Source organism: Hypanus sabinus, chromosome 1 (genome assembly GCF_030144855.1).
Source record: "Hypanus sabinus isolate sHypSab1 chromosome 1, sHypSab1.hap1, whole genome shotgun sequence".
NCBI lineage: Eukaryota > Metazoa > Chordata > Chondrichthyes > Myliobatiformes > Dasyatidae > Hypanus > Hypanus sabinus.
The window spans coordinates 205,338,472-206,471,299 of NC_082706.1; the positions used below are offsets into that span (position 1 = coordinate 205,338,472).

Genomic DNA, 1,132,828 nt, shown 5'->3' on the forward strand with positions numbered 1-1,132,828 from the left:
ATCGAAACTTACGGTGAAATGTGTCATTTGAGTAATGACAAACACAGTCTTAGCATGAGCTGGGGCAGCCCACAAATGTGGCCTGGCCTCCAGCACCAACAAAGCGTGTCCAAAACCTCACTAACCCGAAACCTAACCCGTACACCTTTGGAATGTGGGAGGATTTAATTTGCCATAGGCTTCTACCTTAATGTGGGAGGAAGCTGGGGCACAGTTCGAGCATGTGCTGGGGGTAGCCCACAAAAGGGGATCTTCTTCACTCAGAAGATCATGAGAGTATGGAATGAACTGCCAGCACATGGGGTGCATGTGAGCTTGATTTCAACGTTAAGAGAAATTTGGACAGGTACATGGAAGGTACCTGGAGAGCTATGGTCCAGGTCCAGATTGATGGGAGTGGGCAGTTTAAAAGGTTTGTCACAGACTAGATGGGCCAAAGGGTCTTTTTTGTGCTGTACTCTATAAATCATCTGGCACAAACTTAGCATTCCCAGAACTCAATAACCTTATCTTATATGTCTTTGGACTGTGGGAGGAAACTGGAGCACCTGGAGGAAACCCACACGGTCACGGGGAGAACATAGAAATTCCTTACAGAGCGGCGGGAATAATGAAATGTAAATATAGAGAAGTCCCATGCCATCACCCAGTGACCATGTTTTTGTGGTACAGGTTGATGCATGCACATGGACCAGGATATGGTGAAGAACTCCCATGATCTTCAAAGTACTGGAGTGGTCCTGACAAATTCACTTGAGAGCGTTTTGTGCAGCAACTGTAAACACTTCGAAGAGATGAGACTGGAATTCACAATTTGGACAAAGTGTTGTTCGGCAACGAAATGACTCCATCCGTCCCAAGAGCTTCCAATGCTCCCATAGCCGCAGTCAACGTTGCAGACAGATATCAGAACAGCCTTCCGCAGAGTGAACCCATGGAAACCAGCTGGACTGGACGAAGCCTGAACTCAGTGAACCAGTGAACTCACTGCGACCAATGGCTTTGAATGAGGGTACCCTGGGGCCCTCTTCATCACAACCAGCAACTTCCAACCAGGACTAGTTCAAGGGTGTGCTGCCAGAATCCTACCAGCACATCTCCTATCCCACCAAACACACACAACCACTACTATACAGCCATTAAAAATGCCTAACGTCCACGCCCCTCCACCACACTTTGGTAAATCAGACCAGCAGGCTGTTCTCCTCCCAGCGTACAAACAGAAGCTGAAACAGGAGGGTCCAGTTGGAGAAAGTCATACAGTGCTGGTCTGATGAAATAGATGAGCTTCTCAACTAGGGCATAGTCCAGGCCTCAGCTGCCATTCTAAATGTCATTGTCATCAAGAGCGAAGACAATTGCACACCATTTGTTGGTTATGTGCTGTGTTGTAAGACCTGAGAAATCATGGTCTTTCCATCACCATGATTGTTCTTGGCAAATTTTTCTACAGAAGTGGTTTGCCATTGCCTTCTTCTGGGCAGTGTCTTTACAAGATGGGTGACCCCAGCCATTATCAATACTCTTCAGAGATTGTCTGCTTGGTGTCAGTGGCCGTATAACAAGGACTTGAGATATGCTCCAGGAGAGCTCATACGACCATCCACCCCCTGCTCCCGTGGTTTCACATGACCCTGGTCAGGAGGCTGAGGAGGTGCTACTCCTTGCCCAAGGGTGACCTGCAGGCTAGCAGAGGGAAGGAGCACCTTACACCTCCTTTGGTGGAGATGTATTTTTAAAAACCAGCTGAAATTGAATGGATTTTAGCTTCTTTTTGCGGGTCCCTCCAGCCTAACAAGCCGGCAACACCCAATTATACCCATGTGACCAATGAGCATACACCTTTGGACTGTGGGAGGAAACCAGAGCACCCGGAGGAAACCCACCCAGTCACGGGCAGAGCGTGCAAACTCCTTACAGACAGCGGTGGAATTGAACCCAGGTTGCTGGTACTGTTGTAGGGTAATGTCGTGGGTGACAGATGACATATATTGTTCCTAATGGAAACTGTTCTACATAACTCACAAACACCATCATTGAGTTGTTGTGTTCTCATTAAGGTACGGCGTCTGACGTAATGACATCAGTGTAAGATGACTGCTTTGGTTTGTTTATAATGGAGGTCAAGGGCTGCAGATTTTGCTAAGCACATAAAGGGATCCTCACAGGCTTATTCACAAAATCTGTCACTGTGACAGTGTTATGCTAACCACTACACCACCATGTTATGGGGAGAAGGCCGGGAATTGGGATTGAGCAAGAGGTAGAAAAAAAGGATCAGCTGTGATTGAATGGCAGAGCAGACTCGATGGGCCAAATGGCCTAATTCTGCTCCTCTGTCTTATTGTCTTATGTCGCTTTTTATAAAAACCATACGGTTACAGACATGTCTAACTAACCTTACAGAGATTTTCGTGGCAGTTACCAGGAAAGTTAGTGAAGGAAAAGCGGTGGATGTTGTCCACATGGAGTTTAGCAAGGCCTTTGACAAGGTCCTGTATGGGAGTTGGTCAAGAAGACTCAATCACCCACTTTAAATAACACTGCTGTTCATTGACGGTTGCCCTTCCGAATGTTCTGACCTGATTGTCTCGGCTTCACATGCAGAGTGATGTCACCCCAGTGTGACTGGTGCTGAAATAGTGCAATGGTGAATCATAGGTGAAAGTGCTCTGCTTAGTTCCTGCAGTAAAGTAATTAGATTGCGAAATAAAGTAGGTTCCCGTTAATTGAGTCATCAGTTATTTAGGACAGCTGCTCGTTTGGGAATACTCTTAAAGAACAAACACTAAATGAGAAAATAGCTGGGGTTCCTTTTGCTTACGTGGGACACAATGCCAAATAACCAGGACTGGACTCTGTTGCCAACCGGTTTCTAACTAGTGACAGATGTGTGGCTGGGAGACACTATTCTGTGCTTAAAGAAACCAGTTTTTAAAATATAAAAACATAAGAAATAGGAGCAGGAGTCGGCCATCTGGCCTGTAGAGCCGTAAGGAAATTCCGAACTGTTTTGTTCATTTTGGTTTCAAGTATTCAGGCTCAGAGATGCCAGAAACGGCTAGGAATGAAAATAAAACAATTTTCCTACTTCAACAAGTTTGAAATTGTGAAGGATTTGAAGGTATTGTCAATCACCTGGAATGTTACAATGAAAACAAAGATTCAGAGGGTGCAACCATTGAAACCATTGTATAAGGTCAGTCCATCAAAACGGCGGTTCCCAGCGATAACAAGCTGCACCACCTCAGCTGGTGATGTGATAAAATTGCCTCAGAGTGGGTGCCTGCTGCACTGGGGCTGGGAGGGTACCTGCCATGGCAGTGACGTTCACAGGAATGAACAGCATAGGCCCACCTCACCTGTGCTGACCCTAGTACCCATGGACGCTAATTGAATTGTTGTAGGCCTAGTACCTTGACACCTTTCCTATCTGAGCTATCAGACACAGACTTAATTCCATTATCACTGCCTTTCATGATGAGAAATTTGTTTCATGATACCAGTAAAGTTTGAAGGCATAAAGTTACTAATAGTTAACATGGTCTATAGAAAACAGAACACAGTACAGGCCCTTTGGCCCACAATGTTGTGCTGACCTTTTAATCTACAGCATGATGAATCCAACACTGCCCTCCTATATAGCCCTCCATTTTCCTTTCATCTACGTGTCTATCTAAGAGTTTCTTAAACGTCCCTCATGTACCTGCCTCTACCACCATCCCTACAGCACGTTCCACGCGCCTTCCAACTCTGTGTGAAACACTACCTCTGATATCCACCCCCCCCCGCATACTTACCTCCAATCACCTTAAAATTATGCCCCCTGGTATCAGCCATTTCTCCCTGGGATAAAATGTCTGGCTGTCCACTCAATCTATGCCCCTTATCATCTTGTATACCTGCAAACAATAATGAGGCGGCCTACAGGGAAGAAGTCATCACCCTGACACAGTGGTGTCTAGAAAACAACCTCTCCCTCAATGTCGCAATATCAAAGGAGCTGGTTGTGGATTACAGGAGGAATGGAGACGGGCTAACCCCTACTGACATCAATGGATCTGGGGTTGAGAGGGTAAACAGCTTCAAGTTCCTCGGCATCCACATCACTGAGGACCTCACGTGGTCTGTACACACCAGCTGTGTGGTGAGAAAGGCACAACAGCACCTCTTTCACCTCAGATGGTTGAGGAAGTTTGGTGTGGGCCCCCAAATCTTAAGAACTTTCTACAGGGGCACAATTGAGAACATCCTGACTGGCTGCATCACTGCCTGGTATGGGAACTGTACCTCCCTCAATCGCAGGATTCTGCAGAGAGTGGTGTGGACAGCCCAGCGCATCTGTAGTTGTGTACTTCCCATGATTCAGGACATTTACAAGGACAATTGTGTAAAAAGGGCCCGTAGGATCATTGGGGACCTGAGTCACCCCAACCACAATCTATTCCAGCTGCTACCATCCAGGAAACGGTACTGCAGCATAAAAGCCAGGACCAACAGGCTCTGGGACAGCTTCTTCCACCAGGCCATCAGACTGGTGAACTCACACTGATTTGAGTGTACTCTATATTAGATTGACTGTTCTATTTATTATAAATTATAAATTACTATGATTGCACATTTAGATGGAGACATAACGTAAAGATTTTTACTCCTCATGTAGGTGAAGGATGTAAGAAATAAAGTCAATTCAATTCAATCGTCTCATCCGCCTGCACTCCAAAGAGAAAAGGCCTATTTTCTGATGAAGTGTCATGACCCAAAACATCGACTGCTTATTCCCCTCCACGGACGCTGCCTGACCTGCTGAGTTCCTCCAGCATTTTGTGTGTGCTGCTCCAGATTTTCCGAATCTCTTGTGTTTCTACAAAATGTGGATACTTAGTTCAGAAATGGAAAGCAATTGCAACTACAGTGGATTCTGATTAATTGGGACACATCGGAACAGGTACATTTTGGCACAAGTAAGTGGCTACCCCAATTAGCCAAAGTTTCATGGAAATAATTAAAAAGGTATAAAAGAGACTGTTTGGATCCATGCCACTCAATGACACCTACATGGCCAATTAACCTACTCTCCCCATGGTTTTTGAAATATGGTAGGCAATCCATGCAGTTACATGGGGAACATACAAACGCCTTACAGGCAGTGGTGGGAATTGAACCAGGGTCTCTGGTGCTGCCAGACCCTACCACCCCTTCGTATGATGTGTACAGCAGGAAATGTCCGGGTGCTCCAGATTTGCCCCACAAAGGTGTACCAGTTAGTGGGTTCATTGTTCACTGTCAGTTGTCCTGTGATTAGGTTTGGTTTGATGGGAGGCGTGTCTTGTTGGGCCGTAAGTCTCTGCTTTATTTTACTGTTTTGTTTATTGAGAGACAGTGCAGAACAGGCTTTTCTGGCCCTTTGAGCCACGCTGGCCAGCACCCCACAATTTAACCCTAGCGTAATCATGGTACTAACATCTTTGGACTGTGGGAGGAAACTGAAGTGGGAGAAAATGCATGCAGTCATGGGGAGAACGTACAAGTTCCTTAAGACATGGCAGTTCTGCACTGTATCTCTAAATAAATAAATCTAAATACTAGAAAGGTGTTCTCTTGAGGCCTTGCTCCGAAGTCTTTTTGTTATCCAGTGTGGGGCTTTCACAGGTGAAAGAATTTTCAGCCCAGCACATCGGTACAACAGTCACTACTTTCTCAGTGGGACTAGACTGCCCTCTGCTGGACAGAAACAAATCTTCCTGTTTATCACAAAACATTCATTCACAAGTATAAGATTAGCCTTATTTGTCACAGGTGAATCAAAACATTGAAGCAGACATGAAAGGCGTCGTATGTGTTAGTGACTAACACAGACCGAGAACGCGCTGGGGGAGCGTGCAGCTTGCAAGTGTCCCTGTGCTTTTGGCACTGAGGTAGCATGCCCACAATCTGTACATCTTTAGAAATGTTGGAGGAAGCTACGGCGCCAGAGGAGACCTTCGGGGTTCCAGGGAGAACATGCAAACTCTGAAAATTTCTCTTGCTGTCCTGCACCTGTCAGGGCCCTGGACCGGTGCAGCACTGAACCTGGCTCCGCGACTGTGGCTCTGCAGAAACCGGGGTCTCGGACCGGCTACAGAACTGAACTGGCTCCGCGGCTGTGGACTCACTGTCAGTTCACGATCTGTGTATTATTTGTTTAATTATTACATTGTTTCCATTATTTGTTCTTATTTTCGCACATCAGATGTATTTGCTGTGTGGGTTATTTTTAATGGGCTGTATAGTGCTCCTCTGTTTTGTGGCTGCCTGCTAGAAGGCCATCAGACTATAAAATATAGAAGCAGAATTAGGCCATTTGTTCCATCGAGTCTGCTCCGCCATTTCATCATGGCTGATCCATTTTCCTTTTCAGCCCCATTCTCCTCCCTATCCCTTCTTGCCCTGACTAACGGAGAATCTATCAACTTTTGCCTTAAATATACATAAAGACTTGGCCTCCACATCTGCCTGTGGCAAAGAATTCCACAGATTCACCACTCTCTAGCTAAAGAAATTCCTCCTCATTTCCACTCTAAAAGGATGCTCCTCTATTTTGAGGCTGTGTCCTCGGTCTTAGACTCCCCCACCACAGGAAACATCCTCTCCACGTCCACTCCATCAAAGTTTTTCACTGTTCAGTAGGTTTCAATGAGGTCAACCCTCATTCTTCTGAATTCTGGTGAATACAGGTCCAGAGCCATCAAACTCTCCTGATATGACAAACCTTTCAATCCCAGAATTAATTTTGTGAACATCCTTTGAACCTCTCCAGTACCAGCACATTCCTTCTAAGATAAGGGGCCCAAACCTGCTCACAATACTCCAAGTGAGGCCTCACCAGAGCCTCATAAGGTCTCAACATTACATCCTTGCTTTTTTATATTCGAGTTCTGTAGAAATGAATGCCCACATCGCATTTGCTTTCCTCACCACAGACTCAACCTGCAAACTGACCTTGAGGAATCCTGCACGAGGATCCTTTGCACCTCAGGATTTTGTATTTTCTCTCCATTTAGAAAATAGTCAACCCTTTCGTTTCTTCTACCAAAGTGTGTGACTATACGCTCCCCAATACTGTATTACATCTGCCATTTCTTTGCCCATTCTCCTAATCTAAATCCTTTTTTTTAGCCAGAGGGTGGTGAATCTGTGGAATTTGTTGCCACGGGTGACTGTGGAGGCCGGGTCATTGGGTGTATTTAAGGCAGAGATTGATAGGTATCTGAGTAGTCAGGGCATCAAAGGTTATGGTGAGAAGGCAGGGGAATGGGACTAAAGGGGAGATTGGATCAGCTCATGATGAAATGGCGGAGCAGACTCAATGGGCCGATTGGCTGACTTCTGCTCCCTTGTGTTATGGTCGTATGGTCTTCTGTAGCCTCTCTGCTTCTTCAAAACTACCTCCCTTCCACCTATCATCATACCCCCTGCAAACTTTGCAACAAAGCCATCAATTTCCATCATCCAAATTATTTTATTTCTTCAAAGAATTCCAACAGATTTGTCAGGAAAGATTTCCTTTGAGGATTTGAATTGAGTCAATTCAATTCAAAAAGAGAACCAAAACAGTGAGGTATTGTTCATGGATTCATTGTCCATTCAGAAATCTGATGGTAGAGGGGAAGAAGCTGTCACTGAATCATTGAGTGTGTGTCTTAAGGATTCTGTACCTCCTTCCTGATGGTAACAATGAGAAGAGGGCACCTACGGGGTGATGGATGCTGCCTTTTTGAGGCATTGCTCCCCGAAGGTGTCCTGGATGGTGGGGAGCTGGTGCCCATGATGGAGCTGACTGAGTTTACAACTTTCTGCAGCTTTTTCCGATCCTGTGTAGTAGCTCCTCCCTCACCTCCCATACCAGTTGGAATGTTCTCCATGGAACATCTGTAGAAAATTTGCAAGAGTCTTCTCAGCCTCCTAATGAAATATAGCTGCAGTTGTAACTGCATCAATATGTTAGACCCAAGATGTTGGCGAGATGTTGACACCCAGGAACCTAATTAGGGTGTTAACCAGAGAGTTCCCTCACTATTTCCATCAATATACCAGACGTGTATTTATAAATACTGCTCTTTCCCGTTGCTTACACTGAAGGAACTCAGAATGAACATTTCAGTTCATTTCATTTTGGTTCATTTAATATCAGGGAATGAATACAGTATGCAACCTGAAATTCTTGCTCTTCACAGACATCTACAAAACAAGAAACCCCCAAAAGAATAAATGACAGAACATCCAATACAACCCTGAAGCCCTCCCTCTCTCTCCATCCTCCGCACAAGCCTAATCAAAACCATCAACCCCCTCCTTCCCTGTATACTCTACTGGCAGAAGCACTGATATCACCCCCCCCCCACCCGCCATACGTGCAACAGCAGAAGCTCCCCAAAGAGACATTCATCCAGAGTCCATCAAAACTGCAGTCCGTAAGCCAGCACTTCGGTATCTCAGACAGGCTCTGTCTCCAGCGAGGGAGAAACAACGGGAGCGGAGGTCAGCGACTCGCTGTTCTGCTGCGTATGTAAGTGAAGAAACAGGTAGGCAATAGAGATAGACACACGGTTCACAGCAGCATAGTAATTACTGCAATTGCTTTACAGCGCTAGCGGTGACCGAGTCCCTCTGCTCTCTGTAACGAGTTTGTACATTCCACCTGCAGCCGTGTATGTTGCCTCCCACATTCCAAAGATGTACAGATAGGGTTAGTGAGCTGTGGGCACGCTATGTTAGCACTGGAAGTGTGGTGACACTTGCAGGCACCCAGCACAATCCCCTCCGATTTGATTTGACACAAACGATGCATTTCACTCTGTGTTTCCATGTTATTGTGATAACTCAAATAAATCTTGGCACACTGGCCTTCATAAATTGAAGTACTGAGCATGGAAGTTGGAATGCTATGTTCAGGTTTTATAAGATGTTGGTGAGGCCTAACTTGGAGTATTGCACACAGCTTTAATTGATGGAGGGCTACACATTGATGAGGGTAGAGCAGTAGATGTAGTGTATATGGATTTCAGCAAGGCATTTGATAAGGTACCCCATGCAAGGCTTATTTAGAAAGTAAGGAGGTATGGGATCCACGGGGACATTGCTTTGTGCATCCAGAACTGGCTCGCCCACAGAAGTCAAAGAGTGGTTGTAGACGGGTCATATTCTGCATGGAGGTCGGTCACCAGTGGGGTGCCTCAGGGATCTGTTCTGGGACCATTACTCTTTGTGATTTTTATAAATGACCTGGATGAGGAAGTGGAGGGATGCTGATGACACAAAGGTTGGGGGTGTTGTGGATAGTGTGGAGGGTTGTCAGAGGTTACAGTGGGCCATTGATAGGATGCAAAACTGGGCTGAGAAGTGACAGATGGAGTTCAATCCAGATAAGTGTGAAGTGTTTCATTTTGGTAGGTTAAATATGATGACAGAATATAGTATTAATGGTAAGACTCTTGGCAGTATGGAGGTTCAGAGGGTTCTTGGGGTCCGAGTCCATAGGACACACAAAGCTGCTGTGCAGGTTGACTCTGGTTAAGAAGGCATACGGTGTATTGGCCTTCATCAATCATGGGATTGAGTTTAAGAGCTGAGAGGTAATGTTACAGCTATATAGGACCCTGGTCAGACCCCACGTGGAGTACTGTGCTCAGTTCTGGTCATCTCTCTACAGGAAGGATGTGGATGTTATACAGAGAGTTCAGAGGAGACTTACAAGGATGTTGCCTGGATTGGGGAGCATGTCTTATGAGAATAGGTTGAGTGAACTCGGCCTTTTCTCCTTGGAGCAACGGAGGATGAGAGGTGACTGGATAGAGGTGTACAAGATGATGAGAGGCATTGATCGTGTGGATAGTCAGAGGCTTTTTCCCAGGGCTGAAATGGCTAACATGAGAGGGCACAGTTTTAAGGTGCTTGGAAGTAGGTACAGAGGAGATGTCGGGGGTAAGTTTTTTATGCAGAACGGTGAGTGCGTGGAATGGGCTGCCAGCCACAGTGGTGGAGGCAGATACAACAGGGTCCTTTAAGAGACTCCTGGATAGGTACATAGAGCTCAGAAAAATAGAGGCTGTGGGTAACCCTAGGTAACTTCTAAGCTAGGGACATGTTCGGCACAGCTTTGTGGGCCGAAGAGCCTGTATTGTGCTGTAGGTTTTCTATGTTTCGATGTTTCAATGCCATATTCAAGTTTGCTGATGACACCACTGTTGTAGGCCAAGTCAAAGTTAGTGATGAATCAGCATACAGGGGTTAGATTGAAGACCTGACTAAGTGGTCCCTCAGTGTCAGCAAGACCACAGAGCTGATTATTGACTTCAGGAGAAGGAAACCAGAGGTCCATGAGCCAGTCCTCGTCAGAGGATCAGAGGTGGAGAGGGTCAGCAACTTTAAATTCCTCAGTTTATTATTTCAGATGACCTGTCCTGGGTCCAGCTTGTAATTGCATTTATGAAGGAAGCTTGACAGCTCTTCTACCTCCTTAGGAGTTTATGGGGTTTCGGCATGACATCTAAGACTTTGACAAACTTTGGATACAGCCCGGTCTGTCACAGGTAAAGACCTCCTCCCATTGAGCACATCTACATGAATGTAGGATCTATCATCAGAGACTCCCAACACCTTGGCCATGCTCTCTTCTCGCTGCTGCCATCGGGTAGATGGTACAAAGGACTCAGGACTCACACCAGCAGGTTTAGAAATAGTTACTACCTCTCAACCAAAGGGGATAACTTCACTCAGCCTCACTTGCCCCATCATTGAAACGTCCCCACAGCCTTTCAAGGAACTCTTCATCTCATATTTATTAATAGTATTTCTTTCTTTTTGTTCTTGCACAATTTGTTGACTTCTGCACATGGGTTGAACGCCCAAGCTGGGTGGTCTTTCATTGACTCTGCTCTGGGTTTACTGAGTATGCTCGCGAGGAAATGAACCTCAGGATTGTAAATGGTACATGTTGTACCATGGTACAAAGTACATGTTGTTTACTTCGAACACGTGTTGTCTGTATTGGTATTGTCCTTTGTTTTACGCTTGGCACTGGACCACAATTAATTCTGGTTTGATTCACATTTTGGCAGGTTAAGAGGCAGACAGCATAACGCTGCTGGTCCTTCGAGTGTGATGGGACCCGGGCAGTGGCGGGGAGTTCAGTAGCCTCACGGCCTGCGGGAAGAAGCTGTCTCTCCTCCTCACGTTCTGTCCTATCATCTCCTGGGCCGCACAGCATGTCAGTAATAATAAACCTCATTCTGATTATGGTCACAGGGACGCTGTGAATGACCCTGGTGGGGTGCCTGAGGAGGAAGCGAGTGGGGGGGAGGGGGAGGAAACGGAGGGGGTGGCTGCAGGGAAATTTGAGACGAATAAATACCTTAAAATGAAGAAAATAAGTTCATGACTGCTGTCAGTTTTAGTTAACCTGAATCGTAGAGCCATAGACGCTACAGCACAGAAACAGGCCCTTCTGCCCATCTAGACCATGTTGAACTATTATTCTGCCTAGTCCAAACAACCTGCACCACGGAGAGGATTCTTAACCTTTTGTCTCCAAACAAAATAATATGTGTCTTTGACAGGTAGGGTACCAGCTTAAAATGCAGAAGTTTTTCCAAAGTCAAGGGGAATGAGACTGATATCTTTCATAAACACTAGAGATTCCACAGATGCCAGAAATCTGGAGGAACTCACACAAAACGCTGTAGGAATTCAGCGGGTCAGGCAGCACTTTTAGCTACTCTCCCAGGTTGGAGGAGCAACAACTCAACAACTAAGAAAGTCAAAGGAAAAGATGAAATATGAGGATACCAGAAGCCTCTTCAGATACATAAAAAGTAAGAGAGAGGTGGACCGCTAGAAAATGACGCTGGAGAGGTAGTAATGGAGGACAAGGAAATGGCAGAAGAACTGAAGAAGTATTTTGCATCAGTCTTCTCCGTGGAAGACTCCAGCAGTATGCCGGAAATTCAAGACTGGGGCCGGAAGTGTTTGAAGTTGCCATTACTAGGGAGAAGTTGCTTGGGAAACTGAAAGGTCTGAAGGTAGAGAAGTCACCTGGATCAGATGGTGCACACTCCAGAGTTCTGAAAGAGGTGGCTAAAGAGATTGTGCAGACACGAGTAATGATCTTTCAAGAATCAATAGATTCTGGCACGGTTCCGGAGGACTGGAAAATTAAAAATGTTACTCCACTCTTCAAGAAAGGAGAGAGGCAGAAGACAGGAAATTATAGGCCAGTTAGTCTGACCTCAGTGGTCGGGAAGATGTTGGAATGATCGCTAAGGATGTGGTTTTGGGTACTTGGAGGCACATGATAAAATAGGCCGTAGTCTGCATGGTTTCCCCAAGGGTGAATCTTGCTTGATAAGACCTGCTTGAATTCTTCGAAGAAGTAGTATGTAGGATAGACAAAGGAGAATCAGTTGATGTTGTGTCCTTGTATTTTCAGAAGGCCTTTGACAAAGTGCTGCTCATGAGGCTTTTACCAAGTTAAATGTTAAAAACAAGGCTTTAATCTCGAGGCTTTACAAAGCACTGGTGAGGCCTCACTTGGAGTATTGTGAGCAGGTGACATTGGGGAGGGCTCAGAGGAGGTTCACGAGAATAATTCTGGAATGAAAGGGTCAACTGATGGATGGCTCTGGGCCTGTACTCACTGGAATTCAGAAGAATGAGGGGAGACCCTCATTGAAACCAATCGAATGTTGAAAGTGGATGTGCAGAAGGTGTTTACTATAGTGGGCGAGTCTAGAACAAGAGGGTACTGGCTCAGAACAGAGGGACGTCCATTTAGAACGGAGATCAGGAAGAATTTCTTTAGCCAGAGGGTGGTGAATCTGTGGAATTTGTTGTTACAGGTGGCTGTGGCGACCACGTCATTGGGTATATTTAAAGCAGAGTTTGACAGATTCTTGATTAATAAGGGCATGAAGGGATATGGGGAGAGGGCAAGACTTTGGTGCTGAGAGGGAAATGGATCAGCCATGATGAAATGGTGCAGCAGACTTGGTGGGCCAAACGGCTTTACTCTGCTCCTATATCTTATGGTTTTATGATCTATGGTTACAAGGAGAAGGCAGGAAACTGGGGCTGAGAGGGAAATGGCGGAATAGAACTGATATATCTGTGATCTATCTGGGTAGCCTCCAACCTGATGGCATGAACATTAATTTCTCTAACTTCTGGTAACCTGCCCATTAGCCCCCTTTGGTGTCCCTCCTCTTCCCCTTTCTCCTATGGTCCACTGTCCTCTCCTATCAGATTCCTTCTTCTCCAACCCATTACTTTTTCCATCTATCACCTCCCAGCTTCTCACTTCATCTCCCTCTCCCCCACCCACCTTCCCCTTCACCGGGTCTCACCAATCAGACACCAGCTTGTGCCTCTTCCCCCTCCCCCCACCTCTTATTCTGGTTCTTCCCCCTTCCTTCCCAGTCCTGAGGAAGGATCTCGGCCTGAAACGTTGACCATTTATTCCTCTCCATAGATGCAGCCTGGCCTGCTGAGTTCCTCCAGCAGTCTGTGATGCAATTCAATAACTCACTCTGAGACGTAAAGGTGAGATATCGGCTTTTATTGACTGGAAGAAGGAACAAGCAGTGAGTGACCACCATACTACATCCTGGAGACTGAGAGGCCGGGCTCAGGCCTCGATCGCCTTTATACCGGGGTCTGTGGGAGGAGCCACAGGAGCAGTCAGCAGGGGGTGTGTCCAGACAGGCACACGTAGTTCACCACAGTCTGTGTTTATACTGTTCAGTCCAGCTTCTACTATTAGCATTGGGAAATGAATTTGCTCAGTCTATCCAGGAGGAGACAATATCTGTCATCTAATGTTTCAACGAGGAAGGTGAGACAATTGATTTATTCACCAGCTAAATGAGAAAGATCATGTAAATTCCAGAAACACTGTTAGTTACAACATCTATTTATCTATTTTCCTGCTAATGCATTGGGAAGGGAACGGGAAGCACCAGAGACGATCTGTAATGATCAATAAGCTGGTTGCTTGGAATCAAATGACCTTGCCTGGTGTCTCAGGGCTGGGTGTGTCTGCACCCATGTCAACCACCCCCCACTCCCCTCACTCCTCTGCCACCTGCCCCATACACCTCTCGCGGCCACAACCTCTACAGTTCCCTTCATCCTTTGCTCCTACCATATTTACAAACTCACTCTTTGCTCCATGTTAATAAATGCTATATACAGGCATATTTATTAAACATAATATATATTATATACAAATAGCAATATATATATGTAAAATATGTTTTCACAGTATTGTATAACATGTCTTGAATGCTCTCAGGCTGATGTTCTTGATAGAAAGTGAAGTGACATTATAAAAAATGTTACAGTCATAATGTCTTTTCCTAAAATTTTCTTTCTTTCTTCGGTGACATGATGATTTTTCACCTGTGCTGTTGTAATGAAGGTTCTTTGGTGCCAGTGTGGCTTCTACACTGTCTTTGAACTTCCAATGACTCATAATTGAATGTGCTATCAGTCACAACAACAGCAACGAGGAATTGCTGTGCCAAAGAAGTCATAACAGCATCTCAACTTTCTTAGAAGTTTGTCTAGATTCAGCATGTCTCCAAAAACTCTGCCACACTTGTATAGACGCAAATTGGAGAGCATCCTGACTGATAGCATTATGACCTGGTGTGGAAACACCAATGCCCAGGAATAGAGAAGTCCACAGAAAGTGGTGGAAACAGCCCAGTCCATCACAGAGAAAACCCTCCCTACCTTTGAACACATCTGCAAAGAGCAGTGCAACAAGAAAGCAGCATCCATCATCAAGGACCCCACCATCCAGGCCGTGCCTTCTTCTTGCTGCTACCATCAGGAAGGAGGTACAGGAGCCTGAAGTCACACATCACCAGGTTTGGAAACAGTTATTACCCCTCAGCCATCAGGCTCCTGATCCAGTGTGGATAACTTCACTCACCTCAACACTGAATTGATTCCACAATTCTGAATGGACTCACTTTCAAGGTCTCTACAACCAATTCTCAGTATTTTCATTTGCTCTATTTGTCTTCTTCTGCATATTGGTTGTTTGTCTGTCTTTGTGTATGTATGTTTTTTCTACGTATGTAGGTAGGTTCTATTGTATTTCTTTATTTTTCCAGAGAATGCCTGCTAGATACGTAATCACAAGATAGTATATGGTGAAATATATGTACTTTGATCATAAATTTATCTCAGTAGCGCAGTGGTTACAGTACCAGTGGTCCGGGTTCGAGTCCTGCTGCTGCCTGTAAGGAGTAACCCAAAAAAGTATTTGTTGTCCTGAGTGTGTACTTCTCCCCAGGCTACAACATATTTGTACTTAGATAATACTTATCGAAGTATGTATGTCACCATATACTACATTGACGTTCATTTTGTTTACAGGAAAATAAAGGAATACAATAGAACTTATGAAAAAAACTCTACATGAAGTCTGATAAACAACCAATGTGGAAACAAAGGCAAATCATTGCAATAGTAATTAAATAAACAACACCGAGAACATTCAGTAAGTTGTAGAGTCCTTGGAAGTGACGTCCATTGGTTGTGGAACTCCGCCATGGGTGGCCTCAGCCTGGCTGCAGAAGGAGGAGGGGTGGGGGTTGGGCTAGCGGTCCCATCCGGTAAAGTAGCCTGAGCTGGAGAAACACCGACAGAAGCTCCAAAGAACTCATGGCTCAGGACAGGGGACTCTGGCAAGATGCTGCCCCAGTAGGGGAGATGGGTTTAAGTAGGTAAGTAAGTGTAAAGAAAGAAATAATCAGTCCAGTATTGTGGTGAGTGAAGTTATCCACACTGGCCAGGAGCCTGATGGTTGTGGGGCAATAACTGCTCCTGAACCTGGTAGTGTGGGACCTAAGGCTCCTGTACCTCCCACTCGATGGCAGTAGCGAGAAAAGAGCAAGGTCTGGCTTGTGGATGTTGTTGTTGATGACAGCTAGTGGCAGAGCCCGCTCTGAGAATCACCATGGTAATTGAGGAATGGACGTCTGAAATGTTCATTCAGAATGCTGGTTGAATCCCCACAGTGGTACGTCCCTCCATACCCCGAATCCAGATATAGCATCGGACTCTGATGAAATGAATGGATCTGTCTGTACTTCAGAACAGTGCATCAGTCAACGTTCGATTACAGACAAACGTGGTGTCTTCACCAATGTCACCCTAATCTCTCTTTGCTGCTGGTAAAGAACCCAAAGGGGAGAAAAAATATTAATGGCTGGTGTTGCAGTGACAGAAATGCAGCTGGGATTAGTATCTCTCAGTATTAGTGCTGATTTCTTATGGCCGTAAGTTCTGAGACACAGTGAAAAACTTGTCTTCATACAGACCATGTTGTCTAACAGTGCATTGAGGCAGAACAAGGTAAAACAATAACGATGCAGAATGAAGTGTAGGACCTAGTGAAAAAGTGCAGAGCAGGTAACTGATAAAGAGCAAGATCACAACAAGGCAGATCGTGAGGCTGAATCCACTGCATCGTGCAGGAGGTCTGGTCAAGGATGCATTACACAGGGTGTGTTGAGCTAGAATAAGGTAAAACAATAACAATGCAGGATGAAGTATAGAAACTGAAGTATAGAAAAATGTGCAGTCCAGATAAACAATAAAGTGCAGGATAGGCCAAGAATCCACTGCATGGTACAGGAGGCCCACTCAAGGGTCTGATGACAAGTCGTCCTCGAACCTGGTGGTACGTGCTTTCAGGGTTTGCATCTTTTGCCCGATGAGAGAGAATGTCCGGGTTGGGTGGGACCTGTGAGGACGCTGGCTCTTTTGCTGGGGCAGTGGGTAGTACAGACAGAGTCCGTAGTGGGGAGGCTGAGCTGAGTCCACCCCCTCTGTTCCTCATCAATTGAACTGTTGGATCTCCATCCTATTGGCTCAAGGTCACCTGACCTACCTGGGTCACTTTTTATTGGTTCTTGGCCAGAGCTACAACCAACACCGGCCTATTGGCTCAGGGTGTCTGACACTCCGAGGGAGGAGTTGTAAAGTTTGATGGCCACAGGCAGGAATGACTTCCTATGACGCTCAGTGTTGTATCTCGGTGGAATGAGTCTTTGGCTGAATGTACTCCTGTGCCTAACCAGTACATTATGGAGTGGATGGGAGACATTGTCCAAGATGGCATGCAACTTGGACAGCATCCTCTTTTCATACACCACCGTCAGAGAGTCCAGTTCCACTCCCACAACATCACTGGCCTTACGAATGAGTTTGTTGATTCTGTTGGTGTCTGCTACCCTCAGCCTGCTGACCCAGCACACAACAGCAAACATGATAGCACTGGCCGCCACAGACTCGTAGAACATCCTCAGCATCGTCCAGCAGATGTTAAAGGACCTCAGTTTCCTCAGGAAGTAGAGACGGCTCTGACCCTTCTTGTAGACAGCCTCAGTGTTCTTTGACCAGTCCAGTTTATTGTGGAAACATTTTGATGATGGGGCAAATGGAGTTGGGTGTAATTATTCCCTTTGGTTCTAGAGCCTGATGGTTGTGAAATTTGTTAACAGTTAACTGCACAGCCCAGCTGACAGGTGCTGATGCATATATTTAGCATCTCTCTGGAACAATCCATTGTCCCCTTGATTTTCAAGGCAGCAATAAGTCATTCCAGTATCAAATAAGGCGACAGTAATCTGCCTAAATGACTATTTTTTAGTGGTATTAATATCAACCATTATGAGTGACAGGTCATGAGGCACATTAAAACATTTCTCCCAGCTACACTGGACCTTTTCCAGTTTGCCTGTCACTCAAACTGATCCACCGATGATGCAATAGCCTCTCTATTCTGTCCCACCTGGAGAATGGAGTCTCATATGCCAGACTGCTGTTTATAGACTTCAGTTGGGCGTTCAACACCATCGTACCCCAGAAACTGGTGGGGAAACTGTCTGAACACCTCCCGCTGTAATTGGATACTGGGCTCCTAAATGATGAGGCCACAGTCAGTCCATGTGGGCGGTGACATGTCTCATCCCGTTATGCTGAGCACTGGTGCTCCCCAAGGCTGTCGCCCAGCCTGCTGCTGCTCACACAGCTGACGCACGACTGTCGCAGGATCCAGCTCAAACTGTGTCATCAAGTTTGCGGATGACGCAGCAGTGGTTGGCCTCATCAAGCACGATGACGGGACGGAGTATAGAGAGGAAGTGGAGCGACTGGTGTATTGTTGTGGGAAGAACAAACAAAGCCTGAACATGGGGGAGACAAAAGAAATCATTGTGGACTTCAGGAGGGTGCAGATGAACCATCCTCCTCTGCGAATACATGGCTCCTCTGAGGGGAGAGTTAAGTGCAGCAGGTTCCTGGGAACTCATATCATGGATGACCTCACCTGGACCCTTAATATCACCTCCCTGAACAAGAAGGCACAGAATCCCCTCCATTTCCTAAGAAGACTGAAGCAAGCAAGGATCCTCGCCAGCCCCATCTTAACTGCATTTACAGAAAAACCATTGAGAGCGTCCTGACAAGTTGCATCTCCATCCGGTATGGGAGCAGTCGAGCATCGGATCTAAGGTCCCTGCAAACGGCTGAGAGGACCATGAGGGTCTCCCTGCCATCTATCGGGGACATTTATCAGGAGTGCTGCGTACACAGGGCCCTTAGCTTTATCAAGGATCTCACCCATCCATCCAGCATCCTCTTTGACATTCTACCTTCAGACAGGAGACTCCGATGCATAAAGACAAGAACGGACAGGAATCAGGATGTGGAACAGTTTCTTCCCTCAGGCCATTAGGTTTCAGGACACCATGCTGCGTCATACTCGAAGTGTCACTGGGTAATCTGTTCCGTACCTTACAATATTTAATATTAATGCACTTTAGTTTGTTATTTATGTGTGATTCATCTGTAGATTTTATCCTTACCTTATTGTGTATTACGTACTTTACACCCTGATGCACCATCAATAACTTTCGGAGATGGGAGGCGAACGATAGGCGAACGATAAGCTTTTACTAACAGCAAAATGGACCACAGCATATCGGAGACTGAGGAGGGAGCAGTGCCTCCAATCGCCTTTATACAGGGGTCTGTGGGAGGAGCCACAGGAGCAGTCAGCAAAGGGGTGTGTCCAGACGGGTATACACATAGTTTACCACATTCACCCCCACCCCCCTTATTTTAAAAGAGTGTCCCCACGGAGCGAAGTTTCTTACAAGTATATTTACAGGTTAAGTCTATCAGGTGGTCGAATCTGTCACTGTGATCTACGTAGCACCGGTGGTGATTGCACAGATGCCGGTGGTGATTGCACCGGAGACGGTAGTTGTGCTGGTTCCGGCCTGACTTGAGGTGCCTGCCCGTTAGGCGTCAGTAACCCCTCATGCGTGTGCGAGGCGCCCGGTATGGGAGTGTCATGAGGAGTCTGTGTAGGGCTTGGTGTGTGCAGTGTCTCGTGGGTATATACATCGGTGGGTACGGGGTTCATAATCACCGTGGAGTGTTCGGGATAGGGGTCTGGTGCTCCTGCGGGTGCCAGGTCGCAGACGGAGACCGTGTCCTCCCGCCCATCAGGGAAGACCACGTAGGCATACTGGGGGTTCGCATGAATTTGGTGAACACTCTCGACCATCGGGGAGTATTTATTGCTCCTCACATGTTTCTGGAGCAGCACTGGCCTTGGGGACGTCAGCCAAACTGGTAGGGTGGTCCCAGTGGCAGACTTCCTGGGAAAAGAAAAGAGTTGCTCATGAGGGGCGGCATTGGTGGACGTGCATAACAGAGAGCGGATGGAGTGGAGTGCCTCGGGGAGGACCTCCTGCCAGCGAGAGACCAGCAGTCCCTTTGACCTAAGGGCTAAGAGTGTGGCCTTCCACACCATGGCATTCTCCCTCTCCATCTGTCCATTCCCCTGGGGATTATAGCTCGTGGTCCTACTAGTAGCAATGCCCCTAGCCAGCAGGTACTGGAGCAGCTCGTCACTCATAAAGGAGGACCCTCTATCACTGTGGATATAGCAGGGATATCTGAACAGAGTGAAGAGCTGGTGCAGGGCTTTTATGACGGACGTGGCAGTGATATCGGGGCAGGGGATGGCAAAGGGGAGCCGCGAGTAGTCATCGATTATGTTGAGAAAGTAGACATTGTGGTCGGTGGAGGGAAGGGAGCCCTTAAAGTTGACACTCAGTCACTCAAAGGGGCAGGTGGCCTTGATAAATTGCGCCTTTTCAGGACGGTAAAAGTGTGGTTTGCACTCAGCGCAGACTTGGCAGTCCCTGGTCAGCGTCCTGATGTCCTCAAGGGAGTAAGGCAGGTTCTGGGCTTTCACGAAATGGTAAAATCGGGTGACCCCCGGGTGTCAAAGATCTGCATGGAGGGCGTATAGCTGGTCGAGCTGTGCACTGGCACACGCTCCCTGGGATAGGGCATCGGGGGCTCATTGAGCCTTCCAGGCCAGTACAGGATGTCATAGTTGAAGGTGGAGAGTTCTATTCTCCACCGCAAAATTTTATCATTTTTGATTTTGCCCCGCTGTTGGTTGCTGAACATGAACGCAGCCAAGCGCTGGTCGGTCAGCAAGGTGAACCTTTTGCTGGCGAGATAGTGCCTCCAGTGCCTAATAGCTTCCATTGTGGCCTGGGCTTCTTTCTCCACCGTGGAGTGCCGAATTTCAGGGCCTTGAAGGGTACGAGAGAAGAATGCTACTGGCCTGCCTGCCTGATTGAGGGTAGCAGCCAGCACAAAGTTGGAGGCGTCACTCTCTATTTGGAAGGGAATGGTCTCGTCCACCGCATGCATCGTTGCTTTGGCAATGTCCCCTTTAATGCGGCTGAAGGCCGCGCAGGCCTCGGCAGAGAGGGGAAATGTGGTGGACTTGATCAAGGGGCAGGCCTTGTCTGCGTAATGAGGGACCCATTGGGCGTAATAGGAAAAGAAGCCCAGGCACCGTCTGAGGGCTCTGAGGGTGGTGGGAAGAAGGAGTTCTAACAGGGGGCGCATGCGGTCGGGGTCAGGGCCAATGACCCCGTTCTCCACGACATACCCAAGGATAGCAAGTCGGGTGGTTCCGAACACACACTTGTCCCTGTTATAGGTGAGGTTAAGAGCTTTGGCCACTTGGAAAAATCATTGGAGGTTGGTGTCGTGACCCTGCCAGTCGTGACCACAGATGGTGATGTTATCCAGATATGGGAACGTGGCCTTCAGTTGGCACTGGTCCACCCTCCGGTCCATTTCCCTCTGGAAGACAGAGACACCATTCGTGACACCGAAGGGGACGCACAGGAAGTGATGGAGCCTGCCGCCTGCCTTGAAGGCGGTGTAGGGGCAGTCCTCTGGGCGGATGGAGAGCTGATGGTAAGCGGATTTCAGGTCTATGGTCAAGTACACCTTGTACTGAGCTATCTGATTGACCATATCCGCGATGCGGGGTAGGGGGTACACATCAAGCTGCGTGAACCTATTGATGGTTTGACTTTAGTCCACGACCGTCCTATTTTTCTGCTCGGTCTGAACAACAACCACCTGGGCCCTCCAAGGACTTCTGCTTGGCTCAATGATCCCCTCCCTGAGCAGCCGCTGCACCTCCGACTGAATGAAGGCCCTGTCCCCCGCGCTGTACCTCCTGCTTTTAGTTGCCACAGGTTTACAGTCGGGGGTCAGGTTGGCGAACAGCGGTGGGGGAGGGACCTTGAGGGTGGAGAGGCTGCAAGTGGTGTCAGTAGCGCAGCTGTCGGCCTGGTTCTGGATGGGACATGTGGGCCCGTGTGTGTGTGTGGTCAGTAGTGATGAAGTAGTGCGGCCGTTGGCATGGTGCTGGGTTGGATGTGTGTGTGTGTGTGTGTGTGTGTGTGTGTGTGTGTGTGTGTGTGTGGTCAGTAGCGGGGTATATGACGAAACTCCACAAAACTGAGGATTTCTGACAATGATTGGTGGGAGGGGCCCGTCATTCTCCATTGTCACACTTTTCAGGTGGCTCTGGAAGTCGAGCCCCAATAGCACAGGGGCACACAGTTGAAGCATGACCAGTAATGCAAAGTCCCGATATTCTGTGCCCTGCACCACCAATGTTGCTACACAACCCCCCCGGATGTCTGTGGAATGCGACCCAGAAGCCATGGTGACCTTCTGGCTTACCGGCCGTGTCACGAGTCCGCAGCGTTGCACCGTGTCCAGGTGAATAAAACTCTCAGTGCTGCCCGTGTCAAACAGGCAGCTAGTCCTGTGCCCCTCCACCAGGATGTCCATCATTGACCTTGCGAGCTGGTGTGGAGCAATTTGGTCAAGGGTCATGGAGGCCAGAGTTGCATTGCCTTCTTGGTGCCCGGTAAGCAAGGTGAGGTGGCGCCGACCAAAATGGCCTCCCCCATGCCTTGCATGCGGCAGGCAGGCAAGATGGTGGCAACCAAGATGGCAACCCCCATGCCTCGCATGAGGCGGGCAGGCAAGATGGTGGCGACCAAGATGGCGACCCCCATGCCTAGCACGTGGCACGCAGACCCCGCTCGTGGTTTGGACTTATAGGCCTTGACAAATTAGCCCTTCTTTCTGCAGCTGGAGCAGATTGCTTCTCCAGCCGGGCAGCGTTTTCGGGGGGTGCTTTCTGAGTCCGCAGAAGTAACTCTGTGCGGACTTGCGACTGGCAGCAGCCTTGTTCGATACGCCAGCAGGTTGCAGAGTCTGCGGCGTCCATGGGGCCAGCAGGAGATCATGTGCCTGGAGAGTGTCACAGTTGTGCAGCGCGGCCTCCAGTGTGTCGCCCGGTTCAATCACCGAATGTAAGGTGAGATCGGCGTGTTCCAGCAGCCGCTGGCGTACGTACACTGACCTGAACCCCATAACGAAGGCGTCTCTTACCAGCAGCTCCGCATGCTGCTCCGCTATCAGTCCCCTGCAGTCGCAGGCCCGCACGAGCGTCTGTAGGGCCCGGACAAACTCAGCACCCGACTCTCTGGCCCGCTGCCGCCGTGTTGCTAAGCGATGTCTTGCGTAGACGGTGTTCACCGGCCGCAGGTATTGTCTTTTGAGGGCGTCCAGTGCCCCTTGGTAGGTTGGCAGGTCCCTGATCAGGGAGTAGACCCGTGGACTGTCCCTGGAGAGGAGAATTTTGTGCATCGTTGCAGGCTCGGTCACACGAATCTCCTCTAGGTGTGATTGGAAGCATGCAAGCCAGAGTTCAAAAGCGATGCTGGCTTCCGGGGATTGAGGGTCAATATCCAATCTGTCGGGTCATAAAATGCTCTTCATGTTTTAAAATTGCTGCTAATAAAATTGATGCACCATCAATAACTCTCGGAGACGGGAGGCGAACGATAGGGTTTTATTAGCAGCAAAACGGAGCACAGCATCTCGGAGACTGAGGGGGGAGCAGTGCCTCCAATCGCCTTTATACAGGGGTCTGTGGGAGGAGCCACAGGAGCAGTCAGCAGGGGGCTTGTCCAGACGGATATACATAGTTTACCACACACCCTGGCTCGAAGAAACGTTGTCTTGTCTCTATATACATTATACAAGTTTTATATATATGTAGGTATGTAGTTAAATGACAATTAACTTGATTTGACATCAGTGGATATGCCTCTCAGCAGTTTGAAGAGGTTTGTTACCATATTTCTGTGGATGTACCATGGAAACCTGGTATGGAGGGATCGATGCCAGGGTCAAAGCTCAGAGTAAATTTACTATCGAAGTACAGATATGTCACTGAATACAACTCTGAGGTTTGTTTGCTTGCAGGCAGACACAGTAAATCCAAGAAACACAACTCAATCGAAGAAACACCACACCCTGCAGGATGGACGAAAAGCAATGTGCAAATACTATCAGAATCAGGTTCATTATCACCGGCATGTGATGTGAAATTTGTTAACTTAGCAGCAGCAGTTCAATGCAATACATAATATAGAAGAAAATAAATAAATAAATCTTATTCAGTATTCTTTATACAGTATACGTATATTGAATAGATTAAAAATCGTGCAAAGAAACAGAAGTACTGTAACGGTGTGCTACACACAGCGCTGAAATAATGACACGCAGTCGGTGAGTTGCAGTTGCAAAAGAGATTTATTCAAACTTCGCGGGCCTCGCTTTAAAGCCTTCCTGATCCCGCCCTCCCTGGGTGGGAATGCTGTAAGGGGCACATATTCACAGTCATGTCCCACGCGCGGGCTTTTCCCCTTGCTGGTGAAGAAGGCTTGGCGCCCTTTTTGGGGCCGGCCTCAATGTCGGCGCGTGCCACTTTGTGAGCCGGTTCGAGTGCGCTGGGAAGTGGTCGCCACAGTACTATATATTAAAAAAAAGTGAGGTAGTGTCCAAGGGTTCAATGTCCATTTAGGAATCAGATGGCAGAGGGGAAGAAGCTGTTCCTGAATCACTGAGTGTGTGCCTTCAGGATTCTGTACCTCCTACCTGATGGTAACAGTGAGAAAAGGGCATGCCCTGGGTGCTGGAGGTCCTTAATAATGGATGCTGTCTTTCTGAGACAGCACTCCCTGGGTACTTTGTAGGCTAGTGCCCAAGATGGAGCTGACTAGATTTACAACCTTCTGCAGCTTCTTTTGGTCCTGTGCAGTAGCCCCTCCATACCCGATGGTGATGCAGCCTGTTAGACTGCTCTCCATGATACATCTATAGGAGTTTTTGAGTGTTTTTGTTGACATACCAAATCTCTTCAAACTCCTAATAAAGTATAGCCACTGTCTTGCGTTCTTTATAACTGCATCGATATGTTAGGACCCGGTTAGATCCTCAGAGATCTTGACACCCAGGGACTTGAAGCTGCTCACTCTCTCCACTTCTGATCCCTCTGTGAGGATTGGTGTGTGTTCCTTCGTCTAACCCTTCCTGAAGTCCACAATCAGCTCTTTCGTCTTACTGACATTGAGTGCCAGGGTGTTGCTGCAGCACCACCACTAGTTGGCATATCTCACTCCTGTACGCCCTCTTGTCACCACCTGAGATTCTACCAACAATGGTTGTATCGTCAACAAATTTATAGATGGTATTTGAGCTGTGCTTAGCCACACAGTCATGGGTATAGAGAGAGCAGAGCAGTGGGCTAAGCACACACCCCTGAGGTGCATTAATGTTGATCGTCAGCAAGGAGGAGATGTTATCATCAATCCGCACAGACTGTGGTCTTCCGGTTAGGAAGTTGAGGATTCAATTGCAGAGGGAGATACAGAAGTCCAGGTTCTACAACTTCTCAATCAGGATTGTGGGAATGATGGTGTTAAATGCTGAGCTATAGTTGATGAACAGCATCCTAACATAGGTGTTTGTGTTGTCCAGGTGGTCTAAAACCGTGTGGAGAGCCACTGAGATTGTGTCTGCCGTTGACCTATTGAGGTGAAAGGCAAATTGCAACTGGTTCAGGTCCTTGCTGAGGCAGGAGTTCAGTCTTGTCATGACCAACCCCTCAAAGCATTTCATCACTGTCGATGTGAGTGCTACCGGGTGATAGTCATTAAGGCAGCCCACATTATTCTTCTTAGGCACTGGGATAATTGTTGCCTTTTTGAAACAAGTGGGAAGGACTACAAACTGGAAAAAGCTGAAATAAGTTATAAACTCAGCCAGCTCCGTCACGGGCACTAACCTCCCCTGCATGGAGGACATCGTCAAAAGGTGATGGCTCAAGAAGGCGACATCCATCATTACAGACCCCCATCACCCAGTACCAGCCCTCTTCTCATTCCTTCAATCAGGGCGAAGGTACAGGAGCGTGAAACCACGCATGCAATAAAAACAGCTTCTTCCCCCCACCATCAGATTTCTGAATGGTCCAAGAACCCATGACAAACACTACCTCACTATTTTTGCTCTCTTGTGGACCTACTTTTTAATTTGTTTAATCTATATTTCTTATTGTAATTTGCAATATATATTTATGTAATGCACCGTACTGCTGCAGCAAAACAAAAAAAAGTTATGACATACAGTATATCAGTGATAATAAATAAACCTGATTCTGAATTTTACTCTAACGTGATTTGCTGCAGTCACCATGTTCTATGGTTAGATGATGAATTCATTGCTTTAACCAGCAGGGGGCAGTGAAATACAATTAATGTACAACTGGGACTGACACTCCTGATTTTTAAAATATTGCTTTTTCGCTCATTTTAATACAATATCCTTAAAATGATTTATCACCTGCACTGAATGTACAAGGGAATGTGCTATCTTAGATCTGGTCCTGTGCAATGAGACAGGTAAAACTAGCTGCTGGGGATCTTGTAGTTAGGGATCTTCTTGCAAACAGTGATCACGGTCTGAATGAGTTTCTAATACAAATGGAGGACACAATAGTTAAATCGAAAACCAGTGTATTATAAGAACATAAGAAATAGGAGCAGGAGTCGGCCATCTGGCCCGTTGAGCCTGCTCTGCCATTCAATAAGATCATGGCTGATCTGGCCATGGACTCACCTCCATCTACCTGCCTTTTCCCCATAACCCTTAATTCCCCTACTATGAAAAAAATCTATCTGACCTTACCTTAAATATATTTACTGAGGTAGTCTCCACTGCTTCATTGGGCAGAGAATTCCACAGATTCACCACTCTCTGGGAAAAGCAGTTCCTCCTTATCCCCGTCCTAAATCTACTCCCCCGAATCTTGAAACTATGTCCCCTAGTTCTAGTCTCACCCACCAGTGGAAACAACTTCCCTGCCTCTATCTTATCCATCCCTTTCACAATTTTATATGCTTCTATAAGATTTCCTCTTATTCTTCTAAATTCCAGCGAGTACATTCCCAGGTGACTCAATCTCTCCTCATAGTCTAACCCCCTCATCTCTGGAATCAACCTGGTGAGCCTCCTCTGCACCACCTCCAAAGCCAGTATATCCTTCCTCAAGTACGGAGACCAGAACTGCACACAGTACTCCAGGTGCGGCCTCACCAGTACCCTGTATAGTTGCAGCATGACCTCCCTGTTCTTAAATTCAATCCCTCTAGCAATGAAGGCCAACATTCTATTTGTCTTCTTGATACCTGCAAACCATCCTTTTGTGATTCATGCACAAGCACTCCCAAGTCCCTCTGCACAGCAGCATGCTGCAATTTTTTTACCGTTTAAATAATAGCCTGCTCTTCCATTTTTCCTTTTAAAGTGGATAACCTCGCATTTACCAACATTGTATGCCATCTGTCAGACCCTTGACCACTCACTTAACCTATCTATATCTCTTTGCAGACTCTCTGTGTCTTCTGCACAATTTGTTTTTCCATTCAATTTAGTATCATCAGTAAACTTAGATACACTACACTCAGTCTGCTTTCCAGATCACTAATGTATATCATGAACAGTTGCGGGCCCAGCACCGACCCCAGTGGCACACCACTCATCACTGATTGCCAACCAGAGTAACACCCATGTATCCCAACTTTGCTTTCTATTGGTTAACCAATCCTCTATCCATGCAAATACGTCACCCCCAACTCTATGCATCCTTATCTTACAGATAAGTCTTTTATGTGGCACCTTTTCAAACACCTTCTGGAAATCCAAGTAAATAACATCCTTCTGTTCCCCTCTATCCTCTGCACTCATTATATCCTCAAAGAACTCCATTAAGTTTGTCAAACAGGACCTGCCTTTGCTGAATCCATGCTGCGTCTGCTTGATGGATTCGTTTCTTTCCAGACACCTCGCTATTTCTTCTTTAATGACAGCTTCAAGCATTTTCCCAACTACAGATGTTAAACTGACTGGCCTATAGTTACCTGCCTTTTCCCTGCATCCTTTTTTCCTCATATGACATTTGCCATCTTCCAATCACTGGGACCTTCCCAGAGTCCAGAGAATGTTGGTAAATCATCATCAAAGTCTCTACTCTAACTTCTGCCAGTTCTTTCAGTACCCTGGGATGCATTCCATCAGGACCAGAGGTCATACCTATCTTCAAGCCCACAAGTTTGCTCAGCACCACCTCTTTAGTGATAGCTATTTTATCGAGGTCCTCACCTCCCATCACATCCATAACATCTCTCTTAGGCATGTTAGACATGTCCTTCAATGTGAAGGCCGACACAAAATAGTCATTCAAAGCCTTGACCATTTCCTCATTACCCAATATTCCCCCTTCTTGTCCTACAAGGGACCTACATTCATTTTAACCATCCCTTTCCACTTTATATAATTGTAAAAACTTTTACTATACATTTTTATATTCTGTGCTAGTTTATTTTCATAATCTAGTTTCCATTTCTTTATTGCTCACTTTGTGGTACTTTGTTGCTTGTTAAAGTTTTCCCAATCTTCCAGTTTCCCACTACTCTCAGCAACTTTGTATGCATGAGCTTTTAGTTGAATACCTTTTTTTATTTCCATAGTTATCCATGACTGGCTGTCCCCAACCTTACTGTCCTTGCTTTTAATGGGAATATACCTTTGTTGAGCACCATGAAAAATCCCTTTGAAAGTCTTCCACTGTTACTCAGCTGTCCCACCACATAGCCTGTGTTCCCAGTCTATGTTAGGCAAATCCTTCCTCATCCCATTATAGTCTCCATTGTTTGGGCATAATCAACGGCAATCGATTCAAAGAGAGAGAGAACTTCACACAGGCCAGGGAGAAGAGTTTAAAAAAGGAGCGTTTCATGGGGCTCGGCATGTTAGCGGCAGACCGATTAATTCATTGAGTCTCCTGGGATTGTACTTGCCGGAATTCGGAAGAATGAGAGGAGATCTCACAGAAACATATAAAATTATGGAAGGGATAGATAAGATAGAGGCAGGAAAGTTGTTTCCACTAGTAGATGAGGCAAGAATTAGGGGACATAGTTTCAAGATTTGGGGGAGTAGATTTAGGACGGGGATAAGGAGGAACTGCTTTTCCCAGAGACTGGTGAATCTGTGGAATTCTCTGCCCAATGAAGCAGTGGAGGCTACCTCAGGAAATATATCTAAGACAAGGTTGGATAGATTTTTGCACAGTAGGGGAATTAAGGGTTATGGGGAAAATGCAGGTAGGTGGAGATGAGTCCATAGCCAGATCAGCCATGATCTTATTGAATGGTGGAACAGGCTCAGTGGGCAGATGGCCGACTCCTGCTCTTATGTCTTATATTCTTATGTTCTTTGCATTGTAACCAAACCTGTGAGCTCTATTGCAAAGTCTACAGGTCCGTCAGAACAGTGGGAGTACATACTAATGCAAGCTCTCGAGTTGGGTATGATGTTCTCCTTAGGGGTTCTCTATTGGTGGGTCCTCGGGTGGCTGTAGGGGCTGATCTGAGATCCACATTTCTCTGAGGGGCTTCCACAGCCTACAATCCTGCCCTTCAGTAGTTAATGATTGCCCCAAGACTTAATGTTAGGTGGATTCCTTAGAGTGGAACACCTGTGCATGACTCTGTTTAACGTGGGGAGGCTGATGCATGGGCAGCCGCCTCATGGTCTTTGACAGGTCAGGATCAGGGTCCAGTGTCATGGAGTGCAAGACCTCCTCTGCCTTCACTGCCGTTGTGGTGTTTCAGCAGCTTCTTCCAACTCCGTCATTGAGGTCTTGCTTGGATCACTCTTGTCTGAAACCTCCCCCTTGAACTTACCACCATGGGGGAACTAAGCTCCAGGCTGCATCGCCTTTGGGATCTCAGGAACTCCCGAGCGTCTTCACCACGGCAAGGTGGCGATCCTCGGAGAGGAAGAGAACATTACACCCAGCAGGCTTCCCTTCGGTTTGCTGGCCTGACCACTTGGACAAGTAGCAGTGCTTCTGTGTTGCCTCTCTTTGCCATGGGCAGCCCAGCTATGAAAGCAGGAGGGTTGGACACGGGGCTAGCAATCCCATCCTTCAGCCTAGAGCTACAGCAACACCAACAGAAGCTCCAAAGACCTCAACCCCGGGAAAGGAACGACGTTTGCCTGGAAGATATGTGCAGTCGTGTGGCAAAAGCTGCAAGCCTGTGGAAACTACAGGGCCGATTGTCCAGGAATCCCCGGGGAAAGCAGAAGAGAGGCTGGACAAAGAACTTTTGGAGACCCAGCCTTGAAGGTGACACTGAGAAGATGGGCTACACCTGGGGACAACCTGAAAGGCTGGCCCAGGACAGAGGACTCTGGTGAACAGATGTCAGTGGCTTATGCCCCGGTAGGGGGACGAGCTTAACTTCTTTATTGACTTTGGGTTTAAGTTTTGGAGCTCCCAACCCTAAGGCACCGGGTCAGTGCTTTCACCAAAAGGTCGTGCAGTGGTTCAAGATGGTAGCTTGCTGTCATTATCTTGGGCAATTATTCTGCACTCTCTTATTAGATGGCCCAGTAATGTCGCTGGTTTGTGTTATGCTTTCCCATGTAGCTGTCTGTGTTGTGCTTTTCTGCACTAGTGGCTGAAGTTCAGTTCCTGTCGCTGTCTGTAAGGTGTCTGCACGCTCTCCCCGTGTCTGAGGGGTGTTTCCTCCAGGTGCTCCACTTTCTTCCTGCACTCCAAAGGTGTACGGGTTGGGGTCAGAGAGTTGTGGGCACGCTAGGTTGGTGCTGGAAGAGTAGCATCACTTGCAGGCTGCCCCCAGCGCATCCTCGGACTGCGTTGCTGATGAACACAAAACGACACATCTCACTGCTGGTTTTGATGTTTCAAGGTACAAGTGACAAATAAAGCTAATCTTTATCCTTAATATTTAAATTCATGCACCCAGACCTTTGCTCATCTGGGTTTAACTCTTGAAGCTCCCACCTTAACAGCACCGTGGGAATGCTTTCACCAAAACCTCCGAAATGATTCAAAATAGAAGCTCAGCGTTATTTTTTTAGAACAACTGCTCTGCAGTCCATTACTGGTCACCCTCAATGCACTGAATGTGATGTGATGTAATGTGATGTGATCACATCACACAATGTGATGGAGTGATCTGCATGAACGAAATGTAAGACAAGTTTTTCACTGTCCCCCAGCATATATGACAATAATAAGACTATTTGCAAGCTCAAGTTTATTGTCATTCAACTGTATAAAGCACTGTGCAAAAATCTTAGGCATACATATATAGAGGGGGTTCCTAAGACTTTTGACCTGTCCTGTATAACTTTATGTATTGCACAGTATTGTTGCAAAATAAAAACAAATTTCATGACATGTGTGAGTGATGACAAACCTGATTCTGAAATGGGTCTCTATTGTGGACTGAGAGTGGGAAGGAGGCAGAGAGAGGGGAATCATAGTCTGGAGAAGGGGAAGGGAGAACGGAGGGAGTGGGAAGCACCAGAGAGACATTTTGTAATGATGAACAAACCTTGTCTGGTGTCTCAGGGCTGGGTGCGTCTTCACCTGCACCACTCCCTGCCCCTGGCCTCCTTCTCTGCCTCTTGTCCCACACCCCTCCCGTGGCACTCCTTCCTCGCCATTCCCACATTCTTTGCTCCCACCAGATTTGCAGACTCGCTTTCCCCTCCACATTGACAAATGTAGTACTTTGCAAATGTCTTAGGTGCCCTTGCTGTATATATACGAGCTTAAGATGTTTCCACAGTGTTACACTGACTGTACACGTATACAGCCAAATGAAACAACTTTCCTCCGGAACAAGCTACACAGCACTGTGACAGGGGTGTTCGCTGGGTTATGGCCAAGTTCAATATCCTTAACCAGTGCACTACCAGGAGAGAGATATTCCAGGTTGTCCCAAGTGCAGACTGAGATTAGAGACAAAGGTAGAGTTCGAAAAAGAGTCTTTACTAGAGAAATGGGATTCGGGAATCACTACACACAGGGTAGGTAGACGCAAGAATAGAGAAATGAAACAAAGCCTGGGTACACTGATAACTAAAAGGAGACGCGGTTGAAAATCATCAGCTAATAATCAGGGAGGAGGAACATTAGACCCCGGAGGACCCTGGTGCCTTGGAGTTAGACACGACATAGTACATATAATTATATTCCAGATGATTATCATTACCAAATCAACACCAGGCAAGCAAACCTAATTTGAAAGAAGTATATCAAGGTTTTGAAACTTCTTGAAATACCTATGGCATTTAAGCCGCACAACCCCTCTTGTGTATTAATGTCTGAATGTCACACATCAGAAATGGTGTAAAGGAGCCATAGAGGTAGTAAGGATAGCAAATGCAATGTTGGCGTTTATTTTGAAAGGACTAGTTTATAAAAGCGCAGGTGTAATGTTGAGGCTTCATAAGGCATTGGCCAGACCACACTTGGAGTATCGTGAGCAATTTTGGGCCCCTTTTCTAAGAAGGGATGTGTTGGCATTGGAGGAGTTCCAGAGAGATTCACGAGAATGATCCCAGGAATGAAAGGGTTAATGCATGAAGAGCGATTGGTGGCTCTGGACCTGTACTCCCTGGAGTTTAGAAGAATAAGAGGGAATCTCATTGAAACCTATTGGATACAGAAAGGCCTGGATAAAGTGGATGTGGAGAGGCTGTTTCCTGTCATAGGAGTGTCTGGAACCAGAAGGCAGAGTGTCAGAACAGAAACACGTTCCCCTAGAACAGAGATGAGGAGGAATGGTGGTGAACCTGTGGAATTTGTTGCCATGGGCAACTGTGGAGGCCATGACCATTGGGCATACGTAAAACAGAGATTGACGGGTACTTGATTAGAAAGGGTGTCAAAGGTTCCGGGGAGAAGGCAGGAGAATGGGATTGAGAAGGTTAATAAATCAGCTCTGATCCAATGGTGGAGGATACTTGAAGGACCAAATGGCCTAATTCTGCTCCAATGTCATGTGGTCTAAATGGATGGATGTGAAAGATGAAATGCTTGAGTACTGGCAGGGCTGACCTGAACGTCTGGTCCAGCGTGAAGCAGCCTGGGAAGATTCGGTATCTCCAGCTTGAAGCCTACCCTTTCCACCCAGAAAGTGGTGTCCAGCTCTCCACTTCTTTGGCTATCAGGCAAAAGTGGTCATGAACAGCTAAGTGGTTAGGGAGATTATAAACACAAGCGATTCTGTAGATGCTGGAGATCCAGAGCAACACACACACAAACTACTGGAGGAACTCATCATCTACGGAAAGAAATGAACAATTCCTATTTCGGGCCAAGACCCTTCACCAGGACAGAGACCATAAGACTATCAGCAAAGGAGCAGAATTAGGCCATTCAGCTCATCGACTCTATTCTGTTGGATTTGTTGCCTCTCAATCCCATCCTCCTGCCTTCTCTCCATAATCTTTGACATCCTGACTAATCAAGAACCTATCAAACTTTCCTTTAAGTATACCCAATGACTGCACACGATGAAGGAATTGTAGAGCAGCAGAAATGCCAGAGGAGGTGCAGCGAGAGAGGGTCTCACGGAATTCCCATCAAAGAGGAAACTTAAGTCTATGCATCCCTTGCAGAGACTTTACAATAGACCCAGCACGAGAGGCTCTGCAGATGCTGGACACACAAAACGCTCTGTGCAGTTGAGGAGATAGATCTGGAACAGTTCAGGAATGTTATGTGGGTGCAGCTGGTGTCTCTCTGCACCACTGGGAGTCCACAATCCTGGTAAATGTCGAGCCACACACACAAAATGCTGCAGGAACTCAGCAGGCCAGGCAGCGTCGAAGGATTAAAGAGTCGATTTCTTGGACTGAGACCCTTCATCAGGACAGGAAAGGGAGGGGGAAGAAACCAGAATAAGAAGGTAGGGGAGGGAGAGGAGTACAAACTGGTAGGTGATAAGTGAAGCTTGCTGAGGGGAAAGGTGGGTGGGTGGGGGAGGGGGGGATGAAGGAAGAAACTGGGAGACGATGGGTAGAAGAGGTAAAGGGCCAAAGAAGAAGGAATCAGTTAGAGAAGAGTGGACCATGGAAAACGGGAAGGAGAAGTGGATCAGACGGAGGTGATTGGTAGGTGACTTATGGTAATCTTTAATATCTTGCACTGTACTGCTGCTTCAAAAAAGCTCATGACATACAGTCACAAACTAGAGAAAATCTCCAGATGCTAGAAATCCATGCAACACACAGAAAATGCTGGAGGAAGTCAGCAGGCCGGGAAGCAGCTGTGGAAAACGTTTCAGTGGGAGACCCTTTAGTCCTGCTGAAGGGTCTCGGCCCAGAAGGTCGACTGTACTCACTTCCATAGATGCTGCTTGCTTGCTGAGACTCTCCAGCATTTTGTGTGTGTTGTCATGACATACTGTACTGTGCAAAGGGGTTAGGCTCATATATATAGCTAGGGTGTCTAAGGCCTTTGCACAGTATGTATTGCACTGTACTGCTGCCTCAAAAAAAAACACATTTCATGACATATGGGAGTGTCGATAAACCTGATTTTGATGTGGATCTCTATTGTGGACTGAGAGTGGGAAGGGGGCAGGGAGAGGGGAATCATGGTTGGGAAAAGGGAAAGGGAGAGAGGAGGGAGTGGGAAGCACCAGAGAGACATTCTGTAATGGTCAATAAACCAATTATTTGGAATCAAATGATCTTGCCTGGCGTCTAAAGGCTGAGTGTGTCTGCACCCACATCACCCCCTGCCCCTGGCACTCCTTCTCTGCCACCTGCCCCACACCCCTCTCACGGCGTTCCATCCTCACTATTCCCAACATCCTTTGCACCCAGCAGATTTACAAACTCTTTCTCCACTCCACATTGACAAATACAGTACTGTGCAAAAGTCTTGGGCACCCGAGCTAAATATAGACATAAGAGGTGCTGCAGAGGTAAGAAGGTCTCGGCCAAAACGTCGACTGTTTATTCCCATCTATAGATGCTGCCTGACCTGCTGAGCTCCTCCAGTACATTGTGTGTATTGCCGGCTATATATACGTGCCTAAGACTGTTCACGGTTCTGTATTTCTGTGATAATAAACCTGATTCCGGTTCTGAGGATTTTTGAGCTTCACTGTGTTATCATAAGCATCAGGCACTTTGTTGTCAAAATGTATCACTGCAGCAAGTGAAATAACAGAGAGGACAACAGATAATGAGAATACAAACACACGCGATTCTGCTGATGCTGGAAATCTTCAGCAGCACAAGTTCAAGTTTAATTTACTTTACAAGTTCAAGTTTAATTGTCACTCAACCATACACATGAATACAACTAAACGAAACAGCTTTCTTCCGGGGCCCAGGTGCAAAATATAATACTGACAGCACGAGGTACCTCAAACACACATAATTACAACGGCAGAAAAGCAAGCGTTCACAAAATATAACAACATAGTCCAAGTCTCAGAGTGCCACGGCCTGTAGATAAGTGGTGCATGGGATGTTATTCTGGAGTCATGTTTCTACACACACACACACACGCACACACACACGCACGCACACACACGCACACGCACACACACACACACACACACACACACACACGCTCACACACGCACACACACGCACACACACACACGCACACGCACACGCACGCGCGCGCACACACACACACACACACACACACACACACACACACACACACACAACGCTGGAGGAACTCAGCAGGTTGGGCAGCGTCTATGGAGAGGAATACACACTCTATGTTTCAGGGCGACCCTTCATGAGGAGTGGAAGGGAAGGGGGCAGAAGAGTGAATATGAAGGTGGGGAGAGGGGGAAGGAGTACAAGCTGGCAGGTGAGATGGGTGGGGGAGGAGAGATGAGATATGTAGACACACAGACTGTGATCTTCACCACCCCCCCACAACAGATGAAATGGATTTATTTCTCTCCGATTATGGCATCTACATGACCTTCCTACTTATAATAAGTTACTGCCACAGTTTGCCCTCAGAGGGCCCAGGTGCGCAGGAACGGCAGGCTTTCTCTGTTACAGGGGTCGCTGGCCCTGCTCGACCCGGGAGCTGTGCACAGCAGGCTCACTGCTCGACCCAGGATTGGAGGAACGGCAGAATCCCCAGGAGGAGATGGAAACAGGAGGTTAGTCATTGGAATACCAACAGAGCCTGGGAGGAGCGACACTGCGAGACAGTTCACGCTCCCCGACACAATGACTCTGCTAAGGCATGAAATGAGAGCCCTCTTTAAATAATCATAGAATGCAGGAAAATCTTGCCAGTCACAATTAACTTGACCGGATTAAATCAGAATCACAGGGGCTTAACGGCTCTAGTTAAGGTAATGATTGGTAAATACGGGTGCTGAAGAACCCCAGAAGCCTGACACTCTGCTTCAGGCCACAGGGCTCATGACAGTTACCTAACCTCTGCACCAATATGGAGACAAAGATGAATATATTGGTGAATTGGTTGACGTCCTATTTACAGTGGAAAAACATACAATTCATACAGATCAATTCATCCCACAGTGCTTGGGGGTCTGTTATATAAGGTAAAACAATAACAGAATGTAGAATAAAGTTTTATGGTTCTGCAGAAAGTGCAGTGCAGGGAGACAATAAGATACAAGGTTATAATGAGGTAGATCGTGAGGTCAAGAGTCCATCTTATCATAAAAGGGAACCATTCAATGGTCTTATAACAGTGGGGTAGAAGATATCCTCGAGTCTTCAGGCTTTTGGATCTTCTGCAAGAGGGGAGAGGAGAGAAGAAAGAATGTCTGGTGTGGGCGGGGTCTTTGATGAAGATGGCTGCTTTTCCGAGGCAGTTAGAAACGTAGACAGAGTCCATGGAGGGGAGGCTGGTTGCTGAATATGGTGGCTGCTTTACAATCAAAATCAGGTTTATTATCACTGACATGTTGTGAAATTTGTTGTTTTGTGGCAGCAGTGTTGTGCAATACATAAAAAATTACTATAAATTAAAGAAAAGTGCATAAGAAGAATAGTGAGTTTGCGTTGATCAGTCCGTAGACCATTCAGAAATCTGTTTGCAGGGGGAAGAAGCTGTTCCTGAAATGTGGAGTGAGAAGTGTTAGACAGGAGTCCACGGAGCGCTGAAGCATTCGCAGTAGAACAAAGAAACACAATAGAATCAGTGAAGATCTACACACAAAGACTGACAAACAACCAATATGCAGAAAAAGACAAACTGTGCAAATAGAACAAAAAAAGTAAATAAATAATACTGAGGTATGAGTTGTGAAAGTGAGTGTGTAGAGTGAAGTTATCCACGCTGGTTCAGGAGACTTTTAGTTGAAAGGTAGTACCTGTTCCTGATCCTAGTAGTGCGGGTCCTGAGGCTCCTGTACCTCCTTCCCAATGGCAGCAGTGAGAAGAGAGCGTGGCCTGGGTGGTGGCGGTCCTTGATGATGGATGCTGCTTTCCTGTGGGAGCGCTCCGTTCCTGATCCTAGTAGTGCGGGTCGGAGCGCTTTCACTGTGCTGTGTCTGCGAGGCTGGGTCAGATGGTGCTGTGGAAGTCCATAGCGGGGGTATTCCCTTCTGCCGCCTGCATGGGATGGCGAGTCTATTGGGACCCTGAGGACTTGTGAAAACTGTGTGGTGGTTTCTTTTGAACTTATAGTCTTTTAACATTTTTGGACTATTTTTACAGTGCCCATAGTCTGTTTTTTTTTATCAATTATGCTATTGTTTGCACTATTGTAACTATATTAACTATAACTATATGTTATAACTATGTGATTTTGTGTAGGTCTTGTAGCTTTAGTTTTTGCTTTGTTGGGCTAGTTGTTAGTTTTTGTTAGTTGGTCTCCTGACTTGGTGTGTCTGGGTAGTCTTGTTTTGTCTGGTGGATTTGGAGCTCCTTTCCAGGGAACACAGTAAGATGGTCGCGCAATATTAATACACAGCAGCCTCTCTGGACTCTGGATTTGGGGATTGCCAAACGTTATGTGGATTTTCTGGTGTAGTCTATTTTGTCATGTGCTTTTGTGATATCATTCTGGAGGAATGTTTCATTTTTTAACCGCATTGCAGTTGTGGTTTCGAAATGACAATAAACTGAAATTCAATTCAATTCAATGTCCCGCTGTAACTTTTGACAGCCCTCCACACTATCCACAACACCCTCAACCTTTGTATCATCAGCAAACTTACTAACCCATCCCTCCACTTCCTCATCAGTTCAAATGGTTTGGCATCAATTAGATGGGCTGAAGGGTCTGTTTCTGGGCTGTATTTTTATATGAGTCTATGACGCTATAAATCTGATGGCGGAGGGGATGAAGTTGCTCTTAAAACACTGAGTGGGTGTCTTCAGGCTCCTGCACCTCCTCCCTAATGCTAGTAGTGAGAGGAGAGCATGTCCTGGTCCTTAATGATGGATGTTCACTTCTTTGGGCTTCGCCGTTTGAAGATGACCTCAATGGTGGGGAGGCACATGCCCATAATGGAGCTGGCTGAGTTTACAACCTTCTGCAATGTTTTCTGATCTGGTTCTTTGGGAACCTCCATACCAGTAGGAGATGGAACCAGCCAAAAGTCTCCATTAAGCTAATTTGGCTGGGTATTAACTCATTGCTACATTTAAATCAGCAAGTCTTAAATCTTTTTTTCTTTCTTCTTTCTTTTTCTTTTTTCTTTTTTTTCAGATGGGGATATTAAGGGCGGAAGGGTTAAGGGGAGGGGGAGGGCTGATATTATACTCTACTATTCTATTATACTATTCATTCTACGTAATTATCTTAAAAATCAAATAAAATATATATATATAACAAAAGCAAGTCCATGATCTGCATTATAACAGTGACAGCAGTTCAAATATATATTTCACTGTCCTTGGAAGTCTGTGGAGGCAGCATACAATTATGCAGGGTGTTCCTGAAATTCTAACATTTTTTGTGACTAATTGTGCTGGACTAATTCATGATTAAATATTTACTTTGTCTTCTTCTTGTTGGGTCCTTAGCTCCCACTGGAGCCTAAGCCACTGATGACCTCCCCTCATCGTGCAACGTCAATGGTACGGTTGGAGTGATGGTAAGCCCGATTCTGATGTGGGTCTCTATTGTGACTGAGGGTGGGAAGGGGGCAGGGAGAGGGGAATCATGGTCGGGAAAAGGAGCAAGGAGAGGGGAGGGAGCAGGAAGGACCAGAGAGGCATTCTGTAATGATCAATAAACCAATTGTTTAGAATCAAATGACCTTGTCTGGTGTCTCAGGGATGGATGTGTCTGTACCTGTGCCACGCCTGGTCCCTGGCATTCCTTCTCTCCCACCTGACCTACACTCCTCCCTCGGCCTCCACCCTCACCATTCCCAACATCCTTTGCCCTCGCCAGATTTACAAACTCACTCTCTGCTCCAAGTTGACAAATACAGAACAAATAAAAATTTTGCATAGTACAGTAGATACGTACACTCAGACGACAACGATCGTGAACCTGAACTTGAGCTATCGAATTTAGTTTTAATTGTTCCCCTTCACTCAAAACTCAGTTGCAATTCTACATTGCTGTCGGGAAATAAGACTGTGCTTTTGAAAAGGGGTTACAGAATATGTTAATATTTTATGTTGCTTTTTCAATGAGAAATGATGATCCTTCCATAACAGCTTTACTTTATGAAGACGATATTCTTTTATTATCTTAATGGTACTGGCACTGCTTTAAAACAAAAAACAAATTGGATTAATGGCCCAGCGTTAATCCCACGGAGGTTAAAAGTTCCGAAGCAAATTCTACCTGAGCGATGAAATATTTATCGAGTTTTATTCAAGATGACGCTTCTTCCTTCCCAGAGAAAGATTTTAACAGATATAACACAATGTACTGTGCAGGTAATCTAACACACTTTCATATATTACATCAATTTTCAGTGTGTACTGAATGTCTCTGCACTTCAGAGATGTTGTAAATGGTTCTTTTTAAACTTGGGACATGTTTTTTTTATAATCAGTTAAAGTGAAAACAAATATTGCCAACATGCCTTGAACTACAGCCGACACACTATGCTGTTACAATGCAACCTGCTGCATTTGAACAAGGAAACACGGTTCTTTTCTGTGCGTCTCTCTGCCGAGTTGGTTTGATCAACTGAATCTTTTCCTTTCAGAAGAAGGGTTTTTCTGACTGGCAACGTTGACAGGCCGCGGGCCTGGCTTTTGCAGAAAGCCAATTCTTTTGTACTTAAAGTTCAAAGATGAAAATAAATTTATTAATCAAAGTACATGTATGTCACCATATACTACCCTGAGATTCATTTCCTTGCAAGCATTCACAGTAAATATTCGTTGCCATGGGCGAAGTGTAATTCATTGTCACAGGTGAAGCAGAATTCGAAGGCGGCTGTGGAGACCAAGTCATTGGGTATATTTAAGGCAGAGGTCGATAGATTCTTGATTAGTTAGACTGTGAAGGTATACAGATTGAAGACAGGAGATTGGGGCTGAGAGAGAAAATGGATTGGCCATGATGAAATGGCAGAGTGGACTCCATAGGCCAAATGGCCTATTTCTGCTCCTATGGCCTAAATACAAAGAAACACAACGAGTCAATGAAAGACCGCACACAAGACAGACAAACAACCAATGTGTAAGACGCAGCAAACTGTAAAAAATATGTTAAATAACTGAGAACATGAAATGAAGAGGCCTTGAAAGTGAGTCCATAGGTTGCAGGACCATTTCAATGTTGGGGTGAGTGAGGTTGAGGGGAGTTATCCCCTCTGGTTCAAGAGCCTGATGGCTGAAGGTTAATAACTGTTCCTGAGCTTGCTGGTGTGAGTCCTGAGGCTCATGTACCTTCTTCCTGATGGCAGCCGTGAGAAGAGAGCACGTCCTGGGTAGTGGGGGTCCTTACAGCTCAGGCCTCCTTTGTTGTTTACCTCCATTTCACAGTTTGTTCCATTAATTCAGTTGAAATGTTATTAGAAAAAGCATAATTTTTAACTCTGCTTGTGATTTTGATTTTTCCAATGCTTAGGTCATTTTTTGTGTGGAACGTTGCTTTCAATCATTCACACGTAATTAGAAGCAACACAAACTCCCAGGTGGATCGACGATGGAGTGCTTTGTTTTTTCACTTTTCAAAATAAAGACACTAACTTCCTTCTGGTCTAAGTCGAGCTGCGAGTTGCCAAGGTGCTGTTGCTCCATTGTGCAACATACTGTCACGTTAAATTAGATAGTACAGACTTTGCGAGTGTAAAAAATCAATAGTTGATGGAAGATTGCTCCCTGGAAAATCTGTTCTGATTCCAAGATTTATTTTTGAACAAAAATGACATGCCATTAGGCAGAAAATGAACACATTCCACTGTACAAATTGGACGGAAATGTGTCAGATGACTTGACCTGTTCATTTGGTTTTGTTCTCTTGAGCAAGAAAGCCGGGCGTGGTTTTCTTAACAGACTTGCTTAAAAGTCCAATACTCCTTTGTGCACAGGAGGAATTCTCCAGACTATTGTTGTGAATCTGTAGTAAATGCACTCCATCAAGGTAAATGAACTTTACTCAGAAAGATTTTTCTCTCTTATGTTTTCAAAATCTCAGTGCACAATTGACAATTTCTTAAAATAAAGCACGAATTTCCTTCTTTGTTCAAAAGCTCACTCAATATTAATACACATCTGAGATTACCCTTTGTTAAGAAATTACTTTGGGTAGAAAGACAATCTTTTGTATTATTTGTCATCTAATTCACCTTAAGGAACAAGAGTGTTGAAATACTGTATAAAGACACAAAAACCCATTTCGCAGATGTATGGTAGAAACCATTCTGATCCGTTGTACGGAGGGGGCATTGCACAAGATTGGAACAAGCTGTGGAGGGTTGTAAACCCAGCCAGCTCCATCATGGAGACTTGTCTCCCCATCATTGAGGACATCCTCAAAACGCAGTGCCTCCAGAAGACCCTCGTGAAGGGCCTTCACTATCCAGGACATGTCCTCTTCTCATTATTACCATCAGAGCAGAGGTAGAGGAGCCACAAGGTGCGCACGCCACATTTTAGGAACAGCTTCTTCCCCTCTGCCATCAGATTTCTGAATGGTCCATGAACACAACCTCACTACTTTGTTCTCTTTTTGCACTGCTTATTTATAGTTCATTTGTTGTTATTGTAATTTATAATAATTTTGATGTCTGCTGATGCAAATCAGCAGATTTCACAACATGTCAGACATATAACATATGTCACCTATGTCATAAGCTATTTGATATATTGTGCATTTTTTACTATTTTTTTAAAATCTTATTGTATTTTTGTACTGCATTGGATCCAGAGTAATAGTTATTTTGTTCTTCTGTACACTTGTGCACTATATTAAGCAATCTTGATTCTTGAATCCTGATTTAAAAAAAAACTGATTCTGAGAATATATGAACATAAGAACTTAAGAAATAGGAGCAGGAGTAGGCCATCTGGCCCGTTGAGCCTGCTCTGCCATTCAATAAAATCATGGCTGATCTGGCCATGGACTCATCTCCACCTACCTGCCTTTTCCCATAACCCTTAATTCCCCTACTATGAAAAAAATCTATCTGACCTTACCTTAGATATATTTACTGAGGTAGTCTCCACTGCTTCATCGGGCAGAGAATTCCACAGATTCACCACCCTCTGGGAAAAGCAGTTCCTCCTTATCCCCGTCCTAAATCTACTCCCCCGAATCTTGAAACTATGTCCCCTAGTTCTAGTCTCACCTACCAGTGGGAACAACTTTCCTACCTCTATCTTATCGATCCCTTCCATAAGATCTATATAAGTTTCTATAAGATCTAGAAGGTTCAGGAGCTTGAAGATTCGTACGGCCAGATTTGGGAACAGCTTCTTTCCAACTGTGATAAGACTGCTGAACAAATCCTGACCCGGATCTGGGCCGTACCTTCCAAATATCCGGACCTGACTTGCACTACCTTACTTTCCCTTTTCTATTTTCTAATTATGATTTATAATTTAAATTTTTATTATATTTACTTTGATTTGTACTTCAGGGAGCGTGAAGCGCAGAATCAAATATCGCTGTGATGATTGTACGCTCTAGTATCAATTGTTTGGTGACAATTAAGTAAAGTAAAGATCTCTTCTCATTCTTCTGAATTCCAGCAAGTACAGTTCCAGGTGACTCAATATTTCCTAATAGTCTAACCCCCTTCATCTTTGGAATCAATCTGGTGAACCTCCTCTGCACCGCCTCCATTCTTTCTCAAGTAAGGAGACCAGAACTGCACACAGTACTCCAGGTGTGGACTCACCAGTACCCTGTACAGTTGCAGCATAAACCCCACTGCTCTTAAATTCAATCCCTCTAGCAATGAAGGCCAACATCCCATTTCCTTCTTGATAGCCTGCTGCACCTGAAAACCAACTTTTTTGTGATTCATGCACAAGCACTCCCAAGTCCCTCTGCACAGCAGCATGCTGCAATTTTTACCATTTAAATAATAATCTGCTCTTTCTAAAGTGGATGGCCTTGTATTTACATTGCATTCCATCTGCCAGACTCTTCCCGCTCACTTAACCTATCTATATCTCTCTGCAGTCTCTCCGTATCTTCTGCACAGTTTGCTTTCCCACTCAGTTTAGTGTCATCAGCAAACTTAGATACACTACACTCGGTCCCCTCTTCCAGATCATTAATGTATATCATGAACAGTTGCGGGCCCAGCACCGACCCCAGTGGCACACCACTCACCATTGATTGCCATCCAGAGTAACACACATGTATCCCAACTCTGCTTTCTTTCTTTTTGTAATTTTTTTTATTGAAGTTCATCATCAAACAAACATTTCCATAAGATGTATTTCAGACATTGTACATATATATCATATAATCATATATATCACGAATCTCCACAAAGTATTTTTCTGGGGTATACACTTATAGAAAAGAGTGGAAAGATAAAACAAGCAGAAGGAAAGAACTATGTAGGGAGTGATCTTTTTTTTTAAAAAAAACAGATTCATTGATTTGTGAGAATAAAATCAGGCTTATGAGGCATTATGTAGTTAAACCATTTTTCCCATATGAATCAAATTATTCCACCTTATGGTTAACAGATGCTGTTATCTTCTCCATTTTGTAAATGTCCATTGCTGCCCCCTGGAGCTTTGGAATATAACGTTTTGTAAAACACTTCAAAATCTTCTTGAATTTCACTTAGCTTATTTTTTATTATTTTCGTTCTTGGGTCCCTAATTCTATGAATTGTATTTTCTGCTATCTTTTTTTTCAGCTTCCACACCAGTATTTTCATAGATTTCGATCCACTTTCATAATGTCTCTGTTTCAGAAACATTATGTTTTTCCTGATTTCTTGCATAGCCAAATTATTTATTTCATTCCTAATTCTTTTAATTTCCCCTAATGTATCCTGTGCCAAATTCAATTTGTGTTTTTTCACTAGTTCCTTCAGCCTATTTTGTAATTCCTCTAATGTTTTATTCCTTATTTTTTCTTATATGAAGATATCGCTATAATTTTCCCTCTTAAGACCGCCTTCAGAGTATCCCATAAAATGGAATGTGAAACATCTCCATTATCATTAAATTCTGAGTAGAGACCAATTTCTTTTTTTTAATTTGTTCCTTAAAGTACGGATCATTGAGTAGACTTGAATTTAGTTTCCAAATAATATTCTTTGCTTGTAGGTCAAAATCAACAGATAAATATATAGGTGCATGGTCACTTCCATCTATTGTCCCAATTCCACAGGTGTTTATTTTGTCTTTGTCTTTTCCAAATGTTATGAAATAGTCTATTCTTGTATATAGAGAATGGGGAGCAGAATAATGAGTGTAATCCCTTCTGTCAGGGAAAAGGTCCCTCCATATATCAATTAAACCAACATCCTCAAAAAGTGTATTAACTTTCTTATGTAAAGATTTGTTTCATAGGTTTTTCTATTGGAAGAGTCTAAGTTTGATTGTAATTGTAAATTTAAGTCTCCCCCACATATCAGGAGACCTTCTGTTTCCGTTACCATAATATCAGTAATTTTCTGAAAGAAACCAATATCACTTCCCGGGGGTGTGTATATATTCAATAGAGTAACTGAATTGCTGTCTATATTCCCCCTTACCAGCCCTCTTTATCTCCCATTTCAAATACTTTTTCAAAATTTAGCCTACTTGAGATAAAAATAGCAACTCCTCTCCTATGTCCTGATTTATATGAGGAGAAAAACAGATTAGTGAAGCCCATTCTCTTTAGTTTTTATGCTCATTATCACTTAAATGAGTTTCCTGTAAATATACTACATGGGATTGTTCTTTTTTTATTTTGGATAAAATTCTCTTATGTTTGATTGTATTTAATAGCCCATTTACATTAAAAGAAAAGAATTTTACCTTGTCCTTAGCTATCTGTATTTATCTGTCAACGTATCATTGAAATCAGAATAAAACTTAATCTATCTACTCCCTGAACAAATAAGAACCAAGAAACGCAAATAACAAAAACGGCAAAGAATGTGTGATTCCAAGGCTGAGGTCTCTATTAGATGACCCTGCATTGAGCTAGAGGAAATGTCTAGCTGTGGGGGGATAACCCCTCCTACTTGTGAGTTGAGGGCCCCCATTGCAGTATTCATAAAAGTCAGTGAACAAATCCAGTACACAGAAAAGATTTCCCTGTGTACTCCTCCTATATACACATCTATATATATGCACACACGCAAATATATATATATATACACACACACACATGCATACATATATACACATATACATACGCACATACACACACATGCATATATTCACACACTCATCACATACACAAATATATATTTTCATTTTGTTGGGGAAAAAGGAGTAAGTGAGCGAATAAAGAGTAACAATTAAGTAATATAAAATCCACATTATAATAAGTATTTCTTGAGATAGGTATCTCACCGTGTACTTTTGCTTCCATTTAGCCTCACAACATTTTTAAAGTTAGCTAAACCTTATGGCTCTTCATAAGGGGGTGAGGTCTTTGGGAAACTCCTGGTCTCTTCCTGATATATTTCTCTCAGCCTCCTCCTGTCTCCTGCCTTCTTGATTCTCGCATTATTTCCCAAGCGGAGCGGGATAAGATGGAATTCCAAGATGGCGGCATGATGCAGCTTACAGCCACCACTCCGGAGCTGATTATCTGTTATTTGTGTCATAATCGATTGAAAACGGATGTGGGAGCACAGAGAAACATCTGGAAATTCCAGGATGACCTTCTTCGTTGCTGCTGCTGCTGTGAGGTCTGGGACTCTGCTGGGAAGAACAGGCCCCCAGTCCTTGGGGTCGCATTGCCAGTGGCCATTGGTGGGGCCATCTTAATATGCTCAGCAGTGGATGGTGCTCGGAGAAGCTGTGCCGGAGGGGATTGTCGTCTGCTCGGAGGTTCGATGGACTCGGAGTCCGCTGCGGTCAGGTCACTTTCGGTGTGTGCTGCGTCTGCAAGGCTGAGTCGGGTGGCACCATGGAAGTCCATAGCGGGGGTATTCCCTTCTGCCGCCGGCGTGGGATGGCGAGTCTGTCGGGACCCTGAGGACTTGTGGAAACTGTGTGGTGATTTCTTTTGAAATTATAGTCCTTTAACATCTTTGGACTATTTTTACTGTGCCCATGGTCTGTTTTTGTATCAATTATGCTATTGTTTGCGCTGTTGTAACTATATGTTGTAACTATGTGGTTTTGTGCAGGTCTTGTAGCTTTAGTTTTTGGTCTTGTTTGTCTGGTGGTTTTGGAGCTCCTTTCTGGGGACGTGCTAAGACGGTAGAGGGATATTAATACGCAGCAGCCTCTCCGGATTCTGGATTGGAGATTGCCAAACATAACGTGGATTTTCTGGTATAGTCTGTTTTGTCATATGCTTTTGTGATATCATTCTGGGGGAACGTTGTCTAATTTTTTAACTGCATTGCATTTGTGGTTTCTAAATGACAATAAACTGAATCTGAATCTGAATAATTCTTCAGTCAGGCTTTCCCTTGATTTGATCATGCTCTGGCATTCATGTCTGTAGTCACCTCTTCCACTGTTTGGTACAACCGCGTCCCGTTGTCATAAAACACTCGAGGTTTAGCAGGGTACGGAGTTTGAAATCCAATCTTATTTTGCTTTAGTACTCGCTTTACTTCAGAGTATTCTTTGCGTCTCGGGAGGACTGCCGGGGGGCATAATCTTGTTTGAAATATATTAATTTATCCTCTAAAAACACCCTTCATAGAATTTCCGCCTTGGTGCTGTACTGAAGGAATTTAATTATTATTGAGCGTGGCTTTCTATCCTGGGTAAGTTTTGGGTCTAACATGCGGTGAGTATCTTTCAACTTCCAGCTTCATAGCTGGGGGAAGTTCCAGCGCGTCCCGCAGTAACTTTCCGACAAACTCCGATAGTCGAGCCCTCTGCTCCTTCGGGAACGTTGTAGATTCTGATATTTTTCCGCCGTGATCTTCCCTCCAGGTCAAGCAGTTTACCTTCTTGGTGATGTATTAATTTTTATTGTCTTGCTCAGTATCCGTTCCACGTTTTGAATGCGATCTTCCACCTTCTCAATTCGAGTCTCTGCCACCGCTATTTTTTGATTAATGCTGGTGAGCTCTGCCTTAATATCATGGAGCTGCTGCTTTATATCTTTCTGGACCTCCATTATTTCTTTCAGGATTTCAAACACGTTCGCCGCTTCGCCTGAGTGTGGCCCAGCGGCGTCCTTGCTAGCACATGGTTGGGTCGGAGAGCCGCTCGCTGCACTCCCCTCCGCCACAGGCTGCCGCTTTTTTAATTTCCATTTCTTTTCCTCATTCTTGCCCTCTTTTCAGTTCAAATATTTTTTGAAAAATATTATATTTGATGGGTTAACGGGGCTTAATACGCATTTTTCCAGAGGAGCTAGTGACTTAAGCTGCCATTCTTGACGATGACGTCACCGGAACCCCCCCAATTCTCTACTTTCTATTGGTTAATCAATCCTCTATCCATGCTAATACATCACTCCCAACTCTATACGTCCCTAACTTATGGATAAGTCTTTGATGTGGCATCTTATCGAACGCCTTCTGGAAATACAAATAAATAATGTCCATCTGTTCCCCTCTATCCTCTGCGCTTATTATATAGAACATAGAACATCTACAGCACATTACAGGCCCTTTGGCCCACAATGTTGTGCTGACCATGTAACCTACTCTAGAAACTGCCTAGAATTTCCCTACTGCATTGCCGTCTATTTTTCTGAGCTCCATGTACCTATCTAAGAGTCTCTTAAAAGACCCTGTTTTATCAGCCTCTACCACCTTTCCTGGCAGTGCATTCCACACACCCACCACTCTCTGTGTGAAAAACTTAAATCTGATCTGACCTCCCCCTTGTACCTACTTCCAAGCACCTTAAAACTATATCCTCAGGAATCCTGGCCATCCACACAATAAATGCCTCTGATAATCTTATACACCTCCATCAGGTCACCTGTCGTCTTCTGTTATTCCAAGGAGAAAAGGCCAAACTCACTCGACCTATTCTCATAAGGCATGCTCTCCAATCCAGGCAATGTCCCTGTAAATCTCCTTTCTATATTATCCACATCCCTCCTGTAGTAAAGTGACCAGAACCGAACACAGTACTCCAAGTGGGGTCTGACTATAGCTGTAACATTACCTCTCAGCTCTTGAACTCAATCCCCCGGTTGATGAAGGTCTGATCATGCCCACGATATCCTGAAGCGGGAAGAGAACAGCTAGAGGTCGTGGTACACATTGGTACCAACGACATGCGTAGGAAAAGGGAGGAGGTCCTGAAAACAGACTACAGGGAGTTAGGAAGGAAGTTGAGAAGCAGGACCTCAAAGTTAGTAATCTTGGGATTACTGCCTCTGCCACATGGAGGTGTGGCTGGGGGATTGGAGCAGGGGCAAGGATTCAGCTTTCTGGATCACTGAGACCTCTTTTGGGGCAGGCGTGACCTATACAAAAAGGACAGGTTGCACTTGAATCCGAGGGGGACCAGTATCCTGGCAGGGAGGTTTGCCAAGGCTATTGGAGAGAGTTTAAACTAGAATTGCTAGGGGGTGGGAATTGAACTTAAGAGACGGAGGAAGGTGCAGTTGGCTCACAAATAGAGAAAGCTTGGAGACAGTGCGAGATGGAGGATAGACAGGTGATAGAGAAGGGATGTTGATGCACCATCAATAACTCACTCTGAGATGTAAAGGCGAGATATCGGCTTTTATTGACTGGAAGAAGGACCCAGCAGTGAGTGACCACCATACTACATCCTGGAGACTGAGAGGCCGGGCACAGGCCTTGATCGCCTTTATACAGGGGTCTGTGGGAGGAGCCACAGGAGCAGTCAGCAGTGAGCGTGTCCAGACAGGCACACGTAGTTCACCACAGATGTGCTCAGACCGATGGTTTGAAATATATCTATTTTAATGCAAGGAGTATCATGAACAAAAATGATGACCTTAGTGGGTGGATCAGTACAAGTTGCTATGATGTTGTGGCCACTACAGAAACTTGGATGGCTCAAGGGCAGGAATGGTTACTTCGAGTGCCAGGTTTTAGATGTTTCAGAAAGGACATGGAGGGAGGCAAAAGAGGTGGGAGTGAGGCACTGCTGATCAGGGATAGTGTCATGGCTGCAGAAAAGGGGGAAGACATGGAGGGATTGTCTACTGAGTCTCTGGGTGGAGGTTAGGAACAGGAAGGGGTCAATAAGCATTCCACAAGTATGTGAAGAGCAAGAGGATAAGATGTGAGAGAATAGGACCTATCAAGTGTGACAGTGAAAAAGTGTGTATGGAACCGGAGGAGAAAGCAGAGGTACTTAATGAATACTTTGCTTCAGTATTCACTATGGAAAAGGATCTTGGCGATTGTAGGGATGACTTACAGCAAACTGAAAAGCTTCAGTGTGTAGATATTAAGAAAGAGGATGTGCTGGAGCTTTTGGAAAGCATTAAGTTGGCTAAGTTACTGGAACTGTGGGAGGCGAGGGAGGAGGCTGCTGAGCCTCTGGCGATGACCTTTGCATCATCAGTGGTATGATGTGGTATAGCAGGATTGAAGGGTTGCGGATATTTTTCCGTTGTTCAAGAAAGGGAGTATCAGGAAATCATAGACCAGTGAGTCTTACTTCAGTGGTTGGTAAGTTGTTGGAGAAGATCCTGAGAGGCAGGATTTATGAACTTTTGGAGAGGCATAATATGATTAGGAACAGTCAGCATGGCTTTATCAAAGGCAAGTTGTGCCTTACGAAACTGATTGAATTTTTTGTGGATGTGACTAAGCACGTTGATGAAGGTAGAGCCGTAGATGTAGTGTATATGGATTTCAGCAAGGCGTGTGATAAGGCTTATTGAGAAAGTAAGGAGGCATTGGATACAAGAGGACTGCTTTTGGATCCGGAATTGGCTTGCCCATAGAAGTCCAAAGAGTGGTTGTAGATGGGACATATTCTGCACGGAGGTTGGTGACCAGTGGTGTGCCCCAGGGATCTGTTCTGGGACCCCGTCTCTTTGTGATTTTTATAAACGACCTGGATGAGGAAGTTGTATTGGAGGGGTTGTGATTGTCACTTGCCCATTACCTGGTCAAAAGACTCACCACCTGCCAATCAAGGTTTGACCCCTCCTCACCCATCAATATACACCTAATCACTGGCCCCTTTAATTGGCCTTGTACTTGGCTTCGGGCAATTGGCCTTTGTAATCAGCTTAACTCGGCTGTCACCGAGCCATTGGCTTCCCTGTGAATTACCTGGGCTGGTCTCATCAGCCCTGCTGCACTATGAAGGGAGCCACGTGTGCTCGACCTGCTCTCTATTTTGCTGTCTCCGAGGAACCACCCTACTGTTGGTGAGTTGTGCATTGAATAGGGTTGGGAGTGTGTGTATTGTCCCTACGCAGAAGAGCCCTGCCTGCACTAAGTCGGGGGGGGGGGGGGGTGGGTATCATATTGGTGTGCGTGTGTGTGTGTGTGTGTGTGTGTGTGTGTTTGTGTGTGTGTTTGTGTGTACTTTGTTCCCACGAGATTTTCCCACGTTCGTTATCAATTGTCCGCGTGTGTTTTATTGCCGATCCGACTACTGTAAATTGTGCGTGTGTGTTGCTCCTGTTGCCATTTTCCCACGTTTGCCTTCTGTAAATAAAATCCTTTTCTGCCAAGGCTGCGTGTCCAGAGTCCTTGCCTGTGAGACCTATCGAATCTGTTTCCTCACTCACAACAGAAGTGGAGGGATGGGTTAGTAAATTTGCTGATGACACAAAGGTTGGAGGTGTTGTGGATAGTGTGGAGGGTGGTCAGAGGTTACAGCGGGACATTGATAGGATGCAAAACTGGGCTGAGAAGTGGCAGATGCAGTTCAAATCAGATAAGTGTGAGGTGGTTCATTTTGGTAGGTCAAATATGATGACAGGATATAGTATTAATGGTAAGATTCTTGGCTGTGTGGAGGATCAGAGGGATCTTGGGATCCGAGTCAATAGGACACTCAAAGCTGCAACGCAGGTTGACTCTGTGGTTAAGAAGACATTTGGTGCATTGGCATTTGACAATTGTGGGATTGAGTTAGGAGCCGAGAAGTAAAGTTGCAGCTATGTAGGACCCTGGTCAGACCCCACTTGGAGTACTGTGCTCAGTTCTGGTCGCCTCACTACAGGAAGGATGTGGAAGTCATAGAAAGTGTGCAGAGGAGATTTACAAGGATGTTGCCTGGATTGGGGAGCATGCCTTATGAGAATGGGTTGAGTGAACTTGGCCTTTTCTCCTTGGAGCGACGAGGGATGAGAGGTGACCTGATAGAGGTGTATAAGATGATGAGAGGCATTGATCATGTGGATAGTCAGAGGCTTTTTCCTAGGGCTGAAATGGTTAACACGAGAGGGCACAGTTTCAAAATGTCTGGAAGTAGGTACAGAGGAGATGTCAGGGGTAAGTTTTTTACGCAGAGAATGGTGAGTGTGTGGAATGGGCTGCCGGGCGACAGTGGTGGAGGCGGATTTAAGGGATTTTAAGGGATTCCTGGATAAGTACATGGAGCTTAGAAAAATACAGGGCTATGGGTAACACTAGGTAATTTCTAAAGTAAGTACACATTCGGCACAGCATTATGGGCTGAAGGGCCTGCATTGTGCTGTAGGATTTCTATGTTTCTGTGTTTCTAGCACAGTATACGCCTCCTTAACAGCACTGTCAACCAGAACAGCAGCTTTGTGTGCCCTATGGACATGGACCATCTCACTGATCCTCCACATTGCCAAGAGTCTTACCATTAATATTATATTCTGTCTTCAAATCTGACCTACCAAAATGAACCATCTCACTCTTAGCTTGGTTGAACTTCATCTGACACTTCTCAGCCCAGTTCTTTATCCTATCGATATCCCGCTGTAACCTCTGACAACCCTCCAGACTATCAACAACACCCCAACTTTTGTGTCATCAGCAAACTTACTAACCCACCCTTCTACTTCCTCATCCAGGTCACTTATAAAAATCACAAAGGTGGGGGGGGGGGGTGTCCCAGAACAAATCCCTGCAGAACACCACTGGTCACCAACCTCCATGCAGAATACGAACCATCTCCAACCACCCATTGCCTTCTGTGGGCAAGCCATTTCTGGATCCACAAAGCAAGGTCTCCTTGGATACCATGCCTCCTTACTTTCTGAATGAGCCTTGCAATGAACCTTATCGAGTGCCTTACGGAAATCCAGATACACTGCATCCACTGCTCTACCTTCATCAATGTGTTTAGTCACATACTCAAAGAATTCAATCAGGTTCGTAAAGCATGACCTGACTTGTCCTTGACAAAGCCGTGCTGACTGTCCCTAATCAGATTATGTCTCTCCAAATGCTCATCAGTCCTGCCTCTCAGGATCTTCAACAACAACTTGCCCACCACTGAAGTACGACTCACAGGTCTATAATTTTCTGGGTTATTGCTACTCCCTTCCTTGAACAAGGGAATAACATTTGCAACCTTCCAATTATCTGGTATTTTCCCCTGACCCTATTGGTGATGCAAAGATCATTGCCAGAGGCTCACCCTCCCCTTCAAGAATATTCTGTAACCACTGGACCCTAGCACTCAGGGGGCAACACACTATCCTGGTGCCTCTTTTGCTGCCACAGAATCTCCTTTCTGTCCCCCTAACTATCCAGCCCCATATAACTATTGCTCTGCCTGACCTCACCCTGCCCTTCTGAGGCTCAGAGCTGACCACAGTGCTATTGCCCAGATAGGTCATCCCCCTCAGCAGAATCTAAAGGGGTAGACCTGTTGTTGAGGGGAATGGCCACAGGGGGACCCTGCTTTGATGTCTTTCTCCCATTACCTCTCTCGGTGTTCACCCATCTACTCCCTGAATTCTGCACTCTGGGTGTAACCACTTGTTCAAAAGTCTTATCTATCAATTGCTCTGCCTCCTGGGTGATCCTTAATGCATCCAGCTCCATCTCCTTAATGCAGTCTTTCAGGAGCTGGAGTTGGCTGCACTTCCTGCAGGTGTAATCATCAGGGGGACTATCAGGTTCCATGAATTCCCACATCCTACAGGAGGAGCATTCCACTGCCATATCTGCCATCGTACCTGCACTGTACAAGGGGCAACCAAGACCAAACCTTCTAACCTTCTTCTTCGTCCTCAGCCTCCTCTTGTCAGTGCAAACCTGATGTTCCTGCTCTCATCACTAGCTTACTCCCAACTGCTCCCGGCTTGCCCCTTCTGTACTTTTATTTAATCTGCAGTGGTCTGCTCCTGGCATTGACTGGACCTCTGGAACTGTCCTCAAAGAACTCCAGTAAGTTTGTCAAACAGGACCTGCCTTTGCTGAATCCATGCTGCGTCTGTCTGTTGGATCCATTTCTTTCCAGATGCCTCGCTATTTCTTTGTTAATGATAGCTTCAGGCATTTTCCCAACTACAGATGTTAAATTAAGGGGCCTATAGTTACCTGCCTTTTGCCTACATCCTATTTTGAACAGTGGTGTGACATTCACCATCTTTTAATCTGCTGGGACCAGCCCAGAGTCCAGAGAATTTTGGTAAATTATCACCAAAGCCTCTACTTTAACATCTGCCATTTCTTTCAGTACCCTGGGATGCATTCCATCAGGACCAGGGGACCTGTCTACCTTCAGGCCCACAACTTTGCCGGAGTGGCATCAGGAGCAGATCAGTTGATACATCCAGTCTGTCCTATTATTCAACGTGAACATGTCTATCCACACCGAATGTAGTTGCTGTAATGAGCACTTTGGACTTCTGGGGGCGCCAGAGAGCACTGGGCTCTGAGGTTTAAACCACCTGAATTGCTTAATCGTTCAGAATTCCTTGCGTTTTTCCTTGAGTGATATGCCCTTTGTAACGCGGTCTCAACGTGGGTTGTGTTTAAACTTGTCAAATCTATTTTGATAGTCTTGGGGATTCCCTGTTACTTGTACTGTATTAACTAAGTAGACGCTTGACTAGAGCTAAGTGTGGGGTCCTAGTTTTGACAATGTTGCTTCTTGTGGCGTCACTCAGCCGAGCCACTGATGTTCTTTCGAGATTCTTACGAATAAACTCTGATTGCTGTCTCTACACGGGAGTCCGTCTTTCCTCTGTACCTGGCTTCCGGCATCCCCAGCGCACATTGTGACAGCTGCAAATAAAGAGAAGGGAAATTGAGCACCAAACTGGCCGGCAGGTGTGTCTGTACGTGAGGCAACTCTGACAGGTAGCGGTGTGGAGGGGTGGGTCAGTGGGTGGAGGTGTTGATCAGCCTTACTACTAACTGCTTTTGAGGCTGGTGGTCCTGGTGAGGATGCTACATAGCCTCATCCAGGATGGGAGTGGGATAAACATGAGCAGGGTGGGTGGGATCCTTTCCTGCTTTGGACAACACAGCTCCTTCCAGATTCTCCCCTGATCTATCCTGATAGCATGCCATTTATCTTCAACTGTTTTCTTATTGCTTGTTACCTCACGTTCTTGTTATATATTACTATTTATTTATACTTTCATTTGCACAATCTTGTCTTCAGCACTCTGGTTGATCTTTCATTGATCCTGTTATAGTTACTATTCTACGGATTTGCTGAGTATGCCTGCAGGAAAATGAATCTCAGGGTTGTACATGGTGACATCTATGTACTTCGATAATAAAATTTACCTTGAACTTTGAGTGACTAAAGATCTTTTGCAACCATTCCAAGGCCTTGATGGTCTCATAGCCGGGAAGCCTGGTGGTGGAGCTAATTCTGAGGGTAAGGTGTTCCCTTGTTGGTGACATACTGGGACATTTTGATCAGGAACTGTGTGGAAGCTGGTAAGTGAGGTGAAAAGATTTATTTCCTGTAGGATCTGGCAGGTACTGTCTCTGAAGCTGGTGATAAAACATTCAGGTCATAAAACATGATTCCTTAATGTTGTTTTAGCCAGGGGTGGTAAGGAGAATAAGCTCCCACCACCTATTAAACACTCCCAATGGCATGTTCTAGATATTTCCTCGGGGTTGGCTCCCGAAGATCCCAATGGCGTGCGCCTTAAATAGCCACTGCTAACCAAGTCCAGTTCCTGGCCTTCACATGTGGCTTAGCTACTAAGCCCGGGGGAACCATTTCTATCGAGAAGGAGAAGGGGCAAAGGCGGCTTACCGGCACCTGAAAACTAGTCGCTTCAGGCAAATGGGGCTCGTCAGACATGGCTGGCAGCACATCTAGGAGAAGGAAAACTCCGCCTTGCAGCTATACCCACTCACGGGGAAGGCTTCGGGAGTAAACCCTGAGGAAAAATCCAGAGCTGGAGTCCCTAACACTGTCCTACGTTGAGTTCAATGCTGACTGGCAACTCCTGTAATGCTGTTGATGCCAAACCGTGTCAGTTCCTCTGGGTTCATCAGCTGGCGGAAAGGGGGAGCCTGCTACATGGGCAACAGCTTGCTCTCCGTATCGTACTGCCCTGGCTTGCATATCACGTAGACAGCTGGGACGCAATACCCACGTTGACCCTGACCAACTGAGGGCCTGATAGACACAGAACATAGTATGTTAGAGCCCAGTTCAGACCCTTCAGCCTACAATGTTATTCCAACCTTTTAACTTACTCTAAGATCAATTCAACCATTCCCTCCCACATAGCCCTCTATTTTTCCATCATCCATGTGTCTATCTAAGCGTCTCCTAAATGTCCCTAATGTTTCTGCTTCTACCACCATCCCTGGTTCCATGCACATACCCACCACTCTCTGTGTAAAAAACCTACCTCTGATATCCCCCCCCCATATTTCCCTCCAATCACCTTAAATGCCCCCTTGTATTAGTGATTTTCGCCTGGGAAAATGTTTCTTATCTTTTCTATTGAGCCATCTGTCATCCACAGTTTAAGAATAAGGGGCAGGCCATTTCGAATGGAGTTCAGGAAAAACTTTTTCACCCAGAGAGTTGTGGATCTATGGAATGCTCTGCCTCAGAAGGCAGTGGAGGCCAATTCTCTGGATGCTTTCAAGAAAGAGTTAGATAGAGCTCTTAAAGATAGCAGATTCAAGGGATATGGGGAGAAGGCAGGTATGGGGTACTGATTGTGGATGATCAGCCATGATCACAGTGAATGGTGGTGCTGGTTCAAAGGGCTGAATGGCCTACCCCTGCACCTATTGTCTATTGTCTATTACCCTCCTTAGCTCCAAAGAGATAAACTCAGCCTTGCCTCATAAGACATGCTGAACCCGAGGGGGGGCAAAATCCTTTTGGATCTGTTTGCTGGAGCTATTGGGGAGGTTTTAAACTAAATTGGCAGGGGTATGGAAAGCACAGTGATAGGGCTGAGAATGGGGAAGTCAGTATACAAGTCAATGCAGTGTATAATGAAAATATGAGGAAGGACAGGCAGACGATTGGGTAAAATTGCAGTCGAAGTGTTGGGCAAGAGGTGAGTTGTAGCAGGGTGATGAGTGGAGGCCTGAAGGTGTTATATTTGAACGTGTGCAGTGTGCAGAATAAGGTGGGTGATCTTTTAGCACAGTTAGAGATCGGCTGGCATCATGTTCTGGCCATCACTGAGACAAGGCTGAAAGAAGATAACGTACTGGTTAGCACGGTATTTTACAGTACGGGTGACCCAGGTTCAATTCCCGCCATAGTCTGTAAGGAATTTGTACGTTCTAAAGGTTCAAAGGTTGAAAGGTTGATTTTATTGTCAAAGTATGCATGTACAATACAACTCTGATATTCCTCTGCTCCAGATAGCCAAGAAATACAGAAAGACCATGGGCATTGACAAAAGAAAATGGCTTTCCAACTGGCATTAAAAAAATAAACAAAACTTGCAGACCCCAAAATCCCTCCCCTCACACCCACAGCAAAATACAGCCACAATGACAATCAACGGTCCCCTACACATAATAATCCCCAACCTCCTCGCAGAAAAGAATAGTGACAATAGCACCAAACTCCCAACCCACCCCCTAACTTACACACAAATCACTCACCTCCCAATCGTCTCCCCATGACCATGTGGATTTTCTCCGGGTGCTCCGGTTTCCTCCCACAGTCCAAACACGTAGCATTCGGTAGAATACTTGGTCATTGAAAATTGCTCCATGATTACACTTAGATTAAATCAGTTCTTCGCTGGGCAAAATGGCTCAAAGAGCCAGAAGGGCCTATTTGGTGGTACATCTCAATCAATAAATAAAAAAGGTCACAGCTGGGAGTTTAACATCCAAGGATACACATTGTTTTGAAAGGGAGTCCACCCAACAGCCCACAGGATCTAGAGCAGCAAACTTGTAGAGTGACTGCAGACGGTTGCAAGAAACATAAGTTTATGATAGTAGGTGATTTTAGCTTTCATATATTGACTGGGACTCCCATTCTGGAGAGAGAGGGAGAGGATGAAAGTTTGTGTTGAGGAACATTTTGCATCTTGTGATCATAATGCCATTAGTTTCAAAGTAATTGTGGAAAAGCACAGGTCTGGTCCACAGGTTGAGATTCTAACTTTGAGGGAGGTCAGTTTTGATGATAGGATCTAGCAAGGGTGGATTGGGACTGACTGTTTTCTGGCAAAGGAGTACTTGGAAAGTGCAAGGCCTTCAAAAGTGAAATTTTGAGAGTACAGAGTTCGTATATTCCTGTCAGAATAAAAGGCAAGGAGATCAGATTTATGGAACCCAGTTTTCCAAGAGATATTGAGGCCCTGGTTAAGAAATCGAAGGAGGTGCAGAGCAAGTATAGGCAGGCAGGAACAATTCAGGTACTTGAGGAGTATAAGAAATGCAAGAGTACACAAGAAGGCACGAGGTTGCATTATCAGACTAGGTGAAAGATATGTTAAGAGCAAAAATACAGCCAGGGACAAAATTGGAAGATCAGAGTGGTAGTCTACCTGTGGAGTCAACAGAGATGGGAAGATCTTTCTACAGGGGCACAATTGAGAGCATCCTGACTGGCTGCATCACTGCATGGTATGGGAACTGTACCTCCTTCAATCGCAGGACTCTTCAGAGAGTGGTGCGGACAGCCCAGCGCATCTGTAGAAGTGAACTTCCTACTATTCAGGACATTACAGAGACAGGTGTGTAAAAGGGGCCCAAAGGATCATTGGGGACCCGAGTCACCCCAACCACAATTTGTTCCAGCTGCTACCATCCAGGACATGGTACTGGAGCATAAAAGCCAGGACCAACAGGCTCTGGGACAGCTCCTTCCACCAGGCCATCAGACTGATTAATTTATGTTGAAACAACTGTATTTCAATATTATATTGACTGTCCTGTTGTACTTACTATTTATTATAAATTACTATAAATTGCACATTGCACATTTGGACGGAGATGTACCGTAAAGATTTTCACTCCTCATGTATGTGAAGGATGAAAGTAATAAAGTCAATTCAATGAAATGGATTTTTTTTAGATCTGTGTTTACTCAGGAGATGGACACAGAATCTATCGAAGTGAAGCAAAGCAGCAGTGAGGTCATGGGCCCTGTACAGATTACAGAGGAGGTGTTTGCTCTCAAGGTGATTGGGGTTGGATAAATCCCCAGGGCCTGATAAGATTTCCCTTGGACCCTGTAGGAGGCAAGTGCAGAAATTGCAGTGACTCTGGCAGAGATATTTAAAACACCCTTAGCAACAGGAGAGGTGCCAGAGGATTGGAGGATAGCCAATATTATTTCATTGCTTAAGAAAGGCTCTATGAATAAGCCAGGAAATTTTTAAGGGGAACATGAGGAAGAACTTCTTCACTCAGAGGGTGGTGAGGGTGTGGAACAAGATTCCAGCAGAAGTGATGAATGTGGGTACAACGTTTAAGAGAAATTTGGATAGATACATGGGCTGGAAGGGTATCGAGGACTATGGTCCGGGTCCAGGTCAATGGGACTGGGCTTATTAATGATTTAGCACAGGCTGGATGGGCCGATGGGCCTGTTTCTGTGCTTTAGTGTTCTATCACTCTATCAGAGAAACAATGGAATATTCACAACACATGCTGGTGATAATAAATTTGATTCTGAATCCAATTTTAAGCTTCCTAATTATAATAAGGATAAAAATACTACTACTAATAATTAGGATAACAACAATTTTTAGTTACATAAAGAGTTAAAGAGAGGCGAGAGTGCATACTGGACCACTGGAAATTGGTTTTGGAGAGTTAATAATGAGGGACAAGAAATGATAGATGAACCGAATAAGTATTTTGCATCAGTCTTCACAATGAATACACTAGTAGTGCATCAGAAATATGACAGTGTTGGGGGCAAAATTGATTGTTGTTGCTATTACTAAGGAGAAGGTGTTTGGGAAGCTGAAAGGTCTGAAGGAAGTTAAGTCATCTGGACCAGATGCACTAAACCCAGCGTTCTGAAAGAGCTGGGTGAAGAGATGTGGAGGGATTAGCAGCGAACTTTCAAGAATCACTGGATTCTGGAGTGGTTCTGGAGGACTGGAAAACTGCAAGTGTCACTGCAATCTTTAAGGAAGGAGAGAGGCAGAAGAAAGGAAATGATTGGTCAGTTAGCCTGACCAGTGGTTGGGAAGATGTTGGAGTCTATTATTAAGGATGAGGTTTTGGGGTACTTGGAGGCACATGGTAAATTAGGCTGAAGTTAGAATGTTTTTTTTAGTGGAAAACTTGCCTGACAAATTTGTTGAAATTCTTTGAGGAAATAGCAAGCAGAATAGACAAGAGCGTCAATGGATATTGTCTACTTGGATTTTCAGAAGGCCTTTGACAAGCTGCTGCATATTAGACTCAGACCTAAAGCTCCAGTACCTCCTTCCTGATGGCAACAGTAAGAAGAGAGCATGGCCTTGATGGTGGGTGGTGCTTTCCTGTGGGAGCACTCCGTGTAGATGTGCTGAACGGTGGGGAGTGCTTTTCCTGTGATGATGCTAGATTTCAGTGCATCCTTTCACAAAGTTTCTAACTATTCACACAGAGGGATTTTCATCTGTAGGCGTGGGTAGAAAAGTTTTACGCATTGATTTGCTTCTAAACTGCTATAGACTTTGTTGAGAATGTTTAGAAGCTGTTCAACAGTGAATCTGTAACTGCAGCCATGTAAGAGAAAATTAGGGTTGACCTGAGAAAATAGTCTGTAAATTGCAGTTGATGGCATTTCTTCATCTTCAGTGCATGGTAATATGTGGAGGTTAGAACTTGAAATTGTAAGACGGAGGAGCACGATTGGCCCATTCAGCCCATCGTTTCTGCTTTGCCATTCCATCATGGCTGGTTTATTATCTCTCTCAACCCTATTCTTCTGCCTTCTTCTGGTCACCTCAGACACCCTTACTAGTCTAGAACTTATCAACCTCCACTTCAAATACGCCCAATAACTTGGCCTCCATAACCTTCTACGGCAAGGAATTCCCCAGAATCACCATCTCTGGCAAAAGAAAACCCCCCTCATTTTGGTTTTAAAGGAACGTCCTACTATTCTGAGTCTTTGCCCTCTAGTTCTAGACTCTCCCGCTAAAGGAAACATCCTCTCCATATCCACTCATAGGTTTTCACAAGATTCCAATTCATTCTCCTAAAATGTCATGAGTACAGTCCCAGAGCCATCAAACGCTCCTCATGAGTTGATCTTTTAATTTCCAGAATCATTCTGTGAATCTTCTCTGGGCCCTCTCCAAAGCCAGCATACCCTTTCTTAGAGAAGGAGCCCAAAACTGTTCTCAATACTCCATGTGCGGTCTGACCTATGCCTTATAAAGCCTCAGATTTACATCCTCACTTTTATATTCTAGTCCTCTCGAAATGAATGCTAACCTTGCATTTGTGTTTCCTCACCACAGACCCAACCTGCAAGACAAGCTTTAGGAAATCCTGCATGACAATTCCCTTAGAGAATTGAGGTGAAGCCGTGGATGTTTCATCCTAACTGTTGACATGACACACAAGCCAGGGCAATTCAATATGGAGAGCAAGTTGTTGCCCATGTCGCAGGCTCCTCCTCTTCACACAGCGAATGAATTGAAAGGAACAGCAGAGACCGATACAGTTTAGCAGCAGTGGCATCTCATGAGTTGCCAGTCCACAATAAACACAACGTAGGACTGCCTTAGGGACTCCAGCACCAGATTTTTCCTCAGTGTTTACTCCCAAAGCCTTCCCCCTGACTCAGCTGAGGTTTGAGATCAGGGTTTTCCTTCTCCTAGATGAACTGCCAACAATGCTTGACGAGGTCCATCTGCCTGAAGTAACTGGTTTTAAGGTGCCAGTAACCCATCTTTGCCCTTTCTCCTTGCAGTAGAAAGGGTTCCATTGGGCTTAGTAGAAGCCCAATTGGGCTTTGTGAACTTCAGGAGCTGGACTTGGTTGTCAGAGGGTATTTGAGATGTACACCTTTGGGAGTATTTAATAGGTAGTGGGAGTTTATTCCCACTCCCCGATTATGACAAGGAACCACAATAGTCCTGTTCATCCTGTTCAATAAGGCATGTTCAATCCTGGTCTTGGATGCGTGTATTCTGTTCTAATCTCTTATGGTCTTGCAGGAGAATGGGATTGAGAGGGAAAATGTATCAGCCATGAAACCATGGTGGAGCAGACTCAATGGGCAGAATGGTCTAATTCTGGTCCTATTCCTATAGTTTTATGAAGCTGAATTTGCACATCGGCATGTTCTCCCTGGGATTCCAGTTTCCTCCCTGTCACAAAGATATGCTGGTTGTGAGATCGATAAGCACAGGAGATTCTGCAGATGCTGGAAATCCAGATCAACACACACAAAATGCTGGGGAAACTCAGCAGGTCAGGCAGCATCTGTAGTGATGAATAAACAGGTGGCATTTTGGACCCTTCATCAGGACTGGAAAATAAGGGGGGAGAATCCCGAATGAAAAGGTGGTTGGGGTGGGGGCAGGAGGAGTAGAAGCTGACAGGTGATAGGTGAGAGCGGGTGAGGGGGAAGGTAGGTGGGTGGGAGAAGGGGGATTAAATAAGAAACTGGGAGGTAATAGTTATTAGTGTCTCCACCTCCCAGCTTCTTACTTCACCACAGTCCAGGATTTTCTGATACTGTCATAACTAAGATGTACTGAACTGTGCAAAAGTCTTAGGCACATACAGTATATATGCTATTCTGGATGGGTGTTGTGTAATGAACCTGGATTGATTAAGGTAAAATAAACCTCAGGGACAATTGATCATAATATGACCAAATTCACTCTGAAATCTGAGAAGGAGAATCTAAAGTCAGTTGTATCAATATTCCAGTGGAGTGAAGGGAAGTGGAATTGGCTAGAATTAATTGGAAAAGAACACTGGCAGAGGTGATGGCAGAGCAGCAATGGCTGGAATTTATTTGGAAGGCACAGGATATAAACATCCCAAAGAGGAAGAAATAATCTAAAGGCAAGATGACACAACCATGGCTAACAAGGGAAGTCAAAGCCAACATAGAAGGCACAGATGAGGCATTTCATACAGCAAAAATTAGTGGGAAGTTAGAGGATTGAGAAGTTTTTAAAATCCAAAAGAAGGCAATTAAAAAGTCAATAAGAAGGTAAAGATAGAATATAAAAGTAAACTAGCCAATAATATTAAAGAGGATACCAAAAGTTTTTTCAGATAAAATGTAAAAGAGTGGTGAGAATGGATATCGGACTGCTAGAAAATGTTGCTGAAGAAGGAGTAATGGGGGACAGTGAAATTACGGATGAACTGAATAAATATTTTGCATCAGTCTTCACTGTAGAAGATTCTAGCAGTGTGGTGGAAGTTCCAGGTATCAGGGGCACAAGTGTGTGAAGTTACCATGACTAGACAGAAGGTTCTTGTGAAACTGAAAGGTCTGAGGATAGATAGGTCACCTGGACCAGGTGATGTACGCCCCAGAGTTCTGAAGGAGGTGGCTGCAGGGATTGTGGAGGCATTAGTAATGATCTTTCAAGAGTTCACTAGAATCTGGAATGGTTCCAGAAGACTGGAAAATTGCAAATGTCACTCCACTCTTCAAGAAGGGAGAGAGGCAGAAGAAAGGACACTTTAGGCCAGTTAGTTTGACCAAAGTGGTTGGGAAGACGTTGGAGTTGATTATTAAGGATAAGGATAAGGTCTTGAAGGCATGTGATAAAGTAGGCTATAGTCAGCATGGTTTCCTCAGGGGAAAATCTTGCCTGACAAATCTGTTGGAATTCTTTGAAGAAGTAACAAGCAGGATAGACAAAGGAGAATGGTTGATGTTTTGTAACACACACAAAATGCTGGAGGATCTCAGCAGGCCAGGTAGCATCTTTGGAAAAGAGTACAGTCGACGTTTTGGGCCGAGACCCTTCAGCAGGACTAGATTTGTACTTGGATTATTCAGGAGGTCTTTCGTAGGGTGCTTAACAAGTTTTGAGCCCATGGTATGACAGGAAATATTCTAGCATGGATAACGTAATGGCTGATTGGCAGGAGGCAGAGAATGGGAACAAAGGGAGCCTTTTCTGTTTGGCTGCTGGTGACTAGTGGTGTTCCACAGGTGTTGGGACTGATTCTTTTCATGTTATATATCAATGATTTGGATGATGTAATTGATGACTTTGTTGCAAAGTTTGCAGATGATATGAAGATAGGTGGAGGGACAGGTAGTTTTGAGGAAGTAGAGAGGCTACAGAAGGACTTAGACAGATCAGGAGAATGTGCAAGGAAATGGCAGATGGAATATGGTGTTGGGAAGTGTATGGGATGTAATGCTGAGAATAAAGCACTGGTGGGGCACTTGGAATATTGTGAGCAGGTTTGGGCCTCTTATCTTAGAAAGGATGGGCTGAAACTGCAGAGGGTTCAAAGGAGATTCACAAAAACGATTTCAGGATTGAATGGCTTGTCATATGATGGCTCAGGGTCTATAATCAGTGGAATTCAGAAGAATGAGGGGTGACCTCATTGAAGCTATCAAATGGTGAAAAGCCTCAATAAAGTGGATGTGGAGAGGATGTTTCCTGTGATGGGAGAGTCTTTGACTAGAGGCAAAAGCCTCAGAATAGAAGGGTGTACTTTTAGGGTGGAGGTGAGGAGGAATTTCTTTAGCCAGAGAGTGGTAAATCTGTGGAATTTGTTGCCACAGGCCGCTGTGGAGGCTGTCATTGGGTATATTTAAGGCAGAGGCTGATAATATCCTTGATTACTCAGGGCATGAAGGGATATGTGGAGAAAGCAGGAGATTTGGACTGAGAGGAAAATTGGATCAACAATGGTGAAATGGGCAGAGCAGACTCAATGGGCCAAATGGCCTAATTCTGCTCCTATGTGGTTTTATATACTGTACCAACAGGTCTAAGACTTTTGCACAGTACTATATATGTCAATGTGGATCGGAGAGCGAGTTTTAAAATCTGATGGGAGCAAAGGATGTTGTGAATGGTGAGGGTGAAAGCCGTGGGAGGGGGGTGGGACAGGTGGCAGAGAAATTGCGCCAGGTGGGTGGAGTGGTGGGGGTGCAGACCTTCCCAGCCTTGAGTCACCAGGGAAGGTTATTTGATTTCAAACAATTGATTTATTGATCATTACACAAAGTCTGTCTGATGCTTCCAGCTCCCTCTCCTTTTCCAAACCATGATTCCCCTCTCCCTGCCCCCTTCCCACTCTCAGTCCACTATAGAGACCCATCTCAGAATCAGTTTTATCATCACTCATATATGTCGCAAAATTTGTTCTTTTCTCGTGGCAGCAGTACAGTACAATACATAAAATTACTACAGTACTGTGCAAAAGACTCAGACACGTTAGCTATGTGCCTTAGACTTTTGCACAGTGCCGAATGATATTCTGTGCAAAGACCTTTGGCCATGTCTCTGTCATGTATATAATTGTAAATGTAGTCTTGAGTGGTTTGGTATTGGTATTGGAACATGGAGTGTTAAACATAGAATAGTAGAGCACAGGACAGGACCTTCAGCCCATAATATCATGCAAATCAATTAAATTGCTGATCCAATGGCCAACTAAATTAATCCCGTCTGCCTACACAATGGCCATATCATAGAAATATAGAAACATAAAAAACCTACAGCACAATACAGACAGACATACTTTATTGATCCCGAGGGAAATTGGGTTTCATTACAGTCGCACCAACCAAGAATAGTGTAGAAATATAGCAATATAAAACCACAAATAATTCAATAATAATAGGTAAATTATGCCAAGTGGAAATAAGTCCAGGACCATTGGACTATTGGTCCAATTCAGCCTATTGGCTCAGGGTGTCTGACACTCCGAGGGAGGAGTTGTAAAGTTTGATGGCCACAGGTAGGAATGACTTCCTATAACGCTCAGTGTTACATCTCGGTGCAATGAGTCTCTGGCTGAATGTACTCCTGTGCCTAACCAGTACATTATGGAGTGGATGGGAAACATTGTCCAAGGTGGCATGCAACTTGGACAGCATCCTCTTTTCAGACACCACCGTCAGAGAGTCCAGTTCCACCCCCACAACATCACTGGCCTTACGAATGAGTTTGTTGATTCTGTTGGTGTCTGCTACCCTCAGCCTGCTGCCCCAGCACACAACAGCAAACATGATAGCACTGGCCACCACAGACTCGTAGAACGTCCTCAGCATCGTCCAGCAGATGTTAAAGGACCTCAGTCTCCTCAGGAAATAGAGACGGCTCTGACCCTTCTTGTAGACAGCCTCAGTGTTCTTTGACCAGTCCAGTTTATTGTCAATTCATATCCCCAGGTATCTGTAATCCTCCACCATGTCCACACTGACCCCTTGGATGGAAACAGGGGTCACCAGTGCCTTAGCCCTCCTCAGGTCCACCACCAGCTCCTTAGTCTTTTTCACATTAAGCTGCAGATGATTCTGTTCGCACCATGTGACAAAGTTTCCTACGGTAGCCCTGTACTCAGCCTCATCTCCCTTGCTGATGCATCCAACTATGGCAGAGTCATCAGAAAACTTCTGAAGATGGAAAGACTCTGTGCAGTAGTTGAAGTTCGAGGTGTAGATGGTGAAGAGAAAGGGAGAGGGGACAGTCCCCTGTGGAGCCCCAGTGCTGCTGACACAGGCCCTTCAGCCCACAAACATGTCCTTGCCTTAGAAATTACTAGACTTACCCATAGCCTTCTATTTTTCTAAGCTCCATGTACCTATCTAAAAGTCTCTTAAAAGACCCTATTTTATCCGCCTCCACCACCGTTGCCGGCAGTCCATTCCATGCACTCACCACTCTCTGTGTAAAAAAACTTACCCCTGACATCTCCTCTGAACATAATCCCCAGCACATTACACCTGTATCCTCTTGTGACAACTATTTCAGCCCCTGGAAAAAGCCTCTGACTATCCACACGATCAATGCTTCTCATCATCTTATACACCTCTATAACCATATAACAATCACAGCACGGAAACAGGCCATCTCGGCTCTCCTAGTCCGTGCCAAACACTTAATCTCACCTAGTCCCACCTACCCACACTCAGCCCATAACCCTCCACTCCTTTCCTGTCCATATACCTATCCAATTTTACCTTAAATGACACAACTGAACTGGCCTCTACTACTTCTACAGGAAGCTCATTCCACACAGCTATCACTCTCTGAGTAAAGAAATACCCCCTTGTGTTTCCCTTAAACTTTTGCCCCCTAACTCTCAAATCATGTCCTCTCGTTTGAATCTCCCCTACTCTCAATGGAAACAGCCTATTCACGTCAACTCTATCTATCCCTCTCAAAATTTTAAATACCTCGATCAAATCCCCCCTCAACCTTCTACGCTCCAATGAATAGAGACCTAACTTGTTCAACCTTTCTTTGTAACTGAAGTGCTGAAACCCAGGTAACATCCTAGTAAATTGTCTCTGCACTCTCTCTAATTTATTGATATTTTTCCTATAATTTGGTGACCAGAACTGTACACAATATTCCAAATTTCGCCTTACCAATGCCTTGTACAATTTTAACATTACATCCCAACTTCTGTACACAATGCTCTGATTTATAAAGGCCAGCGTTCCAAAAGCCTTCTTCACCACCCTATCTACATGAGACTCCACCTTCAGGGAACTATGCACTGTTATTCCTAGATCTCTCTGTTCCTCTGCATTCCTCAATGCCCTACCATTTACCCTGTATGTTCTATTTGGATTATTCCTGCCAAAATGTAGAACCTCACATTTCTCAGCATTAAACTCCATCAGCCAACATTCAGCCCATTCTTCTAACCAGCATAAATCTCCCTGCAAGCTTTGAAAACCCACCTCATTATCCACAACACCTCCTACCTTAGTATCATCGGCATACTTACTAATCCAATTTACCACCCCATCATCCAGATCATTTATGTATATTACAAACAACATTGGGCCCAAAACAGATCCCTGAGGCACCCCGCTAGTCACCGGCCTCCATCCCGATAAACAATTATCCACCACTACTCTCTGGCATCTCCCATCTAGCCACTGTTGAATCCATTTTATTACTCCAGCATTAATAACTAACGACTGAACCTTCTTAACTAACCTTCCATGTGGAACTTTGTCAAAGGCCTTGCTGAAGTCCATATAAACTACATCCACTGCCTTACCCTCGTCAACATTCCTTGTAACTTCTTCAAAAAATTCAATAAGGTTTGTCAAACATGACCTTCCATGCACAAATCCATGCTGGCTACTCCTAATCAGACCCTGTCTATCCAGATAATTATAAATATTATCTCTAAGAATACTTTCCATTAACTTACCCACCACTGATGTCAAACTGACAGGTCTATAATTGCTAGGCTTACTTCTAGAACCCTTTTTAAACAATGGAACCACATGAGCAATACGCCAATCCTCTGGCACAATCCCCATTTCTAATGACATCTGAAAGATCTCCGTCAGAGCTCCTGCTATCTCTACACAAACTTCCCCCAAGGTCCTGGGGAAAATCCTGTCAGGATCTGGAGATTTATCCACTTCTAAATTTCTTAAAAGTGCCAATACTTCCACCTCTTTAATTGTCATAGGTTCCATAACTTCCTTACTTGTTTTCCACACCTTACACATGCTGGCTGGAGTCAGGGTCTTTATGCTTTGGCTCTTGGTAGGGTCACCCATGGCCAACAGGTCAAAGGGCAGAGGTCAGAGACCAGTCCTCCAGATTTGGGGGTTCAGCTCAGGACTACCAAAACTGACTGGCAAAATAAAACTGTGACAGAAGCAGCAATGAAAAATCCTTCTACATCTGAATGTGACAGTATTCCTGAGTCTCCACACAGGACTTTTGAAACCACTTTTTACCGGGCGTCACTAGAAACATGGCTGGTTAGCCCCTTGGTAACAAGCGATGGACTCAGTGGTGAGAAAACCATCTTCCCTGAACTTTGTCCATCTGTGGTCAATGTGTCTTGGGTCCCACCATACCAGGAGAGCCAGGATGTTTCAATCACCCACACCCCAATCTGAATGAATAGCTCCCCCCAAGCAATTAGTCATCAGCAAGAAATAACAGACCGTACACTGCATATAATTATAAAGGAAGTATATTTACAAATTTCAGCTTTATCGAACATTTATTCAGAAAAGAAAACAATAGCGCCCATTACAGTGAACCTAGTCCAAATGTGCACATAAGTTGAAGCCCATCTTGATGTTCATGCACTGCGCCCACGGTCTGAGTAAAGGCACACACCATCTTCCAATTGTTGCTCGAAATCCATCTCAAACAAACTCTTGGCAGTGTGGGGGATCAGAGGGATCTTGGGGTCTGAGTCCATCGGTCGCTCAAAGCTGCTGCACAGGTTGATTCTGTGGTTAAGAAGGCATACAGTGTCTTGGCCTTCATTAATCGTGGAATTGAATTTAGGAGAGAGGTAATGTTGCAGCTATATAGGACCCTGGTCAGACCTCACTTGGAGTACTGTGCTCAGTTCTGGTCACTTCATTACAGGAAGGATGTGGAAACCATAGAAAGGGTGCAGAGGAGACTTACAAGGATGTTGCCTGGATTGGGGAGCATGCCTTATGAGAATAGGTTGAGTGAACTCGGCCTTTTCTCCTTGGAGTAACGGAGGATGAGAGGTGATCTGATAGATGTGTACAAGATGATGAGAGGCATTGATCGTGTGGATAGTCAGAGGCTTTTTCCTAGGGCTGAAATGGCTAACACAATAGGGCATAGTTTTTATGTGTTTGGAAGACATCGTGCTTGGAAGTAGGGAGGAGATGTCAGGGGTAAGTTTTTTTTACACAGAGTGGTGAGTGCATGGAATGAGCGGCCGGCAATGGTGGTGGAGGCGTAAACGATAGGGTCTTTTATAGAGACTCCTGGACAGGTACATGGAGCTCAGAAAAATAGAGGGCAATGGGTAACCCTAGGTAATTTCGAAGGTTAAGGACATGTTCAGCACAGCTTTGTGTGCCCTGTGTTGTGCTGTAGGTTTTCTATGTTTTCAATGGCAAAGCTCACTGCTTTGGAACAGTCTGGTAGCCATTTCTCTGTCTCCCACGACCACCTCTATGTTGTCCTTACTTCTGTAGCCTCGCTCTTTCACCTCTGCCTGTATGCAGGTGGGAGGAGGACAGCAAGATGACCGGATTTCCTGAAATGTGGTCTAGGGATGGAATGATAGGTGGCGTAACAATACTCGAGTGTGTTGGGACCCCTGGTGCTACAGGTGAAATGTTCATGATAATTAAGCAGAGATTTCTGGTTCCAGATCTGGTCACCTACCTCGAGGAAAGATATCAATAAGACTGAAAGAATGCTGAGAAAATTTACAAGGATGTTGCCAGGACTTTAGGACCTGAGGGATAGGGAAAGGTTGAATAGGTTAGGACTTTATTCCCTAGGGCGTAGGAGAATAAATGCAACCAGGCTTTTTTTCATTAGGGTTTGGTGAGACTAGAACTGCAGGTCATGGGATAAGGGTGAAAGATGAAACGTTTAAGGGAAACATCTTCACTCAGATGGTGGTGTAAGTGTGGAACAGACTGCCAGAGGCAGCAATGGATGTGCGTGTGATTTCAACAGTTAAGAAAAATTTGGATAAGGACATAGATGGAAGAGCCATGGTCCAGGTGTCAGACGCAGAACATAGAACATAGAACATAGAACATAGAACATAGAACATAAGACATAGATCACAGAACATTGAACACAGAACATAGAACACAGAACACAGAACACAGAACAGAGAACACAGAACAGCAAAGGAACAGGCCATTTGGCCCATAATGTAGCACCAAACAAAATAACCTACCTCCACCTACCTGCCTTTTCCCCATAACCCTTAATTCCCCTACTATGCAAAAATCTATCCAACCTTGGCTTAAATATATTTACTGAGTCTACATCCATACTACACTGGATAAATCCATAACACAAGCCTTTTCTCTTCATTTTTACCCTCCGTCCACACTAAAATGGCATTTTCGTCTCCCCAAAATGGAGATTTTCAGAAACATTCTCCAGAGTGTGTAATTTTGAAAACGTCGCTTGGGCAGAGCAGTGCAGACGAAGTAACCGGAGAAATCTAAAAACGCTGTCATGACGTGCCAGAACAGATGATGGCAGCAGCGTGGAATTTCATTGTTTTCATGAAAGCAATAGAACACCGCCTCCTCTTCGGTTGTTTTCTGTAGATGCGTCCTGCGCATGCCCAGGAGGAGGAGATTCGCCCAAATATCTGTGTTACTGTGGACACAGATATTTTAAAAAACGCCTAGTGTGGACGCCTATCGTTTTTACATGAAACCAGTGTTTTCAAAATTATCCAGTCTGGTGTGGACGTAGCCTGAGGTAGCCTCCATTCCTTCACTGGGCAGAAAATTCCACAGATTCACCACTCTCTGGGAAAAGCAATTCCTCCTCATCTTCGTCCTAAATCTACTCCCCCTGAATCTTGAGGCTATGTTCCCTAGTTCTAGTCTCACCCACCAGTGGAAACAACTTTCATGCCTCTATCTTATCTACCCCTCTCATAATTTTATCTTTCTATAAGATCTCCTCTCATTCTTCTGATCAAATGGCTAACTAAACTAATCCCTTATGTGTACACAATGTCCATATCCTTCCGTTTTCCTCACATTCATGTGCGTCTCTAAACATTTCTTAAAGTTCCTGATGTATCTACCTCTACTACCATCCCAGACAGCGCAAGCCAGCTTCTGCATAGTTTTTTGTATTTGTGATTTACCCACTACTCTCTGTAAAAAAAACTTGCCCCTCACATCTCCTTTGAAATTGCCCCCCTCTCACCTTAAATGCATGCCCTCTGGTATTAGACATTTCAACTGTGGGGAAAATATACTACCCATATACTCTGTCTATATCTGTTTGTAAACATCACGAACATATCCTGCAAAACACCACTAATCACAGACCTCCAGCTAGAAAAAGTCCCTTCAAATACTACCATCTGTCTTCAATGGGCAAGCCAGTTCTGAATCCAACTGGCCAATTCATCTTCTCGATGAACCTCCCATGAGGGACCTTGTCAAACAGATTACAAAATTCATGTAGACACCATCCACAACTCTCCCTTCATTAATCAGCATTGTCACCTTGTCAAAAAACTCAATCAAGTTAGTAAGACATGTCTTGCCCCACATAAAGCCATGCTGGCTCTCCCTAATTAGGCCATGTTTTCCCAAATGCTCATAAATCCTATCCCTAAGAACTCTCTCCAATAACTTCCACACCATTGACATGAGACTCACTGGTCTATAGTTTCCAGGATTATCTCTGGTTCTTTCTTGAACAATGGAACAACATTAGCCACTCGCTGTTCTTTTGGGACCTCGACTGTGGCCAGGAAGGACAAAGATATTGGTCAAGGCCCCAGCAATCTCTTCACTAGACTCTCTCGATAACCTGGGTATATCCTATTAGGTCCTGGGGATGTTTCCGCTTTAGCGATCTTTAGGATACACAGTACTACCTCCTCTTTTACTTTGAAATGCATATTAATTCCCTTGGAATGATCTCCCTATCCTCCACCTCCCTTCTCCAGTATTCCCTTTGGTAATTACTGACGTAAAGTGCTCGTTAAGGGCCTCACCCATATCCTCTGCGTCCAAGCAGATGTTTCCCACCTTTATCCTTGAGTGGCCCTACCCTCTCCCTAGTTATCCTCTTGCTCCAGATGTAGAGTCATAGAAAAGTACAGCACAGAAACAGGCCCTTTGGCCCATTTAGTCTGTGCCAAACCATTGCAACTGCCTAGTCCCAGCAACCTGCACCAGGATCATAGCCCTCCATATCCCTACCATCCATTTACCTAGCCAAACTTAACTTAAACATTGCAATTGAAATCGCATCGAGCACTTGTGCTGACAGCTCGTTCTACACTCTCACGGTCCTCCGAGTGAAGACTCAGAGGACCCTCATGTTCCCTTAATCTTTTAGAGTCATTTAAAAGGTTGTCACAAACTCATGGTCCAAAGTGTATTTCTGTGCTGGAATGTTCTATCTTCCAGGCTCTGTATTACGGTTTATGTGGTGGGCAGTGGGACTAATAGCGAAGATGCTGCCGGGGTAGTGGAAGAGGCAGCTACATTAGGGACATTTTAAGATGAAGGACTATGTGAGAGACCATAAGATCATAAGCTACAGGAGTGGAATTAGGCCATTTGATTCATTGTGTCTGCTCTGCTATTTCATTATGGCTGATCCAATTTTTCTCTGAGCCCCAATCTCATGTCTTCTTCTGTATCCCTTCATACCCTGAACACTGTATTCCACCTGCCATTTCTTTGCCCATTCTCCTAACCTGTTAAAGTCCTTCTGTCGCCTCTCTATTTCCTCAAAACTACCTGCCACTCCACCTGTCTTCACATCACCTGCAAACTTTACAGCAAAGCCATCAATTCCATCCCTGAAATCATTGTCTTATAATGCACAAAGAATTGATCTCAAGACAAACCCCAGTAGAACACCAGTAGTCACTAGCGGCCAGTCATAAAATGCTCCCTTTATTCCCACTCTGTGCCTCCTGCCAATCAACCGCTACTTTATCCATGCTGGAATCTTTCTTGGAATGCTGGAATCCATGGGCTCATATCTTGTTAAACAGCTTCTTCTGTAGCACTTTGTCAAAGACATTCTGGAAAACCAAGTACATCAACTGATTCTCATTTTTTCTATCGTGCTTGTTAATTCTTTGAAGAGCTCCAACTAATTTGTCAGGCAAAATTTTCCCTTGAGGAAACCATGCTGACTATGGCCTATTTTATCATGTTCCTCCAGGCACCCTGAAACCACAGAGGGTTTTGACTCCAACATCTTCCCAACCACTGAGGTCAGACTAACTGGCCTATAATTTCCTTTCTTCTGCCTCTATCGCTTCTTGAAGAGTGGAGTGACATTTTACAATTTTCTAGTCTCCAGAACCATTGCAGAATCTAGTGATTCTTTTGAAGGATCATTACTAATGCTTCTAAGATCTTTTCAGAGACCAGTTTCTGAACTCTGGGATGTACACCATCTGATCCAAGTGACCTATCTACCTTCAGACCTTTCAGTTTCTTTCTTGTTATGGTGTCTTCACACACTTCATGCCCTGTGACATCTGGAACTTCCACCATACTGCTAGTGTCTTCCACAACACAGACTGGTAAAAAGTACTTATTCAGTTTATCCATCATTTCCTTGTCCCTCTTTACTAGCTCTCCAGTGTTGTTTTCCAGCAGTCCAAAATCCCCTCTCGCCTCTCTCTTACACTTTAGGTATCTGAAGAAACTTTTTGTATCCTCATTTATAGCTTACTTTCATATTTCATCTTCACCTTCTTAATGACTTTTTATTTGCCTTCTGTTGGTTTTTAAAAGCTTCCCAATCCTCTAACTTCCTACCAATTTTTGCTCTATTATATGCCCTCTCATTGGCTTTTATGTTGGCTTTGACTTCTCTTGTTAGCCACGGTTGTGTCATCTTTCCTTTAGAATACCTGTCAATCTTTGGTATGAATATATCCTGCACTTTGATATTACTGTTGATACCAGAACTAGCCTAATGGGTCGGTTATATAAGTCTTTTACGCTCCTCACAGGTACTCTTCCAAATGCTTTAGACCACTGTACTCCACAATTTTGTTCCTGGAGATGTAGTAATGATCTGTGCTCACTGAGGACAAATGGGTAATCACAACCTTAAAGAGGTCTGTGCAGTATTGCAACAAAATTCCAAGAATTATTGTGTGAAAAGAACAACTACGTCCTTAAAAGCAGCCCATTCCTTGACCTCTCCAAAGTGGATGGGAGCTTTGCTTTCAGCCATAAATAACCATGGAAGGGAATAAAATAACATCCTTTAACAATAATTTCTGCTCTCTCACAATATGGAAGCCCACATTCTCATGAAATTATACCACTTACCCTGTGCATCATTGAAGAAAGGTTGGATGAATGTGCCTGCAGTTGCTGGGGCTTAGATGATTGAAAGGTAGGTGTGTGAAATTCTGCAAGGTCTTCACAGGGTATGCATGGAGAGGAAGGTTCCTCTTGTGGGAGAACATGGAACTGGGAGTCACTCTTTATGATAAAAGGAATCTTTATTTAACATGGAGATAGAACAGAACATAGAAGAAAGTACACTTGGCTCCATTAAACTCCATCTGCTGTTTCTCTGCCATATCAGAAATTGATCTTTATATCATATAGCACGATACAGGTCTTTTGGTCCGGGATATTGATCCAGCTTCTTAAACTATTTTAAAATGAGTGTAACCCTTTCCTCATAAATCACCCTCCATTTTTATCAGTTGGGTGACTGTCAGGAGAGGGAAGGGGAATAGACAAGAAGAGCAGAGCATCCCTGTAGCCGTTCCCATCAACAATAAGTATACTGTTTTGGATACTGTTGGTGGGCTTGACCTACCATGGACAAGTTGCAGTGGTTGCATCTCTGGCACCAAGACTGGACCCTCAGCTCAGAAGGGAGGGAGGGAAAAGAGGAGAGCAATAGTGATAGGGGATTCGATAGTTAGGGGGACAGATAGGAGGTTCCGTGGAAGAGATCGAGAATCCAGGATGGTTTGTTGCCTCCCTGGTGCCAGTGTCCATGATATCTCGGATCGAGTTCTCAGTATTCTCAAGAGGGAGTGTGAGCAGCCAGATGTCGTGGTCCATGTAGGGACCAATGATGTGGGTAGGAAGAATGAGGAGGTCCTGAAAGGTGAGTTTGGGGAGCTAGGTGCCAAGTTAAAAGACAAGACCTCCAGGATAGCAATCTCAGGATTGCTTCCAGTGCCATGTGCAGGTGGGTTTAGAAATAGTAAGATGGTGCAGATCAACACGTGGCTGAAGACATGGTGCAGGAGGAAGGGCTTCAGATTTATAGATAATTGGGCAGTTTTCCAGGGAAGGTGGGACCTGTTCCGGTGGGACGGTTTACATCTGAACTGGAGGGGGACAAATATTGTTGCAGGTAGGTTTGCTAGAGAGGCTCCAGTGGATCTAAACTAGATATGAGGGGGGAGGGGAACCAGAGTGTAGGAACAGATGTATGGGAGAAGGAAGAAAAAGAAGACAGTGAAGTTCTTTGTACTGTTAGAGATAAACAGAGAGAAGAGGTGGAGAATTTCTTAAATGCATTTATTTTAATGCTAGGAGCATTGTAAGAAAGGTGGATGAGCTTAGAGCATGGATTGATACCTGGAAATATTATGTTGTAGCTATTAGTGAAACATGGTTGCAGGAGGGGTGTGATTGGCAACTAAATAATCCTGGATTCTGTTGCTTCAGGTGTGCTGTATTACAGCGGTGCTCTGGCGGGATAGATTAGAGGGCTCATCCAGGGAGGCTATTTGGATGGAATTGAGGAATGGGAAAGGTGTAGTAACACTTATAGGGGTGTATTATAGACCACCTAATGGGGAGCGAGAATTGGAGGAGCAAATTTGCAAGGAGATAGCAGATACTTGTAGTAAGCACAGGGTTGTGATTGTGGGAGATTTTAATTTTCCACACATGGACTGGGAAGCCCATACTGTAAAAGGGATGGATGGTTTGGAGTTATTAAAATGTGTAAAATGTTTTTTACAGCAATACATAGAGGTACCAACTAGAGAAGGGGCAGTGTTGGATCTTCTGTTAGGGAATGAAATAGGGCAGGTGACGGAGGTATGTGTTGGGGAGTACTTTGGGTCCAGTGATCACAATGCCATTAGTTTCAATATAATTATGGAGAAGGATAGGACTGGACCCAGGATTGAGATTTTTGATTGGAGAAAGGCTAACTCTGAGGAGATGCAAAAGGATTTAGAAGGAATGGATTGGGACAATTTGTTTTATGGGAAGGATGTAATAGAGAAATGGAGGTCATTTAAAGGTGAAAGTTTGAGGGTACAGAATCTTTATGTTCCTGTTAGGTTGAAAGGAAAAGTTAAAAGTTTGAGAGAGCCATGGTTTTCAAGGGATATTGGAAACTTGGTTCGGAAAAAGAGGGAGATCTACAATAGATATAGGCAGCATGGAGTAAATGAGGAGCTCGAGGAATATAAAGAATGTAAGAAGTATCTTAAGAAAGAAATTAGAAAAGCTAAAAGGAGATATGAGGTTGCTTTGGCAAGTAAGGTGAAAATAAATCTGAAGGGTTTCTACAGTTATATTAATAGCAAAAGGATAGTGAAGGATAAAATTGGTCCCTTAGAGAATCAGAGTGGACAGCTCTGTATGGAGCTGAAAGAGATGGGGGAGATTTTGAATAATATCTTTTCTTCGGTATTCACTAAGGAGAAAGATATTGAATTGTGTAAGGTAAGGGAAACAAGTAGGGAAGTTATGGAAACTATGACGATTAAAGAGGAGGAAGTACTGGCGCTTTTAAGGAATTTAAAAGTGGATAAATCTCCAAGTCCTGACAGGATATTCCCTAGGACCTTGAGGGAAGTTAGTGTAGAAATAGCAGGGGCTCTGACAGAAATATTTCAAATGTCATTAGAAATGGGGATGGTGCTGGAGGATTGGCGTATTGCTCATGTGGTTCTGTTGTTTAAAAAGGGTTCTAAGAGTAAACCTAGCAATTATAGGCCTGTCAGTTTGACGTCAGTGGTGGGTAAATTAATGGAAAGTATTCTTAGAGATGGTATATATAATTATCTGGATAGACAGGGTCTGATTAGGAACAGTCAACATGGATTTGTGCATGGAAGGTCATGTTTGACAAATCTTATTGAATTTTTTGAAGAGGTTACTAGGAAAGCTGATGAGGGTAAAGCAGTGGATGTTGTCTATATGGACTTCAGTAAGGCCTTTGACAAGGTTCTGCATGGAAGGTTAGTTAGGAAGGTTCAATCATTAGGTATTAATATTGAAGTAGTAAAATGGATTCAACAGTGGCTGGATGAGAGATGCCAGAGAGTAGTGGTGGATAACTGTTTGTCAGGTTGGAGGCCGGTGACTAGTGGTGTGCCTCAGGGATCTGTACTGGGTCCATTGTTGTTTGTCATATACATTAATGATCTGGATGATGGGGTGGTAAATTGGATTAGTAAGTATGCAGATGATACTAAGGTCGGTGGCGTTGTGGATAATGAAGTAGGTTTTCAAAGCTTGCAGAGAGATTTAGGCCAGTTAGAAGAGTGGGCTGAACGATGGCAAATGGAGTTTAATGCTGATAAGTGTGAGGTGCTACATTTTGGTAGGAATAATCCAAATAGGACATACATGGCAAATGGTAGGGCATGGAAGAATGCTGTAGAACAGAGTGATCTAGGAATAATGGTGCATAGTTCCCTGAAGGTGGAATCTCATGTGGATAGGGTGGTGAAGAAAGCTTTTAATATGTTGGCCTTTATAAATCAGAGCATTGAGTATAGGAGTTGGGATGTTATGTTAAAATTGTACAGGGCATTGGTAAGGCCGAACTTGGAGTATTGTGTACAGTTCTGGTCACCGAATTATAGGAAAGATGTCAACAAAATAGTGAGGGTACAGAGAAGAGATTTCAATGCGAGGAATATTGTGGGAAAGGCAGAAGAGCTGAGGGCCTGGATTGACACGTGGAATTATGACATCATAGCCATTACTGAAACTTGGCTACAGGAGGGGCAGGATTGGCAGCTCAATATTCCAGGGTTCCGATGTTTCAGACGTGATAGAGGCAGGGGGATGAAGGGTGGGGGGTGTGGCTTTGCTAGTCAGGGAAAATATTACAGCAGTGCTTTGGCAGGACAGATTAGAGGGCTTGTCTTCTGAGGCCATATGGGTGGAGCTGAGAAACAGGAAAGGTATGACCACATTAATAGGGTTGTATTATAGACCACCCAATAGTCAGCAAGAATTGGAGGAGCAAATCTGCAGAGATGACAGAAAGTTGTGATTGTAGAGGATTTTAATTTTCCACACATTGATTGGGACTCCTATACTGTTAAAGGTCTAGATGGGTTAGAGTTTGTGAAATGTGTTCAGGAAAGTTTTCTGAATCAATGTACAGATGTACCAACTAGGGAGGATGCAATATTAGATCTCCTATTAGGAAATGAGTTAAGGCAGGTGAAGGAAGTGTGTGTAGGGGAACACTTTGGTTCCAGTAATCATAACACCTTTAGTTTCAACTTGATCATGGATAAAGATAGATCTGGTCCTTGGGTTGAAGTTCTAAACTGGAAAAAGGACAAATTTGAAGAAATGAGAAAGGATCTAAAAAGTGTAGATTGGGACAGGTTGTTCTCTGGCAGGGACGTGATTGGTAAGTGGGAGGCCTTCAAAGGAGAAATTTTGAGATTGCAGAGTTTATATGTTCCAGTCAGGGTTAAAGGCAAAATGAATAAGAATAAGGAACCTTGGTTCTCGAGGGATACTGGAACTCTGATAAAGAAGAGAGAGATGTATAACATGTATAGGCAACAGGGAGGAAATAAGATACTCGAGGAGTATAAAAAGAATAAGAAAATACTTAAGAAAGAAATCCGGAGGGCTAAAAGAAGACATGAGGTTGCTTTGGCAGTCAGGGTGAAGGATAATCCTAAGAGCTTCTACAGGTATGTTGAGAGCGAAACGATAGTAAGGGATAAAATAGGTCCTCTTGAAGATCAGATTGGTCGGCTATGTATGGAACCAAAATAAATGGGAGAGATATTAAATGGGTTTTTTGCATCTGTATTTACTAAGGAAACTGGAATGGAGTCTATGGAAACAAGGCAAACAAGTAGTGAGGTCATGGAACTTATACAGGTTAAAGAGGAGGAGGTGCTTGCTGTCTTGAGGCAAATCAGAGTAGATAAATCCCCAGGACCTGACAGGGTATTCCCTCGGACCTTGAAGGAGACAGTGTTGAAATTGCAGGGGCCCTGGCAGAAATATTTAAAATGTCAATATCCATGGGTCAGGTGCCGGAGGATTGGAGGATAGCTCATGTAATTTCGTTGTTTAAAAAAGGCTCAAAAAGTAAGCCGGGAAATTATAGGCCGGTAAGTTTGACATTGGTAGTAGGTAAATTATTGGAAGGAATACTAAGAGATAGGATCTACCAGTATTTGGATAGACAGGACTTATTAGAAACAGTCAGCATGGCTTTGTGCGTGGTAGGTCATGTTTAACCAATATATTAGAATTTTTTGAGGAAGTTACCAGGAAAGTTGATGAAGGAAAGGCAGTGGATGTTGTATACATGGACTTCAGTAAGGCCTTTGACAAGGTCCTGCATGGGAGGCTAGTTAGGAAGATTCAGTCACTAGGTATACATGGAGAGGTAGTAAGTTGGATTAGACATTGGCTAAATGGGAGAAGCCAGAGAGTGGTAGTGGAGGATTGCTACTCTGAGTGGAGGCCTGTGACAAGTGGTGTGCCACAGGGATCAATGCTGGGTCCATTGTTTTTTGTCATCTATATCAATGATCTGGATGATAATGTGGCAAATTGGATCAGCAAATTTGCTGATGATACAAAGACTGGAGGTGTAGTGGGTAGGGTGAAAGGTTTTCAAAGCTTGCAGAGGGATTTGGACCAGTTGGAGAAATGGGCTGAAAAATGGCAGATGGAGTTGAATGCAGACAAGTGTGAGGTATTGCACTTCGGAAGGTCAACCCAAGGTAGAACATACAAGGTAAATGGTAGGACACTGAGGAGTGCAATAGAACAGAGGGATCTGGGAATACAGATACAACATTCTCTAAAAGTGGTGTCACAGGTAGATAGGGTAGTAAAGAGAGCTTTTGGTACATTGGCCTTTATAAATCAAAGTATTGAGTATAAGAGTTGGAATGTAATGGTGAGGTTGTATAAGACATTGGTGAGACTGAATTTGGAGTATTGTGTGCAGTTTTGGTCACCGAATTACAGGAAGGATGTTAATAAGGTTGAAAGAGTGCAAAGAAGGTCTACAAGGATGTTGCCAGGACTTGAGAAACTGAGTTACAGAGAAAGGTTGAATAGGTTAGGACTTTATTCCCTGGAGCGTAGAAGAATGATGGGAGATCTGATAGAGGTGTATAAAATTATGATGGGTATAGATAGAGTGAATGCAAGCAGGCTTTTTCCACTGAGGCCAGGGGAGAAAAAAAAACAAAGGACATGGGCTAAGGGTGAAGGGGGAAAAGTTTAAAGGGAACATTAAGGGGGGCTTCTTCACACAGAGAGTGGTGGGAGTGTGGAATGAGCTGCCAGATGAAGTGGTGAATGCGGGCTCACTTTTGACACTTAAGAAAAACTTGGACAGGTAAATTGGATGAGAGGGGTATGGAGGGATATGGCCCAGGTGCAGGTCAGTGGGACTAGGCAGAAAAATGGTTTGGCACAGCCAAGAAGGGCCAAAAGGCCAGTTTCTGTGCTGTAATGTTCTATGGTTCTATGGTTCTAAGATTTACTAGAATGTTACCTGGGTTTCAGCACCTAAGTTACAGGGAAAGGTTGAACAAGTTAGATCTTTAGTCTTTGGAGCGTGGAAGGTTGAGGGGGGACTTGATAGAGGTATTTAAAATTATGAGGGGGATAGATAGAGTTGACGAGGATAGGCTTTTTCCATTGAGAGTAGGGGAGATTCAAACAAGAGGACATGAGTTGAGACTTAGGGGGCCGAACTTGGAGTATTGTGTACAGTACTCAATGGGGTAATGCAAGTGTGCAGCAAAGCATCAATAAAGACACAGACTTGCATTACCCCAAAGACTACTTGTTCACCCAGTGATTCAACAGACCACAGGCTCTCTCTCTCCTCCCCAATAAAGGAAAAAGAGGTTTTACATTTTACAGCAAGAGGGGAGACATAACACAAACAACTCACTGATTTATGGTTTTAAAAGTCTTTTGTGTCGCTCTTTCAGAGCTCTGAACCCAAACAACTCAGGTCTCTGGGCACACAGCCAGCAGCCAGCTCACTGCTCTCCATCTTCTTTTGGCCTGTCGTGTCTGCTCCATCATTCAATTGTGCCGATCCTTTTTTGGAAGGGATTTACCAGGATGCTTCCTGGATGGAGAACTTGTCTTGTGAGGAAAAGTTGAGTGAGCTAGGGAATTGCAATTTGGCATGAAGGAGAGGTGACCTTGAGAGAAGTGCACAAGAAGATAAGAGGTATAGACTGAGTGGTCAGCCAGAGAATTTCTCTTGGGCAGAAATAGCTAACAAGAGGGAGTGTAATTTTAAGGTGAATGGAGGAAAGTCGGGGGGTGCCGATGATGGGGGAGGCAGAGGGTCATCCCTTTGCTGCTGCTTATGCATGGGGGGGCTTTGGGGTTCTAACATTTAACTGTCATCGATTCTTTGGCACACTCCTGTTTTTGTGGATGGTTGTGAAGAAAAAGAATTTCAGGATGTATATTGTATACATTTCTCTGACATTAAACGTACCTATTGAAACCTATTAAGGGAAGGTTTAGATTGATCTTGAAGTAGGACTGAAGGACAGCAGAACATTGTGGGCCAAAGAGCCTTTAGTGTGCTGTACGTCTGTTCTATGTTCTGTTATGTAAATAAAATGCATGGTAACGTTTCACTCGGACTGGGAAAAGAACATTGCTCTTACTGGGTTCTGTGCCAGGACCGTCAGTGTTTGTCAGCTGTGGCTCTTGTGTTCATCCTTGCCTCAGACCAGAAGGCTGTAGGTTCAATTCCCACACACAAGACTTTAGATCAAGCAACACCCACAAAATGCTGGAGGAACTCAGCAGGTCAGGCAGCATCTATGAAGGGGATAAAAGGGAGCCCTTCTCCTTCTCCTTCTCCCATGGCTCACTCTCCTCTCCCAACAGATTCCTTCCTCTTCAATCCTTTAGCTCTTCGGCCTATCATCTCTTAGCTTCTTACTCCATCCACATACCCCCAAATTCCCACTCACTTGGTCTTACCAATCACTTGCCAGCTTGTCCTCCTTCCCCTCCGCACTTTCTTACTCTGGCTTCTTTCCCCTTCCTTTCCCACCCCGATGAATGTGCTCGTTATGGAGTATCAACTCATTATAGCTCTCCATAAACACTGCTGACTTCCTTCATAATATGTTTTATTATGTGCTGGAATCATAAAGAGATTTCTATAAATGCAAATGTTCTTAGTCTACAGAAAGAAAAACCTCAATTATTATTGATGTTTGTGGTGCTCTGAAGTATTAATTGTTAATACATAAACACACGAGAGTCCGCAGATGCTGGAAATCCAGAGCAAGAGGCACAAAATGCTGGAGGAACTCAGCAGGTCAGGCAGCATCTTTGGAGATGAGACGGGACTGAACCAAATGGGAGAAAATGGAGTCTCAGTATGTCCACAAAATTAATGGCCAATCATGTAAGTTCCACTCCCCATTCTGACATGTTGATCCATGGCCTCCTCTATTGCCAGGAGGAAACCACCTCATATTCCGTCTGGGTAGACTCCAATCTGATGGCATGTACACCAATTTCTCTCATTTTTGGTCATTTCTAACTCCTCCTTTCCCACTCCCTATTCTGGCTCCCCTCTTACCCCTTCTCTTCTCCTCACCTGCCTATCACCTCCCTCTGGTGCCCAACCTCCTCCTCCTTTTTCTACAGTCCACTCTCCTCTCCTATCAGATTGCTTCTTCTTTAGCCCCTTCATCTCTTCCACCTATCAGCTTGTCACTTCATACCCCTCCCTCACTCACCTACATTCCCCTCAATTGGCTTCACCAATCACCTTTAAGCTTGTACTCCTCCCTCTCCCCCAAATGTCTTATTCAATCTTCATTCCCCTTCCTTTCCAGTCCTGATGAAGTTCCTCTCCATGCTGCCTGACCTGTTGAGTTCTTCTACCATTTTGTGCATGTAGGTCATAACCAAAAGAAGCTTTAGGATGTGGTGGAATCACAAAGTGATTTCTATAAATGCAACCAGTTTCTGCTTGTGAATTCTTAGCCTACGGAAAAACATTATTTATGATTTCTGTGATCTTAAGTATTTTGTTAAAACAGTGATAATTCCAACAATAACAACAATGAACTCACCCACTATTAATGAGGGAATATTAATCAGTAGATCAGAATTGCAGTCCTCTTAAATTCAACACCTACCTGCTGAAGGTCATCACTAAATATCTGGAACCATATATAAATATATAAATTATATATATATATATATATATATATATATATATATAAATATCTAAATACCCAAAAAGATCAAGTTTTTTCCGAAAACCACAGTGAGGATGCTTTCTACACTGTGGAGGGATCGGCATGAAATTTCACACAGCATCAGGACTAAAGTATCTGTGAAATAACCATTTTGTTTAAAAAATATCATTTCAAACGTTTGGTTTATTTTTATGGTACAAAGTAAAAGTGACAGATCTGAAGCTGTGTAGAAACACACAAAGTGCAGCTTAACTGACCATACAGATATTGCTGTGGATAAAGTACAGAATCTTCAGTCTATAAAAGGTAAGCAACCTGTGCAGGTAAGTCAGCTTTGGTTTAGATGTCTGAACAGTAAGGATTGATCTTCATCAGGCGAGTTTTGTCTCTGCCTCCGGTGCTCATCCTCCTTTGCATTAAAAGTCCCAAAAAGATAATCTCCTTACTGTCAGTTCAACAGCGGTGCGTTTCACACCTTCACTCTCTGCAGCAATTGAGTAACCCTGGCAACAATTTCATAGCTTTTTTTTAGCAAAAAACGCTCATTTGCAAATGAATTCATGGACACTGTGCTACAAATAGAGCTTTCGTAATTTATAAATAAGCAAAAACACATGACCGTTCACATTCAGCAGAAACAATGCAAACTTCAACCCAAACAGATTTCACTCAATTCGTTAAAGTCTAACAAGGAAATTAGTGGTTTCGAGTGTTGTAATTTAGGGCAATCGAAGGAGAGTGTTGAGGTAAAGTATTTATAAAGAGATTTAAAAAGTAACAGTTTAATATTGTGAGATTGTCTGTAATATCGAGCCACATCTATACAATGTGCATATACCTATACTCAAATACTTAGAGCTTTGGTCCAGCATTGATAAGATGAGCAAAGGCATTTTGATTTTATATTTGGTTACAGCTTGAGTTACATTAAGCCTCTACTTATCTTTCTCAGTTCCATTCTGTATATTTTATATCTGCTAATGTGGTGGCAATGAGTGAATGTGTTAAAACCTTTTCAAGTATTTGAACTTTCACAATCTCTACGGTTAGGCAAAGACATTGAAGGGGGATGCGAAACCAAGCTAGAGAACGGGAGAAGGGATATGACACTAATGTAAGACACAATGTAATAACATCAACTGTCCTATTGCAATGTCTCTGTTGATGGCCAACAATGTTCGTGTAAGCACAAAACATTCTGCAGACGCTGGAAGTCCAGAGCAAAACACATGAAATGCTGGAGGAACTCAGCAGGCAGAGTCACAGAGTCAGAACACTACAGCACTGAAACTGGCCCTTTGGCCCACCTGGTCTGTGCCAAACCATTAATTTGCTTAGTCCCGTCCACCTGAATCCGGACCAGAGCCCTCCCATCCATGTACCTATCCAAATGTTTCTTAAATGTTGAAATTGACCACTCGCACTGCCAGCTCGTTCCACACTCTCACTACCCTCTGAGAGAAGACATCTCCCCTCATGGTCCCCTTAAAGTAATTAGTAATGATCTTTCAAGTATCACTCATTTCTAGAGTGGTTCCTGAGGACTGGAAAATGGCAAATGTCACTTCACTCTGGAAGGCAGAAGAAAGGGAATTATAGGCCAGTTAGCCTGACTTCAGTGGTTGGGAAGATGTTGGGGTCCATTATTAAGGATGAAGTTTTGGATTACTTGGAGGCACATGATAAAACAGGCCAGAGTCAGCATGATCTCCTTTAGGGTAAATATTGTCTAACAAAGGACAGTCATATTAATTTCTATGGCAATTAACAGTTGATGTTTTGGGCTGAGACTCTTTGTCAACATTTTCTTGTTAATATTGGTTACAATTTCAAAAATGATTATAATGTCTGGAACTGGAGTGCTATTTCACATAAAATATTTTGATTATAGCTTAATTGATTCAGTCTATTCAAAGAATTATATGTTATAACATATAATATATAACATATTATAACATTATATGTTATATGGTTAATTACCTGCAGATGCACAGTCTATAAGAGTGAGTTGTCACGGAGAGGATGTTTCCTAAAAATTGGGTGAGTCTAGGATCACAGGGCACACCTTCAGAATACAAGGACGTGGCTTTAGAACAGAGGTGAGGAGGAATTTCTTTAGCCAGAGGGCAGTGAATCTGTGGAATTCATTGCCACAGACAGCTGTGAAGGACAAGCCATTGAATATATAACAACAGTTGGTAGGTTCTTGATTAGTAAGTGTGTGAAAGGTTACGGGGAGAAGGCAGGAGAATGGGGTTGAGGTGGATAATAAATTGGCCATGATAGAAAGGTGAAGCAGACTTAAACCAATTCTGCTACTGTAATATTACAGTCTAATTTAGTAAAGCAAAGGTAGTCATGATGAGATTGCCCCATAGAACATTTCCATAATAACATGTTAAGTGGTGTGGCTTATTAGGAATGGTGTCTCTTTCTGGTGTGCTTTGAGCAGAGACCTTGAAGAGTTTAGGATTATAAAGATTCTTAGAGCGGCAATCTGGCTAGAACAGTTGTTCTAATCCATGTCATCTCCGTGGTTTTGTCCTCCATTTGCCAGAGGCTATCTCCTTTCAAACCAGGTGCAACTTGAGTTGGCTTCAGGTAGCTTACGCGCCAGTCCCGACACTTTAGAGCCCCCACAATAACTGTACGCAATGTTTGTCATGAGCTTGGTGATGCTTTGTTACCGCTCAGCTTTATTCCCTGTTTGGTCATGCGTTGACCCATTGGAATAAGTGTAATGGAAAATCTAGATCATGGTCTCGGGGGGCTTTGCTTTTGCTTGCATGGAGGGTGGTGGTGGGGCGAGGCTGATGCTTTTGCTGCTGCTTGGGTGTGGGAGGGGGAGGGGGAGGGATTTCTCATGTTTTCTGCTGGTCAATCTTTATTGTTCTCCCCTGTTTCGTGGATGTCTGTGAAGAGTAAGAATTTCAGGTTGCAAACAGCGTGTATTTTCAGACATTAAATTCAACCATCATAGAATGGTGAAGCAGAGTTGATGGACTGTATGGCTTGATTCTGTTCCTATGTCTTAGGGCCTTATCACTCAAAGCTCAGCCATCTTAATTTAACAACTCAGAACAAAGAGGAGGAAGTACTGGCGCTTTTAAGGAATATAAAAGTGGATAAATCTCTGGTCCTTACAGGATATTCCCTAGGACCTTGAGGGAGGTTAGTGTAGAAGTAGCAGGGGCTCTGACAGAAATATTTCAAATGTCATTAGAAACGGGGATGGTGCTGGAGGATTAGCGTATCGCTCATGTGGTTCCATTGTTTAAAAAGGGTTCTAAGCGTAAAGCTAGCAATTATAGGCCTGTCAGTTTGACATCAGTGGTGGGTAAATTAATGGAAAGTATTCTTAGAGATGGGATATATAATTATCTGGATAGACAGGGTCTGATTAGGAACAGTCAACATGGATTTGTGCGTGGAAGGTCATGTTTAACAAATCTTATTAAATCTTTTGAAGAGGTTGCGAGGAAAGTTGACGAGGGTAAAGCAGTGGATGTTGTCTATACGGACTTCAGTAAGGCCTTTGACAAGGTTCTGCACAGAAGGTTAGTTAGGAAGGTTCAATCGTTAGGTATTAATATTGAAGTAGTAAAATGGATTCAACAGTGGCTGGATGGGAGATGCCAGAGAGTAGTGGTGGATAACTGTTCGTCAGGTTGGAGGCCGGTGACTATTGGTGTGCTTCAGGGATCTGGACTGGGTCCAATGTTGTTTGTCATATACATTAATGATCTGGATGATGGGGTGGTAAATTGGATTAGTAAGTATGCAGATGATACTAAGATAGATGACATTGTGGATAATGAAGTAGGTTTTCAAAGCTTGCAGAGAGGCTTAGGCCAGTTAGAAGAGTGGGCTGAAAGAAGGCAGATGGAGTTTAATGCTGATAAGTGTGAGGTGCTACATTTTGGTAGGAATAATCCAAATAGGACATACATGGTAAATGGTAGGGCATTGAGGAATGCAGTAAAACAGAGTGATCTAGGAATAATGGTGCATAGTTCCCTGAAGGTGGAATTTCATATGGATAGGGTGGTGAAGAAAGCTTTTGGTATGCTGGCCTTTATAAATCAGAGCATTGAGTATAGGAGTTGGGATGTAATGTTAAAATTGTACAAGGCATTGGTAAGGCCAAACTTGGAGTATTGTGTACAGTTCTGGTCACCGAATTATAGGAAAGATGTCAACAAAATAGAGAGAGTACAGAGAAGATTTACTAGAATGTTATCTGGGTTTCAGCACCCAAGTTACAGAGAAAGATTGAACAAGTTAGGTCTTCATTTTTTGGAGTGTAGAAGGTTGAGGGGTGACTTGATAGAGGCATTTAAAATTATGATGAGGATGAATAGAGTTGACGTGGATAGGCTTTTTCCATTGAGAGTAGGGGAGATTCAAACAAGAGGACATGAGTTGAGACTTAGGAGGCAAAAGTTTAAGGGAAACACGAGGGGGAATTTCTTTACTCAGAGAGTGGTAGCTGTGTGGAATGAGCTTCCAGTAGAAGTGGTAGAGGCAGGTTCGGTATTGTCATTTAAAGCAAAATTGGTAGGTATATGGACAGGAAATGAATGGAGGGTTATGGGCTGAGTGCGGGCCAGTGGGACCAGGTGAAAGTAAGCGTTCGGCATGGACTGGAAGGGATGAGATGGCCTGTTTCCGTGCTGTAATTGTTATATGGTTAACTCCTTTTCTAAATCCTCCAATTAACAAAAAACAATATCTTGATGTTCAGCCATTCTTCTTAACCTGCTGACCAAATGTCTTGAATGTGCACTTTCCATAATGTTTTCTTAATTTTTATGTCCCCTGTGTAACAAAACTAGCGTGATGCTTGTAATTTGAAATTTCAGTACACATAGGTGCTAAATTTCTTGAACAAAGGTGAAGAGGCAGATAATACCACTTCAGATCTAAGGACCTTAGAACTCAATCTGCCTCGGAATGCTGCTGCTTGCTTTTATTCTTTGCACGATTCCATTTTTTTTCTTTCTCTTTCTCTGTGTAGTAGCTTTCGGTCTTTCTTTTTATAAAATTGGGTTCTTCGGGTTTCTTGTTTTTGTGACTGCCTGTAAGCAGACAAATTTCAAGGTGTACAATTTATACATTCTTTGTTAATAAATGTACTTTTATATTTTGAATCTTGAATACAGTTGGGGTGAATTCTACTCAGATTGGAATAATCACTCATTTATTTAATCTCCTTATTTGATCTTAAATTGATAGAATGAGTGTTATGAAAGCAGGTATCTGATAAGACTGCTAGTTCTATAGTCTCACCCAGCCTCACGGATTAGATTGGCTGAAGAGCCTGTTTCTGTGCTGTGACTCTGATTGTGAAATATTACTTTTCACTTGGTGTTAATGCACCTGATCTGTGTGTGAAAGAAGAGAATGGAATTGGAAAACCATTGTTTCCAAAGAAAAATAATCTTCTGCTGAGTTCTGATGAGGGCAAGACTTCGTGTAATCAGATCTACAATATATTTCTAATTCCTTCTGGGCCAAATTGTCATCTGCAAATGACCTTCAATAACGAATACTGAACTGCACTCTCTCCCCATTCTTAAAGCTTTAGTTAGATTAATTGACTATTTTCAGGCAATACCTTTATTGACCAACAAAAGAGACAGCATATCTGTAATTAAAGGGAACATTTGGAAAAGCTGTGCTCCCACTGCTGCAGGGATTTGGGGAACTGATAAATATTTGGCAATCTAAAACAGGAACTATATATGAAATCAGATTACTGTAGTTTCGTGTCTTAATTTATGCATTGTTCCAATACGTACTTGGAATAAATAAGATTAACAATGAAACAGTCCATGGTGTGGTTATGACCCAATCCTAATCTCTCGTTTAACCTTTATCAATTCTCTCTTAACCACAATAGCATTGAAATTCTTTGGCTAACAGACTTTGGGAAAAATTGCTTTGCACACACATTTCACATCGATGTTGCAATTACACAGACAATTGATGTTGTGGCACAAGAACGTTAAATAGAACTTCTTCATGTTAGTGACCACTTTGTAATTAAAGGGAACCGAACATTACATTGCTGGCGGTGTCTATAATCTCCCTTTTGTAACACACTACTAAAATAGAGTGCAATTTAAAACTCATCACACAGAAACACTGGCAGCTGCCTATTACTTAGAAATTGTTGGCACACAAACATTTCTGGTCTTACAGTAGCATGTAAGAAAGACGAAATGACAACGTTGTAATGGTTTCCATAGTTGTGTTATCACGACGTGACAAACAGACACAATCTGTGAGAGGGGGTGGGGGGGGGGAAGAAAAGTAATTCAACCAGTTTCTGTAATCACAAATGTAAAAATTTAAACACAACATACGTTCAAAACCAGTAGGCTAGTAACTTGATTCTGGTGCTATTTTTGTTTATCGGACTTTGGTTAACAGATTAGTATTAATGCAGCACTTGGTACCTGTAAGTGAATAACAGGCACAACTTCATACGTTTTTCCTCTGTGAAATACAGAGCTCTCTGTAACTCATGGAAGGTGTTTCTTTTTCAGTCAAATATTTTCACATATTTTACAGTACAAGAAATGTCTATTTGGTTCAGTATCAGCCTGCTAAAAGACTGGATGTTTCTTTTCATTAAAACTAATTCTACCGCACAATATTGTGTTGCTTTTCTCAATAGTAAACTCAACAGACAGTCTGAAAACGTGTCCACACAGCACTCTGCGTTCTTCCTCTTGCCGAAGTACGAGGGCTCTTCCGAAGACGTTGCCTCGTGATTCATTGGTACAGCTTTAGTTCTTCTATGAGGTTTCTTCGAAAGAATCCGTGAGCGGCTCCATGGCCAGGCCTGTCGAGGGCTCAGGTTGCTTTAAGCGTTTAATTGTGTTTTTCAGCGCTTGCCTTTTGTTGCAGAACCAAACTCTAACTACCTCCCGATCATAGTTCAGTTTCTCGGCGATTTCCGTCATTTCTTGGCCGGACGGGTGCGTGTTCTTTTCAAAGTGGGCATTTAAGATCTCCAAGGCCTGGGGGGTGAAAGACGTTCGTCGCTTGCGTTTTTTGGAGGGTTCACTGCCGATAAACTCAGTTAGGTTCTGCATTCCTGCGCGGTGGCGGGCTTCAGCTTCAGCCATCCACCGTTCAAGAACGGGCTTAATCTTCTGGGCACTTTTAGGGGTGATGTCCAACTTTTCGAACCTGGCAGGATATAAAAGGCCAGGGTTCAGTTTGGCTGTCAGACTGCTAGCTATAGAGCTCTCTTGGGCATCCTGTGGTAGGAAAAAGTGGCTTCTCAGGATGGTGTGTCTGAGGAAAGTTGAGAAAGAAAAGTCTTACTCTGGTGCTCTGCCAGGGTGGGATCCTACTGATCAATTAAGCGGCAGAAACACTTAGAATTTGCCCTGCGACATTACAGGAAGACCATTTGCCAGAAAGAATTAATTTTAAAATTAAAATTCCATTAATTCACGTCGCTATGATAATTATCAAAACTATATTCCAGTAACATATAAACATACACATTTAAACAATTTTCCCAGTCAACAACATGTCTACATTACCTGTAAAATGTGATAACCATGCAATGAATGGCATTTTAATTTGGGGAAAATAAACCTTCACAGAAAAGTAGATTGCAACCTTTGGACGGGGGTGAGAGATTGGAAAAAGGCTGGATGGGCACCGTGCAACATCTAGGATTCCACCCAGGGTTACAGGAGGAGAGGAAGATTTAGCCAGGGCAGCCTGGTTCTGAGCTCACGGTGAGGACAAGCATTCAGGGTTAATGACAGGAACCAATTACTTGTGCATTTCCACATCAGCAACATTATAACTGAATGTCATCTTGGGTAAGTGCTTAAAAGATCGTTTGGCTGTCCTGCATGGACCACATTTAATTACACTCTATAACTCTGTAGATCACCAAATTCATAAAAGCCTGGAGAATGGGGTTGAGGTGGATAATAAATCAGCCATGATGGAATGGCTGGGACAAGTTGCCTAATTCTGTACCTGGCAACACACACAAAGTGCAGGAGGCCAGGCAGCATCTACGTTAAAGAGTAAACAGTCGACATTTTGGGCTGAGACCCTTCGGCAGAACTGGGGAAAAAATGCTGAGGAGTAGATTTGAAAGGTGGGGGTAGGGGAGAAACACCAGGTGATGGGTGAAACTGGGAGGGGGAGGAATGAAGTGAAGAGCTGGGAAGTTGATTGGTGAAAGAGACACAGGGCTGGAGAAGGGAAGTCTGAAAGAAGAGGACAGGAGGCTTTGGCAGACAGAAAATGGGGGAGGAGCACCAGACGGAGGTGGTGGGCAGGCTAGGTGATAAGGTGAGAGAGGGATAAGGGGGTGGGGAATGGTGAAGTGGGGGCATTATTGGAAGTTTGAGAAATCAATGTTCATGCCATCAGGTTGGAGGCTACCCAGAAGGGATATAAGGTGTTGTTCCTCCAACCCGAATGTGGCTTCATCACGAAGTGGAGGAGACCATGGATAGACACATCGGAATGGGAATGGGACGTGGAATTAAAATGGTTAGCTATTGGGAGATCCCTCTTCTTCTGCTGGATGGAGCGTAGGTGCTTGGCAAAACAGTCTTCCAATCTACATTGGGTCTCACTGATATACAGGAAACCACACTGGGAGCACCAGACACAGTATACGACCCCAACAGACTCACAGGTGAAGGGCTGACTCACCTGGAAGGACTGCTTGGGCCTGGAATGGTAGTAAGAGAGGAGGTGTAGGGGCAGGTGTAACACTTGCTCTGCTTGCAAGTATAAGTGCCAGGAGGGAGATCCGTGGGGAGGGACGAATGGACAAGAAAAAGCAGGAAGTGGGAGGGAGGGAGGGAAATATGTGCTTGGTGGTGGGATCCAGTTGGAGATGGCTTTTCCACACGGATCACTCCCTACACAACTCCTTTATCCATTCGTCCCCCCCATCCCTTCCCACCGATCTCCCTCCTGGCACGTATCCTTGCAAGCGGAACAAGTGCTACACCTGCCCCTACATCTGCTCCCTCACTACCATCCAGGCCCCAAACAGTCCTTCCGGGTGAGGCGACACTCCACCTGTGAGTCTGTTGGGGTCAGATACTAAGTCTGGTGCTCTCCGTGTGGTTGCCTGTATGTCAGTGAGACCCGACGTAGATTGGGAGACTGTTTCGCCGAGCTCCTATGCTCCGTCCACCAGGAATAGTGGGATCTCCCAGTGGCCACCCATTTTAATTTCACTTCCCAATCAGATATGTCTATCCATGGCCTCCTCTACTGTCATGATGAGGCCATGCTTAGGTTGGAAGAACAATATATGCTGTCTGGGCAGCCTCCAACTTGCTGGCATGAACATTGATTTTTTGAACATCTGGTAATGTTCCCCACTTCCCCATTCCCCACCCGCTTTTCCCCCTCTCACCATATCTCCTTGCCTGCCCATTGCTTCCCTCTGGTGCACCTCCTCCCTTTTCGTTCTTCCATGGCCTTCTGTCCTCTCCTATCAGATCCCCCTTCTTTAGCCCTGTATTTCTTTCACCAATCAACTTCCCAGCTCTTTACTTCATCCTTTCCTTCCTGGTTTCAACTATCACCTTGTGTTTCAGACCGAAACATCGACTGTACTTTTTCCATACATGCTGCCTGGCCTGCTGAGTTCCGCCAGCATTTTGAGCATGTTGCCTTGGATTTCCAGCATCTGCAGATCTTCTCTTGTTTGGAATTCTGCTCCTATGTTTTATGGTCAAAGATTCATTATAACAGAGAGCTTATGGAACTTCAAAATCATTCTGTTAGTACAATGATATTTCAATAAGACTAATTTCCATATGGTCCTAAGGATCAAGGATCAACTTTATTCACCGTATATATTTATATGTGTTAGGAATTTGCTGTGATGTGCTGGTCAGGGAGTGACATGCAACAAAATACAACATTCCACAATTAACACATGAGATCGTGCAGATGCTGGAAACCCAGAGCAGCAATGCACACTAAGTGCTGGAGGAACTCAGCAGGTCAGGCAGCATCTGTGCAGAAGTCAACATTTCGTGCGAAAACCCGATGAAGATTTTCCGCCTGAAGCATCAACTGTTTATTCTTATTCCTCTCTGCAGATGCTGCCTGACCTGCTGATTTCCTGTGAACATTCATTAATTATAAGCAACAAAGTTAGAGGTTGAAGTACAGATATGGAATAAAATTGGCATAAGTACATACCAGCATGCATTTACAACATAATCAGTATTATTAACAGTGGTTTAAAGTGTTTACAGTACAGTGCAGTGATGGGGGTAACAGAGAGGGAGGGGGGTGTTTATTTTTTCCCATTAACTTGGTCACATGGGTGTAATTGGGCTTTGCAGGCTCTGTGGGCTGGAAAGCGTGCTGTATCGCTAAGTAAAATAAAATAAAGAAACACTAATTGTGGAATCTCAAGAAGTGACAATATTCCTTTTCACTCTAAACATTTTTCACATACATAAGGTCTGGCAGAGTGGACCTTTTTATTGATCTTTCTTCTTTTAATGATGGAATTGAATTGTTAAGACACTGCACATGGCAATGCTGGGAGGCATTGATTTCCTGGTTCTCATATCAGAGCCTTTGTTAATGGAGGAGCTGTAGAATTTTCAAAAAATAGAAACAGAAGAAGATTGACAGTAAAGAAAAGAGCAGTATTATGTGAACTCTACTGTAATTATAACTAGATAACATTAGAGTGAATGCTTTCAATAAAATGAGTTCACTGAGCCCAGGAAAACTCTTACATAGAGCCATAGAGAACTACAGCACAGAGATAGGCCCTTCAGCCCATCTAGCCGGTGCCTACCCAAAATGCTGGAGGAACTCAGCAGGTCAGGCAGCACCTATGGAAAAGAGTAAATAGTTGACGTTTCAGGCTCCAGCATTGTGCGTGAATTGCTTTAGGTTTTCAGCACCTGTAGGTTTCCTCATGTTTATGATTCTACCTAGTCCTACTGACCTGCACCCAGATCACAGCCCTCCATAGCACTCTCATCCATGTACCTATCAAAACTTCTCTTGACTGTTGAAGTCAAACCCATGTCCACCACTTCTGCTGGCAGCTCGTTCACTGAGTGAAGAGGTTCCCCCTCAAGCTCAATTTAAATAGTTTAACTTTCACTCTTAACTCCAGTTCTAGTTTCATCAATACTAAGGGGGAAAGATGGTAAGGAACTCAAACAGTGTACTAAATAGGTAACCTCTAGTTCTAGTCCCACCCACCCTCAGTGGAAAAAGCCTGCTTACATCAATCCAATCTATAAAATCACAATTTTGAAAATGCTCCTTTAGTCTTTAGGAATCTTCAGAGGGAAATAGATAGGTTAAATGGGTGAAAACTTGGCAGTGTAGTTACAAAATGGGGAAGTGTGAGGTGATCTACTTTTGGAGAAAAAACAGATAAACAGGACAATATTTAAGTAGAAAAGGGAGTACAGAAATCTGTTGTGCAGAGAGTATGCCCACAAGAATGAAACACAGAAAGTAAGCTTGAGAATCTGAATCAGGTTTAATTTCACTTTACATATGTTGCGAAATTCATTATTTTGCAACACTAGTATATTTCAATAGAGTCCTATAATCATAGAACAATACAGCACAGAAAAAGGCCCTTCAGTCCATCTGGTCTGGACTCTGGACTCTGGCATGGTTCCTGAGGACTGGAAATTGCAAATGTCACTCCACTCTTTAAGAAAGGAGGAAGGCAGCAGAAAGGAAATTATAGACCAGTTAGCCTGACCTCAGTGGTTGAGAAGATGTTAGAGTCAATTGTTAAGGACAAGGTGATGGAGTAATTGGTGACACAGGATAAGATAGGACAAAGTCAGCATGGTTTCCTTCAGGGAAAATCCTGTCTGATGAACCTGTTGGAATTCTTTTAGGAGATTACATGTAGGATAGATAAAGGGGATGCAGTGGATGTTGTATATTTGGACTTTAAGAAGGCCTTTGACAAGGTGCCACTCATGAGGCTGCTTAACAAGTTAAGAGCCCATGGTATTCCAGGAGAGTTACTAAGATGGCTAGAGCATTGGTTGATTGGTAGGATGCAGCATGTGGGAATAAAAGGATCCTTGTCTGGTTGTCTTGTAGTGTTCCGCAGGGGTTTGTGTTGTGACCACTTCTTTTTATACTGTATACAAATGATTTAGACGATGGAATAGATGGTTTTGTTGCCAAGTTTGCAGATGGTATGAAGCTTGGTGGAGGGGCAGGTAGTGTTGAGGAAACAGATAGGATGCAGACAGATTAGGAGAATAGGCAAGAAAGTGGCAAATGAAATATAATGTTGGAAAGTGCATGGTCATGCACTTTGGTAGTACAGATAAATGTGTGGACTATTTTCTAAACAGGGCAAAAAACCAAAAATCTGAGATGCAAAGGGACCAGGGAGTCCTTGTGCAGAACATCCTAACGGTTAACTTGCAGGTAGAGTCAGTGGTGAGGAAGGCAAATGCAATGTTAGCATTTATTTCAAGAGGTCCAGAATACAAAAGCAGGGATGTGATGCTGGACCTTACAGTATAAGGCACTGGTGAGTATTGTGAACAGTTTTGGGCTCCTCATCTTAGAAGAAATGTGCAGGCATTGGAGAGGGTCAGAGGAGATTCACAAAGATGATTCCAGGAATGAAAGGGTTATCATACGAGGAACATCTGATGGCTCGGGGTCTGTACTCGCGGAATTTAGAAGGATGAGGGGGATCTCATTGAAACTTTTTTGTATGTTGAAAGGCTGAGACAGAATAGATGTGGAAAGGATGTTTCCCATGGTTGAAGAATCTAGGAAAAGAGGGCACAGCCTCTGGATAGAGGGGCATCCTTTCAAAGCAGAGATGTGGAGAGATTACTTTAACCAGAGGGTGGTGAATCTGTGTAATTTGTTGCCACGTGCAGCTGTAGAGGCCAGGTCATTGGGTATATTCATTACAGACTTCAAACCACCTAGTATTGTCTTCCAGCTCTGCTTCCCTCCCTGATGAGCTCAATTACTTCTACGCTCGCTTTCACTGACAGAACAAGGAGGTCACCCTCAAAGCGGATCTCCCACTTGGTGAACTGCCTCTCTCACTTTCCACCTCCGACGTTTGCGCCACCCTGAGCAGGGTGAATGTACGGAAGGCGGCTGGTCCGGATGGAATACCTGTCCGTGTGCTCAGTCTCTGCAGGGCAGTTGGCCAGGGTCTTCAAGGACATTTTCAATCTGTCCCCGGCCCAGGCAGTTGTCCAAGATCGCCACCATTGTGCCAGTGCTGAAGCATTCCACTGCCATGGGGCTGAATGAGTTGCCCAGTTGCACTGATCATCCCCTCTGATCAGGACAACCACCGTGGTGTCATCTGCAAACTTGATAATGGAGTTAGAACCATGTACAGGAACGCAGTCATAGGTGAAAAGGGAGTACAGAAAAGGGCTCAGCACACAGCCTCGAGGCACGCCAATGTTCAGGGTGAGAGTGCACTGTTGCACTCACCCCCATCATTGCAAAGAGCTTTGAGAGACTGGTTCTATCACATCTGAAATCCTGTCTGCCCGCTACCCTGGACCCCCAACAATTTGCCTATCGCACCAACAGGTCAACAGAGGACGTCATCTCCATGGCACTTCACTCTGCCCTGACCCACTTGGACAGCCAACAACATTCTTATGTCAGAATGCTGTTCATTGCCTTTAGTTCGGCATTCAATACTATGATCCCCTCCAAGCTGATCACCAAACTCCAACAGCTTGGTATCATCCCTCTGCAATTGGCCCTTAACAGACCCCGATCTGTTGAGTTAGACAACCTCTCCTGCTCCACTCTCACCCTGAACACTGAACACCGGCGTGCCTCAAGGCTGTGTGCTGAGCCCTTTTCTGTACTCCCTTTTCACCTATGACCGAGGTCCTGTACATGGTTCTAACTCCATAATCAAATTTGCAGATGACACCACGGTGGTTGTCCTGATCAGAGGGGATGACGAGACGGCCTACAAGGACGAGGTCCAGCACCTGGCCACATGGTGTGTCGACAATGACCAGGCCCTTAACACCCAGAAGACCAAGGAGATCATTGTGGTCTTCAGGCATGCTAGGAGACACACTCACATCCCCATCTACATCAATGGAGCTGTAGTGGAGCGTGTATCAAGCTTCAAATTCCTTGGTGTCTGCATTTCTGAGGATCTCACCTGGTCCCTGAACTCCTCCATCCTGATCAAAAAGGTGCAACAGTGTCTTTATTTCCTGCGGAGCATCAAGAAAGCTTACCTCTGTCCCAGGATACTGACGGGACTTTTACCGCTGCACCATTGAGAGCAGACTCGCCAACTGCATCTCAGTGTGGTATGGCAATTGTCCCGTATCAGACCACGAAGAACTCCAGCACGTGGTGAAAACTGCCCAGCGGATTATCGGCATCCAATTGCCCACCATTGAGAACATCTACCATAAACGCTGCCTGGGCAGGGTGAAAAGCATCATCAAGGATGCATCTCACCCTAACCATGGACTCTTTACTCTCCTCCTCCGGTAGGCACTACAGGAGCCTCCGCTCCCACACCAGCAGGCACAGGAAGAGCTTCTTCCCTGAGGCTGTGACCCTGTTGAACCTCACATCACAGCGCTAAGCAGTATTGCACCCATATTGTACTGTCTCAGTACTTTTATATTTGTGTGTGTAGCACTTACTTTTTATTTGCAGTTATTTTGTAAATAACACTATTCTTTGCATTTCTGGTTAGATGCTAACTGCATTTCATTGGCTTTGAATCTGTACTTGGCACAATGATGATAAAGTTGAATCTAATCTAATCTATCTTTAAGGCAGAGATTGATAGGTTCTTGATTGGCCATGGCATCAAAGGTTATGAGAGGAGAAAGAAAAGGATCAACCACGGTTGAATGGTGGAGTGGACTTGATGGGCCAATTGGCCTAATTCTGCTCCTATGCCTTATGGTCTTATACTCCATAACAGGAGTGACCTGTACAAAAAGGAGAGGTTGCACTTCAATCCAAGGGGGCCAGTAACCTGGCAGGGAAGTTTGCTAAGGCTATTGGAGAGAGTTTAAACTAGAGTTGCTGAGGGGTGGGATCCGAACTGAAGAGACGGAGGAAGGGGCAGTTGGCTCACATTTGAGAAAGCTTGTAGACAGTGTGAAAGGGAGGATAGGCAGGTGATAGAGAAGGGACACACTCAGACTGATGGCTTGAGATGTGTCTATATTAATGCGAGGAGTATTATGAATAAAGCGGATGAGCTTAGAGTGTGGATCAGCACTTGGTGCTATGATGTTGTGGCCATTACAGAGACTTGGATTGCTCAGGGACAGGAATTGCTACTTCAAATGCCAGGCTTTAGATGTTTCAGAAAGGACAGGGAGGGAGGCAAAAGAGGTGGGAGCGCGCCACTGCTGATCAGAGATAGCGTCATGGCTGCAGAAAAGGAGGAAGTCATGGTGGGATTGTCTACTGAGTGGAAGTTAGGAACAGAAAGTGGTCAATAACTCTCACCCAGTAGTAACAGGGACATCGAAGAGCAGATAGGGAGACACATTCTGGAAAGGTGCAATAATAACATGGCTGTCTTGGTGGGAGATTTTAATTTCCCTAATATTGATTGGCATCCCCCTAGAGCAAGGAGTTTAGATGGAGTAGAGTTTGTTAGGTGTGTTCAAGAAGGTTTCCTAACACAATGTGTAGATAAGCCTACAAGAGGAGAGACTGTACTTGATCTGGAATTGGGAAACAAACCTGGTCAGGTGTCAGGTCTCTCAGCGGGAGATCATTTTGGAGATAGTGATCACAATTCTATCTCCTTTACCATAGCATTGGAGAGGGATAGGAGCAGACTAGTCAGGAAAGCATTTAATTGCAGTAAGGGGAAATATGAAGCTATCAGGCAGGAACTTGGAAGCCTAAATTGGGAACAGATGTTCTCAGGGAAATGTGGCAAATGTACAGGGAATACTTGCATGGCGTTCTGCATAGGTATGTTCCAATGAGACAGGGAAAGGATGGTCGGGTACAGGAACCACAGTGTACAAAGGCTGTAGAAAATCTAGTCAAGAAGAAAAGAAAAGCTTACAAAAGGTTGAAAAACCTAGGTACTGAATGAGATCTAGAAAATTATAAGGCTAACAGGAAGGAGCTTAAGAATGGAATTAGGAGAACCAGAAGGGGCCATGAGAAGGCCTTAGCAAGCAGGATTAAGGAAAACCCCAAGGCATTCTACAAGTATGTGAAGAGCATGAGGATAAGACGTGAGAGAATAGGACCTATCAAGTGGAGAGTTGAAAAACGTGTATGGAACTGGAGGAGGTAGTGGAGGTACTTAATGAGTATTTTGCTTCAGTATTCGCTGTGGGAAAGGACCTTGGCGATTGTAGGGATGACTTACAGCGGACTGAAAAGCTTGAGCATATAGACATTAAGAAAGAGAATGTGCTAGCTGGAGCTTTTGGAAAGCATCAAGTTGGATAAGTCACTGAGACTGGGCAAGATATACCTCAGGCTACCATAGGAGGTGAGGGAGGAGATGGCTGAGCCTCTGGCAATGATCCTCCTTCCATTTGAAAATTTCCTCTTATTTGGAATATATCTGTCTTGCACTTCACTCATTTTTCACAGAAACTTCAGCCATTGCTGCTCTGTTGTCCTTCCTGCTGGTGTCCCTTTAAAGTCAACTTTGGCCACTTTTCCTCTCATGCCATTGTAATTTCCTTTATTTCACTGAAATACCGACGCATTGGATTTTAGTTTCTCCTCAAATTTCAAAGTGAACTTGATCATATACTCCTTAAGTGCCTCATTTGCTCCTCCCTGCCTGTACCCGCTATGCACTTCCTTTTACTTCTTAACCAGGACCTCAATATCTCTCAAAAACCAAGGTTCCCTAAACCTGTTATTCTTGCCCGAAGCGTCGACAGCGCTTCTCCCTATAGATGCTACCTGGCCTGCTGTGTACCACCAGCATTTTGTGTGTGTTGTTTGAATTTCCAGCATCTGCAGATTTCCTCGTGTTTATTCTTGCCTTTTACTCTGATTCGAACATTAAAACTCTGTACTCTCAAAATTTTGAAGGCTTCTTAGTTTCCAAGTACACTTTTGCTGGATAACAACTTACCCCAATCCACACTCGCCAGATCCTTTCTGATACCATTAACAGTGGCCTTTCTCCAATTTAGAATCTCAATCCGTGGACCAGACCTATCCGTTTCCACAATTAATGGCATTATGATCACTAGGTGCAAAGGGTTCTGCTACACACACTTCTGTCAGCTGCCCTGTCTCATTCCCTAACATGAGATCCAGCATCACACTTTCTCTAGTTGGGACCTCTGTATATTGATTCAGGAAACTTTCCTGAATATATCCAAACTCTTTCCCATTCAGCCCTTTACAGTATGGGAGTCCTAGTCAATGTGTGGAACGTTAAAAACACCTGCTATTGCAGCCTTATGTTTCTCATAAGAGACTGAAGTCTCTCGACAAATTTGCTCCTCTAACTCATGGACTGTTCGGTGGTCTATTATATAATCCTATTAATGTTGTCATACCTTTCTTATTCCTCAGTTCCACCCATAACACTTCACTAGATGAGCTCTCCAGTTTGTCCAGATTGAGCACTGCCGTGGCATTTTCCCTGACTAGTAAAGCCACCTCTCTCCCTTTAATCCCTCCCGGTCTGTCACATCTAAAACAACGGAACCCCAGAGCATTGAACTACCAGTCTCTCTAGTGGCTACAATATCATACTTCCACGTGCCAATCCGCGCCCTAAGCTTGCCCACCTTTCTCACAATACTTCTTGCAGTGAAATACACCCAGCTCAGAACACTAGTCCCACCACGCTTGACCTTTCGATTCCTGACTTTGTCTGTAGGCTTAACATCATCTTTCTCCATAGCCACTCCATCCTCTTTTCTAGTGCTCTGTTTCCCCTACCCTGCAACTCTAGTTTAAACCCCACTGTGCAGCACTAGCAAACCTTCCCGCTAGGATACTAGCCCTCCTCCAGTTCAGGTGCAAACCGTCTCTTACATACAGGTCCCACCTTCCCTGGAGGACAGCCCAATACTCCAAAAATCTTATGCCCTCCCTCCTGCACCAACTCCTTAACCACGTATTAAACTGTATAATCTTCCTAGTTCTAACCTCACTAGCATATGCCTTGGGTAGCAATCCTGAGATCACAACCCTGTTGGTCCTTCCCTTTAACTTAGCACCTAACTCCCTGAGTTACTTTGCAGGACTTTGTCACTCATCCTACCCATTTCATAGGTACCTACCTCAGGCTATTTACCCTCCTACTTAATACATAATAAAAAATGATAAATTACGATAAGAAGTATATATGCATGTATTTACAGTATAAAATAGAGGTAGTGTTCATGGTTCATTGTCTGTTCTGAAATCGGATGGCAGTGGAGAGGAATCTGTTCCTTATACATTGAATGTGTGTCTTTAGACTCCTGTACCTTCTCATTGAAGGTAGCAGTGAGAAGAGGGTGTGTCCTGGGTGAAGGGGGTGCTTAATGATGGATGACACCTTTTTAAGGTGTCAATCTTCCTTTCTGAAGGGAAGAGTGAGTGATTAAGAAGGTAAATAGAAAGCTGATGCTTATTACAGAAGGATGGATATAAAAGTAGAGGAGTACTGTACATGAAGGTAAAGATCAAGGATCAACTTTTTTCGCCAGATACATTTACATGTATTAGGAATTTACTGTGGTGATTGGGTACGACGTGCAACTAAAAGAACATCCAACTATTATAAAGATTAAAGAATTATATAAAATAAAATCAGATAGAGAATGAAATGCGTATAAATACATAAAAACCAGCATGTATTTACAATGTCAGCAGCACGACAAAAAATTGCTTGAAGTGTTTGAAGTACTGTGACAGGGGTAATAGATAGAGGGGGGCAAGGTGACGAATGGAATGGTTGATCAGATTAACTGCCTGGGGGAAGAAGCTTTCAAGATGGTGTGAAGATTTTGTTTTAATAGTCCTACATTACTTTCCAGAAGAGAACTTTGTAAAAGACAGTTTGCTGGATGGGGAGTGTCCGTAATGAATTTTCATGCCTGCCTCTTTGTCCTGGACACAGGCAAGTCCTACAGTAACAGTCAACTGCGACCTGACAGTTCACCTCACAGTTATGAGACCAGTTAATGAGACCATACCTGTAGTTTGGGCCACTTACTTAAAAAGGGAAATATTTGCATTAAAGGCGACTCAGGAAAGATTCAGTGGGTTGATTTCTGGGATGAAGGGGCTAATTGGTGAGGAAAGGTTGAAACTGTTGAGTTGAATGGAGCCCCAGATACTTCACTGTCTTGAGTATTCAAAACAGAATTGGAGATATGGGAAGGAACTGTATGCAGGGAAGCACGGTTTCAAGCACACTGCACAGACAAACACTCAGGACGCAGCATGTTTTGACTATTGCAGTTTGGAAGGCTGATTTATTTAAGATGCCAAGGGCCTTCACAAAATTAATGAGAAGATGTTTCCTTTTTCAAAGTTCAAAGTAAATTTATTATCAAAGAAGAAAGATTTCACCAAATACCACCGTGAGATTTACTTTCTTGTAGGCACATCCAGTAATACAATAGAATAAAAGAAAAACTACACATAAATACTTGGATTTTTCAGAAGGCCTTTGACAAAGTGCCACACATGAGGCTGTGGCACTACAGGAAAGATACTAGCATGGATAACATATTGGCTGAATGTCAGGAGGCAAAGAGTGGGAACAAAGGGAGCCTTTCTCTGGTTGGCTGCCAGTGACTAGTGGTGTTCCACAGGGGTCTGTGTTGGGACCAATTCTCTTTACGTTATATGTCAATGATTTAGATGTTAGAATTAATGGCTTTGTGGCCAATTTTTCAGTTACAAAGAAAGGTGGAGGGGCAGGTAGTTTTGAGGAAGTGGAGAGGCTGCCTCAGGGCTAAGAACCATGAGGTAGCTACTTATGGCAGAGTACAGGGTAGTCATTTTTGTAGAGGAGTAAGATTCTTTGGAATTCTCTGCCTCAGAGCAAACTCAACATGAAATTTATTATCACGTTACGCATATGTTACCAGAAACTACCTTGAGATACAGTTTTTTCAGGCTTTTACAGGAAAATAAAGAAATGCAACGTAATTTATGGGAGAAACTATACATAAACAAAGACTGACAAACAACCAAAGTGCAAGAGAAGACAAAAGTTGTGGAAGTAAAATGAATAAATAATACTGCGAATGTGAGTCTGCAGAATCAGAGTCAGATTGGAGTTCTGGTGGTGAAGTTATCCACGCCGGTTCAGGACCCTGATGGCTGTTCCAGAAGTGGAACTACAGAGACTGAATCACTGAATATATTCAAAAGATAGGCAGATCAAAAGGGATTCTAGAGTTATGAAGAACAGGTAATAAAGCAGAGCTGGGGCCCAGATCAGATCAGCCATGGTTTAAGATGGCACTGGTGAACTTCAGTGATTCTGTCTAATGAAACAAGGAAAACAACCAAATACTTTCCCAGTCGCACTTTTTCTGGCAAGCCATCATTGCAAGAAATAATCTGTAACGCCCCTTTGGACTTGAAGGTGATGCGATGTGGCAGAGCCGAGGTGAAACGAGGCAGTGAGCCAGTCACCAAGACTGAGTAGCACCTGAGGTTCGATCGACTTAAGTGCTGTGCCGAAGGCTGAATCGAGACGGTGAGATATGGGTACCAGAATGGACCAATTCCAATGTTTGGATGGAGACTTAAGCACTGTGCTGAATCTGGAAGTTCGGTTACAGGCTGAATCAAAGCGTCCAGGCACCAGAGCATATAGAACTTGATGCTTGATAAGAGATTTAAATGCCTTGCCAAATCAGAAGTGTTGGTTGCAGGCCGAATCGAGGTGGTAGGGTTCAGGCCCCAGAGCGTATTGAGGTGGTTGAACCTGACGTGTGGAAGTTGATTTAGGTGCTGAGCCTGATTGAGAAGATCAGGGTGGCAGGCTCGAAGCGAGGCGCAGACCAGTTCAGATCACTGACCCACAAGGTTTACTCAGCTCTGCACTGGACTAAAGGACTCTCTTGAGGACTTCCGCTCAGAGCTATTTGCTCGCGTCTTTTTTCTCAACACGTTGGGTGTTTAACGATCTATTTTTTTAATATGGGTACTTTTTTATGGGCATGATGTGTTTTTTCTCTCTGCACATTGGGTGTCTGACAGTCATTTCTTTATATGGGTTCCTTTGATTCATGACTGCCTATTAAGAGCCGAATCTCAAGACTGTATGATGTATACATACTTTGATAATAAATGCACTTTGAATCTTTGATCTTGCTCATTGATGGAGACATTTGGTCTCAACCTGCTCCTAGTTCTAATGTTCTTCAGCTCCAGATGGAATTCATCAATGATTTCAACAAAAACTCTGTAAAGTGCCCTAATCCATCTGATAAAGATTGCCAACAGGAGTCCTGTGCAAAGGTCCACCAGAATATGGTTACAATTTCCAAAATATCTGGAAAATTGTATCTGTAATGTTGCAGGCTGAGTTAGGGGAGAGGAAGGCAAATGCAATGCTCACATTCATTTCAAGAAGACTAGGATATAAGATCATAAGATACAAGAGCAGAATTAGGCCATTTGGGACATTGTGTTTGCTCCACCATTTCATCATGGCTGATCCATTGTTTCTCTCAGCCCCAATCTGTTGCCTTCTCCCCGTATCCCTTCATGTCCTGACCAGTCAAGAACCTATCAACCTCTGCTTTTAATAAGCATAAAGACTTGGCCTCCACAGCTGCCTGTGGCAAAGAATTCCACAGATTCACCTCTCTATAGCTAATTAAATTCCTCCTCATTTCCATTCTAAAAGAATGCCCCTCTATTCTGAGGTTGTGTTCTCTAGTCTTAGACTCGCCCACCTTAGGAAACATCCTCTCTATATTCACTCTATCAAGACCTTTCACCATTCGATAGGTTTCAATGAGGTCACCCCTCATTGTTCTGAATTCTAGTGAATACAGGCCCAGAGCCATGAATTGCTCCTCATATGACAAGCCATTCAATCCTGGAATCATTTTCCTGAACCTCCTTTGAACCTTCTCCAGTTTCAGCCATGTCCTTTCTAAGGTAAGGGGCCCAAAACTGCTCACAATATTCCAAGTGAGGCCTCACCAGTGCTTTGTAAAGCCTCAACATCACATCCTTGATTTTATGTTCCAGTCCTCTTGAAATGTATGCTAACATTGCATTTGCCTTCATTGCATTTGCACAGACTCAGCTTGCAAATTAACCTTTAGGGAATCCTGCACAAGGACTCTCAAGTCCCTTTGCACCTCAGTTTTCTTTTGTTTTTTTTTAATCCATTTAGAAAATACTCACCCCTATCATTTCTTCTCCCAAAGTGCAAGACCACACACTTCCCAACACTGTATTTCATCTGCCATTTCTTTGCCCATTCTCCCAATCTGTCTGTCCTTCTGTAGGTTTTCCACTTCCTGAAAGCTATCTGCTCCTCCACCTATCTTCATATTGTCTGCAAACTTCACAACAAAGCCATCTATTCCATCACCAAATCATTGACATATAATGTAAAAAGAATCGGTCCCAACACAGACCTCTGTGGAACTTCGCTAGTCACTGACAGCCAGCCAGTAAGGGCACCCCTTATTCCCACTCTTTGCCTTCTGCCAATCAGCCACTGCTTTATCCATGCTAGAATATTTCCTATAATAACATGGACTTGTAGCTTGTTAAGCAGCCTCATTTATGGCACCTTGTCAAAGGTCACCTGAAATTCCAAGTACACAACATCAACTGATTCTCCTTTGTTTATCCTACTTGTTATTTCTTCAAAGAATTCCAACAGATTTGTCAGGCAAGATTTTCCCTTGAGGAAACCATGTTGACTACAGCCCATCTTATCATGTGCCTCCAGTACCCTGAGACCTCATCCTTAATAATTGACTCCAATATATCTGACCTGTGGATATGGAGAGGATATTTCCCATGGAAGAAAAGTCTAGGACCAAAGGACACAACATCAGAATAGAGGGACATCCATTTATAACAGAGATGTGGAGGAACTTCTTTAGCCAGAGAGTGGTGAATCTGTGGAATTCTTTGCCACAGGCAGCTGTGGAGGCCAAGTCTTTATGTATATTTAAGGCAGAGGTTGTTAGATCCTTGATTAGTCAGGGCATGAAGAGATACGGGGAGAAGGTGGGAGATTGGGTCTGAGAGGGAAATGGATCAGCCATGATGAAATGGCAGAACAGACTTGAAGGGCCAAGTGGCCTAACTCTGCTCCTTTATCTTATGGTCTTATCGTAACTATTTTGTTTTGTCCTGAGGTACCTACTTCTTCAGATTAATATGAAGTTCAACAACATAACCAGTCCACATGACCCTGCCCACAAACAAGTGAATAATAAAGTTAAACTAATATTTAATTTAATTTAAAGTTAGCAGAAAGACATTACTCTGGATTATTATTGTGAACTTTTCTCATTTTATGTTGAAAAACATGTTTTATTTTACATGCAAATGTCAATGATTTGGATGTCCTGCCAAAGGGTCTCGGCCTGAAATGTAGCCTGCACAGATGCTGCCTGGCCTGCTGAGTTCCTCCAGCATTTTGTGTGTGTTGCTTGGATGACCAAATTGATGGCTTTGTGACCAAGCTTGCAGACGATGGCTGGAGGGGCAGGTGGTGTTGGGGAAGCAGGGAGTCTGTAGAAGGATTTTGACAGATTGGGAGAAAGGGCAAAGAAGTGGCAGGTGGAACATCGTGTAGGAAAGTGTATGGTCATGCACTTTAGTAGAATGAATGAAAGAGTAGACTATTTTTTAAACAGAGAGGACATTCAGAAATCAGAGGTATAAAAGGACTTGGGAGTCCATTACGTGATTACCTAAAGGTTATCTTGCAGCTTTGGTCAGTGGCAAGGAAGGCAAATGCAATGTTAGCATTCACTTCATGAGGACTAGTAGATAAGAGCAAGGGTGTAATGCTAAGGCTTTATAAGGCATTGATCAGACTGCTCTTGGAGTATTGTGAGCAGTGTTGGGCCTTTATCTGAGAAAAGATGTGCTGGCATTGGAGTGTGCCCAGAGGAGGTTCGTGAGAATGATTCCAAGAGTGAATGGGTTAATGTGCGAGGAGCGGTTGATGGCCCTGGTCTGTACTCGCTGGAGTTTCGAAGAATGAGGGAGCGATCTCACTGAAAGCTATAGAATATTGTAAGACCTAGACAGAGTGAATGTGGGGAGTCTAGGACCAGCGGGCTCAGTCTCAGAATAGAGGGATGTCTCTCTCCAATGCCAGCACACCCCTTCTGAGATAAGGGGCCCAAAACTGCTCACAATACTGACAAAGTTTTTCAGATGTACTGTGGACAATATTCTGACTGGATCCATCATGTCTGGTATGGAGGCGCCAATGCATAAGATCGGAAAAAGCTGCATAAGGCTGTAGACTGGGCCAGCTCCATGGGCACCAGCCTACCCAGCATTGAATGCACCTTCAGAAGGGGATGCCTCATAAAGGCAGCATCCATCACAAATGACCCTCATCATCCTGGACATGCCCTCTTTTCATTATTACCATCAAGGAGGTGGGTACAGGAGCCTGAAGACATTCACTTAATGTTTCAGGAACAGCTTCTTCCCCTGCACCATCAGATTTTTGAATGGACCATGAACCCATTAACACTACCTCACCCTTTCACTCTCTCTGTTTTGTTAAATATTTCTTTTGTAGTGTAGCATTTTTAATGTTTTGCACTGTACTGCTGTCACAAAACAATAAATTTCATGACAGATTTCTCTGTTAATAAACCTGATTCTGAAATGCTCATCTTTGATCTGTTGAATAGTTCTTTTAAGATTAATTATCATCATTCTGTGCTGCGACATATGACGTGGGAGTTTGTGGTCTATGACCATGATCGTTCTTGGCAAACTTTTCTGCAGAAGTGGTTTGCCATTGCCTTCTTCTGGGCAGTGTCTTTACAAGATGGGTGACCCCAGCCATTATCAATACTCTTCAGAGATTGTCTGCCTGGTGTCAGTGGTTGCATAACCTGGACTGCTTATATGACCATCCACCACCTGCTCCAAAAAACTTGGGTGGCATGGTAGTGTAGTGGTTAGCATGATGCTTTACAGGCTCAGTCACTGGCATTCAATTCCTCTGCTCTCTCTAAGGAGTTTGTAAGTTTTGCTTATGACCACATGGGTTTCCGCCCACATTCAGGTTAGTAAGTCAATTGGCCACCAGTTTAATTGCGCCATGCTGTATCTCTAATTTAAAAAAAATGATAGTATATCACAATATTAGTCTCTATAACTCACAGTCGGATAAGCTGGTGTTATTATTTCGGAGGACCCGTCCTGGTCCCAGCTCATGAGTACAATTATGAAGGGAGCATGGTAGTACCTCTACTTGCTTAGGAGTTTATGGAGATACGGCATGAAACCCAAAACTTTGACAAACTTCAATGGACGTGTAGCGAAGAGTACTGTATTCTGATTGGCTGCATCATGGCATGATATGGAAACACCAATGCCTTTGAATGGAAAATCCAGTCCAACACAGGTAAAGCCCTCCCCACCATTCAGCTCATCAACATGAAACGCTGTTGCATAAGAGGAGTACCCAATTATTTTGCTTGGTCCTTGCAATGTCATACCTTAACCATTATAAAACAGAATCTTGTGATAACTATCTTCGCAGGGGTACAATTTTATGGAATTTTTTCTCATAATTTAACTTTCCAAAAATTCCAGGTTGGGATATGAACTATTAATTTATTTTTACTTAGAGATACAACCTGATAACTATAGGCAGAGCCTCAGAATGGAGGGATGTCCCTTTAGCACAGCGATGAGGAGGTATTTCTTTAGCTAGTGGGTGGTGCATCTGTGGAATTCATTGCCATAGAGGCTATGAAGGCTAAGTCATTGGGTGTATTTAAAGTGGAGGTTGGCAGGTCCTTGATTAGTACAGATGTTAAAGGTTACAGGGAGAAAGCAGGAGAATGGTGTTGAGAGGGATGATAAATCAGCCATGGCAGAGCACACCCGAAGGCCAGAACAGTCTAATTCTGCTCCTGTGTCTTATGGTTCTATGGTAACAGGGTCTTTCCAACTCAATGAACCTGCACCACCCAATTACACGCATTGACCAATTAACCTACTAACCCATATGTTTTTTGAACGTGGGAGAAAACCAGAGCACCCAGAGGAAACCCAAGCATTCATGGGGAGAACGTACAAAATATGCCTGAATAATATTTATGTTGTTTGTAGGGATTGACTTCATCTGTCTGTACATTACTTACAGCTCCTCCTACCTGCACATCCCTTTGTGCTCAGCTAATTTACGAGTTTTTCCAGATTTGGGCTGAAAAATCAGCGTTCCCACCTCGCTCTAAAAACTGCAGCCCTGAAGTGATGTTCAAATGTTAATTAATTAATTAAATTTAGGGATACAGTGTGAACAGGCTGTTCTGACCCAACGAGCCACACTGCCCAGCATCCCACCTATCTAACCCGAGCCTAATCACAGAACAATTTACAAAGACCAATTAACCTACCAACGGGGATGCGTTTGGAGTGAGAGATGAGGGCACCCAGAGCACATAGGAGGGACGTATAAACTTTCTTACAGAGGATGCTAGAATTGAAGACCAAACTCTGATGCCTCGAGTTGTAATAATGTTGCTCTAAGCACTATGGCACCATGGTGCCCTATTCTTGACATTTGAGAAATATGTTAGCTGTACATAGAATAGTACAGCACATTACAGGCCTTTCGGTCCACAATGTTGTGCCGACCTTTAAACCCTGCCTCCCATATAACCCCCTACCTTAAATTCCTCCATATACCTGTCTAGTAGTCTCTTAAATTTCACTGGTGTATCTGCCTCCACCACTGACTCAGGCAGTGCATTCCATGCACCAACCACTCTCTGAGTGATTAACCTTCCTCTAATATCCCCCCTGGGAAGGGGGAAGGAATCCAGAGTGCCTAGAGGAAGCCCACATGGTCACAGGGTGGACATGGCAATTCCACAGACAGGCAGCACTGGAGTTCGGGAAGAGATTAAGGTGTCTGGAGCTATGAGGTAGTGGCTCTACCCACTGTGATACGCTGAACACCAGCTTTGGGCCTGCTGCTCGATGAGGCAGAATGTGTGGGAGCTCTGTAGGATCCAGAGCAGGAGCCATACGAACAAATATGTGAGCCTAAGAACCATATAGGAGGGAGACTGAAAATCAGTTTGAATGGCGCCACAGCAACAACCTCTCACTCAAAACCAAAGAGCTGATTATTGACTACAGCAGGAGGAAACTGGTGGTCCATGAGCCAGTCCTCATTCGGCGGTCAGAGGTGGAGAGCATCAGCAACATTAAATTCCATGGCGTTACCATATCAGAGGATCTGCTCTTAGACTAACATGTACAGTGCTAACAAATCATAGTGGATTTAAATTTGGCTTTTTTGACACTGATCAATTGAAAAAGATTCTCATTTCAAAGTAAAAAAAGATCTCTACAAAGAGATCTAAATTAATTACAAATATATACCACAAAATAATTGATCGTAAAGGTATTCACCCCCTTTAATATGACACACCAAATCATCACTGGTGCAGCCAATTGGTTTCAGGAGTCACATAATTAGTTAAATGGAGATCACCTGTGTGCAGTCACGGTGTTGCAATTGATTGTAGTAAAAATACACCTGTGTCTGGAAGCTCCGACTGCCGGTGAGTCAGTGTCCTGGCAAAAACTACACCACAAAGACAAAAGAACACTCCAAGCAACTCTGCAAAATGGTTATTGAAAAGCACAAGCCAGGAGATGGAGACAGGAACATTTTCAAGTCACTGGATATCCCTTGGAGTACAGTTAAGTCAATCATCAAGAAATGGAGAGAATATGGCACGGCTGTAAATCTGCCTAGAGCAGGCCGTCCTCAAAAGCTGAGTGGCCGTGCAAGAAGCGGACTAGTGAGGGAGGCCACCAGGAGACCTATGACAACTCCAGAGAAGTTACAAGCTTCAGTGGCTGAGATGGGAGAGACTGCGCATACAACTGTTGCCCGGGTGATTCACCAGTCGCAACTTTATGGGAGAGTGGCAAAGAGAAAGCCACTGTTGGAAAAAAAACTTAAATGAATGCTTGGCTAGAGTTTGCCAGAAGGCATGTGGGAGACATTGAAGTCAGCTGGAAGAAGGTTCTATCGTCTGATGAAACCAAAATTGACCATTTTGGCCATCAGACCAAACATTATGTTTGACATAGCTAAACACTGCACATCATCAAAAGAGGGTAAAATGAATGCAGCAAAATACAGGGAAATCCTGGAGGAAAACCTGGTGCAGTCTCCAAGAGAACTGTAACTTGGGAGAAGATTTGTAAGACAATGACCTCAAGCATAAAGCCAAAAGCTACACAAGAATAGCTTAAAAACAGCAAAGTTAATGTCCTGGAGTGGCCAAGTCAGAGACCAGACCTCAATCCAATTGAAAAATTGTGGCTGGACTTGAAAAGGCCTGTTCACTCACGATCACCATGCAATCTAACAGATCTTGAGAAGTTTTGTAAAGAAGAATGGGGAAAATTTGCAGTCTCCAGATGTGCAAAGCTGATAGAGACCTATCCACTCAGACTCAAGGCTGTAATTGCTGCCATAGGTGCATCTACTAAATACTGACTTGAAGGCTGTGAATACTTATGCAATCAATAATTTTGTGCTTTATACTTGCAATTAATTTAGATCACTTTGTGGAGATATGTTTTCACTTTGATACAAATGGGTCTTTTTCTGTTGATCAATGTGTAAAAAAACCAAATTAAACCCATTGTGATACACTGTTGTAAAAGAATAAAACCTGAAAACTTCCAAGAGGGTGTGAACACATTTTTTACCATTATGAAGAAGGCATGACAGCGCCTCTGCTACCTTAGGAGTTTGTGCAGATTCGGCGTGTCACTTAAACCTTTGACAAACTTCTAAAGATGCACAATGGAGAATATTCTGACTGGTTACATCACAGCCTGATATGGAAACATGAAGGCCCAAGAATGGAAAAGCCTCCAAGAAGTGATGGATACAGCCCAGTCTACCGCAGGAAATGTCCTTCCCCACCAGTGAGCACATCTACAAGGAATGCTTCCATAAGAAAGAAGCATTCGTCATAATGGGCCCCCAGCATCCAGTTCATGCTCTGTTCTTGCTGCTGCCACAGGGAAGGAGCTACAGAGGCCTTAATTCCCTCACTGCCAGGTTCAAGAGCAGTTATTACCCTTCAACCATCAAGCTCCTGAACCGGCGTGGATAACTTCACTCACCTCAACCCCGAACTGATTTCACAACCAACTTTCAGGGGCAGTTTATAAATCACATTTTCAGTATTTTTTTAATTTGCTGTTTGTCTTCTTTCGCACATTGGTTGTTTGCTTCTGGAGTGTATGAGAATGAGGGGAAATTTGATAGAGGTATACAACATTATGTGGGGTAAATGCAAGCAGGCTTTTCCCATTGAAGTTGGGTGAGACTAGGACTAGATTAAGGTTGAAAGCTGATGTATTTAAGGGGAACGTGAGGGGGTGAGAATGGGAATGTGTTGCCGGCAGAAGTGGTAGATGTGGGTTCAAATGCAACATTTAAGAGAAATTTGTATAAATATGTGGACGGGAGGGATATGGAGGGCTATGGTCTGAGTGCAGGTAGATGGGTCTTCACAGAATAACAGTTTGGCACAGACTAGATGGGCTGAAGGGCCCGTTTCTGTGCTGAAGTATGCTATGATTTCTGCTTCTCCATTTGTATATTTTTGTTATGAATAAAGATAATTTCTGAACTATAATAAAGTGAGAGGATAAAACAAGCAGTGGGACTGAATTGCGGAGCGCTGGACCACCAGGAGGCTGGCAGCTCAAGACTTACATCATCCGTACTAGCTACAGGCTCTGCGAGTCAGTCCACAGGGAGTCCAGCCCCTAAGGATACTTAATAGCCCCAGCATGGCGTCAACAGAATTTGGAGTATATCCTTAGCAAATAAGTTCACTTTTTCCTCTCCTCCTTTGCTGTGTAGACAGCCCCAGAGACCATTAAGGGTGATGCTTGCAATCTGCTTTGATATATCTGAGTCAAACTTGAGTGATGTGTGTTGTCAGCATGACCACTCTGTCAACTGGCTGTGAAGCCTGGAGTTAAGAGATCCAAGAAATCCCACAGACTCCAGCTCCTGAGATAACCCTGCCCCTGCCACCTCCCCCCCGACTCCCCGCTCTCAATGCATGATGGGTCATAGAGTCATACAGCATGAAGACAGGCCCTTCAGCCCATCTGATCCATGCCCTATGAAGTCGTTCCTTCTGCCATTTTCACTTTTGGATGATGGGCCTTAATTACACTTCTGAGGGTGCTATGTAAGTACAGATTGTTTGGTTGTAATCTTGAAATTTAACTCAAAACATATCCGTATAGCATTACGTTGAATTTATTAGGGGTGCTTAAGAAACTCTTAGATAGGCACATGAATGATAGAAAAATGGAGGGCTATTTTGGAGTGAAGGGTTATATTAATCTTAGAGTAGACTATGTTGTAATCTATTGCACCTGCCTCAATCACTACTTTTGGTAGCTTGGTCCATGTATTCACCACCTTTTGCTTGGAAATGTAGCACCTAAAGTCCCTTTTAAATCTTTTCCCACTTACCCTGAATCTATGCATCCTTGTTTTGGACTCCTCTATTTTCTCTCTTTTTAAGAAACCCAATTCAACTTTACTGTAAAAAAGTTTTGGAATATTAGGGTGGAATTGGGGCATCAAAAACTTCTATTGACCTCATATATGAATCAGAATCAAGTCAGCAAGAGAGTCTTAAACGCAAGGGGTTCTGCAGATGCTGGAAATCTGGAGTAGCGCACACAAAATTATGGAGGAACTCAGCAGGTCAGGCAGCATCTATGGAGGGGAATAAACAGTTAATATTTCCAGCCGAGGCTCTTCATCAGGACTGGAAATGGTCGACAGACAGACAGACATACTTTATTGATCCCGGGGGAAATTGGGTTTCGTTACAGTCACACCAACCAAGAATAGTGTAGAAACATAGCAATATAAAACTATAAATAATTAAATAATAATAAGTAGATTATGCCAAGTGGAAATAAGTCCAGGACCAGCCTATTGGCTCAGGGTGTCTGACACTCCGAGGGAGGAGTTGTAAAGTTTGATGGCCACAGGCAGGAATGACAACCAAGATCTTAGCCAGAAATTTCAACTGTTTAATTCCTGCATAGAGGCTGCCTGGTTCCTGCTGGTTGTTATAGCCAGGGATTGTAGTAGGGATAAGTTCCCACCACCTATTAAATGCTCCCAATGGCGTGCACCTTAAATAACTCCAGCTCCTTGCCTTCACGTGTAGCCTAGCTACAAAGCCCAGTGGATCCATTTCTATTGAAAGGAGAAGGGGCAAAGGTGGGTTACTGGTGTCTTAAACTTCAGGCAGATGGGGTTTGTCAGCCGTGGTTGGCAGCTCATCTAGGAGAAGGAAAACTCTGATTTCAAACCTCCACTGCCTTGCGACTATACTCACTCATTGGGAAGGCTTCGGGAAGTAAACCCCGAGGGATAACCTCGGAACTGAAGTCCCTAAGTCAGTCCGACATTGAGTTCAACACTGACTGGGAGCTCCTGTGATGCTTCTGCTGCCGCACTGTATCGGTTGCTACTGTTTGTTTGGGTTTATCGGGTGTGTGGAGACAGGGAGCTTGCAACATGGGCGCCATCTTACTTTCCATATCATACTGCCCTGGCTTGTGTAACTAGACAGCTAGGATGCACCATTCATGTTTGTCCCTGACCAACCTCAAGATGCTGCATGACTTGCTGAGTTCCTCTGGTAGTTGCTTAAGAAACCTTATTTCAAATATGTTGTAACACATCAGTTCCATCCTACCTACTTTGCATTGGCTTCCTATCTCTTTTAGAATTAGTCTTAGAACATAAAATATAGCAAACCTACAGCACAGTACAGGCCTTTCAGCCCGCAATGCTGTGCTGAACATGTACTTACTTTAGAAATTACCTCAGGTGACTCAAAGTCCTCTATTTTCCTAAGCTCCAGGTACCTATCCAAAAGTCTATCGTATTCACCTCCACCACCGTCACCGGCAGTCCATTCCACACACTCACCACTCTCTGAGTAAAAAACTTACCCCTGACATCTCCTCTGTACCTACCCCCCAGCACCTTAAACCTGTGCCCTCTTGTGGCAACCATTTCAGCCCTGGGAAAAACCTCTGACTATTCACATGATCAATGCCTCTTATCATCTTATACACCTCTATTTGGTCACCTCTCATCCTCCGTCTCTTCACTCAACCTATGCTCCCCAATCCGGGCAACATCCTTGTAAATCTCCTCTGCACCCTTTCTATGGTTTCCACATCCTTCCTGTAGTGAAGTGACTAGAACTGAGCACAGTACTCCAAGTGGGGTCTGACCAGGGTCCTATATAGCTGCAACATTACCTCTCGGCTCTTGAACTCAAGATGTTGATGAAGGCCAATGCACCATATTGCCTTCTTAACCACACAGTCAATCTGCACAGCTGCTTTGAGTATCCTATGGACTCGGACCCCAAGATCTCTCTGATCCTCCACACTGCCAGGAATCTCATCACTAATACTGTATTCTGCCATCATATTTGACCTACCAAAATGAACCACTTCACACTTACTTACTTGTTTTAAAAGCTTTTAATGATCTGGGAACAGAGTACATCACAGAATCATTTTTGTTTTATTATCCTATTTAAACTCTCAGGTCTTGTTGCGCCGATCTCCTAAACTTAAACAATCTCCCTCGAAAGATAATTGGCTGGTCAGCTTTGTCGAACTACGCTTCGAAACTGTGGAATTTGATACCAAAAACTCTAAGGGATGTGACTCAGTTGCCACTTTTAAACAACTGCTGAAAATCCATTTTTTAACCTTGCTTTTGACTAAGATCTTTTTGTCTTTTATTTTGTGTTTATTTTTATTTTTATTCTACTTTCATATTTGTACTTTTATACCGCATTTTGAACTACATCATCTGATGAAAGTTGTTCTATAAGTCAGTTATTATTATTATTTTCAGTGAGGTGAAGGGAGAACCAGAGAACAATCGAACATCCTCCTGCTCCATGAAGAAAGCCTAAAGTAATAACAGTGAAATCCAGTTTTCCCACCCACCCACCCACCCACTTACCCCTCACCTTGTTTCACCCATCACCCCTCAGCATCTCCCCCTCCCTCCCCCCACTCACCTACTTTCCCCATCACCTGGCTTGTCTTCCACCCCCTCCTCACCCCACCTTCTTATTCCGGTTTCTTCCCCTTTTCTTTCCAATACTGATGAAGGCTCTTAGCCTGAAACATCGACTGTTCATTCCCCTCCATAGTTGCTACCCGATTTACTGAGTTTATTATGCTGGATTTCCAGTATCTGCAGAATCTCTTGTGTTTAAGTTTTCTCATCTTTTGTTAGTCCCAGAACCCCTGCCTAATTTCATGTATTTTAATTCTATTGTTTATAATGTTATTTTGTTAATTTTACTGGTCACCTACCACTTTAACAATTTATTTCATCAGGGTGGCAGGAAATCTACCAAAGGAGGTGTGAGGTGCTCCTTTCATCCACTAGCCTGCAATTCATCACTGGACTTAGCATCCTCCTCGACACACAAGGTCATGTGAAACCATGGGAGCAGGGAGTGGGTGGTTGTACGAGCTGCCGGTGCATATCACAAGTCCTGGTTATGTGACCGCTGACGCCAGGCAGACAATCTCTGAAGGGTATTGATAATAGCTGGAGTCATCCCCCTTTTAAAATCACTGCCCAGAAGAAGGCAATGGCAAACCACTTCTGTAGAAAAATTTGCCAAGAGCAGTCATGGTGATGGAAAGACCATGATTGCCTCATATGACAAGGCACATAACACAGTGAACAAACACTTAAACTGCCCCAGATTCAGATTCATTTATTTATCACTTGTACATCAAAACATACAGTGAAATGCTTTGCTTGGGTAAACAGCCAACGCAACCTAAGGGTGTGATAGGGTAGCCTGCAAATGTCACCACACATTCCAACAAAGCAAGCTTGCTATGTTCACAAAAAAACACAAACAACAACACAGAACATCAGCAACCAAACAGCAAAACAAGCCCCATACCTCCCTCTCATCCCTGCATGTACACACACACACACACACACACACACACACACACACACTCACTCACTCGTGCGCACATGCGGACTCAGATGGCATCGATCCATCGGCAACCCAACACCAATCACTATGACCGCTCTTACCTAACCTTCATATGAAGCGTCGCATCTTCATGCACTTATCCCAAGGCTCAGGTCCATATCTTACAGATTTTGTGAATTCAAAACTACTCATTTAAGCCTGACTTATCACTGACTGGTTACAAGGATGTTGCCTGGATTGGCGAGCATGCCTTGTGAGAATAGGTTGAGTGAACTCGGCCTTTTCTCCTTGGAGTGACGGAGGATGAGAGGTGACCTGATAGAGGTGTATAAGATGATGAGAGGCATTGATCGTGTGGATAGTCAGAGGCTTTTCCCCAGGGCTGAAATGGCTAACACGAGAGAACGTAGTTTTAAGGTGCTTTGAAGAAGGTACAGAGGAAATGTCAGGGGTAGGTTTTTTACACAGAGAGTGGTGAGTGTGTGGAATAGGGTGCTGGCAGCGCTGGTGGAAGCGGAAACAATAGGGTCTTTTAAGAGACTTGGATGACCACATGGAGTTTAGAAAAATAGAACACTATGGGTAAAGCCTAGGTAGTTCTAAGGTAGGGACATGTTCGGCACAGCTTTGTGGGCCAAAGGGCCTGTATTGTGAAGTAGGTTTTCTATGTTAGCATCGGCTCAGTAGTGTGAAAGATTTGTGATTGTTGTGGTAACTACTGCCAACAATGACATGAAGGTCATTGAAGAAGGCAGTTGTAGGATATTCACCAATGACTTGTCAAACTTCTACAAATGCACTGTACTTTGGAAGCATTCTACCTGGTTGCATCATTGTCTGGTACAGAGGGGCCACTGTAACCTCAGACAGCTCCATCATGGGCACTAGCCTCCCCAGCATCCAGGACATCTTCAAGGAGTGATGCCTCAAAAAGGTTGGCATCCATCATTAAGTACTCCCACCACCCAGGGCATGCCCTCTTCTCATTGCTACCATTAGAAAGGTGTTACAGAGCCTGAAGATGCACATTCAATGTTTCACCTACTGTGCCTTCTGCACAGTACTGTGTTTGTCATGGTGGAGTGGGGAGTGAGTTTGTAAATCTAGCTGGAGCAAAGGATGTTGGGAATGGTGAGGGTGGAGCACCACATGAGGGGTGTGGGACAGGTGGCAGAGAAGGAAGGCCAGGGGCCAGGGCAAGGGGTGGGTTGGTGCAGATGCAGACACACCCAGACTGAGAAGCCAGGCAAGGTCATTTGATTCCAAACAGTTGGTTTACTGATCATTACAGAATGTCTCCCTGGAGCTCCCTGCTCCCTGCCCTCTCCCTTCCCTCTCCCTTCTCCTTTTCCCAACCATGATTCCCCTCTCCCTGTCCCCTTCCCACTCTCAGTCCACAATAGAGACCCATCTCAGAATCAGGTTCATCATCACAGATGGCATGATTTTGTTTGTTTTTGCAGCAGTGCAGTACAGTACTGATTCTGATTCGGCCAAGGCCTAAAGGTTTGACTACAGTACGACCGAAGCTTTGCGACATACCGTACAAGTGTGGCAGGGAAAGCACTGACTTTCAGATGACAGTCTTCATGGCTCTGGGAGAGTCATGGTTGTTCAGCTGCCCATGTTCCAAAAGACTCCAGTATAAACACAAAAGTTCCTGCAAATGCCAGAACTCTTGAGCAATTCACACAAAATGCTGGAACATCTCAGCAGATCATGCAGCATCTATGGAGGGGAATAAACTATTCGTAGCCTATCGAATATTGAAAGGCCTAGGTAGAGTGGACGAGGAGAAGATGTTTGTGATAGTGGGGAAGTCTAGGACCAGAGGGCAAAGCTTTAACAGAGATGAGCTTTTAACCTCTCTCGGCCTTCTCACCAGGTCTAGAGAGGAAGGGGGAGAGAGCCAGAATAAGAAGGTGGAGGGACAGCAAGGAGTACAAGCTGGAAGGTTTGGAGAAGAGAATGGGTAAGAGGGGAGTCAGAATGGGGACTGTGTGAAGAGGAGAGAAAGGGTGAGTTGGAAGACAGATTGGGTCATTTTAGTGTAGGCTACTGAGATCGGTGCTGGGGCCGTAACTACTAGCACTGATGACTGGCTTTGTGGCTGCGAACACACTTTCATGAACATCAGCTGTTCACTTGCTGTTATCGTTTGCACAGTTTGTTTTTTTCACCCCTGCGTATTGGGTATTTGATGGCCTTTTGTAATGGGTTACATAGAAACATAGAAATCTACCGGATATTACAGGCCCTTCAGCCCACAATGTTGTGCCGACCATGTAACCTACTCCAGAAACTGCCTAGAATTTCCCTACTGTGTAGCCCTCTATTTTTCTATCTAAGAGTCTCTTAAAGGACCCTCACAACACATACAAGCTGGAGGAACTCAGCAGGTCAGGCAGCAGCAGTGGAAATGGGCAGTCAACATTTCGGGCCGAGACCCTTCGTCAGGTGTGTCCTGACAAAGGGTCTTGGCACGAAACATTGACTACTTGTTTCCATGGATGCAGCCCAACCTTCTGAGTTCCTCCAGCTTGTTGTACATGTTGCTTTGACCCTAGCATCTGCAGTGTACTTTGTGTCTTAAAGGACCCTATTGTATCCACCTCTACCACCTTTTCTGTCAGTACATTCCACGCACCCATCAATCTCTGTGTGAAAAACTTACGCCAGACATCCCCCCCCCCCACCCCCGTGCCTACTTCCAAGCATCTTAAAACTAAGCCCCCTTGTGTTAGCCATTTCAGCCCTGGGGAAAAGCTCCCAGCTGTCAATCAATGGGTTCTATTGGGAGTCTTTGTTTCATGGCTGCCTGTAAGGACATGAATCTCAAGGTGAGATACTTCGATAATAAATGTTCTTTGACTACTTAAAATTGATATCAAAAACTAATGTGAGGAAGATAGTTCGTACTCTGGCTGGAATGATGTTAACAGCTTGAATAAAGTTCTGCCATCCTGTTGAAATGGCATTGTGGTCATCATCATCTTCAGCCAGGGAATGGAGACACATCTGTTCAGGAGAAATGGCCAAAAGAGGAAATGGAAAGGGGGCAGAGGTCAAGTGTAATCTGACAGAATGAGGAATATTGGCGGCATGGTAGTGCAGCGGTAATTGCAGTGCTTTTCTACTACTGTTTGTATGCAGTGCCCCCGTGTGGGCTTCCTTTGGGTGTACCCATTTCCTCCCATCTACTGCTTTACCTTCATCATTGTGTTTAGTCACATCCTCAAAAAATTCAATCAGGTTCGTAAGGCACGACCTGCCTTTGACAAAGCTATGCTGACTATTCCTAATCATATTATGCCTCTCCAAATGTTCATAAATCCTGCTTCTCAGGATCTTCTCCATCAGCTTACCAACCACTGAAGTAAGATTCACTGGTCTATAATTTCCAGGGCTATCTCTACTCCCTTTCTTGAATAAGGGAACACCATCTGCAACCCTCCAATCCCCCTGAACCTCTCACGTCCTCACTGATAATGCAAAGATCATCGCCAGAGGCTCAGCAATCTCCTCCCTCACTTCCCATAGAAGCCTGGGGTACATCTCGTCTAGTCCCGGTGACTTGATGCTTTCCAAAAGCTCCAGCACATCTTCTTCCTTAACGTCTACATTCTCAAGCTTTTCAGTCCACTGCAAGTCATCCCTACAATCGCCAAGATCCTTTTCCATAGTGAATACTGAACCAAAGTATTCATTAAGTATCTCTGCTATCTCCTCTGGTTCCATACACACTTTTCCACTGTCACACTTAATTGGTCCTATTCTCTCACATCTTATCCTCTTGCTCTTCACATACTCGTAGAATGCTTTGGGGCTTTCCTTAATCCTGTCTGCCAAGGCCTTCTCATGGCCCCTTCTGGCTCTCCTAATTTCGTTCTTAAGCTCCTTCCTGCTAGCCTTATAATCTTCTAGATCTCTATCATTACCTCGATTTTTTGAACCTTTCATGAGCTCTTCTTTTCTTCTTGACTAGATTCACAACAGCCTTTGTATACCACGGTTCCTGTACCCTGGCATCCTTTCCCTGTCTCATTGGAATGTATTTATGCAGAACCCTACGCAAATATCCCCTGAACATTTGCCACATTTCTTCTGTATGTTTCCCTGAGAACATCTGTTTCCAATTTATGTTTCCAAGTTCCTGCCTGATAGCCTCATATTTCCCCTTACTCCAATTAAACACTTCCCTAACTTGTCTGTTCCTATCCCTCTCAAATGCTATGGTAAAGGAGGTAGAATTGTGATCACTATCTTCAAAATGTTCTCCCACTGAGAGACCTGACACCTGACCAGGTTCATTTTCCAATACCAGATCAAGTACAGCCTCTCCTCTTGTAGACTTATCTACATTTTGTGTCAAGAAACCTTCCTGAATACACCTAACAAACTCCACTCCATTTAAACCCCTTGCTCTAGGGAGATGCCAATCAATATTTGGGAAATTAAAATCTCCCAACAAAAAACCCTGTTATTATTACTCCTTTTCAGAAGCAGTCTCCCTATCTGCTCCTCAATGTCCCTATTACTATTGGGTGGTCTATAAAAAACACTCAGTAGAGTTATTGGCCCCTTCCTATTCCGAACTTCCACCCTCATAGGCTCTGTAGACAATCCCTCCATGACTTACTCCTTTTCTGCAGCTCTGACACTACCTCTGATCAACTGTGCCATGCTGCCACCTCTTTTGCCTCCCTCCCTGTACTTTCAATAGGTTAGGACTTTATTCCCTGGAGCATGAGAGAATGAGGGGAGATTTGATAGAGGTACACAAAATTATGAGGGCAGAGATAGGACGAATACAAGCAGGCTTGTTCCACTGAGGATGGATGAGGCCAGAACTAGAGGTCATAGGTTAAAAGTGAAAGGTGAAATGTTTCAGGGGAACATAAGGTGGAATTTGTTCACTCAGAGGGTGGCGAGAGTGTAAAATGAGCCGCCAGCGGAAGTGTTGGATGCAGGTTTAATTTCAGTATTTCAGAAAAATGTGGATAAGTACATGAATGGGAAGGGAATGGAGGTCCTTGGTCCAGGTGCAGATTGATAAGACTGGGCAACAATAATAATTCGGACTAGATTGGCTGAAGGGCTGGTCTCTGTGCTATGGTGTTCTACGACTTAATGACACAAGAAAAATGGTACTGGCACATGTTCTAAAATTAGATTGTTGTTCACCATCAGTCAAAATATACCCTATTTTCCCAATTGTACAGCTGAGATTCATGGTTTATCACAATGAGGATTATGGAAATCAACATGGCATTATCCACCCTGCCTTATTTAAGTGCAAAATACTATATAAGGCATCAGCATTTGGGATCTTATAAGCTCCTTTGTACCATGAAACCCTTATATTACAAGCCAGGTTCAAAATAATCCTATTTCTTTTTATGTGCTTAGTTCTTTAAGCCAGCTCTAGTCTTTGAAATTCACACAGTACTGTGAGTCTAGCCAGCAAGACGAACTTGCAAATACGTAAAGTGACCAGTTTAAATAGTGATCTTTTTGACAGGATTGAATAAATAGAGTAATTCTCTGCACAGAAACTCCTGACAAGACAAGACAGTGGGGAGGGTCGAAGTAGTCAAGGGTTGCTGTGGTGAACTCCCTGAAACTCTGTCTGCCCAGCAATCGATGCGGCATAATAGAATTATCGAGTAAGCCCATTTCAAACTACATGCTCAGTGCCCCCTACCGTGATTCCCCATAACACGGATCTCAAAATGCAGGAAAAGCACTTTTCCACTCTGAAGGAAGTGCATCAAGAACATAAAATGTTGAAAAGCTTGAAGTTGTTTTCTTTTAGGGACCATCAAAAGCAGAAAGAATTAGGTGGATCAGATGAAGTTGGATTTTGGTGACGCTGCACTCTGTCTCAGCTGTAGGTGAAGATGAATGAGGCTATTGGATATGGGACAAAATACTACAGCTGATGAAATGCCAGAACTCAGCAGGTCAGGCAGCAAGGATGGGGAGAGACAAAGAGTTAATACTTTGAAGCCTGTTGTTTAGTACTGAGGGGATGATGCTAGAGACATTGAAAAGTACAGCACAGTAACAGGCCTTTTGGCCCATCTAGTCCATGCTGAATAATTTAAACTGCCTATCCTCATCGATTTGCACCCAGGATCATAGCCCTCCATAGCCCTCATGTACCCATCCAAACTTCTCTTCAACATTTAAATCGAGTTTGCATGCCCCACTTACACTGGCAGCTCATTCCACACTCTCATGACTCTGAGTGAAGAAGTTTCCCCTCATGTTGTCCTTAAACTTCGCACCTTTCACCTTTAACCCATGACCTCTGGTTGTAGTCCTATCTAACCTCAGTGGAAAATGCTGGCTTGCATTTACCCAATCTATACCCCTCATAATTTTGTATACCTCTATCAAATCTCTCCTTAATCTTCTATGTTCTAGGGAATGAAGCCCAAACCTATTCAGTCTTTCCTTTTAACTCAGGTCCTCCAGACCCGGCAACATCCTTGTAAATTTTCCTCGTACTCTTTCAACTTTATTTACATCTTTCCTATAGGTAGGTGACCAAAACTGTCCACAATACTTCAAATTAGGCCTTGCCAACGTCATATACAACTTCAACATAACATCCCATCATCTGTACTCAATACTTTGATCTATGAAGGGCCAATGTGCCAAAAGCTTTCTTTACAACCCTATCTACCTGTGACGCCACTGTCAATGGACCTGTATTCCCAGATCCCTTTGTTCTACTGCAATCCTCAGTGCCCTACCGATCACTGTAAGATCTACCTTGTTTGTTCCTACCAAAGTGCAATGCCTCATACTTGACAGCATTAAATTCTATCTGCTATTTTTCAGTCCATTTTTCCAGCTGGTCCAGGTCCTTCTACAAGTCGTGATAGCCGTACTGGCTGTCCACTACACCCCTAATCTTGGTGTCATCCACAAATTTGCTGATCCAGTTAACCACATTATCATCCAGATCATTGATATAGATGACTAACAACAACAGACCCACCACTGATCCCTGCGGCACACCACTAGTCACAGGCCTCCAGAGGAGATTCACAAGGATGATTCCAGGAATGAAAGGGTTATCATACGAGGAACGTTTGATGGCTCTGGGTCTGTACTTGCTGGAATTTAGAAGGATGGGGCGGGGGGATCTCATTGAAACCTTTTGAATGTTGAAAGGGTTACACAGAGTAGATGTGGAAAGGATGTTTCTCAGGGTGGGGGAGTCTAGGACAAGAGGGTACAGCTTCAGGATAGAGGGATGCCCTTTCAAAACAGAGATGCGGAGAAATTTCTTTAACCAAAGGGTGGTGCATTTGTGGAATTTGTTGCCACTTGCAGCTATGGAGGCCAGGTCATTGGGTGTATTTAAGGCAGAGATTGATAGGTTCTTGATTGGACACGGCATCAAAGGTTATGGGGAGAAGGCCGAGAACCGGGGTTGAGGAGGAGAAAAAAAAAAGGATCAGCCACGATTGAAAGGCGGAGCAGACTTGATGGGCCAGATGGCCTCATTCTGCTCCTATGTCTTATTGTCGGAGAGGCAATCATCTACTACCACTCTCTGGCTTCTCCCACAAAGCCTATGTCTAATCCAATGTATTACCTCATCTTGAATGCCGAGTAACTGAATTTTTTTGATCAACCTCCCTTGCGGGACCTTGTCAAATGCCTTACTAAAGTCCAGGTAGACAACATCCACTGCCTTGCCTTCATTAACAATCTTGGTAACTTCCTTGAAAATTTCTACAAGATTTATTAGATGAAGCACCATGCACAAGCCACGCTGACTACCCTTAATCAGTCCATGTCTATTCCTCTGGTCCCTTAGAATACCTTCCAAAAGCTTTCCCACAACTGACATCAGACTCACCGGCCTGTAATTTCCTGGTTTATGTTTAAAGCTTTTCTTGAACATTGGAATAACATTTCATATCCTGCAATTCTCTGGTACCTCATCCGTCACTAAGGTTGACTTCTAGGGCCCCAGTAATTTCTGCACTTACCTCCCACAGGGTCTGAGGGAACACCTTGTCAGGCCCTGGGGATTTGCCTCAGGGTAGTAAACACTTCTTCTCCTGTAATTTGTATGGGGTTCATGAAGATGATGATAATTTACCTCACTTCTACAGACTCGATGTCCATCTCCCTTGATGATGTTGAATTCTGAGCTGTAATCCATAAACAATCTTAAAAAACAATTAACTGAACTCACAGTGAAATGCAACTCCAAAGGGTTTATGGACACTATATCAACAATCTATTGCTGTTAGAGGGAGTAGCAAGTGAACCGTCCAAAATTACAAGGCCCTTTAGATCAGAACGTGAAGACAACTGGTAGGAGACGTAGTTTGAAGGGTGGTTTGAAGTGTTTGGGTGGTTCAGCTACAGTATTTGCCCCATGTATGCTGGACTGAAAAATGCACAACTCATCAGCATCCCAAGGAACAGAATAAAGCAGGTGTAGAGTTAAAGGCCTGTACTCACTGGAGTTTAGAAGAATGAGAGCTGGTGGGGGGGGGGAGGGGGGGTGATCTCATCGGAACCTATGGAATATTGAAAGGCTGAGTTAGAGTAGACGTTGAGAGTTTGTTTCCAATGGTGGAGAGTCTAAGACCAGGGAGCATAGAGGGACATTCATTTAGAGAAGAAATGAGGAGGGATTTCGTCAGCCAGAGGGTGGTGAATCTGTGGAATTTATTGCCACAGGTGGTTGTGGAGACCAAGTCAATGGGTATATTTAAAACAGAGGTTGAAAGGTTCTTGATTAGTAAATATGTCAATGGTCACAGGGAGAAGACAGGAGAATGGGGTTGAGAGAGATAATAAATGAGCCTTGATGGAATGGTGAGCAGACTCAATGGCTGAATGGCTTGACTCTACTCCTACATCTTATGCTCTTGTGTTTGTGCAATAAAGGAGGCCTTATTGGTGTTGATGCACCAATGAACTGCTGCTGGATCTACTAAATAGAACATAGAACAGGGCAGCATATTACAGGCCCTTTGGTCCACAACGTTGTGCCAGTTTTTCCACCTACTGTAAGATCAATCTCTAGCTAAAGGAATTCCTCCTCACCTCCGCTTTAAACGGACATCACTCTGTCCTGAGGCTGTGCCCTCTAGTTCTAGATTCCCCCATCAAGGAAAACACACTCTCTGCATCCACTCTGTTTCAACATTCGATAGGCTTCAATGAGATCCCCCACCTGTATACTCTCGTATAGGACGGCGCACGAATATGGCAAGACCAGTCCAGCATATACTTGCCAGATAGCTGTGTGGTCCCTCAAGGGATTCATACCTAACAAGTGCCCAGAATGTTAATTTATGTCTTAAGAAGAGATGCTCATCCCTGGTGCTTTCTGTCTAATCTTGGTAAGTTTATATTGGCCAGTGCGTTTGTTTTCTGTGTTCTGTTACCATTTAAGCAGAGGCTTGACAGGCACTTATTGCAGGGCCTCAGCTTTGAGAAAATAAATAAGCAAGCAGGCCAAAGGACCAGTTTCTGGGCTGTACAGTTCTACGACTCGGAGTTCAATTCCAATGACCTCTGTAAGGAGTCTGCTCGTCCTCCCTGCTGAAAATGTAGATTTCCTCCAGGTGCTTACAGTCCAAAGACATACTGGTTGGTAGGGCAATTGGTGTTTGTAAATTGTCCTGTGATTAGGGTTAGATCGGGGGATTGTTGAGTGTCTCGTGGTGTCGCTTTCCACTGATGTTCTGTTGGAACTCCTGTGAAAAAACCCTGGCCGCTATCTCCATATGGGAGTCTGCCTTCCCTCTGCACTTGGAGCCTGTCATTTCCAGCACACATCGAGACACTGGGAGATGATAGGCTGTAAAGGTGAAAGGCTGAAGAAAACGGAATCTGTTAGGAGAGCACCATAGACCATGAGAGAAAGGGAAGGAGCAGGGGCACCAGAGGGGTTGATAGGCAGGAGAAGAGGTAAGAGGGGAGCCAGAGTGGGGAACAGAAGAAGAGAGAAGGGGGAGAAATTACTAGAAGTTAGAGAAATCAATGTTTATAGATGCTTCATCCATGGAGACAAATAAACTATCAGCATATTTGGGTCAAGACTCTTCATTGGGACTGGTAAGGAAATTCCAGAATTAGAAGGTGGGTTGGGGGAGAGGGAGGAGTATGAGTTGACAGGTGAGACCAGGTGAGAGGGAAGATGGGTGTATGGGGGAGGGAGGATAAAATGAGGAGCTAGGAGGGGATAGGTGGAAGAGATAAAGGGCTGAAGAAGGAGCATGACAGGAGAAGACAGGTGTTGTACACCTACACCAAATTCTCATATTGGTTTAAGGCAGTCTGCACTGGATGAAAAGCTGCAAGGGATCTCTATGCATCAGGAGATATGCACTCCACAGAGATCAAAAAAAGAATGTTTAATGATACCAGAGATACAAACATAATGGCCAAGGTAGAGTCTTTGTGCTGTTAAGCCACCTTGAAGTTGGGATTCAGAAATGCTTAGAACGTGCAGAGAACTATCCAGGAAAAGGTGAGGGGTTGCTAGTACTGAATACTAAAGAGCCTACTAATGTTCAAGCGTCACTGGGACCTCGTGAATTTTAAGAGCAACATGGTAGTGGAGCAGTTAGTGTGACCATTTAAAGCGCCAGCTGTTAAGATCGGGGTTTAATTCCCACTGTTGTTTGTAAAGAATTTGTTCATTCTCCTTGAGACTGTGTCAGCTTACTCCAGGTGCTCTGATTTCCTCCCACATTCCAAAGATGTACCAGTTAGGGTGGGGAAGTTGTGAGCTAGCTGTCCCCAGCACATCCTCAGGCTGTGTTGGTTGTTGATGTAATCTCTCCACAAGTTAATGCACAGATTACACCTACTCTGGTGAGCAAAGATTGGCTGGGTCCAATCTGATGTGTGGTGTTCCACAGGGACCTGTTCTGGGACTTGGTGATTTTTATAAATTGCTTGGGTGGTTTAGTACATTCAAAGTTAAAATTTCAATGTAAATTTGTTATCAAAGATCATATATGCCACCATATATAACCTTGAGATTCATTTTCTCACAGTCATTCACAGTAAATACAAAGGAACACTGAGGACTCAATGAAAAATCTTACACAACGAAGACAGAAACAACCAAAATGGAAAAGACAATGAACTGTGCAAAAACTAAATAAAAAAAAGATAATAATAATAAATAAATAAGTAATACACAGAGAACGTGAGTGGACGAGTCCTTGAAAGTGAATCTATAGGTTGTGGGAACAGTTGAGTGATGAGGTGATGAAGTTATCCACTCTGGTTCAAGAGACTGATGGTTGAGGGGTAATAACTGTTTCTGAACCTGGTGGTGTGGAACAGTTCAACCATCACATGAAAGTTTGGTGGTCTTATGGGGGTGCAGAAGGTTGTCTAGGCTACAATAGGGCATTGACAGGATGCAGAGCTAGGCTGAGAAGTGGCAGATGGAGTTCAATCTGGAAAAGTGTGAAATAATTCACTTTGGAGGTCAAAACTGAAGGGAGAATACAGGGTTATTGGTAGTATTCTTAACAGAGTGAAGGGACAGAGGGATGTTGGGGTCTACATCCATAGTTATCACAAAGTTGCAGCACTAATTGACTGGGTTGTTAAGAAGACATATAGTGTGTTAGCCTTCATTAGTGAAGGGATTAAGTTCAGGAGATACGAGGTAAAGTTGCAGCTCTATAAATCCTGGTCTGACCACACTTGGAATATTGTGTTCAGTTCTGGTCAGCTCATTATAGGAAGGACTTGGAAGCATGAGAGAAGGTGCAGAGAAGACTTACCAGGATGCTGCCAAGATCAGAGAGCTTGTCTCATGGGGAAAGGTTGAGTGAGCTTGGGCTTTTCTCTTTGCAGTGAAGGGGGATGAGTGGTGACTTGGTAGAGATGTACAAGATGATAAGAAATATAGATAGAGTGGACAGTCAGACACTGACCCAAGGTGGCCATGACTAATATAAGGAGGCATAATTAGATGATTAGAGGAAAGTATAAAGTAAGACTTTTTTTACAAGGAGTGGTGGGGTATGCTCTGTCAGGGGTGGTGTTAGAGGCAGAACCAGAATCAGGTTTAATAGCATCGGCATATGTTGTGATATTTGTTGTCTTGTGGCAGCGGTACATTGTAATACATTATAATAAAAACTGTAAATTACAAGTATAGACTGTCTAAATGGTTCAGCATAGACAAGATGGGCTGAAGGGTCTGTTTCTGTGCTGTACTTTTCTATGATGCTATAAATGATCATAAAAACATTAAATTAAATAAGCAAAAAGAGTGGGAGAAATACTGAGGTAGTGCTCATGGGTTCAATGCCTATTCAGAAATCTGATAGCAGAGGGGAAGAACTCATTCCTGAAACATTGAGTGTGTGTCTTCTGCCTTCTGTATCTCTTCCTTGATAGTAGTAATGAGAAGAGGGCATGTCCTGGGTGATGGGGGTCCTTAATAATGGATGCCTTCTTTTTAAGGTATTGCCTTTTGAAGGTGTCCTGAATGCAGGAAGGCTACTGACCATAATGTTGTTTACTGAATTTACAACTTTCTGCAACTTTTTCCCAGTGGGCCCTCCATATCAGACAGTGATACAACTAGTTAGGGTGCTCTCCACAGTACATCTGTGGAAATTTTGCAAGTGTCTTTGGTGACATAACAATTCTCCTGATACTCTTAAGGAATTAAAACCTGTGTTGTGCCTTCTTTGTAACTGTATCAATATGTTGGGCCCAGGATAGATCCTCAGAGATGCTGACACCAAGAACTTGCTCACCCTTTCCACTTCTGATCCCTTGATAAGGATTGGTGTGTGTTCCCTCGACTTTCCCTTCCTGAAAGCCACAAACTTACTGATCCACCCCTGAAGTCCACATCTTACTGATGTTGAGTGCAAGATTTTTGCTGCAACACCATCAACCAGTTGATCTATCTTGCTGCTGTACACCTCCTCATCATCATCTGAAATTCTGTCAACAATAGTCAAGTCATCTGCTAATTTATAGATGCTGATTGAGCTGAGCTTAGCCACCCACTCATGGGTGTAGGAAGAATGGAGTAGTGTGCTAAGTATGTGCCCTTGAGGTGCTTCAGTACTGATTGCCAGCGAGCAGGAGATGGTATTTCTGATCCACATAGACTGTGGTCTCCCAGTGAGGAAGTCAAGGATCCTGAGGCAGAGGGAGGTCCAGAGGTCCAGATTTTGGAGCTTGTTGATTAGAACTGAGGGTGGGATTGTGTTGAATGCTGAGATGCAGTCAATAAACAACAGCCTGACATAGGTGTTACTATTGTCCAGATGATCCAAGGCCAAGTGCAGATCCAACGAAACTGCATCTGCTGAGGGCTTATTGTGGCAATAGGCAAATCACAGCGCGTCCAAGTTCCTGCTTAGGCAAGAGTTGATTCCGGCCATGAACAACTTGTCAAAGCACTTCATCACAGTAGATGTGAGAGCCACTGGGTAATAGTTTGTTCAGGCAGCTCACTCTGCTCTTCTTGGGCATTGGTATGATTGTTGCCCTTTTGAAGCAGGTGGGAAACTGACTGCAGCACTGAGAGATTGAAGAAGTTTCTGAACACTCTCAGCAGTTAGTTGGCACAGCTTTTTCAAAGCCCTACCAGGTATACCATCTGGGCATGACACCCTCTTGAAAGATGTTCTGTCATTGGCCTCTGAGGCAGGGTCACCAGATGCTGCAGGGATTCATACAGGTGTAGCTTTATTGACACTGAGTTCATCTGGGAATGAAACATCACAACCATTCATGATGTTTGGTTTTGCTTTGCAGGAAGTAATGGCCTGCAAACCCTGCCAGGGTTGATATGTATCTGATTCTGTCTAACCTCAATCGGAATTGGTTTTTGCCCTTAAAGTCGCCTTCTGTAGGTTATACCTGGATTTCTTGTATCGTTCTGGATCACTGGTCTTGAATGCCACAGATCTAGCACTCAGCAGACAATGAATTTCTTGGTTCATCCATGGCTTTTGGTTTGGGTATGTTCTCAAAGGCATGCACTCATCCACACAGGTCTTAATGAAGTCAGTGACAACTGTGACTTATTCATTCAAACTCCAGTCCAGTCCAGTGACTCAAAGCAAACCTGTAAGCACTCCTCCACCTCCTTTGAGCATATCTTCTTGGTGCTCACACTTGACGTTGTGGTCTTTGGTCTTTGCCTATGCACTGGAAGTAGAGTACAGCCAGGTGATTCAACTTTCCAAAGTGAGAGCGCAGGATGGCACGGTAAGTGTTCTTGATGATGGTGTAACAGTGGTCAAGTGTGTTTGCTCTTCTGGTTCCACAAGTGATATGTTGGTGGTAATGGTTCAGAGATTTCTTCAAGCTGGCCTGGTTGGTAGGGAAGGCATCAGGGTGCTCAGTTTTGTGCCTATTGATTACGTTGCTCAGCTGCTCCGGTGCCTGCCTGACCCTGGCCCGAGGTGGAATGTACACCGCTGCCAGGATGATGGCAGAAAACTCCTTCAGCAGATAAAATGGATGGCATTTGACCGTTAGAAGTTTCAGGTCAGGTGAGCAGGACATAAATGTGCATAAACCATCACGTTTATGCACCATGATGAGTTAATCATAAAGCACACTCCACCTCCTCTGCCTTTAAAAGACTGAGCTGTCCTGTCCTTGCAGCGAATAGTGAAGCCATTGAGTTTCAGCGATGCGTTCAAAATTGCAAGTCTGAGCCACATTTCTGTAGAGTCCACAGCAGTCTCTGATATCCATTTAGTACAACATTCTTGCTTGTGTTGGCGCATGGCCAAGTGGACAAGGCATTGGTCTAGTTGTGTCCTTGAGTAAGGCACCTAACCACACATTGCTCTGCGACAACACCGATGTCAAGCTGTATAGGCCCTAGTGACCTTTCCTTGGACAACATTGGTGGCGTGGAGAGGGGAGACTTGAATCATGGGCAACTGCTGGTCTCGCACAGAACCCTGCCCAGGCCTGAGCCCTGGAAACTTTCCGAGGCACAAATCCATGGTCTCTCGAGACTAATGGATGCCTATATCTTGCTCTGAAATCTTCAATTTTATTTTCCAGAGACTGTACATTTGCCAGCAGGATAGTCGGGAGTGAAATTATGAGGCCTCTGCATTTCAACTGTACCTGTAGACTGATGCGGCATCCCCATTTCTGAGTTCTTAAAGGGGAACTGCACACATGACCTGAATCCGAGGTTTGTCAATTATGAATATCGATAAATTTTTTAAATGTCTTGATACTGCTTACTGAAGTACCCATGGGTGTGACTGTGGATATCAGCTGCAACAGTCCTAAATGGGGATATCTGATGATTCCCAATGGAACTGCATCCAAACATTAGCCACTTAATGGAGCCATCTTACTGGAAGGTACATCAGGGACATAGGTCTCTTAGATGGGCACATAGATGATAGAAAAATGGAGGGCTATGTGGGATGCGTCAAGTTGAGTTTGGAGCAAGTTAAAAGCTTGACACAGCATCAATGGCCTGTACTGTGCTGCAGCGTTCGATTTACCTTGAGGGAGATTAGAATATGGAACTCACCACCTGAAACACTACCGAAAGTGGACAGCATGGATTTGGTTCCATTTAATGGGACGCTACCTAATTACAAGTTAGAAAGGAAAAGGTAATTAGGCTGGCTGTGTGAGAAAAAGAGGGAAAAAAGCTTGTGTTGTAGAAAAGACCAGCAGTGACAAGCTGACATTTTTTTGCCACTATTGGGTGGGAAGTACAGGAGCTCAAGGACCTACGGCACCAGGTTCAGGAATAGTTGGTACCCTTCAGCTATCAGACTCCTGAACTGGCATAGACAACTTCAATCACGTCAACTCTGAATTGATTCCACAGCCCACAGACTCACTTTGAAGGACTCAGTTCCCAGTATCATTTATTTACTATCACTATTTGTTTTGTACCTGCACATATTATCATTTACACATTGGTTATTTGTCAGTCTTTGTGTGTTGTTTTTCATTGATTGTATTTTCTATTATGAATGTCCGCAGGAAAACAAATCTCAGGGTTGTATATGGTGACATACATATGATAATAAAATTCACTTTGAACTTTGATACCAGTCTGTGATCCATGGGATTATGTAGATAATCAGATGAATATACTTCGAACTTTGATTTGTTTCTGGGGGGCAGGTTCAAAGTAATTTTCTGTTCTGTAAAGCCAGGAATTGTGGTCCCCATGACTTCGATATTCAAAATGCAGGCTACTGCTGGCCACCATCGACTCTCTTCACCTCAGTGTTTCCTGCTACCAATCTTACATACTACCCCAGCATATCACATATATAACAGATGTTTATCTATTGGACTCGGAGTATCAGCCAGAGCATACAAGACTGTATTAACAAGGCCAGTGGACGAAGTTAACCATTCCTGTTCATGATCTGATTTTTAGACCATTGCTTCTCTCAGGCTTGTGGAATCATGCAGTACTACTGAATGGTAACAGGCCCTTTGGCCCATCTAGTCCATGCCAACCTGATCTTCTGCCCAATCCTATCTACCTGCACCTGGATTATAGCCCTCCATATCCCCCTCATCCAAACTTCCCTTAAATGTTACAACTGAACCTACATCTACCAGTTGTGCTGGCAGCTCGTTCCACCCTCTCACCACCCTCTGAGTGAGGAAGATCCCTGTTAGGATCCACTCGAATATTTCACGTTCACCCTGAACCTACAGTATGGCCTCTAGTTCTAGCCTCACCCAACCTGAGGGGGAAAAGCCTGCATGCACTCACATAATTACACCTCTCATCATGTTGTATACCTCTAAGATCTAAGGCCCTCAGAATTTTGTATATCTGTATCAAACCTCCCTTCAATCTCCTGTACTCCACAGAATGAAGTCTTAACCCACCAAACCTTGCCCTGTAACTCAGGTCCTCTAATTGTCCTGTGATTAGGCTAGAGTTAAATTGGTGGGTTGCTGGGTGGCGTGACTCGAAGGGCCAGAAGGACCTATTCCGCATTCTATCTCCAAATAAATAAAATCAAAAATAAAATCGATGAATTTATTCATCAAATATTTATTTGATAATTTGAAATATAAAATTGATAATATTGATACCAAATATTTATTTATTTAAAAACTGTGTTTTAAATTTCACTACTTATGTCCTATTTCAGATGTCATTAATCGGATCGCTCAGAACGGAAGTGAAAGAAGTTGCTGTTAAACACGTTTTGACACACTCACCAAGCATACTGGTCAAATTCCAAAAGTCACAAAGTACTTAGCTACCTGCAGATGGCAGATTGGCTGTATGCTGGTCCCTCAGTGGCACTTAAGGCCTGTCCAACCTGTGTCTGTGTCAGACCAAGAGACAGACGTCGGATTTTAAATGCTTTTGCAAACTCACGAATTTCTTCAAGGTTCACTCCGTCGACTTCACCGGCCGCTGTCTGAGGATCTGCAGTGAGTGCATAAACAAGGTGTGTTAGTGAATCAGGGAGTAAACACACTGGAGTACAGACACATGTAAACAAATACGGACACATGCAGATGCCTACGTGAATTCACACAGAGGTCCAGCGGGGGGATCACGAGAATAATCTCGGGAACGAAAGGGGTCATGTTTGATGGCTCTGGACTTGAACTTGCTGGAGTTTAGAAGAATAAGAGGGGATCCTATTAAAACCTATCAAACATTGAAAGGCCTAGATAGAGTGGATGTGATGATGTTTCCTGCAGTGGGAGAGTCTGTGACAGAGAGGCCGGGTTCAGAATAGAGGGACATCCATTTAGAACAGAGATGAGGAGGAACATCTGTAGCCAGAGGGTGGTGAATCTATGTTTACAGACCCGGCTGTGGACATCAAGTCATTGGGTATATTTAAAGTAGAGGTTGATAGGTTCTTGATTGGTAAGGATGTTGAAGGCTATGGGAAAAGGCAGGATAGTGGTGTTGAGAGGGATAATGAATCAGCCATGGTGGAATAGCAGAACAGACGATGGGCTGAATGGCCTAATTCTTATGCTCTATGGTCTTATGGTATCATCCATTGACAAGAAGAGCTGGGTTTTAATTGTTGCGAGGGAAAGATACTGAGGAGCCCGTGCTGAGTACATGTTTGACACTCTTCCCAGGTTCTTGGCTGTGTCTCATGCACAGGAAGAAACCCTATACTCTTCTCTGTTTGAAATAAGATGCAGAAAGTTGTGAACTCAGTCAGCTCCATTATGGGCGCCAGCCTCCCCAGAATCCAGGACAACTTCAAGGAGCGGTGCATCAGAAAGTTGACATCCGTCATTAAGGACCTCCGTGAGCTGGGTCATGCCCTCTTCCCATTGCCACCATCAAGGAGGAGGTACAGGAACCTGAATACACACACTCAACAATTCAGGAGTATCTTCCCTGCCTCTGCCATCAGATTTCTGAATGGACATTGAGCCCATGAACACTACCTCACTATTTTTTTTTCTCTTTCTATACTAGTTATTTAATTAAAAAAAAATATATATACTGTACTTCTTTCTGTAATCTTCAGTTTTTATTATGTAACAGATTTCACAGCCTGTACCAGTGATATTAAACCTGATTCGGATTCTTCTCCATAGATGCTGCCTGACCTGCTGAGTTCCTCCGGCATTTTGTGTGTGTTGCTCTGGATTTCCAGCACCTCTTGTGTTTGTGACTCATCCACCTGCACAGTCAGCCAACTTGAGACCCATCTGTGAAGGTCTGTAGTGCTCACTTGAACCTCCTCAGGACACACAAAACTCCGGCAAAAAGTCACCCTCCATCCCTAGGGATGTCTACAAGGAAGATCTCTGACTTCCTAGTGGGAACATTTCAACACATGGTGTAATGGTGCACATGCACAAACACCCACCTACGCACGAGCAAATGTTCCACGCAGGCACACATAAACCAAAACTGAACACATTGATTATGTAGGATTTTGTGAATAAAACAGGCAAGAGTTTTTTACATGCTAAACAAAAGCTGCAGCCCTTTATTCCATTACGAACAAACCAAAAAAGTAGTCGCCTTACATTGATGACATAATGTCAGACACTCTCTCTTAAAATTAGACAGGGTTTTCTTTCTTGTTGCTGATTGGTGATATGTTATTTTTTGAGCGGGGAGGAGTTGGGGATTTGGGGTCTGATGTTATTGTTGGTTGCTTTCCATGTGAATGATCTGCTAGATTTTTGTGTGCGTTAGAGGATGGGGGTCTGATGTTGTAGCTGCTGTTATCTGGGTGGACAACCTGTTAGCATTTGTGTGAGGTGGGGGTTGAGATTTCCGAGTTCTGTTCCTGTTTTTCTCCCCCATGTGGGAGGGGTATTGATGCCTTTTCCTTCAACAACTTCCATGTTTTGTCTGTGATTCATGCCTATCTGGAGAAGACTAACCTCAGAGTTGTATTCTGCATACATACTTTGATAATGAAATGAACCTTTGAACGCAACTCACTGGCAGTGTTTTACGTAGTACAGTTTCCACTATGAACAGTATGTGTTACCTGTCACCCACTACGTTACCCTACAACCGAAACACACACAAATGCAGCCACTGTACTGAGGTAGACTATCCTGCAAGCACACTTAGAGCTCTTGGTCAGATTCACTGATTGGTTCATCTATTTTGTTCATTTACTACAATTTGAAAGGGAGCTCCAGCAAACAAGAACTGACTAAACTGTCCGCAATGCTTAAATCTACGCCATGCTTTGGAGAGGGTGAAGAAGGGGTTCACCCAGATGCTGCCTGGTTTAAAGGGCATGTGCTGTCACTGGAGGCTGGAGAAGCTTGGTTGTTTTTTTCTGGAGTGCCAGAGGCCAAGGGAAGAGGTTTATAAGATGATGAGAGGCATGGATAGAGTGGGCAGAGCATCTATCTCACGGGGTTGAAACAACTAATACCAAAGAGCATGCATTGAAGTTGAGAGGGGAGTAGGTTCAAGGGAGATGCAAGGGTAAGTTTTTTACTCAGAGAGTGGTAGATGCATGGAATGCACTGTCTCGTCGTGGTAGAGGCAAATACATTAGAGGCTTTTAAAAGGTGTTTGTATAGGCACATCGATGTGAGGGATACGGACATGGCGTAGGTAGGAGGGATTAGCACTTGGGTTTTGATTTGCCTTTAGCTGGCTCGCCACAACATTGTGGGCTGAATGGTCTGTCTCTACACTGTACTGTTCTGTGTTTTCAGTTCTAGAATCAGAATTTAAATCGGGATCAGGTTTAATATCACTGGCATGCATTGTTAAATTTGTTGTTATGCAGCAGCAGTATATTGCAATACATAATAAAAACTGTAAATTACGTTAAAGGTATAAAAAATAAATTAAATAGGTAGTGCAAAAAGAGAGAAAAACATAGAAACACAAGAAATCTGCCGCGTCTTACAGCCCCGACAGCCCACAATGCTTTGCCGACCATGTAACCTATTCTAGAAACTGCCCAGAATTTCCCCAGCACATAGCCCTCTATTTTCCTAAGCTCAATGTACATATCTAAGAGGCTCTTAAAAGACCCTATTGTATCTGCCTCCACCACCATCGCTGGCAGTGCATTCCACGCACCCACCACTCTCTGTGTGAAAAACTTACCCCTGAGGTCTCCTCTTTACCTACTTCCAAGCACTTTAAAACTATGTCCCCTCTTGTTAGCCATTTCGGCCCTGGGAAAAAGCCTCTGGCTATCCACATGATCAATGCCCCTCATAAAAAACAGAAATCAAAAGTAGTGAGGTAGTGTACGTGGGTTCATTGTCCATTGGTGGTTTTTGAATTGGGACAGCCTGCAGACAATGAACACGGAGCTGGACTGCACTGAAGTACGCCTTTCAGTTTTTTTTGTTGCTGTTTGCCCAACGTTTTTGTGTGTGAGGGGGAGGATGGGGGTTTGATGTTTGACGGTTTTCTTTGAATGGGTTGGTTCCATGGTTCGGCTTTGTTTCATGGCTGTCTGCGAGGAAGCTGAATTTCAGAGTTGAATACTGCAGACATGCTTCGATAATAAATGTACTGTGAACTTTGAAATCTGATGGCGATGAGAAGAAGCTGTTCCAAAAACACGGAGTGTGTGCCTTTGGGCTCCTGTACCTCTTCCCTGATGGCAGCAATGAGAAGAGAGCATGTTGTGGGTGATGGGGGTCTTTAATGAATGATGCCTTCTTTTTCACTGCCTCAAAGCTTCTGGAACTTTAGGTTCATTAGAGGTGAATTATTACATGCACAGTGACAATACTACACTATCGTCACTTTAATGAACCCCAAGGATCCAGACACATTAATATTACAGCAAAGCCCCTTTGTTGAAAAATGGGACTTGTATGATCATGTGTACAAGGTGTTGAAGTGACTAGGCTGGGAGCGGAGTGGGTATGAATGTGGCTGAATGTCTCGAGTGGGAGATTGGTTGAAGGAATGAACAGCAATGAAGTTCTGGTCAACTATGTATTTAGAGTCAGAGTCATAGAAAAATACAGCAGAGAAACAGGCCATTTTGCCCATCTAGTCCATGCCAAAACCATTTAATCTGCCTACTCCCATTGATCTACGGCAGGACCATAGCCCTCTAAAACTCTACCATCCATGTACCTACCCAAACTTCTCTTAAACATTAAAATCGAGCTTGCATGCACCACTTGTACTGGCAACATGTTCCACGCTCACACAACCTTCTGAGTGAAGACTCATATTCCCCATAAACTGCTCACCTTTCACCCTTACCCCATGACCTCCACCCATCCTCAGTGGGAAAAGCCTGCTTGCATTTACCCTATTTATACATCCGATAATTTTGTATACCACTATCAAATCTCCTCTCAATTTTCTATGTTCCAGGGAATAGAATTCTAACCTATTCAACCTTTCCTTGTAGCTGAGGTCCTCCAGACCCAGCAACGTATCTGTGTTTTTTCTATGTAGTCTTTTAACCTTATTTACATCTTTCTTGTAGATAGGTGACCCAGAACTGTCCAAATTAGGCCTCACCAATGTCTTGCATAACTTCAACATACCTATAGGAAAGGTACCAATAAGATCAAAAGAGTGCAGAAAAGGAGTTGCTGGGATTTGAGGACCGGAGTTATAGGGTAAGATTTAATAGGTTAGGATTTTTTTCCCTAGAACACAGGAGACTGAGGGGAGATTTGATGGAGGTATACAAAATTATGAGGGGTATAGACAGGGTAAGCAGTAGCCTTGGTAACTTCAGCTGTTTAGGAAAAAAAGCGATACCAATGGAATACAAAACTTTGGATTTCAAAACTTAAAATACAATAAATATTGATGCGATTTAAATAAACTGGTAAATTACTTGATTATGAGGGGTATCGATAGGGTAAATACAAGCAGGATTTACTGAGGGTGGGGAAGACTAGAACTAGAGGTCATGGGTTAAGGGTGATAGTTGAAATGCTCAGGGGAACATGAGAGGGAATTTCCTCACTCAGAAGGTGGTGAGAGTGTGGAACGAGCTGTCACAGAAGTGGTGGATGTGAGTTTAAGAAAAACTTGGATAAGTGCATGAACGGGAGGGGTACGGAGGAATATTTTCCAGGTACAGGTCGACGGGACGAAGCAGAGTAATAGCTTGGCATGGACTAGATGGGCCGAAGGGCCTGTTTCTGTGCTGCTGTGCTCTACGACTGTAAGTATAAGGAGAAAGACTGAGAAAAACAGGCTGCAACAGGGGAAGAATAAAAAGCTAAAAACTTGCTACAAATTCAGGCTGGAAGAAATATAAAATACAGCTTTACAACATCATTCAGACGGGAGCATGGAGAGAGAAACCCCATGGCGTCTGCTGAAAAAGAGCAAGATGGCTAACTCGTCCTTATAAGGTGTACATTCAAACAGTCAGAGTTTCCTCCACAGATGTTGACTGCCAGAATTTTAAAGCTGGTGTGTGTATAACTGCTTAGATCTGCGCACTTGCTGAAATGCTCCCAGTTTTAAGAACATCTTCTTTTGTTCATAGAAAATTCATGAAGGCTTGCTACAAGTTTTTGAATATAAAAGCAATGATGTAATGCTGGGACTTTATAAAGCATTGGTCAGACCACACGTGGAGTCTGGGCCCCTTATCCAAGAAAGGAAGTGCTGGCACTGGAGAGGGTTCAAAGGTGGTTCATGAAAATTATCCTGGTGATGAAAGGGTTAATTTATAAAGTGCATTCGGTGGCTCTGGCCAGTACTCACTGGAGTTTAGAAGAATGAGGGGAGATTTAATTGAAACCTATCAAATATTGAAAAATCTTGAGAGGATGTGAAAAGGACATTCTTTTAGAGGGGGAGTCTAAGACCAGAAGGCACAGCCTCAGAATAGAAGGAAGTCACTTTAGAACAGAGATGAAGAGGAATTTCTTTAGCCAGAGGGAGGTATGGAGGCCAAGTCATTGGGTATTTTTAAATATGTTGATAGCTTCATGATTAGAAAGAGCGTCAAAGGTTACGTTGAGAAGGCGGGAGAATGGGGTTGAGGGAAAATAAAACCACCATGATGGAATGGTGGAGCAGACTTGATGGGTCAAATGGCCTAATTCTGCTCCTGTGTGTTGTAGTCTTAAGGTCTAATTCAGGATATTCGTACCAGAAGTTTACATGAGATTTATTTAGCAGGGTATGATTAAAGATCGACTTTATTTGGCAAATACAGTACTGTGCAAAATTACTAGGCACATACATGTAATTAGGGTGCCCAAGACTTTTGCTCAGTACTGTAGAAATTTTATGTGTTACACTAAACTGCTGCTACAGAGAGAAAAATATAAATTTCATGACACACGGCTGATAATAAACCTGATTCTGATATAGGTCTTTATTATGGACTGAGAGTGGGAAGGAGGCAGGGAGAGGGGAATCATGGCCCATGTTACCCCCACCCTTGGCACTTCTCCTCTGCCACCTGTCCCATACCCCTCCTCCGGCACTCCACCCTCACCATTCCCAACATCCTTTGCTCCAGCCAAGTCTACAAACTTGTTCTCCACTCCACATTGACAAATACAGTACTGTGCAAAATTCTTGGGAACCTGAGCTATATATACACACAGTGTCTATAAACAATATTTACCCCCATTGGAATATTTCATGTTTTATTGTTTTACAACATTGAATCATAGTGGATTTTTGTGTCAAAGTGAAAACAAATTTCTACAAATTGGTCTAAGTGTATTACAATTATTAAACACAGAATAATTGATTGCACAAGTACTTGCTCCCTTCAAGTCAGTATTTGGCAGCAATCACAACCTTGAGTCTGTGTGGATAGGTCTCTATCAGCTTTACACATCTGGACACTGCAATTTTTCCTCATTCGTCTTTACAAAATTGCTCAAGCTCTGTCAGATTGCATGGAAATCATTAGTGAACAGCCCTTTTCAAGTCCAGCTACAAATTTTCAATCAGATTGAGTCTGGACTCTGACTTGGCCATTCCAGGGCATTAGCTTTGCTGTTTTTAAGCCATTCTTGTGTAGTTTTGGCTTTATGTTTGGGGTCATTGTCTTGCTGGAAAACAAATCTTCTCCCAAGTCACAGTTCTCCTGCAGACTGCATCAGGTTCCCCTCCAGGATTTCCCTGTATTTTGTTGCATTTACTTTGCCCTCTACCTTCACAAGCCTTCCAGGGCCTGCCACAGTGAAGCATCCCCACAGCATGATGCAGCCACCACCGTGCTTCATGGTAGGGATGGTGTGTTTTTGATGATATTCAGTGTTTAGCTTATGTCAAACATAGCACTTAGTCTGATGGCTAAAAAGCTCAATTTTGTTTTAATCAAATGATAGAACCTTCTTCCAGCTGACTTCAGAGTCTCCCACATACCTTCTGGCAAACTCTAGTCAAGATTTCATAGGAGTTCCCCCACCCCCCAAGAGTGGTTTTCTCTTTGTCACTCTCCCATAAAGCTGTGACTGGTGAAGCACCTGGACAACAGTTATTGTATGTGCAGTCTCTCCCATCTCCCCACTGAAGCTTGTAATTTCTCCAAAGTTGTCACAGGTCTCTTGGTGGCCTCCCTCACTAGTCCGCTTCTTGCACGGTCACTCAGCTTTTGAGGACGGCCTGCTCTCGGCAGATTTACAGCCGTGCCAAATTCTCTCCATTTCTTGATGATTGACATCACTGTACTCCAAGGGACATCCAGTGACTTGGAACTTTTCTTGTATCCATCTCCTGAGTTTTGCTTTTCAATAACCTTTTTGTGGCGTTGCTTGGAGTGTTCTTTTGTCTTCGTGGTGTAGTTTTTGCCAGGACACTGACTCACCGGCAGTCGGAGCTTCCAGACACAGGTGTATTTTTACTACAATCAATTGCAACACCGTGACTGCACACAGGTGATCTCCATTTAACTAATTATGTGACTCCTGAAACCAACTGGCTGCACCAGTGATGATTTGGTGTGTCATATTAAAGGGGGTGAATACTTATACAATCAATCATTGTGTGTTTAAAATGTGTAATTAATTTAGATCACTTTGTAGAGATCTGGTTTCACTTTGACACAAGTCTTTTTCTATTGTTTCATGTAAAAAAAACCAAATTAAATCCACTGTGATTCAATGTTGTAAACAAATAAAACATGAAAACTTCGGGGGGGGGGGGGTTGAATACTTTTATGGGTACTTTATGCATCTAAGACTTTTGCACGACACTGTACATTTCCATGTATTATGAATTTCTTCTTGAGTGTTGGTGAGACATGCAACAAAAAACATCATTAAATAGTTATAAAGACTAAAATATTATATAAGAATATGTTAGAGATTAAAGTACAAGGAGAAGTTAAAATGAGGAGACAGCTGGATTTTCAAGGTAACAAAAGTGTAAAAGAAAAGTTTCAGCAAAAGCAGGACATGGTGGGAGTAGGAAAAAATCTCCAGCTGTCCATTCGATCTATGCTGTTTATTATCTTGTACAAGTCACCTCTCACCCTCCTTCACTCCATGTTGGCTGGGAGGAGACTGAAGAGGTTTTATCTATTTTTGTGCCTGTGGACTGGAAGGTGTAAAATGGAAGATGATTGAGGTATATTAAATTTTGAGGAGTAGATTGTAGGAAGCTTTTCCCAAGAGTTAGGAGTGGTGTGCTCACTTGAGTACAGCACGATGTAGTCCTAAAGGGATGTCTATTGATGGGTCCTCTGGTGGCTATACAGGCCGATCTAGGATCCACATATTCTGGTGCAGTATCGGTAAGGTACAAAGATTCAAAGTATTTATGATCAAAGGATGTATAAATTATACATCTTCAAATTTGCCTGTTTACAGGCAGCCACGAAGCAAGAAACTCGAATAACCCATTTAGATAATAGACCAAAAACCAGTGCGTAGAGAAAGAAAAAAAAGACACATTTGTGTAAACAATAGAAGCATCCCGAACCAGTCTGAGTCCCAGATCCTCTCGCAGAACTGCGGGAGTAGGCCCAAGCCAAGCCTGGGTCACACCAGTGGTGCAGAAAAGCACAGCAGCCAGTTCAGTTCAGAGCCTCAGTGTTGCAGAGAAAGAAATGAACATTTGCGAGAGAGCGAGCAAACTCAGCCCGACCCTTTCCTCCATACTCGACACTTGGGCTTCCAGTCTATCTGTGTTGGTGCTTAGATTGACTAAGCTCTGAGCAGTGCCATGTTCTAGGACCTGGATCCCGGTGCCCTGCTACGACTGGGCTGCCCCACCTGGCACGAGTAAGCAGATACAAGTAAGGGGCCTGTGTAATCAGGATGGAGGTACAGGAGCCTCAGGAGCACATCACCAGGTTCCGGAACCGTTATTACCCCTCAAACATCAGGCTGCTGAACCAGTATGGATAACTTCACTCGCCCCACAACTGAACTGTTCCCACAACCTATGGACTCACTTTCAATTGCTTTTCATCTCATGTTCTCAATATTTATTGCTTATTTATTAATATTTTTATTTTTTCTCAGCTCAGACTGGTAAAACCTGAGGTGTGGGCAGAGCCAAGCACACTCATTTCTCAACTGCTAGGAACTTTTGAACTATTCTAGTGGTGTTTAGTATTGTGGCTTCTGGAGATTCACATAGATATTCCTGTGTAGGCCTAATTGTTTAATGGTACTGTATAGTCACTTTACCAGCTGAAGATATTACAATTGGGACAATGTAAGAATTAGACCAATTGGCTGGTGAGACTAGAACGAGAAGTCATAGGTTAAGGATGAAAGGTGAAATATTTAAGGGAAACATGAGGGCGGACTTCTTCACTCAGAGGGTGGTGCGAGTGCGAAATGAGCAGAAGTGATGGATACGGGTTCAATTTCAACATTTAGACCGTAAGACATAGGAGCAGAATTAGGCCTTTTGGTTCATCGAGTCTGCTCTGCCATTCAATCATAGCTGATCCTTTTTTCCCCCACCTCAGCCCTACTCTTCAGCCTTCTCCCTGTAACCTTTGATGCCCTGTCCATTCAAGAACCTAATAAGCTCTGTCTTAAATACAACCTGGCCTCCACAGCTGCCTGTGGTAATAAATTCTACAAATTCATCACATTCTGGCTAAAGAAATTTCACCACATCTCTGTTTCAAATAGACACCCTTCTATCCTGAGACTCTGCCCCCTTGTTCCAGACTTCCCCAAAACGGGAAATATCCTTTCCACATCCACTCTGTTCAGACCTTTCAACATTTGAAAGGTTTCAATGAGATCCCCCCCTCCATCCTTCTAAATTCCAGCAAGTACAGACCCAGAGTTATCAAACGTTACCTTATATGATAACCCTTTCATTCCCGGAATCATCCTTGTGAACCTTCTCTGGACCCTTTCCAATGCCACCACATCTTTTCTTAGATGAGGGGCCCAAAACTGTTCACAATACTCAAGGTGGCGCCTCACCAGTGCCTTATAAAGCCTCAGCATCACAACCCTGCTCTTGTATTCTAGACCTCTTGAAATGAATGACATCATTACATTTGCCTTCCTCACCACAGATTCTACCTGCAAGTTAACTTTCAGGGTGTTCTGCACAAGAACTCCCAAGTTTCTTTACAGCTCAGATTTTTGGATTATCTTCCTGTTTAGAACATAGTCTGCACATTTATTTCTACTGCCATAGTGTATGACCATGCATTTTCCAACATTGTATTTCATTGCCACTGTCTAAGTCCTTCTGCATCCTACCTGTTTCCTCAACACTACCCGCCCCTCCACTAATTGTTGTAGCATCTGAAAACTTGGCAACAAAGCCATCTATTCCATCGTCTAAATCATTTATATACAGCATAAAAAGAAGCGGTCCCAACACTGACCCTCGTGGAACACCACTAGTCACTGGCAGCCAATCAGAAAAGGATCCTTTTATTCTCACTCACTGCTTCCTACTAATCAGCCATAGTATTAACCTTCTTGTAATACCATGGGCTCTTAACTTGCTAAGCAGCCTCATGTGTGGCACCTTGTCAAAGGCCTTCTGAAAGTCCAAATATACAACATCCACTTCATCCCTTTTATCTATATCTTATATGTAATCTCCTCAAAGAATTCCAATAGGTTCGTCAGGCAAGATTTTCTCTATACTAACATTGCCCTATCTTATCCTGCGTCACCAAGTACTCCATAAACTCATCCTCACATCACAACATTGAAGAGTCATTTGGATAGCTCCATGGATGGGAGTGGCTTTAAGTGTCAGGGTTCAGGTGCAGGTCAATGGGATTAGGAAGATTAATAGCTCAGCATGGACTGGATGGGTCATAGGGCTGATTTCTGCGCTGTAGAGGAACATGACTCTGGTCGAAGGGAAATGGACCCAAGGCAGGTTACTAAGATGGAATTCCAGATTAGCCATGATGAAGTAGGTTCATGAGATTAAATGGTCTCTTCATTTTGATATTTCCATGTCAGTAGGTTTTCTGCTATCTTTTTTTATCCGGTGTGATTGTAGTGGAAACCTGAAAGAAATAATGGAAGGAGCTACCTCCAATGATCTTCACTCAAAATCACGAGTGGTGGACTTTATTGAGATTCTGCTGATTTTTTTCCTTCCAACTTGGCCTTAGATTAATCCCACTTACTTAGAATTATAACCTCAGAACACTGCAGGAAGCCTTTTATGGAATGAAAGGGTTATCATACAAAGAATGTTTGATGGCTCTGGGTCCGTACTCGCTGGATTTCAGAAGGATGAGGGGCTCATTGAAACTTTTTGAATGTTGAAAGGTCTAGATAGAGTAGATGTGGAAAGGATGTTTCCCATGGGGAGAGAGTCTAGGACAAGAGGGCACAGCCTCAGGATAGAAAGGCGCCCTTTCAAAACAGAGATGCGGAGAAATTTCTTTAGCTAAAGGGTGATGAATTTGTGTAATTTGTTGCCACGTGCCGGGAGGCCAGGTCATTGGGAGTATTTAAGGCAGAGATTGATAGGTTCTTGATTGTACATGGTATCAAAGATTATGGGGAGAAGGCCAGAAACTGGGGTTGAGGAGCAGAAAAAAAAAGGATCAGCCATGATCGAATGGCAGAGCAGACTCAATGGGCCAGATGGCCTAATTCTGCTCCTATGTCTTATGGTCTTGTACCCTACTCACTAAGTACCTTTGTGTGGTGGGGTGGAGATACGTCTCTACCAAAGGAGGTGTAAGACGCTCCTTCCCTCCATTAGCCTGCAGATCACTGTTTGGCAAGGTGTAGCGCCTGCTTAGCCCCCCGATCAGGGTCACATGAAGTGGATGGTCATATACGCAGCTGGTGCATATCACGTCCTGGTTATATAACCACTGATACAAGGCAGACAAACTCTGAAGAGTATTGATAATGACTGGGGTCACCCAACTTGTAAAGACAGAAGAGGGCAATGGGAAACCACTTTTGTCAAAAAATTTGCCTAGAACAATCATGGTCATGGTCATGATCGTCCACGGCACATAATGAATGAACTAAATACCTACCTTGGCACTTCAGCTGCAGCAGACTAATTTAATCCTATTTCTTGGTCTTTACCCCATTCCCTTTCCTACGATGCTTGGTCAAAGACTTACCCCATTTCTTTTGATATGATGTTTTAATGACCAATCATTATAAAACACCTGGTGGATTCTAATAACTAGAATAACTAGTATCAGGCAGTTTTGGGTCTCTTATCTGAGAAAATATGTGCTGACATGAGAGAGGGTTACTAAGAAGTTCATGACAATGATCCCAGGAAGGAAAGGGTTAACATATGATGAGTGTTTGATGGCTTTGGGCCTGTTCTCACTGGAGTTTAGAAGAATAGGGGGAACGGGATCTTAATGAACACTATCGAATACTGAAAGGCCTAAATAGAGTGCACTTGGAGAGGATATTTCCAATAGTGCAGGGGGCACCTGGTGTGCCTGTGCACAGTTACAGCTCGATTAAATAAAAGCACACTCATGGGAGATGGCTTTAACTGGTGTATTCACACTGCAGTGAGAGAGAGAGAACAATCTGCATGTCTAGACAACAGCGCTTGTGTAGACACCAATCGACATGTAGTGCTATGGGGAGTCACTACTCTAAAAGTAATAGATCCATACATTACACTTCCCCTCTTTAGACTAATGCAACATAAAACTGTATATGTATAAAATATTCAATCTCCCTTTCATAAGCCCATATTCCGAATGCACATGCTTTCACAATAACAGTCCATGTCTAACTTCACAGTTCTCAAGGTTCAGCCTTTTGGGTGCCACTCTGTTTCTTCCTGGATAGCACCTCTGGACTAGTGGAGTGGCATCAGGTTTGGCAGGTGTCTTGTCAACGATCACGTTCTCATTGTGACTGGACCTGTGGAGGGGCACTAGTCTCGGTAGGTGTCTTGTCTAAGACAGCGTTCTCGGTTTCCTATGTCACATTGCTGTCAGTGACATCATCACTGAGAGGTAAGTCCGGTGACTGTAATGTGTCCATCTTGTTGGATGTAGTCGACTCAGGTATGTTCTTGAGTTGAGCATTCAGTATCTGGTCCACATGATGTCTCCATGTCCGATTTCCAACATTCACTGTGTGCATCAGTGTTTCAGTTCTTGCAGCAAATCTACCGGATGTCCACTTGTCTTCTCGATAATCATGTGCTTGGACTTACTGTCCAATCTTGAAGTTCCTTGCTGGTTCACTTGGCAACAGGCTGAACTGTTTATTCTGTACTTCCCTCTGTAGACCTGGTTTCAGGAGGTCTATGCGAGATCTCAGATTCCTGGTCACGAACAGCGTTGCAGGTGTTAGATTTGAAATTGCAGGAATAGAGATCTGGTACCCATACACAAAAAGGAAGTTGTCCACTTAGTGCTGTAGAGAAATTACCTCTTTGTCCATAGCCTTAATGGACTTCTTGAATGTTTGGATAAACCTTTCAGCGAACCCATTCGTTGCTGGATGGTGAGGAGATGACTTGAAAAGTCTGATGCCATCTTTTCATGAATAGTCTGAATTACTCTGATGTGTATTGTGGTCCATTGTCATGCACAAATTGTTCAGGTTGCCATTTCTGGCAAAGATAGTACTTAGAGCGGAGACAATCTTTTCTGAGGTGGCTGACTTCATTTGTATGACCTCCGGCCACTTCAAATGAGTTTCCACAGCAATCAGAAATGTGAAGTCCATGAATGACCCAGCAAAGTCAATATGTACTCTTTGCCATGGTGACGACAGTTACTCCCATCAGTGTAACAGTGCTTGTGGGGGTGCATTTTGAACTTTTTGGCATCCTGAACTTCTTTTTGGGCAAATCTTCAATCTGTTTATCTCTTCCCAGCCATCTCATGTAGTTCCAGTTGAGAATGTTAATCTTGACTCTGTCCAGGTGTCCTTCATGAAGATTTTCTAATGCTCTGGTGTGCAGGTTAGAGGGAACCACAACACGAGATCCACACATCAGCGTTCTTTGACATGCCAACAATTGGTCTTGGCTTGCTGAGAACTCTGAAACATAGGGTTACCATGAGCTGGCCATCCTGGTGTGGTGATTTCATAGACTTTTGACAATGTTGGGTCATTCCTTGTTGCTCTTTGTATTTTGGAATTTGTTACCTGCACTAGTTCACCAATGCGGTGTGGAACACTTCTGCTGGGTCACAGAATTTTTAAATTGCCATTTGAAAGATGTGACAAGCCATCAGCATTGCTGTGTTGTTTAGTACCCTGGAACTCTATGTCATAAGAATAGGCTTCTAGGAACCATGCCCAATGTTGTAACCGGGTAGCAGTCATCACCGGAATTCCCTTCCAGGGATGGAAAATGGATACAAGGGGCTTGTGTTCTGTCAATAGCGTAAACATTTGTCAATAGAGGTAGTGGCGGAACCTCTTTATTACCCATACCAGACTAAGGGCCTCTCGGTCAATCTGTGTGTAGTTGTGCTCTGCTCTCAGTGATCTTGAAGCAAATGCAATCGAGTGTTCAGATCTATCTTTCATAACGTGTGACAAGATGGCTCCATTGCCCATCTGATGAGCAGGGATGAGGTCATAATGGGTGAGCAGTTCATCGGATGTTAGTAGTCTCTTTGTTTCCTTGAACGCTCTTTCACATCTTTGTGACTATTCCCACTTTGCTCCTGTCTGCAACAGTGTGTTCAATAATGGTAGTAGTTTACAAGGCCCAAGTATGACCTCAGTTGTGACACATTTTCCAGTTTGGGTGCCCGTAGCACTATTTCAGTCTTTTCTTGTGACTTATGTAAGTCATGCACATCAATGACATATCCACAATATGAGATCACATTCTTGAAAAACTCACATTTCTCTCTCTTTGCATGCAAACCACACTCGCTCAGCCTAGTAAGCATTTACCAAGGTCCTGGAGGTGCTCTTCATCATTTTTGCCAGTCACAATGATGACATCAAAGTAACATTGTATTCCTGGGATATCTTGGAGCACTTGGTCCATTGTTCTTTGCCAGACTGCTGGAGCTGATGTGACGCCAAAGACGAGACGATTGTACTGGAACAGACCCTTGTGAGTGTTGATTGTGAGGAACTTCCTGCTTGACTCCTCAATCTTCATTTGCAGATAGGCTTGTGACAAGTCAATCTTTGAAAACCTCTCCCTGCCTTCCAAAGATGCAAAAATGTCTTCTATTTGTGGTAGGTGATACTGAAAATACACAGCATTAGGCTGATGCTCACCTTGAAATACCCACATATGTGAATGGCTCCAGCCTTCCCCTTCTTGATTACTGGGACAATGGGCATAGCCCAATTGCTCCACTCAACCTTGGAGGGAATTCCAGATGCCTCCATGCTCGGCAGTTCAGCATCCACTTTAAGAGGTTGTGTGTAAGGCATTGGACACGCTTTATGGAATCTTGGTGTTGCTGCTTCATCCAGTTCAATTCTGGCATCCGTGCCTTTGAGTTTACCAATCCCCTTCTCAAACACCTTCTCATTAGCATTATGCAGCTGTGACAGTCTCTGGTTAGTGCTACCATTTGGGCCTACGTTGCCTATCGATGATACACTGAGACCTTTGATTGAGTACCAATTTAGTTGAATTTTTCTCATTCACATCTTCAAAGTGCTGGCCTTCCACTTCCATATAAAGCTCTAACAGTTGTCTTTGATCTCCATACATCACATTTACTTTCAGTTTGCCTTTGGGAGACACTAGTTTGTCTTTGTAAGTCACTGAGGTCTTCTCTAATGGTAAATTAGAAAACCATCAGTTGTGATCCATATAATTTTGTGATCTGCTTCAGTTGTACTTTGTAGATCTAGCATGACAGCACACCTATGTCAGACTCTGTGTTGTCTGATTCAGTTTTACATTTGGTAACTTTATGCATTTGCTTAGTTTTGTGTTTGTGACTTTGCAGTTGGTTGAGCTTTTTGTCTGCCTTGCACACTCTCTCTGTGACCTTGTCTGTGACACTTTCTGCAGACTTTTTCTTTGAACCAACAGTCATTTGCATCCTGGGAGGATCTACCACATTGATAACATTTTTGTTTTTTTGCACCATTCAGGGACATTTTGTGCATTACACATTCTAACCTCCTGTTTTGTAGTTCTGCTGCACCGTTTGCTGCAGTCTCTAATGATATGCAATGGTGAATGCCTGTTCTAAGGTTCAGTCTCTTTTGGTAATAGTCTCTTTAGAGTGCTTTGACTATGCATGCCACATACAAGCCTATCCCTTAATGCATCAGAAAGTTCAACTCTTAAGTCACAGTACTGGGAATTTTGTGCATTTCTGCAATGAATTCAGAAAGGTTTTCATCTTTTGACTGGTTCCTTTTGTAAAATCTAAATCTCTCAGCTATTACCATTGGTTTGGGGGCAAGTGATTTTGTAAAATTGTAATAATTTCATCGAATGTCTGACTTGCTAGCTTTTCAGGGGTTACTAAGCTGCATAAGAGACTTAGGGCCATTGAGCTAAGAAGCATAGGGGATTTCTTTTGTTCCTCCACTTTGCTCATGTTACAATACAGTTCAACCTTCTCGATATATAGCTCCCAGCCTTCATTAGTGCTATCAAATTCATCAACTTTCCTGACCAAAGCCATCTCCACATTATTTGCACTTTAAATTCAGCACGTCTTTTACTGTTACTCATGCATTCCTTTGTTAACCTCCTTGACAGCTTTCTCGTGCTATTTAACTCTTGCTGGTGTGGTTCGTGATATTTTCTGATATTCAGGTTCATAATTGTTGCCAATTTGTTGTGTCTGTGCAGAACTACATCCCAATTAAATAAAAGCCCATGCACGTGGGAGATGGCCTGAACTGGTTTATTCACATTGCAGCGAGACAGGCAGAGACAGAGACTGAAAACAACAGCGCATGCACAGACAACAGATCAATATGTAGTGCTGGTGGGAGTGGGGGGGGGGGTCATTGCTCTAAAAGAAATAGAGCCATACATTACAGCACCCAACCTTTTTTATGTCATGGACCAATACCATTCCATGGACCCCAGGCTGAGAACCTGTGCTTCGTGGGACAAGTCTAGAATCTGAGGCACAGGCTCAGAATAGAAAGATGTCCCTTTAGAACAGAGATGAGCAGGAATTTCTTTCGTCAATGGGTGGGAATTTATTGCCACAGACGGCTGTGGTGACCAAGTGATTGGGTATATTTAAAGTGGAGGTTGATAGATACTGGGTGGGGGGGGCAGGGGGTCAAAGGTTAAAGGGAGAAGGGGTTGAGAGGGAAAATATATTAGCCATAGTCAAATGGTGGAGCAGACTCAATGGGCTGAATACTCTAGTTTTTCTCCCTTGTCTGATTAGAATCTGTAGAGTTTCTAATTCTGATCCGTAAAAATCTTCTAAGTTTGATTCTGTATGAGAACTGGCTTGGTGAAGTGATGCAGAAGACTGTAACTTTGGAACAGCGAGCTGCTGGTGTGGTGGCTCTTGTTGTGACAAGAGCAGCCTACCTCTCCCTGACTGGAGAGAGGGAGCCTGTCTGAGATATCGAAGAGCAGGTTTGTGAGCTGTAGTTCAATGGACTCTACATCAATCCCTCTTTGGTGTGTCTGCTGCCTGCATATGTGTGTGTGTGTGTGTGTGTGTGTGTGTGTGTGTGTGTGTGTGTGTGTGTGTGTGTGTGTGTGTGTGTGTGTGTGTGTGTGTGTGTGTGGGGGGGGGGGAGGGGGTGAGGTGGAAGTGGAGGGGAGGGTCGATGCTTTTGCTGTTGCTTGTGTGAGGAAAGAGGAGCTTCAGGGCTTCGAAGTTTATATCATTCTATGGAGTTTCTTTGTTTTGTGGATGTCTGTGAAGAGGGTGAATTTCAGGTTGGATTCTATATCCATTCTCTGATATTAAATGTACTTAGAAACTTTAAACTGAACTGGCCTGGCCAGAGCTCCAGAAAGAAGCTACACGCCAAAGATTGTGTGTCAGATGCATTAAATCCATTATAGTGCTTGTCTGAGAACAAAGGAGGTGGATGGAAAACGTTGCGGAGAGAAGCCCCTACTTACTGCTGACTAACTGTCCGACACTCAGAGCTGAAGATGAACAGGACGAAGAGGAGGAAGAGCAGGCTTGACGCACCGGGCTTTGTGCGAGGGAGGACTGCCCATGTGCCATATGCAGAAGGTTAGCCTGCGACACTGCGTGGCCTACCTGCGGGTGCTGTGGCTGTGGTGGCTGTGGGGAAAGAGAACACACAGACATATGGCCAAAGGTTAGAATACACCCAGTTCTTCAGAAAAGCAACAAGCAATATCAGTTCTCACACATTTTCACATAAACTAGATCTAATGCCTCAAGGAATAGAATCATAGAGCACATCAGCACAAAAACAGGCCTTTCAGCCCATCTAGTCCATGCTGAACTGTTAATCAGCCTGCACCCAGACCATAGACCTCCATACCCCTCCCATCCATGTTCCTATCCAAATGTTTCTTAAATGTTGAAATTGAACCATTTTCACTCGTGTCACACTTTCACCACATTCTGAGAGAAGTTTCCCTTAAACATTTCACTTTTCACCCTTAACCTATGACCTCTCATTCTAGTCTCACTCATCGTCAGTGGATACAAACCTGCTTGCATTGACCCTCTCTATGCCCCTTGTAATTTTGTACACCTCCATCAAATCTGCCTCTTGGCTTTAAATTCAAACAACATTTTTGAAACAGGATGTGAATTCAGAAATCAGAGTTGCACAGGGACTTGGGAGTCTTCGTATAGGATTCCCTAAAGGTTAACTTGAGGTTGTGTTAGTGGTAAGGAAGGTTAGCATTCATTTCAAGAGGACTAGAATATCAAAGCAAGGTGTGACGCCAAGGTTTTATAAGGCATTGGTCAGACCACAGTTGGTGCTCCCACTATCTATTAAAATGCTCCTAATTGCATGCGTCTTAAATAGCCTCTGACAAGGATCATTGGGGACCCGAGTCATCCCAACCACAAACTGCTCCAGCTGCTATCATCCAGAAAACGGTACCGCAGCATAAAAACCAGGACCAACAGGCTCCGGGACAGCTTCTTCCACCAGGCCATCAGACTGATTAATTCATGTTGATGCAACTGTATTTCTGTGTTATATTGACTATGCTGTTGAACATAATATTTATTATAAATTACTATAATTGCATATTTGAACGAAGATGTAAGGTGAAGGTTGTTACTCCTCATGTATAAGTAGGATGTAAGGATAAAGTCAATTCAACCAAGTCCAGCTCCTGGCCTTCACATGCAGTTTAGCTAACCTGTCTGGTGGAACTGTTTCTACGGACAGGAGAAAGGGAAAGGGTGGGTTACTGGCACCTTAAAATCAGTCACTTTGGGCAGAGGGGCTTTGTCAGCAGTGGTGTGGGCTGCTTATCTAGTAGAATTAAAACTCTGATCTCAAACTTCCACTGCCTTGTGGCTGTACCCACTCATGTGGAGATCTTCAGGAGTAACCCCAAGAAAAAATCCGGAGCTGGAATCCCTAAAGCAGTCCTACGTTGAGTTCAACGCTGACTGGCAACTCCTGCGATGCTGCTGGTATCAAACTGCATCGGTCCCTGTTATTCCTTTGGATTCATCAGCTGTGTGGAGAAGGGGAGTCTGCTACACGGGCAACAGCTTGCTCTCCATATTGTACTCTCCTGGTTTACATACTGGCTGGCATATCGATATAGTTGAGATGTTTGATCTTGACCGATGAAGACCTCATCTAAGAAAGGATGAGCTGGCATTGGAGAGGGTCCAGAGGCTCACAAGAATGATCCAGGAATGAAATGGTTAATGTATGAGGAGCATTTGATGGCCCTGGAGTTTAGAAAAATGATGGCGTATCTCTTTGAAACCTATGGAATATTGAAGGCACAGGTAGATTGAACGGCAGAGTAGACTTGAAGGACTTAATGGACTGATTATGCTCCCTTTGTCCTCTGGTTTTGAGGTCTAAATGTCAATCGAGGGTGCCAATGAAGTAAAGGGTCCCATGGCAACAGTTAAAAAAGTGCAGACAATTCTCCCTATATTTTTCTTCCACTAACACCACCAACAAAAACAAATCATAAACACAGAAGATTCTTCAGATGTTGGAAACCCAGAGCAACACACATAAAATGCTGGAGCAACTCAGCAGGTCAGGCAGCATCTATGGAGGGGAATAACCAGTGGATGTTTCAGGCTGAGACCCTTCATCAGGACTGGAAAGGAAGGGAAAGAAGGCAGAATAAGAAGGTGGGGGAGGAGAAGGATTACAGGCTGAAAGGAGATTGGTGAGACCAGATGAGGGAGGAGGTAGGTGGGTGAAGGGAGATTAAGTGAGAAACTGGGTGGAGAGAGATGGAAAAGGTAAAGGGCTGAAAAAGAAGGAGTGTGATAGAAGAGGATGGGAGAATGGGAAGGTGGAGGGGCACCAGACAGAGGTGATAGGCAGGCGAGGGAAGAGAAGGGGTGGGAAGGGAGCCAAGATGGGGAATGGAAAAGGAGAGAAGGGAGAGGGGGTGAAATTACTGGAAGCTGGAAGGCCACCAAGATAGAACTGAGATGTTGCTCCTCCAGTCTCAGAGTGGCCTCACCATGGAAGCAGAGGAAGCCATTGACTGACATATTGGATTAGAAATGAGGATTCAAGTTAAAAATGTAGACCACTGGGAAATCTATGGAGTGGAATAAACAGTTGATATTTCAGGCCAAGACCCTTCATCAGGACTCTCGGCCAGAAACATTCAAGTTCAAGTTGGCATAAACTGTACACTTCCCTTCACACCTGCTGAACTCCTCCAGGGTCTTGTGCATGTTGTTCAAGATTTCTGACATCTGCAGAACCTCTTGTGTCCAGGGTGGCAATGAACTGTAATTGACTTGGCTCTATGTTAAGGGTATCAGAAATGAACTGGCAAATGTGGATTGGGATAGGTGTATTCTGGCAGTGCTGTACTTGGTAAGTGGGAGGCCTTCAATAGCAAGATTTTGAGAGTACATACAGTAGCTTGTATGTGTCTGTCAAAATAAAATGTAAAGATAACAAGTGTAGGGAACGTTGGTTTTCAAGAGATTTTGAAGTCCTGGTTGAGAGAAAAAAAGAAGTACATAGCAGGTAGGAACAAATGAGGTGCTTATGGAGGATAAGAAATGCAAGAGAACACTTAAGAAAGAAATCAAGAGGGCTAAAAGAAGGCATGAAGTTGTTCTAGCAGTCAAGGTGAAGGAGAATCCTAAGGGGTTCTACAGATATGTTAAGAGCAAAAGGACTGCAGGAGATAAAATTGGTCCTCTGGAAGACTCGGATGGTAATCTGTGTGTGGAGCCAAAGCAGGTGGGGGAGATCTTAAATGAATTTTTTGCATCTGTATTTACCCAGAATGTGGACACAGAGTGAAGCAAAGCAGCATCAACTTCATGGACCCTGTACAGATTACAGAAGAGGAGATGTTTGCTATTTTGAGGCAAATCAGGGTGGATCAATCCCCAGGCCCTGACAAGGTGCTCCCTCAGACCCCACGGGAGGCAAGTGCATAACTTGCCGGGGCCCTAGCCGAGATATTTAAAACACCCTTAGTGACAGGAGAGATACCAGAGGCCAATATTGCTCTGCTGTTTAAAAAAAAGGCTTTAAACAGAAAGCAAGAAATTATCAGCTGGTGAGTCTGACATCAAATGTGGGAAAGTTATTGGAAGGTATTCTAATGGACTGGATATATGAGTATTTGGTCATATATGACTATATGAGTATAGTCAGCATGCCTTTGTGCATGGTAGGTCATGTCTAACCAATCTTATAGAGTTTTCTGAGGAAGTTGCTAGGAAGTTGATGAAGGCAAGGTGGTGGATGTTGTCTACATGGACTTTAGTAAGGAATTTGACAAGTTCTCGCATAGGAAGTTGGTCAGGAAGGTTCAGTCATTCGGCACTTAGGATGAGGTAGAAAATTGGATTAGACATTGGCTTTGTGGGAGAAGCCAGAGAGTGATAATAGGTGGTTGCCTCTCTGATTGAAGGCCTGTGACTAGTGGTGTGCCTCAGGGATTGGTGCTGGGTCCTTTGTTGTTTGTCATCAGTATCAATGATTCCGATGATAATGCGGTTAACTGGATCAGCAAATTTGCAATGACACCCAGATTAGGGGTGTAGTGGATAGCGAGGAATTCTATCATGGCTTGCAGAGGGATCTGCATCAGCTGGAAAAATGGGCTGAGGAATGACAATTGGAACTTGATGCTGACAAGTGTAAGGTTTTGTACTTTGGTTGGCCCAACCAGGATAGGTCTTACACTGTGAATGGTAGGGCACTGAGGAGTGTGGTAGAACAAAAGAATCTGGGAGGTCCATAATTCGTTGAAAGTGGAGTCGCAGGTAGATAGTGTCATAAAGAAAGCTTTTGGCAAACTGGCCTTTGTTAATCAAAGTATTAAGTACAGGAGATGGGACGTTATGTTGAAGCTGTATAAGATATTGGTGATGCCTAATTTAGAATATTGTGTGCAGTTTTGGTCACCTACCTACAGAAAAAGTGTAAATACGGTTGGAAGAGTACAAGAAAATGTACAAGGATGTTGTCGGGTCTGGAGGACCTGAGTTATAAGGAAAGACTGAATAGGTTAAGACCTTATTCCTTGGAATATAGATGACTGAAGGGAAACTTGATAGAGATATACAAAATTATAAGGGGTATAGATACAGTAAATACCAGCAGTAAATACCATCTACTGAGGATGGGTGGAACAACAACCAGAGGTCATGGGTTAAGGGTGAAAGGTGAAAAGTTTAAGGGGAACATGAGGTGAAGCCTCTTCATTCAGAGGGTGGTGAGATTGTTGTGAAATGTTGCGAATATTTGTTGTTTTGAGGCAAGAGTACAATGCGATACATTAAAAAAAATTATAATTTACAGTAAGAAGTAAAAAAACATAAGTCAACATCATCATTTTATGCCATGTCATATGATGTAGATGATCATGGTGACCATGATTATCCTTGGCAAATTTTTCTGCAGAGGTGATTTGCCATTGACAGTGTCTTTATAAGACGGGTGACCCCAATCATTATCAGTACTCCTCAGAGATTGTCTGCCTGGCGTCAGTGGTCACATAACCAGGACTTGTGATATGTACCCGGCTGATCATATGATCATCCACCGCCTGCTCCCGTGGCTTCATGTGATCAAAGGGACTAAAGCAGGTGCTACACCTTGCCTGAGGAGGCACATCTGCAGGCCAGTGGAGGGGAGGAGTGTCTTACACCTCCTTTGTTACACAGAGACGTGCCTCCACCCCACACCCAAAAAAAGTAGGTAGTGCAAAAGGAGTGCAAGATGAGTGGATAACCTGTATGTGCACCCTGAGGGGCACTTTGACCCTTCCTTCCTTCTGGTGTAGATACTCAGTTCATTGGAAGAAGGTTGCAGTCTCAAGCCAAAAATTAAGGGGGCATGGAATTCATATCCTTCTCTGCTTGTTCAGTCTGCCTTCCCAATGAATGAGGTTCAATCTGCCTTTCTTCTGAAAGAATCGAGTCTCTCCTGCCATTGAATTAGATTTTCCCTTCACTCCCAAAGTTCAAAGTTCAGAGTGTCTAAGTATGTATGTGTCACAATATACAACCCTGAGATTCATTTTCTTGTGGGCATACACAGTAAACACAAATAACATAATAGAATCAATGAAGACTGCACCCAGCAGACCAGGCAAACAACCAATGTGGAAGAAAAACACAACAATCTGTGCAAATACCAAAGAGGATGAATAAATAATTAAACAAATGAATAAATAAGTATCAGTAACATGAGATGAAGACATGAAAGTGAGTCCATAGTTTGGGGGAATAGCTCAGTGATGTGGCAAGTGAAGTTCAGTGAAGTTATTCCTCTGGTTCAAGAACATGATGGTTGAGCGGTAATAACTGTTCCTAAAACTGGCAGTGTGGGTCGTGAAGCTTCTGTACCTTCTTCCTGATGGCAGCAGCGAGAAGGGAGCATGGCATGGATGGTAGGAACCCTTGATGACAGCTTTTGATCTATTGAGCTATTGATAGTGGGAAGGGTCGCTTGATGTGGTGGGACAGGCCAATATGTTTCTCTTCCCAGCACTGAGTGTCCAGTCTGATGGTGCTCGCACCTCTTTGACCTGATTCAATACGATCTCTCGGACTGGAGGGATGGAGAATACATATTACGTAATAGAATCAATTAGCTTTCAAACAAGTAGAGAGGGACAATTTGGAAAATATAGTCAAGCAGGATGAAGATAGGTTGAGTGAGAAGGCGCAGAGGAGATTTACCGGGATTCTGTCTGGGTTATTATTTAATTATTGAGATGCAGTGCGGAATAGACCCTTCCAGCCCTTCGAGTGGCACCGTCCAGCAATTTCCCGATTTAAACCTAATCTAATCATGGGAGGATTTACAATGACCAATTAACCTGCCCAGTGGCACATCTTTGGAGTGTGGGAGGAAACTGGAGCACCTTGAGGAAACCCAGGTGGTCACAGGGAGAACATACAGACTAGTTTCAGACAGCAACAGGAATTGAATCAAGTCTCTGGTCCCGTCATAGCGCTACACCAGCTGCTAAGCTACCGGAAGGTTGAGTGAGCCATAGCTTTTCTCTTTGGAGTGAAGGAGAACGAGAAGTGACTTGATAGAGGTGTACAAGATGATAGGAGGCATTGATTAAGTGGCCAGCCAGAGGCCTTTTCCCAGGCAGAAATGGCTAATACCAAGGAGCATAGTTTGAAGGTAATTGAATGCAAGTATAGGAAGGATGTCAGAGGTAGGTTTTTTACACAGAGAATGGTGGGTGAATGTTGCTAAAGTGGTGGTAGAAGCAGATACCTTCGGGACATTTAAGGGACTCTTTGACAGACACATGGAGGAAAGTAAAACGGAGGGTTATATAGGAGAGAAGAGCTTAATTGATCTTAGAGTAATTAAAAGGCTGACACAACCTGGTGGGCCAAAAGCACCCACCACTCTCTCTGTAAAGAACTTACCTCTGACATACCACTCATACTTCCCCCAATCACCTTAAAATCATACCCCTCTCATATTAACCATTTTTGCCCTCAGATAATTCCTTGCCCGAATTGTGCTGCAATTTTCTATGCTCTGTGTTGTATATTCTTTGGTCCAGACAGCTAGCTCTGTGTTTGAGGTTTCTCTTCTCAGAGATGTAGACTGACCTGCTGAGTATTTCCAGCATCTTCTGCTCTGTTTTAGAACATACAATAGAACATAAGGCGGTAGTGTGGATATACATCTCCACCAAAGGAGGTGTAAGGCGCTCCTTCCCTCTGCTAGTCTGCAGGTCACCCTTGGGCAAGGTGTAGCCCCCCAATTAGGGTCATGTGAAGCCAAGGAAGCAGATGGTGGATGGTTGTTCGAGCAGCTGGTGCAGATCACAAGTCCTGGTTATGTGACCACTGACACCAGACAGACAATCTTTGAAGAGTATTGATAATGGCTGGGGTCACCCGTCTTGTAAAGACACTGCCCAGAAGAAGGCAATGGCAAACTACTTCTGTAGAAAAATTTGCCAGAACAATCATGGTGATGGAAAGAGCACGATTGCCTGTGTCATTTGATGTGGCACATAACCCTGGGAAAAGGACTGTGACTATCCACTTTATTCCTGTCTCTCATGACGTTATAAACTTGTAGAAGGTCAGCCCTCAGAATCCTTCAAGCCCAGGGAAAACAGTCCTAAGCCTACCCAGTTTCTCCATGTAACTCAAATCCTCCTGTCCCACCATCTTTTCTTTTTTGTACACTCTTTAGCTTAATCACATCCTTCCTTTTGTACGGTGACCAGAAACACACACAATATGCCAACTGTGGTCTCCGCAACATCAGCAAATGACATCCCAGCCTTATACTGAATGCAACTGTGGTGAACTACATATACCTGTCTGGACACGCCCCTCTGCTGACTGCTCCTGTGGCTCCTCCCACTGACCCCTGTATAAAGGACTATCATTTGCCTCCCATCTCCGAGAGTTATTGATGGTGCATCAGCAACTTTCTTCATCACTTTGTCCACTTGACTCACCTGACTTTGCACATGTACAACCAAATGAAGTGATGTTTCTGTGGACGATAGTGCACCCACAAAACAGACATCACACACAGCACATATACCAAAATATTACCACAAATAAGTTAGTAAAATATAATTTAAATGAAGGTAGTGAGCAACACAGGTGAACAGTAAACTGCACAGTAAATTTAAACTAATTTAGCAGGGGGATGGGAAACTGAGTGAGAAGGCCGAGGATGGGGCATTTGGTATACAAGCAGAGGCAGTGTGTAGTGAGACCGTCATAAAGGACAGGCAGATGATAGGGCAAAATTGCCGTCAGCGGGATGAGTTGCGGTGTAACAGGGGGACTGCAAGGGTGGCGAACGCAGACTGAAGGAGTTATATTTGAATGCACGCAGTATATGAAATAAGGCGGATTATCTTGTAGTGCAGTTAGAGGCCGTGACATTGTGGGCATCACTGAGTCTTGGCTGAAAGAAGATTATGGTTGGGAGCTTAACATCCAAAGATACACATTGTGTTGAAAGGACAGGCAGGTAGGCAGACGAGGTAGTGTGGCTCTATTGGGGAAAAAATGAAATCAAATCCTTAGAAAGAAGTGACATAGGAACAGAAGATGTAGAATTGTGGGAAGATTTAAGGAACTGCAAGGTTATGAAGACCCTGATAGAAGTTATATAATTATATACAGGCATCTGAAAAGAGGCCAGGATTTGGGCTACAAATTACCAAGGGAGGTAGAAAATGCATTCTCAAAGGGAAATGTTATCATAGGCATAGGGGATTTCAATACGCAGGTGGATTGTGAAAATCAGGTTGGTGCTGGATCCCTAAAGAGGGGAATTGTAGAATGCCTACAAGATGGCTTTTTGAGCCCATCAGTTATTTTCGATTGGGTGTTGTGTAATGAACCAGATTTGTTTAGGGAGCTTAAGGTAAAGGAAACTTTAGGAAGCAGTGATGACAATATGATAGAATTCTCCCTGCAACTTGAGACAGAGAAACTAATGTCAGACGCATCGGTATTACAGCGAAGTAAAGTGAATGTTAGATTACAGAGCCATGAGAGAGGTGCTGGTCAAAATTGATTGGAAGGGGACTCTAGCAGCAATGACAGCAGAATGGCAATGGCTGGAGTTTCTGGGAGCAATCTGGAAGGCGTAGGATAGACACATCCCAAAGAAGAAGTATTCTAAACGCAGGATGAAACAATCGTGGCTGGCAAGAGAAGTCAAAGCTAACATAAAAGCAAAAGAGAGGGCATAAAGTAGAGCAAAAACTAATCAGAAGTTAGAGGTTTGGGAAACTTTTAAAAACCTACAAAAGGCAACTAAAAAGCCATAAGGAACAAAGAGATGAAATTTGAAGGTAAGCTAGCTAATGATATCAAAGAAGATACCAAAAATATTTTTCAGATATATAACGAGTTAAATAGAGGTGAGAGTAGATATTGGACTGCTGGAAAATGACGCTGGAGAGGTGGTAATGGGGGACAAGGAAATGGCAGATGAACTGAATAAGTATTTTGCATCAGGTCTTCACTGTGGAAGACACTAGTAGTGTGGTGGAAGTTCAAGAGTGTTGGGGCAGAAGTGAGTGGAGTTGCTTTTACTAGGGAGAAGGTGCTTTATGAAGCTGAAAGGTCTGAAGATAGATGAGTCACCTGGACCAGATGGACTACACTCGAGGGTTCTGAAAGAGGTAGCTACTAATGTGAAGGCATTAGTAATGATCCTTCAAGAATCACAGGATTTTGGCATGGTTCCTGAGGACTGGAAAATCGCAAATATCAATTCACTGTTCAAGAAGGGAGGGAGAGAAGCAGAGGAAAGGAAACTATAGGCCACTTAGGTTGGGAAGACATTGGAGTCGATCGTTAAGGATGAAGTTTCAGGGTACTTAGAGGCATTTGATAAAATCAGCCAAAATCAGTGTGGTTCCCTTAAGAGAAAATTTTTCCAGACAAATCTGTTGGAATTCTTTGAGGAAATAGCAAGCAGGATAAACAAAGGAGAATCAGTAGATATTGTTTACTTGGACTTTCAAAAGGCCTTTGACAAGGTGCCATTTATGAGGCTGCATAACAAGCTATGAGCCCATGGTATTACAGTAAAGATTCTAAGAATAGATTTTTCTCCCCATTTAGAAAATAGTCAATGCCTTAAGGGAAATAGATCGAAAAATAGATAGGAACCACAGGAGATGCTTGTGTGGATCAATGAAGCCTGTGAGTAAATGTGTCCACTTCAAAAAACACTTGTGATACTTTAATGACATTTGTGACCTATACATCACATTTCCTGCTCCTAGTGTCGTATTATTTGTTCCGAGACACCTGATTTCACCCCCAGATTACTGGCAGTTTTGCTAGTAGGGTTTTTATTTAGAGATTATTAGGATTAGTTTAGTTTCCATGGATGTTCAATTATAAAACTGACCACTAGCTTCCATAGTATCTAGGATATCTTCAAGGAGAGATCCCTCGAAAAGGCAATGTCCATCATTAAGGACCCCCAGAACCCAGGACATGCCCTCTTCTCATTGCTACCATCAAGAAGAAGGTACAGAAGCCTGAAGGCACACACTCAATGATTCAGGAACAGCTTCTTCTCCTCTGCCATCTGTTTTCTGAATGGACATTGAACCCATGAACACTTCCTCACTACTTTTTAATTTCTATTTTTACACTACTTATTTAACTCTCTCTCTCTTTATATATATATATATACTGTAATTCAGTTTTTTCTCTATTATTATGTATTGAAAGGTACTGCTGCTGCAAGGTCAACAAATTTCATGACATATGCTGGTGATACCAACCCTAATTCTGATTCTGATTCTGAGCTGTTCCACAATGGTGTATACCTCAATTCCATTAGCTAATTCATCAGATTTTTAAAACTTAAATTATAAACACGAGAGATTTTGCAGATAAATCCAGAGTAACACACGCAAAATGCAGGAGGATTTCAGCAAGACAGGCAACATCTATGGAGAGAAATAAAGAGTCATAGTTTCTGGTTGAGTCTGCTTGTCTGGCTGAGACCTGCTGTGTTCCTGAATTCTTTTGATCCTACTCCTTCTGGCGTTTGTGTGTGTTACAATGAAGGTACAATATTTAATCTGCCCTCTCATTTTTTGCAGTTTTTAATCTGTACCTTAACCCTTGCATCTTTCCACTTTTTTCTCCTTGGGCATTGCTCCTGGCAAGGTAAATGAACACTGACGGAGTAAGGAGTGGTAAATATTTACCTGCTGGCCTGGCTTTATGGGCGAGAGTGTAATTCCTTGTGTGTTGATTACTGGCAGGATCTGATTTCCAATCACCGTGGCAATGATCTGACCTTGGGCATTAGTCAGAAGCTGAGGGGTAATTGGTTGCACTTGGATGCCTTGAGTCCCGCCTGCATTTTGATTGGATGGTACTGTAGGGTTCGACATTAAAGGGATTGTCCCAATTATCTATAACGAGAGAAAAAAAGGATATAAGGAAAAAGATCAGCAGGAAATTCAATATGATTTTCTCCACTAGCCCTCCTGTTGAAATATTTAACAGTATTGAGTGCACTGAACAATACATTATAAATTCAGTTGCCTTAGCTAACTCATGTTCCTGACAAAGTGCCCACTGAGTGTATGTTCATGGAGTTCTGCTGCTGTTGTCCATCCACTTCAAGGTTCCATGTGTTGTGTGATCAGAGATTCTCTTCTGTGCACCACTGTTGTACAAAGTTCAAAGTAATTTTATTATCAAAGTGCATATTCATGCCATATACAACCCCGAGATTAATTTTTTACGTGGTTATTTGAGTTATTGTCACCTTCTTGTCAACTTGAACCAGTCTGGCCATTCCCCTCTGACCTCTCTCACTAACAAGGCAGAACTGCTGCTCACTGGATGGTTCTTGAATTTCACACCATTCTCTGTGAACACTAGGGACAGCTGTGCGTGAAAATAGGGTGAATGTCGATGGGCTTTTCCATTGTGGTTGGGTGAGATTAAGGTTAAGACCATAAGACAGAGGAGCAGAATTAGGCCATTTGGCCCATCGAGTCTGCTCGACCATTTCATCATGGCTGACCCATTTTCTCTTTCAGACCCTACCTTTCGCCCACCTCCATATCCCTTCATGCCCTGACCAATCAAAAATCTATCAATCTCTGCCTTAAAAATGCATAAGGACTTGGTTTCCACAGTTGCCTGTGGCAAAGAATTTCACAGATTCACCACTCTCTGGCTAAAGAAACTCCTCCTCATCTTTTTCTAAAAGGGCACCCCTGTATTCTTAGACGCTCCCACTATAAGAAACATCCTCTCAACATCCACTCTATCAAGGCCTTTCACATTTAAGAGGTTTCAATGAGGTCACCCCTCATTCTTCAGAATTATATTGAATATGGGCCCAGAGCCATCAAAACCTTTTCATATGACAAGCCATTTAATCCTGGATTAATTAAGGGTGGAAGGTGAAATGTTTAAGGGGAACATGAGAGGGAACTGCTTCACTGAGAGGGTGGTAAGGGTGTGGAATGAGCTGCCAGCACAAGTGGTGAATGTGGGTTTGGTTTCAACATTTAAGAGACATTTGCTAGGTAAATAGATGGGAGAGGAATGGAGAGCGATGGTCTGGGTACAGTACAATGGGAGGAGGCAGAGTATTTAATGGAATTTCCTGTATGTTAGTGAATAGGGCTTACAGGCCTATGTGTGAACTTCCTCAGTAAGATGGCTATGGAGGCTAGGTCATTGGGTATATTTAAAGCAAAAGTTGATGAGTTCTTAATTAATAAGTGTGTCGAAGGTTATGAGGAAAAGGCAGGACAATGGGGTTGACAGACAATAAATCAGCCATAATGGCAAGCTGGAACAGATTTGATGGACCAAATGGCCTAATTCTGCTCCTTTGTCTTAAGTCTTTAGATGCACACAACTCCAGACTAAAAATAAAGAGATTAGCTTTATTTCTTATGAGTACGTCGAAAGTAGTGAAATGCACTACTTCCATCAACAACCAACAGAGTTCAAGGATGTTGCCTGCTCTGGAAGACCTGAGTTATAAGGAAAGATTGAATATGTCAGGGCTTTATTCCTTGGAATATAGATGGTTGGGAGGCATACAAAATTACGAGGGGTATAGATCGGATAAATGCAACCTGCTTTTTCTACTGAGATTGTGTGGGACTACAACTTGAAGTCATGGGTTAATGGTGAAAGGTAAAAAGTTTAAGGGGAACATGAGGGGAAAATTCTTCACTTAGAGGGTAGTGAGAGTGTGTAATGAGCTGCCAGTGCAAGAGGTGCATGCAAGCTCTATTTCAACATTTAAGAGAAATTTAGATAGGTACATGGATGGTAGAGGCATGGAGGGCTATGGTCCCGGTGCAGATTGATGGGAGTAGGCAGTCTAAATTGTGCTGTACTTTTCTATGGCTCTATGTGCTGGAGGCAGCCTGCTTACGGTGTCCACATTGCTTGCTGACAACTTACTAACCCTAACCCTGACCCGTACATCTTTGGAATGTGGGAAGAAACCAGACTTGAACCCCGGTTGCTGATGCTGGTGCAGCGATGTGTTGCACTGACTGTGCTGCCCTGAATGGAATGTTGTGCTCTAGAAAGGCTGGTTATGGACAAAAATCTCTTCGCAATAGTGAATTCTAACCTGCACCTCCGATTCTTGTTTTCATTCATAGTAGGTTTAATATTTACTCATTTTTAAAGACTGGTTCTACTGTGGTATCTCAGCAAAAGCAAAAGGAACAAACCTGCCAAATAAAGATTTAAGAGAAAAGCGAAATTATTCATTTTATCCAAGAAACAGTGAGGAGTAGGCTTTTCCGTCCCCTTGAGCCTTGCCCAGCAATCCCCAAATTTAATCCTAATCATGGGACAGTTTATAAACTCCAATTAACAAACCAACTCATATGTCTTTGGACAGTGGGAGTAGACTGGAGCACCCGGAGGAAACCCATGCAGTCACAGGGAGAACGTACAAACTCCTTACAGGTAGCGGTGGGAATTGAACCTGGGTCCCCTGTACTGTAAAGCATTGTGCTAACCACTATGCCTCTGTGCTGCCTGAGTCAGAAAGCTGCAGTTCATGTACTTTTATATATAATTGGAATACAATAACAATTTTAATTTTATAAATAATTATATGAAACTGAAGTCTGGAAGTAGTACATGGTAAACATATTCGAATGTATGTGTTTTCTTCACTCTAATCCACAACCTATGGACTCACTTTCAAGGAACCTTCTGCTCTATTATGAATAATGGTTCAGCATGGATTAGATGGGCCAAAGGGCCTGTTTCCGTGCTGTAGTGGTCTATGACTCTATGCTTCTGTGACTGTACAAACTCATGTTCCCAGTATTTATTTATTTATTTATTATTACCATAAGACAGGGGAGAAATTAGGCCATTCAGCCCTTCAAGTCTGCTCTGTCATTCCATTATGGTTGATCCATTTCCCTCTCAAACACATTCTCCTGCCTTCTCCTTCTTATATTTCATGCCCTGATGAATCAAGAACATAACAATATCCACCTTAAATGTACCACTTTTTTGTGTTTGTGCAGATTGTCTTTGTTTGCACATAAGTTGTTTCTCAGTCTCTCTGTGTAGCTTTTTCATTTATTCTATTGTATTTTTTGCTCTACTGCCAATGCCTGCAAAAAAATAAATCTCAAGTGTATGGTGATGAATATGGATTTTGATAATAAATTTACTTTGAACTTTAACCAATGAGGGCAGAGGGTGTCTTATTATCACAATGTATTTCATAAACAGCGAAATCTTAAAAATATGGGGCAGAGTAGTGAAGGATTGAAGCATATGATATTGAAAAGGCTTGCTGAGGGAAGGATTTGGCTTTGAAGCTCAATGCTGTGTTTTGACGATGAGAGATGGAGCATGTGTATGTGTGCTTTTATTTTTCTGCTGATGCCTGTGACCAGTATTATGACCTGATTATGTCGGGGAGTCTCAGCAGCGGAGATACTGCAGATGATGCTTCCCATCAGCCCCATTCCTGAATAATGACCTGTACAGCCACAGGCTTGTTGCAAAGCCCAGAATCCATCAAACCTCATTAGCACCAGAGTCCTTTGTAAACAAATAAACATTATCTCCTCAGAACAGTGAGGGAGCCCCAAAGCACTGAGCCTTCTTTAATTCAATCAACAGATCTATTTGCCTAACATTCTTGTCTAAATCAACTGCAGAATGAAAAATACATTCTGTGGCCACTTTGGGGGTGGCACAGTGGTTCACATGAGGTACCCATAATCCAGGTTCAATTCCTGTAAGGAGTTCTCCCTGTGACCACATAAACTTCTTCAGGGTGCTCCAGTTTCTTCCCACAGTCCAAAGTCATACAGGTTGGTAAATTAATTGGTTGTTGCAAATTATCCTATGATTAGGCTAGGATTAAATTGGGAGATTGCTGGACAGCGTGAGTCGAAGGGCTGGAAAGGCAAATTCTGTGCTGTAAATCAACAAATTAATAAAGAGGTAAATCCTGTACCTAACAGAGTGGCCTCTGAATGTATGTTTGAGGTCTTCTGCTGCCGTAGCCCATGAACTTTGAGGTTTGAGGTCTGCTTTCAGAGATGCTCGTCTGCACTCCACTCTTGTAATGCATAAAAACACAAAATGCTGGCAGAACTCAGCAGGCCAGACAGCATCTCTGGGAGGAGGTAGTGACGACGTTTCGGGCCGAAACCCTTCATCAGGAGTAATGCATGGTTATTTGAGTTACTGCTTGAAGCAGTCTGGCCAGTTTCCTCTGAACTCTCCATTTTCCACACACTGGATTTTTTTTTGTTTTTCCACACTATTCTCTGTAAAGACTAGAGACTGTTGAGTGTGAAAATCCCAGAAAATCAGCAACTTCTGAGACACTCAAATCACCCTAAATGGCACCAACAATCGTCAAAGTCACTTAGATCATATGTGCTTCCCATTCTGATAACATCTGAACCTCTTGACCATGTCTGCACACTTTTATGCAATGAGTTGCTGCTACATGATTGGCTCATTGGTATTAATGAGCAGGCGTACAGCTGTACCTAATAAAGTGGCCATGGAGTGTATCTTCATGAATCTGGATAAATGTGAACATTTGATTGATAACTCATTTAATTCTGCATACAAAGTACATTTTAAATCAGGAGCCGCTTGTTAAACAAGGCACTGTTACTAATGGAAAGGAGCTTCTTGGCAGCCTTAACCTAACATTAGCAGTTAATCTATGGGAAAACTTTGATAAGATCTTACAAGGCTTCACTGCACAGTGGCGATAATGGCCCAGCTTTTTATCTTAATACACCTTCTGTTGCTTATTGTCTTTACACCTCGAAGTACCAGGCAATAAAGCATTGAACACCTCACTCAAGCAGTGTCGCTTTTCATGGACACAATAAGTTTAATAGCACTTATAAGCTGTTTTCTACATGAAAATGACATCCTAAACGCTACAAGCATTAACCCTAAGGGCAGTGAAAAATTTAGCAAGGGAAGCTTATTATTGTTCGGAGGATTAAAGACACTAGGGATAAAACAGGAAATAATGACATGGTTGCTGTTTTTTTTCTTTATAAGTTTGAAATGAAAGAGAAGATTGGGTGCTTGGTTTGACTGCTTGCTTGTAGGGTTGTTTGCCGAGCCTGGTGGTCAGGTCACAAATGTCTTGTCACCAATCGACGTGGCATCATAAGTGTGGAATCGAGTGTTGTTTCTGCCCAGTGCTCGTGGTTATATTGGTCTGACTCTTCTGAATGGATGGTGGTTGCACTGGCCCCCGGCCAACTGGATAGCTGAGTGTTCTCCACCGGCCCATATCCCCAGTTATCAGTTGCTGTGAGCGGTGGATCCTTCGGACCCAATTAACAATTCTTCAAACATGAGAAAAGGTGAGGTTGGAGGAACAACACCTCATATATTGTCTGGGTAGTCTCCAGCCCCTTGGTATGAACATCGAATTCTCCAACTTCCGGTAATTCCCTCCCTCTCCCTTCACACATCCCAGTTTCACTCTGCCTCCACCTCCAGCTGCCTATCACCTCTCTCATGATTCTGCCTTCTTCTACTACACAGTGCTTTCACCTTCCATTCCTTCATCACCTTTCCTGCCTATGACCTCCCTGCTTCCCCTCCCCACCCTTTGATCTTTCCTCTGATTGGTTTTTCACCCCCCCACTTCTTTATAGGGCCCCTGCCCCCTCCCTCTTCAGTCCTGACGAAGGGTCTCGGCCCGAAACGTTGACTGCTCGTTTCCACGGATGCTGCCCGACCTGCTGAGTTCCTCCAGCTTGTTGTATGTGTTGCTTTGACCACAGCATCTGCAGTGTACTTTGTATTTACCTTATATTCTGTCTAGGTAGCCTCCGGCCCAAAGGAATGAACATCGATTTCTCAAACTTCCAATAATAGCCCCCACCCCTCATTCACCACTCCCCATTCTTGTCTCCCTCTCACACCCTCTCTTTTTACTTGCCCGTTACCTTCCTGTGCTCCTCCCCCTTCTCTTTCTTCCACTGTCTTGTACTCTCTCCTATCAGATTTCCCTTTTAGAGAATACGTACACAATGCTGGAAGAACTCAGCAGGTCAGGCAGCATCCGTGAGAAAAGAGTAGCCAACGTTTCGGGCTGAGACCCTTCATCAGGCATCTTCAGTTGTATTTTTGTGCTTAGATTTCCCTTTTCCAGCTTTTTATCTCTTTCACCGATCAACTTCCCGCCTCTCTACTTCAACCCCTTCCTCTCTCCTGGTTTCACCTCTCACCTTATACTTCTTCCTCCACTCCCCCCAACTTCTAGTCTGTCTCCTTCCATCTTCCTTTCCAGTCCTGATGAAGGATCTCAGCCTGTGGACTTTTTTCCATGGACGCTACCTGGCCTGCTGAATTCCTCCAGCACTTTGAGTTTGTATTGCTTCCAGTTCTTCATTAGTATTACCTGTGCCAACTTTAATTTAACACTGGTGCACTAGGGGACCCAGAACAGAGGTTAATGGTTGCTATCTAACGACCAAATGCCAAATCTGTACCATCTGTAAATCTGACCTGTAATGGCAAAACTAAACCATTATAGTCACTGGGATCTACCCAGTCCATAAGACTATGAGATTGAAGTCAGTGATCATAATCCTGATTCTGAATCATATTCAGATTCTGATTCTGACCTGAGCAGGTAAACGCTCTCCTAAATATTTTGTTTGATGGCCCTGGGCCTCTACTCCTTGGAATTCAGAAGAACAAGGGGTGACCTTGCTGAAAGGCCTCACAAGAGTGGATGTAGAGAGTATGCTTCCTGTGGTAGGAGCATTGAGGACCAGAGGCACAGCCTCAGAATAGAGGTGTGTCCTTTTAGAACATGGATGAGGAGAAATTTCTTTAGCCAGTGAGTGGTGAATCTGTGGAATTTGTTGCCACAGGTGGCTGTGGAGGCCAAGTCTCTGGGTATATTTAAAGCAGAAGTTGATAGATTCAGGGCATGAAGAGATATGGGGAGAAGGCAGGAGATTGGGGCTGAGAGGGAAAATGGATCAGCCATGATGACAACACACACAAAATGCTGGTGGAACACAGCAGGCCAGGTAGCATCTACAGGGAGAAGCGCTGTCGACGTTTTGGGCTGAGACCCTTCGTCACTCCTGATGAAACGTCGACAGCGCTTCTCCTTATAGATGCTGCCTGGCCTGCTGCTTTCCACCAGCATTTTGTGTGTGTTGTTTGAATTTCCAGCATCTGCAGATTTCCTCGTGTCAGCCATGATGAAATGGCTGAGCAGACTTGATGGGCCAAATGGCCTAATTCTGCTCTTATGATGTGAACAGACATGCCAGAATGAGAAGGGGAGTAGAACTGAAATGGTTGATCAAGGTGAATTACACACCATTTCACAAACTCACTCACATGCACAGTATGTGCATCCACTAAATCAACCACATAAACTATCAATCACACGCTGTTACTCAATCCACCATCCACCCCCATTGTCTCCTTTTCTACATAAACCCCAACTTCACACCACTGTTGGCATCCTCCTCCCTCCCAGCCTCTTATAAAGTGCATGATATTAGCAAACTTACAAACAAAAGACAGTGGACACGTTACTCAATATCCTTCATCAAGTCCATTTGGATTAAAACAAGAGAGTACATATTAAATTAAATACAGACACGATCTCCCGTAATTTAATATCACTCAAACTGTATAAACTAAAATTTGCAACATTTCATCGCTTAATCGAGAGATAAAAAGTAAATTAATAAAGTCTACCAGTGCATGTTTGAAAGCTGCCACGCAGAATGAGATTCCAACGGTATTAGATCACAGTTGCTAGGGACAATATTTCTCCTGGGCCTGGGTCTTGCAGAGCTGCATAGAAGCAGGACCAGAGGGCACAGCCTTAGAATAGAAGGATGTCCCTTTAGAACAGAGATGTGGAGGAATTTCTTCAGCCAGAGGGTGGTGAATCTGTGGAATTCACTGCCACAGACGAGTGTGGAGGCCAAGTCATTGGATATATTTCAAAGCACAAAGTAAATGTTATTATCAAGGTACACTTATGTCACCATATACAACCCTGAGGCTCATTTTCTTGTGGGCATACTCAATAAATCTATAGAATAATAACCATAACAGAATCAATGAAAAACAACCCAACTATGGTGTTCAACCAGAGTGCAGGTCAACAAACTTCATAAGTACAAAATGGAGAAATGATAATAATAAATAAATAAAGAATAAATATCAAAAACATGAGAGGAAGAGTCCTTGAAATTGAGTTCATTGGTTGTGGGGACATTTCAATGATATGGCAAGTGAAGTTATCCCCTTTGGTTCAAGAACCTGATGGTTGAGGGGTAATAACTATTCCTGAACCTGGTGGTGTGAGTCCTAAGGTTCCTGTACCTTCTTTGTGATGGCAGCAGTGAGAAGAGAGCATGACCTAGGTGGTGGAGGTTGTATAGAGGTTCTTGATTAGTAAGGCATCAAAGGTTATGGGGAAAAGGCAGAAGAATGGGGTTGAGAGAGATAATGAACCAGTCAATGGTGGTGCGGACTTGATGGGCTGAGTGGTCTAATTGTACTCCTGTGTTTTATGGTCTTCTCTCAGACAGGATCACCCTCAATTTCAGAATAATTGCAAACTGTTTCTGTTGATAATGCCATATGTGGCATTGTGAAAAATCAAGAAAACTACTTTCGGCCAAGCGCTAAACCTCTTATTTTTGGTAACTGCAGTTCCTAAACACACTGTGGGAAAAGATAATTGGCTGCATTGCAAGGTTCCTGAAAGTGCAGGTGATCACAAAAGACATACTTTCCCTGGCAGACAGCCTTCAGAATCAGGTGCAGGGTCCTCTGACTGTTCTCCATCTCATGCCCTCGTTTCTCACTGCCAGCAGAAACAGTTTGTAGCTCTGCTAAGCAGGAGAGTAATCCAGTCTTTGATACTGAGAGAAGTGCTGGCACCTGCATTTGCTACTTAAATTTTGTAATGGTGATGTACAGCATGATGCATAGCTCCCAGTAGGGACCTGGAATCTAAGAGGTCGATAGATTTTTGATTGATCAGGGCATGAAGGGATACGAGGAGAAGGCAGGAGATTGGGGCTGAGAGAAAATTGGATCAGCCATGACGAAATGCCAGAGCAGATTCGATGGGCCAGATGGCCTAATTCTGCTCCAAAATCTTATGGTCTTATATTATGGACACTTAATATTCCTAGGAAGGCACATGGATGAAAGAAAAATAGATGGCTTTGTAGGAGGGAAGGGTTAGATTGATCCTGGAGTAGATTAAAAGGTCAGCTCAACATCATGAGCCAAAGGTTTCTTACTGTGCTGTAATGTTCTATGTTCTTTCCTATATTCCAGCTCTGTTTGATTTCCCACACATCTTTTGCATCAGTCTGGTTTTATTTTCAGACTAGTTTGGATGTGAGTGTCCTGCTGAGAGAGTCAATAATTTCAACTGAAGTGCTTAGTACTCTTATAGATTAGGGATGGGTGGCCACTGTCATGGCCAATCTATCTCAACAGAGTTATTGATCACCCCTTTGCAATGTTTAAAGTGGCACAGCGTTTGTCTACTTCGGAGACACTAAGAGTAACTGCTCTGATCACTGCCACTGTGATGAGATTGTCCCATTTCGAGACCGGGAATGAGAAGGTGTTGCAGATCAATCACTTTGATTTCGGGCTGGAGGTAGTGGAGATGTAATAGCAAACTCTCATTTGACATAGCTTTTGGCATCACGGTTATTGAGGTTCCATTCTGTCATGGTTTGGATATGACTTCAATCCCATCCAAACCCGTTCCACAGGGCCCATTGCACCAGGGAAGTCTGATTCAGTTGAATGAAGGTGAGATTGTTGTGAGATATCCACATTTTAAAGATCAGCTTTATTTGTCACGTGTGTTTCGAAACATTGAAACATAAAGTGAAGACTAACTGCTGAGTATGGAGGGGCCACTGTACAGGATTGGAAAAAGCTGCAGAAGTTTTTAACCTCAGCCAGGTCCATCATGGGCACTCGTCTCCCCACCATTGAGGAGATCATCAAAAGGCGATGCCTCAAGAAGGCAATATCCATCATGAAGGACCCCCCACCACCCAGGACATGCCCTCTTCTCATTGCGACCATCAGGGAAGAGGTACAGGAGCCTGAAGACACATAATTAACGTTTCAGAACAGTTTCTTCCACTGCACCATCAGAACTCATGAACACTACCTCACTATTTTTGCACAACTTAATACTGTAATTCCTAATATAGTTACTGGTGCCGCAAAACAACAAATTTCATGATATATATATATATAGAGTTATAGAAAAGTACAGCACAGAAACAGATCCTTCAGCCTATCTAGTTTGTCTGTGCTGAACCATTTAATTTGCCTGGTCCCATTGAACTGCTCCTGGAATATATCCCTCCATACACCTGCTATCCAAACTTCTCCTAAATATTGAAATAGAGCTCGCATGCGCTGACAGCTCATTCCACACTCTCACCACCCTCTGAGTGAAGAAGTTTCCCCTCCTATTCCCCTTAAATGTTTCATCCTTAACTCATGACCTCTAGTTGTTGTCCCACCCAACCTCAGTGGAATATAAATCGGTGAATTTATAGAAGATATCAGTGATAATAAGAGCATAAGATATAGCAGCAGAATTAGGCCTTCAGCCCATTAAGTCTGCTCCACCATTCAATCATGGCTGATCCAATTCCTCCAGTTATCCCCACTCCCCTGCTTTCATCCCATACTCTTTGATGCCCCGGCTAATCAAGAACCTATCTATCTCTGCCTTAAATACACCCAATGACTTGGCCTCCACAGCCGCTCATGGTAACAAATTCGATAGATTTACCACCCTCTGACTAAAGTAATTTCTCCACATCTCTGTTCTAAAAGGACGTCCTTCAATCCTGAAGTTGTGCCCTCTTGTCCTAGACTCCCCTACCATGGGAAATAACTTTGCCATATCTAATCTGTTCAGGCCTTTTAACATTTAGAATGTTTCTATGAGATCCCCCTCATTCTCTGAACTCCAGGGAATACAGCCCAAGAGCTGCCAGACGTTCCTCATACAGTAACCCTTTCATTGCTGGAAGTATTCTGGTGAATCTTCTCTGAACCCTTTCCAATGTCAGTATATTCTTTCTAAAATAATGAGCCCAAACGTGCACATGATACTCCAGAAAGATTTGATTCTGAACCTGATACTGACCACAGTCTGAGGATTGTGCTGGGGGCAGCCCGCAAGTGTCACAATGCTTCTGGCGCCAATGTAACATGCCTATACTCACAACTTACTATCAGTATGTACAACTGGGCCTCTTACCTAAGAAAGGATGTGCTGACATTGGAGGTGGTTCAAAGGAAGTTCACAAAAATGATTCTGGGATTGAAAGGCTTGTCATTTGAGAAGTGTTTGAGAGCTCTGGGCCTGTACTCACAGGAATTCAGGAGAATGAGGGGTCACCTCATTGAAATCTATAGAAAGGTGAAAGGCCTCGATAGAGTGGATGTGGAGAGGATGTTTCCTATGGTGGGAAAGACCAAGAACAGAGGGCATAGCCTCAGAATAGTGGGGCATCCTTTTAGAATGGGGATGAGGAGAAAAATCTTTAGCCAGAGAGAGGTGAACCTGTGGAATTTGTTGCCACCGGTGGCAGTGGAGGCCAAATCTTTATGTATATTTTAGGCAAAAGTTGGTATATTCTTGATTGGTCAGGGCATGAAGGGATTTGGGGAGAAGGCAGGAGATTGGGGCTGGGAGGGAAAATGGATCAGCCATGCTGAAATTGCCATGTGGACTTGATGGGCCAAATGGCCTAATTCTGCTCATATATATTATGGTCCTGTGCCCAAATCCACAACTTACCCTCTGTACGTCTCTGCCTTTGAAATTTAGAAATACTTAACCTGAACACAAGTTGTGTTGTGGCATGGGTTAGGTAGAAAGTTTAAAACGTTTATAAAAGCAATTGCAAACTTTCTTTTGACATAAAAGGCAGATAAAGAACAAATTGCATTACTAACTATGGAAGACTTCATTTTGGATTTAATTTGTATTTTTATTCCTCGTTTAACCTGGCTGTCACAATGTTGCGTGAGTTCGCCTCTCTGGAGCCTGGTTGGCACTTAATGAGATCATTACTCATTTAAGGTGACAGTATGGCTGACACTAGATTTATTTTTAATTGAACTTGTGACATTTTTATAAAGGTGGTGTGTGGCAATCAAATATTTTCACTCGCACACAGAGGGCTGTTAATGGTCTTGGTTCCCCTCAAGTAGTTAGGGAAAGAGATGTCTGAGTTCCTACAACCCGTCTCCAGTCACTGTACCCTACTGGAGCCTGTGGCACGACAGAGATTAAACATAAAGATTATTTCTTACACATAAGACTAGATACAGCAAGAGTCTGAGGAACCCTAGATTTTTTTTATATGGTTCCGGATGTGATGGCCTTAACAGAGATCTGATCTCACCATCATTGAGGCTGTCTGGGGTTATCTGGAGAGACAGAAGCAAGCCAGGCAGCCAAAGTCTGCAGAAGGACTGTGGCAAGTTCTCCAAGATGCTTGGAACAAACTACCAACTGATTTTCTTATAAAACTGCTCAACAGTGTGTACCTAAGAGAACTGAGGCAGTTTTAAAGGGTGGTCACACCAAATATTGATTTGATTTAGTATTTTGCTGTTTACTGCTCTTTATGGGATTTTATTGATATTCAGAAACATTTAATTTCATTATTTCTGAAAGCACCTTCACTTTACAGAATTTTCTACACGTGCTTAAGATTTTTGCTCAGTACTGTATACAGTGAAATGTTTCAGTTGTGTCAAACCAGATCAGTGAGGATTGTGTTGGGCAGCGTACAATTGTCATCATGCTTCCAGTACCGACATAGCATATCCACAACTCACTAAGCCCAACCGGCAAGTCTTTAGGAAACCAGAGAAACCCACATGGTCGTGGGAAGAATGACTCCTTTCAGACAGTGGTGGAATTGCACCCGGCTCGCTGCTGCTGTAATAGCGTTAGGCTAACCATCACAATACCGTGTTGCTCCAAAGAATCCATGAACACTGTAAACGTGGGGGTCACATTGACAACCCTGTCTGCCCCATTTGTCCTGATAAGCAGGAATTGAACGCCAATTGGTGATCGCTGGCACTGCTACAGTGTTACGCTAACTGCTGCGTTACCGTTCCACCTCAGATTAGCTTCAGTTGTCACATAGACATCAAAACATTGAAACATACAGTGAAACGCGTCACTTGCATCAACGACTAACAGAGTCTGAGTTTGTGTCGAGGGCAGCCCGCTTCCAGTGCCGACAATGCACACCCACAACTTACTAACCCTAACACGTACGTCTTTGGAATGTGGGAGGAAGCCGGAGCACCCGGAGGAACACAGAGAAAATGCTGGAGGAACTCGGCAGGCCAGGCAGCATCTATGGAAAAAGTATACAGTCAACGTTTCCGGCCAAGACTCTTTGGGAGGACTTGGCATCTAGAGGAAACCCACGTGGTCACGGGGAGATCGTACAAACTTTGAGGGGATTTGAACCTCAATCTCTGGTGTGGTAAGGTGCACTACCATGCTGCTCAATTGATCGTTATCATATAAAATCCTGGGTGTCACCCTTGAAGAAACCAAACAGATCATGTACCTTGGTATCAAAATCCAGAGTGATCTGTGTTGGAATGGTCAGACACATCATGCAACAGTGAATACACTAGGAGTCCTAAATTTTCTGAGATGCAATTTCCATCATTGTTCAACTTCTGTCAAGGAGAAGTTGTACCTCACCCTTGTTCGGCCACATCTGGAATATGCGGCTGCTGCATGGGACCCATACACAAACAAAAACACTACTTCCATCGAGCGAGTCCAAAGACAGGCAGCCCGATTTGTCACAAATACCTATGAGAGAACAACGAGTGTTACCTAGCTTTTGAATTCATTAAAATGGAACTCTCTCCAAGACAGACGTGAAGCACACTGTCTGACCTGTTTTTACAAAATGTTAAATGGTCAGCTTGACGTAGACTACCAATCCTACACCAAACCCAAACCTATTTGGAGCAGTTGAGGGCACTCATTTCAATTTGAAATACTAACTACCAAGTCAGATGTGTACAGCAATTCATTCTTCCCCTGCACAATTAAAGCATGGAATAATCTTCATCCTACCATAGTCACAAAATCAAACCCAATTAAATTTAAGACAGCTTTGCTTCTTCAAAAATCTCCTTCTTAAGTCCACCCTCCACCACCTCTAGTTTAAATTCCATAAGGAATATTTTGGAGAACCAAGAACCCAGTTGTTGATCAGCACCTACATCCTTGGATCATGAATGCCCATGTAATCTCCATGTAACAAAGTAATGGGACATTAAAGATGCACAGGAAACTAAACCTCAAGAAATTTGCCCGTTGAATTGGATCAGGTTGAGCTGTGGTCTCCATCGAGGTCACGGCTCCGACTATGTGTGCTGTCAACATCGGAACCCAAGTGTGGAGGAAAGACAGACTCCACTGTAAAGACGGTGACTAGAGTCTATTCATAATAATTCTAAAAGAACGTTAGTGGCTTTGCTGAGTGACGCTGTGAGAAGCAACATTCTCAAAACTAAGACCCCGTGATTACTTTAATCGGGTGTCTGCATAAATAATTAACACAGAATCCCCAAGTTTATCAAAATAAATTTAACAAGTTGGAACAGGAAGCATCAGAAGACCGCATTACAAAGAATGAGTCGCTCAAAAAAAACACAAGGAATTCTAAAGGACTAACAATTCTTGTTAAACAATTCAGGTGCTCTATAATCTTCTGAGCCAATTTCTCTCTGGCGCCTCACACAGGCCTGAAGAGATTACACAGGCATAGTTTATTGATTCATGGGGCAAGTTTTGGGAGCAGTGCATGGAATTAGTCATCGGTTTAGGATTTAAGGACAGAGGTTAAGAGGTCAGGGCCAGTAAATGAAGGGTCAAGGTCAGGATCCATCGTTAAGGACCGCTATCACCTAAGACACATTCTCTTCTTATTAGAACCATCAGGGAGAGATTCCAGGACCCCGAAGACACCCAGCTTCTTCCCCCCCAACATCAGATTTCTGAATTGTCCATGAATGTGTTCTATTTTTGCTCTGTTTTTGCATTACTAGTTTTTGCATATACACTTCTTATTGTAAATTTCTCTTATATTTTATGTATTGCTGTGTACTGCTGCTGCCACAAAACAAGATTCACGTTAAATGTCAAGCAGCATCCATCATCAAAGATCTCCAACAACCAGGTCATGTTCTCTTCCTGCTGCTGCCATCGGGAAAGAGGTACAGGAGTCTTAGGTCTCACATACCAAGGTCAGGAACAGTTATCCCCCCTCAACCATTGCGCTCCTCCTTCAAGACTAGAATGTAAAAGCAGGGATCGATGCTGAGGCTGTAAAAGGCATTGGTCAGACCGCACTTAGAGCACTGTGGGCAGTTCTGGCAACTTATCTAAGAAAAGTCGTGCTGATGTTGGAAAAGGTCCAGAGGAAGTTCACAAGAATAATTCTGGGAATGAAAGGCTTAACGTATGAGGAGTGATGAAGAATGAGGGGAGATCTCAAAGAGGACTATCAAATATTGAAAGGACTAGATAGAGTGTATGTGGAGAGGATGCTTCCTGTAGTGGGGGAGTCTCAGATCAGGGGGCACAGTCTCGAATAGATGGACATTCCTTTACAATAGGGATGAAGAGGGATTTCTTTTACAGTAGATATATTGTAAATACCTGCAAGAAAATAAATCTCAGGGCAATATATGGTGACATATACTACTTTGATAATAAACCTGATTTTAAATCTCATCCCAGTCCTCAGTTAGACACTGCAAGTCCATTTCTTGTTTCGAATGTCAAGTGTGCCCCACTGATGTGCCAGGAATGTGGAGAAGAACATGCTTGGTGGGGAGTAGAGAGGGATTTGGAGTACTCTGCTGTTCCATTTACCTCTACAATGAGAAGTGACACTTTTACTCTCTGGATCTCTCCATACAACCGTACTCTCTGATCCAGGCTTTTTTTTCAATGCCCTGTTGAAACTACAGATTTAATCTTTGTTCAAAAGCATGATGACAAGACGGACAACTGAATTCTTTTTAAGGAGTTTCTAGTTGAATTGGGTAAACAAACAATTTTACCAAACTTAAATAACAGAATAATTTCTAGACTGCTTTTAAAAAAGAAAAAAGAAAGGAAGATTAGCTTTATTTGTCATATGTAACTTGAAACACATAGTGAAACACACACAAAATGCTGGAGGAATTCAGCAGGTCGGGAATAAGGAGGGGAATAAGCAGTTGAGACTTTGGGCTGAGAACCTTCATAAATACATTGTTTGCATTCCACAACCTACAGACTCACTTTCAAAGACTCTCCGACAGATATTCTCAGATTTAGTAATCTGTTTGTGGGCATCGATTGCCCTCCTCTGTGCATCTGGATACGTGCTGGGCAGCCCACAGCTGCCACCTGCTTCTGGCCCCAACATAGCATGCCCACAACTCACTAGATCTAACCCGCACGTCTCCGGACTTTGGGAGGAATCACAAAGAGAACATATAAACTCTTTATAGACAGCGCTGGGAATCGAACCCTGATCTCTTGTTAGTAAAGTATTACACTAACCATTGTGCTACTGTAATAAGTTTTTATGCTAACTTGGTACAATAATCTGACTGATTTTAATAAATAGTTAACTTATTGTATTATAAATAATTAAAAGTGAGGGGGCCTCAGTGAATAAATTTGATGAATTATGTTACAAACGAGTGACTTATTGACTGACCTGTAACAAGATTCATTTATTGCTGATTTAACTCATGTGGCTATGATTTTGCCTCTGGGTACCTTGGGCATTGATGGAAACACCCATTATGAACTGGTAATCCATTTTATATGATTCCTTTTCCATTGATTACAAATGTAGTAAAACTCATTTAATCGAAAGCAGCTTGACAACTGGATTATTTTGCTCTGCCACACAAAACAGCCGCATTACTCTTTTGGTTTTAGGCCCCCACCCCCACCACTCTAACCAACTTTTACAGGAACACTATTGCGAGTCTCCTGACCGTCCGCATCAGCGTTTGGTATACGAATTGCAAGGCATCTGGCCACGAGACCCTACAAAAAATAGCGAGGACTGCTGAGGGGATTATCAGGGCCTCTCCCATCACCCCATCACCCAGATCATGCCTTGTTCTCATTGCTACCATCAGGGCGGAGGTACTGAAGCCTGAAGACACACACTCAACGATTCAGGAACAGCTTCTTCCCCTCTGCCATCAGATTTTTGAATGGACTTTGAACCCAAGAAGACTAACTCACTACTTTTTGTTTCTATTTTTGCACTGCATATTTAATTTAATTATTATATATATATATATATATATATATACTTGAAAATCGAAGTTTTTTTCCTCTATTATTATGTATTGCATTGAACTGCTGCTGCTAAGTTAACAAATTTCACGACACATGCCCGTGATAATAAACCTGATTCTGATTCTCTTCTAGCCATTAAGGATATTTATCAGGAGCACTGCATGAGCATTGTCAATGATCCCTCTCACCTGTCCAGCAATCTCCTTCACCCCCCCACCATTAGGCAATCAGCATTAGGACAAGGACCGTAAGGTGGGGAAACAGCCTGACCCTCAGAAAGCACGAGTCCTGAGCTCCATACCACCATCCGGGTCTCATCACTTAGGAAGTGCCAGTAGCATTATACTGTTTACTTTTTAACTTGTGTTGTAAAAGCACCTGATGCAAAATGTCAATCTTCTGGAATATATTGTATTATTTGTTAATTGGCGAGGCAATATTATTTTATATTTTGTGTGCAGGGTGCCCAAGACTTTTGCACAATCCTAAAATAATTTTATGTATTGCACTGTACAGCTGCTGTAAAAAAAACAAATTTCTTGACATATGTGAGAGATGATAAACCTGATTCTGATATGGGTCTCTATTGTGGACTGAGAATGGGAAGGGGGCAGGGAGAGGGGAACTGTAGTTGGAAAAAGGGGAAGGGAGAGGGGAGGGTGCAGGAAACACCAGAGAGACATTCTGTAAAGATCAATAAACCAATTGTTTGGAATCAAGTGACCTTGCCTGGTGTCTCAGGGCTGGTATGTTTGTGTCTGTGCCACCTTCTGCTCCTGGCATTCCCTCTCTGCCATCTGTCCTACACCCCTCCAGTGGCACTCCACCCTCAGCAATCCCAACATCCTTTGCTCCCACCTGATTTACAAACTCACTCTCTGCTTCATATTGACAGATACAGTGCAGGGCAAAAGTCTTATGCACTCGAGTATATAATGGTGCCTGAGACCTTTGCACCAGACTGTACATACTTTGTTAAAACATTTTCTTTGAACTTTGAAATGGGTAAAGGAAGAGAAAGAATTTCTATGTGAACATCCAAAACTGGGAATGATAAATGTAAAATTCAATAATAATCCAATGAAGGTGTAAAAAAAAGTGACTTTACTCCAAGAGTGGATATAGATTTGTTACAGAGAAGGCCAAAGTCTTTTCAAGGAAGGGCAAGATATGGACAAGAGGGAGAAAGGAAAGGAAAAGGGTAGGAAGAGAGAACAAAATGGGTGCTTGGAGTAATGTGGTGGCATAGACTAGCTGGGCTGACACCTGTCTCTGTGCCACAAACTCCATGTGATTTGTCCCTGATCTGGCAACCCACCTTTGGCAAGTCAGGAGAATACTCACCAGTCTTCATCGAGGGGTCGGCAGTGGAAAGGGTGGGCACCTTCAATTTCTTGGGTGTCACCATCTCTAAAGACCTGCGTCTAAAAGCCCAACATATTGGTGCAATTATAAGAAAGGTTCTCCAGTGGCTATATTTCATTAGGAGTTTGAAGAGATTTTGTACATCACCAAAGACTAGTGAATTTCTACAGATGTATCACGGAGGATGTACTGACTGGCTGCATCACCATCGGTGCAGAGGGACCACTGATCAGGATCAGAAAAAGCTGGCGAGTGTTGCCAATTCAGCCAGTTCCATCGTGGGCACTAGCCTCCCCAAAATCAAGGACATCTTCAAAATGTGATGCTTTAAGGCAGCATCCGTCACTAACGACCCTCACCATCCAGGACCGCTCTCATCAAGGAGAAGGTGCAGGATCCTGAAGACACACACTGAGTGTTTTAGGGACAGCTTCTTCCCCTCTGTCATCGGATTTCTGAATGGACCGTGAGTTCACGAACGTCACCTCACTGTTTGCTCTATTTATGCACTGTTTATTTCCTTTTTTTATCGCACCATACTGCTGCTGCAAAACAACAAATTTCATGACACATGTCAATGATAATAAACCTGATTCTGAGTAAGACATAGAGGAGAATTAGACCATTTGGCCCCTTTGAGTTAAATCTGCCAGTATTTGGAACTACAGCGCAATATCTGACATCTGTAGTCAAGTATTTGGATAAAAGCTGTTTCCGTTTCTGAAAACCCTAGTCCTGCTGATATTAAGCAACACACACAAAGTGCTGGAGGAAATCAGCAGGCCAGGCAGCATCTATGGATAAAAGGACAGTCTACGTTTCAGGCCGAGACCTTTCGTTAGGACTGGAAGGGAAGAAGAGAGGTCAGGAAAAGAAGGTGGGGGGAGGGGAAGAAGAAGCACAAGATAGTTGGTGACTGGTGTAATAGGGAGAGGGGGTCGGCCGAAGTAACAAGCTGGGAAGTTGATTGGTGAAAGAGGTATGGGGGAAAGAAGGGGGAATCTGATAGGAGAGGACAGAAAAGGGGGGAGGAGCACCAGAGGGACATAAGGTGAGAGAGGGAAAAGGGAATGGAGAATAGTGAAGTGAGGGGGAGGGTCTGGAAAATTTCCAGAAATGAGAGAAATTGATGCTCATGCTATCAGGTTGGAGTCTGCTGATACTAAAATCTTCATAACAGGAATTATGAAAATACGGATTATGAGAATTTTTTTTATCATCTAGTCAATTGTATTGTCAGCAGCAGAGAACAGAAATAACTATCTCATGCATGTGATTGCATGTGCTGTCTAAAATGAATTAAAGGCCGCTGTGGGAAATAACCACTGTTTCAGGATATCGTTTATTGGCGTTTAACCACTGCTTTTTTTCTGGTCTTACTGATTTAAATTGAGGGATTCTGGTCATCTTCTGGAAATAATCATAAAGTCCTCAAAATATTTTGTCCTTAACGATTTCCCTCTACACAGAGACACAGCTGAATCATTTTAAACAGAACATGCAGAAGGAATTTCCAAACAAAAATTAATAAAGCATGAAAGGTTAGGCTGCAAGATTTGGTGAGACCTGTGTGTTGTTGAGACAATCTTTCTATAATGTCTGTTGTGTGCACCTGAAATAGAATGATTCATCAGATCAGGGGCCATGGTGACAAGGATCATCATTCACCCCTCTGAGTACTGATGGAGCAATTCTGAATCTGCACAATAAAAATAACAAGGTCAGCAATTTACTGTGTATCTTTGTTTAAATGAGCTTTTCCTTGAGATATTCTGTTTATGCCTGTGCATGTGCGTGTCTGTGTGTGTACAGTGTGTGTATATTTGTGTATGTGTGTGTACATTTGTATCTGTGAGTCTGTGTGTGTGTATATGTGTATGTTTGTGTGTGTTTGTATGTGTGTGTGTACGTGTGCAAGTGTATGTCTGTCTATGTGAGTATGTGTGAGAGTGCGTTTGTGTGCATATGTGTATGTGTCTGTGTGAGTGTGTGTGTGTGTGTATATACATGTGTGAGTGTGTATATGTGTATGTGTCTGTGTGAGTGTGTGTGTGTGTGTGTGTGTATATACATGTGTGAGTGTGTATATGTGTGCGAGTGTGTATGTGTGTGTGTGTACATGTGTATGTGTCTGTGTGAGTGCGTATATGTGTGCGAGTGTGTGTGTATATGTGTATGTGTCTGTGTGAGTGTGTGTGTGTGTGTGTGTATATACATGTGTGAGTGTGTATATGTGTATGTGTCTGTGTGAGTGTGTGTGTGTGTGTGTGTGTGTGTGTGTGTGTGTGTGTGTATATATACATGTGAGTGTGTATATGTGTGGTTCCTAAGGTGGTAGTGAGGATAAGCACCCACTACCTATTAAGTGCTCCAAATGGTGTGCATCTCTAACAGCTTCTGACAACCAAGTCCAACTCTTGGCCTTCAAGTGTGGCTTAGCTACTAGGCTTGTCAAAACTGTTTCTACTGACAAGGGAAGGGGCAAAGGTGGACCACTGGCACCTCAAAACTAGTTGCTTTGAGCAGGTGGGGCTCGTCAGCCCTGGACAGCAGCCCGCCTAGGAGAAGGAAAACTCTGATTTTAAACCTCTGCTGCCTTGTGGCTGTACCCGCCCACGGGAAAGGCTTCGGGAGTAAACCCCGAGGAAGAAATCTGGAGCCAGGGTCCCTAAGGCAGCTTGACGTTGTTTACAACTTCACTCTGGCAACCTCTGTGACGACACCGGTACCAAGCTGTATTGGCACTTGCCCTTTCCTTGGACTACATCAGTGTCGTGAAGAGAGGGAACCCACTGCATTGGCAACAGCGGTTCAAATCTTCACACCCAGGCTTGCACCCTGGAGAGGACACAGTCCATTAGAGGTGCAAACCCATGATCCCCTGGGATCGACGGCTGGCTACATGTGGTGTGTGTGTGTGTGTGAGAATGTGTGCATGCTTTAATTTTTTAATTTAGAGATTCACCATGGTAACAGGCCCTTCTGGCCCAGAGAGCCCACACCGTCCAATTACATCCAAGTGACAAATTAACTTACCAACCCACAATTCTTTGGAATGTGGGAAGGAACGCACATGGTTGACAGGGAGAATGCACAAACGCCTTACAGACAGCGGTGGGAACTAAACCTGGGTCGCTGGTGCTAGCAGGAGTGAATGAGTACTTTCAAAATGGACCTTTCATGAAATAACAAATCTGTGCCTGTGCCTGGATCACCATATCCTCCATTTCAGTTATCACAACATTGATATCTAACAACTATTTCAGTAAACCAGAATGCTGAAGTGGTCCCAGGAACAGAAAAGGCTGGAAAAAGCAGTGGGAACAGCCCAGTCCATCACAGAAAATCCCCTCCCACCTCTGACTACACCTACATGGAGCACTGCCAGATCAAAGCCACAGCCGTCATTACAAACCCTCACCATCCAGGCCATGCTGTCAGGCAGGAGGTCCAGGAGCGTCAGGTCCCACACCACCAGGTTCAGGAACAGTTACTACCCCTCAACCAACAGGCTCCTGAACCAGAGTAGATAGCTTCGCTCACCTCAGCACTGAACTGATTCCAGAACCTGCAAACTCACTTTCATAGACTCTACAACTTACGAGATTATAACAAACAATCTCAGTAATATTAAAATTTCATTTGCACAATTTATCTTCTTTTGCACCTTGGTTGTTTGTCAGTTTTTGTTTCAGGATAGTTTCTCATAAATTCTGTTGAATTTCTTTATTTTTCTGTAAATGCCTGCAAGAAAATGAATCTCAAGGTAGTATGTCATATACAGTACACCATTGTTATGTGTCGTGTCGTATAACATGGGCGATCGCGGTCTTTCTATGACCATGTTTGTTCTTGGCAAATTTTTCTACAGAAGTGGTTTGTCATTGTCTTCTTCTGGGCAGTGTCTTTACAAGACGGGTGACCCCAGCCATTATCAGTACTTGTCAGAGATTGTCTGCCTGGTGTCAGTGGTTGCATAACCAGGACTTGTGATCTGCACTGGCTGCTCATACACCATCCAAGGGTGACTTGCAGGCTAGCAGAGGGAAGGAGCACGTTATACCTCCTTTGGTAGAGACGTATCTCCACCATGCCACCCTAGTTTATGTATAGTTTTTCATAAATTCTCTGGTATTTCTTTATTTTCCTGTAAGTTCCTACAAAAAAATCTCAAGGTAGTATGTCATTAATATTTCAAATATGTACTTCATATACTGTATGTTAAAATATTTCGAGGCATTTTGACAATGAAGTTACCTGACTTGACTTTGAAAATGAGTCTCAGGATAGTATATGGTAACATAGAAATATAGAAAATAGGTACAGGAGTAGGCCATTCGGCCTTTCGAGCCTGCACCACCATTCAGTATGATCATGGCTGATCATCCAACTCAGAACCCTGTACCTGCTTTCTCTCCATACCCTCTGATCCCTTTAGCCACAAGGGCCATATCTAACTTCCTCTTAAATACAGCCAATGAAACGGCCTCAACTGTTTCCTATGGCAGAGAATTCCACAGATTCACCACTCTCTGTGTGAAGAAGTTTTTCCTCATCTCGGTCCTAAAAGGTTTCCCCTTTATCCTTAAACTGTGACCCCTCCCCAACATCAGAAACAATCTTCCTGCATCTAGCCTGTCCAATCCCTTTAGAATTTTATACGTTTCAATAAGATCCCCCCTCAATCTTCTAAATTGCAGTGAGTATAAGCCGAGTCGATACAGTCTTTATACATATACATACATATACATTTACATATAAATACTTCAATGATAAATTTACTTTGACCTTGACTTTGAATCTGTTTGTTGTCCCCTTTTGTCCTGGTATGAGACAATGCTGAACTTACAGCATCAATAATGTGAAATTACTTGACACAATGTTAAGACTCACCTGGCCTTGTGCATTAGTGACGAGTTGGGAGGCCATCCCTTGCAGGTTGGACAGGGCGTTGCTGAAGGCCTGAGAGCTGGCGATGGATCCCATGGCTGCTGCTTGAGTTGCCAGCTAAGAAAATAAAGAGCAGATTCATCACTTTCTAGCAAGTTGTAAATGCATCTTTGTGGTTGGGCTGAGTCGCTCTCCCACCTTGGCAATTTACTTTCAAATGTTCCGTCACCATGCGAGGAGACATCGTCAGTGCGCTGTTGACTGTGGTGTGTCCTCTGAATGCTCGGCCCTAGTATACCTTTCAATCAGCTGACTGGGCGTTATTTCTGAAAATGCGGGGAGGCAATTTCGTCGCTGTATGACAAAATTCTTGCTCAGGAATTTAGCCTACTTATGAGCGATGAGGGCAAAAGTCCGGACCACAATGCACAAAGTAAATCGCCAAGTTCGGAGAACAGACCAACCCAATCATCGGCCACCTGAGCTACAAATCTTCTGAATTATGCATCTAAATGTTACTGTGGCCTCTGTACAGGGTTTATACTGGGTAGGAACATTGAGCATAGAATGTAAGACCATAAAATATAGGAGCAGAATTAGGTCATTTGGCCATTTGGCACATAGAATACACTCCTCCATTTCATCATGGCTGATCCATTTCCCTCTGAGCCCCAACCTCATACCTTCTCCCCGTATCCCTTCATGCCTTGACTAATCAAGACTCTATTAACCTCAACCTTAAAAATAGCCAATGACTTGGGCTCCACAGCTGCCTATGGAAACAAATTCCATCGATTCACCACCTTCTGGCTAAAGAAATTCCTCCTCATCTCCATTCTAACTGGACATCCCTCTATTCTGAGGCTGAGTCCCCTGGTCTTGGACTCCCCCACCATAGGAAACATCCTCTTCACATCCACTCTACCAAGGCCTTTCAACCCCTGACAGGTTTCAATGAGGTGACCCCTCATTCTTCTGAATTCCAGTGAGTACAGGCTCTTTGGCCCACAATGTTGTGCCAACACTTCTACCTACTCCAAATCAATCCAATCCCTCCCTTCTACAAACTTTTCCATTTTTCTGTCGTAAATGTGCCTGTGTAAGAGTTTCTTAAAGTCCCTAATGTCCCTAAAGTCCCTATCTGCCTCTACCACCACCTCTGGCAGTATGTTCCATACACCCACCACTCTCTGTGGGGGAAAAACCCACCTCTGACATCCCTCCCATACTTTTCCCCAAACTTTAAAGTTACGCCTCCTCGTATTATCCATTTCCACCCTGGGAAAAAGTCTCTGGATATCCCCTCGATCCATGCCTCTCATTATATTGTTCACCTCTATCAAGTCTCCACTCATCTTTCTTCCCTTCAAAAGCCCTAGCTCATTCAACCTATCATCATAAGGGATACTCTCTAATCCAGCCAACATCCTGGTGAATCTCTATACCTTCTCTAAAGCTTCCACATCCTTGCTATAATGAGTCTGCCACCAAGTCTGCTCCAACATTTGATCAGGGCTGATTTATTTGACATGTCTGTTCTTTCTTTTTCTTTTCATTACATTATTGTGCAAAATGAAATGCCTACTCATTTACCCTTGTATAAAAGCCAGCAGCTTCAGTTCTGTTTCCCTGTCAAAGATGGTCGCATGTTAGACCGCACAACTTTGACATTAGAAGGAATTCATAGACTCAGTGACTCCAGCAACCTGATCTGTCAAAATCTGAAGACCAGCTTGACTCTGAATTATAGCGCTGTTTTGGTGGCCCAAGGCCGAGCAAGGTTTATCACTGATGAAAGACCTTGACTTGCAGGACATAATCCAATTGCAGCAACATCAATTATGCACCTTTGTTGAACAGCTTAAATGCCTTAAATCCTTGTTAATTATTTACAACAGATTGCCGCATTCTCACAGAAACATCGTTGAATAATTATTGAAACTATTCAATATTCGTCATCGTTATCATCCACCTCAACAGACTCAAAGTAAAAGTGGAAATGAAACACAATTCAGGTATTATTATTAAAAATACAACACACCCAGGAAACCCAATTTGGTTCCGCTTAATATTATTTTACATTAAAAATTTACAGACAACTCTTTATACAGAGAGGAAAATGCGAGTGTATTTTGGAAGCTGTCAGTGAACTTGGTGTTCTGAAGGGCTCAGCTCATTTTTAAAACAGGCTGAAGCCTTTTGGAAGCTCCAAAGCATCTCTCCAGGGGACCCCTGAGATTCAGCAAGCGTACTAAACCAGGTTTGATTATATGTATTTCAGATTTTAAAATTTTATTTATTGTTTATTTACTGAGACACAATGTGGAATCAGCCCTTCTGGCCTTTGTGCTGTGCCGCCCAGCAATCCCCTGATTTAATCATAGCCAAATCAAAGGACAAATTACAGTGATCTATTAGCATAGTTAATCTTTAGACTGTGGAGGACACCGGAAACCCACACAGTCATGGGAGAATCTACAAACTCCTTACAGGCAGTGGTGGGAATCGAACCCAGGTCGCCTGTACTGTAAAGCGTTGTGCTAATCACTATGCTACCCTGCCACCCAATAGCATTTAAGCATTACTAAGAATTTTGTGTGCAACTTTCAATTCATTTTTACAATCATACACAACTGGACAATTATTGAAATATAGAAAACCTACAGCACAATACAGGCCCTTCGGCCCACAAAGTTGTGTCGAATACATCCCTACCTTAGAAATTACTAGGCTTACCGATAGCCCTCTATTTTTTTAAGCTCTTTGTACCTATCCAAAAGTCTCTTAAGAGACTCTATCATATCCGTATCAACCACCACTATTGCTGGCAGCCCATTCCACACACTCACCACTCTTTGCGTAAAAAACTTACCCCTGTCATCTCCTCTGCACCTACACCCAAGCACCTTAAACCTGTGCCCTCTTGTGGCAGCCATTTTGGCCCTGGAAAAAAGCCTCTGACTATCCACACGATCAATGCCTCTCATCATCTTACACACCTCTATCAGGTCACCCCTCATCCTTCGTTCCTCCGTCACTCCAAGGAGAAAAGGCCGAGATCACTCAATCTGTCTTCATAAGGCATGCTCCCCAATCCAGGGGAAATCTCCTCTGCACCCTTTCTATGGTTTCCACATCCTTCCTACAACCACTCTTTGCCCTCTGTGGGCAAGCCAGTTCTGGATCCGCAAAGCAATGTCCCCTTGGATCCCATGCCTCCTTACTTTCTCAATAAGCCTTGCATGGGGTACCTTATCAAATGCCTTGCTAAAATCCATATACACTACATCTACTGCTCTTCCTTTATCAACGTGCTTAGTCATGTCCTCAAAAATTTCAATCAGACTCATAAGGCACGACTTGCCCTTGACAAAGCCATGCTGACTATTCCTAATCATATTATACCTCTCTAAATGTACATAAATCCTGCCCCTCAGGATCTTGTCCATCAACTTCCCAACCACTGAAGTAAGACTCACTGGTCTTTAATTTCCAGGGCTATCTCTACTCCCTTTCTTGAATAAGGGAACAACATCTACAACTCTCCAATCCTCCGGAACCTCTGGAACCTATGATGCAAAGATCATCACCAGAAGCTCAGCAATCTCCTTCCTCGCCTCCCACAGTGGCCTAGGATACATCTCATCTGGTCCCGGCGACTTATTTATTGGTTATTTATATGATTTTGTTCTTATTATTATTTATTATTTTGTTGGTTGGTATTAACTGATGAGGGCCTTAGCCTGAAATATCAACTGTTTATTCCTCTTCATAGATGCTGCTTGACCTGCTGAGTTCCTCCAGCATTTTTTGTGTGCTGCTCTGGATTTCCAGCAACTGCAGAATCTCTTGAATCTACAATCAAACGTGTATTGAGTGCAAAGTTGATAATGGAGAGACATCATGACTTCAACAAGATTATTTGTGGAATTTTACAAGGTTAAATCGAAGTACAATATATTCTATTGAATGATTTTTTGAGCTCATCTCTGTTGTTGACACATATAGTATCTATATGGAATGAGGTGGCCTCCTATAAAGGTTAAATCCATGTACCACTTGGCAGATAACTCAGGTTGTGGATTCTAATACATCTCGGCATTGTGAAATAGAGGAATAAACATTGAAGACACACCACCAGGCTCTCACAAAGACAAAGAATACACATTGACCAGACAGAAGAGCTTTACACCTCGTAAACCAGGAGTCTGATGAAAAAGTACAGCTTCTGATCTGGGCGGTGGGCTACTGCACAGGATTGGAATAAACCGCAGAGAGTCATATATTTAGTCATTATGGGCACTAGCCTCTGTAGTATTCAGGGCATCTTCAAGGAGTGATACCTCAAAAAGGCGGCATACATCATTCAGGACCCAAGTCACCTAGGTCATGTCTTGTTCTCATTGCTACCATCAAGAGGAGGTACAGAAGCCTGTAGACTTCAATGATTCAGAAACAACTTCTTCCCCTCTGCCACCTGATTTCTGAATGGACATTGAACCCCTGAACACCCCCTCATGACTATTTTATTTCTATTTTTGCACTACTTATTTAATTTAACTATTCTATATATATACTTACTGCAACTCACAGTTTTTTGTCTAGTTCCATGTATAGCATTGTACTGCTGCCACAAAGTCAACAAATGTCACAACATATGCCGGTGACATTAAACCTGATTCTGAAAACACTGATTGATCCTGACATAACAGGTCTGCTGATAGTAAGCCACTGATAATAAAGGCGAGATTTTGAAACCCATCATGCACACCTCCCCTTGATATACCTGTTGACTGGGGGCTAGGCTTCTCCTGGAGTTCAACAATTAGTTTTATTTATCACATGTACATTGAAACATACAGCGATGTCTATCATTTGCATCAATGACCAGCACAGTCTGAGGAAACGCTGGGGGCAGCCTGCAAGTGTTGGCAGGCTTCTGACTCGAACAAAGCATGCCGAAAACTTACTGAGCCTAACCCCTATGCCTTTAGAAAGTGGGAGGGAACAGGAGCAGCTGGAGGAAACCCAAGCGGTGATGGAGAGAACATGCAATCTCCTTACAGACAGCGGCAGGATTTGAGGTGGGTCAGAGGTGCTGAAAACTGTTACCCTAACTGCTGCTGTGCACCATCTTATTTTCTATTGCATATTCCCAGTGAAAGCTCTAAGGTACTCTGAAATGTGAGATGCGCCTAATTACTTAAAAAAAAAATTATTTAGAGATACAGCATGGTACCAAGCCCTTCTGGTACAATGAGTTCACCCTGCCCAAAGAGTTCACCCTATCCAGTTACACCCATGTTAATTTCCTGACCTGTACGTCTTTGGAAAGCAGGAGGAAACCGAAGCACCTGGAGAGAACTCAAGCGGTCATGGGGAGAACATACAAACTCCTCATAGCGGTGGAACTGAACCTGAGTTGCTGGTGCTGTAATAGCGTTTTGCTAACTGTCCTGCTATCATGCTGTCCCAAGGTTATGAAAGTACTTCTGATTCTCAGCAGCAGCAACACTTGGAACAGCTCATATGAATCAAAAACTAAATGAAGAGGAATGTAAAGAGTCGTCACAAAGCTTGCACTTTAGCTGACAAAAACTGAACTGATATTTACTTTGACATTATGTGTTAAATGGAACTTTCTGACTCTGGTGCATTCTCATCACATCCACTCCCTAGACAGCATGGGTGGGGGGAGGAAGTTTCCTTTGGTGGGAGAATGGGGTTAAGGGGGAAATGGATCAACCATGGTGGAATGGGGGGGGGGGAGGAAGACCTGATGGGCCAAATGGCCCAATTCTGCTCCTATGTTTTCTGGCCTTATGGTCTAAATTACGACAGAGTTTTCTTTAAGTACATCAATTTCTACAGATAAACCATAAGGAGCATTCTACCTTTTTGGATCACAACCTGGTATGGAGGCTCCCCTCAGAGAGGTTGCTGGTTTGTGTCGCTGCCCTCAGAGAGGCTGCTGGGTCATGTTGCTGCCCTTGGAGGGATGTCTGGTTGGAGTTGCTTTTCTCAGTGAGGTCACTGGTTTGAGTCACTTCCCTCGGACAGGACACTGGGTCCTGATGCTCTCAGAGATGTTACTGAAATTCTGAGATTTATGGATTGGACTCCAGTTGATATTGGCCGCTTTCAGTTCTATGTTTTGTCATGTTCTTGCCCATTCTTTCTTCTTACTGATTGGCAGACAGGGGGTTTGGGTGATTTGTTAGTTTTTGCACAAGGGAGGGGTTGGGAGGAGTTTGGGGTTTGTGAATTTTTTTATCTTTTTGTGTGGTGGGGGAGGTTGATGCCTTTCTTTCAACTATTTCTTGGAGTTTTGGTATGCAGTTTTGGTCACCGAATTACAGGAAGGATATTATTAAGGTTGAAAGAGTGCAGAGAAGGTTTACAAGGATGTTGCCGGAACTTGAGAAACTGAGTTACAGAGAAAGTTTGAATAGGTTAGGACTTTATTCCCTGGAGCGTAGAAGAATGAGGGGAGATTTGATAGAGGTATATAAAATTATGATGGGTATAGATAGAGTGAATGCAAGCAGGCTTTTTCCACTGAGGCTAGGGGAGAAAAAAACCAGAGGACATTAGTTAAGGGTGAAGAGGGAAAAGTTTAAGGGGAACATTAGGGGGGGCTTCTTCACACAAAGAGTGTTGGGAGTGTGGAATGAGCTGCCAGATGAAGTGATAAATGCAGGCTCACTTTTAACATTTAAGAAAAACTTGGACAGATATATGGATAAGAGGTGAATGGAGGGATATGGGCCAGGTGCAGGTCAGTGGGACTAGGCAGAAAAATGGTTCAGCACAGCCAAGAAGGGCCAAGAGGCCTGCTTCTGTGCTGTAATGTTCTATGGTTCTATGGCCATCTAGAGAAGACAAATCTCAGAGTTGCATTCTGCATATATTCGAACAGAAGTAAGTAGGAATTTTTTAGCTAAAGAGTGGTGAATCTGTGGAATGCTCTGCCACAGACTGCAGTGGAGGCCAAGTCCATTTTTGGTATATTTAAAGTGGAAATTGATAGAGTCCTGATTGGATAGGGCATCAAGGGATATGGTGAGAGGGCAGGTATACGGGGTTGAATAGTATCTGCGATCAGCTGTGATAAAATCGCAGAGATGACTCAATGGGTTGAATGGCCAAATTCTGCTCCTATGTATTATGGTCTTATACATACTTTGATGATAAAATGAACCTTTGAACCTTTGTGTAGAGGCGCCAATGCACAGGATCACAAGAGGCAGGCGAGGGGGAGGATTGTAGACTCAGCCAAATCTATCACCGGCACAAGTCACCCTACCATCAAGGACATCTTCAAATAAACACCTTTAGTTTGGTACCACCAGACTCCAACGGATTCTTCTTTGCTGGTCAGACACCCAGTTACGGGTTACGTAACAAATTGGGGGCTCGTCTGGGATTTGATTACCAAATTGGGGAGCCAGTGAATCGGGATAAAAGTCCCTTATCTGATCTGGTTGTGTGCATAACCAGATGGGAAAACAGAAGTGATGGAAATTGACAAATTTTTAAAAGACCTGATTTTGGGGGCATTAGAGGATGCCAAGAAGGCGGAATTAGTGAGTGTTGCAAAACAATTAAATCTCTCGGCGGTGAAATCGTCGATGAGCAAGTTGGATATACAGAGAGCAATAGCTGTGCATTATGTATCTGAGGGTGTGTTCACGTCGGATGTATTGGACCTGTTCCCTGAGAAAAAAACCAGTCGAGGGTGAGCTTCAGATACAGATAGAAAGATTAAGGTTGGCTGTGGAGAAGGAGGAAAGGAAGCATGAGCTCCAGATACTCCAGATAAAGGAGACAGAAGCTGCAAGGCAGAGAGAAGAAGCTGATAGGCAGAGGGAGGACAGAGAGAAAGAGAGGCAGTTTACGCTGTAAATGGAGAGGTTAAAGGCATTGCAGGGAAGGGACCGGGCAGCAAACCCAAATGAGGGGCTCAAGATTGGTCAGAAGATCCAGTTAGTACCTCCATTCGAGGAGATGGATGTCGATAAGTTCTTCCTTCATTTTGAGAAAGTGGCTGTGAATCAGAACTGGCCTAAGGGGAAATGGGCTGTTCTGTTACAGAGCGTACTTAGGGGGAAGGCTCAACAAGTGTATTCGGCATTGTCTATGGATGAGGCTAAGGATTACGAGGAAGTAAAAAGGGCTGGACCGAGGAGTTATGAGTTGGTGCCAGAAGCATACCGGCAGAAGTTCTGGAACTTGAGAAAGCCATGGAACCACACATATTTGGAGTTTGCCCGTCAGATGCAAATGTGTTGTGAGCGTTGGTGCTCCTCAAAAGGGGTTGTTGGAGATTATGATAAACTATTACAGTTAATACTGATGGAGCAGTTCAAAGGTTGTATCCCTGAGAGTATGAAGACGTACTTGGATAAGAAGGAGACAGTGACTTTATCTGCGACTGCCAAATTAGCAGACGAGTATGCCTTAACCCACAAAACAAAGTTTTCCCTAAATAAGAGCTACCAGACAGGCAGTAGGGAAGGCAGAGAAAGCCCACCGGCTAAGGCAGAGAATAAGCCGGGAGCTAGTGGAAAAGGTGAGGAGGAAAAGTAGGCAGGCAGGAAGGTTCCCAACTTTATGTGTTATAATTGTGGGAAAGCTGGTCATATAGCATCTAAGTGCTTTGCTCCGAAGAAGGAGACAGGAAGAGGGAAAACGGCAATCCCGAATGGTTGCATTGAGTCGGTCAACAGATCGATGAGGAAGGCAAAGGTAGATAGAGTACAAGAGGGGCATGAGAAGTTTATCTCGGAAGGGACGGTGTCTGTGAAGGAGGGTGAAACCCCAGTTCCAGTGTGGATCTGGAGAGATACTGGGGCTGGTCAGTCATTGATTTTAAGGAAGGTGTTAGAATTCGGTACTGAGACTGAGACTGGGGAGGTTGTGTTAAGAGGTATCGGGAAAGGGACCGAGGTCGTACCTTTGCACAGGATGTTTCTGAAATGTGACCTGGTATCTGGGCCAATCGAGATAGGGGTGCGGTCGAAACTACCGATGGACAGCGTGGATGTCCTACTTGGTAACGATCTGGCAGGTGGTGACGTGTATTCAGCAGTGAAATTGACAAGTATTGCTGAGGATCCGCCCATAGATTCCAAGATTTATCCTGCATGCGCAATGACTCGCAGAGTGTCTAGAAAGGCAGCTGAGAAAGGAAACAATTTAAATGAGTCCAGTGTTGACTTAGCAGAGATGTTTTTACTGATCTTGTACCAGGAGAGGTTAGAGGATGGTAAAATGGAGAATAGTGGAGCTAAGGAAAGTAAGGGAGATGAAGCAGATTTAGTGTTAGCAAGGAACAGAATTTTGAACCTTGTTCACAAGATACCCCTAGGTGGACACTTAGGAATGAGGAAGGAGGTTATGGAGGCACAGAGTAAAGATGAGAAACAGATGAGGCAGTTAGAAGGTCCAGGGTTGGACATGGATGATCTGTCTGGTTTGACAGAGCTGTTTGCAGTTGAAGAAGTTAAGTGTGTTCCCAATGATGTAAGGGTAGTCCTAGATGAAAAGGATGCCGCTACTTTGACAGAGTCTGCTGGGTTAGCAGACTAAGTTGTCTTAACCCGCAAGGTTGAGGTTACTCCGAAGGGGAGCTGCCCAGAGAGTACCTGGGAGAATCAGGGGAACTTAGAATTTGAAAAAGGGACTGGTATTGAAAGCCTAGAAGAGGCAGATGTCTCGTTTGCTTATGTTCAGGATGTGAAGGATGTGGAGTCACAGGGTACTGAACCTAGTGTTGAAGCTCAGGGAAAGTCTGAGGTATCTGATTTAGTTGAAAAGGAATGCAATCCTTTTGGGTCAGATAGACTTGGTTCAGTGAAGAAAGGGTTAAACTTGGCACCGGGAGAAAGTGAGAATTCTCAGTCACTTGTGGTAAAAGTTAGTGAGGAGATGAAAGCTGGTGATGTGAATATTATTGAAGGGATAGGGAAAAGTATTGTTCCTAAACTTTTGAATAAAGAAAATTTAAAGTCGGGTTTGGTGTCAGAACTGTTGATAAAAGTGAAGGGACCGTTAACTAAACAGTGGCTTGCTAACAAGGTGCTTGTGAATCATTTACAGTTTGTTTTGGAATTTAAAGATAAACAACTTGGTGATGTTGTTCAAGGATGTGAGTTGGAGAGACAGAACTTAAAGTGTTGTTTTGACCAAGAGGAATCACCTGCAGATGTTAAATGAGAAACTAACAGAATTAAAGATCCTGAAGATAAAATTAATGACCTGCTTAAAAGTAATGAGTTGAGTGGAAGTTCAGCAAATGTGCTTAGTTTGGAAAACATTGGTGCTAAGACCTGTTCATCTTCACAGATGAAGATGAACAGATGCTAAGACATCTTCACAGCTCCTGTGAAAGGAGTCTGTGAAGGCCTGTTCCAAACTGGTGAGCAAGCTAACCACGTGAGAATTAAATGGAAAAGAAGCAAAGGTTGACCAAATGCCACTTTGAATAACAGGATCTAGTTTTGCGGGAATTTGTTTTTTTTAAACAAAGCATGTGAATAAGAAAGACAACATCATGGAAGATTGAATGTTAAGTTAAAAGTAAAATAGAGATTAGTATTTGCACAAACTTCTGTAATGTACCACAGTATAATCACACATGTATTGGTTCACACTTTGTAATATACAGCTAAGCTAAGAACACAATCCCTGGGTATTTTTGGCTAACATAAAAAATAAAAATAGGAGGTTATTAAGTTGGAGTCTGTTGTTAAAGGAATTCCATATTAAAATACAACATGTAAAGGGGAGTGACAATGTAATTGCTGATTGTTTATCTACATGTTAATTTGAAAGTGTATCTGTGTTATTCTTGTAGTTAAGCCCACTTCTGTATTTCATTAAACACTGTATTTTGTTAAACTCTGTAATACAGTAATATGCTTTATTAGTTAATTTTCACTCTACTGAAAATTCCCAGAAGGATGGGGGTGTTATGAGTGATGGACAGACCTGATGGTCAATGGGGTGCAGAGTTAACCATTCCCAACCCCCCTCCTGAGAACTACGAACTATTGCTGTTGCTATGCTGCTCATGAGAGAGAGAGAGAGAGAGAGAGAGAGAGAGAGAGAGAGAGAGAGAGAGAGATAAAGCCCAGGCAAGAACATCTGTTACAGATAAGAGGGGGAGAGAGACTGTTGATTTACTGTATTTTGACTCTTCCTGGATTATTTAAACCTTCCACTACAAGGACTGTACTTTGCTCATTAACATTCTTCAGGAGATAGCAGGAGTGGCCTGATTTGATGGACACGGTCATTCAGAGTTGATGGATAGCTGAGACCCCATGAGTGGGGATAAAAGACAGGTCTGGAGAGACACCCTTCAGACACACCAGTGGACACTGATTGAGTGTTGGGAACCCACAGAAAGGTGGGGGTTTCGGAGACCGAATCAGGAGATCGGTCAGTAAAGCTCACAGTGTTACAGCAAGGCCGGTGGGGACTTGTGTGTGTGTCCACTCATGCCAGAGTGATGAGTCCACTACAGAAGAACGGTCTAGCTGAAGACCAGAGGGGTCATAACTGAATGACCACAACGACATAATGGATTAAGAAAGCCACAAAAAGGTTTGCCTGCCGCAACTGTTGCTGTTACATCTCGCTCGCTCTCTCTCTCCAACGATTTCAATACAACCATAACCACCTCAGCAACTGAACTCTATACTTTCCTATGACAATTCATTTACCCCTAGACATCGATAGAGCTTGTTTATTATTGATTATTGTTATTCCTACACTTTTAGGTTTATTACCGTTAACTTGTTTTATACGTATATTTGCATTTTTGATATTGTATTGTGTAGTTTACTAATAAACACCTCTAGTTTGGTACCATCAGACTCTAACGGATTCTTCTTTCTCTGCTGGTCAGACACCCAGTTACGGGGCACGTAACACAGGATGTTTCCAGGTCTTGAGGACCTTATTTATAGGGAAGGGTTGAACAGGTTAGGACTTATTCCCAAGAATGTAAAAGATTGAGGGGAGATTTGATAGAGGTATACAAAATTATCTTGGGTATAGATAGGGTAAATGCAAACATTGTGTATGGGTGAGGCTACAACTGAAGGTCATAGGTTAAGGGCGAAAGGTGCAATATTTAAGGGAAACATGAGGGGAAACTTCTTCACACTGAGGGTGGTGAGTTTGTGGAACGAGCTGCCAGCACAAGTGGTGGCTGTGAGTTCGATTTCAACATTTAAGAGAAGTTTGGATAGGTACAGGGATGGGAGGGGTATGGAGGCCTATGGTCATATGGAAAGCTATACAGGGGTATGGTTGCAGGTTAATTGTTCAGCATGAACTAGATGGTCTGAAGGGCCTGTTTCTATGCTGTAGTCCTCTATGACTCTTCTCATTGCTACCATCAAGGAGGTGGTACAGGAGCCTGAAGGCCCATACTCAATGTTTTAGGAACAGCTTCTTCCCTCTCTACCATCAGATTTCTGAATGGTCCATGAACACTAGCTCAATACCAATAATGAAAGGATTAACATAAGAGGCGTGTTTGACGGTTCTGGGCTTATACTCCCTGGAATGGGGGAGTCTCAATTAAAACTCTTGAATATGGAAAGGTCTCAATAGAGTGGGCGTGGACAGAATGCTTTGTGCAGTGCGAGAGTCTAGGACCAGAGCCTTAGAATAGGACATCCATTTAGAACAGAGATGAGGAGAAATTTCTTTAGCCAGAGGCTGTTGAATCTGTCGACTTCAATGCCACAGAGAGCTGTGGAGGATAAATCACTGAGTATATTTAAAGCTGAGACTGATGGGGTCTTGATTAGTCAGACGGTTACAGGGAGAAGACAGGAGCTGGGGTTGAGAGGGTTAATAAATCAGCCAAGATAGAATGTTGGGCAGACTTGATGGGCTGAATTGCCAAATTCTGCTCCGATGTCTTATGGCCTTATTCCTCTTTTGAACTCTACTTAGTTTCATTCTTATTGTAACTTAGCTGTAATTGTTTTATGTCTTGCACTGTACTTTGCCCCGTATAAAACAAAAACAGTGCTGGGGAACAGATGGATCTTTGTGTCCATGACTACAGATCTCTCATAATTGCTGCACAAGTTGATAGGTCTGTTAAGAAGGCACATGGTGTGTTTGGAAAACTATGAAAACTGCACAAAAACTATGTTTAGTGCAGCATCCTTCACAATGTACAAAAACTACAGTGAACTGTCAGGTCAGCAGAAAAGGCCCCTGGCTGCACACTTGGAATATCGCGTTTCGTTCTGCTCGCTTCATTGTGGAAAGGATACGAAAGCTTTAGAGAGGGCACTGTGAAGATTTACCAGAATGCTGCCTGGTTAGAGAACATGTCTTATGAGGATGAGCGAGGAGGGCTTTTCTCTTTGGAGTGGCGGAGGATGAGAGATCACTTGTTTAAGGTGAACAAGATGATAAGAGGCATAGATCGAGTGAACTGCTAGAGACTTTTTCCCCAGGGCAGAAATGAATAATACAAGGGGGCATAATTTTCAGGTGATTGGAAGAAAGTATGGTGGGAGATGTTAGAGGTAAGTGTTTTTACACGGACACAGGGAATGGTGAGTGTATGGAAAGTGCTGCCTGGGGTGACGTTAGAGGCAGATTATTTCTAGAGATTTAAGAAACTCTTAGAGAGGCACTTGGATGACAGAAAAATGAAGGGTTATGTAGGAGGGAAGGGTTAACCTTATCTTGGATTAGGTTAGAAGGTTAGCACGACATTGTGGGCTGAATGACCTGCACTGTGCTGCAGTGTTAGATGTCCTATGTTTTCAAAATATCCATGGTATTTCTGTGTCTGACCAACATGTTATTGCGTTTGTTACATTGATAGCTAGGAGGGCCATCTTGTTGAAATGGAAGGATATATCAGCTCCTACTTTGTCACAATGGTTCTCTCAAGTGATGCTATATCTTAGCTTGGAGAAAATTAGAAGTAGAACCTTTGAACCTTTATTTGATTTTGAGAAGAGATGGACAATAGACAATAGACAGTAGGTGCAGGAGTAGGCCATTCGGCCCTTCTAGCCAGCACCGCCATTCACTGTGATCATGGCTGATCATACGCAATCAGTACCCTGTTCCTGCCCTCTCCCCATAAACCTTGACCCCGCTATCTATAAGAGCTCTATCTAACTCTCTCTTGAATGCATCCAGAGGCTTGGCCTCCACTGCTTTCTGGGGCAGAGCATTCCACATATCCACCACTCTCTGGGTGAAAAAGTTTTTCCGTATCTCTGTTCTAAATGGCCTACCCCTTATTCTTAAACTGTGGCCTCTAGTACTGGGCTCACCCATCAGCGGGAACATGCTTCCTGCCTCCAGTGTGTCCAATCCCTTAATAATCTTATATGTTTCAATCAGATCCCCTCTCATCCTTCTAAATTCCAGTGTATACAAGCCCAGTTGCTCCAATCTTTCAACATATGACAGTCCCGCCATTCCAGGAATTAACCTTGTGAACCTATGCTGCACTCCCTCAATAGTAAGAATGTCCTTCCTCAAATTTGGAGACCAAAACTGCACACAATACTCCAGGTGTGGTGTCACCAGGGCCCTGTACAGCTGCAGAAGGACCTCTTTACTCCTATACTCAATTCCTCTTGTTATAAAAGCCAGCATGCCATTAGTTTTTTTCACTGCCTGCTGTACCTGTATGCTTGCTTCCATTGACTGATGTACAAGAACACCTAGGTCTCATTGTACTTCCCCTTTTCCTAACTTGACTCCAGTTATATAGTAATCTGCCTTCCTGTTCTTGCCACAAAAGTGGATAACCTCACAGTTATCCACATTAAACTGCATCTGCTATACATTTGCCCACTCACGCAACCTGTCCAAGTCACCCAGATGGGGCTCATTTGCTCGTTATTATCATTTCAGTTAATTGATAAATTTCCTCCACGATCTAAATGTAATTTTTTTTATATATCTTTTTTTCTTGTTGGCGGTTTGATGTTTATTTTTAGAAGCTTTTTGTGTGACACATGGCTCCGGGGTTGTACCCCCAATGGGTGTTTTTCCCCTCAGTTTTCTTGCTTAGTAGGGTTTTTTTTATTCACAAAAATTTTCAATCCTTAAGATAATTTCTTCTTTTTTGAGGCATTGTTAGTGTTGTTACTTTGATGTACTTGTACTATTTTTGAATAATAATAATAATAATAAAAAGATTTGAAAAAAAAATGATGTCCTATGTTCACTCTGGCTTTAGCAGAAGAAAGAAACCTCAACAGCAAAAATGATATTTTGGTGTGAAGTAAGAGGGGCCAGAGATGAAAGGCAATCAGTGAGAAAATTCCATTGAATATAAACTTCAGAAAATAACAGGGGCAGGGACTCCATGGTAAGTGGTGAATATGTCAACCGATTCCTTAATGTTGTGATAGCTGGGGTTTGTCATGGGGACAAGCTCCCACTACCTATTAAATGTTCCAACTGGCGTGGGTCTCAAATTGCCTCTAACAATCAAGTCCAACTCCTGGCCTTTACGTGTCGCTTAGCTTCTAAGTCCTGCAGAACTGTTTCTACTGACAGGAGGAGGGGCAATGGTGGGCTAGTGGTCGCTTTGGGCAGATTGGCTCATCAACCATGGGTGGCAGCTCATCTAGGAGAAGGCAAACTCTGATCTCAAACCTCCACTACTGTGGTGAACTATGTGCCTGTCTGGACACGCCCCTTTGCTGACTGCTCCTGTGGCTCCTCCCACAGGCCCCTGTATAAAGGCGATCTGAGGCCTGACGCTCGGCCTCAGTCTCCAGGACATAGTATGATAGACACTCACTCCTGGTTCCTTCTTCCAGTCAATAAAAGCCGATATCTCGCCTTACGTCTCAGTGTGAGTTATTGATGGTGCATCAACTACTTTGTGGCTATACCCACTTATGGGGAAGGCTTCGAGAGGGAAAATCTGGAGCTGGAGTCCCTAAGGCAGTCCTGCATTGAGTTCAATGCTGCCTGGCAACTCCTGTGATGCTGTCGGTGCCAAGCTGTACAGGTCTCTGCTATTCCTTTGGGTTCATTAGCTGCGTGGAGAGAGGGAGCCTGCTACACGGGCGCCAGCTTGCTCTCCATATTGTACTGCCCTGTGTTGTGCATCTAGTCAACTGGAATGCAACATGCATGGTCGACCCTGACTAGCAAAGGCCTCATGTCAACAGGATACCCCACAGAAAGATAATTTAACCATAAAGAGCGAGGATAGTTTTGGGGTTGCTGAATAGTTTCATAGTCTGGTAAATGGCTAAAGAGAATGGAGGGTGTGTGGAACATCCTGTCAGGGGTGGAGGTAGATACATTAGGGACATTTAAGAAACTTTAGACAGGTACATGGATGATAGCAAAATGGAGGGCTAGGTACTGTAGGAGGTTAAAAGATTAGCACACCATTGTGGGCCAAGGGGCCTGTACCGTGTTGTAGTGTTCAATGTTCTAAGTTCTACGTTGTAAACTCCACTACAAGCCAACCATGCACTGATGAGTGACAGAGAGGGGGAGAAGGGAAGATCAGGCCGCGTTCTGATAAGTGTTTCCTCTGTCATGTCTGTTCCTACCAAGACACAGAGTATGTCTTCCTGAAACAGAGCCTCGGCCAGACGCAGCTGAACCAGAAGACGGTACTGCTGACAAATAGTTTCTGCCTGTGCAGTGATACCCTTCAAAATGATGCCTTGCTGTTGAGAGCCCAAGGGAAAAATGTAAGCGACACTTCACTCCTGTCTTTCCATGAGAAATGCCACGCAAGGTGCCAACATCCATGACAGAAAGGTCACTCAGCATGCCAAAGGCTGGTGATGGAGAGTGCTTTCAGGTTTTGAGGAATGCACCTTGACAGGCATCTCCCACAATCAGTGAGGAGCAGAAAGAGATGGATGAGGAGAATAAAAGCTGCTGAACGCAGCCACTGCTTTGGTGTGGCGACTGCACGAGACCGGGAAAAGCTGCAGAAGGTTGTAAACTCTGCCAGCTCTAGCATGGGTGCTAGGCTCCCCAGTACCAAGGGCATCTTCAACTGGTGATCCTCAAAAAGATGGCATCTATCATTAAGGGCCCTCACCATCCAGGACATGCCCTCTTCTCATGGTTACCATCAACAAGGAGGGACAGGAGCCTGAAGACACACACTCAATGTTTCAGGAAAATCTCCTTGCTCTCTACCATCAGACTTCTTTGTGGACAATGAACCCATGAACACTAACTCACTATTGTTGTTTGCTCTCATTTTGCACTATTTATTTAATTTTATATATATTTATAATTTTTTATTATATATTGTACTGTACTGCTGCCCCAAACAACAGATTTCAGAATCAGAATCAGGTTTAATATCACTGGCATATGTTGTGAAATTTGTTATGGGGTAGCTGTACAGAATAATAAAAAAGAGAAAATTATATCTATTTATAATGTTAAACAGTGCAAAAAGAGAGAAAAAAAGTAGTGAGGCAGTGTTTATGACATGTGCCAGTGATTCTGATTCTAATTCAGATTCCAATTCCTAAATGAGCTTGAAATTCCACGGTAATGTTAGATTTCAAGTTTTCCCCCAAACTTAATTCTTTCACAATAGTAATTTTTTTCAGCACAAGCTTCAAGATTCAAGTCAGGTTATTGTCATTTCTGCAGTACACATATGGAAAGGAGAACAAAGTGATTGTTACTTCTCAGCATAAAAAACACAAAAAGCATAACAAACACAACAAAAAGTATGGCTGAAGTCTCATGCAATTATTCTGAGAAGGTCTGCATGCATGTTTTGTAGAGAGCTGTTAGTACTGTATAGGCCACCCAGTGCATCCTGGGCATTTGCACTTGCGGGGGTGGAGGTGGGGAGGGGAAGTAGATAGCGCTGATAAACACAACAGTAAACTCCCTAATTATGCAATTGGCCGGTGTTGAACTATATAATGTTCAATTGCCAGAGGACAGCGACTGCCCATACAGAAAAGTCCGTGTGCCAGCCTTTGTCGAAGTACTCACAGAGTCTGCCTCCCCCTGATTTTCCTGACAGGGAGTTCCCATTTGTGTGGAGTAGACCTGTCCCATCGAATCAAAAAGCTGAGTTGGGCCTGGGGCCTACCAGGCATGCTCCGGTGAAAACCAGATTGTAGCAGTCTTGCAGTTTGGTAGGAAGTAATTGTGGTAACTTCTACTTTACAAAAGGACCACTTGACAATTTTATGGCCAAAAGAACATCTTTATCTGGGACGGCAAATGTTATTTACAATACAGAGGCTTCCAGGTACCTTGTGCAGCATGGGTGGTGGAACTACATACAATGCATAATGGGAGTAAAACCCGGCCAACCCCGGAACCAGCCTGTTGTTACCGACAGCTTCCCGATTAGTATTTGTGGTGAACCACATATACCTGTCTGGACACGCCCCCCCCCCCGCTGACTGCTCCTGTGGCTTCTCCCACAGACCCCGGTATAAAGGTAATTGGAGACTCCGCCCCGGCCTCAGTCTCCAGGATGCAGTGTGGTGCAGTGTTTGCTGTTTGTTCTTTCTTCCAGCCAATAAAAGCCTATATCTCGCCTCACATCTCCAAGAGTTATTGATGGTGCATCAACATTAACTTACTTTCAATAATACTCGCATTACAACACTTCTCCCCCTTTAACATCCAACATTCCCCAAATATAGAACTGGGAAATAAAAACAGTGGTATCATTAGCAACAGATTACCAATACAAAACACCTAAAAAACGTAGCAAATTCAACATTCAATCTAACAACAAAAAAACTATCCAATCAAAGATTCAGTCTGTTAGGAGGTTTGCGAGGGTGCTGCGATCTACGCACTACCCCCGGTGACCCAGCAGGCACCGCTGGTGAGGATGTGGGTGGATCTGGTGTTGGGGACGTGAGAGGGGTCTGTGTGTCCGCGTGAGAATGTCCATCCTCCTCAGGGGACCCTGACCCCTCTGCCAGCGTCTCTCCCTCTGGCAAAGTCACTGGTGGACATCATTTCCCAGAAGTCTGTCTCACCATTGGAAACTCCATGGAACTGTCTCTGAGCTGGAATCATGACGCAGGTGCACATGGTCCTGATGTCTACGGAAAACACGCCCATCAGTCAGCTTAACAACATAGGAGACTGGACCACTCTGCTTAAGAATAATCCCAGGTAGCCATTGCTGATTGTTGCTATTGCTGAAGTTTCTCACAGAAACATTGTCATCTGGTTTTAACTGTCGGTCTTGCGCATGTTGATCATGCCCCTCCTTCTGCTTTTCCTGCTTTCTCTCCACTTTTGCCTTCATGTCCGGATGCAGCAAGTCCAATCTTGACTTAGGCCTACACCCCATCAGCATCTCTGCTGGAGTGCGTACAGTCATAGTCTGTAGCGTGAGGCGGTATTTAAACAGGAAACGTGAAAGCCGGGTACTAAGAGAGTCCCCTGACATCCGCTTCAGACCTTCCTTCACTGTCTGAACAGCCCACTCAGCCAAACCGTTTGAGGTTGGATGGAAAGGGACTGTCTGAATGTGACAAATGTCATTCTGCTGCATGAACTCACTGAACATCTCACTGGTGAATGTCAGGCCATTATCAGTGACCAGAGTGTCAGGCAACCCGTGGACTGCAAACATTTGCCTGAGTTTGTCTATGGTTGAGGGGGCTGTGATGTTGCTCATGATGTGAGCTTCGATCCATTTGGAGTGTGCATCCACCAATACAAGAAACATCTGCCCCATAAAGGGGTCAGCAAAGTCCAAATGTAGCCTAGACCAGGGGTAGACTGGCCACTCCCAAGGGTGCAAAGGAGCTGGCGGTGGCATGTTCTGATTGTCTGCCATTGCGTGCATGATTTTACCTTGTTTTCCAGATCCTGATCCATTCTTGGCCACCAGACGTAGGATCTTGCAAGGCTCTTCATTCGAGACACCCCTGGGTGAGTCTCATGAATCTCCTCCACAATCTGCGAATGGCCAGGGGGAGGCACGATGGCCCTCGCCTCCCCCCCCCAGAAAATGCAGCCATGCTGCAGACTCAGTTCCGCCTTGCGTTTGGCATGAGGCCTCAGTTCCTCTCCTTCCACGACTCTGGGCCAACCTTGTAAAAGGAAAGTCTTGACTTGAGACAGGACTGGGGTCCCTCTCTGTCCATTGCTTGATCTGGGTCACCTTTACAGGTGTCGCGGACAGCCTGTCCAATGAAAACACAGTCTCTAGAGGCACATATGTAGTAACAGGCATCTCAGGTAAAGAGAGTCGACTCAGCGCATCGGCATTTGCATTATCCCCACCCGCTCTGTACACGATAGTATACTGGTAGGCTGACAATGTGAGAGCCCAACGCTGTACCCTGGCTGAGGCTAGCGGTGGGATGCATCTGCTTTCACTAAAAAAGGCTCATCAGTGGTTTATGGTCCGTATGAATTGTGAATACACGTCCATAGAGGTACTGATGAAAACGTTTGACTGCAAAAACAATGGCCAGACCTTCTTTGTCTATCTGTGAATATCCCTTCTCAGCAGCCGCCAGGGTACGTGAAGCAAAACCAATAGGCTTCTCTGAACATTCCTCCATTACGTGTGAGAGAACTGCCCGGACCATAGGGTGAAGCATCGCATGAAAGGGTGATCTCCTTGTCTGGGTCATAGTGAACGAGCAGCTTCGCTGAGTGCAGGAGTTCTTTCACTTCCTTAAAAGCTTCCTCCTGCTCTTCACCCCACCGCCACTTAGTGTCATGGTGAAGCAGCTTGTACAGTGGGGCCAAAACCTTTGAGAGATCAGGAAGAAACTTGTTGTAATAATTCACCGTGCCCAAAAATGATCTGAGTTCAGTGACACGTTTGGGGCTCGGGGCCTTCTTGATAGCTCTCACTTTGTCCTCCACTGGGCAAAGCCCCTCAGCTGTAATCTTGTGTCCCAGGTAGGTCACACTCGGAGCCAGTAACACACATTTTCCACGTTTCAACCGCAGCCCTGTATCTGAGAGCCTCTTCAGCACCTGTTCTAAGTTAGCCAGATGCTCCCCCTCCATGGCTCCCGTGATCAAAAATATCATCAAGATACACTGCTACATGCGGAATCCCCTGCAGCAAAGAGTCTGTTGTCCTTTGGAAAATGGCAGGACTAGACGCCACTCTAAACACCAGGCAATTGTATCTGAATAATCCCTTGTGCGTATTGATGGTGACGTACTCCTTTGAATCCTCATCGAGCAGCAGCTGTTGGTAGGCGTGGCTCATGTCCAGCTTTGTGAACAGCTTACCCCCTGACAGGGTCGTAAACAGGTCATCCACCCGTGGCAATGGGTACTCCTCCAGCTTAGAGACCTGATTCACTTGTAGTCCCCACATATCCTCACCGTCTTATCTGCCTTCAAAACTGGAACAATAGGAGCCGCCCACCTTGAAAACTGGACGGGCTCAATGAAGCCCAGTCTCTGTAAATGTACCAGCTCCGCCTCGACTTTGCCTTTCATGGGAAAGGGCACCAACCTGGGCTTAAAAAAACGTGGTGTGGCCTCAGGGTCGACATGGAGTTTCACGGACACGTCCTTCAGTGTGCCCAGCTCGTCCCTGAAAACGCCACTATAACGCTGCAGAATGTCCTCCGTCGTGTGTGCATACTTAATTTCATGCCAGTTGAGCCAGATTTTGCAAAGCCAATCGCGGCTCAGAAGACTGGGCCCACTGCCCTTAGCTATCACCAGCCTGGCTTCAGCCTTCTGACCCTCGGCTGAAATATCCACAGATAACACCCCTAAGTGAGGTATGGACTGCCCCGTATAGGTCCTGAGTTGGAGCTTAGATGGTCTGATGGGAGGCAGGTTGGACCCCCATGTCCTCCTGTAGGTCTCTTCACTAATGACTGATGCTGTGGCCCCTGAATCAATCTTGAACTTAATGTCCTTTCCCCTGACAGTGACTGTGGCATAATATGGTTCAGGTGGTCCCTCATCCGTTCCCACCCCAAACATGTTGTAGGCACACGCTGCCTCCCCGTCTGCCTCTCCTCGGTGGTGTGTGGCTGCCTGAGCCTGTTGAGCTTTCCCCTGCCCAGGCTTAACCTCACCCTTAAACTCCTGCACTTTTTAACTAAATGTCCCTTTTTGCCACAAGCATGGCATGAATTTGCAAACATTTGCACAGTGCGTTCCTCCACACCGGAAACATTCCACCCGCTTTGCCTGTTTACCATTCTCCCTCCTGACTTGGTGCACTGTTGCCAACTGCGACCTCCCACGTCCTTTCTGTATATCCTTGGCATTATCAGCAGCCATCTCCATGCCTTGGGCAATCTCTAGGGCTTTCTTGAAAGTCAATGGTGGGGTTTCCCCCAACAAGCGGCATAGTACGGCGTCATTATTAATGCCGCATACTAATCTATCACGGAGCATGTCATCCAACACGGCTCCGAAATCGCAATGCTCCGACAGCTGCCGAAGCTCGGCCACAAAACTAGCCACAGACTGACCTGGCTTCCGGACGTGGCTGTGAAACCTGAACCGTTGAACTATCACTGAAGGTTTCGGATTGTGGTGGTTCCCCACGAGCTTGAGCAGTTCATCATATGGAAGTGCTATATTACTTTAAATGGGACAAGCTTTGTGATTAGATTTAGAGTCAGAATAAGTTTATTATCTCTTAAATATGTCATGAAGTTTGTTTTGTTTTGCAGCAGAAGTATTGTTCGTTCATTCATTATGTGCTGTGTCTTATGATGTGGGCGATCATGGTCTTTCCATGACTGATTGTTCTTGCCAAATGTTTCTACAGAAGTGGTTTGCCATTGCCATCTTCTGGGCAGTGTCTTTACAAGACGGGTGACCCCAGCCATTATCAATACTCTTCAGAGATTGTCTGCCTTGGTGTCCAGGACTTGTGATATGCACCAGCTGCTCATACGACCATCCATCACCTGCTCCCACACCTGACCCAGATCTGGGGGCTTAGGAGGTGCTACACCTTGCCCAAGAGTGACCTGCAGGCTAGCTAGGGAAATGAGGGCCTTACACCTCCTTGGGGAGAGACATCTCCACCTTGCCACCCAAGAAGTAAAGTACAACTTAAAATATCCATTAATATTAGTTATATAATTTAAATCTACCTTGTTGAACAAATTATGGCAACATACTGATTGCTTTTTATCAGACTGATTTATCTATAAATACTCATCAAATCAGGATTATTGAATGTTACAACAGAAGATGTCATTGCCTCCCATGCTCATAAGCAGAAAAGTTAGCTTTCCATAAATAAAGATGATTAGCATGCGGTGCAGCACGGTAGTGTAGAGATTACCGTAACGACCTACAGTGCCAGTGATTTCTGTAACACTCTACAGCACCATTCATATCAGGGGTCAATTCCCTCCGTGATCTGTAAGGAGTTTCTACAATCTCCCCATGATTACATTGGTTTCCTCCATTGTTCTGAAGGAACATATGGGTTAGGGTCGGTTAACTGTGCGTACGCTGTATTACGGCTGAAGCACTTGTGAGCTGCCCCCAGCATATCCTCGGACGGTCATTGGTCTTTGATGCAAACAACACATTTCACTGTATGTTTCGATGTATATGTGACAGATAAGACTAAGCTAATCTGATCTATTCTAATCTAATGTAACCGGAGGATCTTGTTTCAATAATACAGAATAACCAGCAGAATGTTGCTTTAATTTCTTCTGCAATAAATGCGGCTTAAATCACAACTTGCATTTGTATCTATTTTGTTGGACTGTACAGGGAACTCAGTTTTCATTGACATTCCATTTTTTTATAAGCTTAGCTTAAAGTTTGTTAGCATTTTCAATAAAATGCACTGAAGCATAATCACCAGAAAGCAAAAGGTGCGGAGAAACCTGCATGAGTTTGACATTAACTACACAGATGCAGTGTGTTATTACAGATACAAAGCAGCTTCACCTGTAACACATGAGTTTAGGCGTTAAGTAAAAGCCACCTAAAAGTGCACCTTCAGCATTTTCAGCTGAAATTATTCAAAGGATAAAACCATACATGGAACAGGTATTAACCTTCAACCATCAGGCTTCTGACCAGTGTGGATAACTTCACTCAGCACAACTCTGAACTGATTCCACAACGGATAGACTCATTTTCAAGGACTCTGCAACTTGTGGTTTCATTATCTATCTATCTATCTCTCTATATTTGCACAGTTTGTCTTCTTTTGCACATTGGTTGGTCAGTCTTTGTGTGTAGTTTTTCGTTGATTCTACTGTATTCCTCTGTTCTACTCAGAATGTCTGCAAGAAAATGAATCTCAGGGTTGTGTATAGTGACATACATGTACTTTGATAATAAATTTACTTTGAACTTCTTTGTGGTGGCACGTTGCTTTACAGTACCAGCAATGTGGGTTCAATTCCTGCCACTGCTTTTAAGGACCACAAACACGAGAAAACCTGCAGATACTGTAAACCCAAGGTAACACACACAAAGTGAAGAAGAACTCAGCAGCTCAGGCAGCATCTATGGAAAAGAATGAACAGTCGACGTTTCAGTCCGTGATGAAGTGTGTCCTGATGAAGGGGCTCGGCCTGAAATATCAACAGTTTATTCATTTCTATAGATGCTGCCTGGCCTGCTGAGTTCCTCCAGCATTTTGTGTGTGTTGTCTGTAGAGTTTGTATGTTCTCCCCATAACCGCGTGCGTTTCCTCCAGGTGAACATAGAACATAGAATAGTACAGTACATTACAGGCCCTTCGGCCCACAATGTTGTGCCGACCCTCAAACCCTGCCTCCCATATAACCCCCTACCTTAAATTCCTCCATATACCTGTCTAGTAGTCTCTTAAATATTACTAGTGTATCTGCCTCCACCACTGACTCAGGCAGTGCATTCCACGCACCAACCACTCTCTGAGTGAAAAACCTTCCTCTAATATCCCCCTTGAACTTCCCTCCCCTTACCTTAAAGCCATGTCCTCTTGTACTGAGCAGTGGTGCCCTGGGGAAGAGGCGCTGGCTGTCCACTCTGTCTATTCCTCTTAATATCTTGTACACCTCTATCATGTCTCCTCTCATCCTCCTTCTCTCCAGAGAGTAAAGCCCTAGCTCCCTTAATCTCTGATCATAATCCATACTCTCTAAACCAGGCAGCATCCTGGTAAATCTCCTCTGTACCCTTTCCAATGCTTCCATATCCTTCCTATAATGAGGTGATCGGAACTGGACAGGTACTCTAACACAGGTACTCTGGACACAGGTACTCCAACACAGGTACTCTAACACAGGTACTCTGGACACAGGTACTCCAACACAGGTACTCTAACACAGGTACTCTGGACACAGGTATTCTAACACAGGTAATCTGGACACAGGTACTCTAACACAGGTACTCTAACATAGGTACTCCAACACAGGTACCCTAACACAGGTACACTAACACAGGTACTCTGGACACAGGTACTCCAACACAGGTATTCTAACACAGGTACTCTGGACACAGGTATTCTAACACAGGTACTCTGGACACAGGTACTCTAACACAGGTACTCTAACATAGGTACTCCAACACAGGTACCCTAACACAGGTACACTAACACAGGTACTCTGGACACAGGTACTCCAACACAGGTACTCTAACACAGATACTCTGGACACAGGTACTCTAACACAGGTACTCTGGACACAGGTACACTAACACAGGTAATCTGGACACAGGAACTCTGGACACAGGTACTCTAACACAGGTATTCTGGACACAGGTACTCTGGACAGGTACTCTAACACAGGTACTCCAACACAGGTACTCTAACACAGGTACTCTGGACACAGGTACTCCAACACAGGTACTCTAACACAGGTACTCTGGACACAGGTACTCCAACACAGGTACTCTGGACACAGGTACTCTAACAGAGGTACTCTAACACAGGTACTCTGGACACAGGTACTTCAACACAGGTACCCTAACACAGGTACTCTAACATAGGTACTCCAACACAGGTACTCTAACACAGGTACTCTAACATAGGTACTCCCACACAGGTACTCTGGACACAGCTACTCAGGACACAGGTACTCCAACACAGGTACCCTAACACAGGTACTCTAACACAGGTACTCTGGACACAGGTACTCTGGACACAGGTACTCTAACACAGGAACTCTGGACACAGGTACTCTAACACAGGTACTCTGGACACAGGTACTCCAACACAGGTATTCTAACACAGGAACTCTGGACACAGGTACTCTAACACAGGTATTCTGGACACAGGTACTCCAACACAGGTACTCTGGACACAGGTACTCCAACACAGATATTCTAACACAGGTACTCTGGACACAGGTACTCCAACACAGATATTCTAACACAGGTACTCTGGACACAGGTATTCTAACACAGGTACTCTGGACACAGGTACTCTAACACAGGTACTCTAACACAGGTACTCTGGGCACAGGTACTCTAACACAGGTACTCTGGACACAGCTACTCTGGACACAGGTACTCTAACACAGGTACTCTGGACACAAGTACTCTAACACAGGTATTCTAACACAGGTACTCTGGACACAGGTATTCTAACACAGGTACTCTGGACACAGGTACTCTAACACAGGTATTCTGGACACAGGTACTCTGGACAGGTACTCTAACACAGGTACTCCAACACAGGTATTCTAACACAGGTATTCTAACACAGGTACTCTGGACACAGGTACTCCAACACAGGTATTCTAACACAGGTACTCTGGACACAGGTATTCTAACACAGGTACTCTAACACAGGTACTCTGGACACAAGTACTCTAACACAGGTACTCTAACATAGGTACTCCAACACAGGTACTCCAACACAGGTACTCTGGACACAGGTACTCTAACACAGGTACTCCAACACAGGTACTCTGGACACAGCTACTCTGGACCCAGTTATTCTAACACAGGTACTCTGGACACAGGTACTCTAACACAGGTACTCTAACACATGTACTCTGGACACAGGTATTCTAACACAGGTACTCTGGACACAGGTACTTTAACACATGTACTCTGGACACAGGTATTCTAACACAGGTACTCTGGACACAGGTACTTTAACACAGGTACTCTGGACACAGGTACTTTAACACAGGTACTCTGGATACAGCTACTCTGGACACAATTATTCTAACACAGGTACTCTGGACACAGGTACTCCAACACAGGTACTCTAACACATGTACTCTGGACACAGGTACTCCAGACAAAGCTACTCTGGACACAGGTACTCCAACACAGGTACTCTAACACAGGTACTCTAACATAGGTACTCCAACACAGGTACTCTAACACAGGTACTCTAACACGTACTCCAACACAGGTACTTTAACACAGGTACTCTGGACACAGGTGCTCCAGTTTCCTCCCTCCGTCCAAACACTTTGGGAGGTTAATTGTAAATTGTCTCATGATTAGTCTCGGATTAGATTGGGAGTTCTCAGGCGGGGTGGATCGAAGGTCCAGAAAGGCCAATTCCATGCTGTATCTCACCTTTGACCTTAGTTGGGAGTATGCTAGACACTGGGCCTGTAATATAATTTCCCTCCATCCCTTTGCCTGTATCTTATCATTGGCATTTATTCTTTCATAAGCATACTTTAACAAATTATTCTTCCTGTTTATTTATTGACTGTTCTGATTTTCCTTTATCAATTCCCTGCTTCAATAAAGACTTTAAATAAATGTCAGTCACAGCTCAAGGAAAGCACTTTTGTTTGGAGTCAGACGGCTGCCTGTTCAAAAACACACTCCAGACTCTTAAACACAGAGAATTCAGCGCTGAACTGACTGAGCTGTTGCTCTGGGCGAGAAGCTGAGCCTCCCCAGCAGTCTGTCAAAACAGACAATATGGCCGAGCATTCTTTCTGCGTAGATAAAACATAAAATTATAAACATGAGAAATTCAGCAGATGCTGGATATCGCGAGGAACGCTGCAGGTCAGGCAGCATCTATGGAGAAGAAAGGTGATATGTTGAGGGATAGCCTTCATCGGGACTGAGAAGAATGGGCAAAGAGGCCGGAATAAGAAGGTGGGGGGAAGGGAAGGACAAGCTAGCAGGTGATAGGTGAGACCAGGTAAGGGGGTACGTGGATGGGTAGGGGGAGGGGTATGAGGTAAGAAGCTGGGAGATGATAGGTGGAAAAGGCGGAAGAAGAAGAAACCTGGAAACATAGAAAACCCACAGCACAATACAGGCCCTTCAGCCTACAAAGCTGTGCCAAACATGTACTTAAATTAGAAATTACCTGGGGTTACCCATAGCCCTCTATTTTCCTAAGCTTCATGTACCTATCCAGGAGTCTCTTAAAAGACCCTATCATATCCACCTCACCACTGTGGCCAGGAGCCCATTCCACGCACTTACCACTCTCTGCATAAAAAACTTACCCCTGATATCTCCTCTGTACCTACTTCCATGCACCTTAAAAGTGTGCCCTCTCGTGTTAGCCATTTCAGTCCTGGGAATAAGTCTCTGACTATCCACATGATCAATGTCTCTCATCATCTTATACACCTCTATCAGATCACCTCTCATCCCTTGTCGCTCAAAGGAGAAAAGGCCGAGTTCACTCAACCTGTTCTCATAAGGCATGCTCCCCAATCCAGGCAACATCCTTGTAGATCTCAAATCAATCAACATACTTGTAAAGAAGGAATCTGATTGGAGAGGACAGTGGACCAAGAAGAAATGAAGGGAGGGGAACGAGAGGTGATGGATCAGATAAGGTTAAGATTAGCTTTATTTGTCACATCTACATTGAAACACACAGTGAAATGTGTTATTTGCACCAAATGAAATCGGTGAGGATTGTCTACAGGGCAGCCTACAAGAGACACCATGCTCCTGGTGCCGGTACAGAACACCTGCACCTTACCAACCCTAACCTGTACACCTTTGGCGTGTGGGAGGAAACGGCAGTACCAGGAGGAACCCCGTGTGGTCCTGTGGGGAGCAGACAAGCTGCTTACAGACGGCAGTGGGAATCAGTGACCTCTGGCGCTGTAGAGTGATTGCATTAACTGCTACCCTACTGTGCAAGTGAGAAGAACAAAAAATGATGTGTTTTACATTGTAGGAGCTCACTGTGTCAACTGGCTCCTGATTCCTCTTAGTTTACAAGCAAGGTTGCATTTCAAGGTATTTAAAACACTTGGTAAAAATTATTTATTTTCTTCTGATGAACGTGAGAACCACCTGCTGCCAGCCTTTTCCGCAGCCAGATGTAACTGTGAATGAGCAGCACTGTGGCGTTTAGAGATCACGTCTGCCTTTCTGCAGTAATCAGCCGCACTCTGTAGATGTGAATTGGTGCCATTACCCATGGATTCTGAAAGCATCCATGGGCCATTTATGGTTTTCACATGAACGCAAGTTTCCCTCACTCCAAGTTAGATGGATCCAGACTCACTCCAGGATATGATGTAGATAAGATTAGTTTTATCCGCCACGAGTACATTGAAACATCAAAACATACAGAGAAACGTGCTGTTTGCATCGATGACCAATGCCGTCCGAGATGTGCTGGGGGCAGCCCAGAAGTGTAACCACACTTCCAGTGCCAAAGTAGGAAGCCCACAACTTTACTAACCCACGTGGCTTTGAAAGTGGGAGCAAAGCGGCTCAGAGAAAGCCCACGAGGGCACAGGGAAGATGTATAAACTCCTTATTGACAGAATTGAACCCCAGCCTCACAGCTGGCATTGTGAAGCCTTATGCTAACTGCTACCCTATGAAGCCACTCATCTAGGGCACTTCATAATCCTGTGGGATGATTAAGTCACAGTTGTACTCAGTGGGTATCAGCCTTCACAGGAAGCAGAGAACCGGGGAATATTTAACCTGCAGTTCCTGCAAAGCTGCTTCTCATTGGGGAGAATTCGCATGGAAAGAACATCTTAAACATTCACTTAAATATGGATTTGTGGCCAAGTTTGTGGACAACACGAAGATAGGTGGTGGGGCAGGTAATGTTGAGGAGGCAGAGAGTCCACAGAAGGACTTCAACAGATTAGGAGAATGGGCAATGATGTGGCAGATAAAATATAGTGTAGGGAACTGTATGGGTCATGCAGTTTGGTAGAGGGAATAAAGGTATAGACTACTTTCTAAATGGGGAGAAAATTCAGGAATCAGAATTACACAGGGAAGTTCTCATGTAGAATTCCCCAAAGGTTAACTTGCAGGTTGAGAAAATGCAATGTTAGCATTCATTTCGAGAGGACTAGAATATAAAAATGGGGATATATTGCTGAGGCTTTATAAGTAATTGGTTGGACTTCTCTTGGAGTATTGTGAGCAGTTTTGAGCCCCTTATCTAAGAAAGAATGTGCTGACATTAGAGAGGATCCAGAGGAGGTTCTCCTGCCTTCTCCATGCAAACTTGACGTCCGCCATTCCAACATGGCTGATTTATTATCCCTCTCAGCTCCATTCTCCTGCCATCTCCATAGAGAATCAAGAACTTATCAATCTCCTCTTTAAATATATCCAATGACATGGCCTCCACAGCCGTCTGTGACAATGCGTTCCGCAGATTCACCACCCTCTGGTGAAATAACTTCCTCCTTATCTCTGTTATCCCTCTATTCTGAAGCTGTGCCCTCTGGTCCTAGACTCTCCACCACAGGAAACATTTTCTCCAAGTCCACCGTATCTAGGCCTTTCAATATTTAATTGGTATCAATGAGGTCTGCATTCTTCCTTCTAAACTCTAGTGATGACAGGTCCAGAACCATCAAACATTCCTCAAATGTTAACCCTTCTATTCCTGGAATCTTCAGATTTTTTGTGGCATTGTTTTATTAAACAAATTATAAACACAAGAGATTCTACAGATGGCGGAAACACCAAAGTAACACACACAAAATGCTGGAAGGATTCAGCGGGTCAGGCAGCATCTACGGAGGGAATAAACAGTTGGCATTGAGGACCAAGACCCTTCTATAGGACTGAAAAGGCTGAAGAAGCCAGAATACAAAGGTGGGAATAGGGCGAGAACACAAGCTGGCAGGTGATGCCAAGTGTGGGGGAAGGTGGATGGGCGGAGGAGGATGATGAAGTGAGAAGCTGGGAGGTGATTGGTGGAAAAGGTAAAGGGCAGAAGAAGAAGGAATTTAGTAGGAGAGGAGAGTGGACCACAGGAGAAGGGGAAGGGGAAGGTGCACCAGAGGAAGGTGATGGGCAGGTGAGGAGAAGAGAATTCCTGAGGGGGGGGGGAGACAGAATATGGAATGGAAAAAGAGCGAAGGGGACGGGGAGAAATTACCAGAAGTAAGAGAAATCAATGTTGGAGGTTACCCAGACATAACATGAGGTGTTGATCCTTCAACCTCAACGTAGCCTCATCGCAGCATAAACTTATGTTCACTTGTATTAAAATATATTTAAATCTCAACTACTGAGTTTTGTAGAAAATCAGTTGCCCTAACGTCACACTGTTTGCAATTAGCATATATATGACTTAAAACAATGTTGAAGGCACAGAGTTATACAGTCAATTCTTGTCAGTGTAATACAGTATAATATTGTAAGTCTTGAAGTAAATAAATATGTGTATCAGCCATGTCTGGTCAGTAAGCAATTTATTACACACTGAACACAATACCATCATTATATTCTCAAGGATATGAAGACAAACTTGCACAAACTCTTAAGCAGTATTTTCATCCACATTTTGATATATAGTTGAATGTGTAATAATGAAATCTCATTTGCCAGAAGATTTCAGTGCGCCAGGAACCAGCTGATTGAACAGAGCATGAATCACGAGACAGATATTAAATTAAAGGGAGACAGAGATGGCAGGACTATATCAACATTTACAGAGCAAAGACAACTCATTTAACGCTACAGTATCATAATCTTCCTTAACGCTTTATACACCCCTTTATAAGGGTGAAGGAACACCAGGAATTGACAGAAAACAGACAGCACCAGGAAAGCAGATAAATTAATTCCAAAAGGGTGCTCTGTTATATCGCAAATCTTTGATATGGTACACATTTTCAGTTTGCTTACAACTACATTATCCATATGCCACCAATTTCTAAAAAAACGTTTCAGGATATTTGGGAAGATCAGACTGATTAGGTTCATTTGTCTATTTAGTCTATTTTCTAAACAGTGGGAACATTGGGAACTAAGGAACAAAGAGATTTGGAAGTCCTCATGCAGGATTCCCTAAAGGTTAGTTTGCAGGTTGAGACAGTGGTAACAAAGGCAAATGCAATGTTGGCATTCATTTCAAGAAGACTAGAATGTAAAAGGAAAGATGTAATGCTGAGGCTTTAGAAAGCACTGCTGAGGTCTCACTTGGAGTATTCTGAGCAGGTTTTGGCCCCTTATCTAAGAAAAGATGTGCTGGCATTGGAGAGGGTCCAGAGGGTCCTGGACTCACCCACTACAGGAAACATCTTCTCCACATCTACTCGATCAAGGCCTTTTAATATTCAATGGGTTTCAATGAGATCTCTCCTCAAACATCATCCCTTACATTCCTGGAATTATTCTTGTGAACCTCCTCTGGACCCTCTCCAATGCCAGTGGCTGATTGGTAGGAGGCAAGGAGTGGGAATAAAGGGAGCCTCTTCTGTCTGGCTGCCAGTGAGTAGTGGTGTTCCACAGGGATCTTTTTACATTATTCTTTTACATTATTTGCCAATGATTTGAATGATGGAATTGATGGCTTTGATGAAGAGATTGTAAATGATATGAAGATAGGTGGAGGGGAAGGTAGTTTTGAGAAAGTAGAGAGGCTACAGAAGGGCGTAGATGGATTAGGAGAACGGGCAAAAAAGCAGCAGACGGAATACAGTGTCAGGAAGTGTATGATCATGCACTTTCGTAAAAGAAGTGAAAGGGTTGACTATTTTCTAAATGGAGAGAAAATATTAAAAAAAAAACTGAGGTGCAAAGGGACTTGGGAGTCCTGGTGCAGGATTCCTTAAAGATTAGTTTGCAGGTTGAGTCTATGGTGAGGAAGGCAAATGCAAGGTTAGCATTTATTTCAAGAGGATTAGAATAGAAAAGCAAGGATATGATGTTGAGACTTTATAAAGCACCTCTGAGGCCTCATTTGGAGCACAGTGGGCAGGACTGGAACCTCTCCCTTAGAAAGCATATGTTGAAACTGGAGAGTGTTCAAAGGAGGGTCATGAAAATGATTCCAGGATTGAAATGGCTTGTCATATTAAGAACATTTGATGACTCTGGGCCTGTATTCACTAGAATTCCGAAAGATGACCTCATTGAAACCTGTTGAATGGTGAACAGTATTGTGGGCTGGAGAGTCTGTTCCTGTGCTGTACTCTTATAACTAATGTAGAGGAGGCCACACCGAGCACCGGATACAATAGAATCAAAGGTGAAGTGTTGCCTCAGCTGGGACTATTTGGGGCCCTGCCTTGAGGTAAGGGAGGAGGCTGGAATAATTTATTATTAATTTAGCTTCAGGCAGCTCAAGAAGATGATATAGGTTTAAATATTCATTCAATACCTCAAGTTCATTTCAAATTCACTTACTGAAATAGTCTGATACTACTTTTCCTGCAATGTGAGAATAGACTTTAACAGGGTTTGAACTGGCATTTTTATCAATGCTGAATGGATAATAACCATTCCTGCATACCGTTTTAGAACATAGAACAGTACAGCACACATGATATTGTACCAACGTTTAAGATCAATCTAACCCTTCCATCCTACATTGTTCTGTCATCCATCTGCCTATCTTAATTGTCCCTAATATATCTGACTCTACCACCACCCCAGTAGCATGTTTCTTGTGCCCTCCACTCTTTATTAAAAAATCCTATTTCTGACATTCCTTCTATAAATTCTTCCATTCACCTGAACATTATGCCCACCTGTATTAGCTATTTTTGCCCTGGGAAACAGTCTCTGGCTCACCATTCAACCTATACCTCTTATAAGATCATTAGCCACCCTCTAGCGAAAGAAATTCCCCCTCATCTCTTTTCTTAAGGGATGTTCTTGTATTCTGAGACTGTGCCCTCTGGTCCTACACTCTCCTGCTATAGGAAACATCCTCTCCACGTCCACTTTCAATATTTGATAGGTTTCAATAAGATCCCCCTCAATCTTCTAAACTCCTGTGACTGCAGGCCCAGTGCCATGAAACATCCCTCATCCATTAATCCTGAAATCCCCAAGAAACTCCAGTGACTCTCTGAAATGGCAGCATATCCTTTTTCAGACATGGCACCCGAAACTTCTCACAACATTCCAGGTGCGGTCTGACCAATGTCTTATAAAAACTTGCTTTTAAAGAGTCAGTGTGGCGCGTGGCCAAGTGGTTAAGGCGTTAAACTAGTGATCTGAAGGTCGTGAGTTCGAGCCCCAGCCGAGGCAGCATGTTGTGTCCTTCAGCAAGGCACTTAACCATACACTGCTCCACCCAGCTGAAAATAGACTGGCATCCTATCCGGGGAGTCTTGTACTCTCAGTCGCTTCATGCCACGGCAGAAGCACCTGTTTCCGAGCTCTGACAGACTTTAACTAACTAACTAACTAACTAACTTTTAAAGATTCAAGGATTCAAAGTACATTTATTATCAAAGAACATGCATAATATAATGCTGAGATTCATCTTTTCCTCAGACAAAGAGGAACCATGGAATCAACCCATTCATAGAAAAAGAAAACATCAAACCCCCCAGACACGCAAAAATAATAAATCGCTAAAATGACAACAATATTCTCTTATTCTATTCTAGTATTATATTCTAATCCTCTCGAAATGATTGCTGAGATTGCACATACCTTCCTTACCACTGATTCAACCTATAGGTTAACTCTAAGGGAATCCTGCGCTTGGACCCACAAGTCCTTTTTGCAACTCCGATTTTTGAATTCGCTTCCCATTTAGAAAATATTCTACGTCAACATTTCCCCAGTTATTTCAATGTAATGCAATGACTTCTTGGAAAACAGTAGTTCCTGTGGTAAAGAACTCTGTAGATTTTATCTACACTTAGACTGTAAGACCATAATGTATAGGAGCAGAATTAGATCATCTAGCCCATTGAGTCTGCTCCGCCACTTCATTATGGTAGATCTAATTTTCCTCTCAGCCCCAATTTTGTGCCTTTTTCCCGTATCTCTTCATGCCCTGACCAATCAAGAATCTATCAACATTTGCATTAAATATACATAAAGACTTGGCTTCCATGGCTGCCTGTGGCAAAGAATTCCACAGATTCACAACTCTCTGTCTAAAGAAATTCCTCCTTATCTCCGTTTTAAAAGAATTCTCCTCTATTCTGAGGCTGTGTCCTCTGGTCTTAGACTCTCCCACCATAGGAACATCTTCTCCACAGCCACTCTATCAAGGCCTTCACCATTCAATAGGTTTCAATGAGGTCATCCCTAACTTTTGTGAACCTCTTTTGAACCCTCTCCTGTTCCAGCACATCCTTTCTAAGATAAAGGGCTTAAAAGTGCTCACAGAACTCCAAGTGAGGCCTCACCAGTGCTTTATAAAGTCTCAACATTATGCCTTTACTTTTATATTGTAGTCCTCTTAAAATGAATACTAAAATGAATACATTTGCTTTCCTCACCACATACTCAACCTGCAAATTAACCTTTAGGGAATGCTGCACAAAAACTCCCAAATCCCTTTGCACGTCAGTTTTTGTTTGTATTTTCTCTCCACTTAGAAAATAGTCAACCCTTTCATTTCTTCTACCAAAGTGCATGACCATACACTTCCCAACACTATTCCATCTGCCACTTCTTTGCCCATTCTCCTAATCTGTCTAAGTCCTTCTGTTGCCTCTCTATTTCCTCAAAACCACCTGTCTCTCCACCCATCATCATATCTTCTGCAAACTTTATAACAAATGCAGCAATTCCATTATCCAAATCATTAACATATGACACAAAAAAGATTGGTCCCTACACAGATACAGTGGAACACTGGCAGCCAAACAGAAAAGGTTCCCTTTATTCCCATTCTGTGCCTCCTGCCAGTTAGCCAATGCTTTATACAAGCTTGAATCTTCCCTGTGATATTATGGGCTTGTAGCTTGTGAAGTAGCCTCATGAGTGACACCTTGTCAAAGGCCTTCTGAAAATCCAAGTACATAACATGCTCCGATTCTCCTTTGTCTAATTTGTCAGGCAAGATTTTCCCTCTCAGTATTCTGAGATATCATTGTTGATAATTGACTCCAACATCTTCTAAACCACTGAGGTCAGACTAACTGGCCAATAGTTTCCTTTCTTCTGCCTCTCTCCCTTCTTGAAGAGTGGAATGACACTTACAACTTTCCAATCTTCCGGAACTATTCCAAAATCTAGCGATTCTTGAAAGCTCATTACTAATGCCTCCATAATCTCTTCAGCCATCTCTTTCAGATCTCTGGGGAGTACACCATCTGGTCCAGCTGACTTATCTAACTTAAGACCTTTCAGTTTCCCAAGAACCTTCTCCCTAGTAATGATAACTTCACACCCTTCATGAACTCTGACACCTACAACGTCCACCATACTGTTTGTGCCCTCTACAGTGAAGACTGATGTAGAATATTTTTTGAGGTCATCTGCCAATTCTTTGTTCCCCATTACTATCTCTCCAACATCATTTTCCAGTGGTCCAATATCCACTTTCATCCCTCTTTTACACTTTATGTATTGAAGAAACTTTTGGTTTCCTCTTTAATATTATTGGCTTGCTTGCTTTCCTATTCTATCTTTACCTCCTTAATGAATTTTTAGTTGCCTTCTGCTGGTATTTAAAATCTTCCCAAGCCTCTAATTTTCCCACTAATTTTTGGTCTATTATATGTCCTCTCTTTGGCTTTTATGCTGGTTTTGACATCTGTATCATGTTTCCTTTAGAATACATCTTCCGCTTTGGGATGTATATATCCTGTATCTTCCAAATTGTTTCCAGAAATTCCAGCCACTGCTGCTCTGCCATCATCCCTGCCAGTGTTCTTTCCCAATCAATTCCGGCCAACTCCTCTCTCATGCCTCTATAATTCTGTTTACTCCACTGTAATACTGATGCATCTGACAGTACCTTCTCCTCAAAACTCAGCTGGATTTGATCATATTATGGTCACTTTCCCCTAAGAGTTCTTTTACCTTAAGTTCTCTAATCAATTCTGGTTCATTGCAGAATACCCAATCCAGAGTAGCTGATCCTCTAGTGGGCTCAACCATGTGCTGCTCTAAAAAGCCATTTCATAGGCACTCTAGAAACTCTTCCTCTTGGGATCCAGCACCGATCTGATTTTCCCAATCTACCCGCATCTTGTAATCTCCATGACTATTGTGACATTGCACTTTTGGCATGTGTTTTTTATCTCCCATTGAAATTTGTAGCCACGTCCTTACTACTGTTTGAGGGTCTGTATAGAACTCCCATCAGGGTCTTTTTAAACTTGCAGTTCCTTAGCTCTGTCTACAATTATTCAACACCTTCCGACATCATGCAACCTTTTTCTAATGATTTGACTTCATTTTTCCACCAACAGAACAACACTGCCCCTTCTGCCTTCCTGCCTGTCCTTTCGATACAATGTGTAATCTTGGACATAAGCTTCCAGCCATAATCTCCTTTAAACCATCATTCAGTGATGCCTGCAACATCATACCTGCCAATCTGTAACTGTGTTGCAAGTTCATCTACCTTATTCCGTATACTGCACACATTCAAATATGACACCTTCAGTCCTGACAAAGGGTCTCGGCCCGAAACGTCGACAGCGCTTCTCCTTATAGATGCTGCCTGGCCTGCTGTGTTCCACCAGCATTTTGGGTGTGTTGTTTGAATTTCCAGCATCTGCAGATTTCCTGGTGTTTGACCATCAGTCCTTTTCGAGTTTGTCCACCTTTTACACTGCAATTCATCCTGTTGACTGCAATTTTGCCCTATCAAAAGCCTCTCCTTCCAAAGAGTCTAACTACTCTCTTGCCTCTGTTTATAAACCAACTACCTCATCTTCAGCACTATCACTCCGGTTCTCATCCCCCTGCCAAATTAATTTAAGCCGATCCGAACAACTCTAGCCAACCTGCCCGCAAGGTTATCAGATCCCTCTGGGTTCAGGAGTAACCCGCCCCTTTTGTACAGGTCATATCTTCTCCTGAAGAGATCCCAATGACCCATAACTCATGAAGGTGAGTGGAGATGTTGGTAGAATATATAAGATTCTCGGCAGGACAGGAAGGGCGGATGTTAAGTGGATGTTTCCCTAGTGGGGTTTTCTAGAGCCAGGTAGGATGGTTTCAGAGTAGGGGATCACCCACGTAGGATGGAGAAGAGGAAATCAGAGACTCATGACATTTGTAATTCTCTATTCTGTAAAGCCACAGAGGTGGAGTCAAAGTTAAATTCAATTTATTATCAATGTACATATATGTCACCTTGAGATTCATTTACGTGTGCATTCACAGGACAATGAAGAAATAAAATAGAATATATGATAACCTATACATATAGACTGAGAATCAATATGCAAAAGGCAAATTGTACAAATAGCACAATTAACCTATATAACATAAATAATACTGAGAACATGAGTTGTAGAGTTCTTAAAGTGACTATAGGTTGTGAGATCAGTTCAGAGTTGAGGTGAGTGAAGTTATCCACACTGGTTCAGGAGCCTGATGGTTGTAAGGTAATAACTGTTTCTGAACCTGGCGGTATTGGACCTAAGGCTGCTGTCATCCTGCCCCACGTTAGTAGTGAGAAGAGGGTATGGCCTGGATGGTGGGGTGGTGGGGGGGTTATGATGGATGCTGTTTTCCTGTGTCAGTGCTTCTTGTCAATGTGCTGAATGGCAGAGAAGGCTTTGTCTGTGATGGACTGGGTTCATTTCATTTTCTGCAGACTTTTTTGTTCTGGGCATTGGCATTTCCATACCAGGCCATGATAAAAGCAGCTATGATTCTCTCCATTGTGCATCTGTACAAGTTTGTCAAAGTTTCAGGTGATTTTTTAGATCTATGCAAACCCCTAATAAAATTGAGGTGCCGTGAGGCCTGCTTTGAAATAGCTCTTACATGCTGGTGCTCGGACAGATCCTCTGATATGATAATGTCAAGGAATTTAAAGTTATTGAATATATTCAGGAGGTGGACAGACATGGGAACTACGGGGAGTCAGGGAGTACAAGTTTGAGATTGAGTCTGAATCAGGTAAAAAGCCACTGAAAGGCATAGCTGCCCTGAGCAATTGAATGGGTGACAACTGCTCCTCTTTTTGATGCTCGAATGTGTGAGTTCTTGTGGCTTTGGGCATGATCTTACTCTTATTGTCTTAAGGGGATAGGTTTTACCTTTATCTGAAGGAAGCTTAAGCCTTGTGGCATGTACAAGCAACGTTTTTGAGGATAGGTTAAGCGAGCTAGGTTTTTCTCTTTGGAGCGATGAGTGATGACTTGATAGAGGGGTACAAGACGACAAGAGGCATAGATCAAATGGACATTCAGAGACTTTTTCCCAGAGCAGAAGTGGCTAATACAAGGCGGCATAATTTGAAGGTGTTCTAAGGAATGTATCACGGGGATGTCAAAGTTGGAGAACAAGTCATACGAAGCGAGGTTAGCAGAGCTGGGACTTTTCTCTTTGGAGCGTAGAAGAATGAGAGGAGACTTGATAGAGGTCTACAAGATTATGAGAGGCATAGATAGGGTGGATAGTCAGTACCTGTTTCCCAGGGCACCAATAGCAAACACCAGAGGGCGTAGGTACAAAATTAAGGGAGGGAAGTTTAGGGGAGACATCAGGGGTAAGTTTTTTACACAGAGGGTTGTGAGTGCCTGGAATGACTTGCCAGGGATGGTGGTGGAGGCTAAAACATTAGGGGTATTTAAGAGCCTCTTGGACAGGCACATGGATGAAAGAAAAATGGAGGGTAATGGGGTAGTGTGGGTTTAGTACTTTTTTTAATGATTATATGGGTCGGCACAACATGGAGGGCTGAAGGGCCTGTACTGTGGTGTAGTGTTCTATGGTTCATTTTTTGTTTTGCAGAGTTGTGGGTGCGCAGAACACCCTGGAAGTGCTGGTGGTAGGTTTAGATACATTAGGGCATTTAAATCGTACTGTACATAGATGAAACAAAATGGAAGGTTATGTGTGAGGGAAGGGTCAGATTGATTTTAAAGTTGGTGAAAAGATTGGCCCAGCATTGGGGGCCAAAGGGCCTGTGCTGTACGATCCACACTTTGGAGAATTTCTACCTCTGGATGCTTATCTAAGAGTAAGATAAACGGAGACTTCCTATCAAAACAGTGACAAACTCAGTTCGCTCTCTATAAGCTGCATGGGATGAATCTCATTCCACATTATTCAAGCAAATGCAATACCCATTAAAACTTTAGATTAGTTTCTTTTTTTAAGATTGCTGTGTGTATTTGTTACGGTTTTTGGTTTATTATTGTCACATGTATCAAGATTCAGAGAAAAGCTTGCAATACATACTGTTTCCTTAAGGTTGTTACGACCTGGGGGTGGTAATGGAGGCAAGCTCCCGCTACTTATTAAGTGCTCCCAGTGGCGTGCGTCTCAAATAGCCTCTGACAACCAAGTCCAGCTCCTGGCCTTCACATGTCGGTTAGCTACAAAACCCAGTGGAACCGTTTCTACTGACAGGAGAAAGGGCAAAGGCGGGCTACTGGCACCTTAAAACCAGTCGCTTTGGGCAGATGGAGATCATCAGCCGTGGTTGGCAGCTCACCTAGGGGAAGGAAAACTCTGATCTCAGACCTCCACTGCCTTGTGGTTCTACCCACTCATGGGGAAGGCTTTGGGAGTAAACCCCGAGGGGAAAATTCAGAGCTGGAGTCCCTAAGGCAGTCCTACATAGAGTTCAACGCTGACTGACAACTCCCACAACGCTGCAGGTACCAAACTGTATTGGTCTCTGCCGTTGCTTTAGATTCATCAGATGGGTGAGCCTGCCCTCCATATTGTACTGCCCAGACTTACGTATCTAAACCGATAGTACATAACATCCATGGCCAACTCTGTCCGACGGAGGCCTCAGACTCATACATTCTGTTCGTACAGATCAAACCATTACGCAGTGCATTGAAGCACACAAGGTGAAGCATAACAATACAGAACAGATTGAAAAGCTACCAAAAGGTGCAGTGCAGGTAAATGATAAAGTGCAAGGTCATAATGAGACAGATTTTGAGGTCAAGAGGTCCATTCAATGGACTTGTAACAGTGGAATAGAGGCTGCCCTGGAGTTTGGCGGTATGTGCTTTCGGGCTTTGGTACCTTCTGTCCAATGGGAGAGGGGAGAGGAGAGAACGCCTGGGTCGGGTAAGGGCTTTGATCATGCTGGCTGCTTTACTTGAGGCAGTGAGGAGTGTAGACAGAGGGGAGGCTCATGCCTGCGATGTGTTGAGCTCTGCCCACAGCTCTCTGCAGTTTCTTGTGTCCACCGACAGAAGTGTTGCCACACCGAGACAGAAAGCTGCCTCGATAGAGACTGATAAGAGTCAATGGGAACATGGATTTAGGCTCCTGCTGAGAGCATTTGTGTCGCTACATGTATATTTCTGCTTCGGTATGTGGAAATAATTTGAGCAGAGTACACAATTTAGAAATACAGACAAAACAGTCAGTTTCACCAAAACAGTAATACTGTTTACCAGTGAAACATCACATAACATACAAAACCCATTCTGTGATTATTTATTATTTAGTTACTTAGTGATACGGTGAGAACAGGTCCTTCCAGCCACACCGTCCCAATAACTCCACAACCCCGCTTAACCCTAATCTAATCATTGGACAATTTACAATGACAATTACTGGGTAAGTCTTTGGACTGTGGGAGGAAACCCGATGACCTGGAGGAAACCCATACATTCCTCAGGGAGGACGTACAGGGAATCCTTACAGAGGTCTCTGGAATTGAGCAGGGAGCGGGGAGCTCCGGAAAACCCCAATAGTGTTGTGTTGACTGTGGCCTCATAACCACACTTATAATGTGACGGAGAGATAATAATGCATTCCATACACATGCCTATTTGCAAACACACATTGCCTTGTCATTTTGCGATTGTTGTGCTGAGTGTTTGCACTTCAATGTCTTGCCTAGTGTATTCTCATAATGGGTCCTAAACCCAGTGTTTGGGTTGGCTTTGTGGTGCCTTTCCCATCATACACGGAATATTCTATTTGCTTAGTATTGGGGATGTGTAAATGTGTATATGTTGTTTGTACACTGTATTTAAGATCAATACTCTTGTTTACTTTGTAATATGATTGTAACTACATTGTGGGGTGCATCATATTCTCATTCATGTGTCGCCTTTGGTTAACTTTGTGGGTAATTATAAATGGCTTATCATGGGGTTGTTCACTCTCAGTGAGGGAGGGAGAGAGATCGGGCTGCCAGGAATTTACATTGGACATAATATGCAGCTCCTTTATTGTGTTTTCTGGTATGTATCTTTTTGTAAATATTGGCATTTTTTTTTTAGCTATTTTTGCTAAATTTTGTAAATTTGATTTTTTGACACATTGAATAAACACTCTTGACTGATAGTGCTAAGCATCTCCAGACATCTTTTCCTCAGTCATAACCCACATATCGCAACACACAGTTTTATACTATTAGTGATGCAAACACAAATCTGTGTTAAACACCTAAAGAGCTGAATGAACAGCTGAGTGTTCATTCTGAGTGGACGTGAGAAGGAAACCCATATGGTTTGTTGTCTCCCAGGTGCCAGGGTCTGGGATGTCTCTGACCAGGTGCATGACATCCTGGTACGAGAGGGAAAGCAACCAGAAGTCGCGATACATGTTGGGACCAACGACATAGGCAGGAAGAGGGATGAGGTCCTGAAGTGTGAGTTTTGGGAACTAGGCAGAAGTTCTGAAGAACAGGACCTCAAGGGTGGCGTTCTCAGGATTGCTGCCAGTACTACGTGATAGTGATGGTAAGAATTGGAGGAGATGGCAGTTGAATGCATGGCTGAGGAGTTGGTGCAGGGGGCAGGGTTTTAGATTTTTGGACCATTGAAATCTCTTCTGGGGAAGGTGGGACCTGTACAGATTGGATGGGTTGCACCTGACCTCGAGGGGGAGCAATATCCTTGCTGGTAGGTTTGCTAGCATGGTTCGGGAGGGTTTAAACTAATTTGCAAGGGGGATGGGACCCGGAGTGATAGAGCAGTGAAAGAAGTGCATGGAGTAAAGCCAGATCTAACATATAAAGAGGCTTTGCAGAAAGAGCATCAGAATAAAGGGTGTAAAGGTAGTAAGGTAGAAGGGCTAAAGAGTGTGTACTTCAATGCAAGAAGCATCAGGAACAAAGGTGATGAACTGAGAGCTTGGATACGTACATGGAATTATGATGTAGTGGCCATTACAGAGACTTGGCTGGCACCAGGGCAGGAATGGATTCTCAATATTCCTGGATTTCAGTGCTTCAAAAGGGATAGAGAGGGGGGAAAATGGGAGGAGGGGTGGCATTACTGGTCAGGGATACTATTACAGCTGCAGAAAGGGTGGGTAATGTAGCAGGGTCCTCTTTTGAGTCAGTATGGGTGGAAGTCAGGAACAGGAAGGGAGCAGTTACTCTGCTGAGGGTATTCTATAGGCCCCCTGGTAGCAGCAGAGATACCGAGGAGCAGATTGGGAGGCAGATTTTGGAAAGGTGAAAAAATAACAGGGTTGTTATCATGGGTGACTTTAACTTCCCTAACATTGATTGGCACTTGATTAGTTCCAAGGGTTTAGATGGGGCAGAGTTTGTTAAGTGTATCCAGGATGGATTCCTGTCACAGTATGTTGACAGGCCGACTAGGGGGAGTGCCATACTAGATCTAGTATTAGGTAACAAACCGGGTCAGGTCACAGATCTGTCAGTGGGTGAGCATCTGGGTGACAGTAATCACCGCTCCCTGGCCTTTAGCATTATCATGGAAAAGGATAGAATCAGAGAGGACAGGAAAATTTTTAATTGGCGAAGGGCAAATTATGAGGCTATAAGGCTAGAACTTGCGGGTGTGAATTGGGATGATGTTTTTGCAGGGAAATGTACTATGGACATGTGGTTGATGTTTAGGGATCTCTTGGAGGCTGTTAGGGATAAATTTGTCCTGGTGAGGAAGATAAAGAATGATAGGGTGAAGGAACCATGGGTGACAAGTGAAGTGGAAAATCTAGTCAGGTGGAAGAAGGCAGCATACACGAGGTTTAGGAAGCAAGAATCAGATGGGTCTATTGAGGAATATAGGGTAGCAAGAAAGGAGCTTAAGAAGGGGCTGAGAAGAGCAAGAAGGGGGCATGAGATGGCCTTGGCAAGTAGGGTAAAGGAAACCCCCAAGGCATTCTTCAATTACGTGAAGAACAAAAGGATGACAGGAGTGAAGATAGGACCGATTAGAGATAAAAGTGGGAAGATGTGCCTGGAGGCTGTGGAAATCAGCGAGGTCCTCAATGAATACTTCTCTTCGGTATTCACCAATGAGGGGGAACTTGATTATGGTGAGGACAATATGCGTGAGGTTGATGTTCTGGAGCACGTTGATATTAAGGGAGAGGAGGTGTTGGAGTTGTTAAAATACATTAGGACGGATAAGTCCCCGGGGCCTGACGGAATATTCCCCAGGCTGCTTCACGAGGCAAGGGAAGAGATTGCTGAACCGCTGGCTAGGATCTTTATGTCCTCGTTGTCCATGGGAATGGTACCGGAGGATTGGAGGGAGGCGAATGTTGTCCCCTTGTTCAAAAAAGGTAGTAGGGATAGTCCAGGTAATTACAGACCAGTGAGCCTTACATCTGTGGTGGGAAAGCTGTAGGAAAAGATTCTTAGAGATAGGATCTATGGGCATTTAGAGAATCATCTGATCAGGGACAGTCAACATGGCTTTGTGAAGGGCAGATCATGCCTAACAAGCCTGATAGAGTTCTTTGAGGAGGTGACCAGGCATATAGATGAGGGTAGTGCAGTGGATGTTCTATGAAACTTCAACAGTATCATATAGAGAAGCTAAGTAAATTCTTTCCACTTCTTTCATCTTATACATTACATCAAGTTCAAGTTTATTGTCATTCAACCAAACACAATACAGCCAAACAAAACATCATTCAGGAGTTCAGTGAGATCCTCTCTCACTGCTCACCCCTCTGAGATCTCAGCTACCCTTGAAATCTTCAACCATGTGCTCAATCAGACTCGCTACCACAGCCACCTATCCTATCAGATTCCTTCCTCTACAGCCCTACATTTTCCCCACCCCCTGGCTTCACCTATCACCTTCTAGCCTATCCTCTGTACCCCCCCCCTTTTGTTCTGGCATCTTCCTCCTTCCTTTCCAGTCTTGAAGAAGGATCTTGGCCTGAAACGTCAACATTTCCATAGATGCTGCCTGACCTGCTGAGTTCCTCCAACATTGTGTGTGTGTGTGTGTGTGTGTGTGTGTGTGTGTGTGTGTGTGTTGCTCTGGATTTCCAGCATCTGCAGAATCTCTTATGTTCATAATTCCACTGGGAAAAGGTGCAAAACACAGAACATAACCTGTTAGTCAAGTGGCTACTTGATTACTTACCTCTCATACCGAATAAGTGGCCACTGAGTGTATGTCCATGGTCTTCTGCTGCTGTAGCTCATCCACTTCAGGGTTCGATGTGTTGTGCATTCAGAGATGCTCTTCTGCACACCACTGTTGTAACGTGTGGTTATTTGAGTTACTGTCAGCTTGAACCAGTCTGGCCATTCTCCACTGACCTCTCTATTTAACAAAGTGTTTTCGCGCACAGAACTTCCATTCCCTGGATTTTTTCTTTGTTTTTGCACCATTCTCTGTAAACTCACAAGATGGGTGTGTCTGAAAATTCCTGATCAGTAGTTTCTGAGATATTCAAATCCCCGTCTGGCACCAACAATTATTCCATAGTTAAAGTCACTTAGTTCACATTTCTTCCCCATACTGATATTTGACCTGAAAAACGACTGAACCTCCTGACCGTGTCTGCATGCTTTTATGCATTGAGTCCCTGCCATGTGATTGGCTGATGAGATTTTTGTATTATTGAACAGGTGTACCTAATAAAATGGCCACTTAGTTTAGTCACACGCAGAGCTACGATTTAGCAGACACAGTCACAAAATAACATTAGCACAAGCCCCTGAGTGGCATAGTCTGAAGACTGACAGGTTCACATAAAGTGTGAGGTGCATGATTATGTAAGTCAGTATAATGTTACTGTCATTATTAAAATGAAACAAACAGTTGTAAAGCTTTGTGAAACAGCAGCAATGAACGATGAAAAGTGGCCAGTGCAGGTGAGAGTGTGTCTGTGAGGTAGGGGAGGGGTGGCAGGGATTCAGAACATGAATCTGTACATGAACAGAGGGATCTGGGAATACAGGTCCATAATTCATTGAAAGAGATGCCACGTTTCGATAGGGTCATAAAGAAAGCTTCTGGCACATTGGCCTTGATAAATCAAAACACAGAGTACAGGAGATGGGAGTTTAGGTTGAAGATGTATAAGATATTGGTGAGGCCTAATTTATAACCATATAACCATATAACAGTTACAGCACGGACGCAGGCCATCTCGGCCCTTTCTAGTCCGTGCCGAACACTTACTCTCACCTAATCCCACAAATTTAGTGTATCGTGTGCAGTTTCGGTTACCCACCTACAGGACAAATGGAAACAAGAGTGCAGAGAAAATTTACAGCGATGTTGCCAAGTCTGAGTTATAAGGGAAGATTGAATAGGTTAGGGTTTTATTCCTTGACATGTAGAAGATTGAAAGGAGATTTGAGAGAGGTATGCAAAATTATGAGGGGTGTAGATAGGGTAAATATAAACAGGCTTTTTCCACTGAGGTTGGGTGGGATGACTACTACTGGTCATGGGTTGAGTGTGAAAGGTGAAAAGTTTAAGGGGAACATAAAGGGAAACTTCTTTGCTCAGGGGGTCACGAGAGTGTGGAACGAACTACCATCACAAGTGGTCTATACAAAGTTGATTTCAATATTTAAGAGAAGTTTGGATAGGTACATGATGGGAGGGGTATGGAGGGCTATGGTCCCAGTGCAGGTTGATAAGAGTAGGCAGGTTAAATGGCTCAGCATGGACTAGATGGGCCGAAGAGTTGGTTGCTATGCTGTACTTTTCTATGAAGTAGAAGTTCAGGGTGTCATGAAGTCTAACTCTCTGGGAGAAGAAGCTGTTACCCAGTCTGACAGTTCCGTTCTTCTCCTGCGGTACCTTCTGCCTGACGGTGATGCAAATGGGAGAAAAAACTTCTTGTCCATTCCAGTTTTGAAAATAACTTCTGTTTCATAAGCCTCCAAATTACTGCAGGACTAATGTTGCATTCAAATGGGAGCGGATATGACTAGACACAGTAACAGGGGATTTTTCCTCCACTGCATCCACTTCCCTATGAACCTAATCAACTGTGACATTAGAAAATACATTGGGATCACCCAGCCAGAATTTGACTGCCGCCTGGAAATACTCCCAACATTCCACTGTTTCGGATTTTACAATGATCCTTCTGACATCAATTTTGTATATGTACTTCAAAATGCCATTAGAAAATGCTCACAAACCCCTCCTGAACACTGGCTTGCACTCAGCTTCAAATCGAAGCCAGTGCGTAAACGGTCCCTTGTGGTTGGTGGAAGGTATCTTTCGATTACTCATTCTAAAGCATTTGGTTATGGAAAGGTGCCTTGGGAAAAGAACCCAATTTGAGAAAATCTACTCCAATTTCTTCTAACTGACTGTTCTATTTTGAAAACAAAATCCAATTCTTTTGCACTTTTCTTAAAGTAAATAAGTTATTTTATAGTTTTCAAACAATGTAATTTTTTCTAATCGGATATAATTCATCTTATTTAATGTTCCTACAAAGATACAAATGAGTAATTATTTTACATTTTAATATTCATGTATCAATCAAAAATATTGCTAAAGTCTATATCTGTGTCAGTTTGAAAACATATACAGCCCATAAGATTCAAGATACACCATTCAAGATCAACACCATTTCCAGTGCACAAGTGTAAAGGAGAACAAAATAATTGTTACTCCAGAGCTGATGCAAAACACAATAAGATAAAGAACACAATAATAAGAAACCACAATAAATATAAATACATAAGGTAGCTTATTTACATAGATTGTTTGTATGTACATAAAGTGATGCCAGACACAGCAGTGTCTGTACATAAGGTGACTCTGATAGGAAATGCTGAAGTACTGGTGATTGGGTACATACATAATTCTGTACATTGTCTATGTAATTTGGGTGTCTCAAATAAAACAGGAATACCATTTCAGCTTGTCAGCAATGTTTGGGACGTAATACAAGTAAGAGCTGCAATAAACATTCTCATACACTCTTCCACAGAGTGCAGGAGATTGAGAGATTTGATAGAGGTATACAAAATTATGAGGGATATAGATAGGGTAAATGCAAGGAGTCTTTTTTCACTGAAGTTTGTGTGAGACTACAACCAGAGGTCATGGGTTAGGAGTGAAAAGGGAAATATTTAAGGCAAGCATGAGGGGGAACTTCTTCACTCAGAGAGTGGTGAGAGTGTGTAATGAACTGCCAATGGAAGTGGTAGATGCAGGTTGAATTTCAACGTTAAGAGAAGTTTGGATAAGTACATGGATGGGAAGGATATGGTCTAGGTGCAGGTAGATGGGACTCGGCAGATTAATAGTTTGGCATGTACTAGATGGGCCAAAGGGCCTGTTTCTGTGCAGTTGTGTTGTGTGACTCTAAAATGTGAGTCACCTTATCCCAACAATTTTCCTAACAGGATTTTTTTTGGTGATAAAACGTCATGCAAGCATTCGCTGTCACCTCACACGGACCAAACCCATTTGTGGGATATGTTCGTTGATACCACATTTTGCCAAATGCTAATAATTTTTTTAAAGTCCTGAATGGAATTAAAAATATACATTGAAATAGATCAAACTCTACGTGAAGTGGCAAAGATGATTTTTAAATTTGTTAATCTTGATCAATCTTTGAATGGATTCTACGTGATGTATAGAGGGCACCTTCAAAAGGCAATGCCTCAAAAAGACAGCATCATTAAGGACCCCCATCACTCAGGATGCTGTGTATTATTATTTCAGTAATATTTGAGTAATCCTGTGTGTATATAGTGTATATTGTCTGATTAAACATTCTTGTTTGGTTAAATAATTAAAAATGCATAAGTGTGTGCCTCACTTAAAGTAAACATAAAGTTAGACTCAAATTTTGGACACCTGTGTCTTTTTAAAATTAGTTTAGAGTTTTGAAGTTACAAAACATAGCACAGGACATGCCCTCTTCTCATTGCTACCATTAGGAAGGAGGTAGAGAAGCTTGAAGATGCACACTCAATAATTCAGGAATAACTTGTTCCCCTCTACCATCTGATTTCTGAATGGACATTGAACCTATGAACACTGCCTTGCTACTCTTTTTTCTTTTTTTTCTCTCTTTTAGTACTTCATATTTATTTATATATTTACTTCTTGTTTTAATTTATAGCTGTTTGAAAATATTATGTATTGCAATGTACTGCTACCACAAAATAACAAATTTCATGACATACTGCAGCGATATTAAACCTGAATCTAATTCTGATCTCAACACTCTAATTGCTGCAAGTAAATATTGGGTTAGACACCTTCTTTCAGAGCACAAACACAAGAGATTCCGCAGATGCTGGAAATCCAGAGTAGCACACACAAAGTGCTGGAGTTGTTCAGCAGGTCAGGCAGCATCTCTGGAAAGGAATAAACAGTTGATATTTCGGCCCTTCTTTCAGAGTGTGCATTTCTGATTAGTTTTCCTTTATTTGATAACATTTCAGTCCTGAATGTTATCAAATTGCACTTTGGTAATATTACCATGTACATGGCTGCTGTACATCTTTGCTTGCTCCAGATATATCACAAGTTCAAGTATTTATAAACCTAATTGGATAAGAATACAATTCATAAATGGCCGAATCACTTAAGGGAAGATGATTTTATTGCAACTTTCACAGAATTTTAACAAGCATTCGTCCAAGTGAAAGAAAATTCCAGGCAATTCAACCAATCCATTCCAAGATAGTTAAAGAAAAGTTTAACTTTCCTCGACCTGGCCTCCATCACACTCGGGGGCAAAGAATTACAGATATTTCTTCTAATGTCTGTTTTAACTGACTAATTCACCCCTCTCCGCCCTACTTTGTAAATTCAGGTTCAGATTTATTTATCACATGTACTGTACATTGAAACATATACAGGTGTCCCTTGCTTTATGAATGTTCGCTTTACACTACTTTGCTTTTATAAAAGATCTACATTAGTAACCTCAAACAAAATGCTGCTTGGCATGCTGCATTCCAGCAGCATTTTGTGTGTTGCTTGAATTTCCAGCATCTGCAGATTTCCTTGTGTTTACATTAGTAACCTGTTTTCGCATTACAAAGAGGATTTTTGCTTTTATGAAAAATTTTCCTATATAAATTAATGGTTCTTCGCTTTATGCCATTTCGGCTTAAGAAAGGTTTCATAAGAACGCTCTACCTTTGTAAAGGGGGGGACACCTATAGTGCAATGTGTCGTTTGTGTTAACAACGATTATAAACTAATCATGTGCTGGCGACAGGCACCACAGGTGTCCCCACACTTCTGGTGCCAACACAGCATGCCCACAACTTACCATACATCTTTGGAATGCGCGAGCAAACCAGTGTGCTTGGAAAAAGCTCACAAGGTCACAGGGAGTATGTACAAAGTGTGGGAATTGAACTCTGATCATTGGCACTGAAAAGAGTTACACTTGCTGTTATGCTATCAATCCATGTATCAATCCATCCCTCCTCAGTTGGAATGATTGTTGGTGCCAGATGGGGTGGTTTGAGTATATCAGAAACTGCTGATCTCCTTGGATTTTCATGCACAACAGAGTCTAGAGTTTTACAGAAAATGGTGCAAAAACACCAAATGCCTTATTAATGAGAGGGGTCAGAGGAGTATGGCCAGACTGGTTCAAGCTGACAGGAAGGTGATGATAACCCAAATAACTGCATGTTACAACGGTGGTGTGCAGAAAAGAATCTCTGAATGTACAACACATCGAACCATGAAGTGAATGGACTACAGCAGCAGAAGACCACGAACATACAGGAAGACTCAGACTCAGCATCCACGTTACTAGGTACAGGAGGCAATGGAACACAGAAGATTTCTGTGGAATCACATCATCAGACCACTGAGCCAGGGTCATGAACTTACAGTGTATGATTTCTCAATCTCTACACAGATTCAAACCTGAATCAGCATCAGCATCAGGTTTATTGTCACCGACATGCAGCAGATCATGAAATTTGTTGTTTTGTGCCAGAAGTACAGTGCAATACACAAAAATACTATTAATTATATATAAAAAACAAGTAGTGCAAGGCGAGAGCAGGATGGAGATTTGTCTCCACCAAAGGAGGTGTAAGGTGCTCCTTCCCTCTGCTAGCCTTCAGTTCACCCTTGGGCAGGGTGTAGCACCTGCTTAGCCCCCCATTGATTAGGGTCATGTGAGATCATGGGAGAGGTGATGGATGGTCACATGAGCAGCCGGTGCATATCACAAGCCCTGGTTATGCGACCACTGTCACCAGGCAGACAATCTCTGAAGTGTATTGATAATGGTTGGAGTCACCCATCTTGTAAAGAAACTGCTCAGAAAGAGGCAAAGTCAAACCATTTCTGAAGGACAATTTGCCAAGAATAATCATGGTCATGGAAAGAGCACAATCGCCCACGTTATACAACTCGGCACATAATGATGATGATAATGGAAAGAGCAAAAAATAGTAAAATAGTGTTCATGGGTTCATTGACCATTTAGGGAGCCTGATGGCAGAGGAGGAGAAGCTGTTCCTAAAATGTCCTGCTGAAGGGTTTCGGCCTGAAACATTGACTACATTTTTTTCTCATAGATGCTGCCTGGCCTGCTGAGTTCCTCCAGCATTTTGTGCGGGTTCCTCAAACATTGAGTGTTTTAGGAATGTTATAGGAACAGCTTCTATCCCTCTGCCACCAGATTTGCAAGTACGGACTTGATCTGGAGTCCAATGCAGAGGGTGAGAAAATATAAAAACACTTTTCAAGGGGGACTTATAAATTGCACAAATAAGATGGTCAGAAACAAAAAGTAATAGGTGGATTAAGGGGGGAAAACGATGCATTCTCCAGATATCCAGCGTTAAACATGTGAAAATAGCTCTTAATAACTACTTATGCAGGTAGACAGTGCAATTCTCCTGTTGTTTGATATGACTGATACTTCTTATCAAGTGTAAGTGCGAGGAGCTGATGATAAAGTGGCTTGCATTATGTTTAGATCCAGCAGACAACTGCTTTTTGAGATAGGTTTGCAGTCAAATTTCACTTGGGCAATCTAAATGTCTTTTAATCCAAGATTTATTTGCAGACTTGATAAGCACTTTGATGACCTTTGATGCCAGTATTTTCAAACCTGACAGGAGCATGCTTTCAAACACAGTTATTATCGTCTGCTATGGAAACAATTCCCGAGAAATATATTAGCATTAAATTTACAAAATATAGAGGGAAGAATGAATGAAAAAGTTATTTATCCTGATAACACAATAGAAAGCCATTTTGAGATTGCAACTATATATTTATAAAACACTTAAGACCATTATAAATATAGTTCAGCCTCAAAAATAAGTCAATCAATAAACTTGCTTATTACTCTAAGTTCCACTTTACTGGACATTTTTATTGTCCTTTGAGGTGTGAAAGATTAGAGGTTTGAAGAAGGGATAAGTCTGCCGGTGATGGATTTTCAATACAGAAATGTTTGCTTAGGAATAGGAATTTTTTTTTGGCCTGAAAAGTAAATCGAAAGTGGTGGAAGCCGTGAGAGGCTGCACCAGCGCAAGCTGAGCTGTGACTGCACAGCTTTGCAGAAAATGAAGTGTGAAAAATATAATAAAAATGTAACATCCAATGAGTGACACAAATTTTATTACAAAGAGTTGATCAAACATTCGATAGAAAACAGGTATTTGATTAGGATGTGCCAAGCTTCTTTGTGGTTACCTGAAAGAAATGTAATATATATTACCTATTGCATAATAACTATAAATTGCTTAAAATAGTTTAATACTCCAGTATTTACCAGCTGCCTTTGTTATTTTTTATTATATTGATATTTTTCTCCTGCTTCCTATCTCTAACTCACAAATTCCATAAGATCATACGAGCAGAATTAGGCCATTTTGCCCATCAAGTCTGCCCCACCATTTCATCATGGCTGATCCATTTTCCCTCTCAGCTCCAATCTCCTGCCTTCTCGCCATATCCCTTCATGCCTGACTAATCAAGAATCTATCAATATCTGCTTTACATATTATGAAGAAAGCATGGCAGTGCCTCTTCTTCCTTAGGGGCATGCAAAGATTCGGCACAACATTTAAAAGCCTTGATGAACTTCTATAGATGTGTAGTGGAGGGTATATAGACTGGCTGTATTGCAGCCTGGTATGAAAATACCAATGTCCTTGAATGGAAAATCCTTCAAAAAGGAAAGCAGCATCCTTTATCAGGGACACCCACCACCCAGGTCATGCTCTCTTCTTAGAGCTGCCATCAGGAAGAAGGTACACGAGCCTCAGGACTCACACCACCAGGTTTAGGAGCACATCACCCCTCAGCAATCAGGCTCTTGAACCAAGGGGGATAACTTCACTCAACTTTACTTAACCCATTATTGACACGTTTCCACAACCATTGGACTCACTTTCAATGACTTTTTATCTCATATCCTTGATATTTATTGCTTACTTATTTATATTATTGTTTCTTCTTTTTTGTATTTGTACAGTTTGTTATCTCCTGCACTCTGGCTGGATGCCCTCATTGGACAGTCTTTCACTGATTCGGTTATAGTTTTTATATTATAAATTTATTGATTTATGCACACAAGTAAATGAATCACAGGGTTGTATTTGGTGACATATGTGTACTTTGAAATATACCTAATGACTTGGCCTGTAGAGCCACCTGTGGCAATGAATTCCACAGATTCACCACCCTCTGGCTAAAGAAATTCCTCCTCATCTCCATTCTAAATGGATGTCCCTCTATTCTGAGACTGTGCCCTCCAGTCCTTTTCTCCCCCACCATAGGAAACATCCTCTCTGCATTCATTCTATCTAAGCCTTAATAGGTTTCAATGAGATTCCCCCCTCATTCTTATGAATTCCAGTGAGTACAGGCCCAGACCCATCAGTTGTTCCTCACATGATAAGCCCAGTGTTCAGAGTCCCATCATCAGTGATAGGCATGTCCTGGGATCGAGGCCCAGGGGTCGAATCAGAAATCTGGAGGTCAAGCTGTTTAGAAGATTGAGGGGGGATCTTATTGAAATGTATAAAATTCTAAAGGGATTAGACAGGCTAGATGCAGGAAGATTGTTTCTGATGTTGGGGAAGGCCAGAACGAGGGGTCACAGTTTAAGGATAAAGGGGAAGCCTTTTAGGACCGAGATGAGGAAAAACTTCTTCACACAGAGAGTGGTGAATCTGTGGAATTCTCTGCCACAGGAAACAGTTGAGGCCGGTTCATTAGCTATATTTAAGAGGAAGTTAGATATGGCCCTTGTGGCTGAAGGGATCGGGGGTATGGAGAGAAAGCAGGTACAGGGTTCTGAGTTGGATGATCAGCCATGATCATACTGAATGGCGGTGCAGGCTCGAAGGGCTGAATGGACTACTCCTGCACCTATTTTCTATGTTTCTATGTTTCTATGTAAGCTCCCACTGGCCGGAGCTGAATCTGTGGATCTCCCTGCATGTCCACTTGGGGAGTGGTGTGGGTCAAGGCCTAGTGTCTGCAAGCCAGAGTACAAGTCTACTGGAGGAAGGAGACTGGAGTCTGGAGGTCTGTCCTGAGGTTAAAGGATTGTGTGCGTGTGGGTCTGAGGGAGGGACTGGGCTTGTTGTTTTGTTACTCATTGTGTTCTGTGTAGTTCTGCTGAGCATTGTAGGAACGCTCTGTTGGCGCCGGAATGTTTGGCAATACTTGTGGGCTGCCCCCAGCACATCCTTGGGTGTGTTGGTTGTTAATGTAAATGGTGCATTTCGCTGTATGCTTCGATGTACACGTGATAAATATATCGAGCCTTGATAGTGACCCATTTCAGTTCATCTGCTAATGAAAAGCTGTGTTTTCAATTGATCCCATCTATCATCTTTCAAAAGGCGATCCCTCAGAAAGGCGGCATCCATCACCGAGGACCCCCATCACTCAGGACATGCCCTCTTCTCATTACTACCAACAAGGAGGAGGTACAGGAGCCTGAAGGCATTCACTCAGCGATTCAGGAACAGCTTCTTCTCCTCTGCCATCACATTTCTGAATGGACAATAAACCCATGAAGACTTCCTCATTATTTCTCACCCTCTTTTTGTGCTACTTATTCATTTTTCTATAATATATGATTTTTCTTGTAATTTATAGTTTTTTTATTATGTATTGCAAATGTACTGCTGCCACAAGACCAAAGCCTTGATAAAGCACACAAAATGCTGTAGGAACTCAGCAGGTCAGTCAGCATCTATATGGAAACGAGTGAACAGTCGACGTCTTGGGCCGAGACCCCTCTTCACAACATATTCTGGTGACATTAAACATAATTCTGATTTTGATTACTGTGCAAAAAATGAAAATTTACAAGCCTCCGTTGTATCCAGGACATCTTCAAGGAGTGGTGCCTCAGATAGGTGGTGTCCATGATTAAGACCCCCACCACCCAGGATGTGCCCTCTTCTCACTGCTACCATCAGGAAGGAGGTACAAGAGCCTCAAGACACACACTCAGCGATTCAGGAACAGCTTCTTCCCCTCTGCAATCCGATGTCTGAATGGACATTGAACCCGTGAACACCACCTCAGTACTTTTTTTATTTCCTATTTTTTGCATCACTTATTTAATTTAACTATTTAACACACACACACACACACACACACACACACTTCTATATATACATACACATGCTTATTGCAATTAGTTTTTTCTCTGTATTATTATGTATCATATATTACATTTTGCTGTTGCTACAAAGTTAAATTTCATGACAGATGGTGAGGGGATTTTATAGAAACATACAAAATTTTGAAAGGGATAGATAAGATAGAAGTAGGAAAGTTGTTTCCATTGGTAAGTGAGACTAGAACTGGGGGACATTGCCTCAAGATTCAAGGGAGAAGATTTAGGATGGAGATGAGGAGAAAATGTTTTTCCCAGAGAGTGGTGAATCTGTGGAGTTCTCTGCCCAGGGAAGCAGTTGAAGTTTCCTCACTAAATATAATTAAGAAACAGCTAGATAGGTTTTTACGTAGTAAGGGAATTAAGGGTTATGGGGAAGAGAAGCTGAGTTTACGGACAGATCAGCCATGATCTTATTGAATGGCGGGGTTGTCTCGATGGGCTGGATGGCTGACTCCTGCTCCTATTTCTTATGTTCTTATGTTGGAGATAGTTAAACTGATTTTGATTCTGTTATAAGTTTCACTTGTGCTACAGAATGCTAAACTGCGAACTGGGCTTTTTAAAAATCTACACTGTAGTTGGGTAACGTTGATGAGTTGTATAGGGGACCTTGCTGCTGTGTTTGATCTCATCGCTGGATGAGCAAGAGTTATTACACAGAAACTGCATGGCGGATTATGTAAAGAATACGTAAAATGTGGCGTGTTGCAGGTTGTAGTTAAACCATTAACACTATCAACAACGGTCTGATGTACAGAATAATAGAACCTAACCAACTGTGCGGCAGTGGAATGAGGCAGAAAATTAGATTATTGCCCGACAGCAATACTGGAATGTAAATGTCAATTTAGTAATTGTAAAAACTGTCGCTGCCTTTCCCAGCAAACTGGATTAATTAAAGCACATCGCACGGAAGAGGTTGGGCCAGAACCATGGATTAAAATATGGATGGCAAAAATCCATCTCCAACGTGTGAAACGATTTAAACGGAAAAGTCTGAGAACCAGATGAAAGGTACAGATTGTGAATAGGTTTCTAACCAGTTTCATGTCAGAGGAGATCTGGTTTTTTAAATACTTTTGGATAAGTGTGCAGTAGTGCGTGGCTATGGCGAGGCTGTTGTCGTTGGCAGACAAATGACAACAATAAGTGTGTAAAAATTTAAAAATCCCTTTTTAAGTCCATTTTTCTGCAATTTTGAGTCCTCTCACATATTTAAACACATCAGCAAATGGACAGGTGCATAATGTTTTAGATTTTGTAATTGCAGCTGCTGAATATGTTTTCTCCATGGCATGGTAGTGTAGTGGTTAGCACAACGCTTTACAGTATCAGTGGCCCGGGTTCATTTCCCACCGCTGTCTGTAAGGAGTTTGCACGTTCTCCCCGTGACTGCGAGGGTTTCCTCCAGGTGCTCTGGTTTCCTCCCACCATCCAAAGTCATTCCCGTTAGTAGGTTAATTGGTCATTGTAAACTGTCCTGTGATTAGGCTAGGGGTAAATCAGGGATTGTGGGGCCGTGCAGTAACTAGGGTTGGAACGGCCAGTTCCATGCTGTATCTCAATAAATAAATGTAAAGTCCAGACACTGGCTCTCCCACACAGCAGACATTACACCTATACCATGGCTTACAAATTCTTTAAAATACAAACCCCATTTCCAGAAAAGTTGGGATATTTTCCAAAATGCAATAAAAACAAAAACCTGTGATATGTTAATTCACGTGAACCCTTATTTAACTGACAAATGTACAAAGAAAAGATTTTCAATAGTTTTACTGACCAACTTAGTTGTATTTTGTAAATATACACAAATTTAGAATTCAATGGCTGCAACACACTCAACAAAAGTTGGGACAGAATTAAAATAAGATTGAAAAGTGCACAGAATATTCAAGTAACACTGGTTTGGAAGACTTCACATTAAGCAGGCTAATTGGTAGCTGGTGAGGTATCATGACTGGGTATAAAAGTAGTGTCCATCAAAGGCTCAGTCTTTGCAAGCAAGGATGGGTCATGGCTCACCCCTTTGTGCCAAAATCATGAGAGAATTGTTAGTCAGTTCAAAAGGAATATTTCCCAACGCAAGATTGCAGAGAATTTAGGTCTTTCAACATCTACAGTACATAATATTGTGAAAAGATTCAGAGAATTCAGAAACATCTCAGTGCGTAAAGGGCAAGGTTGGAAACCACTGTTGAATGCGCGTGATCTTTGAGCCCTCAGGCGGCACTGCCTAAGAAACCATCATGCTACTGTGACAATTATAGCCACCTGGGCTCCAGAGTACTTCGGAAAACCATTGTCACTTAACACAGTCCGTCGCTGCATCCAGAAATGCAACTTGAAACTGTATTACGCAAGGAGGAAGCCATACATCAACTCTATGAGCCATACATCAACTCTATGCAGAAACGCCAGAGAGTTCTCTGGGCCCGAGTTCATCTCAGATGGACCAAAAGACTGTGGAACCGTGTGCTGTGGTCAGATGAGTCCACATTTCAGCTAGTTTTCGGAAAAAACGGGTGTTGACTTCTCCGTGCCAAAGATGAAAACGACCATTCTGATTGTTAGCAGGAAAAGGTGCAAAAGCCAGCATCTGTGATGGTATGGGGGTGCATCAGTGCCCAAGGCTTGGGTGAGTTGCATGTGCGTGAAGGTACCATTGACTCTGAGGTGTATATTAGGATTTTAGAGAGACATATGTTGCCATCAAGGCGACGTCTCTTCCCGGGACGTCCATGCTTATTTCAGCAGGACAATGCCAGACCACTTTCTGCACGGGCTACAACAGCGTGGCTTTGTAGACACAGAGTCCGTGTGCTTGACTGGCCTGCTGCCAGTCCAGATCTATCTCCTATTGAAAATGTATGGCGCATCATGAAGAGGAGAATCAGACAATAGAGACTACGGACTGTTGAGCAGCTGAAGTCTTATATCAAGCAAGAATGGACAAAATTTCCCATTGCAAATCTACTACAATTAGTTTCCTCAGTTCCAAAATGATTAAAAAGTGTTATTAAAAGGAAAGGTGATGTAACACAATGGTAAACATGCCTCTGTCCCAACTTTTGTTGAGTGTGTTGCAGCCATCAAATTCTAAATTTGTGTATATTTACAAAATACAATTAAGTTGGTCAGTAAAGCTATTGAAAATCTTTTCTTTGTACTTTTGTCAGTTAAATAAGGGTTCTCGTGAATTAACATATCACAGATTTTTGTTTTTATTGCATTTTGGAAAATATCCCAACTTTTCTGGAAATGGGGTTTGTACTTCACAAAAGGAATGGTACAATAATGCGGCAGCTAGCCGTACAGCACCAGTGTTCAGGGATCAATTCCCATCATTGTCTGTGTAAGGAGTTTGTACGTTCTGCCCACAACTGTGTGGGTTTCCTCTAGGTGCTCCAGTCTCCTCCCACAGTCCAAAGACGTACGGGTTAGTAGGTCGGTTGGTCACGTGGGTGTAATTCTGTGGCGTGGGCTTGTTGGGTTGGCAGACACAGTTGCTATTCTGTATCTCTAAGAAAATACACTTCGGCATCTGTAAGATTTAGACACCTCAAAGTTCAAAGTAAATTTATTATCAAAGTACATATACGTCACCATATACAACCCAGAGATTCATTTCCTTACAGGTGTTCACAATAAATCCATAATAGAATAATTAACCACAATAAATGGCCTTGATAGAGTGGATGACGAGAGGATGTTTCCTGTGTTGGGAGTGTCTAAGACCAGAGGACACAAAGACTCAGAATAGAGAGATGTCCATTTAGAACGGAGATGAGGAGGAATTTCTTCAGCTGGAGAATGTGGCCAAGGCATTGGGTATACTTGAAACACAGATGATTGATTCCTGATTAGTCAGGGCATGAAGGGTTACGGGAAGAAGGCAGGAGATTGTGTGTGGAAGCGTAGTGGTTGGTGCGTGGAATGCACTGCTTGAGTCACTGGTGGAGGCAGCTATACTAGTGAAACTTAAGAGACTACTAGAAAGGTATATAGAGGAATTTAAGGTGGGGGGTTATATGGGAGGCAGGGTTTAAGGGTCGGCACAACATTGTGGGCCAAAGGGCCTGTACTGTGTTGTATTGTTCTATGTTCTAATTAATATCAAGAACATGAGGTGAAGAGTCCTTGAAAGTGTGTCCATGGGTTGTGGGAACATTTCTATGATGGGGTGAGTGAAGTTGAGTGAAGTTATCCCCTTTGGTTCCAGAGCCTGATGGTTGAGGGTTAATAAGTGTTCTTGAACCTGGTGGTGTAGGTTCTGAAGCCCCTGTTCCTCCTTTCCGATGGCAGCAGCGCCTGTTATTAGTTGCAAATTAGTCAAACTGTACTAGTGACAAAGGATTAATTACCATCCATCTTAAGCAGATAAAGAGTGCAGCTCTAACACACATGCAAAATGTTCATAACATGTAATTCATACTAAAAGCCAAGTGCCTTGTTGTTCAATGTAAATTGGTGAAATAGTTTAATACTGTCACAGGTACCAAGGTACAGTGAAAAACTGTTGTGGATGCCAGCCACTGAGATCATTTCATTACAATGGTGGATTGACTAAAACTAAAACAGAACACAGAATAAAGTGTTACAGTCACAGAAAGTGTGCAGTGCAGGCAGTGCAAGGCCATAACACGGTAGACTGTAAAGTCAAGAGTCAGTCTTGATGCATTAAGGGACAGTTCAATCACCTTAAAATAGAGGGTAGAAACTGTCTTTGATCCTAGTTATACATGCTTTCAGGCTTTTGTATCTTCTGCCCACTGGGAGGGGGGAGAAGAGAGAATGTCCAAGGTGGGAGGGGTCTTTGATCAGAAATGATAATTGACCAGGAAGGCAAGAGGTCCCAAACAAACCTTATTGTTGATAAATGGTAAGGCAGTGGTAAGGGTCTCCAGTTTCAAGTTTTTGGGGGATGAATATCACCGAGGAGCTCTCTTGGTCCGTCAACACAATTTCGCTAGTAGGGAAGGCACAACAACGACTATACTACCTAAGGTGCTTGAGGAGAGCTAATCTGCCACAAAAATTGCCGGCCAACTTTTATTGATGTGAGATAGAGAGCATGTTGACCATGTGGTACTCTAGTTGCAGTAAGACAGATCACAAAGCACTCCAGTGGGTGATTGGGTTGACTCTGAACATCACTGGGACTCAACTACTGGACCTGGAGACAATCTACAACTCTCGATGCCTACAGCACTCTTAACATCATTAAAGACTCATCCCATCCCAGACATTGTCTGTTCAATCACCTGCCATCTGGAAGGGTATACAGAAACATCTTAGCCAAGACAGTAAGACTGAAACACAGCTCCTTCTGAGGGCTGTGTGCACTGAATAATGATACACCCCAGTTTGCTGATGGCCTTTGAGTGTTATAGACTATCAAAGTCACTTGTTGAATGCAAATAAGGGAATTAAAAAAACATTAAGCTGTACCACCTGCAATGTAAATATCTGTTTTGCACACACTGGAGTAGCATCACAACCTTCAGCAATGACAATAAAGGTCTGTTCTATGCTATTATGCTGGATGCTTTACTGTGTAGCAGGAAGTATAGACAGAGTCCATGGAGGGGAGGCTGGTTTCTGTCATGTACAGAACTGCGTCCACAACTCCCCACAGTTTCTTGTGGTCATGGGCAGAGCAGTAACCATACCACTCTGTGGTGCATTGGAGAGGTTGCTTTCTACAATGCATCAATAAAAGTTGGTGAACATCAAAGGAAGTAGAAGCATTGGTGAGCTTTTTTAATCGTGGTGTTTAAAGAGTTGGACCAGGATAGGCTATTGGTAATGCTCATGGTTGGACTTGGATAGGTTATTGGTACTGTTTAGTTAGACCTGGATTGGCCATTGGTAATGTTCAGCTGGACCTGGGTAGGTTATTGGTAATGTTCATGGTTGGATTGGGATAGGCTATTGGTAATGTTTAGTTGGACCTGGATAGGTTATTGGTAATGTTCATGGTTGGTTGGATCTGGATAGGCTATTGGTAATGTTCTGTTGGACCTGGATAGGTTATTGGTAATGTTCATGGTTGGTTGGATCTGGATAGGCCATTGGTAATGTTCAGTTGGACCTGGGTAGGTTATTGGTAATGTTCATGGTTGGATTGGGATAGGCTATTGGTTATGTTTAGTTGGACCTGGATAGCTAATGGTAATGTTTAGTTGGATCTGGATAGGCTATTGGTAATGTTCTGTTGGACCTGGATAGGTTATTGGTAATGTTCATGGTTGGTTGGACCTGGATAGGCTATTGGTAATGTTCAACTGGACGAGGATAGGCAATGGGGAATGTTCATGATTGGACCTATTGGCAAAGTTCAGTTCTAAGAACTTGAAACTTTCAAACTTCTTAATCTCATCACAGTTGATATAAACAAGACAGCATGCACTGCCCCCTCCACCCTTTCTGAAGTCAATGACCAGCTGACATTAAGGGAAAGGTTGCTGACAGGTCACAAAGCTCTCTGCCTCCTTCCTGTACTCTGACTAATCGCTATGTGAGATATGGCCCATTACAATGGCATCATTCACAAACTTGTTGATGGAATTGGAGCAGAATCTGGCCCCAAACAGGGAGTGTACAGGGAGCAGAGTAGGGAGGCTGATGATGCAGCCTTGTGTGGCATCAGTACTGCATGTAATCATGGCAGAAGTGTTGCTACCTGTTGATACTGTTCGTGGTCTGTTTGTTGGAAAATCAACGATCCATTTTTAAAGGGAGATGTTGAGTCTCAGCCTAGGAGCTTGGAGATGAGTTTGCTCAGAATGATAGTATTGAGATGTTCCTGAGATGAGTGTAGGGCCAGGGTGAAAGCAGGGCGGACCTGATAGAGCAGAAGCAAATTCCAGTTGTTTGAAACACTGGAGTTGATAAATGACATTTATAATTCATCAGATTGTCCTGCTGCTTCTCAGCATATAAACACAGAACTTAGAATATTACAGCACAGTACAGGTGGTATACCCCTAATGTATTTGTCTCTATTCCCACCCTGGCAGGGCATTCCATGCACCTTCCACTCTCCATGTAAAGAAATGATCTCTGATATCCCCCTATATTCTCCTCCAATCACCTTAAAATTATGCCCCTGATATCAACCATTTCCAACCTGGAAAGAAGCCTCTGGCTGTTCTCTTGTCATCTCTCTCAAGCCACCCCTCATTCTCCTTCACGCCAAAGAGAAAAGCCCTAGCTTGCTTAACCTATCTTCATAAAACATTTTCTCTAGTCCAGACAGTATCCTGGTAAATCTCCTTTGCACCCTCTCTAAAGCTTCCACGTCCTTCCTATAGTGAGGTGACCAGAACTGAACTCTGTGTTGCTAGTGTGACTAAACCAGTGTTTTATAGAGCTGCAACATTACTGCATGGTGTTTGAACTCAATCCCCCAACTATTGGGCCCCTTGTCTTAGAAAGGATGTATTGAAACTGGAGAGGTTTAAAAGGAGGTTTACAAAAATGATTCTAGGATTGAATGACTTATCATATGAAGAGTGTTTGATTGCTTTGGGCCTGTATTCACTAGAATTCAGAAGAATGAGCTCATTGAAACCTATAAAATGGTGAAAGCCCTTGATAGAATGGAGGTGGAGAGGATGTTTCTTATGGTGGGAGAGTCTAAGACCAGAGGACACAGCCTCAGTATAGAGGGGCATCCTTTTAGAATGGAGATAAGGAAGAATTTCTTTAGCCAGAGAGTGGTGAATCTATGGAATTCTTTGCCACAGGTAGCTGTGGAGGCCAAGTCTTTATGTATAGTTAAGGCAAATATAGATAAGATTCTTGATTCTTGATTGGGTCAGGGCATGAAGAGATTACAGGGATTGGCAGGAGATTGGGGTTGGGAGCAAAATTGGATCAGTCATGATGAAATGGTGGAGCAGACTCAATGGGCCAAATGGTCTAATTTTGCTCCTATGTCTTATGGTTTAATGAAAGCCAACATGCCTGATGGCATCTTAACAACTCTATCAACTTGTGCAGCAACTTTGAGGAATCTATGGACGTGAACCCCAAGATCCCTCTGTTCCTCCATGCTGCCAAGAATCCAGCTGTTAACCCTGTAGTCTGCCTTCAAACTTGACCTTCCAAAGTGAGTTACCTCACAATTTTCTGGGTTGAACTCCATCTGCTACTTCTCAGCCCAGCTCCGCATCTAGTTAATGCCTCATTGTAACCTACAACAACCCACCACAATATCAACAAGTCCACCATCCATCATGTCATCTGCAAACCCTCTAACTCACTGCCCCACTTCTTCATCCAAGTCATCTATTAAAAACCATAAAGAGCAGGGGTTCCAGAATAGCTCCTTGCGGAACATCTGTCACACCGACAGTGGCTCTTCCTATAGATGCTGCCTGGCCTGCTGTGTTCCACCAGCATTTTGTGTGCATTGCTTGAATTTCCAGCATCTGCAGATTTCCTCGTGTTTGTGCCCTGTGTATCATCACTGGTCACTGACAACTGGGGTGAATATACTCCGTCGACTACCCTCTGCCTTCCACTATACACAAAGTGTCCTCTTTGGAAATAAATAGCCCCTCGAACTTCTCCACCTGGATCTGCATCTGGTCAATGTCCAGTTGCAACCCACAACACTATCACAACTCCACCAACTTTCATGTCATCTGTTATAAACCAACTGAATTGTTCAAATTCTTTATATTTAGGAACTTGAAGAGATATCAGGGCATTGCACAATAGTTGTCTGATACCATAGTGACCCTATGCATGTGAGTGAAAGAACATTTCTCTCTTACATTCATCTCTGCTCATTTCTGATTCTCCAGGTGCTCCACATGCTAAAGATGTTGGCACTGGAAGCAGGGTGGCACTTGTGGGGTGCTCCCAGCACAATCTCGGACTTCGATAGTTGTTGACATAAACAGTGCATTTCACTGTATGTTTCAATGTACTCGTGATAAATGCAGCTAGTCTTTAAAAATATATTTTGAAGCTAGTACTGAGGGATGATGGTGTTGAATGTCAAGCTGTTATCTATAAACAGCAACTTGATTTTTAGAAAAAATTATTTTTTAAAAAAAACATTTCGAGAGAGTTCAGAAATCAGAGTTGCGTGCGGACTTGTGAGACCCAGTTCAGAATTCCCTACATGCTAACTTGCAGATTGAGTCAGGAGAAAAGAAGGCAAATGCAATTTTAGCATTCATTTTGAGAGGACTGAAATATCAATGTTGATTGTTGAAATAACACATTTCACTGTATGTTTTGGGGTTTCAATGAACATGTGACAAAGAAAGCTAATATTTTCTCTTTATTAGTGCTTAACCATTATGCTATTCTCTTCTATTCAATTCCTTCATCTTCAGCTCTTCACCTCTTCCACCAATCCCCTCCCGTCTTCTCCCTTTATCCTCTTCCCACCTTCCACCTCATCTGGCTCCACCTATCACTTGCCAGCTTGAACTCCTTCCTCTTCCCCACTCCTGGCCTCCACCTTTTTTATTCTGACTCTTCCCTCTTCCTTTTCAGTTCTGATAAAGAGTCTTGGACCAAATGTCAACTCTTTATTCCTCGCTCTAGGTGCTCCATGTTCTGGTGAGCTCCACCAGCATTTTGTGTGTGTACTAGATTTCTAAAACTTGGTGGCATTGTATCAGTTAAATGTTCAAAAACCACATGAACTTTGTGAGCTGCTGACTGGAAATGGTTACCTGAGCACCAGCACACAAAGAGTTAAAAATGAAAGCACATTTGGAAACAGGTCAGAAGAGTAGATGACCCAAGAGGTCTATGAAGTCCCAAATTCAAAGTCCTGTTTGCGGACACTGTCTGAGACAGGTACCGGAACAACCCCATATGTAATAAGTTTATCCATACTGCAGAATGCAACATCCTGGGATGAGGAACTGCGGTCATAAACAAAGGCTTAATGCACTCACAGACATTAGAACACAGACCTGAGAACTGTCCAAGTACTTGCAGGCAAAGAACTGCGATAGCCTTTGTTAAAAAAAATGAACACGTACCGTTCAGACAACTTGATGATTCATGCACTCAGTGGCCACTTTATTAGATAGTTCTAATTGAAAATATTAATGCAAATATCTAATGTCAATCATGTGGCAGCAATTCAATGCACAAAAGCACGCAGGTGTGGTCAAGAGGTTCAGTTGTTGTTCAGACCAAACATCAGATTGGAGAAGAAATGTGATTGAAGTGACTTTGGCTGTGGTGCCATGCGGGGTGGTTTCAGTATCTCAGAAACTGCTACTTTACCACACAATAGTCTCTAGGGTTGACGGAGAATGGCATGAAAAACAAAAAAAACACATCTGGAGAGTGGCGTTTTTGTGGTGAAAATGTCTTGAGAGAGGTCGGAGGAGAATGGCCAGACTGGTTCAAGTTGACAGGAAGGCGACAGTAACTCAAATAACCACATGTTACAGCAGTGGGGGTGCAGAAGAGCATCTCTGAACACACTCATTGAACCTTGAAGTGGATGGGCTACAGAAACAGAAAACCATGAACAAGCACTCAGTGACCAGGTACACTCCTGCAGCTAATAAAGTGCTCACTGAGTGTAGAGCATAAAACATTACAGCACAGTGCAGGCCATTCTGCCCACAATGTTATGTTGACCTTTTAATCTACTCTAAGATTAAACTAACTATTCTCTCTTGCATTGCCCTTAATTTTTTTTTACCATCCAGGTGACAAAGTGCCTAAATGTCCCTGTTGTATCTGCCTCTACCACCCTTGGCAGCACGTTCCTGTAGTCTCTGTGTATAGAACTTACCTCTCACATCTTTCCCTATACTTTTCCTCAAATCACCTTAAAATTATGCCACCTGAAATGAGCTATCTCCACTCTGGCTCTGAACACACAACACATCGAATCTTAAAACGGGTGGAATACAGTAGCAAGAGACAAACATACACCCAGTGGGCCCTATCTGAGGTGCAGGACGTACGTGAAAATAAACCTGCTTCTGATTCTGAGATCACTGGTTGGATAAATGTCCATAAGGCTGGAAAAACAGAACAGTGTGTATGTACCACCATCTTGTTCGGTTTCTCTTCAGCTGGGCAGCAGAATTTTAACGTAGGGCATCAACCAAAGACAGTTGCATCCATAAATTAGTTCTGATGAGATGTGAATTTAGCATCTAAAAAACGCAGCAGATTGAGAAATGATTGCTGGTGCTCTAACCCCAGCCCCACGTCAGAGCATCCTTCCAGAGGGTGAACCCTCGCAGGGCATCAGTCCCAGTGGTGTTCCTGGTCAGGCTCTGAAAACCAGTGCCAGCTGTTATCCATTTAATATTTCAGTAATATTATAAATATACTGTTTGATTAAGCTTCCAGTTTTTTAAAGGAATTCATTACAGGTTATATATAAAAGTATCTGTCATCCCGCCACCGTGCGCCTTGCTTATGTAACGCCCTGGTTAAGAGTTTTACTGCTATGCTGTAGGTATTTCATTTTAGCAGTTCTGTAAGAGCAGTCTGTTCTGCTTTCAGCATGTTTGGGTTTGTGCTAAGGATGAGGGGCTATGTTGTTCAACTTAGGAATGTTGTGTCAGCAAATCAGGATGGTGGAATTGGGAGATGGTTCTGGAGAACCCTGAGCAGAGAGGTTTTTCTGACGAACATTGGTGTGGCTCGAGGTCTTTTTGGCAGGAGCCGGGAGAGGACAGGAGGGCAGATGGCTGAGGACGCCGTTCCTAGGTTGCACAAAGTGCTTTGTGCAGATGACTGGCTTCAAGGAGGACGGACCAATACTCCTGTGGGAGAGCCCGTTTGTTTGAGATGGATTTCAAGTGACATTTGGAAGGTGGTGTGGGCTTTCACGCAGACTGTAGATCCAGCTCATGAGTTAAAGACAACTTCAAGATGAGCTTGAGTTTATGTGCATGTTCGGACTGGGTTAACTGTAATGGGCCCTATGTTTGGTTCTTTTCTTTTCCTTGCTAACTGTTTGATAAAGCTGAAATTTGTAAATATACTTCCTTTATAATTGCATTCAGTGTACGATCTGTTATTTCTTGCCGATGGATAATTGCAAATGGTCAGTACTTGCTCAGGTTAGGGTACAGGTGGTCGAAACATCTCAGCTATCCTGGTCTGGTGGGACCTAAGTCATGTCGACCCTAGGTGTACGGAGTTCGAGAAATGTGGTTTTCTCACTGATGAGTCCATTGGCTTGTTAGTGAATGGCTAACAAGCTGTGCTTCTAGAGACGCCCAGTAAAAAGAGATTTTACTTAAAGTAAAAACAAAGTTAGACTTGCACTCTGGACTCCCTTGGTTTTCTTCCAATTAGTTTTTATGTTTTGGAGTTAAAAGTATACCACCAACCAACTGGGAGGAGCATCCAAGGACATCTTCAATCTTTCTCTGCTGTAGTGGGAGGTTCTCATCTACCTCAAGGGAGCGTTAATCATTAGACTATAAAAGCAGAAGTGGGCCATTTGATCCATCAAGTATAATCTGCCATCCCATCATGGCTGATTTATTAACCCTATCAATTCCATTTTCCTACCTTCCTTATTAATCAAGAACTTACTGATTTCAGCTTTAAATATACCCGGTGATTTGCCCCCCACAGCTGTTTGTGGCAATGGATTCCACTGATTCACCACAATAAGTTTTTCCTCATCTCTGTTCTAAAGGGACGTCCTTCTATTCTGAGGCTGTGCCCTTTGATCCCCCGCTATAGGAAACATCCTCTCCACATCCACTCTATCTTGAACTTTCAATATTCGATAGGTTTTATTGAGATTCCCCCCCAACCGTCTCATTCTTCTAAACCCCAGTGAATACAGGCCCAGAACCATCAAACGCTCCCCATATGTTAACCCTTTCAGTTCTGGAATAATTCTCATGAGCCTCCTCTGCACCCTCAAAGCCAGCACAGCTTTTCTTAGATAAGGAGTCCAAAACTGTTCACAATTCTCCATGTGTGGTCTAACCAATGCCTTATAAAGCCTCAGCATCACATCCTTGTTTTTTATTCTTGTCCTCTTGAAATGAATGCTAAATTTCCATTTGCCTTCCTCACCACAGACTCAACCTGCAAGTTAACCTTTAGGGAATCCTGGACTAGGACTCCCAAAATCCCTTTGCACCTCAGATTATTGTATTTTCTGTTTAGGAAATAGTTTATACCCTCATTCCTTCCACAAAAGTGCGTGACCAAGCACTTCCGTATATTATATTCCATCTGCCAATTCTTTGCCCATTCTCCTAACCTTTTTTATGACCCCTACCATGACACCAGGTTGGGAACTAAGTCCTTCTGTAGTCTCCTTGCTTCCACAACACTACCTGTCCAACTTCATGTTGTCTGCAAACTTGGTCAGAAAGCCAACAACTCTGTCATCCAAATCGTTGATATATAACATATAAAGAAGCAGTCCCAACACTGACCCTTATGGAGCATCACTAGTCACTGGTAGCCAATGAGAAAAAGCCCCTTTTTCCCACTCTTTGCCAGTCAGCCAATCCTCTATCCATGCCAGTATACTTCCTGTATTACCATAGGCTCATAGCTTGTTTAGCACCCTCAAGTGTGACACTTTGTCAAGGGTCTTCCGAAAATCCAGGTAAACATTATCCACTGACTATCCTGCTTGTCAGTTCCTTAAAGAATTCCAACAGGTTTGTCAGGCAAGATTTCCCCTTAAGGAAACCATGCTGACTTTGCCATATTTTATCATGTGCCTCCAAATACCCCAAAAGCACATCCTTTATAATGGACTCCATCATCCCAACCACTGAGGTCAGGCTAATGGGCCTAAAATTTCCTGTCTTTTGCTTCCTTCCCTTCTTAAAGAGTGACTAACATTTGCAATTTTCCAGTCCTCGAGAACCATTCCATTCTTGAAAGATCACTACTAATGCCTCCACAATCTCTTCAGCTACCTCTTTCAAGGTTCAAAGTACATTTACCATCAAAGTATGTATGCAGCGTACAACCTTGAGATTCGTATTCCCACAGAAGGCCATGAAACAAAGACACAACCAACAACCTGTTCAAAGAAAACATCAAAGACCCAAAGCACAAAAAAAGAACAAATTGTGCAAACGGCAAAAAATGAGCGAGAAACACAGAACATAAAACATTAAACCACAGAGTAATCAAAACAATCTAGCAATGTTCAGTTCAGTTCAGTTCAATTTAGTGCAGTGTCGTTCATTGACTACAGGCCACAGAGCCAGTTTGTTCCAATCAAAACAGCACAAAATATCAATAAAAAACAGTAATCAGAAACTAGAAGCACATCATAACATGAATTACAGAGTCCAATCCACAAACCACATTGATTAGACCTTGCCGAAGACCCAATACTCTGGCAGCATTGAGTGAGGGGGTAAGAGAGAAAGGGACTGGTCTAATACAGGCATATTTCTCTGGGAGCAGTGAGCACGAGTGAGTGAGAGAGAGAGAGAGAGAGAGAGAGAGAGAGAGAGAGAGAGAGAGAGAGAGAGAGAGAGAAATTGACTGGTTAAATGTGGGCACTTCCCTCCGGCAGTAGTGAACAAGAGGAAGAGAGTACGGCCAAATGCAGGCAGACAGCGCTGATCACCTGCTCGCACTCTGCTCTCGTCCTCGTTGTTTTCAATCTTGCTCGATGCTTTAATCAGCAACATCGGTGAGAAATGGAGTCAATCATAGCCTCATTCCCGGTCTCCAGGCTCCTTGGCCTCCAGGCTGCACACGGCTCCAAACCCAACCAAACTCCCCTGGAGACAGTAAAGCTCCAGCTTGCTCAACAGTAGCTCAAAAGGTTCCAATAGCAGCAGAATCATATTTGAAAGAAGAAGTAAAAGAAGTGAAAGAACTAGTTTGTAAACTGTCTGAAAGATGTCACCTTTGATCATGTGCTCACGGGCACCACCTGCTTCAAAACCCTGGGTTGTAGTCCACCTGGTCCAGGGAACTTATCTACCTTCAGACCTTTCAGCTCCCAAGCACCTTCTCCTTAGTAATAGCAACAACACTCACTTCTGTCCCTGACACTCTTGAATTTCCGACATAATGATTATGTCTGCTACAGTGGGAACTGACTCAAAATACTTAGTTCAGCCACCATTTTTTGACCCACTACTACCACTCCAGTGTCATTTTTCAGTGGCCCGATATCCACTCTCATCTCTCTCTTACTCTTTATATATATCTGAAAAATCATATGGTGCCCTCTTTTATATAATGGGTTAAAAACGGTAAAACACAAAGCACAAGGAAGCAAGTTCATTCAGAAAATAAATCTCCCTCTCCAGGCAAGGGTCCATTTATATTCACAACTGAATATTAACAGAGTATATCTTACACACGTGCCCCCTAATTATCTTTGGCCATGTCTTTAAACTAAAGAAGACATGGCAACGTTCTCAAGGATTTAAAATTTATTCTAAGATCTTACCTGATAGTGGTTCTTGAAGTTTTTTTTCCATTAGCAAATAGATCAAGTCAGTCTTTTTTTTGTAATTACTTATTAGAATATTACATTTTTAATGGAAGGTTTCAAGTGTGCAACTGAGAATCTGTAAGATTACGAAATTTGCTTAAAAGTGTTAATAAGTCACGGCTGAGTTATGGTTGAGAATCTTACCAGTGCATAAGACAGCAGGGTGAGCTGCCTCAGTGACCATCACCCAGTTGCACTCACATCTACGGTGATGAAGTGCTTTGAGAGGTTGGTCATGGTCACCTGGTGGGGTGGGGGGGGGGGACACTGCACAGGACTGGAAAAAGCTGCAGACAGCCAGCACCACCATGGGCTCTAGCCTCTTCAGCATTGAGAACACCTTCAAAAGACAATGCCTCAAAAACGTGGCATCTATCATTAAGGACACACCCTCTTCTCGCTACCATCAGGAAGGAAGTACAGCAGCCAGAAGATACACACTGTGGTGAACTATGTGCCTGTCGGGACACGCCCCTGCTGACTGCTCCTGTGGCTCCTCCCACAGGCCCCTGTATAAAGGAGATCTGCGGCCTGACGCTCGGCCTCAGTCTCCAAGACCTTGTATGATAGACACTCACTCCTGGTTCCTTCTTCCAGTCAATAAAAGCCGATATCTCGCCTTACGTCTCAGTGTGAGTTATTGATGGTGCATCACACACTCAACGTTTTAGGAACAGCTTCGTCCCCTCTGCCATCAGATTTCTGATGCGTGGAAGAGGCTGCTGGCAACGGTGGTGGGGGCAGATACAATAGGGTCTTTTAAGAGACTTTTGGATAGGTAATGGAGCTTAGAAAAATGATGGGCAATGGGGAAGTCTAGTAATTTCTAAGGTAGGGACATGTTCAGCACAACTTTGTGGGTCGTAGGGCCTGTATTGTCCTGTAGGTTTTCTACGTTTCTATGTTTCTAATTGGGGAATAATCCAAAGCATGAACACTACCTCACTGTATTTTTGCATTACTTATTTATTATTTTAATACAGGAGATATATATATATATATAATTGCAATTTATAGATTTTATGTATTGCTCTGTACTGCTGCTGTAAAACAGTAAATTTCATGACATATATCAGTGATATTAATTCTGATTCTGATTCTGAACCCAGGCACTGGGCTCTCTTCTCCATTTCCCCGTAAATGAAGGAATTAGTTCAAGCAGAGCATTAAGTAAATATGTACAGTTCATCAGGCCAGCTTTTTTACTGAAGGTAAAAAGTGTTTCAACACAATTAAGAGGATGAGAAAGTTGGTGTTAAATTACACCGATATCAAAACCACTCGGCGAAGAGCTTGAACTTGTTTCAGGCATATTTTGTTCCAGTCACAAGACTCTGAGGTCAGTATGTAGAGTATGTCTGAACGGATACGAGCTTCTTAGGGGCTGCCCTGAGCCGGCTGGTGTTATAGATCAGCATGTACCAGTTCTCTCCCCTCTGCTTCGACCGATGTAACTCACTGGAGTGGCAAATTACATCCGACCTACAGCTGTAACCCGACATTATGATTAATTTGATCAGTAATTTCTCCTGTTTTTCATTTTAATCGGTGTGACTATTCTGCTGTGGCAGGTCTTTCAGATCTAATTAAGATAAATTTCTATGTAAGAGTCTTGGCAGCATATACAGTCAAATCCCAGAGCTGAGCAAAGAGGACCTACAACACTAATCAATCAACTAACTGAAAACCCACCGGGCCCAAACTCAGCTGTGAACCTATTAACACTTTTAAGCAAATTTTGTAATCTTATGGATTTTCGGTTGCACACTTGTAACATTCCATTAAAAATGCAATACCCTAATAGATAGTTACAAAAAAATGTGACTTGATCTATTTGCTAATGTGAAAAAAAAACTGCAAGGTAAAATCTCGACAGAAATTTTAAATCCTCGAGAATGTTGCAAATCCTTCTTTATTTTAAAGAGATAGTCAAAGGTAATTTGTGAGCACAAATGGGTAAGATACCTTCAGTGACCCACTTTATCAGGTACTCACTGAGTGTATGTTCATGGTCCTCGGCTCTGTATCAAAGCCACTTCATGATTTGTTGTGTTGTCTGTTCAGAGAAGCTCTTCTGCACACCGTTGTTGTAATGCACGGTTATTCGAGTTACTGTTGCCTTCCTGTCAGTTTGAACCAGTCTGGCCATTCTCCTCTGACCTCTCTCATTAACAAGGTATTTTTACCCACTGACCTGTGGCTCACCGGATGAATTTTTTGTTTTTCACACCATTCTCTGTAAACTCCAGAGACTGTTGGATGCACAAATCCCAGGAGATCAGCAGTTTCTGAGATACTCAAGCTACCCTGTCTGGCACCAACAATCATTCCATGGTCAAAGTCACATTTTTTCCCCATTCTGTATTTGGTTGGAAGAACAACTGAACTTCTTGACCACACCTACATGCTTTTATGCACTGAGCTGCTGCTGTGTGATTGGCTGCATTAACAAGCAGGAGTACAGAGGTATATAATAAAGTAGCCATTGCGTGTATATGTGCTTTGATAATAAACTTACTTTGAAATTGGAACTTTGAATAAAGGAGCTGTTTGCTAGTTGCAAATCGTGATCCAAACAAAGGAATCCACTGAGCCAAATCCCCAGACTCATGCACTACTGCAGGCTCTGCCATAGCACTATTTTCTCAAATTGAGTTCAGCTATCAGAGACACACGAGCACTTTCAAAGAACACTGTGCAGAATTTGCTCAGACCAATTGCACTTTGGACTACAGTGTCAAGTTTTGGTTACCGAATAAATCAATTTTAGAATTTAGCCTGCTTACACAATACAAGAGAGAAGGAAGCCATTTGGCCTATCAAGCCTAGGTAAATTCTCCTTCACACACCAACATCTTGCCTTTGATTTTTTTATACTTATTTATACAGAGAAGTAAATTAGTGTAGGTAAGTGGGGAGAGGTTGAATGTACCACAAGCCACAGCATAGTAAGAGACAATCAGGTGGACAAGGAAGGAGACTGAAGAATACCCTTGCAATAAAATAATTGCTCGTGGTTATGAGCTGTGCCGTATGACGTAGGTGATTATGGTCTCATGACCATGATTGTTCTTGGCAAATTTTTCTGCTGAAGTGGTTTGCCATTGCCTTCTCCTGGGCAGTGTCTTTACAAGACTGGTGACCCCAGCCATTAGCAATATTCTTCAGAGATTGTCTGCCTGGTGTCAATGGTCACATAACCAGGACTTGTGATATGCACCGGCTGCTCATGTGACCATCCATCACCTCTCCCATGACCTCACATGACCCTAATCAATGGGGGGCTAAGCAGGTGCTACACCTTGCCCAAGGGTGAACTGAAGGCTAGCAGAGGGAAGGAGTGCCTTACACCTCCTTTGGTGGAGACAAATCTCCATCCTGCTCTCGCCTTGCACTACTTGTTATTTTTAATAATTAATAGTATTTTTGTGTATGCACCGGCTGCTCATACGACCAGCCACCACCTGCTCCCATGACTTCACGTGACCCTGATCGGAGGGGTAGGCGGTGCTACACCTTGCCCAAGGGTGACCCGCAGGCTAGCAGAGGGAAGGAGCGCCTGACACCTCCTTTGGTAGAGACGTATCTCCACCCCACCACCCCAGAGATGTAATAGTGTTGTGGTAACAGTGGCACCCCATTTCTTTCTTGTATTGGTGGTATGATTTTCACGTGCAGTTAAAAACTTGTTCGCCTGCCATCCGGGCCAATCATGCCACGTACTGGTACATTGAGGTAGTGAACAGGAAAGAGAATGCCGCATAGAGTATCTCCCCCCTGCCACCCAGAAATGACTCAACTCATGTGTACGAGTCCGTGGTCCCTGGATGCTTAGAATACAGAAGAAGTTATTGGGTGGCATCGAGAACCGAATCTAGTCATTGGATTTGCAGGGAAGCCCATCGCAAAGGGCAGTAGGATCACACCACCTCTGAACAATCAGCCTTTCCCTTGCCCCCACCTTCCCCAGGCCAACATAACAGTTCCACCTCAGGCAGACATTGCTTGTTTGTTACTGGCTGAATAAGACACATCAGAACAATTTGAAAAGGAGTGAAAGCAAGTCAACTTTATTTGCAAGGGACTCCCACGAAGAAGGGGAAGTCCGTGGGGAAAGTTTCACGTTTCACATAAACTGAGGTTCTTGACTGCCAGCACTTTCTGAAGGCAAGATACAGTTTCCATGCACAGGAAACTCACCAGTCTGTTTGTAACTGAGGAACTCAGCCCCTCTGTCTGCCTCTTCACACAAGGAAAATGACTCAATGCTAGTGACTGTTGTTTAATTCTGCAAGATGTATTCTTCAGAATCAAGTTTAATATCACTGACACATGTCGCTAGAATTGTTGTTTTATGGCAGCAATCAAATGCAAGACATAAAATTACTCTAATTTACCAAGATAAAGAAATAAAAGTGCAAAAGAGGGATAGTGAGGTAGTGTTCCTATAGGGAGGAGTGTAGGACCAGGGGGCACAGCCACAGAATCGAAGTGTATCCCTTTAGAACAGAGATGGGGAGGAATTTCTTTAGCCACAGGGTGGTCAAGCAGGCTTTAGATGATCTGAGCAATGGGATCAACATGCACAAAGCAGCTCACCCTAACACCTTCACCAGTCTGAAAAAATCACCATTAATAGATCACTTGCAATACCAGAGGAAACAACACACTGGACCATTGTTACACCACCATCAAGAACGCCTACTGTGCTATTAACCATATAACCATATAACAATCACAGCACGGAAACAGGCCATCTCAGCCCTCCTAGTCCATGCCGAACTCTTAATCTCACCTAGTCCCACCTACCCGCACTCAGCCCATAACCCTCCACTCCTTTCCTGTCCATATACCTATCCAATTTTACCTTAAATGACACAACTGAACTGGCCTCTACTACTTCTACAAGAAGCTCATTCCACACAGCTATCACTCTCTGAGTAAAGAAATACCCCCTCGTGTTTCCCTTAAACTTCTGCCCCCTAACTCTCAAATCATGTCCTCTCATTTGAATCTCCCCTACTCTCAATGGAAACAGCCTATTCACGTCAACTCTATCTATCCCTCTCAAAATTTTAAATACCTCGATCAAATCCCCCCTCAACCTTCTACGCTCCAATGAATAGAGACCTAACTTGTTCAACCTTTCTCTGTAACAAGTGCTGAAACCCAGGTAACATCCTAGTAAATCGTCTCTGCACTCTCTCTAATTTATTGATATCTTTCCTATAATTCGGTGACCAGAACTGCGCACAATATTCCAAATTTGGCCTTACCAATGCCTTGTACAATTTTAACATTACATCCCAACTTCTGTACTCAATGCTTTGATTTGTAAAGGCCAGCGTTCCAAAAGCCTTCTTCACCACCCTATCTACATGAGACTCCACCTTCAGGGAACTATGCACTGTTATTCCTAGATCTCTCTGTTCCTCTGCATTCCTCAATGTCCTACCATTTACCCTGTATGTTCTATTTGGATTATTCCTGCCAAAATGTAGAACCTCACACTTCTCAGCATTAAACTCCATCTGCCAACGTTCAGCCCATTCTTCTAACTGGCATAAATCTCCCTGCAAGCTTTGAAAACCCACCTCATTATCCACAACACCTCCTATTCCACCCCCTCACTTTGGGAAGTCTGATCACCTGGTTGTACTTCTACTCTCAGAGTACAGACAGAGACTGAAGACTAAACCAGTAGTGAGGACCAAGAAAGTTTGGACAAGGGAAGCACAGGAGCGCTTACTGGACTGCTTTGAATCAGTGGACTGGACTGTATTCAGGGATTCATCTTTGAACCTGGATGACTATGCTGTAGTTGTTACTGACTTCATTAAAACCTGTGTGGATGAGTGTGTGCCCACAAAAACTTGCTGTACATTCCCAAACCAAAAGCATTGGATGAGCCAGGAGGTACGTCATCTGCTGAAGTCTAGATCTGGGGCATTCAAGTCTGGCAACCCAGGCCTGTACCAGAAAAGCTGATATAACTTGTGGAGGGCTACTTCAGGGGTGAAGAGACAATTTTGAATGAGGTTGGAGGTGACTTGGGATGTACAACAACTCTGGCAGGGTCTGCAAAACATTTACTTTCTACAAAATGAAACCCAATAGCATGAATGGCAGTGATGTTTCACTACCAAATGAACTCAATGCCTTTTATGCCCGCTTTGAAAGGGAGAACACAACTACAGCTGTGAAGATCCCTGCTGCACTGGTGACCCTGTGATCTCTGTCTCGAAGGCCGATTTTAGGCTGTCTTTAAAGAGAATGATCCCTCACAAGGTGGGAAGTCCCAACGGAGTACCTGGTAATGCTCTGAAAATCTGTGCCAATCAACTGGCGGGAGTATCCAAGGACATTTTCAACCTCTCACTGCTACGGGCAGAAGTTTCCGCTTCTTTCAAAAAGGCAACAATTATCCCAGTGCCTAAGAAGAATAATGTGAGCTGCCTTAATGACTATTGCCTAGTAGCATTCACACCTACAGTGATGAAATGCTTTGAGAGGTTGGTCATGACTAGACTGAACTCCTGCCTCAGCAAGGACCTGGCCCAGTTGCAATTTGCCTATTGCCACAATAGGTCAATGGCAGACACAATCTCAATGGCTCTCCACACAGATTTAGACCACCTGGACAACACAAACACCTACGTCAGGATGCTGTTAATCAACTATAGCTCAACATTTAATACCATCATTCCCACAATCCTGATCGATTAATTACAGAACCTGGGCCTCTGTACCACCCTCCACAATTAGATCCTTGACCTCCTAACCAGAAGACCACAATCTGTGCGGATTGGTGATAATATCTCTTCCTCGCTGGCGACCAACACTGGTGCATCTCAAGGGTGTGTGCATAGCCTATTGCACTACTCTCCATATACACATGACTGTGTGGCTAGGCATAGTTCAAATACCATCTATAAATTTGCTGACGATACAAGCATCATTGGAAGAATCTCAGATGGAGAGGAGAGAACGTACAGGAGTGAGATATGCCAACTAGTGGAGCGGTGTCGCAGCAACAACCTGGCATTCAATGTCAGTAAGATGAAGGAGCTGGTTGTGGACTCCAGGAAAGGTAAGACAAAGGAACCTTATAGAGGGAACAGAAGTGGAGAGAGTGAAAAGTTTCAAGTTCTTGGGTGTCAAGATCTCTAAGGACCTAACCTGGTCCCAACATACCGATGCAGCTATAAAGAAGGCAAGACAATGACTGTACTTCATTAGGAGTTTGAAGAGATTTGGTATGTCAACAAAAATGCTCGAAAACTTTTATAGATGTACCATGGAGAGCATTCTGACAGGCTGCATCACTATCTGGAATGGGTGGGGTGGGGGGGGGGGGGCTACTGCACAGGACCAAAAGAAGCTGCAGAGGGTTGTAAATTTAGTCGGCTCCATCTTGGGTATTAGCCTGCAAAGTACCCAGGACATCTCCAAGAAGCAGTGTCTCAGAAGGGAGAATCCATTATTAAGGACCTCCAGCACCCAGGGCATGCCCTTTTCTCACTGTTACCATCAGGTAGGAGGTACAGAAGCCTGAAGGAACACACTCAGTGATTCAGGAACAGCTTCTTCCCCTCTGCTATCCAATTCTTAAATGGACATTGAAGCCATGAACCCTACCTCACTTTTTAAATATATATTATTTCTGTTTTTGCATGATTTATATCTCCAATATACATATACATATACTGTAATTGATAGATTGACTTCTTCTTCTAGATTATGTATTGCATTGAACTGCTGCTGCTAAGTTAACAAATTTCATGGCACAGGCTGGTGATAATAAACCTGATTTTGATTCTTAAATATTGCACAGTACCGCTGACATAACAAAACAGATTTCAGGACATATGTCAGTGATAATAAACTTGATGGTGATTCTGATACTCAGGGGCCTTCGGGATCTTAAATGCCCGTTAACCTTTTCCCATTGACAAATCTTAGTTTGAACCAGTCCTCCTCATATCTCGATTCTATCCAGTTTAATTTTCATCTCCATCCCTTCCCTGTCATCTCGCACCAACTCCACCAATTCAGGCTGACGCACTTGCACTGGGGCCTTGTTGCTCTGTTAGAAGTTGAACTTCCATTGTGAGCCAGTCATTCACAGGACGAAGATATCTGTTTTGGAGCACGCCACTGGGGAAATGGGTTGTTTACTGGTAAACAAAAAATCCAGCTCATTTAATACTGCTGGCTACTTGCAAGCTTCAATCCCGAAGGCAGCGCTGAAAATTTCATCCAACATGCAAAATGCTGGAGGAACTCAGCAGGTCAGGTAGCAGGAAGGGAATGGAGCCTTGGTGTTTTGGGCTGAGACCCTTCAGAAAATGGGTGTAACCCTCAGGTTCTGTCAGCTGTGTAAGTCTGGGGAAGACAATCTCTGTCCCTGCCAAACGGGTGAGATTGAGATGAGAGTTCACCTCAAAACCCCCCTGTTTGTGTGGATGCTGCGTGGTTTGTTACCGTTACAAATCAGTACCAAAATATAACAGACAGTACACCACATACAATTAGCTTTATAATTCCTAATTTGATGACAGGGTTAGTAAAGAAAAAGCAAAAAAAAAGAAAAGGGCCCATTTTAATGAAACACGAGTTGGAGCTCACTGTTTCCCCTTCGATCTCCTCGGCCTTCCTTGGATCATGGGTCCGATCCAGCATCTTCTCTCTTCATTTCCCACTGAGCAAAAGACCCAAATCACCCTGGTGTCAGGCCCAAGGCACAAAAACACCCTCCCGTCATTGGCCGGCTCACATTCCAAAGCACCTGTTATCTCTCACCGTAACCCAAACATGGCTAGTAATGAAAGACCTTTACATCAGCAGTGAAACCTTTATCAGGGTGTTACATGGGGAAAAAGATTGGGTTGAAGGGTCAAAGCAATAGCTGGCAGGTGATAAGACCATAAGATATAGGGGCAGAATTAGGCCATTTGATATATTGAGCCTGCTCATCATGACTGATCCAATTTTCCTTTCAGCCCCAATCACCTGCCTTTTCCCACTGCCCTGTATCCCTTTATGCCCTGACCAATTGTGAATCTGTCAACCTCTGCCTTAAATATGCATGTAGACTTTGTCTCCACAGCTGCCCATGGCAACAAATTCCACAGTTTCACCTTTCCAGGTAGACCTAGATGAGGGGGGGAAAGATTGGCAGCTGAGAGAGAGTGGGAATGATGTTAGAATCTGAGAGGTGAAAGGTGGAAGTGACTAGGGGTTGAAGAAGATGAAATCTAATCGGAAAGGAGAGTGGACCAGGGACTAAAGAAAGGAGATGAGGGGGGAACTAGAGGGTAGAATGTGTGGGTGATGGCATGATATTCACATCTGGGATCATATTCACTATGCCTTGGAATTTTTTAAACCCACAGCATAATAGGAGGTGTATAGGTGGGAGGGAGGAATAAGCCGGTTTAGATTTGTTATATTTATACCCTTCAGAATTTTGTATACCTCTATCATATCTGCCCTCATTCTTCAATACTCCAGGAAATAAAGTCTCAAACTATTCAACCTTTCCCTATAACTCAGGTCCCAGGAACACCCTTGTAAATTTTCTCTACACTCTTTCAACCGTATTAACATCTTTCCTGTAGGTAGGTGACCTGAACTGTACCCAATGCTCCAAATTTGGCCTTAGCAAAGTCTTATACAACTTCAGGATAACATCCCATAAGATGATAAGACCATAACGACTTAAGAGTAGAATTCAACCATTTGCCCCATTGAGTCTGCACTGCCATTCTGTCATAGCTGATTTATCATCCTTCTGAACCCCAATCTCCTGCCTTCTCTTTGCAGCCTTGGATACCCTTACTAATCAAGAACCCATCAACCTCTGCTTTAAATGTACCCAATAACTTGGCCTCCCCTGCTGTCTGTGGCAATGAATTCCACAGATTCACCATCCTCATGCTAGTGAAATTCCTCTTCATCTCCATTCAAAAGGGACATCCTTTTGTTCTGAGGCTGTGCCCTCTAGCCCTAGACTCCCCCACTAATATACTCTCCACATCTAGTTTACTCGTCTTTCAATATTCAATAGGTTTCAACAAAATCCTACCTCATTCTTCTAAATTCCTGCGAGTACAGATCCAGAACTATCAAACGTTCCTCATATGATAACCTTTTCATTCCTGGAATCAGCCTTGTGAATCTCCTCTGGACCCTCCTCAATGCCAGCACATCTTTTCTTGGATGAGGAGCCCAAAACTGTTCACAATACTCAAGGTGAGGCCTCACCAGTGCCTTATAAAGCCTCAGCATCACATCCCTGCTCTTGTATTCTAGACCTCTTGAAATGAATGTTAATGTTGCATTTGCCTTCCTCAGCACTGACTCTACCTGCAAGTTAACCATTAGGGTGTTCTGCACATTTACTTCTTCTAACAAAATGCACGACCATACATTTTCCAACATTGTATTTCATTTGCTACTCTTTTGCTTGTTCCTCTAATCTGTCTAAATCCTTCCTGATTCCTCAACACTACCTGCCCCTCCACTAATCTTCATATCATCTACAAACTTGGCAACAAAGCCATCTATTCCATCATTGAAATCATTTATATACAGCAAAAAGAAGTGGTCCCAACACTGACCCCTGCAGGACGCCACTAGTCACTGGCAGCCAACCAGAAAAGGATTCTTTTGTTCCCACTGGCTGCCTCCTACCAATCAGTCAATGCTCTAACCATGCCAGTAACATTCCTGTAATACCATGGGCTCTTAACTTGGTAAGCAGCCTCATGAGTGACACCTTGTCAAAGGCCTTCTGAAAGTCCAAATATACAACATCCACTGCATCCCCTTTATCCATCCTACTTGTAATCTTTTCATGTAATTCCAACAGGTTCGTCAGGCAAGATTTTCCCTGAAGGAAACCATGCTGACTTTGTCTGAGACACCGAGTACTCCATAACCTCAGCCTTAACAATTGACTCCAACATCTTCCCAACCACTGAGGTCAGGCTAACTGGTCTATAATTTCCTTTCTGTGGCCTTCCTCCTTTCTTAAAGAGTGGAGTGACATTCGCAATTTTCCAGTCCTCTGGCACCATGCCAGAGTCCAATGATTTTTCATCGCCTCCACAATATCTACCACTACCTCTTTCAGGGTGCAGTTCACCTTGTCCGGATACACTGGTCCTATCGAAATGAATGCTAGCATTGCATTTGCCTTCCTACCACCAACTCAATCTGCACATTAACCTTTAGGAAAAAGGAAAAAGGTGCAAAGTCCTTTTGCACTTCTGATTTCTAAATTTTGTCCCAGTTGAGAAAGTATTCTCTGTCTTTATTCCTTCTACGGAAGTGTACGGCTGTACACTGCCTTACACTATATTCCATCTGCCGCTTCTTCTCTCATTCTCCTAATCTTTCTAAGTCTTTTTGCAGACTCCCTGCTTCCAGACAGGCAGACAGACATACTTTATTGATCCTGAGGGAAACTGGGTTTCGTTACAGTCGCACCAACCAAGAATAGAGTAGAAATATAACAATATAAAGCCATAAATAATTAAATAATAATAAGTAAATTATGCCAGTGGGAATAAGTCCAGGACCAGCCTATTGGCTCAGGGTGTCTGACACTCCAAGGGAGGAGTTGTAAAGTTTGATGGCCACAGGCAGGAGTGACTTCCTATGATGCTCAGTGTTACATCTCGGTGGAATGAGTCTCTGGCTGAATGTATTCCTGTGCCTAACCAGTACATTATGGAGTACATTATTCCTCAACATTACCTGCCGCTCCACCTATCTTTGTATCCAACCTCCTGTACTCAGTACTCTGATTGCGCCAGAGCTCTCTTTATAACACTATCTACTTCTGACGTCACTTTCAAGGAATTATGTATCAATTTTCCCAGATCTCTATGTTCTGTCACACTTCTGAGCACCCTACCACACACCACATACTTCCTACCCTGGTCTGTCCTCCCAAAGTGCAACACCTCACACTTATCTACATTAAATTCCACCTGCCATTTTCCAGCTCATTTTCCTATCTGGTCTCGATCCCACTGCATGTGCTGATATCCTTCCTCACTGTGCACTACCCCTGCAGTCTTGGTTAGGAATATCTGCAAATCTAACATTCTTCTATTCTGAGGCTGTGCCCCCTGGTTGTAGGGTCTCTTACCACTGGAAGCTTCCTTTCCATGTCCACCTGGTGGGGTGGGGGGGGGGGGAAATGCTTCAGGTGCAGGCACTGAGCCCTGAGACACCAGGCAAGGTCACTTGATTCCAAACAAATGGTTTATTGATCATTACAGAATGTCTCTCTGGTGCTTCCTGCTTCCTCTCCTCTCCATTCCCCTTTTCCCAACCATGATTCCCCTCTCCCTGTCCCCTTCCCACTCTCAGCCCTCAATAGAGACCCATATCAGAATCAGATTTACCATCAGTCACGTATGTCATGAAATTTGTTTTTTTTTGTGGCAGTGCGATACATAAAATTACTACAGTACTGTGCAAAGGTCTTGGGCTTGCTACCTATATATATGTGCCTAAGACTTTAGTACGGTACAGTACCTGTGATGACTCTCTCAAATAATATTGGATTGTATTTGCAGACCCCTCTGTTGTACTGACACTCACAGAGTAAGTCCTATCCTGGTCTGTCCTCCAGTTACCTCACACTTGTCTGCATTAAATTCCATCTGCCATTGTTCAACCCATTACTTCAGCTTTGAGAAACTTCAACTTGCTTGTCCACCAATGTGTATCAGGCTCCCAATGCGTTACGTTATCTCATCAAGCAGCACTGCCCAACCACGTAACCCCCCACTGCAAAGGTACCAAGTGAGTCGGGCAGCTTGGTACATTAACATCAATAGGTTTCATTTCAAGTCACAGGTAATCCTTCCCTGGAATACACCCAGAGGCCACTTTATGAGATTCACCTGTATACCTGCTCACTAATGCAAATATCTGATCAGCCAATCATGTGGCAGCAACTCAATGCATAAAAGCACGCAGACATGGTCACGAGGTTTAGTTGTTGTTCAGACCAAACATCAGAATGGGGAAGAAATGTGATCTAAGTGACTTTGACCATGGAATGATTATTGGTGCCAGAGAAGGACTGGTTTGAGTATGTCAGAAACTGATGGTCTCCTGGGATTTTCACACACAACAGTCTCTAGAGTTTACAGAGAATGGTGTGAAAAACAAAAAAAAACATCCAGCGAGTTGCAGTTCTGTGGGCAAAAACTCCTTGTTAATGAGAGGGGTCAGAGGAGAATGGCCAGACTGGTTCAAGCTGACAGGAAGGCGACAATGACTCAAATAACCACGAGTTACAACAGTGTTGTGCAGAAGAGCATCTCTGAATACACAATGTGTTGAACTTGAGATGGTTAGCCCATAGCAGCAGAAGACCAGGAAGATACACTCAGTGGTGACCTTATTAAGAACAAAATGGCCACTCAGTGTATAAGCCATTACTTAATCACCACTTCTTTATATCAAAGCAAACTTTATTCATAATTTAAGAATATTTTCAAGAATAAACCATAGAATGCCTTTTCATTCATTATTTTCATAGTCAATGCTTTTACTGGTGTTCATTTGCATTCCTACACATCCATGGCACTGCTGAAATTCATGTGGCCCCCTGGAGTGATATACTACTACAATAATTGAGGGGCTTCCTCACCCAACACAGTCCCTTCCTCTCCATTAGCAGAACAACTCTGCACTGTGATCCTTCCCCACCGAGCACTTGCGGTGTCTGCGCCGTTTCACTTTGCCCCTCGGCAGGTAGTTCTGCAGCCTGGAATGTGCCAATCGGCAAAATCCCTCCACAGGCATCTTGACGTGCTGGCAGCCCAAAAGGGTGCCTGTCGCTGAGCTGGTGATCTGCCAGCAGCACTCGATGTTGGTCTCAGCGTGCGTCCCTGGGAACAGCCCGTAGATCAGAGAGTCATCTGTCACATAGCTCATCACCTCTGGATCTATTTCATCTAACTCCTTCTGCAACAACATTACCTTTGCCAGAACAGCTGGCTCACTACCTCTTTCTGAAGGGTAATTATGAGTGAATAATAGAGGCTAGCTTCCTTATCCATAAAAACCTATGGTAACCAGAAACACCTGTTAGTAATCACTTTAAATATTGCATGTAACATTGGAGTATTCAAAACAAAATTAAAATTAAATGTTCAAAGTAGATTTATTATCGAAGTATTTAATTTGTATGTTACCATACACTACCCTGAGATTCATTTTCTTGCAGGCATTCACAGTAGGACAAAGACAATAGAATCAATGAAAAACTACACACAAAGACTGATAAACAACCAATATGCAAAAAAGGCAAACTGTGCAAAGACAAAAATAAATAAACAAACAAACAAATAAGGACATGAGTTGTGGAGTCTGTTGGTTATGGAATCCATTCATTGTCAAGTTATCGATGCTGGCTTAGGAACCTGATGGTTGTAGGGTAATAACTGTTGCTGAACCTGCTGGTGTGGGATTTAAGATTCCACTACCACCTTCCTGATGGTGCTGTGTGTGCCTTGTGCTGTGTGTGTGTGTGTGTTGGTATTTGTGTTTTGCACCTTGGCACTGAAATTTAAGGATTGTGGACAATCTGTCAGATTTTCTTGGAGAAATGAAATTGAGAACAGCTTGTTAAATTCCACGTTGCACGGGACTATTGCTGTAGGCCTTGAGTTCAGCTGCCTTTATATTTTATTGTTCGATCTGCCCGGGATATTTTGGCCGAGGTGTTGATACTAAATAGACTTCCCTTTCATAGCAGGGTTGCAGAGAATACTGCCCAGTTACACTGTATTCATGGGTGGTATTCATGTATACTTGAATGACAATTAAACTTGAACTATTTTATTTAGTAATACAGCACAGAAACTGGCTGTCCCAGGGCCCGTGGCACACAATTACACCCATAAACAATTAGCCTATTAACTGGTTCGTTGTTGGACTGTGGGAGGAAACTGGAGCATCCGGAGGAAACCCATGCGGCCATAGTGAAAGCTCCTTTCAGGCAGTGGTGGGAACTGAGCACGGGTCAATGCAGGTGTAATAGCGTTATGCTAACCACCATGCCAGCAAACTTGCTGTGCACCACTTCTTCAATTACTCTCATTCTTCCCTGCTGCTCTAAACTCTAAATAGTGAAGATCCGCAGAGAATAACTGGGCAGTATTCTCTGCAACCCTGTTATGAAAGGGAAGTCTATTTAATATCAACACCTCAGCCAAAATATCCTGGGCAGATTGGACAATAAAATATGAAGGCAACTTCCAGGCATGAAGTCCGGGGGGGGTGGGGGTGGGGTTGTGCAGCTAAACTCACGGCCGACAGCAACAGTCCCGTGCAACGTGGAATTTAACAAGCTGTTCTCAATTTCATTTCTCCAAGAAAATCTGACAGATTGTCCACAATTCCGAAATTTCAGTGCTTTCATTTTTGATACATTTGGACTAGATGTAATAATCCTATAAATTACCATCCATTTTTACAAGGAGCATTCAATGTTATTGCCCTAAACTAATAATTTCACAGCAGGTAGTGAATAAGATACGAGGATGGCTGCTAGAGGATACTCAGGTATTCAGTCATGTATTTCAGAAATTCAATTTCAGGGCAAGATGACTCGCTTGTTATGTTTTCTAATGTCGCTAACTTCCTAAGAAGACCATCAAAAAAACAGTTCCTATAGTATCATCATTTGGAATTCAAACCGTGTGCATCCTGTTTTACTGATTATTGCTCAGAAATGTGATGCTATTACAGCTCAGGGCTGTCGGAATTCAGCGTTCAATCGTCTGTAAGGAGCTTGTATGTCCTCACCGTGACCGTGTGGGTTTGCTCTGGGAGCCCTGGTTTCCTTCAAAGACATTCCGGTTGGTAGGTTAATTGGTCACTGTGAACTGCCCTGTGATTAGGCTAGGATTAAATTTTTTTTTTCCTTCTTCCCTCCGGGAGAAGGTTCAGGAGCTTGAAGACTCGTACGGTCAGATTTGGGAACATCTCCTTTCCAACTGTGATAAGACTGCTGAACGGATCCTGACCCGGATCTGGGCCATACCTTCCAAATATCCGGACCTGTCTCTTGGTTTATTTTGCGTTACCTTACTTTCTCTTTTCTATTTTTTATTTAATTTTTATTATATTTACTAGCAATTTGTATACCAGGGAACGCGAAGCACAGTATCAAATATCGCTGTGATGATTGTATGCTCCAGTATCAATTTTTTGGTGACAATAAAGTAATAAAGTAAAGTAAAGTAAATCAGGGTTTGTAGGGCAATGCAGCTTGAAGGGCTAAACAGGCCTGTATTGTCCTCTATCTCTAAATAAATAAATAAAATATTCTACACGTTCCTTTGTTTTGCTGAACCTGACTGACTTGTCAGAATCTTCACTCATATTTTATAAATATATATAAAATGTTAATACCATTGATGGAAATAAACACATACAGTAAGCAGAATTAGGCCATTTGGCCCATCGAGTCTGTTCTGCCATTTCATCATGGCTGATTTATTACCCTCTCAACCCCGTTCTCCTGCCTTCTCCCTGTAACCTTTGACACTCTGACTAATTAGGGAACCTAGCAAACTTGGCTTTAAATATAGCCAATGACTTGACCTCCATTGCAATCCTCTCATTCCTCGTCATCTCTGTTCTAAGGGGACATCACTGTAATCTGAGGTTGTGCCCTCTGGTCCTAGACTCCCCCACGATAGGAAAGCATCTTCTCCACATTCTCTCTGTCTAGGCTCTTCAATATTTGATATGATTCAATGAGGTCTACACCACCCTCCCACCTCTCATTCTTCTAAACTCCAGCTAATACAGGTCCAGAGCCTCAAACACTCTTCATACATTAACCTTTTCATTCCTGGAATCATTCTTGTGAGCCCCCTCTGGACCCTTTCTAATGCCAGCACATCCTTTCTTAGATATGGGGCCCAAGACTCCTCACAATACTCCCAAGCCTGGTCTGAACACTGCCCTATAAAGCCTCAGACACACGGCAACAGACAATTAGTGTTCCTTCTTCCCAACCATCTCTAGGGCTTCAAAAGCAATGACAAAACAGAAGCATGTGCCCTTCACAAATAGGTAAGTTGTTTTATTGTTCTCACATGTACTGAGGTACAGTGAAAAACTTGTCTTGCATACTGCTCGTACAGAACAATAATTTCAACGGCGCAGTACAAAGTAAAACAATAACAGAATGCAGAGTAGTACAAGGCCATTCAGCCCATTGAGCCTGCTCTGCCATTCCATTATGGCTGATCCTGGATCCCACTCAACCCCACACACCTGCCTCCTCGCCTTTGAGGTTTTTGTTTCTTTTGCTCGATGGGAGAAGGGAGCAGAAGGAATGTCCCAGGTTGGAGGGGTTTTTGATGACTCTTCTAAGGCAGTGAGAAGTATAGACAGAGTCCATGGAGGAGTGACTGCTTTCCGTGATGTGCAGAACTATGTTCTCCACTCTTTGCAGATTCTCGCGGTTACGCGTAGAGGTGATGTGTCCAGATAGAAGGCTGTCTAAGGAGCATTGATAAAAAATTTTAAAGGCCCCAAAGGGGACATTACATATTTGATCAGCCTTTCAAGAAAGTAGAGAACATTGAATTTATAAATGTTCATCATCAAGGTCTGATGTGCAAAGAAGTCAAAGGCAAACATGCTTTGTCCATTAACACCCCTCAGTTATATAACTCAACTGCTCCTGATGGAAATGATGTGACAGTATGTAAGGTAGCTAGCACTAGAGTATTCAAACTTACTGCATTACAGGTGAATTTTGTTATGAGCCGCAACGGTGAAGTAATTGCACAAAGACAGTCTTGTAATGGGGCACAGGAAGACAACAGTCTTCAAAATATCTGAACAGAATCAGAATCAGGTTTATTATCGCTGACATGCAGTATGTTGCAAAATTTGCTGTTTTGTGGCAGCAGTACAGAGTGATACATAAAAATCATGACAAATCACTAAATAAATAAACATTGCGAAATAAGAATAGTGAGAAACTGTAACGATGGCAGTTGCTTTGTTTTTGTTGCTTCAAAACATTAAACTAATTCAAAGGAAAGCACGGGTGTCCGAACATGCAGGTCTAACTTCATGTTTACTTATCTAAGATGTGCATGTATCACGTGGTAGCATGATGACGTATGCAATTCACATATACAGATACAGATATACAGATAACCTGTGGTGAATTATTCAAACAGAGTGCTTAATCAAACTATTTATATAGTACAATATTGCTCAAATATTATTGAAGTATTAAATACATGACAATAGTAATGTGATTCAGATTTAAATTTATTTATCACATGCGGTGATATCCGCTGTTTGTGTTAAAACCCAACCCATCCAAGGATGTGCTGGGGGCAACCAGTGCCAACATAGCATGCCCACAATGTTATACAGACCACACCACAAGATAACAACAGCCAAACAGATCCCTTCCCGTCCCTCTCCCCCTCTCACCCACTCCTACACAAAGACAGATCTCTAACCCCAGATCAGGCCACCTGCCTCCGGGATTCCAGTCCTTGTCCCCGGATCATCAAACCCACAGACATCAGGCTTCCGATTTTGTACCTTCTTCCGCAGGAGACCGATCCCGGTTGGGCACGTCTGGGATGGTGAGGATCCTTAATGGTGGATGCCACCCTTCTTGATGGGTAGGAACCAGCTGTGGCTTTATAACTCTGCTTTGAATGAGGGTTTGTGTTATGTTATTGTTGAATCTGAAACATCAGAACTCTCATGGTTGTAGGTGAATTATTCATCTTTTCTGAGACCAGTGATCTTCTTCACAGATCCTCTCAGCTGGGGACGATTCAAATCTGCCAGATTTAAACCAGTGCCCTGTTTGAGCCATCTACTGGGTCACTATTCCTCTACATCATCATCATTATGTACCACGTCGTATGCCGTGGGTGATCATGGCCTATCCATAACCATGATTGCTCTTGGTAAGTTTTTTTACAGAAGTGGTTTGCCATTGTCTTCTTCTGGGCAGTGTCTTTACCAGATGGGTGACCCCAGCCATTATCAATATAAGTCCATAAGCCCGTAAGGCATAGGAGCAGAATTAGGTCATTCACCCCATCAAGTCTGCTCCGTCATTCCATCACGGCTGATCCCAGCTCCCACTCAATGCCATACACCTGCCTTCTTGCTATATCCTTTGATACCCTGACTGATCAGGAAACTATCAACTACCGCTTTAAATATTCCCGAGGACTTGGCCTCCATCACAGTCTGTGGCACAGCATTCCACAGATTCAACATCCTCTGGCTTAAAAAAATTCTTCCTTGCCTCTGTCCTAAGAGGTCACCCCTCAATTTTGAAGCTGTGCTCTCTAGTTATGGATACCCCCATCACAGGAAACATCCACCCTAGGTAGTCCTTTCAATTTTCAGTAGGTTTCAATGAGATCCCCGTGCATTCTTCTAAGTTCCAGTGAGTACAGGGCCAACGTTGTCAAATGCTCCTCAGATGTTAACCCCTCCTTTCCTGGAATCATCCTCGTGAACCTCCTCTGGACTCTCTCCAATGATAACACATTCCTTCTGAGATATGGGGCCCAAAACTGTTGACAATACTCCAAGTGGGGCCTGACTAGTCTCTTATAAGGCTTCGGCATTACCTCCTTGTTTTTATATTTTATTATGTTTGAAGTAAATGCCAACATTGCATTTGCCTTCTTTACCACAGTCAACCTGTAAATTAATCTTCTGGTTAAGCAGTCTCCCAATCTACATTGGGTCTCACTGATATACAGGAGGCCACACTGGGAGCACAGACCACAGTATACGACCCCAACAGACTCACAGGTGAAGTGTCGCCTCACCTGGAAGGACTGCCTGGGGCCCTGAATGGTAGTGAGGAGCAGGTGTTGCATTTGTTGTTTTTGCAAGGATAAGTGCCAGGAGGGAGATCAGTGAGGCGGGATGAATGGATAAGGAAGTCGCAGAGGGAGTGATCCGTGCGGAAGACAGTAAGTTGGGGGGAGGGGAAAAATGTGCTTGGTGGTGGGATCCAGTTGGAGATAGCGGAAGTTTCTGAGAATTATGCTAATCCGTTAATCATGTTGCCTCTCAGATGATTGGCACCTATACAATCGGTTCCTCATTGATGAAGTGATTTATCGTTAGTTAGTACAAAGAAGATAGATGCATTCTGCTTTTTATCATGATTTTTATCTGCTCTCCCCATGATTTTGCCAAACCCCCATTCCTCAAGCAAAATGAAGGTAACCTTTAGCTCTTGATCTTAAATCTATTCCCGTCGACACTAATCCCATTTGCATACACTGGGACTGTTTCCTTCTCTACCTTTCCAATTTAAGTGCAAATCTGAATGTCTCTAAATCCATCTATGACAGCAGATCATTCCCTCAGCACTGCAGTGGAAAGGAGTGGATGTTATTTTCTCATGTCCTGGACTCTCTCTCTCTTGCCCTAAGAACACTGTGGACACACCCAGACCACAGTGACTGCTGAGATTCAAGGAAATAGGAAATAGGAGCAGGAGTCGGCCATCTGGCCCATCGAGCTTGCTCCGTCATTCAATAAGATCATGGCTGATCTGGCCATGGACTCATCTCCACCTGCCTGCCTTTTCCCATCACCCTTAACTCCCCCACTATATGAAAATCTATCCAACCTTGTCTTAAATATATTTACTGAGGCAGCCTCCACTGCTTCACTGGGCAGAGAATTCCACAGATTCATCATTCTTTGGGAAAAGCAGTTCCTCCTCATCTCCATCCTAAACCTACTCCCTCAAATCTTGAGGCTATGTCTCCTAGTTTTAGACTCACCTCCCAGTGGAAATAACTTTCCTGCCTCTATCTTATCTATCCCTGTCATAATCTTACATGTTTCTATAAGATCTCCTCCCATTCTGCTGATCATCACCACCTTCTCAAGGGTAACCAGGGACTGGTAATTGAATGCTGTATCAGTCTGCAAACTCCTCATCCCCTAGGTAAATATAAGAAAACACGACCTTGCATATCTGAAATACCACCTATTTGTGAAAGGAAACATCAGCAATACACCAAGTCAACTGAGGCAGAGAGTGGCTACTTTTGTAGATGCACCTGTGCACCTGCTTGTTAATGCAAATATCTAATCAGCCAATCAAATGGTAGCAACTCAATGCATAAAAGCATAAAGACCAAACATCAGAATGGGGAAGAAATGTAATTGTGGAATAATTGTTGATGCCGGATAGGGTGGTTTGAGTATCTCAGAAACTGCTGATCTTCTGGGAGATCCATGCACAACTGTCTCTAGCGTTTACAGAAAAAGCTACAGAAAACAAAAAACAAATCCAGTGAGTGGCAGTTCTGTGGGCGAAAACACTTTGTTAATGAGAGAGGTCGGAGGAGAATGGCCAGACTGGTTCTGTGGGCGAAAACACTTTGTTAATGAGAGAGGTCAGAGGAGAATGGCCAGACTGGTTCTGTGGGCGAAAACACTTTGTTAATGAGAGAGGTCAGAGGAGAATGGCCAGACTAGTTCAGTCTGACAGGAAGGTGACAGTAACTCAAATAACCACACGTTACAACAGTGGTGTGCAGAAGGGCATCTCTGAAGTGGATGAAGTGGGCACTTTATTAGATACAGGAGATACACAATAAAGTGGCCATTGAGTGTATGGATTCGTTTTGCAATTTATAGTAGTTTTTAAGTATTGTATTGTACTGCTGTCACAAATCTACAAATGTCATGCCATATGTAAACAGTACTTGACCCGATTCCAATTCCGAATTAGTTAAAACATAACTAATGTGTTAAAGAAAGGAAGCTAAACCAAAAAGGTTAGCTTTTAAAGCAAGATTACTGAGCCCAATTGAATGAAGGGGTTAGTTATATCAGTGCCAGTTATCACTGAAGGGACAGAAATGAACTGCAATGGTCTGCACACCTAACTTCCTGATCTTTTATAATCAGCCGTATTGAAAGAGCTAAATGTACAAGGTGAGGGGACAGAGGTAAATGAAATTGGTTGTAAAACAAAAATAAGTTTGATACTAAAAGGGGCAGCATGGTAGTGTAGTGGTTAGCACAATGCTTTACAGTAACAGCAACCTGGGTTCAATTCCTGCTGCTGTCTGTGATTCAGCTAGGGTTAAATCTAGGGATTGCTGGGTAGAATGGCTCAAAGGGCCTATTCCACACTGTATCTCAATCAATAAGTAAAGTAAGAATTCAGAATTTATGCACAAAGTTACAGTTCAAGAATATGTTTAGTTACTCATTTTGTGATAATAACTTAAATTTTGTAAAATTACATTTTTTTAAAATCTAAATTTACAACTAGGATTTTACAGAAAAATGATTCTAGCATGGTATATACAAGCAGTGGGGGCATTAAGTTATTGCATCTGGAGTTGTAAAAGATTTGTTTATTTGTTGATATTCAGCACGGGGCAGGCCCTTCCGGCCCTTCAGGCTGAGCTGACCACTAAACATGGACGGTTTGTTCAGAGCTGGCATCAGGCTGTTACTGCCGTCCTTTCTCATGAGCCACATACACTCCAACACCTTGTCTGAATAAAGAAAAAATAAAGATTACCACAGGATGGTTACACTGGTGTAGTAATTTTATTTATTTATTGAGATACAGCGTAGAATAGGCCCTTTCCAGCTTTTCGAGCAGTGCTGGCCAACAACCCCTGATTTACCCTAGCCTAATCATGGGGCAATTTACAATGACCAATTAACCTACCAACTGGTACGTCTTTAGACTGTGGGAGAAAGCTGGATCACAGGAAGAAAACCCATGTGGTCACGGGGAGAATGTACAAACTCCTTACAGGCAGTGGTTGGAATTGAACCCTGGTTGCTGGTACTGCAACATGTTGTTCTAACCACAATGCTGCCATGCCCACAGTGTATATTGGGAACTGCCTGTGTATTCTCTCTTGTACAGGCAGAAAGTAATACAAAATATATCTATATTCTGCAAGGAGTAGAATTGTAATGGTTATGGTGCATTTATTTCCAAAGGCTCATCAGATGAATTACAGTTAAAGGTGAATCAAACAGGATTACAAATTTAGTTCAAAGGAGAAACTTCTATTGAAAAAAATATTGCTCTTGTCTAGTGGAGGGCATCGCCTTGGTTTGAACTAGATTGTTTGAGGTGGTGGAGAATTGTTACTGATTGAGGGGTCATGTGATTAAGTCTGAACTTAAAGTGGCTTTGCTACTTCCTTTCCTTCAGGAGCTGGGCCAATGTATTTTCAAGGACAATCTTTATTGGTTTAAGAGAATCATAGAATACCGTACAAAAGGAGGTCCTTCAGACTACAATATCCAGAAAGACCTTTTATTACCCATTAACACTAGGCTGATGTGGCCACATTAGGACAATTTCCTCTGTATCTTGCCTTTTCAAGAGTGGATACTTTAAGACCAAAAGATATAGCAGCAGAATAGGCTATGTGGCCCAACGAGTCTGGTCCACCATTTCATCATAGCTGATCCACTTAGCCTCTCAGCCCCATATCATTTTGTGTCCTGACTAATCAAGAATCTATCACCCTCTTCCTTAAATATACCCAATGACTTGGCTTCCACAATGAATTCCACAGATTCATCACTCTCCGGTTAAAGAAATTGCTCCTCATTTCCATTCTAAATGGACGTACCTCTACTCTGAGGCTGTGTCCTCTGGTCTTAGACTCCTCCAACATAGGAAACATCCTTTGGAATTAAATAGCAATTAAACTGTAATAGTAATTGTCAAAGTTGTTTTGTTAAGGTTGTTATTGCTGGGGGGGGGGGGGGTGATAGTGGGGATACAATCCCGCCACCTATTAAATGCTCTCAAATAATCTCGAGCAACCAAGACTAGATCCTGGCCTCCACATGTAGTTTAACTAATGAGCCCAGTGGAACCATTCTGCTGACAGGAGAAGGGGAAAAGGCAGGTTATTGGTGCCTTAAAACCAGTCGCTTCAGGCATACAGGGCTCGTCAGCCACAGTTGGCAGCTCAACTAGGAGAAAGAAAACTCTGTTCTCAAACCTCCGCTACCTTGCGGCTGAACCCACTCATGGGGAAGGCCCAAGGGAAAACTCTGGAAGCTGCAGTCCCTAAGGCAGTCGCACTATGTTGAGTTCAATGCTGACTGGCAACTCCTGCGACGCCATTGGGGCTAAGCTGCCGTTCCTTTGGATTGATCAGTTGCACAGAGGGGGAGAACCTGCTGCATGGTCAACAGCTTGCCCTCCATGTTGTACTGCCCTGCCTTGTGTATCACGTAGACAGCTCGGACGCAACATTCATGGTCAACCCTGACCGATGGAGGCCTCACAATTAGGTAACTGTGCCTCTTCCCCCAATCCTCAGGCAGCACATTCAAAAATGAAGCATCAACATTATTCACCAGATACACATATATGTATTTGGAATTTGTTGTGGTGTGCTGGTCAGGGTGGGACATGCAACAAGAACCAGCAAAATTCATCAATTATACAGAATAAAGAATAAGCACTAGATCCTTCTTCAATAAAGAATTACATAAAAATAAAATTGGTGGTTAAAGTATGGATATGGACTAAAATATATAAATACTTAAGTATTGTTAAACAAGAAGGAGGATGCTGGTGCTGAAGATGAGGTAGCTGGTTTACAAACAATGGCAATGTGTAATGAGGAAAGGCTGCTTATAGGGCAAAATTGCAGTCAACAGGATGAATTGCAACGTAAAAGGTGGACAAAATCGAAAAGGGTGAATACAGGACTGCAGGTGTTGTATTTGAATGCATGCAGTATTTGGAATAAGGTCGATGAACTTGCAGCACAGTTACAGATTGGCAAGTATGATGTTGGCATCATTGACTCATGGCTGAAAGAAATTTATGGCTGGGAGCTTACTGTTCAAGGATTAACATTGTATTAAAAGGACAGGCAGGAAGGCAGAGGGGGTGGCATTGCTCTGTTGGTAAAAAATGAAATGAAATCATTAGAAATAGGTGACAGAGGGTTGGAAGGTGTTGAATCATTGTGGATGGAGCTAAGGGACTACAAGTGTAGAAAGACCCAAATGGGAGTTGTATACAAACCCCCAAACAGTAGTAAGGATGTGGCCTACAAATTACCATGGGAGATAGAAAATGCATTCTGAAAGAGCGATGTTGCATGTTATCTTGAGGGATTTTAATATGCAGGTAGAGAGGGAAAATCAGGTTGGTGCTGGATTCCAGTAAAGGGGAATTTTAAGAGTGCCTAAGAGCTGGCTTGTTAGGGCAGCTTATGGCTGAGCCCACTAGAAGATCAGTTATTCTGGATTGGGTGTTGTGCAATGAGCCAGAATTGATTAGAGGGCTTAAGGTAGGGGCAAGTGATCATAATAAATTTGAATTTATGCTGAAGTTTGAGGAGAAGCTAAAGTCAGGTGTATCAGTATTACAATGGAGTAAAGGGAATCACAGAGGCAAGAGGGAGGAGTTGGCCAGAATTGATTGGAAAATAACACCGGCAGGGATGACACCAGAGCAGCAATGGCTGGAATTTCTGGAAGCAATTTGGAAGGCACAGGATTGATACGTCCCAAAGAGGAAGAAGTAATCTAAAGACAAGATGACACAACTGTAGCTAACAAGAGAAGTAGATGCCAAAGAGAAGGCATAGCAGAGAGCACAAATTAGTGGTTATTAGAGGATTGGGAAGTTTTTAAAAACCAACAGAAAACAACTAAAAAGTTATTAAGAAGGTAAAGATGGAATAAGTTAGCCAATAATATTAAAGAGGATACCAAAAGATTCTTCAGACATATAAAGTGGAAAAGAGGGGCAACAGAGGATATTGGACCCCTGGAAAATGATGCTGGAGGGGTAGAAATGGGGGACAACAAAATGGAAGACAAACTGAATAAGTACTTTGCATCACTTTTTGCTGTGGAAGACACTAGCAGTATGGTGGAAGTTCCAGATGTCAGGTGACATCAAGTGTATGAAGTTACCATAACTAGAGAAAAGGGTCTTGGGAAACTGAAAGGTCTGAAGGTAGATAAGTCACCTGGACCAGATGGTGTACACCCCAGGGTTCTGAAAGAGGTGGTTGAAGAGACTGTGGAGTCATTAGTAATGATCTTATAAGAATCACTAGATTCTGGAATGATTCTGGAAGACTGGAAAATTGCAAATGCTACTTTACTCTTCAAGAAAAGAGGGAGGCAAACTATGGGCCAGTTAGTCTGACCTCAGTGGCTGCGAAGAAGTTTGAGTTGATTATTAAGGATAAGGTCTCAGGGTACTTGGAGGCACATGATAAAATAAGCTGTAGTCAGCATGGTTTCCTTAAGGGAAAATCTTGTCTGGGAAATCTGCTGGAATTCTTTGAAAAAGTATCAAGCAGGATAGACAAAAGAGAATTGGTTGATGTTGTGTACTTGGTTTATCAGAACACCTTTGGCAAGGTGCCACACATGAGGCTGCTTAACAAGCTTCGAGCCCATGGTGTTACAGGAAAGATTCTAGCTTGGATAAAGCAGTGGCTGATTGGCAGGAAGCAAAGAGTGGGAATAAAGGGAGTATTTTATGGCTGGCTGCTGGTGACTGGTGGTGTTCCACAGAGGTCTGTGTTGGGACCAATTCTTTTAATGTTACATGTCAATGATTTGGATGATGGAATTGCAATTTTTACAGGCAAAATGAAGATAGGTGGAGGGACAGGTAGTTTTGTGGAAGTGGAGAGGCTACAGAAGGATGTAGACAGATTTGGAGAATGGGCAAAGAAGTGGCAGATGGAATACAATGTTGGGAAGTGTATGATCATGCACTTTTGTAAAAGAAGTTATAGGGTTGACTATTTTCTAAATGGAGAGAAAATATTAAGAAAAACCTGAGGTTCAAGGGGACTTGGGAGACCTTGTGCAGGATTCCTGAAAGGTTAATTTGCAGGCTGAGTCTGTGGTAAGGAAGGCAAATCCGATGCTAGCATTCATTTCAAGAGGATTAGAATACAAAAGCAAGGATGTAATGTTGAAACTTTATAAAGCTCTGGTGAGGCCTCACTTGGAGTTCTGTGAGCAGGTTTGGGCCCCTTATCTTAGAAAGGTTGCCCAGGAACTGGAGAGGGTTCAAAGGAGGTTCACAAAAACGATTCCAGGATTGAATGGCTGGTCATATGAAGAGTGTTTGATGGCTCTGCGACTGTATTTGCTGCAATTCAGAAGGCTATTTCTGATATGTGGAGTAGAGTAACTAAAAGCTGCTCCATAATGTTTAGTTTGACCCTGGGGATGGTAAACAGACCTACCCCAGATGACCTGAGAGCTCGGGAAGGTTCATAATGCAGCAAGAGATTGGAGATGTGTTTTGGCCCTAGGCCATTCAGTGCTTTATAAACCAGTAGTAATAGTTTAAAGTCAATCCTCTGATGGACAGGAAGCCAGTGATCTGAGAACTGGGATGATATGTTCTACTTCCTTGGTCTTAGTGAGGACTCCCAAAGTTGCAGGATGCAAGTAGCTGGGTGACTGTCAGGAGAAATGGAAATAGGCAGTTACAGCAGAGCATCTTCTCCATCAAATCTTCCATCCTCTCCTTAAATAGCACGCGATTTTTAAAAAAACTATGAACCGTATCTATGTCTGTCATAATCTTCTGTACTTCTATCAGGTCACTCCTCAGCCCCCTTCGCTCCCGGGACAGCAAGCCCAGCCTGTCTAATCTCTCCCCATAACTAAACTCCTCTCCACCCAGGACATGGCCTCTTCTCATTACTCCCATCAAGGAGGAGGTACAGGAACCTGAAGACACACTCAACATTTCAGGAATACTTCTTCCCCTTTGCCATCAAATTTCTGAATGGTTCCTGACCCATGAACACTACCTCAATTTTTTTGCTCTCTTTTTTGACATACCTAGTACCCTAGTGATGTATATGTGCTGAAGACTTTTGCACAGTACTGTATTAAATAGCCAAATCTCTTTCCTGCTTAGCTATAAACTCCAACTCAGTATAGAATGCATCTCCATTTTAAATACATCTATACTTTATATACAGTATACCATATTATACGACTGTTATATAGACATTGATGGCATAGTACATTTTAAATCGTCTCACTTAGGCCTAAAGAATTAATTTGCTGAATGGATTTCTAACTCTTGTGGGATACCATCTTTCCTGATAAGCGAGGCCACTCTTCTTGGCAGGAGAGAATTCAGGCTGCGAAGCAATCTCAGTTTCTGGAGCCTCCTCTGTGGTGGATGTAGGAGTTGACTCTGAGACTGCAAGGAGTGATTCTGACAGCTCGGGACACTTTTCTTCTTTTTTTCTCAGCTTTTCTCTCTGGACATCAATCCTTGTTTCTTTCTCTCTCCTTATCCCACTCTCGATCCTTTTCCTGGTCAGGCTCATTTTACTTTAGTTCCCTCACGATCCCTATCACAGTCTCACTCATGGTCCTGATCCCTCTCATGCTCTCGTTTCCACTCTTTTTCTTTCTCACGTTCCTTTTCCCTTCAATGCCCTTCTCTTTCTCATCCCATCTCTTCTCTCTTTTTCAACTTTGTCTTTCTTTTTCTCACCTTCTTCTGTCTTCTAGTTTCTAATATTTCTGAATTTTCTAGTTTTTGAGAAATTAGGTCTTATTTATTCTCTTCCATTTCCATGTCATCCTCCTCTTTCTTTTCTTCTTTCTAGGGTGTTTTTAGTTCACTGAAGAAAGGTGTCTCAATTGCATCTCTGGCTAATGTTTCATTGATATAGCTATTTCAACTGCTCTTTTAAATGTAAATTGTGCTTCAGCTAGGAGCCATTTTTGAATGCTTTCTTGTAAGATTCCATAAACTAAATGATAAGTCCATTACCAAACTGATAATGCTCAATGTCTTCAATTTAGCATGTATGCTGAAATGAACTCTCCTTGCTTTTGATTCCGCATATGAAATCTAAAGCATTCTGCAATCAATAATGGTTGCAGTTCTAAATGTTTCTACTTTACTTTCATGATATCAGCAAAGCTCATTTTGGCTGGTTTGTTTGAAACAAACTGTATGCCTTTAACTCCAATGCACTCAGCAAACTGGTATTTGCTTCTCATTGGCTATTTCATTTTCTTCAAAATACTGCTCAATCTGTTCAGTATTCAAAATCCAGTTATCTTTGTGCAACTGAATGCATCAATATTTCCATTGCAGCCAGCTAGTTCTCCTACTTTTAAAATGTTATTACGATTATCAGCCAGTGCTCACTGTTCATGAACTGGTGAATTTGTCCATTTTCTGCCCTTTTTTAAACTGGACCGCATCTTCCCTTCTGAAGAACATGTGCTGTGATTTTGTTTTTAAACTCAAAGGTCTCGCTATGCTTCAACAGGTAGGTAGTCATCTCGAGTTCATTTAAAACTTACTCATCGCTACTGTTGTGCTTTCATAAACCTGATGAGATAAAAACGAGGAGCCGGGAATAACTTGTGTTTACTCTTAGTTTTACTTTTAGCAAGACACACACTTATGTATTCATATACTACATATACAGGCAGTCCCTGGGTTACGTACGAGTTCTGTTCCTGAGTCTGTCTCTAAGTCAGATTTGTACGTAAGTCAGAACAAGTACACCCGGTATTATTTAGCACCAGTTAGTCAAATGTTTGTCTTAGTATATAGTATATATTTTACCTTTCTATGCATATAAAACAATTAAGAAACGTATGTATTCCAATAATTGAACCACTGCATTGCTTAGCAATAATTGTAGCTTTCATCAGGGCAGGGCCTTTCACTTGCTCCGTTATTCTCACTTTATCCGTTATCCTTTAAAATTGTTCCAATCGTTGACCGACTGTAGCCTAACAATTTTCCAGTGACCCATGGCGTTTCACCTCTTTCCAAACGCTTTACTATTTCCTCTTTATTTTCAATCGCGATCGCTTTCTGTCAATGGAACAGAAACACTGCGGGCGGCGGGTCCCGAGGTTCGCTGGGTCCTAAGGACCACCACACTGAGACAGGCTAAATGGGACAAGTGGGGGCTATGCTGGGTTTGGGTAATTGATCCTCCACAATATTCTGCGTGGGAATTTAAACTGGAGGTGGCAGTGTTTTTTTTTACGAGGTCAAGTTGCGAGCTCAACATCAATCCGGCACGGATGGTACGGGAGTCACTGGATCGACATCAACCCGGCACAGGAGTGGTCTCTCACTGGATTGGACTTGGGAACCTCCGTTCTCCAGCCTGGCGCTGATCTCACTGTGCCACCAGCCGAACGGAATGGGGTGGGTGGGGTTAGGGTGAGTCTTACTAAGTAAGTTTTAAGCTAAATACAAAGTTAATCACTGAACACAGTGTCAACAGCAATGACTTAAAATGGTGGATGGCGTTGTGATCTGACTTAAAATGGGAGACGGCGTTCTCCTTCCTCGGTTCATAAGTACGAGTTGGCTGTAAGTCAGACATTTGTAACTTGGGGACTACCTGTATACTGTATAAAATAATGAATTATTTAACCAACAAAGAATGCTTTATCAAACAATATATTTACAATATTATTCAAATATTACTCATATGGTAAATACACAACAACTGTCAGCTTGAACTATTTTGCCAATTCTCATCTGACTTCTCATTAACAAAGCATTTTTGTCTACAAAACTGCAACTCATTGGATTTTTGTTTTGTTTTTAGCTCTATTCTCTGCAAACTCTAGAAACTGTGTGTGTGAAAATCCCAGGAGGTCAGGAACTCAAACCACCCCATCTGGTACCAACACCCATTCCACAGTCAAAGTCACTTAGATCACATTACTTCCTCTTTCTGATATTTGGTCTGAACAACAACTGAACCTCTTGACCATGTTGGCATGCTTCTATGCATTGAGTTTCTGCCACGTGTTTGTCTGATTAAATATTTGAACGAATGAGAATTTATTAGTGTACCTAATAAAACGGCAACAGAGTGTAAATTAATAGCTTATTTGTGAATGCTGGCAGTATGCTGTGTGTGTTTGAGTACAAAAGTTCATGGTGTAGTTGGATTGGGAGATGCTGAAGCTGCACATTGAAACTGAGTTCATTTTTGGACCCCTTCTATAGGAAGGATGTTGTTGAAACTGTAAAGAGTGCAGTAATGACTTAAATTGATGCTGTCAGGACTGAGTTATAGGAAGAGGTTAGGTAGGGCAGGACTTAGAGCATAGGAGACTGAATGGTGGTCCTGTAAAATCACGAGGAACACAGTGAGGGTAAATATATTTGCTCTTCTTCTCTAGAGTTGGGGTATCAAGAACCAGAGGATGAAGGTGTGATGTGAGAGTTCAAAGTTCAAAGTAAATTTACTATTAAAGTACTTATCTGTCACCATGCCCAACTCTGAGATTTATTTTCTTGTGGGCATACTCAGTAAATCCAAGAACCATAACGGAGTTAATTTTAGCCTGAAACATCGACTGTACAAACAACAGATGTGCAAAACACATCAAACTATGCAAATATAAAAGGGAAATAATAATAATAACAACAATACAGGATCAGGTTGTTAACACAAAAAAATTATCAAAAATAGATAATAAAAGACCAACAAATTCAGGATGATAAATGTAGAAAATTCCGAGAAAAACCAGAAACAGTCCAATGCATTACCGGATCCTGTAGCAGATTAACTCAATCTGATTACTTACACAGGCACAATCAAGAGGCAAACATCATTCACCAAAATCTTTCTTTAAAGTACAAACTCAGAAATGAAGTCGCATCTTATTATACATACAAGCTAGATCTTGTTTTAGAGTCAGAATGCCACAAATTATATTACAACTGATCACTTATTACAGACAGGATGATCCATAATCACAGTCCAGATATAATAATACAGGATAAACAAGCAAGAACAACTTGATATAGTCATTCCAAACACACAAAACTTACAGAAATCAATAAATGAAAAACACCAGAAATATGCTGAACTAATAAAGGAAATTGAAAGACTATGGAACATGAACAGGGTATACATTGTCCCGATAGTAATACCTACAACTGGTGTCATTCCAAAGTCACTACACAATGGCATTAAACAATTAGGCCTACACAGTAATATATGTGTAAATCTTCAGAAAGCCACTATTCTAAACACCACTAGAATAGTCCAAAAGTTCCCAGCAATTTTGCAAATGTGTGTGCTTGGCTATGCCTGTACCTCAGGTTTTACCAGCTTGAGATGAGAAAATAATAATAATATAGGATAAACAAGTAAGAACAAGTTACTTAATAGACATAACAATTCCAAACACACACTTAACATACAGAAATCAGTAATAGTAAACACCAGAAATACGCTGAATTAAAAGAGGAAATTGAAAGACTTTGGAACATGAACAGGGTATACATTATCCTGATAGTAATATCTACAACTGATGTCATCCTAAAGTCACTACACAATGGCATTAAACAATTAGGGATACACAGTAATATCTGCGTAAATCTTCAGAAAGCCACAATACTAAACACCACTCGAACAGTTCAAAACTTCCTAGCAATTGAGAAGTGAGTGTGCTTGGCTATGCCTGTACCTCAGGTTTTACCAGCTTGAGCTGAGAAAAAATAAATAGAAATAATAAATAAGCCCCAAGAAGGTGGTATCCATTCCGAAGGTCCCTGCCCAACTGGGACACGTCCTTTACTCATTACTACCATGACGGAGGAGGTGCAGGAGCCAGAAGAAATGCACTCAATGTTTTCAGAACAGCTTCTTGCCCTATCAGATTTTTTGAATGGTCCTTGAATCCATGAACACTACCTCACTATTTTGCTCTCTTTTTGCACAACTTCTATATATTCTCATTGTAGTAATTGTTTTGTATTGCACTGTACTGCTACTGCAAAACAATCAATTTCACAATATTAGTGATGTTAAACCTGATTCGGATCGTGAACTCTCTAATTGTCCCAGTATTAGTAGCCTTCTGCAAAGTCTACTAATATTTACGTAAAAAGTACTTCATGATTTTACTTCCGAATAACTAGGCTACAACTTTATATAACTTCACATCCTAAAGAAAGAAAGTAATGTAGCTTCTGGTGTCATGATGACTGAAGTCAGTAGCACAAGATGTTCAGTAAAGGTCTCTAGAGTTTCTGGAAATCCTTTCCCAAGGCAATAATCACACATTGGCTTGTCTTGTTGTCTACAAGCTTTCAGTACCTCTTATTAAATAAGCACTTTGAAACCAGATCATTGGGTGTAGTAACTTTTGTTCCTTGAAAGAGACAACAGGTCTGAAAAATCAAGCAGTCGAGGCAGCTCTGAAGCTTTTGGAAGTATCTATCTACAGCTCCCTGTCACAATCTGTGGTCTAGCGGCATGATATAAAGGGGATAAGTATGGCGGGTTCTCTTTCATTCAACCGACATGCTACATGGAAAAAACCATGAATATACTGATCCACAAAACTCTTTAGTTATGCCCTTTCTTTTTTGATACTTCAAGTCCAGTATTTGTTCTCACATAAAAATTTTGCACGTGGCCTCTGAGCACAAAGCCTGTTTTTGTACCAAACTTGACGCTTCAGTAAACTAGCTGCCATGTGAAAATGCCTGACAACTTGACACAAAGTTGCTGTTACCTGATTTACATAAAATATTGTGGTTAAAGGGCAATGAGTTGGGAGTTCCAGCTTTACAAAATCACACAACCAGACTTCGAGTGTCGTATTCAGTTGTGGTCACCTCATTATAGGAAGGCTGTGGAAGCTTTAGAGAGGGTGTGAGAGGGGTTTAAAGGTGACTTACCAGGATGATGCCTGGATTAGAGAGCATGGTTTATGAGGATAGGTTGAGTGAGCTGGTCCTTGTATCATTGGAGTGGAGGATTAGAGGTGATTTGATTAGGGTGTACAAGATGATAAGTGGCATAGATCGAGTGGATAACCTGATGGGGCAACATTTTATTGACTTATGTTTTGTTTGTGATTTATCAAACCTCGTCACCCCGGCAACTCCACAACCCGATTAACCCCTAAACCAATTGGACCATGGTCGGAAACCGGAGCATCTGGGGAAAATCCACACATTCCATGGGGAAGATGTACAGAGACTCCTTACAGAACTGCATCGAAACTGAACTCCAAACTCAGGAAAGCCTTAAGCTGTAATAGCGTTGCACTAACTGCTATGATGCCATTACCCCTTTTAAGGTAAATGGAAGAAAGTAATGTCAGAAGTGAACGTTTTACACAGAGAGTTGGCTGGTGTGGGGGGGATATGGAATGCCCTGCCAGGTGTGGCAGTAGAGGCAGATACATTAGGCACATTTAAGAAACTTTTATGCACCTGGATGATAGTAAAATAGAGGGCTATGTAGGAGGTGTTACGTCCGTAGCCCCCTCCTTTGTGAGAATCGCCAGATCACTGTTGGGTTGAGTCAAACGGGGGGCCCAAGACAGGAGGGGGAGATGTGCAGGATGTCACATTTCTCCCCCCCCATAGCAATGTAAAGCTACGGGACATGGCCATTGTCTCTTGGAGATAGATTTGTGGATTGAGATGCTATGCTACGTGAATGCCCTCAGGCAAAGTGGGCTGGTTGAGGGAGAGATTGCATCACCCCCAACCTGATTGACATTTACGACCCTGCGAGTCAGAATAAAAGAGGGGCTGTAGGAACAACCCCTCAGACGCACCAGAAGAAACGTTAAGCGACCACGTAACAGCAGACGGTCATCGGAAACCAAGCCACGTGCGTTCAATTCCGTGGCTGGAATTGGTGGCTGAAACCACGGAGAACAGCTCTTTAGCTAACAACGGGGAAACCCGCTCCCCTGACTCAACGGATTGGCACCATAAAAGACTTGTGCAAGTTTAAACTGCATCACTTTTAAACCCAACAATGCTGCAGCTTGAACGAACTGATAGTGACTTATCTTTCCATTGGACAATACAGTAACCCCTAGACAACGATAGAGTTATTTCTTATCGGTTATTATGATACCCGCACTTAGATTTAGTATTGACGATGTATATTATCTGTATGTTTGCATTAATCTTCTTTTTGTGCCCTTTATCAATAAATACTTTTAAAAATAATACCATCAGACTTCAACGGACCTCTCTATCTTGGCTGGTAAGTGATCCAGTTACGGGAATTTCGTAACACAGGGAAGGGAAGGGTTTGGTTTATCTTGGTTGGCCAAAGATCCTGTACTGTGATGTAATATTTTATGTTTTATCATGGAGACAGTGGCTTTATTTCAGATTTATTTAATGAACTGAATGTAAATTTCACAACTGCAGTGTTAGGACTCAAATTGAAATATCCAGATCAATAGTTCACACCCCTGGATATCAGTCTAGTGAGTTAACAGCTGCATTGCTGTTATTGCTTTTCAAGAGCATCTAGAAATGAGCAATAAATATGTCAGTGTCCCATAGACTAATTTTTAAGTGTTCAAAATATGACTTAATAAATGCAGGATGTAAGTAGGAGTCCTTCAGGGAGGAGGCTACATAGCATCCATGCCAGGACAACCAGACTCAAAAACAATTACTTTCCCCAAGTTGTAAGGCTGATCAACACCTCCACCCACTAACCCACTCCTCCACACCCCCAACCACCACAACTTTATCACATCCTGTCAGAGTCTCTTATGTACAGACACTCCTGTACCTAGCGTCACTTAATGGACATACATACAATCAATCTATGTGTATAAGCTAACTTATGTATTTATATTTACTATGTGTGTTTTTATATTATTATTATTATCTTTACCATAAAATGTTTTTTTTGTGCTGCATTGGATCCAGATTTACAAATATTTCATCCTCCTCGGCATGCTGGAAGTGACATTAAACAATCTTGAATCTTGAAATGGACACAGTCTTCCTTGAGCTGACAACAGACGAGCTGAGAATCTGAAGTGATTCTGATCCATTTGAAATGAAGGTTAAATCCAAACACACCGTGGAGCCTATTTCAAGCTCATCACTTTAGCTCTGCCCATCCGGCCGATCAGGGTCATCACCTCCCACTCTCAAAGTTCAAAGTGAGTGTATTATCAAAGTAAGTATACCATACACAACCTTGAGATACGTTTTCTTACAGGCACCCACAGGAAAATAAAGAAATCCAAGAAAAACCACACGTAACAAAGGCAGAGTCCCTGAATGTGAGTCTACAGGCTAAGGAGTCATCCCAGTGCTGAGGCCAATGAAGTCATCCACGCCAATGGCTGTAGGACAACAACTGGTGGTGCAAGACCCAAGACTCCTGCACCTCCCGCCCGATGTTAGTAGTGAGAAAAGAGGGAAATAGATCAAACAGAGGCCCGACGGGACAGGTTCAGGTGAGGGAGTCTTGGCTGGTTACCCTTTCCACTGAATTCAATTGCAACCCAGAACACAGGCATGATTCTCAGCCATCGAGATTAAACTGCCATACCTGAAGGGGATTGGGTGGAGTCAGTGGTGAGTGGAGGCCTTGCCCTGGCGACTGGCTTTGTTTTTGAGGGGGAGATGCCTGCTGGCCAGGCAGCTGGTGGTTCGGTTGTTGTTGCTGCTGCCCCTGTTGTTGCTGTAGCTGCTGGAGATGTTGGAGTTGCTGTATTTGAGAATTCAAGGATGAGGTAGCTGTGGTAAATAAACACAAAAATATCACATTGAGTACACATACAGTAGGCTTAAGACATCATAAAGAACTTAATTTTAGTCAACTCTATTTATGTTCTTTTGGTTTGACTCATTCTCTTGAAAAGACAAGAGATTGGAAATCTTGAGCAACTCACACAAAATGCTGGAGGAACCTGAGAGTGGCATGGTAGTGTAATGCTTAGCACCACCGTTTACAGTACAGGTGACCCAGGTTCAAATCCAGCCACCGTCTGTAAGGAGTTTATGTGTTCTCCCTCGGACCGCATTGGTTTCCTCCCATATTTGGTAGGTTAAGTGATCATTACAAATTGTTCTATGATTAGGCTAGGATTACACTGGGGGATTGCTGGGTGGTGTGGCTGATTCCATGCTGTATTTCACTAAGTAAATAAACTCGTCAGGTCAGGCAGTGTCTATGGAGGGGAAAAGCAGTCAAAGTTTTGGACCGAGACCCTTCGTTAGAACTCTTGCAAAGATGCCTCTATTTGCTGTAAAGCTAGTTCAGTGACAATGCTGAACACAATGAACATGGCGTGGATAACTTCACTCACCTCAAAGCAGAACCGACTCCATAAACTATAGACCCAAGGACTCTACACCTCATTTTCTCAGTATTATTTATTTACTTTTTTATTATTTCGACAATTTGCATTCTTGAACTTATTGGTTGCTTTTCTGTCTTTGTTTATGTATAGTTTGGCATAAATTCTACTGTAATTCTTTGTTCTACTGTAAGTGCAAGGAAATGAATCTTGGGGATGTATATGGTGACATATATGTACTTTGATAATAAATTTACTTTGAACTTTGAACACTTTGTTCTCCCAGCAGTTCACCAATGTTTCCATCGAAATGTCATCATAATGCAGTGGAGTTCCAATATTGTCAGAAGCAGTAAATTACAGGCTGATTTTACCATCTCTTTCTCGGAAGCACAGGAGCCAATTTTAGTGCACTAGACTGTGATAAGCCAACTTTGGATAAATCTCATATCTTGTGGTCTGGAAATCAATTGTGAGATGGAAAAAAATGGTCTAATATTCCAAAGAAGGACAGATATAGTATATATGTAATAAAAAGAAATATACTGATAAAAGAGCGGTCAAATATACAAGAGGGCTACGCCAATATGACTCTGATAAAGGATGTTGTTTTTGAAAATAAGACTTTGCAAGCTATCGCCATAAAGTTTTAATAATACTTTATTCCTTGGAACGTAGAGAATTGAGGGGAGATTTGATAGAGTTACACAGAATTATGAAGAGTTTCGATAGGGTAAATGCAAGCAGGCTTTTTCCACTGAGGTTGGGTGAAAGGTGAAATGTTTAAGGGGAACTTGAGGGGAAAGGTCTTCACCCAGAGGGTCGTGAGAGTGTGGAACGAGTTGTCAGCCTGCTCTCAATACTCTAAATGAGGCCTCGCCAGTGATTTATAAAGTTGCAACAACATATCCTCCCTTACGTTCTCATCCTCTAGAAATGAATGCTAACATTGCATTTGCCTTCCTCACCACTGACTCAACCTGCAAATTAACCCTTAGGGAATCCTGCACAAGGACTCTTAAGTCCCCTTGCACCTCAGTTTTTTTGTACTTTTTCTCCATTTAGAATATAGTCAACCATTTCATTTGTTGGACCATAAGACCATAAAACCACAGGATCATTATTGGGCCATTCAGCCCATTGAGTCTGCTCCACCATTCCATCATGGCTGATCCCACTCAATCCCATACATGTACCTTCTCATCATTTCCTTTGATGCCCTGACCAAACAGGGAACTATCAACATGCTTTAACTATACCCGTGGACTTGGCCTCCACCGCAGTCTGTGGCAGAGCATTCCACAGATTCACTGCTCTCTGGCTAAAAAAAATTCCTCCTTACCTCTGTTCTAAATGGTCGCCTCTCAGTTTTGAGGCTGTGCCCTTTAGTTCTGGATACCCCCGCCTTAAGAAGCATCCTTTTCACATCCACCCTATTTAGTCCTTTCAACATTCAGTAGGTTTCAATGAGATCCCCACGTGTTCTTCGAAATCCCAGTGAGTACAGCCCAAAGCTGCCAAATACTCCTCATATGTTAACCCCATCATCCCTGGAATCATCTTCGTGAACCTCCTCTGGACTCTCTCCAATGACAACACATCCTTTATGAGACCCAAAACCTTTGACAATATTCCAGGTGTGGCCTGACTAGTGTCTTACAAAGTCTCAGCATTATCTCCTTGCTTTTATATTCTATTCCCCTTGTAATAAATACCAATGTTGCACTTGCCTTATTTACAGACTCAACTAGTAAATTAACCTTCTGGGAGTCTTGCACGAGGACTCCTCAGTCCCTCTGCACCTCCGATGTTTGAATTTTCTCCCCATTTAGATAATAGTCTGCACTATTGTTCCTTTTACCAAAATGCAATATCATACATTTCCCAACACTGTATTTCACCTGCCACTTTTTTGCCCATTTTTCCAATTTGTCCAAGTCCTGCTGCAATCGCATTGCTTCCTCAGCACTACCTACCCCTCCACCTATCTTCATATCATCCTCAAACTTTGTCACAAAGCCATCGATTTCATTATCCAAATCATTGACAAACAATGTGAAAAGTAGCGATCTCAATACTGATCCCTGTGGAACACCACTAGTCACTGGCGGCCAACCAGAAAAGGCCCCTTTTTCCCTCTTTCGCAGTCTCCTGCCTGTCAGCCATTCCTCTATCCACGCCAGTATCTTTCTTGTAACACCATAGGATTTTACCTTGTTAAGCAGCCTCATTTGTGGCACCTTATCAAATGCCTTCTGAAAATCCAAGCAACTGACATCCACTGCCTCTCCTTTGTCCACCCTGCTTGTTACTTCTTCAAAGATTTGTCAGATTTGTCAGGCAAGACTTTCCTTTGCAGAAACCATGCCTACTTAGACTTATTTTATCATTAGTCTCCAAGTACCCTGAAACCTCATCCTTAATAATAGACTCTAACACTTTCCCAACCACTGACATTAGGCTAACTGACCTGTAATGTCCTTTCTAACTGACCTGTAGTTTAATTTCTTTTACCTTCCTCCCTTATGAAAGAGTGGAGTGACATTTGCAATCTTCCAGTCCTCCGGGACCATGTCAGAATCAAGTGATTCTTGAAAGATCATGACCAATGCATCATTATCTCTTTAGCAAACTCTCTCAGGACTTTGGGATGTAGTCTGTCTGGGTCAGGTGACTTACCCACCTTACGACCTTTCAGTTTGCTTGGCACTTTTTCCTTTGTAATAGCAATTGCACTCACTCCTAGCTTTTTTAGTTTCCTTTTGTTGGATTTTAAAAGCTTCCTAATCATCTGGCTTCCCATTTCCTTTTGCTACCTTATATGCCCTTTCCTTGGCTTTTACTTCCCTTGTCAGCCACGGTTGCCTACCCCTGCCATTTGAGAACTACTTCTTCTGTGGGACAAATCTATCATCCACTTTGTGAACTATTCCCAGAAATTTCCACCACCACTGTTCTGTTGTCATCCCCGCCTGTATCCTCCTCCAATCCACCGGGGCAAGCTCCTCTCTCATGCCTCTGTAGTTCCCTTTATTCCATTGTGATACTGATTCATGTGACTTACGCTTCTCCCTCTCAAATTGCAGTATGAATTGAATCATATTATGATCACTGTCTCCTAAGGGTTCCTTTACATTAAGCTCCCTAATAAGATCTGCGTTATTACACAACACCCAGTCTAAGATAGCCTTTCCCCGAGTCGGCTCAAGCACAAGCTGCTCTAAAAAGCCACCTAGTAGGCATTCAACAAATTCCCTCTCTTGTGATTCAACACCAAACTGATTTCCCCAATTCCCCTGTATATTGAAGTCCCCCATTACAACTGGGACATTACTGTTATTTCATGTCTTTCCCAGCTCCCTTTGCAATCTCAGCATCCTGGCTACTATTTGGAGGCTGATATATGATTCCCGTAATGTTTTTTTTAATCCTTGCAAGTTCTTAACCGCATCCACAAAGATTCAACATTCTCTGACCCCTTTCTAAAAATGTAATTCCATTTCTTACCAACAGAGCCACACCACCGCCAATGCCTTTCTGCCTGTTCCTTTGAAACAAATATATCCTTTGATGTTAAGCTCCCAACTATGGCCTTCTTTCAGCCATGACTTAGTGATGCCCACAATGTCGTACCGACCAATCTCTAAATGCACCTGAGTTTGTCCACCTTATTCCTAATGCTATACACATTTAAACACAGCACCTTCAGTCCTGCATTCTTCACCTTTTCGAACTTTGCCTCTGTGGTCCAATTTAACGCTTTGCTCTGTCTGCATTTGTACCCAATCATTGGATTGTCCTTCCTTACATTAACGTTACTACTTGTAAACCTCATTTACTTGTAAACATCATCTACTTGTAAACCTGCTGGCTGATTCTCAGCTCTATCTCCCTGCCATATTAGTTTAAACCACTCCCAACAGCTCTAGCAAACCTGCCCGCAAAAATATTGGTCCCCCTCAGATTCAAGTGCAACCTGTCCCTTTTTTTACAGGTCCCACCTGCCCCAGAAGGGGTCTCAATTATCCAGAAACCTGAATTCTTGTCCCATGCTCCAATTCTTTAGCTACACATTCATCTGCTACCTCACTCTATTCCTATCCTCACTGTTGCGTGGCACAGGCAGATATTCTGAGATTAATACACTAGAGGTCCTGTTTCTCAGCATCCTTTCTAACCCACTGTATTCTTTTTTCAGGACCTCCTCCCTTTTTCTATCTATATTGTTGGTACCAATATGAATCATGACTTCTGGCTGTTCACCCTCCCATTTCAGGATATTGCGGACGCATTCAGAAACATCACAGATCCTGGCACCTGGGAGGCAAATTTCCATCTGTGTTGTTTTTTGCATCCACAGAATCGCCCATCTGTACCCCTAACTATAGAGTCCCCTATTACTTCTGCTGCGCTCTTCGGTTTCCTACCCTTTTGAACCATGGGCTCAGCTTGTTAAGCAGCCTCATGAGTGACACCTTGTCAAAGGCCTTCTGAAAATCCAAGTACACAACATCAACCAATTCTCTTTTGAATCAACAATTCAAAGAATTCCAACAGATTTGTCAGGCAAGATTTTCCTTTGAGGAAACCATGCTGACTATGGCCAATCACGTGCCCCCAAGTACCCTGAGACCTCATCCTTAATAATAGACTCCAATGTCTTCTCAACCACTAAAGTCAGACTAACTGGCCTATAGTTTCCTTTCTTCTGCCTCTCTCCCTTCTTGAAGAGTGGCGTGACATTTGCAATTTTCCAGTCTTCCGGAACCATTCCAGAATCTAGTGATTCTTGAAAGATCATTACTAATGCTGTCACATTAGCCATCTTTCAGTCTCTTCAGCCATCTTTTTCAGAACCCTGGGGTGTACACAATCAGGTGCAGGTGACTTACCTACTGTCAGACCTTTCAGATTTTCCAAGAGCCTTCTCTGTATTTATGGTAGCTTCACACACTTCATGCCCCTGACACCTGGAACTTCCACCGTACTGCTAGTGTCCTCCACAGTGAAGCCTGATTCAAAATATTTATTCAGTTCATCCACTATTTCATTGTCCCCCATTACTACCTCTCCAGCATCGTTTTCCAGTGGTCTGATATCTCTATCTCAGAAGGCATCCGACAGAAAACCATTAAGTATGTTCAAGATGTTTTAAGCTATAGTTCTTAGGGTAACAGGATTCCATAAGATGAGTTTTATTTGCTACATACACACAGAAATGTACAGACAAATGTGCCATTGGCATCAAATCAAATCAGTGAAGATGTGCTGGGCAGCTTGCCAGCGTCACTATACTTCCAACACCAATGTAGCATGACCGACACATGCTAAGGATGTTCTGGGGGCAGCCCACAAGTGTTGCCACACATTCCGGTGCCAACGTAACATACCCACAATGCTCAGCAGAACAAAACAAGCAACGAAACATGTCTTGCTTCTCCCTCCCACCCACGCACAGACGCAGTCCTCCAATGCCAGGACTGCCCATCTCTGGTCTCCAGCCTCCAGTGGAGACACTGGGTTCAACTTTCCCAGTGAACTCGCAGACTCAGAATCCCAACCTGTTTCTGTGCAATACTGCTCTATGACTCTATGATTGACCAACTCTCCAAATGTGAATTAGTAATTGACTTTTTTTTGGTGTTTGTTGAGGCTCTGCAAGTGTCCAGTACTTTACAAAGTTCTCTTAAGTTGTAGTGGTGGGAATTGATGTAAAATGTACTGGTTCAAACCACCAGCATTAGGAATTTGCTGGGGTGTTGGTCAGAACATGACATTCAGCAAAAAAAAAACAACATTCAACTATGATAAAGAATAAAGAATTACACAAAAATAAATTAGAGGTTAAAGTACAGATATGGAATTAAATGTTATAAATACCACCATGTATTTACAATGTATACAACAATATAAAAAACAATTTGAAATGTTTTTCAGTGCAGTGACTGACATAGAGAGAGGGGGTGGCTGGGGAGTAACCAGAATGAAGAATCAGACTTGGGGGAAGCAAATTTTAAAATGGCGTGGTTTTAGTTTTAATAGCCCTGTTGCACTTTCCAGAAGGGAGTGTAACGTGCTGTAAGCTTTCACTGCTAATATAATGGCCTCTCTGTAGTGTTTCACTGCTAAGGCTAAGGTAACGGTTTCTCTGTTGCAGCAATGTTTGGGTTATGACTAGAGATAACGGGGCATGTTAGCCAATGAGTGGGATGCTGTTCTTGTGTGTCTGGGAGCAGGGATTTTGCAGTTTTTTGTTGGGGAGAGATGAAGAGAGAGGATGCGAATGGAGAGTGTTGGTAGACCACTGGACGAAGTGGACTGAGGAGTGAGGGTCCGAGGGCCAGCTATGCTCGGAGGAGGATGGCAGGAACAAATGGACGACACTGTGAACTCCAACATTTGCGCATTAGACTGTTTCATGAGAATGGGTCCTTTTCTTTTTTTGTTTCTTTACTAACCATATAGTGAAATTAAGAATTATAAAGCTCAATCGTTTGATCACATATTGTGTACAGTTTGTTATTTTGTGGTAGATATTTGCACTCTGGATGAATTGTTAATTCATCTGCTAAGTACTGTTAAAGTTGTGATTGTGGGCGGAGGTTTGATAAAATGGTGGGCACAGCTCTCGTTTTGATGCAGACCAGCTCTGACATTGCGGTAGCTGGGGGGGGGGGGCGGGGGGGGGCGGAAATGTCAAAGACAGGGTTCTCTTGTTTCTGAGGAGTGAGGGGAAGGAGTGGTCAGATTTGGAATGTCTAATTAGTCCCCATCTCCCAGTGAAGAGTGAGAATTCTGAGTTAGTATCCGTCCTTACCTCTCTAGCGAATAAATGGAAAAATGCCCAGGTTCAAAGTCTCAGCTATGGTAGGTTCCATCTAGTCTCTGGAATTATGCCCACCCCTAAAGGGGAGGAGGAGTATGAGGCTTGGGCAGAGTGGACCTGTCAGTTGTTTGATGGTTGACAGTGCTCTGATGATGTAAAGTGACAAGAGAATGTTTGAATGGGCGGGCTGCTGACATTGTGACAGCCGTCAGGTTACGGTGTCCTGTAGCGATGGCTGTCATTTACATGTAGACACTGGACAATGCTTCTGGCCTGACAGGACGCCTAATGGAGCTCATGGTGGGGTTTCGGAACATGCGTCTGCTTTCTGCTTTTATTTTTCGGCTAGAGAGGCAGCTAAAGTGCTTGCGGCGCAGAGGGATCAGTCAGGCAGCTGAGGCGGATCAGTCAAGAATGGACCAAATAGCCAGGGGTGCCCAGTCCCAGGACCTGACTGCTTGGGGTCTCTGACAGTCTCATAAGATGCACCCCCCCTCCATCTTTTGTTGAGCTGATCAGAGAGGTAGGGAAGAGGAGAAAGTGGTGGAGGTGAGGGAGGGCTCCACCAGCAGGTAGTGAACCTCGGTAGTGATTCTCTGCAGTGAAGTGGCCACGGATAGCCTGCCCTGGAGAGCGGTAGAGGAGATTGTGGCAGAGTTGAGAACGGAGATGCTTTGAGCTTCTTTTGAGGAAATGTGTAGCTGCATTAGACTGGATACCGAATTTAGACGAGGGACTCTGTGGTTCACCCAGTCGAAGCCAATGGTGGTATGGCCTGGGGAAGTAGTGAGAGTGATGGGGACTCCCAAATTTCCTGGAGTGCCTGAGGGTGAGGCCCTCTTAGTGGGCGCTCTGGAAGACCATGAGTGGTAGTCAGTATTTCCTGCTGGGGTACTGGTGAGGCCTGAATTGCAGAAGCCCTCGGTGGTACAGGCGAGCAGGATGGCAGTGATTGTCAGGAACGCTACGAAGAGGGAGGTCACCTTCAAGCGGGGGATGCCTCTGGCGCATTTGTTCCCGGTGACAGTAATGCTTAGTGTCCCTGTGAGACAAGCCGGGGAGAAACTATTGGAAAAAGGGGGATAGTTGGCCATTGAGTCATTCAACTTCGGGGACTCCCCAGTTCCTGCGGGTTGGAAGAGGAAGTTGGCAGAGATTTTGAAGCTGGAAGGTGACTTTTCCACTGGCGAGTTTGATGTGGGTTGTTCCAAGAGCATGCACCACACTGTCGGGGTGACTGAGGATACCCCATTCAGAGAAGGGTCGCGGTGACTGGCCCCTGCAGAGGTGGAGGACGTTTGTCAGCATTTGTGTAAGTTGAAGGAAGCTGGGATCATCACCGAGTCCAGAAGCCCCTACACGTCCCCAGTAGTAGTGGCTCGAAAGAAGAATGGGAAGGTATGGGTGTGTGTGGACTATAGGTCTCTGAACAGGCGTAACTGTCCCCGACCAGTATACAGTCTTGAAGATTCAAGACCTGCTGGCCTGTCTGAGTGGTGCGAAGTGGTTCAGTGTGCTGGACTTGAGGAGTGGATATTACCAGATCCCCATGAGTGAGGCCCACAAGAAGAAGACATCATTTAATTGCCCCTGGGATTTTTCAGTTCAGAAGGATTACCTATGGCATATCGGGAGCCCTGCAACCTTCCAGCGTGTCATGGAGAAGGCGGTGGGGGATATGAACTTGCTTGAGGTATTGCTGTATCTGGATGACCTCATAGTGTTTGGATGCACTTTGGAAGAACATGAAGCGAAGCTGCTGAAGGTGCTGGGCTGCCTGAAAGCTGAAGGGTTAAAATGTTCTCTGGACAAGTGCCAGTTCTGAAATGTCTGTTAGCTATGTTGGGCACATAGTCTCACAGCATGGAGTAGTTACAGATCCGGCTAAGATAGAGGCGGTTTCTGCTTGGCTAAGACCCCAGACTGTGAGCGCTCGCTCTGTGCTTGTTCCTTGGGTTCTGTGGTTACTATCAGAGGTTCATGAAAGGCTACGTGAAAGCGAGTCATCCACCATTGAATCAGCTTCAGTGCGGTTACCTTCTCTTGGGGAAGAAAGGGACAAGAGGGTGGAGAGTATCTTCATCTGTTGGAGCCCTTTGGACTGAGGTGGAGAGAGTTGGTAGACCACTGGATGGAGTGGACTGAGCAGCGAGGGTCCGAGGGTCGGTTACACTCAGAGGATGACGATGGGAACAAATGGAGGACTCTATAAGCTCCAATGTATGCACATCAGACTGTTTCATGAGAATGGGCCCTTTTCCTTTTTTTATAACTAAATATTAAATCAAATTAAGAATTATAAAGTTCAATTGTACATTGCGTACTGCTTGTTATTTCATGATACTGATTTTTAACAGGGGACACGTCGTACAGCAACACCCAAACGAGATTTCTTAAGTTTGGCCAGGCTGGGGGGGGGCCTATCATTCCCTGGATTAAGCCGCTAGCTGAACTTCTGGAAAAGGCAGTTTGCAGGGTGGGTAGTGTCCACAATGACCTTTCCTACCCGCTTCTTTGTGTTGGACACATGCAAGTCCTGCAGTGACAGTATACTGCAGCCAGTAACATTTTCTGCTGACCTGACAGTTTGCTGTAGTTTTTGTACACTGTGAGAGGATGCTGAACCAAACCAGACAGTGATGGCTGATGTGAGGGTGCTCTCGATGACGGCAGTGCAGAATTGCACCAGTATGTTCAGGGGAAGATGGAATTTTACCAACAGCTGTAAGAAGTTCACCTTCTGCTGAGCCTTTTTGTTAATTAATTCTCTCACATGAGGTCCTGCAAAATAATGATGGCCAGGAAGCTGAATGTTGAAGCAGTGCTCACTGAGTTGCACATTCTGATAACTTTTTACTGCCTCTGCATAATTACATTTGGCATGATATGTCTGGATAGAATGCAAAACTGTAGTTTTTCACTGTATTTCACTACATCTGACAGTTACAAACCAGTAAGAATTTCACTCCGTGCCAGTCAACTGTGCAAAATTCTCCTCCCCATTATCCATCGCACCATTCAACACAGTTGTCCTCAGAGAATCGTGTCATGCCAGTGCTCTCCATTACAATGATCTTCAAAGGCGATCCCATAGAAAGGCAGCATCCATCATTAAGCACCCCCATTACTCAGGACTTGCCCCTTCTCATTACTATCATCATGGAGAAGCTACAGGAGCTTAAAGACCCACACTCAACACTTTAGAAACAGCTTCTTCCCCTCCACCATTAGATTTCTGAATGGACATTGAACCTATGAACACTACCTCCCTATTTCAGCTCTCTATTTGCACCACTTATTAAATTTAACTTATATACAGTGGATTTGGGTTAATCGGGACAGCTGCTTATTTGGGACAACTCTTGAACAAAAAAATCAAAAAGAAACTGAGATTCCCTTTGTTTATTTGGGACACTATGCCACCTAATTGAGGCAGGAGACTGTTGCTGAGTAGTTTCTAACTAGTGTCACTTGCTTGCAAGTCATGCGACCTTTCAAAACTACACCGCGCTTAGAGCGATCAGTTTTTTAATAGTGTCACTTGCACGTGTTTGTGTCAAAAACAGTGAGTTTTGTTGCTAATTGTTGGTGAAAAATAAGTAGTAAGGCAACTGAGAACTGTTTAGCTCACTGTGGTTTCAAGTATTTAGACTTGCAGATGTCAGAAACAGCTGGCAGCGAAAATAAAATGATTTTACTTCGTCAAAAAGTTAAGAATTTGAAGGTTATCGACAATCATCTTTGTGTTATTATGTGTACATAGTACAACAATATAACAATTACAGCACAGAAACAGGCCATCTTGGCCCTACTAGACGATGCCAACGCTTACACTCACCAAGTCCCACTTACCCGCACTCAGCCCATAACCCTCCATTCCTTTCCTGTCCATATACCTATCCAATTTTACTTTAAATGACAATACTGAACCTGCCTCTACCAATTCTACTGGAAGCTCATTCCATACAGATACCACTCTCTGAGTAAAGAAATTCCCCCTCGTGTTACCCTTAAACTTTTGCCCACATAACTCTCAAATCATGTCCTCTTGTTTGAATCTCCCCTACTCTCAATGGAAAAAGCCTATCCATGTCAACTCGATCTATCCCCCTCATTATTTTAAATACCTCTATCAAGTCCCCACTCAACCTTCTATGCTCCAAAGAATAAAGACCTAACTTGTTCAACCTTTCCCTGTAACTTAGGTGCTGAAACCCAGGTAACATTCTAGTAAATCTTGTCTGTACTCTCTCTATTTTGTTGACATCTTTCCTATAACTCAGTGACCAGAACTGTACACAATACTCCAAATTCGGCCTTACCAATGCCTTGTGCAATTTTAACATTATATCCCAACTCCTATACTCAATGCTCTGATTTATAAAGGCCAGCATACCAAAAGCTTTCTTCACCACCCTTTCCACATGATATTCCACCTTCAGGGAACTATGCACCATTATTCCTAGATCACTCTGTTCTACTGCATTCTTCCATGCCCTACCATTTACCATGTATGCCCTATTTGGATTATTCCTACCAAAATGTAGCACCTCACACTTATCAGCATTAAACTCCATCTGCCATCGTTGAGCCCACTCTTCTAACTGGCCTAAATCTCTGCAAGCTTTGAAAACCTACATCATTATCCACACCACCACCTACCCTAGTATCATCTGCATACTTACTAATCCAATTTACTACCCCATCATCCAGATCATTAATGTATATGACAAACAACATTGGGCCCAATACAGATCCCTGAAAGATCCCTGAAAGTGAAGAACTTTAGTTCCCAATGGGCAATGCAAGAAGTTTACCGAGAACTGGAAGCTATGATGGTGACCTGGTTGTGTGAGCACAGGGTTTAGCAGCAGTTCAGTAATAAAATGTTCAAATGTAAACACACACCAAGTTTGTATTTATTAAGAACAAACAGAACATGATGTTAGAAGACTGTGCAAGGTCTAAACATGGAGAGTAAATGAATACCAAGTAAATGTTGGAAATGGTAGAGTTTGTCATCAAAACGTTGGTTATAATTGATACCTGTACCTGGCTGGAAGCCCAAAAAGAGTTCACGCCTGGTGAAAAGAGTTTTTGTGGTTGCTTCATGAACCAAAGGTGACTCAAAAAAACACTCATGAAAGATTATGCAGATGTCTTTGAGGGCTCGGATGCTTACTTGGTGTACACAAAATTTATATAGATGAGACAGTGACTCCTGTTGTCCGTGCATGCAAGAAAGCTCCATTTCCACTTAGAGACAAACTTAAATAAGAACTGCAGAAAACTGAATAACCAATAGACTGGGTGAGCTTATTGATCATTGTGCAAAAGAAAAATGGAACATTGTGGATATGTCTAGACCCAAGAGATTTCAGTTAATTCATCACAAGAGAGCATTTTAAATGTCATCATGAGAGGCAATTATGCCCCAGCTTGCAGGTGCCAAATGGTTTAGCAAGCTTGACGTGTCCTCTGGGTTTGGGCAGATGAAGCTTGATGAGGCAAATTTGAGATTGCGCACTTTTAATGCATCACAAGAAAGATCATGCTTTCTTTGGCAGCTGTATGGGATTCTGTCCATACCAGACAACTGCCATAAAACCATCCACATTATCTTTAAGGCCCTACGTAGTGTCGAGAACATTATCCTCTGGGGTTCCACCAAGGATGAACGTGATGATGACTGAGAGAAGTGTTTGATGTGATACGGAATGTCAATTTCAAATTAAATAAAGAGAAATGAGAGTTTGGTGTTAAGACATAGGAGATGGCATCTCTGAAGAGGGAGTGAAGCCTGGCCCATGGAAGAAGTCAGCCATTGAAAATATGGAGAGACCCCAAAACAAAGATGAGGTGAGATGCTTCTTGGGGATGGTGACTTACTTTGCTAAGTTCATTTCTCGTCAGTCAGTTAACTGTGTCAGCACCACCTAGGTCGCTCCTTGAGCAGCAAAATTAATATATTTGGTCTCATGAGCAAGAAGAGTGTTCCCAGAAGCTGAAAAAAGCCATAACTGAAGAGCCCATGTTGAAGCTTTATGATCCAGAAAGGTGTGCTGTGATCTTGGCTGATGTCCCTCAGCCCAGTCATGGAGCAGTACTACTGCAACAGCATAATGACACAAATCAATTTGTGGCTTGTACATCAAAGGCTTAATAAGTGTGTAAGTCAACTGTGTACAGATAGAGAAAGAGCTTCTCATCGGCACAAGTGCATGTGAAAAGTTCCATCAGTACACCTATGGAAAAGCTTTTGAAGTGGAGACAGACCATAAACTATTGGTCTTAGTTATGTCCAAACCACTGAATGACTGTACCATGAGGATGCAGCACATTTTGATAAGGCTGCAGGTAAGTTTTGGCATGTCAACAAAAACACTCAGGAGATTCTATGGATGTGCAGTGGAGAGCATTCTGACAGGCTGCATCACAGTCTGGTTGGGGTCGGGGGAAGCTACTTCACAGGACCAAAAGAAGCTGAAGAGGTTCATAAATTTAGTTGGCCCCATCTTGGGTACTAGCCTACAAAGTATCCAGGACATCGTCAAGGAATGGTGTCCATACTTAAGAAGCTCCAGCACTGTTACCATCAGGTAGGAGGTACAGAAGCCTGAAGGCACACACTCAGTGATTCAGGAACAGCTTCTTCCCCTCCGCCATCTGATTCCTAAATGGACATTGAACCCGTGAACACTACGTCACTTTTTAAATATATATTATTTCTATTTTTGCACATTTTTAAATCTGTTCAATATACATATACTGTAATTGATTGATTGACTATTATTCTTTCTTCTTCTTCTTCTATATTATGTATTGCACTGAATTGCTGCTGCTAAGTTAATAAATTCACAACACCTGCTGTTGATAATAAACCTGATTCTGATTCTGAAATCGGATGTGCAGATTATCTACATACTGACAAAATATGTGTTTGCTGCTGATGTACTGTCTCGAGCAATTGACAAGAAAGAAAAGAGTGACCAAGAGGTTAATGCAGATATACAGGCCTATAGAACATAGAACAGTACAGCACATTACAGGCCCTTTGGCCCACAATGCTGTGCCGACCCTCAATCCCTGCCTCACATATAACCCCCACCTTAAATTCCTCCATATACCTGTCTAGTAGTCTCTTAAATTTCACTAGTGTATCTGCCTCCACCACTGACTCAGGCAGTGCATTCCACGCACCAACCACTCTCTGAGTGAAAAACCTTCCTCTAATATCCCCCTTGAACTTCCCTCCCCTTACCTTAAAGCCATGTCCTCTTGTACTGAGCAGTGGTGCCCTGGGGAAGAGGTTCTATTCCTCTGTCTATTCCTCTTAATATCTTGTACACCTCTATCATGTCTCCTCTCATCCTCCTTCTCTCCAAAGAGTAAAGCCCTAGCTCCCTTAATCTCTGATCATAATGCATACTCTCTAAACCAGGCAGCATCCTGGTGAATCTCCTCCGTACCCTTTCCAATGCTTCCACATCCTTCACATACTGAGGCGACTAGAACTGGATACAGTACTCCAAGTGTGGCCAAACTAGAGTTTTATAGAGCTGCATCATTACATTGCATGACATTATATTGACATGATTGTCACTTCCCTTCTACTATCTCCTGATAGAACAGAGCTAATGAGGAAATCAGCAGGGTGAGATGAAACAATGAAAGAACTCGAAGATACAATACGGAAAGAATGGCCAGAATGACCCTCCGATGTGTATTTGGGATGACTGAGTGATGACTATCAGTATTAAAAGATATGGTCTTCAAAGGGGACAGGTTTGAGATTCTGGTGTTGCTACACAAAGAAGTGCTCCAGAAGGTACACACAAAGGGCATCTGGATATGGAAAAACGCAAACATAGAGCTCGTGAAGTGATGTACTGGTCAAAAATGACCCAAGACATCAGCCAGACCATTGCTTCATGTGAAATATGTCTTACCTGCAGACCAAAACAGGAAGCAGAGTCGATTATACTGCACCCTGTCTGATTGTAATAGGATGAGTCATAGTGTTGTAACAGACTACTTTTCTAGTTACTAGAGGTTACAACACTGCAATTATCATCCAGCTTCCTGAAAGCTGTGTTTGTGAGGCAGGGAGTTCCATGTGAAGTGGTATATTTAACTCTTGAGCTGTGAATTTGAGTCCTTTGCCAGTGATTGGGCATTTCGACATATAACTTAAAGCCCACATCCCCCAAAATCTATTGGCCTAGCAGAGAGTTCAGTCAAGGTAGTGAATGGCTTCATGAAGAAAGTGCAAGATGGACGAGAGGATTTCCACAAAACTCTTATTGATTTACAGAAGTGCACCACAGCAAAATGGCCTTTCACCAGTCCAGATGCTGATGGGTCGATGCATACACACTAACCTTCCAGTGCAGGTAAACCTGTTAACACCTAAAGAAGAAGGTCAAAGTGGCTAAAGTGAAAGGGAAAGGAAGCCAGAAACAGTATCATGACAAGACTGCAAAAAGCCTACCAGTCCTGAAGCCTGGAGATCAAGTGCAAATCCGGGATAACCATTCTGGCATATGGTCTATCCAAGGATATGTGTAAAAGGAAGTAGCTTCACATCCCTACCAGATCCAGACAGAGTGAGGGACGCCTCTGAGAAGGAGCTGTGTGGATCACAAACTCCAACTCATACCTGTGATGTCGTAAGGTGTGCGTTGAGAACAGACCCAAATGCAAGACACTCATACTGAAGTACTAGGGACAGGACTAAATGCATCAAGAAAGCAAGGGAAGTGGGGAAGAAACAATGCTGGACAAGACACAGGCCCTGGATGAGGCAAGGATACAGGTTCTGGGCAAGGACTAGACTAGGAAAGCGGGACCTGGACAAGGAACCAGGAACTTGGAACCTGGACAAGGACTCCGAGCCAGAGACTGGACAGGGACCCAGAACCTGGGTCTTGACTTGGGCTCGGACTCCAGATCTAGGTGAGGACAAGACGTGGCAAGGCAACAGGACTGGACGTGGGGGCAGGTCGTGGGACTCCTGGGTTGGATGAGGACATGAATCTCAGACTTGGACTTGGGAGACTGGAACACAAAGCCTTGGTCTTGGGAGACAGGAATGCGAAACACAGAGTCTTGGTCTTGGGAGACAGGAACGCAGAACACTGAGCTGGGACCCCTCCTTGGGAACAGGACGTAGGGCCAGGAGTCATACATAGAAAGCTGTCCACGTCAGGATGGTTCCCAACACAAGGTAGTGGCAAATGGCTGGAGCTACCTAGCGAAGGCATTGACACAGCGACAGTTCCAACTCAACGTAGCGGCAAACGGCCGGACCAACCTAGCGAAGGTGAGGACACAAAGGGACAGTTCCAAACAATGAAAGACAGTTCCTTATCTGGACACAGCAAGGCTCTGGTCTTGCTCTGGTGGTAAAACTTGACGGCGAGAATAGGTGGCGCTCCAGGCGAAAGGAGGCAGGTGAGGCACCAGGTGAAATGTAGCAGGTGAGGCTCCAGGTGAAACGTAGCAGGCAAGGCTCCAGCCAAGGGCTACAAAAAGAAGGGGAAGGGAAGGGAACAGTCCAGCCTCAGAGTAATGGCAAAGATGCCCTGACTTACCCAATGGAGGCAAGGACAGGGAGGGACAGATCCAACTGCAGGAAGGGCAAAGACAGCCTGAAATTAACCCACAGAGGCGAGAACGGGATACTGACGAGATGAACCAGCACCTACACTCGAACCCAGGGGCACTTATATTCCCAGCCCCAAGACGAGCATCAGGTGCCCGTGATTAAGCCCAACCAAAACAAGGGACAGCCGGAAGACCTGGAGTCCAGAGTCCACGGACCGGACCGTGAACCGGAACACAGACTTCACGGACCAGACCATGACATCATCTGACTACACCAAAGAGGCCAGCATATGTAAAAACTGAACACGTTGATCAAAGTTCTCAGACAGACACAAATACTAACAGAGCAAATAGAAGCAAAGATCTGTGGAAACAAATAGCAGGCCTAAAAGGACTATTAAACCACCCCAGAGACAGAATGAAAGTTGTAGAGTGGATAGGGATTGTAGTTGCTCATTACAAGTTGAAATATTGAACAGCTGAAAATACGAAAAATAAAGAAAAAAGACTGGCTATGGAATGTAGATATCTTTGCTAGAAAGGATTATTGTTCTTTGCAGGTTTATGAGGGCATAGTATTGTGTTTGTTTTTCTTTCAAGGGGGAAGATGTGTTATTATTATGTGTACATAATAAGGAAGTTCAGTTCTTAGTGGGCAATGTGTGAGGTGAACTTGCAACCAGAATCTACAATGGTGACCTGGTTGCATGGGCACATGGTTGAGCAGCAGTTCAGTAATAAAATGTTCTAACGTAAACCCACATCATTTTTCTTCATGAAGAACAAACAGAACAATCTTGAATGTTACAATGAAAATGTATCATTTATGCAATGGAGGACAAGATCGTTGAAAACATTACATGAAGGCAGCATCTGCACCCGATGTCTGCTCTGATTTTATTCATTTACAGTCAATCAAAAGAACATGGCAGCGTACAATGGATGCATTCCTTAGCTCAGTGGTTCCCAACCTTTTATATGCCCTACACCCCTAGGAATTGTTTGATTAATGTTCGCAAAAGTAATATCACATTTGAAGATGAAGAAGTCTAATTTCTAATTTTTGAACCACAAATTGAACCACATACAATACTGCGGGTGAACAAATTGAGCTTAAAAAATAAGCTTTTAACTCAAGAGCGTAAAATGCAAATATAAATTGAGCAATTAGATTCTAATTTATTCAGAAAAAATTGTAAACAGTAAAATCAATCCCAATTGTGAACATAAAATTCAATGATTTCTTTGCTCCTGCTTCTCATTCATGATTTTGTCAAAACATGGAACTTTCTTGCTGACTGCAATCCGCAGGTCTGCCTGTGGATTCAGGCAATTCCTAGATTTTGTCTTGATTGACAAAAGAGAACTGAATCCAGATTCACACAAGTACGTTGTTACAAATGGAGTGAGGACACGGAGTGCTTTTCCACCAAGCCTTTGGACCATATCCAGTGCTGCATACCAAAACCCCTCCAAAGTCTTGCTTTCAAATTGCATTTCAAGAGCTCGATTTGTCCGCAAATCAGTAAGATCTTCCTTCAGCTCTTCATCATCTGACATCTTCTCCAAATTGTAGGAATATGTATTCATGATCCCTTCTTCTGAAATCTTCAGGTCTCCAGCAGCAAAATATCCATCATACGATTCTGACAGCATTTCCAAATGATCCACAATTTCTTCATGCACAGTAGGAGCTATGGATCCAGCATCATCAACCATCTCCTCTAGTGAAGGAAAATTTGAGAGACTGCCTCTTTCTATCCTTCAACGCCAAAGACATAACTTTTCTTTGAAGGAATTCAACTTTTCACAAGCCTTCAATATGTTTATCCCTTTTCCTTGAAGAGAAACACTCAGGTCATTCATATGAGTGTCAGCTAAGTAAGCCAGCATTTGGGCAAATTCCTGTGATTTCATTGCCCCAACCAGACCACATTCACCTATTTCCGATGATTACCGGAGATATGAATTCCCATCACACGATTCAAAGTCCTTGGTGCTAACCATGATACCTCCTCAACTAACACAATTCAAAATTATCAACGATTCAAGAAAAAAAACTTTGAAATTCAAAAACTTCTTTAATGCATTGAGACAAATACGAATGAATGACTTTAGCTGCTTATCATCAAAATGTGGCTTTTTAAAATTTATAATTGAATAATTTACCTACTGTCTGCGGGTTTGGTTTTAACACGAAGTTATTATTCGATGGTTGATTTGGGATGTATAAAGATTTTGGCATTATGAGATGATTTTTAACTCTGAGCTGTAACCTTCCAGCTAACATTGATGAGACTCCTCAACTCTGAGGCGTAACTCCCAGGTAACACTGATGAGACTCCTCAACGCTGACTTGGGCAGCGGGAGACTGGAGTGTGCTTGGGACAAACGTTACCTCCTGTCTCCCCCGCGCTCCTCAGTCCTTTACATTATATACGGGGAAGTCAGTGGCAATGAGGGAGGCGATTGATTGGCTGGACAAAGCGGGGATAAGCACGGGATTGGCCGAGTGAATTCAAGTGACGGAGGGAGGCACAGTGCATGTGAGCAGAGGCGACGGGCGAGCTAAGAGGCCCCGAGGGGTGAAATACTTAACGAACTCTCGCGATCGTGAATTTATGAGTGAAACAATATACAATGATGATGCCACACGTTGCATTATAATGATTTTAAAAGCAATACTCTGACAATCAGTTACTTTACTTGTATGCTAATTCTGTTATTCTCTCCCTTTGATTAAATAAACGAGACTACCATCTACGCAACACAACCACCTACTACCACTTCTCACGGCACACTGGCAGCTGTCTGAGTGATGACTTGTGACTCGTCACTCAAGGACACAAGCCACTCTTTGTCATACCCCCTGAAATTCCATCTCGCACCCCCTGGGGGTGGCACCCAAGGTTGGGAACCCCTGCCTTAGCCATAACTATTAGGAACTAATACACAACATTATTTATTTTTATTATATCTATTTATTGAGGTATAATTTGGAATAGGCACTTTGGGCCCTTTGACCCACACCGCCCAGCAATGCCCTAGCAAGCCCTAGTATTGATAGTATTCTGTTTCGTTCTGCATTTCATTTAAATACATAATTTATTAACCAGTTAAATGGTAATTTGTCTTTTTTATGCCTTTTTTTAAACAATTTTCTTAAAACTTGGTTATGGGACAACTAGTTAATTTGGCAAAAATGTACTGGTACCAATGTGTCCCAACTAACCAGAACCCAATGTGTGTAAGTACTGTGCAAAAGTCTTAGGCATGTTAGATTTTTTATATGGTTTCAGATGGTATGACCCTCACAGAGACCTGATATCTGTGATTACCTGGAGAGACAGAAGCAAGCAAGATAGCCAAAGTTTTCACAAAGACCATAGCAAGTTCTCCAAGATGCTTGGAACAACCTACCAGCGGTTTCTTGTTTTATAAAACAGCATGACAGTGTACCTAAGAGAATTGATGCTGTTTCAAAGGCAAAGGGAGGCCACACCAAATAATGATTAATTTAGGTTTTACTGTTTAATTCTCTTTATAGTAAATCTTCTGATATTTAACAACTTTTCATTTGATTATTTTTGAAAGCACCTTTGCTTTACCGAACACTTTACATATGTCTGCCATTTGCAGAGTGCTGTATATACTTCTGACTGTAATTTAATGACAAACAAGGGTGATAATGAGAGAATAACAAAACAAAAAGATTGGATTGTAAATTGCAACTGTCCAAGAAACTGACAGCTGTGCTTATGATCTAAAGTCGTTGAATCCAACAGCCAGCCTGCAAGTTTGTAAGAGCACGCTCCGAAGATGAAATGCGGTTCCTCAGGCTTGCACTGAGCTTCAGTGGACAGAGTTGAAAGCGGGTTTGGAGGCAGAAGATTACAGTGACAGGCAACTGAAAACTCATGCTCGGAGACTGACTGGAGGTGTTCAGTCATACTTCCATCCAGTCGCCCCTGAGTACAGAAGGCAAATTGTATCCAGTGTACTGATCAGAAAAATGCAAAAAAAGATACTGCTTCATTAGGTAGGAGTACTTGGGCAACTGAACAATGTAAGAAGTTTCTCAGAGTGAAGAATTAGAATCAGGATCAGGCTTACTATCACTGACATATAGTATACTTTGTGATTTGTTGTTTTGTGGCTGCAGTACAGTGCAATATCTCCATAGACCCACACACATATTATATATATAGTAAGTCATGCAAAAAGAGAACAAAAAATGATGAACTAGTGGTCATGGGTTCATTCAGAAAACTGATGGTAGTAATGAGAAGAGAGCATGTCCTGGGTGATAATGATGAATGTTGGATTTTGAGGCATCACCTTTGAAGATGTCCTCAATGCTGGGGAGGTTAGTACCCGTGATGAAGTTGGCTAAGTTTACAACTTTTTCAGCTTATTCTGATCCTCTCTGAATGGTACATCTGTAGAAATGTTCAAGAGGTGACCTGATAGAGGTGTACAAGATGATGAGGGGCATTGATCATGTGGATGGTCAGAGGCTTTTCCCCAGGGCTGAAGTGGCTAGCACGAGAGGGCTTAGTTTTAAGGTGCTTGGAAGTAGGTACAGAGATGTCAGGGATAAGTTTTTTACGCAGAGAGTGGCGAGTGCGTGGAATGGGCTGATGGTGGCAGTGGTGGAGGTGGAAACGATAGGGTCTTTTATGAGACTCCTGGATGGATATGTGGAGCATAGAAAAATAGAGGGCTATGGGTAAGCCTAGGTAGTTCTAAGGTAAGGACAAGTTCAGCACAGCTTTGTGGGCCAAAGGGCCGGTATTGTGCTGTAGGTTTTCTAGGTTTCTATATATCTTTAGTGACATACCAAGTCTCCTCAAACTCCTAATGAAATATAGCTGCTGCCGTGTGTTCTTTACAATTGTATCAATATGTTGGGTCCAGGATAGATCCTCAGAAATGTTGACACTCAGAATTTGAAAATGCTTACCCTTTCCACTTCTGATCCATCTTTGGTCTTACTGATGTTGAGTGCAAGGTTGTTGTTGCAACATCACTCAACCAGCTGATCCATCTCGCTCCTGTATGCCTCCTCGTCACCATCTGAAATCCTGCCAACAATAGTTTTGTCATTGGCAAAGTAATAGATGATGTTTGAGTTGCGCCCAGCCACACAATCGTTGGTGTAGAGGGAGCAGAGCAGTGGGCTAAGCACACATCCCTGAGGTGTGCCAGTGCTGAGTGTCAGTGTGGAGGAGATGTTATTTCCGATCTGCACAGATTGTGGTCTCCCAGTGAGTAAGACAAGGATCCAGTTGCAGAGGGAGGTTTTTGGAGCTCTTTGATTGGAACTTAGGGTATGATAGTGTTGAATGCTGAGCTGTAGTCAATAAACAGCAGCAGCCTTGTTCATCCACAGAATAGTAAACTTTCACTTCCTCTGAACCACTCCATCAAGGGAGGTAAGTAGGGCATGCCAGAGTCTTTGCTTATGAAGCCAGAAGTAAGAATAGAACATTGATCTATAGATACAACAACTAAAATGTCTGAGAGTAAGGAATGACCTGAGGTTTTGCCCACTTAAGTGCTGGGTCAGATTGAAAATGTCAGGGTGCAGGGGCTGGGAGTGAGAGACAGGTCAGTTCTGCTCGCTGCCCCATGAGGTTTACTCACTTCTGCACTGAACTGAGGTTGTGGCATGTCCGTGGGTTCACATTCGTGAACTTCAGTTCTCAATCCTATTTGCTTACTTTAGTTGTTTGCTTGATTTGTGTCATTTCTGTACACTGGGTGTTGACAGTACTCTCGTTCTCATGGGTTCTATTGAGCTTCTTTGTTTTGTGGCTGCTTGTGAGGAGACAAATCTCAAGGTTGCATAATGTATGTTACACTTACTTTGATGATAAATGTACTTTGAACTTTTAAACTTTGATTATATTTTCTAAAATCACTGTTGGGCCCCAAACAGAGGAAAGGTGAACATGATTCAGGGACATTCAGCTACCTTCCTGCCAGCTTGTATTGATGAAATGCAACTCTGGGTTTGGTGTCTTGTCTCTGATCTTCCCAGGTCTGAACCCATATTATAACCATATAACAATTACAGCATGGCCCTTCTAGTCCATGCTGAACGCTTACTCTCACCTAATCCCACTGACTCGCACTCAGCCCATAACCCTCCATTCCTTTCCTGTCCATATACCTATCCAATTTTACTCTATATGACAATACCGAACCTGCCTCCACCACTTCTACTGGAAGCTCATTCCATACAGATACCACTCTCTGAGTAAAGATATTCCCCCTCAAGTTACCCTTAAACTTTTGCCCACATAACTCTCAAGTCATGCCCTCTTGTTTGAATCTCCCCTACTCTCAATGGAAAAAGCCTATCCACATCAACTCTATCTATCCCCCTCATAATTTTAAATACCTCTATCAAGTCCCCCCTCAACCTTCTATGCTCCAAAGAATAAAGATCCAACTTGTTCAATCTTTCCCTATAAATTAGGTGCTGAAACCCAGGTAACATTCTAGTAAATCTTCTCTGTACTCTCTCTATTTTGTTGACATCTTTCCTATAATTCAGTGACCAGAACTGTACACAATACTCCAAATTTGGCCTTACCAATGCCTTGTACAATTTTAACATTACATCCCAACTCCTATACTCAATGCTCTGATTTATAAAGGCCAACATACCAAAAGCTTTCTTCACCACCCTATCCAAATGAGATTCCACATGAAATTTTGATATTATCAAAATCAAAAATATTTATGAGTGGTTGTGTTGGTAAAGAGTGTGTGAACATCAAATAATATGTGAATGTTATTCTCTTCTCAAGTTATCATTTAAAAATATATAACAGTTTTAAAACTAGTTCATAGTTTCATAAATACAACAGCATACTTTGATGTTCCTGTCTATTTCCCTTCTTATGTAAATGGACAGACTACAGTCCATTTTATGTAAATGGACAATAAGTTTTTCCCATCTTTAGAAAGTCGTTTCTATAATAAATACAGTTCACCAGGAATTTTTGTCCTCCCATCATCTCTTCTCTCCCTGATGCATCTCCATGTTCAGCAAATGAACGAGTCCTTTCAGCAAGTCCTTAAAAATGGTAAGACTCTTGGTGGAGTGGAGGATCTGAGAGATATTGGGGTCCATGTGAATAGGACACTCAAAGCTGCTGCTCAGGTTGACAGTGTTGTTAAGAATGCATATGGTGTGTTAGCATTCATCGACCATGGGATTGATGTTACAGTTATATAAGACCTTGGTCAGACCTCAATTAGAGAATTGTGTTCAGTCCTGCTCACCTCACTACAGGACGTGGAAACTATAGAAAGGATGCAGTGGGGATTTACAAGGATGTAGCCTGGATTGGAGGGTGTACCTTAAGAGAATAGGTTGAGTGTACTTGGCCTTTTCCCCTTGGAGCGTTGGAGGATAAGAGGTGTATAAACGGGGCATTGATCGTGTGGATGGCCAGAGGCTTTTTCCCAGGACTGAAATGGCTAGCATGAGGGGGCATAGTTTTAAGGTGCTTGGAAATAGGTATCAAGGGGATGTCAGGGGTAAGTTTTTCACACAGAGGCTGTTGGGTGTGTGAAGTGCACTGCCAGTGCGGTGGTGGAGCAGATACAATAGGGTCTTTTAAGAGCTTCTTAGATATGTACATGGAGCTTAGAAAAATAGAGGGCTATGCGGTAGGGAAATTCTAGGCAGTCTCTAGAGTAGGTTACATGGTCAGCACAACATTGTGGGCTGAAGGGCCTGTAATATGCTGTAAATTTCTATGTTCTATGTTTCCATTATATCTCACTCGATATTACCACTGAATCTGTCTTCCCCTCAACACCTCTGGAGCACCCTTCTTCCTAAGTACCCTCATCCATAGTTCCCCTTCTTTCTTCACCTGCTCTCCCAAGGAGGGGATGAAGTAGGAATCTGGAAGGTGATAAGTGGACATGGTTGAGGGCTGAAGAAGAAGGAATCTGAAAGGAGAAGAGAGTGGGCCATGGGAGAAAGGGAATGAGAAGGGGCACCAGAGGGAGGTGATAGGCAGGTGTGGATAAGGAAAGGGGTGAGAGGGGAGCCAGAATGGCAAATGGAATAATACCCTAGGGGAGGGGAAGGAGTACAAGCTGGTAGGTGATAGGTAAGACCAAGTAATGGGGAAGGTGGGTGGGTGGGAGAGGGGCTGGATGAATTGAGAATCTCGGAGGTAATAGATGGAAAAGGTAAAGGGCTGAAGAATATGATAGGAGAGGAGCGTAGACCATAGGAGAAAGGAAATTAGGAGAAGCACCAGAGGGAAGCGAGAGACAGGGGAGGAGGGGTTTGTGCCTTATGTTCTTGTAAAAGAAACTTAATATCATTGTGAATACATTAATTGATGAATACTTTCAAATTGATTGTTTATAATTTGCGTCAAGGAAGTATGTTAACAAGACTTCAGACAGAGTCAAGAATCAAAAGGTTGAGCATGGTGTGACTAGTGTCCCAAGCTGCTTATATTTCAATGCAAGAAGTATCATAGGAAAGACAGATGAGCTCAGGGCATGGATCAACACCTGGAATTATGACATTGAAACCATTAATGAGACTTGGTTGAAAGAGGGGCAAGACTGGTAGCTCAGTATTCTGGGGTTCCATTGATTTAGATGCAACAGTGCGGGAGAGATAAAAGGAGGGGTATCATTACTAGATAGGAAACATGTCATGGCGCTGCTCTACCAGGAAGGGTGGTGTTATGGATGGAACTGGGAAATAAGAAAGGTATGACCATGTTAATGGGGTATATTATAGACCACCCAACAGTCCTAGGGAGTTAGAGGAACAAATTTGTAAAGAAATTACAGACTGTTGCAAGAAACATAAGCTTGTTATAGTAGGTGATTTTAACTTTCCATATATTGACTGGGACTCCCATACTGTAAAATGGCTGGATGGGAAAGAATATGTTGAATGTGCTTAAGAAAGTTTCTTTCATCAGTTTGTAGAAGTCCCAATTAGGGAATGTGCGATAATGGATCTACTGTGAGGGAAAGAGACAGGGCAAGTGGCAGAAGTTTGTGTAGGGGAACACTTTGCAACAGTGACCACAGTGCCATTAGCTTCACAGTAAATATGCAAAAAGATAGTCTAGTCCATGTGTTGAGATTCTAAATTGGAGAAAAGCCGATTTTGATGGTATCAGAAATGATTGGCAAGTGTGGATTGGGATAACTGTTTTCTGGCAAAGGTATACTTGGTAAGTGGGAGCCCTTCAAAAATGAAATTTAGAGAGTACAAAATTGTATAAGCTTGTCAGAATAAAAGGTAAGATAAGGTGTAGGGAACCTTGGTTTTCAAAGATATTGAGGCCCTGGTTAAGAGAAAGAAGGAGGTGTATTGCAGGTATAAGCAAGCAGGAACAAATGAGGTACTCATGGAGTACAAGAAATGCAAGAGACCTCTCAAAGCAATCAGGAATGCTAAAAGAAGGCATAAAGTTGTTCGAACAGAAACTACAGATACGTTTAGAGCAAAAGAATTGCAAGAGCAGAATGGTAATCAATGTGTGGAGCAAAGGAGGTGGGGGAGATCTTAAATGCAATCTTTGCATCTGTATTTGTTCGGGAGATGGACACAGAATCTATAGAAATTAAGTAAGGTGGCATCAACTTCACAGATCCTGTACAGATTACAGAGGAGGAGGTGTTTGCTACCCTGAGGCATATAAGGGTGGATAAATCCCCAGGGCCTGACAAGGTGATCTCTTGAACCCTATGTGAGGCAAATGCGGAAATTGTTGGGGCCCTAGCGGAGATATTTAAATCATCCTTAGTGACAGGTGAGGTACTGGCGGATTGGAGGATAACCAATGTTGTTCCACTGGTTAAAAAAGACTCCAACCATAAACTAGGAAATTATAGGCAGGTGAGTGTGACGTCATTTGTGGAAGAGTTATTGGATGGTATTCTATGGAACCGGATGTATAAGAATTTGAATAGATAGCATGGCTTTGTGCATGGTAGGTCATGTCTAACCAATCTTGTAGAGTTTTTTGAAAAGTTACCAGGAAAGTTGATGAAGGCAAGGTAGTGGATGTTGTCCACACGGACTTTAGTAAAGTATTTGACAAGGTCCCAAATGGGAGGCTGGTCGAGAAGTTGCTTGGCATTCAGAATGAGGTAGTAAATTAGACTAGACATTGGCATTGGGGAAAAAGCCAGAGAGTGGTAGTAGAGGGCTGCCTTTCCAGCAGGAGGCCTGTGACCAGTGGCATACCACAAGGATCAGTGCTGTGTCCTTTGTTGTTTGTCATCTGTATCAATGGTCTGGATGGTAACGTGGTTAACTGGATCAGCAAATTTGTGGATGATACCAAGATTGGGAGTGTAGTGGACAGTGAGGAAGACTATCCTGGCTTGCAGAGGGATCTGGACCAGCTGGAAAAATGGGCAGAAAAATGGCAGATGGAGTTTAATGCAGACAAGTGTATGGTTTTGCACTTCGGTAGGACCAACCAGGGTAGGTCTTACACAGTGAACGGTAGGGTACTGAGGAGTGTGATAGAACAAAGGTTGGGTGGGACCTCAACTAGAGATCATGGGTTAAGGCTGAAAGGTGAGAATTTTAAGGGGAACATGAGGAGAAACATTTTCACTCAGAGTGTTGTGAGTATGTGGAAAGAGCTGCCAGGACAAGTGGTGCATGTCAGCTTTATTTCAAGACTTGTTTGGATAGATTCATGAATAGTAGGGGTATGGAGGGCTATGGCCATGGGGCAGGTTGATAGGAGCAGGCAATTTAAATGGTTTAGACATGGACTAGATGGTCTGAAGGGCCTGTTTCTGTACTGTACTTCTCTATGACTCCATAATTTCATCATCGTCTAAATTGCACAAGGCAGTATTACAGGACAGTTTACTATGAAACTACTGAGTGAAGTTTTAAACTTCCTTTGATCACAAGATCACAAGACAAAGGAGCAGAAGTAGGCTATTTGTCCCATCGGGTCTGCTCCGCCACTTCACCATGAGCTAAACTATTCTCCCATTTAGTTCTAATTTCCGGCTTTTTCCCATATCCCTTGATACCCTGACTAATTAGATACCTATCAATCTCCTCCTTAAACACCCTCAATGATTGGGCCTCCACAGCTGTATGTGGCAACAAATTCCATAAATCCACGACCCTTTGGCTAAAAGAATTTCTCCTCATCTCTGTTTTAAATTCTAAGACTGTGGCCTCTTGTCCTGGACTCACTACCAAGGGAACCAGCCTTCTGATTTTTGAATTTTCTCCCCATCTAAATAATAATTGTCATTTAAAGTTAAAGTAAAACTGGATAGGTATATGGACAGGAAAGGAATGGAGGGTTATGGGCTGAGTGCGAGCCACTGGGACTAGGTGAGTGTAAGCTTCAGCACGGACTAGAAGGACCGAGATGGTCTGTTTCCGTGCTGTAATTGTTAATATGGTTATAATAATCTGGCCAATTATTTCTTCTTCCAAAATTTCTCAACATTGTATCTCATATGCCATTTCTTTGCCCACTCTCCTAAGTCTCTCTGCAACCTTTCCATTTCTTCAACACTTCCTGCTCCTCCACCTATCTTGGTGTCATCCACAAAGTTAGCCTCAAAACCATTTAATCCATAATCTAGAACATCTATACACAGTGTAAAAAGAAGCGGCCCCAACACTGACCCCTGCGGAACACCACTAGTAACTGGCAACCAACCAGAATAGGATCCCTTTATTCCCACCCTTTGCTTTCTGCCTATCAGCCAATGCTCCACCCATTCCAATATATTTCCTGTAATTCCATGGGCTCTCATCTTATTCAACAGCCTCTTATGCGGCACCTTATCAAAGGCCTTTTGAAAATCCAAGGACACAACATCCACAGCCTCTCCCTTGTCAATCTTATTTGAGATTACCTCAAAAAATTCCAATAGGTTGGTGAGACAGGATCTTCAATTCATGAAACCATGCTAACTTGGGCCTATCTTGTCATGCACCTCCAGGTATTTCATAATCTCGTCCTTGAGGATCCACTCCAATAACTTTCCAACTACCGATGTCAGACTAATAGGTCTGTAATTTTCTTTTTGCTGCCTCCCTCCTTTCTTCAACAGCGGAACTACATTTGCGACCTTCCAGTCCTCTGGAACCATGCCAGAGTCTATTGATTCCTGGAAGATCATTTCCAATGGCTCCACAATCTCCAAAGCCACCTCCTTCAGAACCTGTGGGCGCACCTCATCCGGTCCGGGAGACTTATCTATCCTCAGTCCATTTAGCTTCCCAAGCACTTTCTCTCAAGTAATCTTGACTGTACCTAATTCTATTCCCTGAGACCTCTGGCTCCGACCAGGTATGTTGCTAATGTCTTCCACTATGAAGAAGATGTAAAATACTCATTTAGTTCCTCTGCCATCTCTTTGTTACCCATTATAATTTCTCCAGCATCATTTTCAATTGGACCTATATCTACCTGTGTCACTCTTTTACTCTTCATATATTTTTAAAAAACTCTTAGTATCCTTTTTTATGTTAATTGCCAACTTTCTATCATAATTCATCTTTTCTTTCCTAATGGCTTTCTTAATTTCCTTCTGTAAGTTTTTAAAAGTCGTCCAGTCCTCAGTTTTCCCACTAATTTTTGCTTTCTTGTATGCCATCTCTTTTGCTTTTATTTTAGCCTTAACCTCTCTTGTTAGCCATATTTGTGCCATTTTTCCATTCAAGATTTTCTTTTTTCTTGGAATATATTTTTCCTGCACTTTCCTTATTTCTTGTAGGAATTTCATCCAATTCTGCTCTACCGTCCCTCCATCTAGCTTACTCTTCCAATTGACTTGGGTCAGTTCCTCTCTCTTACCACTGTAATTTCCTTTGTTCCACTGAAATATCGATACACCTGATACCAGCTTCTCATTTTCAAATCTGAAACTGAACTCAATCATATTATGATCACTACTTCCAAAGGGTTCCATTACCTCTAGCTCCCTAATCACCTCAGGTTCATTACACAGCACCCAATCCAAAACAGCCGATCCCCTGGTGGGCTTACGGACAAGCTGCTCCAAAAAGCCATCCCACAGACATTCTACAAACTCCCTCTCCTGAGATTCAGTACCTTCCTGACTTTCCCAATCCACTTTCATATTAAAATCCCCCATAATTATTTTGACATTTTCCTTCTGACACGCTTTTTCTATTTCCAGCTGTAACTTGTAGTCCACATCCTGGCTGCTGTTTGGAGGCCTGTATATAACTGCTATTAGTGTCTTTTTACCCTTGCCATTTCTTAACTCGACCCATAGGGATTCTACCTCACTGATCCTATGTCCGTTCTTTCTAGTGATTTGATATTGTTGCTTTCCACCAGGGCCACATCACCCCCTTTACCAACCTTCCTATCTTTTCTATACACTGTGTATCCTTGGACATTCAGCTCCCAATCACATCCATCATTTAGCCATGACTCGGTGATGGCCACAATGTCATATCTTTTAATCGGTAGCTGTACAACAAGGTCATTCACTTTATTTCTAATACAGCGTGCATTTAAGTACAAATCACTTAGATCAGTATCTGTTACCAATTTTGCTATATTTCTATCGCACAGCAAACTATCTTGTCTATTCACCTGCCTGTCCTTCTTGCCATCTTTGCTGCACAGTATCTTTGGCTTATTTCTATTTTCCTCTTCCTCGACCCTAACACCCTGGTTTCCTTCCTCTTGGCCTGACTCTGTGTGTGGATGGGAGGATAGGAAGCTGGCTTGTTTTGCAGTTGTGTTGTCTCATTGTAGTTTGGCTGCGTATTATTCCACTAAACGTCGTGGGTATACTATGTTTGCATCAGAATGTGTGGGGACGTGGGCTGCCCCCGCTACATCCTAACTAGCATCGCCGCCCCTTCTCCTTTAATCACTCCCACTCTGTCCTCTCTAAAACAACAGAATGCTGGAATATTGAGCTGCCAGTCCTGCCCCTCCTGCAACTGAGTCTCACTAATGGCTACAATATCATAATTCCAGCTGTTGATCCATGCCCTGAGCTCATCTGCCTTTCCTTCTTGCATTGAAATATACACAGCTTAGGACATTAGTCCCACCATGCTCAACCTTTTGATCCCTGACTTTGAGATCTTAACAACATCTGTCTCCACAACCTCTCCACTATCTTTCCTGGCACTCTGGTTCCCATCCCCCTGCAACTCTGGTTTAAACCCCTCCATGCAGTTAGGGTACTTGTCCCCTTCCAGTTCAGGTGCAAATCATCCCTACTGTACAGGTTCCACCTTCTTTGGAAGAGAGCCCAATGATCCAAAACCCTGGTGCCCTCTCTCCTACACCAACTCTTTAGCCATGTGTTAAACTGTATATTCTTCCTATCTCTGGCTCTCCAGCACAAGGCATGGGTAGCAGTCCTGAGATCACAACCATGAAGATGCTGCCCTTTACCCTGATCTCACTTTGTAGAACCTCATTACTGTTCCTATCTATATCTCTGGCTGTTCACTCTCCTATTTTAAAATGCTGAGGACTTGACCCAAGATGTCCCGGACCCTGGCACCCATGAGGGGACATACCATCCGGGAAACTCTTTTGCATCCTCAGAACCACCTTTCTGTTCTTCTAACTAATGAATCTCCTATTGCTACAGCTCACCGCTTCTCCCTATTTCCCCTCTGAGCCACAGAGGCAGACTTTCCTCTGTTTGGTCATTTGCCCAATTCCATCGCCCCCACCTGATATACCTGATATACATGGTATACCTGTTGTTGAAGGGGATGGCCACAGGGGTACTCTGCACTCCCAGTTTCCTGTGCCCTGCACCTTGGGGGTAACTATCTCTCTATATATCCTATCTATCACCTCTTTAGCCTCCCGAATGATCCGGAGTTCATCCAATTCCAGCTCCAACTCCTTAATGCGGAGTTTTAGAAGCTGCAGCTGGATCCACTTTTCACAGTTGTAGGTGTCAGGGCCACTGAGGGTCTCCTTGTCTTCCCACATCCTGCAAGAGCATTCCACTATCCTGCCTGGCATCCCTACTGCTCTAAATAAGCAAATGGAAAGTAGGAAGAACAATAAACTGTGGTGGTGGGGGAACTCTACTTACAGCTTTTTTGCTTTTTCTGACTGAAGGCTTGAAGAGCTAAACCCTAAAACTCTCCACTCTAACTCTAACCACTCCAATAATGGCCACTCTGCTTCACCCTGACTTACTTCAATTTGTTCTTGCCTATCAATCGCAAACACAATCCAAGCACCATTCCCTTTCTGGAGGGAAACACTTCAGCAGAATGGACTTAACTGAGGCCTACTTACAGATGGAGATGGAAAAAGAGTCCAAAATGTTTCTCACCAAAAACACTCACAGAGGGCTTTATCACTATAACTTTTAGAGTAGCATCTGCAACTGCACTTTGGCAGATAGCTATGAACCAAGTTCTGCAAGGCTGCCCAGGCACTTAGTATTATCTGGATGACATCATTGTTGCCCATAAAGAGGACAAGTAAAATCTCAAGACACTGTTAAAAAGATTAGAAGATTATGGGCTCAGAGCACAATGCAACAACTGTGATTTCTTAAAGCCAAGCATCACTTACTGTGGCCGTACAATTGATGCACAAGGATGCTGAGAACATTCAAGTAGTGGTGAAAGGATATGTCATAGTTGTGGAACTTTTTGGGATTTTCCCTTATAAGGTTCCTGCCGAAGCTGCCAACTGTGCTCCATCCCCTGAACTCATTACTACAGGTTGGGAAGAAATGACAATGGAGAAAGCAGTGTGGAATAACTTTCAAAAAGATTAAGGAAATGGTGATATTAGACACTGTACTGACGCATTACGATCCCCATAGTCCTGAGAAGCTTGCCTGTGATCCCTCGCCTTATGGTATAGGTGCAATCATGTCACATGTTCTGAGTGATGGAAGTGAATGTCCCATAGCCTTTGTGTCACGTTCCCTTACTGCTGCAGAGAAAAATCACGCACAGATTGACTGAGAGGCCTTGAGTCTGGCTTGGGGTGTAAAATGTTTCAACCGGTACCGGTATAGCACAGAGTTTACCCTCATTACTGATCATCAACCACTGGTGTCCATTTTTAAACCACAGAAGGGTGTTCTATAACAAAGCAAATGCAGAGATGGTTTCTATTTCTTGGAGGACACAATTACAAGATCGAATTCAAGAGGATGACTTATCATCAAAATACTGATCGATTGTCCTGTTTACCTTTGGAAAAGGAAATACCTGAAAAACGTATGAAAGAGGACACTCCTCTTGATGTCTTCTCCCTAAAGACCCCACATTGTCTCAGGTCTACATGACATCCCAAAATGGCTGGAAAGTGCAGCAGAAGTTCCAGGTGCCCCATTTTTATGATGGTGGATTTGCCCTCGACAGAGGTTAACTTATGTGGGGATTAAGAGTTGTTGCACCATCCAAGCTGAGAGGTAAAGTGGCGGAGTGTTATGTGCCAGTCCTATAGGCGTGGTCAAAATGAAAGTGTTGGCTTGAAGCTTCACCTGTTGGTGTTGCATAGATGAGCAGTTTGAGCAGCTTTGAGTTTGAGTTTGAGATGCCAACACTTCCAGAAGATGCCAAGAGCAGCACCTCTCCAGCATTGCCCAGGATTCAAGTGGATTTTGCCAGACCATTAAAGGACACAGTTCCTTGGTAGCAATGGATGCAGCTACAAAGTGGCCAGGCATGTCCCCAGTAGCCTCTACCATAGCCTCACACACTGTTGTGAGCAGAATCATCTGCAGCTTAATGTGAAAAAGACTAAGGAGCTGGTGGTGGATCTGAGGAGGGCTAAGGCACCGGTGACACCTGTTTCTATCCAAGGGGTCAGTGTGGACATGGTGGAGGATTACAAATACCTGGGGATACGAATTGACAATAAGCTGGACTGGTCAAAGAACACTGAGGCTGTCTACAAGAAGGGTCAGAGCCAGGAGACTGAGGTCCTTTAACATCTGCCGGATGATGCTGAGGATGTTCTACGAGTCTGTGGTGGCCAGTGCTATCATGTTTGCTGTTGTGTGCTGGGGCAGCAGGCTGAGGGTAGCAGACACCAACAGAATCAACAAACTCATTCGTAAGGCCAGTGATGTTGTGGGGGTGGAACTTGACTCTCTGATAGTGGAATCTGAAAAGAGGATGCTGTCCAAGTTGCATGCCATCTTGGACAATGACTCCCATCCACTCCATAATGTACTGGTTAGGCACAGGAGTACATTCAGCCAGAGACTCATTCCACCGAGATGTAACACTGAGTGTTATAGGAAGTCATTCCTGCCTGTGGCCATCAAACTTTACAACTCCTCCCTCAGAGGGTCAGACACCCTGAGCCAATAGGCTGGTCCTGGACTTATTTTCACTTGGCATGATTTACTTATTATTATTTAATTATTTATGGTTTTATATTGCTATATTTCTACATTATTTTTGGTTGGTGCAGCTGTAATGAAACCCAATTTCCCTCGGAATCAATAAAGTATGTTTGTCTGTTAATGTGTTGAGAAACCTCTTTTCAAGACAGATGTCCCAGAACACTTTGTCAGTGACAATGGATCATGGTTTATTTTGGAATAATTTTAGTCATTCCAGAAAATGAATGGAATAAGACATATTACATCTGCACCGTACCACCCAGCTTGGTGGAAAAGTTTGTCCAAGGTCTAAAGAATGCACTGTGAGCAATGTCAGCAGATTGCACTATACTGACACTGAATCGGAAACTTGCCAATTTCCTCTTTGTGTTTTGCAATGCAGCGCACTCCACAGCCGACCAACAACTCGCCTCTTGTGTCCACGCTTGTATTTCCTCAAACCCAATCTCAGAAGGATTAAGCAGGACAAGCAGTGAGACGAGTCAAGGGCTCCTCAAACAAGGAGGTTCAGTGTTTCACCCCTGGACAAGTAGTCCTGGTGAGGGACTACAGATGCGATCAAAAGTAGGGAGTGGAGGAGATTAAGAACAGAACTAAACCACTCTCCTACACAGCGGAGAATGCATCTGATGTCATATGGAGACAGCACATCAACCAATTGAGGAGAGTAGAGTCAATTGTTGGAGAAGAAAGTTGTCCAGAGCTGTCAGAAGCACTTCTTGCAGTCCCAGAGTTCACTCCTACAACCACCACGGAGGAGGCTCCTGAACCTGAGATTGTTTCACAGCCACAAATCTCACTTGCCAAAGAGAGTGTCAGGAAAGACATTATCCCACAAGAGTAAGAAATCCTTCACAGCGATTAAATCTTTAGGTCTGAATGGGGCAATTTAAAATTTACTGTGCTGTGGATGTCTAGATAGTCATTTTAATATAAACTGTATATTATATTTTTTTCTTTACAAGTTGAGATGCATTCTATATTGAGTTGCTTATATGTAAGCAGAGAGGAGTGTTGTGCATTTAATCTTTCAGTAATATTTGAATAGTCTTGTAAATATATTTTTGAATAAGCATTCTTTTTAGTTTTAAATAATTCATTAAGGGTTATATGTAAAAGTATGTGAATGGCACACGTCATCACACCACCACGTCATAAGTGCACACCTTACTAAAGTCAAAATGAAGTGTACACGCTCTGCTGGTCTCCCCATGTATTTCATTTGATTAGTTTATGGAGTTTCAAAACATAACAATGAGGAACATAGATAAGGTGAGTGATTCCTGTCTTTTTCCTGGCTTAAAGCCAAGGGCAGAGCTTAGTCAAGATGGCACTAAACGGCGACATCTTTGCATCTTTGAAAACAGCTCTATTTACAATATCTCTATTTTTCCCTTTCAGGGTTCTTTTGAAGACCCCAACCTGGAGTTAAAGGCTGACTTTGGTTCTTTGATGGAATGGGACCCGCTTTTGGGGTGTCACAGTTGGCTGTTATCCGACATGCCATGAGTGCGGCCTAAGAGATCGGCTTGCCTTTGGAGGCCTAGGATCTCGGGGCTCTGGAGATGGGTGGTTCAAAGGTCGGGGTCCCGTGGGAGCTGGAAGATCTTTGGCTGTGTGCCCAGAGACCTGAGGTCTTTGGGCACAGAGCTTGGAAAAAGCGACACAATGGACTTCTAACATTGTAAACCAGTGAGTTGCTTGTTATGTTTCCTCTCGCACTGTGAAACGGAGATATCTCTTTCTCCCTTATTAGCAAGAGGGAGAACCTGTGGTACATCAAATACCGGGTGAATGAGTAGTCTTTGGGGGTACTCTGCTGTTGCTTTTGCTGCATGCTTGAGTTTTCGGTGGTGGGTGCCGATGCTTTTTTTTGCTGGTGGGGGGAAGGGGTATTGTTGCTTGCAGCTGCTTACATGTGGCAGGGAGGGGGGTCTTTGGGGTTCTAACATTTAATTGTCATTCATTCTTTGGGGCACTCCTCTGTTTTCATGGATGGTTGTGACGAAAAAGCATTTCAGGATGTATATTGTGTACATTTCTCTGACATTAAATGTACCTCTGAAACCTTATTGGACACAGATTTAAGATGAGGGAGAAAAAATTTGAAAGGCAAGTTTTCCACACAGAGAATTGTAGGTACTTGGAAGGAGTTGCCAGAGGAAGTGCATGTGGCATGGAAGCATAATGCTATTACAGTGCCAGTTTGCATGTTCTCCCAATGATCATGTGGGTTTCCTCCCAGTTGCTCTGGTTTCCTCCCACATTCCAAAGACAGGGTTAGCGAGCTTTGGGCATGTTGCGTTGTACTGGTGCCAGAAGCATGGCAAATTTTGCGAGCTGCCCAACACAATCCTCACTGATTTAACTTGGCGGTAAAGAAGCATTTCACTGTGTGTTTTGATGAAAGTGTGATAAATAGATCAAATCTAATTTATGTGTGGGATATCCACACAATGGAGAAGAAAGGATCAAATCAGTAATAGTTAAACTAGGTTTGGAGCTGAGAACTTGCTCTGCAGACACACATTTCTCTTGGTGTCTGGCACTTTGATACTGGCATTATGCTGCTCTATGAATTATCTATAAACTGTATCGTAAAATAAGGGTCCCGTACTTAAAACACTGAGATGAGAAATATAACAAGCCCTGACACAGCTTCCAACCCATTTTCCATACATCACGGACCAAAAGCAGTAACTAGTTCTAAAAGGGTAAAATCTGTCATAAAATTATACAAATCGACCATAGATCAAAGTCAGATCTTGTATTTCCTCAAGCAGAGATTCTATGACATGGGGAGAACGAGCGACAAAAAGAAACGGGGAAAAAAGGAAAACAAAGTCAAGGGGATTAACTATTGGCCCCAGGTGTCCTTATTATATCACCAGACTCCAGGTACCAATATCCTTTCAGTTTGGCACTTCATAAATTCTGCCATCCTTGTTAGGCCTGTCAGGGCAGCTGACCTCAGTTTTCCACTAACAAGCCAGCTGTGCAGTTCCTTTAAAAGCAAGATGGATACAGTTTTATTGAACATGAAAATAATGTGCACCTCAGCATTGGTATTTTATTGGAATTAGAACAACTTTTTTTTCACACAAAGAGGAGACCATATCGAAAATTGCACATGCATTCTCCCTAGTGCACGTACACTAGCAGGGATGAATTCCACTTGGAGATTTCTGAGTTAACAATGGTTACATTTTAAAGTTTTAACGGTCATTAGCCAAAATGAAATTAATGTGTGTGTGTGTGTGTGTACACTCAAAGTTTGACTTTTGCACAGTACTGTAGTAATTTTATGTATTGCACTGTACTGCTGCTCCAAATGAAAACAAATTTCATGATGTAAGAGGGAGATGATAAACCTGATTCTGTTATGGGTCTCTATTGTGGACTGAGAGTGGGAAGGGGGCAGGGAGAGGGGAATCATGGTTGGGAAAAGGGGAAGGGAGAGGTGAGTGAGCAGGAAGGCATCAGAGAGACGTCCAGTGATGATCAATATTCCAATTGTTTGGAATCAAATGGCTCTGCCTGGTGTCTCAGGGCTGGGTGTGTCTGAACATGCTCTAGCTCCCCTGCCCCTGTCCAGACAGACAAATTTTATTGATCCTGAGGGATATTGGGAAATTTGGTCCCATACCTCTTCCACGGTGCTGCACCCTTGCCATTCCCAAAATTCTTTGTTCCCACCAGATTTACAAACTTGCTCTCTGCTCCACGTTGACAAATACAGTACCATGCAAAAGTCTTAGGCACCCTAGCTATATACAGTATATGTGCCTAAGACTTCTGCAGTGTACTGCATTTCTTATTATAATTTATAGTATTAATGTTTTACTATTAGTACAGTAATAGTATAATACCACAATAATAATGCTGTACTATATAATACTGCTGGGTTTGAAAGCAGTTAGCTCCTTGCACACTTTCCATCCATCCTGGGTTGAGTGTTGAGCTAGCAACTCAGCTTTGAAAAAACCAGACAAAAACAATGCTAGAGAAATGGCAAGGTTGCCGCCTGATGCTCCACAAGGCACAGAAAGGAACTATGTGTATAATAATATTAAATATTATAGTATTAATGCATTACACAGTCCTGCTGCCACAAACCAACACATTTTATGACATATGTCAATGATAATAAACCTGAATCTGGTTTATCAAGTTCATTTAAAGCTGCATAAATCCCCAAACCTGTAAACAGCCAGGATCAGTGACAGGCTTGAAGACTTCCTCTTAAAAATGCAAATTTAAATCCAGAGCAAAGTAGACAACGAGAGAAATAAGGTTACATTAAATTTGACTGTTGTTGCAAGTTGTTATCCTTCAATCCATTTAATTATAAGCTAAAATCAGCCTGGCAATGATTGTCTACCTGTATCCTGCCTTACAGTATCAATGGGTTTAAAATGTGAGAATTTCATCATACAACTCTGAGTCAAATATGACTGGCATGTTATAATTCGTTATGAAGGAACAGGTAGATTTGATTGTCAGGGGTTGAAAGAGTAGGTCAGACTCTGCTTGTTCATCAGCTGAGTGTCATTTTATTTTCACTATCACCAGACCTGCTTTCTTTAAAAAAAATTGCAATCCGCTCCTCATTATCCAAGGTTCAGCTATCTTCCTGCCACCTTGTATAAATGAAGTCCCACTCTGGGTCTCATGTCGTGTCTCTGATCTTCGCAGGTCTAAACCCATATAATTTAAACAAAAGAGATTTATGTGCAGTTGTGTTGGTGAAGAATGCACGAACACCAAAAGTGTGAATATTATTCTCTTCTCTAGTTAATTATTTTTAGAACAACATAACACTTTTCATGGAGAATTGTTTGATGGTCTTGTCTGTCTCACTGCACTGGCAGGCTGTTCTTAGAGCTTCTTATGGAAATGGATGGATTTCTCAGAGTAAGACACTTAGGTTTTCCCATCTTAAGAATTCTGTTTCTACCATAAATACAGTCTGAACCTCTTATCTTTTACCAGAAGACTTGTAACATAATAAATTAGTTGATAAAAGGATCAATTGCTGAACTTCAGCTTTTAAATTCAGAGCTCAGAGGGTGGTAAGAATGTGGAAAGAGCTGCCGGCGAAAGTTCAAAGATCAAAACAAATTTAATTATCAAAGTACACATATATCAACATATGCAACGCTGAGAGTCATTTTCTTATAGAACAGTTTCAATAACAGAATCAATGAAAGACCGTCCAGCTAGGGCGTTCAATCAGAGTGCATAAGACTGCATACTGTGCAAATACAAAAATAAAAAATAAAAATATAAATAAATATCAAGAACATGTGATGAAAGAGTCCACTGAGCAAAGACTCCATAGGTTATGGGAACATTTCAGTGATGGGAAAGTAAAGCTGAGTGAAGTTATCCCCTTTGGTTCCAGAGCCTGATGGTTGTGGGGTAGTAACTGCTCCTGAACCTGGGACACACTCATCCACAGCTGTTTTGATAAATATGAGCCTGGTGTAAGTGTTATGTTGGTGCTGGAGGCATGGTGGAACTTGCAGACAATCCTCAGACTGTGTTGGTCATGGACTCAAACGGCACATTTCACTGTACGTCTTGAAGTACATGTGACAAATAAAGCTAATGGAAAGCAGGCGGAACACCTCCTCCCTCACTACTATTCAGAACTCCAAACAGTCCTTCTAGGTGAGGCGACACTCCGCCTGTTGGGGTCAAGTACTGTGTCTGGTGCTTCCAGTGTGACCTTTTGTATATCTATGAGTCGCAATGTAGATTGGGAGACTGCTTTGCTGAGCACCAACGCTCCATCAGCCAGAAAATGTGGGATCTCCCAGTGGCCATCCATTTTAATTTTACTCCCATTCCTATTCCAACATACCAGGCCATGGCCTCCTCCACTGTCGTGATGAGGCCACACTCTGATAGGAGGAACAGCACCTTATATTCCATCTTTGTATCCTCCAGCCTGCTGGCATGAACATCGATTTTTTGAACTTCTGGTAATGACTCCCCATCCCTTCACCATTCCCCTTTTCCATTTCCCTCTCACACCTAATCTCCTTATCTACCCATCGCCTCCCTCTGGTGTTCCTTCCCATTTTTTTTCTTCCATGGCCTCTGTCCTCTTCTATCAGATTCCCCCTTTTCCAGCTCCATATCTCTTCCACCAATCGACTTCCCAGCTTTTTATTTCACCCCCCCCCACCTCCCGGTTTCACCTATCACCAACTACCTTGTACCTCTCCCTCCCCTCCCCCACTCTGACTTCCCATCTTTTTTCTCCAGTCCTGATGAAGGGTCTCGGCCCCAAACGTCGTTTGGGAAAACCAACATGCTTTTGCTTTCACAGACAAGAGAAAATCTGCAGGCGCTGGAAATCCCAAGCAACAGACAGAAAATGCTGGAGGAACTCAGCAGGTCAGGCAGCATTGGTGGAAAAGAGTACAGTCGATGTTCCGGGACTGGAGAAATAAAAGATGATTTGAATACATGCATTCTTCCGTTACTAGAGCTTGCAAAGCTCACATGAAAATTAAACAATCACATTAACAATTGCTCACTAAAATCATAAATTTGAATTAAATTAAATATTTAATTGACTTACGCATGTATATATAGGATATTGGAACTTTATAAAGCACTGGTGAGGCCTCACTTGGAGTATTGTGAGCAGTTCTGAGCCCCTTATCTAAGAAAGGATGTGCTGAAACTGGAGAGGGTTCAAAGGAGGTTCACAATAATTATTCCAGGATGGAATGGCTTGTCAGATCAGGGGCATTTGATGACACTGGTCCTGTATTCACTAGAATTCAGAACAATGAGTAGTGACCTCACTGAAACCTATCGAATGGTGAAAGGCCTTGATAGGGTGCATGTGAACCGGACATTTCCTATGGTGGGAGGGTCTAAGACCAGAGGACACAGCCTCAGAATCCTTTTAGAATGGTGATGAGGAGAAATTTCTTCAGCCAGAGAGTAGTGAATCTGTGGAATTCTTTGCCACAAGTAGCTGTGGAAGCTAAGTCGTTATGTATATTTAAGGTAGAAGTGGATAGATTCTTTATTGGTCAGGGACTGAAGTGATACTGGGAGAAGGCAGAAGGTTGGGGCTACAAGGAAAATTGGATCAGCCATGATGAAATGATAGAGCATACTCAATGGTCCGAATGGCCTAATTCTGCTCCTATATCTTATGGTCTTATATAAGATCATAATAAAACCATAAGACATAGGCACAGAATTAGGCCACCTGGTCCATCGAGTCTGGTCCACCATTCAGTCATGGCTGATCCTTTTTTTCAATCTCCTCCTAAACCCCAATTCCCAGCTTTGTCCCCCGTAACCTTTGATGCCATGTCCAATCAAGGACCTATCAATCTCTCCCTTAAATACTCCCAACGACCTGGCCTCCACAGCTACACGTAACAAAAAATTCCACAAATTCACCACCCTCTGACTAAAGAAATCTCTCTGCATCTCTGTTTTAAATGGACGCCCCTTTATCCTGAGGCTGTGCCCTCTTGTCCTGGACTCTCCCTCCATGGGAAACTTCCTTTCCACATTTACTCTGTCTAATCCTTTCAACATTCAAATAGTTTCAATGAGATCCCCCCCCCCCATCCTTCTAAATTCCAGTGAGTACAGACCCAGAGCCATTAAACGTTCCTCGTATGATAACCCTTTCATTGCTGGAATCATCCTTGTGAACCTCTTCTGAACCCTCTCCAATGCCAGCACATCTTTTCTAAGATGAGGAGCCCCAAACTGTTCATGATACTCAAGGTGATGCCTCACCAGTGCCTTATAAAGCCTCAGCATCACATTCTTGCTCGTATTCTAGACCTCTTGAAATGAATGCTCACATGCCACTTGCCTTCTCAACCAGCAAGTTAACCTTCAGAATGTTCTGCAAAGACTCCCAAGTCCCTCTGCACCTCGGATTCCAGTTTTTTCTCCCCATTTTATCAAATAGTCTGCAGATTTATTTATACTATCAAAGTGCATCTATTACCAAATAATGTATATATTTATTATTGTGAGTTATAGCTTTTTATTGAGTATTACATTATACTGCTGACAGAAAACAAAACATTTTGCAATATATCCCAGTGATATTATACCTGATTCTGACTCTCTGACATTAAAAAGTGAGGATTGCTTACTCATACTACAGAACTGTTCAGTTTTAAAGTATTACTTACAATACTACTACACAACTAAACCAAACACGAGTAAATCTGCAGACGCTGGAAATTCAAGCAACAGACACAAAATGCTGGTGGAATACAGCAAACCAGGCAGCATCTATAGGAAGAAGTGCAGTCGACATTTCGGGCCAAGACCCTTCCTCAGGACTAACTGAAAGAAGAGATAGTAAGAGATTTGAAAGTGGGAGGGGGAGGGGGAGGGGAGGGGGAGATCCAAAATGATAGGAGAAGACAGGAGGAAGAGGGGTGAAGCTAAGAGCTGGAAAGGTGATTAGCAAAAGGGATACAGAGCTGGAGAAGGGAAAGGATCATGGGATGAGAGGCCTAGGGAGAAAGAAAGGGGGAGGGGAGCACCAGAGGGAGATAGAGAGCAGGCAAGGAGTGATTGTGAGAGGGGCAGAGAGAGAAAAAAGGGGAGGGGGGGAAATAATAAGTAAGTAAGCAAGCAAGCAAGCAAGCAAATAAATAAACAAACAAACAAACAAACAAACAAATAAATAAATAAATAAGGGATGGGGTAAGAAGGGGAGGAGGGGCATTAACGGAAGTTAGAGAAACCAATGTTCGTGCCATCAGGTTGGATGACCACTAAAGAAAACTGGCCCATTGCTAGAACAGAGGCATAGAATACTAGCATGGTGGTGTAGTGGTTAGCACAATATCTTACAGTACCAGTGACCCAGGTTCAATTCTCAGTGCTGCCAGTAAGGAGTCTGTCTTTTCTCCCCGTGACTGTGTGGGCTTCCTCTGGGTGCTCCAGTTTCCACCCACAGGCTGGTAGGTTAGTTGGTCATTGTAAGTTGTCCCACGATTAGGTTAGGGTTAAACTGGTGGATTGCTGGGTGGCATGGGCAAAGGGACGGAAAAGGCTGTTCTGCACTGCATCTCAATCAATCAATAAACTAAAGAAACAACAGAGTGTAGGCTGTTTGGTCCACAACCTTGTTTTGACCTTTTAACCTACTCCAATGCTTCCCTCCTACATAGTCCTGTCACATCTATCCCTACGAAATTAGCAAGCAGCTGAGCCTCAATCTCCATGGAGATCACAGCTCAGCGCCATTTTGAAAAAAAATTGTAGAAGGAAGGCCTCAATAGAGTGGATGTGGAAAGAATGTTTCCTATAGTGGGTGAGTCGAAGACCAAGGGGCACAGACTCAGAATAGAGAGTTGCCCATTTAGAACAGAGATGAGGAGCAATTTCTTCAGCCAAAGGGTGGTGAATCTGTGGAATTCATTGCCACAGGCAGCTATGGAGGCCAAGTCACTGGGTATATTTAAATCAGAGGTTGTTGGGTTCTTAATTAGGGTGTCAAAGGTTATACGGAGAAGTCAGGAGATTGGATTTGAGTAGGAAAATAAATCAGCCATGATGGAATGCTGTTGCAGAATTGATGGGCTGAATGGCTTAATTCTGCTCCTTTGTCTTATGGTTTTATTTCATTTAGAGGTATAGTACAGAGCAGGCTTTTCTGGCCCTCCTAAGACGCAACACCCGACAACCCACCTATATAACCCTATCCTAATCACAGGACAATTTATAATGATCAATTATCCAACCCACTGGTACGCCTTTGGACTGTGGGAGGAAACCAGAGCACCTGGAGCAGGGGTCGGCAACCCGTGGCTCTGGAGCCGCATGCGCCTCTTTCATCTCTGTGCTGCGGCTCCCCGTGGTTTGTTAGTTTTGAAATGTAATTAGAAATTTGAAGATTATGGTGATCTTGTACAATCTAAATAAAACGTTGTGGCGACCCCATTTCCTGGCACATCCAAACCGGCTCACAATTAGCCACCATTCCGGCTAAGGGAGATAGCCTATGGGGGTTTGTGAGTACGTGTCTTTTGGAGCATCTGCGCCCACGGGGGGGCAGGTTGAGGGAGGCTTTAAAGCAAGGCTGTTAAGTTCGAATAATGTTATCTTTGACTGCAGTGTCGTTATTTTAGCGCTGCGTGTAGCACATTGCTACAACATGTTTTTTTATCGCTATTAATATACATCACCACTGCCAATGCCTGACACCCGCCATTGCGTGCTTTCTTTTAATTCTTCAATCCAAGGTAGGCTAACTATGGAGTAACCTTCAACCCAACGTCTTTTTTTTCGGAGTTCAAAATGTTTTTGTTGCATGCAGAAATGTAATTTCGTTTTCTCTGCAGGAGTTCATCAATTTCATAAATGCAACACATTATAGTTTGTTTATACATAGCATAAAGGCAAAAAAAAACAGTTGTATGCAGTGTTATTTCATTTTAAATGTCAAACGGGTTTTGTGGCTCCCAGTGTTTTCTGTTCTGTGGGAAATGGGTCCATATGGCTCTTTCAATGGTAAACGTTGCCGGCCCCTGACCTGGAGGAAAGCCATACATTATGGGAAGAACATGCAAACTTCTTACAGACGGTGTCAGAATTGACGTCCGAGTCATTAGAGAGTTGTACTAACCTCTACGCTACCATTTTGTGGTTTCACTGGCTGCTTTTCCCGGCTGTTGAGATTTGATCTTGGTGGGAGGGGGGTCATATCTTAGGAAATTTACCAGTGAAATAAGCAGAACCTTTGTCACTCAGGTGAACTGATGGAATCCTCTGAACTAAGAGAACAGGCATATTTTGAGGGAATTCAAAACATTATACAAAATCACTGGGGGAGTAAAGTGGTAGAATGTGATTTTCTACAAAGCTGGAAGACATGAGTGCCACATAGCACGGCAATTAGTGCAGCACTATTACAGCTTGGAGCTCAGTTTCAGTGTCATCCGTTGAGGATTTGTACAGTGTGGGTACAAATTTGTACCCTGTGACTGTGTGGGTTTCCCCCAGATGTTCCAGTTTCCTCCCAAAGCCTAAAGACATACCAGTTAGTAGGTTAACTGGACATAGACCATAGAACCGTACAGTACAGGAACAGGCCCTTCAGCCCACAATGTTGTGCTGAACCAATTAAATTAGTCATTAAACAGCCAACTAAACTCATCCCTGCTGCTTGCACAAAGTCCATATACTGCATTTTCCTCTCACTCACGTGTCTATCTCATACCATCATTATGCGCCATGTCATATTGATGTGGGCGATTATGGTTGTTCTTGACAAATTTTCTACAGATTTGGTTTACCATTACCTTCTTCTGGGCAGTGTCTTTACAAGACGGGTGATCCCAACCATTACCAATACTCTTCAGAGATGATCTGTTTGGCGTCATTGGTCGCATAACCGGGACTTGTGATATGCACCTGCTGCTTGTACAACCATCCATCACCTGCTCCCATGTCTTCATGTGATGCCGACTGGGGTGGGGGGGCTAAGCTAATCTGTCTAAGTCTCTTAAAAAGTCTGATGAAGGGTCTCTGCTGGAAAGGTCAACTATTCATTTATTTTCATAGATGCTGCCTGACCTCCTGAGTTCCTCCAACATTTTATATATGTTCCCCTTAAAAGTCTCTAACTTATCTGTCTCTACCACCACAGGCAGCACATTCCAGGCAGCCACCACCTTTGCTGTAAAGAACCTTGCCCTCACATCTCCTTTGAAATTACCCACCTTCACCTTCCATGCATCCCATCTGGTATTAGACATTTCAACCAAGGGAAAAAAGTTACTGTCTGTCTACTCTATTAATGCCTCTCATAATCATTTAAACTTCTATCAGATCTGCCCACAGTATCTGCCGCTCTAGAGTAAACAATCCAATTTGTCCAATCTTTTTTTAAGGTGCATGCCCTCTGATCCAGGCAACATCCTGTTAAACCTCTTCTGCACTCTCTCTAAAGCCTCTGCATCCTTCCTATAATGGGGCAACTAGAGCTGTACACAATACTCCCGATGCAGCATTACTAGAGTTTTACAAAGCTGCAACATAACTTCCTGACTTTTGAACTCAATGCCTCAATTACTAAAGGCAAGCATGTCATATGCCTTCTTAACCATCCTATCGACCTGTAGAGACACTCTCAGGGAGTTATGAACTTGGACCCCAAGATCCCTCTTGCCTTTAGCATTAGACTGTCTCTTTACATTTGACCTACCAAAGTGCAACACTTCACATTTGCAGGGTTAAGCACTATCCGCCATTTCTCTGCCCACATTTGCAACTGATCTATATCTTGTTGTATTCTTTGCCAGTCTTCTATGCTATCCAAAACACCGCCCATCATCGTATCACTTGTAAACTTCCTAAAACCACCCATTCTCATTTTCATCCAGGTCATTTATATATATCACTAACAGCAGAGGTCCCAGGATAGTTCCCTGCAGAACACTACTATCACAAACTTCCAGCTTGAAAAGTGCCTTCAACCAATGCCCTCTGTCTTCTATGGTGAAGACAGTTCTGAATCCATACAGCCAATTCACCAATGTATCTTAATCTTCTGGATGAGCTTTGAGGGATATCCTCAAGCACCTTACTAAAATCTTTATCGATTGCATCCACAGCTCTACTTTCAACAATCGTCTTCGTTGCCTCATCAAAAAACTCAATTAAGTTAGGAAGACATGACTTGCCCTGCACAAGCCATGCTGGCTCTCCCTGATTAGGCAATGATTTTCCAAATGTTCAGAAGTCCCATCCCTAAAAATAGTCTCCAGTGACTTCCTTACCATTAACGTGAGATTCAGCGGTCTATAGTTTCCAGATTATCCGTAGCTGCCTTCTTGAATAATGGAACATTAACTAGCCGCCAGTCCTCTGGAACCTCACTTGTGGCAAGAGAAGAAACAAAGATATCGGTCAGGCCTCAGCAATAACCTGGGGCCTGGGCTATGTTCTAACAGGCTATAGGGACTTATCCACCTTAGTTCTCTTTATGAGCTCTCTCCTTTACCTCGAAATGCCCTAGCATATCAATATGCTCAGAACTGATCTCCTTATTCTCCATGTCCTTCTCCTTGGTAAATACTGGTGTAAAGTACTTTAATCCAACTTGCCAAGGACATTTCATGGCCCCCTCCTAACTTTAATAATTCCCTTCTTGAGTTTTTTTTTCGGGTGGCTTTATAATCTTCAAGGGCTCTGTTTGATTCCAGCTTCCTAACCTTGAAATACATTTTATTCTTCTTGCCTAAATTCATCACCACTCTCCACATCCAAGTTCTCTTGCCTTGCCATCCTTGTCCTACCTTCAGACAGGAACACTCCTGTCCTGTACTCACAGGTAAATTGTCCTGTCATTAGGCTTCTACGTCCACTTTGAAAGGGAGAACACAACTCCAGCTGTGAAGATCCCTGCTGCACCTGATGACCCTGTGATCTCTGTCTCAGAGGCTGATGTTAGACTGTCTTTAAAGAGAGTGAACCCTCGCAAGGCGGAAGGTCACATTGAAGTACCTGGTAAGGCTCTGAAAACCTGTGTCAACCAACTAGCGGGAGGATTCAAGGACATTTACAACCTCTCACTGCTACGGGCAGAAGTTCCCACTTGCTTCAAAAGGCAACATTTATCCCAGTGTCTAAGAAAAATAATGTGGGTCTGCCTTAATGACTATTGCCCGATAGCACTCACATCTACAGTGATGAAATGCTTTGAGGGGTTGGTCATGACCAGACTGAACTCCTGCCTCAGCAAGGACCTGGACCCATTGCAATTTGCCTATCACCACAATAGGTCAATGGCAGACACAATCTCAATGGCTCTCCACACGGTTTTAGACCACCTGAACAACACAAACACTTATGGTAGGATGCTGTTGATCGACTATAGCTCAGCATTTAATACCATCATTCCCACAATGCTGATTGAAAAGATGCAGAAACTGGGCTTCTGTACCTCCCTCTGCAAATGGATCCTTGACTTCCTAACTGGAAGACCACAATCTGTGCAGATTGGTGATAACATATTCTCCTCGCTGCTTCCGTCTGGTAGGCGCTTCAGATCCCTCCAGACTATGATTAATAGGCACTGGAGAAGTTTTTTCCGTACTGCGGTCACTTTGCTGAACAGTTAACTGCCGGTTAACTGTCGGCTAACTATTACTTGGATTTCACTATTCGTATGTATAATCTATATTTTCATTTATATTTATCATTATTATTGTTATGAGCAGAGAGACAACATCTGCCGGAAGTAAATTCCTTGTATGTGCACAGGTACTTGGCGATTAAAGTCTGATTCTGATTCTGATTCCGACGATCAACACTGGTGCACCTCAGGGTTGTGTGCTTAGCCCACTGCTCTATTCTCTATATACACATGACTGTGTGGCTAGGCATAGCTCAAATATCAGCTATAAATTTGTTGACGATACAACCATTGTTGGTAGAATCTCAGGTGGTGATGAGAGGGTGTACAGATATGCCAACTAGAGGAATGGTGCCGCAGCAACAACCTGGCACTCAATGTCAGTAAGACGAAAGAGCTGATTGTGGACTTCAGAAAGGGTAAGACGAAGGAACACGTACCAATCCTCATAGAGGGATCAGAAGTGGAGAGAGTGAGCAGCTTCAAGTTCCTTGGTGTCAAGATCTCTGAGGATCTAACCTGGTCGCAACATATCGATGCAGTTATAAAGAAGGCAAGACAGCAGCTGTACTTCATTAGGAGTTTGAAGAGATTTAGCACGTCAACAAATACACTCAAAAACTTGTATAGTTGTACCATAGAGAGCATTCTGACAGGCTGCATCACTGTCTGGTATGGGGGGAGGGGGGGGGGCTACTGCACAGGGCAGAAAGAAGCTGCAGAAGGTTGTAAATCTAGTCAGCTCAATCTTGGGTACTGTCCTACAAAGTACCCAGAACATCTTCAGGCAGCAGTGTCTCAGAAAGGCAGTGTGCATTATTAAGGACCTCCAGCACCCAGGGCATGCCCTTTTCTCACTGTTACCGTCAGGTAGGAAGTACAGAAGCCTGAAGGCACACACTCAGTGATTCAGGAACAGCTTCTTCCCCTCTGCCATATGATTCCTAAATGGACATTGAACCCTTGGACACTATCTCACTTTTTTAATATACAGCATTTCTGTTATATTGTATGTTTTTAAAATCTATTCAATATATGCATACTGTAATTGATTTACTTGTTTATTTATTATTATTACTATTATTTTTTTCTTCTAGATTATGTATTGCATTGAACTGCTGCTGCTAAGTTAACAAATTTCATGGCACATTCTGGTGATAATAAACCTGATTCTGATTAATGTCAAATAGGTGGGTTGCTGGGCCAGAACCTACCTAATTGACACTCAATAAATAAATAAACAAACAAACATACAAATCAATCAAGTAATCAATAAAACATGCATCAAAATTTGTGACCAGTGACTTTCAAGTAACTTACAATTACAGTAGACTGATTGTACGTACAGAAAATGACTGGAAATGGGAAAGTGACAAAGAGGCTCTTGGCAAGAGGGACCCTTCCAGGTAGCGGCAGTGTAGGTATGAGGTGTGGAGGGAGTGTCAGTGTATAGTGAGAGTAATGGGGGATGAAGGGGGTGGTGAGGGACTGTGGAGAGGAGTGTGTCAGTGTTGGTATGAGGTATGGAGTGTCAGTGTATAGTGAGAGTAATGGGGGATGAAGGGGGTGGTGAGGGACTGTGGAGAGGAGTGTGTCAGTGTTGGTATGAGGTGTGGAGTGTCAATGTATAGTGAGAGTAATGGGGGATGAAGGGGGTGGTGAGGGACTGTGGAGAGGAGTGTGTCAGTGTTGGTATGAGGTGTGGAGGGAGTGTCAGTGTATAGTGAGAGTAATGGGGGGTGAAGGGGGTGGAGAGGTACTGTGGAGAGGAGTGTGTCAGTGTTGGTATGAGGTGTGGAGTGTCAGTGTATAGTGAGAGTAATGGGGGATGAAGGGGGTGGTGAGGGACTGTGGAGAGGAGTGTGTCAGTGTAGGTATGAGGTGTGGAATGTCAGTGTGAAGTGACAGTGAATGGGGGATGAAGGGGGTGGTGAGGGATTGTGGAGAGGAGTGTGTCAGTGTTGGTATGAGGTGTGGAGGGAGTGTCAGTGTATAGTGAGAGTAATGGGGGGTGAAGGGGGTGGAGAGGTACTGTGGAGAGGAGTGTGTCAGTGTTGGTATGAGGTGTGGAGTGTCAGTGTATAGTGAGAGTAATGGGGGATGAAGGGGGTGGTGAGGGACTGTGGAGAGGAGTGTGTCAGTGTAGGTATGAGGTGTGGAATGTCAGTGTGAAGTGACAGTGAATGGGGGATGAAGGGGGTGGTGAGGGACTGTGGAGAGGAGTGTGTCAGTGTTGGTATGAGGTGTGGAGTGTCAATGTATAGTGAGAGTAATGGGGGGTGAAGGGGGTGGAGAGGGACTGTGGAGAGGAGTGTGTCAGTGTAGGTATGAGGTGTGGAGGGAGTGTCAGTGTGAAGTGACAGTGAATGGGGGATGAAGGGGGTGGTGAGGGATTGTGGAGAGGAGTGTGTCAGTGTAGGTATGAGGTGTGGAGTGTCAGTGTGAAGTGACAGTGAATGGGGGATGAAGGGGGTGGTGAGGGACTGTGGAGAGGAGTGTGTCAGTGTAGGGATGAGGTGTGGAGGGAGTGTCAGTGTAAAGTGACAGTGGATGGGGGATGTAGGTGCTGAGGGGCTGTGAGGGATTCTTGCAGGCAAATCCACAATTTCACTCCAAATGCAGCTGTCAATCAAACATACACTACCAAAGCTGGCTTGATATTTATAATGTGTTGCAGACACCTCGTCTGAGTCATTTTTATGTTATGCGAGGATGAGTCAGGACAATGATCCCAACAGGCTCGCTCTGTTTGTTGGTTACTATCCCTGAGTCAATTATAAAGGAACCCAGTGCTGCTCGAAGCATCTCTGATATTTGAAATACCATCAGTCATGTTGTGAAATATAAATCAGTCCGACCCAGAGTCTGTGTATTCACAATCTTTGAAACAACCAATCCATCCTCCACTAAACCCTATATACTCTTCTCTGTTACTTCGAGATGCTTCGTAAATAATTTACATTTTTGCCTTTGTCACTCACCTTGGTAATGCATTCAAGGTCTTGTTCATGATCCCCTGAAAGAGAAACTTCTGATATTAGGCCTAAAGTTAGATTTAATAAGTCTGAACCCATGAATACTGCTCTTATTCCCTTGGTTTAATTTACAAAGGAACTTCAGATTTTTTTTTTCTGAATCTCTTGCTGCTCAGACGCCACCTTTATGTCCACAGAATTTCTCCCAAGTGAAGGAAGTAAATGTCACGTGACCATTTACTCCATGAAATGACAAGAGGAATTCATGCTTTCTTCATTGAATGAGTCGAAACATAGAAAACCTACAGCACAATGCAGGACCTACAGCCCATAAAGCTGTGCCAAACATACCCTTACCTTAGAAATTACCTCAGGTTACCCATAGCCCTCTATTTTTCTAAGCTCCATGTACCTATCCAAGAGTCTCTTGAAACACCCTATTGTATCTGCCTCCACCACCATCGCTGGCAGCCCATTCCATGCACTCACCACTCTCTGTGTAAAAAACTTACCTCTGATATCTCCTCTGTACCTACTTCCAAGCACCTTAAAACTATGCCCTCTTGTGCTAGCAATTACGGCCCTGGGATAAAGCCCCTGACTATCCACACAATCAATGCCTCTCATCATCTTATACACCTCTATCAGGTCACCTCTCATCCTCCGTCGTTCCAAGGAGAAAATGCCAAGTTCACTCAACCTATTCTCATAAGGCATGCTCCCAAATCCAGGCTCCCCAAGCCTTGTAAATCTCCTCTGCACCCTTTCTATGGTTTCCACATCCTTCCAGTAGTGAGGCGACCAGAACCGAGCACAGTACTCCAAATGGGTTCTGACCAGGTGTAGCATTAATTCTCAGCTCTTAAACTCAATCCCATGGTTGATGAAGGCCAATACACCGTATGGCTTTTTAACCACAGAGTCAACCTGCACAGCAGCTTTGAGTGTCCTATGGACTCGGATCCCAAGATCCCTCTGATCCTCCACATTGCCAAGAGTGTTGGATCTGTGATGCTCTTCATCACAAGCAGCGACTGAGTCAGAATCAGATATATTATCACAAACAGTATGACACGAATTTGGCTTTTTGCAGCAGCAGTATAGGGAAATACATTAAAAAACTACACTGTTACAAAAATAAATAAATAGCACAATAGATCTATAAACCCTTGGTTTGACCACACTTGGAATATTGTGTTCAGTTCTAGTTGCTTCACTCTAGCAAGAATGTGGAAGAATGTGGAATATAAAAGTGGATAAATCTCCAAATCCTGACAGGATATTCCCTAGGACCTTGAGGGAAGTTGGTGTAGAAATAGCAGGGGCTCTGACAGAAATATTTGAAATGTCATTAGAAACGGGAATGGTGCCAGAGGATTGGTGTATTGCTCATGTGGTTCCGTTGTATAAAAAAGATTCTAAGAGTAAAACTATCAAATATAGGCCTGTCAGTTTGACATCAGTGGTGGGTAAATTAATGGAAAGTATTCTTAGAGATGGTATATATAATTATCTGGATAGACAGTGTCAGATTAGGAATAGTCAACATGGATTTGTGCGTGGAAGGCCATGTTTGACAAATCTTATTGAATTTCTGGAAGAGGTTACGAGGAAAGTTGACGAGGGTAAAGCAGTAGATGTTGTCTATATGGACTTCAGTAAGGCCTTTGACAAGGTTCCGCATGGAAGGTTAGTTAGGAAGGTTCATTCGTTAGGTATTAATATTGAAGTAGTAAAATGGATTCAACAATGGCTGGATGGGAGATGCCAGAGAGTAGTGGTGGATAACTGTTTGTCAGGTTGGAGGCTGGTAACTAGTGATGTGCCTCAGGGATCTGTATTGGGTCCAATGTTGTTTGCCATATACATTAATGATCAGGATGATGGGATGGTAAATTAGATTAGTAAGTATGCAGATGATACTAAGGTAGGTGGCGTTGTGGATAATGAAGTAGGTTTTCAAAGCTTGCAGAGAGATTTAGGTCAGTTAGAAGAGTGGGCTGAACGATGGCAGATGGAGTTTAATGCTGATAAGTGTGAGGTGCTACATTTTGGTAGGAATAATCCAAATAGGACATACATGGTAAATGGTAGGACATTGAAGAATGCAGTAGAACAGAGTGATCTAGGAATAATGGTGCATAGTTCCCTGAAGGTGAAATCTCATGTGGATAGAGTGGTGAAGAAAGCTTTTGGCATGCTGGCCTTTATAAATCAGAGCATTGAGTATAGGAGTTGGGATGTAATGTTGAAATTGTACAAGGCATTGGTAAGGCCAAATTTGGAGTATTGTGTACAGTTCTGGTCACCAAATTATAGGAAAGATAACAACAAAATAGAGAGAGTACAGACAAGATTTACGAGAATGTTACCTGGGTTCCAGCACCTAAGTTACAGAAAAAGGTTGAACAAGTTAGGTCTTTATTCTTTGGAGCATAGAAGGTTGAGGGGGGACTTGATAGAGGTATTTAAAATTATGAGGGGGATAGATAGAGTTGATGTGGATAGGCTTTTCCATTGAGAGTAGGGGAGATTCAAACAGGAGGACATGATTTGAGAGTTAGGAGGCAAAAGTTTAAGGGTGACACGAGGGGGAATTTCTTTACTCAGAGAGTGGTAGCTGTGTGGAATGAGCTTCCAGCAGAAGTGGTAGAGGCAGGTTCGGTATTGTCATTTAAATTAAAATTGGATAGGTATATGGACAGGAAAGGAATGAAGGGTTATGGGCTGAGTGCAGGTAGGTGGGACTAGGTGAGAGTAAGCGTTGGCATGGACTAGAAGGGCCAAGATGGCCTGTTTCCATGTTGTAATTGTTATATGGTTATATGGAAGCTTTAGAGAGGGTGCAGAGATAGTAAGGTAGTGTTCATAACTTCACAGACCATTCAGAAATCTGGTGATGGGGGAAGAACAGAGAAAATAAAACAATACTAACCTGCCCTATGATCAATCCAAAATCTTACCTCCTAAATAACCTTCCATTTTTCTATCATTCATGTGGCCATCTCACAGTTTCTTAAATATCCCTAATGTATCTGCCTCTACCATCACCCCGACACGACATTCAACGCACTCTCTGTATGAAACCTATCTCTGACATCACCCCTATACCTTCCTCTCATCACATTAAAATTAAACCCCTTCATTTTAGCTTTTTCTTCCCTGGGAAAGATGTCTCTGGCTGTGCACTTGATTCTTATCATCTTGTACAGCTCTATCAAAGTCACTCCAAAGAGAAAAGCCCTAATTTGCTTAACCTGAACTCTTAAGACATCCCTATTAATCCAGACGGCATTCTGTAAGTCTCTCTGCACCCTCCCTAAAGCTTTCACATTCTTTCTAGAGTGAAGCAACTGGAACTGAACACAATATTCCAACTATGGTCAAACCAAGGGTTTACAGAGCTGCAACATTGCCTTTCAGCTCTCAACCCCATGACTACACACCATACATCTTTTTAACTACCCTATCAACCTGCTCGGCAACTTTGAGGGATCTATGGACGCAGTCCCCCAAGATCCCTCTGTTCCTCCACAATGCTAAGAACCTTGCCATTAACTCTGTATTCTGCCTTTAAATTTGACCTTCCAAAGTGACCCTCCTACATTTCCAGGTTGAACTCCATCTATTGCTTCTCGGGCCTGTTCTGCATCCTGGTAATGTCCCGCTGTATCCTACATAAACCTTCGAAACTAGGGGTTCCCAACCAGGGGTCCACAGACCCCTTGCTTAATGGTATTGGTTTACACCATAAAAAAGTTGGGAACCCCTGAATCTACACTATCTACCAATGAGCTGGTTTTATAATATTGAGTGTGGGTTTTGAGGCTCCTGTAACTCCTCCATCCTGGTAGAGCTGAACAGCTAATATGAGGGGGCTGCTTGGAAGTAGGTACAAGGAGGATGTCAGAAGTAAGATTTTCACACAGAGAGTGGTGGGTGTGTGGAATGCACTGACAGTGACGGATACATTAGGGTCTTTTAAGAGACTCTTAGATAGGTACATGGAGCTTAGAAAAATAGAGGGCTATGTGGTAGGGAAATTCTAGGCATTTTCTGGTTACGTGGTTGACACAACATTGTGGGCTGAAGGGCCTGTGATGTGCTGTAGGTTTCTATGTTTATGTTTTGGTAGAACTGGCTGAGTCTACAACCTTCTGCAGTTTTTCCCAATCCTGTGGATTGTAGACTCCATACCAGGTAGAGATACCAGTCAGGATGCTCTCAATCATACATCTGTAGAAATTTACAAGAGTCTTTGTTGACATATCAAACCTCCTCAGCCTCCTCATGAAGTAGAGTCCTTGGTGTGCCTTCTTTGTGATTGCAACAATATGCTAGGCCCAGGATAGATAATCTGCACAAATAATGAACACAAGCTATCCAGAGTAACACTCACAAAATGCTGGAGGAGCTCAGCAGGTCAGGCAGCTTCTATGGCGAGGAATAAACAGTCGATGTTTCAGGCCGAGACACTTTTGTCAGGACTGAAAAGGAAGTGGTTGCATAACCAGGACGGTGATATGTACCAGCTGCTCATATAACCATCCACCTCCTTCTCCTGTGGCTTCACTTGACCCTAATCAGGGAGTGGGGTCGGGGGCTAAGCAGGTGCTACACCTTGCCCAAGGAGGGAAGGAATGCCTTACACCTCATTTGGTAGAGATATATCTTCACCCCACCACTCAAAGAGTCTTATAAATATCCTCATTGTATCAGTTTCTATCATCAGCTATGGCAGTGCATTCCAAGCACCCACCACCCTGTGTGTAAAATAAAACTTATCTCTGACATCTCACGTAAACTTTCCTCTGCTCACCTTAAGCTGATGCTCTCTGGTGTTGGCCATTGCTGCCCAGGGAAAAAGGCACTGGCTGTCCACTTGATCTGTACCTCTCATAATCTTATACACCTCTATCAAGTTGCCCCTCATCCTCTCACTGTGTGATTAATGTTCAGCGTCAACACCGTGGGCTGAAGGAGCTGTTTTTGTTCAATAATAATCATGAATGACACAGAAAATAACCAAAAAGGCACAGTGGAATACTTTACAGTGCCCACCGTAAGATTGGGATTCGATTCCCGCTACCGCCTGTAAGGAATTTGTAGTTTTTCACTGTGATCACCGGAGTTTCCTCCAAGTGCTCCAGCTTTGCTCCACGTTCCAAAGACATGCAGAATAGGGTTAGTGAGTTGTGGGCTTGTTATGTTGGTGTCCAGAATTGTAGCGATACCTGGGGGCTGCCCAGCACAATCCTTTCTGATTTGATTGACACAATGAAGCATTTCACTAGATATTTTGATGTACTTGTTACAAATAAAGCTAATCTTTAGATTATCTCCACTATTGCTACTCACCATAAAACTTTAAGCCATAGGAGCAGAGTTGGGCCCATCGAGTCTGCTCTGCCATTCCGTCGTGGCTGATTTATTTTCCCTCTCAATACCATTCGTCTGCCTTCTCCTTGCAACCATTGACAGCCTTACTGATCTAGAACCCATCAACCTCAGGCTTAAATATACCCAATGACTTGGCCTGTGGCAATGAATTCCACAGATTCACCATCCTCTGGCTATTGAAAAGTTTCCTCATCTCTGTTCTAAATGGACATGGCTCAATTCTGAAGCTGTACTCTCTGGTCCTAGACTTCCATACAATGGGAAACAACCTCTCGACATACAGTCTATCTTGATCTTTCAATATTTGATCAGTTTCAATATAATCCCTCCCCTTATTCTTCTAAATTTCAGTGAGTTCAGGCCCAGAGCCATCAAATGCTCCTCATATATTATCCCTTTCATTTCCTGGCCCACAATGTTGTGCCAACCTTTTAACCTACTCCAACAATTATCACCTTGTTGTGGTGCAGAGGCTTGTGAGTTCCTAAGATCCAGTGAATAATGCAGACTGGAGCTTAGCTCCTGGTAGGGTCACCCATGGTGTTAAGTTCAAAGGGGAGGGTCCAGACAAAGAATGATCTAACCAAGACCCTAGCGATGGAGCTAACAGAAGATGACGATACATCACAACGGCCGTGAAGGTGGAGGAAGGCTTCAGCAGTGAAGGGTCCCCAGTTATCTTGCATTCCATGCTACTGACCCTGACCTTGATCTGTCAAGGATCGTGTGGTGGCTTCCCATGCATCAACCTCCCCACATTAAACAATATCACACACAGTGTTCTCCTTTCAGGGAGTCACCGCTTGGGAGAACATCAGACTTGTCTTGAGAGATCATACTACTTCCCTAAGATCAGTCTAACTCTTCCCACCTACAAAGCCTATCCAAAAGTTTCAAAAAAGCCCCTAATGTATCTAAATGTATCAACAATTACTGTAGCTTGTTCTAACTGAGTTTAAATCCTGAAAATGATGACCCAACAATACTTTGGAAGTTTATTCAATAGAAAGACCTCACCAATTCAGAAGGTGGCTCACCAGCATCTTTTCATGGATAGAGAATAAGTTCTGGCCTACCAAAGCTGCCTAGTTCATGGAAAATAAATGATTAAAAAAAGTAACAGAACAATGTTCTTTCCATATATAATGAACTCAAAAGTAATGCTGCAGCCTCTCTAACCTCTAACATCACAGAGTCATAAAGTACTCCTGCCTGGAAACAGAGCCTTCAATGCATCTGGGCACTCCCTAGTCCCGGTGACCTGCACCTGGACCAGGCTTTCCATACCTCTTCCACCCATGTACTTACCCAAACTTCTTTGAAATATTGAAATCGACCCAACATACACCACCTCTTCCACTGGCAGCTCATTCCAGACTCTCACCACCCATTGAGTGAAGGAGTTCCATAAGACCTTAAGGTATAGGAGCAGAATTAGGCCTTTGGCTCATCAGGTCTGTTCTGCCATTCCATCATGGCTGAATCAATTTTTGTCTCAGCCCTAATCTCCCCTTCTCCCGTATCCCTTCATGCCCTGACCAATCAGGAATCTATCAATCTCTGCCTTAAATATACATAAATTCTTGGCCTCCACAGATGCCTGTGGTAAAGAATTCCACAGATTCACCATTCTCTGGTTAAAGAAATTCCTCTTCGACTCCATTCTAAAAGGATGCCCCTCTATTCTGAGGCTGTGTCCTCTGGTCTTAGACTCTCCCCCCACAGGAAACATCTTCTCCACATCCACTCTATCAAGGCCTTTCACTATTCAATAGGTTTCAATGAGGTCACCCTTCGTTGCTCTGAATTCTAGTGAATACAGGACCAGAGCCATCAGACTCTCTTCATATGACAACCCATTCAACCTTGGAATCATTTTTGTGAATATCCTTTGAACCCTCTCCAGTTTCAGTACATCCTTTCTAAGATAAGCGGCCCAGACTTGCAAAGGGTTTCCTTCATCATGTCAGTAGCTTCCTCTTGGTTTTCACTACTGTCAGTTATGCAAGTCCCGGGTGGAGACTCAGGAATACCATCACACTCAGATGGAGAAGGACTCTTCATTGCTGGTTCCGTAACAGTTTTGTTTGACTAGTCAGGGTTGTTAGCCTCGAGCTGAACTTCCAAACCTGGAGAAGTGGTGAACTTATCTTAGTTTGGCCTCTACCCTTTGACCTGTTTGGCATGGGTGACCTACCAAGAGCCAAAGCAAAAAACCCTGACTCCAGCCAACATAACTCTCAGGACATTGAACCATCAGAAGCTTCCAAACCTTGACAAGGTTGTGGCAATCTTGGAGGCTTGAACTTGTGGAAAGGCATTAAAAATGAAAACATGAGAGAGACTGCAGATGCTGGAAATATGGAAGAACACACACAATACACTGAGGAACTTAGCAGGTCTGGCTGGATCTATGGAGGGAAATGAACAATTTACATTTCAAGCCAAGACCTTTCATTGGTACTGTGTTAAAAATGGCAGTGAAGGAAAGATCCCAGGAAGGCAGGAGATTGGGGCCGGGAGTGAAATGGATCAACTATGATGAGATAGCAGAGCTGACACGATGGGCCAAATGGCCCAGTTCTGCTCCTATGTCTTATAATATTATGGACATATGGCCTGGTGAGCACATTGTGGAGGAGCCAGAGAGCAACAAACATCTTAGAGGGGAAGCAGTGAGAGAGGACCTCATAGGGCTTCCGAAGATAGAAGAAAAACTTCATGGTAGGCATACCGTGAAGGGACTATGCAGTGGCATAGCAAAGCAGAGACATAACAGGGACTCAGGATGCCGGAAATCTGCCTCAGTGCACATAATATGTTGGAGGAGTTCAGTGTGTCGGGCAGAATCTAAAGCAGAGGTTCTCAATGTGGGGTTGATGGACCCCTTGCTTAATGGTATTGGTCCATGGCATAGAAAATGTAAACAATCAATGGTTTGGGCCGTGACCCTATAACTGTTCATTTCCCTTATAGATGCTGCCAAGCCTGCAGAGTTCCTCCAGCATTTTGAGTACATTGAAAGGCATTTAATTTTGTTTTCTTTTGTTTTTGTCATTCCAACCTTTCATCTGACATAGTATTGTCAGCAAATATAATAATTTTCAAATCTATGTCATATTATAGGCTATTGGTCAATAATAAATTGGAAGAAATTCAACAGTGAAGTCTGGTGTCCTCCCCTTGAGGTCAGACCACAATGGAAAACAGCTCCATATAACAATTTTGACTTCTTATTCATCCACTTTCTAAAATCTCCCTTGACACCATAAATAATAAGAAAACATTTTTACAATTCCTCTTGAGGCTCTTTATAGAAATCAAAATAATTTGAATTTTCATACAGAATATAGAATGTAGAACATGACAGACAGAACAGGCCCTTTGATCCACATAGTTGTACTGACACTTTAATCTCCATCTTCCCTGCCACATAGAGCCCAATTTTTCTTTCATCTATATGCCTGTCTAAAGAAGTGACCTCTAACAGTTAATAGATTCTTGATTAGTCAGGGCATGAAAGGTTATGGGGAGAAGGCAGGAGAATGGGGTTGAGAGGGAAATTGATCAGCTTGATCAAATGACAGAACAGACTCAATGGGATGAATGGCCTAATTCTGCTCCAATGTCATACGGTCTTATTGCCCCTATGCTATAAGAAGCGAGAAGATCAAATATGAGGGCAGACTAGCCAATAATATAAAGCAGGATACTAAAAGTATTTTCAGTTATATAAAGAGTAAAAAGGAGGTGAGAGTTGATATTGGATCACTGGAAAATAATGCTGGTGAGGTAGTAATGGGGGACAAAGAAATGGCAGATGAACTTAATGAGTACTTTGCTTCTGTCTTCACTGTGGAAGACATTAGCAGTATGCCAGAGGTTCGTGAGTGACAGGGAGGAGGAGTGAGTTCCACTGCTGTCACAAAGGAAAAAGTGCTAGGCAATCTGAAAGGTCTTAAGGTGGATAAATTTACTGGGCCAAATGGACTACAGCCCAGAGTCCTGAGAAAGGTTGCTGAAGAGGCAAGAGATGCATTTGTCATGATCTTTCAAGAATCACTAGATTCTGGCATGGTCTTGGTGGAATGGAATATTGCAAATGTCACTCCATTCTTTAGGAAGGCAGAAGAAAGGACATTACAGGTCAGTTAGCCTAACCTCAGTGGTTGAGGAAAGTGTTGGAGTCGATTATTAAGGATGAGGTTTCAGGGAACTTGGAGACTAATGATAAAATAAGTCAAAGTCTGTGAAGAGAAATCTTGCTTGACAAATCTGTTGGAGTTCTTTGAGGAAGTAACAAGCAGGGTGGACAAAGGAGAGGCAGTGGATGTCCTTACTTGGATTTTCAGAAAGCGTTTGATAAGATGCCACACATGAGGCTGCATTACAAGATAAAATCCTATGGTGTTACAGGACAGATACTGGAATGGATAGAGGAATGGCTGACAGGCAGGAGGCAGTGAGTGGGAATAAAAGGAGCTTTTCTGGTTGGCTGCCAGTGACTAGTCGTGTTCCTCAGGGGTCAGTATTGGTACCACTACTTTACACATTGTTGTCAATAATTTAGATAATGGAATTGATGGCTTTGTGGCAACGTTTGTGGATGATATGAAGATAGGTGGAGGGGTAGGTTGTGGAGAGGAAGCAATGTGATTGCGGCAGAACTTAAGACGGATTAGAAAAATGGGCAAAAAAGTGGCAGATGGAATACAGTGTTGAGAAATATATGATAATGCATTTTGGTAAAAGGAACAATAGTCCATGCCCTCCATAGAAAAAGCCTGCTTGCATTTACCACTGTACCATCATACCACTGTAATGCCCTGGTTAAGAGTTTTACTGCTATGCTGTAGGTATTTCATTTTTAGCAGTTCTGTGATAGCAGTTCTGTTCTGCTTTCAGCATGTTTGGGCTTGAGCTGAAGATAAGGAGTTATGTTGTTTAATTTAGCAATATTGTGTCAGCCAACCATGATGGTGGAATTGGGAGAAGGTTCCAGAGAACACTGGCCGGAGAGGCTTTGGTGATGGACTGGTGCAGGTCGGGGTATTTTTGGCAGGAGCTGGGAGGGGACAGGAGGGAGGGTGTGGCTGAGGATGCCATCCCAGTGCACAAGGTGTCTTGTGCAGACGATTCCAAGATGGCAGCGCGACGCAGCTTGCAGTGGCCACTCCGGAGTTGATTATTTGTTATTTGTGAAGCGGGGTGCCGTGCGCAATCATAATCAGATGAAAAATGGATGTGGCAGCATGGAGGAACATGTGGAAATCTCTAGGAAGACCTTCTTCGTTGCTGCTGCTGCTGTGAGGTCCGGGTCTCTGCTGAGAAGAACAGGCCCCCAGCCCTCGGGGTTGCATTGCCGATGGCCATTGGCGGGGTCATCTTAATACGCTCGGCAGAGGATGGTGCTCGGAGGAGCTGTGCCGGAGGGGATGGTCGGAGGCTCGGAGTTTCGACGGACTCGGAGTCCGTTGCGGTCGGAGCGCTTTCACTATGTGCTGCGTCTGCGAGGCTGAGTCCAGCGCCGTGGAAATCCATAGCGGGGGTATTCCCTTCTGCCTCCTGCGTGGGATGACGAGTCTATCGGGACCCTGGGGACTTGTGGAAACTGTGTGGTGGTTTCTTTTGAACTTATAGTCCTTTAACATCTTTGGACTATTTTTACTGTGCCCATGGTCTGTTTTTTTTTATTAATTATGCTATTATTTGCACTGTTGTAACTATATGTTGTAACTATGTGGTTTTGTGCAGGTCTTGTAGCTTTAGTTTTTGGTCTTGTTTGTCCGGTGGATTTGGAGCTCCTTTCCGGGGAATGTGCTAAGATGGTAGCGCGATATTAATATGCAGCAGCCTCTCCAGACTCTGGATTGGGGATTGCCAAACATTATGTGGATTTTCTGGTGTAGTCTGTTTTGTCATATGCTTTTGTGATATCATTCTGGAGGAATGTTGTCTCATTTTTTAACTGCATTGCATTTGTGGTTTCTAAATGACAATAAACTGAATCTGAATGGCTTCAAAGAGGAAGGAACAATATTCGCGTGTGGGAGCCTGTTTGTTTGAGATGGATTTCGAGCAACATTTGGAAGGTGGAGTGTGTGTTTTCATGCAGACCGTGGGTCCAGTGCATGAGTTAAAGACAACTTGTAGATGAGCTCCAACTTATGCAGACATTTGGACTGGGTTAACTGTAATGGGCCCTTTTATTTTTTTCCTTTTCTTTTTCCTACTAACTGTTTGATAAAGCTAAAATTCATAAATACAGTATACTTTCTTTATAATTGTATGGAGTGTATGGTCTGTTATTTCTTGCCAATGGCTAATTGCATGGGGCCAGTATTCACTCAGATTAGGGTGTGTGTGGTATTCTGGTCTGGCCGGACCCAAGTCACATTGAAGCTAGATGTATGGAGTTCAGAAAGCTGGACTTCTCACTGCTGAGTCCACTGGCTTGTTAGCTGGGGGCTAACCAGTTGTGTTTCTAGAAATGCCTGGGGAAAAAGGGGTTTCACCTCTATCAAATTTCCTCTCAATCTTCTACATTCCAAGGAATAAAGTCCTACCCTATTCAAACTTTTCCTGACCCAGCAACAACCTTGTAAATTTCGACGTTCAAAAAAGCTGGATGAACTCAGCAGGTCAGGCAGCATTCGTTGAAAGAAGCAGTCAACGTTTCAGGTCGAGACCCTTCGTCCTGACTGCTTCTTTCAATGGATGCTGCCCGACCTGCTGAGTTCATCCAGCTTTTTTGTACGTCTTGATTTGACCACAGCATCTGCAGTGTACTTTGTGTTTACTCCTTGTAAATTTTCTCTGTACTCTTTCAACTTTATTTACATCCTTCCTGTAGGTAGGTGACCAAAACTACACGCGATACTCCAAATTAGGCCTCACCAATGTTTTATACAACTTCAACATAACACCCCATCTCCTGTACTGAATACTTTGATTTATGAAGGTCAATGTGCCAAAAGCTTTCTTAATGGCCCTGTCTACCTGTGATACCATTTTCAATGAATTATAGACCTGTAATTCAAGATCCCTTTATTCTATCACAAATATATTGGAAAAATACCTTATGTCATACAAAAAAGAACCATAGAATGATACAGGATAGGCAGAGGTTCAAAGTAAATTTATTATCAAGTATATGTCACAATATGCTATCCTGAGAATTATCTCCTTGCAGGCATTCACAGTAGCTTTGGCTGTTGGTGGGTCACCCATGTCAAACAGGTCAAAGGGTAGAGTCCTCTAGGTCCAGGGGTTCAGCTCAGGATTAACAACCCTGACTGGCCAAAAAAAATATATTGTTACGGACAGCAATGAAGAATTCTTCTACATCTGAGTACGATGGTTTTCCTGAGTTTCCACTTGGAAACTGCATGACTGACAGTAATGAATACCAAGAGCAAGCTACTGACATGGTGAACGAAGCCCTGAAAACTGCCAGAGATGGAGGACTTTTGTTGCTGCCCTAAATACCAGTGGTGTAATGGGCAATTGATTGATTCACAGTAGAAAAAAGTAATACAAGTGTTACATTACCATCAAGAGCACTTTCCGTGCTATCCCACTCCCACACTTCCGTAAGTCTGATCACCTGGCTGTACTCCTATTCCCTGAATATAGGGAGAGATTGAAGACTGCAGCACCAGCAGTGAGGACCAAGAAGATATGGACAAGGGAAGCACAGGAGCACCTACAGGACTGCTTTGAATCAGTGAACTGGACTGTATTCAGGGATTCATTTTTGAATCTGGATGAGTACGCTGCAGTTGTTACTGACTTCTTTAAAATTTGTGTGGATGTTGTGTGCCAATGAAACCTTGCTGTACATTCCCAGATCAAAAGCCATGGATGAACCTGGAGGTCCGTTTTCTGTTGAGGGCTAGATCTGTGGCATTTAAGTCTGGTGACCCAAAACTACACAAGAAAACCAGGTATGACTTGTGGAGGGCTATTCAAGAGCAAAGATACATTTCTGGGGGTGGTTGGAGGTGACATTGGATGTTTGTCAACTCTGGCAGGGTTTGCAAGCTATTACTTCCTACAATGTAAAGCCTAATAGCATGAATGGCAGCAATGCTTCACTACCAGATGAACTCAACGCCTTCTATGCCCACTTTGAAAGGGAGAATATAACTACAGCTGTGGAGATCCCTGCTGCAGCTGGTAACCCTGTGATATCTGTCTCTGAGGCTGATGTTAGGCTGTCTTTAAGGAGGATGAACTCTTGCAAGGCAGCAGGCCCCAGTGGAATACCTGGTAAGGCTCTGAAAACTTGTGTCTAAAAGCTGGCGGGAGTATTCAAGGACATTTCCAGCCTCTCACTGCTCTGGTTGTAAGTTTGCACCTGCTTCAAAAAGGCAACAATTATATCAGTGCCTAAGAAGAGTGGAGTGAACTGCTTTAATGACTATTGTTCAGTAGCACAAACATATATGGTGATAAAATGCTTTGAGACGTTGGTTATGGCTAGAATCAGCTCCTGTCTCAGCAAGGACCTGGACCAACAGCAATTTGCTTATCAGCACAATAGGTCTATGGCAGGCACAATCTCAATATCTCTCCACACAGCCTTCTATCACCTGGACAACTCAAACACCTATGATAGGATGCTTTTTGTTGACTCAGCATTTAGCACCATCATTCCCACAGTCCTGATCGAAAAGCTACAGAACCTGGGCCTCTGTACCTCCCTCTGCAACTGGATCCTCAACTTCCTAACTGGAAGACCACAACCTGTGTGGATTGGTAAGAACTAGCTGATGGTCAACACTGGTGCACCTCAGGGAGGTGTGCTTAGCCCATTGCTCTACTCTCTATGCCCAATACTGTGTGGTTAGGCATAGCTCAAATGCCAACTATAAATTTGTTGGTGATTATACCAACCGTTATTGGTAGAATCTCAGGTGGTGACGAGAGGGCGTACAGGAGCAAGATACGCCAACTAGTGGAATGGTGCCACAACAACAACCTGGCACTCAAGGTCAGTAAGACAAAAGAGTTGGTTGTGGACTTCAGGAAGGGTAAGATGAAGAAGCACATACCAATCCTCATAGAGGGTTCAGAAGTGGACAAACTGAGGAATTTCAACTTCCTGGGTATCAATATCTTTGAGGATATAATCTGGACCCAACATATTGATGCAGCTATAAAGAAGGAAAGGCGGCGACTATATTTCATTAGGAGTTTAAGGAGATTTGGTTTGTCACCTAATCACTGCATCACTGTCTGGGTATGGGATGAGGCTACTCCACAGGATCGTAAGAAGCTACAGAGAGTTGTAAAATTAGTCAGCTCCATCATGGACACTAGCCTCTGTAGCATTCAGGACATCTTCAAGGAGCAATGCCTCAGAAAGGTGGTGTCCATCATTAAGGACCCCCATCACCCTGGACATACCCTCTTCTCACTGTTACCATCTGGAAGGAGGTACAGAAGCCTGAAGGCACACACTCAACACTTCAAGAACAGCTTCTTCCCTCTACCATCTGATTTCTAAATGGACATTGAACCCATGAAAACTACCTCACTTTTTTTTCTGTTTTGCACTATTTTTAATTCTACAATTTAACATACAAATATATACAGTACTTACTGTAATTGATAGATTGATTTCTGTATTATCAAGTACTGCTTGGTTAACAAATTTCCCAACATATGCCAGTGATATTAAACCTGATTCAGATTCTGAATACAATAGAATCAATGAAAACCTGCACCCAAAGACTGACAAGCAACAATGTGCAAACGAAGATGACGTGTGCAAATACAAAACAACAAATAATAATAGTAAATGAAGTAATGAACATAAAGACAAATAAATAAATAAAAATGAGAAAATGATTTATATGGTCCTGGAAAGTGACTCCCTTTGTCGTGTTCAGCTGTGCTCAGCGCTTGGCTTGACAGTGCTGAGATTACCTGCCTTCACCACACTGAAAATTACAACCAGTCCCTGGGTGAAAAATTATTTCCTCAGGTCTCTCCTAATCCTCTAAAACTATGCCCTCTGTATTTATTTTGGGAATTGGAATCGGTTTATTATTGCCACATGTACCGAGATGCGTAGCAAAGTTTGTCTTGCATACGGTTCATACAGATCAGATCATTACACAGTGCATTCATGTAGAACAAGGTGAAACAACAACAATGCTGTATAAAGTCTAACGGACAGAAGAAAGTGCACTGCAGCTAAACAATTAAGTGCAAGAATGGTTGGTCACTGAGGAGTGTGGATGAACAGAGAGATCTGGGAATACAGATCCATAATTCCTTGGAAATGGTGTCACAACTAGATAGGGCTGTAAAGAAAGCTTTTAGCACATTGACCTTCATAAATCAATGCACTGACTACAAGACTTGGAATGTTATGTTGAAGTTGTATATGAAGCTGGTGAGGCCTAACTTAGGGCATTATGTGCAGTTCTGGCCACTTACCTACAGGAAGGATATCAATAAGATTGAAAGAGCACAGAGAAAATTTACTAGATTAATGGGACTAGGCGGAATCATAGTTGAACAAGGACTAGATGTGCTGTAGTGCTCTATGACTCTATCATAATGAGTTAGCTTGTGAGGTCAAAAGTCCATCTTGTTGTAATAGGGAACCATTCAATAGTCTTCCAACACCAGGGTGGGATCGGTCTTTGAGCCTGGTGCCACAAGCTCTCAGGTTCTTGGATCTTCTGCCTGATGAGAAAAGGAGAAGGGATATTGTCTGGGGCAGGTGGGGTCTTCGATTATGCCAGCTGCTTTACTGAGGCAGTGAGCAGTTTAGACAGAGTCCATACTTGTTATGAGGAAAAGTTTCTAACTATCCCACCCATGTCTCTCACTTTAATGTATAATTTGATCAGGTCATCCCTCACTCTAGTTTGATCCAAACTTAGTCCATGTATTTCACGCTCGCAACTGAAACATTTTAACCCAGGCAACATCCTGTTGGATCAGGACTGCAGCCAATATTCCAAGGAAGTTCTAACTTCAAAATAATGTGATTCAACAATCTATTGCTATTTAAAATAGATGGTGATAGATCAGACCCTGGCGAGTACACTGCCTCTTTAGGATGGCGGCAGAAGAGAGGCTGTTGAGCTGGGCTAAAGGTGCGTTTAAAGAAACAAGGCATCTGACTCCCAATACCAACTACCATGCTGGTAAGCATACAGTCTCTGGTAAATAAAACTGAAGATCTCAGAGCTTGGGTGCTGTATCAGAAGACTTTAGGACAGAAGTTTGAAGGGGTCAATAACTCTATTGGGTGTTTTTTATAGACAACCCAATAGTAACAGGGACATAGAGGAGCAGATAGGGAGACAGATTCTGGAAAGATGTAATAATACCAGGGTTGTCGTGGTGGGAGATTTTAATTTCCCAAATATTGTCTGGCACATCCCTAGAGCAAGGGACGACATGTACCCCAGGCTACTGTGGGAGACGAGGGAGGAGATTGTTGAGACTCTGGCGATGATCTTTGCATCATCAGTGGGGACGGAAGAGGTTCCCGAGGATTGGAGGGTTTACAGATGTTGTTCCCTTATTCAAGAAGTGGAGCAGAGATAGCTCAGGAAATTATAGACCAATGAGTCTTACCTCAGTGGTTAGTAAGTTGATGGAGAAGACCCTGAGAGGCAGGATTTATGAATATTTGGCAAGGTATAATATGATTAGGAGTAGTCAGCATGGCTTTGTCAAGGGCAGGTTGTGCCTTACAAGCCTGACTGAATTTTTTGAGGTTGTGACTAAACATATTGATGAAGATAGAGCAGTAGATGTAGTGCATATGGATTTCAGCAAGGCATTTGATGAGGTACCCCATGCAAGGCTCATTGAGAAAGTAAGGAGGTATGGCATCCAAGGAGACCTTGCTTTGTGGATCCAGAATTGGCTTGCTCACAAGGCAAAGAGTGGTTGTAGACGAGTCATATTCTGCATGGAGGTTGGTGACCAGTGGTATGCTTCAGGGATCTGTTCTGGGACCCCTACTCTTTGTGATTTTTATAAATGACCTGGATGAGGAAGTAGAGGGATAGGTTAGTAAATTTGCTGATGATACAAAGGTTGGGGATGTTGTGGATAGTGTGGAGGGCTGCCAGAGGTTACAGCGGGACATTGATAGGATGCAAAACTGGGCTGAGAAATGGCAGATGGAGTTCAACCCAGATAAGAGTGAGGTGGTTAATCTTGGTAGGACAAATATGATGGCAGAATGTAGTATTAACAGCAAGACTCTTGGCAGTGTGGAGGATCAGAGGGATCTTGGGGTCCGTCCACAGGACACTCAAAGCTGCTACACAAGTTGACTCTGTGGTTAAGGAGACATACGGTATATTGGCCTTCATCAATTAAGGGATCGAGTTTAAGAGCTGAGAGGTAATGTTGCAGCTATATAGGACCCTGGTCAGACCCCACTTGGAGTAAAGTAAGTTCATGTTCAGCACAGTATTATGGGTAAAGGGCATGTATTGTGCTGTAGGTTTTCTATGTTTCTATAACATCTTGCTATCTTTGGGATCTGTGGACATGCATTGATTTGAATAAATGTGCCACAATATGTAAGAGGTGCCTTTGTATTATGAGTCAGTATAAACATCTCTGCTTAAATCTTCTGTGTCCTGAAAAGGATTTCATAAGCGGATACTGTCAATTTCTGTAGATGTTGTGTGATATTGTAACTTTGTTCTGATGTACCATGGCAAACGTTCTAACTGGTTGCATCGCCGTGCGGTATGGAGGGGTCACTGCACATGATCTGCAGAGGGTTGTAGATTCAGCCAGCTCCACCATGGGGGCAGCAGCCTCCCCACTATCGAAGACATCTACAAAAGGCGATGGTTCAAGGGTAGCATCCATCAGTAAGGACCCTCATCAACCTGGATGTGCTCTCTCCTCTTCACTACCATCAGGGAGGAGGTACAGAAGCTTGAACACACACTCAATATTTTAGGAACAGTATCTTCCCCTCCACCATCAGATTTCTGAATGGACATTGAACCCATGAACACTAACTCACTATATGTTTATTTATTTTTCAAATATGTATATTTCTTATCGTAAGTTATAGCACATTTTAACAACTGCAGGGTGGCAATGTGGAGATACGTCTCTACTAGAGGATGTGTAGGGCCACTCCTTCCTTCCATTAACCTGCAGGGCATCCTTGGGCAAGGTGTAGCACCTCTTAGCCCTCACTGATTAGCGTCATATGAAGGTATCGGAGCAGGTAGTGGAAGATCATATGAGCAGATAAGGTAGCAAAAGTGAGTGGGAAGTTGGATGATTGGGAAGCTTCTAAAATCCAACAAAAGGCAACTGAAAAAGCTATCAGAAGGGAAAAGGTGAAACATGAGGGCAGACTATAATATAAAGCAGGACACTAAAAGTTTTTTCAGATATATAAAGAGTAAAAGGGAGGTGAGAGTTGCTAATGGACACTGACAAATGATGTGGTAAGGTAGTAATGGGGGGCCAAAGAAATGACGGAGGAACTTAACGGCTACTTTGTATCTGTCTTCACTGTGGAAGACACTAACAGTGTGTCAGAGGTCTGTGAACGTCAGGGAGCAGGAGTGAGTGCCAATGCTATTACAAATTAAACAGTGCTAGCAAACTCAATGGTATTAATGTGGATAAATCACCTGGATCAGATGGACTACATCCCAGAGACCTGAGGGAGTTTGCTGAGAGACAATGGATGTATTGGTCATGATCTTTCATGAATCACTTGAGTTTGGTACATGGAAATGTGCTAGGGAAATTCTAGACTGTCTCTAAAGTAGGTTACATGGTCGGCACAACATTGAGGGTCGACGGGCTTGTAATGTGCTGCAAATTTCTATGTTCTAGGACCCTTGTCTAATGATTTGATTTCATTTTTTTACCAACAGAGCAACATTGCCCCCTCTGCCTTCCTGACTGTCCTTTTGATACAATGTGTATCCTTTGACATTAAGCTTCCAGTTATAATCTTCTTTCAGCCATGATTCAGTGATGCCTTCAACATCATACCTGCCAATCTGTAACTATGCTACAAGTTCATCAACCTTATTCTGTATACTACGAACATTCAAATACAACACTTTCAGTCCTTTTTGAGTTTGTCTGCCTTTTACATTGCAACTCATCCTGTTGACTGCAATTTTGCCCTATAAACAGCCTCTTGTCACTACATATTGCCTCTGATTATAAACTCATCTACTTCATCTTCAGCACTATTATCCGCCTTTCCTACAATACTCTTGCATTGAAATACACGCAGCTCAGGACACTAGTCACACCCTGTTCAACCTTCTGATTCCTTACTTTGTCTGAGGTCTTACCAACATCTTCCTCCACAACCTATTAGCTGTCTGGCACTCTGGTACCCATCCCCCCGCAACTCTAGTTTAAACCCCACTGTGCAACTTTAATAAACCTTCCCACTAAGATATTAGTTCCCCATCCAGTTCAGGCATAAACCATCCCTTCTGTACAGGTCCCACCTTCCCAAAGATCCAAAATTCTGATGCCCTCCCTCCTACACCAACACCATGTATTAAACTGTATAATCTTCCTAGTTCTGGACTCACTGGCATGTGGCATGAGTAGCTGTCCTGAGATCACAACCCTGGAGCTCCTTCTCTTTAACTTAGCACGTAACTCCCTGAACTCCCTATGCAGAACCTTGTCACCTGTCCTACTCCTGTTATTGGTACCTACATGACTACGGCTTCTGGCTGTTCACCCTCCCTGAGGACTCATTCTGAGATATCCTGGACCCTGGCACCTGGGAAACAACATACCATCTGGGAATTTCATTCTGACCCACAGAACCTCCCTTTCAGCCCATCTAATTTGTGCTGAACCATTTAAATTGCCTACTTCCATCAATCTGCACTGGGACCATAGCCCTCCATACACCCACCATCCATGTACCTATACAAACTTCTCTTAAACATTGAAATCCAGTTTGTATACACCACTTGCACTGGCAGCTCATTCCACATTCTCATGGCCCTCTGAGTGAAGACGTTTCCCCTCATGTTCCCATGAAATATTTCACCCTTAACCCATGACCTTTAGTTCTATTCTCACTCAACAGTGGAAAAAGCCAGTTTGCATTTACTCTATACCAATCATAATTTTGTATCGCTCTATTAAATCTCCCCTCAGTCTCCTACATTCCAAGAAATAAAGTTCTAACCTATTCAATCTTGCCTTATAACTCAGGTCCTCTAGACCAGCAACATCCTTGTAAATTTTCTCTGCACTCTTTCAACCTTATTTACATCTTTCCTTTAGGTAGATGAACAAAACGGCACACAATACTCCAAATTAGACCTCGCATCTTATACGACTTCAACATAAATCAGTACTTTGATTTATAAAGGCCAATATGCCAAAAGCTTTCTTTATGACCCTATCTATTGGTGACACCACTTTCAATGAACATTGGACCTGTATTCCCAGCTCCCTTTGTTCTGTCACACTCTCGTTGTCCTACCATTCACTGTGTTAGACCTGCCCTGGCTGGTCCTACCAAAGTGCAGCATCTTGCACTTGTCTGCATTAAATTTCATCTGCACATATCAGCCCATTTTCCCTGCTAGTCCGGGTCTTGCTGCAGGTCTCTTGATCATATTGTAGTAACTTTATATATTGCACTGCACTGTTGTTACGCAAAAACAAAACAAATTGCATAACGTGTGAGTGATGACAAACCTGATTCTGATATGGGTCCCTATTGTGGACTGAGAGTGGGAAGGGGAAAGGGAGAGGGGAGTCATGGTTGGGAAAAAGGGAAGGGAGCGGGAAGTATCAGAGCGATATTCTGTAATGATTAATAAACCAATGGCCTGGAATCATATGGCCCTTCCTGATGTCTTAGGGCTGGGTGTGTTAGTACCCACACCACCCTCTTCTCTGCCACTGATCTCCCACCCCGCCCGCGCACTCCACCCTCACCGTTCCCAACATCCTTTCTTCCTGCCAGATTTACAAACTCACTCTCCGCTCCACATTGACAAATACAGTACTGTGCAAAGGTCTTGGGCACCTTAGCTACACTATATATATGTACCTAAGACTTTTGCACAGTTATGGTAGGTTTTCTTTTCTGGCATAAAAGTGGATGCTATTCACTGGACTTCATATTGCATTCAATGTGCCTCTGACTATTTGTTAATACCTGATGAAGTTTGGGATTTTCCCTCAGATAGTTTACCCAGAGCAAACATTTGAAATGTGTAACAAAACTACATCAGTAGTCAAAGCCATGGGCGGCTGTACATTGGGAATAAAAAGGTAACCTGACTCAGTGTTCAAAAATGCAGTACCTTCTTCTGTCACGTACTACTCCATACTGTTCCGGCCAGAAAAAAATGACAGAATGTAACTAATTGGATTTTGTTTGTGTGTTCGGATGAATAAAATATTGGGATTCAATAATGATAGTTTACATACCAGGGAGACATTGGAAATCCAAGAGACTGACCAATAAATATTGCAATTGCATGATATTTTGTGACACATTATTGTGATCAATTATTTGCTTCTATTTAATTTTTTGGTATTTCTGTAACTGCATGAAGCTATAAGACATCATCATCATCATGTGCAGGCACAGATGACGTGGGCCAGACATAAGAGCAGAATTAGGCCATTTGGCCCATCAAGTCTGCACCGCCTTTCCACCACGGCTGCTTTACTATCCCCCTCAACCCCAAATCTCTTACCTTTTCCCAGTAACCATTTCAAATACACCCAATGACTTGGCCTCCATAGTTTTCTGTGGCAATTAATTCCATAGATTCACCATCCTCTGGCTGAAGAAATTCCTCCTCATCTCTGTTCTAAGGGATGTCTTTGTATTCTGAGGCTGTGTTCTTGGACTTCCCCATGAGAGGAAACATCCTTTCCATATGCACTCTGTCTAAACCTTACAATATTTGATAGGTTCCAATGAGATCTCCCCCTCATTCTTCTAAATTACAATGAGTACAAGCCCAGAGCCACCAAACACTCCTCACAGGTTAACCCTTTCATTCCTGGGATCATTCACTTAAAGTTCCTCTGGACTATTTTCAATGCCAGCACATCCTTAGTCAGATTTGGGCCCAAAGCTGCTCAGAATATGTCATATGCAGGCTCCTCACAAAGGTTATGTTACTTGAACATAAGCCAAGGAAAGAAAACAATGAATATATTGTACATTATGAATAACTGAGAACATAACAGCCTTCCACATTACAGAGCTTTGTTACGTAAATAATCTTGTTGGCTGTCAATATCTTCTATGTACTATTGTATTGCATCACAGATCCCTCAGAATTCTTCACAAGGCATCGAGGGTCTCCAATAAAATTAATGGGAAAACAACATCAAATGTTGTGATGAATATTAATGAAATGCAGCATAAATTTTCACTTTTTCAAAACTTTAGGAAACTTTGAAGGCCCTCTGAAAATTTTTAATGAATTTTTACTTCTGGCTGCTGCCATCAGGAAGAAGGTACAGGAGCCTCAGGACTCATACCACCAGGTTTAGAAAAAGTTACTACCCCTCAACCCCCTCATCCCTCATGAACCAAAGGGGATAACTTCACTCTACAGTCTTTGCCCCATCATGGAAATGTTCCCACAACTAATAGACTCACTTTTAAGGACTCTTCACCTCATGTTTTTTTTAAATGTTTTGACCATAAGACATAGGAGCAGAATTAGACTATTTGGCCCATCGAGTCTGCTCCGCTATTCAATCATGGCTGATCCCATTTTATCCCCTCCTCAGCCCCACTTCACAGCCTTATCCCCGTAACCTTTGACGTTGTGTCCAATCAAGAACCTATCAATCTCTGCCTTAAATGTACCTGGACTCACAGCTGCCTGTGATAAAGAAATTTCCCTGCATCTCTGTTTTAAATGGATGCCCCTCTATCCTGAGGCTGTGCCCTCTCGTCCTAGACTCCTTTCTATTTAGGACTCAAAACATTCAAAAGATTTCAATGAGATCCCCCCTTATCCTTCTAAATTCCAGTGAGTACAGACCCAGAGCCATCAAGCGTTCCTCATATGATAACCCCTTCATTCCCGGAATCATCTTTGTGAACCTCTTCTCACCCTCTCCAATTCCAGCACATCTTTTCTTAGATGAGGAGCCCAAAACTGTTCACAATACTCAAGGTGAGGCCTCACCAGTGCCTTATAAAGCTTCAGCATCACATCCCTGCTCTTGTATTCAAAACTTCCTAAAATGAATGCTAACACTGCATTTGCCTTCCACACCACCGACTCGACCTGAAAGTTAACCATTAGGGTGTTCTGCACAAGGACTCCCAAGTCTCTTTGCATCTCAGATTTTTGGATTTTCTCCTTGCTTGGAAAATATTCTGCACATTTATTTCTACTACCAAAGTGCATGACCATGCATTGTATTTCATTTGCCACTTTCTTGCTCATTGTCCTAATCTGTCTAAGTCCTTCTGCAGCCTACCTGTTTCCTCAACACTACCTGCCCCTCCACCAATCTTCATATCATCTGCAAACTTGGCAACAAAGCCATCTATTCCATCATCTAAATCATTGATACACAGCATAAAAAGATGTGATCTCAACGCTAGTCAATGGCAGCCAAGCCAGAAAATGATCTTTTTATTCCTACTTTTTGTCTTCTACCAATCAGCCAATGCTCTAACCATGCTAGTAACTTATCATAAACAAGAGAAAATCTGCAGATGCTGGAAATGCTAGCAACACACACAGAATGCTGGAGGAACTCAGTAGGCCAGGCAGCATTTATGGAAAAGAATACAGAAGGGTTTCTGCCTGAAACGTTGTCTGTACTTTTTTCCATAGATGTTGCTTGACCTGCTGAGTTCCTCCAGCAGTTTTAGTGTGTTACTCATGCTAGTAACTTTCCTGAAATACCATGGGCTCTTAAGTTGTTAAGCAACCTCATGTGTGGCACCTTGTCAAAGGCCTTCTGAAAATCCAAATATACAACATCTACATTTATTGTTTATTTATTTATTAGTTTTTTTTGTATCTGCACAATTTTTTGAGTTCTGCACTCTGGTTTAACGCCCTAGTTGATTCTGTTATGGTTATTATTCAATGGATTCATTCAGTAAGCCCACAAGAAAATGAGTCTCAGGATTGTATATGGTGACGTATATGTACTTTGATAATAAATTTACTTTGAACTTTGAACTTGATAAACAGATCATAAAATTATGATGGGTATAGATAAAGTGAATGCAAACAGGCTTTTTCCATTGAGGCTAGGGGTGAAAAAAAAACAGAGGTCATGGGTTAAGGGTGAAGGGGAAAAGTTTAAAGGGAACATTGGGGGGGCTTCTTCACACAGAGAGTGGTGGGAGTGTGAAATGAGCTGCCAGATGAAGTGGTAAATGCGGGCTCACTTTTAACATTTAAGAAAAACTTGGACAGGTATATGGATGTGAGGTGTATGGAGGGATGTGGTCTAGGTGCAGGTCAGTGGGACTTGGCAGAAAAATGGTTCGGCACAGCCAAGAAGGGCCAAAAGGCCTGTTTCTGTGCTGTAATGTTCTATGGTTCTATAACAGAACAGAAAGTTTAATGTAGAATTACTATTAGATATATGTCTCCATAAACAACCCTGAGATTCATATTCCTGTGGACACACTCAGTAAATTGGTAGAGTAATAACTGTAACAGAATCAGTGAAAGACTGCAGTGATAGTTATCAAGCCCTGAAAGTTGGTTCTGCAAGTCTGGGCCAGGGACTGGAGACAGAATCAGACCTGACTTGAGGTTTGAAATCTGACTCTCTGGGAGAGGAGCTTGTTTTGCTGTTGTGGAGTTGTCCTGCTGTTGTTGTTTGTGTTGTTCGGCTAAACATTGTGGTCACAGTATGTTGGCACTGTAAAGTGTGGCAACATTTGCTGGCTGCCTCCAGCATATCTTTGGGTCTGATGGCTGTTAACGCGAGCGATGCTTTTCACTGAAACCCACACAAAATGCTCAAAGAAGTAGGGTCACAAGATTTTAGGAACTCAGCAGGTCTCAGCAGACGAGGGGACTCAGCCTGAAACCACGGCTCTTTATGCCTCTTCATAGATGCTGCCTGACTTGCTGAGTTCCTCAAGCATTCTGTGTGTGTTACTCTAGATCTCCAGCACTTGCAGAATCTCTTGTGTTTATGATACATTTCACTGCAGGTTTTGCTGTAAATAAACCTGAATCTGAATATGAATATTAATGTAGTCTTCCTAATCCACTGCCTTCCTGACCATTCTTCAAATCCACCATCATCCACAAATGTTACTTCATCTACATCTCTGTTGTGGTGTACTACGTTATGGGGAGAATGGAGTTGAGAAGGGTAGTAAATCAGCCATGATGGAATGGCAGAGCAGACTCGATGGGCCGAATTGCCTAATTCTGCTCCTATGTCTTATGGTCCACAGCAGATTGATATTGACAAGTATTTAACAAAATACACCTAAATGAATCATAGAAACAGATATCGACAGCACATTACAGGCCCTTTGGCCCACAATGTTGTGCCGACCATGTAACCTACTCTTGAAACTGCCTAGAATTTTCCTACCGCATAGCCCTCTATTTTTCTAAGCTCCACGTACTTATCTAAGAGTCTCTTAAAAGACCCTTTTTTATTCAGCCCTACCCCTGTCACTTGCAGTGCATTCCATGTACCCACCACTCTCTGTGTGAAAAACTTAACATCCCCCTTGTACCTACTTCCAAGCACCTTAAAGCTGTGCCACCTTGTGCCACCATTTCAGCCCTGGGAAAAAGCCTCTGACTATCCACATGATCAATGCCTCTCATGACCTTATACACCTCTGTCAGATCACCTCTCATCCTCTGTCGCTTCAAGGAGAAAAGGCCGAGTTCACCCAACCTATCCTCATTAGGCATGCTCTCCAATCCAGGCAACATCCTTATCAATCTCCTCGGCACTCTCTCTATAGTATCCACATGAATTAATATTCGTTTACAGAATAAAATTGGAATGGGTATAAGTATCCAAGTACTTCCAAGAAGTTAGAAGGAGCACAATATTGGCAAAAACATTCAAACATTTGATCAAGAGGAGTATTAAGATGAAGATTATGAGGTCTTCAGAATGAAGTAAGTTCTCAAATAAACTCAAGCGGTCTATTATATTTATCTAAGATAGAAATCTCTTGAGATGAATTACAATCAAATAGAATTTTTATTTATTTAAAGATGCATTGCAGAACAGGAACTTCTGGCCCAACTAGACTAACACAGGACAATAGGCGGTGATAGAATTGAACTATTAACTCCGACACCCCAAGCTGCAATAGCGTTGCACTAACCAATACATTACCGTGGCACCAAATCAAATGGTTCCAATATTGTGATTGTCCATTCAACCAGATTAATGGTCCATTATGTCAACTTGACATTGTTTGACTGATCATCCATTGAGATTCCCAACTCACTAGTACTCTCTGCCTAACACTGTGATAATCTATTCACATAAAGCACAGTCTACAAGCTCAGCTTCCCATAGAATGATTATCTATCTATTTCTCCATGATGGTAATATTCTTCCACACTTGCTCCACATTGTCTGACAGATCATCTAATCCCCGATTCCCAATTACAAAGAAAGCATGGCAGCGCTTCTACTTCCATAAGAACATAAGAAATAGGAGCAGGAGTAGGCCATCCGGCCCATCGAGCCTGCCCCACCATTCAATAAGATCATGGCTGATCTGTCCGTAAACTCAGCTCCATCTACCTGCCTTTTCCCCATAACCTTTGACTCCCCTACTATGTAAAAACCTATCTAACTGTATCTTAAATATATTTCGTGAAGAAGCCTCAACTGCTTCCCTGGGCAGAGAATTCCACAGTTTCACCACTCTGGGAAAAACAGTTTCTCCTCATTTCTGTCTTAAATCTTCTCTCCTGAATCTTGAGGCAATGTCCCCTAGTTCTAGTCTCACCTACCAATGGAAACAACTTTCCTACTTCTATCTTATCTATCCCTTTCAAAATTTTTGTATGTTTCTATAAGATCCCTTCTCATTCTTTTGAATTCCAGACAGTATAGTCCCAGGTGACTCAATCTCTCCTCGTAGGTTAACCCCTTCAACCCTGGAATCAACCTTCCTTAGGAGTTTACAGAGATTCACAGGACATCTAAAATTTTGACAAACCTCTATGGATGTGTAGTGGAGAGTATATTGATTGGTTGTATCACAGCCTGGTAAGGCCTTTGACAAGGTTCTGCACGGAAGGTTAGTTAGGAAGGTTAGTTAGGAAGGTTCAATCATTAGGTATTAATATTGAAGTAGTAAAATGGATTCAACAGTGGCTGGATGGGAGATGCCAGAGAGTAGTGGTGGATAACTGTTTGTCAGGTTGGAGGCCGGTGACTAGTGGTGTGCCTCAAGGATCTGTACTGGGTCCAATGTTGTTTTTCATATACATTAATGATCTGGATGATGGGATGATAAATTGGATTCGTAGGTATGTAGATGATACTTATGTGGTGTTGTGGATAATGAAGTAGGTTTTCAAAGTTTGCAAAGAGATTTAGGCCAGTTAGAAGAGTGGGTTGAATGATGGCAGATGGAGTTTAATGCTGATAAGTGTGAAGTGCTACATTTTGGTAGGTATAATCCAAATAGGACATACATGGTAAATGATAGGGTATTGAAGAATGCAGTAGAACAGAGCAATTTAGGAATAATGGCACATAGTTCCCTGAAGGTGGAATCTCATGTGGATAGGGTGGTGAAGAAAGCTTTTGGTATGTTGGCCTTTATAAATCAGAGCATTGAGTGTAGGAGTTGGGATGTAATATTAAAATTGTACAAGGCATTGGTAAGGCCGAATTTGGAGTATTGTGTACAGTTCTGGTCACTGAATTATAGGAAAGAAATCAACAAAATAGAGAGAGTACAGAGAAGATTTACTAGAATGTTATCTGGGTTTCAGCACCTAAGTTACAGGGAAAGATTGAACAAGTTAAGTCTTTATTCTTTGGAGCACAGAAGGTTGAGGGGGGACTTGATAGAGGTATTTAAAATTATGAGGGGGATAGACAGAGTTGACGTGGATAGGTTTTTTCCATTGAGAGGAGGGGAGATTCAAACAAGAGGACATGAGTTGAGACTTTACTCAGAGAGTGGTAGCTGTGAGGAATGAGCTTCCAGTAGAAGTGGTACAGGCAGGTTTGGTATTGTCATTTAAAGCAAAATTGGATAGATATATGAACAGGAAAGGAATGGAGGGTATGGGCTGAGTGCGTGTCAGTGGGATTAGGTGAGAGTAAGCGTTCGGCACGGACTAGAAGGGCTGAGATGGCCTGTTTCCATGCTGTAATTTTTATATGGTTACACCAATGCCCTTGAATGGAAACTTCTACAAAAAGGAATGAATGCAGCCCAGTCCATCTCAGGTAATGTCCTACCCATCACTGAGCATATCTGCATGGTGAGGTGTCACTGGACCCCACCATCATCAGGGTCCTCACTGTCCAGGCCATGATCTCTTCTCTCTGCTGCCATCAGAAAGAAGGTACAGGAGCCTCAGGACTCACACCACCAGGTTCAGGAACAGTTAATACCCCTCAACCATTGGGCCCTTGAACCAGAGGAAATACTTCACTCAGTTTCTCTTGCTCCATCATTGAAATGTTCCCACAACCAATGGACTCACTTTGAAGGACTCTTCAACTCATGTTCTCGATAGTTACTGCTTGTTTACTCATTATTATTACTTCTTTCTTTCTGTACTTGCACAGGTTGTTGTCTTTTACACACTGGCTGAATGCCCAAGTTGGCGTGGCCTTTCAGTTATTCTGTAATGGTTATTATTGTATTGAGATTGCCTGGGAGGAAATGAACCTCAGGGTTGTATACGGTGAAATAAATGTCCTACGATAATAAATTTACTTTTAACTTTGAACTATAGTGGGAGAATCCAAGACCAAATGGCACAGCCTTAGAGCAGAGGGACTTCCCATTAGAACAAAGATGAGGAGGAATTCCTTTAGTCAGAGAATGGTAAATCTGTGGAATTCATTGCCATGGAAGGCTGTGGAGGTCAACTCATTTTTAAAGCAGAGTTTGATAGGTTCTTGGTGCTAAAGATTATAGGGTTGATGTGGGTCCACTGAGTTTGTTTCTCATGTTGCTTATCCAATCAGTTCTCTGTGGTGGACCAGCACCCTGAAAAGATGCAGTCCATCCTTTCCTCTACCTCATTGTCGAGCAATCCTTTCACTCAGCTCCATATACTGGAACAATATACAGTATATATATCGACTTACTGTGTTAACAATCCGTTTAAGTCATTGAAAATGGAGCAAAGAGCAAGATACTACAGCACAGTACAGGACCTTTGGCCACAATGTTGTGCTGACCTTTTAACTACTCCAAGTTCAATCTAACTCTTCAGTCCCACATAGACCTCCATTTCTCTACTGTTGCAATCTATGCAATCACCTCCATATTGGATGATAATCCATCCAATAAGCTTCTCTTTATGACATCCAATGAACTCCTCTCTGTAGAATTAGCTTGCCGTTATGTAACAGTCTAACCATGTCTCCATATGACAGTTCATCACACTGTGCCAGCCTATTGAATCATCTCCCCATGGTATCATGGACTGACCAATCAGGTTGTCATTGGGCGAAATCCTTAAAATCAATTCTTTATTGTATTATAATACAACTAATCAGCTCTATGGATTGTGACAGCCCATCCAATCAGTTATGCATAATGTGGAAATTCATCTGAATGTCCAACCATATAACTGCATATAGGCAGAGGCTAAAGAGCAAGACTCCAGAGATAAGGACAAAAAAGAGGTGGTTAGGGGAGGCAGAGGAACAGCTAAAGGTTTGCTTTGAATTGGTGGACTAGGTGTGTTCAAGGACTCGGAAGTTTTGAGTGAATATACCATGGTTGTCACAGATTTCATAAAAACAGCTGTGGATGAGTGTGTCCCCACAAAATCATTCCGTCTTCCTCAACGAGAAGCCCGGGATGAACCATGAGATCCGCCATCAGCTGAAGGCCAGATCAGTGGTTTTCAGTTTGTCAACCAAGTAAAATACAAGATGTCCCAATAGGACATCCAGAAAGCCATCTCATGTATGAAGAGCAAATCCTGGATCAAACTTGAATCACTGGATGTTCAACAGCTGTGGCAGGGTTTAAATGTTATCATCTCCACCAGAGTGAAACCAAGTGACATGGGTGTCAATCCAGCTCAGATGGGGTAACCTGGTCAAGTGCTAAAGAGCTATGATCAACTGGCTGGAGGGTTCAACAACATCTTTAACCTCTTGCCTCAACAGTCCAAGGTACCCACCTGCTTCAAGCAGACTTCGATTATGCTGGTGCCTAAGATGAATGTAGTAGCTTGCCTCAATGACTCCTGGCGGACAAGTGACTTGGACCCACTCTAATTTGCCTACTGTTACAACAGGTCAAGAGCAGATGCCATTTGATTGACTCTTCACTCAGACCTGGAACATCTGGATGCCAAAGATTCATATATCAGGATTCTCCTTATCAGCTATAGCTTGGCTTTCATCCCCTCAAAAACTTATTAATAAGCTCCAAGACCTTGGCCTCAATACCATCTTGTACAATTGGATCCTCTATTTCCTCGCTTGTAGACCCCAGGCAGTTCAGATTGGCAACAACATCTCCTTCACAAACTCCATCAGCACAGAAGCACCATGAGGCTTTGTGCTTAGCCCCTGCTCCACTCGCTTTATACTTATGACTGTGAGGCTAAGCTCAGCTTGATTGGTATATGAAAGTTTTCTGTTGAAACCACTGTTGCTGGCCAAAACAAAGATGAATCAGTATATATCAGGGAGATTGGAAATCAGGCTGAGTGATGCCATAATAACCTCTTGCTCAATGTCAGCAAGACCATGCAACTTATTTTTGGCTTCAGGAGGAGGAAATCTGAGGTCAAAGAGCCAGTTCTCATCAGAGGATTGGAGGTGCAGAGGGTCAGCACCTTGGTGTTATCATTTCAGAGGATCTGTCCTGGGCCCTGCACATAAGTGCAATTATGAAGAAAGCACTGCAGTGCCTCTTCTTCTTTAGAAGTGTACAAACATTTGGCATGACATCTAAAACTTTGATGAACTTCTATAGATGTGTGGTGGAGAGTATATTGATTGGTTGCAACACAACATGGTATGGAAAAACCAATGCTCTTGCATGGAAAATCTACAAAAAGTAATCAATATGGCTCAATGTAATCCTCTCACCAGGTCTTGTATATAAACATGGCTCGTTAACTAACTCTGATAACAGCCACATGACTCAGCGGTAAGGCCTCCTTTCATAAAAAGTATACATCTAGGGTTGGTATGATTTGGGGTTCAGTTAGACAGGAACATAGTGATGTTCCAATTAAAGGAACCTTGATTTGAGCAAATGTGTGAATATTGCCCAGACACAATTATCAATTGCCAAAAAATAACAGATCGTACACCGCATAAGATTATAAAGGAAGCATATTTACCAATTTCAGCTTTATCTAACAGTTAATAGGTCAAAGGAAAGAACAGAAAAGAAAATGGCCAATTACAATTAAACCAGTCCAATGTGCACATAACTGTTGGAGCTTGTACTGCCGTATTCGAGGGTGTATCTCTTACTCACGCGCCTTGAGTATTGGCCCTTCCGCCTTGGAGCCATTCATCTGCACAAAGCACTTCTTGCAAGGGGGCTCTCCTTACAATGGCATTCTACAGCATCTTTCCTTGTGCCCCGCTTCACAACTCCACCTAAAGACTTCAAAGCAGACTACAGTCCTTCAGAAAACTCTTCCCTGCAGTTTGCTTGAACCTTCTTCCACATCCCACAATCCTGACTGGTTGACACAACATTCCTAAGTTGAACAGCAGACTTCTTATCTTTAGCTGAAACAAAAACATTCTACCAGTAGGACACACTGTTTTCAAAGAAAACTGCTAAAATTAAATATCTACAGCACAGCAGTAGAAATATTAACCGGGGCATTATACAGGTAAAGTCCAACCCACTATTGAGCATGTAAGACCATAAGACATAGGAGCAGAATTAGGCCATTCAGACCATTGAATCTGCTCTGCCATTCCATCATGGCTGATCCCACAACCCACTCAACCCCATACACTTGCCTTCTCACCATATCCTCTGATGCCCTGACTGATTAGGAAATGATCAACTTCCGCTTTAAATATACCAACAGACTTGACCTCCACCGCAGTCTGTGGCGGAGCATTCCACAGATTCACTACTCCCTGGCTAAAAAAAAATTCCTCCTTACCTCTGTTCTAAAAGGTTTCCCCTTAATTCTGACATTGTGCCCTCTAGGTCTGGATACCCCCACCATAGAAAACATCCTCTCCACATCCACCCTATCTAGTCCTTTCAATAGTTGGTAGGTTTCGATTAGATCACTCAGCATTCTTTTAAATTCCAGTGAGAACAGGACCAAAGCTGCCAAACACTCCTCATATGTTAACCTCTTCATTCCTGGAATCATCCTCGGGAACATCCGCTGGACTCTCTCCAATGACAACACATCTTTTCTAAGATATGGGACCCAAAACTGTTGACAATACTCCAAGTACAGCCTGACTAGTGTCTTATAAAGGCTCAGCATTATCTCCTTGCTTTTATATTCTATTTCCCTTGAAATAAATGCCAATATTGCATTTGCCTTCTTTACCACAATTCAACCTGCAATTTAACCCTTGGGAGTTTTGCACCAGGACTCATGTCTCTTTACACCTCTGCCCATTTAGATAATAGTCCACACTGTTGTTCCTTTTATCAAAATGCATTATCATACATTTCTCAACACTCTCTTCCAGCTAACACTTTTTTGCCCATTCTTCCAATTTGTCTAACTCCTTCTGCAATTGCATTGCTTCCTCAGCACTACCTATTCCTTCACCTATCTTTGTATCATCTGCAAACATCTACATGGAATGGTGCCACATTAAAGCAGTAGCCATCATCAAGACCATGCAGGTCATGGTCTCTTCTCACTGTTACCGTCAGGAAGGGGGTACAAGAGCCTCAGGACCCACACTACCAGGTTCAGGAATAGATATTCCCCCTCAACAATCAGGCTCTCAAATCAGTGGAGATAACAACTCACCCCATCACTGAAATGTTCCCACAGGTTATATAACCTACAGACTCATTTTTAAGGACTTTTCATCTCATCTTCTCAATCAATATTGCTTATTTATTTAAATTTACTTCTTTTTTTCTTTTATATTTGCACAGTTGTCTTTTGCACACTGGTTGCTTGTCCATACTGTTGGGTACAATTTTTCATTGATCTATTGTGTTTCTTGGAATTACTGTATATGTCCATGAGAAAATAAATCTCAGGGTCATATTAATAAATTTACTCTGAACTTTGAACTTTGAATCAGTTCTCTGTGTCTCCTGGAAAGAGCCACGTTAGGCTTTAAAATGTCCTTATTCTCCCCCTGTATTGAGATTCAAACTTCTTAACAGAGGATCTACCAGATGTATCAGTCCAGCAAGATCATTTGAGCTTTTGGTTGTGAACTGAAATTTAGTCATATATTTCAGGGGTTGCTTCTTGTAAAGGTCAGGCTGAGTAAACCGCAAGATTTGTTCAAAGTTCGAAGTTCAAAGGAGATTTATTATCAAAGTACGTATATGTCACCATATACTACCTTGAGATTTGTTTCCTTACAGGCATTTACAGGAACATAAAGAAATACAATAGATTTTGTGAAACACTATAAATAATAAAGATTGACAAATAACTTATGTGCAAAAGGAGACAAATTGTGCAAACAAAATAAGTAAATAAATAATACTGAACTGTAGAGTCCTTGCAAGTGAGTCTATAAGTTGTGGAATCAGTTCAATCCTGGGGTGAGTAAATTTATTCATGCTGGTTCAGGACCCCGATGGGAAAAGAAGGTAACACTAAAAACTTACAAGCTGCCCTGTTCTATCATAACTTTCTCTCTCTCTCAGGTGGCAATGGACAAGAAGTGTTGAAGGAGACGGGAGTGGCCAATCATGTCAAAAGTTTCTAAAATAGTACAAGATTATTTGTCACACGTAGTCCGAAACATACATGAAGATACGTCTTTTGCTTCAAATCGAATAAATGAGCGTTGCACTGGGGGCAGCCCACAAGTGTTGCCATGCTTCCGGTAACAAAATAGCATGTTTACAACTTCCTAATCCTAACTGTATATCTTTGAAATGTGAGCACCTGGAGGAAACCCATATGGTGGAGCAGAGAACGTACAAACTTCTTACCGACAGCGGAGGGAGTTGAACCCTGACTGGTGATCGCTGGTGCTAGAAAGCATTTGCTCTAACTGCCACATAACTGTGCCAATTATATACTGGTTGGGAAGGAGGATTAGGGTTAATACACACACGAGATTCTGCAGATGCTGGAAATCCAAAGCAACACACACACACACACACACACACACACACACAATGCTGGAGGAACTCATCTATGAAGGGGAGTAAATAGTTGACACCAAGAACCTTCATCAGAATTGGATTAATACATGATGTGTGCAGTGGATAGATTGACTGAGCTTGGACTTTTCTGTTTGGAGCTAAGGAAGATGAGAAGTGACTTGATAGAGGTGTACAAGATGATAAGAGGCATAGATCGAGTGTATAACCAGAGACATTTTCCCAAGGCAGATGTGGATAGTATGAAGACATAATTTTAAGGTGATTGGAGGAAAGTATGGGGGGGGGGGGTGGTGGAATAGAAACATAGAAAACCTACAGCACAATATAGGCTCTTCGGCCCACAAAGTTGTGCTAAACATGTCCCTATGTTAGAAATTACTAGGCTTACCCATAGCCCTCTATTTTTCTAAGCTCCATGTACCTATCCAGAAATCTCTTGAAAGACCCTATCATATCCGCCTCCACCACCCATTCCACGCACTCAGATGTCAGAGGTAATTTTTTTTACACAGAGTAGTGAGTGTGTGGAATGGCCTGAAAGGGGTGGTGGTAGAGGTAGATATATTATGGATGCATAAAAAACTTTTAGATAGCCACATGGATGACAGAAAAATGGAAGAATATGGAAGAAGGATCGGTTAGATTGACCTTAAATTAGCATTAACAATCAGCACAACACTGTGGGGCTGAAGGACCTGTACGGTGCTGTACCATTCTCTGTTGCTTGCATTCATATAAGGTGCCAATTATGACTTGCTAATGTGCATTTATCCATACGCTAACACAAACCAAGTTAGACAGTTTCAAATCTGGTGTTAAGAGACAAATGTTCACAATTGTAGTAGGCGATGTGTTGAACAATATTTAAAATGCAGGGTGAAACTGAAACAATTGAGGAAGGTCTTCGACAAGATCTTCATCATCTTCACAATCACACAGAGACATCTCAAAATTTAAAGTTGAAAGTAAATTTATTATCAAATTACATATATATCACCATAGTCTAACCTGAGATTATTTTTTCTGCAGGTATTCAGATTAGATACAAAAAAAAAACAGAATCAATGAAAAGCTACACACAAAGATGGACAAACTGATTTTGTGCAAAAGAAGACAAACTGTTGTTACTGCCCATTATGTCACTGGTTACAAAGATCATCTATCCTTTTTGTCCTTGGCCATCTTCTCTAACTCCAGGAGTGGTTCAGGGCCCTCAATCCTGCTTCCACTGTACAACGCCGCATTGCCTTTGGTTTCTTACATTTCCTCCACCCTTCAGGAAGTGTTGCCTTGATGATGGAGGTGGCCACTCTTCTCATCATGTGCCTAATCCATCTCCAATGCTTCCTATGATGATCGCGGCCATGTCCTCTTGGCGGTACTGAAGGAGTAGGGTGTGGCTGGAAAATAAAGAGGATCTTCTGAGGCTTGTGATGTGAAATGATGACAATTTGGTGAGGTTGATCTTTATCATGCATCAGCATTCTGGATGGAACACAGCTCTGTTACAGCTTCACATTGGTGTGAACACTGTACTTGGTTGATCCCCACATGTTGCTCATTGACCTGAAGATGTTTCTAGCTTTGCTGAGTCTACACTGAATGTTGTCCTTGGTCCCGCCATCCTGCCGAATGATGCTGCCTGGGTAGGTGAATCTGCCAGTGCTGGGGAAGTCAACACCGTAGGCCTTGACAGGTGGAGGAGACTCTACATTGAGGGTAACAGTCTCAGTCTTTCTCCAGCTGACTCTGAGTCCAATCTGTCCACCAAAGATACACCGATGCTGAGTTTTCTCTGTACGCTCTGGTGTGTACGTGCTGGTACTGCATTGTCATCCGCAAAGTCAAGGTCTTTTAAAGTAGAGAATACAGTCCACCGAATGCTTCTCTGCTAGTCTTTCATTGATGAAGTCAAACTGTGCCAATAAAAGAAACAAATAATAAAAATAATAATAATTAAGTAATAAACAAAATACTGAGAAAATGAGTTGTGAAGTCCTTGAAAGTGAGTCTGCTGGTTGTGGAATCAGTTCAGTTCAGTTTATGACTTGGATAATGGGCATTTAGACCACAAGACACAGGAGCAGAATTAGAACATACAATTAATTCTTCCACCATTCAAGCATGGCTGATTTATTACTTCATCTCAACCCCGTTTTCCTGTCTTCTCCTGTATCATTTGACAGCTTTGTTACTCAAGTATCTATCAACCTCCTCTTTCATTTATCCTTGTCTTGACAGAGGGGTGGCGGGATGGAGATACGTCTCTACCAAAGGAGGTGGATGTAGGTAGGGTGTAGCAACTGCTTAGCTCCCCACCCCCACCCCCGCCACTCCCGATCAGGGTCATGTGAAGCCATGGGAGCAGGTGGTGGATGGTTGTATGAGCAGATGGTGTATATCACAAGTCCTAGTTACGCAATCGCTGATGCCAGACAGATAATCTAAATTATTGATAATGGCTGGGGTATTTAGTCCCAAGGGTTGACTTGAAAGGAACCCTTTTCAAGTCATCATTGTCCACATCATACAACAAGGCACATGATGATGATGTACTTTCTTCCTGAAGGCAGCAGCAAAAAGAGAGCATGAACTGGATGTTCCTGCAAAGACACTACCCAGAAGAATGTAATGGCAGACCGCTTCTGTAGAAAAATTTGACAAGAGCAATTATGGAAAGACTATGATCACCCACATCATACAACACAATACGTAATGATGATCTTGACAGGAAGCAAGTTGGAGAGTTTCAAATCTAGTGTTCAGAGACAAACATTCACAAATTTAATAGCTGATATGTTGAACAATATTTAGTACACAGTGGTGAAACTGAAACAATTGGGAATGGACTTCAGCAAGATCTTCACCACCTTTGCAATCACACAGTGAAATCTCTGGGATAAGCTTTTCTTTTCTGATACAAGATCTTATCAAATAGCAATATTTAGTCCCAAGGGTTGACTTGAAAAGAAATCTAACCACTACAGAAACAGGTTCAAATGATATATGTTTTGATGTTTGACTATTGATTATATCAGCTTTAATTCAGTAAAGCTGATTTCTATCTGCTGCCAATATTAGCCGCAGTTTACGGAGTAAAAGACCAAAGGCAGGCTTGCTAAAATGGAAGTGATATTTGTTTCTACCACATTCTGGCTGCCGAATTCAAACAGCAAGCCTTTGTCCTTCACAGTTGTGGGAAATCATGCTTTAAAGCCCCTAGGTTGACCATGCATGGTTATTATACAGTTTTCATGTTCACATCATGTGTCATCTGACCAAAGGAGCGTCTACAAAGTGAAAGCCTCATGCAAAATTTATGCTTATATGGCTGTTTCAGTCGGTGGAAAAATCAATACTGCAGTCTTGATGCTCAGAAATGACTGAGTGCTCTCTGATTGACACTAAAAGCACTAGGAGATTGAAAGGCTGCATTTGCTGCCTGTGGAATCGAGTGTATTAGAGCTCATATAATAGTCTGCTCACCTTATATTAGCCTTTCCCCAGGATTATTTTTGATAACAATTATGATTTTGAAGTTCAAAGCAATTACACCATTACATCGAGATGGTGGCTTTTAAGTCACAGAAAGCTGTCATCTATTTCACACAGAACTGCTTTATAATTATTTTCCAACAATGCACTTTGAACCTCAAGAACATTTATTCGTAATGTGATGTATTATTCCTCTATTCCATTTCATTATTTATACACAAGAAAATGACATTTACATTTAAATTAAAGTTTTCTGTGAACACAGTCATTGCTGGTTACAAATACAGTATATCAGCCATGGGTGTGGGGAAGAGTCTTCTTAAAGTTTATCTCCACAGCTTGATCCAACAACTCAATAAAACTAATATATAATATCCTTTAAATTCATTGATCCAACTATTGTTGAATCTACACTCAGTGCCACTTTATTAGGTACAGCTTGGAACTCGGTGTGTTTTCTGCTGCTGTAGCCCGTCCACTTCCAAGTTTGATGTGTTGTGCATCTGGAGATGCTCTTCTGCACACCACTGTTGTAACATGTAGTTATTTGAGTTACTGTCACCTTCGTGTCAACTTGAACCAGTCTGGCCATTCTCCTCTGTCCCCTCTTCATTAACAAGGTATTTTCACCCACAGAACTGTCACTCACTAGATTTTGTTTTTTATACCATTCTCTGTAAACTCTAGAGACTGTTGTGTGTGAAAATCCGAGGAGACCAGCAATTTCTGAGATACTCAAACCACCCCATCTGGCACCAACAATCATTCCATGATCAGAGTCACTTAGGTCACATTTCATCCCAACTGAACCTCTTGACCATGCCTGCATGCTTTTAAGCATTGAGTTACTGCCACATGATTGGCCGGTTAGATATTTGCATTAACAAGCAGGTGTACAGGTGTGCCTATGAAAATGGCCACTGAATGTATAAATACAAGCTTGTGCTTTCTTTATTTCACTCCTGTCCACTCTTCTAGTCAAATTCCAGGAGACAATTTTAGTATTTTACCATTGGAAAATACTTATTATCATACCAGAAATTAGTGAAAAAAACACAAGACTTTTCAGAAATGTTGGGATACCTGCAGTCCCACTTATCTTTCACGGTTGAGTGACTTGCCTGTACTCGCTGGTGCTCAGAAGAATGAGGGAGGATCTCATTGAAGCCTACTGACCACTGAAAGGCCTAATAGAGTAGACATAGGGAGGATGCTTATCATAGTTGGTGATTCCAGCACCCGAGGGCACAGCCTCAGAATACAAGGATGTCCTTTTAGAACAGAGATGAGGAATTATTTCTTCAGCCAGTGGGTGGTGGACCTGTGGAATTCATTGCTGTGGAGGCCAAGTTGTTTGGTGTCTTTAAAGTGGAGGTTGATAGGTTCTTGATTAGCCAGGGTGTCAAAGGTTATGGGGAAAGGTAGCAAAATCAAGTTGAGAGGGATAATAAATCAGACATGATGAAATGGTGTAGCAGACTCAATGGGCCAAAAGGCCTATTTCTGCTCCTATATCTCAAAGTTTAATTAATCCCAAAGTCTAGGCTATTCAAGTGGTTATGTAGACATCTCTGAAATGTATCAGAGAGTCTGCCTCCACCACACCTCCTAGCAATGCATTCCAGTACATGCAACTCTCAGGGTGAAAACAGTCATAGAAACATAGAAAACGTACAGCACAATACAGGCCCTTCGGCCCTCCATCACTCCAAGGAGAAAAGGCCGAGTTCACTCAACCTATTCTCATAAGTCATGCTCCCCAATCCAGGCAACATCCTTGTAAATCTCCTCTGAACCCTTTCTATGAACCCTTTCGACATCCTTCCTGTAGTGAGGCGACCAGAACTGAGCACAGTACTCCAAGTGGGATTTGACCAGGGTCCTATATAGCTGCAACATTACCTCTTGGCTCCTAAATTCCATTCCACAATTGATGAAGGCCAATACACCGTATGCCTTCTTAACCACAGAATCAACCTGCGCAGCTGCTTTGAATGTCCTATGGATTCGGACCCCAAGATCCCTCTGATCCTCCACACTGCCAAGAGTCTTACCATTAATATTATATTCTGCTATTATATATGACCTACCAAAATGAACCACCTCACACTTATCTGGGTTGAACTCCATCTGTCACTTCTCAGCCCAGTTTTATATCCCATCAATGTCCCACTGTAACCTCTGACAGCCCTCCAAACTATCCACACCTCCAACCTTTGCATTGTCAGTAGATTTACTAACCCATCCCCCCTCCACTTCCTCATCCAGGTCATTTATAAAAATCATGAAGTCTCTCCCTGAACCCTTCTAACTCCTGTACTCTGTTGACCCATTCTAGTTTTATTCATATCAGGAGTCCAGGGACAAAACCCCAGGACATAGCTGGAGCCCCAGCCCTCCCTCCTGTTCAGGAAGTTCCCAAGCCATTGTAACCTGAGTTGAAACCCTACTGAGCCTTTGCATTTAATGGGAGAGTCTAGGACCAGAGGGCTCAGCCTCTGAATACAAGGATGCCCCTTTAGGCCAGAGATGAGGAAGAACTCATTAGCCAGAGGGTGGTGAATCTGTGCAATTCATTGCTACATGTGGCTCTGGAGAACAAGTGACTGGGAATATTTAAAGTGGAAGTTGTTAGGCACACAAGATTCTGCAAATCCAAAACAAAATGCACGTGGAACTCAGCAACCCAGGCAGCATCTGTGGCAAGTGACACGTCATTGATAATTTGGGTCGAGACCCTTCATCAGGACTGGAAAAGAAGGAGGAAGAGGCCAGAATAATAGAGTGGAGAGGGATAATAAATCAGCCATGATCAAATGGGAGAGGAGGGTCGATGGGCCAAATGGCCTAATTCTGCTCCTGTAGCTTATGGTCTCATTTCCTAAATAAGTCTAAAATGAGCTCAACTCTGTTATGTAGCTGAAGTAAATGAATGGCTATTTAATCTTATTAACTCTGGGAAATTCACCTGTCAATTTTCAGTCAGGTTTATTTCACAGGTAGTAGTTATATATTTTCAAGAAATCTCATTTTCTTTGACTGTTATTTTGTTTTCCTCTTATAGAGTTGCAAATACTGATGACAAGGACATTAGCTGAGATCATTATATTTAAATTCCACAGTCCACTTACGAATATATTATCTCACACTGTCAGATAATGCTTCATATAATGCTTAATGTAATAAAACCTGGCAGAGAATCTCACCTGATCCCTCAACACCAGTTCCATAGCAAAGAAAGCCCAGCAGCGTCTCTACTTTCTGCGAAGGCTGAGGAAAGTCCATCTCCCCCCCCCCCCATCCTCATCACATTCTACAGGGCACACAAAATGCTGGAAGAACACAGCAGGCCAGGCAGCATCTATAGGGAGAAGCACCGTCGACGTTTCGGGCCGAGACTCTTCGTCAGGAATCATGTTTACATTCTACAGGGGTTGTATTGAGAGCATCCTGAGCAGCTGCATCACTGCCTGGTTCGGAAATTGCACTACCTGGGATTGCAAGACCCTGCAGCTGATAGTGAGGTCAGCTAAGATCATCAGGGTCTCTCTTCCCGCCGGCACGGACATTTACACTACACGCTGCATCCGCAAAGCAAACAGCATTATGAAGGACCCCACACACCCCTCATACAAACTCTTCTCCCTCCTGCCACCTAGGAAAAGGCACCTGAAACATTCGGGCTATCACGACCAGACTATGTAACAGCTTCTTCCCCCAAGCTATCAGACTCCTCAATACCCAGAGCCTGGACTGACACCAACTTACTGCCCTCTACTGTGCCTGTTGTCTTGTTTATTATTTATTGTAATGCCCGCACTATTTTGTGCACTTTATGCAGTCCCGGGTAGGTCTGTAGTCTAGTGTAGTTTTTTTCTGTGTTGTTTTCACGTAGTTCAGTGTAGTTTTTGTATTGTTTCATGTAGCACCATAGTCCTGAAAAACATTGCCTCGTTTTTACTGTGTACTGTACTAGCAGTTATGGTCGAAATGACAATAAAAAGTGACTTGACTTGACTTGACAAGTATGCTTATTTATTAATTTATTGCGATACTGCATGGAACAGGCTTTTCCAGTTCTTCGATCTGTGCCACCCAGCAACCCCTGATTTAATCCGACTTAATCACAGGACAATTTACAATGACCAATTAATCTACCAATCGGTACATCTTTGGATTGTGGGAGGAAACCAGAGCACCCAGAGGAAATCCATGCGGTCACAGGGAGAATGTACAAACTCCTTGCAAGTGGTAGTGGGAATTGACCCCAGGCCGCCTGTGCTGTAAAGTGTTGTGCCAACCAGTACAATACCGTGTCGCCCTTCAGTGTTCAGCAAAGGCTCAAGGGAAATGTTGCAGCTTAGCAGGTGGGTGTGGAGAAGATGTTATTATAGATTATTTCAGTGTTTTAAATGTGGAGAAATCAATTCAGTTTGACAAGATAGAAAGATCGCGCTCATGAATTTGGCAAAATAGCTCACGCTGTTGTGGTAATGCATCCATTATCACTAGATAATAGGACCTAGTTTTTCCAACAAATCTATATGATGTGTGTATGCGATAGATTTTATAACAAGTATTTTACACTTGGCTTGGGTTCAATTCAATGCCAGTGGGAATTTTTACATTCACTGTTACTTTATTTAATTTAATCATATTAAATGAACAATGTGTTTCAAAGTGAAATATTGAATATAGACCACAATGAATTAGGTACTTTGTATAAAGTTTAAAGATTTACTTTATTTGTCATATGTACATCAAAACATACAGTGAACTGTGTTGTTTGCATCAAATTGAATCAGCGAGGATTGTGGTAGGGCAGCCAGCAAGTGTCACCATGCTTCCAACATATCGAGCCAGAATAACGTTTAATATCACTGACATATGTCATGAAAATTTATCATTATGCAGCAGGAGTACAGCAAATAAAAATAGCATCAATTACAATAATAAATAGATATATATATGGATTTTTGTTAATGTATTCCACTGTAATTCTGTTACAAAACAAGAAATTACTAACCTTAATCGGTGCATCTTTGACTGTGGGAGGAAACTGGATCACCTGGAGGAAACTCATGTGGCCATGATGAGAACGTACAAACTCCTCACAAACAGTGGTGGGAATCAAACCCCGATCTTAAGGCTGGTATTGTAATAGTGCTACACTATTGTGTTATCACTTGTATGTCTTTACATTAACAAAAAAAATACAAACTCAATTACTGATTTCAAGTGGAGCATAAAAATATTTCCCATTGTAACTAATTTATTAAAAAAGGGAATGTTATTATTTTGGAAGACATGTCCTGGGCCCAGTTATTATGAAGAAAGCACAACAGCGCCTCTGCTTCCTTAGGAGTTTGCGAAGAATCAGAATGACATCTAAAACTTTGACAAACTTCTATAGATGTGTAGCGGAGACTATTCTGACTGGCTGCGTCACAGCCTGGTATGGAAAAACCAGTGCCCTTGAACGGAAATTCCTACGAAGAGTAGTGGATATGATCCAGTCTATCCCAGATAAAGACCTCCAACCATTGAGCACATCTGTATGAAAGGCTGTCGCAGGAAATCAGTTTTCAACAGCAAGGACCCCCACCACCTTGGACATGCTTTCTTCTTATTTGTGCCATCAGAAAGGAGGTACAGGAGCCTCAGGACTCACACCAACAAGTTCAGAAACAGTTATTACCCCTCAATCATCAGGCTCCTGATCCAAAGGGGATAATTTCATTCAACTTTATTTGCTCCATCATTGCAAGTTTCTCACTCTCAAAGACTCTTCATCCCATGCTCTCAATATTTATTGCTTATTTATTTATTATTATTATTTCCTTCTTTTAGTATTTGCACAGTTTGTTGTCTTCTGCACTCTGGTTCAATGCCCAAGTTGGGCGGTCTTTCACTAATTCTGTTATGGTTATTGTTCCTAGATTTACTGAGTATGCTCACAAGAAAATGAATCTCAGGGTTATATATTACAACATAAATGTATTTTGATAATAAGGTTGCTTTGAACTTTGAATCCGAATCAGATTTATTACCACTTACGTACGCAGCAGTACAGGACAACGCATAAAAATTACTATGATACAATAAGAAATATATAAAAATATTAGTGCAAAATGGGAGTTAAATAGTGTGGTAGTGTTCATGGATGTGTAGCCCCCTGGCACGCCTTAGGCTCGCTCAACTCACTGCTGTCTAAGGGGAGCAGCCTTCGGCCCCACCAAAATGGGTAATCAGCATGTGTGGATGCTGTGTGATATCCCCACCCTGCCAAATAACAGACAGTACTGTGGTGAACTACATATACCTGTCTGGACACACCCCTCTGCTGACTGCTCCTGTGGCTCCTCCCATGGACCCCTGTATAAAGGCGATTGGAGGCACTGCTCCTCCCTCAGTCTCCCGAGATGCCATGCTCCCTTTTGCTGCTAATAAAAGCCTATCGTTTGCCTCCCATCTGCGAGAGTTATTGATGGTGCATCAAGTACACTATATGCGATTAAATGACTACACTTTATAGATATTACTAGAACTAAGTGATTAATAATGATACAGTATAAATGAAGGAAAAGAAAATAAAGAAAAGGCGCCAAACTTATCAAAGTCCAAACCACTTTGTGCACAACTGTTGGAGCTCAATTAACAAAGTCTTCTGGCCACCATTCGATCCCCTCAAACCTCCTCTACTCGTAGCTCAGGACCACCCGAAGTGATCAATCAAGCACCCCCGGCACGTCTGTCTTCGTCTCCTCTCCTCACTGACAATCCTGGCCTTGGACCCCGGCTCAGGGTCCGTTCCGTCACCCAGCTTACAGCATCGTGTCCTCTTTCTCTCACCCCCTCGCACCGACTCCCCGAAAGTCCACCAACACTAGCTTACAGACCCACAAGAAGGAATAACCTCCATCCCAATTGGTTAACAAACGAATACAATTCTCGTTATCAGTAAATTTTAACCTAAGCTGTGAGAGAAAGCACTTATCATAACAAAGAAGCATTCCTACTTTTAACAAAACAAAGAAGCCATTTTGATTAACACACGCAGTAACATAAAGAAAGAAGAAACCCCCTTACAGATGATTCAGAAATCTGATTGCAAAGGGAAGAAGCTGTTTTTAAAACTGTGTGTGCTTCGCCACAGGGAGTTTGTTAGAAACTACTCTAAGTTGAGGTATTCTAGTATGACTGGATGATAAGAGGCATAGATCGAGTGGATAGCCGGAGACTTTCTCCCAGGGCAGAAACGGCTAATACCATTTAGCAGGAAGTATTTTAAGGTGTTTGCAGGATAGTTAAGGGGGCATGTTCGAGGTATGATTTTTCATAGAGAGTGGTGGGTGCAGAGATTGCACTGTTGGGAGTGGTGGTCAAGGCAGATACATCAGGAACATTTAAGAGATTCTCACCTAGGCACATGGTTGTCAGAAAATCAGGAGGAAAGGGATAGACTTATTTTGAAGTAGTTCACCACATTATTCCCAAATGTATTGTTCAGAATGACTATTTAGAGGCAATCCAAACATCGTGGGTGTAGCGCCAATTAATAATTGGAATTGATAGGCTGAGTGAGCTTGGGCTTTTCTCTTTGGAGTGAAGGAGGATGAGCGATGACTTGATAGAGGATAAGAGACGTAAATTGAATCGATAGTCAGAGACTTATTATCATTATCTGAACAAGTCTTGTCTTCTTTTACACATCGGTTGTTTTGTCAGTTTTTGTTTATGTATAGTTTTTAATACATTCTTTTGTATTTCTTTATTTTCTTGTAAATGCCTGCAAGAAAACGAACCTCAAGGTAGTATAAGGTAACTTTGATAATAAATTGATTTTGAGTCTGTCTGAATCCTCTGCCCTTCATTGCATCCACCATTCAGAACAGACAGACCACCCTTTAATATTGCATCCATGAGACTACACTAATGACTGAGCTAAGCCCCTCGGTTTTCTGCTTAAATGTCAGCCTTGGAATGTCTGTCAAGAAGGGCATGAATTCACAACCTTCCGACTCAAAGGTAAGGACATGAATGCTGATTCACGGCTGACACAAATAACTTTGGCAACATACTTCTGAGCCTCTGCTGGTAATAAGCTTTCTCACCAACAAAAAAAAATCATTGGGATTCTTGGAAGATGATATACAGGAACAGTACTGTGCAAAAGTCTAAGGCACTATATTTGTTAATGTGGAGTGGAGAACGAGTTTGAGGATTTGGCAGGAATGGTGAGGGTGGAGGACCACGGAAGGGGTGTGGGACAGGTGGCAGAGAAGGGGTGCTGGGGGCCGGGGGGGGGGAAGTAGATGGTGCAGAGACACACCCAGCCCTGAGACACCAGGCAAGATCATTGGATTCCAAACAATTGGTTTATTGATCATTACAGAATGTCTCTCTGGTATTTCCCACTCCATCCCCTGTCCCGCCCCCTTTTCCCAACCATGATTCCCCCTCTCCCTGTCCACTTCCCACACTGAGTCCGCAAAACAGTAGAGACCCATATCAGAATCAGATTTATCATCACTCACATATGGAATGAAATTTGTTTTTACTTTGCAGTAGCAGCAGCACAGTGCAATAAAGTTCAATGTTTAAGGTAAAATTTATTATCAGAATACATACTTATCACCACATACAATTCTGAAATTCTTTTTCTGCGGGCATACTTAGCAAATCTATAGAATGGTAACTGTAAGTTGTAAACAAACTGTGGAATTGCAGATATGAATTAACAGCAATAATTAATGAGCATAAAATAACGATATAACTGAGTCCCTAAATGAGTGTAGCTATCCCCTTTTGTTCAAGAGCCTGATTGTTGAGGAATAGTAACTTCCCTTCTACCTGGTGGCAGCAGTGAGAAGAGAGTGTGACCTGGGTGATGACGATCTTTGATGATGTGCGCTGCTTTCCTATGAGAGCATTTTGAACAGGTGTGGTCAGTGGTTGGGAGGGTTTTACCCGTGATGTACTGTGCCGAATCCATGACCTTTAGTAGGATTGTCTGCACAAAGGTATTGGTGTTCCCATTCAAGGCTGTAATGCGGCCAGTCGGCACATTTTCCACCACACCTCTATAGAAGTTTGCTAAGGTTTTTGATGACATGCCAAACCTCTGCAGGCTCCTGTGGAAGTAGAGGCACTGTTGTGCTTTCTGCTCGTAGTCACACTGTCATAGGTGTAAAGTGAGTCAAACAGGGGGCTAAGTACGCATCCCTGCGGTGGTCCACAATTTTTTGCCAACCCAAACTGACCAGAGTCTACAAGTGAGGAAATCCATGATCCAATTGCACAAAGGGGTATTGAAGCCCAGGTCCTGGAATTTACTGATTAGTTTTGAGGGGATGATGGTGTTAAATGTCAAGCTGTAATCGATAAAGAGCATCCTGATGTATACATACAATTTCTACAGTATTGCTTAAAAGTCCACAAAACCATAAGACATAAGAGCAAAATTAGGCCATTCAGCCCATTGAGTCTGCTCCACCATTCCCTCATGACTTATCCCACATCCCACTCAAGCCCATACACTTGCCTACTTGCCATACCCTTTGATGCCCTGACCGAACAGGAAACCATCAATTTCTGCCTTAAGTATACCCAGACTTGGCCTCCACTGCAGCCTGTGGCAGAGCATTCCACAGATTCACCACTCTCTGGCTAAAAAAAAATCCTCCTTACCTCTGTTCTAAAGGGTCTCCCCTCAAGTTTGAGGCTGTGCCCTCTAGTTCTACATACCACCTCCATAGGAAACATCCTCTCCATGACCACCCTATCTAGTCCTTTCAACATTCAGTAGGGTTCAATGAGATCCCCTCGTAGTCTTCTAAATTCTATTGAGTACTGGCCCAAAGTTGCCAAATGTTCCTCAGATGTTAACCCCATCATTCCTGGTATCATCCTTGTGAATCTCCTCTGGACTCTTTCCAATGACAACACATCCTTTCTGAGATTTGTGATGCAAAACTGTTGACAATACTCTTAAGGGCAGCCTGACGAGTGTCTTATAAAGGCCCAGCATTATCACCTTGCTTTTATATTCTGTTCCCCTTGAAATAAATGCCAACATTGCATTTGCCTTCTTTACCAAGGACTCAACCTGTAAATTCACCTTCTCGGAGTCTTACACAAGAATTCTTAAGCTCTTCTGCATCTCTGATGTTTGAATTTTCTCCCCATTTAGATAATGGTCCTCACTATTGTTCCTTTTACCAAAATGCATTATCATATTTTTCCCAACGTTGTATTCCATCTGCCACTTTTTGCCCATTCTTCCCATTTGTCTTAGGCACACTAGCTATTTATATATGACCCTAAGACTTTGCACAGTACTGTACCTCAGCAGGTTTAGAAGATTTAAGCTTCTGATTTAAGATTCTGGTGCTACCACAAAGCTTATTAGCAGACAGCTTTAAATTGAAGCATAACCCTCCTCTCACTGATCCCCTTCTGTGATATCTTCTACTGTCTGAATGTCAAGTACCTTCACTGGATTTCCCAGTGGCCACCCATTTCACTTCAACTTCCCATCCCATTCCAACTTGTCAGTCTATGGCCTCTTCAATAAGCACAATGAGACCACTCTCTGGCTGGAGAAGCAACGACTCATATTCGGTCTGGGTAGCTCTAACCTGATGTCATGAGCATTACTCTCTCTATTGGTAATTTCTACCCCCAACTCCCCCTTGAATTGTTTTCCATTTCCCAGTTTGGCTCTCCTCTCACTCCTCTTCTCCTCATGTGTCCCTCCCCCTTCCCTTTGTCCTATGGTCCACTCTCCTCTATCAGGTTCCTTCTACTTCAGCCCTTTACCTTTAAACCTATCACCTCCTAGCTTCTTACTTCATCCCCCCCCCCCCTCACCCACCTGGCTTCACCTATCACCTTCCAGCTTGACCTTCTTATTGTGGCTTCAGACCCTTTCCTTTTCAGTCCCGATGAAGGGTCTCAGCCTGAAAGGTTGACTGTTTATTTGCTTCCATAGATGCTGCCTGACCTGCTGAATGTTGCTCTGGGTTTCCAGAGCCGGCAGATTCCCTTGAGTTTATAATAAAAACATATACCTCCTTCAATTTCGAACCTACACAAACAAGATTCTGCTGGTTCAGTACTCTCACACTGCTAAATTCTGTAAGATACTTGATCAGGGAAAACCACCCATGATAAATGAAGAGGAATACTACTTATATGCTCATCGTGTTTTCCTGCTAGCAACAGGTTCAGCAGAGGGCAAAGCCAGTAAATGAAATTTTCTACCAGGACAATACATCATCAGGAGGAATATACGTACTTCAAGCTTAAGAAGCTTTCAAAACACAGGTGGGGTGTGAAATGGTAAAAGTACGATATGAGAATTTTTTTTTAAAGCGCAGCGGCACATCTTGAAAGAAATTACTGTTTTCAGATCACTGGAAAACTTTCCTCATTCAGCTTATGAAGAGCAATCTGTGATTCTGTTCAAAATCATATATTAATTTAAAGGAAATTTCTTTATTTTACCAGGGAGGGGTAGCACCACTAGTGAAGGGGCTTGTTGTGTCCATTCTGAGACAGCTTACTCATCTTTTGTCCCCCTGGACACTCAGCCTTTGCCTGTGGCTCCAAGTGGATGTTTGCATGTGACAGTGGCCACACTGCTTTGACAGGAGGGCTAAACCAGAACAGGATAGCCGGTAGCCTCATACCCTGGTGAAATAGGGACGTGGCTGTCCTAACATTCAAAGTCAGCTCCAACGGACTGGGTAGATGAGATCTACAGCGAGATCCAATGGCCAGGAAGGTGGTTCTGCAACACTCCATGGAGAGCAAAGAGCATGACAACGCACAGAAGACATGGTCACCCACTGCAACCAAGGAAGACTCCAGTTTGTGTTGCTTGTTCGTACCACTGGACCCAGACTTCTGAGGGTGAGAGAGTGGAACTGCCCCAATGCAATGGCTTTTCCACAGGTTTCCTGTCATCGTCAGATACGATAGACAAGCAGCACTATAAATGACACAATCAGCTCATGGTAGAATGAGACTATTCGAGGGACTACTTTGACACCTTTCCACAAATACTTTACTCCTTCTCAGGCTGTCATAAGTGATCTTCTGCATGGATGTAATATCTGGGAGGTGTTTCCCCAGAGCTGCTGATAAAACTGGATGCATTCTGATAGTGAAATTGCTCAAAAGCCCTTGCACTGTGCAATAATTCTCATCTCGGAGAGAATTCAACATTTAAACCAGATTACAACAGTGAAGTTATAAAGATTTAAAGATTACCTTAATTTAACACACGGACATTGAAATATTGGATGGCAAAGTGGAGATACGTTTCTACCAAAGGAGGAGTAAAGCCCTCCTTCCCTCCGCTAGCCTGCAGGTCACCCTTGGGCAAGGTGAAGCACCTGCTTAGCCCCTGATCAGGGTCACATGTAGTCATGGGAGCAGGTAGTGGATGGTCGTATTAGCTGCTGGTGCATATCACAAATCCTGGTTACGCGACCACTGATGCCAGGCAGACAAGCTCTGATAATGGCTGGGGTCACCCATTGTGTAAAGACACTGCCCAGAAGATGGCAATGGCAAACTACTTCTGTACAAAAATTTACCAAGAGCAATCATGGTCATGGAAAGACCTTGACTGGCCACATCATATAACATAGAACATAACAAACAAATATCAAAACATACAGTGAAATGCCCTAAGTGATAAATAAAGCAAATCTACAGAGAGTCTCAATCTTCTCTTTAAAATGTTAGAAGAACTAAACCAGTTGAGCAACATCTGCGCAACGAGAAACCAATTTATTGATGCACCAAAGTTCACAGTAAATTTGTTATCAAAGTACACCATATACTACCCTGAGATTTGTTTTCTTGTGGGCATACACAGTAACTCCAAGAACCATAATAGAATCAGAGAAGGACTGCATCCAACAGAATGGACAACCAACCCAAAGACAACAAAATGTGCTAATAGCAAAAAAAAGTAAGAAGAAGAAATAAATAAGCAATAAATATCGAGAAAATAAGATGAAGAGTCCTTGAAAGTGAGTCCATAGGTTGTGGGAGCAGTTCAGTGATGGGGCAAGTGAAGTTGAGTGAAGTTATTCCCTTTGGTTCAAGAGACTGATGGTTGAGGGGCAATAACTGTTCCTGATCCTGGAGGTGCGAGTCCTGAGGCTCCTGTACCTTCTTCCTGGTGGCAGCAGTGAGAAGAGAGCATGGCCTGGGTGGTGGGGGTCCCCGAGGATAGATGCTGCTTTCCTGTGACAGCGCTCCAAGCAGATGTGTCAGTTTTATTGATTCAACATTCTATCTGCCTTGGTGCGGCCGCTGCTCTGCATATGACCCGAGCGAACTGCAGGGAGTTGTGGATACAGCTCAGCACATCCCAGAAACCAGTCTCCCCTCCGCAAACTCTGTCTACACTTCTCAACATGCTGGAGGAACTAAGCAGGTGGGGCAGCATCCACAGAAATGAACAGTCAATGTTTCGGGTGAAGGGTCTCAGCCTGAAACGTTGACTGTTCGTTTCCATAGATGCTGCCCGACCTGCTGAGTTCCTCCAGCATGTTGTGCATGTTGCTTTGACTCCAGCATCTGCAGAGTATTTTGTGTCTACACTTCTCACTGCCTCAGTAAAACAGCCAACATAATCAAAGACCCTTCCCACCCTAGACATTCTCTCTTCCCCTCTCTCGCATCGGGCAGAAGATACAAAAGTTTGAAAGCACGTCCCACTGGGTTCAGGGACAGCTTCTACCCCACTGTTATCAAATTCTTGAACGAACCTCTTGTACAGTAAGATGGACTCTTGATCTCACAATCTACCTTGTTAAGATTGTGCACACTATAGTTTACCTGCACTGCACTTTGTTGGTAGCTTTTATACTTATAACCATATAACAATTACGGCACGGAAACAGGCCATCTCAGCCCTTCTAGTCCGTGTGGAATGCTTATTCTCACCTAGTCCCACCTACCTGCACTCAGCCCATAACCCTCCATTCCTTTCCTGTCCATATACCTATCCAATTTTACTTTAAATGACAAAATCGAACCTGCCTCTACCACTTCTACTGGAAGCTCATTCCACACAGATACCACTCTCAGAGTAAAGAACTTCCCCCTCGTGTAACTCCTAAACTTTTGCCCCTTAACTCTCAACTCATATCCTCTTGTTTGAATCTCCCCTACTCTCAATGGAAAAAGCCTATCCACGTCAACTCTATCTATCCCCCTCATAATTTTAAATACCTCTATCAAGCCCCCCTCAACCTTCTATACTCCAAAGAAAGCATAGAAGCTTTATCCTGCATTGCTATTGTCTTACACTATTCTTCTTCAATGCACTGTGTAATGATTTTAATTGTATAAACAAGGTTTTTACTGTACATGTGACAATAATAAACCAATACCAATAACCATTTCCTCTAACAGGACCATGAACTTATTGTGGTTTGGTGGCTTGTGTGTCCCAGTGGTCCTCAGCACTATGTTGACTGGAGTCAGGGCTTTATGCTTTGGCTCCTGGTGGGGTCACCCATGTCAAACAGGTCAAAGGGTAGAGGCCAAAGTAAGAGTAGTCCACTGGCCCTCCAGTTTCGGGGGTTCAGCTCAGGACTAACACTCTTTATTAGACAAACAAAACTGTTACAGAAACAGCAATGAAGAATCTTTCTACATCTTAGTGCGATGGTATTCCTGAGTCTCCACCCAGGACTTACATGACTGATAGAAGTGAAAACCGAGATGAAGCTACTGATATGATGAAGGAAGCCCTGAACACCACCAGAGATGGAGGGCCCTCAGTGTTGCCCTGAATACCAGCAACATAACGAGCAGTAAGTAATAACCATTTGGATCAGGGTCCTTTATTTTAGAATTCATATCATCTTGCAAACTTCCGAGGCCCTTGGGTGCTACATTTTGTTGAAATCTATTTACCCTCACCTTTCTTCAATCATTTTCTTCATTTATGCTTCAAACAAAGCTCTGATGAAGGGTAGAAATGTTTAGTTCTGTGTGAATCCAAGTTGGGCACTGATAAACAGGGGATTGGAGTGCACTGTTTGTGTTACTTGTCAGTACATTGATTTATTGATGACTGGATGAAGACTAGCAGATGTTGCAGGGTGAGTTTCTATCCTGCTTTTTTTTGTGAATAAGTAATTTTCAACTCTGTCAGACAACAACCAATTCACTGACACCTTTACTTTCTGAGAAGGGTGAAGAGGGCTGAATGGTGCACATCGATACTCACATCCTTCTACAAACGTGCAGGAGAGAACATCCTAACAAGCTGCATCACTGCATGATACAGAAACTGCACTGCGGTGGACAACGCATAGCCTAAAATGTCCAATGCTTCGCCAGCACCAGCCTATCCACCATTGAGGACAGATATACTGAAAGCTTCCGGAAAATGGAATTCGAATATATACTGAATATCATGAAGGATCCCACCCACCTTGTTTGTAGACTGTTTGTCCCACTCCTGTCAGGAGGAGCATCCACAGAAGGACCACCAAATTCAAAATCAATTACTTTCCCCAAGCAGTGAGGCTGATCAACACCTCCACCCACTAACCCACCCCACCACACCCCCAACCATCTCTACTTTATCATTTCCTTTTAGGGTCATCATATGTACCGATTCTCCAATGCCAAACATCACTTTATGGAAATGCAATCAACCTATGTATTATGAGATTCAAGTATATTTGTTATAAAAGAATGTATAAATTATACAACTTTGAGATTTGCTTGCTCACAGGTAGCCACAAAGCAAGAAACCCAAAAGAACCGAATTAAAGAAAAAAGTCAAATAAAGATAAAAGGCCAAAACTCAATGCATAAGAGAAAGGGAAAAAACATAAATGATGCAAACAGCATTCCAAACCAAAATTGTTTCCTCAGATCTGAATCCTGGAGCAGGCCCAAAGCCTCGCTTATCAGTTTATCATATTAGCAGGCGCGGAGCACAGCAGCCGGGGCAGTCTTCATAGTCTTAGTGCCATGGCGATGACCGTCGCAGAGAAAAGGTGAAATTAACTCTCGTCTTGACCTGCATCCTGTCTTTTCAGTCTATCTGGGCCGGGACTTAACAACAACCCAACAACGGAATAGTGAAAGGGTTTTGGCACCCTGGAGAGGATTGAAGATCGCAGAGAGTGAGTGAAACCAGCTCTTGCCTCTAGAGGATCTGGGCCAGTGTTTAAATTGTCTAAACAGCATATTGTACCTCACACTAGGACCCAACTGCTGCAAAAGACCCTGGGCCTAGACCCCGCCACCCAGCAACAGGCTCAGATTCCATTGCCCAGCCCGAAGCTGCTCTCAAGATTTTCAAATCAGCTTGGAGCCCAGAGTGATACAACCTTGCACCCAGGCCAGTTGTACTTGCACCGATTCTCCATTGCCCCACCTTTTCCTTTCAGTGCCCAGAGCAATCCAACCCCACTACCGGGCCATCTATACAGATATCAGAACTCCTTCTGCAACAATTCTGCAACACACCATTTCGGTTCATCCCCTGAACTCACCTCGACATCACTCACCCCCTCACTCTTTGTGGTGATAATTTAACACAATTTACCTCAGAAACGCTATTTTTAGGGAAGTTTTTAGTCAGATTTCTTAGCTTTCTAACTACTAGAAAGCTGTTGCACATGTTCGGTAGCACCATCTTAATCTTACATGTGTGTAAGCTTTCCTATGTATTTATGTTGATTGTGTTTTTATTGTGTGCTTTATTTTATTATTTTTTTGGGCTGTGTCAGATCTGGAGTAACAATTATTTGGTTCTCCTTCATACTTGTGTAATGTAAATGACATTAAACAATCTTGAATCATAAATCTTCATCATCATCATTACACACCGTGTCATATGAGATGGACGATCATGGTCTCATGAAGATGATTGTCCGTGGCAAAATTTTCTACAGAAGTAGTTTGCCATTACCTTCTTCCGGGCAATGTCTTTATAAGATGGGTGACTCCGGCTATTATCAATACTGGTGTCAGTGGTCACATAACCAGGACTTGTGATATGCATCAGCTACTCGTAAGACCATTCACCACCAGCTCCCATGGTGTTACATGACCCTGATCAGGGGGCTAAGCAGGTACTACACTTTGCCCAAGGGTGAGCTGCAGGTTAACGGGGGGAAGGAGTGCTTTATACCTCCTTCGATAGAGACGCATGTCCACCCTGCCACCCCATCCTCATCTTCATAAGGGTCCTGAAATTTTCAGCACTCAAAACCCTCTTCAAGTCAACTGTGCATAGCAGCTTCTAGGGAAAATTATTCCCACAGAACTGTTTCCAGTTCTTCGCTTGCCCATATGAGGAGCCAAAGGCTCTGTCCCTGTGCTCGCTGGAGTTTAGAAGAATGAGTGGGGATCTCATCAAAGCCTATCGAACCTTGAATGGCCTAGATAGAGTGAAACTCTACCACGGACGGTCCCACGCCCGACTACAAAAGGAGGAAGGTTGAGCATGGGGCTAGCAACTGCATCCTGTGAAAGTCCAGCGCTGCAGAAATGTCAACAAAAGCTCCAAAGTCCTCATCCCTGGGAGAGGAAGGATCTTCAAAGGTCTCCAGGCCAGATGACTCTGACAAGCTGCTCTCAGCAGCCTATGCCCGGGGGGGGGGGGGGTGATGTGCTTAAGAAGGAGAAGAAGAAGATAGAGTGGATGGAGAGAGGATGTTTCAATTAATAGGGGAGTCTTGGGTCAGAGGGCATAGCCTCAGAATAGAACGGTGTCCCTTTAGAACAGAAATAAGGAGGAATTTCTTTAGCCAGACAGTGGTGAACCATTGCAACAGATGGCTGCGGAGGTCGAGTCATTGAGTACTGTATATTTAAAGCAGGGGCTGACGAGTTCTTGATTAGTAAGGGTGCCAAGGGTTACTGGGAGAAGGTAGAAGAAATGGGATCGAGGGGGGTAATAAATCAGCCATGATGGAATGGTGGAGCAGATCAATGGGCTGAATGGCCTAATTCAGTTCTTATGTCTTATGTATTCAGAATCAGAGCAGAATACGTGTCAGGCGTAGGTTATTGTTCTCAGACTAACCGCAGCCAGCAATGCAAAGATCGACTTTGACAAGACGGCAGTATCTCTCGTTTGATTCAATAAAGAAGTAGAATAAATCAAACTGCTTTAACTCTCAATGATTGGTCTAGTTTAATATTACGTGCTGATGGATAACCTCACTACTTGGGGTATGGACTTTGAAAGCAATCCCTTACTTTCTCAAGTTCGAAACCACAAGCAGCACTGTGGTTTGAGGAGATGACACACGATCATACACTGATGTGCTTGTGGTTAGTAAAATCCGAGACTCTCAGGAGCATTACAGTCAGAATTTCTTCCCCTGGAGTCTCTTTGCCCTGCTAACACATTGAGTGAACTTGCCAAAAATATACTTTATGTACCAACAATCGGTGCAGTCATCTATATAAAGACAGCTAAGTGCTCAGAGTTAAAGGCTATTAATTAGATTCATTGCAGCCAAGCTTAAATTTACAAGATCTAAGCTTTTACTGAGCAAGCTTTGAACTTCTCTATTTACCATTAATGTTTTTGGTCCTTTTAACAGCTTTCTTATTAGAGTTTGCAGGCCATGTAAACAGTAGTCAGATATAGGAGAGTCGCGTCTCACTGGCTCTGAGGAGTCTGGAGTACGATGTGACTCTGATGGGAAGTCAGCCCAGAAGTTAACAACAGTAAGGCCAGAAGCCTCAGAACAGAGGGGAGTCCATTTAGAACGGAGATGAGGATGAATTTTTTTAGTCAGAGAATGCTGCACCTGTGGGATTTTTTTTTTACCATAGCTGTGGAGACCAAGTCGCTGGGTATACTTAAGGCAGAGGTGGATAGATTTTTGATTAGTCAGGGCATGAAGGGATACGGGGAGAAGGCAGGAGATTGGGACTGAGAGGGAAAATGGATCAGCCATGATGAAATGGCGGAGCAGACTCAATGGTTGAATGGCCTCATTCTGCTCTTGCATCTTATGGTCCTATTAGGCCATTTGGGTCATCGACACATTCCATCATGGTTGAGTTATTTTCCCTCTTCACTGCTTTTCCCTGCCTTCTCCCTATAACCTATGATGCCCTTATTAGTCAAGAACCTATCAATGTCTGGTTTAAATTCTCCCAATGATTTGACCTCTACAGTTGTCTACAGAAATAAATTCCACAGATTAACCAGCCTTTGGCTAAAGAAATTCCTCCTCATCTCTGTTCTAAAGGGATGGCCTTCTATTCTGAGGGTGTATCTTCTGGTCCTAGATTCTCCACTGTTGGAAACATCCACTTCATATCACTTGATTTAGGCGTTTGAAAATTTGGTAGGTATAGACCAAGGGTGGCAGGATGGAGACTCGTCTCTACTAAAGGAGGTGTAAGGCTCTAGTTCTCTCTGCCAGCCTGCATGTCACCCTTGGGCAAGGTGTAGCACCTGCGAAGCACCCTGATCAGGGTCACGTGAAGTCATGGGAGCAGCTGGTGCAAAAGTCCTGATTACACTGAAGAGTATTGATAATGGCTGGGTCACCCGTCTTGTAAAGACACTGCCCAAAAGGCGGCAAAAGCAATGTTTCGTTAAAGTCTGTCCCGAGCCTTATATGCTCATCAGGCCGGTGCTTATGCCAGATTCTGCGGCGTGAAGCAACTGAGAGTACGAGACTTCCCCCTCACCCCCCACCAGATAGGACGCCAGTCTATTGTGAGGTTAACCTCCAGCATTTTGCTGGTACCCATTTTCATCTGGGTGGATTGGAGCAGTGTGTGGTTAAGTGCCTTACTTAAGGACACAACACACTGCCTTGGCTGGGGCTTGAACTCACGACCTTCAGATCGCTAGTCTAACAACTTAACTATATGGCCACACGTCACACCCAAAGGCAACCTAATCTTGTTGAAAAATTTGCCAAGAACAGTCATGGTCACGGAAAGACCATGATCTCCATGACACAGCACATAATGAAGAAACAATCCATCTTACAGAGCTAGCAATCAGTGATTGGGGTTCAATTCCCACCACCATCCATAAGGAATTTCTACCTTCTCCCCATGACTGCATGGGTTTCCTCCGGGTGCTTAAGTTTTATCCCATGTACAGTTTAGGGTTAGTAAGTTGTGGGCATGCTGTGTTGGCTCTGGAAGAATGGGCTGCCCCCAGTACATCCTCACACTGTGTTAGCCATTGATTCACTTCATTGTGTGTTTAATGTACATGTGACAGATAAAGCTAATTTCAATCTTAATGTTGATTTTAAAGGCGGGTTTGCACTGAATTTGTATGCCTAGAAATTTTACTGCATAACACTAAATTTTTCACAATATATGATTATAAATCAATAATATTCTGGAATTATAAACACAGGAGATTCCATAGATTTTTCAGATTAACACACAAAAAAAATTGCTGGAGGAACTCAGAAGGTCGGCAGCCTCTCTGGAATGGAATAAGGAGTCAATATTTCAGGCCAAGATGAGACCTGATGAAGAGTCCTGGTCCAAAACATTGAATCTTTTTCCTTTCCATAAATGCTACCTGACTTTCTGAGTTCCTCCAGCATTTTGTGATTTTCTGGAATTAAGTGCAAAATGGATGATTTCCTAGTTGCTTGGTGCCTCTGCAATAATTGAATTTGATGTATCCAGACAGGCGTCACCTTTTGAGCTCTGGCTTATTTTCGGCACTGGTGCCCACAGTTTGGCATCTCACCCGTGCAGCACTACCTCTGTGGCATGAATACACAACTGGGATCATTCTTGTCCAGTTAAAACTGTGATTTCTACCGCAAGGCCTAGACCAGGACAACTGTCAGGTAAAGTCCCTTCATTCTTTGAGACCACCCCAAAACCTGCATTGCAGTGAGCCCTGTTTCATCTCCTAGGTTCCATTTTCTGCTGTGTTTAACATTCTCAGTCAATACTCTGCCCTTGGCTCTACTCTGTGACTCCTGCCATTCATCATGAGGTCCACAGATTCCTTCTTTCTTGGCTGGGCTGACTGCCCACCAGTAACAGCATCATTTTGTTCTCTTTTACACTCAGGTACTGAAGAATGACAACAAACAATCACGAGTTTCCAGATCTCAGCTCTCTCCTTCCAAATTGCCCGAGTCCAGCTTTGAGCCTCAATTCCCCCACCACAGCTTTGATCCCTTCTGCCATCATCAATGATCCCCTCACCCGCACCTCTTCTATTTCCCACACTTCAGCCCTCACCCCATCCTCCTGTCACCACAACAGGGACCGTGTCCCCCTTGTCCTCACCTATCACCCCACCAGCCTCCGGATCCAGCATATTATCCTCCGCAACTTCCACCACCTTCAACAGGACCCCACCACCAAGCACATCTTTCCCTCTCTACCCCTCTCTGCTTTTCACAGGAATCGTTCCCTCCACGACTGCCTGGTCCACACGTCCCTCCTCACAGATCTCCCACCTGATACTTATCCATGCAAGCGTAAGTGCGACACCTGCCCCTACACCTCCTCTCTTACCACCATTCAGGGCCCCAAACAGTCCTTCCAGGTGAGGCAACACTTCACTTGTGAGTCTTTTGGGGTCATCTATTGCATCCGGTGCTCCTGGTGCAGCCTCCTCTACATCAGCGAGACCCGACGCAGATTGGGGGACCGCTTCGTCAAGCACCTCTGCTCCATCCGTCACAACAGACAGGATCTCCCGGTTGCCACTCACTTCAACTCTGCTTCACATTCCCATTCGGATACGTCCATACATGGCCTCCTCTACTGCCATGATGAGGCCAAACTTCGGTTGGAGGAACAACACCTCATATACCTGGGTAGTCTGGGTAGTCTCCAGCCCCTTGGTATGAACATCAAATTCTCCAACTTCCGGTAATTCCCTCCCTCTCCCTTGCCCCATCCCACCTTCACTCTGTCTCCTCTTCTAGCTGCCTATCATGACTCTGCCTTCTTCTACTACCCATAGTGCTTTCCCTTTAGATTCATTCTTCACCTATCCTGCCTATCCCTTCCCTGCTTCCCCTCACCACCCTTTGATCTTTCCTCTGATTGGTTTTCCACCCTCCCCCCACCTTCTTTATGGGGCCCCTGCCCCCTCCTTCTTTAGTCCTGACGAAGGGTCTCGACCCGAAACGTTGACTACTTCTTTCAACGGATGCTGCCCGACCTGCTGTGTTCATCCAGCTTTTTTGTACGTCTGATTTGACCACAGCATCTGCAATCTGTGTTTACAGCTTTGATCATTCAGTGTCGCCCGTGACTGGATGTTGTCTCCTGATCCTGGCCTTCTTTCAGGATCTGGTCAAGCGTGTCAGCCTGGCTGGAGACATGTGAAGCCAGGTGGGTGGGAAAGGTAAAGTGCCGGAGAAGAAGGAAACTGATAGGAGAAGAGAGTGGACCATCAGAGGAAGAGAAGAAGGAGCCCTAGAGGGAGGTGATAGACAATTGAGGAGAGGAAGAAGGCCAGAGTGGAGAATAGAAGATGAGGGAAGGAGGCAGAAGGAGAAATCCATATTCATGCCAACAAACACAAAATGCTGGAAGAACACAGCAGACCAGGCAGCATCTATGGAAAAAAACTACAGTTGACGTTTCGGCCTGAAATGTTGACTGTACTTTTTTCCATAGATGCTGCCTGACTAGTTGAGTTCAGCCAACATTTTGTGTGTGTTGCTCGGATTTCTAACATCTGCAGATTTTCTCTTGTTTGTGATTCCATATTCATGCCATCAGGTTGGAGGCTATCCAGATGGAATATAAGGTGCTGCTCTTCCACGCAGAGGGTGGCCTCATCTTGGCGCAAAAGGAGGCCATTTTGTGTGTAATTACTTTGGACTTCCAATATCTGCAGACTTGCTAGTGTTTATGTATTTTTACCTCGAAGTGACGGAGGATGAGAAGTGACCTGATAGAGATGTTTAAGATAATGAGAAGCATTGATCATGTGGATAGTCAGAGGCTTTTCCCTAGGACTGAAATGGCTAGCACACGAGGGCACAGTTTGAAGATGCTTATAAGTAGGTACAGAGGAGATGTCAGGGGTAAGTTTTTTACACAGAGAGTGGTGAGTACATGGAATGGGCTGCCAGCAACGGTGATGGTGGTGGATACGATAGGGTCTTTTAAAAGACTTTAGGATAGGTACATGGAACTTAGAAAAATAGAGGGCTATGGATAAGCCTAGGTAATTTATAAGGTAAGGACATGTTTGGCACAGCTTTGTGGGCCGAAGAGCCTGTATTGTGCTATAGGTTTTCTATGTTTCTATGTTTCTCATATCATTTATCCAAAGAAGGATATATCTGGCACAAAAAGTACACTAAAGATTCGCCAGATTAATTGCTGACATGATGTGGGTTTGCCCATATGAGGAAGGATTAAAGCAGAGGTCCCAACCTGGGGTCTATGATCCCTTGGTTAATGGTAGGGGTCTGTGGCATAAAAAAGGTTGAGAACATACTCATAAGAAAAGATCAACATAATCAAGCTGCAGCTGAATCACAGACTCCACCCAATCTCCCGACATCCCATTGAGCAGAAGACTGAAGGCACGTCCCCCCAGGCTCAAGGATAGCTTCCAACCCACTGTTATCAGGTAACTGAATAGACCAGTTGTACGATAAGGAGGACTCTTGTCTTTACCATCCGCCTCGTTATGATTTTGTACTTTGTTTATCTGCACTGAACTTCTGCAATTTTGTTCTTTATTTGACATTGTTGTTGAATATCTTAGTTGCTTTTCACGTGATGCAGAACAGTGCTGACCCAGTGTTCACTCAGCAGAATACAAGACTGCAGACTGCTGATGGACTGTATGGACATCGGCTGATGAACTGTACTTTACTGATATCTTATATGTACCTTGTACTGTGTGTGATTGCTGGTACTGTGTTTTGTACTTTGGTCCTTGGAATAACACTGTTTGTTTGTCTGTATAGGTATTCATGTATGGTTGAATGGCAATTAAACTTGAATTTAAAAACATAAGAACATAAGAAATAGGAGCAGGAGTAGGCCATCTGGCCCGTTGAGCCTGCTCTGCCATTCAATAAGATCATGGCTGATCTGGCCATGGACTCTTCTCCACCTACCTGCCATTTTCCCCATAACCCTTAGTTCCCCTGCTATTCAAAAATCTATCCAACCTTGTTTTAAATATATTTACTGAGGTAGCCTCCACTGCTTCATTGGGCAGAGAATTCCACAGATTCACCACTCTTTGGGAAAAGCAGTTCCTTCTCATCTCCATTCAAACTTGACTATTGTTCTACCTTATTCTATTCAATGCACTGTGTAATGATCTGAACAGTATAAACAGTACGCAAGACAAGTTTTCCACTGTAGCTTGGCACATGTAACAATAATAAACCAATTCCAATTCATAATATATTTACCAATCAGAGACCTATCAGTATATTTGAATTTCCAGTTCATGTGCAGGACCCTGGGTTGGTTTTGGGTTCAATACAATGAGGTTTCAGGGAAGAAGATGAACATACATGAACTTCAGACACACACAGAATATTAGGGAAAATATTACATAATATCATAATAATAAGCTATGAACATTTTTAATATCTGATTATTTTAATGTCAGTTCTCTCCCCAGAAATACAAATAAGTTACTTGAGAAGTCTGACCCTCACCATCTGGTATATGCCCTCTTCTTGTTACTACTATTGGAGAGAAGGTACGGAAGCCTGAACACACACACTCAAGTGATTCCGTAACAGGTTCTTTTCCTCTGCAGTCAGATTTATGAATGAACACCACCTCATTGTTCCTCTGTTTGCACTATTTATTTATTTTGTAACTTACAGTAAATTTATGATTTTCTACTGTTAAGCCCTATCCAATATAGATAGCTGTTGGAATCCTCACTGAAGAGAGGTTATACTGTAGTTACCCAATCTTCAAAGACTATTTCACTTCCCCTTTTATTTTCCATGGTGAGTTTAGCTGCCAATGCACACTATTTGAGTGATGGGTCCTCCCTTACTACCAAGTAGGAGATATTTCCAGAGGATGAAGTAGTTTGAAACATAGTTCATTTATTTACAGTGATGCATGTTTAAATTCAGTCAAAATTCTTAAAACACATTTAAAATTCAGAAGATTACTATCGTATAAAAGATATCCAAATTACAAACCATTTCTAAACCACAAAAGAATTCCAAAACACAGGTACAATTCTTAAAGCTGAAAAGCCATAGCCACGAGTTGCAGACAAACAAATCGGCTGCTGCAAAAACTGAAGGCAGAGGAACAGATTCTAGTTCACCCTGCATTTCTGTTAGTCTTCCTGGTGTTCTTGACCATTCCTAAAAAGCCTGCACGGCTCTCTTTCATTTTTACTGCTTCTACGCCACTCGGATGACTTCACACAGGCAAGATTTTTTCATACAGCTTTTCACACAGGTGGTCTACAAGTTTCTGAGGACAGAGTTCCTAAACACCCAAAATAAATGTTTTGGATGCTGACTCCCTGAGCAACAAATTGGCCAACTATTAATAGATCAGCTATTTGATGTGGTAAGTGATAGTATTAATCTGGTCTGCAAGCTTCTTTAAACTAAATAACTTAGCCAGTGTCATCTAGTTTGATTCAAGCCCAATTAACGAAACCCATCATCTTACACTGGATGTCTTCAGCAGCTAGTGCAGGTGCTATGGACCATCAATTCTGCTCCATAGACAGTGCTGTTTGTTGATTAAGCTGAACTTTTAACTTCAGCCTGATTATTGCTTTACACTTACATCAAGAACTGGTTCTTGTTTATGACCAGAAGCTGAACAAAGAGTATTAGTTGGAAGTTTACCTAGAAACTTCAGAGGGTTGCAAGCTCACCCGGCTCCATCATGGACACTACTCTTTATGACTGAGAACATTTTCAAAAGGCAATGCCTCAAGAAAGCAGCATCCAATACTAAGGACTCTCACCATCCAGGGCCTGCCTTCTGTTGTCTATTTAATATTTCAGTAGTATTTGAGTAATATTGTAAATATATTGTTTGCTTAAACATTTTCATTGGTTTAAATAATTCATATACATAAAAAATGCATAAACTGCAAACATCATGACAGCACCATGTGATATGTGCATACCTCGCTTAAACTAAATATGAAGTTAGACTTGCATTACTGATTGTCTTGTTTTCTTTTCAATTTGTTTTTATGTTTTGGAAATTCAAAACGTATTTACTACCGGCAAGAAGGAGGCACAGGAGCCTGAAGACGCACACTCACTGACATGTAGATAGCTTCTTCCCTTCCACCATCAGATTTATGAATGGTTCCTGAATACAACCCCACTATTTTGCTCGCTTTTTGTACTATTTATTTTTATATATTCATAATGGAATTTATAGTAATTAAAGTTCTGCAGGTGTACCCCATCAGCGAGTTGGTGGAGAAACTGAGGCAGCTGGAATTGGTGTGGACCGTGATGCTGCCTGTATCAGAGAGGCATTGGTGTAGTTGGTGCACGAAGGTGGCGGGTAGTCTAACAGTGAGAGATCATCCTAGTCACTTCTCTTGTGACCGCAAGGCCCTGTTGGACATTGTTATTGTGGAATGCTGCAAGTCTGATTCACTGATTTATTGGTGGACGGTGTGGGAGCTGTGTGGTCTCGGTCACAGCAAGAACTAGGCCTCAAGCCGCGATGTTGCTTGCCTGCAGCCCCCCCAGGAGAGAGGCATCGGTGTTGGATTCCACTGGAGACAGTATGGCACGGCGACCAAGCTGGTGTCGGCACTGATCCCACTGTTCGGTCTGCAGGAGACAAGCTGTATTGTGTTCAACTGCAGACTGCTGCAACATTCATGAACTCAGGGACTTAGACTATTTTTTTTTTGTGTGACGGTATTTTACTGATATCTGACATGTGCTTGCAATCTTATCTGTGCTATATATGCCTTGTGCTGTGTGTGGCTGTTGGTACAATGTTTTCCACCTTGGCCCCACAGTAACACTGTTTCATTTGACTCTGTTCATGGGTATTCAGGATGTTGAATGACAATTAAACTTAATTTTTTTTTATGTGTTGCACTGTACTGCTGCCACTGAACAACAAATTCCATGACACATTCCAGTGGTGATAAACCTGATTCTAATTCATTGCTCATGTTATAACCTGCTTTCCAATATCCTTCTACCACACAATAAAAAGGTCTTCTGCTTTTTACATCAAAAAGCTTCTAACATGCGAGTTCAGTCACTTTGTTACTTTCAGTCAGCTCCAACAGACTAACAATTGCTAGTGGTAGCTGGTGAGTGTCACTAATTCTCACTCTTATGGATATTTATTTGTTGAATGGGAGAACGATCAAAAGCTCAGCTACAACGTACTGGAAGAGCCACTATTTTTAAGGTACACATTTTCAACACAATATTCTTTATGTGTACAATGGAAACAATTTTAGCAGCAGAGGTTATTACTTAAGGGATGAACACCTGCCACATTTTGAAACACTGAGCCGTGTAGAAGAAACAATAATTTTATATTGAGCCATCTACAAAACTCCCAAAGGATTCCAAAATTATATTTGGAGCAAACTTAATATCAAAGGCAACTGAAACAATGCAGTCTGCTTAAAAACAAGCATTGTGCTGAGATAGTAGAGATTATGGTATTATTAAAATACATTAAAATAGGATGCTTTTTATTCACAAGGAAAACACAGAGTTCGACAGTAATCAGTAATGTATCTCAACATTTTGGGAAAATGTTCACGCAAGGATAGACAGCAGAGCATTTTGCTTTTCTTTTACTAATTCTGTGGTGCATTCTCAAAAAGACCTTTAAAGTCTGAGTTAAATTAATGATATCAAAACAATTTGTGAAACGTTCACATAAGATCATCCCTTAATAGACTAGAGATCTTTTTTCCTTTTCTTTTTGTAATTCTGTGAGAGATTCACAAGGAAAACACCTTAAGAGTTTGATATAAATTAATTATATCTCAACAATTTAGGCAAATGTTCACCAAAGGATTATTCCATAATAGGCTAAGAAATTATATATATATTCTCTTTTATGAAATCTGTAATGGAAAAAAAAGAACTGAGGACATGGTGCAGTGCTGTACCTTCTCCTCTTAACATCCTTTAACACTCACAACCAATGCACTGCATTTTAGGTGCAGTCACGTGATGCTTTGAAGACAAAATGCAAAAATCAATAGGTACTGCAAAGGCCCATAAACAAAGAAAGGATCCAAAGCCCAAAAGCAAATGCAGGGACTGTGACTCCCATTTAAACCATCCCCACTGCACCCACTGCAGGCAACGCAACCGCTTTCTTCTCTCTGTTCACATTCAACTCCATTCATTGTCTTAACCTGAGTGGCCACTCCAGTTAATTCCAGCCTGTACCTCTTAAAGTCACCCTGCACCTTTCAAAGGGAACTGAGCTGCCAAAGCACTTGCTGGGAATTCTGGAACACTACTCGGAGCAGTTAGCGTAACATTATTACAGCACCAGCTCTCAGATGAGGTTCAATTTCTGCTGCGGTATGGGAGGGATTTTGTACATTTGCCCATGACCACAAGGGTTTCCCCAGAGAGGTTTGGTTTCCTCCTGAAGCATACCGGTTACGGTTAGTGAGTTGTGGGCATATTATGTTGGCATCAGAAGCGTGGCAGCACTTGCGGACTGCCCAGCTGATTTGATTTGATACAAGCAATGCATTTCACATCTATATTTCAAGCATATGTGATAAGTAAAGCTAATCCACCTTGCAGGAATTGTTTGGGGCCGATCGGTGTATTTACAGTATTTGTGCTGGCACTGGCAAGCTTTTCTTTCTAAGGAAGGCAGGCAAAATTGCAGCAACACACACAAACTGCTGGAGAAACTCAGCAAGTCAGGCAGCACCTACGGAAAGGAATAACGAGACCCTTCAGCAGGGCAATCCTTGGGCATATATTCTTTAGACATAGACACACCCCTGACCAGGTCCCTTCATGATTTCATATCTGCAGCTAGTTTCCAATTCAGGTGGATGTCATAGAGGTATCAGAAGTGGAGAGAGTGAGCAGTTTCTAGTTCCTGAGTGTCAATATCTCTGAGGACCTAACCTGCATGCAACATATCGATGCAGCTATAAAGGCAGCAAGACAGTAGTTATAGTTCATTATGAGTTTTCGGAGATTTGGCTTGTCAACTAAAACACACAAGAACTTCTACAACTGTACCATGGCGAGCATTCTGGCCGGCTGTATCACTGTCTGGTGTGTGGGGGTGGAGGGGGGTACCACACAAGATCAAAGTAAGGTGCATAACCTTATGAAATTAGTCTGCACCATCCTCCTTTGTATCCAAGACATCTTCAAGGAGTGGTGCCTTAGGAAGGCAGCATCCATTATCAAGGACCCCCGTCACTCAGGGCATGCCCTTTTCTCACTGTTACCATAAGGAAGGAGGCACAGAAGCCTGAAGGCACACACTCAGCGATTCAGGAACAGCTTCTTCCCCTCTCCCACCTGAACCCAAGAACACTACCTCACTACTTTTTTTTTGTTTTGTACCAGTTTTAACTAAACTATTTAATAGACATATAACACAACTCAGTTTTTTCTCTATATTTATTCATCATGTATTTCATTGTGCTGCTGCCATAAAGTTAACAAATTTCACAACATGTGCCGATGATATGAAACCTGATTCAGATTCTGTTAAAATGCCGAAGTTTCAGGCTGAGACCCTTCATCAGGACTCAGCCAGCTCAGTCAATGCTATGGTCACCAGCACCAACCCTGGCAGCTACAAATATAGTTAAGGAGTATTTCTATTCCAGCTTTGAAGAGATTCTAGTCTATGTCACAGATGGAGACAAACTGATGCTTCAGGGTAAATTGCCCTCTGGCAAAGTATAATTAGCAAGGAGGAAATATGGAGATATCCTCAGTGGAGTCCTTCTCTTGACAAGCTGCTTTCAGCAAAGAATTGTTATAGACAACATTCTGCTTCGCCAGTGAGATAAGAACAAGATATTTAGGGTAATAGACCCAAAGCAGATTTGGCACCAATTGGATTACATCATTATCCATGTAAAGTTCAAAGTTCAAAGTAACTTTATTATCAAAGAACATATATGTCCCCATATACAACCCTGAGATTCATTTCCTTGTGGGCATACTCAATAAATCTATCGAATAATAACTATAACAAAATTAATGAAAGAACCACCCAACTTTGACATTCAACCAGAGCACAGAAGACAACAAACTCTGCAAATACAAAAAGAAAGAAATAATAATAATAAATAAATAAGATGAAGGGTCTTGAAAGTGAGCCCATTGGTTGTGGGAATATTTCACTGATGGGGCAAGTGAAATTGACCGAAATTGGCCCCTTTATTCAAGAGACTAACCACCATCCTATTTACTCCATTATGTCCAACAGCATGGTCCAATTATTGGTACCAAACAATCAGTGTTGAAAGCCTCACGAACCCTGCTAAAGCAAATAGAATTGGCAGAATGGCTGGTTTCTTAGCAGTGTGAAGGAACGGAAGGATCTTCAGGTCCACATCCAAATATCCTGCTCAGGTTAATAGGGTAGTGAAGAGGGCATATGTTGTGCGTTGGCCTTCATTATTCAGTGGATTGAGGGCAACAGCTTGCTCTCCATATTGTATTGCTCTTGCTTGCGTATCTAGACAACTAGGATGCAACATCCATGGAGGCCACAAGGTAGGCATGTGGATAAAAGAAAAATGGAGGGCTTTGTGGGAGGTAAGGGTTCGATCTCAGTGTAGGTTAAAGTTGGTGTAAAGTTGTGGGCGGAATAACTTGTACTGAGCTGTACTGTTCAATGTTCTAATTGCACACCATGGAAATGTGTCACTAATCTCAGTAGTGAACTTCACCCCAATGTGTCCAAACCACTGGGGAAATACTTGCCATTGCTATTGTTATTGTGAGTGAGAGAGAACCAGAAAGAAACGTCCATAAAGCACAGACCTGTAAACTAACAGGAGGCTTTTTAATCAAATATTTTCAATTGCCCATCCATTTACTTTAATGATAAAAGAGCTTACCTTTGGATTTGCAAAAATAGTTTTCAACTCTATGTGACTTAATTCACCAAAGACATGGGTGGAAAAAATGTTTTTCTGTTCAATTGTTGGATTTATACCTTTAAGGAAGATTTGCTGCAAAGAGTCCTAGAGAAGAGAGACTCAAATTCTACAATGACATCCAGCAAAGAATCCACTCCTGGTCAGGGCTGATGACTGCAACCTTATCACATTGATTCAGAATCAAAGTTCAAAGTAAGTTTTTTTTAATCAAAGTACATATATCCGGTTGGTGGGGTGGAGATATGTCTCTACCCAAGGAGGTGTAAGGCACACCTTTTCTCTGCTAGCCTGCAGGTCACCCTTGGGTAATGTGTAGCACCTGCTTAGCTCTCTGATCAGGGTCACGTGAAGCCACGGAAGTAGGTGGTGAATGGTCATAGGAGCAGCCGGTGCATATCAATAGACAATAGACAATAGGTGCAGAAGTAGACCATTCGGCCCTTCGAGCCTGCACCGCCATTCTGAGATCATGGCTGATCATCTACTATCAATACCCGGTTCCTGCCTTGTCCCCATATCCCTTGATTCCCCTATCCATAAGATACCTATCTAGCTCCTTCTTGAAAGCATCCAGAGAATTGGCCTCCACTGCCTTCCAAGGCAGTGCATTCCAGACCCCCACAACTCTCTGGAGAAGAGGTTTTTCCTTAACTCTGTCCAAAATGACCTACCCCTTATTCTCAAACCATGCCCTCTGGTACCGGACTCTCCCAGCATCTGGAACATATTTCCTGCCTCTAACTTGTCCAATCCCTTAATAATCTTATATGTTTCAATCAGATCCGCTCTCAATCTCCTTAATTCCAGCGTGTACAAGCCCAGTCTCTCTAACCCTCTGCGTGAGACAGTCCAGACATCCCAGGAATTAACCTCGTGAATCTACGCTGCACTTCCACTACAGCCAGGATGTCCTTCCTTAACCCTGGAGACCAAAACTGTACACAATACTCCAGGTGTGGTCTCACCAGGGCTCTGTACAAATGCAAGAGGATTTCCTTGCTCTTGTACTCAATTCCCTTTGTAATAAAGGCCAACATTCCATTAGCCCTCTTCACTGCCTGCTGCACTTGCTCATTCACCTTCAGTGACTGATGAACAAGGACTCCGAGATCTCTTTGTATTTCTCCCTTACCCAACTCTACACCGTTCAGATAATAATCTGCCTTCCTGTTCTTACTCCCAAAGTGGATAACCTCACACTTATTCACATTAAACGCCATCTGCCAAGTATCTGCCCACTCACCCAGCCTATCCAAGTCACCCTGAATTCTCCTAACATCCCCATCACTGCCACCCAGCTTAGTATCATCAGCAAACTTGCTGATGTTATTTTCAATGCCTTCATCCAAATCGTTAATGTAAATGGTAAACAGCTGTGGTCCCAATACCGAGCCCTGTGGCACCCCACTAGTCACCACCTGCCATTCTGAGAAACACCCATTCATCGCTACCCTTTGCTTTCTATCTGCCAACCAGTTTTCTATCCATGTCAATGTCTTCCCCCTGATGCCCTGAGCTTTGATTTTACCCACCAATCTTCTATGTGGGACCTTATCAAATGCCTTCTGAAAATCGAGGTACACTACATCCACAGGATCTCCCCCGTCTAACTTCCTGGTTACATCATAAACAACACACACAAAATGCTGGGGGAGCTCAGCAGGCCAAGCAGCATCTAATGAAAAAAAATACAGACAATGTTTCAGGACTGGCAGGACTGGAGAAAAAAAAGCTGAGGAGTAGATTTAAAAGGTGGGGGGAGGGGAGAGAGAAACAACTCACAAGTCCTGGTTATGTGACCACTGACGCCAGGCAGACAGTCTCTGAAGAGTATTGACAATGGCCGAGGTCACACGTCTTTTAAAGACACTGCCCAGGAGAAGGCAATAGCAAACCACTTCTGTAGAAAAATTTGCCAAGAACAATCATGGTCAGGGAAAGACTATGATAGAATCAGAATCAGAATCAGGTTTACTATCACCGGCATGTGATGTGAAATTTGTTAACCTAGCAACAGCAGTTCAATGCAATACATAATCTAGCAGAGAGAGAGAGAGAGAAAAAATATTAATAATAAAAAAAGAATTAAACATAATAATAAATGAACAAGTAAATCAATTACATATATTGAACAGATTTTTAAAAAATGTGTAAAAACAGAAATACTCCAGATTAAAAAAAGTGAGGTAGTGTTCAAAGCTTCAACGTCCACTAAGGAATCGGATGGCAGAGAATGAATCCCATGTCATTCAACATGGCACATAACTGATGAATGAGTTACAATAAGAAACATAAACAAGTAGTGCAAAAAAGGAGCAGAATGGAATGCACATGGGTTCATGAACTGATCACATATCTGATGTCTGAGGGGAAGAAACAGTTCCTAAATCAAGCTCCCCTACCTCCTCCTGATGGTGGTAATGATAAAAGAGGATATGTCCTGGGTGATGAGGGCCCTTAATGATGGATACTGCCTTTTGAAGAGATCCTCGATAATAGTGCTGACTGAGTTTGCAGCTTTCTGTAGCTTTTTCCGATCCTGTGCACTAGAGCCCCCATACCTGATGGCGATGTGACTAGTTAGAATCTTCTCCATGGTACAACTGCAGAAATTTGCTAGTGTCTTAATTCACATTGAATTTATTATTGTAGTACATATATGTCACCATATACAACCCTAAGATTTATTTTCTTGCAGGGATTCACAGTAAGTACAACAGAATCAATGAAAAACATCACACAACAGGACAGACAAGCAACCAAGGTGCAAAAGACTACAAACAATGCAAATAGCAAAAGAAAAACAAACAAAATAATAATATATACATATATAAATAAACAATCCCGAGGGAAAGTAACAAAACCCAATTTCCCTCGGGATCAATAAAATATGTCTGTCTGATAAATACCAGGGACCTGAGGTGAACTGTTCTTTTAAGTGAATTCATAGGTTGCGGGAACATTTTGGTGGTGGGCCATGTGAGGTTGAGTAAAGATATCCTCTATGGTTCAAGAGCCTGATGGTTGAGGGCCAGTAAATGTTCTTGAACCTGGTGATACGAGCCCTGAAGCACCTGTACCTCCTCCCTGATGGCAGCAGTGAGAAGACAGCATGAGCTGGGTGGTGGGGATCCCCGAGGATGGGAACTGCTTTCCTACAACAGTGCTCAATGGTTGGGAGGGCTTTGCTTGTGACGGACTGGGCCGTATCCACTACTTTTTTGTAGGCTTACTCTTGCGCCTTCTTCGTATTTATATAAAATCTTTGCAAGGAAAGGTTGCCCATAAAATCTTCTTGTGATATGGAATTACTTCCCTTTTGGCTGGTATAAAGATGGCTGAAATCAATATGCGTTAATGACATGTACTCAACCCACAAATCTTTACATTGCCTCATCACTGCTACAGAGGAAGCTATGTGAAGTAGAAGATGGGATATTCCAAAGAAGTTTAATTGATTGAAGGCAGAATTCTCCTTATAAAGGCCACCTTTCTTATCAAGTTATTTTATTGCACTTAAAAATAATTTCCCCACAATGAACAAACAGAATAATCAAAATGAGATTTGTTGTTAATATTACTGGCGTATATCATGAATTTTGTTGTTCTGTACCTTGCAATGCATAATATATGAAAACCATACATTACAATAAGAAGCATATATAAGAAAACTATATTAAATGAGTTGTACAAAAAGAGAGGGAAAATAGTGAGGTAGTGTTCATGAGTTCAATGTCCATTCAGAAATCTGATGGCAAGAGGGGAAGAAACTGTTCTTGAATCATTGAGTGAGCATCTTCAGGCTGCTGTAAAAATACCTAAATATTGAAAAATACATGAAAAGGTAATTGTGTTTTTATTGTATTCAATATCAAACAAAAAACAAAAAAGCAAAAAGCGATGCAACAGACTTTTAACACCATAAAGCAGCAAATTGTTTGTTATGCCTCCCCTCTTGCTGTGAAATGGGGACACTTCTTTCTCCCTTATTAGGGAGAGAGAGGGCCTGTGGTATGTCGAATTACCGGGTGAATGAGTAGTCTTTGGGGTACTGCAAGTCTGTCTTTATTGATGCTTTGTTGCATGCTTGAATGCTCAAAGTGGGGTGCTGATGCCTTTTTGCTGGTGGGGGGGGTTCTTTGCCTTGCTGCTGTTTGTGCATGGGAGGGGGAACGGGGGGATTTGGGGTTCTAATGTTTAACTGTCATTCATTCTTTGGGGCACTCCTCTGTTTTCATGGATGTTTATGAAGAAAAAGAATTTTGGGATGTATACTGTATACATTTCTCTGACATTAAATGTACCTATTGAAACAAAATAAGATTCACTCCGTGGTCAGTTTATTAGATGCAGGAGGTACCTAACAAATTGGCTACAGTGTCTAATTTCCTAATAATACGAATGAACAAATAAAATAAGAAAAATATTGAAAAATACATCAACATTTACAGTAATTGTGATTTTTATTGAGGACTGTATTCAATATCAAACAAAATGCGATATAAGCCATTGCTTTTGTCAGTCAGAAAAAAATTCATACCAAACCTCATCTCCAATAACACCTTTCGCTCTAGATATTCTGTTGACTGTCAAAACAAATCAGTCAAAGTACACTAGAGAATCTTTGTGTTGTCAAGTCTCTGCTAATATATTCACTTTTGCTTCTCAGGCAGTCCCTTGGGGTTGAAGATGACTCACTTCTTCTCCAGTTGCCTGGGTTCTAAGGTGGCTGATGTTATCAATGGCAAGCCTGCTGACTCTACCGCTCGGCACTTACCAATCTTTGTCAATGCAATATAGTCTTCACCTCCAAGAGAACCAGAACCTTGTCACAGCTTGGAGGCTTGCGTGACTCAATGACCCAGAGAGCTATGCTGGCTGGAGTCTGGGTTTTATGGTTTGGCTCTTGGCAGGGTCTCTCGTGCTAAACAGGTCAACTGAGGCACACAAGCCTCCAAGTCATGACAAGGGTGTGGTCTTCTTGGAGGTGAAGTCTACAGTGCACTGACAAAAATTGGCAAGGGCCAGACTAAGAGTGGTCCACCGGTCCTCCAGGTTTGGGGGTTCAGCTTAGGGCTAACAACCCCGACTGCTAAAACAAAACTGTTATGGAAACAGCAATGAAGAATCCTTCTACATCTGAGTGTGATGACATCCCTCCATCTCCACCTGGGACCTGCTTGACTGACAATGGTGAAAACGGAGAGGAAGCTACTGACATGATGAAGGAAGCTCTGAACACCACCAGAGATGGAGCACCTTCATTGCTGCCCTAAATGCCAGTGGTGTAATGGGCTGTAAGTAAATAGCTATCATAGACTTCAGAAATTGGGGCGCGGGGCTGGGGTGGAGCGAGTTCTCCTGTCTACATCATTGGTGTTGAGATTGAGAAGGTTGAGAGCTTTAATTTCCAAGGTGGGAATATTCCCAATATCCTATCCTGGTCCAACCTCATTGATGTCATGGCCGAGCAATCTCACCAACACTAGGAAATCTGCAGATGCTGGAAATTCAAACAACACACACAAAATGCTGGTGGAACACAGCAGGCCAGGCAGCATCTATAAGGAGAAGCACTGTCGACGTTTCGGGCCGAGACTCTTCGTCAGGACTAACTGAAAGGAAAGATACTAAGAGATTTGAAAGTAGTGGGGGGAGGGGGAAATGCAAAATGATAGGAGAAGACCGGAGGGGGTAGGATGAAGCTAAGGGCTGGAAAGGTGATTGGCAAAAGTGATACAGAGCTGGAGAAGGGAAAGGATAATGGGATGGGAGGCCTAGGGAGAAAGAAAGGGGGAGGGAGAGCACCAGAGAAAGATGGAGAACAGGCAGAGAGATGGACAGAGAGAGAGAAAAAAAAACAAACAACTAACTATTGTCAGGGATGGGGTAAGAAGGGGAGGAAGGGCTTTAATGGAAGTTAGAGAAGTCAATGTTCATGCCATCAGGTTGGAAAGTCACCAACATCTCTAATTCCTCTGGAGGCTAAGGAGATTCAGCACATCCCTCATCGACTCTTACCAATTTATCTTGATGCACTATAGAAAACATTCTGTCTGGATGCATTGCAGTTTGGAGTGGCAACTGCTCTGCACATGACTGCAAGAAACTGCAGAGAGTTGTGGACACAGCTCAGCACATCCCAGAAACCAGCCTCCCCTCCACAGACTCTGTCTACACATCTTGCCACCTGAGTAACGCAGTCAGGATAATCAAAGATCCTACCTACACCACACATTATCTCTTCCCCTCTTCCATCAGGCAGAAGCACTTATCACCAGCTTCTACTCTCCTGTTACAGGACTATTAAATAATTCCTTAGCACGATAAATTGAACTGTTATCCTCACAATCTACCTCATTATGATCTTGAACCTTATTACAGTTTCTCTGTAGGTGTTACACTTTAATCTGCATTCTGTTGTTGTTTTACCTTGTTCTACCTCAATGATCTGCACGGATAATATCCAAGACAAGCTTTTCACTGTATATTGGTACAAGTGACAATAATAAACCAACCCAGTTCCAGTTCCAATTTCAATGTCAAAGTGGGAGAGGAGGTGCTTGACAGGGTGACTTTCTACTTTGGGAGTGGTGTGTGTTTTTTTGCCCCGCGATTTATGCTGGGTTCCGTTCGCTGAGTGTAATTGGAGCAATATGGTAACAGAGAGACATGATAGTGTAATTATTCTACAGCACCAGTGATTCCAGATCGGGGTTCGATTCCCACCACCGTCTGTGCATTACCCCCGTGACTGCATGGGTTTCCTTCGGGTGCTCTGGTTTCCTCCCACATTGCAAAGACAGACGGGCTAGGGTGAGTTGTGGGCATGCAAACAATGTGCTTCAATGTATATGTGACAAATAAAGTTAATCTTGGAATCTCGGTGCTGGGGATTTCATCCCAGACAGAATGCTGACACTTAAACCACAAGACCACAAAACATAGTAGAATTAGGCCATTCAGCTCAAGTCTGCTCTGGTAGACTATCAACCTCTGCTTTAAATATACCCAATGACTTGGCCTCTGTAGTAATAAATTCCACAGATTCACCCTCCTCTGGCTAAAGAAATTCTTCCTCATCTGTTCTAAAAGGACATCCCACTACTCTGAGGCTGTACCCTCTGGTCTTAGACTCCCCGCCATAAGAAGCATCCTCTCCACACCCACTCCATTGAGGCCTTTCACCTTTCGATAGGTTTGAATGAGATAGAGTTATAGAAAAGTACAGCATGGAAACAAGCCTTTTGGCCCATCTAGTCCATGCTGAAACATTTAAACTTCCTACTCCCACCGACCTGCATCTGGACCATAGCCCTCCATACTCCGACCATCCAAATTTCTCTTAAACATTGAAATTGAGCTCACATGCACCACTTGTGCTGGCAACTCATTCAAAACTGCCACGACCCTCTGGGGTTGAATGGGATCTGGGATCAGCCATGATGAAATGGTGCAGCACACTCAATGGGCTGAATGGCCTAACTCTGATCCTATTTCTTTTGGTCTGAGTGATTCCACCCCCCATTCTTCTAAGCCCTAGTGAGAACAGTCTAGAGACATCAAACACTTCTCATATGTTAACCCTTTCATTCCTTATTACATTTGATAACTTATCCTCAGTGAACTTGGAGGTTGTTTGAGGTGCCTGCTGTCAGAATACAGACGGCCAGGGATAACTGGTGCTTAGCAGACCAGGAGACTTCTGCTGGATCTGAGGTCTCGACCTTCAAGCACTCATTTCCTCAGACAGTCGAAGGCTGTACTGTCACATCAATGCTACCCACCTAACAGATGTGATTCTGTTTTAACATTTTGGATTAAAGATACCATGGATCACAACAGTCCAGGAACACTACCACACCACTTGTTTTTGCACTACTTATTTAATTTAGAGTGTGTGTGTATATATATATATATATATATATATATATATATATATATAATGTTGTTGTTGAGGAGCTCGCCAAGCTGGCTTGTTAGCTTACACACATACACATACATGTAAGACACACCTACGCACACAGATATACACACGAGAAAATCTGCAGATACTGGAAATCTAAAGCAACACATTCAAAATGCTGGAGGAACTTAACAGGTCAGGCAGCATCCACGGAAATGAATAAACAGTTGACGTTTTGGGTTGAGGCCCTTCTTCAGGACTGGACAGGAAGGTGGAAGGTGCCAGAATAAAAAGGTGGGAGCTATGGGAAGGAGGATAGCTGGAAGGTGATTGGTGAAGCCAGGGGGTGGGGAAAGGTAAAGCGTTGGAGACGAAGGAATCTGATCGGGGAGGAGAGTGGGGAAGGGAAGGAGGAGGGGACCTGGGGGGAAGTGATCGGCAAGTGAGAAGAGGTAAAAGGCCAGTGGGGAGTAGAAGGTGAAGGGAGGGGGAAGGACAATTTTTTTTCACCGGAAGGAGAAATCGATAGTCACGCCATCAGGCTGGTGGCTACGCAAACCGAATACAAGGTATAATTAAATTTCTAGCTCAATACCCTTCAAAGCATGACTACAATGGGGAGCTCAGCCACAATGGACTCCTGAAATAAAATCTTGAGCTCTTTCTTTATATAATTGCTTGAAGAGAAGGAATAGTGAAGGGTATGAAGAACAGGCAGGAGAGTGGTTCACAGCAGGAGAAACAGGAGTAGGATTGATGGACCCAGGGCTAGTTCATTTACTGTGAATTCCAAGATAACTGAGAAGAGATTCAGACAATATCTATGAATCCATATGCATCCACAACTTGTGGAATTCCATTCATGATGTCAGCGTCTGATCTCACTTGCCCTTTGCAAAGCCAAATTGGCTTCAGAATGGCACAGAGCCACAGGGTGTTCCTTTCAAAAATAGAATCTGATCCCTGTGAGGGGTAAACATCGCTGTTCAAAGTAATTGTCAGTCATTCAATACCGTTTGAAATTCTGATAGCCCGAGAGGCCTTCAGTCTGGGAAACTGATATCTAACGATGTCCAGTATCAAGATACAGGGCAGATGCTGAAAAACATAACACACACTTGAAAGAAAGAGGGAGAATTGGAAGAATGACAAAATAACAGAGAATAACATAACTTTTAGGATCCTACACAATCCTGCTGACGGTCTGTTTGTCGCACTCCTATCAGGAAAGAGGCTACACAGCACCCACGCCAGGACAGCCAGACTCAAAAACAGTTGCTGTATTTTTCTCAAGCAGTAAGGCTGATCAACACCGCCACCCATTAACTCATCCCTCCACTCTCCACCACTACTAGAAACACTTCAGCCATTCAGTACTCTTCATCTCTCATTCACTGTCACTTTACACTGACACTCCACACCTCATACCGACACTGACACACTCCTCTCCATAGTCCCTCACCACCCCCTTCATCCCCCATCCGCTGTCACTTTACACACCTCACACCTACACTGACACACTCACTGACCTACTGTGTTCTCCACATGCCCTGTTGCAACTGAGAAGAGTCGCTCTTGTCAAGTGTCACTTTGTGACTTCACCATTTCCTGTCAGTCAGTTTATGATCAGATGCTCCTGCACCTAGTGCCACTTTCTGTGCGTACAATCAGCCAATGTACACAAGCTGTAATGTGAACAAAGTGCTGGAGGATCTCAGCAGGTCAGGCAGTATCTAGGCTCAAGATTCAAGATTCAAGTACACTTATTAGCAAAAAAATGTATAAATTGAGACTTATCTGCTCACAGGTAGTCACAAAGCAAGAAACTCGAAAGAACCCAATTAAAGAATTTTTTTAATATATGGAAAGGAATAACACGTACAAAACATGTACATATATATAAACTAATCTTACAGTAAATAATATATATAGCCGCATTTAATTTGTTAGTCCTGATGAAGGGTCTCGGTCCGAAACGTCGACAGCGCTTCTCCCTATAGATGCTGCCTGGTCTGCTGTGTTCCACCAGCATTTTGTGTGTGTTGCTTGAATTTCCAGCATCTGCAGATTTCCTCGTGTCTGCTTTTCAATTTGGTCATTGTGTTTTATATGGTAGGCTGTTTTCATATTTATCTTTATTATGTATTTTTTATTGTATTCTTAAAGCTTATTTCACTGGATCTAAAGTGCTAATTTACACTTATGTACTGAAGGATCCTGAATCTTGAGAAACCATAGACCCAGTGAAGCACTGATTCAGAATCACATGTATGTCGAACATACAGCGGAATGTGCCATTTCTGTTCACAACTGACATACAATCAAGAGGAACAGATGGGGTAAATGCTTTTTACACTGAGCTTGGGTGAGACTACAACCAGAGGCCACGAGTGAAGGGTGAAAGGTGAAAAGTTTATTGGGAATATGAGGAGAAAGTTCTTCACTCAGAGGGTTGTGAGGGTATGGAAAGAGCTGCTATTGCAAGTTGTGCATGTGGGCTTGGTTTCAAAGTTTAAGTGAAGTTTGGATAGGTACATTGATGGTAGGGGTATGGAGGATTTGTGGCCCTGGTGCAGGTTGATGGGAGTAGGAAGTTTAATTGGTTTGGTATGGACTAGATGGGCCAAAGGGAACGCTTCTCTGCTGTACTTTTCCATGACTCTAACCAAATGATGAGCTGGCAGCTGCCTGCAAGTTCTGACACACATTCTGGTACTAACAGAGCATGTCCACAATGTTCAACAGTGAGTACTATTCTTGTTCAGTCCTGTAACTTAAACATAGATGGAAGTTTAGGAGTTCAGCAATGTTCCTTCAGCAACAATGATGTAATTGTCATATGTATTTACATTCAGTGATGATGGTTGAGAGATTATATTGTCAAGGACTTTGACATGGGGAAAAATCTCCTGTTCGTAAAAACTGAGCCAAGTTATTTCCACCTGAGTTTTGGTGTCCTGGCATCACTATCAAAAGCGCCTACTGTCAGTAACTCCACTGAAGTGTCAGCCTAGGTAAGGCACCTAACTCCAAGTCTGGGGGCTTGTAGTGACAATATTTCTACACCCATACTTATTAGTAATATATTACATTATTAATATGAGTAATAAATATAGAGGAGGATAGAAATAGAGGGTGGGGCTGGAGACTTGGGTTGTGTGCTGCAAGGTTTGATCATTTTTAGTGGACTCATTTTTAGTGGGGGGGTGGTGGACTCTGCGGTTTGATGTTTAATGTCTTCAGCACCAAATGCACTCTGACTGAGGACTTACTTTGGCAGCTTGGCACTTTGTGCATTTTTATGCCATCCTGTTTTCTAACCAGTGGTGTGATTTGATCGAGGCGCTTTGGCGTGAAACTGGCTCTGCGCTTCCACATAGCGCTGACTGACTGAGGCACCTGGAGCTCTCCGGGGACTCTGTACCTTGATGCCTAACATTCTGTGTGCTATTAGCTCACTTTCTGCTGTTTGTGTAATTTGTTCTTTTTTCACACGTTGGTTGTTTGATGGTCTTTGTTGTGTGGTGTTTTTCTTTAAATGAGTTTCGTGATGTTTCTTTGTTTGGTGGATGCCTGTGGGAAGATGAATCTCAGGGTTGTATACCATATAAATACTATGATACATTTTGCAATTTTCAGCAGATTTTAGAGATGGTAAGGCTGATTTTTAACATGCTCTGAATTCCATGCAGTAAGGATGGATGTGTTTTTTTCTTCTTTTTTGTATAATTGCCTCTGGTTTATCTCACTGGTTGTAGACGAGTGGAAAATTGGCTGGGGAAACTATTAGATAGGCAGTCTCTGAAGACCATGTATAAAGAAAAAAAACATGTATGGCTCTGGGCATTGTGGATCCCCATGGGGTGAATGTGACTCCACACAGTTGGTATATAAAAAGAAAATCACCATTTACAGTCAGTGGCCACTTAATTAGGCACAAGAGTGGAACTTGGTGCGATCTTCTGCTGCTGTAGCCCATCCACTTCAACCTTTGATGTGCCATGCATTCAGGGATGCTCTTCTGCACACCCATGTTGAGATGTGTGTTTTTTTTGAGTTACTGTTGCCTTCCTGTCAGCTTGAACCAGTTTGACCGTTCTCCTCTAACCTCTCTCATTAACAAGGCAGTTTCAGCCACAGAAGCTCTGCTTACAGGATATGTTTTTGTTTCACACACCATTCTCTGTAAACTCCAGAGACTGGGTGTGTGAAAAATCCTAGGGAATCAGCAACTTCTGAGATATTCAAACCATACCATCTGGCCCCAACAATCAGTCCATGGTTAATGTCACTTTGATCACATTTCTTCCCCATTCTGAACAACAACTGAACCTCTTGACCATGTCTGCATGCTTTTATGCAATGAGATGCTGCCACATGATTGGCTGATTAGCTACTTGCATTAATAAGTAGGTGTACCTAATAAAATGGCCATTGAGTGTAGTTGCTTGGACTGCAAGACAAAGTCATTGTGCCTTTGATCTTTAAGTGACTAGTAATCTTTCAAGAACCACTGGAGTCAGGGAAGGTCCCAGAGGACTGAGCAATTACAGACATGACACCCCTGTTTAAGAAGGGAGGGAGGCAGAAGTCAGGAAACTATAGGCTGGTTAGCCTGACCCCGGAGGTTGGTATGATTTTTGAGTCCATTATTAAGGATGACATTTCAATGTACATGAAAAAAAAGGGAAACGTCAGCACACTTTTGTTCAGGGGAAATTTTGCCTGACAGATCCGTTGAAATTCTTTGAGGATGTAACAGGAAAGTTAGACCCAGTTTCATTTTAAATCTGGATGCAAGAGGGTGCAGTCAACATATTTTGCATGATACAGTCTTTGAGGAGACATTGGAATTTTCATAATTAAACACTTGGCAAAGACCAATAAAGAGAAGTTAGGTTTAAATGGAATGACCATTGTGTGAGTGGGCCAATGTTGCAGTGGAGAGTTGAGGCTTTGGTTCACTGAGGCTTCAGAGAAGAGAGATGTAGGCATTAGGTAGGTCTTTTTTTATTATTTATTCTTTTTTTGTTTGTTATTGTACATTTGAAGTGGTAGGGATGACAGACAGGATACTGGAATGCTACTCTTGCGGGATGCAGGAATGGCAGGGAGACCTCAAGTGTCCCTGATGATTACACCTGCAAAAAGTCTTTGGATTGTGGGGTAATCCATACATTCCACAGGGAGGACATACAGAGTCCTTACAGGTGACATTGGAATACTGTAGTATGAATCAAGATGTAATAGCATTATGCTAACCAGTATGCTATTATAGCACCCTACTTTGTAGGGGAACACTTTGCATCTACTGACTATAATCCCATTTGTTTTAAGGTAATTATGGAAAAGGATAAGTCTGGTCCTTGAGCTGAGATTCTAAATTGGAGGCAGGCCAATTTTGATAGCATCAGAAAGTGGTAGGCCTTCAAAATTGAAATGATGAGAGTACAGAGTTTGTACGTTCCTGTCAGAATAAAAGGTGTTCAAGAGACAATGAAGCCCTGGTTAAGAAAAAGAAGGTGGTGCCTGCAAATACCTATTGTGCAGTACTTGAGAAATGCAAGCAAGCAATCAAGGAGAAAATCAGGAGCGCTTTCCTCTCTGTCCGCTACGCCTCCAAACCTGGTGTCATCTGCAAATCTGCTGATCCAGTTCATCAAGTTATCATCTAGATCATTGATCTTGATGACAAACAACAATGAACCCAACACCGAACCCTACAGCACACCACTAGTCAGATTCAGAATCAGATTCAGTTTATTGTCATTTAGAAACCACAAATGCAATGCATTAAAAAATGAGACAATGTTCCCCCAGAATGATATCACAAAAGTACATGATAAAACAGGCTACACCAGAAAATCCACATAATGTTTGGCAATCCACAAACCAGAGTCCGGAGAGGCTGCTGCGTATTAATATCATGCTAACATCTTAGTGCGTTCCCCGGAAAGGAGCTCCAATTGCACTAGACAAAACAAGACCAAAAACTAAAGCTACAAGACCTGCACAAAACCACATAGTTACAACATACAGTTACAACAGTGCAAACAATAGCATAATTGATAAAAAACAGACCATGGGCACAGTAAAAAATAGTCCAAAGATGTTAAAAGACTATAAGTTCAAAAGAAACCACCACACAGTTTCCACAAGTCCTCAGGGTCCCCGATAGACTTGTCATCCCACGCTAGCGGCAGAAGGGAATACCCCCGCTATGGATTTCCACGGCACCGCACGACTCAGCCTCGCAGACGCAGCACACAATGAAAGCTCCGTCAAACCCAGCCTCACAAACACAGCACACAGTGAAAGCTCTCCGAACGCAGCGGACTCGGAGTCAGTCGAACCTCCGAGCCGACGACCATCCCCTTCGGCACAGCCTCTCCGAGCACCACCCTCTGCCGAGCGTATTAAGACACCCCTGCCAGCAGCCACCGGCAACACGACCCCGAGGACTGGGGGCCTGTTCTTCTCAGCAGAGACCCAGACCTCAGGCATGTTTTCCCCATTGACTGGGACTAGTCCACTAGACAGGGCTCTAGTCAAAAAGGAAAGCATATACTACCACTCTCTGGCTTCTCCTGTGAAGCCAATACTGAAATCAATTTACTACTTCATCTTGAAGGCCAAATGACTGAACCTTCTTGACCAGCCACCCATGTGGGACTATAAAGTCCACATACAGTACTGTGCAAAAGGCTTAAGCACATTATATATTGATAGTGTGCTTAAGACTTTTGCACAGTACTGTATTAATTTTTATGTATTGCTGCTGCTACTGCAAAAAAAAAAACAAATTTCATGACATACATGTATGTGAGTGATGATAAACCTGATTCTGATATGGGTCCCTATTGTGGACTGAGAGTGGGAAGGAGGCTGGGAGAGGGGAATCATGGTTGGGAAAAGGGGAAGGGAGAGGCAAGAGAGCAGGAAGAACCAGAGATACATTCTGTTATGATTAATAAACTAATTTGTTGGAATCAAATGAGCTTGCTTAGTGTCTCAGGGCTGGGTGATTCTGCACCCACACCACCCCACCCCTGGCACTCCTTCTCTGCCATCTGTCCCACATCCCTCCCATGGTGCTCCACCCTCACCATTCCCAGCATCCATTGCTCCAGCCAGATGTACAAACTTGCTTTCTGCTCCACAATGACAAATACTAAACTGTGCTAAAGTCTTAGGTCTTTGCACAGTACTGTAGACAGTCTCCACTGTCTTTCCTCCACCACCTTTCCTGGTAGCCTTCTTGAAAAACTCTATAAGTTTGGCTTGGAGTTTATATGCACAATTCAATTTGTGTGACCTCAACTAACAAGCAATCTGCAAAATCCTGGACTGATCTTGTACCTCTTTCAGAATTTATATTGACCTATTCTCATTCTCAAAATGTATCACTTTACATCTAACAGTATTAAATTTCATCTGTCACTTTTCTTTCTGTTTGGTCTACATCTCCTTGAAGTCTATCACTAGCCTGTTCACAGTACACAATGCCAGATTCTGAGTAATTTAAAATATGTCCTTTATATTCAGGTTTAAGTCATAAACATACATTGAGTGTGAGTTTGTGGTCTTCTGTTGCTGTAACCCATCCACTTCAAGGTTTGAAATGTTTTGCATTCGGAGGCTCTTCTGCACACCATTGTTGTAACAAGTGGTTACTTGAGTTACTGTCACCTTCCTGTTAAGCTTGAACCAGTCTGGCCAGTCTCCACTAACCTCTCTCAGTTCTGTGATTTTGCCTACAGAACTGGATTTTTTTTTGTTTTTCACAACATGCTCTGTAAATTCTAGGGACTGTTGTGCATGAAAATCCCAGGAGACCAGCAGTTTCTGAGATACTCAAACCACCCTGCCTGGCACCAACAATCATTCCACGGTCAAAGTCACTTAGATCACAGTTCTCCATTTTGATGCTTGGTTTGAACAACAGGTGAACCTCTTGACCATGTCTGCATACTTGTATTCATTGGGTTGCTGTTACAGGATTGGCTGGTTAGATATTTGCATTAACGAGCAAGTGTACAGGTGTATCTGATAAAATGGCTAATGAGTGTAGATGAAGAAAAGTGGTTTTGTAGATAAGAAATGCTAGTGAACTCTGTAGTACATTGCACACCAAAACCAATATTACTTATCTGTTTCCAGTTAACGAGTCAATTGTCTACAATCTCATTTATTCTATTGCCATTCATCTTGTTGACGAACCTATTGTGTTGCACCTGATCAAAACCTTTTTGATAGTGTATATACATTACATCAGCTATGCTTCCCTCATCAATCCCCGTGACTTATTCAGAGAGGTATCAATTTAATTAAATATGACTAATAAATCGATACTGACTTTCTCAAATATTGATGCAATTACAAAAAGGGCAAACCAGCAGCATTATGAGTTTGAGATTTGGTACGTCACCAAAGGCTCTTGCAAGTTTCTACAGATAGTGTTGAGAGACTAAATTGAATAAATGCTAATTTTGATGATTTCAGAAAGGATCTGGCAAGTCTGGATTGGGACAGGCTGTTGTCTGGCAAAGGTTTTATTTAGTAAGTGGAAGGCCTTCAAAAGTGATATTTTGAGAATGCAAAGCTTGTCTGTGCTTGTCAGAATAAAAAGTAAAGATAACAGGTGTAAGGAACCTTAGTTTTCAAGAGATACTGAGGCCCTGGTTAAGAAATAAAAGAGGTATATAGCAGGTAGAGGAAGGTAGGAACAAATGAGGTGCTTATGGAGTGTAAGAAATGCAAGAGAATACTTCAGAGAGAAATCAGGAGCGCTAAAAGAAGGCTTGAAGTTGCTCTAACAGACAAGGTGAAGGAGAATCCTCAGGGATTCTACAGATGTGTTAAGAGCAAAAGGATTGTGAGGGACAAAATTGGTCTGCTGGAGGATCAGAATAGTAATCCATGCGTGAAGCCAAAAGAATGGGGGAGATCTTAAATGCATTTTTTGCATCTGCATTTACTCACGAGACAGACACAATCTCTGTAGAAGTAAGGCAAAACGGCAACAATTTCATGAACTTTATACAGATTACAGAAGAGGAAGAGATTGCTATCTTGAAGCAAATTAGGGTGGATAAATCCGCAGGGCCTGACAATGTGTTCCCTTGGACCCTGTGGGAGGCAAATACAGAAATTACAGACTCTAGCTGAGATACTCAAATCATCCTTAGCGACAGGTGAGATACCAGAGGACTGGAGGTTAGCTAATGTTGTTTCGCTGTTTAAAAAAGGCTCTACAAATAAACCAGGAAATTATAGGCTGATGAGCCTGACATCAGCAATGGGAAAGTTATTGGAATGTATTCTTAGGGACTGGATATATGAGTATTTGGATACGTATGGACTGATTAAGGATAGTCAGCACGTCTGTGCTCGGTAGACCACATCCAACCAATCTTATAGAGTCTTTCAAGGAAGTTACCAGGAAAGTTGATGAAGGCAAGCCAGTGGATGTTGTCTACATGGACTTGAGCAAGGCATTTGACAAGGTCCTGCATGGGAGGCTGGTCAAGAAGGTTCAGTCGCTTGACATTCAGAATATGGTAGTAAACTGGATTAAACATTGACTTTGTTGGAGTCACCAGAGTGGTTGAAGAGGGTTGCCTCTTTGGTTGAAGGCCTGTGACTAGTGGTGCGCTACAGGTATCAGTGCTGGGTCCTTTGTTGTTTGTCATTCATATCAATGGTCTGAATGATAATGTGGTTAACTGGATCAGCAAATTTGCAATGACACCCAGATTAGGGGTGTAGTGGGCAGCTAGAAAGACTATCAAAGCTTAAACAGGATCTAGACCAGCTATAAAAATGGGATGAAAAATTGTCAACGGGAATTTAATGCAGACAAGTGCACTTCAGTAGGTCCAACCAAGATAGGTCTTACACAGTGAATAGTAGAGCACTGAGGAGTGCAGTAGATCAAAGGGATCTAGGAATACCCAGATCATTGAAAGTGGTGTCACAGTTTGATGGTAAAGAAAGTCTTCATATATCAAGCTATTGAGTACAGGAGATGGGATGTTATGTTGACATTGAATCAGATGTTGGTGAGGCTTGATTTGGAGTATTATGTGCAGTTTTGGTCACCTACCTACAGGAAAGGTGTAAACAAGGCTGAAAGAGTACAGGGAAAATTTACAAGGATGATGCTGGGTCTAGTGGGCCTGAGTTGTAAAGGAAAGATTGAGTAGATTAAGACTTTATTCCTTGGAACGTAGAAGACTGAGGGGAGATTTGATAGAATTATGAGGGGTAAGATAAGGTAAATGGAGGTAATTATAAGGGGTAAGATAAGGTTGGGTGGAGCTACAACTTGAGGTTAAGGGTGAAAGGTGAAAAGTTTAAGGGGAATGTGAGGGGAAACTTCTTCACTCAGAGGCTCGTAAGAGTGTGAAATGAGCTGGCACCACAAGTGGTGCTTGTGAGTTTGATTTCAACGTTTAAAAGAAGTTTGAATAGGTACATAATGGCAGGGGTATGGAAAGCTATGGTCCCAGTGCAGGTCGATGGGAATAGGCAGTTTAAATAGCTTGGCACAGACTGATTGGGCTGAATAGCCTGTTTCTGTGCTGTATTTCTCAATGACTCTATGAGCACTCTGACTGGTTGTCTCACTGTCTGATATGGAGGCACCAATGCACAGGATTGGAAAAAGCCTCAGAAGGATGTAAATTCAGCCAGCTCCATCATGGGCACTTGACTCCATCGAGGACAAGAATGAAATAATGACTTGAAGCTTCAAGACCTGGCCCGCTGTACCTCCCTCCTCTCCTCGATACTCAACATCATCACTGGCAGACGTCAGTCAGAGAGAATTGGTAGCAACATCTCCTGCTCGTGTGGACAATTGTATGCAATGAATACATTTTCAAAGTTCAAAGTCAATTTGTTATCAGAGTACTGTATGTATGTGTCACCATATACTACTGAGAATAATTTTCTTGTGGGCAATCACAGTAAAACACAATAGAATCAATGAAAAGCTACAAACAGAGTGCAAAGACAAATTGCAAATACAAAAAAATCAAATAATTATCATGCATGAAGAAGTAGATATGATTGTGAGCATGAGCTGTGGAGTCCTTGAAAGTGTGTCCATTGGTTGTGGAGTCAGTGAGTGAAATTAGCCATGCTGGTTCAGGAGCCTGATGGAAGAGGGTCATAATGGTTCCTGAACTTGGTGGTGTGGGAGCCAAGGCTCTTGTACCTCCTTCTCGATGAGCAGTTGCAAGAAGAGAGCATAGCCTGGATGGTGGGGATCTTGCTGGTGGATCATAAACACAAGAGATTCTCAGGTGTTGGAAATCGAGAGCAGCACACACAAAATGCTGGAAGAACTCAGCAGATCAAGCAGCATCTTTGGAGATGAACAAACAGTCGACGTTTTGGGCCAAGGCCCTTCTTCAGTACTGCTGCTTTCTCTTGGCAGTGCTTCTTGTAGATTAAAGTATATTCACTATTCTTTATCTATACTCTTTTAGTTCTTCAAGAGATTGTGTAAAGAAACTGCAACTATATTCCACAGCAATTTGTAATAACTACAATGACTGACCTCAATGTTAAAATGGCCTGCAGATAAAAGTGAAGTCACAGCTCAGTGGTATAGCAGTGTGAACAGGAGCTGAACAGCTCCAAGTCTCAGGTTTCATTCTAACCTCGGGTGCCCTCAGCGTGAAGTTTGCTCGTTCTCTCTGTGACCGTGCTTGCCCCAGCTGTTTTGCTTTCCTCACTTATTCCAAAGGTGACTGGTAGGTTAAACGGTGATTGTAGATTGCCCGAGAGAGGAGAGCAAGAGAATCCAGGGGAGATGATGGCCCTGTGAGAGAGAATAACTTAATAATGAAATAACTGGGGGAAACAAAACATGGGATTGGTCTCAGAACTGGCACAGACACAAAGCTGCATGGGTGCGCAACTACGCAGTAACTAAAATGCTCCCACGCACATGACCTCTGTTGCTATGCTGCTGGAATCGGGCACAGCCAGAAAAAGGTTACAAAACCTGAAAGATTTTCTTTGTTGTGTGGTACTTCATTCTACCCTTCAATTAATAAAAATAAAAGTATATGATTTCTCAATTTTCATTCTAAATATTCATAGAATTCACATTACAAAATAAATCTTCTCAAGTGCTGCGCACTTATCAGGTTGTGAAAAATTTCCTGTTCAGAAAAATGGTTGGTCCCCAAAGCTGTAAAAAAACAAAGGTAATGTTGGGCCCAGACCTGGGTCATATGGTCCCTACATGATTTCTACAACTGAGGCTTTATCAGCCATTGGGTCAGGCCACATTCGGAGTATTATGGGCCCCCTATCTAAGAAAGCTTGTGCTGGCTTTGCAAGGGGTCCAGAAGTTCATGATAATGATTCCAGGAATGAAAGGGTTAACAGATGAGGAGCATTTGTTGGCTCTGGGTGTGGTGAACTATGTGCCTGTCTGGACATGTCCCCTGCTGACTGCTCCTGTGGCTCCTCCCACAGACCCCTGTATAAAGGCAATTGAGGCCTGAGCCCGGCCCTCATTCTCCAGGATGTAGTATGGTGGTCAACTACTGCTTGTTCTTTCTTCCAGTCAATAAAAGCCGATATCTCGACTTCACGTCTCAGAGAGAGTTATTGATGGTGCATCAATTTTATTGACTGGAAGTTCTAAAACATGGAAAGCGTTTTACGTCCAGAAAGATTGGATTTGGACCCCCAAGACCCTGAAGCAGCTCTTGCCTTTGAACTCTGGCTTGCATGCTTCCAATCATACTTGGAGGAGGTTAGTGCAACTGAACCCGCTGTTATGCACTGAATTCTCCTCTCGAGGGTCACCCCAAAAGATTACTCACTTATCAGAGGCCTGCCAACCTACGAAGGGGCACTGGACGCCCTCAAAAGACAGTACCTGCAGCCGGTGAACACCGTCTATGCAAAACATCGCTTAGCTACGCAACGACAGCGGCCTGGAGAATCGAGCGCCCAGTTTCTCCGAGCCCTACAGACACTTGTCCGAACTTGTGACTGCAAAATTGTCACGGCAGAACAGCATGCAGAGCTGCTAGTACGAGATGCCTTTGCTACAGGAATCAGGTCAGTGTACGTACGCCAGCGGCTGCTGGAAAACGCCGATCTTACCTTACGCTCGACGATCGAGACGGCCGACATGCTGGAGGCTGCTCGGCACAATGCTGACGCTGTCCAGCCGCGCAATACCCTGCCGGTTCCGTGGACACCTCAGACCCCGCCGACGCCGGTTCCCGCGGGCGAATTCGCCAACGCCGCTGCCAGTCGCGATTCCACGAACTCCCCGAACCTGACCACAGCTGCTGCCAGTCGCAAGCCCGCGCAGTGTTACTTCTGCGGACTCGAAAAGCACCCCCAAAAATGCTGCCCGGCCCAAGAAGCGACCTGCTCCAGCTGCGGGAAGAAGGGCAATTTCGCCAAGGTCTGTAAGTCTAAACCACGAGCAGGGTCGGGCAGCGCTGTGTGCGAGGTATGGGGGCCGCCATCTTGCATGCCCGGATGGGGGCGGCCATCTTTGTCGGCGCCAACATGCCCCCCCCCTTACCCACCAGTGCTTACCGGGCACCAAGACGGCAGTTCAACTCTGGCCACCATAACCCTCGACCAAAGCGCCCCACACCTGCTTGCAAAGTCAATGATGGACATCCTGGTGGAGGGGCACAGGATTAGCTGCCTTTTTGACACAGGCAGCACTGAGAGTTTTATTGACCTGGACACAGTGCAACGCTGCGGACTCGTAACACGGCCGGTAAGCCAGAGGGTCACCTTGACTTCTGGGTCGTATTCCACAGACATCCGGGTGGGTTGTGTAGCGACATTGGTGGCGCAGGGTACAGAATATCGGAACTTTGCGCTACTGGTCATGCCTCAACTGTGCACACCTGTGCTATTGGGGCTGGACTTCCAGAGCCATCTCGAAAGTGTGACTATGGCATATGACGGGCCCCTCCCACCACTCACTGTCAGGAATCCTCAGTTTTGTGGGACTTCGCCATATACCCCGCTACTGACCGTGCACACACACCGAACCACACGTCCCACCCAGCACCATGCCGACAGCTGCGCTACTGACACCACTTGCAGCCTCTCCACCCTCAAGATCCCTCCCCCACCGCTGTTCGCCAACCTGACCCCCGACTGTAAACCTGTGGCAACTAAAAGCAGGAGGTACAGCGCGGGGGACAGGGCCTTCATTCAGTCAGAGGTGCGGCGGCTGCTCAGGGAGGGGATCATTGAGCCAAGCACAAGCCCTTGGAGGGCCCAGGTGGTTGCTGTTCGGACTGGGCAGAAAAATAGGATGGTCATGGACTATAGCCAGACCATCAATTGGTTCACGCAGCTTGACGCGTACCCCCTACCCCCGCATCGCGGATATGGTCAACCAGATTGCTCAGTACAAGGTGTACTCGACAATAGATCTGAAATCTGCTTATCACCAGCTCCCCATCCACCCAGAGGACCGCCCCTACACCGCCTTCGAGGCAGGCGGCAGGCTCTATCACTTCCTGTGCGTCCCCTTCGGTGTCACAAATGGTGTCTCGGTCTTCCAGAGGGAAATGGACCAGATGGTGGACCAGTGCCAACTGAAGGCCACATTTCCCTATCTGGATAACATCACCATCTGTGGTTACGACTGGCCGGATCACAATGTCAACCTCCAACGATTTTTCCAAGTGGCCAAAGCCCTGAACCTTACTTATAATAGGGACGAGTGTGTGTTCGGAACCACCCGAATCGCTATCCTTGGGTATGTCGTGGAAAACGGGGTCATTGGCCCTGATGCCGACCATATGCGCCCCCTGTTGGAACTCCCTCTTCCCACGACTCTCAAAGCCCTCAGACGGTGCCTGGGCTTCTTTTCCTATTACGTCCAATGGGTCCCCCATTACGCAGACAAGGCCCGCCCCCTGGTCAAGTCTACCACTTTTCCCCTCTCTGCCGAGGCCTGCGCGGCCTTCAGCTGCATTAAAGGGGACATTGCCAAAGCAACGATGCATGCGGTGGACGAGACCATTCCCTTCCAAGTAGAGAGTGACGCCTCCGATTTCGCGCTTGCTGCTACCCTCAATCAGGCAGGCAGGCCAGTAGCATTCTTTTCTCGTACCCTTCAAGGCCCTGAAATTCGGCACTCTGCGGTGGAGAAAGAAGCCCAGGCCATAGTGGAAGCTATTAGGCACTGGAGGCACTATTTCACCAGCAAAAGGTTCACCTTGCTGACTGACCAGCGCTCGGTTGCGTTCATGTTCAGCAACCAACAGCGGGGCAAAATCAAAAATGATAAAATTTTGCGGTGGAGAATAGAACTCTCCACCTACAACTATGATATCCTGTACCGGCCTGGAAGGCTCAATGAGCCCCCTGATGCCCTATCCCAGGGAGCGTGCGCCTGCACACAGCTCGACCAGCTATATGCCCTCCATGCACATCTTTGCCATCCGGGGGTCACCCGATTTTACCATTTCGTGGAAGCCCAGAACCTGCCGTACTCCTTTGAGGAAATCAGGACGATGACCAGGGATTGCCAAGTCTGCGCTGAGTGCAAACCACACTTCTACTGTCCTGAAAAGGCGCAACTTATCAAGACCACCCGCCCCTTTGAGCGACTGAGTGTTGACTTTAAGGGCCCCATTCCCTCCACCGATCGTAATGTCTACTTTCTCAATGAGATCAACGAGTACTCACGGTTCCCCTTTGCCACCCCCTGCCCTGACACCACTACCACGTCCGTCATAAAAGCCCTGTGCCAGCTCTTCACTCTGTTTGGATATCCCTGCTATATCCACAGTGATAGAGGGTCCTCGTTTATGAGTGACAAACTGCGCCAGTACCTGCTGGCTAGGGCCATTGCTACTAGTCGGACCACGTGTTTTAATCCTCGGGGAAATGGACAGGTGGAGAGGAAGAATGCCATAGTGTGGAAGGCCACACTTTTAGCCCTTAAGTCAAAAGGGTTGTCGGTCTCTCGATGGCAGGAGGTCCTCCCTGAGGCACTCCACTCTATCCGCTCCCTGTTATGTACATCCACCAATGCCACCCCTCACGAGCGCCTATTCTCTTTTCCCAGGAAGTCTGCCACTGGGACCACCCTACCAGTTTGGCTGACATTCCCAGGGCCAGTGCTGCTCTGGAAACATATGAGGAGCAATAAATACTCCCCGCTGGTTGAGAGGGTTCACCTTCTACATGCGAACCCCCAGTATGCTTACGTGGTCTTACCTGATGGGCGGGAGGACACGGTCTCCATCCGCGACCTGGCGCCCGCAGGAGCAGCAGACCACTACCCCGAACACTCCACAGTAACTATGAACCCTTCACCCAAGGTGACACCGCGCACACCGAGCCCTACACAGACTCCTCACGACACTCCTATACCGGGCGTCTTGTACGCGCATATACCAGGTGCCTCGCACACGCATGAGGGATCACTGACGCCTAGTGGCCTGACACCTCCAGTTAGGCCGGAACCAGTACAACCACCGTCTCTGGTGCAATCACCACCGGCACCTGTGCAATCACAGCCGGTGCTACGTAGATCACAGCGACAGATTTGACCACCTGATAGACTTAACCTGTAAATATACTTGTAAGAAACTTCGCCCCATGGGGACTCTCTTTTAAAACAAAGGGGGGGTGAATGTGGTGAACTACATATACCTGTCTGGACACGCCCCCTGCTGACTGCTCCTGTGGCTCCTCCCACAGACCCCTGTATAAAGTCCATTGAGACCTGAGCCCGGCCCTCATTCTCCAGGATGTAGTATGGTGGTCAACTACTGCTTGTTCTTTCTTCCAGTCAATAAAAGCCGATATTTCAACTTCACGTCTCAGAGAGAGTTATTGGTGGTGCATCACTGGGCTTGAACTCGCTGGACTTAGACGAATGGGAGGGAGGTGATCTCACTGAGTCCATTGCATGTTAAGACGTCTTGATAGAGTGGATGTGGAGAGGGTATTTCCTATAATGGGAGTGTCTAGGACCCAAGGACACAGCCTCAGGATAGAAGGACATCCAGTTAGAACAGAAATGAGGAGGAATTTCTTTAGCTAGAGGATGATAAAGCTGTGGAATTCATTGCGGAGAAAATGCTTTCTGAGGCTTTAGAGGGACTAACGTCCTACTCTGAAGAAAACCACCTCCGTGCAAACTCATCAAAGACGCAAGTTTGTGCATCCCACCTCAGGAACCGTGAAGCCAAACGACAGCTTGAAGTGACCTGGTGTGGAGCTACACTGACGCATTGCCAGCACCCTGTCTACTTAGGAGTCTCCCTTGACAGAGGCCTCACTTTCAAGAACCACATCAATGAGACAAAGGCAAAAGTGAGCGCACGAAACAACATCCTGAGTAAGCTCACTAACACAAAATGGGGAGCAAGCTCGAAAACATTGCGAGCCAGTGCACTTGCTCTTTGCTGTTCTACTGCAAAATACACCTGCCCTGCATGGAAAGACCTACTCATGCTAAGAAGATGGATATCGTTCTGAATGCAAGCTGCCGACTTATTACAGGATGCTTAAAACCAACAAACACCAACAAATATCCTGGTGGGTATCGCTCCCCCGATATAAGAACCGTAGCCAGCATGAAAGAACGACTCCGTCAAACACCAGATGAGAGGCACCCTCCACATGGTCATACACCGACACCCAGCCGCCTAAAGTCAAGGAAGAGCTTCATGTACAGTGTTATTCCATTACGATCAACCCCATCTGAAGCCCGCATCGCCTTGTGGAAAGACCGGCTCTCCAGTCTCAAACAACCCCCAATGATGGAAATTCCAACGGATGAAAGCCTTCCCCCAGGAGCTAATTGTAACTGGGCAACCTGGAAGTGCCTGAATAGACTGAGGACTGTTGAAGGTCATTCATAGGTGTCACCAAGCAAATGGGGATATACAACCAGCCCGACAACTTGTGAATGTGGAACTGAGCCACAAACTATGCAACATCTCCTGCATTGCCCATTGCTAGAGGAACTCTGTACTGTTGCAGATCTTGCCAAATTCAACAACAAGGTGTAAAAAATGTGTCCATTTCTGGCTGGGCCATGTATAGACTGTCCGTGAACACGATAAGAAGAAGAAGATTGCAAAAGATAGCTGTGGAGGCTAAGTCAATAGATACATTTAAACCAGAGGTTGATAGGCTCTTGATCAGTAAGGGGTTCAAAAGTTACTAGAAGGAAACAGGAGAATGGGATTGGGAAGGGAAATAAATCAGCCATAATAGAATAGTAGAATAGACTTGATGGGCTGAATGGCCTAATTCTGCTCCTATGTCTTATGTGCACTGGTTTTTCAATGTCATGGAGTAAGGTTTTCTGCTGCAGTTTGAGAGAAGCATTGTGTTCTTCTCCTACTGTATGTCATATGGTCTATCTGCACATAATGTGCGCAGCCCCAGAATTATAACTAATCTGAATCTTGCTGCCATGTTATTTCCAAAGACAGAGCAGCCTATAATCAAAACTTGACCTCTGCAGGGAGACCCTGAAACTGAATGTGCGGACTGACTCAATGGTCTTCAAATAGATTCCTTCCATCAATCATCTTTTAATTGCTTTTAAAAGTATTAGATGATCAGAAATACTCAAAGACAGGTAACAAGATTCATCATTGTCATCATCATGCACAGTGTTCTGTGAACATGATTGCTCTCAGCAAATTTTTCTACCAAAGTGGTTTGGTATTGGCCTCTTCTGGGGCCAACAAGGGTGACCCCTGCCCTTATCAATTCTCTTCAGAGATTGTCTGCCTGGTGTCAATGGTTGCATAACCAGGACTTGTGATCTGCACCAGCTGCTCGTACGACCAACCTCCACCTGCTTCCATGGCTTCACGTGACCCTGATCAGGGGCTATGTAACTACAACACTTTGCCCAAAGCTGACCTGCCAGCTACTGGAGGGGAGGTATCTCTACCTCACTACGGAAAAGTACGGAAGAAACGTGGCAAATGTTCGGGGATATTGACGTAGAGTTCGGCATAGGTACATTCCAATGAGACAGGGAAGTTATGGTAGGGTACAGGAACCATGGTGTACAAAGGCTGTAATAAATCTAGTCAAGAAGAAAAGAAAAGGTTATAAAAAGTTCAGAGGGCTAGGTAATGTTAGAGATCTAAAGGATTATAAGGTTAACAAGAAGGAGCTTAAAAAGGAAATTAGGAGAGCCAGAAGGGGCCATGAGAAGGCCTTGGTGGGCAGGATTAAGGAAAACCCCAAGGCATTCTCCAAGTACGTGAAGAGCATGAGGATAAGACATGAAAGAATAGGACCTATCAAGTGTGACAGTGGGAAAGTGTGTATGAAACTGGAGGAAATAGCAGAGGTACTTATTGAATACTTTAATTCAGTATTCACTATGGAAAAGGATCTTGGTGATTGTAGTGATGACTTGCTGCAAACTGAAAAGCTTGAGCATGTAGACATTAAGAAAGAGGATGTGCTGGAGCTTTTGGAAAGCATCAAGTCGGATAAGTCACCAGGACCGGACTAGATGTACCCAAGGCAATGGTGGGAAGCGAGGGAGGAGATTGCTGAGCCTCTGGCAATGATCTTTGCATCATCAATGGGGACAGGTTCTGGGGTATTGGAGGGTTGCGGATGTTATTCCTTTATTCAAGAAAAGGAGTAGAGATAGCCCAGGAAATTATAGATCAGTGAGTCTTAATTCAGTGGTTAGTAAGTTGATGGAGAAGATCCTGAGAGGCAGGATTTATGAACATTTGGAGAGGTATAATATGATTAGGAATAGTCAGCAAGGCTTTGTCAAGGGCAGGTCATGCCTTACGAGCTTGAATGTATTTTTTGAGGATGTGACTAAACACATTGATGAAGGAAGAGCAGTAGATGTAGTGTATATGGATTTCAGAAAGGCATTTGATAAGGTACCCCATGCAAGGCTTATTGAGAAAGTAAGGAGGCATGGGATCCAAGGGGACATTGCTTTGTGGATCCAGAACTGGCTTTCCCACAGAAGGCAAAGAGTGGTTGTAGATGGGTCATATTCTGCATGGGGGTTGGTAACCAGTGGTGTGCCTCAGGGATCTGTTCTGGGACCTTTACTCTTTGTGATTTTTATAAATGACCTGGATGAGGAAGTGGAGGGATGGGTTAATAAGTTTGCTGATGACACAAAGGTTGGAGGTGTTGTGGATAGTGTGGAGGGCTGTCAGAGCTTACAGTGGGACATTGATAGGATGCAAAACTGGGCTGAGAAGCGGCAGATGGAGTTCAACACAGATAAATGTGAAGTGACAACACACACAAAATGCTGGTACAACACGGCAGGCCAGGCAGCATCTATAGGGAGAAGTGCTGTCGATGTTTCGGGCCGAGACCCTTCTTCAGGAAGTGGTTCATTTTGGTAGGTCAAGTATGATGGCCGAATATAGTATAAATGGTAAGACTCTTGGAGGTGTGGAGAATCAGAGGGATCTTGGGGTCCGAGTCCACAGGACGTTCAAAGTAGCTGCACAGGTTGACTCTGTGGTTAAGAAGATGTATAGTGTATTGGCCTTCATAAATTGTGCAATTGAATTTAGGAACCGATAGGTAATGTTGCAGCTATATAGGACCCTGGTCAGACCCCACTTGGAGTACTGTGCTCATTTCTGGTTGCCTCACTACAGGAAGGATGTGGAAGCCATAGAAAGGGTGCAGAGCAGATTTACAAGGACGTTGCCTGGATTGGGGAGCATGCCTTATGTGAACAGGTTGAGTGAACTTGGTCTTTTCTCCTTGGAGCGACAGAGGATGAGAGGTGACCTGATAGAGGTGTTATTAAGATGATGAGAGGCATTGATCGTGTGGATAGTCAGAGGCTTTTTCCCAGGGCTGAAATGGTTGCCATAAGAGGTCACAGGTTTAAGGTGCTGGGGAGTAGATACAGAAGAGATGTCAGGGGTAAGCTTTTTACTCAGAGAATGGTAAGTGCGTGGAATGGGCTGCCGGCAGTGGTGGTGGAGGCGGATACGATAGGGTCTTTTAAGAGACTTTTGGATAGGTACATGGAGCTTAGAAAAATATAGGGCTATGGGGAAGCCTAGTAATTTCTAAGGTATGGACATGTTCAGCACAACCTTGTGGGCTGAAGGGCCTGTATTGTGCTGTAGGTTTTCTATGTTCCTATTACACTCCTTCCCCATTCTGATGTTTGCTCTGAACAACTGAACGTCTTGACCGTGTCTAAATGCTTTAATACATTGAGTTGCTGCCACATGATTTGCAGATTTGATACTTGCATTAATGAGTATATGCTCTTAATAAAGTGCTTTTTATGGAAGCAGTACAATTCAAGCCATAAAAGATTATTATAAACTACTATAATTCTATTTCACAAAAAGGGATGCTGGTTTTATTGTTAATTTTAACAAGAGAGCTAATAGATTGCAGGAAAGAGTATCGTAGCAATTGGCATAATGCTTTACAGTGCAGAATAGATCAAGCAATAAAACACCTCTATTGAGGTGTTTACCTCTATTGAGCTTAGAGCAAACAGGTTTTAAATAGTGTGTTCAAAAAGCAGTGACTTTTATCACTGATATTTGGCGAGAAATAAGCAGTAAGAGAATTCAAAACTGTTTTGTTCACTGCAGTTTCAAGCATTCAAGCTTGGAGATGCCAGAAATAGCCAGGAGTGAAAATGAAACAATTTTATGACTTCAACAAGTTAGAGACTGTGAAGAATTTGAAGGTATCAACAATCATCTTGAATGTTAGAATGAAAGTGAAGATTGAGAGGATGCGATCATCAATAACATCGTACAAAAGCAGTCCATTATCTGCACTCGTTGTTTGCACTGATTTTGTCATTTACAGTCAATCAAAAGAACACAGCAGCATACGCTGGATGAATTCTTCGGTTGATAACCATTAAGAACAATTAGAAATAGTTTTATCATACTGTAGCGGTATATGCAATGTTATAATTTGTTCTGTATTTCATTTAAATACATAATTTGATACTCAGTTAAACGACAGTTTGTTGTTTTTTTTTGGTTCAGTTAGCTAACTGTCAGTTAACTGGGTTAAATGTACTGTTTCCAATGTGTCCCAGTTAACTAGAATTCACTATATTTTATATATTGTTAATTTATTTGTGGTAATATTACTTTATGTGCTGTGTGTGAATTACAGGTCCTGTTTTCTGCCCTTTGGTCTGGAGGAATGTTCTTTCGTTCAGAAGTTTTTGTGTGGAGAGTTGTATGACAGTAAAGCTGAACTTGAGAGTGAATATTGTAACAGAAAGCAGAACACCAGCTTAAGTTAATCCTTGACAGAAATATCAAAGTGTTTCAAAAGCCATCACCTTATCATTGCAATATTAAGAGCCAGGGACTCACATGTAAAACAGATCAGAAATCCCTTGGTATCATGCACAATATATTCGACCGTCATTGGGAGAAATAGCTTGAAGTAATTAAAGCAGAAGAAGAAAAAATATCTGTGATGGCGCTGACATTCAATTTCAGACCGGCTCCATGCTCGTTATTCGAGCGATAGCTGCTTACCTTGCAGGTTTTGAAGTGGTAATGTCATAATACCTCCAGCGGCAGCCGCAGCAACCAGGCCCTGGATGTTGGTTAAATTAGCAGCTGGCAGCGTGAGAACGAGCCCCTGCTGGCTGCCGAGCTGTCCCGCCATATTGAACGGTATGAGGATTGGCTGATTGAGGGTGGGGTTGCTGGTTGGTATCACTCCTGCCACAGCAGAGGCCAACTGCTGTGCTGTTAACAATGGCTGCAAAAGACAGAGAGAAACTTGGCAATCAGCATGAATATTCCTCATGTTTAATGGCAGCTACAAGTTGGGCAAAAATTCTCCTCACAGCCTTTAAACACAACAGCATGAACATTGATTTCTCAAACTTCTGGTAATTTCTCCCCCCCTCTCTCCTTTCCAATCTCCAGTCTGGACCCCCTCTTACCCCTTCTCGTCCCGCACCTCCTTCCTTCCCTTTCTCCCACGCTCCCCTCTCCTCTCCTATCAGACTCCTTCTTCTTCAGCCCTTTACCTCTTGCTCCTTCCAGTTTCTTACTTCATTCCTCCCCCACCTTCTTCCCAATCCACCCACCTACCCCATTTTACCTGGCTTCAACTATCACCTGCCATCTTGTACTCCTTCCCTCCCCACCCCCCATCCTCTTATTCTGGCTTCTGCCCCTTCTTTTCCAGTCGTTACAAAGGGTCCTTTCCACAGATGCTGCCTGACTGACTGACCGACATTTTGTGTGTGTTACTCCACAGCCTGTAACATCATTTCATTGGATCCCTCCCTGATGCTTCGAACGTACAACAGCTGATTAGATTGTGTTTTTTGTTTACGTATCTGCCGGTGGTTTCCAACCCTGTCATTCCTCTGGGAACTGCCCTCCACACAGGCCCTGATCTAATAGGCTGGCAGAGAGAGGCGGAGTTCATCAAACTGTTATGGTTCATGTTAAACAGTCGCCATGGCAACAGGAAGAGCTGCAATACCTCATTACAGTCATTATTTTAAGTCACATGATAGGTTACAAATTAGGCTCTGTAAGTGTAAATTTATTTAAGGTGATTAATTGGAGAATAGAATGAATTATTAAATTCATTAGCAAAATTAAGTTGAAATGACTGATGACTTTCTCTCCAACTCCCCATTGTCTTCAGTCTATGAAAGCTCATCTATGAGATTCATTGTAACCATTACAAGATGTCTGTGAAAGTTGGACTCATTGTTTTTTGACCCCAAGGTTCAGTTACTTGGTGAATTCTCTTTTGCCACTTACTGGCCAAATGACCTGTTCAACCTCTGCACATTGAACAGAACAAGCCAGTGCACATCCTTTCCCATCCAATTAGAATCGAGAAAGGCGGTGGCAGTAAATAGAGCCAGATAGATCGCCTCCGAACAATCCAAGCTCTGATTAAAGAATATTTGTGTTCATTCACAGGGGTCACGAGCCTGAAAAATATCCACTCTTTGTAGGTGTTTAATGAATTTGAAAATACTCTGCTAACCACTAGCGAATCGTTAACACCTTCAGTAATACAAATGATGGGCCTCCATTTTATAACAAGCATAGAGTAAAATTAAATAGATACTTCAGTGACTTTGCAAGGTAGAGTACAATCATTCTCTCAAACTGCAGCTGGAAGGCCTTACTCCATCATGTTTCAAAAACGGTACACATGAGATAGAGTAGCAGAATGAGGCTATTCGGCCTAACGAGTTTGCTAATGAGTTTGATCATGGCTGATTCATCTTCCCTTTCAATCCCACTCACCCGCCTTCTCCTTGTAACCCTTGATACCCTTACTAATCAAGAATCTATCATCCTCCGATTTGAATATAAATTTCCTCTACATCTCTCTGTGGCAATGAATTCCACAGATTCACCAGCTTCTGGTGAAAGAAATTCCTCCTCTAGAGGGATGTCCTTTTATTCTGAGGCTGTGCCCTCTGGTCCTAGATTCCCCCACTATTGAAAACAACCTCTTTTTGTCAACTATAGCTCATCAGCATCACCATCATTATGTGTCGTGACTTATGACATGGGCGATCATGGTCTTTGATCATGATTATTCTTGGCAAATTTTGATTTGCTATTACCTTCTTCTGGGCAGTGTCTATACAAGATGGGCAGCCCCAGCCATTGTCAATATTCTTCAGAGATTGTCTGCCTGGCATCAGTGGTCTCACAACCAGGATTTGTGATATGGACCAACTGCTCATACGACCATCCACCACCCGCTCCCATGGATTCAGTTCGAGGTGGGAGGAAGGGGCTAAGTAGATGCTACACCTTGCCCAAGGAAGACCAGCAGACCAGTGGAAAGAAGGAGCACCTTACACCTCCCCTTAGGTAGCGACGTATCTCCACCCTGCCGCCCAACTCTATGCCTTTCAATATTCGGTAGATTTCAAAGTCAGAGTAAATTTATTATCAAAGTGCGTATATACATGGTACCATATACAATTCAATGAGTTCTCCAGTCATTCTTCAAAACTCCAGCAAACACTCCTGTATGTTAACCCTTTCATGCCAGGATCATTCTTGTGAATATCTTGTACAACTTTAGCATCAAATCCCAACTTCATTCAGGTCTGCAGGGTATGAGCTATAAAGAAAGATTGAAAGAATCAAACCTTTTTAGCCTAAGTAGATGTAGAATGAGAGGAGACATGATAGAGGTGTTCAAAATCATTAAGGGTGTAAGTAAGGTGGATGCCAGCTGCTACTTCAGGATAAATCCATCAATAAGGACATGGGGCCATAGGTGGAGACTGGTTAAGGGTAGATTTCACACAAGCACCAGGAAGCATTTCTTTACACAGCAAGTTGTGGACACATGGAACAAACTACCTAGTTGTGTAATTGAGACTAGTACCTTAGAGACTTCCAAATCTAAACTTGATAGCTATTTCAACACACCATGTGAACAGGAATTTAACCATATAACCATATAACAATCACAACACGGAAACAGGCCATCTCGGCCCTCCTAGTCCGTGCCGAACTCTTAATCTCACCTAGTCCCACCTACCCACACTCAGCCCATAACCCTCCACTCCTTTCCTGTCCATATACCTATCCAATTTTACCTTAAATGACACAACTGAACTGGCCTCTACTACTTCTACAGGAAGCTCATTCCACACAGCTTTGCTGGGCCGAAAGGCCTGTTCTTGTCAAAAGCTCTCTAATATTCTCATGTTCCTGCTCTCAGTAGTTTGATTTATGATAGCCAATGTGTCCAAAGTTCTCTTTATGATCCTATCTTCCTGCGATGCCTCTTTTACGGAATTATGGACCTGTATTCCCGGATCTCACTATGCAGAAATGGCACAGAAAGAATCGCGACCATTTTAGATCAGGCATGATCACATTAAGGGCTGATTAGGTTTGAAGGGCTGCTCTTGCTGATATTTTAATGTGTTCTTGTGTTGTGTGCTTGGACCCTTTGCCCGTAACTCTGCCTGGAAGTGTTAGATCTTCGACACACACTCCATGAGTAGGTGACCACGTTATGCCATGAAGGCCTTACTGGTCCATTCTCATGGTGCTCCTTGGAAGCCCATGCTCTGGTCCACTCCATCTCCAACCGAGGTATCTCAGCTAGAAATTAATGTGCATTTCACAAGTTAATGGTTTTTCAGAAAGTCCTTGAAATATCACTACAACGTACTGTACACCTTCACACTGAATGAGCATCGAGGTTGGAGATTACAGTGTTTAATACTTACAGCAGTGATTTAGTATCCAGAACTTACAGGAATTTATTCCATGCATTAAATTTATTTATTGAGATACAATGCAGAACAGGCCCTTCAAGTCATGCTGTCTGGCGATCCCCCAACTTAATCTAAGCCTAATAAGAGGACAATTTACAAAGACCAATTAACCTACCAACTGGTACATCTTCGGACTGTGGGAGGAAACCAAAGTACCCGGAGGAAACCCACATGGTCATGGGGAGGACGTACAAAAACTCTTCAGAGAAGGTGGAGGGAATTGAACCCAGGTCCCTGGTACCATAAAGCATTGTGCTATCCACTACTCTACTTCTGGACTGAAATATTGCAACGTAATGTACACACATGTACCTTCACATATACATATTCACACTTTCAAACATGACTGCTCACACACATTTATTAATCTCAATAATTTATTTTTTTCTATTTTTCTGCAAGCCTCTTTATAATACTAATCAGTCTGGAAATCCAAGTAGTCCACTAAGTGGTCATATAATGTTTGGCCTCCAGCCTCAGAGTTTGCAGAGACTGAAGGTGATATAGATCATTCTGCTCATGATGACGTGTTAAAGATCATTGGTTATTGTTGAATGACGTTCTGTAATTGAGAAGCAATGACATCATCACCTACACTCAGTGAGCACTTCATTCTGTACACCTGCTTGTTAATGCAAATATCTAATCAGCCAATCATGCAGCAGCATGTCATTGCAGATAAGCATGGAGACATGGTCAAGAGGTTCAGCTGTTGTTCAGACCAAATGTCAGACTGGGAAAAGAACGCCTGGTCAGCATGGACTCTTTTCCCGGGTAATATCTTTTATCTTCATTGACTGCTCGTGAAGTGCCAGGGGTCCTAGTAGGGAGCACACAGGTAGATAGGAGTGTGAACCCACGTGCTTTTTAGTTGAAATAATAAAAGTTACTTGTCATTAAATACAGATTCTCTGTGCCTCACTGATCATTATTACAAGGGGTGATTCTTGTAACAGGTTGGTCTGAGTATCTCAGAAACTGCTGATCTCCTGGGATTTTCACATACAGCAGTCTCTAGAGTTTACAGAGAATGGTGAGAAGAGTGAGAAAAAACATCCAGGGAGCAGCAGTTCTGTTAGTGAAAATGTCCTGTTAATGAGAGGGGTCAGAGGAGAATGGCCAGACTGGTTCAATATCTAAATCTGCCAATCACGTGGCAGCAACTCAATGCATAAAAGCATGCAGACATGGTCAAGGCAGGAAGAGGGCTGTAACTCAAATAGTGGTGTATCTCTGAACACACGACACGTTGAACCTCGGATGGCCTACAGCAGCAGGAGAGCATGAACATACACTCAGTGGCCACTTTATTAGGTACAGGAGATAGGTGCACATGATCATTTATTATTCCATAGCTTAGTGTAGGTAGGGTTGCCTTACCTCTGGTCAGTCCCTCGTGTACAAGAAATCCAAGGGCTATAAAATCCGATGACACCCAATTCTTCCAATCTAAGTGATCTTTTTTGAGGTTGAGCCTACGGATACTTGAACACTCAGAAGTGCATTAAAGCATCATGTGCACAGTGATGTTGACTAAGCGTGGTATCATTTCATGAAATGACCCCATGGAAACTTAACCCTTACATACTGTTCAGGTCAAATTTGGCCCGTTTTGACATTTGACAGCAGTAAAAACAGCCTAAATGTCATTTTTTTAGCCAAAATTTGGTGACTTTTCCTAAAGTGACGCAAAATGCGCAAAAATGAAAATATTTTAAAATTTTATACTTTTGTACAGGTGCTACAAATTTTTGTACATTGAGGCTGCTCTGGGTCAAATTTGACCTGTATCTATTGAAGTGAATTTTAGATCTCTGAAACATTAATTAAGGATGAATCACCCATTTATTAATGTCAGATTGGCTATTTATACATTCTAAATAGATCTGTGGTTCAAAATTTGGTATAGACACATGTTATGAAGGGATTCTTGGGCCGAGTCTAAACTGACCCAGACCATGCTGTGAAGGTATAGAATATGAACAGGTTGCCTGGGTTAATTGAGTAATCCTACAGTAGAGTATATATAGCTAGGGTGCCTAAAACTTCTATACAGTACTGTATTTGTAACGATGGAGTGGAGTGCAAGTTTGTAAATCTGGTGGGAGAAAAAGGATGTTGGGAATGGTGAGGGTGGAGTGCCATGGGAGGGTTGTGGGACAGGTGGCAGAGAAGGAGTGCTGGGGCAGTGAGTGGTGGTGTGGGTGCAGATACATCCAGCCCTAAGACACCAGGCCAGGTCATTTGATTCCAAACAATCGGTTTACTGATTATCACCGAATGCTCTCTGATGCTTCCCACTACCTCCCCTCTCCCTTCCCCTTTTCCCAACCATGATTCCCCTCTCCCTGCCCCCTTCCCACTCTCAGTCCACAATAGAGACCCATATCAGAATCAGATTTATCATCATTCACATATGACATGACTCTTTTTCTTGCCACAGCCCAACAGTGCAATACACAAAATTACTACAGTACTACAGTGTAAATGTCTTCGGCCCCCCTAGCTATATACTGCGCAGTACTGTATGTCCAATATTCCATTTTGGTATTGCCAAATTAAATTACAACACTCTTAAATTTGTTAATTCAATGTTAAAATTCAGCTTTAAGTCTGCTGTCATTCAACCATACACATGTTGTGCTACAATAACTGGAATAATATCATTAGTATTGTCCATTCCTGAGCAGCTCACTCGGCTTTTTCCCCTCTGGACACTCAGCTCTCATCTGTGGCTCCAAGTAGCTGTATAGATGTGACAGCGGCCACACCCCGGTACACCGCTTCGACAGGCGGGCTAAACCAGGTGAGGGCAGCCGACGTGCCTCATATCCCAGTGAGAGAGGGACATAACCTGTCCTAGCATGCACAATCAGCTCCGATGGACTGGGCAAATGAGACCTACAGTGAGGTCCAATGGCTTGGAGGATGGTACTGCAAAGCTCCCTGGAGACAAGGAGTCATGGTCTTCCACTGCAACCAAGGAAGACCCCAGTTTGTGATGCTTGTTCGTACCACCGGACCCAGACTTCTGTGGTCAAGAGAGTGGAACTGCCCCATGCAACGGCTTCTCCACTTTGTGAACTCCCCTGCGCAGGTTTCCCAATGTCGGACACAATGGACAACCACCACTATCATTAGTGGATGACTATGAAAATGCTGGAGGAACTCAGCAAGTCAGGCAGCATCTATGGAAAAAAGTCCAATCGGTGTTTCAGGCCGAGACCCTTCGGCAGGACTGGAGAAAAACAGCTGAGGAGTAGATCTAAAAGGTGGGGAGAGGGAAGAGAGAAACACCAGGTGATGGGTGAAACTGGGAGGGGGAGGGCTGAAATGAAGAGCTGGGAATCTGATTGGTGAAAGAGATACAGGGCTGGAGAAGTGGGGAGTCTGATATAAGATAGAAGGCCATGGAAGAAAGAAAAAAGTGGAGGAGCCCCAGAGGGAGGCGATGAGGTGAGAGAGGGAAAGGAGGATGAATAGCAGAATGTTTATTTTGTTACAAATATCAAGAGAAATTATAAGATGAAAAAAGTATATAAAAGTCTGCTTGAAAATTATGATTCTCCTTACAAAAAAATGATTAACCAGTAGTCCACTAGATTCTGAAAGAAGAACCTTGAATGACAGAAAGTGCATGGCTGGCCATTTATTGGGAACAAACTCCCCAATCTCAGCCACGTTGGGCTGTGGATCAGATAATTGTTATACTGATAATAGAACACTTAGCACCTCTGCTGTTCATCAGCTTCAGATTGACCCAAGGGATTGGCTGAGGTTTGAAACATTCATTCAACACCATGTAGGATGATATATAATTGGCAGAAAGTTTAGGGCAGAACAAGAAATAATAGTTTTATTTTATCGCCAGAGTCTTTTGCCCAGGTTGAAAACGACTAATACAAGAGGGCATAATTTTAAGGTGATTGGAGGAAAGTGTAGGACAGGATGTCTGAAGAGAGGCAGGTGGCACAGAGATTGGTGGGTGTGTTGAATGTACAGGTGGTAGAGGCAGATCATTAGGGACACTTAAGAAACTCTTGGATGAGCACATGGATGACAGAAAGTGACAGAATCATGAGAGGTTATGTAGGAGGGAAGGGTTAGATTGATCTTAGAGTAGGTTAAAAGGCCGGCACCACTTTGTGGACCGAAGGGTCTGAACCGTGCTATAACATTTTAGGTTCTACGTTGTGTCAGAACGTCATGGTAAGGTTCGAATAGCTTTGTTATTTCAGTAAAGAATGAGCTGGACACTGGGTTGGCTTTGGTTTTAATACAATGAGGATTCACGGAAGAAGATAAATGCCATATGAGCACACGCAGAACATTAGGGTAAATATTGCATATAAATATTACATAATTATCATAAGGATAAGGCAATGTTTTGGGAAGAATAGTTTTAATGTTAGATATTATCACCTTTCTTCTCTCCCCAAAAATACAAATACATTATTTGAGAAATCTGACCATCACAATCCAGAACTGGCCCTCTTCTCATTACTGCCATCGGGGAGAAGGTACAAGAGCCTGAAGATCCACACTCAATGATTCAGAAATGGCTTCTTTCCCTCTGCCCTCAGAACTCTAAATGGTCCATGAACCTAGGAACACTATCTTGTTCCTTTTTTTGGCACTTATTTATTTTCTAATTTACAGTAATTTTATGTATTTGTACTGTACTGCTGCTGCAGAATGACAAATAGACCAGATTCTGATATATTCTTAGTCTTGACAAGAAGGTGTGGGATCTGTTTTGGTACACTATATCAGCAGAAAGGGCTGTGACTGATTGCTGCTCTCTTTTTAAGCAAGACTTCTATATGAGTTTCACCACAGGGGTGGGGGTTAATTTTGTCCTAGACTGTGAACACAGCATTAAAGATTAAAGATTAGCCTTATTTGTCATATATACATTGAAAATGTGTCGCTATGCTGCTGGCGCCAACGCAGTAAGCCCACAACTTACTAACCCCCTATACCTTTGGAATTTGGGAGGGAACCAGAGCACCCAGAGGAAACCCACGCGGTCAAAGGGGAGAACCTATAATCTCCTTTCAGGTAGTGGCAGGAATTGAACCCGTGTCACTGGCGTTGGAACGGCATTATGCTAATGTGCTGCTCCATTGTGGCTCTGTGTTGCCAAGATCTTTCCAAACCGTCACTTGGAAATATTTGTCACAGCGGTCGTTCTTTGACACAGGAAGTATTGGTCAGCCACATAAAGGCCAAAAGGTGATGTAGTAAGTATCCAAGAATTTTCAGCTGAACTGACATTCCTGGTCCAAGATTCAAATTTAATAACATAAATCCCTAAGACATAGGAACAGAATTTGGCCATTCTTAAATCTGTTCTGCCATTCCATCATGGCTGATTTATTATCCCTCTCAACCCCATTCTCTTGCACTCTCCCCGTAACCTTTTGATGCCCTGACTAATTAGTAAACTACCCACATCCGTTTGTAAATATATCCAATGACGTTACCTACACTGCCGTTGTTGGCTGATACACCACCTTCTGGCTAAAGAAATTCCTCGTCACCTTTGTTCTAAGGAGGTGTCTCTGTATTCTGAGGCTGTGCCCTCAGGTGCTAGACTCCACTTTATCTGGGCCTTTCAATATTCAATAGGTTTCATGAGATCCACCCCCCCCCCCCCCCCACTCCCCATGGAGTATGAGAGCAAAGAGTGTGCAAACCCATTCCTTGAATACCATGTACTATATTGTTTGCCCTTGAGAATCAAACATAGAGCAAGAACTGGAGACGATCTACATTATTCCAAAAGCTAAACAGGGTTAACGGGCTCTGCCTACAACAATTATGCCAAAGTCAGCTGGTGGAGTGGGTCCATATCAGAATCAAGTTTATTGCCACTGATATATATTGTGAAAGTTGTTGATTTCACCAGTAGGGCAGTGCAAGGCATAAAAATTACCATAAATTGCAAAAATAAATTGTGTAAAAGAAGAATAGTAAGTAGTGTTCATGCAGTGTGCAGAATGAGGGGGATAACGATGAGTGTGAATCTTTAGGCTTCTATACCTCATCCTGTACTGATTATTAAGTAATTGTTAAGATTAACTTTACTCATCACATGTGCATCAAAATATACAGTGAGATGCATCGTTTGTGTCAGCAACCAACACACTCCAAGGATGTGTAGGGGACAGCCTGCAAGTATCACCATACTTTCAGCATCAACATATCGTGCCCACAACTCACTGACCCTAACCCTTATGCCGCTGGAATGTGGGAACATAAGAATATAAGAAATAGGAGCAGGAGTAGGCCATCTAGCCTGTCGAGCCTGCTCCGCCATTCAATAAGATCATGGCTGATCTGGCCATGGACTCACCTCCACCTACCTGCCTTTTCCCCATAACCCTTAGTTCCCATAATATGCAAAACTCTATCTGTCCTTGTCTTAAATATAGTTACTGAGGTAGCCTCTACTGCTTCATTGGGCAGAGAATAACACAGAAATAGGAAGAAATATGAGTATCCAAAGGAAACCAGGGTGGTCAGAGGAGAATGTACAGGGGTGGGAATTGAACCGATCGCTGGCACTGTAAAGTGTTGTGCTATCCCTTATGCTAATGTGCCACCAATTCAATTTCTTGAATTTAACACCTCTAGTACTTTGGCAAGCCCGTTAGATTTATTCACATTATTGTCAGGAAACCAGATTTTTTCAAAGTCAGAACTGGGAATCATACGTCAGGCTGCTGTTTATTGAAGTTGAATGAATATCATCATCCCTTCAGTGTTGCTTACCAAGCTTCAAAACCTGGGCCTCTGTACCTCTCTCTGCGACTGGATGCTCAGCTTCTTTATGGGAGACCACAGTCGGTATGGATCGGTGATATGACCTCCCCATAGCTGGCAATCAACACAGGTACACTTCAAGGACACATGCTTTGCCCACTGCTCAGTCCCTCTACACTCATGACTATGACTACGCAGAGCTCGAACACCACTTATAAATTCACAGATTACACCACTGTCAGATGGCAATGAGGAACCTACGAGTGCGATAGATCAGCTGGAGGCAGCAACAACAACCTTGCACTCAGCGTCAGCTAGGACAAGGGATTGAATGTAGACTTCAGGAAGATGAAGTTGGGGGAACCCAACTGAGGGGTCAGAGGTGGACAGGGTGAGCAGCTTTGTGTTCTTGGGTGTGAACATATCTGTTCTGGGCCCAACATATTGATGCAATCATGAAGGCACTAGCAGCTCTATATCATTAGTAATTGAGGAGATTTGGTATGTCACCAAAGAATCATCAAAATTTCTGCAGATGTTTGAATAAAAACATTCTAACTGGTTGTATCAGAGCCTGGATGGAGGCTCCAATGCTCAGGATTACAAGAGGGAGGTTGCAGAATGTTGTAGACCCAATCAGCTCCACCTTCTGTACCATTGAAGACAGCTTCAAGAGGCAGTGCTTCAAGAAGGAGGCATCCATGACGAAGGCCCCTCACTCTCCAGGTCATGCCCCTCTTCCACAGGACCCTCAGAACCCAAACTCAGTGATTCAGTAACAGCTTCATTCCCATTTCAATCAGATTCCCGAACAGTCTGTAAAACTATGAATAATGTATTTATTTATAGTATTTAGCAAGACAGCACAAAATATGCCCTTCCGGCGCCATCCAGCAACACCTGACAAACCCGATTTAATCCAAACCTAATGATTGGACAACTTACAATGACCAATTAACCTACCTGGTACATCATTGGACTGTGGGAGGAAACCAGAGCACCCGGAAAAAAACCCACACATTCCATGGGGAGGATGTACAGAGACTCCTTACAAAGGCTGCTGGGACTGAACTCTGAACTCTAACGCCCCAAGCTCTGATAACATGGCGCTAACCGCTACGCTACCGTGGCGCTATATTACCATGCTGCTAATAACTTTCTCTACGCCATTTAATTTGTAAGTTATAGTAACTTTATGTCTTTGCACTGTACTGTTGCTGCCAAACAACAGATTTCACATCATAAACACCAGAGATTCTGCAGATGCTGGAAACCCAAAGCAACACACCAACAAAATGCTGGAGGGACCCAGCAGCATCCATGGAGGTGATGTTTCATGCTGAGACCCTTCTTCAGGATGGTCACATCACGTAAGACAGTGACTCTGATTCATTCACCCTCTCCAAGAGGACCACAATCTTGTTGTTGGGTTTGGAGACTTGCATGATTCAATGACCCGGAGAGCTATGCTGGCTGGAGTCAGGACTTATTCCTTTGTCTCTTCGTAGGGTCACCCATGCCAAACAGGTCAAAGGGTAGAAGCCAGACTAAGAGTGGTCCACCGGTCCTCCAGGTTCAGGGGTTCAGCTCAGGGCTAACAACCCTGATTGGTCAAACAAAACTGTTATGGAAACAGGAATGAAGAATCCTTCTACATCAGTGTGCAATGGTATTCCCGAGTCTCCACCTGGAACCTGCATGGTTGATAAAACTGGAACTGAGAGGAAGCTCTGAACATAGACAAGATCAATACTAAAATTGGTGGCTAAGGACAGACAGAGATGGAGGACCTTCAGTGCTGCCCTAACCGCCAGTGGGATAGCAGACTGTAAGAAAGTGATTCAATCACCTGTCTTCAGCTTATGATAGGTGAAGATTTCATCAAACTTGACTGTCAATATTGACTTGGATCAATTTTAGAACCACATCATTTTGTTTTTTATCCCTGGATCCTTTGCAAACTTTGTAAGTAATGTGAGCAGGATCACAGACACAAGAGATTCTGCCAATGCTGGAAATCCCGAATAACACACACGAAATGTTGGACCTGAGGAAGAATCTTGCTCCAAAACTTTGATTGCTTATTTCTTTCCATAGGTGTTTACTGACCTGCTGAATTCTTCCACCATTTTATGAAAGTAGTAGGAATTGTGTGATTGGATGATATTCCCATTTGTATTGTTGATGGTTTCCTATTGCAACATGTACTAAGATACAGTTAAAAGGTTGTCTTTCATACTATTCATAGAAACTTAGAAATATAGAAAACCTACAGCACAGTACAGGCCCTTCGGCCCACAATGCTGTGTTGAACATGTCCTTACTTTAGAAATTACCTAGGGTTACCCACAGCCCTCTAATTTTCTAAGCTCCATGTACCTATCCAGGAGTCTCTTAAAAGATCCTATTGTTTCCACCTTCACCACCACCGCCGGCAGCCCATTCCACACACTCACCACTCTCTGTGTTAAAAACTCACCCCTGACATCTCCTCTGTACCTACTTCCAAGCGCTTTAAAACTATGCCCTCTCATGCTAGCCATTTCCCTGTCGCTCCAAGGAGAAAAGGCCAAGTTAGGTTGAGAATAGTATTCAACCTATTCTCATAAGGCATGCTCCCCAATCCAGGCAACATCCTTGTAAATCTCCTCTGCACTCTTTCTATGGTTTCTACGTCCTTCCTGTAGTGAGGCGACCAGAAATGAGCACAGTACTCCAAGTGGGGTCTGACCAGGGTCCTATTTAGCTGCAATATTACCTCTTGGCTCTTAAATTCAATCCCCCAATTGATGAAAGCAAATGCACCGTATGCCTTCTTAACCACAGAGTCAACCTGCGTAGCAGCTTTGAGTGTCCTATGGACTCAGACCCCAAGATCCCTCTGATCCTCCACACTGCCAACAGTCTTACCATTAATGCCATCTGTCTGCCATCATATTTGACCTACCAAAATGAACCACCTCACACTTACCTGGGTTGAACTCCATCTGCCACTTCTCAGCCCAGTTTTGTATCCGATCAATGTCCTGCTGTAACCTCTGACAGCCCTCCACACTATCCACAGCACCCCCAACCTTTGTGTCATACAAATCAAATCATTACACAATGCACTGAGCCATCTGAACCCCCAAAGCAGCAGAAAGAAGAAGAAGAAGAAGAAGAGATGGTTTAAAACAGATAAGTGTGAAATGTTCCTGAAATCTGTCACATATTTGTGTCACACACTAGGCCAGGATGATCCATAATCAGTGAAAACCAAGAAAATGGCAATGCTGGGAATAGGTTCTGATCAAAGAGCTCTGACCTGATATTAACTCCGGCTCCTTTTCCACCCAGGTGATTTGCCAATTGTTTCCAGAGTTATCTGTTTTTAATCAAGAACAGTTGACATCTTAAAATTATAATATTTCCAAGATTTGGGCTGAGGCCTGACTTGCTGAGTTCCTCACACAGCTTTTGTGTGTGTTGCACAAGATTTCCAGCATCTGCAGAATCTCTGGTGTCTGATCTTAGTCACAGTTCAGAGGGGATGATGGTTGCACACTGTAATGTATCAAGATAAATGCAACTAGCTGGTGATGCATCTATCAGTGCAGCGATCTCTCATGTGCTGGTCCAGCTGGGGAAGGGTACCAGTGAACATACTCCCAAGTAAACTAACAAGCATTGTTCCTGACTTTTCAAAATTCAAAGTTCAAAATAAAATTTATTAGCGAAGTATACACGATACCATAAACTGCCTTGAGATTAATTTTCTTGCAGACATTTACAAGAAAAATAAAGATCAAACATGCCAACAGCCACAAGGCAGCGTGCCCAGATGGCATCCCAGAGCGAGGACTCGAAGTGTGCACAGCACAGCTGGTTGGAGTGTTCACACATATCTCTCACTCTCCCAGTGTGTAGACAATAGACAATAGGTGCAGAAGTAGACCATTCGGCCCCTCGAGTCTGCACCGCCATTCTGAGATCATGGCTGATCATTCACGATCAATACCCAGTCCCTGCCTTGTCCCCATATCCCTTGATTCCCCTATCCATCAGATATCTATCCAGCTCCTTCTTGAAAGCATCCAGAGAATTGGCCTCCACTGTCTTCCGAGGCAGTGCATTCCACACCTCCACAACTCTCTGGGAGAAGAAGCTCTTCCTCAACTCTGTCTTAAATAACTGACCTCTTATTCTCAATCCATGCCCTCTGGTACTGGACTCTCCCAACATCTGGAACATATTTCCTGCCTCAATCCTATCAAATCCTTTAATTATCTTAAACGTTTCAATCAGATCCCCTCTCAATCTCCTCAATTCCAGTGTGAACAAGCCCAATCTCTCCAATCTTTCTGCGTAAGACAGCCCTGCCGTCCCAGGAATCAACCTAGTGAATCTACGCTGCACTTCCTCAATTGCCAGAATGTCCTTCCTTAAACCTGGAGACCAAAACTGTACACAATATTCCAGGTGTGGTCTCACCAGGGCCCTGTACAAATGCCCTCTGTAGTGCCCTTCTGCTTCAAAACCACTACCAAAGAAAACCAAGGTAGCATGGCTAAACGACTGGAGCCCTGTCACACTTACCTCAATCACAAGCAAATGCTTTGCGAGGCTGGTCAAGAACTACATCTGCAGCATGCTGCACCCACAGTGGACCCCCTACAATTCGCCTACTGATCAACAGCCATCAGCCACAGCACCACACACCATCCTCACTCACCTGGTGAAGAGGGATGCTTATGTTAGAATGCTATTCTTGGACTCATGTTCAGCTTTCAACACCATAATTCCCCCAGGGTGAACAGAGATCTTGGCCTGCACCCCACCTGTGCAACTGAATCCTGGACTTCCTGGTGGATTGTCGCTAGGTGGTAAGGATGGAGTTTCTCACCCTCTGTCCCTCTAACCCTCAACTCAAGAGCCTCCCAGGGCTGTGTCCTGAACCCCTCCTCTGCTCCCCATACACCCACGACAGTGTTGCCATGCACAGCTCGAATCTGCTGATCAATTTTGCAGATGACACGACATTGATAGGCCTTATTTTCAACAATGATGAGACAGCCTACAGAGGAGAAGTCAACACCCTGGCACAATGGTACCAACCTCTCCCTCAATGTCAAAAAATGAAGGAGTTGATTGTGGATTACAGGAGGAATGGAGACAGGCTAGCCTCTATTGACATCAATTGAACTGTAGTTGAGAGGGTGAGCAGTTTTAAGTTCCTCAGTATATACATCACCGAAGATCTTACCCGGACTGTACATACTGGCTGTGTGGTGAAAAAAGCACAACAGCGCCTTCTTCATCTCAGACAGCTGAAGAAGTTCGGCATGAGTGCCCAGATTGGCAGAACTTGCTGCAGGGGCACCATAGAGAGCATCCTGACTGGCTGTATCGCAGCCTGGTATGGGAACTGTACTACCCTCAATCACAGGGCAGAGCAGAGTGGTGCTGACAACCCAGCGCATCTGTGGATGTGAGCTGTCCTCTATTCAGGACATTTACAGCAGTCAGTATGTAAAAAAGGCCCAGAGGATCATCAGGGACTCCAGTCACCCCAACCACAAACTGTTTCAGCTGCTTTCGTTTGATAAGTGGTACCAGAGCATTAAGACCAGGGGCAGCAGGCTCCAGGACAGCTTCTTTCACCAGGCCATTAGATTTATCAATACACATTGATCCGATTGCATATCTGACTTTACGTACATGTATACAAAACAGTTCTGTATACAATCTTAGTGTTTGGGAAATATTGTCCCACATTTCCTCTCTTTATTGATGGTACATTGTCATGGAGACACAACATAAAGATTTTTACTCCCTTATGTTGTGAGATGGTTGTAAGAAATAAAATTCTATTTTATTCTATTCTATTCAACAGAATTTAAGAAACACCATACATAAACAAATACTGACAAAAAAACAATGTGTGAATCTCAACAAACTGTGCAAGTAACTAAATTTTACTGAGAATGTGAGTTGTAAACGGTCCTTGAGAGCGAGTTTGTAGGTTGTGGAATCAGTTCAGGGTTGAGGTGAGTGAAGTTATCCACAATGGTTCAGGAGCCTGATGGCCATAGAGTAATAACTGCTTCTGAACCTGGTGGTGTGGGACTTAAAGCTTCTGCATCATCTTCTGATGGTAGTAATGAGAATAGAGCAGGTCTGGTTGAAGGCTGTCTTTGATAATACATGCTGCATTCCTGTGGCACTGCTTCATGTAGATGTGCTCAAAGGTGGGGATGACTTTTCCTGTGATGGACTGGGTTGTGTCCAGCATTTTCCATTTCTGGGCATTTGTGTTTCCTTTGATATAATAACTACAAGGAATTTAAACTGGCCCTCTACACTTCCACTCCCCTAACGAGGAACGGCTCATGGCCCTCCAGCGTCTTCCTCCTGTACTCAATAATCATCTCTTTGGTTTTACTGATGTTTAGTAAGAGGTTGTTGTGGCACCATTCAGGCAGATGTTCAATCTCACCTTTTTATGCCAATTCATTACCACCTTTGATTCACCCAACAACAGTGGCGTCGTTAGTAAATTTAAATATGGCATTGGAGCTGTGCTTAGCCTCACAGTCATAAGTGTAATGTGAGCAGAGCAGATGTCAAAATCTACAGCCCTGTGCACCACCTGCGCTGATGGTGAGTGTGGAGGAGATCCATATTAACTGAACTCAGTGGAGGGGAGTGTTTTACCCATAATGGACTGGGTTGCATCTACCACTTTTTGTAGGCTTTTCCAATCCTTGGCATTGGTGTTTCCATACCAGGCTATGATGCAACCACTCAATATACTATTGTCCACCACTCATTTATGGAAGTTTGTTAAAGTTTTAGATAACATGCCAAATTTATGCAAATTTCTAAGAAAGTAGGAGCACTGTCGTGACTTTACTTTCTTAGAAGTTTCCTTAAAGGTTTCATAGAATGATTATGCAAATTAGGAATTTGGGTCAACGGTTCCATGGTTCCATTTATTAGCAGAGAATGAAGAAGAAGAGGAAAGCCCTTAACTCCAAGTGGAGTCATCGGGATGCCGTCGTGACGTGCTCAGCGCTCAACCCAGCACGGATGGAAAGTGTGCAAGGGAGCCGGCAGGATTCGAACTCGGGAGCCTTCGCTCCGAAGTCCGGCACTGATGCCACTACGCCACCAGCTGGCAATTAGCAGAGAATGCATGCAGTTTACAACCTGAAATTCTTACTCTTTACAGACATCCATGAAACAGAAGAAAAACTCCAAAGACTGAATGACATAAATGGACTTCAATATGCATCTGGGATAGATTTACAATCAGCATAATTTCTTGCTAGCTATTGTTGTCCAAAACAACCTGTCCTTGGTCGCAGCATGACTGCAAAGCTGTGCTTTAATTCTGCCCGATTACAACTGGGACCTTCAGCACAGAAGATCAGCAGCGCAGCATCAATACCAATACTGTGAAGATTACCATCCCAGCACCAGCCACTGCAAATCAGGAAGAAATACTTCACATCCTATCCTCGAATGAGGTGATAATTTTGCTGGGGCAACTAGAGGTACCCTGTGTAAGGCAGGATAAATTACTACACTGCTGAAAGTTGGCAGGCTCACAGGTCTGATTCATATAAAGATATCTGCTTCTATACTGTAGCACGGTTGCGTTATCAGTTAACAAGGGGCATGCCACTGGGACACCCAAAGGTGTAGTTACTGAGGAAATCAGACCTTGGTAGTTAAACGATTTGCATGATTATGTTATATGAAATGTTCTCCACAGAGCTGCCTCAGACTAGGTAAGGTAAGAGGTATTAATGCTTCTGAACACTACCTCTCTATTTTGCTCTCCTTTTGTGATACTTATTTAATTATTGTTTTATATTTATTATTGTTGTTTGCTGAGGTTGTTATAACTGGGGGTGGTAATGGGGATAACCTCCAACTATCTTTTAAATGCTCCCAATGGTATGCACCTCAAATAGCCTCCAACAACCAAGTCCAACTCCTGGCCTTTACGTCTGGCTTAGCTTTTAAACCTGGTGGAGCTGTTTCTACTGTCGGGAGAAGGGGCAAAAGCACATGTGGCGCTGAAATACCGGTCACTCTGGGCAGATGGGGATCATCAGCCATGGCTGGCAGCTCATCTAGGAGAAGGAAAATTACAATCTCAAACCTCTGCTACCTTGCTGCTGTACCTACTCATGGGGAAGGCTTTGACAGTAAACCTCGAAGGAAAAATCTGGAACTGGAATCCCTGCATTGAGTTCAACACTGACTGGAAACTCCTGTGGCTTTGCTGGTGCTAAGCTTCATTGGACTCTGCCATTCCTTTGCATTCATCAAATGCGTGGAGAGGAGGAGCCGACTACATGGACAACAACTCACTCTCCGTATCGTACTGGCCTGGCTTGCGTATCTAGACAACTAGGACGTAACATCCATGGTTGAACCTGACCAATGGAGGTCTCTGATTCCTTACTGTGATTTACAGTGTCTTTTACGTATTGAAGTGTACTGCTGTCACAAAATAACATATCTCCTGATATATATCAGTGACAAAAAACCTGGTTCTGATTCAATTCATGGAAGTGATCCACAAGGCTACGACAACAAATATACATAGACTTGGCAGAGTTAGAAAATGAATACTTGTTTTTGGAGACTGATAATCGAATCTGACCGTTCTGCAGACATTTTGAGGAGCTTAACACACACAAAATGCTGGAGGAATGATTTCAGGCAGTACTTATGGAGAGGAAATTTCTATTTTGATGAGTTTTTTTGTTATATAAATGTTGCTGAGTTAGAAAGTGAATAATTATTCTTGGAGATTGATCATTGACTCAGGCAGTCCTGTAGACACTTTGAGGAGTTTGTTTGCATCATAAATCATACCCTCTGTACCTAATGCAGTGGCCACTGAGTGCATGTTCATGGTCTTCTGCTGCTGTAGCCCATCCACTTCAAGGTTCAATGTGTTGTACGTTCAGAGATGCTCTTCTACACACCACCAATGTCAAGTGTGATTATTTAAGCTACTGTTGCTTTCCTGTCAGCTTGAACCAGTCTGGCCATTCTCCTCTGACCTCTCTCATTAACAAGGTGTTGTTGCCCACAGAACTGCCGCTCACTGGGTGATTTTCTCGCACCATTCTCTGTAAGCTCTTGAGATGGTTGTATGTGAAACTCTGAAGAGATCAGCAATTTCTGAGATACTCGAACCACCCCACCTGGCAAAATTTGTCCGGTAAGATGGTGGTGCGTGTGAATGCAGCAGCCTCTTGGGGGCCAAACAAAGGTGCTTTCCTCTTTGTAAAATTTGTTTATTACAATCCAAAGATAATTCTACTCTAAGAACTTCAAGAGTTGCAGGGCTACTCCACCAATGAGCTGCTCGTAGGCTGGAGTAGTTGGACTCTTGCTGCTAGCGGAGTCAGTTGAGGTGTCGAAGGGGCCAGCCATGATGTTGGAGAAGGAGCTGGACGAGATGGCTGGGATGTTGAAGAAGGAACCATTTGGGAAAGGAGATAATCAGGATGTCAGAGTAGACTGCTGGGTTATCGGAGGAGCTGGCCGAGGTGTTGGAGGAGTCTGTATGGGTTCAGAGGAGCTGCAGATTGTACTGCTGCCAGCTACTCAGAAGCTTCAGATACTCAGTGCAGTGTAACCACGGGAGATTCCGTGGGAGAAGCAAAGTTCTTGATGAACCAGGTGACAGTGGTTAGAACTCCGAACAGAGCCTTGAGCAACTCCTGCACTAATGTGCTGTAGCTGCAGTGACTGACCTCCAATGACCACCAGCATCTTCCGCTGTGTGAGATCATAATCCAGTCACTGGAGCAGATTCGATTTCCATCCCACCAGCCTCCACATCCAGCACGTAACTCTCTGAAACTTCTGCCATCGCCAACGAGCTCCCAACACCAAGCACATCTTTCCCTTCCCTCCCACTTTCTGCAGGGATCACTCCCCACATGACTTCCTTGCCACTGAATTCCCTCCTAGCACTTACCCTTGCAAGCAGAACAAGTGCTGCAACTGCCCCTCAACCTCCTCCCTCACTACTATTCAGGGCCCTAAACAGTCCTTCCAGGTGAGGCGACACTTCACCTGTGAGTCTGTTGGAGTCACTTACTGTGTCTGGTGCTCCTGTATATCGATGAGACCCCTCATAGACCGGGAGTCCGCTTTGCCGAGCATCTACACTCCATCTGCCAGAACAAACGAGATCTCCCAGTGGCCATTCATTTTAATTCCTCTTCCCATTCTCATTCTGATATGTCAATCCATGGCCTCCTCCACTGTTGTAATGAGGTCACACTTAAATTGGAGGAACACCGCTTTAAATTCTGTTTGGGTAGCCTCCAGCCTGATGGCATTAACATTGATTACTCAAACATCCAGTAATGCCCCCATCCTCCTTTTGTTTACTATTTTCCACCCCCTTTTCCCTCTCTCACCTTATCTCCTTGGCTGTTCTCAGGTGCCTTCCTCAGATGCTCCTCCTCCCCCTTTTCTTCCTCCCATGCCCTTGTCTCTTCTACCAATTTACTTCCCAGCTCTTTACTTCATCCCTCCCCCTTCAGGTTTCAACTATAACTTTATGTTTCTCTCTCTCCTCCCTCCACCTTTTAAACCTACTCCTCAACATTTTGTCTCCAGTTCGGCCAAACTGTTTTGGCCAGAAACATTGACTGTACTTTTTTCCATAGTTGCTGCCTGGCCTGTTGAGTTCCTCCAGCATTTTGTGTGTGTGGCTCGGATTTCCAGCGTCTGCAGGCTTTCTCTTGTTTATGATTGGAGCACATTCCCCTTGCTACACATGGGCCTCAAAGTCAAAGCAAATTTATTGCCAATGTATGTATATGCTTCTATATACCAAGTTGAGATTCATTTTCTTGTAAATATTTACAGGGAAATAAAGAAATACAATAGATTTTATGAAAAATTATATAGAAGCAAAGAGTAACAAACAATGAATGTGCAAATAATAAATACTGAGAACATGAGTTGTATAGTCCTTGGAAGTGAGTGTGTGGGTTGTGGAATCAAACAAAGTGAAGTTATCTACACTGGTTCTGGCACATGATGGATGATGGTCATGGGGGATGTCCTCAGTGTGGAGATGGGTTAATTACAGACCATGTTATATGGAAAGATGGCAGAAAAGGTGGGTGCAATGGTAGCATTGTGGCTAGTGTGGTACTATGACAGTTCGGGGTGTCCTGGGGTTCAGAGTTTAAGCATGGCGCTGTTCTATAAGGAGTCTCTGTATGTCTTCCCCGAAGAATGTGTGGGTTTCCCCCGGTGCACCAGATTCCTCCCACAGTCCAGAGACGTACCAAAAAGGTTAACAGGTCATTGTAAATTGTCTTGTGAGTAGGTTAGGGTTAATTGATGTTGTGGGGTTTCTGAGGTGGTGTGACTCAAAGGGCTGGAAGAGCCTATTCCATGCTGCATCACTAAATACTAATAAATAAATACAAGGGTCAGTCACATCATGAAGGATCCCACCCACCCTGCTCATCGACTGTTTGTCCATCCTACACCAGGACCATCAGACTCAAGTACAGTTACTTTCCCCAAGTGGTACGGCTGATCAACACCCATTAACCCAATCCACAACAATCCCCCACCTTATAAGATCATAAGCCCATTAGATATAGGAGCAGAAGTAAGTCATTGGGCCCTTTGAGTATGCTCTGCCATTTCATCATGGCTGATCCAATTTTCCTCTCATCCCCAGTCTCCTGCTTTCTCCTCATATCCCTTCATGCCCTGACCAATCAAGAGTCTATTACTCTCTGCCTTAAACATAAATAAAGACTTGGCTTCCACAGCTGCACATTCACCACTCTTTGGCTGAAAAATTTTCTCCTCATCTCCCTTCTAAAAGGACACCCCTTTATTCTGAGGCTGTCTCTTTTAGACTCTCCCACCACAGGAAACATTCTCTCAGCATTCACTCTATCGAGGCCTTTAAGCATTCGATAGGTTTCAATGAGGTCACCCCTCATTCTTCTGAGTTCCAGCAAGTACAGGCCCAGAGTCATCAGACTCTATTCATATGACAAGCCATTCAGTCCTGGAATAATTTTCATGAACCTCCTTTGAACCCTCTCCAGTTTCAGCACATCCTTTCTAAAGATAAGGGGTCCAAAACTGCTCACAATACTCCAAGTGAGGCCTCACCAGTGCTTTATAAAGTCTCAACATTACATCCTTGCTTTTGTATTCTAGTCCTCTCGGTATGAATGCTCACATCACATTTGCCTTCCTCACCACAGACTTAACCTGCAACTTAACCCTTTAGGGAATCCTGCACCAGGACTCCCAAGTCCTTTTGTGCCTCAGTTTTTTGTATTTTCTCTCCATTTAGAAAATAGTCAACCCTTTCATTTCTTCTACCAAATGCATGACCATACACTTCCTGACTGTATTCCATCTGATCATTTCTTTACCCATTCTCCTAGCCTGTCTAAGTCCTTCTTTAGCCTCTTTACTTCCTCAAAATTGCCCCTCCACATATTTTCATATTATCTGCAAACCTTGCAACAAAGCCATCAATACCATCATCTAAACCATTGAAATATAATGTAAAAATATCTGGTCCTAAACAGACCCCTGTGGAACCTCTAGTTACTAGCAGTAAGTCAGAAAAGGCTCCCTTTAATCCCACTCTTTGCCTTCTGCCAATCAGCCACGCTTTATCCTTGCCAGAATCTTTCCTGTAATGCCATGGGCTTGTAGCTTGTTAAGCAGCCTCATGTGTGGTACCTTGTTAAAGGCCTTCTGAAAATCCAAGTACATAACATCAACTGATCCTCCTTTGTCCATCCTGCTCTTTACTCCTTCAAAAAATTCCAATAGATTTGTCAGGCAAAATTTTTCCTTGAGGAAACCATGCTGACTACGGTCTATTTTATAATCTGCTTCCAAATACCTTGGAAGCTCATCGTAATAATCATCTTATAAAGCTCATCCTTAATAATCAACTCCAACATCTTCCCAACTACTGGGGTCAGACTAACTGGCCTATAATTTCTTTTCTTCTGCATCTCTCCCATCTTGAAGAGTGGGGAGACATTTGCAATTTTCCAGTCTCCAGAACCTAGTGATTTTTAAAAGATCATTACTAATGTCTCTACGATCTCTTCAGAACTCTAGGATGGACACCGTCTGGTCCAGGTGATTTATCTGCCTTCAGACCTTTCAGTTTCCCAAGAACCTTCTCTCTAGTTATGGTGCCCCCTGACACCTGGAACTTCCTCCATTCTGCTAGTGTCTTCCACAGCGAACAATGATGCAAAACACTTATTCAATTTGTCCACCTTTTTGTTGTACCCCATTACTACCTCTCCAGCATCATTTTCTCGTGGAGCTGGAAAGTTTGTGAACTCTGTAGAATTTTCCTCTTTTTTGCATAAATATGACCTAAAATGTGCTCAGATCTTTACGTAAGTCCTAAAACTAGATAAAGAGAACCCAATAAAATCAATAACACAAAAATCATACTTGCTCATTTATTTATTGAGAAAAATGATCCAATATTACATGCATATTTTGGAAAAAGTATATGAACCTCTGGGGTAATGCCTTCTACAAAAGCTATTTGGAGTCAGATGTTCCAATCAGTAAGATAAGATTAGAGGTGTAGGTTGTAGAGGTGCCCTGCCCTTTAAAAAAAGACACACAGAATCAGGTTACTGACAGAGCCTGTTCTTCTCAAGAAAGATCTGTTTATGTGCACCATGCCTTGATCTAAACAACTTTCAGAAGACATTAAAAGACGAATTGTAGAGATGCACGAAGCTGGAAAAGATGACACACCAGGCCATCAGTCTGATTAATTCATGCTGATACAATTGTATTTCTATGCTATATTGACTGTCCTGTTGTATGTACTATTTATTACAAATTACTATGATTTGCACATTATCTATTTAGACAGAGATGTAACATAAAGATTTTTACTCCTCATGTATGTGAATAATGCAGTCAATTCAATCCAAAAGCATTTTCAAAGACCTGAGTGTTCATCAGTCCACATTAAGAGAAATTGTCTACAAATGGAGGAAACTCAGTACTGTTGCTACTCTCCCTAGGAATGGGCATCCTACTAAGATCAATGTGCAATGCTGAAGCAGGTAAAACAACCTACAGAAATCTCTAGAACTTGCAGAAGTCTCTGTTCATTTGTCTACTGTAAGAAAAACACTGAACAAAAATGGTGATTGTGGAAGGACACCACAGAGGAAACCACTGCTCTCCCAAAAAAAACGTTGCTGCACGTCTCAATTTTGCAAAAGCCTACGATGCTTCTGGGACAATGTTCTGTGGACAGATGAGACAAAAGTTGAACTTGTCGGCAGAAATGTACATTGCTATGTTTGGAGGGAAAAGGGCACAGCACACCAATCTGAAAACCTCATCTCAACTGTGAAGCATGGTGGAAAGAGCATTATCATTTGGGGCTTCTTTGATGCCTCAGGGCCTGGACTGCATGAGGGAACAATGAATTCAAAATTGTATCAAGATATTTTACAGGAGAATGTCAGGTTAGCAGTCCATCACCTGAAGCTTAATGGAAGTTGAATGATGCAACAAGACAATGATCTGAAAGACAAGATTAAATCAACAACAAAATGGTTTAAAAAGAAGATAATTTGTGTTTTGGAATGGCCGAGTCAAAGTGTTGACCTTAATCCTATAGAAATGTTGTGGAAGGACCCGAAGCAAGCAGTTCATGAAAGGAAGCCCACCAGCGTCCCAGAGTTGAAGCAGTTTTGTAAGGAGGAAAGGCCTGAAGTTCCTCCAAGCCGATGTGCAGGACTGATCAACAGTTACTGGAAATGTTTAGTTAAAATTATTACTGTACAAGGGGGTCACACTAGTTGCTGAAAGCAAAGGTTCACATACTTTTTCCAAAAAAATACATGTAATATTGGATCATTTTTCTCAATAAATAAATGAACAAGTATAATTTTTTTGTGTTATTTATTTAATTGGGTTCTTTTTTTCTAGTTTTACAACTTAAGTAAAGATCTGATCACATTTTAGGTCATATTTATGCAGAAATAGAGAAAATTCTACAGGGTTTACAAGCTTTCTAAACTACTGTAAACTCTTGCACTCTTTTATATTTTATGTATCTGAAGAAACATTTGGTATCCAATTTAATATTATTATCCAGCTTACTTTCGTATTCCACCTTTGCCTTCTTAATGACTTTTGTAGCTGCTTTCCATTGGTTATTAAAAGCTTCGTGATCCTCTAACTTTCCCCTATGTTTTGCTCTTTTATATGCTCTCTCTTTGGCTTTTATGTCGGCTGATTTTCGCAATCTAGCTGCATATTGAAATCCCCCATGACGATTGTAACAGTGCCCTTTCCGCACGCATTTTTTGTCTCCCACTGTAATTGTAGGCCATGTCCTTACTGCTGTTTGGAGGTCTATATACAACTCCCATCAGGGTCTTTTTACCTTTGCAGTTCCTTAGCTCTATCTACAACGATTCAACACCTTCCGACCCTGTACTGTCCGCAAGTTCATCCATCTTATTCAGTATACTGTGTGCATTCAAAGTACTGTATTCACCCTTTTCGATTTTTTTTTACCTTTTACGTTGGAACTCATCTTGTTGGCTTCGATTTTGCTCTATCCTCACTACACATTGCCTCTGTTTGTAAACCAGCTACCTCATCTTCAGCATTATTATCTGCCTTTCCTACGATACCTGTTGTATTGAAATACAGGTAACTTAGGACAGTAGTCACATCATGCTCAACCTTTTGATTCCTAACTTTGTCTGTGGTCTTACCAACATCTGCCTCCACAACCTCTCCACTAACTATTCTGACACTCTGGATCCCATCCCTCTCCAACTCTAGTTTGACCCCCACTATGCAGCATTAACAAGTCCTCATGCTGGGATATTAGTCCTCCTCCAGTTCAGGTACAATCCGTCCCTTCTGTAACTTCCCTGGAAGAGATCCCAATGATTCAAAAATCTTACATCCTCCATCCTGCACCAACTCCTTAGCCACGTATTAAACTGTATAATCTTCCCAGTTCTAGCCTCACTAGCATGTGACATGGGTAGCAATCCTGAGATCACAACCCTGGAGGTCTTGCCCTTTAAATTAGCACCTAATTCCTTGAACTCCCTATGCAAAACCTCGTCACTCATCCTGCCCATGTCATTGGTATCTCTGTGGACCATGATTTCAGGCTGTTCACCTCTCATTTAAGAACGCTGAGGACTCAATCTGAGATATCCCAGACCCTGGCACACGGGAGGCAACATAACATTCAGGAATCTTGTTCTCGCCCACAGAACCTCCCATCCGTTCCACTAGCTAAAGAATCACATATCACCACAGCATGCCTCCTCTCTCCCCTTCCCTTCTGAGTCACAGAGGAAGACTCACTCACTGTGACTTTCCTCTGTTAGGCCATCTCCACCCCCCCCCCCACCATTGACCATCTCCAAAGTGATATACATGTTGTTAAGGGGAATAGCCACAGGGTGTAACTACCTTTCTATATGTCCTATCTATCACCCGTTCAGCCTCCTGAATGATCTGGAGTTCATCCAGTTCCTGCTCCAACTCCTTAACCCAGTGTTGGAAGCTACAGCTGAAAGCACTTCTCACAGTGGTAGTGATCAGGGACATCTCACATCTCACAAGAGGAGCATTTCACTATCCAGCCTGGCATCCCTACTGTCCTAGCTGAGGAGAAGTAAAGAAGAAAGTTTAAAAAATTAGCTTTTTTTTCTCCTTTGCTTTCTCTTCGTGGAAGCCTCAAAGAGCTAAAGCCTGAAGATCGTCCCTCTGACTCCATCCACTCAGACAGCAGCGGCTGCAACGACTAGCACTGTGCTTACCCCTGCCTTCCTTTAATTTGCACTTACTAATCAATCCCAAATGCTGACTGGTTGCTGGTCAAGCTCTATTATGATGCCACGACTTGCTCCTGCCTTTTATCCTCGGACAGTGGACCTGATTGAAGTCCCCTCCTCTCCACACTTCCAATGTCCGGATTGGCCAGTAGACAAAGCTCAATTACATACAGGCACTCCTTCACCTACTGTCAACTTAATGTACATACAATCAATCTATGTTATGTGTTTATATTTACTGTGCTTTTTAATTATTGAGTTCTTCATCTGATTCATCAGATCTGAAGTAACAATCATTTTGTTCTTTACACTCTTGTACTGGAAATAACAGGAAACAATTTTGAATGTTGAATCTCGAATCTTGGTTCAGCAGCCTGATGGTGGAAGGGTAATCACCAATGATCATCATTATCAATAGGTTCCATCTTGTATGACGTGGGCAATCGTGTACCCATCACCATGTTGGTTTGCCGTTGCCTTCTTCTGGGCAGTGTCTTTACAAGACGATTGACCCTGGTCATTATCAATACCCCTCAGAGATTTTCTGCCTGGTGTCAGAGGTCACACAACCAGGACCAGTGATATGCACCAGCTGCTCAGACAACTCCAGCACGAATCACCAATACCATGAAGGTTAGGATGATGTCTTCTGTATGGACATGGGTAAATCAGAGACCATGTTATAGAGTCTGCAAGGTCTGTGAATCTGAGTTCTGTGGCCAAGAACTGAAGGCCTGGAAGCAACCTATCTTTGGGGGACTGCCTGTCATTGTCAGTGGGTGGAAAATCAGGAAGGGGGTTGTTCTGCTGTTGTTCTGTTGTTGTTGTTTGAGTTGTTCTGCTGAACATTGTAGGCATACTATCTTGCCACTGGAATGTTTGGCGACTCGTCTGGGCGGCCACCAGTGCATCCTCAGGAGTGTTGGTTGTTAACATAGTCAACTCATTTCATTGCATGTTTCCATGCACGTGTGATAAACAAATTAATTTGAATCGGAATAGTGTGCAGGAATAACACATGCTTGAAGTAGATAGCATTATAAAACAAAATTTGTGAAAGGCATTCCTAATTTCATCTCTTATTAATTTGCCTAAACTCAGCTCAGACAGTTTCAGAGATTCTGGGAAAGTATTCAGTTTCCACAGTACAATTTTTTTTTACCAGATAGTCTTTTGTTTCTACATTGAATTTTATTTTTATCCTTTCCAAGAATCTTATTGTCAGTTTCTTGTCTATTTCTCTCTACTGAAATATCAATAGTGATAACATAAAATTAAAATATACTTGGTGAGCAGATCGCTTGTCTTACGATTACATCATGAACCATCTCTTGAGATAGCTCATTAATTGGAAGCATGCAATTGAAAATGTAAACAGATGTCTCACAATCTCAAATGAAGCCAGAAATGAAATAGCCCAAATGGCGAAAGGGCAGAAGTAAAATTGCCAACGGTGCCCTTGAACTGACTGTGTTAACTGAATGTTCAGAAATGGGGTCAGGGCAATTGTGCAATTTACCGGCTGAAAAACTTCTACAATTGGGTTTTTTCAGAGCTCTGAGAATTTAGCACGGACATTATATCTTGCAGCTATTCCCCTCTGCTCTCTGCTATGCTGTAACTGAAATCTAGCAATGTGTATTAGTCATACAGCACAGAAACAGGCTCTTTGGCCCATCTAGTCCATGCTGAACTACTATCAATCTGCCTAGTCCTGTCTACCTGCACCAGGACCACAGCCCTCCATACCCCTCCCATCCATGTACCTTTCCAAATGTCTCTTTAATGTCAAAATTGAACTCCCATCCACCACTCATTCCACACTCTCGCCATACTCTGAATGAAGAAGTTTCCTGTCATGTTCCCCTTAAATATACTTTTAACCCTTAACCTATGACTTCTAGTTGTAGTCCCACCCAACCTCAGTGGGAAAAAGCCTGGCGGCATTTACCCGATCTATACCCCTCATAATTTTGTATAGCTTTATCAAATCTCCCCTCAATCTTCTACTCTCCAGGGAATTAAGTCACCAATATTTAAGGGCAGAGGTTCCCGAACTGAGGTCCTTGGATCCCTTCAACACACACAAAATGCTGGTGGAACACAGCAGGCCAGGCAGCATCTATAAGGAGAAGCACTGTCAACGTTTCAGGCCGAGACCCTTCGTCAGGACTAACTGAAAGAAAAGATAGTAAGAGATTTGAAAGTAGTGGGGGGAGGGGGAAATGCGAAATAATAGGAGAAGACCGGAGGGGGTGGGACAAAGCTAAGAGCTGGAAAGGTGATTGGCAAAAGTGATACAGAGCTGGAGAAGGGAAAGGATCATGGGACGGGAGGCCTCAGGAGAAAGAAAGAGGTAGGGGGGGGGAAGCACCAGAGGGAGATGGAGAACAGGCAGAGTGATGGGCAGAGAGAGAACGAAACGTCAACAGTACTTCTTCCTATAGATGCTGCCTGGCCTGCTGTGTTCCACCAGCATTTTGTGTGTGTTGCTTGAATTTCCAGCATCTGCAGATTTCCTCGTGTTTCCTTGGATCCCTTGTTTAATGGAATGAGGGGTATAGATAGGGTAAATGCAATCAGGCTTTTTCCACTGAGGTTGTGTGGGACAACAACCAGAGGCCATGGGTTAGGGGAGAAAGATGAAAAGTTTATGGGGAACATGAGGGGAAACTTCTTCACTCAGGGTCGTGAGAGTGTGGAACGAGCTGCCACCACAAGTGATGCATTATAAGCTCAATTTCAACATTTAAGAGAAGTTTGGATAGAGACATGGAAGGCAAGGGTATGGAGGGCTATGATCAGGGTGCAGGTCAATGGGAGTAGGCAGTTTAAATGTTTCAGTATGGACTAGATGGGCCAAAGGGCCTATTTCTGTGCTGTACTCTTCTATGATTCTATGACTCCAAGGAGTGAAAATGTTGTGAAACTCTGCTTAAGGAAAACAACTGCAAAATTATTTTTATATTTTAATCATAACTTCTTAGCAATAGGTCCTGGCATATTTGACCCTACTCTATAACTCAGGCCTTCAAAACTCAGTAACATTCTTGCAAATTTTCTTTGCACCTTTTCTAATCTAGATCTCTCCTTTACACATATAGTATGAATGGATTTACAGAAATGTTATACTGCTTAATTTTTCAATAGACACGATCAGTCATAAAAGACAATTGTTAGATGGACTTTGAATATTGATTTCTATCAGAGATATTTGCATACAATTATATTACATTTCCACACAGTTATAAACACATGTAGATGATCTGCCATTGATGAGAGGTTTTCCTGTACTGACCTGAGCCCCGACTGTGAAGGAAGGATGTGAATGACTAGGCTGGTGTTGCTCAGGTGTGCAGGGCTCCGAGTGTGTAGTGTTTCCTCTGGTCCCTGCAACTCAAACAGAAACTCCATTAAGTTCAAGTTCAACTTCAGGTTGAAGTCCATAAGACCATAGGAACAGAACTAGGCCATTTCACCCATCAAGTCTGCTCCGCCTTTTCATCATGACTGATCTATTTTCCTGCTCAGCCTCACTCCTGCCTTCTCCCTGTATAAGACCATAAGACCGTAAAGCATAGGAGCAAAATTAGGCCATCCAGCCTGCTCCGCCATTCCACCAGGGCTGATTCTGGATTCCATTCAACCCCATGCATCTGCCTCCTCGCCTTATCCTTTGATGCCCAGACTGATCAGGAAACTACCTCCTTCCACCTTAAGTATACCCATGGACTTGGCCTCTACTGCAGTCCATGACAGGGCATTCCACAGATTTACTACACTCTGGCTAAAAAAGAATTCCCCCTTAACTCTGTTCTAAAAGGTCACTCCTCAATTTTGAGGCTGTGCCCTCTAGTTCAGGATACCCCCACCAGAGGAAACATCCTCTCCACATTCACAATATCTACAATATCTAGTCCTTTCAATGTTTGGTAGGTTTCAGGTTTCAATAAGACCCCCCCCCCCCGCCGCATTCTTCTGAATTCCACCCAGTACAGGCCAAAACCTACCAAATGCTCCTCATACGTTAAACCCTTCATTCCTGGGATTATCCTCGTGAACCTCTTCTGGACTTTCTCCAATGAAAACACATCCTTTCCAAGATATAGGGCCCAAAACTTGACAATACTCCAAGTGTGGCCTGGCTAGTGTCTTAAAAAGCTTCAGCATTATCTCCTTGTTTGTATACTCTATTTCTCTTGAAATAAATGCTAACATTGCATTTGCCTTGTTTGCCACAGACTCAACCTGTAAATTAACCTTCCTGGAGTCTTGCACGAGGACTCCTAAGTCCCTCTGTACCTCTGATGCTTGAACCTTCTCCCCATTTAGATAATAGTTCCTTCTACGAGAATGCATAATCGTACATTTCTCAACACTGTATTCCATCTGTCACTTTTCTGCCCATTTCTCAAATTTGCCCAAGTCGCGCTGCAATTGCATTGCTTTCTCAGGACTACCTACCCCTCCACCTATCTTCATATCATCTGCAACTTTGCCACAAAGCCATCAATTCCATTGTCTAAATCACTGACAAACAATGTGAAAAGTAGCGATCACAGTCCTGACTCCTGAGGAACACCACTAGTGACTGGCAGCCAACCAGAAAAGGCCCCTTTTATTCCCACTCACTGCCTCTTATCTGTCAGTCATTCCTCTATCCATGCCAGTATCTTTCCTGTATCGCCGTAGGATTTTATTTTGTTAAGCAGCCTCATATGTGGCACCTTATCAAATGCCTTCTGAAAATCCAAGTTTATGATATCCAGTAACTCTCCTTTGTCCATCCTGTTTGTTACTTCCTCAAAGAACTCTAACAGATTTGTCAGCCGCAGTTGCCTACCTGTGACATTTGAGAACAACTGTGGGATATATCTATCCTGCGCTTTTTGGACTATTTCTAGAAATTTCAGCCATTTCTGCTCAGCCGTTATCCCGCCAGTATCCTCCTCCAATCCATTTGGGTAAGCTCCTCGCTCATGGCTCTGTAGTTCTTTTTATTCCATTGTGATACTCTTACATGTGACTTACGCTTCTTCCTCTCAAATTGCGGTATGAATTCAATCAGATTATCATCACTGCCTCTTAAGGGTTCCTTTACATTAAGCTCCCTAATAAGATCTAGCTTATTACACAACACCCAGTCCAAAATAACCTTTTCTTGGATAAGCTCAAATACAAGCTGCTCTATAAAGCCATCTCATAAGCATTCAACAAATTCCCTCTCTTGTGATCTGACACCAACATTGCATATTGCATATTGAAGTCCCCATTACAATTGTGTCATTACCCTTATTACATGCCTTTTGCAATCTCAACCCCACATCTTGGCTACTGTTTGGAGGCCTATATATGATTCCATAATGTTTTTTTTTAACCCTTCAGTTTCTTAACTCCACCACAAGGATTCAACATTCTCTAACCCTATGTCACCTCTCTCTTAAGGTGTAATTCCATCTCTTACCTACAGAGCCACACCACTACCTTTGCCTTCCTGCCTATTCTTTCAATTCAAAGTACATCATTTGATGTTAAGTTCCCAACTATGGTCTTTCCGCCATCACTCAGTGATGCCCACAACGTCATACCGACCAATCTCTAATTGTGATACGAGCTCATCCACCTTATTCTGAATGCTGCATATATTGAAATACGGCACCTTCAGTCTGGTATTCTTCACTCTTTCGAATTTTGCCTCTGTGGTACAATTTAACTTTTTGCTCTGTCTGTATTTGTACCCAATCATTGGCTTGTCCTTCCTTATATTCATGTATCTCTTCATGCCTGACCAATCAAGAACATTATCAATCTCTGCCTTAAACTTACACAATGACTTGGCCTCGACAGCTGCCTTTGGCAATGAATTCCACAGATTCACCATTCTCTGGCTTAAGAAATTCCTCCTTATCTCCATTCTAAAAGGATGCCCCCCTATTCTGAGTCCGTGTCCTCTGGTCTCAGACTCTCCCACTATAGGAAACATCACCTCCACATCATTTGATTATCATTCAGCCATACATTAATACCAAGGAATGCAGCCAAATGAAAGTGTTCCTCCAGGGCCAAGGTACAAAACACATACCCAACAGTCATATACAGCACAAGGCACACATGGCATATATATAAGATAGCAGTAATCATACAGTCACAAAAACTTTAAAAAAATAAAATATCCAGTAATATCTGCATTTACGATGTTACATGTCCTCACAACTTTGAAACTATTGCAAGACTTACTTTCAAGCACTCTGCATCTCATGTTCTTAATATTTTATTAACCATATAACCATAACTATAACAGAGCAATCTAGGAATAATGGTGCATAGTTCCCTGAAGGTGGAATCTCATGTGGATAGGGTGGTGAAGAAAGCTTTTGGTATGCTGGCCTTACCATCAATCAGAGCATTGAATGTAGGAGTTGGGATGTAATGTTAAAATTGTACAAGGCCAAATTTGGAGTATTGTGTACAGTTCTGGTCACCAATTTATAGGAAAGATATCAACAAAATAGAGAGAGTACAGAGAAGATTTACTAGAATGTTACCTGGGTTTCAGCACCTAAGTTACAGGGAAAGGTTGAACAAGTTAGGTCTTTATTCTTTGGAGCATAGAAGGTTGAGTGGGGACTTGATAGAGGTATTTAAGATTATGAGGAGGATAGATCGAGTTGATGTGGATAGGCTTTTTCCATTGAGAGTAGGGGAGATTCAAACAAGAGGACATGAGTGGAGAGTTATGTGGGCAAAAGTTTAAGGGTAACACGAGGAGGAATTTCTTTACTCAGAGAGTGGTATCTATATGGAATGAGCTTCCAGTAGAAGTGGTAGAGGCAGGTTCAGTATTGTCATTTGAAGTAAAACTGGATAACTGGATAGGTATATGGACAGGAAAGGAATGGAGAGTTATTGGCCGAGTACGAGCCAGTGGGATTAGGAGAGTAAGCGTTCGGCACGGACTAGAAGGGCCGAGATGGCCTGTTTCCGTGCTGTAATTGTTATATGGTTATTGTGGGGTTATATATGGTGACACATATGTATTTTGATAATAAATTTACTTTGAACTTCTGAACTTTGGTTCGTGACGGATCAGAGAAGTTTTACAATATAGATGGGAACCATTTGACTCCATGGGTTCATACAGAGCAATCCTATCAGCCTCAATTCCTGCACTTTCCCTGTGAATCTGAAAATTATTGTCAATTTCAAGTTCATTGTCATTTGAACATACACACGTCTGGTCGGCGGGATGGAGATACATCTCCACCAAAGGAGGTGTAAGGCGCTCCTTCCCTCTGCTAGCCTGTAGGTCACCCTTGGACAAGGTCCAGCACCTGCTTAGCTCTCGATCAGGGTCACATGAAACCAAGGGAGCAGCTGGTGCATATTACAAGTCTTGGTTATGTGACCACTGACAGCAGGCAGACAATCTCTGAAGAGTATTGATAAAGACTGGGGTCACCTGCTTTGTAAAGACACTGCCCAGAAAAAGGCAATGCCAAACCACTTCTGACGTGCCAAATCTCTTCAAACTCTTTACAAATATAGTCACTGGAGAGCCTTCTTTGTAATTGCACCAATATGTTGGGCCTTTAGACGCAGGTCTTTAGAGATGGTGACACCCAAGAACTTGAAGGTGCCCACCCTTTTCACTGCTGACCCTTCGATGAAGACTGGTGAGTATTCTCCTGACTTGCCAAAGATGTGTTTCAAGATCAGGGGCAAATCACATGGATTTTGTGGCACAGAGACAGGTGTCAGCCCAGCTAGTCTATGCCACCACATTACTCCAAGCATCCATTTTGTTCTCTCTTCCTACCCTTTTCCTTTCCTTTCTCTCTCTTGACCATACCTTGCACCTCCTTTTTTGTGATTGCTCTGACTCCATTCCACAAAAATCATAGAATCATAGAGCACCAGAGCACTTGAACAGGCCTTTTGTCCCATCTAGTCCCTGCCAAACTGTTAATCTGCCTCATCCCATCAACATCTGTAACAAACCTATAACGTCTGGTTTGTGGTGGCACAGCAGTGTGGTCATTAGCACAACGCTTTATCATACCAGCAACTTGGGTTCATTTCCCAACATTATCTGTAAGGAGTTTGTATGTTCTCACCATGACCATGTGAGATTCCTCCGGGTGGTCTGGTTTCCTCCCACAGTCCAAAGACATGCTGGTTGGTAGGTTAATTGGTCATTGTAAATTGTCCTGTGATTAGGCTGGGGTTAAATCGGTGGGTTGCTGGGCAGTGTAGCCTGAAGGTCAGAAAGGTCCTATCCTGCATTGTATCTCCATACAATACAGTCTAGTCTCATCCATCTTCTCGGAGTGTATGGACTCCATACATGAATCTGTGATACCTAACTATACAAGAGGTGCCACCCTTTGAAAATGCCCTCATCATTAGTGCCCCTGCTTGTAGGGCCTATTGGAAATAACAGTGGCAATATTCATAGACATAGCAGCAGAATTAGGCTATCTGGCCAGCTATTCGAATCTACTCTACCATTCTATCATAGCTGATTAATTATCACTCTCAAACCTTCCCCCCATAACTCCTGCCTTCCCCCCATAACCTTTGATGCCCTTACTAATTAAGAACCTATCAATCTCCACTGTTAATTTACCCAATAACTTGACCGTTTTTGGCAATGAATTGCCCAGATTTACTACTCTTCTGGCTAAAGAAATTTTTCCTCATCTTCATTTAAAGGGATGTCCTTTTATTCTGAGGGTGTGCCTTCTGGTTCTAGACTCCCCCACTATATGAAACATGCTCTCCACATTCACTCTGTCTAGGCCTTTCAATATTTGGTTGGGTTCAATGAGATTTCCTCCCCCCCCCCCCCTCCAGCCCCATCTCATTCTTCTAAACTCCAGCGAGTACAGGCCCAAAGCTATCAAATGCTTCTCAATGTTAACCTTTCTATTCTGGGATCATCTTCTAGACCTTCTCTAATGGCAGCACATCCTTTCTTAGATGAGGAGCCAGAACTGCTCACTGTACTCCAAATGCATTATGAACTTTCACAAACTTCTAAGAAAGTACAGGAGTTGCAATTACACACACAAAGTTCTGGAGGAACTTAGCAGGTTGGGTAGCGTCTATAGAGAGCAATACACAGTCAGCATTTCATGCCAAGACCCTTCATCACAAGTTCAAAGTAAATTTATTAGTAATGTATGTACCCTGAGATTCATTTTCCTGTGGGCATAGTCAATCAATCTATGGAATAATAACTATAATAGAATCAATGAAAGGTCACACCAAGGTCACAATGAAAGGCCACAGCCAGAGGGTAGAAGACAATAAACTGTGGAAATACAAACAGAAATAAATAATAATAATAAATAAATAAGCAACAGATATCGAGAACATGGGAGGAAGATTCCTTAAAAGCGAATCCGTTGGTTATGGGAACATTTTAATGATGGGACAAGGGAAGCTGAGTGAAGTTATCCCCTTCGGTTCAAGAGCCTGATGGTTGAGGGGTAATAACTGTTCCTGAACCTGGTGGTGTGAATCCTGAGGCTCTTGTACCTTCTTCCCGATGGCAGCAGTGAGAAGGGAGCATGACCTGGGTGGATGATGTCCCTGATGATGAATGGATGCTGCTTTCCTGCAACAGCATTCTGTGCAGATGTGCTCAATGTTTGGGATGGCTTTACCCATGATGGACTGGCTCTATCCATTACTTTCTTCAGGTTTTTTTATTCAAGGGCATTTGTGTTTCCATACTTGTCTGTGATGCTCCAAGGTCTCAGCCTGAAACATTGACTCTGAGTTCCTCCAGCATTTTGTGTGTGTTTTACTCTGGACCTCCAGCATCTGCAGAATCTCCTGTGTTTATCAGATAAAGTACTCTTTGCAATGTTTGAAAATCACAATTCTGCACATCAGTGAATCCAACAAGATATTTTGCGAGTATAACAGAGCATAGGGGCAAAACGTAATTCCATTCATTTCCAGAGCGCATTGATGCAAAAGCAGAATAAAGTGTTAACCAATAAGCAAGGACCCTGTGGCCTTGAGAATTTTTGTACTTCTAAAAAAAAATGGCGGAATTTACTAATTAGCAAAAAAACCCACACTGCATTCAGAGTATCATTGAAGTTATTAATGATAACTTTATAACTTTTAATGATAATTTGTTGATTATAGTCATAGAACACTACAGCACAGAATCGGTCACTGCAGCTCATCTAGTGTGTGCTAACATTTTGTTCTGCTTAGTTCTGTCAATCTGCACCCAGACCATAATCCTCCATACACCTACCATTCCTGTACCTGCCCAGATTTCTCTTAGATGTTGGAATCAAACCACTGCATCCATCACATCCGCTGGCAGCTCGTTCCCCACTCACACCACCCTCTGAGTGAAGAAATTCCCCATCAGGTTCACTTTAAACATTTCACCTTTCACCCTCAACATATGACCTCTAGTTGTAGACTCACCCAACCTCAGTAGAAAAAACCTGCTTATATTTACCCTTTCTATACCCCTCATAATTGTGTTTACCTCTATCAAATCTCCTCCCAATTTTCTACATTCTAAGGAATAAGGTTCTACTGAGATCCACTGTGGATCTATTGGGCTAAGTGGTCTCTTTCACTGCCATAAACATTCTGTAACTTCTGTATTGTTGGTAGAATATCAGATGGTGATGAGGAGGTTACAATGGTGAGGCAGATTGGCTGACTGGTGTTGCAATAGTAATCCTGCACTCAAAATTAGCTCCATCTTGGGTATTATTATCGTGCATTGCATTGTACTGCTGCTGCGAAGTTGACAGGTTTCATGACAAATGCCAGTGATTCTGATTCTGATTTCCCTGAACAAGGATGCCGACATGTCAGTCCATGGTCTCCTCTACTGCCGCAATGAGGCCACACTCAGGACAAAGGAGAAACAACTTATATTCCGTCTGGGTAGCCTCCGACCTGATAGCATAAACATCGATTCCTCAAATTTCTGGTAATTTCCCCCCACCTCACCATTCCCGTTTCCCTTTCTCATCTTATCTCCTACCTGTCCAATCACTTCCCTCAGGTGCTCCTCCCCTTCCCTTTCTTCCATGGCCTTCTGTTCTCTCCTATCAGATTTCTCCTTCAGCCCTGTATCTCTTTCACCAATTAACTTCCCAGTTCTTTACTTCACCCCTCCCTTTCTGGTTTCACCTATCACCTACCACCTTGTACTTCTTGCTCCCCTCCCCCCACCTTCTTACTCTAACTCCTCATCTTTTTCTCCAGTTCTGAAGAAGGATCTCGGACTAAAACATTGACTGTTTACTGTTTTTCCGCGGATGCTGCCTGCTCTGCTGAGTTCCAACATCTGCAGATTTTCTCTTGTTTGTGAGGATCCTGACCTATTGCCTCAGTAGGTGCACCATTTGAATCAGCCTTTTCAATTTAAGGAACATTCAGATTTTAAATTAAGGCTATCACATAGATTTAAAAATTATGTTGTTATTATTTGAAAACCAGCAGTTAGAAAATACAAGGCAAACTTTATCACTTTATCTTCAAGATATAACGTTATCTTCTTTTAAATCAGCCATATCCCTCCTGATATAGTTCAGTAACAAGCTAATTTCAAACTGACAGAAACTGTTTAGTGAGTTGTGAGTCCTGAGAGAGGTGTAAACGATTCAACAGTTGAGCCTGTTCCGGTATTTAGTTCCATTAGGACTAATCTATATCTGAAGTCCATTAGCATTGGCAAGTCAACTGTCCATTAATTACATTGTAGTGGAAGAGAGACTATCAGATATCCACTATCCTCTGTGTGAAAATGTGTTTCCTAATGCAAATTGACTACTCTTAATCTTAAAATCATGCTTGCTCCAGATTCCACTCAAGGAAAGAGGATCTCAGAGTCTAGAGTATCCAATCTCTTTAAGATACGAGGATCCATAAGACGCAAACACGAAGAAATCTGCAGATGCTGGAAATTCAAGCATCACACACAAAATGCTGGTGGAACACAGCAGGCCAGGCAGCATCTGTAGGAAGAAGCACTGTCGACTTCGTCAGGACTAACTGAAAGAAGAGATAGTAAGAGGTTTGAAAGTGGGAGAGGGAGGGGGAAATCCAAAATGTTAGGAGAAGACAGGAGGGGGAGGGGTGAAGCTAAGAGCTGGAAAGTTGATTGGCAAAAGGGATACAGAGCTGGAGAAGGGAAAGGATCATGGGACAGGAGGCCTAGGTAGAAAGAAATGGGGAGGGGAGCACTAGAGGGAGATGGAGAGCAGGCAGGGAGTGATTGTGAGAGGGGCAGAGAGAGAAAAAAGAGAGAAAAGAAAAAAAGGGGGGAATAATAAATAAGTAGATAAATAGATAAATAAATAAATAAAGTGAACAGACAAACAAACAAACAAACAAATAAATAAATAAATAAGGGATGGGGTAAGAAGGGGAGGAGGAGCATTAATGGAAGTTAGGAAATCAATGTTCATGCCATCAGGTTGGAGGCTACCCAGCCGGTATACAAGGTGTTGTTCCTCCAACCTGAGTGTGGCTTCATCTTGACAGTAGAGGAGGCCATGGATAGACATGTCAGAATGGGAATGGGACGTGAAATTAAAATGTGTGGCCACTGGGAGATCCTGCTTTCTCTGGTGGACAGAGCGTAGGTTCTGTTAATGGCCCTCCTCCCCATCTTACCCCATCCCTCATTTATTTATTTAATTCCCCCCCTTTTTCTTTTCTCTCTTTTTTCTTTCTCTGCCCCTCTCACAATCACTCCTTGCCTGCTCTGTGCTCACGGCAAGCACTGTGAGGGTCATGTTTTTTGACTTCTCCAGTGCGTTCAACACCATCCGCCCTGCTCTGCTGGGTGAGAAACTGACAGTGATGCGGGTGGATGCTTCCCTGGTGTCATGGATTATTGATTACCTGACTGGCAGAGCACAGTACGTGCGCTTGCAACACTGTGTGTCAGACAGAGTGGTCAGCAGCACTGGGGCTCCACAGGGGACTGTCCTGTCTCCCTTTCTCTTCACCATCTACACCTCGGACTTCAACTACTGCACAGAGTCTTGCCATCTTCAGAAGTTTTCTGATGATTCTGCCATAGTTGGATGCATCAGCAAGGGAGATGAGGCTGAGAACAGGGCTACGGTGGGAAACTTTGTCACATGGTGTGAGCAGAATCATCTGCAGCTTAATGTGAAAAAGACTAAGGAGCTGGTGGTGGACCTGAGGAGGGCTAAGGCACCGGTGACCCGTTTCCATCCAAGGGGTCAGTGTGGACATGGTGGAGGATTACAAATACCTGGGGATACGAATTGACAATAAACTGGACTGGTCAAAGAACACTGAGGCTGTCTACAAGAAGGGTCAGAGCCGTCTCTACTTCCTGAGGAGACCGAGGTCCTTTAACATCTGCCGGACGATGCTGAGGATGTTCTACGAGTCTGTGGCGGCCAGTGCTATCATGTTTGCTGTTGTGTGCTGGGGCAGCAGGCTGAGGGTAGCAGACACCAACAGAATCAACAAACTCATTCGTAAGGCCAGTGATGTTGTGGGAGTGGAACTGGACTCTGACGGTGGTGTCTGAAAAGAGAATGCTGTCAAAGTTGCATGCCATCTTGGACAATGTCTTCCATCCACTCCATAATGTACTGGTTAGGCACAGGAGTACATTCAGCCAGAGACTCATTCCACCGAGATGCAACACTGAGCGTCATAGGAAGTCATTCCTACCTGTGGCCATCAAACTTTACAACTCCTCCCTCGGAGTGTCAGACACCCTGAGCCAATAGGCTGGTCCTGGACTTATTTCCACTTGGCATAATTTACTTACTATCATTTAATTATTTATGGTTTTATATTGCTATAATTCTTCACTATTCTTGGTTGGTACGGCTGTAACGAAACCCAATTTCCCTCGGGATCAATAAAGTATGTGTCTGTCTGTCTCTCCATTTCCTCTAGTGCTCCCCTCCTCCTTTCTTTCTCCCTAGGCCTCCCGTCCCATGATCCTTTCCTTTCTCCAGCTCTGTATCCCTTTTGCTAATCACCTTTCCAGCTCTTAGCTTCATCCTTGCTCCTCCTGTCTTCTCCTATCATTTCATATCTCCCCCTCCCCCTCCCACTTTCAAATCTCTTACTATCTCTTCTTTCAGTTAGTCCTGACGCAGGGTTTCGGCCCGAAATGTCGACTGTACTTCTTCCTTTAGATACTGCCTGGCCTGCTGCATTCCACCAGCATTTTGTGGGTGTTGCTAGGATCCATAAGATGTTGATCAAATTGCAAGTGTGAGCAGTTTTGCAGCCCCTGATCAAAGAAAAGATGTGCTGGCATTGGAGAGGGTCCCGAGGATGATCACCAAAATGAAAGGGTTAATGTATGAAGAGCATTTGAGGGCTCTGAGCCTGTAGTTGTTAGGAAGAATGAGGGGGGAGTCTCACTGGAACCTACCGAATGTTGAAAGAACATTATAGATAGACATAAACTGCAGATAGATAGAATATAGCGAAAGTGAATGTGGAGAGGTTTGAGGATCAGAGGGCACATCCTCAAAACAACAGGGACTTTCCTTTAGAACAGAGATGAGGAGGAATTCCTTTAGCCAGAAGGAGGTGAATCTGCGGTATTCATTGCCACAGACAGTTGGAAGAGGCCATCATTGTGTATACTTAAATCGGAGGTTGATAGGTTCTTGATTAGTAAGGGGGGTTCAAAGGTTATGTGGAGAAGGTAAGAAAACGGGGTTGAGAGGGAAGGATAATAAATGAGCCATGATAAAATGATGGAGAAGATTAGATGGACTGAATGGCCTAATTATGCTCTTATGTTTTATGGTCCTATTAATATTGCATTATTGTGTGCAGTTCTGGACACCTATCAACAGGAAATACATCATTACAATTGAAAGAGTACAGAGAAAATTTATAAGGATTTTGTCAGGACTTGAGGACTTGATGAATGGTCTCGGCCCAAAATGTCAACTATTTATTTGATGCTGCCTGACCTGCTGAACTCCTCCAGCACATTGTGTGCATTTCTCAAGATTTTCAGCATCTGCAGTACCTCTTGTGTCTAGGTTAGGACTTTACTCCCTGGAGACTAGGAGAATGAGGGAATATTTAATGGAGAGGTATACAAAATTATGATGGTTACAGACTAGGTAGTTATGTGCAATCTTTTTCCACTGAGGCTGGATGAGACTACTAGAGATGAAATATACAGTATAACAGACTCTGATGAGGATATTATTCATGCAGTGTGGTGCGAGTGTAGCAGCCAGCAGAAGTGGTGAATGTGGATTCCATTTCAACGGTTAAGATACTTTGGATAATTATATGGATGGGCGGGGTATGGGGGCTATGATCCAAGTACGGGTCTATGGAACTAGACAGAGTAACAGGTTGGCATGGGCTAGATGGGCTGAAGAGCCTGTTTCTTTGCTGTAGTGTTATATGACTCAATGTTTTGTTAGTTTTGTCCAAATTGCTAGACAGAAAGCACTGACCTCTGAACCTGGTATCATCCACTGTGTTCTCATGCAAAACGCTCTGCAGCAGAAGCACTAACCCATAAAATTTATCCCATATTCTGCTACGCTGCAGCTGATCAGCACTAAATCTCTTTCATGGTTGGTTTTACTTCCTATTTCTTTCCTGAAAACATGGTAAATAAAATATAAGGGGGGGGGATTTCTGTGAAAATTGTACCTTCTGAAATATGAACAAAGGTACACACGCTCAATGTTTTAAACACACATTACAGGATCAGGAATTCAAACGAAATACATTAAATATGGATATTAATTCCTAAATAAGTTGCAAGGATGAATTTCAGCAGTAAACAAATTGCCCCGTATGAGACCATAAGGTGCAGAGGAAGAATTTGACCATTCAGCCTGTCGAGTCTTCTCTGACATTCAGTCACGGCTGATTTAAAAATTAAGAGTTAGGTTTAGTTGTCACAAGTACAAAGAAACAAGGATTGTGCTGGGCAGTCTGCAAGTGTTGTCACACTTCTGGTGCCAACATAGCACGTCTCTCAACCCCATTCTCCTCACTTCTTTCCGTAATGTTGATGACCTGACTGATCAAGAACCTATGCTTTAAATACACCCAATCTCTCAGTGTTCACAGCCATCTGTGGCAATGAACTCCACAGATTTACCACATATGGCTAAAGAAATTCCTCCTCATCTCAGTTCTAAAGTGACGTTCTTATATTCTAGTGCTGCGTCCTCTGGTCCTAGAATCTCCCGCTATTGGAGACATCCTCTCCATGTTCACTCTAAGTAGCAATTTCAAAATTCAATAGGTTTCAGTGAGACACCCATCATTCTTCTAAACGTCTAAATGTAAAGAGTGCATCATATGAGGTCTCACTTGGAGTACTGTGAGCATTTCTGGGCCTCTTATTTCATAAAGGATGTGCTAACATTGGAGAAGGTTTAAAGATAATTCACATGAATGATCCAGGGAATAAAAGGGTTAATGTATGAGGAGCATTTGATTGCTCTGGACCTGCATTCACTGGAATTCAGAACAAGAGGGAGGATCTCATACAAACCTATCAAATGTTGAAAGATCTTTATAGAGTGGTTGCGGAGAGGATGTTTCCTATGGTGGAGGAGTCTTGGACCAGTGTGAACAGACTCAGAATAGAGAGGCATCTATTAGAAAGGAGATGAGGAGGAACTTCTTTAGCCAGAGAGTGGTGAATCTGTGGAATTCATTGCCACAGGTGGCCAAGTCAATGGGTAAATTTAAGGCAGAGGTTGACAGATTCTTGATTAGTCAGGGCATGAAAGGATACGGGGGAAGACAAGAGATTGGGGCTGAGAGGAAAATTGGATCAGCCATAATGAGATGGTACAGCAGACTCAATGGGCCAAAAACCAATCCTCTATCTCTTACAGTCTTATTGGAAATATCCTTTCCATGTCAACCATAACCAGGTCTTTCAATATTCAGCAGATTTCATTGAGATACCCATCTTTCTTAAAAACTCCAAAATATAATATTCTAAACTTCTAAGTTTAGAAGGGGATCATAACATCGTAACATCTTAACAAGGGGATCATAGCCTCATGGAACATTCCTGTGAAAGAGGTAAAAAGATTAACTTAATGGGTACTTTGCATTAGTCTTCACTGTGGAAGACGCTAACCATATGCCAGAGGTCCGTGAGTGTCAGGGAACAGGATTGAATGCCATTGCTTTAAAAAGAAAAAAAATGCTCGGCAAACTCAAAGGTCTGAAGGTGGATAAGTCATCTAGGCCAGATGGACTACATCCCAGAATCCTGAAAGATTGCTGGAAAGATAACAGATGCATTAGTAACGATCTTTCAAGAATCCTTTGATCATGGCATGGTCCTGGAGGATTGGAAGATTGTAAATATTACTCTATTCCTTAAGAAGGGAGGAATGCGAAAGAAAGGAAATTATAAGCCAGTTAATCTAACGTCAGTGGTTGGGAATGTGTTGGAGTCTAACATTAAGGATGAGGTTTCAGAGTACTTGGAGACTAATGATAAAATAAGTCAAAGTTAGCATGGGTTCTGTGAAGGGAAATCTTGTCTGACAAATCAGAGTTCTTCAAAGAAGAAACAAACAGGTTGGACAAAGAAGAGGCAGTGGATGTCATTTATTTCAATTTTCAGAAGGCTTTTGATAAGGTGCCACACATGAGGCTGCTTAACAAGATAAAATCCCATGGTATTACAGGAAAGATACTGGCATGGTTAGAGGGATGACTGACAGGCAGGAGGCAGAGAGTGGGAATAAAGGGAGCCTTTTCTGGTTGGCTGCCAATGACTAATGGTGTTCCTCAGGGGTCAGTATTGGGACCAATACTTTTCACATTGTCAATGATTTGGATAATGGAATTGATGGCTTCTTGGCAAAGTTTGCAGATGATACAAAAACAGGTGGAGGGGTAGGTAGTGCTGAGGAAGCAATGCGATTGCAGCAGGACCTAGACAAACTGGAAGAATGGGCAAAAAAATAGCAGATAGGATACAGTGTTGGGAAATGTATAATGCATTCTGGTAAAAGGAACAATAGTGTGTACTATTATCTAAATGGGGAAAAAAATTCAAATATCAGTGGTGCAAAGGGACTTAGGAGTCCTCGTGCAAGACTCACAGAGGTTAAATTACAGGTTGAGTCTGTGGTAAAGAAGGCAAATGCAATGTTGGCATTTATTTCAAGAACAGAATATAAAAGCAAGGAGATAATGCTGAGCCTTTATAAGACACTCGTCAGGCTGCACTTGGAGTATTGTGAACTGTTTTGGGCCCCTTGTGAATAGAAAGGATGTGTTGTCATTGGACAGTCCAGAGAAGGTTCACAAGGGTGATTCTGGGAATGAAGGGGTTAACATATGAGGAGTGTTTGGCAGCTTTGGGCCTGATCTCACTGGAATTTCGAAGAATGCAGGGGATCTCGTTGAAACCTACTGAATGTTGAAAGGGCAAACACGAGGAAATCTGCAGATGCTGGAAATTCAAACAACACACACAAAGTGCTGGTGGAACACAGCAGGCCAGGCAGCATCTATAGGGAGAAGCACTGTCGACGTTTCCGGCCGAGACCCTTCATCGGGAATGTTGAAAGGACTATCTAGGGTGGATGTGGAGAGGATGTTTCCTCTGGCAAGTGGATCCAGAACCAGAGTGCACAGCCTCAAAACTGAGGGGCAACCTTTTAGAATGGAGGTGAGGAGGATTTTTTTTTTTTTTTTTTTTGGTAGAGAGTGGTGCATCTGTGGAATGCTCTGCCATAGACTGTGGTGAAGGCCAAATCTGTGGGTGTATTTATGGCGGAAATTGATAGTTTCCTCATCGGTCAGGGCATCATAGGATATGGTGAGAAGGCAGGTGTATGGGGTTGACTGGGAATGGTGGAGCCGACTTGATGGGCTGAATGGCCTAATTCTGTTCCTATGTCTTATGGTCTTATTTATATAGCATCTTTCATACATACAATATAGTTCAAAGTGTGGCAGAATGGGATAAACTACAAACAGGAAAATAAAAGACAAAAAGATGTCAGTTAAAAGCAAGGTTAAATAAACAGGTCTTGAGTTGGTGGTTAAAAGTCTCAGCTGAGCCTACAGGTCTTATAGTTTTAGGTATCGAGTCCCACAGCTTAGAGTGTAGTTAAAAAAACCGACCTGCCACTTTCCTTTTGAGGGAGATTGTTTAAATTTAAGAGACCGGCAGAAGAAGACCTGAGAGCCCGAGCAGGATCATAAAACAAACACGATTCTGTGACATACCCTGGTCCCAGACCATCGAGAGCATCAAAAACAATAATAGAACTTTAAATTCAATTCTAAAAGATAACAGGAAGGCAATGCAGAGTAGTTAGGATGGGAGTGATATACTCCCCTCATCCCCTCATCAGAAGTAACATTGTGCTGTACTGTTCTATGTCCATGTTCACTATCAAAAATGTTTCTCCCCAGACCTTGCTTCCTCCGCCTTCCAAGTTCATTCATTTGCCACCGATTGAATCCCACATTGCAGATAAAGTTGAGCCTTGCTTCGTTCTGAAGCTGCTCTAAGAAAGGCTTCCCCTGTCAAGTTGGTTTATAGTGGCAGAAGCAAATATCCCCAGAAGGACATTGGTCCCAGTCAGCTAAATGAAAAAGACATAAAATCTCAGTACTCACACAGGTCAACATTTTCACAAAGCTCGGCTGTTTTACGGCGTTGATTAAATAAAATAAAACACCGCAGAGCCTCGGTTATGATGACCACGAATACTACTGCATTGTCATAAAAATCTTCAAGAGTTCTCGCACTTTAGGGAAGGGAATGTGCCATTCCTTCCTGGTTAGGGCTATAAGTGATCCAGTCACATGTCACTGTGAACCATTAAATGTCCCAGGAAGTAGTCTATCAAAGACACGCATTGCACTAATGTACCAATAAACTGACGAGGAATAAAACAGAGGGGTCCCACAGAACCATAGCAGTTATCGCAACACTATTACAGCTTGCGACATCGGAGTTTGCAATTCAACTCTAACACTCTCTGTAAGGAGTTTGTATGCCCTCCTTGTGGGCTTCCTTCAGCTACTCCGGTTTCCTCGACGGACCAAAGATGTACTGGTTAGCAGCTGAGTTCAGAAACGGGAACGTTGCTCTCAGTCTCGTCAACATGCAATGACCTCCTATTGAAATCAGCTGAGGACAGGTGTCTAAGCTGGGAGAGCACAAACCATAACCAAGTCAAACTTAGCTTGAAATATTCATAGTAACAGAATTAGACCATAAGACATAGGCCATTCAGCCCATCAAGTCTACTCCGCCTTTCAATTGCGGCTGATTTATTTTCCTTCTCAACCCCATTCTCCTGCCTTTTCACTGTAACTTTTGACATCCTAGCTAATCAAGAACCTATCAACCTCCACTGTAAACTTCCTATAGTCAGGGAGTCTAGGAGCAGAGGACACAGTCACAGAGTAGAAGAACACCTCTTTAGAACATAGACAAGGAGGAATTATTCAGCCAGTAGGTGGTGAATCTGTGGAATTCAATGCTATCGACAGCTGTTGAGGCCAAGCCATTAGGTATATTTAAAGTGGAGGTAGGTTTTTGATTAGACAGGGCATCAAAGGCTATGGGGAGAAGGCAAGTGAATGGAGTTGAGAGAGTAGTAAATCAGTCATGATAGCATGGTTGAGCAAGTAGAGGCATGTTATGCCTTCTTTGCAATGGGACTTAAGTTCTGATACCAGAACAGATGTTCCAACTTGGTAACACCAAAGAATTTAAAGTTACTGACCTTCTCTACCTCTGATCCCTTAATGAGAACCGGCTCGTGGATCCTACTCCCCCCTCCACCTGACCCGTCAGTTTCTTCCACCTGTAGACAATAATCAGCTGTTTGGTTTTGCTGGTGTTGAGTGAGAAGTTGCTGGTTGTGACACCATTGAAACAGATTTGCAATTTTCCTCCTGTGTTACAATGCAAGAATCCGTAGTCTGTAGAGGAGAATCCCCAATCCTTCACGGGCACTTTAACTAGCTTCTATAGTGTGTGGTGGAGAGTATATTGACTGACTGCAACGTAGCTAGGTATGGAAACATCAATGCCATTGAACGGAAAAGCCTGCAAAAAGTAGTGAATACAGTCAGTCCACCACAAATAAACACCCCCCCCCCCCAGGACATGCTCTCTTCTGACTGCTGCCATCAGGAAGGTGGTACAGGAGCCTCAGGACTCTCACCACCAGGTTCAGGAACAGTTATTACCCCTTAACCACCAGGCTCCTGAACCGAAGAAGATAACTTCACTTGCCACATCATTGAAATGTTCCCACAACCTATGGAAGGACTCTTCATCTCATGTTCTCAATATTTATTGTTTACTTATTTACAATAATATACTAAATTAGAATCAGAATCGGGTTTATTATCACCAGCATGTGTAGTGAAACTTGTTACACTAAATACCACTAGAATAGTCCAACAGCTCCTAGCAATTGAGAAGTGAGTGTGCTTGGCTACACCTGCACCTCAGGTTTTACCAGCTTGAGCTGAGAAAAAATAAAAATACAATAATAATTCTCAAATGGATTGAGGTCTGGACTCTGATTTGGCCACTGCAGGGCATCAACTTTCTTGTTTTTAAGCCATTCTTGTGTAGCTTTGGCTTTATGCTTGGGGTCATTGTCTTGCGGGAAAACAAATCTCTCAAGTCACAAGTCTCTTGCAGACTGCATCAGGTTTTCCTTCAGGATTTCCCTGTATTTTGTTGCATTCATTTTATCCTCTACCTTCACATGTCTTCCAGGACCTGCTGCAGTGAAGCATCCCCACAGCATGATGCAACCACCACCATGCTTCACGGTAGGGATGGGGTGTTTTTGATTATGTGCAGTGTTTGGGTTGTACCAAACATAGCATATAATTTGATGGCCAAAAAGCTCAGTTTTGATTTAATCAAACCATAGAAACTTCTTCTAGCTGATTTCAGAGTCTCCCACATACCTTCTGGCAAATTCTAGCTGAGATTTCGTGTGAGTTTTTTTCAACAACGGCTTTCTCTTTGCCACTCTCCCATAAAACTGCGACTGGTGAATCACCCGGGCAACAGTTGTATGCGCAGTCTCTCCCATCTCAGCCACTGAAGCTTGTAACTCCTCCAGAGTTGTCATAGGTCTCTTGGTGGCCTCCCTCACTGGTTCCCTTCTTGCACGGTCACTCAGTTTTTGAGGGTGGCCTGCTCTAGGCAGATTTACAGCTGTGCCATATTCTTCCCATTTCTTGATGATTGACAACTGTACTCCAAAGGATATTCAGTGACGTGGAAAATTCCTTGAATCCTCTCCTGACATGCTTTTCAATAACCTTTTTGAGGAGTTGCTTGGAGTGTTCTTTTGTCTTCGTGGTGTAGTTTTTGCCAGGACACTGACTCACCGGCAGTCGGAGCTTCCAGACACAGGTGTATTTTTACCACAATCAATTGCAACACCGTGACTGCACACAGGTGATCTCCATTTAACTAATTATGTGAATTCTAAAACCAATTGGCTGCACCAGTGATGATTTGGTGTGTCATATTAAAGAGGGTGAATACTTTTACAATCAATTATTTTGTGTTTTATATTTGTAATTAATTTAGATCACTTTGTAGAGATCCGTTTTCACTTTGACACACAAGAGTCTTTTTCTGTTGATCAGTGTCAAAAAAGTGACATTAAATCCACTGTGATTTCATGTTGTAAAACAATAAAGCATGAAAACTTCCAAGGGGGAGGTGTGAATACTCTTTGTAGGCACTGTATGTACTTTGATAATAAATTTACTTTGAATTTTGAACCTCCTGGACTACCATGGGCTCAACTCTCTACTAATGCCTTTTTCCCATTGTCCAGTGTATGTTACATCTGATTTATGCATCACTTACATTCAGTGTGTTGTTGTCTGAATCCACGTACCTGTGATGCTGCTGCAAGTTTTTCATTGTCCTCATCAAGGGTCTCCCTCCTAGAGGACCACAACCTTGTTGTGGTTTGGAGGCTTGCCTGCCTCAATCACCCGGAGGGCTACGGTGACTGGAGTCAGGGCTCTTGGTAGGGTCTCCCATGTCAAATAGGTCAAAGGGTAGAGGCCAGACTAAGAGTGGTCCACCGGTCATCCAGGTTTGGGGGTTCAGATCAGGGCTAACAACCCTGACTGGTCAAACTAAATTGTTATTAAAACAGCAATGAAGAATCTTTCTGCATCTGTGTGTGATGATATAGACAGAGATGGAGGGCCTTCACTGTTGCCCTAACTGCCAGTGGCATTACAGGCATTAAGTTAGTTGAAGGGTCCCATTCATTTCCATAGATGCCGGCTGACCTACTTCCAGCACTTTGTGAATGTAATAGGAATTACGTGATTGGATTTGTTCTGGCTTTCCAGCATCTGCAGAATTGCATGTGTTCATGCGTTTTGTTGTACCTCTACCTCACCGTATTAGTGCGCCTGACAATAAACTCGATCTGAAATCCTTAACACTGGCTCCAGAGCCCATGAAGTCCAAAGGCCTCAGGTCAAACATGGGCAATGAAACCTCCTCCTGAAGTATCCTTACCAACTACTCTCCGATATCAGCTGATGAGTCATTGTGCCTACAGAAGTACGGAAATATCATGATTGTTCACAGGATGAGGTACTGCAATGTCCATCATCGGGAATGAGTAGGAAACTCTAACAGTGAACAAGCTGGTCATGTTGAAGATCTAGTAGCCCAAACTAAACTGCCCTAACCTAGTTGCAGTACTTGCACTTGTCCACGAAAGCTCTGATAGAAATTCAGATTCAGATTTATTTATCACATATACTGTACATGTAGCTGGGTGGCCGAGTGGAGATACGTCTCCACCAAAGGAGGTGTAAGGTGCTCCTTCCCTCTACTAGCCTGCAGGTCAACCTTGGGCAAGGTGTAGCACCTGCTTAACCCGCCACCCTGATCACAGTGGAGCCATGGGAGCAGGTGGTGGTATGAGAAGCTGGTTCACATCACATACCCTGGTTATGTGACCACTGATGCCAGGCAGACTATCTATCAAGAATATGGCTGGGGTCACCCATCTTGTAAAGACACTGCGCAGAAGAAGGCAATGGTAAACCACTTCAGTGGGTAAAATTTGCCAAGAACAGTTGTGGTCAAGACCGTAATCGCCCATGTCATACAACACGGCTCATAATGCATGGAGACACACGGAGAAGCGTGTCATTTGATGTAACAAGCTACACAATGTAAGGATGTGCTGAGAACAGCCCAGTAGTGACACCACACATCCCGGTGCCAACACAGCATGTCCACAATAAAAACACAGAAAACCTACAGCACAATACAGGCCCTTCGGCCCACAAAGTTGTGCCGAACATGTCCCTACCTCAGAAATTACTAGGCTTACCCATAGCCCTCTATGTTCAGCAGGTCAACACAGAACACAACAAAACAGGACATGCCAAGTGACAAGAGAAAAACAGCAAAACAAGCCACGTTCCTCCCTCCCTCCCTCCTACCCAAACAGTCTTCTAATCCCAGGATAGGCTGTCTTGAGCCTCCAGCCTCCAGCAGACTCATTGGCAGTCACAGACCTGAGGTCCAGCCATCATGCCTTGGCTTCTGAACTTCTGATTGATCTTTGGACTTGATTGGGACCTCTGGTTGTCCTTTGGGCTTCGATCTGACGGCGTGTTTGGAGAGGAACTAACAGTCGACATTTCAGTCTGAAACCCTTCACCAGGACTGGAAAGGAAAGGGGAGAAAAGCCAGAATAAGAAAATGGTGGGGAGAGGGAAGCAGGCATGGGAGAGACCAGGTGGGTGGGTGTAGTGAGAAGCTGGGAGGTGATTGGTGGAAGAGGTAAATGGCTGAATAAGAAGGAATCTGATAGGAAGAGAGTGTAGCATAGAAGAAATGGAAAGAGATGGGGCACCAGAGGGAGGAGATGGTCAGGTGAGAAGAAGTGAAGGGGTAAAAGAGGAACCAGAATCAAACTGTAGGCTAATTCCATTTGAATCATAATTTCCTTTTTCATTTTTCATTAATCTCTCACTTTTCCACATTACACACCTTTTCAATTATATTAGTCACATCCACTTGCAGGTTCTATGTGACTTCCTCTCCATTCTCATCCAAAGCAGATCTGAAGACATACTTATGTCTGCGGAAAGCTTTCTGGCAATTACTAAGCTGTTATCGTGCATCCGTTTCTCCACTGGAATCGCTTTTAAGCTCTCATTATATTTTATTGGTGGCTGAGAGGTGTCGCCCACAGAGCTGGCCGTCGCTGTGCAGGGACAGACAATTCATTTGGAAGAGGAACTCAAAATCAATTGAACATGAACAACATGAAACAGGGTGTGTTCCTGACAAACACCACTGGATTCTGTCTTTGAAACTGCCAGGAACTAATGATTAGTAATCCATTTTTGTAAATCTATTAACCCATTCCACCACCACTACATAGACATCACCTAGCATCATTTTGTGTACATAGTCAGTCTATGGAGACAACAGTTACTTGTAAATTGTGTTTTTATATTTATTGTATTTTATTGTGTTCATGGTTTACTGTGGTTCCTAAGGTTGTCATAGCTGGGGGTGGCAGTGGGGATAAGCTCTCACTATCTATAAACTGCTCCAAATGGTGTGTGACTCGAACAGCCTCTGACAACCAAGTCCAACTCTGGAACTGTTTCTACTGACAAGAGAAGGGGCAAAGACAGACCACTGGTGCCTCAAAAACACTTGCTTCAGGCAGGTGGGGCTCGTCAGCCTTGGACAGTAGCCTGCCTAGGAGAAGGGAAACTCTGATTTTAAGCCTCCACTACCTTGTGGCCGTACCCACCCATGGGAAAGGCTTCGGGAGTAAACCCCGAGGAAAAATTCTGAAACCGGGATCCCTAAGGCAGTTTGATGTTCTTTACAACTCCACTCTGACAACCTCTGCGACGACACAGGTGCCAAGCTGTATCGGCGCTTGTCTTTCCCTTAGACTACAGTGACATGGAGAGGGGGAGCCCGCTGCATGGGCAACAGCCGGTTTTACAAATCTTCCTGCCCAGGCTTGTTCCCTGGAGAGGACACAGTCCACCAGAGACACAAACCCACGATCCCCTGGGATCGACGGCTGCCTACTAAGTTTATTGTGTTTCTATATGCTGCATCAGATCAAAGGTTCAAAGTACATTTATTATCAAAGTATACAGGATACAACTCTGAGATTCGTGCCCCTGCCTTGAAACAAAGGAGCAACGTAGAACTGTTCAAGAAAACATCAAACACTCAAAGCGTGAGAAAGAACAAATTGAGCAAACGGCAAAAAGCGAGCGAGCAAATATGTAGAATATCAGACATCGAAGCAGCAGTATTCAGTTCTGCACTGCACGCTGCACACAGAGCCTCTCTTCGCCGAAGCGTCCCAGTTCACATTGATCACACTGATCCAACCAGTCAAAAACAGCAAAAAAAGAACAACCAGTCCCAGAAATACATGCGACACGAGCCCCAAAACGAGTCCACAGCCCCCAGGGGAACAGTCATATTGTGCCCCTTTACACTAGCATACTGAAGAAAGACAATAAACAACCTTGAATCTTGAATTCAAACAACAAAACATAGCAAGCGATTGAACCAAAGTACACTCAGCGGCCAGTTTATGTACACCCGCTCATCAATGCAAATAGCTAATCAGCCAATCATGTGGCAGCAACTCAAAGTATGCCGACATGGTCAAGAGGTTCAGCTGTTATTTACACCAAACATCAGAATGGGGAAGAAATATGGTCAACTGACTTGGTGCCAGACAGGGTGGTTGGATTATCTCAGAAACTGCTGATTTCCTGGGATTTTCACAAACAACAGTCTCTAAAGTTTCCAGAGAATGCTGTGAAAATCAAAAAAGTATCCTGTAAGTGGCAGTTCTGTGGGCAAAAATGCCTCGTTAATGAGGGAGGTCAGGGGAGAATGGCCAGACTGGTTCGAGCTGACAGGAAGAGGACAGTAGCTCAAATAGCCAAGCAATACAACAGTGGTTTGTGGAAAAGGATCTCTGAACTCACAACACGTCAAACCTTGAAGTGAATGAGCTAGAGCGCAGAAGACCATGAACAAACACTCAGTGGCCACTTTGTTAGTTACAGGAAGTATCGGATAAATTGGCCACTGGATATATGTGAAATTGACAGTAAGATGTCATTATTGAACATGGAGAGGACTAGTCAGTGTGTTTCTTGATATCACACAGAAAGATGTTTCACCTGGAGTTCCTGACCAACCAATTGAAAGAAAGATTTGCTTCATTTTTCACTCGTACACTGAAACATACAGTGAAATGTGTTGTGTGTGTCAATGACCATCACAGTCTGAGGCTGTGTTGAGGGTGGCATGGTAGTGTAGTGGTTAGCACAATGCTTTACAGTACAGATACAGGTTCGATTCCCGCCTCTGCCTGTAAGGAGTTGATCATTCTCTCCATGATCACGTGGGTTTCCTCCGGGTGCTCCAGTATCCTCCCATGGTCCAAAGATGTACTGGTTGATAGGTTAATTGGTCATTGTAAGTTGTCCCATGATTATGCTCAGATTCAATCGAGGGATTGTTGGGTAGCACAGCTCAAGGGGCCAGATGGCCTTTTCCACACTGTATCTCAATAAATAAATGAATGAACGGGCTGGGGACAGCCTGCAAAAGTTGCCCCTACTGGTGCCAACACAGCATGTCCACAACTTACTAACCCTAGTGATCCATACATCTTTGGAATGTGGGAAGAAACGGAAACACCAAGACAAACCTTATGTGGTCATGGGGAGAATGTACAAGCTCCTTACAGTCAGCGGGAACTGAACCCCATTGCTGTCACTGTAAAGCGTTTCGCTAGTCGCCTGAAAATACTTGTCCTTTCATCAAACTCAGTTAACAGCAGTGGTACTTTCTGGGGACTTCACTGCTTGTTTCTCGTTTGTTTTAAAATAACTTTAATATAAACTTCACAGTGAGGAACTGTAATGACAGTATGTGATGCATCCTACAACTAAACTGTAAATTGCATCAGCAGGCCCATTCAATTTTTCAGACGAAGTCACCTTCATCACTCTGTGCACTCAATTACATAAGCACAGTGCATTCTATTTCATCACCTTCAGTCCCTTAACGAAACCGAATGATCCAACAACTTTCAGCCCACTGAGAGACACAGTGCAAAATTAACCTGAATTTAGGATAAGTCTGGAAACATGATCGCACACTCCTGGCATAGCTCAAGACAACAGAGACATCTATCAGGAGCACTGCGTGCGCAAGGCCTTTAGGATCCCACCCATCCATCCAGCATCCTCTTTGACTTGCTACCATCAGGCAGGAGACTCCGATGCATGAAAACAAGAACAGTCAGGATCAGAAACAGTTTCTTCTCTCAGGCCATTAGGCTTCTAAGCTCTTGACCACATCATATTTGAGGTGTCACTGGTTAATCTGTTCTGTAGTTTACAATATTTAATATTAATGCACTTTAGTTTGTTTTTATGTGTGATTAATCTGTAGATTTTATCCTTCCTGTTGTAAGTTATCGTGTGTTATGTGTGTTATGTGTACTACTGTGTTTACACCCTAGCTCACAGAAATGTCTCATTTCTGTATATATTGTATGGTTATATATGTTATGTACATGTATATACTTAAATGACAATAAACTTGACTTGATTTGACTTGACAAGATGGAGGTCCACTTAGAATTTATTTGTGAAACAACAATTTAAGAGCAATGCCACACAAAATGCTGGAGGAACTCAGCAAGTCAGCCAGCATCTATGACGGGATGGTAGGGGAATGCAAGGCTATGGTCCCGGTGCAGGTCGACGGGAGTAGGCATTTAAAATGGTTTGGCATGGGCTGAAGGGTTGAACTATCTTGACTATACCTCTTCCCACCCTGCCCAATGCAAAAATGTCATTCCCTATTCCCAGTCCCTCCGTCTCCGCCGCATCTGCTCCCGTTCCAGGACTTCTCAAATGTACTCTTTCTTTCAGGATCGTGGTTTCCCTTCTGGCGTCATCAAAGATGCCCTCACCCACATCTCCTCCACTTCAGCCCTTAACCCATCCTCCCGTCACCACAACAGGGACAGGGTTCCCCTTGTCCTCACCTACCACCCCACCAGCCTCCGGATCCAACACATTATCCTCTGCAACTTCCGCCACCTTCAGCAGGACCCTACCACCAAGCACATCTTTCCCTCCCTACCCCTCTCAGCTTTTCGCAGGGATCGATCCCTCCGCGACTACCTGGTCCACACGTCCCTCCCCACAGAACTCCCACCCGGCACTTATCCCTGCAAGTGTAAGTGCTACACCTGTCCCCACACCTCCCCCCTTACCACCATTCCAGGCCCCAGACAGTCCTTCCAGGTGAGGCAACACTTCACCTGCGAGTCTGCTGGAGTTGTCTATTGCATCCGGTGCTCCCGGTGCAGCCTCCTCTACATCGGTGAGACCCGACGCAGATTGGGGGACCGCTTCGTCAAGCACCTCCGCTCCATCCGTCACAATAGACAGGACCTCCCGGTTGCCACCCACTTCAACTCTGCCTCTCATTCCCATCTAGGTAATGTCCATACATGGCCTCCTCTACTGCCATGATGAGGCCAAACTCAGGTTGGAGGAGCAACACCTCATCTACCAACTGGGTAGCCTCCAACCTGGTGGTATGAACATAGAATTCTCCAATTTCCCCCTTCCACTATCCCAGGTCCCTCTCTGCCTCTCTCCCCTTTCAACTTTCTGCTTCTTTACCTCTACAGTTCTTTCATGCTTATCCCCTCCCCCTCCGCCCTTTATCTTTCCTCTGATTGGTTTTCCACCTGGCGCCTCTAGGCGCTACCCCCCCCCCCTATCTCTATTGCTGGGCTTCGGTCCTCTCTTCCTCCCCATTCCTGATGAAGGGTCTCGGCCCGAAACACTGGCTACTCTTTTCTCACGGATGCTGCCTGGCCTGCTGAGTTCTTCCAGCATTTTGTACGTATTCTTTGATCCACAGCATCTGCAGTTGTATTTTTGTGTGAAGGTTGTACTTTTCTCTGACTATGACTAAGGGGGTTAAACAGGTCAGCATTTCATGCTGAGATCCTTGGTGGAGTCGAGAGAGCTGGCAGTTGATAGGTGAAAGCTGGTTCAAAAGTTCAAAGTCCAAAGTAAACTTATTACTAAAGTGTGTATGTATATATATGTCACCATATCCAACCCTGAGATTCATTTTCTTGTGGGATTACTCAATAATTCCTTAGAATAATAACCATAATAGAATCAGTGAAAGACCGCACCAACTCAGGCATAAACCAATGTGCAAAAGACAACAAACTGTGCAAATATAAAAGGAAAGAGTAATAATAAAAATAAATAAATAGACAATGAATATAGGGAATATGAGATGAAGAGTCCTTGAAGGAGAGTCCATTGGTTGTGAGAACATTTCAATGATGGGGCAAGTGAAGTTGTCCCCTTTGGTTCAACAGCCTGATGCTGAGGGTTTCTGAACCATTCCTGAACCTGGCAGTGTGAGTCCTGAGGCTCCTGTGCCTTCTTCCTAATGGCAGCAGCGAGAAGAGTACATGTTCTGGTTGGCGGGGGTCCCTGATGATGGATGTTGCTTTCCTGCGACATTGTTTCATGTTGGTGTGCTCAATAGTGGGGAAGGCTTCACCCATGATGGACTGGCCTGTATCCACTACTTTTTGTAGGATTTGCCGATGAAGGGCATTGGTGCTTCCATACCAGGATACAATGCGATCAAATGCGATCAAATGCGATCAAGCAAGAGCATTCAAACCAGATTGAGAGCACAGACCCAGAGCTGAGAGTAGCTGAGCAGGCCCATAGCCTTGGTCTCAGTTCATCACACAGCGGGACAAACCACCGTGAAGCTCGCAAACATGGAACGTGCAGCAGCCAGAGCCAACCCACGGGCTCAGCGCCACGGAGAGAGGAGTGAACATTGCGTAAGAGTGAGTGGAATTGGCCCGACCCTCACCTCTGGTCCCGACACCCTGCCTTTTCAGTCTGTCTAGGCTGGCGTTTAAATCCTCCCACCTAGTAATTGCCAAAGCAGCTGCTTTAATACCTCTTTAATGGTGCTTTAGTGAATTATCACTATACCAGATGGTGAACTATTACCAAGAATCAAAGACCTGGCAAATACCACAAATTCATTCTGTTTATATTATAAATATATTCCTGCCATCACTGGACAGGATGGACAACCACCATATTTTTACCCCCTTTCTCCACCACCCCCCCCCCCCCCACCATTTGTTTCCCACAGTTAAACTGTTTAAGCATCGGATGGCCTTAATACTTATGTGTGGGCCGGTGATTAACACAGAACATAGTCTCACTGTCCATCTATATTATAAGCAGTTTAAATTACAATTCCTATTTTACAGACTTCAGCAGCTAGATCTTGTGAAATTATTAACTGAAATAATCCTAAGGGGTAAAGCAACACAAGCAAAATGCTGGAGGAACTCGGCAGGTCAGGCAGCATCAATGGAAATGAATAAACAGTCAATGTTTCGGGCCGAGACCCTTTTCAGGACTGGAAAAGAAGGGAGAATTTGACAGAATAAAAAGGTGGGAGGAGGGGAAGGGGGATAGGTGAAGCCAGGTGGGTGAGAAAGATAAAGGGCTGGAGAGGAAGGAATCTGATGTTGTGGTGATCGCTGAGCTTGGCAATTAGCTTGCAGAAGTTTCATCACCAATCGAGGTGACATCTTCAGTGCGCAGTTGTTGGTGTTTCTCTCTGGGAGTGCTCACGTTTATATAGGCCCCCATTTGCTTCTCTCAGACCTGATTGGCTACCCCTTTGGTTGACCTTTGAATTCTATTGGCTCACGTTTCTTTGGCTCTTATTCACCACCGTCCTAAGGAAGGAATCTGATTGAAGAGGAGAGTGGATCACAGGAGAAAGGGAAGGAGGAGGGGACCAGGGAGAGGTGATAGGCATGTGAGAAGAGGGAAAAGGCCAGAGTGAGGAACAGGGGAAGAGGGGAGGGTGGTATTTTTTTTACTGGAAGGAGAAATCGATGTTCATGCCATCAGGTTGGAGGCTACCCAGACGGAATATGATGTGTTACTCTTCCACTCTGAGGTGGCCTCATCTTGGTACAAGAGGAAGCCATAAACAGATATGCTAGAAAGGCGAATGGGGATTGGAACTAAAATGTTTGGCCACCAGGAAATGTGCTTTTGGTGGATGGTGTGGAGGTGCTCGATGAAGCAGTCCCCTACTTTTGACAGGTCTCACCAATGGAGCACTGGGTAAATCTGATTAGTGAGGAGGTTGTGATACAAGATTCACCTTTGAAGATCAAAAGAGGAAGTTTTATTTATCACATGTTCATCGAAACGTAGAGTGAGACACTTCATTTGCATCAACAAGCAACACAGTGCAAGGATGTGCTGGGGGCAGCTCGCAAGTGTCACCACGCTTCCAGCACCAAGATAGCATGCCCCCAGTTCACTGACCCTTTGGAATGTGGGAGGGTACCGGAGCACCCAGAGGCAAACCATTCAGTCACAGAAAGAATGTTCAAGCTCTTTACAGACGGTGGAAGGAATTGAAACTGGGTCGCTGGCATGTAAAACATTGTGATAAATGCTGAACTATAACCCTGTGCAGTGACCTCTTTGCACCAGAGGGTCATACAACTAGGCAGAATTCTCTCCACAGTACATCTGGAGAAATTTCCTAGAGCCATTAGTGACTCATTTTTTGAGTATTGCAAGAGTTGTACTTATCCAGATGAGTGGAGACTTTTCTGTCACGCTCTGAATCGTGCCTTAGAGACTGGGGATTGGGTTTGGGATGTCAACACTCCTGATGTGGATTCTCAACTACTAATGCAGTCACAGCATTTATACGGCCAGTCTAACTGTGCTTCTGGTCAGTGGACACCAGTCAGAAATTAATAGTGGGGGACTTGGTGCTGGTAATGACTTTACAGTTAGGTAGTTGGGACTCCTCTCGTTGGAGATATTCACTGCCTGGCAACTTGTGGAGCAAGAATCATTGGGTACTTCCACAGCCTCTGCTGAGAATCTTGCAGAATTGACTGGATCTTACAGAATAAAAACACGGATTGCTGGGGCTTTGCAAATGGAGCTGGACATTATTATATTGTGCAGCCACGTGAACATCCCAATTATTGATCTTATGATGAATGGAAAGATATTGATGAAGCAACTGAAAATATTTCTTTAAATGTTAGATAAAGATTAGCTTTAAATGTCACATGTACATTGAAATGTATAGTGAAGCACATCATTTTTGTCAAATCAGACAAGTGAGGATTATGCTGAGGGCAGCCTGCAAGTGTTGCCATGCTTCCAGCACCAACATAGCATGTCCACAACTCACTGACCCTAACCCTAACCGTATCTCTTTGGAATGGGAGAGGAAACAGGAGCACCCGGAGGAAACTCACAGTAAGAACATAGAACATAGAAATCTACAGCACATCACAGGCCCTTCGGCCCACAATGTTGTGCCGACCATGTAACCTACTCTAGAGACTGCCTAGAATTTCCCCAGCGCATAGCCCTCTATTTCTCTAAGCTCTGTGTACCTATCTAAGAGTCTCTTGAAAGACCCTATTGTATCTGCTTTCACCACCTCCACCGGCTGTGCATTCCACACACCCACTCTCTCCTCAGAGTACAAATTCCTTACTTCGTCAGGAATCAAACCCTGATCTTAGATCTGATGCTGTCGGGTGGGGGAGGCTTGTTTTTTGTTATTGTTGCTTGTGTTGTTCTGCTGAATCCAAATCAGGTTTATCATCACTGGCATAAGTTGTGAAATCTGTTGACTTAGCAACAGCAGTTCAATGCAGTACATAATATAGAAGAAGAAAAAATATATAATAATAATAAATCAATCAATTACAGTATATGTAAATTGAAAAGATTAAAAATCATTCAAAAACAGAAAAAATATATAAATTTAAAAAGTGAGGTAGTGTTCTCAGGTTCAATGTCCATTTAGGAACCAGATGGCAGAGGGGAAGAAGCTGTTCCTGAATCACTGAGTATATGCCTTCAGGCTTCTGTACCTCCTTCCTGATGGTAACAGTGAGAAAAGGGCATGCCCTGAGTGCTGGAGGTCCTTAAAGATGCTGCCTTTCCGAGACACCGTTCCTTGAAGATGTCCTGGGTACTTTTCAGGCTAGTACCCAAGATGGAGCCGACCAAATTGATGGCCCTCTGCAGCTTTTTTCGGTCCTGTGCAGTAGCCCAGGATAAGTAAATCTGAATTTGAATTGGAGTGGTCAGATTTGAATTGGAGTGGTCAGATTTGAATCGGGTGGTCAGATTTGAATCGGGTGGTCAGAGCACAGTACTAAAGCACAGGATCAGTAAATCTGAATTTGAATCGGAGTGGTCAGATTTGAATCGGGTGATCAGATTTGAATTGGAGTGGTCAGATATGAATCAGGTGGTCAGAGCACAGTACTAAAGCACAGGATCAGTAAAAGCTGCAGAAGGCTGTAAACTCAGCCAGCTTCATCATGGGCACTAGACTCCTCAACATTCCTCATCTTCAAAAGACAATCCCTCAAAAAGATGGCATCCGTCATTAGGGACACCCATCACCCAGGAAATCTCCTCTTCTCACTGCAGCCATCAGGCAGAAGGTACAGGAGCCAGAGGACACGCACTCAACAACTGAGGAACAGCTTCTTCCCCTCTGCAGTCAGATTCCTGAAGAATCAATGAACCCATGAACACTACCTCACTACTTTTGCTCTCTTTTGCAATACTTACTTAATTTTTTATGTATCTATACATAAAAATCTATAAGTTATCATAATTTTTATGCATTACACTCTCCAGCTGCTGCAAAACAACAGATTTCATGTCTTACGCCAGCGATAATAAATTCATTTCTGAACCTGAAGGGTGATGCCATCCAAGACAAAATCCCTGCTAGCTGACATCCCAATTCCATAACTATGCACACTCACTCCATAACACAAGAGATTCTGCAGATGCTGGAATCCCAGAGTGACACACACAAAATGCTGCAGGAACTCAACAGCTCAACAGGTAGCATCAGGACTCAACCCAAAATGTCAACTATTTATTCAATGTTCAAAGTAACTTATCAATGTATATACAGTATATGTTTGGATGGTCTCTGCCAAAGGAGATGTAAGGGGCTCCTTCCCTCTGGAAGTTCCCTCGGGTCATCCTTGGGCAAGGGGTAGCACCTACTTAGCCCCCGATCAGGGTCATGTGAAGCCATGGGAGCAGGTGGTGGATGGTCGTATGAGCAGCTGGTGAATATCACAAGTCCTGGTTATACAACCACTGACATCAGGCAGACAATCTCTGAAGAGTATTGATAATGGCTGGGGTCATCCATCTTGTAAAGACACTGCCCAGAAAAAGGCAATAGCAAACCACTTCTGTAGAAAAATTTGCCAAGAATGATCATCGTCAAAATCCATGATATCCCACATCATATGTCATGGCACATGATGATGATAGTGATGATGACAGTATATATTACTACATACTACCTTGAGATTTGTTTTCTTGCAAGCATCCACAGTGGAACAAAAACACAATAGAATCTAGAAAAAATTGCACACAAAAACTGACAAATAACCAATGTGCAAAAGAAGACAAACTGTGCAAATAAAAATATATAAATAAATAAACAAGCTAACAAACAAATAAACAAATGCTGAGAACATGAGTTGTTCAGAGCTGAGGTGAGCGAAGTTATCCACACCGGATCAGCAGCAATGATGGTTGAGGGGCAAGAACTGTTCCTTAACCTAGTGGTGTGGGACCTGAAGCTCCTGTATCTTCTGCTCGATAGGAGCAGCAAGAAGAGTACGGCCTGGATGGTGGGGATCCTTGATGATGGATGCTGCTTTCCTATGGCAACACTCCGTGTACATGTGCTCTTTATTCCTCTGCACGGATGCTGCCTGACCTGTCGAGGATGTGCCAGAGGCAGCCCTCAGCGGCTGCTATGCTTCTAGCACCACCACAGCATGCCCATGTCTCAGCAACCCTAACCCGTATGTCTTTGGAATGTGGGTGGAAACTGGAGTTCCCTGGGAGGCACAGGGAATATGTACAAATTCCTTATAGCAGGTAGCGGGAATTAATCCCTGATTGCCAGCGCTGTAAAGCTTTGCGCTAGCTGCTATGTTACCGTGCCACCCTTTGGAAATAGGCAATAAACGCTAGCTTTGATAAAGTATTCACTTGTAAAATGAAAAAGGAATTAATAATCTCCTGTGGGAATGGATTAATGATAATATAACTCAAAATTCTTTTAAAAAGCAGTTGTCCGATAATGCAGCCTAAATGAAATAGGCCGATACTGAATATTGAATTAACTTTATTTCAACAGCATTCTGTCAATCATAATGACATTTCCTGATATGCTTACAGAATAATTGTGCAAATATATCGAAATTAGATTGACTTATGATTTTTCTTCTTTACTTGGATCTGCCAGAAACATTCAATGATTTGGGAATATTAACATATATTTTAATGTACCTCATCCCCAGAGAAACCAACTAATAAAAAACACGTTTGCTGATTCCACATAAAACATGGTTTCTTTCCTCTGTGGTGTTTGCTCTAATTGATTCCCAGTCAATTTAATTGGCCTGGAATATTGTGTGAAGGTAAGAAACCTTTGCAAAGTAATTGCATTCTTGAAAAGCCACAGGCCCAACTATTCATCCAGTTTCTGGAGAAGTAATGGCTCACCCACTATTTTCTCCCTCCTAATATTTTGCTCTGCTGAGCTCTGTGGGCATGTTGGCACCAGAAACTTGTGGGTTTCCCCCAGAACGTCCTCAGATGTGTTGGTTGTTTCCCGAGGAGACTGAGGTCCTTTAACATCTGCCGGACGATGCTGAGGATGTTGTATGAGTCTGTGGTGGCCAGTGCTATCATGTTTGCTGTTGTGTGCTGGGGCAGCAGGCTGAGGGTAGCGGACACCAACAGAATCAACAAACTCATTCGTAAGGCCAGTGATGTTGTGGGGGTGGAACTGGACTCTCTGACAGTGGTGTCTGAAAAGAGGATGCTGTCCAAGTTGCATGCCATCTTGGACAATGTCTCCCATCCATTCAATGTATTGGTTAGGCACAGGAGTACATTCAGCCAGAGACTCATTCCATCGAGATGTAACACTAAGCGTCATGGGAAGTAATTCCTACCTGTGGCCATCAAACTTTACAACTCCTCCCTCGGAGTGTCAGACACCCTGAGCCAATAGGCTGGTCCTGGACTTATTTCCACTTGGTATGATTAACTTATTATTATTTAATTATTTATGATTTATATTACTATATTTCATCACTATTCTTGGTTGGTGCAGCTGTAACGAAACCCAATTTCCATCGGGATCAATAAAGTATGTCTGTTTGTCTGTTAACAAAAATTACATACTTTGTTTAGTAAAAGAGGCCACTCAGTGTATAATCATGGTCTTCTGCTGCTGCAGCCCATTCACTTCAAGTTCGATGTGCTGTACATTCTGAGTTGCTCTTCTGCACCCCACTGTTGTAACGTGTGGTTATTTGAGTTATTGTCACCTTCCTGTCAGCTTGAACCAGTCTGGCCATTCTCCTCTGACCTCTCTCATTAACAAGGCAGTTTCATCCACAGGGCTGCCACGCACTGGATGCTTGTTTCTTTTTCACACCATTTTCCATAAAGTCTGTTGTGCATGAAAGTCCGCAGAAACCAGCAGTTTCTAGGTCGGAAGGACCATTGGTTTGAGTCCCTGCTGTTGGCGAGGCTGTTGGTTCGAGTCACTGCTGTTGGAGGGGTCGTTGGGACCTGATGGTCTCAGGGATGTTATTGAAATTCTGAGATTTATGGATTGGACTGTAGTTCATGTTGGCCTCTTTCGGTTCTTTGTTTTATTTGAGGGGTTTGGGTGATCTGTTAGTTTTTGTGCAAGTGAGGGGGTTTGGGGCTTGTGACCTCTTGTTTCTTTATCTTTTTGAGTGGGTGTCTTTCTTTCAATTACTTCTATGGTTTTCTGTATTTCCTGTCAATCTGGAGAAGTTAAATCTCAGAGTTATATTCTGCATACTTACTTTGATAATAAAGTGAACCATTGAAACTTTGAACCTTCGAACTCAAACCACCACACCTGGAACAAACAATCATCCCATGATCAAAGCCACGTTTCTTCCCCATTCTGATGTTTGGTCTGACAACAACTGAATTTCTTGATCATGTTGGCATACTTTAATGCATTGAGTTGCTGCCACATGATTAGATATTTGCATGAACAAAAAAGTGTACAGGTCTACCTAATAAAGTGGCCGCTAAGTGTATTTCAAAGTTCAAAGTAAATTTATTATCAAAGTACATATATGTCACCATATGCAACCCTGAAATTCATTTTCTTGCAGACATACTCAATAAATCCATAATAGAATAATAATCACAATCAATGACAGACTGCACCAACTTGACAGTTCAACCAGTTTGCAAAAGAGAACAAGCTGTGTAAATACAAAAAGAAAAATAATATTAAATAAATAAATAACCACTAAATATCAAGAACATAAGGAGAAAAGTCCTTGAAAATGAGTCCATAGGTTGTGGGAACAATTCGGTGATGGGCAAGTGAAGTTGAATGAAGTTATCAGGTTCAGGAGCCTGATGGTTGAGGGGTAATAACGGTACCTGAACCTGGAGGTGCGAGTCCTGAGGCTCCTGTACCTTCTTCCTGGTGGCAGCGGCGAGAAGAGAGCACGTCCTGGGTGGAGGGGGTCCCTGATGATGGATGCTGTATTCTTCCTAAAGCGTTTCACATAGATGTGGTAGAGAGGGCTTTACCTGTGATGCACTGGGTGGTATCAACTTTTATATTTCTCTCTGTTTCAATGTACACATGATGAATAAATTTGAATCTGAATCTAATTTGCAATACTCCTGGCTTCTCTTTGCTGTTGAATTGGAGTTTTGCACTGCATTGAGATCAAACCTAGGTTGCATAAATCAGGTGTCCAGACCAAACCAAAATATATGAGGAAGAAATGAAGCAGTTCATTCTTCCTCAGGTGATACCAAGCCCAGCCCTGACTCCATTAGAATATGGTGGAGTGGTTACTCCAGTTGTCTTCATCTGCAATTCAAACCCTTCTGCATTGCTCAACATGTTCCAATGTCTGATCAGAGTAGGTGGAGATCTGACTAATCTACCTTCAGAACCAGTCACAAATGTGGTTGTCCTTTAAGGCAACGGAAGGGATGATGCCGTGTCAGAGTAAATGCTCACGAGGAGTAAAGTGTTCCAGCTTTCACTACCGTCTATTCCGCTGGCAAACGTAGTCGCTAGTGAATAAAATCGAAGATCTCACAGTAATATTGCTACACCAGAGGGACGTCAGGAAGTGTTCTGTATTTTGTTTTACAGAGACTTGAACAACCTCTGCCATTCCAGATGCAACCTTACAGGTCATCGGCTTCACGATTCAACACCAAGATTTGGCTGCTGAGTCTTTCAAAGGCAGAGAAGGTGGAGTATGTTTTGTGATTAACTCTTTTTACTGTACAAACATGATGGTTCTGTCCCAGTCCTGCTCATTCAACCTGAAGCATCCTGCAGTCAAGTGTTCTGTATTTTATCTGCTGCGGCAGTCTCTGCCCATCATCCTGGTAGCGGTGTACGTCCCACCTGTGTCAACCAGGCTCCAGATGAACTGAGTGACGTAATCAACACAAATGAAACAGCAAACCCTGATGGTTTCCCCATTGTTTTGGGGGACTTTAACCAGGCCAGCTTGAAAAAGTCACCAAATAATTATCACCAACATATCACTCATGAAAACCAGAGGAGCCAACACACTGGATCACGGTTATACTACTATCAAGAGCGTTTTCTGTGCTATCCCAAAACCTCACTTTGGAAAGTCTGATCACCTGGCTGTACTTCTACTCCATGAGACTAAAGACCAGTAGTGAGGATTAAGAAGGTATGGACAAGGAAGGCACAGGAGGGCTTACAGGTCTGCTTTGAATCAGTAGCCTGGACTATATTCACGGATTCATCTTCATGTCTGAATGAGTGTGCCACTTCATTAAAACCTGTGTGGATGAGTGTGTGCCTACGAGAACATACTGTACACACCCAAATCAGAAGCCAAGGATGAAGCAGGAGATTCGTGGTCTGCTGAGGATAGATCTGAGGCATTCAGATCTGGTGATCCAAGACTATACAGGAAGGCTAGGTGTGACTTAAGAAGGACTATCTCAAGAGCAACCAAACAATTCCGAGCGAGGATGGAGGCAACATTTGATGCGCGTCAGCCCTGGCAGGTTTTGCAGGCCATTACTTCCTACAAAGTGAAACCCAACATCATGAATGGCAGCGATGCTTCACTCCCAGATGAGCTCAGTGCCATTTATGCCAGCTTTGAAAGGGAGAATAAAACCACAGTTATGAGGATCCCTGCAGCACATGGGGACCCTGTGATCTCTGTCTCTGAGTCAGACATTAGAACATCTTTCAAGAGAGTGAACCCTTGCAAGGCGACAGGCCTCAGCGGTGTATCTGCTTGGCTCTGAAAACCTGTGCCAACTAACTGAGGGGTGTGTTCGAAGACATTTTTAATCTCTCATTGCTACAGTCGGAAGTTGCCACTTGCAACAATTGTACCAATGCCCAAGAAGAGCAGGGTGAGCTGCCTCAACAACCATCGTCCAGCAGCACTCACATCTATGGTGCTGATGAGCTTTGCGAGGTTGGTTATGGCTAGTGTCAATTCCTGCCTCAGCAAGGAACTGGACCCACTGCAGTTTGCCTATCACCACAACAGCGAATGTGATCTCATTGGCTCTTCAAGCAGCTTTTGATCAGCTGAACAATAGTAAGACAGGTTAGTGTGCTGTTTATTGACTGCAGCTCAGTGTTTAACTGTTTAACACCATCATTCTTACAGGTCAGATCAAAAAGCTCCAAAACCTGGGCCTCTGTACCTTCCTTTACAACTGGATGGGCGACTTAATCACCAGAAGACTAACAATCAACAATGGCGCACCTCAAGGATGCTCTACTCCCTCTACACCTATGACTGTGTGGCTGATGACATAACTATTGCTGGTAGAATTTCAGATGGTGACAAGAAGGCATACAGGAGTGAGATAGATCAACTAGTTGAGTGGTGTCACAACAACGACCTTGTACTCAATGCCAGTAAGATCAAAGAGCTGATTGTGGATTTCAGAAAGGGTAAAATGAGGGAACACAAAATAATCCTTATAGAGGGATCAGAAGTGAAAAAGGGTGAGCACTTTCAAGTTCTTGGGTATCAACATCTCTGAAGATCTATTCTGGGCCCAACATATCACTGCAGTTATAAAGAAGGCATGGCAACAGTTATAATTTCATAAGGAGTTTGAAGAGATTTGGTATATCACCAAAGACACTTACAAATTTCTACCATGCAGAGCATTTGAACTGGGTGCTTCACTATCTGGTATGGGAGGTGGGTGTTACTGCACAGGATCAAAATAAGCTTCAGAAAGTTGTAAGCTCAGTCAGCTTTATCATGGGCATGAGCCTCCACCATCCAGGACATGCCCTCTTCTCATTGCTACCATCAGGGAGGAGGTACAGGAGCCTGAAGACACACACTCAACAATTCAGGAACAGCTTCTTCTCCTCTGCAGTCAGATTTCTGATATAGTTCTTACTGTAATCCACAGATTTTATTGTACTGCTGCCGCATAACAACAAATTTCATGACACATGTCGGCGATATTAAACCTGGCTCTGAGTCTGATTCTGAAATTGCTGCACCAATGCTTGGGTCATATCATTCAGAATCAGAATTAGGATATCACCGATATGCATTGTGAAATTTGTTGTTATGTTGCAGCAGTACATTGCAATACATGATAATAAAAACTGTAAATTACAGTAGGAAATATATATAGTGCAAAAAGAGAGCAAAAAAATGTTGTGAGGTAGTGTCCATTTAGAAAACTGATGGCAGAGGGGATTTATTGAGTGTGTGACTTTAGGCTTCGGTTCCTCCTCCTGATGGTAGCAATGAGAAGAGGGCATGTCCTGGATGATGAGGGTCCTTAATGATGGATGCTGCCTCTTTGAGGCATTGCCTTTTGAAGATGTCCTTGATGCTGGGGAGACTAGTGCCCAGGATGGAGCTGGCTGAGCTTACAATTTTCTGCAGCTTTTTGCGATCTTGTGCAGTGGCCCCTCTATGCCGGACAGTGATGCAATTAGTTAAAATGCTCTCCAAGGTACATCTGTAGAAATTTGCAAGAGCCTTTGGTGACAAACTAAATCTCCTCAAACTCCTAATGAAACATAGCCTCTGCCATGCCTTCTTTGCAATTGGCACCCAGGAACTTGAAACTGCTCACCCTTTCCACGTCTGACCCCTCAATGAGGACGAGTGTGTGTGTTCCTTTGACTTCCTCTTCCTGATGTCCACAATCCATTCCTTGGTCTCACTGTAATGTTGTTGCTGTGACAACACCTGACCAGCTGATCAATGTTGCTCCTGTATGCCTTCTCACCACAAATGCTAACTCTGCCTGTAATAAGTCCTTGATTATAATGGATCTTGTGCGCACTCTGGCATGAGCTAACTCCAAACAAGTTTTCCGTTTCCAGCTCTGTCAAGGCCAAGGATTCATGGAGGTCAAAAGAAACAAGGATTCCTTCAGAGCGTCTCTGAAAACATCACAATTGAAATTGAAACTTGTGAAATTCAAGCACTGAAGAAGCATCTCCAGCTCTGTAATTTGATGAAAAATCCTCTCATTTCAAGTAACCTTCAAGTCACCTCTCTCAGCCAATCGATAAAAATACACAAAAGGAAGAGAAGACAAATAGACAGAAAATAGTAGAGGAATATTCCAGCCCTGACGAAGGGTTTTGGCCTGAAAGGTCGACTGTTTATTGCCCTCCATAGATACTGCCTGACCTGCTGAATTCCCCAGCACTCCAGCACTTTGAGCGTGTGTGTCACTCAACATTTTCAGTATCTGCAGAATCTCTTGGCATATGTCATGAAATTTGTTAACTTTGCGGCAGCAATGTAATGCAATATATGATAAATATAGAAAAAGATGAATTAAAGTAAGTGTATATATGTATATTAAATAGTTCAATTAAAATAATAATGCAAAAAGAGAAATTAATAAAGAAATGTAGTGAGGTAGTGTTCATGGGTTCATTGTCCTTTCAGGAATCTGATGGCAGAGGGGAAGAAGATGTTCCTGAATCGTTGAGTGTGTGTTGTCAGGCTCCTGTACCTCCTCCCTGATAGTAGCAAGGAGAAGAGGGAATGTCCTGAGTGGTGGGGTCCTTAAAAATGGACACCGCCTTTCAGAGGCACCGCTCCTTGACTTTATGATATAACAATAATGATTCTGCTTTCTAGCATAACAACGTTGCTCTGTGGACTAGAATTCCTTATTGGCAAAGATGCATCTGCATCCGAAAAACTGACAGCCTCATCTCTTTTTAAGTGTCCTTAAGCAGAACTGCAATTGTATATTCTGGCAAATCTTCTTCAGTCTTACAGTCTTCTTCATTGCTACCCCTGATCAACTTCTGTTTTTTTTAATTTTTAGGCTTTCATTTACTTAATATATATGTGAGTAAAATCGTGGTTCCAGTTTACAACCTACTGCCTACATCATTGATTTTTCATTAATATAAATGTTTCATTTCCCAACTTTTACCATAAATCACTGTTTGTGGGTGACTTGGAATATACCAAAAATAGCTACTTTACTGCCTGACTTAAGACAATGGCTCAAAAAAATCCTATATTTGATTTAAATCATAAGTAAATGTTATTATTTTATAATAGCTGCATCACTGGTTGATTTAGGACAATGGCTCAAGAGAGATCTATATTTAGAGTCATAGAGCTGTTGCAAAGTACTGCAATGAACCAGGCCCTTCAGCCCATCTGGTCTGTGCCAAAACATTTAAACTGCCTACTCCATCAACCTGCACAGGAACCACAGCCTTCCATACCCCTCTATTCTACGTATCTAACCGAATTGTGTTCTAAATGTTGAAATTAAGTTTGCATGCACCATTCGGGCTGGCTGCTCGTTCCACATACTCATGACCCTCTGAGTGAAGAACTTTCCCCTCATGTTCCACTTAAACTTTTTACTTTTCACTAATAACCCATGACCTCTGGTTGTAGTCCCACCCAAACTCAGTGGAAAAAGCCTGCTTGGATTTACCCTATCTATACCCCTCATAATTTTGTATACCTCTGTCAAATCTCCCCTCACTCTCCTGCTTTCTAAAGAATAAAGTCCTAACCTATTTAATCTTTCCCAATAACTCAGGTCCTCAGGATCCAGCAACACCCTTGTAAATTTTCTCTGTACTCTTTCAATTTTGCTTGCATCTTTCCTGTAGGTAGGTGATCAAAACTGCACACAATTGTCCAAATTAAGTCTCACCAACATCTTATACATCTTCAACATTAAGTATTTTGTTTAAATAATATGTAAATATTATTATTTAAAAATAGCTAAATACTGCCTGATTTAGGAACATGGCTCAGGAAAGTTCTATATTTGATTTAAATAATATGTAAATATTATTATTATTAAATAGCTATATTACAGATTGATTTAGGACGATAGCTCAAAAAAGTTCTATAATTAATTCAAATAATACTTAAATGTTATTATTTTCAGCCTATCTTTATAGAGTAGCACAAAAGAATGGAAAGTGCTCATTGTGTAGGCATGACATCATTGTACAGATTAATGCATTAACATTAATTCAGATTAAATACGTAGGTATCATTAAAATAGGGATATAAAGAGAGATAAGGCTTAGGTAGATAGGGTTAGGCTGATTGATATTGGTGGATAATAGATATCAGAAGACATAGAAAGGGGCAAGAGTTATTGTTATTTCTCTCCACGCCTTGTGGTGCATTGGGCGGCTACCTTGCTGTTCTTTTATCATTTTATGTCTGTTTTTTATGAGACTGAGTTGCTAGTTTGAATCTCAACCCAGCAGGGATGGAAAGGGTGAAAGGAGCTGGTCGGATTCAAATCCGGGACCACTCGCCTCAAAGTCCAGTGCAGATGCTATTACACCTCCACATGGCCAGAAGGGGGGCGAGAGAGTGATAAATACACTGGACAACAAATATTTCAAAATTGTTGCTTCCCTCAGAATTTTTTGAGTTATGATAGACTGCTTGAAGGTGAACACAAATATAATTTCAGACTACTTGTATTACGTAGGAATTTGGAAAAACAACAAATTAGCTTTTGTTGAATATAATCTGTTTAATTGCATAATGGTGCTGATGCTTTGCAATAGTTCAACTAAGTTAAAAACATTTTGTTAATAATTTTTATTTGTACTCAGTGTCTGAGGCTTGTCGCTTAGGTGTCCAACAATAATTCGCCAGGCAACACGAGTGAATCTGCAGATTCTGGAAATAAATAAAAAACACAAAATGCTGGCAGAACTCAGCAGGCCAGACAGCATCTACGGGAGGAGGTAGTGACGATGTTTCAGGCCAGTGGTTGGTGGTGGGATCACGTAGGAGGTGGTGGAAGTTACGGAGGATTACGAAGGGGCTTCCCTTTGTCCTCTGCCCTCCATCGCATCTCCCATATTTCACGCACCTCTGCCCTCACCCCATCCCCCCGCCAGCCCACCAGAGATAGAGTCCCCCGGTCCTCACCTATCACCCTACCAGCCTACAGATCCAACGCATAATCCTCCGTAACTTCTGCCACCTCCTGCGTGATCCCACCACCAGCCACATCTTCCCCTCCCCCCCACTCTCGGCTTTCCACAGGGATCGCTCCCTACGCGACTCCCTTGTCCATTCATCCCCCCCATCCCTCCCCACCGACCTCCCTCCAGGCACTCATCCCTGCAAACGGAAGAAGTGCTACACCTGCTCCCACACTTCTTCCCTCACCACCATCCCAGGCCCCAGACAGTCCTTTCAGGTGAGGCACCACTTCACCTGCGAGTCAAATGGGGTGATATACTATATCTGGTGCTCCTGATGTGGCCATTTATACATTGGGGAGACCCGGCGCAGACTGGGAGACCATTTCGCCGAACATCTGGCGCTCGGTCCTCCAGCAGTGGCGGGATCTCCCTGTGGCCACACACTTCAATTCCACAGACCACTCCCACTCCAACATGTCTGTCCATGGCCTCCTCTACCGTCAAGATGAGGTTACATGCAGGTCGATGGAGCAATACCTTATCTCCTGCCTAGGTAGCCTCCTTCCTGCCGGCATGAACATCCAACTCACTGACCTCCATTGATACCCCTGCCCCCCACCCTTACCCCCATCCCTATCTATTATTTTAGTCTGGTTCTCTTTCTCTCTCTTTTTCCCCCCTCACTGTAATCTCTCTTCCCAGCCCTACCTTTCTTTCTCTTTTATTTCCCATAATTCTCCACGTTCCCCTTAGCCCATTTCCCTCCATCCTATCACTTCCCAGCTCTCTACTTTATCCCTCCCCCCACTTCTTATCCCCCCTCGACCATCCCATGTTACATCACTCCTGATGAAGGGTTTCGGCCCGAAACGTCATTATTACCTCCTCCCATAGATGCTGTCTGGCCTGCTGAGTTCTGCCAGCATTTTGTGTTTTTTAATAATTCACCAGCATTGATGGATTCCAGTTCCCATTTCCGTTCCGACACGTTGGTCTACGTCCTCCTGTTGTGCCACGATGAAGCCTCCCTCAGAGTGGAGGAGCAACACTTCATATTCCACCCTGGTTGCCTCCAATCTGATGGCCTGAATATCAATTTCTGCTTCCGGTAAGATTTTTTACCCTCCCCCTCTCCTCCTTCTATTCCCCACTCTTGTCTTTTACCTCCTCTACCTGCCTATCACAGCAACCACCCCTTCCCCCCCCCCCCGGGTCCTCTTCTCAGTTCCTTTCTCCCATGGTCCACTCTCCGCTCCTATCAGATTCCTTCTTCTCCAGCCCTTTACCTTTCTCAGCCACCTGGCTTCACCTACCACCCTCCAGCTAGTCTCCTTTTAGAGTAGAAAGTACTAATTGCTGATGTCTGACACCAAGAGTCTGTTTCTACATTGCAGAATTTTATACTGTCTTGGTGGGATAGTCAGTGTTAAAACGACACATGCTGTACTTTGCTCTTTTGGAAATCTATTTCAATTTATGCAGTGTTCTTGAAGGTCGTTTAGTACAGGCATGGCAGTGAACTGATACATAAATTGCACGGTTATATTTTACATGTCAGATTCTACACAAGGTTTGGTATGTCACCAAAGACACTCGCAAATTTCTACAGATGTACTGTGGAGAGCATTTTAACTGGCTGCATCACCGTCTGGTATGGGGTGGGGGGGGGTGCGCGGGAAAGCTACTGCACAGGATTGAAATAAACTGCAGAGAGTTGTCAACTTAGTCAGCTCCATCATGGGCATCAGCCTCCGTAGTGTCCAGGACACCTTCAAGGAGCATTGCCTCAAAAAAGTGACTTCCACCACCCAGGCCATGCACTCTTCTCATTGCTGCCATCACAAAGGAGATACAGAAGGAGGCACACACTCAGCGATTCTGGAACAGCCTCTTCCCTCTGTCACCTGATTTCTGATTGGGCATTGAACCCATGAACACTACCTCACTACTTTTTATTTCTGTTTTTGCACTGTTTATTTAATATAACTATATCTATCTATCTATCTACAAACGTTTGTAAATATTTATATACACACACAAACAAAAATATATATAGATATATAGAAACTGTAATTCATGGTTATTTCTATGATTATGTATTGCATTGTACTGCTGCTGCAAAGTTAATAAATTTCACGACATATGCCGGTGATATTAAATCTGATTCTGAATCTTTGGCAGAACGTGCACATTCTACATACAGCTTAAAGCCACTGGTTATTTCCTGGTTTTTAATTACTAGGGCCGTCTTGCTTCTCTCGTTGCAGCAAAGACCTATGGAATAAAGGTCACTAAATAAACGTGAACCTTCTACATTCATTATATCTTCACGTTGGCCAGCTGCTACCTCGGTGCAACAGGGGCGAGAGAGACAAAGGCCTCTTCAAATTAAACCTGCATCCGGCTCGCTTTCAAGCATCCTAATAAAGGCCAATTTAAGCTGAGTTTTGTGTAACTGGATCTACTGAAATTTTGCTACATTGCCCAACACCCAATCTCTACTATTCAAAACCAAAACAGCATCAATTCTGCAGATTCACAGTATCAGATCAGATACTTCAATGGTTCAGTGGTTCAATTGTTCGATTTAGTATCAGAGAATATCACCTGAAATTCCTACTCTTCCCAGACATCCATGAAACAGAGAAAAATACCCAATGAATGGCAAAAATGGAGAGTGGGAGGGAAAAGGGGAGAAAAAAAAATTGTGTCAGAACTCCAAAAGCCCCTCTCCTCCCTCCCACACACATGCAGCACCAAAATCATCAATCCTCCCTGCCCCCCACCTATTTCAGCAAAAACCATTAGCATCCCCCACAACCCACCAAAAATAAGCATGCCCTCAAAGACAATGATCAAAAACTACTGTTCATCCCAACACCTTGACATCTCAACAACCCTCTCTCTCACTAACGAGGAAGAGAGATATTGCTCCTGTCACAGCGAGAGGGGAAGCCAACAGCTCACCATCTCTACGTTATAGTCTTCATTGCCACTTATTTTGAATTCCTCTAACTCGAGAATCAGCAGACTCTATCTCACCACCGAGAGAGAGCGAGAACAGTTGCTCAAGTGCAGAGGCCTCCGTCAGCCACTCCCTCTGTCTTGATGTTCCGATCTCCCACGACGCTTCAGTTGGTGACATCGGCGAGGAGCCAGGTCATCTGCAGAGCTGCACGAGATCACACTCTGAAGGCACACATCTTCCAAGTCAGTCCCGGAGGTACCAAAGTGCAGGCCACTTGGCCAGAAGCTGTCTTCCATGAAGAATGTACTATGTTTTGAGCGCAGCTGTAGATCATGGACTCCAACAGGACCCTGGTCAATTTCTTATTTACAGCCTGTAATGTACAGGGTAGCAATGAAGGTCCTCCATCTCTGCCTGTCCTTGGCCATTTTCTCCATTGTGCTCCAGGTGTGGTTCAGAGTCCTTATTTCTGCCTACCATTGCACAGAGATATAGAAGGACTGTTTATTGCTGTTTCCATAACAATATTTTTGACTAGTCAACCCTGAACTAGATCCCTGGAACTGGAGGGCCAGCGATAATGAAAGGCACAGGCCAGATTAACCTGGCTTCACCATACAAGCCTATCCGCCATAGCACCTCATGCCTCACCACTCAAAACTCCGCAGCCTTACCTCTCCCAGCCAAACATATATATCCACCAGTCCAACACTCAAACCTAATCCTAAAATCCAAGGGGGACACACACCCACAAACCCTAGGCACATCCCGATTAACCATGGCCACAGCCCCACAAACCCTAAGCCCACCCCAATTAACCTTGACCTAACCCCCACAAACTCAATGTCCTGTGTTGGGAGGGATAAGATCCAACAAAGGCAAGTGTTGGACCTGGTTAATGAAGGCGTGGGCCAGATCAAAGTGGCAGGGTTGCGTGAAACTGAATCTCAAGTGACGAGATCAATAAGCACAAGAGGGCTGATTCGCCCACTGCCTGCATAATCTCAACTCTGTTTGGCATGGGTCCTACCAAATGTCAAAGCACAGGGCCCTGACTCCAGCCAACACAGTTCTCCGGGTCACAGGCACCCAAGCCTCCAAACCATGACTGGCTTGTGGTCCTTTTGGGGGAGAGCAGATACTAGAGATAAATAAATGGCAAGTGCTACTTCTGAAAGAAATATTTGAGAAACAACTCTTGATTTTACATCCAGTTCATTTCAACACTTAACCAATTCCACAACCTGTACAGGGTCAAAGGTGGTGATGAATCAGCATACAGGAAGGAGGTTGAAACTATCACAACACCATTCTCTCACTCAATGTCAGCAAGACCAAGAAACTGATTGTAGACCTCAGGAGACTTTTATGGGTACATTCAGAATGTGGGCCTCTCTCTGCCAGTAGTTGCTGCCTCAGCTTACCTGCAAGAGCTGAGCTGCTGAAGGGCACAGACTGTGAGGAGATGTTGGGAGGATGAATGGAGGGTCTTCCGGACCCTCAGTTCCGGACTCGAATCGCCCTTGTGCTCAGTACAGCAGCTGGAACAACAGGGGGATGTGACTGAAACAGGCTCCGACTGGGCTTCTGGAGTCAGGGGTCCCTGGAAAGCTTCCTTTGGGCGAACCAGGGAAGGTTAAAAGGGAATCCCGAGGAGGCGGCCATCCAGCTCTGAGCTCACGATTACAAGGGCTGAAGGAGTTCAACTCTTGCCGTGAGCCCCTGTCACTGATTTAGAAATAAAGTGGACTTGACCACCTCTGGAGCATTTCCTGATTTGTGAACAGGGAGATGGGGTAGCAAGCTGCTGTCTGCCACTGGGCTCAGCTAGTTTTCTTAAGACTGAGACTCACTCTGTTGGGGTGGCACAGTAGAATAGCAGTCCACGCAATTGTTGTACAGCAACAGTGATCACCGATCGGGGTTCCAATCCCACCATTTTCTGTACATTCTCCCCCATGATTGAGTGGGTTTCTCCCAGTCTCCTCACATCTTCTAAAAGTGTACGGGTTAGGGTTAGTAAGTTGTGAGCAGGCTACGTTGGCACCAGAAGCATGTTGACATGTACAGGCTAGCCCAGCACATCACTGACGCAAGCAAAGCATTTCGCAAAAACTAATTACAGCAACCTAGAGCAGGGTCAGTCCTGAGTCTACAGGCGTACACTGGGATCTGAGCTTACTCACACAAGCAAATCCCTCTCTCATCTACTTCCCAGTTTCTGAGTTCACGCTGTCAAAAAGAGCCCTCCACATGAGGTTATACCTCCATCCCACAACTACCCATTCCCCACCTCTTTACTCATCCTCTCTTCTCATTATTACCATTGAAAAAGATCTTAGATCCTACACCACCAGGTCCAGGAACAGTTATTACCCTTCAAACATCAGGCTCCTGGACCAGTGTGGATAACTTCACTCACCTGGACACAGAACTGATTCCACAACCTATAGACTCACTTTTACGGAATCTTTATAACTCATCTTCTCAGTATTATTTATTTTTTATTTGCTCTATTTGTCTTCTTTCACACATCAGTTGTTTGTCAGTCTTTGTTTATGTATAGTTTTTCATAGAATCTATTGTTTCTTTATTTTCTTGTAAATGTCTGCAAGAAAATGAATCCCAGTGTAGTATATGGTAAGACATTCACACTGTGATAATATACTTTGAATTTGACGTTAGTTTGGGGGGGGGGTGATGACTTTGCAACAATCCAGGTGTCTGTACAACTTGGGGGAACTCTGACCTTTCTGCCTTTCCTGAAGAAGGTACTAGACCAGTTTTTCTCCCCTACCCCTCACCATAAAACTCGGCTTTCAATCGAGTTTGCCACAGGAAGTTCCAATGCGTGAAATTAGAACCAAATTGAATTCTGTAACATTCTCATCAATGTTTCAGCAATTAAATCGCCCAATCTCAGGGCAGATGGAATGTGACATTCACCCATTTTGTTTCTGAAGAACCGATGACATTTTCAAAGATCCTGCACTGTAGGACAGCCTGATTAAACAAAATATAAAGTAGGCCATTCAATTGAAGATTGGTAGCAAACTGCTTCAGTGTCAAAAATTTGGAGTATTTTCAGTGAGATTGTGAAATCCGTGTGATTGAATTGGTGATCAGGTGATTGGTGTTGTTTTGGGTCGATAGGCTGAGAAATTTAAATGCATAATACTAAAAACTACGAGAATATACGCTTAACTGGTCAGTTTAGCCTTAAATGGGGGAAGCAAACCTTTTAATAATTATTATGCAGATCATTGAGAGATAGCCAGTGTTTTTGCATTTACAAATGCAGTCATTTTGATTCTACGATTCAAGATTCAAGATTGTTGACTCTCATTTCCAGTACACAAATGTTAAAGAGAACGAAATAAATGTTGCTCCGGATCTGATGAACTTTGAACTGTAGTTCAGGGGTTCCCAACCTGGTGTTCACGGACCCCTTGGCTAATGGTAAAGTCTAGGGCATAGAAAACGTTGGGAACCCCTGCAGTAAACTGACATTCAAGGGTCTATAACTCATTATTTATTTATTTCTTTGTTATTTCCTCTTTTGCACATTGGTTGTTTATCAGAATGTGTTATGTATAATACTGAGTTCAACTTCAAGTTTATTACAGTACACGTGTATACTGCCAAACAAAACAATATTCTATCGGACCAAGGTCCACAAAACAGTACATACAATTCACACACAACACATAAGTGATAGTAGACCATAAGACCATAAGATATAGGAGCAGAACTGGGCTGTTTGGCCATTTCATCATGGCTGACGCATTTCTATCTCAGTCCCAATCTCCTGCCTTCTCCCTGTTTCCTTTCATGCCCTGACTAATCAGGAAACTATCAATCTCTGCCTTAAATATACATACAGACTTGGCCTCCACAGCTGCCTGTGGCAACGAATTCCACAGATTCACCACTCTCTGGCTAAAGGAATTCCTCCTCGTTTCCGTTCTAAAAGGACACCACTCTATTCTGAGGCTGTGTCCACTGGTCTTAAACTTTACCACATAGGAAACATCCTCTCCACAACCACTTTATCATTTAATTATCATCCAGCCATACATTAATACCAAGGAATGCAGCCAAACAAAACAGCATTCCTCCAGGGCCAAGGTCCGAAACACAGACCCAACTGTCACACACAGCACAAAGCACAGACAGCATATATAAGATAGCAGTATTTCTATAAGCCACAAATTAATAAACAAATAATATCATCATCATTACACACCTTGTTCTCGGTAAATTTTTCTTCAGAAGTAGTTTGCAATTACCTTCTTCTGGGCAGTGTTTTTACAAGATGGGTAACCCCAGCCATAATCAACTCTTCAGAGATTGTCCGCCTGGTGTCAGAGGTTGCATAACCAGAACTTGTGATCTGCACCACCTGCTCAGTCGACTATCCACCACCTGTTCCTGTGGCTTCACGTGACCCTGATCAGGGGCTAAGCAGGTAATACACCTTGCCAAGAGTGATCTGAAGGCTGGTGGAGGAAAGGAGAGCCCTACACCTCCTTTGGTAGAGACATATCTCCTCACCACCATTCAAACAAATAATAAATGTTCCATAAATTTTATTGTATTCCTTATTTTTCTGTAAACGTCTGCAAGGAAATGAAACTTAAGGTAGTACATAGTGACATATGTACTTTGTTAGTGAATTTATTTTGACTTTGAGGATTGATTGACGCTCCCTATAACACTCTTCTACCAAACCTTTCCATTTTGGAGCTGTGTGTTGTTTCAATCCCAGAAACATGAAACAAAGGGGAATATTTGAAATTGGATTGTCAGACCATCAAATGGAGTTAGACTTATAACAGGGGTTCCCAGTTTCCATAGACTCCTTGTTTAATGGTATTGGTCCATGGGATAAAAATGGTTGGGAACCCCTGATTTCTATTAATAGGCTGCTTGCTGATCCATATATCATTCCATCCCATTGCTGACATCACACTCCTCAAATGAGTATGCTGTCACATACAGTAGTGTACAAAACTCTTAAGGACATCTTCAAGTGACGATTCCTCAGAAAAGTGGTATCCATCATTAAAGACCTCCATCACCTAGGATATGCCATTTACCCACTGAGGAGGTACAGGAGTCTGAAGCCACACACTCAATGATTCAGGAACAGCTTCTTCCCCTCTGCCATCAGACTTTTGAATGGACAATGAACCATTGAATATTACCTCAATATTACTTTGCTCTTTTTTTGCCCAACCTACAGTACAGCACAAAAATTTTTGGCACATATATACACTATAGCTAGGGTGTTTAAGAATTTTGCATCTTTGACAATGTGGAATGGTGAGTTTGTAAATCTCGTGGGAGCAAAGGACGTTGGGAATGGCGAGGGTGGAGGACCGTGGCAGAGAAGGAGTGCCGGGGGGGGGTGGGAGGGTGGGGGGGTGCGGGACACCAGGCAAAGTCATTTGATTCCAAACAATTGGTTTATTGATCATCACAGAATGTCTCTCTGGTGCTTTCTGCTCCCTCCCCTCTCCCTTCTCAAGTTCCCAACTGTGGTTCCCCTCACCCTGCCCCTTTCCCGCTCTCAGTCCACCATAGAGACCCATATCAGAATCAGGTTTATCATCACTCACATAAGTGTCACTTTTTTCTTTGTGGCAGCAGCAATTCAGTCAAATATATAAAATTACTACAGTATTGTGCAAAAAGTATTAGGCACCCTAGCTATATATATGCTATATATACTATGACTTTTGCACAAGACTGAAGGCACTTTGATAATAAATTTACTTTAAACTTTGAACACATGTAGTCTCAAAAGCAGAATATCTGCTGATTAGTTGTGAGGTTTCATTACTTTATTAATGTTGAAAACGTGTGAATATACATCATTCTCCATTACGCTGAACCTGTGGCCGCATAAGCAATGATTAACAATTAAACAGTATTATAACCACATCAAGGTGGTGAGATCTCTGGTCTATTGAGACAGTTCAAAAGCCTGTTGCTTAATGGAAATTACAGCCTGCAGATTGCAGTGAGAGCAGTTCAGAAGAAGTATATTTCGAGGGTTTGTAAGCAGCTCGCAACACATCATCTTAGTAAGGGTGTAAAGGGATCATGGAACGTAGAACAGTACAGCACAGTACAGGCCCTTCACCAGCCCTTTGACCTACTCCAGGGTCAAGCTAGTCTTCCATTTTTCTTTGACCCACATGCCTACCTAGATGTCTCTAATGCATCTGCCTATACCAGCATCCCCGGCAGTGCATTCCATATACCCCTACATTTCCCTCCAAACACCTTAAAATTATGCCCCCTTATATTAGCCATTTTCAGCCTGGGAAAAGGCGCTGGGTGTCCACTTGATCTATGCTTCTGTTCACCTTGTACACCTCTATCAAGTCACCTCTCATCCTCCTTCAGTCCATAGAGAAAATCCCCAACTCACTCAATGTATCCTCATAAGACATGCTCTCTAATCCAGGCAGCATCCTGGTAAATCTCTTCTGCACCCTCTCCAAAGCTGTCACACCCTTCCTATAATGAGGCAACCAGAACTGAACACAATATTCCATGTGACACCATATCCTTGAGTCCCTTAATATCCAAAAATCTATTGATCAACTATGAAAGAGAAAACTGTCTCAAGAAAATACAGAAATGTTTACCACTTCAGAATCAATCAGTATCACCAGCATACATTGTAAAATTTGTTGTCTTTATGGCAGCAGTACAATGTAATACCTAACAATAAGAACAAACATGAAGTTTTATACACAGGGGATGGGTGAGTCCTGGGTTGGACGTCCTGCTCACTTGAGAAGGTGAAGTGCCTTCCATACCTCTCCTTTCCAGTTGTAGTGATCACTGTAGGACCACTGCAGGTCACTCGCATATGGCCTCTCCTACCCTACTGTGTCCATAGCAACGCCATCACACAGCACCCCTGTTCTTACTGAGTTTGCTACGTCATGGCGTGACCGAGTGTCCAGCGGTGTAACTGGGCGGGCAGGCTGGGCTCGTCAGCTTTGGTTAGCAGCCAGCCTAGGCCAACTCCGATTCCAAACCTGGGTAGATGGAGCTCGTTAGCCCTGCCAGACAGTCCGTTTAAGAGAAGGAAAACTTCGACTCTCAACCTACAGCCTTGCAGTCTCCACAGTCGTCACAGCTCACTGTGCCATTGTGGAACATCCCCCAGCCCAAAGAGTGGAATGAGTCTGCGCGCACTGATCCTCACTGTAAACCTACTCAGTGTAGGCAGGAAGAAAAGTCCTACAAAGACGATTCCCTCCTGATCTTCACAAGAGAAGAACCAGCCAACCATTTCATATATATAAATAAACATATATAAAATAGTTAAATTAAATAAGTTGTGCTAAAATAGAAACAAAAGACATGGTGAGGTAGTGTTCATGGGTTCAATGTTCGCTCAAAGATCTGATGGCAGAGGGGAAGATGATTTTCCTGAATCATTGAGTGTGTGCCTTTGGGCTTCTGTACCTCCTTCCTGATGGCAGCAATGAGAACAAGACATGCCCCAGGTGATGGGGGTCCTTAATGATGGATGCTAGCTTTTTGAGGCATCGCTCCTTGACATTGTCCTGGATACCACAGAGGCTGGTGCCCTTGGTGGAGCTGACTAGGTTTACAACTTTCTGAAGCTTATTTCGATCCTGTGCAGTAGCCCCCTCCCCCATACCAGATGGTGGTGCAGCCAGTTAGAATGCTTTCCACAGTACATATGTAGAAATTTGTGAGCGTCTTTAGTGACAGACTAAATCTCCTCAACCTCCTCATGACGTATAGCCACTGTTGTGCCTTCTTTGTAGCTGCATCGATATGTTGAGTCCAGGTTCGATCTTCCGAAACATACAATGAACTGTGTTGCTTGTATCAAATCAAATCAGCAAGGATTGTGATGTGGGCAGCCCACAAATCAGGACATAGCATGCCCAGAACTCACTAACCCTAACATTTATGTCTTTAGACCTGGAACACCCACAGGAAACCCAAGTGGTCATGGGGAGAATGTACAAATCCCTTACCAACAGGGCGGAATTTGAAGCCTGCTTTTATAGCTGGTGACGTAACAGCATTACACTAACTGTTACATTACCATGACACCCGTAACATTGAGGCTAATATTACTAAATGATTAAGGCCTGAAAATTGAACTTTACAGCTAGCATTACTATGGTAAATTAAGCCATATTCTTCATCAAAACTTCTCTCAGGATACAGTGTTGATATTTCTAACACAGTTTCACGATGCATATATGCCAACCCAAGTGTTTCATATTAAAAACATTACAAATCTACTCTAAATACTGGGAGACAAAATAAGCAAAGGTTCCTCTTGTACTCCTGAACACCACAGAAAATACAGCACAGGAACAAGCCCTTTGACCCACAATATTGTGCCAAACCAATTAAATTAGAAATCTTTTGGAAGAGGACAGCGAGGCTTTGAGAGGAAGTGCGGCGGCAGCCATTTTCAAATTGTCCAATTGCTTCTCAGATCGGAGTTCTGAGAGGCGGGACTGCGCAGGCGCGTGAGGAGGCCTGGGAAGGAGGGAAGATATAAAAAGAACGCAGCCTTAAGAAGCGGGCAGCTTTGTTTGCGGGCAGCGGAGTGCGCCGGGAGCAGAGTGTAGGGCTTGGGCTCAGGGTGCTTAGGCGGAAGGGGGCACAGTAGGCTTATCTTTTAGTTCTTGTTATTGTCAGTTATTCGGGAAGTATGAGTGTGAGGGCAGCTTGTTGTTCTCGGTGTCGGATGTGGGAGGTCCTGGAGTCTCCGAGCCTCCCGGATGTCCACATCTGCACCAGGTGCACCGAACTGCAGCTCCTGAAGGACCGAGTTAGGGAACTGGAGCTGCAGCTCCTGAAGGACCGAGTTAGGGAACTGGAGCTGCAGCTTGATGACCTTCGCCTGGTCAGGGAGAGTGAGGAGGTGATAGAGAGAAGTTACAGGCAGGTGGTCACTCCGGGGCCATGGGAGGCAGATAGGTGAGTCACGGTCAGGAAGGGGAAGAGGCAGGTACTAGAGAGTACCCCAGTGGCTGTACCCCTTGACAATAAGTACTCATGTTTGAGTACTGTTTGGGGGGACAGCCTACCTGGTGGAAGTGACCGTGGCCGGGCCTCCGGCACAGAGGACAGCCCTGTAGCTCAGAAGGGTAGGGATAGAAGAAAGAGGACCATAGTAATAGGGGACTCGATAGTCAGGGGCTCAGACAGGCGGTTCTGTGGAGGTGATCGGGAGTCCCGGATGGTAATTTGCCTCCCTGGTGCCAGGGTTCGGGACGTTTCTGATCGCATCCAAGATATCCTGAAGTGCGAGGGTGAGGAGCCAGAGGTCGTGGTACATGTAGGTACCAATGACATAGGTAGGAAAGGGGAAGAGGTCCTGAAACAAGAGTATAGGGAGTTAGGAAGGCAGTTAAGAAGAAGGACCGCAAAGGTAGTAATCTCGGGATTACTGCCTGTGCCACACGACAGTGAGAGTAGGAATAGAATTAGGTGGAGGATGAATGCGTGGCTGTGGGATTGGAGCAGGGGGCAGGGATTCAAGTTTCTGGATCATTGGGACCTCTTCTGGGGCAGGCGTGATCTTTTCAAGAAGAACGGGTTACACTTGAATCGTGGGGGGACCAATATCCTAGCGGGGAGGTTTGCTAGGGCTACAGGGCAGACTTTAAACTAGAGAGATGGGGGGGCAGGAATCAATTTGAGGAAACTATGGGAGAGGAGGTTAGTTCACCAGTAGAGCAAGTAAGTAGACAGTGTGTGAGGGAGGAAAGGCAGGTGATGGAGAAGGGATGCGCTCAGCCCGAAGATGTAGGGGAGAAGAAAGAAAAGGATAATAAATTTGAATGCATTGTTCAGGATGAAAAGAGAGGAGGAGGTGGAGAGTATCTTAAATGTATCTATTTTAATGCTAGGAGCATTGTAAGAAAGGTGGATGAGCTTAAAGCATGGATTGATACCTGGAATTATGATGTTGTAGCTATTAGTGAAACATGGTTGCAGGAAGGGTGTGATTGGCAACTAAATATTCCTGGATTTAGTTGCTTCAGGTGTGATAGAGTAGGAGGGGCCAGAGGAGGAGGTGTTGCATTGCTTGTCCGAGAAAATCTTATGGCGGTGCTTTGGAAGGATAGATTAGAGAGCTCCTCTAGGGAGACTATTTGGGTGGAATTGAGGAATGGGAAAGGTATAGTAACACTGATAGGAGTGTATTATAGGCCACCTAATGGGGAGCGTGAGTTGGAAGAGCAAATGTGTAAGGAGACAGCAGATATTTGTAGTAAACACAAGGTGGTGGTTGTGGGAGATTTTAATTTTCCACACGTAGACTGGGAAGTTCATTCCGTAAAAGGGCTGGATGGTTTAGTTTGTGAAATGTGTGCAGGATAGTTTTTTGCAACAATACATAGAAGTACCGACTAGAGATGGGGCAGTGTTGGATCTCCTGTTAGGGAATGCGATAGGTCAGCTGACAGATGTACGTGTTGGGGAGCACTTCGGGTCCAGTGATCACAATAGCATTAGCTTCAATATAATTATGGAGAAGGACAGGACAGGACCGAGAGTTGAGATTTTTGATTGGAGAAAGGCTAACTTTGAGGAGATGCGAAGGGATTTAGAGAGAGTGGATTGGGTCAAGTTGTTTTATGGGAAGGATGTAATAGAGAAATGGAGGTCACTTAAGGGTGAAATTATGAGGGTACAGAATCTTTATGTTCCTGTTAGGTTGAAAGGAAAGGTTAAAGGTTTGAAAGCACCATGGTTTTCAAGGGATATTAGAAATTTGGTTCGGAAAAAGAGGGATGTCTACAATAGATATAGGCAGCATGGAGTAAAGGAATTGCTCGAGGAATATAAAGAATGTAAAAGGAATCTTAAGAAAGAGATTAGAAAAGCTAAAAGAAGATACGAGGTTGGTTTGGCAAATAAGGTGAAAGTAAATCCGAAAGGTTTCTACAGTTATATTAAAAGCAAGAGGATAGTGAGGGATAAAATTGGCCCCTTAGAGAATCAGAGTGGTCAGCTATGTGTGGAGCCGAGGGAGATGGGAGAGATTTTGAACAATTTCTTTTCTTCGGTATTCTCTAAGGAGAAGGATATTGAATTGTGTAAGGTGTGGGAAACAAGTAAGGAAGTTATGGAACCTATGACAATTAAAGAGGTGGAAGTACTGGCGCTTTTAAGAAATTTAAAAGTGGATAAATCTCCGAGTCCTGACAAGATATTTCCCAGGACCTTGAAGGAAGTTTGTGTAGAAATAGCAGGAGCTCTGACGGAGATCTTTAAGATGTCATTAGAAACGGGGATTGTGCCGGAGGATTGGCGTATTGCTCATGTGGTTCCATTGTTTAAAAAGGGTTCTAGAAGTAAGCCTAGCAATTATGGACCTGTCAGTTTGACATCAGTGGTGGGTAAATTAATGGAAAGTATTCTTAGAGATAGTATTAATAATTATCTGGATAGACAGGATCTGATTAGGAATAGCCAGCATGGATTTGTGCGTGGAAGGTCATGTTTGACAAACCTTATTGAATTTTTTGAAGAAGTTACGAGGAATGTTGACGAGGGTAAGGCAGTGGATGTAGTCTATATGGACTTCAGCAAAGCCTTTGACAAAGTTCCACATGGAAGGTTAGTTAAGAAGGTTCAGTCGTTAGGTATTAATGCTGGAGTAATAAAATGGATTCAACAGTGGCTAGATGGGAGATGCCAGAGAGTAGTGGGGGATAATTGTTTATTGGGATGGAGGCCGGTGACCAGCGGGGTGCCTCAGGGATCTGTTTTGGGCCCAATGTTGTTTGTAATATACATAAATGATCTGGATGATGGGGTGGTAAATTGGATTAGTAAGTATGCCGATGATACTAAGGTAGGAGGTGTTGTGGATAATGAGGTGGGTTTTCAAAGCTTGCAGGGAGATTTATGCCGGTTAGAAGAATGGGCTGAATGTTGGCAGATGGAGTTTAATGCTGAGAAGTGTGAGGTTCTACATTTTGGCAGGAATAATCCAAATAGAACATACAGAGTAAATGGTAGGGCATTGAGGAATGCAGAGGAACAGAGAGATCTAGGAATAACAGTGCATAGTTCCCTGAAGGTGGAGTCTCATGTAGATAGGGTGGTGAAGAAGGCTTTTGGAACGCTGGCCTCTATAAATCAAAGCATTGAATACAGAAGTTGGGATGTAATGTTAAAATTGTACAAGGCATTGGTAAAGCCAAATTTGGAATATTGTGTGCAGTTCTGGTCACCGAATTATAGGAAAGATATCAATAAACTAGAGAGAGTGCAGAGACGATTTACTAGGATGTTACCTGCATTTCAGCACTTAAGTTACTGAGAAAGGTTGAACAAGTTAGGTCTCTACTCATTGGAGCGTAGAAGGTTGAGGGGGGATTTGATCGAGGTATTTAAAATTTTGAGAGGGATAGATAGAGTTGATGTGATTAGGCTGTTTCCATTGAGAGTAGGGGAGATTCAAACGAGAGGACATGATTTGAGAGTTAGGGGGCAGAAGTTTAAGGGAAACACGAGGGGGTATTTCTTTACTTAGAGAGATATAGCTGTGTGGAATGAGCTTGCTGTAGAAGTAGTAGAGGCCAGTTCAGTTGTGTCATTTAAGGTAAAATTGGATAGGTATATGGACAGGAAAGGAGTGGGGGGTTATGGGCTGAGTGCGGGTAGGTGGGACTAGGTGAGATTAAGAGTTCGGCATGGACTAGGAGGGCCGAGATGGCCTGTTTCCGTGCTGTGATTGTTATATGGTTATATGGTTATAAACCAAACTGCCAACTAAACTAATCTCTTCTGCCAACACAATGTCACATTCTTGTGCCAATCTAAACATCTCTTAAAAACCCTTAATAAACCAGTCTCTACCAGCACCCCAGGCAGCGCATTCTAGGCACCCACAACTCTGCGTAAAAAACTTGCCTCTCACATCCCCTTTGAAATTTCCCCCTCTCATCTTAAATGTATGCCATCTGGTATGTATTAGATATTTCATTTCAACCCTGGGGAAAAAAATACCGTCTGCCTATTCTGTCCATGCCTCTAATAATCCTGTAAACCTCCATCAGATCTCCCCTCAACCTCCAGCGCTCCAGAGAAAACAACCCAAGTTTGTGCAACCTCTCGTTATAGCACATGCTTTCTAACCCAGGCAACATCCTGGTAAACCTCTTCTGCACCCTCTGCAAAGCCTCGACATCCTTCCTATAGTGGGGTGACCAGAACTGTATGCACCACTCCAGATGCAGCCGAACTAGAGTTTTATGAAGCTGCAACTTTTGAACTCAATGCCTCGATTAATAAAGGCAAACGTACCATACACCATCTTTACCAGCCTATCAACCTGTGCAGGCACCAGACTGCAAAGTACAAGATTGCTCAATCAGCCCAAAAACACCCCATCAAATTGTAAAACACATTGGAGGAGGAGCAGGAAAGTGTCAGGATTTGAGAAAGGGAGCTGAATCATAACAGAGTGGAGAAAGGCCGGTTTGAGCTCTGACCAGTGACTGAACAAGAGATCAGAAGTTTGCGAGGAGAGAATTTCACACAGATCAGCTGCCTGAGTAGATTGATTAGCAAAAGCAAATTAAAAGAAGGCAGAGGCAAGAGCAGTGGCCATCGTCAGAGTGGAGAGAGTTACAGTGGTGAGGCTTTAGCTCTTTGAGACTTCAGTGAAGAGAGGCTTCAGTCTGAGAAAGCATGAGGTAAATGCGATTGCAGCAGGACTTAGACAAATTGGAAGGATGGGCAAAAAGCTGGCAGATAGAATACAGTGTTGGGAAATGTATGATAATGCATTTTGGTAAAGGGAACAATAGTGCGAAAGATTATCTAAAAGGGGAGAAAGTTCAAACATCAGAGAGGCAGAGGAGTTAAGAGTCCTTGCGCAAGACTCCTAGAAGGTTAATTTACAGGTTGAGTCTGTGATAAAGAAGGGAAATGCAATGTTGGGATGTATTTCAAGTGGAATGGAATATAAAAGCAAGGAGATAATGTTGAGCCTCTATAAGACACTAGTCAGGCTGTACTTAGAATATTGTCAACAGTTTTGGGCCCCGTATCTCAGAAAGGATGCATTGTCATTGGAGAGAGTCCGGAGGAGGTTCACAAGGATGATTCTGGGAATGAAGGGGTTAATATATGAGGAGTGTTTGGCAGCTTTGGGCCTGTACTCACTGGAATTTAGAGGAACACAAGTGGATCTCACTGAAACCTACTGAATGTTGAAAATCAAGATAGGGTGGATGTGGAGAGGATGTTTCCTATGGTGGGGGTATCCAGAACCAGAGGGCACAGCTTCAAAATTCAGGGATGACCCTTTAGAACAGAGGTAAGGAGGAATTATTTTAGCCAGAGAGTAGTGAATCTGTGGAATGCTCTGCCACAGACTGCAGTGGAGGCCATGTCTGTGGGCATACTTAAGGTGGAAGTTGATTATTTCCTGATCGGTGCAGGCATCAAAGGATATGGTGAGAAGGCAGGTGTATGGGGTTGAATGGGATCCAGGATCAGCCATGATGGAATGACAGGGAGACTCAATGGGCTGAATGGTCTAATTCTGCTCCTACATCTTATGGACTTATAAAAAGTTTTTTCCTTCCCTTCTTTACATCTTCTCAGTTAGGACAGTAGAGATGCCAGACAGGACAGTGGATGTGGGATGTGAGATGTGGGAAGTTGTGAGATGTGGGAAGGCAGAAAGATCCCTAGTGTCCCTGATGACTACAACCGTGAGAACTGCATCCAGCTGCTGCTTCCAGAAATCCATGTTAAGGAATTGGAGCTGGAATTGGATGAACTCCAGATCCTTTGGGAGGCTGAAGGGGTGTTAGATAAGGCATATAGAGAGATAATTATACCCAAAGTGCAGGATACAGGAAACTGGGAGACAGTCAGGAAGGGAAAAGGAGTCAAGGAGGCAGTGCAGAGAACCCTGTGGCCATTCCCCTCAACAACAGGTATATCACTTTGGATACTGTTGGGGTGGGGGTTGAGCTAACAGAGGAAAGTCACAGTGGTTGGGTCTCTGACACTGAGTCTGCCTCTGAGACTCAGAAGGAGGTGGGGGTGAGGAGGCACACTGTGGTGATAGTGCTGTAGTTAGGGGAATGGACAGGAGGTTCTCTGGGTGAGAAAGAGATTCCCAGATGGTATGTTACCTCCCGGGTGCAGGATTCTGGAACATCTCAGTACGTGCATTCTGAAGTGTGAACAGCTGGAGGTCGCGGTCCATGTAGGTACCAATGACATGGGTAGGACGAGTGAAGAGGTTCTGCTCAGAGAGTTCAGGGAATTAGGTGCTAAGTTAAAGGGCAGGACCTTCAGGGTTGTGATCTCAGGATTGCTACCCATGCCACCTGTTAGTGAGGCCAGAACTGGGAAGTTCTTATGACTTAACACGTGCTAAAGAATTGGTGTAAGAGGGCAGGCATAAGATTTTTGGATCATAGGGATCTCTTCCAGGAAAGAAGAGACCTGTACATAAGAGACGGTTTGCACCTGAACTGGAGGGGGTCTAATATCCTAGTGGGATGGTTTGTGAGGTTTAAACTAGGGTTGCAGGGGGATGGGAACCAGAGTGCCAGAACAGTTAGTGGAAAGGTTGTGGAGACTGATGCTGGTTAGCCCACAGACAAAGTCAGGAATCAAAAGGTTGAGCATGGTGTGACTAGTGTCCCAAGCTGTGTATACTTCAACACAAGAAGTATTGTTGGAAAGGCAGATGTCCTCAAGTCATGGATCAACACCTGGAATTACGATGTCGCAGAATTATGATAGACAATAGACAATAGGTGCAGAAGTAGACCATTCGGCCCTTCGAGCCTGCACCACCATTCTGAGATCATGGCTGATCATCTACTATCAATACCTGGTTCCTGCCTTGTCCCCATATCCCTTGATTTCCCTATCCATAAGATACCTATCTAGCTCCTTCTTGAAAGCATCCAGAGAATTGGCCTCCACTACCTTCTGAGGCAGTGCATTCCACACCCCCACAACTCTCTGGGAGAAGAAGTTTTTCCTTAACTCTGTCCTAAATGACCTACCCCTTATTCTCAAACTATGCCCTCTGGTACTGGACTCTCCCAGCATCTGGAACATATTTCCTGCCTCTATCTTGTCCAATCCCTTAATAATCTTATGTGTTGCAATCAGATCCCCTCTCAATCTCCTTAATTCCAGTATGTACAAGCCCAGTCTCTCTAAACTCTCTGCATAAGACAGTCCTGACATCCCAGGAATTAATCTTGTGAATCTATGCTGCACTTCCTCTACAGCCAGGATGTCCTTCCTTCACCCTGGAGACCAAAACTGTACACAATACTCCAGGTGTGGTCTCACCAGGGCCCTGTACAGATGCAAGAGGATTTCCTTGCTCTTGTACTCAATTCCCTTTGTAATAAAGGCCAACATTCCATTAGCCTTCTTCACTGCCTGCTGTACTTGCTCATTCACCTTCAGTGATTGATGAACAAGGACTCCTAGATCTCTTTGTATTTCTCCCTTACCCAACTTTACACCCTTCAGATAATAATCTGCCTTCCAGTTCTTACTCCCAAAGTGGATAACCTCACACTTATTCAAATTAAACACCATCTGCCAAGTATCTGCCCACTCACCCAGCCTATCCAAGTCACCCTGAATTCTCCTAACATCCTCATCACATGTCACACTGCCACCCTGCTTAGTATCATCAGCAAACTTGCTGATGTTATTCTCAATGCCTTCATCTAAATCGTTGACGTAAATCGTAAACAGCTGTGGTCCCAATATCGAGCCCTGTGGCACCCCACTAGTCACCACCTGCCATTCCGAGAAACACCCATTCACCACTACCTTTTGCTTTCCATCTGCCAACCAGTTTTCTATCTATGATGTGAGACTTGGTTGTAGGAGGGACAGGACTGACAGCTCAATATTCCAGGGTTCTGTTGTTTTAGATGTGACAGAGTGGAAGCGATTAAAGTTAGAGGGGAGGCATTACTAGTCAGGGAAAATGTGAAGGCAGTGCACTATAGAAGAGTTAGTGAGGCCTTACCTGGAGTGCTGTGTGAAGTTTTGCATCTTTCCTGCAGATAGGTGACCTACAGTTTGAGGGGAACTTCACTCAGAGGATGTAAAGATTGTGGAATCAGCTGCCAACGTAAGTGGAAGATGCAGGATTGCCCAAAACTGCTACTTTTATCCTTTCTCCCGACTTCCGTACAGTTCTGGCCCGATACACACACCTCTTGCAAGAGCTGCCGATAAAAGACCGGCTTTACCCGAGTCCCCACTTTTCAATTTGGGCAAACAACCAGGGTAGGTTTTACACAGTGAGTGGTAGGGCACTGAGGAGTGTGGAACAACAAAGGGACTTGGGAATACAGACCCATGATTTACTGAAAGTGGCGTCACAGGTAGATAGGGCTGTAAAGAAAGCTTCATACATCGGCCTTCATAAATCAATGTATTGAGTACAGAAGGTGGGTTGTTATGTTGAAGTTGTATAAGACATTGGTGAGGTCTTACTTGGAGAATCGTGTGCAGATTTGGTCAATTACCTACAGAAAAGATGTAAACAAGGTTGAAAGAGTACAGAGAAATTTTACGAGGATGATGCTGGGATCGGAGGACCTGAGTCATAGGGAAAGGTTGAATAGGTTAGGACTGTAGTTGTTAGAATGTAGAAGATTGAGAGGAGATTTGATAGAGTTATACAAAACTATGAAGGGTATAGATAGGGTAAATGCAAGTAGGCTTTTTCCATTGAGGTTGGGCAGGACTACAACTAGAGATCATGGTTTAAGGGTGAAAAGTGAAAAGTTAAAGGGAAACATGATGGATAACTTCTTCACTCAGAGGGTTGTGGGGATGTGGAATGAGCTGCCAGCACAATTGGTCCTTGTGAGCTCGATTTCAACATTTAAGAGAAGTTTGAATAGGTACATGGATAGTAAGGGTATGGAGGGCTACAGTCCCAGTGCAGGTTAATGGCAGTAGGCAGTTTAAATGATTTCAGTGTGGACTAGATGGGCCAAAGGGCTTGTTTGTGGGCTGTAGTTTTCTTTGATTCTATTAGCCCCTCTGCTTTCTTGGATGCTTAAGTAGATTTGGTAGTTTCACCAATATCGACTTATTGATTTATTACTATTTAAAAGGCAATCTGAATTATTTTCATTCACATTTCTTCCATCCGCCATTCTATAGCCTGTCTATATCCCCTGAAACTACTCGCTCTATCCTTTCACAATTCTTTGTGCCCAATTTTGTATTACTAGTAAATTAATTACTCCATATTTTGTGCCCCATCCACACGATTATGTACAACATTACTGCTGTCAGTTTGCAGTTCTCTGCTCACTGTCGTCAGTGGGAAGGAGGTGTAGAAGCCTTAGGTCCCTCAGCACCAGGTTTAGAAACAGTTATTACTCTACAACTATCAGGCTCCTGACCTGGCATGAATAGCTTCACTCATCTCAACTCTGAACTGATTCTACAACCCATGTACAATCTTTCAAGGACTCCAGAACTCATGTTTTCAGTATTTTTCAAATTTGCACAAGTTATCTTTATTTGCACATTCACAATCGATTCATAAATTCTATTGTATTTCTTTAATTTCATGTAAATACCCGCAAACAATGTGAATCTCAAGGTAGTAACATATACATTTTTTGATAGTAAATTTGACATTGACTTTGAATTGAGATAAGACCTAATGACCATATGACAGGGGAGCAGAATCAGGCCATTCAACCCATCAAATCTGCTCTGTCATTCCAACTTGGCTAAGTTATTATCCTGCCCTATTCTCCTGTCTTGTAACCTTTGACATCCCTACTAATCAAGAACTTATCAACTTCCACTTTACATATAGCCGATGGCAACTCCACAGCTGTCTGTGGCAATGAATTCCACAGATGCGCCAGCCTCTAGCTAAAGAAATTCCTCCTCATCTCTACTCTAAATGGACGCTCCTCTATTCTGAGATGGTTCCCTCTGGTCCTAGTCTCTCCCTCTGTGGGAAACATCCACTCCAAGTCCACTCTATCTTGACTTTTCAATAATCAATAGGTTTCAGGAGGTCACACTGTAGTGTGAGAGAATATGAGATAATCTGAGAGCCATCAAATATGTTATTTCATTCCGAGAATCATTCTCCAGAACCTCCTCTGGACCCTCTTCAATGCCAGCACATCCTTTCTTGGAGAAGAAATTGCTCACCATACTCCAAGGTTTCAAGATCATTGCCAGAGGTTGGGGAAAAACACCAAAATTGAAACCTTCAAACCTCAAAATGAATTGGAGATGGGGAGTAGGTTCAGAAGAATGGATGTAATGAGGTAGAAATTCACTGTAAACTGACTACAGATTATTCCTTGAATATGAAAGGAGTGTCTTCCTGGATATGCTTCATTTGGTGAAATTTGTTTTTCAAAGTGATTCTCCCATTAGTTTCACAGCGAGGAAGAACCTTGGCTGTGTACCCACAGCTGAAGAAATTCTATCAGAAAAATCTAAATGTCTAAGAAGTAAATGAGACAATAAAATTTGTTTAATTAACAATTACACCTAAAATTAAGACACGAGGGACATACATAATGTGTGTTCTTAGGGTCATGATTCTGGGAGGTCTTAATGGGGTGGAATATGGAGTGGCTACAGAACATAGAACTCTAGAGCATTGTGAAGGCCCTTCTCCAACCTAACCTACTCTAAGATCAATCTAACCCTTCCCTCTCACATAGCCTTTCATTTTTCTTTTATCCATGTACCTATCTAAAAGCCTCTTAAATATCTGAAATGTATCTGCCTCTACCACCACCCCCGGTGGTTAGTGTAGTGGCTAGCACAATTCTATTATGGCACGCTCAAATCCATCACTTTCTGCAGGAGTTTGTAAGCTTTCCCCGAGACTGCATGAGTTCCCTCTGGGCATTCCCATTTCCTCCGCATGGGCAACAATGGGTGGAATTTGGAAGCACTGGTTTGTTGGGCTGGAAGGGCCTGTAATCATGATGTATCTCTGAATAAACAGAAGTAAATTTATTATATAAGTATGTATTTATCACCATATACTACCCTGAGATTTTCTGCAGGCATTCAAAATGAAACAAAGAAATACAACAGAATCAATGAAAAGCTACACATAAATAAACACTGACAAATAACCAAAGTGCAAAAGAAGGCAAGCAAAAAAATAAAAAATGTAAACAAGTAAATAAGTAAGTAAATAAATAACACTGAGATCATAAGTTGCAGAGTCCTTGAAAAGTTGTAGAATCAGTTTTGTGTTTCATGTACCCATTACTCTTTGTATAAACTTACTTCTGACAACCTCCTTACACTCCTGTATGAGAATCCAGAACCATGAGTCACCATCTCAAAGCCAAGACAAACCCTGTATAAGATAGTGATGAGGTGTTGTCTCAGACAATCATGAGTCTTCGAAACTCTATTCCTCAAAGGCCCATGGAAGCTGAATCACCTTTAAGGCCAATTCTTGATCAGAAAGGGAATAAAGGCTTTACCAGTTTCGGGCAGATGGGGCCTATCCACCATGGTTGGCAGCTCATCTAGCAGCAGGAAATCTCTGATCTCAAACTTCCACTGCCTTATGGCTATACCCACTCATGGAAACGGCTCTGGGAGTAAACCCTGAGAAAAAATCCCAGAGCTGGAGTCCAGTCCTATGTTGAGTTCAACACTGATTGGCAACTTCTGTGACATTGCTGGTGCAAAACTGTATCAGTCCCTGCTGTTCCTTTGGATTCATCAGCTGTGTGGAGAGGCCAAGCATGCTACATGGGCAACAGCTCAGCTTGCTCCCCATATTGTTCTGCCCTGGCATGCATATTCAGACAGCTAGATTGCAACATTTGTAGTCGACCATGAGCAACGGAAGTCCTTGTAAAGGACACTGATGAGACCTTGTTTCATCTGTTCCTGTTAGTAATCAGTTAATTTGCATCTTTGTGTGTAATTGGATCAACACACACACACACAGAAAATGCTGGAGGAACTTAGTCCCAATGAAGGGCTTTGGGCCAAACAGCTGGCTATTCACTTTCCACTATAGCTGACGGCACTGATAGTGTTGCAGTCACAGTTCCAGAGACTGAACTCTGTCACTTTCTGGAGGAGTTCCTTGTGACTGCATGAGTTTTCTCTGGGCATCCTGGTTTCATCCCACATTTCAAAGATGTGCGGAGTTACGTTTGACCTTAATAAAGGCAAACTTGGCGTGGGTTAAACGCTAGAAAATTTTATTGTGTGCGGTTGCTCAGCACTGAGCATGTACAACCAGGTCACCATCGAAGCTTCACTAATGAATTACCCACATTGCCCGTTGGGAACTGTTTAAATCAAACTGCCGTATAACAATCACAATACTATGTCCTCATAAACCAGCAAGGAACAATCACCCTTTCCAACAAAGATATCCACATTAACTTGTAATGAGTAAATCCAATCCCTTATTCTGGATTGGGTGTTGTGGAATAAACCAGAATTGATTAGTGAAATTAAGGAAAATGAACTCTTAGGGGACAGTGATCACAATATGATCAAATTCACCCTGAAATTTGACAAGGAGAAGCTAAGGTCAGGTGTATCAGTATTACCACAGAGTAAGGGGAATTACAGAGGCATGAGGTAGGAGTTGGCCAGAATTAATTGGAAAAGAACACTGGCAGGGATGATGACAGAGCAGCAATGGCTGGAATTTCTGGAAGCAATTTGGAAGGAACAGCTATATACATCCCAAAGAGGAAAAAGTATTCTAATGGAAAGATGTCACACCTGTGGCTAACAAATGAAGTCCAGGCCAACATAAAAGCCAAAGAGAGGGCATATGATAGGACACAATTTAACGTGAAATTAGAGGATTGGGAAGCTTTTAAAAACCAACGGAAGGCACCAAAAAAGTCATTAAGAAGGTAAAAATGGAATGCAAAAGTAAGCTAGCCAATAATATTAAAGAGAATACCAACAGTTTCTTCAGAAACATAAAGTATAAGAGAGACGAGAGTGGATATTGGACCGCTGGAAAACGATATTGGACAGGTAGTAATGGGAAACAATGAAATGGTGGACAAAACTGAATAAGTATTTTGTATCAGTCTTCACTGTGGAAGACACTAGCAGTATGGTGGAAGTTCCAGGTGTCAGGGGACATGAAGTGTGTGAGGTTACCCTTACTAGGGAGAAGGTTCTGGAGAAACTGAAAGGTCTGAAGGTCAATAAATCACCTGGACCAGATGGTGTACACCCCAGGGTTCTGAAAGAGGTGGCTAAAATAGATCATGGAGGCATTAGTAATAACCTGTCAAGAATCACTAGATTTTGGAATGGTTCCAGAAGACTGAAAAAGTGCAAATGTTACTCCACACTTCAAGAAGGGACAGAGGCAAAAGAAAGGAAACTATTGGACAGTTAGTCTGACCCCAATGGTTGGGAAGATGCTGGAGTCAATTCTTAAGTATGGGCTCTAAGGGTACTTGGATGCAGATAATAAAATAGGCTGTAATCAGCATGGCTTCCTCAAGGCAATATCTTGCCTGAAAATCTATTGGAATTCTTTGAAGAAATAACAAGCAGGATAGACAAAGGAGAACCAGTTGATTTTGTGTACTTGGATTTTCATAAGGCCTTTGACAAGGTGCCACATGAGGCTGCTTAACAAGGTACAATCCCATGGTATTACAACATGGATTCTAGCATGGATAAAGCAGTGGCCGACTGGCAGGAGGCAAAGAATGGGAATAGAGAGCCTTTTCTGGCTGGCTGCCGGAGACTAGTGGTGTTCCACAGGGGTCTGTGCTGGGACTGATTCTTTTTACGTTATATGCCAATGATTTGGATGATAGAATTGGGCTTTGTTGCAAAGCTTGCAGATGATATGATGATAGGTGGAGAGGTAGGTAGTGCCGAGGAAGCAATGAAATTACAGCAGGACTTAGATTGGAAGAATGGGCAAAACACTGGCAGATGGAATACAGTGTTGGAAAATATATGATAATACATTTTGATAAAAGCAACAATAGTGTGGACTATTATCTAAATGAGGAGAAGGTTCAAACATCAAAGGTGCAGAGGGACTTAGGAGACCATGTACAAGCCTCCTAGAAGGTTAATTCACAGGTTGAGTCAGTGGTAAAGAAGGCAAATGCAATGTTGGCATTTATTTCAAGGGGAATAGAATATAAAAGAAAGGAGATAATGTTGAGCCTTTATAAGACACTAGTTAGGTTGCACTTGGAGTATTGCCAACCGTTTTGGACCCCATATCTCAGAAAGGATGTGATATCATTGGAGAGAGTCCAGTGCAGGTTCACGAGGATGATTTCAGGAATGAAGGGGTTAACATATGAGGAGCGTTTGGCAGCTTTGGGCCTGTACTCACTGGAATTTAGAAGAATGTGCGGGGGGAGGGGGTATCTCATTGAAACTTATAAAATGTTGAAAGGACTAGATAAGGTGGATGTGGAGAGGATGTTTCCTATGGTGGGGGTATCCAGAACTAGAGGCACAACCTCAAAATTGAGGGCAACCCTTTAGAACAGAGGTAAGGAGGAATTATTTTAGCCAGAGAGTAGTGAATCTGTGGAATGCTCTGCCACAGACTGCAGTGGAGGCCAAGTCCGTGGGTATACTTAAGGCAGAAGTTGATCATTTGCTGACCATTCAAGGCATCAAAGGATATGGGGTAAGGGTGTACGGGTTTCAGTGGGATGGAATGATGGGGCAGACCTGATGGGCTACATGACTTCTACGATCGCTCTGTTCAGCACTGGCACCCTGACTGTCATGCTGATGTGGCTGGTATGGATGTCTATGGAAGCTGGAGTTCTTCTGCTTCTCCTGCATAACTTCTCTGTACCTCTCGGAGATGCTGCTACAGGTTTCTTGAGTTACATCCGGCAAGCATCCGAGCCCCACAAAGACATTAGCATACTCTTTCTTGAGTTGTGGATGGTCACCTTCAGTCTGTAAAACCACTATGAAAACTCAATAGTTTTCACACGCACTCAGACTTAATATTGGCTGTACTCTCTTTTCTCCAATCAGTAGCTGTGCCTTTAGGAGCTGCCCTTTGAGCTTGAAGGACACTATACAGCCATCCCCCTTTTACTGGAATGTTCTCTCCAGTATAACCTGTCACATTTAACTTCACTGGGTAAATCTTTCTCTTTACTTTGAGAGTCTTGTAATTATCCATGGATAACAGATTCAGCTGGGCTCCGGTGTCAAGTTTGAATGAAATTACTCCCTCATTCACAGTCACTGGAATGGCCCATTCTGTCTTACCAACACCAGCAGTCTGCCGGGAATCCACAAAGAATTTCTCCATTTTCTCATCATCTGCGGGCACTTTTCTCTTGGTAGCCCCAGCTTTGCAGCACTTTGCAAAGTGATTCTTCTTCCCACAGTTATTGTGAGACTCCCCATGAGTAGGACACATCTTTGGGATGTGCTTACCTACACATTTGCTGGGTTTGCTTTTGGGCCGAACTTTTAGCTTTGCTGTTGTTTTGTGAAGCACTTTGTGTGCTGCCGCTCTGTTTTCACGGTGTGCACCATTGAGTCTGCCTAGTGCAGCTCCTTAGCTTGAGTTTGTGTGGTCTCCACTGCCCTACACATATTCATAACCTTTTCTAGCATCAGATCTTTTTCATGCAGCAATCTTTCTCTGAGCCCGTTATTTGAAGTTATGCAAATTATTCTGCCTTTAACTAATGTGTCTCCTAAACCTCCAAATTCACAGAACTTATTCAGTGTGTGTAGCTCAGCCAAGTATTGGTCAAAGCTAACGCCTTGCTCCTGGTCAGGAAAAAACTTACGTCTCTCAAACGTGATATTTTTACTTGGGACAAAATACTCCTCAAATTTTGTCATCAGAGTGTCTAACGTAAAGGCTGTTTCATCAATTTGAAAGCTGTTACAGATGTTCAATGCATCTTCGCAAATTACATGCAGAAAAATAGATGCTTTCAATCTTTCATCAACTCCTCCTGCTCCGCTAGCCGCTAGATATATATTGGACTGCTGTTTGACTTGTTTCCAGTATTCAGTGAGATTCCAAGTAGATACCATAGGTGTGGGAGGACTTAGCCTATCCATGACGGGAACTCTCAGCCTCTCATCTGAATTTCTTGGTTGACCTTAGAACACTAGGTGCTCTCTGGTCAGCAGCTTCTCTCTGTCAGAACCTAGCCTCTCTGTCTCTGTCGCACACAGTATTCATTTACTATCCATGTTTAGACCTCATGCCAGCTTTTGTCACCACGTTATGTTTGGTCTTAATAAAGCCAAATAAAGGCATGGGTTTAACACTAGAACAATTTATTACTGCACTGTTGTTCAACACCAAGTGCATGTGACCAGGTCACCAGCAGAACTTCTGGTTCCGTGTGAAGCACCTGCTTTGTCCACTGGGAACTGTAGTTTTTTATTATGCACACACATAATAACACACATGGGGCACATGGATGTAATTGCACATGGAGCACACTGGCTCATTGGGCTGGAAGGGTCTGTAACTGTGCCGTATCTCTAAATAAATAAAAGATGTTGCCTAACCACCCCCCCCCCCCCACTGGCCCAACTAGCCTGTGTTGCCTAAGTACACCCATGCCACCAATTAATCTATTAATCCATATGTCTTTGGAGGAAACCGGAGCATCCAGAGGAAACCCACATAGTCACAGTGAGAATGTAGAAACTCCTTATAGGCAGTGGCAGGAATTGAACCCTGGTCACTACTGTGCTTGTCTTTGTAATGAATTGATCTGAGTGAATGGTGTGCAAGAGAAGATTTTTACTGTACCTTAGCGCAGGTGAAAATAATAAACTTATTTTAGCAGTTTAGTTTAGTCTATCAGAGGCAACAGGTGATGAAACTCTTCTTGGGAACATTTATGAAGGAGTGCCAATGTTCAAAATAAATTTATTATCAAAGGACATAAACGTCACCAGATAAAACCCTGAGATTTATTTCCTTACGGGCATTCTCAATAAATCCAAGTAACATAATAGATGGACAGGCAACCAATGTGCAAAAGACAACAAAACTGTGCAAATAAAAAAGAAGAAACAATAATAATAAATAAGCAATAACTATTGAGAACATGAGCTGAAGAGTTCTTGGAAATGAGTCCATTGGTGTGGGAACAGTTCAGTGATGGGGGGGGGGGGCGAGTGAAGTTACGCCCCTTGATTCAAGAGACTGATGGTTGAGGGGTAATAACTGCTCCTGAACCTGGTGGTGTAGGTCCTGAAGTAAAATAATCACTTCCTTTGGTAAAACAGTCAGGAACATATTGAGATCTGATGAAAAGTGAATCTGCAACAAAATACAGAACTAATTTGTGTTAAAACTGGTGATGATCAAGTGACTACAATGTGTAGTGAGATGAATTGATTTTTGTAGCTGAAAATTAGCCAGATCTCGACATCAAATGACAGACAGTTTCATTACCAGTTTATTTGTATTTGGAATGGTGATTATATTCAGCTGGAAAGACAACAGTGTAGGTTCTGTACATAAATAAGCTGTACTGAGTTAACAGGATGATCAATATAATCAATAACTCATGTTTACTTATACAGTATGTTCAAAATTACCTCTATCTCTTTCTGTGTTTTTCCTTCCCCTCTCTGAGCAATGGAGTGAGCTTTTCTGATGGAGAGCAGTTCCATTTGGGATGTGGAGGTGGGGCTTTTGCGTGCACGAGTTCAGTTACCTTCCAATGCTCACGTCTTCAGAACCCATGCAAAGTATGTGATCATAGGGACAACTTACTTCGACATTTTGAACTGAAGAAAAAAAATCATTATTGTGGATAATAGTTCATCTATCTATTTATTTATTTATTGAGATTCAGCTTCTGGCCCTTTGAGCTGCGCTGACCAGCAATCCCCCAATTTAATCCCAGCCTAATCACAGGACAATTTACAAGGACCAATTAACCTATCAATCAGAACATCTTTGGGGGAAACCGAAGCACCTGACCCAGAGAAAAACCACACAATCACGGGGAGAACGCACAAACTTCTTACAGGCGGTGCTGGGAATTGAACCCGCGCCACCCGCATTGCAAAGCATTGTGCTAACCACTACACTACCGTGCCGCCCCAAAGTACACATAGTGTACATAAATTTACTTTGAACTTTGACGTGCAGAGAAGGACAGCAAATTGCAAAACAGAGCTCAATGTCAGTAATCAGGCACAATACTTCTTTCTTATTAAGTTATATCAAAATATGATCTATTTAAAATAAAAGCCATCTTTGCTTGTGAATGCACTCTGACCTTGACAGTTCAGCTCATGAAAGCTCTGCTTATAATCTCCGCGGCAGCGTGCAACATGCAGAACCGGGTGTGAGCGGCCTGACAGCTGCGATGGTACAATGAGCAGGGTGGGCTCCAGATGCTTGAACTAATGAGGGGCACTTGCCTGTACACAGCTGCGGCACTGCGTAGCCACAAAGCAGTACATGGGGGGCTGGGGGGAATGAAAAAATCTGACACAACACCAGAAAATATATCAAAAAAAGGGGGAATTACGAACATGAAGAAAGAAATGTCAAACATTTCAAAAATGACATAGGAATGAACTGAGTTCAGAATCATAAGGGGTTTTGATGATGCGGAGAGGGGGAAGATTGTTTCCAACAGCAGGAAGGTCAGAAACCACAGCAAGAAGATTTAAGATAATTGGAAAATTTCCAAGCAGGGAATGTGATGATATTTCTTTAACACAGTGAAGTACACTGATCTGAAATAAACTAGCTGCAAGTGTGGTAACAGCAGATTCAGTATAAACTTTCAAAAAGGAATTGTGCATTGACTTGGGATGGAACAATAATTGAAGAACGTGCAAGAGAATGCATCCAATTAGAGATCTCTGCCAAAGGACTTGGATGGAGGCAAAGGACTGATAGGCCTCCATTACCAGTGAGTCTTTAAATTATTATTGTCACATGTAGCGAGCTACAGAGGCAAGCTAGTCTTGCGTACTGTTCGTAAAGATCAATTCATTACACCGTGCATTGAGGTTGAACAAGGTAAAGCAATAGCAATGCAGAATGAAGTGTAGCAGCCACAGAGAAAGGGTAAACCAGGTAGACAATATGGTGCAAAATCATAATAGTGAGCTTGTCTTAACAGCTATCGAGGAAGTGCAGTGCATGTAAGTAGCATTTCCTTCGACCAATAGACACAGGTGCAGAATTAGGTCATTCTTGACAGAATAAAAGTAAGAATGTAGTCAGGAGGACTTGAAAAACGCTTCTAGAATTTAAAGATTCAATGTGTGTGATTCAGAGTGGTTTCTGCAGTGAAAGTATATTCATTTCAGGAGTGTGGTCTCAGTCACCGAAAGGGGTGACACATGGATCAGCAAGTTGCCTGCTAGTATAAATCTAACTCTGACATTCCGATATCAAATAACCCCCTTCGTTTCATGTCCCTGGAATTGAAGAAAATTCTTACAGAAAATACACAGCTCCAAAATGGAAAAGTGTTGTAGGGTGTGTCAATCAATCCTCAAAGTCAAAGTAAATTTATTATCAAAGGAGTTATATGCCACCATATGCTCTCCTGAGATTCATTGTCTAGTGGGTGTTGGCAGGAAAATAAAGAAATACAATATCTTTTATGAAAACTATATATTACAAGGACTGACAAACAACCAATATGCGAATAATAACAAATTAACTGAATAATACTGACAACAGGGGTTGTAAAGAGTCGTTGAAAGCGAGTCTGTGGGTTGTGGAAATCAGTTCTGTATTGGGGTGAGTGAAGCTACCCACATTGTTTCGGGAGACTAATGGTTGAGGGGTAATAACTGTTCCTGAACCTAAGGTTCCTGTACCTCTGTCCTGATGACAGTAGTGAGGAAAAAGAGCATGGGTTGGATGCTAGAGTTTTTGATATTCGACCCCCAACCATCCTGTTTTTGTTTCAATGGCCATTGCACCCCATTAGAAAAAGAGTTGGACTATATTACACCCTTATAAAATTACACACAAAGTGTGCTTAAAGACAATGTTCAATTAATTATATCATCCTCCATCCTCTCAAAGTTGCTGCGCTGAAACATATTAGGAAAGCTAGCTATAAATGCTAACTGTTCCTCTGTAGGTCACACCGTACAGTTCCAGAGTGTAATATAAATGGATGAGAAACGCTAAGTTCAATTGCCTAAAGCAACAGTTATTGTTTGATATAGTCATTCCTGCAGCCTCAGGGAAATGGCCTCTGCAATTGTGCCCTCGACACAATCACTATTTGTGTAACAATATACATGGAAATTTCTCTCAAGCACGTAAATGAATCATGGAATGTGTTATTCCCAGTGATACATCCCTTAAAATTTATTTTTCATTTGCGCCTATTACAAAACCTAGAGGATCTGCCTTCAACTGGATAATGAAAATAAATCTTCCTTGTACGCAATAAATCTTTATTACTAGAACGTGATTTTTTTCTCTATTGTTGCAACTTTGATTGAGCTTGTAATAACCAGTTATACTTAACACATTCAAAAGATCCCATAAATAATTGCAAAATCAGTTCCAAAACACTCAAAATATCATGTATAAAATTAAGCAACAAAAACACCATGGGAATTTACACTATTTTATTCTGGTAACCCCAAATGCACATTGTTGGACCACATAATCTATTTATTGATATTGAAATCTTTGGAACCAAATTTCCCTGCAGACCCTTGGAATAATCATTCCGAGCAGTTTGCACAAGGGCTGATGCAATATTTGGATTATCTGCATCATTTGAGTGGATTCACTTAGTTACCTCTTGACCCATACACGTGTCAGCTTTCACTGTTGAGTCATTCCATCACACCACTACATTTCCAACTGGATACCAAAAAATATATAAACAAAGTTCACCATACACTCAGTGGTCGCTTTATTAGGTACCTCTGAGTGTACTGAGTATATGTCTGGGGTCTTCTGCTGTTATAGCCCATCCTCTTCAAGGTTCGACCTGTGTTTTGCAGCGCTTGGTGTTGGGACGGCTTCTTTTTATGTTGTGTATCAATGATTTAGATGATGGAATAGATGGCTTTGTTGCCAAGTTTGCAGATGATATGCAGATTGGTTGAGGGGTAGGTAGTGTTGAGAAAACAGGTAGGCTGCCGAAGGACTTAGATAGATTAGGAGAATGGACAAGAAAGTGGCAAATGAAATAAGATGTTGGAAAATGCATGGTCATGCACTTTGGTGGAAGAAATAAATGTGCAGACTGTTTTCTAAACGGGGAGAAAATCCAAAAATCTGAGATGCAAAGGGACTTGGGAGTCCTTGCACAGAGCACACTAAAGGTTAACTTGTAGGCTGAGTTGGTGGTGAGGAAGGCAAATACAATGTTAGCATTCATTTCAAGAGGCTTTGAATACAAGAGCAGGGATGTGATGCTGAGGCTTTATAAGGCATTGGTGAGGCCTCACCTTGAGTATTGTGAACAGTTTTGGGTTCCTCATCTAAGAAAAGATGTGCAGGCATTGGAGAGGGTCCAGAAGAGGTTCACAAGGATGATTCTGGGATTGAAAGTGGTATCATACAAGGAACGTTTGATGGCTCCGGGTCTGTACTTGCGGGAATTTAGAAGGATGAGGCGTGATCTCATAGAAACCTTTTGAATGTTAAAGGGCTTAGTCAGAGTAGATGTGGAAAGGATGTTTCCCATGGGGGGGGGGCGGGGGGAAGAGTTTGTCAAATTTGTTAGCTGTGGAGGCCTTGTCATTAGGTGTGTTTCAGACGGAGATTGATAGCTTTTTGATTGGATACGGCATGAAAGGTTATGAGGAGAAGGACGGGAATGGGGTTGAGGAGGGGAGAAAAGGATCAGCCATGGTTGAATGGCAGAGCAGACTTGATGGGCCAAATGGCCTAATTCTGTTCCTACGTCTTATGGTCTTATGTTGTGCATTCAGAGATGCTCTTTTGCACACCGCTGTTGTAACGTGTGGTTATCTGAGTCACTGTTACCTTCCTGTCAGCTTGAACCAGTCTAGCCATTCTCCTCTGACCTCTCATTAACAAGGCCTTTCACCCACAGAACTGCTGCTCACTGGATTTTTTTTTGTATTTTTTTACACCATTCTCTGTAAAAAGAGGTGCAAAAAAAATCTCAGGAGATCAACAGTTTCTGAGATACAGAAACTACCCCATCTGGCACCAACAATCAAAGTAACTTAGATCACACTTCTTCCCCATTCTGATGTTTGGTCTGAAAAACAACTGAATCTCTTACTCATGTCAGCATGCTTTCATGTATTGAGTTGCTGCCACACAAGTGGCTGATTAGATATCTGCAGAAGCAAGCTGCTGAACAGCTGTACCTAATAAAATGGCCACTAAGTGTACCTCACATCAATGAAACAGACAGTGAAATGTGTCATTTGCATGAAATCAAATCGGGAAAGATTGTGTAGAGTAGCACACAAGTGTCACGACACTTCTAACAGCAACATAGCATGCCAGCAACTTACTAGCCCTAACCCATACATCTTGGAAACTTGGGAGGAAATCAGAGCACCAGGAGGTCACAGAGTCACAAGCAGAACATACAGTCTACTTACAGCCAGGAGTAGAAAGTGAACCCCAATCACAGACCACTGGCTAAAAGTTAAGAAAAGATTGAAGAGGATAAACAATTTGAGCATCTATTAGGAAAATAATGCTCAATAAGAAGGGGAAACAGATTTAAGGAAATGCATAAAAGGATTAGGGGCAAGATGAGGCAAGTCTTTTTTACCAAAGGTGTGGTAGACATCATGCTATCTTGCTGCTGTCATCAGGAAGAAGCTATAGGAGCCTTAGGTCCCACACCACTGAGTTCAGGAACAGTTACTTTAAAAAAAGACAAGAAATTCCCCAGATGCTAGAAATCCTCCAGCAGATCAGGCAGCATCTATGGAAATGAACAAAGGGTGAACGTTTCAGGCCAAGACCCTTCATCGGGGTTGAGAAGGAATGGGGAAGATGCCAGAATAAAAAGGAGATGGAGGGGAAAGGAGAAGGAGGAAGGAGGTTGGCCAGATGGTGATAGGTGAACTCAAGTGCGTAGGAGAGTTAAAGGGCTGGAGAAGAAGGAATCAGATCGGAAAGGAGAGTGCACCATTAGAGAAAGGGCACTGGGGGAGGTGATAGACAGGTGAGAAGAGACAAAAGTCCAGTGGGAAATGGAAGAAGAGGGGAGGTGCAAAAAAGTGTCTCTAACATATTTACCACGGCATCGTTCTTTTCCTTTTTGGGCATTGATTTATTCTCTTTGTATACATTTCTTTTTCTGTAGTATTTGCTTTTTGCTACCATTACTGACTTTGCATTCAGACTGCAACAAACTGCTGAAAAGAATCCCAACCACTCAGACCAGGCTGCCTGCTCACTGTTATCAACTCTGATCTGATTCCACAGACTTATGGACTCACTTTTAAGGCCTTTGCAACTCATGTTCTCAGTATTATTTATTTGGACATTTTGTCTTTCCACATTGGATATCAGTCTTTGTTTCTGTGTAGATTTCCATTGATTCTATTGTGCTTCTTTCTGTCTACTATGAATAACAGTAAGAAAATGAATCTCAGAGTAGTATGTGGTGATGTATATAATACTTTGATAATAAATTTACTTTGAACTTTGAGAAATGGTATTATCTGGTTCTTATGCCAATTATTTCAAATCTGTGTTCTCCACACACTGACTCGCTGACCATTGGAAAAATATTATTATTTACTCTCGAAATGACTTTAAGGTTTTGAATCCTCTTTCAAATCTCCCCCTAATCTCACTATTCTCGAAAGAGAATAGCCACAGTGTTTTCAAACAAATCGCATACATAAAGCTGAGGCATTACAAAACATTGGTCAGATCACACTTGGAGCATTGTGAACAGTTTTGTGCCCCTTATCTAAGAAAGGCATTAGAGAGGGTCAGAGGAGGCTCACTAGAATGATCCCAGGAATTAAAGGGTTAACATGTGAAGAGCATTTGATGTCTCTGAGTCGATACTTGTACAAAAGTAGAAGAATGGGGGGGTGGAATTTCATTGAAACCTATTGAATATTGAAAGGTCTCGACAAAGTGGATGTGGGGAGCATTTTTCTTGCACTGGGATAGTCTAGGACCAGAGGGCACAGCCTCAGAATAGAAACAGTCCATTTAGAACAGAGATGAGGAATATCTTCTTTAGCCAGAGGTGGTTGAATTTGTGGAATTCATTGTTACAGGTGGCCATGCAGGCCAATTCACTGGGTATATTTATTGTGGAGCTTGATAGGTTCTTGAATAATCGAGGTCAAAGGTTACAGGGAGAAGGCAGGAGAATGGGGTTGAGAGGGATAGTAAATCAGGCATGATGAGAGACAAAGCAGACTCAATGGGCCAAATGGCTGAATTCTGCCCCTATGTCTTATGGTCTACATGGTATAAACATGCAATTGTTCAGAAAATTTTCCAGTAATTGTATTTTCAGGGAGCTTACTTGTTATTTTATTATTATTTAGAGATTCAGCGCAGAACAGGCCATTCTGCCCTGATGAGCTGCATCTCTCATTTAACCACAGCCTATTTATCAAAGTATGTATACTATATACAACCTTGCGATTTGTCTCCTTACAAGCAGCCACAAAACAAAGAAACCCAATAGAACCCATTAAAAAAAAGACTGATGAACACCCAGAAGATTCGTAAGTACATTTATTATCAAAGAATGTATTCATCTTCTCCACAGACAGCCATGAAACAAACCATGTAACAGATGCAGAAAAAAAAAAATTGGGCCATCAACAAGAGCCAGCAAATGATTGAAGTTCCCGAAAGTGAGTCCACATCCGCGAAGCCAGTCATCACCTCAGCAAATACAGGAGCCTACTAGTTGCAGGTCACAGCCTCAGTTCAGCACAGAGATGAGTAAACCTTGTGGAGTAGAGACCTGAACCAGCCTGCCCCTCTCCTCCAGCCCTGACAGCCTGACCTTTCCAACCTGATCTGGAGCTTAAATCAGCCAAATCAAATCAGTCAATCATTTACACCCACCTCACCTTTCAGATTCCTTTCTCTCCAGCCCTTTACCTTTGCCACCCATCTGGCTTCACCTATCACCTTCTCGCTAGACCTCCTTCCCATCCCCCAACCTTTTTATTCTGGCCTCTTCCCCTTCCTTTCCAGTCCTGAAGAAGGATTTTGGCCCAAAATATCGACTATTTATTCACTTCCATAAATATTGCCTGGCCTGCTGAGATCCTCCAGCATTTTGTGGGTGTTGCTTTAGATTTCTAGCATCTGTGGAATCTCTTGTGCTTATGTCTTGACTTTAAATTTCTACTGCATGCGATAGATGTCTTACGGAGAAAACTATCTCTCTTATTCCTCTGTTTTCTAAATTTTGACATTACGTCCTATGTAATCGAGTCATTAATTTGTCTGCGTTCTGAATCATCAAAAAATTATGACCATATAAGTTATTAGTTTGTATCTCAAAGACACGTGAGTCCAACACAATACCAGGGAACACTACCACCTGCTTCTCTCCATGGCCTTCAATACTCTGGGTCTGAAAATTAGTGACTAATCTATATTGAGATGCTCTGATTCACTCTGGGGTGTCCTCATGTGCCCTCAGTGGCCACTTTAGTAACAGGACATCGTCAACGACCTCCATCATCAAGGACCTCCCTGCCCCACCATCCAGTTCATGCTCTCTTCTTGCTGCTGCCATTCAAAAGGAGGTCCAAGAGCCCTTGGTTCCACACCACCAGGTTCAGGAACAGTTATTACCTGAACCAGCGTGAATAACTTCACACACTTCAACACTGAACTCAGCTGGTGGACTCACTTTCAAGGACTACATCTCATGTTTTCAATATTATTTATTTATCTATCTCTATCCTTATATCTATTTATTATTATATTTTTATTTTTTTCTCAGCTCAAACTGGTAAAACCTGAGGTACATGCATTGACAAGCACACTCATTTCTCAATTGCTAGGAACTTTCAGACTATTCTAGTGGTGTTTAGTATTGTGCATTGCCATATATTTACATAGATATTACTGTGTACCCCTAATTGTTTACACAATAGTGTAGTGACTTTGGGAATGTCACCAGTTGTAGATATTACCATTGGGACAATGTATACCCTTTTCATGTTCCATAGTCTTTCAATTTCCTCTTCTAATTCAGCATATTTCTGGTGTTTTTCACTTGTTGATTTCTGTATGTTATGTGTGTTTGGAATGGCTGTATCTATTAAGTAAGTTATTCCTGCTTGTTTATTCTGTATTATTATATCTGGACTGTGATTATGGATTGTCCTATCTGCAATAATGGATCGGTTGTAATATAATTTGTAGGACTGAATCAGGCTTGTATTTTTAGTAGGGTATGGTCTCTTTTATGAGTTTGTATTTTAAAGCAAGATTTTGATGAATGATGTTTGCCACTTGATTGTGCCTCTGTAAGTAATCAGATTGAGTTAATCTGCTACGGGATCCTGTAATGTGTTGGATTGTTTCTGGTTTTCCTTGGCATTTTCCACATTTATCACCTTGAATTTATTGGTCTTTTATTATGAATCTTTGATAATTTTTGTGTTAACCACCTGGTCATGTAATGCTACAAGGAACGCTTCTGTTTCTGGGAAGAGGTCTCCAACTCTGGGACAGGTGTTCAACATTTCCTTGTCGACAGCTAGTCTGCTCAGATCACGGGTTTGTCTTCCATGGAGGGTCATACCCTTCCATTGGTTAACTTTTTCTTCAATAGTCATAAAGTCTTAAATTTTCTGGGTTATGCTCTCATTTAAGTTTAGTGGTGTGTACTTCTTATCACAATTGCATATGCTCCCATGGGGTGCTGAGTCCTGACTTTGTTTATGAAAATACTGTATATTCTCAGAAGTTGTCTCTGACTGTTGTGTAGATTTTTAATGTCTGTTTTTCCTCTTCTCCCTTCTGTCCTAGATAGTGTTAATCTAAGCATGTTAGGGTATAGATAAGGTTTTCTGAAATTTATCATTTCATTCTTATTTTTCTGTATAAATTTTCCAGATCAGTTTCAGACCAAGATATTAAGCCAAAAGAGTATGTTAATATAGGCAAAGCCTTTGTTATATTTTTACTGTTGAGCTCTGTGTGACAGATTCTCTTAAGCCTTGAATTAGTCTGTCAAAAGTTTTTCCTTTACCACACTATGATCTATTTTCTTTGCTTGTTGATATCCCAGATACTTATATGTATATTTATCCATCAGTTGTATTGTATCCTGCTGCTCTGTTATGTGTTCTGCTAGCTCAATTGCACATTTCTTTACGTTTAATGTTCCTGCATTTACTCAGTCCAAAGTTCGTGCTTACATCTTTCGAAAATAGTTCTACTATTTGAATTAATTGCTTTAGCTTTACTGATGCAGGAGCATATAATTTCAAATTATCCACATATAGAAGGTGTGTCAAGGTCTAATTCATTTTGATGATTTTGATTTAATACCCAATTTTCATCCAAATCAGTAAATTAGAGAGCGGGTTTAAATCTAGACAGAACCATAGTGAACTTAAGAGTCGCCCTGGAAATGCCTCAGTTGTTTTTTTTTGGTTGTTAACAGATAGGGTGATTACAGTACACCAATGCTTCATCACATGTTGAAGGAATTCCATGTATTGGGTGTAGTTTATATATATATAAAGAACATCTACTAACCACAAGTGTGGGACAGAGTCAAATGCTTTTTGGTAGTCAATATAACAATAGACAAAAGGTGCAGAAGTAGACCATTCGGCCCCTTGAGTCTGCACCGCCATTCTGAGATCATGGCTGATCATTCACTATCAATACCCAGTCCCTGCCTTGTCCCCATATCCCTTGATTCCCCTATCCATCAGTTATCTATCTAGCTCCTTCTTGAAAGCATCCAGAGAATTGGCCTCCACCGTCTTCCGAGGCAGTGCATTCCACACCTCCACAACTCTCTGGGAGAAGAAGCTCTTCCTCAACTCTGTTTTAAATAACTGACCTCTTATTCTCAATCCATGCCCTCTGGTACTGGACTCTCCCAACATCTGGAACATATTTCCTGCCTCAATCCTATCAAATCCTTTAATTATCTTAAACGTTTCAATCAGATCCCCTCTCAATCTCCTCAATTCCAGCGTGTACAAGCTCAATCTCTCCAATCTCTCTGCGTAAGACAGCCCTGCCATCCCAGGAATCAACCTAGTGAATCTACGCTGCACTTCCTCAATTGCCAGAATGTCCTTCCTTAAACCTGGAGACCAAAACTGTACACAATATTCCAGGTGTGGTCTCACCAGGGCCCTGTACAAATGCAAAAGGACATCCTTGCTCTTGTACTCAATTCCCCTTGTAACAAAGGCCAACATTCCATTTGCCCTCTTCACTGCCTGTTGCACTTGCTCATTCACCTTCATTGACTGGTGAACTAGGACTCCTAGGTCTCTTTGCATTTCTCCCTTACCTAACTCTACACCGTTCAGACAATACTCTGCCCTCTTGTTCCAGCTTCCAAAGTGGATAACTTCACATTTATTCACATTGAATGACATCTGCCAAGTATCTGCCCACTCACCCAGCCTATCCAAGTCTCCCTGTATTCTCCTAACGTCCTCTTCGCATGTCACACTGCCACCCAGTTTAGTATCGTCAGCAAACTTGCTGATATAGTTTTCAATGCCCTCATCTAAATCGTTGACATAAATCGTAAAGAGCTGTGGATCCAATACAGAGCCCTGTGGTACCCCACTAGTCACCTCCAGCCAGTCCGAGAAACACCCATTCACTGCTACCCTTTGCTTTCTATCTGCCAACCAGTTTTCTATCCATGTTGAAACCCTGCATGAAACATGAAAGATTTCTGCTTTTTCCCCAGGCTTGAGTTGGAATTACGTAATCTATTATCAGTTGTTCTTTACATCCTTTCATCCCCTTACGGCATCCTTTCTGCTCTTCTGTAAGTATATTGCGGTTATCTAAGTGAGTGCTGATTCGTTGTGAGATACGTGATGGTACAATTTTATATATGGTTTGTAAACAAGAAATAGGACAATATTTTGATGGGCCATCTGTGGTTTCTCCTTTAGGTTAAAGGTGTGTTTTACCTTCTGTCAAAAATTCAGACACCTTTTCAGGAATTTTAAGAAAGTTGTTGATATGCATTAATAGGTACAGATGAAGGCAAGTACATTTTTTATATCAATAATTATGAATATCATCACTGCTGGTACTTTTCCAATTGTGGGTGTCTTTTATAACCACTTTCAGCATATCCATTGTGACTTCAGGTTTGTGTGTGTGTGAGAGAGAGAGAGAGAGAGATCTCTTTGTTCTTCCACACTCCTCACTGCCCTGCCGCTCACTGGGGAAGACCTACCCCGGTTGTTTGCCCAAAGTGAAAACAGCAGACTCTGTTAAAGCCAGTCTTTTCTTGGTAGCCCAGGTGACAGGTGTGTGTATTGGGCCTGTATGGAAGTCAGGAGAAAGGATAAAAGAGCAGATGTGGACAAGGCCTATTTTTTTTGGACTGTACAGGTGCGGAAACTGTCAGCGTTAGGGGCCTAACCTCAGCTGCAGATTAAACGAGGTTAGGCTCAAGTAGAGAGGCCATTGTAAGAGTTTGCCAGTGATAAAGTGTGGAGGCTTTGGCTTGAACAGGTGTAGGCACAGTTAAGAAGATGCAAGCCTTTTTCTTTGTTGGTATAGAGTAATCAGGATGGAACGTTCCACTACTCAGATGTGGGAATTTAGGATACCTGACGGTTTCCCTGATGACTGCTGTGGCTGTCTTTAAGGAGGTTGTCCGTTTGTCCCGTGACTAGATGGTTTTCCTCCCACAGTCCAAAGATGTACCAATTGATATAGTAATTGGTCATTGTAAGTTGCTCCATAATTAGCCTAGGGTTAATTCAGATGTTGCCAGGCGTCACAGCTTAAAGGGCCAGAAGAGCCTGCTCCGCACTGTAACTTAATAAAATTAAAAATCAAAATAAAATTTAAAAAATTTGAGCATCCAGATGAGGTAATTAAATAACTATCTGCAGCCACAGTCAGTACCCAGACATAACCCTTGTCATTCCCCTTCTTGGCCACTTACGTCAACCAATGCTTCATTTATCTTCTGGTTAACTTCCTGAGACCTTGAGAGTGCAGATCTTCCATTCTACAGCAAACTGTCAGGACAGCAGAAAGGTCATTGGCTGCAGTCAGTCTACCATCACTGGGGAACTTGCATGTGTCCAGGACAAAGAAGTGGACAGGAAAAAATCATTGCGGGCACTACCCACCCAGTAAACTGCCTTTTCCAAAAGCTCCCTTCTGGAAAGCACTATAAGGCTACTAAAACATAAAAGTTTCTTTCCCCAGGTAGTTAATCTGATCAACCTTTCTAGTTACCTCCCACACCACTCCCTCTATCTATTACCCCTGTCACTGCACTGTAAACACTTCAAACAACTTTTTATAATGTTTACATTGTAAATATATGTTGGTATTTATATACTTGAACACATTTTATTCTATATCCATACCAACCCCTAACTTTTTTATATGGAGTCAACCAAAAATACAGCACAGAAACAGACCCTTTGGCCCATTTATTCTGTGCCAAACCATTTAGACTGTCTAATCCCATTGATCTGCACTGGGACCATAACCCTCCATACCTCTGCCATCAATCCAGACTTCTCTTAAACTTTGAAATTGGGTGTGTATGCACCACTGCCGGTGCAAGGAGTGCATGCGAGCTGTAATTCTTTGTTCTTTATCATTGTTGAAGGTTGTTGTTTTCGTTGCAGGATGTGCCCTGACCAACACACCACAGAAAATTTCTAATGCATGGAAATGTAGCTAAATGGCAAATAAAGTTGCTCCTTGATCCATGATCACTAATCATTCAAAAGTTTATCTCCAGCACCTGTTCTGCTGCCCTGCTACTCAATGCTTTCTAATCTGCCAAGTGACTCCTAGCAGTTCTGCTCCAGTGGTACCATCACAGCTGGTCAGCAGCTGATGCCATTTCATTGCCTCTTCACTCAGCTCTGGAACACCTAGACAGTGAAGGTCCATACGCCTGAATGCTCTCCACCTAGTACAAGTCAGCATCCTGCACTATCATCCCTCTGAAGCCCATCTCTAAGATAGAATAGCGGTTAGCACAATGCTTTACAGCACCAGCTGTAAGATGGGTATTCAATTCCTGCAGCTGTCAGGAGTTTGAGTGTTCACCCTACAGCTACGTGGGTTTCCTCCAGTCCCCCCACCTCCCCACCCACGTTCTGAAGAGGGACAGGTTAGGGTTAGTAAGTTGTGGGCATGCTATGTTGGTACTGGAAGCGTAGCAACACCTGCAGGCCTTGGAAAACAACACATTTTACTGTCTGTTTTGATGTACATGTGCCAAATAAAGTTATTCTTTATAAGCCCCAAGACCTGCACCTTGATACCTCCCTGAGCAGTTATGTCCACAATTTCCTCCCCAGAAGATCCCTGTTAATACGGATCAGCAAAGGATCTCTTCCACAATCACCATCAGTATGGGTGCACCACAAGGCTGTGCACTTAGCCCTCTGCTCTACTTGCTTAATGTCTATGGTTGTGTGGCTAAACACAGCTCCAATGCCACAGTTAATTATGCTGATAACATCACAAAGGTGGTTACAAATTGGCATATAGGAGTGAGATTGAAAATCTGATTGAATGGTGCCACAACAACAATTTCTCATCAGAATGACCAACAAGATCATTATTGACAACAGAAGGAAGAAACTGGAGGTCCATGAGCCATTAGGGGATCAGAGGGGGAGAGGGGCAGTAACCTTAAATTTCAAGGCTTTATCATATCAGAGAATCTGTCCTGGGATGAAGTGCCATCATGAATAAGACACAACAGCGCATCTATTTACTTAGAAATGTTTCTAGAATTGGAATATCTCCTGAAGCTTTAAACTTCTATAGATGCACAGTGGATTTTATCCTGATTGGTTGCATCATGGCCTGGTATGCCCAGGAATGGAAAAGACTACAGAAAGTGGTGGATACACCCCAGTCCATAACAGGTAAAACTTTCCCCACTGTCCCAAGAAAGCAACACCCATCATCAAAGACCCCCACCATCCAGGCCATGCTTTTTCTCTCTATTACCATCAGGAGGTATAGAAGCCTTAGGTCCCACACCACCAGCTTCAGGAACAGCTATTACCCTTCAACCATCAGGATCTCAAACCAGCGTGGATAACTTCATTCCCAACACTGAACTGACTCTACAAGCTACAGATTCGAGTCTCTTTACAACTCATGTTCTCAGTTATTTTTTTATTTGCACAGTTTGTCTTCTTTTGCACATTATGCACAGACTTTATGTATGATTTTTCATAGATTTTATTCTATTTCTTTATTTTCCTGCAAATGTTTTGCAGAAAATGAATCTTGGGGTAGTATATTATAACATATTCATACTTAGATAATAAAACTTACTTTGAACTTTGGTTATGTCTAGTGCTTTGGGAAGCTCAGTTGTGAATCATTTCAGCTTGTGCCAAGAACTCCTGATGTCATTGTTGAGCACAGCATGATTGGGTCGAAATGCAAACATACATTTTTTCTGTAAGTATTACCTGGACAAATTGTTTTAACATATTTTCATGCCCGATTGAATTTCTCAATCATTTACTAACTAAACATAACAATTCTAATCCATTTCTACCAAGTAGAAAATTTATGAATCCATCCAATGTAGGCTAATAGAAAATAGAAACCAGACTGCTTTCCCTGAGCAGGCTCCATTATTCATCAAGATCATATCTGGTCTTCCACCTCAGTGCTATTTTCCAACATTATCACCATGTCCTTTGATAACGTGTCCAACACATTCCACAGGGAGGACATACAGAGACTCCTTAGAGAACAGTGCTGGGATTGAACTCTGAACTCTGGAATACCCTGAGCTGTCACTAATTGCTATGCTACAGTGCTGACTAACTCCTTCTAGTTTTGCTGAACTTCCTCTAGCTGATCTACTGTCTTTGAAATGAGTTCTTTAAAACTCTTTTAGATCAGAAAGACAAGTTTTCATTGTATGAACTTCCCTTACACAAGCAAGAGAAAATCTGTAGATGCTGGAAATCCAAGCAACACACACAAAATGCTGGAGGGACGCAGCAGACTAGGCAGCATCTATGGAAAAAAGTACGGTCAGGCAAGAGGGGTCTTGGCCCGAAATGTTGACTGCACTTTTTTTCCACAGTTGTCTAGTCTGCTGAGTTCCTCCAGTATTCTGAATGTGTTGCTTGAATTTCCCTAATACGGTTCTTGTAAACACAAGAGATTCTGCAGATGCATAAATTCTTGAGTAACACACACAAAATGCTGAAGGAATTCAGCAAGTCAGGCAGCGCCAATGGAGGGGAATTATAAGTTGATGTTTTGGGTAGAGACCAAAGAACTGCATCAGAACTGTAAAGGAAAGGCGAAGAAACCAGAATAAGAAGGCGAGGGGAGTGAGTAAAAGCTGGCAGGTGAGACCAGGTGACAGGGAAGGTGGGTGTGTGGGGAAGGTAGTGATGAAGTAAGAAGCTGGGAGGTGACAGGTGGAAGAGGTAAAAGGCTAAAGTACAAGGAATCTGACAAGAGAGGACAGAGGTGATGGGCAGGTGAGGAGAAGGGGTAAGAAGAGAACTAGAATGGGTAATGATAAAAAATATTAATAATATTTAGTTATTTCAATTTCCCTTTATTACTAGTTCCTTGATTCCCTATTATTTTGGCATGTTTTTATCTGCCCTCTTTCCTGAAGATGGATGCAAGATAGTTAATTATTTCCTCTGCTGTTCCCTTATCTCTCTATCAATTCTCCTGTCTGTGTCTGTAAGGAATTCAAATGTAACCTTGTGCCTTTAAAAGCTCTTATATCCCATTTCTTTGTTTCTGAACAGTTTACTCTCACAGTCTGCCTTGTCTTTACCAACTTCTTCAGCCCTTGCTGATTTTTAAAATGTTCCCAATCTTCACGTTGTCTGCTATTTCTGCAAGTGTGTAAATTAATTTGATAACTTTATAAATTTATAACTTTGGAAATCTATTCCCCATTCTGGCTACCCCTTCTCCTCGCCTGCCCACACCTCCCTCAGGTGCCCGCCCTTCTTTCCTTTCTCCAAGTTCCATTCTCCTCTTGCATCAAATTCCCTCTTCTTTAGCTCGTTACCTCTTCCACCTTTCATCTCATTGCTTATCACTTCACCCACCCACCCACCTTCCCCCTTATTTGCTCTTACCTATCACCTACCAGCTTGTACTCCTTCCCCTCCACCCACAGTCTTAGTCTGGCTTCATCCCCCTTCCTTTCCAATCCTGATGAAGGATCTCAGCCCGGTGCAACACCCATTTCCTGTCTTCCATCATACTTTTTGATGTCTTTCCTTAATCAACCACAGCTACCTTTCCTCTTGTACCTTCATATTGTTCACGTTCAAGCTCCGATGTTTGGCATTGAGCAGAGTCACGATTCGACTCAATGCCAAATCCTGTCAAATTAGCATCACTCTTTCCCAGATGCATCGACAAATTTGCCAATGACACAGCTGTTGTCGGCAACATCTCAGATGGTGATGAGACGTACAGGATTGAGATAGATCAGCTGGACAGGTTGTCGTTGCAACGACAACCTTGCAGTCAACGTCAGCATGATCAAGGAATTGATTGTGGACTTTAAGAAAGGGAAATTAAGGGAACACACACCAGTCCTCATCGAGGGGTCGGCAGAGGAAAGGGTGAGCAGTTTCAAAGTCTTCGGCATCAAAGTGTCGGTGAATCTATCTTGGGCCAACAAATTGATGTAATTATGAAGAAGGCATGCAGCAGCTATATTTCACTTGGAGTTTGAGAAGATTGAGTCACTAAGGATTCTAAAAATTTCAGCACATATACTGTAGAGAGCATTCTAACTGGTTGCATCATCGTCTGTATGGAGGCACCACTGCACAGGATTGGAAAAAGCTGCAGAGGGTTATAAACTCAGACAGTTCCATTCTGGGCACTAACCTCCCCACCATTGAAGAAATCTTCAAAAGACGTTGCTTCAAAAAGGCAGCATTCACCATTAAGGACCCTCATCACCCAGGACACGCCCTCTTCTTATTAGTTCCGTCTGGGTGAAGACACAGACTTAGTGTTTTAGGGACAGCCTCTTCCCCTCTGCCATCAGATTTCTGAATGGCATATGAAACCTTAAGACCATTGAGCCAAAAGATATGGGAGTAGAATTAGGCCATTTGGCCCATCAAGTCTTCTCTGCCATTCTATCATGGCTGATTTATTATCCCTCTCAACCGTATTCTCCTGCTATCTCCCTGTAACCTTTAACATCCTGACAAATCAAAACCTATCAACCTCCGCTTTAAATATACCCAATGACGGCGTCCACATTCAAATGAATAATACCACAAATTCACCATCCTCTGGCTAAAGAAATTCCTCCTCATCCATTCTAAAGGGATGTCTTTATATTCTAGGCTTATATTCTCTAGTCTTAGACTCTTCCACTACAGGAAACATCCTCTCAAAGTTCACTCTATCTAGGCCCTTCAATATTCAGTACCAGATTCCCCCTCATTCTTCTAAACTTCAGTGAGTACAGACCCAGAGTCATCATACACCCTTTCATTCCCAGGATGCTTCTTGTGAACCTCCTCTGGATCCTCTTCAATGCCAGATGGAGGCCCAAAGCCGCTCGCAATGCTCAAGTGCGGTCTGTCGAATGCCTTATAAAGCTTCAGCATGACAACCTTGCTCTTGTATTCTATTTCCCTCGAACTGCAATTGCCTTCCTCACCACTGACTCATCCTGCAATGAACACTACCTCACCACTTTGCTCTTATTTTGCACTATTCATTCACATCTTAAATTTCTTATTGCGACTCATAGTGTTACTTTCTACGTACAGCAATGTACTGCTGAGACAAAACAACAAATTTCGCCACATGCGTTAATGATCATAAACATGATTATGATTCTGTAGGTCCTTGAGAAGGTTATCAATAAATCCTTTCTCATTGCAAAAAAAAAAAAATACATGATCCAAAATAGTATTTTCCAAACACGAGAAAGTCTGCAGATGCTGGAAATCCAGAGCAACACACACAAAATGCTGAGAAACTCAGCAGGCCAAGCAGCACCTATGGAAATGAATAAATAGATGATATTTTGGGCTGAGATCCTTCTTCAGGAGTGCAAAGGAAGAGGGAAGATGGCGGGATAAAAGAGTGTGGAGGGGAATGTGGGTAGCAGAAAGTGATAGGTAAAGGACTGAAGAAGATGTAATCTGATAGGAGAGGAGAGTGCACCATGTGAGAAAAGGAATGAGGAGGGGACCCAGGGGGAAGTGATAGGCTGGTGGAAGATGTAAGAGGCCAGAGTGGGGAATAGGGGAAGAAGAGAGTGGAGGAAGAAAATTATTTTGCTGGAAGAAGAAATCAACATTCATACCATTATGTTGAAGGCTACCCAGATGGAGTACAAGGTGTTACTGCTCCACCCTGAGGTGGCCTCAATCTTGACTCAAGAGGTGCCCATGGACAGACATGTTGGAACTGGAGTAGGAATCGGTAGTAAGATGTTTGGCCACCAGGAAGTCATGTTTGTGGCGATGGAGCAGAGTTGCTCGACGAAGTGGTCCCACGATTTATGCTGGGCCTGATCGATATAGAGGACACTGCTTCGGTAGCACCAGACACAATAGACAACCCCAACAGATCCCCTTGATTTTTATCTACTGATTCAGAAAAGCATCTCATTTACATTCCATAAATATTATGACATATTTGATTTGTAGTTAGGTTATAAACTCCAATGATCACTCCATTCCCCTTTCATTCCCTTATTCCGAACATGGTCAACGTTACAATCCACCGCTTGGCCGCCTATACATTACCTGACCAATGTTTTCTCACCCTTGTCTATTTCTTAGCTTGATCCAGACTAATTCAAATTCATGATGTGTCAAGTCAAGATAATTTCTTATCACTGCAATAATCTCCACCCTTATTAATAGTCCTCTACTACCCTTTGTGTTTTCTTTCTTGCCTGTCCTTCCTAAATGCCAAACATCCTTTAATAACATGGACAGTAAATGTTTTCAACCATGTTGCTTCCTCAGAAATGTTTTGTCATTGTGATAGCATGTTTTAAGCTGAATGGAAGTATAATTTTAGACTACTTTTATCACTTTATCAGGCCAACAAAGGCAACAACAAGGTAGCTTATGCTGCAGTAAAAGAACTTACCGGGCACCTTTACACCAAGAATTGGTGCAATCAAAAATGACGAAGGAAAAATTCTGACAGAAGATGCAGATGTGAGGGAAGTTGGCTCAAGTACACCAAGAGACTCTATGAAAATCACAAGAATAAAAACCGTGACAAAGCCATTGACTGGACAACACTAGAACATGAACCCGAGCCACTGCTGTCAGAAGTAGAAAGAGCAATCAAGAAGATTAAAAAGAATAAATCACCTGGTCCAGACAACATACCAGCAGAACTACTGAAAGCACCAGGCACCTCAAAGGTCCACATCTTGCACCGCATTGTCTGCGCCATCTGGAAGACTGGCAAATGGCCAACAGACTGGTGCAAATCTGTCTACATTCCAATTCCCAAGAAAGGGGAGCTCCTGCAGTGCAGTAATTACAGAACAATTGCATTGGTATCACACATCAGCAAGGTCCTACTCACAATCATCTCTAAGAGACTAAAGAACTACGTAGATAGAGAAATTGCACTTGAACAGGCTGGATTCAGGAGTGGCTGAGGTACCAGGGACCAGCTTTTCAATATGTGCCTAATAATGGAGAAAATGAGAGAGGTCGATACCCCCCCCGTACATCTGCTTCATATACTACTCAAAGGCGTTTGACTGTGTCCAATACACCAAACTCTGGACAACAATGATTCAACTGGGCGAGGCACCACACCTAGTGGCTCTTCTAGAAACACTGTATGCTATGCAATCCTCCAGCCTTTGGACCACATCTGGCGAGACTGAATCATTCTGCAATGGGAAAAGAGTCCACCAGGGCTGCATCCTTTCTCCACATCTTTTTAACATCTGCACTGAGATGATCATGAGGCTGGCAATTCCAGACAACACTGGCATTAAAATAGGAGGAAGAACCATCAGTAGTTTGAGCTACACAGATGACACAGCCCTGCTAGCCACTACAGAAGAAGACCTACAAGCACTACTCAATAATTTTGCAAAAGTCTCCGCTGAATTTGGATTGCTGATAGATGACAAAAAGACCAAAGTTATGGTGATAGGCAAAACTGCAATTCAAGCTGACATCTACATCAGAAACGACAAGGTCAAACAAGTGTCCTCCTTTATATACCTCAGTGCAGAACTAAATGACACAAACGAATGCAGCAAGGAAATGAGGCGAAGGCAGACCAGCAATGGCATGCACAAGCACTACCAAACTGTGGAACATCTGGAAAGCTGGATCTGTGAGCACTGACACCAAGATACGCCTCCTCAGGAGTCTCGTCTGGCCAGTAAACCTATACGGCTGTGAAACATGGGCCCTAAAAGCAGCTAATAAAAAGAAGTTGACAGCATTTGAGATGTGCACATACAGACGGATCCTCGGGGTATCATACGTTGAAAGGAGATCCAACAATTTCATCCTAGAAAAGATTGGCACGAAACCCATACTTCTGGAAACCGTTATCCAAAGGAAACTTCATTATTTTGGACACATCTCAAGAACCGATGACACACGAGAACGCACTGTGCTTGAAGGCAGAGTAGAAGGCAGACAGAGTACAACCTGGATTGACAACAGCAAGAAGTGGCCCAGCCTCACTGCCAGAGATGCAAGAGGATTGACTGCCGACAGATCGCAGTGGAAGAAAGTGGTCACCAAGGCTCTGGCAGAGTGTGGCACATGATGATGATGAAGAATATCATGTAGAAATTTGGAGAAAAAGGTAATTAACTTTTTTTGAATATATTGTGTTTAATTGCATAATGGCACTAGCACATTGCAATAGTTCAACTAAGCTAAAAATGTTTTGTTGAAAAATTTCATTTGTATTCAGTGTCTGAGGCTTCTTGCTTAAGTGTCCAACAGTAATCAGCCAGCATTGATGGATTCCATTTGCCCTGATACTGGTTCTCCATGACCACAATGTCCTGGTGAAACCTTTCACTATGCTCATCACTGATTTGCAGGGAAGAAGTCTGAATGGGAATGCAGAAAATGAATCTTTATAGTGACATGTTGCACTTATGCTTGAAGCATGTTGCCAATGTAGTTTGGTGCTCTGTAGTTGCCAAGAAAATTTTCAATAACATCTTTAAATGCCTTCCATCTGATTTTCTCCAGTCCCACTAGAGGTTTTTCAAATTGCCTGTCATTGATTACCTGTTCGTTTTGTGGAAGAACACAAATGTTTTCCTTAATCTTGGCATCAGTTGTTCTAGGAAACATCTGTCATATATCGAAATCCTTCGCAGAAATTGAATGGCTTTCTAAAACCTGCCCTGTCATGCAGCATCTGCCCTGCCTAATCAGGCCATGGCATGTCAGGACAAGATAAGAAACTTTTCTACTTACATTGTGAACAACATTTTAATTGACTTGAATTATGAATCAAAATAACAAATATAGGTGATTTTTTAAAAAGGTGCATGATAGGGAAATTTCAAAGCGATTTTCATAATCAGTAGCCCAAAATCCATAAAATTCACCCAAAAGTACTCAGGAAGGAAAATCTTTGTTGTCTTCTAATCTTCTAACTTGCTCCCAGATTTGATCACCCTGCAGCCAAATTCTCATAATGGCAATTAGATCACAACTACAGTATTTTTTTCTATTTGTGTCACTAATTAATAAGCATTTCCCTTATTGAGAATGCTGTGAATGTTCTGAAGTAATGTTTTTAATTTTGTCCTGTGTCTATTCAAGAAGATTGATAGAACTGGTTGCGAATTAGCTCCATTACTGTTCTGCTTGGCTGCTGGTAGTCTCATTATAACTGGAATTGCTCAATGCACAATCTGTAGAACTCTTCTAATCAGCAATGAAAACATGTTTAAAGAATTAGCTTTACAAAAAAAATCCTTTGTAAATAATTCAAAATTTTAGTATAGTCTATTTCTAAATATTTTTCCTACACCCACTGCGAGTTCAGTTCCTAATTATTAGTCAGAATCAGAATCAGAAGTAAGTTAATGTTCATGGGCTCAATGTTCATTTAGGAATTGGATGGCAGAGGGGAAGAAGCTGTTCCTGAATCATGTGCCTTCAGGCTTCTGTACCTCCTTCCAAACAGTAACATAGAAACATAGAAAACCTACAGCACAATACAGGCCATTCAACCCACAAACCCGAACCTGTCCCTACATAAGAAATTACTAGGCTTACCTATAACCCTCTATTTTACTAAGTTCGCTGTACCTATCCAAAAGTCTCTTAAAAGACCCTATTGTATCCATCTCCACCACCATTGCTGGTTGCCCATTCCACGCACTCACCACTCTCTGAGTAAAAATCTTACCCCTGACATCTCCTCTGTACCTACTCCCCAGCACCTTAAACCTGTGTCCTCTTGTGGCAACCATTTCAGCCCTCGGAAAAAGCCTCTGACTATCCACATGATCAATGCCTCTCATCATCTTATCCACCTCTGTCAGGTCACCTCTCATCCTCCTTTGCTCCAAGGAGAAAAGGCCAAGTTCACTCAACCTATTCTCATAAGGCATGCTCCCCAATCCAAGCAACGTCCTTGTAAATCTCCTCTGCAACCTTTATATGGATTCCACATTCTTCCTGTAGTGAGGCGACCAGAACTGAGCACAGTATTCCAAGTGGGGTCTGACCAGGGTCCTATATAGCTGCAAAATTACCTCTCAGCTCCTAAATTCAATTCCACGATTGATGAAGGCCAATACACCATACGGCTTCTTAACCACAGAGTCAACCTGCGCAGCTGCTTAAAGTGTCCTATGGACTCGGACCCCGAAATCCCTCTGATCCTCCACACTGCCAAGAGTCTTACCATTAATACTATATTCTGCCATCATATTTGACCTACCAAAATGAACCACCTCACACTTGTCTGGGTCGAACTCCATCTGCCACTTCTCAGCCCAGTTTTGCATCCTATCAATGTCCTGCTGTAACCTCTGACAGCCCTCCACACTATCCACAACACCTCCAACCTTTGTGTCATCAGCAAATTTACTAACCCATCCCTCCACTTCCTCATCCAGGTCATTTATAAAAATCACGAACAGTAAGGGTCCCACAACAGATCCCTGAGGCACGCCACTGGTCACCAACCTCCATGCAGAATATGACTGATCTACAACCACTCTTTGTCTTCTGTGGGCAAGCCATTTCTGGATCCACAAAGCGATGTCCCCTTGGATCGCATGCCTCCTTACTTTCTCAATAAGCCTAGCATGGAGTACCTTATCAAATGCCTTGCTGAAATCCATATACACTACATCTACTGCTCTTCCTTCTTCAATGTGTTTAATCACATACTCAAAAAATTCAATCAGGCTTGTAAGGCATGACCTGTCCTTGACAAAGCCATGCTGACTACTCCTAATCATATTATACCTCTCCAAATGTTCATAAATCCTGCCTCTTAGATCTTCTCCATCAACTTACCAACCACTGAAGTAAGACTCATTGGTCTATAATTTCCTAGGCTAACTCTACTGCCTTTCTTGAATAAAGGAACAACATCCACAACCCTCCAATCCTCCAGAACCTCTCCCGTCCCCATTGATGATGCAAAGATCATTGCCAGAGGCTCAGCAATCTCTTCCCTCACCTCCCACAATAGCCTGGGGTACATTTCATCTGGTCCCAGCGACTTATCCAACTTGATGTTTCCAAAAGCTCCAGCACATCCTCTTTCTTAATATCTACATGCTCAAGCTTTTCAGTCTGCTGTAAGTCATCACTACAATCACCAAGATCCTTTTCCATAGTGAATACTGAAGTTAAGTATTAATTAAGTACCTCCGCTATTTCCTCCAGTTCCATATATACTTTCCCAGTGTCATACTTAATAGGTCCTATTCTTTCACGTCTTATCCTCTTGCTCTTCACATACGTCACATAACATGAGAAGAATTCATGCCCTGGGTGATAGGACACTGCCTTTCTGAGGCTCTGCTCTTGAAGATGTCTTGGATACTATGGAGACTAGTACCCAAGCTGACTAAATTTACAACATTCTATAGCTTCTTTTGATCCTGTGCAGTAGCCCACTGCCCCACTCCCCTCCCCCCACCATACCAGGCAGTGATGCAGCCTGTCAGAATACTCTCCACGGTACATCTGTAGAGGTTTTCAGATGTTTATATTACAAACCAAATCTCAAACTCTTAATGAAGTATAGCCACTGTCTTTCCTTCTTTATAGCTGCATCAATATGTTGGATGAGGTTAGATCTTCAGAGATCTTGACACTCAAGAACTTGAAACTGCTCACTCTCTCCATTTCTGATCACTCAATGAGGATTGGTTTCTTGTTCCCTCATCTTACCTTTCCTGATGTCTTAGAATCATAAACCACTACAGCATGGAAACAGGTCCTTCAGCCCATCTAGTCATTGCTGAACCAGAATTCTGCCTAATCCCATTGACCTACAGCAGGACCATGGCACTTCATACCCCTCCCATCCCTTTACCTATCCAAACTTCACCTAAATGAAATCAAACTCACGCCACCATTTCTGCTGGCAGCACTTTCAAAAATTGCCCCTTTGTATTAGTCATTTACATCATAGAAAAATTTCTCTGGCTCGCCACTCAGTCTATGCCTCTTACCATCTTGTACACCTCTATCAAGTCACCTCTATCTTCCCTCTTTGCTCCAAAGAGCTTTAGTTCACTCAGCCTATTCTCGTAAGACATGCTCTCTAATCCAGGCAGCATTCTAGTAAATCTCCATTACACCTCTCTAAAACTTTCACATCCTTCCCATAATGAAATGACCAGGACCAAACATGATATTCCAAATGTGGTCTAACCAGAGTTTTACAGAGCTGCAGCATTGCCTCGTGGCTCTTGAGCCCAATCCCCTGACTAATGAAGCCAACACACCACATGCCTTCTGTTGTAATGTGAGTTACCAACTTCTTAACCTTCTTAACCAACCAATTAACTTGCATGGCATCTTTGAGGGATCTATCAACATGGACCCCAAGAGACCTCAGTTCAAAATTCAAAGTAAATTTAGTATCAAAGTATTTTTGTGGGCATTCACAGTAAATACAGAGAAACAAATTATAATCAATGAAAAACCGCACGCGACAGAGACGGACAAACAACCAGCATGCAAAAAACAACAAACTGTGCAAAATAATAATAACAAATAAATATTGAGAACATGAGATGGAGAGTCCTTGAAAGTGACTCTGTAGGTTGTGGGGACATTTCAGTGGTGGGGCAAGAGAAGTTATCCCCTCTGGTTCAGGAGCCTGATGCTTGAGGGGTAATAACTGTTCCCGAACCTGGTAGCGTGAGTCCTGAGGCTCCTGTACCTCCTTCCCAAAGGCTGCAGTGAGAAGAGAGCATGGCCTGGATGGTGGGGTATTTGATGATGGATGCTGCTTTCCTGTGACAGTGCTCTTTGTAGATGTGCTCAAAGGTGTGGAGGGCTTTACCCGTGATAGACTGGGCTGTATCCACTACTTTTTGTAAGCCTTTCCATCTCAAGACGTTGGTGGTTCTAGTCACTCTGCTCCTCCACACTGCAAAGAATCTTGCCATTAACCCTGTAGTCTACCTTCAAGGGAGAGAGAGCCTGTGGTATGTCAAATACTGGGTGAACGTGTAGTCTTTGGAGTACTGCAAGACTGTCTTTGCTGTTGCTTTTGCTGCACGCTTGAGTGTTCAGTGACGGGTGCCAATGCTTTTTTTGCCGAGGGGGGAGGGGGGATCATTGCTTGCTGCTGCTTATGTGCGGGAGGGAGGGGAGCTGGGGGGAATATTTTAGGGTTCTAACATTTAACTGTCATTCATTCTTTGGGACACCCCTCTGTTTTTGTGGATGTTTGCAAAGAAAAAGAATTTCAGGATGTATATTGTATACATTTCTCTGACATTAGATGTACCTTTGAAACCTTTGAAATTCGTCTTTCCAATGTGAATCACTTTCACTCTTTTTCCAGATTTTAATGGTTAGAAAATCTTGCTGGCTAGGCCCACTCTCGCACATATAGTTCTGAATTGTGCTCCTGCCATACAAAGCTTCGCATTGTATTTCATATCTACCACCTCTAAGCTGATGTCACATTCAAAGAAAATGATACAGATAATAAGCGGCAGAACAAACAGAAAAGTTGACATTTCAGGCAGAGACCCTTCATCCATCAAGCAGGAATGTTTCATCAGCCCTGAGTTGGGTCCCTATCTCAGTCTCGGGCTGGGATGTTTTGTCAGTCTTGGGCTGGGACACTTTGTCAGTCTTGGGCTGGGACCCTTCACCTGTCTCAGGCCTAGACCCTTTGTTTGGACTGGGACCCTTTGTCATCTTCAGGCCAGGACCCTTCATCTGTCTCAGGCCTAGAAGCTTCACTAGTCTTAGGCCATGACCTTTCATCAGCCTCAAGCCAGAACTCTTTGCGAGCCTCAGGCCAGGGCCCTTTGTCGGCCTTGGTCCAGGATCCTCCATCAGTCACAGGCCTAGAAGCTTCATCAGTCTTAAGCCATGACCATTCATCAGGCTTGAGCCGGAACTCTTTATCAGCTTCAGACCAGTACACTTCATCTGTCTCATGTTGGTACCCTTCACCAGTCTTGGGCCTAGATTCTTCATCAGCCTCAGGCAGAGACCCTTCATCTGTCTCTGGCTGGGACTTTTTGTCTGTCTCAGGCCAGTCTTTTGTCAGCCTTGGATCAGGACCCTTCTTTGTCATTTTTGGCCTGAAACGTCAACCGTTTATTCCTCTCCATAGACGCTGCCTGACCTGCTGAGTTTTTCCAGCATCTTGTACGTGTTGCTCTGCATTTCCAGCATTTGCAGAATCTCTCATGTTTATGACCTTCGTTACTGTTCACATGCATTAGTAACACTGGAGTTTATGCTTTGGCTTCAGGCTGTTTTTAAGCCTGAACGCCTTTTGCAGTCAGATCAATAACAAGTGCCGTTAACAGCAATGTCTAATTCTATCAATATGGAACCAATTGTGTTATATTGCTTGCCCATTGATTTCACATTGTGCAAAAGTCTATCACTTAAAAAGGCTAAATTTCCTGGGCTGCCACAAACATGTGACAAATACCTTTAAACACTTTGTACTGAACAATTATTGTGGCTCTTAGATTCTCCACGCAGTCATACACTTTCAATCACAATATCTCCAAAATGCAAACTGATGTTAAAATAATACAATTCTTTAATTCAAAAAATTACTTATTACGCGTATAAAAAAGTTTTTGCTAAATGAAAAGAAGTATTTTTCCCATCCTCTTCCTCCATTCCCCACTCTGGCCTGTTACCTCTTCTCACCTGCCTATCAACTCCAGCTGGGGGCTCCCTCCTTCCCTTCCTCCTATGGTGCACTCTCCTCTCCTATCAGATTCCTTCTTCTCCAGCCCTTTACCTCTTCCATCCGCCTGCCTTCACCTACCACCTTCTGGCAATCCTCCTTCCCCTCCTCCCAGCTTTTTACTGTGGTTTCTTCCCCCTTCCTTCTCAGTCTTGAAAAAGATACTTGGCCCAAAACATTGACTATTTACTCATTCCCATTGATTTTGCCTGAATTGCTGAGTTCACCATAATTGCGTGTGTGTTATTATGTTGCTTTGGATTTCCAGCATCTGCAGACTGTCTCGTGTTTAGCTTTTGCCAAATTTCCCACTAAACTCTCAATGATGTTCATATTCACAGAGCCATAGAGTCATAAGACCATAAAACACAGGAGCAGAATTAGGCCATTTGGTCCATCGAGTTGGCTCCGCCATTCCATCATGGCTGATTTACTATCCCTCTCAACCACATTCTTCTGTCTTCTCCCTGTAACCTTTGATGCCCCGACTAATCAAGAATCTATCAAGCTCCACTTTAAATATACCCAATGACGGCCTCCACAGCTATTAATGGCAATGAATTCAACAGATACACGACCCTCTGTCTAAAGAAATTCTTCCTCATTTCAGCTCTAAAGGGATATCCTTGTACTCTGAGGCTGTGCCTTCTGGTCTTAGACTCCCTCACTATAGGAAACATCCTCTTCATGTCCACTCTATCTAGGCCTTTCAACTTTCAATAGGTTTCAATGAGATCCTCCTTCATTCCTCTAAACTCCAGCAAGTGTAGTACCAGACCATCAAATGTTCCTCATATGTTAACCCTTTCATTCCTGGGATAATTCTCGTGAACCTCCTCTGGACCCTGTCCAATGCCAGCACATCCTTTCTTAGATAAAGGGCACAAATCCCCTTATCGCCTTGTCCCCTTATACCATTATCAACAGACGGATCCCGGACCAGGACCAATAGCTTCTTCCACCAGGCCAACAGACTGATTAACTCATGCAGATTTGAGTGTATTTCTATGTTACATTGACTGTTCTATTTATTGTAAATTATTAGAAATTACTATGATTGCATATTGCAAAATCAGATGGAGACATAACGTAAAGATTTTTACTCCTCATGTATGTGAAGGATGTAAGAAATAAAGTCAATTCAATTCAAATCTGCTAACAATACTCCAGTTGTGGTCATACCAAAGCCTTACAAAGCCTCAGCATTACAGACTTGTTTTTATATTCTCCTCTTCTCAAAATGAATGTTAACATTTGCATTTGCCTTCTTTACCACCAATTCATCCTGCAGGTTAACTTTTAGGATATCCTGCATGAAGCCTCCCAAGTCCATTTGCGTCTTTGTTATACAGTATAGAAAGAGGTCCTTCAGCCCAACCCATTCATGCTGATCGTGAATCAGGACAGTCTGCAGTTAATGAACACTGAGCAGAACTGAATATGTCTGGACTCCCTCCACTTTTTGTTTTCTACATATGCAATTTGTTTTTTTTTTTGTTCACAGGGATGGGGTTTGATGTTTTCTCTTTGAACAGGTTCCATGGTTTTCTTGCTTTCATGGTTATCTGTGGGGAAGGCGAATCTCAGGGTTGTATAATGCACACATACATATATTGATAACACTGGACAACAAAAATTTTGCTTCCTGAATACTTTTGGGTGTATCTTATGCATTTGGGGCTGCTGATCAGAATCAGAATCAGGTTTAATATCACCAGCATGTGTGGTGAAATTTGTTAACATAGCAGCAGCAGTTCAATGCAACACATAATCTAGAAGGAGAGGGAAAAATAAAATAATAAATAAATAGATAGATAAATAAATAACAGTATACATATATTGAAGAGATTAAAAATCATGCAAAAACAGAAATAACATATATTAAAAAGTGAGATAGTTTTCAAGGATTCAATGTCCATTTAGAAATCGGATGGCAGACGGGAAGCTGTTCCTGAATCGCTGAGTGTGCGCCTTCAGGCTTCTGTTCCTCCTTCCTGATGGTAACAATCAGAAAAGGGAATTCCCTGGATCCTGGAGGTCCTTAATAATGGAAGCAGCCTTTCTGAGGTACCGCTCCCTGAAGATGTCCTGGGTACTTTGTAGGCTGGTACCCAAGATGGAGCTGACTAAATTTATAACCCTCTGCAGCTTCTTTCTGTCCTGTGCAGTCGCCCCATACCAGACAGTGATGTAGCCTGTCAGAATGCTCTCCACCGTACATCTATAGAAGTTTTTGAGTGTTTTTGTCGACATACCAAATCTCTTCAAACTCCTAATGAGGTATAGTTGCTGTCTTGCCTTCTTTATAACTACATCGATATGTTAGGACCAGGTTAGGTCCTGAAAATCATGAAATTTCCTGTCATGTACGATTTTGAAATTGCCTATATTTGTTATTTCAATTCATAATACAAGTCAATTAAAATGTTGCCCACAATTTAAGTTGAAGTTTTCTATCTTGTCCAGGCATGCCTGGGTGTGCTTAGACCAGGTGGATGCTGCATGACAGAACAGGTTTTAGAAAGGCTATAAAAGCATCATGCACACACCGTTCCCTGCAATTCGTTTACACGTTTCTCAGTTTACGATCATGTTGACCAGACGCTCTACATGCAGAGCATATTGTGTGTACTCTTTTCAATATAGTAATTGTACCTTTTGGAGTATTTGTGATAGCAAAATGTCTCACCAAATTTGCAACAGCCACTATACTTTCTGTTAAATTTGTGGCGAGTATACACTTAAATCTCAAAGATGGAGTGTGACTCCTCTTTTAAAGAAAGCCTATGAGCTCTACTTTGGTGTAAAATTGGTGAATACGACAAAGCCTGGGCTCCTCATATTTTCTGCATTCCCATTTAGAATTCTTCCCTGTAGATCCTGGTGCTGTGAGTGACAAGCGTGGTGAAATGTTTTATCAGGATACTGAGAAATGGTATCAGGGCAACTGGAATCCATCAAAGCTGGCTGATTATTGTAGGATACTTAAGTGAAAAGCCTCAGACACTGGGTACAAATGAAAGTCATCAACAAAACATTTTTAGTCTAGGCCAACTATTGCAAAGTGTCAGCAGCATTATGCAATTAAACACATTGTATTCAATAACAGTTAATTTCTTGTTTTTCCAAATTCCTACCTGATGCAAGTAATCTGAAATCATATTTGTGTTCAAACGGTCTATCATAAACACAGAAAATATCCCAGGAAGCGACACTTTTGAAAAAATCTGTTGTCCAGTGTAATAAATATAGTTTGAGTCTTTGAATGTTTAGTTGCCCAGCGAGCGAGCTCCATCTACCTGCATTTGACGCATAGACCTCCACACCTCTCCAGTCCATGTACTTACCTCAGCTATTTCTGGCAGCTCATTCCAAACGTGTGACGAAGCTACCCCTGATGTTCCTTTTAAATCTCTCACCTCAGATCTTAAACCTTTGCCCTCTTATTTTTGGTACCCCTCCCTGGGAAAAAGACCATAAGACCAGAACATGTAGGAGCAGTATTAGGCCCTTCGAGTCTGTTCAACTCTATCACCGTGGCTGATCCATTTTCCTTCTCAGCCACAATCTCCTCCTTCTCCCCATATCCCTTCATGCCCTGACCAATCAAGAATCTATCAAACTCTACCTTAAATATACCCAATGACTTGGCCTTGTCATTAAAGTAAATTGTGAAAGCTAGTCCCAGAAATAATCCTAGTGAAACTCACTCCACTCTAGGATAGAATAGAACAGAACTTTATTGTCATTTCCCAAGACAATGAGATTGTGGTGCTACTCCAGTTTGTGCAAAATAGATAGTTATAATGTATGTGATACAGCTTAATTAAAAATAAATTTCATATATTTACATGCAACAAATGACTTCGATAGTCCTTAACTATCAAAGTCAAGGCCACTTAATTAAAAGAGAGGGGAAAATACTGAGGTAGTGTATCACAAACATGAGAATATCTGCAGATGCTGGAAATCCAAAGCAACACCCACAAAATGCTGGAGGAACTCAGCAGGCCAGACCTGATGAAGGGTCTCGACTGGAAACATTGACTGTTTACTTTTTTCCATAGATGCTGCCTGGCCTGCTGAGTTCCTCCAGCGTTTTGTGTAGTTCCAGTAAGTACAAGCCCAGATGAGACAAGAGTCATTGATGAGAATGCTTGGACCCAGATGCAGGGGTAACCATGGCAAGGATTGAGACACAGTTTCAAACTGGATTGAGAATCTGAGCACAAAACAAACACTAGATGAAATCATGAGTATGCTAATAATTGAGTATGAACCTCAGATCAGGTGTTCCTTAAATGCTCAATCCTTAGCATCCAAAATATGATTTCCAACTAGCAAGAATGTCCTGAAACTTCAAAGATACCCCATACTCTGGGGACTCAGAGCGTCTAAACCTCAGAAGCTTATGTGGATGAGTGCATGTTGTAATACCAGAGCCATCAAATGCTCCTCATATCATCATATACACCTCTATCAAGACAATGATTCAAAGGACCTTTATTGCAAAGTACGTAGACAGAATACAACCCTGAGATTCGTCTTCCCACAGGCCGCCATGTAACAGAGAAGCAGCATGAAACCTATTTAGAAAACATCAAACACACAAAGCACAAAAAAGGCGCAGAAGATGCAAATGACAAAAAACATCAAGCCGGAGTCCTTGAAACAGCCTAGGAATGTTCGGTTTAGTTCAGTTTAGCGCCGTGTCATTTGTTAACTGCAGTCCGCAGAGCCAGTCTGCATCGAAGTGCCCCGATTGAAATAGCACGAAATAGCAATTTTTAAAATGCGTAACTGCAAACCAGAAACACGTATAACATGATCTGCAGAGTCCTATAAAATCGAGTCCATTCCAAAAAGTGCACTGATCAGTCACTTCTCATCCTTCTATGAAAAACTGGGTAAAGCAAATTAGAATTTATTGAAAGGCAAAGTCCAGGGAGAATAAATCCCACCCCACTTACTGTGTATGATTACACGTACCACCAGACAATGCAAGACAATGTGGGCACCCAAGATAGCCTGATATTTCCAGTGCCATTTGAAGTGTATTGAAAAGATTTTCAAGCCAAGGTGGAGATAAATTCTAATAGGACTCAAATCTTTAATAGAAGGATAAGACCATAGGACCATAAAACACAGGAGCAGAACTCGGCCATTTAGCCCATTGAGTCTGCTCGGCCATTTCATCATGTCTGATCCATTTTCCCTCTCAGTCCCAATATCCTTCCTTTTCCCTACATCCCTTCATGCCCTGACCAGTCAAGAATCTATCAACCTCTGTCTTGGCCTCCACAGCCACCTGTGGGAAAGAATTCCACAGATTCACCACTCTCTTGCTATAGAAATTCCTCCTTATCTCTGTTCTGAAAGGACGTCCCTCTATTCTGAGGCTGTGTTCTCTGGTCTTAGACTCTCTCACCATTGGAAACATCCTCTCCACATCCACTCTATTGAGACCTTTCAACATATAGGTTTCAATGAGATCACCCCTCAGTCTTCCGAATTCCAGTGAGCCGAGGCCCAGAACCATCAAACACTCCTCATACAATAGGCCTTTCAGTCACGGAACCATTTTTGAAATCCTCCTTTGAATGTTCTCCAATATCAGCAGATTCTTTCTTAGATAGGGAGCCCAGAACTGCTCACAATAGTCTAAGTGAGGCCCTAACATTACATCCTTGCATTTATATGTTGTGTCTCATTGTTTGCCTTTCCAAAATGCATTGGCTCGTAATCAGCTGTTCCCAAGGTCACTGTATAACAAGAGGTGTTTGGGAAAGATTGAATGATGGGGTAGGCTAGAAGAGTTATTAATAAAAACAAGAATTACACACACTGTCATCACTCTTAACCCCAAATGATTTATGGAAGAGATTCTTTGAATAATTAGAAAATATTGACAAAGTGTGTGAGGGAAAACAGCTGGCTTCATGCTTGTCAGAAAGTATTCACTTTAATTTGGGTGTCTTTAACATTCATTTAACTTCAATGCTCAAAGAATAAAGTAGCACATGTGAAATGCAGGAGGAACTCAGCAGGTTAGGCAGCACCTATGGAAAAGAAGGCAAGACAACAGCTATATTTCATTAAGAATTTGAAGGGATTTAGTGTGTCACCTAAAACACTCAAACTTATGAACACTACATCAAATTTTTTAAATATATATTATTTCTGTTTTTGCACTATTTCTAATCTATTCAATTTACATAGATATACTTACTCTAACTTATTTACTTTTTGAAAAGTTCTTTCTTTCTATACCATCATGTATTGCATTGAACTGCTGCTGTAAAGTTAACAAATTTCATGACACATACCAGAGATAATAAAATTGATTCTGATTCTGAGTTCGATTCTGAACAGTCACCGGGACTTCATCGGGACTTAAAGAATAAGTTGCTGTTCTGAACAAGCCACAGACTAGGGCTCATTTTCATTAATTAAAGTTTTTTAGGCCTCCAAGAAGAGGACCCCAACCTTGTCATGGTTTGGAGGCTTACGTGACTCAATGATCCGGAGAGTTCATTGGCTGTAGACAGGGCTTTATACTTTGGCTTTTGGTAGGGTCACCCATGCCAAACAGGTCAAAGGGTAGAGCAGAGACTAAGAACGGTCCACCGGTCCTCCACGTTGGGGAGTTCAGCTCAGGTCAGTCCTGACGAAGGGTCTCGGCTCGAAATGTCAACTGTACTTCTTCCTATAGATGCTGCCTGGCCTGCTGCATTCCACCATCATTTTGTGTGTGTTGCTTGAATTTCCAGCATCTGCAGATTTCCTCATGTTGAAGAATCCTTCTACACCTGAGTGTGGCGGTATTCCCGAGAATCCATTCTGTGGAACTTGCAGGACTAACAGTGGTAAAAACTGAAAGGAAGCTATGGACATGACGAAGGAAGTCCTGAACACCACCAGGGCCGTCATTGTTTCCTTAAATGCCATTGGTGTAACAGGCAGTAGGTAAAGTTATTTAATTGCCACAAATATAGCACTGTTCTGTCAAGATGCATAAAACTTTCTGCTGCCAAATCTGCTGCCAAATCTGCTGGAATAAATCTTTCTAATTGTATTGGTTCTAGCTCTACCTTTACCTCTATCTCCATCTCTAAACCCACTGTGCAATGCCTGGCATCATTTTGGTAAAAGGAACAACAGTGCAGCCTATTATTTAAATGCAGAAAAGGTTCAAACATCAGAGGAGCAGAGGGACTTAGGAGTCCTCATGCAAAGCTCACAGAAAGTTAATTTACAGGTTAAGTCTTTGGTAAAGAAGGCAAATACAATGATGGCTCGTAACATGTCCAGCAGAAGCAAAGATAAAATGCTGATAGATACCACAAACAGAGGAGGGTGAAGTTCTGATTTGGAGGTCCAATGTCTGTAAGTCTAAGAGACCAGGTTCAAGGTTTGAAGGCTTGGAGGTACCAACCCTGGGGTGGAGGCCTGTCCCTGAGTTTGACTGGGCAGGTGGATAGGAGGGTGGGATAGAGGCTTGTTTTGATGCTGTTATAAGACCATAAGGCATGGGAACAGAAGCAGGCCATGTCTGTAAATTGCAGTGGAGTAATGACACAAAGAATTTTACTCCCTCACATTTTGGGATGGATGTAAGATTGAAATAAATTCTAAATAAGGAGCCTAAAACTGATCACAATACTCTAGGTGAGGTCTCACCAGTGTCTTATAAAGCCACAACATTACATTCTTTTTTAATCAAACCCACAAGCTCTGGAGTAAATGCTACAGTGCTTGTTTTCCATTCTCTATTCCGGCCACTCTTCCCTCCTCCTCACCTGCCTATCACCACCACTTCCCTCTCCTATCAGATTCCTTCTTCTTCAGCCCTTTACCTCTTCCACCTTACTGCATCTCCCCTCCCCCTCACCATGTCTCATCTGTCACCTTCTAGCTCAGGATTTCTCAACTGGGGTTCCGTGAAAGGTCGCTAGGAGTCCCATGCGAGATCGTGATTTAAAAAAAAACATTTCTTTTTGAGCTCAGTGCAATGCGCGATGCCAGCACTTGCTGTGGTGGGCAGTGACTGAGCAGCCCCCTTAGCAATCTCGTTAGAGATCTCTCAGCCCAGTATGGCAGAGCGCAGTAGGACTGGGTTTATTCTCAGTTCTTGATGTTAGCTAGGAGAGGCCATTGATAATTGCTGTTTTGCATGAAAGGGAGGACCGTAGGCCAATGAGGAGCATGAAGTGTGTTCTTAAAATATTGAATGGATTCACTCAACTTGCGCTGTGACATCAGCCTCTCCATCCCAAATTACCTCCCCCCAATTTCCCCTTAAGCGCTGCCGACTGACGTATGGGAGCCAACAAACTCTACTAGGTGTAGTAGAATATTGGAGGGAAATTTTCATTCTAAAAAAGGAATTTTTATGCTCTGTGACTCAACTACTGGCCTGCAACTTGGCTTTAGTTGTAAATGTTGCAAAAGGTGGATTGTGTAGGTTAGAAATGAATTGTATTATGATGTTTTCATTTTTCGCAGTTTTCTTGTTTAGTTATTTATTATGCCATTCTTATTATGCAGCAACAGACACACAAAAAAGTCCATCTTTACAATGAAAGCTAAAGCGGGTTTTACATGGACTGGTGATTCAAGCTGTCCTCTTCCACTGTGCCTAGTCTGTAGTAAGCAACTTACAAAAGCAGCAATGGCTCCAGCAAAACTGAAAAGACACCTAACTACAAATCACAGCCATCTGACATGTAAAAGTACTGACTATTTTAAAAGGCTATTGGAATCACAACAGAGTAAAACTTCTGTTAATAAAGTCACAGTCAGTAAAAGGAATTTGGAAGTAAATTATTTAGTAGCAGAACTTATTACCCAGAAAAGGAAATGTCATACAGTTGATAAGAACCTAATGATGGCAGTAAAATTATAGTGGGTGAAATGCTAGGACAAGACGCTATAAATTGAAAAGGTTTCACTCTCAAACAGTACGACAAGTCGATATATTGATGACATGTCACATGATGCTGAAGAGGTTTTGTGTGATAAACTGAAAAACAGCTTCTCTATCCAGGTTCATAAGTCAACAGTTTTCATTAATAAAGATCACGTTGTCGCATTTGTAAGATTTGTAAATGATGGTGAAAATCAAAACTTTTTCCGTTGCAAAGGCTCCCCAAAACAAGCGAAGTCCAAGATATGTTTAATGTTTGGTCTTCATGCCTGGAAACAAAAGGTCTGTCTTGGAGGAACTGTGTAGGCAGCTGTACTGATGGTGCCCCATCAATGATCGTCTCCATGAAAGGTTTCGTTCCTCTTGTTAAAAAAGAAATCCTGTCATTGTCACAACACTCTGCTTCAACATTGCAAATATAATTTCATATTGTAAATACCATTAATTAAAATCAACTTACACCCTTTATTCAAATTAAACCGACAGAGCCTACCTTTAGAAAAATTAAATCCCATTTTGGCTTAAGCCAGTTATTTAATAAAAATTGTTATGTTTGCCTTATGAGTTTAAATTTTTTTTCAAGAAAGGTTGGATAAAATTCATTCTCTACTCAAAAGAGCATTGACAATTATTTTTGGAATATATCAACAATTTACTGATCATGCGAACATACTGTGAGCTGTAGATATAGTAAGTTTTACACAGGGGTTCCCAGAGACCTGACAATTATTTCAAGGGTTCCTCCAGGGCAAAAAGGGTTGAGAAAGGGTGTTCTAGCTTGCACTCCTTCCCCTCCCTCCACCTTCCATTCTGCCTTCCCCCTCTTTATTTCCAGTCCTGATGAAGAGTCTCAGCCCGAAACATTGACTGTTTATTCCTCTCCATAGATACTACCTAACCTGCTGAATTCCTCCGGCATTTTGTATGTGTTTAACAGCTACATTGCCCCAGTCATTCCAGTGTATCTCTTCGGCAGACCAAGAATCAAGGGTAATTTGCTTTCACTATAGTTTCATGGGTTCTTCTACCAACCTTCTCCTACTGCACAACCTTTGTTAATAAAGATCTTAGTAGTTAGAATAATGCTTTACAGTGCCTGTGATCAATAGTCTATGTTCAAATCCCGCTGCTGCCTGTAAGAAGTTTGTACATGGGTTAAATTTCGAAGTAAATTTATTAGCAAAGTACTTCGATGTCACTACATACTACCTTGGGATTCATTTTCCTGTGGGCATTCACACTAGAACAAGGAAATACAAAGGGGAAAAAAAACTACACACAAACACTGACAAACAACCAATATGCAAAAGAAGACAAACTCTGCAAATGCCAATTAAGTAAATAAATAACTAATGCTGAGAACATGAGTTGTAGAATCCTTGAAAGTGAGTCCATAGGTTGTGGCATCAGTTCAGAGTTGAGGTGGGTGATGTTGAGTGGCATAGTAACGTGACTCTATTACAACACTGTGCGTTTTAATGTATATGTAACAAATAAAACTGACCTTCAATCTTTCACATTGTAAAAGACTGACCACTTTCCACATTCAGAAACAAGCACTCAATGTTGTGGCGTCCACATCGATGATGGAACTCACCAATGTCTTCAATGCACTAGCACACCCTGAGGAAAAAGGATATCTGAAGAGCAAGTTATTGGGCAAAACACACGGCCTACATGGCAGCAATGATCCCTGCCATCCCACATGTTCTTGAGACCTGGATACAGCAGGCACTACAACTACCATTCCTTTAATATATTCAACAGTGCAGATGGACAAGACTCTCATTGATTATTGGATGCATTTTTAGAAAGTTGTTCCCCCTTTATTAATGTCAAATTAAGTTAGAACCTCAGCTTGTTATCCACAAGTCTAGCTCGTATTTGCACAAGTACATTGTCTTAACCATGCACATGGATACAGCTAAATGAAATATCATTCCTCCAGGGCCAAGGTGAAAAACATAGAACAGGCTGTTCAGTCATACAAAGTACATTGTACAGTCATACAAAACACACAGTACAGACAGTACAGTCATATAAAGCACACGCTTCAGACAGTACAGTCATATGAAGCACACAGCCGATAGCACAGTCATACAAAACACACAGTACAGACAGTACAGTCATATAAAACACACGCTTCAGACAGTACAGTCATATGAAGCACACGGTATGGACAGTACAGTCATATGAAGCACACAGCCGATAGCACAGTCATACAAAACACACAGTACAGACAGTACAGTCATATAAAACACACGGTATGGACAGTACAGTCATATGAAGCACACAGCAGATAGTACAGTCATACAAAGCAAATGGTACAGACAGTACAGTCATATAAAGCACACAGTACAGACAGTACAGACATATGAAGCACACGGTATGAACAGTACAGTCATATGAAGCACCAATAGATATGATAGCGTAATAACAAAATGATATTGGAATGGGTCCCTGAGTGACATGGCCTGAAGATTGATGGTGCATGGGATGTTAACCTGGAGCCATGCTTCTGCAAGAAGTGTTTAGAACATAGAGAATAATTTTCATAAAATATATTAGGATATCAGAAGTAGGTTTTTCATGGGCCTTCAATAATCTCTCTTTCTCTCTCTCTCAGTTCCTTGTTGTAATAGCCAGGGCTGGTAGTCAGCATAAGCTTCCACCAACTAGTAAATGCTCCCAGATGCGTGCATCTCAAACAGCCTCTAACAGCTCCTGGCTTTCACGTGTGGCTTTGCAACCAAGCCTGACAGAACTGCTTCTGCTCACAGAGGAAGAGCCAAAGGCAGGTTACTGGTGCCTTAAAAACAGTCGCTTTGGGCAGATGGGGCTCATCAGCCGTGGTTGGTAGCTCATCCAGGAAAAGGAGAACTCTGATTTCAAACCTCTGCTGCTTATTCCCATTCACAGGGAAGCTCTTTGCCCGCAAACCCTGAGGGAAAAACACAGAGTTGGAGTCCCTGAGTTTGTCCTATGTTGAATTCAACGCTGACTGGCAACTCCTACAATGCTGCTGGTACTGTGGTACCAAACTGTATCAATCTCTGCCGTCCTTTGGCATCATCAGCTATGTGGAGGGGGGCACTTGCTGCATGGACAACAGCTTGCTCTCCCCATTGTACAGCCTTGGCTTGCATATCTAAACAACTCAGACACAACATCCACGGTCAACACTGACTGATGGAGGCCTCTCTCCCCACTAAGTCAGCAATTAGATGCTGAAACTTCATATTGTTTCATATTGCCTTGGTAGAATGAATTGTAAAATAATATGCAATTTCATTATATTACAATAATAATAAAATTGCATGCTTTCACAATATACCATACAACTTGTGAAATAATATGCAGTTTCATTATTATTGGTATTGCACAATAATAATTTTTTATCACCGTCATCATTAAGTGCCGTGTCGTTTAACGCGGGTGATCATAGTCTTTCCATGACCATGACTGTTCTTGAAAATTTCTTTCTGCACAAGTGGTTTGCCTTCTTCCAGACAGTGTCTTCACTGGACGGGTGACCCCTGCCATTATCAATACTCATCGGTAGTTGTATAACCAGGACTTGTGATATGCACCAGCCGCTCATACGACCATCCACCACCTGCTCCCATGGCTTCACGTGACCCTGTTCGGGGGTGGGGGGTGCTACACCTTGCCCAAGGGTGACCTGTAGACTAGTGGAGGGAAGAAGTGTCTTACACCTCCTTTGGTAGAGATATAACTCCACCCCGTCACCTATAATAATAATTACAACAATTAAAATAATAACAGTGTACAAGACGATAAGATGGCTGGATTGACTGGACAGTCAGTGACATTATCTCAGGGGTAGAAATAGCTAATACCAGAGGGCATAATTGGAAGATGATTGAAGGAAGGTATTGGGGGGGGGGGGGGGGAGATCCTAGGTAAGCTTTTTGGGCACGGAGAGTGGTGGGTACGTGGAATGCGCTGCCAGGGGTGGTGGTAGAAGCAGATACATCAGGGACACTTAAGAAACTTTTAAACAGGCACACAGATGATAAATTGGAGGGTTATGTGGGAGGGAAGGGTTAGCTTGATTTTAGAGTAGTTTAACAGGTCGTCGCAGCATTGTGGACTGAAAGACTGTACAGTCCAGTCCTTTCTATGTTCCAAAGCTGTGCTGACTATTCCTAACCAGTTCTTCCCTTTCTCTTTACAGACAGGGGCTGCCTCTTGGCATTCCCTTCAGTAACATTCCCCCCACTGATATGAGGCTCAGTGGTGTACCACTCCCTGGCTTCTCTTCACAGTTCTTCTGAAATGAAAGCACAAGGTTACCCACCCTCCAGTCTTCGGCATGTCTCTCAAGGCTAACAGTGGCACAAATATCTCTGCCAGGGCCCCAGCAATTTCTCCCCTGGTCCCACAGTTCTGAGGACACCTTTGGTCAGGCCCAGGGGGTGGATCCACCTTCATGTGCTCTATCACTACCAATAAATCGTCTTTTGTAATGTGGCTATTATCAATATTTTCTTTCCTGGACTATCTAGCTTCCAGGACATTCTCTGCAGTAAATCCAGTTGAAATATTTACAACAGAATTGATTCTGCAGATGCTGTAAATCTTGTGCAACACAGCAGGTCAGGCAGCATCTATGGAGGGGAATAAATGGTCAATGTTTCGAGCTGAGGTCCTTCACCAGGACTGGAAAGGAAAGTGGCAGAAGGTGGGGATGGAGGGGTACATGTGGACAGGTGATAGGTAAAACCAGGTGAAGGGAAAGGTCAGTGACTGAGTGGGCAAGGGTGGGAATGAGATAACAAGCAGGGAAATGGTAGGTGGAAAAGGCAAAGGGCTGAAGAAGAAGGACACTGAGGACACTGGTCAAAGAACACTGAGGCTGTCTACAAGAAGGGTCAGAGCCGTCTCTATTTCCTGAGGAGACGGACGATGCTGAGGTTGTTGTATGAGTCTGTGGTGGCCAGTGCTATCATGTTTGCTGTTGTGTGCTGGGGCAGCAGGCTGAGGGTAGCAGACACCAACAGAATCAACAAACTCATTCATAAGAACAGTGATGTTGTGGGGGTGGAACTGGACTCTCTGACGGTGGTGTCTGAAAAGAGGATGCTGTTCAAGTTGCATGCCATCTTGGACAATGTCTCCCATCCATTCCGTAATGTACTGGTTAGGCACAGGAGTACATTCAGCCAGAGACTCATTCCCCCGAGATGTAACACAGAGCGTCATAGGAAGTCATTCCTGCCTGTGGCCATCAAACTTTACAACTCCTCCCTCGGAGTGTCAGACACCCTGAGCCAATAGGCTGGTCCTGGATTATTTCCACTTGGCATGATTAAGTTATTATTATTTAATTATTTATGGTTTTATATTGCTATATTTCATCACTATTCTCGGTTGGTGTGGCTGTAACAAAACCCAATTTCCCTTGGGAACAATGAAGTATGTCTGTCTGTCTGGTAGGAGAGGATTATGGGGAAAGGGAAAAAGGAGGGGCACAATGGGGAGGTGATGGGAAGTTAAATTGAAGAAAAGGGAGCCAGAATGGGGAATGGAAAAAGATAAGGGGGGGGGGAGAGAAATTACTGGAAGTTGGAAATATCAATGCTTATTCCATCAGATTGAAGGCAACCCAGATAGAGTATGAGATGTACTTCCCATATAAAGCAAGATTATGCAAAGAAATAAAATCAAGAGGAATAGAAAAGGGAGCTCAAAGGGGGAAGGGGGTTAGGGAAAGAGGCAGAAATAAAAAAAACAAAAAAAAAGATTTAATTTGTTATTTTAAACTTAGTTTTAAAATAGAAGCTGAAGGAACATGACTGCATATTTAAAATGAATTTTCCAGAGAGATAGTTCGGTAATAATTTAGAATGCTTGAACTGTTTAAACATCAGTTCAGGATTGCTATTGACATTATTCATCTCATGAGTGTAAAGGGGAACAAAATAATTCTTACTCCAGATCCGATGCCATTTAAAAAATAAGAAGCATAAAGAACACAACAAAAAACAAAAAAAGCACAATAAATATAAATATAAATGCATCCTATAAAAAAAAATGAACAAATTGCTGTTACACACATAGACTGATTGTATGTAAGTAAAGTGATGCTAGGTGAAGTGTATGTAGTGGTGGGTAGGTTACAGGGTGGATATTTTGATCAGCCTGACAGCTTGGAGGATGTAATTATTCTTGAGTCTGGTGGTTCTGTCGTGGATGCCAGGTAGCCTCTTCCTTGAAAGTAGTGGGTCAGACAGTCCATGACCAGGGTGTTGGGATCCTCCAGAGTCAGAATCTGTATCAGGTTTAATATCACTGTCATTTGTCGTGAAATTTGTTGACATTGTAGCAGCAGTACATTGCAATATATGGTAATAGAGATATAAAATGTGAATTACAGTGAGTATTTACATTAAATTGTTGAATTAAGTAGTACAAAAATACAAATGAAAAATTGTAGTGAGGTAGTGTTCAAGGGTTCCATGTCCATTCAGAAATTGGATGGCAAAGGGGAAAAAGCTGTTCCTGAATCACCAAGTGTGTGACTTCAGGCTCCTGTACCTCCTTCCTGGTGGTAACAATGAGAACAGGGTAAGTCCTAAGTCAAAAGCTGTTCCTGAATCACCAAGTGAGTGACTTCAGGCTCCTGTACCTCCTTCCTGGTGGTAACAAAGAATAGGGTAAGTCCTAAGTCGTGGAGGTCCTTAATGATGGATGCTGCCTTTTTGAGTTATCCTCTTCTGAAGATGTCCCAGATGTCCGAAAGAGACCTCACCTTAAGATGGGCATCGACCATTGCAATATCCTTAGAGATGGTAGCAAAGTATGTGGCAGAACTACAGAAAAGAAGGTTAGAATGAGAAATGCACAAAATGTCCCTGAATGGTGAAAAAAACCAAAAATGTTATTGATGTGGCAAATCCTCCCAGGATGCAAATGACTGTTGGTTCAAAGAAAATGTCTGCAGCAAGTGTGAAAGACAAGGTCACATAGAGAGAGTGTGCAAGGCAGACAAAAAGCACAACCGAGTGCAAAGTCCCAAACACAAAACTAAGCAAATGTATAAAGTTACCGAATGTAAAACTGAATCAGACAATATAGAGTCAGACAAAATGAACTGTCATGCCTGGAAATGCAAAGTATAACTGAAGCAGAACACAAAATCGTATGGATCACAATAGACATATCTGGGATAAAACTGAAAATAGAGCTGGATACAGGGTCAGCTTTGTCCTAATTCCGGAGGCTGACTACAACAGACTGTTTTCTAAGATACTATTAGAGAAGACTTCAAAGGTGCTAAAGACTTACCCAGGCAAAAAGTATATCCCAAGGCCAAACTGAAATGTGACTTATGGAGGTCAAGCACAACAGTTACAGCTTTACATATTGAAAAGTGGAGAGCCAACACTTTTCGGACATGAATGGTTGAATAACATCCAACTAGACTGGCACTCAATCAAAGCTATCAGTGTAACATCTACAGGTAACCGTAGCCCAAATGGTAGCGCTAATCAGAGACTAACATGGCTGCTTAATGCTGATGAGAAGGTGTTTGAGAAGGGGATTGGTGAACTCAAAGTCACAGACGCCAGAAATAAACTGGGTGAAACAGCAACACCAAGGTTCCATAAAGCGTGTCTGGTCCCTAACGTACTATGTCCCAAAGTGGATGCTGAAATGCGGAGCTTGGAGGCATCGAGAATTTTCTCCAAGGTTGAGTGCAGCAATTAAGCCACCCCGTTGTCCTGGTGATGGAGCCATTCGCATATGTGGGGATTTCAAGGTGAGCATCAACCCGGTGCTGCATACCTTGCAGTATCCCTGCCACAAATAGACATCCCAGGAACACAATGCTAACTTGATGATATCATTGTGACTGGAAAAAATGACCAACAGCACCTCCAGAACCTTGGTAAAGCGCTTACCAGGCTGAGTGAGTGTGGTCTGCACACAAAGGGAGAGTGGAATGTGAGTTTTTCAAGAATGAGATCTCATATTGTGGACGTGCAATTGACAAGCCTGGCTTACATAAGTCACAAGAGAAGACTGAAGCAGTGCTACAGGCACCCAAACTGGAAAATGTGTCACAACTCAGGTCATACTTGGGCCTTGTAAACTACTACCACCAGTTTCTTCCAAACATCGCCACAGTGTTGCACCCATTGAACACACTGTTACAGACAGGAGCAAAGTGGGAATGATCAGAAAGATGTGAAAGAGCTTTCAAGGAAACAAAGAGACCAATAACATCTGATGAACCGCTCACCCATTATGACCCATCTCTGCCCATCAGAGTGGTGTACGGTGTGTCCCCTTATGGAATTGGAGACATTATATCACACATTATGAAGGCTGACTCTGAAAGTCTGATTGCATTTGCTTCAAGATCACTGATGAGTGCAGAATGCAACTACACACGGATTGACTGAGAGGCCCTTAGTCTTGTATGTGGAATAAAGAAATTCCACCATTAACTTTACAGATTAAAGTTTACACTAGTGACAGATCACCAGCCCCTTGTGTCCATTTTCAAGCTGGTTACAACATTGGGCAGAATTCTTAGCCCACTCTTATGACATAGAGTTCAAGGGTACCAAACAACAGAGCAACACTGATGGCTTATCATGTCTTCCAGTATTGGTAAATGGAGAAGAAAAGTCTTCATACTGTAACCCAGCAGACGTTTTCCACACTACACTGGTGGACCAGTTACTGGTAACAAATTCCAAAATACAAAGGGAAACAAGGAATGACTCAACATCATCAAAAGTCTATGAAATCACCATGCAAGGATGGCCAGCTCATGGTATCCCTATGTTTCCAGAGTTCTCAGTGAGAAAGATTGTGAGGATCTTGTGTTGTGGTTCCCTCTAAACTATGTTGGAAAATCAGTTTGATGGACACCTGGGTACAGTCAAGATGAATAGTCTCACCTGGAGCTATATCTGATGGCCGGGAATAGAAACAGATTGAAGACTTGGCCAAAAGAAGTTCAACATGCACCCCCACAGGCACTGTTACACTGATGGGAGTAACTGTCCTCACCATGGCAAAGAGTACATATTGACTTTGCTGGGTCATTCATGGACTCCATGTCTCTGATTGCTGTGGATGCTCAATCAAAGTGGCCAGAGGTCATACCAATGAAGTCAAACACCTCAGAAAAGATTGTCTCCACCCTGAGGACTATCCTCACCCAAGATAACTTACCAGAACAAATTGTGAGTGACAACAGGCCACAATACATGTCAGAAGAATTCAGACTGTTCAAGAAGAAAAATGGCATCAGACATTTCAAGTCATCTCCTCACCACCCAGCAATGAATGGGTTAGCTGAAAGGTTATCTAAACCTTCAAGAAGTCCATTAAAGTGATTGTCAAGGACATTTCTCTACAGTACAAGGTGGATGACTTCCTTTTAGTGTATTGGAACTCCATTCATGCAACAACAAATCAAACACCTGCAATGCTATTCGTTAACAGGAATCTGAGATGTCCCATAGATTTCCTAAAACCAGACCACCGGAGGGACATGCAGAATAAACAGTTCAGTCAGCTGCCAAGTGAAGCCACAAGGAGCTTTGAGGTTGGACAGGAAATCATAGTGCAAGAACTGAACCACCAATGAACACAGTGGATATTGGAGATTAGACATGGAGACATCATGTGGACCAGGTACTGGATATTCACCAAAGAACACACCTGACTCAATTGCATTCAACAAGCCGGACACATTACAGACACCGGACTTACCTCTCAAGACACCTACCAAGACTAATGCCACTCCACAGGTCCAGAGGCGCAATGAGAACGTTATCGTTGATAAGACCCTACCAAACCTAATGCCACTTCACAGAGGTGTGATGAGAATGTTGTCATTGATAGGACACCTGCCAATCCTAATGCCACTCCACTGGTCCAGAGGCACAATGAGAACGTTATCGTTGATAAGACCCTACCAAACCTAATGCCACTCCACTGGTCCAGAGGCGCAATGAGAACGTTATCGTTGATAAGACCCTGCCAAACCTAATGCCACTTCACAGAGGTGTGATGAGAATGTTGTCATTGATAGGACACCTGCCAATCCTAATGCCACTCCACTGGTCCAGAGGTGCAATGAGAACGTTATCGTTGATAAGACCCTGCCAAACCTAATGCCACTCCACTGGTCCAGAGGCGCAATGAGAACGTTATCTTTGATAAGACCCTGCCAAACCTAATGCCACTCCACTGGTCCAGAGGCACAATGAGAACGTTATCGTTGATAAGACCCTACCAAACCTAATGCCACTCCACTGGTCCAGAGGCGCAATGAGAACGTTATCGTTGATAAGACCCTGCCAATCCTAATGCCACTCCACTGGTCCAGAGGCGCAATGAGAACGTTATCGTTGATAAGACCCTACCAAACCTAATGCCACTTCACAGAGGTGTGATGAGAATGTTGTCATTGATAGGACACCTGCCAAACCTAATGCCACTCCACTGGTCCAGAGGCGCAATGAGAACGTTATCGTTGATAAGACCCTGCCAATCCTAATGCCACTCCACTGGTCCAGAGGCGCAATGAGAACGTTATCGTTGATAAGACCCTACCAAACCTAATGCCACTCCACTGGTCCAGAGGCGCTATTCTGAAGGAAATGGTGCGCCATCCAAAAGACTGAATCTTTAGAACTGTGTAACTAGTTATGGATTGTAATTGTGAAAGCACCTCCAACCTGTGCCCCGCCCCCCATATTGGACCGCATGCAGCCAGTTGGAATGTTCTCCACAGTACATCTATAGAAATTCGTGATTCATGACATTGCTGTCCTTTTCCTGACACCTTTCTAAATATATATAAGTCATTGATGGTGGATAGGCTGGTGCAGGTGATGCATTGGGTAATTTCAGCTCTCCAGTGTAAAGCCCTCCTGCCCACAGCAGTACAGTTTCCATACTACACATGTTAGGATGCTTTCAGCTACATATCTGTAGAAGGTGGTGGGAATTTGTGACCAGCTCTCTTTGACCTCCTCAGAAAATAGAGGCATGGGTGCGTATTTTTGACTGTGGTGGGTGTTCTGGGACCACGAGAGGTTGTGCGAGATGTGTACTGCCAGAAGTTTGAAACTGCTCACAGTTTTTACTGCTGTGCTGCCAAGAGGCTGCTGGTCAACGTTCCCTCTAATTTGTAATGACCAGTGTGTGCAAAAATCTTCTGTTGCACAATTTTTTGCCCAGTGACAACAACATGTGCGCACTGAATTTTTAAGTGCAAGTAAATCACTTGTAAATTCTCCAGTAAATTTTGCATCACAACAATACATGAAGGTAACACCAGTTTCTATATTGTACATAAATATTTCTAGAGGCTGCACGTTCCTGGCCTCATGAGCTTTTGATGTAGCCGTTTCTACTGTTTCATTAAGCCAGTCTGCTTTAAATGAACTAGCAGTTCTTTTGCACCTCATGCCTTTTACTTCTTTGGAATTCGACATAGTGAATCAAAAATTTCTTCAATAAAAACAGTATAAATAAGCCAGTTCTAAAATATGCAGACAAATCATCGCAAACTCCACTTTGTCAACACTCTCCGCAATAGAAACCAGAAAAGGAAATGTGATTGTGTACGATTGTGAAATATACTTAACATTCCAATGAGGTAGAGGGTGATAACCTTTGGTGTGCAGTTTAAATTCCTTTGTATGCTAGTAGCAGAAGATGTGTGAGTGTGCACTCCTTAGAGGAAACATTAGCTCTGAGTGTATGGGTTTCCCTGAAGTCGGTAACCATCTCTTTTGCCTTGTTGACATTGAGAAGAGGTTATCTGCCTGGCAACGATACACTATATAATGTAAAGTAATGTAATGCACAGAAAAGAGAATAATGAGGGAAAGAAAAAGGAATTCATAGTGGGAGGTGGGGAAGTAGAAAGGAAAAAAGATAATAAATCATTACTTCGCTTTTTTAAATTTCCAGTGATAAAGTAAAAGCTGAAGGAACATGGTTGCATGTTTAAAATTAATTTTCCATGCCATGGAGTTAATTTTGAAATCACTTAGAATGTTTGTATTTTTTAAATATTACTTTATGTGACAACTTTTTGATGGTTATTGAGGAGCTGCAATTGGTTAATCTGTTATAATAATGGGTTTTCAGCAAGACGTCGCTGTAATGATATTATTACATGACTCGGAGGTCACTTTATTAGGTACAGCATTCTAGTATAGGGTACAACTTCATTTCCCCCAGAATTGCCTGAATTCTTCATGGCATCCATTCAACGAGAAGCTGGAAACACTTCTTGGAGATTCTGGTCCACATTGACTTGACGAAAGCACATAGTGCTGCAGATTCATGCTGCGACTCTCCTGTTCTACCGCATTCCAAAGGTGGTCTATTGGATTGAGATCTGGAGACTGCGGAGGCCATTGAAGTACATTGAACTCATTGCCATGTTGGTGGAGCCAACTGGAGATGATGGGTGCTTTCTAACAAGGTGCATTATCGTGTTGGAGGTAGCCATTAGAAGATGGGTAGACTGCGGCCTTGGAAGGGTGTATATGGTCAGCAACAATACTGAGGTAGACTGTGGCCATGAAAGGGTGTATATGGTCAACAACAATAATAAGGTAGACTGTGGCCACAAAGGGGTATATGATCAGCAAAAATAATCAGGTCGAGTGAGCTGTGGCAGAATGTGATCAGCAATTTCTGAAGTTCTCCAACCACCCTGTCTAGCAGCAACAATCATTCCACCATCAAAGTCGCTTAGGTCACATTTCTTCCGCATTCTGATGTTTGGTCAGGACAACTTCTGGACCTCTTCTACTTTTTCTTTAATGGTGGTTGGCAGACGAAAATAATGTGCTTTACTGTCAACCATTGAGTTGGAGTGTGGAGCAAAGAGACAGGAAATATACACACGAAATTCCCCGTCCAAAAAAAATCTCAAATGGTATCAAAAAGTCTAATGGTTTTCAGAAAGTCAAATACCCACTTATGTACATTACGATGGCAGTGATATCCTAACAGACCTTCCATGTTAAGCTGTGTCTGTCCCAAAGATCTCAATTTAGTAATTAGATGTTTCCTTTACACCCTATAGGAAGTGCATTCAAATGATGTATGCTTCACCATTTCTTACAAGTGCACTGCCTACAAATACCTCTATCATGCATATTAATAACTGAATCTCTTGTTCATGTCTGCATGCTTTTATGCATTGAGTTGCTGCCACACAATTGGCTGATTAGATATTTGTATTAACGAGGTGTACAGGTGTACCTAATAAAGTGGCCATGGAGTGTAGCTTCCAAGTGGAGCAAGGCAACACAGTAACTACATGGGAGCTGTGTGTACAAGCCTGTCTAAAATTTAATGCACCAGCAGATTATGTTAAATACAAAATGACTAAAGTTCTAGTTCAAGTTTAATTGTCATTCAACCATCCATGAAACAGCCAAATGAAACAGTGTTACTCTGAGGCTAAGGTGCAAACCACAGTTCCAACAATCACACACAGCACGAGGCAGATATAAGATAGCAAGTACATGTCAGATATCAGTAACATACATTCACACAACCAATATAGTCTAAGTCCCTGAGTCCATGAATGTTGCAGCAGTCTGCAGTTGAACAGGATATAGATTGTCTTCTGCTGAGCGACCACAGGGGGCAGCACCAACCCCAGCTTGAATACCACACCACTCTACCTGACACCTCTCTTCTGAGTGGCTGTAAACAGGCGAAACCGGCTTGAGGCCTAGTCATCACTAAAACAGTGGCCGTGCAGGCCCCCCGCCATCTGCCAATCAGTCAGTGAATCGGACTTGCAGCATTCCACATTAACAACGGTCTTGCGATCACAAGGAAATTGACTAAGACAATCAGTTGCTGTTAGAGTGTACACCAGCTCCTCTGATACCCCTCTAATGCAGCACGATCCAACTCCTTTAGTTTCTCCACCAACGAGCAACTTGCTGATGGGTTAGACCTGCAGTACTAAGCAGAGACTGAGGAAAAAACTGCAAACAGGAGGCATGAGTTCCAGGGAAAGTTGGTTTTGAATACAAGATTGTTTTGCCCAAAGAAGGAGGGGGATGGTAGTAAATGGAGCATATTCTGCCTAGAGCTGTGGATAGTGTGGAAGATTGTTGTAGGTTACAACGGAACATCGAGAGGATGCAGAGCTGGGCTAAGAAGTGGCAGATGGAATTCAACCCAAAATTATGTGAAGTGATTCACTTTGAAAGGTCAAATTTGAAGGCAGAAGTATGGAGGAACAGAGGGATCCTGGGGTCCATGTCCAAAGATCTCTCAAAGTAGCCGTTAAAGTTTATAGGGTTGTTAAGATGGCATATAGAGTGTTCACCTTCATTAATCGAGGGAATCAAGAGCCACAAGATAATGCTGCAGCTTTAAAAAACCTTGGTCAAGAACCACAAGATAATACTGCTGCTTTATAAAACTTTGGTTAAGTTACATTTGGAATATTGTGTTCAGTTTTGGTCACCTCATTATTGGAAGGATGTGGAAGCTTTTGAGATGGTGTGGAAGAGATTTATCAGGATGTTGCCTGTATTAGAGAGCATGTCTTGTAATGACAGATTGAGTGAGTTAGGGCTTTACTCTTTGGAGCTTAGAGGTCACTGTGGGTCTATCAGAGTCATCTGCTGTACCTGGTGCTCCCATGCAGCTTCCTCTGCATCACTGAGAGCCGACATACATTGGTCGACCGCTTTGTTGAACAACTTCACTCTGTTTACAACAAGCAGGATTTTCCGGTGGACAACTATTTTAACTTCAATGCCCATTCTCAGTAGTGAGAAGACCGCATGCCTGGTTGGTGGGGATTCTTCATGATGGAAGCTGCTTTCATTTGGTAACACTCCTTATAGATGTACTCAGTGGTAGGAAGAGCTTTTACTGTTACATACCAGGCTGTATCCACTACTTTTGAGTGCTTTTCTGTTCTTGGGCTTTGGTGTTTCCATACCAGGCCATGACACAACCAGTGATGCACTGTGGATACTTTTCACAGTGCATCTATAGAAGTTTAGTATGCAAGCCAAACCTCATCAGAGAGACCTGTAATACATTTCCAAATTTGTTCAATGAGCCCCTTCGGACAGATGGGGCTCATCAGCCGTGGTTGGCAGCTCATCTAGGAGAGGGAAAAGTCCGCTGACTTGTGGCTGTAACCACTCACGGGGAACGCTTTAGAAGTAAACCTCTGAAGAATAATCCAGAGCTGGAGTTCCCTAAGGCAGTCCTATGTTGAGTCCTGTGATGTTGCTGGGTCCAAGCTGTATCAGTCTCCGCCGCTTCTTTGGATTCATAAGCAGCGTGGAGAATGAGAGTCTGCTACATGGACAATCATTTGCTCTCTGTGTCATAATAACTTGCAAAATGGCTTGTGTATCAACTATACAGATGGCTAAGGTGCAAAATCAGTCTTCGACCCCGACTAACAGAGGACATCACAGAGAATAAATTTATTCTAAGGAATCTAACTTCATGCGTAATGTTTGGATTTAGTGTGAACATCATTTAATCAAAACTTCCCTTGCATGGTTTAATTATATCATCAAGGACATGACTGTCTTATTTGATATGTTACAAAATTTGTGGATTAAGGATGTATAATGTCACTGTGAAATGCTGAGTCAAGGATCAGAAGCAGGTTTCTGGTTTAGATTGCATGAAGCAGAGAGTGAGTTTGGCGGGATCAAAGGATGTTGGGAATGGAGAGGGTGGAGTGCCGTGGGAGGGGTATAGGACACATGGTAGAAAAGGAGTGCCGGGGCAGACGGTGGCACAGTTGCAGACACACCCAGCCCTGAAACACAAGTCACTTGATCCCAAAGAACTGATTCATTGATCATTACCAAACATCTCCCTGGTGCTTCCTGCTCCCTCCCCTCTCCTGTCCCCTTCTCCCAGCCATGATTCCCCTTTCCCTGCCCTCATCCTGCTCTCCGTCCGCAATAGAGACCCATATCAGGATCAAGTTTATCATCACTCTGATAGATCATGAAATTTGTTTGTTTTTGTAGCAGCAGTACAGTGTAATACATAAAATTATACAGTACAATGCAAAAAGTCTCAGGCACCCTAGCTATATACATGTGCCAAAGACATTTGTACAGGATTATAGGTAACACCTATGGAAAAGAAAGAAACAGATCAAAACATTGACTGTTTGTTCATATCCATAGATGTTGCCTGACTTGCTGAGTTCCTCCAGCATATTAAGACCACATGACAAAGGATCAGAATTAGGCCCACGCTCTACCCACCGTGTGGGGTGGTGGGTCCCCACCACCCAGGTCATGCTCTCTTCTTGCTGCTGCCATCAAGATGAAGGTATAACCCACACCACCAGGTTCAGAAACAGTTACTACCCCTCAACCATCAGGCTCTTGAACCAAAAGGGATAACTTCACTCAACTTCACTTGTAGAGGCAGATTGGGTATTGTCATTTAAAGTAAAATTGGATAGGTATATGGACAGGATAGGAATGGAGGGTTATGGGCTGAGTGCGGGCCAGTGGGACTAGGTGAGCGTAAGCGTTCAGCACCGACTAGAAGGGCTGAGATGGCCTGTTTTCATGCTGTAATTGTTGTATGGTTATATATTCCCCATCATTGAAATGTTTCTGCAACCAATGTACTCACTTTCAATGTCTCTTCATCTTAAGTTCTCAATATTTATTGTCTATTTATTTACGATTATTATTTCTTCTTTATGTATTTGCACAGTTTGCTGCAAATACAAAGATACAGAGGATAGAATGGGATAACACAAACCAATCCTCATAGAGGGATCAGAAGTGGAAAGGGTGAGCAATTTCAAGTTTCTGGGTGTCAATAGCTCTGGGGACCAAACTTGGTTGCAACATACTGTTGCAGCTATAAAGTTAACAAATTCACGTCACATGCCGTTGATAATAAATCTTATTCTCATTCTGAAGGCAAGGCAGTGGCTTTATTTCATTTGGAGTTTGAGGAGATTTGGTTTGTCACCTAAAACACCTGAAAACTTCTCAGCTGTACTGTGGAGAGTGTTGTAATTGGTTGACTCACTGTCTGGTATGGGGGTCTACTGCACAAGATTGAGGTAGGCTACAGAGATTTGAAAAGTTAGTCAGTTTCTTTGTGGGTACTAGCCTCCGTAGTATCTAAGACATCTTCAAGGAGCGGTGCCTCAGGAAGGTGGCATTCATCATTAAGGACCTCCATCACCCAGAACACGCCCTCTTCACATTGTTACTGTTAGGAGGAGGTACAGGATCCTGAAGACACATTCAGCGATTCAGGAACAGCTTTTCCCCTCTGCCATACAACTTCTGAATGGACATTGAGCCCATGAACACTACCTTACTACTTTATAAAACTTATTTCTGTTTCTTGCACTACTTATTTTAATTTAACTATTTATATACATAAATATAAATACTATAATTCCATTTTTTTCTATAATTACCATGTATTACATTGTACTACTGCCACAAAGACAACAAATTTCATGACATATGCCAGTGATATTAAACCTGATTCTGATTCTTCTGCACCTGTTGAACGCCTTAGTTGTGCGGACTTTCATTGATATTGTTATGGTTACTATTCTAAAGATTTATTCAGTATGCCCACAAGAAAATGAATTTCAGGGTTATATGTAGTGACAGATATGTTCTTCGATAATAAAATTTACTCTGAACTTTGACCTTACTAATCAAGAACTCTCTGCTTTAAGTATAACCACACTCTGGCTAAAGACGTTCTTCCTCATTTCTGTTCATTTCTATTCTGAATCTGTGCCCTCTGGTCTTAGACTCCCCCATTTTGGGCGTGTTGCTCAAGATTTGCAGCACTTGCAGAAACTCTTGTGTCTGCGGTTGTAAATAATCACATATTCTTTAAGACACACCTTTGCATGTACTTGCACAAACATTTGGGGAGAAAAACTCAACAATCACAAATAAAAAAATTGTCAATAACCTGACAGAAACAAAATAGTGCAGATGCAAGAAATGTAAATAAAGATCTGATGGGACTGCTGGAACACACAAAATACTGGCGATTTCCCCTTGGAAAGGAGACCTGATGAAGGGTCTCAGCCCGAAAGATCGACTGTTTATTCCTTTCCATAGATGCTGCCCGATCTTATGTTCCTCCAGCATTGTGTGTGTGTTGTTCTGGATTTCCAGCACTTGTAGAATCTTGCATATTTATGGTGCTGGATTTAATGAGTATTTCCAATAGCTTTCTGCCTCTTGTAATGACTTGATTCAGTATCAATCCAGGAATCTGATTACACACAAACTTGAGTTAGTTGTCAGTTTTACGTACACTTAAATAGCAGAAAGAAAGTCTATTCTTATCTGTTTCTGTTTCAGACACAGATTTTTTTTCTATTATCTTCTATGTGTCTTGTTTCCACAATTCGAATCAGAATCAGTGACATGTATCATGAAATTATAAATAAGAGAAAATCTGCAGATACTGGAAATCCAAGCAACATGCACAAAATGCTGGAAGAACTCAGCAGGTCAGGCAGCATCTAGGAAAAGAATACAGCCGATGTTTTGTGCCGAAACCCTTCGGCAGGATTCAATATCATGAAATTTGTTATTTTATGCCAGCAGTACAGTGCAGTACATAAAATATACTATTAATTATATATTAAAATTTGATTAAGCCTGCAAAAAGAGAGGTAAGATAATGACAGTGTGTGTGGGTTCATACATAGACATCTCTATAGGTGCCGCTCATTAGCCCCTTGCTAACAGCCACAGGACTCAGCGGCAAGAAAACCACCTTTCTCAGGCTCCATACGTCTAGGGTTGATATAAGTTGGGTCCCACCAAACCCGGGAAATTGGGATGCCTCGCCCACCTGAACCCCAATCTGTGTGAATACTGTGCAACTACTACCCCCAAGCAATTACCCATTGACAAAAATCACCAGGCTGCATGCAATTGTAAAGAAAAATGGCAGCTTTATTGAACCCTTAACAAGGGTGTTGCAGATAGATAAATGGATGGATGGGTGGGTAGGAAAAAGAAAAGGAAAAAATTTTTTAAGAAGGGTCATTACAGTTAATCCAGTCCAAATATACACATAAGTTGGGGCTCATCTTGAAGTTGTCTTTAACTTGCTCACTGAACCCACAGTCTGCATGACAGCACACACCACCCTGTAAATCAAGTCACCTTTTATTGTCATTTTGACCATAACTGCTGGTACAGTACACAGTAAAAACGAGACAATGTTTTTCAGGACCATGGTGCTACATGAAACAGTACAAAAACTACACTGAACTACATAAAAACACAGAAAAAAAACTACACTAGACTACAGACCTATCAGGACTGCATAAAGTGCACAAAACAGTGCAGGCATTACAATAAATAATAAACAAGACAAATAGCACAGTAGAGGGCAGTAAGTTGGTGTCAGTCCAGGCTCTCGGTATTGAGGAGTCCGATGGCTTGGGGGAAGAAACTGTTACATAGTCTGGTCGTGAGAGCCCAAATGCTTCACTGCCTTTTCCCATATGGCAGGAGGGAGAAGAGTTTGTATGAGGGGTTTGTGGGGTCCTTCATAATGCTGTTTGCTTTGCGGATACAGTGTGTAGTGTAAATGTCTGCAATGGCGGGAAGAGAGACCCCGATGGTTTTCTCAGCAGACCTCACTATCCACTGCAGGGTCCTGTGATTCAGGATGGTGCAATTTCCGAACCAGGCAGTGATGCAGCTGCTCAGGATGCTCTCAATTCAACCCCTGTAGAATGTGATGAGGATGGGGGGGGGTGGGCGGGAGATGGTATTCCTCAGCCTTTGCAGGACATAGAGATGCTGCCAGGCCATTTTTGCTATGAAGCTGGTATTGAAGGACCAGGTAAGATTCTTCAACAGGTGAACACCAAGAAATTTGGTGCTCCTAACGATCTCTAACCAAGGAGCCGTCGATGTTCAGTGGAGAGTGGTCCCTCTGTGTCCTCCTGAAGTCAACAACCATCTCTTTTGTTTTGTTCACATTCAGACAGGTTGTTGGCTCTGCACTAGTCCATTAGCCGCTGCAACTCCTCTCTGTAAGCTGACTCATTGTTCTTGCTGTTGAGACCCACCACAGTCGTGTCATCGGTGAACTTGATGATATGGTTCGAGCTGTGTGTTGCAGCACAGTCATGGGTCAGCAGAGTGAACAGCAGTGGACTGAGCACGCAACCCTGGGGGGCCCCCCCGTGTTCAGTGTGATGGTGTTGGAGATGCTGCCTGTGATCCGGACTGACTGCGGTCTCCCAGTCAGGAAGTCTAGTATCCAATTGCAGAGGGAGGTGTTCAGGCCCAGTAGGTTCAGCTTTCCAATCAGTTTCTGAGGGATGATTGTGTTGAATGCTGAACTGAAGTCTATGAACAGCATTCAAATGTACGTGTCTTTTTTGTCCAGGTGGAGGGTGATGGCAATGGCATTGTCTGTTGAACAGCTGGGGTACACTAGACTACACAAACTGTACACGAATTGCAGGGGGTCCAGTGGGGGGGGGGGCGGCAGCAGGGTCTTGATTTTCCTCATGACGAGCCTCTCATAACACTTCATGATGATGGATGTGAGTGCAACGGGATGGTAGTCATTTAGGCAGGACACTGAAGACCTCTTCGGCATGGGGACGATGGTGGCGGCCTTGAAGCATGTTGAAATGTGCTCAAATGTTTCTCAAAATCCATCTCAAAACAAATGGGCTCCCGCACAGGAGTATTGGTCCTTCCTCCTTGAAGTTACTCATCTGCACCAAGCACCTTGTGCAACAGGGACGGCATCCTCAGCCACCTTCCCTCCTGTCCTCTCCCAACTCCTGCCAAAAATACCTCGAACCACACTTGTGTTCATCACAAAAACTTCTCTGACCAGTGTTCTCTAGAACCTTCTCCCAAGTCCACCATCCTGATTGACTGTCACAACATTCCTAAGTTGAACAACATAGCCCCCCATCCTTAGCTCAAACCCAAACATGCTAAAAGCAGAACAGATTGCTCTTGCAGAACTGCTAAAAATGAAATACCTACAGCATAGCAGTAAAACTCTTAACCAGGCTGTTACAGATAAATAAATGGATGGATGGATGGATGGATGGGTAGTTAGGTAGGTAGAAAAATGGATGGGTGGATGGATGGATAGGTAGATAGATAAATGGATGGATGGATGGATGGTTAGATAGGTATATGGATATATGGATGGGTAGATAGATAAATGGATGGATGGATGGTTAGATAGATATATGGATAGATGGATGGGTAGATAGATAGAAAGATAGATAAATGGATGGATGGATGGTTAGATAGATATATGGATAGATGGATGGGTAGATGGATGGATGGATGGATGGGTGGATAGATAGATAAATAAATGGATGGGTGGATGGGTAGATAGATAGATAAATGGATAGATGGATGTGTAGATAGGGAGTGGAGATGAGGTAGTGGGCTCATCGTCGAGAGTGAAGGAAGACCCGATTAAGCATCAGGCTGAATTGGAAAGATTGGTTACAAGCTGAATCGAGCCCTCACAGTATATTGAAGTGACAGAACCCAATATTTGGACGGTGATTTATGCACCTGGCTATATTGAAATGGTCAGGGTGATGGGGCCGGAGACGAGGGGCAAGCCAGTTCAACTCTCTGGCTAATTGAGGCTGAGGGGTGGGTAGTTAGGTAGATAGATAGAGCAAAAGAGGTATAATGAGGTAGTGTTCAAGGGTTCATGGAGCATTCAGAAATCTGATGGCAGACGGTAAGAAGTGGTTCCTAAAACATTGAGTGTGGCTTTTCAGATTCCAATGCCTACTCCCCAGCAGTGGTAATGCTTAATTACCTTTGACTTGATGGATAGTAAAAATCTCTCTGCGTAAACGTCCCTTTAACATCTTGCAGACAAGTTACTATGGATTCCATTGCTAAAAATCAGCTTTATCAGCATTTATTTCCCATTTTGTTGAACTCACTGCCAGCTAGATTGGTACATCACTGCCAAACACACATCATGGACAGATAGGAATAATCTATGTCAAAGGTACGACTGCACAGAGAATGTGTGTCTCAAAAAATGAAACTCTAATGGTGCAGGAAAGCCAGGGGAAAATTCCCTTTCTCCATATGGTGGTTTTTATACACAGACGCCAATGGAAATAGCTGACATTTCATTATCCATCAGGATTTGGATCATCCACCATAATTACAGAACTATACAGCCATGTTCTGAAGTTATATGCCACTTCAAGAATTTTACTGGACTCTCACACTCAGAAACCACTTTGCAATGACTGAAGCAAGAGTATGCAGTGTAATTGGCCCAGGATCACTTTCATCCCTGTGAATAGGGAGTCAGTTTCAGCAGTTCAACTGAAAGATAATGTGATTGTCAGTGCTGTATCAGATTACATTGTCAGCATATATTCTACGCTTTTGAGTCCTGAAGTAAGGTTTGAAGCCAGAGTTTTATTCACTTAAAGGGAGTGTGCTACCGACCATGTTCAGATGACAGCTTTCATAATGATATCCTACACATTTTTTTCTTTGAATATCTGGGTACAAGGCTCGTTGAGAACAGTGTCAAATATTCTTCAGCATGATGCTTAAAGCAGAGTTCTCAAAGAAGCATAAATAAAATGTGCCATGGAAAGGCAATTGTTGGGAGAACCAAGTGACTAATAGAGGAAATTTTATACAGTCACGGGGAAAAGGCAACAGAGAGTGGTGGCTACAAGCCCAGTCCATCACAGGCAAAGCCCTCCCCACCATCGAGAACATCTACATGGAGCACTGTCACAACAAAGCAGCATCCATCATCAAAGATCCCCACCATCCAGGCCATGCTCTCTTCTCACTGCAGCCTTTGGGAAGGAGGTACAGGAGCCTTATGTTCCACACCACCAAGTTCAGGAACAGTTACTACCCCCTAACCATCAGGCTCTTGAACCAGACAGACAGACAGACATACTTTATTAATCCCGAGACAAATTGGGTTTCATTACAGTCGCACCAACCAAGAATAGTGAGAAATATAGCAATATAAAACCATAAATAATTAAAATAATAATAAGTAAATTATGCCAAGTGGAAATAAGTCCAGGACCAGCCTATTGGCTCAGGGTGTCTGACACTCTGAGGGAGGAGTTGTAAAGTTTGATGGCCACAGGCAGGAATGACTTCCTATGACGCTCAGTGTTACATCTCGGTGGAATAAGTCTCTGGCTGAATGTACTCCTGTGCCTAACCAGTACATTATGGAGTGGATGGGAGACATTGTCCAAGATGGCATGCAACTTGGACAGCATCCTCTTTTCAGACACCACCGTCAGAGAGTCAGCATGGATAACTTCACTCACCTCATTCCACAACTGATTCCACAAACTATGGGCACACTTTCAAAGACTCTACAACTCATGGTCTCAGTACAATCTATTTATTTATTTATTAATTATATATTTGCACAGTTTGTTTTCTTTTGCACATTGGTTGTTTATCAGTGCTTGTGGTAGTTTTTTTTTTACATCTGATCTCTCTCTCTCCCTCCCTCACACCGCCACCCCCCACCCACCACCGTTCAACACTGCCGGAGTCTTGGGCAAGGTTTAATCGATGCGGTTTGTGGACTGGGCTCTGCAGTTCTTATTATGATGTGTTTCTGGTTTCTGGATACTCATTTTTGAATTGCAGTTTTGCACGATTTTGATCAGAGCGGACTGGCTCTGCGGCCTGCGGTCTACCAAAAGAGGCGTAGGTCACTCCTTCTCTTTGCTAGCCAAAAGGTCACCCTTGGGCAAGGAGTAGAATCTGCTTAGCCTGCCAATTTGGGTCATGTGAAGTCGTGGGAGCAGGTGGTAGATGGCACATATCACAAGTCCTGGTTATGTGACGCTGACGCCAGGCAGACAGTCTCTGAAGAGTATTGATAATGGCTGCGGTCATCCATCTTGCCCAGAAGAAGGTAATTTTCTATAGAAATATTTGCCCAAGGACAATCATCGTTTTGGAAAGACCATGATTGCCCACGTCATATAACACCACACTGAATGAAAGAACTTTGGATGAGACTAGAAATAAAGGTCATAAGCTAAGGAGTGAAAGATGAAACATTTAAGGAGAACATGAGGGGCAACTTCTTCAGTCAGATTGTGGAGTGAGCTGCCAGCAGAAGCAATTTCAATTTCAACTTTTACAACAAATTTGGATAGATACATGAATGGGAGGGTTATAGAGGGCTCTGGTCTGGGTGCAGGTCAATAGGACTAGGCGGAATAATAGCTCGGTATAGGCCTGATTCAGTGCTGTAGTGCTCTTTGACTCTAAATGTTAAAAGGTTGTGTATCAGTGTAATTATGCTGTGTGAAAAGGTAATTCTGATAGAATCATGGCTCAGTATAATTAAAATCAGAATCAGGTTTACTATCACTGACATAAGTCATGAACTTTGTTGCTTTGAGGCAACAGTACAATACAAAACATTTTAAAAGTCTCCATAAACACGGGGGGTTCTACCCACACCGGAGCATCACACACAAAATGCTGGTGGTATTCAGGCTGGAACAGTAGCAGAGTGGTTAGCACAATACTTTACAGTACTAGTGACCCAGGTTCAATTCCCACCGCTACCTGTAAGGAGTTTGCACTTTCTCACCGGGACCACGTGAGTTTCCTCCAGGTGCTCCAGCTTCCTCTCACAGCTCAAAGACGTCCCAGTATGTTAACTTGTCACTGTAAGTTGTCCCGTGACTAGGTGAGAATTAAGTTAGGGGATTGCTGGGCGGCGCCACTGAAAGAGCCAGAAGTGACTATTCCATGCTGTATCTCAATAAAAGTAAATAAAATAATAAAAATCATTGATGGAAATGAATAAATAGTTTGGTGTTTTAGGCTAAGACCCTTCCTCAGGACTAGGCTGACAGAAGATGGAGGTTAGAACATAGAACACTTCAGCACAGTACAGACCCTTTGGGCCATAATACTGTGCTGACCTTTTAACCTACTCTAAGAACAATCTAACCCTTTCCTCCTACATAGTCCTCCATTTGGCTATCATCCATGTGCCTACTAAAGAGGCTCTTAAATTTCCCTAATGAATCTGTCTCTGCCATCTCCCCTTTCAGAATGTTCCATGCACTGACCAAACTCTGTATAAAAAACCTGCCTCTGACTTACCTCCCTATACTTTCCTCCAAATTCCTTAAAATGAACCCCCCTGGTATTAGCTGTTTCCACTCTGGGAAAATGTCTTTGGCTGTCCACCCTACTTAAGCATCTTACATCTTGCAAATCACCTCCTCAAATCACCTCTCATCTCCGTTCTCTCCAAAGGGAGAAGCACAGGACGACCTAGCTTGCTCAACCTATCCTCATAAGATGCGCTCGCTAATCCAGGCGGCATCCTGATAAATCTGATTGCCATCCTGATGAAGGGTTATGGCACAAAACGTAGACTGTTTATTTCCCTCCATAAATGCTGCCTGTCTTGCTGAGTTCCTCCAGCATTTTGTGTGTGTTGCTCCTGATAACTCTCCTCTGCACCCTCTCTAAAGCTTCCACATTCTTCCTACAATGAGGTGACCAGAAATGAACACAAATGTGATCCAAGCGGAATGTTATAGAGCTGTTAATAGGTTTTTGGGAAGAAGGGCTCCAAGCTGGCTTTAGAACCTGGGTGGGGTTCAGGGAATGGGACTGAACCTCATTGTTCATGTTACCTGAACCTCAAAGATCACCAGGATGTGAGATGTTTGTTCATAACTGAAGACAACCCCACTGAAATCTGCTTAATTGCTCCACACTAATGCGTCACAAGAGTTTATTTATTTATTCAGCGATACAGTGCAAATTAGGCCCTTTGGCCCTTCGAGCCATGCTGCCCCAGCAACCCCCATCAAACCCGATTAACCCTAACCTAACCACAGGACAATGTACAATGACCAATTAACCTACCCGGTATGTCTTTGGACTGTAGGAGGAAACCGGATCATGCTGGAAAAGCCCACACATTCCAGTGGGAAGTACATACACAGATTCCTTACAGACGGTGCAGGAATTGAACTCCAAACTCCAGGACCCCCTGAGCTGTAAAAGCATTGAGCTACCGCAGCTTAGCATTATAAGCCAGCTCCACATAAAGCCCTTCAATATCCCAGCTGCTGATAAACTTGGATCCCTGCTGAGACACAGAGTCACTCACTGGCACTGCAGGACTACAGTGATCACTAATTAATACACGGTAATGGGGGGCAATGTGGTTGGTCAATCTTCCATTGATGTCTCTGTGACATCCAATACAGCTCCTGAGGGAAAATGAAAAAGTATGATAGATAATCCTTGATGAGAAGTAAGGGAGGCACAATAGTGTTGTGGTTAGCACAACGCTTTACAGTACCAACGACCCCAGTTTTATTCCCACTGCCTGTAAGGTGTTTGTACATTCTCCACATGTCCACATGGGCTTTCTCCCACAGTCCAAGGACATACCGGTTGGTAAGTCAAACAGTCACTGTAAATTGTCCTGTGATTAGGCTAGGGTTAAATCAGGAGTGGCTGATTGTCACAGCTCAAAGGGTCGGAAGGGCCTACGCTGTGCTCTAACTCAATAAAAAAAATAAAATTAAATACTTGTCTAATTCTGCAAGGGAAATGATGAATTACAAATTTTATTTTCAGAAGTTACAACAGATTTATTTTTCCAAGGAATAGAGGTTAGCACAACACTACTGCAGCTCAGAGACCGGAGTTCAGAGTTCAAATCCAACACGCTCTGTAAGGAGTTTATATGTCCTCCTTGGGAATGGGTGACTTCTCTCCGGCTGCTCCAGGTTCAAATGACTTACCGTTTAGCAGCTTCAATGGTCCTTGTAAATTGTCCTGGGATTAGGCTAGGGTTGCTGGGCAGTGCGGGTCACTAGGCCAGAAGAGGGCCTGTTCCGCGCCGCATCGCTAAATAAATAAATAAATAAATAAATAGATGGCTTCTGGTTTATAATATACATCCTTCTTTAATAGTTGGACCCCTTACTATGAAAAGGGTGCAATGATCCTGGGAGTGGAAAGGTTAACACTTAAGAGCACTGATGGTTCTGAACCTGTACTCACTGGAGTTTGGAACAATAAATAGGGAGAAATTCATTGAAACCTATCGAATATTGAAAGGCCCAGACAGAGTGGATCTGGAGAGGACGTTTCCGGAGGGCACAACTGCAAAATAGTTAGATGTCTCTCTATTCTGCAAGAGGTGGACAACAGAAGAGATTCAAAGACGTCTTAAAAGCCAACATGAAAAAATGTAATATCAACATCAACAATTGGGAAACCAATGCCAAGGACAGGAAACTCTGGCAAGCCATCATCCAAGAAGGAACAGCAACTTCTGAAGCCAACAGATGTGCAGAATTAAGAAGAAAAGAGAAGAAAATGGAAAGAGAGGCAGCAACAACCAAAGCCCGATCTGCCATCTGGAACTACCTGTCCTGAATGTGGAAGAACTTTCAAAGCCAAAATTGGACTCATAAACCACTTGAGAGCCCATAAATAGATCAACGGAATGAAGACCATCATCCTCGACCTCGAGGGATAGCCACAAGGAGGAGAAGGAGGATTTTCTTCAGCCAGAGAGTGCTGAACCTGTGGAATTCATTGCCAGAGGCAGCAGTAGAGGCCAAGTCATTGGGTAAATTTAAAGCAGAGGTTGATAGGTTCTTGATTATTAAGAGTGTCAAAGGTTATGGAGAAAAGGCAGGAAAATGGGGTTGTCAGGGACCATGATGAAATGGTGGAACTGATCAATGGACCGAATGGCTTAATTCTGCTCCTATGTCTTGTGGTCTTAATAATTCGGTATGTGTGCAACATTCAACAGCATGTTAGCGTAATGGCTAGCAAAACACTTTACAGTACCAGTGACCCAAGTTTATTTCCCGCTGCTGTCTGTAAGGAGTTTGTACATTACTAACAGTGCCTTGTGTTTGCGATGGAAACATCCAAGACATTCACTAGTAATGCAACTCTCCCACCACTTTTGCCTTCCTTGCTATCTTTTCCAAAACATCAAAACCCTGGGACATTAAGCACCCAATCCTATCCCTCTCTCTACCAATTCTCTGTAATGGCCACAACGTCATAGTTCTATGTATGGACCCATTCTCTCAGTTCATCACCTTTACCCATAATACTTCTAGCAATAAAATATACACATTTCACACTATCTATCCTTTCATACCTATTGCTTTGCTCCTGCCTGTTTTCACTTTTGTCTCCATCCTCCACTATCTGATCTGGTGCTCTATTTCACATTCCCTGCCAAAGTAGTTTAAACCATCCCGAGGAGCAAAATCCCGGCCAGGATATTGGTTCCCCTCCAGTTTAGGTGCAATGTGTCCCTCTTGCACAGGTCACCCCTTCCCCAGAAGAGGTTCCAATTATCCAAGAATCTGAAACCTCCCCACTGCACCAGTTTCTCAGCCACTTAAAACAGATGTCAGGGTTCATGGCACTGCATTCCTACTGAACCCAGCCCAGCCAGAATTCTGAAATTCTAGTTGCATCACTGTCTAGCGTGGAGGGGCCACTGCACTGGATCAGAAAGAGCTTCAGAAAGTTGTAAACTCAGCCAGCTCCATCGCGGGTACTAGCCTCCCCAGCATCAATGACATCTTCAAACAGCTATGCCTCCATCATTAAGGACCCCCCATGACCCAGGATATTCTCTCTTCTCATTGTTACCATCAGAGATGTGGAACAGGAGCCTGAAGACACACATTCAAAGTTTTAGAAACAGCTTCTTCTCCGCTGCCATCCGATTTCTGAAGCTTTTGTATCTTTTTACCACCAGGCTCAAAGTCAGCTTCTACCCCATTATTATCAGACTGTTGAACAATAAAATGAACTTTTGGCCTCACAATTTAATTTGTAATTATCTTGCTCAGTTAGCGGGGTAGAAATACACATCTACCCAAGGAGGTGTAAGGCACTCCTTCACCCTGCTGGCCTGCAGGTCATCCTTGGGAAAGGTGTAGCACAAGCTTAGCCACTCGCTCAATCAGGGTCACGTGAAGCCATGGGAGCGGGTGGTGGATGGTCGTATGAGCAGCCGGTGCACATTACAAGTCCTGGTTATACGGCCACTGATTCCAGGCAGACGATCTCTGAAGAGTATTGATAATGGCTGGAGTCACCTGTCTTGTAAAGACACCGCCCAGAAAACAATGACAAACCACGTGTGTAGAAAAAGCTTTTCAAGAGCAATCATGATCATGGAAAGACCACGTTTGGCTATGTCATATGACACGGTACACAATGATGATGATGATGAATGATCTTGCACTTTATCATTTACCTGCTCTGCACTTTTTACTTTTGCTTTACACTTTATTCTGCATCGTTATTGTTTTACCTTGTTTTACGGCAATGCACTGTGTAAAGAATTGATCTGTATAAACTGTATGCACGACAAGCTTTTCACGGTATCTCAGTATAATAATAAACAAATACCACAACAGTACAACTTTGAGAAACCAACACTGGCTCTTGTTCACAATAGTTGACCAAATACTTAACCAGATCAGGCTTAAAGACTAACTCTGTGAGAAAGGGCACTTGACTTCCCTGAAGTGTTCCTACCATCTATTTCAGACCATCAGACATAGGAGCAGAATTACACCATTCGTCTATCAAGTCTACTCCACCATTCCATCATGGCTGATTTATTATCTGTCTCAACCCCAGTCTCCTGCCTTCTCTCCATATCCCTTCATGGTCTGACCAATCAAGAATCTATCAGCCTGCACTTGAAATATACACAATGAATTGGCCTCCACAGCCGCTGGTGGCAAAGAATTCCACAGATTCACTATTCTCCAGATAAAAAAATTCCTCCTCATCTCCATTCTAAAGGGATGTCCCTCTATTCTGAGGCTGTCCTCTCCATGTGGTTCCTTAAGGTTGCTATAGCCGGGGGTGGTAATGGGGATAAGCTCCCACTACTTATTAAATACTCCCAGTGGTGTGGGTCTCAAATAGACTCTGACAACCAAGTCCAGCTCCTAGCCTTCAAGTGTGGTTTAGCTACTAAACCCGGTGGAACCATTTCCACTGACAGAGAAGGAGCAAAGGTGTGTTACTGGTGCCTTAAAACCAGTCGCTTCGGGCAGATGCGGCTTGTCAGCCATGGTTGACAGCTCACCTAGGAGAAGGAAAACTCTGATCTCAAATGTCTGCTGCCTTGTGGCTATACCCACTCATGGGGAAGTCTTTGGGAGTAAACCCCGAGGGAAAAATTCAGAGTTGGGGTCCCTAAGGCAGTCCTACTTTGAGTTTAATGCTGACTGGCAACTCCTACGATGCCGCTGGTGCCAAATTGTATCGGTCTCTGCCGTTCCTTTGGGTTCATCAGATGTGTGGAGAGAGGGTGCCTGCTACATGGGCAACAGCTTGCTTTCCATATTGTACTGCCCTGGCTTGCATATCTAGACAGCTAGGATGCAACATCCACGGTCAATTCTGACTGACGGAGGCCCTCAATCCTCAATCCAATCCTCTCCACGTCCACTTTGTTTGGGCAATTCAATATTTGACAGGTTTCAATGAGACCATATTTGGCATTCATCGAGATCCTGATGGTACACACCTCACTTGCCAGGATGAGGGCTACTTTGACAGTAGATTGAGACCAATTTGTCAAGGGTTAACTGTCTGATCAAGAAATTGAGGAGAGCCCTATTGTTCTTCATTGAAACAATGTAATGCATCTTTCATATTTAGTTAGAGAGCAGAGGGTGTACTGATTGTTCTAAATCAGCATCTTCAACTAAACAACACTTTTCACTGTCAGCCTAGTTTTTATTTTGTTTTCAAGTACAGGAATAGAATTTTAATTTTATTTATTTATTTATTTATTTATTCAGATACAGCATCGCACTACCCAACAATCCCCCAATTTAAACTTAGTCTAATTACAGTACAATTTACAATGACTAATTAACTTACTAACTGGTATGTCTTTGGACTGTGGGAGGAAACCAGAGCTCTCAGAGGAAACCCATGTGTTCACAGAGAGAACATACAAAACTCCTTACGGGCAGCGGCAGGAATTGAACCCAGGTCACTAGTAATGTAAAGCCTTGTGCACTACCATGCTGCCTTAATATTATGTTATGAAACTATTATATTATTATATAATATATAACATGTATAATATTATGCACTTAGCACTCTTGCTTAATCCTTTGTCAGAATTTAATTTGGAATAATAGGACAAAAAATAGATCAGCTTAACAGGGATTAGGGTGGTGGGGTGGAGATACGTCTCTACCAAAGGAAGTGCAAGGAGCTCCTACCCTCTGCTACCTGAAAGTCACCCATGGAGAAGGTGTAGCACTTGCTTAGCCCCTTCTCCCCTGATCAGGGTCGCAGGAAGCCATGGGAGCAGGTAGTGGATGGTCGTATGAGCAGCCGGTGCATATCACAAGTCCTGGTAATCCAACCATTGACACCAATGTAATTTGTAGGCCACGTCCTTACTACTGTTTGGGCGTCTGAGTACAACTCCCATCAGGGTCTTTTTACCCTTGCAGTTCCTTAGCTCTATCCACAATGATTTAACATCTTCTGACCCTATGTTACCACTTTCTAATGATTTGATTTAATTTTTTACCAACAGGACAACACTACCCCCTCTGCCTTCCTGCTTATCCCTTTGATACAACACTTATCCTTGGACACTAAGCTCCCACCTATAATCTTTAAGCCTTGATTCAGTGATGCCTACAACATCATACCTGCTAATCTTCAAGTTCACCTACCTTATTCCGTATACTGCGCGTAATCAGATACAATATACCTTCAGTCCTGTATTCAACCTTTCCGAGTTTGATGCAGCATGCTCAAACTTATGATTCCTGACTTTGTCTGAGGTCTGACCAACATCTGCCTCCACAACCTCTCGACGAACTGTTCTGGCACTCTGGTTCCCTTCCCCCTGCAACTCTAGTTTAAACCCCACTGTGCAGCATTAACAAACCTTCCCACTAGGATATTAGTCCCTCTCCAGTTCTGGTGCAAACTGTCCCTTCTATACAGGGCCCACATTCCCTGGAATAGGGCCCAATGATCCAAAAATCTGATGCCCTCCCTCCTACACCAACTCCTTAGCCACGTATCAAACTGCATAATCTTCTAACCTCACTAGCATGTGGCATGGGTAGCAAATCCTGAGATCACAACCCTGGAGGGCTTGCCCTTTAACTTAGCACTGAACCTCATCACTTGTCCTGCCCATGTCATTGGTACCTACATGGATCACAATCCCCAGCTGTTCACCCTCCCACTTAAGAATACCGAGGACTCAATCTGAAATATCCAGGACCCTGACATCCGGGAGGCAATACATCATCGATGACTCCCATCCTTGCTCACAAAACCTCCTGCCCATTCCCCTAACTAACCAATCCCCTATCACCACAGAATGCTACTTCTTCCCCCTCCCTTCTGAGTCACAGAGGCAGACTCAGTGCCAGAGACCCGACCACTGTGACGTTCCTCTGTTAGGTCATCCCACCCCCCAGCAGTATCCAAAGTGATATATCTGTTGTTGACGGGAATAGCCACAGGAATACCCTGCACTGGTTCTTTAACCCCTTTCCCCTTCTCGACTGTCACCCAGTTTCCTGTGTCCTGCACCTTGGATGTAACTATCTCTCTATATGTCCTATCTATCACCCCTCCAGCCTTTTGAATTGTGGCAAACCATGTATACCTGTCTGGACACGCCCCTCTGCTGACTGCTCCTGTGGCTCCCCCCACAGACCCCTGGATAAAGGTGATTGTGTCTCTGCTCCTCCCACAGTCATCCAGCATGAACGTGTTCCGTTTTACTGATAATAAAAGCTTTTCAGTATTTACTCTACTTCCAGTCTTTTGGAGTCATTGATAGTGCATCATGAATGATCCAGAGTTCATCCATTTCCAGCTTCAACTCCTTAATGCGGTTTGTTAGAAGCTGCAGCTGGATGCACTCCTCGCGGTTGTAGTGGTCAGGGGCACTGGAGGTCTCCCTGCCTTCCCAAATCCTGAAAGAGGAGCATTTCACTATTCTGTCTGTCACCTCTACCTGGATGAGCAGATGGAGAGAAGCGAATGAAAAGCTTGTGCTTTTCTTTCCTTTGCTTTCTCTGAGTGAAGCCTCTCAGAGGTCTCAGAGAGCTGAAACCTGAAGATCACCACTCTGACTATGTCCATTCAGATGACAGACACTGTGCTTGTCCCTCCCTTCCTTTAGTTTGCTTTTACTAATGCCGATTAGTCGCTGGTCAAAGCTCTATTACAATGCCTTGAACCATTCCTGCCTCTTATCCTTGGTTGGTGGACCTGATTGAAGACCCCTCCTCTCCAAACTTCCAGTGTCTGGATTGGCCACTGGTCAAAGCTCTATTCTTTTCCTGCTCTTCTTGTTCTGTTGATAATTATGGAGTTCGTTCATATGTTCACATTTATTTAAGTTTGATTATTGATGTTTGTACAAGTGACTGGTCTGTTAAATGTTGATTGCTCATGGCTGTTTACACTATTGTCTTGTAAACTGCTGGTTGCTGTTGTGTTGTATATTATGGTATTGTCCTGTGTTTTCTGCTTAAGGCACCAAACAACAATCAGTTCTGGTTTGTTTCACACATTGGCAATAAAGTGATTCTGATTCTGATTAATTTGCCGGTTAAAGTAAATCATGTTGCTCCAGAAAAGGGACAAAGGTTTATGAACTTTTGCAAACTTACTAACATATGAAACTTCATAATTGTGACTTTGACATTACAAATCAGCACATTATGAACATCATGTCAAGTCAAGTTTATTGTCATTTAGCTATATACATGAGACCATCAAATCTGACGTCCAAACCCGGTTGTAAAGCACCCTGCACAGGGAGTTCAGGATGTATGCATAACATGTAATAACTTGGGAAAGTAAGGATAAATCCACAGATGGATTACATTTAAATAAAGTGCATAAATTAAGTATTGTAAGGTACAGAACAAATTAACCAATGACATTTCAAATGTGATGCAGCAGGCCTAAGGCAAGAAACTGCTTCCCATCTTGGCCCTTCTTGCTTTTCTACCTGCCTGATGGCTGAAGTCAAAGAGGATGCTGGATGGGATCCTTAATAATACCCTGGGGTATGCAGCAGTCCTGTTAAGTGACCCTGATGGAGGGTAAGGAGACTGCTATGATCCTCTCAGCTGTTCTCACAGACCTTTGTAGGGGCTTCCGGTCCGATGATGAGCTGCCCCAATACCAGATGGAGATGCAACTTGTCAGGATGCTCTCAATGGTGCTCCTGTAAAATGCATTTGGCGGGGCGGGGGGGGGTGGGTAGCCTTGCTTTGCTCAATCTTGTTAGGAAGTAGAGATGCTGCTGCTGTGCCTTTTCACTCGGGAAGGTGGTTTTAAGAGACCAAGAGAGGTCCTCTATGATGTGAAATCTGAGGAACTTGGTGTAGTTAACACTCTCTATGGAGGAGCCACATACTGACAGAGGGGATGGTTCATCTGCACCTTCCCTAATGACTTCCTCGGTCTTCTCCACGTTCAGGCTTAGGTTTTGTTTTATGTTGAGACAACATGTTTGTTATTTGCACTATCTCAGATCTGTAAAGTAAGCTTCCTAATTCCTTGCAGGCAGAGAGTGAAAGTGCTGTGTGAACAAGCATGATTTTGTTTTAATCTAATATCACTTAATGTCAAACTTTTACAATGAACAAGGTATGATTGGAGATGGACTGCAGTTGTTTGATTACAAAATAATTCTACAATAGAACATCAATTTCTCTAGCTTCCTTACAGCAGAAACATCCATTTTCCTAACTTCTGGTAATTTGTCCCCCTCCCAATTCTCTCTTTATTCTATTTCCCATTCTGGTTCCACTCTTACCCCTTCTCCTCCTTACTTGTCTATCACCTCCCTCTGGTGTCCCTCCTCCTTCCCTTTCTACCATGGTCCACTCTCCTCTCCTATCAGATTCCTTCTTCTTCAATCCTTTACATTTCCACCAATCATCTCCCAGCTTTTAACTCCCCTCTCACCTGGCTTCACCTATCACCTTCCAGCTCCCCCCATCTTTTCTAGTTTCTTTCCTTTCCTTTCCTTTCCAGTCCTAATGAATGCTCTTAGTCCAAAACAGCAACTGTTCATTCCTCTCCATAGATGCTGTCAGACCTGCTGAGTTCTTGAAGCATTTGAGTTTGTTCCTTTGGATTTCCAGCATCTGCAAGATCTCTTGCCTTTTACAATAGAAATTTGAACATGCAGATTAACTTAAGATACAGGAACACAGGACTTCATGAAGCAAGTAGTTTGGTGTTTAATTACTCAGGATGGTGGTGAATATTGGTAGCTCGGACAATGACTCCCATCCACTCCATAATGTACTGGTTAGGCACAGGAGTACATTCAGCCAGAGACTCATTCCACCGAGATGTAACACTGAGCGTCATAGGAAGTCATTCCTACCTGTGGCCATCAAACTTTACAAATCCTCCCTCGGAGTGTCAGACACCCTGAGCCAATAGGCTGGTCCTGGACTTACATCCACTTGGCATAATTTACTTATTATTATTTACTTATTTATGGTTTTATATTGCTATATTTCTACACTATTCTTGACCCAATTGAATTCAAAGGTCAAATGAAGGGTAGCCAATCAGGACCGAGGCAAGCGAGGGGGGGCAACTATATAAGCACGAGCACTCCCAAAGGGAAATATCAACAACTGCACACTGAAGATGTCATCTCGATTGGTGATGAAACGTCTGCAAGCTAATTGCCAAGCTCAGTGAACACTGCAACATCAAACTTTTAATTATACCCAGTAACCATTTTAACAGATCGAGGAAGTACATCTTTCTGAAGATTACCGGAGTATAATTAAATCCCTCCATTAAGTTAATATGAAGAAGACTCTAGTTTATTTGATTCAATCACTACACAGGACCAACCCTTTTATATCTTTAGTGCAGCACCCCACAATTTTTTAAAAAGCTGTTCTCTAACCATTTTCCTAGTAACCCATTCTAGTTATTAATGCCCTACATGAACATTTATGGATACTAGGCCTATGACTGCTCAGCTCTGACAAGGATTGTCATCTTGTCGCGGTGGAGAGGGTTGTGAGTTCCTGAGATCCCGAGAGTGATGCTGTTTCGAGTTCAGCTCCTGGTAGGGTCATCCATGGTGGCAAGGTCAAGGGGAGGTTCCAGACAAAATGTAATTGAACCAAACCAAAGCTGGTGGAAGGTGATGGCACATCACAACGGCAGTGAAGGGTCATATGGTGGCAGCGCGTGCATCAGAATCCCCACGTTAAACAAAGTCACACACCAGCATTCTCCGTTAAGGGAAGCCATTCTAACACCCTGGATTAAGTCCCGTGGCGATAAGCATGTGGAGAAGAGGGCAGGAATGTGAGGGGTTAGCCTCTGCAGCTACTTGGCGACCAACCAATAGACAACCCTTAGGAGAACATCATACTTAACTCGAGTGATCGCAGGACAGATTTCCTGCTGCACCAGCGAATAACATTCCATTTCACGTGGCTTCAGCACCTCAACACCAAGTCTATTTTTAATGACAAAAAATGTTGAACTTACCAGATTCTTTCATCTGCTACCATAAAACTACCTTACTGCTTTTTAATTCCATGTTGCCTTCAGAGACTGGATGTCTCAAAAGGAATAAATGCCCAGGATGGAAATTAAAGATGGCATGTCTTCAGAAAGGCATAATAAATTTATACATTATACTGAGAGAGACGGTGGTTTAATTGTATAGGAGCATACTGAAATTAATGATATGTTGAGACATAATGCTGAAAAACCTGGAATCTGCGACAGTGTTACATTATAATGATGCAAGCATAATTCATGCCTCTCTGTCCAATCAGAGTCATAGTTTGGAAACACACAGAGATACATTGACAATAACAAGTCCATGCTTAAAGGTACACTCCATATTTTCACTGTTCTTCAAAACAAGGACAGTACTGTATTTTGTCAAAGCCTCTTTTACATTTGCAACAGTGCCAGATACACACTCAGTGTCCAGCTTATTAGGTGCTTCCTGTAAAGTGGCTACTGAGTGTATTTCAGAATTAGAATCAGATTTAAAATGTCATGATATTTGTTAACTTTTTGTCAGCTAGAACAGTGCAATACATGATAAATAAATATAGAAAAAAAAACTGAATTACAGTAAGTATATATATGTATGTTTCTTAAATAGGTAAGTTAAAATAAGTAGAGCAAAACAAAAACAGAAATTTTAAAAAGTAGTGAGGTTGTGTTCATGGGTTCGATGTCCATTTAGGAATCAGATGGCAGAGGGGAAGAAGCTGTTCCTGAATCACTGAGTGTGTGTATGTTCGGGGTCTTCCACTGCTGTAGCCCGTCCACTTCCAGGTTTGACATGTTGTGCATCCGGAAATGCTCTTCTGCATACCACGGTTGTAATGCATGGTTATTTGAGTTGCTGTCTCCTTCCTGTCAGCTTGAACCAGTCTGGCTATTTTCCTCTGGCCTCTCTCATAAGCAAGGCTTTTCCATCCACAGAGCTGCCACTCTTATTTTTGCACCATTCTCTGTAAACTCCAGACCAGGGGTTCCCAACCTGAGGTAAATGGGCCACTTGCTTAATCGTATTGGTCCATGACATAAAAAAAGGTTGGGAACCCCTGTGTTAGAAACTGTTGTGCATGAAAATCCCAGGAGATCAGCAGTTGCTGAGATACTCAAACCACCCTGTCTGGCACCAATCATTCCAACTGAGTGTATTGTATGGCAATTTACACATTGAGAAATGAGTTTGATTAGTAATTTTTTACAGCATTCCTGATATGCATGCAGGTTGTTTATAGAATCAAATATTGAATTGTTTGCTTATGTATCTAGTTAAATTAAAAGACAGTTTTGTTACTTTAGAACATAGAAACAGAAATTGACAGCACATTACAGGCCCTACTCTAGAAACTGCCTAGAATTTCCCTACTGCATTGCTCTCTATTTTTCTAAGCCCCATGTACCTATCTATGAGTCTCTTAAAAGACCCTATTGCATCCGCCTCCACTACCGTTGCTGGCAGCCCATTCCATGCATCCACCACTGTGTGTGTGAAAAAATTACCTTGACGTCCCCTTTGTACCTGCTTCCAAGCACCTTAAAACTATGACTTCTCATGTTAGCCATTTCAGCCCCAGGAAAAAGCCTCTGGTTATCCACATGATCAATGCCCCTCATCATCTTATAGACCTCTATCAGGTCCTCCCTTCTGCTAGCCTTCAGGTCACCCTTGGGCAAGGTGTAGTACCTGTTTAGCCTCCCTGACCAAGGTCACGTGAATCCATGGGAACAGGTGGTAGGTGGTCGTATGAGCAGTTGGTGCATATCACAAGTCCTGTTTATAAAACCATAAGACATAGGAGCAGAATTAGGCCATTTGGCCCATTGAGTCTGCTCTGCCATTCAATCCTAGCTGATCCTTCTCTCTCCTCCTCAACCCCGTTTCCCACTGTAAAGCAAATTGTTCTAAACTCAACACTACTGCACCATCCTTTAACTTAGAGACTGCTGTTATAATAACAAATTATGTTGTGAAATTTATTGTCTTTACAATGCAAAACATAATAATAGAAAAAACATGAATTACAGTTAGTTAATGTATATTAAATAGTTAAAATAAATAAGTAGAGCAAAAATAAAAATAGTGAAAGTGAGGTAGTGTCTATGGGCTCAATGTCCATTCAGAAATCAGATGGTAGTGGGGAAGATGCTGTTCTTGAATTTTTCAGTGTGTGCCTTCAGGCTCCTGGACCACCTTCCTGATGGTAGCGATGAGAACAAGGTATGACCTGGGTGATGGGGGTCCTTAATGATGGACACCACATTTCTGAGGCATCGCCCCTTGAAGATGTCCTGCTTGCTGGGGGGGCTACTGTTGGCCAAGATGGAGCTGACTGCCATGATCACAGTGAATGGCGGTGCTGGCTAGAAGGGCCGAATGGCCTACTCCTGCACCTATTGTCTATTGACTGGTTTTACAGCTCTCTGCAGCTTATTTTGATCTTGTGCCTCCCCACCCTCGCCCCATACCAGATGGTGATGTACCCAGTTAGAATGCTCTCCACGGTACATTTATGGAAATTTGCAGTTGCGTTTGGTGACAAACCAAATTTCCTCAGGCTCCCAATGAAATATAGTTGCTGCCATGGATTCTCTGCATCTACATCTATGTTGTGTCCAGGGCAGTTCTTCAGAGATATTGACCCCCAGGAACTTGAGATTGCTCCCACTCTCCACTTCTGATCCCTCTATTAGAACTGGAGTATGTTCCCTCGTTTTAACCTTGCTGAAGTCCACTATCAGTTCTTTGACGTTGAGTGTAATGTTGTTGCTGCAACACCACTCAACTAGCTGATAAATCTTGCTCCTGTACATTACTCCTCTACATTGAATAGCCTCCACTAATCCTCCATTAGTTTGAAATTATATCCATTTATTCTAAATTCCCATATCAGGTGCCACGGGAGAGGTGTGGGACAAGTGGCAGAGAAGTGCCAGAGGTAGAAGGTGACACCGGTTCAGACACACCCAGCCCTGAGACACCAGGAAAGGTCACTTGATTCCCAACAATTGGTTTATTGATCATTACACAATGTCTCTCTGGTGTTTCCCGCTCCTTCCCCTCTCTCTTCTCCTTTTCTCAGCCATGCCCCCTCTCCCTGCCCCCTTCCCCCTTCCCACTCTCGGTCCACAATAGAGACCCATATCAGAATCAGGTTTATTATCACTCACATAAATCATGAAATTAGATTTTTTTGTGTAGCAGCAGTACAGTGCAATACATAAAGTTACTACAATATTGTGTAAACCTTTCAGGCACCCTAGCTATATATATATATATATGTACCTAAGATTTTTGCACAATACTGTATGTACTTTGATAAAAAAATACTTTTAATTTTGATCTTTGAACATTGAGTATAGCAATATTCATCACATCTTTTCAAATTACACCTTTAATGATTTAAGATCAAGGCAATTCATTTTTGTGTGTTAATATATTTTCACACCTCCAAAGGATGAGAGAATATTTTCATAATTCTACAATATGCCAGCAAACTTTCTTGCTATGGCTGCTGTGATGTGCTTTAACTGTAACTTGTCCTTCAAATGGGGACTGGTCAGATTCTGTGCTAATTATGTTATATCTCCTTACAATATGGTTGCCTGCCATCTTGGCAAAACATACTATTACCAGCTTTAAAGAGTTTGCTGTTTACAAATGGTGCGTTGCCAGGAGATGGCACTGCATCTCTTATCATAGTATTAATGCATCAATATATTATCACTTTGGAATAATCAAGGAACAACTTTATTCCCATACACATTTACATGTATTTGGAATTTCCTATTGGTCAGGGTGTGGCATGCAAGAAAAAACAACTACTTTCAGCAATTATAAAAAATCATATAAAAAATAAAGTTGGAGGTTAAAGTGCAGATAAGGAATAAAACATGCAAAATTACATGAATGCTCGCATCTATTTCCAATGTAAACAGTATTACGCAAGGTGTTTGATGAGGTTACAGTGTAGTGACAGAGGTAATAGATACAGGGGAGTGGGCTAACTAGAATGGGTGATCAGATCAACTGCCTTGGGGAGGAAATGTTCATTTATAGTACTGTGTACATATATATGGCTAGGGTGCCTAAGACTTTAGCACAGTACTGTAGTAACTCTGCCACAAAAAAAGTCAAATTTCTTGACATATGTGAATTATGATAAACCTGATTCTGATATGGGTTTCTACTTTGGACTGAGAGTGGGAAGGGGGGAGGGAACAGGAAGCACCAGAGAGACATTCTGTATTGCTCAATAAAGCAATTGATCGGAATCAAATGACCTTTCCCGGTGTCTCAGGGTTGGGTGTGTCTGCACCCACGTTCTCCACACCCCTGGCACTCCACTGACACCGGTGACGAGAGCTGTTCCACAGGGGTCTGTGTTGGGACCAATTCATTTTACATGAAATTTCAATGATTTGAATGATGGAATTGATAGCTTTGTTGCAAAGTTTGCAGACATTATAAAGATAGGTGAAGGGGCAGGTGGTTTTGAGGAAGAAGACCAGCTACAGAAGGACTTAGATTAGGAGAATGGGAAAAGAAATGGCAGATGGAATAGTGTCGGGAAGTGTATGGTCATGCACTTTGGTAGAAAAGAAAGGAATGATACTTTTCTAAGGGGTGAGAAAATACTAACAACAGAGATCCAAAGGGACTTGGGAGTCCTTGTGCAGGATGCCTGAAAGGTTCATTTGCAGGCTGAGTCTGTGGTGAGGAAGGCAAACGCAATGTCAGCATTCATTTCAAGAGGAGTAGAGTATGAAAGCAAGGATGTAATGTTGAAATGCTTTTAGGCACTGGTGAGGCCTCACTTGGACTATTATGAGCAGGTTTGGGCCCCTTATCTTAAAAATTACATGCTGAAACTGGAGGGAATTCAAAGGAAGCTCACGAAAATGATTCCAGGATTGAAGAGTGTTTGATGGCTCTGGGCTCGTATTCAATAGAATTTAGAAGAATGAGGGGTGACCTCATTGAAACCTATTCAATGCTGAAAGGCCTTGATAGAGTGGATGTGGAGAGGATGTTTCCTCTAGTGGGAGAGTCTAAGACCAGAGGAAACAGCCACAGAATAAAGGGGCATCATTTTAGAATGGAGATGAGGAATTTCTTTAGCCAGAAGGGGGTGAATCTGTGGAAGTCTTTGCCACAGGTGGATGTGGAGGCTAAGTCTTTATGTATATTTAAGGCAGAGGTCAGTAGATTTTTGATTGGTCAGGGCATGAAGAGATATGGGGAGAAGGCAGGAGATTAGGGCTGAGAGGAAAATTACATCAGCCATGAAGAAATGGTGGAGCAGTCTCGATGGAATACCACTCCTATTTCTTTTTTTTTATTTGCTTTTTTATGCATTTTCTACATCACTACAGATAGAAAAAAAAACCCAAATCAAAATGAAGAAAATTAATACAGTGCAAAAATAAACATACAATAATAATACAAAAAAGATAATTGAGAAAGCACCCAAATTGAAGACATGTAAAGTTAGTGTCCTCCCCAAGCCCCGCAACAAAAAAAAACCTCCAGACCAATCACAACACAATATAGAGAATATAAATCAGGACATTCAAACCCCCAAAACTGTAAATACACTTGAAAACAGAAGATAATAATGCCTACTACCAAAAAAAAAGAGCTGAAAGCAAGGGACCAAAAAAAAAACCTTAGTTAAGAGGAGGGTTATGAAAGTACTCAATAAAAGGTCCCCAGACCTTATGGAACTTTATATCCAAATTAAGAACTGAATAATGAATTTTCTCAAGGTCTAAGCAGGACATAATATCATTAAGCCATTGAGCATGTGTGGGCGGGGCAACATCTCTCCATCTAAGAAGGATTAAACGTCTAGCCAGGAGAGAAGCAAAAAGATAATATTCGACACTTAGTCAAACTCAGACGTAAATCTGTCTCACCCAAAAAACCACACAAAGCAATTAAAGGGTTAGGTTCTAAGTGGTGATTCAGAATATAGGATAAAGCTGGGAAGACATCTTTCCAAAATTTCTCTAAGCTAGGACAGAACCAGTACATATGAATAAGAGAGGCCTCGCCCCTTTTGCATTTATCACAAAGAGGACTAATATTAGGGTAAAATCGAAATAATTTAGATTTAGACATATGGGCTCTATGAACAATCTTAAACTGTAAAAGGCAATGGTGAGCACAAAGAGAGGTTGAATTAACCGATTTGAGAATCGAGTCCCAAGTCTCATCAGATAAAGAGATATTTAAACCATGCTCCCAAGCCATTCTAATTCACTCCTATTTCTTATGGTCTTATGGCCTTAGGGTCTTCCTCTACTTTCTGTCCCAAACCCCTTCTGTGGCACTCCAACTTCACCATTCCTCCCACCAGGTTTACGAACTCACCCTTCACTCCACATTGGCAAATACAGTGCTGTGCAAAGGTCTTAGGCACCCTAGCTATATATATATGCCTAAGACTTTAGCACAGCGATGTATTTATTCATTCATTGATACACAGTACAGAATAGGCCCTGTCAGCCCTTCGAGCCGTGCTGCCATAAATTCCCCGATTTAACCCTAGCTTAATCATGGGGCAACTTACAACGACTAATTAACCTACCAGCTGGTACATTTTCAGACTGTGGGAGGAAACTGGAGAACCTGGAGGAAACCCATGCATTCATGGGGAGGACATATAAACTCCTTACAGAGGACGCTGGAATTGAACTATGTACTCTGACACCCTGAACTGTAATAGCATCACGTAAACCACTACACTACTATGGCGCCCAACTTTTAAGATGGTGTGAAATTTTCGTTTTAATAGTCCTATAGTACCTTCTGAGGGGAGCTTTTGGAAAAGGCAGGTTGTCGGGTGGAGAGTGACATGATTTGCAACCATATACACACGTTCTTCGTGCTTCAAAATGTTTAGATGGTTTAGCAGGTCAACTTGTATCAAGGCAGTACGTTAATGTAGTCCACAGTACATTGAGACAACAGCCTAACGCTTGCAAAGATTAGTAGGTTAAGTGGTGACATTGAGTGGTGTTGACTAGAAGGGCCTTTTATCATGTGTGATGGAGAGCACTCAGTAAACACACACACACACACACACACACACCCGCCCCCCCCCCCCGTCACTCTGCTGTCATGCCAGTGCACGCTCTTCATTGTCTTCCCCTCACAATGGATATATTTTCATAATGGGTGCTAAATCAAGCCGTTGTGCTCAGTTTGGCTTTAAGGTGCCTTTCCTACCATATATGGCAGAATATTCCATTTCGTTAGTAATGAGGATGCGTAAATGTGTATATATTGTTTGTATTCTGTATTTAAGGTAGATATTTCTGTTTATTTTGTAATATGATACAAAATGTAGAGCTTTGACCAATGGCCAATCTGGACATCAGAAGTTTGGAGAGGAGGGGGCTTCAATCAAACCTTTTGTCTGAGGATAAAAGACAGGTGCAGACTGCAGCGGTCCAATAGAGCTTTGACCAGCAGCCAATCGGCGTTTGGGATTGATTAGTAATAGCAAATTAAAGGGAGGCAGAGGTAAACGCAGTGGCCATCATCTGAGTGGACAGAGTCAGAGTGGTGATCTTAAAGCTTTAGCTCTGAGAGGCTTCTCTCTGAGAAAGAAAAGGAAAGAAAAGCTCAAGTATTCCCCTTCTCTTCTTTATATCTGCTCGGCTAGGACAGTAGAGATGTCCAGCAGGACGGTGCAACGCTCCTCTTGCGGGATGAGAGAAGGCAGGGAGACCTTCAGTGTCCCTGTTGACAACAGCTGTGAGAAAGGCATCCAACTACAGCTTCTAACAAACCATTGAGTTTGAAGAGTTGAAGCTGTAACTGGATGAGCTCCGGATCACTTGGAAAGATAAAGAGGTGAAATGTAGGATGTATAGAGACGTAGTTCACCTAAGGTGCAGGTCACAGGAAACTGGGTGACAGTCAAGAAGGGGAAAGGGGTTAAGGAGCCAGTGCAGAGAAGTCAATGCCAACATGAAAGAGAGGGCATATAATAGAGCAAAAATTAGTGGGAAGCCAGAGGATTGGGATGTTTTAAAAAACTGACAGAAGGCAAATAAATAGTCATTAAGAAGATAAAGATGGAATGCGAAAGTAAACTAGCCAATAAGAGGATACCAAAAGTTTCTTCAGATACAAAAGGGAGGCGAAAGTGTATATCAGACTGATGGAAAACAATGCAGGAGGGATAGTAATGTGGAACAACAGGACCTGGAGAAGACAGAATATAATATTAATGGTAAGACTCCTGACAGTGCAGAGGATCTTGGGGGTCCATGCCCAAAGGATACTCAAAGCTGTTGTGCCTTGTTAAGAAGGTGTATGGTGTGTTGTCCTTCATCAACCATGGGATTGAGTTCAAGAGCTGAAAGGTAATGTTACAGTTATATAAGACCTTGGTCAGACCCCACTTAAAGTACTGTGTTCAGTTCCCGTCACCTCACTACAGGAAGAACGTGGATACTAGAGAGAGTGTGCAGAGAAGATTTACAAGGATGTTACCTGGATTGGACAGCACGGAAACAGGCCATCTCAACCCTTCTAATCTGTGCCGAATGCGTACTCTCACCTAGTCCCACCTACCTGCACTCAGCCCATAACCCTCCATTCCTTTCCTGTCCATATACCTATCCCATTTTTTTTAAATGACAAAATCGAACCTGCCTCTACCACTTCTACTGGAAGCTCGTTCCACACAGCTACCATTCTCTGAGTAAAGAAGTTCCCCCTCATGTTACCCTTAAACTTTTGCCTCTTAACTCTCAACTCGTGTCCTCTTGTTTGATTCTCCCCTACTCTCAATGGAAAAAGCCTATCCACGTCAACTCTATCTATCCCCCTCATAATTTTAAATACCTCTATCAAGTCTCCCCTCAACCTTCTACACTCCAAAGAATAAAGACCTAACTTGTTCAACCTTTCTCTGTAACTTAGGTGCTGAAACCCACGTAACATTCTAGTAAATCTCCTCTGTACTCTCTCTATTTTGTTGACATTTTTCTTATAATTTGGTGACCAGAACTGTGCACAATACTCCAAATTCTGCGTTGTACAATTTTAACATTACATCCCAACTCCTATACTCAATGCTCTGATTTATGAAGGCCATCACCCTATCCACATGAGATTCCACCTTCAGGGAACTATGCACCATTATTCCTAGATTACTCTGTTCTACTGCATTCCTCAATTCCCTACCATTTACCATGTATGTCCTATTTGGATTATTCCTACCAAAATGTAGCACCTCACACTTATCAGCATTAAACTCCATCTGCCATCATTCAGCCCACTCTTCTAACTGGCCTAAATCTCACTGCAAGCTTTGAAAACCTACTTCATTATCCACAACGCCTCCTACCTTAGTATCATCTGCATACTTACTAATCCAATTTACCACCCCATCATCCAGATCATTAATGTAAATGACAAACAACATTGGACCCAGTACAGATCCCTGAGGCACACCACTAGTCACCGGCCTCCAACCTGACAAACAGTTATCCACCACTACTCTCTGGCATCTCCCATCCAGCCACAGTTGAATTCATTTTACTACTTCAATATTAATACCTTGTAGCGATGTACTACATACAGAGCTGGAGACAACATGCAGTCGGTAAGTCGTTTCGAGACTAGTTTATTCAAACTTCGTGGAGCTGGCATTTAATCTCTAGTGCCTGCCTTCTCTGGGTGGAAATGACGTCAGAGGTGCATTACCAAAGTCTCCCCCCGCGCGCTGGCTATTTGTGAGCCGGTTCGCCTGCACAGAAAGTGGGTCGCCACGTAACCCCCATCCCCAGAACCGGCGATATACCCCCAATGTCCACAGTCTGGATCAGCCTCTGTTTGGGAGGTCTGCCTCTGCGCCGCGGTGCCTGAACCTCGACCGGCTGCGCCAAGTCCACATGGGCTGGTTTGAGTCGGTCCACCGTGATAACCTCCTCTTTCCCCCCAATGTTCAGAACGTACGTGGACCCGTTGTTGTTGATCACCTTGAACAGCCCCTTGTACGGCCGCTGTAGCGGTGCCCGGTGCCATACAAACACAAACTTACAGTCCTGCAGGTCTTTGGGTATGCAGGTTAGGAACTGTCTGTGCTGTGAAGTCGGCATGGGGGCCAGGTTGCCAAGTCTTTCATGTAGTCTGTCCAGGACTGCTGCGGGTTCTTCCTCTTGCCCCCTTGGGGCTGGTATGAATGCTCCTGGGATGGCCAGGGGCGCGCCGTACACCAGCTCGGCCGACGAGGTGTGCAGATCCTCTTTGGGCGCTGTACGAATTCCAAGCAGGACCCAGGGAAGCTTGTCCACCCAGTTAGGTCCTCTCAGGCAGACCATGAGAGCCGACTTCAAGTGACGGTGGAAGCATTCCACTAATCCGTTCAACAGTGGGGGGTAGGCAGTAGTGTGGTGCAGCTGCGTTCCCAACAGGCTGGCCACAGTTGACCACAGGCTGGAGGTGAACTGGGTGCCTCTGTCGGAGGTAATGTGGGCCGGTACTCCAAAACATGCTACCCAGTTTGCAATCAGTGCTCGGGCACAGGAATCGGCAGATGTGTCGGTGAGTGGGACCGCCTCTGGCCACCTCGTGAACCGGTCTACCATGGTTAGGAGGTACCGCGCTCCTCGGGACACTGGTAGGGGGCCCACGATATCCACATGAATGTGGTTGAACCTCCGGCGGGTGGGTTCGAACTGCTGCGGTGGGGCTTTAGTGTGCCACTGCACCTTGGCTGTTTGGCACTGCGCGAACGTTCTGGCCCATTTACTGACCTGCTTGCGAAGTCCGTGCCACGCGAACTTGCTGGAGACCAGCTGGACGGTTGTCCTGATAGATGGGTGCGCCAAACCGTGAATGGAGTCAAAAACTCGCCGCCTCCAGGCTGCCAGGACGATGGGGCAAAGTTGGCTGGTAGCCACGTCGCACAAGAGGGTCCTCTCACCTGGGCCTACGAGAAAGTCTTGCAGCTGCAAACCCGAGACTGCGGTCCTGTAGCTGGGCATCTCGTCGTCTGCCTGCTGCGCCTCCGCCAGTGCTGCACAGTCCACCCCCAGGGACAGGGCCTGGACAGCTGGTCTGGAGAGTGCGTCCGCCATGACGTTGTCCTTTCCCAAGACATGCTGGATGTCCGTCGTGTACTCAAATATATAGGACAGATGTCGCTGCTGGCGAGCCGACCAGGGATCGGACACCTTGGTGAACATGAAAGTCAATGGCTTGTGGTCCGTGAACGCGGTGAACGGCCTGCCTTCTAAGAAGTACCTGAAATGCCGGATTGCCAGATACAGTGCCAAATGCTCCTGGTCGAAAGCACTGTACTTGAGTTCGGGTGGTCGTAGGTGTTTGCTGAAGAATGCCAGGGGTTGCCAGCGCCCCTCGATGAGCTGCTCCAGCACCCCACTGACTGCTGTGTCAGATGCATCCACCGTGAGGGCGGTCAGAACGTCCGTTCTGGGGTGCACCAGCATCGCAGCATCTGCCAAGGCTTCCTTGGCTTTAACGAAAGCGGCCGCGGCCTCCTCGTCCCAAGTAATATCCTTGCCTTTACCCGACATCAGGGTGTACAAAGGGCGCATGATACGGGCTGCTGAGGGGAGGAAATGGTGGTAGAAGTTCATCATACCAATGAACTCCTGTAGGCCTTTGACCGTGTTGGGCCGGGCAAAGTGGTGGATCACGTCTACCTTGGCGGGCAGAGGTGTTGCCCCATCTTTTGGTAATCCTGTAGCCCAGGAAGTCGATGGTATTGAGACTGAACTGGCATTTGGCCGGGTTAATCGTGAGGCCGAAATCACTCAGGTGGGAGTAGAGCTGGCGGAGATGGGACAGATGCTCCTGGCGACTACTGCTGGCTATAAGGATGTCGTCCAAATAGATGAAAGCAAAGTCCAGGTCGCGTCCCACCGCATCCATTAGCCGCTGGAACATCTGTGCAGCATTTTTCAGGCCGAACGGCATTCAGAGGAACTCGAACAGGCTGAACGGGGTGATGAGTGCTGTTTTGGGGATGTCTTCAGGGTGCACCAGGATTTGATGGTATCCCTGGACGAGGTCTACTTTGGAAAAGATTCTTGCCCTGTGCAGGTTTGCTGTAAAGTCCTGCGTGTGTGGCACAGGGTAGCGGTCTGGAGTTGTAGCCTTGTTCAGTCTGTGGTAGTCGCTGCATGGTCTCCAACCCCCGTCTGCTTTGGGCATCATGTGCGGGGGGGGGCCCATGGGCTGTCGGACCTCCGTATGATCCCCAATTCCTCCATCCTCTTGAACTCCTCCTTCGCCAGGCGGAGCTTTTCCGGGGGGAGCCTTCATGCGCGGGCGTGGAGGGGTGGTCCCTTGGTCGGGATGTGGTGCTGAACCCCGTGTCTGGGCATGGCTACCATGAACTGCAGTGCCAGAATCGATGGAAAGTCCACCAGGATTCTGGTGAATTCGTTGTCCGACAGCGTGATGGAGTCCAGGTGTGGGGGCAGCAACTGGGCTTCACCCAGGGAGAACGTCTGGAAAGTCACGGCATGTACCAGTCTTTTCCCTTGCAAGTCGACCAGCAGGCTGTGAGCTCACAAGAAGTCCACCCCCAGGAGTGGTTGGGCCACCGCGGCCAGTGTGAAGTCCCATGTGAACTGGCCGGCGCCGAACTGCAGCTGCACTTTGCGGGTGCCATAGGTCCATATCGTGCTGCCATTTGTGGCCCTCAGGGTGGGTCCTGGCTTCCTGTTGCGGGTGTCGTACCCTGTTGGGGGCAAGACGCTGATTTCCGCTCCGGTGTCGACCAAGAAGCGGCGTCCTGACTGTTTGTCCCAGACGTACAAGAGCTGTCCTGATGGCCAGCCGCCATAGTCATTAGCGACAGCTGGCCCTCGCAGGGCGGGCGACAATGGCAGGCTTTTGTGCCCCACCGCTGGTGGTAGAAACACGACTGTTTGCTGGCCTCCTCACTCCTGCCTCTGTGTTGTGTGTGCCCCCCTGCCGGGCCCGGTTTTGTCCGCTGTTGGGCACGTGGCCTGGTAACCTGACCAACAGACACCACGCTCTCCCTCTTGGCTTTCCACAGCACGTCTGCCCGGGCTGCCACCTTTCGGGGGTTGCTGAAATCTGCGTCGGCCAGCAGCAGATGTATGTCCTCGGGCAGTTGCACTAGGAACTCTTGCTTGAACATGAGGCAGGGCTTGTGTCCGTCAGCCAGGGACAGCATCTCGTTCATCAATGCTGACGGCAGTCTGTCTCCCAAACCATCCAGGTGAAGCAGGCGGGCACCCCGCTCACGCCGTGAGAGGCCAAAGGTCTCAATGAGCAGCACTTTGAATGCTTCATATTTGCCTTCTTCCGGGGGTGACTGTATGAAATCCGCAACCTGGGCGGCCGTCTCCTGGTCAAGGGCGCTCACCATGCAGTAGTAATGCGTGGAATCAGAAGAGATCTGCTGAATCTGGAACTGGGCTTCTGCTTGGCTAAACCACACGCGTGGTCGCAGCGTCCAGAAAGTCGGCAGTTTTAGCGAAACTGTGTGAACAGATGAAGAGTCGGTCATCTTTGGTCCAAATCCCGTTTGGTCCATCGGGGTCACCAATGTAGCGATGTACTACATACAGAGCTAGAGCCGTCAAGCAGTCGGTAAGTCGTTTCGAGACTAGTTTATTCAAACTTCGTGGCGCTGGCATTTAATCCCTAGTGCCTGCCCTCTCCGGGCGGAAAAGACATCAGAGGTGCATTACCAATGTCTCCCCCCGCGCACTGGATTGTGAGCCGGTTTGCCTGTGCAGAAAATGGGTCACCACAACCTAACGGTTGAACCTTCCTAACTAACCTTCCATGCAGAACCTTGTCAAAGGCCTTACTGAAGTCCATATAGACAACATCCACTGCTTTACCCTCGTCAACTTTCCTCGTAATCTCTTAAAAAAATTCAATAAGATTTGTCAAACATGACCTTCCACACACAAATCCATGTTAACTGTTCCTAATCAGATCTGTCTTTGCAGATAATTATATATACCATCTCTAAGAATACTTCCCATTAATTTACCCACCACTGACGTCAAACTGACAGGCCTATAATTGCTAGGTTTACTCTTAGAACCCTTTTTAAACAATGGAGCCACATGAGCAATATGCCAATCCTCTGGCACCATCCCCGTTTCTAATGACATTTGAAATGTTTCTGTCAGAGCCCTAGCTATTTCTACACTAACTTCCCTCCAGGTCCTAGGAAATATCCTGTCAGGACTCGGAGACTTATCCGCTTTGATATTCTTTAAAAGCACCTCTTCTTTAATCATCATAGTTTCCATAACTACCCTACTTGTTTCCCTTACCTTACACAATTCAATATCCTTCTCCTTAGTGAATACCAAAGAAAAGAAATTGTTCAAAATCTCCCCCATCTCTTTTGGCTCCACACATAGCTGTCCATTCTGATTCTCTAAGGGACCAATTTTATCCCTCACTATCCTTTTGCTATTAATATAAATCCCTTCGGATTTATTTTCACCTTACTTGCCAAAGCAACCTCATATCTTCTTTTAGCCTTTCTAATTTCTTTCTTAAGATTCTTTTTACATTCTTTATATTCCTCGAGCACCTCATTTACTCCATGTTGCCTACATTTATTGTAGATCTCTCTCTTTTTCCTAACCAAGTTTCCAATATCCCTTGAAAACCATGGCTCTCTCTCAAACTTCTAACCTTTATTTTCAACCTAACAGGAACATAAAGATTCTATACCCTCAAAATTTCACCTTTAAATGACCTCCATTTCTCTATTACATCCTTCCCATAAAACAAACTGTCCTAATCCACTCTTTCTGAATCCTTTTGCATCTCCTGAAAGTTAGCATTTCTCCAATCAAAAATCTCAACCCTGGGTCCAGTCCTATCCTTCTCCGTAATTATATTGAAACTAATAATAGGTTAACTAAGAATAGGTTAAGTGCCTTTTCTCCTTGGAGCGACAGAGGATAAGAGGTGACCTGATAGAGGTGTATAAGATGATGACAGGCATTGATTGTGTGCACTTTTTCCCAGAGCTGAAATGGCTAACACGAGAGGGCACAGTTTTAAGGAGCTTGGAAGCAGGTACAAGGGGGATGTCAGAGGTAATTTTTTCACACAGAGAGTGTTGGGTGTATGGAATTCACTCCCAGCAAAGGTAGTAGAGGTGGATACAATAGGGTCTTTTAAGAGACTCTTAGATAGATATATGGAGCTTAGAAAAATAGAGGGCTATGCGCTAGGGAAATTCTATGCAGTCTCTAGAGTAGGTTACATGGTTGGCACAACATTGTGGGCCAAAGGGCCTGTATTGTGCTGTAGATTTCTATGTTTCTTTAGTTCCATTTCCGTGGATACAGCCTAACTGGCCGAGAATTCCCCAACATTTTCTGTTTTAATTTCAGGCTTTGGACCATGGGAGAAAGAGATGGAGGAGGAACACCAGAGGGAGGTGGTGGTCAGGGGAAGAGAAAAGGAGGGGTGAGAAGGAAAGCAGAATGGGGAATGGAAAAGGAGAAAAGGGGGAGTAAGGAAGAAATCACCAGAACATGAGATGTTCTCCTCCAACCTGAGTGCAGCCTCTTTGTGACAGTAGAGGATGCATGGGTTAACAACACACACAAAATGCTGGAGGAACTCAGCAGGCCAGGTGGCATGTCTGGAAAAGAGTACAACTGATGTTTTGGGCAGAAACCCTTCTGCAGGACTGGAGAAAAAAAAAAGATAAGGAGTGGTGTTAAATGTAGGTCACTTCCTCATTTTTTTCCCCTTCAGTCCTGCTGAAGGGTCCTGGCCTAAAATGTCGGCTGTACTCTTTTCCATAGATGCTGCCTGGCCTGCTGAGTTCCTCCAGCATTTTGAGTGTGTTGCTTGGATTTCCAGCATCTGCAGATTTTCTCTAGTATGTGATTGGATTACCAACATTTTAATTTCATCTTCTTTAGTGAACTTGACATGGCACATAATGATGATGTTTGGAGTCTTCACTGCAAGCTCGACATTTTAACCAGGCAAAGACCTATCTTTATTGTGATATTTCACAGTTCCACAAGAGATACTAAGAAATAGTGAACAATTGTTCACAAGTATGATAATTGAGTAAGGCTTAGTCAGCTTCCAAAATTTTTTTTTTCTGGTCGGGTTTGTTCATACCTACAACCACCATGGCCCCCAAAAACAGACATAACCAAATTCAGCTTCTGTGCAAGACTCAGCCAGCTCCATCATGGGCCCTCGCCTCACCGGCATGAGGACAACTTCAAAAGGTGATATCTCAAAAAGGTGGCAGCCATCATTAAGGACCTCCATCACCCAGGACGTACCCTCTTCTCATTGCTACCATTGAGGAGGAGGTACAGGAACCTGAAGTCACACACTCTGTGTTTCAAGAACAGCGTCCGTCATCAGATTTCTGAATAGACAATTAAACAATGAACACTACCTCACTACTTCTTTCTCTCTGTTCAAAGTTCAAAGTAAAAAGTCCAAAGTGCCTATATGCCTGAGATTCATACTCAATAAATCCAATAACCATAATGGAATAATTGAAAGACTACACTAACAGGATGGACAAAAAGTCAACAAACTGTGCAAGTACAAAAAGAAAGAAAATAATAATAATAATAATAATAATAATAATAATAATAATAATAATAATAATAATAATAATAAGTAAATAAGCAATAAATATCGAGAACATGAGACGAAGAGTCCTTGAATGTGAGTCCATAGGTTATGGGAAAAGTTCAGTAAGGGGCAAACAAAGTTGAGTAAAGTTATCCTCTCTGGTTCAAGAGCCTGATGGTTGAGGGGTAGTAACTGTTCCTGAACAAGAGAAAATCTCCAGACGCTGGAAATCCGAGCAACACACACAAAATGCAGGAGGAACTCAGCAGGCCAGGCAGCATCTATGGAAAAGAGTACAGTTGATGTTTCAGGCCGAAACCTTTTGGTAGGATTGGAGAAAAAATGCTGAGGAGTAGATTTGAAATGTGGGGGGTGGAGGAGGGAAGAGAGAAATGCCAGGGGATAGGTGAAACTTGGAGGGGGAAGGATGAAGTAAAGACCTAGGAAGTTGATTAGTGAAAGAGACAGAGGGCATGGAAGAAAGAAAAAAGGTGGTGGTGGGGGGGAGAGATCTATGAAGGTAAATTCAGATTCACTAGGTATTTCATTATCAGAAGATTCTGAGCCCATCATTGCAGCATTGGTCAAATCACTTAAACCACCCTCCACTGTAAATGTCAGCTTGACTAATAATCACCTCCAACCCAGAAGTCCCTTTTGGTCGAACAGCATTCACTCTTCCCAGTGGGTGAATAGAGCCACTATTTTAGTTAATTAAGGGAAAACTAATTGTGACCCTGCAATGACAGAATTCCCCATTTCATGTCCTTTTGACAGATAAATGTATGCATCAAATATTTCAAATATTGACATCTTGCATATGTTTAACAGAACAGAAACATTGGGACAGCATACCCTTGCCAAACTGTAATGCTGCGCCTTAGGGCTGTTCTCGAGTTTGGAGATAAATTCTGGCTCCGTTCTGTAATAAGTCCCTGTACGTCCTTCTAGTGGAATGCCTGGGCTTCTCCCCAGTGCTCCAGTTTCCTCCCACTGTCCAAAGACATGCCGGGTAGGTTGATGGTAAATTGTCCGGTGATTAGGTTGGGTTAATTGGGTTTGTTGGGGTTGCTGGGGCAGCAGTGTCTCAAAGAGCCAGAATCGCCCACTCTGTGCCACATCACTAAAACCAAAAAATAAAATTTTAAATATCTGTTTCACCTTGACATCGCCAGTCTATTGGACTTTGGAATCTCTCATTTGTTCCTCAATCACGTTATATTCTTGTGCACAAGATCAGGCTGATCCCTGTCACCAAGCTGTTCTGAACTTTGAAGAACAAAATGTCATTTTTGTAGAAAACTGTCTAGACTGATAGAGATATTGACCAACCTTGTGGATGTTCAGATTCCTGATTTGCATAATTATAGTACGATACCACTGGAGTCATGAGCCCTGTGGGCCTTTGCGGCATGCCAGAGAGTGCAGTAGGGCTTCCAGGTTTCTCAGACACCCGTGTTTACTAATTGTTGTCTTAACAGGATTCATTAATCCTTTGTGCTTTCCATTTAATGTTATCAAATTAATTGTGACTGGCATGGGTTCTCTGGTTTCTATGATTATTTAATTCGGATTCTTGATTAGCGCTGATCACGGGGTCCCTGTGTTGAGAATAATTTGTCCTATAGTGTCGCTTGGTCATACCACCAATGTTCTGTTGGTATTCCTATGTAAACCCTCTTATTTCCATCTCTTCATGGGAGTCCGCACCTGGGTTCAGACGTTGCCAGTGCGTACCCTGACAACTGGTGTTAACAGCCTATAGAATCTCCTTGTTATCGGCCAATAATACTTCAGAATTAGTAAGGTAACTGACCAATAGTAAGTGCCACCCTAGAATCCTTCATCTGCATCTTGTCTTGGTATTGATGCACCATCAATAACTCACTCTGAGACATAAAGGTGAGATATCGGCTTTTATTGACTGGAAGAAGGAATAAGCAGTGAGTGACCACCATATTACATCCTGGAGACTGAGAGGCCGGGCTCAGGCCTCGATCGCCTTTATACAGGGGTCTGTGGGAGGAGCCACAGGAGCAGTCAGCAGGGGGCGTGTCCAGACAGGTATATGTAGTTCACCACAGGTATGCTAAATGGCTTTGGTCCCCAGCTGTGCAAAGGGAAGAAGCTAAGCTCTTCAAAACCCTTTCTTGCTGGGACTGATTGCGCACTATCCGTAAACCATTCTCACCTGCACATCACTGTAACACTTGTTTTGCATCCAGATGTCCACAGAGGAATGATCCCAGGCTGCAGGAGTACACGTTAAAGGAAGCTTGGTGCAGCCATTGCAAGGGGTCGGTGGGGAAAAACTGGCAGGTGCAGGGTCCTTCCACCACTGGGGAGAGGGGGGCCAGGTTGTCAATTGCTGTCGTAGTGTATCACCCCAGGGTGCCACATGAGAGGCAACGGTCCTCTTGATTATTAGAAATGTAATAGACCATTACTTAACACGTTGACTATGAATGTAGGAATGGAAAAGCAACGCATGGCTTATTCTTGTCGATATTTTTTATTACAAGTTGAGTTTCCCTTATCCAAGGTGCTTGGGGTTGGAAGTAGTTCAGAGTTTGGATTTTTCGCATTCTGGAATATATCATGAGATAGCTTGGGATGGCCATCATTTCTGACTCTGAATTTGCATGCTACCAGTAAGCAGTCTTTGACTTAAATCTGTTTATCACACACATGTACTGATGCAGTCATTCAGTGTGTTAGATTTTCATCAGCAATGACCTTGGCAAACTCATCAATGAATTTCTTTGCTGGTTCGTGATCATAAAGCAACAGGAGGAGCAAGGAAAGATGGCACCAGTGGATTCTGCATTCCAAGGCAACTTCTTCCAGTTCATCCACGGAACAGCTTATGTTTCTTCTCTTACGTCTTTCTTTTCTTTTTAGGGTGGCTGTGGTTCTGTCAGAGTCTGTGATCTACAGTTCTTCACAAGTGGTGAGTTATCTGACTGAATGTGCGGCCTAGCTATTACTAGGAATGGCCTGAGAGACATGTGCCCTCAGGGCTGGGAGATCAAAAAGATGGGGAGCGGCCCTATGCACAACTTAGTTCCTCACTGATTTTGCCAACAGAAGCATCATGAGAGACTGTAATATAGAGACTGGAACACCAGGACAGCAGGCAATATGTCTGCTAATCACTGGTTGCTGTCAGAGAAAGGCCCCTGTACTCCAGCAATCCCTCTCTCACTGTTTCAATGGAGAGAAAGACCCTCTTGGCCCTTGAGATGAGGGGCTTGGAGAAGCGACGTGAAAGATTGTAACATCGGAACGGCAAATAGCCGGTCTCTGCTTGCGTTGTGGTGGGAGCAACCTCTCACTGCCTCGCTGGAGAGAGGGAGGTGCTGGTTTGTGAACTGTGGATGGACTTTGGATCAATGGACTTCTTGGTACTTCTGCTGCTGTTCGCATGATGGTGGGGAGGGGGGGTGATCAGTGCTTCTACTAATGTGGGTGGGGGAGGGGGGGGTGGGTCAATACTTCTGTTTTCATTTTTGCTTGTGCAAAGGGAAGGAGGAGTGGGGAGATTTCAGGGCTTCAATTTTTCTATCATTCTATAGAGTTTCTTTGTTTTGTGGATGTCTGTGAAGAAGATGAATTTCAGGTTCTATACTATATATGTACATATTAAATACACATTGAAAGCTTTATCACCACAAATCTTTTTAAAAAATTAATGTCATGCCTTTTCTTAAGTTTCTGCAACTAGCCTGCCAAATATTAACAATTACCTTCAAATTTCAGTTTGTCATGAGAGATCTTTGCTTGCTTCATGATCAGTATACCACCATTAAGTGGCATATGTTCACTCCAATAGTGATGAAACCACTCTTTCAGTACACAACCAAGATCTTCACTTTTCACTTTATGCAGTGTTTTTCTATATCTCATTAACTTTTGCTCATCACATATGTGAGGTCACTTCTCAGAGCTGCCTGTGATGTGCAGAGACCTGTGTATCGTCTGGGAATCTTCCGTGTGCCTTGTGGAATTTTCCCTTTGTGACGTCATGTTAGTGCTCGAAGTAATTGTGGATTTCTGATTTCTGAGTCTTTTGGATTTTGGAATTTAGGATATGAATAAAGTTTATTTTGATAATGAAAAAGCCCTTGCCTTGCAGCATCTTCCATAACCCGACACCAGTACACCCAAACACTGTCTCATCAGTCTACTAATGAGACCCTTGCACAACAAACTTCAAAGTCAATTTATTACAAAGTACGTAGATGTCACCATTTCCTTGCAGGCATTCGCAGTAGGTACAAAGGAACATAGCAGAATCAATGAAAGGCATTTCACACACAAAGACGGACAAAGAACCAACGTGCAAAAGAAGACAAAATGTGCCAAATAGTAACAAATAAATAATATTGTACACATGAATTGTACAATCCCTGAAAGTGAGTCCATAGGTTGCGGGAGCCATGGTAGGAATATGCTTAGCGCAACGCTATTTCAGCTCAGGGCGTCCCGGAGTTCAGAGTTCAATTCCAGCGCCATTCTGATAGATAAACAAAACAAAATAAAAACAATAATTAGTGCAAAACAGTGACAAACCATTGAGGGAACAAAGTTGTGTGGCTTCAGGCTCCTGTATCTCCTCTCTGATGGTAGTAATGAGAAGAGGACATGTCCTGAGTGTTACATTGGAAACACACCACTCAAGTGGGAAGTGAGATTTACCGAGCATTGTAACTAGCCATCAGATTAGCAGCAATAATTTACACACATGTGCAAAACAAAATTGTTGGATGTTCTCTTTGCCAATCTTTTGCAATGGCTCGGGAGCCTAACACCCTTGTGATCAGTTAGTGCACACAGCTTATCCACTGACTCGCAAATGACTCCCTGAAGTATTAACCCAGGTTAATTATTCGTCAAATATGATTATGCAGTTCTAATGTAAAAATCAGGAAATGCAGGATGGCATTTTTCACTCCAGTGATTTGGCAGCTGGTGGAACGGTTGCAGTAATTACCAGCCCATTTCAACGGGTCGGTCAAAATTCTGGTTTCGGAAAAAAAAAAGCAATAAATAACTGGGAGAGTGGCTATTCAGGCTACGCCGATTGACGAAGGGGAAATTTCACAGCTGCTGCAGGTGATAAATGGGAGCCAGCGGTCCTATCTCTAATCAATACATGTAAATGGTACTCATTACAGGGTTTATACATATTTCTCAATTAGCCTTTACTCTGACTGGGAACGAGGAATGTCATGCTTCTTGGAGTGTGAAAGTTATACTTTCCTTATGTTCATTTGCAGTTCAGTACAGCAGAAGGGCTTCCCCCATACATCTGACAAAAGTAGCAGGTGCCAGTAACTAAAAGCTATCAACCTTCAATTAAATTAAAAGTTTGATGACTATGCTCATATTTTGAGAAATTATTTATCAAAAAAAATCCATCAGCAATCATTTTTAGTTATTAATGCATTTATTGAGATTCAGCACAGAACAAGCCCTTTTGCCCTTCAAGCCAGGCTGCCCAGTAAACTGTGATTTAACCCTAGCCTAATCACTGGAAATTTACGATGACCAGGTAAGCTACATATCAGTACGTCTTTGGACTGTGGGAGGAAACCGGTGCACCTGGAGGAAACCCACACAGTCATGAGGAGAATGGACAAATTCCTTACAGACAGCAGCATTACTTGATCACTGATAGTGTAAAGCATTGTTCTAACCACTATGTGCCACTTCAAATCAAAAATTTCTTCAACCATAAATATCAGAACATAAATTTACAAAACATAAGAGATTCTGCAGATGCTGGAAATACAGAGCAACACACAAAATGCTGGAGGAACTCAGCAGGACAGGCAGCATCTATGGAAATGAATAGTCAATATTTCAGGCCGAGACCCTTCATCAGGATTCATCATATGTTGGCCCAAAACATTAGCTCTTTATCCCACTCCATAGATGCTTCCTGACCTGCTGAGTTCGTCCTGCATTTTGTGTGTGTTATTGTGCTTTTCCAGCACCTGCAAAATCTCTAGTGCTTATGCACACACAAAATGCTAGAAGAACTCAGCAGGTCAGGCAGTGACGACGGGGGCAGCAAGGAGTCAATATTTTGGGCCAAGACACTTCATCAGGAAATTACCAAAGCAGTTATTACAAAATCAGACAGCACAGAGAGAGGCCATTTGGCACATTGTTGCTGACTCTTTGAAACAATTGTCTAAGTACAAAGTACATATATGTCACCACATACAACCCTGAGATTAATTTTCTTGTCCCACCCCTCTCCTTTTTCCTCACCGCCCTGTAAATTTTCCAAGTATATATGCAATTCCTTCCAGAAAGCATGTTTCCACCAACCTTTCAGGCAGTGTGCTCCCGATCACAGCTCACTGCATAATGAAAATAAAAAATCCTCTGCTTTTGCCTCCTGGTTATTTTGCCAATGATCTCGAATGTTTTCTGGATTAGATTTTCCCTATTATCAAAACCTTTCCCAATTCCGAACACCAACAGTAAAATGCACTTAACCTTCCTTGCTGCCCTGAACCGGAATATTTACTGCAGTTATTTGGTTGTGTGTTTTTAACAAGTAGAAAGGTGAAATGGATCAACAGGACTCAATACACAATACAGCCAAAATACCCAGTCCTTGACAGTACCATTCTAAAGTATCTGAGATGCAGAATAAAATAACATCCTTCAATCAGGATTTCAGAGCATTAATCTCTGTGCATTTCTGTGCAAATTTGGTGTGCAAATTAACTTATAGATTAGCTTTATTTGTCAGGTGTGTCCAAATGAAGAAAGAGAGAGAAGTGTGTTGTTTTGCACCCATGACCAATGCAGTCCGACGATTGTGCTGGGGGAAGACAGCAAGCATCACTTCGCTTCTTGTGCCAACATAGCACGGCTATAACTAATCAATCCTACCCCTTATGTTATATACAGCTGCAACGTGAAACTATGGTGCAATACTTCAGGAATACAAAACTACAATGATCAACTTCATTTCCTGCAGTGTCATATCGGTGAGGCCATAAATGGAGTACTGCATGCAGTTCTGGTCTCCTTACTTGAGGGTGGATGGACTGGCTTTGGAGGTGGTGCAGAGGAGGTTCACCAGGTTGATTCCAGAGTTGAAGGAGGTAGATTATGAGGAGAGATTGAGTTGCCTGGGATTGTACTCGCTGGAATTCAGAAGGATGACAGGAGACCTTATAGAAACAGATAAAACTATGAAAGGGATAGGAAAGTGATTGTAAGAAAAAGGCAGGAAATTTGTTTCCACTGGTGGGTGAGACTAGAACTAGGGGACATAGCCTCAAGATTCGGGGAGTAGATTTCGGATGGAGATGAGGAGGAACTGCTTTTCCCAGAGAGTGGTGAATCTGTGGAATTCTCTGCCTGATGAAGCAGTGGAGGCTACCTCAGTAAATATATTTGAGATGAGGTAGGATAGATGTTTGCATAGTGGTGGAAGTCAGGGTTATGGGGAAAAGACAGGTAGTGGGAGGAGCCCATGGCCAGATCATCCATGATCTTATTGAATGGTGGAGCAGGCTCAACGGGCCAGATGGCTGACTCCTGCTCCTATTTCTTATGTTCTTATGTAAAACGTACAGTGAAATATTTAATTTGTGTCAAATCAAATCAACAAAGATTATGATGGGTATAGCCCACACACGTCATCATGCTTCCAGTGCCAACATAGCAGGCACACAGTTGACTAACTCTAAAACCAAACAGTACGTCTATGGAAAGTGAGAGGAAACCGGATCACCCGGAGGAAATCCACACGGTCACAGGGAGAACTTACAACACTGCGCAAATGTCTTTTGAACATATTGTATATATACAATAGCTAGGGTGCCTAATACTGTATTTGTTAACATGAAGCGAAGAGCAAAGGATGTTGGAAATGGCAAGGGTGGGGCGATGTGGGAGGAGTGTGGGACAGGCTGCAAAGAAGGAATGCCAGGGGCCGGGGTGTTCGATGTAGGTACAGACACACCCAGCCCTGAGACACCAGGCAAAGTAATTTGATTCTAGACAATTGGTTTATTGATCAATACAGAATGTCTCTCTGGTGGTTCCCACTCCCTTCCCCTTTTCCCAACCATGATTCCCCTCTCCCTACCCCCTTCCCACTCTCAGACCACAACGGAGACCCACATCAGAATCACTCATATATGTCATGACATTTGTGTCTTTTTTGTGGCAGCAATACGGTGCAATACATAAAAAAATTACAATAAGAAATACTATATATAATGTATGTATCTATGTGTGTGTGTGTGTGTGTGTGTGTGTGTGTGTGTGAATGTAATATGTATTTGGGACTAATTAGACTGAATCTTCAAAGATCTATCAGAGACTCAATGGATGAAGTGACTTCATTCAGTGTCAGGTGATTCTGTGCAGCTAGGTGATGGGCAACAATGAAGAAATCTTACATGCTGTAATATATGAGATATCTCACCTTAAAAGGAAATAAATCCTCAGAATCAAAATCAAGTTTAATATCAAATGTCTATTCATTAATCTCTATTCAGTCAGTATCAGGATTATTATCACTGACATAGGTTGTGAAATTTGTTGTTTTGAGTAATATGCAAAAATACTAGAAATTATAATAGGAAATATATTGTGGTCTATGTATACAAGTCTTAAATTAAATTAGTGCAAAGAAAAAGCACAGAACTAGTGTTGCTCTATTGTCCGTTCAGAAATCTGATGGCGGAGGGACTATAAATGGACTGAATACAAGGAGCTCACCAGGAGCACAAAATACTTTCCATTTGGAACAATGTCTACTGTATATTTCCAAAAACACAAGGAAATGACAGTATGTCTCCAATATTACCCCAGTGTCATGCATTGTCATAAAAGGCATCTTTTTCAGTTCATGAGCCTAAGATGAGAAAAGCTGAAATTTCTGCTGTCACTTTGAATTGCGCTGGGACAATGTGGCAAAATTAAAAGCAGCCGTTGGTAAAGTATCCAGTTTCGGTCATTATCTATCAGACCTGACACAGTCCATTGAGGAAGACCAAACCCCTGGGTCATGCTCTGGATACTCTCTGCTGTCCCCAGGGGATCTGTTACTGATGTAGTTTCATGCCCGACCTCTTTGTGTGCACAGGGGCAAGAAATGATTTGGCTTCTGTCTAGTCCCACTTTTTAAAGGCAAGAAAACTAAACAGAAAATGCTGGTGCAGAGAAGGAAATTGTCAGTGTGCACATCAGAGGATATGGGAAGAGGCTTTCCACTTCTAACATAAAACCTCAATAAACGAGTTTCTTTCCTCCGAAGGATTCTGAAACAAGGTACATCGTATAATCTCCCAGCACATCTCCACAAAATAAAAATAGAGTATTAACACTTCTTCCCTTTCACCATAATATGAATGAACAGACAATGAACCAGCCCATGAACACCACCTCACTACTTTTGTTCCTATTTGCACTATTTATGAGATTTAATATTTTATATGTATTTATTATTTTCAGTTATAGTTTGCTTCATGTACTAAAGCCACAAAACAGCAAATTTCACAACATGTCTGTGATATTAAACTTGATTCTGATTTTACAGTAAATCTTATGCCTGTGTCTCCATGTAAGTTATTTAGAGATTTCAAATAAAAACCATTTCACAAAAAGGACAAAGAATTGTACACCAACACTGGCCATTCCACAGTGGACGTGTGTTATAAATAATACAAATGCCTAGGACAGCGGGCACTCATAACTACCTTTGGACCCAATTTCAGTATTCAAAACAAAAAAAAAGGACCAAATTAGACATTAAAAACCTAAAGTTATCATTGAAATGCTTTGCAAGCTGTTTAGTAATAAAATAGATAGTTTTTGACAGCACATACAGTATCTTCAAAAAATCAGACAGTTGATAGTGTTATAAAAACATATGAAAATTCTAGTAAAACCTTCTATTCCTCTTGCAGACCAATCATAACAAAAATATATAAAACTATGAAATTAGCATTTATCTTAAAAATTTTGTTCCATTTCCAATATACTTTTGATCTGCAATTATTGCACATTTTTAAATAAAGGATGTCCCAATTTACAATATCCTGATTCAAGTCCGTTTTCAGGACCCCATAATTCATATTTTCGGTATTATTTTTTATTTGCATAATTTCCCTACTTTTACACATTGGTTGTCAGTCCTTTTTTGTAAATACACACACACAAAATGCTGGAGGAACTCAGCAGGCCAGGCAGCATCGATGGAAAAGAGCTATTTATATATAGCTTTTCCATAAATTCTAACGCTTTTCTTGTAAATGCTCGCAACAAAGCGAATCTCAAGGTAAAGCTAATTTATATACATAAATAAATATATTTATACACATTACATCAATACATACATTGATGACAAATTTTGATAATAAAGTTACTTCTGACTTTGAATTAGAACAGAAAAATAAATACATGCATTAGCTCTATCGTTACTTTGAGCTTGGGTTGTTTATAGTTTTCATTGATGTTACCTCAGAATTTGCATGTATTATGTAAGGTTAGATATTATCTTGAATTGGCTGTACAAAAAATTTCAGTCATATATATACCTGAGACTTTTACACAGTATTGTAGTAATTTTATGTATGGTACTGAGCTGCTTGTTATGATTTGTAGGTTCAAGGAAGACATGGGAGTCCAAAATGCAGGTGTAACTTCATCTTTGCTTTAACTGAAGGGCACACTCGTGTGTGTGTGTGTGTGTGTGTGTGTGTGTGTGTGTGTGTGTGTGTGTGTGTGTGTGTGTGTGTGTGTGTGTGTGTGTAATATACATACACACACAAGATGACTCAAATATTACTAAAATATTAAATACACAACACCATTGCCACAAAAATAAACAAATTTCATGACATATGTCAGTGGTGTTAAAGTTGATTCTGACTGTTTTCATCAGAATAGTGATGAGAAATTAGGAGGTTAAAATAGAATACTTTTTAAGAATCCCTTAAATAAATGAACTCTATTTTCTTATTTTTCAGTTAAATAATTCCTCAGAGGATTTTTTCTGGTTAAGTGCATTTGTCATTCCCTTTCAGATGATGATTCTTGCAATCGACCATTTTACATGCTGAATAAGACATTTTGCTAAATAAACAGACAAAATTCATCGCAAACCAATGTAAACTTGCCTATATGATGTCTCCTAATCATACAATCAATACAACTCTCTTTTGCCTGTGCATGACCTTTTTCAAATTATCCCTCAATTTTTGTTGTCTCTGAATGAGATTGTCCTCTTTCATAAAACACTAAGTGCATGGAATAAGTGCTCTGGTTTTTACTGTCAGGCTCCCCTTGACGAAATGATGACAGATGCTTCACATCCCTCGAACAGTAAATGCAAACTGACAACAGATGAGCCTTCAGATGTTGAATATAATACTGAATTGTGGTTGAAGTGCCTTATTATCTTGTCTTTTGATGTCTGAAGCTTGGTTCACCTTAAAAAAAAAGAGAACCCACAAACTGATTTGGCATTCCTGTATTGCCCTACCTTTAACAACTAGTTTCCAAATAAAACCTATCCTTACTGAAAATAAATACAGCAGGTTGAAAGGAAATGACAACAATTTGCTTATGTGCTGAGCTTTTATATCGCAAGGTTGATGACTATTGTGGAAAGTATTCCTTCTTCAAACTACTTGAAAAAAATACCAGTCTGAATTATGCACCTTATGCTTGATTATGTACCTTATGTAGAGATGCACCTTATATGTTTATTTTCCTGTAATTTTTACACTTGATTTATACAGGCTGTAAAAATATTGAGAACACAAGAGATACTGGAAATCAGGAGAAACGCACACATACATACACATACACACAAGGCTAGAAGAACTTAGTAGGACAGGCAGCATCTATCAGAATCAGAATCAGGTTTAATATCAACAGCATATGTACACTGTGATACATAATAATGAATAAGAAAAAAACTGAATTACTGTAAATATATATAATGGTTAAATGTAAATAAGTAGAGGAAAAAATAGAAATAAATAAAGTAATGATGTAATGTTCATGGGATCAATGTCCATTTAGAAATCGGATGGCAGAGGGGAAGAAATTGTTCCTGAATTGTTGAGTGTGTGCCTTCAGGCTTTTGTACCTACCTCCTCTTGAGGGTAGCAATGAGAAGGGTGTATGTCCTGGGTGATGGGGGTCCTTAATGATGGACTCCTGATGAAGTGGAGCTGCTGTTACACCTTCATCAATATTGCGGGCCCAGCATAGATCGTCTGAGATGTTGACATCCAGGATCCTGAAACTGCTCACCCTTGGCACTGCTGTTCCCTCAATGGCAATTGGTGTGTGTTCTCTGACTTTCCCAGCCTGAAGTCCACATTCAATTCCATGGTCTTTCTGATAATGAGTGTAAGGTTGTTGTTGTGACACCACTCAACCAGCCAATATCAGTGGCATTATCAGCCAATTTTTAGATAGTGTTTGAGCTGTGCCTGGCTATATAGTACAAGTGTACAGGGAGTAGGGTTATAAACTTTATATATTCTTTCCAAATGCATTTGTTTCTACTGTCGGTCAGAAGGATTTCCCATCACAGAGTCGTTTTTGTTTTATACTCCTGCTCGAGTTCTCAGGTCTTCTTCTGCCAGTCTCTTAAATTTAAACAATCTCCCTCAAAATATATTTGGCAAGTCAGCTTTATGGAACTATGGTCCTAAACTGTGGAACTCAGTACCTAAAATACAAGACTCAGTTGATACTTTTAAACTCCAGCTCAAAACCTATTTACTTAACCTTGCATTTAACTGACATTTTTTCTCTTTTATTTTCATGTTCATTTTTATATTTTTATTTTATATTGATGTTTTCACTTTATCCCATTATAAAGCACTTTGAACTACATCATCTGTATGAAAAGTGCTCCATAAATAAGATTACTATTATCTACCAGTACAATTAGATCATAAGACCATAAGACATAGGAGCAGAATTAGGCTATTTGGTCATCGAGTCTGCTCCACCAATTCACCATGGCTGATCCATTTCCACCTCATCACCACTCTCCTGCCCCCTCACTGTAAACTTCTACTCCTTGACTAATCAAGAACCTATCAACCTCTGTTTTAAATGCACCCAATGACTTGGCCTCCATAGCTATCTGTGCCAACGAATTCCACAGATTCACCACCCTCCAGCTAACAAAATTCCTCCTTATTTCTGTTCTAAATGGACGTCCCTCCATTTTTAGGTGTGCCCTCAGGTCCTAGACTCACCCATCATAGGAAAATTATCTTCACATCCACTCTGCCGAGGCCTTTCAATGTTCAATAGGTTTCAATGAGATCCCCCTTCATTCTTTTAAAATCCAGTGAGTACAGGCCTAGAGCCTTCAATCGCTGATCATGTGATAATCCTTTATTCCTGGGATCGTTCTCATGAGCCTCCTCTGAACCCTCTCCAATGTCAGCACCTCCATTTAATTAGCATGAAGCATAGTTATGGAATCCTAAAGCACAGAAGTACTGACTTTATCCCACAGAGTCCAAGCTGATCATTGAACTATTTTATTTTATTTTTAGTCTCGTGATATTCCTATCAACTCCCCCCAGAACCCAACATCTATTTACAGACTGCAGGCAAGTGCAGTGTCTAATTACCCTACCACGCAGTAAGTATTTGGTTGGAAAAGGCAAGCAAGCAAATTCGTAAGAAGAACATGCGATCTCAACATCGACAGCAGGAGATCTGAATAGTACCCACCAAGGGCAGCTCAATGTGGGCATCAAGAGATCTGAATAGTGCCCAACATCACCAGCTCAATGTGGGCATCAGGAGATCTGAATAGTGCCCAACATCACCAGCTCAATGTGGGCACCAGGAGATTTGAATAGTGCCCAACATCAGCAGCTCAATGTGGGCATCAGGAGATCTGAATAGTGCCCAACATCACAGGCTCAATGTGGGCATCAGGAGATCTGAATAGTGCCCAACATCACCAGCTCAATGTGGGCATCAGGAGATCTGAATAGTGCCCAACATCACAGGCTCAATGTGGGCATCAGGAGATCTGAATAGTGCCCAACATCACCAGCTCAATGTGGGCATCAAGAGATCTGAATAGTACCCTCCATTGGCAACTCAATGTGGGCATCAGGAGATATGAATAGTACCCTCCATTGGCAACTAAATGGGGGCATCAGGAGATATGAATAGTGCTCACCATGGGCAGCTCAATGTGGGCATCAAGGAGTCTGAATAGAACCCACCATGGGTAGCTCAACATGAGCATCAGGGGGTCTGAATAGTTCCCAAGTCAGAGGTTTATTTGCTCCATTGTGTTGCCTTTGTATATTTTGTAACATTAGTACATCTGCTTCCTTTGAACAAAGGCACGAGAAAGGACTGGCCTCACTTTTGTGAGGAGCGTTTGATGGTTTTGGTACTGTACTTGCTGGAGTTTAGAAGAATGAGGTAGGCAGATCTCATTGAAACCTATCAAATGTTGAAAGGCCCAGATAGAGTGGATGTGCAGAGGATATTCCCTATACTGGGAGAGTCTAGAACCAAGGGACACAGCCTCAGAATAAAAGATAGCCCTTCAGAACAGAGATGGGGTGGAATTTCTTTAACCAGAGGGTGATGAATCCATGGAATTCATCACCACAGACTGCTGTGGAGGCCAAATCATTGGATATACTTAAGTGGGAGGTTGACAGACTCATAGGTTATGGGGAGAAAGCAGAAGAATGGCATTGAGAGAATGATGGAATGCCACAGCAGACTCAATGAGCCATTTGACTCAATTCTGCTCCTAAGTCTTATGGTCTTTAAACATACATGGATTCATTGAAAATGAATAAAATCAATAAATGAAGGAAATGAAGAAAAAAGGGAAGTAGACCATGGGACTTGTGGACCGAAGTTTCAGGGAAAGGCTGAATAGGTTAGTACTTTATTCCCTGGAATGTAGGAGAATGAGGGGAGATTTAAGAGGTATAGAAAATTTTGAGGGATAATTGCAAGCAGGCTTTTTCCACTGAGGCTGAGTGAGACTAGAAATAGAGGACATACAGTTATTTAAGAGTGAAAAGTGAACTACTTAAAGGATACCTGAGGGGGAACTTCATTTGGAAGGAGGTGATGAGCTGCCAGCAGAAATGGTGGATAAGGATTTGATTTCAACATTTAAGAGAAGTTTGGATTGGAGGGGTATTCAGCACTATTGCCTGGGTGTGGGTCGATGGGACTACTCAGGATAATAGTTCGGCATGTTTATTGTACAAATATACAGCCAAACAAAAGAACATTCCTCTGGACCATCGTACATCCACAATGCATACATCACACACATCACATAAAACAAAATATTATACTGTAACTAAGTTAATCAAATATAATTCAAAGCGCATGCAGTAAAGTGCAGCCCAGGTAAACAGTAAATTCTAAACTGTACAGTAACACAAGAGATTCTGCAGATGCTGGAAGTTCAGAACACCAGACACAGGGAGCAAACAGTCAATGTTTTGGACTGATACCCATCTTCAGGACTGGAAAGGATAAAAAGGTGGGGGGGGGGGAGAGAGAGGGGAAGGAGGACTAGATGGAAGGTGATAGGTGAAGCCAGGTGGGTGGGAAAGGTGAAGGGCAGAGAGGACATGGGAGAAAGGGAAGGAGGAGGGGCACCAGAGGGAGGTGATAGGCAGCAGAGAAGAAATATGCAAAAGGCCCACCGTACAGTGGATGGGGGTAGGGCCTGTTTCTGAGTGCTCTATGATTCTATGACTTTATTTATTTTGAATGGCATCAATTTTAAAAACCTTTGTGGATTTATAGAAAAATTACAAAAAGGACATTAAGCAGTCAAAAAAAAAGGAAATGAGTTAAAAAAAAAATTAATCGATCATGAAGTCTTTGTCAAAAACATCTATCACTGGTCTGAATCAAATAGCTCAAGGCTGGAGCTCCAGATCACACAAGACAATGAATCACTCAAGGGATCCCTGATGAAAGAGATGAAAATTCCACCCCCCTCACCCCACGCTCCTCATGACTAGCACCAGTTCTGAGGATGAGGGTAAAGTTCCCAAAAGGAAGGACCAGCAAGACTTCCTTAGCTGGACTTCTTGGGCATGAAGTTTAAAAATCCATGACACTGCTAACTTCTGTGGATGAGATTACAGCACTGGCTTAATGAAACACACACAAAATGCAGAAGGAACTCAGCAGGTCAGGCAGCTTCTGTGGAAGTGAATAAACAGTTGATGTTTCAGGCTGAGGCCCTTCTCCAGGTTGGGTTTTGTGTCTGGGCTTGAAATGTCAATTATTTATTCATTTCTATAGATGCTGCCTGGCCTGCTGAGTTCATCCAGCACTTTGTATGTGTTACTTTAGATGTCCGGCCTCTGCAGGCTTTCTCGTGTTAATTTTTTAATGAAATAATCAGGAAAAGGAATCTGCCAATCCTTTGTGTAGATGACACTTAAAGATCTTATGGCAATCAGAGGAGAGTAGTAATTCCATCTTGGCTTGGATTTCCCACAGAACAAGAAAAAAACATACAAAATAAAACTCACAATGGTCCGTATTCTACATCACTCTAACATGAAACGATCAAGGATTAATTCTATTTGTCATATATATTAGGAATTTGCTGTGGTGTGTTGATCAGGATGTGACATGGAACAAAAAGAAACATTCAACAATTATACAGAATAAAGAATTATATAAAGATAATGGTACGAATATGGAATACCAGTAGGAGAAACAATATTGGACTCATGGAGCTGTTAGCTCTTCAAATAATTTTAAATGAAAAATTTTTGAAGGAGGAATTAACTTAAATTTATAAATGTCTCTCAAAGTCTGGATTCGGCCCAGTACATCATGGGTAAAGCCCTCCCAACCACTGAGCACATCTACATGAAACACTGACTTAAGAAAGTAGGATCCATCATCAGAGATCCTCACCACCAAGGCCGTGCTCTTTTCTCGCTGCTGCCATCAGGCAGAAGGCACAAGTGCCTCAGGATTCGCACCACCAGGTTCAAGATCAGTTACTACCCCTCAACCATCAGGATCTTGAACAAAAGAGGATAACTACACTCATCTTTTGAGATGTTCCCACAACCAATCATCTCACTTTAAGGACTCCTTATCTTATTATTTCATGCTCTTGTTATTTCTTGCTTTTTATTTATATTTGCATTTCAACAGTATGTTGTCTTCTATGCTCTTGCTCTTTCATTGATCTTGTTTACAGTTACTATTCTATATATTTACTGAGTAAGCCCACAAGGAGGAGAATGAGAGAACCTCAGGGTTGTATGTGGTGACATGTATGTACTCTGTTGATAAGTTTTACTCTAAACTTTGTGAGAGGTGGAAATGGGTAAGGCCGTCCAACAGGGCTCTAGTAAAGCTGTACAGGCCAATCCCTACTTCAGTTCAATTGCTGAACAGTCAATACGGAAAGTGAACAAAGAACATTTAAACGTGATTGACAAGTTGAAATCAAAGCAGTTTTCCAAATGAAATAAAATTCATTGCTTTAAAGCAACACAGAATTATTTTAGCCAGTAAGACCATAAGGCAAAGGAGCAGAATTAGGTCATTTGGCCCATCGAGTCTACTCTGCCATTCCATCATGTTTGATCCATTTCTCCTTCAACCCAATCTCCTGACTTCTCCACATTTTCATAGAAATTCTTGTTAAAGTTCAAAGTAAATTTATTATCAAAGTACATATTTGTCACCATATACTACCCTGAGATTCATTTTCTTGTGGGCATTCACAGTAAATACAAAGAAACACAATAATCAATGATAAAAATGGACATGACAAAGATGGACAAACAACCAATATGCCAAAGACAACAAACTGTTGAAATAAATATAAATAAAAAAGTAACAAATATCAAGAACATGAGATGAAGATTCCTTGAAAGCGATTGGACAAGTGAAGTTGAGTGATGTTATCACCTTTGGTTCAAGAGCCTGATGGGGAAATAACTCTTCCTCAACCTGATGCTTTATCACCTTTCTATTATTTTAATGAACACTTCATTTAAAATTAAATTGTCCACTCATTATATCAGTAGATTTTTTTCCCTATTTTTATGACTGTCCCCACTGGAATAAAGGAAGACTGTTTGTAAATAAGTTCAAAGTTAATTTATTATCAAAGTACATATATGCCACCATATACTATCCTGAGATTTATTTTCTTGTGGGCATACTCAATAAATCCATAGATTAATAATAGTAACAGAATCAATGAAAGACCACACCAACTTGGGTGTTCAACCAGCATGCAAAAGACAACAAAATGCGCAAATATAAAAACAAAGAAAGAGTAATGGTTTTCAGAGAAAATAACCAAAGAATAATAATAAATAAATAAGTTATAGATATCAAGAACAAGAGAGAGTGATAATGACTATATTTCATTAGAAGTTGCAGGAGATTTGGTAGGTCACCAAAGACACTCGCAAATTTCTACAGATGTACTCTGCAGAGCATTCTAATTGGCTGCCTGGTATGGGGTGGGGGGGGGGGGTGAAGCTACTGCACAGGATTGAAATAAACTGCAGAGAGTTGTCAACTTAGTCAGCTCCATCATGGGCATCAGCCTCCGTAGTGTCCAGGACACCTTCAAGGCGTATTGCCTCATAAAGGCAGTGTCCATAATTGAAGATCCCCATCACCCAGGTCATACCTTGCTCATCAGGGAGGAGGTACAGAAGCCTGAAGGCACACGCACCATGATTCAGAAGTAACTTCTTCCTCTCTGCCATCCAATTTCTGAACAGACATTGAAACCATGAATACTTAATTTTTTTATCTTTGTACTACTTATTTTATACATATGAGGGGTGATTGATAAGTTCGTGGCCTAAGGTTGAAGGAGATGTTGTTAACTTCAAACTTTCTGCATTTTCTCTCAGCGTTGAACTGCACGTGCATGTAACGAGAGCGGTATAACTCATCTCCTTCTACCTTAGGCCACATCCCTGCTGTGGACCACTTCTACAAAGAAGGGACCCATATGCTCTGTATGCTCCATGGTCGAAGGACTAAGTGTGTACATGTGGTGGGGGGGGGGCTCTGTTGAAAAATAAATGTGCTAAGTTTTCTAAAATTGACTCCTTCTACCTTAGGCCACAAACATCAATCATTGTGTGTGTGTGTGTGTGTGTGTGTGTGTGTGTGTGTGTATTTATCATAATTCATATTTTCCCGATTATTACGTTTTGCATTTTACTGCTACCACAAAGACAACAAGGTTCTCGACATATGCCGGTGATATTAAACCTGATTTTGATTCTGAAGTCCTTGAAAGTGAGTCCATAGGTTGTGGGAACATTTCAGTGAAGGAGTGAGTCAAGTGGAGTGAAGTTATCCCCGCTGGTTCAAGAGCCTGATGGCACAAATGATAAAAGAACATAGGAATGCCCCCCATGTTAAGAGTATGTGAGATTGAGATATAAGTAAAGGAGAATAGAAAATAGAGAAATAGAGAAAATATAGAGAATTGTATAGATTTTTCTGCAATCCACATTGGTTGCTTGTCAGTCTTTGTTTATGTAAAGGTATTTTTTCATAAATTCTAATGCACTTATTTATTTTCCTGTAAATGCCCACAAGAAAATAAATCTGAAGGTAGTATATGGTGACATAGCCATACTTTGATAATATACCATTCTACCGCCACTGTAGCATAGCAGTGCGAGGTTATTGCAGCTTTTATCTTTGGAGTTTGAAGTTCAATTCCCACGTCCTCCGTAAATAGTCTGTAAGTCCTCTTCGTGAAATGCATGGGTTTTCTCTGGGTATTCCAGTTCCCTCCCACAGTCCAAAGGCTCATCGGTTAGGAGGTTAATTGGTTATTATAAATTGCGCTGGGATAGACACGGGTCAGTCGGGGGTTGCTGGGTGGCATGCATCCAAAGGTCGGAACAGTCTGTTCCATGCTGCGTCGCAATGAAAGGAAATAAAATAACTTACTTTGAACTTTGAAGTTACTGAGTTTGTTAACCTATATCTGGAGTAAGTTACAAAATGGCATGTCATGAAACAGGTTTATCGCAGCCCAAGAATATTCAAAACTATCTGGAAAATGTAGTGGTTGTTCTTTAAAATAACAGTCTCCAGAAGAGCTCTTGTGATGTGTCCCTAGAGATAAATAAAACACTTTAAATCTTGCTGGTTGCTTGCATGATTTTCTCAAAGGCATATCATTTAAAAGCCATAGTATTAATTACAAAACCATAATAACATAAACAAGTGTTGAGGATGAAAGGTTATTAAGAATGAAGTTAAGAAGATCTAAATAATTAACTCTGTGGGAGTCTGCTGTTCAATGCATCCAATAGATCTGATTCTAGAGCTGTAGTTCTTCTGAAATTAAACACAAGGGATTCTGCAGATGCTGGAAATCCAGAGCAACAGACACAAAATGCCAGAGTTTCTCAGCAGGCTATGCAGCATCTATGGAGGGGAATAAACAGCCAACATTTCAGGCTGTGGCCCAGACTGTACACCAAGCAGTGCCCCAAGCAGTGTCAGACTCCAGACAGACTACAATGGCTGTCAGTTAAACTGGAATACATTAGACATAGAAGCAGAATTGGACCATTCGGCCCATTGAGACTGCTTCACCATTGCATATGGCCGATTAATATCCCTCTCAGGCCCATTCTCCTGCTTTCTCCCTGTAGCCCTTTCAAATGCATTTCAAAATTGGGAAGTACTACATTTTCTGTGGAACCCTTACAGATATTAAGCAAGTTGATTAGGGTGGACTTCTGCCCTCAAAATCCATGCTGGCTAATGTTTATTGCTATGAAGCGGCTTGTTCATGGTGCCTCTTGGAAAAGATCCCATTCCTTTACCTCTTGTTCTGAAATGTCTTCAGGCCTACTTTTGCATATAAATATTAGAGTAGGTATGTTTGCCTGCTGTCCAACAAGTTCCTGGTGTCAACATCTCTGAAGGATTATCCTGGCTCCAACATATTGGTACAATTACTAAGAAGGCACACCAGTGGCTATATTTCATGGGAAGTTTGAGATTAAAACCTATCGAGAATTGATACGTCTTGATCAAGTGGATGTGGAGAGGATGTTTCCTTTGGCGGGAGAGTCTAGGACCAGAAGGCACAGCCTTAGAATAGGGGGCTGTCCTTTTAGTACAGGGATGAGGAGGAATTTCTTTAGCCAGAAGGTGATGAACCTGTAGAATTTGTTGCCACAAGTGGCTGTGGAGGCCAGGTCACTAGGTATATTTAAATTGAAGGTTAATAGGTTCTTGATAATCAGGGCATGAAAGGTTACGGGGAGAAGGCAAGAGAATGGGGTTGAGAGGGAAATGGATCAGCCATGATGAAATGGTGGAACAGAACTGATGGGAGACAAATGGCCTAATTCTATACTAAGTCTTATGGTCTTATGTGATTTCATATGTCACCAGAAACAATAGAAAATTTCTACAGATGTATCGACTAGAGCATTCTGACTGGCAGCATCATGGTCTGGTGTGGAGGGGACTCTGCACAGGATCAGAAGAAGCTGAAGAAGTTTGAAAGCTCACCCAGCTCCATCGTGGGCACTGGTCTCCCAACACTGAAGATGTCTTCAAAAGATGAAGACTCAAGAAAGTGACATCCATCAGTAAGGATCTCCATCACCCAGGACATGCCCTCTTCCCATTGCCACCAGGGAGGAGATACAGGAGCCTGAAGGCACACACTCAATGGTTCAGAAACAGCTTCTTCCCCTCTGCCATCACATTTCTGAATGGACATTTGAACTCATGAATACTACCTGATTATTTTTGCTCTCTCTTTTCACTACTTACTAAGTTTACTTTTAAAATTTGGACGAGGGATGTGTTCCAACACCACGAGGTTAATGAACAGTTACTACCCTTCAACCATCAGGCTCCTGAACTAGTCTAGTTAACTTCACTCTCCTCAACTCTGAACTGTTCCTATAACTTATAAGCTCACTTTCAAGTACTCTACAATTCATGTTCTCAATACTTATTTGTTGCTATATGTCTTGTATTGCACAGTTTGCCATTTTTTGCACATTGCAGTCTTTCTATGTAGCTCTTCATTGATTCTATTGTATTTCTTTGCATTTACTGTGAATTCCTGCAAAAAAATGAATCACAGGGTAGAATGTGGTGACATTAATGTACTTTAACAATAAATTTACTTCGAACTTTGAAATATTAAGCCTGTTTCTCATATAAGGTCATCTGTAAATCTAACAGATCTAGCTCCAATTTCCAACATCTTCCCCAGCACTTTAAATACTCAAAGTGACCCAAACATCTTCACCGTAATCTCCTTTTGACATTGCACTGGGTCAAGGGTTAGCATATGAGGAGTGTCTGATGGCTCCAAGCCTCTACTTGCTGGAGTTTAGAAGAATGAAGAGGATCTCACTGAAACATATTGAATATTGAAAGACCTAAATCGAGTGAACACAGAGGAATAGTGGGAAAGTCTAGAAGCAGTTGGCACAGCCTCAGAATAGGAGGTCCCTTTAGAACAGAGATGAGGAAGAGTTTCCCCAATCAGAGGGTATTGAGTCTGTGGAATTCTTACTACAGGGGGCCCAAGTTATTAGGTATATTTAAAATGGTTGATGGGTTCTTGATCAGTCAGGGTGCCAAAGGTTACAGTGAGAAGGTAGGAGAATGGGGTTGAGAGGGATAATGAATCAGCTAGAATGGAATGGTTGAGTAGACTCGATGGGCTGAATGGCCTAATTCTGTTCCTGTCTCTTTGGTCTGATAGCTCACTGGTTAATTTTTCAATTAATTAATCAGCCTGCAGACTGAGCGGGGAACCTGCTATCAAGGGTTAAGGGTCATCTGTTGGTAATTTCAACAGGACATCCAGGAAGTCTATGCTTCCAGATGCTGCCTTGAAATACATATGACCCATCACTCTCCTCATTATCATGGGGAAATATCAGTGCTATTTAAAGCAAAATAAACAAACAACATGACAAGGAAATCTTGGGGATGGTTTGAGAGTTTGAAATAGATCCAACCCTCCTGAGATTAGGATCGAAGACTGCCAATTAAGATAGTAAATGAGCAAATAGAAAGTAGGTTGGGGACACAGCAGACAGAGACTGACAAAGGCAATGAAAACAAACAATCCAAAACCGCTCAGACACTAAGCATGCCGGGGGGATGGGGGGGTAGGGGTTGACACTGGATGACACATTCCACAATAACAAAGTTCCAAAGTCAAAAAAGTACATTTGACCCTTTATTAAGAAACCATCAAAATCAAAATATCTTGTAGCCATTAAAATCTAACAAAACTAAAACTATCAATATAACTAAATAAACATTCTAATAACAATATAACAGTAATCTAGCGGTGGTGTTAGCGGTAGTGGTTAGCAGGCAACAAATAAAATATCATTCCACCTGCCTGTTGGGCTCCAGCTAGACTAAACTGAATTTCGACAAAGCTTGAATACGTAACTATATTCATTTGGTTCTACACTCCAACCTGCATGACAAGTTATCCATAATAAACACAGAACACAAACAGATACAGGCAGATAGAAAATAGATACATGGCTCCAATAACATCCGAAGACACAGGTCCACTAAGGAATAAAGCTGGAGAGGTTTATAATAATTTACAAGTGGTGGAAAGCAATGGAAAGTGTGCACAGTTTCAAGTTTCTGGGTGTCAATGTCTTTTTAACATATTGATGCAATCACCAAGAGGGCATGACAATGGCTTAGAGGTTTGACGATACTGTTTGTCACCAAAAACACCAAAAGATGGACCATGGGGAGCATTTTAGCAGGTTGTATCACTATCTGGTGTGGAGGGGCCACTGCACAGCATTGGAAAAGCTGCAGTAGGTGGTAAACTTAGCCAGCTCCATCATGGGCACGAGCCTACCCACCATCGAGGACATCTTCAACAGACGATGCCTCAAAAAGGCGCACCATCATTAAGGTCCTCCATCACCCAGGACATGCCCCTCTTCCCCTTCTTCTCAATGCTACCATTAAGGAGGTGATACAGAAGCCTGGAGATATATATATATATATATATATATATATATAGAGAGAGAGAGAGAGAGAGAGAGAGAGAGAGAGAGAGAGAGAGACAGTTTTAGGGACAGCTTCTTCCCCTCCACCATCAGATTTTTGATTGGACAACCCATTTTCACTACCTCACTAGATTTTTTTTGTTCTCTTTTGACATTACTTATTTAATTATATAATCATGAGGCACCCTAGCAACAGATATGTTCCTAAGACTTTTACACAGTACCATAGTTAGAAATACTGACAGCAGTTTGGAAATTGAATAGATGTTCAGATTTTTTAATGTATATGTATAAGCAGTGAATTTTTGGTTACAGACAGTCATAGAGCAGTAGAGTCACAGAAACAGGCCTTTCAGCCCATCTAATATATGACCATCTATTAAGCTACCTAATCACATGAACCTTCACCTGGTCTGAAGCACCCTAGCTATATATATATATATTTCTAAAGCTTTTGCACAGTACAGTATTTCTTAATATAGTTTTTTATTACGTATTATACTGGACTGTTCCCACAACCAACAAATTTCATACAAATTTCATTGATATTAAACTTGATTCTGATATGTACAGTATGTGTTTACAAAGGCGTGGAATAGACTTACAAGTACATTGAAGGCCTGGTATTAAAGGGGTCTCACAAATTAATATATAAGAATAAAGGAAAACAGGACACAGTGATGAACAGTTGTTACTCAAACTTGAGTCAAGTGAGTAACCATGACCCCAGCTCACCTCCTTCATCCCCCATTCACTGTCACTTCACACTGACACTCCCTCCACACCTCATACCTACACTGACACACTCCTCTCCACAGTCCCTCAACACCCCCTTCATCCCCCATTCACTGTCACTTCACACTGACACTCCATCCACACCTCATACCTACACTGACACACTCCTCTCCACAGTCCCTCAACACCCCCTTCATCCCCCATTCACTGTCACTTCACACTGACATTCCACACCTCACACTGACACACTCACCGAACTACTGTGCTTTCCACATGCCTTGTTGCAACTGAGAAGAGTTGCTCTTGTCAAGTGTCACTTTGACACTTTATCATTCCTAGTCAGTGACATTGTGTACAGATTTTCCTGCACCTAGCATCACTTTACATACAATTAGTCTGTGTATGTACAGTCATTTTGAAAAAGTTACTTGTACATTGTGTTTTATGGAATTGCTATTATATTTATTGTGGGTATCTTTGTTTTCCTTTAATTATGTCTTTTGTTCATTTTATTTCTCTCTGCTGCGTTTGATCTGGAGTAATAATGAATCGTTCTCCTTTACATTCGTACACTGAAGAATGGCAATAAACAATCCTGAACCCTGAATCGTTTCTGGATTGGCACTCGTTCCATACACTGATTATCTGCTGTGCAGAAGACTGGGCCGTGGTTACAGTATCCTGCCAGCAGATACAACACAGATCTCAGTGCAAAATGTTCCCCATTATTGCAAAGCAATGTATTTTGACAGGAAGATAAGAAGAGGTAATATAAGTTATATGGTGTAATTTTAAAAAAAGATGCAGACAGAGAGAGTCCAGAGAATTCACATGGTGAGAATAATGAGAGGAACTTGGGTTATAAAGCCAAATGGAAATGTTTACAGGATTCTCAGCTTCATCCCCATCCACAAGAGGAGGAAATTATGCCTGATCAACCTCTGGCTCAAAAAGAACTATTACATGGAACCTAGAACATAACAGCACAGATGTTGTGCTGACATTTTAATCTACTCCAAGACCAATCTAACCCTTCCTCCTACATAACCCTCCATTTTCCCATCATCTGTGTGCCTATGAGTTTCTTATATCCTTGCTCAGGGGTGGCCATGATTACAATATTTCCTGTCAGCACATCCAGCACAGATCTCAGTGCAAAACGGTCCCCATTACTGCAAGGCAATGTATTTGGCAGGAAGATGAAAAGAGGCAACATTACCTAAATGGTGTTTTATTAAAGAGAAACAGATCCAACGCAGATCTACCACCACCCCTGGCAGGGCATTCCACATACTCACCAAGTTCAAGCTCAAATGTATTGTCATTCAACAGTGCACATGGAGACCATCAAATGAAACAACGTTCATCCAGATCAAGATGCATCGCAGTACATAGAACTCACATACAACACATTAAGTAATACTATCACATATAAATTAATAATTAATTCTTCTCAGCCTGGGTGATGAAGCTATCTCCCATCCTGATGGTCAGTCCTTGTCCTAATGCTGTGGTACCTCTTGCCTTGTGGTAGGGAGTTAAAACGATTGTGGGACGGATGGGAGAGATTCTTCACAATGTTAAGGGCCCTGCACACACACAGTGCTCCTGACAAATATCTTGGATGTGGAAGAGAGACACCAATGATTTCCTCAGCAATCCTCATGATCCTTTGTAGGGTCTTGTGATCAGATGCCTTACCAGATGATGATACAGTTGGCTAGGACACTCTCAATGGTACTCCTCTAAAAATTGGTTAAAATGGGGGGGAGGGGGGGGAAGCCTTACTCACCTCAATCTCTCTCTCCCTGCAAAACCATCCTCTGACATACCCCCTGTACTTTCCTCCAATCACTTTACAATGATGATCCCTGGTATTAGCCTTTTTCATCCTGGAAAAATGTCTCCGGCCTTCCACTCAATCTATGTCTCTCATCAAATGAAAATCATTTAAAATCAGAGTCAAAGTAAATTTATTATCAGATTGCATATATGTTACCATGAGATGAATTTAGATTTCAAACTAACACCAATATAGGAAAATGAATATTGCAAACTTACAAACTAAAAATGATATAGTGTTTCTCCAATCCCATTGTGTTTTCTTTAGAATGAATTTAATATGCCTGACGTTCTCTGCTTTGTAGTCTGTACACCTCAGTGTAGAACCTTCAGTCTCACTGGCATCGCTTGACCTAGTCTGACCCTCACAAATTTACTGAACAGGGAACAATGTCTGATCTGATGGCTCAAAACTCCGCTGGCATGCCTGCAAAAGGTCCTTCAGCAAGATGAATTGTGAAAAACATTGTTTCATGACCCACATTCAGATCGTCTTTCATCCAATTCCGCCCCTTTGCAGCCTACCTGAGCTCCATCTTATTCTCCCTTTGTATACCTGCTGCCTTCCCTTCGCTCTCACAGTTCAGATGCAGGGTCACACACCGGTCCTGATGGATGGATCAGAAGTGGAAAGGGTGAGCAATTTTAAACACCTCTGAGGATCGATCCATAAGTGGTTGGGAAGATGTTGGAGTCGATTATTAAGGATGAGGTCTCAGGGTACTTGGAGGCACATGATAAAACAGGCCATAGTCCTCAAGAGAAAATTTTGCCCGACAGATGTTGTTGGAATTCTTTGAAGAAGTAATAAGCAGGATAGACTAAGGAGAATAGGCAAATGTTGTGTACTTTGATTCTCCGAAGGCCTTTGACAAGGTGCCACACATGAGCTGCTTAACAAGCTATATTACAGGAAAGATTCTAGAATGGATAAAGCAGTGGCTGATTGGCAGGAGGCAAAGAGTGGGAATAAAGGTAGTCTCTTCTGGTTGGCTGCCAGTGACTTGTGGTGTTTCCCAGGGGTCTGTGTCGGGACCGATTCTTTTTACATTATATGTCAATGATTTGGATGATGGAATTGATGGCTTTGTTGCAAAGTTTGCAGATGATATGAAGACATGGAAGGGCAGGTAGTTCTGAGAAGGTAGAGAGGCTGCAGAAGGGCTTTGACAGATAAAGGAGAATGGGCAAAGAAATGGCAGATGGCATACAGTCTCTGCAAGCGTATGGTCATGCACTTTGGTAGAAGAAATGAAAGGGTTGACGATTTTCTAAATGGAGAGAAAATACAAAGAACAGAGACATAAAGGGACTTGGGAGATTCAGATTCAGTTTATTGTCATTTAGAAACCACAAATGCAATGCAGTTAAAAAATGAGACAACGTTCCTTTAGAATGATATCACAAAACAGACTACACCAGAAAATCCACATAACATTTCACAATCCCTGATCCAGAGTCCGGAGAGGCTGCTGCATATTAATATCGCGCTACCGTCTTAGTGCGTTCCCCGGAAAGGAGCTCCAAATCCACCAGACAAACAAGACCAAAAACTAAAGCTACAAGACCTGCACAAAACCACATAGTTACAACATATAGTTACAACAGTGCAAACAATAGCATAATTGATAAAAAAACAGACCATGGGCACAGTAAAATTAGTCCAAAGATGTTAAAGGACTATACGTTCAAAAGAAACCACCACACAGTTTCCACAAGTCCCCAGGGTCCCGACAGACTTGCCATCCCAAGCCGGTGGCAGAAGGGAATACCCCCGCTATGGACTTCCACGGCACTGCCTGACTCAGCCTGGCAGACGCAGCACACAATAAAAGCTCCGTCGAACTCAACCTCACAGACGCAGCACACACCGAAAGCGACCTGACCACAGCGGGCTCCGAGTCCATCGAACCTCCGAGCCGATGACCACCCCCTCCGGCACAGCTTCTCCCAGCACCATCCTCTGCCGAGCGTATTAAGGTGCCCCCGCCAACGGCCATCGGCAACGTGACCCCGAGGACTGGGGGCCTGTTCTTCCCAGCAGAGTCCCGGACCTCACAGCAGCAGCAGCAATGAAGAAGGTCTTCCTGGAATTTCCCGATGTTCCTCCGTGCTCCCACGTCTGTTTTCAATCGATTATGATTGCACATGGCACCCCACAAATAACAGATAATCAGCTCTGTAGTGGCCGCTGCAAGCTGCGTCGCACCGCCATCTTGGAAATAATCTTGTGCAGAATTCCCTAAAAGTTAATTTGCAGGTTGACTCAGTGGTAAGGAAGGCAAATGCAATGTTAGCATTCATTTCAAGAGGATTAGAATATAAAAGCAAGGATGGAAAGCTGATGATTTATGAAGCACTGGTGAGGCCTCTCTTGGAGTATTGTGAGCAGTTTTGAGCCCCTTATCTTAGAAAAGATGTGCTGAAACTAGAGAGGGCTTAAAGAAGATTCACAAAAATGATTCCAGGATTGAATGGCTCATCATATGAAGAGCGTTCGATGGCTCTGGGCCTGTATGCACTGTAATTCAGAAGAATGAGGGGTGACCTCATTGAAATCTATTGAATGGTGAAAGGTTGTGATGGAGTGGATGTGGAGAGGATGTTTCCTATGGTGGGAGAGTCTAACACCAGAAGACACAACCTCAGAGTAGAGGGGTGTTCTTTTAGATTGAGAGGAGGAGGAATTTCTTTAGCTAGCTGTGGAATTCATTGCTGCAGACATGGAGGCCAAGTCATTGGGTATATTTAAGCAGAGGTTCATAGGTTCTGGAATAGCAAGGACCTCCTACAGTCCACTCTGCTCTCCTACCAGATTTCTTCCTCTCTAACCTTTCCCAACCATCTGGCTTCTCATATACCTTCTAGCTACTCCTCTTTCCCCTCCCCTCCCACCCCTCCGCCCACCTTTTTATTCTGTCATCTTCCTTCTTCCTTTCCAGTCCTGAAAAAGGGTCTCAGCCTGAAATGTCAAATGTTTTTACATTTCCATGGACGTTGCCTGACTTGCTGAGTTCCTTCAGCATTTTGTGCTTGTTGCTTAAGTATGCAAGAAAGGTTTTCAGTGTACCTTGATGCATGTGAGCATAACAAACCTATACCAGTACCCTGCATTCCAAAGAATAAAGATACAGCCTCTGTTGTTTGCACTAGATTGAAGTTCAAAAGTTCAAAGTTTAAATTAAGTTTTATTATCAGAGTACATAAATGTCACCACGTACAGCCCTGAGAATTTTTTTCCTGCGGGCATACTCAGCAAATCTATAGACTAGTAAATATAACATCATCATTTAAAGGTCAAGTAGCACATTGAAGACAACAAACCATGTCAATGCAAATATAACTAAATAGCAATAAATAATGAGAGCATGAAATAACAAGATAAAAAGTCCTTAAAGTGAGATCATTGGTGATGGGAACATCTCAATAGATAAGTGTAATTATTCTCCTTTGTTTAAGAGCCTGATGGTTGAGAGGTAGTAACTGTTCTTGAACCTGGTGGTGAAAGTCCTGAAGCTCTTGTACCTTTTGCCTGATGACAGCGTTGTATATCCAACACTCCAGTTTCTTGATATTGAGCTACACTTTCTACAATTCTCCTTGCAATCAGGATTTGCCTTTTGAGTTATGAAGATGTCATTTCAGGAATCAGTGACACTTGGAAGAGTGCAGATCAAGTTATCCATCATTCCCAAATGTCTAGAACAGATTGCATCTCAAGTGGAATCCTGATGTATTGGAACAGACCAAGATGAGCAATTATTACTAAGCAGTGTTGAACTTCTGTCAAACTTAATTTGCTGGTACGTATGGAACATGTCAAGGATCATGAAAATCTGATCTTCACCTAATGGAGCCAGCAGGAGGGTGAAGAAGAGATCTGGGTTGGAGGACGTTCAAACATTCAAAGTACATTTATTATCAAAGTATTTATACAGAGTACAACTCTGAGATTTGCCCTCTCACAGGCAGCCACAAAACAAAGAAGCACAGGGGAACCCAGTGGAAAGGTGTAATAATAACAGAGTTGTCGTGGTGGGAGATTTTAATTTTAATCAACAGTTTCAAAGATACTCAAACCACCCCATCTAGCACCAATCATTCCACTGTCAAGGTCTCTCAGATCACATTTCTTCCCCATTCTGAACAACAACAGAACCTCTTGACCATGTCTACATGCTTTTGTTCGTTGAATTGCTGCCACCTGACAGATGGTTAAAAAAAAGTAAAGATAGCGTTCAGTCAGACTGTCAGGAAGGCAGGCAGGTGATAGGAATTAATTGCAACCAACTGGCTGAGTATCAAATCATTAGGGATGCAGAATCAGCAAGGATAGCAAATACGGTACTCACGGTGTGGTATCTAAATGCGCGTGGAGTATAAGAAGTAAGGTGGATGATCTTGTTGCAGTGTTACAGATTGCCAGGTATGAAGTTGTGGCCATCACTGAATTGTGGCTGAAGGATGGTTGTAGTTGGGAGCTGAATGTCCAAGGTTACACGTTGTATCGGAGGGATAGGAAGGTAGGCAGAGGGGGTGGTGTGGCTCAACTGGTAAAGAATGGCATTAAATCAGTAGAAAGATGTGACATAGGATTGGAAGATGTTGAATCCTTGTGGGTTAAGTTAAGAAGTTGCAAAGGGTAAAAGGACCCTGATGGCAGTTATACACAGGCCTCCCAAAAATGGCTGGAAGGTGGACCACAGATTGCAATAGGAAATAGAAAAGGCGAGTCAAAATGGCAATGTTATGGTTGTCATGGGAGATTTTAACATGCAGGTCGATTGGGAAAATCAGGATGGAAATGGATCTCAAGAGAGTGGGTTTGTTGAATGCCTAAGAGAATGTTCAAGAGCAGTTTGTCGTTGAGCCTACTAGGGGATCTGCTGTACTGGATTGGGTGTTATGTAATGAACCAGAGGAGATTAGGGAGCTTAAGGTAAAAGAACCCTTAGGAACCAGAGTGATCACAATATGATGGTGTACAACTTGAAATTTGATAAGGAGAAAGTAAAATCTGATGTAGCAGTATTTCAGTGGTATGAGAGAGGAGTTGGCCAAAGTAAATTGGAAGGAGCTGCTGGCAGGGATGTCGGCAGAGCAGCAATGGCATCTGTTTCTGGGAAAAATGAGGAAGGTGCAGGACATGTGTATTCCAAAAATGAAGTAATACGCAAATGGTAAAACAGTACAACCATGGCTGACGAGGGAAGTCAAAGCTATTGTAAAAGCAAAACGAAAGGGTAGACAACAAAGTAAAAATTAGTGGGAAGATAGAGGATTGGGAAGTTTCTAAAAACCTATAGAGAGCAACTAAAAAAATCAATGGAAGGGAAAAGATGAAACATGAAAGCAAGCTAGCAAATAATATTAAAGTGAATAATAAAAGTTTTTTCAAGTATGTTAGAAATAAAAGAGAAATGAGAGTGGATATAGGACCGCTAGAAAGTGAGGCATGAAAAATAATAATAGGGGACAAGGAGGTAGCTGATGAACTAAAAGTGTATTTTGCGTCATCCTTCACTGTGGAAAACACTAGCAGTATGCCTGATGTTGCAGTGTGTGAGGAAAGAGAAGTGGGTGCAGTTACAATTACAAGAGAGAAGGTGCTCAAAATGCTGAAAGACCTAAAGGTACATAAGTCACCAAGACCAGATGAACTGCATCTGAAAGAGGACTGTAAAATTGCAAATATTACTCAACTCTAAGAAAGGAGGAAGGCAGCAGAAAGGAAATTATAGACCAGTTAGCCAGACCTCAGTGGTTGGGAAGATGTTGGAGTCAATTGTTAAGGACAAGGTGATGGAGTAGTTGACGATACAGGTCAAGATCGTAAAAAGTCAGCATCGTTTCATTCAGGGAAAATCATGCCTGATGAACCTGTTGGAATTCTTTGAGGAGATTACATGTAAGATATAGATAACGGGGATGCAGTGGATGTTGTATATTTGGACTTTCAGAAGGCCTTTGACAAGGTGTCACACATGAGGTTGCTTACCAAGAGCCCATGGTATTACAGGAAAGTTACTACCATTGTTAGAGCATTAGCTGATTGGTAGGAGGCAGCAAGTGGGAATAAAAGGATCCTTTTCTGTTGAGCTGCCAGTGACTAGTGGTGTTCCGCAGGGGTTGGTGTTGGGATCACTTGTTTAATTGCTGTGTATAAATGATTTAGATGATGGAATAGATGGCTTTGTTAGCCTACTTTGCAGATGAGATGAAGATTGGTGGTGGGGCAGGTAGTGTTGAGGAAACAGGTAGGATGCAGAAGGACTTAGACAGATTAGGAGAATGGGCAAGAAAGTGGAAAATGAACTACAATGTTGGAAAATGCATTGTCATAGTAGTGGAAATAAATGTGTGGACTATTTTCTAATGGGAAAAAATCCAGGAATCTGAGATGCAGAGGGACTTGGGAGTCCTTGTGCAGAACACCCTGAAGGTTAACTTGCGGGTTGAATCGGTGGTGAGGAAGGCAAATGCCATGTTAGCATTCATTTCAAGAGGTCTAGAATACAAAAGTAAACATGTGATGCTGAGGCTTTATAAGGCACTGGTGAGGCCTCACCTTGAGTATTGTGAACAGTTTTGGGCTCCTCATCTTAGAAGAGATGTGCTGGCATTGGAGAGGGTCCAGAGGAGGTTCACAAAGATGATTCCAGGAATGAAAGGGTTATCATACAAGGAACGTTTGATGGCTCTGAGTCTGTACTTGCTGTATTTCAGAAGGATGAGGAGGATCTCACTGAAATCTTTCAAAAGTTGAAAGGCTTAGACAGAGTAGATGTGAAAAGGATATTTCCCATAGAGGGAGAGTCTAAGATAGGAGGGCACAGCCTCAGGATAGAGGGGCACCCTTTCAAAACAGAGATGCAGAGAAATTTCTTTAGCCAAAGGGTGGTGAATTTGTGGAATTTGTTGCCACGGGCAGCTGTGGAAGGCAGGTCATTGAGTGTATTTAAGGCAAAGTTTGATAGGTTCTTGATTGCACATGGCATCAAAGGTTACGGGAAGAAGGCCGGGAACTGGGGTTGAGGAGGTGATATGAAAAAAATGATCAACCATGATTGAATGGTGGAGTCAGTCAAGTGATGGGCCAGGTGGCCTAATTCTGTTCCTATGTCTTATGGTCTTGTAATAGGACATAGATTTACCAACACTATAGATTTTAATAGCCATCTGAAATGAAGGAAGGTAAGCAGTGAAATTATATTCAGGGAGGGAAATTCAGAGATGGCTTTGGCAGTTCACCGCACAAACAACAAAAGAAAAATAAATCAGCCATGATTAAATGGTGGGGTAGGTCTGATGGGCTAAATGGCCCAATTCTGCTCCTTTGTCTTATGGTCAGATTGCAAATAAGAAAGAAGTCACAGTTACCTACGCAGACTGTGCTTGGGTACCGCCAGAACACAACCACCTTATGAGCAAGTAAACACAGTATTATTGACTGGAATTCTGACAACACTTCTGTAATTTAACAGTGTTTTGCAAGGTAAGAATTCTCTTACAATTGCTTTTTGGAACTAGTGATGTATTTATTCAATTTAACTTTTTGTTAGATTACAAATTTACTTTGAATTTCTGAATCAGAATCAGTATCAGGTTTAATATCACCGATGTACATCGTGAAATTTGTGGTTATGTGGCAGTAGTACAATGCAATACATGATAATATAGAAAAAAAATTAAGTAATTCAATTACAGTAGTGCAAGAACAGAAATAATATGACAAACAACAACACACACGAAATGCTGGTGGAACACAGCAGGCCAGGCAACATCTATAGGGAGAGCTTCTCCCTATAGATGCTGCCTGGCCTGCTGTGTTCCACCAGCATTTTGTGTGTACTGTTGTTTGAATTTCCAGCATCTGCAGACTTCCTCGTGTTTGATAATATGACAAAAGTGAGGTAGTGTTCATGGGTTCGATGTCCATTTAGGAATTGGATGGCAGAGGGGAAGAAGCTGTTCCCGAATCACTGAGTGTGTGTCTTCAGGCTTCTGTACCTCCTTCCTGACAGTAACAATGAGAAAAGGGCATATGCTGGTGATGGGGGTCCTTAATAATGGACACCGCCTTTCTGAGCCACCGCTCCTTGAAGATATTTTGGATACTACAGAGGCTAGTATCCATGATGGAGCTGACTAATTTTACAATTTTCTGTTGTTCAAGATGCTTGTACTAAAAAGTGTAATACAAGTATCAATTTCTCAACCAGATCAAAGCACAGTTTTACAATGAAACACCCAATGCTCTTCAACTATCCAATATGACCTAATTACCCTGATTATTAGAACATTGCTTGACACTCTGCATAGATTGCAACATTATAATGCTTTACAAATTCTTAATAGGCAACAAAGTATCTGAGGACCTAAGTTGTAGGGAAAGGACAAATAAATTAGCACTTTATTCCCTGAAGCATAAGAGAATGAGGGGAGATTTTAAAGGGGTATTAAAAGTTATGAGGGATACTGATGAACATAGAACAGAACAGCAAACAACAGGCCCTTCAGCCCACAATCTTGTGCCAAACCAAAATAAATAGTAATCAAATTGCCAACTGAACTACTCCCCTCTACCTGCACAAGCTCCATAGCCATCCATTTTCCTCATATTCATCTGCTTATCTAAACATCTTTTAAAAGTCTCTAAATGTTCCTGCCTCTACAACTACCCCAGACAGCGCATTCCATGCACCCACCCCTCTCTGTGGAATAAAAACCCAAAAATGTGCCCCTCACCTCCTTGAAATTACCCCCACCCCACCTTAAATGCATGCCATTTAGTACTAGGCATTTCAACCCTGGGAAAAAGATGCTCCCTGTCCACTCTATCAATGCCCTACATAATCTGATAAACCTCTATCAGATCCCCCCTCAGCCTCCGCTGCTCCAGAGAAAACAACCCAAGTTTATCCCCCTCACATGCCCTCTAATCCAGGCAGCATCCTGGTAAACCCCCTTTTGCACTCTCTTCAAAACCCTGACATATAGTAACTGTATGCAATACTCCCGATGCAGCCTAACTAGAGTTTTATAAAGTTGCAACATAACTTCCTGATTTTTGAACTCAGTGCCTTGATTAATAAAGGCAAGCATGCCGTATGCCACTGTGGTGAACTACATTTACCTGTCAGGACAAGCCCCCCCCCCCCCGCCCCCCCACTGACTGCTCCTGTGGCTCCTCCCACGGACCCCGGTATAAAGGCGATTGGGGGCCTGAGCCCTACCCTCAGTCTCCAGGATGTAGTATGGTGGTCAATTGCTGCTTGTTCTTTCTTCCAGTCAATAAAAGCCGATATCTCGCCTCACGTCTCAGAGTGAGTTATTGATGGTGCATCAGCCACCCTCTCGGCCACTTTCGGGGAGCTGTGCACTTGGAACCCAAGATTCCTCTGTTTCTCAAGAAGGAACATACCAAGGGGCCGCACTTCAAACATGGCTGGTTTCAGTGCCACCTGCCATTCTTCCACACCTTGGCCACTGGGAAATTACACTTTAGCCAGATGGAGCAGAGGTCTCCCGATTTACATCGGGTCTCACCAATGTAGAGAAGGCTGCACTGGGAACAACGGATACAATAGATGACTCCAGAAGATTCACAGGTGACGTGTTGCCTCACCTGGAAGGAGAGCTTGGGGTCCTGAATGGAGCTGAGGGAGGAAGTAAATGGGCAGCTCCAAATTCCCTTCTTGAGTCCTTTTTGGTTTCTTTATAATCCTCAAGGGCTGTTTGATCCAAGCTTCCTAATATTTATATACTTTTCCTTTTTTTGCTTGACTAAATTCATCAGCTCCCTCGACATCTCTTTGCTATCCATCATACATGGCCTGCACTCTATCACTTGGTCTTTAAGCACCCTCCACATGCTAGATGTGGCGTCACTGAGAAGCAGCTGCTCCCTATTTCCTGCCTAATGCACACATAATTTGCTCTCTTCTCCAATTTCATACTCTTGCATAAGGCCCATACTTATTTTTCCCTAAAGCTACCTTAAAACGTAAGGAGTTCTGGTCACCATTCCCTAACTGTACACCCACTGAAAGGTCAATCACCTGGCCAGGCTTATTGCCCAACACCAAGTCCAGTACAGCCTCTCCTCTTGTTTGACTGTCTACATATTGATTTAAGAAACCCTCCTGCACGCACCTACCAAATTCTGCCCTATCTAAACCTCTTCCACTAAGAAGGTCTCAGTGTATATTAGGGACATTGAAGTCCTCCATGACTCTGACCCTATTGTTTTTAGATCTTTCCTTGGCAAGACATTGCCAAAGTCCGTAACGAGTATTTCTCTTCTGTTGTCACCACGGAGAAAGACAGTGACTTCAGATGTAGGAAGAGTAAATAACGTTGTTGTGGACATACTCTGCATTACAATTAAGGTGCAGGGTATCTCATGCATCAAAAAGGTAAACAAATCTCCAGGGCCTCAAGAAGACAGGATAAATCCTTCATGATGTATGCCGACTTCTTGAGACTTTGTCTTTTGAAGATGTCCTCATTGTGGGAAGTTGGATGTCGTGACAGAGCTAAATGAGTTTACAACACTCTGTATCTTTTTCTGATCCTGTGCTCTGGCTCCTTCATAGCAGCCAGTGATGCTAGTCAGAACAATCACAGTATGTAAGTAGTAAGCTGCTAGTCTCCATTACCCTCCATTTTTGTACATCTATGTGCCTATCCAGGAGTCTTATAAATTGAGTAATCTGGATGGGAAACTGGTTGGCTCAAAAACAACAGAGAGTTGGAATAATGGGTCATCTCCAGGCTTCAGGGGTGTATAACCAGAGGACTATCCTAGGAATCCGTTCTTGGCTTTCAACTGATTCTCTCTTTCTCTTTGGCTGTCCAACGATTTCAACGTTGACTGTGCTGAGAGTTTAGTCTTTGCAGGCACGTTTCTGGGCCACAAGACCAGTGCCATCCAGAAACTCTACTCCAACACGCCTTACACAGTAATAAGACAGACAGTGTTGTGTCCCCACCATGCAGTCTCTCTGGGCTTCCAAATCTGATGCTAAGTGGTACACAGGAGAGTAACAGACTCAGCGGATAAGGAGGCTGCCACGCAGTGACAACTAACTAGTCTAGTGATGCCATCCATTGACCAGCACTCTGGTTCCTCCACATGCCACCAAGGTGGCTGTACCATCGACCCTTTTGGATTCATCTGCCGGAGACACCATCAGACGCCCTGTTGCTGGCGTCCTCATTGGGGGTAGCCTTTGCCTGAAGAGGCATAACCTACAAAGTAGCAAAGGCATGCTTACCTCCTTGACTTAGCTAGCCACGATCCTACTACTAGATCCATTGATTTCAACTAATTAAGGACCTGAAGAAAGGAACAAAATGCAAGGTGCTCGGTCTGCCAATGTTACTATACATTTGGAAGGGCATGCTGTGATTCTGCAATGGGATATTGTTACCCTCAGTGACTGGTCTAAAGGTAGAGAAGTATGAGGTCATGAGCTTTGGGAAGAGAAATCAAAAGTAAACGCTGCAATTTAGAAGAATGAGAGGGGATCTCACTGAAACCTATGGAATATTGAATGGCCAAGGTAAAACAGACATGGAGAGAATTCTTCCTACAGTGCAGGGTTCTGTGGCCTGAGGACACATACAAGAATATCCATATCTTTAGTCAGAAAGTGGGGAACCTATGGAATTCATTGCCACAGACTGCTGTGGAGGACAAGCCGTTGAGTATATTTAAAACAGAGGTTGATAAGTTCTTGATTAGTAAAGCTATCAAAGGTTATGGGGAGAAGGCAGGAGAATAGGGTTGAGAGGGGTGATGGCACAGCAGACTCATTGGACCGAATCACCTAATTCTGCTCCTATGTCTTATTATCTTAACCTGCCCTTTCCTCAGTTTCCCCAGCAGCTTTTGTTTTGGGTGGGGGGGGGGGAATCTGTAGTACAATCTGATCAGAGTGATTGCAACTTTCCTATATTTGAGTTCTACCCATATAGACTCAGAGGATGAGCCCTCCATTGTGTCCGCTCTGAGTGCAGCTGTGATATAGTCACTGATTAGTAGTACAACTCTCCCAGCTCTTTTATCTCCCTCTCTATCTCTTCTAAAACACTGAAACCTTGGGACATTAAATACCCATTCCTGTCCCCTTCGCTACCAAGTCTCTGTAATGGTCACAACATTGTAGTTCCATCTACTGATCCATGATCTCAGTTCATCACCTTTACCCATTATATTCCCAGCATTAAAATTAATACACTTCAAACTATCCACCCCATCATATCTATCACCTTGCTCCTCCCTGTTTTTACTGGCCTGACATCTACCTTCCTCTCCATCCCTCTGCTTTCTGACCTGGTGCTCTGGTTCCTATTCCCCCTGCCAAACTAGTTTAAACCCTCCTGAATAGCACTAACAAACCTTCCAGCCAGGATATTGGTTTCCCTCCAGTTTAGGTGCAATCTGCCCTTCTTGTATAGGTCAACCCTGCCCCAGAAAAGGTTCCAATTATCTGAGAATCCAAAACACTTCCCCCTGCACCAGTTCCTCAGCCACTCATTCATCTGTACTATCATTCTATTCCTGCCCTGACGAGCATGTGGTACCAGAAGAAATCCAGAGAAGACTACCTTGGACGTCCTGCTCTTCAGCCTTTCCTAACTCCCTACCCTCGCTGCCTAGGACCTCTTCCTCCTTTCCTCCTATGCCAATAGACAATAGGTGCAGGAGTAGGCCATTCAGCCCTTCGAGCCAGCACCACCATTCACTGTGGTCATGGCTGATCATCCACAATCAGTACCCAGTTCCTGCCTTCGCCCCATATCCGTTGAATCTGCTATCTTTAAGAGCTCTATCTAACTCTTTCTTGAAAGCATCCAGAGAATTGACCTCCACTGCCTTCTGAGGCAGAGCATTCCATAGATCCACAACTCTCTGGGTGAAAAAGATTTTCCTCAACTCCGTTCTAAATGGCCTACCCCTTATTCCTAAACTGTGGCCTCTGGTTTTGGACTCCCCCAACATCGGGAACATGTTTCCTGCCTCTAATGTGTCTAATCCCTTAATAATCTTATTAATCTTATATGTTTCAATCAAATTTCCCTTTGAGCCGCACTGACAAGCAACCCAAAATGCACACTTGACTTAACCCCAACCACAGGACAATTTACAATGACCAATTGACCTACTAACCGGCACATCTTTGGACTGTGGGAGGAAACTGGAGGATGGGGTGAGCATTCCACGTGGAGGATGTACAGACTCCTTACAGATGATGTTGGAATGGAACTCCGAACTCCAGTGCTCCGAGCTGTAATAGCATCGTGCTAACCACTACACTACTATGCTGTCCACTTTTGCAGCCCCAGAACCTTCTGCCCATCCCTCTGACTATTAAGTCTCCTATCTCTACCGCTCTACCTGATCTTACCCTTCCCTGCTGAGCCTCAGAGCCAGACACTGTTCTACCAGCTTGACTGCTGCTGTGGCCTAATGGGTCACCTCCACGCCCCCCCCCCCCCCACCTCTCCAGTAACAGTATCCAAAGGGGATATACCACTCCAAAGGGATTGCTGCGTCAAAGATAGGGAAAATCCAAGCAGGCATTGACCACTGAGGTAGGGTGAGGCTCGAACCAGAGCAATGGGTTAAGGGTGAAAGGTGAAATATTTAAGGCGGCACCCAGGAGGCCTGTTTCTGTGCTGTAATGTTCTGTGGTTTTATGGTTCTATGGGAGGGAAGTTCTTCACTCAGTGGGTGGTGTGAGTGTCGAACGAGCTGCCAGCAGAAGTGGTGGATGAGGGCTCGACTGCAACGTTTAAGAAAAGTTTGGAAGCGTATATGAATAGAAGATATTCGTAAATCTGTGGTCCAGGTGTGGGTTGATTGGACCAGGCAGAAAGCGTGGCACAGACTAGATGGGCTGAAGAATGTGTTTCTGCGCTGTAGTGCCCTATGAATCTATTTGTTACCTTCAAAGTTTCAGCAAAGCTCTATAGGAATGAGAGTCCTATCTTTCTTTAAAAAAAACAGATGGCTCAAATTTTTTTAAAGATTCATTTCCAAAACAAATCCTGAATTCGGGCAGCATAAACCCTATGATAATCTGAAAAGTACCTTCCTAAGTTTATTCTACTTAAAAACATTTAAAGTTAGAGTCATGGAAAGGTACAGCACAGAAACAGGCCCTTTGGCCCTTCTAGTCTATGCCAAACTGAATAAACTCTCTACTCCCATTGACCTGTACTGAGATTTTTTTTTTAGAAAATCATCTTTGGGTGTTCAAAATCATACTTGGGTTGTTAACACCTCAAGCAAGATTACTAACATAATTGTAATTTATAGTTTGTGTTTTTATGCTTTGCACAGTACAGCTGCCACAGAACAACACATTTCACAACATATGTCAGTGATATTAAAACTCATTCTGATTCTGATCTCTCCAGTACCCATTAAATCATTAATAATTTTCAATCCCTCACAAAATTCCTTCATCTCCCTCAGCATGAACACCATGTATCCTTCAGGATTCTAAGGTGGGACAACAAAGGGTAAAAAATTGCTGCTAGCTATCGCCTCAGAGCTAAATGTTAAAGCTATTTATGGTAGCAGATATTCCCACCTAACTCCAACGCCAACAATAAGGCAAATTTTGCTGTTACAGATACATGGGGAAATGTGCAGCATTCTGCTCAGTTTACACAAGGTTAAGGCACACTCAATCAATCACATTTCCAAACCTGCTTAATAATGGCCCTGCAATGGTACGAGAACTGAGCCTTCACTCTGTTGGTTAAAATAAATATGAATTATACACTCAGTGGCCACTTTATTAGGTACAGAGTTAAAACCTGGTGTGGTCTTCTGCTGCTGTAGCCCATCCACTTCATGTTTGATGTGTTGTGCATTCAGAGATGTTCTTCTGCACTCCACTGTTGTAGTGTATGGTTATTTGAGTTACTGTCTCCTTTGTTCCAGCCTGAACCAGTCCAGCAATTCTCCTCTGATCTCTCTCATTAACAAGACGTTTTTGACACGGAACTGCTGCTCACTGGATTTTTATTTCGTTTTCGGCACCATTCTCTGTAAACCTGAGAGCAGAGATTCCCAACCTTTTGTATGCCATGGACCCTTACCATTAACCGAGGGATCTGTGGACCCCAGGTTGGAAACCCTTGCTCTAGAGATTGTTGTGCATGATAATCCCAGGAGACCAGCAGTTTCTGACGTATTCAATCCACCCCATCTGACACCAACATTCGTTCCACGGCTAAAGTCACAAAGTCATTTCTTCCCCATTCTGATGTTTGGTCTGAACAACAACTGAACTTTTGACCACACTACATACTTTTATACATTGAGTTGCTGCCACCTGGTGAGATATTTGCATTAACAAGCCAGTGTACAGGTGTGCCAATAAAGTGGCCACTGAGTGTATATACAAACGAGGTACTGGGCTCAACCTTATAGCAGAAAAGTTTGCGACTGGAAGAGGAAAGAGACAGAATGAGGGTATAATTGTTTCACAGCAGAGAAACAATTAAGCAACAATTGATTAGGAGACCATGTTTCCACCATATTTACTTTATTTTTCTGCATCCCAATGGAAAAATGAATTTGGTATGGTGCAAACTGACTTGTTCTGTTGTCAGCATGTCTGCACCATTGCTGAAATATGATTTCTCACCAGTGTGTTATGAAGATAAATGGGGGGAGCCAATTTTTATTGGTAATTTGAGGGAATACATTTAAAATGGTTGCTTATAAACCAGAGATAAGAACGTTTTAAAGAGAGATTAGCTTTATTTGTCATCGAAACATACAGAGAAATATGCCATCTTCTGTCAAGTCAACTTAGCAAAAGTTGTGCTGGGGGCAGCCCGTAAGTGTCGCCATATTCCAAGGGCTGGGATGCCAGGAAAGAAAGAGATTCCAGGATAAAATAGTCCCTTCCTCACAAAAAGTCCATACAAAGCCAAAATTGCACAATCCATTCCCCTCACAAAGCCATAAATTAAGCTACTCTGCACTTGATATTTTTGGGTGGCAGGGTGGAGATATGACCCTACCAAAGGAGGTGTAAGGCACTCCTTCCCTTTATAAGCCTGCAGGTCACCCTTGGGCAAGGTGTAGCACCAGCTGACCACTGACGTCAGGAAGACAATCTCTGAAGAGTATTGATAATGGCTGGGGTCACCCGTCTTGTAAAGACACTGCCCAGAAGGTGGCAAAGACAAACCACTTCTGCAGAAAAAATTATCATGAGCAATCATGGTCATGGAAAGACCACTAACATGAGAAAGTCTGCAGATGCTGAAAATCCAGAGCAACACACATAAAATGCTGGAGGAACTCAGCAGATCAGGCAGCATCTATGGAAATGAGTAAATAGTCCACACTTATGGCTGAGACCCTTCATCAGGACCCTGATGTGGACAGTCATAGAAAGACCATTGCCGCCCAAGTCATACAACATGGCATATAATGAACTGACGTGTTTGATATTAAGACAATTTTGCAATAATAGAAAAGTTCCTTACTAATATTACCACTAATTATGCAATAGAATCTTATCAATATTTCTATATTAAAAGATTCTTTTTTAACTGAAGTAGAATCACTGGTGCGCCTTCTTTGTGGCACATTTGGTTAATGAAAATTAAACCTGCCAAGAGGTTTGTCTTAAATTCCCATGTTAACATAATACTGAAATAGACAATAGACAGCAGGTGCAGGAATACGCTATTCAGCCCTTCTAGCCAGCACTGCCATTCACTGTGATCATGGCTGATCACACACAATCAGTACCCAGCTCCTGCCCTCTCCCCATATCCCTTGACCCCGCTATCTATAAGAGCTCTAACTCTCTCTTGAATGCATCCAGAGACTTGGCCTCCACGACCTTCTGGGGCAGAGCATTCCACATCTCCACCACTCTCTGGGTGAAAAAGTTTTTCCGCATCTCTGTTCTAAATGGCCTACACCTTATTCTTAAACTGTGGCCTCTAGTTCTAGACTCACCCATCATGCTTCCTGCCTCCAGCGTGTCCAATCCCTTAATAATCTTATATGTTTCAATCATATCCCCTCTCATCCTTCTAAATTCCAGTGTATACAAGCCCAGTCGCTCCAATCTTCCAACATATGACAGTCCTGCCATTTCGGGAATTAACTTTGTGAACCTACGCTGCACTCCCTCAATAGCAAGAATGTCCTTTCTCAAATTTCGAGACCAAAACTGCACACAATACTCCAGGTGGGGTCTCACCAGGGCCCTGTACAGCTGCAGAAGGACCTCTTTACTCCTATACTCAATTCCTCTTGTAATAAAGGCCAGCATGCCATTAGCTTTCTTCACTGCCTGCTGTACCTGCATGCTTGCTTTCATTGACTGATGTACAAGAATACCTAGATCTCGTTGTGCTTCCCCTTTTCCTAACTTGACTCCATTTAGATAGTAATTTGCCTTCCTGTTCTTGCCACCAAAGTAGATAACCTCACATTTATCCACATTAAACTGCATCTGCCATACATTTGCCCAATCACCCAACCTGTCCAAGTCACCCTGCATTCTCATAACATCCTCCTGACATTTCACACTGCCACCCAGCTTTGTGTCATCAGCAAATTTGCTAATGTTACTTTTAATCCCTTCATCTAAATCATTTACATTGTAAACAGCTGCGGTCCCAGCACCGAACCTTGCAGTACCCCACTGGTCACAGCCTGCCATTCCGAAAGGGACCTGTTAATCGCTACTCTTTGTTTCCTGTCAGCCAGCCAATTTTCAATCCATGTCAGTACTCTGCCCCCAATACCATGTGCCCTAATTTTGCCCACTAATCTCCTATGTGGGACTTTATCAAAAGCCTTCTGGAAGTCCAGGTACACTACATCTACTGGCTCTCCCTTGTCCATTTTCATAGTTAGATCCTCAAAAAACTCCAGAAGATTAGTCAAGCATGATTTTTCCTTCATAAATCCATGCTGACTTGGACTGATCCTTCTACTGCTATCCAAATGTGTCGTAATTTCATCTTTTATAATTGACTCCAGCATCTTTCCCACCACTGACGTCAGGCTAACCAGTCTATAATTCCCTGTTTTCTCTCTCCCTCCTTTCTTGAAAAGTGGGACAACATTAGCCACCCTCCAGTCAGCAGGAACTGCTCCTGAATCTATAGAACATTGGAAAATGATTACCAATGCGTCCACAATTTCTAGAGCCACCTCTTTAAGTATCCTGGGATGAAGACCATCATATGCAGGAACATTGTATTATCAAACAGTATTTGACATTAGTCACTTCAGAAAATGCTCTGAGAAGTGTATACAATTTACACAAAAGCTTGGAAAAATAAAGGCTGTGGGTAAGCCTAGTAACTTCCAAGGTAGGGACATGTTCGGCACAACTTTGTGGGCCGAAGGGCCTGTATTGTGCTGTAGGTTTTGTATGTTTTAAAAGGGCACTGCAGTGGAAAGAGACGTAGAGGTTTAGGGAAGGAATTTCAGAAATGGGATCTACAAAATTGAAGGTAAACAGAACACAATTTTAAAGTTGAGGAAACCCAAGATAAAAGCTAATGAATGTAAATTTCACACTGCAGACTTGAAAAACAAACTCACCTCTGCATAAGTCAGAAATGGCTAATGCGGGGGGGGGGGGCAAAATTTAAAAGTGATTGGGGGAAGATATGCGGGAAGGATTGTCAGAGGCAATGTCACAGAAAGTGGTGAATGCATGGTATATACTGCTTGGGTGGATAGAGGCACATGCATTAGAGGCATTTTGAAGCTTGTTAGATAGGCACATGGATGAAAGAAAAATGTAATAGGAAAGGGTTAGGTTGATCTTAAGGTCAGCACACCATGGGCAGTAGAGTCTGTACCATGATATAGAATTCTATGTTCTAAGTTATTCCACTATGTCACTGGTATTGAGGGCAGAAATGAAGATCCTTCATCTCTGTCTCTCCTTGGCCATTTTCTCTATTGTGCCTCAGGTGTGGATCAAGGTCCTCATTTCTGCCTCTAGAGTAAGGTGCCAAGTCGCCTTTGGTCTCTCCTGGTTTCTCCACTCTTCAGGGGTCCAATGAAGTGCCATCTTGATGATGCAGTTGGCCCCTCCTCTCATCACTTGTCCAATCCATCCTCATGATGACTGTGGCCATGTCCTCTTGGTGATATTGAAGGAGCAGGGTGTGGTTGGAGATCTTCCTTGGCCAGTAAATGTGGAGGATTTTCCAGAGGGTCATAGTGTGAAATGATGACAGCTTAGCAAGATCGCACTCTGTCATGAGCAGCTTTCTGACTTGTACAAGAGTTTGGACAGAACACAGGTCTGCTACAGCTTTACAGTCAGACAAACATACTCTATTGATCCCGAGGGATATTGGGTTTTGTTACAGCTGCACCAACCAAAAATAGTGCAGAAACATAGCAATACAAGACCATAAATAATCAAATAATAATAAGCTAATCATGCCAAGAGGAAGTAAGTCCAGGACCAGCCTATTGGCTCAGGGTGTCTGACACTCCGCGGGAGGAGCTGCAAAGCTTGACGGCCACAGGTAGGAATGACCTCCCATGATGCTCAGAGCTACACCCCGGCAGAATGCACCCACATGCCCAACCAGCACACCATGGAGTGGATGGGAGTCACTCTCCAAGACAGCACGCAACCCAGACAGCATCCTCTTTTCAGACACCACCATCAGAGAGTCCAGTTCCACCCCCACAACATCACTGGCCTTACGAATGAGTTTGTTGATTGTTGTTGTTGCTGTTGTTTGTTGAGTTTGTTGATACCTTGGTGTATAGCCCATTAGCTCAGTCAATAGATTATATAAATACAGAAACATCATTACCATTTAATATGATAGCACAGAAACATCTTATCACATTAATATGTTGCATAAAATTACACAATGAGCATGTATGAACTGAATAAAGCCACCTGATTCATGTGGTCTCCAGACTCATGGAAGATGCATTCTATCAGCAGTGTTTTCTATGCATCTGGTCTTTTATAGAGTTATAGAAAAGTACAGCACAGAAACAGGTCCTTCAGCCCATCCAGCTGCTTAACAAGATAAAATCCTATGGTGTTACAGGAAAGATACTGGCATGGATAGAGGAATGGCTGATTGGCAGGAGGCAGTGAGTGGAAATAAAGGGGCCTCTTCTGATTGGCTGCCAGTGACTAGTTGTGTTCCTTAAGGGTCAATATTGGGGCCGCTACTTTTCACATTGTTTGTCAATGATTTGGATTTGGATGCCTTTGTGGCAAAGTTTGTGAATGTTACGAAGATAGGTGACGGGGTTGGTGGTGCTGAGGAAGCAACGTGATTGCAGCAGGACCTAGCCAAATCAGAAGAATGGGCAAAAAAGTGGCAGATGGAATACAGTGTTGGGGAATGTATGATAATGCATTTTGGTAAAAGGAACAATAGTGGGGACTATTATCTAAATGAGGAGAAAATTCAGACATCAGTGGTGCAGAGGGACTTAGGAGTCCTTGTGCAAGACACCCAGAAGCTTATATTACAGGTTGAGTCTGTGGTAAAGAAGGCAAATGCAATATTGGCATTTATTTCAAGGGGAATAGAATATAAAAACAAGGAGATAGTGCTGAGCCTTTATAAGACACTAGTCAGGTTGCACTTGGAGTATTGTTAATAGTTTTGGGTCTCATATCTTGGAAAGGATGTGTTGTCTTTGGAAGTTAAGTGGATTCCAGGATCAGCCATGATGGAATGGTGGAGCAGACTCGATGAGCTGAAAGGCCTAATTCTGCTCCTATGTCTTGTGGTCTTGTGGAGAATCCAGAGAAGGTTCACAAGGATGATTCTGGGAATGAATATGAGGAGCATTTGGCAGCTTTGGGCCTGCACTCACTGAAATTTAGAAGAATGTGGGGGGGGGGGGGGCGATCTCATTGAAACCTACCGAATGTTGAACTAGATAGGGTGGATGTGGAGAGAATGTTTCCTGTTGTGGGGGTATCCAGAACTAGAGGGCACAGCCTCAAAATTGAGGGGTAACCCTTTAGAACAGAGATAAGGAGGAACTTTTTTAACCAGAGAGTAGTGAATCTGTGGAATGCTCTGCCACATACTGTGGTGGAGGCCAAGTCTGTGGGTATATTTAAGGCAGAAGTTAAACGTTTCCTGATTGGTCAGGGCATCAAAGGATATGGAGAGAAAACAGGGTATGGGGTTGAGTGGATCCAGGATCAGCAACGGTAGAATTATGGGGCAGACTCAATAAGCAGAATGGCCTAATTCTGCTCCTATATCTTACGGTCTAGTCCATGCCGAATGACTTAAACAGCCTACTCCTATTGACCCATCTCCTGGACTACAGCCCTCCATACCCCTACCATCCTGGTATCTGTGAAACTTCCCTTAAACATTGAAATCAAGCTTGCATACACCATTTGCACTGGAAGCTCATTCCACATTCTCACTACCCTCTTGGTGAAGAAGTTTACACTCACGTTCCCCTTAAACATTTCACCTTCCATTCTTAACCCATGACCTCTAGTTGCTATCCCACCCAACCTAAGTGGAAAAAGCCTGCTTGGATTTACCCTATCCATACCCCTCATAATTTTGTACATCTCTATCAAATTTCCCCTTAGTCTTCTATGTTCCAAGGAATAAAGTTCTAACCTATTCATTATTTCCTTATAACTCAGGACCTCCAGACTTGCAACATGTTGTAAATTTTCCCTGTAGTCTTCCAACCTTATTTACATTTTCCTGCAGGTGGGTGACCAAAACTGCACGTAATACTCCAAGTTAGGCCTCACCAATGTCTTATACAACTTCAACATAACATCCCGTCTCCTGTACTCAATACTTTGATTTATGAAGGCCAGTGTGCAAAAGCTTTCTTTATGTACCTGTGCTGGTGGTGTAGTGGTATCCAAACCCAGCCTTCAGGACAAGAGGTCCTGGGTTCGAACCCAGATGGATCCTTGCACGCTTTCCACCTGTGCTGGGTTGAGCATCATGCCAGCAATTCAGCCTCATTAAACAGACAAATGTTAACGAAACAGCAAGGTTGTTGCATAAGGTGGATACAATCGGGTCTCTTACAGTGGTGGAGGCGGATACAATAGGGTCTTTTAAGAGACTCTTGGATAGGTACATGGAGCTTAGAAAAATAGAGGGCTATGTGGTATGAAAGTTCTAGCCAGTTTCTTGAGTAGGTTGGCATGACATAGTGGGCCAAAGGGCCTGTAGATGTCTATGTTCTATGTTCCTACCTAACATAAAATTACTGCAGAAAAGAAAATTACAAAAGTCAGTATTTCAATAAATTACCACTTGCGGCAACATGTTTCTATGTTTCCAAAACACAGAAATTAGCAGCAATTTCAAGGAGCGGAAAACTAATTGTATGAAACAATAGAAGGCAAATCCAGAGCATAGAAAAGGAGAGAGTAAAATAGAAATGCTTAAAAAATATAAATGGATCAAGTACATCACAAGAGTTATCAGTGGCTTCCTAACGTTGGATAGTGCAATGCAGAAAACCAGAATTACATAACTGGAGCATAATTACATAATTTAAACAGAAGTCATTCTGGATATTAAAGAAGATCAGATGGGCTGAATTGCAATTGCTACTATAACTATTCTTATGATATTCATGCCTTTGGATATACTAAAAAATTTATTAACCTCACAGCGTGACACTTTACACAGATCGCTCTCTTGTCACTTTGCCTTCTTTAAGTTTTTCCACCAGCCCTCATTGCTAACACTGGAAAAACTCCAAATGGATCTTGTTAAACTTGAGCTGTGCAAAGCCGTCCACAAATTTAACTCTGAACTTCATGTCCAATGCATGGAAATAAAACACATCCACCAGAGGAACAGGTGTGAAGGGGAGTTCTTTAAAAAAAACTGGCAAGTCTCATATTTTCACATACTTCGCTTGATGCATAACTGTGTGATCTATTATTAATCTCAAATCATATAACAGCAGGGTTTTTAATCAAAGAAATTCCCAGTTTCTGACAGCATTAAATAATCCAGATTTATTCACTTCTGACAAGAATACATCAATAGAAATTCAACAATTTTGCCCACACTAAAAAAAACAGAAGTCTGATATTTTTCCCCCAATTTTTTACATTGTATAGAGAATGTATGTTCAGCAATCCTCAACATCACGAGCAAGTTCAAAGTAACAGCAAAGTTAGATAAATTCCTTGATTCTTGTACAACCTCAATTACATAACTTATCAAAAAGAACGAGATGGCACATTCAGAGATATACTGTTGTTTTCAAGATATCAGATTTAATACCTTCTATCAACAATTAGCTCGGTCCCTCTACGTACAGGGGTTCCCCACCTGGGGTCTGCGGACCCTTTGCTTAATGAAATTGGTCCATGGCATAAAAAAAGGTTGGGAACCCCTGTGCTATGACTATAACAGAGGGGCTTAAACTGAAATTCAAATTTCAGTTGAAATGAAAGAAAATGAAAGAAAAAACAAGTTTCATACTGACCACAACAATAATCATTCAGAAATGGCAGAATTTCTCTGTCAAAATATTTGACAAATTACTGTGGATTGTTTTGGTTTCTAAACACATCAAGACATTGCTGTTTGAAACAGACGAAGAGAAGTCCAGGGCATAGCAGAGGACAGAGTGGGGCCCCAAAAGTATTTAAAAATAACAGAATAAAAGATGCCACAAGAGGTGTCAATGGCTCCCTAACATTCAGCATAGCATCAAAGTGCCTTTCGGATAAAACTGATAGCCTGCAAATTGTAAATACTAGTCTCAGATAGCTCTCCCTTAAGAATTCAAAGGTCAATTCTCAAGTCTGCCCAGGCAACATTTTGCCTATGTTTAAGTCTCTGGTTTAAAAAAAGTTAACAATTTTCAGATGATTTGAATGTTTTGGATAAGGACTGGGTTTCCCAACCATTTTATATCATGGACACTTGCCATTAACTGAGGGGTCTGTGGACCCCAGGTTGGGAATCCTTGGGTGAGGTAGTTATTGACGAAAAACTGGATTTTTTTTTGGGAAGAAATCTAAAATAAATTTGAGTGGCATTATGATGACAATCAGACATTGTGCAGGCAACATTTTATTTACCTTCAAGTCTCTGGTTAAAAAAAAGTTGAGAATTTTCAGATGGTTTTGAATCTTTTGGGTGAGGAAGATATTGATGAAAAACTGGATGTTGAGAAGAACTACAAAATGAATTTGAGTGGCATTGAAACACCGAGGCTTGCTGCTCAGGATTCTCTCCACTTCCTCCCAGCACTAAATTGAAAACAGAAACAGATTCCTTTCCAGGGAACAGGAGTATTCAAAACAAACTCACCGAAGAGCTTACTGGGCGTGTCCTCGCTGTCATTTAATTCCACAGGCACAAGCAGAGACTCATTTAACTCATTGTCTGAAGTGGCCGCCTTGTCCTCACCTCTCGATTCTGCATTCATTTCCGCTCGGAGGGACGGCAAGGGCTTGCTCAGCTGCTGTCCAGAAATCATAGGATCCTGGGAGAGAGAAAACGAGGAGTGAAACAAGGTTAGCTTTGGCATACACTCTCCCCTTATCTAAGTCCCAGGCAGCTTCAGCTGCTATTACTAGCTGTAGTCAAGTGAAGAGCTATTATAGATTCAATGAGTTTTCCATTACCCTCCACCCTATTAAAGATCTACTAGCATGCAAGGGTTTTACTATGCTTTGTCAAAATACACTTTTCCAAGAAAAGCTGATTGAAGAAAACATGGCAATGCAGCCAGCATTTCATTTAGAATAAAGTCTATTTACATTTTCAAAAATTGTGTCATCTTTGTCATCATCGGATGGAATTATTGCCTTTGCCCTGACTAGTCAAAAAATGGTTTCGCTCTTCACGGGCAGATTTCTAAGGAATGCTGCATGCTGGGAATCAATTCAATTTATAATAGAAACCCCAATTCTGAACTTTTTGTTTTGCATTTCATATTTATAAACTACATGCATTGGTAATACCACAAGTTAGCTCAAATTGAAGTTAACGATTTCCGACCACTTCAGAGAAGATCTAACAAAAGTACTAACTTTTAAAGTTCTCCTTCCTTGATTATTGTTTGACCTCTGTCAGGAAAAGCAGGCAAGGAAAGGGTAAATGGCCTATTATTAAACTGTCTGACATTTACCTTTGATGGCTACTGCCGCTCTCGAAAACCTTCGCTGATGAAAACTGGGAAGTACTAAACTCCCTGAGCTAACCCTCGTCTATTTATTGCAAAGTTTATGCCTAAATAGCTCAAGTGAAGAACAGGTTACTGGGATTCATTCTGAACTAGGTAGAGTGCTGTGTCCACTCACCACATTGGTCGATGAATGCCTGTGGGTTTTTAAATATATTCATTTCTGAAAATAGTATTTGATATGACACATGATAATCTATGAAAATGTTAATCAATAAAAATAGTTTAAGCTATCATCAAATGCACTCCTTTAGTCAATACTAATATTGCTGCAAACAATGTCACTGTCATCAGGGCTTAATTTGCACAGCACTTAAATATTGGACTATGTGATGGTCTTCAAAGAGGTAAACACATTTTCCTCTTTTTAGGACTGATGCACTCCGCATGCATTTAACTGGAGCAAATTCTCTCCTTTGAATACCTTGATAGGTCCACTGGAGGGCAAAATTAATACTTAATTGAATCTCGCCATCATCAAAATAATCAATACTTTTTTATTATTTATTCTTTACAGTCTGTTGACGATTTGAAGCCTCATGGGGGGAGACGGGAAAGGATTCATGATTTTAACATGCTGTTGTTAAACAATACAATTTCCAATGTGCATTATGTTTAGGCTTGTGGTAGTCTGACTGGGTTAAGTGCACGCACTGAAAAGAAATTAATTTCTGACATCTAAGCGCAAAAAAAAGAGTGGGGAAATAACCCGTAGCTGCACACATGGAAGAAGGTTGTTTCTGAAGCGTTTTATCATCCCAAGAGCAGAGCTGAGCTTTCATAATGCTGACATTCCTCATTGTGACAATCTTAAACAAGTGGAAAAGGATGAGACCTAGAGATATCATCTTTCATTGCCATCCCTGCCTCCACAAATAACATGCCAGCATTTTTATGGTGTTAATTAATAAATAAAATTGATCCCAAATTTAGTTCTGAAGATAATCACACTAATATGTTTAATCCAATATCATGGGAGAGAAATAATAAATAAAATTACTCTTCTGCTGCTTTATGTACAGATGAACCTGTCACCACAGAGAGCCTCGTTGAAATGCTAGAGCCCAAGCAGTGGCATTTTCTAAAATCGAAGATCATTAAATTAACCTTTCGTGCTCCAAATGCCTTTCTTTGGATGTTCATGTCTGCGTTCCCAGTGTCCAATTTTATTTGCTTTTACAATGGTCTTCACTAAGCTTTGCAGGCCAGCTCGAAGCAAGGAGCATAATCTCTCCCACAGAAGCATCAACAAGCAGCCTACTGTTTACTTTAAGCTTGACTGTTAAACTTTCACAACTGGATATTAATTACTACCTCAAAGGAGAATGCAGACGTCTGACAACACAAATGTCTTCTCATGGCAAAATTAAGAATTTTGAAATGAGGCCACAAATTGATAGAAGCTGGTGGGTTCAAGTTTAACCATATTTAGATAAACAATGCATACAAAAAAATTAATTGCAGGTTCAAGTCTAAGTTTATTGTCATTCAACCGTACACATTTATACAGCTAAATGAAACAATGTTCATCAGGGACCAAGATACAAAATAAAGTACATACAGCACAAAATGTTCATTTAATAATATTAACATAAAGTATTGTACTGATGTAATCATGAGCACTAGCCTCCATATCCAGGACATCTTCGAAGAGCGATGCCTCAAAAAAGTGGCATCCATCATTAAGTACCCCCATCACCTAGGTCATGCCTTGTTCTCATTGCTGCCATCAGGAAGGATGTACAGAAGCCTGAAGACACACTCTCAACAATTCAGGATCAGCTTTCTCCCTTCTGCCATCCAATTTCTGACTGGACTTTACTACCTCACTTTTTTAAAATTTCTATCTTTGCACTATTTATTAAATTTAAATATTTAGTATATACACATAAACTGTAATTCATGTTTTTTTCTCTATTATTACGTATTGCATTGTAGTGCTGCCACAAAGTGGATAAGTTTCATGACATACGCCGGTGATATTAAACCTGATTCTGATACAAGTGGACAATTCTGCTGTGTTCACCGCTAGTGAAATATGCCAGTTACAACATGTAAGAAAGATTTGAATCTGACCTAATCGGACCTGAGGTTTAGTTATGGTCACGGTATACACGAGGTACTCACAGTGCATGCCATAGTCTCTTCAAATGTGCAATAAAGTATTCAGGATCTGCTCTTGCTGGGAACACTTCACACATTCAGCATAGCCTGCTGCACCCAATGCCACTGAGCTTTCAGTCGAGCTATTTGTCTAGCTTTCAGTAGCACAGCAGAGTTCAATTGGTAATCCTTGGCCCAAGACAGCTGAATCACTTCGCTACCTATATAGTACGCCATTTTGAAGCTATTATACCTTCACACTGTCCTTTCATTGCAGTTCCTCTCATTTTGCTGTGCAAAAACAAACTATGATGTAGATTTCTCTCACAGTTATGAAATTTGTATTGTTACAGGAATGACCTCAAAGTTTTAAAAACTGTAAACATAAGATAACGGGAAACAAATTTAATCTTTTTTGAACATGCTCATCTTACAAAATGTTTTGATGCAACCCACTTCAAAAATAAAGTGCAGAAACAATTTTATTTTTTTTTACTGCTTTACAAAACACACCATGGCAATGATGCTATATTCCGTTCTATGCTGCTACCAAGGGATTTCTTGTCAAAGTCAACTTCCAAGGCTGTCTCACGGGAATCGAGCTGTGTGCATTCTCATGAAAGGTGTGAAAATCTGATTTTCCAAAATGGATCAGTAATTCTCTATGAAGAAAAAAAATTTAATCGATAAATCTTTGCTAAGTAGATTGCAAAGGAAAAAAAAATTCTTCCATTGACAGCTCATTAGGAAATCTAAACCAAACGAAGCACAGTGCTAGCAATGCACCTCCACACCAAGAGCACTAGGTACTTGCACTGTGGTAACTGCTAATTGGAGCGCTTTACCACACTAATGAGAGACACAGTGGGCAATCTGTAAATCTCTCTGAAACAATATTGTGCTGATAATTAAGTTTAGATACAGATGATGAAATAAGCTACAATAACAAGGTTACAATGGGGAAGATTTTGGCTGATCATGGGGTTGGTTCCCCATACGTACAAGCGTGTGTGTTAAAAACAAAATAAAAATCACCAAATATTTAAGACCATATAGGAGCAGAATTGGGCCATTTGGCCCATCAAGTCTGCTCTGCCATTTCATCATGGCTGATCCATTTACCCCTCAACCCCAATCTCCTGCCTTCTTCCTGCATCACTTCATACTCTGACCAATCAAGAATCTATCAACCTCTGCCTCAAATACACCCAAAGACTTGCCCTCTAAAGCTGCCCGTGGCAACAAATCTCACAGATTCACCACCCTCTGGCTAAAGAAGTTGCTCCTCATCTTCATTCTAAGTGGACATCCCGCTATTCTGAGGCTGTGTCCACTGGTCTTCACAATGCACATTGAATAAACTAACGTCTACTTTCACCTGTAGCACTGACATTGGAGAGGGTTCAGAGGAGGTTCACGAGAATGAAAGGGTTAACGTATGAGTTTAGAAGAATGAGGGTTGATCTCATCGAAAACTATCAAATATTGAAAGGCCTCGATAGAGTGAATATGGAGAGGAGGCTTCCAATAGTGGGGAAGTCTAGGACCAGAAGGCACAGCAGAATAGGACGTCCATTCAGAACAGAGATGTGGAGGATTTGAAGGAATTTCTTTAACCTGAGAGTAATGAATCTGTAGAATTAATTGCCACAGACATCTGTGGAGGCCAAGTCACTGGGTATATTTAAAGCAGAGGTTGATAGGTTCTTGATTAATAAGGGCGTCAAAGGTTATGACGAGAAGATAGAAGAATGGGATTGTGAGGGAAAATTGTTTAGTCATTTGCGATAAGAAAATTTAAGCAGAGGAACAAGCCACCTGGTTCCTCCGGTCTGACCCAGCATTCAATATGATTGTGGCTAATCTAAACTGGCATCAACTCTGCTTCTGTGCCAGTGCCCAATTGTCCTCAGTACCTCAACCTCCCAACCATGTATTCATCTCCACCTTAAATGGCCAGCACGATAGAGCAGGAGTTAGTGTAACACTCCTACAGTGCTAATGACCCACTGTAGGTTTGATTCTGACACTGTAAGAAATTTGTCCATTCTGCCATGACTGTGTAGGTTTCCTCTGTGTGCTCCAGTTTCCTGCCACATTCCAAACCTGTATGGGCTAGGGCTAGTAAGAAGCAGGCTGCAACTTTGGTGTCAGGAGAGTGTTGGCTATTGCGCTGGACGCTGCAATTGCAGGCTGCTCCCAGCGCAGTCCTTAACGCAAGTAAAACATTTAATGCTTATGCTTTGATGTACATGTGATAAATAAAGCTAACCTTCAAGGTATTTCTTGTTACTCAGTGTAGCTGTTGAAGTAGCATTACTTTTATAATAATAATTAAAGATGTCCCAGTTATAATGGTAGATTGTATTTGGTATTTGTTTGCTCATTACTGGCTCAACTTTTGTTTTCTGGTTTCTGTTGTATTTTTCTTAATCCTCATTTGAACTGGAAAAGATTTAGGTGACACAGAGAACAAGAGACCTTAGCCTCGATTATATACGACACTGGTGAGGCCTAATTTGTGTGCAGTTTTGGTCACTTACCTGCAGTAAAGATGTCAATAAGTTTGATAGAGTACAGAGAAAATTTACAAGGATGTTGCTGGACTTCAGGACCTGAGGTATAGGGAAAGATTGAATAGATTAGGACTTTATTCCCTAGAGCATCGGGAAATGAGGAGGGATTTGACAGACGTATAAAAAAATTATCATAAAGGACTCCTTCCATCCTGCGCATGGACTGTTTGAACTGCTTCTATCTGGTAGGCGCTTCAGATCCCTCCAGACTAAGACTAGTAGGCACTGGAGAAGTTTTTTCCCTACTGCGGTCACTTTGCTGAACAGTTAACTGCCGGTTAACTGTCTGCTAACTATTACTTGGATTGCACTACCTGAATGTATAATCTATATTTTCATTTATATTTATCATTATTATTGTTATGAGCAGAGAGACAACATCTGCTGGAAGTAAATTCCTTGTATGTGCACAGGTACTTGGCGATTAAAGTCTGATTCTGATATAGTCAGGGTAAATGCAAACATGGTGAGATTAGAACTGGAGGTCATGGGTTAAGAATGAAACGTGAACTGTTTATGGGGAACATGAGGGTGAACTTCTTCAGAGGGTAGTGAGAGCGTGGAGCTAGCTGCCAGCACAAGTGGTGCATGCAAGCTTGATTTCAAAGTTCAAGAGAAGTTTGGATAGGTACATGGATGCGAGGGGTATGGAGGGCTATTGAGGGAATTGCAGTGCAGATTGAGGAAAGTAGGCAATTTAATAGCATGCAATCCAAAGCTGCACATCTCTTTCCTCAAAGGGATAAAGTTCAAATACTTGACTTCATCAAGGAACCCCACCATTCTGGCCATGGTCTCCTCTCGCTGCTGTCATCAGGAAGGAAGTTCAGGAGCCTCAGGACCCACACCATCAGGTTCGGTAACAGTTATCATCGTTCATCCATCAGGCTCTTGAACTACCTCATCTCTGAACTGATTTCACAATCTAAGGACTTACTTTCAAGGATTCAACAATTCATGTTCTCAGTGATATTTATTTATTATTTTCAATTTTCAGTTATTTTCAATTATTCTTTGTCAGTCTTTGTATCATTGATTCTATTGTATTACTTTGTCCTTCTGTGAATACTTTCAGAAAATGAATCTCAGGGTAGTGTATGGTGACAAACACACACTTTGATAATAAATTTACTTTGAACTTTGAAACATGCACTGATACCTAGCTTATTTCTGCTTGTTCTCCATGTTTACATCATTAACAACAACAGGCATGAAAGCAAGCACAGTGACTTCTAATGGACAACAGAACCAGTGGGAAAAAACCCACGGGCAAACTGCATTAGTTAAAATTCATTAAAGCAAGGGTTAAATGCTAAGGCTTTCTAAGGCATTGCTCAGAACTCACTTGGAGTATTGTGAGTAGTTCTGGGCTCCTTATCTAACAAAGGATGTGCTGGCATTGGGAAAGGGTCCAGAGGAGGTTCATGAGAATGACCCCAGGAATGTAATGGGTTAACCTATCAGGAACATTTGATGGCTCTGGGCCTGTTCTCACTGGAGAACTCAATAGGCTGAATGGCCTAATTCTGTTCTTATGTCTTATAGTCTTAAATTTTGCTTGCCCTCCAAGCTATGGGAGAGATAGGTGAGGACAATGCCCAATTTGACAGTTCAGCACTCCTTGTGACAGTAATACAAGAGATACTGCAGACGCTGGAAATCCAGAGTAACACATACAAAATGCTGGAGGAACTCAGCACATTAGGGAGCATCAATGGAGAGGAATAAAAGATCGATATTCTAGGCCAAGAACCTTCCTTAAGACATGTAAGCAACATGTCCATGTCCCAAGCTACATCACTTTTCAGGTTGTCTTTCTCACTGGAAGCACCTTAAACAAACTCTCTTGATTCCATAATATTCCATTGGAGGTCTTATATGAGCTATTAATATCCTACTGGAGATCTAATGTGAGCATAGATATCTCAAAGGTGCTAGACAAGTTGAAAGGGTGGCTGAGAAGGTGTATGGTGTGTTGGCCTTCATAAGTTAGGGAATTGAGTTCAAGAGCTGTGAGGTAATTATTGTGTTCAATTCTGGTCACCTTGCTATGGAATGGATGTGGAAGCTTTAGAGAGGGTGCAGAGGAGATTTACCAGGTTGCTACCTGGATTAGAGAATATATTTTACGAGGATAAGATGACCGAGCAAGGGTTTTTATCCCTCTGGAGCAAAGGAGGATGAGAAATGACTTGGTAGAGGTGTACAAGACGATAGGAGCATAGATAGAGTAAACAATCAACACATTTTCATGCTGGGGGAAATAGTGATAAAAAAAGAGCATAATTTTAAAGTGACTGGAGGAAAGTATAGTGGGGATGTCAGATTTTTTTTTAAAACACAGACTGTGGTGAGAGTGTGGAATGGGCTGCCAGGGTTGGTGGTAGAGACAGATACATTAGGGGCATTTAAGAGATACTTCTCGAAGAACATAGATGAAAGAAAAATGGAATGCTATGTGGTAGGGAAGGGTTAGATGGATCTTGGAGCAGGTTAAGTGCTGTCCAGAATATGAAGGTGGGGAGGCCAGAGGAGAGGAGTATAAGCTGGCGGAGGATTACTGAGGTCACAGTGATCCAGTGAGAGAGGATCTGACTCCCATCAAAGAGAAGATAAAAAACTCTTCAGGGTAGGCATCCCTTGAAGAGACCACACAGCGGGGCAGCAAGTCATAAACACGAGAAAATCGGCAGATGCTGGAAATCCAGAGCAACTCACACAAAATGCTGGAGGAACTCAGCAGGTCAGACAGCATCTATGGAGGGAAATAAACATTTCCACATTTTGGGCTGAGGCTCTTCATCAGGACCGGATAGGAAGTGGGAACAAAGTGTTCAGTGATTGGCGGGTCCTTGGGTGGTCAATACTGAGGAGCAAGGACCGGGGGTTGAATTGCAAGTCCAGATGTGGAGGCCCGTTGACTGCAGCCCTAAGTTTGTGAATCTCTGCCAGTCCACTATGGAAATCAAACTCAAGTGGAATTCAACTGGAGGCTGAAGATGGCCTGGCCTAGGCTTAGAGGACAGCTCTATAACACTCTAGTTTGACTATACATGGAGTATTGGGTGGATTCTGGTATTGAAGTGCCAGGATGGGAGGAAGGAACAGAGCTTGTTTTGTTGTTGTTATTTGGTTGCTTGTTGTGTTCTGTGTTGTTCTGCTCAGCATTGTGGGTTAGTACGAGGATGCCTAGCTATGCTTGCAAGCTGCCCCCAGCACACCCTTGGGTCTTTAAGCAAAATTTATTTTTCTTTACTTATTAAGACACAGCTTGGAACGGGCCCTTCAGGCCTTTTGAGCCACACTGCCCAGCAATCCCCCGATTTAATCCCAGCCTAATCGTGGGACAATTTACAAGGAGCAAATAGCCTACTAACCGATATGCCTTTGGACTGAGAGAGGAAAGCAGAACACCCAGGGAGAACGTGCAAACTCTTTACAGACAGCGGCGAGAACTGAACCTGGGTCACTGGTACTGTAAAGCGTTGTGCTAGCCTCTGCACTGCCGTTAACACAGCTGATGTATTTCACTCGTTTCGATGCAGTTAAGTCAATCCAAATCTTGTGTGTTGAACCCTTTCTCCAAGAAGTGGAATGGTAGTTCAAACCTTTACTGAATCAGTAACTTGGACAAAAAATGAACTTTGGGATTTCTAGAGTTATGTTGCTCAGTGCCACACTAAAAGATACATTCACAACATCAAAGGCTTACATTTGAATGGCATGTTAAATATCATACAGTCTATCAAGGTCTCAGGAATCCAAACAAATCAAAATTAACACCAGATCAAAGAATGGAATATTTAAAATATTCCTGTGCCAACTCATCGGTCTCTGGCTTTCTCATTTGCCACTCCCAAGGTGGAGGAGGCAGCACCTTATATTCCCTCTGGGCAGCCTCCAACCTGATAGCATGAATATTGATTTCTCCTTCCGGTAAATCACCCACCTCATCACTTTCTTCAATTCCCCACTCTGCCTCACCTGCCCAGCATCTTCCCCCTGAGCCCCTCCTTCTTCCCCTTCACCCTTGATCCACCCTCCTCTCCTTTTTCTCCAGCTCTTTACCTTTCCCATCTGCTTGGCTTTATTTATCACCTTCTAGATAGTCCACCTTGCCCCTCACCCACCCTTTTTATTCTGACGTCTTCCCCCTTCCTTTCCAGTCCCAACAAAGGTGTCGGCCTGAAACATCCACTATTTGTTCACATCCATAGGTGTTGCCTGAGCTGCTGAGTTAGAAACATAGAAAACTTACAGCACAATACAGGCCCTTCGGCCCACAAAGTTGTGCCAAACATGTCCCTACCTTAGGAATTACTAAGCTTACTCAAAGCCCTCTATTTTTCTAAGCTCCATGTACCCATCTAAAAGTCTCTTAAAAGACCCTATCATATCCGCCTCACCACCGTTGCCGGCAGTCCATTCCACGCACTCACCACTCTCTGAGTAAAAAACTTACCCTAGACATCTCCTCTGTACCTACTCCCAACCACCTTAAACCTGTGTCCTCTTCTGGCAACTATTTCAGCCCTGGGAAACAGCCTCTGACTATCTACACGATCAATGCCTCTCATCATCTTATACACCTCTATCAGGTCACCTCTCATCCTCCATCTCTCCAAGGAGAAAAGGCAGAGTTCACTCAAAATTCCTCCAGCATTTTGTGTGTAGAATCTCTTGTGTTTAACATTTAAAACAACTCACTGTAGGCAGATCAAAAGAAGACAGGACAATGAAGGCAAGCATGCCATATGCTTTCTTTACCACTTTATTCACTTACACCGCCACTTTTGATGAACCCCAAGATTCCTCTGTACTTCAGTGCTATTAAAGGGCCCACCATCAACTCGGAACTTGTTCCTTTCATTTGACCTCCCAAAAGTTCACAGATGTCCAGATTAGCATTCATTTCAGGAGGACGAGAATATGAAAGCAAGGCTGTAATGCTGAGGCTTTATAAAGAATTAGTCAGACCACATATACAGTATTCTGAGCAGTTTTGGGTTCCACATCTAAGGTGGCATTGGAGAGGGTCCAGAGGAGGCTGTCAAGAATGATCCGGGGAAGGAAAGGGTTAAAGTATGAATAACATTTGATGGTTTTGAGCCTGTACTCACTGGAGGTTAAAAGAAAGAGGGATCTCATTGAAACCTAATGAATATTGTGAGATACTCAATCAAGTGAATGTGGGGAGGATGTTTCCTGTGCTGGGGGAGTCTAGGACCAGAGGGCACAGCCTCAGAATAGACCAGTCCTGGAGTTTGTGAGAAAGGCGACTTAATAAGTGAAGGGTTACAATTTTGAAAGTTCAAATTGCTCTGGCTTCAGAACTACGGCAGGTCAGAAACCATACCCTCACCACTTCTTTTCCATTGAGTGATGAATAAACAGGACTACTTCAAATTATGTGCAGAACAGAGATTTATGTTTGGTAAAATACATGAACCTATTGCATCAAAGAGAAAGGTGACTGGTGAGACAATGGATGAAATCTAACTGGCTGTTTGCAAACAGAACAACTCTCATTCAGAAATTCAGACGGAATTAAATCCCAGTGTTACATACAAACATTGAGAGTCAGGGCTTTAACGTTAGCTGCATTGGACTCTGTCCAGCATCAAGGCCAGGTCTTGATATTGGTTTATTATTGTCACATGTGCCGAGATACAGTGAAAGTCTTGTTTTGCATACTGTTTAGGCAGATAAGATCTTTACACAGATCTTGTCGAGCTAAGCTGAGGTAAAACAATGCAGAATGAGGTGTAAAAATTACTGAGAAAGTGCAGCACAGGTAAGTGATTAAGTCGAAGATCAGAATGCACTAATGCTGAAGGACCTCAGCAGGTTGGGCTGCATCACCGGAGAGGAATAACATTCAACGCTTCAAGTCAAGACCCTTTAACAGGATTGGGATGGAGGAGGGAAGAAGCCAGAATCATAATGAGTTAGATTCTGAGGCTAAGAATCCATCTCACTGGTCCGGAGATCTATTCAAGAGACTGATAACAGTGGATAAAAGCGGTTCCTGAGCGTGGTGTACCTTCTGCCCGAAGGGAGAGGGGAGGAGAAGGGATGTCTGGGATGGGTGGGTTCTTCCATTACGCTGGCGACTTTACTGAGGCTGCGTAACATACAGACACAGAGGGAAAGCAGGTTCCCGTGATATGCTGAGCTAGTCCACCACTCTCTGCGGTTTCTTGCAATCACGTGTAGAGCAGCTGCCACACCAAGCTGTGATGCAGCCAAACAGAATGCTTTCTATACTATGTTTAACTGGGATTTCCCAAAACTACACTGGGGAAATCACCATCAGTATCCCATTCCAGGTCAGATCCAGCATCTGAAATCCAACTGATTCCAATCAAGATTCCAGACCCGAAGATGAGGAGACACTCAGAAAAGATATCTATTAATTATTATTTTCCATCAGTTTAACAATATAATAATTTCCAAGTATGTTTATCTAATTTTTTTAAGTAATCGCAACACACACACTATGTTGGCGGAACTCAGCAGGTCAGGCAGCACCTATGGAGGAAAATGAACAGTCGACATTTCAGGCTGAGACCCTTTATCAGGACTGGACAATGATGTAAAATGGTTTACATCATTTTTAATAGATTTTAAAATATTTATGAATGGAAGCTTTGAAAAAAGTCAAAGGTTAACTACTCCCGGGATTTCAAGAGCAGGATACTCCAGGAGCATAGTGAAGACTCCATACTTTGATAAGAAAATTACTTTGATTTTGACTTTAACTATGTCATCTCAGGCCTTGCTTCCATGTGACCCCACTTGAAAGTAGAGGCGGTTATTGAGGTAACCATCAGTCCAGTCCCAGTAAACACACATGTGCAGAGTCCCCAGGTCCAGCATGATCTGACTATTCTGTGTGCATACATCTACTGATGCTTCCGGACACATCATCAGTGATGTTCCTGGAATCATCGGGTGTTTCGGGTCTTTCAACATCATACACCCTTCTCCAGGTGACCCAGCTGGGGCTGATCAGACCCCAGCTTGTGTCCAGATGGCTAGCTACACTTGACTCCGTGGCTCCCCTCTCCTGAGACACAGCCACCTTGAGGCCCTCTCTGCCACATCGGTGGTACTGCGGATGGCCCTCTCTTCCTCGATGCCCAAATTGCTGAAGGCTCTGGCTAAGGAACGGGCTGTGAATCCCCAAAATCCAACCTCCACTGGGAGACACCTGGCTCTCCATCCAGCCTCCTGACAGTTGCTGACCAGTCCTGCGTACTTTGAGAGCTTCCTTTCAAAGGCCTCTTCCTAGCGATCTTCCCATGGGACTGTCAGCTCCAGCATCACCACCTGCTTCGTAGACTCAGACACAAGGACAATGTCTGGTCGCAGGGTGGTGGCTGCGATATGGTTGGGGAACCTCAGCTGCCTTTCGAGGTTCACCAACAGCTGCCAGTCTCTTGCAGAGGTCAGGATACCTGCCGATGTTCTTTTGGTGTGTACTGGCTGCTCCCCAGCTCTGACAAAGGCAATAGTCTGCTTGGAGGGTCGGGACCGCTTCACCCACTCCACTCCTGCGCTGATGGCTTCAGCGATGGTCTTCAGGACCTGATCATGACTCCATCAGTATGGTCCCTCACCAAGTGCCCTTGTGCATCTGCTGAGGGTGTGCTTCAGGGTTCCTCACTTGGAACACAGTGGGCACACAGATGACTCTGCCTTCCCCCATGTGTGCAGGTTTGATGGGCTTGGAAGCACATCGTACACTGCCTGGATGAGAAACTGGATGCAGTGTGGCTCAGCTTTCTAAAGCTCAGCCCAGGTCACTTTTCCAACGCATTCTCCCATCTTGTCCAAGCTCCCTGTTGCTTCATTCCCACTGCCTTGCAGGTTCTCGTCTCCTCCACTGCTGCTCTCACCTACTCCTGAACTAGGCAGCGCCTTTCCTTCCCTCTGATGGTGTCCATTTGGGGATTTGGAAAGGATCCTAGCCCAGCTCGGCCTCGTGTGACCACTCCCACCAGCCTCCTGTGACACAGCCTTTCCTCTGCTTCCTGAACAGCTTCCTCTGCCCTCCACTTCCTGCCAGTCCTCACTTCGATCCCTGCTCTAGCCTCCTTCGGATCACTTACTGTACCATTTCTCTGGCTCATGTTACCTTGAATTCCTCCACCAGGGATTTGAAGGGCGGTTGCAGTTTGTTGTGGTGTCCATAGAGGGCGATGCTGGCAGCCCCAGCCATCTTCTGCGGTGCTTACTGACCCTTCTCTCTAAGGTTTCAACCGTCGAGATCGGAACTGCACAGACGAGGAGGGGCCACAGGATTCTGGGAAGAATGTCATGCTGATACACCCAGGCTTTGAACTTCCCAGGAAGGCAAGACTTGTCCACAGATTTCAGCCAGCCATCCAACTCTGTGCAGGTCACCTGAATGGATGTTCTGTCCCTTAGTGTCATCTGAATTATCTTAAAAAGAATTCTGCATATTCAAGTTCAATATGCTTAATAATGCTGCAAAATAAGTTAAACTCAAACAAGTGCTACGGTACTGTGCAAAACCCTTAGGCATCCTAGCTTTAGTCTACTGTACCAAAGACTTTAGCACAGTACTGTACATTCACACATCTGAGATTATGCATATTAACATTTACAAAATTAAAGTCATCTTAGTCCAAAAAAGTGTAAGACATAGGGGCAGAATTAGGCCATTTAGCCCATCGAGTCTGCTCTACCATTCAATCATGGGGGATCCTTTTTTTTCCCCCTCTTCAGCCCCACTCCCTGGCCTTCTCCCCTTAACTTTTGATGCAATGGCCAATCAAGAACCTATAAATCTCCACCTTAAGTACACTCAATGACTTGGCTTCCACAGCTGCCTGTGGTAGCAGATTCCACAAATTCACCACCCTCTGGCTAAAGTAATTTCTCTGCATTTCTGTTTTAAATGAACACCCCTCTATCCTGAGGCTGTGCCCTCTTGTCCCAGACACTCCCACCATGGGAAACATTTTTCCACGTCTACTCTGTCCAGGCCTTTCAACAGGTTTCAACGAGATCCCTCCTCATCTTCCAGTGAGTACAGGCCCAGAACCATAAAACGTTCCTCATATGACAACCCCTTCATTCCCAAAATCATACTTGTGAATCTCTTCTGAACCCTCTCCATTGCCAGCACATCTTTTCTTAGATGAGGAGCCCAACACTGTTCACAATACTCAAGGTGAGGCCTCACCAGTGCCTTATAAAGCCTCAGCATCACATCCCTGCTCTTGTATTCTAGACTTCTTGAACTGAATGCTAACATGGCATTTGCCTTCCTCACCACCGACTCAACCTGCAGGTTAACCTTTCGGGTGTTCTGCACAAGAGTCCCAAGTTCATTTGCATAACAGATTTTTGGATTTTCTCCCCATTTAGAAAATAGTCTGCACATTTATTTCTTCTGCCACAGTGCAGGACCATACATTTTCCAACGTTGTATTTCACTTGCCACTTTCTTGCCCATTCTCCAAATTTCTCTAAGTCCTTCTGCATCCTACCTGTTTCCTCAACACTACCTGACCCTTCACCAATCTTTGTATCATCTGCAAACTTGGCAACAAAGCCATCTATTCCATCATCTAAATTCTTGATATACAGCACAAAAAGAAGTGGTCCCAACACTCACCCCTGTGGACACCACTAGTCACTGGCAACCAACCAGAAAAAGACCATTTTATTCCCACTCGCTGCCTCCTGCCAATCAGCCAATGTTCTAACTGTGCCAGTAACTTTCCTGTAATACCATGGGCTCTTAACTTGGTAAACAGCTTCATGTGTGGCACCTTGTTAAAGATCTTCTGAAAACCCAAATATTACAACATCCACTGCATCCCCTTTATCTATCCTGTGTGTAATCTCCTCAAAGTATTCCAACAGGTTTGTCAGGCAAGATTTTCCCTTATGGAAACCATGTTGGCATGGTACTGTCTTGTCCTATGTCACTAAGTACTCCATAACCTCATCCTTAACAATTGACTCCAGCATCTTCCCAACCACTGAGGCCGGGCTAACTGGTCTATAATTTCCTTTCTGCTGCCTCCGTCCTTTCTTGAAAAGTGAAATGACATTTGCAATTTTCCAGTCCTCCAGAACGATGCCAGAGTCCAATGATTCTTGAAAGACCATTACTAATGCCTCCACAATCTCTACTGCTTATTATTTCCGAACCATATGGTGCAGTTCATCTGGTCCAGATGACTTATGTACCTTTAGGTCTTTCACCTTCTTAAGCACCTTCTCCTTTGTAATAGTAATGGCACCCAATTCTCTTCCCTCACATCCTCCAACATCTGGCACACTGCTGTCATCTTCCACAGTGAAGACTGATGCAAAATGCTCAATTAGTTCATCTGCCATCTCCTTGCCCTCCGTTATTATTTCTCTGGACTCATGTTCTAGTGGTCCTATATCCACTCTCTTCTCTCTTTAATTTTTTATATACTTGAAAAAGCTTTTTTCTATGCTCCTTGATATTGTTTGCTACCTTGCTTTCATATTTCATTTTTTCCCCTCCTAATGATTCTTTTAGTTGCTTTCTGTAGGTTTTTAAAAGCTTCCTAATGCTCTAGCTTCCTGCTAATTTTTGCTTTGTTGTATGTCCTGTCTTTTGTTTTTACATTAGCTTTGACTCCCCTTGGTCACCCCAGTTGTACTGTTTTGCCATTTGAGTATTTCTTTGGTTTTGGAATACATCTATCCTGCACCTTCCTCATTTTTCCCCAAAACTCACTCCATTGCTGCTCTGCTGTCATCCTTGCCAGCAGCTCCTTCCAATTTACTTTGGCCAACTCCTTTCTCATCCCACTGTAATTTCCTCTACTCCACTAAAATACTGCTACATCAGACTTTACTTTCTTCCTATCAAACTTCAAGTTGAAGTCAGTCATCTTGTGATCACTGACACCTACGGGTTCCTTTACTTTAAGCTCCTGAATTGCCTCCAGTTCATTGCATAACACCTGTTCCAATGTAGCTGATCCCCTAGTAGGCTCAATGACAAATTGCTCTAAATAGTCTTTCATAGGCATTCAACAAATTCACTCTCTTGAGACCCATTATCAACCTAATTTTCTCAATTGACATGCATGCTGAAATCTCCCATGGCCATCATTTGCCTAAACTGTCCAAGTCCTTCTGCAGTGTCTCTGTTTCCTCAACACTACCTGCCTCCCCACCGATCTTTGTATCATCTGCAAACTTGGCAACAAGGCTGTCTATTCCATCATCCAAATCATTGATTTAGCATAAAAAGCATAAAAACAGCATAAAACAGCATAAAAAGTGGCCCCAACACTGACGCTTGTAGAACTCCATGAGTCACTTTTAGCCAACCAGAAAAGGATTCTTTTATTCCCACTTACTGCCTCCTACCAATCAGCCAGTATCCATGGAATACACCTTTCACAATTTCTTCTCATAAAAGTCTACATTTTTTTTGATGCAATCCGGTTAAAGATTAATCCATTAGGGCGGCATGATTGCTTAGTGGTTAGCGCAATTGCTTACATAGCCAGCGATCACCAATCGGGGTTCAATACACGTCACTGTCTATAAGGGGCTGGCACGTTCTTCCCATGACTGTATGAGTTTCCTCCGGCTGCTCCGGTTTCCTCCCACTTTACAAGGACATACGTGGTAGGATTATCGAGTTGTGTGCGCGCAGTGTCGTCACCGGAAGCACGGCTACTCTTGTGGACTGTACCCAGCACAATCCCTAGTCATCACAAAATGATGTATTTCACTTTATGTTTTGACGTACATACATGTGACAAACAAAACTAATCTCTTATCTATTATCTTTAAAGCATGCACATACTCAACGATAAATGCTAAACTTCTTGCATGGAATCTTCAATTCACTGCCAGTTTTTACTGCCAGAGGAGTATTTTTGTAGTGTAATTACTCATATTTCCAGCTTGCATATTGGGCATGTATGACAATGGTAAGCTAACAGACAGCCCCTCTGGAATTTATGCACCATACACAGTACTGTGCAAAAGTCTTGGGCGCATACATATAGCTAGGCCACCTACGACTTTTGCACAGTGCTGTATTTGCCAACATGGAGCGGAGAGCTAGTTTGTAAATACGGCAGGAGCAAAGGATGTTGGGAATGGCGAGGGTGGAGCACTGCAAGAGGGGTGTGGGGCAGGTGGCAGAGAAGGAGTGTCAGGGAGGTGGTGCAGGTGCACCTAGACTCGAGACACCAGGCAAGGTCATTTTATTCCAAACAATTGGTTTATTTGTCACTACAGAATGTCTCTCTGATACTTCCCGTTCCCACCTCTCTCCCTTCCCCTTTTCCCAACCATGATTCCCCTCTCCCTTCCTCCTTCCCACTCTCAGTCCACAACAGAGACCCATATCAGAATCAGGTGTATCATCACTCACAGATGGCATGATTTTGTTCCTGTGGCAGCACTACAGTGCAATACATAAAATTACTACAGTACTGGGCAAAAATCTTAGGCACCCTAGCGATTTACATGTACTGCCTTGAGATTCATTTTCTTGAAGTTATTCACCGTAGATACAAAGCAACATGACAGAATCAATGAAAAGCTACACTCAAAGATGGACAAACAAACGTGCAAAAGACAGAGTAAATACAAAAAAAAGACAAATAATCATAATAATAATAATAAATAAAAAGTAAATAATTAAGTCATATGCTGGGGATAGCCCACCAGTGTCACCACACATTCCAGCAACAGCAGAACAAGAACAACTAACCATTCCTTACTTGAGCGTTGGGACATTAAAGAACTACACTGATGAAAGAAACTCGAGACTGACTTCTAAATACTCTGCAAACTTTACACTTTTTACACACCCTGCCACTACCCAGCACACATACACACCCTGCATGAATGCCTTGTCACCCCCAACCCCTCTCACAAACACACTCTCATCCTGCACTGGTGAATTTTCATCTTTTATTACTGCTGTTTCACATATTTGTACGACTGCTTATTTTATTTTAATAGTGACAGCGACATTATACTATTACATAGACATGCACCTCACGTTTTACTTCAACCTGTCAATTTTCGGGCTATGCTGCTCAGATTCCTGCACTAGGGACAGCTCTGTAGCGTAGTGGTTAGCACGGCGCTTTACAGTACCAGCGACCCAGGTTCAATTCCCACTGTTGTCTGTAAAGAGTGTTTGTACGTTATTCCGGTGACCAGGTGGGTTTCCCTGGGTGCTCCAGTTTCCTCACACAGTCCACAGACACACCGGTTAGTAGGTTAATTGGTCACTGTAAATTGTCCCGTGATTAGGTTAGGCTTAAATCGTGGGACTGCTGTGTGGCATGATTCAAAGAGCCTATTCCGCACTGTATCTCAATGAGTAAATATTTTGTGAGCATATGTGATGGATTGTAACTATATATGCTGTGTATGATTGTATGTAATATGTTTTGCACCTTGGCCTCAGAGGAACAATGTTTTGTTTAGTTGTATACACGAATATGATGATAATTGATTACTTATCTCCATGCCTTGTGGCAAATCAGGCGGCAACCTTACTGTTTCCTTAGAATCTTACTTTTTTTTCCCACAAGGCCAAGTTGCTAGCTCGACATTCAGTCCAGCACAGATGGAAAGTGTGCAAGGAGCTGACTGGGTTCGAACCCGGGACCGTTCACCTCACAGTCCAGTGTGGATGCCACTACACCAGCCGTCGGCTACATATATGAGCATGGATGATTTCAAACGTTGAACTTGAACTTATTAATAAGAACATAAAAAATAGGAGCAGGAGTAGGCCATCCGGCCTATCGAGCCTGCCCCGCCATTCAATAAGATCATGGCTGATGTGTCCATAAACTCAGCTCCATCTACCTGCCTTTCCCCCATAACCCTTAATTCCCTTATTATGTAAAACCCTATCTAACTGTGTCTTAAATATATTTAGTGAAGAAGTCTCAACTGCTTCCCTGAGCAGAGAATTCCACAGATTCACCACTCTCTGGGAAAGACAGTTTCTCCTCATCTCCGTCCTAAATCTTCTCCCCTGAATCTTCAGGCGATGTCCTCTAGTTCTACTCTCACCTACCAATGGAAACAACTTTCCTACTTCTATCTTATCTATCCCTTTCCAAATGTTGTATATTTCTATAAGATCCCCTCTCATTCTTCTGAACTCTGGAGAGTACAGTCCCAGGCGACTCAGTAGGTTAAACCCTTCGACCCCGGAATCAACCTGGGATGTTTTTTCTCCAATTGATTTTCTACATTACAAACATTGTTATTGTACAAAATAAAAAAATATGCAAACTTTGATGAAAATAAAGGACAGGGACAGCAGTTCTGAATGTTTTTTTATGCCATGGACCAATACCATCAAGCAGGAGGCCCATGGACCCCAGATTGGGAACCACTGCACCCAAATGAACATTATGCAGGACAAAATTTGCACTTTACCTATGTACCTATGACATTAATAAACCAACACCATAAGACCGGAAGACATAGGAGCAGAATTAAGCCATTCAGTCCATACAGTCTGCTCTGCCGTTTCATAATGGCTGATCCATTAACCTCTCAACCCCATTCTCCTGCCTTCTCCCTGTAACTTCTCACTTATCAAGAATCTATCAACCTCTGCTTTAAATATAGGGGTACAACTGAGAGCATCCAGACTGGCTACATCACTGCCTGGTATGGGAACTGTACTTCCCTCAATCTCAGGATTCTGCAGAGAGTGGTGCGGACAGCGCAGCACATCTGTAGATGTGAACTTTCCACTATTCAGGACATTTACAAAGACAGGTGTGTAAAAGCGGCCTGAAGGATCATTGGCGACCCGAGTAACTCCAACCACAAACTGTTCCAACTGCTACTATCCAGGAACTGGTACCACAGCATAAAAGCCAGGACCAACAGGCTCCAGGACAGCTTCTTCCACCAGGTCATCAGACTGATTAATTCATGCTGATACAATTATATTTCTATGCTATATTGTCTGTCCTGTTGTACATGCTATATATTACAATAAATTGCACATTTCACATTTGAATGGAGATGTAACGTAAAGACTTTTACTCATCATGTATATGAAGGATGTAAGTAATGAAGTCAATTCAATTCAATTCAAATGTAAAAAGCAGTGATCTCAAATGTAAAATGCAGTGATCTCATGCGGAACACCACTAGCCACCAGCGTCCAATCCAAAAAGGTTCCCTTTATTCCCACTTTGGGAATCCCATTGATTGGCTCCTGCCAATCAGCCAATGCTCTATACATGCTAGTATCCTTCATGTAATACCATGGGCTCTTATCTTCCTAAGCAGCCTCACGTGTGCCTCATGAAGGCCTTCTGAAAATCCAAGTGAACAAAATTCACTGCCTCAGGAGTGAATTCACTGTCTGTCCTGCTTGTTATTTCCTCAAAGAATTCCAACAGATTTTTTCAGGCAAGATTTTCCCTTAAGGAAACCACACCAACTTTGACCAACTTAATCACGTGCCTTCAAGTCTCCAGAAACCTCATCCTTAGTAATTGACTCCAATATCTTCCCAATTACTGTGGTCAGGCTAGCTGGCTTATAATTTCCTTTCTTCTGCCTGCCTCCCTCCCTTCTTGAAGTGTGAAGTGACATTTGCAATTTTCTGATCCTCCAGAACAATGCCAGAATCTGGTGATACTTGGAAGATCAATACCAATGTCTCCACAATTTCTTTAGCTACTTCTTTCAGTGCCTTGGGGTGTAGTCCATCCAGTCCAGGTTATTCATCTACTTTGACATTTCAGATAATTTTTTTTAAAAAGCTTCCTAATCCTTCATTTTCCCACTAATTTCTACTCTGTGATATCCCCTCACTTTTGCTTTTACATTCATTTTGACTTCCCATGTAGGTACAATTGCATCATCTTTCCTTTAGAATACTTCCTCTTCATTGGGATATATCTATCCCATACCTTCTGTATTGCTCCCAAAAACTCCATCCATTGCTGCTCTGCCATCATTGCTGCATGTCCCCTTCCAAACAAGTTTGACCAGCTCCTCTCACATGCTCCTGTAATTCCCTTTACTCCACCGTAATACTGATACTTCTGACTTTAGCTTCTCCCTCTCAAATTGCAGGATGAATTCTATCATATTATGATCAGAGCCTCTTAAGGGTTCTTTTACCTTAAGCTCCCTTGTCAAATCTAGTTCATTACATAATAATCGATCCAGAATATCTGATCCCCTAGTGGGCTCAATCCCAAGCTGCCCTAAAAAGCCATCACATGGGCATTGTACAAATTCTCTCTCTGGGATTCAGCACCAACCTGTTTTTCCCCAATCTACCTGCATATTGAAATCCCTTGTAGCTATTGTAACATTGCCCCTTTGTCATACATTTTCTATCTCCTGATGTAATTTGTACCCCATATCATGGCTAATGTTCAGAGTCCTGTATATAACATCCATCAGGGTCCTTTTACCATTGTAGTTCCTTAACTCTACCCATGCTTCTATAACTTCTGATCCACGTCACCTCTTTTTAAGGATTTGATTTAATTTTTTTTTTAACCATGTGGTGAACTATTTATACCTGTCTGGACACGCCCCCCCCCCCCCCCCCGCTGACTGCTCCTGTGGCTCCTCCCGCAGACCCCGGTATAAAGGCGATTGGGGGCCTGAGCCCTACCCTCAGTCTCCAGGATGTAGTGTGGTGGTCAATTACTGCTTGTTCTTTCTTCCAGTCAATAAAAGCCGATATCTCGTCTCCCATCTCAGAGAGTTATTGATGGTGCATCAAACCAACAAAGGCACACCACTCCTCTGCCTACCTGCCTGTCCTTTCAATACAATGCGTATCTTTGAATGTTAAGCTCCTAACCATAATCTTCTTTCAGCCGCAACTCATTGATACCCACGACATCATCTACCTTATTCCACATACTGCATGCATTTAAGTACAGTACCTTCAGTCCTGTATTTGTCATCTTTTATGATTTTGATCCCTTGATGCATGGCAGCTCATCCGGACTGCAATTTTGCCCTATCATCTGCCTGTCCTCCCTCACAGCCTCTGCTTGCATGCCAAATACCTGATCTCTCAATTTCCCATCCCCCTGTCAAGTAGTGAACAACACAGATACAGATGATGTGGGGAGGATGTTTCCTATAGTGCGTAAGTCTTGACCAGAGGGCACAGCCTCAGAATAGAGGGAGGTCCATTTAGATCAGAGATGAGGAGGAATTTCTTTAGCCAGAGGGTTGTGAATCTGTGGAATTCATTGCCACAGGCGGGTACATGGATGGTAGGGGTATTGAGGGCTATGGTCCTGGTGCAGACCGATGGTAGTAGGCAGTTTAAATGGTTTGACACAGACTAGGTGGGCCAATTGGCCTGTTTCTGTGCTTTTCTATGACTGTGGCTCTATACTTAAAGCAGAGTTTGATAGGTTCTTGATTAGTCAGGGCATCAAAGGTTGTGGAGAGAAGGGAGGAGAATGGGATTGAGATGGTAAGTAAATCGGCCATGATGGAATAGCAGAGTAGACGATGGGCTGAATGGCCTAATCCTGCCCCTATGTCTTAGGGTGTTATATAACAGAAACCCAATAACATACTATGCAAAAGGAATATTAACTGTTATTATTCCTAATAAGCTACCATAACATACAGATCTTACTACTTACTAAACATTCTAAGCAGGTATTTTCTTGAATTGCAAAATGCATATGATACTTTTACTTAACTAAACTCTGTACCATACACCAGAATGCCACCTTTATCCAGCAATCAGCTTAAGGTCTTCCACAGCTAAAAGAATCAGATCTAATCGTATCCATTACTAAAGACAAATTTCTACTTTGACTTCATATTTTCAGTAAAAGCAAGCATGAGAACAATGGAAAAAGAAAGTTCTCAGAGGACTTGAGGGACTGAGAAGGTCAGGCAGCATCTATGGAGGAGAATAAACAGTTGATGTTTCAGAACAAAATAAGGGGGAAGAAGGGAGAGTGACTCAGACCCGTCAGTAATCCCTCGCTGGACTTGAGGAAAGTGGTCAGAATCGGAAAATATACGCCTTCAGATTAGAATGCCCCCAGATCTACTGGCCATCCACAAACACTAATGGTTGCTATAGTGCAAGATTTAACAGCCACCAGGAACTAATCCAGGCATAGGATGCTGATGCTCATCAACCAATCAGCATCGCCAATGCTGCTGGATGTGATTGATAGACACTATTTCAATCCTTTCCACTCTAACAATTCTGCCTAAAAGCGTAGATATTTCTGTAGTTCACAATTGTTTTTGTTGATCTTCAGTGATTTCATTATTTGAATTTTTAATGAGGCATTTTAAGTTCATACAATTTTATAATCTTCTTAAAATACTTAAAATATCTGAAATGTTTTATTTTTCAACTATTTGCCTATGACATGCAACACTTCTGAAAACTTAGTATCACAGTAACTGAAATTATTTACGTGCATTGATGTACTTTTCCACTAATGTACATGCACCCTTCTCATAGTAAACCAAAAATGCAATTTCATTTTGTCATCTGGCTTCACAGTATTTAAACCGAGCAGGATTGTTGCAGATTGTTTGCTAATTTATGCCCAGAACTGTCCTGTGAGTACCCCTGTTCTACAGACATACTAGACATACATCTTAAAACCTGATAGAGGTGTATAAGATGATGAGAGGCATTGATCGTGTGGGTAGTCAGAGGCTTTTTCCCAGGGCTGAAATGGTTGCCACAAGAGGACACAGGTTTAAGGTGCTGGGGAGTAGGTACAGAGGAGATGTCGGGGGTAAGTTTTTTACTCAGAGAGTGGTGAGTGTGTGGAATGGACTGCCAGCAACTGTGGTGGAGGCAGATACGATAGGGTCTTTCAAGAAGCTTTTAGATAGGTACATGGAGCTTAGTAAAATAGCGGGCTAGTAATTTCTGAGGTAGGGACAAGCTCAGCACAACTTTGTGGGCTGTAGGGCCTGTATTGTGTTGTAGGTTTCCTATGTTTCTAAAACATCCATAGTTTGACAGCAGACAGTTCGTCTATCTATGTCTGCAGCTGACACCATGGAAGATCTGCAGACATAAACTTAAATGCTCTCTGGGTTCTACAAGACTGCTTTTAGTACAGAGTGACTTTTTCCCCCAATAATAATGTTTTCTTTTTGTGGAAATGTTCCTAATCCATCTACAACATCTATGTACACCACAGTAGCATGGCTATTACAGCTCGTGGCGTGTCAGAATTCAGAGTTCAATTCCGACGCCACCCATAAGGAGCTTGTTATATATCCTCCCCGTGAATGCCTGGACTTCCTCCAGCTGCTCCAGTTTCCTCCCACATTCTAAAAAAGTAATCGTTAGTAGGTTAATTGGCCATTGTAAATTATCCTTTGATTCGGCTGGTATTAAATAGGTGGGCTGCTCCTGAGGTCTGTTCCGTACTGTATCACTTTTTAAATAAAGTAAATAAAGGAGGCATCAAAGAGCCCTTCTGTGTGTATTTCACATTTCGTAACATTGGCGTTTGCCACTCAGGAACAGCAGTAGTCACTTTGGTTTTACACTTATTTACATTCAAGATTTTATACTCCTCAGCGTGTAAAGGGATCCATGATGGCAAAAAGATAGGCACACCTCTTTCAGCTTCACAATTTCAATCAAAGGACTGAGCAAGATTACTTTTTTTATAAATAAGTTACTAATTCTGGGGCTTCTGACTAATCCAGCCTTACCAAATTCAGCTCACTAAGTACCCAGTCAGAAAGGGAGAAAGTCAAATTCACTTCATGGGTGAAAGGAACTAGGCTTCCAAACACACAATGAAATACACTCACAGCTTTCTCAGAGTAGACCAAAATGAAGAACAATCTTAACTGAATAATGTGATAATGTCAGATCTTACAGATAAAAAACATCTTTAAAATCAGAAAAATTTGTGTGTAAAGGAAAAGATTAAGAACTTGGATTTGAAAGATAGTGAGATGATCTGATAAGTCAACAATAACTCACCAATAGGAGTAAAATGGACCAAAGTACTCCAGATAGTGGGATTATTTACTGCCTATTCCACAGATGCATATGATTTTTAGCACGTGGCGAAAACATGCAACGCATTCGCCTGAAGTTTAACAAATGAACACAACCAATAAATTACAGCCTTTTATCTGAACATATTTTAACTTTCTTCAAATTCTTTCTTTCTTTGATTTCTTGAAGAAACCATATAGAATATTTCCCTCCTAAGCATTTAAATAAATTCCACCACAGATTCTCATTATTGTTTTAAATACCGACTAAAGAAACTAGAACTTTCAGTGAGAGTCCTAAGAATTACAAGATCTTTGTAAAATAAAACTTACAAATTAAAACATTTTATTTAAGGATACTGCAAGGATTATGATCTTATTAATGGAAAATATCAGTTCATTGAAGCATTAAGCAAAATGTATTTCTGTTTCCCCACATTGTTTAAATGTACTAAGTGTATATTAGGATTATTAATGCCTTCCAATTTTAGGATTGGTCAATTCACAAAAATATACTCATTTTTGACCTTGGCAAATTAGGAAACAAAAGTACATGCAACAAGAAATGTAGAGGAAATCTCAACACTGAATTAAAAGCAAAATACCAAAACAGATTTAGTAAACCAGTCAAATCAAGCACCACCATGTTATATATATGAAAACATACATATTGTACAAAACTGTAATATCATATGCTTCAGATATGGTTAATAAATATCTCAAAACCAAATAACTTCCTTGTTCATGAAACCCAGGTGAGTTATTTTTAACAGCTTATTACTTGTGTATATAAATGCTTTAAAGCTTTTTGATCTTTGGAGTTAATATTACAACTATGGCCATTCTGCAGACTAATACTGTTCACAGGAATTGTTCTGCAGTTCCTCTCCTCAGCAACCCCCACAACGCAAACTCACATCCTTGTCGTGTGTATTTCTCATACACTCAGAGCGTCTCAGCTTCGAGTCACCACACTTTTGTTCTTCCTGCTCTTCATTTAACAAGTGGAGCTGTATTTTGCTTCTCCTAGCCAGGAAACATACAAATGCGCAGCTAGTCCGAGCCCTCAGGCCTAGGGATCATGATAGCATGGTTGGAGTGTGCTCAGGGGAGGGCTGTGTGAGAAGGGTGACTGGACGCTGTAACCTGCCTGCCTCAGCTGAGACATAAGCAGGAGGATAGTACACTGATGAACATACCTGTCATTCAGATGATCTGGCTTCACTCATATTGTAAAAAAAGAACACCAAATTTAAAATGCATATCAGCACATTATGATACAGATCAAGCGTTAAATATTGATCTATAAATATTTGAACATCACACAATGATTGGCAACAATGTATTTTTGGAACTCTGTGATTGAACTTACAACCTAAACCTACTTTAATATGGATAATTTCAGTCTAAAACTAACTGAGCTATTTAAAAAGCTCTCAGCAATAAAACAGTCATCAGATTTTAGTAAAATTGCTTTAACAGTGGAAAAGTAAAGATTGCTCCTTACAAATTAAGAGAGCTCTGGAAAGAATAGAATCTTTTTTCACAGTGTCTGTTTCTACATAGCGACAGATTAAAACACACTAATCCTCTAGTGATTGTAAATATTCTTCTTTAGCTAGCCCTGAAGTAACTCAGTTGGACAAATTTATTTGTGGAATTGAACTAAATGTTTTAGTACTTCCCCACCTCATATCATCCACTAATGCAACTGATTTTGTTTAAATCTTTATATTATCATGTATTGCACTGTACTGCTGTAGCAAAATAACAAATTTCATTACATGCGATGGTGATATTAAACCTGGTTAAACCTGATAACTAATTTGTCACAACAATGCAATAATAAATATTTAACAGTGCAAATAAGATGCAGAATACTCTTATTCTTAATGAAGCAACTTTTCCACCTACAGGACTCTCTAATTATGATGCAGGTATTCTGAAGTCTTGCATCAAATAAGGAGTTTGAAATAGATTAAACCTTTTAAAAGAAAAATTATACCAAAACAAGGTGTTCATGGATGTTTTGATAAGTAACCAACTTTTTAAATTTAGCTGCAGAGTTTATCATAATGACACAAAGCACTAAAATATCTTTAAATTATGCAATATCATATTTTTTCAATGTTCAGCAAACATCTATTTTATAAATTAAAAACAGAGCCTTATTGCCAAAAGATGTTAGGGACAATGAATAATGATAGATCCACACTTTCTGAATAAATCAAATTTGGATTCTACATTTCTAAACAATGATATTAAATAATGAACTTGTACTTGTAGAATTTTCCAAAATAAATATTGTGCTGAACACCCAATGACTAGAGGACTTTTCATATGGTGTAGAATATTGCTTTTTGTTAATAATTTAACTATTTTTTGTAATAGACAGTGAACATGGGAAATCTATAGAGGGGAAGAGAAAAGAATTAACAAGACAGAATCAACAGAGATATATGTGCAGACATACAAAGCACGCGCACACACACACACACACACACACACACACACACACACACACGTGCTACAATTTATTTAATAACAATATGGCATTATATCTACATAAAAGCTCATGGTATCTCCTTCAACACATATGACCTTTGCAGAGATATATATTCTCAGATTAGATAATCTGGCATTCACCTTCTTTGACTAAAGATTGCTGAGCACCATAATAAACACCAAATTTTCAATTTTAATAAATGGATATACACTTTGAATGTTAAGGTATGATTTGACAACTCGCAAAATAAAGCCAGCTGAATCGAGCAACTGCAATGAAGTCTGGTACAAATCTTTCAAGTCAGCTCTGATCCATTACAAGACTGACAATTTGGCTCTACACTGTTCAAATTAATAGATATTTTTCTGTTGCTTTTACCAATGGTCATTAACATTTATTTATGAAAGAATTTGAAGTAACTTTCTTATGCTCAGCATTTAGTATTTGAAAACTTGAGTGAAAAACTGATTTTATTTATCTGCTAGATCAGTGAAATTTAAACCAATTAAATGATAAAGCTTTTATAATCCACTTATTTACGAGAACAGAGAATTACGACAATCAGATGAACTCTGTGGAAAATGGGCACATTGTACTTCTGCTGTACTGCAAAGTTTTAAAATATGCAATTTTACTATTAACAAATATTCCCAGGTCTATTGTTGCAATGCTTCAACAATTTAGCTCTATTTAATTCAAGTTAATAATAGAAAATATATCACATAAAATAAAAAACATAAAAAAGTATGTCTAACAAACATGAATGCTTAGAACAAATCTATTACAGACAGTAAACATTTGAATTATTTTATGCACAGACCAGAACTAATCCTGTTTGAAGGCAAAGTACTCACTTTTGAGGACCAATATCGAAAAGAATCTTCAAAACAATTATATTTTCTCTGGCCTGTATGTTTGCTCATTAAACCGACTAAGGCTATTCTAGTGGTCAAGCATGCAATTCAATCACAACTAAAGCTCTACTGTATCAATTTTCTAACAGACTGAGATGCTTTCAAGTAACATCCTTCACAGAAAATTTATACATCTACACGGCTGCTCTTTGTACCACTGGTGGATAAAATTAAATAGTGACATATTTGTCTTGAATCAAATGTATTTTGCAATTTTTTTTAACAATTTCACCAAAATATTCTTAGAAAATGCTTACTTTACACAGGCTGTTCTTAACCAACCTTCCTTACCCAGAAGAGCATAATTCCACCAGATCCTGTGATTCTATGCAGATAAACAAGAAGATTACAAGCCTGGGATTGCTTTCTGGATGATTGTGCTTAAAAGCAAAGGACACGAATTGTAGAACTACTCAGAATACAAACAACACAAGAAGCACTAGTGACCCATCTGGTATCCAGCAGACAAAGACGAAATGCCTCTAAAGCCCAGCATGTGAGGCCTTTGAGAAATATTCTTCTGGCATTTCATCACAGCAGCCTTAGACCAGTTTATCTTGGTGGCTTGAGGGAGTAAATAGAGCTGTTTATTAAAGCTACTCTGCTGTATTACATTAGACGCACCAGACCACCTGGACCTTTTGGATTGTAGTAGTTTTTTTTTAATTTGCACACTGGCTTCTGTACAAACAAAAATTATTGCATTTACTGAGGTCACACCTCATTGAGATTAGAGGTAAAATACAGAAGGCAAGATAAAATAGCAAAACGTTAGTGTAAAACTATAAATCACCCACCAATGTATCCAAATGCGAGTCTCCACACCAGCTCAGATGGTATACCATTTATAAATAACAGGAGAACTGGAATATGATGAATTCATATTAACCAGTAAACAGAGACTAAAGAAAAAAAATAGTTCCAAACATTAATTCGCAGATTATAATGTTGGATTTCTCAGTTAAATTGCTACGGGCCAGACTGTAGAAGAAAGATATTGTAAATATGAATTATATGAATCAAGCAGCTATACCCCATGGAAAAATAAGAGAGGAGTTGAGAAATGACGGACTCCATACCTGACCAATTACAGCATGCATGGTCCCTGTATCCTGCTGGGCCAAGAGATTGCTATCCATTACACATATCTTGTGAGGAGCAGAATGGGGGTTTCTGCCATGCATCTGTCAATCAATGCTTGCAGTCAAAATCATCACCAAACAGAAGCAAAAGCAAAAATAAGTCAAGCTGCTTCACCAAATAGGATTGAAAAAAAGTCACATGACAGCAGTTCACCCACACACACACAAACACACTGCATGCATTTCCTGCACATAAGTGACCTTGCTTCAGAACAGCAAGATGCAGAAATTTGAAATCTGCTAATAAGCCTTTGCTTCTAAATAAATACAGGTAACTTGGAAATAATATGATAGCTGTAATTTTTTTAAAAATACCACAGTTGGTTGAGGATAATGTTTTATTGATATTCAGAGTTTTAAAACTGACATTCAGCAGTGCACTAATTAGTTTAAAGTAGCTTTTTTTCTGTAAAAAGTTTGTAAATTACATCACCAAATTTCACATTAAATTACGTTATATTTTCAAAAACACTTTCTGAAGTAGACCAGGTAAAATGTTAAAATAGTGGCCAGTTTAGGCAAAGCACATATAGACAAATGGCCAATGGAAAACGCCTACCTCCAAAAGAAATATCGCTCCTTGGATAGTAAATGGACGCCAATTACATCCCATACACAGTATATAGACATTTCTCAGATGCCAGTTAACCATCTTTCCATGTGTTTATTGTTTAATTGAAAGTTAGACTCATGGAACACGACCTCACAGGAACTGGCCACTCGGACCATCTAGTCGGTGCTGAATCTGCCTAGTTCCATCGACCTGAATCTAGACCATATGTTCATCATCCATGTACCTATCCAAATTTCTCCTAGGTGTTCAAAGCGAACCCGCAATTAAACTTATGCAATTGGTGCTTAGAAGTTGGTTCAATTTAAATGGGGAGTTTTCGCAACTTAACTGGGGGTGGGGGGCGGGTCTCAATTCGATTGCTGCATGAAAACATTTCCCACAAGACGAAAAAAATATCATTTTCTTCAAAAACACCCCGTGCATTCATCTATTTTTCCTCAAGCAAACAAAATGAACGTTCGGACTGATCTTATTGCAAATCAAACGTGTCCTTGCTCGTTTTAATGTGCGCCGTATTTCTTCCCTCTCTGGCGACGCTGGAATATGGACGGTAAAAAACTAGAGCCGATCGTGGTCCAGCGGCCGGTTTGAAACTCTAACCCTTGGGGACGGATTATAAAACATCGCCAAGGGAGCTGTTCACTGCCTCAGTCCTAAATATATCTATTTTTTTTTACCTCAGAGTTAATCCGAGCTGCAACCGGACAAGCCTGTAACCGCTGTCAAACTACCGCCATTCTGACCGGAGGGAAGTAAATTGTCAGTATTCAAAGTTTAATTTCGAACGGAAACAAGGGCTTCCCTTTAAAAAGAAAAGCGGTGAACGGTGACACTCACTGGAGCGGAGCATCCGCTGATCTGCAGAGAGCCCAGGATTGCCCCTCTCCTCCTACCCCTTCTCCCCGTGCGCGGCCCCGAGCCCCGTAACTGCGGGCGCACACCGGACACGGGCAAAGGTAGGGGGTGCACGCGCAGTCGTTCACGCACCTGCTTCACCGGCCGGCAACCGAGCTCTGCGCCCTTACGCACACCTGTCCTATTCACACCTGAGACTGAACATTCACTCACACCTGTCCTATCCACACCTGAGACTGAACATTCATCCACACCTGAGACTGAACATTCATCCACACCTGTCCTATTCACACCTGAGACTGAACATTCACTCACACCTGTCCTATCCACACCTGAGACTGAACATTCATCCACACCTGAGACTGAACATTCATCCACACCTGTCCTATCCACACCTGAGACTGAACATTCATCCACACCTGAGACTGAACATTCATCCACACCTGTCCTATTCACACCTGAGACTGAACATTCACTCACACCTGTCCTATTCACGCCTGAGACTGAACATTCACTCACACCTGTCCTATCCACACCTGAGACTGAACATTCACTCACACCTGTCCTATCCACACCTGAGACTGAACATTCACTCACACCTGTCCTATTCACACCTGAGACTGAACATTCACTCACACCTGTCCTATCCACACCTGGGACTGAACATTCACTCACACCTGTCCCACTAATCCACACATGAAAGTGCACATTCACTCACAACTGTCCCACCTAGAAACACCTGAGACTGAACATTCATCCACACCTGTCCTATCCATCCACACCTGAGACTGAACATTCAGTCACTCCTGTCCCACCCAACTGCCCCTATCCATTGGAAAGGCACATGGGTATAAGGAAGGTGGAAGGATATGGACATGGTATAGATAGGAGGGATTATGTTTGGATGTTTTTAATTTACTTTTTAGCTGGTTCAGCACAGCATTGTGGGCCGAATGGCCTGTTCCTACACTGTACTGCTCAATTCATGTAATATTCAATGGCATTATTACTGATATTGCTCAATAATAATTATGCTATCATTAATCATTATAAATAATTCTAACATGATAAAATAAAATCAGTGTATGAGATAAGAAGCACAGAACGAGTGAACAGCCTGAGGCCATTTCCCAAGGCGCAAATGACTAGTATACTTACTTACTGGGGCACAGGCTGTCACCAACAGCTTGCCAGAGTCCTCTGTTCTGGGCCAGTCCTTCAATTCTCCCACAGGTGTAGCCCTTCTGTGAAGGTCCTTCTCTCTCAGCAATGGGAACTCAGGAGACTCTGCTGGTGTGGCTATAGTGCTGGTTTTTTATGGGATGGGGTTGCTAGCACCCTCTTCCTATCACAGCTAGGCTTGTTGCCATCCATGGTGGAGTTATATGGCTAATGAGAGGGGGGTTAATTTTCAGGTGATTGAAGGAGGTAGAAGGATTATGTCAGAGATAAGGTTTTTACACGGAGTGGTGAGTGCCTGAAATGCCTTCCCAGTGATGGTATAGGGGCAAATATATCAAGGGCATTTAAGAATTTAAGATGCATTTAGAGCTCAGTGGATGAGCATAATTGCTTTCTCTGATCACTGGCCATTTCCAGATTAACAACATCTGATTTATGGAAATTTAAGTCAGATTTCTTAGATTTTTGACTTCCAGATGCTGCTATGTACTTTCGGTAGTGCCTTCTTAAACAGAATTGTTGTTTGTTCCAATTGTTTGCATGATTTTTATTTATTTTTTCTCTTGCACTTCAAGGGTTGGTCTTTCATTTTTATTTTTATTTATTTTTTTCTTTTATTGGATTCTTTCAGGGTTCTTGAGTGAGCAAATCTCAAAGTTGGGTAATTTATACATTCTTTGATAATCAAAGAATATTGAACTTAAGTCGAGTTTATTTGTTATGCACAGGCACAATGAGTTACAGGTACAATGAGAATCTTGCAGCATCATAGAACCATAGAACATTACAGCACAGAAACAGGCCTCTTTGGCCCGGCCAAACCATTTTCCTGCCTAGTCCCACTGACCTGCACCAGGACCACATCCCTGCGTATACCTTTCATCCATGTACCTGTCCAAGCTTTTCTTAAATGTTAAAAGTGAGCCCGCATTCACCACTTCATCTGACAGCTCATTCCACACTCCCACCACTCTCTGTGTGAAGAAACCCCCCCCCCCCATGCTTCTTTTAAACTTTTCCCCTTTCACCCTTAACCCATGTCCTCTGGATTTTTTCTTTCCTAGTCTCAGTGGAAAAAGTCTGCTTGCATTCACTCTATCTATACCCATCATAATTTTATATACCTCTATCAAGTCTCCCCTCATTCTTCTACGCTCCAGGGAATAAAATCCTAACTGATTCAACCTTTCTCTGTAACTCAGTTTCTCAAGTCCTGGCAACATCCTTGTAGACCTTCTCTGCACTCTTTCAATCTTATTAATATCCCACCTGTAATTCAGTGACCATCATTGACACATACATTCAGTCAATGCACGAAATATAAATTATACAAAATCTAACATACACTCATGGCCAGCCGATGGTGTAGTAGCTAGAGCACTAGACTTTGAGGTGAGTGGTCCGGATCTGGGGTTCAAATCTGACCACTTCCTTGCACGCTTTCCATCTGTGCTTGGTGGAGCATCATAAGAACATAAGACATAGGAGCAAAATTTGGCCATTCAGCCCATCTAGTCTACTCCACCATTCCATCATGGCTGATTGCGGATCCCACTCAACCCCATACACCTGCCTTCTCACTGTATCCTTTGATGCCCTGACCAATCAGGAAACTATCAATTTTCACTATAAATATACACTCGGTCTTGACCTCCACAGCTGCCTGTGGCAGAGAATTCTACAGATTCACTACTCTCTGGCTAAAACAAATTCCTCCTTACCTCTGTTCCAAGGGATCACTCCTCAATTTTGAGTCTGTGCCTTCTATTTCAAAGCACCCCCACTACAGGAAACATCCTCTCCACATCCACCAAACTGCCCACCATCATTAACTATGTGCAGAAAGCTGGTGAAAAAGGGCCTTTAACATCATGAAGGATCCAATCCACCCTGCTCGTGAACTGTTTGTCTCACTCCCATCAGCTAGGAGGCTACACAGCATCCACACCAGGACCACCAGACTCAAAAATAGTTACTCTCCCCAAGCAGTGAGGCTGATCAACACCTCCACCCACTAACCCACCCCACCACACCCCCAACCACCACTACTTTATCATTTCCAGTCAGAGAAACCTTATGTACAGACACTCAGGGATCTAGCTTCACTTTATGGACATACAATCAACGTATACAAGCAATCTTATATACTTATGAGAGGTGATTGATAAGTCTGTGGCCTAAGGTACCTTAGGCCACGAACTCATCAATCACCCTTGTTAAGTTATTAACTTCAAACTTTCTGCATAATCACTCAGAGTTGAACTGCACGTGCATGTAACGAGAGCCGTATAACTCATCTCCTTCTACCTTAGGCCACAAACTTATCAATCATCCCTGCTGTGGACGCTTTCTGGAGGTCCACTATCCGTATGCTCCACAACCGCTGGACTAAGTGTGTAAATGTAGGAGGGGACTATGTTGAAAAATAAATGTGCTAGGGTTTCTAAAATTGACTCCGTCTACCTTGGGCTACAAACTTATCAATCACTCTCATATATTTATTGTGCTTTTTATCATTTCAATTTATTTTTTCTAATCTCAAGCTGGTAAAACCTGAGGTACAGGCATAGCCAAGCACACTCATTTGTCAGTTTCTAGGAACTTTCGGACTAATCTCGTGGTGTTCAGTGTTGTGGCTTTCTGGAGATTTACATAGATATTACCTGTACTGTGTAGGTCTGATTGTCTATTGTATCGTGACTTTGGGATGATACCAGTTGTAGATATTACTATCGGGACAATGTATACCCTGTTCATGCTCCATAGTCTTTCAATTTCCATCTTTTAATTCTGCATATTTCCAGTGTTTTTCACTTACTGATGTCTGTATGTTAAGTGTGTGTTTGGAATGGTTAAATCTATTAAGTAACTTGTTCTTAATTGTTTATCCTATATTATTATTATTATTTTTATTTTTTTTCTCAGCTCAAACTGGCAAAACCAAAGGTACGGGCAGAGCCAAGCACACTCATTTCTCAATTGCTAGGAACTTTTGGACTAATCTTGTGGTGTTTTGTATTGTGGCTTTCTGTATATTTGCATAGATATTATTATCATTACTTTGTTCTTTATCTTATTGTGTATTTTTTGTGATGTGTCGGATCCACAATAGCAATTATTATGCTTTCCTTTACACTTGTACTGGAAGTGACCATTAAACAATCTTGAATCCTTAATCTTGAAACCCCAGGAGATTAACAGTTTCTGAGATACCCCAAACCACCCCGTCTGGCACCAGCAACAATTCCACAGTAAAAGTCACTTCAATCACATTGCTTCCCATTCTGTAGTTTGGATTGAACAACAACTGAACCTCTTGGACCATGTCTGCATGTGTTTTTTTTTACATTGAGTAGCTTTCAGATGATTGGCTGATTAGATATTTGCATTAAAGACAGGTGAACAGGTGTACAAATAAAGTGACCCATCAGTGAATATACATATGTTCAAACAGTAGAACTGGTTTCCTACCTCTCTCCACTTATTGTAATTGTTCTTTCTAATCAATTTTACATGCTTTAATTCCACTCAATATAATACTATGGTATACTTACATATTGAGATATTTTTGTGTATTTCCTGACTTATGAACAAAGCTGATGTATGACTATCTGTGTAACAGACCCTGCTCATTACCCAGAGTTGGCCTGTACTACTATTCAAAGTGTTTGGTACTTTCTGAAGCTGTTCCACGTTCCATAAGTCTGCAGGGAGTGATGTGACAAGTGTCAAGGGAGTTTTTATTGGCTTTAATCTTCTGCAAAGCTATTAGGCGAATTTCTAGACATCCCAATGGGATACTGCCTGACTGTCAGAATAAGCAGAGGGCAGGACTTGCTGCATTGAAAGAAGCATTATATTTTGGAGAGAGTGCAGAGGAAGACCGCAAAAATAGAACACAGAACATAGAACATTACAGCACAGTACAGGATCTTTGGCCCATGACATTGTGATGACCTTTTAACCTACTGGAAGACCAATTTAACCCTTCGCTCCTATATAACCCTCCAATGTTCTTTCATCCATGTACCCCTTATGTATCAGCCTCCACAATCACTCCTGGCTGGGTGTTCCATGTACCCAACACTCTGTAAACAATCTTTCCTTCAATCACCTTAAATTATGCCCCCTCATATCAGCCATTTCCACCTTGGGAAAAAAAATCTCTGGCTGTCAACTCGATCTATACCTCTTATCATCTTGTACACCTCTATCAAGTCACTTTCATCCTCCTTCACTCCAAAGAGAAAAGCTAAACCTATCTTCATATGATATAATCGAGGCAGCATCCTGGTAAATCTCCTCAGCACCCTCTCCAAAGCTTCCACATCCTTCTTATTATGAACTGACCAGAACTGAACAGAATACTCCAAGTGTGGTCAAACCAGGGTTTTATAGAGCTACAACATTACTCCGAGGCTCATGAAATGAATCCCTTGACTAATGAAGGCCAACGTAGCATACAGCTTCTTAAACACCCTGTCAACTTGCTCGGGAACTTTGAGGGATCTACAGACATGGATCCCAAGAGCCTTCAGTTCCTCCACACTGCCATGAATCTGAGCATTAAACTCTGAACTTCAAATTCAACTTTCCAAAGTGAATCACTTCACCATGGGATGTGAAGAAAAGAAGATGACCATCTTATGTTGAGAATCTGGGCGCTTTGAGCAATTATCTCAGATTCATTTAATTATCACGTGTACATCAAAACACTCAGTGACATGTGCTGTTTGTGCTAATGACCAACACACCCAAAAGCAGCATCCATCATCAGGGGCCCCCACCACCCAGGACATGATCCCTTCTCACTGCTGCCATCAGGAAGAAGATACAGGAGTCTCAGGACCCACACCACCAGATTCAGAAACAGTTATTACCCCTCAGCCATCAGGCTTTTGAACCAGAGGGGATAGCTTCACTCAACTTCACTTCCCTCATCATTGAACTGTTCCCACAAACTATGAACTCACTTTCTAGGACCCTTCATCTCATGTTTTTGATATTTATTGCTTCCTTAATAATTGCTTTTCTAAGGACGTGTAGCTGGGGATGCCACACATTCTAGCACTAACATAGCATGCCCCCAATGCATGGGAGAACAAGGTAGAACACAACAAAACAGAACCCTGCGAAGAGCAAATCCAGCCCTTTTCCTCACCGCCACCCACCCATAAGCCCACACAGGTAGTATTTAACAGACAGGTCAGGCACCCTCAAGGCCTGCAGCCTCCAGTGGCCTCGCAGAGTCTCAGACACTGGGCCTCGACTCCCTAATGACTGCAGATTTTTAGAGCTAGACCTTTGGCCATCAGGCTACTACCTCTGAACTTCTAACCGACTTCCATGCTTTGACCTCCAGTATGGACCCTAGAACTAACCGATGATGGCCCAGTCCCTCACAGGTAAAACCTCCTCACCACTGAGCACGTCTACACGATATGCTGTCACAGGAAAGCAGCATACATCATCTGGGTCCCCATCATTGAGGCTATGCTCTCTTCTCACGGCTGCCATCAGGAAGAAGGTTCAAGAACCTCAAGACTCAAACCACCAGGTTCAGGAACCCTTTAACCATCAGGGTCTTGAACCAGTGGTGCTAACTTCACTCAACTTCACTTGCCCCCACCATTGAAATGCTCCAATCATCTCATGTTCTCAGTATTTATTGCTTATTTATTTATTATTATCATTTCTTCTTTTAGTATTCACACTGTTTGTTGTCTTTTGCATTCTGGTAGAACACCCTAATTGGGTAGTCTTTCATTGATTCTGTTACGGTTATTATTCTATCGATTTATTGATTATGCCTGCAAGAAAATGAAGATCAGAGATGTACAAGACCTTTTTTTAAGAGTCGCGAGATAATGATGCAACTCTATAAAACTCTGGTTAGGCCACACTTGGAGTGCTGTGTCCAGTTCTGGTCACCTCACTATAGGAAGGATGTGGAAGCTTTGGAAAGGGTACAGAGGAGATTTACCAGGATGCTGCCTGGTTTAGAGAGTATGCATTATGATCAGAGATTAAGGGAGCTAGGGCTTTACTCTCTGGAGAGAAGGAAGATGAAAGGAGACAAGATGGAGGTATATAAGGTATTAAGAGGAATAGACAGAGTGGACAGCCAGCACCTCTTCCCCAGGGCACCACTGCTCAACACAAGAGGACATGGCTTTAAGGTAAGGAGAGGGAAGTTCAAGGGGGATATTACGTTTTTTACTCAGAGAGTGGTTGGTGCGTGGAATGCACTGCCTGAGTCAGTGGTGGAGGCAGATACACTAGTGAAATTTAAGAGACTACTAGACAGGTATATGAAGGAATTTAAGGTGGGGCGGTATATGGGAGGTAGGGTTTAAGGGTCGGCACAACATTGTGGGCCAAAGGGCCTGTATTGCATTGTACTATTCTATGTTCTATGTTAAGACATAGGAGCAGAATTAGGCCATTCAGCCCATCAAATAGAAACATAGAAACATAGAAAATAGAAAATAGTCCATTCAGCCCTTCGAGCCTGCACTGTCATTCAGTATGACCATGGCTGATCATCCAACTCAGAACCCTATACCTGCTTTCTCTCCATACCCTCTGATCCCTTTAGCCACAAGGGCCATATCTAACTTCCTCTTAAATATAGCCAATGAACTGGCCTCAGCTGTTTCCTATGGCAGAGAATTCCACAGATTCACCACTCCCTGTGTGAAGAAGTTTTTCCTCATCTCGGTCCTGAAAGGCTTCCCCTTTATCCTTAAACTGTGACCCCTCGTTCTGGACTTCCCCAACATCGGAACCAATCTTCCTGCATCTAGCCTGTCCAATCCCTTTAGAATTTTATACGTTTCAATAAGATCCCCCTTCAATCTTCTAAATTCCAGCCAGTATAAGCCTAGTTGATCCAGTCTTTCTTCATATGAAAGTCCTGCCATCCCAGGAATCAATCTGGTGAAACTTCTCTGTACTCCCTCTATGGCAAGAATGTCTTTCCTCAGATTAGGGGACCAAAACTGCACACAATATTCTAGGTGTGGTCTCACCAAGGCCTTGTACAACTGCAGTAGAACCTCCCTGTTCCTGTACTCAAATCCTTTTGCTATGAATGCCAACATACCATTTGCCCTTTTCACCACCTGCTGTACCTGCATGCCCACCTGCTCTGTTTTCTATGTTTCAATCTGCTCTGGCAAATCCTGGATCCCAATCAAACCCATACATCTGCCTTCTCGCCATAGCCTTTGATGCCCTGATCAATCAGGAAACGATCAATTGTTTGGTTTAAATATACCCTCGGTCTGGGCCCCCACTGCAGTCTGTGGGAGAACATTCCACAGATTCACTACTCTCTGCCTAAACAAAATGTCCTCCTTACCTCTGTTCTAAAGGGTCACCCCTCAGTTTTGAGCCTGTTCTGGACATCCCCACCACATGTAGTCCTTTCAACATTCAATGAGATTCCCATGCATTCTTTGAAATTCCAGTGAGTACAGGCCCAAAGCTGCCAAATGCTCCTCATATGTTAACCCTTTCTTTCCCAGAATCATCCTCGTGAACCTCCTCTTGACTCTCCAAGGCAACACATCCTTTCTGAGATATGGGGCCCAAAACTGTTGATGATGCCCCAAGTGCGGCCTGACTAGTGTCTTATAAAGCCTCAGCATTATCTCTTTGCTTTTATATTCTATTCCTCTTGAAATAAATGCTACCATTACATTTGCTTTCTTTACCACAGATTCAACCTGTAAATTAACCTTCTGGGAGTCTTGCACGAGGACTCCCAAGTCCCTTTGCACCTCTGATGTTTGAATTTTCTCCCCGTTTAGATAATAATCTGCGCTTTAGTTCCTTTTACCAAAATGAATTATCATACATTTTCTAATATTGTATTCCATCTGCCATCTGCCACTTTTTGCCCATTCTTCCACTTTGTCCAAGTCCTGCTGCAATCACATTGCTTCCTCGGCACTAGCTACCCCTCCACCTATCTTCAAACTTGGCCACAAAGCCTTCAATTCCATATGCCATATGGTGACATATAAAGTACATTTATTATTATAAAGTATGTATGCAGTATACAACCCTGAGATTCGTCTTCCCGTAGACAACCACACAACAAAGGAACACCATGGAATCCATACAAAGAAAAACATCAAACACCACATGTGTGAAGAAAAGAAAAAGTCTTGAAAATAACAAAAAAAAAGTAACACAGAATCTTAAACAACAAACCACAGAGTACTGGAAGCAGTCCAGGAATGTTCAGCTTAGTTCAGATCAGTTCAACTTAGTGCTACTTTGATCACAAATTTACTTTGAATTTTTGAATCTTTGACAGAACACCGAACTCCAGGCCTTGACCCTGGACTCAACAATCTTCAGTTCTTTGCCACATATTCAGTAAACTGTGATAATTTTGGGGCCGATTATTTCGTAGAAGTTAAAATAAATGCAGAGAATTTTAGAAACTAACTGGCAAGAAAGGAAGAAAGCATTCCTCTTATGTTGAAAATAAACAAAGACATACCAATGTATTCAAAATGAAAGCAAAGTCAAAGTCCTTTATATGCTTCTGATGTATGATATATTTATGAAAAAAAAACATAAATAAATAAAGACAAACAGTGGGCAAAGAAGACAAAATGTGCAAATAAAAATATTGTAAAGCGAATGGAGGGAAGTATGGAGGAATGACGGGTAGATTTTTTTTACACAGAGAGTGATGAATGTGTGGAAGGTGCTGGTAGGAGTGTTGGTAGAGGCAGATACATCAGAGATGTTCAAGAATATCTTAGATAGGTATGAGGATGATAGAAAAATCGAAGACTGTGTTGGGAGGTATTCTGGAGTTAGGGTATGTCGCGAATATTAATTGCACCAGCAGCCATTCTTCAGAATTGAAACAGCGAACACGAGGAAATCTGCAGATGCTGGAAATTCAAACAACACACACAAAATGCAGGTGGAACAAAGGGTCTCGGCCCAAAACGTCAATAGTGCTTCTCCCTATAGATGCTGCCCGGCCTGCTGTGTTCCACCAGCAATTTGTGTGTGTTGTCTTCAGAATTGAATGTGGTTTGCAGATGAAATTTAAAATATAGCTCAGAATAATGGGCTTCCTGGAGTTGCAGATTGGGGTCAATCACAAAGAAACACTCCATTCATTCTGAGCTCAGATGTCTGTACGTACATGAATGTGAGCTAAGGTTGGTGGGGGTGAACATTCATTTTGAGTGTCTGGTGTGTGGGTGCGAGGAAGGAAAATTACATGTAATTTAAAGGAAGTATTGTATATATACTGTAACTATAAAATTGTCATGTAATATTGGGTCGAGCAGGCCTCTTCTTCTGAGAGTGTCTCCAATAGCAGCTCTTTGTGCTGAATAAACTTCTATATCCATTAGCTCCACAGTTACGGCAGGAGGGAAGGGTTAGATTGATCTCAGAGTATGTTAAAAGGTTGGCACAATATTGTGGGCTGAAGAGCCTGTATTGAGCTGTAGTGTTTTAAAAATAACAAAGGTTCTGCATGATGATTAGGGATGAGCACATTTCATTATATTAGACACTGTCATCTCTATTGAGGTTGCTATCCAACAGGCTCTCACTGAGTAATTTGGATTTTTATGCATTGGAATTGCTGCCATATGATTGGCGGATTAGATATTTGCATTAGCGAGCAAGTGCACAGGTGTACCTAATAAAGTGGCCACTGGATGCAAGACTCATAAGCTTGAAATAGCACAGTGAAAATTAACCAGGATGTTGTTTGGTACTTGAGGGCCTGAATTATCAGGAATGGTTCAGAATGATAGGACTTTATTCCATACAGCATATGAAAATGGGCGGAGATTTGATAGAGGTATACAAAATTATGTGGGGTTTTAAATAGGATAAACGTAAACAGAGATTTTCCACTGAGGCTGGGTAAGGCCAGTACTAGAAGTCATAAGTTAAGGGTGAAAGGTGAAATGTTAAAGGAGAACTTGATGGGGGGGACCTTTTTCTCTCAGAGGGGCGTGAGAGTGTGGAACGAACTGCCAGTGGAAGTGGTGGATACAGGTCTGATTGCAACATTTAAGAGAATGTTGTACACGTACATGGATAGGGAGGGTATGAAGGGCAATGGGCCACATGGGCATCGAATGGGCTAGGCAGAATACGTTTGGCACAGACTAGATGGACTGAAGGGCCTGTTTCTGTGCTGTAGTGCTCTATGACTAGATTTGTGAACCTTTCATGAGGTTAAAATTGTTTCTTCTTAAATTTGAAGAGAGTGGTAGCTGTGTGGAATGAGCTTCCAGTAGAAGTGGTAGAGGCAGGTTCGATTTTGTCATTTAAAAAAAAATTGGATAGGTATATGGACAGGAAAGGAATGGTGGGTTATGGGCTGAGTACAGGTAGGTGGGACTAGGTGAGAGTAAACGTTCGGCACGGACTAGAATGGCCAAGATGGCCTGTTTCCATGCTGTAATTGTTATATGTTTTATATATATATATATATGGAAATGGAAATGAGTTTACAAAACTGGGTCTGTCTTAAGAAATCAATGTTGCCTGAGATTGCCAATAATGACAAATATGCACACAAGATGGTTTTAAACCCAATTCTTTTCTGTGATAAGCCATCATCTAACTTATTCCCAAGACTCTCTGGATGAAATTCCACAAGAAATGGACCAGTGCTTGCGTAATCAGTGACAGGCATATATATTAAAGTGAAGGATCTTGAAATTCAGATGGAGGTGATAATTTAGTCACACCTGTATAATAGGAAACATCCTCTCCACATCCACTCTATCCAGACCTTTCAATATTCAATAGGTTTAGGACAGGGGTCGGCAACCCGCGGCTCTCTCATCTCTGTGCTGCGGCTCCCTATGGCTTTAGAAAATAAATGATGAGTATTTAATTAAAATGTATTTTATGTTAGTTTGTTAGTTTTTGAAATGTAATTCTAAATTGCCAGAGATTTACAGAAAGGCACATTGTCTCGCTTCCCCAATTTGAGAGAGTTCAAACAAGCTCACGACATGATAAATTCGGAGTTTTTACATTTTACAATCATCGCAATGCAAACATCGTTTGGGAAATGCTTCTGTGAGTTCAGAGAGGGAAAAAACACATTATCCTTCCCAGTCACTCCCCTAAGCATTGATCCATGCCGACTGAATACGACTGCATTGGCAGGTGTGAGTCAACCTGATCTTGAGATGGAACTGGCCGACCTAGCCGACAAAGACATATGGGTGTCCAAGTTTAGACGCTTGACAGCAGACCTTGAAGATGTTGCCCGTCAGAAGGCCGTTCTTGCTCAGAATCACAAATGGAGTGATATTGAAAACCTCCCAAACCGCACAAACTTGTGTTCGAAACATGGAATGCTATCCCCGACATTTATGTAAACATTACAAAGTATGCGCTTGGAGTCCTGTCGATCTTTGGATCCACATATGTATGTGAGCAGGTCTTCTCCAACATGAACTTTATTAAAAACAAACATCGCGCACGCCTCACAGATGACAGCCTGTGATCCTGTGTAAAGATGAAGGTGACGTCATACAGCCCTGATGTGCAGACGCTGTGCGCTGAGGTCCAGGAGCAGAAATCCCATTAACCAAGTATGATAAATATTTTAATTGCCTATTATTTTACATATATTCATATTTTTTCATTGTTCAGTGAAATAGTCCTTTTATTTTTCAGGCTGACAGCTGGCTGATGTTATTTTTGGTTTGCTGCTGGCGGACAGTTTAAGTTTGGCGTTTTTCATAAATACAAGAAGGACTCAAATAGACATTGAGTATTTTACTTAAAAGTAACCTTCAACCCAACGTCTTTTTTTCGGAGATCAAAATGTTTTTGTTGCATGCAGAAATGTTATTCTGTTTTCTCTGCAGGAGTTCATCGATTTCATAAATGCAACACATTATAGTTTGTTTATACATAGCATAAAGGCAAAACAAAACGTTGTATGCAGTGTTATTTCATTTTAAATGTCAAACGGGTTTTGTGGCTCCCAGTGTTTTCTATTCTTTGGGAAATGGGTCCAAATGGCTGGTTCAGGAGAACCCCCCCACCCATTCTTCTAAACGTCAGCGAGTACAGGCCCAGAGCTATCAAACACTTCTCATATGGTAACCCTTCCATGCCCGGAATCAATCTTGTCAGTCTCTGCAACATCTCAAATGCCAACACATCCTTTTGTAGATAAGGAGGCCAAAACAGCTCACAATACTCCATCCAACTCCAGGTGTTAATGAAGTGAGAAATATGGTCACAAAAATTAAGAGTTGCTAATTTGCTTTAAATATACTCCATGACTTGCTGTTTCAGCTGTTCCTCCACATCTTATTAGAATACAGACACAGTCCTCCTGAGTCCTCTGCTCCGAGACTTCCACATTTTAGGAAACATCTTCTGCATGTCCACTCTATCCAGCCCTTTCAATATTTTAAGGAGCTGAAAGGTAATGTTGCAGCTCTATAGGACCCTGGTGAGACCCCACTTGGAGTACTGTGCTCAGTTCTGGTTGCCTCACTATAGGAAGGATGTGGAAGCCATAGAAAGGGTGCAGAGGAGATTTACAAGGATGTTGCCTGGATTGGGGAGCATGCCTTATGAGAATAGGTTGAGTGAATTCGGCCTTTTTTCCTTGGAGCGACAGAGGATGAGAAGTGACCTGATAGAAGTATATATGATGATGAGAGGCATTGATCGTGTGGCTAGTCAGAAGCTTTTCCCCGGGGCTGAAATGGCTAGCATGAGAGGACACAGTTTTAAGGTGCTTGGAAGTGGGTACAGAGGAGATGTCAGGGGTAAGTTTTTTTTTATGCAGAGAGTGGTGAGTGCGTGGAATGGCTGCTGGCGACGGTGGTGGAGGTGGATATGATAGGGTCTTTTAAGAGAGTCTTGGACAGGTACTTAGACCTCAGAAAAATAGAGGGCTATGGGAACCTTAGGTAATTTCTAAGGTAAGGACATGTTCGGCACAGCATTGTGGACTGAAGGGCCTGTGTTGTGCTGTAGGTTTTCTATGTTTCTATTTGATAGGTTTCATTTAGATACCACTCTCATCCAGTGAGTACAGGCTCAGAGCCATCAAACACTCCTCGTACATTAACCCTTGTGTTGCCTTTAAGGCTTTAGCTTAGCTTTAGCTTTAGTAATTCGTTTGTTATCATTTTCTAGTTAAAGTTAAGGTTGTTTAAAGTAAATTCATTGTCTGTGATATATCGCGGCATGCGATGACGTCACACCCGGTTTCGCCGCATCTTGCGGGAAAATACCGGTTTGGAGAAACGGGAAGGAGGGGGCTCACATGTGCAGGATCAGCACGAGAAAAATTTTCTTTCTACGCACTAGAAATATTAGAGAAGCAATGTTCAGGAGATAATCGATATGTTGAATTAAAAATGTTAACGCTGATTCTGTCAAAAGTAATGATGATTGATAAAGTTTATGTTTTTTGTTATTTAAAGAGTTGCGGATAATTTGTGTTGAAGTGTACTTAAAGCCAGTCGATGGAGTAGGTAGATTCTGACTGTATGTTGCACTTTAATGTAATATAGTTGTTGTAGTTTTACTTTTGCAAGTATTTATGATGTAAATGTGATGTCAAGAAGGAAACAAATACTGTATATATTTTGTATTGTTTTATCAACAGTTTTCACCATGCATTAATGTGGAAGAGTGAACAGTAAATGGTTAATCTTACTGGGACCACCTCATTGACTGGTTTATGGTTGGTGTTTAGTTCAGAGTTCTTTTACACCTGTGCGAGAACACTACAACCCTTTTATTCCCCGAACACAGTGAGTAGAGGTGCAAACAAATGGGAAATTTGGTCATTTGTTATAGCTTCCCATTCTAAGTAGATTGCACACATTGTTGACATTGTTGCTGTCCATCATCAAGGATCCCCACCATTCAGGACATGCTCTCTTCTCATTACTGCCATCAGGAAACAGGGAAGAGAGCCACAGGTCCCACACCATCAGGTTCAAGAACAGTTGAAGCAACTCTTTTTATTATTAACATTATGACATTATGATTTTCAACAAGTTGAAGTTGATCTCAAAAAGGCAGCATCGATCATTACGGACTCCAATCACCCATGTCATGCCTTATTTTCATTGCCACCATCAGGAAGGAGGGACAGAAGTGTGAAAAAGCACACTTAATAATTCAGGAACTTCCCCTCTGCGATCATATTTCTGAGTGGACACTGAAACCATGAACACTACCTCACTACTTATTTCCATTTTGCTTTGCACTAAATATATATTTTTTACTGTAATTCTTGTTTTTCTTTATTATTATGTATTGCAATGTACTGTTGTTGCTTCTGAAGTTCCTGAAGTAGCATGGATAACTTCACTTACCTCAACACCACAACCTACAGACTCACTTTCAAGGACTCTTCAACTCATGATCTCAAAATGCAAACGTATTGATTGAGTTCTTTGCACAATTTGTCTCTGTTTGCGTATTGGCTGTTCACTAGTCTTTGTTTATTTATATTTTTTCATAAAGTAAGGCATTGGGTAGACCGTACTTGCAGAGTATCACAATTTTGGTCACCTTATCTTAAAACATGCTATGCCATTGGAGAGGGTCCAGAGTTTCAGAATAATGATCCTAGTAATGAAAGGGTTAATGTATGAGGAGTGGTTCATGGCTTTGTCCCTGTACTTGCTGGTGCTTAGATCTCGTTGAAACCGTTCAAATATTGAAAAGAGTGGATGTGAGGAGGATGTTTGCTATCACAAACATGAGAGGATCTGCAGATGCCAGAAATCCAAAGCAACACCCACAAAATGCTGGGGGAACTCAGCAGGCCAGGCCGCATCTGTGGAAAAGAGTAAATCATCGATTTTCAGGCAGGGACTGGAGGATGTTTCTTATAGTGGCTAAGTCTAGGCCCAGAGTGCACAGCCTCATAATAGAAGGCTGCCTCTTTAGAACACAGATGAGAAGGCATTTCTTTAGCCAGAGGGTGGTGAAATACATTACCACAGATGGCTGTGGAGGCAGGTTATTGGGTATATTTAAAGCACAGGTTGATAGGTGCTTGGTGATAGGTAAAGAAGTCAAAAGTCACAGAGAATGGGATTGGAAGGGATAATAAATCAGCCATTTTGGAATGGTGGAGCAGACTGGATGGGCTGAACTGCCTGATTCTCCTCCTATGTCTTATGTCTTTCTTTATTTTCCTGTAAATACTTGGAAGAAAGCAAATCTCAAGGTAGCATGAGGCTCTCCGTTGGTCGGGGATGATCATGGATATTGAGTCTACATGTTATGCAAGCCTGTGCAGTACAAAGTGGAGAGCAAGCAATTGCCCCCTCACCCCCAACGCTCCATGCAGCTGATGAATCCAAAGGAATGACAGAGCTAGATACAGTTTAGCACCAGCAGTGTTACAGGAGTTGCCAGTCAGTGGTGAACTTAATGTAAGACTGCCTTCGGGACTCCAGCTACAGAAATTTCCTTGGGGTTTATGCCTGAAGCTTTCTCCATGAGTAGGCTATTTGAGATACACGCCACTGGGGACATTTAACAGATAGTGGGAGCTTGTCACCATCCCTCCCCTGGCTATGACAATTTTAAGGAACCAACCCAACGTGAAGGAGCCACAAGGTAGTATATATACTTAGATACTTTGACTTTCAGCTTATGAATCAAGGGGTTGAGTGAGAGATATTCATGTGCAAGTTGAAGTACAGTTGCAATTATATAATGTCTCAAACTGTGCCTCATTGCCCAGAAAGATTCCACAACAACAACACAATCATCAGAGCCCTCAGAAAGGTCAACAGGTAGAATGTCATCTCTCAATCTACAGGGTGTAGAGAGATGCAGGGGAATGAATCTGTTGACATAGTTATTCCGACAGGTTTAAAGGTGAAACTTTGTCTTCTTAGGGGAAAGTTAGAGGAGGAGAAGTGATTTGATCGGTGAGACCATCAGCACAAGTGAATTCCTTCAGCCAGAGGGTGGTGAATTTGTGGAACTCATTGCTATTGATGGCTGTGGAGGCCAAGTTATTGGGTTATTTTAAACAGGAGGTTCTGTTGACCAATTGGCTGGTGTGGTCATGGATATCTTCAACCTCTCGCTCCAGCAGTGCGTGTACCCACCTGCTTCAAGCAGACTTCAATTATGCTGGTGTCCAATAAGAGCATGGTAACCTGCCTCAGTGGCTATTGCACAGTGGCACTTAAATCCATAGTGATGAAGTGTTTTGAGAGGTCAGTGATGAAAATTATCAGCTTCTGTTTGACGGACACTTGGATCCGCTCCAATTTGCTTACTGAAGCAACAGGTCTACAGCAGATGCTATTTCACTGGCTCTTCACTCAACACCGGAACATTGGGACAGCAAAGATGCAAACATCAGGATGCTCTTTATTGATTACAGCTCAGCATTTAACACCATCATCCCCTCAGAACTAATTAATAAACTCCAAGACCTGGGCCTCAATGCCCCCTTGTGCAATTGGATCCTGGATTTCCTCACTTGCAGACCCTAGTCAGTTCGGATTGGCAGAAATATCTCCTCCAGAATCTCCATCAGCACCGGAACACCACAGGGCTGTGTACTTACCCCACTGCTCTACTCGTTTTACACGGTCCAGGTGGCTCAGTACAGCCCCAACACTGTATACAAGTTAGTTGATGACGTTACTCTTGTGGGCCATATCAAAGATGATGATGAATCAGCATACAGGAGGAAGATTGAAAATTTGGCTGAGTGGTGTCATAACAATAACCTCTCACTCAATGTCAGCAAGACCAAGGAACTGATTGTAGATTTCAGGAGAGGGGAACCAGAGGTCCATGAGCCAGTCTTCATCGGAGGATCAGAGGTAGAGAGGGTTAGCAACTTCAAATTTCTGTGTGTTACCATTTCAGAGGACCTGCCCTGGACCCATCATATAAATGTAATTGCAAAGAAAGCATGGCAGTGCCTCTGCAAGATACACACCTGCAGATTTTCTCTTGTTTGGGAATGGCAGTGCCTCTACTTCCTTAGGAGTCTGTGGAGATTTGGCATGACATCTAAAACTTTGACAAACTTTGGCTGGATCATAGCCTGGAATGGAAACACCAAAGTCTTTGAACAGAAAATCCTATAAAAGGTAGTGAATTTGGTCCAGTACATCACGGGTAAAGCCCTCACAACCATTCAGCATATTTGCATGAAACACTGTTATAGAAAAGCAGCATCTGTCATCAGAGATCCTCACCACCAAAGGGTCTGCTCTTTTCTCACTGCTGCAAGTGCCTCAGGACTCACACCACCAGGTTCAGGAACTGTTACTAACCCCACAACCATCAGGCTTTTGACCAAAGAGTCATTTGCCCATCTATTGAGACATTCCCACAACTAATGATCTCACTTTAAGGACTCTTTATCTCATGTTCTTGTTATTTATTGCTATTTATTTATATTTGCATTTGCACAGTTTGTTGTCTTCTGGTTGATCTTTCATTGATCCTATTTACAGTTACTATTCTATAGATTTGCCCACAGAAAAATGAATCTCAGGGTTGTATATGGTGACATATATGTACTCTGATAATAAACTGAAATTCATTTTTAGAAGTATGTATTTCATTGGTTGCAGTTCCATGTGACTTGAGAGAGTTATCGTGCATTCATAGGGAGGGTTTTGGTTTTAAAGGTTAGATGAAGTGCTTTGAGAGGGTGGTCATGGCCAGAATCAACTCCTGACTAAGCAAGAACCTGGACCTGCTGCAATTTGCCTAGCGCCACAATAAGTCTACAGTAGATGCAATCTCACTGGCTCTCCACTCAGCCTTGGGTCACCTGGACAATAGCAATATCTATGTCAGACTGCTCTTTATTGATTACAGCTCAGTATTCAACACCAGCATACCCCTAGTATTAATCAATAAACACCAAACTCCGGACCTCTGCAATCAGATGCTTGATTTCCTCAGACCACAGTCCGAGTGGATCAGAAATAATACCACCCCCTCACTGACAACCAACACCGGCACACCTCAAGGATATGAGCTTAGTCCACTGCTCTATTCTCTCTACACCCATGTCCATGTGGCTAGACACAGCTCAAACACCATCTTTAAATCTACCTATGCCACACCTGTTGTTGGCAGAATCTCATATGGTGACAAGGAGGTGTACAGGACTGAGATAGATCAGCTGGTTGAGTGGTGTCACAACAACAACCGTGCACTCAACATCAGTAAGACCAAGGAATTGATAGTGAATTTCAGGAAGTCAAAGGAACACATATGGATTCTCATTGTGGAAAGAGTGAGCAATTTCAAGTTCCTGATTGTCAACATCTCTGAAGATGGGTCTAACATATTGATACAATTACAAAGAAGGCCTGTCAGTGGCCATATTTCATTAGGTATTTGAGGAAATTTGGTTTGTCACTAAAGACTCCAACAAATTTCTACTGACGTAGAAAAGCCACTCAAAAAGGCGGCATCCATCATTAAAGATCCCCTCACCCAGAACATGCTCTCTTCTCATTGCTGTCTCCAGGAAGGAGGTACAGGAGTCTGAAGACACACACTCAATGTTTTCGGAACAGCTTCTTCTCCTCTGGCATCAGATTTCTGTACGAACAATGAACCCATGGATACCACCTTGGTATTTTTTCAGCTCTCTTTTTGTATTACTTATTTAATTTAATATTTTAAAATCTATATTTATTATTGTAATTTCTAGATTTTAAAATTTATTACACTGTACTGCTGCTGCAAAACAACAAATTTCATGACATATGCTAGTGCTACTAAATCTGACCAAGGAATTGTTTGAGGGCTTCAGGAAGCAACACACCAATCCTCAGAGGTCAGCAGTGGAAAATGATGAACAGTTTCATGTTCCTAGATACAAAGTTCAAAGTAAATTTATTATCAAATGATGTATGTCACCATATACTACCCTGAGATTCATTTTCCTGCGATAAAACAAAGAAAGGGAATAGAATCAACAAAAATTTACACACAAAGACTGACAACCGATGTGCAAAAGAGAAACTATACCTTCACACAGTTGATGATGAGAAGATGGTTCCTTTTTCAAAGTTCAAAGTAAATTTAGTATCAAAGAATGTATATGTCACCGTATACATTTTCTTGCAGGCATTCACAGTAGAACAGAGAAATACAATAGGATCAATGAAAAACTACACAAAGACTGACACACAATTGAAGTGCAAAAATAAAATGACCAATAGTAATAATAAATAAATAATATCGTGAGCATGAGTTGTGGAGTCTTTGAAAGGTTGTGTTCAGTGTTGTGGTGGGTGAGGTTATCCATGCCAGTTCAGGAGCCTAGTAGTTGAAGGATAATAACTGTTCCTGATCCTGGTGATGTTCCTGAATATCTCTGAGGAACATTCTGTATCGGGTCAAATGCAAGGAAATGGAAATTATCTTGAGAGGGCACCTTGGTCAACCAGCGTGAGTTGAGACAGAAAACCTGCTTCTGTCCTGTACAGATGAGGAGTATGAAGTTTGGTTCAGGGGTTGGGAACGTGCATGGAGGGCTATGGTTCTGGTATGCATCTATGGATCTAGGCAGAATAACATTCTGGCATAGATTAGATGGGCTGAAGGGCCTATTTTGTACGGTAGTGATTTAAGACCCAGTCTAATGGTTACTGCCACTGTTGGTAACTTATATTTAACATTACAGATTGCATAGCAGGTACACAAATCCAAGTTGCTGGTTTGTAATACAGAAAGCTGCTTACCATTTTCGAAAATCTGTTCTATTGAGAATGGAGTTGACCAAGCTTGAAACTACAATTCCCATTAAGCAACGCGAACCACGCAGAGTTCCGTCATGTTTAACCGGGCACGTGACGTGAGGTCACAAGCACCATGGCGGAAGTAGAGCAGGTAAATGGAAAAGCGCCTCATCTTGTGTTGCAGTTTCTCTGTAATTTAAACATATTTCTCTCTTGTTCCGTGGCTTTTGGAACCGTTTCATTTTCCTCGGGATGATGGTGATCCCGGCCTGATACAGCATTGCGTCCGTGATTAATTACTTCCTTCTTTCTAAATCAGCCCTGTTGATAAGACTTGAGGGTGAAACCAAGTGTGCAGAGTATGTCCGTTGGGCGAGGGTCAGCAACTTGTATTGGCATACTCTTTTTGCAATGTTATACTATCTTACAGCAGCTGATGTTGATTTGGGGCCATTGATGGCGATAACAGCGGATTAAGTGGTGGTTGCTCTTACGGTCTTCAGTGCCTGTCGTGGCCATGAAGTAGACCTCCCTATGTTCTGTAGCTCGAACAATGTCAACATCCAACCGTGTCAGTGCCTGAAGGGCTGTTGTTGCCATGATGTGATCTAAGTCGGTCTCTGATGAAAAAGAGTGTTGATTAAGTTCAAGTTTTTTGTCATCTGACCGTTCGTAGGGTGGCTGGGTGGAGATACGTATCTACTAAATGAAGTGTAAGGCGTTCCTTCCCTCCGCTAGCCTGCAGATCACCCTTGGGAAAGGTGTAGCACCTGCTTACCCCTCGATCAGGGTCATACGAAGCCGTGGCAACAGGTGGTGGATGGTTGTATGAGCATCACAAGTCCTGGTTATGCGACCAGTGACGCCAATCTCTGAAGAGAATTGATGATGGTTGGGGTCACTCATCTTGTAAAGACACTGCCTAATAGACTACTACTATTGGAAAATTTGCCAAGAACAATACCAGTCATGGACAGAGGACCATGATCGCCCACATCATACCACATAATGATGAAGATGACTGTGTGTTATATTCAGCCTAATAAACAATGTTCCCCATACCATGGTGTACCCATGAAACAACACACACAAAGTGATGGAGGAACTGAGCAAGATAAGCAACATCTATGGTGAGGAATAAGCACTGACGAAGGCGTATGGCACACTGGCTTTCATAAGTCGGGGGATTGAGTATAAAAACTGCGGGGTATGGTGTTGTTTTCCAGGATGCTGGTGAGACTACACTTGGCAGGATTTAAGAATCTGAGTGACAGGAAGGGGTTGGACAGGCTAGGATTTGATTCCACAAGGTAGGAGACCAAAAGGTAGAGGTGTGTGAAATCAGGGGGAATGCAAAGGTCTTTTAAGAGACTTTTGGATAGGTACATGGAGTTTAGAAAAGAGGGTTATGGGTAAGCCTAGTAATTTCTAAGGTAGGGACATGTTTGGCACAACTTTGTGGGCCGAAGGGCCTGTATTGTGTTGCAGGTTTTCTATGTTTCTAATCTTTTTCCTGGAGTTGGCATATCAAGGACTAGAAGACATGGGTTTAAGGTGAGAGCAGAGAGATTTAAGAAGAACTTAAGTGGCAACTTGCTTTTAAACTCGAAGGGTGATGTCCTGCTGCTAGCTGTGAGGAGTTTGTACATTCTCCCCATTACCACATGGTTGCCTCAGGCTGCACTGATTTCCTCCCACAGTCCAAAAGCTTACCGGTTGGGCTGGTAGGTTAATTGGTCATTGTAAATTGCTCCATGATTATGCCAGGATTAAATCGTGGTTGCTGGGTGGCATGATTCGAAGGGCTGGAAGGGCCTGTTCCAAGCTGTGCCTCGATCTATGTGAAATCAGCAGCCAGAGGTCGTGGTTGAGACGTGGCATGGTAATGTAGTGGTTAGCGGAACGCTTTGCGGCACCGGAGATTGGGGTTCGATTCCTGCTGCTGTCTGTAGGGAGTTTGCACGTTCTCCTCGTGACCGCAAGGCTTTCCTCTGGATGCTTCAGTTTCTTCCGCCATTCCAAAGACGTGCGGGTACTGGTTGGTGAGTTGTGAGCATGCTACGTTGGCGCCGGAAGTGTGGTGCCACTTGGTGGGCTGGCCCCCCAGCACATCCGTAGACGGTGGCTGTGGAAAAATATGAAGCATTTCACTCTATGCTTTGGTGGTTTGGTGTTCACGTGACAAATAAAGTTAATATCATCAATCTTTTTTAAAAAAAAATGTTGGTCAAGCACATGGATTGTAGAAGTTTATTTGTTGAGATACTGTGAAATAGACCCTTTGAGCCGTGCTGCCCAGCAACCCGAGATTAATCACGCGGCAATTTACAAAGAGCATTTAACCTACCAACAGGAATGCCTTTGGGCTGTGCGAGTCCCTGGAGGAAACCTGTGCAGTCAGAAGGTGCTGGACCAAATGTTGGTGAAAGGGACTAGCTGGGATGGGCTGTCTCTGCTGGGATGTTTCAGTTGGGCTGAAGATTCTGGTTCTGTGCTGTATGACAATCACCTGGAAAGTTACGCTTTGAAAACAAGAGTGTAGTATTGTTTGTCCAAAAGAGATGCACAAGGTCATAAACTGCAGCAGGCAATGAGTGTCTGGGATGAACCCGGTGTGCGTTTGACAGTTCTGTCTTTATAAGCTCAAAGTCTTAATCAGATCGGCATCTGTGATCCATTATAGTAACATGTTAACAACTGGTTATACAGTGACCATGGAGGTTACATGTGATTACGTGGGGTATAAGGCACAGCGACAACCCAGCCAAGCCAAGTCAACATTTGGGTTTCATTCGAAACTTTTACGTCCTTGTTGAAGTCTAGTACAGCTCTATTCCCTGATCTGATTTCCCTCAAATACCATAAGGCATACCTATCGAATCTGCTTTACCATTCAATAATGGCTGGCTTTTCATACCCACAATGGAGCAGCCTAATTTTACTACTCTCTGCATTATCCTTTTCAGTCCAATTCTCCTTTGATACCCTTACTAATCAAGAAACTGTTAACCTGTGCTTTAAATATACCAATTACTTGCATGCACAGCTCTCTTTGTCAATGAATTTCACAGATTCACCACTCTCTTGCAAAAGAAATTCATCCTCATCTCTGTTCTAAAGAAACACCCTTCTGTTCCAAGGCTGTGTCCTCTGGTCCTAGATTCCCCTACTATAGGAAATATCCCTTTCATGTCCACTCTGTCTAGGCTTTTCTATATTTGATAGGCTTCAATGAGATCCCCCCTCCCTACATTCTTCTAAACTCCAGCAAGTACAGGCCCAGAGTCATTACGATGCTCCTCATATGTTAACCCTTTCATACTTGTGATCATTCCCATGAACTTCCTCTGGACCCTTTCCAAGGTCAGCACCATCGTAGTTTGACCAATTCCTTATGCACCCTCAGCAGTACATCCTTGCTGTCATATTCGTGTCCCCTCAGAATGAATTCTAACATTGCATTTACCTTACCTCCCTTTGCACCTCTTTTATTTGAATTTCCTCACTGTTTAGAAAATAATCTGTCTTTATTCCTTCTACCAAAGTGCACTTTTCGACACAGTGCTCCATCTGCCACTTCGTTGACCTTTCTCCTGATCTGTCTAGGTCCTTATGCAGACTCCCTGCTTTCTCAATGCTAACTGCCCCTTCATGTTGTTTAGGTGGTTACAGGCCAAATTCTGGAAGAGGGGGTGAGTGTGCATGGGGCACCTTGATTGTCATGGACTAATTGGACTGGGGGACCTGCATATCAGGCATCGACCAAGGCTTTACAAATGTGACAGAGTATCAGCTGGCCACTTTATGTGCTGTAAGATCCCTTGGTTTGGCTCGCGTACTTTTAAAGATGAGGATTTAAAAATTCGTTTTGTTTACCACGTGTATACTGAAGCAATGAAATGCCTTATTTGTGTCAATGAGCAGCATGGACCAAGGGTGTGCTGGGGGCAGTCCGCAAGTGTTGTCAGGCTTCCTACCAACCCTTATCCATATGTCTTCGGGATGTGGGAGAAAACCAGAGCACTCGGAGGAAACCCATGTGGTCAAGGAGAGAAAGTACAAATGCGTAACAGTGGCAGGATTTGAACCTTGGTCGCTGGTGCTGTAAAGCATTGTGCTAACCGCTATGTTATTGTGCTGCCCAGAAACATGGTGTTCTGTGCTCCTTTATGGCGTTGCAGTTTTTACCTTTCTTGCTTTGCTCAAGTCACATACTGATGGAAGTAAGCCTGCGATTTCCATCCTCCATTTGGCTGGTGTCCCTCTCCCCCAACTCTCTCCCCCCAGCTCTCTCCCCCCAGCTCTCTCCCCCCAGCTCTCTCCCCCCAGCTCTCTCCCCCCAGCTCTCTCCCCCCAGCTCTCTCCCCCCAGCTCTCTCCCCCCAGCTCTCTCCCCCCAGCTCTCTCCCCCCAGCTCTCTCCCCCCAACTCTCTCCCCCCAACTCTCTCCCCTCTTCCCCCCTCCCCCCTCCCCCCTCCCCTCTCCCTCCCCCCCCCCTCTCTCTCCCCCCCCCCTCTCTCTCCCCCCTTCCTCTCTCCCCCACTTCCCTCTTGCTCACTGGTGCCAGAGAAAGGACTCTTTGACTGGTCTCTCTCTCTCACTCTCACTTACTGCACCCAGAGGATGGTTCCTGGATCTTGGGCAAGGTTTAATCGATGTGGATTGGTCTCTGCAGCTCATGTTATTTGTGTTTCTGGTTACCCCTTATTTGATTGCTATTTGGTGCAGTTTTGATCGGGGCGGGCTAGCTGTGCAGCCTACAGTTGGTGAATGACACAGCACTCGATTGAACTAATCTGAATGTCCTTGGACCGTTTCGATGACGTTGTGGTTTGATGTTTCACATTCTCTTTTTTTTTTGCTGCACAGATAGAAGAATTACTGACTGGTAGAAGGCAAACAGGAAGGGGGCTTTTTTCTGGTTGGCTGCCAGTGACTTGAGGTGATCTGCAGGAGTTATATGTGAATGATTTGGATGATGAAATTGTTGCTAAGTTTGCAAGAGATACAGAGATAGTTAAGGGGCAGATTGTGTTGAGGAAACAAGGGGTCTGCAAAAGGTCTCAGACCAGTAGTTCCCAACCTGGGGTCCATGAACCTCTTGCTTAATGGTATTGGCCCATGGCATACAAAAGTTTGGAAATCCCTTTTCTAGACTGATTGGGAAAATGGGTAAAGGAGTGGCAGATGGAATACATTGTAGGGAAGTGTATGGCCATGCTCTTTGGTAGAATGAATAGAGGTGTAGACTATTTTCTAAATGGGGAGAAACTTCAAAAATCAAAGTGCAAAGGTACTTGTGAGTCCTTGCGCAGGTTTCCCTAAGGGTTAACTTGCAGGTTGAGTCAGTGGTGAGGAAGGCAAAGGCAATGTTAGCATTCATTTCAAGAGGACTGAAATATAAAAGCAAGGATGTAATGTTGAGGCCTTTTAAGGCATTGGTCAGATTACAATTGGACTATTGTAAGGAGTTTTGGGCTCCTTATCTAAGACAAGATGTGCTGGCATGAAGAAGGTTCAGAGGAGGTTCATGAGAATGATTATGGCAACGAAAGGATTAATGTATGATGAGTGTTTGGCTCTGGGCCTGTTCTCTCTGGAGTTTAGAAGAATGAAAGAGGATCTCATTAAACCTCTTGAATATTGAAAAGTCTAGATAGAGTGGATGTAGGGAAGATGTTTCCGATAGTGGGGGAATCTCGGACCAGAGGACAAAGCCCCAGATTTGGGGCATGTCCATTTAGAACCGAGATGAGGAATTTCTTATGCCAGAGGGTAGTGAATCTGTGGAGTTCATTGCCACAGACAGCTGTGGAGGCCAAGTCATTGGGTATATTTAAAGCAGAGTTTGATAGGTTTTTATTTAATCAGAGTGTCAAAGGTTACTGGCAAAAGGCAGGAGAATGGATTTCAGAGGGAAAATGGATCAGCCATGATGGATTGGTGGAGCAGACTTGATTGACAGAATGGCCTAATTCTGCTCCTATGTCTTATGGTCTTATCTGAGGTATTTAGAGAATGCATGTGCTATTTCAGAAATGAATGGACTTGGGTTGAAATGTCAACTGTTCATTCCCCTCCAATGATTCTGCCTGACTTGCTGAATCTCCAGCATTTCAAACAAGAGAAAATCTGCAGATGCTGGAAATCCGAGCAACACACACAAAATGCTGGAAGAACTCAGCTGCCCAGGCAGCTTCTTTGGAAAAGAGTACTGTCAACGTTTTGGTCTGTGCTGTGTGCGTTGTTCTCTCCAGCATTTGGTGTCTATGTTCAAGATTTCCAGCATCTACAGAATCATATGTTTAAAGAATGGGTAATATAGTTTGTTAGTATTTAGTGGCTAGGTATAATTAGGTTTATTGTTCACTGAAAACTGAAGGATATTACAATTATTTTTATACACAATTTTATACCGAAGGTCTGCATCAACCAAATATTTACCATATCATTTCATTCTGGCATCAGTGTTGGTGACCTTGTTCTAAGGTGCATGAAAAGTCCTTTTCCATGTGTCACAACTGTGAGCTACTGACTTGTTGAGTTCCTTGTGGGACACTGGCATGGATGATGGCAGAGTAGCCATAGCTGGAGCAGTTCAGAAGTTGCAGGATAGATTCATCCTAAAGAAGAAGTATTCTAAAGGCAGGTTGACACAACTGTGGCTGACAAGAGAGGTCAAAGCCAGCATAAAAACCAAAGAAAGGCCATATAAAAGAGTGGAAATTAGAGGGAAGTTAGAGGATTGGGAAGCTTTAAAAAAAGTCATAAAGAAGGAAAGGATGGAATATGAAGGTAAGCTAGCCAATTATACTAAAAAGGATACAAAAATTTTCTTCAGACATATAAAGAGTAAAAGACAGACAAGCCCTGATTATGTGGCCACTGACACCAGGCAGACAATCTCTGAAGAGTATTGATAATGGCTGGGGTCACCTATCTTGTAAGGACACTGCCAAGAAGAAGGCGATAGCTAACCACCACCTATGTAGAAAAAATTTCCAAGAACAGGCATGGTCACAGAAAGATCATGATCACCTTCACCATACGACGCTAAACGAATGAACAAACATTGAAACATGGACACATGCAGTGAAATGCATTGTTTGTGAGGAAATTTCCAAGTGTTGCCATGCTTCCGGTGCCAGAAAAGTTTTCCTAACTGTATATTTTTTTGTTTTTCACACCATTCTCTGTAAACTCTAGAGACTGTTGTAAGTGAACAGTTGTAAGGACCTATATAAATATAACTTTCTTCCATTAATTGAATACACGCAACAAGTACTTTCTAAATGGTCTCCTGTGACATTATCATTAATTGGTCGAATTAATGCTTTTTAAATGATAGTGTTACCAAAGTTCTTGTGTGAATTCCAAGCAATCACTTCTTTTGTTCCTAAACTGTTTTTTGATAGAATAGACTCTAAAATTCTATCTTATATTTGGAATAATAAAAATCCTAGATTGAGTAAACCTTTATTGCAGAAATTAAGGAAGTATGGTGGTATGGCTTTGCCAAATTTTAGAATGTATTACTGGGCATTTAATACCCAATATATTTCTTTTTGGATTCATTACTCAGACATACATGACTGTCCTTTATGGGTGGATTTGGAGAAAAACTCGGTGAAGGGGTATTCTTCGGCCTCTTTATTGGGAGCTCCTCTTCCTTTGTTGCTTTCTAAGATTGGTAGTCGAGACCTCAATCCCATTATTAAGCATACATTAAGAATTTGGTTTCAGTTTCGTAGATTGTTTGAGTTTAATAATTTTGTTCTTTCTAGTAAAATTCATCTTAATTGTTTTTTAAACCATCAATTTCCAATCAGACTTTTTTAAATTCGGAAAACCAAAGGAAAAGTAACTTTTTTAGACTTGTTTATGGGAGATTGTTTAATGTCTTTCACTCAGTTAGTGGACAAATATGACTTACCTAATGCACACTTTTTTAGATATTTACAAATTAGGAATTTTCTACGTAGCTTACTTCCAAACTTTCCCTCTGCTTATTCACCCAATATGATAGATACTCTTTTTCAGGTTAAACCATTTCAAAAAGGACTGATAGCTAAAGTTTATAAATAGTTATTGAATTTGCGAATGTTATCTAATGATAAAGTTAAAGCTGCTTGAGAATTAGAATTTCGAGAGTCACTTTCAGATAATTAATGGGATAAAATTTTTCATTTGGTAAATACTTCAGCTATTTGTGCCAGTCATTCCTCGATACAGTTCAAGGTAGTGCTTCAGGACCATATGTCAAAGGATAAGTTAGCCCGTATCTTTTCCAATATTAATCCTATTTCCGACAGATGTAATATTGAGGTGGCTACTGTGTACAAAACATGTGTTTTGGTCTTGTATCATGATAGATAATTTTTGGAAAGATGTCTTTAAAGCTTTATCAAAAGTCTTGAATTTGGACCTACAGCCGAATTTACAGCAATTTTTGGGATCACTCCACCGCAAGCAGGATATATTTCCTGTTCTGCTCAGTGGATGATCGCTTTTATTGGCGAGGAGAGTCATTTTGCTTAAATGGAAGGACTCCAATCCACCTACTGTTTTTTATTGGCTTACCTCCATTACGTCCTGTCTAAGCTTAGAGAAAGAAAATAAGTCGGACATTTGATACATCCTTTAAATTTGAAGAAACCTGGTGACCTTTTATTCAATATTTTCATATGGTTTGATTTATTGCTCTTCTAGTTACTTTCTCAAAACTTTGGATTTGATCAGAAAGTTTCTCCTTTTTTCGCTTTCACTCTCAGTATGAGCAGCCCACTTCCTTTTTTTCTCCTTTTTTTTTGTTTTTTTTGTTTAGTGGGTTTTTTTATATATATAAAAATTACAAAAGTTTCTTTATCTTTTTTCTTCTTTTCATGGAATGGTAAGAGGAAAATTGATTATCTTATAGGGTAGAAAGACCCTAATGGGAGTTATCTACAGGCCCCCAAACAGCAGTCTGGATGTAGGGTGTAAGTTGAATGAAGAGTTAAAATTGGCATATCGCAAAGGTAATGATACAGTTGTCATGGGGGATTTCAACATGCAGGTAGACTGGGAGAATCAGAATGGTACTGGACCCCAGGAAAGGGAGTTTGTGGAGTGCCTCCGAGATGGATTCTGAGAACAGTTTGTACTGGAGCCTACCAGGTAGAAAGCAATTCTAGATTTAGTGTTGTGCAATGAACCGGAGTTGATCAGGGACCTCGAGGTAAAGGAACCATTAGGAGGCAGTGACCATAATATGATATGTTTTAACCTACAATTTGAGAAGGAGAAGGGAAAATCGGATGAGTCAGAATTACAGTTGAACAAAGGGAACTATGGAGCTATGAGGGAGGAGCTGGCCAAAGTTCAATGGAACAATACTCTAGCAGGGAAGACAGTGGAACAACAATGGCAGGTATTTCTGGGAGTAATGCAGAAGGTGCAGGATCGGTTCATTCCAAAGAGGAAGAAAGATCCTAAGGGGAGTAAAGTGCGGCCGTGGCTGACGAGGGAAGTAAAGGGCAGTATAAAATTTAAAAAGAAGTATAACATAGCAAAGATGAGCGGGAAACCGGAGGACTGGGAAGCTTTTAAAGAGCAACAGAAGTTTAAGAAAAAAGGCAAGACGCCAAGAAAAAATGAGGTACGAAGGTAAACTAGCCAAGAATATACAGGAGGATAGTAAAAGTTTCTTTAGGTATGTGAATAGCAAAAAAATAGTTAAGACCAAAATTAGGCCATTGAAGACAGAAACGGGCGAATTTATTATGGGGAACAAGGAAGTGGCAGATCAGTTGAACAAGTACTTTGGATCTGTCTTCACTAGAGAATACACAAACAATCTCCCAGATGTAATAGTAGCCAAAGGAACTAGGGTAAAGGATGAACTGAAGGAAATTTATATTAGGCAAGAAACAGTGTTGGATAGACTGTTGAGTCTGAAGTCCCCGGGACCTGATGGTCTGCATCCCAGGGTACTTAAAGAGGTGGCTTTAGAAATCGTGGACGCATTGGTAATCATTTTCCAATGTTCTATAGATTCAGGAACAGTTCCTGCTGACTGGAGGGTGGCTAATGTTGTCCCACTTTTCAAGAAAGGAGGGAGAGAGAAAACAGGGAATTATAGACTGGTTAGCCTGACGTCAGTGGTGGAAAAGATGCTGGAGTCAATTATAAAAGATGAAATCACGACACATTTGGATAGCAGTAGAAGGATCAGTCCAAGTCAGCATGGATTTATGAAGGGAAAATCATGCTTGACTAATCTTCTAGAATTTTTTGAAGATGGAACTATGAAAATGGACAGAGGGAGAGCCAGTGGATGTAGTGTACCTGGACTTCCAGAAAGCTTTTGATAAAGTCCCACATAGGAGATTAGTGGGCAAAATTAGGGTACATGGTAGTGGGGGCAGAGTACTGACATAGATTGAAAATTGGCTGGCTGACAGGAATCAAAGAGTAGCGATTAACGGGTCCCTTTCGGAATGGCAGGCTGTGACCAGTGGGGTACCGCAAGGTTCGGTGCTGGGACTGCAGCTGTTTACAATATACATTAATGATTTGGATGAAGTGATTAAAAGTAATATTAGCAAATTTGCTGATGAAACAAAGCTGGGTGGCAGTGTGAAATGTCAGGAAGATGTTATGAGAATGCAGGGTGACTTGGACAGGTTGGGTGAGTGGGCAAATGTATGGCAGATGCAGTTTAATGTGGATAAATGTGAGGTATCCACTTTGGTGGCAAGAACAAGAAGGCAGATTACTATCTAAATGGAGTCAAGTTAGGAAAAGGGGAAGTACAATGAGATCTAGATGTTCTTGTACATCAGTCAATGAAAGCAAGCATGCAGGTACAGCAGGCAGTTGAAGAAAACTAATGGCATGCTGGCTTTTACAACGAGGAATTGAGTATAGGAGTAAAGAGGTCCTTCTGCAGCTGTACAGGGCCCTGGTGAGACCCCACCTGGAATATTGTGTGCAGTTTTGATCTCGAAATTTGAGAAAGGACATTCTTGCTATTGAGGGAGTGCAGCATAGGTTCCCAAGGTTAATTCCTGGAATGGCGGGACTGTCATACGTTGAAAGATTGGAGTGACTGGGCTTGTATACACTAGAATTTAGAAGGATGAGAGGGGATCTGATTGAAACATATAAGATTATTAAGCGATTGGACACACTGGAGGCAGGAAGCATGTTCCCGCTGATGGGTGAGTCCAGAACTAGAGGCCACAGTTTAAGGATAAGGGGTAGGCCATTTAGAACAGAGATGCGGAAAAACTTTTTCACCCAGAGAGTGGTGAATATGTGGAATGCTCTGCCCCAGAAAGCAGTGGAGGCCAAGTCTCTGGATGCATTCAAGAGAGAGTTAGATAGAGCTCTTATAGATAGCGGGGTCAAGGGATATGGGGAGAGGGCAGGAACAGGGTACTGATTGTGTATGATCAGCCATGATCACAGTGAATGGCGGCGCTGGCTCGAAGGGCCGAATGGCCTACTCCTGCACCTATTGTCTATTGTCTTATTTTTATTATATACTATTAGATTAATGCTATGTATGATCTAGATAATGTTTATTTTACCTTTTATATGACTTGTTATCGATATAGATATTTGAGCTAATTTTCCTCTTGTTTATATATAGGTACTTTTTTAAATTAATAAAAAGATTGATAGTGAAAGAAAGAGACTGTTGTAAGTGAAAATCACAGGAGATCAGCAGTTTTTGAGATACTTAAACCACCCTGCCGGGCACCAACTATCATTCCACGGTCAAAGTCACTTAGATCACATTTCTTCCCCATTCTTGAGCTGAACCTCTTGACCATGTCTACATGCTTTTATGCATCGAGTTGCTGCCTCATGATTGGCTGCTGTAATATTTGCATTAATAAGCAGATGTACCCAATAAAGTAAAAACTGAATGTATTGTATTGCAAAATCCTATTTTGAAGTAGTTTATATGATATGCAATGTTTTAATTCTGCTCTGCTTGTCTTTTACAGGAAGCTCAAAACTACGAGGAGTCCACAGATGAATCAGAGGTAAATTAAACCCAGCAGTTATCTGTTATTTCATCCCTACAGTAGCAGTAATGGAACAGCAGATTTACAGTCACGTCTTCTGAGGAGTTGTTTTAATTGTAAACTGAGGCCTTATAAGAGATAGGTTAGGTTGCATTTGGAATATTCTGAGCAATTTTGGGCCACAAATTGCCTAGTTCAGCTCCTGTGTCTCATGGTATCATGTTGAAAATCAATACTCTGTCTAGAGAATCCAGAGGAGGTTCATGAGGATGATTCTGGGAATGAAAGGGTTAACATATGAGGAATGTTTGGCAGATTTGGGCCTGTAATCATTGGCATTTAGAAGAATGCATGGGGATCTCATTGAAACCTACTGAATGTTGAAAATTCTAGATAAGGTGGATGTGGAGAGGATGTTTCCTATGGTGGGGGTATCCAGAGCTGGAAAGCACAGCCTCAAAATGGAGGGGCGACCTTTTAGAACAAGTAAGGAGGATTTATTTTAGCCAAAGAGTGGTAATTCCATGGAATGCTCTGCCACAGACTGCAGTGGAGGCCAAGCCTGGGGGTATATTTAAAGCAGAAGTTGATAGATTCCTGATTGGTTGGGGCATCAAAGGATATGGTGAGAGGGTAGGTGTATGGGATTGAGTGGGATCTAGGATCAGCCATGATGAAATGGTAGTGGACTCGATGGGCTGAATACCCAATTCTGCTCCTATGTCTTATGGTTTTATGGTCTTAGTTTAAATCCTGGTTCACAAAAATACCTGAGGGTTTCCTGGAATTGATTACATAACTCCTGAAGACAGTGGCAACCTTTACACTACCCCCAGAAATTCAATGAGCATAATGGTAGGTGTTACCGGGGGGGGTGAGAAGAAAATGTGGGAGGAATTGGGATGAGGGAGGAATTAGAGAGGGTCTGATCAGGGCTAGGAGGTGAAGAGAGCAGTGGTGATTTTGTCTTGGGTTTTGTAGAATGGAGGAGGTTAAAGGTATTCACAGAATGAACTTGAGGTATGTGGCCTAAAGGTCAGTACAGCAGACAGGCCCTTCGGCCCACAATGTTATGCTGAAGCAAATAAATTAGTGATCAAATGGCCAACCAAACTAATCCCTTACACCTACACAATGTCCATATCCTTCCATATTCCTCATATTAAATGTCTCTCAAAAGTCCCTAATGTATCTGTGTCGACCACCACCCCAGGCAGTGCATTCCAGACACCCACCATTAGTAATAACACAAAACAACAAAACAAAAACTTGCCCCTCACTTATCCTTGAAATTGCACCCTCTCACCTTAAATGCATGCCATCTGATATTAGACATTTTAACCCTTGGAAAAGGATACTTCCTGTCTACTTCATCTATGCCTCTCGTTATTTTAAATCTCTATCATATCTCCCCTCAGCCTCTGCCACTCTAGAGAAAACAGCCCAAGTTGTCCAAACTCTCGTGATAGTGCATGCCCTCTAATTCAGGCAGCTTCCCGGTGAACCTCTTTTGTACCCTCTCTGAAGCCTCGACATCCTTCCTATAATGGGGCCGACCAGAATTGTGTGCAGTACTCCAGATGTGGTCTAACTAGAGTTTTATAAAGCTCCAGCGTAACTTACTGACTCTTGAACTCACTGCCTTGACTAATAAAGGCAAGCATGCCGCAAGCCTTGTTAACCACCCTATCGACCCGTGTAGTCACTTTCAGGGAGTTTTGAACTTGGACCCCAAGATCCCTCTGCTCATCAGCACTGTTAAGGCCCTATCCTTAATAGGATACTGTCTCTTTTGAGCTACCATCACCAAATGGTAAGGAGATGGTGTTCACATTTAAACTCCATCTGCGATTTCTTTGCCCATGCCTCCAACAATCTAAAGGGCATTTCATTGTACGTGACTGTGATAGAGAGCAGGTTATTCGTTAAAGGGGAACTGCCTGAAGACCTCTTTGATATCATTGACTCAGCACTACATCCTTGTTATATTTATTGAGGTACAGTGAAGACAAGGTCCTTACAGTCCTTTGAGCTACGTCACACGGAAACGCTAGCTCAATCATGGCAACCATGGGACAATTTACAACGACCAGTTAACCTACCGACCATTATGTCTTTGGAATGTGGGCAGAAACCAGAGTACCCAGAGGGAAACTGGTACAAACATTTACAGAGGTAAATGTACAAACTCCTTACAGGCAGTGACAGGAATTGAACCTGGGTTGCCTGTACTATAAAGCATTATTCTAACCACTACGCTACCATGGAACCCAATATTTTATTGTCTAGTCCTCTGAAAATGAGTTCTAACATTGCATTTGCCTTCCTTACCACCCCACTCAACCCGCAAGTTAACCTTTAGAGAATTCTGCAGAAAGATTCCCAAGCCCCTTTGCACTTCTGATTTTCATTTAGAAAATAGTCTATGCCTTTTTTCCTTTTGCCAAGGTCTATATCCAACTCTTCTCTGCATTATATTTCCTCTGCCACTTCTTTGCTAATTCTCCTAATCGATCTAATCCTTCTGTAGACTCCCAAAATACCCACTGATATCTCATAGAATTTCTGAACTCTTTGCAAATGCCAATGAGGATAGTGTAAATGCTGCCATTGTCCCAGCTCTTCAGGAGCTATGTATTCAATTTCAGGAAACCTTTGGATAGTTTTGTGAGCCAGGATTTAAATTGTATTTCAACAGATGTTTGGCAACCTGCTGCTTTCACAAGTCTCCTTTGCGAGTTATTGATCGATGATTCTCAGATTTTAATTAGTATGTGGGCGTAGGTAAGAGAGTGTAAGGTATTTAATGAGGGACTAAATCACGAAATGATGGGAAGTTGAGATGTGTTATTGGTTTTTTTTATAAAGAAAACTTTCTCCTGGTGTGCCTAGATCTCTAGTCGAGATGCAAATAGATTAAGCTGGAAAGACATTGCAATTGTTAAGAGTATTTCATAAATCCCAAAGAAAAGCAGAAAGAATATATAAGCATATAAAGAATATTCTGTGCGATGAGTAAGTCACTTAAGAGTAATAACAGGAGATTTCACCTCCTCCCAGATAACTTACCAAGTGAGGAGGGTGTAAATGTAGAGTGAATGACGTGTTGTGTGAGGGAAAACTTCACTCTGAGGGTCGTGAGATGGCCCAACACAAATGGTGCATGTGAGCTCGATTTCAATGTTTAAGTGAAGCTTGGATAGGTACATGGATGGTAGGGGTATGGAGGATTATGGTCCCAGTGCAGGTTAATGGGAGCTGACAGTTTAAATGGTTCAGCTTGGGCTAGATGGGCTGAAGGGCCTGTTTCTGTGCTATACTTTTCTATGGCTCAGATTTAAAAGACAGCATGAGTAATTCCTGATAACAGGAAATGAGCCAACAGTATTGAAGAACAGAAGATCAAACTGACCAAAATAAAATCTGATTCAGAGTCCAGTTTATTATCACTGACAAAGGGCAGCAGTACCATGCAATACATAAATTACTGTGTGTTACAGTATGAGACCCTCTGTCAGCTGGGGTCGACCATGGATGTTGCATCTTTGTTGAAGTCGATTTGCAAACCAGGACAGTACGATACGAAGAACAAGCTGTTGCCCATGTAGCAGGCCTCCACTCTCCACGGAGCTGATAAATACAAGAGAACGGCAGAGACTGATACATTTTGGCACCACTGGTGCTACAGGAGTTGCCAGTCAGCATTGAACTCAACATGGGACTGCCTTAGGGACCCCAGCTCTGCATTTTTCCCTCGAGTTTTACTCCCGAAGCTCCTGTGAGTGGGTACAGCCGCAATGCAGCGGAGGTTTGAGAACAGAGTTTTCCTTCTCCTTGATGAGCTGCCAACCATGGCTGTTGAGCCCCCTCTGCCTGAAATGACTAGTGTTAAGGTGCCAGTAACCCACCTTTTTCCCTTCTCTTATCAGTACAAATGGTTCTGGGCTTTGTAGCTAAGCCACATGTGCAGACCAGAAGCTGACTTGGGTGTCAGAGGCTATCTGAGATGGAAGCCTTTGGGAGCTCATTCGCACTACTATCCTGTGCTACGATAATCTTAAGGAACCAAGTTAAAATACGAATAAGTAGTGAGATGGTGTTCACAAAATAATGGACCATTCAGAAATCTAATGGCTTAGGGGAAGGTGTTTGGTATGCGTGTTCAGGTTCCTGTACCTCCTCCCTGATGTTAGTAATATGAAGGGAGCATGTCCTGGATGGATCTTCATGATGGATCCCACCTTCTTGAGAAGATGTCCTCTTTGGTGTGGAGGCTAGTGTACATGGTGGAGCTGACCAAGTCTTCAGTGTTCTGCAGCTTTTTGAAATCCTGTGCACTGGGCCCTCCTTACGAGATGGTGATGGGAACAGTCAGAATGATATCAATGGTAGATGTGTAGAAATTTGCAGGAGTCTTTGGTGACGTACCAAATCACCTCAAACTCCTAATGAAGTATAGCTGCTGTCGGTCCTTCTGCATAATTGGATCAACGTGATTGATCTTCGCGGATGTTAAAACTGTGGAACTTGCATCTGCTCACCCTTTCCATTGCTGAGCCCTCAACGACTGGTGTGTGTTCCCTTGACTTCCCCCTCCTGAAGTCCACAATGAGTTCCTTCGTCTATTGGTTAGATTAGATTAAATTCAACCTTACTGTTGTTGTGCCGAGTACAGATACAAAGCCAATGACAGTTAGCATCTAACCAGAAATGCAAAGAATAGTGTTATTTACAAAATAACTGCGAACAAAAAGTAAGTGCTACAGCACACAAATATAAAAATCCTGAGACAGTGTGTAGGCCTCCGTTAGTCTTGATAGACCGTGGATTTGCACTTTGGAGAGTTTCCAGGGCGCAAGCCTGGGCAGGGTTGTAAGGGAGACCGGCAGTTGCCCATGCAGCAAGTCTCCCCTTTCCCCGCCAACGATGTTGTCCAAGGGAAGGGCACTAGGACCCATACAGCTTGGCACCGGTGACATTGCAGAGCAACGTGTGGCTTGCTCAAGGACACACACGCAGCCTCAGCCAAGGCTCGAACTAGTGACCTTCAGATCATGAGACGACCGCCTTAACCACTTGGCCACGTGCCAACACCACTGAGACAGTACAATATGGGTGCAATACTGCTTAGTGCTGTGATGTGAGGTTCAGCAGGGTCACAGCCTCAGGGAAGAAGCTCTTCCTGTGCCTGCTGGTGCAGAAGCGGAGGCTCCTGGAGCGCCTACCGGATGGGAGGAGAGTAAAAAGTCCATGGTTAGGGTGAGATGCATCCTTGATAATGCTTTTCGCCCTGCCCAGGCAGCGTTTATGGTAGATGTTCTCAATGCTGGGCAATTGGATGCCGATAATCTGCTGGGCAGTCTTCACCACACGCTGGAGTGCTTTGCGGTCCGATACAGGACAATTGCCATCCCACACTGAGATGCAGTTGGTGAGTATGCTCTCAATGGTACAGCGGTAAAAGTCCGTCAGTATCCTGGGACAGAGATGAGCTTTCTTGATGCTCCACAGGAAATAAAGGCGCTGTTGCACCTTTTTGATCAGGATGGAGGAGCTCAGGGACCAGGTGAGATCCTCAAAAATGTGGACACCAAGGAATTTGAAGCTTGATACACGCTCCACTACAGCTCCATTGATGTAGATGGGGATGTGAGTGTATCTCCTAGCATGCCTGAAATCCACAATGTTCTCCTTGGTCTTCTGGATGTTAAGGACCAGGTCGTTGTCGACACACCATGCGGCCAGGTGCTGGACCTCGTCCTTGTAGGCCGTCTCGTCATCCCCTCTGATCAGGCCAATCACCATGGTGTCATCTCCGAACTTGATTATGGAGTTAGAACCATGTACAGGACCGCAGTCATAGGTGAAAAGGGAGTACAGAAAAGGGCTCAGCACACAGCCTTGAGGCACGCCGATGTTCAGGGTGAGAGTGGAGGAGGAGAGGTTGTCTAACTTAACAGATCGGGGTCTGTTAAGGGCCAATTGCAGAGGGATGAGCTGATACCAAGCTGTTGGAGTTTGGCGATCAGCTTGGAGGGGGTCACAGTATTGAATGCCGAACTAAAGTCAATGAACAGCATTCTGACGGAAGAGTTGGAGCTTTCCAGATTGGTCAGGGCAGAGTGAAATGCCATGGAGATGGTGTCCTCTGTTGACCTGTTGGTGCGATAGGCAAATTGATGGGGGTCCAGGGTAGCGGGCAGACAGGATTTCAGATGTGATAGAACCAGTCTCTCAAAGCTCTTTGCAATGATGGGGGTGAGTGCAACTGGGCGGAAGTCATTCAGCCCCATGGCAGTGGAATGCTTCGGCACTGGCACAATGGTGGCAATCTTGAAGCTTGCGGGGACAACTGCCTGGGCCAGGGACAGATTGAAAATGTCTATGAACACCCTGGCCAACTGCCCTGCACAGACCCTGAGCACATGGCCAGGTATTCCATCCCGACCAGCTACCTTCCGTACATTCACCCTGCTCAGGGTGGCGCAAATGTCGGAGGTGGAAATTGAGAGAGGCAGTTCACCAAGTGGGAGATCCGCTTTGAGGGTGACCTCCTTGTTCTGTTGGTCAAAGCGAGCGTAGAAGTAATTGAACTCATCAGGGAGGGAAGCAGAGCTGGAAGGGGGCACAGTACTAGGTCTGTAGCGTTGAGTGCAAGGTTGTTGTTATGACACCACTCAACCAGCTGTTCCATCTCACTCCTGTACCGGTTCTCATCGCCATCTATACCTTAAGGTACCTTGAGGATGCAGAAGTAGGAAACAAGTGAATTGGTGAAAATTATTAATTTCAGTAAGGTGAGAGTGGAATTGTATCCTTTGTATTATTCGCTTCTATAATAGTGGAGAGTATATTGACTTAGATGCGTCATGCCCTAGTATGGAAGCACCAATGCCCTTGAGTGGAAAATCCTACAAAAAGTAGTGGATATAGCCTAGTCTATCACAGATAAAGCCCTCCCCACCATTGACTACATCTACATGAAGTGCTGTTGCAGGAAAGCAGCATCCGTCATCAGGGACACCTGTCACCCTGGATATGCTCTCTTCTTGCTGCTGCCATCAGAAGGTACAGGACTCACACCACCAGGTTCAGGAGCAGTTATTACCCCTCAGTCATCAGGCTCTTGAACCAAAGGAGATAACTTCACTCAACTTCACTTGTTTCATCATTGAAATGTTCCCATAACCACTGGAACACACACAAAATGCTGGGAGGACTAGCGAAGGGTCTCGACCCAAAACATCGACTGTACGTTTTCCATAGATGCTGCCTGCCTTGTTGAGTTCCTCCGATGTTTTGTATGTGTTGCTCGGATTTCCAGCGTCTGCAGATTTTCCTTTGTGATTTGACCACAACTAATGCACTCACTTTCAAGGACTCTTCATCGCATGTTCTCGATATTTATTGTTTATTTGTTATTATTATTATTTCTTCTTGTATTTGCACAGTTTGTTGTGTTTTGCACACTGGTTGTACATCCAGTTGCTGTGGTCTTTCATTGATTCTATTACGGTTATTGGATTTATTGAATATGCCTACAAGGAAATGAATCTCAGGGTTTTATATGGTGATGTAGATGTACTCTGGTAATAAATCTACTTTGGGCGCCACGGTAGCGTAGTGGTTAGCACAACACTTTACAGTACCAAGATCAATTCCCACCACTGTCTTAAAGACTTTGTACATTCTTCCCATGACTGCGTGGATTTCCTCCGGGTGCTCTGGTTTCCTCCCACAGTCCAAAGGCTTACCGACTGGTAGGTTAATTGGTTATTGTAATTTGTCCCATGATTAGGCTGGAGTTAAATCAGGGGATCGGTGGGTGGCACGTTTGAAGGGTCGGAAGGGCCTGTTCCACGCAGTATCTCAATAAATAAACAAGCAAACTTTGAACATTGGAATTAGCTAAAAAAAAAATCCATAAAAGGAAGTCCATACTCTTTGGTAATGGCACAATGCAAATTTATAAATACAAAATTGTGTTTAAAGACAAAAACAAACATGAGTGGATGGGTGGATATAAGGAAAGTGTTCAAAGGAGGTTCACGAAAATGATTCCAGGATTATCGTGCGATGGCTCTGGGCCTGGATTCACCAGAATTCAGAAGAATGAGGGGTGACCTCATTGAAACCATTCAAATGTTGAAAGGCATTGATCGGGTGGATGTGGCGAGAATGTCTCCTGTGGTGGGAGAGTCTAAGATCAGAGGACCTATCCTCAGAATAGAGGAGCGTCCTTTAAGAATGGAGATGAGGAGGAATTTCTTTAGCCAGATAGTGGTGAGTCTGTGGAATTCATTGCCACAGATGGCTTTGGAGGCCAAGTCATTGGGTCTATTTAAAGTGAAGGTTGATAGGTTCTTGATTAATCAGGGCATCAAAGGTTGCAGGGAGAAGGCAGGAGAATGGGGTGAGAGGGATAATAAATCAGCTATAGTGGAATGTTGGACAGAATGAATGGCTCAAATGGCCTAATTCTGCTCCTATGTCTTATGATAAAGAAAATAGAATACTTTGTAAATACATATTTAAAAAAAAACTCACGCGAGTTCACTGAGAATACTGGCAAAGGTGCAGAAAGATTGAATAATTCCTTTGCCTCTTTAGCAGCAAGGTTAGCATGATGAATGGGACATTTTATAATTGATAAACTAATTCATCTTAAAAGAATAGAATCCCTGGTTTGGATGAATTGTATCTGTGCTTATTGAAAGGAGGTGTGGAAGTGATAGCAGTGACATTATATAAAAATTCATTAGAGAAGACATGGTGTAAGAGGTGGGCAGCTAATGCGATTCCTGTATTGGAAAAAGAATGATAGAACAAATCCTGGGAGCTATGGGCAAGTCAGCTTAACGTCAGTGGTTGGAAAGATAATCCTGTCTCAAGATGCAGTTGGAAAACATTTAGAAACTAAAAATAAAATCGGTCAGCATCGATTGTCAGAAAGGGGAGGGGTCCATCAGCTTTATTGAATTTCTTGAAGAATAACAGGGTGGATAAAGGCTGTAATGTATTTGAAATTTTTAAATCTTTTGCTAAAGTGTCACAAGATTAAGATCAGAACATGTGGAGTACAGGCAAATTTGCGGAGTAAATAGCAGGCTGGTTCTGAACCAAAAGAGAAGAGAGAACTGGGTTAAATAGAACTGTATTAAATGTATACGAAAATGTGAGGGGTATAGATAGGGTTAATGCAAGCAGGCTTTTTCCACTAAGAAGAGAAACTCTGCAGATGCTGGAAATCCGGACAACACAAACAAAATGCTGGAGAAACTCAGCAGGCCAGGCAGCATCTATGGAAAAGAGTTGACGTTTCGGGCTGAGACCTGTCATCAGAACTGGAAAGAAAAAGAGAAATTAGAGCATGAAGGTGGGACAAGGGGAGGAAGAAGTACGAGGTGGTAGTGATGGGTGAAACTGGGAGGGAGGAAGTAAAGAGCTGGGAGGTAGGTTGGTGAAAGAGATAGAGGGCTGGAGAAGGGGTGATCTGGTAGGAGAGGGTAGATGACCATGGAAGCAAGGGAAGGTGGAGGAGCACCAGTGAGAGAGGGGAATGGTGATGGAGATGGTGGGGGTGGGCAGTTACCGGAATTTTGAGAAATCGATGAATTGATGCTTATGTCATCGGGTTGGAGGGCTATAAGGTCTTGCTCCTCCAACCGGAGTGTGGCCTCATCATGACAGTAGAGGAGGCATATCAGAATGGGAATGGGAAGTAGAATTGAAATGGATGGGCAGAGCGGTCTCCCAGTCTATGTCGGGTCTCACCGATTATGCAAGAGTCCACACCAGGAGCACCGAGTACAGTAGATGACCCCAAAAGACTCACAGGTGAAGTGTCACCTCCCCTGGAAGGACTGTTTGGGCTCCTGAATGGTCGTGAGGGAGGAGGTGCAGGGGCAGATGTAGCTCTTGCTCAGCTTGCAAGGATCAGTGGGGAAGGACGAGTGGACAAGGGTGTCGTGTAGGGAGTAATCCCTGGAAAGTGGGGATGAGGGAAAGCCACCGCCAAGCACATCTTCCTCTCTCCCCCAACTTTCCGCTTCCTAAGTGACTGATGCCAGGTGAGGCTAGAACTAGAGGTCATGGGTTAAAGGTGAAAGGCGAAATGTTTAAGGGGAACATAATGGGGAACCTCGCTCGGGGAGTTAAAATGTGAAACGAGCTGTCCACAAAAGTGGTGGATGCGGGTTCCATTTCAACATTTTGGAAAAATTCGAATAGGTATGTAGATGTGAGGGGTGTGGAGGGCTGTGGGACTAGGCAGCATAGGCCTTGTGTTTATGCTGTAGTGATCTCTAAAGGTGAGGTGGAGATACGTCTCTACTAAAGGAAATGTAAGGCATTCCTTCCCTCTGCTAGCCTGCAGTTCACCCTTGGACAGGGTGTAGCACCTGCTTAGCACCCTCCCCCCCACCCCCAACCCCACTGATCACATGAACCCATGGGTTCGGGTGGTGGATAGTCATAGGAACAGCTGGTACTTATCACAAATCCTGGTTTTATGACCACTGATACCCGACAACCTCTGAAGAGTATTGATAATAGACGGGCTTACCCGTCTCGTAAAGCCACTGCCCAAAAGAAAGCAACGGCAAGCCACTTGTGCAGAAAAAATTGCCAAGACCGACCATGGACATAGAAAGACCATGATCACCCATGTCATACAACACGCCACATAACGAATGGACAAGTGATCTATGACTAGGTGATCTCTGCAGATAGTGTGTCACATGAATCGGTACTAGTCTCACAGTTCAGTCAAGCAATTTGGGATAATATTCAGAAATATAATCTCAGAGTTTATGGATGGCAGAATACTGGGGGTGTACTGGTTATTGGGGGTACGGTACCAAGCACAAGAATAGATGAATAAACTTGCGGTTTGGCAAGCAGAAAAAAAGATGCGTCCTGTTTGAAAATGAAGAGATCTGAGAGGAGGAGTGGGGTTCTAAAGACTTTGTCTGATAATTCACGGTCACTAAAAGTAATGACACCGACTCGTAAGATTTTTTTTTCACTTGTAAAGAGATGAAAAATGCTGGGTTTTATATCCGGGAGAAGGATTTGTTCATTCTATTTCAGACCCTGCTTACACCTCAGTAATTCTGGAAATGCTTCTAATATTTCTGCTACTGTAAGGATATTCAGCACAGAGACAATTAGCCAGTGACTATTGTTAGTTTGGATTGCTCAAGGGAGTCGCAAGCGTTCTCCTACATGTGAGGGTGAGGCTTGGGGTTTTGTCGGTTAATTGGCTCTTCCAATAGATTCGCTCTCAGTTGCATGCTGTAGACCAGGGCTTCCCAGCCTGGGGTCCACAGACCCCTCGGTTAATGGCAAGCGTCCTTGGCATACTAAAGGTTAGGAACCCCTGTTCTAAACCATCATCAGTGTTGTGCTACTGTAATCCGAGCACTATTTATTTGTCTGTTTATTATTATTTGCTTCTTTTGTATATGCATGATTTGTCTTTTTCACGTTGGTTGTCATTCTTTGTGTGTGGATTTTCATCAATTCTACTGTATAATTTTGTTTTTCTGTAATGCTTGCAAGGGAAAGAATCTCAGGGTGCGTACTTTAATAATAAATTTACTTTGAATGCTGACGATCAATCTAACCCCTTCCTCCTACGTCATTATCTATTGTTCTTTTGTCCATATCCCTACCCAAGGTTCTCTTAATGTCCCGATCTATCTGCCTCTACCTCAGCTTCAAGATGATGCTGGTGAACAAGGGCGGATGGTAGCGTGGTGGTTGGCACAAAGCTTTACGGTATAGGGGACCCAGGTTCAATTCCTGCCGCTGCCTGTAAGGAGTTTGTAAATTCTCCCCGTAAATTCCTCTTGGTGCTCCGGTTTCCCCCCGCAGTGCCGTTTGGAAGATTAACTGCTCGTTGTAAATTGTCCTGTTATTAGTCTACGGTTAAAGTGAAGTATGCTGGGAAGGGCCAGAAGGGCCTATTTCACACTGTGTCTCAATAAATAAATAAAGGGCGATGAGGTGCGGGCTATTTACTAAACTTTGAAACACTTCTTCTGAGGATTTACCTCTCAAGCATGCAGGTATAGTACCTTTAAGTGGATGAAGGTATATCACCGTGGCCATTAGAGAGGAGGGGGAAACTCTATGGCAGTCAAGAATGCCAGGGTATGAAACTTCTACTCTGTACCTCGTTAGCAAATGCATAGTCGCAGCTACAAAAGCTTAAGGAACCTCTGAACACGATATTCCAAGTGAAATTAAAAAAAACGAGTTGAGATGAGGTTTGAGGAATAAGGGAATTGTGTGGAAATTGGAGGGTTGAAGATGTATGGACTCTTGGAGAGGTTCATGAGGGCATGATTAGAGGGGACGTGGGTTTGATGTGGTTGTCAGGGTGACCTAGGGTCAGAGAGGGAGTTACCAATGGAAAGCATGTCAAAAGAGAGAATGGTGTGGTGGTGTAGACTGGAGAGAACACAAGGCTGATGCTGCACAGGTCTTGCGGAAGTGAGAGATGATTAATAAGGGGGACACAACTTAGAGGGATGGTGGGGGTTGACCGGTATTAATGAAAAGGTATGCCCCTTGCTGATGTAATAAGATAAAAATAAAGCTTTGTAAGGTGTACATTGAAACACACAGTGAAATGCGATGTCTGTGTCAAATCAAATAATCGAGGGTTGCACTGAGCAGCCCACAACTATTACCATGTTTCTGGCAGCGTCACTGCCCACTATTCACTAACTTTAATCCGTGCGTCCTTCGACAGTGGGTGGGGGAGCAGGGAGCAGAGCACCTGAAGGAAACCCAAGCCATGATGGGGAGATCGTATAAACTCCTTACAGACAGCAGTGGGAACCGCCGTCTTACAGCTGGCACGGTGATAGTGTTGCGCTAATCATTACGTTATAGAACAGAAAGAATGGTGGAGACGCTCAGCAGATCAGGCAGCGCTGGTGCAGGTGTTCTGCCTTGCAGCTCCAAAACGCTAAACTAATTCAAAGGAAGACTCGGGAGCCGAAATGTGAGTCTCACTTCGAGTTTACTTTAAGTGAGGCTTGCGTGTGTCACGTGCTAGTGTGATGACGTGTGCAGTTTCACATATTCATGCATATAACCTGTAATGAATTATTTAGACAAAGAAGAATACTTAGTCAGCAACATATTTGCAAGATTACTCAAATATTACTGAAATATTAAATACATAACAAGAAGTGAAATATAGACTGAAGTTCAGATGAAGCCAGGACGGAGCGGAGGGGGAGTAGAGATGGGGGTGAGTGAACCTGTGGTATTCATTGCCACCGGCAGCCGGGGAGGCCAGGTCACTGGGAATACTTAAAGCAGAGGTTGAAAAATTCCACATTAGTCAGGGCATGAAAAATTAGGGGAAGAAGGCAAGAGAGTGGGGTTGAGAGGGAAATGGTGGAGCAGATTTGATTGGCCGAATGTCCTCATTCAGCTCCAATGTTTTATGAGTGGGAAAATAAATCAGCTAGGGTGGATGGAGCAGACTCAATGGGCTGAAAGGTCTAAATCTGCTCCTATGTTCTGTGGTCTAGATGGGAAACTCTTGAATCTTGGCTCTACTCAAGAATTAAGGTCAACTTGATTGTATACCTTGGCATTCTCCAAGCGTCTGTCTTAACAAAAGCAATACAAGTGTGATTGTGTGAGAATAAATCGACAGATTTTATTATAGTCTTGTCACTGAGATTAATAGCAGCCATTGTTCTGGAGAAATGTCTGGAGAGGTGACTTCGTTTATTTTGGTTACCAACTAAAAAGTCTCTTTCAGTCTACCACAGAAGATACAGTAATTTAATGATGAAATCAGCCTTCTGAGATCCTCATTCAAGTGCTATAATCTAAATATAAACACAAGAGATTCTGCAGATGTTGCATATCATGAGTAAGTGCTCAAAATGGTGGAGGAACTCAACAGCATCTACAGAGAGGAATAAAGAACTAAAGTTCTGGACGAAGACCTTTTGATATATGTTACTCTAATCTAAATTTTGTATTTTTTAATAATACACATCAGACCAATATAATTTAGTGCAAAGAATGAATCATTAGAAGAATTCAGCAGATCAAAGAGGCAAAGGGATGGTGGAGGTTTCAGGTGAAGACTCTGCCTTAGGGTGGAGTGTGGAAAGGAGGGACAAAGGTGTGTCAGAGTCTGGTGAAAGTGAAGACAGACTGTGGGGTGCTGGAGGGTGATGGACAGATGGAACCGGGAGGAGTGGGGGGGGGGGGGGGGCGAGAGTACAGATAGAGGTGAGTGAATGCAGCCCAATCCATCAGGAGGGAAAATCCCTCCAAACTATTGTGCTTATCTACAAGGAGCACTTGCACAAGAAAGCAGCATCCATCAGCAAGGACTGCCAACATCTAAGCCATGCTGTCTTCTTGTTGATGCTGTTGGGCTGCAAATACACAACCTCCGGTCCACCACCACCAGTTTCAGGAACAGTTATTACCCTACAGCCGTCAACCTCCTGAACCAGTGTGGATAACTTCACTCACCTCAACAATGAATTGATCCTGCAGTCTACAAACTCACTTTCAAAAACTCTACAACTCATGTGTTTCAATATTATTTATTAGTATGTTCTCAATATTATTTTTATTTTTAAATTGCGCTGTTTGATTTATTTTGCATATTAGTTGTTTGTCCTTCTGTGTAGTTTTTCACTGATTGTATGGTGTTTCTTTGCATCTACTGTGAATGCCTGCAAGAAAATGAATCTTGGGGTTGTATATGGTGATGTATGCATATTGTAGTCTAGCCAAGTTGAATGCAAGGTGCCATTCCTCCATTTTGTATAGGGCTTCTCAGCATTGGTGGAGAAGGCCGAGGAAGGCCGGTCGCTATGGGAATGGGAAGGGGGTAACTGCAGCCATCTTCAGTGGAAGTTCAAAATGGCCATTGCAGGCAGAGTGGAGGTGCTCTGCAAAGGAGAATCAGAATCAGGCTTTGTATCAAGGTTCAGGGTTCTCCTGTACAGTAGAACAAAATGATTGTTCCTCTGGTTCTGATGCTGTATAAAAAAAACATAATATGCATAAAGAAGGCAATTAGTAAACAAAAATGCATAAAATCTAAACATAAAAGCAATCCTATTAAAGACAATGTACAAGTAACTGTGTGGCTGTATTTACATACATAGACTGATTATTTGTACGTAAGGTGATATGTATGTAGTTCTGGGGTGGGTTAACGAGTGAAGATGTCCAGCCTGACGGCTTGGGAGAAGTAACTGTTTTTGAGTTTGTTGCTCCTGTCACAGATGCTGTTTCGCCTCTTCCCTGGTGGGATGGGACAAACAGTTCATGAGCAGGGTGGATGTGATATTGTGAGAAGAGGACATGTGCTACATGATGGGGCTCCTTAATAATGGATACTGCCGTTTTGAGGCATCGCCTTTTGAAGATGTCCTCAGTGGAGGTGTGGCGAGTGCCCACAGAGCTGGCTGAGTTTACAATGCTTCCTGATGCTGTGCATTGGCGTCTCCGTACCAGTGGTGCAATGATTCAGAATGCTCTTCATCTTACGTTTGTAGATGTATGTCTGCCCTAGAAAGAGGTGCTTCCCCCCCCTCTCCTCAAGTCCCCACATGTTGCATGGAATCATAATGCCCCAAATATCAATCGGACAGCTAGCACGTCATTCAGCCACAATGCCAGTAACAGGTTTGACACTCGAGAGCCCACGAGCCTCATTAACTGCCAGAGCTTCTCGGGATGGAGTATGCAGCCTGGAGTCTGAATCGGAATTGCATTCAGAATTAGAATTATTATCACTGATGTCTGCCGTGAAAATTTGTTTTGTGGCAGTAGTGTAGTGCAAAACATAAACAAAGTTACAGTCGTCATCATCATTATATGCCATGTATGACGTGGGTGATCATCCCCTTTCCGTGATCGTTCTTGGCAAATTTTTCTACAAAAGTGGTTTGCCATTGCCAGTGCCTTCACAAGATGGGTGATCCCAGCCATTATAAATGCTCTGAAGATTGTCTGCCTGGTGTCAGTGGTCACATTACCAGGACTTGTAATATGCACCAACTGCTCATACGACCATCCACTGCCTGCTCCCGTGGCTTCACATGTCTCTGATTGGGGTGGGGTGGGGGGGGGTGGCTAAGCAGGCGCTACATCTTGCCAAAGGGTGACCTGCGGGTCAGCGGAGGGAAGCAGAGACTTACACCTCCTTTGGTAGAGACGTATCGCCACACCGTCACCCACTGAGTGACAAAAAGAAATTTAAAAAATTAATAAGTAGTTCAAAAAAGAGAGTAAAATACACTCATTTGCCGTTTTATTAGTTAAACCGTTAATCATTAATGCAAATACCTGTTCAGCCAGTCACGTGGCAGCAGCTCAATGCGTAAAAGCATGCAGACGTGGTCAAGAGGTTCAGTTCTTGACCTGCTGAATTCCTCCAGCATTTTGCGTGTGTTGCAAGAGGTTCAGTTATGTTCACGTAGAGCATCCAAATAGAAAAAAAAAACGGGATCAAAGTGACTTTGACCGTGGAAAGATTGTAGGTGCCAAACAGGGTGGTCTGAGAGTCTCAGATACCGTTGATCTCCTGGGATTTTCACACACAACAGCCAGTAAAAGTTATAGAGAATGGTGCGAAAATTACAGAAAAAGCAACCAGTGAGCAGCAGTTCTGTGGGAGAAAACATTTATGAGAGAGATCAGAGGAAAATGGCCAGACTGGTTCATGCTGACAGGTAGGCAACAGTAACTCAAATTGAATTAACTTTGTTTTTTATGTCTTTCACATACGAGGAGTAAAAATCTTTACGTTAAGACTCTGAATGTGCAATGTGCAATTTGGAGGAATTTGTAATAAATTGTATGTTCAACAGGACAGTCAGTAGAGCATAGAAATACAGTTGTATCAGCGTGAATGAATTAGTCTGCTGTCCTGGTGGAAGAAGCTGTCCCAGAGTCTGTTGGCCCTGTCTTTAATGCTGCAGTACTGTTTCCCAGATGGTAGCAGCTGGAACAGTTTGTGGTTGGGGTGACTCGGGTCCCCAATAGTCCTTCGGGCCCTTTTAATGCATCTGTTTGTAAATAGTGGGGAGTTCACATCTACAGATGCGCTGGGCATCCTCACCACTCTCTGCAGAGATTAAAAAACATGCATTACAACAGTGGTGTGCAGAAGAGAATCTCTGAACCGGAAGGGACAGGAAGAGAGGCAAAAGAGGTGGGGGCATGGCACTGCTGAGAAGAGATAGTCTCACGGCTACAGAAAAGCAGGATTGTCTACGGAGTCTCTGTGGGTGGAAGTTAGGAACAGGAAGAGGTCAATAACTCTACTGGGTGTTTTTTATAGATGGCCCAACAGTAACAGGGACATCGAAGAGCAGACCTGGAGACAGATTCTGGAAGGGTGTAATAATAACAGGGTTGTTGTGGTTGGAGATTTTAATTTCCCAAATATTGATTGGCATCCTGCTAGAGCTAGGGGTTTAGATGGGGTGGAGTTTGTTAGGTGTGTTCAGGAAGGTTTCCTGGCAATGTGTAGATAAGCTTACAAGAGGAGAGGCTGTACTTGATCTGGTGTCAGATCTCTCAGTAGGAGAACATTTTGGAGATATTGATCACAATTCTATCTCCTTTGGAGAGGGATGGGAACAGACAAGTTAGGAAAGTGTTTAATTGGAGTAAGGGGAAATATGAGGCTATCAGGCAGGAACTTGGAAGCATAAATTGGATACAGATGTTCTCAGGGAAATGTACAGCAGAAATTAGGCAAATGTTCAGGGGATATTTGCATGGAGTTCTGCACAGGTACTTTCCAATGAGACAGGGAAAGAATGGTAGGGTACAGGAACCGTGGTGTATAAAGGCTGTCAAAAATCTAGTCAAGAAGAAATGAAAAGCTTATGAAAGGTTCAAAAAACTAGGTAATGCTAGAGATCTAGAAGATCATAAGGCTAGCAGGAAGGAGTTTAAGAATGAAATTAGGAGAGCTAGAAGGGGCCATGAGAAGGCCTTGGTGAGCTGGATTAACAGAAACCCCAAGGCATTTTACAAGTATCCAAAGAACAAGAGGAAAAGAAGTGAGAGAATAGGACCAATCAAGTGTGAAAGTGGAAAAGTGTGCATGGAACCGGAGGAGATAGCAGAGGTACTTAATGAATACTTGCTTCAGTATTCACTATGGAACAGGATCTTGACGATTGTAGGGATGACTTACAGTGGACTGGAAAGCTTCAGCATGTAGATATTAAGAAAGAGGATGTGCTGGAGCTTTTGGAAAGCATCAAGTTGGATAAGTCACTGGGATCAGATGAGATGTTCCCCAGGCTACTGTGGATTGCTGAGCCTCTGGCAATGATCTGTGCATCATCAATGGGGGCAGGAGAGGTTCCAGAGGATTGGAGGGTTGCAGATGTTGTTCCCTGCTTCATGAAAGGGAGTAGAGATAGCCCAGACAATTATATACCAGTGAGACTTACTTCAGTGGTTGGTAAGTTGATGGAAAAGATCCTGAGAGGCAGGATTTATGAACATTTGGAGAGCATAATATGATTAGGAATAGTCAGCATGGCTTTGTCAAAGGAAGGTCATGCCTTACGAGACTGATTGAATTTCTTGAGGATGCTACTAAACACATTGATGAAGAAAGAGCAGTAGATGTAGTGTATATGGATTTCAGCAAGGCATTTGATAAGGTACCCCGTGCAAGGCTTATTGAGAAAGTAAGGAGGCATGGGATCCAAGGGGACGTTGCTTTGTGGATCCAGAATTGGCTTGCCCATAGAAGGCAAAGAGTGGTTGTAGACGGGTCATATTCTGCATAGAGGTCGGTGACCAATAGTGTGCCTCAGGGACCTCTTCTGTTCATGATTTTTATAAATGACCTGGATGAGGAAGTGGAGGGATGGGTTGGTAAATTTGCTGATGACACAAAGGCTATGAATGTTGTGGATAGTGTGGAGGGCTGACAGAGGTTACAGCGGGACATTGATAGGATGCAAAACTGGGCTGAGAAGTGCCAGATGGAGTTCAACCCAGATAAGTGTGAGATCATTCATTTCGGTAGGTCAAATATCATGGCAGAATATAGCATTAATGGTAAGACTCTTGGCAGTGTGGACGATCAAAGGGATCTTGGGGTCTGAGTCCATTGGACACTCAATGCTCCTACGCAGGTTGACTCTGTGGTTAAGAAGACATACGGTACATTGGCCTTCATCAAACATGCGATTGATTTTAAGAACCGGGAGGTAATGTTGCAGCTATATAGGACCCTGGTCAGACCCCATTTGGAGCACTGTGCTCAGTTCTGGTCACTTCACTACAGGAAGGATGTGGAAGCCATAGAAAGGGTGCTGAGGAGATTTACAAGGATGTTGCCTGGATTGGGGAGCATATCTTATTAGAATGAGTTGAGTGAGCTCGGCCTTTTCTTCTTGGAGGGACAGGGGATGAGAGGTGACCTGTTAGAGGTGTATAAGATGATGAGAGGCTTTGATCATGTGGATAGTCAGAGGCTTTTTTCCCAGGGCTGAAATGGCTAAAACGAGAGGGCACAGGTTTAAGGTGCTTGGAAGTAGGTATAGAGGAGATGTCAGAGGTAAGTTTTTTATGCAGAGAGTGGTGAGTGTGTGGAATGGGCTGCCGGCGACCATGGTGGAGGCGGATATGATAGGGTCTTTTAAGAGCTAGGTACATGGAGCTTAGAAAAATAGAGGGCTAGGCAAAATCCTAGGTAATTTCTAGGGTAGGGACATGTTCAGCACAGCATTGTGGACCGAAGGGCCTGTATTGTGCTGTAGGTTTTGTATGTTCCTATGTTTATCACACGGGAAGCCCTGAAGTGGATGGGCTACAGCAGCAGAAAACCACGAGGACACACTCAATGGCCATCTGATTAGGTTTGGGAGGTACTGGGCCTCTGAGGGCAGTGAGGTTGTGGTCTTGGGTTTTCAGACTATTAAGTAATCTGATGACGGAGGAGACCAGGACTACTAGCAGTTTAGTTTTTTGTCTAGATTACAGTCTCTGGTGTCGTTAATTGAATTCAACAATACTTCGTCTTATGTAATGGAACATAAATAATTGTGGCATAGAAGTTAGAGGCAACATGGTGATATTTTTGAAGTTTAGAAATCAATGTTCTTTCTGAGGTGTTAATGCCCACACATCTTTTGCTACTAGTGCACAAAGGAGTTTGAACTGTGCACAAAAGACTGTCTGTCATGTTAAGTGTAGATCTTGCACCATCACATTTTCCTTTCTGGTTTCTGATGCGGATGGTGTTCACAACGTGGCATCTGCAGATTTTCCAACTGGCTCACTTATATTTTTTTATTTTGAAGAAATTGTTCAGTGCGTGCATTTTTTTAGACCATAAGAGATATTGTCACTCGGCAAAAAGATTGCACAGCACAAGATTTTTAGGCACATTGGTCATGACAAATTAGAGGGAACATTGTTAGCAGTATATTGTATTCTTCTGATGGAAGGCCAGAATGTCTTGGTTTTAACCATATAACAATTACAGCACGGAAACAGGCCATCTTGGCCCTTCTAGTCCGTGCCGACGCTTACTCTCACCTAGTCCCACCTATCCGCACTCAGCCCTTAACCCTCCATTCCTTTCCTGTCCATATACCTATCCAATTTTACTTTAAATGACAATACCGAACCTGCCTCTACCACTTCTACTGGAAGCTCATTCCATACAGCTACCACTCTCTGAGCAAAGAAATTCCCCCTCATGTTACCCTTAAACTTTTGCCCCTTAACTCTCAACTCATGTCCTCTTGTTTGAATCTCCCCTACTCTCAATGGAAAAAGCCTATCCACGTCAACTCGATCTATCCCCTCATAATTTTAAATACCTCTATCAAGTCCCCCCTCCACCTTCTACGCTCCAAAGAATAAAGACCTAACTTGTTCAATCTTTCCCTGTAGCTTAGGTGCTGAAACCCAGGTAACATTCTAGTAAATCTTCTCTGTACTCTCTTTATTTTGTTGACATCTTTCCTATAATTTTGCTACAAGTTCCCTGCAGAACACCACTGGTCAGGCAGAATACGTTCTATTCTGCCCTTCAGGCAATTGATTTATGATTTTTTTCTCTGTGATTAAACACATTCAGTTTTTATTTTGAAATGAGCAATTTCAGATCTGTATTAGGCCACTTCCTGTGCAGTCAGGAAGTAGTAAGTAGGAAAGCCCTTTGGCCTGCAGAAGGTCCAGAGGCTTATGTCAGGAGCTAAAGAAGTTACTATCTAAAGCCATGCTATTGTTTCCTCAGCAGAAGCATTACTCTTTCACTCCTTATTCATTATGCTAAGCCGTTGAGTATGCAGTAAACCGAAGGAGCTAGGTGATTGACTGACTGTCTAGTTGATGTGACAACACCTCGTTAAGGGTAGTACACGCTGCATCTTTTATCTTTGGGCAAGCCAGTTCAGGATCTACGCTACTGGATCCCATAACTTTCTGAATGAACTTACCATGAGGAACCTTGCCGACTGGCTTACTAAAATCCATATATACCCCGTCTACCGCTGGACCTTCGATTTGGTTTGTCACATTCTTCAAGAATTCAATGAGGCTCGTGAGGATTGTGTGAGAATTGAAAATAGCTTTTAATGAGATGAAAGCCCACTGTGTGCATTGTGTTTGGTCGCCTGGGAAAAGCTGATTGCATATCATTTTAGGGCCTGAGGGCATAGTTTCAGAATAGAACAACGTCCCTTTAAAACAGAGATGAGAAGGAATTTCTTTAGCCAGAGGGCAGCATGTTTGTGGAATTCATTGCCACAGACAGGTATGGAGGCCAAGTCGTTGGGTATGTTTAAAACAGAGTTTGATGGGTTTTTGATCAGTAAGGATATCAAAGGTTACAGGGAAGAAGACAGGAGAATGGGGTTGAGAGGGATAATAAATCAACTCTGAAGAATTTTTTACATATTTTTACTGCAACTTGTATAATATCTTATGTATTGCATAAACTACACTGCTGCTGAAAAACACATTTGTCAGTAATAATAAACCTGATTCTGAGAAGTGGGACCTTTCGAATGCAAATGCTAGGGGTTCCCATCCTGGGCTCCGGACCCCTTGGTTCATGGCAAGGGTTCACGGCGTAAAACGGTTTGGGAATCCCTGATCTATAGATATCTGGAAACAAGGATACCTCTGTAAGATAACTGCTGGATTGTTGTGAAAAGCCAACTGTCTGGTTCTCTTAGATTTTTGAGAGAAGGAAGTCCCAGCAATGGTGTTTGAATATTCATTTTGTCAGTTACAGTGTGCTTCTGTTGTAAACTTGCCATTCAAAGTTCAAAGTAAATTTATTACCAAAGTACATTTATGTCACCAAGTACTCAACAAAACTGTAACAAATGACCATAACAGACTTCATCAGAGATCGCCCATCTGGGCGTTCAAGCAGAGCGCAGGAGACAATAAACTGTGCAAATGCAGAAAGTAATGATAATTAAGTAAATAAACAACTAAAAAAAAAACAGGAATATGAGATGAGGCCTTGAAAGTGAGTGCATAGGCTGTGGGAACATTTCAATGATGGGGCAAGTGAGGTTGAGTGAACCATTGGTTCAAGTGCCTGATGGGTGAGGAGGTAATAACTGTTACTTAACCTGGTGCTGTGAGTCTTGAGGCTCTTGTACCTTCTTCCGGATGGCAGCAGTGAGAAGTGAGCTTGTCCTGGGTGGTGGAATCACTTACTGGGGAGCAGATTTGATGGGCTGAATAGCCTATTTCTGCTCCTGTGTGCTAAAGGATATGGTTGGCTGCCGTACTCTGTTTACATCCGTCAATTCCTTCTACAATTTAGGCAGAGGTGATATCATTTAAATGATCTGAGTCAGACGTCTGCTCTAAGCAGGGACTAAAACTCCTAATATCAGCCTTATTATTACTTTGGCCAGAGACAGACAAAAAGTACATCTCTAACTCACCTATCCTGATTGGGCATCCGACTTTCATTGGCAGCCCCCAACCCATCAGCTCCATGGCTAAATGCTCCCTATTCTTATGTGGCCTCATTTGTCCTCGTGATGGACGTACAAGCAAATTGTAGTTTTTTTTGAAAAGGGAGTGTAGAAGTTCATTTCTTTCCAGCAAACAAAATAATGTTTACATGGTTCACTTGCTGGCATCTCAAGAATAATGCTGTGGATATTGATCAACGTAATACAAATGTACAATCAATACCTTAAATAGCCAAATGCAATAAACTGGCATGTAATGTAAATTATTCCATGTGTACTTTGTGAAAATTTAAGACTGCAAATGGGTAAAGTTGACGTTAATTTTTAGGTGATTTGAGGAAAGTACAGGGAGAAATCAGATGTAGGTTTTTTTTACACAGACTGCATGCCCCCAACCCCTGATCGTTAATAAAGGTTGTAACTATTGAAGACCAAGAACCACTTTACTCAGAGGATGGTGAGAGTGTGGAATGGGCTGCCAGTAGAAGCGGTAGATGCGGGTTAGATTGCAACATTTGAGAGAAGTTTCGATAAGGTGGAGGGGGTCAGCAACTTTAAATTCCTCTGTGTGATTGTTCCTGGGCCCAGCACGCAAGTACGATTACGAAGAGTCAGCACCTTTACTTCCTTAGGACTTCGCGTTGATCTGGTGTGACGTCTAAAGCTTTGACAAAGTTCTGTAGATGTGTAGTGGAGAGTATATTGACAAGCTGCATCACAGCGTGGTATGGAAATACCAATGCCCTTGAATGGAAGATCCCACAAAAGTAGTGGATACAGTCCAGTCCATCTCAGGTAATGCCTTCCCCACCATTGAACACATCTGCATAGAGCACCATCACAGGAAACCAGCATCCACACAGACCATACTCTCTTCTCACTACTGCCATCAGGCAAAAGCTACAGGAGCCTCAGGACTCTCATCAGCTGGTTCAGGAACACATTACCCCTCAGCAATCAGGCTCTTGAACCGGAGGGGATAATTTCACCCAACTTCACTTGACCCATGATTGAAATGTTCCCACTACCGACTTACTCACTTTCTTCCCATTTTCTCAATATTTATTAGTTATTTATTTATTAATATTATTTCTTTATTTTTCATTTAAAAATCTTTTTTATTAATTATTATTTAAGATTAACAAAAATACATTAAATCAATATATCATTATGTAAAATAAGGAATTAAATTAGCAAATAACTGATTAACAAATCTAAGCAATATACCAATAATAGAGAAAATAAAGTGTTAATATTTTTTGAACAAATACAAATGCAGTTCATTGTCTTTTGCATGCTGATTGAACACCCCCATTAGTGAGGTCTTTCATTGATTCTGTTATGTAAACATAATATTAAACTATTTTGGGTTTATTGAGTATGCCCACAAGTAAATGAATCTCAGGGTTGTGTAAGGTGACATATGTACTTTGACAATAAATTTACTTTGTACATGAATGGTTAAGTGTATGCGCTAGATCAGGCATGGGTAAACTACGGCCCGCGGGCCATATGCGGCCCGTTAAGCTTTTTAATCCGGCCCGCAGAACTTGATGAAATTATATTAATAAACCTTGTTAATGTTTTTCCCCCGCAATTCTGGCGTTTTCCCAATAGATGACGCACTCTATATACATTTGTGGCAACCCATTTCCTGGCACATCCGAACTGGCTCACAATTAGCCAGCGTTCCGGCTAAGGGAGATAGCCTGCGGGGATTTGCGAGCACAGAGCTTTGGAGCCTCTGCGCCACGGGGGGCAGGTTGAGTGAGGCTTAAAAGTGAGGCTGGGGATTTCGAATAAAGTTTTTTTCTTCGACTGCAGTTACCGACTCCGTGTCGTAATTTTAGCGCTGCATGTAGCACACCGCCACACATTGACCTTTGTTGAGGTGCAGCGTATTACTCCACATTTGCGCTTTACTCTTTGTTCGGCTCGACCTATTTGTGTGAACAGGCGTTCAGCGTCATGAACATCAACAAAGCCAGCCACAGATCCAAGTTAACTGACCAACACCTCAGATCCATCCTGAGAATCGCCACAACAAAACTAAATCCAGACTTTGATGCGCTGGCTAAAAAGGGAGACCAACAACACTGTTCCCACTGAAATTAAAAATAAGTTTCTTTGTTGTGTGATGTAAAAAATGCATTTGAAAATATTTTTTTCAATAAGCCTTACATGTTACATGTCATTTCTGTTAAGTGATGGACAGGAGTAGTGCGCAGGTGCACGTACGTTCTCAAAATAAAAAAAATGCGCTCCAGATCAAATAACGCGCTCCGCATACTGGCGCGCTGTCACTGTTCTGTCTCTGTGCTGGTCGTTGTTGAGTTTTGGCACAGAGGACAATTGAATAAGAAGGAGCAGGACAAGTAGACCTGCATCTCCTACCGTTTTTGAAATAAAGACAGGCAGGAGGAGAATGATGATGATAATATCTTGAAGGATAACAGAATTTTCAGTGCTTTAAAATAATAACTGTTACTATTAAAAAAAGCTGTATTTTATTCATTTAATTTTCAGTGTTTTAAAAGTCATTTCAATAAATAGCTAAATACCATGGGACTTCAAAGACATATTTTGTCGTAATGCATTTGTTCATTTTCAATTGAAATTAAAGCACATGTTTTCTACATATCCCATGATATTTTATCTTCTCTTATGAGGTGTATTACCAAAACACTCCGTCCATCTGCTCCTGGTCCGGCCTCCCTGTCAAATTTCAGAACCCTTTGTGGCCTACAAGTCAAAAAGTTTGCCCACCCCTGCGCTAGATGATCTGAAGGCCCTGTTTCTGTTCTCTACTACTCTGTTCTCTATGACTTGCTCCCAGAACATCTCACATGTTCGCTCAGAAAATGCTGGAGGAGCCCAGCAGGTCAGGCAGCATCTTTAGGCCGGGGCCCTTCATCAGGACCCAAGTTCCTCCTACATTTGTGTGTGTTACTCTAGATTTACAGCATCTGCAGTATCTCTTATTACTCGTCTCCCCATCTCCTCTGCATCTCCCCAATGCCATGTGTTCATTCGTTTTATTCACAGACCCTTTTGCTGGCACCAATATTTACCATATTAACTCTGTTACATCATCAAAGAACTGTGGAAAATTTATCAAGCCTGATTTATCTTTGCTAAAACTTACACATGTATATATAGCTATGGTACCTAAGACTTTTGCACAGGACTGTATTTGTCAACGTGGAGTGGAGGGCGAGTTTGTCAATCTGGTGGACACAAAGGATGTTGGGAAAGGTGAGGGTGGAGTGCCGTGGGAGGGGATGTGGGACAGGTGGCAGAGAAGGTGTGGCAGGGGTGGGGGGTGGTGTGACTGCAGACACACCCAGCCCTGAGACACCAGGCAAGGTCATTTGATTCCAAACAATTGGTTTATTGATCATTACAGAATGTCTCTCTGGTGCTTCCCACTCCCTCCCCTTTTCCCAACCATGATTCCCCTCTCCCTGCCCCCTTCCCCCTCTCAGTCCACAGTAGAGACCCACATCAGAATCAGGTTTATCATCACTTACACTTATCATTTATCATCACTATATGTCATGAAATTTGTTTTTTTGTGGCAGCTGTACAGTGCAATACATGAAATTACCACTATACTGTGCAAATGTCTTGGGCACCCTCGCTATATACGTGCCTAAGACTTTTGCACAGTACTGTCTGTTAATTTGGTTTGATTGCATTAAGCTTCTGAAAGTGATTAGCTGTTTGATTCTCAAGGAACAGCTTGAGTAGGAAAACATCTTACCATCTGGATGGCAGGGTGGAGATTGGTCTCTACCAAAGGAGGTGTAAGGTGCTCCTTCCCTGTGCCAGCAAGGTCACCCTTGGGCAAGGTGTAGCAACCCCCCCTCTTCCCCCCCTCCCCCGCGCGTTCAGGGTCACATGAAGCCATGGGAGCAGGTGGTGGATGGTTGTATGACCAACTGGTACATATCAGAATCAGGTTCATTATCACCGGCATGTGATGTGAAATTTGTTAACTTAGCAGCAGCAGTTCAATGCAATACATAATCTAGCAGAGAGAGAAAAAATAATAATAAATAAAATAAAACATAATAAATAAATGAGTAAACCAATTATGTATATTGAATAGATTTTTTTTAATGTACAAAAATAGAAATATTGTATATTAAAAAAAGGTGAAGTAGTGTCTAAAGCTTCAATGTCCATTTAGGAATCCGATGGCAGAGAAGAAAATGCTGTTCCTGAATCGCTGAGTGTATGCCTTCAGGCTTCTGTACCTCCTCCCTGATGGTAACAGTGAGAAAAGGGCACATCCTGGGTGCTGGAGGTACTTAGTAATGGATGCTGCCTTTCTGAGACACTGCTCTCTAAAGATATCTTGGGTTCTTTGTAGGCTAGTACCCAAGGTGGAGCACACTAGATTTATAACTTTCTGCAGCTTCTGTGCAGTAGCCCCTCCATACCAGACGGTGATGCACCCTGTCAGAATGCTCTCCATGGTACAACTATAGAAGTTTTTGAGTGTATCTGTTGACATGCCAAATCTCTTCAAACTCCTAATGAAGTATAACTGCTGTCTTGCTTTCTTTATGACTACATCAATGTGTTGGGACCAGTTAGATCCTCAGAGATCTTGACTATCACAAGTCCTGGTTATGCAACCACTTGCACTAGTTAGACAATCTCTGAAGGGGATGGATAATGGCTGGGGTCACCCGTCTTGTAAAGACACGCCCAGAAGAGGCGATGGCAAATCACTTCTGTAGGAGAATTTGCCAAAGACCATGATTGCCCATGTCACATGATACAGCACATGACAAATGAATGATCTTGCCAGCAACAGTTGGGATAAGTGTGTAATTTTCCAGCAGGTGATCAATAGAGTATCACAACGCTGGGGCTACTTCTCTGTATTGATGGCGGATGAAAGGGGAGTGTGTACTATGGGAGGAACACATAAACAGATGCGGTTATGTTGAGCAGTGAAGAAGTTGGCCGATGCTGGAATGCAGGAAGATGTGGATTCATCTCATCTAGAAGTAAGAGAAAAAGTCATCATTGCATATAAAATGTTAAGAGGATTGGTTCGAATGGATAGCCAGCATCTTTTTCCCAGGGTGGAAATGGCTAAGACAAGAGGGCATAATTTTAAGGAGATTGGAGGAAAGTGTCGGGAGAAGTGAGAGGTCTTTTACTCAGACTGGAGGGTGCATGGAATGCCTTGCTAGGGGTGGTGGTAGAGGCAGATGCATTCGGGGCATTTAATAGGCTCCTAGATAGGCTCATGGATGATAGAAAAATGGGAGGGCTATGTGGGAAAAGCCAGAATAAGAAGAGAAATTACATTATTAATTAGGGAGCCGGAATTGTTTGGGACACGTACTGAGGAAAGGGAAGCTCGAACATCTTGCAGTGATGGAAGATAAAGCTGCAGTCAACAATGCATGACTTAATTGAATTACATCAAAAGTTCTGAAGAGTTTATTAGAACTTTTCAGATAATTGCTGATGGAATACCATGATCACCCACGTCATACGGCATGGCATTTGATGGTGATATGTGAGGGAAGGGCTAGATTGATCTTAGACTAGGTTAAGAAGTCAGCACAATGTTGTGGGCTGAAGAGTCTGTAATGTTAATTGGAGTGAAACTGATTTGTGATACAGAGGAATCTGGAAATCTGGTACTAACATGCACGGTCAGCAAGTAATTTGGAAAGCTAATGTATTTTTAGCCTTTAGTGCAAAAGAAAGAAAATTTAGATTTAGCGAATGCAGCCTGGTAACAGGCCCTTCGGTCCACAATGTTGTGCTGACTTTTTAACCTACTCAAAGCTTTCAATTTAACCCTTCCCTCCCATATCATCATGTGCCACTCAATTACACCCATGTGATCAATTAGCCTGCTAATCTACGCATCTTTGGAATGTGGAAGGAACCTGTAGCACCCAGAGACCCATAAAGCATAGGAGCAGAATTAGGCCATTCGGCTCATCGTCTATTCTCAATCCCATTCTCTTAATGCCCTTACTAATCAAAAACTTATCAACCTCTGCTTTAAATATTCATACAGACTTGGTCTCTACACATCTGTGAATTTCTGGCAATGAATTTCACAGCTTCGCCACTCTCTAGCTGAAAAAATTCCTTCTCATTTCTATTCTAAAGGGACATCCTTCTGTTTTTTCAGTTGTGCCCGCTGGTCCTGGAGTCCTCCACTATAGGAAACCTCCTCTCCACTTCCACTCTATCTAGGCCTTTCAACATATGATAGATTTCAATGAGATTCCCTCTTATTCTTCAAAACTCCAGTGAGTACAAACCCAGAGCCATCAAACACTACTCACACATTAACCCTTTCTTTCCCAGAATCATTCTTGTGAACCTCCTCTGGACCCTCCCCAATGCCACCACACCCTTTCTTAGATAAGGGGCTCAAAACTGCTCACAATGCTCCAAGTGCAGTCTGACCAATGCCTTGTAAAATCTCAACATTGCATCCTTGTTTTTATATTCTAGTCCTCTTGAAATGAAAGCTAACATCATATTTGCCTTCATCGCTACAGACACAACCTGCAAATTAACCTTTAGGGAATCCTGCACATGGACTCCCAAGACTCCCATTGCACCTCAGTGCTTTTGTATTTTTTTCTCTTTTGTTTTTGCACCAAAATGCATGAGCATACACTTCCCAACACTGTATTCTGTCATCATCTACCCTTTCTTTGCCCTTACTCCTAATTTGTCTAAGTCCTTCTGCAGACTCTCTCCTTTATCAAAACTACCCGCCCCTCCACCTATCCGTAAACCTGGGCACAAAGCCATCACATTTGGCATTGAAATCATTGACTAATAATGTGAAAAGAAACAGTTCCAATGCTGACCCTTGTGGAACATCACTGGCCACCAACCTCAAAAGCCTTCCCTTATTCCCAATCTTTCCTTTCTGCCAGTCAGCCAATATTCTACCCATGCTGGCGTATTTCCTGTAAAAAACAACTACAGGCTCTTATCTTGTTTAGTAGCTTCGTGTGGCACTTCATCAAAAGCCTTCTGAAAATCCAGAAATATAACATCTACAGACTCCTTTGTCTCTCCTGCCTGTACTTTCCTCAAAGAATTCCATCAGGTTTGTCAGGCAAGTTCTCCCATTAAGGAAACCATGTTGATTTTGTATTTATTGTATCATGTCCCTCAAGCACCCTGAATCTTTATCTTTACTAATGGACTCGAACACAAGGAACTCAAAGTCATTGGGAGAATGTGAATAGCGATGGGAATGGAGCCCAGGTTACTGGCACAGTAATAGTGCTATGCTAACCACTTTGCTACCATACCATCCTAAAGTTCTGACACAACGTTACAGGGCATGATTAAGCTAAACCAGCACTAAATAGTTTTGTCCCCATAATTTACGGAAGTTTGGGCTGGTATTGGACACAGTTTAGAGAAAGTTTGCAATATCTGTTTCTGTATTGAAAGAAATTATGAGAAGTTTATAACACTGTTCTTTGGAGTTTGGAAAAAAAGGGAGGCATTTCTATTGAAACCTACCAGATCAGAAGTGGGGTGTTGTGTGAGGTTGGATGCTGAGAACATGTCTTTCCTTGGAGTATTTAGAATTAAGGACATACATTCAGAATAAGGGATTGCTCAGTTTGGACAGAGGTAAGGAGAATTCTGTATCTGATAGCACTGTGGAAGTGCAATCACTGAATGTTAATAGACTTTTAAATATAAAGACCATAAAACATAGGAGCAGAATTGGGCCATTCAGCCGATTGAGTCTGCTCCACCATTTCATTATGCCTGATTTATTATCCCTTTTAACACTGTTTCTCTGCCTTCTCTCCATAACCTTTGATGTCCTGACTAATCAATGATCCCTATTGACATCAGTGCATCTGGGGTTGAGAGGGTGAACAGCTTTAAGTTCTTTGGCATAAGCATCACTGAGGACCTCACGTGGTCTGTACACACTAGCTGTGTGGTGAAAAAGGCACAACAGCACTTCTTTCACCTCAGACAGTTGAGGAAGTTGGGTATGGGCCCCCAAATCCCAAGAACTTTCTACAGGGACACAATTGAGAGCGTCCTGACTGGCTTCATCAATGTCTGGTATGGGAACTGTACCTCCCTCAATCGCAGGACTCTGCCAAGAGTGGTGCAGACAGCCCAGTGCATTTGTAATGTGAACTTTTCACTATTCAGAACATTTACAAAGACGGGTGTGTAAAAAGGCCCGAAGGATCATTGGGGACCCGAGTCACCCCAACCACAAGCTGTTCCAGCTGCTAGCATCCGGGAAACGGTACCGCAGCACAAAAGCCAGGAACAACAGGCTCCGGGACAGCTTCTTCCACCAGGCTGTCAGACTGCTTAATTCATGCTGACACAACTGTAATTCTATGTTATATTGACTGTCCTGTTGTACATAATATTTATTATAAATTGCACATTGCACATTTAGATGGAGACATAATGTAAAGATACCTCATGTGTGTGAAGAATGTAAGTAATAAAGTCAATTCAATTCAAAAACCTATCAAACTCAGTGTATCCACTGACTTGGCCTCCCTAGCTGTCTGTGGCAATTAATTCCACAGATTTACCACCCTTGGTCTTACAAGTGTTGGAGTCTGGATATGAGATCACCCATGTGACATAAAGGAAATGTGATCAGAGACCCAATGTCTGTTGGTGCAGCCCAGGGACCGGAGGTTAGAGGCCAGATATCTGAGAGTCTGGGGCCAATTTCTGGAAGCCGGGAGACTTTTCTAGGGATAGAGACCTGTGTGTGAGAGTGGGGGGGGGGGGGGGGGGAGGGAGAAGAGGAGCTTGTTTTGCCGTTATTGCTTGTGTTGTTCTGCTGAACGTGATGGGCATGCAATGTTGCCACTGGAAATTGTGATGACACTTGCAGTTTGCATCCTCAAATTGTGTTGGTTGTTAATGCTAGTGATGCACTGCACCGTGTGTTTCAATGTACCTGTGATAAATAAATCAGATTCTGAGGCACTCTGTACACATGATGGTTGTCCAGTTGCACACTGGAAGTTAACGTCCAGGCCTTTGTTGGCTCATTCAGTGAGGCATCTACTGAGGTTGGGGGGGGCGGGGGGGGGGGCATCTGCACACCAAACAGTCAGACAACAAAAATCCTCCACCTAACCTGATCCAGTGATTCAGCGGAGTTCCTGACAATGGCAGCCCACAGCAAGAGCCTGGAATTTGTGGATTACGTTCCATGTATGGGAGACACAACTTAGTGAAGGTGATGATGGCCTCCCATGCACCATTACAGCCTTTGGCCATCTGGGCTAGAATGGCAAAGTCGTGACTTCAAATGACTAGCGTTAATCGTCGCCCTCCTGTAAGGATTGGACCGTGTTTTTATTTATGTTCATTTTTATTGAGATACAGCGTGGAGCAGGCCTTCTCAGCGCCACCTAGCAACCCCCGACTTAATCCCAGCATAACCACGGGAGAATTTTCAATGATCAGTTAACCTACCAACAGCCACTTCTTTGGACTGTGGGAAGAAACCCATGCATTCCACAGGGAGGACATACAGGAACATAAGAGATATGTTGGAATTGAATTCCGATGCCCTGAGTTTTAATAGTGTCACTTTAACCTCTATGCTACTGTGTAGCTGAGTTAGTGCTTGTGGGTTCATGGTCCTTTCGGAAATCTGACAGCGCAGGGAAAGAAGCTGTTCTGGAATGGATGAGTGTGCGTCTTCAGTCTCCCGTACCACCTTCTCGACAGCAATAGTGAGAAGAGGACATATCCTGGGTGGTGGGGTCCTTAGTGATGGATGCTGAGTTTTTGAGGCATGGCCTTTGGAAGACATCCTCAGTGAGGAGGTTTATTCACATGATAGAGTTGGCGAAGTTTACAAACCTCTGCGGATCTTTCCGATCCTGTGTAGTGCGTATGTTTCTTGTGTTCTTGTGATGTAGCAAGTACAATTGGGAAATGTACTTCAGGCAAAGCTTGGACAAGCTGTGCTAGCATGAAATGTTTTAGACCAGAAAGGCATGAGACTATGGGGTGATGTGAAACGAGGACGATTTTCACTTCATTCTATAGACTCAGCCCTGATGAAGGGTCTTGGCCTGAAACACCATCCTGAAGAATTTCCCTTTAATTAATATTATAAATTGAATAATTATTGAATCTGCTCCACCACAATTTCAGGGTATGTATTGTGAATCGTAAGTTGTTGGGTCAAAACAAAATAAAGGTGGTCCTCACTGTTTCACTGGCTCTGCTGTCCGATAGTTTAAATCTCTGTTGACCAGTTATTGATTTGCCTTTTAAGTGGAAAATATTTTGCCATCTTAAATTCAAAACTTGATAATCCTGAGCAATTAGCAATAAGACAATTCAGAACTGTTTTGCTCACTGTGGTTTCAAGCGTTTGGGCTGTAGCTGCAGAAACGGCCGTTAGACATTTCAGAGAGAACCGTTTTTAAATAGCGCCGTTTACGTGCTTGTGTTGTGTCATCCATTTAGGCGTACTGATGCTGATTATTTCAACTTCATGCAGGAAGGCAAAGAAGGCAGCCCATTATCTGCACTAGGTGGCTGTGCACACAGTCCATCAAAAGTACATGGCAGCCATGAATTCTTCCATCTGTAACTATTAGGAACTAATACACTGTTTTATAATGCTGCAGTAGCATTGTAGTGTTTTAACTTGTTCTGTATTTCATTTAAGTATGTAATTTGTTAGTCAATTAAACAGTAGTTTGTCTTTATTATGCCTTTTAACTATTTCCATGAAACTTTAGTTAACTGGGGGGGTGGGGGGGGGGGGGTTGAAGATGCTTAATTAAGCCAAAATCTACTGGTCTGCATTAACCAGAATCTTCTGTATTTCCCCTTCGGCATAGTTTTGGCAATTGAATGCCTTAGAATAGTGTTCATTGGGGTAGTGATTCAGTCCCCAAGCCAACCCCATAGATGATGACCTGAGGGGGTGGTGGGAATAGACAGCTCCCCTGGCCTTTGTTGTTTCTAATCTTAGAGCTTGGCATTGTCACTTGTTTGAAAAATAGAATATTCTCCTCCCTAGCACACTCATCCATCACTCCGATCCAGAAAAATATTATACAAAGGAGAAATGTCACAATGTGATTAGTTGTTTTTGGTGAGTAATTTTTTTTTAGGTCTAGCTGATTTTCCTAAAACTATGCAAGTAGGATTAATCACTTTTTCTGGTCATGTGAATAAAATATCTCTGCATATACCCTAACAGGGTGCATAAGTTTATTTGGTGACTGAAGAAATTGGAAGTAGTTGGCCTGCCACTTTAATTTCCCGTAGGTAGAATCTTGACAGCCAATCAATAATTCATGGTTGTCCTGGGATAACAGGAGTTCTAAAGTAATTGTCTTTGAGGTTTTAATAGAGTAAACCCTGAGAAATTATCAGCTCATTTAGTTGTTGATTTTTAAATTTTTTTTTTATTTGAACACAGGAAGAAGAAAGTGAAGAAGAACCCAAGCTGAAGTATGAAAGATTGGGTAACGGAGTGACAGAAATTCTGCAGAAAGACGTAGCCAGTTGTATGATCGTTCACGATAAGGTAGTCTCTTTGTTTCACTTTTACACGAAAAATCCCTGATCTTGAAATAAAATATAATTTCTCTAACAAAGTCTTTGAGGTTCTGCTGATTACAGTGCTGTTACTGTGAATAATTTAAAATCAAACGGAGAGCTGCTCCATCCCATGAAGCTATGGTGATTATGCATTCATAATGCATCTGGGTTTTATTTTTTTTCAAATTCAGTGTTCGGTATCTTTTCAGATTTTACTCCCCTTTTTCAAGCGACCACTTTCTTTTCTAAAGCATTATATTTTCACAAGCATCAGTCTGTGCTTGATGACTAATCGTCATGGCACCTGGAGCAGTCAAGCGGGCTTCTGCGCTGGAATAGTCATACCTAGTTATGTCTGCACACCTGATGTTTTATTAACCAGTATTGATTTTCTTTACTCGGGGGACTTTCTCCTTCCTGAAAAAAAATAGCAACCTTGCAGGGGCGAAAGACATTGCTGGGCTGAATTTGCAATGCCCCTCGTCCTCCTTCCTTCCTCTTTAATGCAGGTCCATGTTATAAGTGCCTGAATTTAATTTTCAGTTTAGCAATTCCATCTTGATAAATCCTTTTTAAACCTCAAGTTAATGGAAGGTTATTTTTCTGATGGTGCTGGTTGACTGACATGCTTGGTAGTGCCTGTAAATATGAGCATTTCATTAGATCCTCCAATCAAGCATGCTCGAATGCTTGGAATGACTTGCCCCAGAATTTGGTTAATGCATTGAGCTCTTATTTATTGATTTCCTGTTTACTCCTCCATTTTTTAAACTCAATGTTTAAAATTTTATTTATATGCTTGTTAAAATCCTGGATGTATTATGTATTTTTTTTCTGTCTCTCTTTCTCTTCTTAACGCATTGCCTGAACTGGACATTTTCAGCCATTTCAGGCCATTATATTTCACACAGCTGTAACTCTGCTAAATAAAGCTTCAAACATTCTCTCATCCTCGCTGTGCATCTGTAGCTTCCTCCTGTTTTTAATGCTACACTTTTAATTTGCTGCCACAGTTCATCAGTGAGTGTGCACAAGCTGCAAAGAAACAATTTGTTGTCAGCAGATGAGGCTTCCCTGTGACTCATTCTGACAGGTAGCCAATGCGTGCACCATCACGCTGGCTCAGCACCATTGACACTGAATCCTGGAGAAATTATTCCCCTTTCTTATGAGAAAAGTCGAGATGACTGGAAATTAGGAAACAAACTGCTAATTATGATAAAGCAAAACACACGTAGATAAACAGAGTTTACGTGCTGGGGAGGGGCAAGGCTGCTAAAATGGGAGCAACACAGACAAAATGCTGGAGGAACTCAGTGGGTCAGGCAGCGTCTATGGAAATGAAGAGACAGTCGACGTTTTGGGCTGAGACCCTTCTTCACAACTGGAGGACTGGTTTTATTCATTTCCATAGACGTTGCCGGACTTGCTGAGCTCCTCCAGCATTTTGACTATGTTACTTTTGGATTTCCAGCATCTGCAGAATCTCTTGCGTTTATAATATGGGAGGAGTATGAGATTTAAAAAATTGCAGTTAAATTTATTGCTATTGAGGTATTCCTTTAGTTCTGAAGGGTTGTAAAATGATATGATTTAAAGACATTAAAAATTTGCAATTATTTTAGAATATAGTTTTCTGTGAAATTATATTATTGTATTACAAGAGTCAGAGAAAAGTACAGCACTGAAACAGGCCATTCGGCCCATCTCGTCCATTCTGAAACAATTTAAACTGCCAACTCCCATCAACCTTCACAGGAACCATAGCCCTCCATACCCCTACCATCCAGGTACCTAAACAAGCTTAGCTTAAAAGTTGAGCTTGCATCCAGCACTTGCTCTGGCAGCTCAGTCTACTCTCTCACAACCCTCTGAGTGAAGAAGTTTCTTCTGATGTTCCCCTTGTGCTTTTCACCTTTCATCCTCTAGGTGTAGACCAAACAGATACATTCTGTGAAATTAGATAAGTAATGTTCTTCCTGTTCATGCCCTCATAATTTTGTATACCTCTATCAAACCTTTTAGTATAAAGAATTCTACAGAATGAAGTCCTAACCTATTCAACCTTTCAGTATAACTCAGGTCTTTAGTCCTGGCAACATCCTTGTGAATTTTCTCGACAATCCTTCAATCTGATATCTTTTCTGTAGGTAGGTGACCAAACCTGCATGCAATATTCTAAATTAGACCTCACCAATGTCTTATATAACTGCAGCATAACATCCCAGCCCCTGTGTCAGTACTCTGATCTATGAAGACAAATGTGCCAAAAGCTCTCTTTTCAGTCCTCCCCCTTCATTTTGTCCCAAGGAAGGGTCTCAGCCCGAAATGCTGACTGTTTACTCTTTCATTGTGCATTTTGTGACGTGGCTTTACAACTCTTATTTTTGTGTGGTGCCCAACCTCCATGAAATGAAAGGCTAATATCGAGGTATTTCATCACCAGCTCTCTATTTCTGCTGATGAAGTTCAGAAGAGATACAGCTAGAAAAACAAATTAACTTAATCTAAACAAAGGCAGTATTTGAATTTAAATTGTAATGAGTATTATATGTCTCACACAGTGGCTTTTTCCACTGAGGTTGGGTGAGTCTAGAGTTAGAGGTTATAGGTTAAAGGTGAAAGGCAAATTGTTTAAGGGGAACCTATTCACTCAGAGGGTGATGAGAGTGAGGAACATGATGCAGAAGTGGTGGATGTGGGTTCGATTTCAATGTACAATCCATGTGTATACAGTGGTATGCAAAAGTTTGGGCACCCCTGGACAATATTTCTGTTACTGTGAATAGTTAAGTGAGTAGAAGATGAACTGATCTCCAGAAGTCATAAAGTTAAAGATGAAACATTCTTTTCAACATTTTAAGCAAGATTAGTGTATTATTTTTGTTTTGTACAATTTTAGAGTGGGGGGGGAGAAAGGAAAGGAGCACCATGCAAAAGTTTGGACACCCCAAGAGATTTGAGCTCTCAGATAACTTTTACCAAGGTCTCAGACCTTAATTAGCCTGTTAGGGCTATGGCTTGTTCACAGTCATCGTTAGGCCAGGCCAGGTGATGCAAATTTCAAAGCTTTATAAATACCCTGACTCCTCAAACCTTGTCCCAACAATCAGCAGCCATAGGCTCCTCTAAGCAGCTGCCTAGCACTCTGAAAATTAAAATAAATGATGCCCACAAAGCAGGAGAAGGTTATAAGAAGATAGCGAAGCGTTTTCAGGTAGCTGTTTCCTCAATTCGTAATGTAATTAAGAAACGGCCATGAACAGGAGGTCAAGTTGAGGTCTGGAAGACCGAGAAAAGTTTCCAAGAGAACTGCTTATAGGTTTGCTAGAAAGGCAAATCAAAACCCCCGTTTGACCGCAAAAGACCTTCAGGAAGATTTAGCAGACTCTGGAGTGGTGGTGCACTGTTCTACTGTGCAGCGACACCTGCACAAATATGACCTTCATGGAAGAGTCATCAGAAGAAAACCTTTCCTGCATCCTCACCACAAAATTCAGCGTCAGAAGTTTGCAAAGGAACATCTAAACAAGCCTGATGCATTTTGGAAACAAGTCCTGTGGACTGATGAAGTTAAAATAGAACTTTTTGGCCGTAATGAGCAAAGGTATGTTTGGAGAAAAAAGGGTGTAGAATTTCATGAAAAGAACACCTCTCCAACTGTTAAGCACGGGGGTGGATCGATTACGCTTTGGGCTTGTGTTGCAACCAGTGGCACGGAGAACATTTCACTGGTAGAGGGAAGAATGAATTCAATTAAATACCAGCAAATTCTGGAAGCAAACAGCACACTGTCTGTAAAAAAAAAAAGCTGAAGATGAAGAGACATTGGCTTCTACAACAGGATAATGATCCTAAACACACCTCAAAATCCACAATGGACTACCCCAAGAGGTGCAAGCTGAAGGTTTTGCCATGGCCCTCACAGTCCCCCGACCTAAACATCATCGAAAATCTGTGAATAGACCTCAAAGAGCAGTGCATGCAAGACTGCCCAAGAATCTCGCAGAACTAGAAGCCTTTTGCAGGGAATAATGGGCAAAAATCCCCCAAACAAGAATTGAAAGACTCTTAGCTGGCTACAGAGAGCGTTTACAAGCTGTGATACTTGCCAAAGGAGGTTTTTACTGACCATGGTACTGACCATGCAGGGTGCCCAAACTTTTGCTTCGGGCCCTTTTCCTTTTTTGTTATTTTGAAACTGTAAAAGATGAAACTAAAAAAAATCTTGCTTAAAATATTAAAGAAATGTGTCATCTTTAACTTACTGCCTTTTGGAAATCAGGTTATCTGTTACTCGCTTAACTATTCACAGTAACAGAAATTTTGACCAGGGTGCCCAAACTTCTGCATGCCACTGTAAGTTATCTTATGTATTTATGCTTATTATGGTTTTTCTACTGCTTCGGATCCAGAGTAATGACTATTTTTTCTCCTTTACATTTAAGACCATAAGATATAGAAACAGAGTCAGGCCATTTGGCCCATCAAGTCTGCTCCGCCATTCCATCATAGCTGATCCATTTCCCTTTCAGCCCCAGTCTCCTGCCTTTTCCCATATCCCTTCGTGCCCTGCCTAATCAACAATCTATCAACCTCCACTTTAAATATCCATGAAGACTCGGCCTCCACAGCTGGCTATAACAATGAATTCCACAGATTCACCACTCTCTCACTAAAGAAATTCCTCATCTCCGTTCTAAAAGGACACCCCCCTCTATTCTAAGGCCATGTCCTTTGGTCTTAGGCTCTTTCCAACCATAGGAAACATCCTCTCCACATCCACTGTATCAAGGCATTTCACCATTTGATGGCTTTCAATGAAATCTCACCTCAGAATCATTTTTGTGAGCCTTCTTTGAACCCTCTCCAATGTCAGCATATCCTTTATTAGATACAGGGCCCAGAGCTGCTCACAATACTCCTCGCCAGTGCCTTACAAAGCCTCGTGTATTGGAAATGATATTAAACAACCTTAAATCTTGAACTTAAGATAAATTTGGATAAGTGCATGGATGGGTGGGGTATGGAGGGCAATATCCTGGGTCCAGGTTGATGCGACTGGACAAAATAATAGTTAGGCGTGGACTAGGAGGGCGGACAGGCCTGTTTCTGTGCTCTGACGAGCTCAGAGACATTTGTGGTGTCTGTTTTTTCCAAAGGTATTAGTTTTTTCCGTAGCTGACAGGAGCCGTCCTCTGGCACCTGCACTTTTCCCTTGGTAAATATTGAGCATGATTTACACATCATTCCACAAGTATAACGCGATGGGTGTAAATGTTTCATTTCCATAGGAATTGTTTTGAAACAGCAATAGTTGCTGTAAGCTTTTTCAATGAAATAAACGAAGTTAATCAAGGTGGACGACAGATGCCTCTATCTTAAATTTCACTGTGCTGCTTTCCTTTTGCAGTTTTTGGCTCTGGGGACACATCACGGCAAAGTCTATTTACTGGACGTCCAGGGGAATGTGACGCAGTACTTCGACATTGTAAGTCTGATGTGGTAATATTACAAACCCTGTAAGAGTGTCAGCTTTCTAAATTTATCCACTCTATCTGAATAGTTTTCTACTGCAGGCTCCAGAAGCACTTGTGGGCTGTCCCCAGCTCACCCTCGGACTGTGTTGGTCCGTGACTCAAACAATGCATCTCACTGTATGTTTTGATGTACATGTGACAAATAAATACCATTCCAAATCATCTCTTCATTTTCTCCTTGTCCAAAGCAATTGAAGATTAAATTATTGATATCAGAATCAGGTTTAATATCACCAGCATACGTCGTGAAATTTGTTCACTTCGCAGCAGTGGTGCAACACAATACATGATAAATGTAGAAAAAAAACTAAAAAATGAGTTCCAGCAAGTATCTATGTATATTATAGGGTTAAATAAAAATGGTGCAAAAACAGAAGTAATAAAAAAGTGAGGTAGAGTTCATGGGTTCATTGTCCATTTAGAAACCAGATGGCAGAGGGGAAGAAGCTGTTCCTGAATCACTGAGTGTGTGCCTTCAGGCTTCTGTACCTCCTCCTTGATATTACCAGTGAGAAAAGGGCATGTTCTGGATGATGGGTTGTCCTTAATAATAGACACTACCTTTCTAAGGCACCGCTCCTTGAAGATGCCTTGGATACTGCCCCAGCATACAGTACTGTACAGAAGTGTTAAGCATGCTAGGTTTTATATATGGTTTCAGATGGTATGGCCTGCACAGAGCCCTGATCTCAACATCATCAATGTGATTACCTGGAGAGACAGAAGCAAGCGAGGCAGCCAGAGTTTTATAAAACTGCCTGGCAGTGTACCTAAGAGAATTGATGCAGTTTTAACGGCAAAGGGTGGGCGCGGCAAATTTTGATTTTTTTTTTACTGCCTACTGCTCTTGTAGTAATTCTTTTGAAATTTAGAAACTCTTCATTATTTTTGAAATCATTTAATTTTTTAGCGTGCTTAAGACTTTTGCATAGTACTATACAATCAGACCTGGGTATTTGATGTTTCAGTAGTATTTGAGCAATCTTGTGTATTAAGCATTCTTCATTTAAATAATTAATTACAGTTTATAGACAATAGGTGCAGAAGTAGACCATTCGGCCCCTCGAGTCTGCACCACCATTCTGAGATCATGGCTGATCATTCACTATCAATACCCAGTCCCTGCCTTGTCTCCATATCCCTTGATTCCCTTATCCATCAGATATCTATCTAGCTCCTTCTTGAAAGCATCCAGAGAATTGGCCTCCACCGTCTTCCGAGGCAGTGCATTCCACACGTCCACAACTCTCTGGGAGAAGAAGTTCTTCCTCAACTCTGTTTTAAATAACTGACCTCTTATTCTCAATCCATGCCTTCTGGTACTGGACTCTTCCAACATCTGGAATATATTTCCTGCCTCAATCCTATCAAATCCTTTAATTATCTTAAATGTTTCAATCAGATCCCCTCTCAATCTCCTCAATTCCAGCGTGTACAAGCCCAATCTCTCCAATCTCTCTGCGTAAGACAGCCCTGCCATCCCAGGAATCAACCTAGTGAATCTATGCTGCACTTCCTCAATTGCCAGAATGTCCTTCCTTAAACCTGGAGACCAAAACTGTACACAATATTCCAGGTGTGGTCTCACCAGGGCCCTGTACAAATGCAAAAGAACATCCTTGCTCTTGTATTCAATTCCCCTTGTAACAAAGGCCAACATTCCATTTGCCCTCTTCACTGCCTGTTGCACTTGCTCATTCACCTTCATTGACTGATGAACTAGGACTCCTAGGTCTCTTTGCATTTCTCCCTTACCTAACTCTACACCGTTCAGACAATACTCTGCCCTCTTGTTCCTGCTTCCAAAGTGGATAACTTCACATTTATTCACATTGAATGACATCTGCCAAGTATCTGCCCACTCACTCAGCCTATCCAAGTCTCCCTGTATTCTCCTAACGTCCTCTTCGCATGTCACACTGCCACCCAGTTTAGTATCATCAGCAAACTTGCTGACATAGTTTTCAATGCCCTCATCTAAATCGTTGACATAAATCGTAAAGAGCTGTGGTCCCAATACAGAGCCCTGTGGTACCCCACTAGTCACCTCCAGCCAGTCCGAGAAACACCCATTCACTGCTACCCTTTGCTTTCTATCTGCCAACCAGTTTTCTATCCATGTTGAAACCCTGCCCCCAATGCCATGAGCTCTGATTTTACTCACCAATCTCCTATGTGGCACCTTATCTGAAAATCTAGGTACACAACATCCACTGGCTTACCCTCGTCTAACATCCCTGTTACACCCTCAAAAAACTCCAACAGATTAGTCAAGCATGATTTGCCCTTGGTAAATCCATGCTGGCTCGGCCTAATTCTATTACTGCCATCAAGATGTGCCATTATTTCATCCTTAATAATGGACTCAAGCATCTTCCCCACGACTGACGTTAGGCTCAGAGACTGAGATAGTTCTCTGTTTTCTCCTTCCCTCCCTTCTTGAAAAGTGGGATAACATCAGCCACTCTCCAATCCTCAGGAACTGATCCTGAATCTAAGGAACATTGGAAAATGATTACCAATGCATCCGCAATTTCCTGAGCCACCTCTTTTAGAACCCTCGGATGCAGACCATCTGGACCCGGGGATTTATTAGCCTTCAGTCCTACCAGTCTACTCATCACAGTTTCTTTCCTAATGTCAATCTGTCTCAATTCCTCTGATATCTTATGACCCTGGCCCATCCATACATCTGGGAGATTTCTTGTGAATATGGTAGTTGCTTATGTCATCACGCTACCACGTGATGAGTTCGCGCTTCGCTTTAAGTAAACCCATAGTTAGACTCACGTTTTGGACTCCCATGTCTTCCTTTGTGTAAGTTTAATGCTTCGAAGTTACGAAACAAGACTGTGACACAAGTAACACATTTCCCTGTGCAAGTGACAGAGAAAGTTAATCTTTAATATTTTTTTAATAACTGCGTAGTTGCTGCAGTACCAATATTTTTTACAATAATAAATGCTGTGAAAAAGTTCTAATGAATTAATGGCAATGTTTTAAGTTATTTATGCCCTTGGTATTTAGCTGTTATACTTCTGTTCTCTATTGGTTTCTGTATCTTTTAACCAGTGCACTAACCCTCACCCTTACTTCCCGTATTCTGCATTTCTACGTCATAAATTCACATCAATCTCTAGTCCCTTTTTGGAAAGATGTGCAAGCAAATTACTCAGAGGTCTTCTCCCATACTGCTCCAGATCTGGCCATACAAAGTTTCTTGAGAAAGTATCAAATTGACTGTTGCTTTCTCTTCTCCTTTGCCTGCCCTTATGATATCTCAGCTAAGATTTGGAATGGGGAAAATGAAGTCTTGAATCAGTGCCTCATTCCACCAAGACTGTAACCATGCTTTGTCCAGGACAGAGAAGCAGGCAGGAAAGTCATAGCAGACACTGCTCACCCTGTAAATCAAAAACAGGAGATTCTGCAGATGCTGGAAATCCAGAGTAACACATACAAAATGCTGGAAGAACACAGCAGGACCGGCAGCATCTATGGAGGAGAATAAACAGTTGTCATTTTGGGCCTGATGAAGGGTCTTGGCCTGAAACATTAACTGTTTCTTCCCCTCCATAGATGCTACCTGACCAGCTGAGATTCTTCAGCACTTTATGTGCGTTACCCATCCTGCAAACAGCTTTTTTCACAAATACGAGTGTGTGTGTTGCGTTTTTCACAAGGTCCCTTCCCACTCTCCTGCCCCCTGTCACTGAACTGTATTTACAGCTTCATTTTATAGTGCTTTACTTTGTAAATACATGCTGGTGTTTATGTGTTTGTGTACTTTATTCCATATCTGTACTTCAATCTCTAAATTATTTTTCTCATAATTCTTTATAATTGTTGAATGTTGTTTTTCGTTGCATGTCACGCCAGCACATCACAGCAAACTCCTGATACATGTAAATGTAGTGGTGACTAAAGGTGATCCTTGACCCCTATCAGTGAGCTATTAAAGTAGAGAAAGCACTGTCAGCACAAAGCAGTCGGTTCCGGTTAACTAGGCCATTGGTTGCGCAGGGCCGCCACTTATTTGGGGGTAATTCTTAAAGAGCAAAAACAAAAAATAACTGGGATTGTCCTTATTTACTTAGGACACTGTGCTACTTATTGGGGCGGGAGACTGGTGCTGAACAGGTTTTAACTAGCATCAGTCACGGACACTTGTGTGGCTGTTAGACACTACACCGTACTTAGAGTCAGCAGTTTGTAAATGGCTTCAGTTACGTGTGTTTGTGTTCAAAAAAACTGATTTTTGTCACTGATTGTTGGCGAGAAATAGCTAGTAAGGCAATTCAGAACTGTTTTGCTCACTGTAATTTCAAGCATTCATGCTGTGAGATGCCAGAAATGGCCGGGAATGAAAATTAAACAATTTCACTACTTCAAGTTAAGAGCTACGAAGAACTTAACAGCATCAACAGTCAACTTGAATGTTGCAGTGAAAATGAAGATTTGGAGAATGTGATACTTGAACGGATTGTATGAACGCAGTCCATTTATCTGTTCTAGATGCCTGTGTTAATTTTAATCATTTACAGTCCATCAAAAGGACACAGCAGCATACACAATGAAATTTTCTGTCGATAACTATTCAGAACAATACACAGTTTTATAGTACAGCAGTAGTATTGGTAGTGTGCTAATTTATTCTTTATTTCATTTAAACACATAATTTGTTAAATGGCAGTTTGTCTTTTTTATAACTATTTCCATGAAACTTTGACTAACTGGAGCAGCTGCTTAATTGGGCCAAAATGTACCAGTGCCAATGTGTCCCAATTAACCAGGATCCACTGTATTATGAATCCAGTCCACCAGTGCCTTCTCCTCCATTGTACTCTTTTTAACCTGCTTCCTTGGCCAAATGTTAGATCACTGGTCATAATATCTAAACTTTTAGAACATAGAACAGAGAAAACCTATGGCACAATACTGGCCCTTCAGCCCACAATGCTGTGCCGAACATGTACGTACTTTAGAAATTACCTAGAGTTAACCATAGCCCTCTATTTTTCTAAGCTCCATCTATCTATCCAGAAATCTTAAAAGACCCTATCTGCCTCCACCACCGTTGCCTGCAGCCATTCCATGCACTCACCACTCTCTGCGTTTTTTAAAAAAAAGAGTACCCCCGGCACCTCCTCTGCACCTATTTCCAAGAACCCTAAAACTGTGCCCTCTCATGTTAGCCATTTCAGCCCCGGGAAAAAGCCTCTGACTATCCACACGATCAATGCCTCTCATCATCTTATACACCTCTATCAGATCACCTCTCATCCTCCGTCGCTCCAAGGAGTAAAGGCCAAGTTCACTCAACCTATTCTCATAAGGCATGCTCCCCAATCCAGGTAACATCCTTGTAAATCTCCTCTGCACCCGTTCTATGGTTTCCATGTCCTTCTTGTAGTGAGGCGACCAGAACTGAGCACAATACTCCAAATGCGGTCTAACCAGGACCCTATATAGCTGCAACATTACCTCTCGGCCCTTGAACGCAAGCCCACATTTGATAAAGGCCAATCTACACTGTATTCCTTCTTAACCACAGAGTCAACCTGCACAGCAGCTTTCATTGTCCTGTGGACTCAGACCCCCAAGATTCCTCTGGTCCTTCACACTGCCAAGAGTCTTGCAATTAATACTATATTCTGCCATCATATTTGACCTACCAAAATGAACCACCTCACACTTATTTAGGTTGAACTCCATCTGCTACTTCTCATCCTATCAATGTCTCGTTGTAACCTCTGCCAGCCCTTCACTCTATCCACAACACACCCAACATTTGTGTCATCAGCAAATCTACTAACCCATCCCTCCACTTCCTCATCCAGGTCATTTATAAAAATCACGAAGAGAGTGGGTCCCAGAACAGATCCCTGAGGCACACCACTGGTTACCAACCTTCATGCAGAATATGACCCGGCTACAACCACTCTTTGCTTTCTGTGGGCAAGCCAATTCTGGATCCACAAAACAAGGTCCCCTTGGATCCCATGCCTCCTTACTTTCTTAATAAGCCTTGCATGGGGTACCTTATCAAATACCTTGCTGAAATCCATATACACTACATCTACTGCTCTTCCTTCATCAATGTGTTTAGTCACATCCTCAAAAAATTCAGTCAGGCTTGTAAGACACGACCTGCCCTTGACAAAGCCATGCTGACTATTCCTAATCATATTATGCCCCACCAAATGTTCATAAATCCTACCTCTCAGGATCTTCTCCATCAACTTACCAACCACCGAAGTAAGCTCTGCAATCTCCTCCCTCGCCTCCCACAGTAGCCAGTGCCGGTGACTTACCCAACTTGATGCTTTTCAAAAGCTCCAGCTCATCCTCTTTCTTAATGTCCATATGCTCAAGCTTTTCAGTCCGCTGTAAGAAATCCCGACAATCGCTAAGGTGCTTTTCCGTAGTGAATACTAAAGTAAAGTAAGTACCTCTGCTACCTCCTCCAGTTCCATACAGACTTTTCCACTGTCATGCTTGATTTGTCCTATTCTCTCACGTCTTATCTTCTTGCTCTTCACATACTCTTAGAATGCCTTGGGGTTTTCCTTCATCCTGCTCACCAAGGCCTACTCATGGTCCCTTCTGGCTCTCCTAATTTCATTCTTAAACTCATTCCTGCTAGTCTTATAATTTTCTAAATCTCTATCATTACTTAGTTTTTGAACCTTTTGTAAGCTTTTCTTCCTGACTAGATTTTCAACAACCTTTGTACATCATGGTTCCTGTACCCTACCATCCTTTCCCTGTGTCATTGGAACGTACCTATGCAGAACTCCACACAAATATCCCCTGAACATTTGCAACATTTCCATCCTATATTTTTCTGAGAACATCTGCTCTCAATTTATACTTCCAAGTTCCTGCCTAATCGCTTCAAATTTCCCCTTACTCCAATTAAACGTTTTCCTAACTCGTCTGCTCCTATCCCTCTCCCATCCTACCGTAAAGGAGATAGAATTGACTCCATATTTACTTCTTCCTGTTCTACTGATGAATTGGAATCCCAAGTTATGTTAAATGCACTGTGTAGATGCAAATTTTTGTTCAATTTATCTTGTGAATCTTCCTGCACAAGGTGCTAACTTTAGTTAGCATGGTAGATGGAAGCAAAATATTTAAGGTGCTTGTCATACAGACTTGTCCTAGGCCCAGCATGTAAGTGCAATTATGAAGAAAGTACAGCAGTGCCTCTGCTTATGAGTTTGCAAAGATTCAACATGACATCTGAAGCTTTGACAAACTTCGATAGATGTGTAGTGGGGAGTGTGTTGACTGGCTGCATTATGGCGTGGTATAGAAACACCAATGCCCTTGAATGGAAAATCCTACAGAAAGTACAGGATGTGCTATCACAGGTAAAGCCCTCCCCACCATTGAGCAAATCTACATGAAATGCTGTTGTGGGAAAGCAGCATCCATCATCAGGGACCTCCACCACCCAGAACATGCTCTCTTCTCACGGCTGCTATCAGAAGCAAGATACAGGAGCCTCAGGACCCATACCACCAGGTTCAGGAACAGTTAGTGCTCATCAACCATCAGGCTCTTGAACCAAAGGGGATAACTTCACTAGCCCCATCACCGAAATGTTCTCACAACCAATGGACTGACTTAAAAGAATTTTTCATCTCATGTTCTCAAGATTTATTGATTATTTATTTATTTATTTATTCTTTTTGTATTTCCATAGTCTTATCTTTTGCACGCTAGTTGAATGCCCAAGTTGGTGTGGTATTTCATTGATTGTATTACAGTTATTATTCTATAGATTTGTTGGTTATGTCCACAAGAAAACAAATCTCAGGGTTGTATATGGCGACATTCATGTATCTTGATAATAAATTTGCTTTGAATATACAATTTAAATCAAAATGCTGGAAATTGTAAATGAAAGAAAGAGCATGTATCAGGTTGATGATAATTTTTTAATTAGCAGCATTCCCCCCTATTTATTCCTTTTTTTCCAAGTGGATTAATTATGAGTCCTGGCCTGAATGGAGATGATGCTGTAAATCTTTGTCCGTCATATTTAGAAGTGTAAATAGGACTTGCGTTTGTCCTATGAAGAGGAATGATCCTGATTGGACTCTGGAGACCCCTTATTGTCGTTTCACTCCTGGGTTTGGAGATTCTCAAATTCCTCTCTGCCTCCTAATCATTATCTTCTCAAATAAAGGGGATAGAATTTCAACTGGTTGTTAAGAATCTATTTACTGCTTGCTCCATTTTTGTCATATAGCTCCTGTAAGCTGTCCAGAATCAGAATTATATGACTGACATATGTAGTGAAATTTTATTTAGTTATTTATTGGGACAGAGCATGGAACAGGCCCTTCCAGACTGCAAACCGTGCAGCCCAGCAACCCTACAAAGTGCATTTGTTATCGAAGTATGCATACTATATACAATCTCGAGATTCATCTTCTTTACAGGCAGCCACAAAACAAAAACACTCAATGAAACCCATTTAAAAAAAAAAGAAAACCCTCAAACAGACAATGTGCAGAAAGAAAGCAAATTTGGCCCATCAAATCTGCTCTGCTAACTGATCCATTTCCCTCAGCCCCGATATCCTGCGTTCTCCCCGTAGCCCTTCATGCCCTTAAACCTCTGCCTTAAAAATGCCAAATGACAGCCTCCAAAGTTGCCTGTGGCATCAAATTCCATAAATTCACCACTCTCCTCATTTCTGTTCTAAATGGATATCTTTATGCTCTGAGGCTATGCTATCTGGTCCTAGACTCCCCCACCACAGGAAACATTCTCTCCACATCCACTTCATCGAGGTCTTTCAACATTTGATAGGTTTCAATGAGATGCCCCCCCTCATTCTTCTGAGTTCCAGTGAGTACAGGCCCAGAGCCATTAATCAGTCCTCATACGGTAACCCTTTCGTTCCCAGAATCATTCTCATGACCCTCTTCTTACTCCATAGCCAGAGCATCCTTTCTTTGAAACGAGGCTCAGAACTGCTCACAATGCTCAAAGCAAGGCCTTACCTGTGCCTAATCCTCAGCATTACATCCTTGCTTTTATATTCTAGTCCTCTTGAAATGAATGCTAATGTTACATTTGGCTTCCTCAGCACCAACTCAGCCTGAGAGAATAGCCAAAGACTTTTTCCTAGGGCAGAAGTGGCTAATACGATGAGACATAATTTCAAGGTGATTGGAGGAAACTATAGTGGGGGTGTCAGAGGTGACTTTTTACGCAGTGAGTGTTGGTGTATGAGATGCCCTACTCGGGGTGTGGTAGAGGTAGATCCATTAGGGACATTTAAGAAACTCTTAGGTAGACATATGGATGATAGAAAAGCGAAGAGCTATGGAGGAGGGAAGGGTTAGATTGATTGTGGAGTAGGTTAAAAGGTCAGCAGAACATTGTGGGCTGGAGGGCCTGTACTGTGCAAGCAACACTTTAAAATAGACTAAGGTTTACTTGAAGAGTCTGCAAAGCTCCATGGAGGAGAGCCAGACTACCTTTGAACAACACACACAAAATACTGAGGAACTCAGCAGGTCAGGCAGCGTCTTTGGAGGGGAATAAGGAGTTATTGGATACTGGCACGTATGATCAGGTGTTCTTCAGAAGTCAAGAATGAGTTATAAAACTTGTTGCTTATGATTGTTTATTAAGCCTTGCAAGAATATTGAATCCGAATCAGGGTTCATATCACCGGCATATCTTGTAAAATTTGTGGTTATGTGGCAGCAGTACACAATAAAAACTGTAAATTACCATGACTATAAGGCAATGGCCCCTCGAGTCTGCCCCAGCATTCAGAAATCTGGTGGCAGAGGGAATGAAGCTGCACCTGATTTATGAATCATTGAAGTGAGGGTGGGAGGGTCATTCTATTGCTTGAAACAACCAATCTGCAACTACTAGAAAACACACTGAACATGTCTATAAGTAATTTCATAAAAATACAAAAAAAGCATAAGAAAGGTACAGGAGCCTCAATGATTCAGGAACAGCTTCTTCCCCATGACATCCGATTTCTGAATGGACTTTAAACCCATGGACACTCCAATATACTTTTTGCACTACTTATCTAATGTAACTATTTAATATACATCTAATGCCCTTGGACAACATCGGTGGCGTGGAGAGGGGAACTTGCAACTTGGGCAACTGCCGGTCTTCTATAAAAAAAACCTTGCCCAGGCTTGCGCCCTGGAAACTCTCCAAGGTGCAAATCCATCGTCTATTGAGACTAACGGAGGCCAACTACACACTAATGTACATACACTTAATACATTTCAGATTTTTCTTCTATTACTATGGACACATGTCTGTGATATCAAACCTGATTTTGAAACTGCAAGGAAAGTAACAATTACACTGTGGGGACTCCTGAAGAAAGGTCCCGCTCAATACGTTGACTGTTTATTCCTCCCCATAGATGCTGGCTAACCTACTGAGTTCCTCCAGCATTTTGTGTGTGTTACACTTGATAAGACCTCACACACTGCTCCATTTCGAGTTTACGTTGGCCTAATATCCTTCCAATGCAGATTTTCCATAGGGGATGCAAACGAATCAATTACCTATTTGTTAGCAAGGCAAGTTAACGAATGACCGATTGATCACTTTAGCTGAGTATCTAAGCAGTGAAAGCCAGTGTGATAGATGCTGAGGGAGACGACATTACCAAAAATGATATGATTATAAAAGGCTGTCCTAATAGTTAGCAAATCGAAAAGCTGACAGAATCCATACTAAAGGGTATTTTGTCCGGATTTTACAGTCTTGGTTTAGGGGCTTAACTGTCAGCTCTCTTATAAATCTGCAGTAGTGTTTTTTTTTGCAACAGTATGATTTGTCTTCTTTCAAATCAACTTTAGATATGACAGCGATGGGTAGGGATATCTTATGTGTCTCCTACAGGAAAGAACAAGTATTATTCTCATGATTTCATTCCTGGAGAGGTGCCGGAATCTCTTTATTAGATACGTTTCTAGAAGCAGCTATGTCACTTGGATATAGTGTGGGCTGCACAATTTTATAAGATTGCTAACTGATACTTTGTTGTCTTCCTTGCAGTTCCTAAGAGCAATGAGAAAACATGACCCCAATATTTCACCCAAACTGCAGACTCTGATTTGTGTCAAGAGCCTTTACTTTTCAGGGACTGACCAACAGTTTCAGCAACAATAGCAGCAGTCAGAGATAATCTAGTGAATTTAGCCAGCTCCATCTTGGGCACTAGCTCCCCGTCATTGAGAACATCTTCCAAAGGCAATGTCTCAAAAGGTGGTATCCATCATTAAAGACTTTCACTGGCCTCTTCTTATCACCATCAGGGAGGGGGTGTGGGAGCCCAAAGTCACACATTCAGTGCTTTAGGGATAGCTTCAATGTGTTAGGAACAGTTATTACCCCTCAACCAGCAGGCTCTTGAACCAAATGTGATTCAGTAATGGTTCTTTTTCCATCATGGATTTATTGAGTATGCCCACTTGAAAATGAATCTCAGGGTTGTATATGGTGACATATTGGGTACTATGATAATCAGCTTGAGCTTTCTTTCCCCTCCACCATCAGGTTTCTGAATGGTCCATGAACACCACCTCATTATTTTTGCCCTTGGTTTGTACCACATTTGATTTCTTAATAACTATACATTTCTTATTGTATTTTATAGTATGTTTTGTGTATTGCATTGTACTGCTGCCACGAAACAGCAAATTTCACCACATAATTCAAGTTTAAATGTCATTCAACCAAATGTGAATACCCACAAATACAGCTGAATGAAACAGTGACCCTCCAGGGCCAAAGAAAAACACACAAGCAACGGTCACACACAGCACAAAGCACATGTAGCACGTAGAAGATATACAGTCACAAAAAAATATAATACAGCCTGAGCCCGAGTGTCATATCCTATTGACTGATGGTGTCCGATGTTATCGGCAGGAACAAGCCCACAGCAGTCTGATCATCACACACTAGTGTAACGGCAGACGAACTCAATCCAGCTTGTTTTCTACTGAGCAAATGCTGGAGGGCAGTACCAGCGGGAGGAGCCATCTCTCAACCCAGCATGGACACCGCCCCACGCTGCCTCCAGCGTCTCCTCTCCTAGGCAGATCTAATAGAAGAGCCAGCGGCACGAAGCCCGGGTCTGCACCACAACCGAGACCATGCAGCTCCCCCGCTATTGGTCTCTCCAATGAAACAGTGAACCAGATTTGCAGTATTCCACATTACCAATATCCTCCACGGTCTTCCGATCCCAACAAAAACACCCAAGACAATCACTGGTACTGTTTGTTTGATCCTGCACCTTCTCTGACACCACACACAAAATGCTGGTAGAACACAGCAGGCCAGGCGGCATCTGTGTTCCACCAGCATTTTGTGTGTGTGTTGTTGTTTGAATTTCCAGCATCTGCAGATTTCCACGTGTTTGCCCTTCTGACACCTTTTCCTTTGGGTGGTTGAGGCAGGCTACAACACAGTGCGCAACATGTCCAACTCTCCGGCTATCCAGCAACCTGCTGATGGGGTAGGCCTACAGAACTCGAAGTTCTTAATAACCAGCAGTGTTTTATGATGGCAAAACAAGACATAAGAGGCGACCAATTACACCTTTGGTTGGACCCAGAGAGGCCACTGCTGTCATTCCTTAACCCTGGTCATTGTCACTGATAATAAACCTGAATCTGAAATGGTGAGAGGGAAGGAGCATTTAGCAGGAATGTATAGAAGGAAGAGTGGACAAAGCCTGCCTGAAAACAGGCGAGGTGGCTCAATGCTTCTACTGGGACAAAGTGGCTTTGTTTTAGTCAGTGTCTTAACAGAGTGCACGTATCAAAAATGAGAGGCTACTATCCAAATAATTAATTTTGCTTGCAAATTTGTTATCCTGCAGGTACACCCTATGGCCCAGTAGCAAAGAAGATCTGTTTTGACAGGCATTTTCAAGTCAGCTTTGGTCAGAGCTTGAGAAGTACACAAAAGTTTCAGGGCATGGCACCGCCTTGTAATAAATGATTTCAAAGTCAGGCGACTAATTTGAAGCAACAATTACTAAAGGTGAAAAGAGAGAGAGGAAACTAGTTCTGCTGCTTATGTGCATGTATGCCAGACTTCTGAATTGAATAATATTAATGGAGTTTGGTCTGGTATGTGGGGATATCCATGTTCAACATTTATAAACCATGGACTGGGGAAGATTGTCACGAAGAACAGACGAGGAGGGCAGGGTGAAAGGTGGCTCTGTGCTCCTCCGCCACATTCTTGTGACAAAGCTGCATTGATTTTGGTCATTGGTTAATAGGGAGCAAGTAACAAAAATGAGAGGATACTTTCATAATATTTTAAGTTTAATTTTGCTTGCAGATTTGTAATCCTCCTGCAGGTAGGGGCTATCCACCGGTAACAAATGAGATTGATTTTAACAGTCATTCACAGGTTATTTGAAAAACATACCGAAATTATAGGACAAGGCAACTAGACCTTCACAATCGTGTAATAAATGGCATCAAAGGCACATGACTAATTTGAAAGAACAATTATTAAAGGTGAAGAGAGAAGGAAACTAGTTAGTTTTGCTGTTCCTTTGTAGGTATGTCAGTCTTTTGAATTTAATAATATTAATGGAGTTTGTTCGTGTTTGGGGCTGTCCATGTTGTCTATGTACTGTATAAACAGGGAGAGCGCGCATTAAAGCTCCCCTCAGAGGTGCAACAGCGCCACCAAGTGACCAGAGATTTCCACTGCTTTATTGAAAGGATTCTTTTTGTTGGCCTTGTATATATAGCTATGGTGCCTAAAGCCTGATTTATATTCCTACGCTGCATCTGTGTCATAGGTACTGTGTACCTTATGCCATAGGGTGATGTGTACCTCCCCAAAAAAGTAACTCACGCGTCGTGGCGATGCTGACCACAGCAACTGTGATTGGTCTGCTTGGTAGCATCGCATTTCCGGTTGCTTCTTCTCCGTCATGTCTGTACACCGATGCGAAATAGATGAACCAAGTCGTCAAATCTACCTGCGGACATGTGAAAATGCTTGAAATGCATTTCCTCGTCCATGTCTCTCATGAAGAAACTCAACACAGTGGCATAGAAACCCCACCGTCAACTAGTGTTTTGGCGCACACCAACGCATGCTCGCTATGGCGTAGAGCCAATGCAGAAGTATAAATCAGGCCTACGACGTAGCCCAGACATACAAGTAAGACTTCTACATAGTACGGTCTCTGTCAATGTGGAGCGGAGAGTCAGTCTGTAAATCCGGGAACAAAGGATGTTGAGAAAGGTGAGGGTGGAGCACCATGAGAGGGATGTGGGACAGGTGGCAGAGAAGATGTGCTGGGGGTGGGGGGGTGGCATGGGTGCAGACACAATCAACCCTGAGACACCAGACAAGGTCATTTGATTCCAAACAATTGGTTTATTGATCATTATAGTGCTTTCCGCTCTCTCCCCATCCCCTCTCCCTGCCCCCTTCCCACTCTCAGTCCACAATAGAGACCCGTATCAGCATCAGGTTTATCATCACTCATGTTTGTCATGAAATTTGTTTTTTTTTGCAGCAGAAATACAGTGCGATACATAAAATTACTACAGTACTGTGCAAATGTTTTGGGCTTCCGAGGTGTACATAAAACTTTTACACCATGCTGTATTTTAAAAAATTAAATTTAAAAATTGTGCAAGAAGAGAGCAAAAATAGTGAGGTATTGTTCATGGGTTCATTGTCCAATCAGAAATCTGATAGCGGAGAGGAAAAATCTGTTTCTAACACTTTCGGTGTGTGTCTTCAGGCTCCTGTACCTCTTCCCTGATGGTAGTCATGAGAAGATGGTACATTCTGAGTGGTGAGTGTCCCTAATGATAAATGTCTCATTTTTGGGCTTTGCCTTTTGATGACGTCCTCGCTGGACATCACACAAAGATGTTTGAACTTATTCGTTAGAACCTCAGAACATGACGACAAGAGAACAGAGGAGATTGCACTGATGCCCCGACTACAATCCTTCTCAAACAGTTACCACTTCCAAAAAATTATCTGGCCATTCATCTTTTTGCTGCCTGTGGAACCAGCTGTGCAGAGGTTGTCTACAAACATTCCCCACGTTACAACAGGGACTGAAGTTCAAAAGTTCTCTTTACTCTGGTGCCATGAAAGTACTATATATTACAATTTCTTTTAATAATTCATTCAACTTGGCTGTTCCATGTTGGAGAGATACCTCAGAGGAAGCACTGAGACCATAAGCTGTAGGAGTAAAATTACGTCACTCATCCCATTGAGTCTGCTCCGCTATGGCTGATTTGAGCCATTTATTTGTTCATTATGTGTGGCGTTATATAACAAGGGTGAACATGGTCTTTTCATGACGATGATTACTCTTGGCCAATTTCTCTGCCATACTATATTTTTGTATGCTTACTATCAAATCTCCCCTCACTCTCCTATGCTCTTGGGAATTTAATTCTAACCTTTTCCTCAAGTTCCAGCAACAACTTTGTAAATTTTCTCTGTACTCTTTCAACCTAATTGATATCTTAATATTGTTCCTCTCTGAAACAAATCTTAATGCTGATGAGACTAGTGTGTGGTATCATTGTCTTCCAGAATTAATATTCGCTCATTCATTATGTGCCGTGTTGCATGACATGGGTGATCATGCTCTTTCCATGACTGTGATTGTACTTGGCAAACTTTTTCTACAGGCATGGTTTACCATTGCCTTCTTCTGGGCAGTGTCCTTACAAGACGGGTGACCCCAGCCATTATCAATAATCTTCAGACATTGTCTGCCTGTTGTCAGTGGTCACATAACCAGGACTTGAGATATGCACCAGGTGCTCATACGACCACTCAGCACCCCTGCTCCGATAGCTTCATGTGACCCTGATCAGGTGGGGTGAGGGGGTCTAAGCAGGTATTACATCTTGCCCAAGGGTGACCTGCAGGCTAGCGGAGGGAAGGAGCACTTTACACCTCCTTTGGTAGGGACGTATCTCCACCCCCACTGAGTCATTGATCTGACCATTGGGAGGTTTAGTTTAATTTAATTCAAGTTTAATTCTCATTCAACCATAAGTGAATACTCATGAATATAGCCGAATGAGACAGCGTTACTCCGGGGTCGTGCACACAGGACAAAGCATGCACAAGATTGCAAGCACAAAGGGTATTACAATCATGCTGTAAAAGAGCCCCAAAACTCGTGCCATGAGTCCAGTTGAGCACAATAGAGCCTGTCTCTCGCTGCGGGGAATGCTTGGGGGGGGGGGGTGCTGTGCCACACCACCTTTATCTAGTAACTTCCTGCTGTTGACCTTGCTCCCACAGGCCTGCAATGACCTGCTATCCCTCCTGACCTTCTTGAATAAAGACTACCCTGCTACCGTTAGTATCGCCGTTGTGGCACAGTAGTGTAGTGGTTAGCACAATGTTTTACAGTGACCCAGGTTCAATTCCCACTCTGCCTGTAAGGAATTTGTACGTTCTTCCTGTGACTGTGTGGGTTTCCTCCAGGTGCTCTGGTTTCCTCCCACAGTCCAAAGATGTGCCAGTGGGTAGGTTAATTGTAAATTGTCCCATGGGGTGAAATTGGGGGACTTCAGGATAGCCAGAAGAGCCTCTTCCACACTGCATCCCAATAAAAATAAATGTCCTTCCATCTCATTATTGCACAAAGTTTAATTCCATTTGAGAATCCTCAGATAATTAACATGTTCACATGCAGCAAGACGTGCATGTCGGCATGTTGGAAGGTCATCTCAAGTCAAGTCATCAAGTCACTTTTTATTGTCATTTCAACCATGACTGCTGGTACAGTATATAAAAATGAGACAATGAGGCAGGGGTGGGTGTGAAAGGAGGTTGCAGAAAAGACCTACACAGAGTATGTGTGGAGAGGATGTTTCCAGTGGTGGGAGAGTTCAGGACCAAAGGGCACAGCCACCGGATAGAAGAACATTCTTTTAGGAATTTCTTCAGCCAGTGGGTGAGGAATCTGTGGAATTCTTTGTCCTAGGTGGCTGTGGAGGCCAAGTCATTTGGTATGCTGTAAGTGAAGGTTGATAGGTTCTTGATTAGTCGAGGGGTCAAAGGTTAAGGGGTTAGGCTGAAGAATGGGGTTGAGGGGTACAGTTGGCGGAACAGATTGGATAGGCTGAATGGCCTAGTTCTGATGGTCTAATGTTTTGTTTTTATTGCTTGTTTTATATTTGCTGTGTATTTCATTGAAAAATACCGAGGCAACTGTAAACAGTGGAAAACTCACTGAACAGCCATATGTATATGGGTGATTACATAAAAATACAAGCAAGCATAACAAAGTTACACTGCAAAGGAATAATTCTACAGGCCAGTCCAACACCGGTTTCCTCCCACATACCAAATACGTACAGGTTGGAGTTACTGAGCTGTGGGAATGCTACATTATCAATTAAGGGATTGGACATGCTAGAGGCAGGAAGCATGTTCCCGCTGATGGGTGAGTCCAGAACTAGAGGCCACAGTTTAAGAATAAGGGGTAGGCCATTTAGAACAGAGATGCGGAAAAACTTTTTCACCCAGAGAGTGGTGGATATGTGGAATGCTCTACCCCAGAAGGCAGTGGAGGCCAGGTCTCTGGATGCATTCAAGAGAGAGTTAGATAGAGCTCTTATAGATAGCGGGGTCAAGGTTTATGGGGAGAGGGCAGGAACAGGGTACTGATTGCGTATGATCAGCCATGATCACAGTGAATGGCGGTGCTGGCTAGAAGGGCCAAATGGCCTACTCATGCACCTACCGTCTATTGTAGCATGGCAACACTTGTGGGCTGCCCCCAGCACATCCTTGGACTGTCTTGGTTGTTAACACAAAGAACCCATTTCACTGTATGTTTCGATGTACAAGTGACAGATAAAACTAATCTTTGATCTTTGTATCCCCATTGCCTTTGTCTCATGAAGAAACTCAGCACAGTGGCATAGAAACCCCACTGCCAACTAGTGTTTTGGCGCACACCAACACATGCTCGCTACGGCACAGAGCCAACACAGAAGTATAAATCAGGCCTACGACGTAGCCCAGACACACAACTATAAATCAAACCAATTTCAAAGATTTAAAGTACATTTATTATCGAAGTACACAAAATACAACTTTGAGATTCGTCCTCCCACATTCAAGAAAACATCGAACACCCAATGGATGAAAAAAAGGAACAAATTGTGCAAACAGCAAAAAGTGAGCGAACAACACGGTGTCAGACATCAAACCCGTAGTATTCATCTTTCTTTCTTTAGCAATCTTTTTATTAATTAAAAAAAGTACATGTATATAAACAAGAGGAGAATTAGCTCAAATATCTATATCGATAACAATTCATATAAAAGGTAAAATAAACGTTATCAGGATTATTCCTAGTATTAATCTAATAGTATATGATAAAAAAATAAGATAACCAATTTTCCTCTTATCATTCCATGAAAAGAAGAAAAAAAATAAAGAAACATTTATAATTTTTATATACACAAAAAAATCCCCACTAGAGAAAAAAAAGGACTGGGGAGCCCAGAGTAAAAGCAAGAAAAAAGAGAAACTTTCTGATCAAATCCAAAGTTTTGAGAAAGTAACTGGAAGAACAATAAATCGAACCATATGAAAATATCGAATAAAAGGTCACCAGGTTTCTTCAAATTTAAAGGATGTCCGACTTCTTATTTTCTCTAAACTTAGAAAGGGCATAATGGAGGTGAGGCAATGAAGAACAGTAGGAGGACATTAGTTTCATTCAGCGCCTTATCGCTAGCCACTGCAGGCAGCAGAACCCTTCTTCACTGAAGCGCCCCAGTCCACATCGGCCGCTCTTACCAAACTGCTGCAAAACAGCGAAGAAAAGTAACCAGAATCCATGAACACATGCAACATGAGCTGTCAGCAGCACGTCACCGTCGTCCGCTGGCATCATCTGGACTATACTTTTGGATTCAGTGTTCCACGTTGCCTTGAATCCCATGCACTGGAAGCTTCTGAACCAGTTTCCCTTGTCAAAGACTTTACAGCACTTTCCTCATTAATACGTTTTGTTGTACACTTCAAAAAAAATCTATCAAATTGGTCAGACAGAATCTTCTCCTCTCAGAATCTCACTACCTTTGATCAATCGAACTGTAGATTAATCCTGTCTCTCAGATTTTTTTTCTTATAATTTCCCCAGCATGGCCCTGTATTTATCCCTGCTGCTATTAAATAAAGGTGCCACTTTTGCTGTCCCCCAGTCGCCTTGCATGTTACCCGTGGCCAGAAAAGATTTAAAAATTCAGATCCATCTCTCTGTCGCTGTTGATGCCTGTCGGTCCCCGAATCGGGGGCTTGGTCGAGCAATGTCATTGGAAGAGCGAGTGGTAGATCTGTTCTCATTGTTGCAGGAGTGACTTCCTGCGCTCGCTGCTGCCTGTCTGAGATACTGAAGAGTGAGGTTATGGGCTGTCGTTTTTAATGGTCTCTTTGGGACTTCTGTTATTGCTTTCACGGTGGTGGGGCGGGGGGTGGGTCGATTCTTCCGGCACAAATGCGGGGGGGAGGGGAGGTTCAGTGCCCCTGTTTTTGTGATGGGAGGGGGAGGGTCGCTTTGGGGTTCTGATGTTTTTATCACTCATTCTTTAGGGATTCTTGTTTTGTGCATGTCTGTGAAGAGTACAAGTTTCAGGTTGTTCACTGTATACTTCCTCTGCTATTAAATTGAATCGTTTGAACCATTTGAAAACTTTTTGTTCAGCCCACAGCAATTTCCTTCCTTGTCTCCCAGTAGCCAGGATATATCACATCAGGCATGAAGGACTTTTAAACACAAGAGATTCTGCAGATGCTGGAAATCCAAAGCAACACACAAAATGCTGGAGAAACATAAGACAAAGGAGCAGAAGTCAGCCATTCAGCCCATTGAGTCTGCTGCACCATTTCATCATGAGCTGATCCAATCTCCCATTTAGTCCCATTCCCCCGCCTTCTCACCATAACCTTTGATGCCCTGGCTACTCGGGTACCTTTCAATCTCTGCCTTAAATACACCCAATGACTTGGCCTCCACTGCCTCCCGTGGCAACAAATCCCACAGATTCACCACTCTCTGGCTAAAAAAGTTTCTTTGCCTCTCTGTTCTGAATGGGCGCCCTTCAATCCTTAAGTCATGTCCTCTTGTACTAGACTCCCCCAACTTGGGAAACAACTTTGCCACATCCACTCTGTCCATGCCTTTCAACATTCAAAATGTTTCTATGAGGTCCCCCCTCATTCTTCTGAACTCCAAGGAGTACAGTCCCAGAGCGGTCAAACGTACCTCATATGTTAACCCTCTCATTCCCAGAATCATTCTAGTGAATCTTCTCTGAACTCTCTCCAATGTCAGCATTGGAGCCTTTCTTAAATAAGGAGCCCAAAACTGCACACAGTATTCCAAGTGAGGTCCTACCAGTGCCTTATAGAGCCTCAACATCACATCCTTGCTCCTATACTCTATTCGTCTGGAAATGAATGCCAATATTACATTCACCTTCTTCACCACCGATTCAACCTGGAGGTTAACCTTAAGGGTATCCTGCACGAGGACTCCCAAGTCCCGTTGCATCTCAGAACTTTGAATTCTCTCCCCATTTAAATAATAGTCTGCCCATTTATTTCTTCTACCAAAGTGCATGACCATACACTTTACAACATTGCATTTCATGTTACTGTACTTTATGAAACCCTGCAGGTCAGGCAGTATCTATGGAAATGAACAAACAGTCAACATTTTGGGTTGAAACCCTTCTTCGGGACTGGAAAGGAGGGTAGAGGATGCCAGAATTAAAAGGTGGGGGAGGGGAAGGAGGCTAATTAGAAGGTGAGTTGTGAAGCCAGTTGGGTAAGAAAGATAAAAGGTTGGAGAGGAAGGAATTTGATGGGAGAGGAGAGTGGGTCAGAGGAAAAAGGGAAGGAGGAAGGGACCCGGTGGGAGGTGGTAGGCAGGTGAGAAGAGGTAAGAGGCCAGACTGGAAAATAAAAAAGAAAAGGGTTGGGAGGGAATTTTTTTTACCGGAAGGAGAAATTGATATTCATGCCATCAGGTTGGAGGGTACCCAGGTGGAATATAAGGTGTTGTTCCGCTCTGAGAGTGGCCTCTTCCTGGCACACGATGAGGCCATAGTCCAACATGCTGGAAGGGGATTGAGAATCAGAATTAAAATATTTGGCCACTGGGAGGTTCCACTTTTAGTGGATAGAGCAGAGGTGCTTGCTCTAGAGCTGTCTGATCTGATACTCTGTTCTTTAACACGTTATAGAATTCTGACTCCCACTCTTGTGTCCTCCCTGCACAATATCATGCTACCTCTGAGAAATATTCAAGAATATTTTTCACCCATGTCCTCTGGCATTGTAGTGCTGCCACAAATCAATAAATATGTTGTCATGAGAGTCCGTGTGCAGGATTCCTTAAAGGCTAACTTGCAGGTTGAGTCGGTGATGAGGAAGGCAAATGCAATGTCAGCATTCATTTCAAGAGGACTGGAATATAAGAGCAAAGGTATAATGCTGAGGCTTTGGTCAGACCGCACTTGGTGTATCGTGAGCAGTTTTGGGCCCCTTATCTAAGAAAGGGTGTGCTGGTATCGGAGAAGGTCTTCCCAGGGATGAAAAGAATTACATATGATGAGCGTTTGATGGCTCTGAACTTGTACGTGGTGGAGTTTAGAAAAGGGGGGAGCTGGGGGTAAGCTCATTGAAACCTACCGTATCGGAAGGCCTAGATAGAGTGGGTGTTGAGAAGGTGTTTCCTACTATGGTGAAGACTAGAGCCGGGGGCACAGCCTTCGAATAGTGGGCCAGTGCTGTAGAACAGAGACCAGGAGGAATTTCCTTAGTCAGAGGGTGGTGGATCTTTGCTCCAGACAGCTGTGGAGACCATGTCATTGGGTATATTTAAAGCAGAGGTTGTTAGGTTTTTGATTATGTAACCTTCAGGTTACGTTGGCTGCGTAAATCTAGGGAAGACGATCTCTGGCCCCACCAAATGTGTGAAATTGAGGTGCACAACCTCCTGATGTGTGGATGCTGCGTGATGTGTTCCCCTGTTACAAATCAGTACCACAAAATAACAGACAGTACACTGCATGTAATTAAGCGATTTAGTTTTGTAATTCTTAATTTGTCTAAAGGGTTAGTAAAGAAAAACAAAAAGAGAAGGGCCCATTTTAATGAAACGGTCAAATATGCACAAGTTGGAGCTCACGGTTTCCCTTATGTTGATCCTCCATCGATTTCCCCGGGCTTCGTCCACTCGAAGTCCCCTCCTTTCTGGTGTCTACGACCTCTCCTTTCTGATATCTTTTCTCTTCATCTCTCGCCAAACAAAAGCCCCAGGTCATCTCGTCCTCAGGCACACAACAAGAAAAGAACACTCCCTTCATTGGGCGGCTCACATTCCAAAGCCCCGTTACCTCTAGCCACAACCCAAACACTGCTGCTACAGAAAAACCATTACACTAGCAGTGCTTCGACAGAAAGACCAGTTCAGTAGCAATGAAGCCTTTCTCAGGGCATTACAATGAGTAAGGGTGTCAAATGTTACTGGGAGAAGGCAGGAGAATGGGGTTGAGTGGGATAATAAATCAGCCATGATGGAATGGCAGAGCAGAGTTAATGGGCCAATTGGTCTAATTCTGCTTCTATGTCTCATTGTCTTCTTGTCTTCCAGTCTTATGGGGGCATATATCAGTGATAGAAAACCTGTTTCTGATCCTGGATAGTCCATTGGTCCTTAATGGGTCCTTCTGTTGCCCTGGTTGCTCTTCTGCACTTAAAATGAAATGATTTGGGAGTTTCAGTGACCTTGTCCGATGTACCTCCCTGTTTACTCTTTCTAAGCATCCGTCTACAATTTGTCGCCCCATGAAGCTCTTCCTCCCCTCATTTTCAGTTCTCATCATCATTTACTGTATAACAAACTGGCACTTTATGGATTAAGTTTCTAATTTCAATATTAGTAAACAGTCAATGATTCTGGTTGAGACCCTTTATCTAAAAGGAAGGGGGCAAAAGCCAGTATAAGAAGGTGGGGGTAGTTGTCATCTATCACCTCCCATCATCGTATTCTCTTCCTTTCCAGTCCTGCTGTAGGGTCAGGCCCTGAAATGTGTGGATCAGTGATCTGTCCGGTGAGACTACGATCGTACCCCTGACTTGTGGATCAGTGATCTGTCCAATGAGACTACGATTGTCTGCCTGACGTGTGGATCAGTGATCAGTGATCTGTCCAATGAGACTGTGATCATACCCTGACGTGTGGATCAGTGATCTGTCCAATGAGACTACGATTGTCTCCCTGACGTGTGGATCAGTGACATGTTCTGTTTTCTTTCCTGCATTTCAGAGCTCAGTGAAGGTGAATCAGATCAGCCTGGATGAAAGTGGAGAATATATTGGGATTTGTTCAGACGATGGCAAGGTAAGAGTTGCTATAGTCACTTTTTCCTGTCTCACCCATTTTTGCATACAACTTTTTGTCTTGCTTTTCTTTGCTCCATGAATGAATTCCTCCCTATAAATGCATCAATCAATAAAATAGGAAGATCTGATGAAGGTTTGGAAGATGATTAGAAGTGTCTCACAGGGTTGAAGTGTCTGATACCAGAGGGTGAGAGGGAATAGGTTCAGAAGGGATGTGAGGTGTGGGTTTTTACTCAGAGAGTGGTGGATGCCTGGACAGTGGTAGTGGCAAATGGATGTTTGAATAGGCACATGGACGTAAGGAAGGTGGAGGGGTATGGACATTGTGTGGGTAGGAGGGATTAGTTTTTAGGGTTTTTAATTTATTTTTTAGCTGGTTCAGCACAACACTGTGGGCTGAATGGCCTGTTCCTACACTGTACTGTTCTTGGTTCTGTATAGGGTACAGTGCACCCTAGCTATGTACAGTGTATGTGCCTAAGTCTTTTGTACAGTACTGTAGATCTTCCAATTTAGACCATAAGACTCAAGAGCAGAACTAGGCCATTCAGCCCATCGAGTCTGCTCCACCATTCCATCATGACTGATTCCCAATCCCACTCAATCACAGACACCTGCCTTCTTGCCATATGCTTTGATGCCCTGACCAATCAGGAAACTATCAGCTATGTATACCCATGAACTTGGCTTCCACCACAGTCTGTGGCAGAGCATTCCACAGATTCACTACTCTCTGGCTAAAAAGAAAATCCTCCTTGCCTCTGTTTTAAAACGTCACCCCTCAATTTTCAGGCTGTGGCCTCTAGTTCTGAATACTCTCACCACAGGAAACATCTCCATGCCCACCCTATCTAGTCTTTTCGACATTCAATAGGTTTCAATGAGATCCACCTACCCCCGCATTCTTCTAAATTCCAGTGAGTCCAGGCCCAAAGCTGCTAGACATTCCTCCATTCCTCACATGTTAACCCCTTCATTCCTGGAATCTCATGAACCTCCTCTGGACTCTCCCTCATAATAACACATCCTTTCTGAGATATGGGGCCCAAAACCATTGACAATACTCCAAGTGCAGCCTGACTGGTGTCTTATAAAGGCTCAGCATTATCTTCTTACTTTTTTATTCTACTTCTCATGAAATAAATGCCAACATTGCATTTGCCTTCTTTAACACAGATTCAACCTGTAGATTAACCTTGGAGTCTTGCACGAGGACTCCTAGGTCCCTCTGCACCTCCGATGTTTGAACCTTCTCCCCATTTAGATAATAGTCCCCACTATTGTTCCTTTTACCAAAATGCATTATCATACATTTCCCAACACTGTATTCCATCTGCCACTTTTTTGCCCATTCTTCTGATTTAAGATCATAAGTCATAGGAGCAGAATTAGGCCATTTGGTCCATCAAGTCTGCTCCGCCATTTAATCATGGCTGATCCTCAACCCCACTTCCCAGCCTTCTCCCCATAAACTTTGATGTCACATCCAGTCAAGAACCTATCAATTTCTGCCTTAAATACACCCAACGACCTGGCCTCCACAGCTGCATGCGGCAACAAATCCACCCTTTGGCAAGAGAAATTTCTCTGCATCTCTGTTTTGAATAGATGCTCCTCTATCCTGAGGCTGTGCCCTCTTGTTCTAGGCTGTTCCACCATGGGAAACATCCTTTCCACATCTACTCTGTCTAGTCCTTTCAACATTCAAAAGGTTTCAGTGAGATTCCCCCCCTCATCCTTCTAAACTCCAGCAAGTACAAACCCAGAGCCATCAAATGTTCCTCATATGATAACCCTTTCATTCCTGGAATTATCCTTGTGAACCTCCTCTGGACCCTCTCCAATGCCAGCACATCTCTTCTAAGATGAGGAGCCCAAAACTGTTCACAATACTCAAGGTGAGGCCTCACCAGTGCCTATAAAGCCTCAGCATCACATCCCTGCTCTTGCATTCTGGACTTCTTAAAGTGAATGCTAACATTGCATTTGCCTTCCTCACCACTGACTCGACCTGAAAGTTAACCTTTGTCTAAGCCCTACTGCAATCGCATTGCTTCCTCAGCACTACCTACCCCTCGACCTATCTTCGTATCATCCGCAATCTTTGCCCCAAAGCCATCAGTTCCATGATCCAAATCACTGACAAATGATGTGAAAAATAGCAGTCCCAATACTGACCCCTGAGGAACACCAGTAGTCACTGGCACCCAAACAGACAAGGCCCCTTACATTATTTGTCAACATGGAGTGGAGAGTGAGTTTATAAATCCGGCAGGAGCAACGAATGTTGGGAATTACAAAGGTGGACCACAGTGGGACGGATGTGGACAGTTGGCAGAGGAGTGCTGGTGCGGTGGGGGCGGATTGCTGCAGGTGCAGATGCCCCCAGCCAGAGACACCAGGCAAGGACATCTAATTTCAGGCAACTGGCTGATTGATCATTACAGAATGTCTCTCTGGTGCTTCCCTGTCCCTCCCCTCTACCTCCCTTCTCCCCTCCCCTTCTCCCAACCATGACTCCCCTCTCCCTACCCCCTTCCCACTCTCAGTCCACAATGGAGACCCGTATCAGAATCAGGTTTATCATCACTCATTTATGTCATGAACTTTGTTTTTGTTTTTGCAGCAGTAGTAGAGTACAATACATTATGACAATACTGTACAAAAATCTTAGGCCCCCTAATTATAGTGTGCGTGTATCTACAAAACTAGGGTGTCTAAGGATTTTGCATAGTACTGTATACGGTAAACAACACTCAGAAAATGCTTAGAAACTCAGCAGGTCAGGCAGCATCTGTGGAGGTGAATAAACGGTCGATGTTTTGGGCCAAGACCTTCATCGGGACCGGGAAAGACAGTGGGAAAGGTGTTGGACTAAAGAGGTGTGGGAGGGGAAGGAGGACAATCTCAAAGGTGATGGGTGAGGCTAAGTGGTTGGGAAAGATAGAGGCCTGGAGAAAAAGGAATCTGGTAGGACAGAGGAGTAGACCATAGGAAAAAGAAGGAAGGGCGCCAGGGGAGGGGATAGCCGAGGAGAGGAGGTAAGAGGCCAGAGGGAAAGTGAAGGGAAAGAAAAACGTTATCAGAAGGAGAAATGGATGTGCATGCCATTAAGTTGGAGGCATGAAGGTCAATCTGGCTTCACTGTTTGTACTTCAATGCCCTGTTGTAATCAATTGATCTGTGCAAACGTTGTGCAAGATGAGATTTTCACTGTATCTCCACACATGTTCAAAGTTCAAAATAAATTAATTATCAAAACACGTACACTCAATAGCCACTTTATTAGGTACAGGAGATTCAGGGGGCACCTAATCAAGTGGCCACTGAGTGTATGTTCATGATCCTCTGCTGCTGCAGCCTACCCTCTTCAAGGTAATCGTTCAAGTTCAAGTTTAGTTATACACATGAACACAGCCAAAGGAAACAGCATTGCTCTGGGGCCGAGGTGTAAAACACAGTACCAACAGTCAGACACAGCACTTTTAGTTATGATTGGAAGAAAAACGTGCAGTCACAAACACAATATATATAGTCCACATCCCTGAGTGCTTTGGCCTGTAGATAGAAGGTGCAGCAATTCCTCATCATGTGCTGAATTGCAGATGAATGCAGTTCAGCTTGTCTTCCACTGAGTGAACAGTGGAGTGCAGCACCGACAGGAGAGGCCAGCTGCCAGCCCAGTACGGAAGCCAACTGTGGCAGGGCTTGAATGCCATCACCCCCTACAAACTGAAACAAAGCTACAAGGTTTCGCTCCCAGGTGAGCTCAATGTCTTTATGATCGCTTTGCCCATCAAAACAATGCCCCACTTTCAAGAATTCCTACGGCCATCAATGAGTATGTGATTTCAGTCTCTGAGGCATTTGGCCCAGAATGGGTACCTGGCCTGTGCTGATCAACTGGCTGGAGTGTTCACTGAGATCTTTAACCTCTCGCTTTGGCAGTCTGGGGTACCCACCTCTAATTCAAGTAGGCTTCCATAATACTGGTGCCTAAGAAGAATGGGGTAGCCTGCCACCGCCTGCCTCTTCAAGTCCACGTTGCAGCAAGTGGACCACACAGTGGAGAAGATCGTTGGCTGTCGGCAACTGACATTAAAAGACCTGTTCATCACCAGAGCAAAGATAAGAGCTGAAAAAATTATGACTGACTCCAGCCACCCTAGCAGTGGATAGATCATCCATCCCACTGCCTGCAATTTGCCCTGTCCTTCCTCACAGTCTCACTACACACTGCATCGACACATCCTCAGCCCTATCACTCCACTCCCATCCCCCTGCAAAATTAGTTCAAACTCTTCCCAACAGCTCTAGCAAACCTGCCTGCAATGATATTGGTCCCCCTCAGGTTCAGATGCAACCAGTCCTTTTTGTACAGGTCATACCTTCCCCAGAAATGATCCCAGTGATCCAGAAATCTGAAACCTTGTCCCCTGCACCATTTCCTCAGCCACTCATCCAACTGTACTATCATCCAATTCCTGCCCTGCCGAGCACGTGGCACTGGGAGTAATCCAGAGATTATTTCCATGGAGGTCCGGCTCTTTGGCCTCTTCCTTAGCTTTCTATACTCATTGCACAGGACCTCTTCCCCATTTCTATCGATGTCATCGATGCCAATTTGCACCAATACCGTCCCTGGAGAATCATCTGCAGCTGCTCTGAGATATACAGCAACCCAGCACCCGGGAGGCAACGCGCTATCCACAGGAGGAGCATTCTGCTGCCAGAACTACCATCCTGCCTACTCCTGTTGTACGTCTAACTTCTCAGAGTCAGGTTCTAGCCTGTGCCTGATCTTGCCAAAACCTGCTGAACCGAAGCCTGACAACATCAACTCCCGCAGTGGCTGCTTCCACTTCTTTTTATTGGCCTTTAGTAAGTAACTACTAAACCAAGCGATCTTCCACTCTGTAGACAAATCCCGCCGGGCTCTGCTTGCCTTTTAAAACTGGCGTGTAAAATCCACAAGGAACTGTCTCCAACTCATTCCGAGATCTTCCACTCTGCAAATTAGTTGTATCACTGGCTGATATGGAAGCCCTTGAACGTAAATGCCTCAAAAAGTAGTGGATACAGCCCAGTCCATGGCAGGCAAAGCCCTCCCCGCTATTGAGCACAACTTCACAGGGCACTGTCGCAGGAAAGCAGCATCCATCATCAAGGACCCTCACCACCCAGGCCAGGTTCTTTTCTTGCTGTTGCCATCAGGAAGAAGGTACAGAAGCCTCAGGACTCACACCACCAGATTCAGGAACCATTATTACCCCTTCAGCTATCGGGCTCTTGAACTAGAGGGGGTAACTGCACTCAACTTCACTTGGTTATTCACTGAAATGTTCCCATAACCTATGGACTCACATTCAAGGATTCTACAGTTCACTCTTGAAATTTAATGCTTATTTACTTATTACTTTTTCCTTTCTTTTTGTATTTGCATAGTTTGTTGTCTTTCGCACATTGAATGTTTCTCAGTCCGGTGCTTCGTATCTGCAAACTTTGCGGTGATTTGCCCTGCTAATATGATGAATCGAGTACCAAGGCTTTGGGCCTATGCTGAGCTGCTCTGGGGATTCCGAATTAAAGACTCAGTTTGGTTTCATGTCCAATCCTCATTCCCATTCTGATCAATATATTTCTCTTCTGACAGAATGAAGCCACCCTCAGGGTGGAGGAGCAACACCTTGTATACATTGATTTCTCCTTCCAGTAATTTTTTCCCTTCAATTCTCTTTTCTTCAGTTCCACACTCTGCATCTCGCCTTTTTACCTCTTCTCCCCCTGAAGCCCCTCCACCTTCCCTTTTCCCATGGTCCACTCACCTTGCCTATCAGTTTCTTTCTTCTCCAGTCCTTTACCTCTTCCACCTATCACTTCCCAGCTTCTTACTTCAGTCCCTCCTCCAGCCAGCTGGTCTCAGCTGCCACCCACCAGTGTGGCCTCCTTCCTCTCCCCCACCTTCTTCCCCCTTCCCAGTCTTGACCTGAAACGTTGACTGTTTATTCATTTCCATAGATCTGCCTGAACTGTTGAGCTCCCCCAGCATCTTGTGTGCAATTGTTGTATCTTCTGGCTTTGTGGTTTACCACAAATATTTCTTTAATCTGACAATAACATGATGGAACAAATGCAACAAGATTTTGCTGTCAATCCAGTCATTAAGATCCGTATTCCATTGATAGATATTTCCTTCAAAGCACTCGGCTTATTGTATTTGCCAGCAGCCACTAACTTAATCATGTGTGTGCCTGCTGCATTGACACTTGCCCATATTGTAATATGAATCCTGTTTTTTTTTGGTTTTTTTTATTGATTTTTTATTCATTTTCTACAACACTACAAAAAAAAACCCCAAGAATGAAATAGGAAATTAATACAGTGCAAGATAAACATACAATCGTAATATAATACAGAATATAATAATTGAAAAAGCACCCAAATTGAAGTCGTGTAAAGTTAGTATCCACCCCAACCCCCACAAGAAAAAAAACTCCAGACCAACCAGAGCAAAATGTAGGAAATATAAATCAGAACATTCAAACCCCCAAAAATGTAAATACAATTAAAAACAGATAATAATGCCTACTACCAAAAAAAAAAGCTGAAAGCAAGGGACTGAAAAAGAAACTTAGTCAAAAGGAAAGTTATGAAAATACTCAATAAAAGGTCCCCAGACCTTATGAAACTTTATGTCCAAATTAAGAATTGAGTAATGAATTTTTTCAAGATCAAACATATGTCTGTCTCAGCCAAGAAACCAAAAAGAACAATTAAAGGGTTAGGTTCTAAGTGGCAATTCAGAATACAGGATAAAGTTAAGAAAACATCCCTCCAAAATTTCTCTAGACTAGGACATGTCCAGTACATATGAATGAGAGAAGCCTCGCCACTTTTGCATTTATCACAAAGAGGACTAATATTAGGATAAAATCGAGATAATTTAGATTTGGACGTATGAGTCCTATGAACAACCTTAAACTGTAAAAGACAGTGGCGAACACAAAGAGAAGTTGAGTTAACCGACTTGAGAATCGAGTCCCAAACCTCATCAGGTAAAGGGATATTTAAGTCATGCTCCCAAGCCATTCTGATTTTATCCAAAGGGGCGCGCCGTAAGGATACTAATTTATCATGAATAAAAGATGTTAAACCTTTACAAAATGGATTAATGGAAAGAAACAAGTCCATAGCATTTTTCTTGGGCATCTCAGGGAAGTTGGGTAATAAAGGATTAATGAAGTGTCTAATTTGGAGATATCTAAAGAAATGGGCATTAGGTAGATTAAACTTAGCAGAGAACTGTTGAAGAGATGCAAAACAATTATTAATGAAAAGATCTTCAAAGTACCTAATGCCCTTTCTATACCAATCATAAAATGTTGAATCATGCATAGTAGGTAGAAAAAGATGATTATGTAAAATAGGACTAGAAAGGGAAAAACCATAAAAACCATAAAATTTCCTAAACTGGGCCCATATTCGCAGTGTGTGTCTAACAAGAGGATTAACAATTAGTCTAGGCAAACTACTAGGGAGTGCAGATCCAAGAAGTGCAGAGATAGGTAGATCCTTAGTGGAATTCAGCTCCATTGCTACCCATTTAGGGCGGTCAGACTGCCTATGGAAAAAAGACCAAAAGATAAGACAACGAATGTTAGCTGCCCAGTAGTATAGACGGAAATTAGGTAAGGCCATGCCGCCCTCTTTTTTAGATTTTAGAAGGTAAGTTTTGTTAGTTCTGGAACGCTTACCCTTCCACAGATAGGACCAAATAATAGAGTCTAAGGAATCAAGAAAGGTTTTAGAAATAAAAATTGGAATAGATTGAAATAAGTATAAAAATTTAGGGAGAACATACATTTTAATAACATTAACACGACCTACCAAGGACATAGATAAAGGTGACCATTGTGACAAACTCTGTTTTGCAGAGTACAAAAGATTGGCAAAATTTTCACGAAAAAGATCCTTAAAATTCCTTGTAACTGTAATACCAAGATAGGTAAATTGATGATCAACTACTTTAAAGGGGAGGTCATGAAATACTAATACTTGTGCTTCTTTATTAATTGGAAAAAGTTCACTCTTATGTAAATTAAGTTTATAGCCAGAGAACTGGCTAAATCGATCAAGAAGTGAAAACATTGGAGGTAAGGATGTGGACGGATTTGAAAGAAAAAGTAATAGATCATCAGCATAAAGAGAAACTTTATGCTCAACAACCCCCCTCCAGATCCCTGTCAATTCAGGACAACTTCGAAATGCAATCGCCAGAGGCTCTACAGCCAAATTGAAAAGAAAGGGACTTAAGGGGCATCCTTGACGGGTGCCATGTTTAAGGTTAAACAACTGGGATTGTTGAGAATTAGTCAAAACAGAGGTGGTAGAACATAGATATAGTAATTTGATCCAAAAAATAAAACTTTGACCGAGGTCAAATTTTTCTAAAACTGCAAAGAGGTAGTAGTTGCACTCTATACGATCGAACGCTTTCTTCGCATCGAGAGAGATAACTCATTCAGGAGTCCCAGTTGAAGATGAGTATAAAATATTAAATAAATGCCGTATGTTAAAAAAGGGAAGACGATTTTTAATAAAACCAGTATGATCATCAGAAATAATAGAGGGTATAACAGTTTCTAATCTATGAGCCAAGACTTTGGCCAAAATTTTAACATCAACATTAAGCAAAGAAATCGACCTGTAAGAGGAGCACTCTGTTGGATCTTTGCCCTTTTTAAATAAAAGAATAATACATGCCTCATTAAATGAGGGTGGCAATTTACCATAATTAAATGAATCAGATAGTACTGAGAGTAACTGAGGTGGAAGAAGTGAAGAGAATGCTTTATAAAATTGTATGGGGAACCCATTAGGTCCAGGAGATTTGCCTGACGACAGTGCAGAGATTGCAAAAGATACTTCTTCTAATGATACAGGCTCATTAAGTTTTGCTTTAGAATCAGATGAAATCGAAGGGATATTCAAGCTATTTAAAAAAAGATCAACAGAAATATTCTCATTCAGGGATTCGGAGGAATAAAGCCGAGAATAAAAATTCTTAAATAAGTCATTAATTTCTGAGTGATTTGATGTAATATTCCCGTTCTCCTTCCGGATCTTTGTAATAAGTTGTTTAGCTTTAGAACTTCTCAACTAATTAACTAGAAACTTGCCATATTTATCACCATGAATATAAAAGCGACTCTTACTTTCAAGAAGTTGACGTTCAACTGGTTGAGTAGAGAGAAGGTCAGATTTAGTTTGGAGTTCTGCACGCTTCTTATATAATTTGGGGTTTTTAGTCTGAGCATATAATTGATCTAATTCTTTAATCTGATTAATCAGGTCTAATCACTCTGAACGGGACTTTCTATTAAGATTCGCTGTATATGAAATTAGTTGACCCCTCAAATATGCTTTCATAGCATCCCAGATAATCTGGGATGAAATTTCAGATGACGTATTAGTGTTTAGGAAAAAAAGTTATCTGGTCCTTAGTAAACTTTACAAAATCATCATCGGATAATAAAGTCGGGTTAAAGTGCCAATGTTTATTCCTTTGAGGGAGACCAGGAAAATTTAAAGACAAAGTGACTGGGGCATGATCAGAGATCAGTATACTCTGATAGTCACAAGAATGAACAAATGAAATAAGTTGATAATCAATTAAGAAATAGTCCATTCTAGTAAAGGTATGATGAACATGTGAAAAAAAGGAATAATCTTTCTCAGTAGGATGAAGGAAATGCCATATATCAGAGATACCATAGTTAGAAAGAAAAGAGGGAATAGCTAAAGCAGATTTAGTAGGTAATCTAGTAACAGGGGACGATCGATCCAAAGTTGGGTCTAACCAGCAGTTAAAGTCACCACCCAATATAAGAGAATATAGGTTCAGATCTGGTAATGAGGAAAAAAAGCATTCAAAAAAATTAACATTGTCAGAATTGGAAGAATACAGGTTAGCTAGTACTACCTTAGTATTATATAATTTGCCAGAAACAATAATAAAACGGCCATTTGTGTCAGATATCTTACTATTGAGTTCAAAAGGAACATTTGAGTTAATAAGAATGGAAACCCCTCTAGCTTTGGCCGGGAAGGTTGAATGAAAATGTTGACCCACCCACTTTGACATAAGCCGAGAATTATCAAAACTACGAATATGAGTTTCTTGGAGGAAAGCAATGTCAGCTTTAAGTAGCTTTAAGCTGAATCCTGTTTTAAGTCAAATACTTTTTTTTTTGCAGGTGTATTATTAATTTGGGGTGGTGGGATGGAGATGCATCTCTACCAAAGGTTGTGCAAGGTGCTCCTTCTCTTCACTAGTCTGCGGGTCACCCTTGGGCAAGGTGTAGCACCTGCTTAGCCCTTCCCCCCCCCCCACTCCGATCAGGGTCACGGGACACTGTGGGAGCAGGTGGTGGATGGTCATATGAGCAGCTGATGCATATCACATGTCCTGGTCATGTGACCACTGACACCAGAATTGATAATGGCTGGGCAACCCATCTTGTAAAGACACTGCCCAGAAGAAGGCAATGGCAAACCACTTCTGTAGAATAATTTGCCAAGAACAATCATGGTCAAAAGCCCATGTTTGCTCATGTTATACGACACAGCACGTAACAAATGAAAGAATATTAATTCTGGAAGACAGTGGTATCACACACTAGTCTCATCAGCATTAAGATTTGTTTCAGAGAGAAACCATGTTAATATATCAATAATATTGAAAGAGTACAGAGAAAATTTACAACAATATTAGAGGGACTTTTCACCCTGGAGCGTAGGAGAATGAGGGGAGATTTGAAAGAGGTATACTAAATTACGAAGGGTACAGATAGGGTAAATGCAAGCAGGCATTTTCCACTGATGTTGGGTGAGACTAGAACTAGAGATCTAGAGATCATGGGCTAAAAATGAAAGGTGAAATGTTTAAGGGGAACCTGAGGTGAAACTGCAAGTATGGAACAAGCTTCCAGTGCAAGTGGTGCATGCGAGCTCCATTTCAACATTTAAGAGAAATTTGGATAGTTACAGTACATGGATAGGAGGGGTATGGAGGGCTTTGGTTGGGGAGCAGGTTGATGGGGCTAGGCAGAATAATAGTTTAGCATGGACTAGATGGGAAGAAGAGCCTGTTTCTGTGTTGTAGTGGTCTGTGACTCTTTTGCTCTAAATTCATCTCCTGACTCCTGAAGGACTCACCAGCTATTTTTGACCCCAATATATTGAGCCTTTGTACACTTTGCTGAAGTTGAAAGCGCAGCAGCTGCCTTCCTGAAAGCTTGCAGGGTTGTGTAGTCTCTGTCTTCTCTGATGTCTTTTAGCCTTTTTGATCAGCATGGGATCAGAAATCAATGAACCTTCCAAATACTTCAAAGCAGACCACTTGTCCAAAACCCTGTCTAACTGGACCGATTTCAATTTTTGAAGAGTTACAATACTTTTGACAGCCTAGCTTATTTTCTACGAAGGCAAGAAGTTCAGTAACTGTTTCTGTAAAGTGTGTACGTCATGGAGGAACCCATGTCAAATCGCTTCAAAAAGTTTATTTTCACCCTTCTTCCATGGCCAAATTGTCTCTAAAATCCATGTTATTGTATTTGGGTAGAAATCCAGTTGGTGCGGGCAGGATGTCAGCGAGGTGATGTAGTATTACACAGAGCAGGCCTTTCAGCCCACGTTGTTGTGCCAACCTTTTAGCCTATTCTAAGATCAATCTAATTCCACATGGCCCTCCATTTTTCTATCATTTCTGTACCTTTCTAAGATTTTCTTAAATGTTCCTAATGTATCTGCCTCTACCACTATCCTGGTACTAGTATGGTATTCCACACATCCACCACTCTCTGTGTAAAGCACTTATCTCTGACATCCCCCCTACACTTCCCTCCAATCACCTTAAAATGATGCCTCCTTTTATTAGCCATTTCCGCCCTGGGAAAAAGTATCTGGCTGACCACTTTATCTCTGCCTCTTCTCCTCATGTGCTTGTATATAAAATAATCTTCACTCAGAGGGTCATGAGAGTGTGGGACAGTACTGGTGACACTGGTGGGCTCCTTCCAGCACATATTTGAACTACACACACATTGTTTCCATGTACATTGAGCATGTGAGCTTGATTTCAACACTTAAGTGAAGTTTGGATAGGTACATGGAAGGTAGTGGTATGGGGAATATGGTTGATGGGAGCAGGCAGTTTAAGTGTCTCAGCACATACTAGATGGGCCGAAGGGCTCATTTCTGTGCTATATCTTTCTATGACTCTATTACCTTTCATCCTCCTTTGCTCCAAAGAGAAAAGTCATAACTTGTTCAACCTGTCCTCATAAGACATGCTCACTAATCCAGGCGGAATCCTGGTCAATGTCCTCTGCATCCTCCAATGCTTCCACACCCTTCCTATGATAAGGTGACCAGAATTCAACACCATATAGAGAGGGCATACAACATAGCAAAAATTAGTGGGAAGATAGAGGATTGGGAAGCTTTTAAACCCCTACAGAAAGCAATTTAGGAGGGAAAAGATGAAATATGAAAGCAAGCAAGCAAACAATATCAAAGTGGATAGAAAAAGACTTCTCAACTATGTAAAAAATAAAAGAGATGAGAGTGGATATAGCACCACTAAAAAATGAGGGCAGAGAAATAATACCAGATGAATGGCATATGAACTAAATAAGTATTTTGCATCAGTCTTCACTGTGGAAGACACTAGCAGTGTTCCAGAATTTGAAGGGTGTGAGTGAATTGAAGTGAGTGCATTTGCTATTACAAGGGAGAAGGTGCTCAAAAAGCTGAAATATCTAAGGGTACACAAGTCACCTGGACCAGATGAACTGTAGCCTAGGGTTCTGAAAGAGGTAGTGGTAGAAATTGTGGAGTCATTAATAATGGTATTTCAAAAATCGCTGGACTCTGGCATGGTGCCACAGGACTGGAAAATTGCAAATGTCACTCCACTCTTTAAGAAAGGAGGAAGGCAGCAGAAAGGAAATTATAGACCAGTTAGCCTGACCTCAGTGGTTGGGAAGATGTTGAAGTCAGTTGTTAGGGTTGATGAAGTACTTGGCGGCACAGGACAAGATAGGACAAAGTCAGCATGGTTTCCATAACGGAAAATCATGCCTGACAAACCTGTTGGAATTCCTTGAGGAGATTACAAGTAAGATAGATAAAGGGGATGCAGTGGACGTTGTATATTTGTACTTTCAGAAGGCCTTTGACAAGGTGCCACAAATGATGCTGCTTACCAAGAGCCCATGGTATTACAGGAAAGTTGCTGCCTTGGTTAAAGCATTGGCTGATTGGTAGGAGGAAGTGAGTGGGAATAAAAGGATCCTTTTCTGGTTGGCTGCCAGTGACTAGTGGGGTTGGTGTTGGACCAATTTCTTTTTATGCTGTATATAAATGATTTAGATGAGGAAATAGATGGCTTTGTTGCTAAGTTTGCAGATGATACGAAGACTGGTGAAAGGGCAGGTAGTGTTGAGGGAACAGGTAGGATGCAGAAGGACTTGGACAGATTAGGAGAATGGGCAAAAGAGTGGTAAATGAAATACAATATTGGAAAATGCATGGTCATGCACTTTGGTAGGAGGAATAAATATGCAGACTATTTTCTAAATGGGGAGAAAATACAAAAATCTGAGATGCAAATGGACGAGGGTCCTTGTGCAGAACATCCTGAAGGTTAACTTGTAGGTTGAGTCGGTGGTGAGGAGGGCAAATGCCATGTTAGCATTCATTTCAAGAGGTCTAGAATACAAGAGCAGGGATGTGATGCTGAGGCTTTATAAGGCACTGGTGAGGCCTCACCTTGAGTATTGTGAACAGTTTTGGGCCCCTCATCTAAGAAATAATGTGCTGGTATTGGAAGTTAACAAGGATGAGTCTGGAAATGAAAGGGTTATCATATGAGGGTGAATCTCATTGAAATCTTTCGAATGTTGAAAGGTCTGGACTGAGTAGATGTGGAAAGGATGTTTCCCATGATGGGGGAGTTTAGGACAGGAAGGCACAGCCTCAGGATAGAGGGGTGTCCATTTAAAACAGAGATGTGGAGAAACTTCTTTAGCCAGAGGGTGGTGAATTTGTGGAATTTGTTACCACAGGCAGCTGTGGAGGCCAGGTTGTTGGTGTATTTAAGGCAGAGCTTGATAGGTTCTTGATTGGACACGGCATCAAAGTTTATGGGTAGAAGTCCAGGGTGTGGAGCTGAGGAAGGGAAAAAAGGGATCAGCCATGATTGGTCCAGAGCAGACTCAATGGGCCAAATGGCCTAATTCTACTCCTATGTCTTATGTCTTATATTCTAAGTGTAACCAGGATGCATACCGAACAGAAGCTATAATTTTCCCCAATAACAAAGGACAAATTTATGTTGGATTCTAAGGGAGAATGCCAGGGTAATAGGATTTTATGCTTCATTAAGTATTTTTTTGGTAATGTATTTGAATTTTTAAAATTTTTGGATTTAGATGCTCATGAGTGTGTGTGAGGCTTTTACAGTGTTTGTGAAATTGGTTCCAGTTTAACTGTCTGGAATTAAAAGTCAAGAACAGAGGACACAAACAGGGTAAATGGTGTGGGGAAACAGTCAGATTGTCTGTACAGGAGAACGTGCAACTCATTTAATGGCTAGGAGGCCCACTACTGTACTCGAAAGGGAAGAAGCAGACATAGTTAATTCTGAAATTCTTCACAAATATACCTGGGCCTGTGGTATGGATAATATTTGTAAAAAGAATAGTCTGCATATTTCCAAAATTATTGTTCATTTCTTTACCTTAATATTGATGAATGTCACTTTATGAGGTGGTTCTGGAAGATGGGATCAGATGTGAGGTTGAAGCCCTAGCAGCTGTAGCAATGTTCTGTTTGCTTTCTGTGGTTCGTTTGTAAATCTACTTAGACCTATTCTCTCATCTGCCTTATGAGGATAAGTTGAACGAGCTAGGGCTATTCTCTTTGGAGTGAAGGAGGAAGAGAGGTGACTTGATAGACATGCAGAAGACGATTCTTCCGGTAAGATGGTGGCGTGTTCGGATGCAGTGGCTTTTCAAGGACCAACCAAAGGCGTTTTTGTTGTCCCTTTTATGATTGCGTGATAATGCTGGAGATTAAGAACTTCAAGTACGGCAGGTCTACCCCATCAGTGAGCTGCTCACTGGCGGAGGAGCAAGACTTGGTGTGAACTGTGTTCCTGCCTGATACAGAAAGGCAACGGTGTTGCTGTGCAGTCAAATGGTATATGATTGTCCTGGATGTTACTGTTGCGATTGCAAGACCCTTTGGACATTGATGTTGTAAAATGCTGCAAGTCTGTTTGTGTATTGGTGAGACAGAAGGCTGGGCAGCTTATAGCAAGGTCTAGGCCTCAACCCTTGGACTTTCCTGTTACAGCAGTCCAGGAGCGGAGGCCCCGCTGGCGGTGTGGCTCGCTGTCCATGTTGGGTTGGGGGTTGCACTCCAGTGTTCACTCAGTGGAAGACAAGCTGGATTCCTTGAGTGTGTACGTTTGGCTGCATACTGCTGAGAACTGCTTGTCCTTGCCATTAACACCCATGAAGGACATGTCACTCAGAGACTTACATGTTTTTTTTTTGTGTGGCTCTATGCTTACGGCTATCTTATATGGGCTATAATCAGGGACCACTTCGAAGAGTACCTCCGCTCCATCCACCACAAATGGAACTTCCGGTAGCATTTTAATTCCGATTCCCATCCCCATTCTGACATGTTGGTCCATGACCTCCTTTTGTGCCAAGATGAGGCCTCTCAGGGTGGAGGAACAGCACCTTGTATTCCATCTGGGTAGCCTCCAATATGAAAGCATGAATATTGATTTCTCCTCATGCAAAAAAAAATCCCCTCCTCCTCCCCTCTTCTTCTATTTCCCACCTGGCTTTTTACCTCTTCCTGCCTGCCAATCACTTCTTCCTTCCCTATCTCCTGTGGTCCACTCTCCTTGCCTATCAGATTCCTTCCTCTCCAGCCTTTTACTTTTCCCACCCACTTGGCTTCACCTACCACTTTCTAGCTAGCCTCCATCCCTCCCCCACCTTTATATTCTGATATCTTGCCCCTAGCTTTCCAGTCCTGAAGAAAGGTCTCTGCCAGAAACGTCGACAGTTTATTCATTTCCATCGATCCTGCCTGTTCTGCTGAGTTCCTGCAGCAATTTGTGTGTGTTGCTTTGGATTTCCAGCATCTACATATATTCTCAAGTTTATGATGTACTATATATTTCTTTGCTGTGTGTGACTGTTGATACTGTGAGGTAGAAGTCTGACTGTATTTATATAAGACGTAGAGATGGAGTGGACAGCCGGAGAGCTTTCCCCAGGGTGAGAAAGGCTAATACGAGGGGATATAGTTTTAAGGTGTTTGCAGGAAAGCATGGGGGGATGTCAGAGGAAGGTTCTTTACAAGTGGGTATGTGGAACACCCTGCCAAGAGTGGTGATAGAACCAGATACTTTAGGAGCACTTAAGAAGCAATTAGACGGCCACATGGATGATAGAAAAGTGAATGACGATGTAGGAGGAAAGTATTATATTGATCTTAGTGCAGGTTAAAAGGTCGGCACAACATTGTAGGTTGAAGGGCCTTTATTGTGCTGTAGTGTTCTATGGTGTATATTCTGGATTCTTCTACCAGTGGACACAATTCTCTTTAATGAGACATCTGGAGAGGATTTATATGTTTGCAAACCTCAGTAATATCTCAACTAAACTTCTCTGCGAACAATTTCACCTTCTCTCATCTTTTCTTGTAATATAAAGTCCTCGTGCCAAGAGCTATGATGGTAAATCATTTCTCTATCCTCTTAAGGGCCTTCAAATCCTTTCCAAAATGCCATGATCAGAATTTAATGCAGTGTTCACTTTGTGGTTGAACCAGTATTTTATAAAGGTTCATCATAGATTTTTCACTTTTCCACTCCCTACTTTTATGATGTCCAGTTTCCCTTGAAGAAGCCTCGAATGTGGTTGGGGAATTCGCTGGAGAAAACTACTTCCCTGGATGAAAGAGTAGCTTGATTTGTCACCTGTACATCAAAGCATAGAGTGCATTGCTAAGGATATGTTGGAGGGTAGCCCCACAAGTGTTGCTATGCCCCTGACACCAACTCTGGGTGCTCCAGTGTCCTTGCACAGTCCAGAGATGCATGATTTAGGGTTAGTAAGCTGTGGGAACGCTATGAGGCGTGGTGATGCTTGCAGACTGGCCCCAGCACATCCTCAGACTGTGTTGGCCGTAGAGACAAATGATACATTTGAATGTGCATTTTGATGTTTCGATGTGTACGTGACAAATTAAGCCAATCTTTATCGTTAACCCCACTTTGCCATTTTGGTTCCCTTCTAACTGCTGAGTACGTCTAAAAAACTGTCATAAGAAAGCAGCACCCCCATCAGAGATCTTCATGCTGTCTTCTCGCCATCAGATAGAAGTTACAAGAGCCTCGGAACTCACACCACCAGGTTCAAGAACAGTTACTACCCCTCAACCATCAGGCTCTTGAACCAAAGGGGATAACTACACTCACTTGCCCATCCATTGAGAAGTTCCAACAACCAATGACTCTTTACCTTCAAGATTCAAGATTCATTATCAAAAAATGTATAAATTATACAACTTTCAGATTTGTTTGCTCACAGGTAGCCACAAAGCTAGAAACCCGAAAGAACCCAATTAAAGAAAAAAAGAATAAAAGTAAAGACCAACACTCGATTCACATTAGAAAGAAATCAAATACAAATCATGCCAAGAATTGAAGTGTTCCGACCCCCGGCCTGGTGTTGGCCCAAAGCCTCACTATCAGTTCATCACAATAGTAGCTGGGGCAGCCTTCATAGAGAACGAGCGGAATCGCCTCTCCTACATCCTGACTTTTCAGTCTGTCTGGGCTGGCATTTAGATTCACCCAACGATGGAACAGCAAACGGCTCCAGCACGCTGGAGAGAGGAGTGAAGATCAAGGAGAGTGAGCGAAATTGCCTCCCACCTCCAACCTGGACCGGCGTTTAAACTGTCTAAGCAGCATATCAGACCTCACAATAGGACCCAGGCACCACTGCCATGAAAAGCTCCAGGCCGAGACCACGCCGCCCAGCGACTCGCTCTGGGCCCAGGTTTCGTCACCCAGCCTGAAGCTGCTCTCCAGCTCTTCAGAGCAGGTCGCTGCCCAGAGTGATCCTATCTCACACCTGGGCCAGTTGAATGAGCATCGGAACTTGACTGCCCGGGCCCCGACTTACCCTTTCAGCTCCCAGAACAATCCAACCTCACTCTCAGGCCAGCTGTATCTGGGACCGGAACTGCAGTGATTCTGCAACACACCATCTCGGCTCGTCCCCTCAACTCGCCTTGCCATTACTCATCCCTCCACTGTTTGCAGTGATAATTTAAAACAATTTGCCATAAACACTGTATTGTTAGTGATGTTTTTAGTTGGATTTCTCATCTCTTTGACTACCAGAAGCTGTCGCACACATTCAGTAGTACGATCTTAAACGGAAGCAGCTCTCATGTTCTTGTAATTTATTGCTATTTACTTATATTTGCATTTGCACAGTTTGTTGTCTTCTGCACTCTGGTTGATCTTTCATTGATCCTGTTATAGTTACTGTTCTATGGATTTGCTGAGTATGCCCGCAGGAAAATGAATCTCAGGGTTGTACATGGTGACCTGTACTTTGATAATAAAATTTGCTTTTTTGATGTTTTTGCTCTCTTTTTGCAGTATATATTCATTTACTAGTTCAAAATTCAAAGTAAATTTTATTATCAAAGAACATATATGTCACCATATAAAACACTGAGATTCATTTCGTGTGGGCATACTCAATGAATTTATAGAGTAGTCACCATAACGGAATCAGTAAAAGACTGCAGAAGCCAATAAACTGCACAAATACAAAAAAAAAGCAATAAATAACAAGAACATCAGATGAAGAGTCCTTGAAAGTAAGTCCATTGGTTGTGGGAACACCCTGGTGATGGGACAAGTGGAGTTGAGTCTCTGGTTCAAGAACCTGATGGTTGTGGGGTTGTATCTGTTCCTGAATCTGGTGGTGTGAGTTCCTCTACCTCCTTCCTGATGGCAGAATATTCTTATTGTGTATCCGAATCTGGTTTAATATCACCGGCACATGTCACAATATTTGTTGTCTTTATATAAAATAGTTACATTAAATAAGTAGTACAGAAATAGAAATTAATGGTAATGAGGTCGTGCTCATCGGTTCAATGTCCATTCAGAAATTGGATGGCAGAGGGAATGAAGCTTTTCCTGAATCACTGAATCTGTGTCTTCAGGCTTCTGTACCTCCTTCCTGACGGCAACAATGAGAAGAGGGCATGTCCTGGGTGATGGGGCCCTTAATGATGGATGCTGCCTTTTTAAGGCATCACTCCTTGAAGATGTCTTGGATACCTCAGAGTCTAGTGTCCACGATGGAGCTTACTGATTTTATAGCTCTCTGCAGCTTACTTCAATCCTGTGCAGTAACCACTGGTGATGCAGGCCAGTTAGAATGCTCTCTGTGGTACATCTGTAGAGATTTGCAAGAGTTCTTGCTGACATACCAAATCTCCTCAAACTCCTAATAAAATTGATGTAGCTACTGTGGTGCCTTCTGTGTAGCTGCATTGATATGTTGGGTCCAAGATAGATCCTCAGATATTGACACCCAGGAACTTGAAGCTGCTCACTCTCTCCACTTCTGATCCTTCTATAAGGACTGGTGTGTGGTCCCTCGTCTTACCCTTTCTGAAGTCCACAATCAGTTCTTTGGTCTTATTGATGTTGAGTGCAAGGCTTTTGCTGTGACTCCTCTCAACTAGCTGATATATTCTTATTGCAACTGGCTGATATAATTTTCTCTGTATTGCACTGTACTGTTACTGCAAAACACTGCTGACAAAATAAGCCTGATCAGTTATCCATGAATTTTTGATCAAAAAGTTTGACTCTTTCCTGAGCACCACACACAAAATGCTGGAGGAACTCAGCAGGTCAGGCAGCGTCTTTGGAAACGAATAATGAGTCAACGTTTTGGGCCAAGACCCTTCATTGGGAGAATGAGATAATTTTAGAGTCATTATCATCAGTTTCTGTAATACTTCTGCATCAGTAACAGTTCTTTCACTCATAAACCCTTATAGAACATACAGTAGAACGTTGCAGATTAGTACAGGCCTTTTGGCCCACAATGTTGTGCTCCTACTTTAACTTGCCTTAAGGTCAAGCTAACCCTTCCCTCCTACATAGCCTTCCACTTTTCAACTATTCATGTGCCTATCTAAGAGTCTGTTAAAAATTTCTAATGGATCTCTCCCCATACCACCAGTCCTGGTAGTGCATTCCACACACCCACCACTCTCTGTGTACAAAATCTACTTTCGACAACCCCCCCCCCCCCCCCGCCCATACACTTTCCTTCAATCACCTTAAACGTATGTTCTTTCCTATTAACCATTGGAGCCCTGGAGCCTTGGGAAAAAGTCTGGCTGTTCACTCTATATACAAGTACTGTGCAAAGGTCTTTGGCATGTATATAAAACCTACTTCCGTCAATCACCAACCCCCCTCCCCCCCCCCATATTCCACACTGGGGTATACGAAAAGAGCTTCTTTTTAATCAGGGCGGTGATCGAGATTTCAAACACAGAGTTTCATGGCAGCTTTCCTGATTTGAGGAATGACCAATCAGCAAGAGGGGTTCATTAGAAGGGCCAATAAAAATAATTCCAAGTTCAAGCAGAGTGGCATTTCATTTGCAGTGCTTAGAGCGGCTTTGGCTCATCGGGCTTAGGCGAGGTCTGGCTTGGGTGGAACAGTTTGTCTTGTAAGTTACCCTCTCACTGCTCTTATCTGCTCATGAGTGCATAGTATAGTGAAAATACAATCTACCGCAAATCAAGCTGACATCTACATCGGAAACGACAAGATCAAACAAGTGTCCTCCTTTATATATCTTAGTGCAGAACTAAATGACACAAACGAATGCAGCAAGGAAATAAGGCAAAGGCAGACCAGCAATGGCATGCACAAGCACTACCAAACTGTGGAACATCTGGAAAGCTGGATCTGTGAGCACTGACACCAAGATACGCCTCCTCAGGAGTCTCGTCTGGCCAGTAAACCTATACGGCTGTGAAACATGGGCCCTAAAAGCAGCTGATAAAAAGAAGTTGACAGCTCTTGAGATGTGGACATACAGACGGATCCTCGGGATATCATACATTGAAAGGAGATCCAACAATTTCATCCTAGAAAAGATTGGCACGAAACCCATACTTCTGGAAACCGTTATCCAATTCGTTATTTTGGACACATCTCAAGAACCGATGTCACACGAGAACGCACTGTGCTTGAAGGCAGAGTAGAAGGAAGCTGCTCCTGAGGCAGACAGAGTACAACCTGGATCAACATCAAGAAGTGGCCCACCCTCACCGCCAGAGATGCGAGAGGTCTGACTGCCGACAGTGGAAGAAAGTGGTCACTGAGGCTCTGGCAGAGTGTGGCACATGATGATGATACGACACTGAGAATGGCAGTAGGGACAGAGTTTTGTGCTCTGTGTGGGATGTGGGAGAACTAAGAGATCTACAGACTCCCAGATAAACACATCTGCACCAGGTGCATCAAGTTGCAGCTCCTGAGAGAACGTATTAAGGAACTGGAGCTGCAGCTCGATGACCTTTGACTCATATGGGAGAATGTGGAGGTGATAGGAGCTACAGGGGAGTAGTTACTCTAAGATTGCAGAAGACTGGTAACTGGGTGACTGTCGGGAGAAGGAGGGGAAATGCACAGCCAGTATAGAGTACACCTGTGGCTGTACCCCTCAGTAATAAGTACACAACTTTCAATACTATTCAGGGGGTGACCTGCTGGGGGCTGGGGGGAGCCTCAGTGACTGGTGGACAAAATCGAAAAAGGTGAATACAGGACTGAAGGTGTTATATTTGAATGAATGCAGTATACGGAATAAAGCAGATGAAGTTGTGGCACAATTGCAGACTGGAATGTATGATGTTGTAGGCATTACTGAATCATGGCTTAAAGAAGATTATAGCTGGGAGATTAATGTCCAAGGACACACATTACAATCAAAAGGACGATCAGGAAGGCAAAAGGGGCAGCATGGCTCTGTTGGTAAAAATGACATCAAATCATTAGAAAAAGATGACGGGGTGGAAGGTGTTGAATCATTGTGGAAAGAGCTAAGGAACTGGAAGGGTAAAAGACCTTGATGGGAGTTGTATACAGACCCCCAAACAGTAGTAAAGATATGCTCGACAAGTTACGACGGAGATAGAAAATGCACGCCTAAAGAGCAATGTTACAATAGTCATGGGGGATTTCAATATGCAAGTAGATTGGGAAAATCAGGTTGATGCTGGAATCCAAGGGGGGGATTTTCTAGAGTGCCTACGAGATGGCTTTTTACAGCAGCTCGTGGTTGAGGCCAGTACAGGATCAGCTATTCTGGAATGGGTCTTGTGCAATGAACTGGAGTTGATTAGAGAGCTTAAGGTAAAAGAACCCTTAGGAGAAAGTGATCCTAATATGATTGAATTGACCCTGAAATTTGAGAAGGAGAAGCTGAAGTCAAATGTACCAGTATTACAATGGAGTAAAAGGAATTACAGAGGATTGAGAGAGGAATTGGTCAGAATTGATTGGAAAAGAACACTGGCAGGGTTGACGGCAGAGCAGCAATGGCTGTACTTTCTGAAAGCAATTCAGAAGGCACAGGATATACGCATTCTAAAGAGGAAGAAGTATTCTAAAGGCAAGATGATACAACCATTGCTAACAAGGGAAGTCAAAGTCAACATAAAAGCCAAAGAGAGGGCATATAATAAAACAAAAGTTAGTGAGAAGTTAGAGGATTGGAAGCTTTTAAATGTCAACAGAAGGCAACTAAAAAAAATCATTAAAAAGGCAAAGATGGAATATGAAATTAAGCGAGCCAATAACGTTAAAGAGGATACCAAAGGTTTTTTCAGATAGGTAAAGTGTAAAAGAGAGGCGAGAGTGCCTAATAAATCTGTTGGAATTCTTTGAAGAAATAACAAATAGACAATGATGATTCGGTCGATACTTGGATTTTCAATAGGCATTTGACAAGGTGCCACACGAAACTGCTTAACAAGCTACGAGCCCATGGTATTACAGGAAAGATTCTAGCATGGATAAAGCTGTGGCTGACTGGCAGGAGACAGACAGTGAGAATAAAGGGTGCCTTTTCTGGTTGGCTAGTAATGTTCCACAGGGGTCTGTGTTGAGTCTGATTCTTTTTAAGTCATATATCAGTGATATAGATGATAGAATTGATGGCTTTGTTGCAAAGTTTGCAAACGATTGTAGGTAAGTGGAGGGGCAGGTAGTTTTGAGGAAGTAGAAAGGCTACTGAAGGACTTAATCAGATTAGGAGAATGGGCAAAGAAATGGCAGATGGAATACAGTGTCAGGAAGTCTGTGGTCATGCACTTTGGTAGAAGAAATAAAAGGTTTGACTATTTCTTAACTGGAGAGAAAATACAAAAGACTAATGTGTAAAGGGACTTGGGAATCCTTGTGCACGATTCCCTGAAGGTTAATTTGTGGTAAGGAAGGCATATACGATGTTAGCATTCATTTCAAGAGGACTAGAATATGAAAGCAAGGATGTGATGTTGAGACTTTATAAAGCACTGGTGAGGCCTCACTTGGAGTATTGTGAGCTGGTTTAGCCCCCTTATCTTAGAAAGGATGTGCTGAAACTGGAGAGGGTTCAAAGGAAGTTCAGGAAAATGATTCCAGGATTGAATGGCTTGTCATATGAAGAGCCATTGATGGCTCTGGGACTGTATTCCCTAGAATTCAGAAGAATGAGGGGTGACCTCATCGAAACTTATCAAGTGGTGAAAGGCCTTGATAGAGTGGATATATAGAAGACGTTTCCTGTAGTGGGAGGGTCTAAGACCAGAAGGCAGAGCTTCAGAATAGAGAGGCATCCTTTTAGAATGGAGATGAGGAGGAATTTCTTCAGCCAGAAAGTAGTGAATCTGTGAAATTGATTGCCACTGGCAGCTGTGGAGGTCAAGTCTTTATGTATACTTAAGGGAGAGGTGAATAGATTCTTCATTGGTCAGGGCATGAAGTGATATGGGTGGTGGGGGGGGGTGAAGACAGGAGATTGGGGCTGAGAGGGAAAATGGATCAGCCATGATGAAATGGTGGAGCAGACTCGATGGGTCAAATGCCCTAATTCTGCTCTTATATCTTATGGTCCTATATATGTATAGCTGGGCTGTGTTTGTCAATGTGGAGAAGAGAGCACTTTGTAAATCTGTCAGAAGCAAAGAATGTTGGGAATGGTGAGGGTGGAGGGCCGTGGGATGGGTGTGTGACAGGTGGCAGAGAAGGAGTGCCATGGGCAAGTGGTGGCACGTGTTCAGACAGAGTCAGCCCTGGCAAGGTCATTTGATTCCAAACAATTGGTTAATTGACATGAGTGATTCTGCAGATGCTGGAAATCCAAAGCATCACACACAAAATACTGGAAGAACTCAGCAGGTCAGGCAGGATCTGTGGAAAGGAATAAAGAGTTGACATATTGGACCTACACCTGTCTTCAGGACTGAGAAAGAAGGGGGAGGATGGCAAAATGAAACAGTGGGTGTGGGGAAAGTAGGCTAACTAGGGTCATAAATGAACCCAGGTGGGTGGAAAAGGTAGAGGGCTGGAGAGGAAGGAATGTGATAGAGAGGAGAGTGGACTGTAGGAGAAAGGGAAGGAGGACGGGGACCAGGGGTAAGTGATTTTTCAGGTGAGAAGAGGTAAGGAGAAATTGATATTCATGCCATCAGGTTGGATCCTACTCAGACGGAATATAAGGTGTTGCTCCTACATTTCACAGAACCCCTTTCCCACTCTCAGTCCACAATAGAGACCCATATCAGAATCAGGTTTATCATCACTCACATTTGTCATGAAATCTGTTTTTTGTGCAGCAGCATCAGCTCTGTCTAATACATAAAATTACTCCAGTACTGTGGAAAAGTCTTAGGCACGCTAGTTAGTTATGTGTCTTAAGACTTACATACCTCTATCAAGTTGCTCCTCATCCACATTCGCTTTAATAAGTGTCTTTAAAAACTTGTATATTCATTGTTGCTCTGTTGTGGTGAATGAGCAGAGAAAAAGGAATCGCATCGGGCAAGGATACTGCATTAAGGAGTAGAGGTTGTCGTTCAGCATTCATTTAATGTTGCACTGGATTGTCAGCTGGGATTACGTGATCAAACACGGCTCTCTGCCTTGCAAGCACAACCAGACCAGCTGAGTCAAGTTTGGCAGATGTTAGATCGTATCAATCACGGGTTCCCTCGGTCTTCGCCCTGAAGGGGTTAGTTTCATCCTCTTGGAGGTTCGTTTATAGAAGAGGTTTCTTTCTGTTACATCAAATGAAATAGTACTGTTGATTGAGAGAAGAACACAAGACAGAAAAACCTCAGTGGGTATGTCTGACTATCTTTTATCTGCGTCTGAACAGGGAAACAAGCTCTTCCCTATTGGAACAATGGCATCTGTACCGATGCAGCAAGAATTGAAGACAAAACATTCAATGGCTAACAATATTTGGAAAAACTGATGATTTAAGTCACTCAATGTGACATGACTCCATGGGACTACTTATTTAATATGTATATTTAATATATTTATACACTCAGACCCCACTTAACGCTGAGGATTCATTCCTCAGAGCTGGAACATTAATTCAGCTCCATGCGAGGTCATTATAACTACGTAAATGGACATGTGTACCTGATTTTTAAAAAAAACAAACCTGAGATATGATGTATTATGATGAGAGGCATTGATTGTGTGGATAGTCAGAGGCTTTTTCCCAGGGCTGAAATGGTTGCCACAAGAGGACACAGGTTTAAGGTGGTGGGGAGTAGGTACAGAGGAGATGTCAGGGGTGAGTTTTTTTACACAGAGAGTGGTGAGTGCGTGGAATGGGCTGCTGGCGGTGGTGGTGGAGGAAACGCAAGGGTCTTTTAAGAGACTTTTAGATAGGTACATGGAGCTTAGTAAAATAGAGGGCTATGGGTAAGCCTAGTAATTTCTAAGGTAGGGACATGTTTGGCACAACTTTATGGGCCGAAGGGCCTGTATTGTGCTGTAGGCTTTCTATGTTTCTATGTTATTTTATGTGTACACAGTAATTTATGGAGTAACAAACACGCACATAGGCCAGACCTGTGCATCAGTGGAGCAGCAACGCATCACAGTGGCAGAGGAGGGAAGCGGAGGACGGACCAGGCTGTGGGGCCTCCTCTAACTTTGGTTTCTTCTTCAAGTAGGTGTCGAGATTTGACTGCCTTTTCTTCAGTTCTCAGCAGCAGGAAACCACATCGAGAACACCTCTCTTTGCCTTATTGCTTTGCTGCCAGTCAGGGTCATTATCGATGAACTGGTCCATGTTTTGAGTGATTGTGGTGACGCCGGTGCTGAGGTTTCTTGCTGGTGTTTCCTCTTCTCCATCCATGTCCTCAGATTCACCCAGGATGTGTTGCTCTGCCAATTCTCGAAGCATCTTCGTTATTAAGGCTCTCACCATGAGGTTGCAGGAACTCCTCAACAACGCCATCATTAACCCTCTAATCACACATCATTGGCCAGTTCAATGGTGGTTTGGATGACTGGTTCCGCCTGGAATCCTGGGAGTTTCACATCCATGCTAATGGTTTCCCTTGGCATCTTAGATGTACTCCCCTCACTGGACGTTGCAGGCCGTTTTCCAGACAGTAAGACTGAAAGAAATGGAATAAGTTGGTGAGCGAGCAAGAACTTTTACACATGCAGGGGAGGCAGAGCGTGAACTAATACGCGATCGGCTTGGAGTGGCTCAGAGTGCGTGTAAAGTGTTCTCATTGGCTGATTGAATATTGGCTGTAATGGTGGCCGCTCTTGAGAAGTTTTAAGTGTTGTTTAGAATTAATTTTTGTCATTTAAAAAAATTTAATGAAGAATTGAATAATTACGTTTTAATGAGTCAGCGCTATGCTGGGTCTGAGTGTATGTATATAGATACACGCACACATACACATACACACACACACACACACACACACACACACACACACACACACACACACACACACACGTATGTATATTTATTTAGAGAGATACAGCATGGAACGGGCCCTTACGTCACTTTGAACCAAATGGCCCAGTAACCCCCAATTATCCCCTTGGCCTAATCATACGACAACTTACAATGACCAATTAACCCACCAACCAGTGCGTCTTTGGACTGTGGGAGGACAATGAAGCACGGGGAGAAAGCACAAACTCCTTACAGGCATTGGTGGGAATAGGTCACTGGTACTGTAAAGCATTGTGCTGACAACTATGCTACCATGCTGCCCATGATCATGGCTGATTTATTATCCCTGTCAACCCCATTCTCCTGCCTCCTCCCCGTAACTTTTGACACCCTGACTAATCAAGAACCTATAAACCTCTGCTTTAAATGTACCCAATGACTTGGCCCCCACAGACATCCATGGTAATGCATTCCACGGATTTCACCACCCTTTGGCTGCAGAAATTTCTTGTTATCTCTCTTCTAAAGGGATGTGTTTGTGTTCTGAGGCTGTGCCCCTGGTCCAGGCCTCTCTGACAAAAAGAAACTCATGCTCTGTGTCCAAGCAAGTTGTTCCCCAAACAAATTCCCACAAGAACCTTAGGCTGCATGACAGCATATCGCTTAGCTCAGTCAGTTTACAATTGCTCTGGGTGCTCCAGTTTCCTCTCACATTCCAAAGACGTACGGGTTAGGGTTAATAAGTTGTGGGCATGTTCTGTTGGTGCCAGAAGTATGCCAACACTTGCAGGCTGCCCAGCACAAACTTCACTGATTAATGCAAACAATGTATCTCAATGTATGTATTTCATTTCTAATCAATGCAGCTGCAGAGAAGGCAGAACAGCAGCTACATTTCATTAGGAGTTAGAGGAGATTTGGTATGTCAGCAAAAACACCAGCAAATTTCTACAAACGTACAGGTTTCCCTTGCTATTTGAAGGTGGAGTGTTCCTATGAAATGGTTCGTAAGCTGGAATGTCATAACGTGAAGAAGCAATTACCATTAATTTACATGGGAAGAATTTGTGAACGTTCGCAGACCCAAAAAATAACCTACCAAATCATACCAAATAACACATAAAAACTAAAATAACAGTAACATATAGTAAAAGCAGGAATGATCTGATAAATACACAGCTTATATAATGTAAGAATACTTTTCTACAATTATTGCAGCACTCTCCACCCACCGCAGTGAAAATCTCACACAAGCGCTCTCGGCAAAAACACTCGGCGCAAAGCGCCCCCCGGCAGAAGCAGTCTTTCCTGTAACCTTTAAGCTATGAAGCTACCGAATAACACATAAAAATACACAGCCGATATAAAGTAGAAATAATGTACCCCCAGTGTAGTTTCACTTACTGGAATCGGGAAGACAGTGAGGACACTGATGATGGTGTGTTAGGCTGAGTCATCGGAGGTTGGGGCGGTGGGAGATAGAGGAGACTGGGGTACCATCTCATCATCGTCTGTTTCCATCAGGGCAGGCAGGTCACTTTCTTCTATGTCTGCCTGCCTCGATGTCGAAGGTCGAGGTTCGCTGTCTGCTGTGGCTGATGTGGAAGGCTTGAAGTACAACAGTATGCTTGACTGCTTAGCCTCGCGCATTTTTCTACCATACAGTTCTTTGTAAGCACTCAAACCATCCTGCAAATATGCCCTAAACCTACATACCCTTTCAAATTTAAAGTCATGCTTTTCTGCAATCATTGCAGCGTTGTCAATCGCAGTGAAAATCTCACGCAATTGCTTCCCGTTCAGTTCCTGGACCTCTTCACTTTCGGGCCATTCACTACTGCATTCGGCTTCCACTGTTATCCTTTCCTCTTCATCTCTCAGTTTTTGGTCATGGGATGCCAAAACCTCTTCACGTCATCTTCATCAACTTCCACAAACTGTTAGCCAAATTCACTATGTCCTTACTTTGTTCATCACAATCAAAATGCTTAATTATGTCTAGTTTTACGCTAAGTGTAACACCCTTACGGGCTCTTTTAGGCTTTTCCGATACCTTAGAACTCATCTTGCTAACGGATGCACAAAATAAATCGACATAAAGCACAGATGCTCACAGGCACGTGTTTAAGCAATGGTGGCTAGAATGCAGTTCCGGGGGAGGAGCTTGGCTACTCGGTGCGCGCTGCCTTTTTTCATAATGGTGAAAACACCTTCTGTTAGCAAAAACAGGTAACTAATGTCGGTCTTTTGTAACAGCGAGTTGATGGAAAGTGAACGTTTGAAAAACGGGGGACATCTGTAACTGTGGAGAGCGTTCTAACTGGCTACATCACCATCTGGTATGGGGGGGGGGGTGTGGTGTACTACACAGGATCGAAGAAAGCTGTAGAAGGTAGCCAGCTCCGTCATGGGCACCAGCCTCCCCAGCATCTAGGACACCTTCAAGGAGTGATGCCTCAAAATGGTGGCATTCATCATTAAGGATCCTCATCACCCAGGATGTGCCCTCTTCTCATTGCTCCCTTCAGGAAGGAGGTACAGGAGCCTAAAGGAGCACTTTCAACAATTCAGGAACAGCTTCTTCCCCTCTGCCGTCTGATTTCTAAAAGGACATTGAACTTGGGAACACTATCTCACTACTTTTTCATTTCTATTTTTGCACTCCTTATTTAATTTAACTGTTTAATATGCTTGCTGTAATTCACTGTTTTTTCCTATATTATTTTGTATTGCATTGTACTGCTGTTGCAAAGTCAACAAACTTCGCGACACATGCGGGTGATAATAAACCTCTGAAGTTTCGATGTGCTGGTGACAAATGAAGCTGTCGTGGCTTGTAATCTCTTTAATCACCTCACACACACGGTGATTTCCAGGTCATCACAGAGCAAGTACGAATAAACGTACTTTTACATGAGTTAGCCTCGTTACCATGGCAAGCACCAAGTAACAGACCGTGTGAACGCAATGAGAAGAGCAAACTGAGCCAAAAATCGCCATGTCCCTGAATTGGCATGTGAAGAAACATCCACCCATGGGAGAGTACTGTCAATCCGCTGAGCGACCAAATGACATTTGGGTTCCCACCACCTTCTCAATAAGTTCAATTACCATTCCTTGTCAGAGTTATGATCAAAATGTAGGTACAGTACTGTGTGAAAGACTTAGCCACATATATATAACTAGGGTATCTAAGACTCTTACATCATACTGTAGTAACTTTATGCACTGTACTGCTACAGCAAAACAATAACAAATTCCATGGGATATGTGAGTGATGATAAACCTGATTCTGATATGGGTCTCTATTGTGGACTGAGAGTGGGAAGGGGGCAGGGAGAGGGGAATCATGGTTGGGAAAGGGGGAAGGGAGAGGGGAGGGAGTTGGAAGCACCAGAGAGATGTTCTATAATGATCAATAAACCAAATGTTTGGAATCAAACGACCTTCCCTGATGTCTTAGGGCTGGGTGAGTCAGCACATGGCCAACCCCTGCCCCTGGCAAGGGTTGGCCATCTGTCCCATACTCCTCAGGCACTCCACCCTCACCACTCCCGAAATCCTTTGCCCCCCCCCCCACCGCCAGATTTACAAACTCGCTCTCCGCTCCATGTTGATAAATATGGTACTGTGCAAAGACTCAGGCACCCTAGCTATATACACTGCACATGCCAAAGACTTAGACACAGTAGTTTATGTTACCATATATGACCTTGAGATTCATTTTGCTGCAGTGATTTACAGAAACAAAGAAATACAATGGAATTTATGAAAAATTTGCATATAGAAGACTGACAAACAACCAGGGTGCAAAAGAAGACAAATTGTGCAAATAAAAATATATATTGAACATATATAATTTATAAAATAAACCTGAGTTGTAAGGAGTCCTTGAGCGTGAGTCTGCAGGTCATAGAATGAGTTCAGTGTTGTGGTGAATGAAGTTATCCTTACTGGCTCAGGAGCCTGATAGTTGCTCTGAACCAGGGATGGGAGACCTGTGGACTGATGGTGGTAGTGAGAAGAGGGCATGGCCTGGTTGGTGGGGATTCTGCTTTCTCCATGTCAATGTACTCTGTGGTGGGAGGCTTTGCCTACGATGGACTGGGCTGTATTCACTCTCCTACTTGCTTCCTTTCCAGTTCTGAGGAAGAGTCTCAGCCCGAAACATTGACTGTTTATTCATTTCCATAGATGGTGCCCGACTTATAGACTTCCTGCAGCACTTTGTGTGTGTTAATCTGGATTTCCAACATTTGCAGAATCTCTCATGTTTATGATTCACCACTTTCTGTTGTTTTTTTGTCCACTCCTGGGCATTGGTGCTTCCATACCAGGCTGGGATGCAACCAGTTAGGATACTCTGCAATTTACACCTACAGACGTTTGTCAAAGTTTTTGCCGAATCTACGCAAACTTCTAAGAAAGTAGAGGTCCTGCTGTGCCTTTTTTGCAATGACACTTTGTCCCAGGATATACCTTCTGATATGTTAATGCCAAAGAATTTAAAACTACAGACCCTCTTCACCGCCATTCCTCATGAGGACTGGCTCATAGTTCCTGTTCGCGAGAGTTAGCTGTTTGGTTTTGCTGACATTGAGTGAGAGGTGATTGTTATGTCAAGTCAAGTCAAGTCACTTTTATTGTCATTTCGACCATAACTGCTATGTACAGTGCATAGTAAAAACGAGACAATGTTTTCCAGTACCATGGTGTTACATGACACAGTACTGAACTACGTAAAAAAACAAAAAAAAAAATCAACTAATAAACAGGACAATAGGGCAGTAAGGTGTCAATCCAGGCTTCAGGTATTGAGGAGTCCGATAGCTTGGGGGAAGAAACTGCTACACAGTCTGGTCGTGAGAGCCTGAATACTTCGGTGCCTTTTCCCAGACGGCAGGAGGGAGAAGAGTTTGTATGAGGGGTGCGTGGGGTCCTTCATAATGCTGTTTGCTTTGTGTATGCAGCGTGTGGTGTAAAAGTCCGTAATGGCAGGAAGAGAGACCCCGATAATCTTCTCAGCTGACCTCATTATCCGCTGCAGGGTCTTGCGATCCGAGATGGTGCAATTTCCAAACCAGGCAGTGATGCAGCTGCTCAGGATGCTCTCAATACAACCCCTGTAGAATGTGATGAGGATGGGAGGTGGGAGATGGACTTTCCTCAGCCCGCAGAAAGTAGAGACACTGCTGGGCTTTCTTTGCTATGGAGCTGGTGTTGAGGGACCAGGTGAGATTCTCCGCCAGGTGAACACCAAGAAATTTGGTGCTCTTAACAATCTCAATGGAGGAGCCCTCGATGTTCAGCGGGGAGTGGTCGCTCTGTGCCCTCTCAGCCAGATTTTCAATCTCTGTCCTACAGTATATGCTGATTCATCACCATCTTTGGTTTGGCCAACAACAGTGGTGTTGTCAGTAAACTTAACTACGACATTGGAGTTGTACGTAGCCACACAGTCATTGTTATAAAGTGAGTAAAGCAGGGAGATAAGCACATGATTGAGTATCTTCTACTGTCCATGGTTATATTGTGGTGCATTCTTTTTGTGCATGTTTTGATTCTCTCTGATTTTGTGACCATGCTTTTTGTTTACCAAACAGGTCCAGGTGGTTGGACTGTACACCAGAGAAGGATTTCATGAAAGCTTTGACTGCCCTATCAAAGTAAGTGTACTGAAATCATAATCTGTTGATAAACTCTGCTCATTGCCCCATTCTGCTGTCTTCTAAATCATTACAGGTTGTACATATCCGTTCTGTACCAAGAGTTTTCAAACACACAATTGAAGTGGAAACCATGCCATCCATCTGATGGAATTCAAACCCAAATCTTTCGTTCGTTCGCTGACATCCGTCTGTCCTGAAGGACAATGGGTGTTGATCATCATCACAAGCCTGGGCAGAAGATATGGAGATCCTGAGTTGCCCATTTGTCTAGATCCCCCTCTCAACCTCACCAATGTCATCCAAAGGAAAACTTATGAAGCAATGCATTTGGCACCAGCTTAGCTACAGGAGCTGCCAGAAGGATGGTCAATGACATCCAGCCACCTTAGGAGCTCCACTCCAGATTTGCTGTCTGGGTTTACTCCCGTAGCATTCGTCTTTACTGAGGCTGCCCACAAGGCAGTGGGGCTATTTACCCAAAGCTTGAGATCTGGTTCACACGCACCAAGGTGTGTCCACATGCCAGTGGGCCTGTGTGTTACTTGTGCAGTGTTACTTCTCCTCTCGAGTTCAGCCTGAGTCCGAAAGGAGTTCAGTTTCTGTGTGTCACCAGCGAGGAGGCACTACATGAGGCTTGCTGTTGCAGAGGCTGTGTACTGGCAGGGAGAGATTGACACATTCAGCTCTCCTTTTCACAAGACTGCTAATCAGTGGTGAAAGCTGAAAGTGAGAGCGACAAGCACTTCCCACTACAGGGAAGGTGTACAAGCGAGAAGCTGATAGGTGAAGCCAGGTGAGGGGGCAGATAGGAGAGGGGTTACAAAATGGGAAGCTGGGAGGTGCTAGGTGGAAAAAAGTAAAGGTGGATAAAGGGCTGAAGAAGAAGGAATAGAAGAGAGTGGACCAAGGGAGAAAAGGAAGGATAAGGGGAACCAAGGGAGTGGATAGAAAGGTCAGGAGAGAGAAGAAGTAAGAAGGGAGCCGGAGTGGGAATTCAAGAAGAGCGAAGGCAAGTGGAAAAAAAATTAAAGGAAGGAGAAATCGATCAGGCTGGTGGCATGAAGATCTACATTGCCAATAAAACGTATTCACCCCCCGCCCCCACCGAAAGTTTTCATGTTTTATTGTTTTACAACATTGAATCGCAGTGGATTTAATTTGGCTATTGTTGACACTGATCATCAGAAGAAGACTCTTGTGTCGAAGTGAAAACAGATCTCTACAAAATGATCTAAATTAACTACAAATATAAAGCACAAAATAATTGATTGTATAAGTATTCACCCCCCCCCCCTTTAATATGACACACCAAATCATCACTGGTGCAGCCAGTTGGTTTCAGGAGTCACATAATTAGTTAAATGGAGATCACCTGTGTGCAGTCACGGTGTTGCAATTGATTGTAGTAAAAATACACCTGTGTCTGGAAGCTCCAACTGCCGGTGAGTCAGTGTCCTGGCAAAAACTACACCACGAAGACAAAAGAACACTCCAAGCAACGTCACAAAAATGTTATTGAAAAGCAGACTCAGGACAGCAGACAAGAAAATTTCCATTTCATTGAATATCCCTTGGAGTACAGTTAAATCAATCATCAAGAAATGGAAGAATATGGCACCGATGTAAATTTGCCTGGAGCAGGTCGCCCTCCAAAAAATGAGTGACCTGACAGTGCAAGAAGGGGACTAGTGAGAGAGGCCACCAAGAGACTTACAACAACTCTGACGGAGTTACAGGCTTCAGTGGCTGAGATGGGAGTCACTGTGCATACAACAACTATTGTTTGGGTGTTACACCAGTCACAGCTTTATGGGAGAGTGGCAAAGAGAAGGCCACTGTTGGAAAAAAAACACATGAAAGCTGGGCTAGAGTTTGCCAGAAAGTATGTGGTAGACTCTGAAGTGAGCTGGATGAAGGTTTTATGGTCTGATGAAACCAAAATTGAGCTTTTTGACCATCAGATTAAACACTATGTTTAGCATAAGCCAAACACCGCACATCATCAAAATCACTCCATCCGTACCATGAAGCATGGTGGTGACTGCATCATGCTGTGGGGCTGCTTCACTGCCGCAGGTCCTGGAAGGCTTGTGAAGGTAGAGGGTAAAATGGATGCAGCAAAATACAGGGAAATCCTAGAGGAAAACCTGTGCAGTGTCCAAGAGAACTGTGTTTTGGGAGATTTGTTTTCCAGCAAGACAATGACCCCATGCTTTAAGCCAAAGCTTCACAGGAATGGCTTAAAAACAACAAAGTTAATAGCCTGGAGAGGTCAAATCAGTCCAGACCTCAATCCAATTGAAAGTTTGAGGCTGGACTTGAAAAGGGCTGTTCACTCATGATCCCCATGTAATCTGACAGAACTTGAACAGTTTTGTAAGGAAGAATGAGGAAAATTGCAGTGTCCAGATGTACAAAGCTGATAGAGACCTATCCACATGGACTCAAAGCTGTAATTGCTGCCAAAGATGCATCTACTAAATAATGACTTGAAGGGGGTGAATGCTTCTGCAATCAATTATTTTGTTTAATAATTGTAATAAATTTAGAGCAATTTGTAGAGATTCTGTTGAAGGGTCTCAGCCCAAAACATTGTTGGAACTTTTTCTCATAGATGCTGCCTGGCCTGCTGAGTTTCTCCAGCATTTTGTGTGTGTTGCTCAGATTTCCAGCTTCTGCAGATTTTTCTCTTGTTTTTAGAGATGAGTATTCACTTTGACAAGAAAGAGTCTTTTCTGTTGATCAGTGTCAAAAAAGCCAAATTAAATCCACTGTGATTCAATGTTGTAAAACAATAAAACATGAAAATTTCCAGGGTGGAGAGTGAATACTTTTTATAGGCACTGTATATAATTTCATTTTTTGTTTACTTTGTACTACCTCAATTCACTGTATGAACATTATGCAAGACAAGCTTTTCACTGTATCTCCACGTGTTCAAAATAAATTAATAATCAAAGTACATAGACCCAATGGCCGCTTTATTGGGTACCTCCTGTAAGGTGAGGAGAAGAGAAGGGGTAAGAGGCAAGCCTCTTGCCTCTGGTGGGGAATGGAAGAAGAGAGAAGGGGAAGGGAGAAAAATTGCTGGAGGTTAGAAAAATAGTGAATGCTCTAATGCCTCTTTGAGGCCGGTTCATTGGCTATATTTAAGAGGAAGTTAGATATTGCCCTTGTGGCTAAAGGGTTCGGGGGTATGGAGAGAAAGCAGGTACAGGGTTCTGAGTTGGATGATCAGCCATGATCATACTGAAGGCGGTGCAGGGTCGAAGGGCCGAATCCTGCACCTATTTTCTATGTTTCTAAGTTGGCTCCCATTCTTGTTTTGTGACCCTTCCTTGCTATGGCTATGCTGATTAAAGTTATTGAATTTAGAACCTCCCCATGTTAGGGATTTCTCAGAAGGAGCTTACCTTGTGCCATTCATTATTGTACCCTTGAGGCTCGTAAGAGTGTTATCGATTTTCAATCTTGTAAAAAGCTGGAAATCTATTGAAGGAAAGGTAATTTGGAACCACCGTGTCATAATAGAAAAGGCTTGTAATTTGGTGATTAATTCAAAAAAAATTCTGTAAACATCCATCTCCTGCTCATGTATATACCTCATGTAGCTGTAACTGGTTAAATAAGTGGATGATATGACCACTTCTCTAACCCCCTGCTTGCTATGCATGGACTTAAGGAAAGGAGGAATGGGGCTTGGTTTGATGTAGTTTTGTTGCTTGCCGTGTTCTGTGTTGTTCTGCACAGTGTTGTGGGCTTGCTGTGTTGGTACTGGAATGCAGCAACACTTGTGGAACCTAGCACATCCTTTGACATCTAGATTGTTGTTGCAAATGCTGTATTTCTCTGTAGGTTTCGATATGCATGTTCATATTCAGATTTGTTTATCACATGTACATTGAAATTCATCACCTGCGAATCTGCTGCGGTCGTCTTTTGTGTTCAGAGTTCCTGGTGCGGCCTCCTCTACATTGGTGAGACCCTTCGTAAACCGCCTTGTCAAGCACCTCCACACCTTCCACCACAAGCAGGGCTCCCTGGTCGCCAGACTTTTAAATTCTGATTCCCAGTGAGTCTGTAACAACACCCTCTCACTCAATGTCAACAAGACGAAGGAACTGATTGTAGACTTGTGGAGAGGGGAACCAGTGGTCCATAAGCCAATAAACATCAGAGGATCAAAGATGGAGAGGGTCAGTAACTCTCTCTAGTATCCACATCCTTCCTGCGGTGAGGTGACTAGAACTGAACACAGTACTCCAGGTGGGGTCTAACTAAGGCCTTATATAGCTGTAGCGTTACCTCACGGCTCTTGAACTCAATCTGTGAATCTGTAGAATGCTCTGCCACAGACTGCAGAAGTGGCCATCTCTGTGGGTATATTTAAGGTAGTGGTTGATCAGTTCCTGATCAGTCTGGGCATCAAAGGATATGGCGAGAAGGCAGGTGTATGGGGTTGAGTGGGATCTGGGATCAGCCATGATGGAATGGTGAAGCAGAGTCGATGGGCAGAATGGCCTAATTCTGCTCCTATGTCTTATGGTCTAAGCCTCTTTGCCATTCCTCTCACACACCTAGACAGGCTAAGATTAGAAGCGTTAGCTCTGTCGCACTTATATTGATACTTGCAGTGAAATGTGTCATTTGCATCAACGACAAACACAGAGGCTGTGCTGTACATGTGACAAATCAACTTGAATCTTGAATTAATTTGAACAGTGCGAGAAAAGCTTTTCTCTGACGGCATCTATATTGTCGAAAAGTCTGTATCTGGAAATGAAAGCGTTACCGTATGAGGAACGTCTGGCAGCTCTTGGGCTGTATTCCCTGGAATTCAGGAGAATGAGGGGGGATCTCATAGAAACATACCGAATGTTAAAAGGCCTGAACTGATTAGATATAGCAAAGTTACTTCCCATGGTAGGGGAGTCTAGGACAAGAAGGCATTCAGGATTGAAAGACGTCCATTTAGAACAGAGATGCAGAAAAATTGCTTTAGTCAGAGGGTGATAAATCTTTGGAATTTGTTGCCACGAGTGGCTGTAGAGGCCAAGTCATTGGTGTATTTAAGGCAGAGATAAGTTGTTGATTAGCCAGGGCATCAAAGGGTATAGGGTGAAGGCAAGGGAGTGGGGGCGATTGGAAATATTGGATCAGCCTATGATTGAATGGCAGAGCAGACTCGATGGGCCGAATGGCTTACTTTGCTGCTTTGTCTTATGGATGGGTGAATAAGCATTTTGAAAGTTTATTTGTAACTGATATACAAATTATCACAAATTTTAAATGGAACATTAAGTGACAGTTATATATTTAATGTCTTTTGTTTGATGCTCTCACTGAGTTGAAAAACCATGGCAGAGAGTGCTTTGGAGAGCCCCCTCCTGATCAGGATGGTGATAGAGAGTTTAAAATCAGAGTTTCACAGCAGTTTATGAAAAAGAGCTTTAACCAGTGACCAATCGGCGTTTGAGATTGATTAGCAGGAGCAAATTGGTCCCTGAACACCAGCTCCATTGGAAAGAAAGCCCAGCAGTTTCTACTTTCTGCGAAGGCAGAGGAAAGTCCATCTCCCACCCCCCATCCTCATCACATTCTACAGGGGTTGTATTGAGAGCATCCTGAGCAGCTGCATCACTGCCTGGTTTGGAAATTGCACCATCTCGGATCGCAAGACCCTGCAGCGGATAATGAGGTCAGCTGAGAAGATTATCGGGGTCTCTCTTCCTGCCATTACAGACTTTTACACCACACGCTGCATCGGCAAAGCAAACAGCATTATGAAGGACCCCACGCACCCCTCATACAATCTCTTCTTTCTCCTGCCATCTGGGAAAAGGCACCGAAGCATTCGGGCTCTCACGACCAGACTATGTAACAGTTTCTTCACCCAAGCCATCAGACTCCTCAATACCCAGAGCCTGGACTGACACGAACTTACTGCCCTTTACTGTGCCTATTGTCTTGTTTATTATTTATTGTAATGCCTGCACTGTTTTGTGCACTTTATGCAGTCCTGGGTAGGTCTGTAGTCCAGTGTAGTTTTTTCTGTGTTGTTTTCACATAGTTCTGTGTAGTTTTTGTACTGTTTCATGTAGCACCATAGTCCTGAAAAACATTGTCTCATTTTTACTGTGTACTGTACCAGCAGTTATGGTCGAAATGACAATAAAAAGTGACTTGACTTGACTTGAAATTAAGGAAGGCAGAGGCAAACACAGCAGCGATCGTCTGAGTGGACAGAGTCAGAGTGGTGATCTTGAGGCTTTAGCTCTCCGAGGCTTCATCAAGGTGAGGCTTCTCTCAGAGAAAGCAAAGAAAGCCTCAAGGTTAACTTCCCTTTTTCGTACCTGCTCAGCTAGGATAGTAGAGATGCTAGGCAGGATAGTTGAATACTTCTCTTGCAGGTTGTGGGAAGGCAGGGAGAATTCCGGTGTCCCTCATGACTACACCTGTGAGAAGTGCATCCAGCTGCAGCTTCTAACAAACCGCGTTAAGGAGTCGGAGCCGGAGCTGGATGAACTCCTAATCATTCAGGAGGCTGAGGAGGTGATCGATAGGACATATAGAGAAGTAGTTACACCCAGGGTGCAGGACACAGGAAACTGTGCGACAGTCTGGAGGGGGAAGCGGGTTCAGGAGCCAGTACAGAGTACCCCTGTGGCCACCCCCCTCAACAACAGGTATATCACTTTGGAGCAACCCACACAAAATGCTGGAGGAACTGAGCAGGCCAGGCAGCATCTGTGGAAAAGAGCACAGTCGATGTTTTGAGCCAAAACCTTATGGCAGTTTCCAAAACGTCGACTGTACTCTTTTCCATAGATGTTGCCTGGCCTGCTCAGTTCCTCCAGCATTTTGCTTGTGTTGCTTGGATTTCCTGCATCTACTGATTTTCTCTTGTTTATATTACTTTGGATACTGTTTGAAGGGATGACCTAACAGAGGAAAGTCACAGTGGTCAGGTTTCTGGCACAGAGTCTGTCTTTGTGATTCAGAAGGGAAGGGGGGAGAAGAGGCACACTGTGGTGATAGGTGAGTCATTAGTTAGGGGAATGGGCAGGAGGTTCTGTGGTTAAAAATAATCAAGATTTCCAAATGGTATGTTGCCTCCCGGGTGTCAGGGTCCCTTATTATCTGGGATCAAGTCCTCAGCATTCTTTAGTGGGAGGGTGGACAGCCAGAGGTTGTGGCCCATGTAGGTACCAATGACATGGGTAGGACGAGTGATGAGGTTCTGCATAGAAAGTTCAGGGAGTTAGGTGCTATGTTAAAGGGCAGTACCTGTAGGGATGTGATCTCAGGATTGCTGCTGAGGCCAGAACTAGGAAGATTATACAGTTTAATATGCGGGTAAGGATTTAGTGTAGGAGGGTGGGCATAAGATTTTTGTATCATTGGGCTGTCTTCCTCTCTTCCAGGGAAGGTAGGACCCTTCCTAGTGGGAAGGTTTGTTAATGCTGCATGGTGGGGTTTAAAGTAGAGTTTCAGGGGGATGGCTGATGTGGTAAATTGGATCAGCAAATTTGCTGATGATACAAAGATTGGCGGTGTAGTGGACAGTGAGGAAGGTTTTCAAAGCTTGCAGTGGGATTTGGACCAGCTGGAAAAATGGTCTGAAAAATGGCAGATGGAGTTTAATACAGACAAGTGTGAGGTATTGCAATTAGAAGGTCAAACCAAGGTAGAACATACAAGATAAATGGTAGGACACTGAAGAGTGCAGTAGAACAAGAGGGATCTGGGAATACAGAAACAAAATTCTCTAAAAGTGGTGTCACAGGTAGATAGGGTCAAAAAGAGAGCTTTTGGTACAATGGCATTTATAAATCAAAGTATTGAGTATAAGAGTTGGAATGTAATGGTGAGGTTGTATAAGACATTGGTGAGACCGAATTTGGAGTATCGTGTGCAGTTTTGGTTACCGAATTACAGGAAGGATATTAATAAGGTTGAAAGAGTGCAGAGAAGGTCTACAAGAATGTTGCCGGGACTTGAGAAACTGAGTTACAGAGAAAGGTTGAATAGGTTAGGACTTTATTCCCTGGAGCATAGGAGAATGAGGGGTGATTTGATAGAGGTATATAAAATTATGATGAGTATAAATAGAATGAATGCAAGCAGGCTTTTTCCACTGAGGCTAGGGGAGAAAAAAACCAGAGGACATGGGTTAAGGGTGAAGGGGGAAAAGTTTAAAGGGAACATTGGGGGGGGGGGCTTCTTCACGCAGAGAGTGGTGGGAGTATGGAATGAACTGCCAGATGAAGTGGTAAATGCGGGCTCACTTTTGACATTTAAGAAAAACTTGGACGGGTACACGGATGAGGAAGGATGTGGAAGCATTGGAAAGGGTACAGAGGAGATTTACCAGGATGCTGCCTGGTTTAGAGAGTATGGATTATGATCAGAGATTAAGGGAGCTAGGGCTTTACTCTCTGGAGAGAAGGAGGATGAGAGGAGACATGATAGAGGTATACAAGATATTAAGAGGAATAGACAGAGAGTGGACAGCCAGTGCCTCTTCCCCAGGGCACCACTGCTCAGTACAAGAGGACATGGCTTTAAGGTAAGGGGAGGAAAGTTCAAGGGGGATATTAGAGGAAGGTTTTTCACTCAGAGGGTGGTTGGTGCGTGGAATGCACTGCCTGAGTCAGTGGTGGAGGCAGACATACTAGTGAAGTTTAAGAGACTACTAGACAGGTACATGGAGGAATTTAAGGTGGGGGGGGGGTTATATGGGAGGCAAGGTTTGAGGGTCGGCACAACGTTGTGGGCCGAAGGGCCTGTAATGTACTGTACTATTCTATGATGAGAGGCGTTTGGAGGGATATGGTCCAGGAGCAGGTCAGTGGGACTGGGCAGAAAAATGGTTTGGCACAGCCAAGAAGGGCCAAAAGGCCTGTTTCTGTGCTGTAACGTTCTAAGGTTCTAATGGTAATCCTTTTTTATGTTTTGCTACTGCAAAACAACAGATTTCATGACATATGTCAGTTATGATTATTCTGGTTCTGATTTTGATGTCCACATCGTAAGAATGAACCAAAGAAACTACAAGGACTACCGGCCTTGTAATTGCCCATCCTGATGAAGGATCTCGGCCCAAAACACGAACTGTTTACTCTTTCCCATAGATGCTTACTGGCCTGTTGAGTTCCTCCAGCATTTTGCCTGTACTGCTTTGATTTCCAGGATCTGCAAATTTTCTCTTGTCTCTCAGTTTCTTTTTGTCTTCATTTATATTTTAGATTGTGGCTCTTCACCCACAGTTCAGCAGATCAAGCAGCAAGCAGTTTATCACAGGGTCAAATAAGGTAAGCTTTGAATTTTTCTATATGTGTTAGGGACAACTGAACTGCAGAGCAACGTGGGGCAGTACGGCAACGTACTGGTTAGTGTAAAGCTATCACAGCACCAGCGACGTGAGTTCAATTCCCACCACTGTCTGTATGTTCTCCCTGTGACTGCATGAGTTTCCTCCCACATTCCAAAGATGCATGGTTTAATAGGTCATTTGGTCACATGGGTGAAATTAGGTGGCGCAGGCTAATTGGGCCTGTCACTGTGCTGTATCTCTAAATGACTATATAAATAAATAATATCGTTGTCACGTTAATATGTGCTGTTGAAGTGCAGCATGGTTAACAATATTTGCAAGAGTCAAATAGCTCACGGTGATCGCTTATTTTAAAAGTTCACATTTATTTTGTGTCTGTCTTGTCCTTTTCAGAATGATCCAAACCACTTTGACGTGAGCTTTGATAGAGGTACACAAAATCATAAACACAAACAGGCTTTTTCCACAGTCTGCAGATGCTGGATGTCCAAAGCAACAGACGCAGAATGAGCAGGTCATACAGCATCAGTGGGAAAGAGTAAACAGTTGATGTCTCGGGCTGAGACTGTTCTTCAGAACTGAGAAGGAAGGGGGCAGATGGGGAGGGGAAGGAGGATAGCTAGAAGGTGAGAGGTGAGGCCAGGTGGGTGGGAAAAGTCAAGGGCTGGAGAAGAAGAAATCTGATAGGAGAGGAGAGTGGACAATAGGAGAAAGGAAAGGAGGAGGGGACCCGGGGGAAGTAACAGGCAGGTGAGAAGTGAAAGGTCAGAATGGGGTTTGGGGGGGGGGGGGGGGGCGGATTTGTTCACGGAAAAGAGAAATCGCTATTCAAACCATCGGGTTGGAGACTAGCCGGATGGAATATGAGGTGTTGCTCCTCCACCCTGAGGGTGGCCTCATCTCGGCACAAGTGGAATGGAAGTGGAAACTGGAATTAAAAAGTTTGGCCACCTGGTAGTGCCCCTTGTGGCAGATAGTGCGGAGGTGCTGGACAAAACTTCTTCCGCTGAGGTTGGGCGAGGTCAGAACCGGAGGTCATGGGTTAAAGATACAAGGTGAACTTCTTCACTCAGAGGGTTGTGCAAGTGTAGAACGAGCTTCCTGCAGAAGTGGTAAATGCGGGTTTTTAATTTCAACATTTAGAAGAAATTTGGGTAAGTACATAGATGGGTGGGATATGGAGGATTATGGTCTGGGTGCAGATTAATGGACTAGGCATAATAACAGCTTGGCACGGGCTGGATGGGTTGAAGAGCCTATTCTGCGCCTTACTGTTCTATGACTCCATGACTTAATAATACCAGAAGTTCATAAGACGTAGTAGAATTGGGCCATTCAGGCCACCCAGTCTACTCTGACCACCAGTCTACTCTGAGATCATGGCCGACTCATTATCTCTGTCAACCTAATTTTCATGCCTTTTCCCTGTACTTTTGACACCCTTACTAATCAAGAAACTATCAAGCTCCACTTTAAATGTACTCAATAACTTGGCCTCCACAGCCATCTATAGCAACAAATTCCATGGATTCACCACCTTCTAGCTGAAGAAATTCCTCCTCATCTCTGTTCTAACTGGATGCCCCTCTATTTTGAGGCTGTGCCCTTTGGTCCTACACTCCCCCACTATAGGAAACATTCTCTCTACACTTTTGTTCATTTCTTTGTGAAAGGAGGGGGGATTTTTGCAGGGAGGTTGATGACTGTGCTGCCTTTCTTTTCTTTCTTGGTTCCGTGGCTACCCGGAGAAGAAGAATTTCCAGTTGTGTTCTTTGATAATAAATGAACCTTTGAACCTTTTGAACGTCCACTCTGTTTAGGTCTGATTATATCTGATATGTTTCAGTGAGATTCCCCCCCCCCCCCAATTCTTCTGAACTCCAGCAAGTACAGTCATCGTTAACCCTTTCGTTCCCATTTATAACCAGTGAAATGCTGATGAAGTTTCCTCATTATTGTAGGTAGTAGAAAATCTACACCTCTTGTCATTCTTTTCAGTCCTAACTGGCAGCAATGCTTGAAGGGAAGGTTCTGGAAAGTCTGCCTCCCTGTAGAGAAGCATCTGTGTGAAGATGGCAGATATATAGATAAATAATCCGTACCTCTGCACGTTCCCTTGTTCACTGTTAGTTTAACTTATCGCCCTCTGAGGATGGCTGGTACTGATGCATGGTGTCGGAAGTCCTGCTTGGTAAAGTTGTGAAATCCAGAGACCGTGGCTCAGTCCCTGACAAATAATGAAATGCTTGGACGTGCTGGAAGCCAGCAAACTCTGTAATTCAATTCCGACTGCGCACCGTGGAACAAATTTAAATGACCATGAAGCGGGCTCTCTGTGTGCATAATGAAAGGAAAAATCCAGCAAAAATTTGACCACTAATTACTGAAGTGGAAATCAAAAACATACAGAATGGCTGAAAACAATGATGCCATTTTGTCCCATTGCCCTCAAGGGAAGAGACTTGTACTATAAGACCCTCAGAAGAATCCTCGAAGAATGCAACCATCATTTTATGCAGAAGGTGGTGAATCTGTGGAATTCATTGTCAGAGTCATTTGTGGAAGCCTAGTCTTTACATATATTTAAAGAGGAGGTTGAGAGATTCTTGTTTGGTAAGCGTATTAAAGGTCACAGTGAGAAGGCAGAGGAATGAGACTGAGAGGGTTAATAAATCAGCCACGATGGAATGGCAGAGCAGACTAAATGTGCCAAGTAGCCAAATTCTGCTCCTATTTCTTATGGCTTATTTAATTTAATTTTTTATACATGTTGTTATTGTAGTTTATGGTTTTTTAAATATATTGTGTTCTGATGCTGCCACAAAATGACAACATACATGCCCCTTCACTTATCTGAATATCGTCTGCAAACCTGGCACAAAGTCATTGACTCCCTTATCCAAATCATTGACATACAAAGTAAAAAGAAGCAGTCCCAATACCAACCTCAGCAAACACCACCTTTCAGCAATCAAGCAGAATAGACTGCCTTTACTCTGACTCTTTGCCTCCTGCCAATCGGCCAATTCTCTATCCATGCAAGTACCTTTCTCATAAGCTCCTATGGGCTCTTATCTTGTTAAGCAGCCTCATGTGCAGCACCTTGTCAAAAGCCTTCTGAAAATCCAAGTACACAAAATCCACTGACTCTCCTTTGTCTATCCTGCTATTTCTCAAAGAAATTCCTTCCAGTTTAAGATGACGCTGGTGAGTCACAGTGACACTTTAGTGGCAACAAGCAAATCTACCAACTGCTCTATTAATCACGTTTTTTCTGGCTTGCAATCAGTAGCCTCTAACTTTCCTTTCGGAGTAGTGCTTTTGAAGTGCCTGTGCAACTTGGCATTTTTACGGTGGTCTGGGTGATTCTGTGAGCTGGAGTCTGAAAGGTGCAGTATGTTTGTGACAGCGTGGCGGGTACGGACTGAATCAATGCGGTGGGACCCGAGCCCGAGAGCGAGGAATGAGCTGAAGTTTGGCTGATTTACAGCACGGGATGTCGGAGTTCAATTCTGCCACCTACTGTCCGTCCTCCTCATAGAATGTGTGGGTTTCCTCTGGGTGATCCAGTTTCCTCCCATAGTCCAAAGACGTATCAGATAGGTTAATAGGTCATTGAAATTGCCCCATGATTAGGTTAGGGTTAATTGGGGTTCTGGGGTACAAAGGGCTGGAAGGGCCTACACCACACTGTACTGCTAAATAAATAAATAGATAACTAGAACGCTTGAGCTCAGCGTTGAACTGGGTCTCCAGTGCGGTGAGATAGCAACTCCAGTATCATCTGATTCTGGTCTTACCTCCCAGCGTCGCCCATGGATTCGATCGGCTCATTTCTCATTTTCCTGTCCTTCTCAGTGAGCTCGTGTCAACCAATAATTTGCTTGATTTTCTACTTGTGAATCAGTTAACACATTTCCATTAGTGGTGATGTTGCCTTTAAGATCTGAATTTGGGTACTTATAGTGACTGATAGTACGGAAGGGTTAACTACGGAGAGTAGTGAGTACCCAGAATGTACTGACAGAGGAACTGGGTGAGTAGTGTACGACTGGGGCATTTAGGATTCGTTTGGATCGGTACATGGATGGCAGGTTCTTCGAGGGCTATGGGCACAAATAGAGAGGTTGCTGTGGGTCAGCAAGGATCAGTTGGGTTGAAGGGCCTGTTTCTGTGTTATATAACTCTGCGACTCTCTCACCACATCTAACAAAGCCTAAAGACATGAGACTCTGCCAATACTGGCAATCCAGAATGCTGGAGTAACTCAACGTGGGTTTCCTCCAAGAGCACCAGTATCCTCCTACGCTCCAAGACATACGAGTTAGTGGGTTATTTGGTCACATGGGTGTAATTGGGCAACATGGGCGCTATGGGCAGAAGGGCCTCTTACTGGGATGTATCTGTAAGTTAAAAAAAATGAACCAGGGTCTGCAGAGAGAACAATCCAGGTTATTGTTATAGCTTACACATTATCAAGTTCAAGTCAAGTTTATTGTCATGTATACTGCCAAAGGAGACAATGTTTCTCTGGACCAGGATGTCAAACACAGTAGTGCACATAACACACAATAACTTAGAAAAGAAAGAATTAAATCTACAAATAAATTACACATACAGTAGATAAACTAAGTAAAGTATGTAAGTTAAGTTTCAGACTGAGGTCCTCTTCCCTAATTTTGAAAAGTTGTTTCTGTATGGGTGGTATTTAATTTAGTGAAGGATAACTCACAATATAATAAATTGATAAGATCGTAGTTGGACTTGTGATATTTGCAGTAATTTTTAATCTTTTCTCACTTCCTCTCCCTTCTGTTTCCACACGTTTGCTGCTAGTTGCTGCTATACGAACGGAACTGGCTGAACCGGTGGAAGATGGTGGTGTTACACGAAGGAGAAGGCACCATCACGAACGTGAAATGGAGAGGCAGCCTCATTGCATGGTCGAACAGTGCGGTAAGGAATCTGCTGCTTTCCAATAATGCACAGACATTTAAGGAATTATTAATAAAGAGTAAGAGGGCAAGTAAACTGGAGGTGTAAATCTGATTTCTCTTGTTCTTTTGTTTGTATCATCCGCAAACTTGGTCACAAAAACTATCAATTCCATCATCCAAATCATTGGTATGTCACATAAAAAGAATTAGTTGCAATGCAGACCCTTGTCTCTGGCAGCCAACTGGAAAAGACTCCCTTTATTCCCACTCTTTGCCTTCTGCCAATCAGTCACTGCGTTATTCATGCTAGAATCTTTCCTGTAATACCATGGGCTCTTGTTAAGCAGCCTCATGTGCGGCATCTTGTCAAAGGCCTTCTGAAAATCCAAGAACACAACATCAACCAATTCTCCTTTGTGTATCCTGCTTGTTATTTCCTCTAAGAATTCCAACATATTTTTCAGGCAAAATTTTCTCTTGATGAAACCAAGCTGACTACAGCCTATTTTATCATATACCTTGAGGTACCCCAAAACCACATCCTTAACAATCGACTCCAACATCTTCCCAATCACTGAGGTCAGACAAACTGGCCGATAGTTTCCTTTCTTCTGCCTCTCTGCCTTCTTGAAGAGTGGGGTGACATTTGCAATTTTCCAGTCCTCTAGAAGCATGGAAGAATCTATTGATTCTTGAAAGACTATTGCGAAGACTTGGTTCAAGTAATGAGTGAAGACCTTTGTCTTGCATGTGTCAATACAAATCATTTCATCATAACAATGTGTTGAGGTAGTACAAGGCAAAGCAATAACAGAGTACAGAATGAAGTGTTTCAGTTAATGAGAAAGTACCGTGCAGGTAAATAGTGAGGTATTCAACCATAACATGGTAGATTGTGAGGTCAAGTATCTATTTTATTGTATTAGTGGATCATTCTATAGTGTTACAGCCTCAGAATGGAGAGGTGTCCTTTTAGAATGGAGATGAGGAGGAATTTCTTTTAGCCAGAGAGTGGTGAATCTGTGGAATTCATTGCCACAGTCAGCTGTGGAGGCCAAGTCATTGGGCAGAGGTTGATAGATTCTTGATTAGTCCAAGCATGAAAGAAATCAGGGAGAAGGCAGGCAATTGGGGCTGAGGGACATGGATCAGCCATGATGAAATGGCGGAGCAGACTTGATGGGCCAAATAGCCTAATTCTGTTCCTGTACCTTATGGCCTTATGTTTATAATAGCAGGATAGAGTCTGCCCTTGAGCCTGGTGGTATGTATATTCAGGCTTTTGTATCTTCTGCCTGATGGAAGTGGGGAGAAGAGAGAATGTCCGGGATGGGTGAGTGGGCACTTTCATTATACTGACTGTTTTATCAAGGCCGTGAGGAGAATAACCAAAGTTCTGGCCAGGACACATGGAAGAAAGAATATGTTGTTTCCAAAGTTCCTGATTTTGATGGTGATATTTTTGCTTAGAGCCAGTGTACTCCTTGTGTATTTCTTGGGTATAATTAATGTGCACGTTAATATGTTCTTGATTAGTTGGGGCATCAAAGATTATGGGTTGAAGGCAGGAGAATGGGACAGAAGGGACAATAAATCAGCCATGATGGAATGGAGGAGCAGATCTGATGGGACAAATTGCCTATTTCTGTTCCTGTGTCTTAAGTTCTAAGAAAATCTTGGATATCTTGCATTTCAGGGAATGTGTTGCTAACACCAATTTCTACCGCGGGGAAGGAGATGAAGTTTTTTCGCCCCCTTCCATGTTTCCCAACTGTGTTACTCTCTGTTTAGGGTCTGAGATCCATAACTGAGCAACAATCAGTCGACATTTTGGGCTGACACCCTTCTTTGAAGGGTCTCGACCTGAAACATCAACTGTTTGTTCATTTCCATGGATGCTGCCTGATCTGCTGAGTTCCTCCTGCATTTTGTGTGTTGTTGCAGACTTTCTGGTGTTTATCAATAATTAAGAACATTTTGGAAACTTACTTTTCTTGGATGGAGGCTATTAATTATGCTGATTACTGGTCCTAAACATATTTCTTTATTTGAAATACCATGTTTTCAAAGAAGTATTTTAGAAAACTGGGAATTGACCTATCATCTTTATCCATGGGATATCAAGATTATGGTGAAGTCCTTCCATTCTGACAGGAACCATCTCCTCCGTGTGCCTAACTTTAATGGAAAATCACATTAAATTTGTCAAATTCTACTCAATCCATTTTCTAGGGAGTCAAGATATACGATGTCAGCTCAAAGCAGCGAATCACAAATATTGCTCGGGACAACACAGACTTCCGGCCGGATATGTATCTCTGCAGCCTGTGTTGGAAAGACAACCTAACGCTCATTATAGGTTGGGCAACATCTGTTAAGGTAAGTTCTACTTAACATCAAAGACAATTTTTTGAAGGGTTTTCTTTCATCCTGAATTATCAAGATGGATCAGTTCAGGTAGCAATCGTAATTTTGTTCTAATGTTTTAATAGTTTTGAGTTGAATAATGGTTCATGTATTTCTGATTCAGAATGTGATTTAGTTATTGTTGTACATTGAAACCTATAGTGGAATGCGTTAACAATCAACACACCCGAGGATGTTGCTGGGGACAGCCCACAATGTCACCACACAGATGGCGCCAAAACAGCATGCCATCGGAAGAACAACAAGCCCTTCTCCTCCCACACAGCCAGAAACCCATACACACGGACAGTCCTCCAACTCCAGGCTTTGTCCATCGGGCTTCAACTTCTGATCCACCTTCTGGTTCAGACCTGTGGTGGCAACTCCAGGCTCGAACTTCAGGCGCACCGATTCACTGGCTCTTGTGCCGCCTGCTTGCACGGAAATCTGATCCTAGATAGTCTGCGAACACGGAGTAGACTCTGGATTTCCTTCGTCCATTGCCCAAGTTACTAACCTTTGAACACGGAAGTTTTAGTGTTATCGTGGGGAAGACATCTTTTGCTGTTCCCCTCTGAGTACCCAGTTGAGCGAAGCACAGGAGAATGTTTGAATCTACTCTTTTTTTTACTAATGACATTGTTTGTTACGGGAATGTACACTCAATGGCTACTTTATTAGGTTCAGGAGATACTGAACAAAATGACCACAGAGTGTATATATCTGTGGTCTTCTGCTGTTGTAGCCCATCTGTTTCAGTTTTCAACGTGTGTGCTCAGAGATGTTCTCCTCCACTACACCACTGTTGTAATGCATGGTTATCTGAGCCTTCCTGTCAGCTTGAACCAGTCTGTCCATTCTCCTCTGACCTGTCTCATTAACAAGGGGCTTTTGCCCACAGAATTGCTGCCAACTGTATGTTTTTTTGTTTTTCGCACCATTCTCTGTAAACTCTAGAGACTGTTGTGTGTGAAAAATCCCAGAGGATCAGCAGTTTCTGAGATACTCAAACCACCCTGTCTGGCACCAACAATCATTCCATGGTGAAAGTCACTTAGATCACATTTCTTCCCATTCTGGTTTTTGGTCTGAACAACAACTGAACCTCTTGACCATGTTGGCATGCTTTTATACATTGAGCTGCTGCCACATGATTGGCTGATTTGATATTTGCATTAATGAGCAGGCGTACCTAATAAAGTGGCTGCGGAGTATGGGTAAGTTTAATAATTTAATAGATTACTTATTAGAGAATGATGTAATCCAAATTAATTGTTCCTGCAGATTAGTGGAGAAATTAGAGGGCAAGTTGGAGTCTTAAGGTTTGAAGGCCAGCGATGTGAACGTGGAACATCCACAGACCTATCCTTTATATCAGGTTAGCAGATCAGTGTGGATGAGGGCTGGTGGCCCAACAGAGTCAGTGACCTGTCAGCTGGTTCTGGAGCATTTATGAATCAGTGAGACCGGAGTTCAAGGCCTGCTGTTCGGTGATCATGATCGGCGGGTCCTAGAGTTGATGCTGATGATCGAGGCCAAGGGTCAAATCAGGAGCCTGGAAGTCAAGGTCTGTTGGCTGGAGCTCTGCGAGTCTGCTGGGGTACCTGAAGGCCTGATGTTTGCAAGTTTGCAAGTCCTCATCCAAATCCGAGTGTTGGAGGCCAAAGAAGACAGTCTGACCTGGGGGTTAGAGAACTATGTATGTGTGTGGGTGCGAGGGAGGAACAGGGCTTGTTTTGCTGTTGTTATCTTGCTACTTGTGTTCTGTGCTGTCCTGCAGAGCATTGTGGGTATGCTATGTTGGCACCGGAATGTGTGGCAACACTTGCGGGCATCGAGTGTGTTGGTTATTAACACAAACAACACATTTCACTGTATATTTCAATATACACACAATGAGTAAACGTCAATCTTAAATCTTGTAATATTTTTCAAAGGGTTTCTGTTAATGAATCTTATTGCTATGATTATTAACATGGGTATATCCCTAGAATGTGACATAAAGCCATTATTGTGTGCTTTTGTATCTGTTTAAAGTTCAAACAATTTGTTTGAAACATAGACCCATGGACAGAGCTGCAGCAAGTAACAGCATCCTCTTATCAGGAGCAGCATTTCAATTTTAAAAATACCTTGTTTCTTTTTTCAGGTATGTGTTGTGAAGGAACGTGATCCAACTGATTTAAGAGACTTGCCCAATCGTTACGTTGAAATTGGTAAGATTTCTCTCAAATCACTGGTTTGTTTTGATGTGTTCAAGATATCCGTGTGAAATAATAACTGTTTCAATAGCCAGCACACATATTGTGATGTAGTAACACATTCTCAACAACATGGAAGTCCCCTGAATGATTTTTAAAAAATCATTAAAATAGTGTTAGTGTCATTTTTGATGAGTTCTGTCAGGATTTCCATGTCCATTTCTACTCTATGCGAGTTGATAGGGTGGTTAAGAATGCATATGGCCTTTTGGTCTTCATTAATTGGGGATGTGAGTCCAAGAACTGCCATGTAATGTAGCTCTGTAAACCCCGGTTAGACCTCTCTTGGAATATTGAACTCAGTTCTGGTCAAAGAGGAAGTTTTAGAGAGGGTGGAGAGGAGAAGGATTAAGAAGGGAGCCATAATGAGCAATGGAAAAAGAGAAAAGATGGAGAGAGAGAGAGAAAATATCTTAAGTTAGAGAAATCAATGTTCATGCCATCAGGTTGGAGGCTACCCAAATGGAATATGAGGTGCTGCTTCTCTAAGCTGAGAGTGGCTTCATCGTGGCGTAGAGGAGGCCGTACACCAACATGTTGGAATAGGAATGGGGAGTGGAATTAAGATGGTTAGCTATCTTTACAATGCTTCCTTTGAACTACATGTAACAATTTCTAATGTCTAGATCTTCCCACCGTCACATCCACAATGCAATGGGGTGTTAACTGGATTCATGCCTATTTAGACAACTAGTTAAGTGCCTTTTTCCTGGTCTGTCTGGTCTTCATTTTACTGTTCTGAGCTGCTTTTAAAATTTAATCTACAATGCATATTCAGATCTGAAGGTTGGTCGCTGACGTCTATATTCGCCATATGTCCTAATCCCAAAAACGCCCAAACAGACCTGAATGGAGCTGAGAGAGGTGGCGAATAGGCAGGTGTAGCACTTGTGTCTCTTGTATGAATAAGTGCCAGGAGGGAGATTGGTGGGGAGGGGTGAATGGACAAGGGAATTACAGAGGGAGCATTCCCTGCAGAAAACGGAGAGTGGTGGGGGGGATGTGTTTATGGTAGGATTGGAGAGTGGGGGGGGGAATGTGTTTAGTGGTAGGATCCCAATAAAGATAGCAGGTTGCAGAGAGTGATGTGCTGGATACAGAGTGACATGTGGGGTGGTAAGGACAAGGGGAACTCTGTCCCTGTTGAGGTGGCGGAAGGATTTCAGTAGATAGTCAGTCTCCAGAGATGACTCAGAGATCAAGGAAGAGGAGAGAAGTGTCAGAAATGGACCAAGTAAATTTGAGGGCAGAATGGATGTTGGAAGCAAAGTTAATGAAATTCATGAGCTCATCACCAATGCAGTCATAAAAGTAGTGCAGGAAGAGTTGGGCAGCTTTGGCAGGGAAGACTTGGAACATAGACTGTTCTACATAACCAACAGAAAGGGCAGGCATAGCTGAGATGCAGGTATGCGGGTGCCCATGGCTACATCTTGGATCTGGAGAAAGTGGAATGAGCTGAAGTCGAAATTGGTGAGAGTGAGGACCAGTTCCACCAGACGGAGGAGGAAAGTGGTGGAAAGGAACTGGTTAGGTCTGTTGTCTAGAAAGAAGCAGAGAGTTTTAAGGCCTTCCTGAGGAGAATAGAAGTGTGTAGGTACTTTCCTCCAATCACCTTAAGGTTATGACGCCACACATTAGCCATTTCTGCTCTGGGATAAAGGTGCTGGCTGTCCACTCTATCTAAGCCTCTTTTGTGTAAGTGGTCATTCTTGTTCTGTATCTATTGCATAAGAAATGAGAGAATACAACATTCAACAAATACCTTTCAGTTCCAAGCTTTTTATGTCATTGTACGTCACCAAAAGCTGTACCACAAAGTTCTTACTGTTGATAAAATGCTCGGAATTAAATGCAAACAGTTGAATAAACTCTAACAATTTCTACAGATGTACAGTGGAGAGCATTCTTCAAAGTACTTATCGTCATTATCATCATTATGTGCTATGTCATATGACATGGGCGATCGTAGTGTTTCCATGACTGTGATTGCTCTTTTTACAGGCATGGTTTGCCATTGCCGCCTTCTGGGCAGTGTCTTTACAAGACAGGTGACCCCAGCCATTATCAATACTCTTCAGAGATTGTCTACTAGGCATCAATGGTCGCATAACCAGGACTTGTGATATACACCAGCTGTTTTATGATCATCCACTACATGCTCCCATGGCTTCACGTGGCCCTGATCGGGGAGGGTGGGTGGGGGTTGCTAAGTAGGTGCTACACCTTGTTCAAGGGTGACATGCAGGCTAATTGAGGGAAGGGGTACCTTACACCTCCTTTGTTAGATACTGATTTCCACCCCGTCACCTGTACTAAGTACATATATGTCGTCATGTACTACCCACAGGGCATTCACAGTAAATACAAAGAAAGACAGTAGAACCAATGAAAAACTGCACACAACCAAAGTGCAAAAGAGGGCACATTGTGTAAGAGAAAAAAAAGTAATAAATTAATAAATATTGAGAACATGAGTTGGAGAGTCCTAGAAAGTGAGGAATCTTGAGGTGAGTGAAGTTATCCACACTGGATGGTTGAAGGGAAAGAACTGTTCCTGAACTTGGTAGTTAGGGACCTAATGCTCATGTACCTTTTTCCTGATGGCAGTGGCAAGATTAGAGCATGATCTGGCTCCTTGATGATAGAGGTTGTTTTCCTTGTAGATGTGGTCAATGGTGAGGAGTACTTTACCTGTGATGGACTGGGCTGTATCCACCATTTTTTGAAAGGTTTTCTATTCAAGGGCATTGGTGTTTCCACACCAGGCTGTGAGGCAGCCAGTCAATATACTCTCCGCCACATATCTATAGAATTTTGTCAAAGTCTTAGATGACATGTCGAATCTTTGCAAATTTCTAAGAAAGTAGAGGCACTGCCGTACTTTCTTCGTTATGGCACTTACATGCTGGAGGTTGGATAGAAACTCCAAAATGATAGTTACTGATCCTCTCTTCCTCTGATCCCCCGAAGAAGATTGACTGGTTGCTTTTTATTTATTCATTTACAGGATGTGGGTGTCGCCAGCTAAGCCAGCTTTTATTGCCCATCCCTAGTTGCCCTTGAGAAGGTGGTGATGAGCTGCCTTCTTGAACCACTGCAGTCCCTGAGGTGTAGCTTCACTGTGGTGTAGAGTCTGCAGTGCAGAGTATTGTAAGAGTCTTCAGAAGATTGTGGACTCAGCCATCAGGGGCACAAGCCTCCTCACAATTAAGGACATGGAACATAGAATAATGTTGTGCCAGCCAGTTTACCTAAGATCAATTGGTCCTTCCCTCTCATAAAACCCTCCATTTTTCTATCATCCGAGTACCTATCTAAGAGTCTCTTAAATGCCCCTAATGTATCTGCCTTCATCACCACTCCCGGCAGGCATTCCATGCATCCAGGGTAAATACAAGATCAAGCTAGCCAATAAAAAGACAATCACAATTTTTTTTTTGAATACATAAAGATTGAGAGGCTAAAGTGGACATTGGATTGCTGGAAAATGATACTACAGAGATGGCTCCAGTGAACAGAGAAATGGCAGAGTAATTGCAGAGGTATTTGCGTCAGTCTTCTTATTGGAAGACGCCACATTCATTGGAAGTGCTGGATTTCTGTGCTCTGCTCTGCAGTAGTTCTCTGGATATTTCATTAATAAATCATTGGAAACATTCTTTTTTCCTCCCCCGCTGATATACTCAAAATTGATTTCTGGATATGAATAGTCTTTAACTGGGTTCTGAACGTATTTCAGAGTGATTCAGCACATCCCTCAGAATTATATTTTGTTCAAAACACAGACCTGCATGGAATTATGGACTGCAAACTCTAGAGTTCAAAGAAGGAATGCATAAATGCTACGTTCATAAGCACAAATTTTCAAGTTCAAGTTCAAAGTTCTTTGATTATCATTCATTCATACACACGTTGCCAAACAAAACAACGTTTCTTCTGATCAAGGTGCACAGCTCATTACATCATGCACACAACACATAGAGTAATGTGACCATAAAGGGCAGGGGGTTACAGCCTGTTATGCCGCTGGCATTGAGGGCAGCAAAGGTCCTCCATCTTTCTCTGTCCATCCCATCTCACAGATATAGAAAGATTCTGAGAGATCTGAGAGACAGCACCTATGCAGAGGAACAAACAATCAACTTATGTTTAAAAATATACCTGTCTCTAAACTTATACAAATTATGATTTTCCACTATTTCTCCTGCCTTAATCGTATGTGCATGTTTGATGATACTTTGTTCTTTGACAAGTTTGAAACTGTTTAGATTTGGATTTATTTGTCACACATCCATCGAAACAAACAACGAAATGTGTCATTTGAGTATCGACCAAAGCACTCAAGGATGTGCTTGGGCAGCCTGCAAGGGACAACACACACTCCAGTGCCAGCATAGCGTGTCCACAACGCTCTGTAGGAAAGCGCAGAACGCACCAAGCGAAAAAGCAACAATAGCAAGCCGCGTTTCTCCCTCCCTCGTGGAGACTCACAGACACAGGCTCTTGCATTCAGGCCTTGACATCTGGACTTCCAATCGGCCTTTGGGCTTCAGTCTGGATCTCCAACCAAACTTCAGGCCTCGATCCAGTCCTCCGATCGACCTTCAGGCCTCGATCCAGTCCTCCGATCGACCTTCAGGCCTTGATCCTGTCCTCCGATCGGCGTTCAGGCCTCGATCCTGTCCTCCGATCGGCGTTCAGGCCTCGATCCTGTCCTCCGATCGGCGTTCAGGCTTCGATCCAGTCCTCCGATCGACCTTCAGGCCTCGATCCAGTCCTCCGATCGACCTTCAGGCCTCGATCCTGTCCTCCGATCGACCTTCAAGCCTCGATCCAGTCCTCCGATCGGCGTTCAGGCCTCGATCCAGTCCTCCGATCGACCTTAAGCCCTCGATCCAGTCCTCCGATCGGCGTTCAGGCCTCGATCCAGTCCTCCGATCGACCTCAAGGCCTCGATCCAGTCCTCCAATCGGCGTTCAGGCCTCGATCCAGTCCTCCGATCGACCTTCAGGCCTCGATCCAGTCCTCCGATCGACCTTCAGGCCTCGATCCAGTCCTCCGATCGACCTTCAGGCCTCGATCCAGTCCTCCGATCGACCTTCAGGCCTCGATCCAGTCCTCCGATCGACCTTCAGGCCTCGATCCAGTCCTCCGATCGACCTTCAGGCCTCGATCCAGTCCTCCGATCGACCTTCAGGCCTCGATCCAGTCCTCCGATCGACCTTCAGGCCTCGATCCAGTCCTCCGATCGGCGTTCAGGCCTCGATCCAGTCCTCCGATCGACCTTCAGGCCTCGATCCAGTCCTCCGATCGACCTTCAGGCCTCGATCCAGTCCTCCGATCGACCTTCAGGCCTCGATCCAGTCCTCCGATCGACGTTCAGGGTTCAAACTGGATCTCCGATTGGCAGTCAGGCTACGATCCAGACCACCCCTATATTTTTTCTCACCCCTTACTTGGTTTACTGATTGTGAAAATTATTTAATGTTTGCCCTGCCCTGTATTGATGACGATATGGCTCCTGCCCATTTCGCTGGTGGACAGAGAAGGCCCTCCATCTCTGGTGGTGTTCATGGCTTCCTTCATTGTGCCGGTAGCTTCCTCTCGGTTTTCACCCGTCGTCCCAGGCAGAGACTCGGGAAGACCGACACCCTCAGATGCAGGAGGATTCTTCATTGCTGGTTCTGTAGCAGTTTTGTTTTACCTGTCGGGGTTGCTAGTCCTGAGCTGAAGCCCTAAGCCTGGAGGACCAGCAGAAGACTCATAGTGACTTTGAGCTTAAGTCATCACCTGATTATTCGTGAGAATCTCACCCCCCCCCCCCAACTTTATCAGCAGAGAAGAAGCATGATGCTGTAACCAGGTTGGCTTCAAAGCCATCAGAGCCAAAATCACTGCATTTCACTAACTGTGCAAGGACAGAAGAAGAAGGAAAGAAATGATGATTAATAAATATATATCAAGAACATGGAGAGTGCTTGAAAATGAGTCTCTCTGTTATGGGAACAGTTCAGTGATGGGGTGAGTGAAGTTAGCCCTTCTGATATACGATCCCTCTCAAGTCAAGTCATTTTTTATTCTCAATTCAACCATAACTGCTGGTACAGTACACAGTAAAAATGAGACAACGTTTTTCAGGACCATGGTGCTACCTGAAACAATACAAGAATTATACTGAACTACGTAAACCTCCATTCTCCTGCCTTTTTCCCGTAACCCTGGCTAATGAAGAACTTACCAACCTTTGCTTTAAATATATCCAATTACTTGGCCTCGACAGCCACCTGTGTTAATGAATTCCACAGATTCACCACCCTCTGGCCAAAGAAAATTCTCCTCATCTCTGTTCTAAAGGAACACACTGAGGCTGAGCCCTGTGGTCCTAGCGCAGGGGTGGGCAAACCTTTTGACTTGTGGGCCACAAAGGGTTCTAAAATTTGACAGGGGGGCCAGACCAGGAGCAGATGGACGGAGTGTTTTGGTAATACACCTCATAAAAGAAAATAAAATATCATGGGATATGTAGAAAACATATGCTTTAATTTCAATTGAAAATGAACAAATGCATTACGACAAAATATCTGTCTTTGAAGTCCCATGGTATTTAGCTACTTATTGAGATGTCTTTTAAAACACTGAAAATTAAATGAATAAAATACAGCTTTTTTTAATAGTAACAGTTATTATTTTAAAGCACTGAAAATTCTGTTATCCTTCAAGATATTATCATCATCACTCTCCTCCTGACTGTCTTTATTTCAAAAACGGAAGGAGATGCAGGTCTACTTGTCCTGCTCCTTCTTATTCAATTGTCCCCTGTGCCAAAACTCAACAACGACCCGCACAAAGACAGAACAGTGAAAGCGCGCCAGTATGCGGAGCGCGTTATTTGATCTGGAGCACATTTTTTATTTTGAGAACGTACGTGCACCTGCGCACTACTCCTGTCCATCACTTAACAGAAATGACATGTAACATGTAAGGCTTATTGAAAAAAATATTTTCAAATTCATTTTTTACATAACACAACGAAGAAACTTATTTTTAATTTCAGTGGGAACAGTGTTGTTGGTCTCCCTTTTTAGCCAGCGCATCAAAGTCTGGATTTAGTTTTGTTGTGGCGATTCTCAGGATGGACCTGAGGTGTTGGTCAGTTAACTTGGATCTGTGGCTGGCTTTGTTGATGTTCATGACGCTGAACGCCTGTTCACACAAATAGGTCGAGCCGAACAAAGAGTAAAGCGCAAATGTGGAGTAATACGCTGCACCTCAACAAAGGTCAATGTATATAGAGTGCGTCATCTATTGGGAAAACACCAGAATTGCGGGGGAAAAAAAGTTAACAAGGTTTATTAATATAATTTCATCAAGTTCTGTGGGCCGGATTAAAAAGCTTAACGGGCCGCATATGGCCCGCAGGCCGTAGTTTGCCCATGCCTGTCCTAGACTCTCCCGCTGTAGGAAACATCCTCTCTATGTTAACTCTATCAATGCCTTTCAGTATTTGATAGGTTTCAATGAGCTTGCCCCCCACCCTCATTTTTCTAAACTCCAGTGAGTACAGGCCCAGAGCCATTAGATGCTTCTCTCAATGGTTGCTGCAAGAAGGCATTTCCCAGGTGATGTGGATTGTGAAAACCATCCTGCTGTTCTGTTTTGTGCTGCATGGAGGTACTTATCTAAAACTATTAAGATGGCATTTGGTATAAGCTTCCCTGGGAAGCTAGGATTCCACAGTTGCTGAGTGGTTTTATTCCTGTAGAAATACTTACTTCTCTTGCTGACAAACATTGCAAGGTGCCAGTTGATAATGCAGTTCAAATTTTAAAGTACCCTGTTTGAGTCCCATGAAGCAATCTCCTCATAGAAACAGAGGATGTGTTTGGTTCCCCTACAATTCAGTACAGCTAAGTGGAAATGATATTGATTTCCTCTTAAAACTGAAAAGTGGCATTTCTTCAAAGGGAGTAACTACAGCGCTCTCTACAGGCCTCATGTTATAAAGTGTCATTTGAACAATATTTTTTAAAAACTTGATTGCATACAGTAAATTAAATAATAATTGAAAAATAATAAAGTACCTAGGCATGTTTCAGAATATAATACATTTGCTCAATTTCTAAGAGATTTCCTCTTTTCTGAAAGGAGATTAGAACTGACAGAGACAGTACATTTCTATCAAGTCGGCATATTAGCATAGTCGTTAACACGATGCTACTACAGTGCCAGTGACCCAGGTTCAATTCTCACCGCTGTCTGAGGGAAGGTTGTATTTCCCTACAGCTCGTGGTCTCAATGTTGATTGCTTATTTATTTAATTCTTTCTCCTTTTTTTTATTTGCTCAGTTTGTTGTCCTTATATATGTATTTCCTCCTCTGTGTGTGTGTGTGTGTGTGTGTGTGTGTGTGTGTGTGTGTGTATATATATGTGCACACACACACACACACATGCACACACGCACACACACACACACCCCTGTATTTGTCAACATGGAATGGAGGGCAAGTTTGTAACTCTGGCGGAAGTAAAGGATATTGGGAATGGTGAAGGTGTAGTGCCACGGCAGGGGGTGGATGTGGGACAGATGACATGGAAGGAGACCAGGCGCAGTCATTTGATTCCAAGCATTTGGTTTATTGATCATTACAAAACGTCTCTCTGGTGCTTCCTGCTCCCTCCCCTCTCCCTTCCCCTTTTCCTGACCATGATTCCCCCCTCCCTGCCCTCTTCCCACTCTAGAGACCATATCAGGTCTCATTCACATATGTCATGAAATTTGTTTTTTTCCCAGCAACAGTACAGTGCAATACATAAAATAACTACAGTATAACTATATGTATGATAATAAATTTACTTTGACCTTTGAACCTTGTTTCCCACTTTCTGCTCGGGCTTCCTCCCACATTCCAAAGATGTACGGGTTAGTAGGTTAATCAGTCAGATGAGTTTAATTGGTCAGCATAGGCTCATTGATTTGGAAGAGTCTGTTACGGAGCTGTATTTGTAAATAAAATTAAAATAAAGTCAAATGCCATTGCAGAGTCCCATCACTTATGTCTCATTGGTCCACATTTTAAAGTACTGTTTCCAGTATTCATTATCAAGCTAAAAACACCAACAAGATCATGTTTTAAGCAAGCTTCTGATAATGTCTTCCTTGCCTCTTTACTGTACGAAAGAAACTCTGATGTCTAATGTTTCCTTTTCTTTCAGTGTCTGCCTTTGAATCGGAGTTTTACATCTGTGGACTTGCACCCCTCGGTGAACGTCTTGTCCTCCTAATGTATGTGAAGGAATCCTTGGAGCAGAAGGTAATGGCATATTCAAAACATCGTGTATTAACAATCAGTATATCTAAAGCAGAGGTTGACACTTTCTTGATTAGTAAGGACATGTAAACATAGAAAACCTACAGCACAATACAAGCCCTTCGGCCCACAAAGTTGTGCCGAACATGTTCCTACTGTAGAAATTACTAGACTTCCCCATAACCCTCTATTTTTTTAAGCTCCATGTACCCATCTAAAAGTCTCTTAAAAGACCCTATCGTATCCACCTCCACCACCGTTGCCAGCAGCCCATTCCACACACTCACCACTCTCTGAGTAAAAAACATACCGCTGACATCTCCTCTGTACCTACTCCCTGGCACCTTAAACCTGTGTCCTCTTGTGGCAACCATTTCGGCTCTGGGAAAAAGCCTCTGACTATCCACACAATCAATGCCTCTCATCATCTTATACACCTCTATCAGGTCATCTCTCATCCTCCGTCACTCCAAGGAGAAAAGGCCAAGTTCACTCAACCTATTCTCATAAGGCATTCTCCCCAATCCAGGCAAAGTAAATCTCCTCTGTACCCTTTCTATGGTTTCCACATCCTTCCTGTAGTGAGGCAACCAGAACTGAGCACAGTACTCCAAGTGGGGTCTGACTAGGGTCCTATATAGCTGCAACATTTCCCCTCGGCTCCTAGGTTCAATTCTGTGATTGATGAGGGCCAGTACACCATACACCTTCTTAACCACAGAGTCAACCTGCACGGCTGCTTTGAGGGTCTTATGGACTCGGACCCCAAGATCCCTCTAATCTTTCACACTGCCAAGAGTCTTACCATTACTGCTATATTCTGCCATCATATTTGACCTACTATAATGAACCACTTCACACTTAACTGGGTTGAACTCCATCTGCCACTTCTCAGTCCAGTTTTGCATCCTATCAATATCCCACTGTAACCTCTGACAGCCCTCCACACTATCCACAACACCCCCAACCTTTGTGTCATCAGCAAACTTACTAACCCATCCCTCCACTTCCTCATCCAGGTCATTTATAAAAATCACAAAGAGTAAGGGTCCTAGAACAAATCGCTGAGACACATCACTGGTCACCGACCTCCATGCAGAATATGACCCATCTACAACCACTCTTTGCCTCCTGTAGGCAAGCCAGTTCTGGATCCACAAAGCAATGTGGATCCCATGCCTCCTTACTTTCTCAATAAGCTTTGCATGGGGTCCCTTATCAAATGCCTTGCTGAAATCCATATACACTACATCTACGGCTCTACCTTCCTCAACGTGTTTAGTCACATCCTCAAAAAATTCAATCAGGCTCATAAGGCACAACATCAAAGACTACTGTAACAGGGCAGGAGAATAGGGTTGAGAGGGAAAATATATCAGCTATGATGGTGCAGACTCAATGCGGGCCAAATGATATATCTAGAGTGCCTAAGACTTTTGCACAGTACTGTATTTGTCAATGTGGAGCGGAAATCAAGTTTGTAAATCTGGCGGGAGCAAAGGATGTTGGGAATGGTGAAGATGGAGTTCTGCAGGGAGGTTGTGGGACAGGTAGGAGGGAAAGAGTGCCAGGAGTTGGCTGTGGTGTGGGATCAAATGCACCCAGCAATGAGGCTCCAGGCAAGGTCATTTGATTCCAAGCAAGTGCTTTATTGATCATTACCGAATGCCTCTCTGGTGCTTCCCACTCGCTTCCCCTTTTCCCAACCATGATTCCCCTCTCCCTGCCTCCTTCCCACTCTCAGCCCACAATAGAGACCCATATCAGAATCAGGTTTATCATCACTCGCAGATGCCATGAAATCACGTTTGTAGTTTTTTTCTTTTGTGGCAGCAGTACAAAAGACAGTGCAATACTTAAATTACTACAGTACTGTGAAGAAGTCTTAGGCACCCTGTCTATATATATTTATGTGCCTAATTCTTTTGCACAATGCTGTATGTCTTACGGTCTCAAGGCTGTGCAATTAATGGAAGAGTTTATCCCTAACGGTGCAAACCTTTTTATCTTTTTCTTCCTTCTCCCCTACATCTTCAGTCTGAGCGCTCCCCTTCTGTCACCTGCCTATCCTCCCTCACACACTGTCTCCTAGATTTCTCTATTTGTGAACTAACCTCCTCTCTCCTAGTCTCTTCAATTTGATTCCCACCCCCCAACCATTCTAGCTCAAACTCTCCCCAGTAGCCTTCACAAATCTCCCGGCCAGGATATTGGTCGCCCTAGGATTCAAGTGCAACCCATCCTTTTTGTACAGGCCACACCTGCCCCAAAAGAGGTCCCAATGATCCAGAAACTTGAATCCCTGTCCCCTGCTCCAATCCCTCAGCCACGCATTTATCCTCCACCTCATTCCATTCCTACTCTCACTGTTGCGTGGCACAGGCAGTAATCCCGAGATTACTACCTTTGCGGTCCTTCTTCTTAACTGCCTTCCTAACTCCCTATACTCTCCTTTCAGGACCTCTTCCCTTTTCCTACTGATGTCATTGGTACCTATATGTACCACAACCTCTGGCTTCTCACCATCCCACTTCAGGATATCTTGGACGCGATCAGAAACATCCCGGGCCCTGGCACCAGGGAGGCAAACTACCATCCGGGTCTCCTGACTGCGTCCACAGAATTGCCTGTCTGACCCCCTAACTATCGAGTCCCCTATTACGACTGCCTTCCTCTTCCTTTCCCTACCCTTCTGAGCTGCAGGGCCTGACTCTGCGCTGGAGGCACGGCCACTGTCTCCACCCCCCCCCCCCCCCCCAATAGTACTCAAACAGGAGTACTTATTGTCAAGGAGTACAGCCATTACGGTCCCTCAGGAACTGCAGCTCGGCGCACCTGGCTCAGATGTGGACTTCTGGGAGGTTAGGATTCTCCAGGACCTCCCACATCCGACAGTGAGAACAACAAGCTGTCCTCACACTCATACTTCCCCTTTCCTCAAATAACAGGAAAAACTGAAACCTAAACCTACCTTGCCTCGCCCGTTTCTGCCTACACCCGTTGAGCCCAAGCCCTTCAGCCTTCACTCTGCTCCCGGCTCACTCCGCTGCCCGCTGTCTAAGGCTGTGTTCCTTTAAAATCTTCCACTCCTCACTGCCCGACGTCACACACCCGTGCAGTCCCGCCTCTCTTAACTTCGATGAGAAGAAGAAAATATCAACATGGCTCCCGCCGCACTCCCGTTCTGATCCTCTGACTTTCTCCTCCAAAAAAGTAACACCATGCTTCACGGTAGGGATGGTGTGTTTTTGATGATGTGCGGTGTCCGGCTTACACCAAACATAAAGTTTAGTTTGATGACATAAAAGTTCAATTTTCATTTCATCAGACCATAGAACCTTCTTCTGGCTGACTCCTAGCAAATTCTAGCCAAGAATTCATGAGAGTTTTTTTCAACAGCAGCTTTCTCTTTGCCACTCTCCCATAAATCTGTGACTGGTGAAGCACCCGGGCAACAGTCTCCCATCTCAGCCACTGAAGCTTGTAACTCCTCCAGAGCTGTCACAGGTCTCTTGGTGGCCTCCCTCACTAGTCCCCTTCTTGGAGACGGCCTGCTCTAGGCAGATTTACAGCTGTACCATATTCTTCCAATTTCTTTTTGATTGAATTGAATGTATTCAAAGGGGTATTCAATGACTTGGAACATTTTCTAATATCCATCTACTGACTTGTGCTTTTCAATAATCTTTTCGTGGAGTTGTTTGGAGTGTTCTTTTGTCTTCGTGGTGTAGTTTTTGCCAGGACACTGACTCACCGGCAGTCGGAGCTTCCAGACACAGGTGTATTTTTACTACGATCATTTGGAACACCGTGACTGCACACAGGTCTCCAAAAACAGATCTCAGTTTAATTAACTATGTGACTTCTGAAACCAGTTGGCTGCACAAGTAATGATTTGGTGTGTCATATTAAAGCAGGGATGAATACTTACACAATCAATTGTTTTATATTTGTAATTAATTTAGACCACTTTGTAGAGAACAGTTTTCACTTTGACACAAAGGTGTCTTTTTCTGTTGATCAGTGTCAAAAACCCAAATTAAATCCACTGTGATTCAATGTTGTAAGATAATAAAACATGAAAACTTCCAGGGGGGGGGAAGAGGGTGAATACTTTTTATAGACACTCTACATGCTTAAGCTTTTGCAGTACATTGTACATACAATCAGTCTACATACATAAGCTAATCGTATGTATATACAGCACAGTCAACAACTAAAAACACAAAATGCTGGCAGAACTCAGCAGGAGAGCCCACCTGATGAAGGGTTTCGGCCCGAAACGTCGTCACTACCTCCTCCCATAGATGCTGTCCGGCCTGCTGAGTTCTGCCAGCATTTTGTGTTTTTATTTATTTCCAGCATTTGCAGATTCACTCGTTTTGCCTTTGAATTCACTACTGCGAAGCCTCTTCCAGTGATGCCTACACTGAAGAAGTTCAGATCTTCTCTCCGATAGGAGTTCAGCGAGAACCTCCTTCTCTGCTCCCAACCTACTATTTCTTCAGCCCTGAACTCCTGATGGTGGGTTTCGGCCCAAAATGTCGTAACTACCTCCTCCCATAGATGCTGTCTGGCCTGCTGAGTTCTACCAGCATTTTGTGGTTTTATTTATTTCCAGCATCTGCAGATTCACTCGTGTTGACAGTCAACAATTACTTGTTTTATTGGATTGCTTTTATGCTTAAATTTATTGTGTTCTTTATATTAATTGTGATTTTTTTTTATGTTGCTTCGGATCCAGAATATCAATTGTTCTGCTTTACACCTGTCTGTTAAAGGATGACTATAAACAATCTTGATTCTTGACAGTGATATACCCTTTCTTCTTTACGGAGCAGGATAACGAACACTGTGCAAGGCCTCGGCTTGACATCATCCACCATCTGCCTGATACATATGAAGAGATATCTTCTGATGCTCTGTCTGTGCGGGGTTTCCAGGAGAACGAATGCAGAGATTACAGCTTGGGTAAGAAATTGGCAGTAATGTTACCTGTATGGTGAAGGTGGGTGTAGACTGATAATTCATTCAGTGAATGCAGATTTCATTTTATCCCCTCACAGTAAGCAGACATGCAACATTTAGAGTAGGAGGACCGTGTCTGTGTGTGGGTAGCTGGTTGGGAGGGAAGAACGTAGCTTGTTTTGCTGTTGCTGTTTTGTCGCTAGTTGTGCTCTGTGTTGTTCTGCTGGGCGTTGTGGGTATGTTATGTTGGCCCCAGAATGTGTGGTCATGATGTTCCTGCCTTTCACCGTGTGCACCAACCATTGCTCTAAGCAGAAAATCTTTACACAGCACTTTAAATGTTTTGCTTTTGTGTAATATGTGCTCTATGAATATTTAGAATGAAATTTGAAAAGACACATACTTTTGATTTAACATTAATTGAATGGTGCAATGAAATACAGTACAACAAAGAAGATCCTTTACATTTCGTAAACTTTTTCCAACTGCACGGCAACAAAGGTTATGTGCGCGGGAGCATTGCAGTTACTGTGCGGACGTGTACCTGCACGGCTTGGAGAGAACAGTGCTGGTGACACTGGTGGGCTCCTGCCAGCACATATTCGGACTGTGCTGTTTGTAAACACAGATGATGCATTCACTGTGCTTTTCCATATTCATGTGATAGATGAATGAATCTGGATTTGCGCATCAAATTACAGATTGGTATTTGAAGGAAGTCCTTCTCATACCAGACCTTCTGTAAGCTACACACCTACACTAGAATTCTTCTCTAGAATGGACGAGGGGCTGAAGTTGCTGAATATTTATCTGGCAACACCAAACTCCAGCACAATGTTTGAGAACAGTTATGCAGTCAAGTTCATATTGAAACTTATTTATCATCCTTAGGAACCCAGTATGGTTTTCTGCTACTTTGGCCCTTCTGCTTCAAAGTTTGATGTGTTGTGCATTCAGAGATGCTCTTCTGCACACCACGGTAGTTACGACTGGTTATTTGAGTTACTGTCACTTTGAACCAGTCTGGTCATTCTCCTCTGACCTCTCCCATTAACACGGTGTTTTTACCCACAGAACTGCAGCTCCCTGGATGATTTTTTTGATTTTCTCACCATTCTCTGTAAACTCTAGAGACTGCTGTGTGTGAAAATCCCAGGCGATCAGTTTCTGAGATACTCAAACCACTCCGTCTGGTACCAACAATCATTCCACGCTCAAAGTTACTTAGATCACGTTTCTTCCCCATTCTGATGTTTGGTTTGAATAAACAACTGAATCTCCTGACCATATCTGCATGCTTTCATGCATTGAGTTGCTGCCACCTGATTGGCTGATCATAATTTGAACTAATGATCAGGTGTACAGGTGTATCTAATGAAGTGGTCACTGACTGTACTTTGGTCCCATAGCATGTCATTAAATTAGCTTTTATTTTGGTTTTCCCTGGGCTGTTGTTGGGAACTGCAGGTACTTCTGCAAAGTGTGTAGCAAATAGCAGGGTGATTTGTGTGGTTGGCCGCCTTTTGCAGGCAAAGGATATCTGTGTTCAGAACCCTGGACTCACATTCAAACACTTGAGTTCAAATCCCACCATGGTGGTTCTGGAATTTAAATTAAGAATTGTGGAATTTACTTGACTCTGCGCTGAAGTGCAACTAACAGGCTTCTTGATCGGCTGTGACTGGCTTCGTGTCTTTGGACTCACTTTCGTGAACTTCAGTTCTAACTGTTATTTGCTTACTTTTATTGCTTGCACGATTCGATGTTTTTCTCTGTACATTGCGCGCTTGATGGTCTTCCCTTTTGCTTAGCACCTAACTTCCTGAACTCACTTCGTAGAACCTCGTCATTCTTCCTACCCGTGTCGTTGGTACCTACATGGACCACAACCTCTGGCTGTTCACCCTCCCACCTTAGAATGTTTGCACAATATGGTTCTTTTTCTGCACATTTTGTGTTTGACCGTCTTTTTTAATGGGTTCTATTGGGTTTCTTTGTTTTCTGGCTGCCTGTAGGGACTCAAATCTCAGAGCTGTATATGCTATGCATAGCCTCCTAATAAATGTACTTTGAAGTTTGAACTTTGAATTTCAAAAAAAAAAGTCATTAATTAACAATGACCACAAAATTACCATAAAAATCCACTTTGTTCTCAGAAAGAGGATGTTTGCTCGCTTTATGAGACCTTGCCTTGGTGCAGATTCTGATTTATTCATTAATCTCACATACTCTGAAGCATACGTTCAAGTTCAGTTTATTGTCATTCAGATGTACACGTGTACCACCAAACAAAACAACGTCCTCCGGACCGAGGTGTACAGCACAGTACATACAACTCAGACACATAACACATAAAGTAACATTACCACAAATATATATTATCAAATAATAAAATGCATATACGATACAAGTTAAAAAGGAGACAGCGTAATGCTACTGAAACTTCATACGTGATGAGACCTGGATGGTGCAGGGAGTTCAGTTGTCTTACAGCCTGGGAGAAGAAGCTGTTCCCCATCCTAACTGTTTTTGTCCTAATGCTACGGGACTTCCTGCCTGATGCTAGGGGGTCAAAGAGATTGCTAGACAATTGAGAGGGATCGTTGACAATGCTAAGGGCCCTGCGTAAGCAGAGCTCTTGATAAGTATCTGTACTGGGTGGAAGAGGGACCCTGATAATCCTCTCGGCAGTCCTCGCAATCCTTTATAGGCATCTTGCAGTCAGATGCCTTGCAATTCCCCTACGAGATGGTGATGCATTTGGTCAGGATGCTTTCAACAGTGCTCCTGTAAAAAAATTGTTAAAATGGGAGGAGGGGGAAGCCTCACTCGCCTCAATACCCACAGGAAGTGGAGCCTCTGCTGCACTCTCTTAACCAAAGGGGTGCGATTGAGGGACCAGGTGAGATTGTCTGTTATGTGCAGTCCTAAAGACTTGGTGTTTCTCTCCACGGAGAAGCCATGCATGTGCAGTGAATTGTGTTGCTAGCATTAACAACCAACTCAACCTAAAGGTGTGTCGTGGGCAGCCCGCAAGTGTTGCTATGCATTCTGGTGCCAATGTAGGCATGCCCTGCATTTAATCCCAGCAACGTGACTGGCAGATGACTCCGTTCAGAGACCACGAGGGACGCCAGGATGTTCAGCAATTTGTTGAGTTCGAAAAGATAATAAAAAACATGGAATACTGTACTGTGACTCAGAATTGAGAGCGTCAACAGGAATCAGGTTTATTATCACTGACATATGCCTTGAAATTTTTGTTTTGCAGCAGTGCAGTGCAATACATATATATTTTTATAAACTACAGTAAGGAATGTGTATATTAAAGATTCCAATCAACTCCCTGCAAACGATCTGTCATGTCCGCCCATAAGACCGTTAGACATAGGAGCAGAATTAGGCCACTCAGCCCTTCGAGTCTGCTCTGCCATTCCATCATGGCTGATCCCAGATCCTACTTTACCCCATACACCTGCCTTCTCGCCATATCCTTTGATGCCTTGACTGATCAGTAAATGATCAACTTCCACCTTAAATATATACTCGGACTTGGCCTCTACCAAAGTTTGTGGCAGAGCATTCCACAGGTTTACTGGCTAAAAAAGATTCCTCCTTACCTCTGTCCTAAAAGATCACCCCTCAATTTTGAGGCTGTGCCCTCTAGTTCTGGATACCCCCACCATAGGAAACATCTCTCCACATCCACTTTACCTAGTCCTTTCAACATTCGCTAGGTTTCAGTGAGATCCCACTGCGTTCTTCTAAATTGCAGTGAGCACAGGCCCAAAGCTGCCTAATGCTCCTCATGTGTTAACCCCTTCATTCCCAGAATCATCCTCGGGAACCTCCTCTGGACTCTCCAATGACAACACATCCTTTCTGAGATATGGGGCCCAAAACTGTTGACAACACTCCAAGTGTGGCCTGACTAGTGTCTTGTAAAGGCTCAGCATTATCTCCTTGCTTTTATGATCTATTCCCCTTGAAATAAATGCCAACATTGCATTGGCCTTCTTTACCACAGACAACCTGTAATTTAACCTTCAAGGAATCTTCACGCGGGCTCCTAAATCTGTCTGCACCTCTGATGTCTGAACCTTCTCATTTAGATAATAGTCCACACTATTGTTCCTTTTACCAAAATGCGTTATCATACATTTTCCAACACTGTATTCCATCTGTCACTTTTTTGCCCATTCTTCCAATTTGTTAAGTACTGCTGCAGTCACATTGCTTCCTCAGCACTACCTACCCATCTGCAAACTTTGCCACAAAGCCATCAATTCCATTATCCAAATCATTGACAAACAATGTGAAAAGTAGCGATCTCAATACTGACCCCTGAGGAACACCACTAGTCACTGGCAGCCAACCAGAAAAGGCCCCTTTTATTCCCACTTGTTGCCTCCTGCCTGCCTGCCAGCAATTCCTCTATCCACATCAGTATCTTTCCTGTAACATCATAGGATTTTATCTTGTTAAGCAGCCTTATCAAATCCCTTCTGAAAATCCAAGTAAGTGACATCCACTACCTCTCCTTTGTCCACCCTGCTTGTTACTTCCTCGAAGAACTCCAACAGATTTGTCAGGCAAGATTTCCCTTCACAGAAACCATGCTGGTTTTGACTTATTTTATCATTAGTCTCCAAGTACCCCAAAACCTCGTCCTTAATAATGGACTCCAACACCTTCCCAACCACTGAGATTAGGCTAACTGGCCTATAGTTTCCTTTCTTTTGCCTTCCTCCCTTCTTAAAGAGAACTGTTCCCACAACCTATGGATGGATTCACCTTCAAGGTTTCTTCATCTCAAGTTCTCGATATTTGTTGCATGTTTATTTATTATTATTATTATTTATTTTCTTTTGTATTGCAGTTTGTTGTCTTTTGCACACTGGTTATTTGTCTGTCCTGTTGGGAGAGGTCTTTTATTGATTATATTATGTTTTTTAGATTTACTGAGTTTGCCCACAAGAAAATATATTTCAAAATATGGTGGGATACATGTACTTTAATAAATTTACCTTGAACTTTGTACCTCCCTCCCGAGGACAGCAGCAAGAAGAGAGCATAGCCTTGGATGGTGGGGTTCTTTAATGGTTGCTGTAGCTTTCTTATAACAGCACTCCTTGTAAATGTGCTCAGTGGTCAGGAGGGCTTTAATTATGATGGGCCGGGCCGTACTCACCACTTTTTGTAGGGTTTTTTGTCCTTGGGCGTTGGTTTTTCCATACTGGGCCATGACACAACCAGTCAGGATGCTCCTCACTGTGCATCTCTCAAAGTTTCCACATATCTGTATGGTTTAAGATAAAATAGAGCGTGTTCATCTCTTTACTCTCTTTCAGAGCACTCTGATGGTGAATCACTATTTTACATCGTCAGCCCAAGGGACATTGTAGTGGCAAAGGAACGGGACCAAGACGACCACATTGAATGGCTGCTGGAGAAGAAGAAGTATGAAGTATGCTTTCTTGTTCTCTCTGTATGATTATTTATTTTAATTTATATTTCTTTTGAGGTACAGCACTTTAACAGGCCCTCCTGGCCCAATAAGCCTGCACCTCCAAATTGTACCCAGGTAACCAACTAAGCTACCATACTTAACCGCTTTGTCGCGCATCTTTGCTCCATCCATCTCAAAGGTGGACTTTACTGGTGGCCTCCCATTTTAATTCTACTTTCCATTCCTATTCCGATATGCCTTCTCAACTGCAATGATGAGGCCACCCTCAGGTTGGAGGAACAGCGGCTCACATTCCGTTTGGGTAGCCTCTAACCTGATGTCATGAACATCGATTTTTCTAATTTCCTGTAATTTCCCACCCTTCAACTTATCTCTCTCTTTTTCCATTCCCTTTTCTGGCTCCACTCTTACCCCTTCACTTCTCCTCACCTACCTCTCATCTCCTTCTGGTCCCCTTCCTTCCCTCTCTCCCTTGTTCCACTCTCCTCTCCTTTTTCAGGCCTTTGCCTCCTCAGCTATCATCTCCCAGCTTCTCACCTCATCCACCTTCCCCACCCACGTACCCTCTTCCTCACCTGGTCTCACCTACCATCTGCCAACTTATCCTCCTTTCCCTTCCTCCATCCCCTTTTTCTGGCATCTTGCCCCTTTCCTTACCAGTCCTGATGTGGGATTCAGCCTGAAATGTCGGTGGTTTATTTCTCTCCATACCTGCTGTAAGACCTGCTGAGTTTGCTAATTTACCAACCCATAGAAAGCGGGGTGGGGGGTGGGGGGGGGACCAGAACACCCAGAGGAAATTCACATGGTCAAGGGGAGAACATACAAACTCCTTGCAGACAGCGACAGGAATTGAGTCAGTGTCACTGGTGCTGTAACACTAATAGCTGCTGTACCACCCCAGTTAATAATAGTGCCATCTTTAAAACTTTATTCCAAAAAAGGTATTTTAATTTTGTTTTGTCTTCTGTTTTAGGAAGCCATGATGGCAGCTGAAATCAGCCAGAAGACGATAAAAAGACATAACATACTGGTAACTAAAGCACATAGATGCTGCATTAATGATGTGTTTTGGCCCAGTTTCAATGTCAGAACTTCACTAAGATTTTAAAAAACATATCCAATACTTGAGAAATCATGCAATGGCTTGACAACAGGCATTGAAGCGAATATTTCAAAATTGACCATTTGTAAATCATAGAATTATTGCAATAACTATATAACCATATAACAATCACAGCACGAAAACAGGCCATCTTGGCCCTCCTAGTCCGTGCCGAACCCTTAATCTCACCTAGTCCCACCTACCCACACTCAGCCCATAACCCTCCACTCCTTTCCTGTCCATATACCTATCCAATTTTACCTTAAGTGACACAACTGAACTGGCCTCTACTACTTCTACAGGAAGCTCATTCCACACAGCTATCACTCTTTGAGTAAAGAAATACCACCTCGTGTTTCCCTTAAACTTCTGCCCCCTAACTCTCAAATCATGTCCTCTAGTTTGAATCTCCCCTACTCTCAATGGAAACAGCCTGTTCACGTCAACTCTATCTATCCCTCTCAAAATTTTAAATACCTCGATCAAATCCCCCCTCAACCTTCTACGCTCCAATGAATAGAGACCTAACTTGTTCAACCTTTCTCTGTAACTTAATTGCTGAAACCCAGGTAACATCCTAGTAAATCGTCTCTGCACTCTCTCTAATTTATTGATATCTTTCCTATAATTCGGTGACCAGAACTGCACACAATATTCCAAATTTGGCCTTACCAATGCCTTGTACAACTTTAGCATTACATCCCAACTTCTGTACTCAATGCTTTGATTTATAAAGGCCAGCGTTCCAAAAGCCCTCTTCACCACCCTATCTACATGAGACTCCACTTTCAGGGAACTATGCACAGTTATTACTAGATCTCTCTGTTCCTCTGCATTCCTCAATGCCCTACCATTTACTCTGTATGTTCTATTTGGATTATTCCTGCCAAAATGTAGAACCTCACACTTCTCAGCATTAAACTTCATCTGCCAACGTTCAGCCCATTCTTCTAACCGGCATAAATCTCCCTGCAAGCTTTGAAAATCCACCTCATTATCCACAACACCTCCTACCTTAGTATCATCGGCATACTTACTAATCCAATTTACCACCCCATCATCCAGATCATTTATGTATATTACAAACAACATTGGGCCCAAAACAGATCCCTGAGGCACCCCGCTAGTCACCGGCCTCCATCCCGATAAACAATTATCCACCACTACTCTCTGGCATCTCCCATCTAGCCACTGTTGAATCCATTTTATTACTCCAGCATTAATACCTAACGACTGAACCTTCTTAACTAACCTTCCATGTGGAACTTTGTCAAAGGCTTTGCTGAAGTCCATATAGACTACATCCACTGCCTTACCCTCGTCAACATTCCTCGTAACTTCTTCAAAAAATTCAATAAGGTTTGTCAAACATGACCTTCCACGCACAAATCCATGCTGGCTACTTCTAATCAGATCCCGTCTATCCAGATAATTATAAATACTATCTCTTAAGAATACTTTCCATTAATTTACCCACCACTGATGTCAAACTGACAGGTCTATAATTGCTAGGCTTCCTTCTAGAACCCTTTTTAAACAATGGAACCACATGAGCAATACGCCAATCCTCCGGCACAATCCCCGTTTCTAATGACATATTAAAGATCTCCGTCAAAGCTCCTGCTATTTCTACACAAACTTCCCTCAAGGTCCTGGGGAATATCCTGTCAGGACCCGGAGATTTATCCACTTTTAAATTTCTTAAAAACGCCAGTACCTCCACCTCTTTAATTGTCATAGGTTCCATAACTTCCTTACTTGTTTCCCACACCTTAGACAATTCAATATCCTTCTCCTTAGTGAATACCGAAGAGAAGAAATCATTCAAAATCTCTCCCATCTCCTTCGGTTCCACACATAGCTGACCACTCTGATTCTCTAAGGGGCCAATTTTATCCCTCACTATCCTCTTGCTTTTAATATAACTGTAGAAACCTTTCGGATTTACTTTCACCTTATTTGCCAAACCAACCTCGTATCTTCTTTTAGCTTTTCTAATCTCTTTCTTAAGATTCCTTTTACATTCTTGTAAAATGTTTAATCACACAATTTAAATCGATATCTTCACAGCTGCAGAGGCCTATAGATTCAGCCAGCTCCATCACAGGCACTAGCTTCCTCACTATCGAGGACATCTTCAACAGACAATATCCATCAGAAGACCATAAGACATAGGAGCAGAATTAGGCAATTTGGCCCATCAAGTCTGTTCCACCATTCCATCGTGGCTGATTTATTAACCTGGTCACCTCCATTCTCCTACCTTCTCTCCAGCACCTTTAAAACCCTGATTAATCACGAACCTATCAACCTCCAGTGACTTGGCCCCCACAGTGGTCCATGGTTATCAATTCCACAGATTCACTACCCACTGGTTAAAAAACTCCCCCTCATCTCTGTTCTAAATGGATGTCCCTCTATTCTGAGGCTGAGCCTTTTAATCCTTGACTGCTCCACTATAGGAAACATCCTCTCCACGTTGACTCTGTCCAGGTCTTTCAATATTTGATAGCTTTCAATGAAATCTTCCCTTATTCTTTTCAACTCCAGCAAGTACAGGCCCATTGGACACTCCTCATGCGTAAGCCCTTTCATTCCTGTAAATTCTCGTGAACTGCCTCTGGACCTCTCCAAAGCCAACATGTCTTTTCTTAGATAATGGACCCAACACTGCTCTGATACTCCAAGAGCAGTCTGACCTGTGCCTCAACATTATATCCTTGCTCTTATATTATAAGACCATAAAACCACAAGATATAGGAACAGAAGCAAGTCATTTGGCCCGTTGAGTCTGCTCCGTCATTCAGTCATGGGCTGATCCAATTCTTCCAGTCATCCCCACTCCCCCGTCTTCTCCCCATACCCTTTGATGCCCTGGCTAAGCAAGAACCTATCTCCGCCTCAAATTCACCCAGTGACTTGGCCTCCACAGCCACATGTGGCAACAAATTCCACAGATTTACCATCCTCTGACTAAAGTAATTTCTCTGCATCTCAGATTTAAAAGGATGTCCTTCAATCCTGAAGTTGTGCTCTATTGTCCTAGACTCCCCTACCATGGGAAATAACTTCGCCATGTCTAATCTGTTCGGGCCTTTTAACATTCAGAATCTTTCTATGAGATCGCCCCCGTTCTATTGAAATCCAAGGAATACAGCCCAAGAGCTGCCGGATGTTCCTTTCATTGCTGGAATCATTCTTGTGAATCTTCTCTGAACTCTCTCCCATGTCAGTATATCCTTTCTAAAATATGGAGCCCAAGACTGCCCAAGTTGGGAACCAAACTGAAGAGATGGAGGAAGAGGCAGTTGGCTCACAAATTGAGAAAGCTTGTAGACAGTGCGAGAGGAAGGATAGGCAGATGATCAAGAAGGGACACGCTCAGACTGATGGTTTGAGATGTGTCTATTTTAATGCAAGGAGTATTATGAACAAAGTGGATGAGTGTAGAGTGTGGATCAGTACTTGGACCTGTGATGTTGTGGCCATTATAGAGACTTGGATGGCTCAGGGCAGGAATGGTTATTTCGAGTGCCAGGCTTTAAATGTTTCAGAAAGGACAGGGAGGAAGGCAAAAGAGGTGGGGACGTGGCACTGTTGATCAGGGATAGTGTCATGGCTGTAGAAAAGGAGGAAGACATGGAGGGATTGTCTATGGAGTCTTAGTGGGTGAAGGTTAGGAACAGGAAGGGGTCAATAACTCTACTGGGTGTTTTTTATAGACCATCCAATAGTAACAGGGACATCAAGGAGCAGATAGGGAGAAAGATTCTGAAAAGGTGTAATAATAACAAGGTTGTCGTGGTGGGAGATTTTAATTTCCCAAATATCGATTGGCATGTCCCTAGCACAAGGGGTTTAGATGGGGTGGAGTTTGCTGGAGTGTTCAAGAAGGTTTCTTGACACAATGTGTAGATAAGCCTACAAGAGGATAGACTATACTTGATCTGGTATTGGGAAATGAACCTGGTCAGGTGTCAGATCTCTCAGTGGGAGAACATTTTGGAGATAGTGATCACAGTTCTATCTCCTTTACCATTGCATTGGAAAGGGATAGGAACAGACAAGTTAGGAAAGTGTTTAATTGGAGTAAGGAGAAATAGGCTATCAGGCAGGAACTTGGAAGCATAAATTGGAAACAGATGTTCTCAGGGAAATGTACGGCAGAAATGTGGCAAATGTTCAGGGGATACTTGTGTGGAGTTCTGCATAGGTACATTTTAGTGAGACAGGAAAAGGATGGTAGGGTACAGGAACGATGGTGGACAAAAGCTATTGTAAATCTGGTCAAGCAGAAAAGAAGAGCTTACAAAAGGTTCAAAAAGCTAGGTAATGATAAAGTGCTAGAAGATAATAAGTCTAGCAGGAAGGAGCTCAAGAAAAATTAGGAGAGCCAGAAGGGACCATGAAAAGGTCTTGGCAGACAGGATTAAGGAAAACCCCAAGGCATTCTACAAGTATGAGCAAGAGGGTAAAATGTGAGAGAATAGGACCAATCAAATGTGACAGTGGGAAACTGAGTATGGAACCGGAAGAGATGGCAGAGGTACTTAATTACTTTGCCTCAGTATTTACTATGGAAAAGGATCTTGGTGATTGTAGTGATGACTTGCAGCAGACTGAAAACCTTGAGCATGTAGATATTAAGAAAGTGGATGTGCTGGAGCTTTTGGAAAGCATCAAGTTGGATAAGTCGCCAGGACTGGATGAGATGTTCCCCAGGCTACTGTGGGAGGTGAAGGAGGAGACTGCTAAGCCTCCAGTGATGATCTTTGCATCATCAATGGGGATGGGAGAGGTTCCGGAGGATTGGAGGGTTGCGGATGTTGTTCCCTTATTCAAGAAAGGGAATAGAGTTAGCCCAGGAAATTATAGACCAGCGAGTCTTACCTTAGTGATTGGTAGTTGATGGAGAAGATCCTGAGAGGCAAGATTTATGAACATTTGGAGAGGTATAATATGATTAGGAGTAGCCAACATGGCTTTGTCAAGGGCAGGTCATGCCTGACGAGACTGATAGAATTTTTTGAGGATGTGACGAAACACATTGATGAAGGAAGAGCAGTAGATGTAGTGTATATGGATTTCAGAAAGGCATTTGATAAGGTACCCCATGCAAGGCTTATTTAGAAAGTAAGGAGGCATGGGATCCAAGGGGACATTGCTTTGTGGATCCACAACTGGCTCACTCACAGAAGGCAAAGAGTGGTTGTAGACGGGTCATATTCTGCATGGAGGTCGGTCACCAGTGGAGTGCCTCAGGGATCTGTTCTGGGACCCTTACTCTTTGTCATTTTTATAATTGACCTGGGTGTGGAAGTGGAGGGATGGATTAGTAAGGTGCTGATGACACAAAGGCTGGAAGTGTTGTGGATAGTGTGGAGGGCTGTCAGATGTTCCAGCAGGACATTGATAGGATGCAAAACTGGGCTGAGAAGTGGTAGATGGGGTTCAACTCAGATATGTGTGAAGCAGTTCATTTTGGTACCTCAAAATACGATGGCAGAGTATAGTATTAATGGTAAGATTCTTGACAGTGTGGAGGATCAGAGAGATCTTGGTTGTCCAAGGCCATAGGATGCTCAAAGCAGCTGTGCAGGTTGACTCTGGTTAAGAAGGCTTATGGTGTATTGGCCTTCATCAATCGTGGAATTGCATTTAAGAGCCGAGAGGTAATGTTGCAGCTATATAGGACCCTTGTCCGACCCCACTTGGAGTACTGTGTTCAGTTTTGGTTGCCTCACTACAGGAAGGATGTGGAATCCATTGAAAGGGTGCAGAGGAGATTTACAAAGATGTTGCCTGGATTGGGGAGCATGACTTAAGCACCCACACCAGCCCTCCCAACCCAGGCACTCCTTCTCTACCACTTGTCCCACCCCGCCCCCCCATGCTCCACCCATCTCATTCCCAACATCCTTTGCTCCCACCAGATTTACAAACTTGCTGTCTGCTCCATGTTGACAAATACAGAACTGTGCAAAAGTCTTAGGCACCCTAGCTAAATATATGTGCCTAAGAGTTTTGCACAGTACTGTAGGTACTAAGTAACATAGTAATGAAGTCTGGTTTATCTCGATACTTATCAATACATGAAGTATAATATATTGGTAAAGCCTAATTGCAAGTATTGTGTGCCGGTTTGGTCACTTACTGTACCTACAGGAAAGACGTAAATAAGCTTGAAGAGAAAATTTACAAGGATGTTGCTGGGACTGGAGGATTGTTTGAATAGGTTAGAATTTTATTACATGGACTGTGGGAGGGTTATGAGCAATTTGATAGAAGTATACAAAATTATGAGGGGTAAACATAGGGTAAGTGAAAGCCAGGGGTCATGGGTCATGGGTCATGGGTTAAGGGTGAAAGCTGAAAAGTTTAAGCGGAACATTAGGAGAAACTTCTTCACCCAGAGGGAGGTGAGAGTGTGAAACGAGCTGCCAGTGCACATGGTCCGTGCAAGCTCATTTTCAACATTTAAGAGAAGTTTGGATAGGTACATGGATGTAGGGTATGGAAGGCTATGGTCCTGGTGCAGGTAGATGGGAGTAGGAATTTTAAATGGTTCAGCATGGATAGATGGGCCGAACAGCCTGTTTCTGGGCTGTACTTTTCTATGACTTTAATTAAGTATCCGTTTGGTGACTTTTCATTTTGTAGGATATTGGAAGAGCCTATATAAACTACCTGGTGGACAAAGGAGACTATCATGGAGCCGCAAGGTATTGCTTATTAACGGATTGTTATCCTTCATCTCAAGAAGAGCTTCATGCGAATTTATTTGAAATTTTGTTTCATTGCCTTCTAGAAAATGTCAGAAGATTCTTGGCAAAAACATGGATCTCTGGGAAAACGAAGTATACCGTTTTAAAAAAATTGGCCAGCTGAAAGTAAGTTTGCCGTGACTTGGCAGAGCGATTTTGAATAGTGCAGTTATCCCTCATATTAACCCTCCAACCAGTAACTTAGAATTGGCATAAAGGGAATGACATTGAGCAGAGATCAGATGATAAGAGACATTGATAGTAGAGTGGACAGCCAACTAATTTTTCCCAGGGCAGAAATGGCTAATATGAGATGGCATAATGTTAAGATGATTGGAGGAAATTATAGAGGGAATATCAGGGGTAAATTCTTTAGGCAGAGAATGGGGTGAGGGTGCGTGGAACATCTTGAAGTAGGTTAAACGGCCAGCATAATGTTGTGGGCTGAAGGGTCTGCGTTGGACTGTTCTATGTTCAGTGGAACGGAAGATAATATTGCATGTTTCACATTGTCCATGTTCTAAGTCTTCCTCGGTAATACTCCACATCTCTTCCTGCACTATATTGATGACTGCATTGGTGCTGCTCACGTACCCAGGCTGAGTTCATCAATTTCATCAACTTTACCTCTAACTTCCACCGTTACCTTAAATTCACTTGGTCCATTTCTGACGCCTCCCTCCTGTTCTCAATTTCTCTGTCTCTATCTCTGGAGATAAGCTGTCCACCAACATCTTTTATAAACCTACCAATCCCATGGTTACCTTTTATGACTCTATCTCCTGTAAAAAATGCTACTTGCTTTCCTTAGTTCTTTTGCCTCCAACACATCTGTTCCCAGGTTGAGGCTTTGCTTTCCAGGACATCAGAGATGTACTACTTCTTCAAAGGAGAGTTTCCCTTCCTCCACCATTGATTCTGCCCTTACCCACATCTCCTCCATTTCCTGAATCCTGCCACCAAATACACCTGTATGTCTTCTCACCACCCCCCTCCCCACTTTCCACAAGAATGGCTCCCTCCTTATATCCCTTGTCCATTTGTACCTCCCACCTAATCTCCCTCCTGGCACTTAACCCTGCAAGCGGCTAAAGTGCCACACCTGCCCATTCACCTCCTCCCTCACCTCCATTCAGGCTCCAAACAGTCCTTCCAGGTGAGGCAACACTTCATCTGCAAATTTGCTGGAGTTGTCTGTGCTCCTGATGTGCCCTCTTGATTGGTGAGAACCCAGCATAGATTGGAGGGACCGCGTTGTCGAGAACTTCGTTCCATCCGCAAAAAGCAGGATTTCCCAGTGGCCAGCCATTTAAATTCCAATCCCGATTTCTATTCCGACATGTCAGTCAATGGCCTCCTCTTCTACCGTGGTGAGGCCAGGTCATATTCCATCTGAGTAGCTTTGAAACTGGTGATATGTATCAATTTCTCAAACTTCTGGTAAATTTTCCCTCTCCCCCCCTCCCTCTATTCAATTCTGCACTCTGGATCCCCTCTTGCCTCTTCTCCTCAGCTGCCTATCACCTCCCCTGGTGACCCACCTCTTTCCCTTTCTCTATGGTCCACTCCTCTCCTATCAGATTCTTTCCTCTCCAGTCCTTTACCTTTTCCACCAATCACCTCCCAGCTTCTTGCTTCATCCCCACCCCCCACTAACCTGGCTTCTCCTATCACCTGCTAGCAAGTCCTCCTTCCACACCCCCCATCTTCTTATTCTGGCTTCTTCCCCCTCCCTTCCCGGTCCTGAAGAAGGGCCTCGGCCTGAAATGCTGACTGTTTATTCATTTTCATAGATGCTGCCTGACCTGCTGAGTTCCTCCAGCATTTTGTGTGTGTTTCATTGCAAAGCTGCTGTCTGCTTTAGACCAAATAACAGGAAGATTTTGTGCAAACTTATCTTCATTCTTCTGTTCTTCCCACATTCTCTGTTGCATGAACTGGCAAAGCTGTAATGAATCAAGTTATACTGGGAGAGAGTGAGGCACCTGGTGAAAAGGAAATGGGAGAGGAGTTATGTGGGGCCTGACACTAACTTTAAAGCATCTTATGATATGGAAATTCATCTACAGAAACACTATAATGGAGTTGCAAGGAAGGGACTAGAAAACATAATTTCTCTATGTGATAGCATGGGTGGTGTAGGAATTAGCATATGCTATTACAGCACCTGGGTTCAGTTCCCGATCTGTCTGTAAGGGATTTCTACATTGGTTGGCATGGATTCTCAGTGGCAAAGCAGGAAATCGTTGCTCTGCTTGCTGGCTTTGAATCGTTGTTGGTAAGGCTCCATCTAGAGTACAATGTGCTGTTCTGGTCTCCTTAATTAAGGAAAGGTATATTGGCCTTGAAGACGGTACAGGGAGGGTTCACAATGTTGATTCCAGAGATGAGGGCATTCAGTTCCCGTTGCTGTCTGTAGGGAGATTGGACGTTTTCCCCATGACCGCTTGGGTTTCCTCTGACTGCTCCAGTTTCCTCCCACTTTCCAAAGATATTCAGATCAATAAGTTAATTGGTAACATGGGTGTAATTAGATAGCGTGGGCTTGTGGGGCCGGGAGGGCCTTTGAGGAGAGAATGAGTCACTGGAATTCAGGAGAGTGAGAGGGATCTTAGAGGAAAATACAATTATGAAAGGGATAGATAAGGTAGCGGCAGGGAAGTCGGTTCCACTGGTAAGTGAGCCTAGATCTATGGGACATAGATTCGGGAGAATAGATTTGGGTCTCTGCCTTTCCCAGACAGCAGTGAACCTGTGGAATTCTCTGACCAGGGAAGAGTAGAGGCTACCTTGTTAAATATATTTGAGATGATAGTCAAGAGAAATTACATCTAACAAGTAGAGATTTATACTAGCCCTGACTTGGATGTGATGTTACCGTAGCGATTAGTACGATGCTATTACAGCTCAGGCTGTCGGAGTGCGGAGGCAATTCCAACGTTGCCTGTAAGGAGTTTCTACAGCCTACTCGTGAAATGCGTGGGTTTCCTCCCCACAATCCAAAAGACATACCGGTCAGTAGATTAATTGGTCATTGTAAATTGACCCTTGATTAGGCTAGGGTGAACTTGGGGTGGTGTTGGGTGCTGGGTAGTGCAGCTCGAAGGACCAAAAGTGTTACTCTGATTTTCAGCTGTATCTGAGTAAATACTCACTAACGAGTAATGTAGCCTCCTCTATTCAAATGCTGATCATCTTCAACAATCAATTATCTAGAGCCAATAGTCAGGATTAATTCATTTAAGTACCAGTGTTAAAGGTAAATATGTAACAATCATCTGACAAATTTAGTGCAAAGCAGCAGGCTGAATTCAAAGTAAAATTTCAAAGTACACACCTTATATACAAATATAGAAACATAGAAATCTACAGCACATTACCATATACTGTACAAGCCTGGGATTCATTTTCTTGTGAGCATTCACAATAAGTGCAAGAAACACAATAGAATCAATGAAAGAGCTCACCCAACAGGATGGACAAACAACAAACTGTGCAAATACAAAGAAGAGAAGAAATACATATCAAGAACATAAGATGAAGAGTCTTTGAAAGTGAGTCCATAGGTTGTGGGAACAGTTCAGTTTAGGGGTGAGTGAAGTTAATCCTTCTAGTTCAAGAGCCTGATGGTTGAGGGGTAATAACTGTTCCTGAACCTGGTGGTGTGAGCCTTGAGGCTCCTGTACCTCCTTCCTGAAGGCAGCAGCAAGAAGAGAGCATTGTGGAACTGCTGAATTGATGGGTTCTCTTTGGGTTTCTATGAATTAGAACACAGAGCAGTACAGTACAGGCTCTTCGGCCGATAATGTTGTGCTGACCTTATAACCTGCTCCAAGCTGCATCTAACCTTTCCCGCCTACATAGCCCTCTATTTTTTTTTCATTCATGTGCCTGTCTAAGAGTCTTTTAAATGTCCGTGGAAGAATGCTTTGACTTCCCTGATGCTTTAGTAATAATCCTTGCCTTGCGTCAAAGTATTAATAAATGCACATTGCAAAATCCCTCAAGTTTTTCATTGTTGTAGTGATTAACTGCAAGCCTCACTGCTAATCTCATGGCACTACACTCTGTTTGGTGGCGTGACATTTCACCAGTACTCATTGAATATTCTGAGAGGTCCACTCCGAGAAAGTTGTTGGTTTTCAAAAAGCGTCTTATAGTTTCAGAGTAACACACACAAACTGCTGGAGGAACTCAGCTGGTCAGGCAGCGTCTGTGGAAATGAGTAAACAGTTGATGTTTTGGGCCCAGTCCCTTCTTTAGGATTGAGAAGGAAGGGGGGAAATGGCAGAATGAAAAGGTAAGTGGAGGGGAAGGAAGCTAGCTGGAAGGAAAGGTCCTCCAGCATTCTATGTGAGTTACTTTGGATTTCCAGTATCTGCACTCTTTCTCATGCTATAGTTTCAGATACTTCTTTGAAAGCATTGCCTCCTTTGATTGTAAGTCATGGCTACATTTTGCTTCAACGAAGTTCAAAGAAAATGTGTTATCAAATATGTATATGTTACAATATACTACCCTGACATTCATTTTTTTGCAGGCATTTACAGTGAAAAAGAAATGCAATAGAATTTACGAAAAACCATAAATAAACAGGAAAAGACTGACAAAAAATAAATACATTAAGAACATGAGTTACAGAAATTCCTTGGAAGTCATTGGTAGAATCAGTTCAGAGTAGTGGTGAATGAAGTTGTCCAGCATGAAGTCTGAGCCTGATGAATGAAGGACAGTGACTGTTCCTGAACCTGGTGTATGGCACCTCTGCCCGATAGTAGTAGCGAGAGGAGGCCAAGGCCTTGATTGGGGGCTCTCTGATCATGGAGGCTTCTCTCTAATGGCAGCGCTCCTGTCAATGATAGTGAAAACAATGTGGCCAATTGCAAGAACCAGTGTTCTTTCTGAGATGAAATCTGCTGTATCCCCTAAAAATGGACACAGTAACCGAGGTGGTATTTTTATCCCATTCCTGAAACTGAGAATAAGATTCACAACCTAAATACACAAAACTGTGATGGAGGCATAAAGGAGTGTGGATCGATTACATCTTACAGCAGACAGGGGAGCATTATTTCCTTAGCAGGGAGAGCTAATGTTCCAATCTCATTTCCCAGTAGAGTATTTCCTACCATGTCATATCATTATAACACTGGGACATTGGAAAATTTCTTGAACATATTGGTATAGCATTTTCTCCTCTGAGTGTAGAAAACAACAAAATGCAGCTTTGATGACAGGTCATAAGAACTTTAGCAACAGTAAGAGAAAACATTAATTATTTGACCGTTTGTAACTTGTCAAAATTCTCATGCATGACTCTGTGTACTTATATCACATTATTTGCTCTGTTTAGGCTATTAGTAGGTACCTGCCCAGAGGTGACTTACGCCTGAGGCCTGCTATATATGAAATGATCTTGTACGAGTTCTTGGAGAGTGATTACGAGGTAATCTGTTTATTTAATTTGCATAGCCATCCGGTTTCAGTCCCAGAAGTAGATGAGCTGTTAATTACTATTAATTATTTTTACAGCCTTTGATTGGCACGTTTGAATTGGATTTTCAGCATCACCTGAAGCTGTTGTGTCACTAGTCGCAAATTTGGATTCTTAAACTGTGCATTCTTCTCTTTTGAAGGGGTTTGCATCCTTGATAAGAGAATGGCCTGGGGACATATATAATAATATGGCTGTGGTCCGGTCCGTCTTGGATCATTTGGATGTTGCTCCAAATAATAGAACGCTTTTGACAACTCTAGCAGAATTGTGAGTATTCTGTTCTGTGTCTACTCTGAACGCGATCTACTGAATCAGAGGTCTCAGAGATTCTTTGTTAAAGAGACCTATTTGTAAAGGCAAGAAATTAGTTAAGATTGTTCAAGGTGGCTGGGGTCCTGTCGGAGTCCGTAACCGACAGCTGCACTCAAACTGTGGTTCTTCACGACAGTGGGATCTCGCTCCTGGAGGCCAGGCAGCCTGCATTCTGGGGCCTCAAGGTGTATCCTGGAAGACATGCGCCTTTGGGGTGTGGCCCTGTGGGTGACCTAACTCCTCACCTATGTCGCCAAGTGAAGCATTGCAGGAGACTGTAACACTGAAACAGCGAGCTGTTAGTCTCCCTTTCGCTGTGGCAGGACCGATACCTCTCTCTCCCTCGTTAGTGAGGGACAGAGCCGACGTTGGGATGGACTCTAGATCATGGTCTCTGGGGAACTTTGCTGTTGCGTGCACGGTTGGTGGCGGAGGTTGATGCTTTTGATGGAGGGAGGAGGGTTGGTGCTTTGGTGCTGCTTGGTGTGGGTGGGAGAAGCTGGGCTTTGGGGTTCTGAAGTTTTCTGTCATTCATTCTTTGGGGTTTTTCTTCTGTTTTGTGGATGTCTGTAAAGAGGAAGGATTTCAGGTTGTATACAGTATACGTTCTCTGAAATTAAAGTGAAGCATTTAACCATTGAAGAAATTGACTATACATTGTACATACAGTGACCACTTTACAGTATTAGATACACCTGCTTGATAATGCAAATATCTAATCAATTATGTGGCAGCCACTCAATGCATAAAAGCATGTAGACATGGTCAAGAGGTTCTGTTGTTCTTCAGACCAAACATCAGAATGTAATTAAGTGACTTTGAACGTGAATGATTTGTTGGTGCCAGGCGAGGTGGTTTGAGTATTTCAGAAACTGCTGATCTCCTGGGATTTTCACGCACAGCGTTTACAGAGAATGGTACAAGAAACAAAAACCATCCAGTCAGCATCATTTCTATGGGTGAGAATGCTTTGATAATGGAGAGGTCAGAGGAGAATGGCTAGACTGGTTCAAGCTGACACCAAAGCAACAGTGAAGTGAATGGGCTACGGCAGCAGAAGACCATAAACATACTCTCAGTAGTCACTTTATTAAGTATGGGAGGTACTTAATACAGTGGTCACTGAGTGTATACATTCTTTTCATGATTGCGTGCATTTCCTCCCACATTCCAAAGGCTTGTGGGTTAAAGTTAGTGAGCTGTAAGTGTGCAATTTTGGCACAGGAAGTTTAGAGACACCTGTGGGCTGCCCAGCATAATCCTCGCTGATTTGACTTGAAGCAAATGACACATTTCACCGTGTGTTTCGATGTCCATGTGACAAGTAAAGCTAATCATTAAATCTTTAGCTGTTATGGAATCTGAATATATAAATTCTTTCAACAATGTGTTTGAGTGGGAGGCATGTTATGGAGAGCATAGAAAAGATTAATATTAGAATGGATGACCATGTCCAATTGGCTCAAATAATTTGCTAACAATACTGAAATCTGGCTGTTCTGTCCATCTGAATCCATCTATCTAGAAAGTCTTTTGACCTATCTTCCCTCAGTGTTAATTTTTTTCTAGTAATTGTTAGTTATTAACCAATCTAGTTCAGTACACATGCATACTCAGTGGCCACTTTATTGAGTACCACATGTAACTAATGAAGAGGCCACTGGGTGTATGTTCATGGTCTTCTGCTGCTGTAGCCCATCCACTTCAAGGTTCGACGTGTTGTGTGATTGGAGGTGGACTTCTGCTCACTAATGTTGCAACGCGTGGTTATTTGAGTAACTGTCAGCTTCCTGTCAGTTTGAACCAGTCTGGCCTTTCCCCTCTAACTTCTCTCATTAACAAGGTGTCTCCACCCATGGAACTGCCACCCACTGAATTTTTTTTTGTTTTGTTTTCGCACCGTTCTCTGCAAACTCTAGAGACTGTTGTGCGTGAAAATCCCAGGAGATCAGCAATTCTGAGATACTCAAACCACCCCGTGTGGCACCAGCAATCATTCCACTACCAAAATCACTGAGATTACATTTCCAAGATACTCAAACCACCCCGTGTGGCACCAGCAATCATTCCATGGTCAAAATCACTGAGATCACATTTCTGAGATACTCAAACCACCCCGTGTGGCACCAGCAATCATTCCATGGTCAAAATCACTGAGATCACATTTCTGAGATACTCAAACCACCCCGTGTGGCACCAGCAATCACTCCACGGTCAAAATCACTGAGATCACATTTCTGAGATACTCAAACCACCCCGTGTGGCACCAGCAATCACTCCACGGTCAAAATCACTGAGATCACATTTCTGAGATACTCAAACCACCCCGTGTGGCACCAGCAATCATTCCACGGTCAAAATCACTGAGATCACATTTCTTGCACACTGGTTGAATGCCCAAGTTGGTGCAGTCCTCCATTAATTCTATTATGCTTATTTTTCTATTTTGGATTTATTGAGCATGCCAGCAAGAAAGTAAATCTCAGGGTTGTATACAGTGACATATATGCACTTTGATAATAAATTTACTTTGAACTTTCTCCATTCTGATGTTTGGTCTGAACAACAACTGAACCTCTTGACCATGTCTACATGCTTTTATGCTTTGAGTTGCTGCCACATGATTGGCCGATTACATATTTACATTAACAAGCAGGTGTACCTAATAAAGTGGCCAGCGAATGTATATTCTGCAATGGCATCTAGAAACCATGATGTATTTTCCATCCTTTGGGCATTTGACAACGTGGTTTCACCTTTGCAGTCTGAACTAGATAAAGCAGTGATTGAAATGATCTTCCTTCAACATTGCGTTCAGTTCCATTCAGATTAGATACTTGATATCTGGAGTTGACAATTGTTTTGTTTGATTCTAGGTACACCTATGACCAGCGATATGATAAAGCCCTGGAAATTTACTTAAAACTGCGACATAAGGATGTTTTCCAGCTCATACACAAACACAATCTCTTCAGCTCCATAAAGGATAAAATTATTCTGCTCATGGAGTTTGACAGAGAGGTATGTGAATCTAATATACATCCTGCTCTCTGTTCATAAACACGAGAAATCTGCAGATGCTGGAAGTCCAAAGCAACACACACAAAACGCTGGAGGAACTCAGAAGGCCAGGCAGCATCTGTGGAAAAGTAAACAGTTGTTGTTTCTAGCCAGGACCCTTAATCAGGACTGGAAGGGAAGGGGTAAGACGCAAGAGTAAGAACGTGAGGGAGGGGAAGGAGGCTATCTTGAAGGTGATGGCTGAAGCCAGGTGAACGGTAGGTTAGAAAGATAAAGGGCTGGGGATAAAGGACTTTGATAGGAGAGGAGAGTGGACCACAGGAGAAAGGGGAGGAGGAGGGGACCCAGAGAGAAGTGATAGGCAGATGAGAAGAAGTAAGAGGCCGAAGTGGGGAAGGGGGAGGGTATATTATTTTACGGGAAGGAGAAATCATTATCCATGCCATCAGGTTGGAGGCTGCCCAGGTAGAATATAAGATGTTGCTCCTCCACTCTCAAATCTTAATGGCAAAATTAAGGGAGCACTGTGACCCTATGATAATCCTAGTTATCCTCTTTCCCTCCATCCACCTTTCTATTGTGGTGTCTTCATTCTTTCTCTCCAGTCCTGAAGAAGGGTCTCGGCTTGACACATTGACTGTTCATTCATTTCTGCAGATGTTGCCTATGTGAATTCTTCACATTTCCGTAAATGTTGCCAATGTGAATTCCTCACAATCACCCACCGTGAAGAAAAATAGCAAATTGTACAAACAATAAAAGTAAATAAATAACATTCAGAACTGAAGTTCACAAAGCCAGTCACAGCTTATCCAGGAGCCCATTAGTTACAGGCCACAGCCTGTCGGTGCCGAGACATGTGAGCTTTGCCAAGCAGGGGACTGAACACCAGCCATCCCTCTCGTTTGACCCTGATGTTTTTGATCAGCCAAACAGCGGGTCATCATTCCTCATTCTCAGACCCAGGCTCTGCTGCTTCGATATGCTTTCGGGTCTAGGACCCATCACCTCAATTTGGCCAGTACCCAATAGAGTACAGGAGATGGGATGTTATGTTGAAGTTGTATAAGACGTTGGTGAGGCCTAATTTAAGGTATTGTGTGCAGTTTTGGTCACCTACCTACAGAAAAGATGTAAATAAGGTTGAAAGAGTACAGAGAAATTTTACAAGGATGTGGCCTGGCCTGGAGGACCAATTTATAAGGAAAGTTTGAATAGATTAGGACTTTATCCTTAGAATGTAGAACGTTGAGGAGAGATTTGATAGAGGTATACAAAATTATGAGGGGTTTAGATAAGGTAAGCAAGCTTTTTCCGCTGAGGTTGGGTGAAACTACAAACAGATGCCATGGGTTGATGAAAAGTGAAAAGTTTAAGGGGAACATGAGGGGCAATTTGTTCACTCAGAGGGCCATGAGAGTGTGGAATGAGTTGCCAGCACAAGTGGTGTAACAGTACCTCCTGTCTGATCGTTGGGGATCAAAGAGATTGCTGGACAGATGGGAGGGATCATTGACACTGCTAAGGGCCCTGCGTGTGCTGCGCTCCTGATATATATGTCTGATGATTAATTCTAGGGTATTTGGAAGTATAAGGTAGGGAAAGTCAGCAAGGTTTCAATTTAATGAATTCTTTGAGGAAGTAAGAAGGATGATAGATAAAGGAGAGTTGATAGATGTTGGTTACTTGGATTTTCAGAAGGCCTTTCCAAGTGTTTCACATGAAGTTGGAAAACAAGATAAGAGCCCATGCAAATGTCAGGGAGTGATTCAATTCTAAAGTTGGTGGTGCAAAGGGAGTTTTAAGTTTGGGTGGGGGGGGGTGTCTTTGGGATTCGCACTTTTAACTGTTGTTTACCCTTTGGAGCACTTCTCTGTTTTCATGGATGTTTTGCAAAGAAAAAGCATTTCAGGGTGTATATTGTATACTTTCCTCAGACATTAAATTGGGCCTTTCAATCTTTGAATTCAAGATTCCGTAGAAGTTAATTTTCAGGTTGAGTTAGTACTAAAAAGGTAAATGCAATGTTAGCATTCATTTTGAGAGGACTAGGATATAGAAGCAAGGATGTAATGGTGAGGCTTTATAAGATGTCGGTCAGGCCACATTTGGAATATTGTTGTGGTGAACTATGTGACTGTCGGGACACGCCCCTGCTGACTGCTCCTGTGGCTCCTCCCACAGGCCCCTGTATAAAGGAGACCTGCGGCCTGAAGATCGGCCTCAGTCTCCAGGACCTTGTATGATAGACACTCACTCCTGGTTCCTTCTTCCAGTCAATAAAAGCCGATATCTCGCCTACGTCTCAGTGTGAGTTATTGATGGTGCATCAATTTTATTGACTGGAAGTTTTAAACCATGGAACCCGTTTTGCGTCCGGACCGGTTGGATTTGGACCCTCAAGACCCTGACGCAGCTCTCGCTTTTGAACACTGGCTTGCATGCTTCCAATCGTACTTGGCGGAGCTTCGTGCGACTGAACCCGCCGTTATGCACAGAATCCTACTCTCGAGGGTCTCCTCCAAAGTTTACTCCTTTATCCGGGACCTGCCGACCTACGAAGGGGCACTGGACGCCCTCAAACGACAGTACCTGCGGCCGGTGAACACCGTCTACGCAAGACATCGCTTAGCTACCCGGCAACAGCGGCCTGGCGAATCGTGCGCTGAGTTTCTCCGAGCACTACAGACACTCGTCCGAGCTTGTGACTGCAAGACGCTCACGGCAGAACAGCATGCGGAGCTGCTGGTGCGAGACGCCTTTGTGACGGGACTGAGGTCAGTGTACATGCGCCAGCGGCTGCTGGAGAACTCGGATCTTACCTTAAGCTCGGCGATAGAGATGGCCAACGCTCTAGAAGCTGCGCGGCATAACGCCGACGCTGTCCAGTCGCGCGATTCCCCGCCGGTTTCGTGGACGCCTCAGACCCCGCCACCGCCGGCTCCCGGGAGCGAATTCGCCAACGCCGCCGCCAGTCGCCATTCCACGAGCTCCCCGACCCAGACCACGGCTGTGGCCCGTAAGCAACTCGTGCTTTGTTATTTCTGTGGCCAAAAGAAACATCCTCGACAACGCTGTCCAGCGCGAGAAGCGACCTGCTCCAGCTGCGGAAAGCGGGGCCACTTCGCCAAGGTCTGTAAGTCTCAACCTCGAGCGGAGTGCAGCGCTGCGGGTGAAACGTGGGGGCCGCCATCTTGCATGCCGGGATGTGGGCGGCCATCTTTGTCGACGTCAGCACGCCCCGCCCCCGATCCTCGGATGCTGACCGGGTACCCCGGATGTGAGCGGCCATCTTTGTCGGCGTCAGCATGCCCCGCCCCCGACCCTCCGATGCTTACCGGGTACCCCGGATGTGGGCGGCCATCTTTGTCGGCGTCAGCATGCCCCGCCCCCGACCCTCCGATGCTGACCGGGTACCCCGACGGCGATCCAACTCTGGCCACTGTAACCCTCGACCAAAGCGCCCCACACCAGCTTGCAAGATCCATGATGGACATCCAGGTGGAGGGGCATTGGACTGGATGCCTGTTTGACACGGGCAGCACTGGGAGTTTTATTCACCCGGACACAGTGCAACGCTGCGGACTTGCAACGCGGCCGGTCAGTCGGAGGTTCCATTTGGCCTCTGGGTCGCAGTCCGCAGACATCCGGGCGGGTTGTGTAGCGACTTTGGTGGTGCAAGGCACAGTATATCGGGACTTTGAACTGCTGGTCATGCCTAATCTGTGTGCACCTGTGCTATTGGGGCTGGACTTCCAGAGCCATCTCGAAAGTGTGACTATGGTATACGACGGGCCCCTCCCACCACTCACTGTCAAGAATCCTCAGTTTTGTGGGACTTCTTCACATACCCCGCTACTGACCACACACACACACGGACACACACATCCCATCCAGAACCAGGCCAACAGCTGCGCTACCGACACTTGCAGCCTCTCCACTCTCAAGATCCCTCCCCCACCGCTGTTCGCCAACCTGACCCCCGACTGTAAACCTGTGGCAACCAAAAGCAGGAGGTACAGCGCGGGGGACCGGGCCTTCATTCGGTCGGAGGTGCAGCGGCTGCTCAGGGAGGGGATCATTGAGCCGAGCACAAGCCCTTGGAGGGCCCAGGTGGTTGTTGTTCGGACTGGGCAGAAAAATAGGATGGTGGTGGACTATAGTCAAACCATCAATAGGTTTACGCAGCTTGACGCATACCCCCTACCCCGCATCGCGGATATGGTCAACCAGATTGCTCAGTATAAGGTGTACTCGACAATAGATCTGAAATCCGCTTATCACCAGCTCCCCATCTGCCCAGAGGACCGCCCCTACACCGCCTTCGAGGCGGGCGGCCGGCTCTATCACTTCCTGCGCGTCCCTTTCGGTGTCACGAATGGTGTCTCTGTCTTCCAGAGGGAAATGGACCGGATGGTGGACCAGTACCAACTGCAGGCCACATTTCCCTATCTGGATAACATCACCATCTGTGGTCATGACAGGCCAGATCACGACGCCAACCTCCAACGGTTTCTCCAAGTGGCCGCAGCTCTGAACCTTACTTATAACAGGGACAAGTGTGTTTTTGGTACCACCCGCCTTGCTATACTTGGGTATGTCGTGGAAAACGGGGTTATTGGGCCTGATCCCGAACGTATGCGCCCCCTGTTAGAGCTCCCTCTTCCCACCACTCTCAAGGCCCTCAGACGGTGCCTGGGGTTTTTTTCCTATTACGCCCAATGGGTCCCCCATTATGCAGACAAGGCTCGCCCCCTGGTCAAGTCTACCTCGTTTCCCCTCTCTGCTGAGGCCTGCGCGGCCTTCAACTGCATTAAAGCGGACATTGCCAAAGCTACGATGCATGCAGTGGACGAGACCGCTCCCTTCCAAGTGGAGTGTGATGCCTCCGATTTCGCTCTGGCTGCTACCCTTAATCAGGAAGGCAGACCAGTAGCATTCTTTTCTCGCACCCTCCAAGGCTCTGAAATTCGGCACTCCGCGGTGGAGAAAGAAGCCCAGGCCATAGTGGAGGCTGTTAGGCACTGGAGGCACTATCTTGCTGGCAAAAGATTCACTGTGCTGACCGACCAGCGCTCGGTTGCGTTCCTGTTCAGCAACCAACAGCGGGGCAAGATCAAAAATGATAAGATTTTGCGGTGGAGGATAGAACTCTCCACCTACACCTATGATATCCTGTACCGGCCTGGCAGACTCAATGAGCCCCCTGATGCCCTATCCCGGGGAACATGTGCTAGCACACAGCTCGACCAGCTGTACGCCCTTCATGCACAACTTTGCCATCCGGGGGTCACCCGATTTTACCATTTTGTGAAAGCTCGGAACCTGCCGTACTCCCTGGAGGACATCAGGACGATGACCAGGGACTGCCAAATTTGTGCCGAGTGCAAACCGCACTTCTACTGTCCTGACACGGCACAACTTGTCAAGGCCACCCGCCCTTTTGAACGCCTGAGTGTTGACTTTAAGGGCCCCCTTCCCTCCACTGACCGCAATGTCTATTTTCTCAGTGTTATTGACGAGTTCTCACGGTTCCCCTTTGCCATCCCCTGCCCCGACACCACTGCCACGTCCGTCATAAAAGCCCTGCGCCAGCTCTTCACTCTGTTCGGGTATCCCTGCTATATCCACAGTGATAGAGGGTCCTCCTTTATGAGTGAAGAGCTGCGCCAGTACTTGCTAGCTAGGGGCATTGCTACCAGTCGGACCACGAGTTATAATCCCCGGGGTAATGGCCAGGTAGAGCGGGAGAATGCCACAGTGTGGAAGGCCACACTTTTAGCCCTCAAGTCCAAAGGGTTGCCGGTCTCTCGATGGCAGGAGGTCCTCCCTGAGGCACTGCACTCTATCCGCTCCCTGTTATGTACGTCCACCAATGCCACCCCTCACGAACGCCTATTCTCTTTTCCCAGGAAGTCTGTCACTGGGACCACCCTACCAGTTTGGCTGACGTCCCCGGGGCCAGTGCTGCTCCGGAAACATGTGAGGAGCAATAAATACTCCCCGCTGGTGGAGAGGGTTCACCTTCTCCATGCGAACCCCCAGTATGCTTACGTGGTCTTACCTGATGGGCGGGAGGACACGGTCTCCATCCGCGACCTGGCACCCGCAGGTGCAGCAGACCACTACCCTGAAGGCTCTCCGGTAACTGTGAACCCTGCACCAGAGGTGACACCGTACTCACCAGGCCCTACACAGACTCCTCACGACACTTGTATACCGGGCGTTTCGTACGCATTTATACCAGGCGCCTCGCACATGCATGAGGGATCACCGGCGCCTAGTGGGCAAGAACACGCGCAACCCCCGTCCCCTGTGCAATCGCCAATGTTGCCGGCACCTATGCGGTCACAGCCGGTGCTACGTAGATCGCAGCGACAGATTCGACCGCCTGATCGGCTTGACTTGTAAGAACCTTCGCTACATGAGGACTTTTTCAAACGAAGGGGGGGTGAATGTGGTGAACTATGTGACTGTCGGGACACGCCCCTGCTGACTGCTCCTGTGGCTCCTCCCACAGGCCCCTGTATAAAGGAGACCTGCGGCCTGAAGATCGGCCTCAGTCTCCAGGACCTTGTATGATAGACACTCACTCCTGGTTCCTTCTTCCAGTCAATAAAAGCCGATATCTCGCCTACGTCTCAGTGTGAGTTATTGATGGTGCATCAATTGTGACACCATGTCTAAGAAGAACATGTTATTGGATATTGGAGATTGTCCAGAGAAGGGTCTTGAGAATGATCCAAGGAATGAAAAGCTGAAAGTATTAGAAGAGTTCGATGCCTCTGGGCCGAAACTCAAAGGAATTCAGAAGAATGAGGGGTGTCTCATCAAAACCTACTGATGTTAAAAGGCCTGGGATAAAGTGAATGTGCAGATGTTTCCATTGGTAGGACAGTCCAGGATCCATGAGAACATCTTCAGAATAAAGGAGAACACTCAAATGAGGAGAAATTTCTTCAGCCAGAGGGTGGTGAAGTTGTAAAATTTTCTGCCACAGAGGGCTGTGGCTAAATCATTGTGTGTATTTAAGAATAGGGTTAAAAAACTAAACAGCCATGATTGAATGATAGAGCAGGTGATGGGCTGACTGGCCTGGTCTGCTCTGATATGGTTTGATCTTATTCGCACATGCCAGTCCTGATGAGGGATCTCGGCCCGAAAAGTTGACTGTTTATTCCTCTTAATAAATATTGCCTGACCTGCTGAGTTTCTCCAGCGTTTTTGTGAGTGTGACTCGAAATTTCCAGCATTTATTGTGGTGATGGCAGCAAAATTGAGATAAAATTGAGTAAATACAAATGTTCCTCTGACTTGTATGGATGATAAATTCTGCTGCTTTATCACTGAAGGACAGATGAGCTTTTCCAGTCTCCATCAATCGCATCTATTCTAGAATTTCTTTCTGTGTCCTTAGTGGTTTCAAATTGAGCCTGTACTCTAAAGTGTGTGGCGGGGTGGAGACAAGTCTCTACCATAGGAGGTGTAAGGTGCTCCTTCCCTCCACTAGTCTGCAGGTCACCCTTGGGCAAGGAGTATCACCTATTTGGGCCCCCGATCAGGGTTACGTGAAACTATGGGAGCAGAATTGAATTGATTCAGTATGGGTGCCTACAGCGATCAAGTCATCACCCTGACACAGTTGTGTCAAGATATCAACCTCTCCCTCAATTTCGCAATATCAAAGGAGCAGGTTGTGGATTACAGAAGGAATGGAGACCGGCTAACCCCTATTGACATCAATGGATCTGGGGTTGAGAGGGTGAACAGCTTCAAGTTCCTCGGAATCCACATCACCGAGGACCTCACGTGGTCTGTACACACCACCTGTGTGGTGAAAAAGGCACAACAGTTGAGGAAGTTTGGTATGGGCTCCAAATCCTGAGAGCATCCTGACTGGCTGCATCACTGCCTGGTATGGGAACTGTACCTCCCTCAATCGCAGGATTCTGCAGAGAGTGGTGTGGACAGCCCAGTGCATCTGTAATGTGAAGTTCCCATGATTCTGGACATTTACAAGGATAGGTGTGTAAAAAGAACCCGTAGGATCATTGGGGACCCAAGTCATCCAAACCACAATCTATTCCAGCTGCTACCATCCAGGAAGCGGTACCGCAGCATGAAAATCAGATCCAACAGGTTCTGGGACAGCTTCTTCCACCAGGCCATCAAACTGATGAACTCTCGCTGATTTGAGTGTATATTCCATTGACTGTTCTATTTATTATAATTTATTATAAATTACTATGATTGCACATTTAGAGGGAGACGTAACGTAAAGATTTTTACTCTTCATGTATGTGAAGGATGTAAGAAATAAAGTCAATTCAATTCAATGCATGCCAAAAGAGCAATGTTACAATAGTCATGGGGATTTCAATGTGCAGGTAGATTGGGAAAATCAGGTTGGTGCGAGATTCCAAGAGGAGGGATTTGCAGAATGTCTACGATAAAGCTTTTTACAGCACCTCGTGGTTGACTCCACTAGAGTATCAGCTATTCTGGATTAGGTATTGTGCAATGAACCAGAATTGATTTGAAAGCTAAAGGTAAAAGAACCCTTATGGGTGTGATCATAATATAATTGAATTCACTCTGCAATTTGAGAGGGAGAAGCTGAAGTCAGATTTATTAGTAGTACAGTGGAGTAAAGGGAATTGCAGAGGATTGAGAGAGGAGTTGGCCAGAATTGATCGGAAAAGAACACTGGCAGAGATGACGGCAGAGCAGCAATGGCTGGAATTTCTGGAAGCAATTTGGAAGGCACAGAATATATACATCCCAAAGAGGAAGAAGTATTCTGAAGACAAGTTGCCATAACAGTGGCTAACAAGAGAAGTCAAAGACAACCTAAAAGCCAAAGAGAGGGCATTTAACAGAGCAAAAATTAGTGGGAAGAACAAGATAGACAAAGGAAAATAAGTTGATGTTGTGTACTTGGATTTTCAGAAGGTATTTGACAAGGTGCCACACATGAGGCTGCTGAACAAGCTACGAGCCCATGGTATTACAGGAAAGATTCTAACATGGATAAAGCAGTGGCTGATTGACAGGAGGCAATGAGTGGGAATAAAGGGAGCCTTTTCTGGTTGACTGCCAGTGGCTAATGGTGTTCCACAAGGGTCTGTGTTGGGGCTGATTCTTCTAATGTTATATGTTGGTGATTTGGATGATGGAATTTTTTGGTTTTATAGCAAAGTTTGCAGACAACATGAAGAAAAGTGGAGGGCCAGGTAGTTTTGAGGGAGTAGAGAGGCTACAGAAGGACCTAGACAGATTAGGAGAATGGACAAAGAAATGACTGATGAAATACAGTGTGAGGAAGTGTATGGTCATGCACTTTGATAGATGAAATGAAAGCATTGACTTGTTTCTAAATGGAGAGAAAATACAAAAATCAGATTGCAAAGGATGTAGGAGCCTTTGTGCAGGATTTCCTAAAGGCTGATTTACAGGTTGAGTCTGTGGTGAGGAAGGCAAATGTGATGTTAGCATTCATTTCAAGAGGACTAAAATATAAAAGCAAGGATGTAATGTTGAGACTTTATAAAGCACTGATGAGGCATCGCTGGGAGCATTGTGAGTAGTTTTGAGCCCCTTTTCTTAGAAAGGATGTGCTGATACTGGAGAGGGTTCAAAGGAGGTTCACAAAAATGATTCCAGGATTGAATGGTTTGTCATATGAAGTGCGTTTGATGGCTCTGGTCCTGTATTCTTTAGACCTTAGAAGAAAATGGGGGTGACCTCTGAAACCTATCGAATGGAGAAAGGGCTTGACATAGTGGATGTGAAGAGCTTGTTTATTTAGCCAGAGGGTGGTGAATCTGTGGAAATCTTTGCCACAGGCAGCTGTGGGAGTCAAGTCTTCGTGTGTATTAAGGCAGAGGTTGATAGATTCTTGATTGGAAGAGATATGGGAAGAAATCGGGATTGGACTGAGAGGGAAATTGGATCATCCACGATGAAATGGCAGAGCAGACGTGATGTGCCAATGACCTAATTCTGCTCCTACATCTTATGGTCTCGTGGATAATAAATAAATTATCCCTAACATATTATTTTCATGAAAATTTACTAAAAATTAGAACTCCTTCTTCAGCTCTTACCTTTTCCAGTATCACTTCCCAGCTACTCACCCACCTTCCCTTCACCTGGCTTCACCTGTCAGTTTGTAATCCTTCCTCTCCCCCCCACCTACTTATTCTGACTTCTGCCCCCTTCCTTTCCAGCCCTGATGAAGGGTCTCAGATCGAAACGTCAACTGTTCAGTCTGCCTGACCTGCTGAGTTACAGTCATAGGGTTATAGAATAGTACAGCAAAGGAACGGACCCCTCGGCCCATCTAGTCCATGGCATACGATCTAGTCTGATTCACTTGCACCTGGACCATAGCTATCCATAATCCCTACCATCCATGTACCTATCCAGACTTCTCTTATTATACATTGAAACCAAGCTCGCATGCACCAAATGCTGAAGTTCCTCCAACATTTTGTGAGACTTGCTAACTTTGCTCCCTTCCTACTTTAGCACTCCTTCCTCTGTTTGTTTGTAGGGTTGTTTGCCAAGCCTGGACATCACGTTGCAAAAGTTTCGTCACCAGTCGAGGTGACATCATCAGTACACATTTCGGCATTGTGTCTGCCAAGTGCTCGCATTTATATCAGACGAATATAAACATGAGCATGAGGTAGAAACAACACTGAATTGATGACTGATGATGTTACCTTGACTGGTGACAAAAAAGGTGGCGGTGTTATCTCCAGGCTTGGTGAACAAGCTGTCAACATGAGCTATCAATCTTCTTTTTCAGTCCTCCTTCTGTGATGTCTGGTGTAGTCTTCCTCATTCATGCTGTCAGATGAGTGAATAGCATTGAATGAGGGGTGACCTCATTGAAACCTATTGAATAGTGAAAAACCTTGATAGAGTGGATGTGGAGAGGATGTTTCCTATGGTGGGGGGGGGGGGGGTATAAGACCAGAGGACACAGCCTCAGAATAGAGGGGCATCCTCTTAGAATGGAGTTGAGGAATTTCTTTAGCCGGAGAGTGGTGAATCTGTGGAATTTGTTGATACGGGCAACTCTGAAGGCTTATTTAGGTATATAGGTTGATAGATTTGTGATTTATTAAGGAGTGAAGGGGCACAAAGAGAAGGCAAGAGATTGGAGCTGAGAGGGGAAATGGTGGACCAGACTCGATGGGCCAAATGGCCTAATTCTGCACCTGTATTGTATGGTTTTGTGGTCTTAATGAGGACACTCTAAAAATATGACTGATTGATTGTGATTTTCAGTTTCCAATATTTCTTACAAAGCTTATTGAAGAGTCAAATACAATGCAGTTTATTGTAAAACCTCATTACAAATAAATCATTTGAACCATTAATCTCTCTCCTTCCTCTATAGCAAGCAGTGAATATGCTCCTGGACAATGAAGACAAAATTTCAGTAAGTTGCTAATTTCATTCACAGCTCAATCTTGTGTTGCAAACACCCTTCAGAATTAAACTAAAGAGAAGTGCCTGCATTCATGTAGAACAGGGTTTCCCATCCTTTTTTATGCCATGGTCCAATATCAGTAGGCAAGAGGTACATGGACCCCAGGTTGGGTATCTTCCACGGTAGAAGCCTCTGGCATACTTATGAAGTTAAATCAGTAGTAATGTAATAAAGAATTTGAAGTTCAAAGTGAATTTATTATCAAAGTAGATACATGTCACCATAAGATTCATGTTCTTGCAGGCATTCACAGTAGAACAAAGAAATAGAATAGAATCAATAAAAATTTTGGATTAGTCAGGGCATGAAGGGATATGGGGAGAAGGTAGGAGATTGACCCTGAGGGGAAATTGGATCAGCTATGAGGAAACGGCAGAGCGAACTCAGTGGCCAAATGGCCTAATTCTGCTCCTATATCTTATGGCCTAAAAGCTGCACACAACAAAGACGGACAAACAACCAGTGTGCAAATAAACAACAAAGTGTGCAAATACAAAAACAAAAAATAATACTAATAAATTATCAATAAACTTTGAGAAATGAGATGAGTCCTCGAGCATGAGCCCATAGGTTGTGGGAACAGTTCAATGATGGGGCAAAAGAAGTTGAGTGAAGTTATCCCCTCTGGTTCAAGGGCCTGATTGCTGAGGGGTAAAGGCTGTTTCTGAACCTGGTGGTGGGGGCCTTAAGGCAGTGGCAGTAGAAAGAAGACAGCATGGACTGGGTGGTGAGGGTCCTCGATGACGGATGCTGCTTTCCTGCGACACTGCTCCTTATAAATCCGCTCAGTGGTGGGGAGGGTTTTACCTGTGATTGGCTGGGCCGTATCCACTTCCTTTTGTAGGCTTTTCTGTTTAAAGGTATTACTGTGTCCATATCAGTCAGTATATTTTTCACCACACGACTATAGAAGTTTGTCAAAGTTTTAGTTATGATACTGAATCTTTGCAAATTTCTAAGAAAGCGGAAGTGCTTTCATGCTTTCTTCATAAAGGTACTTACGTGCTGGACCCAGGACAGATGCTCTGAAATGATAACACCAAGGAATTTAATGTTGCTGACCCTCTCTACATCTGATCTTCCAATGAGGACTGGCTCATGGACCTCCAGTTTTATCTTCCTGAAGTCAATACTCATCTCCTTGGTCTTGCTGGCAGCACTCAGCCAGATTTTCAATCTGCCTCCTATGTGCTGATCACCACCACCTTTGATTCAGCCAGTGACAGTGGTATCATCAGCAAATTTAAAAATGGCACTGGAGCTGTGCTTAGCCTCGCAGTCATAAGTGTAAAGTGAGTAGAGCAGGGCGCACCTGGGGTGTGCCTGTGCTGACGGAGATTCTGGAGGAGAGGTTGTTGCCAAGCTGAACTGACTGAAGTATATTTATAGAAACTAGTTTATTTAGGGAATGCTTGTGAACGGTATAATTTGGCTAGAGATAGAATGTTCTGTCAACAGTGTTGTTTTTCTAATTAACTTTAATTTTGTTTTTTTCAGATTGACAAAGTTGTGGAGGAACTGAAAGAGCAACCTGAACTACAACATGTGGTGAGTCGGCTTCCTCTGCTTTAGACGAGCCTCTGGCGCGTGCTATTGAGGGGATCATAAGGTGTTTAAAAATGCAATCAAGTGCTTGTGGCTTTGCACATGCCAGTTTGTGATCAGGCCCAAGATATCATTGTGTGAGGGAGTGAAATGTTAGTATTTGAGTAATAGAGTTATAGAGCACTACAACACAGAAATAGACCATTCAGCCCATCTAGTCCATTCCTCTTCTTCTTCGTAAGATCATCACCCCTACTGGGGCATGGGCTGCTGGCAGAAGCTCACCAGAGTCCTCTTTCATTGGCCATTCTTTCAGATTTTCAAGGTATAGCTCATTGAAGATCCTTCGTGTCCCGGGAATGAGGTCTTTGGAGCTGCTGTTGGCATTTCTATACTGCTGGGCTTTACGGGATGGGGTTGCTAACCCCATGCTCAGCCCTCATGTTTTCACAGCTGGGCTTGGGGCCCTTCATGGCGGAGTTCCATCTAGTCCATTCTCCTGGTCCCATCAACCCACGAGTGGACCATGCCCTCCACACCCCTCCCATCCATCTACTTATACAAATACCTCTTGAATGTTGAAATTGAACCCGCATCCACCATTGCCACTGGCATCTCGTTTCACATCTCACCACCCTCTGAGTGAAGAAGTTCTCCCTCATGTTCCCCTTAAACATTTCACTTCCCACCCTTAAGCTATAGACCTTAGTTCTAGTCTCACCCAACCTCAGTGAAAAGAACCTGCTTTCAATAATCCTATCTATAGCCCTCATAATTTTACATACCTCAATCAATTCTCCCCTCGTTCACCTACACCCCAGGGAATAAAGTCCTAATCTGTTCAAACCAGTAGCTCAGGTTCCAGCAACAAAATTATTAATTTTCTCTGTACTCTTTCAATCTTATTGATATCTTGCTTGTAGGAAGGTGACACAATGCTCCAAATTAGGCCTCACCAACATAAAGCCATAAGAGACCATAAGAGATAGGAGCAGAATTAGGCCACTCAGCCCATCGAGTCTGCTCTTCCCTTCCATCATCGCTCATTTATTCTCCCTCTTAACCCCAATCTCCTGTCTTCTCTCTGTAACCTGTTACGCCTTTCATTCCCAGGATCATTATCATGAACCTCCTCTGGATCCTCTCCAATGTCAGGACATATTTCCGGGTGGCACAGAAGTGTAATGGTTAGCACAATGCTTCACAGTACTCGCCATACTCGTGAGACTGCGATGGCTCTCCCCGGTTTGTGTGGATGCTGCGTAATTTGGTACAAATTAGTGCCACAAAATAACAGACAGCACACTGCATACTATTAAAGGAATTATATTTATGAATCTTAACTTACCTAAAGGGTTAGTAAAGAAAAAGGTGCATTTTAATTAAACAGCACAAGTTGGAGCTCATCTTGAACTTCTCTGTCACTCACACGCTGGGCCCTTGGTCAACGTGATAGCTCACACCACCTTTCAAACGTCACTCACAATTCATCTCGTACAAATAGGTCTCCCAGCGGGTCATATCCTACAACCAGCTCCCCCCACCGTCTTCTCTCTTCATCTCCTGCCGAACAAAAGCCCCAAGGCCAATCTTAGTGTCCCTCACTGGAGAAACCTCCCCTTAATTCGACCATCCTAATTGGATGGCACACATTTCTGCTCATCCCTTATCTTAAACAATAACCCAAACAAGCTGAAAACAGAACAGACAGCTCTTACAGAACTGCTAAATGAAATACGTACAGCATATCAGCCAGGGCATTACGCTGGTAATCCCAGCCATTATCTTCAGAGATTGCCTGGCGTCAGTGGTCGCATAATTAAGACTTGTGATGTGCACCATCTGCTCATGGGCTCACCCATCTTGTAAAGACACTGCCCAGAAGAAGGCAATGGCAAACCACTCCTGGAGAAAATTTGACAAGAACAATCAGGGTCATGACACCATGATCGCCCACATCATATAATATGGCACATAATGATGATGATGACGCTGTCAGAGGCAGTCTGCTAGTTCTGGCAACGATTTGTACAGTGATATACGGTAAAATATCTCAGAATTTTCATCAAGTAGTCAGAGCTTTAGATAAAAGAATTTGTGTCTAAATTATTAAAGACTTGTGACAAGAGAGATTCTTCTTTACCTGCTGCTTGCCTCAGGAAGGATCCTCAGAGGCTTTATATGAAGTGAAGTGATTGATTTCCGGTGTTGTCAATGTAAGTGATGTCTGGCATTTGCCCTTCTCACAGGATACGGCGGGATTGCAAAGTCCACTGGAGCTTCATAAGTCTTTCCTGTTTGGTCAAGCTATGTACTAAAGATGTAAATATCTGTGAGAAAAAAGCAACAAAAAACTCGATACAGTTACAGAAAGAATATGAAGCAATTTCATAGTTTTGCTAATGTAAATAGATACAACTGAAAGCAACAGAAAACATTGCTATCTTAATTTAGTTATGGAAATAATCAGTTTGATGAAAGAGGCACGAAGACTGTATAGGTCGGAAAAGCCAATAACACACCAAATTCATGTTAAGGTAGTGTAAATAGTGACTGTTTACTTTGATAACAGGATAAAATGAAAGCGATTGTTGGTTCAAAATTGTCACTGGATATAGGACTGATGAAAGTAACTTGAAGCTTGGTCAGGCTGTGCTTGTTCAGACCGATGTATGCTTCGGGGGAAAAATTGGATAAATGCATCAAAGTGAGAAAGGTTGAGGAGAGAAGAGTGATGGGGTTATTAGTCAGGGATTGCTGGACGGGCACGTTCTAAGGCAGCTATCCGCAATGTGGTGCGTAAAAGTAATTAAACACTGTGGTAGTGTAGTGGTTAGTTCAATGCTTTTCAGTGGGCCAGGGTTTATTTCCCGCCACTGTCTACAGGGAGTTTGTACGTTCTCCCCGTGACAGCGTGGGCTTCCTCAGTTCCCTCCCGCGGTCTAAAGACATACAGGTGAGGGTTAGTAAGTAGTGGGTGTGCTGCGTTGGTGCCAGAGGCACGGCAACACTTGCAGGCTGCTTCCAGCACAATCCCGACTTGAGCGACACATTTCACTGTAGGCTTCGATGTACTTGTGACAAATAAAACAAAACCTTAGTCTTTATCTATGTTATTTCATATTGATGATCTCAAAAAGACACCTGGGCAGATAAGTAAGTGAGGATGTGAGTGACATTTTATAGATATGGAATTGGTGATGAAGTATAGTTGAAGGGATTTGCACTAATGCAGCCAGAATACCTCTAATTAAAATAAAAGGGAAACCGCTGTCCCTGTGGAACACTGTCGTTTCAGCTGGATTCTAACAGGATTCTGATCATGAAATCTCACTCAGCCTCTGCCGTTTCAGAGAAAACATCCCAAGTATGTCCAGCTTTGTGTGGTAGCCCATACCCTCTAATCCAGGCAGCATCCTGCTGAACCTCGACTCACCCTCTCCAAAGCCTCGACATTCTTCCTGTAGTGGGGCGACCAGAACTGTACACGATGTCCCAGATGTTGCCTAACTAATTTTTTTAAAGTTGCAACATAACTTCCTGACTTTCGAACTCAATGTCTCAAATTAACATGCCGTAAGCCTTCTTAGCCACCCTGTCAACCTGTGTGGCTACTTTCAAGGTGCTGTGATCGTGGATCCCTCTGCCCTTAGCGTTGGACTGTCTCTTTATGTTTACCCTTCCAAGGTGCAACACTTCACATTTGGCTGGGTTAAACTCCATCTACCATTTTTGCCCACATCTGCAACTGATCTATGTTTTGCTGTATCCTTTGCCAGTCTTCTATGCTATCCACAACACCTCCAATCTTCGTTTCATCAGCAAACGACTAACTCACCCATCAACACTTTCATCCGGGTCATTTATATTCATCACAAGCAGCAGAGGCCTCAGTGCAGATCCCTGCAGATCACAGACCTCCAGCTGGAATAAGGCCATTCAGCCACTATTGCTATTACTAATACTTAGAGTATTACTAAGATTATTTTAACTTTGAAAGCTTTATTTGATATTTTACATTGTTCTAACCTACTCTGCATTTTCTTTAAACAGTACTTGCATAACCTGTTCAAGAGAGATCACCATAAAGGACAGAAATTCCACGAGCAACAGATCAGCCTGTATGCTGAATATGATCGGCCAAGCCTGCTGCCGTTCCTGCGAGACAGCACCCACTGCCCACTGGAGAAAGTAAGTTGGTCTTCACAGGAGTGCTGACACCGAGGCACGTGTATTGTTGCTGAAGTGCACTCGAGACGATTGTTTTCCATAGCAGACAAATACCATTCAGCCTGTTTGCTCTGTGCCAGTGTCTAACAATAAACAAGTCTTGTTTTATTCCATTTATCACTCCCCACTCGGGTGGAGTGCCCGGGAGGGGTGTGGGACGGATGGCAGAGAACGAGTGTGGAGGGAGAGGGGAGTGTGGTGTGGATGCAGACACACCTGCCCTGAGATAACAGTCAAGGTCATTTGGTTCTAAACAATTGGTTCATTTATCATTACAGAATATCTCCCCCTCTCCTCCCTTCCCTCCCAAACCATGATTCCCCTCTCCCTGCCCCTTCCCACTCTGAGTCCACAGAGGAGACCCATATCAGAATCTGGTTTACTATCACTCACATGTCATGAAAGTTGTATTTTTGGGGCCATAGCAGTACAGTGCAATACATAAAATACACACAAACTACAGTACTGTACAAAAGTCACTCTCTTTCTCTCCCTCTACCCCTTCGCTCTCCTCTCTCTCTCTCTCTCTCTCTCTCTCTCTCCCTCCCCCCCACCCTCCTCTCTCCTCCTTCCTCCTTCTCTCTCACTCTCTCACTCTCTCTCCCTCTCTCCTCTCTCTCTCCTCTCTCCCTCTCCTCTCACTTGCTCTCTCTCCTCACTCTCTCTGTCCCTGCTCCCTCCTCTTTCCTCTCTCCTCCTTCCTCCCTTCTCTCTCACTCTCTCCCTCTATCTCTCTATCTACCTCTCTCCCTCTATCTCTCTATCTGCGTCTCTCTCTCTCTCTCTCTCTCTTCTCTCTTATATATATCTTGAAGTTCATTTTCTTGAAAGTTTTTTCAGGAAAATTAAATAACACAATAGAATTCAAAAAACTATATAAGCAAAGACTGACAAATAATCAAACAATCAATGTGCAAAGGAAGACATTGCGCAAATATTAAAAAATAATAAAATTACTGACAGCATGAGTTGTAGGGTCATTGAAAGGGAGTCTGTTGTGGAGTCAATTCAGAGTTGAGGCAAGTGAAGTTATCCCCTCTGGTTGATGGGTAATTACTGTTCCTGCATTTGGTGGTTTAGGACCAAAAGGCTGATCATAGTCACAGAAGTGACAAGAGAGCAGGAGCTGGCTGGTGGAGGTTCTTGATGATTTGTGCTGCATTTCTGTGACTGCTCTCCTTGTAGATGTGCTCAGTGATGGGGAAGGCTTTGCCTGAGATGGACTGGCCTGTATCCGCTCTCTGAAGCCTTTTCCGTTCCTGGCTGTTTGGATCAAGCTTCCGTTCAAATCAACGCCATCGCCGTGAAACACATCATGTGGCAATAACATTCATAAAAAAAAATCCTGAATGCCTCTTTAATTTTCAAAAGCTCTCTTGAAGATTTGCCCCATTGGAATCATCGAACGATGCAGCACCGAGACAAGGCCTTCAGCCAGCAAGCAGCACTGGTTAAGTCATATAAAACTTTGCCAGATGTGCGGTGAAGGGCATACTCACTGGCTGCATCGTGGCCTGGTATGGAAACGCTAATGCCCTTGAATGGAAAAGCCTACAAGAAGTAGTGGATTCACAAACAAGAAAATATGCAGGTGCTGGAAATCCAAGCAACATGCACAAAATGCTGGAGGAACTCAGCAAGCCAGGCAACATCTACGAAAAAAGAGTACAGTCAACATTTCGGGCCGAGACCCTTAATCAGGACTGGAGAAAAAGAGATGAGGAGTCAGAGTTAGAAGGTGTGGGGAGGGGAGGAAGAAACACCAGGCGATAGGCGAAACTGGGAGGTGGGAGGGGTGAAGTAAAGAGCTGGGAAGTTGATTGGTGAAAGAGATACAGGGCTGGAGAAGGGGGAGTCTGCTAATGGAGGACTGAAGGTCATTGAAGAAAGAAAAGGGGGGAGGAGCATCAGAGGGAGGTGATGAGCAGGCAAGGAGATAAGATGCGAGAGGGAAAAGGGAATGGAGAATGGTGGGGGGGATGGTGTGGGAGGGGTATTACTGGAATTTCAAGAAATCAATGTTCAGGCCATCAGGTTGGAGTCTACCCAAATGGAATATAAAGTGTTGTTCCACCAACCTGAATGTGGCTACATCATGACAGTAGAGGAGGCCATGGACTGACATATTGGAATAGGAATGGGAAGTAGAATTAAAGTGGTGGCCACTGGGTGATCCCGGTTGTTCTGGTGGACGGAGCGTAGGTGCTCAACGAAAGAGACTTCCAGTCTACGCTGAGTCTCACCAATATACAGGAGACCACAATGGGAACACCGGATACAGTAGACAACCCCAAGAGACTCACAGATGAAGCGTTGCCTCACCTGGAAGGACTGTTTGGGGCCCTGAATGGTAGTGAGGGAGGAGTTGTAGGGACAGGTGTAGCACTTGTTCTGCTTGTAAGGATAAATGCCAAGAGGGAGATCAGTGGGGAGGGACGAATGGACAAGGGAGTCGCTTAGGGAGCGATCCCTTTGGAAAGCAGAAAGTGGGGGGAGAGAAAGATGTGCTTGGTGGTGGGATCCCTTTGGAAGTGGTGGAAGTTGCAGAGAATTATGTGCTGGATACGGTGGTTGGTGGGGTGGTAGTTCAGGACAAGAGGTGGACACCAATTGGTGGTGTGACGGGAGGATGAGGTAAGGGCAGGTGTGTGTGAAATGGAAGAGATGTGGTTGAGAGCAGCGTTAATGGTGGACGAAAGGATGTCTCTTCCTTTGAAGAAGGAAGACATTTCCTTCGTTCTGGAATGAAAAGCCTCACCCTGAGAGCAGATGCAGCAGAGACAGAGGAATTGTGAGAAGGGGATGGCATTTTTACAATTAACAGTGGGAAGAAGTAGTAGCTACGCCCCAGTCCATCATGGGTGAGGACACCCCCAACCACGAGCACATCTACATGGAACGCTGTCACAGAAAAGTAGCATCCATCATAGTGGCCCCCACCATCCAGACCATGCTGTCTTCTCACTGACAGGAAGAAGGTACAGGAGCCTCAAGTCCCACGCCACCTGGTTCAGGAACCAGCAGGCTCTTGAACCAGAGGGAATAATTTCACCCAACTTCACTCACCCCAATGCTGAAATGTTCCCAGCACCTATTGGCTCACTTTCAAGGTCTCCATAATCTCATGTTCTCAATATTTATTGTTTATTTATTTATTATTATTTTGTTTTCCCTCTTTTTGTGTTTGCACAGTTTATTGTCTTTAGTACGTTAGCTATTTGTTCATTGTTGTTGAGTACGCCTTTCATTGCTTTGTGAAGGTGTACAAAATTATGAGGTATAGATAAGTAAGAGCCAGAGAGATTTTTCCAAGGGCAGAAATGGCTAATACGAGGTGGCATAATTTTATGTTGATTGGAGGAAAGTATAGGAGAGATGTTAGGTTCTTTTAGGAGTCCAAGAATGAGTGAAAACTTGTTACTTCATGATTGTTTATTTTAAAGTTTAAACAAAGGAGCCAATACAGAGCATAAGAAACTAAGAGAAGACAAAGAAACAAGAACTTGATACTTCTATACTTGAAATAGGGCAAATTCCTGAGTTAAGACAAATACTGAGATAAAGAAGGACCAATTAAAAAAAATACATAGTCACTGCAGGGTATGTGCTAACTCTCACTGACAAGCCATTATGTAACTGCTATACTGCTATTCCACCAGTAGGTGGGGAGAAACACCACTATTGTGAAAATATGCAAGCTAAAAATTACAAATTGTGTGCTAGTGAAAACTACAATTTTAGTCTTGCATTAATTCAATTGATACCAAACCAAAAGCATAAAGATCAAATCTCAACAGTAGGTTAATTGGTCATTGTAAACTGTCCTGTGATTAGGCTAGGATTAATATGAAGGTTGCTGGGCGGTGCGGCTTGTGAGACCTGTTCCGTGCGGAATCACTAAATAAAAATAAGTCAGATACAAATCTGTGTAAAGCAAGTTTCCAGAATAAAACATTATTACAAAAATATCTTCAAACTGGTAGAAATATGCAGGCATATTGCTTAGTTACATCCAAAATCTTCCCTCGCTCAGGGAGCATATTGCAGTGGAAGAACTTAAGCATTAGTAAGGGGATATGACAACAGCATTAATTTTTTTTTCTCTCTCCACAGGCTCTTGAAATCTGTCAGCAGAGGAACTTTGTTGAAGAGACAGTTTTTCTCTTAAGTAAGAACATGTTTGGTGTTGGATGTGTTTTTGAGGGGGCTTGAGGGGAAGAGTTCTCTGGAAGAAAGGTCTCTTTGGACGAATCAATTTGTATGAAGCAAAGAAACACCATGGTAGCACGACTTTATTATAGCCCAGGGCATCAGAGTTCAAAGTTCAATTCCAATGCTATAAGGAGTTTGCAATCAAACAGTGTACTGAGTGCATTAAGCTCAATTCATATTAGGGCTGAAGATTGTGGAACTGTCAATATAAAAGATTCTATTTACCTTTCCCAGAATGGTTCTCCAAAGAAAGGATCTTCATCTTGATCTTCAAATAGATGTCATCAAAATTAAGAATGAAATTAGGAGAGCCAGAAGGGGCCATGAGAAGGCCTTAGCGGGCAGGATTACGGAAACCCCCAAGGCATTCTACAAGTATGTGAAGAGCAAGAGGATAAGATGTGAGAGAATAGGACCAATCAAGTGTGACAGTGGAAAAGTGTGTGTGGAATTGGAGGAGATAGTGGAGGTACTTAATGAATACTTTGCTTCAGTATTCCCTATGGAAAAGGACCTTGGCATTTGTGGGGATGTCTTACGGTGGACTAAAAAGCTTGAGTCATTAAGGAGGATGTGCTGGAATTTTTGGACAGCATCAAGTTGGATAAGTCACCAGAACCAAACAAGATATACCCTGGGCTACTTTGGGAGGTGAGGGAGGAGATTGCTAAGCCTCTGGCGATGATCTTTGCATCATCAATAGGGATGGGAGAGGTTCCAGAGGGTTGGAGGGTTGCAGATGTTGTTGTTCCCTTATTCAAGAAAGGGTGTAGAGATAGCTCAGGAAATTATAGACCAGTGAGTCTTACTTCAGTGGTTGGTAAGATGATGGAGAAGATCCTGAGAGACAAGATTTATGAACATTTAGAAAGGCATAATGTGATTAGGAATAGTCAGCACGGCTTTGTCAAAGGCAGGTCATGCCTTAAAAGCCTGAAGGAATTTTTTGAGGATGTGACTAAACACATTTATGAATGAAGAGCAGTAGATGTAGTGTATATGGATTTCAGCAAGGCATTTGATAAGGTACCCCATACAAGGCTTATTGAGAAAGTAAGGAGGCATGGGATCCAAGGGGACATTGCTTTGTGGATCCAGAATTGCTTGTCCACAGAAGGCAAAGAGTGGTTATAGACAGGTCATATTCTGTATGGCGGTTTGGGACCAATGGTGTACCTCAAGGATCTGTTCTTTGACCCCTTCTCTTCGTGATTTTTATAGATGACTTAGATGAGGAAGTGGAGGGATGGGTTAGCAAATTTGCTGATGACACAATGGTTGGAGGTGTTGTGGATAATGTGGAGGGCTGTCAGAGGTTACAGTGGGACATCGATAGGATGCAAAAACTGGGCTGAGAAGTGACAGATGGAGTTCAAGCCTGATAAGTGTGAGATGGTTCATTTTGGTAGGTCAGACATGATGACAGAATATATTATTGATGGTAAGACTTGGCAGTGTGGAGGTTCAGAGGGATCTTGGGGTCTGAGTTCATATAGGACACTCAAAGCTGCTGCGCAGATTGACTCTGTGCTTAAGAAGGCGTATAGTGTATTGGCCTTCATCAATCATGGAATTGAATTTAGGAGAGAGGTAATGTTACAACTACGTAGGACCCTGGTCAGACCCCATTTGGAGTATTGTGCTCAGTTCTGGTCACCTCACTGCAGGAAGGATGTGGAAGCCATAGAAAGGGTGCAGAGGAGATTTACAAGGATGTTGCCTGGATTGGGGAGCATGCCTTATGAGAATAAGTTGAGTGAACTCAGCTTTTTGGAGCGACGGAGGATGAGAGGTGACCTGATGGAGGTGTATAAGATTATGAGAGGCATTGATGGTGTGGATAGTCAGAGGCTTTTTGCCAGGGCTGAAATGGCTAACATGAGAGGACACAGGTTTAAGATGCTTGGAAGCAGGTACAGAGGGGATGTCGGGGCTAAGTTTTTTATGTAGAGAGTGGTGAGTGCGTGGAATGGGCTGCGGGCAACTGTGGTGTAGGCGAATACAATAGCGTCTTTCAAGAGCCTCCTGGATAGGTACATGGTGTTTAGAAAAATAGAGGGCTATGGTTAACTCTAGGTAATTTCTAAAGTAAGTACATGTTTGGCACATGTATGCCGAAGGGCCTGTAATGTTTTTCTATGTTTCTGTATTATAACCCTGGAGCATAGGAGAATTCGGGGAGATTTCATAGACATATAGGGTATGGTGGCAGGGAGATGCATCTCAACCAAAGGTGTTGGAAGACCTACCCTGCAGGTCACCCTTGGGCAAAGTGTAGCAGCTGCTTAGCCACATGACGCCATGGAACCAGGTAGCGGGTGGTCATATGAGCAGTCGGTGCATATCACAAGTCCTGGTTATGCAACCACTGACACCAGGCAATCCTGGAAGAATATTGATAAAGGCTGTGGACACCTGTTTTGTAAAGACACTCTTCAGAAGAAGGCAATGGCAAACCATTTCTATAGAAAAACTTGTCAAGAACAATCATGGTTGTGGAAAGGCCATGATTGCCTACATCATATGTCACAGCACATAACAAACAAACGATGGGTTAAACGCAAGCAGGCCTTTACCATTGTGGTTAGCTGAGACTAGAACTGGTTAAAGGTTGAAAGGTGAAATGTTTAAGGGAAACATGAGGGGAATTTCTTCACTGGAAGGAGATACCAGCTGAAGTGGTGGATGCAGGTTCAATTTCAACGCTGAAGTGAAATTTGGGAAGGAATATAGATGGGATAGGTCTGGAGGGCTATGGACCAGAGGGTCTGCTTAGGTGCTGCAGTGCTCTATGTCTCTATGAAGATGCATGAATGTAGTCTCTTGGTAAATCAGCAACACAGACAAAATGCTGGGGGAACTCAGCATCTGTTGAGTAAACAGTCAACGTTTCGGGCTGAGACCCTTCATCAGGACTGGAAAGGAAAGGTGAGTCAGGATAAGAAGGTGGGGAGGAAGAAATACATGGCGATAGGTGATAGTGAAAGAGAGAAATGGCTAAAGAAGGGGAAATTTGATAGGAGAGGGTGGAAGACCATGAAAGAAAGGGAAGGAGAGGATCACCAGGGAGACATGATGGGCAGGTAAGGAGATAAAGTGAGAGAGGGAAATGGGAATGGGAAATAATGAAGGAGAGGGGGGAGCATTACCACAAGTTTGAGAAATCAATGTTCATGCCATCAGGTTGGTGGCTACACAGACGGAATATCAGGTGCTGTTCCTCCAACCTGTGTATGGCCTCATCACGGCAGTAGAGGAGACCATGGACTGACATAAGGGAATGGGAAGTAGAGTTGAAGTGGGTGGCCACGGGGAGATCCCACTTTTACTGGTGGATGGAGCACAGGTGCTCGGTGAAACAGTCTCCTAATCTCAGTCGGGACCCAACAATATACAGGAGGCCACTCTGGGAGCACTGTATACAGTTGATGACCCCAACAGACTCACAGCTGAAGTGTCGCCTCACCTGGAAGGACTGTTTAGGGCCCTGAATGGTAGTGAGGGAGGAGGTGTAGTGGCAGGTGTAGCACTTGTTCCACTTGCAAGAATAAGTGCCAGGAGGGATGAATGGGCAAGAGAGTCCCATAGGGAGCTATCTCTGCGGAAAGCAGGAAGTGTAGAGGGAAGGGAAAGATGTGCTTGGTGGTGGGATCCCATTGGAGATGGCAAAGGTTGCGAAGAATTATGTGCTGGGCGCAGAGGCTACTGGGGAGGTAGGTGAGGGCAAGATGTTCTGTATCCCTGGTGTGGCGGCAGGAGAATGGGGTGAGGGTAAACGTGTGTGAAACGTTAGAGATATGGGTGATGGTAGAAGGAAAGAGGGCATCTCATTGGATCTGAAATGAAAAGCTCATCCTGAGAGCAAATGTGGTAGGGATGGAGGAACTGAGAGAAGGGAATGAGATTTTTACAAGTGACAGGGTGCAAAAAGGTATAGCCCAGGTAGCTGTGACAATCGGGGGATTCTCACAGATAAACTGTCTTCAGAGATCAAGACAAGGGAGGGAAGTGTCAGAAATGGACCAGGTGAAGTGGGGCGAGCCAAAGGAGAAATTATTGAGAGTGAGGACAAGTTCTGCCAGTTGGAGGAGAGTGGTGGTGGAGGGGAACAGGTTGGGACTGTTGTCCAGAAAGAAGCGACAGCTTCAAGGCCCTCCTGATGGGAGATAGAGGTGCATACTGATTGGAGATCAATGGTGAAAATGAGATGATCAAGTTTTAATCAGCTTGTTAAACCTGGGGAATACGTTTGATTCTCCAGTCATCATGCATGTTGTTCGGGTCTGATTTGATGGTAAACACTGCCCTCCACTGGTCACTCCTACATTTTAAGAATAAAACTATCGAAGAAGAAACTACTTAAAAGGTATTCCTGGAGAATTTTAATACTCATAGTATTGCCAGAACTGATGAATATTTAAAACTCTTAATATTCACAAATTTCGCCCTTGCCTAACAAGATTGGCTGATGTCAGGTCTGTACCACTACTGAGTGGCAGATACAGGAGGGACTTTTGAGAGAAGTTCAGATAGAGACATGAATGTGAGGGAAATGGAAGGATATGGACATTATGTATGCCACTTATGTGCCCAATCTTCCAATTTGCAGCAGGACGTAGACAAATTGGAAGAATGGGCAAAAAGGCAAATGGAATAGTAAACACAAATGACACTGCAGATGCTGTGGTCAAATCAACACGTACAAACAAGCTGGAGGTCCTGACGAAGGGTCTCGGCCCGAAACGTTGACTGCTCATTTCAACGGATGCTGCCCAACCTTCTGAGTTCCTCCAGATTGGGAAATGTATGATAATGCACTTTGGTAAAAGGAACAAATGGGATGAAGGTTCAAACATCGGAGGTGCAGAGGGACTTGGGAATCCCCATGCAAAATGCTCAGAAGGTTAACTTACAGGTTGAGTCTGTGGTAAAGAAGGTAAATACAATGTTGGCATTTATTTCAAGGAGAATAGAATGCCAAAGCAAGGAGATAATGCTGAGCCTTTATAAGACACCAGTCAGGCTGCACTTAAGAGTATTGTCAACAGTTTTGGGCCCCATATCTCAGAAAGGATGTGTTCTCATTGGAGAGAGTCCAGTGCAGGTTCACGAAGATGATTCTGGGAATGAAGGGGTTAACATATGAGGAGCGTTTGGCAGCTTTCACTGGAATTTAGAAAAATGCAGTGGGGTCTTATTGAAATCTACTGAATGTTGAAAGGACTAAATAAGGTGGATGTGGAGAGGATTTTTCCTAAGGTGGGGGTATCCAGAACTAAAGGGCACAGCTTCAAAATTGAGGGGCAACTCTTTAGAACAGAGGTAAGGAGGAGTTTTTTTTTTAGCCAGAGAGTAGTGAATCTGGAATGTTCTGCCATAGACTGTGGTGGAAGTGAAGTCTGTTGGTATATTTAAGGCAGAAGTTGATTGTTTCCTGATCAGTCAGGGTATCAAAGGAGAAGACAGGTGTATGGGGTTGAGTGAGATCCGGGATCAACCATGATGGAATGGCAGAGCAGACTTGATGGGCTGAATGGCCTAATTCTGCTCCATTGTCTTATGGTGTTATAAGTGATTAGTTCAGTTGGCCATTTGATTTGGTTCGACACAATGTTATGGGCTGAAGGGCCTGTCCTGTGCTGTACTGTTCTATAAAGAAACATCAACTGTTTATTCCCCTCCATAGATGCTGCCTGATTTGCTGAGTTCCTCCAGCATTTTGTGTGTGTTAATCTGGATTTCCAGCATCCGCAGAATTTCTTGTGTCAGTAAATGGGCAATGCCTGAATTATATTAGAAAAAGTATTACTATGCCATCTCTTTTTAAACACGTGATCTGAATAAGAAATACTCTTAAACCTTGTGATTCATTCATACTTAAATGTCACAGACTTTAACGATACGGGAGCAGATCTCACCACATATTTGTGGAGAAACTTGATGGACAAATGGCCTACTCATTTGTCTTATGGTAAAGGAACTGAAGTTGTACTTGGGAACCAGCAAGAATAGTGATCAAAGTCAGAAATGATGCATTTAATTAATCTCTTCTGTTGAAAGCTTTTTCCTTTGGCTTTATTTCCTCTGCACCATTTTAATTAATGAAGTTCATGGCCAAACGACAGGTGGAATTGCTCCCTATTTAAAGCCCAGATGCACACAAACTCACCTTCTAGTTTATGACAGAACTAGAACTCCACTGTGCAAAGGCTGTGAGGTTTCACGTCTCTGGGTGTCAACGTGTCTGAGGATCTATCCTGGGCCAACGTATTGATGCAATTATGATGAATACACAACAGTAGCTGTATTTCATCAGGAGTCTGAGGAGATTTGGTCTGCCAAGGATTCTAGCAAATTGCTACAGATGCACTGTGGGGAGCGTTCTGACTGGTTCCATCACCGTCTGGCATGGAGGGCCGCTTCAGAGGTTTGTAGACTCAGCCAGCTCCATCACAGGCACAAGGCCTCCCCACCATTAAGGACATCTTCCAAAGGTGGTGTCTCGAGAAGTCAACGTCCATCACTAAAGGTCCTTCCAGGACATGCCATCTTCTCATTACTACCGTCAGAAGGAGATGCAGGAGGCTGAAGGTGTACGTTTAATGGTTTAAGAACAGCTTCTTCCCCTCTACCATCTGATTTCTGAAAGGTCCATGAACACCACCTTGTGATTTTGCTCTCTTTCTGTGCTACTTGTTTCTTTATTTTTATAGGATGTTTCTTATGGTGGAGGAGTCTGGGACCAGAGGACACAGCCTCGGAACAGAGGGGCGTCCATTTAGAACAGAGATGAGGAAGAATTTTTTTAGCCAGAGAGTGGTAAATCTGTGGAATTCTTTGCCACAGGCAGCTGTGGAGACCAAGTCATTATGACTATTTAAGGCAGAGATTGATAGATTCTTGATTGGTCAGGGCATGAAGTGATACAGGGAGAAGGCAGGAGATTGGGGCTGAGGGGGAACCACCATGGATTCACCACCCTCTGACTGAAGAAATTGCTCCTTATCTCCATTCTAAATGGACATCCCTCTGTTCTGAGGCTATCTCCTCAGGTATCAGACTCCCCCACCGTAGGAAACATCCTCTCTACATCCACTCTATCGAGGCCTTTCACCATCCGATAGATTTCAATGAGGTGATCCCTCATTCTTCTGAATTCCAGTGAGTACAGGCACAGAGCTGTCAAACACTCCTCATATAATAAGGTTTTCAATCCCAGAATCATTTTCCTGAACTTCCTTTGAACCCTGTCCAATGTTGGCATATACTTCCCAGATAAAGGGTGCTCACAATACTCTAAGTGAGGCCTCACCAGTGCTTTATAAAGCCTCAACGCTAAATCCTTGTTTTTATATTCTAGTCTTAAATGAAGGCTGAAAATGTTGGAGAAATCAACAGATTGCTGGGGAGAAACCCAATTCATATTTCAGACCGACGGCCTTTCAAGAGAACATGTTTCGTTTGTTTATGGAGATTCTTGGTTCTTGCCGCAAATTCTTCACATATTATGAATGAGAATTGTACCCCCAGCTGTAAGATCCAGGTTCAAATCCCGCCACTATAAGGAGTTTCACAGACGGCACGGTAGCGTAGTGGTTAGAGTAACACATTACAGCACCAATGACCCAGGTTCAATTCCCCCAATGCCAAACAAGAGCTTGTACATTCTCCTGGTGACTGTATCGGCTTCCTCCCAATGTTCCAGCTTCCCCACACATTCCAAAGGTGTACGGTACTGTGCAAAAGTCTTAAGTGCATGCATATATTTAGCTAGGGTACCTAAGACATTTGCACAGTACTGTATTTGTCAACATGGAGTGGAGAGCAAGTCTGTATTTCCAGCAGAAGCAAAGAATGTTGGGAATGGCGAGGGTGGAACGCTGTGGGAGGGGCGTGGGACAGGTGGCAGAGAAACAGTGCAAGGGACAGGAGTGGGTCGTGCAGATGCAGACACACCCAGCCCTGAGACGCCAGGCAAGATCATTTGATTCCAGACAATTGGTTTATTGATCATTACAGAATGTCTTTCTGGTGCTTCCCACTCCCTCACCTCTCCCTTCCTCTTTTCCCAGCCATGATTCCCTTCTCCCTACCCACTTCCCACTCTCAGTCCACAATAGAGACCCATATCAGAACCAAGTTTATCATCACTCATATATGTCATGATTTTTTTTGTGGCAGCAGTACAGTGCAATACATAAAACTACATAGTACTGTGCAAAAGTTTTAGACTCCCTAGCTATACAGGTATAGTGTTGGAAAGTGTAGGGTCATGCACTTTGGTGGAAGAACTAAACAAGCAAACTATTATTTAGATGGGGAGAGAATTCAAAATGCAGAGATGCAAAGGGACTTGGGAGTCCTTAACCTAAAGCTTAAACTCCAGGTTGAGTTGGTTATGATGAAGGCAAACGCAATGTTGGCGTTCATCTTTAGAGGTATAGAATATAACAGCTGGAATGTGATGTTGGGGCTCTATAAGGCACTCGTGAGACACACTTGGAGTATTGTGTGCAGTTCTGGGCTCCTTATTTTAGAAAAGGATATACTGACATTGGAGAGGGTTCAGAGAAGATTCACGAGAATGATTCCAGGAATGAAAGGGTTACCGTATGAGGAACAACTGGCAGCTCTTGGGCTGTATTTCCTGGAGTTCAGGAGAATGAGGGGGGATCTCATAGAAACACTCCCAATGTTAAAAGGCCTGAACGGATTAGATATGGCAAAGTTATTTCCCATGGTAGGGGATTCTAGAAAAAGAGGGCACGACTTCAGGATTGAAGGACATCCATTTAGAACAGAGATGTGGAGAAATTACTTTAGTTAGAGGGAGGTAAATCTGTGGAATTTGTTGCCAGGAGTGGCTGTGGAGGCCAAGTCATTGGGTATATTTAAGGCAGAGATAGATAGGTTCTTGATTAGCCAGGGCATCAAAAGGTATGGGAGAAGGCAGGGGAGTGGGGATGACTGGAAGAATTGGATCAGCCCATGATTGAATGGTAGAGCTGACTTGATGGGCCGAATGGCCTACTTCTGCTCCTATATCTTATGGTCCAGGTAAGATGACGACACTTGTGAATGCAGCAGCCTTTTGGGCCAGTCGAAGGTGATTCTTTTTTCTTTGTAAAATGGTTTTTTCACAATCCAGAGACAATTCTACTCCAAGAACATTGGGTACTGCAGGCCTACTCCATCAGTGAGCTGCTCGTTGATCAGAGTAGCTGGAATGGTGTCGGCAGCAGAGCAGTCGAGGTGTCAAAGGGGCTGGTCGAGATATCGGAGGAGCCGGTCGGGGTGTAGGAGGAGCCGGTCGGGGTGTAGGAGGAGCCGGTCAGGGTGTAGGAGGAGCCGGTCGGGGTGTAGGAGGAGCCGGTCAGGGTGTAGGAGGAGCCGGTCGGCGTGTAGGAGGAGCCGGTCGGGGTGTAGGAGGAGCCGGTCGGCGTGTAGGAGGAGCCGGTCGGGATATCGGAGGAGCCGGTCGGGGTGTAGGAGGAGCCGGTCGGGGTGTAGGAGGAGCCGGTCGGGGTGTAGGAGGAGCCGGTCGGGATGTAGGAGGAGCCGGTCGGCGTGTAGGAGGAGCCGGTCGGGGTGTAGGAGGAGCCAGTCGGGATATCGGAGGAGCCGGTCGGGGTGTAGGAGGAGCCGGTCGGGGTGTAGGAGGAGCCGGTCGGGGTGTAGGAGGAGCCGGTCGGGGTGTAGGAGGAGCCGGTCGGGGTGTAGGAGGAGCCGGTCGGGATATCGGAGGAGCCGGTCGGGGTGTAGGAGGAGCCGGTCGGGATGTAGGAGGAGCCGGTCGGCGTGTAGGAGGAGCCGGTCGGGGTGTAGGAGGAGCCGGTCGGCGTGTAGGAGGAGCCGGTCGGGGTGTAGGAGGAGCCGGTCAGGATATCGGAGGAGCCGGTCGGGGTGTAGGAGGAGCCGGTCGGGATATCGGAGGAGCCGGTCGGGGTGTAGGAGGAGCCGGTCGGGGTGTAGGAGGAGCCGGTCGGGGTGTAGGAGGAGCCGGTCAGGATATCGGAGGAGCCGGTCGGGGTGTAGGAGGAGCCGGTCGGCGTGTAGGAGGAGCCGGTCGGGATATCGGAGGAGCCGGTCGGGGTGTAGGAGGAGCCGGTCGGCGTGTAGGAGGAGCCGGTCGGGGTGTAGGAGGAGCCGGTCGGGATATCGGAGGAGCCGGTCGGGGTGTAGGAGGAGCCGGTCGGGGTGTAGGAGGAGCCGGTCAGGATATCGGAGGAGCCGGTCGGCGTGTAGGAGGAGCCGGTCGGCGTGTAGGAGGAGCCGGTCGGGGTGTAGGAGGAGCCGGTCGGGATGTAGGAGGAGCCGGTCGGCGTGTAGGAGGAGCCGGTCGGGAGGTAGGAGGAGCCGGTCGGCGTGTAGGAGGAGCCGGTCGGGGTGTAGGAGGAGCCGGTCGGCGTGTAGGAGGAGCCGGTCGGGGTGTAGGAGGAGCCGGTCGGGGTGTAGGAGGAGCCGGTCGGCGTGTAGGAGGAGCCGGTCGGGGTGTAGGAGGAGCCGGTCGGGGTGTAGGAGGAGCCGGTCGGGGTGTATGAGGAGCCGGTCGGGGTGTAGGAGGAGCCGGTCGGCGTGTAGGAGGAGCCGGTCGGCGTGTAGGAGGAGCCGGTCGGGGTGTAGGAGGAGCCGGTCGGGGTGTAGGAGGAGCCGGTCGGGGTGTAGGAGGAGCCGGTCGGGGTGTAGGAGGAGCCGGTCGGCGTGTAGGAGGAGCCGGTCGGGGTGTAGGAGGAGCCGGTCGGGGTGTAGGAGGAGCCGGTCGGGGTGTAGGAGGAGCCGGTCGGGATATCGGAGGAGCCGGTCGGGGTGTAGGAGGAGCCGGTCGGCGTGTAGGAGGAGCCGGTCGGGGTGTAGGAGGAGCCAGTCGGGATATCGGAGGAGCCGGTCGGCGTGTAGGAGGAGCCGGTCGGGGTGTAGGAGGAGCCGGTCAGGATATCGGAGGAGCCGGTCGGGGTGTAGGAGGAGCCAGTCGGCGTGTAGGAGAAGCCGGTCGGGGTGTAGGAGGAGCCGGTCGGGGTGTAGGAGGAGCCGGTCGGGGTGTAGGAGGAGCCGGTCGGCGTGTAGGAGGAGCCGGTCGGGGTGTAGGAGGAGCCGGTCAGGATATCGGAGGAGCCGGTCGGGGTGTAGGAGGAGCCAGTCGGCGTGTAGGAGGAGCCGGTCGGGATATCGGAGGAGCCGGTCGGCGTGTAGGAGGAGCCGGTCGGGGTGTAGGAGGAGCCGGTCGGGGTGTAGGAGGAGCCGGTCGGGGTGTAGGAGGAGCCGGTCAGGATATCGGAGGAGCCGGTCGGGGTGTAGGAGGAGCCAGTCGGCGTGTAGGAGGAGCCGGTCGGGGTGTAGGAGGAGCCGGTCAGGATATCGGAGGAGCCGGTCGGGGTGTAGGAGGAGCCGGTCGGGGTGTAGGAGGAGCCGGTCGGGGTGTAGGAGGAGCCGGTCGGGATATCGGAGGAGCCGGTCGGGGTGTAGGAGGAGCCGGTCGGGGTGTAGGAGGAGCCGGTCGGCGTGTAGGAGGAGCCGGTCGGCGTGTAGGAGGAGCCGGTCGGGGTGTAGGAGGAGCCGGTCGGGGTGTAGGAGGAGCCGGTCGGCGTGTAGGAGGAGCCGGTCGGGGTGTAGGAGGAGCCGGTCGGGGTGTAGGAGGAGCCAGTCGGGGTGTAGGAGGAGCCAGTCGGCGTGTAGGAGGAGCCGGTCGGGATATCGAGAAAGCCCATCTGGGGTGTGGGAGGAGCTGTTGCTCCCCGCTACTCGGAATCATCGGAGTTGGAGCAGTATAACTGTGGAGGATTGTCTCGGACATTCCACTCGTGATTGTGACACACTGTTGGACAGTGATAATGTCACACGTTATCCTTGTCTGCTGGAGGGACAGTCAACATGGGAGCTGTGTAACCTCAGTTGCAGCGAGAACTAGGCCTCAAGCCTCAGGCTTGCCTGCTGCTGCCGACGACCGGGTGAGAGACGCGGAAACGCTGGGGTCTGGCCTCTCCCGGCAGTGCTGCCCTCCCATGTTCAAGCGGTGGAATGACAGGCTGAATTGTGTGTGTCTGTACACTGCCGGGAGACTGTCCCATCGATTGCCGGATATTGCTGCCTCAGGGTCTTGGACTATATATGTTTTATTTTCTGAGTGAATAATGCTCCTTGCTCGATATTTTGAATTAAGTTACTTGCTATTTTTGAATGCTTGCTTGCTATTTTGAATGTTTTACACGTTACCCCCAGAGGATGGCTGTCTTGTTCAGCTATATCTATGTGCCTAAGACTTTTGCACAGTCACATACAGGTTAGGGTTAGTAAATTGTGGGCATTCTGTGTTGTCAACAGAAGATAGCAACACTTGCAGACTGCCCTCAGCATATCTTCAAACTGTGTTGGTCATTGGCACAAGCAACACATTTCCCTTTTTGATTTGATGTTTTGATGTGCATGTGACAACTAAAGCTAATCAAGTCTATTAGAATGGAAGAAGATTTTGATAGCTGGGAAGATCCAAGCAATGATTTTGACCATGGCATACTTATCCAAGCCCTTGCCTTCATTGCTGTGTCCCTAATTCCTTTAATAAATTAGTATATTATTAAATTTAGATTTGCATCCTAACCTAACTCTTCTGACATAGAAGAATTTAAAGTGCAGATAAAGTTTAAAAGGAACATGAGGGGAAATTTCTTCACTCAGAGGGTGATGAGTGTGGAATGAGCTGTCAGCGCATGTGGTGTGTGCAAACTCGATTTCAACCTTTAAGAGAAGTTTGGATAGGTACATGGATGTGATGGTGTGGAGGGCTATGGTCCAGGGGTCGATCGATGGGGAGTAGGACTTTAAATGGTTCAGCACAGATTAGATGGGCTGAAGGGCCTGTTTTTCAGCTGTACTTTTCTATGACTGTATAAGATAAAATATCAAGTAAGCCAGAAATTCTTCCATGGGTTTAGAAGCGCTGTGTGATATACTGATGTCAAGAAAGGAGCAGAATAATTACAAAGGTATCTTGTGGCCTAAATTAAAATCAGGTTTATCATCATTGACATGTCTTGAAATTGTCTTGTGGCAGCAGTGAAGTGCAATACATAAATATGCTTTAAATTGCAGTGAGAAATATATTTTAAAACATAAGCAGTGTTAAAAAAAGAGAGAAAAAATAGCAAGTTAGTGTCCATGGGTTCAATGTCCATTCAGAAATCTGATGGCAGAGGGGAAGAGGGGAAAACATTCAGTGTGCACCTCCAGGCTCCTGTACCTACTCCCTGATGGTAGCAATGAAGAGAGGGCATGTTTCAGATGGTGAGGGTCCTTAATGATGGATGTGGTTTTTATGAGGCCTCTTGATCCAGAGTGCATACTGCAGCAGAGATGGTAACACCCCTGAGATTGCCACGATCACCCACTCTTGATTCCTGCTTGTTCTTTTTTAATTGATGCTACTGGGCAGGAAAATTGGTCTGGGCTATTAAATTGGTCAGTAATCTGATGGAACCGCTTCCTCCCAGCATTAAGAGTTGATCATTTTCCGATTGTCATTTCCAATGGCATGAAGGGAATAAAATGTGTGACTGATGCTGGGTCTTCCTGAGATTATTGCTTCTCTTCTGCAGGTCGAATGGGGAACTGCCGCCGTGCACTGCAAATGATAACTGAGGAACTGCAAGATGTAGACAAGGCTATTGAGTTTGCCAAGGAACAGGATGATGCTGAGCTCTGGGAGGACCTCATCTCATATTCCATTGACAAACCACGTATGTAGATGGTCTTAAGTTAACTGAAATACTGCGCATTTTGCTGGAATTAGGTTCTGTGTTTCCCTCGGAAATTTGTTCGCCCATTCACAATGGCACAATCAAATTCCCAACTAGCTATTGCTCCTCTGTGGAGCAACAATCTACCTCACAATCCCTTCATCTCTACTTGCAAATGTGCCCTAGTGAAATCTTTAATCTTCCTCGTCCTTTTTCATTCTTAAATGTGGTTCCTATCCTTGCTTCCAAGGACTCAGTGGGTTAAATGGCCTAATTCTGCTCCTATGTCTTATGTCTTTCTGAAGTCCAATAGGACTTAGTTCAAGTGCATAAATAGTTTAGCTTCCCATTGCCACATCAAACTGGATCACATCCTTAGCCCATTTTCTTCTGCCAGTACCAAACTCTTAATGGTCGGCTGACTTCTTCATCAATTATCCTAATTTTCCTTCCAATTCTTAATCCTCTGTCCTATATTTTCCTTCATCACTATCAACAGAAGGTCTCATGGCATTCTTCATTACCAAGATTCATTCCATTTATTTTTCTTCTCTCTGTGTACCAGCCTTGGTGGGTCGGGGAAGGGGAAGATACAGGAATGATGCTGGGCTTTTCTTTTTGCATCCCACACCTTTGTGGATGTGTTTCAGCCCTGTCCTTGCCCAATATCTCTGACCTCACAGAGTTTACCAGCTCCTACCATTGAACTTCTTGCATCAACCCATCTTTTAATGCTCCCATTCCCCCTAGATTTGACTGTTTGGAAAATCTTCACTGGAGCCCTCATTTCAATGATCAGTCTGAATTCTGCTGTTTACATCCTAATTTGTACTGAGTCAAAATCACCCATTAATAGGAATTTAAATAAATCCTTATTTAAATAACTCCTCGTTTAAAATTCTCATCCTCATTTCCCATTCAGTAACCTTTCTCATCTTGTGTGTGTGCATGTGCAAGAGATTAAATTTATAAAAATAATTAATACAAAGTTCTATCAATAATTTTCAAAAATGATTTGTCAAATGAATGTGATCTCACTATTTTTGCTCTGCTTTTGCACTGCTTATTTAATTTATTTATTTATTTGTTTGTTTATTTATTTTAATTGTAATTTACAGTATTTTATACATCCTGTGCCTAATAAAGTGGACACTAAGTGTACAGCAATCTCTAGAGTTTACAGAGGATGGTGTGATAAACAAAAAGCATCCAGTGACGAGCAGCTATTCTATGGGTGAAAACACCTTGTTAAAGAAGAAAGTCAGAGGGAAATGGCCAGAGTGTTGGAAGGTGACAGGAACTCAGATAACCACGAGATACAACGGTGGTGTGCACTCAGCTGAACCTCTTTGACAACGCCTGCATGCTTTTGTGCATTGAGCTGCTGCAATATGATTGGCTGATTAGGTGTTTGCATTAACAAATGGGTGCACAGGTATCCCTGATAAAGTAGCCACTGAGTGTATGTGAAAGATTTGTTAATCTTTAAGTTTCTGGATAAATGAATGTTTGACTTTATATTCTTGAAGGATAATTTATCACCTTTAAAGCTACCAGGTAATGTTGCAGTTCTATAAAATACTGGCTAGACCAGACTTGGTGTATTGTGTTCGGTTTGGTCACCTCATGATAGGCAGGATGTGGAAGCTTTGGAGAGGGTGCAGTGGAGATTCACCAGGATGTTGTCTATATTGGAGAGCATCTTATGAAAATAGGTTGAGTGAGCCAGGGCTGTTCTCTTCGAGGCAAAGAAGGATGATTTGATAACAATAATAAGTACCTTATTGATCCTGAGTGGGAAATTATTTTGTTACAGCAACAACATTTAACAACATGCTTAGCAGTAATAATAAATATAACAAAAGTATTAACTAATAATAAAGTACAGAATAATAACATACACAATAATAATTTACCAATGTGCAATAATAATGTACGAAATAATAAAATAGAGACTATTGTACTATGATGTCACCCAGAGATGAAGTATTGTATATACTTATGGCATATATGCTCGTTGATAGAGGTGGACAAGATGATAAGAGGCATAGATCGACTGGACAGCCAGAGACTTTTTCACAAGGTGGAAATGGCTAATACAAAGTGGTATAATTTTCAGGTGATTGGAGGAGCATAAAGGGGGATGTCAGAGAAGTTTTTGTAGAGTGGTGGGTGCATGGGACACCCTGCCAGGGTCAGGATTCATCAGGGACAGTTAAGAATGTCTTAGTTAGGCACGTGGAAGATAGAAATATGGAGAGTTATGTAGGAGGGAAGGGTTAGATTGATCTTAAAGAAGGTTAAAGTATTGGCACAGTATTGTGGTTTGAAGAGTCTTTACTGTGCTGAAATTTTCTATGTTCTTAAATCAGTTATATTCAATGCAGTTGCTTGGGACTGAGATGCGGAGATTCATTCTGTACTTGAACATTGTCCATCAACTCTAGCCCTGAAACTGCCCACTGACAATCTGCCTTTTGTATCATCTCTACAGCCTTCATCACTGGACTGTTGAATAATATCGGGACCCACGTTGACCCAATCCTCTTGATCCACCGAATAAAGGAAGGCATGGAGATCCCTAACCTGCGAGATTCTCTGGTGAAGATCCTTCAGGATTATAACTTGCAGGTCAGTGCTGAGGAAAGTAAGACAACAAGGAAAATTACATTTTCTGCATAATGTTCTTTATCCACCCTCAATGCTGTTCCAAGTTTATTGTCACCTGACTCTGCATACATGCAACGAAACGAAACACAGCTCATAAACCAAAATATTACTGTAAATAAGTTAATAAAATATCATTTAAAATGCATGCAGTGCATTTGAACAGAATATAGAGCGTTGACCCCAGTGACGAGACCTCAGTAGTGGCAGGATATTAATTCGTCTCACAGCCTAAGGGAAGGTCCTCTCTATTCTTGGGGCACTGCTTGCTGAAGATGTCCTCAGCTGTGGGGAACATTGTACCTATCGTGGATCTGGCTGACTCTGCGTCAAATTTGGAATCTCTGTGTTACCTTGATACTTTGGAGGCAACGTTTTCATCGTAATTAAATTCCAGCTGCACGTTAACAAAGGCTATGTGCATGGGAGCATTTCAGTAACTGTGCGGCTGTACACACGTGTAGCTTAGAGGGAAGACTGGTTACAAAGCACCTTGGCTTCTGCTGAGATGATAAATTTTAAAATTAAAAACACTGGCTTTAACAGCACCTTGTGCTATGTCCTTGCACTAAGCCCATCCTAATATTATTTTGGCAAGACAAGTGTCTGAGTGAAAAGAGAACTTTTATTTCATTAATAGTTGCAGCCAATTTCATTATCCACTTGCAGATTTTATTGAGGGAAGGATGTAAAAAGATAATCGTGACTGACTGCTTGGCTTTGCTGAAGAAAATGCATAAAACCCAGATGAGGGGTGTCCGTGTTGATGGTAAGTAACCTTCCACGTTGATCCCTGTGGCAGAGAGGTCGTAATAAAGCTTTCACTGACTGATGAATTCTGTTCTTTGAGTATTTCTGAGCCATTCAGATAGACTCTTCTTCAGAATCAGACTCTGACTCGGTTTAATATCACCCACCTACGTCATGAAATCTGTTGTGTTGTGGCAGCAGTACAGTGCAATATATATTTAAAAATTACTATAAGTTCCAATCAGCATGATTACCATTATGTGCTGTGTCGTATGACGTTAGTGATTGTGGTCCTTGGCCATGACTGTTCCTGACAATTGTTTCTACAGAAGTGGTTTTTGATTGCCACCTTCTGGGCAGTGACTTTACAAGATGGGTGAGCAGCCTTTGACAATACTCCGCCTGGTGTCAGTGGTGGCACAACCAGGACTTGTGATATGCATCAGCTGCTCAAACGACCGTCCACCACCTGCTCCAGTGGCTTCACGTGACCCTGAATGGGGGGATCTAAGCAGGTGCTGCACCCTGCCCAAGGGTGACCTGTAGACGAGCGGAGGAAAGGAGCACCTTACAACTCCTTTGGTAGAGATGTAGCTCCACCCCAGCACCCTGGTCAAAGCGGTGTACCAGAATGTGGCTGCTGTCATATGCAAACAGCTACTTGGAGCCACAGTGAGAGCTGAGCGTCTGGGGGGGGGGGAACCAAAGGTGAGTGAGCTGCCCCAGAGTGGACACGACAAATCCTTTCTCTAGAGGTGCTACCCCTCCCTGGACACCCCATGCATCTCAATTCACAGTAGAACAAAGAAATACAATGGAATCATTGAAAAACTATACACTACAAACACTGACAAACAACTAAAGTGCAAACGAAGATAAATTGTGCAAATATGAATATTCACAGGGTATCTTCAGCAAATATTCCGCTGAATTGAGATAATTGAGTCAGATGATATGATGCAGTAATGGAGGCTTCAGAGGTTAAGGGTGAACAGTGAAAGATTAAATGTTGATGAGGAACATGAAGGGGAACTTCTTCACTCAGGGAGTGGTGAGAGTATGGGACAAGCTGCCAGTTCAAGTGATGAACGTGTGGTCGATCTCAGCATTTAGAGAAATTTGGATAGGATCATGGATGGGAGGAGTATGGAGGGCTATGGGTGCAGGTCAATGGGACTAAGCTGATTAATGTTTCGGCACAGGCTAGATGGGCTGAAGGACTGTTTTCTGTGCTGTCATATTCTGTGACTGTGTGAATGAGAAGGCAGTAGTTGCTTAGCTGAAGAGAAGACAGGAAGTCAATTAGCTGAAGAGAAGTCAATTGCTGGCAATTGGGCATGTGAAGACAGGAGGGAGCCCAATTGCCAGCAATTGACACAATCTTCTCAGTTATAAACACCATGTGATCCTTTTCCACTGTGTATCACTGTTCACTACTTAGAAATAAGGATGTTTTGTTTTTAAGAAAGAAGAGAAATTTCTTGCTATTGGGTACAAGCTAGTCAATGCTACACCTTTAAAGATCACTGGCTGAACCTCAAAGAATGCTCCTTCCAACTCTCGCAATATGAAGAGCTTGGAGAGGAGATGTACTGCAGTTATGCCAGGAATAAGGGACTTCACGTGTGAAGTTGCTGGAAAGACTGGAGCTCTTCTTCAAGCGTAGATGATTGAAGATGATTGAACTTACATCTTAATTATGAGGGTATTTGATGGAGGGGAATCCATTCCTGGAATGAACAACATGGGCTTAAGGCAGTGTTGGGAGACGTGAGGTTTGAATAACTTCACTCGCCACAACTCTGATCCAATTCCACAACCTGCACACTCACTTCCAAGGACTCTTTACAATCTGTGTTGCCAGAATATTTCATTTAATTGCCCTGTTTGTCTTATTTTGCACGTTGGTTGTTTGTCAGTCTTTGTTTGTGTATCGTGTTGCATAAAATTCTATTGTGTTTCTTTATTTTCCAGTAAGTGCCTGCAAGAAAATGAACCATCGGGGTAGTATATGGTAACATGTATGTACTTTGATAATGAATTGATTTTGAACTTTGATACTTTAACACTGTCAATTTGTGATCTGGAACGCACTGGTAGGAAAAGCTTCAGTGACAACTTCCAAAACCAACTGGATAAAGCGGGAAATGTGAAAGCCGTGTGGGAAAGAGCCAAAGATGAAGTTAATCAGAATAATTCTCCCACACAATTCTGTACTGTCCAGTTTTATGATTCTGTATATGATTGCTTCTGGCTCAGATCTGTGTTGGAAATGATTCTGCAGCAGAGTGTACAATAATCACTATTTTCTTACAGAAGAGAGCATTTGTGGATCATGCCATTCTCCCATTTTGCCTGGAGGTAGGTGCCCTTTTAGCTGGTCGGAGGGTTGGTGAAATTGTGAGAGAAAAGTTGGTCTGGTAAATCTTAAGTTAATGGAACATTATTGTGACCTGTTTTGACCAACATAAAAAAAAAATAAAATCACCTCCTTTCATTATTCACTAGGTCAATTAGTAAATTGGTTTATTATTGACACATTTACCAAGGTGCAGTGAAAAACCCCTCTTGAAAACCAGTCATACAGATCAATTCATTACACTGGCCCTTCCGACCCAAAGAGCCCATTCCACCCATTTACACCTGTGTGACCAATTATACTCAACCATACATCTTTGGAATGTGGGAGGGAACGGGCACCCAGTGGAAATGCACTATATGTGGTCACGGGGGAAACGTACAAACTACTTACAGACAACAGTGGGAATCAAACCTGGGTCAACGGTGCTGTAAAGTTTTACACTAATCACTACACTACCGTGCTGCCCCCTTAATATGCCTTTGCATTTAAAATATGTTAACTGTCTTCCCCTGTTACCTACTTACATCTAACTGATCAGGGCACCTGGCTACTTAACTCTGTTTGAAAATTTCCATTTTGCACTCGTCTTCAAATTTTCAATGCCCATCTGTTCCACTGAGGTACAGATTGTGCCAGGTTTCCAAGTGGGCAAAGTTCCTAGCTGGCCTACCATAGAAAACATCGTTGCGTAAGACCGTAAGATCTTGTATTTTATTGTCTACCTGCACTGCCCTGTCTCTGTAGCTATGCATTTTATTCTACATTGATATTGTTTTACCTTGTTCTACCTCAGTGCACTGTGTAATGATTTTATCTGTGTGCACAGTACACAAGACAAGCTTTTCACTGTATCTCAGAACCACAGACCATAAAATCAAATCAAATGGTTCCATTCATTATCGGAGAATGAATGCTGTATACAGCCTGAAATACTTAGTCTTTGCAGGCATCCTCGAGAAACAAAAACCTCAAAGAATGAACGACAGAAAAATGTTAGAATCCCAAAGCCCCCCTGTTCCCCTCCCCCGCCCGTATCAGCAAAAAGCATCAGCACTCCACCACCCCCCGAGTAGCAGCAAAGCAGCCAAAGAGAGACTGTATCTGCAGTCAACAAGGCACGGAGATATATCACCCATTTTCACAGCGAAAGGGAGACTGACATCCCTGTTACGATATTACAGTCTGCCGCATCGATTTCCCATACATCTGCCGCAGCGAAATCCTCATGTTCCACCTCCCGCGACACCTCAGTCGGCAACACAGGCCTGAAATCGATCATCCACAGGGCCTTGCAGGGTCGAACCCCAGAGATGCCACCGTCCGAGCCGTGCCTGGAAAATGTCGGAAAACGATCGGCCGACAAACTCCAGGAATGGGAACTTGTCCGCCATAAAATAAAGAAATGCAGTCTGAGTGCCGCTTGCATATCAGGACATGGATAGAACCCCAACCACCTTGAAAAAGGAAGAAAGAGACATTACAGAGAGGAATTAAGCTGTTTTGTCACCGATGAGTTTGAAGAGGCAGTCTCTTGCCACCTTCTCAACTCTGCCCACCTCGAACCGTCAGACACAGGATCAGAATTAGGCCATTGAGCCCATCGAGTCTGCCCTGACACTCAATCATGGCTGACCCCATTCTCCTTCCTACTTTCTGTAACCTTGACACCCTCGCTAATCAAGAGCCTATAGGACTCCGCTTTAAATATACCCAATGAGGAACTGAAGGATCATGGTCTCTTTAACGGTTTTGCTATTGCATGCATGTCGGGTGGGGGTTGATGTTTTTACTGAGGCGGTGGGGGTATGGTTAATGTTTTGCTGCTGCCTGGGCATGGGTGGGAGAGGGTGGTCTTCAGGGTTCTATTGTTTCTGTTATTCCTTCATTGAGGTTTTCCTTCTGTTTTGTGAATGTCTGTGAAGAGTGAAAATGTCAGGTTGTGTGCTGTATACATTCTCTGATATCAAATGGAACCTTTGAACCGCTGAACCATTGACTCAGCCTTCTCAGCTGCCTGTGGCAATGAATTCCACCGGTTCAGCTAAAAGATTCGTCCTTATCTCTGTTCCAAAGGGACATTGCTGTATTCTGAGGCTATTCCTTCTGGTCCTAGACACCCCTACACCATTCCATGTTTCCCGAATTGATTTCAAATCCCGTTTAACCTGCTAGAGTTATTTTTCGTATGGTTACTCTGCGCCCGGTGAGTTTATGACTGAACAATGATAAGCTTGGGCCTCATTTTTCTTTTAAACTCTAACTCAATCTTCCTTTTGCAAAAATGTTTGATATCATTTGTTGTTTCTCCAGTGTTTGGTTCTCTCCTTCAACTCCTTTCTGTTGTTGAATCTGTTGATTTTCAGGGCAGTTTGTGGAAGACAGTGAGTGGGCGTTGGAACACGTTACGCTTGCAGCAAACACTCCTTCCCAAGCAGATTTAAATAATTTAGGGAATTTGAAGTGTGAGGATTTAAGATTCAAGATTGTTTATTGTCATTCATCAGTACACAAGTGTAAAGGAGAATGAAATGATTGTTACTCTGGATCCAATGCAGCATAAAAGCACACAATAAACATATTGAACACAATTAAAATCTTAATAAATATGAACACAGAAGAGAAAACAGAATCTATGGCAACATGGGGGCAAAGTGGAAAAGGGTGATGGATACAGGACTGAAGGTGTTATATTAGAATACACTTAATATATGGAATGACATTGGTGATCTTGTAACCCAGTTAAAGATTGGTAGTTATGATGTGGGCATCTCTGAGTCGTGACTAAAGAAGATCATAATTGGTAGATACACATTGTAGCAAAAGGATAGGCAAGTAGACAGGGTGTGGGATGGCTCAAATGGTAAAAACTGAAATCAAATCCTTAGGAAGTGGGAACACAGGATCAGAAGACGTAGAATCCTTGTGAGCGGAGTTAAGGAATTGCAAGGGTAAAAAGACCCTGATGGGAGTTTTACACAGCTCCCAAACAGTTGCTAATATGTGGGATGTAAATTTCAATGGGAAATAGAAAAGGCAATGTTATGATGGTCATGGGAGATTTTGATATGCAGGTGGATTGGAAAAATCACGTTTGATGCTGGATCCCAAGAGAGGGAATTTGTAGAATTCCTACAAGATGGCATTTTAGAGCAACTTGTGATTGAGCCCATGACAGTAAAGACAGTGCTGGATTAGATATTGCACAATAAGCTAGATTTGATTTGGGATCTTTAAGTAAAGGAACACTTAAGGGGCAGTGATCATAGTATGATAGAATTCACCCTGCAGTTTGAGAGGAAGAAGATAAAGTCGGAAATATCAGTATTAAGGGAGCAAAGGGAATTACAGAGGCATGAGAAAGGAGCTGGCCAGATTTGATTGGAAGAGGACATGAGCAGAAAGAGAGGGCATATAAAATAGTGAAAAATAATGGGAAGTTAGAGGATGGAAAAACTTTTAAAAACCAACAGAATGCAACTCTGTCTAAAAAAGTCATAAAGAGAAAAAAGATGAAACATGAAGGTAAGCTAGCCAATAATATAAGTGGTTACAAAAGTTTTTTTGGATATATAAAGAGTAAAAGAGAGACGAGCGTGCATATTAGACTGCTAGAAAATGACGCATGAGAGGTAGTAATAGGGGACAAAGAAATGTCAGTATTTTGAGAGCAAACACGAGGAAATCTGCAGATGCTGGAAATTCAAACAACAACACATACAAAATGCTGGTGGAACACTGCAGGCCAGGCAGCATCTATAGGGAGAAGCGCTGTCGACCTTTCGGGCTGAGACCCTTCGTCAGGACTAACCGAAAGGAAAGATAGAAAGACTTATTTTGTGTGAAGTATTTTGCGTCAGTCTTCACAGTGAAAAACACTAGTATATCAGAAATACGAGAGTGTCAGGGGCAGAAGTGATTGTTGTTGCTATTACTAAAGAGGTGTTGGGAAGCTAGAAGGTCTGAAGGTAGATAAGTCACCTGGACCAGATGATGTACACCCCAGGGTTCTGAAAGAAGTGGCTGAAGAGATTGTGGAGGCATTAGTAATGAGTTTTCAAGAAACACTAGATTCTGGAATGGTCCCTGAGGACTGGAAAATTGCAAATGTTACTCTGCTGTTTAAGAAGGGCGGGAGGCAGAGGAAAAAAAAAATGATAGGCCAGTTAGCCTGACTTCAGTGGTTGGAAAGATGTTGGAGTCCATTATTAAGGATGAAGTTTTGGGGTACTTGCAGGCACATAATAAAATAGGCCAAAGTCAGCATGGTTTCCTCGGGAAAATCTTGTCTGACAAATTGGATGTCTCAGGGGCAGCAATGGTTATTTCGAGTGCCAGGCTATAGATATTTCAGAAAGGACAGGGAGGGAGGCAAGAGGTGGGGGTGTGGCACTGTTGATCAGAGATAGTGTCATGGCTGTAGTAAAGGAGGAAATAATGGAGGGGTTGTCTACGGAGTCTCTGTGGGTGGAAGTTTGGAACAGGAGGGGGCCAATAATTCTACTGGGTGTTTTTTATAGACCAACTAATAACAAGTAGGATAGAGAAAGGAGAATCGGTTGATATTGTGTACTTGGATTTTCAGAAGGCATTTGACAAGGTGCCACACATAAGGCTGCTTAACAAGTTACGAGACCATGGTATTACAGGAAAGATACCAGCATGATCGATCATTGGCTAATTAGCAGGAGGCAGAGAGTGGGAATAAAGGGGTCTTTTCTTGTGAGGTGAGATTCTGAATTGGAGAAAGGCCAATTTTGATGGTATCAGAAATTATCTGGAAAGTGACCAAGTTGCTGGATATGTTTAAAGTGGAGGTTTTTAGGTTCTTGATTAGTCAGGACCTCAAAGGTTACAGGGAGAAGGCAACAGAATGGGGTTGAGAGCGATAATAAATCAGCCACGATCGAATGTCTGAGTATACTCAGTGGGCTGAATGGCCTAAATTCTGCTCTTATCTTATGGTCTTATTATTGAATCCCACCACTCTTTGTGTAAAAATCTTACCTCTGACATCCCCCCCTCTACTTTTCTCCGATCACCTTAAACTTATGCCCTCTTGCATTAACCATTTCCACCCTGGGAAAAGCCTCTGGCTATCCCCGTTACCTGTGCCCCTTATCATCTCGTATACCACAATCAGGTCTCCTCTCATCCTCATTCACTCCAAAGAGAGGAGCCCTACCTTCCTCAACCTATCCATGTAGTTGTGACCAGCAAGCTTAAAAGTTAGGGGGCATTACTCAGTCATGGCTCCACCTTCAGCATCGTGACTTTGTGCATCCTTTGATTTATTTGCACGTGGGTCTTGGCTATTTTCATGTGGAGAGTGAATAACTGAGTATTTTGTGTTTGCTCATTACAGAAGCTGCAAAACCGTTCAGTGTAGTGGTCTTCTACTGTCGACACATCTTTCATAAGGATTGCCTTCCTTCCCCAGGCATGGTATGCTGTTCACTATAATGTTTTACGTAAACATCTAAAGGCCTAGTCTGTTGGTGGAATATTACTTTTTATTTAGACCATATACTGTAAGATATAGGAGCAAAACTAAGCCATCTGGCCCATCAAGTCTGCTCTGCCATTCCATCATGTTTGATGTATTATCCCTCTCAACCCCATTCTTCTGCTCTCTCTCCATAACTTTTAACGCCCTGACTAATCAGGAACCTATCAGCCTGCACTTCAAATATACCCAATGACCTGAAATCCACAGCCATTTGTGGCAATGAATTCCCCAGATTCACCAGTCTCTGGCTAAAGAAATTCCTCCTCATCTCTGTTCCAAAGGGACATCCGTGTACTTTGAGACTTTGAGACTGTGCCTACATATCCCCACAATGGAAACATCCTCCACATCCATTCTATCTAGGCCTTTCAATATTCAATAGGTTTCAATGAGATCTCCCCCCCCCCCCCCCATTCTTCTAAACACCAGCAAGTACAGGGCCAGAGTCATCGAATGCTCCTCCCCCCTTCATTCTCGAGACCCTCCTCTGGACTCTCTCCAATGCCAGCACACCTGTTCTTAGGTAAGGGGCTCAAAACTGCTCACATTACTCTGTGCAGTCTGGCCAATGTCTTTCAAAGCCACATTACGGGAATGTATGCATTTACATCAAAATGTTCCTATAATCATCTGTAGCTGTATGTTGCAAAACAGTGGTGGCTTCCAATTTCTTCCCCTTTTGCTCATTCATATAAATTATGTTTTTTCTCTCAACAAGGCTAAAATCAAATCAAATCAGGTTTAATTATCATTCAAACCACACATCGATACAGCTGAATGAGACAGCATATCTCTGAGGCCAGGTACAGAACATTCAAAATAGTAAGCAAACTTCAAAATAGCAAGTAACATTCAAAATTGCAAGTAACGTAATTCAAAAAAGTGAGCAAAGAAGCATATTCACTCAAAGAGGAAACATTTGTATAGTCCTAGACCCTGAGTGACAATGTCCGGCAATCAATGTACAGACTCCCGGCAGTGTACAGACACACACAATCCAGCCTGTCATTCCACCACCCAAACACAGCAGCGCAGCACCAACAGGAGAGGCCAGGCTCCAGCCAAGTACGGACACCACATTGTAGCGCTTCAGGAGAGAGAGAGAGAGAGAGAAGCTCTGTACTAGCATAGATGATTGTCTTTTTTATTCAGACAACATGAAGGATCCTCAGTTGGGCTTGGTTTAACATGTCTTACATTTCTTAACATTTTCCTCAATTAACACACATAAAATGCTGGAGGAACTCGGCAAGTCTAAGCCCTGATAATTAGTCTTGGCCTGAAACATCGGCTGCTTATTCCCCTCTTTAGATGCTGCCTGACATGCTGAGTTCCTCGGCATTTTGTATGTGTTTCTCAAGATTTCCAGCATCTGCAGAATTGAAACGCAAGGGAATCTGCAGATGCTGGAAATCCTCAGCAACAAACACAAAGTCCAGGAGGAACTCAGCAGGTCAGGCAGCATCTATGGAAATGAACAGGGTTTTGGGCCGAGACCCTTCTTCAGGACTGAAAAGGAAGGAGGAAGATGCCAGAATAAAAAAGGTGAAGAGAGGGGAAGGAGGATAGCTGGAAGGTGATAGATGGGACTGGGTGGGTGGAGGAGTGGGTATGAGGTGATAACTGGAAAAGGCAAAGGGCTGGAGCAGAAGGAATCTGATGGGAAAGGAGAGTGGACTGTGGGAGAAAGGCACAGGGAAAGGTAATAGTCAGATGAGGAAGAGAGCGCAGTGGTGAGGAGGGAGGTGAACATTTACCGTATGGAGAAAACAATGTTCATGCCATTGGGTTCGAGGCTGCCTAGAATGAATGTAAATAAGCTCTTGCTCTTCTAACATTTTGTACTTTGACCAGCAACCAATCCAGACATCAGAAGTTTGGGAGGAGAGGATTTGATTCAGAAAAAGGCAGCATCAGATTGTGGCAGCATGATGAGCTCTGGCCAGCAACCAATCAGCATTTGGGATTGATTAGCAAGAGCAAATTAAAGGAAGGCAGAAGCAAGTGCTGTGGCCATAGTCTGAGCGGAGAGAGTGGACATAATGATCTTGAGGCGTCAGTGAAGGGAAGTTTCAGTCAGCCAAAAGCTGAGGTAAAGTTTTTTTCTCCTTCCCTTCTTTATATTTGCTCAGTTAGGACAACAGAGCAGGATGCCAGGCAGGATAGTTGAATGCTCCTCTTGCGGAATGTGGGATGGCAGGGAGACTCCAGTGTCCCTGACGACTACAACTGCGAGAAGTGCATCCAGTTGCAGCTTCTAACAGTCTATATTAAGGAGTTGGGGCTAGAGCTGGATGAACTCCAGATCATTCAGGAGGTTGAAGGGGTGATAGGACATATAGAGAGAGGTAGTTACACCCAAGGTGCAGAACAGTGGAAAATTGGTGACAGTCAGGAAGGGGAAGGGAGTTAAGAACCCATTGCAGAGTACCCCTGTGCCCGTCCCCCCGAACAACAGGTTGACCTAACAGAGGGAGGCAAGGCCAAGTGGTTGGGTGTCTGGCTCTGTGACTCAGGAGGGAAGGGAGAAGAGGCGCGCTGTGGTTAGAAGTGATTTGTAAGTTAGGAGTACGGACAGGACGTTATGTGGGTGAGAAGGTTCCTGGATGGTATGTTGCTGCCAGGGTCCAGGATATCTCAGATGAGTCCTCAACATCCTTAAGTCGGAGGGTGAAGAGCCAGAAGCCATGGACCATAAAGGTACCAGTGACATGGGTGGGGCGAATGACGAGGTTCTGCGGAGGAGTTCAGGGGGTTAAGTGCTAAGTTAAAGGGCAGGACCTCCAGGGTTGTGATTTCAACATTACCACCCATGCCATGTGCCAGGGAGTCTAGAACTAGGAAGATTATACAGTTTAATACATGGTTAAGGTGATGGTGTAGGAGGGAGGGCATAAGCTTTTTGGACCATTGGACTCTTCCAGGGAAGGTTGGACCTGTACAGAAGGGATGCTTTGCACCTGAACTGAAGGGGGACAAATATTCTAGCAGGAAGGTTTGTTTACCTGCACAATGGGGTTTAAGCTAGAGTGGCAGGGGGATGGGCTCTAGAATGCCAGAACAGTTGGTGAGAGGTTATGGAGGCAGATGTTGTTAAGATCTCTGACAAAGTTAGGAATCAAAGGGTTGAGCATGGTGTGACTAGTGTCCTTGAGCAGCATAGGAAAGGCAGATGATGGTGCTGAAGATGAGGTAGTTGATTTACAAACAGAGGCAATGTGTAGTGAGGAGAGGCTGTCAATAGTGAAGAATTGCAGTCAATGGGATGAATTGCAGTGTAAAAGGTGGACAACATTGAAAACGGTGACTACAAACCAAATGTGTTATATTTAAATGCACGCAGTATATGGAATAAGGTCGATGAACTTACAGCACGGTTACAGATTGGCATGTATGATGTTGTGGGCATCACTGATTCATGGCATAAAGAAGATTATAGCTGGGAGCTTAATGTCCAAGGATGCACATTGCACCAAACAGAAGGCAGGAAGGCAGAGGATGCAGTGGGGCTCTGTTCATAAAAAATCAAATCAAATTAGAAAGAGCTGACATAGGGTTGGAAGGTGTTGAATCATTGTGGATAGAGCTAAGGAACTGCAAGGGTAAAACTACCCTAATGGGAGGCGTATGCAGACCTCTGAACAGTATTGAGGATGTGGCCTACAAGTTACAATGGGAGATAGAAAACGCATGTCAAAAGGACAATGTTAAAAAGCGGAAGTTAATAGATTTCTGATTGGTTGGGCATTGGGATATGGTGAGAAGGCAGGTGTCCGGGGTCGTGTGGGATCTGGCAATGGCAGAGTGGACGCGATGGGCTGAATGGCCTAATTCCACTCTTATGTCTAACGGTCTTATGGAGCCCATTAGGTGATCACCAAATCTGGATTGGGTGTTATGCAATGAACCGGAATTGATTTGAGAGGTTTAGGTAGAAGAACCTTCAGGTGAAAGTGATCTTAATATGGTCAAATTCACCCTGAAATTGAGAAGGAGAAACTAAAGTCAGATGTATCAGTATTACAGTGGAGTGAAGGGAATTGCAGTGGCATGAGGAAATATGTGGCCAGAGTTGACTGGAAGAGAACACTGGCAGGGATGACGGCAGGGCAGCAATGGCTGGAACTACTGGAAGCAATTTGGAAGACACAGGATATATACCACCCAAAGAGGAAAAAGTAATCTAAAAGGAAGATGATACAAACATGCTCCTTTATCTTATGTTCTGTGAGTTAGTGGAGAGCTTGTGGAGGCAGATATCAGACAAAGTCAGGAATCAAAAGTTTGAGCATGGTGTGACTAGTGTCCTGAGCTGTGTAAACTTCAATGCAAGAAGTATCGTAGGAAAGTTAGGTGAGCTCAGGGCATGTATCAACACCTGGAATTATGACATTGTCGCCATTCGTGAGACTTGGTTGCAGGAGGGGCAGGACTGGCAGCTCAATATTCTGGGGTTCCGTTGTTTTAGATGTGATGCAACAGGAGGGGTGGTGTTACTAGTCAGGGAAAATCACAGCAGTGCTCCATCAGGACCATCTGGAGAACTTGACTGGGGAGGCATTATAGGTGTAACTGAGAAATAAGAAAGGTATGATCACGTTAATGGGGTTATATTACAGACCACCCAACAATCCACGGGATTTAGAGGAACAAATTTGTGGAGAGATCGCAGACTGTTGCATGAAACATAAGGTTGTTATAGTAGGTGATCTTAACTTTCCGCGTATTGATTGGGACTCCCATACTGTAAAAGGACTTGATGGGATAGAGTTTGTCAAATGTGTTCAGCAAAGTTTCCTTCATCAGTACCTAGAAGTCCCAAAGAGAGAGTGTGCTGTATTGGATCTGCTGCTAGGGAATGAGATGGGGTATGTGTGCAGGGAAACAGTTTGCATCCAGTGACCACAGGGCCATTAGTTTCGAAGTAAATATGCAAAAAAATCGGTCTGGTCCATGGGTTGAGATTCTAAATTGGAGTAAGGCCAGTTTTGATGGTGTCAGAAATCATCTGGCAGATGTGTTTTCTGGCAAAGGTGTACCTGGGAAGTGGGAGGCCTTCAAATATAAAATGTTGATATTACAAAGCTTCTATGTGCCTTTCAGAATAAAAGGTAAAGATAGCAAGTGTAGGGAACCTTGGGTTCAAGCGATATCGAGGCCCTGGTCTTAAACATACCCAATGATTTGGCCTCTGCAGCCACCTATGGCAATGAATTCCACAGATCTACCACCACCCTCTGGCTGAAGAAACCCCTCCTCATCTCCGTTCTAAGTGGATTCTGTGGAATTACAACCAAAACAGAATCAACACCAACTTGGGCTTTGAACCAGTGTGCAAAAGACAGCAAACTGTGCAAGTATAAAAAGAAAAATATAATAATAATAAATAAATAAGCAATAAATATGAGGTGAAGGTCCTTGAAGGTTGTGGGAACAGTTCAGTGAAGGGGCAAATGAAGTTGAATGGTTATCCCCTTTGGTTCAAGGGCCTGATGGTCGAGGGGTAATAACTGTTCCTGAAGCTGGCGGTGTGGGTCCTGAGGCTCCTGTACCTCCCTCAGTAAAATAAAAGTAACTCAAAAGACCCATGAATAATGATATTAATAAAATTATCTTAGCAAACATTTGTGTGTGTCTGCTATTTTTTGCATTAGTGGAAAGGATTTTCGTAGTTTGAGAGTTCCAAAGGAATCAGCTTCCACAGAGTTTGCTCTCAATGTATCTCCCTTGCCGGCTGATCTCCCTCCTGGCACTCATCTCTGCAAATGGGACAGTGCTACATCTGCCTCTTCACCTCCTCCCTCACCACTATTCAGGACCCCAAACAGTCCTTCCAGGTTCACAGCAAATTTATTATCAAACTACATATTATTACCATATACAACCCAAGATTCATTTTCTTGCACACATATTCAATAAATCCATAATAGAATCAACGAAAGACCACACCAACTTGGGCTTTCGACCGGTGTGCAAAAGACAACAGACTGTGAAATACAAAAAGAAAGAAATAATAACAACAACAATAAATATCAAGAACATCAGAATATCAACACTTCACTTGAGAGTCTGTCGGAGTAATTTATTGTAGCCTCCTATATGTCGGTGAAACTCATCACAGATTGGGGACTATTATTGAGCACTTTTGATCTGTTGGCCACAAAAGTCAGGATCTCCTGGTGTCTTCCCAATTCAATTCCACTTCCCATTCCTGTTCTGATATGTCAGTGCATGGCCTCCTCCACTGCCAGGATGAGGACACAGTCAGGTTGGAGCAGCAACATCTCATATTCCATCTGGGTAACCTCCAAACTGATTGCACGAATATCGATTTCTCCACACTCTGGTCATTTCTCCCCTACTTTCTTTTGTCTTTTTCAACTTCCCATTCTGGCTACTGGAGACTACTAAAGGTTACAAATTTCATTATTATTTCTAGTCCTAACACCTAAGATTTAAAACAAATGTAATTTCTTCTTTATGGGTGCACCACTGATTAACATGTGAGTCTTTTTTTCTTTTCATAAGCAGTTCTGTAACATCTGCAGTGCAAAAAATCGAGGGCCTGGCAGCGGAATGAGTGAAATTTAAACCCCGAGATGAATTTGCCGAACAACTATTAATTTAAAACCTTGGCTGCATTGTTGCAATACAGGTCATTTTCAGTCGTGAAGCATTAACTCCTGATTAACATCACTTTAAAATCGTCCACCTTGTGCAGAATCCGCTTGCAGAAACCATGTGATCATATACAAAATGTTCTCCAGCCTCTTCTTGTCACTCTTGCAACAGCTTTGACCTTTTCACTAAGAACATTGAGGCATGTTAAAGATACAACTCTGTTTGCATTTGTAATTATAGTTCTGTTCTATATAAATACATAAAATGTATATGTTTTAGCAGTAGTTTGTGTTCTGTATAAATATGTATGTAGAGTTGAGTTTTTCTGAAGTGCGCTTGATAACTTACAAATATTGTAAACTTGTATGAAAAACCTAATGATTAAATGGCTGTTCTTTACATTCTCAACTCAGAGTAGTTTTCTTATGAGATTCTGTAGATGCTGGAACACAGTCAGAAAATGCTGGAAGAACTCAGCAGGTCAGGCAAAGTTCAAGTAAATTTTAGTATCTAGGTACACATATGTCACCATATACAATGCTGAGATTCATTTTCCTGTGGCAGGAAAACTGTCGAGTGGTAACTATACTTTAAGAGCATAATGGAGATCATTCAGACAGGCTGCATCATTGTCCAGTACAGGGTGGGGGCAACTGCAAAAGATCAAAAGAAGCTACAGAAAATTGTAAAATTAGTCAGCTCCATCTTGGGTACCAGCCTCCGTGGTATCCAAGACATCTTTAAGGAGCGGTGGCTCAGAAAGGCAACGTACATTATTAAGGACCCCCATCGCCCAGGACATGCCCTCTTATTATTATTATCATCAGGGAGGAGGTACAGAAGCCTGAAGACACACACTCAGTGATTCAGGAACAGACTCTTCCCGTCTTGCCACATGATTTTCTTGGCCCGAATCATAGACTATATTCTTTTCCCAGATGCTGCCTGGCCTGCTGAGTTCTTCCAGCATTGTGTGTGTGTTGCTTGAACCTGTCTTTTTTTTAATATATATTCCTGTTTTTCCACCATTTTCAATCTATATATATCTATCTATATATATATATACTTAATTTTCTGTAATTGATTTATTTTTTCTTTCTATATATTTATCATATATCGCATTGTACTGCTGCTACTAAATTAACAAACTTCACGACACGTCAGTGATAAAAACCTGATTCTGATGCTATAACACGACCAATGGAAGATAAACCAGAGTGCAGAAGATAAAAAACTATGCAAATGCAAATATAAATAAAATAACAATAAATAATGAGAACATGGGGTAATGAGATAAAGAGTGCTTAATGTGAGACCATTGATTGTGGGAAACATCTTAATGATTGGACAAGTGAGTGTAGTTATCCCCTTTTATTCAAGAGCCAGATGGTTGAGTGGTAGTAACTGTTCTTGAACCTGGTGGTGGAAGTCCTGCGGCTCCTGTCCCTTCTGTCTGATGGCAGCAGCAAGAAAAGAGCATGTCCTGGGTGGTGGGGTTCCCTAATGATGGATGCTACTTTCCTACCACACTGTTTCATGTAGATGTGCTCAATGAATGGGAGGGCTTTACCCGTGAGGGTCTGGCCCATATTCACTACTTTTGTAGGATTTTCCATTCAAGGGTATTGGTGCTTCCATCCCAAGTCATGATCCAGTCAATACACTGTCCACTACACACCTGTAGAAGTGTAGATCTATGGGAATGAATAAGCAGTCGATGTTTCAGGCCAAGACCTTTCTTCAGGATTCTACAGTTATTTATTTATTTGGTTGAATCTAAGAAAAGAAGTAAAAGGTACATTTGTTATCAAAGTCTGTATAGTATACTGTATACAACTTTGAGATTCATCTCCTTACAGCAGCCACACAGCAAAGAAACCCAATAGAACTAATTTAAAACAGACAAACAAGCACTCAATGTGCAGAAAAATAACATTGTGCAAATAATAAAATTCAGCAAATAACATTCAGAACTGAACAGTCACGAAACCAGTCACAGCAGATTCAGGAGTCCATTATTTGCAGGTCACAGTATAAGACCATAAGATGTAGGAACAGAATTGGGCCATTGTGTCATTTCTTCAATAAAAATATATTTAAATAAAAAGAATTGGTCCATTCAGCCCATTCCACTCAACCCCATACACCTGCCTTCTCGTCATATCCTTTTGATGCCCTGATCGATCAGGAAACTATCAACTTCCACGTTAAATATACCCACGGATTGGCCTCACTGCAGTCTGTTGCAGAGTGTTCCACAGGTTCACCACTCTCTGACATAAAAATTCCTCCTTACCTCTGTCCTAAGAGGTTGGCCCTCAGTTTTGAGGCTGGGCCCTCTAGTTCTGCATTACCCCACCAGAGGAAACATCCTCTCCACATCCACCCTATCTAGTCCTTTCAACATTCAGTAGTTTTCAATGAGATCTCCCCGCATTCTTCTATATTCCACTGAGTACAGCCCAAAGCTGCCAAACTCTCCTCATATGTTAACTCCTTCATTCCCAGAATCATCCTTGTGAACCTCCTCTGGGCTCTCTCCAACGACATTACATCCTTTCTGAGATACGGGGCCCAGAACTGTGGGCAATACTCCAAGTGCAACCTGACTAGTGTCTTATAAAGGCTCAGCATTATCTCCTCGATTTTATACTCTATCGCCCTTGATATAAATCCCAACATTGCATTTGCCTTCTTTACCACAGATTCGACCTGCGAACTCCTAAGTCCCTTTGCAACTCTGATGTTTAAATTTTCTCCCCATTTAGATAATAGTCCACACTATTGTTCCTTTTACCAATATACATTATCATACTTTTCCCAACACTGTATTCCAACTGTCAGTTTTTTGCCCATTCTTCCAATTTGTCTAAGTCCTGCTGCAATCGCATTGCTTCCTCAGCACTACCTACTCCTCCACCTGTCTTTGTATCATCCACAAACTTTGCCACAAAGCCATCAATTCCATTATCCAAATCATTGACAAACAATGTGAAAAGCAGCGGTCCCAATACTGACCCCTGAGAAACCACCACTAGTCACTGGCAGCCAACCAGAAAAGGCTCTCTTCATTCCCATTTGCTGTCTTCTGCTTGTCAGCTATTCCTCTATCCATGCCAGTATGCCAAAAACGCCATTGGATTTAATCTTGTTAAGCAGCCTCATGTGTTCCGCCTTATCAAACGCCTTCTGAAGATCCAAGTAAATAATATCACTGTCTCTTCTTTGTCCAGCCTGCTTGTTACTTCCTCAAAGAATTCTAACAGATGTGTCAGGCAAGATTTTTCTTTACAGAAACCATGCTGACTTTGACTTATTTTATCATTAGTCTCCAAATACCCTGAAACCTCATCCTTAATAATAGACTCCCAACACTTTCCCAACCAAAGGTTATGCTAAGGGGCCTACAGTTCTCTTTCTTTTGCCTCGGAGTGACATTTGCAATCTTCAAGTTCTCTGGGACCATGCCCAAATCAAGTGATTCTTGAAAGATCATGACCGATGTATCTGTTATCTCCTCAGCAACCTCTCTCAGGGCTCTGGAATGTAGTCCATCTGGTCCAGGTGACTTAGCAACCTTTATATTAGCAATGGCATTCACTCCTCCTCTCTGGCACTCACAGACCTCTGGCACACTGCTGGTGTCTTCCATAGTGTCACCAAATGTTGTAGTTCTAGTTGACATGTCCTTTGTTTAGATCTTCCTCTAGAGATTTTGCGTGTGGAAATCTATGGAACGTACAAAGCAGGCTGTTTGACTAAGATGCTGTGTACCATGTTTGTGTTCCACGCTCATCGATTACCTGGCCAACCCTTTAGACAAGGGCAGAAGTTTCCCTCAACTATTTCCTGTGGCAGAAAGTCACAAATTGTCATCTAAGTGGGTAAAGAGAGTTTTTTTTTATCTCCTGTTCACCTCCTTACAGACAGCCATAGAACAACCCATTAAAACACAAGAACACCCAGCGTGCAGAGAGAGGAAAAAAAATAATCATGCAACCCTAATGCATTCAGAACTGAAGTTCAAAAAGACAGGCATTACTGCAGCCGATCTGGACATACAGTAGTTGCAGGCCACAGCCTCCGTGCAGCACAGAGACGAGCAGCAAGCTGAATCAGCCCATCTCTCACCTCTGAACCCAACACCCTGACCATTTCAATCTGGGCCAGAGCATAAATTGCCCAAATCTCAGGTCCTTCCTCACTTCCAGACGTGGACAGCCAATATCCGACCTTTCCAATTTGGCTTGACTCTTAAATTGATCAAACCTCAGATCTCTCCCCAGCTCAACTCTGCTCGCCTTGGCAGCATCGACTTACTCAATCTTTCCAATCGGCTCAGCTTTTAAATCAATCAAACCTTGGAGGTTTCCTCGCCTTGGCCAGACTGAATTGGTTCCAAGTCCATTTCGGCAACTCCAGTCCAGACACGCAGAAACTGTCCTGCCTCAGTGAGTATCCAGCCTCGCTGCAAACATGCCAGATCGTACAGGTGGTGCAGCTCAACTCTGACGGGGAAGCCCACAGGCCACCGTTTGCGATGATAGTTTATCATTAAATGTGTGCATAACAAAGTATTTAGTGGCTTTCTTTGTTTCACTGACGACCAGCCAGTTGCCACTCAAACCAGGAAGCAGCACCATCTTAAATTAGATCTTAAAGGGTTCTATTGGGTTTCTCTTTTTTGTGACTCTCTATAAGGAGACAAATCTCAAGGGTGTACATACATTGATAACAAATGTTCTTTGACTTTGATTTTTTGGTCACTATTTAATATTGATGGCCTCTGGTTTTGCTCTTCCCACTAACAGAATTCTTCTTTTTAAAACTTCTAAGTTATTATCATATACAAACTTGAGATTCATCATCTTGCAGACACCCTCAAAACAAACACAATAGAAATCTGGGGCAAAAAACACACTCGCCACAAAGACAGTCACACATCCATTTTGTAAAAGAGGACAAATTGAGCAAATAGTGAAAAGTAAGTAAACAGAAACACCAGGAAGATGAACTGCAGAGTCCCTGAAGGGGAGTCCACCCACAGCTGCAGCAGATGTTCAGCTCTGGGATAATAGTCAGGTGATAGAGAAGGGACGCACTCAGACCATTGGTTTGAGATGTGTCTATTTTAACGCAAGGAGTGTTGTGAACAAAGCGGATGAGCTTAGAGCATGGATCAGTACGTGGAGATATGATGTGGTGGCCATTACAGAGACTTGGATGGCTCAGGGGCAGGAATGGTTACTTCAAGTGCTGGGCTTTAGATGTTTCTGGAAGGACAGAGAGGGAGACAAAAGAGGTGGGGGCAAGGCACTGTTGATCAGAGATAGTGTCACAGCTGCGGAAAAGGAGGAAGTCATGGAGGGATTGTCTACGGAGTCTCTGCGAGTAGAAGTTTATATGGAGCTTAGTAAAATAGAGGGCTATAGGTAAGCCTAGTAATTTCTAAGGTAGGGACATATTCGGCACAACTTTGTGGGCCAAAGGGCCTGTGTTGTGCTGTAGGTTTTCTATGTTCTAAATTAGGAACAGAAAGGGGTCAATAACTCTGCTGGGTATTTTTTATAGATCACCCACTTTGATGTCCACAGGGACATCAAGGAGCAGATAGGGAAACAGATTCTGGAAAGGAGGTAATAACAACAGGGTTGTCATGGTGGGAGATCTTAATTTCGATTGGCATCTCCCTAGAGCAAGGGGTTTAGATGGGGTGGAGTTTGTTAGGTGTGTTCAGGGAGGTTTCTTGACTCAATATGTAGATAATCCTACAAGAGGAGAGGCTGTACTTGATCTGGTATTGGGAAATGAACCTGTTCAGGTGTCAGGTCTCTCAGTGTGAGAGCATTTTGGAGATAGTGATCACAATTCTATCTCCTTTACCATAGCATTAGAGAGGGATAGGAACAGACAAGTTAGGAAACTGTTTAATTGGAGTAAGGGGAAGTATGAGGCTATCAGACAGGAACTTGGAAGTATAAATTGGGAATAGATGTTCTCAGGGAAACATATGGAAGAAATGTGGTAAATGTTCAGGGGATATTCGCGTGGAATTCTGCATAGGTACGATCCAATGAGACAGAAAGAATGGTTGGGTAAAGGAACCATCGTGTACAAAGGCTGTTGTAAATCTAGTCAAGAAGAAAGGAAAAACATAAAGGTTCAAAAAACTAGGTAATGATAGAGATCTAGAAGATTATAAGACTAACAGGAAGGAGCTTAAGGATGAAAGAGCCAAAAGAGGCCATGAGAAGGTCTTGGCGGGCAGGATTAAGGAAAACCCCAAGGCATTCCACAAGTATGTGAAGAGCAAGAGGATAAGATGTGAGAGAATAGGACCAATCAAGTGTAACAGTGAAAAAGTGTGTATGGAACCGGAGGAGAAAGCAGAGGTACTTAATGAATACTTTGCTTCAGTATTCACTATGGAAAAGGATCTTGGCAACTATAGGGCTGACTTGCAGTGGACTGAAAAGCTTGAGCACGTAGATATTAACAAAGAGGATGTGCTGTTGCTTTGAAAAGCATTGAGTTGGATAGGTCACCGAGACCGGATGAGATGCATCCCAGACTACTGTGGGAAGCGAGGAAGGAAATCCCTGAGCCTCTGGTGATGCTCTTTGCATCATCAATGGGGACGGGAAAGGTTCCGGAGGATTGGAGCGTTGCAGATGTTGTTCTCTTATTCAATAAAGGGAGTAGAGGTAGCCTAGGAAATTATAGACCAGTGAGTCTTACTTCAGTGGTCGGTAAGTTGATGGAAAAGATCCTGAGAAGCAGGATTTATGAGAGGCATAATTTGATTTTGGAGAGGCTTAATATGATTAGGAATAGTCAGCATAGCTTTGTCAAAGTCAGATCGTGCCTTACAAGCCTGATTGAATTTTTTGAGGATGTGACTAAACACATTGATGAAGGTAGAGAAGTAGATGTGGTGTATATGGATTTCAGCAAGACATTTGACAAGGTTCCCCATTGCAAGGCTTATTGAGAAAGTAAGGAGACATGGGATCCAAGGGGACATTGCTTTGTGGATCCAGAACTAGCTTGCCCACAGAAGGCAAAGAGTGGTTGTAGATGGGTCATATTCTACATGGAGGTCGGTGACCAGTGGTGTACCTCAGGGATCTGTTCTGGGATCCCTTCTCTTTGTGATTTTTTTTTAAATGACCTGGATGAGGAAGTGGAGGGATGGGTTAGTAAGTTTGCTGATGACACAAAGGTTGGGGGTGTTGTGGATAGTGTGGAGGCTGTCAGAGGTTACAGTGGGATATTGATAGGATGCAAAACTGGGCTGAGAAGTGACAGATTGAGTTCAACCCAGGTAACGGTGAAGTGGTTCATTTTGGTAGGTCAAATATGATGACAGAATATAGTATTAATGGTAAGACTCTTGGTAGTGTGGAGAATCAGAGGGATTTTGGCGTCTGAGTCCAAAGGACACTCAAAGCAGCTGTGCAGGTTGACTCTGTGGTTAAGAAGGCATATGGTGTATTGGCCTTCATTAATTGTGGGATTGAGTTTAGGAGCCGAGAGGTAATGTTGCAACTATGTAAGACCCTGGTCAGACCCCACCTGGAGTACTGTGTTCAATTCTGGTTGCCTTACTACAGGAAGGATGTTGGAAACCATAGAAAGGGTGCAGAGATTTACAAGGATGTTGCCTGGATTGGGGAGCATGCCTTATGAGAATAGGTTGAGTGAACTCTGCTTTTTCTCCTTGGAGTGACAGAGGAAGAGAGGTGATCTGACAAAGGCGTACAAGATAATGAGAGGCATTGATCATGTGGATAGTCAGAGGCTTTTTGCCAGGGCTGAAATGGCCAGCATGAGAGGGCATCGTTTTAAGGTGCTTGGAAGTAGCTACAGAGGAGATATCAGGGGTAAGTTTTTTTATGCAGAGAGTGGTGAGTGTGTGGAATGGACTGCCGATGACGGTGGTGGAGGCGGGTACAAGTGGGTCCTTTAAGAGACTTTTGGATAGGTACATGGAGCTTAGAAAAATAGAGGGCTCTGGGTAAGCCTAGTAATTTCTGAAGTAAGGACATGTTCGGCACAGCTTTGTGGGCTGAATGGCCTGTATTGTGCTGTAGGTTTTCTATGTTTCTATGTTTCCTAATGAAACATAGCCACTGCTGGGCCCTCTTTCTAGCTGCATCAATATGTTGGGTCTAGGATAGATCCTCAGAAAAGTTGACACCCACGGTCTGAGGATAAATGGTACGAGATTCTGTCAGTTAATCCAATAACCACCACTCTGCCATATCCTATCTGCACTGACATTGAAGGGACGTGGCATGAAACATCGCCCTTTATTCATTTCCATAAAGGCTGCCTGACCTGCTGAGTTCCTCTAGCACAGGCATGGGCAAACTAAGGCCCACGGGCCATATGCGGCCCGTTAAGCTTTTTAATCCGGCCCGCAGAACTTGATGAAATTATATTAATAAACCTTGTTAACATTTTTTCCCCGCAATTCTGGCATTTTCCCAATAGATGACGCACTCTATACACATTGACCTTTGTTGAGGTGCAGCGTATTACTCCACATTTGCGCTTTACTTTGTGACCTTGTGGCGACCCATTTCCTGGCACATCCGAACCGGCTCACAATTAGCCAGCGTTCCGGCTAAGAAAGATCGCCTGCGGGGATTTGCGAGCACAGAGCTCCGCATATTGGCGCGCTCTCACTGTTCTGTCTCTGTGCTGGTCGTAGTTGAGTTTTGGCACAGGGGACAATTGAATAAGAAGGAGCAGGACAAGTAGACCTGCATCTCCTACCGTTTTTGAAATAAAGACAGTCAGGAGGAGAGTGATGATGATAATATCTTGAAGGATAACAGAATTCTCAGTGCTTTAAAATAATAACTGTTACTATTAAAAAAAGCTGTATTTTATTCATTTAATTTTCAGTGTTTTAAAAGACATTTCAATAAATAGCTAAATACCATGGGACTTCAAAGACAGATATTTTGTTGTAATGCATTTGTTCATTTTCAATTGAAATTAAAGCACATGTTTTCTACATATCCCATGATATTTTATTTTCTCTTATGAGGTGTATTACCAAAACACTCCGTCCATCTGCTCCTGGTCCGGCCCCCCTGTCAAATTTTAGAACCCTTTGTGGCCCTCAAGTCAAAAAGTTTGCCCACCCCTGCTCTAGCATTTTGTGTGTGTGTTACGTTGGTATTTTAGCATCTGCAGAATCTCTTGTGTTAGTGATTTTGTATTTCAGTTTTGAATATGGGCTAAATGAAGATTTCCCAAACTCCAGCCTCGGCTTTATCTGCTACTGTCACTGACTTGTTTCCTGTCACCACTTTCTGCCCAATTTCTTCAAAGTGTAGAAATTTGGAAGTGTAGAGTTTTCAAAGTTCAAATATTCACAAGCATTCAAGTTGTTGATAGTTTTGACAGCTGGTCAACCCTGACAATGTGGGATTCAAGGATAGACAGATTAGCTTTATTTGTCCCATGTGCATTGAAGCATCAAAATATGTGATACTTGCTTTAAATCAAATCGGTGAGGATACTGCTTGGCAGCCCACAATTGTTGCCACGGTTTCAGCGCCATCATAACGTGCCTACAACTTACTAACCCTAAGACCCAGATAGTGCTGGAGGAACTCAGCAGGTCAGATAGAATCTATGGAGACTTTGCTTGTCTTTAAGTATGGCTTGGGACTGCGGGAGGAAATATGAACACAAGAGATTCTGCAGACGCTGGAAATCCAGAGCAACACACACAAAATGCTTGAAGAATTGATGCACCATCAATAACTCACTCTGAGATGTAAAGGCGAGATATCGGCTTTTATTGACTGGAAGAAGGAACAAGCAGTGGTTGACCACCATACTACATCCTGGAGACTGAGAGGCCGGGCTCAGGCCTTGATCGCCATTATACAGGGGTCTGTGGGAGGAGCCACAGGAGCAGTCAGCGGGGGTGTGTGTCTAGACAGGTATATGTAGTTCACCACATTCACCCCCCCCCCCCTTTGTTTTAAAAGAGTCCCCATGTGGCGAAATTTCTTACAGGTTAAGTCTATCAGGTGGTCGAATCTGTTGCTACGATCTACGGAGCACCGGCTGTGATTGCACAGGTGCCAGTGGTGATTGCACAGATGCCGGTGGTGGTGATTGCTCAGATGCTGGTGGTGGTGATTGCACAGGTGCTGGTGGTGGTGATTGCACAGGAGCCGGTGGTGGTGATTGCACAGGTGCCGGTGGTGGTGATTGCACAGATGCCAGTGGTGGTGATTGCACAGGAGCCGGTGGTGGTGATTGCACAGGAGCCGGTGGTGGTGATTGCACAGGAGACGGTAGTGGTGATTGCACAGGTGCCGGTGGTGGTGATTGCACAGGAGCCGGTGGTGGTGATTGCACAGGAGCCGGTGGTGGTGATTGCACAGGAGCCGGTGGTGGTGATTGCACAGGTGCCGGTGGTGGTGATTGCACAGATGCCAGTGGTGGTGATTGCACAGGAGCCGGTGGTGGTGATTGCACAGGAGCCGGTGGTGGTGATTGCACAGGAGACGGTAGTGGTGATTGCACAGGTGCCGGTGGTGGTGATTGCACAGGAGCCGGTGGTGGTGATTGCTCAGATGCTGGTGGTGGTGATTGCACAGGTGCTGGTGGTGGTGATTGCACAGGAGCCGGTGGTGGTGATTGCACAGGTGCCGGTGGTGGTGATTGCACAGGTGCCGGTGGTGGTGATTGCACAGATGCCAGTGGTGGTGATTGCACAGGAGCCGGTGGTGGTGATTGCACAGGAGACGGTGGTGGTGATTGCACAGGAGCCGGTGGTGGTGATTACACAGGAGACGGTGGTGGTGATTGCACAGGAGCCGGTGGTGGTGATTGCACAGGAGCCGGTGGTGGTGATTGCACAGGTGCCGGTGGTGATTGCACAGGAGCCGGTGGTGGTGATTGCACAGGTGCCGGTGGTGGTGATTGCACAGGTGCCGGTGGTGGTGATTGCACGGGAGCCGGTGGTGGTGATTGCACAGGTGCCGGTGGTGGTGATTGCACAGGTGCCAGTGGTGGTGATTGCACAGGAGCCGGTGGTGGTGATTGCACAGGGGCCGGTGGTGGTGATTGCACAGGAGCCGGTGGTGGTGATTGCACAGGGGCCGGTGGTGGTGATTGCACAGGTGCCGGTGGTGGTGATTGCACAGGGGCCGGTGGTGGTGATTGCACAGGTGCCGGTGGTGGTGATTGCACAGATGCCGGTGGTGGTGATTGCACAGATACCGGTGGTGGTGATTGCACAGGTGCCGGTGGTGGTGATTGCACAGGTGCTGGTGGTGGTGATTGCACAGGAGCCGGTGGTGGTGATTGCACAGGTGCCGGTGGTGGTGATTACACAGGTGCCGGTGGTGGTGATTGCACGGGAGCCAGTGGTGATTGCACAGGTGCCGGTGGTGGTGATTGCACAGGTGCTGGTGGTGGTGATTGCACAGGTGCTGGTGGTGGTGATTGCACAGGAGCCGGTGGTGGTGATTGCACAGGTGCCAGTGGTGGTGATTGCACAGGAGCCGGTGGTGGTGATTGCACAGGAGCCGGTGGTGGTGATTGCTCAGGAGCCGGTGGTGGTGATTGCACAGGAGCCGGTGGTGGTGATTGCACAGGAGCCGGTGGTGGTGATTGCACAGGAGCCGGTGGTGGTGATTGCACAGGAGCCGGTGGTGGTGATTGCACAGGTGCCGGTGGTGGTGATTGCACAGGAGACGGTGGTGGTGATTGCACAGGTGCCAGTGGTGGTGATTGCACAGGAGCCGGTGGTGGTGATTGCACAGGAGCCGGTGGTGGTGATTGCACAGGTGCTGGTGGTGGTGATTGCACAGGAGACGGTGGTGGTGATTGCACAGGAGACGGTGGTGGTGATTGCACAGGAGCCGGTGGTGGTGATTGCACAGGAGACGGTGGTGCTTGCACCGGAGATGGTGGTTGTGCTGGTTCCGGCCTAACTGGAGGTGTCAGCCCACTAGGCGTCAGTGATCCCTCACACATGTGCGAGGCGCCTGGTATACTCAGCAGGTCAGGCAGCATCTATAGAAATAAAGAGTCAACATTTCTGGCTGAGACCTTTCTTCAGTCCTGGAAAGGAAGGGGGAAGAAGCCGGAATAAAAGGTTGGGGGTGGGGAAGGAGGATAACTAGAAAGTGATAGGTGAAGCCACGTGGGTGGGAAGGGTAAAGGGCTAGAGAAGAAGGAATCTGAGAGTGGAGAGAGGACAATGGGAGAAAGGAGAAAAGGAGGGACACTAGGGGTAGGTGATAGCCAGGTGACAAGAAGAGGTAAGAGGCCAGACTGGGAATTGAAAGAAGGGGGAAGGAAAAATGATTTTTTATTGTGAAATTGCAAAATTAGCATCCTGATAACAGTGAATTATTAATAATGATTAACACATTATGTGCTTTCTTCCTGTTTCCTGTCCTTCTGCTGATCCTTGTATGTGTTAATTTTGATTTTAACAAAAGAATCATTTCCAGGAAGATTCACATTCAGACGCAGAGGCCTCTCTGAGGCCTACCAGAAGAGCTTTTGTCTTTTTTAAACATCTTTTTTACATTCACAAGAGAACGCTGGACATTAAGTACTATGGTATCAGTGAGCAGCTCGTTGGCCGAGGAGCTGGACTTGGTGTGGACCATGTTACTGCCTGATACTGAAAGTCAATGGAGTTGGACCATCAAGGCGGTGTGAGTTAAGAGTATGTGATTTATCTTGCGATCACAAGACCCTGTCGGACCTTGGTGAAGTGCTCCAGGTCAGTTTCCCTTGTTTATTGGTGAGACAGACGGTGAGGAAGCAGTACACGCCAAGTGCTGGAGGAACTCAGCGGACCAGGCTGTGGAGACAAGTAAACAGCTGATGTTTCAGGCTGAGACCCTTCACCTGTCCCAAGCCCACCTGCGAAAAGGAGAGAGTTGAGCATAGACTAGCAACCCCATTCCTTAAAAAAAGCCAGCCCTACAGAAATGCCAATAGAAGCTCCAAAGACCTCATCCCTGGGAGAGGAGGATACACAGAGAAGATAGGGTTTAAATTTGTTGATGTGGCAGCAGTACAATTCAACAGATAATGATATACAAAAAAAAACTGTGAATTACAGTAGGTTTAAGTATCTATCTGTCTCTGAGGCCTCCGTTGGTCAGAGTTGACCCATGGATGTTGCATCCCAGCTGTCTAGATACATAAGTACGATATGGAGAGTAAGCTGATGCCCATGTAGTAAACATGCCCTCTCCACGCATCTGATGAAACCAAAGGAACGGCAGAGACCAATGCAGTTTGATACCAGCAACGTCTCAGGAGTTGCCAAGCAGCATTGAACTCAACGCAAGACTGCCTTAGGGATTTCAGATCCAGATTTTTCGCTCTGGGCTTGCTCCCAAAGCCTTCTCCATGAGTGGGTAGAGCCGCAAGGCAGAGGCAGTATGAGACCAGAGTTCTCCTTCCCCTAAATGAGCTGCCAGTGATGGCTGAAGAGCCCCATCTGCCAGAAGCAACCAATTCTAAGGCACCAGTAACCCGCCTTTGCCCATTCTCCTGTCAGTAGAAATGGTTCTGCCAGGCTTAGTAGCTAAGCCACACGTGAAGTCCAGGAGCTGCATCGAGTTCTTGGGTCCAGATTAGATATTGGGAGATATTGACGGCAACTTGAAACTGCTCACTCTCTCCACTTCTGATCCCTCTGTGAGGACCGGTGTGTCCCCCACCTTTTCTGAAGTGACAGTCAGTTCTTTGGTCTTCCTGACATCGAGTGCAAGGTCAGTAAGACCAAACGTAGTTGAGCTATGCCAAGCTACATAAGGGTAGAGAGAGTAGAGCAGTGGGCTAAGCACACGTGCCTGTGGAGCAGTGCTGATTGTCAGCAAGGTGGAGGTGTTATTTCCAGTCTGCACAGGTTATGGTCTTCTGGTTAGGAAGCAAGGATCCAGCTTCTGGAGTTTTTCGATCAGGAGTTTAGGAATGATGGTGTTAAATGCTGAGCTGTAGATAATAAACAGCATCCTGACGTGGTATTTCTGTTGTCCAAATGATCCAGAGCCACATGAAGAGCCAATGAGATCGCGTCTGCCATCAAACCTATTATGATGATAGGAAAATTGCAATGGACCAAGGTACTTACTGAAACAGGAGTTGACCAACCTGTCAAAGCACTTCGTCACCATAGAAGTAAGTGTTACTGGATGATAATCATTGAAGCAGCTCTCTCTTGCTCTTCCTGGGCATGAGTATAATTGTTGCCCTTTTGAAATAAGGGGGATCTTGCAGCTGCAGCAAGGAAAGGTTGAAAATCTCTTTGAACACTCCTACCAGTTGGTTGGAACAGGTTTTCAGACTCCTACCAGATACTCCATCGGGGTCTGTTGCCTTGCAAGGGTTCACCTTTTTGAAAGACAGCCTGACATTGGCCTTTGAGACAGAGGTCACAGGGTCAACAAGCACTGCAGGAATCTTCATAGCTGTAAAACATAGAACATAAAAATCTACAGCACATTGCAAGCCTTTCAGCCCACAATGTTGTGCCAATCACAAAACCTGCTCTAGAAACTGCCTACAATTTCCCTACCACATAGCCCTCTATTTTCCTAAGCTCCATGTACGTATCTAAGAGTTTCTTAAAAGACCCTATCACCTTCGCTGGCAGTGCATTCCACACACCCACCACTCTCTGTGTGAAAAGCTTACCCCTGACATCCCCCTTGTACCTACTTCCCAGCACCTTAAAGCCATACCCCCTCGTGTTAACCATTTCAGCCCTGGAGAAAAGCCTCTGACTATCCACACAATCAATGCTTCTCATCATCTTATACACTTCTATCAGGTCACCTCTCATTCTCCGTCACTCCAAGGAGAAAAGGTTGAGTACACTCGACCTACTCTCATAAGGCATGCTCTCTAATCCAGGTAGCATCCTTGTAAATCTCCTCTGCACTCTCTCTATTGTCTCCATATTCTTCTATGGTGACCAGAACTGAACACAGTACTCCAAATAGCTTTTAGCTGTGACTTTAGCTAGTAGCTAGAAGCAGTAGTTATATAGTTTTATTCTCCTGTTCAAAGCAAACATAAAAGGAGTTGAGTTTGTCTGGTAGTGAAGTATCACTGCCATTCATGGTGTTGGGTTTCACTTTGTAGGAAGTAATGACCTGCAACCCCTGCCAGAGTTGGCGTGCATTGGATTTTGCCCTCAACCTGGGGACAGCTTGAAGGATTGGCCCAGGAGAGAGGGCCCTGGTGAGCTGCTGATGCCCCAGTAGGGGTAACAGGCTGAAGGAAAGACTGATCTTGGGTGAAAAGGTCTTTCATCTCTCATCCTTAATTTGATTTTAGACCATAAGGTGTAGGGTCAGAAGTAGGCCGTCTGGCCCAGTGAATCAGCTCTGCCATTCCAACGTGGCTGATTTATTATCCCTCTCAACCCCATTCTGCTGCCTTAACCCGCAACCTTTGATGCCCTTACTAAACAAGAACTGATCAACCACAGCTTTAAATATACCCAATATCTTGGCCTCCACACTGTCTGTGGCAACATATTCCACAGACTGATCACCCTCCGGTTAAAGAAATTCCTCCTCGTCTCTGTTCAAAAGGGACATTCTCCTTTACTTCATTAGTTCGCAAACCTGTAAGATTTGACCAGATTAAGTAATAATATTGAGAAGTAGGTTCTCTCGAAAGTTCTTCACAAAGAAATCTTCCTTAACTTTTCCTAAGTATTTAGAATCAAATTTGTTGCTTATTGTTTGTGCGAGCAAAGGAAGAACTTCGTTGCAACTACTATTTAATGTCAATTGATTTACTTGCTTTATTGCAACTATCTACTATTCTGATGACTTTGGTTTATACCATCATAAAAAAAAACAATTTATTTTTTGATGCCATCTAATATCCCATCTAATGCTCTTATAGATCTCCCATTTTGACTGAACTTTAATTAGCACTGGAAAGAGTCAGTATAAATTAACACAGTGCATTTACATTCTGTATTGATTTTGGTTTTGGCATGAGAAGCTTGTCCTTTTCTCTGTTGCTGGGGCCAAATTAAGGTTTTATTTTACCTGTTACTCGGAGTGAGATCTGTGAGTGATGAGCTCCAATCCATCTACTACTGAATCAGCCCATTGTAGATTGCTCCGATCATCTGGCCCTGCAAGCTTTCCACAGCGTGAAAGCAAGGAGGCTTAGCCTCGAGACACTAAACCATTAGTGCTTACAAAGTGGCCACCTTATTGGGCACCCCCTGTACCCAATACAGTGGTCACTGAGTGCTCTGCACACCACTGTGGTAACGTATGGTTATTTGAGGCTGGCCATTCACCTCTGACCTCTTTCATTAACAAAGCATTTTTGTCCATAGAACTGCTGCTCACTGGATGTTTTTTTTTTGCTTTTCACATCATTCTCTGTAAACTCTATACACTGTTATGTGTGAAAATCCCAGGAGATCTGCAGTTTCTGAGATACTCAAACCACCCCATCTGGCACCAACAATCATTCCATGATCAGAGTCACTTAGGTCACATTTCTTCCCCATTCTGTTGTTTGGTTGGAACAACAAGTGAACCTCTTGACCATGTCTGCATGCTTTTATGCATCGAGTTGCTGCCACGTGATTGGCTGATTAGATTCGCATTAATTTACCTCTGTATGTACTGCACGGAAAACTTTCCCAATACCACATTACCAAAGGAAGAATTAATGAGCCAACTAAGTACCTCTCTCTTTGGCCAAGCTTTGCAGGGAGGAAGAGGTTTAGGTCCAGAAGGTAAACTAATGCTTTGCTGAGATCTGTGCAAGGGGACAGAGTCAGAACAATTTGAATGGTTGGAGGTTACAGGAAAGAATTAAAAAATTGAAGCCCATTGATCTTCTACGGGTGTGCAGTAGAGAGCATCCTAACTGTGTGGTACAGAAACTGCTCTGGGGTGAACAGGAAGACTCTACAACAGGTAGTCAAAACTGCAGATCGTTTCTCAAAATTTAAGATGGGGGTTTCTCCAATGTGCTCTAAATGTAAAGTAAATACTGGAACTTTCACCCACTGTTTCTGGACTTGTCCCAAACTTCAGGCACACTGGAGTGATATTTTGGGTGAAATGGAAAAGATTCTGAAGATGGAGCTTGAACTGGACCCAGTGTCATTTCTATTAGGCTTACCCAACAGTCATTTTATTAATGTACATCAGAAAAAACTTTTCAACATCCCAACTTTTTGTGCGACGAAGAACATTTTACTTACAGGGCAACCAGACACAAAAACAGTTACTTTCCCCAAAGCCAAGGTGATCAATGCCTCCACCTATTAGCCCACCCCAAAATACACCCCCACCACCACTATTTATCATTTTCTGACAGTCACCTTATGTACAGGCACTCTTGTGCCAAGCATCAGTTGATGGACATAGAATAGGTCTGTGTATATGTTAATCTTGTATTTTATTTATTGTGTTTTAATGTGTTCTTTATGATAATTGTGTTATCTGTTTATGCTGCATCGGATCTGGAGTAACAGTCATTTTGTTGATATCATGGATAAAACCATTGAGCACATCTACATAAATTGCTGTTGCAGAAAAGCAGAAACCATCATTAGGGACCCACCACCCGGGACAAACTCTCTTCCCACTGCTGCCATCAGGAAGGAGGTACAGGAGCCTCAGGATTTGCACCACCAGGTTCAGAAATAGTCATTACCCCTCAATCATCAGGCTCTTGAACCAGAGGTGAACACTTTACTCAACTTCACTAGCCCTATCACTGAAATTCAGGAACAACTTCTTCCCCTCTGCCATCCGATCCCTAAATGGACATTGGATCCATGAACTCTACCTCACCTTTTTAATATATATTATTTCTGTTTTTTGCACAAATTTTTATCTATTCAATAGATGTAAACTTCAATTAATTAATTAATTAATTAATGTTATTACATTTTTTCTTCTCTATTATGTATTGCAGAGAACTGCAGCTGCTAAGCTAACAAATTGCACGACACATGCCAGTGATAATAAACCTGATTCTGATTCGGAAATGTTTCAATCATCTCACGTTCTCAATAATAATTGTTTATTTATTATTATTTCTTCTTTTAGTATTTGCACAGTTTGTTGTCCTCTGCGCTCTGGCTGAATGCCCTAGTGAGCCATCTTTCATTGATTCTGTTATGGTTATTGTTCTATAGATTGATCGAGTATGCCCACAAGAACTTCAGGTCGCCCCACTATAGGGAGGGTGTCGAGGCTTTGGAAAGGGTGAAGAAGAGGTTTACCAGGATGCTATCTGCCTTAGAGGGAATGTGCTATAATGAGAGGCTGGATAAACTTGGGTTATTTTCACTGGAGCCGAGGGGAGATCTGATAGAGGTTTATAAGATTATGAGAGGCATTGATAGAACGAACAGAGAGTATTTGTTTCCAAGGGTTGAAATGTCTAATAGCAGAGGGCATGCAGTGAAGGTGATGGGGGGTAGGTTCAAAGGAGATGTGAGGGGTAAGTTTTTACTCAGTCAGTGATGGATGTCTGGAATGCTCTGCCTGGTGTGGTGGTAGAAGCAAATACATCAGAGGCTTTTAAGAGAGGTTTGGTTAGACACGTGGATGTGAGGAAGATGAGGGGTTTAGTGTTTGGGTGTTTATGATTTGCTTTTTAGCTGGTTCAGTACGACATTGTGGGCTGAATGGCCTGTTCCCGTGCTGTACTCTTCTGTGTCTATGTCTAAGGAAGTGAACCTCGGGGTTGTATATGGTGATATATATGTACTTGGATAATATTCTTAACTTGAATTTTGAAGAATGACAATAACCAATCTTGAAGCTCGAATCTTGATCCATCACTGCCCCTGTATGCCAGTGACCAGTCATGAAACGGTTAAGTGGAATCTGGTGCAGGAGTACAGGAAGAAGGGTGCTGGTACGACAGCTGAACCTTATCAACAATACAGAAGCCTGGAACTAACATCTTGATAAGACACTTACCGGGAGCAGGGCAGCCCACTGTTATTTACATCTGTTCTTCAAGGAAGCAGCATGGAAATTAGGCCTATATGAGAATACAGGGGCACTGACGGGAGCTCGTCACGTGTACTTACTTTATTTACAGATTCATTGCGGAACAGACCCTTCGGGCCTACTGAGCCGTGCTAGCCAGCAGCCCACCTATTTAACCCCAGCCTAATCAGAGGACAATTTACACTGACCAATTCACCTACTAACCAGTGTGTCTGTGGACTGTGGGAGGAAATCGAAGCACTCGGAGGAAACCCACAGATTCCTTGGGGAGGAGGTACAGACTCCTTACAGCGGACAAACTCAAGAGGTTCTGCAGACATTGGAAATCCAGAGCAACACCATCAAAATGCTGGAGGAACTCAGCAGGTCGGGCAGTATCAACGGAGGGGAATAAACAGTCGATGCTTTGGGCCAAAACCCTTCTTCAGGACTGGAAAAGAAGGGGAAAAATGCCAGAGTAAAAAGACAGTGGGGGTGGGAAATCCTTACAGAGGATGCTGGGATTGAACTCTGTACTCCGACGCCCTGGGCTGAAATAACATCATGCTGACTGCTCTGTTACCGAGGTGCCCTCAAGGTTTCTGCTGCACACCTTGGTGCTGGATGCAGATATTCATGGGTGAGAAGGTGTGGATTGTGGTCTTCTCAAATCCTAACACCATTCTTTTTTGACGAACTACCTCAGCGGCAGGCTTTTGCACATTTCTGTCAGTCTTTGCACGTAGTTTGTCATGGATTCTGTTGTATTTCTTTTTTCTACTGTGAGCGCCTGCAGGAAAATGACTCTCAAGGCCGTGTATGGTGAATCTGCTGGCTGTTACATCAGTGCAGAGGAAGAGTGGCGGCCAAGTTGATGGGTTAAAAGATTTTACCGAGTCGCGTCAGCCACAGTGCGTGACGGAAACCAGGCCCACCAAGCTGACAAAGGAATGTGCACCAAAAGAGGGGGCTTCCCACCGCGTAGGAGGCCCCAAACAATCATGCGTGCACACTCCCACGTTCCCACAATCGATCTAATACAGTTCATATACGCACGGATAATAAATTCACTTTGAACTTTGAACATCCCAGCTTATTTATTCAGTGCAAACTTAATTACCCATCTGCTCTGCAAGCGCACTGTGTAGTGATATCTCAACTTTCAAGTCTTTAAATCAGCGCCAATCTGACACAATTATTCCAGACATCAGCCAAAAGAAAAGAAGTGGCTGGGCCGTCCTTAATTCTCACTCAATGCCGCTGAGGTCATTTCATTACTTTGACAATAACATACTATCATATTTCTCAGTGTCAAGTAGAGACCACGGAGTAACACCTTATAACCTCTGGGTAGCCTCCAACCCAAGACAAAATGTTCTCCCTCCCCCCTCCCTTCTTCTATTCTTCACTCTGGCCTTTTACCTCTTCTCACCTGCCTATTACCTTCCCCGGGTTCCCTCCTCCTTTGATCTGTCCTCCTCTCCTATCAGATTCCTTCCTCTCCAGCCCTTGAACTTCCAGCTAGCCTCCTTCCCCTCACCCCCATCTTTTTATTCTCTCGTCTTCCCCCCTTCCTCTTCAGACCTGAAGAAGGGTCTCAGTACGAAACATCAACTGTTTATTCATTTCCATCGATGCTGCCTGACCTGCTGAGTTCCTCCAGCATTTTGTGTGTGTTACTCTAGATTTCCAGCATCTGCGGAGTTTCTCTTGCTTATGTTTCTCAGTCCTTTTCCTTAGTGAAAATAATTTTATTTGCCTTTCTGTACATTTAAAGTTTGGAGTTCTGAGTTTCAGAATCATCCTTATTATTTTCCCCTTGATAAACTAACTACTGCCTTAATTCAAACGATTGCTTGCTTCTGAAATTTGAGCCATCTCCACAGAGTGACTGTATGCATATGCACCATTAAATAGCATTCTCCATGTCTGTCACCAGCAGAAACTTCAGCGCCAAACTCCAGCTGCCTTTCCTGAATCCTCGCTCAGTAATTAGAACGTTAATCATTTCCAATGTTCGCCTACGAAATGCCAAAGTAATTGCAGATGTTTTCCCAATGTCCAATGGGAAACTTCTAAAACTATTCAATGACCCCTTTTCAAAATAACTTTTTCTTTATCTCTTACATCCTTCAGGTACACGAGGAGTAAAAATCTTTACGTTACCTCTCAATCTAAATGTGCAATCATAGTAATTTATAATAAATAGAACAGTCAATGTAACATAGAAATGCATTCAGATTAGTGTGAGTTAATCAGTCTGATGGCCTGGTGGAAGAAGCAGTCCTGGAGCCTGTTGGTCCTGGCTTTTATGCTGCGGTACAATTTCCCAGGTGGTAGCAGCTGGAATAGATTGTGGCTGGGGTGAGTCGGGTCCCCAATAATCCTTTTTCTCACACCTGTCTTTGTAATTGTCCTGAATCACGGGATGTTCACAACTACAGATGCGTTGGGCTGTCTGCACCACTCTCTCCAGAATCCTGTGACTAAGGGAGGTACAGTTCCTATACCAGGCAGTGATGCAGCCAGTCAGGATGCTCTCAGTTGTGCCCCTGTAGAAAGTTCTTAGGATATGGGGGCCTATACCAAACTTACTCAGCTGTCTGAGGTGAAAGAGGTGTTGTTGTGCTTTTTTCACCACACAACTGGTGTGTACAGACCACGTGAAGTTCTCGGTGATGTGGATGCTGAGGAACTGAAAGCTGTTCACCCTCTCAGCACCAGATCCATTGACGTCAATAGGGGTTAGCCCGTCTCCATTCCTCCTGTAATCCACAACCAGCTCCTTTGTTTTTGCGACATTGAAGAAGAGGTTGTTTTCTTGACACCACTGTGTCAGAGAGATGACTTCTTCCCTGTAGGCCACCTCGTTATTGTTTGAGATAAGGTCAATCAATGGAGAGTCATCAGCAAATTTAATTAGCAGATTAGAACTGTGGGTGGTGACATACTCATGGGTAAAGTGGGAGTAAAGGAGGGGGCTTAGTACACAGACCTGAGGGGCTCCTGTGTTGAGGGTCGGAGGGGTGGAGGTGAGGGAGCCCACTCTTGCCACCTGTGGGCGATCTGACAGGAAGCCCAGGATCCAGCTGCACGAGGCAGGGTGAAGGCTGAGGTCTCTGACCTTCTTGTCAAGCCTGGATGGAATTATGGTGTTGAATGCTGAACTGTAGTCCAAGAACAGCATTCTCACATCAGCATCCTTCTTCTCCAGATGTGTAAGGATGGTATGTAGAGCAGTGGCTATTGTGTCATCTGTTGATCAGTTGTGTCAGTAGGCGAATTGTTCGGGGTCCAGTTTGGGTAGTAGCAAGCTGCAGATGTAATCCTTGACCAGCCTCTCAAAGCATTTGCTTATTATTGAGGTGAGTGCAACAGGACACCAGTTGTTCAGGTATGTTACCCTGGTCTTATTTGGTATGGGGACAATGGTGGATAATTTGGAGCAGGAGGGCACTTTACACTGGGACAGGGAGAGATTAAAAATGTCTGTAAACACACCTGCCAGTGGTGCTGTGCACATCCTGAGTACTCGCCCTGGGATGCCGTCCAGTCCTGCAGCCTTGTGACTGTCCACTCGTTGGAAACATCTGTGTACCTCAGCCTCAGAGATGACCAGGTTGCAGGTTGTAGCGGTGGCTTTCCTCGGAGGCTCAGAGTTAGCGACATCGAACCGAGCGTAAAAGCGATTGAGCTCATCGGGGAAAGAGGCCGCGATGTTGGTGGCACCACAACATTTGGTTTTGATGTCTGCGATGGTATGGAACCCTCGCCACAAGTCACGTGTGCTATTGAGTGCTATTGTGTGCATGTGAGTCTTGACTCAGTCTTGTATTGTTGTTTCCCAGCCTTGATAGCTTTGCACAGGTTGTAGCTGGTTTTCTTGAGCTTTAGTTGATCTGCAGTGATGTAAGCTCGATGTCGCACTGTAAGTGCTGCTCGCATGGAACTACTGATCCAGGATTTCTGGTTCGGGAAGACCCTGACCGACTTCTGGGGGACAACATCGTCAACGCACTTCCGGATGAAACTCATGACTCTGTCGGTGAACTCGGAGACATCCTCATCAAGGAAGATGACGTCATCGAGGCCGATTGGTCGAACCAACAGTGGACGGTTTTAACTATGGCTGCCTCTTGTTTCAGCTTCTGCCTGTATGTTGGCAAAAGCAGGACCGAAGAGTGATCTGATTTTCCAGAAGCTGAGTGAAGGAGAGCTTTGTAAGCATTGCGGAAGGGAGTGTAGCAGTGGCCGTGTGTTATCTCCACGAGTGCTCACCTGGATGTGCTGACAAAACTTTGGAGAGACTTTCGTCAGCAACACTCGATTAAAGTTTATTTTCAGGTGATGTCCAAATAATTAATGATTTCTCTTTTGAATTTGGAGCCTCATTTCATAGCTACAGAGTAGTTTAAGTTCAAAGTTTTAGTAAGTTTGAGAAATCATATTGTGGTGCACAGAAGTGTAGGGATTAGAGTAAACCCCGTGACCCGTGTACAATTCCTGCCACTGTTTTTACAGAGGTTGTACAGGGTGCTCTCCCCGTGATCTCTGTGTGATTAAAGTTCAAGTTTAATTGTTGTTCAACCATACATGAATACCCATGAATAGAGCCAAATAAAACATTATCCAGGGCCAAGGTGCAAAACACAGACCCAACAGTCATTCACAGCACACAGCACACATAGGATAGCAAGCACATATAAGACATCCATAAACTACAGTCACATACCAAAAGAATAGTCCAAGACCCTGAGTCCATGATTATTGCAGCAGTCTGCAGTCGAAGATAATTACAGTTGTCTTCTGCCAAGAGAGCACAGTTGGAGGAGGGGTGGTGTGGGGGCAGCACCAACTCCAGCTTGGATGGGGAATCTGATAGGAGAGGGCAGAAGGCCATGGAAGAAAGGGAAGGGGCAGGAGCACTACAGAGAGGCGATGGGCAGGTAAAGAGATAGGTGAGATGGGAAAATGGGAAGGAGAGTGGTGAGAGAGGCAAATACCAGAAGTTGGAAAAATCGATGTTCATGCCACCCAGGTGAAATATAAGGTGCTCCTCCTGAGTGTGTGACCTCATTGCAGCAGTAGAGGAGGCCATGGACTGGGCTGTATCCACGCTTCTTGTAGGCTTTTCCTTTGAAGGGCTTTGGTGTTTTCATACCGGGATTTGATGCAACCAGTCAATTTGCTCTCCACTGCACAGCTGTAGAAGTTTGTCAAAGTTTTAGATGATATGCCGAGTGGTCAGATCAGATTCTGGTGTTGATTCAAACTTACTGAATGAGGCAAAAGATCATATCAGCATGGACTAGATAGGCTGAAGAGCCTTGTTTGGTTCTGTAGTGCTCTATGATTCTATGAAATCTCAAACTCTGACCCAGAAAGCTTGTTGAGCCGGTATCAGGGGACACCAGTCTATTGCAAGGTTAACTCCCAGCATTTTGCCGGGATTATCTCACCCATTTTCAGCTGGGTGGACTGGAACTCTGTGTGGTTAAGTGCCTTGCTCAAGGACACAACACAATACCTTGGCTGGGGCTCGAACTGACAACCTTCAGATCGCTAGTCCAACATCTTAACCACTTGGCCACGCGCTACACACAAAGCATAAGGGATGGAGATTTCTCTGCCTGTCAGGGTGAAGGCAGCATCAGCAACTCTCAGGAAGTTTGAACAAAGCAGCCTACTTGCCTGATGTCCATCTAAAATTCTAAGACACATTCATTCCCTCCACCGCTGCAGCACTAGTGCGAGGCATCTACAAATAAGATGCAGCCACTTGCCCAGATGTTACTAACAACACCTTCCAAATCCACAAGACCGTAAGACACAGGAGCAGAATTAGGCCATTTGGTCCATCGAATCTGTTCTGCCATTCCATCATGGCTGATTTATTTTCCCTCTCAACCCCATTGTCCTGCCTTCTCCTTGCAATTTCTGACATCCTGACTAATCAAAAACCCATCACCCTCAACAGCTGTCTGTGGCAATGACCTTCACTGACTCATTGCCATCTGGCTAAAGAAGGTCCTCCTCATCTGTGCTGTAGTTAGGAATTCCTTGTATTCTGAGGTTGATTCCTCTGGTCCTAGATTCTCCCACTATAGGAAACACGTCATCTCCAAGTCCATTCTATCAAGGTCTTTTAATATTTGATAGATTTCAATCAGATCCCCCATCATTCTTCTAAGCTTCAGTGAGTGCAGGTTCAGAGCCATCAATTGCTCCTCATATGTTAACCCTTTCATTCTTGCGAAACTCCATTGGATCATCTCCAACGTCAGTACATCATTTCTGAGATAAGAGGCTCAAAATTGCTGACAGCATTGATGATGCAATAGCCTCTGCCCTCTCCTACCTGGAAAATGGGGTCTCATATTACAGAGAGCAAGTGGAGTGACTGGTGGATTGGTGTGAGAAGAACAACTTAAGCTTGAACATAGAGAAGAGAAAGGAAATCATTGTAGACTTCAGGAAGGTGAATACAAACCGCCCCTCCCCCACCCCTGCGAATACATGGTTCCTCTGTGGAGAGAATTAAGTGCACCAAGTTCCTGGGAGTTCATAACATTGATGACCTCATCTGGTCTCTTTATCACCTCCCTGAACAAGGAGGCACAGCAGCACCTCCACTTCCCAAGAAGATTGAGGCAAGCAAAGCTCCCTCCCCCATCTTAATTGCTTTTTATAGGAACACCAATGAGAGCGTCCTGGCAAATTGCATCTCCATCTGGTCCGGCAGCAGGCGAGCATCGGACCAGAAGTCCCTACAAAGGACTGTGAGAACAGCTGAGGGGATCATGTGGGTCTCCTTTCCATCCATCAGGGGCATTTATCAGGAGTGCAGCATACGCAGGACCCTTAGTATTATCCAAGATCCCACCCATCCATCCAGCATCCTCTTTGACTTTCTACCATCAGGCAGGAGATGGTCAGGATGAGAAACAGTTTTTCCTCCCAGGCCATTGGGCTTCTGAACAGAATCAGGTTTATTATCACCAGCATTTGGCACGAAATTTGTTAACTTAGCAGCAACAGTTCAATGCAATACGTAATCTAGCAGAGAGAGAAAAAAAATTAAAATAATAAATAAAATTAAAAAATAATAATAATAAATAAACAAGTAAATCAATTATGTATATTCAATAGATTTTTTTAAACGTGCAAAAACAGAAATCCTGTATACTAAAAAAAAGTGAGGTAGTGTTCACGGGTTCAATGTCCATTTAGGAATTGGATGGCAGAGGGGAAGAAGCTGTTCCTGAATCACTGAGTGTGTGCCTTCAGGCTTCTGTACCTCCTACCCGATGGAAACAGTGAGAAAAGGGCATGCTCTGGGTGCTGGAGGTCCTTAATAGTGGATACTGCTTTTCTGAGACACCGCTCCCTAAAGATATCCTGGGTACCTGGGTACTTTGTAAGCTAGTACCTAAGATGGAGCTGACTAGATTTACAATGCTCTGCAGCTTCTTTCAGTCCTGTGCAGTAGCCCCTCCATACCAGACAGTGATGCAGCCTGTCAGAATGCTCTCCATGGTACAAATATAGAAGTTTTTGAGTGTATTTGCTGACATGCCAAATCTCTTCAAACTCCTAATCAAGTACAGCCGCTGTCTTGCCTTCTTTTTAACTACATCGATATGTTGGGACCAGGTTAGATCCTCAGAGATCTTGACACCCAGGAACTTGAAACTGCTCACTCTCTCCACTTCTGGTCCCATTATGAGGATTAATATGTGTTCCTTTGTCTGACCCTTTCTGAAGTCCACAATCAGCAATTTGAGTGCTGTTACGGATTCAGGCAACAATAAATATAATGTGTCAGGCAGGAGTTTTTATAACAAATAACACATTTATTAAACACTATAACAAACCCCCAAAAGTAAACAAATCACCAACGTAACCGGAAATCAGCTGCTGTGCGGCAGCTTACACAGTTCTTAAAGCAATGAAGCTTAAACAGTTCTTAAAGCGATGTTGCAAAAACAGTTCTTTAAAGTAGTATTGCCAAAATTTCAAAATGCTCACAGTCCATTTAAGGGAGAGACTTTTTAAGACGATTTAAATTCTCTTTCACGTCGTGTTGTTTTGGTTCCCAAGATCGAACTTTTTCCCACGAAGAATTTATGAAACAAAACGGCTTAAAGGCACTGACCTTTCCTTTACAGAACTATTCCCAATCCTTTCTGCTATTTTGCAGGGATTAATACGAGAACAGTCAACAAATTCCTTCCAAATAAGGATCAAACAAGGTCGAACCTGTTTCACCGTCGAAATCGACTTTCCTCGATCTTTAACTCCCGAACTCCGATCTTCACTCTCCACTAATTCTCAACTAGCAGTATTGTAAAGAAACTGCTGGCAATGACCTTTTAAACTTTAGGCATTAGATAAAACTTCATCTTTCAACTAAACTGCATCATCACATTAAATCACGCAGTGGCGTGAAGTCAACATGGCAAATCCAGCCACGAACTGCCCCTCCTCACAGGGAGGGGTCCTGCTTTTATACCCTGTAAAAAAAAACCTGTCACATGACCTCTACTGGCGGGAAAATGATGTCACTCCACCATCACAAGACTATCACCTCAAGTCCAGTATAGCTTCAACCCGTGACGTGACAAGGGTACCACTGTCACGTGTCACGAGTACGTAACAGTGCGAGTTTGTTTCTGCGCCACCATTCCACTAGTTGGTATATCTCACTCCTGATGCCCTCTCGTCACCACCAGAGATTCTACCTAAAATGGTTGTATTGCCAGCATATTTATAGATGGTATTTGAGCTATGCCTAGCCACACAATTATGTGTATATATATAGAGTAGAGCAGTGGGCTAAGCCCACACCCCAAGGTGCACCAGTGTTAGTCGTTAGTGAGGAAGATATGTTATCACCAATCTGCACAGATTGTGATCTTCCAGTTAGGAAGTCAGGAATCCAATTGCAGAGGGAGGCACAGAGGCCCAGGTTCTGCAACTTCTCAATAGGATTGTGGGAATGATGGTATTAAATGCTGAGCTATAGTCGATGAACAGCAACCTGACATAGGTGTTTGTGTTGTCCAGGTGGTCTAAAGCCGTGTGAAGAGCCATCGAGACCGTGTCTGCCGTGGACCTATTGTGGCAATAGGCAAATTGCAATGGGTCCAGGTCTTTGCTGAGGCAGGAGTTCAGTCTAGTCATGACCAACCTCTCAAAGCATTTCATCACTGTCGATGTGAGTCCTACTGGGTGATAGTCATTAAGGCAGCTCACGTTATTCTTCTTAGGCTCTGGTAGAACTGTTGCCTTTCTGAAGCAAGTGGGAACTTCTGCCCGTAGCAGTGAGAGGTTGAAAATGTCCTTGACCTTGCCACATCGTATTTGAAGTGTCCATGGTTAATCTGTTCTGTATATTACAATATTTAATAATAATTGCATTTTAGTTTGTTATTTACTTGTAATTCATCTGTAGATTTTATCCTTACCTTCAGAAGTTCTTCTGTTATGTGTGTACTACTGTGATTTAAACCTTGGCTGGAAGAAATTTTGTCTCATTTCTATATACTTTATATGATTATACAGGTTATATACATGTAGGTAGTTAATTGACAATAAACTTCACTTGACTTGACCAATGCTGTATGAAGCCCCAGTATCACATCCTTGCTTTTATATTCTTAGCCTCTCAAAACGAATGCCAGCCAATACCTCGGCCCGCTTCTCAACAGCGCTTCTCCCTATAGATGCTGCCTGGCCTGCTGTGCACCAGCATTTTGTGTGTGTTGTTTGAATTTCCAGCATCTGCAGATTTCCTCATGTTTGCTTATTGAGAAGGATAAAGGCTTCTCATGTATGGAAATCCCCATCATCTCAAAGTTCAAAGTCCAAAGTAAATTTATTATCAAAGTACATATATGACACCATATATCATGACCTGAAATTCATTTTCTTGTAGGTTTTCACAAGAAAAACTATACATAAATGAAGAATAATAAAAAAAAAACAATGTGCAATGCAAGACAAAATCAAATTATTATCGAATTACATATGTTACCATATACAACCCTTGAGATTAATTTTCTTGTGGGCATTCACAGTAAATACAACAGAATCAGTGAAACACTGCACACTACAAGACAGACAACCAGTGTGCAAAGGACAACAAACTCTGCAATTGCAAAAAGAAAAAAAGGAACATAATAATAATAACTTAATATGCAACAAATTTCATGAGAAGAAAAGTCCTTGAAAGTGAGTCCATAGATTATGGGCACATTTTAGTGATGGGGCAACTGAAGTCGAGCAAAGCTTTTCCCTCTGGTTCAAGAGCCTGACGGTTTTGGGGCAATAACTATTCCTGATTTGGTGATGTGAGTCCCGAGGCTCCTGTACTTCCTTCCTGATGGCAGCAGCAAGAAGAGAACATTGCTTGGTCGGGGGTGCTTTTCCTTGATGATGGATGCTCCTTTCCCGCAATAGTTCTCTTTACAGATGTGCCTCATGGTGGGTAAGGCAGGATTTTTAGCGGTGTGGTGGAACAGAGGGATCTTGGAGTCCCTGTCATGCATCCCGCAAAATTGATAGTGTTGTTAAGAAGATGTTCAAGGTCTGCAAGGTGAAGTTGCTGCTCTATAAAATCTTTGTTAAACCACATCTGGAATATTGTGTTCTGTTCTAGTCACCTTATTAAAGGGAGAGTGTGGAAGCTTTAGAGAAGGTGAAGAAGAGATTTCCCAGGATGCTGTCTGGATTAGAGAGCATGTCTTATGAGAATAGATAGAGCAAGCTAGAGCTTTTCTCCTTGGAGCAAAGCAGGATGAGAGATGACTTTGTGAAAGTACAGAAGATGATAAGAGGCAAAGATCAATTGGACTTTCTCCCAGAGTGGAAATGGCTGATACGAGAGGCCGTAACTTATATATAAAGTATAGGGGGAATATCATGGGTACTTTACACAGAGAGTGGGTACGTGGAACAGAGGTGGTGGGTGGTGACAGAGGCAGATACATTAGAAACATTTGAGATAGGTACACGGATGATAGAGAAATGGACGGCTGGGTAGGGATTAAGAGTTCATTTGATCTTTCTCAAATAACACAATGGGAGTTTGCTTTCCCCAGGAAGGGCTGTGTTTCAGGAATGTGACTTTGGACCGCTCTTCCTCGGGCAATGAAGAATGTGTTTTAAGTACCACCTTTGCCTGAGTCGTCCCCTTCAGAATCAAAACCAGAAACAGAATCAAAGTTCAAAATAAATTGATTATCAAAGTACATACAGTACTGTGCGAGGGTACCCAAGGCTCTTGCACAGTACTGTATTTGTTAACATGGAATGGAGAGCGAGTTTGTAAACCTGGTGGGTGCAAAGGATGTTGGGAAAGGTGAAGGTGGAGGGCCACGGAAGGGGTGTGGGCCGGGTGCCAGAGAAGGAGAGTCAGGGGCAGGGTTTGGCGTGGGTGCAGACACACTCAGCCCTGAGACAAGGTGCAGTCATTTGATTCCAAACATTTGGCTTATTGATCATTACAGAAAGTCTCTCTGGTGCTTCTTGCTTCCTCCCCTCTCCCTTCCCCTTTTCCCAACCACAGTTCCCCTCTCCCTGCCCCCTTCCCACTCTCAGTCAATAAAGACCCCTATCAGAATCAGATTTATCATCTGACATATGTCATGACATTTGATGTTTTGTGCAGTAGCAATGCAGAGCAATACATAATATTGCTACAGTACTGTGAAAAAGTCTTAGTAAGTTGATTATCAAAGTACTAATGTCAGCATTTATGACCCTGAGATTCATTTGCTTGTGGGCATTTTCAGTGGAACAAAGAACTGTGATCAAATTAATGAAAAACTGCATGTGAAGACTGACAAGCCACCAACGTGCAAAAGAAGGCAAGCTGTCCAAATACAAATACAGTGAAACCCCGTTATAATGCGATTGTTTTGGTCCATGTAATAGTAATAATAAATAAATAGATGGATAAATAGGCAAATAATGAGTCCTTGCAACTGAGTCCGTGGGTACATGGACGAGAGGGGTTTGGAGGGATATGGCCCAGGTGCAGGTCAGTGGGACTAGGCAGAAAAATGGTTCGGCACAGCCAAGAAGGGCCAAAAGTAATGTTCTATTCTTCTATGGTTCTGGACAGAATCTGATTCAGAATCCGGTTTATTGTCACTGACATGGAGGATGTTGTGAATTTCACGGCAGCAGTGAAGTGCAAAACAAAATATACTCAAAGTTACAATGAGAAATAAATATTGGCCTCCATTAGTCGGGCCAACCATGGATGTTACTTCCTAGTTGACTACATGATACATAAGGCAGTATGCAAGCCAGGGCAGTAGGATATGCTGATAAATCCAAAGGAGCCGCAGAGACCGCTACAGTTTGACAGCAGCGCCATCGCAGGAGTTGCCTGTCAGATTTGAACTCAATTAGGACTGCCTCAAGACCATAAGCTATAGGAGCAGAAGTAGGCCATTGGGTCTGCTCTGCCATTCAATCATGGGCTGATCCAATTCTTCCAGTCATCCCCACTCCTCGGCCTTCACCCCGTACCCTTTGATGCCCTGGCTAATCAAGAACCCACAGCCGCTCGTGGCAACAAATTCCACAGATTTACCACCCTCTGACTGAAGTAATTTCTCCGCATCTCTGTTCTAAATGGACGTCCTTCAATCCTGAAGTTGTGCCCTTTTGTCCTAGACCCCCCTACCATGGGAAATAACTTTGCCATATCTAATCCGTTCAGGCTTTTAACATTTGGAATGTTTCTATGAGATCCCCCCTCATTCTCCTGAATTCCAGGGAATACAGCCCAAGAGCTGCCAGACGTTCCTCATATGGTAACCCTTTCATTCCTGAAATCATTCTCGTGAATCTTTTCTGAACCCTCTCCAATATCAGTATATCCTTTCAAAAAGAAGGAACCCAATAATGCACACAGTACTCCAAGTGTGGTCTCACGAGTGCCTTATAAAGCCTCAACATCACATCCCTGCTCTTATATTCTAAACCTCTAGAAATGAATGCCAACATTGCATTCACCTTCTTCACAACCGACTCAACCCGGAGGTTAACCTTCAGGGTACCCTGCACAAGGACTCCAAGTCCGTTTGCATCTCTGCATTTTGAATTCTCTCCCTATTTAAATAATAGTCTGCCCATTTATTTCTTCCACCAAAATGCATGACCATACACTTTCCAACATTGTATTTCATTTGCCACTTCTTTGCCCATTCTTCTAAACTATTTAAGTCTCTCTGCAGGCTCTCTGTTTCCTCAATACGACACGCTCCTCTGCCTATCTTTGTATCATCAGCAAATTTAGCCACAAATCCATTAATCCCATAGTCCAAATCATTGACATACATCATAAAAAGCAGTGTTCCCAACACAGACCCCTGTGGAACTCCACTGGGAACCGGCAGCCAGCCAGAATAGGATCCCTTTATTCCCACTCTCTTCTTTCTGCCGACCAGACAGTTCTCCACCCACGCTAGTAACTTCCCTGAAATTCCATGGGCTCTTATCTTAACAGCCTCATGTGTGGCACTTTGTCAAGGACCTTCTGAAAATCCAAGTACACCACATCTACTGCATCTCTTTTGTCTCCCCACTTGTAATTTCCTCAAAGACATACAGTAGGTTTGTCAGGCAGGATTTTCCTTCCAGGAAACCATGCTGGCTTTGGCCTATCTTGTCATGTGCCTCCAGGTACTCCATAATCTCATCCCTAACAATCGATTCCAATAACTTCCCAACCACCAAAGACAAGCTAACAGGTCTACAGTTTTCTTTCTGCTGCCTCCTACCCTTCTTAAATAGCAGAGTAACATTTGCAATTTTTCAGTCATCCGGTACAATGCCAAAATCTATCGATTCTTGAAAGATCATCGTTAATGCCTCCACAATCTCTCCAGCTACTTCCTTCAGAACCCAAGGTGCATTCCTTCAGGTCCAGGAGATTTATCCACCCTCAGACCATTCAGCATCCTGAGCACCTTCTCGGGCGTAATTTTCACTGCACAAACTTCACTTCCCTGACACTCTTGAATGTCCGGTATACTGCAGATGTCATCCACTGTGAAGACTGATGCAAAATACGCTTTCAGTTCCTCTGCCATCTCTGCATCTCTCATTGGTCCTATATCTACCCTCGACTCTCTTTTACTTCTTATATACTTAAAAAAGCTTTTAGTATCTTCTTTGATATTAATTAACAGCTTCCTCTCATAATTCATTTTATCCTTCCTAATGATCTTTTTAGTTTCCTTCTGTTGGTTTTTAAAAGCTTCCCAATCCTCTGTCTTCCCTCTAGCTCTGGCTTCCTTGCATGCCCTCTCTTTTGCTTTTCCTTTTTCTCTGACCTCACTTGTCAGCCACAGTAGTGTCCTTCTTCCCTTTGAAAATGTCTTCTTATTTGGAATATATCTGTCTTGCACTTCCCTCATTTTTCGCAGAAACTCCAGCCATTGCTGCTCTGTTGTCCTTCCTGCAAATGTCCCTTTTCAGTCAACCTTGGCCAGTTCCCCTCTCTTGCCATTGTAATTTCCTTTATTCCACTGAAATACCGACACGTTGGATTTTACTTTTTCTCTCTCAAATTTCAATGTGAACTCGATCATATTGTGATCACTGTTCCCTAACCTTAACCTCACTTATCACCTCTGGATCATTGTACAACACCCAGTCCAGTACAGCCGATCCCCCAATGGGCTCAACAACAAGCTGTTCTAAAATGCCATCCCTTAGACATTCTGCAAATTCTCTCACTTGAGGTCCAGTACTGACCCAGTTTTCCCCAATCCACTTTCATGTTAAAATCCCCAACGATTATCAGGACATTGCCTTTCCGACCCGCCTTTTCTATCATGACTTCTGCTCTAGATTTTTCATCGGGATTTGCTCCCGTGAGTGGGTATAGCTGCAAGGCAACCGAGTTTTCCTTCCCCTAGGCGAGCCGCTGATCACAGCCGACGAGCCCCATTGTCCGAGAAACATATATAAATAAACACATGATATGAAAATATAAATAGGTAGTGAAAGTAGAGAGCAAAAACAGTGAAGTAGTCTTCATGGGTACGTGGCCGTTCAGGAATCTGTCGGCAGAAGGTAAAAAGCTGTTTCTGAAGCATTGAGTCAGGCTCCATACTCTACGTCTCTACTGAGTGTAGGTGCTATTTCTAAGTGTTCATTTAGAATGAATCAAAGCGTGCTCTACTTCTTTCCCTCTGGACGGCTTGATAGTCACACACACTGACAGCTTCTTCTGATTAGGAATGCATGTCATGACTCATGTGCCATGCACTGTAACAACTAATTCCTGACACCATTTCTCTTCTTGAACTGTTAATTTTTGGCTCCCTTCCCCTATAAATGAGTGACTCATGCAAAATCACAATGTTTATTGAAATTACACTGCAGTGCTGATAATGCCATTCAGCTGTTAACTCAAGCAGGGCAGAGGTCTAGTAAGTGTACAGTCACTTGTGTAAATTCACCACTGTAAAATGGAGTTAGACATGATTATCTAATGAAAACCCAGTGCAAGTCCTGTGGATAAGAAGATTGCCAAAAGGTTAAATACCCTGTGGAGCTGAATAAAGATTAATATTAAGTTGGTAAATAAGCCAGGAGTGGCTGTAACGCTGGAACGGCAACCCTAATGCAGTAAACTAGCCTTTAAATAGTTGAACTAAAATGCAAATTACAACAACTTTGCCAATCCTTTTGCACGTTTTTGCCTTTTTTTTCCTGTCTGATATGTGGGTGATGGTGATCCTTTCCGTGGCCACAATTTTTCTTGGCAACTTTTTCTGCAGAAGTGGTTTGCCATTGCCTTCTTCTGGGCAGTGTCTTTACAAGATGGGTGACCCCAGCCATTATCAATACTCTTCAGAGATTGTCTGCCTGACGTCAGTGGTCGCATAACCAGGATTTGTAATATGCACCAGCTACTCATCCACCACCTGCTCCCATGGCTTCACGTGACCCTGATCGGCGGGTGGGGGGTGGGGGTAGTGGCTAAACACACCTTGTGAAAAGGTGACTTGCAGGGTAGCGGAACAGGAACACCTTACACCTCCTTGGTCGAGACGTATCTCCACCCTGCCACACAATATTGATCTGTAATGATTTAAATTTAAAAATAAGACCCAATTGTTGTTTTATATGTATACTTATTGGTTCTTTTCTTGTTATTTCTATTGTGTTCTTTAGCCTGTTGCAATTTTTTTATGCTGCTTCGGAGTCAGGGTAACAATTATTTTCTTCTCCTTTATCATGAGGTACAGAAGATTGACAATAAGCGGTCTTGAATCAGGTATGCTGGATGTTGATTGTGAACTTTAGGCCGTGCAAATCGGGAGAACACACAGATGTTCTCATCGATGGATCAGGAGAGGAAAGAGTGAGCAGCTTCAAGTTCTGCTGTTTCAATATCTCTGAAGACCTACATTCTAATGTAATTACCAAGAAGGCATGCCAGTGGCTATATTTCATTAGGAGATTGAGGAGATTTAGTGTGTCATCAAAAACTCTAGCAAATTTCGACAGATGTATTGGGGAGAGCATTCTGATTAGTTACATCACCGTCTGGTATGGAGGGGCCAGTATACAAGATCAGGAAAGGCTGCAGAAAGTTGTAAACTCAGCCAGTTGCTCTATCAATGGGCACTAAACTTCCCAGCATCCAGGATATCTTCAAAAGTTAATGCTTCAAAAAGGCAATATCCATCATTAGGGACCCCCATCGCCGAGCGCCTGCCATTTGTTCATTGCGACCATCAAAGAGGTGGTACAGAAGCCTGAAAGCACACTCTCAATGTTTTAGGAATAGCTTCTTCCCCTCTGACATCAGATTTCTGAACGGACAATTATCTCACTATTTTGCTCTTTTGTTTGCACTATTTATTTATTTTTAGTTTCTTGTTGTAATGTACAGTAATTGTCATGTATTTCTTTGTAAAGCTGCCAGAAAACAACATAATAAAAATGATTCTGATTCCGATTCTAAATACTATTACAATCCTCCCAGTGTGGGGCTCTTTTATTTCCATTTGTTACAAATATCTAATTTCCCTTATTCACTCATTTTCTCCCTCCCACTATCAAATGTGTCCTGTGTTTTTCTTTAATGATTGGAAAAACCTTGTAAATGGCAAGTGGTCACACAGCAAGAGGAACTCAAAATGCTTTTGTCACAGAGTTTGGGGCTTGTTCCAGGTGCAAAATCAATTGCCCATGCGACGGAAGCACTGAGAGTTAAAAAAGAAGCAACTCTGACTGCTGGAGTGATTGTAGTCCCTAAGGATCTCAGGCCTGAACACTGAATTTAAGAGCAGGGAGGTTATACTGCAACTCTGCAGGGTACTGGTGAGGCCACACCTGGAGCACTGCATGCAGTTCTGGTCTCTTTATTTGAGGTGGTGCTGAGGAGGTTCACCAGGATGATTCCAGAGATGAGGCGGTTAGACCAGAAGGAGAGATTGAGGGACTGTACTCACTGGAATTCAGAAGAATGAGAAGACATCTTATAGAAGCATATAAGGTTGTGAAAGGGATAGATAAGATAGGGGCAGGGAAGTTGTTTCCACTTTTAGCTGAGACTAGAACTAGGGGACATAGCCTCAAGATTTGGGGGAGCAGACTAGGGCAGAGATGAGGAGGAACTGCTTTTCCCAGAGACTGGTGAATCTGTGGAATTCTCTGCCTGATGAAGCAGTGGAGGCTACCTCAGTAAATATGTTTAAGACAAGGTTGGACAGATTTTTACATAGTAGGGGAATTAAGGGTTATGGGGAAAAGGCAGGTAGGTGGAGATGAGTCCATGGCCAGATCAACCATGATCTTATTGAATGGCAGAGCAGGCTCAACAGGCCAGATGGCCGACTCCTGCTCCTATTTCTTACATTAGAACATAGAACATAGAAATCTACAGCACACTACAGGCCCTTCGGCCCACAATATTGTGCTGATCATGTAACCCACTCTAGAAACTGCCTAGAATTTCTCTCCTGCATAGCCCTCTAAGCTGGATGTACTTTTTTTCTAAACTCTAAGAGTCTGTTAAAAGACCCTATTGTATCCGCCTCTATCACCTTCACTGGCAGTGCATTCCACACACCCACCACGATCTGCATGAAAAACTTACCTCTGACATCCCCCCTTGTACCTACCTCCAACCACATTAAAATGGTGCCCCGGTGTGTTAGCCATATTCTTATGGTCTCCTCTGCCACCAGATTTCTGAACAGATCATCAAAGTTCAAAGTCAATTTTATGATGAGGGTACCTATATATCATTACACACACCCCTGAGGTTCTCATTACTCACTTTATGCTCTCTTCTTTGCTCCAAACTTATTTTTTTATATATTTCTTAATGTAACTTATAGCAGTTTTTTTTAAATACAAGCCTTGAGCAACATACCCAAAATGACCCATTGCAATTTGCCTATTGTCACGATAGATCTACAGCAGTTGTGATCGCAATGGCTCTCCTTGCAGGCCTGGGTCACCTGGCCAATGCAATACCTACGCCAGGGTGCTGTTTATTGACTATAGCTCAGCATTTAATACCGTCATTCCGACAGTCCCGATCAAAGAGCTACAGAACCTTGCCCCTGAACCTCCCTCTGCAACTGGATCCTTGACTTCCTGACCAGAAGACCACAGTCTGTAAAGCATCTCCACCTTGCAGACAATTAACACTGGCGCACCTCGGAAATGTGTGCTTAGCCCGCTGCTCTGCTCCTTCTGTATCCATGACTGTGTGGCTAGGAATAGCTCAAACAGCAGCTATAAATTTGCTGATGATAAGACCATTGTTAGCAGAATTTCAGATGGTAACGAAAGGGCGTACAGGAGTGAAATACACCAGTTAGTTGAGCGGTGTCACAGCAACAACCTTGGACTTCAGCAAGACCAAAGAGCTGACTGTGTACTTCAGGGAGGGAAGACAAGGGAACACAAATCTATCCTCACAGAAGTGGAGAGAGTGAGCAATTTCAAGTTTCTTGGTGTCAATTCATAGCATATTACTGTAGCTATAAAAGCAAGGCGGAGGCTACATTTCATCAGAAGTTTGAGCAGATTTGGTTTGTCAACTAAAACTCCTGAAAACTTCCACAAGTGTACCATGGAGAGCATTCTGACTGGCTGCATCACTGTCTGGTATGGGGAGGAGAGGGTGTGAATGCACAAGATCGAAGTATGTTGCAGAAACTTGTGTTCAGCTCTATCATGGGTCCCAAGACATCTTCAAGGAATGGTGACTTAGGAAGTGGTGTTCTCAACCACCCAGGACATGCCCTCTTCACACTGTTACCATTGGGAAGGAGGTACAGAAGCCTCAACAGTTTCTTCCCATCTGCCAACAGGTTTCTAAATGGACATTGAACTCATGAACACCAGTTCACTACTTTTTTATTGCTGTTATTTTTGCACTACTTCTTTCAACTACTTAATAGACATACTTATCGTAGAAACATAGAAAACCTACAGCACAATACAGGCCCTTCAGCCCACAAAGCTGTGCCAAAGATCTCCCTAGCTTAGAACTACCAAGGCTTTACCCATAGCCCTCTATTTTTCTAAGCTCCATGTATCCATTCAGGAGTCCCTTAAAAGACCCTATCATTTCCACCTCCACCACCGCTGCTGGCAGCCCATTCCACACTCTCACCACTCTCTGAGTAAAAAACTTTCCCTTGACATCTCCTCTGTACCTACTTCCAAGCACCTTAAAACTGTGCCGTCTCATGCTAGCCATTTCAGTTTCTGACTATCCACACGATCAATGCCTCTAATTGTCTTCTCCACCTCTATCAGGTGACCTTTCATTCTCCGTCGCTCCAAGAAGAAAAGGTTGAGCTCACTCAACCTATTCTCATAAGGCATGCTCCCCAATCCAGGCAACATCCTTGTAAATCTCCTCTGCACCCTTTCAATGGTTTCCACGACCTTCCCATAGCGAGGTAACCAGAATTGAGGACAGTACTCCAAGTGGGGTCTGACTGGGGTCCTATATAGCTGCAAAATTACCTCTTGGCTCTTAAACTCAATCCCACGATTGATGAACGCCAATGCACCGTAAGCCTTCTTAACCACAGAGTCAACCTGTGTAGCAGTTTTGAGTGTCCTATGGATTCGGACCCCAAGATCCCTCTGATCCTTCACACTGACAAGTGTTTTATTATTAATACTATATTCTGCCATTATATTTGACCTACCAAAATGAACCACCTCACACTTACCTGGGTTGAACTCCATCTGCCACTTCTCAGCCCAGTTTTGCATCCTATCAATGTCCCGTTGTGACCTCTGACAGCCCTCCACACTATCCACAACACCCCCAACCTTTGTGTCATCAGCAAATTTACTGACCCATCCCTCCACTTTCTCATCCAGGTCATTTATAAAAATCACAAAGAGTAGGGGTCCCAGAACAGATCCCTGAGGCACACCAATGGTCACCAATCTCCACACAAAATATGACCCGTCTACAACCACTCTTTGCCTTCTGTGGCCAAGCCATTTCTGGATCCACAAAGCAATATCCCCTTGGATCCCATGCCTCCTTCCTTTTTCAATAAGCCTTGCATGGGGAACCTTGTCAACTGCCTTGCTGAAATCCATATACACTACATCTACAACTCTACCATCATCAATGTGCTTAGTCACATCCTCAGAAAATTCAATCAGGCCCATAAGGCACGATCTGCCTTTGACAAAGCCAGTGCTGACTATTCCTAATCATATTATACCTCTCCAAATGTTCATAAATCCTGTCTCTCAGGATCTTCTCCATCAACTTACCAACCACTGAATTAAGACTATAAGTACTGCCTATAATTTGCTGGGCTATCCCTACTCCCTTTCTTGAATAAGGGAACAACATCTGCAACCCTTCAATCCTCTGTAACCTCTCCCATCCTCATTGATGATGCAGGGATCATTGCCAGAGGCTCAGCAATCTCTTCCCTTACTTCCCACATTAGCCTGGGGAACATCCCGTCCAGTCCCACTAACTTATCCAACTTGATGCTTTCCAAAAGCTCCAGCACATCCTCTTTCTTAATATCTACATTCCTAAGTGTTTCAGTTCAGTGCAAGTCATCCCTACAATCGCCAATATCCTTTTCCATAGTGAATACTGAAGCAAAGTATTCATTAAGTACCTCCGCTATTTCCTCCAGTTCCATACACACTTTTCTACTGTCACACTTGATTGGTCCTATTCTCTCATGTCTTATCCTCTTGCTCTTCACATACTTGTAGAATACCTTAGGGTTTTCCTTAATCCTGCTCACCAAGGCCTTCTCATGGCCCCTTCTGGCTCTCCTAATTTCATTCTTGAGCTCCTTCCTGCTAGCCTTATAATCTTCTAGATCTCTATCATTACCTAGATTTTTGAACCTTTCGTAAGCTCTTCTTTTCTTCTTGACTAGATTTACAACAGCCTTTGTGCACCATGGATGTTGTACCCTACCATCCTTTCCCTGTCTCATTTGAACATACCTACTCAGAATCTCCTGAACATTTGCCACATTTCTTCAGTACATTTCTCTGAGAACATCTGTTTCCAATTTATTCTTCCAAGTTCCAACCTGATAGCCTCATAGTTCCCCTTACTCCAATTAAACATTTCCCTAACTTGTCTGCTCCTATCCCTCTCCAATGCTATGGTAAAAGAGATAGAATTGTAATCACTATCTCCGAATGCTCTCCCGCTGAGAGACCTGACACCTGACCAGGTTCATTTCCAATACCAGATCAAGTACAGCCTCTCCTCTTGTTGGCTTATCTACATATTGTGACAAGAAACCTTCCTGAACACACCTAACAAACTCCACCCCATCTAAACCCCTCACTCTAGGGAGATGCCAATCAATATTTGGGAAATTAAAATCTCCCACCACAACAATCCTGTTATTATTGCACCTTTCCAGAATCTGTCTCCCTATCTGCTCCTCTAAGTCCCTGTTACTATTGGGTGGTCTATAAAAAACACCCAGTAGAGTTATTGACCCCTTCCTGTTCCTAACTTCCACCCACAGAGACTCCGTAGACAACTCCTCCATTATTTCCTCCTTTACTGCAGCCGTGACACTATCTCTGATCAACAGTGCCTCGCCCCCAGCTCTCTTGCCTCCCTCCCTGTCCTTTCTGAAACATCTAAAGCCTGGCACTTGAAGTAGCCATTTCAGTCCCTGAGCCATCCAAGTCTCTGTAATGGCCACAACATCATAGCTCCAAGTGCTGATCCACGCTCTAAGCTCATCCACTTTATTCATGATTCTCCTCACATTAAAATAGACACATCTCAAGCCATCAGTCTGAGCACGTCCATTCTCTATCACCTGTCTATCCTCCCTTTTGCACTGTCTCCAAACTTTCTCTATTTGTAAGCCAACCTCCCTTTCCTCAGTCTCTTCAGTTCAGTCCCCCCCCCCCAGCAATTCTAGTTTAAACTCTCCCCAACAGCCTTAGCAAATCTCCCCTCCAGGATATTGGTCCCCCTCGGATTCAAGTGCAACCCGTCCTTTTTGTACAAGTCACACCTGTCCCAGAAGAGGTCCCAATGCTCCAGAAATCTGAATCCCTGCCCCCTGCTCCAATCCCTCAGCCACACCTTTATCCTGCACCTCATTCTATTCCTATACTCACCATCGCGTGGCACAGACAGTAATCCTGAGATTGCTACCTTTGAGGTCCTGCTTCTCAACTTCTTTCCTAACTCCCTGTAGTCTTTTTTCCAGGACCTCCTCCCTTTTCCTAACTATGTTGTTGGTACCAATATGCATCACGACCTCTGGCTGTTCTCCCTCCCACCGCAGGATATCGTGGACGCGATCAGAGACATCCTGGACCCTGGCAACTGGGAGGCAAACTACCATCCGAGTTTCTTTCCTGTGACAACAGAGTCGCCTGTCTGACCCCCTAACTATCGAGCCCCCTATCACTGCTGCAATCCTCTTCCTTTCCCTACCCTTCTGAGCCACAGGGCCAGACTCTGTCCCAGAGGCGCAGCCACTGTTGCTTCCCCCAGGTAGGCTGTTCCCCCAACACCCCCAGCAGTGCTCAAACAGGAATAGTTATTGTTAAGGGGGACAGCTACTGGAGTACTCTCTGGTACCTGCTTCTTGCCCTTCCCTCTCCTGACTGTTACCCACTTCTCTATCTCCTGTGGTCCCGGGGTGACCAGCTGCCTATAGCTTCTCTCTATCACCTCCATACTCTCCCTGACCAGACAACGGTCATCGAGCTGCATCTCCAGTTCCCTAACGCAGTCCCTAAGGAGCTGCAGCTCCACGCACCTGGTGCAGATGTGGTCATCCGGGAGGCTGGGAGTCTCCAGGATCTCCCACATCTGACACCGAGCACAGAAAACCGGGCTCACATACATACTTTCTGTCTTTTTTTTAAACAGATAACCTACCTGGTCTCGACCTTTAATCACCGAAGCCCCATTGAGCCAAAGCCTTCCAACTCTGTTTCCCTCTACTCTGTCACCCGCTCTGTAAATCTGTCTTCCTTTTAAACTCTTCCCGCTGTTCTCACTGGCCGACCGCCATGTGCTTGCGCAGTCATGCCCCATTTAAACTGCTGAAGAAATAACCCTTATCCTTAATGTAACTCTATTTTTTCCTCTATATTTATTTATCATGTATTTCATTGTACTGCTATTGTAAAGTTAACAAATTTCACAACGTATGTCAGTGATATCTAATCTAATTGTGATTCTGAACTTGCTGGAGGAAATCACGGGTCAGGGAGCATCCATGAAAGTGAACAGATAGCCGACGTTTTAGGCCAAGACCCTCCTTCAAGACTGAAAAGGAAGGGGGAAGACGCCATAATAAAAAGGTGGGGGAGGGGAAGGAGGACTAGCTAGAAGGTGATAGGTGAAGCCAGGTGGATGGTAAAGGTAAAGGTCTGGAGAGAAAGGAATTTGATAGGAGAGGAGAGTGGACCATGGGAGAAAGGGAGGGAGGAGAGAACCTAGGGGAAGTAATAAGCAGATGAGGAGAGGTAAAGGGTCAGAGTGGTGAATAGAAGAAGTGAAGAGGGGAAATATGTTTACTGGAAGGAGTAATCAATATTCATACCATCAAGTTGGAAGCTACCCTTCTATTCCAAAAGGTGTTTGCTTCAAACAAGTGGGTGATATTGAGTACAGGAATTGGATTCTTTTGTTGATGCAGACAAGTGTGAGATGTTGCTCTTTAGGAGCACAAACCAGGGTAGGATTTACACAGTCAGTGGTAGGACACTGTGGAGTGAGGTAAAACAAAGGATTAGGGAATGCAGGTCCATATGTGCATATGTGCATATGTCCATATATGCAGGTCTTCAGCATGTGCGGTTGGGAGACTGTAGGTCTGACATGGTGGTCAGCAGCACAGGAGCGCCGCAGGGGACCGTGCTCTCTCCGGTCCTGTTCACCCTGTACACATCAGACTTCCAATATAACTCGGGGTCCTGCCATGTGCAGAAATTCGCTGATGACACGGCCATAGCGGGGTGTGTCAGGAATGGTCAGGAGGAAGAGTATAGGAAACTGATACAGGACTTTGTGATATGGTGCAACTCAAACTACCTGCATCTCAATATCACCAAGACCAAGGAGATGGTGGTGGACTTTAGGAGATCTAGGCCTCATATGGAGCCAGTGATCATTAATGGAGAATGTGTGGAGCAGGTTAAGACCAATAAGTATCTGGGAGTGCAGTTAGACGAGAAGCTAGACTGGACTGCCAACACAGATGCCCTGTGCAGGAAAGCACAGAGTCGACTGTACTTCCTCAGAAGGCTGGCGTCATTCAATGTTTGTAGTGAGATGCTGAGGATGTTCTATCGGTCAGTTGTGGAGAGTGCCCTCTTCTTTGTGGTGGCGTGCTGGGGAGGCAGCATTAAGAAGGGGGATGCCTCACGTATTAATAAGCTGGTAAGGAAGGCGGGCTCTGTCGTGGGCACAGAACTGGAGAGTATGACATCGGTGGCAGAGCGGAGGGCGCTGATGGTCAATCATGGAAAACCCTGAACATCCTCTGCACAGCACCATCCAGAGACAGAGAAGCAGCTTCAGCGGCAGGTTGCTGTCAATGCAATGCTCCTCAGACAGGATGAAGAGATCATTACTCCCCAACGCCATTCGGCTCTACAATTCAACCACCAGGGGCAAGACATGTTAAAGTGCCGGGGTTAGGACTGAGCTTAAGTTACCACTCAATGCACTTTAGTAAACTATTTAAGAACTTTTTAAAAGCTATTTATTAATGCTTTTTGGGAGGGTGATTTTAGATGCATATCATATTTATACTGAGTTAAATACTGTATGTAATTAGTTTTGCTACAATAAGTGTATGGGACACTGGAAAAATGTTGAATTTCCCCTTGGGGATGAATAAAGTATCTATCTATCTATCTATCTATATTTCATTGAACATGGCATCACAGGTAGATTGGGTCATAAAGAGAGATTCTGAGAGATTTCATCTAAGTATTGAATGCTGGAGCTAGGATGTTCGTGAGGCCTAATTTGGAGTTTGTGTGCCGTTCTAATCACTTACCTACAGGAAAGATTGAGACCATGCAGGGAAAATTTACAAGGATGTTGTTGGCACTTGAGGACCTGAGTTGTAGGGCAAGTTCGAACAGGTTAGGACTTTTCCCCCTGGAGCTTAGGGAAATGAGGAGAAATTTGACGAAGAGTCAGAACCAGAATCAGGTTTATTATCACCGGCATGTGATGTGAAATTTGTTACCTTAGCAGCAGCAGTTCAATGCAATACATAATAAATATAGACAAAAATAAGGAAATCAATTACAGTAAGTATATATATGTATATTAAATAGTTAAATTAAAAATAGTGCAAAAACAGAAATAATAAAAATGTGAGGTAGTGTTCAGAGGTTCAATGACCATTTAGAAATCAGATGGCAAAGGGGAAGAATCTGTTCTTGAATCATTGAGTGTGAATCTTCAGGCTTCTATACCTCTTCCTGAGGGTAACAGTGAGAAGAAGGTATGCCCTAGGCGATGGGGATCCTTAATGATGGATGCCACCTTTCTGAGGCACCATTCTTTGAAGATGTCTTGGGTAATATGGAGGTTAGTACCCATAATGGCGCTGACTAATGTTAGAACTTTCTAGAACTTTCTAGAACTTTCGATCCACTGCTGTAGCCAGCCCCCCACCCCCCATCAGCCTGTCAGAATGCTCTCTATGGTACATCTGTAGAAGTTATCACCTGTTTTAGGTGATAAACCAAATCTCCTCAAACTCCTAAAGAAATATATCTGCTGTCATGCATTCTTTATAGCTGCACTGATATGTTGGGACCAGGTATACTGACCCCCAGGATCTTGAAGTCACTCACTTTCTCCACTTCTGACCCCTCCCTGAGGATTGCTTCGTGTTCCTTCGTCTTACCCTTCCTGAAGTCCACAATCAGCTCTTTGGTCTTACTGACTGCAAGGTTGTTGCTGCGACACCGCTCAGTTAGCTGGTATATCTCACTCCTGTACGCCCTCTCGTCTCCATCTGAGATTCTGCCAATAATGGTTGTTTCATCAGCAAATTTATAGATTGCATTTGAACTATGCCTAGCCACACAGTCATGGGTATAAAGATATACAAAATTATGAAGGATATAGATAGGGTAAATGCCAGCAAGTCTTTTTCACTGAGGTTGGGTGAGACTAGAACTATTGGTCATGGGTTAAGGGTGAAAGGTGAAATATTTAAGGGGAACATGATGGGGAACTCTTTTACTGAGAGGGTGGTGAGTGTGTGGAATGAGCTGCCAGCGGAAGTGGTGAATGTGGGATGATTTCAATATTTAAGAGAAATTTCGATAGGTACAAAAACTAGAGGAGTGCGGAGGGCGCTGGTCTGGGTGCAGGCGCTAGGGACTAGGCAGCGTAATATTTTGGCCTGATGGGTTGAGGGGCCTGTATCTGTGCTGTATTGTTCTATGACTCCTTGATGTACCTGAAGAGTGCCGAGAACACAGAGCCTTTAGCTTTGGAGGCGCTGGTGCTGTCTATTAAGTCAAAGAAATTAATTATTTCAAGGTCTCTTGGCCTCTTCCTTTCCAATCCTGATGAAGGGTCTTGGCCCAAGACATGTGTGCTTCCCTCCATTGATGCTGCCTGATCTTCTGAGTTCTTCCTGCATCTTGTGTGTGCTGCTCCAGATTTCGCATCTGCTTAATACCTGGATTCTACATGGTTTTGCTGTTCTTTAAATTACTTCTGCCTCGTTCCATTTGGAGTCAGCACAGTAGTACAGTGGTTAGCACAACTGGTTTTCCGCTCTAACAGCGATCAGCAATTGGAGTTCAATTCCCACCACTCCCTGTAAGGAGTTTCTACCATCCCTCCTGACCATGCGGGTTTCCTCTGGGTTGTCCAGTTTCTTCTCACATTCCAAAGGCATACAGGTTAGAGTTAGTGAGCTATCAGTCGGCCATGTTGGTGCCAAAATTGTGGCGACACTTGTGGACTGCCCAGAGTACAATCGATGCTGATATGATCTGACACAAATGACACAATTTAAAATTCAGTTCAAGTTTAATTGTCATGAATACAGCCAAATGACACAGCATTACTCTGGGGCCAAGGTACAACACATAGCACAGACAGCAAAGCACACATACCATATACAAAATGGAAGGCATCAGGATAGTCCAGCCATGCAAACAAAATATTCCAGACCCTGAAGCTCCAGAGATCTGCAGCTGACCACACTAAAGCTTGTCTTCGGCCAAGCAAACACTGGAGGGGGGTGGGTAGCACCAACTCTAGCCTGGACACCGTGCTGCTCCAGCCGCAGTGAAGTACGCCGGCTTTGACACCTCTCTCCTGACGGCTGTAAAACAGGCAACACTGCGGTTTGAAACCTAGCCCGTGTTATGACCAAGACCATACGGCTCCACTACAGTCCGCCCCTGCTGTCTGCCGATAAATCCGTGTATCGGACTGGTGACAATGTTGAAAGGTTCTTGTGATCACACGAACAGCTACCAAGATGGTCACTCACTATTAGAGTTCATGCCTCCTTGGCACACCGATTCTTCTGACTCGGGCAGCATAAACCGCACCTAGTCCAGCTCCTTCAGCTTATTCACCAACGAGCAACTCACTGATGGAGTAAACCTTTAAGTTCTTAATGTCTGAGCAGGATCTTGCAATGATAAAATACAGTGCATGTTTAAAAAGGACAGCAGCACCTTTATTTGACCCTGTAGAAGCCACTGCTATTGAACATACCGCCATCTTACCGGAAATCCCCTGCCGTTTTCACTGTATGTTTTGATGTATATGTGACAAATAAAGCTATTCTCTATTCTTTTTTAGCTTAAGAAAACCTCTTTCTCGGCTCTCTGAGTGTTGTCATTGTTAGAATGAGGTATGACCTCTGTCGTTATGACAATGCATGAATCAATTTGATTCTGGAGTTCCGCAGAGCACGGCCAGGTGCCAGACGCACTTGGTGGAGATTCTGTACGGTCCATTCATTTACCTCATTATTTGGGGCTTTCAGCCCACATTGCAGAATTAGTTTGGATTAGACAGGTACTGGAGTCTGCTTTCTGGCACAGCTGCAATTTTCTAAAGTGCTCTTCCTCTGAAGTCTGGCACAGAATCTGAAAAAAATGTTCCAAAGATATATCCTGTATTTTAGCTTACCAGCAGCTCACATCGTACTTTCAGGAAAGCATCCAAGCCTCCAATGTGTATTCTGGTGAGGGTAGAGTAACCTACTCACCTAGTCTAACCAGGGCAAAACATAGAAAATCGAAGAACGCAGCATAGACCAGGCCTTTCAGCTCAAGATGTTGTGCCAAGATCAATCTAACCCTTCCCTCCTAAATAGCCCTCCATTTTTCTTTCATCCATGTGCCTATCTCAGAGTCTCTAATGTATCTGCCTCTACCACCACCCCTGACAGTGCATTCCACCACTGACACCACCCCTCACTATACTTCATTCACAATAAATGATGCCACCCCTCCCTTCCGTACTAGGGTTCTCCACCCTGGAAAAAAGGCTCAAGCTGTCCACTCAATTATCTTCTAGAACACCTCCCTCATCCCCCTTCACTCCAAAGAGAACAGCCTGCATGTAAAAAAAGCTGCATAACTCATCTCCTTCTACTGTAGGCCACAAACTTATCAATCACCTGCTGTGAACCACCTGGAGGTCCTAGATGCTCTCGTTACATGCATGTGCAGTTCAACTCTTTGAGTGATAATGCAGAAAGTTTGAAGTTAATAGCTCATCTCGTTCTACCTTAGGCCACAAACCTATCAACCACCCCTGCTGTGGACCAATTCTACAAAGAAGGGATCCGTATGCTCTACGACCGCTGGACTAAGCGTGTACATGTAGGAGGGGACTATGTTGAAAAACAGATGTGCTAAGTTTTCTAAAATTGACTCCTTCTGCCTTAGGCCACTAACTTTTAAATCACCCCTTATATTTCTGTGGAAAAAGGGAAGTGGTATGAGAGAGGAATTGGCCAAAGTAAGTTGGAAGGAGATGCTGGCAGGGATGACAGCAGAGCAGCAATGGAGTGAGGTTTTGCGGAAATGAGGAAGGTGCAGGATAGATGTATTCCAAAAAACAAAGAAATGCTCAAATGGCAAAAAAGTACAACTGTGGCTGACAAGGGAAATCAAAGCTAATGTAAAAGCAAAAGAGAGTGTACATGCCAAAGCAAAAATTAGTGGGAAGACAGAAGATTGGGAAGCTTTTAAAACCCAACAGAGCAACTAAAAGAGACATTAGGAGGAAAAAGATGAAATATGAAAGCAAGCTAACAAATAATATTAAAGTGGATATAAAAGCTTTTTCAAGTATGTAAAAAATAAAAGAGATGAGAGTGGATATAGGACAGCTAGAAAATGAGACCGGAGAAATAATAACGGAGGACAAGGAGACGGCTGATGAACTAATTGAGTATTTTGCATCAGACGTCACTGTGGAAGACACTAACAGTGTGTCAGATGTTGAAGGGTGTGAGGGAAGAGAAGTGGGCACAGTTAGTTACAAGAGAGAGGGTACTCAAAAAGCTGAAATACCTAAGGATACATAAATCACCCAGACCAGATTAACTGCACCCTAGGGTGCTGAAAGAGGTGTGGCAGAGATTGTGGAGGCATTAGCAATGATAGTTCAAAAGTCATTGGACTCTGAAAATTGCAAATGTTATTCCACTCTTTAAGAAAGGAAGAAGGCAGAAGAAAGGAAATTATTGGCAAGTTAGCCTGACCTCAGTGGCTGGGAAGATGTTTAGGTCATTTGTAAAGGACGAGGTTATGGAGTACTTGGTGACACAGGACAAGATAGGACAAAGTCAGTTTGACTTCTTTGGCAAACCTGTTGGAATTCTTTGAGGAGATTACAAGTAGGATAGATAAAGGGGATGCAGTGGATGTTGTATATTTGGACTTACAGAAGGCTTTTGACAAGATGCCACGCATGAGATTGCTTAACAAATTAAGAGTCCGTGATATTACAGGAAAGTTACTGTCATGGTTAGAGCATTGGCTGACTGGTAGGAGGCAGCGAGTGGGAATAATGGTTTCCTTTTCTGGGTGGCTGCCAGTGACTAGTGGTGTTCCACAGGGGTCAGTGATGGGATTGCTTCTTTTTATGCTGTATATCAATAATTTAGCTGATGGAAAAGATGGCTTTGTTGCCAAGTTTGCAGATAATATGAAGATTGGTGGAGGAGCAGGTAGTGTTAAGGAAACAAGCAGGCTGCAGAAGGATTTAGACAGATTAGGAGAATGGGCAAGAAAATGGCAAATGAAATACAATGTTGGAAAATGCATTGTCACGTCCTTTGGTAATAGAAATGAATGTGCGGACTATTTTCTAAATGGGGAGAAAATCCAGAAATCTGTGATGCAAAGGAACTTGGGAGTCCTTGTGTAGAACACCCAAAAGGTTAACTTGCAGGTAGGGTCGGTGTTGAGGAAGGCAAATGCAATGTTTGCATTAATTTCAAGAGGTTTAGAATACAAGAGCAGGGATGTGATGCTGAGGCTTTATAATGCACTGGTGAGGCCTCACCTTGAGTATTTTGAACAGTTTTAGGCTTCTCATCTAAGCAAAGATGTGCTGGCATTAGAGGCAGTCCAGAGCGGGTTCACAAGGATGATTCCGGAAATGAAAGGATTATCATATGAGGGCTCTGGGTCTGTACTAGCTGGAATTCAGAAGGATAAGGGGGGGATCCCATTGAAAGCTTTTGAATGTTAAAAAGCTTAGACAGAGTCGACGTGGAAAGGCTGCTTTCCATGGTGGGGAAGTCTAGGACAAGAGGGCAACTTCAGGATAGTGGGGTGTCCACTTAATACAGAGATGCAGAGAAATTCCTTCAGCCAGAGGGTTGTGAATTTATGGAATTCATTACCACAGGCATCTGCGGAGGCCAGGTTGGTGAGTGTATTTAAGGCAGAGATTGATAGGTTCTTGATTGGACATGGCATCAAAGATTATGGGGGAGAAGGCCAGGGAGTGGGGCTGAAGAGGGGTAAAAAGGATCGGCCATGATTGAAGGGTGGAGCAGACTTGATGGGCCAAATGGCCTAATTCTGCTCCTATGTCTTATGGTCTAATCATGGTCAATAACCAATGACCAATTAATCTGCCAACCAGTATCTCTTTGGACTGTGGGAGGAAACTACAGCACCCAGAGGAAACCCATGTGATCACGGGGGGAAGGTACAAACTTCTTACAGGCAGTGGCAGGAATTGAGCACAGGTCGGCTGAACTGTAAAGCATTGTGCTAATCGTCATGCTACCATGCCACCCCATCTTATGGTCTTTATTAATATGTTCACTTTAAAATTATAGTCAATGGGACCATGCCATCTCCCAAAGGTTGATTTAAATTTAAAATCAGTATATGGAGGCGTTAAATTAATACCAGGAAATGTTGGTGTTTCCCAAAGTTATTTCAAGGTTTTGATTATTTAGTTAATAGACTTTGAAGACAATTTGGCCTATTTATTCTCCTACAATTATTTGTAATCATCAATTAAATGTTTTCGGAACAATTTGCTTTAGTTTATTATTGACTTCCATGGCTACTCATCGCAAGCTCACTTGTCATGACGCAAGCAGTTTTCTGATACCTGATCAGAGAAAGGATAACTTGACCTTGTACAACACTATGTTTTGAATTCTTAAACCTTAAATGAAATTGATCAGAATGATTCAGACTTCACATAATTCTATTTTGTACTAACATGCAATTTGTCAATAACAGTAAAGGGATTTTCAAATTACTTTATCCTTGACCTCCCAGTTCTAGGACTTCTTTTGAAGCATCTGTATTTCCTAATTTAGGGGTATACTTGCTTTCTGTCCACTCCACCACTGGCATTTGAGGCAGCAACGAAGGTCCTCCATCTCTGGCGGTGTTCAGGGCTTCCTTCATCATGTCTGTAACCTCCTCTTGGTTTTCACTACTGTCAGTCATGCAAGTTCTGGGTGGAGACTCAGGAACACCGTCGCACTCAGATGTAGAAGGATACTTCATTGCTGTTTCTGTGACAATTTTATTTTACCAGTTAGCATTGTTAGACCTGAGCTGAACCCCAGAACCTGGAGGAATGGTAGACAACTATTAGTCTGACCTCTACCCTTTGACCTGTTTGGCATGTGTGACCCTAGCAGTAGTCAAGGCATAAAGCCCTGACTCTAGCCAGCACAGCTCTCTGGGGATTTGAGGAATGCAAGCCTCCAAATCCTACGACAAGGTTGTGATCCTCTTGGAGGCATAAATAGATGTTTAATATTTTGAAGACATCCTCGATAGTGGAGAGGCTGGTGCCCATGGTGGAGCTGGTGAAGTTTACAACCCTCAGTAGCTTTTACCAGTCCTGTGCATTGGCAGGTTGGAGATACATTTCTAGTGAAGGAGGTGTAAGGTGCTCTTTCCCTCTGCTAGCCTGCAGGTGTAGCGCTTTCTTAGCCCCCTCCCCACCCCAATCAGAGTCATGTTAAGCCATGGGAGCAGGTGTTGGATGATCATATGAGCATCTGGTGCAGATCACAAGTCCTGGTTATGTGACAATTGACACCAGGCAGACAATCTCTGAAGTCTATTGGCAATGGCTGGGGTCGCCCACCGTGTAAAGACACTACCCAAAAGTAGTCAATGGCAAACCATTTCTCTAGAAAAACTTGCCAAGGACAATCATGATCATGGAAAGACTATGATCGTCCATGTCATACAACACAGTATATAATGAATAAATGTACACTGACACCTCCATACCAGATGGTATGCAACAAGTTCAATCCTGAGTTTGAACACCTAAAGCTGTCCATGTTCCAACTGTAGAAATTTGCTAAGTATTTGATGACGCCTGAAGGGGAATATGAGGTTATGGAAGCATAAATTGGGACAGATTTTCTCAGGGAAATGTACGGAAGAAATGTGGCATATTTGCGTGGAGTTCTGCATAGGTACGTTCCACTGAGACAGGGAAAGGATGGTGGGGTACAGGAACCGTGGTGTACAAAGGCTGTTGTAAATCTAGTCAAGAAGAAAAGAAAAGCTTAGGAAAGGTTTAAAAAAAACTAGGTAATGATACAGATCTAGAAGATTGTAAGGCTAGCAGGAAGGAGCTTAAGAATGAAATTAGGAGAGCCAGAAGGGGCCATGAGAAGGCCCTGGCAGACATGATTAAGGAAAACCCTAAAAGCATTCTACAAGTAGGTGAAGAGCAAGAGGATAAGACATGAGAGAATAGGACCAATCAAGTGTGACAGTGGAAAAGTGTGTATAGAACCAGAGAGAGCAGAGGTACTTAATGAATACTTTGCTTCAGTATTCACTACAGAAAAAGATCTTGGCAATTGTAGTGATGACTTACAGTGGACTGAAAAGCTTGAATATGTAGATATGAAGAAGAATGTGCTGGAGCTTTTGGAAAGCATCAAGTTGGATATGTCACTGGGACTGGACGACATGTACCCCAGGCTACTGTGGGAGGCGAGGGAGGAGATTGTTGAGCCCCTGGCAATGATCTTTGCATCATCAATGAGGACGGGAGAGGTTCTGGAAGATTGGAGGGTTGCGGATGTTGTTCCATAATTCAAGAAGGGAGTAGAGATATCCCAGGAAATTATAGGCCAGTGAGTCTTACTTCACTAGTTGGTTAAGTTGATGAAGAAGATCCTGAGAGGCAGGATTGATGAACATTTGGAGAGGGATAATATGATTAGCAATATTCAGCATGGCTTTGTCAAAGGCAGGTCGTGCCTTACAAGCCTGATTGAATTTTTTGAGGATGTGACTGAGCACATTGATGAAAGTAGAGCAGTAGATGTAGTGTATATGGATTTCAACAAGGCATTTGACAAGGTACCCCATGCAAGGCTTATTGAGAAAGTAAGGAGGCATGGGATCCAAGGGGACATTGCTTTGTGGATCCAGAACTGGCTTGCCCACAAAAGGTAAAGTTTGGCTGTAGACAGGTCATATTCTGCATGGAGGTCAGTTACCAGTAGTGAGCCTCAAGGATTTCTCTGTTCTGGGATCCCTACTCTTCATGATATTTTAAATGACCTGGATGAGAAAATGGAGGGATGGGTTATTAAATTTGCTGATGACACAAAGGTTGGAGGTGTTGTGGATAGTGTGGAGGGCTTTCAGAGGTTACAGCGGGACATTGATAGGATGCAAAACTGGGCCGAAAAGTGGCAGATGGAGTTCCACCCAGATAAGTGTGAAGTGGTTCATTTTGGTAGGTCAAATATGATGGCAGAATATAGTATTAATTGTAAGACAGTTGGCAGCATGGAGGATCAGAGGGATACATAAGAACATACATAAGAAATAGGAGCAGGAGTAGGCCATCCGGCTCATCGAGCCTGCCCCACCATTCAATAAGATCTGTCCATAAACTCAGCTCCATATACCTGCCCTTTCCCCATAACCCTGAATTCCCTTACTATGTTAAAACCTATCTAACTGTATCTTAAATATATTTAGTGAAGAAGCCTCAACTGCTTCCCTGGGCAGAGAATTGCACAGATTCACCACTCTCTGAGAAAAACAGTTTCTCCTCATCTCCGTCCTAAATCTTCTCCCCTGAATTTTGAGGCAATGTCCCCAAGTTCTAGTCTCACCTAGCAATGGAAACAACTTTCCTACTTCTATCTTATTTATCCCTTTCAAAATTTTGTATGTTTCTATAAGATCCCCTCTCATTCTTCTGAATTCCAGGGAGTACAGTCCCAGGCAACTCAATCTCTCCTCATAGGTTAACCCCTTCATCCCTGGAATCAACTTGATGAACCTCCCCTGCACTCCCTCCAAAGCCAATATATCCTTCCTCAAGTATCGAGATCAAAACTGCACACAGTACTCCAGGTGCGGCCTCATCAGTACCCTAAATAGTTGCAGCATGACCTCCCTGCTCTTGAATTCAATCCCTCTAGCAATGAAGGCCAACATTCCGTCTGCCTTCTTAATAACCTGTTGTACCTGCAAGCCAACTTTTTGCAATTCATGAACAAGCACTCCCAAGTCCCTCTGCACAACAGCATGCTGCAGTCTTTCACCATTTAAATAATAATCTGCTCTTCTATTATTCCTTCCAAAGTGGATGATCTTGCATTTACCAACATTGTATTCAATCTGCCAGACCCTGGCCCACTCACTTAACCTATCTATACCCCTCTGCAGACTCTCCACATCCTCTGTACAATTTGCTTTTCCACTCAGTTTAGTGTCATCAGCAAATTTTGCTACGCTACACCCAGACCCCTCTTCTAAATCATCAATGTAAATGTTAAACAGCTGCGGGCCCAGCACAGACCCCTGCGGCACAACACTCACCACTGACTGCCAACCAGAGAAACACCCATTTATACCAACTCTCTGCCTTCTATTGGTTAACCAATCCACTATCCATGCCAATACAATTGCTCTGACTCCATGCATCTGTATCTTATTTATAAGTCTCTTGTATGGCACCTTATCGAACACCTTCTGGAAATCCAAGTATACGACATCCACTGGTTTGCCTCAATCCACTGCACTCATTATGTCCTCAAAGAACTCTGGTAAGTTTGTGAAACAGGACCTGCCCTTTCTGAATCCATGTTGCATGTGTCTAACGGAACCACTCCTTACTAAATGTTTTGCTATTTCTTCCTTAATGACAGCTTCAAGCATTTTCCCAACTACAGATGTTAAGCTAACTGGCATATAGTTGCCCCTCTTTTGCCTACATCCTTTTCTAAGGATCTTGGGGTCTGAGTCCATAGGACACTCAAAGCCTCTGTGCAGGTTGACTCTGTGGTTAAGAAAGCAAACAGTGCATAGGTCTTCATCAATCATGGGATTGAGTTTAGGAGTTGAGAAGTAATTTTGCAGCTATGTAGGACCCTGGTCAGACCTACTTGGAGTACTATGCTTAGTTCTGATCGCCTCACTATAGGAAGGATGTGGAAACCATAGAAAGGGTGCAGAGGAGGTTTACAAGGACGTTTCCTGCATTGGGGAGCATGCCTTATGAGAATAGGTTGAGTGAACTCGACCTTTTCTCCTCAGAGCGACAGAGGATGAGAGGTGACCTGATAGAGGTGTATAAGATGATGAGAGGCATTGATCATGTGGATAGTCAGAGGTTTTTTTCCGGGGATGAAATGGCTAACGCAAGAGGGCAGAGTTTGAATGTGCTTGGAAGTAGGTAGAGAAGATGTCAGGGGTAAGTTTTTTACGTAGAGAGTGGTGAGTGTGTGGAATGTGCTGCAAGTGATGGTGGTGGAGGCGGATACAATGGGGTCTTTTAAGAGACTCCTGGACAGGTATATGGAGCTTAGAAAAATAGAGGGCTATGTGTAATCCTAGGTGATTTCTCAAGTAAGGACATGTTCGGCACAGCTTTGTGGGCCAAATGGCCTGTATTGTGCTGTAGGATTTCTATGTTTCTATGTGACATACTAAGTTGCCTCAAATTCCTAATGAAGTATCGCCACTAGTACGCCATCTTTGTAATTGCATCAATATGTTGGGTCCAGGATAACTCTTCAGAGATGTTGACACCCAGGAACTTGAAGCTGCTCTCCCTTTCCAATGTAAACCCATAGGTTAAGTCTGGTGTGTGTTCTCTCGACTTCACCTTCCTGAAATCCACAACCAATTCCTTAATCTACTCGTACAAACAAGCTGGATGAACTCAGCTGGTTGGGCAGCATCTGTTGAAATGAGCAGTCAGCGTTTCGGGTTGAGACCCTTCAGGCCCGAAACATTGACTGCTCATTTCAACATATGCTGCCCGACCTGCTGAGTTCATCCAGCTTGTTTGTATGTGTTGATTTGACCACAGCATCTGCAGTGTCCTTTGTGTTTACAATTCCTTAATCTTACTAATGTTGAGTCCACAACCAGCCAGCCTATTGCATTTCTGTATGTGAACAACAGGTCCAGATAGGCCATGAAACTGATACTACCACTTCTTTTACATTTCCTTTTTCTTTTGAATGTATTTCTCGTGCTGCTGGAGCCTCTGATCTACAGTTTGGTGGTGTGAGCTATCTCGGAGTAGTTTGGTGGTTTGCTGTCTCGGAGTAGGTTCCAGGAGGCAATTGGCCGTGAAGCTCAGAGATGGTGTGTCAGCCCACGAACAACTCCATTTCCAGCTGATCTCACCAAGTAAAGCGTCGAGCAGTTTGAAACACTGAGGCGAGGCAGAAGGTGAGTGGGTTTTCATACCGCCTACCTCCTCTTGTTCGCTGCTGCTGGAGGGAGGTGCATGTGATGGTGTTGCCCTCTCGCTTGCTGCTCCTGAGGAAAGGTCCCTGTGTTCGAGTGATCCATCACTCTCTCAATGCTCTCGGGGGATGGTGCTGAAGTTCTGAGTGTGCAGTTTATGGATTGAACTAGTTCACTTGGACTCCTTCCGTTTTATATTTTTATGTATTCACTCAGTCTTCCTTGTTGTCCTTTGTGCGATTTGTTTACTTTTTGCACGTTGGGGAGGGGGATTGATATTCTTGTTGCCATCTATGCAATTTGATCTTTTGCACATGGAAGGGTTTGGTGTTATTTTTTTGAATGGCTCCCATGGTTTTCTTTGTTTCATGGCTGTCTGGAGAAGACAGCTCTCTGACTTGTCTCCTGCATACATTCTTTGATAATACATGTACCTTGAACCTTGTTGCCACCCATGCTTTTTTATTTGTGCAATTTGTCTTCTTTTACTTATAGGCTGTTCGTTAGTTTTTATTTATATATTCATTTGTCCATTATGTGCAGTGTCGTATGACATGGGCGTTCATGGCCTTTCCATGACCATGATTGTTCTGGGCAAATTTTTCTACAGACGTGGTTTGCCATTGCCTTCTTCTGAGCAGTGCCTTTACTAGATGGGTGATCCCAGTCTTCTGGTGTCAGTGGCCACATAGCCATGACTTGCAATATGCACCGGCTGCTCATACAACCGTCCACTACCTGCTCCTGTGGCTTCGTGTGACCCTAATTGGGGGTGGGGGGCACTAAGCAGGTGCTGCACTTTTTCCAAGGGTGACCTGCAGCACTTCCTTTGCAAGAGACTAATTTCCAATCTGCCGTACAATATTTATGGGTAGATTTTCATTAAGTCCATTGTATTTCTTTATTTTCCTATTATTGACTGCAAGAAAATGAACCTCAAGGTAGCATTTGTACTTCGGTAATAAATTTATTTTGAACTTTGAAGGAAAAACTTGAGGGTGCTTAAATAGGAAACTTAATCACTCACCTTATCCACTGCTGACCCTTCGATGAGCGGGCAAAGATCTTGGGGAACAGAATCTGAAATTGTCCCTTTTGGCAGGGAGAATTGAAAAGATCATGGTACGTAAACGGTGAAAAATGGTCTGTGCTCAAATGTAGGGTAAGTTAGATGTTCCAGCACACAATTCCCAAAGAGCTGCTTTACAGTAGTCAGAAAAGCCAATAGAATGAGAATGTGAACGAAGGGGATAAGTTTGGAGAGTTGGTTGTGAGGAGCACTGGTGAGAGCAGACTTGCAGTGTTGTATACAACATTAATCTCCCTATTTAAGGAAAATTGTTGGAAATGATTCAGAGAAATTTTGCTATAGTATTTCCTTCTCTTCTCCTCACCTGTCCCTCCACCTACCCATTCTCCCATGGTCCACTGTCCTCTCCTATCATGAAGATTCCTTCTTCTGCATCCCTTTATCTCTTCCATCCACCACCTCCCAGCTTCTTACTTTATTCCCCCTCCCCCATCCACCCTCACCTATCACTTGCCAGCTTGTACTCCTTCACCTCCTCCTCCTTCTTATTCTGGCTTCACCCTCCCCCCTCCCCTCAGAAGCTACCCTTTCCAGTCCTGATGGAGGATCTTCATTGCTGCCCTAAATGCTGGTGGCTTAATGGGCAGTAAGTAAGTAAGTTCTTTCCAGATTGAGGCCCTTCATCAGCTTTGGAAAAGAAGGTGTTCAGGGCTTCCTTCATCACGTCAGTAGCTTCCTTGTTTTCACTACTGTCAGTCATGTAAGTCCCAGGTGGAGACTCAGGAATACCATCACACTTAGATGTAGAAGGATTCTTCGTTGCTATTTCAATCGCAGTTTTGTTCAACCGGTAAGGTTTGTTAGCCCTGAATCTGGAGGACTGGTGGGCCACTCTTAGTCTGGCCTTTACCCTTTGACCTGTTTGGCATCAGTGACCCTACTACAAGCCAAAGCATAAAGCCCTGACTCCAACCAGCATAGATCTCCAGGTTATAGAGGCACACAACCCTCCAAATCACAGCAAGGTTGTGGTCCTTTTGGAGGTCAGTGGTCCAGTCCAAATCGTCAACTGTTTATTCCCCTCCGTAGATGCTGCCTAACCTGCTGAGTTTCTCAAACATATTGTGTCTGTTGCTCTGGATTTCCGGCATCTGCAGAATCTCTTGTGTTTAGTGAGTACACTGTTTTACCGTATCATCATGTGCCATGTCATACGACATGGTCCATGACCAAGAGCGGTCTTGGCAAATTTTTTTACAGAAGTGGTTTGCGATTGCCTTCTTCTGGGCAGTGTCTTTACAAGATGGGTGACTCCAGCCATTATCAATACTCTTCAGAGGTTGTCTACCTGGTGTCAGTGGTCACATAACAAGGACTTGTGATATGCAACGGCTGCTCATATGTCCATCCACCATCGGCTCCCCTGACATTTCCTTATAACTCAGGCCCTCCAGAGCCAGCAACATCCTGGTAAAATTTCTCTGTCCTTTGGACCGTGTTGGTCATTGACATAAATTATACATTTCACTACGTTTCAAAGTACATGTGAAAAATAGAGCTAATCTTTCTTTTGATTCTATCTTAATTGGTTGTGATGAGGACCTAAGTTATTGGGAAAGTTTGGATAGGTTAGGACTTTATTCTTTGGAACATAGAACATAGAGGGGAGATTTGATAAAGGCATACAAAGTTATGAGAGGTGCAGATAGGGTTAATGCAAACAGGCTTTTTCCACTGATGTTGAGTGAGACTAGAACTGGAGATCATAGATTAAGGGTGAAAGGTGAAATATTTAAGAGGAACATGAGGGGAATCATCATTACTCAGAGTGTGGAACGAGCTGCCAGCAGAAGTAGTGGATGTGGGTTTGATTTCAACATTTAGAAGTTTGGATAGGTACGTGTATGAGATAGATATGGGAGGGCTATGGTCTAGAGGTAGGTTGATGGCACTAGGCAGAATAACAGTTCAGCACAGACTAGATGAGTCAAAGGCTCTGTTCCTGTGCGGTAGTGTGCTGTGACACGTAAAACTTTTCTCTCTGACCAAGCCCGATGTGTCACAGTGAATGCTGGCAACGACTGAACCCAGGTGCGGAGGAACGGCAGACTCTGGTGTAGAGACGGAAACAAGAGTTATACTTCGAAGTACCAACAGAGCATTGGTGGCTCAACTGAGTGACACCAGGAGATAAGTCACTCTCAACACAAGGACTCTGCGATAAGTGCTAATCGGGAGTTGTCAGGGTCCGGTCCAGTCCTGCGTTTGGGTCCATCCGGCCCCCGTTCCTGACAGGAGTCCACCTTAGATAATCACAGAATGTGGAAATCCCATGCCAGTTACAATGAACTTGCCAAGATTAAACAGAAAGCATAAGGGTTTACCAACTATAGTTATGACAACAATTAGTAACCCCAGGTGCCTGAGAGACCTGGAACCCTAACCTTCAACAGCAGGTTGCAGAGACCCATAGGCTCATGATATGGTCTGAGAGTCAATCCAAGGACTGGAGGTTGGAGGCATGGTATCTGAGACACTGAACAAGTGGGGCCAAGGACTAGAGGCCCAAAGGTGGCCTGCCCTGGGGTTGGAGGTGTGCCTGTGAGTGTGTGTGTGTGAATGAGTGGATGGGTGGGGAAGGGGCTTGTTTTGCTGTTGTTGTCATCTTGTTTAGTTTCGTCGTTGTGGTCCTACCGAACATGGTGAGTATGTAATATTGGTGCCGGAATGTGTGGCTAGACTTGTGGGCTCACTCTTGCACAACTGTCGGTGAGTTGTTTGTAAATAAAAACCGCACATTTCACTGTAGGTTTTGATGTGCACGTGATAAATAACGAAACCTGAATCTGCTCTATTGTTGAGGCCTGTATCCATGGTCATAATGTGAACAAGTGTAATGATAGGCTTTACCTCAGGTGGAGGAACTATTAATCTTTGAGTAGTGTGGCTAAGTTTTAAGGAATGAGGTGATTTAACCGTTGAAATTTGTTGTAGGGAAAGTATAGTGAGGGCTAATACCAAGGGGTAATGGAGATGCGGGTTGTGGTAACGGAATCACAGATAAATTAAAGTTCAAAGTAAATTTATTCTCAAAGCACATACTGTGTACGTCACCATATACAACCCTGAGATTAATTTTCTTGTGGGATTATATTATGGTTATTTGATTTATTGAGTATGTTCAGCACCATAATAGAATCAATGGAAGACCGCATCCAACTGGGCAGACAACCAATGTGCGAAAGACAGCAAACTGCGCAAATACAAAAGGTAAAAACTGAAATAATAATGATAAATAAATAAACAATAAATATCGAGAACATAAGACCACCTGTCCTTGAAAGTGAGTCTACAGTTTGTGGAATAGTTCAGTGATGGAGCAAGTGAAGTTGAGTGATGTTATACACTCTGGTTCAAGAGCCTGATGGTCGAGGGTAATAACTGTCCCTGAACCTGGTGGGGTGAGTCCTGGGGCTCCTCTACCTCCTTCCTGATGCAAGCAGCAAGAAGAGAATTTTCATGAACTTCACTAATGATATTATAGGATGCACCCATTGTTGCAATAAAAAATTGAAGTTACTGTTAGAGATGTGGAAAATCATTTTATTCTGTAAAAGGATGCTACTTAATTCTTTCTGTCATCACCATTCTGTGATCAAAGTGTAGTTTTACTAGTAATCTCATCAACTGAGAATGTAAAACTGTACTAAATCCATCTCTGGTAGATTCACTTTGACTGGTCTCCTGGTGCGCACTAGTTCTTTAATAAATTGCCTGTTATTTTGAACACCAACTCCGTGTGATCTTTTAGTTTTCTCCTCCAATACTTTTTAGGTCTCCATTGGTTGAGGTCAATCAGAGATGTTGTGTCCTAGCTGGCTAGATGCACTAGCCAGGGCAGTACAATATGGTGATCAAGCTGTTGCCCATGCAGCCGGCTCCCCCTCTCCACTCCTCTAATGAATCCAAAGGATGGGTGGAGACTGATACAGTTTGGCACCAGCACTGTCACAGGAGTCGCCACACTAGTGTTGAACTCCAGAAACTCCAGCGCCAGACTTTTCCCTTGGTATTTACTCTTGAATCCTTGCCACTAGTTAGTTAAGCCACAAGGCAGCAGAAATTAGAGATCCAGAGTTTTCCTTCTCCTAGGTGAACCACCAACCACGGCTGATGAGACCCATCTGCTCAAAGTGGTGAATTTAAGGAACTAGCATCCCTCCACTGCCTTTTCTCCTGTCAATAGAAACAGTTCCACTGGGCTCAGTTGCTAAGCCACACGTGAAAACCAGGAGCTGGACATGGCTGTCAGAGGCTATTTGAGACGCATGCCCCTGGGAGCATTTAATAGGTAGTGGGACCTTATCCCCATTACCACCTCCGCTTCTAACAACCTTTAGGAACTCCACCAATATTTAACTTTCTTTAATCAATTGTTAAATGCAAGTGGTAGTGTGTGGGTAGAACAAAGCTGTTCCCATCAGCCTTATTTCAATTGTAACCCAGTGCTGATGTTGGCATTCATAGATCAATATGATGCTTTGCCAAACTGTCAACTTTGAACAGGGCCACCTGAGTGAGAGATGTACAACTAAGACATGGCACTGGAAATACAGACAATATTTTAGATAGGTGTCTGTGGGAAGATGCAAAATCAGAATAAACAAAATGCAAGCCAAGTACTGTTGCATATTTTTAATGGTAACAATAAATAGTATGCCAGCGTAGCAGTTAGCGCAATGCTTAACGCCACCAGCAATCAGGGTTCAAGTCCCTCTGTAAGCAGTTTGTACATCCTCCTCTTGACTGAGTGGGTTTCCTCCAGGTTTTCCCCCACATTCCTGAGCTGTACCGGCCAGTTAATATGTGCACTAATGGTGTAAATTGTCCCTTGACTAGGCTAGGGTTGAACAGGTAGGTCGCTGGGCAGCACAACCACTTGCACCAGAAGGGCCTGTTCCACACTATATCTCTAAATAGAAACATAGAAAACCTACAGCACAATACAGGCCCTTCGGCCCACAAAGTTGTGCCAAACATGTCCCTACCTTAGAAATTACTAGGCTTACCCATAGCCCTCTACTTTACAAAGCTCCATGTACCTATCTAAAAGTCTCTTAAAAGACCCTATCATATCCACTTCCACCACTGTTGTCGGCAGTCCATTCCACACACTCAGTACTCTCTGAGTAAAAACTTACCCCTGACATCTCCTCTGTGCCTACTCTCCAGAACCTTAAACCTGTGTTCTCTTGCGTTAGTCATTTCAGCCCTGGGAAAAAGCCTCTGACTATCCAGACTATCAATGCCTCTCATCATCTTATACACCTCTATCAGGTCACCTCTCATCCCTCGTCGCTCCAAGGAGAAAAGGCCAAGTTCACTCAACCCATTCTCATAAGGCATGCTCCCCAATCCAGGCAACATCCTTGTAAATCTCCTCTGCACCCTTTCTATGGCTTCCACATCCTTTCTGTAGTGAGGCAACCAGAACTGAGCACAGTACTCCAAGTGGGTTCTGCAAGGTAAATAAAAGTAAATAAAGTAAATAAAACCCCAAAATTTAAATTCCTTGGTGTTATCCCATCAGAGGATCTGTCCTAGGACCAGCATGTCATCTAAAACTTTGACAAACTTCTATAGATGCACAATGGAGAATATCCTGACTGGTTGCATCACTGCCCGGTGTGGAAACACGAAGGCCAAGAATGGAAAAGCCTACAGAAGTGGTGGATACAGGCCTGTCTATCACAGGTAAAGCCCATTTACAAGGAGTACTGTCACAGGATGGTAGCTTCCATCATCAAGGAACCCAACCATCCAAGCCATTCTGTCTTCTTGCTGCTGCCATGGGAAAGAGATACAGGAGCCTCAGGTCCCACACCACCAGGTTCAAATATTTTCCAACTGTCAGGCTCTTGAACTGGTGTGGATAACTTCACTGAACACAGCCTATGGGCTCACATCAAGGGCTCTACAACTCATGTGCTCAGTATTATTCATTTATTTATTTATTATGTTTTCACAGTTTAGTTTCTTTTGTTCACTGGTTGCTTATCAGTCTTTGTGTGTCGTTTTTCACTGATTCTATTGTATTTTTTTGGTTCGACTGTGAATGCCTGCAAGAAAATGAATCTCATGGTATATTGTGACATATACCTACTTAGAAAATGTTGAGACACCAGAAGACACAGGAGCAGAATACACCCTCGGATGCCTGGGACACATTATCAGTGACGTAACCTCGGGGTCATTGGGTGTCTTGGGTCAGAAATCTCCAGCCAGGTGACCCAGCTGGAGTTGATCAGGCCGTGGCTTGTGTCCCAGCAGCACTGGTCATCTGCAGGTCACACCTCGTGATCCGTAGCAGCTGGAGGCTCGCTCAGTGCCTCTGCGGTGGTCCTGATGGCTTTTCCCTTTGCAGCCCTCATAATGCCAAGGAGAGAGTAGGTTCTGCAGAATAAACGGCCAGTAAAACCTCTACACCTCACCTGTAGGCACGCATCGTGCCCTCCACCCCTGTCTCTGGCACTGCTCTACCAGCTCCTGATAATAAATTTAACTTCAAAGCTCAAAAGTTCAAAGTACATTTGTTGTCAAAGCTTTATACTTTATACGTCCTTGAGATTCATCTCGTTACAGGCTGCCATGAGACAAAGAACCCCAATGGAACCCATTAAAAACAAAAGAATACCATCAAGCACCCAATGTGCAGTGAGAGAGAAAAACAAATCATGCACACAATAAAGCAAGCACATTTACTCTGAACTTTGATATTTTCAACAAAAAAGGACTGTAGGGAATGAGTGTTTTTAATTTTTTTTACAGTGATCAATATCTTTACTGTAATTGATGAATGTGGGCATGTTGATAATGGAATGAGGAGAGAGAGTGCCACCTTTTTCCCTGAACTTTAAAATGCACACTTTAAGAAGCATCGAAGTGTTGAGAAGTTTTAGGAGAAGGAAACAGCGGTGGCACTTACTGCTCAAAGAGTTTACTTACTTAAACTTCTTAGCATATTTTATTAATGTTTCGGATTGTGAAGTGTTTAAATTAATATAATTTTTCATGTAGACTTTAATTTTCAAGATTTTATGGGAGTTCTTAACTGGGTTCTTTTCTTTTAACAACTTCCATGTTTTTCTTTGTTTCATGGCTGTCTGGAGAAGACGAATCTCAGAGCTGTATACTGTATACATACCTCCATAATGAATGTACCTTGAATCCTGAATTATGATTTTAAAACAATATTTTGATAACTGTATTTCAATATAATTGGTTTCTGTTGTAATAATATGTATTTTATTTTATATATTTAAATACATTATTCTGAGATGGGGTCCATAGGCTCCACTGGACTGACAAAGGGGGCCATGGCGTAAAGAAGGTTAAGAAACCCTGATTTAAAGCAACTCAGTTATTTTTAAGGGCTTGAATGTTATTTTGCATGCTGCTGAAAGTCAGGAACATTTAGGAATTTTAAAATCCCTGACAGATTTGACAGCTGTCTGAACTTGCAATATCTCACTACTGCCAATGTCTTCTAGGAGCTGAGAATTGGTATTCAGAGTAATTCAAAAATATCATTGATTATTCAATGGTATTAATTTGGCAAGACAATTGTAAATAAAAATTTCCTGATTCATTTTCTTCTGGAAAGCACACTAGGGCTATTAAGACAAAAACTTCAAACCATTTCTTCCTCCAGGCAGTCAATCTGATCAGACATTCTAGTTAGCCCCCGCTCCATGACCCCCTCTATTTATCAACTCAGTTATACACTGAGTGGTGGGTTGGAGATACATCTCTACCAAAGGAGGTGAGAGGCATTCCTTTTCCTCCGCTAGCCTGCAGATCACCCTTGGGCAAGGTGCAACCCTGGCACCTGGGAGGCAAACTACCATCTGAGTTTCTTTCCTCCATCCACAGAATCGCCTGTCTGACTATAGAGTCCCCTATCACTACTGCCTTCCTTTTCCTTTCCCTACCCTTCTGAGCCACAGGGCCAGACTCTGTGCCAGAGGCACGACCACTGTCGCTTCCCCAGGTAGGCTGTCCCCCCCAACAGTACTCAAACAGGAGTACTTATTGTCAAGGGGTACAGCCACAGGGGTACTCTCTAGTACCTGACTCTTCCCCTTCCCCCTCCTGACTGTGACCCATTTCTCTGTCTCCCATGGCCCCGGAGTGACCACCTGTCTGTAACTCCTTTCTATCACCTCCTCACTCTCCCTGACCAGATGAAGGTTATCGAGCTGCAGCTCCAGTTCCCTAACACGGTCCCTTAGGAGTTGCATCTCGATGCACTGGGTGCAGATGTGGCCGTCCGGGACGCCGGGAGACTCCAGGACCTCCCACATCTGACACCGACCACTGAAAACTGACCTCACACACATACTACCTCCTTTTGCAATCAACAACTGCCTCACCTTGTCCGGTTACCGCCAAAGCCCGTGGAGCCAAAGCCCTTTCACTCCGCTGCCTGCTCCCAACACTGCCTGCTGGATATGGCTGCCTGCTTTTTAAAGCCTTCATTCTCATCTGGCTGACGTCACACGCCCGCACACTCTGGCCTCTCTCTTCCCCTGAGAACTCAAAATGTTTTCCCGCTGGAAATCCTTAGCTGCTCTCCCGCTGCCTTCTTGTTCCGAATCCTACTTTAAAGTAATTGGAGCTCTAAAGGGGATGTCAGAGATTTTTTTACACAAATTTTGGTGGATGCATGGAACACTTTGCCAGGGGTGGTGCTAGAGGCAAACACATTAACAATATTTAAGAAACTCTTAGATAGGCACGTAGATAAATATACTATAAGACCATAAGACATTGCAGCAGAATTAGGCTACTCCGCCGATTGAGTCTGCTGTGTCATTTCATCATGGCTGTTTTATTATCCCTCTGAACCCCACTCTCCTACCTTGTCCCCATAACTTTTAGCACCTTTACTAATCAAGGACCTATCACCCTCCATTTTAAGTATACCCAATTACTTAGCCACAGGTGTATATGGCAATGAATTCCACAGATTTACCATCCTGTGGCTGAAGAAATTCTTCCTCATCTCTGTTCTAAAGAGGTATCCTTGTAGTCTGAGGCTGTGCCCTCTGGTCTTAAGACTCCCCCACTATAGGAACCATCTTCTCCACATCCACTCTTTTTGGACCTATCAATATTCAAAATGTTTGAGTCAAATCTCCATTTAGTCTTCTACACTCCAGCGAGTGCAGACCCAGAGCCATCAAATGCTCCTCATACATTCACCCTTTCATTCCTCCTTGTAAACCTCTTGTAAACCTCCTCTCCAATGCCATCTCATCCTCTATTACATAATGGAGCCAAAACTGCTCACGATATTCCAAGTGTGTAACCAATGGCCAAAATAGAGGGCTATGTGGGAGGGAAGGTTTAGATTGAACTTATTGCAGGTTAAAGCTTGGTACAACATTGTGCTGTAATGTTCTGTCTCATATTGCCTTTGCATCAAGTGTAAAAAAGGAAAGTTTAGCATCTGCACACAAATCAACATCAAAGACTGGCAGGCCTGCATTTATATTAGTGTAGACTTAGAGCTTCAGGATCTCTTAAAGTGGCTTGCAGACAAAGGATAGACAGCACTGTGCAAAGTTCCTAGGCACATACAATATATATAGCTAAGGTGCCTAAGATTTTTACACAGTACTGTATTAATTTTATGTATTGCACTGTGCTGCTGCCACAAAAGAAACAAAAAACAAATTTCTTGACATACAGTACTGTGCAAAAGTTTTAGAAACATATATATATATATATATATATATATATATATATATATATACCTAGGGTGTATAAGACTTTCGCACAGTACTAATGTAGAGCTGTGAGCAAGTTTGTAAAGCTGGTGGGAGCATAGGATGGTGGGAATGACAAGGGTGGAACACTTTGAGATGGCTGTTGGACATGTGGCAGAGAAGGCACGCCAGGGTCAGGGGTTATGTGGGTGCAGATACACACAATCCTGAGACACCAGGCAAGGTCATTTGATTTGAAACTATTGGTTTATTGATCATTACAGAATTTCTCTCTGGTGCTTCCCACTCCCTCCCCTCTCCCTTCCCCTCTTCCCCAACCATGATTCCCCTCTCTCTGCCCCCTTCCCTTTCTCAGTCCTCAATAGAGACCCATATCAGAATCAAGTTTATCATCACTCGCATATGTCATGCAATAGATGTACTTTTTGTAGCAGCAGTATAGTGCAATACATAAAATTACCACAGTACTGTGCAAAACTCTCTCTCTCTCTCTCTCTCTCTCTCTCTCTCTCTCTATCTTTATCTCTCTCTCTATCTATCATGACAGCCAATTCCTGCTCATCACATTCCCAGAAAAACAGAGCAAGACAGTGATGAGCAAAACATTTTGAATGGAGGGCAGGGTGGAAAAACATTTCTGCTAGGGATATACTGTTGCTCGATCTGCAATAAATATACTGACTTTATCAGGTAGGACGATGCTATGGAAACCTAATCACTTTGATGTCAATGTGCTATTTTGAATAACTGAAAGAATATCTTGTATTTAACCTTGAAAAAGCAGGAAAATATGATAACAATGGGATTGTTATGAGATAAATTCCTGAGAATTTTACCACATTATTCATTTGAAATTCCCAAAGAAGTCTTTACTCCTTTGGAAGTATCTTTTAGCCTTTAAAGAATTAGACAGAAATACTAAATTAACAGGTGCCTAAAAGAGACCTTCTTTAAAAGTTTGTTTATTTATCTATCTATCTATTTATAGAGTTACAGTTCTGAACAGTGCCTTCTGGCCCAACAAGCCACGGAGCAGCCCATCTATTTAACACTAGCCTGATCACAGGACAATTTACAATGAGCTTTTGACCTACTAACCAGTATGTCTTTGGACAGTGGGAGGAAATTGGAGCACCCAGAGGAAATCCATGCAATCATGGGGAGAATGTGCAAACTCCTTACAGATGGCGCTAGAATTGAACTCTGAACTCTGGAACACCCCGATCTGTAATAGCATCTGTAACTGCCAGGCTGCCATGGTGCCCTAAGTAAATGGTCAAATTATTGAGCAAAAGTGGAGGGGTATATACTAAGCCCAGACTTAAAAACAAGGGTTACTTGGAGCATTATGAACAGTTTTGGGCACCTAATGTTAGAAAAGACGTGCTGACATTAGGGAGGATTCAGAGGAGATTCATGAGACTGATCCCGCCAATGACTGGGTTAATGTTTGACTAACGTTTGATGGCTCTGGTGAGGTTGATAAATTCTTAATTTATAAGGGGAACAAAGGTAACAGGAAGAAGGCAGGGGAATGGGATTGGAAGGAACAATAAATCAGCCATGATCGAATGGCAGGGCAGACTTGATGGACCAAATGGCCTAATTCTGCTCCTATCCCTTATGGTCTAATGGTTTACCTCCCACTTACACCTACAAAGGGATTCATTTAATTTTATCCTTGTGTATTTGGATGGTATTAGAATTATAATGTTGGAGAAAATGCAAGCATCTCTGCAAAGGATCACAAATACATTTTGGTTTGCATTTGGCAATAAACACAAAAATAATCTACATAATATTAACCCCAGATGCTCAATTTTTTTTTCTTAAACACAGTGCCTCAGGTTGGATGCTGAAAAGATTTTATGCTGTGGCCAATTAGTCTTGGTCCCCCACTGTCCAAGATCAATTTTATAAATAGCAGTGCTGTGCAACTATAAATAGGTACACTCCAAAGGGAAATAAAGGAAAGAATATTAAAAATAGATGAATGGTTTGTATGCATAATAAATGAGGGAGAACGAAGTCAATTGTTTACGTGGATATATCTGCTTGTTTTTATAGTTCACATGAATATGTGTGCATATATACAATATATCCCTGTATATAAGTACCATACAAATGTATACACAAATACATTATTGTTCATAAGCTTTAACTAATTTGTCTTATGTACATATTTGGGAATCTTTATATCAAGACTGTATGATCATATGACATAGGTGTAGAACAAGGCCATTTGGCCCATTGAGTCTGCTCCATCATGGCTGATAGATTATCCCACTCAACCCATTTCTCTTGCCCTCTCCCCATAACCTTTAACATCCTTACTAATCAAGAACCAATCAACCTCTGCCTCCATGGCCGTCTGTAGCAATGAATTCTGCAGATTCACCACCCTCTGGGTAAAGAAATTCTTCCTCATCTCTGTTTTAATTTGAAGTTCCTCTATTCGGAGGTTGTGCCCTTTGGTCCTAGAATTCCCTCACTATAGAAAACATCCTCTTGACATCCACTCCATCTAGGGCTTTTGATTTGTTTCAATGAGGTCCCCCCTCATTCTTCTAAACTCCGGTGAGTACAGACTCAGAGCCATCAAATGTTCCTCATTGCTCCATCTATATCCTGATCATTTACGTGTTTATGTACATGGAGGGGTCTCTTGTTATGTATGTACTCACGTTCACACTCGGCCCAATACACGCATTTCTTTAGGCTTTATCAAGTTGTATTGCCAAATCTTTATTTAATTATTTACTTATTATATTTAGATACAGCACCTTTTGAGCCAGGACCAATTAACCACCAGGTAGGTCTTTGGACTGTCGGAGGAAACCGAAGTAGCCGGGGAAAACACACGCATTCTACGGGGAGGATGTACAGAGATTCCTTACAGAACACCGGTGGAACTGAACTCCGAAGCGCCTCCAGCTGTAATAGCGTCGCGCTAACCATAACGCTACGGTGCTTATAAATAAATAAAGTTAATACCTCAAACTAAAACTAAAGCGATTCAGGAGCACACGTTCTGGCAGGGTTGTGTGTGCAAGCATGCAGCACGGTGCCCGTTTTGCACGCGGGTGCGTGTGGGTGCGGGGCGGGAGGAGGGCGCTTTAAGAGTTGCTGCGGCCGCCCCGTTTCAGGTGGAGCACAGGGACGGAGGCACACAGCAGCCATGGCGGACAACATCAAAACAGGAGTCTTCGCGAAAAATGTTCAGAAACGGCTGAACAGGGCTCAAGAAAAGGTAAGGAAGTGGCTAGTCTCCTCCTTGTCATCGGTTACGGGCTCCGTCTGTGGAGATAAAGCGTTTATTTTTTTTTCGGTTTCGTTTTCCCGCAGCTGCCGGGCTGGATCGGTTTCAGCACCAGGAGGCAGGGACAGCGACCGACGGCAGGGGGACCGCGGGCGGATGCGGGAGAGACAGGACGGTGTGTGGAAGATAGGAAGAGGGTCGTGGTGGAAGGAGGGGACGGGGAGAGCTGAGAAGGGTGAAGGGGCGAGGAAGGGAATAAGGTTTCACACGGCACCGGAGCCGGTTCGTCTGCCTTCCCGGGCCGATGCAATGCAAGAGAAGCCGGGGTGTGTGGCTGGCTCATGGGCTAAGAATATGTAGATTCTAGTGGCTCCGAGCAGGTGCAGAGAGAGGGTCGACGGGGTTAGTTCTGGGGGTAGATCCGGCTGCAGTATTCCAGAGTCACGGTGACCCTGTGAGTGGGGCGGCTGTCGCATGGAGTGGCGGGGCCTGGCCCGACATTATATAGATATATCCCACGGGTAACCTTCAGAAGTCAAAGCCTGACGGGGGAACAGCCCATCTGGCGTCTCGCATCGTTTCATCGGGAGAGCATGGGGAAAAAACACAAGTGACAGTTTTAAAGGACATTCACCTCCTGTCCTCCACTGCCCGTTAAAACAGGTGCAGTCTACCTGGGGACCGTACACGAATGGGCTTCAAATGCCGCTGGTCGGTGCTCCCGACGGCGTGCTTGTGAGCTGTCAGGAGTACCCCGTCTTTTCTTGCCTGTCCCAACGAGCAGCTGACCGAAAGATTCACTGCCCTCTGCTCTCCCCGCCCCCACAATGTTTATATAAGAGGATTTCTTCTCCTTTAATATCCCCGCAGACCCAACCACCCTAATCTCCGGCAGAATGTTATCTTTGCCTCAATGCACAGGGGAACTTAATAACTCATCGGCGTTTTTCTAGTGTGGGATGTCATTTATTTGAAATTATCGTTGGCGATATCAGCGGGTTTGCTTGACTGCAGTCTGAAAATTTGTTTGTTGCGGGCTGGTGAAGTTGGCACTGATTTTTAGAGCAACCTTTGACTTTTTTTTCGTTGTTATTGATTGGAACAGAGCAGTAATGTAGGAATGAAATCATCTGTTTTATCCAGAGACTTATTAATTACTGCTGATATCAAATGAAACGCATCTCTCTCTTAGTACCGCGTAGGAACATCTCGCTCACTGGAACTTGATTTGGCAATGGGACATTATAAGGCTAACGAAGTCAACAACTGCACTTTGGCCATTTTATTAGGTACACCCCTACACCTGCGTTAATGCATATCAGCCAATCAAGTGGCGGAAACCCAATACACATAAGTATGTGGACATGGTCAAGAGGTTAATTTGTTCGGACCAAGCATTAGAATGAGGAAGAATAAGTGACTTTGACCGTGGAATGATTGTTGGTGCCGAACGGGGTAGTTTGAGTATCTCAGAAACCGCTGATCTCCTGGGATTTTCACACATAACAGTCTCCAGAGGTTACAGAGAATGGTGTGAAACACAAAAGAAAGACATTCAGTGAGCGGCAGTTCTGAAGGGGGAAATGCCTTGTTAATGTGAGAGGTCAGAGGAGAATGGCCAGACTGGTTCAAGCTGACAGGAAGGTGACCGTAACTCAGACGACATGTGTTACAACGGTAGTGTGCAGAAGAGCATCCCGGAGCACACAACATGCTGAACCATGAAGTGGACGGACTACCGAGCAGACCATGACCACACACTCAGTGGCCACTGTATTCAGTACATGAGGTAACAAATACAATGTCCACTGAGTGTCTCGTGCCTTTCCTTCTTTGAAAGAGTAAATTGTTACGGTTGGCCAGAGGGAGTTCAAAGAGACCAACTGGATAGATTACTTTTGCACATCTCGAATGCAATTAGTGCAGCATTGGAGGTGGAAAAACTTTGCTCAGTTTGAGCAGTTTTTAAAAATTGAAGAATACATCACCGCTGCGCCATACTAAACACATCCCTGTGACTGAATGTACAAGCAGATCGCACTGAACTCTCTCTATAGAAGATGGTGCCATCAAGCTGATCAAAATGCAGATCAAATTGCTTGTAAAGGTCAACTTTTTAAGTGGCCCACTGGAATGACTAATTATAGGTTTAACACAAGTTATGCAAATGATTGGTTTCATATATGTGCATGCGTCTGTGTACAAGCATAAGCCCTTTATTAGGTACACCTGTACACCTGCTCGTTAATGCAAATATCTAATCAGTCAATCATGTGGCAGCAACTCAATGCATAAAAGTATCCAGACATGGTCAGGAGTTCAGTTATTCAGACATAGAACATGACAGCGCAGTACAGGCTCTTTGAAGATCAATCTAATCGTTTACACCTAGCCCTCAAATCTTCTATCTTCCACGCACCCATCACTATCAGTATTTTAAAAAAGATCTACCTCTGATATCCCCCCCATACTTCCCTTCTATCACTTTGAAGTTATGCCTTCTAGTATTAACCATTTCCACCCTGGGAAAGGCCTCTTGCTGTCCACTTGATCTATGCCTTTTATTTTCTAGTTGCCTCTATCAAATCACCCCTCATCCTCCTTTACTCGAGGTAGAACAAAAACTGTTCAAAATGTAACAATGGGAAAGATGATCAAAGATACTTGTGAAATATTGTCTAGATCAAAGACTATTTTACCAATTTTTATACACAGAGTGGTCACTTACTTAGGTGCCTCCTAATATTGTGTCTACTCATGCTCTTCTGTTGCTGTAGCCCACCCACTTCAAGATTTAACATGCATCCAGAGACTCTTGTGCACATAACGTGATTATTTGAGTTACTCTTGCCTTTCGGTATGCTTAAACCAATCAGGTCACTCTCCTCTCTCAGTAACATGCATCTTCCCCACAGAACTGCTGCTTACTGCATGTATTTTGCACCGTTCTCTGTAAACACTAGAGACTATTGAGTACGAAAATTCCCAGGAGATCAGCAGTTTCTGAGATACTCAAACTACCCCATCTGGCACCAACTATCATTCCTCAGTCAAAGTCACTTAGATCACAATTCTTCCCCTTTCAGATGTTTGGTCTGAACAGCAACTGAACCTCTTGACTATGTTTGCATGCTTTTATGCATTGAGTTGCTGCCACATGATTGGCTGATTAGACATTTGGATCAACGAGTATCTGATAAAGTGAGTATGCTCATTATTCATGTTTCCGGTAAAATTTCAGGAGAATTAACACATTGCCCAGAGGTTTATTTTAAAATGGTGAGTGCACAGTAACTTCATCTGAGGGCATTATTTGCTCAGTGTCCTTGAAACGATCACAGTATCAGTCACTGTGCTCTCAGGAACATTGAAGGACACATTTAATCATAAGACAATATAAAATCTATGCTGGAATAGTGTGACTTTCATTTATTGGGTACGTGACCTTTAGAATCTTGATTCATAGCAATTCAGTCTTCATGCATGCACTTTGAATGCAAACTGATCTGAACTTAAGACTTAAATCTTATGACTAAAACATAGCAACATACTATTTGCTAATATTTCCCATCATTATTTATAACCTTTTTTATTTATCTATTATTTCTTTACTTATTATTTATCTATCTATCCATCTAGACATGTAAACTGGCCCTTCTGGTCCAATAAGCCCACACTGCTCAGTTACACCAATGAGACTGACCTCTGCGATTTGGAATGTGGGAGGAAACCAGACATCTGAGGAAACCCACGCAGTCACAGGGGAGAATGCTCAAAAACTCTTTACAAACCCTAGTGGGAATTGAACCCAGGTTGCTGGCACTGTAATAACTTTACACTAACTGTTACTGCTCTAGTTATATTCAGTTGTGAAGTAACTGACTAGCTGACATATAATAAGCTGTGGTGATTATTGAGGCATAGTGCAGAGCATGCCAGAATACCAGCTTGCAGGGTACTCAGTTGAACTCTATCCTGCTTGTACATTATATGAACTTCTCCCATGTGGGAGTGCCTCACTGAGTGGCAGAATAACACTATGAACTACCACTACAGTCGTATTCTTAAAAATCTGAATCAAAACTCGTGTGTTGAAGTCCCATGTCATACTTGAACACATCATATCAGGATTTTCTTCCCTTAAGCCCCTAAATCCAGTCCAGTTCTCAACTATGCCTATCATTGTCTATATCATAAACTCTGGAGTTTGCCCAGGGTTTGCTGTTTTCTGTTGGTCAGAGGTGCCATTAAATCTGGGTATTAAATCAAGGTCTTCTCTGGTGAATGTAAAAGAAACTCAGCTCCTTCAAAGAAAGGCAGTAATTTTCCACTTCATGTTACAGGCACTTGGTCTATTTTAACTGACAGCACAAGAGCTGATTTTCTACTTATGATATTGCACTTGTTGGGCCTTACTGCTTGTAAAGTGGCTGTCACAATTATTCCATTAGAATTCTTAAAACACATTTCAAAATGTTCAAAGTATTTTAGTACCAAGACTACTGCGCTGATCCAAAGAGTACTGTGTGAAGGCAATCTTACCCTCAGCCATTCGGCTCTATAGCGAGTCAACTTATAGCAGGAGAAATTATGACCTCTCCTCCCCCACCCCCCACCACCGTTAGACAGTTTGAAGTAACTTATTTTTTATTCTTTCATAGATTCTCTTCTAATATTTACATTTGTGCACTTGTAATGCTACTGTAACCCTGTAATTTCCTTTGGAATCAATAAAGTATATATCAATTTACCCTAAGCATAGAACATTATAGCACATTACAAGTTCTATTTAGAGATATAGCATGGAACAGGCCTTCCGGCCTAACAAACAACACCCCCCACCCCAGCAACCCATCTATTTAAACCAAGCCTTATCACAGGACAATTTACAATGACCAATTAACCTACTAACCTGTATGTGTTTGGAGTGTGGGAGGAAGCCAGAGCCTCAGGAGGAAACCCATGCATTCATGTAGAGGGCGTACAAACTTCTTACGGACAGCACCAGAACTGAACTCCAAACTGTGACAACCTGAGTTGTAATAGCATTGTGATAACTGGTACACCACTGTAACCTACTCTTAAGGCCAATCTAACCATCCCCTCCCATGTAACCCTGTCGTCCATGTGCCTATCTAAGAGCTTCCAAAATGCTCTTAATGAATCTGCCTCTACCACCGCCCCTGGCAGTATGTTCCGCACACTCGCCACTCTCTGTGTAAAAACCTGACACCCCCACCTGTACTGTCCTCACCTTACAATTATGCCCTCCTGTATTAGCCTTTTCTGCCCTGGGAAAAAGTCTCTGGCTGTTTACTTGATCTATGCCTCTTACTAAGTTGTCCACCTGTATCAAGTTGCACCTCATCTCCTTTGCTGCAGAGAGAAAAACCCTAGCTTGCTCAACCTTTCTTCAAAACACATGTTCTCTAGTCCAGGCAGCATCCTGGTAAATCTCTTCTCCACCTTCCTGAGGAACTAATAACTTTACTTTATTCTGACTGATGGATGAGGATTTGACACATCCAAGGACACCCACAATGGTCCTAAGATCTGTGCTGCATAGCTCTCAGATTATTGTGAGTTCCAGTTCCAGTCTTCTCTACTCCCAAGAGTCTTTCCTCCTTTAATCCCAGTTCCAGCCTAATTAGCTAGACACATCTTGTCCACTTTTGGAACATTTCATTCCAATCAATGTCCAATGAGTGGATAATGCCCATTCTTCATTTATAAAGCACATTTAAAAATATTTGTCAAACCTGTCCTAATATCTTCTAGTGAGGACCATGTCATACTTGGTCACAGGAAAACAGCATCCATCATCACGAATCCCCACCATGCAGGATATTCTCTCTTCTTGTTACTGTCATTAGCAAGGAGGTACAGGAGCCTCAGGACTCACACCACCAGGTTCAGGGACAGTTATTACCCTCGACCATCAGGAAGGAGGTACAGGAGTCTCAAGGCCCACACTACCAGGCTCAGGAACAGTTATTACCCTCGACCATCAGGAAGGAGGTACAGGAGCCTCAGGACTTACACCACCAGGTTCAGGAACAGTTATTACCCTCGACCATCAGGAAGGAGGTACAGGAGCCTCAGGACTCACACCACCAGGTTCAGGAACAGCCTCAATCATCAGGCTCTTGATCCAAAGAGGATAACATCACTCAACTTCACTTGCCCCATCACTGAAATGTTTCCATAGCCTATGGAATCACTTTCAAGGACTCATTTGATGTTCTCGATATTTGTTGCTTATTTATTTAGTATGATTATTTCTTTCTTTTTGTATTTGCACTGTTTGTAGTCTTTTGCACACTGGTTGAATGCCCAGCTTAGTATGGTCTTTCACTGACTCTGTTATGGTTATTATTCTATTATGGATTTCTTGAGTCTGCCTGCAAGAAAATGAATCTCAGGGTTGTATACAGTGACATACGCAGTATGTACTTCGATAATAAATTTACTTTGAACTTTGTAGTAATTTTTCAAGTATCCTGGTATGTTGTGCTATATTATAAATGTTCATTATTCTTTCATACATTTTTATGTAAAATCATTAGTTTTTACAACATTGGAGATGTCCAACTGGATCAAAATGTTTGTTCTGATTCCTTATGAGGGCAGAGCTGTAGGGTTGTGGTTAGTGTAACAGTTCATAGTGCCAGCAAACGGAAGATTAGTATTCATTCCCCACCGCTGTCCATGAAGAGTTTCTAAATTCTCCCCCGAATGGTTGGCCTTCCCCTAGGTAAAGAGAAAACAGCTGATGTTTCGGGCTGAGACCCTCCATCAGGACTTATGGTTCTGAAGAAGGGTCTCAGCCCAAAATGTCAACTGTTTACTCTTTTCCATAGAAGCTGCCTGGCCTGCTGAGTTCCTCCTGCATTTTGTGTATGTTGCTTTGAATTTCCAGCATCTTCAGATTTCCTGGTGTTTGTGATACTTCTGGCTGCTCTGGTTTCTGCTGACATTGCAGAGGTGTATGGGACAGTGTTAGGGAGCTGTGGGCATGTCATATTGGCACCAGACACATGGCGGGATTTGCGGGCTACCTAGCGCATCCTCAGACTGTGTTAGTCGCTGACGCAAATGACACATTTTACTGTATGTATTGGTGTTTCAATGCACATGTAAAAAAACATCATATTTATTGTACCTTAATCCTTATTTTTATAAAAATAATGCAAACCAATTTCCACAATCTAGCTGTCCTTTGCTATGGATCTCCTTGGCTTCAAATGAATGAAACACTTTACACATAACTGTCTTTCTCAAATAAGCCTACCTGTAATATATGTAATGTGTCAGATATGGGCAGAGAAACGGCAGATGGAGTTTAACCCAGGTAAATGTGAGGTGTTGCACCTCGGTAGGGCAAACGTAAGGAGACAGCACACTCTTAAGGGCAAGACCTGTAACTGAGTTGCTGAGCAAAGAGATCTTCAGGTCCATGTTGATAGGTCCTTGAAAGTAGCTACACAGGTTGATGGGGTGATTAAGAAGGCTTACAGAATGCTTGCTTTTATTAGTCGCAACACTGAATTCAAAAGTCAAGAGGTTATGCTGCAACTTTATAGAACTCTGGTTAGATCACACGTGGAGTATTGTGTTCAGTTCTGGTTGCCCCACTGTTGGAAGGATGTTGAGGCTTTGAAGAGGGTGCAGAAGATGTTCTGCCTGGTTTAGAGGGTCATGAAAAGCTGAACGAACTTGGGTTGTTTTCTGCAGAGCAGCGGAAGCTGAGGGGATATCAGATAGAGTGTTATAAGATTATGAGAGGCATTGATAGAGTAGACAGGGAGCATATATTTCAGAGGGTTGCAATGTCTGATACCAGAGAGGATGTTTTGAAGGAGAGAAGGGGTAGGTTCAAAGGGGATGTGAGGGGTAAGATTCTTTCTCAGAGTGGTGGATAACTGGAATGCACTGCCTGGTATGGTGGTAGAAGCAAATACTATAGAGGCTTTTCAGAGATGTTTAGATAGGCACATGGGTCTGAAGAAGATAGAGGGCTATGGCTTATGTATAGGTAGGAAGTATTAGTTTGGGGGGGGGCGGATTGACTTAATTTTAGCTGGTTCTGGCCTGTTGCCCTGTTCCTGTGCAGTACTGTTCTATGTTCTATCCCTTCCAATCTTTTGTTTTGCCAATATTGGGCATTTTGTGCATGCATTGAAACGGCAATATCTTTATTCTAGCGCCAGCTTTGAATGATAATATTCAACCCTTTCCTTAATCTACATGTGTTTTGGATCTCATCCTGGGCTGCCAGAGTTGAGGAAACAGCCTCAATGCTGTTATTTGCCCTATTTCACACCTGGTTGATTTGCCTGGAATCTGCATCACCTCATCAAAACTGCTTGATAAAGATTTTCAACCAGCAATACTTGAAACAAAACTGCCTTTATTCCAAATGGATGTTGCATCTTCCCATTTTGAATAATTAGCTAGTTTATTAATTGCTCAGGAAGTGTGTGAACAAATCATAATTTATCTTTGTCAGTGTAAACTCCCACTGATTGAGCAGGGATTTATTTTCCAGTGAATTATCATGTAGACAATTGTCGGAATGGACTGGTTTTTCAACACAAAGTAGTTCAGGAGGAGATGCTTTTGTGGGCTCGACATATTGATGCAAATGTGATGAAGGCATGAAAGCAGCTTTATTTCATTCAGAGCTTAAGGAGAGTTAGGATGTCACTAGCAAGTTTCTACCGATGTACCATTCTGACTGGTTGCATCACTGTCTGGAATAGAGGGGACACCACACAGGGCTGGAAAAGCTGCAGTAAGTCATGAACTCAGTCAGCTCCATCAAAGATGCAACCCTCATCAAGGACAGATTTAAAAGAAGATCCCTCAAGAGGGTGACATCCATCCCGAACAACCCCCATCACCCAGGACACTCTCTCTTCTCGTTGCTCATATCAACAAGGAGGTATGGGAGCCTGAAGACACACACTCAATGTTTTAGGAGCAGCTTCCTCCCCCGTTGGAATTCTGAGTCATCCACAAACCCTACCTCACTATGTCCCTACTATGAATACACTATCTCCTGCTTACAGAATATTACTTGTCTGTCTGTGGTAACGTGGCGAAGATGCTGCTGCCTGTGACTTATCTGGGAATTTCACACATAACAACACACACAAAACTCTGGAGGAACTCAGAAGGTCAGGCAGCATCAATGGGAAGGAATGAATAGTTGATGTTAGAAGACCCCTCTTCAGGACTGAGAAGGACAGGAGAAGATGGCAGAATAACAAAGTGGGGGAAGGGGAAGAAAGACAACTAGAGGGTGATGGGATTATCATGAGGTCATAGTGCTCCCTTAATCTTGTCATTAAGATTACTGTTAGGTAAGAGAATTGAGCTTGTTTGAAACTTTGTAAACTTCCTCAGTAATTATAGCGAAGGTTCCTGAGTTCGAATCCAGCCAACTCCAAAAACCTGGAGAGGGATGGGCTCTGCCAGGTTTAGATGCCTGAGACACACTGTACCATGAGCAGTCACCAAAAAGATAGATATATATATATAGCTAGGGAGCCTTAGATTTTTGCATAGTAATGTACATTTAGTTAGAATTCAATCATTGGTTATATGGGATGGAGAAAACTTTTAACCAGATTACAGAAAGGATCCCATTATTTTCTGCTTGTTTCCATTTCGGCCTTTCTCATGACAGAGTTACTCTGTTTGACACAGAGTGGGATGTTCCCAACGTATAAATGCTGTTGATGAAATCTTCAATGATTTTTACTCATGGGCCACAGCTGAAACCAGTGTCAGAACACAAGTCTGCTTCTAAATCCCAAAACTCACCCTCAGTTTTGAAACACACACAGTGTTGAAGGAACTCAGCGGGTCACACAGCATCAGTGGAGGGGAATGACCGGGCAACGTTTTGGGCCAAAATGCCCACAGTTTAAACCCCTCCATCGATGATAGAGCAGAGAGGGGGTCAGGGACAGACATCTTGAAATGGGAATGGGAAGTCAACTTGAAACTGCTAGCCACCAGGAAATCCCACCTTTTATGGCTACAGTTTCTTACTGTTCTTTGAATATTCTGTCTTTGCTCTCTGAGTGTTGTCATTGTTAGAATGAGGTATGACCTCTGTCGTTATGACAATGCATGAATCAATTTGATTCTGGAGTTCCGCAGAGCACGGCCAGACGCACTTGGTGGAGATTCTGTACGGTCCATTCATTTACCTCATTATTTGGGGCTTTCAGCCCAGGTTGCAGAATCAGTTTGGATTAGGCAGACACTGCAGTCTGCTCCCTGGCTCAGCTGCACTTCTCTAAAGTCTCCTTGTGCATCTAAAGAGAAATCAGGCGTGGAATCTTATAAAATGTTCCAAATTTATGTCTTGTATTCTAGCTCACCGGCAGCTAGCATCCAAAATTCAAAAATTCATTTTCCATGGATGCTGCCTGACTTGCTGAGTTTCTCCAGCATTTTGTGTGTGTTGCTCAGGAAAGCATCCAAGCCGCCAATGTGTCTTCTGCCCGAGGGCAGAGGTAACCTACTAATCTAATCTACCCAGGGTAGAACATATAACATCAGCCCAAATATTTTGATGACCCTTTAGCCCACTCTGAGATCAATCTAACCCTTCCCTTCCACATAGCCCTCTTTTTTCTATCATCCATGTGCCTATCTATGAGTTCCTTAAATGTCCCCAAGTTAACTGCCCCTACCTCTACCCTGGCAGGGCATTTCATGTACCCATCACTCTTTGTTAAGAAACCTATCTCTACGTTCTCCACCCACCCCATATTTTCCTCCAATCACCTTAAAATTATGCCTGGCCTACTGAGTTCTTCTGGCATATTTTCTTTATGGTATTTATTTATTGAGATACAATGCGAATAGGCCCTTTAGTGCCACTCCACCCAGCTACACCCCAATTTAATCCTAGTCTAATCACAGGACAGCTTACAATGACCAATTCACCTACCGGCCTGTGGGAAGAAACCAGAGCACCCGGAGGAAACCCACTCCCCGCCCACGGGGAGAATGTACAAACTCCTCTCAGGCGGCAACGGGAATTGAACCGGGGTCACTGGCAATGGAAATTGTTGTGCTAACCACTACGCTACTGTGCCCTGTCATGTTGCTCGAGATTTCCAGAATCTGCAGAACCTCTTGTGGCCGTGAAGCTGGAAATGGGTTTTGTCGTTAAAGAATAAGCAGAATCTAAGGGAATGGAGCGGAGAGCGGTGGCTGGTGATCTGCTGTGTTCGATCCCCGGGCCTGTTGTGTGCAGAAGCAGCTTGTAATGGTTCCATGCAGTGCTCAGCCAGACAAGATCAGAACAAAGATGCCACAGAGCAGCTGTTCTGAGCTGGGGCTAATATATACGTCATTGGTTTCAAATAGTTGTTTAAATTATTGGACCCCGGAGAGCTATTACAGGAAGTTGCTGGTGTTAGACAGCAAATTAAATGCAAGTTTACCCTGCTTTCACAAGGCTACAGTGGTACTGGTTTCTAGTTGCCGGACTGGATTCATCTGTAACAGCTCTGATTTGGTTTATGCCTGGAGTGTAGGAGAACTTGACAGAGGCTTACAAAATTGAGAGGGTGGTAGAGTGTTCAAAGCACGTAACTATAAACAGAACTGTACTGCATAAACATACAGTTAGGGTGCCTCAACTTTTGCACAGTGCTGTAGTTATTTAACGTATTGCATTGCACTGCACAGCTGCCAAAAAAAGAAACAGATTTCATGATATGTGAGCAATGATAATCCTTTTTCTGATATGGGTCTCTATTGTGGACTGAGAGTGGGAAGGGGGCAGGGAGAGGGGAATCATGGTTGGGAAAAGGGGAAGAGAGAGAGGAAGGAGTGGGATGCACCAGAGAGACGTTCTGTAATGATCAATAAACCAATTATTTAGTGTCTCAGGACTGGGTGTGCCTGCAGCCACACCATCCTCCACCCCGGCACTCCTTCTCTGCCACCTGTCCCATGGCACCCCTCCCTCACCATTCCCAACATCCTTTGCTCCCACCAGATTTACAAACTCTCCTTCTGCTCCACGTTGTCACAGTACTGTGCAAAAGTCTTAAGCTCTCTAGCTATATACATGTGTCTAATTCTGTTGCACAGTACCCTTAGATTCATTTTCTTGCAGGTATTTACAGGATAATAAAGAAATGTTACAGGATTTTCTTTGACAATCAGATTTCTAAATGGACAATGAATCAACCATGAATGCCACATCACTGTTCTTGCTCTTTTTGAATTACTTGTTAATTTTAATCTTTTATACATTATTGTAATTTATAGTTTTTATGTATTGCAATGTACTGTTGCCGCAAAACAACAAATTTCACAATGTATATCATTGATATTAAACATGATACTCATTCTCAGAATTTATGAAAAAATTATTAATAAAAAAAACTGACAAGCTAATAATATGCAAACAAAGCCAAGTCACGTAAATAATAATAAAAAGTAAATAATACTGAAAACGAGTCGTTGAGCCCTTGAAAGTGAGTCTACAGGCTGTGAAATCAGTTCAGAGTTGAGGAAAGGGCAGGTCCTGTTTGACAAACTTACTGGAGATCTTTGAGGACATAATGAGTGCAGTGGATAGAGGGGAACAGGTGGATGTTGTGTACTTGGATTTCCAGAAGGCGTTTGATAAGGTGCTGCACAAAAGACTTATAAATACGATATGGATGCATGGAGTTGGAGAAAGTGTATTGGCATGGATAGTAGATTGGTTGACCGATAGAAGGCAGAGAGTTGGTATAAATGGGTGTTTCTCTGGTTGGCAGTCAGTGGTGAGTGGGGTGCCTGCAGCTGTTTACCATTTACATTGATGATCTGGAAGAGGGGACTGAGTGTAGCGTAGCAAATTTGCTGATGACCCTAAACTGAGTGGAAAAGCAAATTGTACAGAGGATATGGAGAGTCTGCAGAGGGATATAGATAGGTTAAGTGAGTGGGCCAAGGTCTGGCAGATGGAATACAATGTTGGTAAATGTGAGATCATCCACTTTGGAAGGAATAATAGAAGAGCAGATTATTATTTAAATGGTGAAAGATTGCAGCATGCTGTTGTGCAGAGGGACTTGGGAGTGCTTGTTCATGAATTGGAAAAAGTTGGCTTGCAGGTACAACAGGTTATTAAGAAGGCAAACGGAATGTTGGCCTTCATTGCTAGAGGGATTGAATTCAAGAGCAGGGAGGTCATGCTGCAACTATACAGGGTACTGGTGAGGCCGCACCTGGAGTACTGTGTGCAGTTCTGGTCTCCATATTTGAGGAAGGAAATACTGGCTTTGGAGGCGGTGCAGAGGAGGTTCACCAGGTTGATTCCAATGATGAAGGGGTTAACCTATGAGGAGAGATTGAATCCCCTGGGACAAAACTCTCTGGAGTTCAGAAGAATGAGAGAGGATCTTATAGAAACATACAAAATTTTGAAAGGGATAGATAAGATAGGTCAGAAAGTTGTTTCCATTGGTAGGTGAGAGTAGAAGTAGGGGACATTGCCTCAAGATTCAGGGGATAGGACTTAGGTCAGAGATGAGGAGAATCTGTTTTTCCCAGAGTGGTGAATCTGTATTCACCTCTTTCTATTCGTCCTAATACATACAGTAGCTCATTAACATGTCTTGGCTGTATATAATAACCAGAAAGGAACTAGGATGTGAGTATTTGTATCCAAAGAAATGAACAGAAAGTTTATGCAGCAGGTTCATAAAGGCTTGGTTGGATCAAACTGGAGTGCTGTGAGCAGTTCTGAACACTGAACGTTCTGGCCTTAAATTAATACATTAATCAGAATGTTAGAGGGCATAACTTCATCAGAATGCCACAGGCCGCATCACCACCTTGTACGGAGTCGTCCATACACAGGATTGCAAGGGGTTGTAGACCCATCATGGTCACAGTGCTCCCCACCATCGAGGTCATCTTCAAGAGGCAGTGCCTCAAGAAGACTGCATCCATCACTAAGGATCTCACCATCCTCGACGTCTCTTCTCGTTACCACCATCAGTGAGGAGCTACAGGAGTCTGAGGATCCATGCCCAATGTGTCAAGAACAGCTTCATTGCCTCTGCATCAGATTTCTGAATGGTCCATGAACCTATGAACGCTACCTCAATATTGACTTTCGCTCAATTTTTGTTTTGATCTTGTAGTATTTTTTTTCATTTCCTGAATTGTACTGCTGCCACATAAAAACAAATTTCACGACATAGATCAGTGATAATAATCTGATGCTTGGAACCCAAGAACTAAAAGGTAAAACAAAATTATTGAAACATTGATTTCAAGGTGAAGGTTTTCTAGATTTTGTAGGGCAGGTGGAGAAAAGCTTTTTGTCTGGGGCTAACAAAGATGCATTAGTGATGTTTGCTCACCAGTAATCCAGAGGCCTGGTCTAACAATCCAGAGTCCTCGGTTCAAATCCTCGGTCCTCGGTAATAATCTGGAATTTGCAAAATGGCATTTACTCTCAGGAACAAATTTCCATAAAATCTCACTGGGCTCACATCAGCAACTTTAACAAGTCATCTGGGTAAGTAAAAACACACAAAATGGTGGGGGAACTCAGCAGGTCAGACAGCATCAGTGGAAATGAGCAGTCGACGTTTAGGGCCAAGACTGGAAAGGAAGGGGGAAGAAGTCAAAACAAGAAGTTGGATGGGGTGAGGGGGGAGGGCAGGCAGGTGATAGGTGGAAGAGGTAAAGAGCCGAAGAAGAAAGAATCTGATGGGAGAGGGTAGATCATAGAGGCTTCAATAGGCAGGATTGTGAGGGCTGCAGAGGGTTGTAAGCTCACGTATCTCCATAACAGTCACAACCCTAACCCTCACCACTGAGGACATCTTCGCCTGATAAAGGGAAGCAGGTGGGACATGAGGGAAGTGAAGGACAGTTGAGAAGAGAAATAGAATGGGAAATGGAAAAACAGAGGGAGGAGGGTTGGAGAAATGTCATCAAGGAAGAGGCTATCCTTCCAGCCCGAGTTTGCCCTCAGGTAGGTCAGCCATTGGCCATCAAAGTACATGGAGGATTAGAGGATTATGGGCCAAATGTGGGGAGTTGGGACAATTATTCTGCGTACCACAGTCATCGTAGATGTGTTAGGCCAAAGGGCCTGTTTCCGTGATGTCTGACTCTGTAACTTTGGAGGAAATGTTCACTAATCTGGGTCTATGTGCCTCCACACCCACCTAATGAGGTTGGCTTTCCCATCACTGCAATGCTCAGACAGTGGTAGATCAAACCTGATTTTGTCCAAGGCATCAAATTAAGATGCAGCAAAGACAACCTGGCGAAGACATAAACATGAAGATATTAACATATAAGATCATCTGTCGTGGGACTAACACGTAAATGCCATCACAAACGAAATTAATCTCAAGGTAATATATGATCCCCCAAACATCCAGATCATGCTCTCTTCTTGCTGCTGCCATCAGGAAGAAGGTACTGTATATCGTTATCATCATTATATGCAGCGTGGCATGACCTGGTTAATGATGACAGTGATTGTTCTTGGCAAACTTTTCTGCAGAAGTGGTTTGCCATTGCCTTCTTCTGGGCAGTGTCTTTACAAGACGGGTGACCCCAGCCATTATCAATACTCTTCAGAGATTGTCTGCTTGGTGTCAGTGGTGGCATAACCAGGACTTGTGATCTGCACCAGCTGCTCATACAACTGTCCATCACCTGCTCCCGTGGCTTCATGTGACCCTGATCTGGGGGGAAGAAGCTGAACAGGTGCTACACCTTGACCAAGGGTGACCTGCAGGCTAGCAGAGGGAAAGGGCGACTTACACTTCCTTTTGTAGCAACGAATCTCCACTTCTCACCCCCCCCCCCACCCATCAGAAGGTATGGGATCCTCAGGATGCACAACACCAGGTTCAAGAACAGATATTAACCCTCATCCACCAGGATCTTGAACCAAAAGGGATAACTTCACTCAACTTCACTCGCCTCGGTGCTGAACTGTTCCTATAATCTGTGGACTCACTTTCAAGGACTCTTCATCTCATGTTTGCAATATATTTGGGCTCTCTTCTTTCACTTTGTATTAGCCCAGTCTATTATCTTTTGCACATTGGTTGTTTGCCCAACCTCTTGGGTGCAGTCTTTCGTTGATTCTATTGTGTTTCTTGGATTACAATGAATGCCTGCAAGGAAAAAAATCTGTGTTGTGTATGGTGACATATATGTACCTCGATAATAAATGTACTTTGATATACATGTTAGTTGTCATTCATATTCAACAATGACAGGAGATCCATGTGGGAGAGTTTTTAAAGTGGAAAAGCCATTGCACTGGGGCAGTTCCAATCTCTCGACCTCAGAAGTCCGGGTCTAGTCGTATGAGTAGCTGTCACAAACAAAATTAATCTCAAACTGGTAAATGGAGGCACAGACATACTTTGAAAACAAACTTACTTTGAGTTTGATTAGCTATCTGCCCATTATTTCAACACTATCTGGGTCAGCAATTGGTCTCCAGTTCTGTGAATTGCAGCTATTGTTAATGGGTTCTTGGGGGAAAATACAGAAGGCCTACTGTGTGTACAAAATTAATAACATTCATTTATTATCTCCCATCTCACGCTCTAGTTATCTCTGCTATGTCAAGCATGATCTGGAGTTACAAATCATTTCTGGGTTTCTGTAACCTTCTAAAATTATCAAGTTATTAATCACTCACCACTTAATTACAGGCTCTAATGACTTCCTGATGACAGATACTAGACTAAACTGTGCTTTGATTTGCTTAAACTAAATAAATTCTGCAGATGCTGGATTTCCAGAGCAACCCACACAGAAAAGGCTGGTGGAACTCCGCAGATCAGACAGCATCCATGGAGATGAATACACATTTGATGTTTTGGGCTAGTCGCTTCATCAGGACATCAGAACAAGAACAATTCCCTTATTTTCACTCTCACCTTTCCTTACCATTATTCTTTTCCATAGATGCTGCCTTTCCATTTGAACAGTTCGTTGTCTTCTGCACTCTGGTTGAATCCTAGTTGGACAGTCTTTCATTGATTCGGTTATGGTTATTATTCTATAGATTTATTAAGTACGCCCACAAGAAAATGAATCTCAGTTGTACATGGTGACATATATGTACTTTGATAATAAAATTTATTTTGCACTTAAACTTTGAACATTATTAATTTCAATAGATGCTGCCCGACCTGCTGAGTTCCTCCAGCATTTTGCTTACCATTAATTTTCCAGTCTAGAGAAACACTTCACATCTTTGAAAGATTAGAGTTAGAACATTTGAAACACTTCCTTTAATATTTTACACTGTAAACTATCTGTTCCTGGTCCTGGTGAATTGAACCTCCTCAGAGTGATTATTTTTTTTCAGTGATTTTCATTTGCTTATGCTAATTTTGTTGAGTTACCATCTGCAGTCCACAATTTTTAATGTTGTTTACTGTCCAATCCATGTAAGATAACTTACGATAACTGATTTACCAGCAAATATTAGAGTCGCTTAACAGTCAAATCACAGAAATGGCTAGACAAACAATACACACAGTAGCCATTTCTCAGGTACACCTGCTCATTAATGCAAATACAAGACCATAAGATATAGGAACAGAATTAGGCCATTTGGCTCATCGAATCCGCTCCGGCATTTCATCATGGCTGATCCAATTTTCCTCTCAGTCCCAACCTCCTGCCTTCTTCCCATATCCCTTCATGCCCTGACCAATCAAGAATCTATCAGCCTCTGCCATAAATATACATAAAGACTTGGCCTCCACAACTGCCTGTGGCAAAGAATTCCACCGATTCATAACTCTCTGACTGAAGATACTCCCCTTCTTCTCCGTTCTAAATGGACTCCCATCTATTCCAAGGTTGTGTCCTCTGGTCTTGGACTCCCCCCCCCATAGGAAACATCCTCTCCACATCCACTTTATCAAGGCCTTTCACCATTCGATAGGTTTCGATAGGTCACACCTCATTCTTCTGAATTCTAGTGAATACAGGCCCAGAGCCATCAAACACTCATCATTTGTCAAGCCATTCAATCCTGGAATCAATTTCGTGAACCTCCTTTGAACCCTCTCCAGTTTCAGCACATCCTTTCTAAACTAAGATGCCCAAACTTGCTCACAATTACTATTCCCTCAATACAACCTGTCCCTCCATCTATTTTCATATCGTCAGCAAAACCTTGCAACAAAGACATTAATTCCAAATCGTTGACATATAATGTAAAAAGAAGCGATCCCAACATAGACCCCTGTGGAATACTGCTAGTCACTGGCAGCAAACCAGAAAAGGCTCCCTTTATTCCCACTCTTTGTCTCCTGCCAATCAGCCACTGCTTTATCCATGCTAGGATCTTTCCTGTAGTACCATGGGCTCATAGCTTGTTCCAATCTCATGTGTAGCACCTTGTCAAGGCTTTCTTAAAATCCAAGTACACAACATCAACCAATTCTCCTTTGTCTATCCTGCTTGTTATTTCTTCACAGAATTCCAATAGGTTTCTCAGGTATGATTTTCCCTTGAGGAAACAATGCTGATTACAGCGTATTTCATCAGGTGCCTCCAAGTACCCCAAAAGCACATCCTTACTAATCGAGTCCAGCATCTTCCCAATCACTGAGGTCTGACTAACTGGCCTATAGTTTCCTTTCTTCTGGCTCTTTCCCTTCTTGAAGAGTGGAATGACATTTGCAATTTTCCAGTCTTCCGGAACCATTCCAGAATCTAGTGATTCTTGAAAGATCATTACCATTACCCCCACAATCTCTTCAACCACGTTTTTGGGAACCCTGGAGTATGCACCGTGTGGTCTAGGTGGCTACCTACCTTCAGACCTTTCAGCTTCCCAGGAATCACCACTCTAGTTATCGTAACTTCACACACTTCATGACCCCGACACCTAGAACCTCTGCCGTATTGCTCATGTCTTCCACAATGAAGACCAATGCAAAATACCTATTTGTTTCATTCACCATTTGCTTGTTCCCTATTACTACCTCTCCAGCATTATTTTCTGGTGGGCTAGTATCCACTCTTGCCTTTCTTTTACACTTTATGTATCTGAAGAAACTTTAAGTGTCCTCTGAAATATCTAATCAGCCAATCACTGAGCAGCAACCCAATGCATAAAAGCATACAGAGATAGTCAAGAAGTTCAGTTGTTGTTCAGACTAAACATCAGAATGAGGAATAATTATGATCTAAGTGACTTTGTGATCATGAATTGATTTTTGGTGCCAGACAGGGTGGTTTAAATATCTAAGAAATACATTAACATCAATGAAGAATGACATACACAACCAATGTGCAAAAAAAACTGTGCAAATAAAAAAAACTAACCCTGGGGAAAAGTTCTCTGGCTGTCCACTCAATTTATGCCTCTTATCATCTTGTACACCTCTCATCCTCTGCTCCAGGGAGAAAAGCCCTAGGTCACTCAAACTCTCCTCAGAAATACTTGGATTGAATACAGTAAATATACTGTAAATATACAGTAAATAAACTTCAGCATATACGATCAAGATGTAGCCAAAGGAACAAAGAAATATAATGAGCAAACATGAGGAAATCTGCAGATGCTGGAAATTCAAACAACACACACAAAATGCTGGTGGAACACAGCAGGCCAGGCAGCATCTTTGAGGAGAAGCACCGTTGATGTTTTGGGCTGAGAACCTTCATCAGGACTAACTGAAAGGAAAGATACTAAGAGATTTGAAAGTAGTGGGGGTAGGGGGAAATGCGAAATGATAGGAGAAGACCGGAGGGGGTGGGATGAAGCTAAGAGCTGGAAAGGTGATTGGCGAAAGTGATACAGAGCTGGAGAAGGGAAAGGATCGTGGGACGGGAGGCCTCGGGAGAAAGAAAGATGGGGGGAGAAGCTCCAGAGGGAGATGGAGAACAGGAAGAGTGATGGACAGAGAGAGACAAAAAAACAAACAACTAAATATATCAGGGATGGGGTAAGAAGGGGAGGAGGGGCATTAATGGAAGTTACAGAAGTCAATGTTCATGCTGTCAGGTTGGAGGCTACCCAGCCAGTATATAAGGTGTTGTTCCTCCAACCTGAGTGTGGTTTAATCTTGACAGTAGAGGAGGCCATGGATAGACATATCAGAATGGGAATGGGATGTGGAATTAAAATGTGTGGCCACACTCTGCCTGTTCTCCATCTCCATCTCCCTCTCCCGCTGGTGCTCACCCGCCCAGTCTTTTTCCCTAGGCTTCCCGTCCCATGATCCTTTCCCTTCTCCAGCTCTGTATCACTTTCGCCAATCACCTTTCCAGCTCTTAGCTTCATCTCACCCCCTTCGGTCTCCTATCATTTTGCATTTTCCCCTCCCCCTCCTACTTTCAAATCTCTTACTATCTTTCCTTTCGGTTAGTCCTGATGAAGGGTCTCAGCCCAAAATGTCGACAGTGCTTCTCCGTATAGATGCTGCCTGGCCTGCTGTGTTCCACCAGCATTTAGTGTGTGTTGTGTAAAGAAATATAATGTAAGAATACTAAGTCTAAATAAAAAGTTTTACTTTTGGAAATAGTGAATTGCTCACAATAATTTAATGTAGATATTTGGCAACACATTTCCTTGCAGGGGAAGCAATGAGATTTACATGAATGTGTGAGTACCTTTAAGAACTGTGTACAGGGGTACCTAATAAAGTGGCCACTGAGTGTATTTCTGCAGGTTTGTGATCTTCTGCTGCTGCAGCACATTCACTTCCAGGTTTGACATGTCGTGCATTCAGAGATGATCTTCTGCACACCTCTGTTGTACTGCCTGGTTATTTGCGGTACCGTCACCTTCCTGTCAGCTTGAATATCCTCCGTCCTCTCTCAATAACAAGGCATTTTCACCCACAGAACTGCTGCTCTCTGAATGCTTTTTGCTTTCACACCATTCTCTGTAAATTCCAGAGTCTGTTGAGCGTGAGAATCCCAGGAGATCACCATTCTCTGAGACTCAAACCTGCCATCTGGCACCAACAATCGTTCCACGGTCAAAGTCACTTAGATCACATTTCTTCCCCATTCTGATGTTTGTTCTGAAGCTTTTGACCATGCATTGAGTTGCTACCACATGATTGGCTGATTAGAGATCTGCATCAACGAGCAGGTGCACCTAAAATGTGGCCACTACACGTATATTCTGTGTTAAAGATACACTAGCTCTGTTACTGGCCACTGCGTGTATTGTTACGTACCCTGTAACCAGGTGTCAAACCAGCAAAGACAGAAGAATCCATTGGAGTCTGGTGGTACTATATTCAAAAGTGTTTATTAGTAAAATAAGCAAAACAATACCAATAATGCAAATATACATGTAACACAAGTAAGCAGTAATAAAACCTAAAAGTGCAGGAATAATAATAATCAATAATAAACAAGCTGTAAAAATGTCTAGGGGTAAATGAATTGTCATAGAAAAGTATAAGTTTCGTTCATAAATCCTGAAGTAGTTATGGTTGTTGTGTTGAAATCATTGGGGAGAGAGAGAGAGCGAGAGGTAACAGCAACTGCTGCGGCAGGCAAACCTTTTTGTGGCTTTCTTAATCCGTCGTGTCGTTGTGGTCATTCAGTTATGACCCCTTTGGTCTTCAGACAGCCCGTTTTTCTGTGGTGGGCTCGTCACTCTGGCATGAGTGGACACACACACAAGTCCCCACCAGTCCTGCTGTAACACTGTGAGCTTTACTGACCGATCTCTGAAGCTTCCACCTTTCTGTGGGTTCCCAACACTCAGTCAGTGTCCACTGGTGTGTCTGAAGGGTGTCTCTCCAGACCTGTCTTTTATCCCCACTCACGGGGTCTCAGCTATCCATCAACTCTGAATGACCGTGTCCATCAAATCAGGCCACTCCTGCTATCTCCTGAGGAATGCTAACGAGCAAAATAGTAGAAGGTAAATAATCCTTGTAGAAGTCATGATACAGTAAATCAACAGTCTCTCTCTCCTTCTTATCTGTAGCAGATGTTCCTGCTGGGCTTTATCTCTCTCTCTCATGAGAAGCGTAGCAACAGCAATAGTTCGTAGTTCTCAGGAGGGGGGTTGGGAATGGTTAACTCTGCACCCCATTGACCATCAGGTCTGTCCATCACTCATAACACCCCCATCCTTCTGGGAATTTACTAATAAAGCACATTACTGAATTTACAGAGTTTAACAAAATACAGAAGTGGTCTTAACTACAAGAATAATAGATGTACTTTCAAATTAATATCTGGATAAACAATCAGCAATTACTCCCCTTTACATGTTGTATTTTAATATCGAATTCCTGTAACAACAGACTCCATCTTAATAACCTCCTATTTTTATTTTTCATGTTAGCCAAAAATACCCAGGGATTGTGATCTTAGTTTAGGTGTATATTACAAAGTGTGAACCAATACATGTATGATTATACTGTAGTACATTACAGAAATTTGTTCAAATACTAATCTCTATTTTACTTTTAAACTTAACATTCGATCTTCCATGATGTTGTCTTTATTATTTACATGCTTTGTTAAAAAAAAAATCAAATTCCCACAAAACTAGATCCTGTTATTCAAAGTGGCATTTGGTCAACCTTTGCCTCTTTTCCATTTAATTCTCACATGGTTAGCTTGCTCACCAGTTTGGAACAGGCCTTCACAGACTCCTTTCACAGGAGCTATCTTATCACCAATGTTTTCCAAACTAAGCCCATTTGCTGAACTTCCACACCACTCATTAATTTTAGGCAGGACATTAGTTTTATCTTCAGGATCTTTAATTCTGTTAGTGTCCAGTTTCACATCTGCAGCTGATCCCTCTTGGTCAAAACAACACTTCAAGTTCTGTCTCTCCAAACCACACCCTTGAACAACATCACCAAGTTGTTTATCTTTAAATTCCAAAACAAACTGTAAATGATTCACAAGCACCTTGTTAGCAAGCCACTGTTTAGTTAACAGTCCCTTCACTTTTATCAACAGTTCTGACACCAAACTCGACTTTAAATTTTCTTTATTCAAAAGTTTAGGAACAATACTTTTCCCTATCCCTTCAATAATATTCACATCACCAGCTTTCATCTCCTCACTAACTTTTAACACAAGTGACTGAGAATTCTCACTTTCTCCCGGTGCCAAATTTAACCCTTTCTTCACTGAACCAAGTCTATCTGACCCAAAAGGATTGCATTCCTTTTCAATTAAATCAGATACCTCAGACTTTCCCTGAGCTTCAACACTAGGTTCAGTACCCTGTGACTCCACATCCTTCACATCCTGAACACAAGCAAACGAGACATCTGCCTCTCCTAGGCTTTCAATACCAGTCCCTTTTTCAAATTCTAAGTTCCCCTGATCCTCCCAGGTACTCTCTGGGCAGCTCCCCTTCGGAGTAACCTCAACCTTGCGGGTTAAGACAACTTCGTCTGCCAACCCAGCAGACTCTGTCAAAATAGCGGCATCCTTGTCATCTAGGACTACCCTTACATCATTGGGAACACACTTAACTTCTTCAACTGAAAACTGCTCTGTCAAACCAGACAGATCATCCGTGTCCAACCCTGGACCTTCTAACTGCCTCATCTGTTTCTCATCTTTACTCTGTGCCTCCATAACCTCCTTCCTCACTCCTAAGTGTCCACCTAGGGGTATCTTGTAAGCCAGGTTCGAAATTTCGTTCCTTGCTACCACTAAATCTGCTTCGTCTCCCTTACTTTCCTTTGATCCACTATTCTTTTCCTTCTCCTCCGGTAACCCCTTTTCATACAAGGTCGGCAAAAACGTCTCCACTAAATCAAGCCTGGACTCATTTAAACTGTCTCGTTTCTCAGCCGCCTTTCTAGACATGCGAGTGATTGCGCATGCGGGATAAATCTTGGAATCTGTGGGTGGGTCCTCAGCACTTACAGGCTTACTTGTTAATTTCACTGCTGAATACACGTCGCCACCTGCCAGATCGTTACCAAGTAGGACATCCACGCTGTCCATCGGTAGTTTCGACCGCACCCCTATCTCGACTGGTCCAGATACCAGGTCACATTTCAGAAATATCCTGTGCAAAGGTACGGCCTCGGTCCCTTTTCCGATACCTCTTAACACAACCTCCCCCGTCTCAGTCTCGGGACCGAATTCTAACACCTTCCTTAAAATCAGATTTCCTTAAATCTGTTAAAGACACCACTAGCTCTGTTACTGGCCACTGCCTGTAAGTTCTGTGTTAAAGACACCTCTAGCTCTGTTACTGGCCACTGCCTGTATATTCTGTGTTAAAGACACCTCTAGCTCCGTTACTAGTTACTGCCTGTATGTTCTTTGTTAAAGATACACTAGCTCTGTTACTGGTCACTACGTGTATATTATGTGTTAAAGACACATTAGCTCTGTGTGGTGAACTACATTTACCTGTCTGGACACGCCCCCCCCCCCACCCCACTGACTGCTTCTGTGGCTCCTCCCGCAGACCCCGGTATAAAGGCGATTGGGGGCCTGAGCCCTACCCTCAGTCTCCAGGATGTAGTATGGTGGTCAATTGCTGCTTGTTCTTTCTTCCAGCCAATAAAAGCCTATATCTCACCTCACGTCTCCGAGAGTTATTGATGGTGCATCAATTTTATTGGCTGGAAGTTTTAAAACATAGACAGTATTTTACTTCCCGAAAAATTAGACTTGGACCCTCAAGCTCCAGAAGCAGCTCTTGCCTTTGAACTCTGGCTTGCATTCTTCCAATCGTACCTGGAAGTGATTCCAGTGACTGAGCCTGCCACAATGCACAAAATCCTCCTTTCTAGAGACCTTATCAGGGACCTGCCGACCTACCAAGGGGCACTGGACGCCCTCAAAAGACAATACCTGCGGCCGGTGAACACCATCTACGCAAGACATCGCTTAGCGACGTGGTAGCAGTGAACCGACGAGCCGAGCGCTGAGTTTGTCTAGGCCCTACAGACACTCGTGCGGGCCTGCGACTGCAAGGAACTGACGGCGGAACAGCATGCGGAGCTCCTGGTACGAGACGCCTTCGTTACGGGGGTCAGGTCAGTGTACGTGCGCCAGCGGCTGCTGGAAAATGCCGATCTTACCTTACAGTTGGCGATCGAGCTGGCCGACACGCTGGAGGCTGCTCTGCACAACGCTGACGCTGTCCAGCCGCGCGATCCCCCGCCTTTCCCGTGGACACCACAGACCCCACTGCCCGTGAGCGAATCCACCACAGCCGCTGCCAGTTGCGAGTCCACAAACTCCCCGAAACCGACCACAGCTGCTGCCAGTCACAAGTCCGCGCGGTGTTACTTCTGTGGACTCGAAAAGTACCCCCGAAAATGCTGCCCGGCCCGAGAAGCTACCTGCTCCAGCTGCGGAAAGAAGGGCCATTTCGCCAAGGTCTGTAAGTCTGAACCACAAGTGGGGTCGGGCAGCGCCGCGTGTGAGGCATGGGGGCTGCCATCTTGCCTGCCCGCCTCGTGCGAGACATAGGGGCGGGCATCTTTGTCGGCGCCACCTCGCCCCGCCCCCTACCCACTGGTGCTTACTGGGCACCAAGACGGCAGTTCAACTCTGGCCACTGTGACCCTCGACCAAAGCGCCCCACACCAGCTTGTAAGGTCAATGATGGACATCCTGGTGAAGGGGCACAGGACTAGCTGGCTGTTTGACACGGGCAGCACGGAGAGTTTTATTGACCTGGACACAGTGCAACGCTGCGGACTCGTGACACGGCCGGTAAGCCAGAGGGTCACCAGGGCTTCTGGGTCGCATTCCACAGACATCCGGGTGGGTTGTGTAGCGACATTGGTGGTGCAGGGCACAGAATATCGGGACTTTGCGCTACTGGTCATGCCTCAACTGTGTGCCCCTGTGCTATTGGGGCTCGACTTCCAGAGCCACCTCGAAAGTGTGACTATGGCATTTGACAGGTCCCTCCCACCACTCACTGTCAGAAATCCTTAGTTTTGTGGGACTTCGCCATATACCCTGCTACTGACCACACACACACACCGACCCACACATCCCACCCAGCACCATGCCGACAGCTGCGCTACTGACACCACTTGCAGCCTCTCCACCCTCAAGGTCCCTCCCCCACCGCTGTTCGCCAACCTGACCCCGACTGTAAACCTGTGGCAACTAAAAGCAGGAGGTACAGCGCGGGGGACAGCGCCTTCATTCAGTCAGAGGTGCAGTGGCTGCTCAGGGAGGGGATCATTGAGCCAAGCACTAGTCCTTGGAGGGCCCAGGTGGTTGTTGTTCGGACCGGGCAGAAAAATAGGATGGTCATGGACTATAGCCAGACCATCAATAGGTTCACGCAGCTTGATGTGTACCCCCTACGCCCGCATCGCGGATATGGTCAATCAGATATCTCAGTACAAGGTGTACTCGACCATAGACCTGAAATCCACTTACCATCAGCTCCCCATCCACCCGGAGGACCACCCCTACACCGCCTTCGAGGCGGGCGGCAGGCTCTATCACCTCCTGTGCGTCCCCTTCAGTGTCACAAATGGTGTCTCTGTCTTCCAGAGGGAAATGGACCGGATGGTGGACCAGTGCCAACTGAAGGCCACATTTCCCTATCTGGATAACATCAACATCTGTGGTCACGACTGGCTGGATCACAGCGCCAACCTCCAACGATTTTTCCAAGTGGCCAAAGCCCTGAACCTCACTTATAACAGGGACAAGTGTGTGTTTGGAACCACCCGACTCACTATCCTTGGATATGTTGTGGAGAACGGGGTCATTGGCCCTGATCCCAACCGTTTGCGCCCCTGTTAGAACTCCCTCTTCCCACCACCCTCAGACGGTGCCTGGGGATTCTTTTCCCATTACGCCCAATGGGTCCCCCATTACGCAGACAAGGCCCGCCCCCTGGTCAAGTCCACCGCATTTCCCCTCTCAGCCGAGGCCTGCATGGCCTTCAGCCGCATTAAAGGGGACATTGCCAAAGCAACGATGCATGCGGTGGATGAGACCATTCCCTTCCAAGTAAAGAGTGACGCCTCCGATTTCGCGCTGGCTGCTACCCTCAATCAGGCAGGCAGGCCAGTAGCATTCTTCTCTCGTACCCTTCAAGGCTCTGAAATTCGGCACTCTGCGGTGGAGAAAGAAGCCCAGGCCACAGTGGAAGCTATTAGACACTGGAGGCACTATCTCGCTGGCAAAAGGTTCACCTTGCTGACCGACCAGCGCTCGGTTGCGTTCATGTTCAGCAACCAACAGCAGGGCAAAATCAAAAATGATAAAATTTTGCGGTGGAGAATGGAACTCTCCACCTACAACTATGATAACCTGTACCAGCCTGGAAGGCTCAATGAGCCCCCTGATGCCCTATCCCGGGGAGCGTGTGCCAGCACACAGCTCGACCAGCTATACACCCTCCATGCAGATCTTTGCCACCCGGGGGTCACCCGATTTTACCATTTCGTGAAAGCCCGGAACCTGCCGTACTCCCTTGAGGACATCAGGACGATGACCAGGGACTGCCAAGTCTGCACTGAGTGCAAACCGCACTTCTACCGTCTTGAAAAGGCACCACTTATCAAGGCCACCCGCCCCTTTGAGCGACTGAGTGTTGACTTTAAGGGCCCCCTTCCCTCCACTGACCGCAATGTCTACTTTCTCAACATTATCGACAAGTACTCGCGGTTCCCCTTTGCCATTCCCTGTCCTGACACCACTGCCACGTCCGTCATAAAAGCCCTGCGCCAGCTCTTCACTCTGTTTGGATATCCCTGCTATATCCACAGTGATAGAGGGTCCTCCTTTATGAGCGACGAGCTGCGCCAGTACCTGCTGGCTAGGGGCATTGCTACTAGTAGGACCACGAGCTATAATCCCCGGGGGAATGGACAGTTGGAGAGGGAGAATGCCACAGTGTGGAAGGCCACACTTTTAGCCCTTATGTCAAAAGGGTTGCTGGTCTCTCGATGGCAGCAGGTCCTCCCTGAGGCACTCCACTCTATCCACTCTCTGTTATGTACGTCCACCAATGCCACCCCTCATGAGCGCCTGTTCTCTTTTCCCAGGGAGTCTGCCACTGGGACCACCCTACCAGCTTGGCCAGTGCTGCTCCGGAAACATGTGTGGAGCAATAAATACTCCCCGCTGGTCGAGAGGGTTCACCTTCTACATGCGAACCCCTAGTATGCCTACGTGGTCTTCCCTGATGGGCGGGAGGACACGGTCTCCATCCGCAACCTGGCGCCCGCAGGAGCAGCAGACCACTACCCCGAACACTCCACAGTAACTATGAACCCTGTACCCGAGGTGACACCGCGCACACCAAGCCCTACACAGACTCCTCACGACACTCCTATACCGGGCGCCTCACACACGCATGAGGGATCACTGATGCCTAGTGGGCTGACACCTCCAGTCAGGCCGGAATCAGCACAACCACCATCTCCGGTGCAATCACCACCGGCACCTGTGCAATCACAGCCGGTGCTACGTAGATCACAGCGACAGATTCGACCACCTGATAGACTTAACCTGTAAATATACTTGGAAGAAACTTCGCCCCATGGGGACTCTCTTTTAAAACAAAGGGGGGGGGGGTGAATGTGGTGAACTACATATACCTGTCTGGACACGCCCCCACCCCCCACTGACTGCTCCTGTGGCTTCTCCCACGGACCCCGGTATAAAGGCGATTGGAGGCACAGCCCCGATCTCAGTCTCCAGGATGTTGTGTGGTGGTCAATTGCTGCTTGTTCTTTCTTCCAGCCAATAAAAGCCTATATCTCACCTCATGTCTCCGAGAGTTATTGATGGTGCATCACTCTGTTACTGGCCACTGTGTATATTCCGCGGTTAAGATACACTAGCTCTGTTACTGGCCACTGTGTGTATATTCTGTGTTAAAGACACACTAGCTCTGTTACTGGCCACTGTGTGTATATTCTGTGTTAAAGGCACACTAGCTCTGTTACTGGCCACTGTGTGTATATTCTGTGTTCAAGGCACACTAGCTCTGTTACTGGCCACTGTGTGTATATTCTGTGTTAAAGACACACTAGCTCTGTTACTGGCCACTGTGTGTATATTCTGTGTTAAAGGCACACTAGCTCTGTTACTGGCCACTGTGTGTATATTCTGTGTTCAAGGCACACTAGCTCTGTTACTGGCCACTGTGTGTATATTCTGTGTTAAAGGCACACTAGCTCTGTTACTGGCCACTGTGTGTATATTCTGTGTTAAAGATACATTAACTCTGTTACTGGCCACTGCGTGTAAATTCTGTGTTATAGATATCCTATCTCTGTTGCTGGCCACTGCGTGTATGTTCTGTGTTATAGATATCCTATCTCTGTTGCTGGTCACTGTGTGTATATTCTGTGTTAAAGACACACTAGCTCCGTTACTGGTTTGTTTTCTCTCATCATTCAACTGACTTCATCCTTAATTGCTCTTGGCCTCTGTCATTTTCCCTGTCGTCGTCCCCCCCCCCCAGCGATTTTAATAATATGGTGCTTGTAATTCCCGATGCTTGGTATCCTGCAGTAATGTATGAACAAATGCTTCCATGCTGCTAAGTTTGCACCTGCAAATTGATTATTTGTGCAGATTATTTATTTGGGTCAACGTTTAGTGCTGTGGGTTTTCATTTACCTGCGCCCTGTGGCCACTTTATTATGTATACCTGTACACCTGACCATTGATGCCTCATTCCACATTCTCACTTCCCTGTGCGTGAAGAGCTTCCCTCTGACATTTCCCTTAAACATTTCACCTTTCACCCTTAATCCATGACCTGTAGCTGTAGCCTCACCCAATGTCAGTGGCAAGCAATAGCGATGTGTGTTCATGGTACTGCCTGTGTCATTATGGGTATGGATTAGAAGGTGCAGAAGGTTTGTCACTGTCTGAGGCAGTCCAACAATCTGCCTTCCCATGAGTTACTAGGATGGCTGCGGAGACTCTGATAAGAGTGGCTGTGAATGGAGGCAGATGGAAACACATTCACAAGGTATAGAGGTGTGGGAGGTAAGGGAGGCTGAAGTCACACACTTACCAAGTTCAAGACCACGAGGTCAAGAGTCCGGTTTATTGTACTAGGGACTTGTAACAGGAGGCTAGAAGCTGTTCTTGAGCTTGGTGGTAGGTGCTTTCAGGCTTTTGTATCTTCCTGTCCAATGGCAGAGGGGAGAAGAGGGAATGTCTGGTGTAGGCGGGGTCTTTAATTATGCTGGCTGCTTTACTGAGGCCACAAGGAGTATAGACAGAGTCTGGTTTCCATGATGTGCTGAGCCGTGTCCACAACTCTCTGCAGCTCCTTCTGGTCGTGGCCAGAGGTACACAATTACGAAGTCCCACACCACAGGTTCAATAACAGCTACTTCCCTTCAACCATTCTAAGATTCAAAGTACATTTATGATCAAAGGATGTATAAGTTATTCAGCTTGAAAATTGTCTGCTTATAGACAGCCACAAAGCAAGAAGTTCAAGTGACCCAATTTAAAAACTACCACAAACCACTGCACAGAGAAAGAGAGGGAAAAGACACATCATGCAAACAATGGAAACAAGCCACCAGCATGCCGAACCAGACTGTCCCAGATCTGCTCCTGGAGTGGCCCGAGCCAAGCCTTGGTCCCCACTTTTCACCCCACTAGGGCAGAAGTGCACAGCAGCCCGATCAGTTCACGGCCTCAGCACCACGGTGAAAGGAATGAACCTTCACGAGAGAGCGAGCAAAATTAGCCTAACCCTTGCCTCCATACCCAACACGGTCTTCTATCTGTATCAGTGTTTAAATTGTCCAAGCACCAAGTAGTGCCATGTTCTAGGATGATCCAATACCTCCGGGCCACCCCGGCCGATGTTCTTCTCGATCTCACCAAATTAGTTCGGTTCTTGGAACGATCAACCTCATACCCTTTAACTGGAAGGGCACTGAAGCTCCTCCACATCGACTCCTCTCCGAATTCCCCACTCCATCTCTGGTTCTTGAACCAACTGGCTAAACTGTAATAACTATAGTCTGGTAACACTATGACTAACTTGATGACCTCGCACTAAAATGGACTTGTTTTTGTTCCCATGTTGTTTTGTTGTAAAAAATTGTGTGTGATAGATGATTAATTGATGTTTTTCTTGTGATGCTGCAAATAAGTTTTGCATTGCACCTGTGCACACATGCACTGTGCGTCTGACAATAAACTTGACTTTGACTTTGCCTTTGACGTGGCTGAAGGATTGAACTGGGAAAGAAGGATGATGAATTATTGGATATTGTCTCTGAGAAGGAGGCAAGAACGAGCTCTCTCATTTGAATCAGGGTAGGATTGGGGTTTTTACAGAAAATCTAAATATCTCTGTTAAAACACAAGAGATTCTGCTGACGCTGGAAATCCAGAGCAACACACACAAAATGCTGGAGGAACTCAGCAGGTCAGGCAGCATCTATTGAAGTGAAGAAACAGACAATGTTTCAGGCTGAGACCCTTCTTCAAAAGGACTTTAAACTAATAAATGGAACAGCAGGGAAAATATAATGCAGTTAGTAATGTTTTATTTTTAACTATCTCAATGCACTGATCTGTATGAACAGTACAAGATAAGTTTTTTCCCTCTACCTTGGAACACGTGATTCCAATTCCAATCCCAATTTGGACTCTTCTCTATCATTGAGGATATGTTAGGAAGTGAAGAGCACAAGGAGAATTCCTGCAGACGCCTCACACTTGACCCAAAACGAGATGTCCCCTTCTGCCTCTAGGGATATCGCTGGTGATATGGGTGGGAGGGAGGAAGGGGGTTTGATTTGCAGTACTGTTTGTTTTGTTGTCGCTGCTGGTGTTGTTCTGCTTAGCGATGTGGGTGCGCTCTGTTGATGCCAGACTATGTGGCGATACTCCCAGTGCATCCTTGGGTTATGTTGTTATTCACCGTACCTTTCGCTACACACGTGACAAATAAATTGATCTGACGCTGAATGAATCTACTGCTGGTGGGTTCACGATCCATGCACAGAAAGAAAATGTCTCCTGGCAACGTCAGATCACCATCTTGTGTAAAGTCCACTCCCCTCTCCAACCCTCTTCCTAGCGTCTACTGGGAAATGGAAGAAAGTACCCCTGTTCTTGTTGGGATCTCTTTGTCCTTTTCCCTGGCAACCTTAGATTGCCTCGGTCCCCTTACCGTGAACCAAGGGATTTGTGGAGCCCAGATTGAGAACCCCTTTACTGTGTCATTGTCTTGAGTTAGGGACCATCGTGATGTGCGTATCACATGACGGGCATAGATGAGTGCTGGACAGATCATCACCCAAGGGAGAGTGCATAGGAAGCAGAGGTTAAAACTTGAGAGCCTGTTTGACTCTGCCAGGCAACGCACCTTCAGTCCTCTCCAATGGTATCAGAGAATACTGGGGTCTGTTTCAACCCACATTCCTTGTACCCAAGGATGTTTTTGCAGGTATCAAGTCCAGAAAGCCTCAGGACTGGTTTCATGATACCGACATGGAGGTAGAGCAAACCCTCTCCAGGAAAAAGTAAGTATTTTGTGCCTGGCAGAATAATATTAGCAGCAAGGTCAAAAGAGAAGCTTACTCCAGAGCCAAGAGAAATATCCAACACTGGCTGAGGGAGCTGAAGAATTCTTGGTGGACTGAGAAAGCCCTGGACATTCAGAGAGTGGCAGACTCTGGTGACACATCACTGCCATCAAAGCAGCCTATGGTCCAAGCTACTTCAGATTAAAACCCCTGCACTCAAAGGATTGGAAGAACTTACTAAAGGATTGGAAGGATATCAATAATTGAGGAAGAGAGCATGCTCACGAACTTCATAACCACAATAGCACTGCTGAACCAAAGGTTACTGGCCAGATCCTCCACTGACCTGTTAGAGAGGACATGGAGGACCCTCCCAGTATGAAGGACGTTCATGATCCTGTGGAGCTCCGGTTTCATCCCTCACTCCAAAGGTTAGGGTTAGAAAGTTCTGGGCGTGTTACGTTGGTGCTAGAAGTCTGTCGACACTCGCAGGCTGCCCCCAGCGCAATCGTCGGACATTGTTGGTTGTTGACACAAAACAGCGCCTTTGACTGCACAGTAAGTTTGTTTTAGTGTACATGTGTCAATAAAGGCTAATCGTTATCTTTGCAACTAAAAGAATATAAGAAATAGGAGCAGGAGTCGGCCATCTGGCCCATCAAGCCTGCTCCGCCATTCAATAAGATCCTGGATGATCTGGCCATGGACTCATCTCCACCTACCTGCCTTTTATCCATAACCCTTAATTCCCCCACCACGCACGAATTTATCAAACCTTAAATACATTTACTGAGGTCGCCTCCGCTGCTTCAAAAGAGTTACTCTGGAAACAGGTGAGAAACCCACGGCAAGTTGGTCAGTGGGAATAATTTACTTATCACGTGTATATCGATAAATACTGTTGAAATATGTTGTTTTGATCAACAACCAACACAACTCAGCGACATGCTGTGGGCAGATCACAAATCTTGCCAAGAATTCCGGTATCAATATGACAAGCTCACAATGTTCAGCAGAACAACACTGGCACCAACAACAGCAATGTAGACCCCCGTCCTCCCTCCCACCCACCTACGCACAAACACAGACAGTCCTCCACCCTCAGGGCAGTCCACCTCTCGGCCTCCAGTCCTCAGTGGACTCGCAGACATCTGGCCTCAGTGGTCCTGTGGAGTCACAGACCCAGGGGTTCAGCCATTGGGTCTTGACTTCTGGACTTCTACTCGTCCTTCGGGATTCGATCTCTGGTATTGACCTCAGAACCCACCGATGATCGGAGCCCAGACTCCAGGCCTCAACAGAGGGTACACAGAAAGCCTATCCTAGTTGCCTTATGGAAAACACACACACACACACACACACACACACACACACACACACACACACACACACGGAACTCAGCAGGTCAGGCAGGATCTATGGAAAGAAATAAAGAGTCGATGTTCTGAGCTGAGATCTTTTGTCGGGATTGGAAAGGAAGGGGGATGATGCCAGAGTAAAAAGGTGGGGAGAGGGGAAGGAGGCTAGCTGGAAGGTGAGAGGTGAAGCCAGGTGAGTGGGAAGGGTCAAGAGCTGGAGAAGAAGGAAACTGAGAGAAGGGGAGAGTGAACCATGGGAGAAACGGAAGGAGAGGGGGACCCAGGACAGGGGGAGGGGGGAAGTTATAGGAAGATGGGAAGAGGTAAGGGGCCAGAGTGGGGAATAGATGAAAGAGGGAGAAATTTGTTTATTGAATGGAGAAATGGATATCCATACATCAGGTTGGAAGCTACTTAGACAGGATATAAGGTGTTGCTCCTCCATCCTGAGGATGGACTCAATTTGGCACAAGAGGAGACATGACCCAGCCCAGCAGAACAAAATGGGAATCAGAATTAAAATATTTGGCCACCGGTGCTCGATGAAGTTATTTTTTTTTCTCTGCCTCAGAAAACCAATTCTGCTCAAAGCTCCATCTATTCACATTTTAGGTACAATTCCAGCTGTTATTGGTAATTAATTTTAATTAACAGTCTTGTACACTCGCATAGCCTTGAAGTGATTATCTATTCCTAATAACAAAGAGATTAGAGGCTTTCAATAACTCAGAATCTGTGGAGACAAGGAACAGAAAACAGAGCAGCTGCAACAGCAAAAGATGCAGCAGCCATTTTATGGATCTCTTGGACAATTGCTGGATATACTTTTATTCTGCCTGACTCCATAATCTAAATCTGCAGGTGATAAAGCTAGTTTATTTGGTGGTGCAGAATTGCATTACCCCACTGAGGTGTTAAATTTCCGGCACCTGTGCCAGGTGTGACACTGGAGAGCCTATGAGCTGGGCCTCAATAACTGCCAAAGCCTCATGGGATAGAGTCAGCTGCCTGCACTTAGAATCAGAATCTAAATCACAATCGGAATTAGGTTTAATTTCTCTGACGTATGTCATGAAATCTGATGATTTGGGAAGCAGAGTAGTGCAATATGGCTGGTTCCTTAAGGTTGTCATGGTGGTAACGGGGATAAGCTCCCACTACCTATTAAATGCTCTCAATGGCGCATGTCTCAAATAGCCTCTGACAACCAAGTCCAGCTCTTTGCCTTTGTGTGTGGCTTAGTTATGAAGCTTGGTGGAACCATTTCTACTGACAGGAGATGGAGCGTAGGCAGTTACTGGCATCTTAAAACCAGCGGCTTCGGGCAGATGGGGCTCATCAGCCGTGGTTGGCAGCTCATCGAGGAGAAGGAAAACTCTGATCTCAGAGCTCTGCTCCTTGCAGCAAAACCCATGAACGGGGAAGGCTTCAGGAGTAAATCCTGAGGGAGGAAGCTAGAACTGGACTCCCTCAGGCAGACCTACAGTGAGTTCAGTGTTGAGTGGCAACTCCCGCAATGCTGCTGGTGTCAAACTGTATCAGTCTCTGCCGTTCCTTTGGATTCATCAGATCCATGGAGAGGGGAGCTTGTTACTGGGGTAACAGCTTGCTCTCCATATTGTACTGACCTGGCTTGTGTATCTAGGTAGCAACAACCATGGTCAACCCGGACTAATAGATACCTCAGTGCAATGCATTAATAAAACTATAAGTTATAATAAGAAATACTAAATAACAATAAATTAATAGAATAATGAGAGAGTGAAATAATGTGGTAGTGTTCATGGACTATTCAGAAATTGAATGGAGATGAAGAATCTGTTCCTAAAACACTGAGTGTGTGTTTGCAGACTCCTGTACCTCCTCTCTGATGGTACTGATGAGAAGAGGGCATGTCCTGGATGGTGAGGGCCCTTAATGATGAATGCTGTCACCTCAAGGCATCGCCTTTTGAAGATGTTGTCGGTGCTGGGAAGTTTAGTCCATGATGGAGCTGGCTGAGTTTACAACTTTCTTCAGCTTTTTCTGATGCTGTGCAATGGAACCAGCACTGATCCCTGAGGCACTCCACTTGTCACAAGCCTCCAGTCAGAGAGGCAACCATCTACTACCACTCCCTGGCTTCTCCCACAAAGCCACTGTCTAATACAATTACTACCTCATCTTGAATGCCAACTGACTGAACTTTCTTGACCAACCTCCCACACGGAATCTTGTTAAACTCTATGTAGACAACATCTACTGCCTTACCTTCATCGACTTTCCTGGTAACTTCTTTGAAAAACTCTGTAAGACTGGTTAGATGTGATCTACCAAGCACGAAGACATGTTGCTGACTATCCTTAATCAGTCCATGTCTATCCAAATACTCATAATCTCATATCTGGTCCTTTAGAATACCTTCCAATAACTTTTCCATTACTGATATCAGGCCAATAATTTCCTGGCTTATTTTCTTAAACAGCGGAACATCTTTGGCTGTCCTCCAATCTTCCAGTACCTCACCTGTCGCTAAGGATGGTTTCAGTATCTCTGCTAGAGCCCCAACAACTTCTGCACTTATGTCCTGCAGGATCGGCAGGAACACCTTATCAGGCCCTGTGGATGTATCCACTCTAATTTGCCTCAATACCTCCTCCTCTGTAATCTGTACAGGGTCCATGACCTCGCTGCTGCTTTTCCTCACTTCCATAGACTTTGTGTCCATCTCCTGAGTAAATACAGAAGCAAAGAATTCATTTAAAATCTCTGCCATCTGCTTTGGCTCCACATTGGATTACTATTCTGATCTTCCAGAGAACCAATTTTGTCCCTTGCAATTCTTTTGCTCTTGACATATCTGTAGAATCCTTTAGGATTCTCCTTCATCTTGACTGCTAGGACAACCTTGTGCCTTCTTTTAGCCCCACCCCCTGCCTCCGATTTCTTTCCTAAATGCTCTTTTGCATTTCATATACTCCATGAACACCTCATTTTTCCTACCTGTCTGTACCTGCTATGCTATGCATCTTTTTTTTCCAATCAATATCTCTTCACCAGGGCCTCAATATCTCTTATCCAGGGATTCAATATCTCTCGAGAACCAATTTTCCCTGAATCTGTTATTTTTGTATTTTATTCTGACAAGCATATACAAGCTTTTACTCTTAAAATTTCACTTTTGAAGGCCTCGCGCTGACCAAGTACAAATTTGTGAGAACCGTCTGTCCCAATCCATACTTGCCAGATTAGTTCTGATGCCGTCAAATTGACCTTTCTCTAATTTAGAATCTCAACCTGTGGACTCGACCTACCTTTTTCCATATTTACTTTGAAACTAATGGCATTGTGGTGACTGGATGCAAAGTGTTCCCTACACAAACTTCTGTCAGCTGCCCTGTCTCATTCCCTACTAGCAGATTTATCGCACACTCTTTCATTGGGACTTCTACATAGGATGAAGGAAACTTTCCTGAATACATTTGACAAACCCTATCCCATTTAGTCCTTTTACAATATGGAGGTCACAGTGAATAGGTGAAAGTTAAAATCACATACTATTACAACCTTATGATTTTTGCAACAGTCTGCAATCTCTTTACAAATCATTCAGTCAGCTGATCTGTATGTGCTCCCCATCACCATCTGAAATTCTGACAACGATAATTGTGTCATTGGCAAATTTATTGATGCTGTTTGAGCACAGAAGCAGGTTTTGAGTTCACCAGAAATGAATTGGAGGGCCCGTTCCACATGTACACTGCAGGAAGATTTGATAGAGGCTTTCAAAACCATGAGTGACTTTGAGCAGTAAACGAAAAGGGACCATTTGTGCCATGGTAATGTTAGGAACTAGAGCACATAGTTGGTATGGAATTAACTCAAGCAAGAAGATACATTCGGTGACAAGTGAGCAGCTTTGCCTTGGGACAATGATACCCTCTCAACAGGGATTTACATAAACCACAAGGCTCCTCCTCGCCAAGTGTTCCATGCATTCCAGTATTCCATTAGGAACAGATTGTTCCAGGTTTCCAAGTGAGCAAAGTTCCACAAAAATCCATAAGATCTTGCAACTTATTATCCACCCACACTGCACTTTCTCTTGTAGCCGTTACACTTTATACTGCATTCTGTTACTGTTTTACCTTGTTCTGCCTCAATGCACTGTGTTATGAATCTGTCTGTATGAACAGTATGCAAGACAAGCTTTCTGCTGTATCTCAACACCATAACACCATGGATGTAGAAATGCAAGCTAATCAAGAACCTATCAACCTCCATCTTAAATATACCCAACGACATGTCCTCTACAGCCATCTGTGGCAATGAGTTCCACAGATTCATCACCTCTGGCTAAAGAAATTCTTTCTCATCTTTGTTCTAAAGGGATGTCCTTTAGACTCGATTTGCAGTAGAGAGCCCAAGCTCAACAAGAGAAATGGAATAATGTGCCTTTATATTTCATGACATTGTAGTGCATCTCATTCCCTGCATCTTGGCTTCCTTCCTGCTGTATTTCTTATCTCAGCAAGGTGCCAGCTGGAACTGTCACTGCAGCTGTGGCAAGGAGATGTGTTCCAACACGACTCAGCGAAGTGATGATGCACGGAAGGGAAGGGCACATTGGATTAGATCAGATTCAACTTTATCGTCATTGTGCCGAGTACAGATACAAAGCCAAATGAAATGCAGTTAGCATCTAACCAGAAATGCAAAGAATAGTGTTATTGTTTGGTACATGGGCATATACTGTATAGGTACTTTGAACTTTGAAGGCAAAACTTGAGGATGCTTAGGTAAGAAACTTACCCACTCACCCTATCCACGGCTGACCTTCTGATGAGATTAAGTTTACTTTGACCTTGACTTTACAACTAAGGTGGCCCTTGCTTTAATCCCTGATTGCTTAGTTATTATTATACTTTCTTGTTGTATTATCCAGTTTGTTGTCTTTCGCACTCTGGTTGATCGGCCAAGTTGGTGCAGTCTTTCATTGATTCTGTTATGGTTATTTTTCTATTGTTGAGTATGCCTGTAAGAAAATGAATCTCCGGGTTAAATATTGTGATGTATATGGACTTTGATGATGAAATTACCTCAGACCTACTCTGAACTTTGATCTATATGGAGTTGTGGGTTCTAATTAAAGTAGACATGACTCTGAACGAAGTAGAGATGGAGAGGGGAATCAGCGAGGGATCCAGCTTTGATCCACATTCAATGGGCAATTTTGGAAGTGACCGTAAGAGATAGGAGCAGAATTAGGCCATTCAGCCCATTGAATCTGCTCTGCCATTCCACCATGGCTGATTTATTATCCCACTCAAGCCCATTCAGCTGCCTTCTTCCCATAAACTTTGACATCCTGATTTATCAAGATCCTATCAACCTCTGCCTTAGATATGCCCAATAACACACAATCTGCAGCCGTCTGAGGCAATGAATTTCACAGATCGACCACTCTCTCATGAAAAAAACTGTTTCTTCATCTCTGTTCTAAATGGACATCCCTCAATTCAGAGGCTATGCCTTCTGGCCACGGTGCCAGACAAGCGTATATACAGAAGCCAGGATCACAGTCTGCAAGCATACTCAGGTTCAGAGATCACAGACGGCAAATCGGGCTACAGATGAAAGTGAAGAACAGAAGATGAAGGTGAAAAGTCTTTCCCAACAATGTTGCTGATGTGAAATGGTACGAGGTGGTCTTGGTTCATCTGTATGATGAAGTCTGGTTGGACACAGAGAGGGGACGGATTGTCGCTGTCTAAAACTAGAGGGCATTGGTTTAAAGTGAGAGGGGGATATTTAAAGAGGATTTCAGAGGCAAGTTTTTCACAAAGGCTCATGGAATCCCCAGTATTGAGGGCATCTTTAAGAGGAGATAACTCAAGAAGGCAGCACCCACTAAGGCCCCACCGCCTCCACCTCCCTCGCTCCCTCTGCCCCCAGCACCCTGCACATACCCTCTTCTCATTACCACCATCAAGGAGGAGGTGTAGGAGTCTGAAGAGACAAACTAAATGTTTTAGAAACAGTTTTTTCCCCTCCTCCATCAGATTTCTGAATGGAAATTAAATCCTTGAACACTACCTCACTATTATTGTTCTTCTATTTCACTACACACGCAGACACACATACATACGTATGTATTGCATTTGAGGCTCACGCCATTGGGAGCATTTAATAGGTAGGGGGCCCCTATCCCCATTTTTTCTATGACAACCTAACTGACCATAAACTGTATATACAGACTGTCTGTCTGTCTAATATAAATATGCAACATATATTTTTGTAATTTATGGTCTATTTTTATGTCTTGCATTGTACTGCTATCACAAAACAACAAATTTCGTGACATATGTTGGTGAGCTGCCGGTGGTGTTAGATAGAAATACAACCCTTGTGAGACATTTGACGAAAGACAAACAAGAGGTAGTCTTTGGACGCTGGAAATCTGAGCAACTCACACAAAATGCTGGAGGAACTCAGCAGGCCAGGCAGCATCTGTGGAAAAAAGTACAGTTGATGCTTCGAGCTGAGACCCTTTGGAGAAAAAAAAGAGACATCGAGCCTTGTGATTATTCCAGGGCTCCTTAAGGTTGTTATGACCAGGGTAGGGGGTGGGGAAGGTGGCATGGGGATGAGCTCCCATTGCCTAATAAATACTCCCACTGGCATGTGTTTCAAATAGCCTCTGACAACCAAGATTTGCCCCTAGCCTTCATGTGGCCTGGCAGATCCATTTCTACTGACGGGTGGGTCAGTAGCACCTTCAAACCAGTCACTTCAGGCAGATGGGACTTGTCAGCGTGGTTGGCAGCTCATTTAGGAGAAGGAAAACTCTGATCTCAAACCCCAAAGAACAATCTGGAGTTGGAGTCGCTAAGACTCCTCATTCCTGAAGTTCCTATGTTGAGTTCAACACTGACTGGCAACTCCTGCGATGCCACTGGTAACAAACTATATCGGCCTCTGCCGTTCCTTTGGATTTATCTGTTGTGTGGAGGCGGGGAGCCTGCTATGTGGGCAACAGCTAATTGCTGCTGCAGTTCTACACTGCAGTCATTGAGTCTGTCCTGCGCACCTCCATCACTGTGTGGTTTGGAGCCGCCACCAAGCAGGATAGAACCAGACTACAGCGCACAGTGAGGACTGCCAAGCGCATCATTGGAGCCTCCCTGCCCTCTATTGTGGACCTGTACCCTTCCAGGTTGAAGAAGAGGGTGGGCAACATCATAAAGGACTCCTCTCATCCTGCGCACGGACTGTTTGAACTGCTTCCGTCTGGTAGGCGCTTCAGATCCCTCCAGACTAAGACTAATAGGCACTGGAGAAGTTTTTTCCCTACTGCGATCACTTTGCTGAACAGTTAACTGCCAGTTAACTGTCGGCAAACTATTACTTGGATTGCACTACCTGTATGTATAATCTATATTTTCATTTATATTTATCATTATTATTGTTATGAGCAGAGAGACAACATCTGCCGGAAGTAAATTCCTTGTATGTGCACAGGTACTTGGCGATTAAAGTCTGATTCTGATTATTGTACTGGCCTGGCTTGTGTATCACACAGATAACCAGGGCACGGTATCCATGGTCACCCCCAGAGCAGTGGAGGGTCTCCTGATAATTTCAGCCAGCTGCTGCTAACCTCTGCTCCATTTCACACTGTTACTGCTCGCTGCTGTGATCGTGAGGACAGCTGAGCTCCGTGCTCCAGCAAGGGTGTCACCTGCTTTTCCTTTGTAGGTTTGGCAGCCGTGGCAGTGACGATTTGCTAGACTTGCCAAGTTCCCCAACATGCAGATATTCTCAGACCGAACTGGAGACCAGCATGGGGACTCCCTGTCACAGAACCTGCCTGAGGCTCTGAAAGGAATCATTGTCACACTGCAATGCAGAAACAAGTCCTTCCACCCATCTAACAATGCTGAACCACTTAAACTGCCCACTCCCAGGACCATAGCCCTGCCTACCTCTACCATCTATGTACATAGAACAATACAGCACAGTACAGACCCTTCGGCCCACAATGCTGTGCCGACCCTTAAACCCTGCCTCCCATATAACCCCCCACCTTAAATTCCTCCATATACCTGTCTAGTAGTCTCTTAAATTTCACTAGTGTGTCTGCCTCCACCACTGACTCAGGCAGTGCATTCCACGCACCAACCACTCTCTGAGTGAAAAACCTTCCTCTAATATCCCCCTTGGACTTTCCTCCCCTTATCTTAAAGCCATGTCCTCTTGTACTGAGCAGTGGTGCCCTGAGGAAGAGGTTCTTTTCTCTGTCTATTCCTCTTAATATCCTGTACACCTCTATCATGTCTCCTCTCATCCTCCTTCTCTCCAAAGAGTAAAGCCCTAGCTCCTATCTCTGATCATAATGCATACTCTCTAAACCAGGCAGCATCCTGGTAAATCTCCTCTGTACCCTTTCCAATGCTTCCACATCCTTCCTATAGTGAGGCGACCAGAACTGGACACAGTACTCTCCAAACTTCTCTTAAGTGTTGAAGTCAAGCTGGCATGTACCACTTGTGTCGGCAGCTCGTCCCACACTCCCACCATCCTCTGAATGAAGAAGTTTCCCCTCCTGTCCCTTTTAATCTTTTGACCCTTCACTCTTAACCATGACCTCTTGTAGACTCGCACAACCTCAGTTGAAAAAAGCCTGCTAGGATTTACCCTACAGATACCCCTCAATTTTGTATATCTCTATCAAATATCCCCCCAGTCTTCTATGTGCCAAGGAATAAAGTCCTAAACTGTTCAGTCTTTCCTTATAGCTCAGGTTCTCCAGTGCCACTACCTGCACCTGGACCATAGCACTCGCTATCCCTCTCAGCCACGTTCCAATCCAAACTTCCCTTAAGTGCAGGAGACTGAGAGTCTGGGCCTAGAACTGGAGGCCTGGGAGATGGCCAATCCCAGGGATGCAGACCTGCCTGTGTGTTTATCTGTTAGTGGGAGGAATAGAGTCTGGGCCTAGAACTGGAGGCCTGGGAGATAGCCTATCCCAGGGTTGCAGACCTGCTTGTGTTTTTATCTGTTAGTGGGAGGAATAGAGTCCGGGCCTAGAATTGGAGGCCTGGGAGATGGCCTATCCCAGCAGACCTGTCTGTTTGTTTATCTGTGATGCACCATCAATAACTCTCAGAGACGTGAGTCGAGAGATAGGCTTTTATTAGCTGGAAGAGAGCAGTCAGCAGCAAGAGCCCACCACACAACATCCTGGAGACTGAGGGAGGAGCAGTGCCTCCAATCGCCTTTATACAGGGGTCTGTGGGAGAAGCCACAGGAGCAGTCAGCGGGGGGCGGGGGGGGGGCGTGTCCAGACAGGTATATGTAATTCACCATAATCTGTCAGTGTGAGTCTGAGAGTCCGGGCCTAGAACTGTGATGCACCATCAATAACTCACACTGAGACGTAGGCGAGATATCGGCTTTTATTGACTGGAAGAAGGAACCAGGAGTGAGTGTCTATCATACAAGGTCTTGGAGACTGAGGCCGAGCGTCAGGCCGCAGGTCTCCTTTATACAGGGGCCTGTGGGAGGAGCCACAGGAGCAGTCAGCAGGGGCGTGTCCCGACAGGCACATAGTTCACCACAAACTGGAGGCCTGGGAGATGGCCTATCCCAGGGTTGCAGACCTGCCTGTGTGTTTATCTGTTAGTGGGAAGAATAGAGTCCAGGCCTAGAATTGGAGGCCTGGGAGATGGCCTATCCCAGGGTTGCAGGCCTGTCTGTTTGTTTATCTGTCAGTGGGGGTCTGAGAGTCTGGGCCTAGAACTGGAGGCCTGGGAGATGGCCTATCCCAGGGTTGCAGGCCTGTCTGTTTGTTTATCTGTCAGTGGGAGTCTGAGAGTCCGGGCCTAGAACTGGAGGCCTGGGAGATGGCCTATCCCAGGGTTGCAGGCCTACCTGTGTGTTTATCTGTCAGTGGGCAGATGAGAAATGAGCTTGTTTGGCTGTTGTTTTGTTTTGCTGTTGTTCTTGCTGCCACTTGTGTCGTTCTGCTGAACACTGGGAATGTGATATGTTGGTGCAGGAATATGTGGTGACACTTGTGTGGCCCTGGGTTGTGTTGATTGTTACCACCAATGGCACATTTCACTGTATATTTCAACATACATGTGATATGAATAGCCTATCATGTAATAGGTCAACTGTTGTAATGTGAGTATTGTTAAAAGCAAGTTAGTACTAATCGGGAAGCTGTTGGTAACAACAGGCTGGTTCCGGGGCTGGAGGGGTTTTTACTCCCAGTATGCATTGTATGTAGTTCCACCACCCATGCAGCACGAGGTACCGGAAAGCCACCGTATTGTAAATATTATTTGCCGTCACAGATAAAGATGTTCTTTTGGCCATAAAATTGTCTTTTCGTAAAGTAGAAGTTACCACATATTTTTGGCGACGAGGTAAGCTGGTTTTGTGGACGTGTCGGCGCGTTTCGATCAGGAGCTGTGAGAGGACAAGGAGCCTCACATTTGGATGGCTACGTACGGGACTAGCGGTGAGTTTGACCAGCGGACCAAGGACTGGCCGGAGTACGAGGAAAGGCTGGGACACTTTTTCTGTGCTAATGGAATTACTGAGGAGGCTAAGAAGTGCTTTATTCTCCTGAGTGTGGGTGAAGCAAAGACTTACAAGTTGATACGGAACTTAGCCACGCCGCAGAAACCGGGAGAAATTCTATGTGACGAACTGGTCAAGCTCGTGGGGAACCACCACAATCCAAAACCTTCAGTGATAGTTCAACGGTTCAGGTTTCACAGCCATGTCCGGAAGCCAGGTCAGTCTGTGGGCGATTTTGTGGCCGAGCTTCAGCAGCTGTCGGAGCATTGCGATTTCGGAGCCGTGTTGGATGACATGCTCCGTGATAGATTAGTATGCGGCATTAATAATGACGCCGTACTACGCCGCTTGTTGGGGGAAACCCCACCGTTGACTTTCAAGAAAGCCCTAGAGATTGCCCAAGGCATGGAGATGGCTGCTAATAATGCCAAGGATATACAGAAAGGACATGGGGGGTCGCTGTTGGTGGCAGTGCTCCAAGTCGGGAGGGAGACTGGTAAACAGGCAAAGCGGGTGGAATGTTTTCGGTGTGGAGGGACGCACTATGCAAATGTTTGTAAATTCAAAGATACTGTCTGCCATGCTTGTGGCAAAAAGGGACATTTAGTTAAAAAGTGCAGGAGTTTAAGGGTGAGGTTAAGCCTGGGCAGGGGAAAGCTCAGCAGACTCAGGCAGCCACACACCACCGAGGGGAAGCAGACGGGGAGGCAGCGTGTGCCTACAACATGTTTGGGGTGGGAACGGATGAGGGACCACCTGAACCATATTATGCCACAGTCACTGTCAGGGGAAAGGACATTAAGTTCAAGATTGATTCAGGGCTACTGCATCGGTCATTAGTGAAGAGACCTACAGGAGGACATGGGAATCCAACCTGCCTCCCACCAGGCTGTCTAAGCTCAAACTCAGGACCTATACGGGGCAGCCCATACCTCACTTAGGGGTGTTATCTGTGGATATTTCAGCTGAGGGTCAGAAGGCTGAAGCCAGGCTGGTGATAGCTAAGGGCAGTGGGCCTAGTCTTTTGGGCTGTGATTGGCTTTGCAAAATCCAGCTCAACTGGCATGAAATTAAGTATGCACGCATGACGGAGGACATTCTGCAGTGGTATAGTGACATTTTCAGGGACAAGCTGGGCACACTGAAGGACGTGACCATGAAACTCCATGTCGACCCTGAGGCCACACCACGTTTTTTTAAGCCCAGGTTGGTGCCCTTTCCCATGAAAGGCAAAGTCGAGGCGGAGCTGGTACATTTACAGAGACTGGGCTTCATTGAGCCCGTCCAGTTTTCAAGGTGGGCAGCTCCCATTGTTCCAGTTTTGAAGGCAGATAAAACGGTGAGGATATGTGGGGACTACAAGCTTACGGTGAATCAGGTCTCTAAGCTGGAGGAGTACCCATTGCCACGGGTGGATGACCTGTCAGGGGGTAAGCTGTTCACAAAGCTGGACATGAGCCACGCCTACCAACAGCTGCTGCTCGATGAGGATTCAAAGGAGTACGTCACCATCAATACGCACAAGGGATTATTCAAATACAATCGCCTGGTGTTTGGAGTGGTGTCTACCCCTGCCATTTTCCAATGGACTCTTTGCTGCAGGGGATTCCGCATGTAGCAGTGTATCTTGATGATATTTTTGATCACGGGAGCCATGGAGGGGGAGCATCTGGCTAACTTAGAACAGGTGCTGAAGAGGCTCTCAGATACAGGGCTGCGGTTGAAACGTGGAAAATGTGTGTTACTGGCTCCGAGTGTGACCTACCTGGGGCACAAGATCACAGCTGAGGGGCTTTGCCCAGTGGGGGACAAAGTGAGAGCTATCAAGAAGGCCCCGAGCCCCAAACGTGTCACTGAACTCAGATCATTTTTGGGCATGGTGAATTATTACAACAAGTTTCTTCCTGATCTCTCAAAGGTTTTGGCCCCACTGTACAAGCTGCTTCACCATGACACTAAGTGGCGGTGGGGTGAAGAGCAGGAGGAAGCTTTTAAGGAAGTGAAAGAACTCCTGCACTCAGTGAAGCTGCTCGTTCACTGTGACCCAGACAAGGAGATCACCCTTTCATACGATGCTTCACCCTATGGAGTCCGGGCAGTTCTCTCACACGTAATGGAGGACCGTTCAGAGAAGCCTATTGGTTTTGCTTCACGTACCCCAGTGGTCCCCTACCACCGGCCCGCGGACCGGTACCGGGCCGAAAAGCATGTGCTACCGGGCCGCAAGGAAACAATATGATCTGGTAATATGAAACGACATGAGTCAGCTGCACCTTTCCTCATTCGCTGTCACACCCGCTGTTGAACTTGAACTCACACGTGGTCATTACCCACGTGAGGTCATCAGTTGCCTAAACGCAGTGATACCCTAGCGCCAGGGATCACTGGTCGGTCTTGGGTAACCGACCGCCTTGCGGGGCTGGCAAGAAGTGCCGTTGCTACTGGCCTGGAGCGCAGACAGATGGGCGCCACCTCTGAACCTGTTTAGCACACCGAATGTTCATGGGGAACCCGGTGCTAAAATATTCGCAGATGACCTAATTCGGGCTCAGGGTTTCGTAAGTAGCAGAACAGCTGCCTCACTGCGATCTACTGAAAGTCATCCCTCGAGCCAAACTTTTGTTGGCTGATAGATCCTACCTACATACAAGGGGGGTGGGCACGTGCCCTGTCGTACTCCTTGCCTGGCCAGTCGCTCTCTCCGGACTGCAACCGCCACGGCCCCAGCACGGGAAACTCCGGCCCTCACCGTGTCCTCTCACTGGTGTGTTCCAATGATATTATGTGTTCATGTGAGGAAAATACGCGCTGTGTGTTTAATATCCAAATGTTACTTAAAATGTTATGATGCTATTGACTTATAAGTGAGTTATAATTGACTTATCACTATATGTATGCGAGGAAAATATGCGCTGTGTATTTAATATTAAACTCATTAGATAAACCCTTTTAGAAACGAAATTGAGTGTATTAGCCATTTATAAGTGATTTATAGCATTCATCACACTCAGATGGTCCCTTTCCACCCAGCCTCAAACGGTTTGGCTGAGCGGGCTGTTCAGACAGTGAAGGAAGGTCTGAAGCGGATGACAGGGGACTCTCTTAGTACCCAGCTTTCACGTTTCCTGTTTAAATACCAGCTCATGCCACAGACTACGACTGTATGCACTCCAGCAGAGATGCTGATGGGGTGTAGGCCCAAGCCAAGGTTGGACTTGCTGCATCCGGACATGAAGGCAAAAGTGGAGAGAAAGCAGGAAAAGCAGAAGGAGGGGCATGATCAACATGCGCGAGACCGACAGTTAAAACCAGATGACAATGTTTCTGTGAGAAACTTCAGCAATAGCAACAATCAGCAATGGCTACCTGGGATTATTCTTAAGCAGAGTGGTCCAGTCTCCTATGTTGTTAAGCTGACTGATGGGCGTGTTTTCCGTAGACATCAGGACCATGTGCACCTGCGTCATGATTCCGGCTCAGAGACACTTCCATGGAGTTTCCAATGGTGAGACAGACTACGGGGGAAGCATGTCCACCAGTGACTTTGCTAGAGAGAGAGAGAGAGAGAGAGAGAGAGAGAGAGAGGGAGAGACACTGGCAGAGGGGGACAGAGTCCCCTGAGGAGGATGGACATTCTCACGCAGACACACAAACCCCTCTCATGTCCCCAACACCAGATCCACCCACATCCTCACCAGCGGTGCCTGCTGGGTCACCGGGGGTAGTGCGTAGATCACAGTGCCCTCGCAAACCTCCTGACAGACTGAATCTTTGATTGGATAGTTTTTTTGTTGTTAGATTGAATGTTGAATTTGCTACGTTTTTTAGGTGTTTTGTATTGGTAACCTGTTGCTAATGATACCACTGTTTTTATTTCCCAGTTTTATATTTGGGGAATGTTGGATGTTAGAGGGGGAGAAGTGTTGTAATGTGAGTATTATTGAAAGTAAGTTCATACTAATCGGGAAGCTGTTGGTAACAACAGGCTGGTTCTGGGGCTGGCGGGGTTTTTGCTTCTGGTATGCATTGTATGTAGTTCCACTGCCCATGCTGCACGAGGTACCGGAAAGCCTCTGTATTGTAAATATCATTTGCCTTCCCAGATAAAGATGTTCCTTTAGCCATAAAATTGTCGAGTAGTCCTTTTTTAAAGTAGAAGTTACCACAGCAATCAACAGCTATTCCTGAGGCTAGCAGAAATCAATAATCTCTTGAGTCCTAATGAAGTGTCTCGGTCCAAAATGTTGACTGCTTGTTCCCCTCCATGGATGCTGCTTGGTTCGTTGCTGTTTGTGTTGTTTTACCACAGAACATGCGGGCGCTGGAATGTGTGGTGATACCTGAGGGCTGCTCCAGGCACGTCCTTGGGTCCATTAGTTGTTAACACACGCAAGGCATTTCACTGTACGTTTCGATGTGCTGGGGTGCCTAAAGCTTTTGCACGGTATTGTATATCGTGTCTTTCCAGTTACCAAATAACACTTGATACTACTGAGTTAATACAAAGCTAAATACTCATTCCTATTTCCCAATACGTGTGTGTGTGTGTGTGTGTGTGTGTGTGTGTGTGTGTGTGTGTGTGTGTGTGTGTGTGTATGTATATATATAATATAGAACATTTCTGTCGTTCACTGTAGAGCAACTGATGGTCTTGTATACGAGCTGCTTGGCGTGCTGAGTGTGATTAGGATGGCATGGATACTGGGTGGGCCTGCCTTGGCAAGTGCCTCAGTGTCAGGGATTCAGCCTTCCCACTCAATGCCGAGAAGCTTTCTGAGGCAGATGGTGTGGAAATGGTTCAGTTTCCTGGCATGCCGTTAGTACACTGTTCATGTTTCGCAGGCATAAAGCGGAGTGGGAAGTACTGTATCCCTGTACACCTTCTGATTTATCTGTAGACTTGTTCCAGACATTGGCGTAAAGTCCGCAAAAGGCTTCGCTTGCTTTGGCATCCCGGTGTTTATTTCATCATCAATGACCGTGTTCTGGGACAGTGCGCTGCCAGGATATGTGAACCTGTTCACTGGGGGGCAGTGAGATATGATTTCCCAGGTGACAGCTGATGCATTACTTCAATCTTGGTGTCGACAGTAAGGCCAAATTTCAGAAAACATCAGAAAACTTGTCAACACCGCACTGCATAATCATCTTTGGAACCAGCATTGAGGGCAACGTCATCAGCAAAAAGGAAGCCTCTGATGACGTCTGTCATAACCTCAGTCTTTGCTTTGAGTCCCCGGAAGTTGGAAAGTATCCCATCAGTGCAGACACTGACGTCGCCGTCTGTGAAGGCATCAGTCGATCAACACCAGACTGAATAGGACTGGCACCAAGACTCAGCCCTGCTGAACCCAGTTTGGGACAGGGAAGGGCTCGGCTGCCGCACTTTCTCCTGAACTCTAGCTTGCATGCCATCATGGAATTGCTGCACCATGGTGCTGAATTTCCTCGGGTATTCGTACTTGGCCATGGTCCTCCTCCAATCCTCTCTGCTGACAGTGGCGAGGACCTCAGATCAACAAGTCAACGTTCTGTTCCTGGCATTTTTCTTGCAGCAAACACCATGTTGATAGTCCCACTCTCTTTCCGGAATCCACGCTGGCTGTCCGGTGTGATGTGAGGCGGTTGAGAAGCCTGGCGAAGATCTTGACTGCAATGGACAGCAGATTGTTGTCGCAGGACCGTCGGCTTATACAGGTGGATGATGGGTATGTCTTTAAATTCTTGTGGAATCACCTCTGGAAGAGCTGTTGGAGCTTTTGTGTCAGCACTGCACCCCCTTCCTCAGAGGTCTCACCAGGTATTGTACCCCATCCAGCCACTTTGCTGCTGTGGAGCTGATGAACCGCTCTCTGGGTCTTGGCTAAGTTCAGTGGATCACTCATTGCAGGTACTTGGGGAGCAGGTGATCGATTGCTTTGTCATTTATAGTCAAAGAACAATTCAGAATACTGTTAAAATGCTTAGCCAAGTTTTCCTTTTGTCCACGATCAGCGTGTTCCCATCAGCACCAAGGAGAGGGGCTGATCCTGATGATGTAGAGCCGTAGTCTTTTTTTTAGTGCAGCGTAGGAGTTCTTGAAGCCATACCTATCTGCATACACCTGGATCTCATCAGCTTCATTGCTCATTCAGGATTCCTGCATCTGGTGCAGCTTGTGTTGTCTGGTACTCGTATTTATTGAAGGCATCCATCTATGAGATGGATTGGGGTTGCTGAGGAAAGGTTTGTGGAGACGATGTTTCTCATCCAGCAGCTGTTTGACATTGACACCGGTCTCAACAAATCAGCCCTTGGGCTTTCTGGCAGAATTTCTACTACAGTGTTGTCCATCAGCTTTCAAGAGTTGACCAAGCAGTTTCAACATCTGACTGTCCAGAGGGGTGGAGTTTAAGCTGTCTTCCAGAGTGTCAACATGTTGTTGCATGTATGTCAAAACATACAGGGAAATGCATCAGGTCAGCGAGGATTGTGATGGACAGGCCATAAGTTGTCACCAACATAACGGGACCACAACTCACTAACGGGAATCAGATTTGGAATTAGAATCACCTTTACCTTCACTGTCATTTGTTGTGAGATTTGTTGTTTTGTAACAAAAAAAACTATAAATTACAATAAGAAATTATCGGCATCATGTGTTGTATGATGTGGGTCCCATGACCATGATTGTTCTTGTCAAATTTTTCTGCAGAAGTGGTTTGCCATTGCATCCTTCTGGGGCAGTGTCTTTACAAGACGGGTGACTCCAGCCATTATCAATGCTCTTCAGAGACTGTCTGCCTGGTGTCAGTTGTCGCATAACCTGGACTTGTGATCTGCACCGGCCGCTCAGGCAAACATCTACCACCTGCTCCCGTGGCTTCAGGTGACCCTGACTGGGGTGGGGGGAGGGGGTGCTAAGCAGGTACTACACCTTGCCCAAGGGTGACCTGCCAGCTAGCGGAGAGAAGAAGCGCCTTACACCTTGGTAGAGACCTATTTCCACCCCACCAGCCTACGATCAGAAATATATATGAAAATTAAACGTAGTGCACTTTTTAAAAATTTTCAAGTTTGTTGAAGGACCTGAGTTAGGTTTGGACTTTATTCAGCAGAATGTAGAAGAACTCTTCTCATTTAAGATAGTGCTGGTGAGCCTCAGTGACTTCGGGCTGGTGGCTAACGAGAATAGCAACGCTATTTGCTTTGCTTGAGTGCTCAATGGTCTTCTTTTATCCTTTTCTTTTTTTAATGGGTTCTTTTTAGTGGAAATTAAGTGTTTTTTATTCTCTGCACGTTGGGTGTTGGACAACCCAAGCAGCGGGTCGTCCCTCACTCTATGACCCAAACACAGCTGCATTGATATGTGCTTTATATTTGTAATTAATTTAGATCACTTTGTAGAGATCTGTTTTCACTTTGACACGGAAGAGTCCTTTTCAGTTGATCAGTGTCAAAAAAGCCAAATTAAATCCACTGTGATTCAATCTTGTAAAACAATAAAACATCAAACCTTCCAAGGGAGTGAATACTTTTTATAGGCTCTGTAAGTATGTGATTTTTTTTCTCTCTGGTGTCTTTTTGCATGGCTGCCTGTTCAAAGATGGAACTCGAGGTTGTATAAAATATGCGTACTTTGATCATAAATGTACTTTGACCTTTGAAGAGTGAGGGGTGATTTGGTGGAGGTGTCCAGAATAGGGGTATAGATAGGGTAAATACAAGCAGGGTTTTTCCACTCGGATTGGATTAGAGCTCATGGGTCAAGGGTTAAAGGCAAAATGTTTAAGAGGAACTTCCTCACTCAGAGGGGGTTGAGGAAGTGGTCCAAGCTGCCAGTGGAAGTGGTGGATGTGGGGTCAATTTCAACATTTAAGAGAAATTTGGATAGGTATGTAGATGGGATGAGTATGGGGGGCTATGGTCTGGGTACAGATGTAGCTGTTCATTTCTCTCCATAAATGTTCCTCCAGCATTTTGTGTGTGTTTCTCTGGATTTTTGGCATCTGCAGAATCTCTCGTCTCATTGATCATGTGCTTGGTTACCTGCTGTGACCTCCTTTTGAACTAAGCTGAATATCCCTGGGCTGTTTCAATAGTTCCATGATACATCCTGAAATTTTTCTTTGTAGACATTGACAAGAGTGTCCTGAAGAATGAGTTGAAACGTTAGAAACCCAAAGCTGTCTTACTCCTCCCATGCACAAGCAGCAGTAAAGCAGTGACCCTCCCCATCCTCACCCACCAAAAAGCCTCAGCACCCTCCACCACCAAGCAAGCAATAGCAAAGTCCCCGAGAAACACCATGATCTGCAGTACAACAAAAACTAATCATCCACCCGATAATTCGACATGGCACAGGCTCTCTCTCTCTCCCCCTAAAGGGGTGCCCCCTTTCACAGCGAGACGGGAGACGTAACAAAACTACCCACTGATTTACAGCATTAAAAGTCTGCTGCACCACCTTTCTCCCCCAAGTTCTGAGTCCCGAAAATTGGCAATAATCTCTCACCCAACAAGAAAGAGAGATTGCTTCAAGGACTCTGTGGTTTGATATTTAATATTCTGATTGTTGTTCATCAAATTTTTTTCCATTTGCACAACTTAATCTTTTTTTGCACGGTGGGTTTTTAATGTTTCCTTTGAGCAGGTTCCATGGTGTTTCTTTGTTTTGTGGCTGTCTGCAGGAAGACAAATCTTGGGGTTGTATACTGCGTACATACTTTGTACTTTGACTTCTTTGGCTTGTTTGGTTGCAATCATGCAAAGAGCTTTGGGACATATTTGGGACAATATATACTCTGTAAATTAGATTAGAATCCCGGGGCCTATCTCTTCCAAATCCTCAAACTTTTGAGGGAGGCAGGATCTGTCCTGGACCCAGCACGTAAGTGCAATTGTGAAGAAAGCAGAACAGCGCCTCTTCTTCCTCAGGAGTCTGTGGAGATACGGCATGACATCTAAAACCTTGACAAGCTCCTACAGACGGGCTGCATCGTGGCCTGGTAGGGATACACCAATGCCTTTGAATGGAAAATCCTGCAAAAAGTAGTGGATTTGGCCCAGTACATCAGGGGAAAAGCCCTCCCAATCATTGAGCACATCTACATGAAACACTCTCGGAGAAAAGCAGAATCCATCATCAGAGACCCTCACCACCCAGGCCATGGTCTTTTCTCACTGCTGCCATCGGGTAGAAGGCACAGGTGCCTCAGGATGCCACCCTCAGGTTCAAGAACAGTTACTACCCCTCAACAATCAGACTCTTGTACAAAGGACTCGGGTCGCTTTCAGTGTGTGCTGCGTCTGCGAGGCTGAGTCGGGCGGTGCCTTAGAAGTCCATAGCGGGGGTATTCCCTTCTGCCGCCGGCGTGGGATGGCGAGTCTATCGGGATCCTGGGGACTTGTGGAAACTGTGTGGTGATTTCTTTTGAACTTACAGTCCTTTAACATCTTGGACTATTTTTACTGTGCCCATGGTCTGTTTTTTATTATCAATTATGCTGTTGTTTGCACTGTTGTAACTATATGTTGTAATTATGTGGTTTTGTGCAGGTCTTGTAGCTTTAGTTTTTGGTCTTGTTTTTGTCTGGTGGATTTGCAGCTCCTTTCCGGGGAACACGCTAGACGGTAGTGCGATATTAATATACAGTAGCCTCTCCTGACTCTGGGTTAGGGATTGCCAAACGTTACGTGGATTTTCTGGTGTAGTCTGTTTTGTCATTTGCTTTTGTGATATCATTCTGGAGGAACGTTGTCTCATTTTTTAACTGCATTGCATTTGTGGTTTCTAAATGACAATAAACTGAATCTGAAAAAGGGATAACTACACTCATTTGCCCATCCATTGAGATGTTCCCAACGATCTCACTTCAAGGACTCATTATCTCATGCTCTCATTATTTATTACTATTAATTTATATTTGCATTTGCACAGTTTGTTGTCTTCTGCACTCTGGTTGATCTTTCATGGATCCTGTTATAGTTGCTATTCTATAGATTTGCTGAGAATACCTGCAGGAAAATGAATCTCAGGGTTGTATTTAGTGACATACACAGTACTTTTATATTAAGTTTACTTTTAACTTTGAACCATGTACATGTGACAAGTGAATTCAGAATTTGATTAACGAATTTAGCATTTTTAGGGGTGTCCAGAGCTCTGCGGATTTGGAAGACCCAATGCCATCAGTGCAAATGTTTCAGGAATCTCGCCTGACTCAAAGCCAGATTCGCCATCTGGTTCTTCGTTCAATTGAAGATGAACAGAACTTTGCCCAACTGTTATTTAAGACGATGCGAAGCGATACCATCAGGTGGGGACTGTAACTGTTAACTTCAGGCAAGCGGGGAGAGCTGAGATGCTTGATTAGCTGTGATCTCGCATTTTTGTGCTAAGACACAAGGTTTTGCGCAGGAATCTGAATCGGGTTTGTTATCACTGACATAATGAGATTCGTTTTGTGACAGCAGTACATGCCACACCCTTGTAAACTGCTTTGACAGATGGGCCAAGCCAGGTGAGGGTAGCCGGCAGCCTCATACCTGGTGAGTTAGGGATATGCCTGTCCTCGCAGGCACTGGGAAGATGAGATCTACATTGAGATCCAACAACCAGGAAGGCGGTACTGCGACACTCCATGAAGAGCGAAGGACACGACAAGGCACCGAAAATCTGTTCTGAGCCCTGCAGGTCTCTGCAGTGAACCGTAGACAGAGCGCTGGGCTTCTACGTTTCTCCAGCATCTGGATTTACTAATTGTTGTCTTAATGAGAGTCATTAAGCCCTTGTGCTTTCTATTTAATCTGGTCAAGTTAATTGTGACTGGCACGGGTTTTCCGCATTCTGTGATTATTTAAAGTGGACTCTCAATTAGCTCTCATCGCAGGATCCTTGTGTGTTTCGAGAATGATTTGTCGCACGGTATTGCTCAGTCAAGCCACCAATGTTCACTTGGAGTTCCGATGAAGAAACCCTTGTTTCTGGCTCAACATGGGAGTTTGTCATTCCTCTGCACCAGGGCTCAGTCGTCTGTCTTTGCACACTTTGACTATCTCATGTGAAGTCAGATCCGGCGGACTGGGCGGGGGAGATCTACAGTGAGATCCACTGGCCTGGCAGGTGGTGCTACAATGCTCTGTGGAGTGTGAAGGGCACGACGAGCCACAGAAGACATTATGGTCATCCCCTGCAACCAAGGAAGACCCCAATTTGTGATGCCTGTTCATACCATTGGACCAGGACTTCTGAGGTTGAGAGAGTGGAACTGCCCCAGTACAGTTTCTCCACTCTTTAAAACCTCTCTCTCGCACGGGCTTTCTGTCATCATTGGACTCAATGGACAACCATCACAGTGCAATACATTAAAAATTATTATAGGTTACAATAAGAAATATAAAAATAAATAAATAGCCCAAACAGAAAGCACAATAGTGGGTTCATTGTCCATGGCAGAGGTGAAGAAGCAGTTTCCTAAAACGTGTGTGTGTCTTCTGCCTCCAGCACTTCCTCCCTGATGGTAGTGAGGCGAAGGGGACATGTCCTGGATGGTGATGGATGCCACTTTCCTGAGACATGGACGGTGGAGAGGCTAATCCCCATGATGGAGCTCACTGAGTCTACAACCCTCTGTAGCTCTTTCTGCTCCTGTGCAGTGGCCCGTCCATACCAGATGGTGACGTAACCAGTCAGAATGCTCTCCATGTACAGCTAGAGTCCTTGGTAACATACCAAATCTCCTCAAACTCCTAAAGCACTGTGTGCCTTCTTTATGATTTCATTAATATGTTGGTGCGCAGGAACTTGAAGCTGTTCATCATCACTGCTGACCTCCGGGAGAGGACTGGTGTGTGTTCCCTTGACTTTCCCTTTCAATCAATTCCTTGGTCTTACTTACATTGAGTGCAAGGCTTTTGCTGTGACACCACTCAACCAGCTGACCTACTTTGCTCCTGCACGCCTTCTCATCACCTTCTGCAAACCTGACATTAGTCGTGTCATCGGCGAAATTATACAAGAGAAGGTGTTTGGGCTGTGCGTGGACACACAATCACAATTGTAGTGGGAGTACTGAGCACACGTCCTTGAGGTGCACTGGTGCAGATTGACATGAGGAGGAGATGTTATTTCCGATTTTTACAGACTGCAGTCTCCTGGTGAGGAATTCAAGGATCCAGTTGTAGAGGGAGGTACCGAGGATCAGGTTTTGGAGCTTGCTGATTAAAACTGAGGGTATGATTGTGTTGAACACTGAGCTGTAATCAATTAGCAGCAGCCTGACGTAGGGATTAATATTATCCAAGAGAGCCGAGGCCAAGTGGAGAGCCAGTGAGATTACATCTGCTACAGACCTGTAGGCAAATTACAGCAGGTCTGGACTCTTGCTTAGGCAGGAGTTGACTCTGGCCACGACTGCCTTCTCAAAGCCCTTCATCACCGTACATGAGTGTTACTGTGGTAGCTCTCCCTATTGTGCTTGGGCACCGGTACGATCAATGCCCTTAAGAACCTCCGACTGCAACAGATTGAAGATCTCCGTTAACACTCCATCCAGCTGGTCGGCACAGCTTTTCAGTGCCCTGCCAGTTAGACCATCAGTGTCTGACACCAAGATGCCAAGATGGCACTGGAGTTATCTGCTGACGTTTTGCGGGCATCTCAAAATGGATAGTGTTATCCATTCCACTAAATATACTTCTAGACTGCAATCACTGTAATCCAGAGCCTGTAGTTTCCCTTTGGGAAGTGTACTTTTGAAAAGACTGTACAATCTGTCATTTTAGCAGTCTCCTGGAGGATTTGGTGAACTGGACTCTTAAGAGTGTAGGCGTGGCTATCGTCATAATAGCCATTACTGGGGCCGACTTCCAGCCAGAATGAAGGAGATTGGAAATGGTTAGCTGATATAAGGACCGAGCAAGATTAAAAAGGTTAAGATGTTGAGGTGAGGGTGGAGGATGAGTTGGTGTTTAGCTCACTTCTCCTTGTCAGCCAAGATCCTCCAACCACCTGGGTTTGACCCATCTCCCTCTCTTCTTGCTGCTACCATTGGGCGGGTGGTGCAGGAGTCTTGGGTCCACACCGCCAGGTTCGGGTGGGGTCGTCGTCCTGCGGCCATCGTGTTCCTGGACCAACTTCACTCACCTCAGTGATGATCCGGCTCCGCAGCTGCGGACTCAATTTCAGTGTTTGTTTGCATGATTTCTGCATGTTAGATATTTGCCGACCTAGTTGTGGGCTCTATTGTGTTTCTTTGTTCTGTGGCTGTCTGCAAGATGAATCTCAGGGTTGTATGTGGTATACATAGTTTGATAATAAATCTACTTTGAACTTTGTACCTTGTGCAAGGGTTCAACCTCCTGAAAGATGTTCTGATGTTGGCCTCTGAGGGGTGATTGTGTTGAATGCTGAGCTTGTAATCAATAAACAGCAGCCTGGCGTAGGTAGTCCAGGGCTGAGTGTGGAAAAAGGGTTGCCGTGCTGTGAAAGGGCACAGTTGGGTTCATGTACAAACTCCTTTTATGCTGTGGAACCTTAACATTAACCAAGGGGTCTGTCGGCCCCAGGTTGGGAACCCCTGATGTTTGTGCTTCTGTCTGCACCGTATATTGGCGGAGGGGGAGGCGTGTGCAGTCTGAGGCTGGAGGCTGGAGCTCCTGGCTTTGGTTGCCAGAGAAATTATTAATCTCAATAGCCTCACAAGGCCCAAAGATTTTTCTTTTAACTCTTCCTGCTTCATAGAATTTCTTTTCTGGATCTGCATTGTTCAGGAGAGAGCCACTTCAGTGTGTGAACATTGTGTTTATGTTAAACATGAGAAATTCTTCAGTTGCTGGAAATCCAAAGTAACTCACACAAAATGCTGGAGGAGCTCAGCCGGTCAGGCAGCGCCTACGGAATTGAACAGACGGTTGAAGTTTCGGGCCAAGGCCCTTCTTCAGGACTGAGAAGGAAAGGGGAAGATGCCAGAATAAAAAGGTGGGGCAAGAGGAAGGAGACTAGCTGGAAGGTGAGAGGTGAAGCCAGGTGTATGGGAAAGGTCAAGGGCTGGAGAAGAAGGAATCTGATAGGAGATGAGAGTGGACCATAGGAGAAAGAGAAGGAGAAGGGGACACAGGGAGAAATTACAGACAGGTGAGAGGAGGTAAGAATTAGAGGTGGGAATAGAGGAAGATGGGGGGAGGTGGAATTGTTTATCAGAAAGAGAAATCGATATTCATGATATCAGGTTGGAAACTACCAAGATAGAATATTTTATAGCAAGGCATCTTTTTTATGCCTTGGACCCCCACCATTAACCGAGGGGTCTGTGGATCCCAGGTCAGGAATCCCTATGTTGCAGAGACTAGAGTAAGCTGTACAAAACGCAAATGCCAATCCTTGTTTACCTGACAGGCAGGTGTGTGATTTCTTTAATCTTACCAATCTTTCGGGAACACTGCCACAATATTCCACCTGAGGCAACTTGATGTCAGATCAGTTTTCCCTTGTTGCCTTCGTGTTGCCAAGCACAGAAAGCAGTATTCTTTGTGATCTCTCTCCTTCCTCATCAGGAGACCACAGGCCGTGTGGATCAGGAATAACATCTCGTCCTCTCTGATCGGCACAGGTACATTTCAAGGTCATCAGCTTTTCCCACTGCTCTACTCTCTCCACACATGATTGTGTGGACAAGCTCAGCTCAAACACCATCTATAAATGACACGGCAGTTGTTGGCAGAATCTCAGATGGTGACGAGGAAGTGTAGGGGAGTGCAGTATAGACGGAGGTGTTGAAAGATACACAAATGTTACGTATTCTACATCCATCCCACTGTTTACACAGAAACACAAATAGGGCATTTTGTAATCGAGGTGAGAATTATCTGTCACATATACATCGAAACATAGAGTGAAATTCGTTGTTTGCGTCAAAATCAAATCAGTGAGTATTGTGCTGGGGGCAGCCCACTAGTGTTGCTATACTTTGGATGCCAACATAAGACACTTACCCTAACCCACTTGTCTTCCTTAAGATGGCAGTGTGCTCGGATGCTGTAGCCACTCCAGGTCCAATCAAAGGTGTATTTGTCGGTCTTGTGCGCCTCTTTTACCATTTATTATCAAAGTACATATATGTCACCATATATAACCCTGGGATTCATTTCTTTGTGGGCATAAACAATATATATATATATATATATATATATATATATATATGTGTGTGTGTGTGTGTGTGTGTGCGTGTGTGTGTGTATGTATAGTATATATATAAACTATGTACTGTAGCTAGGATGTCTAAGACTTTTACACAGTACTGTATTTGTCAACATGAAGCAAAGAGTGAGTTTGTAATCTGGCAAGAGGAAAGGATGTTGGGATGGTGAGGGTGGAGTGCCTCGGGAAAGGTGTGGGTCAGGTGGCAGAGTGGAATGTCAAGGGTGGTGTGGTGTGGGTGCAGACACACCCAACCCTGAGACACCAGGCAAGGTAATTTGATTCCAAACAATTGGTTTATTGACCATTACAGAATGTCTCTCTGGTGCTTCCTGCTCCCTCCCCTCTCCCTTCCCCTTTTCCCAACCATGATTCCCCTCTCCCTGCCCCCTTCCCACTCACAGTCCACAATAGAGACCCATATCAGAATCAGGTTTATCATCACTCACATATGTCATAAAATTAGTTTTTTTTGTAGCAACACTACAGTCCAATATATAAAATTACTACAGTACTGTGCAAAAGCCTTAGGCATCTTGACTATATACAGTGTATGTGTCTCAGACATTTTTCACAGGACTCTGTATCTGGTGCACATTTATATTCACTTCATTGCAAGTAGGAAATGGATGTTCATTTTACCCTAAGTGATCTACAGGCTGCTGTCTATATCTTCTAAGTGCCAGTTATGCCTCTGCCAGTGTGGCACAGTAGAGTAATGGTTAGCACAACACTTTACACTTCGATTCCCATCGCTGCCTGTAAGGAGTTTGAATGTTCTCCTTGTGACTGTGTAGATTTCTATGTTCTATGTTCACCAAAAGAAATCTACGTGGTCACAGGGAGAACGTACAGACTCTTTACAGGCAGCAACGGTGTTGTGCCGATGATGCACCATCAATAACTCACACTGAGACGTAAGGCGAGATATCGGCTTTTATTGACTGGAAGAAGGAACCAGGAGTGAGTGTCCATCATACTATGTCCTGGAGACTGAGGCCGAGCGTCAGGCCTCAGATCGCCTTTATACAGGGGCCTGTGGGAGGAGCCACAGGAGCAGCCAGCAAGGGCATGTCCAGACAGGCACATAGTTCACCACAGCCGACCATGTAACCTACTCTAGAAACTGCCTAGGAGTTCCCTTGTGCATTGCCGTCTAAATTTCTAAGCTTCATGTCCCTAAGAGTCTCTTACAAGACCCTATTGTATCTGCTTCCAACATTGCCACCGGCAGGGCATTCCACACACACTCTGAGTGAAAAATTTACCTCTGACATCCCCTCAGTACTTATTTCCAAGCACCTTAAATCTGTGCCCCCTCAGGCTAGCCTTGGGTGCTTCCGTTTCCACCCATAGTCCAAAGACGTACAGGTCGGTAGGTTAATTGTAAATTGTCCTGTGATTAGGCTGGGATTAGATCGGGGGTTTGCTGGGCAGTGCAGCTGGAAGGGCCAGAAGGACCTATTCTGTGCTGTATCCCAATCAATCAATCAATAAACAAACTCTCCCCTTGGGGAAGAAAAACTACTTTTAGCATCTGTGCTGCAGAGTTATTTTCCGTCAAATACTGAGAAGGTCACGGATATGTGTCACAGGCCCAGGCCATCATTAATTCTGCTGAGTTTGACAACGTAAATACCTTTGAATATACAGGTTAGAAGTGATGGTCTCTCCACGAGGACCACAATCTTGTCACTGGGTTTGGAGGCTTGCATGCCTCAGTAACCCAGTGAGCCATGTTGGCTGCAGTCAGGCCTTTCTGCTTTGGTTCTTGCTTGAGTCACCCATGCTAAACAGGTCAAAGGTTAGAGGCCAGACTAAGAGTGGTCCACCGGTCCTCCAGGTTCAGGGGTTCAGCTCCGGGCTAACAACCCTGACCGGTAGAGCAAAATTGCTACTTAACAGCAATGAAGAATCCTCCTGCATCTGAGTGTGATGGTATTCCTGAGTCTCCACCTGGGACTTGCATGACTGATGGTAGTGAAAACCGAGAGGAGGCTACTGACACGATGAAGGAAGCCAGCAGAGATGGAGGACCCTTCATGGCTGCCCCAAATGCCAGTGGATTAATGGGAAGAAAAGAAACAACAAGAAATGATGGTCACTTGGAACTCTGTCGATTTACAACCGTGCCGTTTAGGCAGTGACCTTCCCCTCCCTCTCTCGAGGATGTGATGTTCTGTGTTAAGTGGAGTAGACACTGAAGTATTCCTTCTGAAACATAACAATGGTAGTGTAGCAGTCAGCATAACATTATTACAGTGCCAGTAACCTGGGTTCAATTCTGACACCTGTCTGTAAGGAGCTTGTATGACCATGTAGGATTCTACTGGGTGCTCTGGCTTTGTCCCACAGTCCAAAGTTGTACGGGTTAGTAGATCCCACCGCATTGCAAAGACATATTGGTTAGGGCTTGTTAGGTGGGAGGGAGCTGTTACTATGCTGCATCTCTAAATTAAAAAAAAGTCACACTCCACACCATCCTTCCTGCTTCATCTCTGACGATACCCAGACCCCGGTCTGAGTGCCAGGGTGTCTCCACCAAGCTGGCAATGTAATGATTCTGACCCTGTTCCCCACTAGTCTCCTTGCAATTGGAATATTTTCTTATTTTGCATTAAATTAAACCAGTTGATTTATTTTCTTTTGCACCTTGGTTGTTTATCAGTATCAGTCTTTGTTTATGTATAGTTCTTTCATAAATTCTATCATATTTCTTCATTTCTCTAGTACCAGTGCCAATTTATGATTAGTTTTTGTTCATACATTATGTGCCGTGTTGTATGACATGGGCAATCATGGTTGTTTCATGACCATGACTGTTTTTGGCAATTTTTTTCTACAGAAGTGGTTTGCCATTGCCTCTTTCTGGGCAGTGTCTTTACAAGATGGGTGACCCCAGCCATTATCAATACTCTTCAGAGATTGTCTGCCTGGTGTCAGTGGTCACATAACCAGGACTTGTGATATTCACCGGCTGCTCAGACGACCGTCCCCCACCTGCTCCCATGGCTTCACGTGACCCTGATCAGGGTGGGGGGGCTAAGCAGGTGCTACACCTTGCCCAAGGGTGACCTGCAGACTGCGGAGGGAAGGAGCACCTTACACCTCCTTTGGCAGAGACGCATCTCCACCTCATCACCAAGATAGTGAGTTTTGCAGAACTGCAGAGTGAAGCAATACGTGGGTGAAACTCTTCTAAGCTGATATTAATATTAATACCTTGAACTACAACAAGGTTTACCCTATCTCATTACATGTAACATTTTGTACAGCAACTCTAAGTGTTGATTCTGCAGGCAGGGTTTCTTTGTAAGTGTAAATACCTTTAAGTATCAAAGGTGGCCTCCAGCAGAAAGCCAGCCTGGGCTCTCTGATCCGTTTACATCTACTTGCTGTTCACTTCAGCTGCTGTTCAAAGGGCGCACTGGCACACTGATGGTTTCTTGCGTATTGTGCTGGACAGCACTCGGCGCGCGCGCGCGCACGCACACACACACACACACACACACACACACACTCACTCACTCACTCACTCACACACACACTCACTCACTCACTCACTCACTCACTCACTCACTCACGCACACACACACACACACACTCACACACACACACACACACACACACTCACACACACACGCACACACTCACGCACACACGCACACACACACGCACACACTCACGCACACACACACACACACACTCACACACTCACTCACTCACGCACTCACACACGCACACACACGCACACACACGCGCACACACGCGCACACACGCACACACACGCACACACACTCACACACACACTCACACAAAGACACACACACACACACACACACACAAACACACACACACTCACACACACACACTCACACACACACACACACACACACACACACACTCACTCTTGTCTTTCTGCTGTCGTTGTGCTGAGTGTATGCACTTCAATGTCTCCCTGGTATATCCTCAGAATGGGTCCTAAACCGAGCTGTTGTGCTCAGGTTGGCTTTATGGTGCCTTTCAATAGACAATAGGTGCAGAAGTAGACCATTCGGCCCTTCGAGCCTGCACCGCCATTTTGAGATCATGGCTGATCAATTACTATCAATACCCGGTTCCTGCTTTGTCCCCATATCCCTTGATTCCCCTATCCATAAGATACCTATCTAGTTCCTTCTTGAAAGCATCCAGAGAATTGGCCTCCACTGCCTTCCGAGGCAGTGCATTCCAGACCCCCACAGCTCTCTGGGAGAAGAAGTTTTTCCTTAACTCTGTCCTAAATGACCTACTCCTTATTCTCAAACCATGCCCTCTGGTACTGGACTCTCCCAGCATCTGGAACATATTTCCTGCCTCTATCTTGTCCAATCCCTTAATAATCTTATATGTTTCAATCAGATCCCCTCTCAATCTCCTTAATTCCAGCGTGTACAAGCCCAGTCTCTCTAACCTCTCTGCATAAGACAATCCAGACATCCCAGGAATTAACCTCGTAAATACCTTTGTAACATAGCCATGTTAATGGAATATTCTGCCATGTATGGTGGGAAGATGGGAAATGGGGATGTGTAAATGTGTATGTTTTTTTGTATATTGTATTTAAGGTTGATACTTCTGTTTATTCTGTAATATGATTGTGACTACATTGTGGGATGCATCATATTCTCATTCATGTGTAGTCCTACGTTTTCTTTATGGGTAATTAAAGGTGGCATGTCTTAGTGCTGAATAAATGGGGCACATTGCTTTCAGTGAGAGAGAGAGAGAGAGAGAGAGAGAGAGAGAGAGAGAGAGAGAGAGAGAGAGAGAGATCGGGCTTCCACTGGGACAAAAATAATACAAAACTATTATCGTATTTTCTGGTAGATATCTTTTTGCAAATAGTGGCAGCTTTCTTTTTGTTATTTTTGTTAGTTTTTTGTAAGATTGATCTTGACATACGTAATAAACCCCCTTGCACTGAAGTGCTAAACAGCTCCAGACATTTTTTTTCAAGCAACACACACACAAAATGCTGGTGGAACACAGCAGGCCAGGCGGCTTCTCCCTATAGATGCTGCCTGGCCTGCTGTATTCCACCAGTATTTTGTGTGTGTTGCTTGAATTTCCAGCATCTGCAGATTTCCTTGTGCCAGCCATTTTTTTTTCTGTCTTACACATATAAACATAAATAATTGTACCTTTGATTGTCTAAATTCATAGAACTTTCTCATGAAGTACTTTTGAAGTATTCATGCTGGTATTGGCATTGGTATTGACAAACTTCCATACGTGTACAGCTTAGAGATTCCTAACTGGCCATATCACGGCCTGGTTTGGAAACACCAATGCCCAGGAACGGAAAAGCTAACAGAAAGTGGTGTATGCAGCCCAGCCCAGCACAAACAAAGCCCTCCCCACCATTTAGCACATTTACTTAGAGTGCTCCCCCCACAAAAAAAAGCTGCATGCATCATCAGAGAACCCCACTATCGAGGCCATGCTCTCCTTTCACCACTGCCATGAGGTAGAAGGTACAAAAGCCTTAGGTCCATCACCCTGAAGAACAGTTATTACCCTTCTGCCATCAGCTCCTGAGCAGCATGGATAATTCACTCATCACTACTCTGAACTGATTCTACAACCTACAGACTCACGTCCCAAAAATATTTACTTCTTTGTGTTGTTTTTACTTGCACAGTTTGTCTTCTCTTCACATTGGTTGTTGTGTAGTTATTCACAGAGTTCTGTTGTATTTTTCTGTAAATGCCTGCAAGAAAATGAATCTGTAGGTGTTATACAGTGACGTACTCTTTGATAAATCCAGCTAACTCTCGAGTTGATGTGAGGAGAGTTAGAAAGATGAGGCTGTCGCCCCCTAGACATTTTTGTAGAATGGTTTTTGTTGTATGCTTGTGCAAGAGAGCAGAAACAGAAAGTAATTAATTTTGACAATGTTCAGTTCTGGTCTTCACGTTAAAGGACGGATGAAGATGCTTTAGAGAGGGTGTAAAGTACATCTACCAGGATGCTGGCTGAATTAGAGAGGATGCCTTATGAGGACAGGTTGTGTGGACTAGGGCTTTTCTCTGGGGTATTCCCAGGGTGCAAATGGCGAATAAACAAGGGGGGGATAATTATAGGGGGAATGCAAAAAAAGTAAGTTCTTTACATTCTTTACACACAGACAGTGGTGGGTGTGTGAAATGCCCTGCCAGGGGTGGTGGTAGAGGCAGATACATTAGGGACATTTAAGAGACCCTTAGATAGGCACATGGAAAAGAAAAACGAGATTTCTGAGACAAAGATTTTTAAACAGGCCTGCTCCTGGGGAAGGTGGTAGAAGCAAGTATAAAGGTTAAGAGGTGTCTACACAGGCATGTGAACAGGTAAGGGACAAAGGGATGCAGACCGTGTGCAGGAAAATAGGATTCATTTTGGCACTCTGGCTGGCACAATCTTGATAGGTGAAGAGACCTGTTCCTGTTCTGTACTGTACTGTTGTATGTTCTATGTTCTGGCACATCGCAATACAGCACGACAACAGTCCTTTCAGCCCATCTAGTCAGACTGCCAATTCCCATCAATCTGCTTCCAGACCATAGCCTCCACACCCCTCCCATCCAAACTTCTCTTAAGTGTTGAAATTGAAACCACATCCATTACTTCCATACTCTCACTGCTCGCTAAGTGAAGACGTTCTTCCTCATGTTCCCCTTAAACATTTCATCTTTCACCCTTAACCCATAATCTCTGGTTTACGTTTTACTGAACCTCAGTGGGAAAAGCCTGCATGCACTTACCCTGTCTATACCCCTCATAACTTTGTATACCTCTTTCAAATCTCCCCTCATTTTCCTACTCTCCGGAGAATAAAATCCGAACCTATTCAATCTTTCCCGATAACTCGGGTCCTCAAGAACACAGCAACATCCTTATTAAACATGCCAGTGGCACTCTTGACCCTCTGGCCAGGCACATTTCTATCTTATTTATTTTATTTTATTTAATGATACAGTGCAGAATAGACCCCTCTAGCCACCCCAGCAACCCCTGACAAACCCAATTAACCCTAAGTAATAAAGCTTTAACCAGTGACCAATCCACATTTGAGATTGATTAGCAAGAACAAACTAAAAGAAGGCAGGGGCAAACAAAATGGCCATTATTGCAGTGGCCATCCTCTGAGTGGCCAGAGTCAGAGTGGTGATATTAAGATTTTAACTCTTTGAGGCTTCAGTCAAAGAAATGAAAGAAAGGAAAGTTTCTTTTTTCCTTGCCTTCTTTATACCCGAGCAAAAGTTATCATAGTAGGGATGAGAAGCAGGATTGCAGGATGTGGGAAGGCAAGGAAGACTTCCAGTGTTCCTAAGAAATATAACTGCAAGAAGATGTTGTAGGCATCACTGAGTCATGGCTGAAAGATTATAGCTGGGAGCTTGATGTCCAAGGATTCACATTGCATTGAAAGGACAGGCAGGAAGGCAGAGGGGTGACGTTGCTCAGTTGGTTAAAAAAAAATGAAATCAAATCATTAGAAAGAGGTGACATGGGGCTGGAAGGATAGAGCTAAGGAACTGCAAGAGTAAAAAGACTCAGATGGGAGTTGTATACAGGCCCCCAAACAGTAGTAAAAATGTGGTCTACAAATTACAACGGGAGATAGAAAATGCATGCCAAAAGGACAATGTTACAATAGTCATGGGGGACTTCAATATGCAGGTAGATTGGGAAAATCAGGTTGGTGCTGAATTCCAGGAGGGGGGATTTCTAGTGCCTATGAGATGCTTTTTACAGCAGCTCGTGGTTGAGCCCAGTAGGAGACCAGCTGTTCTGGATTGGGTGTTGCGCAACGATCCTGCATTGATTAAAGAACTTAAGGTAAAAGAACCCTTGGGGCAAGTGATCATAATATGATTGAATTCACCCTGAAATTTGAGAAGGAGAAGCTGAAGTCAGATGTATCAGTATTACAGTGGAGTAAAGGGAATTACTGAGGCATGAGAGAGGAGTTGGCTAGAATTGATTGGAAAAGAACACTGGCAGGGATGATGGCAGAGCAGAAATGGCTGGAATTTCAGGAAGCAATTTGGAAGGAACAGGATATATACATCCCGAAGAGAAAGAAGTATTCTAAAGACAAGATGACACAACCTTGACTAACAAGAGAAGCCAAAGCCAAGATAAAAACCAAAGAAAGGGCATATAATAGAGCAAAAATTAATTGGGAAGTTAGAGGATTGGGAAGTTTTTTAAAATAAAAGCAATAGAAGGCAACTAAAAATCACTAAGAAGGTAAAGATGGAATACAAGAGTAAGCTAGCCAAAAGTTTCTTCAGATACATAAAGTATATAAGAGAGGCAAGAGTGGATATTAGACTGCCAGAAAACAATGCTGAAGATGGAGTAATATGGGATGAGGAAATGGTGGACAAACTGAATAAGTACTTTGTGTCAGTCTTCACTGTCGAAAACACTCATCGTATGCTGGATGTTCCAGGTGTCAGGGGCATGAAATACGTGAAGTTACCATTACTAGAGAGAAGGTTCTTGGGAAACAGAAAGGTCTGAAGGTAGATAAGTCACCTGGACCAAATGTTATCCACCCCAGATTTCTGAAAGAGGTGGCTGGAGGGAATTTGAAGGTTTTAATAATGATCTTTCAAGAATGACTAGGTCCTGGAATGGTTCTGGAAGACAGAAAAATTACAAATTTCAGTCTACACTTCAAGAAGGGAGAGAGGCAGAAGAAAGGGAACTATGGGCCAGTTAGTCTGACCTCAGTAGTTGGGAAGATGTTGAAGTTAATTGTTAAGGATGAAGTTTCAGGATACTTGAAGGTATGTGACAAAATAGGCTGTAGTCAGCAAGGCATACTCAAGGGAAAGTCTTGCCTAAAATATCTGTTGGAGTTCTTTGAAGAAATAGCATACTTAGATTTTCAGAAGGCCTTTGACAAGGTTCCACAGGAAAGGCTGCTTAGTTGGCTGCCTATGATAACTGGTATTCCACAGGGATCTATGTTGGGACCAATTCTTTTATGTTATATGTCAATGATTTGGATGATGGGATTGATGGCTTTGTGGCAGAGTTTGCAGATAATATGAATATAGGTGGAGGGGCAGGTAGTTTTGAGGAAGTAGAGAGGCTACTGATGGACTTAGACAGGTTAGAAGAATGGCCAAAGAAGAGGCAGTTGGGATACAGTGTTGGGAAGTGCTTGGCCATGCACTTTGTTAGAAGAAATGAGAAGGCTGTCTATTTTCTAAATGGAATGAACAGTCTTTGTTTTGGGTAGAGGTCTTCATCAGCACCTCTGCTCTCTTCCTTTCCAGTCCTGATCAAGATTCTTGAAACAAAATGTCAACTGTTGATTCCTCTCATAGATGCTGCCTGACATGCTGAGTTCCACCAGCATTTTGTGTGTGTTGCATCAGATTTATTATCACTGAGATATGATATGAAAAATGGCAGTACAGTACAAGACTCAAAATCCGCCAGTTATGAAAGTCCTAAGCAGTGCAAAAATGGAATACTGAGGAAGTGTTCTTGGACCGTTCAGAAATCTGATACTGGAGGGAAGAAGCTGGACCTAAAATATTGAGTGTGTGTCTCCAGGCTCCTGTAATAAAAAGAAATAAAAAACAAAATAATAATAATAAATAAATAAACTATAAATATCATGAGTTGAAAAGCATAAACACAAAAGATTCTGCAGATGCTGGAAATCCAAAGCAATGCACACAAAATGCTGGAGGAACTTGGCAGGACAGGCAGTGTCTATGGAGGGGAATTAAGCAGTCCTGATGAAGGGTCGCAGATCAAAATGTTGACGTTTTAATGGTGGCATGAATGAGAAACCAACTGCAGAATTGAAATCTGGATGAGACCAGGTTGGTCTGGAGAGGAAGTGTCTCTGTTTAAAATGGAACAGTGGAATGCTATCACAGCACTAACGATCAGGGTTCAATTCCCATCACTGCCTGGAAGGAGTTTGTACGTTCTCAGCATGGCTCTGACAGTTTCCTCCGGTTTCCCCCCACCTTCCAGCGGCATACGGTTTAGGATCAGTAAATGTGCTACGCGGGCACCCTACGTTGACACCAGAAGCACGACGACACTTGTGGGCTGTCCCAGCACACCCTCGGGCTGTGCTGGTCATTGATGTAAAATAATGCATTTCGCTGTTTGTTTTGGTGCACCTGTGACATATAAAGCTAATCTAACTTTAGAATGTCAGTGAGAAAGCTGATGTTGTTTTTAATTACCAAAAAGTGATGAACAACACACACAAGATGTTGGAGGAACTCAGCAGGTCAGGCAGCATCTATGGAGAGGAATAAACAGTCAACGTTTCAGGCTGAGACTCTTCGGGACAGGAAAGGAAAGTGGGTGGGAGGGCGATGCCAGAATAAGAAAGTGGGGGCAGGGGAAGGAGAGCAAGCTAGAAGGTGATAGGTGAAGACAGCTGGGTGGGGAGGGTGTTGAGGAAAGAAGTGGAAATGAGAAGGGGCTGGAGAAGGCTGAATCTGATAGGACAGGAGAGAGCACCATGGGAGAAAGGGAAGGAGGAAGGACACGAGGGAGGTTATAGGGAGGTGAGGAGAAGAGAGCAGGTAAAGGGATGAGGTGGAGTGGGGTGGGGAATAGAATTGGAGGGGTTGGGGAGGAGAAAATCATGTTGAAGGTTACCTACACAGAATATGAAGTGTTGCTTCTTCAAAACATTGCAGTTGGTTTTTTGATGGGATTTGAACTTAGTGGAATGAATATTAACATCTAGACATTCCCTGCTGGGTGAGAAACTGCTTTCATGAAATATAATGGAAGTTTAATAGGTTCACACTTCTGCCTAATTATAAACTAACATTTCATTTTCACACCTGCAAACTACTGTAGTGAGCACTGTTTCTAGAAGGTCAATGTTAAACCAACACTTTAGGGAATTAGAAGTTTCTAGAAGGAGAGAGCATGATGTGACCAGGTCAGGACAGGTCACAGCAGGTTGAAGGATTATTGCTGAATGTAGTCAGGAGGAAGAGACAGAACATCTTTCCTAGCAATGGGGGAGTGAAATGTGTGACTGTTACACGGGGCTTTAGCACCAGGATATCACAACCCCTTATTTTGATACAGCTTAGACTATAGGAGCAGATTTAGGCCATTCAGACCGTTGTGCCTGCTGCACCATTCGATAAACGCCTGATTTAGACCATAAGACATAGGAGCAGAATTAGGCCATTTGGCCCATCGAGTCTGCTCCACCATTGAATCATGGTTGATTCTTTTCTTTCGCACTCCTCAGCCCCACTCCCTGGTCTTTTCCCTGTAAACTTTGATGCTGTGGCCAACCAAGAACCCATTAATCTCTGACTTAAATACGGAAAACAACCTGGCCTGCACAGCTGCCTCTGGTAATAAATTCCACAAATTCACCACCCTCTGGCTAAAGAAGTTTCTCTGCACCTCTGTTTTAAATAGGTGCCCCTCTATCCTAAGGCTGTGCCTTGTCCTAGAGCCCCCCCCCCACCCCACCATGGGAAACAACCTTTCCATATCTATTATGTCCAGGCCTTTCAACATCTGAAAGAGTTCAATGAGATTCCCCCTCATTCTTCTAAATTCCAGCAAGTACAGACCCAGAGCCATCAAATGTTCCTCGTTTGATATCCCTTTCATTCCTGGAATCATCCTTGTGAACCTCCTGTCAACCCTCTCCGATGCCAGCACATCTTTTTTTTAGTTAAGGAGGCCAAAACTGTTCACAATACTCATGGTGAGGCCACACCAGTGCCTTATAAAGCCTCAGCATCACATCCCTGCTCTTGCATTCAAGAACCTTGAAATGAATGCGAGCATTGTCCTTTCCTTCCTCACCACTGATACATCCTGCAGGTTAACCTTTAGGGTATTCTTCACAAGGACTCCCAAGTCCCTTTTTCTCATTTTTGGATTTTCTCTCCATTTAGAAAATAATCTGCACATTTATTTCTTCTACCAAAGTGCAAGTCCATGCATTTTCTAACATTGTATTTCATTTGCCACTTTCTTGCCCATTCTCCTAATCTGTCTAAGTCCTTCTGCAGCCTTCCTATTTCCTCAACACTACCTGCCCCTCCTCCAATCTTTGTATCATTTGCAAACTTGTCAGCAAAGCCATCTATTTCATCATCTAAAGCACTTATATACAGAATAAAAAGAAGCGGTCCCAAAACTGAACCCAGCGGAACACCACTAGTCACTGGCAGCCAACCAGAAAAGGATCCTTCATTCCCACTCACTGTCTCTTACTAATCAGCCAATGCTCTAACCATGTTAGTAACTTTCCTGTAATACCATGGGCTCTTAACTTGCTAAGCAGTCTCATTTGTGCCACCTTGTCAAAAGGCCTTCTGTAATTCCACTGCATCCCTTTTATCTCCTCAAATAATTCCAACAGGTTCATCAGGCAAAATTTTCCCTTAAGGAAACCATGCTGACTTTGTCTGAGTCACCGAGTACTCCATAACCTCAGCCTTAACAATTGACTCCAACATCTTCCCAAGCACTGTCAGGCTAACTGGTCTATAATTTCCTTTCTGCTGCCTTCCTCCTTTCTTAAAGAGTGGAGTGACATTTGCAATTTTCCAGTCCTCTGGAACCATGCCAGAGTCCAATGATTTTTGAAAGATCATTACAAATGCCTCCACAATCTCTACCACTACCACTTTCAGAACCCTAGGGTGCAGTTCATCTGGTCCAGGTGATGTATGTACCTTTAGGTCTTTCAGCTATTTGAGCATCTTCTCCCTTGTAACAGTAGCTGCCCCCACTTCTCTTTCCTCACACTCTACAACACCTGGCACACCTCTAGTGTCCTCCACAGTGAAGACAAATGCAAAATACTCATTTAATTCATCAGCCGTCTCCTTGTCCTCCATTATTATTTCTCCGGCCTTATTATCTAGCGGTCCTATATCCACTCTCATCTCTCTTTTATTTTTCACATACTTGGAAAGGTTTTTCTATCCACCTTGACCTACCCAAAGTATATTAATTAGTAGTGCAAAAAGAGTAAAAGAAAAGAAAAAATTAGTAAGGTAGTGTTCATGGATTCAATGTTCATTTACAATCTGATTGCGCTGGGGAAGAATCTGTTCGTAAAACATTGAGTGTGTGTCTTTAGGCCGCTGTACCCTATCTATGAAATAGAAAGGGACCGAGGGTCTAGTGAGATGGAGGAACCGAGGGAAATACATGTTAGTAGGGAAGTGATGTTAGGTAAATTGAAGGGATTAAAGGCAGATAAATCCCCAGGGCCAGATGGTCTGCACCCAGAGTGCTTAAGGAAAAGTAGCCCAAGAAATAGTGGATGCATTAGTGATAATTTTTCAAAACTCCTTAGATTCTAGATTAGTTCCTGAGGATTGGAGGGTGGCTAATGTAACCCCACTTTTTAAAAAAGGAGGGAGAGAAAAACTGGGGAATTATAGACCGGTTAGTCTGACATCGGTGGTGGGGAAAATGCCAGAGTCGGTTATCAAAGATGTGATAACAGCACATTTGGAAAGAGGTGAAATCATCGAACAAAGTCAGCATGGATTTGTGAAAGGAAAATCATGTCTGACGACTCTTATAGAATTTTTTGAAGATGTAACTAGTAGAGTGGATAGGGGAGAGCCAGTGGATGTGGTATATTTAAATTTTCAAAAGGCGTTTAACAAGTTCCCACGAAGGAGATTAGTGTGCAAACTTAAAGCATACGGTATTGGGGTTGTGGTAGTGACGTGGATAGAGAATTGGTTGGCAGACAGGAAGCAAAGAGTGGGAGTAAACGGGACCTTTTCAGAATGGCAGGCAGTGACTAGTGGGGTACTGCAAGGCTCAGTGCTGGGACCCCAGCTGTTTACAATATATATTAATGATTTAGACGAGGGAATTAAATACAGCATCTCCAAGTTTGCGGATGACACGAAGCTGGGTGGAGGTGTTAGCTGTGAGGAGGATGCTAAGAGGATACAGGGTGACTTGGATAGGTTAGGTGAGTGGGCAAATTCATGGCAGATGCAATTTAATGTGGATAAATCTGTTTGGTTGCAAGAACAGGAAAACAGATTATTATCTGAATGGTGGCCAATTAGGAAAAGAGGAGATGCAACGAGACCTGGGTGTCATTGTACACCAGTCATTGAAGGTGGGCATGCAGGTACAGCAGGCAGTGAAAAAGGCAAATGGTTAGTTGGCATTCATAGCAAAAGGATTTGAGTACAGGAGCAGGGAGGTTCTACTGCAGTTGTACAAGGCCTTGGTGAGACCGCACCTAGAATATTGTGTGCAGTTTTGGTCTCCTAATCTGAGCAAAGACATTCTTGCCATAGAGGGAGTACAGAGAAGGTTCACCAGATTGATTCCTGGGATGGCAGGACTTTCATATGAAGAAAGACTGGATCGACTAGGCTTATACTCACTGGAATTTAAAAGACTAAGGGGGGATCTTATTGAAACATATAAAATTCTAAAGGGATTGGACAGGCTAGATGCAGGAAGATTGTTTCCGCTGTTGGGGAAGTCTAGAACGAGGGGTCACAGTTTAAGGATAAAGGGGAAGCCTTTTAGAACCGTGATGAGGAAAAAATTCTTCACACAGAGAGTGGTGAATCTGTGTAATTCTCTGCCACAGGAAACAGTTGAGTCCGGTTCATTGGCTATATTTAAGAGGAAGTTAGATATGGCCCTTGTGGCTAAAGTGATCAAGGGGTATGGAGAGAAAGCAGGGTTCTGAGTTGGATGATCAGCCATGATCATACTGAATGGCGGTGCAGGCTCGAAGGGCCAAATGGCCTACTCCTGCACCTATTTTCTATGTTTCTATGAAGGTAACAATGAGAAGAGGGCATGTCCTGGGTGATGGGCATCCTTAATGATGGATGATGCCTTTTTGAGGCATCGCCTTTTTGAAGACAAACAGGGGAAAATCTGCAGATGCTGGAAATCCAAGCAGCACATATGTTGCCTTTTGAAGACACTGCCTGACATAATGAGTTCCTCCAGCATTCTGTGTGTGTTGCTCCAGATTTGCAGCATCCACAGAATCCCTTGTGTCTAATATAAATCTTATTCTGATTCTGAAAGCATATTGTGATGGAGTGCACTTGCTCACTCTTTGTGACAGGATTATAGATCAGTGGACAGCTTCCTCAGATTGAAATTCAGGTTTATTTAGCACATGTACATGGAAACAGGTAAAAACACCATTTGTGTTAATCACCAACACACCCATGGACGTGTTGGGAGCAACTCACAAGTGTGGCCACACATTCCATCAGCGACGTGCTCAGCAGAACAACACAGAACATACCAAGTGACAAAGCAACACACTGAAGTAGTCTCGATTCCTCCCTCCTTCCCTCCCACCACCCACACGTATAATCACTCCTCTAAAATCAGGAGACAGTCTTTGACTCCAGCCTCCAGCAGGCCCAAGGATTCGCAGACATTGGGCCTTTGACTTCCCCAGCGACTTCATTAAGTTGCAGACTCAGGGCATCGATCATTGGAACTCACTGCTGGACTTCTGATTGACCTTTGACCCAGGACTCATCATTGATGATGAAAGAGAACCCTGGACTCTTTTTGCACTATTAATTAACCTATAAGATGTATATAGTGTTACAAGAATCACCCCTTGTAATAACAATCTGTGAGGCCCAGAAAATCTGTATTTACCAACAAGTAACTTTTATTATTTCAACTAAAAAGCACGTGGGTTCACACTCTCATCTACCTGTGTGCTCCTCACTAGAACCCCTGACACTCCATGAACAGTCAATGAAGAGAAAAGATAATATCCAGGAAAGGAGTCTACACTGTTCCTTGTGCTCCCGATCTTCACATGTCCGTGGGGTTCTCCTTATCCAAGATGGTTGGTCTCTGGCTGCTGGAGAGTTATCTCTCCTGCATTTTTGGAGTTCCTGAGTCTTATTCTCCTGGAGTTCTGTGTGTAACTAACTCCTACTTTCAGATGAAGTCGCAGTACAAGATCTCATGGCGACATCCACGGTCTAAACACTGGCACCAACTAGACATGATCATCACCAGGCACTCTTTCACCAACTCTGTACTAATCACCCGCTCATACCACAGTGCAGACTGCAATATGGATCATGTTTTAGTATGCTGCAAGATCAAACTATGCCCGAAGAAAATCCACCACTCCAAACAAACTGGAAAACCTCGCATCAACACAACAGAGATGAAACAGAAAAGGTTGACCAGTTTGCCAGGTCAGTACAGGGTGCTATGACCACCTCCTCACAAGGAGATACTGCAACAGAACAATGGTCATACCTTCGCGACCCCATCCGCGAATCAGCACGCTCCATCTTTGGAAGAAAGGCCACCAAGAGCAGTGACTGGTTTGAGGCGAAGTCCAACCTCGTGACTCCTGTTATCGAAGCCAAGCGTGCAGCTCTCACAGAGTACGAGTGCTCACCATCCGACCAAACACTCCAGGCTCTTCGAGCTGCTAGAAGCAAAGTGCAACAGACTGCCAGGCAGTGCGCAAAGGAGTACTGGCTCCAGCTCAGTGAGGACAGTCAGACATCAGCTGTGACAGGCAACATCAGATCGATCAGGAAGGCCCTTGGCCCATTGCAGAGCAAGACAGCACCCCTGAAGTCATCCAGCAGTGAAATAATCACGGATAAAAGCAAGCAGATGGGACTCTGGGTAGAACACTACTCTGAGCTCTACTTGAAGGAAAGTGTTGTTGTTAGCTCAGCCATTGATGCCATCGATTGTCTACCAGTCATGGATGAACTCGACTCCAAATCAACCATTGAGGACGTCAGCAAGGCAATTGACAGTCTGGCCCCAGGGAAAGCTCCTGGCAATGATGGGATTCCTCCAGACCTGATCAAACACTGCAAGAGCTCACTCCTCCAACCTTTACACGAGGTCCTCCATCAGTGCTGGAAGGAAGGAGCCGTACCACAGGATATGCGCGACTCCAAAATCGTCACTTTGTACAAGAACAAGGGTGATAGGAGCGACTGCAACAAGCAGGTTAACTGTGGACATGACTTTCTCCCTCCGTCAACTCCAGGAGAAGTGCAGGGAATGTCGCTTTCATCGATTTGACCAAGGCATTCGACCTTGTCAGCAGGGATGGGCTCTTTCAGGTTCTCCTCGTCAAGTAAAGTCAAGTCTCTTTTATTGTCATTTTGACCATAACTGTTGGTACAGTACACAGTAAAAACGAAACAATGTTTTTCAGGACTATGGTGCTACATGAAACAATACAAAAACTACACTGAACTACATAAAAAACAACACAGATAAAAAACAACTACACTAGACTACAGACCTACCCAGGACTGCATAAAGTGCACAAAACAGTGCAGGCATTACAATAAATAATAAACTGGACAATAGGGCAAGGTGTCAGTCCAGGCTCTGGGTATTGATGAGTTTGATTGTTTGGGGGAAGAAACTGTTACATAGTCTCGTCGTGAATGCTTTGGTGCCCCCGAAGCTCCAAAGTATCATCAAGTCATTCCATGACGACATGAGGGCTACCGTTCAGTTCGATGGCAGCTCATCAAAACTTTTCGCTATTCGTAGTGGAGTCAAACAAGGATGCGTGTTGGCCCCAACATTATTCGGTATCTTCTTCTCCCGGCTATTGAAACACGAGTTTGGGACGTCGACAGAAGGCATTTACATGCACACCAGATCTGATGAGTGGCTGTTCAACCCTGTGCACCTGAGAGCAAGAACAAAGCTGCGAACGATCTTAATACGTGACATGCTCTTTGCCGACGATGCTGCTATAACCTTGCACACCAAACAGCACCTACAAACTCTCATGGACCGCTTCTTTAAGGCATGCAAGGACTTTGGGCTTACCAAGAGCCTAAAGAAAACAAATCTCCTTGCCCAGAACGTAGTGGAGACACCAGTCATTACCAACGACAATTACGATCTAGAAGTGTTCCACGAGTTCACATACTTGGGGTTGGCCATTAGCGACACTCTCCCCCCTCGATGCTGAAATCAATAGGCGTATCGGCAAAGCAGCGTCGATCCTTGCTCGACTCTCCTCGCGGGTCTGGGAGATTCCGAAACTCTCTACAAAGACCAAGTCTGCCACATAGGAGATTGGTGAGTAAAATCAGAGCTCATGGCATTGGGTGCAGGGTTTCAACATGGATAGAAAACTGGTTGGCAGATAGAAAGCAAAGGGTAGCAGTGAATGGGTGTTTCTCGGACTGGCTGGAGGTGACTAGTGGGGTACCACAGGGCTCTGTATTGGGACCACAGCTCTTTACGATTTATGTCAACGATTTAGATGAGGGCATTGAAAACTATATCAGCAAGTTTGCTGATGATACTAAACTGGGTGGCAGTGTGACATGCGAAGAGGATGTTAGGAGAATACAGGGAGACTTGGATAGGCTGGGTGAGTGGGCAGATACTTGGCAGATGTCATTCAATGTGAATAAATGTGAAGTTATCCACTTTGGAAGCAGGAACAAGAGGGCAGAGTGTTGTCTGAACGATGTAGAGTTAGGTAAGGGATAAATGCAAAGAGACCTAGGAGTCCTAGTTCACCAGTCAATGAAGGTGAATGAGCAAGTGCAACAGGCAGTGAAGAGGGCAAATGGAATGTTGGCCTTTGTTACAAGGGGAATTGAGTACAAGAGCAAGGATGTCCTTTTGCATTTGTACAGGGCCCTGGTGAGACCACACCTGGAATATTGTGTACAGTTTTGGTCTCCAGGTTTAAGGAAGGACATTCTGGCAATTGAGGAAGTGCAGCGTAGATTCACTAGGTTGATTCCTGGGATGGCAGGGCTGTCTTACGCAGAGAGATTGGAGAGATTGGGCTTGTACACGCTGGAATTGAGGAGATTGAGAGGGGATCTGATTGAAACGTTTAAGATAATTAAAGGATTTGATAGGATTGAGGCAGGAAATATGTTCCAGATGTTGGGAGGGTCCAGTACCAGAGGGCATGGATTGAGAATAAGAGGTCAGTTATTTAAAACAGAGTTGAGTAAGAGCTTCTTCTCCCAGAGAGTTGTGGAGGTGTGGAATGCACTGCCTCGGAAGATGGTGGAGGCCAATTCTCTGGATGCTTTCAAGAAGGAGCTAGATAGATATCTGATGGATAGGGGAATCAAGAGATATGGGGACAAGGCAGGGACTGGGTATTGATAGTGAATGATCAGCCATGATCTCAGAATGGCGGTGCAGACTCGAGGGGCCGAATGGTCTACTTCTGCACCTATTGTCTATTGTCTATTGTCAATACACAATTCCTCCTTCAAGAGACAATAGCAGTAATCCCTCTCTTTGTCAATAGGAGACATTCCACCTTGTGTATTCTGGCGTTGTCTGTCTCTCATTACTGACATGATGTGTATCTCTCTCATTTCCTGGGTATCAGACCCGAAATAGTAGCGATTTTGCGATTCTCAAAAGGGGGGGGGGGGGCGACTTTGCACCCTTCTGCCCATCAGAGTTGTCCTTCATTCGTAACAGGGCCAATTTGGGAAAATCAGGTATGGGCCGGAACATGGTGGCAGGGTGCAGGCCCAGAGTGTATCGATGGGGCAGGGCCCGGTTCTTAGAGCAAGGAACAAATTGGTAGTTGGACAATTTAAACTGCCAGGCCAGGTGTCAGGACCGGAGGCAAGGGTCAGGCTGGTTCTTCTCGCTCTTCGGTGACATTTGCTCTGTTCTTCGTGCCCTGAGGCTGAGGCTGTGGGCCTACTCCAGGCTTCTCCGGGCTTCATGTCTGTGGGCTCCACAATGTTTCGGTCTGCTGTGTGATGAACTGAGGCTGAGGCTGTGGGCCTACTCCAGGCTTCATGTCTGTGGGCTCCACAATGTTTCGGTCTGCTGTGTGATGAACTGAGGCTGAGGCTATGGGCCTGCCCTGACCACTCTGGGCTTCAGGTCACTTTGGTTCTTGGATGCTCTTTGCTTGCTCTTATTGATTGCTCTGTTTGTGCTTCTTTGCTCGCTCTGTGCATTTGGTGTTTATTGGTCTTTTTCTCATGGGCTCTTTCAAGTTTTTTGTTTTGTGGCTGCCTGTAAAGAGACGAATCTCAAGATTATATAATTTATACATACATTGATAAACATTTGCTTTGAACTTTGAACCTTGAACTTACATTTGTGGCACTTAAGAAACCCTTAGTCACAGGGATGATGGAACAATGGAGGGTTATGTCGGAGGTTGATCTTAGAGTAGGTTAAAATGTTCGCAACACCATGAATCAAAGGGGCTGGACTGTGTTGTACTGTTCTGTAACAAAATATCCAAGCATCACTTAGCTCCAACATCTTTGCGAATGCCCTGATGTGAACTGACCTGAGAAATGTTTCCTTAATTCACAGGTGCTGCAGAAGCTCGGCAAAGCAGATGAAACGAGAGATGAGCAGTTTGAAGGATTTGTACAAAACTTCAAAAAGCAGGAGGTAAGTAAAGATCTTGCTTTCATAGTGTTCTCTGTCCATCACTTGGACTCACTAAATCACTTTGCAACATAAGAACCATTTTTCCAGTGAAATTAGGCCCCCATGCGTACTAAGCACATTCCTACAATTAAGTGATTGGACCGTAAGTCACACAGTCAGAGAGTTACACGGTATGGGATTAGGCTCTTTGTCCCAACCTGTCTATGCTGACACAGAAGACCATCTAAGCTAGACCCACTTATCTACACTTGGCCCATATCCCTCTAAACTAGGCATTCCCAGCCTGGGCTCCTCCAACCCCTCAGTTAATGGTAGGGGTCTATGGCATAAAAAAGGTTGGGAAACCCTGCACTAATTTTTTCCTATCCATGTAGTTGTCCAACTGTCTTTTAAAAGTTGTTATTGCACCTACCTCAACCACTTTATTTATTGAGGTACTGTGTGGTGTAATTCCTTCCAATCCTTCGAGCTGCACCAACCAGCAATCCCCTGATTTAATCGTAGCCAAATCACGGGACAACTTACAATTACATATTAACTAACACTTGTACATCTTTTGATTGTGGGAGTAGACCAGAGCACCCCAAGGAAACACAAATGATCACAGGGAGAACGGACAAACTCCTTACGGGCAGTGGCATATCATTCCATATGCTGACCACAGTGTGTTTCTGAGGTTCCTATTAAATCACTCCCCTCTCGCTGTAAATCAAGTTGTTGACTCACATCCCTAGAAAAGGACTGTGCGTATTTTTGTTATTAATTATCTGTTACACCGCTGGTGCTCAGGACTGCAGTGAAGATTCTCCATCCCGGTCTGTCCTCGGTCACTTGGAAAGAAGCTTCATTGCTGTTTCCATCATCATTTTTTTGATCATTCGGGGTGTTACTCCTGAGCTGAAACCCCATACTTGAAGGACTAATAGTCCACTCTTAGTCTGGCCTCTACCTTTTGACCTGTTTGGCATGGGTGACCCTACCAAGAGCCAAAGCATTAAGCCCTGACTCCAGCCAACATAGATCTCTGAGTCACTGAGACACGTAAGACTCCAAACCCAACAACAAGGTTGTGGTCCGCTTGGAGGCATTTACCCTCCTGATTTTATATGTCCCTGTGTGGTTACCTTTCAGTATTCTACACACTCCAAGGAATAAAATCCTAACCAAATCCCTAAAATCCTGACAACATAAATCTCCTCTACACTCATTGTATCTTTTCCATAGCAGAGTAACAAAATCTGAACAGAATATTCCAAATCCATCCTAACCAACATCTTGTACAACTGCAGCATAACATCCCAATGTTTTTACAGGCCTTCACCACCTGGGTGCCATGGTAACATAGCGGTTATCATGATGCTTTTCCGTAAGGAGTGTCCGTATGTCATAGAGTCATAGGAAAGAACAGCACAGAAACAGACCCTTCAGCCCATCTAATCTGTGCTGAACCATTTGAACTATTCGCATCGACTTGCACAGGGACCATAACCCTCCATACCCCTACAATCCATGTACCCGTCCAAACTTCTCTTAAACATTGAAATCAAGTTCGCATGCACCACTTGCACTGGAATCTCATTCCACACTCTCACCACCCTCTGAATGAAGAAGATTTCCCCCATATTCCCCTTAAACTTTTCACCTTTCACCCTTAACCCATGACCTCCACTTGTAGCCCCACCCACCCTCAGTGGAAAAAGCCTGCTTGCATTCACCTTGTCTCTACACCTCATAATCTGGTGTACCTCAATCTAATCTCTCACTCTTCTACATTCCGAGAAATAAAGTCCTAACCTATTCAATCTTTACTTATAACTTAGGTCCTCCAGACCCGTCAACATCATTGTAAATTTTCTCTGCATGCTTTCAACATTTACATTTTTCCTGTAGGTCATTGACCAGATCTACACACAATACTCCAATTTAGGCCTTACCAAAGCCTTATACAACTTCAACATAACGTTCCATCTTCTGGACAGAATACATTGAATTATGAAGGCCATTGTGCCAAAAGCTTTCTTTACAACCCTCTCTACCTGTGATGCCCCTTACAAGGAATAATGGACCTGTATTCCCAGATCCCCTTGTCCTACAGCATTCCTCAGTGCCCTACCGTTCACTGTGTAAGGCCTATGCTGGTTGGTGCTACCGAAGTGCAATACCTCACACTCATCTTGGTTTCCTCCCCATGCAATGCACGGGTTTCCTCCAGGTGCTCCAGTCCACTGACGTACCAAGTAAGTTCATTGGTTATTGTAAATTGTCCCGTGAGTAGGTTTGGGTTAATTGAGGTTGTGGGGTTGCTGGCGGTGTGGCTCGAAGTGCTGTAAGGGCCTACTCCACGCTGTATTACTAAATAAATAAATATATTTCTTAGGCATTAGTTGAAGGGAGATGTTTGCTCAAAAAGGAAGAGGAATGCACCAGCAGACAGCAAGATCGATGCTTTCACATCAATTTTGTTTCCTCACTGGCTTCCCATATTTGCTGACTACTCTGCCAATGCCTCTCAGAATGTTATTATTATTGTGTGTGGTTCTGGTCACCTACCTACAGGAAAGATATCAATAAGATTGAAAGAGTGCAGGGAACATTTACAAGGATGAAAGGTTGAAAGATGACGGGGAAAGGTTGAATAGGGTCAGACTTCATATGACCATAAAATATAGGAGCAGAATTAGGCCATTTGGCCCATTGAGTCTTCTCTGCCATTCAATCATGGCTGATCTTTTTTTTAATCTCCTTCTTAACCCCAGTTCCCGGCCTTCTCCCCATAACCTTTGATGCCATGTCCAATCAATAAGCTATCAATCTCTGCCTTAAAGAGGCAAAAAACTTCACAATACTCAAGGTGAGGCCTCACCTTATAAAGCCTCAGCATTATATCCCTGCTCTTGTATACTAGACCTCTTGAAATGAATGTTAACATGGCACTTGCCTTCCTCACCACTGACTCAAGCTGCGAGTTAATCATCTGGGTGTTCTAAACAAGGACTCCCAAGTCCCTCTGCATCTCAGATCCCTGGATTTTCTCCCTGTTTGGAAAATCATCCGCACATTTATTTCTACTAACAAAGTGCATGACCATGCATTTTCCAACATTGTATTTCATTTGCCACTTTCTTGCCCATTCTCCTAATCTGTCTAAGTCCTTCTGCAGCCTATCTGTTTCCTCAACACTACCTGCCCCTCCACCAATCTTTGTATCATCTGCAAACTTGGCAACAAAGCCATTGATTCCATCATTTAAATAATTTATGTACAGTAATTAAGGAAGTGGCCCCAAAACTGACCCCTGTGGAACACCACAGAATCAAAGAATTCCAACAGATTCATCAGGCAGGATTTTCCCTTAAGGAAACCATGCTGACTTTGTCCTATCTTATCCTGTGTCACCAATTACTCCATCACCTTGTCCTTAACAATTGACTCTAACATCTTCTCAACCACTGAGGTCAGGCTAACTGGTCTGTAATTTCCTTTCTGCTGCCTTTCTCCTTTCTTAAAGAGTGGAGTGACATTTGCAATGTTCCTGTCCTCTGGCACCATGCCAGAGTCCAATGATTTTTGAAAGATTATTTCTAATGCCACCACAATCTCTAATGCTACCTCCTTCAGAACCCTAGGGTGCTGTTCCTCTGGTACAAGTGATTTATGTACCTTTAGGTCTTTCAGCCTTTTGAGCACCTTCTCTCTTGTAATAGTAAGTGCACCCACTTCTCTTCCTTCACGCACTACAACATCTGGCACACTATTAGTGTCTTCCACAGTGAAGACTGATGCAAAATACTCATTTAGTTCATCTGCCATCTCCTTGACCACCATTATTATTTCTCCTGCCTCATTTTCTAGCGGTCCTATATCCACTCTCATCTCTCTTTTATTTTTAACATACTCAAAAAAAATTTACAATCCACTTTGATATTATTTGCTAACTTGCTTTCATATTTCATCTTTTCCCTTCTACTGATTTTTAGTTGCTCTCTGTAGGTTTTTAAAAACTTCCCAATCCTCTGTCTTCTCACTGATTTTTGTTGTATGCCCGTTCTTTTGCTTTGACTTCCCTTGTCAACCATGGTTATACTATTTTACATTTTGAGTATTTCTTCATTTTTGGAATACACATCCTGCACCTTCCTCATTTTTCCCAGAAACGCCCGCCATTGCTGCTCTGCCGACATCCCTGCAAGCAGCTCCTTCCAATTTACTTTGGGCAACTCCTCTCTCATACCACTGTAATTTCCCTTACTCCACTGAAATACTGCTACATCAGACTTTACTTTCTCCCTGTGAAATATCAAATTGATCATATTGTGATCACTGGCTCCCTCATCGCCTCCAGTTCATTGCATAACACCCAGTCCAGTATAGCTGAACCCTGGTAGGCTCAATGACAAAATCCTCTAAAAAAAAAACGATCTCTTCAGCATTCAACAAACTCACTCTCTTGAGATCCATTATCAACTTAATTTTCCCAGTCAACCTGCATGTTAAAATCTCCCATGGCTACCATAACATTGTCCTTTTGACTTGCCTTTTGACAACTATTTCTTGTTGTAACCTGTGGTCCACCTCCCAGCCACTGTTGGGAGACCTGTATATAACTGCCATCAACGTACTTTTACCCTTGCAGTTTCTTTACTCAACCCACAAGGATTCAACATCTTCTGACCCTGTGTCACATCTTTCTACTCATTTGATGTCATTCTTTATCCCCCCCCCCAACAGCTCTAACAAACCTGCCTGCGAGAATATTGGTCCCCCTTGGGTTCAAGTGCCACCTGTTACCTTTGAACAGGTCATACCTCCCCCAGAAGAGATCCCAGTTATCCAAAAACCCGAAGCCTTGCCCCCTGTACCAGCTTGCATTATTCAGTCTATTTATTTATTTATTTAATTTGGAGATACAGCATGGTAACATAAGAACATAAGAAATAAAAGCACGAGCCCAGTCCGCCATTCAATAAGATCATGGCTGATCTGGCTATGGACTCATCTCCACCTGCCTGCCTTTTCCCCATAACCCTTAATACCCCCATTATGCAAAAATCTATCAAACCTTGTCTTAAATATATTTACTGACAGGTCCTTCTGTCCAATGAGCACATGTCACTCAATTACACCCATGTGACCAATTAATCTACTAATCTATATTTCTTTGGAATGAGGGAGGAAACCCACAGAGTCATGGGAAGAACATTAAAGCTCCTTAGAGACAGCAGCAGGAATTGAACCTGAGTCACTGGCACTGTAATAGTGTTATGCTAACCACTATATTACCATGGTGCCTGGAGTGTAGGAGAATTAGGGGAGATTTGATTAAGGAATGCAAAATTATGAGGGATATAGATAGGGTAAATGCACAGGCTTTTCCACTGAGATTGGGTGAAACTAGAACTAGAGGTCATGGGTTAAAGGTCAAAGGTGAAATGTCTAAGGAGAACCTGAGGGGGAATTTTTCCACTCAAACCCTGTGTTTCAACAGTGAAGGGAGGATAATATTGTTGTTTATACATTTGTGGTTTTTAAATGTTGCTTTTGCTTTTTTCCAGGCTGAAGGCTGTCGATTACAGAGGGAACTACGTGGCTACCTAACCGCAGTGAAAGGTTGTCGTATCAATTGATATTCTCTCATTTTGATTTGTGTGATTTACATGAAGCATTAAGCATTGAACTTTACAGCTCAGTACGGGCTCTTTGGCCCACAATGTTATAAACTACTCCAAGATCAGTCCAACCCTTTCCTGGAACAAATAAAGATTTGGAATAATTAGCTTTATTTGTCACATGTACATCAAAACATACAATGAAACGCTTTGTTGGCATCAAATTAAATCAGCGAGGGTTGTGTTGGTCAGCCTGCAAGAATTGCTTGGCTTCTGGTTCCAACATTAGTATACCCACAACTTACTAGAATGGAATAGACCAGAACTTTATCGTCATTGCTTAAGACAACGAGGTTGGGGTGTTACTCCACTCTATGCAAAACAGATATTTACAATGCAGGCAGTATGGCTTAAATTTTTTTTTAAATCCCATATTTACAAGCAACAAGTGACTTTGATAGTCCATAATACTCAAAGGCTTGTGAATTTGGGACGTGGGAGGCAACTGGAGCACCCGGAGGAAACCCATGTAGTTATGGGGAGAATGTACAAACTCCTTACAGGTTTTGGGGGTTGCTTAAGTTATTAACACTTTGTAGGAACTAAAGATGTTTTCAAGCAAGCAAAAATGTAATGTCATCAGTTAGGACATTGATTTCCTCCTGATAAGAAATATCATGTTGTTTATGAACAGCTCAGCTCAGTAAATTACCGTGAAACTGCAGTATTAGACCCCTAAACTGTTTCTCTCCAACTGTTCATTCATTATGTACCATGTCATGACATAGGTGATCGTGGCCTTTCCATGATCATGATTGTTCTTGGCAAATTTTTCTACAGAAGTGGTTTGCCATTGTCTTCTTCTGGGCAGTGCCTTTATAAGATGGGTGACCACTGCTATTATCAATACTCTTCAGAGATTCTCTGCCTGGCGAGAGTGTTCACACAATCAGAAGATGTGATAGGCACCATGTCCTCTTACAACCATCCACCACCTGCTCCCATGGCTTCATGTGACCTTGATCGGGGGCTAACGAGATGCTACACTTGCCCAGGCTAGCAGAGGAAAGGAGCACCTTACACCTCCTTTGGTAGAGATGCATCTCCACCCCAGTACCCTCTATAACTATGACGTGTTGATATTCTAAAGGGCGAATCGATGATTATTTAGATCTGTTAACTCATTAATGTTCAGAATATTCTTTTCTCAGAACAGAGATAATTAATGAGAATGGCCTTTTCCTGTAATCAGCCCATCTGTTAATTTATGAGCAATTTACATGAATCTTGTAAAGGGTCTCAGCCCAAACCTTCAATTCTTTATTCCTCTCCACAGATGCTGCCTGACCTACTGAGTTCCTCCAACATTTTGTGTGTGTTGTTCTGGATTTCCAGCATTTGCAAAATCTTTTGAGTTTATAATTTATATAAATAGGTGGAACTGCCCAACTGGGGGATATTTTCTCTGTGTTATGTAACATGCTTACCAATGATAGTGTTGTTAAATCATCTTTATAAAGACAGTAATTGGTGGATCAAAAGAAATACTTGGTCCATCCAACACAACTTCAACCATCCTGACAGCTGAATGTGACAGAGCTACTGGTTTTCCAAAGCAATTGAACCAGAATATCTACATTGCTTCCTCAACACAACCTGCCCCTCTACCTATCTTCACGTTGTCCTCAAACATGACCTCAAAGCCATCAATTTCATCATCCAATTATTGACATACAAGAAGTGGTTCCAAGTGGTTCCACCTTGGTGGAATACCACTAGTCACCGGTAGTCAACCAGAAAAGGCTCCCTTGACAGTATTCCCATTCTTTGCCTCCTACTAGTAAGCCTGGTAAGCCTATCTTCTATCCATGTGAGTATCTTTCCAATAATATCATGGACTCTTATCTTGGTTAGCAGCACCTAATGCAATAATATTATGTGGAACACCTTACGCAAGTAAACAAAATACACTGACTCTCCATCGCCTTGTCTTGCCTGTTACTTTTTCAAAGAATCCCAACAGATTTGTCAGGCAAGATTTCCCCTTAAGAAAACGATGCTGACCTTGGCCGATTTTATCATCTGCCTCCAAGTACTCTTAATAATGGATGCCAGCATCTTCCCAACCACTGAAGTCAGGCAAACTGACCCTCATCACCCAGGCTATACCCCCTTCTCATTGCTACCATCAGGGAGGAGGTACAGATGTCTGAAGACACACACTCAGCAATTCAGAAACAGCTTCTCCCCCTCCGCCATCAGATTTCTGAATGACATTGAAGCCATGAATACTACTTTTTTTATGTTTTTGCACTACTTATTTAATTTACACACACTTCTTTTGAGTGGGCTGGATGGAGATCCATCTCTACCAAAGGAGGTGTAAGGTGCTCCCTCCCTCTGCTGGCCTGCAGGTCACCCTTGGGCAAGGTGTAGCACCTGATTAACCACCCCCTCCCTCCAGATCAGGGTCACATGAAGCCAAGGGAGCAGGTGGTGGACGGTCTTATGATCAGCCGGTGCAGATCACAAATCCTGGTTATGTGACCACTGACACCAGACAGACAATCTCTGAAGAGTATTGATAATGGCTGGGGTCACCCGTTTTGTAAAGACACTGTCCAGAAGAAGGCAATGGCAAACCACTTCTGTAGAAAAATTTGCCAAGAACAATCATGCTGATGGAAAGACCATGATCGCCCACGTCATATGACAAGGCACATAATGAACGAACGTACTGTAATCTACAGGTTTTTTATTACTTTGAATTGCATTGTACTGTTGCCACTAAGCAACAAACTTCATCGCATATGCCAGTGATATTAAACCTAATTCTATTCTGATCCCTTCTGTCTGTTAAACCCAGAATTTACTTTAGCCATTTTCAGTGTTTTATTTTAACTTTTTGTGAACGCTGGGTAAATATGCCGAACTGTTTGTTTTCCACAGGAATGCAGGAAGCTTCTACAAAGCTGACAGAGTCACTACATGATGTTTATGAGCCTGAGTGGTATGGCCGGGACGATATTAAAACCTTAGGCCAGGTAAGACTGGGCCCAGGTGGGATAAACCAGAGTCACGTATATGTGGAGGAAGAGCAACAATGGAGCAGCGTGATTATGCGTTATGTTAGCCACAGTACACACTGGACAACTTATAATGCAGGAACAATGAACCAAGCCTGCTGAGGTGGGAATGTGCACTCGAAAGCCCTCGCAAGACGAGAGTGCTTTCCACCTATAAGCCCAATCAATTCTCTGGGCGATCGATTGGCTGCGCGCTGCATGCGCACCTGCCACATCCCCTCAATTGATCTGATACAGTTCACCTCACCGTGGCTTTTTATACAAAATGATGGCTAGGCATGGTTTGTGGTAATGGATTTGAGCAAATAATAACTCTCACTGAACACTCACTACTCGAGAGGGAGCTAGGGGTTTACTCTCTGGGGAGAAGAAGGATGAGAGGAGACATGATAGAGCTGTACAAGATATTAAGAGGAATAGACAGAGTGGACAGCCAGTGCCTCTTCCCCAGGGCACCACTGCTCAGTACAAGAGGACATGGCTTTAAGGTGAGGGGAGGGAAGTTCAAGGGGGATATTAGAGGAGGGATTTTTACTCAAAGAGTGGTTGGTGCGTGGAATGCACTGCCTGAGTCAGTGGTGGAGGCAGATACACTAGTGAAATTTAAAAGACTACTAGACAGGTAGTATGGAGGAATTTAAGGTGGGGGGGGGGTTTATATGGGAGGCAGGGTTTAAGGGTCAGCACAACATTGTGGGCCGAAGGGCCTGTACTCTGCTGAATTGTTCTATGTTCTATAAGAGCTTGAGACACTTTGACCTTTATTTCCTGGAATGTAGGAGAATGAGAGGAGACTTGATGGAATTATGAGGGATAGAGATAGGGTAAGTGCAAGCAGGCTGAGGTTGGGTGAGACTACTAGAGGTCAATGGTTATGGATGAAAGGTGAAATGTTTCAGGGGAACATGAGAGGGAAATTATTCACTCAGAGAGCAGTGAGGGTGTGGACCATGCTTCCAGAGGTTTGATTGCAACATTTCAGAGAAATTTGGAGAAGTGCATTGGGGGAGGGAGGCAGAGGGGAAGGGGTATGGAGGACTATGGTCCACATGCAGGTTGATGGGATGAGGTATATTAATGGTTTAGTACAGACTAGATGGGCTGAAGGGCCTGTGTCAGCTCTGCAGTTCTCTATGACTCTATGATCTGAGAAAATGCTACAGGCATGCAAGCATTTTTCTCATCTCACCTCGAGGCAATTGAAGTAATCTTCCAAGCAGGTAGGAAACTGTTCAACCTTTGGCAAGTACACTACAGAACCAAGGTCATCCAGACCTCAGTGATGAGCTGCTTCTATTTGTGCCTGCTGAAAGCCACGCTGCGGAGATTCATCATTTCATTCACTGCGGCACTGAGACAACGATCCTTACACATAATGTTCATGAGACCAAGGTCCTCCACCAACCTATCCTCTGCAGCTCAATGCTCTCCTCCAACAATCACCAGTCTTTGCAAGGCTCTGAAACATGTGAACTGTTTTCCAGGGTGTCATAAAACGCAACAGGCCCTTTGGCCCATCTAGTCCCTGCAGATCTATTAATCTGCCTACTCCCATCAACCTGCACCCGGACCATAGCCCACCATACCACTCCCAACCCCTATTGAAGTTTCTCTTAACTTTTGCAATTGAACCACTCCAGATGGCAGTTTGTCCCACACTCTCACCACCCTTGAGTGAATGAGCTCCCCTCATGTTTTCCATTGCCCCTCACATTCATTATGAGTGCTTGCATGCTGAAGCTCACGATCAAGAGCCGGCAAACAAAGCTTTACAGTGGTATTAATCCTGAGTTTTCAGCACACTATATGTTGCTCATTGCTGACATGGCAAGAGTTATTGTACAGAAGTTAGTGGTGTTTGGGATGGCAGCATCAGAATTATTGTACAATGCTGATGGTCCTTGGGAAGGTAACATCAGAACTATTGTCTAAAGATAGTGGTGTTTGAGAAGGAAGCATCAGAATTATTCTTGGAAGTTAGGGTTCCTTAAGAAGATAGCATCAGAATTATTGTCCAAACTTCAGTGGTCCTTGGGCAGGTAACATCAGTATTATTGTCCAATGTTGGTGATCCTTGGGAAGATAGTATCAGAATTATTGTCCGAATTTTGCTGTCCTTGGGGACAATAGCATCAGGCTTATTGTCCATATTTGTCAGTCCTTGGAAAGATAGCATTGGAATTATTGTCTACAGTTGTTGGTCCTTAGGAGAAACACTCTCACCGCAATAAAATAGGATTCAGACCTACTGTCAAATATTTGTGACTTTTGGGAAGATAGCATCAGAATTATTGTCCAATGTTGGTGGTCCTTGAGAAAATAGTATTAGACCTATTGCCAAATGTTTCTGACCTTTGGGAAGATAGCATCAGAGTTATTGTCTACATTTGTTAGTCCTTTGGAAGACCATATCAGAATTGTTTTCCAAAAGTCAGTAAACCTTCAGTGGATAGCATCAGAAATATTGTCCAATATTAGTGATCCTTAGGAAGGAAGCATCAGAATTATTGTCCAAATTTGGTTGAGTTTTGGAAGATAACATCGCGATCAGGCTTATTATTACTGGTATATGTTGTGAAACTTGCTGTTTTTGGGACAGCAGTACAATGCAAGACACAAAAATTATTACAACTTACGAAAATAGTAAGTAGTGAAACAGATGAATAGCAAAGTATTGTTCATAGGTTCATGGACCATTTGAAAACTTGATGGTAGAGGCGAAGAAGCTGTTCTTAAAACTTTGATTGTTGCTCTTAAAGTTTGAGAATGGTGAGGTATCAGTGAGTGGTTTTCTTCAGAAGCTAAAGGGCAAGCAAAGGTTAACCATGCTCATTGAATACTGAGGTTACAAAGCCAGCAAGGAAAGGAAACAGTCACAGATTTCACCTGTTGTCTCTGTCTTTGTGTTTTGGGAAGAAAGTTCTTCAAAGGATGTGAAGTCCTAGAGATCACTATTCCTCACTCTTGTGCTGGCAAACGGGGGAGTAATGTTGAATTGTCATACAGACCCAAATGTCCAGCCTGTATCCCCGTCATTCCATGTGTTAAAGCAACTGTAAATTAATAACGGCCAGCTGCTGATGCCTTCCTGTGTTAAAATTAATTAGCGCAACTTTTATGCATCACCGTTTGTTTGTGTATCTGTGTGAACAATATGCATGATGCAGCTTTCCTCTGTACTTCTGTACATGTGAGAATCAGAGTCAAGTTTATTATCACTGACCTAAAGTTCAAAGTTCAAAAGTCAATAATCAGCTCCTTGGTCTTGAAGACACCAAGTAAGAGATTATTGTTATTGCATCCCTCAGCAGATTTCCAATATCCTTCCTATCTGCTGATTCATCACCACCTTTGATTCGGCCAACAACAATGCTGTCATCAGCAAACTTCAGTATGATGTTGATGCTATATTTAGCCACACAGTGGGAAGCGAGTAGAGCAGGGGGATAAGCACACAGCCTGTGGGCAACCTGTGCTGACGGAGGTCACGAAGGACATGTTCTTGCCAATGCAGACTGATTAGGAAGTAAGGAAATCAAGGATCCAATTGCAAAAGAAGGTATTGTGGCCAAGATCTTGGAGCTTATTGATTAGCTTTGAGAGGAATTTGTTGTTTTGTGGCAATGGATATTATTATAAGTTACAAAGATAACTAAATAGTGAAAAAGGTGAATAGTGAATTATCTTTCATGGGTTCATGGACCATTCAGAAATCTGATGGTGTATCAAGTCCAATCATTTACTTAGTTACTTGTCTCTAAATTAGTTCTTATCTTCCCGACTCCCACCACCCAGCACATGTCACCTTCTAATTGCTATCAGGGAGGAGGAACAGGAGCTTGACGACCCACACTCAACATTTTAGGAACAGCTTCTCCTTCTCCACCATCAGATTTCTGAACAGACTATGAATCCATGACTACTACCTCATCATTTTCCCTCTCTTTACGGTCAAAGTTCAAAGTAAATATATTGACAAGGTACATATGTGTCTCCATATGCAACCCTGAGATTCATCTTCCTGTGGACATACTCAATAAATCCATAACAGAGTAATAACCATAATAGAATCAATGCAAGACTGCACCAACTCGGTGTTCAACCGGTGTTCAAAAGACAACAAACTGTGTAACTACAAAAAGAAAGAAACAATAATAATAAATAAATAAGCAATAATTATTTAAAAAAATTAAATGAAGAGTCCTTGAACGCGAGTCCATTGTTTATGAGAAAAGTTCAGTGATGGAGCAAGTGAAGTTGGGTGAAGTTATCCCCTTTGGTTCAAGAGCCTGATGGTTGAGGGGTAATAACTGCTCCTGAACCTGGTGGTGTGAGTCCTGAGACCCCTGTACCTTCTTCCTGAAAGCAGCAGTTGGGGGTTCCTGATGATAGATGCTGCTTTCCTGTGTCAGCACTTCATGTAGATGTGCTCAATGATTGGGAGGCCCTTACCATGATTGACTGGGTTGTATTCACTACTTTTTGTAGGATTTTCCATTCAAGGGCATTGGTGTTTCCATACCAGGCTGTGATGCAGCCAATCAATGTACTTCCCACCACACATCTATAGAAATTTCTCAAAACTTTAGATGTCATGCCAAATCTTCACAAACTCCTAAGGAAGTAGAGGTGCTGCTGTGCTTTCTTCATAATTCCACTTACATGCTGAGCTCAGAACAGGATCTCCTACTTATTTATATTTAATATATATTTCTTATTGTAATTTATAGTGTATTTTATATATTGTACTCCACTGCTGCTGCTAAACAATAAATTTAGTAATATATGTCAGTGATAATAGATCTGTTTCTGATTCTGACATTTGGATCCAGATGCAATTTATATTGTTGTCATTATAAATTCTCAGGAGTTCTTTCATTACTTCTCAGAATTCTGATTCACTGTGGGCAGACTTTCACCAGAAGCTGGTTGACCAGGCTTTGTTAACGCTGGACACGTACTTGGGGCAGTTTCCTGATATTAAGGTAAGGTCTGATTACAATGACCATAAGGCCATAAGATATAGGAGCAGAAGTAGGCCATTCAGCCATCAAGTCTGCTCTACCATTCAATCATGGGCTGATCCAATTCTTCCAGTCATCCCCACTCCCCTGCCTTCTCCCCATACCCTTTGATGCCTTGGGTTAATCAAGAACCTGTCCATCTCTGCCTTAAATGTACCCAATGACCTGGCCTCCACAGTCGCTCGTGGCAATGAATTCAATAGATTTACCACCCTTTGACTAAAGTAATTTCTCCGCATCTCAGTTCTAAAAGGACATCCTTCAATCCTGAAGTTGTGCCCTCCTGTCCTAGAATCCCCTACCATGGGAAATAACTTTGCCATATCTAATCTGTTCAGGCCTCTTAACATTCGGAATGTTTCTATGAGATTCCACCACCCCCCCCCCCCCCCCCATTCTCCTGAATTCCAGGAAATACAGCCCAAGAGCTGACAGACATTCCTCATACGGTAACGCTTTCATCCTTGGAATCATTCTTATGAATCTTCTCTGAATCCTCACCAATGTCAGTATCAATCACCACCTCTGAAAATCTCCACGTCACTCAGAGAGTGATTTTGTCCTCAGACACTGTTGTGGAACAGATGATAGTGATCAGCTTCTCCTTGGATTCTTGTCCTAGTAATTATCAAGCTGACACAGATGAAAACTGGGAGGACTACATCAGGGAACTAATTAGATATTGCCTATTTTATAAGATATGCCAAAGTGAAATAGCTCTTACTAAATATTTAACGATTTGTATTCTGAGATTAAATATTATCTGCACCATCTCAAAGTTCAGTATAAATTTATTATCAAAGCACGTCTATACTTAGAGGCCGCTTTATTATGTACACCTGCATACCTGTTTCGTTAATGTATCTGGCTTTATCTATTGCCTTCCTGTTAGCCTCCTTCCCTTCCTCAAACCTTTCCATTCTGGCATCTTCCCTCTTCCTTCTTGGTCCTGAAGAATGGCCTGAAATGACAACTATCTATTCATTTCCATGGATGCTGCCTGACCTACTGAGTTCATCCAGCATTTTGCGTGTGTTGCTCTGGGTCTCCAGCATCTGCCTAATCAGCCAATCATGTGGCAGCAACTCATTGCAGACATGGTCAAGAGGTTCGGTTGTCCTTCAGATTAAACATCAGAATGGAAGAGAAATGTGATCTAAATGACTTTGGCCGTGGAATGAATGTTGGTGCCAGATAGGGTGGTTTGAGTATCTCAGAAACCACTGATCTCCTGCAATTTTCACGCACAACTGTCTCTAGAGTTTACAGAGATTGGTGGCAGTTCTGAGGAAAAATACCTTGTTAATGAGAGAGATCAGACCTGTTCAAGTTGACAGGGACGTGACAGTAACTCAGATAACCATTTGTTAACAACAGTGATGGGCAGAAGAACATCTCTGAACACGTATCATGTCAAACCTTGAAATGGATGGACCACTGCAGCAGAAGACCACACCGGGTTCTACTCCTTTGCCTAATGATATGGTCGCTGGGTGTATAGCTGCCACAATCTTAAACATCAAAGTAAATTTATTATCAAAGTACATGGATGTTAACATTTACAACCTTAATGTTTCATTTTCTTGCAGGCATTTACAGGAAAAATAAAGAACACAATAAAATTTATGAAAAACTATACATAAACAAAGACTGACAACACAATCAGCGTGCAAAAGAAGACAAACTGTGCAAATAAAATAAATAATATTGAGAACATGAGTTGTAGTGTCCTTGAAAGTGAATCTGTAGGTCACAGAAACAGTTCACTTTATGCAGAGGACATCTCCTACCACCAGCTACCATCTTCTGCCCACCAACCAGCAGCTCCATCCCACAACTGCTTACCCACAACAGAACTTAGGAAAATGAAAGCAGCCGACAGCCACCTCAAGGACTCGACAACCCAAGTTCTCACTTTTGTTTGTTTGGTTACTTATTTATTTATAATTATTATTTGTAGGAGCCACGTATTCTGTACTGTGCATTTATTATGGTAACGAGTCACATGAGTGAGGACACGGTAAAAGCGAAGGGAATCAGTTACGTATTCTTCCTTACTTCATGGCAGTCCATAGCTTGGGACCAGCAGAGGTTATACCTTTGCCGACCGTCGAGACAACGCTCAATAATGCTTAATTGTATGTTTGCTAATGGCTAATAAAGGATCAGAATAGGGAATTTGACTCTTTAGAGCAAACATAAGACCTTAAGGCATACAAGTAGAATTAGGCCATTCAGCCCATCGAGTCTCCTCCACCATTCCATCACAGCTAGTCCCGGATCCCACTCAAGCCCATACACCTGCCTTCTCGCCATGTCCTTTGAGGCCCTGATTGATCAGGAAAAGACCAACTTCTGCCTTAACTGTATCCATGGACATGGCCTCCACCACAGTCTGTGGTAGATCATTGGAGCAATGGGTGTGTCATGCAAGTACAACAGCTCCGTCTGAGGTCACAGGCAGGCAGAAATTTATTTGTTTTGATTTGGTATCACTTTTTGCAGCTACATTGCCATTTTTTTCGTATTTGCAGAGTTTGTCTTCTTTTGCACATTGGTTACATGACAGTCTCTACTTGTGTTTAGATCTTCATTGATTCTACTGTATTTCTCTGTGAATGCCGACAGGAACGTGAACTCAGGGTAGTATATGGTGACATACAATATACTGTTTGTTTGTTATGGGCTGTGTTGTATGATGTGGGCAACCAAGGTCTTTCCATGACCATGATTGTTCTTGGCAAATTTTTCTACAGAAGTGGTTTGCCATTGCCTTCTGGCAGCATGTCTTTACAAGATGGGTGACCCCAGCCATTATCAATACTCTCCAGAGCCTGTCTACCTGGCATCAGCGGTCACATAACCAGGACTTGTGATATGCACCAACTGCTCATACGACCATCCACTACCTGCTCCCATGGCTTAATGTGACCCTGATCGGGGTGGAGAGGGGGGGGGCTAAGCAGGTGCTGCACCTTGCCCAGGGGTGAGCTTGCAGGCTGGTGGAGGGAAGGGGCATCTTGGACTTCCTTTGGTAGAGACGTATCTCTATCCCACCACTCAATACATTACATGTATTTTGATAATGAATTTACATTGAACTTTGAACCTGGCCTCTCAATCCTTTCCCACCCTGCCATTCAGTATGAACATGGTTAACCATCCCCAGAACTTAATGCCTGTTTATGTGTGTAGGTTCCACATAGCTTCAGTTAAGCAATCTTTCAAAGCAGCTTCTTAGTGAAGTACATCCAGTCATTGACCTTAGCAACACTGTGGGGTAGAGAATTCCAGAGAGTCACCATCACCTGTGAAAAGTTCCTACACACCTTGGCAGTTCCTTATCTTGTAACGATGTCTAACCTGCAGCCGCACTTCAAACACAATGCCCCCAACCACCACTTCCCTCCACTTTCAAACCTTTCCCCTCCAAAATCACAGTCATAAAGTTGTACAGCAGAGAAAGAGGTCATTCTTCTATCGTCCATGCCAACCACCAAAGCATATCCTACAGGTTAATTTGTAAGTAGTTTGTAACCCTAAAGGTTAACTTGCAAGTTGAGTCTGGGGTGAGGAAGGCAAATGTGATGTTGGCATTCGTTTCGAGAGGACTAGAATATAAATGCAAGGGTGTAATGTGAGAATTTATAAAGCACTGGTGAGTATTGTGAGCAGCTTTGGACAACATATCTAAGAAAGGATGTGTTGACATTGCAGAGGGTTCAAAGGAGGTGACCAGAATGTTTCTGGGAATGAAAAGCTTATGATATGAGGAGTACTTGATGGTTCTGGGCCAGTACTCCTTGGAATTCAAGAAAATGAGGGGTCACCTCATCGAAACCCATCCAAAACATAAAAGGCCTTGATAGAGTGGATGTGGAGAGGACGTTTCCTATAGTGGGGGAGTCTAGGACCAGAGGGACCAGCCTCAGAATAGAGGGACATCCATTTAGAACGGAGATGAAATGAAATTCCTTAGTCAGAGAGTGGTAAATCTGAGGAATTCATTGCCACAGGCAGCAGTGGAGGCCAAGTCATTGGTTATATTTAAAGTAGAGGACAATAGGTTCTTGATTAGTCAGGGTGTGAAAAGTTAAAAGGAGAAGACAGGAGAGGGAAATGGATCAGCCATGATTGAATGGTGGAGTGGGCTTGATTAGCCAAATGGTCTAATCCTGCTCCAATATAGTCTTATGGTGTTATACGGATCCTAAATGGTTCTTCTGTAATCCTATTAACTATCCCATCTTCTCCACCCCAACCTACACGTTATTGTACCAGTATAGGACTCAAACCTTGTGCTGGTATAGGTCAGATCCACATTTCCAGAATAAAAATCTGGGAACAGCTGTTATCCTGTTTCTCTCCATCCAAAGTGGCCGTTCATTCAGGTAGTGTTGTAATGTCCAGTTTTATACCCGATATCGATGGTACATCTTCTCACAGGGGTCTGACTCTAATCATAATTGAAATGCTGCTGTTCTGTCCTTGGCCCCACAGATCAATGTTTAGCAACTGATCAAAGTGAAATAGCAGATCTTTAATCTAATCTGTAAATCCATTGGCTAAAGTATTTTTCACCAAGGCCTGGCTTGCTTCAAGACTTAGAGAATAGCTTTTACCCTGGGAGAAAATGGTTAATATAAGGGGACATATTTTTCAGGTGATTGGAGGAAAGTATAGGGAGAATCAAATCAGTAGAAAGATGTGTGCCATGGGATTGAAAGATGTTGAATCTTTGTGGGTTGAGCTAAGGGTAAAAGGACCTTGATGGCAGTTTTATACAGGCCTCCCAAAAGTATTTGGGAGGTGGACCACAGATTACAACAGGAAATAAAAAAGGTGTGTCAAAAAGGCAATTTCACGGGAGATTTCAACATGCAGGTCAATTTGGAAAATCAGGTTGGTAATGGATCTCGAGAATGAGTTTGTTGAATGCCTAAGAGATAGATTTTTACAGCAGTTTGTCGTTGAGCCTTCTAGAGGAACAGCAACACTGGATTAAATGATATGTAGTGAACCGGAGTTGATTAGGGAGCTTAAGGAGCTTAAGACACTTGGGAGACAGTGATCACAATATGATCGAGTTCAACTTGAAATTTGATAGTGAGAAAGTGAAGTCTGACGTAGCAGTATTTCGGTGGAGTAAAGGAAATTACAGTGGCATGAGAGAGGAGTTGGCCAAAGTAAGTCAGAAGGAGCTGCTGGCAGGGATGTCGGCAGAGCAGCAATGGTGTGAGTTTCTGGGAAAAGTGAGGAAGCTGCAGAATAGATGTCCAAAAAGCGAAGATGTACTCGGATGGTAAAATAGTACAACCGTGGCTGACAAGGGAAGTCAAAGTTAAATAAAAGCAAAAGAGAGGGCATACAGTAAAGCAAAAATTACTGGGAAGATCAACGACTGGGAAGCTTTTTAAAAAACTACAGAAAGCAACTAAAAGAATCTTTAGGGGGAAGAGATGAAATATGAAAGCAAGTTAGCAACAGTATCAAAGTGGGTGGAAAAAGCTTTTCTCAAGTATGTAAAAAATAAAAGATAGGAGTGTGGATATAAGACCGCTAGAAAATGAGGCCGGAGAAATAATAACAGGGGACAAGGAGATGGCAGATGAACTAAATGAGTATTTTGCATCAGCCTTCACTGTGGAAGACACTAGCAGTGTGCCAGATGTTGTAGAGTGTGAGGAAAGAGAAGTGGGTGCAGTTACTATTACAAGGGAGAAGGTGCTCAAAAAGCTGAAAGACCTAAAGGTACATAAGTCACACGGACCAGAGGAACTGCACCTGAGGGTTGAAAGAGGTAGTGGTAGAGATTGTGGAGACATTAGCAATGATCTTTCAAAAATCATTGGACTCCGGCATCGTGCCAGAGGACTGAAGAACTGCAAATGTCACTCCACTCTTTAAGAAAGGAGGAAGGCAGCAGAAAGGAAATTATAGACCAGTTAGCCTGACCTCAGTGGTTGGGAAGATGTTGGAGTCAATTGCTAAGGATAAGATTATGGAGTACTTGGTGATCCAGGACAAGATAGGACAAAGTCAGCATGGATTCCTTGAGGGTAAGTCTTACCTGACAAACCTGTTGGAATTCTTTGAGGAGATTACAAGTAGGATAGATAAAGGGGATGCAGTGGATGTTGTATTTTTGGACTTTCAGAAGGCCTTTAACAAGGGGCCACACATGAAGCTGCTTACCAAGTTAAGAA

At 43.4% G+C, this 1,132,828-nt stretch overlaps 3 protein-coding genes across 4 annotated transcripts in view; 2 read left to right on the plus strand and 1 right to left on the minus strand.

Annotated features, from left to right (window-relative positions):
• Window positions 1–90,125: 90,125 nt before the first annotated feature.
• On the minus strand, window positions 90,126–722,796 carry pou6f2 (POU class 6 homeobox 2). The gene is made up of 10 exons (XM_059984603.1): window positions 722,667–722,796; window positions 692,584–692,758; window positions 479,300–479,391; window positions 448,593–448,821; window positions 296,960–297,147; window positions 189,029–189,142; window positions 165,051–165,260; window positions 153,798–153,966; window positions 135,179–135,347; window positions 90,126–90,935 (listed from the first exon to the last, which is right to left on the minus strand). The coding sequence occupies exons 1-10, from the start codon at window positions 722,769–722,771 to the stop codon at window positions 90,431–90,433; spliced, it is 1,956 nt and encodes a 651-aa protein (XP_059840586.1). The 5' UTR covers window positions 722,772–722,796; the 3' UTR covers window positions 90,126–90,430.
• Window positions 722,797–745,207: 22,411 nt separating this feature from the next.
• Window positions 745,208–962,433, plus strand: vps41 (VPS41 subunit of HOPS complex). 2 transcript variants are annotated; one of them, XM_059984628.1, is made up of 29 exons: window positions 745,208–745,242; window positions 757,088–757,126; window positions 791,570–791,677; window positions 797,105–797,182; window positions 820,630–820,704; window positions 853,444–853,506; window positions 862,758–862,823; window positions 867,683–867,802; window positions 870,016–870,162; window positions 872,339–872,405; window positions 881,668–881,765; window positions 886,604–886,733; window positions 892,082–892,197; window positions 893,177–893,233; window positions 899,966–900,027; window positions 900,114–900,195; window positions 905,423–905,515; window positions 905,706–905,833; window positions 908,755–908,899; window positions 920,310–920,351; window positions 921,900–921,950; window positions 926,001–926,138; window positions 930,291–930,345; window positions 943,979–944,119; window positions 946,614–946,750; window positions 947,456–947,555; window positions 949,853–949,897; window positions 955,261–955,340; window positions 961,933–962,433. In XM_059984628.1, exons 1-29 carry the CDS (start codon window positions 745,225–745,227, stop codon window positions 961,993–961,995), a joined length of 2,544 nt encoding a protein of 847 aa, XP_059840611.1. In that variant the 5' UTR covers window positions 745,208–745,224; the 3' UTR covers window positions 961,996–962,433. The 2 variants fall into 2 exon arrangements, with proteins under 2 accessions (XP_059840611.1, XP_059840618.1); XM_059984635.1 differs by having other exon boundaries at window positions 961,936–962,433.
• A 70,338-nt stretch (window positions 962,434–1,032,771) lies between these two features.
• amph (amphiphysin) overlaps window positions 1,032,772–1,132,828 on the plus strand; it is a 221,267-nt gene continuing 121,210 nt past the window's right edge. Inside the window, exons 1-7 of the mRNA XM_059993715.1 lie at window positions 1,032,772–1,032,843; window positions 1,032,939–1,033,027; window positions 1,057,856–1,057,889; window positions 1,112,826–1,112,906; window positions 1,118,459–1,118,513; window positions 1,121,462–1,121,556; window positions 1,126,488–1,126,583. Of these exons, the coding sequence (XP_059849698.1) occupies window positions 1,032,772–1,032,843; window positions 1,032,939–1,033,027; window positions 1,057,856–1,057,889; window positions 1,112,826–1,112,906; window positions 1,118,459–1,118,513; window positions 1,121,462–1,121,556; window positions 1,126,488–1,126,583 (522 nt within the window). The remainder of the gene's footprint in view (window positions 1,032,844–1,032,938; window positions 1,033,028–1,057,855; window positions 1,057,890–1,112,825; window positions 1,112,907–1,118,458; window positions 1,118,514–1,121,461; window positions 1,121,557–1,126,487; window positions 1,126,584–1,132,828) is intronic.

Bases quoted from the DNA above. Each gene is read 5' to 3' on its own strand.
- pou6f2 (XM_059984603.1), bottom strand. From the start codon at position 722,771: ATGCATGGCAGAAACCCCCATTCTGCTCCTCACAAGATATGTGTAATG. The intron at 692,759-722,666 runs GTATGGAGTCCG...TCTCTCTCCCAG, and splicing joins TGCATGCTGTAATTGGTCAG to GATCCTATGATTTCTGGACA. The intron at 135,348-153,797 runs GTAAGTAGGGGC...CACTCACTGCAG, and splicing joins TGTCGGACAGTTAGTCAGCA to ATCCTCAGACAGCGGCCGGT.
- vps41 (XM_059984628.1), top strand. The intron at 881,766-886,603 runs GTAATGGCATAT...TTTACGGAGCAG, and splicing joins AGGAATCCTTGGAGCAGAAG to GATAACGAACACTGTGCAAG. The intron at 892,198-893,176 runs GTATGCTTTCTT...CTTCTGTTTTAG, and splicing joins TGGAGAAGAAGAAGTATGAA to GAAGCCATGATGGCAGCTGA.